This window comes from Lithobates pipiens, unplaced genomic scaffold (genome assembly GCF_037356315.1).
Source record: "Lithobates pipiens isolate NorthernLeopardFrog02 unplaced genomic scaffold, aLitPip1_a1.2 Scaffold_28, whole genome shotgun sequence".
Lineage (NCBI taxonomy): Eukaryota > Metazoa > Chordata > Amphibia > Anura > Ranidae > Lithobates > Lithobates pipiens.
In genome coordinates this window covers 96356253-97469345 of record NW_027507789.1, presented here as the reverse complement: position 1 = coordinate 97469345, position 1113093 = coordinate 96356253, and the positions used below count along the sequence as shown (strand labels likewise).

Genomic DNA, 1113093 nt, shown 5'->3' with positions numbered 1-1113093 from the left:
AGTAAAGAGCCTACAGGAAGGCTACGGCAGACTGGAAGAGCGAGTCCAAGCACTATCTGCTTCTCCGCCCGTTGTTCCAGGGGGCCACACCCCGCCTTCAGTGGTGATGATGCCACCTGAGCCCAGAGTACCAACCCCAGAGCGGTTCACTGGTGACCGGAACAAGTTTAGAGCCTTCCGTAACTCTTGTGAGCTCTACTTCGCCCTGCAACCGAGGACCTTCTCCCTCGAGGCGACCAAGGTGGGGTTCGTTATCTCCCTCCTAACGAGCGAACCCCAAGCCTGGGCACATCGCCTACTGGAACGCAAGGATCCATCCTTAGACACCTTAGACACCTTTTTTATGGCAATGTCCAGACTCTATGAGGATCCCTAACTTGCAGCAACTGCAGAAGCAGCCCTACACGTTCTGCAGCAGGGTCGCAGGCCTGTGGAGGACTACGTGTCGGAGTTCCGTCGATGGAGCGCTGACACGGACTGGAATAACGCCGCCCTGCGATATCAGTTCCGCATGGGCCTGTCTGAGCCTTTGAAGGATGAGTTGGCACGTGTTGGCATCCCCGAAACCCTGGAGGCCCTGATAGACATTTCCGTTCAAATTGACAGGCGCTTGAGGGAACGCCGCCAAGAACGTTCCTCGTCAGCCGCACGCCCTGTCTGGATGTTGCCACGGGTACCTAGTTCCGCTCACCCAGCTCCTTCAGTTCCTGCCACAGCCACGCTGGATCCCCCAGAACCGATGCAGTTAGGGCTACTCCGTCCATCACTGACCCCAGAGGAACGCCAACGACGCCGGGTCAACAACCTCTGTATGTACTGTGGAGAATCAGGACACTTTGTTCGCTCCTGCCCAGCCAAGATACGTAAGTGCCTACCTGTTCCACCTGTTCCTTCGTCAGTGCTGTCTGAAAACTCCTCTCACCTGGCTGTTCCTGTTCTTTTGCAGCTTCCAGGAAGGACTATTTCAACCCACGCAGTTATTGATTCGGGGGCATGCAGTGGGTTTATGGACGTATCCTTCGCCCTGAAGAACAAGATTCCCCTTAGACCGAGAGAGAAGGGACTCTCGGTATACCTGGCCGATGGGTCCGCTCTAGAATCAGGACCGGTGACTCAGGAGACTAGTCCCCTCTCTGCTGTCATCGCCGGGACTCACCAAGAATTCCTGTGCCTAGACGTCATCAAATCTCCCCTGTTCCCCATCATTCTAGGCATGCCTTGGTTGAAGGCACATAATCCACGTATCAACTGGGCCACCGGAAAAATTGAATTCCCTTCGGACTACTGCCTCCAGCATTGCTATCCAGCAATTAACGGGGACTCTCCGGCCCTCCTCTGTCTGGAAGCAGATGATGACACCCGGCAAGCTGTGCCTAGAGAATACCACGACTTCCTAGACGTGTTCAGTAAAAAAGGGGCTGAAGCCCTACCACCTCATAGGACCTATGACTGCCCTATCGAACTACTCCCGGGGGCCGAGATTCCCTTTGGAAGAATTTTCCCTCTGTCTGAATCTGAACTTAGCACTCTGAAAACCTACTTGGATGAAAATCTTGAAAAGGGATTTATCCGACCCTCTACTTCCCCAGCTGGTGCGGGGATTTTCTTTGTGGAAAAAAAAGACCACTCTCTACGCCCATGCGTGGACTATCGGGCGTTGAACAAAATCACGATCAAGAACCGCTACCCTTTGCCATTGGTTCCCGAACTTTTTCAGAGACTAGGTTCCGCTAAAATATTCTCTAAGCTGGATCTTCGGGGGGCTTACAACCTCGTCCGCATTAGAAAAGGGGACGAGTGGAAGACTGCCTTTCGTACCCGTTTCGGGCACTTTGAATACCGAGTGATGCCGTTCGGGCTGTGTAACGCTCCTGCCACGTTCCAGCACTTTGTCAATGACATTTTTAGAGATTACCTTGACCTGTTTGTAATTGTCTACCTTGATGACATTCTGATTTTCTCCCCCTCTCTAACAGATCACCGGGTACACGTTAAAAAGGTCCTGACCCGTCTCCGTCTTCACGGTCTATACGCTAAGCCCGAGAAATGCGTTTTTGAACAATCGAGCATCCAGTTCCTCGGCCTGATTATCTCGGTAAAGGGAATTGAGATGGATCCCCAGAAGATCTCCGCAATTCAGGACTGGCCTGCCCCTTCCGATAAGAAAGGAGTTCAGCGATTTGTGGGGTTTGCGAACTTCTACCGCAAGTTCATTAAGGGCTTCTCTGCAATTATCGCTCCCATCACCGGACTAACGAAGCAGTCTCGGAAGTTTCATTGGACTCCCGAAGCACAAGAGGCCTTCAAAACCTTAAAAGATTTGTTTATATCCGCTTCTGTCCTGAAACATCCCAATCCTGCTCTACCATACATCCTCGAGGTCGACGCTTCGGAGATTGCAGTAGGAGCGATACTCTCCCAGAGGCAGGGGGCCAAGTCCTTACTCCACCCAGTTGCCTTTTTTTCCCGTAAGTTGTCGGAGGCGGAGAGAAACTACGACGTCGGGGATCGTGAGTTACTGGCGATAAAATCCGCACTCGAAGAGTGGCGCTACCTGCTGGAGGGAGCCACCCACCCGATCCTGGTCTATACGGACCACAAAAATTTGGAGTACCTGAAAACCGCAAAGAGACTGAGGCCCCGTCAGGCCAGGTGGGCACTCTTCTTCTCCAGATTTTCATTTCACATTACCTACCGTCCCGGATCCAAGAATACCAAACCAGATGCTCTCTCCCGCATGTACAACCAATCGGAGAGCTCGCCATCCACAGATACTATCCTCTCTACGGGGAACTTCCTTCTGCTCCAGGGGGATGTGCTATCCCAAATTAAGCAGGCTTCCGTAGGCCTAACACCTCCACCCGGTATCCCGTTGTCCTCCAGCGATGACCTTTTGTGGCATGGGAATCAGATCTTTGTTCCCCAAGAAGTTCGGACCCCAGTCCTGGCCGCCTGTCACGATCACCCACTGGCCGGCCACTTTGGGGTATTCAAGACTCTGGAACTACTCCAACGCACATTCTGGTGGCCTCGCATGAAGGACGACTGTAAGAGGTACGTGGAACAATGTGTCATCTGCACCCGAAGCAAAGGCAGCAAGTCAAGAGCCTGGGGCCTGCTAAGACCGCTGCCTGTTCCTGATAGACCATGGAGGATGATCTCCATGGATTTCATCGTTGAACTTCCCCCGTCAGAGAACTATTCTACGATTTTTGTTATAGTCGATAGACTTACCAAAATGGCTCACTTCCTGCCCATGAAGGGCACTCCCTCAGCTACAGAGACAGCCAACACCTTTATCAAAGAAATCGTAAGACTCCACGGCATTCCCGTTAACATCACATCAGACAGGGGGGTGCAATTCACCTCGAGATTTTGGAGAGCGCTCTGCGGAGCCTTAAAGATTGATCTTTGTCTGTCCTCAGCCTACCATCCACAGACCAACGGCCAGACTGAGAGGACGAACCAGACCTTGGAGCAGTACCTCCGTTGTTTCTCCTCCTTCTCCCAGAACGACTGGGCCTCTCTCCTGCCTATGGCCGAATTCGCCTACAACAACACGGTCCACTCTGCCACCAAACAGTCCCCCTTCTACGCGAACTTCGGCTTCCACCCAGTGTTCTTGCCTGGCACCTTCCCTGAATGTTCGGTACCAGCAGTACAGGACCGTCTTAACTTCCTTGAATCAAACAACAAGCTTCTACAAGAGACCCTGACCAAGTCCCAAGAGCACAACAAGGAAGTTTTTGACAGGAAAAGGAGGGGGGAGCTGGATCTCAAGATTGGGGACCAGGTCTGGTTGTCTACCTTGAACCTCAGATTGTCCTGCCCCTCTAAGAAGTTGGGGCCGAAATTTGTGGGGCCCTTTCCGATCAAAAGGAAACTGAATAACGTGGCTTTCGAACTTAAACTTCCCGAGTCCTTCCGGATCCATCCAGTCTTTCACGTGTCACTACTCAAACCCGCAGTCCCGGACCCCTTCGTCGACAGGATGACCGGCCCTCCAGAACCCGTGATGATCAATGGAGAAATTGAATTTGAGATCGAATCCATATTGGATTGCAGGAGAAGGCGAAACCAGACTCAATTTCTGGTCAAGTGGAAGGGGTACGGCCCGGAGGAGAATTCTTGGGAGCCAGAATCTAATATTCACGCTAAAAGACTCATCCGTGCTTTTAAGAACTCCCATCCGAGTAAGATGGCTCGGTTGGGCATCCGGAGGCTGCCCTTTGGGGGGGGCAGTGTCACGATCGTCCTGGCGTCTCGTTTGCGCACGAGAGACTTACTCACAGAAGTTTGTTGTCAAGGACCCGCCGTGCTCCGTTAACGCGCGCTAGAGCGACCGGACGCACTCGCGTCGGCTTGAACGAACGCACGCGTGCACGTGAGGGCACGAACGGGAGCACGTCCACTCGCGCACGCTGACGCGTCGTGCGACCGTTTGGCGCCCTACAGTCTTCTTAAGGCACTTGCTCCCTTCCACTCGTGCTGACCAGTCTACAGCGCGTTCGGAGATCCTACTACCCTTTACCTGTATCTGCTACCTTAGTTCCTGTTACCCGGCTTGACCTTGACCCTGATCCGTTGCTGCCTGCCTACGACCTCCTGCTTGTCTGACTACGCCTCTGCCTCATCCCTCCTGTACCACGTTGACCGCTACCTGCTGACCCGGCCTGTACCCGACTCTGCTGTTCCTACCTACCTGGTTGGATATCCTGTGACTGCTGTACCCGCTGACGTCCGTCTGCCAGCCAGTCTACCACTTGTGCCTGCCTACACCAGTCTCTTGTCTTCAGCTTCATCTGCTCGCTGTTGGTGTCCTGCTGCCCATCCGGACCAGCATCTACCCGCCAGGCACTTGTGCCCCCTGAACTTTTGAGCTTCTGTTACCATCTCCAGGGGTTCTTTAGCCAGGGGCTACGAGGGGCCGCTTCCTGCATTCCGGGCTCGCCTACTAGGTACGTGACACCCCCATATAGCACGAACTCGTTCCCGAGTGCGTCCACACTCCATGGCTTTGAAACGGTCGGCTGGACAGACAAGCTCAACTGAACGCACTGAAGAACAGCCAGACCTATGAAGAACGACCTGAAACCCAGAAACGAGGGGACCAGAAGCGCCTAATAACAGGTACAACTGATCCACGCGTACCGAAAGACAGATACAAACCTCACAGGTAGACTGCGCCGCAGTAAACGGACAAATTAAGCTGAAGTCTGAAAAGTGCAAATCGTCTCTAACCAAACTTCTACTAACGCAAAGTCAGCAGAAGGAGCCCAAAGGGTGCTTTGCTGTGTCTTGGACCTCCTATTTCTAGTCCCGTCGTACGTGACATACGTCATCGCGCACGGTTTCAGCAAACTGTTCGTTCATCGTGTGTGGCCATGTCCGTCCATGCTAATTTTGAGCGGACTGTTTGCTGAAACTGTTTGACGAACAAGGTTGGGCGAACAGTCCGCGCGTGTGTACGCGGCCTCAGTGTTAGGAGATTGTGCGTGCTGTCTGCGTGCTCTGAACGCAGTATACACAACGCTATATCCACCTTTATAGCTAAATATCTTGCTCGTTTTAAATAGAGCTTTCAGTCAGTGTTAGGAGATTGTGCATGCTGTCTGCGTGCTCTGAAAAAGACAGACGGCAAAACAAATTATACAGGGGTGATAACCCTTCCCTATGTTTTCCAAAAAGCTTAAAAATAGTTTTTTTGACTGGAGCTACACTTTAAAAATGTACCAGTTGAAAATTACAAACGGATTCAACTTAAAGTCGAGGTCCACCCTAAAGTGGATCTTCCGATCATTGGAATCCTCCCCCCCTCCAGCGCCACAGTTGGCACCTTTCAGGGGGGAGGGGGGTGCAGGTACCTGTACAGTACAGGTATCTGCACCCATTTCCGGCATAGATTCTGCAGAAGGTACACCCCTTTCCGCAGAATCGATGCCTCTTTCCAAAAGTCCCCCGCTGCCTGCTGGGAAACACACGGATCCCAGCAACAGCGGGGACCATCCTTATTGCGCAGCGTGACTCGCGCATGCGCAGTAGGGAACCAGGAAATGAAACCGAAAGGCTCCACTTCCTGATCCCATACCCAAGATGGCGGCGGCAGCACCCGAGAGACGATCGAGAAATCGGCTTCGGGTGCCGACATCGCAGGCGCGCTGGGCGGGTAAGTGTCATTATTTTAAAAGTCTTGTAAAAAACAAAAAATGGCAGAACTCCCGGCGGACTCCCGCTTTAACACCACAAACCTACACAGTCCCTGTCTTGTTTGCACCGCCTGTATACTGCTGTTCTGAGTATATAGGGCCTGGGGGCCACACGTATTTCCTTTTTTTAATATGGGTACGGGGTTCCCCTTTATATGCGTACAAGACCCAAAGGGGCTGGTAATGGGCAGGGAGGGCTACCCATGCCATTTTTCTCAATGATTTTCAACCATATTGCAGGAACCAGATATAACATTAAAACCGCAAGCAGTTTTAAATGACGTTATTTCCGTTAAATGTCATTTTGTGCAGGGACTGTTCTAAACACGGGAAACACGTGGCACTTCACAGGCATACTACAGACACCCCCCAGGCACGATATTTAAAGGAATATTTCACTTTTTTTTTCAGTTTAATCGTCATTAAAATCAGTGCTCCCGCCAAAACGGCCGTTTTTAAACGTTTTTTTTGCATTGACCCATGTCCCCTGGGGCAGGAGCCAGGTCCCCAAACCCTTTTTAGGACAGTATCTTGCATATTAGCCGTTAAAATTAGCACTTTTAATTTCGAACGTTCGAGTCCCATAGACTTCAATGGGGTTCTAACGTTCGTACGAATTTGGGGTCCGTTCGAAAGTTCTGGTGCGAACCGAACCGGGGAGTGTTCGGCTCATCCCTAGTCATCAATCACACAATTTTGTGCTCATGACTGTTGCAAATTGAATGTTACCAAATAGAACAGACTATCATTCTGAGCCCAGCATTTTTCATTCTTGTCCCAATCATTTTTGGTCACTACTGTCTTGGTAAGATGTAAACCACTTTGTTAAATCACAACTTACTGATCAATAATAACATCTAGTTAACATCATTAAATGTACTACAAGAAATATGTTCAACAATGCTATACCTGTCTTAAAGCGGAGCTCCACCCTAAAGTGGAGATTCCGCTCATTGGAACCCTCCCCCCCCTCCGGCGCCACAATTGGCACCTTTCAGGGGGGAGGGGGGTGCAGGTACCTGTACAGTACAGGTATCTGCACCCACTTCCGGCATAGATATCCACAGAATCTACGGATATTTACGCCCCTTTCCACAGGTCCCCCGCTGTCTGCTGGGAAACACACGGATCCCAGAGACAGCGGGGACCATCCTTATTGCGCAGCACGACTCACGCATGCACAGTAGGGAACCGGGAAATGAAGCCGCAAGGCTCCACTTCCTGATTCCCATACCCAAGATGGTGGCGGCAGCACCTGAGAGACGATCGAGAGATCGGCTTCGGGTGCCGACATCGCGGGCGGGCTGGGCGGGTAAGTGTCCTTATTTTAAAAGTCAGCAGCTGCAGTATTTGTAGCTGCTGGCTTTTAAAAAAAAAAAAACAGCGGAACTCCCGCTTTAAGCTGGGCCCCTCCACATGTTTCTGCCTGGAAGGCCCAGGTTGGACATCGGAAGCCTCAGCTGGGGGTGAAGGAAGACTGGAGAGTGGTGGCCTGGGTTCCCCCTGGTCTGCCATAAAATGCAGCCTCTCGTAGTACAACATCCTGGGGAAATAAATGTCATCTGGATCTCCCGATCTCAGGGAATTCTGGTGCTTCTTGCGCTCCCTGAGATATATACTTCTCAGGGCACCAATTTTGCCCTTCACATAGGTCATGTCTGCCGTGGGGACCATGATCTTCACCAAAGCAAGCAGTTTCTCCAGCGCTGCCTTCCTCTTTCTTAGTTCATTATAAAAGGGGTTGTTCTTCTGCCACAGGCAGGGCACCTCCCTGAGCAGATCAATGAATAGCCCCATAAAATTTGATTGCTTGAAGGGATCCATCTTGTCTGCAAGACACAAGACAAGACAAACCCTAATAATAATGCCATGCTAAACTCTCCTAATCTTGTCCCAACATAGGCCTATATAGAAGTAGTATAGGCTAGTGATGTACCAAGTTAAAAATTGTACCTTCGTTTGCACGATCGGCGTGTCAGCTCCTCACTCTGCTCACAGATCGTACGTACGACACACGCATGTTGCTTTTATATACAGTGCGCATGCGTGAAACTCCGCCCGCCCCTGACGTTCTTTGTAGACTATTCCCCGCCCCTTCTCTTTCGGCGCAGTGGGGAGGCACATGGCGGAGACACAGCAGGTGCGCAATAATAGTTCCACTAACGAGGAGGAGGGCGAGGAAAGCCTGGAGCCTGAAACGTTCCGATCCTGGAGGAGAAGATTTAAGGCCTCAAATATGTCTTTTGGAGAGATGTTGGAGATGGTGGACATATTGAAGAGGAACAACTATGATGGGAAGTATGGACCTTACCCAAACCCAAATATCACAAAGGCCAAGATCATGACTAAAGTTATAAAGAGTCTTCAGAAGAATTTTGGGGTACGACGATCCAAGGATCAACTGAGAAAACGCTGGTCAGACCTGAAACTGAGGGAGCACGATCAGTACAGAAGGATCAAGTGAGTTCTTCAAAAAAGTAAGTAGTTGTCGTGTGCTCATATTATTATTATTGCTTGCATACTGCTCCATGTGCTTTTTTTTAATATAAATTCTTTATTTTCGCAATATTGTGATACAGTCTTCCATATCTAAACACATACACACCTACATCTTATGTTTAACACAGTGCCATTCATCATTTAATCGTGCTTAATTTATTCTATTACATTTCCATATTTCCTTCTATTCACTATTATTTTTTCCTTAACCTGGGATAACCCTGGTTATCTGTCTTAGAAAAAGTGAAACAAACAAACACAAAAAAAAGGAAAGAGAGAAAAAGGAAAGGGAGAAAAAGGAAAAGGAGGAGAAAAAAAAAATATGTTTTTTCTTCTTCCTCCGTCTCCCCCCTCCCCTACCCCTCCCAAAAATTACAGACCCTCCCACAAGAAGTTAAAATACAAGAAAACATTGAGATTGAGCTTTGTTTTAACCCTGTGTTATGACGTAGCTAATGTGTCTCTGCACCTTAACCCTGCCAAAGAGAAGCATGGAAAGATTTTCATGTCTACATTCCAGACAAGGAACAAAATGGTAAGACAGGGATATTATAGAGAGGGGATGACCCCAGGCCAGAATGTGGATGTAACAAAAAAGAAAAGAAAAACAAAGAAAAAAAACCCCCTATCTAATGATTTTGTTCCCTATATATAATATAGGGCTTCCACACTTCATGATACCTATCTTCTTGCTCTCTCAATATCATAGTCAAATTTTCCATTTATTGAATCTCCGATACCCTGCTCATCCATTGTGATTTGGTTGGAGCCACCGTAGTTTTCCATAAAGCTTTTTCCTCAAGAGACACATCTGTTATTTCCTTCACTATTTCCGATACCATCTTCCAAAAATCTTTTACTCCGGGACAATCCCTGACAGCGCCAGCACAAATTTGATACTTGTGGGTATATCCGGTGCAATACTTCTGGGGTCCTGTACCATCTGGACAAAATTTTATAGCCCCCTTCATGGTATCTAGTTGCTATTGACGCCTTATGCGTGAACATGAGGATCTTATTTTTCTGTATATCTGAGAAAGTGACTCCTAGGTCACTTTCCCAAGCTCGTAAGAAAGCCAAATCTTGTGAGGCTTCTTGTTCCATCCGCAACGCATACATCAATGAAAGGGAGTGTTTCAGTGGTTTACCTTTTAAGCATATCTGTTCAAACCCAGATAGTGTCCTAATCACCGGTATTCGCTGCCTACTTAATCGGAGAAAAGCATTTAGCTGTACTCGCCTGAATGGGTTCAAGTCCTCCCTAAGTTCTTGTTCGATCTCTTCCTTATACATTACATGATTATCAATTGAGAAATGTATAATCCTACTAATTCCCTTTCGTCTTAGGTCCCTAAAACCCTGATCTGTCAAGCCTGGCTGAAAACTCGCATATATGGAACAAGCAACAATTATTGCTTGTTCCATATATATCCAAGGTTTTTCTTTTTGGAGTCTACACCAATCTACTACCCGTGCTAAATGTGATGCCTCGTAATAGCCCACTGGATCTGGGAATCCCACCCCTCCTCTCTCTTTTGGTAATATCAAAATATCTCTGCGTATTCTCGCTTTTTTACCTGCCCATATAAATTTTGTAAATCTTGATCTCAGATCTCTCAAAAATCTTACAGGGAGCTTTATAGGTAGGGTCTGGAACAAATATAGCAGCCTCTGCATTACGTTCATTTTGATAATATTAATTCTCCCAAACCATGTAAAAACCATTTTATCCCATCGTTGAAAATCTAACTTGATCTGTCGTATTAATGGGATAAAATTTAGTTCAAACAATCTGTTCAACTTATTTGATATTTTAGTCCCTAAATAGCATATGTGGGAATCCGTCCATCTGAACGCAAAATGGGCCGCATGTTGGGATTTCATTACATTATTCATTTCTACCCCCATCGCTTCCGATTTAATGTAATTTACTTTAAAGTTAGATATCTCTCCATATATGTGCAGCTCTAGTAACAAAGAAGATAAGGAAATCCCTGGGGAGGTTATGAAAAACAGCAGATCATCCGCATATGCGGCCAATTTATGTTCATTTTTTTTTTCATTGAAATGCCCTGGATATCAGGATTAGCCCGAATTGTTCTCAAAAAAGGTTCTAATGTGAGAATGAATATGATAAGGGAGAGTGGACATCCCTGATGTGTTCCATTCCTTATACAGAATGGTTCAGACATTATCTCATTTATCTTTACCCTAGCTTTTGGGCAAGAATATAAACTATCAATCCAATTCTGCATCCCATTTTTTAGTCCTATATGCTGTAACGTAGCTCTCAGGAATGTCCAGTCGACCCTATCAAATGCCTTCTCTGCATCCGCTGATATAAGTACTAGCGGTTTTTGATAGTATTGTGCTATATATAGAGCATTGATAACTTTCTGCGTATTTTCTCTTGCCTACCTGCCAGGGGTAAATCCAACTTGATCTGGATGTATTAAAGCTGGAATAAATGGCAAAAGTCTATTCGCAGGTATTTTTATTAAAATCTTGAGGTCTACATTTAGTAAAGAAATTGGGCGGTAGCTGGCACATTGAGTTGGATCTTTCCCTTCTTTCGGGATCACAGTTATATGAGCCATTAGCGTTTCTGGTAGCATCCTTTGCCCATCCTGTATAGAGTTAAATGCCTCTATAAATTTTGGTGCCAGTTTTTAAAAAAAGGTCTTATAATAAAGTAATGTATACCCATCCGGGCCTGGGGCCTTTCCTGGTTTCATTTCTTTAAGGGCTTCTGACAATTCCTCTATTGTAATTGGTCCATCTATATTTTCTGCTTCTTCTTCAAGAAGCATAGGCATTCCCGATGCCATTATGTATCTTTTTACCCTTTCCCCTCTAGAAGGTATCCCCAACGTGGGCCGTCGATCCTCAATTTGATAAAGAGTAGTATAATAATCCCTAAATGCTTTCGCAGTAGCCTGTGGTGAGTTGACTAACACATCTCCTTGGGTTTTAATTCTCTCAATATAATTTCGTGCTCTCGTTTCTCTGAGCGCATTTGCCAGCACTCTGCTGGGTTTGTTTCCGTATTCATAGTATACTTGTCTACACCGAGTTAATTTTGCTTTCGCTTTATCCGTCAATAACAAATTCAATTCTTCCCGTAACCTCATTAATTTTTCTTCAGTCTGTTGCACCTGCGATTTCTTATGTACTAATTCAAGTGTCCGGATCTCTTCCAGCATAGTTTAGCGCCCAGAGCCCGTTTCCTTTGCGCTCCTAAAGAAATAAGAATTCCCCTAATATAGCATTTATTCTAATTCCTGGGCTATCTGATTCTCATACTCTGGTTCTCTCAGGAGTGTCTCATTCATCTTCCAGTTCCATTCTCGCTGAGTTTTCTCTCCCCATTCCATAACGCTATTAGTTGGCGCATGGTCCGACAACGTAAAAGATCCTATGGACGCCTCTTTTATGCAGGACAGTGCACTTTGGGAAATGAAAATATAGTCTATTCTAATATATGTCTTATGTTTAGCTGAGAAGAAAGTATAGTCTCTTTCCTGTGCATGGAGAATTCTCCATGTATCTATTAACTGCAAGTCCTGTAACATTTTCTTCGCTCTGCGCAATTTTACTGCAGACAGATGAGAAACTCCCTTTGAGACATCCAGAGCAGGGTCTAATGCTATATTCAGATCCCCTCCCATCATCAGAATCCCTTCTTTATTTTGGTATATCAAATTCAAATATGTCTCGAGCGTCGCGACCTGGCCCTCGTTCGGCAAATACAAATTAACTAATGTTACTTTTTGTTCTTGTAAAATGCCTTTTACAATAAGAAGTCGTCCTGCCTCATCAGTGATTATCTTACATTCTTTCCATGGTATTTGATTTGAAATCATAATTGATACTCCGTTTGCCTTTGTAGTCTGAGCAGCACTGTGATATACTGTGGTAAATCTCCTATTTCCTAATTTTGGGATTTTGTCCTTTCTAAAATGTGTCTCTTGTAGAAAAATAATTTGGGTCTTCAATCTCCCTAGTTCCGTTAACAATCTAGTCCATTTCTCTGGGCTATTAAACCCCTTTACATTATAGGAAGTCAATTTTATCCTAGTCATCTTTTATCGCTTGGCTACAACCAATTCCCAACGCCAAAAATCTAGATAGCAGGGAGGAGGGGAGGGGAAGAGGAAGAGGAGAAGAAAAAAAAAAACAATAGATGTATCCCAGGGCCAGACAGACTAAAGGCCCTAGGTAATATATAATCTAAGCGTTAGCAGGCTCTATACAACTATAAGACCCCTTTCACACCACACCGCTGATAGCGTCGGCAGTAAAATGCCGCTATTTTTACCGCCGCAAATCTCGCATTTCGGCCGTTAGCGGGGCGCTTTTACCCCCCGCTAGCGGCCGCGAAAGGGTTAAAACCGCCGGCAATACGCGGCAATAGCGGCGTTTTGCCGGTGGCATTACAGCGCTTCCCCATTGATTTCAATGGGGAGCAGCGGTGGAGGAGCGGTATACACACTGCTCCTTCACCGCTCCAAAGAAGCTGCTGGCAGGACTTTTTTCTGACGTCCTGCCAGCGCACTGCTGTAGTGTGAAAGCCCTCGGGGCTTTCACACCGCACACAATGGTGCAGCTTCTTTAGGGCGGATTGCAGGCGCTATTTCTAACGCTATAGCGCCTGCAAAACGCCCTGGTGTGAAAGGGGTCTAAGTCTGCCTGCCAATCGCCTAGTAGAAAGAATTAGAAATTTCAGCTTTCAGCTTTCCTCCCCTAGAAGGAGCCTCCAGCTTTCCTCCCCTAGAAGGAGAGACATCTAACTTATGGAAAGTGAATAAGCAAGTCCGCGATCTGAGCTGTGTAAGCAAACCATATGCACCCTTTATCCTGAATTTCCCCCTATTTAACCTATCGCACAATCAACCCTTTTCTAATGTATCATATTTCTTAGCTATCATATCTTTTCATTTTCATAACCCCTTTACATCCCTATCTATCCCAAACCCATCTCTTCTTTTCTCTTCTTCTTTCCTCTCCCCCTTCTACACCCATTGCTTTACATTTACATTTATTAAATTCCAAAAAAACAAAAAAAAACAAAAAAAAAACCACCTCCAAGCGGGCCCTTTTATTATTATATTGTTCAAATATTAATAATCTCTCTTCCTCTCTTTATTTATTTATATATCTCTCTATATCTCCCATGTCTGACTACTCAGACAGATAGGGCAATGAATCCCGCCATCAGGGTGCCGGAGGGGATCCCTATTTTCCCTAATCCCCACTACCCCCCCCCTCGATCCATACCAATTAGTGATTCCCTCATCTCTATGTAATTCTCTTATCCTGGTGATAACATCATATTTATTAACCTTTTATTCCCCCTACGTGACCTTCTGATTGAGAGGAATTAACTCAACCAAAAAAAAAAACACATGAGCACCCAATCGTGTACTCTTCTAGTGTAAAATCTCACATCGTCAGAAACAAACCTCCATCGAGAAAAAAAATAAAAAAAAATAAATAAGTAAATAAACAAAATTATATATATATATATATATATATATATATATATACCCCTACATATATTATTATTATCAATCTATCCACAGTGCAATATATTGTTTATTATTAATCCTCTAATATCTCCCCTACCCCTTGATCTTTATTAAACTATATTTAATTATGTCACCTCTTAGGCCGCGTACACACGGGCGGATTGTCTGTCCAACTTAGTCCGCTGAACCGTGTTTCAGCGGAAAAGCCGCTCGTGTGTGGGCTTCAGCTGACTTTTTGAGCGGACAGTCTGACGAACAAAGTCTTACGGAATTTCCGTAATTTTGTCCGTCCAAGCTTGGTTTTGTCCGTCCAAACTTGGTTTCAGCGGACAGTCCGCTCGTGTGTAGGCAAGTTGGACGGACTGAGTATGACGCATGCCCAGAAAGGATTTACAGGGCGGACAGGGCGGAAGCGCTCGGTCTTGTAAAACTAGTGTTCGTATTGAAGCTAGCATATTCGTCATGCTGCTAATTTTGTGGTTTTTTAATATAGCCTGTTCTTTTCTTCTTCGTAATGCAAGAAAAGTGAAGTAGCTTTGCTGCTTATATTCACACAGAGTTATACCAAATGTTTTTATTCATCCTCATCCTATGATTAATCTTCCAATTATAGAAAAATATATTAAAAAATAATTTAAAAAAAACACGAAATATATATATATATATATTTTTTAATTATCGAATTTATCTATTACTATATATTTTTGGAACTACTATTGTCAGTTAATTTTTTTTTTTTTTTGTGGGGGGGGGCGGGGGGTTTAAACAAGATGGACTTGCATTTTTTTTGGCCAAGCAGGACTATGTAAGGATAGATAGATAGATAGATAGATAGATAGATACCCAAACCAGCATTTTAGCTTACACATGATTGCATGTTCAAAATCAGCAGAGCTTCCCCTCATTTCAAATGTTAAGCCTCAAATTTACAGCGACTGCACTTCCAAGTGCACTTGCAGTGCTTTAAAAATTGCACTTGAAGTTAGCATATTTACATGAACGTGTGTTTTGTAAATAACCCCCTGGGTCTTTTGACATGTACCTGCCTACTCACAAATAAACTCTGTTTTTTAAGCCAAAAATAAAAAATAAAAATAAAAAAACATACAATATTTTTTGAAATAATAAATATTTATTTTTCTTCAGAACAAAACTAAAGAGGGAGGCAACAATGGAGACAATTTTGACGTTTGTGAAGCCTTTTGTCCCCCAGGCACACATCAAGTGAGTGGCCACCAAAATTCAGAACCTGTGTAACATGTAAATAGGGAGCACAACCAGGTCCTAGAATCCCAAAGACCAGGAACAGCAGCAGATGAGATCTATGTCCCCAGACTGTGGTACTACAACAGCCTGCGTCTTCTTTCAGAGCAGACTGAAGCCAGGCAGTCACTTCCGACTCTTCCGTCTAGCCTTCCCTCCACGCTTCGCTGGAGGCTGTGCCTCTGGTGGTGGACTTGTGGTAGGAGGAGGAGGAGGAGGAGGAGGAGGAGCAGTAGGGTCTGCGTTATACAGCTTGGTGGTCGGTGTTAGCTCACCCTTCAGACCCCGTTGAATGGCATAAAAAAAAATGGCTTCGCACAAGTTGCGCTGTGCTTTTTCCATTTCTAGTAACTTACTAGCCAAATAAGTACCATAGGCCTCCTCAGGATTGGGGGGTTTGCTCAGCACTTGGGTGGCTTGGCGTATAAGTGCCAAGGACTCCTCCTCTGTACGTGACATCCTCCTGGGCCTTTTGCTGGCTAGGCGGAGGGGAGGGACCTGGCTTTCGGTCCGACTCCTGCTGGACCTAGCTAGCTCCTGTGTGTGGCTGGTCCCGGCCTCCTCCTCCATACCACTGGTCCCGGCCTCCTTCTGGGTGAGCTCATCCTGTGTAAAAAACAAAGAAATCAATAAATAAAATATGTCTATATTTTGAAATCATCAATCACTAACAATTTTACAGTTCTCACTTGCAAATACATTTGTCTTGAAATACAAAAGGCTATCATTTTGACACCATCATTTTTCCATCAGTTCACCAAGATTTGAGCCACATTTGTGGAAACTACTGTATCCTTCTATCTAATTTAATTTGTGATGAAATCCTAGATTTGGAAGCAATTCAAACATTGAACTTTAAATCATTAATATTTGAGCAATCCTAACTTTAGAAACTAAAATATACCTGGCTCCAGCTGGGCGCATCAACTTCGTCCAGCAAGGAAGGGTCTGGATCTTCCAGGGATGGCTCACCTGAGGCGGAGGGAAGGGTGGAGGGAAGGGTAGACGGAAGAGTGGAAAGTGACTGCCTGGCTTCGGACGTGTCATCCAGAAAACGCAGCCTGTCATAATACCACAGCCTAGGTACATAGACCTGACCTGCTGCTGATCCTGATGTTTGGGACTCTAGGAGCTTTTTGCGCTCCCGCCTATACACGCTACGCAGGTTCTGAATTTTGGAGTTCACAAAGTCAGTGTCTGCCTGGGGGAGTCGGGTTTTCACAAACGCCAAAACTGTCTCCAGTGTCTTCCTCCGGCCATGACAGCTAGAATATTGTGGGTGTTTGGAATCCCAAAGGCTCCTGTGTGATTCGATTAGATCAATAAATGTTGGAGAGGAAGGCCTCCTCCTTAAAGGGGTCTGGGTTATACTTTTGCATTTTATGTTTATGTTGATTTCTGAAAAACAAAAAAAATAAATAAATAAATAAATAAATACTAAAAAAAAAAAAAAAAAATGTCAGACCAAATGCACACTATTCATATTGTGACAATGTAGGCGAGACACACACTACCACACACGCTACCCCCCCCACACACACACACACACTACCCCCCCACACACACACACTACCCCCACACGCTACCCCCCCACACACACACTACCCCCCCACACCCACACTACCCCCCCCATACACACACACTACCCCCACACACTACCCACCCCCCCCCACACACACACACACACACACACACACTACCCCCACACACTACCCCCCACACACACACACTACCCCCCCCACACACACACACACTACCCCCACACACTACCCCCCACACACACACACACTACCCCCCCACACACACACACACACACTACCCCCCCCACACACACACACACACTACCCCCCACACACACACACTACCCCCCCCCACACACACTGCCCCCCCATACACCCACCTCCCCCCCCCACACACACACACACAGACACACACACTACCCCCCCCCCCCCATACACCCACCCCCACACTACCACACATAACACCAACCCCACTCAACCACCAACCCACATAAAAATCAATTAACCATCAATAAGGTTAAATTTTCAATATACACATTCCTAACGCAGGCTTAAAATAAAAAGATAACTATCTTACCGTCGCGTGTAGCACTCGCTGCTTCCGTTCGGACAAGCGTACGGCCTCGCGATAACGCTTTATATACAGCGCATGCGTTCAAGCTCTGCCTGCGTCGCCCGCCCCTGACGTTCCGTGTGACCGTATTTCCCCGCCCCTTTTACCCTCGTTCCGCTGTGGGAGATTGATAGGTGAAAATGGCGGACGGATTTTCAGTGAGCAGCGCGGAGGAAAGCCCTGAACCCCATGCTTCCGGAGCAAGGAGGAGATATAAGGCCACAAACATGGCCTTTGAAGAGATGGTGGAGATGGTGGCTATATTGAGAAGGGAGGACTATGATGGGGATAATGGGCCGTACCCCAAACCCAATATCCGCAAAAGCGGCATCATGGACATGGTCGTCACAACTTTGCATAGCAAATTTGGGGTACGAAGAGGCAAGGACCAGCTCCGGAAACGATGGTCGGACATCAAGTCCAGGGAGCCGGACCAATATCATCGCATCAAAAAGGCCCTGAAAAAAAGTAAGTAAAAAAGTAAACTCCGCGTTTATCGTGACTGTCGGACATAATCGTTCGTATATGTATTATATGTAAATCTGGCGGATTTGATCGTAATCGTTCGTGTAGGCATTGTATGTAAATCTGGCGAATTTGATCGTTCGTGTAGTTAATAGTTCATGTAATGAGCGCATATGGTTGTTCGTATATGTGGGCGTAAATAGCATGAATTTGTATATGGTGTAAATTTATCTGGTGTTGGATTAGATTTTAATTAGTTATTAATTTTTTTGTATTGTTCATGATAAACTGAATTGTCACACTCAGTTTAGGATATAAATTTTTAATAAAGTTTCATAAATTTATTCAGTGCAATGTAGTCTCAATAAAAAAATGAGATAGATAGATAGATAGATAGATAGATAGATAGATAGATAGATAGATAGATAGATAGATAGATAGATAAAATGCTGGTTCAACATCTGGACTGGGAATCATTTAGTGTAGTTTGGGACATCATAGAACATTTTTTGACATAATCACACACAGGTACTCCAGGGGATGATTCAAGTGTGTCCGTCTGTGAAACTTGGACAAAAGATATAAAGTATCACAGTTTGGTTAAAGGCTAGGTTCACATTGCTGCAATGTACGAGATTGAATGTGATTTGCACCGCACTGCAGTGCAAATCACATGTGATATCTGTGTGATACGATTTCAGCCATACATATAGTATGGCTGAATTCGCATCGCATCCGGCCCAAACTTGTACATGGCCCTTTTTTTAGTCCACAGCCGAATCGGATCACATGGGTGTTCACACCATGTGGTCCGATTCCTGTCCGAGTTTAAAGATTGCACTGTGATATGAGAACTAATTTGGAGGTGTCAATAAAACTTTACACTGATACTCCCAGCAGGTCACATAGGGCAGTGCGAACTGCCTCCGGGAGGCATGCGATGCGTGAAACCACAGTAGATTTGCAGCGTTCGCACATCGCAGCAGTCTGAACACAGCCTAACTAAAAAAATTTAATTTTAATGATGTATTATACTAGGAGCTTGTAATAACCAGCTAATAATTGTACACCACTTCAAACCAATGTTTCAGATTCCAAGTTCTGAACTCAAATATCACTATGCTTAAAAGTATACCTTTTTTTGTTTGTTTTTTATTCATTCTCATAGGGGAACAAAGACTCAGACAAGAGGCGGAGCAGCCCAGGACCCCCCGACCTCGCCAGCCTGATTGGGCAATTAGCCCCAGCCCCGTGTCGGTGATGGAGCTTCCCAGCCCCGTGTCCATGAGGGAGCAGCACAGCCCAGTGTCAGAGATGGAGCAGCCCAGCCCCGTGTCCGAGCTGGATCAGCCCAGCCCAGGGCTAGACGTGGAGGAGGAAGAGGTGGTGGAGATACACACCCCACAAAGTGAGTGTCTGACAACCCAGCTTAAGGTAAATAATTAATGGCTGTATATTTTAACCAATTTTTTATCTACACATGTTTTTAGGTGATGATCTGGTTGTGGAAGGACAACAAGCCAAGGAAACATTTTCCACAGACAGTGCCCAGAGGCTGATTGGGCAGATCATGGCCTGGAATGGCAAGATCGATGAAATGCAGAGAAAACTGGACACTATGAGGCAGGAAATGAAGAACATGATCGATGTTTTAGGGAGAATCTAAGCCCCTTTTCCCTAAAACGGAAGATCATGTTCTTCATTTCCTTGCCAAAAAGTTTTTAATCTTTTTATAACATTGTTTTTAGAGGCCAAATTTTGAAGATGCACACGGTGTGTCAACATGTGCTATGTGCCATCAGAGGATCGCAATGGACGCATTTGGTGTTTGCAAACCCTTCCTCATTCTAGTATGTGAGAGGAAGGGATTGCACCCACCAAACACGTCCATTGATCACTCATGATGGTACATAGCACATGTTGACATTACCAATTTTGGGTGTGCATCTTCAAAATTTGGCTTTACCCCTTGTTTTATGTAAATAGTTAAAAATACGATATTATGTATTTGTTTTATAATTTTATTTTCTATATATATATATATATATATATATATATAGATATATCTATATATTTATATGTTTCCAAAAAAAAAAAAAAATTACCAAAAAACAAACAAAAAGAAAAATATCTAAAAAAGAGGCACTGGTTGGAATGTGCACTATTAAAAATTACAAAAAAAAAGATGTGTGTGTGTGTGTCTTCTTCTTTCAATACTCAATACCAGTTTGGGAAGTCATTTTGTGTTTTCTGTCACAAAGGGCCTTATTTACTATTGGCAAAAACCACTTTGCAATAAAAATGCACTAGGACAGGAATATGCAATTAGTGGAAATCCAGCTGTTGCAGAACTACAAGTCCCATGAAGCATAGCAAGACTGACAGCCACAAGCATGAGACCCAGAGGCATGATTGACTTGTAGTTTTGCACCAGCTGGAGGTTGGCCAATTGCATATCCCTGAATTAGGAGAATGTAGGAGACAAGCAAACAAGAACCAAACTTAAATATTTGAACAGACAATACATATTTCAAGAAAAAAAATTTTTTATTGCTCAGCTGGCATTGGAATAGCCCCCCTACCATTAAAATAGCTGACATAGCGGTCACGCACCTCACGTGCTGTTTGGGGGGCTAAGCCAGGAAGGGCATGATCCAGCCCTGTCAGTTCTGGAAATATTAGTCCGGCCTCAGGCCCAATAGGCTGCAGGTACTGGTTCCCTGAAAGTTTTCGGAGAAAATTGTGCAGAATGCAGCAGCACAGAATCACATAGTTCAGTTTATATTCTGCTAGGTTGATCGCTGTCAGTAACACACGGAAACGGCTGGCCATAATGCCAAAGGCACTCTCCACAACCCTTCTTGCTCTAGCCAGCCGGTAATTAAAAACCCTCCTCTCCGGGGTGAGGGTCCTTTGGGGGAAGGGTTTCATAAGATGGTCACTCAGACCGAACGCTTCATCAGCTAGAAACACAAACGGTAGACCCTCCACATTCTCGGCATCTGGTGGCAAGTCCAGGCCACCAGTGAGAAGACGGTGGCAGAACTCGGTCTGCCTAAAGACTCCTCCGTCAGACATCCAGCCGTTCTTCCCCACATCCACATAAAGAAAGTCACACTGTGCCGACACCACCGCCATTAGCACCACACTATGGAACCCCTTATAATTCCAATAGTAGGACCCCGAATGGGGTGGGGGCACAATCCTCACATGTTTCCCGTCGATCGCCCCTCCGCAGTTGGGAAAGTCCCAACGGGCAGCGAATTAGGAAGCCACAGTCTGCCATTCCTGTGGCGTGGAAGGAAGCTGGGGAGTCAAACACAGGGGAAAAAAATAATTAGTCATTAAATAAAAACAATTCATAACAAATAAAACTCAAAAACATTTTGGAACAACAGTTAAACAGAAATATTGCAAATTTTTTTCTGCAAAAAAACAAAAAAAATAGGCCCAATTCACAGATTAATCAGCCCTCTGATGGACCAGGGGACATAAGTTAGGTGGGTGAGTGGGGTGGGGGGACTAATTAATGAGTATCCAATACCTGCAACCAATTTGAGTGGGGTGGGGGGACTAATTAATGAGTATCCAATACCTGCAACCAATTTGAGTGGGGTGGGGGGACTAATTAATGAGTATCCAATACCTGCAACCAATTTGAGTGGGGTGACTAATTAATGAGTTGACAATCTATATATATATATATATATATATATATATATAGATTTATATATATATATATATATATATATATATATATATATATATATATATATATATATATATATATATATATCTATATCTACATATACACACACACACACACACACAAAGGGTGTATACAAAGAGTGGGGGGGCCAGTAAAATAGTACAATGGAGCTGACAATATGAATTATAGAGAAAAACAGTCTCGGCTGTGGGTGTATAGGGGCCCAGGATTGAATGCCGAGGACGTTAGTGAAAGCAAATATGCACGTGGGACACAAAAAGGTAAAAAGCTCAAAAAAAATGACACAAAAAAAAACAAAAAAACAAAAACAAAAAAAAAAAACATAAAAAAAAAAATGCATGCATTCATATAAAGGGGACATTCACATCATATTCCTGTCATGGATATTAAAAGTCATGATGAAATGAATACAAACATACAATGCATATAACGCATATAATGCAATATTAAAAGAACAAACTTACCTTCATATATTCCTTCTGCAGGACCCGAATAATGGCAGAACAGGTCTCTGGAATAATGATCCCCAGAGCCTGGGGGGAGATGCCTGTCGAGAACTTGAAGTCCTGAAGGCTTCTCCCTGTCGCCAAGTAGCGCAACGTGGCGACGAGCCTCTGCTCCGGAGTGATGGCTTGCCGCATGCAGGTATCCTGCCTGCTGATATAAGGGGTCAGCAAAGCCAGCAGACGGTGAAAAACGGGGTCCGTCATCCTGAGATAATTCCTGAAATCATCAGGATTATTCTCACGGATCTCACGGAGTAAAGGCATATGCGAGAATTGGTCACGCTGGCGCAACCAATTCTTTGTCCATGAACTCCTCCTCACCCTGTTCACAGACTGGGCTCGGGTCAAAGTATTAACCCCAACACCAAGCCCCAATATAGCACGAACTCGTTCCCGAGTACGTCCACTCTCCATGGCTTTGAAACGGTCGGCTGGACAAACAAGCTCAACTGAACGCACTGAAGAACAGCCAGACCTATGAAGAACGACCTGAAACCCAGAAACGAGCAGACCAGAAGCGCCTAATAACAGGTACAACTGATCCACGCGTACCGAAAGACAGATACAAACCTCACAGGTAGACTGCGCCGCAGTGAACGGACAAATTAAGCTGAAGTCTGAAAAGCGCGAATCGTCTCTAACCAAACTTCTACTAACGCAAAGTCAGCAGAAGGAGCCCAAAGGGTGCTTTGCTGTGTCTTGGACTTCCCGTCGTACGTGCCGTACGTCATCGCGTACGCTTTCAGCGGACTGTCTGTTCATCGTGTGTGGTCAAGTCCGTTCATTCAAAATTTGGCCGGACTGTCTGTCGGATTGTCTGACGAACTTAGTTGGCCAGACAATCCGCCCGTGTGTACGCGGCCTTAGTGCCTTCCTACATTTTACCCCTTCTTTTTACCCCTTCTCCCCTCCGCCTCTCCCCCATACTGGGATCCCCCCCCTCCGTTTTCGAGCTGCTATTCCAGTTCATGGGATATATTCCGTTTTCTTCTCCCTCCCCAGAGGTCCTCCCTCAAAAAAAAATAAAAAAATAGCTGGGTCAATTAAAAAAAATGTAAAATGCATAATCCAATACCCAGACTTAAACAAAAGTCATAGTAAGGTCAAAAGTAAGTCCTCACTAAATCTCCCTGATACTTATACATATAATTTTTAAGCTTTGACAAATCGTAGTATTTTAGATGTATTAATTCATTCTAAACAAAAAAAAGAAAGAAAAAAAAAAAAGTATCTCTATAAATTCATTTTAAATCATCTCATTCAGTCCGTACTAGTTTCTTGTTCCTATAATGGGTTACACATCTGTATATTTTAAACTTGTCCTGGGTCTGGTCTAGATCTCTCCCGTTGCCATAGACTTTGTTGAGAGGGTCGTTCCAACAGTTCTGTTCAATTTGGAACTTCAATAGCATCTGAGCCCAAAAAAAGAAGAGGTTTGGGAGTTGGGCCGGTTCCCTTAGATTGAAACTTTGCCCCCCCTTTTTCACTACCACTGCCAAAGGGTGACCCCATTTATATGTAGCTCCTTTGCTTATCTCTCCGGTAGGGGCTTTAACATCCTTCTCCTCATTTTGGTTTGTCCACATATATCCGGATATATTTGTATTTCACTTCCCTCAAACTTTACTGTTGCCTCTTGCCATGCCGCTCTTAAAATATCCTCTTTTACCCTGTAAAAGTGTACACGGCACAGAACATCTCGTGACTTAAACCGTGCAGGAACATGGGTCCTGGGAAACCTATGCACCTGGTCAAGCTCAATCTGAGTATTCGGGGGATTTTGCAACACTTGATTTAAGATACTCATCACTATATCTCTTAGGGTAGCCCCCTCGCTTCCCTCCGGGACCCCCCTAATCCGGATATTGTTCCTTCTACTCCAATTTTGTTTCCTCAGATTGCAAATGTAACATAGCCATTTGTTGATGTTGCTTACATAATTTCTCCTCCATAGCCACCAGCCGTGTGTCAGTCAAGTTGTTTATCTTTTCTAGGCTGCACACTCTGCTATCAACCACTGTAATATTATCCCGTACCTCCTCAATTTCTTCTCTCAGTAAGCCCACTATACCGGCCAAAAGTTTTTGTATATCTTCCTTCGTCGGGAGAGCCTGGATAAGCTGTCTAATATCAGGCTCGATCCCCTGCTCCTGTGTATTATGTGTGGCATGCGTACATGCCTGCTCCTCTCTTCTAGAGGCTATGGGGGTCACTACCGTGTGTACCGCATCAGCTGTCTCAGAAAGTATAGCCGACACTCCATGCTGTGACTGTGACTGTGACTGCGAGGTCACCGAAGCTCCACACTGTGATAGATCAATAGCCGGAGCCTGTGTTAATACCTCCGCAATAGTCTCCTGTGTCTGCAGCATACTGGTATCTGCATCTGCCGGCTGTTTGGATTCCCGCTTTACCGCCAGGTATCGAGTGATATACGAGTGGGTTGGAGTGTGTGCCCCTCCTGCGCTCTTCCCTCTCCTCGGCATGGGTTAGATAGGGGTGTGCCTACAAACACTGCCGGTCTCCTGAGAAGTGCACCTCGGTACCGCTGAGCTCCGCTCTACATCGTTCTCATGCTTAGGCCACTCCCCCTCAACAGCAAGTTCCTCTCTCACCACTTGTGCCCCTCCATGTGCTTTGATTTAATGTTGTACAGTTTAAAATGGCCACTTTCATGTTCATGGTGTCAGGGCTGGCTTAGCCCTTCCTCCTCTGGGCTGGCCGCTCAGCTGTTGACTAAATGCTAGCTCTCTTCTCTCTCCTCAGTTACCAGCTGTTCCCGATGATGCTCGTCTGGCCTGCCTATTTCAAGTCTTCCAGCTCATTTCTCTACTGCCTTCACGTTTGGTCACATCACTAGGAACCATCTCCTGCTGTTGTTTCAAGACTGGCTTGCTAACATCCCTCCTGGCTTCCATTCTGCTTGCAGTTGCTCTCCTTGGATACCTGACACCTGGACTTGCTGATTACCCGATCTGGTTTATGAACTTTGGACTGGCTGACTACCTGATCTGGCTACTGGACTCTGGCTTGTTTGACTATGCTTTTTCCTATTTACCTTTTTATTTTTATTAATAAACAAGTGTGATTTGATTGTACTTATGTCTCTGTCTGTTTTATGGTTCCTGACACATGGGTTCATTCGTTCGTACTAAACATCGTTCATTAGCCCACTCCAAAAACCATGTTTTACCAAATTTCACTTGACTACATTTATTCACACTACAGGTAAGTATTGCAGCTTTCGAAAGTGTCAAAAATAATGTTTTCAACTTTGAACTCAAACAACACAATTGTACGACACTTCCAAGCAATGTTTCATATTCCTATTTCTGCCCTCTGTATGCTAAGTATTCCTTTTTTACATTCTCATAGGGGAGAAAAGACTCGGGACGTCTGAGGACACCAGGGACCCCACACCTCCCAAAGAAGGGGAAATACCATCACCAGAAGCAGAGGAGGAGGAGGAAGGAGAGATTGTTGAAGTTGTCCAAATTGTCACCACAACAGGTGAGTGTCGAAGACCACAGCTTATGGTAAGCTAACCAATGTATGTCTGCATATTTATAATACATTGTGCGGTTTTTTTTTAGGTGATGTGGAAGAAGAATCACATTTTACCAGTGAAAGTGCCCAGATCCTCATTGGGGAGATAATGGTGTGCAATCGCAATTTAGAGAATATACTGAAAAACATTAATGATGTTCAACAAAAAATTAAGAACATCATTTATGTTTTGGGAAGAGTCTGAAACACCCCAAACTAGCTAGCATAGTTTTTAAATTTTCTAAAACACTTTTATATTTAAAAAAAAGCCCAAATTTGGAAGATGCACACAGTGTTTGATCAATGTATGTGTTTTGTGGGTGCAACCCCTTCCTTGCTACTAAAGTGGCTGAGATGAAGGGGTTGCACCCCCAAAACATGAACATTGATACCCCATGATGGGAGATAGGACATGTTGACATTAGGCATGGGATCAGGAGGAAACTGGCCACTTTTTGATTCTCAATTTGTGTGCATCTTCCAAATTTGGCTTTTCCAGGGGTGACACCCCATCTGATGAAGGCAATATCAGCACAGTTTGTACATACTCATGTCTGATATTGTCTTCACTTTTTAAAGTTGAACTTTGTAAGTTCCTGTGTTCTGTGTGTTATGCTTTGATACATGCCACAAAAACGCCAAGTTATAAAAATGTTACCCAAAATAATGTTTTCTATACACCAAATATGTTGGTTTGTTGTAAAACCCTTTTCTAAACGCACATGTGAATGTGCTTTGAGTAAAAAGTGAAATTATCAACAATGTGTGGCTTCCTTTTTCAATGCGCAAAAGCAGTATTTGTAGTAAAGTTGTTGTTTTCTTTGGCAATGGGTGTTATTTACTAAAGGCAAAACCACTTTGCACTCCAAGTGCAGTTTCAGGTGCACTTTTGCAGTGCACTTGTAGTGCATAGTGGATTTGCCTTTAGTAAATAACACCCACGGTTATGTTTAAATTTCCCCAATCATGCCATTTTCATGACCCCCCCATATTTCTGCCATGGTGCTGAAAATGAGCAATATTTTTGTCAGTAATGCACTACATACATTATCAACAAAAACAAGGTGTGTGTGTAGCAGACCCACAACATAATAAGATTATCTGAAGAAGAGACTGTCATCTCATCTTGCTCAGAACTTGGGTTTGCACTGTTGTTAAAAAAGGCCCCCCCAAAAAACAGCAAAAATACCTATGAGACACCTAAAACAAAGCCAAGCAGTAAATGAAAACAAAGATTATTGGAGTTTCCAAGAAAAATGTATTAAAATAATGCCTCTCAGACATTGTCTGGCATATCAGTGGCCCCCCTACCCACAAACTACTCCATGCATTAGTTTCTGACCTTGCGGGTGCTTTGGGAGGGCAAGCCAGGACGAGCAGCTTCAAGGGCTGTGAGGTTTAAATTTTCCGGCAAGTCTGCATCTGGGCCAACTAAGACCACATAGTTTGAGGAATGTTTTTTCAAAATATTGTGCAGTACACAGCAGCCAAGCACAATGTGATTTAGTTTATATTCCGTCATGTGAATTGGCATCAAAAATAGGCGTAACCGGCTGGCCAGTATTCCAAAAGTGTTCTCGACAACTCTTCTGTCTCTGGCCAGCCGGAAATTAAACATCCTCTGATCTGGGGTGAGGGTCCTCATCGGGAAAGGTCGCATCAGATGGTTTGCCAGAGCAAATGCCTCATCTGTGATGAAAATGAATGGGAGTCCTTTGAGATTCTCCTCTGGAGGTGGCAAGCCCAGACTGCCACTCTTGAGACACCAGTAGAATTCCGTCCGTGTGAACACTCCACCATCCGACATCTGGCCATTTTGCCCCACGTCCACATACAGGAAGTTATAGGTCGCTGACACCACCGCCAACATCACAATACTATTAAACCCCTTGTAATTATAATAGTACAACCCCGAGTTGGGGGGTGGGACGATACGGACGTGTTTCCAATCAATTGGACCTCCACAATTGTGAAAGTTGCAATGGCTGGCAAAGTGGGAGGCCACAGTCTGCCATTCCTGTGGCGTTGAAGGAAACTGTGGAGTGAAACAAGAAAAAAAATTAGTAATTTTGCACATCAACATTGCAAGCAGATTAGACACAAACATTTTTGGACAATATCAGTATAACATTTTGGGAAATGAGTATTTAAAGCCTAAAGTATAAGGTCCCCTTATCACCCCCCATCCCTCCACCACCCCCCATCTGATGGGCCATTGCAAAAAATGAGGGGGGTATTTTGGACAGGTAACCCTCTCCACTTCCTTGAGAGCCGAATGCATAAATAATTTGTGGTACTTTGGCCAGCCCCTCCTTACTTACACTATTGGCAGCCCACTGGACAGGTAAGAAGTGTCATAATACAAAAAAAAGGAGCAAATGGAAGCACATTTTGACCTTTTGCTATTACCTATCAAGATAATAATAGGAGAAAAAAACTTAAAACTGTAGCATTTGAAAGTATTGAGGCAGGCCCTTGCACTACATGCTTTGGTGAATTCGTCCATAAATCTGACCAGAAAAAGGGTAGGTATAGTGTGTATTGGGTTTGGAAAAGTCAGCAAATAGAGGATTGCTATTAGCTGACCTAGCAGGTGGGGGGGACGGGGGTTCCTAATGAGTTTGGCCCAACCAAAGTCTGCCTGAATTTAAGCATACACATAACATTTGTACACATTTTAGGGGGTGTTTAGGGGAAAGCAATACTATGGAGCAGACAAAACACATTGCTAAGTGACTAGACTATAGGTTTATGGGCCCAGAAGAGCATGCTGGGGAAGTTAGTGAAGGTAAATATGCATGAAGGACAAAAAAGGAACTTGAAAAGCTTCCAGCATGCATAAGGACAAAGGGGCACAGCATATGAATTAGAGCATATTCCAATCATGGTAATTAGGGAATGAGGAAGAAATCCAATACATTAGCAATCATTAAATACATAGAATGTGATGTTAAAGGAGAAAACTTACCTTCATATAGTCCTTCTGCAGGACCTGAATGATGGCAGAACAGGTTTCTGGAATAATGATCCCCAGAGCCTGGGGGGAGATGCCTGTTGAGAACTTCAGGTCCTGAAGGCTTCTCCCTGTCGCCAAGTAGCGCAACGTGGTTATTAGCCTCTGCTCCAGAGTGATGGCAGGTATCCTGCCTGCGGATATAAGGGGACAGCAAAACCAGCAGATGGTGAAAAACGGGGTCCGTCATCCGGAGATAATTCCTGAAATCATCAGGATTTTTCTCCCGGATCTCACGAAGCAAAAGCATATGCGAGAACTGGTCACGCTGGCGCAACCAATTCTTGATCCACATACTCCTCCTCGCCTCCTCGCCCTGTTCATGTATCGGGCTTGTGTCAAAGCTAAAAGCCCAACATCAAGCCCCTGCACAGCACAAACTCTACGACGAGTACGTACACGAAACATGGCTTGAAAACGGTCGGCTGGTCAGAACGGACAACAGAAAGCATCGATAAACAGCAATGCCTGAAAGATCGACCTGAAAACCAGAAACGAGCAGACAATAAGCAATGAAAATCAAAGCGTACTATACCAAGATATAGTCCGCAATGAGCAACAAATGCTAACTGACTACACGCACTGATAAGCAGATACACACCCACAAGCACAAACTGAAGAGCAGTAACGAACTGAAGCACAATCTGAAAAGCGCGAATCGTCTCTAACCAAACTTCTGCTAACACGTGATAAACACGAGATCAGCAGAAGGAGCCCAAAGGGTGCCCGACATGGTGCTGAACTTCCCTTTTCTAGTGCCATCGTATGTGGCTTACGTCACCGCGTTCTTGGCAACCGGAAATTCCGACAACTTAGTCCGACCATGTGTATGCAACACCACTTCTGGACTAAATCCGTCGGAATTTATCCGACGGATTTGGTTGTCGGAATTTCCTACCGTGTGTACAAGGGCTAAGAGGCAGCTTACACACATCAATTCACTAATAAAAGGGATATACTATAGGTAAGAGACAACAAAATTAGCTTAATCCATTTGTGTATAGACCACCCATACACCTTTAGTTTCTCAGCCATTTAGGAGTTGAATGAATCACTTTTGTTTCTGTCCATGGAATGGATACAGGCAGCCCCAGTTACACCTCCCCTGGATGGCAGAGAACTGAGCATTGATACATAATGCAGGATTGCAGGGGCATGCTTAATACACTAAAAATGGTTCATTAAGCTAAAGTTATTTTGGTGCCTACAGTATATCTTGAAAGAGTGTAGATAGAACTATCCCACTTTTAGGGTCAGACCCAGAGGTATACTGGAAGGAGAGAATACCCTAAACATGACATGGGCTTATATTAATTGCATTCAATATATCTCTTAATGTAGGCTCCCCCTCCAAGATACCAGGTGTAGGTATGTGGGTACTGGTTAGCGTTGGTACTGCTTCCATGTTTGTTATGGCCATTGAAGTTTTACCTCCCCCTGATCTCTTGCTGCTGCCAGGTTTAACAACCGAAGGAGTGGGAGGGTTGTTCGAGGGGTGGCCTTGACTCTTCCTATCTACAGAAGAATTTTTAGAGTCTTTAGGGTCTTTATTCTGTGTATTTACTTGCTGGGTACTTGATTTAACAGGTGAGGCCGGGCCAGGATGAGTATATCGCTCCAGTTTTGCCGCCGCAGCTAGAGCCATTTGGTTGGTTTTATCCTTGGCGGAGCAAGTAATTTGCAGACCCTCTGGGGGTGGTTGCTCTTCAGGAGATCTTTTTCTAGACATGGTTAACCTAGATAGCAACTTGGATCTCTCCCTTTAAATAATCAGTGGGCCTCCCTTTCACCCCCAGTACAAGTATCGAGATACCCCAGACCCTGGACACTCACCTGACCTTCTATATACCCGGCCTACTCTCAATAATCTCCCCTCTGCCTGCAACCAACACGGGCTGAGAGGAAAAAACAAAAACAAAAAAACAAACCCCCCCCCGGCCACAAATCCCGCAGTAATACAGGAGAGGAAATAGTCAGCATGGTTTGGGACACAGACTAGGCAATCGGGGGGAAAGATATATATTCAACCCGGTTAAGTTTAAGTTTAAAGAGCGACATGGGGGGGGGGGGCAACAATACCAGGGAATAACCCCTGATATAACTAGCGCCTAAGCATATAGTCAGAGAGGGCAGTTAATTGATGGATGACCCCCAACCTCTTCACCCCCCGGCAAAATGTCTCAGCAGTGGGAAGCAAATTACATCTATGGATGCATGTGAACCTATATACGCAGGAGGTCAGGCAGAGCAGTTCAAGTAGAGCAGTGTAATAGCAATAACATTAAAGTCTATTCCCGCAATATGGCTGCACTTGCAAAAATCCAAGGAAAGGAGCACTTATCTCAGTCACTGAGCCATAGCAATATACTGCTCCAGAAAGAAACAGTAATCAGTACTGCCAGAACCGCCAGGTCTTCCACTCACTGCAATGCGATGCGTACTACCTCACTGCGATGCATAGGAACAGCAGATGTAGCGTTAGCAACTCACCACCTCGGCTCAAACCACTTCCTGCCGTCTCACTGCTTTCAGGCAGGCGACACAGCCTTTCAGGTTTGTCTCATGGCCAGAGCTCAAAGGAACCAGCGTCTCACCTCGTCCGTCCACGCCGGCAGGTAGGGGGAGGGAGCTGGAGAAGGACGGGGGAGAGGGAGGGGAGCGTGCTCCAGGATACGCTGAGACGGCCTTCCAGCAAGAATAACCTCCCTCCTACACAACTAAGCGCCAGCCGATCAGAGCCCAAGATGCCGAGCAAGCCATCCCGCCGAGCATGACAGTGAACGGAGCAGAGAGAGGAGAGCAGCGACAGTCTCTCACTCACAAACTCTCATCCTCCCGGCTTCCACACTACCGCACTTCCGCACTGGTCATGCCCCCCATTTACCTGGCATGGGTTTATATTAGTCGATATTTAAGACACTTGTTATAACACTCATTTAACACATAACAGTGGTTTATTCAATAAACTCCAAACGATAGCAAAGATCAAAATTCAAAATGGAGTTACAAATAACCAATATGGAGAAATTTTCCAACTTGACTGTAGTACTAGTAGTCATTGCTTGGTCTTTGCCATTTGTATTTTGGTTCACTACAATTTGGAGTTTCTGGAAAAACGAAAAAAAAAGTGCAAGGTGCTTCATGAAAATACACCAGTTTAAAACTTAATAAAAGTGCAAACAATTTTTTGTAGTAAAACTACAATTACAACTCGTTAACCATATAGAAAACTGTACTGTAAAGTGCCATCATTTTTAAATTGTAGTATAGTATTACAATATTCCATTTTCAGTAACTAATTTTTAATGTCTGAGCAAGACAGAGTAGAGATTGTCTACAAAACTGACACGCCAGACAATCTTTTTTGAAGATTCTGGTATTGGATCTGCACTTAGAACATTTCCTGGCATTTTGTGAACGGAAAGATTTGACAGCACTTGTGTCAGGTTGAACATTGCTTGCACAGATACGAAGTTGCTGCCTTCTTTTTATCCCATCCTTGCTTTGTCTGCTACTATTGCATACATTCTCGATTAAATTCACTAACAATTGTACTTGTTCAGACATTGTTTTACTGTAGGAAATAATTTAGCAATAAAGGGGTACATATAGCATCTCACAAAAGTAAGTTCACCCCCTCACATTTTAGAAAATATTTTATTCTATCTTTTCATCTAACAACACTGAAGAAATGTCATTTTGCTACAATTTGGGAGTGTACAGCTTGTATAACAGTGTAAATTTGCTGTCCCCTCAAAATAACTCAAACACACAGCCATTAAAGTCTAAACCACTGTCAAGAGTACCCCCGAGTGAAAATGTCCAAATTGGGCCCAATTTGCCATCCCCCCTCCCCCATTTTCATGTGATTCGTTAGTCCTTAGTGTTATAACAAGGTCTCAGGTTTAGAACCTTGGTGTTATGTTATCGCACTCATATAGGAAGATCTAAATACATGCTTCGGTGGCACCTCTTGGGAAATCACTGAGGATCTCTATAAAGATGGCCTTGGCTCCAAGATTGCCAATAACCTGAAACTGAGCCGAAGCACGGTGGGCAAGACCATACAGCGGATTAGCGGGACAGGTTTTCCACTCAGATCAGGCTTCGCCAATGGTCGGCCAAAGAAGTTACAAAGAAGTAAGACTTTGGACCCAATGTTGACAATTGCACTAAGTTAGGGGTAAAGTCATTTTTGTTGCCAGTGGTTTAGACATTAATGGCTGCCTGTGTGTTGAGTTATTTTGAGGTGACAGCAAATGTACTGTACACTGTTATACAAGCTGTACACTCACTACTTTTACTTTACATTGTAGCCAAGTGAAATTTCTTCAGTGTTGTCACCTGAAAAGCGTGTATGAGGCAACCACCATTAACTGTTATTCTTGAACTACCCTTTATAGGTATAGTTTAGAATCTTACAGTTTCAGAAGCAAATTAAATTTATGGAGGCAGCTGAAGTGCTTGTAATGGTTAATTTCTTGAGAGAACCAAGGTATGCCTTCGTGATTGTTTGTTACCAAAATGATAAATTACACATTCATCAGACACAGATTCCAAAACACCTTTTTCAATTGAAAGAACTGCAAGATGATGAAGCCTTGATTGCCCCATTTTACCTCTGAACCATGTATGAAGACGTCTCAAAGCACTAAATGATCTTTCGCAAAAGCAGCTGCTCACAGGAATAGTTAGGACAACTTGCATGATTTTTTTAACCATTGGAAACATTAAAAGATCCAAAAGTTTGCAAATGTGCTCTACTGTTAGTACCGCACCTTCCTATTTTTTGCGTTCAAAGAAGTTTTTAGCAACAACTACTTCTTCATAATGCAGATCAATTTTGTAATGTTCTGCAAGTGCCTTTATGTCTTCTGACAGAAAAGATGAAGAAAGTGGGTTGCATGCCTCAATGCCCTTGACCAAATTTTCTTTAATGCTAGAGAAACGATGGTCAAGTTCAGAGAGCATTCGGTCCAAGCAAGGGTAAAAGATTTTTGTTCTAAGATCATCTTCACTTAACAAATGATCACGTGGTGTTGGTCTGGCTTCGTACACAAAGTCTTCCATTATTTTTGTTTTTTTAATTTGCCTGGATGCTTGTGGATTCTCAGTGTCAATGTCAAACAAAGAAACAGCTTTTTGAAGTATATCTCTAGATTTGGCATTGGTTCTTAGGCCGCGTACACACGGGCGGACTGTTCGCCCAACTTTGTCCGCTGAACAGTGTTTCAGCGGACAGTCCGCTCGTGTGTGGGCTTCAGCGGACAGTTTCAGCGGACTGTTTGACGAACAAAGTCTTACGGAATTTCCGTAAAACTGTTCGCTGAAACTTGGTTTCAGCGGACAGTCCGCCCGTGTGTGGGCCAGTCCGCTGTACTTTCGAAATGAGCGGACTGTTCCCGCCCGGAGAAAAGTCTGCTCATTTCGAGCGCGTCTCCAGGTAGGCGGGGCCCGCGAAGGAGACGTTGCGGGCTCCGCCGCCTGGTATGGACTTAAAGGGGAACTCCAACGCCGGAAAAAAACGGCGTGGGGGTCCCCCCAAAGTCCACAACAGACCCTTGTCCGAGCACGCTACCCGGCCGGCCAGGAAAGGGGGGCGAGCGAGCGCGCCCCCCCTCCTGAGCCGTACCAGGCCGCGTGCCCTCAACATGGGGGGTGCCTTGGGGAAGGGGGGGCCGCGCGGCCCCCCCACCCCAAAGCACCTTGTCCCCATGTTGATGAGGACAAGGGCCTCTTCCCGACAACCCTGGCCGTTGGTTGTCGGGGTCTGCGGGCGGGGGGCTTATCGGAATCCGGGAGCCCCCTTTAATAAGAACAAAATAATAAAAAAAACACGAGATAAAATATTTTATTGCACAGCTCCGGGGGTCTTCCGTCTTCGGGGGTCTTCTCGCCGGACTCCTCCGCTATCTTCTTGTAGCTCTTTTGCTAGCGGAGGAGTCCGGCTTTCTTCCTCCCCGCCGCCGGCCTCTTCTCCCGACTTCGGGGGTCTTGTCCCCCTCTTCGGTTCTTCTGCCGGGCCACCGCGCCTTCTTATAGCTCTTTTGCAGGCGGTGGTCTTCTGTCGCCGTCGCCTTCCGTTCTTCTTCTTCTTCTTCTCCAGGGGATGTTGACACGTCGCTCTCTCCGGCCGGAATGCCAGAGCCGCGCTGCGCGGCCACTTATATAGTGACAATGGGGCGGTGTCACATGGTATATGTCACATGGGTTGGTCACATGGGTTGATGTCACATGGGGACTATGACATCGTAAGGGGGCGGGGACACCATGTGACCAACCCATGTGACATATACCATGTGACACCGCCCCATTGTCACTATATAAGTGGCCACGCAGCGCGGCTCTGGCATTCCGGCCGGAGAGAGCGACGTGTCAACATCTCCTGGAGAAGAAGAAGAAGAAGAAGAAGAAGAAGAAGAAGAAGAACGGAAGGCGACGGCGACGGCGACAGCGGCGACAGAAGACCGGGCCACCGCCTGCAAAAGAGCTATAAGAAGGCGCGGTGGCCCGGCAGAAGAACCGAAGAGGGGGACAAGACCCCCGAAGTCGGGAGAAGAGGCCGGGGGCAGGGAGGAAGAAAGCCGGACTCCTCCGCTAGCAAAAGAGCTACAAGAAGATAGCGGAGGAGTCCGGCGAGAAGACCCCCGGAGCTGTGCAATAAAATATTTTATCTCGTGTGTTGTGTTTTTTTTTGGGTACTTTTATTTTACAGGTGAATGGGTAGGGGTACATTGTACCCCATACTCATTCACATAGGGTGGGGGGCCAGTATCTGGGGGCCCCCTTATTAAAGGGGGCTCCCGGATTTCGATAAGCCCCCCGCCCGCAGACCCCGACAACCAACGGCCAGGGTTGTCGGGAAGAGGCCCTTGTCCTCATCAACATGGGGACAAGGTGCTTTGGGGTGGGGGGGCCGTGCGGCTCCCCCTTCCCCAAGGCACCCCCCATGTTGAGGGCACGCGGCCTGGTACGGCTCAGGAGGGGGGGCGCGCACGCTCGCCCCCCTTTCCTGGCCGGTCGGGTAGCGTGCTCGGACAAGGGTCTGTTGTGGACTTTGGGGGGACCCCCACGCCGATTTTTTTCGGCGTTGGAGTTCCCTTTAAGTCCATTCCAGGCGGCGGAGCCCGCGACGTCTCCGTCGCGGGCCCCGCCTACCTTGACACGCGCTCGAAATGAGCGGACTGTCCTCCTCGTGTGTGGGCGAGTCCGTTCATTTCAAAAGTTGCGCGGACTTAGTACGACGAACTTAGTCCGCTCAAAAAGTGCCGTGTGTGGGCAAGTTCGTTCATTCAAAAGTTTGAGCGGACTGTTTGACGAACTTAGTTTCGGCAGACAGTCCGCCCGTGTGTACGCGGCCTTAGAGATCTTAATGAAGTACAAACATCTTTTTTATACTCTAATGCAGTAGACAAATATAGGTTTTCCTTCTGAAGCAACTTATGGAAACCTTCTGTAGTAGCAAGTAACAATTGAAAAACAAAAAGGCAGTAGCGCATTGATAACTTACGCAATTTAATCAACAAGCCAGTGGCTATGGCAGATTTCTCCTCTTTAAGACACTGCACAACAGCTGGAAAGTTGCGTATTAGGGCATTAATGGAATGTATCTGGCAAGACCAGCGTGTCTCTGAGAGCTGTACTAGTTCTGTTTCTTTTAGTCCAAGTTGCGCCTGAACATCAATGAACTTTTGGTGCTGTGTAAAAGATACACTAAAAAAAGTATACAGGTTTTCTAGTGTTTGAAAAAAATCAGAAGCCTCTGGGATTGCTTTACAGGTGTAGCAGAGTACAAGGTTTAGTTCATGGGCATAACAGTGAACATAAATAGCTTCAGGATGTTTTTTCTGAAACTTTGCTTCTACACCACCAATTACGCCACTCATAACTGCAGCATCATACGTTTGAGCAACACAGAGGACATCGGCTAAACCATTAACTGTGAGCCAATCTTCCAAAGATTTTGTTATTGAATTTGCACTTAAATATTTCAGTTCAGAAAATCCCAGGAAATGTTCTTTTACAGCACTTGTGTCAGGTTCAGCGTAGCGTACACAGATAGAAAGTTGCTTTTTTTCTTTTATCCCTTGCTTTGTCTGCCATTATGGCATACATTCCAGATTTCTTTAACTCGCTAACAATTGTACTTGTTACTTCTTCTGAACAGTACTGTATGAGATCATTTTGTGATGAAGGTGAAGTATAGGTAGCATTGCCTGGAGGCTTGTACTTTAGAAGGAAAGGATCAAATTTACATAAATAATTTAAGCACTCTTTGAAATTGCCTCTATTTAGGCTTCCTTCTCCTTCTAAATGACCTCGAAATGATATGCCCTGCTTTACAGGACAGGACTTAGGGTGGTGGGGGCCCCTGGGCTTGAGTCACATTTGGGCCCTACCTTCTATACATTACCCTATTTATTGGTATATAACACACGCTGGCGTATAATATGTACCCCAAATTTAGGAAGGAATTTTAAGGAAAAAAACTTTTAGGAGGGAAGTTTAAGGATAAAACTTACATTTAAATGCCCATCAATGCAGCCTTATCAGTGTCCATCTGCAGCCTTGCCCATCCATCTGCAACCTTGTCTAGTGTCATTGCAGCCTTGTCAGTGTCATTTGCAGCCTTGTCAGTGTAGCCTTGTCATTTGCAGCCTTGCCCCAGTGTCATTTGCCGCCTTGTTATTGCAGTCTTGAAGTTTAAAAATGGCTCTCGCGTCCTCTCGGCAGCTCTCGGGTCCTCTCGGCGGCTCTCGGGTCCTCTCGGCGGCTCTCAGGTCCTCTTGGCAGCTCTTGTGGCTCTCGGGTCCTCTCAGCGGCTTTTGGGTCCTGAGCTGAGCCGAGAGTAGCCGAGTGTACTTGGCTTGGCTCACAGTCACGTCCAGTCCCTGTGTTATGTCCATCATAGGGACTGGGCGTGACTGTGAGCGGAGCGGAGCTGAGTACACTCGGCTATGTATCTCGGTAGGGCCCCCTATTGGGCAGGGCCCATGGGCTTGAGTCCAGTCAAGCCCAATGGTAAGTCCAGCCCTGCTGCTTAGCAAGAAGCACTGTGGTTGCAACTATTCGTTTTAGATACTCTCGCCTTTCTCAAATTTGGAGCTCAGTAGCTTTTCTATTTGTTCTACAACATTTCCATGCAGTCTTTACAAGCTGCCCATGCCAACGTGCTAGACCTGTGAAGAACACTTCTTTCATGCTCCTTAAAGGAATCTAAAGCACGTTTCCAATTTTTAAAACCTTGTGTGGGTAATAATGGGTCCAGATTGTGCCTCTTGCTTTTTGGGGCAAAATTTCTACAAGCAAAACAAAATGCAGTATTTTTGTTACATGAATATTCTAGCCAAGTATATTTCTCAAACCACTGAAATTGGAATGATCGCTTTTGTGAGCCAAACATTTCATAGGGATATTGTTTTAGGTTCGGCTGCATACAACCACTATCCACATCTCCTAGATCAGTAACATCAAAAAAACTGCAGTCATATTAATTGATCCATCACCCACTTATGTATCTGTTGTGGTACTAGAAGTGCCTTCCTCTGCAAGTAAAATACTGTCATCACATTCTGATATTTGATCCGTGCTCATGGCTTCATCATGAGACTCAGGCTCAGCTACTTCTGCTGCGTTAGACCCTTTTTTGCTGAAAAAATGTCTGATATCCATATCCTATGAAGAAATTATTTTGAATTTAGAGTTTACTTTCCTGAACTTGGTATAATTTTTTTTATCCATGTTTAAATCGACTTTTTTTTACCTTCATATGTGTATTTATTGTTAGTGAGAATAGTTTCTTCTTGTATATAAAAAGTATACCCCCACTATTCACTACAGGCTGCAGCAGTGGCTGCAAGAGTGCGCTGCCAACATCCCAATAGAAATTTGAAAATTGCTTGGCCCACACTGTTTCTGGTCTTTGAGCTCTCTATAAATTTTGTGATATGTAGGAATTCATTCTTTAAGGCCCAATTCAAACCTTTCCAAATGTTTATTTTATTTAGGCACATTCATGATTTTTTTTAACTGTGTTACACCACTTTAAATGGATTGTAGTGTGCTTTAGGAAAGACAAGAAAAAAAATGCATAGGCGATGTAGGAAAATCTATTTTTTTGGTTAAATTTAATGTCTACTTACCTGTTGTCGTAGGGGGTTTTTGACTCTTTGGTGTCTCTTCCATTCAGGCTCAGCCTCATCAGTGCCCAGCAACATCTGACAAAGGGAAAGCAGAAAGCTGTCAATAGCTGCATTGTGTTTGGACAAAAACATTATGCAATATACAAACCACACACAGACAGGGTTGGAGTTTTTTTAATTGAGAAGGAGAGAGAGGAGAAGGAGAAGGAGAAGAAGAAGGAGAGAGAAGAGAAGGAGAGAGAAGAGAAGGAGAAAGAGGAGAAGGAGAAAGAGTAGAAGGAGAGAGAGGAGAAAGAACCTTTTTGTACCTGTTTGTACCTGTTTTGTTGTTGCATATTCGTATGCATTGTTGACTTGCGTTTCGCTGCCATTCCAAAAAAACACTTTGATGTTGATTGTATGTTGCACATAAAATACTATTAAAAAAAGACAAAAGCAATAAAAAAATATATTTTATGGTTGTCAACATTTCCAGGCGTTAAATTGTGATTAATACATACAAAACAATGTTGCATGCCAAGTTGTCCTCATTCCCTTTGTGGAATTATGTATTTAAGTATATATTAAATGGGTAAGGTAAGTAAGGGTACCATATGACTGTAATCAAGGTATGTAATCAGGGCTCAAGTCCTGCGGGAACGCATGGGAACGGAGTTCCTGTACTTTTTCCACAACAGGAACTCAGTTCCCATTAGCAGCCGTATCCTGCAAGACTTTGAAGTATGTGAGCTGTGTGGTAGGTGCTACACCAGCAGCTGCTGACACAGATCACAATAGTAAGTGCCACACACCTGACCATTCCGGCATTGCCAGTAGTGGGCCCCATGACAGCCTCCGCTTCGATCTAGCTGTCAATCACAGCTAGCTGACGGGTAGATCAGGTCTAGGTCTAGCTGATAAGTAGATCAGCTATTCTGCTCACACAGGTTCGGATCCAGAGTCTAGTCTCGGGAGGGGCACTTCTATGAAATATGTTTTTTTGGGGGCACTTTATATGGGAAATGGCTGGTATTGGCACTTCAATCGTTACGGCACCATGGTTGTTATGGTGTCAGGATGATTGAAGCACATTATTGCTATTAATACATTGTAATATAAAATTAAATGGTTCAACTCACCATAATGCAGAATCAATGGGAGCCCTGAGGGTGTCTTTCGCCATGTCGCCTGCCACCAAATGCGGATTGTCACTTGCCACATCACTTGTCACCAAATGCGGATTGTTACTTGCCACGTCACCTGCCACACATTGCGGATTGCCACTTGCCACGTCACTTGTCACCAAATACGGATTGCTACTTGCCACGTAGCCTGCCACACATTGCGGATTGTCACTTGCCACGTCACCTGCCACACATTGTGGATTGTCACTTGCCACGTCACCTGCCACACATTGCGGATTGTCACTTGCCACGTCGCCTGCCACACATTGCGGATTGGCACTTGCCACGTAGTCTGCCACACATTGCGGGTTGTCACTTGCCACGTCACCTGCCACACATTGCTGATTGTCACTTGCCACGTAGCCTGCCACACATTGCGGATTGTCACTTGCCACATCGCCTGCCACACAATGCGGATTGCCACTTGCCACGTCACCTACCACACATTGCGGATTGTCACTTGCCACGTCACCTGCCACACATTGCAGATTGACACGTAGCCTGCCACACATTGCGGATTGCCGCCTGCCACACATTGTGGATTGTCACTTGCCACATCACTTGCCACACATTGCGGATTGTCACTTGCCACGTAGCCTGCCACACATTGCGGAATGTCACTTGCCACGTAGCCTGCCACACATTGGGGATTGTCACTTGCCACGTCACCTGCCACACATTGCGGATTGTCACTTGCCACATCGCCTGCCACACAATGCGGATTGCCACTTGCCACGTCACCTACCACACATTGCGGATTGTCACTTGCCACGTCACCTGCCACACATTGCAGATTGACACGTAGCCTGCCACACATTGCGGATTGCCGCCTGCCACACATTGCGGATTGTCACTTGCCACATCACTTGCCACACATTGCGGATTGTCACTTGCCACGTAGCCTGCCACACATTGCGGAATGTCACTTGCCACATAGCCTGCCACACATTGGGGATTGTCACTTGCCACGTCACCTGCCACACATTGCGGATTGCCACTTGCCACGTCACCTACCACACATTGCGGATTGTCACTTGCCACGTCACCTACCACACATTGCGGATTGCCACATAGCCTGCCACACATTGCGGATTGTCACTTGCCACGTCACCTGCCACACATTGCTGATTGTCACTTGCCACGTCGCCTGCCACACATTGCGGATTGTCATGTAGCCTGCCACACATTGCGGATTGCCACTTGCCACGTCACCTACCACACATTGCGGATTGTCACTTGCCACGTCACCTGCCACACATTGCGGATTGCCACGTAGCCTGCCACACATTGCGGATTGTCACTTGCCACGTCACCTGCCACACATTGCTGATTGTCACTTGCCACGTCGCCTGCCACACATTGCGGATTGTCACGTAGCCTGCCACACATTGCGGATTGCCACTTGCCACGTCACCTGCCATAGATTGCGGATTGTCACTTGCCACGTCACCTGCCACACATTGCGGATTGCCACGTAGCCTGCCACACATTTCGGATTGCCACTTGCCACGTAGCCTGCCACACATTGCGGATTGTCACCTACTGTGTCACTTTTCTGCTAAGGTGTTCTTTTGTTGAGTCCAGAGTGAAGATAGGCAGCAGAGAGATGATGTAATCTCTCTGCTGCACACAGCTTCCTGCACTGTGAGGGCAGAACTGGAGGGATGCAGGGCAGTGAGAGATGATGTCATCTCTCTGCTCCCCTGCCCGCTGGCTTCCTGATTGGCCAGCAGCCCTCCTAAGCCGCCAAGCTGCCCCCCCTCACCCGTCCACTCTGCACAGTCACCCGCGGAACTAGCCGCGCTGGTACCCGCGGAACCGGCCGCGCTGGCACCCGCTGGGGATATTCTCGGAGGGGGCAATTGCCCCGTTGCCCCCCTGGATCCGCCGCTGTGCTCACAGGACATGCAGGGAGAGAGGTGAGCCGAGGGAGGAACATCAGTTTGGGGTGGTAAGCTGAGCACAATACCTGGCAAAGTTTAATGCCCGGAGGGAAGTTTATGTGGAAATATATGAAGGGTTGGAATAGCAGCGAGTGTGTGTTGGAGCCCTGCAGAGTTTGCAGCCCCCCAAGCTAAAATACATCTCCTAAGTAGGAACACATCACTATCTCCCCAAGTATTCTGTCCAGATAATGTGCAGTTCATTTATGACCTTTCCGTTTAACACTGTGTTATCTAAACTCTGTTCAATGAAAAGTGTAAACTCACCACATAAACACTCTATATACAAAATAAAATTCCCCAATAAAGATCAGAACATGATGTTCACATTTGCATGGAAGCACAATTGAATGAATGCTGATTATTCAGAGAATTACCATATTTATGTTTATTGAGGATTGTTTTTTTTTATGTACTAACAGTTAAGCTTCATACACACAATACAAAAATTGGATGAGCGTTTTTTTTGTTGTTTTTTTTTTTCGGTGGGGGAGTGGATCTAGAGTGGGAGTTCCCACACTTTTTTTCCCACGACTTGACCCCTGTATGTAATGTTCTAATTTATTTCAGACTATAAAGACTTAGATTAAAACCAACATTCTATTTTACAAAACTATTTTAATAAACACAGTCTGAGATTTAAATTTGACTATAGCATAGGATTGTGTTTTAACATAAATTTGATCAGACATCAGCATTTTCTCCATGCATGCAATGCAATTGCATATAGTTACCTGTAGTGCGCTAGTGCGCCCATCTCATGAAGCATGATGACCGTGTCCAGTGTCCACCACCTGGCAGCAGCAGGTATGATCGATGAGACGACTCTGAGAGACTAGTCCAGACAAGGCCCGCCTGGCCAGGCCTGGAGAAGAGGAACTTGTTAGAAAGAATGGTGACATGCTGTTTTGAAGATCGGGAAGGAACAAATATTGCGATTTTCTATTCTTAGCGATTAATCATGCAGCTCTAACATGTGGGTGCCAACTGTTAATGGAACCCCAAAGACATCTTGGAATCCAATAATACCCCATTCCTGTGCAGCCATCAAACAACACAATTGTTTCTGCATTAAGTACATTTGACAGCCCATTGAAATGAATTGGCTGTCAAAACTGGAATATGTGGGACCACACAGGAACGCGAGCAGTGTGAACAGACCCAGGGCCAGTTCACACCATAGAAACGCAGTTCGGAGAGGTTTCTGCATGTACATTTTTGATGTGTTCCAGTGCGTTTTTTTTCCCTTTTTTTCTTCACCCTAAATAAGGACATGTGCGCGCATTTTCCGGGGCAGTTCAGTGCAGAAAAAATGCAGCATGATCTACATTTCTTTCTGGATAGGAACACACTCGTGTGAACTATGCCATTGGAAACCATTTAACCTACGGTGTGCTTGACACAGAAAAAAACAAAATACTGAATTGCATGTGGCGTGGCCGTGAACCAACCCTGCAGACATTCAAAGAAGTGTTTTTATTTTCCTTTAGATCTTTAGACTGGGAATAGGTGGTTAATCATCCACAATCCACATGCAGGTACAGGAAGATCTTTTGAGCTCTAGGCTCCTCTATACTGATATGACTTAAAAATGTTGCAGACAAATCTCTTTTCAATCAAAAGTAGCTCAAAGAAAGCTGACCATACACTATGCAATCTGACTGTACAATCTAAGGTAATGTGGTGATCTGGTCCATACACTATACAATGTTATTGTACAAGAGGTACTAACTAAAGCTAGATCCATGATTCAAAAAGCATCCAATCTGAGGCAGCCCCTACCCAGATTAAACCATTTTAAGGGACAATGTCACATGTGATTGCCACAGCCAGCCACAGACAGTGTTATCTTGCCAGATCCAGCTCCTTACCTTAGTAAGCCACTGTCAGTGAGTGCTCTCCGAGAGTCTAGTCAGCACGATGTTGTCAGCAGCTGCAGCCTGTCACTTGCTGTTGCTCCAACCTCCAGCAATCCAGCTCCAGGCAGACTCAGCCCACCCGGTGCGCTCACGCCTCACGCACTGCTTAGTGTGAATGCGCTCGCTTTGTCTCCCGCCTAACGCTTTTTTAAAGGCAGGCCAGCCAGGGCATGCATGTCATGCCGTGTATGTGACGCCGTGCGTATCAACGCCACGTCATCACACGTCCTGCCGCCGCTCGCTCCTTCTCACTATTTTATAATTATTAGCCCCAAATCCCCACAGAGCCGCACTGCGCATGAGCGAGAAGGAGCGTCGACGGCACCGCACTGTGCATGAGTGAGAAGGAGCGAGCGTCAGCCGGCGGGACTTGTGAACTCGGGGCTATTAATTATAAAATACATTTAAGAGACTCGGGGCTTTTCGGGGTCACATTTGGGGCTTCAACCACCCCTAGCCACCCCCTACCGCTGCCCCTGCCAACGGGGCATAGAATTTATATAGATTGTTCCTTAACCATTTTCTATGGACTTTTATATTTGGGTCACATACTGCCATCTAGTGACCTTCTGTGGTAATACACTTGTTTCCCATGTTCTTTTTCCCTGATGTTATGACACTTCCTTTATATGTAATGCTCCACCCTTCTTCCTGTGATTGTGCTTCCTGTATCGTGGATGCAGCTAACATGCCAAATGTAGCAGGGCACATGTATTCTACATTGTAAGCTACAGACAATATTATCTTTTCACCTCATAAATATAACAACCTATTCACCTGTTTGTATCCTGTCATCTGCTGTAACCTAATGTTCAGAATAAAAGCATCTTGTGGATGGAATCGGTATTTGGTGAGTTCAAGATATCTGATGAGGATTGTCCTCTGTGATTATATCTTATACAGGCCAGGCATAGAGGTCTCACAAGGGATAATCGCTTCACAACAATTGGAGTCAGAATAGTCAAAAGATGTGAAGAATTCCCACAGCCTGCTGTGTATATGTGTGCGCCTGATTTGCAATCAAGCTCAGTGCCATCCGCCATCTTGTGAAGCACATGGTCGCATGAGTTTACTGCACCTCATGTGAATATTAAAAACTGTTTCTCTACATTGAACTGCGTTACCCCACCTGTCTAAGCTGCTGTTCGTCTTCTTAAAGAGACAGTACTATTTCTTGCAAAAATGCCTAGAAAAGACTCGGAGCACCCTTTTGTGGCTGAACCAACGCAGATTCATCATGCCTCCGAACCCGCAGATGTACAGGGAGCAGACTCTGCAGATATTGCCGAACAGAATGTAAGACCCAAACATACAATAAAAACTACACAGAGACTCAGAGAAAACTATAAAGCCTCTAGAGATGAGTTCTCCAGCAATCTGTCAGACTTATGGGACAGAACTTCACACTACATGTCAGTTTTGCCACACTTTAATGATCAACCAGCTGAACTAAGAGACTCTATAGATCGCTTATCTTACGCATACGAAACTGTTTGCGGCTGTTTGCAAAATGCACAGCCTTCTTGCAGGACTGTAATATAGTGGACTCTTCAGCAGAACTGACCAGGGCTGTTGCGCTAAACCAACAATGCCCAGTGTAAGGCAGAACTCCACATTGCTCAACTGCGGAAGAGCAGATCTCACAGATCCACATCAACCAAGCACACTACACGTTCTTCTAGATCATAGTTACATAGTTAGTAAGGTTGAATAAAGACACCAGTCCATCCAGTTCAACCTGAGTGAATGTCTACAATTGTCCCTATGCCTGTACATTGCACACTCACATTGGTCCCTACCCTCATGGAGCCCACAATCCAAGGTCCCCATTCATATACTAGGACCAATTTTGGACAGAAGCCAATTAACCTACCTGCATGTTTTTGGAGTGTGGGAGGAAACCGGAGTACCCGGAGGAAACCCACACAGGCACAGGGAGAACATGCAAACTCCAGGCAGGTAGTGTCGTGGTTGGGATTCGAACCAGCGAACCGTTTTACTGCTAGGTGAGAATGCTAACCACTACACCACTGTACCGCCCATCAGAGGGGGCGGGGTCACCCACACATCATTGGGGAAGCCAGGCTTTCCCCTCTGCGTCAGAGGGGGCGGGGTAAGGTGATGGGTGGCCCCACCCTCCTCATATAAGAAATGTCAGGCTGCCAGGATCCCTGCAGTGTCTCCACCAGTGGAGACAGAGGATGGATGGACTGCGCTGGACTGGAGGGAGAGATCACCAGTCGCTGGATCAGATCAGCCATCACTGGACCCCGGAGAGATGATCATCCGTCGCTGGATAGTAAGAGTGGATTACCACCGCTGGAAACTTTTTAAAAAATTTTGATTTTTAATAAAGGACTTTTTCAAAAGTGTATTTGTCCTTTTTAACATTCTTTTACACTTTCTTTGTGAAATGGTAGGGGTACTTTTGTACCCCCTTACCATTTCAAACAGGGGGGGCCGGGATCTGGGGGTCCCCTTGTTAAAGGGGGCTTCCAGATTCTGATAAGCGCCCGCCCGCAGACCCCACAACCCAGGGGTCAAGTCGTGGGAAAAAAAGTGTGGGAACTCCCACTCTAGATCCACTCCCCCACCGAAAAAAAAAACAACAAAAAAACGCTCATCCAATTTTTGCATTGTGTGTATGAAGCTTAACTGTTAGTACATAAAAAAAAACAATCCTCAATAAACATAAATATGGTAATTCTCTGAATAATCAGCATTCATTCAATTGTGCTTCCATGCAAATGTGAACATCATGTTCTGATCTTTATTGGGGAATTTTATTTTGTATATAGAGTGTTTATGTGGTGAGTTTACACTTTTCATTGAACAGAGTTTAGATAACACAGTGTTAAACGGAAAGGTCATAAATGAACTGCACATTATCTGGACAGAATACTTGGGGAGATAGTGATGTGTTCCTACTTAGGAGATGTATTTTAGCTTGGGGGGCTGCAAACTCTGCAGGGCTCCAACACACACTCGCTGCTATTCCAACCCTTCATATATTTCCACATAAACTTCCCTCCGGGCATTAAACTTTGCCAGGTATTGTGCTCAGCTTACCACCCCAAACTGATGTTCCTCCCTTGGCTCACCTCTCTCCCTGCATGTCCTGTGAGCACAGCGGCGGATCCAGGGGGGGCAAAGGGGCAATTGCCCCCTCCGAGAATATGCCCAGCGGTTGCCAGCGCGGCCGGTTCCGCGGGTACCAGCGCGGCTAGTTCCGCGGGTGACTGTGCAGAGTGGACGGGTGAGGGGGGGCAGCTTGGCGGCTTAGGAGGGCTGCTGGCCAATCAGGAAGCCAGCGGGCAGGGGAGCAGAGAGATGACATCATCTCTCACTGCCCTGCATCCCTCCAGTTCTGCCCTCACAGTGCAGGAAGCTGTGTGCAGCAGAGAGATTACATCATCTCTCTGCTGCCTATCTTCACTCTGGACTCAACAAAAGAACACCTTAGCAGAAAAGTGACACAGTAGGTGACAATCCGCAATGTGTGGCAGGCTACGTGGCAAGTGGCAGTCCGAAATGTGTGGCAGGCTACGTGGCAATCCGCAATGTGTGGCAGGTGACGTGGCAAGTGACAATCCGCAATCTATGGCAGGTGACGTGGCAAGTGGCAATCCGCAATATATGGCAGGCTACGTGACAATCCGCAATGTGTGGCAGGCGACGTGGCAAGTGACAATCAGCAATGTGTGGCAGGTGACGTGGCAAGTGACAATCCGCAATGTGTGGCAGGCTACGTGGCAATCCGCAATGTGTGGCAGGTGACGTGGCAAGTGACAATCCGCAATGTGTGGTAGGTGACGTGGCAAGTGGCAATCCGCAATGTGTGGCAGGCTACGTGACAATCCGCAATGTGTGACAGGCGACGTGGCAAGTGACAATCAGCAATGTGTGGCAGGTGATGTGGCAAGTGACAATCCGCAATGTGTGGCAGGCTATGTGGCAATCCGCAATGTGTGGTAGGTGACGTGGCAAGTGATAATCCGCAATGTGTGGTAGGTGACGTGGCAAGTGGCAATCCGCAATGTGTGGCAGGTGACGTGGCAAGTGACAATCCCCAATGTGTGGCAGGCTACGTGGCAAGTGACAATCCGCAATGTGTGGCAGGCTACGGGGCAAGTTACAATCCGCAATGTGTGGCAAGTGATGTGGCAAGTGACAATCCGCAATGTGTGGCAGGCGGCAATCCGCAATGTGTGGCAGGCTACGTGTCAATCTGCAATGTGTGGCAGGTGACGTGGCAAGTGACAATCCGCAATGTGTGGTAGGTGACGTGGCAAGTGGCAATCCGCATTGTGTGGCAGGCGATGTGGCAAGTGACAATCCGCAATGTGTGGCAGGCTACGTGGCAAGTGACAATCAGCAATGTGTAGCAGGTGACGTGGCAAGTGACAACCCGCAATGTGTGGCAGACTACGTGGCAAGTGCCAATCCGCAATGTGTGGCAGGCGACGTGGCAAGTGACAATCCGCAATGTGTGGCAGGTGACGTGGCAAGTGACAATCCACAATGTGTGGCAGGTGACGTGGCAAGTGACAATCCGCAATGTGTGGCAGGCTACGTGGCAAGTAGCAATCCGTATTTGGTGACAAGTGACGTGGCAAGTGGCAATCCGCAATGTGTGGCAGGTGACGTGGCAAGTAACAATCCGCATTTGGTGACAAGTGATGTGGCAAGTGACAATCCGCATTTGGTGGCAGGCGACATGGCGAAAGACACCCTCAGGGCTCCCATTGATTCTGCATTATGGTGAGTTGAACCATTTAATTTTATATTACAATGTATTAATAGCAATAATGTGCTTCAATCATCCTGACACCATAACAACCATGGTGCCGTAACGATTGAAGTGCCAATACCAGCCATTTCCCATATAAAGTGCCCCCAAAAAAACATATTTCTTGGAAGTGCCCCTCCCGAGACTAGACTCTGGATCCGAACCTGTGTGAGCAGAATAGCTGATCTACTTATCAGCTAGACCTAGACCTGATCTACCCGTCAGCTAGCTGTGATTGACAGCTAGATCGAAGCGGAGGCTGTCATGGGGCCCACTACTGGCAATGCCGGAATGGTCAGGTGTGTGGCACTTACTATTGTGATCTGTGTCAGCAGCTGCTGGTGTAGCACCTACCACACAGCTCACATACTTCAAAGTCTTGCAGGATACGGCTGCTAATGGGAACTGAGTTCCTGTTGTGGAAAAAGTACAGGAACTCCGTTCCCATGCGTTCCCGCAGGACTTGAGCCCTGATTACATACCTTGATTACAGTCATATGGTACCCTTACTTACCTTACCCATTTAATATATACTTAAATACATAATTCCACAAAGGGAATGAGGACAACTTGGCATGCAACATTGTTTTGTATGTATTAATCACAATTTAACGCCTGGAAATGTTGACAACCATAAAATATATTTTTTTATTGCTTTTGTCTTTTTTTAATAGTATTTTATGTGCAACATACAATCAACATCAAAGTGTTTTTTTGGAATGGCAGCGAAACGCAAGTCAACAATGCATACGAATATGCAACAACAAAACAGGTACAAACAGGTACAAAAAGGTTCTTTCTCCTCTCTCTCCTTCTACTCTTTCTCCTTCTCCTCTTTCTCCTTCTCTTCTCTCTCCTTCTTCTTCTCCTTCTCCTTCTCCTCTCTCTCCTTCTCAATTAAAAAAACTCCAACCCTGTCTGTGTGTGGTTTGTATATTGCATAATGTTTTTGTCCAAACACAATGCAGCTATTGACAGCTTTCTGCTTTCCCTTTGTCAGATGTTGCTGGGCACTGATGAGGCTGAGCCTGAATGGAAGAGACACCAAAGAGTCAAAAACCCCCTACGACAACAGGTAAGTAGACATTAAATTTAACCAAAAAAATAGATTTTCCTACATCGCCTATGCATTTTTTTTCTTGTCTTTCCTAAAGCACACTACAATCCATTTAAAGTGGTGTAACACAGTTAAAAAAAATCATGAATGTGCCTAAATAAAATAAACATTTGGAAAGGTTTGAATTGGGCCTTAAAGAATGAATGCCTACATATCACAAAATTTATAGAGAGCTCAAAGACCAGAAACAGTGTGGGCCAAGCAATTTTCAAATTTCTATTGGGATGTTGGCAGCGCACTCTTGCAGCCACTGCTGCAGCCTGTAGTGAATAGTGGGGGTATACTTTTTATATACAAGAAGAAACTATTCTCACTAACAATAAATACACATATGAAGGTAAAAAAAAGTCGATTTAAACATGGATAAAAAAATTTATACCAAGTTCAGGAAAGTAAACTCTAAATTCAAAATAATTTCTTCATAGGATATGGATATCAGACATTTTTTCAGCAAAAAAGGGTCTAACGCAGCAGAAGTAGCTGAGCCTGAGTCTCATGATGAAGCCATGAGCACGGATCAAATATCAGAATGTGATGACAGTATTTTACTTGCAGAGGAAGGCACTTCTAGTACCACAACAGATACATAAGTGGGTGATGGATCAATTAATATGACTGCAGTTTTTTTGATGTTACTGATCTAGGAGATGTGGATAGTGGTTGTATGCAGCCGAACCTAAAACAATATCCCTATGAAATGTTTGGCTCACAAAAGCGATCATTCCAATTTCAGTGGTTTGAGAAATATACTTGGCTAGAATATTCATGTAACAAAAATACTGCATTTTGTTTTGCTTGTAGAAATTTTGCCCCAAAAAGCAAGAGGCACAATCTGGACCCATTATTACCCACACAAGGTTTTAAAAATTGGAAACGTGCTTTAGATTCCTTTAAGGAGCATGAAAGAAGTGTTCTTCACAGGTCTAGCACGTTGGCATGGGCAGCTTGTAAAGACTGCATGGAAATGTTGTAGAACAAATAGAAAAGCTACTGAGCTCCAAATTTGAGAAAGGCGAATAGTTGCAACCACAGTGCTTCTTGCTAAGCAGCAGGGCTGGACTTACCATTGGGCTTGACTGGACTCAAGCCCATGGGCCCTGCCCAATAGGGGGCCCTACCGAGATACATAGCCGAGTGTACTCAGCTCCGCTCCGCTCACAGTCACGCCCAGTCCCTATGATGGACATAACACAGGGACTGGACGTGACTGTGAGCCAAGCCAAGTACACTCGGCTACTCTCGGCTCAGCTCAGGACCCAAAAGCCGCTGAGAGGACCCGAGAGCCACAAGAGCTGCCAAGAGGACCTGAGAGCCGCCAAGAGGACCCGAGAGCCACCGAGAGGACCCGAGAGCCGCCGAGAGGACGCGAGAGCCATTTTTAAACTTCAAGACTGCAATAACAAGGCGGCAAATGACACTGGGGCAAGGCTGCAAATGACAAGGCTACACTGACAAGGCTGCAAATGACACTGACAAGGCTGCAATGACACTAGACAAGGTTGCAGATGGATGGGCAAGGCTGCAGATGGACACTGATAAGGCTGCATTGATGGGCATTTAAATGTAAGTTTTATCCTTAAACTTCCCTCCTAAAAGTTTTTTTCCTTAAAATTCCTTCCTAAATTTGGGGTACATATTATACGCCAGTGTGTGTTATATACCAATAAATAGGGTAATGTATAGAAGGTAGGGCCCAAATGTGACTCAAGCCCAGGGGCCCCCACCACCCTAAGTCCTGTCCTGTAAAGCAGGGCATATCATTTCGAGGTCATTTAGAAGGAGAAGGAAGCCTAAATAGAGGCAATTTCAAAGAGTGCTTAAATTATTTATGTAAATTTGATCCTTTCCTTCTAAAGTACAAGCCTCCAGGCAATGCTACCTATACTTCACCTTCATCACAAAATGATCTCATACAGTACTGTTCAGAAGAAGTAACAAGTACAATTGTTAGCGAGTTAAAGAAATCTGGAATGTATGCCATAATGGCAGACAAAGCAAGGGATAAAAGAAAAAAAGCAACTTTCTATCTGTGTACGCTACGCTGAACCTGACACAAGTGCTGTAAAAGAACATTTCCTGGGATTTTCTGAACTGAAATATTTAAGTGCAAATTCAATAACAAAATCTTTGGAAGATTGGCTCACAGTTAATGGTTTAGCCGATGTCCTCTGTGTTGCTCAAACGTATGATGCTGCAGTTATGAGTGGCGTAATTGGTGGTGTAGAAGCAAAGTTTCAGAAAAAACATCCTGAAGCTATTTATGTTCACTGTTATGCCCATGAACTAAACCTTGTACTCTGCTACACCTGTAAAGCAATCCCAGAGGCTTCTGATTTTTTTCAAACACTAGAAAACCTGTATACTTTTTTTAGTGTATCTTTTACACAGCACCAAAAGTTCATTGATGTTCAGGCGCAACTTGGACTAAAAGAAACAGAACTAGTACAGCTCTCAGAGACACGCTGGTCTTGCCAGATACATTCCATTAATGCCCTAATACGCAACTTTCCAGCTGTTGTGCAGTGTCTTAAAGAGGAGAAATCTGCCATAGCCACTGGCTTGTTGATTAAATTGCGTAAGTTATCAATGCGCTACTGCCTTTTTGTTTTTCAATTGTTACTTGCTACTACAGAAGGTTTCCATAAGTTGCTTCAGAAGGAAAACCTATATTTGTCTACTGCATTAGAGTATAAAAAAGATGTTTGTACTTCATTAAGATCTCTAAGGCCGCGTACACACGGGCGGACTGTCTGCCGAAACTAAGTTCGTCAAACAGTCCGCTCAAACTTTTGAATGAACGAACTTGCCCACACACGGCACTTTTTGAGCGGACTAAGTTCGTCGTACTAAGTCCGCGCAACTTTTGAAATGAACGGACTCTCCCACACACGAGGAGGACAGTCCGCTCATTTCGAGCGCGTGTCAAGGTAGGCGGGGCCCGTGACGGAGACGTCGAGGGCTCCGCCGCCTGGAATGGACTTAAAGGGGAACTCCAACGCCGAAAAAAATCGGCGTGGGGGTCCCCCCAAAGTCCACAACAGACCCTTGTCCGAGCACGCTACCCGACCGGCCAGGAAAGGGGGGCGAGCGAGCGCGCCCCCCCTCCTGAGCCGTACCAGGCCGCGTGCCCTCAACATGGGGGGTGCCTTGGGGAAGGGGGAGCCGCGCGGCCCCCCCCACCCAAAGCACCTTGTCCCCATGTTGATGAGGACAAGGGCCTCTTCCCGACAACCCTGGCCGTTGGTTGTCGGGGTCTGCGGGCGGGGGGCTTATCGAAATCCGGGAGCCACCGCCTGCAAAAGAGCTATAAGAAGGCGCGGTGGCCCGGCAGAAGAACCGAAGAGGGGGACAAGACCCCCGAAGTCGGGAGAAGAGGCCGGCGGCGGGGAGGAAGAAAGCCGGACTCCTCCGCTAGCAAAAGAGCTACAAGAAGATAGCGGAGGAGTCCGGCGAGAAGACCTCCGAAGACGGAAGACCCCCGGAGCTGTGCAATAAAATATTTTATCTCGTGTTTTTTTTATTATTTTGTTCTTATTAAAGGGGGCTCCCGGATTCCGATAAGCCCCCGCCCGCAGACCCCGACAACCAACGGCCAGGGTTGTCGGGAAGAGGCCCTTGTCCTCATCAACATGGGGACAAGGTGCTTTGGGGTGGGGGGGCCGCGCGGCCCCCCCTTCCCCAAGGCACCCCCCATGTTGAGGGCACGCGGCCTGGTACGGCCGGGTAGCGTGCTCGGACAAGGGTCTGTTGTGGACTTTGGGGGGACCCCCATGCCGATTTTTTCCGGCGTTGGAGTTCCCCTTTAAGTCCATACCAGGCGGCGGAGCCCGCAACGTCTCCTTCGCGGGCCCCGCCTACCTGGAGACGCGCTCGAAATGAGTAGACTTTTCTCCGGGCGGGAACAGTCCGCTAATTTCGAAAGTACAGCGGACTGGCCCACACACGGGCGGACTGTCCGCTGAAACCAAGTTTCAGCGAACAGTTTTACGGAAATTCCGTAAGACTTTGTTCGTCAAACAGTCCGCTGAAACTGTCCGCTGAAGCCCACACACGAGCGGACTGTCCGCTGAAACACTGTTCAGCGGACAAAGTTGGGCGAACAGTCCGCCCGTGTGTACGCGGCCTAAGAACCAATGCCAAATCTAGAGATATACTTCAAAAAGCTGTTTCTTTGTTTGACATTGACACTGAGAATCCACAAGCATCCAGGCAAATTAAAAAAACAAAAATAATGGAAGACTTTGTGTACGAAGCCAGACCAACACCACGTGATCATTTGTTAAGTGAAGATGATCTTAGAACAAAAATCTTTTACCCTTGCTTGGACCGAATGCTCTCTGAACTTGACCATCGTTTCTCTAGCATTAAAGAAAATTTGGTCAAGGGCATTGAGGCATGCAACCCACTTTCTTCATCTTTTCTGTCAGAAGACATAAAGGCACTTGCAGAACATTACAAAATTGATCTGCATTATGAAGAAGTAGTTGTTGCTAAAAACTTCTTTGAACGCAAAAAATAGGAAGGTGCGGTACTAACAGTAGAGCACATTTGCAAACTTTTGGATCTTTTAATGTTTCCAATGGTTAAAAAAATCATGCAAGTTGTCCTAACTATTCCTGTGAGCAGCTGCTTTTGCGAAAGATCATTTAGTGCTTTGAGACGTCTTCATACATGGTTCAGAGGTAAAATGGGGCAATCAAGGCTTCATCATCTTGCAGTTCTTTCAATTGAAAAAGGTGTTTTGGAATCTGTGTCTGATGAATGTGTAATTTATCATTTTGGTAACAAACAATCACGAAGGCATACCTTGGTTCTTTCAAGAAATTAACCATTACAAGCACTTCAGCTGCCTCCATAAATTTAATTTGCTTCTGAAACTGTAAGATTCTAAACTATACCTATAAAGGGTAGTTCAAGAATAACAGTTAATGGTGGTTGCCTCATACACGCTTTTCAGGTGACAACACTGAAGAAATTTCACTTGGCTACAATGTAAAGTAAAAGTAGTGAGTGTACAGCTTGTATAACAGTGTACAGTACATTTGCTGTCACCTTAAAATAACTCAACACACAGGCAGCCATTAATGTCTAAACCACTGGCAACAAAAATGACTTTACCCCTAACTTAGTGCAATTGTCAACATTGGGTCCAAAGTCTTACTTCTTTGTAACTTCTTTGGCCGACCATTGGCGAAGCCTGATCTGAGTGGAAAACCTGTCCCGCTAATCCGCTGTATGGTCTTGCCCACCGTGCTTCGGCTCAGTTTCAGGTTATTGGCAATCTTGGAGCCAAGGCCATCTTTATAGAGATCCTCAGTGATTTCCCAAGAGGTGCCACCGAAGCATGTATTTAGATCTTCCTATATGAGTGCGATAACATAACACCAAGGTTCTAAACCTGAGACCTTGTTATAACACTAAGGACTAACGAATCACATGAAAATGGGGGAGGGGGGATGGCAAATTGGGCCCAATTTGGACATTTTCACTCGGGGGTACTCTTGACAGTGGTTTAGACTTTAATGGCTGTGTGTTTGAGTTATTTTGAGGGGACAGCAAATTTACACTGTTATACAAGCTGTACACTCCCAAATTGTAGCAAAATGACATTTCTTCAGTGTTGTTAGATGAAAAGATAGAATAAAATATTTTCTAAAATGTGAGGGGGTGAACTTACTTTTGTGAGATGCTATATGTACCCCTTTATTGCTAAATTATTTCCTACAGTAAAACAATGTCTGAACAAGTACAATTGTTAGTGAATTTAATCGAGAATGTATGCAATAGTAGCAGACAAAGCAAGGATGGGATAAAAAGAAGGCAGCAACTTCGTATCTGTGCAAGCAATGTTCAACCTGACACAAGTGCTGTCAAATCTTTCCGTTCACAAAATGCCAGGAAATGTTCTAAGTGCAGATCCAATACCAGAATCTTCAAAAAAGATTGTCTGGCGTGTCAGTTTTGTAGACAATCTCTACTCTGTCTTGCTCAGACATTAAAAATTAGTTACTGAAAATGGAATATTGTAATACTATACTACAATTTAAAAATGATGGCACTTTACAGTACAGTTTTCTATATGGTTAACGAGTTGTAATTGTAGTTTTACTACAAAAAATTGTTTGCACTTTTATTAAGTTTTAAACTGGTGTATTTTCATGAAGCACCTTGCACTTTTTTTTTCGTTTTTCCAGAAACTCCAAATTGTAGTGAACCAAAATACAAATGGCAAAGACCAAGCAATGACTACTAGTACTACAGTCAAGTTGGAAAATTTCTCCATATTGGTTATTTGTAACTCCATTTTGAATTTTGATCTTTGCTATCGTTTGGAGTTTATTGAATAAACCACTGTTATGTGTTAAATGAGTGTTATAACAAGTGTCTTAAATATCGACTAATATAAACCCATGCCAGGTAAATGGGGAGCATGACCAGTGCGGAAGTGCGGTAGTGTGGAAGCCGGGAGGATGAGAGTTTGTGAGTGAGAGACTGTCGCTGCTCTCCTCTCTCCGTTCACTGTCATGCTCGGCGTCTTGGGCTCTGATCGGCTGGCGCTTAGTTGTGTAGGAGGGAGGTTATTCTTGCTGGAAGGCCGTCTCAGCGTATCCTGGAGCACGCTCCCCTCCCTCTCCCCCGTCCTTCTCCAGCTCCCTCCCCCTACCTGCCGGCGTGGACGGACGAGGTGAGACGCTGGTTCCTTTGAGCTCTGGCCATGAGACAAACCTGAAAGGCTGTGTCGCCTGCCTGAAAGCAGTGAGACGGCAGGAAGTGGTTTGAGCCGAGGTGGTGAGTTGCTAACGCTACATCTGCTGTTCCTATGCATCGCAGTGAGGTAGTACGCATCGCATTGCAGTGAGTGGAAGACCTGGCGGTTCTGGCAGTACTGATTACTGTTTCTTTCTGGAGCAGTATATTGCTATGGCTCAGTGACTGAGATAAGTGCTCCTTTCCTTGGATTTTTGCAAGTGCAGCCATATTGCGGGAATAGACTTTAATGTTATTGCTATTACACTGCTCTACTTGAACTGCTCTGCCTGACCTCCTGCGTATATAGGTTCACATGCATCCATAGATGTAATTTGCTTCCCACTGCTGAGACATTTTGCCGGGGGGTGAAGAGGTTGGGGGTCATCCATCAATTAACTGCCCTCTCTGACTATATGCTTAGGCGCTAGTTATATCAGGGGTTATTCCCTGGTATTGTTGCCCCCCCCCCCATGTCGCTCTTTAAACTTAAACTTAACCGGGTTGAATATATATCTTTCCCCCCGATTGCCTAGTCTGTGTCCCAAACCATGCTGACTATTTCCTCTCCTGTATTACTGCGGGATTTGTGGCCGGGGGGGGGGGGGTTTGTTTTTTTGTTTTTGTTTTTTCCTCTCAGCCCGTGTTGGTTGCAGGCAGAGGGGAGATTATTGAGAGTAGGCCGGGTATATAGAAGGTCAGGTGAGTGTCCAGGGTCTGGGGTATCTCGATACTTGTACTGGGGGTGAAAGGGAGGCCCACTGATTATTTAAAGGGAGAGATCCAAGTTGCTATCTAGGTTAACCATGTCTAGAAAAAGATCTCCTGAAGAGCAACCACCCCCAGAGGGTCTGCAAATTACTTGCTCCGCCAAGGATAAAACCAACCAAATGGCTCTAGCTGCAGCGGCAAAACTGGAGCGATATACTCATCCTGGCCCGGCCTCACCTGTTAAATCAAGTACCCAGCAAGTAAATACACAGAATAAAGACCCTAAAGACTCAAAAAATTCTTCTGTAGATAGGAAGAGTCAAGGCCACCCCTCGAGCAACCCTCCCACTCCTTCGGTTGTTAAACCTGGCAGCAGCAAGAGATCAGGGGGAGGTAAAACTTCAATGGCCATAACAAACATGGAAGCAGTACCAACGCTAACCAGTACCCACATACCTACACCTGGTATCTTGGAGGGGGAGCCTACATTAAGAGATATATTGAATGCAATTAATATAAGCCCATATCATGTTTAGGGTATTCTCTCCTTCCAGTATACCTCTGGGTCTGACCCTAAAAGTGGGATAGTTCTATCTACACTCTTTCAAGATATACTGTAGGCACCAAAATAACTTTAGCTTAATGAACCATTTTTAGTGTATTAAACATGCCCCTGCAATCCTGCATTATGTATCAATGCTCAGTTCTCTGCCATCCAGGGGAGGTGTAACTGGGGCTGCCTGTATCCATTCCATGGACAGAAACAAAAGTGATTCATTCAACTCCTAAATGGCTGAGAAACTAAAGGTGTATGGGTGGTCTATACACAAATGGATTAAGCTAATTTTGTTGTCTCTTACCTATAGTATATCCCTTTTATTAGTGAATTGATGTGTGTAAGCTGCCTCTTAGTCCTTGTACACACGGTAGGAAATTCCGACAACCAAATCCGTCGGATAAATTCCGACGGATTTAGTCCAGAAGTGGTGTTGCATACACATGGTCGGACTAAGTTGTCAGAATTTCCGGTTGCCAAGAACGCGGTGACGTAAGCCACGTACGATGGCACTAGAAAAGGGAAGTTCAGCACCATGTCGGGCATCCTTTGGGCTCCTTCTGCTGATCTCGTGTTTATCACGTGTTAGCAGAAGTTTGGTTAGAGACGATTTGCGCTTTTCAGATTGTGCTTCAGTTCGTTACTGCTCTTCAGTTTGTGCTTGTGGGTGTGTATCTGCTTATCAGTGCGTGTAGTCAGTTAGCATTTGTTGCTCATTGCGGACTATATCTTGGTATAGTACGCTTTGATTTTCATTGCTTATTGTCTGCTCGTTTCTGGTTTTCAGGTCGATCTTTCAGGCATTGCTGTTTATCGATGCTTTCTGTTGTCCGTTCTGACCAGCCGACCGTTTTCAAGCCATGTTTCGTGTACGTACTCGTCGTAGAGTTTGTGCTGTGCAGGGGCTTGATGTTGGGCTTTTAGCTTTGACACAAGCCCGATACATGAACAGGGCGAGGAGGCGAGGAGGAGTATGTGGATCAAGAATTGGTTGCGCCAGCGTGACCAGTTCTCGCATATGCTTTTGCTTCGTGAGATCCGGGAGAAAAATCCTGATGATTTCAGGAATTATCTCCGGATGACGGACCCCGTTTTTCACCATCTGCTGGTTTTGCTGTCCCCTTATATCCGCAGGCAGGATACCTGCCATCACTCTGGAGCAGAGGCTCATAACCACGTTGCGCTACTTGGCGACAGGGAGAAGCCTTCAGGACCTGAAGTTCTCAACAGGCATCTCCCCCCAGGCTCTGGGGATCATTATTCCAGAAACCTGTTCTGCCATCATTCAGGTCCTGCAGAAGGACTATATGAAGGTAAGTTTTCTCCTTTAACATCACATTCTATGTATTTAATGATTGCTAATGTATTGGATTTCTTCCTCATTCCCTAATTACCATGATTGGAATATGCTCTAATTCATATGCTGTGCCCCTTTGTCCTTATGCATGCTGGAAGCTTTTCAAGTTCCTTTTTTGTCCTTCATGCATATTTACCTTCACTAACTTCCCCAGCATGCTCTTCTGGGCCCATAAACCTATAGTCTAGTCACTTAGCAATGTGTTTTGTCTGCTCCATAGTATTGCTTTCCCCTAAACACCCCCTAAAATGTGTACAAATGTTATGTGTATGCTTAAATTCAGGCAGACTTTGGTTGGGCCAAACTCATTAGGAACCCCCGTCCCCCCCACCTGCTAGGTCAGCTAATAGCAATCCTCTATTTGCTGACTTTTCCAAACCCAATACACACTATACCTACCCTTTTTCTGGTCAGATTTATGGACGAATTCACCAAAGCATGTAGTGCAAGGGCCTGCCTCAATACTTTCAAATGCTACAGTTTTAAGTTTTTTTCTCCTATTATTATCTTGATAGGTAATAGCAAAAGGTCAAAATGTGCTTCCATTTGCTCCTTTTTTTTGTATTATGACACTTCTTACCTGTCCAGTGGGCTGCCAATAGTGTAAGTAAGGAGGGGCTGGCCAAAGTACCACAAATTATTTATGCATTCGGCTCTCAAGGAAGTGGAGAGGGTTACCTGTCCAAAATACCCCCCTCATTTTTTGCAATGGCCCATCAGATGGGGGGGATGGGGGGTGGTGGAGGGATGGGGGGTGATAAGGGGACCTTATACTTTAGGCTTTAAATACTCATTTCCCAAAATGTTATACTGATATTGTCCAAAAATGTTTGTGTCTAATCTGCTTGCAATGTTGATGTGCAAAATTACTAATTTTTTTTCTTGTTTCACTCCACAGTTTCCTTCAACGCCACAGGAATGGCAGACTGTGGCCTCCCACTTTGCCAGCCATTGGGACTTTCACAATTGTGGAGGTCCAATTGATTGGAAACACGTCCGTATCGTCCCACCCCCCAACTCGGGGTTGTACTATTATAATTACAAGGGGTTTAATAGTATTGTGATGTTGGCGGTGGTGTCAGCGACCTATAACTTCCTGTATGTGGACGTGGGGCAAAATGGCCAGATGTCGGATGGTGGAGTGTTCACACGGACGGAATTCTACTGGTGTCTCAAGAGTGGCAGTCTGGGCTTGCCACCTCCAGAGGAGAATCTCAAAGGACTCCCATTCATTTTCATCACAGATGAGGCATTTGCTCTGGCAAACCATCTGATGCAACCTTTCCCGATGAGGACCCTCACCCCAGATCAGAGGATGTTTAATTTCCGGCTGGCCAGAGACAGAAGAGTTGTCGAGAACACTTTTGGAATACTGGCCAGCCGGTTACGCCTATTTTTGATGCCAATTCACATGACGGAATATAAACTAAATCACATTGTGCTTGGCTGCTGTGTACTGCACAATATTTTGAAAAAACATTCCTCAAACTATGTGGTCTTAGTTGGCCCAGATGCAGACTTGCCGGAAAATTTAAACCTCACAGCCCTTGAAGCTGCTCGTCCTGGCTTGCCCTCCCAAAGCACCCGCAAGGTCAGAAACTAATGCATGGAGTAGTTTGTGGGTAGGGGGGCCACTGATATGCCAGACAATGTCTGAGAGGCATTATTTTAATACATTTTTCTTGGAAACTCCAATAATCTTTGTTTTCATTTACTGCTTGGCTTTGTTTTAGGTGTCTCATAGGTATTTTTGCTGTTTTTTGGGGGGGGCCTGTTTTAACAACAGTGCAAACCCAAGTTCTGAGCAAGATGAGATGACAGTCTCTTCTTCAGATAATCTTATTATGTTGTGGGTCTGCTACACACACACCTTGTTTTTGTTGATAATGTATGTAGTGCATTACTGACAAAAATATTGCTCATTTTCAGCACCATGGCAGAAATATGGGGGGGTCATGAAAATGGCGTGATTGGGGAAATTTAAACATAACCGTGGGTGTTATTTACTAAAGGCAAATCCACTATGCACTACAAGTGCACTGCAAAAGTGCACCTGAAACTGCACTTGGAGTGCAAAGTGGTTTTGCCTTTAGTAAATAACACCCATTGCCAAAGAAAACAACAACTTTACTACAAATACTGCTTTTGCGCATTGAAAAAGGAAGCCACACATTGTTGATAATTTCACTTTTTACTCAAAGCACATTCACATGTGCGTTTAGAAAAGGGTTTTACAACAAACCAACATATTTGGTGTATAGAAAACATTATTTTGGGTAACATTTTTATAATTTGGCGTTTTTGTGGCATGTATCAAAGCATAACACACAGAACACAGGAACTTACAAAGTTCAACTTTAAAAAGTGAAGACAATATCAGACATGAGTATGTACAAACTGTGCTGATATTGCCTTCATCAGATGGGGTGTCACCCCTGGAAAAGCCAAATTTGGAAGATGCACACAAATTGAGAATCAAAAAGTGGCCAGTTTCCTCCTGATCCCATGCCTAATGTCAACATGTCCTATCTCCCATCATGGGGTATCAATGTTCATGTTTTGGGGGTGCAACCCCTTCATCTCAGCCACTTTAGTAGCAAGGAAGGGGTTGCACCCACAAAACACATACATTGATCAAACACTGTGTGCATCTTCCAAATTTGGGCTTTTTTTAAAATATAAAAGTGTTTTAGAAAATTTAAAAACTATGCTAGCTAGTTTGGGGTGTTTCAGACTCTTCCCAAAACATAAATGATGTTCTTAATTTTTTGTTGAACATCATTAATGTTTTTCAGTATATTCTCTAAATTGCGATTGCACACCATTATCTCCCCAATGAGGATCTGGGCACTTTCACTGGTAAAATGTGATTCTTCTTCCACATCACCTAAAAAAAAAACGCACAATGTATTATAAATATGCAGACATACATTGGTTAGCTTACCATAAGCTGTGGTCTCCGACACTCACCTGTTGTGGTGACAATTTGGACAACTTCAACAATCTCTCCTTCCTCCTCCTCCTCTGCTTCTGGTGATGGTATTTCCCCTTCTTTGGGAGGTGTGGGGTCCCTGGTGTCCTCAGACGTCCCGAGTCTTTTCTCCCCTATGAGAATGTAAAAAAGGAATACTTAGCATACAGAGGGCAGAAATAGGAATATGAAACATTGCTTGGAAGTGTCGTACAATTGTGGTGTTTGAGTTCAAAGTTGAAAACATTATTTTTGACACTTTCGAAAGCTGCAATACTTACCTGTAGTGTGAATAAATGTAGTCAAGTGAAATTTGGTAAAACATGGTTTTTGGAGTGGGCTAATGAACGATGTTTAGTACGAACGAATGAACCCATGTGTCAGGAACCATAAAACAGACAGAGACATAAGTACAATCAAATCACACTTGTTTATTAATAAAAATAAAAAGGTAAATAGGAAAAAGCATAGTCAAACAAGCCAGAGTCCAGTAGCCAGATCAGGTAGTCAGCCAGTCCAAAGTTCATAAACCAGATCGGGTAATCAGCAAGTCCAGGTGTCAGGTATCCAAGGAGAGCAACTGCAAGCAGAATGGAAGCCAGGAGGGATGTTAGCAAGCCAGTCTTGAAACAACAGCAGGAGATGGTTCCTAGTGATGTGACCAAACGTGAAGGCAGTAGAGAAATGAGCTGGAAGACTTGAAATAGGCAGGCCAGACGAGCATCATCGGGAACAGCTGGTAACTGAGGAGAGAGAAGAGAGCTAGCATTTAGTCAACAGCTGAGCGGCCAGCCCAGAGGAGGAAGGGCTAAGCCAGCCCTGACACCATGAACATGAAAGTGGCCATTTTAAACTGTACAACATTAAATCAAAGCACATGGAGGGGCACAAGTGGTGAGAGAGGAACTTGCTGTTGAGGGGGAGTGGCCTAAGCATGAGAACGATGTAGAGCGGAGCTCAGCGGTACCGAGGTGCACTTCTCAGGAGACCGGCAGTGTTTGTAGGCACACCCCTATCTAACCCATGCCGAGGAGAGGGAAGAGCGCAGGAGGGGCACACACTCCAACCCACTCGTATATCACTCGATACCTGGCGGTAAAGCGGGAATCCAAACAGCCGGCAGATGCAGATACCAGTATGCTGCAGACACAGGAGACTATTGCGGAGGTATTAACACAGGCTCCGGCTATTGATCTATCACAGTGTGGAGCTTCGGTGACCTCGCAGTCACAGTCACAGTCACAGCATGGAGTGTCGGCTATACTTTCTGAGACAGCTGATGCGGTACACACGGTAGTGACCCCCATAGCCTCTAGAAGAGAGGAGCAGGCATGTACGCATGCCACACATAATACACAGGAGCAGGGGATCGAGCCTGATATTAGACAGCTTATCCAGGCTCTCCCGACGAAGGAAGATATACAAAAACTTTTGGCCGGTATAGTGGGCTTACTGAGAGAAGAAATTGAGGAGGTACGGGATAATATTACAGTGGTTGATAGCAGAGTGTGCAGCCTAGAAAAGATAAACAACTTGACTGACACACGGCTGGTGGCTATGGAGGAGAAATTATGTAAGCAACATCAACAAATGGCTATGTTACATTTGCAATCTGAGGAAACAAAATTGGAGTAGAAGGAACAATATCCGGATTAGGGGGGTCCCGGAGGGAAGCGAGGGGGCTACCCTAAGAGATATAGTGATGAGTATCTTAAATCAAGTGTTGCAAAATCCCCCGAATACTCAGATTGAGCTTGACCAGGTGCATAGGTTTCCCAGGACCCATGTTCCTGCACGGTTTAAGTCACGAGATGTTCTGTGCCGTGTACACTTTTACAGGGTAAAAGAGGATATTTTAAGAGCGGCATGGCAAGAGGCAACAGTAAAGTTTGAGGGAAGTGAAATACAAATATATCCGGATATATGTGGACAAACCAAAATGAGGAGAAGGATGTTAAAGCCCCTACCGGAGAGATAAGCAAAGGAGCTACATATAAATGGGGTCACCCTTTGGCAGTGGTAGTGAAAAAGGGGGGGCAAAGTTTCAATCTAAGGGAACCGGCCCAACTCCCAAACCTCTTCTTTTTTTGGGCTCAGATGCTATTGAAGTTCCAAATTGAACAGAACTGTTGGAACGACCCTCTCAACAAAGTCTATGGCAACGGGAGAGATCTAGACCAGACCCAGGACAAGTTTAAAATATACAGATGTGTAACCCATTATAGGAACAAGAAACTAGTACGGACTGAATGAGATGATTTAAAATGAATTTATAGAGATACTTTTTTTTTTTTTCTTTCTTTTTTTTGTTTAGAATGAATTAATACATCTAAAATACTACGATTTGTCAAAGCTTAAAAATTATATGTATAAGTATCAGGGAGATTTAGTGAGGACTTACTTTTGACCTTACTATGACTTTTGTTTAAGTCTGGGTATTGGATTATGCATTTTACATTTTTTTTAATTGACCCAGCTATTTTTTTATTTTTTTTTGAGGGAGGACCTCTGGGGAGGGAGAAGAAAACGGAATATATCCCATGAACTGGAATAGCAGCTCGAAAACGGAGGGGGGGGATCCCGGTATGGGGGAGAGGCGGAGGGGAGAAGGGGTAAAAAGAAGGGGTAAAATGTAGGAAGGCACTAAGGCCGCGTACACACGGGCGGATTGTCTGGCCAACTAAGTTCGTCAGACAATCCGACAGACAGTCCGGCCAAATTTTGAATGAACGGACTTGACCACACACGATGAACAGACAGTCCGCTGAAAGCGTGCGCGATGACGTACGGCACGTACGACGGGAAGTCCAAGACACAGCAAAGCACCCTTTGGGCTCCTTCTGCTGACTTTGCGTTAGTAGAAGTTTGGTTAGAGACGATTCGCGCTTTTCAGACTTCAGCTTAATTTGTCCGTTCACTGCGGCGCAGTCTACCTGTGAGGTTTGTATCTGTCTTTCGGTACGCGTGGATCAGTTGTACCTGTTATTAGGCGCTTCTGGTCTGCTCGTTTCTGGGTTTCAGGTCGTTCTTCATAGGTCTGGCTGTTCTTCAGTGCGTTCAGTTGAGCTTGTTTGTCCAGCCGACCGTTTCAAAGCCATGGAGAGTGGACGTACTCGGGAACGAGTTCGTGCTATATTGGGGCTTGGTGTTGGGGTTAATACTTTGACCCGAGCCCAGTCTGTGAACAGGGTGAGGAGGAGTTCATGGACAAAGAATTGGTTGCGCCAGCGTGACCAATTCTCGCATATGCCTTTACTCCGTGAGATCCGTGAGAATAATCCTGATGATTTCAGGAATTATCTCAGGATGACGGACCCCGTTTTTTACCGTCTGCTGGCTTTGCTGACCCCTTATATCAGCAGGCAGAATACCTGCATGCGGCAAGCCATCACTCCGGAGCAGAGGCTCGTCGCCACGTTGCGCTACTTGGCGACAGGGAGAAGCCTTCAGGACTTCAAGTTCTCGACAGGCATCTCCCCCCAGGCTCTGGGGATCATTATTCCAGAGACCTGTTCTGCCATTATTCGGGTCCTGCAGAAGGAATATATGAAGGTAAGTTTGTTCTTTTAATATTGCATTATATGCGTTATATGCATTGTATGTTTGTATTCATTTCATCATGACTTTTAATATCCATGACAGGAATATGATGTGAATGTCCCCTTTATATGAATGCATGCATTTTTTTTTTTTTTTTTTTATGTTTTTTTTTTTTTTTTTTTTTGTTTTTTTTTGTGTCATTTTTTTTGAGCTTTTTACCTTTTTGTGTCCCACGTGCATATTTGCTTTCACTAACGTCCTCGGCATTCAATCCTGGGCCCCTATACACCCACAGCCGAGACTGTTTTTCTCTATAATTCATATTGTCAGCTCCATTGTACTATTTTACTGGCCCCCCCACTCTTTGTATACTCTTTGTATACACCCTTTGTGTGTGTGTGTGTGTGTGTGTATATGTAGATATATATATATATATAGATAGATAGATATAGATATATATATATATATATATATATATATATATATATAAATCTATATATATATATATATATATATATATATATATATATATATATATATATATATAAATCTATATATATATATATATATATATATAGATTGTCAACTCATTAATTAGTCACCCCACTCAAATTGGTTGCAGGTATTGGATACTCATTAATTAGTCCCCCCACCCCACTCAAATTGGTTGCAGGTATTGGATACTCATTAATTAGTCCCCCCACCCCACTCAAATTGGTTGCAGGTATTGGATACTCATTAATTAGTCCCCCCACCCCACTCACCCACCTAACTTATGTCCCCTGGTCCATCAGAGGGCTGATTAATCTGTGAATTGGGCCTATTTTTTTTGTTTTTTTGCAGAAAAAAATTTGCAATATTTCTGTTTAACTGTTGTTCCAAAATGTTTTTGAGTTTTATTTGTTATGAATTGTTTTTATTTAATGACTAATTATTTTTTTCCCCTGTGTTTGACTCCCCAGCTTCCTTCCACGCCACAGGAATGGCAGACTGTGGCTTCCTAATTCGCTGCCCGTTGGGACTTTCCCAACTGCGGAGGGGCGATCGACGGGAAACATGTGAGGATTGTGCCCCCACCCCATTCGGGGTCCTACTATTGGAATTATAAGGGGTTCCATAGTGTGGTGCTAATGGCGGTGGTGTCGGCACAGTGTGACTTTCTTTATGTGGATGTGGGGAAGAACGGCCGGATGTCTGACGGAGGAGTCTTTAGGCAGACCGAGTTCTGCCACCGTCTCCTCACTGGTGGCCTGGACTTGCCACCAGATGCCAAGAATGTGGAGGGTCTACCGTTTGTGTTTCTAGCTGATGAAGCGTTCGGTCTGAGTGACCATCTTATGAAACCCTTCCCCCAAAGGACCCTCACCCCGGAGAGGAGGGTTTTTAATTACCGGCTGGCTAGAGCAAGAAGGGTTGTGGAGAGTGCCTTTGGCATTATGGCCAGCCGTTTCCGTGTGTTACTGACAGCGATCAACCTAGCAGAATATAAACTGAACTATGTGATTCTGTGCTGCTGCATTCTGCACAATTTTCTCCGAAAACTTTCAGGGAACCAGTACCTGCAGCCTATTGGGCCTGAGGCCGGACTAATATTTCCAGAACTGACAGGGCTGGATCATGCCCTTCCTGGCTTAGCCCCCCAAACAGCACGTGAGGTGCGTGACCGCTATGTCAGCTATTTTAATGGTAGGGGGGCTATTCCAATGCCAGCTGAGCAATAAAAATTTATTTTTCTTGAAATATGTATTGTCTGTTCAAATATTTAAGTTTGGTTCTTGTTTGCTTGTCTCCTACATTCTCCTAATTCAGGGATATGCAATTGGCCAACCTCCAGCTGGTGCAAAACTACAAGTCAATCATGCCTCTGGGTCTCATGCTTGTGGCTGTCAGTCTTGCTATGCTTCATGGGACTTGTAGTTCTGCAACAGCTGGATTTCCACTAATTGCATATTCCTGTCCTAGTGCATTTTTATTGCAAAGTGGTTTTTGCCAATAGTAAATAAGGCCCTTTGTGACAGAAAACACAAAATGACTTCCCAAACTGGTATTGAGTATTGAAAGAAGAAGACACAAACACACACATCTTTTTTTTGTAATTTTTAATAGTGCACATTCCAACCAGTGCCTCTTTTTTAGATATTTTTCTTTTTGTTTTTTTTTGGTAATTTTTTTTTTTTTGGAAACATATAAATATATAGATATAGATATAGATATATATATATATATATATATATATATATATATATATATATATATATATATATATATATATATATATATATATATATATATATATATATATATATATATATATATATATATAAAATTATAAAACAAATACATAAAATCGTATTTTTAACTATTTACATAAAACAAGGGGTAAAGCCAAATTTTGAAGATGCACACCCAAAATTGGTAATGTCAACATGTGCTATGTACCATCATGAGTGATCAATGGACGTGTTTGGTGGGTGCAATCCCTTCCTCTCACATACTAGAATGAGGAAGGGTTTGCAAACACCAAATGCGTCCATTGCGATCCTCTGATGGCACATAGCACATGTTGACACACCGTGTGCATCTTCAAAATTTGGCCTCTAAAAACAATGTTATAAAAAGATTAAAAACTTTTTGGCAAGGAAATGAAGAACATGATCTTCCGTTTTAGGGAAAAGGGGCTTAGATTCTCCCTAAAACATCGATCATGTTCTTCATTTCCTGCCTCATAGTGTCCAGTTGTCTCTGCATTTCATCGATCTTGCCATTCCAGGCCATGATCTGCCCAATCAGCCTCTGGGCACTGTCTGTGGAAAATGTTTCCTTGGCTTGTTGTCCTTCCACAACCAGATCATCACCTAAAAACATGTGTAGATAAAAAATTGGTTAAAATATACAGCCATTAATTATTTACCTTAAGCTGGGTTGTCAGACACTCACTTTGTGGGGTGTGTATCTCCACCACCTCTTCCTCCTCCACATCTAGCCCTGGGCTGGGCTGATCCAGCTCGGACACGGGGCTGGGCTGCTCCATCTCTGACACTGGGCTGTGCTGCTCCCTCATGGACACGGGGCTGGGAAGCTCCATCACCGACACGGGGCTGGGGCTAATTGCCCAATCAGGCTGGCGAGGTCGGGGGGTCCTGGGCTGCTCCGCCTCTTGTCTGAGTCTTTGTTCCCCTATGAGAATGAATAAAAAACAAACAAAAAAAGGTATACTTTTAAGCATAGTGATATTTGAGTTCAGAACTTGGAATCTGAAACATTGGTTTGAAGTGGTGTACAATTATTAGCTGGTTATTACAAGCTCCTAGTATAATACATCATTAAAATTACATTTTTTTAGTTAGGCTGTGTTCAGACTGCTGCGATGTGCGAACGCTGCAAATCTACTGTGGTTTCACGCATCGCATGCCTCCCGGAGGCAGTTCGCACTGCCCTATGTGACCTGCTGGGAGTATCAGTGTAAAGTTTTATTGACACCTCCAAATTAGTTCTCATATCACAGTGCAATCTTTAAACTCGGACAGGAATCGGACCACATGGTGTGAACACCCATGTGATCCGATTCGGCTGTGGACTAAAAAAAGGGCCATGTACAAGTTTGGGCCGGATGCGATGTGAATTCAGCCATACTATATGTATGGCTGAAATCGTATCACACAGATATCACATGTGATTTGCACTGCAGTGCGGTGCAAATCACATTCAATCTCGTACATTGCAGCAATGTGAACCTAGCTTTTAACCAAACTGTGATACTTTATATCTTTTGTCCAAGTTTCACAGACGGACACACTTGAATCATCCCCTGGAGTACCTGTGTGTGATTATGTCAAAAAATGTTCTATGATGTCCCAAACTACACTAAATGATTCCCAGTCCAGATGTTGAACCAGCATTTTATCTATCTATCTATCTATCTATCTATCTATCTATCTATCTATCTATCTATCTCATTTTTTTATTGAGACTACATTGCACTGAATAAATTTATGAAACTTTATTAAAAATTTATATCCTAAACTGAGTGTGACAATTCAGTTTATCATGAACAATACAAAAAAATTAATAACTAATTAAAATCTAATCCAACACCAGATAAATTTACACCATATACAAATTCATGCTATTTACGCCCACATATACGAACAACCATATGCGCTCATTACATGAACTATTAACTACACGAACGATCAAATTCGCCAGATTTACATACAATGCCTACACGAACGATTACGATCAAATCCGCCAGATTTACATATAATACATATACGAACGATTATGTCCGACAGTCACGATAAACGCGGAGTTTACTTTTTTACTTACTTTTTTTCAGGGCCTTTTTGATGCAATGATATTGGTCCGGCTCCCTGGACTTGATGTCCGACCATCGTTTCCGGAGCTGGTCCTTGCCTCTTCGTACCCCAAATTTGCTATGCAAAGTTGTGACGACCATGTCCATGATGCCGCTTTTGCGGATATTGGGTTTGGGGTACGGCCCATTATCCCCATCATAGTCCTCCCTTCTCAATATAGCCACCATCTCCACCATCTCTTCAAAGGCCATGTTTGTGGCCTTATATCTCCTCCTTGCTCCGGAAGCATGGGGTTCAGGGCTTTCCTCCGCGCTGCTCACTGAAAATCCGTCCGCCATTTTCACCTATCAATCTCCCACAGCGGAACGAGGGTAAAAGGGGCGGGGAAATACGGTCACACGGAACGTCAGGGGCGGGCGACGCAGGCAGAGCTTGAACGCATGCGCTGTATATAAAGCGTTACCGCGAGGCCGTACGCTTGTCCGAACGGAAGCAGCGAGTGCTACACGCGACGGTAAGATAGTTATCTTTTTATTTTAAGCCTGCGTTAGGAATGTGTATATTGAAAATTTAACCTTATTGATGGTTAATTGATTTTTATGTGGGTTGGTGGTTGAGTGGGGTTGGTGTTATGTGTGGTAGTGTGGGGGTGGGTGTATGGGGGGGGTAGTGTGTGTCTCTGTGTGTGTGTGTGTGTGTGTGTGGGGGGGGGGGAGGTGGGTGTATGGGGGGGCAGTGTGTGTGGGGGGGGGTAGTGTGTGTGTGTGGGGGGTAGTGTGTGTGTGTGTGTGGGGGGGGTAGTGTGTGTGTGTGTGTGTGTGTGGGGGGTAGTGTGTGTGTGTGGGGGGTAGTGTGTGTGTGTGGGGGGTAGTGTGTGGGGGTAGTGTGTGTGTGTGTGTGTGTGTGTGTGTGTGTGTGGGGGGGGGGGGTGGGTAGTGTGTGGGGGTAGTGTGTGTGTATGGGGGGGTAGTGTGGGTGTGGGGGGGTAGTGTGTGTGTGTGGGGGGGTAGCGTGTGGGGGTAGTGTGTGTGTGTGTGTGTGTGTGGGGGGGGGGTAGCGTGTGTGGTAGTGTGTGTCTCGCCTACATTGTCACAATATGAATAGTGTGCATTTGGTCTGACATTTTTTTTTTTTTTTTTTAGTATTTATTTATTTATTTATTTATTTTTTTTTGTTTTTCAGAAATCAACATAAACATAAAATGCAAAAGTATAACCCAGACCCCTTTAAGGAGGAGGCCTTCCTCTCCAACATTTATTGATCTAATCGAATCACACAGGAGCCTTTGGGATTCCAAACACCCACAATATTATAGCCGTCATGGCCGGAGGAAGACACTGGAGACAGTTTTGGCGTTTGTGAAAACCCGACTCCCCCAGGCAGACACTGACTTTGTGAACTCCAAAATTCAGAACCTGCGTAGCGTGTATAGGCGGGAGCGCAAAAAGCTCCTAGAGTCCCAAACATCAGGATCAGCAGCAGGTCAGGTCTATGTACCTAGGCTGTGGTATTATGACAGGCTGCGTTTTCTGGATGACACGTCCGAAGCCAGGCAGTCACTTTCCACTCTTCCGTCTACCCTTCCCTCCACCCTTCCCTCCGCCTCAGGTGAGCCATCCCTGGAAGATCCAGACCCTTCCTTGCTGGACGAAGTTGATGCGCCCAGCTGGAGCCAGGTATATTTTAGTTTCTAAAGTTAGGATTGCTCAAATATTAATGATTTAAAGTTCAATGTTTGAATTGCTTCCAAATCTAGGATTTCATCATAAATTAAATTAGATAGAAGGATACAGTAGTTTCCACAAATGTGGCTCAAATCTTGGTGAACTGATGGAAAAATGATGGTGTCAAAATGATAGCCTTTTGTATTTCAAGACAAATGTATTTGCAAGTGAGAACTGTAAAATTGTTAGTGATTGATGATTTCAAAATATAGACATATTTTATTTATTGATTTCTTTGTTTTTTACACAGGGTGAGCTCACCCAGAAGGAGGCCGGGACCAGTGGTATGGAGGAGGAGGCCGGGACCAGCCACACACAGGAGCTAGCTAGGTCCAGCAGGAGTCGGACCGAAAGCCAGGTCCCTCCCCTCCGCCTAGCCAGCAAAAGGCCCAGGAGGATGTCACGTACAGAGGAGGAGTCCTTGGCACTTATACGCCAAGCCACCCAAGTGCTGAGCAAACCCCCCAATCCTGAGGAGGCCTATGGTACTTATTTGGCTAGTAAGTTACTAGAAATGGAAAAAGCACAGCGCAACTTGTGCGAAGCCATTTTTTTTGATGCCATTCAACGGGGTCTGAAGGGTGAGCTAACACCGACCACCAAGCTGTATAACGCAGACCCTACTGCTCCTCCTCCTCCTCCTCCTCCTACCACAAGTCCACCACCAGAGGCACAGCCTCCAGCGAAGCGTGGAGGGAAGGCTAGACGGAAGAGTCGGAAGTGACTGCCTGGCTTCAGTCTGCTCTGAAAGAAGACGCAGGCTGTTGTAGTACCACAGTCTGGGGACATAGATCTCATCTGCTGCTGTTCCTGGTCTTTGGGATTCTAGGACCTGGTTGTGCTCCCTATTTACATGTTACACAGGTTCTGAATTTTGGAGGCCACTCACTTGATGTGTGCCTGGGGGACAAAAGGCTTCACAAACGTCAAAATTGTCTCCATTGTTGCCTCCCTCTTTAGTTTTGTTCTGAAGAAAAATAAATATTTATTATTTCAAAAAATATTGTATGTTTTTTTATTTTTATTTTTTATTTTTGGCTTAAAAAACAGAGTTTATTTGTGAGTAGGCAGGTACATGTCAAAAGACCCAGGGGGTTATTTACAAAACACACGTTCATGTAAATATGCTAACTTCAAGTGCAATTTTTAAAGCACTGCAAGTGCACTTGGAAGTGCAGTCGCTGTAAATTTGAGGCTTAACATTTGAAATGAGGGGAAGCTCTGCTGATTTTGAACATGCAATCATGTGTAAGCTAAAATGCTGGTTTGGGTATCTATCTATCTATCTATCTATCTATCTATCTATCTATACTTACATAGTCCTGCTTGGCCAAAAAAAATGCAAGTCCATCTTGTTTAAACCCCCCCCCCCCCCCCCCCCCCACAAAAAAAAATAAAAAATTAACTGACAATAGTAGTTCCAAAAATATATAGTAATAGATAAATTCGATAATTTAAAAAAAAAAAAAAAAAAATATATATATATATATATATATATATATTTCGTGTTTTTTTTAAATTATTTTTTAATATATTTTTCTATAATTGGAAGATTAATCATAGGATGAGGATGAATAAAAACATTTGGTATAACTCTGTGTGAATATAAGCAGCAAAGCTACTTCACTTTTCTTGCATTACGAAGAAGAAAAGAACAGGCTATATTAAAAAACCACAAAATTAGCAGCATGACGAATATGCTAGCTTCAATACGAACACTAGTTTTACAAGACCGAGCGCTTCCGCCCTGTCCGCCCTGTAAATCCTTTCTGGGCATGCGTCATACTCAGTCCGTCCAACTTGCCTACACACGAGCGGACTGTCCGCTGAAACCAAGTTTGGACGGACAAAACCAAGCTTGGACGGACAAAATTACGGAAATTCCGTAAGACTTTGTTCGTCAGACTGTCCGCTCAAAAAGTCAGCTGAAGCCCACACACGAGCGGCTTTTCCGCTGAAACACGGTTCAGCGGACTAAGTTGGACAGACAATCCGCCCGTGTGTACGCGGCCTAAGAGGTGACATAATTAAATATAGTTTAATAAAGATCAAGGGGTAGGGGAGATATTAGAGGATTAATAATAAACAATATATTGCACTGTGGATAGATTGATAATAATAATATATGTAGGGGTATATATATATATATATATATATATATATATATATATATATATATATATATATATATATATATATATATATAATTTTGTTTATTTACTTATTTATTTATTTTTATTTTTTTTCTCGATGGAGGTTTGTTTCTGACGATGTGAGATTTTACACTGGAAGAGTACACGATTGGGTGCTCATGTGTTTTTTTTTTGGTTGAGTTAATTCCTCTCAATCAGAAGGTCACGTAGGGGGAATAAAAGGTTAATAAATATGATGTTATCACCAGGATAAGAGAATTACATAGAGATGAGGGAATCACTAATTGGTATGGATCGAGGGGGGGGGGGGTAGTGGGGATTAGGGAAAATAGGGATCCCCTCCGGCACCCTGATGGCGGGATTCATTGCCCTATCTGTCTGAGTAGTCAGACATGGGAGATATAGAGAGATATATAAATAAATAAAGAGAGGAAGAGAGAATATTAATATTTGAACAATATAATAATAAAAGGGCCCGCTTGGAGGTGTTTTTTTTTTTGTTTTTTTTTGTTTTTTTGGAATTTAATAAATGTAAATGTAAAGCAATGGGTGTAGAAGGGGGAGAGGAAAGAAGAAAAAGAGAAAAGAAGAGATGGGTTTGGGATAGATAGGGATGTAAAGGGGTTGTGAAAATGAAAAGATATGATAGCTAAGAAATATGATACATTAGAAAAGGGTTGATTGTGCGATAGGTTAAATAGGGGGAAATTCAGGATAAAGGGTGCATATGCTTTGCTAACACAGCTCAGATCGCGGACTTGCTTATTCACTTTCCATAAGTTAGATGTCTCTCCTTCTAGGGGAGGAAAGCTGGAGGCTCCTTCTAGGGGAGGAAAGCTGAAAGCTGAAATTTCTAATTCTTTCTACTAGGCGATTGGCAGGCAGACTTAGACCCCTTTCACACCAGGGCGTTTTGCAGGCGCTATAGCGTTAGAAATAGCGCCTGCAATCCGCCCTAAAGAAGCTGCACCATTGTGTGCGGTGTGAAAGCCCCGAGGGCTTTCACACTACAGCAGTGCGCTGGCAGGACGTCAGAAAAAAGTCCTGCCAGCAGCTTCTTTGGAGCGGTGAAGGAGCAGTGTGTATACCGCTCCTCCACCGCTGCTCCCCATTGAAATCAATGGGGAAGCGCTGTAATGCCACCGGCAAAACGCCGCTATTGCCGCGTATTGCCGGCGGTTTTAACCCTTTCGCGGCCGCTAGCGGGGGGTAAAAGCGCCCCGCTAGCGGCCGAAATGCGAGATTTGTGGCGGTAAAAATAGCGGCATTTTACTGCCGACGCTATCAGCGGTGTGGTGTGAAAGGGGTCTTATAGTTGTATAGAGCCTGCTAACGCTTAGATTATATATTACCTAGGGCCTTTAGTCTGTCTGGCCCTGGGATACATCTATTGTTTTTTTTTTTCTTCTCCTCTTCCTCTTCCCCTCCCCTCCTCCCTGCTATCTAGATTTTTGGCGTTGGGAATTGGTTGTAGCCAAGCGATAAAAGATGACTAGGATAAAATTGACTTCCTATAATGTAAAGGGGTTTAATAGCCCAGAGAAATGGACTAGATTGTTAACGGAACTAGGGAGATTGAAGACCCAAATTATTTTTCTACAAGAGACACATTTTAGAAAGGACAAAATCCCAAAATTAGGAAATAGGAGATTTACCACAGTATATCACAGTGCTGCTCAGACTACAAAGGCAAACGGAGTATCAATTATGCTTTCAAATCAAATACCATGGAAAGAATGTAAGATAATCACTGATGAGGCAGGACGACTTCTTATTGTAAAAGGCATTTTACAAGAACAAAAAGTAACATTAGTTAATTTGTATTTGCCGAACGAGGGCCAGGTCGCGACGCTCGAGACATATTTGAATTTGATATACCAAAATAAAGAAGGGATTCTGATGATGGGAGGGGATCTGAATATAGCATTAGACCCTGCTCTGGATGTCTCAAAGGGAGTTTCTCATCTGTCTGCAGTAAAATTGCGCAGAGCGAAGAAAATGTTACAGGACTTGCAGTTAATAGATACATGGAGAATTCTCCATGCACAGGAAAGAGACTATACTTTCTTCTCAGCTAAACATAAGACATATATTAGAATAGACTATATTTTCATTTCCCAAAGTGCACTGTCCTGCATAAAAGAGGCGTCCATAGGATCTTTTACGTTGTCGGACCATGCGCCAACTAATAGCGTTATGGAATGGGGAGAGAAAACTCAGCGAGAATGGAACTGGAAGATGAATGAGACACTCCTGAGAGAACCAGAGTATGAGAATCAGATAGCCCAGGAATTAGAATAAATGCTATATTAGGGGAATTCTTATTTCTTTAGGAGCGCAAAGGAAACGGGCTCTGGGCGCTAAACTAGACACTCTGCTGGAAGAGATCCGGACACTTGAATCAGTACATAAGAAATCGCAGGTGCAACAGACTGAAGAAAAATTAATGAGGTTACGGGAAGAATTGAATTTGTTATTGACGGATAAAGCGAAAGCAAAATTAACTCGGTGTAGACAAGTATACTATGAATACGGAAACAAACCCAGCAGAGTGCTGGCAAATGCGCTCAGAGAAACGAGAGCACGAAATTATATTGAGAGAATTAAAACCCAAGGAGATGTGTTAGTCAACTCACCACAGGCTACTGCGAAAGCATTTAGGGATTATTATACTACTCTTTATCAAATTGAGGATCGACGGCCCACGTTGGGGATACCTTCTAGAGGGGAAAGGGTAAAAGAATACATAATGGCATCGGGAATGCCTATGCTTCTTGAAGAAGAAGCAGAAAATATAGATGGACCAATTACAATAGAGGAATTGTCAGAAGCCCTTAAAGAAATGAAACCAGGAAAGGCCCCAGGCCCGGATGGGTATACATTACTTTATTATAAGACCTTTTTTTAAAAACTGGCACCAAAATTTATAGAGGCATTTAACTCTATACAGGATGGGCAAAGGATGCTACCAGAAACGCTAATGGCTCATATAACTGTGATCCCGAAAGAAGGGAAAGATCCAACTCAATGTGCCAGCTACCGCCCAATTTCTTTACTAAATGTAGACCTCAAGATTTTAATAAAAATACTTGCGAATAGACTTTTGCCATTTATTCCAGCTTTAATACATCCAGATCAAGTGGGATTTACCCCTGGCAGGGAGGCAGGAGAAAATACGCAGAAAGTTATCAATGCTCTATATATAGCACAATACTATCAAAAACCGCTAGTACTTATATCGGCGGATGCAGAGAAGGCATTTGATAGGGTCGACTGGACATTCCTGAGAGCTACGTTACAGCATATAGGACTAAAAAATGGGATGCAGAATTGGATTGATAGTTTATATTCTTGCCCAAAAGCTAGGGTAAAGATAAATGAGATAATGTCTGAACCATTCTGTATAAGGAATGGAACGCATCAGGGATGTCCACTCTCCCTTATCATATTCATTCTCACATTAGAACCTTTTTTGAGAACAATTCGGGCTAATCCTGATATCCAGGGCATTTCAATGAAAAAAAAAATGAACATAAATTGGCCGCATATGCGGATGATCTGCTGTTTTTCATAACCTCCCCAGGGATTTCCTTATCTTCTTTGTTACTAGAGCTGCACATATATGGAGAGATATCTAACTTTAAAGTAAATTACATTAAATCAGAAGTGATGGGGGTAGAAATGAATAATGTAATGAAATCCCAACATGTGGCCCATTTTGCGTTCAGATGGACGGATTCCCACATATGCTATTTAGGGACTAAAATATCAAATAAGTTGAACAGATTGTTTGAACTAAATTTTATCCCATTAATACGACAGATCAAGTTAGATTTTCAACGATGGGATAAAATGGTTTTTACATGGTTTGGGAGAATTAATATTATCAAAATGAACGTAATGCAGAGGCTGCTATATTTGTTCCAGACCCTACCTATAAAGCTCCCTGTAAGATTTTTGAGAGATCTGAGATCAAGATTTACAAAATTTATATGGGCAGGTAAAAAAGCGAGAATACGCAGAGATATTTTGATATTACCAAAAGAGAGAGGAGGGGTGGGATTCCCAGATCCAGTGGGCTATTACGAGGCATCACATTTAGCACGGGTAGTAGATTGGTGTAGACTCCAAAAAGAAAAACCTTGGATATATATGGAACAAGCAATAATCCCGATACCCCTGGAAGGAATAGTGTGGCTCTCAGATGTAGAAATTCCACAGGAGGTACGTAGACATCCGACAGTGGGTGCCACACTACAGACAGTCCAAAAGTTATTCAAGAAAACTAGGATATCAGAACATCCAAGCCCTATGATACCAATCTTGGGCACCCCGAGTTTTCAGCCAGGCTTGACAGATCAGGGTTTTAGGGACCTAAGACGAAAGGGAATTAGTAGGATTATACATTTCTCAATTGATAATCATGTAATGTATAAGGAAGAGATCGAACAAGAACTTAGGGAGGACTTGAACCCATTCAGGCGAGTACAGCTAAATGCTTTTCTCCGATTAAGTAGGCAGCGAATACCGGTGATTAGGACACTATCTGGGTTTGAACAGATATGCTTAAAAGGTAAACCACTGAAACACTCCCTTTCATTGATGTATGCGTTGCGGATGGAACAAGAAGCCTCACAAGATTTGGCTTTCTTACGAGCTTGGGAAAGTGACCTAGGAGTCACTTTCTCAGATATACAGAAAAATAAGATCCTCATGTTCACGCATAAGGCGTCAATAGCAACTAGATACCATGAAGGGGGCTATAAAATTTTGTCCAGATGGTACAGGACCCCAGAAGTATTGCACCGGATATACCCACAAGTATCAAATTTGTGCTGGCGCTGTCAGGGATTGTCCCGGAGTAAAAGATTTTTGGAAGATGGTATCGGAAATAGTGAAGGAAATAACAGATGTGTCTCTTGAGGAAAATCCGGCAGCTTTTTTACTGCATGATGTTCCGTTATCCATAGAGAAATATAAAAAGTCTCTTTTAAGGCATTTGCTTACAGCAGCAAAAGCATGCATTCCAGCTTTATGGAAAACTACGGTGGCTCCAACCAAATCACAATGGATGAGCAGGGTATCGGAGATTCAACAAATGGAAAATTTGACTATGATATTGAGAGAGCAAGAAGATAGGTATCATGAAGTGTGGAAGCCCTATATTATATATAGGGAACAAAATCATTAGATAGGGGTTTTTTTTTCTTTGTTTTTCTTTTCTTTTTTGTTACATCCACATTCTGGCCTGGGGTCATCCCCTCTCTATAATATCCCTGTCTTACCATTTTGTTCCTTGTCTGGAATGTAGACATGAAAATCTTTCCATGCTTCTCTTTGGCAGGGTTAAGGTGCAGAGACACATTAGCTGCGTCATAACACAGGGTTAAAACAAAGCTCAATCTCAATGTTTTCTTGTATTTTAACTTCTTGTGGGAGGGTCTGTAATTTTTGGGAGGGGTAGGGGAGGGGGGAGACGGAGGAAGAAGAAAAAAACATTTTTTTTTTTCTCCTCCTTTTCCTTTTTCTCCCTTTCCTTTTTCTCTCTTTCCTTTTTTTTTGTGTTTGTTTGTTTCTCTTTTTCTAAGACAGATAACCAGGGTTATCCCAGGTTAAGGAAAAAATAATAGTGAATAGAAGAAAATATGGAAATGTAATAGAATAAATTAAGCACGATTAAATGATGAATGGCACTGTGTTAAACATAAGATGTAGGTGTGTATGTGTTTAGATATGGAAGACTGTATCACAATATTGCGAAAATAAAGAATTTATATAAAAAAAAAGCACATGGAGCAGTATGCAAGCAATAATAATAATATGAGCACACGACAACTACTTACTTTTTTGAAGAACTCACTTGATCCTTCTGTACTGATCGTGCTCCCTCAGTTTCAGGTCTGACCAGCGTTTTCTCAGTTGATCCTTGGATCGTCATACCCCAAAATTCTTCTGAAGACTCTTTATAACTTTAGTCATGATCTTGGCCTTTGTGATATTTGGGTTTGGGTAAGGTCCATACTTCCCATCATAGTTGTTCCTCTTCAATATGTCCACCATCTCCAACATCTCTCCAAAAGACATATTTGAGGCCTTAAATCTTCTCATCCAGGATCGGAACGTTTCAGGCTCCAGGCTTTCCTCGCCCTCCTCCTCGTTAGTGGAACTATTATTGCGCACCTGCTGTGTCTCCGCCATGTGCCTCCCCACTGCGCCGAAAGAGAAGGGGCGGGGAATAGTCTACAAAGAACGTCAGGGGCGGGCGGAGTTTCACGCATGCGCACTGTATATAAAAGCAACATGCGTGTGTCGTACGTACGATCTGTGAGCAGAGTGAGGAGCTGACACGCCGATCGTGCAAACGAAGGTACAATTTTTAACTTGGTACATCACTAGCCTATACTACTTCTATATAGGCCTATGTTGGGACAAGATTAGGAGAGTTTAGCATGGCATTATTATTAGGGTTTGTCTTGTCTTGTGTCTTGCAGACAAGATGGATCCCTTCAAGCAATCAAATTTTATGGGGCTATTCATTGATCTGCTCAGGGAGGTGCCCTGCCTGTGGCAGAAGAACAACCCCTTTTATAATGAACTAAGAAAGAGGAAGGCAGCGCTGGAGAAACTGCTTGCTTTGGTGAAGATCATGGTCCCCACGGCAGACATGACCTATGTGAAGGGCAAAATTGGTGCCCTGAGAAGTATATATCTCAGGGAGCGCAAGAAGCACCAGAATTCCCTGAGATCGGGAGATCCAGATGACATTTATTTCCCCAGGATGTTGTACTACGAGAGGCTGCATTTTATGGCAGACCAGGGGGAACCCAGGCCACCACTCTCCAGTCTTCCTTCACCCCCAGCTGAGGCTTCCGATGTCCAACCTGGGCCTTCCAGGCAGAAACATGTGGAGGGGCCCAGCTTAAAGCGGGTGTTCCGCTGTTTTTTTTTTTTTAAAAGCCAGCAGCTACAAATACTGCAGCTGCTGACTTTTAAAATAAGGACACTTACCCGCCCAGCCCGCCCGCGATGTCGGCACCCGAAGCCGATCTCTCGATCGTCTCTCAGGTGCTGCCGCCACCATCTTGGGTATGGGAATCAGGAAGTGGAGCCTTGCGGCTTCATTTCCCGGTTCCCTACTGTGCATGCGTGAGTCGTGCTGCGCAATAAGGATGGTCCCCGCTGTCTCTGGGATCCGTGTGTTTCCCAGCAGACAGCGGGGGACCTGTGGAAAGGGGCGTAAATATCCGTAGATTCTGTGGATATCTATGCCGGAAGTGGGTGCAGATACCTGTACTGTACAGGTACCTGCACCCCCCTCCCCCCTGAAAGGTGCCAATTGTGGCGCCGGAGGGGGGGGAGGGTTCCAATGAGCGGAATCTCCACTTTAGGGTGGAGCTCCGCTTTAAGACAGGTATAGCATTGTTGAACATATTTCTTGTAGTACATTTAATGATGTTAACTAGATGTTATTATTGATCAGTAAGTTGTGATTTAACAAAGTGGTTTACATCTTACCAAGACAGTAGTGACCAAAAATGATTGGGACAAGAATGAAAAATGCTGGGCTCAGAATGATAGTCTGTTCTATTTGGTAACATTCAATTTGCAACAGTCATGAGCACAAAATTGTGTGATTGATGACTAGGGATGAGCCGAACACTCCCCGGTTCGGTTCGCACCAGAACTTTCGAACGGACCCCAAATTCGTACGAACGTTAGAACCCCATTGAAGTCTATGGGACTCGAACGTTCGAAATTAAAAGTGCTAATTTTAACGGCTAATATGCAAGATACTGTCCTAAAAAGGGTTTGGGGACCTGGCTCCTGCCCCAGGGGACATGGGTCAATGCAAAAGAAACGTTTAAAAACGGCCGTTTTGGCGGGAGCACTGATTTTAATGACGATTAAACTGAAAAAAAAAGTGAAATATTCCTTTAAATATCGTGCCTGGGGGGTGTCTGTAGTATGCCTGTGAAGTGCCACGTGTTTCCCGTGTTTAGAACAGTCCCTGCACAAAATGACATTTAACGGAAATAACGTCATTTAAAACTGCTTGCGGTTTTAATGTTATATCTGGTTCCTGCAATATGGTTGAAAATCATTGAGCAAAATGGCATGGGTAGCCCTCCCTGCCCATTACCAGCCCCTTTGGGTCTTGTACGCATATAAAGGGGAACCCCGTACCCATATTAAAAAAAGGAAATACGTGTGGCCCCCAGGCCCTATATACTCAGAACAGCAGTATACAGGCGGTGCAAACAAGACAGGGACTGTGTAGGTTTGTGGTGTTAAAGCGGGAGTCCGCCGGGAGTTCTGCCATTTTTTGTTTTTTACAAGACTTTTAAAATAATGACACTTACCCGCCCAGCGCGCCCGCGATGTCGGCACCCGAAGCCGATTTCTCGATCGTCTCTCGGGTGCTGCCGCCGCCATCTTGGGTATGGGATCAGGAAGTGGAGCCTTTCGGTTTCATTTCCTGGTTCCCTACTGCGCATGCGCGAGTCACGCTGCGCAATAAGGATGGTCCCCGCTGTTGCTGGGATCCGTGTGTTTCCCAGCAGGCAGCGGGGGACTTTTGGAAAGAGGCGTCGATTCTGCGGAAAGGGGCGTACCTTCTGCAGAATCTATGCCGGAAATGGGTGCAGATACCTGTACTGTACAGGTACCTGCACCCCCCTCCCCCCTGAAAGGTGCCAACTGTGGCGCTGGAGGGGGGGAGGATTCCAATGATCGGAAGGTCCACTTTAGGATGGACCTCGACTTTAAGTTGAATCCGTTTGTAATTTTCAACTGGTACATTTTTAAAGTGTAGCTCCAGTCAAAAAAACTATTTTTAAGCTTTTTGGAAAACATAGGGAAGGGTTATCAACCCTGTATAATTTGTTTTGCCGTCTGTCTTTTTCAGAGCACGCAGACAGCATGCACAATCTCCTAACACTGACTGAAAGCTCTATTTAAAACGAGCAAGATATTTAGCTATAAAGGTGGATATAGCGTTGTGTATACTGCGTTCAGAGCACGCAGACAGCACGCACAATCTCCTAACACTGACTGAAAGCTCTATTTAAAACGAGCAAGATATTTAGCTATATAGGTGGAGGTTTTTATTTTAAAAAAAAAACTGCTGCCAGTTGTATTTACAAAACAAAGACATAAATACTCATTCTTGAAAAGAAGAAAGGAAAACCAACTTAAACAGACTTAATAAAATAGAAAAGAAAACATGCTTTCTTCACCAGCTTAAAAGAAAAGTCACTCGGATTAGAACAGTTTATCTACAATAACAACCTATCTATATACACTACACACCCTTTATAGACAGGAACGTAACGAAACCATCAGTGCCTACCATGCTTTTAAAATTAGATTGCCCAAAAAACTAAACGTGAGGGACAGGACAGACAGACCCACCACCTAGGGAAAAAGAAGGGGGAGGATCATCAAGGTGGCCGGAAAGAAAAGCCTCTCCACAATCTGGCACACCTTTCCCTGCCCGTTCTTTCTCCCTCAAGATACCTCACCTTCACCAATTCCCGAAAGATATCACCCGCCACCTCATGCACGGGCAGGAACTTGCCCCTAGTGGACACTAAGCACCGCACGTGCCAGGTGTAATAAAGGCAAACTGTACTAACTAAAAACAGTGACGATAACTCCTGACCCCTCCGGACCATGAAGTCGCCGAACACCCTCTCAGAATAGGTAAGGGCCCGGAGACGGGGATAGCCAATGGCATCCCCAACCTTCCCCAGAACCTCCAAGTTGAAAGGGCACTCAACCAAAAAGTGGTCCATGGTCTCCAGTGCCTCTCCACACTCGGGACGAGGACAGCCCCTGTCCTCAAGACTCCGGTACTTTAAGTTCGACCTCACATAGAGCCGTCCATGGAACGCCCTCCATGCAAGATCCCAGAACTTGGCCGGAATTCTCTTAGAATTCAGAAGGGCTAATCCCTCCCTGAGAACCCTGTCCGGACAATCCCTTAAGGCTAGTGGTCTCAAAAAGTCCGAGGTCATGACCCGCTGGTACAGCTCGCGCCGACCAAACGAGCCCACCTCCAGGGCCGTTATCCTCCACTGCCTCAGTACCCTTAGGGCAGTTGGAACATAGGTGGGGAGGTACCCATGGGATCTCCGTAGATCACCGGGGTGACCACCCCCCTCCCACCCCCTCAGGAAAACCAGAAACCAGCTCTTACATGAGCGTTCCCACAGGGAGGGTTCGTCCTGAAAAATGGATTGTAGGTTGAACTTAAGAAACACCACGGTAAAGAAAACCGTGGGATTAATCATGTCCAACCCACCCTGCCTCCTCTGTCAGTACGTGACCTCCCTCTTTATCAGATTCAGCCTGTTTCCCCACAAAAGCAGAAAGAACAGACCGCAGATCCGCGCATAGAGTGATCTTGGCAGAAGACAAACGTAGCTGACAAAGAGGAATTCGGGAAGCAAATAGGTTTTGACAAGACTCACCCTTTCCCTCAGTGACAGCTTCCAGCCTTTCCAGGCATTAACCTTTTGGGTGGCACTCACCAGCCTGCGCTCCCAATTTAGTTTGGGATAGTCACCCTGGCCAAAAAGGATGCCCAGAATTCTCATTTCTGGCCGGGGCATGGGGAATACATCCGGGAGCGCAAACTGCTCACCCTCCCTCCCCAACCAGTGAACTTCACTCTTAGTCCAGTTGACCAGCGAACCGGATGCCTCGGAGTAATCTCCAATCTGTGTTTCCACAAACTTGGCCTCCTTTCGGCTAGCCACTACTACGGAGGCGTCGTCCGCATAGGCCACCACCCTTACCGCCTTATCCGTGCCACTGCAGGGCTCCGCCTGGACCCCCCTCAGGTGTCCGCAGTCTAGCCTCCTTACGAAGGGGTCAACCGCAAAGACATAGAGCAGGGGACTCAGCGGGCAGCCCTGCCTAACACCAGAGTCCACCGGAAAGGTAGGACCCACCCAACCATTGACAAGAGGGAAGCTTTCAGCCCCCCTGTACAAAACTCTGAGCCAATCGATGAATTGATCAGGCAGACCGTATCTCCCCAAGAGAAGCCAGAGATACTCATGGTTCACCCGGTCAAAAGCTTTCGCCTGGTCTAATGCCAACAGATACCGCCCGTCACCCGTTGCCCTGCACCTTTCCACAGCCTCCCGGACGTTGAGGACAGCACTAAAGGTGCTGCGGCCAGGAACCGTGCAGTGCTGGGAAACAGACAGTAGCTTGCCCGCGACTTCAGACATACGCACAAACAGTATCTTCGCCAGGATCTTTCTATCCGTGGAGAGAAGGGCGATAGGGCGCCAATTCTCCACCAGGGACGGATCTTTCCCCTTTGACAGAAGGATCAAGGCCGACCTTCTCATCGAGGGAGGAAGCAGGCCAGACGCCAAACACTCACTGAACACCTCCCTCAGACAAGGAGCCAAGAGGCCCTTAAAGGTCCTGTAGAACTCCGCCGTGAACCCATCGGGTCCCGGCGACTTCTTTAGAGACAAAGAGTCTATGGCCTGTTCAACTTCGGCCACAGAGATCTCCTCTGTCAAAGAGCCAAGGGGGTCAGACCCCACCTCAAGTGGAGTCTCATCAAGAAATTTCTTGGCTTTTCCCAGGTCCAAAGGCTTCTTTTTCAGGAGGTCCGAAAAATGGGCTCTGACGATCCCCAGGATTCCTGGCCTGGACCTCGCCAAAGAACCCGAGGGATCCCTCAGTCCGTGTATGACCTTCCCACTCACCGTGTCACCACAGCTCTTGTAGGGGTCCGGGTTGGTGAACTTCCCGTAATCCCTCTCAAGAACCAGGGAGGCGAGACGGTCATACTGACACTCCTTCATCTGAAGCTTCAGACCTGAAATCTGGTCCTGAGGGCCACCATCAGAAACCAAGCGGTCAAGCCGCCTGCGCAACTTCTGGTAGGCCTGGTATCGGGAAGCTGCCCGAGACTTCACGGAAGATGCCTTCCGACCTCTTCTTCACTACTTCCCACCATTCCAGGCGAGAGCAGCCGCTCTCAAGGAGCGAAGCTTGTTCCATAAAGAAGTCTTCATAGGCCGACCTGACTTCAGGGTCCTCAAGTAGCGACCCATTTAGTCGCCACAGGCCCCTACCCTTCTGAGGGGTGTCCGCCACATTCAGAGTGACCGACACCATACAGTGATCGGAAAACTCGACCGCATGCAGCACAGGAGCCGCAAAGGACGAGTCCCCCTTCAAAAAAAACCTATCTAGTCTACTCTTACTACTACCTCTGGAGTATGTGAAACCAGTGAGGTTGGGGAAGTGGTGAACGTGCACATCCACCAACCCGGCCTCCCTCACTATGCGATTCAAAAAGATACTATCATATCCCAGAGGGCCTGAGGTGCCTGCCTGGTCCTTTGACCTGGTGACTAGGTTAAAATCACCACCAAAGACCACCTGCTGGGATGTAAACAGGTATAGTTTCAGTAGCGCAAGAAGGTCCTTCCTCCCTCTCCTTGACTGGGGACTGTGACAGTGGGGTCACTTTGGACACAGGGTGAATAAAAGAAACCCCCGATATGGTCTGTGATAGCCATATTCAAGGCTGTATATACATTGTATATAGATTGGATGTATACTGTATATGGGGGTTAAGTATCATTGCTGTGAGGAATTACCGTATATACTCGAGTATAAGCCGAGATTTTCAGCCTCTTTTTTGAGGCTGAAAGTGCCCCCCTCGGCTTATACTCGAGTCATCGCTGTCTGCCCGCTCGATCAGCGTGTCGAGCAGACAGACAGCGGCCATTCTATTCAAAAGCCGCGCCTCCGGCTCCGCCTTCGCCTGTGATAGGCGGAACACTGAATTTCCCAGCAGCCTGTGTTCCGCCTATCACGGACGTCGTATCATCCTCGTACTACGGACGAGGATGATACGACGTCTGTGATAGGCGGAACACAGGCTGCTGGGAAATTCAGTGTTCCGCCTATCACAGGCGAAGGCGGCGGCGCAGCTTTTGAACTTTACAATGGCCGCCGACGAAGAGGGCACGGGACGGCACGGCACGGGACGGGACGGGGGCAAGGCAAGGCACGACACGGGACGGATGCAAGGAGGCAAGGCACGGCACGGGACGGAGGCAAGGAGGCAAGGCACGGGACGGAGGCTCGGGACAAAGGTAGGCTGGACACACACACACACACACACACACACACACACACACACACACACACACACACACGGATGGAGACACACACAGGGATGGATGGATGGATGGATGGAGACACACACACACAGGGATGGATGGATGGATGGATGGATGGAGACACACACACACAGGGATGGATGGATGGATGGATGGAGACACACACACACAGGGATGGATGGATGGATGGACACACACACACACAGGGATGGATGGACGGACACACAGGGATGGACGGACACACAGGGATGGACGGACACACAGGGATGGACGGACACACAGGGATGGACGGACACACACACAGGGATGGACAGGCATGTCTCACCCTCGGCTTATACACGAGTCAATAAGTTTGCCAGTTTTTTTGGGGGTAAATTGGGGGCCTCGGCTTATATTCGGGTCGGCCTATACTCGAGTATATACGGTAAGTTGTTTTGCATTTCTATTGTTCATTTAAGTCTGTCCTTGTGTGTATTGTAAAGTGCCAGACAGACTGGCTGCCAACCCTTTGTGAAAAGATGTGTATTGGGTGGGATCGTTTGAAGCCTAGCAGACTTCAGGATGAGGTGTTGAGTCTTGGGATGTGTGGGTGGAGCTGGGCCCTTGTTCATGTCAAAGCATGTGCCTTGAATTGTGTATAAAGTTACAATGTTTCTCATTAATAAAGTCATTTCCTACTACAGAAGAGACAGAGTGCGTCTCGTCTTTTTGCCAGAGGGGTCGGCTCCTATAGGAAAGGGTCATTTAGCTGTGGATATTGGTAGCGAGTGGATGTGTGTCTAGGAGAGGGAACATCGTAAACGGCGTTAACCCCCTTTATATTAGGGGTGCCGTTACATTGGTGGCAGCAGTGGGATCTTCCCTCCAGTTACTGGGACACTTCAAACCACCACAGTAAATGACCAGCTATGCAGCCTGCAGGAAAGCCACACTGAAAGACTTACTTGAGAGCCATGGAGGGACCAGTGGGACAAAGAACAAGGCCACCTTGATCAGGGAACTAACCGAGATGGATCAGAGGGATGGTGATGCAGGACCGCGGTCAGTTGAAGACTTGTTTCAGCAACGAGTTTGACAGCGGGTGGCATTATATGGTGCTAACCCATCAGAGACCGCCATACAGAATGCCATTAGAGACATCCAGCTGCAGGATGAGCGACAGGAGAGAGAACTAGAGCGGCAACATGAGCAGAGAATGGCAGAAATACGGCAATCGGAGACAACACCTAAAGATGCAGCGCCTGTCCGTAAGTTGCCCTTTCGGGCGTTCAAACTATTTAAGGAGGGAGAGGAGGAAATTGAAGCATTCCTGCAGGACTTTGAGAGACTATGCCAGATACATGAAGTACTGCCCCAAGATTGGGTCGCCTTACTGGCAAGTAATTTAACTGGCAGAGCAGCGGATGCGTATCGGGCCCTGGAGGATGAGGACGCTAAAGACTATGACTGGGTAAAAGAAGCTCTGCTAGCCCGATTTGCCATTACACCCGAAGCCAGCCGGATTAAGTTTCGAGAATCCCGGAAACAAACCCACATAACATACGTGGAGTGGGCACATCGTCTGCAGCGAGACCTTAAGGGCTGGATCCAGGGAAGCCACGCTCATACCATAGAGGACATCACCCAACTAGTACTCTTACAACAGTTCTTTAACCACACCCCTCCGGTACTACGTGATTGGGTACGAGATAAGCAACCACGGACTGTACAGCAAGCGGCTACTTTGGCCGATGAATATCTGGACTCTCCAAGGTCAGGCGGAAGCGAGCGCTATCCACCATCTCGGCCCAGTTTATCAGCCTCTAACACAGCTTCAGCACCAACCCCAGCGGCCACTTATCCTCAGCAGCCCAGGTTCAACTCCCAGGACTATGCACAACCCATCAGGTGTTTCGGATGTAAACAGCTAGGGCACAAAAAGCCAAACTGTCCATTAAATCCAGCCATCCAGTCCCAGTCATGGAGACAACCAGCAAGGGGGAGCCCCCGCACACCCATGCCTGCGGCCCACTGCGTTGAGGAGGAAGAACATTGGGGCGTCCTGCACGAGGCTGATCCAATACAAGCAGCTAACCTGGACAACAGGAAACAACACAGGCAGACGGTCTGGGTTAATGGAACGGTAGCCAATGGCTTACGTGATAGCGGCGCTACCATGACCCTACTACAGAAGAACCTCATCCCAGAGAGCCAACACACCGGAGACACTGTAGCCATAAGAGTAGCGGGAGGTACCATCTTCCGGCTACCCGTGGCCCGTGTTCACCTGGATTGGGGGGTTGGTTCGTGACACGTGAATGTGGGGGTGATGAAGGACTTGCCTGCGGATGTACTACTGGGGAATGATTTGGCCCCCCTCCTTTCTGCTTACACCCCGATGGACCCCGATGAAGTCAACCCTGTGACTACCCGTGCACAGACACGTACTGCTGGAACCGGCCCGCTCGCTGCAGAGACCCAGGTGAGACTATCCTCCCCGACACGTACCTTAGATCAGGCGCGCCTAGGCTGGGATACCCCAGAAGCATTCGGGAGGGAAACTCGGGAGGACCCGACCTTACACAAGTATAGGGCTAAGGCAGATACTCAGGAAAGGGGAATAGATGGGGAGCTGTTTGAATGGGATGGGGATAGACTGTATAGGATCCCTAAGCCATCTCAGAGAAGTAAGGCCCCTTCGCAGAAACGACAGCTGGTGGTACCTAAGAAATACCAGCTGGAGATTCTGCGAATCGGGCATGATGTGCCGCTAGCAGGACATCTAGGGTTCCGTCGCACGGCCCATAGGATCACACAGAATTTTTTCTGGCCCAATTTTAGCCAGGATGTGCGACAATACTGCAAAACGTGTGACACATGTCAACGGATAGGGAAGAGGGGGGACCACCCTAAGGCTAAACTCATGTCCATGCCTATTATTGGGAAGCCCTTTTACCGCATAGCCGTTGACATTGTGGGTCCCCTGGCCCGGCCTAGTCCATCCGGAAAGAAGTATATTCTCACTGTGGTGGACTACGCCACCCGTTACCCAGAGGCAGTAGCTATGTCCAACATTGAAGCAGGGACAGTAGCTGATGCCCTGGTTAAGATTTTTACCAGAGTGGGGTTCCCTAAGGAGATTCTCTCTGACCAGGGAACCCAGTTTACTGCGGTTCTCACCCGGCAGTTGTGGAAGGTGTGCAATATTAAGCCCTTACTGAGCTCCCCCTACCACCCCCAGACTAATGGTCTCTGCGAACGCTTTAACGGGACCCTCAAGAAAATGCTGAGGACCTTTTCGGACTCTTGCAGAGACTGGGAGAGATTCCTGCCTCACCTGTTATTTGCGTACAGAGAGGTACCCCAGGAATCTACTGGGTTCTCGCCCTTCGAGTTGCTCTATGGGAGAAGGGTCCGCGGACCCCTCGATCTCATCAGAGGACACTGGGAGGGAGAGACAGAGCAAGAAGGGACCCCCATAGTACCCTATGTTCTGGAACTCAGGGACCGCATGGAACAACTGTCTCTGATGGTAAGAGAGAATCTCCAGGCGGCCCAGGGAAGACAGAAGAGATGGTACGACCGGGGGGCCCGACAGCGGGTCTTCCAGGTTGGGCAGAAGGTCTTAGTGCTCAAGCCTGTGAAGACCGACAAGATGCAGGCATCTTGGCAGGGCCCGTATAAAGTAGTAGCCCAGGTATGTGATACTACCTATGTCATTGCCAGCTGTGCAGATGAAAGAATCCAGCGAACCTTTCATGTGAACATGCTGAAGGAGTATCAGGAACGGCAGGAGGATGTTGCTTCAGTATATGCCCCTGCTGCGGATGACTCAGAAGGTTTACCCCTCCCTGACTTACTAGAGAGAGAGCCCCAGACTGACCTCATTAGCCTTGTACAGCTAGGAGACCGGTTAAGCCCCACAAAGAAGGAACAGGCTAAGCGGCTTCTGTGGGAGAAACAGGCGACGTCCTCCCAAAGACCGGGCTATACGACCTTGGCTGTACATAAGGTAGAGACCCCTGGACAAGCACCCCTCCGCCAGCCCCCCTACCGTATCCCTGAAGCAGTCCGAGAGGAAATGCGGAAGGAGATACAGGAGATGATTCAGTTAGGAGTCATTGAGCCTTCTGACAGCCCTTGGGCCTCGCCTGTAGTCCTGGTGCCTAAGAAAGACGGGACTACCCGGTTCTGCGTGGACTACAGGCGACTGAACGAGAAGACCACCACCGATGCCTACCCGATGCCCAGGGTAGACGAACTACTAGATCGTATAGCCAGGGGACGTTATTTAACTACAATAGACCTGTGTAAAGGTTATTGGCAGATCCCCCTGGCCGAGGATGCTATCTCCAAGTCGGCATTTGTTACCCCATTTGGCCTGTACCAGTCTAAGGTCATGCCATTTGGAATGAAAAATGCCCCGGCGACCTTCCAACGTATGGTGGATAGGCTCCTCGATGGCTTCCAGGATTTTGCATGTGCATATCTGGATGACATTGCGATCTACAGTGGGTCTTGGGAGGAGCACCTGGTTCACGTAGGAGTGGTTCTGGACAAAATTCGGGCCGCAGGCCTGACCTTGAAACCAGACAAGTGCCATCTAGGGATGGCGGAGGTGCAGTACCTGGGACACCGAGTGGGGTGTGGGAACCAGAGACCCGAGCCAGCCAAGGTAGAGGCAGTAGCTAACTGGCCCACGCCCCGTACTAAGACCCAGGTATTGGCCTTCTTGGGAACTGCAGGGTACTACCGACGTTTTGTCCCTAATTCTAGTGCTATCGCCAAACCCCTGACTGACCTGACGAAAAAGAATTTACCTAGGCAAGTCCTCTGGTCTCCAGCTTGTGAATCCGCGTTTCTAGCCCTCAAGCAAGCACTTGTAAATGCCCCTGTCTTGGCTGCCCCAGTACCTAACAAACGTTTTCTTGTCCACACCGATGCTTCCATGTTTGGACTGGGGGCGGTGCTGAGCCAAGTTGGGGAGGATGGAGGAGAACACCCTGTCGCATACCTGAGTAGAAAACTATTACCCCGGGAAGTGAGCTATGCGGCAGTGGAGAAGGAGTGTTTGGCCCTGGTCTGGGCCCTTAAAAAGCTGAACCCCTACTTATACGGACAGGAATTTTCACTGGTCACCGACCACAACCCATTGGTCTGGCTTAACCGGGTCTCCGGAGATAATGGCAGGTTGCTGCGGTGGAGCTTAGCCCTACAACCTTACAACTTCACCATCAGCTACCGACCCGGTAAGCAAAACGGCAATGCTGATGGGTTGTCCCAGCAAACCGACGCCCTCCCGGGCTCCTAGTGCAATGTTGATGGGTTATCCAGTATTGGAAGAATGGACCCATGGACTAACTGCGGAGTCAACCCGTCTGGGGTCCCCTCCTCTGTTAGTCCCCTGCCGAAAGGGGAGATGTGTGGCAGTGGGGGTCACTTTGGACACAGGGTGAATAAAAGAAACCCCCGATATGGTCTGTGATAGCCATATTCAAGGCTGTATATACATTGTATATAGATTGGATGTATACTGTATATGGGGGTTAAGTATCATTGCTGTGAGGAATTAAGTTGTTTTGCATTTCTATTGTTCATTTAAGTCTGTCCTTGTGTGTATTGTAAAGTGCCAGACAGACTGGCTGCCAACCCTTTGTGAAAAGATGTGTATTGGGTGGGATCGTTTGAAGCCTAGCAGACGTCAGGATGAGGTGTTGAGTCTTGGGATGTGTGGGTGGAGCTCCTATAGGAAAGGGTCGTTTAGCTGTGGATATTGGTAGCGAGTGGATGTGTGTCTAGGAGAGGGAACATCGTAAACGGCGTTAACCCCCTTTATATTAGGGGTGCCGTTACAGGGACCATCCAAATTTATGAGGCGGAGAAATTCCCCTCTCACGACTGCATCCACAATCAAACACCTACCGATTTCTAATTCGATCACTCGTCGACAAGCCACCGAAACCGGTCTTAAAAAGGACCGCAACACCACAAGCCGCAAGCCGCAAGAGACCAGAGGGAGGGCCCATGTCTCCACTCCCTCTTTGCTAGGTGCATCTCTGCCACAGATGCCAGCCAGGTCTCTTGCAAAAACAAAATGTCGGCTTCAACGTGGCCGAGAAAATCAAAGGCTGAAAACCTAGCCGCCGCAGAACGCACACTTGCAACATTAATCGTCGCAAGGCGTATTGGAGCGGGTACCGTCATCCTTAGTGATTAAAGTTTACGTTCCTCTCTATATTACAAACCCAAGTTAATCCTCCTCGGAATGGGAGGATAGGACCCCAAAACGGTTCCAGAGGGCGAGCGAGGATCCCCCACCCACCCCCAGACTGGTGCTGGGCTGAGGGTCCTTGCCACCCTCCTTCCCCAGGCCCTTCCTCTTCCGTTTTTTTGGCTTTTTCTTAACCCAGCCCGACTTGGGGGGCTCTCTCCCACTCTCACCGTCCGACCTCCCACTAGACACCACCTTGGGGCGCTTATTCACCCCCTTACCCACCTCAGAGGTGTCCATTGGGATACCACCCTCCAGGCCAACCCGCCGACCACCCACCACCTCTGTGGAGGCGGGAGGAGGCATGAGAAGGGCCGCCGGAGCCGGAGGCAGATATGGTACATCTGGGGGGGAGAGGCGGATGGGGAAGGAGAAGAAGTGGGTGAAAGGGAAGCTGGCGGGGGACGGGAAGGGGAGGCAGGGAGAGGGGAAACAAGGGGGGGAGGGGAAGGGGGGGTTGGGGAACTGGTGGAGGGGGGGAGGATGCTTCTTGACAGGGCTTTTTTGGTTTAGCCTGAACCTCTGCTGGATTCCCTACCGTCGCCCCATCGGGCACAGTACCGGACGGGGCCGGGGAACCTGCTGACATACCCACCCCTGCAGTACCTGCCCCCTGCTCACGCCTGGGGGGTCTGACCCTTTGAGGGAGGGGGTGCCCTCATTCTGTGACCCAGAAGGATTGGGGCCCCCACTTTGTCTAGGGACCCGCCCACCCTCCGGGCCTGGAGCACTCTCCTCAGTCTGGCACCCCCTAAAAGCTTTGGGGCAACGGCTGAAGGGGTGCCCCATTTCCCCACAGAGGTTGCAGACTATAAGTCTGCAACCCTCAGGTGAGTGGCCGAAACCATTACACCTCACGCAGCGAGGCATAGTGCAGTCCGCGCTAAGGTGCGTGGGACTGCCACATTTGAAACAGTGACGGGGCTGGCCAGGGTAGAAGACCAGGATCCGGTCTCTCCCTATAAACGCACTACCGGGTACATGCGCCACGGTGTTGTTGTGGCGCTTGAGCTGGATCCTGACCAACCAAGCACCTGTCCAGACCCCGCGCTTGTCCAAATTCTTCCTCAACCCTGTCTGGAGCTGCCCATACCGCGCCAGCCAGGTTGCGATGTCCTCAGGAGGAAGGGACTAGTTTCTAACCAAGACGGTCACGTTCTTTATCTCCTCCTGCCTCGAGAGAGGTACTACACGGAAACCTTCCCACGGATCTGACTTCCTGACGATCTCGTACAGGGTCAGGAAAAGTTCCATAGAGACCACGGAGACGAAGCTCACATCGAACTCCTTGCTGTTCGCAGGATGTATGACTGCGAACAAGTCAGAAACCTTGAAGCGTAATCCCAGCAGGTAGTCAATTACTTGACCCCTACTGGGACACGCGGCTGTCCCCTCCCACCTGAGCTGCACCACATTCCGCCTGCGCCTCTCTGGACCCCCTGTACCCCTTGACCATGCCTGTGCCCCCTGGAGCTGTTCCTCAGGGGGGGCCCTGAAGTTCTGGGCACCAAACTGGCCATACAGGGGGCCCAGAGGAACAGAGGAACCTGCCACCTGGGCAAATGAGCGCCCAGCTTTAAGGGCACCTAAGAGGTTTGCCTCTTCCTGCGTGCCCAAGATGGGATTCGGGACTGTGGGGGAAGGGCCAGACCCCCGCTGAGACAAGCCTATGGGCTCTGACGGAGCAGCACACACCCCCCCCACTCCCACCCTCTATCCCCCCCAACAGGTGACTTGTTCTCAACTCCCACCATAGATGGGGATGAAGCCACACCCCCCACAGCAGCGGGGGCTTGAGAGGAACCCACTTCCATCCCCTGTGCCATATCCAGCTCCTGCTGTTGGGACCCCTCCAGCTCCCTGATGAAATCTAGGGCTGGGCACTCCCCCCTTAGTTCCCCCATAGGGGACTCCCCCCAACTTGTCTGTCCACCGGGTAAAGCTCCACTGGAGGATTCTGGGGTACCCATGGCAGTAGCCATCAGAGGAGCCTCCGAGACCCCCAAAGCCCCTACCTGACCCAGAGGAGCAGGAGACTTGGTCACCGAGGCCCGGGGTGTCCCCACCTCCTCAGTACATTTTTTCACAACTCCTGGGGTCACCGCAAGTGGTACTTCCAGTTCACGGAGGTCACTTCCGGCCGCACCCCCGGAAACAGGAAGTGACACATCCATCTCCCCGCCCCCTCCCTCCCTGGTGTCTGCAGAGGATGTTTGTCCAAGATGTTTTTCCCGAACATGGTCCGTGCTTGCCAGCACCTCCCCCTCACCACATGCGGCCGCGGCCGGGGCCGCCATTACGGCCGGCACCCCTCGCACTGTCGCAGATGCTGCGGGCTCGACCGGGGCCACTGGGGGGTCCGCACAGCATCACCATCCACCAACCTTCGGCCGCCGGTCTTCACAGGTCCCTCCGGGTGGCCACTAGCAAGGACCACCACCAGCTTCCTTCCATGCTGTTCCATCCGACTTGCCTCTCCCCCAGAGCTTCCCTGTGCATCATGAGGTACCCTACCCAGATCTATCTGCTCCACGGCCTCTGGCTGAGAAGGTGAGACAACAGGGATCTGGGGACCCTCCACACTTACGGCTCCGGGGGCCACGCTCACCCGGCTGGTCTCCACCTTGGGGCGCTGGTCTTCCTCACCCATTGAGGCTGCTTCCTCCACCGGGGTTTGTAGCTTCTCCTCCGATCCCGACAACACTTTCTGGGAAGAGCTCTTTCTCCTGGCCGCCTGGGATCCTTCCTGGCTTGCCCTCAGGAGTTCTTTACCTCAGAGAGGAAACCCCTCTCACCGACACCCCGTTCGCAGAGACCGCCCAGCAACCGCCATAGGTCTCTGCATTCATGCTTCAGGCCTTCAATGGCCTCCCGGTATTCCCCCTTCTGCTACTGGCTGAGCGGTCTCTGCGATTACGCAGGTCCGCTAGTCTCTCGGATTTCAGCACGTAGGCCATCGTGGCCTTCTGTATAAGGACTTTAATCCTAGTCCGGCGCTTCTGCATCCTCCCCGGGTCCTCTCCCGGCTGGGCCCGGGTCCAGTCCAGTAGTTCAAACTGTGTCTGCAGGAACAATCTCTCCTCCCTGGAGAGGTCTTTCACTCCAGGGGGATGAACCGTGGGCCCAGGCTGGGAAGAGGGCCCCGGACCTGGGCTGGCTGACGCCATCAGCTCTCCTCCTCCAACTCTCTGGAAGCTCTCACACTCTCAGGACAGTTCAGAGCACGCAGCCAGCACGCACAAGCTCCTACCGCTGACTGCAAGCTCTATTTAAAAAGAGAAATATAGCTAGCTATATAGGTGGAGATTTTTATTAAAATAAAACTGCTACCGATTTACATAATCAAGAACTTAAAAGACTCTTACTTGAGCAAAACAAAAAGAGCAAGAAAACAACTCGTACAAATGTTTTTAGACAGACAGAATCTATCCAAACTGCCCCCTCCTAGTGAAGGTAAAGTCCATCTCAAAAAAAGGGGAAAAAGAGGGCCCATCCCGGACGACCCCTAGCCCCATGATCATCTGGACTACTTATAAGAAAAACAGAAGCTTATCCAAACAATTTCAAACATTATTCTAACTATGTACACTTTATTACATACCCCCTATAGGCAGGAACGTAACGAAACTGACGGTGCATACCATGTTTTTGAAATTAGGTTGCCCAAAAGCTAAAAAAAGGGTGAAAGGACAGACAGACCTTCACCTAAGGAAAAGAAGGGGGAGATCATCAAGGTGGCCGGAAAGAGAACCCTCTCCACAACCTAGCACACCTTTCCCTACCCATTCTTTCCCCCTCAAGAAACCTCACCTTACCCAATTCCCGACCAATATCACCCGCCACCTCATGCATGGGCAGGAACTTGTACCTAGTGGACACTAAACACTGAGCGTGCCAAGTGTAGTAAAGGCATATGACACTAACTAAATACAGTGATGATAACACAAACCCCTCCAGGCTCTGAAGTCACCGTACACCCTCTCAGGATAGGCAAGGGCCTGGAGACGGGGATAGCCTATGGCATCTCCAACCTCCCCCAGAACCCCCAAGTTGAAGGGGCACTCGACCAAAAAGTGGTCCATGGTCTCTAGCACCCCACCACACTCAGGGCGAGGACAGCCTCTGTCCTCTAGGCTCCAGTACTTCAAGTTCGATCTCACATAGAGCCGTCCATGGAACGCCCTCCATGCGAGATCCCAGAACTTGGCAGGAATTCTCTTGGAATTCAGGAGGGCTAGTCCCTCCCTGAGAACCCTGTTCGGACAGTCCCTTAAGGCCAGTGGTCTCAAAACGTCCGAGGCCATGACCCTCTGGTACAGCTCACGCCGGCCCAGGGAGCCTACCTCTAAGGCCGTTATCCTCCACCACCTTAGTACCTTCAGGGCGGTTGGGACATAGGCAGGGAGGTACCCATGGGACCTCCGAAGGTCACCCGGGCGACCGCCCCCCTCCCACCTACTCAGGAACACCAGGAACCAATTCTTGCACGAACGTTCCCACAGAGAGGGTTTGTCCACAAAAATGGATTGCAGATTTAACTTCAGGAACACCACAGTAAAGAAAACCGTGGGGTTGATCATGTCCAACCCGCCCTCCCCTCTCCGTCGATACGTGACCTCCCTTTTTATCAGGTTCAATCTGTTTCCCCACAGAAGCAGGAAAAACAGACCGCAGACCCGCGCATAGAGTGATTCTGGCAACAGACATGCGTAGCTGACGTAGAGGAACTTGGGAAGCAAATAGGTTTTAACCAGGCTCACTCTTTCCCTCAATGACAGCTTCCAGCCTTTCCAGGCGTTAACTTTCTGGGTGGCACTTACCAGCCTGCGCTCCCAATTTAGCTTGGGATAATCACCCTGGCCAAAATAAATGCCTAAGATTTTAACCTCTGGTCGGGGCGGGGAAAAAACGTCCGGGAGGGCGAACTGCTCTCCCTCCCTTCCCAACCAGAGAGCTTCACCCATATCCCAGTTGACCAACGAACCAGACACCTCGGAGTAGCCTCCAATCTGTGTTTCCACAAACTGGGCCTCCTCTCGGCTAGCCACTACCACCGAAACGTCGTCCGCGTAGGCCACCACCTTCACCGCTTTATCTGGGCCACTGCCGGGCTCCGTCAGGACCCCCCTCAGCTGCCCACAGTCTAGTCTTCTTACGAAGGGGTCGACTGCGAAGACATAGAGCAGGGGACTCAGCGGACAGCCCTGCCTAACACCAGAGTCCACCGGAAAGGTAGGACCCACCCAACCATTGACTAGAGGGAAGCTCTCGGCCCCTCTGTACAAAGTCCTGAGCCAATCAATAAATTGATCAGGCAGGCCGTATCTACCCAGGAGAAGCCAGAGGTACTCGTGGTCTACCCGATCAAAAGCTTTCACCTGATCTAACGCCAGCAGATACCGCCCGTCACCCGTTGCCCTGCACCTCTCCACAGCCTCCCGGACGTTAAGGACTGCACTAAAGGTGCTACGGCCGGGAACTGTGCAGTGCTGGGAGGCAGACAGCAGCTTGCCTGCAACAGCAGACATACACGTAAACAAAATCTTTGCCAGAATCTTTCTATCCGTGGAGAGAAGGGCGATAGGATGCCAATTCTCTACCACGGACGGATCCTTCCCTTTGGACAGAAGGATCAAGGTCGACCTTCTCATCGAGGGAGGGAGCAGGCCAGATGCCAAACACTCACTGAACACCTCCCTCAGACGAGGAGCCAAAAGGCTCTTAAAGGTTTTATAAAATTCTGCCGTGAACCCATCAGGCCCCGGCGACTTCTTTAAAGACAACGAGTCAATGGCCTGCTCAATTTCGGCCACTGAGATCTCTTCCACCAAGGAGTCCAGGGGGTCAGACCCCACCTCAAGTTGAGTCCCGTAAAGAAATTCCTTGGCTCTCCTCAGATCCAACGGCTTCTACCGAAGGATGTCTGAAAAATGGGCTCTGATGATCCCCAGGATGCCTGGCTTGGACCTTACCAGGGAACCCAAGGGATCTCTCAGTCCATGTATGACCTTCCCACTCACCGCGTCCCCGCAGCTTTTGTAGGGATCCGGGTTGGTGAACTTACCGTAATCCCTCTCCAGCACCAGGGAGGCGAGACGGTCATACTGACACTCCTTCATCTGGAGCTGCAGATCCGAGATCTGGTCCTGAGGGCCACCATCAGAAACCAAGCGATCTAGCTGCCTGCGTAACTTCTGGTAGGCCTGATACCGGGATGCTGCCCGACGGCCCGAGACTTCCCGGAAGAAGCCCTCCGACCTCTTCTTCACCACTTCCCACCATTCCTGGTGGGAGCAGCCGCTCTCAAGGAGCGAGGCTTGTTCCAAAAAGAAGTCCTCATAGGCCGATCTGACTTCAGGGTCCTCAAGTAGCGACCAGTTTAGTCGCCACAGGCCCCTCCCTTTCTGAGGGGTGTTCGCCACATTCAGAGTGACCGACACCATACAGTGATCGGAGAACTCAACCGCATGCAGCACAGGAGCTGCAAAGGACGAGTCCCCCTTCAAAAAAAACCTATCTAACCTACTCCTACAACTACCTCTGGAATATGTGAAACCAGTGAGGTTGGGGAAGTGGCGAACGTGCACATCCACCAACCCAGCTTCCCTCACTATGCGATTCAAAAAGATACTATCATATCCCAGAGGGCCTGAGGTGCCTGCCCGGTCCTTTGACCTGGTGACCATGTTAAAGTCACCACCAAAGACCACCTGCTGGGATGTAAACAGGTATGGTTTCAGCAGCGTAAGAAGGTCCTTCCTCCCCCTCCTGGACTGAGGTCCATAAAAATTGATGAGGCGGAGGGATTCCTCACGACTGCGTCCACAATCAAACACCTACCGATTTCTAATTCAATCACTCGTCGACAAGCCACCGAACCAGTCTTAAAAAGGACTGCAACACCACTGCAGGGCTCAGCCGCAAGAGACCAGAGGGAGGGCCCGTATCTCCACTCCCTCTTTGCTAGGTGCATCTCTGCCACAGATGCCAGCCAGGTCTCTTGCAAAAACAAAATGTCGGCTTCAACCCGGCCGAGAAAATCAATGGCTGAAAATCTACCTGCCGCAGAACGCACACTTGCGACATTAATGGTCGCAAGGCGTATTGGAGCGGGTACCGTCATCCTTAGTGATTGAAGTCTACGTTCCTCTCTATATTACATTTCTAAAAGAATCAAACCTCCTCGGAGTCCGAGGAGGAAAGGATTCCGAACCTGCTCCATAGGGCCAGTGAGGAACCCCCCCTGCCCCTGAACTAGTACTGGGTTGGGGGTCCTCACCACCCTCCTTCCCCGAACCCTTCCTCTTCCTCTTCTTTTTGTTTTTTTTCTCCCATTCCACTTTGGGAGGTTCCCTCCCACTCTCCTCATCTTACCTCCCACTTGAGATCTCCTTAAGCCTTTTATTAACCCCTTTACCTGCCCCTGAGATGTCCATCGGGGCCACCTCCCCTGTACCAGCTCGCCGACCACTCACAACCACCGAAGAGGCTGGAGGGGGCATTAGTAGAGCTGCCTGATCCAGGGGTGGGTGCAGATTACCCGTAGATTTAATTACTGAAGGGAGGGGGGGAGGGGGAAGGGAGAGAGGGGGTAAAGGAGAAGAAGGGGAAACTGGGAGGGGGAGACCAGGGGGGGGAGAGGGGAAGGGGGGGCAGGGGAAAGGGAGGAGGACGGGGGGGAACAGGGGGAGGGGGGAGGGTGATTTTTGGACGAGGGCTTTTCGCCCTGGCCGGCTTCCCAGGTGGTTTTGTTGCCGTTGCCCCATCTGACACAGGATCAGACTTGCCGGCTCCTTCACTATGCCAGTTCCTGCCCTTGATCCGCGCCTGGGGGGTCTGACCCTTTGAGGGAGGGGGGAACCCTCCCTCTGTGACCCTGAGGGGCTGGGATCCCCACTCCGTCTAGGGACCCCCTCACCCTCCGGGCCTGGGGCACCCCCTCCAGCCTGGCACCCCCTGAACGCCTTGGGGCACCGACTAAAGGGGTGTCCCATTTCCCCACAGAGGTTGCAGACAATAAGCCTGCAACCCTCAGGTGAATGGCCGAAGCCATTGCACCTCACACAGCGGGGCATTGTGCAGTCCGCGCTGAGGTGCGCGGGACTGCCGCATTTGAAACAGCGACCGGGCTGTCCAGGGTAGAAGACCAGGATCCGGTCTCTACCTATAAAGGCACTGCCAGGTACATGCGCTACGGTATTATTGTGGCGCTTGAGCCGGATCCTGACCAACCACGCACCTGTCCAAACCCCGCGCTCGTCCAAACTTTTCCTCAGCCCCGTCTGGAGCTGCCCGTACCGCGCCAGCCAGGTCGCGATGTCCTCAGGTGGGAGTCACATTTTTACCTCCTCCTGCCTCAAAAGAGGTATCACCCGGAAACTTTTCCATAGATCTGACTTCCTGACGAGCTCGTACAGTGTCAGGAAAAGCTCCATGGAGACCAAGGAGACAAAACTTACATCAAACTCCTTCGAGTTTGTGGGATGTATGACTGCAAATAAGTCCGAAACTTTAAAGCGCAGCCCCAGCAGATGGTCGATGACCTGACCCCTGCTGGGACATGCAGACGCCCCTTGCCACCTGAGCTGCACCACATTCCGTCTGCGCCTCTCAGGTCCCCCCGTACCCCTCGTCCAGGCCTGCGCACCCTGGGGCTGATCCCCAGGGGGGGCCGGAAATTCTGGGCGCCAAACTGGCCGTACAGGGAACCCAGGGGGACAGAGGAACCTGCCACCTGTGCAAACGAGCGTCCAGCCTTCAGGGCACCTAAGAGGTTTGCCTTCTCCTGTGTGCCCAAGATGGGAACTGGGTCTGTGGGGGAAGGGCCAGACCCCTGACGAACCGGACTCTCTGGCTCAGCACCTCTACCCACCGTATCCCTACCAACAGGTATTTTACTCCTTACCGCGGGGGAAGGAGCAGCACCCCCCACAGTTACATGATCCTGAGGGGGAGTTACCTCCATTTCCTCAGGTCTCCGTTCCTGTGACCCCCTCCAACTCCCGTATAAATTCCAGGGCCGAGCATTCATTCTTCAATTCCCCCATCGGGGACTCACCCCAGCACACCTGTCCCGCCGGAAGAGATCCCCCGGAGGACGCTAGAGTTGCCGCCTCCCGAGAGGCATCCGACATTACCACCTCCCCTCCCCCAACAAGCGACACCAAAGGCCCTTCCAACTGAACCTCAGGTGTCCCCACTTCCGCTTCGACCCTCCCAGGACTTCCAGGGCCGCCGCGGATGTCACTTCCGGTTCCCGGAAGTCGATGAGGTCACCAAGGTCACTTCCGGCCGCGTCTCCCGGCACCGGAAGTGATGCACCCGCTCTCATCCCGCCACTCCTCCCAGTGTCAGCAAAGGACGCTTGTCCGCACTGTCCAACCAAAACTGAACTTGTGTCCATTCCTGCCAGCACCTCCCCCTCTCTCCATGCGGCCGCGGCGGGGGCCGCCATTATGGCCGGTTCTCCCCGCACCACTACGGACCTGGCGGGAGCGGCCGAGGTCACTGGGGGGGTCCCGGAGGGGGGTCGAGCTGTACTGTCCGCCGGGGACCTCTGACCACTGGCCTTCACTGGCCCTTCCGATCGTTCTCTGGTGAGGACCACCATCAACTTCCTGCTTCGTTGGCTGTGACTTGCATCTCCACCGGAGCCTTCACGTGCCTCATCGGGTACCCTACCCGGATCCACCTGGACTGCAGCCTCAGGCATGGCAGATGTTAACACAGGGATCCGGGGACCCTCCGCACTGATGGCTCCGGGGGGCATACTCTCCCGACAGGCCATGGACTGGTCTTCTCCAGAAGTTGTTACCTCCTCCGGAGTCTGTTGCACCGCTGCTTCAGGTGAGGGCTTCAGGGGGGACTTCGGGGGGGCACTTCCTCGCCTCACCGCCTGGGATCCTTCCTGGCTGGCTCTCAGAAGTTCCCTCTTTATCTCCGCCAAAAAACTTCTCTCACGTTTCCCTCGCTCGCAGAGACCGCCCAGCAGCTGCCAGAGGTCCCTGCATTCTCGCTTTAGGCCATCTATGGTCTCTCTGTATTCACCACGTTTGCTGCTGGCTGAGCGGTCCCTGCGATTTCGTAGGTCGGCCAGCCGCTCTGAACGCTGCACATAGGCCGCCGCGGCCTTCTGTATCAGTGCCTTTACCCTTTCTCTCCTCTTCTGGAGCTTGCTTGGGCCCTCTCCTGGCTGGGCCCGGGTCCAGTCCATCAGTTCGGACTGCGTGAGCAAGAATAGCTTCTCCTCCCTGGAGAGGTCTCTCGCCCCAGGGGGGGTTGTCTGAGACCCAGGCCGGGAAGAGGGCCCCGAGCCTGGGCTAGCTGACGCCATAAGGCCGGCTGTCCAAAAACAGCCGTGGTTCTCTACAGAGCTCCTCCACACACGTCTGTTCTCCAGGAGTATACCTCTCCTGGTGTGTACTGCGTTCAGGGCACGCAGACAGCATGCACAATCTCCTACAGCTGACTGCAAGGTCTATTTAAAAAGAGCAAGATAGCTAGCTATATAGGTGGATATAACAGTGTATTCTGCGGTCAGGGCACGCAGACAGTACGCACAATCTCCTACAGCTGACTGCAAGGTCTATTTAAAAAGAGCAAGATAGCTAGCTATATAGGTGGATATAACGGTGTATTCAGGGGTCAAGTCGTGGGAAAAAAAGTGTGGGAACTCCCACTCTAGATCCACTCCCCCACCGAAAAAAAAAACAACAAAAAAAACGCTCATCCAATTTTTGCATTGTGTGTATGAAGCTTAACTGTTAGTACATAAAAAAAAACAATCCTCAATAAACATAAATATGGTAATTCTCTGAATAATCAGCATTCATTCAATTGTGCTTCCATGCAAATGTGAACATCATGTTCTGATCTTTATTGGGGAATTTTATTTTGTATATAGAGTGTTTATGTGGTGAGTTTACACTTTTCATTGAACAGAGTTTAGATAACACAGTGTTAAACGGAAAGGTCATAAATGAACTGCACATTATCTGGACAGAATACTTGGGGAGATAGTGATGTGTTCCTACTTAGGAGATGTATTTTAGCTTGGGGGGCTGCAAACTCTGCAGGGCTCCAACACACACTCGCTGCTATTCCAACCCTTCATATATTTCCACATAAACTTCCCTCCGGGCATTAAACTTTGCCAGGTATTGTGCTCAGCTTACCACCCCAAACTGATGTTCCTCCCTTGGCTCACCTCTCTCCCTGCATGTCCTGTGAGCACAGCGGCGGATCCGGGGGGGCAAAGGGGCAATTGCCCCCTCCGAGAATATGCCCAGCGGGTGCCAGCGCGGCCGGTTCCGCGGGTACCAGCGCGGCTAGTTCCGCGGGTGACTGTGCAGAGTGGACGGGTGAGGGGGGGGCAGCTTGGCGGCTTAGGAGGGCTGCTGGCCAATCAGGAAGCCAGCGGGCAGGGGAGCAGAGAGATGACATCATCTCTCACTGCCCTGCATCCCTCCAGTTCTGCCCTCACAGTGCAGGAAGCTGTGTGCAGCAGAGAGATTACATCATCTCTCTGCTGCCTATCTTCACTCTGGACTCAACAAAAGAACACCTTAGCAGAAAAGTGACACAGTAGGTGACAATCCGCAATGTGTGGCAGGCTACGTGGCAAGTGGCAGTCCGAAATGTGTGGCAGGCTACGTGGCAATCCGCAATGTGTGGCAGGTGACGTGGCAAGTGACAATCCGCAATCTATGGCAGGTGACGTGGCAAGTGGCAATCCGCAAAATATATGGCAGGCTACGTGACAATCCGCAATGTGTGGCAGGCGACGTGGCAAGTGACAATCAGCAATGTGTGGCAGGTGACGTGGCAAGTGACAATCCGCAATGTGTGGCAGGCTACGTGGCAATCCGCAATGTGTGGCAGGTGACGTGGCAAGTGACAATCCGCAATGTGTGGTAGGTGACGTGGCAAGTGGCAATCCGCAATGTGTGGCAGGCTACGTGACAATCCGCAATGTGTGACAGGCGACGTGGCAAGTGACAATCAGCAATGTGTGGCAGGTGACGTGGCAAGTGACAATCCGCAATGTGTGGCAGGCTATGTGGCAATCCGCAATGTGTGGTAGGTGACGTGGCAAGTGATAATCCGCAATGTGTGGTAGGTGACGTGGCAAGTGGCAATCCGCAATGTGTGGCAGGTGACGTGGCAAGTGACAATCCCCAATGTGTGGCAGGCTACGTGGCAAGTGACAATCCGCAATGTGTGGCAGGCTACGGGGCAAGTGACAATCCGCAATGTGTGGCAAGTGATGTGGCAAGTGACAATCCGCAATGTGTGGCAGGCGGCAATCCGCAATGTGTGGCAGGCTACGTGTCAATCTGCAATGTGTGGTAGGTGACGTGGCAAGTGGCAATCCGCATTGTGTGGCAGGCGATGTGGCAAGTGACAATCCGCAATGTGTGGCAGGCTACGTGGCAAGTGACAATCAGCAATGTGTAGCAGGTGACGTGGCAAGTGACAACCCGCAATGTGTGGCAGACTACGTGGCAAGTGCCAATCCGCAATGTGTGGCAGGCGACGTGGCAAGTGACAATCCGCAATGTGTGGCAGGTGACGTGGCAAGTGACAATCCACAATGTGTGGCAGGTGACGTGGCAAGTGACAATCCGCAATGTGTGGCAGGCTACGTGGCAAGTAGCAATCCGTATTTGGTGACAAGTGACGTGGCAAGTGGCAATCCGCAATGTGTGGCAGGTGACGTGGCAAGTAACAATCCGCATTTGGTGACAAGTGATGTGGCAAGTGACAATCCGCATTTGGTGGCAGGCGACATGGCGAAAGACACCCTCAGGGCTCCCATTGATTCTGCATTATGGTGAGTTGAACCATTTAATTTTATATTACAATGTATTAATAGCAATAATGTGCTTCAATCATCCTGACACCATAACAACCTACTTATCAGCTAGACCTAGACCTGATCTACTTGTCAGCTAGCTGTGATTGACAGCTAGATCGAAGCGGAGGCTGTCATGGGGCCCACTACTGGCAATGCCGGAATGGTCAGGTGTGTGGCACTTACTATTGTGATCTGTGTCAGCAGCTGCTGGTGTAGCACCTACCACACAGCTCACATACTTCAAAGTCTTGCAGGATACGGCTGCTAATGGGAGTTCCCGTTGTGGAAAAAGTACAGGAACTCCGTTCCCATGCGTTCCCGCAGGACTTGAGCCCTGCCACAACCACTGGCCAGGGTTGTGGGGATGAGGCCTTTGTCCTTGTCACAGACCCCCAAAGCATCCTCCCAATGTTGAGGGCATGTGGCCTGGTACGGTTCAGGAGGGGGGCGCTCTCTCGTACCCACTCTTTTCCTGCGGCCTGCCAGGTTGCGTGCTTGGATAAAGGGTCTGGTATGGATTTTTAGGGGGAACTCCACGTCATTTTGTAAAAAATTTGACACGGGGTTCCCCTTAATATCCATACCAGACCTGAAGGGCCTAGTAATTGAATTTGGGGGAACCCCATGCTTTTTAAAAAAAAAATTTTATCAATGACTTTCAATGACTGTTCTCTGTATTACGGGGTGCCGACAATTCATTATAGCTGCGAGTGATTTTATTTTTTTCAATTTCTTTATTTATTTATTTTTTCCCTTTCCATAGGTAAGCAAAAACAGAGTTTTACATAAACAATCTAAGAGTCATACATCGAGTTTCCATGTTCATACATAATAAACAGAAATAGCATAACAGTTCATTCCATTCCGTTCGCTTCTTACTCCCCTTATAGTATAATATATAAAACCACAAAGAAAACACGCAAGGTTAATGGTAATATATATAACATATCGGGACAGTAACATAGAAACTTCTCTCTCAGTCCCACATACACCATGTCTGATCCTAGATTGGTACTGTTCCCAATCAGATTAGAGTTGTATTGTTATCTCCTTTTTACTCATCTACCCCTCTTACTATTTTCCCCCCTATTCTTCAGCCCTCCCCCACATTCCCCCCCCCCCCCCCCCCCCCGAGAAGAAAAAAAAAAAAAAAAAAAAAAACCAAGCCAGAGAGAGGGGGAGGGGGGGAGAGAGGGGGAGTTCTCATCTCCTCCCCCCGAGTCTCCCCCCCCACCCCCCTAAACTGCGTCGATCCGTCTCCTTCCATCCCCCGAGGAGATATAGAGGTTCCATGGTGTCCATATTTCCAAATAAGTTTTCCTTCTTTTCCTAGCTGTCCATATTAGGTCTTCCATCCTGTTCACCTCCTCGACTTTCTTCAACCACGTGCTCACACTCGGAGGTTGTATTTGTTTCCACCTAAGTGTTATACATGACTTGGCTGTATTTACCAAGTGACACATGATGGAGTTCCCACCTATATTCCCTGAGGTCTCTGACAAATTCAAGAGGAATACTGCTGGATCCTCCCGTATCTCTACTTCACTGAATTTTTGAACGATCTCTCGTACATCTTTCCAGTATTTCTTAATTTTTGGACATGACCAAAATATGTGTAAAAAATGTCCTACTTCTTTCTGGCACCTCCAACACTTATTTGATATATGAGGGAAATATTTTTGAAGTTTTTCTGGTGTTCTGTACCACTGTGCAATAATTTTATAATTAGTTTCCTGCAATTTTGTGCATGTTGCTGTTTTAAAAATTGATTGTATCATCTTTTTCTTCTGCTCCTCAGAGAAAATCCTTCCTAGGTCTATTTCCCACTTCCGAAAGAAGGGTAACTGAAAATTTTCTACGGGTTTAATCAGTAACGCATACATTTTCGAGATTACATGCGTAATTGGTTCCTTTTCCGTACAAAGTTTCTCAAATGGCATATAGTCTCGGTCTAGTAACTCTGGCTCTATCTCTGTTCTTAAAAAGTGTCCTAATTGTGCCGCCTGCCAGAAATCTAATTGAAAGGGACCTTTTCTATCTGTCATCTCCTGCCTTGTTGGCCATTTACCTTTTTTCACGAAATGCGAGGCTTGATATATTCCTTTTTTAATCAGCTTATCAAAAGGTCCTTTCTGTATGCCTGGTATAAATCGGGGATTGCCCAATATAGGAACTAGAGGGGAGTTCTGTGTCGATATCTTATTCTTAGCTAGGAGATGGTAGCATATCTGTAATGTAGGTCCTATTGTAGGGTGTAGCTTCGTATCTAAGGTCAAATTTCTGTAGCACCAAGGTGCTCTATGTAGTAGCTCCCTACATTGTGCTTGCTCTAATTTTACCCATATTTTCTGATCTCCATGTCGACACCAGTCTAGTAGTCTACCTAGATGTATTGCCTGGTAATATTTATATATGTCTGGTGTTGCTAATCCCCCGTATTGCTTTGGTAATGTTAATAATGTCCTCCGTATCCTTGGTTGTTTATCTGCCCAGATAAATTTCATAAATAATGTTTGTATAGTTCTGAAGAATTTTCTTGGTATTAACATTGGAATTGCCTGTAGGAGGTACAGGAGTTTTGGCAAAATATTCATCTTAATTATATTATTTCTTCCAAACCAGGAATATATTCCCCTGTGCCATCTCTCCAGGCATCCTCGTACCATCTTCAATGCTGGTGCAAAATTTAATTCATATATCTTATTGAGGTCTGTTGCGATCGTTATTCCCAAGTATTTCAAACCATAGTCCGTCCAATTAAATTTATAATCTAATTTTATTAGTCTCATCATTTTCTCTGGGACTGCTATCATTAAGGCTTCTGACTTGGAGCAGTTTATTTTAAAGTAGGATAGTGTACTGTATGTCTCGATTTCCTTACATAGATTTGGGAGCGAGATTATCGGGTTCGTCACTGTGAAAAGCATATCATCTGCATATGCTGCAACTTTATTATGGGTATCTCCTATAATTATTCCTTGGATATCCCTGTTGAGCCTTACTCTGCATAAAAGTGGTTCGAGGGTCAACGCAAATAACAAAGGGGACAATGGACATCCCTGTCTGGTCCCATTTGTTATTGGGAAAGGTGTAGATACCACTCCATTTACTCTTACTTGAGCTGTAAGTTTTCCGTACAAGCTTGTTATCCAGCCCAACATTTTCCCTCCTAGCTTTATATGTCGGAGTACCGAGAACATAAACCCCCACCCCACCCGATCAAAAGCTTTTTCTGCATCTGTTCCCAGAAATATACAGGGAGTCTCGGTAGAATTAACTGTATGTATTAGGTTTAGGGCCTTAATAGTATTGTCCCTTGATTCTCTTGTTGGGACAAATCCCACTTGGTCTTGATGAATCAAAGAGGGCAAATACTGTTGTATCCTCAAGGCTAGTAGTTTGCTAAATATTTTCAAATCTGCGTTCAGTAAGGATATTGGCCTATAGCTTCCACATTGTTTCGGGTCTTTACCTTCCTTCTGTATCACTGTGATTGTAGCTTTAAGTGTATCTGAGTGGAAAGTCGATATGTCTCCTATTTCATTAAACAATTTAACCATATGTGGACCTAATTCCGGCATAAACGTCTTATAATATTGGGCTGTTAGTCCATCTGGACCAGGTGCTTTCCCACTTTTTATCTGTTTTATCGTGTTTTGTACTTCTACTAGTGTGATTGGGGATTCCATCTCCTCCCGTGCAGTACCTGTCAGAGTCGGCATTTCACTTGAACTTATGTATTCATTTATCTTAGCTTGATCTGCTGCCCTCAAGTTCAGGTTATACAATGAGGAGTAGAAATCGCCAAACACACCAGCGATCTGTTCTGGCATCCGTTCTTCCTCCCCATCTTTTTTTCTAATTATAGGTATATGTGTCTTGGTTTGTATTTCCCGTAATGCTCTCGCTAATTGTTTTCCGCATTTATTGCCGGATTCATAGCTACACTTACGTCCTATCTGAATTGCCATTTTAGCTCTGTACTGTAATAAATCTGTAACTTGCCTACGTATACTTATTAATTCTTGTTCAACTTCTAAGTTCTGGGCGTGTTTATGTTGTGCTTCTAGATGTTGCATTTTTACTAATAATTCTGTTAACTTAGTTTCTCTTTCCTTCTTAATCCTTGCTCCATGCTTAATTAATACTCCTCTGATTACTGCCTTGTGCGTTTCCCAGATTGTACCCGAGGAACTTTTTGGGCCTTCGTTCTCCTGAAAGAAGAATTTTATCTCCTTTCTAATATCCTCCAGGACTAAAGGATCCTGAAGGAGGCTCTCGTTAAGTTTCCACATCCTAGAGGTTAGATGTTTTTTCCCCGTTAAGTTATATTTAAAAAAAATTGGAGCATGATCTGACCAAGTAATTAGGCCAATAGTGGCTTCCTTAACTGAGGGTAATTGTTTATGCGGAATAAAAAACATATCTATTCGTGAGTACACTCTATGCGGATTGGAGAAAAAAGAGTAATCTCTTTCCTTGGGGTGTAATAATCGCCATATATCTGCCAGTTTTGTTTCTGTTAATGCCTGAGCTATCCTCTTTCTTATTTTAGGTGTCACTGACGATGTCCCTGATGAGGTGTCTTCACTGGGGATTAATGGGATATTAAGGTCTCCCCCCATAATCAACTGTCCTTCTTCAAAATCCATAAGTTTATCAAGTATCTCTTTAACAAAGAGGTCTTGTTGTATATTGGGGGCATAATATGTTGCTAATGTAACTCCTACCCCTCCCATCGTCCCCTTTACAAAGAGATACCTTCCCTTTGCATCTATCATGGAATCCTTATGATTCCATGCTACTGTTTTTGATATCATGATGGTAACTCCCTTAGTTTTGGAAATCGGGTTAAGTGCATGGTAAACCGTTGGATATCCCGTAGACCTCAGCAGAGAAAGATTATTTTCTCTGAAATGTGTTTCTTGGATAAACGCTACATCTATTTTCAGTCTCTTTAAATCGTGGAATAACATTCGTCTTTTTTCCGGGACGTTCAGTCCCTTTACATTCAGGGACATTATTTTTAAAGTCTCCATATCTCCTCGGGGAAATAGGCAGAGACCAATAAAGGTGCAAAAAAAAAAAAAAAAAAAAAAAAGGAAAAGGGGGGGGGGGAGAGCCCCCTCTAGCCCCACCCCCTCCCACCCCCCTCCCTCCCGCCTCCCGTCTAGTCTACTACTCCCTCCCTCCCTCCCCCACTACCAATCCCTGGGTTGACCGTTTACCAACGGTCTCCCCACGAATTCCAAAGCTCTACTGCTTTTATCCACTCAATTTCCAGACCCTCCGGATTATGGGTGTTTACCTAATGGGGTTTTGTGGTTGTGCTTGGCTGCTCCTGGGCGAGCTTCCCCCGTGCCCTCCCCAACCAGTCTTTTATAATATCATGTTTTCTACTATCACCTGTTACTTCTCTACACAGATTGTGTCTACTCCAACATGGCTCTTTGAGAGAGGGGGGGGTAAAAAAAAAAAAAACGGAAAGGGAAGGAGACAAAAGCCATAACACAGGCAAAGTTAATTATGTCTGTCCATTCCCATCTACGTACATACTTTTACATGTATACTCCTATACCCTTGCATATACGTATATGGGCACACACATCCACAGCTGCGCCTGTGTTTGCAGATTCAAACATGTTCCCCCCTCTATATTTATCCAAAGTTTAAGCCTCCCCTGCATATATAATTTATATATAATTTATATCGGTCTCTTCCCTTCCCATTTTCCATATCTCCTCTCCGTTTCTCTCCCCTTTCCTCAAAGAGCCATATTGTGTATTGACATTGTTCCAAAAAGATACATTAATACAATAAAGCAACAATACAATATAATACCTTACATTCCTCATCCAAAAAAAAAAAAAAAGGGGGGGGGGGGGGGATGGAGCCGGAGGTCAAATCCTAAAAAGTTATTTTATTCATCCTTAGGTTCAGGTAGGGGGGTCTGGTCCCAATCCATAAGCCCTCTGTTTCCCCCGGGTCCCTAGCTCTGTGCTTTATTTTATTAGTGATAATATTAAAGGTTACTAATATTAGTGTTTAGTGATTCACCGTATTAATTAGTTAAAAAAAAAAAAAAACCCACAGTTTCTTGTGTACTAGTTCTATGTTCTCTCACCCCCTACTCATTGTCCCTCCTTATCCCACCCTCTCATCCCTCATAAGTCTAAACCATCCCCTGTGCACCATCATTCACATTTACATTTACTGACCCTCCACGTCCATTACCCCTCCCCCCCCCCCCGAGATAAACAAACATGTATTAAACAAACATTTATGTATTATATTAAATCCCCTCCTCCTCCCTGCACATCTAGTGAAAAAAAAGAAAAAAAAAAAAAAGGAAAGACCACTGCAACCTCTATCATCCCATTCCCTCTTTCTTTATCTCTCTTTATCCCTAGTGAATTATAATACTCTCTTAAGTGACCACCTCTTCTAGGAACCTAGGTCCTAGGAACCTAGGTCATGTAAATCCCCCCCAAGGACCCCAAGGACCCGAACCCTCCCCCCTTTATAATAATTATCTAATCTTATTTGTATATTTTATCTTAGACTCTCCCCCCCCTCCCGTCCCCCCCCCCACCCGCCACCCCCACCTCACCCCCCATTATCTCCATTCATCCCAAAAAAAGAAGACTCAAGAGTGTTTAGACAAGTTGAAAACCTATGGGGTGAGGCTACGAGAAAAAAAAAAAATTCAGATTCAGGGATATGAGTTAATTTAGCACAGATTCTAACACAAGTCTCATTATATTGTAATATGTCTTTCTCATCTTTCTCACTCCCTCTCTTTCCCTCCTGTACTTTCTGGGTTTTTTCTCTGCAGCTGAGAGAGTGGGAGTCTCCAGTTCGGCACCATAAACGGCTCCACACCTATAAAGGCAAATAATTTTGGAAGATCGCTGTATAGTCTCAGTGTGCATGTAGATGTTCCTTTTCTTATTACCACAGCAAGAGGGTATTTCCATCTGTATGTATGTCCCTCCCGCCGTACACAGTCCAAGACAGTGCGCAACTGTGCTCTGCGCTGTAATGTGGCCCGGGATAAGTCAGGTAGGAGCTTCACTACTGAACCCTCTAGCTCAATATTACCAGCCACCCATGCCTTCCTCAGCAGAGTCTCCTTGTGCGCATATCTATGGAGGCGGCAAATTATATCCCTGGGCCTTTGCGGGTCTGCTGGTTTAGGCCCTAGCGCCCTGTGTACTCTGTCCAAGTCCATGTTGGGCGGGACATTCCCCTCTAAAATCATGTGAAAAATGCTCATTACCTTCTCCTGTAAGTCCTCCTGCTCAGCGACTTCTGGGACGCCTCGGAGCCTCAAGTTGCAGTGGCGACTGCGATCCTCAAGTTCCTCGATCTGGAGCTGCATCTCCACCAACATCTCGCCTTGCTCTTTGCTCTCCCTTTCCACTCTCTCCATTTTTCCTTCAAATGAGGATACTCTTACCTCCCCCGCTATCAAGCGGTCGGAAATGACCTGGATCTCAGTGTGTACTTGCTGAATCTCAGCACGGTGTGTCTCCTCCACTCTCTTAATGAGAGCCTCTATATCGGCTTTCGTTGGTAGAGCCTGGATTAAGCTCTTCAGATCCTCCGCTTCCGATCGTATACTACGAGGGGTGACTCCTCCGCTTTCCTCTTTGCCGTTCCCGGCCCCGGTTAAGCTTTCCATCTCTCCCCTATTCATCCACGCCCTCGCCTCCACTTCCGATCGCTTAACACGAAGGGTAGCTCCTTCGTTTTCCTCTCGGCCATTCACTGCCTCGGTTGAGCTTTTCGTCTCCCCCTTATTCACTCGCCCGCTCACCTCCGCTTCCGGTCGTTTCGTGCGAGGGGTAGCTCCTTCGTTTTCCTCTCTGCCGCTCCCAGCCTCGGTTGAGCTTTTCGTCTCCCCCCTGTTTGTCCGAGCGCTCGCCACCTCGCGGGGTTTAGCTACGTCCGTAGTCTCCGCGATATGCCCGGCAGCTGACATCCGCCTCGGGGAGAAATACTGCTGTATAGCGGGTTGGGGGGCACTACACCCTGCAGCTCTGCGCGAGGTTTTCGTTTCTCTCTGTCTAGGAGCGCTCATTCCGGGATCCTCAGGTGCAAATCACCTATGACTGGCGGATCAGCTAGGAGCACAGACTCTGCACGCCCTCACTCAGCCATGCTCAGACCACTCCCCCAGGAACTGCGAGTGATTTTAAATTACTTTTTTTTCCTGCAGAAATTACACTTTGTGCAGGGACAGTTCTAAGCACGGGAAACATGCGCTCTTTACAGGCATACTATAGACACCCCCCAGGTACGAAATTTAAAGGAATATTACACTTTTATTGTTTCACTTGAAACATTATTAAAATCACTGCTCCCAAAAAAAATGCAGTTTTTAAAACTTTTTTTGCATTGATACATGTCACCTGGAGCAGGACCCAGGTCCCCAAACACTTTTTAGGACAATAACTTGAATATTAGCCTTTAAAATTAGCACTTTAGATTTTTCCCATAGACTTGTACAGGGTGTTCCGCGGCTTTCCGAATTTCCCGCGAACATCCCAAATTGTTCACTGTTCGCCGAACAGGCGAACAGGCAATGTTCGAGTCGAACATGAGTTTGACTCAAACTCGAAGCTCATCCCTAGCTCCAAATGCCTGAGCCTCTTCAAGTCTACAACACAAGTGCATCTATGCAGCAAACTGCATCACCTCTTGCTAAGGACAAGGTGACTTTCAGTGACAAGCCACAGCCAGCACAAACCTTGGGGACTACACCACAGTTAAACACTCTTGTAACATCCTTTCATCCTGGTAAACCTCACCCTACTTCACCAGAGAGCTTTCACACCCGAGGGGTTCCACAAGTTACGTTGGCACAGAAGAGTGAGAGATCAGACTTGAATGACTTTGCCAGATATATTGTACACCGTGAACTCATTAACAATACCCTCTCAAGGTTTGATAACTGTCTGGAGAGCTACTCGGCCTGGGGATCAACCTTCAAAGCTGCCATTGCTGATCTCAACCTTACAACCAAGGAGGAGCTTGATTTACTCATAAAGTGGCTAGAGCCGAATCTGCAGATCTTGTTAAAAGACTGAGAACAGTGCATGTTGACCACCCAGATGCAGGTCTTGTTGCTGCATGGGCAAGACTTAAGCAAGCCTATGGTAGCTCTGAAGCCATAGAAAGTGCTCTATTCAAGAGAATGCAAAACTTCCCAAAAATAGGGAGCAAAGACTATCACAAGCTCCGAGATCTGAGTGATCTTCCCATGGAGTTGGCAAAGACAGACCCATGTCTACCTGGACTAAGCTTCCTGGACACTGCTCGTGGTTTCAATCCAGTGGTGTATAAACTGCCAATACGGCCTGCAAGAGAAATGGGCACAACAGGGCTCAAGGTACAAAAGAGACTATAATGTATCTTTTCCTCCATTCGCATATTTTTGCAGGTTCATCAATGATCAAGCCTGGACAAGAAACAATCCCAGCTTCAGCTTCATTTAACCCAACTTTCCTACTTTATCATCATCATCTTCATCAAGGTATGATAACATAGCAGCTAAATGTAGAGACTTTAATAGAGCAATATCTGTTAAAAGGACAGACATCTCATCACCCTTATCCTCTCCTGCTCATCAGAGTGATTCGGGTGACAGAGATAAAGACCCTAATCGTCAGTGCCCGATTCACAAGAAGCTTCACCCCATAAAGAAATGTTGTGGGCTTAGGGCAAAGACATTACAAGAGCACAGGGAGATTCTTCAGAAACTTGGAATATGCTACAGGTAATGTGCTTGTTATGGACATTTTGCTAAAGACTGTAAAGTTGTCACAGAATGCAGTAGCGACAGACATGCTACAGCTATGCATCCAGGCCCACCCTCAGACAATTCACAGCAGCCTGCTACCCCCAGCCCAGTCATGGCGGGGAGCGACAAGTTCATGCTCCAGCCACAGCTAACGTTTCTTCTTCATGCACAGAAGTTTGTGGAGAAGGCTTAGATCACAAATACTGCGCTAAGATATGTCTAGTCAAGATATACCCAAAGGGTCAACCTGAGGAAGCTACTAGGTTGTATGCCATAATAGATGAAGAGAGCAACAGATCCCTGGTTAAGCCTAAATTCTTTGAGATCTTTGGTATAGAGGGACATGCATCACCGTATACTCTCAGAACCTGTTCGGGACATGAGGAGACCTTCAGTAGAAGGGCCGATTGGTTCATGGTCTCTCATATCAATAAGAGAGAGGGCATACCCCTACCAACATTAGTCTAGGTTGACCAGATAACAGACAAAAGGGAGGAAATTCCTACTCCAGAGGCTGCATATCACCATCCTCACTTGAGGCACGTTAATGAAATTCCTGCAGTGGACATGAATGCTGAAATCTTGATCTTGCTAGGAAGAGACATTCTCAGAGTACACAAAGTACGCAAGCAGTGCAATGGACCTCATGATGACCCTTACGCACAAAAACTCGATCTAGGCTGGGTAACGGTGGGTAAAATATGCTTGGATAGAATGCATGCGTTATCCGAGATCCACTCCTTCAAAACGTACATGTTAGGAAATGGACATGCATCCCACTTCAAACAGTACCCTCACCATTACAAAGTAAAAGAGAAGACTCTTGACATCATCCAAGTACATGATTTCACTCCTAACCTTTGCAATGACAGCCTAGGTACCACAGTGTTTTTGTACTACAAGCAATGACAACAAAATAGCCTTGTCAGTGGAAGACAGAGAGTTCATCAAAATAATGGACAAAGAATTCTTCCAGGATGAGTCGAACAGCTGAGTTGCAGCATTACCTCTTTGTGCTGCAAGGGTTAAACTCCCAACCAATCGTGAACAGGCTCTATCCAGATTCAACTTACTTCAACGAACACTAAAAAATAAGGCTGAGATAAAGGAACATTTCATCGCCTTTATGAAAAGAATCTTTTGACAACGATCATGCCGAACTAACTTCACAACCGATAGACCATCTTTCAAAGTGGGAGTCCTGGAAACAATCTCTACATGGAATCCGTGTACCATGCTGCTACAAGAGAGATATACACCACCGCTCAAAGGCAGGTCCTGGGAACTCAGAGATAATTGCTCCAGGTGAAGGGATCCGGGTGCGAGCCACAGCATGCAGATAATGTGGATAATGACAGAACTCTGGACGGCCGCACTCCGATGCTTTATTCAAATAATATTTAGGACACAGCAAATGACATCACAGCAAAAGATGCTAACAGCTGACGTATTTTGCACTAAGGCTAGTGCTTACTCATAGCCATGCTGCTACACTTCTGCCTCCCTTGCCACAAGTCAGAGGAAAGAGCTTCACATCTTTTCAGATGGATCTACTGAGGCTATAGCAGCTGTCGCTTACCTCAAGGTAAGATATTCTGCTAATCAAGCCCACATAGGGTTTCTGTTTGGGAAAGCTAAGTTAGCACCTAAGCCTGAACACACGATTCCCAGGCTTGAACTTTGTGGGACTGTGCTAGCTGTATAAATAGCAGATTTCATACTGTGTGAGCTAGACATTCAGATAGATGACGTCAGATTCTACGCAGACAGCAAAGTTGTTCTGGGCTACATATATAACCAGACTAAATGTTTCTACGTCTATGTCAGCAACTGTGTAGAGAGAATAAGGAAATCATCTAAACCTGAACAAAGGCATTATGTTATATCTGAAATTAACCCTGTATGCCACCAGGTCACTGTCTGCAAGTGATTTTGCAAATTCTACTTGGTTAGCAGGTCCTGAATTCCTGCTGGATCATCCAGAAGAAACCACAGCTGATGTCTTCAGTCTTCTAGAACCTGACAAAGTTGCAGAGATTCGTCCTGAAGGTAAAACCCTCATCACCAGAACTGAACAAAGACTTGTCTTGGGCTGTCAACGCTTTGAATATTTCTCCAAGTAGAGAAGGCTTGTACGCACCATCGCAAGGTTAGTTCATATTGCAGATTGCTTCTACGCAAAGCCCACAGATGCCCACTGTCAAGATTGGCACGTGTGCCAAAAGCTTCTTTCTGCAAAAGACATTGCTGAAGGTGAACTGATCATAATATGTAGTGTACAACAGAGTGTCTAAGGCTCAGAAATTAAATGTATCATTGACAAGAGGGACATTGCAAAAAACAGTCCAATTGCCAACATGAATCCATTCATTGATAGTGATGGTATTTTAAGGGTTGGTGCTCGCCATCACATCACCACTTTGCTCATACGGCACTACCATGAAGGGGTTAAGCACTGAGGAAAACACTTCACAGAGGGTGCCATAAGAGCTGCAGGCCTTTGGATTATAGGAGCAAAAAGACAGATCACAGCTACACTGCACAGCTGTGTTCAGTGCCGCAAACTGAGAGGGAAACACCAGCAACAGCAAATGCCAGATTTGCCAACTGACAGGTTAAAGCGGAGTTCCACCCTCAAGTGGAACTTCCGCTTATCGGAACCCTCCCCCCCTCTGGTGCCACAATTGTCACCTTTCAGGGGGGAGGCGGGTGCAGATACCTGTATAATCCAGGTATCTGCACCCACTTCCAGGAATAGCTAGCCGCAGATGCCCCGCCCCCCCCCCCCGTTGTGTTCTGGGAAACACACAGTTCCCAGGATGCGGCGGGGACCAGTCACATTGCGCTGCGCGACTCGTGCATGCGCAGTGGGGAACCGGGCAGTGAAGCCGCAGCGCTTCACTTCCCGATTCCCTGACAGAGGATGGCAGTGGGGGCAGCCAAGAGACGAGCGTTGCTCGTCATCTGCTGCCGACATCGCTGGACCCTGGAACAGGTAAGTGTCCATTTATTAAAAGTCAGCAGCTGCAGTATTTGTAGCTGCTGACTTTTAATATTATCTTTGCAGGTGGCACTCCTCCTTAAGTACTGACCCACCTTTCACTCATGTTGGTCTGGATGTCTTTGGGCCATGGATGGTAACAGCCCACAGAACTCGAGGTGGCCAAGCAAATAGCAAACAATGGGCAGTGCTGTTCACTTACATGAGTGTGAGTGCAATACACATTTAAGTAATAGAATCTATGGATGCCTCAAGTTTCATCAATGCTTTAAGCCCTTGTACACAGGGTCAGACATTCCGATGGACAATGTCCGATAGGACCGTGTTGTCGGATAATCCGACCATGTGTGGTCTTCATCGGACTGTTTCCGTCGGAGTATCCGACGGACCAAGTTTTCCAACTTGGGTATAAAATTTTCCTACATAGTCCGATCATGTGTAGCCTACTCCGACGGACAAGGTGCCACGCATGCTCACAATCAAATTCGGACACGGAAGCGCTCACTACCGCTCGTAATCGCTATAGCACATTCGTCACGCTGCAATGTTAAAAATTCTTTCATGCAGCGCATTCTCTTGTTCTTTACAATGCTGCAAGAATGAACTTTTGATGCTCATATTCACACACACTTCTCCCGAACGTATTTCTTTATTCTTTTTAATCATTTCAGCAATACAATATTTTAAATCGTCACATCTACATAATCTTTTTTTGTTGTTTTTATTTTTTTTATTTTGTGGTTGGTTTTTTTAATCAACATCTCCTTTTTTGATAGTTTGCTCATCTTTGCATTTTTTTGGGTGTGTTTTGTGTGTCAACTTACCACAACACCATTATTATCTTTTTTTAATTTTGTTTTTCTTTTTTAATCTACAGGAGGTTGTTTGGTGTTGGTGCCCCTTGTTATTCATTTCACTTTGTATTTTTGAAATGTACCTGCCTGTTCACAAATAAACTGTCCTTAGTGAAGTAAAACTCATATGCAAGTATTTCTTCAAACCAAAAAAAAACTTTATTTAGGTGTCAGTAACAGATAAAGAGGGAGGCAGCGCTGGAGAAACTGGGGAGATTAGCGAAGCCTTTGGTCCCCAGGGCACACATCAACTATTTAAACGCAAAAATTGGTGGCCTGAGGAGTACATGTCTGAGGGAGAGAAGTCTGGTCCTGAAGTCCAAGAAACCCGGAACAGCAGCAGATGACATCTATGTTCCCAGGCTGTGGTACTACAAGAGGCTGCATCTTCTGTCAGACCAGACTGAACCCAGGTTATCACACTCTGGTCTTCCTTCCACGCTTCCTTCCAGGCTGTGGCTGTGGTGCTGGAGGTGTGGCAGAAGGAGGAGGAGGAGGAGGGACATGGGCCAAATCACAAAAGTGTGTTGCTTGTGTGATTTGGCCCAACAGACCCTTGTTGAGGGTGTGGATAATGAGCTCCTCACGCAAGATCTGTTGCCCCTCCTCCATTTGCTGGAGTTTGCACGCAGCCAAGGTGGCAAAGGCCTCTTGATAGGTGGGGGTGGCTTTGAGGGCTGCTGAAGCCTCCCCGATCAGCTTCAGAGCCGACTCATCCACATTCCCCCCCTTCTGGCCCTTTTGCGTGGAAGGCGGAGGGGAGGGATCTGGGATTCTGTCAGGCTCCTCCGCCCGCCCACCGCTTGGCTGCCGCTTACCCCTGCCTCCTCCTGGCTGCCACTTTCCACAGCCACCTCCTGGCTGCTGCATTCCACACCCTCCTCCTGGCTGATGTCTTTCTGTGTATGAAAAAGGGACATAGTTTTAGTTTTTGGTTCATCAAACACACACAATTTTCAGCTCAAGACTGTTGCAAATTGTTAACCAATAGAAAAGACTATCATTCTGAGCCCATCATTTTTCTTTCTTGGCCCAAAGGTTTTGGCCACTACTGTCTATTGATATGTGAAACACTTTCTAAAATCAGCAATTACAGAGCAAAAATCAAGTTAACATCATTCATTTTTACTCCCAAAATATGTAGCACAATACTATAGCTGGCTCAGGCTGGGCTCCCCCAGTTCTTCCTGAGTGGAAGGCCCAGGTTGGGCATCGGAAGACTCAGCGGGTGTGGAATGTAGCTTAGAAGGACGCGTGAAAGGAAGGTTAGAGATTGATTCCCTGACATCAACCTGGTCTGACAGAAACTGCATCCTGTCATAATACCACAGCCTGGGGACATAAACTTCATCTGCTGCAGCTCCATTGCATGGACTCCAGCACCTTCTTCCTCTCCCTCAGATATGTACTCCACCAATTTTCACTTTTAAATAGTGGATGTCTGCCCTGGGGACCACCGGCTTCACAAACTCAACCAGTTTCTCCATCGCTGTCTGCCTCTTTAGTCTGTAACTGTAATGTGGGTGTGTAGCTTGCCACAGGCAGGGCAGCTCCCTGTATTTATCGATGAACAGAGGGAGGAAACTGTGGTCATTGAAACCGTCCATAATCTCTGCAAGACACAACACAGGACAAACCCTAATGTCAGGCTAAACTCCACTAATGCAGGCCTCAATCTAGAAGCAGTATAGGCTAGTAATGTACCAAGTTAAAAATTGTACCTTCGTTTGCATGATTGGCGCGTCAGCTTCTCCCTCTGTTCACAGATCGTACGCATGACACACGCGTGTGGCGTTTTATATACAGTGCGCATGCGTGAAACTCTGCCTGCCTCTGACGTTCTTTCAAGACTATTCCCCACCCCTTCTCTTTCGGCACAGTAGGGAGAGCACATGGCGGAGACAACACAGGTGCGCAATCAAAGTTCCACTAACGAGGAGGGCGAGGAAAGCCCGGAGCCTGAAACGTCCCGATCCTGGAGGAGAAGCTTTAAAGGCCTCAAATCTGTCTTTTGGAGAGATGTTGGAGATGGTGGACATATTGAAGAGGACCGACTATGATGGGAAGTATGGACCTTACCCAAACCCAGATATCAGAAAGGCCAAGATCATGACTAAAGTTGTGAAGAGTCTTCAGCAGAATTTTGGGGTAGACGATCCAAGGATCAACTGAGAAAATGATGGTCAGACCTGAAACTGAGGGAGCACGATCAGTACAGAAGGATCAAGCGTGTTCTTCAAAAAAGTAAGTAGTTGTGGTGTGTTCATATTATTATTATTGCTTGCATACTGCTCCATGTGCTTTGATTTAATGTTATACAGTTTAAAATGGCCACTTTCATGTTCATGGGTTCAATCGTTCGTAATAAACATCGTTCGTTAGCCCACTCCCAAAACGATGTTTTCCCAAATTAAACTTCACTACATTTCTTTACACTGCAGGTAAGTATTCCAGCTTTAGAAAGTGTCCAAAATAATGTTTTCACCTTTGAACTCGGCCAAAAAACACAATTGTATGACGCTTCCAAGCAATGTTTCATATTCCTATTTCTGCCCTCTGTGTGCTAAGTATTCCTTTTTTACATTCTCATAGGGGAGAGTAGACTCGGGAAGTCTGAGGACACTAGGGACCCCACATCTCCCAAAGAAGGCGAAATTCCAACACCGGAAACAGAGGAGGAGGAAGGAGAGATGGTATAAGTTGGACAAATTGTCACCACAACAGGTGAGTGTCGGAGACCACAGCTTCCGGTAAGCTAATCAATGTATGGCGTCATATTTATAATACATGGTGTGTTTTTTTGCTTTTTTTAGGTGATGTGGAAGAAGAATCACATTTTACCAGTGAAAGTGCCCAGATCCTGATTGTGGAGATAATGGGGTGCAATCGCGATTTAGAAAATATACAGAAAAACATCAATGATGTTCAACATAAACATGATGTTTTGGGGAGAGTCTGAAACACCCCAAACTAGCTAGGTTTATTTTTTTGTTTTTTAATAAACAAATTTTGTATTTTTCAAAAAGCCAAATGTCAGGTCACCTAGAGCCCAGGTGACAGGTGCACACCGTAGGGTTGGGGATGCACCGCAAGGCTGTGGACCCTACGGCTGACGGCTGCAGACGGGGGACAGATCCCACTGGGGTAAGAGCGTAAGATTCCCCGGGACGCGGAGTCTAAGAGCCAGCTGGTGTTCACCAGAGCTTCGAGTGGTGAAGATGGTCTTGGCTGCAACTGGCTCCAGGTCGCGACCCCCAGGGTCCCCCAGCTCACACCCACAGTAGGTAACAGGAGGATAGGGATGGTGAGGGACAAAGCCAAGGTCGGGGCCACAAGCAGAACAGAATAGTAGGGTACACGCCAATAGGTCAGGGTCACCGGCAAGCAGGGATGGTCAGAACACGCCAAGGTCGGTAACGGAAATCAGAAGCAGAGCACACGACAGGAAACAGGAAGCTAATACACAAAGGTTGATCAGCAGGATAGGCTAGCAGTGCAAAGGTTAATATAGTGTAGTCTGATAGGGGCTAGGGTGGAGCCATTCCAGAGGAAGGAAATAAAAGCAGTCAGGTGAAGCTCGGCTGGTCTCTAGAAATGAACACATGCAGACAGGTAAGGAGAACAACTCTAATGCATAACCATGACAGTACCCCCCTCTTACGAGGCCTCCCCCTCCCCCGCCTGGGACCAGGTTTAGAGGGGAACTTCAAATGAAACTTCCTCAACAGACGAGGTGCAAAGACCTCGGAAGCCGAAATCCACGACCTCTCCTCAGGACCAAAACCTTTCCAGTGCACGAGGTACTGGAGAATGCCTCTACAGAGTCGGGAATCCAAAATTTGGCTAACCTCGTACTCCTGATCATCCTCAGAGACCGGTGCTATGGTAGGGGAGGGACGAGAGAACTTATTGAGGACTAACGGCTTTAGAAGGGCAACATGGAAGGAGTTAGAGATTTTGAGGCTTTTGGGAATCTGGAGCTTGAAACAAACCGGATTCAGTTTAGAAATTATGGTGTATGGACCAATGAATCTTGGGGCAAATTTGAGGGAAGGAACCCGGAGTTTGATGTTCCTGGTGGAGAGCCAGACTTTGTCTCCTGGCTAAAAAGAGGGTGGCTTACGCCTGCGACGGTCAGCAAAACTCTTGAATTTGTTGGCAGCTTTCTGGAGGGAATCATGAACGTCAGCCCACATGGAATTGAATGATTCCTGAACAGTAGCCAAAGCTGGAATGTCAGAAGAACAAATCATAGGAAGGGGAAGCTGAGGATGTCTTCCATAAACAGTGAGGAAGGGTGTTTTCTGAGAACTGACGTTAACATGATTATTGTGGGAGAACTCAGCCCACGGTAATAGTGATGCCCAATCATCATGATGGGCAGAGACCAAGGTACGGAGAAAGACCTCTAACTCCTGATTAACTCTCTCAGTCTGGCCATTGGATTGGGGATGATAAGAAGAGGTAAAATCCAAGGTAATGTCGAGGGATTTGCAAAAGGCTCCCCAAAAACGAGAAGTAAATTGCACACCCCTGTCCGAGACGACATGCGAAGGAACACCATGAAGGCGGAAAATCTCTCGTACAAAAATGGGAACCAAGGCAGGGGCAGAAGGGAGACCAGGAAGAGGAACAAAATGAGCCATCTTGGAGAACCGATCGATTACTACCCAAATGGCCGTATTATTCTCCGATAGTGGAAGATCAGTGATAAAATCCATGGCGATATGAGACCAGGGCTCCTTAGGAATGGGCAAGGACATGAGAAGACCAGCAGGGGCTTGAGTGGAAGATTTAGACTGAGCACAGACGTGACAAGCCTTAACATAGTCTTTAACATCCGAGCGGAGATTAGGCCACCAGTAGTGACGACTGATAAGCAGGAAGGATCGGAGGAACCCAGCATGACCTGCCAACTTGGAATCATGTCCCCAACGAAGGATCTTGGTTCTTAGCTCCGTGGGAACAAAGGTCTTACCAGGAGGAATCTTTGATTCCAGGGTGGTAGAATGGGCAACAATGCAAGAGGTAGGAATGATCGGCTCAGGATCAGGGTTGGACTCCTCGTCCAAGGTGTCAAATGACCTAGAGAGCGCATCAGCTCGACCGTTGCAGGAACCAGGTTTGTACGTAATCGTGAATTTAAAACGAGAAAAGAAGAGACTCCACCTGGCCTGTCTGGGGTTCAGACGTTTAGCATTCTGTAGGTACTGTAGATTCTTATGATCAGTAAAGATCGTTATGGAGTGAGGGGAACCTTCCAAGAGATGACGCCACTCCTCCAACGCCAATTTAATTGCGAGAAGTTCCCGATCACCAATGGCATAATTTCTCTCTGCCTGAGAATTTTTTTTGGAGAAGAACGCACATGGTTGACGTTTCTTCTCAAAGTCCTGAAGAAGCACAGCTCCCACCCCCATCGAAGAAGCGTCTACTTCAATAAAAAATGGGTCTTCAGGATTTGGTCTCCTCAAGAGGGGTCCAGAGACAAAGGCCTGTTTCAGATCGTGAAACGCAGAGACAGCCTCGGAAGACCAGTCTTTGGCATTAGCACCCTTCTTGGTCAAAGCGATAATAGGCGCAGCAATGGAAGAGTAATTCCTTATGAACTGCCTATAATAATTTGTGAAGCCAAGGAAGCGCTGTGTGGCCTTGAGGCTAGCAGGAAGGGGCCAGTTGGTAATGGCAGAGACCTTTCCGGGATCCATGCGAAGACCCTCACTAGAAACAAAACATCCCAGAAACAGGACCTCGGAACATTCAAAGGAACATTTCTCCATCTTGGCATAGAGATTGTTCTCTCTAAGGCGCTGAAGTACGGTGCGTACATGGTTTCTGTGAGCAGGCAGATTTTGGGAAAAGATGAGAATGTCATCCAGATAGATGACAACAAACTGGTACAGTAGATCCCTGAATATTTCGTTGACAAAGTTCTGGAACACAGCTGGAGCATTACACAAACCAAAAGGCATAACCAAGTACTCGTAATGCCCGTCCCTAGTGTTAAATGCGGTCTTCCATTCGTCACCTTCTCGTATTCGAATGAGATTGTATGCACCTCTGAGATCCAATTTAGTGAAAATGGAAGCTCCCTTCAACCTGTCAAATAGCTCAGATATTAGAGGTAAGGGGTAACGGTTTTTAATAGTCACAGCGTTTAAACCTCTATAGTCAATGCAGGGCCTGAGGGTGCCATCCTTTTTGGCAACGAAAAAGAACCCTGCTCCTGCAGGCGATGAGGATTTCCGGATGAAACCTCTCTCCAAATTCTCAGTGACATACTCAGACATGGCTTGGGTCTCTGGAATGGATAAAGGGTAGGTACGACCCCTGGGCAGGGTTGCTCCAGGGACAAGGTCAATAGCACATTCAAAAGATCTGTGAGGAGGAAGTACCTCAGCAGACTTCTTACAGAACACATCCCGGAAATCGCTATAAGCCGCAGGAAGATCGGACGAGACAGATGTGGTAGCAATGGGAAGTTTCCTCTTGGGAGTCACCTTGGAAAGACAAGACGAGAAACACGAAGGACCCCAGGCCAGGATCTGCCCAGATACCCAGTCCACATGTGGCGAGTGGAGCTGCAGCCAAGGAAGACCCAATACAATGGGGGTAGAGGCCTTGGGTAGGATGAGGAAGGAGATCCACTCCTGGTGGAGTATCCCTACCGACATCCTAATAGGTAGCGTCTGGAAACGGATAGGACCCCCTGGGAGCACAGTGCCATCAATTGCCGAGACTACTAGTGGAGTAGCGAGGGGAGAAAGGGTAAGCTTCATAGAAGAGGCAGTTCTCCAGTCCATAAAATTGCCGGCAGCCCCGGAGTCCAGATATGCTAGGACTGATTGGGGAGAAGTGCCTACATGGAGGAACACCGGAAGAAGGAGACGAGAAGGTGATGTTTCTGGGTCCAATACTCCACCTTCCAAATGTATTAGACCCGAGCGTTTCCCGGACAGAGCGAGCAGGAGTCACGAAAATGACCCTTTCCCCCACAATAAAGACACAAGCCCAGAGTTCTGCGTCTAGCACGTTCTTCGGGGGTTAGTCTGGTCCGGCCCAGCTGCATGGGCTCCTCAGCAGACGGAGGATGCTCCACAGGGCGACGGGGAAAAAGCTCAGGCTGACTAGAACCTGGGGGGTGCTGGCGTCTTTTTTCTAAGAACCTCTCCTGGAAGCGAATGTCAATTTGATTACATAAGGAAATGACTTCGTCTAGACCGGCGGGGATAGCTCTTCCTGCTAATTCGTCCTTCACTCGGTCTGAGAGGCCATGTAAAAAGGTTGCGACCAGGGCCTCATTGTTCCAGCTCAATTCCGCTGTAAGGATACGGAACTGAAGTGGCCCACTAAACCAGATTCTTGGCGAAGGCGTAAAAGGGCACTAGCCGCAGAAGAAACCCGAGCTGGCTCCTCAAAGATGTTACGAAAGAGCTTCAAGAAGTCGGACAGGCTGGAAACCACTGGATAATTTTTCTCCCACAGGGGGGCAGCCCAGGCTAAAGCTTCACCGGAGAGGAGGGAAATGATATAGGCTACCTTTGCCCGATCGGATAGAAAGTTTTGAGGCTGGAGCTCAAAATGAATGGTGCATTGGCTGAGGAAGTCCCTGCAGGCCTTGGAGTCCCCAGAGAAACGGGACGGAGCAGGCAGTACTAATGAATGCGTGGATGCGACTGGTGCGATAGGTGCAGTCGCAGACTGTACTTGAGGCTGCGGGTTCGGGGTTCCCAAGGAAGCCTGTAGCTGCTCGAATCGAGAAGCCAGATCCTGGAGGAATCGCATCACCTGAGTCTGATTAGATTCCTGGGTCTCGAGTCTCCGCACTATGCCCTGCAATGGATCGACTGCAGGGAGCGGCACGTCAGCCGGGTCCATGGCTGATCAAACTGTCAGGTCACCTAGAGCCCAGGTGACAGGTGCACACCGTAGGGTTGGGGATGCACCGCAAGGCTGTGGACCCTACGGCTGACGGCTGCAGACGGGGGACAGATCCCACTGGGGTAAGAGGGTAAGATTCCCCGGGGCGCGGAGTCTAAGAGCCAGCTGGTGTTCACCAGAGCTTCGAGTGGTGAAGATGGTCTTGGCTGCAACTGGCTCCAGGTCGCGACCCCCAGGGTCCCCCAGCTCACACCCACAGTAGGTAACAGGAGGATAGGGATGGTGAGGGACAAAGCCAAGGTCGGGGCCACAAGCAGAACAGAATAGTAGGGTACACGCCAATAGGTCAGGGTCACCGGCAAGCAGGGATGGTCAGAACACGCCAAGGTCGGTAACGGAAATCAGAAGCAGAGCACCCGACAGGAAACAGGAAGCTAATACACAAAGGTTGATCAGCAGGATAGGCTAGCAGTGCAAAGGTTAATATAGTGTAGTCTGATAGGGGCTAGGGTGGAGCCATTCCAGAGGAAGGAAATAAAAGCAGTCAGGTGAAGCTCGGCTGGTCTCTAGAAATGAACACATGCAGACAGGTAAGGAGAACAACTCTAATGCATAACCATGACACCAAAATTGGAAGATGCACATAGTGTGTCAACATGCCCTATCTGCCATCATGGGGGATCAATGTACGTGTTTTGTGGAAAGTGGCTCAGATGAAGGGGTTGCACCCCCAAAACATGTACATTGATCCCCCATGATGGGAGATAGCACATGTTGACACACTGTGTGCCTCTTCCAAATTTTGCTTTTCCAGGGGTGACACCCCATGTGATGAAGGCAATATCAGCCCAGTTTGTACATACTCATGTCTGATATTGTCTTCACTTTTTAAAGTTGAACTTTGTAAGTTCCTGTGTTCTGTATGTTATGCTTTGATACATGCCTGTTTACACAAAAACGCCAAGTTACAAAAAAGTTACCGAAAATAATGTTTTTGATACACCCAATATGTTGGTTTGTTGTAAAACCCTTTTCTAAACGCACATGTGAATGTGCTTTGATTAAAAAGTTAAATTATCAACAATGTGTGGCTTCCTTTTTCACTGCGCAAAAGCAGTATTTGGAGTAAAATTGTTGTTTTCTTTGACAATGGGTGTTATTTACTAAAAGCAAATCCACTTTGCACTCCAAGTGCAGTTTCAGGTGCACTTTTGCAGTGCACTTTTAGTGCATAGTGGATGTGCCTTTAGTAAATAACACCCACAGTGCTTTTTAAATTTCCCCAATCATGCCATTTTCCGGACCCCACATATTTCTGCCATGGTGCTGAAAATGAGCAATATTTTTGTCAGTAATGCACTACATACATTATCAAGAAAAACAAGGTGTGTGTGTGTAGCAGACCCACAACATAATAAGATTATCTGAAGAAGAGACTGTCCCCTCATCTCGCTCAGAACTTGGGTTTGCACTGTTGTAGAAAAAGGCCCAACAAAAAAAAAAGCAAAAATACCTAGGAGACAGATAAAACCAAGCCAGGCAGTAAATGAAAACAAAGATTATTGTAGTTTCAAAGTAAAATGTATTACAAAAATGCCTCTCAGACATTGTCTGGCATATCAATGGCCCCCTACCCACAAAGTACTCCATGTATTGGGTTCTGACCTCACGAGCGCTTTGGGGGGGCAAGCCAGGACGAGCAGCTTTAAGGGCTGTGAGGTTGTTATTTTCAGGCAAGTCTGAATCTGGGCCAACTGAGACCACATAGTTTGCTGAATGTTTTTTCAAGAAATTGTGCAGAACACAGCAGGCAAGCACAATGTGATTGAGTTTATATTCCGCCATGTGGATTGGCATCAAAAATAGGCGGAACCGGCTGGCCAGTATTCCAAAAGTGTTCTCGACGACTCTTCTGGCTCCGGCCAGCCGGAAATTAAACATCCTCTGATCTGGGGTGAGGGTCCTCATCGGGAAAGGCCGCATCAGATGGTTTGCCAGGGCAAAGGCCTCATCCACGACAAATACAAACGGGAGTCCTTCTACATTTTCCTCTGGGGGTGGCAAGCCCAGACTGCCACTCTGGAGACACCAGTAGAATTCCATCCGTGAGAACACTCCACCATCCGACATCCGGCCATTTTGCCCCACGTCCACATACAGGAAGTTATAGCTCGCTGACACCACCGCCAACATCACAATACTATTGAACCCCTTGTAATTATAATAGTACGACCCCAAGTTGGGGGGTGGGATGATACAGACGTGTTTCCCATCAATTGCACCTCCACAATTGGGAAAGTCCCAACGGCTGGCAAAGTGGGAGGCCACAGTCTGCCATTCCTGTGGTGTTGAAGGAAACTGTGGAGTGAAACAAGAAAAAAAATAGTAATTTGGCACATCAACATTGCAAGCAGATTAGACACCAACATTTTTGGCCAAGATCAGTATAACATTTTGGGAAATGAGTATTTAAAGCCTAAAGTATAAGGTCCCCTTATCAGAGTCATCACCCCCCCATCCCCCCATCTGATGGGCCCTTGCAAAAAATGAGGTGGGGGGATGTTTTGGACAGGTAACCCTCTCCACTTGATTGAGAACTGAATGCATAAATAATGTGTGATACTTTGGGCAGCCCCTCCTTACTTACACTATTGGCAGCCCACCGGACAAGTAAGAAGTGTCATAATACCCCAAAAAAAAATGGAAGCACATTTTGACATTCTGCTATTACCTATCAAGATAATAAGAGGGAAAAAATGTAGCATTTGAAAGTATTGAGGCAGGCCCTTGCAGTACATGCTTTGGTAAATTCCTCCATAAATATGACCAGAAAAAAGGTAGGTAGAGTGTGTATTGGGTTTGGTAAAGTCAGCAGATAAAGGATTGCTATAAGTTGACCTAGCAGTTGGAGGGGGGTTCCTAATGAGTTCGGCCCAACCAAAAAAAAAATGTCACTCTGCATGAATTGAAACACACACATAACATTTGTAGACATTTTAGGTGTGTTTAGGGGAAACCAATACTATGGAGCTGACAAAAGACATTGCTAATTGACTAGACTATAGGTTTATGGGCCCAGAAGAGCATGGTGGGAAAGTTAATGAAGGCAAATATGCATGAAGGACATAAAAGGAACTTGAAAAGCTTCCAGCATGCATGAGGCATCACACGTAAAATATTGGACTCTATGCTTATGGATTTTAACTCCACATTTTAACTCCACAAGACTTACCCATGAGATTCTAACCACCTTCCTGGCAGAGGCATCTGCCATAAATAATTCAGTTTCCAGTGTCCAAAGATCTAGAGACACCAACTATCCTTACCCCTTATACTTGCTACTCTTCCTACCCTGAAGCTTGGGTCTGTTCCTGTTCCATCTGGAAAGTTTAAAGCAGGAAATTAATGCTATGACCAGTGGAAACGATTACAACAGCTCGCCAACTGCTTCTGGAATCATTGGAAGATGGAGTATCATTCTACTCTGCAAGGACGAAGGAAATGGCAAGGGCTGAACCCTAACATACAACATCTTGTTCTGTTGGAGATCTTGTTGGAGGTCCACCAAAAAAAAAAATATTAAAAGCCAGCAGCTACAAATACTGCAGCTGCTGACTTTTAATATATGGACACTTACCTGTCCAAGGAGCCAGTGATGTTGGCAGCTGAAGCCGATCTGTCCGTCAGCTTTCGGCTGCTGCCGCAGCCATCCTTGGAATCAGGAAGTGAAGTCTTTACTGGTCCCTGCTGTGTTCTGGGACCTGTGTGTCTCCCAGAATACAGCGGGGGGAGGACAGAGTAGGCGCTGAAAATGGCGTAGCTCACCGCAAACGCCTCAGTGATCTATGCCAGGAAGAGGGAGCAAATACCTGTATTAGACAGGTATCTGCTCCCTTCTCCCCCTGAATGGTGCCAAATGTGACACCGGAGGGGGGGGGAGGATTCTAAAAAGTGTAAATTCCATTTTTGGGTGGAACTCCACTTTAAGGACCAGCAAGCTGAAAGAATTGAATGGCCTATCTGACTTATTGTAAAGAGCGTTCCCAGTGATGATGGTAAGGTACGTAAGGTGGAGGTGAAGGTTTCAAGACAAGGGATTGTAAAGACTTTCATCAGACCTATCATGGAACTTATTCTGCTCTTGAATAATGAACTTGTTTGCCTACACTGCTGGATCCTACCTGTGACTTCAAGAAAAAATTGTCTTGAACTTTAGTGGACATAACGTGAAGTCTTAAATTAAGAGTTATTGTTATTGCATTATATGCATGTTATTTTTATGACTTTCAGGTCTTTAAGACATCTAGCAAATTACACTGTTTGTTATTTGCAGTTGCATAACTACCATTCTGATGTATATAGTGACATTTACCATGCCAGATAGAGAGTGTGCTGCCCCAATGGGGCATATAGTTTATATAGATTGTTTCTTAACCACTTGCCGCCCGCCAATTGTCAAATGACGGTGGCAAAGTGATTTCGAAATCCTGACTGGACGTCATAGACTGTCCTCAGGATTTTGAGCCTCTGCGCACCCCCGGGGGCACGCATCGCGGCAATCTGACACCCCGCAACTATGATCTCGGTAAAGAATCTCTGGCGGAGACCATTTGATCAGCCATGTCCAATCATGGCTGATCACAGTGTAAATAGGAAGAGTCGGCGATCAGCTTTTCCTCACTCGCGTCTGTCAAACGCGAGCAGAGGAGCGCCGATCGGCTGCTCCTCTGACGGGGGGGGGGGGGGTCTGTGCTGATCGATTATCATATTATAAATCATACAATTCAGTGTAAACCATCACAGAGAGAGAGGAATTTTCTAAATAGGTGACGAAGAAAAGTCCAAATCAAGTAAATATAATTCCAAGTGTCCAAATAAATATGTGACAACAAATTGATAGGTGACTATCAGACAAAATGGTGACTCTGTGAGTGTCCAATCAAGTAAGTGACAAACGTGATCCACCACCAACAGCGCTAATCGCTTACCAAAAGATGTGGACCCCTGGTGAGTCTAGCAGGCTTAATATTGTGATTCCAAGGGTCCAAGATTATTTTATGAAGATGAAACCTCCAGGTAATCGTTCTCATAAATATGAGGTATGCCAGGTTATAAAGGGATCAACCTCACCAGGAAAACAAAGGAGAAGAACTTTGTTGCTGTATGCTGATCCGCTCATTACCACTGAATTGTTTATCTTAAAGCGCTTGTTGTTACTTGGAGTATGTAAGTGCAATTCTTATACCACTATTTTTAATAAAACTTTCCATACGGATGTAGCGCTGCTCCTGACAAGCATGCACTATATGTTTTTGAAAGTTAATATTCCTGAAACCAGAGTTGAGTGTTAGGGCTAATTTTACTAAATTATGATTTCAGTACCAGTCCAGCTGGGTTGCACTGGGTTCTCCTTGGCCGCAGGTGTCGCTGTCACCACCAGCAAGTGGTAGAATGCAGTTTAGCTGGGTGTATTGAGTGCCATGTTTTCTCGGAACCAGCCCAGTGGGAGTGTTCTCCTGCTGTGCATTCTGGGAGGTGGTATTTAAGGTAATGACATCACGTGCTATGGGTTCCGAGCCAGAGGATTTTTCTGTCTGTTTGGTTCTGGTCCTCCTGACCAGCCCCCATGGCCCCCCTGGCCTGGTGTGCGGTTCCATGCATTTCCAAGTCTCGGGGCTGGATAGTCTGAGACAAAGCAACTGCAGGGACAGGCCTGAATGGATATCGAGGACTGGTGATTCAAGGGTGGTCCGGTGCTGTCTCATCTAAGGAGAGGCCCAGCAAATGGAGAAGCATCCAGGGGAGGACTCTTCAGGAGAAGGCTATGCACAAGGCTGGCTTCTCTGAAGGAGCCTGGTGGCTCAGTTGAAGGACACTTCATGAATCCACACTCATACCGTATCGCCGGACCGGCTGAGAGATACTGGTACCGTATGATAGCTCTATAAATTTGTCTATGTCCCTCAGTTACGCTCAAGTCTGTGGCAGAGACTTTTTCTCAAGTGTTCTACGCTCAAGTCTGTGGCAGAGATGTTACTTTGCTTAACACCTTACCGGCTGCTAGGCCTATTGAGAGGAGGTCTATCCGGGGGTTGTGAAAATCCAGCTGTGAAACGGTTATTCTCTGGATTTCTTCTATGAAGACTTTCCATTTTTGACAGTCCAAAGTACCTGAACTTCCTCCAAACCCTTTACCCTAAACTGAGAGATTCTGTTTCTATTTAAAATAAATAACCCAAAAGAAGATTTAGTGTCAGTTTCTACATTTCTGTGGGCCATCTACCACAGGAAAACCCTAGACAGAGACGAGGTCAATAAGGTAACGGTAAGCCCAATAAAACCAGCAGCTCCTTCGGGGGTCAGGGCTACACGTAATTATAATATGTCCCCCCTTTTTTTCTTCTCCTTTGTTTTCCTGGTGGGGTTGTGTCATGGTTATGCAGTGATCTTCCTGTGTTTGCTTACCTCCCCTCATGTGTTCAGATTAGAGGCCAGCCACTTCCACCTGGTGGTTTTTATAACCTCTTCTCTAAGCATGGCTCCACCCCAGGCCCTATCAGGGAGCCCTATATTAACCTGTGCACTGCAGGCCATCAGTGCTGATCAACCATTGTGCATTCCTTTGTGTGTTAGCTTCCTGTTACCTGCCGTGTGCGATTCTGTTGTTTCCCGTTACCGACGTTGGCTTGTCTTTGACTATCCCTGTTTGCCTGTGATGCTGACCCTTTGGCGTGTCTCCGACTATTCCCATCTGCTTGTGGCCCCGACCTTGGCTTTGTCCCTCACCATCCCTATCCTCCTTTTGCCTACTGTGGGTGTGAGCTGGGGGTCGCGACCTGGAGCCAGTTGCAGCCAAGTCCATCCTCACCACTAGAGGCGCTGGTGAACACCTGCTGGCTCTTAGACTCCGCGCCCCAGGGAATCTTACGCTCTAACCCCAGTGGGATCTGTCTCCCGTCTGCAGCAGTCAGCCGTAGGGTCCACAACCTTGCGGTGCACCCTTGATCCCTACGGTGTGCATCTGTCACCCCACCTCAAGGTGACCTGACAGGTTGATCCCTTTATAACCTGGCATACCTCATATTTATGAGAACCTGGAGTTGTATGATTTATGCCATTATATGTCACTATTTTTGTATAATTTACTTGGAGTTATTGGATCACTTCATAACTTGTTATTGACTCATTTAGCGCTGCACTTTCTGTCATCTGCTGTAACCTGATGTTCAGAATAAAAGCCTCTTGTGGCTGGAATTGGTAATTGGTGAGTTCAAGCTATTTGATGAGGATTGTCCTCGGTGATTATATCTTATACAGGCTAGGCATAGAGGTCTTACAAGGGATAATCGCTTCACAACAATCAGAGTCAGAATACATACAGAACGGAACTGCTGAGTAGATCTTTCTGACCTGTGTTCACTGAGTCAGTTAATCTGGATGGCTAAAGTAATTAGGGCCTCCAAAGTGTTTGGTACTCTGACCCAAGCTAGTTAGTCTGAGACCTTCAGAGAAGCCTAGGCGAGACTGATGTCACAGAGCTGCATCATTCCACTGTGTATCTGCGCTCCAGCGTCTAAAGTCTGTGACATAGTCCTCGGCTGATCTGTGGCCTTGCTGGAGCACATGGAATGGAGCTTCTGTTGTGAAAGTTCTTTGCGGATCGTCATATAACTGGGCCATGGCATCAAAGAAGGATGACATAGCATGAATCCGTGCATCATTCTCCTCAAGCAGCCGATGGGCCCAGGGGCTCACCTTGGAGCAGTAAAACAATGAACCCTACTTTAGTGGCTTCTAAAGAAAAAGTCAGTGGTTTCAAGGAGAAGTATAACTGGCATGCATTGCAGAATGCCCTAAATTTACTTTGGTCCCCTGAAAATCTCTCTGGTGTGGGAACCCTGGGTTCAGGCGGCACCATGACTAAACACTGTGTGTGCAGAAGCAGTCTTTGTAGGTTGAATAGAAGGTGAAGAAGCTGTGGTAGAAATTGCAGATGTAGCCAAGAACTGCACATGCTCTTCCAACAAAGCGTAGCCTTCCTGCAGGGACTTGACAGCTTGAGTCCATTGACATCCATTGGAGAGATCCCTCTTGCAGGCTCAGACATGGCAGATGTAGGAACAGCATTACCAGGTGCTACACAGAGCAGGACAGACGATAACTGGATGCAGGGTCAGACAAACCAGGTTAGCAACGGAGGACCGGGTATAAGCATAAACAGCAGGCAGAGAATGGTCAAGATGCAGGCAGAGGTTCTTATTCTGGCAACAGAACATTAGGCAGATGGAAGCTATAACAAAGTCTTTAAGGCAAGCTGAGGTCCGGATAGGTGGAAAGCAAGAATGGTCAGGATATGCTGGGTCAAACACAGGAATCAAGCACAGATCACAAGAACAGGTATATGGGTAAAGCAGCAGATCAGACAGCAATGTACCAGCGCAGCTGCTGCCTTTATATATGCTATTTGGTGCGCATATGCGTTCGCCTGTGCATGCTAATATTTGCATGCATAGGCATTAGCCTATGCCTGGCAAGATGGGCACCTACAGGAGAACATCTTTGCATATCTGCCTCTACCTAGGAACTTCGGCTGCACTATGGCCAGCACGTCCTTGACACCAGTGATGAGCACTTAGAAATGCTCCTGTAAGCCATACATTTAGAAAAACCAACATTTTTATGAATGTTTGGGACTGGAAAGGAGTGCAAGGCAGCTTCAGACAAAAGTGATCAACATGGTAATGACATAAATTTAAAAGGATGTTCAAATTTCAATGCCTCCTAGTACAAAAACCTGTATATTAAAAAACATATTTTGAGTAATGCAAACAAAAAAAAAAAAACATTGTTAAAGCATCAAATTTTAAATAAAAAAATCACATGAAACCAAAAAAAAAGAAAAAAAGAAAAGATCAAAACCTGAATCATTCTTTTGACTACTGTCTATCATGTACCAGGTGCTGGAGGCCAATGGAGAGAGGGCTTCTCTTGTGGCTATGTTCCGGACTCCCCTGGAAGTGAGACAGGAAGAGTCGGGCACAAAGTAGCACAGGTCACCTGTTGAGTTGCTAGCAGAAGGACTGTCAGGTCACCTGAGTCTAGGTGACAGATACACCCCGTTGCGGTCTGGAGTGCACCGTAAGGTAGTGGACCCTACAGCTGACTGCTGCGGATGGAGCTCTAGGATATACAGGAGAGCAGGTACTCTGAAGTACCTACATGGATGACACTGGGAGCTAGAGCATGAGAATTCCTAGGGAGCGGAGTGTTCACCAGAAACCCCTAGTGGTGGGGATAGATTTAGCTGCAGGCTGGCAACAGGTTGCAACCCCTAGGGCCCCCCAGCTCACGGTAGACTAAAGGGAGGTAAAGTGGAAGCAGCAGACAGCGACAACAACGCATTGTCAGGAGATAGCCAAAGGCCGGGGCAACAAGCAGGTAAGGATAGGCAGGAGATAGCCAAAGGTCGGGGTAACAAGCAGGTAAGGATAGTCAAGAACAAGCCAAGATTGATATTTGGAATCAGACATAGAAGGCACAGCAAGTCGCACACGAAAGCTAAACACACAATATTGATCAGCAGAGCTGGCTTGCAGTGCACATGTCAGGGTTATGCGATGTGCGTGTACGCGCGCTGCGTTCGCGTACGCGTCGTTCGCGCGCACGCGACGTTCGCGTGCACGCGCGCGGTTTGCGCGTGCGTGTGCGCGTTAGCACGGTTTGGCGCCAGTGGGCCTATTTAAAGGAGGCTGCGGCATCTACTCAGTGCTGTTTGTCTGCAGCTCTGTACCCGAACTACCTGCTATCTGCCTGCTGTTGTGATATCTGACCCGGCTACCGTCTGACCTCGCTGACCTCTTCTGCTCTGACCCCGGCCTGCCTGACCTTGCTTTGGACTATACCTCTGTTGCCGAACCTCTGCCTGCCTGCACTTCTCTTCTGCCTGCTGTACTTACCTGTCTGCTTATCCATTGTGACCCGGCCCGCCTGACTATTCTTCTGCTGTTCAAGTGTGCTGCACCCGGTCCTTGCTGTCTTGCCTGCTGATCGCTGCCTGCCTGTCTACCATCTTCTCTGCAGTTCCAGCATCCAGAAGTACCAGCCGCTGCTTCCAGTCAGACACTCCTACCCGCTGCGCTCACGGGGCCACTGTCTCCATTCCAGTGGTCCCTGAACCAGAGCTGTAAGAGAAGTCTTCTTTTTTTTTTTTTTTTTAAACTTTCTTTATTTATATCACATGAGTCCAGAGGGGTGGAACAACAGTTACGGGGAGCAAAGACATTCATTTCTCACATAGATATATCTTATATCCTATAGAGCATATTCCATTTTCCTCTTTTATATAAATAAAACCAAATTATTTCATTTACACATTGCATATTCCAATTTATATATATTATCTATCTATTCCATTCTTATCCATTATAATTCTTATTTCCCCCAGTTATAACTCCCCCAGACTTCCCTCATCTTTTATCTATTTTCCCATTGCCCCAACTAACGAAAAAAAAAAAAATTATTATTATTGTTTACCCCCATCCCCCACCCCACCCTCCTCCCTCCTCCTCTCCCTCTCCTCTATCCCCTCACCCCCCCCCCCCCACAAGAGACAAGTACTTCCCAGCCCCCATAGGGGGGTTCAAACGCATTCAAGTACGTGCGGACTCACTCCTCTGCTATGTTCCCCATCAGATTCTTCCCTTCCTCAGAATTCATAAATGAGTTCCAAGATCTCCAGGTTTCATCATATTGATCCTTTCTATCTTGGGCAGAGAGAACTAAGTCCTCTATGGCACCTACGTTTCTTACTCTATTTAGCCACATTGCAATTGAAGGTGGTCTGGGGTCTTTCCATCTGAGTGCAATTCCTACCTTAGCTGCATTAACTAGATGGCATATCACCGATTTCCTATATGTTTGTAAAGGTATTTCTGTGCAGTGAAGCAAAAAAAAGGCCGGGTCTTCTGGGATCTGGTATGATGTAAATTTTTGAGAGATCTTTTGTACTTCTAGCCAATATTGTCTTATCTATCAAAGTCCCCCGTTCCTTTTTACACCGCCAACAACGGTCAGAAGCCTCTGGAAAGAACTTACAGAGTTTTGACGGGGTATAATACCACTGCGTCAATATCTTATAATTAGATTCCTGAGTCCGCGAACAGATCGATGAGTTCAATGCCAGATATATAATCTTCTGCCGTTGTGTGGGTAAAAAAGTCTTTTCCAGGTCTTTCTCCCATTTCTCAATTCCAGGCATTTTAAAACCTTCTGGAGGGGCATTCAGCAATTCATATATCTTAGAGATTACCCGTGAAAGGGGCTCTTTCTCCTCAAAATATATCTCAAACTTTGTCAGTTGTCTTTGATAGTTCGTCGCCGATCCTAATGTTTGAAAAAAATGTCGCAACTGTAATGCCTCCCAAAAATGTATTTCATATCGACCTCCTTTTTGCGTCAATGTGGCGATCGAAGGCCATGTTTCCAATTGTAGAAAGTGCGATGCTTGGGTATAGCCCCTTTCTATAAGTCCCTGAAATGCTCCTGGTTCCATTCCCGGTAAAAAACTAGGGTTACCCAGAATGGGAAATAGTGGTGAATTTGTTGTAGAGAATTGAGGATTTCCACAGATCTTAGCCCCTATCCGCAACGTTGGACCTATAAGTGGGTGTTTTTTAAGCAATTCTGGTAATGTTGTATAACCAGATTTCTCTGCGTAGGGGTATTGAACTGCATTTTTGTTCTATTTCTGTCCATAATTTAGATTCTGTATGTCTACACCAGTCTATCACTCTGCCAATGTGTACTGCCTGGTAATATTTAAACATATCTGGTACTGCCAGGCCGCTGTAACGTTTAGGAGCTCTCATGATGTTTCTATTGATCCTTGGTCGTTTGTTTGCCCATATAAATTTAGTGAAAAGAGTATCTATCTGGCGGAAAAAAGGTGTTGGAATATCTATAGGTAAGGTCTGAAATAGATATAACAGTTTTGGCAGTATGTTCATTTTTATAATATTACATCTAGCAAACCACGAGTGTAATCCCTGTTTCCATTTGTCGAATAGTACCCGAATTTCCTGTAGTAACGGGAGGAAATTTACTGTAAAAGTCTTTTCCATCTTATCTGGTATATATGTACCTAAATACTTAAGTGCTACATTCACCCATTTAAAGCTATAATTAGGCCGTATAGTCTGTTGTACCCCTATAGGCAGAGCTACCCCCATTGCCTCCGATTTTGTATAATTTATTTTTAGATTTGATATCTCTCCATATCTTACAATTTCCTCCATAAGGTTTGGTAAGGAGATGTGTGGTCTGGATAGGGAAAACAAAAGGTCATCCGCATATGCTGATATTTTGTAGTTATGCCCCCCTATTTGGAGTCCCTGGATATCCGGGTTTTGTCGGATTTTATTCAATAGTGGTTCTAATGAAAGGACAAATAATAGGGGTGAGAGAGGGCAGCCCTGGCGGGTTCCATTTGAGATCTTAAATGGTTCTGAAAAAACTCCATTTACCTTCACTAAAGCCTGTGGGGAGGCATATATCCCAGCAATCCACCGTAGCATACCCTCTCCCACCCCCATGTGTCTTAATACCGCGAACATAGATCTCCAATTGACTCGGTCAAATGCCTTTTCTGCATCCGTACTTAAAAAGACACTCAGGGTTTTTGTTTGGTTGGAAAAGTGTACCAAGTTTAATACTTTGATTACGTTATCTCTCGCTTCACGCGAGGGGATAAACCCTACTTGGTCCAAATGTACCAGCTGATGTAAGTGCGATTGTAGACGGGAGGCCAATATTTTAGTGAAAAGTTTTAAATCTACGTTTAACAATGAGATCGGCCGGTAACTGCCGCACTCCGCCGGGTCCTTCCCTTCCTTTGGAATAACCGAAATATGTGCCCTAAGCATATCCGGAGGGGGTGCGGCAGTCCGGCCGAGCGCATTGAAAACCTTTACCATATGTGGGCCTAATATTGAAAAGAAGTTCCTATAATATTGTATTGTATATCCGTCCGGACCTGGTGTCTTCCCTTTTTTGACTGATTTTATTGCTACACTTAATTCTTCAACAGTTATTGGGATTTCTAAGCTGTTACGGACCGGAGAGGGCAATCTATGAAGACCTGCCGAGGCTAAATAGTCCTCCACTTTGGCCATGGGGAAGGAAGGGGATGTCAGATTATAGAGGGCCGCATAGTATTCTTTGAACCTCTGCGCTATATCTTTGGGCATTGTAATTAGCTGTCCATTTCTTCCCTTTATATTGGGTACATAGATTGTCCTCCCCTTCTCCTTAAGCTTCCCCGCCAACACTCTACCACACTTATCTCTTCCCTGCCTGTATCACCGCTTTCGCCTTATAGCGGAGAAGGTCTGTCATCTGCCTCCTCAAATGTGCCAAATCTTTCCCTAGGAGTGGTGTCTGTACTTTCTTATGTTGCGTTTCAAGTTTTTGAATTTCTTCCGATATTTTTATTATCTGCGCTTCTCGTGCTTTTTTCATTTGGGAGCCATGTTTAATCAAAATCCCCCGCATGACCACCTTATGTGCCTCCCATATCATGCCCGGGTCGCTCCCCGGGGTGTCGTTGGTCTGAAAGTATGCCATCATTTCCTTTATAATATCCTCCTGTATATCTGCTTTCTGTAGCAGACTTTCATTCAAACGCCAACTACGTCCCGAAGAGCGAGCCGGGCTAGACAGGGAGATCTGCAATGTAACCGGTGCATGGTCTGACCAGGTTATATTTCCTATCGTCACCTCTATTACCGACGTGAGTAGATAGTGTGGCACAAGAAATAGATCAATACGGGAGTATTGTTGATGCGGGTTGGAAAAAAAAGTATAATCCTTTTCTCCTGCGTGAAAAATCCGCCATACATCTACCAACTGCATCTCCCGTTTGACCCTCTTCCTAACACCGTCTGGGGTTGAGGATGATCCCATAGAGGTATCCATTCCGGGGTCCAAGGAGACATTAAAGTCTCCTCCCAGAATCAACTTTCCTTCTACAAATTCTGCTAGTTTTCTCAAAATTTTATTTAAGAAAGCATCTTGTTGTATGTTTGGTGCATATATGGTAGCCAAAGTTACTTTTACTCCATCAATATGGCCTTTAAGAAATAGGAAGCGTCCATTCCCATCCACTTGTTTGTCCAAAAGGGACCAAGATATCCGATTAGATATGAGAATGGACACCCCCTTAGATTTTGCTTCTTGATTGTGTGCATGATAAACACAGGGAAAAAATCTGTTCTGAAGTAAGGGGAGGCCACCCGTCCTAAAATGTGTTTCCTGTACAAATGCTACATCTGTACGATGACGTTTCAAATCATTTAATAACATCCTTCTTTTTTCAGGGACATTAAGTCCCTTAACATTCATAGAGGTCACCCTTATCCCCTCCATCCTGGAGGAGGGGGAGGGGAGGAGAGAGAGGGAGAGAGAAAAAAAAAAGGGGGAAACCCAAATACCCCTAAGAGAGACACCCCCCTCTGAGCCTCCGACCGTCTGGCTCAGGTGGGTGTAGACCTAATTTGGGGTTCGGCCTGGATTTGGCACAGAACCGAGAGCTCTATTCCCAGTCCCCTCCACCCGGTCCTATAGCCCCCATCTAGGGCTGCCTTTCCATGTTACCTCGCCTTTTTACCTATACCTACATGCCTTCCTTCCTTCCCCTCCTCCCATTGCATCTTCCACCCCACCATCCCCCAAGGGATAGTGATAATCTTCTCCCACATTCCTCATTCTTACCCTTTCCCCTTTCTAACCCTCTCTTGCTTCCTCCTAATTACAGTTAACGTGTGTTCCATCTTAGATTCCCTAGAGTTCCCATCTTGTTTAAGCTGTCGGTATGAACAGATCTGGTACGTTCTGCCCTCTTCCCCTCTTATTTATTATTTATATCTTCCCTCCAGATTTCCTGTTTTTCCCGTTTATTCCATATATTTCAAAACTTTATCAGAATATTCCCCCCTAGTATTCCATATACACATACCAAGTTGTATAGTGCCACCTAAATTATGCCAAAAAAAAAAAAATTACAGTGCTAGTTTCCTTATTTCATAACATAATTACAGTCTAATAATATAATTACAATGGAAACAATAATACCACTCCTCTTATATTTTCCATTGCACTCTGGAATTTTTTCTTTCCCCGTGTATATAAACCAACCTATCCATTCCTATAAACACACATCTGTGTGTGCGTACACACTGACATCAATAATCAAAAAAAAAAAAAAAAAACCCCACCACCCCTCTTTACCCATTGCCTTCCCCCCCCCTACCTCCTGAAAAAACCCCCCCAAAAAAAGCATGTGTTTTTAAATAGGGGTGCCATTTCTATTAGACACCATCGAATTGTACAGTGATACCACAGTAATATAATATTACTTTTCACAGCAAAAAACAAAAAACAAAAAAAAAAAACCCCCATTCCTCTAATGTGTCCCTGTTTATCTTCCCCAAATACCCTATATACTCCCCCTTCCAGTGTAACCACCTCCCACCCCTCCCTCTTATAACTCTCTGTGCGCCTACTACCTCCATTTTCCTGCCCCAAATGAACCAAACCCCCCATACCAAAAAAATAAATAAAAAAAAAACACACACACCAAAAAAACCAAACCCCCCCCCCCAAAAAAAAGGGGGGGGGAAATAGAGACTAACCTCCCTCCCCCCTCGGAAAGTGAAAAAAAAAAAAGGGGTTCCTTCCTTCATCTCGGGTATATAAAGGGGTGATATCTGAATTCTAAGGTCTAAAGCATTAACGGGTCAACTATCCATCTCCCCACTCAGGGAGAGCCCGGGTGAACACCCCGAGTGCCCCCCCGGGGGGGAGACAAAGGAGAGAAAAAATCCCCCCCTTAACCCCCCTTCCATCCCCCCCCCCCCCCGAGACACCTGCTCCACCCAGCCCTCCCCAAGGGAGGGAAAAAAAACGGGAAAAGGGGAAGTAAAAAAAAAAAAAAGGGGGGGATCCGGAGGGAGCAACCCCTTTTAGCTAAAAAAGGAGACCATAATAGAGAGGCATTTTGTCCGAATCCCATATCTTCGCTTCTATTTAAAGTGAGATTGTCCTTTCTCTTGTCAGTCTATCTTTTTCTGGAATACATGGTCTCCCTTCTCTACTAGCGACCTTATTTCTTAAGGTGTTTACTATTGGCTGCAACCAGTTCTGTATCCCAAACGTCTCCACTTCAAGGAAGGCAAATAACTCCGGGAGTTCCGACGGGTATCGCAAGGTAAATGTCTTTGAGTTTTTTTTTATAATTAACGTGATGGGGTAACCCCACCTATAGGACCCCCCCATCATCTTGATTTTATCCAAAAGTGGGCGCAACATTGCCCTACGCTGCAGGGTGGCCCGTGAGAGATCAGGCAGTATTTTCACCAAGGCCCCGTCCTGTTCTAAATCTCCACTTTCCCAAGCCTTACGGCTTATTAACTCCTTCTGTGCAAAACGGAAGAAACGACATATCACATCCCTTGGTCTATTTGCGTTTGTCACCGGGGGACCCGGGGCTCTATGCACTCTTTCAAATTCCAAAGGTTGGGAGAGGGGACCAGCTAATTTTTCACATATTGAAGAAATTGTAGCCTGCAGCATATCCCGTCCTATAGCCTCCGGGACCCCCCTAAACCGTAAGTTCTGACGTCTACTACGGTCTTCTAACTCTTCCAGCCGTAATTGCATAGCAGAGACCTGGGAGGATTGTACATTCTGTACCTGTTCTAGATGGTAAACTCGGTTTTCCAGGGAGGACCATGCGGTCTCCCCACTCACCAGTCTCTCTGTCAGCTGCTGAACTTCTGCCTGTACTGCCTTGAGCTCTCTGCAGTGCATCTCCTCCAGACGAGCCACCATTGCCTCCATGTCCGTTCGAGTTGGTAATGCCAGCAGGTCTGCACGGGTAGGGAGAGCTTGTAGTAATGTTCTCAGGTCCAGCTCTCCCACTCTCCCTCCTTTCTGTCCCTCGTGTTCAGCATGTTGTTCCTCCATGTCACACTCTGCTGATACAGTGGAGGAAGACCACACCGGCTCTCTCACTTCCTGGTGTGTCACGTGCACCGCTCGTCCCTCAGCGTTCTCTGTATCAGGCTCTGCTTGTCTCCGTGAGGCTCGTGTACGGGGGAAAAACAATTCAATCTCAGGCTGTGCTGTCTGTCTCCTCTGCCTCTCTCTTCTATTCATCCCCGTGCAGGTTACTGCATGTAGGCTACCGCCTCATGGCTTAGCACTCCAGGTAATCAATCACCGTCTAATGACCAGGTGGAGGGTCAGGGCTCCCAGAGCGTGTGTCTCACTCCTCCACCATCTCCAATCTCCACCCCAAGAGAAGTCTTCTTACATCAAGTCGGGCTCATCACCAGGTACCTAACAGCACAGGTTAATATAGAGTTCCTTGATAGGGGCTGGGGTGGAGCCATGCTTTGAGGAGAGATTATTTTAGCAGCCAGGTGAGAGTGGCATGCCTCATAAGCAGAACACATGGAGAGGTAAGCTAACAAACAAACATTACTGCATACCCATGACAAGAACTCAGGGATACTGCTGGTGTGCTGAGCAGAGACTGCAGGGAGGTGGCACCTGTGAGATGTGACAGGTCTGTAGAATCACTGAGACAGAAAGATAGTCAATACAAGCCAGGATCAGGTGGGTAACAGCAGACAAAGTCAAGTGGAAGTTGAGATCAAAACACAAAAAGCAGGCAGAGGGTATGTGTAAGATGAGCTGGGGTCAAGGACTAGAGGCAGGCAGGAACAAGCTGGCTCGGTAACTAAGGACCATAGGAACACAGGTAACAAGCTGAAGATGAATCAGCAACTCCAGCCAAGGACTGGATTCCTTATAAAGGCTCCTGGGCACCAATCTTTATTGGTGTTCTGATTGTGCGTATTGCACATGCGCCTGCTAGTGAGCATGCACGCGCCCAAGTGCTTCCACGTACACAACTGTGTGCTAGCACATGACAAGGCACATCTGTGCATGTGCCAGTGCATTCCTGCGGCCATATAATGTGCTGGCAGGGATGTCAGGTCTTCTAGCACCCTGAGCAGTACCCTGACACTGTCACTGGAATAATGCTGCTGACAGGAGGCACATAACATTATAGACTGCTTTAACCACTTGAGACCCGTGCTATAGCCGAATGACGGCTACAGCGCGGACCTCCTTTGCCGGGACTACGTCTATTGACGTCATCCCATGCACGAGCGGCCTGCGCGCCCCTGAGGGGCGCGCACGGCGCGCTCTGTAATCGGCAAGTCTATGAGACTCTCCTGATCACTGATCCGAGCAAGGGGTCGATCTCGACTCCTTACCACGTGATCAGCTGTCAGCCAATGACAGCTGATAATGTGATACAACGGAGCCGGTAATCGGCTATTATTCCTCCTCGCGCTGTCAGCGCAAGGAGAAAAAAAAAGAGCCGATCACCGGCGGCCGTGATCGGAACATCAGTCCCGATCAAGGCCAGCCCTGCCAGTGCCCACCTGTACCCTGCCAGTACCCACCTGCCCCCTGCCAGTGCCACCTCATTAAAAAATAAGTGCCCCCCGTCAGTGCCACCCAGCAGTGCCCATAGTGCCACCCATCAGTGCCCACAGTGCCACCCATCAGTGCCCACAATCTGCCTCAACAACGGTGCTGCACCCCAGTGCCACATATTCGTGCCCATCAGTGTCATCTACCAGTGCCCATCAGTGCCCATCAGTGCCGCCCATCAGTGCCCAGCAGTGCCACCTATCAGAGCCACCTATCAGTGCCCATCAGTCCCATCTATCAGTGGCACCTATCAGTGCCCCTTAGTGCCACCCATCCGTGCCACCCATCTGTGCCATCTTATCTGTGCCCATCTTTGCCCATCAGTGCCGCCTTATCTGTGCCCATCAGTACTGCCTTATCTGTGCCTATCGGTGCCACCTTATCTGTGCCTATTAGTGCCGCCTTAACTATGCCTATCAGTGCCCACCAGTGCAGCCTATCAGTGCCCACCAATGCAGCCTATCAGTGCCCACCAATGCAGCCTATCAGTGCCGCCTCATCAGCACACTTCAATGAAGGAGAAAAATGACCTGTTTGCAAACTATTAAACATGATTTTTTTTTTTTTTGCATCTTTTTTTGTTTGTTTAGCAACAAATAAAACTCCCAGCTGTAATTAAATACCACCAAAAGAAAGCTCTATTTGTGGGAAAAAAATGATAAAAATTTCATTTGGGTACAGTGTTGTATGCCCGCGCAATTGTCATTCAAAGTGCATCAGCGCTGAAAGCTGAAAATTGGTCTGGGCAGGAGGGGGGTTTAAGTGCCCAGTAAGCAAGTGGTTAATAACACCATTTTTGAACAACGATACTCTGAAGTTTGGTTGCAGAAATCTTTAAAAAAAACATTTGTCATGTCATGTCCTTGAGCTGATCTGTTATACAGCACAAATGTTTATCCAGCTTTCCCTATGATTCTCCTGAGCTAGGTGAAAACTTACACTTTGTTCCTGATCAAATACTAACTGTTCCCTGTCTAAATTCCTAGCTCTGCAGATGGTCAGGCTCCTCCTTCTTATTGCTGTCTGTTCCCTTTCTGGTCTTCTTTGTATTGTTGGTGCTATTACTGGACTTTATTTTTGTGTCATGGAAGCATCACCTCCCACTGTGTTATCATCCTCGATGAGTGTTGTCAGTGTAAATGACTAAATTATTTCGTTGTCAGACAACCTACCTGTCCCACGGTGTGTAATCAACGGTATACTTACCTAGCTGTCCCACGTTGTCCAATTACGTACAGTATACCTACCTAGCTGTCCTACGGTGTGTGATCAACAGTATACTTACCGAACTGTCCCACATTGCCTAATCAACAGTATACTTACCTAGCTGTCCTACGGTGTCTAATCAACAGTGTACTTACCTTACAAAAATTTGGATGCTATTGCTGCAACCAGGGCTGGCCCAAGACATTGTGCTGCCTGGGTCCAAGAAGTTAATGCTGCCCCCACCCTCCACCCCCCACCCAAGAAAAACAGGCAGCAGTATGAGATGGGAAAATGCAACCATAACACGCTGCAAACTGACACACAAAACTGCTGGGAAAAAAAATCATCAATTTGCCACCGCTCAGAGGCAACTCTAGGCTTTGTGAAGCCTTAGGCATAACTTATACATCAGTCCCCACTCACGCCTGTAATGGAAAAAATTATTCAAGAGATAAAAATTAACTGTATATAATCGCATAAATTAAGAGCCTTAAAGTGGATGTAAACCGGCATTTTTTTTTAATGAAGACTTCTACCTGGTACAGTAGAGGATGTCAAGTCATCTGTGCCCAGTTTTGCCATGAAGAGTTAATCCAGCTCTGAGCAATCCTCTTGCCTTTTAAAAAAAAAGACACAGATAAATTTGTGTCGCCACATCCCCCACTGCTGTGATTGACATCTTATTTCTGCATGAGCATGAGAGCTGAGGGAGTGTGTCTGATTAGCTGTCAAAGCTACTGGCCAGGAATCCTCCACCGGCATTGAGTAGATATGACATGCTCACAATGGTGGGGACCATGAGCGCACTCTGCTTGTGCTGCACGTGCAGTAAGGACTGATCTGCACGCACTTTTCATTCTCCAGGTGTGAAGTTTGGCCTTGCGACGCGGCCTGGCGACAGGGAGTGTAGAGGTAGGTGGGGAGTCATGTGACAACACGACTCCGCCCCCGAGCTCCGGCAAAGACACCCGCCCACAATTTCCTAACCTACTATGCATTGCGTTGACTTTAGCGCAATAAATTAAAAGCTTGATAAAAACGCTACATGTATGTAGCACTAACTCCCGAAGGAGCTTCTGGTTTTATTCGGGCTTACCATTACCTCACCTGCTCGCCTCTTCGCCTTAGGGGGGTCCCCTGGAAAGTAGACCAAATGATGATAAATCCGAAATTAGTCCTTTCTTGAAGATTTATTTAGGGATAACACGTAAAAAAAGACAAAAGACACAGTCCTTCAATAGAGGGTTAGAGGTTAAGGGGGAGTTCAGGCACCTAGTAATTGCGGGTTAGAGGTATTAGTCAGTTCCAGAGGTCAAACAGCTCCACAGACTGGATCCAACAGTCAGCAGATAGGCCCCTCTCATTTGACCTAGCAGCCAATGAAATGACAAACAAAGTCTCTGCCACAGACTTGTCAATTGAACTTAGTGGTTTTGAGAGTTTTAGGAAGAACTACCATACAGTACGAGATTCTTTCAGCCGACCCGGCGATACTGTAAGGATATTGATCCGGGTTGCATCCTTCAACTGAGTTTCCAGGCTCCTCCAGAGACACCAGCCTTGCGCCTGGTACTCCACCTGAGAAGTCCTCCCCTGGATTCTCCAGTTCTCTTGGCCTCTCCCCACAGGCGAGACAGCACGGGACCACCCCTGGATCAGTAGGCCCCAACACATTCCTGGGCCTACACTCTCAGTTGCGAGGCCTTGGGCCAGCCAGCCCAGAGGCGCTGATCCATGCGGTACAGACCCTAGGCCAGGAGGGTCATGGGGTCGGAATAGTGGACCCCAAGACAGGGACCCGGGAATGGGCAGACAGACAGACCCTGAAAAAATGATGTCGATACCTTAAATACCCTCTCCCAGTATGCACAGCAGGGAAACAACAACCACTGAATTATTTCCGAGCAAGAGGTGGCGTTCAATGCATCCAGCCTGTTGCTGTTCCACACCCACTGACGGTGACAGCGACACCTACGGTCAAGTGGGAATCAATGCAACCCTGCTGGACTAGTACAGAAACCAGAACTTTTAGAGAAATTAGTCTGAGCCAAACTACAGCTTCAGACAATTAAATTTGAAAAAGAACAATAGCGTCTGCCCATCAGGAGCAGGGCACTACATGTATTTTTAAGAAACATCATATTGCGTTTTCTGTGCATGGGTGTGAACAGAGTCTTAAAAGTATATATATAGACAAAACATTTTTTTCAGTTTGGGATGGAGGAGAATAGATAAGGATTTGAACACCTGTCTTTTTTTTTTTGTAGGTGTTTTTGTGTTTTTTGGATTGCTATTTATGCTTCTATTAGGTTGATTTATTCTTTCTATATTTCTTAGTAACCATTGTAACCAACACAGAAAGTGATGCAAAATACAAATTGTAATGTTCGAATTATCATAGAATAAGGTGAAGGTAAATCTAAAAACGGGGCACCTGTTCTGGTGACAACTGTCTTATTTTGGCCATAAACAGTTGTGTGAAAAAGTAATTGCCCCTTAAACCTTATAACTGGTTGTGCCACCCTTGGCGGCAACAACTGCAATCAAGCATTTGCTATAACTGGCACATTGCTGTGGAGCTATTTTGGCCCAGTCTTCTTTGCAGAATTGTTTTAATTCAGCCACGTTGGAGGGTTTTCCAGCATGAATGGCCTGTGTAAGGTCATGATACAGCATCTCAATTGGATTTAAGTCTGGGCTTTGACTAGGCCACTCCAAAACCTACATTTTGCTTTGTTTGAACCATTTGGGGGTGGACTTGCTGTTGTGTTTCAGATCATTGTCCTGCTGCGTAACCCAAGTACCCTTGATCTTGAGGTCACAAACTGATGGCCAGACATTCTCCTTTAGGACTTTCTGGTAGAGATCAGAATTCATGTTTTTTTATCAATCATGGTAAGTCATCCAGGTCCTGAAGCTGCAAAGCAGCCCCAGACCATCACGCTATCACCACTATGTCTGATTGTTGGTATGATGTTCTTGTTATGAAATGCTGTATTAGTTTTATGCCAGATGTAAAAGCACACACACCTTTCAAAAAGTAAAATATTTGTCTCATCAGTTCACAGAATATTTGCCTAAAAGTCTTGGGGATAATCAAGATGTTTTTTGGTAAATGTGAGATGAGCCTTTGTTTTCTTTTTGGCCAGCAGTGGTTTGGCCTTAAAAGTCTCCCATAGAAGCCATATTTGCCCAGTCTCTTTCTTATTGTTGAATCATGAACACTGATCTTATCTGAGGTAAGTGAGGCCTGCAGTTCATTAGATGTTGTTCTGGGTTCTTTTATTACCTCCTGGATGAGTCGTCTTCATGCTCTTGGAGTAATTTTTGTTGGCCAGCCACCTCTGGGAAGGTTAAACCCTGTGGCAAGTTATCTCTATTTGTGGTTAATGGCTCTCCCTGTGGTTAACTGGAGTTCCAAAGCCTTATAAATGGCTTTGAAACCCTTCCTAGACCGATACATGTACATTACTTTGTTTCTAATCTGTTCTTGAATTTTGTTCAGATTGTGGCATGATGTGTAGCTTTTTTTAATCTGTTAGCATGCTTCACTTTGTCAGACAGCTTCTATTTATGTGATTTCTTGATTCAACAGGTCTGGCAGTAATCAGGCCTGGGTGTGGCAAGTGAAATTTAACTCAGCTTTCCAGAAAATTGTGGTTAATCACAGTTCATTCATAATTCATCATGGGAGGAGGCAATTACTTTTTCACATAGGGTCAGGCAGGTTTGAACAGCTTTTTTCCCTTAATAACTGAAATAATAATTAAAAAACTGCATCTTGGATTTAATCCGATTATATTTGTGTAATATAAAAAAATTTTTGATGATATGAATCATTTAGGTGTGAGAAATATGCAAAAAAAAAAAAAATGGGGTAGGGGCAAATACTTTTTTACACAACTGTATACACTGCAGAGAGGCAAGCTCGTGTCACTGTGTTTATTAGCAGTTTAAGCCTAGCTTCACACATTGCGGGATTGAAATTCTGCGAGTTCATCTGAACTCACACAATTTCATACACGCATGTCAGTCTGACTTCGGGGGCAAACGTTTTGCCTGTAATGTCTCTGTTTGAGGACTGTGCTCTGGGATTCAGTACTTTTGAGCACATATATTGAAGATGCGCAAAGTTTTTCTGGCAGTCTTCTACAGGTCCAGGGAGGAGGCTACTGTAAGTAGGAACCCAAAACCCTGAAGGTTGGCACAACACTTCCCGCCATGATGGGTGAAGGTTGGGTCTGGCTGTGCTTAGCAGTATCCTGCGGTGGGGATAAGGTAAGTGAAGCAATCCTAGGTGAACACCTTAAGGATTAGCTTCTTTGAGTTGTTGCATGTCTTACCAGTTTTCCACCACTAGAGGGATTATGAGGCATACCTGGTGTTACTTATGCCGCGTACACACGATCAAACAAGCGGGTGGAAAAGTCCGGCAAACTTGTGTCCGCCGGACAATCCCCCCACGTGTAGCCTCCGGCATACTTTTTTGACCCGAAAATACGGCGGACTTAGAAAGTAGTTTTGCACTCCAATCTTCCCGCCGGACTTGCATTTCGGCGGGCAATCCGGCCGTGTGTATGCCAATCCACGTACTTTTGAAATGAGTGGACTTTTCCCGCCCGGAGAAAAGTCCGCTCATTTCGAGCGGGTCTCCAGGAAGGCGGGGCCCGCGAAGGAGACATCGCTGGCCCCACCACCTGGTATGGACTGAAAGGGGAACCCCAACGCCGGAAAAAATCGGCGTGGGGGTCCCCCCAGGTCCACATTAGACCCTTGTCCAAGCACGCTACCCGGCCGGCCAGGAAAGGGGGGGATGAGCGAGCGGCCCCCCTCCTGAGCCGTACCAGGCCGCGTGCCCTCAACATGGGGGGGTGCCTTGGGGAAGGGGGGCCGTGCGGCCCCCCCACCCCAAAGCACCTTATCCCCATGTTGATGAGGACAAGGGCCTCTTCCCGACAACCCTGGCCGTTGGTTATCGGGGTCTGCGGGCGGGGGGCTTATCGGAATCCGGAAGCCCCCTTTAATAAGGGGGCCCCCAGATACCGGCCTCCCACCCTATGTGAATGAGTATGGGGTACAATGTACCCCTACCCATTCACCTGTAAAATAAAGTACAAAAAAAAACACAACACACACGATAAAATAGTTTATTGCACAGCTCCGGGGGTCTTCCGTCTTCGGGGGTCTTCTCGCCGGACTCCTCCGCTATCTTCTTCTAGCTCTTTTGCTAGTGGAGGAGCCCGGCTTTCTTCCTCTCCGTGGCCTCTTCTTCCGACTTCGGGGGTCTTGTCCCCCTCTTCGGTTCTTCTGGCCAGGTCTTCTGTTGCCGCCGCCGCCGCCTTCCGTTCTTCTTCTCCTGGAGATGTTGACTCAACGCTCTCTCCGGCCGCAATGCCAGGGACCTGCTGCGCGGCGACTTATATAGGGACAAGGGGGGGTCATCGGTTGATGTCACATGGGTTGATGTCACATGGCGACAGTCCCAGCATCCTCCGGGACTGTGACATCGTAGGGGGGTGGGGGGTCACCATGTGACATCAACCCATGTGACATCAACCGATGACCTCACCCCTTGTCCCTATATAAGTCGCCGCGCAGCGCTTCCCTGGCATTGCGGCCAGAGACCGTCGAGTCAACATCTCCAGGAGAAGAAGAAGAACGGAAGGCGCCGGCGGTGACAGAAGACTGGGCCACCGCCTGTAAAAGAGCTATAAGAAGGCGCGGTGGCCCGGCAGAAGAACCGAAGAGAGGGACAAGACCCCCGAAGTCGGAATAAGAGGCTGCGGCGAGAAAGAAAGCCGGGCTCCTCCGCTAGCAAAAGAGCTAGAAGGAGATAGAGGAGGAGTCCGGCGAGAAGACCCCCGAAGACGGAAGACCCCCGGAGCTGTGCAATAAACTATTTTATCTTGTGTGTTGTGTTTTTTTTGGTACTTTATTTTACAGGTGAATGGGTAGGGGTACATTGTACCCCATACTCATTCACATAGGGTGGGGTTCCGGTATCCGGGGGCCCCCTTATTAAAGGGGGCTCCCGGATTCCGATAAGCCCCCCCGCCCGCAGACCCCGACAACCAATGGCCAGGGTTGTCGGGAAGAGGCCCTTGTCCTCATCAACATGGGGACAAGGTGCTTTGGGGGGGGGGTGCGCGGTCCCCCTTCCCCAAGGCACCCCCATGTTGAGGGCACGTGGCCTGGTACGGCTCAGGAGGGGGGGGGGGCGCTCGCTCGTCCCCCCTTTCCTGGCCGGCCGGGTAGCGTGCTCAGACAAGGGTCTGATGTGGACCTGGGGGGACCCCCACGCCGATTTTTTTCGGCATTGAGGTTTCCCTTTAAGTCCATACCAGGTGGCGGGGCCTGCGACGTCTCCTATGCGGGCCCCGCCTACCTGGAGATGCGCTCTAAATGAGCGGACTTTCCACCGCGTGTGTGGGCGAGTCCGTTCATTTCAAAAGTAGGGTGGATAGTACGCCGTATTAGTCCGCTGAAAAAGTGCCTTGTGTGGGCAAGTAGCTAGTTCGGAAAGTCCGACGGACAGTCTGGCGGGAAGTCCGCCAGACTAAGTCCGGCGGATAGTCCGCTATGTGTGTACGCGGCATTACATGCTTCCAGGAAATACAGCTCAGTGAAGGTGCTCTGTCAGTCGCTCACCTCGTCCACTGCAGCCTCTACCACTTAAATGATAAAGAGGATCCCACGCAGTAAGCATCTCATGTGGATCGGATACAGGCACACCTAAGATACCTACTCAGCATCAGGTTGAGCAGTCTAAGCAAACACTACTATTGTAAGCTAGACACAACAGTGTATGCAATTGATTTTAGTACGTCTGCTTTGTTAGCTTAACACCCTTTCACACCAGGGCGTTTTTCAGGCGCTATAGCATTAGAAATAGCGCCTGCAATCCGCCCTAAAGAAGCTGCACCATTGTGTGTAGTGTGAAAGCCCCGAGGGCTTTCACACTACAGCGGTGCGCTGGCAGGACGTCAGAAAAAAGTCCTGCCAGTAGCTTCTTTGGAGCGGTGTGTTTACTGCTCCTCCACCTCTGCTCCCCATTGAAATCAATGGGGCAGCGCTGTATTACCGCTGGCAAAACGCCGCTATTGTGGTGTATTGCCGACGGTTTTAACCCTTTTGCGGCCGCTAGCGGGGGGTAAAATCGCCCTGCTAGCAGCCAAAATGCGCCGCAAATCCGGCTGTAAAACGCCGCTAAAAATAGCGGCGTTTTACCGCCGACGCAATGGGCGGTGTGGTGTGAAAGGTGTCTAAGACTATGTCTCTCCACAAAAGGGTTTCAGGGGCAGGTAAAAAGAGCACCAATAAATCACCCTCACAGTCTGGGGACTCTAGACATGCCGGCAGGGTAACATCCCCCCCAGAGACTGGAGGCAGCCATGCAGGGTGAGCCATCGCCGCTGTCCGGTATTGCTGCCTCTCCCAATATTGCAGCCCCTGCATATGTCACTGAAGATGCTATGGAGGCAGCATTGGGTGGTTTAGAACAAAGGATTACTGCTTTTATCACAGCATCCTTACGACATAACAGAAAACAGGGAGGTCTCCTTCCTCTGCTCTGGGTTCCCTATCAGATGGTGATGATTATCTGGGGACAAGGGTCACGAGCAGTCAGACGAATCTGATGAATCCGGATGCGAAGAAGCTCTCTTCTATCTTACAGACTCTCAAGCTACAGGTGCAATATTATACAGGGATGGTGTGTACCATATACCATTTGCCCTGTACTGAACCAGCCGTGTCCCCTTTTTCATCCTTGGGGTCTCTGAAGTCTCCACAGGCTGCATTTTCCTTTCCCATCCATCCATTAATGGAAAAGCTAATGTATGATGGCTGGAGATAAATAATTTTCTCCTCCAAGGAAATTCTCCCTGCTATACCCAATAGAGAAAAAATTCACCAAGAAATGGAGTGTGCCAGAAATAGATGTGGATGTTTCTTGCATGAATAAAAGCCTAACTTGTCCTGTGGACAATGTTCAGGGGTTTAAAGACCCAACTGACAAGAAGCTGGAATCATTACTTAAATCCTCTTTTGCCTTGGCTGGCACTGTGGTCCAACCTGCGGTTGCAGCAGTTGGTATGTGCCAATATTTGAAGGAGCAGGTTAAGCAGGTAGTTAATTTTCTTCCACTTGAGCAAGTTCAAGACTATGCAGCTCTTCTGAGGGCCTTATGTTTTGCAGTAGATTCTATTATGGATTCTGTCCAGCAAGCATTCCACCTTACATTCCTGCTGGTACACATACGTAGGTCCTTTTGGCTTAAACATTGAGCAGCTGAAGCCTCATGCAAAAGATATTTATCTGAGTTCCTGTTTCATGGGGAATGCTTATGTAGCGCCGGCTCCTGAAGAGCACGCAATATGTGTTTTTTTCTATTTAAAATTCCTAAAACCACAGTTGGGTTTTAGGGTCAATTATACCAAATTATGGTCTCAGTACCAGTCTAGCTGGATTGCACTGAGTTCTGCTTGGTCACAAGTGTCGCTGTCATCTCTGGCAAGTGTGAGAATGCAGTTTAACTAGGCGTATTGAGTGCCATTGTTTCTTGGTACCAGCCCAGTGGGAGTGTCATCTTGCTGTGCATTCTGGGAGAGGGTACTTAAGGTACTGACATCACGTGCTTCTGGATTCCGGTCCAGAAAATCTTTCTGTCTGTTTGGTCCTGGTCCTCCTGACCAGCCCCCATGGCCCTCATGGCCTGGGGTGTGGATCCATCCAATTCCGAGTCTCGGGTCTGGCTAGCTCGAAGCAAAGTAACTGGGAGGAGGATTCAAAGGTGGTCTGGTGCCGTCTCATCTGTGCAGAGGCCCAGCAACTGGAGAAGCATCCAGAGGAGGACTCTTTGGCAGAAGGCCACGCATAAGGCTGGCTTCTCAGAAGGAGCCTGGAGGCTCACTTGAAAGACACCAAGTGAATCTACACTCATTTGGTATAGCTAGATACTGGTACCGTATGATAGCTCTCTAAATTTACCTATATCCTTCAGTTACATTCAAGTCTGTGGCAGAGACTTTAGTCACAAGTGTTCTACATTCAAGTCTGTGGCAGAGACTATATTCACAAGTGTTCTAAATTTAAGTCTGTGGCAGACACTTCATTCACAATTGTTCTACATCCAAGTCTGTGGCAGAGACTTTGCTTTACTTAAACACTCTATCAGCTGCTAGGCCTAGTGAGAGGAGGTCTATCCGGTAGCTGTGAGAATCCAGTTGTGAGCAGTAATTCTCTGGATTTCTATATTGAGAGACCTCCTATATTTTGCAGTTCCAAGAGTACCTGAACTTCCTATCCAACCCTCTATCCTTCATTTGAGAGACTGTTCTGTCTACTTGTTGTCAAATAAATATCCCAAAAGTGGATCCAGTGTCAGTTTCTGCAATTTTTTGGGCCATCTACCCTGGGAAAACCCTAGACGTACACAAGGTCAAGAAGGTAATGGTAAGCCCAATCAAACCAGACGCTCTTTCGGGGGTCAGTGCTACACTTATTTGGGGATGATCTGGATAAATATATCCAGAAGATTTCCGGTGTCAAGACCACCTTATTGACGGTTAAAAAGCAAGATAAACGTCCTTCTTTTAAACGCTCTCTTTCCCAAGCCCAGAGTATCTCGGCCTCTAGGCAGTGGCGATGGCCTTCGCAGTCCAGTACAAAAGGAAAGGCCCAAGGCCAAGCCCATGGGCAAAAGAAACCTTGGGGTCAAAGCCTCCTTGTGAAGGGGTGCCCCCGATCGGCCGAGTGGGGGGAAGGCTTCGGTGTTTTGCGGGCGTTTGGCAGAAAGAGGTTTAGGACAAATGGGTATCCTCCACTGTATCTCTTGGGTACAAGCTGGAATTTCGGGAATTTACACCATCCCATCTTCTTTGGTCAAGTGTTCCCAAAGACCCAGAGAAAAGGAGACCCTTGTTTCTGGCTTTGGATTGCCTGTTATCTCATGGGATGATCATAGAGGTGGGTCCAGAAGAGCAAGGTTCAGGGTTTTACTCAAACCTCTTTACAGTCCTGAAGCCAAATAGAGGTGTCAGACCCATTCTGGATCTAAAGGACCTAAATCAGTTTTTAAACATTTTCTCGTTCCGCATGGAGTCTATCCACTCAGTGGTTTCCATCCTTCAGGGGGGAGAATTCCTGGCATCAATAGACAACAAAGATGCATATCTACATGTGCCAATTCTTTCCACTCACCAGAAGTTCTTAAGGTTTGTGGTATAGCAGCACCACTTCCAGTTTGTGGCCCTCCCTTTCGGTCTAGCTACGGTGCCTTGAGGAATTTACAAAGGTTCCAGCTCCGCAGGGGCGTAACTAGAAATCACAGGGCCCCATAGCAAAATGTTGTATGCCCCCCCCACAAAAAAATTATTAACGAATGCCATTGAACAACAGACTACCACATCCATGTGGCACAGTACCCAGGCAACGGCTTATATTAATTTTTAACAACAAAGTATGCAGTATACTGTATGCAGCCCCTGAAGGGAACACATTGCAGACCTCCATGCCTTCTAACCAATTTCTGTTCTGTTATATAAAACAAAATACTTCAACTCACCATAATGCAAAATCAGTGGGATCCCTGAGCGTGTCACTTGCCATCATCGCCTGCCACCAGATGCAGATTTTAACTTGTCACACGTTGCAGAATGTCACCTGCCACATGTTGCGGATTGTCCTCTTGCCACATCCCAGATTGTCACTTGCCACATCACTTGCCACGCATTATGGATTGTCACTTGCCACGTCCTGGATTGTCACTTGCCACACATTAAGGATTGTCCCTTGTCACATCACCTGCCACACTTTGCGGATTGTCCACTTGCCACGTCCTAGATTGCAACTTGCCACACATTACAGATTGTCACTTGCCACGTCCTAGATTGCCACTCGCCACACATTATGGATTGTCACTTGCCACGTCCTAGATTGTCACTTGCCACACATTATGGATTGTCCCTTGCTACTTCCTAGATTGTCACTTGCCACACATTATGGATTGTCACTTGCCACATCCCGGGTTGTCACTTGCCACGTCACCTGCCACACATTACAGATTGTCACTTGCCACGTCACCTGCCACACATTACGGATTGTCACTTGCCACGTCACCTGCCACACATTACGGATTGTTACTTGCCATGTCACGGATTTTCACTTGCCACGTCACCTGCCACATATTATGGATTGTCACTTGCCATATCCAGGTTGTCACTTACCACATCACCTGCCACACATTACGGATTGTCACTTGCCATGTCCCAGGTTGTCACTTGCCAAATCACCTGCCACACATTATGGAATGTCACTTGCCACGTCACCTGCCACACATTACGGATTGTCACTTGCCACGTCACGGATTTTCACTTGCCAAGTCACCTGCCACACGTTACAGATTGTCACTTGCCACGTCACAGATTTTCACTTGCCACGTTACCTGCCACACATTGCAGATTGTTACTTGCTCTGTCACTTTCCTGCTGTGTCACAGAGTCAGGCAGCAGATAGTCAGGCAGCAGAGAGATAATGTCATCTCTCTGCTTCCTGGCTGCCTGCACAGTGAGGGGGAAATGGCACTGCAGGGATGCAGGGCGGGCGCCGGGCAGTGAGAGATGATATCATCTCTATGGTCCCCCGCCCGTCAGCTCCCTGATTGGCCAGCCGGCTCACGCCCACTCTCTCACCCGCGGAGCCGCCGACCACCCGTGGAGCCGCGGGCCGCCCGCTATCACCCACGGAGCCACCCACTCTCGCCCGTGGACCACCCGCGGAGCCGCGGGCCGCCCGCTATCACCCACAGAGCTGCGCCGCCTGTCCTCACCGAGCCCCACTTGACTGCGGGCCCCATAGCGCCCGCATGTGTTGCTATGGCGGTAGTTCCGCCACTGCAGCTCCGCCCCTGACAAAACTAAGGGATTGGGGCATAGCAGTAACAGGTTATCTATACAATCTACTACTGGTAGAACAGTCCATGGCAAGCTTGAAACACAATGTTTTCAGCACAGTAAGATAATTGGAGAACCTAGGCTGGGTCCTGAACCTGGAAAAATCACTATTACAGCCCCTAAGAAGGCTGGAATATTTGGGCATGGTCATAGACACAGTCCAAAGCAGGGTATCCTTGCCCAAGACAAAAGCCAAAGCCATTAAGGATTTGGTCCGACTATTCAATGCCGACTAGTCAAGGGCATTCATCTCTGTATGAGATTATTGGGAAAATGGTAGCCTCATTCGAGGCTGTTCCTTACACCCAGTTCCACTCAAGGCCTTTGTAGAACAGCATTCTCTCTGCATGGAACAAAAGAGTTCAAGCCTTGGATCTTCCAATACGCCTGTTACCATGAGAACGCCAGAGCCTCAATTGGTGGTTACTAGACAAGAATCTATGGAAGGGAAAACCCTTTGTTCCAATTTTTTGGAAAGTCATAACTACACATGCCAGCCTCTCAGGCTGGGGAGCAGTTCTGGAAGAAGCTTTGAACCTTGGCAAAGGGTCCAGAACTAAAGCTTCTTTACCCATCAACATTCTGGAAATTTGGGCAGTCAGTCTGGCCCTGAAGACCTGGACAGACAGGCTACAAGGCTGTCCTATCCGAGTTCAGTCCAACAATGCTACAGTAGTCGTCCTATATCAATCACCAAGGGGGCACCAGGAGTCTGAATGTCCAGAGGGAGGTGAATCACATTCTCACTTGGGTAGAGAAACATGTTTCTTGTCTATCTGCAATCTTTATTCCAGCGGTGGAAAATTGGAAAGCAGATTTTTTAAGCCGCCAGCAGCTGCACCCAGGTGAATGGTCGCTACACCCCGCCATATTTCAGGCAATATGCCAGAGATGGAGTACCCTGGATGTAGACCTACTAGCCTCCAGGTTCAACAGCAAACTGGACATCTTTGTATCAAGAAAAAAGGACCCCCCTAGCACAAGGTTCAGTTGCCTTGATAGTTCTGTGGGATCAGCATTCTCTGATCTATGCATTCTCTCCAGTTCTGCTTCTTGCTCGGTTACTTTGCGGGGTCAAGACAGAAGGGAAGCCAGCAATCCTAGTAGCCCCGGCTTGGCCCAGGAGGTCCTGGTATGCAGAGATCATGAGGATGGCAGTTGGAAGGCCATGGGTGCTCCCACTGCAACCAGACCTGCTCTCGCAAGGGCCAATATTCCATCCTTCCTTACAAAGTCCGAATTTGACGGTTTGACTATTGAGACCCACGTCTTGAAAAAATGTGGGCTCTCAGGTCCAATCTTAACCACTCTGGTTAATGCCAGGAAGCCGGCCTCCAGGCTCATCTATTATAGAATCTGGAAGGCATATGTCTCCTAGAGTCCAAAGGATGGCATCCTAGAAGGTATGCTATCAATAGAATTCTCGCTTTTCTTCAATTAGGAGTAGAAATTAAGCTGGCCTTGAGCACTATCAAAGGTCAGATCTTGGCCTTGTCTGTATTTTTTCAAAAACCGCTTGCCTCCCATTCCCTAGTCCGGGTCTTTATTCAGGGGAGTCACTGCATTTAAATCCACCAGTCAAGCCACCCATGTGCCCATGGGATTTGAATTTGGTCCTGTCTGTTTTGCAAAAAAAGCCCTTTAAACCATTAATGATGCCATGCTTCTTTGTGTCTTTTGACCAAGAAGTTTGTTTTTCTTGTTGCCATATCCTCTGCCAGGAGGGTATCGGAGTTAGCAGCTTTTTTATGTAAAGAGCCATACTTAAGTATTCACAAAGACAGGGTGGTGTTGCGTCCTCACCCGACTTTCTTACCTAAGGTGGTATCAAGGTTCCACCTAAACCAAGATGTGGTCCTACCATCCTTTTTTCCAGATCCACATGACCAGGGTAGTCTAAAGGTCCCTCTTCTTTTACCTGTTACCCATTCCACTCCAACCCCCACCCTTTTACCACAACCCTGAAAGATGAGACCACACCTTGCTTTGGAGTAAAATGGCCATAACAGCCTTTATTACCGTTACTTAAACACTCCAATCAAAATATATATATCAATAAATAAATAGCCAAAATATATATATATGTATAACCATAATAAACATCCGGTATAACGCATATAAATAACATGCCCGGTCTGGTGATCTCTGACGGTGACCCATAACTTTACCAAACAACCAACTCACTGCGGTACCCACTTCCACTTAACCAGGCCTCCAGCTGTGACCGCTCGGAGACAACTTCCGACAGTGATAACCATAACGGTATTCCATCCAACGTTCAGGAATACACCGGAGGGACCCATAATAGCAATGGGCCCCCCACCCCTTATCAGATGACCTCTGATTTACCGCCAACCGTCAAAGACCACCAGACAAACACCGCCAACATCCAGTTCCATCCGCACCGCTGTCATGACATCCGATCCTTGCCACCTGAAAAAGAACAAAACAACAACCGAAATACCCCAGCAACCTAACAATAGGGAGGGAGGGTGGGAAAACTGCCTCATCTCTCTGTCCCTTCCTTCGCACTGCCCGTTGCTCCGCCCCTTCCTCTTTTTATAGCGCTCCTCCAATTCCATTACATTTTCCACTTGCTCCTCCCCCACAGCCTCTCTCTATGCACCTTAACCCCTTAGACCTTATACAACCCTGTCATGCCCGGCCCTTCCTTACTTCCCTTTCAGTCCATCCACTGCGGGCCTCCCTTGACCAGGGTAGTCTAAAGGTCCCTCTTCTTTTACCTGTTACCCATTCCACTCCAACCCCCACCCTTTTACCACAACCCTGAAAGATGAGACCACACCTTGCTTTGGAGTAAAATGGCCATAACAGCCTTTATTACCGTTACTTAAACACTCCAATCAAAATATATATATCAATAAATAAATAGCCAAAATATATATATATGTATAACCATAATAAACATCCGGTATAACGCATATAAATAACATGCCCGGTCTGGTGATCTCTGACGGTGACCCATAACTTTACCAAACAACCAACTCACTGCGGTACCCACTTCCACTTAACCAGGCCTCCAGCTGTGACCGCTCGGAGACAACTTCCGACAGTGATAACCATAACGGTATTCCATCCAACGTTCAGGAATACATCGGAGGGACCCATAATAGCAATGGGCCCCCCACCCCTTATCAGATGACATCTGATTTACCGCCAACCGTCAAAGACCACCAGACAAACACCGCCACAGCCCGAAAGGGTGACTCCCTTACCCTTAAGGGCCACCCCACACCCGCAAGGCCTTAGAATACCGTCTTGCAAACCCAAGGACCACACATCAAACCCTACATCAGATAAGTGCACCCCATCCCAACCAACGTACATACCCCCATTGTATTGCAGCTCCCGGTGCCGAACCACGAACCCGCTATGCTGGGCCACAAACCACCCCACCACCTTATGTATCCTAATACGGGTCCAAGTGATGCCCTTGACCAAACGAGCCCAGCGCCATACCGTCCTGGCTACAATGTCTGATCCGCCCCACCACTGTACCCGCAACACAGGACGTGCAACCTCCCCGAACAAACGTTCCCACTGCACCCCTGGGATCCCCAACCATCTCCAGCAAGCTTCACTCTGAGAAATACCGAGTTGCCCGCCCTCAGGTCGGTGGGCTCCTCTCCTAGCCCCCAAACACACGTAGGAGTGCCCCACGATCCAGACGAGGCGAGCCGTACCTCCGTCTGAACAGAAACCCAACACCATAAACCAGCCGTCAACTACCACCATTGCACCCGCCTCAACAGGAAACCAGCCACACCTCCTTGCACATATGCAAACAACTCCCACTCGCGTTGTGCATGTGTGTCCATTTTCTTTTTTTTTTTTTTTTATTTTTTTTTTTTCGTTTTCTTTTTTTTTTTTTTTTTTTATATAAACCCACTCAAACCACCGCCAACAGTGGCCTAACATACGTACGAAAACCCACGAGATTCCCATCTCCCAATCCGGCGAACTGCCGTCTCGTCCAACCCACACCGGCCAGCCTCAGTGACCGCCCGATGTGGTAGGAGTGCGACACAAAGTCTCTGCTTTCCAAACCCACTTCCCGCAAACACTTCTGGAACACCGAAACAGATTGGTACCTGGACAAAAAAGGACCCTTCCTCATACCGCAGGAAAGGCCCCCCCCCCCCCCCCCCGTCGCACTTCTCGAAAGTCCCGAACCACTGCCACGGGCACCCCCCGGGACCAGGTAACTCAAACAGGGACACCAGCACACGCACACGTGGATGCCCTCACCAACTGCCCCCTGCTGGGCCGTTGTGGACCTGCGCCGCCAGAGCCCCACCCGGTCCCCGTTTAAACGTACATGCCGTCAAACTGACCCCCCGCCACCCTCTCGGTCGGGCTGACCAATTCCCCGATCCGAAACGCCCCATAAAAGCCAAAGAAAACGCCGCTGTGAACAGCCGCGCCTCGTAACCTGAAGAGCAAACAAACCCCAGCCGAGAACAGATCGCCAGCAGGTTCGCGAACGTGACCGGCCTCCGCGCATCCCTCGTCCTGTTCTGCTCGCGACAACCTTTTCACGCCCGTCGCACCCAGTAATCTTGTTTTTTTTTTTTTTTTTTCTTTTAGCCACCCATAACCATCTAAACCAGAACGGCAAAAAACGCCAGTTTCCCACCACTCGAGGACACCGACACCCCTCGCTCCCCGTGTCTGGCCATAAAGTAGAGCCCAAACAGCCGCCTATCGCAGCCCCGATCACGGACCCCCGCCCCCCGAACCAGACACGACCATTTGGTCAAACCTTGGAGAAGGCCGCCCACATGGATGCCCTCACCAACTGCCCGAGCCATCCCGCAGCCACCAAACCCACCCCGGGCAAAGGGCCCCCTCCGCCTCCGTGCCCGGAGCCAGCTCCCTGAACCATGTCCCAAATGAGACAGGGAGTCAGCCAACCCAATTGCCACGCCCGAGATGTGTACAACGTAAAGAAAAACATGCAACGGTAAACAACGAAAAACGAACTGCCGCATCAGCCGTATAACCGGAGGGGAAGTAGCTGACATGCGGTTAACCACCTGCAAAACACCCAAGTTGTCGTAATCAATGCGCAACTTCACACACCTACACTCCTCCCCCCACAGCTCCAATGCTAACCCCACCGGAAATAGTTTCACAGAGTCCCCAGGAGTCTCCCCTGTCTCCGGCCAAAGCCCCGTGCACCACTCGCCCTTGAAAAACGCCCCGTACCCGATAGAACCCGCCCCATCCACGGCCCAGTCCAATTCAAAGTTGGTAACCGGGCCCGCCATCCACATTGTCCTACCATTGTAGGAGGCCAAGAACCCGTGCCAAACCCGCAAGTGCTCCCTATGGTCCCTACCCAGGCGCACAAAGTGCGTCGGAACGCTGACCCCCACCGTAGCCATCGACAGCCGCCCGCAGAAAATCCCTCCCATGGGAATGATCCAACCAGCAAAGTGCAGCTTACCCAGGAGTGACTGCAACGGCCGCAACTGAACCTTATGTCCGCGCCAGTGGCACCCCAACAGCCAAAAGCGATCAGGAGGAACTGGGAGCGGCCGGAAAACCGATTCCACATCGGCCTTGGCCATCAGCACTCCTTGACTATCCCGCCGCACCCACCGGACAGCAGCGCTGAACCACGTGTAGGACACCGTGCACACCTCTGGGTCAAGAAAAACCGTACACTGAGCCCCCTTTTTGGAAACGACAGGTGATGAATGAGACAAAACTTCCCCACTTGCTTCTTGGGGACCACCCCAACAGGAAAACCACCTAGTCGGGCCAAGGCCGTCCCCCAAACGGCCCCCCTGTCCGCCACCACCTCTTGTAGCCTGTCAGTCACCACCCCCGGATGCTGCACTGCTGACTTCAACTGTTCCGCCACCAGCGGCACCGCTGGCACCGAACAGGTAATCCTAAAGCCACCCCTAAACCCCGCCGTCAGCACCCGTGCCGTCGCCCTCTCCGGATACCTACGTAGAAAAGGAAGCATCCGCGCCAGCAGCACCGGCGTTCTCCCTTTCCTGACCCGCATCCACCACCCGATTCCTTGTCCGGAAGCACCGAAACAGCATGTGTGCTCCGCCGCAGCCTGAACCCTCATGCCGGTACTTGTACGCTCCCCCCGAACTCGCATGCTCCCTCGTTGAACTGCCCGCAGACCCCCCCATGTCCTTTTGGCCAGCAGTCCTGAGGTAGGCGCATACCTGGTCCCCCCTGGAAGAAACTGAGGCGGGGGCCGCGCCGATGACCTAAACCACATCCAGAAGCTGATGTCCTTGCGGTCCCAGCGCAACTCCGGCCGCACTGCTTAGCGCTGCCGGAATTGCTCGTCAGCCAGGAGCCACACCACCCCCCCCATACACCCCATGGGCCGTCGCGATCGCAGCCAGCTAGCAGAAAAGCGCCAAGCAATGCTCGGGGCCCCTCCCCCCAATGACACCCGCCAGAATGGCAAATGCCCGTAACGAAGTAGTAAATTGCGCGGTAGCCAACCACCGCGTTTCCTAATCCTCCCGCTTGGAATCATCGGGCTTGATCCCGTCCAAGTTAACATCACCAATTGGAGAAGCGAGAAAGACTCCACTTACTCCCCCATTCCGATCCTTTCCCGCACCACCTGTTTCAAGTGGGCCCCCCACGTCCCCTCGAAACACCCGCACACCCCCCACCACGCCGCGTCGGCCAACCAAACAATAACCGACCGTGCAGCCGCTGCTGTTCGGTTGTCCTACTCCATATGCGCAATTTTTCGCGTCCACCACTGGCGCCCCCACCGCCCCTTCCCCCCACTGGAGTCGGCCCAGAAGGTGCCAATGGTGTCGTACCCCCAAGCCCCCAGGAACCCCCCCGAGCTCCCTGGCCAGGGGGGGCCACCCACGGGGCCACCGGTGGTGGCTGCGCCTGCCCCCGGTCAAACCGCCCCACCAAGGCCCGCAGCCCATCCAGCACAATCCTGCATCTGTGCAGCAGGTTCAGCACCCTCGCTGCCCGGTCCCGCCGCCTGAACACCACGCTGTGGCCGCCCAACATGCGCCCCTGGCCTCCCAGTGCCTGCCCATACCACCCCCCAACAGACCCCGCAATGCCGCAGACAATGATCAAGCATCTCGTGACTCACCTGGCTGTCCAGGAACTCTCCCACAGCCGGACGGATGACATCCCCTGCTGGATCCGGTACCTCCTCTTCGTCAGAAATCTCTCCTACGGACCGATCCTCCTGATCCCATGTAGGCAGGGGGCGTAAGCCCCCCGGGGGAAGAGACCCCAGAGACCGATGCCACAACCCGCAGTGGTGCCGCCACCCCCCCGGCCAAGACCCCCCCCCCGACAGACTGGCGATGCGGCCAGACCCGCCCGCCCCCGAGGAAGCAGACACCCGGGCGCCCCTTCTGGCCTACTGTGTGGAGCAGCCTGCAGGTGGTCCCCGCTCCTGACCAGGCTGAAGTGCTGTCCCCCTGCTCCTGGCCGCCTGATCCCCAGTAGAGCCAGCCCGAGCCGCCATCCCTCCTGCTGAACTGTGCCCTGCTGCAGAGTCTCCCCTCCCCCCACCCGCAGTCTCCACAGAAGCTCCCCTGCCTCGTGGCATGCCCGCCCCACCCCCCGACACAGGCCGGCGGCGTGATGACCGCCCCGAGCCCGCTAAGTCCAACTGAGTCCCCCTCGCTGGGGGGAGCGATCGGTCTTCCCCAGGGCTCCGCACCAAACGAGGTGGCCGAGTAGCAGGCCCTGGTGCAAAGTGCACCGAAGGCCGCGCCCTCCGCAAAAGCTGCAGTCTCTCACCACTCCTGTAGTCCTGTCCCATCGCACCTGCCAGCCACCCGAGATGCTCCTTCGGCCAGACCGGCCCTCGTTCCTCCGTCTGTCGTCTCAGCCCCGCAAGGAGTGTTTCAAGGTCTGCCATCACAGAGGAGCAGTGGCGTAAAACTGCCTCCTCTCTCTGTCCCTTCCTTCGCACTGCCCGTTGCTCCGCCCCTTCCTCTTTTTATAGCGCTCCTCCCATTCCATTACATTTTCCACTTGCTCCTCCCCCACAGCCTCTCTCTATGCACCTTAACCCCTTAGACCTTATACAACCCTGTCATGCCCGGCCCTTCCTTACTTCCCTTTCAGTCCATCCACTGCGGGCCTCCCTGTCCATGGAGGAAATTATGTTACACTCTCTAGTTGTTGTTAGAGCAGTCAAAATCTATCTGGATGCGACTGCTCAAATGCGGAAGACTGACTTTCTGTTTGTACTGCCAGACGGTCCCAACGGTGTCGAAGTCCACTATAGCTAGGTGGATTTGACAAGTTATTGTTCAGGCCTATGGTTTGGAAAAGAATATTCCTCCTTTTCATGTTAAGGCTCACTCGACTAGAGCAGTAAGTGCTTCATGGGCAATGCATGATCAGGCCTCCATGGCTCAGATCTGCAAGGCTGCAACTTGGTCTTCGGTCCATACATTGACTAGATTTTATCAGGTGGATGTAAGAAGGCATGAGGCTACCGCTTCAGACACAGTGTACTGCAGGCAGTAGTGTAGGTCCTCACGTCCAATGGCGGTCTTTTTTTCTGATCTGTGTCTCCTTCCCCTCAATTTGAGCATTGCTCTGGGACGTCCCATGATGTAATGAATAGAGCTCTGTGTCCAGTGATGTATGAACAAGAAAATAGGATTTTTTTAAAATAGCTTACCTGGAAAATCTTTTTCTTGAGATTACATCATGGGTCACAGAGCTCCCCGCCCCTCTTCGGGATTTATATATATATATATATATATATATAAGAGGGCCAGTATGGTGGCCCGTAATTATTGGGAGGAGCCCGGAGGGTATATAATCAGACCACCCACAACGGTCTGTGTCGGTTCCAGTGCAAGGTACTGCACATCAAGGGGCCGACTCTTCTCAGCTCCCTCACGGTCGACTATCTGTGCGTCCAATCGCAGGTGCACTTCGGCTTCTTCATTCGTGGTCTTCGTCGGCGGTTCCCGCTCATGGTCGTAGATAAGTAGTATCCGAATCTTTTCATATCATGTGCAAACTTGCGGCTTATCGTGCTTACTATCCTGCACCCCTTCCGCAAAACCTACCTCTGAGTTATTGACACTCATGTCCCGACATCTTTCGGCACAGGCATAGTACATTCGTAAATTCCTTCTACCAAACATACGATTCATTCATAGATCCAAGCCTCCGAGTCGCTGTCGGTCGTTCTCCAATATCACTCGCCATAGGCTTCACTAGTTATAAGATTCACTGTTCTCATCCTTTTTTGAGATAAACAGGTATTGTTTGTATGGGTTTCTGTGGCTGATTGAGGTGTAATTAAACCCACCTGATGTCTTTTCTGCACTTGACTAGCCTGGGGGGTGGGTGGTTGATAGGTGTTTGGTTTCACAGTAAGGAATGGCATACACTCTACAACCAATTCGTATCAGATACTCCTTACTGCCAATTTATATCAGATTCATCTCATACATTTTTTTAAGCTGATTCGTGTCAAATGCATTGCACAGACTGACTCTGCCAACTCACTGCGTGTCCACGTAGTTGTACCTTTGAGATCGGTCGTATATCTTCTTCGATTGTCCCACGCTCGGACCGCTACACACTCGCTGTTGCAAGTAGGACTTTGTTGTTACCGCTCCTCTAAACTCTAGTAGTTACGTTATCATGTTCATTTATCATGTTCGTTTTGCAAAAAGTCGCACTTACGCCACCGTAAGTCTTTCTATGTCATCTTTCATGTATTTCATGCTTTCTACCCAACGCGGGTTTACTCGAGCCGTTCACTTCACGGCGATGCGGTCAAATCCGACATTCAAGCCCCTTACTCACCTCGCGTCTACGGCCAATTCGAAACTAGTCGCAACTTCGCTTCTATGTTTCGGATCCCTGGCAATCTCAAAGCCCCTTCAACCGCTATCACCATTTAGTTGATTCGAACCCAGCCATATCATCGGCAATACGGTCAGATCTGTCATACGAGCCCCGTAGTCACCTCACATCTATGGCCGATTCGAAACTAGTCGCAACTTCGCTTCTATGTTTTGGATCCTCAGCAATCACAAATCCCCTTCAACCGCCATCACCATTTAGTCGATTCAAACCCAGCCATATCATCGGCAATACGGGCAGATCTGTCATACGAGCCCTGTAGTCACCTCACATCTACGGCCGATTCGAATCTAGTCGCAACTTCGCTTCTATGTTTCGGATCATTGGCAATCACCAGCCCCTTCAACCACCATCACAGTTCATTCAATCCGAACCCAGCCATATCCTTAGCGATACGGTCGAATCCCATATATGAGCCTCTCAGTCGCATCTACGGAAGATTCGAGTCTAGTTGCAGCATCGGCGCAACGATTCCAGTCCTTGCCAAACGCAACTCTAACAACCAAGCCGAATCCTGTTGCATCTCCGACTCAAATGAGTCAAATCTTTCGCAGACTATTCCATAGCTATAGCCCAGTTCAAACTAGTCACATCGACTGTACGAATTCAGCAGTACTTACGTTTGACTTTCTCAGTCTATCCATACATGATCATACACAATTCTCTCCACCAATTTGCTCAGTGTTGCGCACGGTCATTCCTACATAATCACATTTCCTCTATAAACCTTTTCTTTCGCCTTTCAACAAAGCTCCTTGCAATCGCTGCAAGCATCAATGCAATGGCTCAAATACGGCCACTCATCTCCAGTAGCAACACGGCTGCTCTCCTCATTCCTACACACTTATAATTTAATTTATAGATTCAAATAAAGCTGCTTTCTTGCAATCGCTGCAAGCATCTCTGCAATAGCTTAATACGGCCACTCATCTCCAGTAGCAACACAGCTGCTCACCACATTCATCCATCCATTCATTCTCACCTCATAATTCAAATAAAGCCGCTTCCTTGCAATCGCTGCAAGCATTTCAGCAAGTGGCTCAAACTGCCACTCATCGTCTCCAGTAGCAACACGGCTTCTCATCATTTTCTCTGTCAATTTACCCTTTTTAGGTCAGTTAGAACACCAGTTAGTCCACCCTGCACCAGGTTTGGACAGTATCTCCCAAAAAAAAAAAAAAAAAACCATTGTCGAGGGCTTGCATCTTCACCAGGGGGCCAGCTTTGCCCCAAAGAGCTCTTTGCAATCCCCCTTGTCAAAACGAAATTCTCATGTCACCTTACTACAGGCTCCCGGTCAACTCAGTTCTTGACCCCAACCAGTCGACTTCACAACTAGTGCATAAAGTCAGGTGTTTAGTTCAATGGGATTCCCCCTTTCTCTTAAACACTCTTTCACTACATATTTTTACTTCACATACAGAATTTGACCTGCTCCTGAGGCGTTAGCAACTGTCACATACTTCTGTGCACTTCACTCTGTTTTCGAAGCACAAGCCTTCAATACGCAGACAAGGTCGCCTAATCTCCATACTTGCTGGCAGTGCAAGCATCAGTAGACCGAACCCACGTCAATTAACTACAGATCGCAACATTCCTACTTAGTATACCAGACTTCAGCTACCCACCCCAGTCCGCCCTGGGGCGCTCTGGTTCATTACTCTGTGCCGAGCACAGACTGACACCCGAGCTATCGGTTACCTAGCCAGTCACCTCCTGGCTCACCTCGGTTGTCACGCATTCTTTTGAGTTTTCTAAAGTCACACTCAACAGCGCTCGAGCACAAACCAACTGTCACTATGGCTGTCGTTCCTTGTCCTATTCTTCTTGTTTCCTTACTCCTTTCATCTTATCTACCCAACGCAACTATCCCCTCCTACCTTTGCAACTTACCTAAAACATACGCACCCCCCCCCCCCCTGCTTTTAGTTGACGCCATGTCGCAGGCAGACAGTGAGGACTTTGCTTCAGCCCTGCCATCACCCTTTATGGGCTCAGCAAGCGGCGGTTTACAGTCTCACAAGAGCTTGGACCAATAAAAAAAAAAAAAAAACTCATAGCAGAACGGTGTCGCAGGAGTAAATCCTACCCTGCCGCAGCCAGGAAACCAAGCCTTTAGGCTACTGTTTCCACCGCCAGTGGCACCCCTTCCAGGCACCACTTCAGTCTATCTTCTTTGGGACTACTCAGCGGCACTCCTGGGTAACCACACTGTCAACAGCAGTCGCTGAAGTCCAAGCAGAGTGACAGCCCTGGAGGTACGCTCAACCGTGCCCCTACCAGCTCCAGTCACCACCGTCATTCCCGTACCTTCACTTACAGATACACCCAACTTCTGCACCATCGTCTTCCCTGCACACCTTGTCCTAGCAGGGCATCTAGGAGGACATCTTGGATGACAACGACGTTAACTTAGCATCCCTCCTCATAGCAGTACACAACTTGGCCTAGAACAAGTCATATTCGCGATGTTGTGAATTCATTAAGAAAAAAAAAAGAATAATAATACATTTAATATTTACTGTCAGAGAGGTGAGATTTGTTTAGGCCTAAAGAACAGATGAACCACGATTTTGATATTATTGAACTATGACCTCTTGGAGAACTTTAAAAAGCAAAGTACAAGATCGCACAGGTTTTCTAAATGTTAAAGGGATTAGCTATCGTTTAAAATTTTACAAGTCTGTACTGAGAAATGTGTGGCCTGAACAAAAGGGATGTTTGGTCACAAACACCAGAGAAAATCTTATCTACCTCCTTAAATGGCCAAGGAAGGCCATGCGAATATATATGGCAAGGTTTGGGCTATACTCAGGAGTACCTGTGACCAACAGCCATTAAACCTGAATGACCAGAACAAATATCCCATTGTCTCAGAAAGTGAGAGATCAATAAGCCAAGTAGTCAGTATTGTCCTAGCTTCTCATGAAACAATGGCAGGAGAGATTCACACGCTAGGATGATAACAGCTGTAAAAACTGAGAGTCGAATGACAGGTGCATATATCTGGGGTGTTGTGTCACAATGTTGGAGACAGATTCATATACCAGTAACATCAATATTTTTCTAAGCCATTCTAATTATATATATAGGTCACAAAAAGGAGATATTGTGGTTTGGTAGCTAATGATCTGGGGAACTTTGTCATGGAGAGATTATATATGAAAGTGTGATCATAAGTAGAAGTGTTTTAGCAACAAATTAGTATTATGAAAAACATATAATCATGATTATAACTGTATAAGAATTTAACCTATGTTTAGATAAACAAATATTGATTGGATACCCAAATTATACATGTATCCATATAGATAATAATTGTATGTGATTTGTTTGATATATATCTAACCTGGGTCCTTTCTAAATGGACTAAAGATTAACAGATATACGTTGATATACATATATATCACCATTTTATGCAAGTGATTATTGAAAATTATGTTAAAGCGTATTTTATATTATGCCATAATTCTCGAACACTCGAGATCTATTCGTTAGAACATATATAAACAATGAACGTATATTACAGAAATAAAAAAAATATTAACTTAAAGAAATAAAACACCAAACACATGTGAGACACCTGGTGGTTGAAGGTGCTACTACCTTAAAATCACGAGACTCCCGGGAAAGCTAACCATTACATGTTGCCGGCCAATGAGGAGGGAACACATACCCTCTGGGCAGAACTTAGTATAATTTTATGATCTTTTTGTTTAAGAGGATATTTAAGAAACTAGAAAGGAGGAGAAAGTGGAAGGAGAGCTGGGGGGAGAGAGTCAGGGGGAAGCTTAGGGACCCCCCCCTGAGAAGGGACACTGGAAGACATGCATGAATACACATTTTTACATTCATGAAGATCCCTGCTCCTTGGAACTCGGTGGTCACATCAAGTAATTCCTCTGTAAGAGAATCCATGTTGAAGCCACGGCAGCCATCTTAAAATTCCTGGTAACCAACACTCCACACTAATAGCCATATTGGAAATGGGTAAATATATGTTTATCATCTATTTTATGTTCTCTTAAATATAGATTTTTTGAATGTTCTATTATTGAAAATATTTCTCCCGAATCAATAACCGCCTTTTAGATTTTTCTCTAAATTTATTTTTCATTATAAATTTCTTTTTGCATAGATGCCAATTTTATTGACAAAAAAATGTCTAATTTATTTCACATTGTTAACCACTTACTTACCTGCAGTATAGTAACGGTTGGACGTGTGAAATACAGACATTCTGTTTAAATTGTCAAATATCAAAAGGTTATTGATTCTACCGAGAAGTGATAATGGTGATAATTGTGTCCAAGGTACTACTACGCCCAGTTTTAGGGTGTTCCCAGTAATTGTCAAAATGATCAAGTAATGTAATCTGTTTTTTAATATTTCATGTAAATATTTGTTTTCTGTCAACCAATAAATGTAGCTATTTTGTATGATCACTCGTCTCCGTGAATAATATTTCACATATATAGACTGATTCTGTATCTTAAAAATATCTTCGTTAAAAATTACTTAGTAAATATTGTGCGGGAAAATTGTCCTTAAAAAGCACAACAGCGGGGAGATGTCTCCGTCATCCTGAAGGCCAGAGACCCTTTACCTAATCGCAAGCTCACTGTCACAGAGTTTGTGCTGGCCTTGGGGACAGTCAGAGACATGTTAGGCAGAGCAACCCCAACAGGAGGGTAGAATTGGACCTGTATCTGCATGCAGCAGGTCACAAGTACGCAGGGTGCCCATCCTTTGACTATCACCGCTCATTTTCAGCCAAGGCAGCAGCCAGACTCAAGGGGATCCTTTACCTCCCATCTTTTAGTGTTTCTCTTCCAAGTAAAGACCCTGACTAAATCCTTAAATTAAGATGTGCCAGCTATAGCAGATCTGCCCATGGGAGTCCAATTTCTCACAAATTGGAATGGCATGCCAATGTGCATTCCCTCAGCATCTCTCTCTTCATCTCAGGTAGTCATGGTCACCACAGCCTCCACAGGTCCTCGCCTCACTTTTTGGCCAAATTGGGTTTATAGGGCCAGGGCCGTCAGAAATCCTCTAGATTCCTGGGTTCAGTCAGTCCTCCTCTTTGTTCGACCTCTACCCCATTGTCGCAGCAGCTCAAATCTGGTGCAACAACTGGGCAGGACGTTCGCCACAGACAACCAAGCCACCACCAGTATTATGAATAAAGGAGGTCCTAGTAGCCTGCCATCGTGGCCTTCCTGCGCAGGCTGGTGCCACTATCCCCACAGCACCAATCTAACGTCCTATGCATCCACATCCCAGACAAACGCAATAATCTGGCCGACGCACTACCCGTTAACTTTGCTTCGTTATTTTTTGCAGGAACCTGGAACCGACCCGACCATGTCTCTTATCCCACACTGGTCGTAGCTAACCTCGGATTCAAACAACACTTTCACGACGCTACCTGCCTTATTAATCTTTCACTATCTCACAACACCCTGAAGGCCTACCGTGCAGCCTAGAGGTTCTATGTCAGGTTACTAGCCTCAAACCCCAGAGCAATACCAAGAGTTCTCCATCACATCCTGGTCTTCATATTATGCCACCACACACAGTTGGCATTGTCACACAATACCTTAGACCCCACTCAGCTGACATCCAGTATTTCATCCCCTTATGAGATCCTAACAAACCGTCTTGTTTATCATCCATACGGTCAAGACCATGTTGTGTGGTATTCACAGGCAATGACCCCAAATCAGTATCAAACGGCTACCCGTCACCAGCGCCATATTACGAGATGTGTCTTTCATCCTGTCACATTCCCCTTTGGCTAAATTCAGCCTGGTCGTTCAAGCAGCCATCTACCTGGCTTTCTACAGCTTCTTACGCCCCAGTGAATACTGTCACCATCCCAGTTGTAAAGTGTTACGTAGACGCCACCTCACACGCCATCAGACTTCATCTTGCTCCTCAGGGTGTCCAAAACACAATAGTCCGGTCCAGGGGTTGACATCAAACCTTTCCAAACTCTCAAAGCCTGGTGCCCTGTGTCCATCCTAGATCAATTTTTGGCCCATATGTTTGATCCCTCGCAGGACAGCCCATTACTACCGTTCCCGATTAGTACCCCAGGCAGCAACCAGTTCATTAGTCACGTCAGGTTCATTTTGAGCAAATTAGGCCAGGACCTTGGTCATTTTCTTGGACATTCTTTCGCATTGGAGCAGCATCAGCAGCCTCACAAAACGGGGTCCCAGTCCACGCGATCAAAGATGGGCAGGTGGGAATCCACCTGCTTTACTCAATACATCTCCAATCCACAGTGGAAATGTCCTGAGCCTTCAGCAACTTTGCCCCGTAGTGTCTTGTTGTACATAAATTAATAATTACCTCCCTAAACCAAGTCTTTTGCGGCCTTCTCTTGGCATATCGCCCAGCAGACCAGGGCTCACCGCCCAGCTCACCAGGGCTTACCTTACAGCAGACCAAGGGCACAATTCAGGTCTATTTTATGTTGTTAGTCTTGTGATGTGTTTATGTGTTCTTTAATATCTCTTAGAGCGGAGGGCTCCGACCATAAATAAGAGGGCCAGTATGGTGGCCCGTAATTATGGGAGGAGCCCGGAGGGTATATAATCAGACCACCCACAACGGTCTGTGTCGGTTCCAGTACAAGGTACCCACCCACCCATTTCCCTTCTCAGAGTATTTCACTTAAAACACGTTTCTCTACAGAAACATCCATTTACTTTCTTAAGGTATGCGGCCTTCTCTTGGCATATCGCCCAGCAGACCAGGGCTCACCGCCCAGCTCACCAGGGCTTACCTTACAGCAGACCAAGGGCACAATTCAGGTCTATTTTATGTTGTTAGTCTTGTGATGTGTTTATGTGTTCTTTCATATCTCTTAGAGCGGAGGGATCCGACCATAAATATATATATATATATATATATATATATATATATATATATATATATATATATATATATTGTGGTAGTACGGAATCTCCAATCCTGGGACCGGGTTTTGGGAACAGCCAGCAGTCTGGCTGGATGATTGCACAGGTGGGTCTTGGGCTTAAAACAAAGCCAACACCATGGTTCTGGGCTCCACCCTCCCGAGGAGTCCAGGTGTGTAAGGGAGAAGAAGTGTGCATGTCTGCACAGGTCGGTCTGTCAGAGTAGACAGAGGGTCCAAGCTTGTGGGCTGAAAGAGAAGCTGTTAAAGAGTGCTGAGGTACTGGGTGTACAGGAACTCTGTTAAAGAGCCAAGAGGGCTGCAGCTGAAGTCTGAGCAGCAGTGCTGCTAAAGAGAGCCAGGTGGCTTGGTATTTTTGGTTCTACTTACATTATTGCTGTGGAAAGCTGAAACCCCTGTGTGGGCAACTATTTTGTTATCGGACTTTTCTTTCTTTAACCACTTTAAGACCGGACCATTTTGCTGGTAAATGACCAGAGGTCTTTTTACACTTTGGCACTGCGCTGCTTTAACTGGTAATTGCGCGGTCATGCAATGTTGTACCCAAACAAAATTTGCGTCCTTTTCTTCCCACAAATAGAGCTTTCTTTTGATGGTATTTGATTGCCTCTGCGATTTTTATTTTTTGCGATATAAACGTAAAAAGACCGCAAATTTTGAAAAAAAATGATATTTTCTACTTTTTGTTATTAGAAAAATCCAATAAACTCAATTTTAGTCATACATTTAGGCCAAAATGTATTCAGCCACATGTCTTTGGTAAAAAAAAAGTCAATAATTGTATATTTATTGGTTTGCGCAAAAGTTGTCACATCTACAAACTAAGGTACGTTTTCTGGAATTTACGCAGCTTTTAGTTTACGACTGCCTATCTCATTTCTTGAGGTGCTAAAATGGCAGGGCAGTACAAAACCCCCCCAAATGACCCCATTTTGGAAAGTAGACCCCCTAAGGAAATTGATAAGAGGCATGTTGAGCCCATTGAATATTTTATTTTTTTGCCTCAAGCGATTGAATAATGACAAAAAAAAATTTTTTATTTTTTTTTTACACAAAGTTGTCACTAAATGATATATTGCTCACACATGCTATGGGCGTATGTGAAATGACACCCCAAAATAAATTCTGCTGCTTCTCCTGAGTACGGGGATACCACATATGTGGGACTTTTTGGGAGCCTAGCCGCGTACGGGGCCCCGAAAACCAAGCACCGCCTTCAGGCTTTCTAAGGGCGTAAATTTTTGAGTTCACTTCTCACTACCTATTACAGTTTTGAAGGCCATAAAATGCCAAGATGGCACAAAACCCCCACAAATGACCCCATTTTAGAAAGTAGACACCCCAAGCTATTTGCTGAGAGGCATGTTGAGTTCATGGAATATTTTATATTTTGCCACAAGTTGCGGGAAAATTACAAACTTTTTTTTTTTTTTTTTTTTTTTCACAAAGTTGTCACTAAATGATATATTGCTCACACATGCCATGGGCATATGTGAAATGACACCCCAAAATAAATTCTGCTGCTTCTCCTGAGTACGGGGATACCACATATGTGGGACTTTTTGGGAGCCTAGCCGCGTACGGGGCCCCGAAAACCAAGCACCGCCTTCAGGCTTTCTAAGGGCGTAAATATTTGACTTCACTCCTCACTACCTATTACAGTTTTGAAGGCCATAAAATGCCAAGATGGCACAAAACCCCCACAAATGACCCCATTTTAGAAAGTAGACACCCCAAGCTATTTGCTGAGAGGCATGTTGAGTCCATGGAATATTTTATATTTTGCCACAAGTTGCGGGAAAATTACAAACTTTTTTTTTTTTTTTTTTTTTTTCACAAAGTTGTCACTAAATGATATATTGCTCACGCATGCCATGGGCATATGTGAAATGACACCCCAAAATAAATTCTGCTGCTTCTCCTGAGTACGGGGATACCACATATGTGGGACTTTTTGGGAGCCTAGCCGCGTACGGGGCCCCGAAAACCAAGCACCGCCTTCAGGCTTTCTAAGGGCGTTACAGTTTTGAAGGCCATAAAATGCCAAGATGGCACAAACCCCCCCCAAATGACCCCATTTTGGAAAGTAGACACCCCTAAATTTAGGGGTACACTAGTGAGACTAGGTAATAAATGGCGGGTGCCCTGAAACTATAAAAAAATAACTAACCAACCAGCGTCACCTGTAACAGTTATATGGTGATCACTGGTGAAAGGGTTAACTAGGGGGCAATCAGGGGGCTTTATGCGGTAGTATATGGGGGTCCCTGGCGCTATAAAAAGCTGCGGCGAACCTAAATACCTACTTGCCTAACTAGCGTCACCTGTGACACTAATACAGCGATCAGAAAAACGATCGCTTATTAGGCTGGGTTCACACTGGAGCGATGCGGGAACGCCACGAATGCGCGGCGGGTTCCCGCATCGCATGCCTCCCGGCGGCAGTTCACACTGCCCTATGCGAACTGCTGGGAGTGTCAGTGAAATGTTACTGACACCCCCAGATCAGTTCGCATATCGCAGTGCGATCTGAAAACTCGGATCGCATGGTGTGAACACCCATGCGATCCGATTCTGCTGCGGGCCAAAAAAAGGGTCCCGTGCGAATTTGCGGCGGGTGCGGCGGGTGTGGCGGGTGCGGCGAATGGCTGAACTCGAATCGCACAGAGATCGGATGTGATTTGCACTGCATTGCGGTGCGAATCACATCCGTTCTCAAACCGCTGCAATCTGAACCCAGCCTTAGTGACACTGGCGACGGGGGGTGATCACGGGGTTAAACCTTTATTGGGGGGGTTAGGGGGGTACCTTAGAACTAAAGGGGGCTAACCCTAACTGCCCTAACAGTTATTAGTCACAAATGACACCCGCCGGGTGATCAGGGGGTTAAACCTTTATTAGGTAATAAATGGCGGGTGCCCTGAAACTATAAAAAAATAACTAACCAACCAGCGTCACCTGTAACAGTTATATGGTGATCACTGGTGAAAGGGTTAACTAGGGGGCAATCAGGGGGCTTTATGCGGTAGTATATGGGGGTCCCTGGCGCTATAAAAAGCTGCGGCGAACCTAAATACCTACCTGCCTAACTAGCGTCACCTGTGACACTAATACGGCGATCAGAAAAATGATCGCTTATTAGGCTGGGTTCACACTGGAGCGATGCGGAAACGCCGCGAATCCGCGGCGGGTTCCCGCATCGCATGCCTCCCGGCGGCAGTTCACACTGCCCTATGCGAACTGCTGGGAGTGTCAGTGAAATGTTACTGACACCCCCAGATCAGTTCGCATATCGCAGTGCGATCTGCAAACTCGGATCGCATGGTGTGAACACCCATGCGATCCGATTCTGCTGCGGGCCAAAAAAAGGGTCCCGTGCGAATTTGCGGCGGGTGCGGCGGGTGCGGCGAATGGCTGAACTCGAATCGCACAGAGATCGGATGTGATTTGCACTGCAGTGCGGTGCGAATCACATTCGTTCTCATAAACCGCTGCAATGTGAACCCAGCCTTAGTGACACTGGCGACGGGGGGTGATCACGGGGTTAAACCTTTATTGGGGGGGTTAGGGGGGTACATTAGAACTAAAGGGGGCTAACTCTAACTGCCCTAACAGTTATTACAGTCACAAATGACACCAATGCAAAAAAAAAAAAAAAAAAAAAAAAAATGACATTGGTGTCACTGTGACTGGGGGGCAGGGGTAATTGGGGGGGTGATCGGGGGGTAAAGGGGGGGTGTGAGTGTGCCTGGCATGTTCTACTGTGTGTGTAGAGTGTTGGTGCAACTCACCGATCCGCTCTCCTCCGTGTCGGAACGGAAAATACCGACACGGAGGAGAGAATACATCACTTCCTCTCCTGTGTTTACATTACAGGAGAGGAAGTGATGTCACGGGGGATTTCCATTCGTCGAGAGCGATCGCGAGGGGGTGGCCATGAATGAATGGCCGTCCCCTCATCCCTGATCTCTCCCGAACGAATGCCGACCGCCGCAGGCACCGGGGGGGGGCCCGATCGGGCCCCCCACCCGCGGGCAGGCATGGACTTATATATACGCCAATATGCCTGCCCGTGCCATTCTGCCGACGTATATCGTCGTGCGGCGGTCGGCAAGTGGTTAATAAAAGTGGGCCTACAAGCCCTTAAAACGGCATATCTGGCGTGGACTCAGCTCACTGGTAAGCTCTACCTTTAAGCTAAAATAACCCCCAAATATTACAATATATATATATATATATATATATATATATATATATTGTACAGGACGCCAAGGTTGGGTCCTGGACGGGTACTATGTATCGCCTATATTTGGGATGTGGTCCCTTTAAGGGAATCATGGTAGGCTCAGGGGGTCACCCAAAATGGGTGACAGATTCCGGGTGTAGTTTGCGGGAGTGGACTGATTCGCGGTCCTCTCTGTATTTTTTTTTTTAAATCTTTATTTATTTGTTTTTTTCCATCCATATAAAATAAAAAGAGAAAAACATATACTACAAATCATTCTTCTCTTTTGCTAACAAATCATTCTAAAATCTTACTTCACCTTTATTTTTTTACAAGGCTTTTCTCTTGTCCTTAAATACCCTTCTATCTTCCCACCCCTCCCTCCCCCCCCCCCCCCCTTCCTGGTTGGTTTCCCTCTGGGTTCCACTTTTTTTTTCCTTTCTTTAATTAATAATTTCTTCCACATTTCCTTTCCCATTATTACTGTTATGTTATTTCCTCTACGTATCGCCATGATTTTTTGAATTTTCCCCAGGGGTCCCAATTCCTATCCCTCTCCTCCTTTATAGCTGATTCCTCTTCTCCTCCCTCCCCCCCTTCCAGATGTTGAATTTCGGTTACCCGAAAAATCCATTCCTGGATTTTAGGGCTCTCTTTCTCTCGCCATTTTCTCGGGATTAGGCTTTTTGCGGTATCAAGTAATATAGGGACTAGTGATGATTTATATTGTTTTATTGGCTCCTCTGTCCCATGGAATAATACCATCCATGGGTCCTCTCTAACTTCTTTTCCTGTCACCACCTTTATTATATCGATTATCCTCTTCCAGTATTCTTTAATTGTGGGACAATCCCACCATATGTGGCCCATACTCCCAGTTATCTTACATCCCCGCCAACACTCCGGGGATTGTTCATTTCTGAACCTACTTAGTTTATCAGGGGTGGCGTACCATCTTGTTATGCATTTGTAGTTTGTTTCTATCAGTTTATTCCCTCCCCCCGCATAATGAATCAATTAAAATATTTTCTTTCTATTTAGGGTGTTGCATTGTACCCCCAGTTCTTTTTCCCATTTTTTGATAAACGCCGGTTCGTCCAGCTCGTCCCCCTCTGAGAGTATTTTATAAATCAAACCAATGTTTTTTTTTTGTTTTTTTGGTTTATCCTTCTGGCATAGCAGTTCAAAAGGTCTAAGCTCTTCTTTACTCCGTAATGGATGGGGTAGCTTTATAACAAACTGACGTAGCTGGAGGTACCGCCATTCGTCAATACTCATCAACTCTGTGTCTTCCCTTAGTGCTTGATAAGTGCTTAATTTATCTATTACTAATATATCTTTTAATTGTGCATTATCTTTTATTATCCAATTTCCCCCTATTTCTTGTTGTCCTGGTGGAAAATATTTGTTATCTTTCAAAAAGATCCAAGGTGAGTTGTATCCCCATTTATTTTGTGTGTGTATTCGATCCCATAATTTAAATACCTGTCGTGTTATCTCATGTGTATTTGGGCCCAGTGTCCTGTATTGTGGCGGATTCCATATTAATCTCCCTAATTGTGTTTGAGAAAACGTGTTTTCTATGCCTACCCATCTCTTTTCATTTACCTCTTTCGTCCACTCTACCACCCGTGAAAGAACCACTGCATTATAGTATCTTTTTACATCCGGCGCTGCCACCCCCCCTTGTTTTTTCCCCCTCCTTAGTACCGCAAACGAAATTCTCGGTTTTTTGTTTTGCCAAATAAATTTCGATATTATTTTCCTTAAAACTGCAAAATAGGTCGCAGGAAGTGCAATGGGTATCATTTGAAATTTGTATATTATCTTTGGAACTAAAATCATTTTTACCACATTTATCCGACCCAACCACGAGAGGGGACTGGATGAAATTTTATTTATCTCACTCCTAATTTCCTCTAATAGAGGAATATAATTTTTCAAATATATTTTTCTTATGGTATTTGATAGGAAAATTCCCAAATATTTAATTTCTTTACGCCAGGGGAAATAAAATTGTGCTTGTAATCTCTCCTCTTCCTGATTGCTAATATTTATGTTTAGAACTTCTGATTTACCAAGGTTGATTTTCAGATTTGATATTTGTCCAAATTCTTCAAGTGTCTTTAGCAGGTTCGGGATCGTTATCCGGGGGTTAGTAATATAGAAGAGCACATCGTCCGCATATGCGGCTAGTTTGTGCTCCTCTTCTCCCATCCTAATTCCTTTGATATCTGAGTTGTTTCGAATTGCAGCCAGCAAAGGTTCAAGGGAAATCGCAAACAGCAGGGGCGATAATGGACACCCCTGTCTGGTGCCATTTCTCATTTGTAACAGTGTGGAAGATTCTCCATTAACCCTTACTGTCGCTTGTGGGTTCTTATATAATGCCTTGATCCAAAGTAACATCCTCGGACCCACCCCCATCTCTTCTAATGTTTCTAGCATGAGTCCCCAGTCTACCCTGTCAAAGGCTTTCTCAGCATCCATTGACAGGAATAGCCCTGGGGACCCATTATTTTTTAATGCTTGGATAAGGAGCAATGCCCTTAGTCCATTGTCCCTACCTTCTCTCTCGGGAATGAATCCGACTTGATCCGGGTGTATCAATTCTGTCATTTTTCTTTTTAATCTTGCTGCTAATACTTTGGCGTATAACTTTACGTCCGTGTTTAGCAGAGCTATCGGCCTATAATTGCCACATAGTGTATGATCTTTCTCCTCTTTCGGGATCAACGTAATCGCGGCTCGCAGTGTTTCTCTCCCCATGTCATATTCTGTGCCTATTCCATTTATATATTTGCATAGTTGGGGGACTAAGATTTCCTTAAATTTTTTATAATACGAGGTCACGAACCCATCTGGGCCCGGGCTTTTCCCTGAAGCTGTATCTTTTAAAGCCTTATAAATTTCATCTTCAGTGATGGGACGATCCATATCCTCCCTATCCCCATCTATTATTCGAGGTACTTTAGCTTTATGCAAGAATTCTTTAATTTTCTCCTTTTTCCCTTTACCCTGTTCCCCTTTCTGTCCCACATTATACAGTGCTTCATAGTAATGTTTAAATACTTCCGCTATTTCCCTAGAGGTATATGCCATTTTACCTTTCTTATCCTTTATTTTGTCTATGAAATTAAACCCTCTCTTACTTTTCACCTGTCTCGCTAGGCTTTTTCCTATTTTGTTTTCCCCATAGTACCTTTCTCTAGCTCTCCCTATTAATGCCCTTCTGGCTTCCTCGTCATAAATATCTTTAAGTTCCTCTCTCTTATTAATCAGTCGGTGGAATATCTCTTGTTGTCGACCCCCTTGCTTTTTGTGCTCCTGTTCCAGTCTGTGGACCTCTCTCATCAACTTCTCCTTTTCTTCTTTTCTTTCCTTTTTTTTTCCAGTCCCTATGGAGATGAGGACACCCCTAACATATGCTTTATGGCCCTCCCAGAGGGCGGCACCCGACACCTCACCTGTGCCATTTGTCATAAAGTAAAATTCTATTTCTTTCTGTATCGTTTCTGCCGTTTTCTTATCCCATAGGAGATCCTCATTTAGCCTCCAGGTAAACGGGTGTCTCTGTATCCCGGGTATCCTCATCTCCATTGCCACCGGACAGTGGTCTGAAAAGGTTGCTATTTCTATTTTTGTTTCCATAACAAACTCTAATAATCTGTGTTCAACCAATATATAGTCCAGCCTGGAGTACGTCCCATGCACTGGGGAATAAAACGTGTAGTCTTTTATTTTTTCATGCTGTGTCCTCCAAACATCTATCAGTTGGCTCCGTCTCAACCGGAGCCTAACATTTTTTAAACTCTTCACACTCTTCCCCTTTGCACTGGACGTACTATCATATGCCGGATCCATACAGAAATTCATGTCCCCTGCCATTATTACATCTCCTTTTTTAAACTCCGTGAGTCTTCCTAGTATTTGTATCATGTATCTCTCTGGGTTTTTATTTGGACAATATATATTGGCTAGCGTGATATTTCGATCCCCTATATTCCCATTCAAGAACAAATATCGCCCCTCTGGGTCAATCAGCCTATCGGACACCTTGAATTTTATACCTTTCTCAAACCCAATTGCCACTCCCTTAGCCCTCCTAATTGGCGAATCTCCGTAAATCCAATTTGGGTAGTTTTCGGAGTACAGTTTCACGTTTGTGTCTTGCGTTAAATGAGTCTCTTGTAGAAATACTACTTCTGCTTTATATTGTTGTAATTCTTTTAAAAGTTTGAATCTCTTATCTGGGGAATTCAAACCCTTTACATTATATGACACAAACTTTATCTCTGTCATCCGATCCTACCCTGGGAAAGTTTATTCTGCGCCCTTTGACATGCCTTTGAACCCCCTCTTATCTCTCTTTCCTTCCTTTTTTCCTTTACATTCCCTCTTCCCCTCACCTGCCAGGAACATTTCCCCCCCCTTTCCCCCCCCGCCTCCCCCCCAATCCCTTCCTCCCCCCCCCCCCGGCCCAGTCCAGGCCTCTGCTTTGCATAGTAAGTTTTACTCCTTCTGCAAGCCCTTTCTCCCGGGGTTTGACCTTAACTGCGGCCCCTCTCTTCTTACCCCCGCAGGGGCCCCGATCCCCCTCTATTCCCTCCAACCGTCCCTCCCCTCCCCCCAGCAACACGAAAAAGAGAAAACACAAAAAACAGTTACACATCAGCTAAGTTTCATACATTTCCCTCTTCCTACACCTGTACTATCATTACACCTCCCATGGGTCTAATGGGAACAGGGGGATTGGGATCCCTATTTTATTACAAAAGTCCCCTATTTCATCTAGGAATTTAAGCTTAACAGTCCTTCCCTCTTTCTGCACTAGAAGGGCAGCCGGGAACCCCCAACTGTATTTTATATTTGCACTTCTTAATTGTTCCAGCAGGGGTTTTAATCTTCTTCTCCGCGCCAGAGTTCCCGGTGCCAGGTCTGGGAAGACCTGCAACGTTGATCCTTCATATTGAACTGGTGATAGACCTCTGAGCTTACTCCAGATCTTAGCTTTATCTTCATATAACTGAAACTTTATTATTACGTCTCTCGGTACCTCTTCCCTCAACCCCTGGGGTTTCCTCACTCTGAGCGCACGCTCTAATTTTAACTCTGTCCCTTCTTCTTTTCCCAGTAAGGGATTAAATATCTTTCCCATTTTTACACCTAGATCTTCTCCCTGTTGTTCTGGTAAGGATCTAATTCTCAAGTTTTGTCTTCGATTTTGATTCTCCTGTTCCTCCATCTTATATCGAGTCTCTCTGTGCACTTCCTGCGTTTTCTTTACTTGTGTTTTTAGGTCCAGTATTTCCTTGGCCTGTCTTCCCGTCTGTTCCTCCATTTCCTCTACTCGCCTCAGCAAATGCCCCATGTCCTTCCTAACTGTTAGAATCTCAGCTTTGATTGTGTTTTCTAATTTCAGGAACATTTCCTGCATTTCTCCTTTTGTGGGTATCTGAGAGGCTTCCCCTTCCTGCCTTCTTCCACTCTCCTGATCCGAGTCCTCTCCAGAGGAGTCTCCCCCTACCCCCTCTGGTTTTCCAGCCTCCTTCTTCCGCTCTCTCGCCCCCCTTTGATTTCTCTCGAGACCAGGGCTTTTTTGGCTTGTTTCTTTTAAATATTTCTGAATCGAGCTGGTGTTAAGACTCTCCCTTGAAGTTTTGGGCTCGTTCGTTTTGGGATTTTTTCCCCTCATGTTCTCCTTTAACTTTCTTTTCCCCAGGGTTCTCCTTTTAATTTTCAGAGATCCCTGGGCTGGGGATTTCTCTTGTGCTGTCACCGCACGTCCTCCATTTTGCAGTCTTTTTATACCATAGCCAAAGCCGCTCGACTGTGATGTAATAGTGTCCCTTTATTTCCCTTCGGTAGTCCACTGTGGGGGAGTTACACAACCCTAACAGAGAAATGGATTGCGAGGGCCTAGACCAAGTGTACTTTTATCACAACCTCCTGGGTCCTGACTCTGATTTACCAAAAATATGTAGTTACAGCAGCTCAGTTGAGGAGTAGTACCGTCCCTTTAATTAAATTCAACAGTCCACAGGGGGGTAACACAGTCAGACAGAGACGGAAAGGAGTGAGAGGACCTAGACCCTCTGTACTTTAAACACAGCCTCCAGGGTCCGGGCTCTGGATAACCAGAATTACCAGAATTACCACTTTCTCCCTTCCGATCCTCTGCAGTATTATTTATTTTAAGCGGTCCCTGGGCTGGGGGTTTCTCTTGTGCTGTCACCACCACTCCTCAGTTTGCAGACTTTTCAAACCATAGTTACAGCAGCTCAGTTGAGATGTAATACTGTCCCTTTAATTAATTTCAGCAGCCCACAGGGGGGAGACACAGCCAGATAGAAACAAAAAGGAGTGAGAGGACCTAGACCCACTACACAGCTTCCTGGGTCCAGACTCTGAGTTACCACTTTCTCCCTTCCAGACCTCTGAAATATTCTTTATCCTCTCTCAGTACACTGTCCGACCCAATGTTGTGTTTATTTGCATATGCATTCAGTCACATCAAAGCAGCTGCCAATTGAAAAGATCTGACCTTATCTTCCCTCTGAATCATTCTCTTAGAGGGGGGTGCTCCTCCTCGGGGATCAGGAGTGGGTTCGATGGGGGGTCCGGGGGTGGCTCCGCTGTCTCCGAAAGAGTCTCCTTCTTTCAGTCCGCCTGAGTGTTGGTCTTGGTCGTTCTGTTCGTGCCGCTGTTTCCTCCAATCATTCCCAACCTGCTAGCTGAGTGGCATGCGGATAAACGAACGGGCCGGCCAGCCACCTGGAAGTCACTATTGGCGGTTACTCAAGCGGGAGGGACGGAGGTGGGGGTCGGCGAAGATGATCAGCCTTCACTCCGGAGCAGCGCACTCTCTCCCTGCGCTCATCTCCGGCATACGCCTCGGGGCCTCCTCCATCGCTCACGAGGACGCCGCAGTCAAGCCCCTCCCCTCTCCTCTCTCACATCCGCTCTAACGGGAGGACGTCCCTCTCTGTATTTTAAGAGAGGTAGTTGGGACCCGGAATTTGGGAGGCTCTAAAGTGTCATTTGGATGGGAAAGAGCCTCCCTCCCTGACCACAGGGGGTTAACGGCCTCCAGGAGGACACACAGCCTATAAAGACAGGAAGTAGTCAGAGAGGTGTGGTGAGGAGGAGAAGGAGTTGAACACCTGTCTGAGGAGCTGTCTGGCTGTGCTGTTATATTGGCTGTTTGCTGTTTGCTGTTTTTGGAGGCTGCATAAAGATCTCTACAAGGACTCTTTTTGGTGAAGACCTTTTCTACAGAACTGTAGGTGCTTTTCTTTTTTGTATTATTTTTGTGCTGAAGACAAGCGGACTTTGATTTATGGTTTTACATGCTGAAGAAAAGCTTTATTTTTGATTTATTGATAAATATATTTTGCTTTCACCTGACAACGGTTTATGCACTTAATCCCGCGGCGCTAGTATCCCCAAACTTCACAATATATATATATATATATATATATATATATATATATGCATCAGGATACTTATTGCTTTGCTACAAAACTGCAGTAATCTCCATATGGGCGGGGTTATATAGGGGAGGAACTCTCCTTACAATTAGGGTTACCAGTGTCCAACACCTGAAGGTGGCTATCTAACCCATGAGGTAATGAATAGAGCTCTGTGTCCCATGATGAAATTTCAAGAAAAAGATTTTACAGGTAAGCTGTTTTTAAAAAAAATCCTATTTTTGCATTGATACATGTACCCTGGGGCAGGACCCAGGTCCCCAAATTCTTTTTATGACAATAACTTGCATATAAGCCTTTAAAATGAGCATTTTTTATTTTTTAAGTTAGTGTCCCATAGACTTTAACGGTGTTCCGGGGGCTTTCGAATTTGCACCAAACACCGCATATTGTTCGGTGTTCACAGAGCTTCCGAACAACCAAACTTAGGCCTGAACTTATGCTCAGGCCGAACCGTTCGCCCATCCCTAACTGTCAAACCACTTTATTGATATTAATACAAGCTAATTATTTATTCCATCAGTGTGCATTTTTCCTGTGTGTGACAGGGTATTACCTGGCCAAGGTATTTTGGTGGTGTCAGCAGAGCTAGTGTCCTGCTCAGAGGTCAGTGTTGCACAGGGAACCCAAAATATTTAGCGGCTCCTGCGGGGTAGCGCCACACCATCATTGTGTACAACTGCAATTTGATCTGCTGTGATTGGTTTCAGTGATCACATGGTAACGGCAGTGGCCCATTACACTGATTTGTCATCTGCTGTGTCCAGATGATAGCCACCCAGAACAGGAGCACTCCTACCCAGCCATCATTCTGCTATAGGCCTGGCAGGAAGGGGTTAAATAAAAAGGTCCATCCAGGATTCCCACACAAGGGTTTCAACCTTTTTCAGCAACAAATAATGAAAAAAATACAAAGCCATCTGTCTACATTTTGGCAACACAACACAATGTGGCCTGGGGGCCACATGTGGCCCGTGGAGCCCTCTAATGTGGCCCTCGGCCTCCTGCTCTAAGGTGGCAGGTTTGCAAGCCCAGATCACGGGTTGCTGACCTGCCATTCCAGAGCAGCAGTTTTGTGAATGAAGCCGCTGGTAGTGGAAGCAAGTGGCTGTGGAGCAGAGCCACATAAGCCAATGCTTTCTGTATCCTGTCACAGGCGGAGTGATACCAAATGCACTCCGCCTAGGACAGCAACAGCCAGTGATACCAGAATGCAAGACAGTTATTAAATGTAAGTTTACTACTAAATTCACAGGATATATGGATATATCTGTTTTGCAGTGGCTACTGGCCTGCATTGAGCCATAGACATCCGTTATTACCTGCGGGTTTGTTGTACCTTCAGAAAGTGTGCCAAACTTATAAAAGATTCTACAATCACTTTATTATGACAAATTGTCAAAGATTATACATATGATAAAACAAGATACAAAGCTATAAATTGTTCCAAAAATGGAAAAGGTTATTTTTGTATACAGATGTGCCCCATCTATGACATAATCATCTATACACACATGACTAAAATAATACTCTGCACATGATATGTCCTACGTGTTACTGAGATTTTCTCCTTCTTCAGGGATCCATCATTTTTGCAGCTCTGTGTTATTCAGAGATCTACAATAGTAAACATAGACACGTATGTACATGTATATAGACCTGCTTGACATCTAAGAAGAGAAAGAGGAGAGAAAAAAACTAAAGTTTTTTAAAACTTATACTACCTCTATAACTGATCATACTCACAGGCAGAAAAGTATAGTTCAAATACAATTCTAGACCTTCAAACCATCTAGATTGTATACATGGTGAGGGCCAGAAGGTAAGACCCAGCGAAAGGGTAGAATTGAGGACAAAGCCAAAGCCTCTTCCCCTCTTCTCCAAGCCCAAAAGGCCAACTAACTAACTCTGAGGTGGACGTTCTCATGAAGGGACTGGGTTTTTGTCCCAATGAAAACTCTAACAAGTTTGATTTGGTAAGGGACTTAAATCTCTTTGTGAGAAGGCTACTTCTGAAGAATATGTATAGTAAAAGCTTAGATCCTAACACTCTTTTGAGCAAGGAGGAAGAGACAGCAATTGACCGTCTTGTTTCCCTCCTCGATGAAAATAACCAATCTGAACTTATTGACAGTATTGACATTGAGAAAATTCTGACCGAAGTAGGGGCTGAGCCGAATGAGAAACCAAAAGCTCAATCTCTACTCTAAAAAAAATCAGATCAGTATCCAGCACCCAGCTCTAACCCCAATGTGGTAACTTTTTTTAAATTGGTATCTAGGGATGTGAATAAACTTAACAATAAGGACATATCTATTGATAATATGACATCAGGGGAAAGACAGGCCCTCAAAAATTTATCACAGAACAATGCCCTGGTAATTAAGCCATCTGACAAGGGTGGAAACACTGTTGTCATGGACAACAACCAGTACATTGCAATGTGCAAAAAGATTCTCAGAAATAGGAACTGGTACTGTCCAATTCCTAATTATATGATCAAGAAATTTAATAGAGAATTCTATGAACTCATAGATTCAGCTAGCCAAAGAGGCATTATTAATGCAACCACATGGAAATACATACGAACCAAGTACCCTAAAATCCCTACGTTTTATTCACTTCCAAAGGTCCACAAAAATTAAAGGGATCCCCCAGGTCACCCCATTATTTCGGGAAAGGGCTCAATCTCGGAAAATCTTAGTCGATTGATCGACGAACATCTCAGACCCTTTGTAATCAGTCTGCCATCGTACGTAAAGGATACAATACATTTCCTTAAAATTTTGGATGACTTGGTCATCCCGGAACATTCCATGCTAGTACCTATAGATGTGGAAGCACTGTATAGTTCCATACCACACTCTCTGGGTTTGGCTGCGATACAACATATTTTATCACAGCAGATCGAAGAGAAATGGCCATACAGTGACTTTATTATACAATCTTTGGAATTTATTTTAAATCACATAACGTATTTTCCTTTGACGGCTCCCACTACCTCCAGGTGCAGGGTGTGGCGATGGGGACTTGTTGTGCCCCATCATACGCCAACCTGTACCTGGGGGAGTGGGAGCGCTCGTTGATGGCAGACGAACAGATGGCGATGTACACTGACCACATCTGGTGATGTATTTTTAATCTGGGATGGGCCGGTAGAGATGTTATCAGAGTTCTTGATAAGATAAAATAAGAATACATTTAACCTAACATTTACAATGTCCCACCACTCCGATAAAATAACATTCTTGGATGTCTCGGTCATCCGTGGTGTAGGGGGCAGGGTCCAGACATGTTTGTATAGGAAGTCGACGGCTGAAAATACAATTCTCCATGCCGCAAGCTTTCATCCCCGTCCCTTGATCCTGTCGATACCTTTTAGCCAATTCCTACGTACAAAAAGAAACTGCTCGGATGACCAAAGCTTCCAAGTGGAAGCTAAAAATCTGCAGATTAGATTATTGGTACGAGGGTATTCAAAGTCTTCATTGAAAAAGGCTTACAAAAAAGCACTGATGAAGACAAGATACCAATGACTGTATGGCCCAAGGCCAAAAACTTAGAATCAAAAAGAAAACACTACTAGGATCATAATATCGTATTCAAACCAACATAATAAAATTAACAATATCATACAAAAATATTGCCATCTTTTATCTATGGACTCCAGTTTGAGCAGATTTGTATCTAAAAGACCCCTGATCACTTTCAAGTGGGCCACGGCCATAAAGGATCGCATTGTACAAAGTGAATTCAAGGGGGAAAATCGCGGTGATCCTTGTAAAACTAAAGGTACAAACACATGTGGGGGGTTGCACTTTTTGCCAATACATATATGTGGGCCCCACGTGTGTACTGCCTGATGGTGAAAGGTTTAAGGCAACCCATTTTGCCAATTGTAAAACAAAAGGGGTAGTCTATCTATTGATGTGCGACTGTGGTTCATTCTATGTAGGAAAAACAAGGGTTGAACTACGGTCACATTTGTCCAAACATGTTTGGAGCATGAAAAAAGCCGTCCCTGACCTCCCATTGGGAAGACATGTTCTGTCATTACACAACAGCATTTTTCCAAAAATAAAATGTTTAGTTCTTGACTGAGTGCACCCAAGCAATAGAGGGGGGATTGGAATAAGATCCTGCATTTGCAAAAAGAACTAAAATGGAATTTCCAATTAAAAGCTACGGTCTTCCCAGGTCTCAATGAAGCAGTCAATTACAAACCCTTTTTGGAGGGTTTTGTATCTGGGGGAATTGAGAAATAACCTGATCAATTGTTACGGTATGTGCCTTTTCTCTCCCCACTCCCCCTTTTTTTTTTTTTACTTTCATTTTCATTTTTTTTTTTTTGTTTTATAAAATAATTTATATTTTTTGTAGGATTCTTGGATAAGGAGGTAACCCTAGGGGCCTGGGTGTGGAGTTTTTGTGTGTGGGGGGTGGGGTCCGCCCTGGATGCGATCCCGGCATGCAGGGGGGCCGATCCATGCGGATGCATTGCAGGGAGATAACAACTTTCGGCCCACATGTCTCTTTGCCCGACCGGCCCCTTTGTTGGCAGGAACTATGGCACTCCACTGGGATGTATTTATACATCATCGGGTGTAAACTTGGTAGTCGGATCTTGTATGGCCGTTACCAGGGAGGTGACCTGTGAGGTTCTCTGCTAGCTAACATCGGGAGTGAGTAATAGGTGGTATCCACCTATTGTTTTGCTCCTTGCACTGACGCGGGGCACTATGGGGAATGGAGTCTTATAGACACGGCTCACCCCATATACGCAGCCATTGTGTATTCCCTGCGCCGAGGCTGCGCATGCGTGCCGGTGGGAATGTGACGCATGACGTCACTCCTCCCGCACGGCCATTAACAGTGTGGGCGAGGGGGTGGCGCGGTGCGCCGCACACTCGGGGGACCGCCTCTGGATGTTCTAGGATCAACAGGTGAGAGCAGGAATCTATTAGGAGGGGTGGTGGAGAGGAGGAAATATATATAAATGGATGAATGGGCGTTACAAAATAGAGAACGAGTGAGGGAAGGCTAAGCACACTTCACGCTGACCACAGTGGTAATAGGAGGTTTCTCCTGCCCTGTCCCATTCTTTTCAGCATATTGCCTTGTTGGCAAGGTCTTGGAGGTAAGCTACTCTTTATACTTATATACCTGATTGCCCCCCTACTTGGGAAAGGGTGTTTCGATAGGGTCATATATGTGGTGTTTGCACACCATCAATAGTATTATTTTTGGTTTTTGATCTAGGGATAAATGAATGGGCGCTTCTTGGTGTGATCCTCCCCATTACTTCTTGGCTCAGATATTTTGTTATAATACAGACTCCCCGGATTTTTTTGGGCAGAATTACTACAGGGTGGACATTCTATTAAGTATAAGGTAAAGGAAGATATGTCCATATACACAAAATATACGCGTACACTTACGATTAAGTGAGATTGTACACTTAGGTATACAATCTAACCTTTTTATTTAAAAAAATAAAATAATTATTTTTTTTACTTTATTTGTATGTTTATTTCTTTTACCTTCTTTTCCTTTTCCTATGTAGAATCTAGTGTTTATCCACGCGATCCCGGTTCGTGTCTTTGTGGAGGTCCCCCAAACCATATACATTTTTCATCACTCCACACAGGGCCTTTTGGGCTTGGAGAAGAGGGGAAGAGGCTTTGGCTTTGTCCTCAATTCTACTCTTTCGCTGGGTCTTACCTTCTGGCCCTCACCATATATACAATCTAGATGGTTTGGAGGTCTAGAATTGTATTTGAACTATACTTTTCTGCCTGTGAGTATGATCAGTGCCCATCAGTCCCATCTATCAGTGGTACCTATCAGTGCCACCCATCCGTGCCACCCATCCGTGCCACCCATCCATGCCACCCATCCGTGCCACCCATCCGTGCCATCTTATCTGTGCCCATTTGCCCATCAGTGCCGCCTTATCTGTGCCTATTAGTGCCGCCTTAACTATGCCTATCAGTGCCCACCAGTGCAGCCTATTAGTGCCCACCAGTGCAGCCTATTAGTGCCCACCAATGCAGCCTATCAGTGCCCATCAGTGCAGCCTATCAGTGGCGCCTCATCAGCGCACTTCAATGAAGGAGAAAAATGACCTGTTTGCAAAATTTTATAACAAACTATTGAACATGATTTTTTATTTATTTTTTTGCATCTTTTTTTGTTTGTTTAGCAAAAAATAAAACTCCCAGCTGTAATTAAATACCACCAAAAGAAAGCTCTATTTTTGGGGAAAAAAATGATAAAAATTTCATTTGGGTACAGTGTTGTATGCCCGCGCAATTGTCATTCAAAGTGCATCAGCGCTGAAAGCTGAAAATTGGTCTGGGCATGAGGGGGGTTTAAGTGCCCAGTAAGCAAGTGGTTAAGCATGGTGATAACACCACCCCTGTCTTTATTAAATTTTTTAATTTATAATTTTTTTGTAATTAATTTTGCAATTCATTTTTTGCAATTCATTTTAAAAGTATAGCACTGGGGGGGTGTGGCCGAGCGGAGACCCGAGTGGACATGCCTGGGGTGAGCTCCAGCTATTAGAGCACACACCCAGAGCCTTAACGTCCACTGGAGCGGAACGGACCTCACCGGAGGCCCTAGATATGCCGGTGGACGCTGGGTCACACAGGCTGAGCAGGCGCGCCGTCCGCGGAGCTCCGGCCGCCCAGCAGGAAAGTCCAAGGCTTTGGCCTGCACGGAGGAGCGGCGGCCAACTTGCTCCACCCGGAGGCCGAGCTCTGGCGGAATTCAAAGTCTTTACACCCCCGGAGTACCGGGGACATCCAGCCCGCCACCTGGGGCCTGAAGATCTTGCTGAGTCGCCCGCAGTTCACCCAGGAGTGTGCTTGTGTAGCACTGAAGGACGTTAAGTGCTCTATAAACTACTCTTAACTTGTCTCTTCCCATAGTTATCTAGCTTATAAAACCCTACTGGGCACACTGATATAAAGTTAATTATGAAAACTCACACATTGCTGCTAGCAAAACACTATCTTATTTATTTCCCAAGAAACTAGGAAAGCTAACATAAAGTATTAAAAAGACATTGCAATATCACAAAGCATACAGTCAGAACATATAATACAAGAATATGAAAGATACTTATAATACTGTCCTCCGTGAGGCTTTGCTGCATCTGCTAGGCTCAGACCAGGAGAGGGCCTTCACCATGAGGTTTAGGCCGGAGCCATTACCCAGAGCAGGCCTCAAGATGGCCAAATCATCAGGTTAGCAGAACCACAGCCTCATAAGAGGCTGTGTGCAGCGAACAGAGAGAGAGAGAGTGTCAGAGAAGTTACCTGGTTGGTCGCGGTGCTGCCCGTGCTGGTGTGCGCCGATGTGCGGCGGTGTGTGCTGGTGTGCGTGTTCCTGTGCGCGCTGGGGTGCGCGCTCCTGCGAGCGTTGGTGCGCGCCGGTGTGCGCCCATGCGCGCTTCTGCTGACGCCGGTGCGCGTCGATGCGCGCCGGTGCGGGCTGTTGTGTGCGCTTCGGGTGACGTCGGTGTGCACGGTGCTTGGTGCCAATCGGCCTATTTAGGTCTGCCGCATATTCCACTCAGGTGCTGCCTGATCATCAGCTCCCCGGTTCCTGCTCCGTTGCCTGTACCTGCGTTTCTGCTTCCCGATCTCCTGACGACCCGGCTTTCTCCTGGACACCCCTGACCTCTGCCTGCACCTGACCTCGGCCTGTTCTGACCTCGCTCCTGCCTGCTCCTACTGTACCTACTGTACCGTTGCTGCCCGCCTGTTGCTGAACCCTGCCTGTATCCGGACCTGCCTGCTCAGTTCCTGCTCCGCACCTAGTTTGCCTGTGTCCTGCCTAACACCTGCTGTTCCTACTGTTTCCTGCTCCTGGATCCACACCACTCCGCACTCTCAGCCACCTGTCTACTCTACCAGGGGTTGTAAATCGGACAGGTACGGGAGACCACCCTCTGCCCAAGCGGACTCACTGGTCTGGTAAGTGGTAGTCTGACAGTATCAGGCAGCCATGACTGAGTCCGGGCAGGGGGCCTCCCCCATGGACGAACTATGCAGACATCTGGCTGGTCTGACCCAAGCCGTAAATAATCTCCAGGAAGGTTACTCAAGGTTGGAGGAGCAAGTTCAAGCCTTATCTTCCTCATCTAATCCTCAAGGAACTTCTTCCACCAGCCTTTCATCCGCACCCTCCGTAGTGATGCTTTCTCCTGAGCCACGAGTACCTACGCCTGAAAGATTTTCCGGTGATCGTACTAAGTACCGTGCATTCCGCAATTCTTGCAAGCTTTACTTCGCACTGCAGCCCCGGACATTTTCTCTGGAAGCAACTAAGGTGGGCTTTGTGATATGCCTGTTGTCCGGCGAGCCTCAGACCTGGGCCCACCGCCTACTGGAGCAGAAATCTGGATCCCTGGATAGCCTTGACAATTTCTTCTTGGCCATGTCCCAGCTATATGAGGACCCACAATTGACCGCGACTGCAGCAGCCGCACTGCACTCTCTCCAGCAAGTTTGCAGGGAGGCCAAGGACTATGCAGTGGAGTTCCGCCGCTGGAGTTCCGACACGGATTGGAATGATGCCGCCCTGCGCCACCTATTCCGGATGGGACTTTCTGACCCCCTTAAGGATGAGTTGGCACAAGTGGGAATACAACAAACCCTGGATGAACTAGTCAATCTCTCCATTCAGATTGATCATCGCTTAAGGGAGCGCCGGTCGGAGAGATCCTCCAGCCACTTCCGTCCCACCTGGATGCTCCCCAAGGTTCCAAGTTCTGCTGGTCAGTTTCCATCCACCTCTTCTGCTCCCGCTCTAGAAGCTCCTGAACTGATGCAGCTCAGTTTGCTTCGGCTCTCGCTGACCCCTGAAGAAAAACAGCGCAGACGTACTCACAACCTGTGTCTCTACTGTGGGGAACTTGGGCACTATGTCAGGGCCTGCCCCAACAAGACACGTAAGTGTGTTACCACTTCTTCCATGTGCGCATCTGTTCTGCAAAAACCCAGTTCTCACCTTGCTCTTCTCATCACATTACAGCTTCCAGGAGGGAATATTCCAGTGTCAGCCATCATTGACTCCGGAGCATGCAGCTGCTTCATCGATCAGACCTTCGCTGCCAACCATCACATCTCGCTTCTACACAAGGCCCAGGGGCTTGCTGTACACCTTGCGGATGGCTCCGATCTTAGTTCCGGTCCAGTCACACAAGAGACTGTCCCTTTGCTGGCTACTATGAGCACCTGTCACCAGGAGCACCTAAGTCTGGATGCCATCTCCCCCCCCTTTTTCCCATCATCCTGGGAATACCTTGGTTGCAGGCCCACAATCCCAGCAAAAACTGGGCCACAGGAGAAATCAAGTTCCTTTCGGAGTACTGTCAGCAACACTGCTTAGGCTGACCAACCAATGATTCCTCTCAACTTCTCTGTTTGGATGTTGATCCGGAATTACATCAGTCCATCCCGAACCTTATAAAGACTTCCTGGACGTATTCAGCATGAGAGGGGCAGAGACACTTCCCCCCCACAGGCCTTATGACTGCCCTATAGAACTGTTACCAGGCACCGAAGTTCCTTTTGGAAGAATTTTTCCACTAACGGAGCAGGAGTTAGGCACTCTGAAAGACTAAATCGAAGAGATCCTGAAAAAGGGGTTTATCCGTCCTTCCATTTCCCCTGCCGGTGCTGGCATTTTCTTAGTTGAAAAGAAGGACCATTCCCTGCGTCCCTGCATCGACTATCGGCAATTGAACAAAATAACTGTTAAAAACCGTTATCCTTTACCCCTAGTACCCGAGTTATTCCAAAGGCTGGGGTCTGCAGTCATCTTCTTGAAATTAGATCTTCGCGGAGCTTACAATTTAATCGTTATCCGAGAAGGAGACGAATGGAAGACGGCGTTCCGTACTCGTTTTGGGCACTTCGAGTACCTTGTCATGCCCTTCGGGTTGTGTAACGCACCTGCGACCTTTCAACATTTTGTCAACAACATTTTTCGTGACTACCTGGATCTATATGTAATTGCATACCTGGACGATATCTTAATCTTCTCCTCATCATTGGATGATCACCATAGACACGTCCGTAGCATTTTAACCCGACTCAGGCTACATGGGCTCTATGCAAAACTCGAAAAATGTGAGTTTGAACGCCAGTCTATCCAATTCCTGGGCCTGGTTATATCAGTAGAGGGCATCAAGATGGATCCCCAAAAGGTGTCTGCCATTCTGGACTGGCCTGTGCCTGTGGACAAGAAGGGTGTACAGCGCTTCATTGGCTTCTCCAATTTTTACCGGAAGTTCTTTACCGGAGGTTTTTCTGCTATTATTGCTCCCATTACCGAACTGACCAGGCAGGATGCCCGATTCTCTTGGACCCCCAAGGCTCAGGTGGCCTTTGAAAAACTCAAGACGCTATTTACTTCAGCTACTATTCTGAAACATCCGGATCCAGCTTTGCCCTTCGTCCTTGAGGTTGATGCTTCAGAAATCGCAGTGGGGGCAGTGCTCTCTCAGCAGCAGGGTGCCAAGGCCCTCCTCTATCCGGTAGCATTCTTTTCCCGTAAACTTTCGTTGTCCGAGAGGAACTATGACGTTGGAGATTGAGAACTTCTGGCCATTAAGGCGGCTCTGGAGGAATGGCGTTACCTATTGGAGGGTGCTGCACATCCCATCTTGGTCTACACCGACCATAAGAATCTGGAATATTTGAGAACTGCCAAAAGACTAAGACCACGGCAAGCCAGATGGGCTCTTTTTTTTTCCAGATTCCAATTCCATATTACCTATAGACCTGGTTCTAAGAATGTTAAGCCGGATACGCTGTCGCGCATGTTTTCTGACCCTGAAAAGACTCTGCCTCCCGATACAATCCTCCCTTCTGGGAACTTCCTGCTCCTCCAAGGGGACCTTATCTCCCGGATCAGACAGGCTTCTGTGGGAATGCCCCCGGTCCCTGAAGCAAGCTGTAGTGAAGGTTTGTTCTGGCATAAAGGCAAGATTGTGGTCCCCGAAGCCTTAAAGGTGAATGTGTTGGAGCTCTGCCACGACCATAAGGCCGGACACTTTGGTAGCCTGAAGACTGCCGAGCTGGTCCAGCGCACCTTCTGGTGGCCCCAACTACTTAATGATTGTAAGAATTATGTGGACTCTTGTAGCACTTGTGCCCGAAGTAAAAACAGCCGGACACGAGCTTGGGGTCTACTGAAACCCTTACCTCTTCCTGAGAGACCATGGAAAATGATATTGATGGATTTTATTGTGGAACTTCCCCCGTCCGAGGGGTTCTCTACCATCTTTGTTGTGGTGGATAGGTTTTCCAAAATGGCTAATTTCCTCCCAATGAGGGGCACCCCCTTGGCAATGGAGACGGCCAAGATCTTTGTCAAGGAAATTGTAAGGTTGCATGGGGTCCCGGCGAGTATCGTGTTTGATCGAGGTGTCCAATTCACTTCAAGGTTTTGGAAGGCGCTCTGCGGATCCCTTGAAATTGAATTGGCGTTTTCATCTGCTTATCACCCCCAGACAAATGGACAAACGGAAAGAACGAATCAGTCCCTGGAGCAATACATCCGCTGTTTTTCTTCCTTCTCTCAAGACGACTGGGTCTCTTTATTACCTGTGGAGGAGTTCTCATATAACAACTCTTTACATTCCGCCATCAAACACCGTTCTTTGCCAATTACGGCTTCCACCCAGCTTTTCTACCTAGTTCAATTCCAGAATGTACTGTTCCTGCAGTTTCCGAGACTTTGGATTTCTTCTCCAACAACAACAAACTCCTAAAGGAGACTATGGCCAAGTCCCAGGAATACTATAAGCGGTTGTTTGATAAGAAGAGACGTGGAGAACTTATTCTGGCGCCCGGCAACCAAGTGTGGTTGTCCACAGTTAACCTGAAGATGGCCTGTCCCTCCAGGAAATTAGGCCCTAAATTAATGGGTCCTTTCACAGTAAAGAGGAAAATAAATGAAGTTGCCTATGAACTTGATCTACCTGACTCTCTAAGCCCTTGTACACACGGTCGGAGAATCTGTCAGAATGAGTCTTATCGGACCGTGTCGTCAGATAATCCGACTGTGTGTGGTATGCATCGGATTGATTCCGTCCGAATCTCCGTCCGACCCAATTTTCCAACATGTTGGAAAGATTTCCCGACCAACTGGGCCGGACGGACCTAATCCGATCATGTGTAGAGCATTTTCATCGGACCAAGTGCCACGCATGCTCACATTCAAATTCCGACACGGAAACGCTCGTCCAGGTAAAACTACTGCTCGTAAGCGATATAGCACATTCGTCACGCTGCAATGTTAAAAAATCATTCATCAAGCGCATTCTCTTGTTCTTTACAATGCTGCAAGAACCAACTTCTTTTGATGCTTATAGTCACACACACTTCTCCCGAACGGATTTCATTACTTTTTTTTTAACCATTTCAGCAATACAATTTTAGTTTGCGTCACATCTACACAATGTTTGATTTGTTATTTTTATTTTTGGGATGTTTTGGGGGGGGGGGGGGATTCCCTAAAAATCTCCTTTAAAGACACTTTGCTCATTTCTCCTTATTTTTTTTTATTTTTTTTGTGTAAACTTACAACAACAACATTATTTGATTTTTGAGATTTTGTTTTTCTTTTTTAATCTACAGGAGGTTGTTTAGTGTTAACACCCCTTGTTATTTATTTCACTTTGTTTTTTGGAAATGTACCTGCCTGCTCACAAATAAACTGGCCTTTTTGAAGGAAAACACATACGCAAGTATTTCATCCAAACAAAAAATACCTTTTATTTCGGTGTCAGTAACAGATAAAGAGGGAGGCAGCAATGTTGAAACTGGGGAGATTTGTGAAGCCTTTGGCCCCCAGGGCACACATCAAATATTTCAACGCAAAAATTGGTGGCCTGAGGAGTACATATCTGAGGGAGAGAAGTCTGGTCCTGAAGTCCATGAAACCCGGAACAGCAGCAGATGACATCTATGTTCCCAGGCTGTGGTACTACAACAGGCGGCATCTTCTGGCAGACCAGACTGAACCCAGGTCATCACTCTCTGGTCTTCCTTCCACGCTTCCTTCCAGGCTGTGGCTGTGGTGCTGGAGGTGTGGCAGAAGGAGGAGGAAGAGGAGGAGCAGGGGCATGGGCCAAACGACACAAGTGTGTTTCTGGTGTCATTTGGCCCAACAGACCCGTGTTCAGGGTTTGGAGAATAACCTGCTCACACAAGATCTGTTGCCCCTGCTCCATTTTCTCAAGCTTGCATGCAACCAAGGCGGCAAAGGCCTCTTGGTAGGTGGGTATGGCTTGGAGTGCCGCAGAAGCCTCACCAATCAGCCTCAGGGCCGACTCCTCAACATTCCCCCCCTTTCTCGCCCTTCTGCGTGGAAGGCGGAGGGGAGGGACCTGCCATTCGGTGAGGCTCCTTTGGCTGCCCACCGCCTGGCTGCCACTTACCCCTGCCTCCTCCTGGCTGCCACTTTCCACAGCTACCTCCTGGCTGCTGCATTCCACACCCTCCTGGTCCTGGCTGAGTTCTTCCTGTGTATGAAAAAGGGACATCGTTTGAGTTTTTGGTTCATCAAACACACACAATTTTTACATCAACACTGTTGCAAATTGTTAACCAATAGAAAAGACTATCATTCTGAGCCCAGCATTTTTCTTTATTGTCCCAAAGGTTTTGGCCACTACTGTCTATTGATATGTGAAACACTTTCCAAACTCACCAATTAGGGAGCAGGAATCAAGTTAACATCATTCATTTTGACTCCACAAATATGTACAACAATACTATACCTGGCTCAAGCTGGGCTCCCCCAGTTCTTCCTGAGTGGAAGGCCCAGGTTGGGCGTCGGAAGACTCAGCGGGTGTGGAATGGAGCATAGGACGCGTGGAAGGAAGAGTAGAGAGTGATTGTCTGGCCTCAGCCTGGTCTGACAGAAAATTCATCCTGTCATAATACCACAGGGTGGGAACATAATCGTCAGCTGCTGAATTTCCTGATTTCATGGACTTCACCACCTTATTCCTCTCCTTCAGATATGTACTCCTGAGGTTCCCAATTTTCTTTTTGATATATTTCTCATCTGCCCTGGGGACCACCGGCTTCACAAACTCAACCAGTTCCATTATTGCTGCCTGACTCTTTGCTCTGCTACTGTAAAAAGGATGGGTGTTTTGCCACAGGACTGGCAGGTCTCGATATTTATCGATGAATAGAGGGAGGAAGCTGTAGTCATTAAACCATTAAATCCATGTCTGCAAGACACAACACAAGACAAACCCTAATGTCAGGCTAAACTCCACTAATGCAGGCTTCAATCTAGAAGCAGTGTAGCCTAGTGATGTGCCAAGTTCAAAATTTTACCTTCGTTTGCGCGTTCGTCGCCTCAGCTTCTCCCTCTGTTCACAGATCGTACGGACGACACACGCGTGTTACGTTTTATATACAGTGCGCATGCGTGCAACTCCGCCCGCCCCTGATGTTCTTTCCAGAGTCCAGACTATTCCCCGCCCCTTCGCTTCCGGCGCAGTGGGGAGAGCACATGGCGGAGAGAACACAGGTGCACACTAATAATTACACTAAACGAGGAGGAGGGTGAAGGGGCGTGGCCTGGACGGCGATGGTGTAGGTCGCAAGTGAGCTGAGCTCCGCTCCCGGCCTATCCTGCCCAGACATCCTGCTAGCCTACACTCGACCGGGAATCGCTAGTGTATACCCGGGAGGCTCGTGGACACACCGGCCAGAGATATCACAATGTCTCCGCCGAAGAAAGGCAACAATTATGCTGCATCCTCCCTCGAGAAATTCCGGAGAGCAGACAGGGAGGGGGACCAAGATGGCACCTCCACACAGCGTGCGGACCAGCAGCCGGCAAGCGACACCACTAAGGTGCTCGAGGCTATCTCCACATGCCAGACGTCCTTAACCTCCAAGATCGAGGAAATATGGGTGGACATCTCCCTGATTAGGCAAGACATGACCAAGCTCAGGGACCGTGTCAAGGAAGCGGAGGACAGGATTAGTACCGCGGAGGATGCGCTGCATCCACTCCAGCATTCCCACGCGGAGGTACAGCGCCAATTGCAGCTCCTCGCCATGAAGCATGACGATCTGGAGAACAGGGCCCGCCGATCGAACCTCCGCTTCGTGGGCCTTCCGGAGGGCGCTGAGGGACCGGATCCCCCCACCTTCCTAGAGAACCTCCTGATTTCAACATACGGAAGGGAGGCCTTCTCCACGTTGTTTGTGGTGGAGAGGGCGCATCGCATGCCAGCCAAGAGGCCTCCAGAGGGTGCGCCTCCCCGCACGTTCATCGCCAAGCTGCTGAATTTCCAAGATCGCGATGCTATTCTATGTTTAAGCAGAGAGAAGGGTAACATACCCTTTCAGGCCGGCCGCTTGATGGTTTTCCCGGACTTTTCGGCGGAGGTGCAGAGGCAGAGGGCTCGTTTTGTGGAGGTGAAGCGACGGCTGCGGACCCACCATCTGAAGTACGCGATGATGTACCCAGCAAGGCTCCGTATTATTGGGGAGGACCGTGAACATTTTTTTGACGATGCTGCGCAGGCGGCGGACTGGCTAGACAGACGGGAGGCCGCCAGGAACCGCCCGGCCTGAGCAGCGGAGGACTGTCTGGAGTGTATCGGGGAGGTGAGCCTACATTTTGACTGTTCTTCTCTTCCAGGATCCTCCTTGTTGCCCCTTACTGCTATTACCTGCATCTGTGCGGGTTTTATTGCGCCCACTGCTGCTCTTTATATGTTTCTCCTTAGTCTACAAGTTATTCCCTTTTTTTTTATTTTTTTTTTTTATATTTTCACCGTTTCTTTTTTCACCATTGGTGCCTATGGGCTTCACGCCCTCTGCTGACTGTCCTGTGATGCCATGCAGACTACAAACGGCTCTATCTCTTCATCGGGCACCAGGACTATCACAAGAAGTGAGGTGATTTTGCTTTTTCCGGAGGGGGGGGGGGGGGGTAAGATGTATGCCTTGATCCTCTGTTCTCTTTTCTTATTTTGCTATTGCTCTATTGTTGCTGGTACTAACTGCTATGGCACATTTTTGAGATGGCGGTTATATATGGTTCACGGACATCGTGCAATGATTCTGGACTTTGCTATGTTTTTTTTTTATTCTGCCTTTCTACCGGGTTCGGGGCGGGGCGGTTGGCTCTATTGCTCCTATGGGCTTATGGTATAGCCACAGTCGCCGTCTCAGCGAGTGGTCGTCCTCTGCTAGGGTGGGTACCACTTGGGCCGTGTGCGCAGGGGACTGTGCGGGCTGACCGGTGGCGGCTGCTCGGCTGTCCCTGTGCGCATGTCGAGGGGTCAGGGATCTACTAGGTTGGGGATAAATGCTCTGGCTATGTTGGCGAGGCTGAGGGCTGGGTGGGGGTGGGAGGGGGGGAATTTGTTTGCAGTTCTGTTCAAGGTTGTGTTTTTGGTGGTGCAAGTGATTATATCTGTAACGTGGGATTTCTCATATGTTTTTTGTTTTTCCTTATTTTTTCTACGGTGTCATACTAGGGGGAGGAGGGAGGGTTTGTTTTGGAGGTCAAACTGTACGCCCTGGTCCATGACTGTACTTCTGTGGGTACATGTCGGCTGTTAAATTTTTGACATGGAATGTCCGCGGGATCAGAGACAAACTTAAACGTACTGCTGTCTTTGGCTGCCTAAAGGCATACAGGGCTGACATTGTCGTGCTGACTGAGACGCATGTGACCGGCCAGCTCCGGCTCGCACTTCGGCGGCCCTGGGTTGGCTGGTCGTACCACGCGACTCATTCTCCTTATTCTCGTGGTGTCTCGGTTCTTGTGGCTAAGACGTTACACTTTGTTCTGATCTCCCTGCGGACAGATCCACTGGGTCGTTATGTTTTTATGCACTGTAATATTTATGGCAAACCGTGTCTGATTATAGCCCTATATATACCACCCCCGTACTCTGCATGCCTGGTCACGGAGGGACTGCTGTATATGGCCCAATACCCGGGAACCCCGGCCATTTGGCTCGGGGACTTTAACATGACGCTGAACCCCCGTAGGGATAGGTTACGTGGTGACATGGACCGGACCACTCCGACGGAAACTAGATTGTCCCGCACTCTCGGTGAGTTCTCCTTGACTGAGGTATGGCGTCATAGAAACCCTGATGCCACTGCTTTTTCCTGTTTCTCAGCCTCGCATACCACTATGTCCCGGATTGATTATATCCTTGTGTCTGATGTCCTCCTCTCAGGGGTGGAGGATGCGGGATACCATGCTAGATCCCTTTCGGACCATGCCCCCTGTTGGGCAACTATATGCCTGGCCCCTCAGGTAGGGCCCCGATCCTGGCGCCTCAACCCCTTTTGGCTGACGGCGCTGGGGGAGGAGGGCGGGGGCCTGGCGGGGGAATTGCAGTATTTTTTTGAGGTTAATAGGGGCACAGCCGCGGTGGGGACGGTGTGGGAGGCATTCAAACTGCATGCTCGCACGGTTTTAATTAGCCGGATTAATAGATTAAAGCGGGCATCCCAGGAGACCTTGCGACAGGCGACGGCACAACTAGAATCGACGACTAAAGCGTTCATGTCTATTCCCACGCATGCCAACGCCTCGGCACTTAAACTCCAAACACGCGTGGTGGAACAACTACACTTTGAGCGGGCTCGGCGTAAGCAATTTTTCTCGAAGCAGAGCATCTTCGAACAGGGCGAAAGGGCTGGGAAACTATTGGCCTATTTGGCCCATCAAGATGCCAGGCCACCGGTGGTGGTCTCGTTACTGGACCACAATGCTGCCCTGACATCTGACCCGCTAGCTGTAGCAGACCTGTTTCGACGGTATTATGCAGACTTATATACGTCCAGAGCGTCAGCCACGGCACAGGAGACTCAGGCGTTTTTGCAGACTGTCTCATTTGCACAACTGTCTGCGGCTCAGACCGCTGAGTTGGAACTCCCCTTTACTAAGGAGGAGGTGGAGGCTGCGGTTTTGTCTTTGGCGACTTCTAAGGCCCCTGGGCAGGACGGTCTGCCGTTGGACTTTTATGTGGCGTATCTGGAGGTGCTCGCCCCTGAACTCCTCTGACTATACAATTTCTTATTTGAAACCGGATCCCTTCCCGACTCCCTTCGACAGGCGACGATAGTGGTTATCCCGAAGCCGGGGAAGGACCCCGTCCTTCCTGACTCATACAGGCCAATATCTCTGCTCCAGGTTGACACCAAGATCATGGCTAAAATTTTGGCATCCCGACTGAACCCGCATATTCTCTCCCTGATTCATCCGGATCAAACCGGGTTTATGCCGGGCAAGAACACGGCCATGAATGTCCGCAGATTACACATGAATCTTCAGGCATGTCATGAGGGGACGGGTGCCCGGGTTGTGGTGGCATTGGATGCGGCCAAGGCATTCGATTCCGTGGAATGGGAGTATTTGTGGGAATGCCTTGGACGATTTGGGTTTGGCCCTAACTTTATTCAGTGGGTTAGGGTGCTATACTCCTCCCCGGAGGCCAGGGTGGCGGTGAACGGGCAGATGTCGGAGTCCTTGGTCCTGGGCCGGGGGACTAGGCAGGGCTGGCCACTGTCCCCTCTCCTTTACGCCTTGGCGGTGGAGCCGCTCGCGGCCTCCCTCCGCGCTAGTGTTCATGTCCAGGGGCTTCGGTCGGGTCCCATCACCGAGAAGGTAAGCTTGTATGCAGACGACATGCTCCTTTATCTGGCTGATGAGGGGCCGTCACTGCAGGCTGCTCTGCGGATTATTGAGGACTTTGGGGTTCACTCGGGCCTACGGGTTAATTGGTCGAAATCCCAGATCTTACCCATAGATATGTCTCCCCCCACCTGCGACGCGGCCTCCCTCCCTCTTCGTCGTGTATCGTCCATCCAATATTTGGGAGTCCAGATTACCAGGGAGCCTCTAGATTATGTGAATCATAACATCTTACCATTGCTCCCATATCTCAAAGCAAAGACCCAAACATGGGCCAGACTTCCCTTGGGGGTAATGGGAAGAATCAACCTCATAAAAATGATTATTTTGCCCAAGGTCCTGTATAAAATGTGGCATTTGCCCACTTTTATACCCCTTAAAATCTTCAAAACAATAGACACTATCCTTAACACTTTCGTTTGGGGATCAGGCCGCCGTAAGCTGGCATGGAACGCACTTAAAAATCCCATGGACTTAGGGGGGGCGTCGCTCCCTGACCTGCGTTCGTATTATATTGCGGCCCAGCTGTCCCATTTCCACCACCTGCATAAGTCGGATGGCCCCTGGTATCATGCACTGATGTGTGGAAAAGTCCTTGACCCTACACACGCTCCCCTACAGGTTCTGTTTCGAGGACGAGCGCGGGGTGGGAGGGGGAAGGGCGGTACGCCCCTGCTGCACCAACACAGGCGTGTCTGGGATGTCGTTCAGGAGATGGTTGGGGCTGAGAGGGTGCACTCGCATACGCCACTGTGGCACAACCCCCAATTGGGGGAGCTCAGATCGTTACCGGGAGTGCGGCAATGGGCTTCTAGGGGGGTGCTATATTTACACCAGGTGGTCTCCCCGATGGGAGTCCGCAGCTTTCCTGTACTACAAGCGGAATTTAAACTCCCCTCGCACATGGCTTTTTGTTATGCACAACTCTCACACGCCCTCCGAGCCCAGTTTGTGGACGGGTTCCCCAGTACTCAAGAAATGCCCCTGGTGGGGGTTATAGTGGGGGAGGATCCCGCCAAGCTTATCTCAAATATATACACCCTACTTAGATCGCGCACGGTTACCGGGATTGCGGAGGTAGCTAAACATAGGTGGGAGGAAGATGTGGGCCCATTGGACACTGAAGACTGGGAGGACATCCTCACCAATGTTGGACTGGTTTCCCCTAGATTGTCTGACCGGCTAACCCAACTCTACATTTTACATAAGGCTTATCTCACTCCACTAAGACTGAGCAAGTTCCGCACGGCACATGACCCGGGGTGTCCACGCTGTGGGGATCACCCGTGCACATTTTATCATTTACTATGGGCTTGCCCAGACGTTCAAGCCTTTTGGCTGCATGTCATCCAATTTTTACATGACCACATGGGTTCTCCGCTACAGGCTGACCCCAAAATTTGCCTATTAGGTCTTCTTCCTGACGCGCAGACCAATCGCTGTCCTGCTGCCTTTCTGCACGAGACTGTTTAGTGCTAGAAAACTGATTGCTAAGCAGTGGCTGCGCACAGTACCACTCACAGTTAGAGCGTGGATACTTGAGGTGAATCTGTCGCTGCCTATGAAGAAGGTCATATATGCGCATAGGGGTTGCCCCAACAAATATACTAGGATATGGGATAGGTGGCTTGCCAGTCCAGACACATGTGTGGAGTCTGCTTAATGTTGTACAGTGGGCACCCTGCTGACAGTTGAGATCCGGAAACTATTTATGATTTACGGTCCCTGTCTACTGGCAGAGCTGACCGGTGGGTGATGGGGATGGGGGGGTGGGACGGGACCGCCGATGGTATAACACTGTCCTGTACTGCCTCGGGGCGCGGCCTCTCGGGCGGTTCTGCTCCCTGGGCCATATTGACGATTGCTTGGTGGTTCTGAGGGATGGGTTGGTGGGGTGGTTTTGAAGACTGTTTGACCTACGTAGCTGTAATGTTTATCGATGCTCTGTATGACATCTGTATCTGTACTCTGATAGCCATGTTACTCTCAAATGCCTTGTATGCTGTATGACTTGCTGATCTAGTCCACCAATAAACTTGTTGTTTTCAAAAAAAAAAAAAACGAGGAGGAGGGTGAGGAAAGGCCGGAGCCTGAAACGTCCCGATCCAGGAAGACAAGATTTAAGGCCGCAAATATGTCTTTTGGAGAGATGTTGGAGATGGTCGACATATTGAACATGACCGACTATGATGGGAAATATGGACCTTACCCAAACCCAAATATCAGAAAGGCCAAGATCATGAATAAAGTTGTGAAGTGTCTTCTGCCTAATTTTGGGGTACACCGATCCATGGATCAACTGAGAAAATGTTGGGAGCACGAGCAGTACATAAGGATCAAGCGTGTTCTGGACAAAAGTAAGTAGTTGTGTGTTCATATGATTATTATTGCTTGCATACTGCTCCATGTGCTTTGAGTTCATGTTGTGCATTTTAAAATGGCCACTCCGGTAAGTATTCCAGCTGAACACAGTGTTCCCAATAATGTTATGACCTTGAAGCTCGGCCAAAATAAACAATTGAACAACACTTCCAAACAATGTTTCATATTGTTAATTCTGCCCTCTGTGTGATAATTATTTATTTTACAAATCTCATAGGGGAGAGAAGACTCGGCAAGTATGAGGACATCAGGGACCCCACCCCTCACAAAGAAGGACAACTTCCAAAAGAACAAACAGAGGAGCAGGAGGAGGAGGAAGGAGAGATCGTGCAGGTTGTGCAAATTGTCACCACAACAGGTGAGTGTCAGAGAACACAGCTTCCGGTAAGCTCATCATTGTATGTCACCATATTTAAATTACATGTTTTTTTTGTTTTGTTTTATAGGTGATGTGGAAGAAGATTTGTTTTACCAGTGAAAGTGCCCAGATCAGGGAGATAATGGGTGCAATGGGTATTGGGAACATATCCTGCAAAACATCAATGATGTTAATTTAAATTTGAAAAACATCATTGATGTTTTGGGGAGAGTGTGCAACACCCCAAACTAGATAGGGTCTTATTTTTTGAATTTTAAGATCAAAATGTTGTAGTTCTCCAAATTCGACATTTGGAAGATGCACAGAGTGTGGAAACATGTATTATCTCCCATCATGGGGGATCAATGTATGTGTTTTGTGTTTAGTGTCTGAGATGAAGGGGTTGCAGCCCCAAAGCATGTACATTGATCCCCCATGATGGGAGCCAGCACATGTTGACACACTGTGTGCATCTTCCAAATTTGGATTTTTCAGGGGTGACACCCCATGTGATGAAGGCAAGATCAGGCCAGTTTGTACATACTCATGTCTGATATTGTCTTCACTTTTCAAAGTGGAACTTTGTATTGTTCTGTGTTCTGTATTTTACAGTTAGATATATGCCTGTTTACACCAAAACAATAATTAACCACTTAACAACCGCCCATTGCCGATTAACGGCATCAGGGCGGTTGTTTAACTCTAAGAGGCCGTTAATTAACGGCCTCCTAGAATTCTGCTCTCGCGCGCCCCCTGGGGCGCGCACATGAGAGCATCCGTGACCGCTGGGTCCAGTGGACCCGGCGCATCACGAATCACGGTAAACGGCCGCTCATCGCGGCCGTTTACCACGTGATCGCTCCGTCAAATGACGGAGTGATCACTTGTAAACAAGCCGGCGTCATGTTATGACGCCGGTTCCTCCCTCCCCCTCTCTGTACCGATCGGTACAGCGGAGGGGGAAGAGATCGGTGTCAGCAGCGATGTGGGCTGCATCTGCAGTGCCCACATCGCTGCTCACCGAAAATTAACCCCTCAAATCCCTGCAAATACTCTGCATTACTCTGCAATTCCCTGCAAATACTCTGCATTACTCTGCAATTCCCTGCAAATACTCTGCATTACTCTGCAATTCCCTGCAAATACTCTGCATTACTCTGCAATTCCCTGCAAATACTCTGCATTACTCTGCAAGTCCCTGCAAATACTCTGCATTACTCTGCAATTCCCTGCAAATACTCTGCAATGCCCTGCAACACTCTGCATTGCCCTGCAACACTCCGCAATGCCCTGCAACACTCCGCAATGCCCTGCAACACTCCGCAATGCCCTGCAACACTCCGCAATGCCCTGCAACACTCCGCAATGCCCTGCAACACTCTGCAATGCCCTGCAACACTCCGCAATGCCCTGCAACACTCCGCAACGCTCTGCAATACCCTGCAACACTCTGCAACACCCGCCAATACCCTGCAACACTCTGCAATGCTCTGCAACCCCCGCCGATACCCTGCAACACTCTGCAATGCTCTGCAACCCCCGCCGATACCCTGCAACACTCTGCAATGCTCTGCAACCCCCGCCGATACCCTGCAACACTCTGCAATGCTCTGCAACACCCGCCAATACCCTGCAACACTCTGCAATGCTCTGCAACACCCGCCAATACCCTGCAATGCTCTGCAACGCAGTACTCTGCAACACCATGCTCTGAGATACCCAGCCATAGTCGGTGATACCCTGCAATACCCAGCCATAGACATCTCCCGCCGCCCTCCGCCCTCCGGTGCTTCTACCGAATCGCTAATACGATCAAAGCCAGAATCTTTTTTTTTTTCAGGCTTCCCAGCTTAGAGGTGAGATGTGGGTCTTATTGACCCCACATCTCACTGTAAAGAGGACCTGTCATGCCATATTCCTATTACAAGGGATGTTTACATTCCTTGTAATAGGAATAAAAGTGATCAAAAAAAATATTTTTGGGGAAAAAAATGTCAAACTAAAATAAATAAAGTAAAATGAACAATAAAAAAAAAATGTTTTTTTTAAAGCGCCCCTGTCCCCATGTGCTCGCATGCAGAAGCGAACGCATGCGTAAGTCCCGCCCACATATGAAAACGGTGTTCAAACCACACATGTGAGGTATCGCTGCGAACGTTAGAGCGAGAGAAATAATTCTAGCCCTAGACCTCCTCTGTAACTCAAAACATATAACCAGTAAAAAAAATGTAAATCGTCGCCTATGGGGATTTTTAAGTAGCGACGTTTGCCGCCATTCCACGAGCGTGTGCAATTTTGAAGAGTGACATATTAGGTATCTATTTACTCAGCGTAACTTCATCTTTCACATTATGCAAAAATTGGGCTAACTTTACTGTGTTTTTTTTTTTTTTAAGCACAAAACTGTTTCTTTTCCAAAAAAAAGCATTCGAAAAATTACTGCGCAAATACCGTGCGAGATAAAAAGTTGCAAAGACCACCATTGTATTCTCCAGGGTGTTTGCTAAAAAAACATATATAATGTTTTGGAGTTCTATGTAATTTTCTAGCAAATAAATGATGATTTTTACATGTAGGAGAGAAATGTCAGAATTGTCCTGGGTGCTCCAGAACGCCTGATGGCGCTCCCTGCATGTTGGGCCTCTGTATGTGGCCACGCTGTGTAAAAGTCTCACACATGTGGTATCACCATACTCGGGAGTAATAGCAGAATGTGTTTTGGGGTGTAATTTGTGGTATGCATATGCTGTGTGTGAGAAATAACCTGATAATATGACAATTTTGTGAAAAAAAAAAAAAAAGTAAAAAGAATCTTGATTTTGCAAAGAATTGTGGGAAAAAATGACAACTTCAAAAAACTCATCATGCCTCTTACTAAATACCTTGGAATGTCTTCTTTCCAAAAAGGGGTCATTTGGGGGGTATTTGTACTTTTCTGGCATGTTAGGGTCTCAAGAATTGAAATAGGCCGTCAGTCCTTCAGGTGTGATCAATTTTCAGATATTGGCACCATAGCTTGTGGACTCTATAACTTTCACAAAGACCAAATAATATCCACCAATTTGTACTTATTTTTACCAAAGATATGTAGTAGTATAAATTTTGGCCAAAATTTATGAAGAAAAAATTTCTAATCTGCTAAATTTTCTAACAGAAACAAAGAAAAATTCGTTTTTTTACAGAATTTTCGGTATTTTTTCTTTTATAGCACAAAAAAAAAAAAACCCAGCGGTGATTAAATACCACCAAAAGAAAGCTCTATTTGTGTGAAAAAAAGGACAAAAATTTCATATAGGTCCAGTGTTGCATGACTGAGTAATTGTCATTCAAAATGCGAGAGCACCGAAAGCTGAAAATTGGTCTGGTTATTAAGGGTGTTTAAGTGCCCAGTGGTCAAGTGGTTAAACCAAATTTTCAAGAAACTCATTTTTGAAAAAACACAATTTCTAGGTTGGTTGTACAAACCTTTTCAAAACGCACATGTGAATGTGGTTGGATTAAACAGTTCAATTAGCAAAAATGTGTGGCTTTTTTTTTCATGGCACCAAAAATGTATTTGGAGTACAATTTAAGTTTGTGCTGAGAAGGAGTGAGAGAGTCCACGGAGCAGCAGCCAAAGGCTGTAAGCGTAGGGACGGCATGACAGATGCTTTGTATGCACTGTCGCCGTTTTTAGATACTATAATAGGTGGGCCGCTTTAAGAAGCCGGGTAGGCGGAGTTAGGGGGCGGAGCCATTACGTTCGGCCGGGAAGTCAGGGCACTTGGAGAGCGGAGGAGGAAGAGATTAGGCAGACCCTCGCCGCTCCTCCGTGTTTGCAATGGCGTCCGTGGATTTTCTGGCTCAGCTCAGGGCCGCCATTGACCGGGAAGGCGGCGCATGGTTACAGGGGCAGGTGGCGGCCATGGCTGCAGAACGGGAGGCGGCGATGAGCGGGAGGACGGCGGAGACTGCACGGGCGCGGTGTTCCAGGCCGCCCGAGCGTTACAGTCCCGAAGCAGGCCGCGGGGGGCCCCCGCGGTTGGCGCACACTTCCACGAGGAGCGAGGTCAGCGCAGAGCGGCGTCCCCAGCGGATGGCAGCGACACCAGCCTCCACCCCATCGGGGGAAGGGAGCACCAGGTACTCTGCCAGGAGTGGGGCCAGGAGGAGGGGGCAGGGGAGCATGGCTGGGAGGCCGGGAGGATCATCTCTGGAATTGGCGCCCCCTGCTCGGCGCAGGTGCATGGGCCAGGCCGGGGAGGCTGAGGGAGCTGGGGAGGACGGTCTGCGGGGGTCAGCAGTCCAGCGGGGAGGCACGGCCCGGCGTGGCGGCCCCCAGTCCCAGGTGTAGTGGCGGTGTTCCCGTGGGCGGACTGGACACTGGAAGAAGCATGGCAGGGGGGCAAGTGGCGAGGAGTCTGCAGGCTGGGAAGCGCAGGAGCCCTTCACCCAGACGCGAGGGAGGAGCTGGCGGTCGGGTGGGCCGGGCCCCCAGAGATGTGCATCGTAGAATCCCTGATGGTGGAGCGGGCCCGTCTGGGCGTCCTTCTTCCGGACCGGTGTCAGCTGTGGCAAGGAGGGCCTCGGGGGGTTGTTGGCGGGCCTAAAGGAGCTGGTGCAGAAATTTGAGGCGGCATGGCGGGCGGGCCTCGGCTGCAGCCGTAGCGGGCTCGTTGGGCGTGGGGTCCGCTCCGGCGGTGGTCCCTGGGGTCCCAGCGGCTGGGGGAGAGACGCCGATGAGCTCGGCGGCTCCCGCGGCTGACGGGACTTCTGCGAAGTCGGGGGAGCAGAGCGCTGACTTGGTCAGGCTGGCGGACGCAGCCAGGAGCGATGGTGTACGTTTGCTTCGAGGGACCGTTGGGGGCTCACTTGAAGCAGGAGGTGAAGGAGAAGATTTGGAAGTACATCGAGATCTTCACCCTGCTTCCGCTGGAAAAGTTCAACCTGGATCGGTTGAAGCCTGCGGAGAGGAAGAAGGAGGATGAGGAGAAGCGGAGGTATAGGTTGATTCCTCGTACTTTTTCTAATTGGCTCCAGGCGTTTGCCATTTTGGCGAGCGTTGTGGGGGAGAAGGCGCCGGAGCATTGCTCCGCGTTGTTCGTGTATCTGGAGGCCATCAGTGAGGCGCATAGGACGTACGGCGGTGTGGCGTGGCTCAGGTACGACGAACAATTTCGGCAACGGATGGCGGTTCGACCTTCGCTTCGCTGGGATCATAAGGACATCAGCTTGTGGATGAAGTTGATGACGGCGGCGAGGGCTCCCAACCAGTTTTTTCAGCAAGGGGTCAGAGGTTCAGCTACCCCAGGACAGCTGACCGAGAAGCGCTGGGGCTATTGCTGGCAGTTCAACGAGGGCACCTGTAAATTTGGATCCACCTGCCGCTTCAAGCACTTGTGCTCGGGTTGCGGTGGGTCCCACCCCCTCGCCAAGTGTTTTAAAAAAGGAAAAGGGCACACTGGAGATTCTGTCCCGAAGAGGGACGACTCCAGTGCGGGTGGAAAGGATGCGACCTTTTCTCAGTAGATATGCGGACAGGGTGGGGGCACAAGTTCTGGAGGAGGGTTTTACTTTCGGTTTTCGGATCCCTTGTTCGATGTCCGCGCCTCCTCCCGTGGCCGAAAATTTGAAGTCCGCATTGCAACACCCGGAGGTGGTGACGGACAAGTTGAGCAAGGAGGTCACGTTGGGCCGCATGGCGGGCCCATTCCTGGACTCACCCCTCCCCCACCTGGTGGTTTCGCCGTTGGGGGTAGTCCCCAAAAAGGAGCCCAACAAGTTCCGGTTGATCCATCACCTGTCCTTTCCAAAAGGGGGCTCGGTGAAAGACTCCATTTCGCCAGAGGATTGTGCAGTGACGTACACCTCCTTTGATGCGGCGGTGTCCTGGGTGAGGAGGTATGGACGAGGGGCCTTAATGGCGAAGTCGAATATCGAATCGTCATTCCGGCTTTTGCCAGTACATCCGGATAGCTTTTGGCTCCTTGGGTGCTGTTGGGATGGGAGGTTTTACGTTGATCGTTGCCTGCCCATGGGTTGTTCCATTTCATGCGCATTATTCGAACAGTTCAGTTCCTTTTTGGAATGGGCCGTGCGGGACGTGTCGGGCATCAACTCGGTCATCCACTACCTGGATGATTTCTTGTGCGTTGCCCGGCCGGCTCGAATGTTTGCGCAGTCCTCCTGGGGACGTTGCAGCACTTGGCGGGCCGCTTTGGGGTCCCCCTAGCGCCGGAGAAGACGGAAGGGCCCACAGCCTGCATTACGTTTTTGGGGATTGTGATCGACTCGGACAGGATGGAATGCAGGTTGCCTCGGGACAAACTGGAGTCGTTGCAGGAGGAAGTCCGGGCGACCATCGGGGTTCGCAAACTGCAATTGCGGCAGTTGCAATCTTTATTGGGCAAGCTCAATTTCGCGTGTCGGATCATTCCGATGGGGCGAGTTTTCAGCCGCAGGTTGGCCTCGGCTACGGCGGGGGTCCGGTCACCTACTCATTTTGTGACTCTGAAACAGGAGCACAAGGAGGATCTCGAGGTGTGGCAGGCATTTTTGTCCTTGTTTAACGGATGGGCCCTAGGGATGTCGGGTCCCATTAGCAATTGGGATCTGGAGTTGTTTACCGACGCCCTGGGTCATCGGGTTTCGGCGCTTACTTCAAGGGTCAGTGGTGCGCGGCACCGTGGCCTACGGAGTGGGCCGCGGCCGGGCTCCCGAAGAACCTGGTGTTGTTGGAACTGTTTCCCATTGTTGTGGCCTTGGAAATTTGGGGGGAGTCTTTTAGGGATCTGAAGGTACGCTTTAATTGCGACAACTTGGGGGTGGTGCACGTGGTTAATCGGCTGACGACGGCCTCTGGGCCGGTGGTCAGGCTTGATCACCACCTAGTGTTGCGTTGTTTGCAGGTTAATGCTTTCGTCTATGCTATGCATCTGCCAGGGGTGGAGAACAAGTTGGCTGACGCTCTGTCTCGTTTTCAGTGGGACCGGTTTCGGGGTCTGGCACCGGAGGCAGAGCGTCACGGGATCGCCTGCCCGGCTTGGATGTGGAGCATAGCGGTGGAGTTGCAGCACGGTTGATTGAGCTGTCAGTATGTAAGTCGACATGGAGGGCATATTCAAAGGTTTGGCAGGAATGGTCGGAATGCCTAACGGCGATCGGCATGGCCCCGGGTGAGGCGGGCATGGCTCAGGCTGTTTTTTACTTTATTTGCAAGGATATGGACAGGGGGTTTTCGGCAGCCTCCATAGACAGGAAGCTGGCTGGGTTGGCCTACTTGTTTAAATGGGAAGGGCGTCGGGATTTTACCAAAGAGTTTGGGCTGCGGCAAGCATTAAAGGGTTACCGGAAGGCACATAGACAGAGGGATGGGCGGCGTACGGTTTCCTTTCAGATGCTCCGGGGCCTGTGCACGGCGGTGGAGGTGGTTTGCGGTTCCTCTTACGAACAAAGCCTCTTTAGGGTGGCTTTTTCTTTGTCATTTTTTGGGGCATTCAGGATTGGCGAGCTGTTCTGCCCGGCCAGGTCTCGGATCGGGGGGTTGGATGCGGGTGATGTGGAGCTGGGTCAGGATGGGGTGAGAATTTGGTTGCGCAGGTCTAAGACGGAACAAGAGGGGAGAGGGGTTCTGGTGGAAGTGGCCCCCATTGCAGAGAGCGATATATGCCCGTGGGGGCGGTGGCGGCTTTCTTGGGTATACGGCCACGGGTGGCGGGCCCCTTTTTAATGCATGGGGATGGTTCTTTTTTGTCCAAGTTCCAGTTCACTGCCATTTTTAAGAAGTGCGTGGCGGCAGCGGGGTTTGACCCGGGGAATGTTTCATCGCACTCTTTCCGCATAGGGGCGGCTACTGAGGCGTCTAGGGCCGGGCTGAGTGCTGAGGCGGTGAAGAGAATAGGAAGGTGGGAATCGGGGAGGTTTTGGCTGTACGTTCGTCCTCATTTACTGAGTTAGGGGGGGATATGTACAAGTACGGGACGACTGTTGCTTGGTCTTGTGTATTTACTGGTTTTTGTTTACAGGTTATTTAGTTGGTTTGGTCTGGATTCTGGGCCATTCATACCTGTTCTGGGGTTCGAAAAGAGCCGACGTTCGTCCAAACGGGAGACATCTTCGGATTCCCAGACAAGAAGCACAGGTTCGATGGATGGGGGGTCCCTGGTATGCGGTGGAACAGGGTGCTGGGTGAGGTCCATAGATTCTCTCGCTTGGACCGGCCGCCTGATGTGCTGATCTTGCATGTGGGGGGCAATGACATGGGAGTCAGGTCCATGAGGGACCTCATACGTGACATTAAGTGTGATGTTCTTCGGTTGAAGGCTGCCTACCCGGGCATGGTCTTGGTATGGTCGGATATGGTCAGTAGGATGTCGTGGAGGTGGGCGTAGTCTGACAAGAAGGTGGACAGGGCCCGGGTAAAAGTTAACAAGGAAGTGAGCAGGTTTTTTGTTGGGAATGGGGGATTGGCAATTAGGCATCGGGAATTGGAGTTTGAGACCTGGAGATACTTGAGAAGTGACGGGGTTCATTTAAATGAGGTTGGGACAGACTTGTGGGCGTTAGGCCTGCAGGAGGGGATTCAGAGGGGTCTGTGCGTGTGGCGGTGCTCGAAAGGGTAAGGCCTTACCACCTTTCGAGCTGTGGCAGGTTGTTTTGGGGGTCAGTTTAGAAGGGTAAGTGGTGCAGGTGGTAATTAGGTTTTACCCATCCATGGGGATGGGGATGGTTGGTGATGTACTTCCTGGTTACAAGGGGGTAACCGGAGGAGAAAAGGGGTATGTCACTGCATTAGTTTGGGTATAGCCTCCGAGACAGGGGATGCCGTCTGGAGGTCAGGAGGTCAAATATATGGTGCAGGGACCAGTAGGGTTTTGGATATGCTAATGACCCATGTTCCAGTGTTAAAGGAAAAGTTTGCAAGTTATTATTATTAAAAGTTATTTATTGAAAGTTTATATTTTATATTTTTACATATTTTGGTTAATAAATCAAGGCCTTTGGCCCTTTACTCCAATCACAGTCTGGTCTGGTTTAATGGGGTGTGAAGGGGTTTGGAGGAAAGGGGGGAGTTGGGGGGTATGTGGCAAAAGGTGGGGGGGAAGTGTCAGACAATACAAATGTCAAGAGAGTCCACGGAGCAGCAGCCAAAGGCTGTAAGCGTAGGGACGGCATGACAGATGCTTTGTATGCACTGTCGCCGTTTTTAGATACTATAATAGGTGGGCCGCTTTAAGAAGCCGGGTAGGCAGAGTTAGGGGGCGGAGCCATTACGTTCGGCCGGGAAGCCGAGCGGAAGTCAGGGCACTTGGAGAGCGGAGGAGGAAGAGATTCCCACCCACCCTCCCCTGTTTGTTGGTAGGATTTTGTTTTTGAGGGGTGTGTTTGCAGGGTGTGCAGGTTGTTTGGGGGGTCAGTTTAGAAGGGTAAGTGGTGCAGGTGGTAATTAGGTTGTACCCATCCATGGGGATGGGGATGGTTGGGGATGTACTTCCTGGTTACAAGGGGGTAACCGGAGGAGAAAAGGGGTAGGTCACTGCATTAGTTTGGGTATAGCCTCTGAGACAGGGGATGCCGTCTGGAGGTCAAGAGGTCGAATATATGGTGCAGTGACCAGTAGGGTCTTGGATATGCTAATGACCCATGTTCCAGTGTTAAAGGAAAAGTTTACAAGTTATTATTATTAAAAGTTATTTATTGAAAGTTTATATTTTATATTTTTACATATTTTGGTTAATAAATCAAGGCCTTTACTCCAAACACAGTCTGATCTGGTTTAATGGGGTGTGAAGGGGTTTGGAGGAAAGGGGGGAGTTGGGGGGTATGTGGCAAAAGGTGGGGGGGAAGTGTCAGACAATACAAATGTCATGATTTAATAAAGGCAACTCCACTTTGCACTCCCAGGGCAGTTTCAGGTGTACTTTTGCAGTGCACTTGTAGTGCATAGTGGATGTGCCTTTACTAAAAAAACACCCACAGTGATGTGTAAATTTGGTCAATCATGCCATTTTCCTGCCATGGTGCTGAAAATTAGCACGATTTGGGTCACTAATGCACTACATACATTATAAAAACAAAGAAAAAGAAGAGAACTGCGCAATCCCTAATACTTCTATTAGGATGTAAACCACTCTACCTTAAAGAAGTGTATCTTGTGATCTATTATTCTAACACACCAAACTAATGACTAAATAAACCATAAGGCATTACTTATAACTAAATACAGTAAACATATATATTGCCCCTCATAGGTTATGAACCAAAAGGAAAAAAATGTACAATTCTAAGTCAGCGATTCAAAAACAAGAAACATATAAAGTAGAATCAAACAGTACTGAAAATGTATGTGATAACATAAAGTCCATTAAAAGTCCAACTGGAGAAACACCCTGTGTAGAAGGGATCTATTCAATCGTAAAACTTTTCAATCAACGTGAAGTAAAACCAGGTGCACCTCCACCAGACAAGTAATAATAGCCCCTTACCAGACGTCCCGGTAGGGAGCGCTTAATCACAAAATGGGTCTGAAGATGGATCAAACTTGAGCCCTCCAAATGGAACACTTTTACGTAGGGCAGGTTAGGAGATACGCCAGTCATAAACCATCCAGCAGGGGAAAACGCTGTTTGAAGCGGGACTCAGATGTGTAGCATTGTAGGATCAAGGAAGGTTCACCATAGGGAGGAAAAGATGCTCCAAATAGTGTAAAATCATTTATTAAAACAAAAATATAAAACAAGAGATGCACTTACAAACATGAAAGAACATCGGGCATATCATCAAACTGGGCAAGCGTCGGCCGATCGCGAACACCAATCGATATCCCTTCTGGTACCAGTTCACATGAGGCAAGTCAGCGTGTCACGCCACCCAACGCGTTTCGTGAAAAATTCACGTCGTCTGGGGTATGGGTGACACGCCATATTGCCTCCATTATATAGTGAATGTTGGAACAAGCCACCTCCTCCGTTGTGTGAGAGCCTGTTTCACTTCCGGGATCAAAGGACCAGGCCTCACTCTCATATCCAATAGAGTGAGAGCCTGTTTCACTTCCGGGATCAAAGGACCAGGCCTCACTCTCATATCCAATAGAGTGAGAGCCTGTTTCACTTCCGGGATCAAAGGACCAGGCCTCACTCTCATATCCAATAGAGTGCGAGCCTATTTCACTTCCGGGATAAAAGAACCAGGCCTCACTCTCATATCCAATAGAGTGCAAGGTCAGAGAGCCAAGGCGGCGGAAATGATCCATGCAATCACCCGCCCCTCCCTGTTTACGACTCTAAAACGACGCTCCTTACAACGGCGTGACAACACGCCGTACGTAACGAGCGGATGACGCCACATCGTACGTCACGAGCGGATGACAACACGTCGTACGTAGCGAGCGGATGGACGGCGCACATCACCCACTACAAGGAAGTATGTGCGCTCCATCTGATGCCAAGTCTCGCTTTTAATACAATGTACATAACGAGCGGATGACAACACACCGTACGTAGCGGGCGGATGGGCGGCGCACATCACCCCCTGCAGGGAAGTGTGTGCGTTTCATCTGGTGCCATGTCTCGCTTTCAATACAGTGTAGTCGTGGCTCCAGACCTCCATAGCAAATAAATCTTCCTCCATATCACGAAGGAGGAAGAATAAAGAATTATATATATATATACCTCAAATAAAATTAAATTAAAAAGGGAGGAGGGGACTAGTCCAACCACAAAATTAAAAATTATTAACTAACACTTAATAATCAAAAATGGATAAAACATACAAGGCACTTTGTAATACATGGCTAACTCAATATGTGGTTAAACACTTCATAATATTAAGATAGCGGTATTAACTAAGCTACAAAGTTCACCCACAGCAAAAAGTGAAAGGGGCATACACAACTGTATTATGTAGAACTCAATACATTATGAGAAAAAAGATGAGAAAAAAGATATTTCTCTCTCAAAATGGAAAGAATGGGAGCTTACAAGAAAAACCATCAAACGCTACATTGAGGTAGAAAAATCCACAAATATCCAGATCCCACAATGTCTGATGGAAAAAGTCATAAATGCTTTACGTCTGTGCCTAGAACACTGGCAGGAACAACACGTTAAGCATTATTAATAAACGCATTAACGTCTGTATCTGTGTTCATACCGTAAGGGGTGTAAGTTTTTAGTCTATGGATCCACGACATCTCCAGCCGTGAGATCTCTCTGACCAGAGCTCCCCCCCTCCAGTGGGGTTTGTACTTATCAATCCCCATGTACAAGGTGTTAGACGGATCCCTTCCATGTTTCTCGTCATAATGTCTAGAAAGGGGATGTTTGTCAAAACCCCGTTTAATGTTGGCGATATGCTCATTCAATCTGACCTTGAGGGCTCTCTTAGTTCTCCCCACGTACTGAAGCCCACAAGGACATTGGATGAGATAAACCACTGCTTCTGACGAGCATGTGATGAACGGCTCCACTATATACCTTCTCTGGGTGCTGGTGGAGACGAATTCAAGGATTTTAGAGTTTTTGTTCTTATTGTAGGAGCACACCTGACAATTCCTACACCTATAGAACCCTTTGAGGTTCTGAAAGAAGCATCTGTCCTTCACAGGGGGGTTCTGTACACTAGGAGCAATCATATTGCCGACCTTAACCTTTTAGATTTTGCAGTCAAGCACAATTATTTCTGGTTCGACAACCAGTTTTATCGTCAAGACAAAGGGGTTGCCATGGGGGCCAAATATGCCCCCAGTTTGGCTAACTTATTTATGGCCAAATGGGAGGAGGATGTCATCGATTCTCCCAGACGACCGGAGATAGTGCTGTGGGCACGATATATTGATGACGTCCTCCTCCTGTGGGATGGTGACGAACATGAACTCCATGCCTTTATGGAAGGGCTAAATAACAACTCGAGAGGCATCAAATTTAGCTATGAAGCCAGCCAGGAAGGTGTGAACTTTCTAGATTTAAACATCAAGGTTAATAGTGAGAGTTTTGTTACCTCCACCTTCTTCAAATCCACAGATAGGAATTCCTATATTCCTATGGGCAGCTGTCACTTGGACTCCTGGTTAAGGTCGGTCCCTTTGGGACAGTACCTACGCATAAGGAGAAACTGTTCTGACACCAACAAGATTGATGAGCAAGCCAAGTTACTATCTCAGCGGTTTTCGGAGAAAGGCTACGCGGCAGACCTGTTGACCGAGGCTTATACAAAAGCACGGGAGAGAGACAGATCTACCTTGCTGGCAGATAGGGAGAGTGAGGCCGATGCCAATCAGTCTTTATTACCCTTCGTTACTACCTTCTCGATGCAACATCAGAAGGTTAAACAGCTGATCCGTAGACACTGGCATATTTTGACCAATGACCAAACTCTTGGAACTATCCTACCGGAAGTCCCTAGAGTAATTTTTAAAGGAGTCTCTTCACTAGGCAATATGATTGCTCCTAGTGTACAGAACCCCCCTGTGAAGGACAGATGCTTCTTTCAGAACCTCAAAGGGTTCTATAGGTGTAGGAATTGTCAGGTGTGCTCCTACAATAAGAACAAAAATTCTAAAATCCTTGAATTCGTCTCCACCAGCACCCAGAGAAGGTATATAGTGGAGCCGTTCATCACATGCTCGTCAGAAGCAGTGGTTTATCTCATCCAATGTCCTTGTGGGCTTCAGTACGTGGGGAGAACTAAGAGAGCCCTCAAGGTCAGATTGAATGAGCATATCGCCAACATTAAACAGGGTTTTGACAAACATCCCCTTTCTAGACATTATGACGAGAAACATGGAAGGGATCCGTCTAACACCTTGTACATGGGGATTGATAAGTACAAACCCCACTGGAGGGGGGGAGCTCTGGTCAGAGAGATCTCACGGCTGGAGATGTCGTGGATCCATAGACTAAAAACTTACACCCCTTACGGTATGAACACAGATACAGACGTTAATGCGTTTATTAATAATGCTTAACGTGTTGTTCCTGCCAGTGTTCTAGGCACAGACGTAAAGCATTTATGACTTTTTCCATCAGACATTGTGGGATCTGGATATTTGTGGATTTTTCTACCTCAATGTAGCGTTTGATGGTTTTTCTTGTAAGCTCCCATTCTTTCCATTTTGAGAGAGAAATATCTTTTTTCTCATCTTTTTTCTCATAATGTATTGAGTTCTACATAATACAGTTGTGTATGCCCCTTTCACTTTTTGCTGTGGGTGAACTTTGTAGCTTAGTTAATACCGCTATCTTAATATTATGAAGTGTTTAACCACATATTGAGTTAGCCATGTATTACAAAGTGCCTTGTATGTTTTATCCATTTTTGATTATTAAGTGTTAGTTAATAATTTTTAATTTTGTGGTTGGACTAGTCCCCTCCTCCCTTTTTAATTTAATTTTATTTGAGGTATATATATATATAATTCTTTATTCTTCCTCCTTCGTGATATGGAGGAAGATTTATTTGCTATGGAGGTCTGGAGCCACGACTACACTGTATTGAAAGCGAGACATGGCACCAGATGAAACGCACACACTTCCCTGCAGGGGGTGATGTGCGCCGCCCATCCGCCCGCTACGTACGGTGTGTTGTCATCCGCTCGTTACGTACATTGTATTGAAAGCGAGACTTGGCATCAGATGGAGCGCACATACTTCCTTGTAGTGGGTGATGTGCGCCGTCCATCCGCTCGCTACGTACGACGTGTTGTCATCCGCTCGTGACGTACGATGTGGCGTCATCCGCTCGTTACGTACGGCGTGTTGTCACGCCGTTGTAAGGAGCGTCGTTTTAGAGTCGTAAACAGGGAGGGGCGGGTGATTGCATGGATCATTTCCGCCGCCTTGGCTCTCTGACCTTGCACTCTATTGGATATGAGAGTGAGGCCTGGTTCTTTGATCCCGGAAGTGAAATAGGCTCGCACTCTATTGGATATGAGAGTGAGACCTGGTCCTTTGATCCCGGAAGTGAAACAGGCTCTCACTCTATTGGATATGAGAGTGAGGCCTGGTCCTCTGATCCCGGAAGTGAAACAGGCTCTCACTCTATTGGATATGAGAGTGAGGCCTGGTCCTTTGATCCCGGAAGTGAAACAGGCTCTCACACAACGGAGGAGGTGGCTTGTTCCAACATTCACTATATAATGGAGGCAATATGGCGTGTCACCCATACCCCAGACGACGTGAATTTTTCACGAAACGCGTTGGGTGGCGTGACACGCTGACTTGCCTCATGTGAACTGGTACCAGAAGGGATATCGATTGGTGTTCGCGATCGGCCGACGCTTGCCCAGTTTGATGATATGCCCGATGTTCTTTCATGTTTGTAAGTGCATCTCTTGTTTTATATTTTTGTTTTAATAAATGATTTTACACTATTTGGAGCATCTTTTCCTCCCTATGGTGAACCTTCCGTGATCCTACAATGCTACACATCTGAGTCCCGCTTCAAACAGCGTTTTCCCCTGCTGGATGGTTTATGACTGGCGTATCTCCTAACCTGCCCTACGTAAAAGTGTTCCATTTGGAGGGCTCAAGTTTGATCCATCTTCAGACCCATTTTGTGATTAAGCGCTCCCTACCGGGACGTCTGGTAAGGGGCTATTATTACTTGTCTGGTGGAGGTGCACCTGGTTTTACTTCACGTTGATTGAAAAGTTTTACGATTGAATAGATCCCTTCTACACAGGGTGTTTCTCCAGTTGGACTTTTAATGGACTTTATGTTATCACATACATTTTCAGTACTGTTTGATTCTACTTTAAATGTTTCTTGTTTTTGAATCGCTGACTTAGAATTGTACATTTTTTCCTTTTGGTTCATAACCTATGAGGGGCAATATATATGTTTACTGTATTTAGTTATAAGTAATGCCTTATGGTTTATTTAGTCATTAGTTTGGTGTGTTGGAATAATAGATCACAAGATACACTTCTTTAAGGTAGAGTGGTTTACATCCTAATAGAAGTATTAGGGATTGCGCAGTTCTCTTCTTTTTCTTTGTTTTTATATGTATATTTCACTTTGGGTATATATTAGAATTGCTGCATCACACATTTTCGTTAAGTATACACTGTAGCGCAGATTTCCTCTTCCTTTTTTCTCTGTTCTTTTCCAAATAATAATCTCGCGGCTTCAGTAGATAGGTTCAGTCCTACACTATGGACATCTTTGAGTTTAGAAATAAGAGGGTGATAGACACGGCTGGGGTATTTGATTCTACACCCATATCTGCGGGTTCAGATATGAAAGGTGTATTCACCAGACTAAAAAATCTCACCACCTCCGAATTACATGCCCAGTGGGACATTGCTTTCTTTGAGACATATCTCAGAGAGGGCATGGTCCCCAGGAGTCTCAGGTGGGAGCTGAGCCCACACAGGGATGAGTCCGACATGGAAGGGTGGCAAAAGTTTTTTTAATGATTCAGGGCTCTGTCTTTTACGGTTTCTAGCTCAAAAAAAGAGCGAGAAATTAGCCCGCCTTGATGAAGAAATCAAACTAATCAAGGAATCACTAGTTCCTCTGAGCACTACTGAAGAGTATAAGGAGTGTTCTAAGAACCTCCTTAAAACTCTTGAGAAAGAGGAGAGAGAGCAAAAGCTCAAGAAGAAAAAGAAGTTCATCAGGGACAAGGAGGATTACCAGTCTGGGATCATCTTTCTATGGCAGAAGAAATTAGCCATGGAAAGAGAACAGATGGATACTCTTCCTCCCAATGCTCCTAATAATACTCAGAGGGGTCCTCCTGAGGCAGTCCCAAGGGACAACATAGTGCATTATCCCACAGAATGGGTACAGGGAGTCAGAGTCACACCGAGCAATCAGGCCCATTCGGGCACAGGTCCATGGCAGCTACGAGGTAATACCTCTTTGTCTCTGGCATCTCCAAGACCCCCGTGGGCTTCCCCGGGGAGGGGACCCGGAAATGGGAGATACAATAACAAAAACAAGAAAAAGTACAATAAGGGCCCATATCAGGGAGGTCATCAGAGACCTACCCTAACTCAAGGACCTGGCAGTTATCCAGTATGGGACTCCATTCAAGGGTTTGACCAAGAGAGGTCGGTATACTCCAATAGGAGAAATCAACCTTGGGAAGTTCCAACTCAAAACCGTTTCTTCCCGTTGGCAGACTTTGAAGCCCCATACATGGGGAGCCAGAGAGAGGATAATCCCCAGCAAGCACCATACCCGATTGGATCACGGAGGGTAGATCAAAGTGCAGTGTTTAGGCCCTCCCAACCCAGTCATGACTCCATCAATAATCATGGGTGGGATTTTCCCAGGGACCACAGAGGCCTAAAAAGGCCTATAGAACCAAGAGGGGAGTCAGAGGGGGGAGGCGGATACAAGCAGCTAAAACGAAAAAGGCATTAGGGGAGGGTATTTTTAATCTCAGCACCCAGGCACTTTCTGACCCCGAAAAACGGCTTTTGGATAAGGGTCTGAAATTTGCTCCACCAAGATGTCTGAGCAAATTTCAGACCTACATGGACATACACAAGTTTGTACGCAGATTAAACATCAAGCCGTACATGTTGGGTAACCCCATTCAGGAGAATAATAGGTCGAGTCCGGTCTTTCAACATTCCGGCCTTGCCAATGCATCCCTTTTCAATCCCCCAGGGACACTGGCTCCTAGTATCAAAGTCTTTAGGGATCTAGTACTTAAGGATTTGGATGGGATGAAAGTAAAGAAATGCAAACTTCGGGGTGATCTGCAGAAGGGTTTGGATTCCCTCTGCAACAATAAGTCCCTTGTCATCAGACCTGCAGATAAAGGGGGCGGCATTGCCATCCTGGACAGGTGCGACTATCTCAAAGAGTTGCATCGCATTACTGATGACAGGGAGACTTATTCCCTGCTTAGCAGGGATCCAGTGATTAAATACAAAAAGGAATTAACAGGGATTGTAGATGAGGGCTTCCGTAGAGGGATCCTTACGGACAAGGAAAAATCTTTCCTTATACCTATGGCCCCTAGAACCCCAGTTATCTATTATCTCCCGAAGCTACATAAGAGTACTACCTGCCCCCCTGGTCGCCGTATTGTTAGCGGTATAGACTCGGTGACGTCCAGGGTGGGCAGGTATATAGACTTTTTTCTTCAGCCACTTGTGAAGAAAATCCCATCATACGTGAGGGATACCAAGCAAATCCTTAATATGTTAAACTCCTACAAACCAACCCCAGGCTTATGGCTCGTGACAGCTGACGTCACATCACTTTACACCATTATTCCCCATGAATTGGGTTTTGAAGCCGCCAGGGTTTATTTGGAGCGAGACTCTGGTTTAACACAGATCCAGATTGATTTTATTTTGGCCCTTTTAGATTTTGCAGCCAAGCACAATTATTTCTGGTTCGACAACCAGTTTTATCGTCAAGACAAAGGGGTTGCCATGGGGGCCAAATATGCCCCCAGTTTGGCTAACTTATTTATGGCCAAATGGGAGGAGGATGTCATCGATTCTCCCAGACGACCGGAGATAGTGCTGTGGGCACGATATATTGATGACGTCCTCCTCCTGTGGGATGGTGACGAACATGAACTCCATGCCTTTATGGAAGGGCTAAATAACAACTCGAGAGGCATCAAATTTAGCTATGAAGCCAGCCAGGAAGGTGTGAACTTTCTAGATTTAAACATCAAGGTTAATAGTGAGAGTTTTGTTACCTCCACCTTCTTCAAATCCACAGATAGGAATTCCTATATTCCTATGGGCAGCTGTCACTTGGACTCCTGGTTAAGGTCGGTCCCTTTGGGACAGTACCTACGCATAAGGAGAAACTGTTCTGACACCAACAAGTTTGATGAGCAAGCCAAGTTACTATCTCAGCGGTTTTCGGAGAAAGGCTACGCGGCAGACCTGTTGACCGAGGCTTATACAAAAGCACGGGAGAGAGACAGATCTACCTTGCTGGCAGATAGGGAGAGTGAGGCCGATGCCAATCAGTCTTTATTACCCTTCGTTACTACCTTCTCGATGCAACATCAGAAGGTTAAACAGCTGATCCGTAGACACTGGCATATTTTGACCAATGACCAAACTCTTGGAACTATCCTACCGGAAGTCCCTAGAGTAATTTTTAAAGGAGTCTCTTCACTAGGCAATATGATTGCTCCTAGTGTACAGAACCCCCCTGTGAAGGACAGATGCTTCTTTCAGAACCTCAAAGGGTTCTATAGGTGTAGGAATTGTCAGGTGTGCTCCTACAATAAGAACAAAAATTCTAAAATCCTTGAATTTGTCTCCACCAGCACCCAGAGAAGGTATTGTGGAGCCGTTCATCACATGCTCGTCAGAAGCAGTGGTTTATCTCATCCAATGTCCTTGTGGGCTTCAGTACGTGGGGAGAACTAAGAGAGCCCTCAAGGTCAGATTGAATGAGCATATCGCCAACATTAAACAGGGTTTTGACAAACATCCCCTTTCTAGACATTATGACGAGAAACATGGAAGGGATCCGTCTAACACCTTGTACATGGGGATTGATAAGTACAAACCCCACTGGAGGGGGGGAGCTCTGGTCAGAGAGATCTCACGGCTGGAGATGTCGTGGATCCATAGACTAAAAACGTACACCCCTTACGGTATGAACACAGATACAGACGTTAATGCGTTTATTAATAATGCTTAACGTGTTGTTCCTGCCAGTGTTCTAGGCACAGACGTAAAGCATTTATGACTTTTTCCATCAGACATTGTGGGATCTGGATATTTGTGGATTTTTCTACCTCAATGTAGCGTTTGATGGTTTTTCTTGTAAGCTCCCATTCTTTCCATTTTGAGAGAGAAATATCTTTTTTCTCATCTTTTTTCTCATAATGTATTGAGTTCTACATAATACAGTTGTGTATGCCCCTTTCACTTTTTGCTGTGGGTGAACTTTGTAGCTTAGTTAATACCGCTATCTTAATATTATGAAGTGTTTAACCACATATTGAGTTAGCCATGTATTACAAAGTGCCTTGTATGTTTTATCCATTTTTGATTATTAAGTGTTAGTTAATAATTTTTAATTTTGTGGTTGGACTAGTCCCCTCCTCCCTTTTTAATTTAATTTTATTTGAGGTATATATATATATATAATTCTTTAGTCTTCCTCCTTCGTGATATGGAGGAATATTTATTTGCTATGGAGGTCTGGAGCCACGACTACACTGTATTGAAAGCGAGACATGGCACCAGATGAAACGCACACACTTCCCTGCAGGGGGTGATGTGCGCCGCCCATCCGCCCGCTACGTACGGTGTGTTGTCATCCGCTCGTTACGTACATTGTATTGAAAGCGAGACTTGGCATCAGATGGAGCGCACATACTTCCTTGTAGTGGGTGATGTGCGCCGTCCATCCGCTCGCTACGTACGACGTGTTGTCATCCGCTCGTGACATACGATGTGGCGTCATCCGCTCGTTACGTACAACGTGTTGTCACGCCGTTGTAAGGAGCGTCGTTTTACAGTCGTAAACAGGGAGGGGCGGGTGATTGCATGGATCATTTCCGCTGCCTTGGCTCTCTGACCTTGCACTCTATTGGATATGAGAGTGAGGCCTGGTTCTTTGATCCCGGAAGTGAAATAGGCTCGCACTCTATTGGATATGAGAGTGAGGCCTGGTCCTTTGATCCCGGAAGTGAAACAGGCTCTCACTCTATTGGATATGAGAGTGAGGCCTGGTCCTTTGATCCCGGAAGTGAAACAGGCTCTCACTCTATTGGATATGAGAGTGAGGCCTGGTCCTTTGATCCCGGAAGTGAAACAGGCTCTCACACAACGGAGGAGGTGGCTTGTTCCAACATTCACTATATAATGGAGGCAATATGGCGTGTCAGGCCGCGTACACACGGGCGGACTGTTCGCCCAACCTTGTCCGCTGAACAGTGTTTGGGCGGACAGTCCGCCCGTGTGTGGGCTTTCAGCGGACAGTTTCAGCGGACAGTTGGACGGACAAAGTCTTTCGGAAATTCCGAAAAACTGTCCGCTGAAACTGTGTTTGAGCGAACAGTCCGCCCGTGTGTAGGCTACTTTCGAAATGAGCAAACTGTTCCCGCTCGGAAAGTCCGCCCATTTCGAGCGCGTGTACAGGTAGGCGGGGCCCGCGAAGGAGACGTCGCGGGCTCCGCCGCCTGGAATGGGCTTAAAGGGGAACCCCAACGCCGAAAAAAATCGGCGTGGGGGTTCCCCCAAAGTCCACACCAGACCCTTGTCCGAGCACGCTACCCGGCCGGCCAGGAAAGGGGGGCGAGCGAGCGCGCCCCCCCTCCTGAGCCGTACCAGGCCGCGTGCCCTCAACATGGGGGGGTGCCTTGGGGAAGGGGGGGCCGCGCGGCCCCCCCACCCCAAAGCACCTTGTCCCCATGTTGATGAGGACAAGGGCCTCTTCCCAACAACCCTGGCCGTTGGTTGTCGGGGTCTGCGGGCGGGGGGCTTATCGGAATCCGGGAGCCCCCTTTAAGAAGGGGGCCCCCGGATACCGGCCCCCCACCCTATGGGAATGAGTATGGGGTACAATGTACCCCTACCCATTCACCTGTGAAATAAAGTACAAAAAAAAACACAACACAGGGAAAAAATATTTTATTGCACAGCTCCGGGGGTCTTCCGTCTTCGGGGGTCTTCTCGCCGGACTCCTCCGCTATCTGTGTGTAGCTCTTTTACTAGCGGAGGAGTCCGGCTTTCTTCCTCCCCGCCGCCGGCCTCTTCTCCCGACTTCGGGGGTCTTGTCCCCCTCTTCGGTTCTTCTGCCGGGCCACCGCGCCTTCTTGTAGCTCTTTTGCAGGCGGTGGCCCGGTCTTCTGTCGCCGCTGCCTTCCGTTCTTCTGTCGCCGCCTTCGGTTCTTCTGCCGGGCCACCGCGCCTTCTTGTAGCTCTTTTACAGGCGGTGGCCCGGTCTTCTGTCGCCGCTGTCGTCGCCGCCGCCGCCGCCTTCCGTTCTTGTTCTTCTTCTTGTTCTTCTTCTTCTTCTCCTGGAGATGTTGACTCGACGAGCTCTCCGGCCGGAATGCCAGAGCCGCGCTGTGCGGTCACTTATATAGTGACAATGGGGCGGTGTCACATGGTATATGTCACATGGGTTGGTCGCAGTTAAACAAACGGTGGGTATTGTCGGGAGATCCGAAACAGTGTCTATGCAGGACCATTTGATTAATGGAGAAGGAGAACCCACATTAAAGGAGGTGTTGGGGGCGGTTAATGTGTGTAAACAATCTCTAGTAGAGCTATGTGAACAAACAAGAGGCATTAAGGAGGAGCTAGCTTTGATGCGGCAAGATCTTCAAAACACGGCTGATAGGATAACAGCAGCAGAGGGGAGAATATCTCAGATTGAAGATGAGGTATACCCATTGAATCAAGAGGTCAAAGACCTAAAAATACAGATGGGGAAATTCGCAGGGAAATTGGATGAAATGGAGAACAGGCTCCGGAGGGACAATGTGAGGCTGGTAGGACTCCCGGAAAAATGTGAAGGCCCTGATCCAATTATATTTCTGGAAAATTGGCTTGTTGAAACCTTTGGAAGAGAGACTTTTTCCCAACAGTTCGCAATCGAAAGGGCGCATAGAGTCCCGGCTAGAATCTTGAACCGAGGGGGCCAACCCAGATCCATCTTACTGAAATTCTTGAATTATAAAGATAAAGCGGCTGTGCTCCGAAAGGCCAGAGAAATGGGTAGTATCACTTATAAAGGGGCCAAAGTTTCATTTTATTCTGATTTCTCCCCGGACTTACAGAAGCGCAGAGCAGAGTTCGCTGAAACCAAGCGCAGACTTCAGAAATTAGATGTTACATATGCTCTGCTGTACCCAGCCCGGTTACGAGTTGCAGCCTTGGGAGAGACTTTATTTTTTGATTCTCCTGCTGGTGTGTCAGCTTGGGTGGAGGAAAAGGGGGATCGGTTGATAAGGAGGTGAAGGGTTAGGGGGGAGGAAGGAAAGCCTCTTCCCCCCTTCCTCCTTTTCTCTGTTTTTCCTTTTTTTTTTTTTCTTTTTTTTTTTTTTTTTGGTTTGTCCATCCCTTTACTCTCCTTGCTCCCTCCTGCTCTCTCTTCCCCTCACCCCTGACTGATATCATTGGGGGGGGGGGGGGGGTGGGTTCGGACGGGGAGATATAGTGGGTACAATGCACCTGAATTACGGGCACAATGTATATACACATGCAACGGTGGGAGGTGGGACACCCACAGTATAAAGGATTACATGAATGAAATTAGGAAGGGTAAAAAAAATAAAAAATGAGGCACAGGTTGGGTTTAAGGGAAGATGGGTTAGGGAGGGGGGGAGGGGGGATAAGGTAGTATGTGAATGGGTGGGGAAGAGAAGGGAGTTTGAAGGTATGGGTGAGGTTGTAACGGTCACAGGAAAAGCCCCTAGGGGTAACCCAGAAGGGTATGGGGAGGGGTGGGGAGTAGGAACAAGGAATAAAAAGGGAAATATTGGACAGGAAAAGGGCAAAGATTGCACAGTAATAGAGGATAAATTAAAAATAACGTTGGGAATATATGAAAAGTTTATCTTTTCTCTTTCACTAAAGGGTAGTTTGGGACAGAATGGTATCACAATATTCAAAAGGATACACAAGGTTATTAGGAATTTTAGTTTGAGTAGGCTTTTTCTCTCTCCTTTTGTTCCCTCACATCTTGCAACTTTTTTTCAGAGGGGGCATAGAGAACATCCCTATGAGATCAATTATAATATTGAGACAATCCCTTTTTTCTGTCATTTTTTACTGTTTTCTGGAAAGGTATGCAGGATAGAGTTATGAATATTGGCTCCTGGAACGTTAGAGGGATGGGCACATCAGTTAAAAAAGCAGCGGTGTTTGATGCCCTCGAAAAATGTGATATCGGGTTGGTCTGCTTACAGGAAACGCATCTAACTGAGGACTCCAAGTTGGAGAACTACAGCAGGAAATTTCCCACTCAGTTTCACTCAGTCCACACCTCTTATTCAAGAGGGGTGGCTGTGTTGATAAGAAAAGAAGTAGCGTTTAACTGTCGGCAGACCAGCATCGATAAAGAAGGGAGATATGTATTTTTGCATTGTGTAATTGAAAATCGGGAGTATGTCATTGCAAATATTTATATTCCACCCCCGTTTAAACTGGATGTTTTATATAATCTAATGGAATTTATAGTAGGTAAATCTGGGATCCCAGTAGTAGCAGTGGGAGATTTCAACGAGGTTATAAATAAAAATCAGGATAGGTTCCCATCAGGGACAAATTTGCAGAGAGAGGGTGAGAGTCGGTTATCCAGGTTTATGCAAGAAGGGGGACTATTTGATCTGTGGAGAGTTCGGAATCCGGACCTCCTACAATATTCGTGTTTTTCAAGTTCTTACTCTTCACTCTCAAGAATAGATTTAGTGTTGGGGAACGAAGAAGCTAACCAAGTGGTAAGGGAAATAGTATACCAACCCAGGGGGGTGTCGGATCACTCATTGGTGACGGTATCGGTTAACTTAGAGGGGAGAAGTCCCCCGAAAGTATGGAAACTGAACCCAGTATGGCTTGAGATTATTGGGGATGCAAGCAAAGTATTATCCCAGCTAGAAGAGTTCATAGAGCTCAATAAGGATACCGCTGCAAGTGGAGTAATATGGGACGCATTAAAGGCCTACCTCAGAGGTATCCTTATTCAACAGGTGGCAAAAATTAAGAAAATATCTAGAGAATGGGAGAATACCGTTAAAAGTGAGTTAGTAGGAGCAGAAAGAGAATATATAGTAAATCCCTCCCCAGAGAAACGAAAGGTATGGTTAGATACACAGCAGAAGTATAAAGCAATGATTATCAGGAAAGCTGAGAACAAAAGACTATTCCAGAAACAAGTGGCGTTTGGGGAGGGGGAAAGTGTCGGGAAGATGCTGGCACACCTAGTGAAGACCAACTCCTCGCCATCCATCGTCCCCGCGATCAGAACAGAGAAGGGAGAAATCTCAACTCAGAATTCAGTGATTATAGATACTTTTAGATCATACTATGCAAAACTGTACAGATCGCAGGGGATGAGGGGAGACGAGGAGATATGCCCCGTACACACGAGCGGACTTTTCGACATCCAAAGTCCGACGGGCTGAGTCCGTCAGACTATCCGATCGTGTGTGGGCTGCAACGGACTTTAGCGAAGCTAAAGTCTGACGGACTTTAGAAATGAAGCATGCTTTAAATTTTCCCGACGGAACTCCGCCGGACCCGGTCCCCTTCGAAAAATCCGCTCGTGTGTGTGCTACTCCGACGGACTAAAACCGACGCTAGGGCAGCTATTGGCTACTGTCTAGGAACTTCCTATGTCGAATCCAGTCGTACGTCATCACGTTCGACTCCGTCGGAGTTTGGTGTGATGGTGTGTGGTCAAGTCCGTTCGGTCGAAAAGTCCGCCAGAACTCCGGCGGAACTCCGCTAGAACTTCGTCGGAAGTCTGTCAGACTTAATCCCTCTCGTGTGTACGGGGCAATAGAAAAGTTTTTTGGAAATATTAAAGTCCCTTCCCTTACCGAGGAGGAGAGAGAGACAATGGAAGCCCCATTAACATTAGAAGAAATTCAATCTGCAGTGACAGCAATGGCTAACCAGAAGTCTCCAGGACCAGACGGTCTTCCATTGGAAACCTATAAATACTATGGGAAAGTACTGCTTCCAGAGTTTCTCAGAGTGTTAAATAGGGTAAAGGAGGAAGGGAGATTGCCTACCTCGATGACGGAGACAACGATAATCGTTCTGCACAAGGAGGGGAAGGATCCGTTGGAAACTAAATCTTACCGACCTATCTCACTTCTGTGCACGGACGCAAAAATACTAGCTAAGGTACTGGCGGCCAGACTGAATAAAATTATTTCCAGATTAATACATCCTGATCAGACAGGATTTATCCCCGGTAGATCAACTAGCATGAATATTAGAAGACTATACCTTAATTTACAGATACCAACGGAAAACATAGGGAAAAGGGCAATTATGGCTTTGGATGTAGTCAAAGCCTTTGATAGTCTTGAATGGAGATACATCTGGCGAGTTCTGAGAGAATTTGGCTATGGCTCCTCATTCATTGAATGGATAAAAATCTTATATAATGGTCCTAGTGCTAGAATTAGGGTTAACAACGAGTATTCAGATAAGATATTATTAGAAAGAGGTACAAGACAGGGGTGCCCTTTGTCACCCCTGATCTTTGCCCTTGCAATGGAACCATTAGCCATTGCAATAAGATCTAATGCTGATATGGAAGGCTTTAAAAGAAAAGCGAGGGAAGAAAAGATCACGCTATACGCCGATGATATTCTCCTCTATCTGGGGGATGTGGAGAAGTCAACCAGGCAGGGGATGAAAGTCCTTGGGGATTTTAGCAGCTTCTCGGGATTAACAATAAATTGGGAAAAATCATCTCTGATGCCTGTAGATACACTGGAGAGTCAAACTATATCGACAATCCCGCAGTTAGAAGTAGTGGAGAAAATAAAATATTTAGGAATATACATACAAAGTGATGCAAAAAGGTATATAAGTGATAATATCGCCCCCTTATTAGTTAAATTTAAAAATAAAATCGAAATCTGGAAGAAACTCCCTCTTTCGGTTGCAGGGAGATGCAATCTTATCAAAATGCTATGGATGCCACAGTTATTGTATCTGTTGCATAATGTGCCGTTATGGATAGATATAAAGTGGTTTAAAAAAATAGAAACACTATTTAGAGAACTCATATGGAGCGGAGGTACCTCAAGAATAGGCCTACAAATTCTGCAATTACCGACAAGGAAAGGAGGAATGGCAGTACCTCACCCAAGAAGCTACTTTTTAGCTGCACAATTGCAACATCTGGGGACGAGCAATGAGCTTAGTGGTGATATAAATAGGAAGTTAATGATTACTGGGACACCTCATAAAACCATAGTAGAGGCCTTGGAGGCAAACTCATTTCCCTATAGAACGCCCACAATAAAACTCGCTCTAAAAGTATGGAAGGCAGTAAAAGCGATAAAGGGTCTGGAAGGGATGACCAAAGAAACCCCATTATGGAATAATCTGAACCTACAGGAAATGGGAATGATAGAGAGGCACAAAGATTGGGAAAGTAGGGGGATTGACAGACTGGCCCAGTTGTATGAAGGAAGTATAATAAAAACATTTAATACACTGAGAATGGAATATGATCTACCAAAACACTCATTTTATAAATATTTACAAATCAGACATGCATTATCGAAACAATTTGGTGCACCGGGGCCAGTGTGGAGCAAATCCCCCATCTATAATAGATTGAAATCTGAAGATAGTGCAAAAGGGTTTATAGCAGAAATGTATCCATATATTTGTGAAGGGAGCATAGAAACTCCAGATAAACTTAAAAGTAAAATAAAATGGGAGGAGGAAGTAGGAACATTCTCAGATGAGCAGTGGATGAGGATACTGGAGGGAGGACACTTGATATCTGTCTCACCAGCGCAGAGGGTGTCACATCTAATGCTGCTACATAGAGCCTATTATACACCGAAGAGGCTATACAGGTTTAGGCGAAGGGAAGATGATGGCTGCCCGAGATGTCAGGCGACAGGGGATCTGATGCACATGTTCTGGAGGTGCCCTAAACTGTTCCGTTACTGGTCAGAAGTTATTGCTGACTTGAATGAAACATTTGGAGTGTCGGTTGATGGGAACCCCAGAATGTGCCTATTGGGCCTGAATGAAGGAATAGGAGGGCCGGCCTGTATAAATAAAGCAGTAATGAGATGTATGTTCCAGGCAAGGAAGCTAATAGCGCAAAGGTGGCAGGCGAAAAACTCCCCATCGGTAGCGGAGTGGAGACAACTAATAACAGAGACGATCTGGAAGGAAAAAGTAGTATATGTAAGGAGAGGGAATCTTAGGGAATTTAATAAAATGTGGAAACCATGGTTAGACAAGTTGGGTTACACAGTATAAAGAACTGGAGAGAATGACGTTTGGAGGGAAGAAGGAGAGAGAGAATATGTGGTATAGGTGATAAGAAGTTAGTGGTATAGAGAGTAACACGGTCACAGTTTGTGTATGAGGGGCCCACTGCTTCTTCCTGTTATGTACGTGAGGGGGGGGGGGAGAGGGGGAGGGAAATGTTAATGTGGAAAACGGAGTGTTTAACTGTATAAAGTTTATGAATGGAAAAATTATTATGGAAAATAAATAAAGATTATATAAATTAAAAAAAAAAAAAGTAGCAACCCCAGCATGAAGCCCCTGCACAGCAGAAACTCTACGACGAGTACGTAGAGGAAACATGGTTTGAAAACGGTCGGCTGGTCAGAGCGGACACCAGAAAGCACAGATAAACAGCAAAGCCTGAAAGAACGACCTGAATAGCAGACGCAAGCAGACAATAAGAATTGCCTTTCAAAGCGTACTATACCAAGATATAGTCCACAATGATCAACAAATACTTACTGACTGCACGCACTGATTATCAGATACGCACGGACAAGCACAAACTGAAGAGCTGTAGCGATCTGAATCACAAATCTGAAAAGCGCGGATCGTCTCTCACCAAACTTCTACTAACACGCGATACACACGAGATCAGCAGAAGGAGCCCAAAGGGTGCTGGACGTGGAGCTGAACTTCCTTTTTCTAGTCCCTCCGTACACGGCTTACGTCACCGCGTTCTTGGCCACCTGCGAAATCAGACAACTTGGCCCGACCGTGTGTATGCAACAGTTTCGGACACAATCCGTCGGACTAAATCCGACGGGCAAAATCCGACGGATTTGGTTGGCAAAATCTCTGACCGTGTGTACGTGGGCTTAGAGTGCACCCGGTCTTTCACGTGACCTTATTGAAACCAGTTACCCCAAACCCCTTTGCTGGCCGCACTACCGGCCCACCCGAACCTGTCATAATTGACAACGAAGAGGAGTTCGAAGTCGAAGCAATTCTCGATTGCAGAAAGAAGGGTAACGTAATTCAGTACCTCATTGTCATGGTTATGCAGTGATCTTCCTGTGTTTGCTTACCTCCCCTCATGTCTTCAGACTAAGAGGCCAGCCACTTCCACCTGGTGGTTTTTATAACCTATCCTCTAAGCATGGCTCCACCCCTATCAGGGAGCCCTATATTAACCTGTGCACTGCAGGCCATCAGGGCTGATCGACCATTGTGTATTCCTTTGTGTGTTAGTTTCCTGTTTCCTGCCGTGTGCTCTTCTACTGTTTTCCGTTACCGACTTTAGCGTGTTTTGACTATCCCTGTTTGCCTGTGATCCTGACCTTTTGGCGTGTCCCGACTATTCTTGTCTGCTTGTGGCCCCGACCTTGGCTTTGTCCCTCACCATCCCTATCCTCCTGTTGCCTACTGTGGGTGTGAGCTGGGGGACCCTGGGGGTCGCGACCTGGAGCCAGTTGCAGCCAAGTCCATCCTCACCACCAGAGGCGCTGATGAACACCTGCTGGCTCTTAGACTCCGGGCCCCAGGGAATCTTACGCTCTAACCCCAGTGGGATCTGCCCCCCGTCTGCAGCAGTCGGCCGTAGGGTCCACAACCTTGCGGTGCACTCCTGATCCTACTGTGTGCACCTGTCACCTCGCTTCAAGGTGACCTGACAGTTTGATCAGCCATGGACCCGGCTGACGTGCCACTTCCTGCAGATGATCCATTGCAGAGCTTAGTTCGCAGACTTGAGACCCAAGAATCGCATCAGATCCAGGTGATGCGATTCCTTCAGGATTTGGCATCCCGTTTTGAACAGGTTCAGGCCTCATTAGGACCCCCGGTTCAACAACCTCGACCGCTATCTGCCGCTGCACCTATCGCATCAGTCGCAGCCACACATTCATTACAACTACCAGCTCCGGTCCGTTTCTCTGGCGACTCCAAGGCTTGCAGGGGGTTCCTTAGCCAGTGCACAATTCATTTTGAACTTCTGCCCCAAAACTTCCTGTCCGATCGGGCAAAAGTCGCATATATCATATCCCTCCTGTCCGGCGAGGCGTTAGCCCCCTTAGGCCCTCTGTGGGAACTGAATGATCCAGTGGTTTCTAGCCTGTCTGATTTCTTGAAACTTTTTCGGAATATCTTCGAGGAACCGGGTCGTGTCTCCTCAGCGGCTAGCGCTCTTTTACGTCTCCGTCAAGAGTCCGTGTCTGTGGGGCAGTATGCTCTTCAGTTCCGTATCCTCTCAGCTGAATTGAGCTGGAATAATGAGGCCCTAGTTGCAACCTTTTTACATGGCCTCTCTGATAGAGTGAAGGATGAAGTAGCAGGAAGATCCCTTCCTGCTGATCTGGACAGTGTCATCACCTTGTGTAACCAGATCGATATTCGCTTTCAGGAGAGGGCCCTGGAAAAAAAAGACACCAGCACTCCCCGTTCTTTAGGCAGCCTGAGTCCCCAGTCCCTTCTCTTCGATCCGAGGAGCACCCCCTGCCTACCGAGGAACCTATGCAGTTGGGCTGGACTAAGTTATCTCCTGAAGAACGCGTTAGGCGCAGAACTCTGAGCCTATGCCTCTATTGTGGGGCCATAGGTCATTTCCGTGACACTTGTTCTCTTCGTCCAGAAAAACGCTCAGGGCTAATACATCTGGAAGGTGGCGTATTAGACCCTGAAATATCACCTTCACCTTCTCGTCTTCTCCTTTCTGTGTTGCTTCATGTCGGTGCTTCCTCTCGTTCAGTCTCAGCACATCTGGATTCCGGAGTCGCTGCCAATTTCATGGATTGGGAAACTGCATCCTCCATGAGACTTACCCTTTTGCCCCTTACAACGCCATTGGTGGTCTTGGCGATTGATGGCACTGTTCTCCCAGGGGGCCCTATCCGTTTCCAGACTCTTCCTGTTAAGATGTCAGTAGGGACACTCCACCAGGAGTGGATATCCTTCCTTTGTCTTACCTAAGGCTTCATCTCCTATCATATTAGGTCTTCCTTGGTTACGGCTCCATTCTCCACACGTTGACTGGTCTGCCGGTCAGATCCTGGCTTGGGGTTCCTCCTGTTCCTCTTCCTGCCTACTCAAGGGTACCCCAAAGGAGAAATTTCCTGTTACCACCATCTCAGTATCTTCTGCTCTTCCCGCTGTATATAGCGATCTCTGGGATGCGTCCTGCAATAGTCAGACTGATGAACTCTCTAGGTCATGTGGTACTCTGGATGAGGGGCCCACCAATGAACCTGAGTCGATCATTCACTCCAGTTCGCATAACCATTTACCTTTGCCTGTCCCTAATTTCCCTTGGACGCACAGCCAGAATAACTTGTCTGCAAGTTCCACAGTTGCTATGCCCTGTGATACAATTGAGATGGTCGCTACACCTGACAATACTATTCAGTCGACCTCTGCACCAGTTATGCCAGTCCAGCCCATGCCCAATGAGCTTCCTGCTTCTTGTTTCATAGTTAGTAAGGTTGAATAAAGACACCAGTCCATCCAGTTCAACCTGAGTGAGTGTCTACAATTGCCCCTATCCCTGTATATTGAACACTCAAATCGGTCCCTACCCTCAAGGAGCCCACAATCCAAGGTCCCCATTCATATACTAAGGCCAATTTTGGACAGAAGCCAATTAACCTAACTGCATGTCTTTGGATTGTGGGAGGAAACCGGAGTACCCGGAGGAAACCCACGCAGGCACAGGGAGAACATGCAAACTCCAGGCAGGTAGTGTCGTGGTTGGGATTTGAACCAGCGACCCTTTTTACTGCTAGGTGAGAGTGCTAACCACTACCCCACTGTGCCGCCCTATAAAGTTGTTTAACACCTTCGGTGACCTGGCCTCACCCTACTGCTACTATGTCCGTTCAAACCCGTTTAAGAGGCTCAATCCATCCTTTGGCTAGAATACCTCATTCGGCCAGGAGGGGTTTTCAATCTTTTTCTAAGGGTTCTCTGCATTCTGTTTGTGTTGCAGCTACCCAGCTTGACTCTTGTGACATGTCACTTTCTAACCAACATGACCTCAGGGATCCACTGACCTCTGCCCAGTCTGGTGGTCCTGTTATGGATGCCCAGCTCATCTTTAAGGGTGTGGGGGTCCCTGCTCAGACTCCTGATCTTCTCATGCCCTTACCCATTCCTAAAAAAGCCTTTAGTCCTCAAGTCCTCTCGTCCTCTCCCTACCTCTGTTTCGGTCTCTGAGGATAATCTAAAATACAAGGTTAGTCAAGTTTTGGATTCCCGGCTCCGTAAAGGCATTCTTCAATACCTCGTACTTTGGAAAGGGTTGGATCCTGAGGAGAGGTCCTGGATCACTGCATCGGAGGTCTTTGCTCCCTGTCTGTTAAGGAGGTTCCACCTGGAGTTTCCCTTTAAGCCTGGACCCAGGCAGGGGAGGGGGAGGCCTCGTAAGAGGGAGGGTACTGTCATGGTTATGCAGTGATCTTCCTGTGTTTGCTTACCTCCCCTCATGTCTTCAGACTAAGAGGCCAGCCACTTCCACCTGGTGGTTTTTATAACCTCTCCTCTAAGCATGGCTCCACCCCAGGCCCTATCAGGGAGCCCTATATTAACCTGTGCACTGCAGGCCATCAGGGCTGATCAACCATTGTGTATTCCTTTGTGTGTTAGTTTCCTGTTTCCTGCCGTGTGCTCTTCTACTGTTTTCCGTTACCGACTTTGGCGTGTTTTGACTATCCCTGTTTTCCTGTGATCCTGACCTTTTGGCGTGTCCCCGACTATTCTTGTCTGCTTGTGGCCCCGACCTTGGCTTTGTCCCTCACCATCCCTATCCTCCTGTTGCCTACTGTGGGTGTGAGCTGGGGGACCCTGGGGGTCGTGACCTGGAGCCAGTTGCAGCCAAGTCCATGCTCACCACCAGAGGCGCTGGTGAACACCTGCTGGCTCTTAGACTCCGCACTCCAGGGAATCTTACGCTCCAACCCCAGTGGGATCTGCCCCCCGTCTGCAGCAGTCAGCCGTAGGGTCCACAACCTTGTGGTGCACTCCTGATCCTACGGTGTGCACCTGTCACCTAGCCTCAAGGTGACCTGACACTCATCAAATGGAAGGGGTATGGCCCTGAGGACAACTCCTGGGAGCCCGAGGGCAACCTGCATGCTCAGGAACTTTGCGGGCCTTCAAGAACCGCCATGCTTCCAGATTGGCCCAATTGGGCAGCCGGAGTCTGCCCTTAAGGAGGGGGCACTGTCAGAGAAGTTACCTGGTTGGTTGCGGTGCTGCCCGTGCTGGTGTGCGCTGATGTGCGGCGGTGCGTGCTGGTGTGCGTGTTACTGTGCGCGCTGGGGTGCACGCTCCTGCGGGGGCTGGTGCGCGCCGGTGTGCGCCCATGCGCGCTCCTGCTGGCGCCGGTGCCCGTCGATACCTGTCTACTCTACCAGGGGTTGTAAGTCGGACACGTACGGGAGACCACCCTCTGCCCAAGCGGACTCACCGGTCTGGTAAGTGGTAGTCTGACAGAGAGAGAGACAGAGCTCCCTGTAACAACCCTTTTTACAATCACACACCATCCAAACCGCATCCTACTGCCAGTTCCATTTGCTTTGGACCAATCAGTGTTCACATGACAGCCCTCCTTATATTACTGACTGTCCTGCCATACTTGGCTTCTGGGGACAGTATTGCAGTCTATGTGACCTGGGCCATCTTCATCATCAATCTGTTTGAAGCTTCGTGCACACCAGGTGGGCTGAAGATAACTCCTTTTGCTATGCATATTCTGTTTGGTGCCACATTCCTCCATACCCTTTAAACGTGTGGGACTGCAAGTGTCAATATGGTTGAGCTTGGCTGTACAAACGGATGTGTATAAACTTTAGAAATATAATATTAATTCATGTTCAGTTCCAACAAGCACGGTATTTGCAGTCGGGTCCCTGGCTACTGAGACTCTGAGAGGCGGCCATCTTGCTACACCTCCATCTCTTCTGGGCCCCACCCTAGACTCCCTCACCCCCTGGAATTCCTGGCCTGGCGGTCTGTTACCATAGACGGGATACCCTTACGGTTCTGCCCCCCTCGTTAATGCACGGGCTGCTGTTACGGCCCCAGAACCCGAGAAAGGCAGCCCTCTTGCTCCACCCAGGCTGCGGTATGCACGCATACTCCTGAGCTTCCACATTTCTATGAGCCTGGATCTCTACATACGCAGCCACGAAAGCAGCCCGAACAGATAAGTGCCCATCTGGGGTCTCCACCCGTTCCTCTCCGCAGAAAAACTGATTGATTATGTCTAAAAAGAAATGTCCTGCTGAGCCCGTGACTACCCATAGCAGACAGGCTCTACCTCAGCCATTGCACGTCCATGAAAAGCATGTCCACGCACAGCTCTTGATCTACTGAGTCAGCAGACCTACAACAGGGCATAATACAGCGATACCTGCTCCGCACGTCTCAGTCTGATCCCCGCACTCCCAGAGACAAGATGGCACCCGCACGAAACCCAGGGAAGAGCAAACTTCCTCCTCCTACTCAGCCGGCAACGGACAGCGGCAAGGAATCTGATGACCCCCCAACCCAGCACTTTCCAGAGTAGCGTCCAGATCTGGCACATCTACTGTCCCACTTCCAGATGCAGGCCCTGGATCTGTGGCCCCTCCAACGACAGGAGACTTAGCTAGATCCGAAGCCTCGACTTTTCTAGCGACCTTCGGAGTGGAGTTTGAGTCCTGGGCGGTCAAAATGGAGTCCTCACTCCACAGGGACCTTCATGCCATCCAACAGTAGGTCTCCACTAATCAGACAGCAATCTCTGCCCTAACTGATACTCAATCTGATCATGCAGCTCACATTACGTCCCTTGAGCGGGCCTCCAAGGACCACCTGCACCGTATTCATCAACTATGCATAGAAGACGGGGAGAATAGGAGCCGCAGGAATAATATATGACTACAAGCTCTGCCAACTATTCTCCTCCTTTATCTGGGGAGGGGCTTGTCCCCGGATACGCTATGAGACTTTATCGCTCCCCAAGTTTCGTTGTGGAGCAGGAGCTCCAGATGCCTCCATATACTATAGAGCAGCTGTGCTCACGCGTATACTTGACTGGTTTCATCATTCCTCCTCCAAATTGTGGGTGCAGATAGAGAGCCATATTAACCCAATAGATCTCTGTGTGTTGCCATGGACGCCTACTGAATTCCTGAAAGGAGAGGAACCCATGAGCGACCTCACCCGACAAACCATACAAATCTGGACCCGAATGAATTCCTTCAAGACTCTATCTCCCCTGAAGGGACCCGTGACTCCTTTGTTTGGGACTCCGGCTTTTCCACCGGCCCTAAGGGGCGCGAATTTTGGACCTTGGTGTAAGGAGGACCATAGGCGACTTGCTCAAGTCCTATGCTCAGACCCCTCTCTGACTCAAGACATTCCCCCCGACTCATCTGCTCATACCTCAACACATTGGTTGCAGAGACAACAGGTGATATCCTTCATTCGCACCTTCCCATCATTACCCAACATACTCACTGACTTAACAGACTTGGAGGACATGCTGCTCCAGGCCACCCTTCCTACACATGTAGTCTCTCAATTATATTCTCTTTTGCATACGGCTTATAATCCTGACCTTCCCCCTTACACACAGGCATGGAAGGAAGACCTGGGCCACTCCATCTCACCTGTAGACTGGCAAAAGTGCTTCATACTGACTCATAAAATGTCTCTAGCCTCCAACTCTCAAGAAAAGGGGTTTAAGCTTTTGACCCGTTGCTATAGGTGCCCTTCGACTTTGCACCAGATAAACGAAAACGGGTAGGGAGGAGCAATTTTCCAAGACCTGGACCTCATGGTCTATGTTTCAATATTCCTCAGAATTTATCTCGTGGGCCACAGAGGATTCTACCGATACACCTGTGTGACCAGGGTGGAATGTCTATTTCTTGAACCCTAAAGCTCTTTACTGTCCTGACCCCTCTTCCCTTACTCTCTTCCTCCTTTCTTCCCTCCCTTATACATGGGGCAACAACACCTGATTATTTAATTCAAGACCTCCAGTCTCATTAGACCAGGTTGGTGGCACATACAGTGCTTCCCCCAAGAGGGGACGTGGACAGAATAGGAACAACAGCCCTAGCCTAACTGTAATGAGTGGTCATCACTCGTTGAGAGGATAGTGGTGCGCACATACTCACTTTACCTTGGAATAGACACTGTGGGCGTACAGGCTCTTACATCATACTACACAAACTGAACCTCAAGAACTCCTATTAACCTAGAGATGGTTTGACCCCATTGTAGCAGAGTTGGATTTTTCAGTTTATCTGTCCATATATCAATGTGAAACAAATATGTTGGATTATTCTGTACTCCTTTTTTTCTACCATGTCTTTTTCTTATCTCAATAAAAATAATATTGAATCAAAAGTATAGCGCCACATCTACTCTCTCCTTTCTTCATCGAAGAAGCTTGCTCCAAAGTTTTTGGGACCATTTCCTGTAAAAAGGATGATTAATAACGTTTCCTATGAACTGTCCCTGCCAGATTCTTTCGGGATACATCCAGTGTTCCATGTATCCTTATTAAAGCCCACAGTGCCAGAGAGACTAGACTGCCCGAACCGGTGATCATCAGCGGGGATGAGGAGTTCGAGGTGGAGACAATTGTAGACAGCAGGAGGAGAAGGGGTCAGCAGCAATACCTAGTTAAATGGAAGGGCTATGGACCAGAGGAGAATTCCTGGGAACCCGAGCAGAATTTACATGTTATGGACCTGGTACATGCTTTTTTCCGAAGTCATCCTCAGAAGAAGAACCAACTGGGCATCCGGAGGCTGTATGTAAGGGGGGGACAATGTCAGGGAATACATCTGCAGACTACAGCTGCCGCCCCCGGCGCATACCTAAATACCAAACAAGAGTGCCCAGAGTGGCTACTGGCACTTCTGTGAGCGCGCATGCGAGTGAGCTTCAAGAGTGACAAGCTGCTGCTTGGTCTACAGCGTTACCTGATTGCTGATTCTGTGTGTGTGACTTCTGATACCGAACCGGCTTGCTTCTGACTACCTCTGCTTGCCCCCTGCCCTGATCTCTGGCTTTCCACAGACTGATCCCTGCCTCCAGTTCCCGTTGCCTACATCTGTTGGCGAACTTGCTTGTGACCCGATTACACCTCTGCCTGCTGTTTATGCCCAATCTGACCGTCTGTTGCCAAAGCCTGCCTGTGACCCGACTACGCTCCTGCCTGCTGTCTCTGCCTGATCTGCCTGTCTGTTGTCTACCCAGCCTGTCCGACTCTGCTCCCTGCCATCAGCCTGCTTCAAGCTCCGGTTCCTGGAGGTGCACCTCGGCCTGTCTTCTGCCAGTCTGCCAGCCATCTGCCGACTCTTCAGCCTGCTACCTGCTGTGTTCCAGCTTCCTGTTCGTGAGTTCCCGGCCTCTACTGGTACAGACTTCTGGACTGATCAAACGCACCCTTACCCCTCCGTGCTCTTGAGCCTGCTGTCTCAACATCAGCGGCTGACAAACTGGAGCTGTACGAGGGTCTTCCTCTGCATGTCAGGCTCACCCACTAGGTATGTGACAGTGACCAAGGCAAAAGCAGAGATGATCTGGGCTGGACGGCTTAACTGACTGACGAGCAGGATATCATCAACAGGTCAGTCACTGTGGAGAGAAAGGAGCTGGCAATTAGCCGACAGCTGAGCGGCCAGCTTTGAGAATGAAGGGCTGAGCCTAGCCCTGACAGCCATAAACCAGATCTCCTCACTTGCGTCACTACACAATTACCATACCTGAAAGGGGACAACTCTTCAATGTTCAATCCTTACTATCTAATTTCGTTCAATAATTTTTATTGTTTTTTACAAGCACAATTACAAAGTGCATTTGAAAGGAAAACATTTGAAGCGTAAGATGAAAGAAAATACATAAACAGGCCAACATGGCCATACAAGCAACGTAATAACGTATTACATACGATATAGCCGAAGTTGTACAGGAAACGGTTACTGAAATGCATCCCTTAGCATAAAGTCTGAGCTCTGATGTGATTTAATTTTAATGTAGAGATTTTAACAGTGGGTTGATGTTGGGAAGGGAGGGCCATCCCAATGGTTTCTTGACAGTAAAAGAGAAGAGGCTGGGAGAGGGTTACCCCACCCACCCGTAAAGGGATAATGCTGTGGATGGGGGGGGGGGGTCTCCCCGCCGTTCAAATCTGTAATACTGTCATGAATCCCTACTTAAGACAATAGGGCGGAAGTATGCACTGTAAGGCAACTTCAGGCTTCATTGGGTGAACCCAGTGAAGCAGTGGATGGGACTGACAGGGATTGGGACCAGAGTAGGAAAGTAGATGGGTAGCTCAGACATACCAAGCTCAAACATTGCTATTCCTTACATAAACTAGTATGCATTGTAGGATTGAGGACCGGCTTTGTCTTGTATACATGGTCATGGACTGGGGGATGGGGAGCTGGGAGAGAAGAGGAGAAGAGGAATGGTTCCCGAGAGAAAGGGAGGAGGGGTTAGAAAGAGGGTGGGGGGAAGGAGAGTCAGTTGGGTCACCCAGAGTAAAATTCATTTTGAGGAGTTGTCTCCTGAGTACAAAGGAATATGACAGTTTTTGGCCCGGGGTTCCCAGGTGAGTTCAAATACACGGGTTTTGTCTTGCATAATACTGACTATCTTTTCCTGCGCCACAATCCAGGATATTTTGTGCTTCGCTGGTGATACTGGACCTGAGGATTTTTTACAGTGAGAATCTATTATAATTTTGGTGCCCAGTAGGATGAAGAAGATCAAAGCTTGTGTCTATTTATCTACTTTATCCACTTTGAGGTTAAGGAGTGCTATGTCAGGGGTTTGGGAGACCTGTATGGTCGTTACCCTGCGTATCAGAGAGAAGATTTTGTTCCAAAGGCCTCTTATGAGTGGACAGGTCCATCACACGTGGAACATTGTACCCACGTGGTTGCACTTCCGAAAGCATAGCAGGGATGCATCAGGATAGATTCTGGCAAGAAGAGAGGGAACCTTGTAACACCGTGTCGGTATTTTGCGGCTAGCTTCAATCAGAGAGACATTTAACATACCCTTAAAGGAACGTTGCGAACAGGTATTCCATTTGTCTTGATTCCAGGTTATATTAAGGTAATTTTCTCATGTTTGGGCATAGGAAGACTTGGAAATAGATGCGGCTAAGGAGGAGTAAATGGTAGATATACCTCCCCTCTGATCCGTGATGTTTGCGCACCATGATTTGTAAGTCGTGACCCTAGTTAGGTCCGACTTGTTGGGCCAGATCGATTGAAGGAATTGGAGTATTTGTGAATATCTGAACATTTCAGAGGTGGGCATCTCTAGTTTACTGGAGATGGGGCCTGTAGAGGTGAAAAAGTTCGCTATTCTAAGTAGGCCTTTATTGAGCCACCAGATAAAAGCTAGGGTGTTCATTCCTGGTGGAAAACTGGGGTTATGAAACATGTGTTTTAGGGGGCATAGGGCTGAGATTAAAGAGCAGTGTTTGTGCATCTGGTCGCATAAGGCTAGTTTGTGGGAAAGAGTGAGGGCTAGGATGGGAGGTCTGTGTTTAGTAGGGGACCACAATAAGAAGTCAATTGTGTGAAGGGGAACAGCTTGCCTCTCCATTGTGACCCAATCAGGTTTTGAGCCCTGTGAATATACGATAGAGATCTGGGCAAGTTGAGCTGCTTGGAAATACCACCAAATATTGGGGAGAGCAATCCCTCCCTGTGATTTAAGTCTAAACACGATATTTTTAAGCACCTGCTGCCTTTTGGTCCCTAGATAAATTGTAGAATTTTGAATTGGAGAGTATATATGAAAGGTGGTCCTATCTCAGCCCCTCTTTCCTGTGCTTGAGCTGGACTTTGATGGTCAATGGAAAAACTCCTCTGACTGGTCAGGTAGTCAAGACACCATACACAAGGTGTGGATGATCAAGAATACAAAGGTTTATTCCGGCTTCACAGAATAATATGCAATAAACAAAAAGGGGTAGTATAGGGGGAAGGCCCCATGAACAACCAATCACATTCAAGCATTATTCTATACAATCAATACTAATCTAAAAGTTATTCATAGTAATTCTGCCTAGAGACAGACTCAGCGTCATAATTCTAAAAATGTTTAACCTTGTCATCTTGGTTTTAGACCAATGTTCTTAACACACAATATATGTTCCTAACGTCCAGCAACTAAATGTCAACTCTAACCGCAGACGCATCCTGCTTCGCAACTTTGTCTTAGCACTTCTGGTAAACTTAGCACAAGCTAGCATGAGATGAAAACATTTTCTAAAACATTATCTTATAAAACAGACCTAAGGGGTCACTCTACCTTTCCTTACAATCCCTTCTTTGATCATGGGAGACTCATGTCTCCCCTTGATCACTCACTGTACCACTTCTGCTCTGAGTAGAACATGGTCATGGCTGTTTCTGGCTCATCAGCTGGGTTTTTTATTTTTGCTACCTTACTTATAAGACAGAATACCAATTTGTTTGTCACACAGATGGCAAGACCTAGCATAAGTACCATGAGGAGTATCATACCCGCTTTCTTAAAGAAATTCATGATACTTTCCCAAAATGAACCAAACCACCCTCCTATACCTGAAAAGGGATTCCATGAGTCCCCCATGCGTCTCATTTGGTCCTGTAATTTTGCCCTCTCATCATTGTGACCCTTAACCACTTCCCACCCGGCCAATGTACATATACGGCCAGGTGGGAGCTCTCTACTTCTGAGAGGACGTTCAGGAATGTCCTTCAGAAGGAGGGGGATCGCACGCGCGCGTGCCTGCGCAGCAGCGCGATCCCGATGTGCTCGTGTCACCCGGACACGGCGCATCTCGGATCAGCAGGAGGGCTCTGTGATTGGCCCTCCTGATCACATGACGGCCGTGTCCAATCACGGCCATCATGTGATGTAAACAAACTGCCGGTTGCTAGGCAATCAGCTCTCCTCTCCTCACACGGAAGTCGTCGCTGAGGAGAGGAGAGCAGATCGCTGCAGCCGGCTGGTGATCAGTGAGTATGAGCTGTTTTTACAGCTTTTTACTAACTGATCACCAGTCTAGTGTAAACCTACAGTCCCCAAAACACACATGTCCCCAAATAATAAAAAGACATGTCCCCAAATAAAAAAACACATGTTCCCCACATATGTCCCACTAAAATCACATGTTCCAATGATTATCTGCACACATATGTACGTGATCACCTGCACACATATGTACATGATCATTTGCGTACATATGTCCGTGATCACACAAACCAATTATTATACACTTAACAGAATTTTTTTTACCAAAAACATGTAGCAGAATACATTTTGGCTTAAATTTATGACAAAATGTGACCATCTAATTGTTATTGAAAGTGCGAGAGCGATGAAACCTGAAAATTGGTCTGGGAAGGAAGGGAGTGAAAGTGCCCTGTATTGTAGTAGTTAATAATGTCATAATAGTCTGGGATCTCCAAATCTTCTGATGGTTTTGTAAGATTATTCATGTATGTACAGCAAAAGCTCTTGTCTCTGGTCAAATCACACAGCCCCGTAAGTACCATCATCATTCTCTCTTGCCTTTGTTTAAATACCTCTTGTTCAAACAACACTTTTCTAAGTTCTTCATTAAGCAATCCTATGTCTATTGCTGTGGTATTCATCCATGAATCCATTAGCATCCCAAATTCATCTACCTTTGTGAGTGCATTGTACATGCCAACCCCACCTAAGGATGCAAAGACTTTGTCCCACCAAGTGGTTACTTCCCTTTTATGTCTGCCAAATTCAAGGTGACCGTGGGCAGGGACCATGGACACAGGAGTGTCTGTCCCTGTGGTTCCCATAAAAGGGATCATCTCCACAAGAGTACACCATCCTGAAGTTTTCCTGTTCATAGGATAAGCGATGGTTGTGTGGCACCATAGCCCACAACATACTATCCATCCTTGGGGAACATGAGGAGCATGAACCACTTTGGGGGGGGGGGGGGCTCAGCCTTGACCTTACTCCCACTAAACACATCCAATCCCCCAAAGAAGGAATGCTATCCTCACTTTGTTCCATCCAGGGGCTGTCCATGTGTGTGCCATTTATCCACTCAGTGACCTGCGGATTCTCGGGTCCTCTTACACATTCGGTCATGTCATATAGGGACATATTACCCATCCTTTCATCGGGGTCGGGGATATCAAAAGTAGCTAAACCCTCTCTGTCTATAGTACCGTTAAGGGCCAGGGTTAGGTTTAACATGGTAAAATTAACTTGCTATCTCTGCAGAACTTCCCATTGAATGAATGAATGAAATACTTGTATAGCGCACAATGCCAACTGAATCGCCTCTAGGCGCCATTGTACAACTTCTTTCCTGCCCCATTTAGAAAACAGAATTGGGGCTTCCTTGTGTATCCAGTAAGCAAGAGGGGAAAGCTTAAGGCAGTGGTATTTATAATAGGGACCTCCTGGGTGACATTTAGCATCTGCTCTAGGATGATAGGCCTTCCAACCATGGGTGATTGAATGTTGGCCCATGCCCATATGGGAGCACACCCAGCATTCAGAACGATATTGTTTTCTCCCAAAAGCATGCATCATAATAAAATGATGGGGAATTGTTTCAGGGATTGAGTAGGTCTCTGGGTCAAGCTTAGCTCCATTATTCTCACTATCAAGGTTAGGTTTGGGTGTTTTCCTTTTTGTGACTGCTTGGGGGTCTCGAGACCTCCTTTGTTGTATTACTGAGTTAATATCTTTCTCTGACTTCTTTGCTCTTTTTAGCCTACTTACTATCTTTTGTGTAGCCCTATGTTGTGGATGCATACACCATGTTTTGTTCTGCCCTTTGTGAGTGGCTAAAAGTATAGTGGTTACATGACCCATCTCTTTTCTGATGATGATAACCCGTGACTGACACAGCTTGTGTTTTAGACATTTGGCTCACTACGCTAGTGCAGCATGGGTAAATATGGCTCGTTCCCATAAATTCAGCCCTGGCCTTCACTTTTACACTAACATCCTCCCCCACCCAGCATGAAGAACTTAGCCAACATGCAAGGAGTGAGAGTAGGAATACAATGACGCAATTGAGAAAAAGAAGATTGTCCAGGTGGTACACCTTCTTGGCTTATGGGGAGAACTTATGAAGAAAATGGTTTGGGCAGCTAAGGGGTCTCGTGGGAGGGGGCAGGGGGTAATGGTGGTAGAGTCTTTTCTTGAACAGTTACTGGCTCCTTCATCTGTAGGCTTTTCTTCAACCTTGATGCATGGATCCATTGCGGGCCTTGATCCATCAGCACTGCTGTCCTGGAGACCTTAAGGACTTCAAATGGACCTTGGAAGACCGGGCCTGGTTGCTTGGGGACTGCTAGTTGTTTGATCAGCACTTTGTCCCCCGGGATAAAAGGATGTGTTGGTTCTGCAGAAAGAGGAGGAAGGGTGACAGCAACCTTGTCATAAGTTTCAGCAAGGCTACTTACCAGGTATTTCACTTGCTCTTCCTGCAAGGAATATAAATTAGATTCCTCACCTATCTTGGGGGCTCTTTGAGTGGGTTTTCCCATGAGGATTTCAAAGAGGGAGAGTCCCGTCTTGGCATGGGGGGTGGTTCTTATCTGGAAGAGTACCCCTGGCAAGAAATGGAGCCAGTTCTTCATAGTACCCTGTGCGGCTTTTCTTAATTTGTCTTTAATGTTTCTGTTCATTCTTTCAACTACTCCTGCACTCTGAGGGTGGTAGGGAACGTGGAGCTTCCTGTCAGAAACCAGGAAACAGACAGAGACAGAAGTACAATCAAATCACACTTGTTTTGTTAATAAAAATAAAAAGGTAAATAGAAAAAAAGCGTAGTCAAGCATAGCTAGAGTCCAGTAGCCAGATCGGGTAGTCAGCCAGTCCAAAGTTCATAAACCAGATCAGGTAATCAGCCAGTCCAGACATCAGGGATCCAAGGACAGCAACTGCAAGCAGGATAAGAAGCCAGGAGGGATGTCAGCAAGCCAGTCTTGAAACAAACAGCAGGAGATGGTTCCTTGTGATGTGACCAACGCGAAGGCAAAGGAAAGAGTGAGCTGGAAGGCTTTAAATAGGCAGGTCAGATGAGCATCATCGGGAACAGCTGGTAACTGTGGAAAGAGAAGAGAGCTGGCAATTAGCCGACAGCTGAGCGGCCAGCCCAGAGGAGGAAGGACTAAGCCAGCCCTGACACTTCCATTGTATCCCAAGAACTTTCACTAATTCTCGGGTGAGTTTTGCTGTTAAAGTGGGTCCCTGGTCAGAGTATATGGTAGCGGTTAAACCGAACCTACTAATCCAGTGATTGATTAAACACTTAGTGGTTATTCCCACGGTCTCTCCTGTGACAGGAATAGCTTCCAGCCAGGATGAAAATTTGTCTACTATCATGCAAAGATATTTGATATTACCTTTCTGTTTGGGCATGTGTGTGAAATCAATCTGTAGGTCCTGTAATGGGCCCAAAGGTGGCAGTAAGTGGCCATGAAGGCCATGCTTCGGCCCCTGAACATTATTCTGGGCACAAGTTAGGCAGGAGTCAATTAGTTGTTTGATCAATAGGTGAGTGGTGTTAGTGAAAAAATTCTGGTTATACATTTGCTGCAGATTTTTTTTTCATATGTGTCCGGGGCCATGGAAATAAGATAAAATCAAAGGAGCTACTGTTTCAGGAATGTCTATAATTCCCTCCTTGTTTGACCACAAGCCGTCCAGGTTGCGTGTCAAACCATGCAATTCCCAACAAGTAATGTCGGATAATTGGGCTTTCCTCTGAAGTAATGCAGCTAGGGCTGGAAAATCTGGAGAAGAAAAATCTGTAGAAAATAGTAGGTGGGTTGATTCTGGGGGAGATTCTTTAATTGCTTCTTCAGCTGCAGTTTTGGCTGCCCTGTCTGCTAAGTTATTTCCCCTAGTAGCCTCGGATTTGTCATAGGAATGACCCTTTACTTTAATGGCATTAATTTTATGTTCAATCATTTTTTATTCCTTATAAAAGGAAAACAAAACTAAAACATCATTACAGCATACAATATAACAGTGCCACCTTACAGTTATAGTATAGTCAAATGACAACATACATGACTTCTTCAGTTTAGGTAGATGTCTTATAGTTATAGGATTGTCATAGAACTACTTCGATCATTAAACAATGCATCTCTATTCAACAGTTGACTCTCTCCTGTTGACCATGTCCTAGGGACATATAAAGAAGGTTGACATTTTTTCCAAAAATAGATTGTATAAGGTATCAAAAATATTAAGCATAACAGAGAATGTAAAAGAGACCCTTATTAAATTGAGGTCTCAAACAAACAAAGAAAATTCAAGAATTAGCATCTCCAAGGTGCCCAATGGTATTCGTAGCTATGTACTCTACTATCCTTATAAGCCATTATTTTCTCATATTCAGCTATGACATTCACTCTAGCAACCACTTCTCCAATAGTAGGGGGCTCCATATATTTCCATCTATATAGTATTGCTGCCCTTGCTGCTAATAAGATGTGTGTAGTAATCGATCTTACTGGCTTAGGGTAATTACATAGATCTATGCTTAGAATTGCTAGTTCTGGGGTTAGTTCAGGGCTCAAGTCCTGCGGGAACGCATGGGAACGGAGTTCCTGTACTTTTTCCACAACAGGAACTCAGTTCCCATTAGCAGCCGTATCCTGCAAGACTTTGAAGTATGTGAGCTGTGTGGTAGGTGCTACACCAGCAGCTGCTGACACAGATCACAATAGTAAGTGCCACACACCTGACCATTCCGGCATTGCCAGTAGTGGGCCCCATGACAGCCTCCGCTTCGATCTAGCTGTCAATCACAGCTAGCTGACGGGTAGATCAGGTCTAGGTCTAGCTGATAAGTAGATCAGCTATTCTGCTCACACAGGTTCGGATCCAGAGTCTAGTCTCGGGAATGGGGGACTTCTATAAAATATGTTTTTTTGGGGGCACTTTATATGGGAAATGGCTGGTATTGGCACTTCAATCGTTACGGCACCATGGTTGTTATGGTGTCAGGATCATTGAAGCACATTATTGCTATTAATACATTGTAATATAAAATTAAATGGTTCAACTCACCATAATGCAGAATCAATGGGAGCCCTGAGGGTGTCTTTCGCCATGTCGCCTGCCACCAAATGCGGATTGTCACTTGCCACATCACTTGTCACCAAATGTGGATTGTTACTTGCCACGTCACCTGCCACACATTGTGGATTGCCACTTGCCACGTCACTTGTCACCAAATACGGATTGCTACTTGCCACGTAGCCTGCCACACATTGCGGATTGTCACTTGCCACGTCACCTGCCACACATTGTGGATTGTCACTTGCCACGTCACCTGCCACACATTGCGGATTGTCACTTGCCACGTCGCCTGCCACACATTGCGGATTGGCACTTGCCACGTAGTCTGCCACACATTGCGGGTTGTCACTTGCCACATCACCTGCCACACATTGCTGATTGTCACTTGCCACGTAGCCTGCCACACATTGCGGATTGTCACTTGCCACATCGCCTGCCACACAATGCGGATTGCCACTTGCCACGTCACCTACCACACATTGCGGATTGTCACTTGCCACGTCACCTGCCACACATTGCAGATTGACACGTAGCCTGCCACACATTGTGGATTGCCGCCTGCCACACATTGCAGATTGTCACTTGCCACATCACTTGCCACACATTGCGGATTGTCACTTGCCACATAGCCTGCCACACATTGGGGATTGTCACTTGCCACGTCACCTGCCACACATTGGGGATTGTCCCTTGCCACGTCACCTGCCACACATTGCGGATTGCCACTTGCCACGTCACCTACCACACATTGCGGATTGTCACTTGCCACGTCACCTACCACACATTGCGGATTGCCACATAGCCTGCCACACATTGCGGATTGTCACTTGCCACGTCACCTGCCACACATTGCTGATTGTCACTTGCCACGTCGCCTGCCACACATTGCGGATTGTCACGTAGCCTGCCACACATTGCGGATTGCCACTTGCCACGTCGCCTACCACACATTGCGGATTGTCACTTGCCACGTCACCTGACACACATTGCGGATTGCCACGTAGCCTGCCACACATTGCGGATTGTCACTTGCCACGTCACCTGCCACACATTGCTGATTGTCACTTGCCACGTCACCTGCCACACATTGCGGATTGTCACGTAGCCTGCCACACATTGCGGATTGCCACTTGCCACGTCACCTGCCATAGATTGCGGATTGTCACTTGCCACTTCACCTGCCACACATTGCGGATTGCCACGTAGCCTGCCACACATTTCGGATTGCCACTTGCCACGTAGCCTGCCACACATTGCGGATTGTCACCTACTGTGTCACTTTTCTGCTAAGGTGTTCTTTTGTTGAGTCCAGAGTGAAGATAGGCAGCAGAGAGATGATGTAATCTCTCTGCTGCACACAGCTTCCTGCACTGTGAGGGCAGAACTGGAGGGATGCAGGGCAGTGAGAGATGATGTCATCTCTCTGCTCCCCTGCCCACTGGCTTCCTGATTGGCCAGCAGCCCTCCTAAGCCGCCAAGCTGCCCCCCTCACCCGTCCACTCTGCACAGTCACCCGCGGAACTAGCCGCGCTGGTACCCGCGGAACCGGCCGCGCTGGCACCCGCTGGGCATATTCTCGGAGGGGGCAATTGCCCCGTTGCCCCCCCTGGATCCGCCGCTGTGCTCACAGGACATGCAGGGAGAGAGGTGAGCCGAGGGAGGAACATCAGTTTGGGGTGGTAAGCTGAGCACAATACCTGGCAAAGTTTAATGCCCGGAGGGAAGTTTATGTGGAAATATATGAAGGGTTGGTATAGCAGCGAGTGTGTGTTGGAGCCCTGCAGAGTTTGCAGCCCCCCAAGCTAAAATACATCTCCTAAGTAGGAACACATCACTATCTCCCCAAGTATTCTGTCCAGATAATGTGCAGTTCATTTATGACCTTTCCGTTTAACACTGTGTTATCTAAACTCTGTTCAATGAAAAGTGTAAACTCACCACATAAACACTCTATATACAAAATAAAATTCCCCAATAAAGATCAGAACATGATGTTCACATTTGCATGGAAGCACAATTGAATGAATGCTGATTATTCAGAGAATTACCATATTTATGTTTATTGAGGATTGTTTTTTTTTTTTTATGTACTAACAGTTAAGCTTCATACACACAATACAAAAATTGGATGAGCGTTTTTTTTGTTGGTTTTTTTTCCGGTGGGGGAGTGGATCTAGAGTGGGAGTTCCCACACTTTTTTTCCCACGACTTGACCCCTGGGTTAGTTCTATTCGTTTTCCAATGATTTTGGATACTAGTTGGGCTACCCCTAACCAGAATTTGCGAAGCACCTTACAGGACCACATCGTATGTAGAAGAGTACCTATTTGATTACATTGTCTCCAACACAAATTAGAATTGTCTTTAGCAAATTTGGAGACTATATAGGGGGTATAATACCACCTTATCAATAGCCTTTGGTTCATTTCCTCATAAGTTGCACTTCTTGAGTATTGACAATTAACTTTAATTGCTCTTATCCATTGTAGGGCTGGGAATTCTTTATCCAGCTCTTTTTCCCACTTCAGTATAGGGGTCGTTTTAGTAAATGTAGCGTTATCATTTAATTCTTTATAAATCAAGGCTATACCTTTTAGTTTGGGTTTTTGGGATTGCAAAAATTTCCAAATACGTTCAGAAATCTGTTTATGCGTGATCTTCGACTACTGAAAGTACGAGGCAATCTGGTTGTAGGTAAAAATTTCCCTTTCAGGGATTCCAAAATCCCGCTGTAGAACATTAAATGGCTTCAGCCTACCCCCAGACGTTAAATCTTCCAAGTTAAGTCGCTTATTGTCGGACCAGTTGCAAAGAGTCAAGGCTGGGATTTCCCAAAGTAAAGTGTCTAAGGGGACTGGAATAGCAACGGTAGGTGCATCTATAGTTCCTTTGGGATTTAGGTCTGTCCAAGTTCGGTGAGCTATTTGTATGGTGGGATGATCTATTAAGTCTCTATCTTTGGGTATGTTGCTAGCCATGAGGAAGGACAATGGAGATCTACCATGTAACTGTTTAATTTCTAATTGGCACCACGGTTTACTCCCTGCCTCTACAAACCAGTTCCTGAGCTTGTCCAAAACCACCGCCGCGTGGTAGTCTTGTAAGACAGATACTCCCATGCCTACTGCTAACTTTAGTTTGGTCCGCACAGATGGAGAACATCTAGCTCTAGCACCCGCCCATAAAAAAGTCAGTAGCTGTTTCTGCATTGAATTAAAAAAGGCCTTTGGTAATGCTATCGGTAAGGCCCTAAAAAGGTAGAGCAATTCCTGTAGCATTAGCATTTTGTATACTGCCAGACGTCCAGAGCATGTGAGATAAAATTTTTGGAGTCTATTGAGTTCTTGTTGAAATTTTCCAATAAGGGGGAGATAATTAATTTGGTATAGATTTGTTAAGGGGGAGGTTAGCTGGATCCCTAAATAGGTGATTGAGCCTTTCGTCCATGGATATGGCAACACTTGTTTTAAGGAGTTTTCAACCTCCGGCTGGACACCAATGCCTAGTACGTGCGATTTGGTGGCGTTGACTTGATAATAAGAGATAGCGCTAAATTGTTGCAGAATTTTGTGGACAGCAGGCAGTGATGTTAATGGGTTAGATAAAGCAAGGATCACGTCATCCGCAAACAGGGAGATGGTATGTGATGTGGAGTATGCCTGAATACCTGTAATCCTGGGTTCTGATCTAATTCTCTCCGCTAGAGGTTCCATTACTAAGGCAAATATTAAAGGAGACAGGGGGTATCCCTGTCTCGTACCGTTTGTTATGTGAAATCGTTTGGAAAACATTCCTTCTGAGCATACAAATGCTGATGGGCTTGAGTACAGTGCCAGTATAGCGTCTTGTATGGATCCCAGTAGACCAAATTTTTGTAAGACCAGTCTCAGGTACCCCCAATGCACTCTATCGAAAGCCTTCTCTGCATCCAAGGCAAGGAGCAGAGAAGGCTTCCCATTCCGTTCTACATGGTGCACCAAGTTTAACATCCTCCTGGTAGCATCCGTAGCCTGCCTCCCCTGTACAAAGCCGACTTGATCATATCCAATCAAGCGCGGTAGGTGGGTGGCTAGTCTATTAGCGAGAAGTTTAGCATAGATTTTCACATCTACATTTAATAATGAGATGGGCCTAAAATTTTGCGGTATATTTGGTGTCTTACCTGGCTTGGGGATGGTTGTAATCGTTGCGGTAAGCATGTCTGATGGGAACTCTACACTTGATTGAGCCTTAGTAAATACCTGATGCAAGTAAGGGGACAAGATGTTGCTATACATCTGATAGTACTCCGAAGAGTACCCATCAGGGCCCGGGGACTTATTGTGTGGAAGTGCTCTAATCGTGGTTTCAATCTCGGGAATTGTAAACGGCGAGTTTAGCTCGTCCACGGCGGTCTGTGATATCTGGGGTAGTTTTTTTTTTTTTTACATTTCTGTTTATTGAATTTTCAATTTATAAGAACAGTTACAACACAAGTTGAGTCCTGCCAACATAGCAGTATCCCAACCGTTGGCCTCGCAGGGCCTAACATAACAACCTTTCCGCTATCTACCCCCCCAAACCCCTTCCCCCTGTTTGTCACGACTCAGCCCCCCCAATTTCTCGGACTATTACCTCAGATCTAGGTTCCTGCAGTTCATCAAAAACTATTATCTATATATAGATGTACCGGCAGCCCTCTACTGCATACTAGTTAGAATCGTCAGTTCGTTACATTACTCACACCCCCTATTTCATTTCTTCAAAACAACCTCCATACTGCGATCAACAGGACCTAGTTGCCTTATCCATCCCCGTCACATCAAGTCCCCGGGGACTAACCCGCAGTGCCCTCCGCTTCGTACCAGGCTCTCCAAACCCTATCAAATTTGTTTGCAGTTCCCCGCACCCTGTAGGTCGTTTTATAATACGGCAACATAGAATTGATTAAATGTTTCCAAAAACCTATGTCCGGGGCCTGTTTATTCTTCCACTTAAGTAGAATGGCCTTTTTACCATAAAATAGCAGGATGGTGATCAACGTTCGTAGTGCCCTGGACGGCACCACCTCCTCTACCAGGCCCAGCAAGCAAACCCGCACCGTCAGGGGGATCTGTACCGCCACAACCTCCGATATACACGAGACAACCTCCTGCCAAAACCTCCTAATGTGAGCACAACTCCAGAATACATGGTCGGCATCGGCCGGAGAAAAAGCACATCTCCAACACTCTGCCGTCGTCAATCCATATATCCTGGCTATTCTGGCCGGTGTGTAGTAGCTTCTATGTAAGAACTTAAATTGTATTAGACGATCCCTGGCTGACACAAGATGCTGAAAAGGTTGTGCCCAGAGATCATCCCAGTCCTCCGTTTGAATATCAGGGACTTCCATTTCCCATTTAGTCCTGCACCTAGTGACTGCCTTAGGCGAACGTTTAAAAAGTTCCTTATAAGTTACGGAGAGCGTTTTAGACAGGTCCTCCCGGGATAGCAATAATTCGAGCGTCGAGGGCAGAGATGCCACCCTCAACTCCTCAAATTGAGCGTGATACGCGTGCCTGAGTTGAAAAAAACGGAAAAAATACGAGTTAGGCAAATCATGCCTAGTTTGTAGCTGCGAAAAAGACTGCAAGTCCCCTAGGTTTGTGATGTCCCCGAGCGTCTTTATGCCTTTAATCGCCCATAACATGGGATCAGGTAAACCATAGAAATGGGGGAGCTTCCTATTCATCCACAGAGGTGTGGACGGAGATATTCCCTTATAGCTAGGGGCAGCCAAATTGTGTGCCTTCTCCCACGCCCTAATCGTGGCCGTCATGGTTACGGTGATGGGCAAATCCGAATTGGTTCCCCGAAAAAGTGCCAGACATAAGCTTTCGTACGAACCTAGATGTGCGGCTAGCCGCGTCACCTTCGTTGGATAGTAGCCACCGGCATGCAAACACCATCTGGCCCGCTAGGTAATATTTGAACCAATCGGGTACTGCTAGTACACCCCCATCCGTTGGTTCCTGTAGGACCTTCAACCCGATCCGAGGTGATTTTGGTGACCAGAGAAATGTGTTTAAAATCCCCTCCAATTGTTTGAAAAAGGACATTGGTATCCAGACCGGAGCATGTCTTAGAAAATATAGGATTACCGGAAGCAGCTTCATTTTAAGTAAACTGATTCTGCCCATAAGGGACAGGGGCAGTCTGACCCAGGTCTGCGTTTTATGCTTAAGGAGACCTACCAAGGGAAGTAGGTTCAAGGAGAAATAGTCACGCACCCGGGGAGTGACCGTTACTCCTAAATATTTAATTGATTCCACCCATTGAAATGGCAAGTCTGGATCCATCCTGGTTTTGGCCTTTTCATCCACCGGCAGGATGGATGACTTCTTCCAGTTCACTCTAAGACCCGAATAGACGGCGAACCTGTCAAAGACAGCCAACGCCTCTTTCAGAGACTCCTCCGGGTCATTAAGGAACAAAAGCATATCATCAGCATAGAGGGCTAACGTCTCTCTAATAGACCCTACCCTGATGGCCTGTACCCTCTCTGCCGACCTGAGTGCGATAGCCAGGGGCTCCATGGCCAGGGCAAATAAAAAGGGAGACAACGGGCAACCTTGCCTGGTGCCCCTGCCCACCGCAAAAAACTCAGAGGTCCTCACTCCTATTCTAACTGCCACCTTAGGATTCGTGTACAACATGGATACCCATTTACAAAACTGCGGCCCAAAACCCATGACTTCTAGCACTTTAAGCATATATTCCCAATCAATAGAATCAAACGCTTTTTCTATGTCTATGGACACTACGATTCTACAGTCAGAGTCCGTTGGCGGGAGTTGCAAATGTGTAAAAAGTCTCCTTATGTTTGTGTCCGTTGATTTGCCAGGCATGAACCCTGTCTGGTCGCTGTTCACCACCGTCTGAATAACTTTGGCAAGTCTGGTCGCTAGGATTTTTGTGAGGACCTTAAGATCCGTGTTTAGGAGAGCTATGGGACGATAGGATGCACACTCTGTAGGATCTTTCCCCGGTTTTAACAATAGAAGCATATAAGCCTTCATCATGGAGGGCGGCAGTGAGGACACGTCAAGACAGTGTTGTAGCAGCCAATTAAAACGCGGGGCCAACAGCTCTACATTCAACTTGTAAAATTCTATTGGAAAACCACCCGGTCCCGGGGCCTTATTGGGTGGAAATGAGAAAATGGCCTTTTGAATTTCCATAAGCGTAATAGGGGAATCAAGGGTCAAGCAGTCGTCTTCCGCCAGTCGTGGGATGGGCAGACCCCCTAATAGGGAATCCAGAGCTCCAGAGTCATACCTAGGGATGGGCTGGTACAGTTTCGAGAAAAAGGCCACAAACTCCTGCATTATTAAGGTTGGGTCAGTAACTAAGGCACCTGAGTCAGTTCTAATTTTAGGAATGTGCACCAGGGGTGGCTTATCAGCCACCAATGCGGCCAGTACCTTTCCATTCTTGTCCCCTTCAGCAAACACTCTGTGGGCATTAGTAGTCCATTCAGCGCTAGTCAACTCCTTAATATGAAGTGACAAACTCCTCCTTGCCGTTAGGAGATGCTCAAGAGTGGCCCCCGTCGGGGACCCCGCGTGAGCCTCCGCACACTCCCTCTCCTGCTGCTCCAACCTGACGAATTCTTCGTTATCATTGACCCGAGCTGTTTTTATTGCTGAGATACATTCGCCCCTTGCAACTGCCTTAAAGGCATCCCAAACCACGGGTGGGTCTGAGGTGTTCACGTTCTCTGACCAGTATTGTTGAAAAGCAGGGTTAAGCTGGGAGAGCACTTCTTCCTTCTGTAACCAACTGGCAGACAACCTCCATCCCCTCTTCCCGGATCCGGTCGGAAAAGACAGGGTGAGGGAGAGAGGATTATGGTCCGACAAGCCCCCGGCAAATATTCCTCCCTTTCCACACTGTGCATCAACCTATCATTTCCAAAGGCCAGATCAATTCTCGCCGCCGACCCATGGGCTGAGGACACGTGAGAATAGCATCTGGCCACCGGATACTTCCACCTCCACAATTCCGTCAACCCCACCCCCAAAGCCCAATTTTTTAGTTCCGTTGAACCTCCCCTACTTGGGTTGGAGGAATCCAACACCGCATCCAGTGTAGCATTGAAATCCCCCAATACCACCATGGGTAAAAATTCCGCCAGGCTGGCAAACATATCATACAATAATTGAACCTGGAATGGGGGGGGTATATAAACATTGACCAATAGTATCTTCTGGTAGTACACTTCCATCACCACCGCCACATACCGTCCCCCCCGGTCTGTAATAACCCGATGTACCGTGCAGGCAACAGCCTTGCTAATAAGCATTGACACTCCCCTTGCATAAGTAGAATATGTGGAATGTAAAGCTTTCTGTATCCACGGCTTCCGCATAGTCAACACTTTGGCTCCATCTAGATGGGTTTCTTGAAAAAGTATTATATGCGGTTTGTATTGTTTCAGATATTGGAAAACCGAGGCCCTTTTAAATTTGTGGTTTAGGCCTCGGACGTTCCAAGAGACAATTTCCAACCTATCCACCATTATCCCACAACAGAATAATACATTTATAGATCAGGTCAGACCATGCTCCCACGTGCCGGACCACCGGTACCATGTTATAAAACCTTAACATAAGGAACCATACCTCTTTCCCAAGACTCTGAGTCGTGACAAACCGAAAACCCCCCCCTGCTCTTATACCAGCACCCGTTTTAGAGCCAAACCAAAGTGTCCTGATATGAAGCTTCCTCCCATAACGAAAACAGCAAAAACTTGCGGTGAGGTCCAACCGCTGCAATCGAAAGTCTGGCAATACCTCCTCTGTCATGTCGTCCTCAGTCCTAAGCTCCAGGAAGCGAGTAAACTGTTGAAAAACAGCACGCACCAGGGCACAGACACGTGCCAACATATTGCCATGCAAGTGGTTGAGATCAGGGAGAAATAAAATAAAAAGCAAAAGGAAAAAAACATAATGATGATTTGATGAGTAGCCAAGGGTAAACATGAGTAGAAAAACTGAAGGAAAAAAAAAGGAAAAAAGTAAAGGGACCGTGAGCTCCCTGATCCCTCCGGGGAAAAACCCACCTCCCCCTCAAGCAACCCCAGAGTACCGCAACCTGCACCATGAGCTTCCTCCTCCCTAGCTGCGGGTACGTCTTGCAATGTTCTGGATAAATTGGAGGGTCCTGCTCCAATCCATTGTCCGCAGGTAGGGCTGTTCCGCCGGGGGCCACCCGACTCATGGCTGTGTCTCTACTGACAGGATGTGGCAAAACTCACTAGGCTTCAGCAGGCCAGTCCTTGTCTCGGACAACTTGTCATAGAAGTGTGCAACAGGCACAATATTCCGCCACAGCCGTGGCAGGTGAGCAACCCCGCGCCCAATGTCCCAAGCCGTTAAGCCAGTTCCTTGTCCATCCAGTCGCAGGCCTCCGCAGGGTTGTCAAAGAATTTCACACTGCCTTTGTATTGGGTTCGGAGCCTGCTCGGGTATAGCATACTGTATGGTATCTCCTTCGCGCAGAGCCTCTTGCGGACATCTGTAAAGGATCTGCGTTGTTGTTGCGTGGCGGCAGAAAAGTCAGGGAATAGCATTAACTTAGAGTTTTCATAAAACAGCTCTTGCGTTCTTCTAGACTTGGCCAGGATCATGTCCCTATCCCTGTAGTTCAGAAATCTGACAAGAAATGGTCGCGGGAACGCCCCCGGTGGCCGCCTGCCCGTTGGGACCCTGTGTGCCCGTTCTACCACGTAAGTGGGGGGTAAATCTTCCAGGGATAATAATTTTTTGAACAAAGCCTCTGCAAACTCCACCGGCCTGTCCCCTTCTGATCCCTCCGCCAGGCCCACCACCCGTACGTTGTTTCGCCTTTGACGGTCTTCGGCGTCATCTGCTCTGCGCTGGAGGTTCCGCACCATGTCACGGAGTTCAGTTATATGGGCTGCCTGTGAATGTGTGGTATCCTCAACTCCAGACACCCTGTCCTCCACTGTAGTGAGCCTGCCCCGGATCTTGTCCAGGTCGTGTCGTAGCATTCTGAGGACAAATGATCAATGCGCCCCATCAACTCTGACTTACTGACATTAAGGGCTTCCAGTATAGGCCTCGTGATTGCCTCAGCGTCCACCGCCACAGGATGGTCCTAGGGTCCCTCCCCGTCTGCTCCCAACTCCGCTGCATGAGCAGGATGCTCCATCCCGTCCCACGGCCGCGCTGCACTCTGCTCAGCCCTCCGTGAAGACAAGATGGCAGGGGCAGGACTTCCGGCCGTGTCCTGTGTGGAGCGAGTGGGGCGTTGCTCTTTCTGGGCCCTGCGCTGCTGTTTAGAGGCCGATGAAGGCATGTCCGGAGCCTGCACACCTTCCCCCGGACTATGGTGCCTTGTATTCCCGGCTGGCTGCGCTCCAATATCACGGATACTAGCAGGATGAGCGGAGCTGTGGAGAAAAGCTTGCTGCCGCAATCACATCCGGTCACGCCCCTATATCTGGGGTAGTTTAAGTGAAGACAGAAAATCAGAGATTATTTCCTCATTAGGCTGAGGAACAGTGGGATCATCTTTAAGATTATACAATTGGGCATAGTAGTCACTTAAATCTGTCTGCAATGTTTTTAGGGTTTGTTATTTTTGAGCCATCTGTAGGATGAAGCAGATGAGGAATTTTTTGTCTGATTATCTTATCCTTAACCTGCCTAGCCAAAAAACGTCCTGCTTTATTCCCACACCTATATGACCTTGCTTTCAAAGACCGGATCTGGGAGTCATATGGAGCCACCAAATGAGCCCGTAGTTCCTGCCTAGCAGTAAAAAGCGACTCCCTGAGCCCATCGGTTGTGTTTTGTTTATTAAGCATTTCCAAATGAGTGATCTGCTCCAATAGCTCAGAGAGCCGCCCAAGATATTGTTTTTTGGCTACCAAACTTAGTTGAATGAGGAGTCTCCGAATGTATACCTTGTGTGCATTCCATAGAGTAAAGGGATCGTCGACAGAGGAGGCATTGATAGTAAAATACTCTTCCAATAACTTTTTAATCCTATTTTGGTTTTCAGGTTTCGATAGAGTATAAAGGTCTATGCGCCACCTGTTTGCCCTGGTCTCCGCCCCACGATCCCACACCCGTATGGATACAGGTGCATGGTCTGACCATGTGATTTCATGAATTTCTGATTTACTTACTTTTTGTAGCATGAACTTGTCCATTAAGAAAAGGTCTATGCGAGAGTAGGTATGGTGCGCCCCCGAGAGAAATGTATAATCCCTCTTGGAGGCGTGCTGACATCGCCACACGTTGCACAGACCAGATAATAATAAAAAGACATTTAAAGTTACTCTACGTTGCTTAAGTCTGGTATCACTAGTCAAATCGAATTCTCTATCTACAATCATATTAAAATCTCCACACCAGATGACATCACCCTTACGTACGGCATCTACTTTTTTAAAAATTTTCTTCAGACAGCTCAATTGTTTCGTGTTGGGGAGATATACGTTCACCACGGTAAATGTTTTACCCTCACATATAAGTATTAAGTATCTTCCCAAGACATCCACACATGAATGTATATATTTAAATTGAACCGTGTCCTTAATTGCAATTGCCACCCCTCGCTTTTTAGAGGGGCCGTTCGCCATGAAAACATGTGGGAAGTTACGATGGTGAAAATTCAGTGGATTATGTGAGGCAAAGTGCGTTTCCTGTAGGCAAATGACATCACTTCTAAACCTGAGGGTGTATTAAGTCCCTTAACATTAAAGGAGGTAATTTGAAAAGGCATGGTTGAGCGTTTAGTGACCTCCTGAGTGAGATAAGCTGGTGATATACAGTTAATAGATTACCTTCCTGACGCAGAGTAAGTCACGCCTGTCCGTCCCGGCTACCGGAGTTTGGTTTGCAACCCTGTATTCGCAGTGATAGCTTAAATGAGTTCCTTGGAGAGCGTAAGACAAATAAAAAGGAACAAAATAAAGAAACCTGATAATTAGCGATTCTTAACTGAATCTGTGCGGTATTACTACCGCTCGAAACAAGGGGGAGAGATAAAGTCTGTGGCATTCTCCTGAGATCTCCGGGGGAAAATGGGATATACTGCGTAGTTGTAAAAAAGCTTAGCCTGTTTCAGTATCAGATCCAAGTGCAGCGGGTACTGGGGAGCCGCTGATGCTGCCCTCACTATGGCTGGGGTCACGGACAAGCTGCCATTCCCTCAGTAACTGAAGATCATCGTTTAAGTTGGCAATGAGATGTGTGATTCCATCCTTAGTGATTAATAGTTTCGCCGGGTACAGCCACCTATAGGTGATTTTGTTGTTATTCAGCGATTTGGTGATAGTAGCTAGCTGTCGCCTTTGTTGCATCGTAAATCAGGGGGCAAAGAATCCCGGTGGTATCTCTCGGGAGATGAGAGGGGGCATGCTTAGGCCTGGGCAGCCAATGGATGCGGTCAATAATCAAGTCACTTTCAGTTACATCCGGGAGTGCCGATTTCATAACATCAATAAAGTATGCTTTCAATTCAACAGGTTTAACCGTTTCTGGTATACCCCGGATTTTAATTTTGTTTCTTCTTGATCTGTCCTCCAAATTTGCCAGTTTGGATTTTAATTGAAGCAGCTCATCCTCCCTGTCATTATGTGCATCCACTAAATCATTAAAGGTAGAGGCAAACTCCCCCATTTTAACTTCCACATTGGAGACTCTCTTGCTAACAGCAGAAATGTCTGCTTTAAACTGTTGTGTTAATGACCGAATATCTGTGTGCAGAGTAGAGCTAGCATGTCTTTCAAAGTGGTATCCATCACAGGCATATTTTTAGTAGGGAAGTCTGTGAGGGAGTCTTGTAGCTCTCTAGTGTCATCCTTTGAAGCATTCAGGCTTACCTCCAGAGCCTCTGTCAGGTCACCATCCAGCTTCTGTCTGCTTTTCGCTGGGCTTGAGGTTGCTGATGGCAAGCAAGAGGAAGATTTCCCCTCTGTCGCATGTCCAGGGTAGCCCTGCGATCCACCTCGCATTCCATGATGAAGAGGCTCCTCACATGTGCGCTGTCCCTGCTCACCTCCGCCGCCGCCATCTTGCTTCTCCAGCCGGGGGTGCTGCAAGAAGTACGCTGGCAGCTTACTCGGCATTGTTCACCTCACGCTATATTCCCCCACCGCAAGCCACTATAATTCAGGCACTGCAAGCGCTGTGTTATCCCCGGAGGATCTCAGCAGACGGGAGCAGATCCACTATGCGGCCGGCCAGCCACGCCCCATGGCATTAATTTTAGAGGGCAAGTGAAGTGCACATAATAGATCCTCCACCCATGTTTGATTTGAGATTTGCTTATTATGCGCAGTTTTGAAACCACAGGACTGCCAGATCACGCCGAAGTCGTGTACGATGCCAAAAGCGTATCTGCTGTCAGTGTAAATGTTTACTTTTTGTCCTTTGAACAACTGACAGGCACGGTTCATGGCAAATAGTTCCGCTTGTTAAGTAGAGGTGGCTGCTAGTGGTTTTGCTTCCACTACTATGTCTGGTAAAGTCACTACAGCGTAACCGGTTTTGTAAGTGGCATTGCTTCGTCTAGAACAGCTACCATCAACAAAAATATTTATGTAATCAGGCTCAGGGTTGGGTTGGTCAGTGAGGTCGGGTCTTGGTGAGGTAGAACATAGCAGTTGTGTGGAGCAGTCATGCTCTGGGGGGACTTCAACTGACAGGAGTCTGAGTAATGCATGTAGTAATCTGACTGCAAGTGTTTCAGAGCAAGATTTGACAGTGAGACCATGTGTGTTAAGGAGAATGATTTCATAGCCACTGGAGCGTTGTGCTGTCATGTACTGTGTGGAAATGTTTTGTAAAAGGTGCACTAGAGTATGCGTGGTATACAAAGTCGTTTCGGTTCCTAAAGTGATTTTAGAAGCTTCTTTTACTGCCATGGCACAGGCAGCGATAGCTTGTAGGCAAGCTGGCATTCCCTGCACTTGAACGGGGAGAAGGGAGTGCTGCCTTATCTTTAGGTGGGCTGAGACAGGTCAGAGTCTTGACTCTTTCAGGGGACACTTGCCTTGTCCCGCCTGAGATAATAAATCCTAGGTATTCCACCCTCTCCCTGCATCACTGGATCTTTTTCGGAGACGCCAGGTGGCCCTTAAGAGACAAGATAGTCATCAGGCTTTCAGAGTCTTCTGCACACTGTGCCCCTCTCTCACTACATACAGTAGGTCATCTACATATTGCAGGAGAACTGATCTCTGTGGTGGCGCCCAGTCATCCAGGGTTACCTTTAACACCATGGAAAATGTTGCAGGACTGTCCACAAATCCCTAAAGAAAATGGGCCCAAGTCAGTTGGCCCAAGCCCCAGGCAAAGGCAAAGATCTTTTGGAAATCCTCGTGAACATCAATGCTAAAGAAAGCATTGGACAAGTCTAGTACCGTATAAATTGTGGAGGAAGCAGGGATGTTGATAAAAATTCCAGTGATGTCTGAAACTAGTGGTGGAAGTGGTTGAATACATTTGTTTACCCCCCTTAAATCCTGTACTAGCCTCCACTCCCCATTGGCTTTCCTTACCCGGTTAATGGGGGTGTTCCAGGAGATGATAAGGGGTTTTAGAATGCCTCTTTGTATGTATGTGTTAATCTGTGGTTCTATACCCTGTACTTTGTCAGCATGAAGGTGATACTGTTTCTGAAAGAAGGGTGTAATGTTAGGTTTGAAAGTCGGGACATAGGGAGTACATTTGACATGTCCAACATCTGTTTTGGACTTTGTCCATATTGGGTGAGTCTCTAGAGGTGCCGGTATGATCATAAAGTAAAATGTCAAATCCCTTCTTTTTGGCATTGTCAGGCCACATGTGGTTGATTTAGCAGTCATTCCCCCTTGTGTGTCAAATGTAATGCTTATCCTTAATGAGGACATAAGGTCCCTTCCCATAAGACATAAAGGGCAATCAGTGAGGATGGCAAAACTTTGCTTGGTTAAGGGTCTATCCTGCAAGTCTGACACCTGAAGTGGTTCAGTTATTTTGTGCGTAACATCTGTCCCATTTATTCCCATTAAGCATCCCTCGGTACAGTTCTCAGTGATAAAACAGGGGTCATTAAGACAGCTGGTACTAGCCCCCATGTCTACTAGGAATCAAACCACCCATCCCTCAACTTTGAGGACTACCTGTGGAAGTGTCTTCCAGTGAGAAGAGAAGAAATGCATTACCAAGGAGGGAACCCCACTTCTGGTACCATTCTGAAAGGTGGTCCTATCTCAGCCCCTCTTTCCTGTGCTTGAGCTGGACTTTGATGGTCAATGGAAAAACTCTCTGACGGGTCGGGTACTCAAGTCCCCATACACAAGGTGTGGATGATCAAGAATACAAAGGTTTATTCCGGCTTCACAGAATAATATGCAATAAACAAAAAGGGGTAGTATAGGGGGAAGGCCTCATGAACAACCAATCACATTCAAGCATTATTCTATACAATCAATACTAATCTAAAAGTTATTCATAGTAATTCTGCCTAGAGACAGACTCAGTGTCATAATTCTAAAAATGTTTAACCTTGTCATCTTGGTTTTAGACCAATGTTCTTAACACACAATATATGTTCCTAACGTCCAGCAACTGAATGTCAACTCTAACCGCAGACACATCCTGCTTTGCACTTCGTCTTAGCACTTCTAGTAAACTTAGCACAAGCTAGCATGAGATGAAAACATTTTCTAAAACATTATCTTCTAAAACAGACCTAAGGGGTAACGCTACCTTTCCTTACAATATAGTTCTGATTTTCCTCATTGGTATGGACAAAGGCCTAAATAGATATAATAGGCTTGGGAGGAGGGTCATTTTGATAGCATTAATGCAGCCCAGCCAAGATAGGTTATGTTTAGCCCAACTTGAGAGATCTAACAACAGTTTATGGAAGATGGCCGGGTAGTTAGAAAAGTATAAGGAGTCTATCTTGGGGGATAGATTTATGTCTAGGTACGGGATAGAAGTTGAGCACAAAGAGACCTTCTATGATTAAGTTTTCTGGCTGTTTGTCACTCAAACAGTATCTTCCCAGCAAGCGTGCCAGATACGGGGTCAAGATGTATAAGCTCTGTGACAGGGCCACAGGCCCTACATGTAGTTTTATGGTTTACGAGGGAAGAGATAGTCACGTAGAGGGGTACCACTTGTACGTGGACAATTATTACATGAGTGTGCCCCTTTTTAGTCACTTGTTTGATCAGCAGATTGGAGCAGGTGGCACTGTGTGATCTAATTCCTGGGGCTTTCCGCAGCGGCTTGTAGATTCCCGTCTGAGGCTGGAGGAGAGAGCCTGCTTGAAGTGTAATAACTTGCTCCCTATGAAGTGGAGGGATAACAAGAATGTTTTCGTTCTTACCTCCCTTCATGAAGACATGACGGTCCAAATTACTACGGCGACTGGTGTTGTGGAGAAACCCCTCTGTGTCCACAAATATAACCAAAATATGGGAGGGGTTGACCTCAACGACTAGTTGTTGGCGTCGTACCTAGTTGCCCGTAAGGCCAGACGCTGGTACAAGAAATTGTCTGTTTATTTATTTCAATTGGCTTTGCTGAATGCTCTTGTGCTATACAGAGCTTCAGGAGGGACTGAATCCTTCCTTAAATTCCAAGAAGAGATCGTCAGAGCCCTTCTGTTTCCAGACGGTGCGCCACCTCACCTTCCCAATCCAAATGCAGTAAGCCGGCTGCTTGAGAGGCATTTTCCTTATGTGCTCCCGCGTACCCCTACCCAACAAGACCCCCAAAGAAAATGTCATGTCTGTAGAAAGCGCAGATATAGGCGTGACACCTGTTATTATTGTCCCTGCTGTCCTGACAATCCTGGTCTTTGCATTGGTGAATGTTTTGAGCGCTACCATACACTAGTTGAGTTTTAGCATAGGGTACAGCATTGCACAGACTAGGCACACTTTCACAGGGTCTCCCAAGATGCCATCACATTTTTGTGTAAATTATTTTTATTGGAAGACTTTATGATATAACATAACTTAGGTTAGCACAGATGTAGGGTATACAGAGCATATATACATTCAACAAGTGCCACAGAAAGCGTTATTCCCTGTTATACAATCAATTTTCCATATAATGAAGTAAGAATTCCATGCTGACGGTAGAATGGCACGGTTGCTGCCCTCCACCCCACCAGGGGTTCCTATTCTGACGAGTTGTCCATAAGCATTCAGGTAGGGGTTGTTGAACAGCAATAGTTACATATATTATAGTCTGTGTTACAAAGATGGGCCAATCACAGTTATGGTGCAACCATAGTAGAAAGGTAAATTAGAGAGCATAAACGTAAACATCAACTTAACATTAACCTCCTTAGCGGTAATCCCGAGTCTGGCTCGGGTTGGGAATTTCATTACAATAGCGGTAACCCCGAGCCAGACTCGGGCTTGCACCGCTCGATGCAGGGGAGGACACAGGTAACGTCACTTACCTTGTCCCCTGGATCCAGCGATGTCCGCCGCGCTGTGTGATCGAGCCGTCCTGCGCTCGATTCACAGTGCCGAATGCCGCCGAGCTCCGTTCCCTGCGACGTTACGGCGCACGGGAGCGGAGAACGGCGGCAAATTCAAAAATGTAAAAAGACACAAAAGACACACAGCACTGTAATCTTACAGATTACAGTGCTGTAGTAAAAAATACACACCCCCTTTGTCCCTAGTGGTCTGTGCAATGCCCTGCATGCACTTTTATATTATAAATACTGTTTTTTACTGCTTGTAATTTGGAGATTGTCCATAGCAACCAAAACATGTCCCTTTTTCATTTTTTTTTGGATTTGATTACATTATTGAATAATTTTTATTATTCTTTATTATATTATAAACTTTATCATACCCGGGATGTCCGCTAGACTCTGGTTTGAAGAGATTTCAGAGCGTTATTCCTAAGAATTACAGGACTACAAAATAAAAGCCAGATTTCCATGCAAAATAATTGTACCGCTTTCAGCACCTTATTCCAGACTGAATCATACCGCCAGGGAGGTTAACAATAACATTAACAATAAGGGCTTGGTCCATCTTATGTCCGAGAGCAGGTGAGCCCGACCCTAAAGCAAGCTCACAACTCCATCTGTAGGGGCCTTGAAGATGAAAGATGACTGAAGTTTTCCATTCCTGTTAAACCAGTTATCCCCTATTTGCCAATTCATATCAAACTTTTTCCTGGAACAGTTTCTCCTAGCTATAAGTAGCTCGTAGGCATAATGCAAGTGAGTGGTCAATATTACCTCCGAGGCACTAGGTGCTTCATCTTTTTCCAATATCTTGCAATTAAGGTTCTAGCCACTAGAAGAATGTGGGAGATTACAACTCGGAAGTTAGGAGGAAAATTTTCTATACCTAGGTTGAGAACAGCTAAACCTGGGTTGGGAGCAGTGAGAACACCTGTGATGGCAGAGATGGTACGAAATATGGTATTCCAAAAACTAGTCAGATGTCTGCAGGCCCAGAACATATGAAGGAGGTTGCCCACCTCCCCACAGTTCCTCCAGCAGAGCGGAGAGATGCCCTGGCCAAACTTGGAAATTTTATATGGCGTGAGATACAATCTAAGGGCGATTTTTCGTGCTATTTCCCAATGGCCCACACATTTAGAGGCTTTAAAGTTGGCTTTAAGTGCATGTTGCCATTGCGCATGCGAGACGGGAATCCCCAAGTCGGATTCCCATCTCTGATATGGGTGGGACTTAATACAAGTGAGTTTCTGTTGAAAGAAGGTGTAAAATAGGGTGATGCCCTTAGGGGGAGTGGAATGTGCACTAAAGAACATACTACTTCCGCTAGGAATATTCGCTCTTAGAAGATGGGAGATTTGGTGATATTTATATATATCAGTGTGCGTTAAGCCAAAACGGCTCTGTGATGCTGGGAATGGAATCAGGGATTGATCCTGGAATAGATCTGCCAACCACCCTATACCTCTGCTAATCTACCCTGTTGTAGTGAAATGGCTGCCTAGATTGCCAAATAAATAGAGACATCAGGGCATTAAGCGCTTTGAAATGATTAGGACACGGGGCGATGGGCAGTGTCCAGAAAATATATAATATCTGGGGCAGCATCAGCATTTTAAATGAGGCCAGACAGCCCGACCAGGACATCTAAACCCCTCGCCAGCCTGTCCATCTCTTTCCAATTAGCGGAAGATAATTAGCATCTGTCAGCTTTTGGATATCTGCAGGGCTCAAGTCCTGCGGGAACGCATGGGAACGGAGTTCCTGTACTTTTTCCACAACAGGAACTCAGTTCCCATTAGCAGCCGTATCCTGCAAGACTTTGAAGTATGTGAGCTGTGTGGTAGGTGCTACACCAGCAGCTGCTGACACAGATCACAATAGTAAGTGCCACACACCTGACCATTCCGGCATTGCCAGTAGTGGGCCCCATGACAGCCTCCGCTTCGATCTAGCTGTCAATCACAGCTAGCTGACGGGTAGATCAGGTCTAGGTCTAGCTGATAAGTAGATCAGCTATTCTGCTCACACAGGTTCGGATCCAGAGTCTAGTCTCGGGAGGGGCACTTCTATAAAATATGTTTTTTTGGGGGCACTTTATATGGGAAATGGCTGGTATTGGCACTTCAATCATTACGGCACCATGGTTGTTATGGTGTCAGGATGATTGAAGCACATTATTGCTATTAATACATTGTAATATAAAATTAAATGGTTCAACTCACCATAATGCAGAATCAATGGGAGCCCTGAGGGTGTCTATCGCCATGTTGCCTGCCACCAAATGCGGATTGTCACTTGCCACATCACTTGTCACCAAATGCGGATTGTTACTTGCCACGTCACCTGCCACACATTGCGGATTGCCACTTGCCACGTCACTTGTCACCAAATACGGATTGCTACTTGCCACGTAGCCTGCCACACATTGCGGATTGTCACTTGCCACGTCACCTGCCACACATTGTGGATTGTCACTTGCCACGTCACCTGCCACACATTGCGGATTGTCACTTGCCACGTCGCCTGCCACACATTGCGGATTGGCACTTGCCACGTAGTCTGCCACACATTGCGGGTTGTCACTTGCCACGTCACCTGCCACACATTGCTGATTGTCACTTGCCACGTAGCCTGCCACACATTGCGGATTGTCACTTGCCACATCGCCTGCCACACAATGCGGATTGCCACTTGCCACGTCACCTACCACACATTGCGGATTGTCACTTGCCACATCACCTGCCACACATTGCAGATTGACACGTAGCCTGCCACACATTGCGGATTGCCGCCTGCCACACATTGCGGATTGTCACTTGCCACATCACTTGCCACACATTGCGGATTGTCACTTGCCACGTAGCCTGCCACACATTGCGGATTGTCACTTGCCACGTAGCCTACCACACATTGGGGATTGTCACTTGCCACGTCACCTGCCACACATTGCGGATTGCCACTTGCCACGTCACCTACCACACATTGCGGATTGTCACTTGCCACGTCACCTACCACACATTGCGGATTGCCACATAGCCTGCCACACATTGCGGATTGTCACTTGCCACGTCACCTGCCACACATTGCTGATTGTCACTTGCCACGTCGCCTGCCACACATTGCGGATTGTCACGTAGCCTGCCACACATTGCGGATTGCCACTTGCCACGTCACCTGCCACACATTGCGGATTGCCACATAGCCTGCCACACATTGCGGATTGTCACTTGCCACGTCACCTGCCACACATTGCTGATTGTCACTTGCCACGTCGCCTGCCACACATTGCGGATTGTCACGTAGCCTGTCACACATTGCGGATTGCCACTTGCCACGTCACCTGCCATAGATTGCGGATTGTCACTTGCCACGTCACCTGCCACACATTGCGGATTGCCACGTAGCCTGCCACACATTTCGGATTGCCACTTGCCACGTAGCCTGCCACACATTGCGGATTGTCACCTACTGTGTCACTTTTCTGCTAAGGTGTTCTTTTGTTGAGTCCAGAGTGAAGATAGGCAGCAGAGAGATGATGTAATCTCTCTGCTGCACACAGCTTCCTGCACTGTGAGGGCAGAACTGGAGGGATGCAGGGCAGTGAGAGATGATGTCATCTCTCTGCTCCCCTGCCCGCTGGCTTCCTGATTGGCCAGCAGCCCTCCTAAGCCGCCAAGCTGCCCCCCCTCACCCGTCCACTCTGCACAGTCACCCACGGAACTAGCCGCGCTGGTACCCGCGGAACCGGCCGCGCTGGCACCCGCTGGGCATATTCTCGGAGGGGGCAATTGCCCCGTTGCCCCCCCTGGATCCGCCGCTGTGCTCACAGGACATGCAGGGAGAGAGGTGAGCCGAGGGAGGAACATCAGTTTGGGGTGGTAAGCTGAGCACAATACCTGGCAAAGTTTAATGCCCGGAGGGAAGTTTATGTGGAAATATATGAAGGGTTGGAATAGCAGCGAGTGTGTGTTGGAGCCCTGCAGAGTTTGCAGCCCCCCAAGCTAAAATAGATCTCCTAAGTAGGAACACATCACTATCTCCCCAAGTATTCTGTCCAGATAATGTGCAGTTCATTTATGACCTTTCCGTTTAACACTGTGTTATCTAAACTCTGTTCAATGAAAAGTGTAAACTCACCACATAAACACTCTATATACAAAATAAAATTCCCCAATAAAGATCAGAACATGATGTTCACATTTGCATGGAAGCACAATTGAATGAATGCTGATTATTCAGAGAATTACCATATTTATGTTTATTGAGGATTGTTTTTTTTTATGTACTAACAGTTAAGCTTCATACACACAATACAAAAATTGGATGAGCGTTTTTTTTGTTGTTTTTTTTTTCGGTGGGGAAGTGGATCTAGAGTGGGAGTTCCCACACTTTTTTTCCCACGACTTGACCCCTGGATATCTGTAGTGAGTTGGAGCCCTAGATAAGATGTAGTCAACTCATTCCATGTATAAGCAAAATGTGCCTGCAGATGAGTGCGAAGGGTGCTTGGGATACCTAGGTCCAAAATAAGTGATTTCGTAAAGTTAACTTTATAAAAGGAGATTTGGCTAAACTCCTCAAGCACGTTATGTGCGGAAGGCAGTGAGTTAGCTGGGGATGTGAGAAATAAGATAATATCATCTGTGAATAAATTGATGTGATGAGATCTACCCTGTATGGAGAAGCCTGATATTTGTGGGTGGGTTCTAATCCTCTCCGCCAGCGGTTCGATGAGAAGGTTAGAGATCGTTGGGGAGAGGGGGCAGCCCATTTGATATGATAAAAGGGGAGGATAAGATGTTTGACGCGTACACTTGTGCCGAAGGGACTGAGTAGAGAGCAAGGATGGCGGAGAGGATCGGCCCTGAAAAGCCAAATCTTTGCAGTGTGTGTGTCATGTAGCCCCAATGGATCCTGTCGAACGCCTTCTCCGCATCCAAAGAGAGGAGCAGAGAAGGCGTTTTCGACAGGTCTTAGGGTATTGAATGATATCAATGACACGCCTCGCGGCGTCCGAGGCCTGCCTGCCTGGCGTGAAGCCATTCTGGTCAGGTTGGATGAGGGTGGGCAGGATAGGGAGTAGTCTTTGCGCTAATATTTTAGCGTACAGCTTAAAATCCAAATTGCGCAAGGAGATTGGTCTGAAATTTGCAGGGGTATTGGGCTCTTTACCTGGTTGAGGGATAGTGACCACATACGCTCTAAGCATCCCAAAAGGAAAGAGGCAGAGGACATTGCTTCAGCATATACCGCAGTGAGCTTTGGAGAAAGTATGTTGGGGAAGGCATGGTAATAATCATTAGTTAGGCCGTCCGGGCCTGTTGACTTGCCTAGGGGAAGGGTTTTTATATCTTTCCTGATCTCTGGTTCGGTAATGGGGGTATTAAGCAAAGCTAGTTGGTCCTGCGAAAGAGAAGGAAGGCTAATGCTGGAGTAATTGGGTCAGATTGAAGATTATATAGGGAGGAATAATACTCTGCAAATGAGTCAGCTATTTTCTTTGGGTTGAACCTTTCCTCTTATCTAAGGTATCGTATATATAAGGGATTTTAGTTTTAGTTCTAGAGATTCTTAACCTTTGAGCTAGGAATTTACCTGTCCGGTTGCCAGACGAATAGTGGGTAAATTTGAGTGACTGGACTTGTTTATCGTATTGTTCAATAAGTAAACATCTAAGATCTAGACGAAGTTGAGAAAGTTTTCTGGCAATTTTTGGGTCTGCGCTATTTTTGTTTAAAGATTCTAAGGATTTAAATTCCCCAAGAATGCGGTCTAGCTTCTGCGTCCTCAGCCTCTCTTCCTGAGAACATAATTGTAGGATGATCCCTCTGATGAAAGCCTTGTGTGTATACCAGGGTAGTAGGACTAGCCACAGAGCGATCATTCAGTGCAAAAAACTCAGATTTTTGGAGATGATGCCAGCACGCGAGGGTGTTTGAAACACGCAGGGATTGGCCCGCCACAGGTATGCCGGACTTGAAGCATGCTCCTCCGCCACCACCATGGAAACAGGAGCATGGTGTGACTATGATATGTCATGGATGGTGGAGGAGGACACTGCTTGCAATAGCATGTTGTCAACTAGTATAAGGTCGATCTTGGAATATGAGTTGTGTCTAGCTGAATGGAAAGTGTAATCTTTCTCACTCGCATGCTGGCACCTCCAAACATCATAAATATTTTCGACATTTAAAAAAGGTTGAAGCCTAGGCAAAGGCCTCTTAGGCCTAGAGGTAGTGTCCATTAGATAGTCAACTGTAATACCGCGTACACACGATCAGACTCTCCGGCGGACTTAGTCTGGCAGACAAACCGTGGAAAGTCCGCCGAACTTTCCGAACGAGCAGACCTGCTCACACACGACTGGACTACGTCCACCGGACTTTTGGCGGGAGTCCGTTGTACTTTTGAAATGAACGGACTTGCCCACACACGGAGGAAAGTCCGTTCATTTTGAATGCGGTTCCAGGGAGCCGGGACTAGCGAAGGAAGTCTTCTTCCGACTTCGGGGTCTTGTCCCCCTCTTCGGGGGTCTTGTCCCCCTCTTTGGTTCTTCTTGCCGGACCTCCGCTTTCTTCCTTTAGCTCTTTTACTAGCGGTGGCCCGGTCTTCTGTCACCGCTGCCTCTTCTTCCGACCTCAGAGGTCTTGTCCCCCTCTTCGGTTCTTCTTGCCGCCGCCGCCTTCTCTTCTTCTTCTTCCTTGAGATGTTGACTTGACGCTGTCTCTGGCCGCAATGACAGGGACGTGTTACGCGGCGACTTATAATAAAACACAACCTTGTGTTGTGTTTTATTAAAATTTTTTTCACCAGGTGAATGGGTAGGGGTACATTGTACCCCATACTCATTTACATAGGGTGGGGGCCGGTATCTGGGGGCCCCCTTATTAAAGAGGGCTCCTGGATTCCGATAAGCCCCCCGCCCGCAGACCCCGACAACCAACGGCCAGGGTTGTCGAGAAGAGACCCTTGTCCTCATCAACATGGGGACAAGGTGCTTTGGAGTGGGGGAGCCGCAGGGCCCCCCTTCCCCAGAGCACCCCCTATGTTGAGGGCACGTGGCCGGGTACGGCTCAGGAGGGGGGAGCTCGCTCGTCCCCACCCCATTTCCTGACCGGCCGAGCTGCGTGTTCGGATAAGGGTCTGATATGGACCTTTGAAGGACCCCCACGCCATTTTTTCAGTGTAGGGCTTCCCCTTTAAGTCCATACCAGGTGATGGGGCCAGCGTGTGTCAATCGCGCCACCAAAGGCGGCAACATTGACGTCCTTCGCTAGTCCCATCTACCTGGAGCCGCGTTCAAAATGAACAGACTTTTCTCCGTGTGCGGGAAAGTCTGTTCATTTCGAAAGTCCGGCGGTCTAGCACACAGATGGCCGGATTTTTTGGAGAAAAAAAGTCTGCCGGAGCCCAAACAAGGTCAGGTTTTTCGGCGGACTCTGGTAGTCTGATCGTGTGTACGCGGCATTCGATTATATTCTCCGCAGACAACCAAGGAGCCTTCTCAAATCTTGTGGATTCTACAGAACAATTTATTTAAAAATTCACAATCGTGTAAGGTTTGCTATTGAGCTCGCCCGTTAAGATTGGAAAGCTACTTTCTGGGTCAATCTGTGATGCGTGCAAGGTGAAAACCACTGTATCCTTTATAGCAATGATCACACCTTTCTGTTTCTTTGAGGCAGAGGAAAGATATATGTGTGGGAATTTAACGTGGCGGAAACTGGGAGTGTCAGTGGTGGAAAAGTGTGATTCTTGTATGCACAACACATCAGCCTGAAGTTTGAGCGCCTCTTTCCAAACCGAGGCTCTCTTGGCAGGATGATTTAGGCCATTGACATTGAAAGAAACAAATTTGAGTGCCATGGTTACAGGGCTAATAGAAGAGTTGATGGTACCTTGTATATGTCCTGCAGAGGTTCCATAGGGTGATGTCCTAGCTGAGAGGCGTAATGCGGAGGGTCCGCAGTCACAGACCAGTAGGAATAGAGAGCTTCAGACCGAGGACAGACCAAGCCATGCAGAAAATGTTTTAACTGAAAAATAAACAACAGTAACAAAAAACAGTTCGCCGAACAGGGCGATAAAAAAGTAGATCCCCTCAGGGATCTGGAGGCAGGATAACTGTCCATTTCTTGGGAGAAAAACTTTGGATGTCTTAGCCCTTGTACACACGGTGGGACATTCCGGCAACCAAATCGGTCGGATAAATTCCGACGGATTTAGTCCGGAAGTGGTCCGGAAGTGGTGTATCATACACACGGTCGGACTAAGTTGTCGGAATTTCCGGTTGCCAAGAACGCAGTGACGTAAGCCGCGTACGACGGCACTAGAAAATGGAAGTTCAGCACCACGTCCGGCACCCTTTGGGCTCCTTCTACTGATCTTGTGTTTATCGCGTGTTAGTAGAAGTTTGGTGAGAGACGATTGGTGCTTTTTAGATTGGTGCTTCAGTTCGGTACTGCTCTTCAGTTTGTGCTTGTCTGTGCGTATCTGATTATCAGTGCGTGTAGTCAGTAAGCATTTGTTTCTCATTGTGGATTATATCTTGGTATAGTATGCTTTGATTTGCATTGCTTATTGTCTGCTTGCTTCTGCTTTTCAGGTCGTTATTTCAGGCATTGATGTTTATCGGTGCTTTCTGTTGTCCGTTCTGACCAGCCGACCGTTTTAAACCATGTTTCGTGTACGTACTCATCGTAGAGTTTGTGCTGTGCAGGAGCTTGGTGATGGGCTTTTAGCTTTGACACAAGCCCGGTCCATGAACAGGGTGAGGAGGCGTTTGTGGACCAAGAATTGGTTGCGCCAGCGTGACCAGTTTTCGTACATGCCTTTGCTCCGTGAGATCCGGGAAAATAACCCTGATGATTTCAGGAATTATCTCCGGATGACGCACCCCGTTTTTCACTGTCTGCTGGCTTTGCTGACCCCTTATATCACCAGGCAGGATAACTGCATGCGGCAAGCCATCACTCCGGAGCAGAGGCTCATCGCCACGTTGCGCTACTTGGCGACAGGGAGAAGCCTTCAGGACCTGAAGTTCTCAACAGGCATCTCCCCCCAGGCTCATGGGATCATTATTCCAGAGACCTGTTCTGCCATCATTCAGGTCCTGCAGAAGGACTATATGAAGTTAAGTTTTGACTCTGATAAGGGGACCTTATACTTTAGGCTTTAAATACTCATTTCCCAAAATGTTATACTGATCTTGGCCCAAAATGTTGGTGTCTAATCTGCTTGCAATGTTGATGTGCCAAATTACTATTTTTTTTTCTTGTTTCACTCCACAGTTTCCTTCAATGCCACAGGAATGGCAGACTGTAGCCTCCCACTTTGCCAGCCGTTGGGACTTTCCCAATTGTGGAGGTGCAATTGATGGGAAACACGTCCGCATCGTCCCACCCCCCAACTCAGGGTCGTACTATTATAATTACAAGGGGTTTAATAGTATCGTGATGTTGGCGGTGGTGTCAGCTACCTATGACTTCCTTTATGTGGACGTGGGGCAAAATGGCCAGATGTCGGATGATGGAGTGTTCTCACGGACGGAATTCTACTGGCGTCTCCAGAGTGGCAGTCTGGGCTTGCCACCCCCAGAGGAGAATGTCAAAGAACTCCCGTTTGTCTTCGTCGCGGATGAGGCGTTTGCCCTGGCAAACCATCTGATGCGGCCTTTCCCAATGAGGACCCTCACCCCGGATCAGAGGACCTTTCATTTCCGGCTGGCCAGAGCCAGAAGAGTCATGGAGAACACTTTTGGAATCCTGGCCAGCCGGTTCTGCCTTTTTTTGACGCCAATCTACATGGCGGAAAATAAACTCAATCACATAGTGCTTGCCTGCTCTGTTCTGCACAATTTCTTAAAAAGACATTCAGCTAACTCTGTTTTCTTAGTTGGCCCAGATGCAGACTTCCCTGAAAATGACAATCTCAGGGCCCTTAAAGCTGCTCGTCCTGGCTTGCCCCCCCAAAGCGCCCGCGAGGTCAGAACCCAATACATGGAGTTCTTTGTGGGTGGGGGGGAATTGATATGCCAGACAATGTCTGAGAGGCATTTTTTAAATAAAATTTTCTTTGAAACTACAATAATCTTTGTTTTCATTTACTGCTTGGCTTGGTTTTAGGTGTCTCCTAGGTTGTTTTTTTTTGGGGCCTTTTTCTACAACAGTGCAAACCCAACTTCAGAGCAAGATGAGGTGACAGTCTCTTCTTCAGATAATCTTCTTATGTTGTGGGTCTGCTACACACACACCTTGTTTTTGTTGCTAATGTATGTAGTGCATTACTGACAAAAATATTGCTTATTTTCAGCACCATGACAGAAATATGTGAGCTCATGAAAATGGCGTGATTGGGGAAATTTACACATCACTGTGGGTGTTATTTACTAAAGGCACATCCACTATGCACTACAAGGGCACTGCAAAAGTGCACCTGAAACTGCACTTGGAGAGCAAAGTGGATTTGCCTTTAGTAAATAACACCCATTGTCACAGAAACCAACAATTTTACTCCAAATACTGCTAATTTAACTTTTTAATCAAAGCATATTCACATGTGCGTTTAGAAAAGGGTTTTACAACAAACCAAAATATTGGGTGTATCGAAAACATTATTTTCGTTAATTTTTTTGTAATTTGGCGTTTTTGTGTAAACAGGCATGTATCAAAGCATAACATACAGAACACAGGAACATACAAAGTTCAACTTTGAAAAGTGAAGACAATATCAGACATGAGTATGTACAAACTGGGCTGATATTGCCTTCATCAGATGGGGTGTCACCCCTGGAAAAGACAAATTTGGAAGATGCACACAGTGTGTCAACATGTGGTATCTCCCATCATGGGGGATCAATGTACATGTTTTGAGTAGGGATGAGCTTCGTGTTCGAGTCGAACATACGTTCGACTCGAACATCGGCTGTTCGCCCGTTCGGCGAAGTCCGAACGTTTTGGTCCGTTCGCGCCAAATTCGTGTGGCGCTCATGGCCCACAATGCACTGCGATGGCGCAGTGCATTGCTGGCTCATGATTGGCCAAGCATGCACTGTGACCCCGCATGCTTGGCCAATCGCAGTGCCAGCAGCGAGGAGAGCCATGATTGGCCACAGGCAGGATGCCTGTGGCCAATCATAGCTCAGGCTGTGTAGTGCACGCCCCACACTATATAAGGCCGCCAGCGCGGCGGCCTTGTGTAGTGTGTTGGCGTCTGAAGCAGTGGGTGTTCTGTGTACCTTCAACACAGTACACACCGATCGTTTTCGGACGATTTTCGATCTTGCTGTTGTGTAGTGGTTGTTGTCTGCGTGCCCTGACCGCAGTATACACCGCTATATTCACCTCACCTATATAGCTAGTGATCTATCTTTTATAATAGAGCTTGCGGTCAGTAGTGTTAGGAGCTAGTGCGTGCTGTCTGCGTGCTCTGTACCCAGTACATACCGCTATATCCACCTACATAGCTCTTCTCTATTTGAGCCCACTTGCCATCTGCAGGAGTTATTGGAAGTTGTGTGTGCCTCCAGCACAGCACAGTATACATCTGTATATACCCTTTTATCTCTGGTGTTCTATAATAAAGGCATCTGCAGGAGTTAGTGGGTGCTGTGTGCCTCTAGCACAATATACACTACCCAACTGCTTTTTTACCCAACTCCCTTCAGGCCATTACCATGTCTGGAAGGCCAGCAAGGAGAGGCAGACAGGCGCGAGCCGATAAAAGAGGGCAAGCAGGCTCTGTGTCAAGAGACAACAGTGCTGGTCGTGGACGCGGTGCATTGTCATCAGCACGTGGCCATGGGACACGCTTGTCCTTCTTTTCGGCAGCTGGACATGTTGAGCCGCAACATGCCAACGACTTGGTAGAGTGGATGACCAAGCCCTCTTCATCCTCCTCATCCTCTCTCACCCAGTCTCAGGGTACTAGCAAAGCAGCTGCCAACGCATCGTCTTCCCTCCTCTCAATGTCATCATCAGTGACTCCTTCCCTAGACCCACCACGTCCTCCTGAGGAGTCTCCTGACCTCTTTGAGCACAGTGTTGGGTACATGCTCCAGATGGATGCCCAGTGTTTTGTAGCCTCTGATGATGACACTCAGCTAGAGGAAGGCAGTAGCGTGAATGCAGAGAGAGGGGATGCTCAAGAAGGACAGCAATCTGGCAGTCATGTTCCACAAGCTGCAGCATACTGCCAGGTTTGCTACAGCGATGAAGAGGGAGGGGATGATGAGGGCACTGACTCCACGTGGGTGCCTGGTGGGAGAGAGGAGGAGGAGGAGGAAGAGGCACATGTCCACCGAGGCAGGATGCCCTCCGGGGGCCAGCTTAGGGGCAGCACACTGACTAAATCACACCGCAGAGCTCCGCCTGTGCAGGGCGCTGCCTCTGCACGTTATACTAAAAGTTCTTTGGTGTGGGCCTTTTTTGAGACGAGTGCATCAGATCGCACCGCTGCTATTTGCAACATATGTCTCAAGCGTATCTCGCGTGGCCAAAACATCAGTCGCTTGGGCACCACATGCTTGACCAGACATATGTTGACCTGCCATGCAGCTCGTTGGGAAGCGTAAGAGCCAAAGAACAAAGCGGCCCTCTCCTTGCTCCTCATCAGCTGGCATCTCCAACCCCACTAGACCTGCAGTCCTCTCTGAAACCTGCTCTGAGAGGAATGAAGGTGTAGAATTAGGTGTGTCACAGCCAAGTGTTTCCGGGCACTCTGCTAGCAGTACACCCACGTCCGATTATAGCAGGCAAATGTCCCTGCCCCAGCTGCTGGACCGGCGAAAGAAGTTCACTCCCAGCCATCCACATGCCCAGCGGTTGAATGCTAGCTTGGCTAAATTGCTAGCACTTCAACTGCTGCCTTTTCAGTTGGTAGACTCGGCCCTCTTCCGTGAGTTTGTACAATGTGCGGTTCCTCAGTGGCAGGTCCCCAAACGCCACTTTTTCTCACGGAAGGCGATTCCGGCTCTCTACCGGCATGTGGAAGGCAATGTCCTTGCCTCGATGGACAGGGCGGTCAGTGGTAAGGTGCATATTACCGCTGACTCATGGTCCAGCAGGCATGGACAGGGACGTTACCTGTCTTTCACGGCCCATTGGGTCACTCTTCTGGCAGCTGGGAAGGATGCAGGACAAGGTGCAGTAGTGTTGGAGGTTGTTCCGTAGGCGTTCCAGGGGCTACGCAAGTACGCAGGCAAAACGATGCCAAGCCGTGCTTGCGCTGGTTTGTTTGGGGGACAGGAGCCACACTGGGGCGGATGTTTTGTCAGCTCTGCAGGGGCAGGCCGAGAGGTGGTTGAAGCCACGCCAGCTTAAGCCAGGAATGGTGGTTTGCGACAATGGCACCAACCTCCTCTCCGCCCTCCGACAGGAACAACTGACCCATGTGCCCTGTGTAGCTCACGTCCTTAACCTGGTGGTTCAGCGGTTCTTGGGCAGGTACCCCGGCTTACAGGATGTCCTGAAGCAGGCCAGGAAAGTCTGTGTGCATTTCCGCCGATCATTTAATGCCTGTGCTCGGCTGGCTGAGCTCCAAAAGGAGTTGAACCTGCCCAAGAACCGCCTTATATGTGACATGCCCACCAGGTGGAACTCAACGTTGGCCATGCTGCAGTGGCTGCACACGCAGCAGAGGGCCATCAATGAGTACCTGTGCGACTATGGCACCAGGACAGGGTCAGGGGAGCTCGGATTTTTCTCACCACGCCAGTGGGGCATGATCAGGGATGCATGCACTGTCCTGTCACCGTTTGAGGAGGCCACAAGGATGGTGAGCAGTGACAGTGCATGCATCAGTGACACTGTACCTCTTGTCCACCTCTTGGAGCATACGCTGCGTGGAATAATGGACAGGGCACTTGAGGCAGAACAGAGGCAGGAAGAGGAGGACTTCCTTGCCTCTCAAGGCCCCCTTTATCCAGACAGTGTTCCTGCTGTGCCACCCATCACACAGGAAGAGGATGAGGAGGAGGAAGAGGAGGAGGAGGATGATTGTGTCAGCATGGAGGTGGAGGCTGGCACTCAGCATCAGCAGCAGCAGCAGCAGTCTTGTAGGGATGATTTACAGTCCCAAGAAACACGTGGACTTGTACGTGGCTGGGAGGAGGTAGCTGCGGATCATGTTGTCCTTAGTGACTCAGAGGACTCCGGACTGAATGCCTCAGCTAACCTACACTGCATGGCCTCCCTGATCCTGCAAAGCCAGCGGAAAGATCCTCGTATTCTTTGGATCAAGGAGAGGGACCATTACTGGCTGGCCACTCTCCTTGATCCACGGTACAAGGGTAAGGTTGCCGACCTTATCTTGCCATCGCAGAGGGAGCAGAGGATGAGACATCTCCGGGAGGCCTTGCAGAAAGGTCTGTGCAACGCGTTCCCAGAGACTGGGAGGTTACAAACTCCTGGTCCTGGACAACGTGTTGCTGAGGCATCGGTCAGAAGGAGCGGTGGAGAAGGTGGCCATCTGACTGATGCTTTAAGACAATTTTTTAGTCCGCAGCCCCAAGGTATGATCAGTTCCAGCAACCATCGCCAGCGTCTGATTTACATGGTGCAGGAATACCTAGGGGCAAGGTCAGACTTGGACACCTTTCCCACCGAAAATCCTCTGGCTTACTGGGCCTTGAGGATGGATCACTGGCCAGAGCTTGCACAGTATGCAATTGAGCTACTGGCCTGTCCTGCATCCAGCGTTCTTTCGGAACGCACCTTCAGTGCTGCTGGTGGCTTTGTTACCGATCACAGGGTGCGGCTGTCTACCGAATCAGTTGATCGACTGACCTTCATCAAGATGAATCAGTCTTGGATCACCCACAGCTACCAAGCACCTGAAGCTGATGTAACCGAATAATTTTTTTTGAAATATCACATCCCTTTAAGACTGCCTATGCTGATGCTGAGTGACTGTCCTGTTATGTTGATTGTCTATCCTCTTCCTCCTCCGATGATATGTTGGAAGAACATTTCTGTTTCTGGGTGATGCCATCAGCCCAATTTTTCTGCCCCTGTTTAACAGGGGCGTTTAAGTACAATTTTTGATGCAATGCTTTGCAGCAGGGCTAATTCCTGCAATAAAACAAGAGTATATGGGAGAGGTTGCAGTGTTGTGGGACCAGCACCAGTGCCTAAGGCCCAATTTTTCTGCCCCTGTTTAACAGGGGCGTTTAAGTACAATTTTTGATGCAATGCTTTGCAGCAGGGCTAATTCTTGCAATAAAACAAGAGTATATGGGAGAGGTTGCAGTGTTGTGGGACCAGCACCAGTGCCTAAGGCCCAATTTTTCTGCCCCTGTTTAACAGGGGCGTTTAAGTACAATTTTTGATGCAATGCTTTGCAGGAGGGCTAATTCCTGCAATAAAACTAGAGTATATGGGAGAGGTTGCAGTGTCGTGGCACCAGCACCAGTGCCATCAGCCCAATTTTTCTGCCCCTGTTTAACAGGGGCGTTTAAGTACAATTTTTGATGCAATGCTTTGCAGCAGGGCTAATTCCTGCAATAAAACTAGAGTATATGGGAGAGGTTGCAGTGTCGTGGCACCAGCACCAGTGCCTAAGGCCCAATTTTTCTGCCCCTGTTTAACAGGGACATGTAATTACAATTCTTGATATAATATTTCACAGAAGGGCCCGTTCCTGTGCCCACCCAGAGTAACTGTGAGGACTTATAGAGTTGTGGCACCAGCACCACAACCACCAAAGGTCAATTTTTCTACCACTGTTCAACAATGGCATGTAATTACAATTCTTGATATAATCGTTCACAGCAGGGCGCTCCAGCGCCCACCAAGAGTCACTTTCAGGGCTTACAATGTTGTGGCAAAACCAACACCTTGTTCCGCCATTTCTGCAGAGCATATAGGGCAGGCCCCTACTTTCAAACATCCAACTTACAAACATCTCCTACTTGCAAACGGAAGGAGACAACAGCAAGTGAGATGAAAAAAGATGGACGACAAAACAAATTATACAGGGGTGATACCCCTTCCCTATGTTTTCCAAAAAGCTTAAAACATTTTTTTTTGACTGGAGCTACACTTTAAAAATGTACCAGTTGAAAATTACAAACAGATTCAACTTAACACAACAAACCTACACAGTCCCTGTCTTGTTTGCACCGCCTGTATACTGCTGTTCTGAGTATATAGGGCCTGGGGGCCACACGCATTTCCTTTTTTTAATATGGGTACGGGGTTCCCCTTAATATGCGTACAAGACCCAAAGGGGCTGGTAATGGGCAGGGAGGGCTACCCATGCCATTTTTCTCAATGATTTTCAACCATATTGCAGGAACCAGATATAGCATTAAAACCGCAAGCAGCTTTAAATGACATTATTTCCGTTAAATGTCATTTTGTGCAGGGACTGTTCTAAACACGGGAAACATGGGAAACACGTGGCACTTCACAGGCATACTACAGACACCCCCCAGGCACCATATTTAAAGGAATATTTCACTTTTTTTCCACTTTAATCGTCATTAAAATCAGTGCTCCCGCCAAAACGGCCATTTTAAAAACTTTTTTTTGCATTGACCCATGTCCCCTGGGGCAGGAGCCAGGTCCCCAAACCCTTTTTAGGACAGTATCTTGCATATTAGCCGTTAAAATTAGCACTTTTAATTTCGAACGTTCCAGTCCCATAGACTTCAATGGGGTTCTAACGTTCGTACGAATTTGGGGTCCGTTCGAAAGTTCTGGTGCGAACCGAACCGGGGGTGTTCGGCTCATCCCTAGTTTTGGGGGTGCCCTTCATCTGAGCCACTTTCCACAAAACACGTACATTGATCCCCCATGATGGGAGATACCACATGTTGACACACTGTGTGCATCTTCCAAATTTGGCTTTTAGTAAAATACAAAAGTTGTTTGTTTGAAACCAAAAAAAACACGAGCTAGTTTGGGGTGTTTCAAACTCACCCCAAAACATCAATGATGTTCTTCATTTTATGTTGAACATCATTGATGTTTTTCTGTATAATTTCTAAATCGCAAATGCACCCCATTATCTCCCCAATCAGGATCTGGGCACTTTCACTGGTAAAATGTGATTCTTCTTCCACGTCGCCTAAAACAAACAAAAAGAAACACACCATGTATTATAAATATGACGACATACATTGATTAGCTTACCGGAAGCTGTGGTCTCTGACACTCACCTGTTGTGGTGACAATTTGTCCAACTTCAACAATCTCTCCTTCCTCCTCCTCCTCCTCTGCTGCTGGTGTTGGAATTTCGCCTTCTTTGGGAGGTGTGGGGTCCCTGGTGTCCTCAGACTTCCCGAGTCTTCTCCCCCTATGAGAATGTAAAAAAGGAATACTTAGCACACAGAGGGCAGAAATATAAAACATTGCTTGGAAGTGTCGTACAATTGTGTTTTTTGGCCTAGTTCAAAGGTGAGAAAATTATTTTGGACACTTTCTAAAGCTGGAATACTTACCTGCAGTGTGAAGAAATCTAGTGAAGTGTAAATTTGTGAAAACATTGTGTTGGGAGTGGGCTAACGAACGATGTTTATTACGAACGCTTGAACCCATGAACTTGAAAGCAGCCATTTTAAACTGTACAACATTAAATCAAAGCACAAGGAGCAGTATGCAAGCAATAATAATCATATGAACACACGACAACTACTTACTTTTTTGAAGAACACGCTTGATCCTTCTCTACTGATCGTGCTCCCTCAGTTTCAGGTCTGACCAGCGTTTTCTCAGTTGATCCTTGGATCGTCGTACCCCAAAATTCTTCTGAAGGCTCTTCACAACTTTAGTCATGATCTTGGCCTTTCTGATATTTGGGTTTGGGTAAGGTCCATACTTCCCATCATAGTCGGCCCTCTTCAATATGTCCACCATCTCCAACATCTTTCCAAAAGACATATTTGAGGCCTTAAATCTTCTTCTACTCCAGGATTGGGACGTTTCAGGCTCTGGGCTTTCCTCGCCCTCCTCCTCGTTAGTGGAACTCTGATTGCGCACCTGCGTTCTCTCCGCCATGTGCTCTCCCCACTGCGCCGAAAGAGAAGGGGTGGGGAATAGTCTAGAAAGAACGTCAGGGGAGGGCGGAGATTCACGCATGCACACTGTATATAAAACGCAACACTTGTGTGTCGTACGTACGATCTGTGAACAGAGTGAGGAGCTGGCGCGCCGATTGTGCAAACGAAGGTACAGTTTTTAACTTGGTACATCACTAGCCTATACTGCTTCTATATAGGCCTATGTTAGGACAAGATTAGGAGGGTTTAGCATGGCATTATTATTATTAGGGTTTGTCTTGTGTTGTGTCTTGCAGACAAGATGGATCCCTTTAAAAACTAAATTTTTATGGGGCTATTCATTGAACTGTTCAGGGAGCTGCCCTGCCTGTGGCAGATTAACAACCCCTTTTATAATGACCGAAGAAAGAGGAAGGCAGCGCTGGAGAAACTTCTTGCTTTGGTGCGGATCATGGTCCCCACGGCAGACATGACCTATGCGATGGCCAAAATTGGTGCCATTAAGAGTACATATCTCAGGGAGCGAAAGAAGCACCAGGATTCCCTGAGATCAGGAGATCCAGATGCCATTTATTACCCCAGGATGTTGTACTACGAAAGGCTGCATTTTCTGGTAGACCAGGGGGAACCCAGGCCACCACTCTACCGTCTTCCTTCACCCCCAGCTGAGGCTTCCAACGTCCAACCTGGGCCTTCCAGGCAGCAACATGTGGAGGGGCCCAGCTTGAGACAGGTATAGCATTGTTGAACATATTTCTTGTCGTACATTTAATGATGTTAACTAGATGTTATTATTGATCAGTAAGTTGTGATTTAACAAAGTGGTTTACATCTCAATAGACAGTAGTGACCAAAAATGTTTGGGACAAGAATGAAAAATGCCGAGCCACAGCCTGGAAGGAAGCCTGGAGAGAAGTGCCCAAGGAAGACCAGAGAGTGATGGCCTGGGTTCAGTCTGGTTTGACAGAAGATGCAGCCTCTTGTAGAACCACATGTTTGAAGAAATACTTGCGTATGTGTTTTACTTCAATAAGGACAGTTTATTTGTGAGCAGGCAGGTACATTTCAAAAATACAAACTGAAATGAATAACAAGGGGCACCAACACCAAACAACCTCCTGTAGATTAAAAAAGAAAAACAAAATTAAAAAAAGATAATAATGGTGTTCTGGTAAGTTGAGACACAATACACACCCAAAAAAATGCAAAGATGAGCAAACTGTCAAAAAAGGAGATGTTGATTAAAAAAACAATCACAAAATAAAAAAATAAAAATAAAAAGATTGGGTAGATGTGACGATTTAAAATATTGTATTGCTGAAATGAATAAAAAGAATAAAGAAATACAGTGGTGTGAAAAAGTGTTTGCCCCCTTCCTCATTTCCTGTTCCTTTGCATGTTTGTCACACTTAAGTGTTTCGGAACATCAAACCAATTTAAACAATAGTCAAGGATAACACAAGTAAACACAAAATGCAATTTGTAAATGAAGGTGTTTATTTTTAAAGGTGAAAAAAAATCCAAACCATCATGGCCCTGTGTGAAAAAGTGATTGCCCCCCTTTGTTAAAACATACTATAACTGTGGTTGTCCACACCTGAGTTCAATTTCTCTAGCCACACCCAGGCCTGATTATTGCCACACCTGTTCACAATCAAGGCATCACTTAAATAGGAGCTGCTTAACACAGTAAGGTCCACCAGAAGATCCTTAAAAGCTACACATCATGCCGAGACCCAAAGAAATTCAGGAACAATTGAGAAAGAAAGTAATTGAGATCTATCAGTCTGGAAAGGGTTATAAAGCCATTTCCAAAGCTTTGGGAATCCAGCGAACCACAGTGAGAGCCATTATCCACAAATGGCGAAGACATGGAACAGTGGTGAACCTTCCCAGGAGTGGCCGGCCGCCCAAAATTACCCCAAGAGCGCAGCGACGACTCATCCAAGAGGTCACAAAAGACCCCACAACAACGTCCAAGGAACTGCAGGCCTCACTTGCCTCAGTTAAGGTCAGCGTTCATGCCTCCACCATCAGGAAAAGACTGGGCAAAAATGGCCTGCATGGCAGAGTTCCAAGGAGAAAACCACTGCTGAGCAAAAAGAACATCAAAGCTCGTCTCAATTTCTCCACAACACATCTTGATGATCCCCAAGACTTTTGGGACAACATTCTGTGGACCGATGAGACAAAAGTGGAACTCTTTGGAAGGTGTGTGTCCAAGTATATCTGGCGTAGAAGGAACACTGCATTTCATAAAAAGAACATTATACCAACAGTAAAATATGGTGGTGGTAGTGTAATGGTCTGGGGCTGTTTTGCTGCTTCAGGACCTGGAAGACTTGCCGTGATAAAAGGAACTATGAATTCTGCTGTCTACCAAGAGATCCTGAAGGAGAATGTCCGACCATCTGTTCGTGTACTCAAGCTGAAACGAACTTGGGTTCTGCAGCAGGACAATGATCCTAAACACACCAGCAAGTCCACCACCGAATGGCTGAAGAAAAACAAAATGAAGACTTTGGAGTGGCCTAGCCAAAGTCCTGACCTGAATCCTATTGAGATGTTGTGGTATGACCTTAAAAAGGCCGTTCATGCTCGAAAACCCTCTAATGTAACTGAATTAGGACAATTCTGCAAACATGAGTGGGCCAAAATTCCTCCAGGACGCTGTAAAAGCCTCATTGCACGTTATCGCAAATGCTTGGTTGCAGTTGTTGCTGCTAAGGGTGGCCCAACCAGTTACTAGGTTTAGGGGGCAATCACTTTTTCACACAGGGCCATGATGGTTTGGATTTTTTTTCACCTTTAATAATAAACACCTTCATTTACAAATTGCATTTTGTGTTTACTTGTGTTGTCCTTGACTATTGTTTAAATTGGTTTGATGTTCCGAAACACTTAAGTGTGACAAACATGCAAATGAACAGGAAATGAGGAAGGGGGCAAACACTTTTTCACACCACTGTACGTTTGGGAGAAGTGTGTGTGAATATGAGCATCAAAACAAGTTCATTCTTGCAGCATTGTAAAGAACAAGAGAATGAGCTGCATGAAAGAATTTTTAACAGTGCAGCATGACGAATGTGCTATATCGATTACGAGCAGCAGTTTTACCTGATTGAGCGCTTCCGTGTCCGAATTTGATTGTGAGCATGCGTGGCACCTTGTCCGTCGGAGTAGGCTACACGTGATCGGATTATGTCCGATTGGAGCATGTTGTCGGAAAATTTTATGGCCAAGTTGGAAAACTTCAGTCGGATACCACACGCTGTCGGATTATCCGACAACGCGGTCCTATCGGACATTGTCCATCGAATGTCCGACCGTGTGTACAAGGGCTAAGAGTTCCACAAGCATCAAGGATTCAATAGTAGGTTGTTGAGACTATAAAGGGGCATATCAAGGTTTACGCTTTTTGTTCTTTTTCTTCGGCAAACAACGTTTTCCAGTCCTCTTGGGTGTCCAGTCGTGCAGGTGGGGGTGAGCCCACGGCGGGTTGCTCTGGTAAGATATCCAGAGAACGGAACAATGTCAGGCCTTCCTCTAGAGTGGTGACCTCATTTGTATTCCCTTCATGGGCAATCGTCAGTTTCAGCGGATAGCCCCATCTGTAGGGAATGTTGTGGTCGCGTAGTGCCTTTGTTACCTGTAGGAGTGCTTTTTGTCTCTGCATCGTATACTGGGAGAAGTCTGCATACACCTGTATGTTAAAGAATTGGTGTGAAAAAATTGTACCTGCATCAGGACATCCCTAGGTACGTTGTCTGGGTGGTGGGATGGTTTGGGTAACCGATGGATGCAGTCAATAATCAAGTCTGACTCTGATAGTGAGGGTAATAGGATTTCCATGAGGTCCTGGGTGTACTGAGTAAGCTGCGCTGGTAGTATGGATTCTGGGATTCCCCATATCTTAACGTTATTACGCCTGGACCTGTCCTCCAGGTCCGCCTTCTTGGATTTGAGCCAGGCAATATCGTCCTCTTGCTCGTTGTGAGCGTTTACCAGCGATTTTTCCGGGCTGCGGGAGAGTGGAGTGGAGGCACCTGGCGAATGTTGGGAAGATCTGTCCCAGGAGTCAGGGCTTCCTGATGCAGCCAGTGATGAGCCAGGGGAGACTTGTGAGGTAGTTCTGACACTGGCGCCATCTTGGCTCGACTCGCTGGCGGCCGGCGGGAAGAAATCTGGCAGTTTCTTCAGCTGTGTAGCTCCTCTGCATTTCCACGAAATGAGGGCACACTCCGGTACGTAGTGAGCGTTGTCTCTGTGGTTAGAACAGCCGCAGATGCTGCGGGATCCTTTCGCTGGAGCGGAGCGGTGTTCTCAGACGTCCATCCGGCAACCGGCGGTAGCCATGCCCCTCCATGCCATCGCATTTTGAGAGACTCGAACCTGGAATCAGTTACAGTTACAACAGTTACAGTTACAAAAAAAGTGTAAAAAAATATACAAAAAAATAAAAAATATTTGTCGTTTGTTCACTCTCTATTGATTCTCTCTCTATCGTTCTGCTCTTTTTTACTGTATTCTATTCTGCAATGTTTTATCGTTATTATGTTTATCATGTTTGGTTTTCAGTGTTTGCTCCCAAGATACACAAAGCCGTGACTCCAGCGATGTCGGAGGTGATTTCACCACCACAGTTAAAAAAAAGAGCATATATGCTGAAGCATGGAGCAGCAGGGGCGGAGGAGCGATTTGCTCCTAACTTTTGCTGGTGGATGCCCCCATACTTCGGCATATATATATTTTAGGCACAGGTTACATTAAAAAATGTTTTATTTTTTACTATTTTTTTTTGTATTTGCTTTGCTTACTGTTATACTGTAATGTTACTTTGTTTTATTGTTAACCATGATTTGTTTAGTAGGTATGCCATTCAGCTGCAGCACGGATTTATTTATCTTGACAACAACAGCGTTTTCTCCCACGATATATAAAGCCGTGACTCCAGCGCTGTAGGAGGTGATTTCATCACCACAGTTAAAAACAAAATGGTGCATGTATGCCCATCATTAGAAATGGGTGGATGAAGGGAGGTATTCTCATGGTGGGCATACCCACCAATCAATCTCTTGTTTTCATTCAGCCCACAGGTTGCATGAACAAAAAGATTACAATATATGCCAAACAAGGACCAGCAACATACTGGTATGTTGCTGGACTTTGAGTGATTATACCAGAATGATGCCTGCGGGTTTAGGTATCATCTTGGTATAATCATTCTTTTCAGCCAGTGATTGGCTTTCATGTAAAAGCAATCCTAGCGGCTAATTAGCCGTCTTCCATGGTTTTCTCTGGCTCGCCTGTCCCAACAGGGAACCTGAGAATGCAGCCGGTGGTTCCACCAGCTGACCATAGAGTTGATCAGAGACCAGAATGGCTCCAATCATCTCTATGACCTAAGAAAGCGGAAGCTACGCGCATTTCATGACTTCGATTTCTCCGGATATAAACAGCGCCATTGGGAAATGGGGAAAGCATTTTATCACACCAATCTTGGTGTGGTCAGACGGTTTGAGGGCAGAGGAGAGATTTAGGATCTAATAGACCCCGATTTTTTCAAAGAAGGGTACCTGTCACTACCTATTGCTATCATAGGGGATATTTACATTCCCTGAAATAACAATAAAAATGATAAAAACAATTACTGAAAGGAACAGTTAAAAAAAATAAAAATAAAAAATAAAAAAAAATAGCGCCCCTGTCCCCCCCTGCTCTCACGTAAAGACAAACGTAAGCCTTGGTCTGGCATCATATGTAAATAGTAATTTCACCATGCATGTGAGGGATCACCGTGAAGGTCAGATCGAGGGCAGTAATTTTAGCAGTAGACCTCCTCCGTAAATCTAAAGTGGTAACCTGTAAAGCCGTTTAAAGGCTTTATATGTAGTTTGTTGCCGCTGCACGTTTGTGCGCAATTTTAAAGCATGTCGTGTTTGGTATCCATGTACTTGGCCTAAGATCATGTTTTTATTTCATCAAACATTTGGGCAATATAGTGTGTTTTAGTGCATTAAAATGAAAAAAAGTGTCTTTTTTTCCACAAAAAATGCGTTTTGTAAAATCTCTGTGCAATACTGTGTGAAAAAAAATGAAACCCACCATTTTATTCTGTAGGACCTTTGCTTTAAAAAATATATAATGTTTGGGGGTTCAAAGTAATTTTCTTGCAAAAAAATTTTTTTTTTCATGTAAACAAAAAGTGTCAGAAAAGGCTTTGTCTTCAAGTGGTTAAAAGAGTGGGTGATGTGTGACATAAGCTTCTAAATGTTGTGCATAAAATGCCAGGACAGTTCTAAACTCCCCAAATGACCAGATTTTGTAAAGTAGACACCCCAAGCTATTTGCTGAGAGGCATGTTGTGTCCATGGAATATTTTATATTTTGACAGCTGCGGGAAAAATATATATATATATTTTTTTTTTTTGCACAAAGTTGTCACTAAATGATATATTGCTCAAACATGCCATGGGCATATGTGAAATTACACCCCAAAATACATTATGTTGCTTCTCCTGAGTACGGGGATACCACATGTGTGAGACTTTTTGGGAGCCTAGCCGCATACGGGCCCCCAAAATCCAAGCACCGTTTCGGAGACCATGGAATACCCAGATGACAAAAAATTCCCCCCAAATGACCCCACTTTGGAAAGTAGACACCCCAAGCTATTTGCTGAGAGGTATGGTGAGTATTTTTCAGATCTTGCTTTTTGTCACAAAGTTTTAAAAATTTAAAACAGAAAAAAAAATACATTATTCTTTTCTTTCTTCATTTCCAAAAACAAATGAGAGCTGAAAAATACTCACCATGCCTCTCAGCAAATAGCTTGGGGTGTCTACTTTCCTAAATGGGGTTATTTGGGGAGGTTGTGCCATCTTGGCATTTTATGGCTGTCAAAACTGTGATAGGTAGTAAGGAGTGAAATCAAACATTTACGCCCTTAGAAATCCTGAAGGCGGTGCTTAGTTTCGGGGGCCCCGTATGCGGCTAGGCTCCCAAAAAATCCCACACATGGGGTATCCTCGTACTCAGGAGAAGCAGCAGAATTTATTTTGAGGTGTAAATCCACATATGCCCATGGCATGTGTGAGCAATATATCATTTAGTGACAACTTTGTGCAAAAAAAAAGTTTGTAATTTTCTGGCAACTTGTAGCAAAATATGTAATATTCCATGGACTCAACATGCCTCTCAGCAAATAGCTTGAGGTATCTACTTTCCAAAATGGGGTCATTTGGAGGGGTTTTGTGCCATCTTGGCATTTTATGGCCTCCAAAACTGTGATAGGTAAAAATCTAAAATTTACACCCTTAGAAATCCTGAAGGCGGTGATTGGTTTTCGGGGCCTCGTACACGTCTTGGCTCCCAGAAAGTCCCACATATGTGGTATCCCCATACTCAGGAGAAGCAGCAGAATGTATTTTGGAGTGTAATTCTACATATGCCCATGGCATGTTTGAGCAATATATCATTTAGTGACAACTTTGTGCAAAAAATAAAGTTTGTAATTTTCCCGCAACTTGTAGCAAAATATAAAATATTCCATGGACTCAACATCTTGGCATTTTATGGCCTTCAAAACTGTGATGCCACGTACACACGTCCGAACTTTCTGGCAGACTAATGCCACGTACACACGATCGGAATTCTCGTTGGAAAAAGCTGTGATGGTTTTCCCAACGAAATTCCGATGGAATTCCGCTCAAGCTGTCTTGCCTACACACGGACACACCAAATTCCGATTGTTTAGAACGCGGTGACATACAACACGTACGACGGGACTAGAAAAAGGAAGTTCAATAGCCAGTAGCCAATAGCTTCTGTCTCATAGTTGAATCTGAGCATGCGTGATTTTTGGCATGTCGGAATTGCATAAACACGATCAGAATTTCCAATAGAAAGTTTTTCCGTCTGGAAAATTGAGAACATGCTATCATTTTTTGCCTGGCACAAATTCGGACAGCTAAATTCCGATGGAGCATACACACGGTCGCATTTTCCGATGAAAAGCTCTCATCGGTCTTTTTCTGGCCGGAATTCCGATCGTGTGTACGCAGCATAAGTCCGACGATCTTTCCGACAGACTTTTCTGCGGAGTTCCTACGGGCCTCAGAATGAACAGACATGCCCACACACGATCACTCTAAAAGTTTGCCCATTTAGAATACGGTGACATACAGCACATATGACAGGACTAGTAAAAGGAAGTCCAAGACCCAGTACGCCACCCTTTGGGCTCCTTCTGCTGATCGCGTGTTTATCTTGTGTTACTAGAAGTTTGGTTAGAGACGATTCATGCTTTTAAGACTCCAGCTTATTCCGATCATTTTACTGCAGTTCAGTTTGTGCTTGTAGGGTTTGTATCTGGTTTTCAATGCGTGTTGGTCAGTTCGTACTTGTATATCAGGGCGGTCTGGTCCGCTCGTTCCTGTTCTTCAGCTTGCTCTTCACAGGCCTTTCTGTTCTTCAGTGCGTTTGTGTAAGTTTGCTCTGATCAGCCGACCGTTTTGAAGCCATGATGCGTGGATGTACTCGTTCTCGAGTTTGTGCTGTGTGGGTGCTTGGTGTTTGGATTAATACTTTGGCCTGAACCCGGTCCACAAACAGGGCGAGGAGGAGTTCATGGACCAAGAATTGGTTACTCCAGCGTGACCAATTCTTGCACATGGCTTTGCTTCATGAAATCCAGGAGAATAATCCTGAGGAGTTCAGGAATTATCTCAGGATGACGGACCCCGTTTTTCACCATCTATTGGCTTTGCTGACCCCTTATATCAGCAGGCAGGATACCTGCATGCAGCAAGCCATTACTCCGGAGCAGAGGCTAGTCGCCATATTGCGGTACTTGACGACTGGGGGAAGCCTGCAGGACCTCAAGTTCTCAACAGGCATCTCCCCCCAGGCTCTGGGGATCATTATCCCAGAGCCCTGTTCTGCCATAATTCAGGTCTGTCAGGGCTGGCTTAGCCCTTCCTTCTCTGGGCTGGCTGCTCAGCTGTCGGCTAATTGCCAGCTCTCATCTCTCTCCACAGTTACTAGCTGTTTCTGATCATGCTCGTCTGACCGGTCCGGTACAACCTGAGTCGCAGGTCATCCCTGCTGCTGCGCCAGTCTCTGTGCAGGCACCCGCCTCAAGTATCACCTCTATAAGAGGTATGTCTGGTTCCGCTCCGCTTCCCCAGCGATTTGGGGGTGATCCAGTTCAATGCAGGGGGTTTCTCAATCAGGTTGAGATATACTTTAAGATACTGCCCCAGGTGTTTCCCACGGACAGAAGCAAAGTAGGTTTTGTGATATCTTTGCTTTTTGAAAGAGCTTTGGCCTGGGCTAACCCTCTATGAGAGATGCAAAAACCTGTTATCTTGAGTTACCCTCAGTTTGTGGCCTCCTTTAAAGGGGTATTTGACGTTCCCGCACGCTCCACTTCTGCTGCCAAGTGCCTCATGCCCATCAAACAGAGTACGAGAACTGTTGCCGACTATGCCATTGAATTTCGTACTCTGGCAGCAGAGGTTGCTTGGAACAATGAGGCCCTCGTGGCTGCTTTTCCTCATGGTCTCTCAGATTCCATCAAGGATGAGATAGCAGCCCGAAATATACCCATTGAGCTGGAGAGCTTGATCTCGTTTTCCATCCTTATTGACTCCAGAAAGACTTTCTCTTAAAAAGCGCTTGCGCTTGCATAAGCCTCCTGTACGTTTGCCTCAGAGCTTTGTAGTCCCACCCATGCCTCCCTCACCTCCCATTTTTCCTGGTACCGAGTCGGTCAGTGAAGATGAACCCATGCACCTGGGCTTCATGCGTCTCTCTGCGGATGAGAGAGCCTATAGGAGGAGGGAGAGATTGTGCCTTTATTGTGGCCAGGCAGGTCACTTTTTGAAGTCTTGTCCTACCTGTCCAGGGAATGCCCGGACCTTGAGGTCCTGTCATGGACAGACCTTAGGTGGCGTTGTTTCGTCCCCAGTTATCCAGAAGGATAAGCCCCTGGTTTCGGTCACCCTTTCTTGGGCTGAGTCGTCCATCGAGATACAGGCTCTAATTGACTCTGGGGCTGCAGGCCTGTTCATTGATGCTGCATTTGTTTGGCAGTACTTGATTCCGCTGCAGCTGCGTGACACTCCACTTGCCATTGAGGCTCTTGACAGGAGACCTTTACAGCCTGCCCATGTGACTCATGAGATGGTTCCATTGTCCATGACCATAGGGGCTCTTTACCATGAGATAATCAAATTCCAAGCTATTTCCTCACCCAGGTTTCCGCTGGTTATTTGTTATCCTTGGTTACAGAGGCACAACCCCTCTTTTGATTGGCTCCGTGCTGAGGTTCTCTCCTGGTCACTACAATGCAGTGAGACATGCTTCCTGAAGGTATCCAAGGTCCTGTGCACCTCTTCACTCCCCTTCCTGCCGGAGGAGTACCGCGATTTTAGCGATGTCTTTGATAAAGGTCAAGCCGGTAGTTTGCCTCCACACCGGTCTTATGATTGCGCAATTGACCTTCAAACTGGTGCCATATCTCCTCATGGCTGGGTTTACACTTTGTCGGTCTTGGAGGATAAGGCCATGAAGGAGTATGCTGCTGACGCACTTTCTTGGGGTTTCATCTGCAAATCCTCGTCTCCTGCTGGTGCTGGTTTCTGCTTTGTGAAGAAGAAGAGCGGTGAACTGAGACCTTGTATAGATTATAGGGGTCTCAATCGTGTCACGATTAAGAATGCCTACCCGATTCCATTGATTACAGAGTTACATAGTTACATAGTTAGTAAGGTTGAATAAAGACACCAGTCCATCCAGTTAACCTGAGTTATTTGACCGCCTCAAGGGAGCAACGGTTTTCACAAAGCTTGACTTGAGAGGGGCATACAATCTCGTGCGCATTAAGGAGGGCGACGAGTGGAAAAGTGTGTTTAATACCAGAACAGGCCATTATGAATACCTGGTAATGCCTTTTGGCCTTTGTAATGCCCCGGCAGTTTTTCAGGAATTTATTAACAATGTCCTCTGAGATTTGTTGCAGTTATGTGTGGTGGTTTATCTCGATGATATCCTCATATTTTCCAAGTCCTTGGAGAGCCACCACACAGATATCTGTCGTGTGCTTCAGAAACTAAGAGAGAACAATCTCTAGACATGTGCAGAGTAAAATATTTCGTTTTGGAATTTCGTTTTCGTCCGAAAAAATAATTTATTTAGTTACTCCCGAAATTCGTTTTTATTTATTTCGTTTTTCGTTCAAAAATTGCATTCGTCCGAAAATCCACATGAATTACGGTCTAATCTGTCTTTGAAGGCTTATGGTATCTGTCGAATGTATAAAGAAGATTCGACGGAGCTAGTATATAGCATACTTCGTGTGAACTTTAGAACCCTATTAAAGTCTATGGGACAACGTTCACAATCTAAAGTGCTAATTTTAAAGGCTAATTTGCAAGTTACTGTCCTAAAAAGTGTTTGGGGACCAGGGTCCTGCCCCAGGGGACATGTATCAATGCAAAAAAAAGTTTTAAAAACGGCCGTTTTTTCGGGAGCAGTGATTTTAATAAGGAATAAAGTGAAACAATAAAAGTGTAATATTCCTTTAAATTTCGTAGGGGGGGGGGTGTCTATAGTATGCCTGTGAAGGGGCGCATGTTTCCCGTGCTTAGAACTGTCCCTGTACAAAGTGTCATTTATGTAGGAAAAAAAGTCCTTTAAAATCACTCGCAGCTATTATGAATTGTCGGCTCCGTAATACAGAGAACACTCATTGAAAGTCATTGATAAAAAAAAAAAAAACGTGGGGGTCCCCCAAATTCAATTACCAGGCCCTTCAGGTCTGGTATGGATATTAAGGGGAACCCCGCGTCAAATTTAAAAAAAATTGACGTGGGGGCCCCCCTAAAAATCCATACCAGACCCTTTATCCGAGCACGCAACCTGGCAGGCCGCAGGAAAAGAGGGGGACGAGAGAACGGCCCCCCCCTCTCCTGAACCGTACCAGGTCACATGCCCGCAACATTGGGAGGATGCTTTGGGGGTCTGTGACCCCTCAAAGCACCTTGTCCCCATGTTGATGAGGACATGGGCCTCATCCTCACAACCCTGGCCGGTGGTTGTGAGGGTCTGCGGGTGGGGGGCTTATCAGAATCTGGAAGCCCCCTTTAACAAGGGGACCCCCAGATCCTGCCCCCCCCTGTTTGAAATGGTAAGGGGGTACAAAAGTACCCCTACCATTTCACAAAGAAAGTGTAAAAAATAGTTAAATAAGACAAACACACTTTTGAAAAATTCCTTTATTAAAAATAAAAAAAATTTAAAAAAAGATTCCAGCGGTGGTGATCCACTCTTGCTATCCAGCAACGGACGATCATCTCTCCGGGTTCCAGCGACGCTGATCTCATCCAGCGCAGCAAATCCATCCACCTTCTGTCTCCACTTAGGAGACACTGCGGGGATTCCGGCGGCCTGATGTTTGTTATATGCAGAGGGCGGGGCCACCCGTCACCTGACCCCGCCCCCTCTGACGCAAGGGGAAACCCGGGCTTCCCCGTGACGTATGGGTGACCCCGCCCCCCTCTGATGTAACGGAAACCTGCCTGAAGGGTCTGGTATGGATATTTAGGGGGAACCCCACGTCAAATTTTTTTTTTACATTTGACGCAGGGTTTTATTGTTTCACTTAATCATTATTAAAATCACTGCTCCCGAAAAAATGACCGTTTTTAAAACTTTTTTTTGCATTGATACATGTCCCCTGGGGCAGGACCCGGGTCCCCAAACACTTTTTAGGACAGTAACTTGCAGAATCTTTTCTCTCTGTCAAATCTTTTTTCTCTGTCAAATATTTTCTCTATATAATCTTGGACTAATAGAGGTAAGGTTAGGCACATTCGACCACAGGTTCTATAGACACAGATTATTGTCAGAGTCACGTCAAATCTCCTATTCTATATCGAACTGTTGTAACAATGAAAATGAGAATAAAGCATTTATTTATGTCGGATCTTTCGTTTTTCGGATTCTGTGCTTTCGTTATCGTTTGTCAAAACGAAAACAAAAATAGCTGAAATTCGGACGAAAATGCATTTGGACGAAAACGAATACACATGTCTAACAATCTCTATTGTAAACTGGAGAAATGCGAGTTCCATCGTGAACAGGTTACATTCCTGGGCTATGTAATTTCCACTGCTGGTTTTTCGATGGACCCAGAGAAACTTTCGGCAGTCCTACAGTGGCCTTGACCCGTGGGTTTACATCCTCTGCAGCGTTTCCTGGGCTTTGCCAACTACTATTGGAAGTTTATTTGTAAATTCTCATCTCTGGTCAAGCCCCTTACTGATATGACCAGAAAGGACGGTAACCCACAGAGTTGGTCTCCGGAGTCCATTAAGGCCCTTGAGACTCTCAAGGTTGCCTTTGTTTCTGCTCCGGTGTTGGCACATCCTGATTCTATGTTGCCTTTTATCCTAGAAGTTGATGCTTTTGAGACTGGAGTTGGCGCCCTTCTGTCTCAACGTCCTAACTCTGAGAGCGCTATGCATCCGTATGGCTACTTTTCCAAGAAATTGTCACCTGGTGAGAGCAATTATGATATTGGTGACAGAGAGCTGTTGGCGATCATTTTAGCCCTGAAAGAATGGAGACATCTCCTTTAAGGTACCACTGTGCCTGTTCTTATTCTTACTGACCATAAGAATCTTACATTCTTATCTGAGGCTAAGCGACTCTCTCCCAGAAGGGCGCGATGGGCCCTTTTCTTGTCGCACTTTAATTACATTGTCTCATTCTTACCTGGTACTAAGAATGTAAGGGCTGATGCCTTGTCACGACAATTTTGGAGTCGGTTCCGGTTCCTATGATTCCTCCTGATCGTATCTTGTCTACGGTTCGCACCAGTCTTACTTCTCCTTTGGGTGACAAAATTCTTGCTGCTCAGGTCCATGCTCCTCCTGAGAAACCTTGTGACCGCTGCTTTGTCCCAGAGAGTCTCCGTACTGCTGTGCTCCAGACTTACCATTCTCCCAAGGCAGCTGGCCATCCTGGGAAGAATCAACTCATTTGGGCCATTTCCCAACAATTCTGGTGGCCTAGTCTACGGGCTGATGTTACTGCCTTCGTAGCTGCCTGTCCCGTGTGTGCTCAGAGTAAGACTCCACAACACCTTCCAGTGGGCCTACTACAACCCAAACCCAATGGAGAGAGGCCCTGGACTCACCTGTCAATGGATTTCATTGTGGAGTTGCCCAACTCCCAAGGCAACACTGTTATCCTTATGGTGGTTGACCGGTTCTCAAAGATGTGTCATTGTATTCCACTTAAGAAGTTGCCTACCTCTAAGGAACTGGCTTCCATTTTTGCTTGGGAGATCTTTCGCTTACATGGGCTACCCGAGGTGATTGTCTCAGACAGGAGCAGTCAGTTTGTCTCCCGGTTCTGGAGAGCCTTTTGCGCACAGCTGGGAATTCAGCTTGCGTTCTCTTCTGCGTATCACCTGCAGTCTAATGGGGCTGCAGAACGAGCCAATCAGTCCTTGGAGCAATTCCTACGTTGCTATATTTCTGACCACCATAACAATTGGTCAGACCTATTACCATGGGCAGAGTTTGCTCACAACATTGCCTTGAATTCTGCCTCCCCATTGTCTCCATTTATGGTGAATTATGGTTTCCAACCTTACATGTTGCCTGACTCGTTTGTTCCACAGAGTATTCCTGCATTAGAGGAGCATCCCCATGGTCTTTGTTACATTTGGGTACAAGTCCAGGAGGCTTTGCACCATGCTAATGATAGGTACAGACTCCATGCTGACCGCAGACTCCTGCCTGCGCCTTCATACCAGGTTGGGGACAGGGTCTGGCTGTCATCCTCCGACTTCATGTTTCCTCACTGAAGTTTACACCTTGGTTTATTGGGCCTTTCCGTATCCTTCGCAGGATTAACCCAGTGGCTTACACGTTGGACCTTCCTCCTAGTATGCGCATCTCAAATGTGTTTCATGTCCCCTTATTGAAACCATTTGTCTGTAACCGATTTACCTCCTCGGTGCCACACCCTCATTCTATTCAGGTTGAGAACCATGAGGAGTATGAGGTACAATCCATTGTTAACTCCCGTAGGTTCCGTGGGCGCATACAGTACCTGGTGCATTGGAAGGGGTACAGTCCGGAGGAACGCTCCTGGGATTCATCCGCGGACGTACATGCCCCTGTCCTCCGCGAGTCATTGAGGAGGGGGTACTGAGGGCTGGCTTTGCCCTTCCTTCTCTGAGCTGGCTGCTCAGCTGTCGGCTAATTGCCAGCTCTCATCTCTCTCCACAGTTACCAGCTGTTCCTGATCATGCTCGTCTGACCTGCCTACTTAAAGCTATCCAGCTCACTTCACCTCTGTCTTCTGCCTCGCCTTGTCACATCATAAGAAACCATCTCCTGCGGCTCTGTTTAAAGACTGGATTGCTGACATCCCTTCTGGCTCCTTATCCTACTTGCTGTTGCTCTACTTGGATCCATGACTTCTGGCCTGGCTGACTACCCGATCTGGTTATTGATCTCTGGCCTGGCTGACTACTCTATCTGATTACTGTACTCGCTTTGCTTTGACTACGCTTTTTCTATTTACCTTTTTATTTTTATTTAATAAATAAGTGTGATTTAATTGTACTTCTGTCTCGGTCTGATTCATGGTTTCTGACAAAGTCCTGCAGAAGGACTATATTAAGGTAAGTTTTATCATTTACCATTATATTATATGTATTTAATGTTTGCTAATGTATTGTATTTATTTCATCATTACCTAATTACCGTGATTGGAATATGCTGTGAATGTCCCCTTTATCCTTATGCATGCTGGAAGCTTTTTTAGAATCCTTTTTTGGCCTACATGCATATTTGCCTTCACTAACTTCCCCAGCATGCTATCCTGGGCCCATACACATCTATAGCCTAGTCACTTTAGCAATGTATATTGTCAGCTCCATTGTACTGCTTTCCCCGAAACACCCGCTAAAATGTGTCCAAATGTAATGTGTGTCCTTAAATGAATTTAGAACCCTCCCCCACTCCCTAAAATGTGTCCAAATGTAATGTGTGCCCTTAAATTAATTTTTCTTGATCATACATCACGGGACACAGGAGCTCATTACATGGTGGGTTATATAGTCACCTCTGGTGATTGGACACTGGTTGACCCCAATTAAGGAGAATTCCTCCCCTATATAACCCCTCCCATATGGGAGGCACCTCAGTTTTTTCGCCAGTGTCTATGGTGGTTGGTCACGTAAAACATGTGCTATGAAGAAAGCTCTGTGCAGGTCCCTGCGGGGGCCTAAGGGCTACAACAAACCGGATCCATATCTTGGGCCGATATTTGACTCCCAAGATGGTATGATACCCGGGCCTCGTCAGCCGAAGAAACAAGGTTTGGCCTGTAAGTTCTCTCCTATTGGAAGACTGGGCTCTGGGAAAACCAGACTTGGTGTACTGTTTACACAGAGCGCACGAAAGTTTCTGCGAGTCTTTTACATGGTCCAGGTAGGAGGCTCTTCTGAGAAAGAGCCCCAGATAAACCTGAAGGTTGGCACAACTCTGCCCTCCGTGATGGGTGAAGGCTGGAATTTGTCTGTTTCAGCAATTCCTGCGGCGAGGACAGGTAAGGGAAGTTAATCCTATATATATAATTATATGATGGATTTCTTCATTTGAGTAGTAGTATGTCTCACCTGGTTTCCACCACTAGAGGAAGTAAGAGCAGCCTGATGCATACTTACATGCCTTTCAGTACACACGCTCAGTGAAGCCTGGTTCTCCAGAGGTCTCACGTCTCCACTGCAGTCCCTACCACAACAAGGTAATACAGGGGTCCCTCGTAGTCTGGGGGTCCCACGCAGCTCTAATGAGACTCCTTTCCCCGCCTGGATTCCGGCGGTCCTCGTGCACGCGTGTGCTCCCAGGCTAATGGAGGAGGGGGGAGTGTGGTTGTGAGCCGTGCACGTTGATTTGCGCGACGCTGTACTGCGCAGGCGCCAGGCAGCAGTTTTAAAAGCCCAGAGCGTCAGGGGACTGTTAGTGAGAGACACAGGAGCTGTGGGCAGTAAGCATCCCGGGGGATTGGATCCAGGCAAACCTTAGACACCTACTCAGCATCAGGTTGTGCAGTATTAAGCATATATATGTTATTGTGAGACTTTTAGCACAACAGTGATTGCACTTTGTACTAGTACCTCTGCTTTGTAGCTTAGGACTATGTCTCCTCATAAGAGGGTCTCAGGGGCAGGTAACAAGGGCACTGGTAAATCACCGCCTAGGTCCAGGGGTTCTAAGAATGCCTGTAAGTTACCATCCACCCCTGCAGGACTGGAGCCAGCCTCACAGAACGAGTCAGTGCCCCTGTCAGGTTTTGCAGCCTCTCCTAATGTCCCTGCCCCGGTATATGTCACTGAGGACTCCCTGAGGGCTACATTGGAGGGTTTTGAAGGGAGAATCATGAATTTTATTTCTGTTTCCCTGAAAGATAGCAGGAAAAGGGGTAGATCCCCTCCCTCAGCTGAGATTCCTCTCTCAGATGATTCTTCTGACAGGAGAGAGGAGAGATCCCTGTCTTGGGACAGGGATCTTGAGCAGTCGGAGGAATCAGAGGAAGAGGAGAGAGTCCCCTCCTCCCAGGCGCTCAGAAAACAGGTGCAGTATTATACTGAATTGGTGAGTACCACATTCAGAATGCCTGCTGCTGAAGTCGCTATGTCCTCTTTTTTTTCCCTAGGAGTCAGGAAAATCCCACAGACTGCTTTTTCCTTCCCAATTCATCCCTTAATGAATAAATTGATGTATGAGGATTGGGGACATCCCGATAAACTGTTTACTCCTCCTAAAAGGTTTTCTATGCATTATCCTCTGGAGGAAAGTTTCACCAAGAAATGGGGGGTCCCATCTGTCGATGCGGCTGTTTCTTGTGTGAATAAAAACCTGACTTGTCTGTTGGATATTGCGCGGGTATTTAAAGATCCAACTGATAAGAGGTTGGAAACATTATTAAAAGCCTCCTTTTCCATGACTGGCGCTGTAGTGCAACCTACAGTCGCAGCCGTGGGGTTGTATCAGTTCCTCAAGGAACAGGTCAAGCGGATGCTTGGCCTCCTTCCCAGTGAGGAAGTGGAGAATTATGCAGAAATACCTTAAATTCTGTGTTTCATGATTGATGCGATTTTGGATTCTGTCCAACAAGCATCTCGTTTATCTCTCCTGTTGGTACACATGCGAAGGGCCCTATGGCTAAAGAATTGGGCAGCTGAGCTATCGTGCAAGAAGCATTTGATTGGGTTCCCGTTTAAAGGGGAACGTCTGTTTGGAGAAGAATTAGACAAATTTGTCCACAAAATTTCAGGGGGTAAATCTACTCTCCTTATAGTCAAAAAGAGCAAACGTCCGTCATTTAGGCGTTCTCTCTCCCCCGGAGCATCAAGCTCTAAGCAGTGGCGATGGCCTTCTCAACCCTCCTCTACAGGAAAGGCTCAGGGCCGGGCCCAAGGGCAGAAAAAGACTTGGGGGCGGAAGCCTGCCAAGCAGAGCCCGAAAGTTTCCTTGTGAAGGGGCCCCCCGATTGGCCGAGTGGGGGGAAGGCTTCGGCAGTTTGCGGAAGCCTGACGGGAAGAGATCCGGGACAGGTGGGTGATCTCTTCTGTGTCTCTGGGCTATAAGCTAGAGTTTCAGGAGATTCCACCTTCTCGCTTTCTAAGGTCAAGGATCCCCAGATCCAGTAAAGCAAAAACCGCTATTTCTGGCCTTGGATCACTTACTATCCCAAGGGGTGATAGTAGAAGTGGACCCAAAAGAACAGGGTTCAGGGTTTTACTAGAATCTCTTCACCGTTCCGAAGCCAAATGGAAGTGTCAGACCTATCCTGGATCTGAAGGATCTGAACCGGTTTGTACGCATCCGGTCCTTCCGAATGCAGTCAATTCGCACTGTGGCCTCCTCCCTGTAAGGGTGAGAGTTTATGGCACAGCCTCTCCTAATGTCCCAGCCCCGGTATACGTTACTGAGGACTCCCTTAGGGCTACATTGGAGGGTTTTGAAAGGGGAATCATGAATTTTATTTCTGCTTCCCTGAAAAATAGCAGGAAAAGGGGTAGATCCCCTCCCTCTGCTGAGATTCCTCTCTCAGATGATTCTTCTGACAAATGAGGAGAGATCCCTGTCTTGGGACAGGGATCTTGAGCAGTCGGAGGAATCTGAGAACATCAAGGATGCATATCTCCATGTTCCAATTTTTCCCGCACACCAAAGGTATCTAAGGTTCGCGGTAGAGCGGCACCATTTTCAATTTGTGGCCTTGCCGTTCGGGCTTGCTACGGCCCCTCAAGTATTCACAAAGATTCTGGACCCTCTCTTGGCAAACCTAAGAGCTTAGGGTATAGCCGTCATGGCTTATCTAGACGACTTGCTTCTCACGGAGAAAACAGTAACGTTCCTGAACCACAGTGTTTCGAGAACACCTGGAACGCCTAGGTTGGTTTATAAACCTAGAAAAGTCGCCCCTACAGCCTGCTACCAGGTTGGAATACCTGGGTATGTTTATCGACACCGCTCAGGGCAAGGTGTTTCTTCCAAGGCCAGAAGCCTTGGCCATCTGGGATCTGTTGCGCCTAATTCTGGGCAGGAGATCTTCCCCCATTCGGTTATGCATGAGATTGTTAGGGAAAATGGTCGCCTCCTTCGAGGCCGTTCCATTTGCCCAGTTCCACTCAAGGCCTCTGCAAAGATGCATCCTTGCGGCCTGGAACAGGAAGCCCCAATCCTTGGATCTTCCTATGCGTCTATCCCCAGGGACACACAGGAGTCTTGTCTGGTGGTTACAAACCGAGAATTTGCTGAAAGGCAAAACTTTTCTTCCTCTTCCATGGAAGGTTATTATGACAGATGCCAGCCTGACAGGCTGGGGAGCAGTGTTAGAGGAGACATGCTCGCAGGGGAAATGGTCTGTGATCGAGAGGCTATTGCCCATAAATGTCTTGGAGATCCGGGCAGTTTATATGGCTCTCATAAGGTGGTCTTCCAGACTACGGGATCTCCCTGTTCGGGTTCAGTCCGACAATGCCACAGCAATGGCCTATATCAATCACCAGGGCGGTACCAGGAGTCTGGTAGCGCAAAAAGAGGTGAATCGCATACTTGTGTGGGCAGGAAAGCATGTTCTATGTCTTTCTGCAGTCTTCATTCCAGGAGTGGAAAATTGGCAGGCGGATTTTCTGAGCCGCCAGCAGTTGTGCCCAGGACGTGTTTTTGGATATATGTCACAGGTGGGGTACTCCAGACGTAGATCTGTTTGCGTCCAGGTTCAACAGAAAACTGGACAAATTTGTGTCAAGAACAAGAGATACACTTGCTCAGGGGTCAGATGCTCTGACAGTTCCCTGGGATCAGTACAATCTGATTTATGCTTTCCCCCCGTGCCCGCTTCTGTCGCGGTTCCTGGGAGGAGTCAAGAGGGAAACAAAGTCGGTCCTTTTGGTAGCCCCGGCTTGGCCCAGGCGACCATGGTACGCAGAGATCATGAAGTTGGCCATAGGCAGGCCATGGATCCTGCTCTCACAGGGTCCAATCTACCATCCTGCTTTACACAGTCTGAATTTGACGGTTTGGCTGCTGAGACCCTCATTCTGAGAGAACGCGGCCTTTCGGGGCCAGTCCTTTCTACTCTGGTTAATGCCAGAAAGCCGGCCTCCAGGCTTATTTACTACAAAATCTGGAGGGCATATGTTTCCTGGTGTGAACTCAGGGAATGGCATCCTAGAAAGTATGTCATTAGCAGGATCTTGGCCTTTCTCCAGTCAAGCCTAGAAATGAATTTGGCCGTAAGCACTATCAAGGTGCAGATTTCGGCCTTGTCAGTATTTTTTCTGAAGCCACTTGCATCGCATTCCCTGGTGCGGGCTTTCATCCAGGGGGCTATGCGGATAAGGCCGCCAGTCAAGCCTCCGGTATGCCCATGGGATCTAAATTTGGTTCTCTCGGCTTTGCAGGGGCAACCTTTTGAACCTTTGCATCTGGCTTCATTAGTTCTTTTGACCAAAAAATTGGCTTTCTTGGTAGCCATTTCCATGGCTAGAAGAGTGTCAGAACTAGCAGCTCTCTCCAGCAAAGAGCCGTATCTAATTGTTCATAAGGACCGGGTGGTCATGCGCCCCAACAGGTCCTTTCTACCTAAGGTGGTTTCAGGATTCCATTTGAATCAAGATGTAATCCTACCATCCCTTTTTCCGGACCTACAGTCCGCAGAAGAAGAATCCTTGCACACTTTGTATGTGGTTAGGGCAATCAGTATCTATCTTCAAGCAACGGCTCAGATAAGGAAAACTGATTGCTTATTTATTTTGCCGGAAGGCCCTAGGAAGGGCCAGGCGGCATCAAAATCCACTCTCTCAAGGTGGATCAGACAGATTATTTCTCAGTCCTATAGTGTTAGAGGGAAAATCCCTCCTTTTCAAGTGAAAGCGCACTCTACTAAGTGCTTCTTGGGCAGTGCATTACCAGGCCTCCCTGGCTCAGATCTCAGGCTGCAACTTGGTCATCAGTCCACACATTCACCAGATTCTATCAGGTGGATGTCAGAGGGCAAGAGGATATCGCCTTTGGGTGCAGTGTACTGCAGGCTGCAGTTTAGGTCCTCCGGCCCATGGCGGTCCATAATTATGATCTGTGTCTCCCTCCCCTCAATCTGAGCTTTGCTTTGGGACATCCCACTATGTAATGAGCTCCTGTGTCCCGTGATGTATGATCAAGAAAATAGGATTTTTATATACAGCTTACCTGTAAAATCCTTTTCTTGAGAGTACATCACGGGACACAGGGCCCCCACCCCTCTTGGGTTTTACGTGGTTTCCTATAGTTTTGCTACAAAACTGAGGTGCCTCCCATATGGGAGGGGTTATATAGGGGAGGAATTCTCCTTAATTGGGGTTAACCAGTGTCCAATCACCAGAGGTGACTATATAACCCACTATGTAATGAGCTCCTGTGTCCCGTGATGTACTCTCAAGAAAATGATTTTACAGGTACGCTGTATATAAAAATCCTATTATAACCCTCCCCTACCCCCTAAAATGTATTCAAATGTAATGCGTGTCCTTAAATTAATTTGTAACCCTCTCCCATCCCCTAAAATGTGTCCAAATGGAATGTGTGTCCTTAAATTAATTTATAACCCTCCCCCACTCCCTAAAATGTATCCAAATGTAATGTATGTCCTTAAATTAATTTTTAACCCTCCCCCACCCCCTAAAATGTGTCCAAATGTAATGTGTGTCCTTAAATTAATTTAGAACCCTCCCCCACCCCCTAAAATGTGCCCAAATGTAATGTGTGTTCTTAAATGAATTTAGAACCCTCCCCCACCCCCTAATATGTATCCAAACATAACGTGTGTCCTTAAATTAATTTAGAACCATCCCCCACCCCCTAATATGTGTCCAAATGTAATGTGTGTCCTTAAATTAATTTATAATCCCCCCCTCCCCACTCACCCCCTCATACAATTTTATCAATGGGCCATCAGAGGGGGTAAGGAATCTGATAAGTGGGCCTTATATTTTTGTCTTTTTAAATACTCCTTCAAAAAATTTTTATACTTATGTTGTGCAAGAATGTTTTTGTGCAATCTGCTTGCAATGTTATGTGCAAAAGTACTTATATTTTTCCACTCCAGTTTCCTTCAACTCCACAGGAATGGCACACTATGGCCTCCCATTTTGCCGACCATTGGAACTTTCCCAACTGTGGAGGAGCGATAGATGGGAAACATGTACACATGTACACATTGTACCACCACCCCAGTCAGGGTCTTACTATTACAACTGTGGATGTGGGGAAGAATGGCCAGATGTCGAATGGAGGAGTCTTCGCCCAGACGGAGTTCTACCAGCGTCTCCAGACTGGTGGCCTGGGATTGCCACCTGATGCGGATAACGTGGAAGGACTCCCCTTTGTCTTCATTGCGGATGAAGCCTTCATTCTGGGCGACCACCTGATGAGGCCATTCCCCCAAAGGACCCTCACCCCAGAGAGGAGGGTTTTTAAGTACCAGCTGGCCAGAGCGAGAAGAGTTTTTAAGAATACATTCGGGATAATGGCCAGCTCCACCTGTTTCTGACAGCAATCAATGTGGTGGACTACAAAATAAACCACATCCTGTGCTGTTGCGTACTACATATTTTTTTTAAGGAAGCATTCTCTAAATGATCTTTAATTCGTTGGGCCTGAGGCCAGACTTTTTCTTGATCCTTCCCTGACAGGCCTGGATACTAGCCATACTTGCTTGGCTCCCCAAACCGTCCTTCAAGTTCTGGAGAGATACGTGAATTATTTTATGGGTAGGGGGGCCATTGCAATGCCAGAAAATGTTTAAAAAATTCTTAATGAAAAATTTTTTTTGCTGCTAAAATCTAGAGTTTGATTTCTTGCTTGCTTTTCTTTTTGGTTGTCTCCTAGGTTCTCCTAGTGCACTTGTAGTGCCAAGTGGATTTCCCTTTAGTAAATAAGCTCCATTGTCACTGTAAACACAAAATTACGTACAAAACTGGTATTGAGTATTGAAAGAAGAAGCCGCACATTGTTGTCTTTTAAAATGTTTTTTTTTTTTTTTTTTTAGATTTTTTTTAGAAACAGGCATGTTTTAAAACATAACATCATCAGATGGAGTGATGTCACCCTTGTAAAAGCTACATTTTGAAGATGCACACGAATTGGGAGTCCAAATGGGTAATGTCAACATATGCTATCTCCTATCATTGGGGATCAATAGACGTGTTTTGTGGGTGCAATCCCTTCCTCTCACCTACTAGCATTATGAGGAAGGGGTTGCACCCACAAAACGCATACATTAAGATCCCCCGATGGAAGATAGCAAATGTTGACACACTGTGTGCATCTTCAAAATTTGGCTGTTAAAATGGAAAAAAATTAAAAGCACAGAATGTGGTCATCTAAAAACGAAATGAAGAACATGATCGATTTAATTTTAGGGGAAAAGGGATTTGATTCTCCCCAAAACATAGATCATGTTCTTCATTTCCTGCTGCATGATGTCCATGCGATTGCGCATTGCATCGATCTCCCCATTCCAGGCCATGGTCTGCGTAATGAGTCTTTGGGCACTGTCGCTTGTAAATGGGTCCGCCACTTCCCCTTCCACAACCAGAACATCACCTAAAATTGAGGTAAAAATATGTATTTAGAAATATGCAGGCATACATAGATTACCTGAAGCTGGGGTGTCAGACCCTCACCTGGTGGGGTGCCCATGTCGCCCACTTCCTCCACCTCTCCTTCCTCTACATCCTTGGGGTGGCTGGGGCTTAATTGCCATTCAGGCTGGCGAGGTCGGAAGGTCATGAGAATGAAACAAAATGTATACTTGAGCACACAGATATTTGAGTCCAGAAATAGGAGTATGAAACATTGAAGTGGTGTACAATTGTCTGTTTGGGAAGAGATCCAAGTTGAAGACATGATTCAAACTCCCTTTTAAACAAACTGCAATACTTACCTTTTTGGCCAAGTTTCACAGATGGAGATACCCCAAGTATCTCCTGGAGCACCTGTGTGGGTTACCCTAAAAAATGTTCTCTGGTGTCCCACACTTGTGAGTCCAGATGTGTAAACAGCTGCTGAGTATCCTCTCATTACATTCCACTGAATCAAGTTTGCAATTCATTCTAGTTTCCAAGACATGTACACAACAATATCCTAAACTTATTTTAATAGGACAAATTATCATGACCAAAATGTAGGTATAACCCAGTACCAGAACAATGTTTCATACAAACGATGTTTCTACAATGTTTTCTAACGAACAACTGCCCACAAACATGAACGTAGCCATTTCAAACTGTACAATAGTAAAGAAAAGCACATGGAGCAGCAATGCAAGTTAATTATCATTATAGGAACACACGACAAGTACTTACTTTTTTGAAGCTCCTTCTTGATGTTGGAGCTTTATGTCAGACCATCGCTTCCTCAACTGCTCTTTTGTCCAGCATACCCCAAACTTCTGCTCCAGGGTGCTGACCACAGTTGACATGATGTTGTCCTTTCTTCTATTCGGATGGGTGTATGGACCATGTTTCCCATTATAATCCTCCCTCCTTAGAATCCCCACCAGCTCTACCATTTCCTCAAAGGCCATGTTGGTGGCCTTCAAACTCCTCCTGGATCCAGATGTTTGTGGCTCTGGGCTTTCCTTCCACAATGTGTCTCTGCCATTTTTCTCAATACACATCAAGTTTTTGGAAAATAAAATTGGGATCTTGAGGAACATGTACAGGTGGGAGTACAAGAAGATCCAGACTTCCCTCAGATCAGGAGCAGCAGCGGATAAACTTTATGTCCCCAAGCTGTGGTACCACCAGACTGAAGTGAGGGAATCTCTTTCGACCCTTCCCTGCAGCCTTCCCTCCACCCCAGCAGAGGTTTCCCAGAAACAACCGGGCCCTTCCATCCTTGAGGAAGTGGATGCGCCCAGCTGGAGCCAGGTATATTCGTTTTTAGAAATATTGATGGTCCTAATATTAATGATGTTAACTAAAATGTTATAATTGCTTACAAATCAATGATTTTATACCAAAAATGATGTATACATATCACTAGACAGTAGTGCCAAAAAATGTTGGTGACCAGCTTGAAAAATGCTGGGGTCAGAATGATAGCCTTTTCTATGTATTAACATTCAATTTGCAAGTCATGAGCTGAAAATTGTGTGTTATTGATGAAGCAAAAACTACAACTATGTCCCTTTTTATACACAGGATGAGCTCAGCCAGGGGGAGGGTCTGCAAAGCCTCAGCCAGGAGGAGGCTATGCCCACTGGCAGCAAGGGGGAGGCCGTGACCAGTGGCAGGCAGGAGGAGCCTGTGGCCAGTGGCAGCCAGGAGGTAGCTGGGCCCAGTAGGAGCCTCACACAATCACAGGTGCCTCCCCTCCGCATTACCACCAAAAGGCCCAGGAAGGCGACAATGACAGAGGAGGCATCATCACTTTCCCTCATTCGGGAAGCCAGCCAACTCCTGAGAAGCCCCCCCCCCCCCCCCCATGCTGAAGAGGCCTATGGCTGCTATCAGGAGAAGTAAAGCTAAAATGCAGCACAGCAACTGCATTTCCAAGTGCACTTTGCACTTATAGTTTGCACTTGTAGTGCAAAATGATTTTGCCATTCGTAAATAAATATGTCAAATTAACAAGGGACACCAACCTCCTTAAGATTAATAAAAAAATACAAGATAATAATATTGTGGTATCTTGAAACTCCAAAAAAACTAATTATATGAAGATCACTAGAAAATATTTTTTAAGTAATTGTAAAATAAATATTAATGAAATAAAAAATGATAAAAAGATGAGTATAAAAAATAATTGTAAACATTATTTAGATTGGGCTTTTAAAAACTAGAATATTAGTCATGAGATAAGGATAAATAATGAAGAAAACTGAAAATTGTATCATACTTACCGTAATTTTCCTTTCTTGGTGCCTATCCATGGCAGCATTCCTTTGATAAGCTCTGCCCCGGAGTCCTCCCCTCAGGAGTCCCCCATAGCATTCTCCTTTTTTTCCTCATACCTGAAGGATAGCATTCTCCTATTATATCGAATACCAAGGGAGGGTCTGTATGCTGCCATGGATAGGCACCAGGAAAAGAAAATTACGGTAAGTATGATACAATTTTCAGTTTTCTTGGTGCCTCCATGGCAGCATACCTGTGATACAATAAATAGCTAAACAAGGGTGGGTAATGCTTCCAAAAAAAACTTTTATTTAGGGAAATGTAAGAGCTGATTGAACTGCCTTCCGTCCAAATTCCACCTAAGTGAGAGCTCCTGGATCTATTCTATAATGCCGCATGAATGTATTTGGAGTCGTCCATGTGGCCGCTGTACAAATAGTTTCCAGGGCCACACATGCCCTTGCCGCCCAAGACGATGAAACTGCTTTCATGGAATGCACGCTCACCGCTGGTGGGTCCGGCCCTCTAGCCTTATACACCTTGCAGATACAAGAAGCAATAGTCCTGGATGTGTCTTCCTTCCCCTTATTTTTTCCCCACAGAATTATGAATAGTCTATTAGACGCTCTAAAGGGGCTAGTGACCTGTAAGTAGCGTTTTAAGACTCTGGAGATGTCCAGCTCTTGTAGTGCTCCAGTCTGAGGTTCTGCAAAGGTAGGTAGCGCCCAAGCTTCGGCCAGGGTGGCCTGAGCGGCTACTTTCGGGACAAAGCCTTGTACTGTACGCAACTCCACTCTATCCAGGAAGAAGGATATGTGTTCTTTCTCTGCTCCCAAGGCTTGTTGCTCTGATGTCCTTCTTCCTGAGGTTATGGCTACCAGGAACACTATTTTCAGGGTTAGGTTCCAGAGAGAAGCTGATTCCAATGGAACAAACCATTAGACATTCCAGAACCAGAGGCAGGTCCCAGGCTGGGAAGGGACGTTTCAGTGGTGGACGGATTCTTTTGACCGCCTTAAAAAATTTAACGATGAGTGCCTCCTCTGCCCACTTTTTCTGGGTGCTTGCCGAAATGGCTGCCACCTGGACCTTTAATGAGCTTAGTCTGAGTCCCAGGTCTAAACCAGTCTGCACAAACTCCAAGATTAATGTAGTGGAGGGTCTAGCTGGGTCTGACCGTCTGATGTCCGCAAACTGTATAAACTTATTCCATATTTTAGAGTAGATGTAATTTGTAGAAGGTTTCCTAGCTTTTAACAGAGTTGAAATCACCTCCGCTGAACAGCCTAGGGATCTGAACTTTTCCCGCTCAAGATCCAAACATGCAAGTTCAACTTGTGTGGAGCCGGATGTACAAACTTCCCCTGCGAGAGTAATTGTGGTAATATTGGGATCTTGAACGGTGCACATTAACTGAGGCTCATTGCCCACGGAAACCATGGCCAATAAGGAAGAATTGCCACCACCCTGACTGGCTCTTGCGCCAATTGGGACAGAAACCTCGGAATCAAGGGCTTGGGAGGAAACGCATACGCCGTTTTGAAACGCCAAGGGCTTGATAGAGCATCCACCGCTTCTGCCCTGGGATGAGGTAGGCGGGATAGGAACCTTGGTAACTTTGCATTCATCGGAGAGGCAAACAGGTCTACCTGTGGAGGACGCTGTAAGTTCATGATCCACCTGAACACCATTGGATGCAGAAACCACTCGTTGCCTTCTTGGAAACACCGAGATAGGTGATCGGCTTGCTGATTTAGGTGACCCTAAAGGTAGACCGCCTTCAAATCCACTAGATTCCTCTCCGCCCATAACATAATAGGCTCCACCTCTCTCAACAGTGACCTGCTGTGAGTTCCACCCTGTCGTTATATGTATGCCACTGCTGCCCTGTTGTCCACCCGGACTAGAACTCGTTTCTGCCAAAGGTGGTCTTTCAGATTCATCAGTGCCAGATAGATTGCTCGAGACTCCAAAACATTGGAGACTATTCCTTCCGTGGGAGCATCCCACCTTCCTTGTAGCTCTAGGTGGTCACATTGTGCTCCCCACCCCATTGAACTGGCATTTGTGGTAATAATGGTCCAGGAGGGGCACTGTAGGAGGCGCAGCTTTGAAATAGTGTCTTCCCTAGTCCACCAAAGCAGGCCCCTTTTCATGGCTCCCAAGATCACTTTTGCCGTAGTTCCTCTTCCACTGTATCAAAAAATCCCATTGAAAGGTCCTCAAATGCCAATGCGCCCAGGGTACCATTGGTATGCAGGCTGACATGGTTCCTATCAGGCTCAAGCAACCTGACACCGAGAGGTGAGAAAGTGTCCTTACATGGCACATCTTCCGGATGATCGCTGTCACCTTCTGAGGGGGAAGACGTACTATTCCCTCCTTGGTATCGAATAGCGCCCTGAGGTAAACCATCGCTTAAGTTGGGATTAGGACACTCTTTCCCCTGTTTATCAACCATCCGAATTCTTTCAGGGTGGACAGAAGGATCTGATTGTGAGCCACCAGCTGGTCCTGACTGTGTGCTAACAATAGGATATCGTCTAAGAAATGGAAAACACAAAGCCCCTTCTCCCTGAGGGGTGCCAACACTGCGATTAATACTTTTGAAAATGTCCTCGGGGAGGTGCACAGGCCGAAAGACAGGCACTGAAATTGATATGCGTAGCCCCCACTGCTACACTCAGAAACTTCTGGAAGGCCGGAAGTACGGGCACATGAAAGTATGCATCTTGCAAATCTACTGAAATCATCCAATCCCCTGGTTGCACTGCCTGGATGATTGTCTGTAAGGACTCCATTTTGAAAGATTCTAGATGAATAAACTGGTTTAGCCTTTTCAGATCCACTACCGGTCTCTACTCTCCACTCTTTTTGGGGGTAAGAAAGAGAGGAGAGTAGAAACCTGTGAATCTCTCTGAGGTAGGGACATAGGTCACCTCTTGCTGAACCAGTAGGAGATGTAAGTATTTCTGCAGGACTTCTGCTTTTTGGGGAGAAGAAGGCATTCTCGTTGAAACGAATGAATCCTGAGGTTGTTGGTTTTGAAATGTCCAAAAATGTCCGAATCTGACCGTTGACACCACCCATGGGTCTTTGCACTTGTGCGCCCAGACTTCTGTGAATCCCCTCAATCTGGCCCCTACCGGAGAGATGGGTTGATTGTCAAAAAGGCTTCGCCCCTTCTTGAGTGTTGGGCAGACCCCTCTGCTTGTTCCCTTTCAAAAATGTGGCTTGAGTGCTTCTCCAATTTCTTTGGAATCTCTATTTTGCCGAAAAGCCAGTGGAATTTTTATTTCTGGACCACTCATATCTGGAAGAGACCACCCGAGAGCGCCTCACTCTTCGGTCTTGGGGAAGTAACCCCGATTTCCCTCCAGACACTCTCGATATCGCTTTCTCCAACCTCTCACCAAAGAGAGCCTTCCCATCAAACGGAATTTTACACCAATTTTGCTTGGATGTTCCGTCGGCCGCCCACGGCTTCAGCCATAACGCTCTCTTGGCCATGACTGTATGCAACATTGCTCGGGCCGAATATCTCATGGAATCTATTGCGGCTTCTCCAATGAAATCAACTGATAACTTGAGTTCATCCAAAGCCTTTATGATATCATTCTTATCATTCTTAGGTACATCCTCTTGGATAGCAGCCTCAATATTCTCTGTCCATACTCTGACTGCGTTAGAGACTGAGGCTAAGGCAACCGCCGGCCAGCAAGCTCCCACGGCTAACTGATAGGCCTTCTTCAGGTCCCCATCAATGCGCCTGTCTAGCAGGTCTTTAAAGGATGCTGTATCCTCCATCGGTAGGGTAACGTTCTTTGCCAGTCGAACCACTGCCACATCCACTACCGGGGGGTGTCCAGAAGGGCTGCGTCTGACTCCGCCAGGGGATATAATTTTTGGAGCCTATTCAGGGAGAAATGCTTATCTGTTCTTCTCCATTCCCCTTCCACCAGATCCTTCAACTCATCCAAAAAGGGAAAAACTGTCTGTTTCTTCTTTAAAAGCGGGAAAAAATATTTCGCTTTTTTGGGAGGTTCTTCTACTTCCTCCCAACCAATTGCTTGCTTGACAGCCACGACAAATGGTTGTACCAGCGAAAAATTGAAACCCGAGGGTTCCGACTCTTCCATGGAATCCTCAGAGTCGTCCCTGTCCCCTCGTATGGGGGAAGGGCCTGGAACAGAGGCTGTTAGGCCTGCCATCGACGACCCCGGTCGTCCGAGGCAACTTGAAGAGAGTAGTTTGTATGTATCAGCCAAAGAGTCCTTAACAACCCTTTTGATTAGGTCTGTGACCTGCTCCACTTCTGCTCTCTCTTGGCTCGCATACCCTCATAAACAGTCTTTACAGATCCGCTTTTCCGGAAGAGGCGTAGCCCCGCATGCTCTGCACTCTTTAATTTTTTGTCTGGGTGGACTATTTCAATCGATGCCTTTTGGACGTCGATTTCCCTTTGGAGCCATGTTGGTAACTATTCGATCTACTATGTCTTGGGCTCGAATGGGAGCATCCACTGTAATGGCCCGAGATCTGGTTAGACATTCTCTGGTGTATATGGCTGTAATGAGAGTAACAGCACAGGCACTCTTTTAGTCCTATATAGATTTGTTTTGTTTTATTTTGTTTTTTTTCACATTTGCATATGCGTGCCCTTACCTAAAGAAACGAGGGTCTTGATCGAATGGCGGTTGGCTCATGGTTCCAAGAGGCACGCAGGAATTGTAGGCGACTGGACCGAGGCTAAAAAAGAAAAAACGCATAGAGGCAACCTATAAATTTCCCCTGAACTACAGTAAAGAAATCCTATCCACTATTTCTATTACTACAGACTTTTATTATTAGATGGTGCCGGCCGCATCGTATGTCCACGCATGCACCGTACCACCGCGCCATCCCCCCGCCCATTCCCCTCTACTAGCTCTTTAAAAAGAGGAGAGACAAGGCGCCCTGCGCTATAGCAGCCTGACGGAGACCTGGTAAAACCAGTATGACCAAAAAAATTGATAAGGGAAGCTAAAAATAAAATAACAGACCCGGCAAAAGGAAAACAAGGAGTCCTTACCTGACCCTTTCAAAAAGCCTCAGCACGCTCGTTTGCAGACTGCCGCCCCATTTAGGAAGCTGCTGTGCCCCAAAAGACCCTCAGAAGGGGCTCCCCTCAGATCAGCGCTACTTAGGAACTTAAACGGGGGACTGCGTCTGGGAGAGGCCAGAACCCAGACGGAAGCCGCACTAGGCGGAGGTAAAAGGACACGCACAGATACTATCCTTTAGGTATGAGGAAAAAAAGGAGAATGCTAGGGGGGACATAGGGTTCATTTTATAAGCTATTAACTATCCTGAGGGGAGGACTCCGGGGTGGAGCTTATCACAGGTATGCTGCCATGGAGGCACCAGGAAAGAAGTTTGTGAAAAGTCTGTGTGAATATGAGCAGCAAAACAACTTCATTCTTCTAGCATTCTAAAGAAGAAAATAATGTGTGGTATTAAAAGATCACAGAATTTGCAATGTGAGGAATGTGCTAGCTCCAATACGAACGTTAGTTTTACCACGCTGAGCGCTTCCGTCTTGTACTTGCTTCAGAGCATGCGTCGTTTTTGGTCCGTCGGACTAGCACATAGACGAACGGTTTTCCCGATAGAAATTCTAGTCCGTTGGACAGATTTGAGACATGTTCTATGTCTAGGTTCATCAGAGTTTTTGAAGAAAAAAGTCAGCTGGAGCCCAAACACGATTGTAATATCTGACGGATTGATTCCGTCTGACCTTTTCTGCCGCAAAGTCCGGTCTTGTGTAGGCGGCATGATAGCTGGTGAGGAGTGAATTTAAAAATGTACGCCCTTAGAAATCCTGAAGGTGGTGATTGGTTTCGGAGCCCCGTATGCGGCTAGGCTCCCAAAAAGTCCCTCACATGTGGTATCTTCGTACTCAGGAGAAACAGCAGAATTTATTTTGGCATATAATTCAACATATTCCCATGGCATGTGTGAGCAATATATCATTTAGTGACAACTTTTTGTAAAAATAAACAATACATTTTTTTTGTCATAATTCAATCACTTGGGACAAAAAAATAAAATATTTAATGGGCTCAAAATGCATCTTACCAATTTCCTTAGGGTGTCTACTTTCCAAAATGGGGTAATTTGGGGGGGGGGGGGGGGTTGTACTGCCCTGCCATTTTAGCCCCTTAAGAAATGAGATAGGCAGTTATAAACTAAAAGCTGCGTAAATTCCAGAAAATATACCCTAGTTTGTAGATGCTATAGCTTTTGCGCAAAACAATAAAAATACGCTTATTGACATTTTTTTTTTACCAAAGACATGGCTGAATACATTTTGGGCTAAATGTATGACAAAAATTTAGTTTATTGGATTTCTCTTATAACAAAAAGTAGAAAATATATTGTTTTTCTACATTTTCTGTATTTTTCCATTTATATCACAAAAACTCTAAATCGCAGAGGCAATCAAATGCATTGTAGCGGCGGCTCCTTTGGAGCATGCGCTATGCGTTTTTCAAAGTTAAAATTTGCCTAAATTGCAGTTTGGTTTGGGTATATTTGTCTAAATTGGACCTCTGCATCAGTCTGACTGGACTCTGAAATGTTCAGCATGGCCACAGGGGGCACTGTCTCTTGTGGCAGGCGTAGAACTATGGTCTGAATGGGTGCTTAAGTTACTCTCTTTCGGAGCCAGGTCAGTGGGAGTGGCCCTCTCGCTGTGCCCTCTGGGAGAGGGTATTTAGGATGTGGGCATCACGTGGTTCGGGGTTCCGGTCCAGTATGATGTGCTGACTTCACGGTCCTGGTCCTCCCGAACAGCCCCCAGGAAGGCTATGGCCTGGGGTGCGGATCCACCCGAATTTAATGCCTCAGGGCTGGCTAGCCCAAGGCAAGGAAACTAAAGGAGGATTCTGAGGTGGTTGGGTGCCGTCTCCGGTTCTTTAGAAGAACACCACGTACGGGTTGGTTTTCTTAACAAGAGCCTGGAAGGGCTGAAGTAACTGAGAGAATCCGGTCTTGTGGATATCGCCAAGCAGGCTGAAAGATCATGGTATCCTACAAGTGTTTCAAGTTTAGTTTCCCTATATGTTCTACAAAAACGTCTGTGGCAGAGACATTATTTTGTACGTTCTACAGCAACGTCTGTGGCAGAGACTTGTTCCTGAGTAAGCACCTTGTTGGCTGCTAGGCCTTGTGAGAGAGGGACTGTTCAACCTGGGTGACCATCCAGTTGTGAATGGCGATTCTCTAGATGCAGAGTAAGCAAGTTCTTCAAAGTTTTTTTGGCTTTAACACTAATGCCGTGTACACACGATCAAATTGTACACCGGACGATTTGATCATGTGTGGGCTCCAGCGGACTTTTTCATTGTAAAGTCCAGCGGACTAAGAAAGTAGTTTTGACTCAAAATTTGTCCGCCGGACTTGGCTTTTTTCGTCAGTGTGCTAGTCCGGCGGACTAAGAATGACGCATGCTCAGAAGCAAGTATAGGATGGAAGCGCTCGGTCTGGTAAAACTATCGTTCGTATTGAAGCTAGCACATTCCTCATGCTGCTAATTTTGTGATCTTTATAATGCTAGAAGAATAAAGTTGCTTTGCTGCTTATATTCACACAGAGTTATCACACGTCTTTATTCCTTATTCATCCTCATCTTATGATTAATATTACAATTAGATAGATAGATAGATAGATAGATAGATAGATAGATAGATAGATAGATAGATAGATAGATAGATAGATAGATAGATAGATAGATAGATAGATAGATAGAATTATTTTTATTTATATTATTATTATTATATATTTTTTTGACAATATTATTATTGTTATTATTCTTATGCTTATTATTGTTTTTTTTTATATTATTATTTTTATTTAATGATATTATTATTGTTATTATATATAAAAATTTGGGTGGGGGGTGTTGAACTAGATGTCTTTTTTTTTCAACCTGACTATGTAACTGTAGATAGATAGATAGATAGATAGATAGATAGATAGATAGATAGATAGATAGATTCCCAAAACAGCATTTTAGCTTACACATGATTGGATGATAAAATCAACAGAGCTTCCCCTCATTTCAAATTTTACCCTCAGATTTACAGCGACTGCACTTCCAAATGCCCTTGCAGTGCAATTTCAATTGCACTTGTAGTTAGCACTTGTATTGCAAAATGAATGTGCCTTTTGTAAATAACCCCCATAGTCTTTTGACATGTACCTGCCTACTCACACACAAACTATGGTTTTGGAATAAAAACACATATTACATTATTTAGGGAAAATTAAATGTCCATTTATTCTGGGTAAAACAAAATAAAGAGGAAGGCAACACTGGAGACACTTTTGGAGTTTGTGAAACCTTTTGTCCCCCAGGGCACACATCAAGTCAGTGGCCAACAAAATAGGGATCCTGTGTAAACAATAAAATAGGGAGCACAACATGGTCCAGGAATCCCACAGACCAGGAACAGCACCAGATGACATCTATGTCCCCAGGCTGTGGTACTACAACAGCCTGCATCTTCTGTCAGACCAGACTGAAGCTAGGCAGTCACTTCCGACTCTTCCGTGCAGCCTTCCCTCCACGCTTCGTTGGAGGCTGTGCCTCTGGTGGTGGACTTGTGGTAGGAGGAGGAGGAGTTGGAGTAGCAGTAGGGTCTACATTATATAGTCGGGTGTTTGGTGTCAGTTCACCCTTCAAACCCCTCTGAATACTGTCAAAAAAAATTGCCTTGCTTAAGTCGTGTTGGCCCTTTTTCATCTCCAGCAACTTGCTGGCCAAGTATGTTGCGTAGGCCTCTTTTGCATCGGGGGGTTTGCTGAGGAATTGGCTAGCTTGATGAATTAGTGCCAATGACTCCTCCTCTGTTCGTGTCATCCTCCTGGGCCTTCTGCTGGTTATGCAGAGGGGAGGGACTTGACTTTCAGTCAGGCTCCTGCTGGGCCCAGCCATCTCCTGCTGGTCCCGGCCTCCTTCTCCATACCACTGGTCCCAGCCTCCTCCTGGTTGAGCTCATCCTGTGTAAAAAAAAAAAAATGTTTGCTTCATCAATCACAGACAATTTTCCGTTTTTCACTTGCAAATAGATTTTTCCAGAAATCAAAAAGGCTATCATTTTGACCCCAGCATTTTTCCAGCTGTTCACCAATATTTTATCCACATTTGTGAAAACTACTGTATAGTTATATGTATATATAATATAATTTGTGATGAAATCATAGATTTGGAAGCAATTCAAAGATTTAACTTTACATAATTAATATTAGGACAATCAATATTTGCTAAAATAAAATATACCTTGCTCCAGCTGGGCGCATCAACTTCATCCAGGATGGAAGAGCCTGGATCTTCCTGGGACGCCTCAGCTGGGGGTGGAGGGAAGGGTGGAAAGCGACTGCCTGGCTTCCGCCTGGTCGTCCAGAAAACTGAGTTTGTTGAAGTACCACAGCTTGGGTACATAAATCTCATCTGCTGCTGCTCCTGATGTGCGGAATATCACGATCTTGTTGTGCTCCCGCCTATACATGTTACGCAGGATCTGAATTTTGGAGTCCACAAACGCAATGTCTGTCTGGGGGAGTTGAGTTTGCACAAACTTCAAAAGTGTTCCCAGTGTTGCCTTCCAGGGCAGCACGGTTCGAATATAAAGGGTGCTTGACCTCCCACAGGTTTCTGTGCATCTGATAAAGTTCAATGAACTTGGTCAGAAAAGCTTCCTCCTTAAAGGGGTTAGGATTATATCTTTCCATATTATTCTGAAAGACAACACACACAACAAAAACACTAAGGTCAGTCCAAACTCACAGTATTATTTTTCTCACAATATAGGTGAGACACATACTACACACACCCACCCACACACCAACTCGACCCACACTACACACACACACCACCCACCCACCCACACACACTACACACACCCTACACACACACACCCAACCCACACACACACCACCCACACTACACCCACCCACACTACACACACACACCACACCCACCCACACACACCACACACACTACACACACCAACCCACACACACCACCCACACTACACACACACCCAACCCACACACACACACCACACACACTACACACACACACACCACACTCACCAACACCAACCCAACCCACACACACCACCCACACTACACACACCAACTCAACCCACACACACTACACACACACACCAACCCAATCCACACACACTCCACCCACACTACACACACACACACCAACCCACCAACTCAACCCACACACACACACACACACACACACACACACCACCCACACTACACACACCCACCCACCAACTTAACACACACACACACACCTCACAAGAATGTAAAACATCTATGGACAATGCAAAGTCTCCTCATTTTGTCCTAGTGTAGGCCTAAAACTCAAAACAGTAAAAACCATTGTGATGTAGAATCTTACCGTCTTTCAGACTGCTTGCTACTTCCGTTCGGACCCACAGGCAGAAGCATGATGGGACGGCTAATTGCATATCCCTGCACTAGGAGAACCTAGGAGACAGCCATAAAGAAAAGCAAACATGAAGAAAAACTAAAGATTTGATCAGACAATTTATTTTTGAAAAAAAGTAAATATTTATTGGCTGGCATTGGAATGGCCCCCCTACCATTAAAATAGGTGACATATTGTTCACGCACCTCACATGCTGTTTGAGGGGTCAAGCCAGGACGGCCAGGATCCAGGCCTGTGAGTTCTGGTGATTGTCCGGCCTCAGGCCCAATTGTTTGCAGGTAATATGTTCCTGAATGTCTTCGTAAAAAGTTATGGAGAATGCAGCAGCAGAGAATGACATGGTTCAGTTTGTACTCTGCCAGGTTATTGATGTCAAAAACAGACGGAATCGGCTGGCCATAATCCCGAAGGCATTCTCCACAACCCTTCTTACTCTGGCCATCCGGTAATTAAAAACCCTCCTCTGCTGGGTTTCATAGTTTCATAGTTAGTAAGGTTGAATAAAGACACCAGTCCATCCAGTTCAACCTGAGGGAGTGTCTACCCCTATGCCTGTACATTGCACACTCACATTGGTCCCTACCCTGAAGGAGCCCACAATCTAAGGTCCCCATTTATATACTAGGGCCAATTTTGGACAGAAGCCAATTAACCTACCTGCAGGTCTTTGGAGTGTGGGAGGAAACCGGAGGAAACCCATGCAGGCACAGGGAGAACATGCAAACTCCAGGCAGGTAGTGTCGTGGTTGGGATTTGAACCAGTGACCCTTTTTACTGCTAGGTGTGCTACCCACTACACCACTGTGCTGCCGAGGTGAGAGTCTTTTGTGAGAACGGCCAATCAGATGGTCACCCAGACTGAACGCTTCATCTGCAATGAAAACAAAAGGGAGTCCCTCCACATTATCAGCAACTGGTGGCAATCCCAGGCCACCAGTCAGGAGGCGGTGGCAGAATTCCGTCTGGTTAAACACTCCTCCCTCTGACATCCGGCCGTTCTTCCCCACATCCATGTATATAAAGTCGTATTGTGCAGACACCGCCGCTATTAACACCACACTATGGAACCCCTTGTAATTCCAGTAGTAAGACCCCGAATGGGGTGGTGGCACAATCCGCACATGTTTCCTGTCGATCGCCCCTCCACAGTTGGGAAAGTCCCAACGGGCAGCGGACTGGGAAGCCACAGTCTGCCATTCCTGTGGCGTGGAAGGAAACTGTGGAGTCAAAACACAGAGAAAAAAGATAATTATTACTTAAATAAAAAAAAAGGCTAACAAATTAAACCATAACATTTTGGAACAGCAGTAAAACCTTTTTTCTAAGTAGTCTTTCAAAAAAATCTAAGCTAAGGCCCAATTCTCAGATTCCTCACCCCTCTGATGGCCCATGGAACATAATTTATGTAGGTGAGTGGAGGGGGGGTGTTCTAATTAAGATCACACATTACACCTGAAGACATTTGAAATAGGGTGGGGGGGGTTCTAATTAATTAGAAGATCACACATTACACCTGAAGACATTTAAAATAGGGTGGGCTGGGGGGGGTTCTAATTAATTAGAAGATCACACAATAAACCTGAAGACATTTAAAATAGGTTGGGGGTTCTAATTAATTAGAAGATCACACATTACACCTGAAGACATTTAAAAAGGAGTGGGGTTGGGGGGTTCTAATTAATTAGAAGATCACACATTAGACCTGAAGACATTTAAAATAGGGTGGGTGGGGGGGGGGGGGTCTAATTAATTAGACGATCACACATTACACCTGAAGACATTTAAAAAAGGGTGGGGTGGGGGTTCTAATTAATTAGAAGATCACACATTACACCTGAAGACATTTAAAAAAGGGTGGGGGGGTTCTAATTAATTAGAAGATCACACATTACACCTGAAGACATTTAAAAGAGGGTGGGGGTGGTAAAACAGTACAATCAAGCTGGCAATATGAATTGTTAAAAAGGGGCTAGGCTATGGGTGTATATGGGCCCAGGATTGCATGCTGGGGAAGTTAGTGAAGGCAAATATGCATGCAGGACACAAAAGGAGAAATGAAAAATAAACACATTTTTAAAATGTATGTATGGATATAAAGGGGACATTCACAGCATATTCCTGTCATGGATATTAAGTAATGATGAAATTAATACAAACATTCAATACATATAATGCAATATTAATGCATAAAACGTACCCTCATATATTCCTTCTGCAGGACCTGAATAATGGCCAAACAAGTCTCTGGAATAATGATCCCCAGAGCATGGGGGGGAGATGCCTGTTTTGAACTTGAGGTCCTGCAAGCTTCTCCCTTTTGCCAAGTACCACAACGTGGTGACTAGCCTCTGCTCCGGAGTGATGGTTTGCCGCATGCAGGAATCCTGCCTGCTGATATAAGGGGTCAGCAAAGCCAGCAGATGGTGAAAAACGGGGTCCGTCATCCTGAAATAATTCCTGAAATCCTCAGGATTATTCTCACGGATTTCACGTAGCAAAAGCATATGTGATAATTGGTCACACTGGCGCAGCCAATTCTTCGTCCATGAACTCCTCCTCGCCCTGTTCATGGACTGGGCTCGGGTCAAAGTATTAACTTCAACACCAAGCCCCCATACAGCACGAACTCGAGAACGAGTATGTCCACTCTCCATGGCTTCAAAACAGTCGGCTGGTCAAACAAACTTAACCGAATGCACTGAAGAACAGAAAGACCTATGAAGAACGACCTGAAAAACAGGAACGAGAAGCGCCTGAGAACAGGTACGAACTGATCCACACGCACTGAAAAGCAGATACAAACCTCACAGGCACAGACTGAACCGCAGAAAATGAACGGATTAAGCTGAAGTCTGAAAAGCACGAATCGTCTCTAACTAAACTTCTACTAACACGAGATACACACGAGATTAGCAGAAGGAGCCCAAAGGGTGCCGTACTGGGTCTTGGACTTCCTTTTTCTAGTCCCGTCATATGTGCTGTACGTCATAGAAATCACCAGACTTTTCGGAGCTCTATTTGTGTGAACAAAAGGACGCAAATTTTGTTTGGGTACAACATTGCATGACCGCGCAATTACCAGTTAAAGCAGAGCAGTGCCAAATTGTAAAACATCCTCTGGTCATTTGCCAGCCAAATGGTCCAGTCTGAAGTGGTTAAGAGCATCATGGGCCTGATGCTGAGCTTTTTGGTGGGCCTTTTTATGGAAACAAAATGCTAAAACAAATCAAATATACTTTTACCAGTAATACCAGCCATGCAGCCTCTGAGCAGCAGCAACACCACCAACACTATCTGCTATGTGGTCTCTCACCAGCAGCAACATAGGGAGACCACATTTCAGACTGCCATTCAGGGACAACCCCCTCTTTCTTAAAAAAAAAGATGAGTGCAGGATGTAGTCTTGGCGCTGATGGGGAAATCGGCGGTGGGGGTGATTTGGCAAATGGCTGGTGTTAGCATGTAAAATCATCCTGACATCATGCTTGATAATGTGTCAGGATGACAATTTTAACCCTTTCATGACTAAGCCTATTTTTGGCATTTGGTGTTTACAAGTTAAAATCCATATTTTTTGCTCGAAAATTACTTGGAACCCCCAAACATTATATATATATTTTTAACAAAGACTCTAGAGAATAAAACGGCGATTGTTGCAATATTTTATGTCACATGGTATTTGCGCAGCAGTGTTTTAAACGCAACTTTTTGGGAAAAGGGACACTTTCATGAATTAAAAAAAAAAAAACAGTACAATTAGCCCAATTTTTTTGCATAATGTGAAAGATAATGTTACGCTGAGTAAATAGATAACCAAACATGTCACACTTTATAATTGCACGCACTTGTGGATTGACGACAAAGTACGGTACCTAAAAATCTCAATAGGCAATGCTTTAAAAAAAATTTACGGTTACCAGGTTAGTGTTACAGAAGAGGTCTAGTGCTAGAATTATTGCTCTCGCTCTGACGATCGTGGCGATACCTCACATGTGTGATTTGAACACCGTTTACATACGCGGGCGCGACTTCCGTATGCATTTTCTTTGCTTCGCGAGCTCGCGGGGACGGCGGGCGCTTTAAAAAAAATGTTTTATTTTTTTATTTATTTTATTTATTTTAAAATGACTAAATTGTTTTAAAAAAATAAAATAAAATTTGATCACTTTTATTGCTGTCACAAGGAATGTAAACATCCCTTGTGACAGTAATAGGTGGTGACAGGTACTCTTTATGGAGGGATCGGGGGTCTAAAAGACCCCCCACCCCTCCTTTACACTTCAATGTATTCAGATCGCCGTTTTCGGCGATTCTGAATACCGTATATCTTTTTAAATCCGGCGCCATTGGCAGCCGAGTAAACGGGAAGTGACGTCATGACGTCGCTTCCGTGTTTACTATGAGGAGACTGGAACGAAGCCGATTACGGCTTCGTTACAGTTCCTCCCCAGCAGCCGGAGGCATCGGATTGTGAATCAGTGCTCCTGATCGAGCGGAAGCACTGGTAACAGCGGCGGGAGGCGGCAGGAGGGGGGGCGTCCCCTCCCGCTCCTCCGGCATAACAGCCGAGCGGCTGCATGTGCGGGCATCATCCTGGTATACCCCCCGGAAGCCGAGTACGCACATCTGCGTACGCTTGGCGGGAAGGGGTTAAATTCCATTATTTCTATTACTACATTGTAATATATAGTGAAATAGTTCAACTCACCATAATGCAGAATCAGTGGGAACCTGAGCTTGTCACTTGCCACTAGATGCCGCTTGCTATTGGCCACCATCGCTTTCCACCAGACGCAACATGTCACTTGCCACCTATAACCTGCCACCAGATGCAGCGTATCACTTTCCACAGTTGCCTGCCACAAGATGCAGTGTGTCACTTGCCATCATTGCCTGCTGCCAGATGCAGCATGTCACTTGCCACCACCAGCCTGCTACCAGATACAATGTGCCACTTGCCACCAGCAGCCTGCCATCAGATACAGTGTGCCGCTTGCCACCAGCAGCCTGCCACCAGATACAGTGTGCCACTTGCCACCATATAGTGTGCCACTTGCCACCCACAGCCTGCCACCAGATACAGTGTGCCACTTGCCACAAGCAGCCTGCCAACAGATAGTGTGCCACTTGCCAGCAGATACAGTGTGCCACTTGCCATCAGCAGCCTGCCACCAGATAGTGTGCCATTGGCCACCAGCAGCCCGCTACCAGATACAATATGCCACTTGCTACCCACAGCCTGCCACCAGATACAGTGTGCCACTTGCCACCAGCAGCCTGCCACCAGATAAGTGTGCCACTTGCCACCAGCTGCCTACCACCAAATAGTGTGCCACTTGCAACCCACAGCCTGCCACCAGATACAGTGTGTCCCTTGCCACCAGCAGCCTGCCGCCAGGTAGAGTGCCACTTACCACTAGCAGCCTGCCAACAGATACAGCGTGCCACTTGCCACCAGCAGCCTGCCACCAGATAAAGTGTGCCACTTGCCACCATATAAAGTGCCACTTGCCACCAGCAGTCTGCCACCAGATACAGTGTGCCACTTGCCACCCAAAGCCTGCCACCAGATACAATGTGCCACTTGCCACCCACAGCCTGCCACCAGATACAGTGTGTCACTTGCCATCAGCAGCCTGCTACCAAATACAGTGTGCAGCTTACCACCAGCAGCCTGCCACCAGATACAGTGTGCAACTTTCCACCAGCAGCCTGCCACCAGATACAGTGTGCAACTTGCCACCCACAGCCTGCTACCAGATACAGTGTGCAACTTGCCACCAGCAGCCTGCCACCAGATACAGTGTGCCACTTGCCACCAGCAGCCTGCCACCAGATACAGTGTGCCACTTGCCACCAGCAGCCTGCCACCAAATACAGTGTGCCACTTGCCACCAGCAGCCTGCCACCAGATACAGTGTGCCACTTGCCACCATATAGTGTGCCACCAGCAGCCTGCCACCAGATACAGTGTGCCACTTGCCACCAGCAGCCTGCCACCAGATAGTGTGACACTTGCCACCAGCAGCCTGCCACTCCCTCCAGGTCTCTGTCGATGGGTAGAATGGACAGGGCCTGCATAGTCAAACCAATCCCTGGAGCCCCCACCCCTTCTGAGCTGGGATGGTATAGCTGTGTGTAAAATGAATGCCAAGTGTATTGATCAGACCAAGTTCTACAGGGGGTGGGGGGGGGGGGGGGTGTACAAGCCTTTGGGCTCACACTGGTGTGCTGCAGTTCAGGCGCACTGCTTGTGTATCTGCAGTTTTAGCTGCAGTCTTATTTGTTTATATTAGGTTGCAGGCTTTTGATGCATTTTCTGACAGTGCGACAAAGATAAGATGCAACATGCAGGAATTTTGGTGCGCTTTCAGAAAAAACATGCAACCTAATAGAAATCAATAGAACTGTGGGTAAAACGCAGGAAAACTGCGGGTACACCAGTGCTGGGGAACCCATAGAGTTTCGGGGATTCCAATAACATGTTGACTGCTGAACCACATTATAAAAGATGTATTTAATATTCAAGCCTATGGTTTTAGCCATAGGCAGGGGAGCAAGCATATACAGTACATACAGTACATGGTGAAGTCATTGCTCTACCTGAGGCTGGGAGCCTTAAAACATTTATACAATTCTAAAAGGGGGGTGGAGATCTTGTGAGTCTTCTTTGAAGGTCTGATCAAGTTGTAATTATATTTATATTCACAAAGGGATGGTCACTTCGCACCTAGGTGTCACTTCCAGATTCTCTGGGAAAATACCCCTCACAGCTGGAGGTGTGAATGGCATTTGGACACTCTCAAGACAGCTATGAAAACACATCCTGTGTATTTGAAACAAATACACTTGCTTAATCAGAATACATGTTTTTGATAATCATGACAAAATTGTTTATAAATAAATGGCGATTCCATTTACCCGCTCAATCCCATCTTTTGGTCAAATTAAAAATTGACCACATAACTAACAAAACATAAGATAACAGCACTAAACTAAACAATTCACATAGTGGTTCTGGACAGTTGGGTTCTTGACTATTCAGTGTAGAGATTCTTTTGGTGACAGTTAAAGCTGTGTAGGGCCTAACTAGATGTGAATATTAATTGTCAAGATAATGGGGAAGATGGAAAAAACGAAGTCTCATAAAACATATAAAACCTAACACAAATGGCATTTTAAATAAAAGCAGATACAACTACAATTCCTATCAATCGCTCCAACATCTCTCTAACTGCCTAATCTTAGTTGAAATATATATTTTTTCTAGTTCATATTCCTCCTAATTTATGTACGCAATTTACTTCTGCAGAAAAACCTCATTTTGCTTTTTGAAGGCTAAACAAAAATGTAAAAATACAAAAAATCACTAAAATAAAAAAATTACACGTTGATCTAACAATGTATGAAGAACGCCAAGTCTTTTGTTGATTCCTCCGCTGTAACTTTGACAGCTAGTCTATAAGACTCCACTGCAACACCTTAAGAACGCATACAATGTTCATACATAATCTTCTTTTCTTCAGGACTATCGCAGTCCACATGACAAGAAACTTCCGGTAGGTGTGCAGATCTTTTTGCGTTTTTGATTTTCTTCTTAGACAGCTGACATGATAAGTATCAAAGTTCTTCAGACATTTACAAAGCTTTTGAAAGCACTCTTTTCCATCGATGCTGTTTGTGGCTGATGTCAAAAAGCCACGAAATCAGGGAGGAAATTTATGAAGATGGCGTCACTCAGATTGTTAGTCCAACATTTGATCATTAACAAAAATGCCCATAAAGCCGTTGAGTTTTTTACTGCTGAAGTAAATTTATGTTCTAGAGGCAAATACGATCTAGAAAAAAAGAAAAACGTAAGCCATTATCATTCAGTATAAAATATTATTCAACTGTCATTTAATCTAGACTATCCTGAATTCAATGAAACATTTATCATGAACAATAGGCTTCTCAGAGGGGGGGCTGGTATCATATACATCTTGGATCAGTGATCCTACAGGAACGTAGACAAGAGAGCACAGAATACAGGATTTACAAGAATGACAGGGGTATAGTGCAGTACTGGGGTTCAGGGTTCACAGGAAGTCAGTTTCACAAGATACAGTTGATATACAAGGGTTCTAAGGCCGGAAGGATACCTAATGGTACTATCTGGGGAGAACACAGCATGTCCGCACATGCAAAAATGGTGAGGGCCCTTGAAAGGGCCGAGGCGCAGAGTCTAAGGAACTGCCTTGTCTTCTCCAGAGCTCTTAATGGTAGAGATGGGTTGTGCTGCAAACAGTTCCCCGGTTGCGGCCCTCTTACTCACCCAGGTTTGTGCCTGGACACACACACAGACATTGGGGACAGATACACAAAGACACATAAGACGGCTAGAAATGAAACTGCAAACAGTCACACAGGAATCTATAAGTGAAGTTGCATGGTGTCACCGAACAGGAAACTAGCTTAAAATAGACTTGGAGACACAAAGGCAGACTTGCTTGGGACATTGTTATTGAAAGCCTAAGGCAATCTGCTTCAGCTTGAAAAGGCAGTACTGGCTGGGCAAGTAGCTAATTCAATTAACAGGAGGTCTAATCTCAACCGCAGACCTTATAAGTTAAAGCATTGGAACTAAATGCTAATAGTAATACATCACACACATAGGTTGGACTTAATTGACTTCTCAACCTCACCTACTATATAATGCCAGCATACCTACTGATAACACTCAATGTAGTAATACTGACATACATGTAGTAATAATACATTCATTACTTTTTTTTTTTTTTTGTCATCATAGTTTAAACTAGAGCAGCAATTATTCAATTCAATCTTAATAAAAACTTTTCATCATAAAATAATATACAAAAACTATATAAGGCTCAGTTCCCACTATTGCGACTTAAAGTTGCAGAAACTTTGAAAAGGTTCTTGCGCTACCTTGATGCGACTCTGATCTAGAGACTGTGGAGATGAATCAAAGTCACACTCCAGAGTCTCTGAATTATGTGACTTTGGGGGGTCACTATAGTGGAAACGTAGTCTAAGACAGGAGATGCTTAATTATCTAGGCCAGGGGTGCCAAACTCAATTTCATCGTGGGCCCCTTCAGCATTATGATTGTCCTCAAAAGGGCCGGTTGTATCTGTACGATTAGATGTCCAACACATCCCCTCCCCTTACATTAGATGTCAAGAGCCACCCCACCATAAGAAGTTGAGTCCCCTACTCTCCCTAACATCACAGTGCAACCCTTTTCCTTATGCTACTGCTGGGAAGAAGCTGCATGCATTGCTCGAAAGCAGAAAGTACAGGGTCTGAAGGAGGATCAGAGGAGGGCTGGAGCTCTCCTGCAGCTGCAGGAGAGGTGTGAGGGCCACATGAAATGGCCTGGAGGGCCGGATTCAGCCCGTGGGCCTTGTTTGACCCCTGTGATCTAGGGCATTGAAACTCTTAAAATTTCAAAGCTCATATACATCAGATCATAACACAACAAAAAAAGATTTAACACTTCATACTGTAAATAGGAACAAGAAACTGGGCAGTATAGACTCAGATGGCTGCACCAATATTTAGCTAGTGGGGGGAGTGAAACCCATAAATGTTTACATATGAAAAAAAAAAAAAAAAACACTTTAGAACAATACTTCCATTGTTGAATTGTCTTTGAAGGCTGTGGTCTCCTGTTCTGAAGACCTTAAATAAACCAACTCAGGACATAGAACTAATCTGAGGAATAAGCATCAACATTTTAGTAACAAAACACATTATATTTTCCTCCTAAAAATAAAACAAACATTAGAGATATTTAACATTTTCTTTCTTAGATATTTTACCAGTGCACTTTTTCTAATACCCCAAAAAAATTGTTTGACATCAAACTAAATGTTACCACGTGGATTTTATGTATGGTATACCATTACTAAAAAAAAAAAAAAAAAAAAACTATTATTCACCATGGTTAAAAATGAGCAGCTCAAAAAAAACTGATTTTTTTTTTTTTTTTTAGTTCCTCTTTGTCGACAGTTATACATCACCATCAAAAAAACAATCTCGGAGCTGCTACGGGGGGGCGTGACCGGATGGTGATGGCGGCGGCGTGTGAGGAGTGAGTGTGAGAGAGATGTGTGCTCTCACTGCACGCTGACGGGAGCTGGTATCAGCGGCGCCTGTGACATCCCCGTTTGATCTCCCTAACGAGAAGGCTCTGGCTCGGTGTGCTGGGGAGACCTGTGGTGCCCAGCAGTGGTTGGTGACGGTCGGGAGAGGCAGAGTGTGGCGGAGCGGTGGGATCTTTTGAGCACCGGCGGTGTGTGGAGGAGGGTGAACGGAGGGGAGATCTCTCAGCTCAGCCCCTGAAGGTGAAATCCCGTGAGATCCGCTCGAGAGAGGAGCCACATCACTGAGACTGGGGAGGAGGCACAGCCACTTCCAGGTAAAAGCCAGCTAAACCCAGCGAAGAAATTTAAAGGCATAGATATATTATATATTGTTATGCAGTGACTGTGGAGAGACGTTTTATTTCAAGCCAGATCCCCCCCATCATTGCCCCGTTTGAGTTGATTTAAAGGAGAAATAAGAGGGGAGTTGTTGTGAACGTTGTATTATCCTTGGGGAAAGTGTTGCAGTAAGAAAGAAATATATAAATACATATACTGGAAAAAATAGCTCCTGCTGCTGCTTTCCCTTTAAGAAATTAGTTCAAATCAAATCCACTCATGTTTAAAGTTCTGGACCGACTGCGGAGTAGCTGAAGCCGACCTCTCCTCCTTTTTTTGCCTTGGCCTAGGGAAATTTACCCCCCTTCAAAAAACGTTAATTTTTTTTTTTTTTTTTTTTTTCCCGGGGACACTTACGGATCTGAACGATGTCTGCAAGGAGGAGGGGGGAGGAGCATGTCAGGCAGGAAAATGTGGGGGCGCAATCTTTGAGATCTGCCAAAGAAAAAGATAAAGAAAAAGATCCCCAGTTCACTGCAACAACAGCTGGGATAGCTGCTGCGGCCAAGTTGGAAAAATATGCCCATGCTCATACTCCCGATAATACGCCAACCAAGGGGGGACAGGGGAGTCTAGTAAAACCTCCAACGGATAGAAAGAGTCAAGGGCAACTGTCACAAACAGGCGTAAAACAAATAAATAACAAAAATACGGGTGCAATTGGAAGATCAGAGTCAGATCCCATGCTGGTACACCCAATAAATGGTGAAGAAGAGCCGACGCTGAAGGAGGTCCTTGGGGCTGTTAACGTTTGCAAACAATCATTATTGGAGCTATGCGATCAAACAAGAAGTATTAAAGAAGAGCTGGCCTTTATACGGCAGGAACTTCAGTTAACGGTTGACAGATTAACAGCAGCAGAAGGTAGAATTTCTCAGATTGAAGATGAGGTGTATCCATTAAATCAAGAGGTCAAAGATTTAAAAATACAGATGGGCAAATATGAAGGGAAACTGGATGAATTGGAAAACAGACTCCGCAGGGACAATATAAGACTGGTAGGCCTCCCCGAGAAGTGTGAAGGCTCTGACACAGCTGAGTTTCTGGAAAAATGGCTTGTTGAAATGTTTGGCAGAGAGTCTTTCTCCCAACAATTTGCTATTGAAAGGGCACATAGAGTTCCGCCTAGAATTATGCATCGGGGGGGTCAGCCTAGATCTGTACTAATCAAATTTTTGAACTTCCGGGATAAGGTTGTTTTGCTTCGGAGGGCCAGGGAGATGGGGAGTGTCAGCTACAAGGGCGCTAAAATCTCGTTTTACTCTGACTTTTCCCCTGATTTGCAGAAGCGCAGAGCTGAGTTTATAGAAGTCAAGCGTAGACTCCAGAAATTGGACATTACATATGCTCTGCTCTATCCGTCAAGGTTACGGGTAGTAGCATTGGGAGAGACTTTATTTTTTGATACGCCGGCAAGGGTAGAAGCATGGATGCAGGAGAAGGGAGATCAGTTATTGAAGAAATGATGTGTTTTTCTTTTTTATATATGCATGTGTATGACCCCCTTTTCACTTCATTTATCCTTTCTTTTCTTTTTTTTCTTTTTTTTTTTTTTTTTTTTTTCCCTTTCCCCTCCCTCTTTTATCGGGAGAGGGGAAGATTAGCGAAGGGGGGATGTAATGGGTGCACTGTAAATGAAGTAAGGGAAGATGATACACTAAAGTCAGGGTGCAGAGAATGACACACAATATAGTAAGAATTTATGCTTGAGGAAGGGGAGGGTCAAAAGGGGGGGTTGTTGAGTATTGGGGGGGAGTGGGAGGTGGGTGGGGATGGAAGCATGAGAGAAGGAGTGGGGAGGGGGGAGCATGAGGGTATGTGTGGGAGTGTAGTGGTCACGGTAAAAACCCCTAGGGGTAACCTAGATAGGTATGGAGAGGGTAGGGGGGAGGGAACAGGGAAGATGGAAGCATACAAAATTCAGGAAAAGGAAATAGGTAATACTTGCACAGTCATAGATGTTAATTTAAAAGTAATGAGTAAATACGGGGTAATGGTGTGTGTAGATAGAAGGTTTGGATCTCACGTTCACAAGAGGAAACTGAGAAGGGATGACACTAGGGAGTATAAAAGATGGTATAGCTTTATTAAAGTACTCACTAAGTGGGATTGCACTATTCTTTTTACATCCCCCCATTGCATTCGCCTCTTCGGCATGAACTATAGAGGGAGAAGCAGGGATTATTTCTGCTCAACGTCAGGGAATTCAAATGTTAATTTTGAGCCTTCAGGTTTTACTCTTTTCTCGCTCTTCTTTTTTCTTTTTCCACACTTCCTAGAGTTATGCAGTCCAGAGTTTTGAATATTGGCTCTTGGAATGTCCGAGGGCTGGGAGCCTCTGTAAAAAGAGCAGTAGTGTTCGACACCTTGGAAAAGTGTGGAGTAGGATTGATCTGCCTACAGGAGACACACCTAAGTAAAGAAACTATATTAAAAACTCAGAGTAGGAAATTTCAAGTCCAGTACCATTCAGTCCACACCTCTTACTCGAGGGGAGTGGCCGTGTTGGTAAGGAGAGAGGTGGCGTTCTCCTGTCGGCAGATCAATATAGATAAAGAAGGGCGGTTTATCTTTTTACACTGTGTAATTGAAAATCAGGAGTATGTTTTTGCAAATGTTTACATTCCCCCCCCATTTAAAATGGAAGTTTTATATTATTTGATGGAATTTATAGCGGACAAATCGGGGATTCCTGTTATAGTAATGGGAGACTTTAATGAGGTTATAAATAAAAGCCAGGATAGGTTTCCACCAGGAATATATATGCAAACGGAGGCTGAAACCCGGCTGTCTCGATTTTTGCTGGAGGGGGGCCTGTCTGATATATGGAGAAAGCGTAACCCGGACCAGTTACAATATTCATGTTTCTCAAGCTCATACTCCTCACTCTCAAGGATAGATTTAGTCCTTGGGAATGAGGAGGCAAGCCGTGTAGTAAAGGAAATAGTTTATCAACCTAGAGGGGTGTCAGATCACTCGCTAGTGACAGTTTCGGTAAATCTAGGAGGGATAAAGCCCCCAAGAGTATGGAATATGAATCCAGTGTGGTTTGAGCTAATTGGGGACCCCGAGAGGGTGCTGTTCAGTGTGGCAGAGTTTGTGGAGTTTAACAGCGGGTCTGCAGAGATTGGAGTAATATGGGATGCATTGAAGGCCTATCTTAGGGGTATTCTTATCCAACAGGTAGCGAATGTTAAGAAAACATCTAATGAATGGGAGAATAGGGTTGAAAGGGATCTAGTAATAGCAGAGAGAGCCTATATAGAAAACCCCACCCCAGAGAAAAAAAAAACATGGTTAGAGAAACAACGGGAACACAAGGCAGTGGTTATTAGGAAAATAGAGAATAAAAAACTGTTCCAGAAACAAGTGGAATATGGGGAAGGGGAAAAAGTAGGAAAGATGTTGGCACAGATTGTAAGAAGTAACTCCTCGCCATCCACTGTCCCAGTAATAAGGACTGAGAAAGGAGAAATATCAGCACAGAGCTCAGTGATTACTGATACCTTTAGGGTATTCTATGCCAAACTGTATTCTTCACGGGGGACAGAGGTTGGCGAGGATATGGATAGGTTCTTTTCGAATATCAAAATGCCCTCCCTAACAAAGGAGGAGAACGAGATAATGGAAGCCCCATTAACAATTGAGGAAATCCAGTGCGCAGTAGCAGCAATGGCCAATAAGAAATCCCCAGGGCCAGATGGTCTTCCTTTGGAAACCTATAAATATTACAGTAAAATATTGCTTCCAGAGCTCCTGAAAGTATTTAACTGGGCAAAAAAAGAGGGGAGATTGCCAACTTCAATGACTGAGGCAACAATAATAGTCTTACACAAGGAGGGGAAGGACCCATTGGAAACACAGTCCTATCGACCCATTTCCCTTCTCTGTGCGGATGCTAAAATATTAGCCAAAGTATTAGCCATTAGATTGAATAAAATTATTTCCAGGCTGATACATCCCGACCAAACAGGTTTCATCCCGGGCAGAACTACAAGCACAAACATAAGAAGACTATATCTTAATATGCAGGTACCTATAGAGAATGATGGCAACAAGGCAATAATGGCTTTAGATGTAATCAAAGCCTTCGATAGTTTAGAATGGCCCTATATCTGGCGGGTACTGAGGGAATTTGGGTTTGGCCCTAATCTTATTGCATGGGTAAAAACTCTGTATAACGGCCCTAGTGCTAGAATTAGGGTCAATAATGAATATTCAGATAGGATTTTTCTAGAGAGGGGGACAAGACAGGGGTGCCCTTTGTCACCCCTGATCTTTGCCCTAGCAATAGAACCATTAGCTATTGCAATTAGATCCAGTAGGAATATGGTCGGTTTTCAAAGGAGGACGAGGGAAGAGAGGATAGCGCTATATGCGGACGATATTCTCCTCTTTCTGGGGGACACAGAGCAGTCCCTCAGACAAGGGATGAAACTTATTTCAGATTTCGGGAGGTTCTCTGGCCTGGAGATAAACTGGGAAAAATCAGTTCTTATGCCATTGGATAAAAGTAGGGCCCAAAGCCCAGGGACAGGCGCGCAGCTGGAAGTTGTGGAGCGCATGAAATACCTGGGGATACACATACAAAAAGATCCTAATAAATATATAAATGATAATTTGGTTCCATTAATAGCTAAATTCAAGAAGAAAATCGAAATCTGGAAAAGACTCCCATTATCGAATGCAGGGAGATGTAACTTGATTAAAATGGTATGGATGCCTCAGTTGTTGTATGTGTTACATAACTCTCCGATTTGGGTAGACATAATGTGGTTTAGGAAAATAGAGGTACTATTCCGAGAACTTATATGGAAAGGGGGAGTATCCAGGATAGCTCTACAAACCTTGCAATTACCTACAAGAAAAGGTGGAATGGCAGTTCCACATCCAAGGAGCTATTTTTTAGCTGCGCAATTACAACACCTGGACATGAGTGAGGAGATGGGTGGAGGAATTAATAAGGCCTTAATATTAACGGAGACACCCCATAAGAATATGGTAGAAGCTCTGGAGGCAAATTCATTTCCCAAAAAAAAAATACCCTCAATAAAACTAGTAGTAAAGGTGTGGAAGGCAGTTAAGGCGATTAAAGGCCTGGGAGGCTTAACTCAGTACACCCCATTGTGGGACAACCGGAACCTGCAGGAAATGGAAGAAATAGGGGTATATAAAGACTGGGAAGTTAAAGGGATAGATAGGTTGGCCCAGTTATATACAGGGAAAATATTAAAAACATTTAGTGCTTTAAGATCAGAGTTTGATATACCCAAACAATCATTTTATAAATACCTTCAAATCAGACACGCCCTAGGGAAACAATTTAATAGGCAAGGTCCTGTGTGGAATAGCTCCCCTATTTTTACCAGATTAAAGGCCCCAGTGAGGACAAAAGGATTTATAGCGGATGTATATCCAGTTATATGTGAAGGAAGTATAGGAAGCCCAGAAGGGTTTAAATGCAGAAGGAAATGGGAGGAGGAGTTGGGAACATTCACGGATGAACAGTGGAGGAAAATATTGGAGGATGTTTACTCAATCTCAGTTTCGCCCGCCCAGAAGATGTCACACTTAATGCTGCTGCATAGGGCCTATTATACGCCAAAAAGACTGTTCAGCTTTGGACGTAGAGCAGATGATAGGTGCCCTAGATGTCAAGAGTCTGGAGACCTAGCTCACATGTTCTGGCGATGCCCAAAATTGTTTCGTTACTGGTCAGAGATTGTTACCACCTTGAATGAAACATTTGGTGTAACGATCAGAGGTGATCCCAGGATATGTGTGCTGGGTCTGGGTGAAGCAATAGGGAGATCGCGACATACCAATAAAGCAATACTGAGATGTTTGTTTCAGGCAAGAAGATTGTTAGCTCAAAGGTGGCAAGCAAAAAATGCTCCTTCAGTAGTGGACTGGCAGACAGCAACTATGGAGACAATATGGAAAGAGAGGGTGATATATTTGAGAAGAGGAAATTTTAAAGAATTTAAAAAGATGTGGAAACCCTGGCTGGATAGAATGAGATACCCAGAATGAGGTATGGGAGAGGTGAAAGCTGGGTAGAGAGAGAGGAAGTAGGAGGGGAAGGAGGACTATATGAGCAACGAGCGAAAAGAGGGGTTAGATAGAAGAAATATTGACACATCATGGATAGGAATGTTTTCTAAAGGTTTTTTTTTATTACTCACTAAAGTATTACTGTATTTGTAAAGGTGAAATAAGTGCTACACATGCTATAGAGAATGCTTTTTTTGCTTTTATTATGTAAAAGTATGTTGAAAATGAATAAAGATTATGAAATTAAAGAAAAAAAAAAAAAAAAAAAAAAAAAAACTATTATTCACCATGGTTAAAAATGAGCAGCTCAAAAAAAACTGATTTTTTTTTTTTTTTTTAGTTCCTCTTTGTCGACAGTTATACATCACCATACTGAGCATATTGGAAAACTTCTTCAGAAACAGTCTATGGAAACAAAGATTACCATTAATACACACAAACATGTAAATAAACATTATTAGGAGGTATTTAACCTTTAGGCAATATTATATTTCACACTAATTGTGTTGGACACTTGGGCCTCTGACCATTGACAGTGTAGCGGTTTCCGTTACGCTGTTCCCGTGTGGTGATTCCACATCACATTCACTTTTGGTAACTATTAAAGGCATGTATGGCTTACCCATATGTGGATCCTGGAGGTGCTGATATGAGGAGGAAGGGACCAACCTTGGATTAGAAGCTGGTTTAGTAGCGCATCTAAGGAGTTTAGTAATACATATTTTAAGACAATAATAAGAAACATATATTGCCAGGAAGAAACCCATGACATAGAGGAGGACAGTTCCAATAGAATACAGAATATCAGAAAGCCATTTACCGAGATTACCAAAAAGATTGTTAAACCAGCCCTTGATACTATCAGAAATACCATCAAGCATGGATTTAGGCCTTTTCTTTAAGGCAGCCACAACTTCTTTTACCTTATTGATGTGATCAGTTATATTAATACTATAGTCAGGTATGTACGTACTGCAAGTGTCATTAATTAATGCACATACTCCTCCTTGTTCAGCTAACAAGTAATCGAGGGCCATTCTATTTTGTAGGGCCACTATTCAAAGCTGTTTTTGTTCTTCATTTAGCAGGATAACAGTTTCGGTCGTTTCATTCACTATTTTTTTTTTTTTTTTTTTTTTCATTATTCGTGCCAGTCTCCTTATCATTTGTATAGTTTTGGCTGGGCCATACATGGGAAGTATTATAGCTGCTAATCTATCACCTTCACTAATATCAAAATGGTCTGGTACATATCCGTCTTCCCAGACTCCATCAGTCCCTTTAAGGAGATGATTGCTCACAGGTACTTCTCTATGTTTTCTATAGTGCCTTTGGGAGCTTCCTGTTGGGAGGTGCTTAAAATAGCTTACTTGTGGAAGCACATATCCTAAATAACAGGTGCCTTAAAGTATTTAGGGATAAATCGGTAAGCATTATTTCCACATATAAAGAATAAGTTTAAGGGGATTATGGTGCACTCATAGTATTTTAGCATTAAATGGGCCTGGAATACAATATCTTTCTGAGTCTGATTATCACTTATATTCAGACATTGAAGACGATCATATACGTTTACTTTGACATTACCATTTTCCATCCATGCCTCCATGGGCTCATTCATACAAGTCCAATTAACAGTGTAATTTATTTCTTCTTGATTGATCTTCACACACTGGCAGTTAGATGGTGTGTTAGTACAATTCTTCAATTTATATTGACATTTGTTATGCCCTAGTTGATACACAGTAGTATTTTTATCAGGAATTACGATTGTTTTTTGTTTACCTCTAACTGTGATGGTAGTATTACTCCCCTGTACAAATGTACTCTTGTCTGTTCTCCTATAGCAGTATTTCCCTTTACCTGGATATTGGAGTGTTAATCTATACTGTTCAATAGAAAAATTGGCTTTACATACATCTCTAATACTAATGTTAAACTCACTAGTCTCATTATCCCAGTAAAATGGAGTTGTAGTCAGCAGATAGCCTTGCTTACCATGCTCTAGCTGTGCCCCACAAATCCAACAGTTGGTCTTGTTTAGCATAAAGGCAGTTACATTAAGTAAGGATAAATAATGATTTTGATCAACATGTAAAGCAGAGATTAGTGTTGTAAAAACAACATGAGAGTAATACCACCTTCATTCTGCAGGTTCTGTGACCTTTTTGCAATGGCTAGTGTGTATCCAGGAGTCTTTGGATTAGAGTTTCACTGCTGTGTGTGTCACTAGTTGCACCTGAAATGGGCCCTCGTATCTGGGTTCAAGCCCTTTTCGTACGTGTTTCTTTACCACCACCCAATCTCCTGGGTTTAGAGTATGAGCTCCTAGGTCTGAGTTTGGATCGTACTCAGAGGGTGCCTCTTCCAGGTATACTGCTACCCGGCCATAGTAAATGCAAAATAATGCTGACACTCTATGGTAATAGGAACAGAAAAATATGCATTAGCCAAATCAATAACAAATCATGTACCAACCGGTATACAGTTGGTTGTCCTGGTTAACCCCCCCTTTTTTTTTTTTTTTTTTTAACTGGAAATAGAGGAGTATTTGCAGGTGAAGTACATTTGGCAACTACATCCTTTTCCAGATATCGGTCAAGTTGTAATTGTATCCCTTCTATCTGTTATGGATTCAGGGGATACTGGGGCTTATGTGGAAGGTGAGCTCCTTCCTTTAGTTTGACATGTACAGGTGTCACATTCAACAATCCAACATCATACCTGTCAATTGCCCATAGAGTTTCAGGTACTTGACTCAAGCCAGGAATGTCAGCTGTATCTACACATTTAGCTAGTCGTATGGCAGCAGAAGCTTGATTTAACACCTCATCAGATAGGGGGGGTTGTTACTTTAATTCCATCAGGTGTATATTGAATGCAGGCCTGTATTTGTGACAACACCTCTGACCCTAGAGGATTCTCAGGAGTAGATGAGGACACTAAGAGACTAGTAATGATCTCTGTTTGGTTTCCTAATTTCAGTTTAACAGGTTTGGTTTCTTGAAGTGGGCATGGAACTCCTCCCAGTCCAATTCCATTAATTATTTTTCCTCTCAGTATACTAGAAGGTATATTTTCTGCTTTTAGAACCGTTTTGGCCGCCCCAGAATCCACCAAACAGTCAAAATTAACATGTGGAAAATTAGAAAAAGTAAGGGGTACAAAAGCATCTTGACTGTTATTACCTTTGAGAGAAACATCAGCATACATAATTTTCTCAAAAGCTTTATTAGACACTGGTTGGCCTTCTTGTCAATATCTACCCAGGTAAGAGGACTCCCTTTGTTCTAGTTCAGGTTCATTTTAAGGTTTAGCTTGATCATTCTTGATTTTTTTTTTTTATGACCACTATTTTCAGGTACAAATTTACCATACATACATTACTCTCTGTGGTCTGGCTTTCTCTTTTCTATGTTTCTAGCCAAATCCATTAAAGAAAAGGACCCCATTGTCCTCCATTCTGGTCTTATCTTTATTCTGTCACTCACTTTTTTGTTAAACCCACTCATCAAAGCACTTCTAAGGATACCATCAATCACTTCCTCATTTGCATTCTGACAATATGCAGCAACATGCTCACTCATCCTTTGAAAGAACATATCACATGTCTCATTCGCACCCTGGGTTGTTTGTAATGACCAGCCCAATCACCTCCCTTGTTTTTAAACTTTAATGATCAGTAAAAGGCTCTTTACGTCATTAATCTTTTTAACATTTTACTTTAATTATTTTTTATCAATTTTATTAAGTGTATTGGGTGTGGCTTCAATGATCACATTATTAGCCACCCAGCAAGCATTTAAATTAAAGATTTTTTAGCTCACAGTATATAGATTACCTTTTCTTTTAGAATAAGCAAATATAATATTTTTACATTTGTTTTTTTTTATATTAAATTTACCACAGTGCAAAATGACTACACAGTGCACATGGTTTTACAATTTTAAGTCAAAATTTACCCAAATTCTATAGATCAAATTTGTTCACGATTTTAAGTTAGAAATAAAAATTTTAGTCTCTATAATTTTAATACATTTTTACACTTTACTGACAAAATATTTTTCTTGCTTCTAAATGTTTCAGTGACTTGTTACCTGGAATTGCCCTTGTGGCAATGTCCCGTCACTTTAAAACATACATCACAAACATCAAAACAAATCATCATGCCATCCATATTCATACTGTGTTACTATTATTTCATATTCATCAGTCCCTAACCTCAAGGAGCTTACAATCCTAAGGTCCCTAACTCACATTCATACATACACTAGGGACAATTTAGACAGTATACAATTAACCTACCAGCATTTCCCCGGAGTATGGGAAGAGACTGGAGTACCCGGAGGAAACCCATGCAGGCACAGGGAGAACACGCAAACTCCATGTAGGTAAAGTTATGGTTTGAATCAACTGTTTTGCTGATACAGAACTTTGGGCATGTTAATACAACTAACATGACATAACAATCCATGGATCTCATACACATATATACAACAAACATAACTCTCACACTTACCCTGTAGACAAAAATATTATGCAGGACAATAAGTTTCTTTCATTTCCTCTTTTTATTTATTTTTTATAGCCTTTTAGTGGTACAACACCCCTGTGTGCTTTTGTTCCATTCCTTGAGGGACTCGGCCACTCCTGTCCCCAAGGTGAATCCTTGGCAATCCAGGAGAAGCTGTGGGATCACACAGACCCCAATCTGAGGTGTACTCGGTGGTACAATTCCCCATCTCACACGGTGGTGAGACTTCCTCAAGAATTCATCTATTATTTAATCCAATGGTCACACAGACACAATTTTACTTAATAATAGCAGGAACTGTATATCTGGCCTCCAATCCTGGCCAAGGATATGTACCAGATTATACACTGTACTAATCAGTCACACAGACCGACAGGCACACAACTGAGGGGGGGTGTTAGTCACAGAAGCTGCTAAAAAAAAAAAGAAGGAAGATGTAACACACTCCTTTCTAAAAAGGAAACAGTCCACTTATATGCAAGATACATGGCAGCACATATGATAGGCACACAACTGAATAGGGTCACACAGACAGATTAAAACAGTTCACAAATGTTACAAGCACTCCTTTAGACAAGCCACTCATGCAGGACACACAGCATCACATATTCCAACAAATGGGGCAGTACAGTAACAAAAACATGTCAATAGGAGAAAATTCTAGAGTATAGAATCTGATAGTTCTGCTTCCTAAAGTCTTCCACATCAGCTTATAGGCACTGTGCAGAATAGGAGAGATAGTACATCTGCTCATGGTGTAGTTTTATGGAGAATTACGCAGACGCGAAACGAAAAATAGAATTTCATTCAAAACTGGTACTATGGTTTCAAGCAGCACTGTTTTTTAACCTCCCTGGCGGTACCATTATTTCGGATTTTAGGTGCTAAAAGCGGTACCATTATTTTGCATGAAAATTTGGCGTTTTATATTGTAGTCCTGCAATTCTTAGGAATAACTCTCTTAAATCTGTCCAAACCAGAGTCTAGCAGACATCCCGGGTATGATAAAGTTTGAAAAATGAAATCATAAATTATAATATAAGAAATAATTATAAATAATTGTACCAAATAATAATATAACAATAATAAAAATTATTCAATAATGTAATCACATCAAAAACACTGAAATTTGCTCAGTTGCAGAATTGTCACTGTCATTACTTTTCAGTATTTGATGACGAATCTCCCCACAAATCGCTATCGCTCAATTCTGCGAGTGATTCTAATTTATTATCGCTGTTTTCTAGCTGCTCTAAAATCATTTTTGATGTACAGTGACAGTTTTGGTTGCTATGGACAATCTCCAGTTTCCAGGTATAAAGAACAGCTTTTATTATATAAAACTACATGCAGGACACTGGGCAGACCACTAGGGACAACGGGGATGTGAAATGTTTACATACAGCAATGTAATCTGTAAGATTACATTATACTGTATGTTTACTGTGTGTTTCACTTTTTGAATTTGGCGCCGATCTCCGTGCCCGTGCGTCGCAACGCTCGCAGGGCACGGAGATCGCCGATGTGATAGATCGAGCGAGACACGGCTCGCTCGTACAGCGGGGAGACAACGCTGGATCCGAGGGAGAAGGTGAGTATTCCTCCTCCTGGATCCAGCGATGCAGTCCCGAGTCTGACTCGGGGATACCGCTAATGGTATAAAAAATCCACCCCGAGTCAGACTCGGGAAAACCGTCAGGGGGGTTAAGCAGGCCGTCACCCTCAGCAATAAACCAGGGCCTCACCACACATAGCACCTTATCAGCCACAACCTATGAATGATCCCTTGAGTCCGAAGACCCGATTCTTGACCTGGCTGGTCACCCAGACGCAGGAAATGCAAAAATCCTAGCTAAGCACACATTGCACCTGAAATAGGGCAAGTCATTCACACAGAACACACACTTGCAAGGACAGAAATAAGTACAGATAGTATGGAAAGTAAAAAGAAACATAACAAAATTCAACAGTCAAGGTTCTTGGAAAGAGTACTTCTACATGACACCGACTTACAGAAATAGGCACAGCACAAGGTGAAGTCGCAGTAAGCAAAAAATTAGCTTACCTTTAAGTGAATTCCCAGCTTGTGCTGCTCCATTTCTTTGCAATGTCTGTAGAGTTTCTTTTCCGGCTCGAAGGACCAATTGCTGGGGAACCCATAGAGTTTCGGGGATTCCAATAACATGTTGACTGCTGAACCACATTATAAAAGATGTATTTAATATTCAAGCCTATGGTTTTAGCCATAGGCAGGGGAGCAAGCATATACAGTACATACAGTACATGGTGAAGTCATTGCTCTACCTGAGGCTGGGAGCCTTAAAACATTTATACAATTCTAAAAGGGGGGTGGAGATCTTGTGAGTCTTCTTTGAAGGTCTGATCAAGTTGTAATTATATTTATATTCACAAAGGGATGGTCACTTCGCACCTAGGTGTCACTTCCAGATTCTCTGGGAAAATACCCCTCACAGCTGGAGGTGTGAATGGCATTTGGACACTCTCAAGACAGCTATGAAAACACATCCTGTGTATTTGAAACAAATACACTTGCTTAATCAGAATACATGTTTTTGATAATCATGACAAAATTGTTTATAAATAAATGGCGATTCCATTTACCCGCTCACCAGCAATGGGCCAAAACATAGCAAACCAGTGTGAACCCACTTAAAAGCACAAGGAACCAAGTTTAAACATATTGACTGCAGTTATAACAGCTATTGTTGAAGGAAAAAGTTTAAAAAAAGAGGGGGAGGGAAGGGAGCTAAGAGTCCAGTCACTGAGATCATGCTTAGATGGTTGGAAGCTTATCACTCAGACATTGTGTTCACCTTATCTGCCGGCTGCTCTGTTCATAATTTCCCACCCACATAGCTCCTTCACTGCATAGACTTCACAGAGGGAGAGGGGAGGGGGAAGACGGAGCAGACCCAGCCTCTCTCCTCTCCCATTTGTGCCGAGGGAACTGTATACTGTGACATTGTAATAACCACAGTGAGTCAACACAGATGCAGCCAGACACCCCTACATTTACACACAGCTTTTTCAATCCCATAGACGTTTATTGACAGGAGAAATCGGGCTTGTACTGCTGGCTGGGCGGGCTTTTAAGGAATGGGCCTGGAGCTGCAGCTCCAATAGCCCCTATATTAATCTGGCCCTGTTTCTATGATGCATTGTGGGTTTTGTGTCAGTTCTCCCGTCTGGGTGCATATTTTGGGGAAAGCTTGGGACCAGGGTTAAGGGGATAGTTTGGCTGCTAGTTTGGACCCAATCTTGTCCTTGTGGTAATAGAACTGTGCTCCCGATCATCTGAGATATTTCTCAGCTTCTGTGGTTAGGGCAAGGTTTAAGGTTGTTCGGGCCGATTCGAGGAGTTCCAGGGATTTTCTATTGGGGTCGCGTTTTTGGGCTTTTCTTAATGAGTGGAATTCCTTGGTAAGTTAGCTAATGGTGGTCCTGCATTCCTTTTTAAGTTGAGAGGTGGTTTGGATAATCTTCCCCCTCATCACCGCTTTATGGGCAGCCCACGGGGTTTCTGGGGAAATGGAGTCTTTGTCATTCAGTAGGAAGTATTCTTGAATGTCTCTCATAAGAATTGTGCATTGGACTGGGCATTGGACTGGGCCACTTAAAAACCCCTCGTTGAGGCGCCATATGAATTTTGTACAGGGGTTGGGTGTTTTTTGTAGGTATAAAAGAACCATAGTGTCAGGTCACCTTGATCTGGAGTGCACCGCAAGGTTGTGGACCCTACGGCTGACTGCTGCAGACGGGGGGGACTGATCCCACTGGGGTTAGAGCGTAAGATTCCCTGGGGCGCGGAGTCTAAAGCCTTGTACACACGGTCGGAGAATCCGTCGGAATGCGTCTTATCGGACTGTGTCGTCAGATAATCCGACTGTGTGTGGTATGCATCGGACTGATTCCATCCGAATCTCCATCCGACCCAATTTTCCAACATGTTGGAAATATTTCCCGACCAACTGGGCCGGTCGGACGTAATCCGATCATGTGTATAGCATTTTGATCGGACCAAGTGCCACGCATGCTCACATTCAAATTCCGACACGGAAGCGCTCATTCAGGTAAAACTACTTCTCGTAAGCGATATAGCACATTCATCACGCCGCAATGTTAAAAATTCATTCATCAAGCGCATTCTCTTGTTCTTTACAATGCTGCAAGAACCAACTTCTTTTGATGCTTATAGTCACACACACTTCTCCCGAACGGATTTCATTACTCTTTTTTAACCATTTCAGCAATACAATTTTAGTTTGCGTCACATCTACACAATTTTAGATTAGGTTTTTTCTGTTTTGGATGTTTTTGTGGGGGATTCCCTAAAAATCTCCTTTAAAGACACTTTGGTCATTTCTCCTGATTTTTATTTTTTTATTTTTGTGTAAACTTACAACAACAACATTATTCTATTTTTTAGATTTTGTTTTTCTTTTTTAATCTACAGGAGGTTGTTTAGTGTTAAACACCCCTCGTTATTTATTTCGCTTTGTTTTTTGGAAATGTACCTGCCTGCTCACAAATAAACTGTACTTTTGGAAGGAAAACACATACGCAAGTATTTCATCCAAACAAAAAATACCTTTATTTCGGTGTCAGTAACAGATAAAGAGGGAGGCAGCAATGTTTAAACTGGGGAGATTTGTGAAGCTTTTGGCCCCCAGGGCACACATCAAATATTTCAACGCAACAATTGGTGGCCTGAGGAGTACATATCTGAGGGAGAGAAGTCTGGTCCTGAAGTCCATGAAACCCGGAACAGCAGCAGATGACATCTATGTTCCCAGGCTGTGGTACTACAATAGGCTGCATCTTCTGGCAGACCAGACTGAACCCAGGTTATCACACTCTGGTCTTCCTTCCACGCTTCCTTCCAGGCTGTGGCTGTGATGCTGGAGGTGTGGCAGAAGGAGGAGGAAGAGGAGGAACAGGGGCATGGGCCAAACGACACAAGTGTGTTTCTGGTGTCATTTGGCCCAACAGACCCGTGTTGAGGGTTTGGAGAATAACCTGCTCACACAAGATCTGTTGCCCCTGCTCCATTTTCTCAAGCTTGCATGCAACCAAGGTGGCAAAGGCCTCTTGGTAGGTGGGTTTGGCTTGGAGTGCCGCAGAAGCCTCACCAATCAGCCTCAGGGCCGACTCCTCAACATTCCCCCCCTTTCTCGCCCTTCTGCGTGGAAGGCGGAGGGGAGGGACCTGCCATTCAGTGAGGCTCCTTTGGCTGCCCACTGCCTGGCTGCCGCTTACCCCCGCCTCCTCCTGGCTGCCACTTTCCACAGCCACCTCCTGGCTGCTGCATTCCACACCCTCCTGGTCCTGGCTGAGTTCTTCCTATGTATGAAAAAGGGACATAGTTTGAGTTTTTGGTTCATCAAACACACACAATTTTCACATCAACACTGTTGCAAATTGTTAACCAATAGAAAAGACTATCATTCTGAGCCCAGCATTTTTCTTTCTTGTCCCAAAGGTTTTGGCCACTACTGTCTATTGATATGTGAAACACTTTCTAAACTCACCAATTAGGGATCAGAAATCAAGTTAACATCATTCATTTTGACTCCACAAATATGTACAACGATACTATACCTGGCTCAAGCTGGGCTCCTCCAGTTCTTCCTGAGTGGAAGGGCCAGGTTGGGCGTCGGAAGACTCATCAGGTGTGGAATGGAGCATAGGACGCGTGGAAGGAAGAGGGATTCTCTGGCCTCAGCCTGGTCTGCCAGAAAATTCATCCTGTCATAATACCACAGGGTGGGGACATAAACCTCAGCTGCTGAAGCTCCAGATTTCATGGACTTCAGCACCTTATTCCTCTCCTTCATATATGTACTCCTGAGGTTCCCAATTTTCTTTTTGATATATTTGTCATCTGCCCTGGGGACCACCGGCTTCAAAAATTCAACCAGTTCCAACAGTGCTGCCTTCCTCTTTGGTCTGTTACTATACAAAGGGTGCGTGTTTTGCCACAGGATTGGCATGTCTCGATATTTATCGATGAACAGAGGGAGGAAGCTGTAGTCATTAAACCCGTCCATAATGTCTGCAAGACACAACACAAGACAAACCCTAATGTCAGGCTAAACTCCACTAATGCAGGCCTCAATCTAGAAGCAGTGTAGCCTAGTGATGTGCCAAGTTCAAAATTTTACCTTCGTTTGCGCGTTCGTCGCCTCAGCTTCTCCCTCTGTTCACAGATCGTATGGACGACACACGCGTGTTACGTTTTATATACAGTGCGCATGTGTGCAACTCCGCCCGCCCCTGACGTTCTTTCCAGACTATTCCCCGCCCCTTCGCTTCTGGCGCAGTGGGGAGAGCACATGGCGGAGAGAACACAGGTGCACACTAATAATTACACTAACGAGGAGGAGGGTGAGGAAAGCCCAGAGCCTGGAACGTCCCGATCCAGGAAGACAAGATTTAAGGCCGCAAATATGTCTTTTGGAGAGATGTTGGAGATGGTCGACATATTGAACAGGACCGACTATGATGGGAAGTATGGACCTTACCCAAACCCAAATATCAGAAAGGCCAAGATCATGAATAAAGTTGTGAAGAGTCTTCTGCCTAATTTTGGGGTACACCGATCCATGGATCAACTGAGAAAACGCTGTTCAGACCTGAAACTGAGGGAGCACGAGCAGTACATAAGGATCAAGCATGTTCTTGACAAAAGTAAGTAGTTGTCGTGTGTTCATATGATTATTATTGCTTGCATACTGCTCCATGTGCTTTGAGTTCATGTTGTGCATTTTAAAATGGCCACTTTCAAGTTCATGGTTTCATTCGTTCGTAGGAAACATCGTTCTTCTGGTAAGTATTCTAGCTGAACACAGTGTCCCCAATAATGTTATGACCTTGAAGCTCGGCCAAAATAAACAATTGAACAACACTTCCAAACAATGTTTCATATTGTTAATTCTTCCCTCTGTGTGCTCATTCTTTATTTTTTCAAAATCTCATAGGGGAGAGAAGACTCGGAAAGTATGAGGACACCAGGGACCCCACCCCTCACAAAGAAGGACAACTTCCAAAAGCACAAACAGAGGAGCAGGAGGAGGAGGAGGAGGAAGGAGAGATCGTGCAGGTTGGGAAAATTGTCACCACAACAGGTGAGTGTCGGAGAACACAGCTTCCGGTAAGCTCATCAATGTATGTCACCATATTTATACGACATGTTTTTTTTTTTGTTTTGTTTTGTTTTGTAGGTGATGTGGAAGAAGATTTCCGTTTTACCAGTGAAAGTGCCCAGATCGGGGAGATAATGGGGTGCAATCGGGATTGGGAACATATCCTGCAAAACATCAATGATGTTAATTGAAATTTGAAAAACATCATTGATGTTTTGGGGAGAGTGTGAAACACCCCAAACTAGATAGGGTCTTATTTTTTGAATTTTAATAACAAAATGTTGTAGTTCTCAAACTTAAAAATTTGGAAGATGCACAGAGTGTGTAAACATGCATTATCTCCCATTATGGGGGATCAATGTATGTGTTTTGTGTTAAGTGTCTGAGATGAAGGGGTTTCAGCCCCAAAGCATGTACATTGATCCCCCATGATGGGAGATAGCACATGTTGACACACTGTGAGCATCTTCAAAATTTTGATTTTTCAGGGGTGACACCCCATGTGATGAAGGCAAGATCAGACCAGTTTGTACATACTCATGTCTGATATTGTCTTCACTTTTCAAAGTGGAACTTTGTAAGTTCCTGTGCTCTGTATTTTACAGTTAGATACATGCCTGTTTACACAAAAACAACAATTAAACAAAATTTTTAATAAACTCCGTTTTGGAAACACACAATTTCTTGGTTGGTTGTAAAAACCTTTTCAAAACGCACATGCGAATGTGGTTGGATTAAACAGTTCAATTAGCAACAATGTGTGGCTTCTTTTTTCATGGCAACATAAATGTACCGTATTTGGAGTACAATTCAAGTTTGTTCTGAGAAGGAGTGTGATTTACTAAAGTCAACTCCACTTTAAACTCCCAGGGCAGTTTAAAGTGTACTTTTGCAGTGCACTTGTAGTGCATAGTGGATGTGCCTTTACTAAAAAAACACCCACAGTGATGTGTACATTTTGACAATCATGCCATTTCCCTGCCATGGTGCTGAAAATGAGCATGATTTGAGTCAGTAATGCACTACATACATTAGTTACCAAAAAAGAAGGTGTGTGTGTAGCAGACCCACAACATAATAACATTATCTGAAGAAGAGACTGTCCCCTCATCTCGCTCTGAACTTGGGTTTGCACTGTTGGTGAAAAAGGCACAACTTGATCAAACCTAATTATACCTACGAGACACATAAAACCAAGCCAAGCAGTAAATGAAGGAGTTTCAGATAAAAATGAAGGCCCGTGAGGTTATCTGCATTGTCCATCAAGTCTGCTCCTTGTTGGCCAACTGAGACTGCATAGTTCGAAGAAACTTTTTTCAAAAAATTGTGCAGAACACAGCACGCCAGCACTATGTGATTCAGTTTGTATTCTGCCATGTGAATAGGCATAAGAAAAAGGCGTAACCGGTTGGCCAGTATACCAAAAGTGTTCTCCACCACTCTTCGGGCTCTGGACAGGCGGAAATTAAAAATCCTCTGCTCTGGGGTGAGGGTCCTCATGGGGAAAGGACGCATCAGATGGTTCCCCAGGGCAAACGCCTCATCCGCGACGAAGACGAACGGGAGTCCTTCCTGATTCTCCTCTGGGGGTGGCAAGCCCAGACTGCCACTCTGGAGATGCCAGTAGAACTCCGTCCGTGAGAACACTCCACCATCCGACATCCGTCCATTTTTCCCCACGTCCACATACAAAAACTCATATGTCGCAGACACCACCGCCAACATCACGATACTATGAAACCCCTTATAGTTAAAATAGTTGGGTGGTGGGACAATGCGGACGTGCTTCCCATCTATTGCTCCTCCACAATTGGGAAAGTCCCAACGACTGGCAAAGTGGGAGGCCACAGTCTGCCATTCCTGTGGCGTTGAAGGACACTGTGGAGTGAAACAAGAACAAAAATTTGTAATTTGAACAATCAACATTCCAAGCAGATTGCACACAAACATTTTGTGACAAAATTAGTAAAACATTTTGGGAACTGAGTATTTAAAGCCTAAAGTCTAATGTCCCCTTATGAGAGTCATCACCCCCCCCCCATCCCCCCCATCTGATGGGCCCTTGCTAAAAAATGAGGGGGGGATGTTTAGGACAGGTAACCCTCTCCACTTGATTGAGAGCTGAATGGCTAAATAATGTGTGATACTTTGGGAAGCCCCTCCTTAGTTACACTATTGGCAGCCCACGGGACAGGTAAGAAGTGTCAGAATAACAAAAATTAAACAAAATGTAAGCACTTTTTGACATTCTCATATTACATATCCAGATAATTAATAGGTTAAAAGCAAAAAACAAAACATTTTTTTAAGTATTGAGGCAGGCCCTTGCACTACATGCTTAGGTGAATTCATCCTGTGAGCATCAAAAAGGTAGGTATAGTGTGTATTGAGTTTGGTAAAGTCAGCAGATAGAGGATTGCTATCAGCTGAGCTAGCAGTTGGGGGGAGGGGGGTTCCTAATGAGTTTGGCACAACCCCCCCCCCCCCCCAAAAAAAAACACTCTGCATGAATTGAAGCACACACATCACATTTGTAGACATTTTAGGGGGTGTTTAGGGTAAAGCAATACTATGGAGCTGACAAAAGACATTGTTAAGTGACTAGACTATAGTTTTATGGGCCAAGAAGAGCATGGTGGGGAAGTTAGTGAGGCAAATATGCCTGAGGACAAAGGGGCAGAGCATATGAATTAGAGCATATTGCAATGATGGAAATTAGGGAATGAGGAAAGAAATGCAAGACATTAGCAATCATGAAATACATAGAATGTGATGTTAAAGGATAAAACTTACCTTCATATAGTCCTTCTGCAGGACCTGAATGATGGCAGAACAGGTCTCTGGAATAATGATCCCCAGAGCCTGGGGGGAGATACCTGTAGAGAACTTGAGGTCCTGAAGGCTTCTCCCAGTCACCAAGTAGCGCAACGTGGCGATGAGCCTCTGCTCCGGAGTGATGGCTTGCCGCATGCAGTTATCCTGCCTGGTGATATAAGGGGTCAGCAAAGCCAGCAGACGGTGAAAAACGGGGTCCATCATCCGGAGATAATTCCTGAAATCATCAGGATTATTCTCCTGGATCTCACAGAGCAAAGGCATGTGCGAGAACTGGTCACGCTGTCGCAACTAATTCTTGGTCCACAAACGCCTCCCCTCCCTGTTCATGGACCGGGCTTGTGTTAAAGTAACAACCCCAACACGAAGCCCTTGCACAGCAGAAACTCTACGACGAGTACGTAGAGGAAACACGGCTGGTCAGAAAGGACACCAGAAAGCACAGATAAACAGCAAAGCCTGAAAGAACGACCTGAATAGCAGAAGCAAGCAGACAATAAGAACTGCCTTTCAAAGCATACTATACCAAGATATAGTCCACAATGATCAACAAATACTTACTGACTGCACGCACTGATTATCAGATACGCAAAGACAAGCAGAAACTGAAGAGCTGTAGCGATCTGAATCACAAATCTGAAAAGTGCGAATCGTCGCTCACCAAACTTCTACTAACACGCGATAGACACGAGATCAGCAGAAGGAGCCCAAAGGGTGCCGGACGTGGAGCTGAACTTCCTTTTTTTAGTCCCGCCGTACACGGCTTACGTCACCGCGTTCTTGGCAACCGCTAAATCAGACAATTTGGCCTGACCGTGTGTATGCAACAGTTTCAGACACAATCCATCGGACTTAATCCGACGGACAAAATCCGACGGATTTGGTTGGCAAAATCTCCGACCATGTGTACGTGGGCTAAGAGCCAGCAGGTGTTCACCAGCGCCTCTGGTGGTGAGGATGGACTTGGCTGCAACTGGCTCCAGGTCGCGACCCCCAGGGTCCCCCAGCTCACACCCACAGTCTGCTGGATCACAGGCAAACAGGGATAGTCAAGACACGCCAAAGTCGGTAACGGAAAACAGTAGCAGAGCACACGGCAGGAAACAGGAAGCTAACACACAAAGGAATACACAATGGTTGATCAGCCCTGATGGCCTGCAGTGCACAGGTTAATATAGGGCTCCCTGATAGGGCCTGGGGTGGAGCCATGCTTAGAGGAGAGGTTATAAAAACCACCAGGTGGAAGTGGCTGGCCTCTTAGTCTGAAGACATGAGGGGAGGTAAGCAAACACAGGAAGATCACTGCATAACCATGACAGTACCCTCCCTCTTACGAGGCCTCCCCCTCCCCTGCCTGGGTCCAGGCTTAAAGGGAAACTCCAGGTGGAACCTCCTTAACAGACAGGGAGCAAAGACCTCCGATGCAGTGATCCAGGACCTCTCCTCAGGATCCAACCCTTTCCAAAGTACGAGGTATTGAAGAATGCCTTTACGGAGCCGAGAATCCAAAACTTGACTAACCTTGTATTTTAGATTATCCTCAGAGACCGAAACAGAGGTAGGGAGAGGACGAGAGGACTTGAGGACTAAAGGCTTTTTTAGGAATGGGTAAGGGCATGAGAAGATCAGGAGTCTGAGCAGGGACCCCCACACCCTTAAAGATGAGCTGGGCATCCATAACAGGACCACCAGACTGGGCAGAGGTCAGTGGATCCCTGAGGTCATGTTGGTTAGAAAGTGACATGTCACAAGAGTCAAGCTGGGTAGCTGCAACACAAACAGAATGCAGAGAACCCTGAGAAAAAGATTGAAAACCCCTCCTGGCCGAATGAGGTATTCTAGCCAAAGGATGGATTGAGCCTCTTAAACGGGTTTGAACGGACATAGTAGCAGTAGGGTGAGGCCAGGTCACCGAAGGTGTTAAACAACTTTATAGGGCGGCACAGTGGTGTAGTGGTTAGCACTCTCACCTAGCAGTAAAAAGGGTCGCTGGTTCAAATCCCAACCACGACACTACCTGCCTGGAGTTTGCATGTTCTCCCTGTGCCTGCGTGGGTTTCCTCCGGGTACTCCGGTTTCCTCCCACAATCCAAAGACATGCAGTTAGGTTAATTGGCTTCTGTCCAAAATTGGCCTTAGTATATGAATGGGGACCTTGGATTGTGGGCTCCTTGAGGGTAGGGACCGATTTGAGTGTTCAATATACAGGGATAGGGGCAATTGTAGACACTCACTCAGGTTGAACTGTATGGACTGGTGTCTTTATTCAACCTTACTAACTATGAAACAAGAAGCAGGAAGCTCATTGGGCATGGGCTGGACTGGCATAACTGGTGCAGAGGTCGACTGAATAGTATTGTCAGGTGTAGCGACCATCTCAATTGTATCACAGGGCATAGCAACTGTGGAACTTGCAGACAAGTTATTCTGGCTGTGCGTCCAAGGGAAATTAGGGACAGGCAAAGGTAAATGGTTATGCGAACTGGAGTGAATGATCGACTCAGGTTCATTGGTGGGCCCCTCATCCAGAGTACCACATGACCTAGAGAGTTCATCAGTCTGACTATTGCAGGACGCATCCCAGAGATCGCTATATACAGCGGGAAGAGCAGAAGATACTGAGATGGTGGTAACAGGAAATTTCTCCTTTGGGGTACCCTTGAGTAGGCAGGAAGAGGAACAGGAGGAACCCCAAGCCAGGATCTGACCGGCAGACCAGTCAACGTGTGGAGAATGGAGCCGTAACCAAGGAAGACCTAATATGATAGGAGATGAAGCCTTAGGTAAGACAAAGGAAGGATATCCACTCCTGGTGGAGTGTCCCTACTGACATCTTAACAGGAAGAGTCTGGAAACGGATAGGGCCCCCTGGGAGAACAGTGCCATCAATCGCCAAGACCACCAATGGCGTTGTAAGGGGCAAAAGGGTAAGTCTCATGGAGGATGCAGTTTCCCAATCCATGAAATTGGCAGCGGCTCCGGAATCCAGATGTGCTGAGACTGAACGAGAGGAAGCACCGACATGAAGCAACACAGAAAGGAGAAGACGAGAAGGTGAAGGTGATATTTCAGGGTCTAATACGCCACCTTCCAGATGTATTAGCCCTGAGCGTTTTTCTGGACGAAGAGAACAAGTGTCACGGAAATGACCTATGGCCCCACAATAGAGGCATAGGCTCAGAGTTCTGCGCCTAACGCGTTCTTCAGGAGATAACTTAGTCCAGCCCAACTGCATAGGTTCCTCGGTAGGCAGGGGGTGCTCCTCGGATCGAAGAGAAGGGACTGGGGACTCAGGCTGCCTAAAGAACGGGGAGTGCTGGTGTCTTTTTTTTCCAGGGCCCTCTCCTGAAAGCGAATATCGATCTGGTTACACAAGGTGATGACACTGTCCAGATCAGCAGGAAGGGATCTTCCTGCTACTTCATCCTTCACTCTATCAGAGAGGCCATGTAAAAAGGTTGCAACTAGGGCCTCATTATTCCAGCTCAATTCAGCTGAGAGGATACGGAACTGAAGAGCATACTGCCCCACAGACACGGACTCTTGACGGAGACGTAAAAGAGCACTAGCCGCTGAGGAGACACGACCCGGTTCCTCGAAGATATTCCGAAAAAGTTTCAAGAAATCAGACAGGCTAGAAACCACTGGATCATTCAGTTCCCACAGAGGGCCTAAGGGGGCTAACGCCTCGCCGGACAGGAGGGATATGATATATGCGACTTTTGCCCGATCGGACAGGAAGTTTTGGGGCAGAAGTTCAAAATGAATTGTGCACTGGCTAAGGAACCCCCTGCAAGCCTTGGAGTCGCCAGAGAAACGGACCGGAGCTGGTAGTTGTAATGAATGTGTGGCTGCGACTGATGCGATAGGTGCAGCGGCAGATAGCGGTCGAGGTTGTTGAACCGGGGGTCCTAATGAGGCCTGAACCTGTTCAAAACGGGATGCCAAATCCTGAAGGAATCGCATCACCTGGATCTGATGCGATTCTTGGGTCTCAAGTCTGCGAACTAAGCTCTGCAATGGATCATCTGCAGGAAGTGGCACGTCAGCCGGGTCCATGGCTGATCAAACTGTCAGGTCACCTTGAAGCGAGGTGACAGGTGCACACAGTAGGATCAGGAGTGCACCGCAAGGTTGTGGACCCTACGGCCGACTGCTGCAGACGGGGGGCAGATCCCACTGGGGTTAGAGCGTAAGATTCCCTGGGGCGCGGAGTCTAAGAGACAGCACGTGTTCACCAGCGCCTCTAGTGGTGAGGATGGACTTGGCTGCAACTGGCTCCAGGTCACGACCCCCAGGGTCCCCCAGCTCACACCCACAGTAGGCAACAGGAGGATAGGGATAGTGAGGGATAAAGCCAAGGTCGGAGCCACAAGCAGACAAGAATAGTCAGGGACACGCCAAAAGGCCAGGATCACAGGCAAACAGGGATAGTCAAGGACACGCCAAAGTCGGTAACGGAACAACAGAAGAGCACATGGCAGGTAACAGGAAGCTAACACACAAAGGTTGATCAGCAGGGCTGGCCTGCAGTGCACAGGTTAATATAGAGCTCTCTGATAGGAGCTAGGGTGGAGCCATGCCAGAGGATGGATTACAAAAGCAGACAGGTGAGGGTCGGCTGGTCTCTAGATGAACACATGGGAACAGGTAAGCAGACAAACTATTGCATAACCATGACAGTACCTTCCCTCTTACGAGGCCTCCCCCTCCCCCGCCTGGGTCCAGGCTTAAAGGGAAACTCCAGATGGAACCTCCTTAACAGACAGGGAGCAAAGACCTCAGATGCAGTGATCCAAGACCTCTCCTCAGGACCCAACCCTTTCCAAAGTACGAGGTATTGAAGAATGCCTTTACGGAGCCGGGAATCCAAAACTTGACTAACCTCGTATTTTAGATTATCCTCAGAGACCGGAACAGAGGTAGGGAGAGGACGAGAGGACTTGAGGACTAAAGGCTTTTTAGGAATGAGTAAGGGCATGAGAAGATCAGGAGTCTGAGCAGGAACCCCCACACCCTTAAAGATGAGCTGGGCATCCATAACAGGACCACCAGACTGGGCAGAGGTCAGTGGATCCCTGAGGTCATGTTGGTTAGAAAGTGACATGTCACAAGAGTCAAGCTGGGTAGCTGCAACACAAACACAATGCAGAGAACCCTGAGAAAAAGATTGAAAACCTCTCCTGGCCGAATGAGGTATTCTATCCAAAGGATGGATTGAGCCTCTAAAACGGGTTTGAACGGACATAGTAGCAGTAGGGTGAGGCCAGGTCACCGAAGGTGCTGAACAAGAAGCAGGAAGCTCATTGGGCATGGGCTGGACTGGCATAACTGGTGCAGAGGTCGACTGAATAGTATTGTCAGGTGTAGCGACCATCTCAATCGCATCACAAGGCATAGCAACTGTGGAACTTGCAGACAAGTTAGTCTGGCTGTGCCTCCAAGGGAAATTAGGGACAGGCAAAGGTAAATGGTTATGTGAACTGGAGTGAATGATCGACTCAGTTTCATAGGTGGGCCCCTCATCCAGAGTACCACATGACCTAGAGAGTGCAACAGTCCGACTATTGCAGGATGCATCCCAGAAATCGCTATATACAGTGGGAAGGGCAGAAGACACTGGGATGGTAGTAACAGGAAGTCTCTCCTTTGGGGTACCCTTGAGTAGGCAGGAAGAGGAACAGGAGGAACCCCAAGCCAGGATCTGACCAGCAGACCAGTCAACGTGCGGAGAATGGAGCCGTAACCAAGGAAGACCTAATATGATAGGAGATGAAGCCTTAGGTAAGACAAGGAAGGATATCCACTCCTGGTGGAGTGTTCCTACTGACATCTTAACAGGAAGAGTTTGAAAGCGGATAGGGCCCCCTGGGAGAACCGTGCCATCAATTGCCAAGACCACCAATGGTGTTGTAAGGGGCAAAAGGGTAGGGATGCAGTTTCCCAATCCATGAAATTGGCAGCGGCTCCGGAATCCAGATGTGCTGAGACCGAACAAGTGTCACGGAAATGACCTTTGGCCCCACAATAGAGGCATAGGCCCAGAGTTCTGCGCCTAGCACGTTCTTCGGGAGATAACTTAGTCCAGCCCAACTGCATAGGTTCCTCAGATCGCAGAGAAGGGACTGGGGGCTCAGGCTGCCTAAAGAACGGGGAGTGCTGGTGTCTTTTTTCCAGGGCCCTCTCCTGAAAGCGAATATCGATCTGGTTACACAAGGTGATAACACTGTCCAGATCAGCAGGAAGGGATCTTCCTGCTAATTCACCTTTCACTCTATCAGAGGCCATGTAAAAAGGTTGCAGCTAGGGCCTCATTATTCCAGCTCAATTCAGCTGTGAGGATACGGAACTGAAGAGCATACTGTCCCACAGAAGCGGACTCTTGACAGAGACGTAAAAGAGCGCTAGCCGCTGAGGAGACACGACCCGGTTCCTCGAAGATATTCCGAAAAAGTTTCAAGAAATCAGACAGGCTAGAAACCACTGGATCATTCAGTTCCCACAGAGGGGCGGCCCAAGCTAACGCCTCGCCGGACAGGAGGGATATGATATATGCGACTTTTGCCTGATCGGACAGGAAATTTTGGGGCTGAAGTTCAAAATGAATAGTACACTGGCTAAGGAACCCCCTGCAAGCCTTGGAGTCCCCAGAGAAACGGACCGGAGCTGGTAGTAGTAATGAATGTGTGGCTGCGACTGATGCGATAGGTGCAGCAACAGATAGCGGTTGCGGTTGTTGAACTGGGGGTCCTAATGAGGCCTGAACCTGTTCAAAACGGGATGCCAAATCCTGAAGGAATCGCATCACCTGGGTCTGATGCGATTCTTGGGTCTCAAGTCGCCGAACTAAGCTCTGCAATGGATCATCTGCAGGAAGCGACACGTCAGCCGGGTCCATGGCTGATCAAACTGTCAGGTCACCTTGAGACAAGGTGACAGTTGCACACCGTAGGGATCTGGAGTGCACCGCAAGGTTGTGGACCCTACGGCTGACTGCTGCAGACGGGGGACAGATCCCACTGAGGTTAGAGCGTAAGATTCCCTGGGGCGCGGAGTCTAAGAGCCAGCAGGTGTTCACCAGCGCCTCTGGTGGTGAGGATGGACTTGGCTGCAACTGGATCCAGGTCGCGACCCCCAGCTCACACCCACAGTAGGCAACAGGAGGATAGGGATGGTGAGGGACAAAGCCAAGGTCGGGGCCACAAGCAGACAAGAATAGTCGGGTACACGCCAAAAGATCAGGATCACAGGCAAACAGGGATAGTCAAGACACGCCAAAGTCGGTAACGGAAAACAGTAGCAGAGCACATGGCAGGAAACAGGAAGCTAACACACAAAGGAATACACAATGGTTGATCAGCCCTGATGGCCTGCAGTGCACAGGTTAATATAGGGCTCCCTGATAGGGTCTGGGGTGGAGCCATGCTTAGAGGAGAGGTTATAAAAAACACCAGGTGGAAGTGGCTGGCCTCTTAGTCTGAAGACATGAGGGGAGGTAAGCAAACACAGGAAGATCACTGCATAACCATGACACATAGAATGGGGTTATCCCTAATGACAGCTTTTGAGGCTGAGGAAATGTTGTATGATTGAATAAAAATGTGGTCTATCCTAGTGTACATTTTTTGTGGCACAGAGTAGTGGGTGTAATCTTTGGACTTAGGGGTAAGTTCCCTCCAGATGTCTATAAGGCCCAGTGTACACAGCGTGGAGGCTATGTAGGTGCTCTGTTTTGGGGGCTTTTTCGTCCGAAGTGGGCCTTTCCCTGATTTATCTAGGGATTGGTCAAATGCAAGGTTTGTGTTACCGCCCATAATTATTTTCCCTTCCAAATGTGGGCCAAGTATAGACATCATGGAGGAGAAGAAGATCGCCTGGCCTTTATTTGGAGTATAATAAGAAACAAGTGAATACTTTGTGCCTTCTATGGTGCCTTTTACTAATAGGTATCTGACTGCTTGATCTCTTATAATGTCTGATGGGGAAAATGTCAGGCTTTTAGAAAAGCATATGGCTACACCTTTTGTTTTGTTCCCTAAATTGGAGAGGTAGAACTGGGGGCAGTTGCTATGCAGGAAGGAGGGATTGTATGTGGATGGAAAATGGGTTTCTTGTAGTAAAAGGATTTCAATCTTTTGAGATTGGTAGTGGTTGAACAATTTCTGTCTTTTAACTGGGGAATTAATCCACTGAATGTTGTGAGTGGCTATACAGAGGTGTATTGTTGTCAGAGTACATGGATCAGAGGGTGGGATAAACGCGTCAACCATTGGGTTCTTACCCTGACCTTCAGAGATGGGTCAAAAACAGGAAGAAGATCTGGACAGCCACACTCAAAAATCGTTTTTTTGCCTTTTATTCAAAAATTCTTGTGAACAAAAATACAAGCAGGAACAGACAGGAGCTAACGCGTTTCACACTTTAATGTAGTGCTTAGTCATAGCTACCAAGGGCTAGGTTTCTCTGCTCCTCGTATTGTCCCTTTCTTTTATTTGTGATCACAATTTTTATTTGTAAACTGTTTTTTATGGAAATAAAAAACCCATTGTTTTTGACCCGCACCATCCGAAGTGCTTTTTCTTCTTTGCATATTCATGTTCCATCTTCCTGCTTGTTCCATCTGGTCATCCATGGTCCATGTGTTGTCTCTGCCAACGTGACTCTGCAAGAGATTTCCTGGCTTTGGAGCTTTGGAGGACCAACCAGACCGTCTCTGCTGACCTGTTGATCGTGCTATCTATGCCTGTTTGACCTGGTGCCGCTGGTACCCAGGTCCATTGGATCTGGTAAGAGTAACCATTTCTACTTTTCTTGGATATTATTGCTCCACAGATGTTATACCATTTCAGCCGTAACCCCATTTCCAGTTTGGGTGGAACTTCCATTTGGTTGGACTGACCTATTTGGAACTTATTCACTGTCCTCACATTTATCCAGTTGGGACTTTTATATATTTTCTCACAGTTTAATTTTCAATTTTATTTTTACTGTTTGATTATATTAGCACTACATTTTCACTCATTGTCTAGTATGAATTTTTGTCACATTTGTGTATAGCTGCTCCTTTCTTTTTCACAGGTTAGTGCAATATTTCTTTCAGATTTTACCTATTTCTCACACACAGCATACACATTGCACACATTACAAACCAAAACACATTCTACTACTCCTCCTGAGTACGGCAATACCACATGTGTGAGAATTTTACACAGCGTGGCCACATACAGAGGTGCAAAATTCAAGGAGCACCATCAGGCGTTCTTGGAGCTTAACCACTTAAGGACCGCCGTATTGCCATTATACGTCATCGCAATGGCACAGGCAGGCACAAGCACGTAGATGTACGTGCCTGCCTTCCAGCGGGTGGGGGGTCCGATCGGACCCCCTCCCGCTGGATACGGCGGTCCGTTTCCCTCCAGGAGCGATCCGTGATGAGGGGATGGCCGTTGGTTTCTGGCCACCCCCTCTGCATCGCTCCTGACCAATGACGAACTTCCTCCCACTGTGTATTGTTTACACAGGAAGGAGGAAGTGATGTCATTCTCCTCGGGGCGGTCTTTTTGACCGGACTACGAGGAGAAGACTAAAAGTAAGTGCACCAAAACACTACACTGACACATAGGTACACATAGGTACACAAACCGCCCCCCGATCCCCCCCCCCCCCGATCGCCCCCCGATCCCCCCCGCCCCCCCTCCCCCCCCAGTCACAGTGTCACTGATTGCATTGATCATTTCTTTACTGATCAATGCATTCAGTGTCAGTTGTAACAGTTAAAACTGTCAGGGCAGTTAGTGTTAGGTCCAGGGTAGCCCCCTATCACCCCCCAATAAAGATTTAACCCCCTGATTGCCCCTAGAGTTAACCCTTTCACCCCCTTTTGCCAGTGTCACTAAGCGATCATTTTTCTGATCGCTGCATCAGTGTCGCTACTGTCGCTAGGTAGCTAGTTATTTTTTTAGGTTCACCGCCAGGTTTTTATATCGCTAGGTACCCCGATATACTGCCCAATAATGGTTTTAACCCCCTGATTGCTCCTAGTTAACCCTTTCACCCCCTTTTGCCAGTGTCACTAAGCGATCATTTTTCTGATCGCTGCATTAGTGTCACTACTGTCGCTAGGTAGCTAGTTATTTTTTTTAGGTTCACCACCAGGTTTTTATATCGCTAGGTACCCCGATATACTACCCAATAATGATTTTAACCCCCTGATTGCCCCTAGTTAACCCTTTCACCCTCTTTTGCCAGTGTCACTAAGCGATCATTTTTCTGATCGCTGCATTAGTGTCGCTAGTGTCGCTAGTTAGCTAGTTTTTTTTTTAGGTTCACCGCCAGGTTTTTATAGCGCTAGGTACCCCGATATACTACCCAATAATGGTTTTAACCCCCTGATTGCCCCTAGTTAACCCTTTCACCCCCTTTTGCCACTGTCACTAAGTGATAATTTTTCTGATCGCTGCATTAGTGTCACTAGTGTCGCTAGGTAGCTAGTTTTTTTTTTAGGTTCACCGCCAGGTTTTTATAGCGCTAGGTACCCCGATATACTACCCAATAATAGTTTTAACCCCCTGATTGCCCCTAGTTAACCCTTTCACCAGCGATCACAGTATAAGTGTCACTGGTGACACTGGTTAGCCAGTTAGTTATTTAGGTTCCCCGTCAGGTTTTTATATAGTGCCAGGGACCCCCATATACTACCTAATAAAAATTTGAACCCCCTGATTGCCCCTAGTTAACCCTTTCACCACTGATCACCGTATAAGTGTTACGGGTGACTCTGGTTAGTTTGCTTTTTATAGCATCGGGGCACCCACCATTTATTACCCAATAAAGGTTTAACCCCCTGATCACCCGGCAGGTTATTCAATTAGGTTTTAGGGTCAGGGTCTGCGTTGCCCCAGGCAGCGCTAGGTTAGTGCCAGTACCGCTAACACCCACACGCAAAGCATAAACCTCCTGTAGTGGTATAGAATCTGAACAGATCAATATCTGATCTGATCAGATCTATACTAGCGTCCCCAGCAGTTCAGGGTTCCAAAAAAACGCATTGTTAGCGGGATCAGCCCAGATACCTGCTAGCACCTGCGTTTTGCCCCTCTGCCCAGCCCACCCAAGTGCAGTATCGATCGATCACTGTCACTTACAAAACACTAAACACATAACTGCAGCGATCGCAGACAGGCCTGATCCCTGCGATCGCTAACAGTTTTTTTGGTAGCATTTTATATTTAAATCCGGAAGGCGGTGCTTGGATTTCGGGGTCCCGTACGTGGCTAGGCTCCCAAAAAGTCCCACACATGTGGTATCCCTGTACTCAGGAGAAGCAGCAGAATGTATTTTGGGGTGTCATTTCACATATGCCCATAGCATGTGTGAGCAATATATCATTTAGTGACAACTTTGTGCAAAAAAAAAAAGTTTGTAATATTCCCGCAACTTGTGGCAAAATATAAAATATTCCATGGACTCAACATGCCTCTCAGTAAATAGCTTGGGGTGTCTACTTTCCAAAATTGGGTCATTTTGGGGGGTTTTGTGCTATTTTGGCATTTTATGGCCTTCGAAACTGTGATAGGTAGTGAGGAGTCAAATCAAAAATTTGCACCCTTAGAAATCCTGAAGGTGGTGATTGGTTTTCGGGGTGCCGTGCGCGACTAGACTCCCAAAAAGTCCCACACATGTGGTGTCCCCATACTCGGGAGAAGTAGCGGAATATATTTTGGGGTGCAATTCCACATATAACCATGGCATGTGTGAGCAATATATCATTTAGTGACAACTTTTTGTAAAAAAATTTTTATTTTTTTTTGTCATTATTCAATCCCTTAGGACAAAAAAAATAAATATTCAATGGGCTCAACATACCCATCAGCAATTTCCTTGGGGTGTCTACTTTCCAAAATGGGGTCATTTGGGGGGGGGGTTTGTACTGCCCTGCCATTTTAGCACCTCAAGAAATGAGATAGGCAGTCATAAATTAAAAGCTGTGTAAATTCCAGAAAATGTACTCTAGTTTGTAGACGATATAACTTTTGCGCAAACCAAAAAATATGCGCTTATTGACATTTTTTTTACTAAAGACATGTGGCTGAATAAATTTTGCCCTCAATGTATGACTAAAATTTAGTTTATTCGATTTTTCTTATAACAAAAAAAGAAAATATTTTTTTTTTCAAAATTTTCGCTCTTTTTCCATTTATATCGCAAAAAATAAAAATCGCAGAGGCAATCAAATACCATCAAAAGAAAGCTCTATTTGTGGGAAGAAAAGGACGCAAATTTCGTTTGGGTGCAATATTGCATGACCGCGCAATTACCAGTTAAAGCAGCGCAGTGCGAAATTGGAAAAAGACCTCTGGTCCTTAAGGTGTTTATTGGTCCGGGGCTGTAGTGGTTAAATTACACATATCATTTCTTGACTAGCTCTCACACTTTTGAGCGCCAGAACAATGGAAACGGCCCAAAAATTACCCTATTTTGGAAATAAAACAACCCAACATATAATCTATGAGGCATAATGAGTCTTTTGAACATGCAATTTTTTTCTACAAGTTTTTGGAAAATGTGTAAAGAAAATGAAAACGCTTTTTTTTTTTTTTTTTTACACAAAGTTGTCAATTTATATAATATTTCTAACACATAGCATTTACATAGCAAAAATTACACCCCAAAATAAATTCTCCTACTCCTCCCGAGTATGGATGTGGCATGGATGAGAATTGATGTGGCATGGATGAGCATGAATGGGGATGGATGAGCCATGGATGGGGATGACTGAGTATGGATGGGATGACTCAGGGGCAGATCCAGGGGGGGCAACGTGGCAATTCCCCCCAGAGAAATTAGATGCGGGTGAGAGAGCGAGCGGCCTGGTCTTGTGCTGAGATCAGCGTCCCTAACAAAATCTGTTTCCCCTCGCTCTCGGTCTCCGCTGAGATAGGAACAGGGCCAGATTAATAGCATCATGGGCCTGGTGCTAAGGATTTTGGTGGGCCTTTTTATGAAAATAAATAAAATTAAAATGCTAAATTTTTTTGTTAAATTAAATTAAAGAGAGAGGGGGGGGGGGTGATACGGAGATAGGGGGCTGAGGGAGGGGAAAAGAGAGAGAAAGTGGGTGAGAGAGATGGGACAAGAGAGAGGGGGTAAGAAAAAGGGGAATAGAGAGAGGGTGGTGGGAAAGAAGGGGTTGAAGGGGGCAAGAGAGAGAATGGGGGGTGAAGGTGGTGAGAGAGAACAGGGTGAAAGAGAGGGGATGAGAGTGAGGGGGTGAGGGGGTAAATGAGAGAAAGAGAGGAGTGAGAGTGAGGGGGAAGTACAACATAGTACATTACATGGGGGGAGGGGGGATAGCCCAGTACATTACATGGTTGGCACAACACATTACATGGTGGATAGATGGATACAGCACATTTAATGGTGGGCAAAGCACAGAAAATTACATAGTGGGCACAGCACATTACATGGTTGGCACAGCACATGACATGGCTGGTACTGCACAACACAGCACATTCCATGGTGGGCACAACACAGCACATGCACAAGGTGGGCACAGGACCTTATATGGTGGGCACAGCACATGACATGGTGGGCACAACTGAGCACATTACATGGTGGGCACTGCACATTACAAGTGGGCACTGCACAGCACATTATATGGTGGGCACAGCATATTATATTTTGGGTACTGCACATGGCATAGTGGGCACTGCACAGCACATGACAATGTGGGCACTGCATGACACCACATGACATGGTGGGCACTGCACGACACAGCACATTACATGGTGGACACTGCACATGACATGGTGAGCCCTGCACAACACAGCACATTGCATGGTGGGCACAACACAGCACATGCACAAGGTGAGCACAGGACCTTATATGGTGGGCACAGCACATTATATGGTGGGCACAGCATATTATATGGTGGGTACTGCACATGGCATAGTGGGCACTGCACAGCACAAAACAAGGTGGTCACTGAATGACACCACATGACATGGTGGGCACTGCACAGCACAGCACATTACATTGTGAGAACAGCACATTAAATGGTGGACACCGCACGTGACATGGTGAGCCCTGCACACCACATTCCATTGGGCACATTGGTGGGCACAGCACGACACAGCAAGTCAATTACATTGTGAGCACAGCACATTAAATAGTGGACACCGCACATGACATGGTGAGCCCTGCACAGCACATTCCATTGTGGGTACTGCACGACACATGCCATGGTGGACAATGTACAGCACATTACATGGTGGGTACAGCACATTACATGGTAGGCACTGCATGGCGCAGCACATGACATGGTGGGCACAACACAGCACATGACAGAGTGGGCACTGCACAGCAATTTACATGGTGGGCACTGTATGACACATCACATTACATGGTGGGCACTGCCTGGCACAGCACATTACATGGTGGGCACAACACATTACATGGTGGGCACTGCATGGCATAGCACATTTCATTGTGGGCAATGCAACTGCAGATTACATGTTAGGAAGTTAGGAACTGCATATTAAATGGTGGGCACTGCTGAACAGCACAGCACATTACACAGTGGGCACAACACACTGCATGCTGAGCACAACACATGGCATGGTGGGAACTTCACATGACGTGGTGGGCACTGCATGGAACAGCACATTACATGTTGGGAACTGCACATTACATGGTGGGATCACTGCATGGCACAGCACATGACATGGTGGGAATTGCACATGACATGGTGGGCACTGGGAGGCACATAACATGACATGGTGGGCACTGCATATTACATGGCAGGCACTGCATGGCACAGTACATGATATGGTGGGCACTGCATGGCACATGACATGACATGATGGGCACTGCACATTACATGGTGGGAACAGCACATGACATGGTGGGCACTGCACATTACATGGTGGGTACTGTAAGGCACAGCATGACATAGTGGGCACTGCACATCACATGAAGAGCAATGCAATGTACAGCACATGACATGGTGGGCACTGCACGTTACATAGTGAGCACTGCAATGCACAGCAAATGACATACTGGACACAGCACATTACATGGGGGCACTGCAATGCACATGACATGACATGGTGGGCACTGCACATGACATGGTGGGCACTGCACGACATAGTGGGCACTGCACATTACATAGTGGGCACTGCATTGCACTTGACATGGTGGGCACTGCAATGCACAGCACATAACATGGTGGGCACTGGGCACAAGAGAGCACATGACATGGCGGGCACTGGGCACAAGAGCACATTACATGGGTTCACTGGGCACAAGAGCACATTACATGGGTTCACTGGGCACAAGAGCACATTAAATGGAGGGCACTGGGCACATTACATGGGGTCACTGGGCACAAGAGCACATTATATGATGGGCACTGGGCACAAGAGAGCACATGACATGGTGGGCACTGGGCACAAGAGCACATTACATGGGGGGCACTGGGTACAAGAGAGCACATTACATGTGGGGCACTGGGTACAAGAGAGCACATTACATGTGGGGCACTGGGTACAAGAGAGCACGTTACATGGGGGTACTGGGTACAAGAGAGCACATGACATGTGGGGCACTGGGGACAAGAGAGCACATTATATGGGGGGCACTGGGTACAAGAGAGCACATTATATGGGGGACACTGGGCACATTACATGGGGGGCACTGGGCACAAGAGAGCACATTATATGGGGGGCACTGGGCACAAGAGAGCACATGACATGGTGGGCACAGGGTACAAGAGAGCACATTACATGTGGGGCACTGGGTACAAGAGAGCACATTATATGGGGGGCACTGGGTACAAGAGAGCACGTTACATGGGGGTACTGGGTACAAGAGAGCACATGACATGTGGGGCACTGGGTACAAGGGAGCACATTATATGGGGGGCACTGGGTACAAGAGAGCACATTATATGGGGGGCACTGGGCACATTACATGGGGGGCACTGGGCACATTACATGGGGGGCACTGGGCACAAGAGAGCACATTACATGGGGGGAAGCAGCAGTGTGTCCCCTAGCAAAATAATTACACAACACCTCCCTATCAAATTTACTAACCTCATGTCAACAGCATGGGAGATGTCCTTCCTCCCGGGCTCCTGCTGGTTAGGACAACATCAGCGCCCCTCCCCCAGACAGCTCCCAGACACAGATGATCTGTGTGAGTGTAACAGATCCTGTGATAGGAGTCAGACATCTGCAGAGACAGGACTCGGCTGTAGTGACTAACACTTGTCTCTTCTATGTGTGCAGTGCACAGAGGGCTCCTCTTCCTGCAAGAAGGCTACAGATAGTGATAAGCCACTGGCATGGGCCTATATTGAGGGAGGGGTCTGGAGCTGCAGCTCCACAAGCCCCTATGTTAATCCGGCCATGGATAGGAACTCCGCCTCTCCAGCCCTTTGCATGGTTGCTCCTCCTACTCTCCCCTGAATGCTAATCATCCTTCTACCGCCCCCGCCCCCATGCATTCGGGGGAGAGTAGGAGGAGCAGCGGTGCAGAGGGCTGGAGGGGCAGAGTTCCAATCTCAGTCAAGAGCCAGGGGAAAGAGATTTTGTTGGGGAAACCGATCTCGGCACCACACCGTGCTATCAGGGGAACCAAATTTTGTTGGAGAAACCGACATCATCTCTCACTCCCCACCCTCACTGTGCAGGCAGCTGCGGGCGGCAGAGAGATTACATCATCTCTCTGCTGCCTGACTCTGGGACACAGAAAAAGACAATCCCCACTTTAGCAGTAAGTGACAGTCCGCAACGTGTGACAGGGGAGGTGGCAAGTAACAATCTGCATCTGACAGCAGGCAAGTGACAACCAGCAATGTGTGGCAGGTGACGTGGCAAGTGACAATCCGCAACATGTGGCAAGCGATGGTGGCAAGTGACACACTCTAGCTCCCACTGATGCTGCATTATGGTGAGTTGAACTATTTGATTTTATATAACAATGTAATAATAAAATAATGTGCTTCAATCATCCTGACACCATAACAAGCATGGTGCTGGGATGATTGAAGCGCCAACAACAGCCATTTCCTCGATTGCCTGCAAAAAAACATATTTTCTGGTAGTTCCCCTCCGGAGACTAGACTCTGGATGTGCCCCAAGGATGACTGAGCATGACGGCAGTATGGTTGGGTCCGGCTGGGTATGGCTGAGTATGGATGGGGGTGGATGGGATGGCTGTGCATGGATGAATGCATGAGTATTGCTGAGTATGGATGGATGGATGAGCATGGATGAGTATTGCTGATTAGGGATGGATGGCTGAGCATGGATGAGTATTGCTGATTAGGCATGGCTGGCTGAGTATGGATGGCTGGCTGAGTATAGATTGCTGGTTGAGCATGGATGGATGGATGGCTGGCTGAGCATGGATGGATGGATGGCTGGCTGAGCATGGATGGCTGGCTGGAGTGGGCACAAATCAGCGCTGTGGGCACTACACATCCATCCCACAGAGCTGCAGCACCTGATCTCCCCCCCTATCCTCTCGCACTGTACCGATCAGAGAGGAACTGGACATGGCGCTGGTTTGTTTACAAGTGATCACTAGTGATCTGTGACCCGGCGGTCACGGGTATACTTGGGTGCGTGTCCCAGGTGTGCGCGTTAGCGTGATTCTAGGAGGACATCAATGTACGCCCTCCCAAGCCGAGCCGCGCTGTAGCTGTCATTCAGCTATGGCGCAGTGGTTAAGTGGTTAAATTATAGGTATTGGTATTTCCTTTAAAAACCTTTATATTATTTAAACCTTCATATTATTATTGTTCATTATTATTAATTCCTTACGTTCCATTTGTTTAGATGCAGCATTTGTTATTTTGGATAATTCATAACTTCAGATAAATTCTTATTTGTTATGTTCACGAAACAGACAAATTTGAAAAGAAATTCCAATACCTATAATTTAATAGTTAGTTATTAATCGGATGTTCGAATTTTCCGAGTTTCATTCTTATTTTCATTGTTTTGAATGTTTCGATTTTTTTTTCTTATTTTCAGATTTTCTAATTTCCGAATTTTCGAATTTCTGATTTTTTTTTGACTTTCCAAATTTTCTAATTTTCTGAATTTTCTAATTTACAAATTTAGATCATAATGAATGACCTGAACAACGAAAAAATAAATTTTGGCAGTACACATGTCTACCCCATATTGATCTTAGAGATCGCTTACAAAACAATTGAGGTTGAACTCAATGTTCAGACCTCTGGGGGAGAGGTCTTTTGTTTCAAAAATCCAAAATGATTTCCTTCTGCTTAATTGTCCTATTTATCCCCCCCCCCCCCCCCCCCGATGCTTTTCTACTTTCTTAATATCCCAAAATGTAAGGGAATTGGGATCTTTATTATGAGTGTATTTAAAATGTTTAGAGATGCTATGCGTGGCCACGCCTTTTTTGATATTTTTACTATGTTCTGTTATTTTAACCTGCAGGCTCCTGGACATAAGTCCAATATATAGTAGCCCACAGCCACACTCCAGCATATAGATCCCTCTTGTCAAGGAGCAAGTGATAAGATATTTAATTTTTTAATGCTTACAAATATTATTAGATATTAGATATGTTATTCTTGGCATGTTTACACACTGCACATATCCCACATGCATGGAATCCAGACAGGAAACTGTAAAGTTTATTATTAGACCCCTTTCACACTGGAGCATTTTGCAGGGGCTGTAGCATTAAAAATAGCGCCTGCAAACTGCCCCAAAACAGCTGCTCCATGTACTCCAGTGCAAAAGCCCAGAGGGCTTTCACACTGGAGCAGTGCGCTCGCAGGGTGCCAGAAAACATCCTGCCAGCAGCCTCTTTGGAGCGGTGAAGTAGTGGTGGACTCAAATCAATGGGGCAGCGCTGTGGCAGTGTTTTGCGGGCCACTAGCGGGGGGGTTTAATACCGCCTGCTAGCGGCTGAATATCGCTGCTAAAATGATGGTAAAGCGGTGCTAAAAATAGCACCACTGACACCCTAGGCGGCTCGAGCGGTGCACTGGCAGGGCATTAGAAAATGTCCTGCCTGCAGCTTCTTTGGAGCAGTGAAGGAGTGGTGGACTCACATTGAAGTCAATGGGGCAGCACTGTGGCGATGTTCTGCAGGTGGATTTAACCCTTTTTTGGGCCACTAGCGGGGGGAATGTCAGGGCAATATCGGCCGAATAGTGCTGGTAAAACAACGGTAAAGTTAAAGTGCCGATTTACCGCTGGTGCCCTAGGCGGCTTGGCGTGAAAGGGGTCTTTTTCATATAATAGGTAGTCTTGCGAGCAAATAGAATACAATCTGTGTAATATATGCAAGCAGCAAGCAACATGCTCCATATATACAGTTAGGTCCATATATATTTGGACACAGGAACAATTTTCATACTTTTGGCTCTGTATGCCACCAGAATAAAATCAAAACGAAACAATCCAAATGAATAAATAAAATGTTCATTTTTTATATTTTGTTGAGAATCCTTTACTAGCAATGACTGCCTGAAGTCTGGAACCCATGGACATTATCAAAGACTGGGTTTCCTCCTCTCTGATGCTTTGCCAGGCTCTAACTGCAGCTGTCTTCACTTGTTCTTTGTCTGTGGGTCTTTCTGTGTTTAGTTTTGCCTTCAGCAAATGAAATTCATGCTCAATTGGGTTGAGATCAGGTGATTGGCTCGCCCATTGCAGAATATTCCACTTCTTTTCCTTCAAAAGCTCCTGGGTTGCTTTTGCAGTGTGTTTTGGATCATTGTCCATCTGTACTGTGAAGCGCCATCCAATCAACTTTGTTGCATTTGACTGGATCTGGGCTGACAGTATATCTCTAAACACTGCAGAATTCATCCGGTTGCCTCTGTCTTCTGTTACATCATCAATAAACACCAATGACCCAGTGCCACTGGAAGTCATGCATGCCCATGCCATCACACTGCAAGCTCCACCATGTTTTAAAGATGATGTTGATTTATTAAAGGCAAATCCACTCTGCACTACAAGTGCACTTTAAAGTGCAGTCGCTGTAAATCTGAGGGTAAGGTCTGTAATGAGGCGAAGTGCTGCTGATTTTATCATCCAATCATGTACAAGCAAAAATGCATTTTTTTTTTCCTTGCATGTCCCCCTGAGATCTACAGCGACTGCACTTCCAAGTGCACTTGGAGTGCAAAGTGGATTTGTCATAAGTAAATAAACCCCTGCGTGCTTTGGATCATGAGCTGTTCCAAACCTTCTCCACACTTTTTCCTTCCCGTCATTCTGGTACAGATTAATCTTAGTTTCATCTGTCCAAAGAATGCTTTTCTAGAACTGGTCTGGCTTTTTTAGATGTTTTTTGGCAAAGTCTAATCTGTGGTGAATCCTCTGTATTTGCTCTCGTAAAGTATTTTCTTGATTGTAGACTTTGACAATGATATGCCCACCTCCTGGAGAGTGTCCTTCACTCGTCTGGATGTTGTGAATGGGTTTTTCTTTACCATAGAGAGGATCCTGCGATCATCCACCACTGTTGTCTTCGACGGACGTCCATGCCTTTTTATGGTGATGCGCTCACCAGTGCATTCTTCTTTCCTCAGAATGTACCAAACTGTTGATTTGGCCACTCCTAATGTTGCTGCTATCTCTCTGATGGATTTGTTTCATTTTGGAAGGCTTACAATGGCCTGTTTCACTTGCATGGACAGCTCCTTTGAACGCATGATGTAGGTTCACAGCGATAGATTCCAAATGCAAATACCACACTTAGAATCAACTCTAGACCATTTACCTGCTTAATTGATGAAGAAATAATGAAGGAGTAGACAACACATGTCCATGAAACCATCAAATCAATTGTCCAATTACTTTTGGTCCCTTGAAAAGTGGGGGGTTGGCTATTCTTAAGAGCTGTAAATCCTAAACCCTTGGATATATAGACCCTCAAATTAAACCTGAGAGTGTGCACTTTTAGCCCATATCCATTATATAGCTATAGCTTAAATATGTTTTGGTAAATGTGAAAATATGGCTGAAAAACAACAGCTAGTAAACTCTGTGCCACTTATAAAAATGTTAAAAAAAGAAATAAACTAATAATCAGTGAATCAAATATACCAAGTGAAAACACTAATAGCTGCTCCCTAAAAACAAGAGAAAAAACTTGTAGTGCTGAAAATAGAGTGATAGTAGGGGCGCTGAAAAATTGTAAATATAAACGTCAATTACAAATGTGAAAATTAATAATCATAAAACACCTCAAGTAATAGTCACTATCACCATGAATTGAAAAACAAATAATTGCAACGAAATTAATAATAATATAAAAAATAATAATTAATAAATAAAGTCTCAATTTGATACTAGAAAAACAAAAATATCCACAGTCCAAGACAGTGATTCATTCAGTGGAAAACTCCATCTAAATCCATATGCCAGAAGGCGGCTGAAATCTTCTACAAAGTTGTGACACGTTCCTTCAAACTTTTTTTGGACACAGAAAATCACCCCAACTGTGAAGATAAAGCTGTCTTCTTACCAGATGCTGTTGACTACTTTACTTAAAAAGATAGTCAAATAGGCTTATGCAGGTGAATTCCCTGCTCACATGGAATATGCTGAACCCCTTATGGAAAAAACCTTCTCCTCATAGATTCAGACAGGTCATAAAAAAAGGAGAGCAAACAGAATCCATATTGTGACACCGTTTAATAATAAAATAAATTTAAAAAACATAAGGCCAAATGGCTGCTTACATATGCGGGGCCCGACCTGGCACTGGGGCTGCTCGCTTAAAACAATTGTTTCGTAATGGATGCGTAGTTCCTCGTTGTGTAGGGCGTGCGTTCCACCACCGTTCTTGGTGGAACGCACGCCCTACACAACGAGGAACTACGCATCCATTACGAAACGATTGTTTTAAGCGAGCAGCCCCAGTGCCAGGTCGGGCACCGGCATATGTAAGCAGCCATTTGGCCTTATGTTTTTTAAATTTATTTTATTATTAAACGGTGTCACACTATGGATTCTGTTTGCTCTCCTTTTTTTATGACCTGTCTGAATCTATGAGGAAAAGGTTTTTTCCATAAGAGGTTCAGAATGAAAATGGTGGGAGGGGCAAGAATTGTCCCCACCCACCATGTATGGGATGCTGGCAGACCAATTGTCGTTAAACAGTTAAAATACTTACTTATGATTGGTGGTATCAAACAGCAACGGTCCTGGCACGAGTTGCTACCTATAAAAACAAAAAAATTTGCGTCACAAGCAGCAGTTACCGGGACAAGAAGAGAAGAAGACGTTGCTCTCCGGTAATAGCGTTATGGAGTCGTTGTTGCGGCAAGTTATTGAGCGGGCTGGCACTGAGGATGGCGAGCAGTGGTTGCGGTCTTGTTTGGCTATACCTGGAAATGATTCCCCAATTTCCTGCCTTCGTCCAGAACTGACCATCGTTTCGGACGGTCCTCCGGTGTTCGCTGCAGCTCCTTCCGTAGTGCCTCCGGATGTTCCGCCACCTGTGACTTCCTTTTCCTCCCGATGGGCTCCTCCTATTGACCCCGTGATGCCAGGTTCGTCGTTCGGAGATTTCCGCGCTGAATCGGCGTATTCTCCGATCTCGGAAGACGGCGCATGCGCAGTGGATCCGGCTATTACAAAAAAAAAGGACAAGAAGACTGCCGCGAAGATTTGAATCTTCTGTCGTACAGATTCGTTCGGATGCAGATACCAATGCGAATACTTTGAAAAAGAAGAGGAAAACAAAACATTTAAATAGCAATATGCTGGACAAAGGTAATTCAGGGCCTAGCAACTCTGTGAAGGCTCAAAATACTGTTAGGGCTACTGCAGTTGATGTTGTTAAGGAGGTTGCTATGGCTACTATTCCAAATCACTCTGCTACATCTGCTGAACTGGCTGTCCCTTTGGATATTGTCCGTGATGTTGACACTGCTGTAGATCATGCCCCTGCTACTGTATCGAGAGGTGAGTCTTTGGATGCCTCTGTTCTACGTGAATTTGTTTGTAATATGTCAGCTTTATTTAAAAGAGTTTTAAATGACCCAGCTCCTTCTGCATCTGACGATCAGTCTCAATTGGCGATGATGTGGAAGGATAATGTGCATACGGTTAAAGATGCTAATGTATTACATAATGTCAATTTGTCGTCTGTTGATTTGTCTGTGTCTCCTTCCAATGTTCCTGTATGTCCGGTTCCTGAACCATATTTAAAAGAGGTGCTTTCTTGTGAGCTGTCACCGCTGGGTTTTCATTTACCTATGGCTCTCAAGGAAAAAATATGGAGATGTGAATATGTTGATTTAATGACACTTTTGCCGTCTTTTAAAGAGCATCGTTCTGAAAAAAAGGACTTTGACAAATTGGATATTGAGAGACATCGGTCGAGCCCTCGCAATTTTCAAAATTGGTTGCAAGCCTTTTGTATATATGCGAGTGTAATGGGTGAAAGACGCTCAGATTTATGCTGCGGTATGTTCCAGCACGTTGACATTATTTTGGAGGCCTATAAGAATTTTCCAGGTTTGTCTTGGTTTTTTTATGACGAAGCATTTAGACAAAAACTTTCTATTCATACCTCTTTGAAATGGGGTATGAAGGATGTGGGTCTTTGGCTTAATCTTTTGTTACCCCAAAAACCTGCGGCTAAACCTTTGATACCTGTAATTGGACCATTTCGTAAAGGTTTATGTTTTCAGTTTAATGAGGGTCATTGTAAATGGCTCCAAAATTGTAAATACAAGCATGAATGTGCTCATTGTGCTGGTTTACACCCTGCGGTCCGTTGTTTCAAGAAACAAGTTCATAATGCGCCTTCCAATGTGAAGGATTCCTTTCTTAAAAGCGGTAACGCCGGTGATTTTGGAAAAAATGCTTCCGTGGCTGCTTCAGTATCCAGATCGCAAGAAGGCGGACATTTTGCTTGATGGTTTTAGTTTGGGCTTCCTTTTGCCTGTTTTTTCTGGGGAAGGTTGTACTGTTCATAGGAATTTAGCATCTGTTTCTACTCATGCAGAGATTGTTCGGAATAAGATTTATAAAGAAATTGCGGCCGGGAGGGTTTCTGGTCCGTTTTTTACGCCTCCGTTTATTAATTTTAGGATTTCTCCGTTGGGAATTATTCCTAAAAAAGAAAAAGGTACTTTCCGACTTATTCATCATTTGTCTTACCCGGAAGGTATGTCGTTAAATGATGATATTGACCCTGAATTGTGTACGGTATCTTATTCTTCTTTTGATGATGCTTTGATATTGATCAGAGGTGTTGGTCAATCAGCTTTGTTGGCAAAAGCTGATATAAAGTCAGCTTTTAGGCTTCTGCCTATTCGTCCTGCTGCCTTTAATTCTCTTGGATTTGTGTTTGATGATTTGTTCTTTTTTGATAAATGTTTGCCTATGGGCTGTTCAATTTCTTGTTTTTACTTTGAACTTTTTTCTTCTTTTTTAGAATGGGTCCTTCGTTTCACCTCTCATTCTAGTAATTGCTTGCATTACCTTGATGATTTTTTGTTTGTAGGGAGTGCGAATAGTTCTGATTGCCTGAATCTATTTAATCAATTCCGATTTATTTGTGACCTTTTTGGAGTACCATTGGCTGATGAAAAATCAGTGCTGCCATGTACGTGTTTGGAATTTTTGGGTGTTCAAATAGATACGGTACGTATGGAGTTCCGACTTCCTCTGGACAAGATTCTTAAAACTAGATTTTTGTTAGATTTTATTTTATCTAAGCGAAAAGTACAATTAAAGACTATTCAATCTTTATTAGGTTTGTTGGCCTTTGCGGCTAGGGTTATTCCTGTAGGGAGGGTTTTCTCTAGACGACTTTATCGGGCCATTTCTGGTGTTTCCTCGCCGAAACACTATATTCGAATTACTAGTGATATTCGGGGGGATTTATTAGTTTGGCAAGAGTTCCTGGTTTCATTTAATGGATGTTCCCTTTGGCAATCGTCATCTTGTGAGGCTTCTGCACTCGATCTTTATACGGATGCTTCGGGTGGTGTTGGATATGGTGCTTTTTGGTGTGGTAAGTGGTCGGCGGAAATGTGGCACCCTTCCTGGTCTGAGCAAGGTTTTCTTCAAAATATCGTTCTTCTTGAACTTTTTCCTGTTGTCGTTGCTTTGGAATTGTGGGGCTCTCATTTTCGGGACAAACGTATACTTTTGCATTCTGATAATAAAGGGGTTGTTTTTGCTATTAATTGTTTAGTATCTAAATCTTTACCTGTTATTTCTCTTTTACGTTATTTGGTTTTGCAATGTCTACGATTAAATATTTGGTTGAAAGCAAAATATGTGCGTGGTGTTCACAATGTGGTAGCTGATGCTTTATCTCGCCTACAGATCAGCAAATTTCGAGAGTTGGTTCCGGGTGCGGAGGCGACTGGAGAACCTTGTCCTCCTCGATTGTGGACGTTGGTCTGATGCAAATACAATCTGCTATTACACAATCTTTGGCCCCTTCCACGTGGGCATGTTACGAGGCCGCGTGGGGGTTTTGGTGTTCTTTTTTGTCCCTTTATGGTCTTGATTGTGCTTATATTTCAGAAGGTATAGTTTTAGCTTTTGTTAATTCTTTAATGTTAAAAAATTACTCATATTCTTATATTGTTAAGACTTTGGCTGGTGTCTCTTTTTTTCGTAAATTAAATGGCGGTTCTTCATGCACTTCATATTTTTCTGTTCAATTGGCTCTTAAAGGGTATCGTAAAAGATTTAAGGTGCCTGATAGAAGATTGCCTATATCTGTTGATATTTTGGGTAAGCTTTGCGCTGCCACTGACATAGTGTGTTCTTCCCCTTTCGAAGCTTTATTGTTTAAAGTGTCTTTTTGTTTGTTTTTTTATGGGGCTTTGAGAATATCTGAGCTTCTTCCTCCAAATAAGTCTTCTAGTTTGGGCATGGCAATGTCTTTGGTTCACCTTGATATTGGGGTTCTTCGTTTATTTTTGACCAAGAGTAAATCTGATCAATTGGGTCGTGGTCATTGGATCACTATTCGCTGTCATGAGAATGTCAAGATTTGTGCAGTTTCTCTAGCATTTTCTTATTTGACCTTGAGGCCCTCTTTTAACAAGCAGTTCTTGATCCATTCCGATGGTTCCCCATTGACTGTTTTTCAATTTAATGCTGTTTTCAAGCGGTGTTTGGTTTATCTGAAATTGGATCATCTGGCCTTTTCTTCCCATTCCTTTCGTATTGGCGCAGCTACTGCTGCGGCTAAATTGGGTATGTCTGCCAGTGATATTAAATGTATTGGTAGATGGCGATCTCAATGTTTTCGTACTTATGTTCGTCTTGATAATTCTGTTTAAATTTCAGATTCTCCATACATCGTGTGGATCATCGGTCATTCCTTTGTCTATTGGGCACATGAAAGAGCGGCTTCCAGATGCTATGGTCAGAATTTGGATTTCTCTTCGTCAAAAATTTTGTTACATTGGTATGGACAAAGGGGTATGAGATGGCATCATTTGAGAGGGGTATTTTCTTTCTTGCTTTCCAGATGGCCTATTCCGCATATTGTGGTTTTCCATTTGGCTGGGAATGACCTCGGTTGTATTAGAACTTTGGATTTATTAGCTAATATGAAGGCTGATTTACTTTTCTTTCATAATATGATGCCTGGCTGCGTTTTTGTTTTTTCTGAGGTCATTCCTCGCTTACAATGGTTTTCTCCTCCTTTTAGGTATTTTGAGAAAATGAGAAAGAAAATTAATCGATCTATTGCTAAGTTCATTCCAGTTATTAATGGTTTTGCTTACCGACACGTGGAGCTGGAGGGTGGTGTGCTAGGCTTTTACCGCTCTGACGGCATTCACCTGTCGGATATTGCTCTGGATATTCTTAATATGAATGTCCAATCTAGTGTGGAGTTGGCCGTGGGCCGGGTGGGGTGCCTTGCTTATGTTTCATAAGCTCGGCTTATGGGACTGTTTATTCTGTGTGCTTAAATGGCTTGAGCTTTAATAGCTAAGCTATGTTAATGTTGTTGAAATATTATTTGTGTTTTTTGACAAATTTATGCTGAATAAAATAAATATATATTGATTTATATTTAAACCTATAATAAAAAGGCCGCGGCCGTTTAACTCCACACATATTGGTTTATTGTTTATTTATTATTAATGTTGATATATTAAATTTGGCTAGATATAAGTGCTGCCTAGCATACCATGAAAATGGTGGGAGGGGCAAGAATTGTCCCCACCCACCATGTATGGGATGCTGGCAGACCAATTGTCGTTAAACAGTTAAAATACTTACTTATGATTGGTGGTATCAAACAGCAACGGTCCTGGCACGAGTTGCTACCTATAAAAACAAAAAAATTTGCGTCACAAGCAGCAGTTACCGGGACAAGAAGAGAAGAAGACGTTCCCGCCCTCCCTTCCCATGTCGCGGCCTGTATTATGAGGTTATTTGTCCTTTTCTTTGAAAAGGGACTGTTTATTCTGTGTGCTTAAATGGCTTGAGCTTTAATAGCTAAGCTATGTTAATGTTGTTGAAATATTATTTGTGTTTTTTGACAAATTTATGCTGAATAAAATAAATATATATTGATTTATATTTAAACCTATAATAAAAAGGCCGCGGCCGTTTAACTCCACACATATTGGTTTATTGTTTATTTATTATTAATGTTGATATATTAAATTTGGCTAGATATAAGTGCTGCCTAGCATACCATATTCCATGTGAGCAGGGAGTTCACCTGCATAAGCCTATTTGACTATCTTTTTAAGTAAAGTAGTCAACAGCATCTGATAAGAAGACAACTTTATCTTCACAGTTGGGGTGTTTTTCTGTGTCCAAAAAAAGTTTGGTGAAGGGACGTGTCACAACTTTGTAGAAGATTTCAGCCGCCTTCTGGCATATGGATTTAGATGGAGTTTTCCACTGAATGAATCACTGTCTTGGACTGTGGATATTTTTGTTTTTCTAGTATCAAATTGGGACTTTATTTATTAATTATTATTTTTTATATTATTATTCATTTCGTTGCAATTATTTGTTTTTCAATTCATGGTGATAGTGACTATTACTTGAGGTGTTTTATGATTATTAATTTTCACATTTGTAATTGACGTTTATATTTACAATTTTTCAGCGCCCCTACTATCACTCTATTTTCATGTTTTGGTAAATAACTGAAAAAAATTGTGCCTGTGTCCATATATATATATATGGACCTAACTGTAAATTTTCAAATAGAACTCAAAATAAATAATGCTGTGCTGGTGTTAATAAATATATACAACCACTAAGGCCCCTTCCACAAGAGGCGGATCCGCTCAGCGGAGTCTGCCATCTCAGCAGGAGATCGCTCCGTTGATCTCCACTGTGACAACGGATGACAGGTCCGTCTCTGCTCATTGAGCAGGGCCCTGTAGATTTCTATGGAGAGATCGGATGAAAACAGAGAGCATGTTAATTTTTATCAGATCTCATTTGGTCAGATCTGCCAAGACGGATGGCCACACATCTGTTTTTAGCGGATCGGATGGCAGACGGGTATCCCCATAGAAGTCAATAGATGGCCCGCTCAGATCCGCCTGAAAAACAGACAGGCAGATCTGAGCAGGCTTTCCGTGTGAAAGGGGACTTAGTGTACCAAATCTCCTGTGCAAATATGACTGCCATCATAATAACATGTGAATAAACCATAATATAATACAATAATATAACACATTCATGTATATTTCTTCTTATAAAAATATAAATCCCGTGCTTAGGTGCAATTAAATAGTTAATTCATGAATAATGTCAGAAAAAAGTTAATGGTTCCAAAGGGGTTGAATAAAGAATTGATTTAACTTTAAAATACATAGAGGGTTCTTTACTGTAATGGCGCGTACACACGATTGGAATTCTCGTCAGAAAAATCTCGGATGGTTTTCCCGATGAAATTCCGACGGAATTCGGCTCAAGCTGTCTTGCCTACACACGGTCACATCAAATTCTGATCGTTTATAACGCGGTGACGTACAACACATACGACGGGACTAGAAAAAGGAAGTTCAATAGCTTCTGTCTTGTAGTTGAATCTGAGCATGCGTGATTTTTGGCGTGTCGAAATTGTATACACACGATCGGAATTACCGATAGAAAGTTTTTCCTTCAGGAAAATTGAGAACATGCTATCAATTTTTGGCTGGCGGAAATTCGGACAGCTAAATTCGGTTGGAACATACACACGGTCGCATTTTTTGATGAAAAGCTCTAATCGGTCTTTTTCTGTCCGGAATTCCGATTGTGTATACACGGCACACGAGCGGCAAGGTTGTGGAATTCCCTGGTCTCAGCGGGGAGCATCAATAGTTTAAAAAAACGATTCGATAAGTACCTGAATGACCACAACATACAGAGATATACAATGTAATACTGACATATAATCACACACATAGGTTGGACTTGACGGGCTTGTGTCTTTTTTCAACCTCACTTACTGTGTAACTATGTGTAATTTAGGGCTCTTTCACACAGACGTTTCCTGTCGCATCATGGCAGCATACACTCTGGGTTGTGACTCCACCTCCACAACCTGATAGGACCACATAACTATAAGATGACGATACGGCCCCCGCCCCAGCATTCTCTTTTTTTTCCTCACCTGTTGGGACCGCACAGATCAGCACCCCCTTACCGCTTTGCCCCAGCCAGGTTCTAGCCTCTCCTGGATGGAAGTCCTTGCCTGTACAGCCTCTAAACAAAGCTAAATGAAAGGAACCCCACTCTGGTGATCTCAGGGGTATGTTACAAACTCTCTCTGTGTCCTTGGATAAAGGCCTTAAACAGGCTTAAACTGCTTCAGTTATCTTCAGCTATCTTCAGTTGAGTCTTAAATAGACTCTGGTGTCCCTTCCTAATTACCATGATAAGCCTTAAACAGGCTTTGCAGCATGCTATTAAGCACTCTGGCATATAAGCCTTAAACAGGCTGAGCCAAAATGCAGTGGTCTCCATTCTATTGTTCCCTGTGTACCTGTTTTTGTTGCTTTTTTCCCCCATCTGTGTTTGGGCGTTCTGCTGGGCACTGTAGTCCTCCTAGGGACACAGGGATGTGTTCTTATTGTCCCAGCGCTTCCGCACATGCGCAGTATGATAGCTCTGGGCAGTTGTTAGTTTTGCCAGCATCTAAGATGGCGCCGGCAGCCGCTCACCGCTACTGTGCATGCGCGAGCGGGACGTGACCTCGGCAGCCAATTTAAAAAGCTGATTGACTAAAGCTGCATTGCACTTGGTATCCAGAGCCTAGATTGCAGTTGTTTACTTTCCTGCTTTTCCTTATTCAATATCCTTATCCACCATACTGAGGTAAGTGACCTGATCATTACTGTATCAATGTATCTTTGCTTTTACTGCTGTGCTTTCTCTCTTTTCTGTTCTCTTCCATGCCAATTGTTTGTAGTGTGTATCTCCTTAGGCTTGCCCTTTTCTCCTTTCCATGGAGACCACTGCCCTAGCAGATCACCATCAACCTAATAGGTAAGGGGGGATGACTTTGGTAAGTAGTGAAGATTTAAAAAAGAGCGCAATCCTAACGCTGCCTATATGGTTAGCCCTACCAGGTCCGCAAATTCATCCGAACCCAGGTACAGAGATACAGCCGTTCCTACCATGGAAGATCTCCTGTTCATAGACAGTGATCCCCAGTGTGACTTTCTGGAAATGCATGCTGGATTTGTGGGGCTTCAGCTCTCCCAGATAAACTGGCCTGCCATAGATGCTTTGAGGAGGCTGCTAAAGAGAAAGAATTACAGTCTAAAGAGCCTGTAGCTTCACAGATCCCTACTCCGGAGATAGAGTTGTCAACATGAAGTGCCTCACCTGCTCCTCCCAGTATGTCAAGAGAGCAGGATTCCCCATCTGACAATGAGGGGTTGGATACGTCTGCGGGTTTCGACTTTTCTTTAATAGAACCATTTGTTAAATTGGTGAAGGAGGCAATTGACTGGGAAGAACCGCCGGAAGTGCAACCGAAACGTAAGAAATACTTCCCGAATCTCAAAAGGGACTTAGAGGCTTTTCCATTCATTGAGGAACTGGACGATTTAATCAAGGAAGAGTGGCAAGGTCCTGAGAAAAAATCGAGTCTAAATAATAGGCTTACCAAATGATATCCCTTGAAGGGGCCTTAAGTGAGCTCTCTCGTCTCTCCTCCCATTGTTGATGCATCTCTCATGCAACTTGCCAGGCATGTAACACTGCCAATTGAGGACGCTGTGACATTCAGAGATGTCCTGGATAGAAGGATCGACACGGATATGAAAAGGGCCTATCTAGAGGCAGGAGGTGCTTGCAGAACAGCAGTGCCACTGGCAGCTGTAGGCAGGGCCATCTCCAGCTGGTCGGGGAATACCAAGAAGTTGGTCTCAGGAGGCTTGGATCAGGAGAGCATTGTGAAGGCGCTACAGGAGCTAAGTCTCGCAGGGGACTTTGTGGAAGAGGCATCGGTGGATGTGATTAAATCGGCATCAAGGACCATGCTGGTTTCTGTAATGGCCAGATGGGCATTGTGGCTAAAACCCTGGTTGGCGGATCCTGTCTCTAAATCCATATGGTGCCGCATTCCATATGACGGCGAGAATCTCTTCGGTGCAAAGCTGGATTCCGCAATTTCGAAGGTGACTGATGGAAAATCGTGACTGATACCATCAGACAGGAAACCGAAGCAGCAGAGAACTCCTCCCTTTAGGCGTAATCTGCCAGACAGATACAGGGATGCGAAAGCTTATAGACCGGGGAAAGAATACAGGAGGAGCTGGAAGAACCCCCTAACTTCTTTTATGAAGTTCCAGAAACCCAAGATTTCCGCTCCCGGTGACCAAAAGTCTTTTTGAAGGTACGCCCGTCCAGCCAGCAGTAGTGGGGGCAAGGCTTTCAAGATTCAAGCTGGCATGGGCGGAAGCAATAAAGGAACCATGGACAGTGGCCACTGTCCATTTCGGGGCACAGGTGGTTTTTCAGAGGACGCCCCTCGGGGATCATTTTTGTCCAACCAGACTTCCTCCATCAGGGGAAAAACGGTTTCTACTGTTACGTTCAAGAGCTTCTTCAAACGAAAGCACTAAGAGAAGTACCCACTTCACAGAGGGGACGGGGATTCTACTCCCCATTGTTTCTGGTCAAGAAGAAATCAGGGGACCTTCGCCCAGTTTTAGATTTAAAAAACCTCAATCGCTCCATTCGAGTGGAGACATTCAAGATGGAGAGTTTACAATCGATCCTCCAAGCCATAAATTTGGGAGATTGGATGCTCTTCATAGACCTTCAGGACGCCTATCTTCATGTTCCAATCCATGTCGCCTTCCAGAAGTTCCTTCAGTTCTCGGTGAATCAGGGCCACTTCCAGTTTCAATGTCTACGTTCGGGATCTCTACTGCCCCTAGAACCTTCACAAAGGTACTGCTACCAGTGAGAGAGTCCTTAAGGGAGAGAGGATTGCGAGTCCATCACTACCTAGACAACATTCTTCTCCTTTCAAGCAGCCAGGAGTTCCTTATCCAACATCGGGAGGTCCTAGTTGCCACTTTACAAGGACTGGGCTGGTTGATAAACTGGAAAAAAAGCAATGCTCGTCCTACCCAGAGGATGATCTTTCTGGGTGCAGAGTTGGATACTCGGATAAGCACGGTGGAACTACCAGTGGAAAAGATTTCCCTACTGATTCAGAAAGTGAGAAGAGCAATCTGTCGGGAACCATGAAACAGACAGAGACAGAAGTACAATCAAATCACACTTGTTTATTAATAAAAATAAAAGGTAAATAAAAAAAAGCGTAGTCAAACATAGCCAGAGTCCAGTAGCCAGATCGGGTAGTCAGCCAGTCCAAAGTTCATAAACCAGATGGGGTAATCAGCCAGTCCAGACATCAGGGATCCAAGGAGAGTAACTGCAAGCAGGATAGAAGCCAGGAGGGATGTCAGCAAGCCAGTCTTGAAACAAACAGGAGATGGTTCCTAGTGATGTGACCAACGTGAAGGCAAATGAAAGAGTGAGAAGGAAGGCTTTAAATAGGCAGGTCAGACGAGCATCATCGGGAACAGCTGGTCACTGTGGAAAGAGAAGAGAGCTGGCAATTAGCCGACAGCTGAGCGGCCAGCCCCGATGAGGAAGCGCTAAGCCAGCCCTGACACAATCTCAGCAACAGCACTGCCGGCCAGAGCATATCTCAGTCTTCTAGGCACTCTGTCTGCAACCATTCCTATGGTCCAGTGGGCCCAATGGAACACGAGACCCCTTCAGACTTCTTTTTTGCGTCAATGGGACGGCTCATCCATGACCCAACCGATCCACATCTCAGAGGAGGTCAAACAATCCTTACAGTGGTGGACTCGTTCCTGCAATCTGACTGGAATCTGTAACCTCGGATGCAAGCATGGAAGGATGGGGGGCTCACTACCAACATCATGCAGCCCAGGGCCGCTGGCCATTCAGGATCTGGGATGCAGTTTCAAAACGTGCTGGAGATGAAAGCAGCCTTTCAGGCCCTCCTGGCCTTCAGTACTTACCTGAGGGGGATACGAGTCCTTCTGAAGATGGACAACATAGTGGCTGTCACCTATATCAACAGGCAGGGGGCACCAGAAGCTCCTCCCTGATGCGGGAAGTTCGCCCTGTGATGGAGTGGGCTCAATTGAACTTACTGGATTTGAGAGCGGCCTATATTCCGGGGACCGAGAATCTCCTAGCCAACTCACTCCAACAACGAGTGGTCTCTGAGTCCCCAAGCGTTTATGCTCATAACTCAGACCTGGGGCTCACCGGACATAGATCTAGCAGCTTCTCCAGTAAACGCAAAATGTCAGAGGTTTCTATCAAGAACCCCCTTCCCTTCAGCGGAGGGAATAGATTGTCTTCAACATCCCTGGTACTTCAACCTCGGCTACATCTTCCCTCCGACTCTCCTCATAGCGAGGTTTCTTCTGAGGCTCAAGAGGTCGGCAGCATTAGTAGTGGCAGTGATCCCCTTTTGGCAGAGGAGGCCGTGGTTCACTACTCTCCTTCAGTTGAACACAGTGGATCTACTTCCTCTCCCAATGTTAGCAGACCTGCTCTCCCAGGGCCAGCTTCTACATCCAAACCTGGAGAGGTTACATCTGATGGCCTGGAGGCTGAGAGGACTAGGTATCTAGAACAGGGCTGTTCTCGGAAGGTAGTGGAGACATTACTTCAGGCTAGGAAGCCGACTACCAACAATACATACCGAAGGATCTGGGAGAAGTTTACCACCTTTTCCCAACAACAAGGTTGGGACATATCTTCTCTGATAACCCCGAAAATCCTGAATTTCCTGCAGTCAGGTCTAGAGAAAGGGCTTCTATCCAGTACCCTGAAGGTCCAGGTATCAGCCTTATCTGCTTTGACCAGGGTAAAATGGCATCATGGCCCCCTGGTCATCCAGTTTCAGAAAGCCTGCCTTAAACTAAGGCCACCTAGAAAACCTTCATTCCCGGCATGGGACCTTTCTGTTGTCCTGGAAATCCTGTCCAAAGAACCATTTTTTCTGCTTGACAAAATCTCCCTTTGGGACCTGACGCTAAAAGTTTCTTTCCTGATTGATATTAGTTCAGCAAAAAGAGTCTCGGAGATGCAAACCTTGATGGCCAAGGAACCTTACCTGGTCGTCTACCCGGACAGGATAGTGCTACAACTGTCAGATCGTTTTGTACTGAAGGTATACTCATCATTCCATTTTAATCAGGAGATTAATCTTCCAGCCCTTATCACAGATCAGGCTGATCCTCATCCTCTGGATGTCAGGGGCAACATCCTGAAGTATCTCTCAGTAACCGAGTCTTTCAGGAGAATGGAGAACCTCTTGATTCTTCCATATGGCCCTAGGAAAGGTCAGGCGGCATCGGCTCGTACCATTGCTTCATGGCTGGTTAAAGCAATCAAGAAGGCTTACTTATTGAGTAAATTACAGATTCCAGAGGGCTTAAAGGCGCATTCCACCAGGGCAGTGGCAACTTCTTGGGCAGCCTATTGTAGGGTCTCGGCGGAGACTATCTGTAAAGTGGCCACCTGGTCTTCCAGAAACACCTTCATATCACGTTATAGGTTGGATTCTGCACGGCTTTCAACAGTAGATTTCGGAAGGGCCGTTATTCAGGCCAACTCTTCTGTTCCTTGTTAATAAATTTATTTTCTTGCACTCCCACCCAGTCTGCGAGTTATTCCCCAGAGTGTACGCTGCCATGATGCGACAGGAAAACTGAAAATTGTATGCTTACCTTTCCATAATTTTCCTTTCCTGTCGCATCTTCATGGCAGCATACAATGTCCCACCCGTTTGAGGTGATTTATATATACGGAGAATGCTGGGGCGGGCCCGTATCATCATCTTATAGTTATGTGGTCCTATCAGGTTGTGAAGGTGGAGTCACAACTCAGAGTGTATGCTGCCATGAAGATGTGACAGGAAAGGAAAATTACGGAAAGGTAATTATACAATTTTCCGTTGTCCGTCTATGGACTCCACTTTGCTCAGCAAGGATTGCTCTGTTGATTCCCGCTGAGAGGGCAGATGACAGGTCCGCTCTCCTCTATGGGGGATCGGATGAAAACAAACCGCCTGTCCGTTTTTATCCGATCCGCCAGACAGATGGAAAATAGGGTTTCCATCCTTCTGAATTTAGCGTATGGGATGTCAGTGGACATGTCAACGCTGACATCCTTTGATCCATAGACCTGCATGGAGAGTCCGTTCAGGTTTGTCTAAAAAACTGACAGGCGGACCTAATTGGTCCACCCATGTGAAAGGGGCCTAAGGCTGTTTTCTGAGTAATTATTAGAAAGGTGTAAAGAATTAGAATCTCACATATATGTTTTTGTACATTGTAATTGCTGCGTTTATATACGGGGAATTAGATAGCAGTATATTTTTAGACTACATTGCTTATTAAATATCCAGTTTTATCGGTTTGTATATCGTTTTTACAAATTTATATGCAGTAGATTATGATGCATAGGAATTATTTAGATTATTGCATTTTGTTCATCTAAAATGCACCCACGATATCAGAGCAAAGACTTGATTTACTAAGTCCACATACACGCACAGATTTTAATGGAACTGATTGGGCTCATCAATCATAGACTTAGTACAAACATGGTTTATGGGAGTAACAGGTGTTAGCTTTATATAGCACACCTGCAAAAGCATATCATTCATTGATATTGCTATATATATAGGGAACCAGTTAGTAGGATGTTTTATAATACATTGAGATTGATTTACTAAAGATAGCTCCACTCTGCACTACAATTGCACTGCAAGTGCACTTGAAAGTGCACTTGGAAGTGCATTCGCTGCAGATCTGAGGGGAAGATGTGAAATGAGGGGAAGCTCTGCTGATTTTATCATCCAATCATGTGCAAGCTAAAATGCAATTTTTTATTTTCCTTGCATGTCCCCCTTGGATCTACAGTGACTGCACTTCCAAGTGCACCCCCCCCCCCCCCTATTGTTTATTAAATACATATTGCTTTGCATATTGTTTTTACAAATTATATATTATATGATGCATAGAAATCATTTAGATTATCACATTGTGTTCAACCACGATGCGCCAGCGATGTTGGAGCAAAGATTCAATTCAAGCCCACATACAGGTTGAAATTAAAGTGGTTGTAAACCCTTACAAACAACTTTGACCTACAGTTAAGCCTAGATTAAGGCTTACCTGTAGGTCCAAGAAATATCTCCCAAACCTATACGCTTTAGGAGATATTTGCCCGAAGATGGGCACCGCTATCTACGGCGCATGCGCCGTAGACAGTGGCGCGCAGGCGCACTGAGCGGGGCATCGTCGATGACGACGATGCCGCGCAATGCCGCGTGTCTCGGCTCCCGTGCGCATGTGCGGGAGTGACGTCATCGCTGCTCCGGCGAATCACAGCGCCGGAGCAGCGAGACCCACGGAGACCCACCAAGAAGATGGACGCTCGGAACTACAGGGGACAGCGGTGACTTCGCTGGCTCCTGTGTCAGGTAAGTGACACATAATGGACAACTATGCGATGCATAGTAGTCCATCATGCTTTGCCTTTGCAGGGAATGAAAGAGGAAGTAAACTCATCAGGGTTTACTTCCTCTTTAAATTGATTGGTCTCATCAATCATAGACTTAGCACAAACATGGTCTATGGAAGAGGCAGGTAATAGCATTTACATAGCACACCTGCAAAAGCAAAAAATTAACTGGGTGGAGTGGATACAGTATAAAGAGGAGATAGAATCTTGTCTGTAGCAGATGACATTTGGCATCAAATGTCACATGCCTGTAAATTTCGTTTTTGGCCTCAGAACAGTAACGGTTCTGAGGGTTAATTGTGTAAGTAGGCCTTAACACCAGTCTGGCCAGGCTGTGCTTGGAAGTTCTGCCTGGTCATGTGGACGGTGAGGTGCACATGACAGGCTAGAACCACGTCTGGTTGGATGTTTGGATATCGGCCTTCTCAAAGCCAATCAGTGGGAGTGCCGAGGCCCACTGTGGAGTCTCGGAAGGGGTACTTAAACAGGTGTGGGTCACGTGTTCAGGGTTCTGGAGTTGTTCGAGAGACCCGTGCGGTCTGGTTCCAGGACCGGGTTAGCCCCATGAGGGGTCCCAGTCACGTGGCGTTCGACACCCCGCAACATGTTCCTGTCAGTGGCCCCTGATAGACCGGCCTGGTCTGGGGTAGGGATCCATCCATTCCCGAGTCTCGGAACCTGCTGGTCCGAGGTGCAGTAACTGAGGGAGGACTCAAAGTGTCCGGGTGTGCTCTCAGCTTGGAGGGACACCGCAGCTCGTGGAAGTGACCGGGGAGGACTCTTCAGAGGAGGGCTGGCAAGTGGCATCCTGAGAAGTGCCTGGTTACTGAGTTGAAAAGGACATTGACAAATTCACACTTTTCCAGTACCATAAAGGAGATGGGAAATGTTCCAGGTACAGAGGAAAAATATTCCTGTTTACTCTTAGTTGTTTGTTCAAGATTGAGTCAACGTGCTGACTGCCACGATCTCTGGCTAGAGATCTGTTCAGCCTTGAAGTACCCAGCTGCGAGTGGCTACTCTCTGGATGGAAATAGAGAATTTGTAAGACCTGCAGTTCAAGGTGCCTAAGTTCTTCACCCGTGCCCTCTGTTCCCTAAGAGACTGTGTTAATTGAAATTTCTACTGCAGAATAAAACCTTTTTGAAAGGACTTCATCTGAGTCAGTGTACAAGTCATTGGGTATCAACCCTGGGAACCCCTAGAGGTGGAGGAGCCAGCCGAGAGAAGGTAACCGGTAAGCCCATTAAGTCAAGGCCGCCCTGCAACGGGTTATGGCCGCTACAGATTCACAAGACACTGTGATGTAATGCGTAGGAGAGGGGCAGATTGGTTTGGCAAGACGCTTTTGCATCTTTCACGGAGAAGGCACGAAGTAGCTGCAGCATCGTGGTTTTATATTATATACGATGTATGCAGTTGGTGCTCTGGAGCACCTTTTAAATATGAGTTTTATGTAAATTTTTTCATAAATTGAATATTGTTTAACCAGTTGCCGACCGCCGCACGCCGATGTACGTCGGTAGAATGGCACGGGCAGGCATAAGGACATACATGTACGTCCCTTGCCTCCCGCGGGTCGGGCCCCCGCCCGGTGCCTGCGGCGGTCGGTTTTCGTCCGGGAGCGATCCGGGACGAGGGGGCGGCCATTCATTCATGGCCACCCCCTCGCGATCGCTCCCGACGAATAGAAATCCCCGGTGACATCACTTCCTCTCCTGTAATGTAAACACAGGAGAGGAAGTGATGTATTCTCTCCTCCGTGTCGGTATTTTTCGTTCCGACACGGAGGAGAGCGGATCGGTGAGTTGCACCAACACTCTACACACACAGTAGAACATGCCAGGCACACTCACACCCCCCCTTTACCCCCCGATCACCCCCCCAATTACCCCTGCCCCCCAGTCACAGTGACACCAATGTCATTTTTTTTTTTTTTTTTTTGCATTGGTGTCATTTGTGACTGTAATAACTGTTAGGGCAGTTAGAGTTAGCCCCCTTTAGTTCTAATGTACCCCCCTAACCCCCCCAATAAAGGTTTAACCCCGTGATCACCCCCCGTCGCCAGTGTCACTAAGGCTGGGTTCACATTGCAGCGGTTTATGAGAACGAATGTGATTCGCACCGCACTGCAGTGCAAATCACATCCGATCTCTGTGCGATTCGAGTTCAGCCATTCGCCGCACCCGCCGCACCCGCCACACCCGCCGCACCCGCCGCAAATTCGCACGGGACCCTTTTTTTGGCCCGCAGCAGAATCGGATCGCATGGGTGTTCACACTATGCGATCCGAGTTTGCAGATCGCACTGCGATATGCGAACTGATCTGGGGGTGTCAGTAACATTTCACTGACACTCCCAGCAGTTCGCATAGGGCAGTGTGAACTGCCGCCGGGAGGCATGCGATGCGGGAACCCGCCGCGGATTTGCGGCGTTTCCGCATCGCTCCAGTGTGAACCCAGCCTAATAAGCGATCATTTTTCTGATCGCCGTATTAGTGTCACAGGTGACGCTAGTTAGGCAGGTAGGTATTTAGGTTCGCCGCAGCTTTTTATAGCGCCAGGGACCCCCATATACTACCGCATAAAGCCCCCTGATTGCCCCCTAGTTAACCCTTTCACCAGTGATCACCATATAACTGTTACAGGTGACGCTGGTTGGTTAGTTATTTTTTTATAGTTTCAGGGCACCCGCCATTTATTACCTAATAAAGGTTTAACCCCCTGATCACCCGGCGGGTGTCATTTGTGACTAATAACTGTTAGGGCAGTTAAGGTTAGCCCCCTTTAGTTCTAAGGTACCCCCCTAACCCCCCCAATAAAGGTTTAACCCCGTGATCACCCCCCGTCGCCAGTGTCACTAAGGCTGGGTTCACATTGCAGCGGTTTATGAGAACGGATGTGATTCGCACCGCACTGCAGTGCAAATCACATCCGATCTCTGTGCGATTCGAGTTCAGCCATTCGCCGCACCCGCCGCACCCGCCGCAAATTCGCACAGGACCCTTTTTTTGGCCCGCAGCAGAATCGGATCGCATGGGTGTTCACACCATGCGATCCGAGTTTGCAGATCGCACTGCGATATGCGAACTGATCTGGGGGTGTCAGTAACATTTCACTGACACTCCCAGCAGTTCGCATAGGGCAGTGTGAACTGCCGCCGGGAGGCATGCGATGCGGGAACCCGCCGCGCATTCGTGGCGTTCCCGCATCGCTCCAGTGTGAACCCAGCCTAATAAGCGATAGTTTTTCTGATCGCTGTATTAGTGTCACAGGTGACGCTAGTTAGGCAGGTAGGTATTTAGGTTCGCTGCAGCTTTTTATAGCGCCAGGGACCCCCATATACTACCGCATAAAGCCCCCTAATTGCCCCCTAGTTAACCCTTTCACCAGTGATCACCATATAACTGTTACAGGTGACGCTGGTTGGTTAGTTATTTTTTTATAGTTTCAGGGCACCCGCCATTTATTACCTAGTCTCACTAGTGTACCCCTAAATTTAGGGGTGTCTACTTTCCAAAATGGGGTCATTTGGGGGGGGTTTGTGCCATCTTGGCATTTTATGGCCTTCAAAACTGTAACGCCCTTAGAAAGCCTGAAGGCGGTGCTTGGTTTTCGGGGCCCCGTACGCGGCTAGGCTCCCAAAAAGTCCCACATATGTGGTATCCCCGTACTCAGGAGAAGCAGCAGAATTTATTTTGGGGTGTCATTTCACATATGCCCCTGGCATGCGTGAGCAATATATCATTTAGTGACAACTTTGTGAAAAAAAAAAAAAAAAAAAAAAGTTTGTAATTTTCCCGCAACTTGTGGCAAAATATAAAATATTCCATGGACTCAACATGCCTCTCAGCAAATAGCTTGGGGTGTCTACTTTCTAAAATGGGGTCATTTGTGGGGGTTTTGTGCCATCTTGGCATTTTATGGCCTTCAAAACTGTAATAGGTAGTGAGAAGTGAACTCAAAAATTTACACCCTTAGAAAGCCTGAAGGCGGTGCTTGGTTTTCGGGGCCCCGTACGCGGCTAGGCTCCCAAAAAGTCCCACATATGTGGTATCCCCGTACTCAGGAGAAGCAGCAGAATTTATTTTGGGGTGTTATTTCACATATGCCCATGGCATGCATGAGCAATATATCATTTAGTGACAACTTTGTTAAAAAAAAAAAAAGGACGCAAATTTTGTTTGGGTACAACATTGCATGACCGCGCAATTACCAGTTAAAGCAGCGCAGTGCCAAAGTGTAAAAAGACCTCTGGTCATTTACCAGCAAAATGGTCCGGTCTGAAAGTGGTTAAAATTATATAAATACTATTTGGAGCTCTTTCTCTCTCATATATATTGAGTCATAATAGAGGTACATCAATAGAGCAACATCTCTTAGTCCGGGGTGACTAAAAAGCTTTATTTGATCAAACTTAAGTGTGAGGTCACACTCTGTGAGGTGAGTGTGTTTCTTATGGGGGGGGGGAAGCACTGAGGTGAATTGATACAAAACACAGATTTTTGAGGATTTGTGAAGACTCAACAAGTTACAACTTTTTTCTGACATTATTCATTAATTAACCATTTAATTGCACTGAAGCACAGGATTTATATTATTATAAGCAGAAATATACATGAATGTATTATATTATTGTTTATTCACATGTTATTATGATGGCATTCATATTTGCACTGGAGAATTAATACACTAAGGCAGGGGTGTCCAAACTTTTTTCAAAGAGGGCCATATTTGATGAAGTGAACATGCACGAGGGCCGACCATTGAACCTGCTCTTTAGGGGTACCATTAATTCTTAATGGTGGGCGTACCTGAGTACGTGCGAGAGAGGGGATGTGAGCAGACCGCTGTTAGGCTCTCTCCCTGTGTCTCCCTTCGCTATGACGCACGCTTGCTGGGGGAACTGAGAGCCACTGGAGGGACGTTGTAAAGCCCGAGGGACGACGGAAGCGGCCGGAAAATCCCAAAAAATACCGAGGGTGACCGATGTTTGCTGAAGGGAGCCGATCTCAACCGAAGCCCGCTGAACGTACACGGAAGCGAAAGTAAAGCGAGGCTGGATGATAACAGCTGACCGTGGCGCGGTTGTATGGCGAGCTGTGTATAGCTCTAAACGGCAGTCCCGGAGGTGAAGTGAAGCCGGGAGAAAGATATCCCTGTCAGAGTGGACCTGCAATAGAACATAACCACCCTCGAGGTATGAGACGGGACTAGGGGGGGTCTGGATTGAGATGAGATGGTGGAATGCTGTGTAGACTGTATAACTGAGGATCTTTTATCACTCCCATCTCAGTCAGACATGACTATACGACTGCACTAGACAAGAAGGTACAAAGTGAGTAACATTGGTCTGATACTGGTCTGTGCTACAGGGAAAAATCCTAAAAAGACTTTGTAAAACAGCCTTACTTTGATAATCCCAGTTGAATGGGACCAGGACTGAGGTCTGAAAGTTAACATACCGCATAAGGGATCCAGAGCACCAGCTGTTTAAAAAAAAAAAGAAAAAAAGAAAAAAAAATTTCTAACCCAGCATAGGAGCCTCGCCCCTGCTCCCCTTGACCCCTCCCCGTCCACCCCGTCCACCCCCTTCCTTTTTTTTTTTTTTTCTGGCCCATACTATCGCTTTATCTCCATTTGACTCTTAATACTGGTACTGATCCGGAGGTATAGACGTGTTCTCTGACTCTGAGCTGCGACTCTGTGGGAAGATGTCAAGGCGGCGAGGAGAGGAGCCGGTAGTGTATGAGAACGGAGGGGTGCAACAGCTCCGGTCCGCTAAAGAAAAGAATGCCCCAATAGCACAAGCAGCTGCAGCCGCAGCAAAGTTAGAACGTTATGCCCACACCCCAGGTCAGTCCTCGGTAAAAGGAGAGCAGTTGACTCAGTTGATACAACAACCTTGCTCTTCGCAAGTAAAATCACAACGGGGGGGGCAGCGGACAGAAAAAGTCAAAGTCATACAGCATCAAATGCTGTCGCTGCAGCAGGTCAAAGAAGTACAGGTAAGCGCCAGGGGGCAATTCAGAGCGAGAGCGGGGGTGCTGCTGGGGGCAGCCCCCCCGTGGAGGAAGATCCAACATTAAGAGAGGTCCTCCAAGCGGTAAACGCCTGTAAATCCTCACTGGGAGAATTGTGCGGACAATTTAAAAGTATGAATGAGGAGCTATTACTGATCAGACAGGATATGCAGAAGGCAGCAGAAAGAACAGCAGTATTGGAGACAAGGATAAGCCAAATTGAAGACGATTTACATCCAATATGTCAAGAGTCTAATATTATGAGAAAGCAATTGAGTAATCAAAATGCTAGAATGGACGAAATGGAAAATAGACTCCGAAGGGACAATATTAGGTTGCTGGGATTGCCTGAGAGATGCGAAGGTCCTGATCAGATAAAATTCTTAGAAAATTGGTTTATTGAGATGTTCGGAAGAGAAAGTTTTTCACCTTTTTTCTCAATAGAAAGGGCTCATCGAGTCCCCTTCAAAGCCCCGCCCCCTGGGGGCCGTCCCAGACCAATGATTTTGAAATTTTTCAACTATAATGATAAGGTAACTCTGATGCGCAAGGCAAGAGAGGTAGAAAATATTAGCTACAAGGGAACAAAGATCTCTCTGTACCCAGATTACTCACCGGAGCTGCAGAGGCGGAGAGCCGAATTTTTGGAAATCAAGCGTACTCTACGGACACATAAGATCTCATATGCACTTTTATATCCAGCATGGTTGAGAATAATAGCTTTGGGAGGAACCCAGCTGTTTGACTCCCCGGCTGAAGCAACTGCATGGCTGGATGCGAATAAGGGGTTGTTGTAGATATATTGGGGGATTGGGGGGTCCGGGTGGGGGGGAGGGGATGGGGGAGGGGGGATTTGAGGTTTGAAATATTGATACACAGGGGGAGAGGTGAGTGAGGTTTAAATGAAGTATGCAACTAGGTTTGATAGAGTGATGGGGGTGGAGGATATCTGTTTTTTTATCCTATCTTATTTTTTATTTTATTTTTTTATCTTTATTCACCCACTGTTGGATGCAAATGGATTTGTGAGAAGGAGGGAGGAGGCGGTGTGGGAAGGATGGGATGAGTGTGGAAAGGTCACTTATAATCCCCCAGGGGGATACCTAGGAAGGTGGGGTGGTGGGGAGGGGGGAGGGGCGGGAAAGGGGAGGGGGGGTAAAAGGGATCAAGTAATAGAGCGCACAAATAACCACAAGAAGGGTAAAGTTAAGATTTACTTAGTTTGTATACAAATATTAAGGTATCTAGAATGTATCTTTATAAAGGTCATACACTTGTTAAGAATTGGTAATTTAAGAGGAAGTGAATTGAGCACATGTAGAATGTCACTTCACCAGGTATTCACGTTTAAAAGGGGTCTTTTTCTCTCTTGCTCATTTTTTCTCTGGCTGAATAATGCAGGATAAAATATTTAAGATCGCCTCTTGGAATGTCAGAGGTCTGGGATGCCCAGTTAAAAGAGTGGCAGTGTTCTCTGTGCTTGTGCGATATGGGATTGGACTGGCCTGCCTGCAGGAGACACATTTAACTAAAGCAACCATTCCCCTCCTTAAAAACAGGAGGTATCAAAACCAGTATCACTCTACTCACACATCTTACTCGAGAGGAGTGAGTGTGATAATTGGAACAGGAGTGAGGTTCTCCTGCAGGCAGGCCAGTATTGATGAATTGGGTCGCTATGTCTTTTTGTATGGTACTTTGGAGGATAGATTATACGTTTTGGTGAGTGTATACATACCGCCTCCGTTTAAGATGGAGGTGGTGTGTAGACTTATGGAATTTATGGTTGATAAGGAGGATGTACCAGTTATGATACTGGGAGATTTTAACGAAGTGTTGGATAGTCGGATTGATAGATTCCCCAGTAAAAACCAATCCGGGGAAACGGGGACAACAAAATTAAACCACTTCTTGAAGGAGGTCGGTATTTTGGACATGTGGAGGGTGAGGAATGCGGGTGTGAGGCAATATTCCTGCTTCTCGGGCTCGCATTCAACACTCTCCAGAATAGACCTGGCTTTAGGTAACGAAGAAGCATTGCAAAGTGTGAGAAAAATAGAGTATATGCCTAGAGGGGTATCGGACCACTCGCCTTTGGTATTGTCAGTGAGTATAGGGAGGGGAAAGAAAACACCGGGGAGTTGGAGAATTAGCCCATTTTGGCTTCAGTTAATAAAGGATGTCGATAACATCTCTAAGAACTTAAAAGAGTTTATAGTGCTTAACAAAGATACTGCCCCTATTAATATAACCTGGGATACATTAAAAGCATTTTTCAGAGGCATTTTGATTCAACATGTGGCCAAAATTAAATATAAATCCAGGAGCTGGGAGGAAAAAATTAGGAAAGAAGTCATTGAGGCAGAGGTTAACTATATTAAAGAGCCGACATATGAGAAGCAAGCAATATGGTTAAACAAACAACAGGGGTATAAATTGGTAATTATCAAAAGAGAAGAAAACAAACGATTATTCCAGAAACAATGCTGCTTTGGGGAAGGAGAGGGAGTGGGTAGGATGCTGGCTCGTTTAGTGAAAGCTAACTCCCCCCCCTCTACTATCCCAATGATTAAATCCAGGAATGGGACAGCTATCACTAGCGGGAAAGAGATAGTCGAGACATTCTGGGCCTATTATAGGGAATTATATAAAACACGAGATCAGGGGAAGGAAGAAGGCATGGTGTCATTTTTGGAGAAAGTGAAAATTCCAACTATCACTAAAGAGGAGAGAGAGGATTTAGAGGCCCCGATAACCCTAAGTGAATTGCATCAGGCGGTGGCCGGAATGGCCTCCCTAAAATCTCCGGGCCCAGATGGACTCCCGATGGAGATATACAAGAAATATGGTGAGATTCTACTCCCGGAGCTGCTTAGAACCCTGGAAGGGGCAAGATTTGAAGGGCAATTACCAGCATCCATGATGGAAGCGACCATCATAGTGATACCCAAAGAAGGAAAGGACCCCCAAGATGTGGCCTCATATAGGCCTATATCGCTTTTATGTTCTGATATTAAAATATTGGCCAAGGTACTCGCAAATAGATTAAATAAAATTATCATTAAGCTCATACACCCAGATCAGACAGGATTCATAACGGGACGATCAACTAGCATGAACATAAGAAGGGCATTCCTGAATATACAAACGCCAGCGGTGGAGGGGGGCTCAAGAGCGATTTTATCTTTGGACATGACCAAGGCCTTTGACAGCCTAGAGTGGAAGTACCTATGGTATGTTCTAGAGCTATGCGGATTCGGTTCCACGTTTATTGGATGGATTAAATTGATGTATAGCGCTCCTAGCGCAAGACTAAGAATTAATGGGGAACAATCCGAAGAAATAGAAATGAGCAGAGGGACAAGGCAGGGGTGCCCACTCTCTCCACTGCTTTTTGCAATTGCAATGGAGCCGTTGGCAATCGCGGTTAGGTCACATGCTGATATAGCTGGATTCCAAAGGAAGGGAGGCTGGGAGGAGAGAATTGCTTTATATGCGGATGATGTCCTCCTCTTCCTAGGGGATACTGGCCAATCACTTGAGAAGGTAATCAAATTAGTGGAAGATTTTGGAGATTTCACGGGTTTGGTAATAAACTGGGGGAAGTCAGAGTTGCTCCAAGTTGACAACCTGAGCACTGTGACGGCACGGGGGATCCCGCATATGGAAGTGGTAAGAGCACTGAAATATCTTGGCATATACTTAACAACAGATGTCGACCAGTATGTGGACCAAAATATAGTTCCGTTATTGAGAAAGCTCAAGCGGAGCTGCGATGCATGGAGCCGGCTCCCTCTATCGGTAGCAGGCCGATGCAGCCTGATTAAGATGATATGGCTACCACAATTGTTGTATATACTACACAATGCCCCGGTTTGGTTACATATGAAGTGGTTTAAGAAATTTGAAACCCTTTTCCGTGAGTTGATCTGGAAAAAGGGACAAGCAAGGATCCGGCTCCGGGCATTACAGCTGCCTACAGATAGAGGGGGAGTGGCGGTACCATGCCCCAGGAATTATTATTTAGCAGCGCAGCTGCAGCATATGGTGAGTAGTGATCAGAGGGGAATAAACAACTTTAATGCTGGAGCTGCGCTGATAGATGCTCCACATGAAATGCTGGGGGATGTACTGGAGGCACGCTCCTTTCAGCGTAAGGATCCCACAATAGCAATGATGAGTAAAGTATGGAAGACTGCAAAAAAACAGTTGGGGTGTACAGAGTGGTCAAAACATACGCCCCTGTGGGATAATAAGAACCTGCAGGAAGTATTACTAATAGGGAAAATTAGGTCCTGGGAGGAGAAGGGTATAGTGAGGCTGGGTCAAATATATGAGGGCAGAATTTTGAAAACATTTGAGGATTTAAAAAGGGAATATAATATACCGCAGCAGACATTTTTCCGATACCTACAGCTCCGACACGCCTTAGAAGCGTAGTTTGGCTCTCAGATGCCAGATCTGGATAAGACATCTTTGTCACAGAAGTTATATAAGATAAACAAATCTGGGGGGTTCATATCCACTACATATGAACTGTTATGCAGAGGTACCGATACAGAACTGGACTTAGGTAAGCAGAAGAAGAAATGGGAAGAGGATATAGGAGAAATTACCGAGGGACAGTGGAGGAGAGTACTGGAGCTAGGTCCACTGACTTCAGTTTCTCCATCACAAAAAGTATCACACTTGATGTTGGTACACCGTGCTTACTATACAACTAAGAGGCTGTTCGCGTTCGGTAAAAGAACGGACGCTAACTGCCCTAGATGTAGGGGCTTTGGAGACCTTATACATATGTTGTGGAGGTGCCCAAAGCTGTTTCGATATTGGCAAGAAATAGTCGAAACTATAAACAGGACCTTTGGGACCAAGGTGGACTTGGACCCTAGATCCTGTATACTAGGCTATAGGAGAATTCAGGGGGAGCGGAGGAGTACAACTATAGCTGTTATAAGATGTCTGTTTCAGGCACAGAAACTAATAGCACAGAAATGGCAGGCAGTAGGGGCACCTCTTTCAAGTGAGTGGACTCAGGCCATAAATGATTTAGTGTGGAAGGAAAGGACTACATATATACGCAGGGGAAATCTCAGAGGATTTGAGAAAATATGGGAACCGTGGTTGAAGAAAATAGAGAACCCACTGGATTAATAATATCAGGCGAGGATAAAGTTAGGCCTGTGATCAGACATCTTAATAATCCTTATGACCGGATATGAAATAACTGTGGTTATAGTGAGCAAGAAGATAATAAACTGGTACTAGGAGGGGGGGGTTAGGGGGGGATGGGGGGGGGGGGACTGGGTGATGGGATACGAGGTGATAAAAGGGTACCATGTACGGGATGTAGAGACCATTGTTTTTAGTTCATATGTATTTTTTAAGCTGTACCTTGAATCTTTTGTATGACAATATGAAATATAAATAAAAAGAAATTAAGTTAAAAATAAAATAAAATAAACTATAATATACCGTAGGGACCTTGCCCTATGGTATTGTGATGCTTTAAACCTCCTGAGGACGCGCACATTTGCGAAATGCGTTGGGTGGAGCTTCATTTGTGACATCCTGCTGCCACATCAGATCTTGTGTGGCAGCTACTGATGTCAGTGTACTGTAGAGAGGATTTGTTTTGGTTTTAACCAGTTGGTTCCTATTTGTATTTGCATTTACAGCTGCAATTGTATTGTTTGGTGAGCATTTTATATACTAAACGACTATTTGTTTTTTAAATACTATACATCATACAGCTACTCAATACTATACCGCCGTTATAGGTGGAAAGGAGTACCTGGAGTGGCTGGATCTGAATCATGTATTATAAAAGGCATTTTTACTGATTATAATTAGGCAATTTTTTTTTAATAGTTTAGGTTGGTGGTTGTGTGTAATTTGTGAGCACTCACTTTTAATAAAAATACTACACTGTGGTCCCTCTCTTTTTTGCTCTGGTATGTGAGCTTTGTAGCTTTGCCTATACAGCATTATGATACAACACTGCCCCCAGTTGATGAATTGAAATACCTGTATGAGTTGAACAGAGGCTGAAGCAGATTTAAAGGGAAACTTTATAAATTACTATCAGGAGTTTTCACTTCTTATGACTTGACAGCTATTTTTTTTCTTGTGCAATCTGTTGGGTGACTGAGGATATATGAATTTCAAGTGTATATACGTCTAATGGTGAGAATTACATAGACATTGATTTGGAAAGAAATATAAGTGTGAGGGGGTGCTAAGATACAAACACTAATCATATACTGTGTAACAATTGACAATAAAGTGCAAAGTGCAATAAACCATTCAGTCCATGTAGTGGCAATGTAAATTTTTTTCCTATAAATAAAGTTAATAAAAAATCTTCTAAAAAAAAAAAAAAAAAAAAAAAAATTCTTAATGGTACCCCACACATTGGAAAACATGGGGTGCTTTTTGTGCAGTTCAATAAAAAAAAAAAAAAAAAGATTGGGGACTTCTTTCCCTGCATTTTTGTGGGTATATTGGAATGAATGGGCTTCCCTACACGCAGCACGCAGCCACACAGATGTGAACCAATGGCTTGTTCACATGTCAGGTTGGAGGGGCAGTAAAACTACATGGTTAAGCTGTTTTTACCACCCCCAACTTCTCCCCCTTTAGCTGCAGAGGGAGCAGCTGGGGGTGTACACATGATATGGCTGAAGCTGGAGGTATACCCAGGATGTATGGGCCTGCACTGCAACTACCCCGCAACTGTGTGGATTGCACAGTTGCGGTATAGTGATGCTGCATTTACGGGCTTAAAACAGGTGGTGAGGAGGCAACATAATGCCTCATTACCGCCTTTCAAATGCCTCTGAAAAGCGATCTGTGCATGGATTGCTTTGCAGAGGAGCAGCAGTCCTGGCTGCTATCACACACAAGCCCTAAAAAAGCAGTTCTGATGGTACAGGAATGGGGGGGGGGGAGGTCTGAATTAAAAGTAACATACACACAGACACATGCAGACAAATGCACGCACACACATATACACACATACACACACATGCATACACACACATGCACACACACACACACACACACACACATATACAGACACATACACAGACACACATACACACAGACATACAGACATGCACCCACACACATGAATGAAGCACTTTTAAAACGAATCTAGTTTCTAGCATAGTACAGTACCTTTCCAGCTTCCTCATTCGCATTGGCAGCGCTGCGTGAATCACCGTACCCGTACGCCAGCTCGTACAGGCACAGTTGCAGGCGGCACGCACTCACTTCCCCTGCATGCTGCAGAAGTGTACCCATGTGTCAGGCAGGCTCCATGTCCGCTGGTGACCTGTGATCGAGTAGTACAGAGGTGGAACGGGGATCTGCCAGTGTAAACAAGGTCAGAGATCTTCTGTTCCCAGTGAGTCCAACCACCCCCCAACCCCCCCCGCAACCCACCTAGGTAACACACCTAGGTAACACACCTAGGTAACACACCTAACTCCTTGATCGCCCCCTAGTGTTAACGCCTTCTTGGCCAGCGTAATTTTTACATTGATCAGTGTATTTTTATAGCACTGATCAATGTAATAATGTCAATGGTCCCCAAAAAGTGTTATTTGGGGTCAGATTTGTCCGCCGAAATGTCGCAGTCCTGCTAAAAATTGCAGATCTCCACCATTACTAGTAAAAAAAAAAAAATAAAGTCCCTAAATCTATCCTATAATTTGTAAACGAGATAACTTTTGCGCAAACCAATCAATATACGCTATTATGTTATAGATATAATATTGCAATTTTTTTTTTTTTTTAACAAAAATACGTAGAAGAATATATATCGGCCTAAACTGATGAATAAATGTGTTTTTTTTATATATATTTTTTTGGATATGTATTATAGCAAAAAGTTAAAAAAAATTGTCGTTCTTTGTTTATAGCACAAAAAATAAAAAACGCAGAGGTGTTCAAATACACCAAAAGAAATCTCTATTTGTGGTTAAAAAAGGATGTAAATTTTGTTTGGGTACAGCGTTGCACGACCGCGCAATTGTCAGTTAAAGCAATATAGCAAAATATTAATATTGAAGTATTGCCATATCGCAAATAATGGCCTGGTCATTAAGGGGGCAAATCCTTCCGGGACTGAAGTGGTTAATATAGGCACCTTTTTATATATGAACCCTTGGGAAGTGGGGAAGATGGGACCTAAAACTCAATCTTTTAATAAGATGTTCCAGTATTTTCTAACTACCCTTTCAACCTCTTTATATTGCATTTTGTAGTGTAATACCATTTTATAGTCATAAACTTGTGACATCACACCTCCTGTCTCATCCAGTAATTATACTTTATCCATATTCAAACCCTTATTTTTTTTCTCCTTCAATAATTTCACCCTTATATCCTTTCTGTACTAACTTATTTGCTAATATTTGGGCTTGTTGGAGTTAGTCAGTCTTACGGGTGCAGTTCATATGTATTTCAATAAACTCAACTTTAGGAATACTAAGTGAAGCGCAGGAGTTTTGCCACCCAAGTTACTATGTTAAACAATGTGATGTTCTTTAAATAAGAGTTTGTCTCCCTCTAGTGTCCTTTCTATGTAATGCTATTAAGACTTTTGTTTGGTTTCATTAAAGCCACGTTCCAAAGCATTGTGGGAGATATAGTGTTTGAGGAAGTGACTCATGTACTAAAACTCAGTCTGTGAACTACCGACCGACAATGCCCAGTTCACCTACCCACAATGCCAGGTCACAGAACAGCCTGCTGGGTAGTGACATAAAAGGGACAGCGCAGGCATTTTCAGGGCTCTTGGGATGCCATTCAATCCTGCCTGCAAGGAGGCTGTGTGAGACTGACAGACTACGGCCTGGAAGGCGCGGAGCAGAATCGTTTGGTCTCTGAGGAGTTCCAGAGCACAGTCAGATGGACCAGCCTGCGGATGGACTGGAAGATCCAAGATTTCTAAAGGTTTCCTGCATTACAGTTACATCAGCATCAGGAGCGGTGCGGTGTGATGGCGCCAGCTTGGATCGGGACTGAGATACCAGGAAAGGAACCTTGCAGGCATCTGGGCCTGTTGTGGTGAGCGGGCACTTGCCCAGATCAATATAGTGTACTGTTGCCGTGCTATTTAGTTAGACTGCTGGTGGGACTAGTAGTGCCACAGAAGTGTTCTCATTCATCCATAGTCTGCATACAGTGGAGTTTCAGGGTTGCTTTCCCTGTGTTATAAAGTTAATGCTGCATCACATCCACTGCTAAGGAGAAAATATACATGTGCCTGCTGTTTTGCAAGTACACTATTATCAATGCATCACTTATCCTATAGCCAGCTGTCTACTTGTTTCTCTGTTGGATTTACAAATACTGCAGTCTAATACCCTGAGCTAGCTGAAGATCAAGAGGACAAGAAAATCTATCATCTTCTACAAAATATCATAGTTAATTTTGCATCAGGAACATTGCATTACAACCTAGGGGGAGCCCTTGAGCACAGGGTATATGTATTGTGTTATATTACTGCATGTTCATAACTGTTATTGCAGATTCAGCGCCTATGCTTTGAGGTCAGTGGGAAGGCGCTTAATATAAATGTTTGAGGATATTGAGCGTCTGTCTTACTGTGCTCCTGTCTGCATATACATCTTGATGGTGATCATTGAGTTATCAGTTTGTCAGGTACTCACCAAAGCTGAAGTGCTGAGAGCGGCTTCCCTTGCAGCTGGGTGCACAGTACCCCTGAGGATGGAACAGTGGGTACAGGGCACAGAGAGGCACGGGTTGCCAGCAGGTGACTTGAATGCAGAAATGCAGAAGGTCTTCTGAAGGAAGAGATGCCCGTGCAGATGGTCTCGGAACTGGTTAGAAGGGAATGCCCGGCAGGGGTTCTAACACCTGGACTGAAGGCCGAGGGCCAAACGTAGGAATCAGTCCGTGAGCCAAAAAGGCTATGTGAAGAAGACAGAGGATATTCCAGAGGCAGGCCGAGGGTCAAACACAGGTATCAGTCCATGAGCCAGTAAGGTTAAGTGCAGAAAACAGAGGATATTCCAGAGGCAGGCCAAGGGTCAAACACAGGTATCACTCCGTGAGCCAGCAAGGCAAAGAGCAGAAAACAGAGGATATTCCAGAGGCAGGCCGAGGGTCAAACACAGGTATCAGTCCGGGAGCCAGCAAGGCTAAGAGCAGGAAGTCCATTTAAACAAGCCAGGGGTCAGATCAGGAGAGAATCAGAGTAGTCTTCAGGCAATCTGGGTCACAACAGGAAGCGGTAAACAGGAACAAGAAACAGAGGAACACAGGTGAGCTGAGGAGACAAACGAGCAAAGACAAAGAGCACATTGATGCCTTTTATAGGCCTGTCAGGCCAATCAGGTAAGGCCCATAGCCATGTGCACATGCGCATATGACGTTGTATTGTATCACGCATATGCATGCATCGTCAGGGCTGGACTGGGACAAAAATTTGGCCCTGGACTTTATCCAGACTGGCCCACTTTAATTTTGCAAACACGCACAAAAACAGTATATAAACTATACGCAATTGCGCAAAAAAATAAGTAAAACATTCCAATGTAAGTATAAACGGCTTTTTTTATTATTGAGAGAAAAAGATGCATTCCAACATTACAGACACCTTTAGAATGAAATGTTTAAATTACACTCCGTTCAATGGCAGGTGTCATAAATAAGGAAAACAGTTATAAATAACATCTTATGTTTGAATATAATATTAACAAGAAACAGTTCAAATAATAACTTATGGGAATCACAAACATAAACAGACAGGGAAATATCCACTGTAACATACAATGCGAATTACAAAGGCAGTATAAACGGCTAACCATACAAAAAGGTCCAAAATCACTGTTAGGGCTTATAGAAGAAGCTTAGAAAACAATTCACTTTTCTCTGCAACTTTGTCAATGATCACTTCAGAGTCAAGAGAGCAGAGGATGTCCTTTTCTGTTGACATCAACATAAAAGCTTCCAGATGCTCTTGTGACAGCTTGGTTCTGAGTCTGCTTTTGATGAACTTGAGTGTTGAAAATGTACGTTCACAAGCAACCTGAGTGATGGACAGGGTGAGTAGGAACTGGTATGCAAGACCTAGGAGGTGGTAGGCATTTGACATTAGATTGAACCTCCTGAGAATCTGGTAGCAACACAGCGGGCATTCTTTACACGAGGAACACTTCTTACATTGGATTTCAACTTGCTCGTCTTCACTCTCATTCTCCAATGTTTTTACCTTGTATTCATCTAGTGGAGACATTTTTAATCTTTCCCACTGAAGAGCAAAACTGCTTAATTCACTCTGAAGATTCTCAGCACTTGCTTCACTGTCAAACTTCAACAGACATTTGCTAAGTTCTTGGAACATAAATGGTGAAAGAGACGAGGACTTTAACTGAACAAAGTTTCTTGGGTCCAGAAATGCAAGGTCAGCATAGAGTGTGCCATGACTCAGGAATCTTCTGTGCAATGTCTCTGTAGCTGTGTCCATTATCGGATTGTGCACTGTGACTTCATAAGCCTTTTCTGGACTTGTGATCGTTTCAGCATGAGCAATCTCTCCAGGCATGGTTTTCTTCTTCCTTTTTCTTTGTGATGGCAATGTAGACTGAACTTCCAGTTCTATCTCTTTGTCCTGCTCCTGCAATTTTTCATTTGCCCACAGAACAAATTTCTCTGCAGCTGCGCTAACTGAGGCAAAATCTCTAGACATATTTTTAAGACTGTCATATGTTGCCATAACCATTCTATGAGCAGACAGTATATCCATCCCCTGCGTTTGAAGGTATTTGGACAATGGTGAAGTCTTCTCAAATATCCTGAGGAAGGTTTGTGCCGTCAGTATCATCTCATACTTCAGCAGAGCTTCTACAAATCCTCGTGCTTGAATGCGAGTAGTCGTTTTTAAGGTAATATTTTCTTGTATTGCTGTCAATGCAAGAATGACATCCACGTAGAGACAATTATCTGGATTTGCAAATGATCCAAACACTTTCCTGAGAGCGTTATCCTTGGCCCACCACCGTGTCTCTCCAATTAGTGAGAGTCGTCTCTGGTGCTTGTCTTGGCTCTCACTTTCCCACACATTCATCCTTTTATATGACTCACGAAAGAACACTGCGATGTCATTAAGCACTGAAAAAAGTGATCCACATTGAATTACCGTTTGGGTTGTGTCAGCCAAAACTAGGTTAAGAACATGGGCATAGCACCAAACATGCACTTGATTTGGTGAAAATTTGGACATCTGAGTTGAAAAGCCTTTGTAGCGGCCTTGCATGTTAGAGGCACCATCTGTAGCATGTCCAATGCAGTTGCTCAAGTCTAAATTGATCTTCTCTGCAAGCTCTGAAACAATATCCACAAAATATTGTCCAGTAGATTCCTTACACTTGACAATACTAATAAGCCTTTCATGAATGGTGTCTGTAACATATCGCAAAACAATAGAACACTGGTCTTGTGAGGTGATGTCTTGTGTGGTGTCAATCTGCACCGAGAACATTACGGCATTCTTTATGTCTCTCACAATGGTCTCCTGAATAAGGTGCTGAATGGTTTCAATTACAGAATTAATGGTTCTTGCAGACAGTAACGTAACCAGGGAACCTCTGCCTTTTGCCCCAGTCTGATGTAGCTTCTTAGATTTTTCAATGCATTCTTTTAAATGCTCTTTCAGACAGACATCATACTTGCTTAACAGGAGTATAATCTCTAAAAAGTTGCCATGATCGATATTGCTGTCATCAAGCATGTATGCAGCCTCATTCTCTGACCTATAGCTAAGTCCTCTTTTGCCGATCAATTTGACAACATCAACCACACGCTCCAGTATTTGTCGCCTTTTTCTGATTTGTTCTCTGTGTGAGGACAGCTGACTTCCACTAAGTAAATGTTTAATGCCAGATTTAGAGGCATTTAAGAAGTATGCTTCTGCACAGGTTTTGTGTGCCATGCTCTAGGCCTGTGATCAGACATCTTAATAATCCTTATGACCGGATATGAAATAACTGTGGTTATAGTGAGCAAGAAGATAATAAACTGGTACTAGGAGGGGGGGGTTAGGGGGGGATGGGGGGGGGGGACTGGGTGATGGGATACGAGGTGATAAAAGGGTACCATGTACGGGATGTAGAGACCATTGTTTTTAGTTCATATGTATTTTTTAAGCTGTACCTTGAATCTTTTGTATGACAATATGAAATATAAATAAAAAGAAATTAAGTTAAAAATAAAATAAAATAAACTATAATATACCGTAGGGACCTTGCCCTATGGTATTGTGATGCTTTAAACCTCCTGAGGACGCGCACATTTGCGAAATGCGTTGGGTGGAGCTTCATTTGTGACATCCTGCTGCCACATCAGATCTTGTGTGGCAGCTACTGATGTCAGTGTACTGTAGAGAGGATTTGTTTTGGTTTTAACCAGTTGGTTCCTATTTGTATTTGCATTTACAGCTGCAATTGTATTGTTTGGTGAGCATTTTATATACTAAACGACTATTTGTTTTTTAAATACTATACATCATACAGCTACTCAATACTATACCGCCGTTATAGGTGGAAAGGAGTACCTGGAGTGGCTGGATCTGAATCATGTATTATAAAAGGCATTTTTACTGATTATAATTAGGCAATTTTTTTTTAATAGTTTAGGTTGGTGGTTGTGTGTAATTTGTGAGCACTCACTTTTAATAAAAATACTACACTGTGGTCCCTCTCTTTTTTGCTCTGGTATGTGAGCTTTGTAGCTTTGCCTATACAGCATTATGATACAACACTGCCCCCAGTTGATGAATTGAAATACCTGTATGAGTTGAACAGAGGCTGAAGCAGATTTAAAGGGAAACTTTATAAATTACTATCAGGAGTTTTCACTTCTTATGACTTGACAGCTATTTTTTTTCTTGTGCAATCTGTTGGGTGACTGAGGATATATGAATTTCAAGTGTATATACGTCTAATGGTGAGAATTACATAGACATTGATTTGGAAAGAAATATAAGTGTGAGGGGGTGCTAAGATACAAACACTAATCATATACTGTGTAACAATTGACAATAAAGTGCAAAGTGCAATAAACCATTCAGTCCATGTAGTGGCAATGTAAATTTTTTTCCTATAAATAAAGTTAATAAAAAATCTTCTAAAAAAAAAAAAAAAAAAAAAAAATTCTTAATGGTACCCCACACATTGGAAAACATGGGGTGCTTTTTGTGCAGTTCAATAAAAAAAAAAAAAAAAAGATTGGGGACTTCTTTCCCTGCATTTTTGTGGGTATATTGGAATGAATGGGCTTCCCTACACGCAGCACGCAGCCACACAGATGTGAACCAATGGCTTGTTCACATGTCAGGTTGGAGGGGCAGTAAAACTACATGGTTAAGCTGTTTTTACCACCCCCAACTTCTCCCCCTTTAGCTGCAGAGGGAGCAGCTGGGGGTGTACACATGATATGGCTGAAGCTGGAGGTATACCCAGGATGTATGGGCCTGCACTGCAACTACCCCGCAACTGTGTGGATTGCACAGTTGCGGTATAGTGATGCTGCATTTACGGGCTTAAAACAGGTGGTGAGGAGGCAACATAATGCCTCATTACCGCCTTTCAAATGCCTCTGAAAAGCGATCTGTGCATGGATTGCTTTGCAGAGGAGCAGCAGTCCTGGCTGCTATCACACACAAGCCCTAAAAAAGCAGTTCTGATGGTACAGGAATGGGGGGGGGGGAGGTCTGAATTAAAAGTAACATACACACAGACACATGCAGACAAATGCACGCACACACATATACACACATACACACACATGCATACACACACATGCACACACACACACACACACACATATACAGACACATACACAGACACACATACACACAGACATACAGACATGCACCCACACACATGAATGAAGCACTTTTAAAACGAATCTAGTTTCTAGCATAGTACAGTACCTTTCCAGCTTCCTCATTCGCATTGGCAGCGCAGCGTGAATCACCGTACCCGTACGCCAGCTCGTACAGGCACAGTTGCAGGCGGCACGCACTCACTTCCCCTGCATGCTGCAGAAGTGTACCCATGTGTCAGGCAGGCTCCATGTCCGCTGGTGACCTGTGATCGAGTAGTACAGAGGTGGAACGGGGATCTGCCAGTGTAAACAAGGTCAGAGATCTTCTGTTCCCAGTGAGTCCAACCACCCCCCAACCCCCCCCGCAACCCACCTAGGTAACACACCTAGGTAACACACCTAGGTAACACACCTAACTCCTTGATCGCCCCCTAGTGTTAACGCCTTCTTGGCCAGCGTAATTTTTACATTGATCAGTGTATTTTTATAGCACTGATCAATGTAATAATGTCAATGGTCCCCAAAAAGTGTTATTTGGGGTCAGATTTGTCCGCCGAAATGTCGCAGTCCTGCTAAAAATTGCAGATCTCCACCATTACTAGTAAAAAAAAAAAAATAAAGTCCCTAAATCTATCCTATAATTTGTAAACGAGATAACTTTTGCGCAAACCAATCAATATACGCTATTATGTTATAGATATAATATTGCAATTTTTTTTTTTTTTTAACAAAAATACGTAGAAGAATATATATCGGCCTAAACTGATGAATAAATGTGTTTTTTTTATATATATTTTTTTGGATATGTATTATAGCAAAAAGTTAAAAAAAATTGTCGTTCTTTGTTTATAGCACAAAAAATAAAAAACGCAGAGGTGTTCAAATACACCAAAAGAAATCTCTATTTGTGGTTAAAAAAGGATGTAAATTTTGTTTGGGTACAGCGTTGCACGACCGCGCAATTGTCAGTTAAAGCAATATAGCAAAATATTAATATTGAAGTATTGCCATATCGCAAATAATGGCCTGGTCATTAAGGGGGCAAATCCTTCCGGGACTGAAGTGGTTAATATAGGCACCTTTTTATATATGAACCCTTGGGAAGTGGGGAAGATGGGACCTAAAACTCAATCTTTTAATAAGATGTTCCAGTATTTTCTAACTACCCTTTCAACCTCTTTATATTGCATTTTGTAGTGTAATACCATTTTATAGTCATAAACTTGTGACATCACACCTCCTGTCTCATCCAGTAATTATACTTTATCCATATTCAAACCCTTATTTTTTTTCTCCTTCAATAATTTCACCCTTATATCCTTTCTGTACTAACTTATTTGCTAATATTTGGGCTTGTTGGAGTTAGTCAGTCTTACGGGTGCAGTTCATATGTATTTCAATAAACTCAACTTTAGGAATACTAAGTGAAGCGCAGGAGTTTTGCCACCCAAGTTACTATGTTAAACAATGTGATGTTCTTTAAATAAGAGTTTGTCTCCCTCTAGTGTCCTTTCTATGTAATGCTATTAAGACTTTTGTTTGGTTTCATTAAAGCCACGTTCCAAAGCATTGTGGGAGATATAGTGTTTGAGGAAGTGACTCATGTACTAAAACTCAGTCTGTGAACTACCGACCGACAATGCCCAGTTCACCTACCCACAATGCCAGGTCACAGAACAGCCTGCTGGGTAGTGACATAAAAGGGACAGCGCAGGCATTTTCAGGGCTCTTGGGATGCCATTCAATCCTGCCTGCAAGGAGGCTGTGTGAGACTGACAGACTACGGCCTGGAAGGCGCGGAGCAGAATCGTTTGGTCTCTGAGGAGTTCCAGAGCACAGTCAGATGGACCAGCCTGCGGATGGACTGGAAGATCCAAGATTTCTAAAGGTTTCCTGCATTACAGTTACATCAGCATCAGGAGCGGTGCGGTGTGATGGCGCCAGCTTGGATCGGGACTGAGATACCAGGAAAGGAACCTTGCAGGCATCTGGGCCTGTTGTGGTGAGCGGGCACTTGCCCAGATCAATATAGTGTACTGTTGCCGTGCTATTTAGTTAGACTGCTGGTGGGACTAGTAGTGCCACAGAAGTGTTCTCATTCATCCATAGTCTGCATACAGTGGAGTTTCAGGGTTGCTTTCCCTGTGTTATAAAGTTAATGCTGCATCACATCCACTGCTAAGGAGAAAATATACATGTGCCTGCTGTTTTGCAAGTACACTATTATCAATGCATCACTTATCCTATAGCCAGCTGTCTACTTGTTTCTCTGTTGGATTTACAAATACTGCAGTCTAATACCCTGAGCTAGCTGAAGATCAAGAGGACAAGAAAATCTATCATCTTCTACAAAATATCATAGTTAATTTTGCATCAGGAACATTGCATTACAACCTAGGGGGAGCCCTTGAGCACAGGGTATATGTATTGTGTTATATTACTGCATGTTCATAACTGTTATTGCAGATTCAGCGCCTATGCTTTGAGGTCAGTGGGAAGGCGCTTAATATAAATGTTTGAGGATATTGAGCGTCTGTCTTACTGTGCTCCTGTCTGCATATACATCTTGATGGTGATCATTGAGTTATCAGTTTGTCAGGTACTCACCAAAGCTGAAGTGCTGAGAGCGGCTTCCCTTGCAGCTGGGTGCACAGTACCCCTGAGGATGGAACAGTGGGTACAGGGCACAGAGAGGCACGGGTTGCCAGCAGGTGACTTGAATGCAGAAATGCAGAAGGTCTTCTGAAGGAAGAGATGCCCGTGCAGATGGTCTCGGAACTGGTTAGAAGGGAATGCCCGGCAGGGGTTCTAACACCTGGACTGAAGGCCGAGGGCCAAACGTAGGAATCAGTCCGTGAGCCAAAAAGGCTATGTGAAGAAGACAGAGGATATTCCAGAGGCAGGCCGAGGGTCAAACACAGGTATCAGTCCATGAGCCAGTAAGGTTAAGTGCAGAAAACAGAGGATATTCCAGAGGCAGGCCAAGGGTCAAACACAGGTATCACTCCGTGAGCCAGCAAGGCAAAGAGCAGAAAACAGAGGATATTCCAGAGGCAGGCCGAGGGTCAAACACAGGTATCAGTCCGGGAGCCAGCAAGGCTAAGAGCAGGAAGTCCATTTAAACAAGCCAGGGGTCAGATCAGGAGAGAATCAGAGTAGTCTTCAGGCAATCTGGGTCACAACAGGAAGCGGTAAACAGGAACAAGAAACAGAGGAACACAGGTGAGCTGAGGAGACAAACGAGCAAAGACAAAGAGCACATTGATGCCTTTTATAGGCCTGTCAGGCCAATCAGGTAAGGCCCATAGCCATGTGCACATGCGCATATGACGTTGTATTGTATCACGCATATGCATGCATCGTCAGGGCTGGACTGGGACAAAAATTTGGCCCTGGACTTTATCCAGACTGGCCCACTTTAATTTTGCAAACACGCACAAAAACAGTATATAAACTATACGCAATTGCGCAAAAAAATAAGTAAAACATTCCAATGTAAGTATAAACGGCTTTTTTTATTATTGAGAGAAAAAGATGCATTCCAACATTACAGACACCTTTAGAATGAAATGTTTAAATTACACTCCGTTCAATGGCAGGTGTCATAAATAAGGAAAACAGTTATAAATAACATCTTATGTTTGAATATAATATTAACAAGAAACAGTTCAAATAATAACTTATGGGAATCACAAACATAAACAGACAGGGAAATATCCACTGTAACATACAATGCGAATTACAAAGGCAGTATAAACGGCTAACCATACAAAAAGGTCCAAAATCACTGTTAGGGCTTATAGAAGAAGCTTAGAAAACAATTCACTTTTCTCTGCAACTTTGTCAATGATCACTTCAGAGTCAAGAGAGCAGAGGATGTCCTTTTCTGTTGACATCAACATAAAAGCTTCCAGATGCTCTTGTGACAGCTTGGTTCTGAGTCTGCTTTTGATGAACTTGAGTGTTGAAAATGTACGTTCACAAGCAACCTGAGTGATGGACAGGGTGAGTAGGAACTGGTATGCAAGACCTAGGAGGTGGTAGGCATTTGACATTAGATTGAACCTCCTGAGAATCTGGTAGCAACACAGCGGGCATTCTTTACACGAGGAACACTTCTTACATTGGATTTCAACTTGCTCGTCTTCACTCTCATTCTCCAATGTTTTTACCTTGTATTCATCTAGTGGAGACATTTTTAATCTTTCCCACTGAAGAGCAAAACTGCTTAATTCACTCTGAAGATTCTCAGCACTTGCTTCACTGTCAAACTTCAACAGACATTTGCTAAGTTCTTGGAACATAAATGGTGAAAGAGACGAGGACTTTAACTGAACAAAGTTTCTTGGGTCCAGAAATGCAAGGTCAGCATAGAGTGTGCCATGACTCAGGAATCTTCTGTGCAATGTCTCTGTAGCTGTGTCCATTATCGGATTGTGCACTGTGACTTCATAAGCCTTTTCTGGACTTGTGATCGTTTCAGCATGAGCAATCTCTCCAGGCATGGTTTTCTTCTTCCTTTTTCTTTGTGATGGCAATGTAGACTGAACTTCCAGTTCTATCTCTTTGTCCTGCTCCTGCAATTTTTCATTTGCCCACAGAACAAATTTCTCTGCAGCTGCGCTAACTGAGGCAAAATCTCTAGACATATTTTTAAGACTGTCATATGTTGCCATAACCATTCTATGAGCAGACAGTATATCCATCCCCTGCGTTTGAAGGTATTTGGACAATGGTGAAGTCTTCTCAAATATCCTGAGGAAGGTTTGTGCCGTCAGTATCATCTCATACTTCAGCAGAGCTTCTACAAATCCTCGTGCTTGAATGCGAGTAGTCGTTTTTAAGGTAATATTTTCTTGTATTGCTGTCAATGCAAGAATGACATCCACGTAGAGACAATTATCTGGATTTGCAAATGATCCAAACACTTTCCTGAGAGCGTTATCCTTGGCCCACCACCGTGTCTCTCCAATTAGTGAGAGTCGTCTCTGGTGCTTGTCTTGGCTCTCACTTTCCCACACATTCATCCTTTTATATGACTCACGAAAGAACACTGCGATGTCATTAAGCACTGAAAAAAGTGATCCACATTGAATTACCGTTTGGGTTGTGTCAGCCAAAACTAGGTTAAGAACATGGGCATAGCACCAAACATGCACTTGATTTGGTGAAAATTTGGACATCTGAGTTGAAAAGCCTTTGTAGCGGCCTTGCATGTTAGAGGCACCATCTGTAGCATGTCCAATGCAGTTGCTCAAGTCTAAATTGATCTTCTCTGCAAGCTCTGAAACAATATCCACAAAATATTGTCCAGTAGATTCCTTACACTTGACAATACTAATAAGCCTTTCATGAATGGTGTCTGTAACATATCGCAAAACAATAGAACACTGGTCTTGTGAGGTGATGTCTTGTGTGGTGTCAATCTGCACCGAGAACATTACGGCATTCTTTATGTCTCTCACAATGGTCTCCTGAATAAGGTGCTGAATGGTTTCAATTACAGAATTAATGGTTCTTGCAGACAGTAACGTAACCAGGGAACCTCTGCCTTTTGCCCCAGTCTGATGTAGCTTCTTAGATTTTTCAATGCATTCTTTTAAATGCTCTTTCAGACAGACATCATACTTGCTTAACAGGAGTATAATCTCTAAAAAGTTGCCATGATCGATATTGCTGTCATCAAGCATGTATGCAGCCTCATTCTCTGACCTATAGCTAAGTCCTCTTTTGCCGATCAATTTGACAACATCAACCACACGCTCCAGTATTTGTCGCCTTTTTCTGATTTGTTCTCTGTGTGAGGACAGCTGACTTCCACTAAGTAAATGTTTAATGCCAGATTTAGAGGCATTTAAGAAGTATGCTTCTGCACAGGTTTTGTGTGCCATGCTCTTTTCATGTTCTTCTATGCGCTGATGCACATGTTTCCAGTCTGTCATACCACTTATAAATGGAGATTTGTCAGTTAACTTGGCAAATGCTATGCAGACAGAGCAATGTAATGCATGGCGTTCTTGGCAGTAAGTAAGCCACTGTCTATGAGTACCATCCTTGCACCAGAACACTTTCTGTACCAATGGATTACTTGATGTTTGTTGTGGATGATAATTAAAAAATATCTTCACGTTTTCCTGGTGGGGACGAATGTAATAATCAATGTTTTCCTCGGTGACTTCACTTTCCTCCGTGTATGCTGCCATTTCTACACTCTCTCCTTGGTTTACATCTCCTCTGTCATCTACTCCCTCATGTGTTATGTCTTCTGCTCTCTCTAATCCTCTATCTTTTTTCTCACCTTCTCTCTCTTGTCTACACTCATGTTCCTGCTCATCTCCTCTATCCTCTTCACATTCAACGCCTGCCTCGTGTTCTCTCTCCTCTCCACTCTCCTCTATTGTGGACCCAGCCTGAGAATGGACATATAGTAAGTCACAACTGTAGGCATAATATGTTCCAAAAAGTCCACAAATCTTTATGTTGTTTAAAAAGGAATAAAAAATTAATGTCTGACTTACCACAGCAGTCAGGCCTGCGCTGCTCTCAGCTTTTGCTGATGTTCCAGCAAATAATACATCAAATTTTACACATTTATTAGCATCTGCCTCAAGTGCTTGCTTTTTTTTTTCTCTTAACTTCTCAGCTCCACCTTTACGTTTATTCTTGTGTTTTAACATGTTTGTTGTTGCACGTCACACCTAATGGGTTTAGTTAAAGTGTAATACATTATTTAAACATTGCTCTAGAATTTCAAAACTGCTTATATACTTCTGGAGTAAACTTCTATTAATCTTATGTTATTATCTATGCTATTAAGGTTTGAACATGCAATACAGACACATATATACTTGTCATGAATTGGCAAAAGAATTGAAAAATCTGGGACAGGGCAACTAATCTGGAATGGATTGTTGCATTGCAGATTTTTGCATCTGCATTTCCCCAAATACAGAAATGTACCATCTGCAAAGTTTTCCTGAGACCCATTTTTTGGTCTCAGTGCAGAGGCGACGGGGGATAGATGCTGCATCCACCTAGGTAAGTATAAAACAGGAAAAAAATAAAAAATAAAACATACTTCTCTTTTAATTAAAAACGTAGATGATGGTTGTTGTCAGTTTATGTTACACAGAAAGTAGCCTTTTACTCCATGATGCAGGAAGCTCCAAAGAGTGGCAGCAACAGCAATGGTAGCAGTGGCAGCTCCTTTTCCAGCCATATCTCAGCCAATATTAAAGAAGAGGACTGCAACCCAGAAGAGGAGAGTCCTCCAGAAGTTCCCTGTTCACCTATTTCCAGGAAGATATTAGCTCAGTGGTGGATGAGCACTTCAGCAGAGCTCTCAGCCAACCCAGCAGTTATTCCCCAAGCAGTGCTGCTGCCAAGACTGCCAGTACTGCCACGGGTCACTGATGAATGAATGTACTGCCACTGAACACTGAAGAATGAATGTACTGCCACTGGTCACTGATGCATTAATGACTGGTCAGCCATTAATGCATCAGTGATCAGTGGCAGTACATTAATTCATCATCAGTGATCATGACCAGCAGTGTTAGTACATTAATTCATCAGTGACCATGACTACAAGTGGCAGTACATTCATTCATTAGTGACCATGACTACAAGCGGCAGTACATTCATTCATTAGTGACCATGACTACAAGTGGCAGTGCATTCATTCATCAGTGACCATGACTACAAGTGGCAGTACATTCATTCATCAATGACCATGACTACAAGTGGCAGTACATTCATTCATTAGTGACCATGACTACAAGTGGCAGTACATTCATTCATCAATGACCATGACTACAAGTGGCAGTACATTCATTCATTAGTGACCATGACTACAAGTGGCAGTACATTCATTCATCAGTGACCATGACTACAAGTGGTAGTACATTCATTCATCAATGACCATGACTACAAGTGGCAGTACATTCATTCATTAGTGACCATGACTACAAGTGGCAGTACATTCATTCATCAATGACCATGACTACAAGTGGCAATACATTCATTCATCAGTAACCATGACCAGTGGTAGTAAATTATTCATCAATTACCGAGACCAGTGGCTGCAAATTCATTAATCAGTGACCGTGACCAGTGGCAGTAAATTATTCATCAATTACCGTGACCAGTGGCAGTAAATGAATTCACCAGTGTCAGTAAATTCATTCATCATTTGCTATGACCAATGACATTAAATTATTAATCAATTACCATGACCAGTGACAATAAATTATTAATCAGTTATCGTGACCATTGACATTAAATTATCAATTACCGTGGATAGTGACAATTATTAATCAATTACCGTGACAATAAATTATTAATCAATTACCGTGACAATAAATTATCAATTACCGTGGACAGTGACAATAAATTATTAATCCATTACCATCACCAGTGACAATAAATTATCAGTTACCGTCACCAGTGACAATAAATTATTAATCAATTACCGTGGACAATGACAATAAATTATCAATTACCGTGGACAGTGACAATAAATTATTAATCAATTACTGTGGACAGTGACAATAAATAATTAATCAGTTACCGTGGGCAGTGACAATAAATAATTAACCACTTGCTTACTGGGCACTTAAACACCCTTCCTGCCCAGACCAATTTCCAGCTTTTGGTGCTCTCCCACTTTGAATGACAATTACTCAGTCATGCAACACTGCACTCAAATGAATTTTTTGTCCTTTTTTTCCCACAAATAGAGCTTTCTTTTGCTGGTATTTGATAACCTCTGGGGTTTTTATTTTTTGCGCTATAAATGCAAAAATACCGAACATTTTGAAAAAAAACACATATTTCTTTGTTTCTGTGACAAAATTATGCAAATTATTAATTTTTCTTCATAAATTTTGACCACAATTTATACTGCTACATATCTTTGGTAAAAATAACCCAAATTAGTGGATATTATTTGGTCTTTGTGAAAGTTAGAGAGTCTACAAGCTGTGGTGCGAATCGCACAAAATTGATCATATCTGATGTACTGGTGGCCTATCTCGCTTCTTGTGACCCGAAAAAGCCAGGAAAGTACAAATACCCCCCAAATGACCCCTTTTTGGAAAGTAGACATTCCAATGTATTTAGTAAGAGGCATGGTGAGCTTTTTGATGTTGTTATTTTTTTCCCACAATTCTTTGCAAAATTAAGATTTTACATTTTTTTACACAAAATTGGCATTGTAATAGGTTATTTCTCTCATGTGGCATGTGTATACCACAAATGACACCCCCAAAAAAATTCTGCTACTCCTCCTGAGTATTACAATACCCCATGTGTGGGACTTTTTCACAGCCTGGCCACATAGAGAGGCCCAACATGCAGGGAGCGCCATCAGGTGTTCTAGGAGCATAAATACACATCTAACTTGTTGACTACCTATTACACTTTTGAAGGCCCTGGAGCACCAGGACAATGACACGTAACACTGATGACAGATGGCACTGATACGTGGCAATGATGACACTTATACCTGGCACTGATGACACATGGCACTGATGACAGATGGCACTAATATGTGGCACTGATGACAGATGGCACTTATACGTGGCAGTGATGACACGTGGCACTTATATGTGGCACTGACAGATGGCACTAATACGTGGCACTGATGACAGATGGCACTAATACGTGGCACTAATACGTGGCACCGATGACAGATGGCACTAATACGTGGCACCGATGACGCGTGACACTGATGACAGATGGCACTGATAAGTGGCATTGATGACACGTGACACTGACAACAGATGGCACGTGACACTGACAGGTGGCACTGATGACAAATGGCACTGATACGTGGCACTAATGGCAGATGGCATTAATATGTGGCACTGATGACAGATGGCACTATGTAGCACTGATGACACGTGGCACTGATGACAGATGGCACTTATACGTGGCACTGATGACAGATGGCACTATGTGGCACTGATGACATGTGGCACTGATGACATATGGCACTTATATGTGGCACTGATGACAGATGGCACCGGGGACAAATGGCACTGACAACAGGTGGCACTGGGGACAAATGGCACTAACAGGTGTCACTGGGGACAGATGGCACTAACAGGTGGCACTGGGGGCAGGTAGCACTAACAGGTGGCACTGGGGGCAGGTAGCACTGGGGTGGATGGCACTGGGGCGGATGGCACTGGGGGAGAATGGCACTTTTTTTAATAAATTTTTTTATTTTCCCACTTACGGCCGCTGCAGCCGTTCATCTCTCCCTCCTCACACGCTGTCTGTGTGAGGAGGGAGAGCGGCGCTGAGAGATGATCTCATATGTTTACATATGAGATCATCTCACATTGGACACGCCGATCGCGCTGTAAACGGCCGCTGTGATTGGCCGTTTACAGCGATCTGTGTCTCTGGGGGACACGGCAAACACAGAACTTCACCGATGCGCGCCAGCGGCGGTGCACATTGCGGAAGTAAATACCAGGACGTCCAGGGACGGCCTCCCGGACAAAAGCGCCTGCTCTATAGCCGTCATTCGGCTATAGGGCGGGCGGGAAGAGGTTAATCAGTTACAGTGGACAGTGGCAGTACATTTACTCCTACCCCCCTCCCCCCCCCCCCCGCCATGCTGCATATTACAGATATCACATAATTATTTAGCTGGTTTTCTCTGTTAGTAGAGCAATGCTAAAATGTACAGTAATCTTTGAAATCCATCATATAGGCTACATTCAGACACACAGATGGTTCAGGTTTGGTCAAGTATTGTAAATGGAAGTGCGGAGAGACGAGCACATGCCTGTTAAAACACGCTGACCAAAATATTAACAGCCTGCAGTTGATTTTACTATTTAGTGCTTGCTTACTTGATGATAATGTGATTGCTTTGTCCCTGGACAGTGGACACTGACACAGTCTGTGCTGCTGTCTACTCTGGAGACAATCCTGCAGGCTGCAGCTGTGGAGTGTGGAGCAATGGTATGGTTCCTCGCTCCTCGTTCCTCCTCGGCGGCGCTTTCCCTTCACTCCCAGGCCAGGCAGCTAGGCTTGAACTCCTCCCATATCCCCGGGCCGCCTCCGCCCTCCGGCCGTGACGTCATGGCGCTGGAACAAGGGGAGTGAGTGGCAGCGTCAACCGGGGGTTGTACTTGTGCGCCGGGCCGGCCCAGGTGCTGTGGCGGAGCCGCGTTCGCGGCCGCCGCCACCGCTGCCGGCGGTGGAAAAAAAAAAATTATTAAGCTAAAACTGATAACAACCGGCCCAGCGGCCCACTGAGCCAATCGGCCCACCGGGAATCTCCCGGTAGTCCCGATGGCCAGTACAGGCCTGTGCATCGTTGTGCCGCTCTTCCGCCACGGGGAAGTGCCGACGTTGAAGTCTGGTGATTCTCTGACACAGTTTCATGTTCATATTGATTGCTATATATTGTCATTCTCTATATTTAAGTTACCACTTACCGTTTATTGTGCTAAGTATATTCTCGGTAAACTTCTTACGTGGTTAATTGACAATTGGTGTGAGACTATATCTAGAACCCCCCGGTTTGGTTCGCATCAGAACTTTCGAACGGATCGCAAATTCGTACGAACTTTAGAACCCCATTGAAGTCTATGGGACTCGAACGTTCAAAATAAAAAGTGCTAATTGTAATGGCTAATATGCAAGATACTGTCCTAAAAAGGGTTTGGGGACCTGGCTCCTGCCCCAGGCGCTATGGGGCCCGCAGTGAAGTGGGGCCCGGTGAGGATAGGCGCCGTGGCTCCGCGGGAGATAGCGGGCGGCTCCGCGGGTGAGAGCGGGCGGTCCGCGGGTAGTCCACGGCTCCGCGGGTGGTCCGCGGGCGGCTCCGCGGGTGAGAGCGGGCGGTCCGCGGGCAGCTCCGTGGGTGGTCCGCGGGTAGTCCGCGGCTCCGCGGGTGGTCCGCGGCTCCGCGGGTGAGAGCGGGCGGTCAGCGGCTCCGCGGGTGATAGTAAGAGGCGGATGAGAATGGCCGGTCCGCTGGTGAGAGAGTGGGCGTGAGCGGGTTGGCCAATCAGGGAGCTGACGGGCGGGGGAGCATAGAGATGACATCATCTCTCGCCGCTCTCTCATCCCTGCAGTGCAGTTCCCCCCTCACTGTGCAGGCAGCCAGGAAGCAGAGAGATGACATTATCTCTCTGCTGCCTGACTGATAATCTGCTGCCTGACTCTGTGACACAGCAGGAAAGTGGCAGAGCAAGTGACAATCCATAATGTGTGGCAGGCGACGTGGCAAGTGACAACCCGGGACGTGGCAAGTGACAATCCGTAACGTGTGGCAGGTGACGTGGCAAGTGAAAATCCATGACGTGGCAAATGACAATCCATAATGTGTGGCAGGCAACGTGGCAAGTGACAACCAGGGACGTGGCAAGTGACAATCCGTAACGTGTGGCAGGTGACATGGCAAGTGACAACCTGGATGTGGCAAGTGACAATCTGTAACATGTGGCAGGTGACGTGGCAAGTGAAAATCCGTGACGTGACAAGTGACAATCCGTAATGTGTGGCAGGTGACGTGGCAAGTGACAACCTGGGACATGCAAGTGGCAATCCATAATGTGTGGCAAGTGACAATCTAGGATGTGGCAAGTGACAATCTGTAATGTGTGGCAATCTAGGACGTGGCAAGTGACAATCCATAATGTGTGGCAGGTGACGTGGCAAGTGACAACCTGGATGTGGCAAGTGATAATCCGTAACATGTGGCAGGTGATGTGGCAAGTGAAAATCCATGACGTGGCAAATGACAATCCATAATGTGTGGCAGGCAACATGGCAAGTGACAACCAGGGATGTGGCAAGTGACAATCCATAACGTGTGGCAGGTGACATGGCAAGTGACAACCTGGATGTGGCAAGTGACAATCTGTAACATGTGGCAGGTGACGTGGCAAGTAAAAATCCGTGACGTGACAAGTGACAATCCGTAATGTGTGGCAGGTGACGTGGCAAGTGACAACCCGGGACGTGCAAGTGACAATCCATAATGTGTGGCAAGTGACAATCTAGGATGTGGCAAGTGACAATCTGTAATGTGTGGCAATCTAGGATGTGGCAAGTGACAATCCGTAACATGTGGCAGGTGACGTGGCAAGTGAAAATCTGTGACGTGACAAGTGACAATCCATAATGTGTGGCAGGTGACGTGGCAAGTGACAACCTGGGATGTGCAAGTGACAATCCATAATGTGTGGCGAGTGACAATCTAGGATGTGGCAAGTGACAATCTGTAATGTGTGGCAATCTAGGACGTGGCAAGTGACAATCCGTAATGTGTGGCAGGTGACGTGGCAAGTGACAACCTGGATGTGGCAAGTGACAATCCGTAACATGTGGCAGGGGACGTGGCAAGTGAAAATCTGTGACGTGGCAAGTGACATTCCATAATGTGTGGCAGGTGACGTGGCAAGTGACAATCCATAATGTGTGGCAGGTGACGTGGCAAATGACAACCCGAGACGTGGCAAGTGACAATCTAGGACGTGGCAAGTGACAATCCGTAATGTGTGGCAGGTAACGTGGCAAGTGACAATCCGGGACGTGGCAAGTGGACAATCCGCAACATGTGGCAGGTGACATTCTGCAACGTGTGACAAGTGACAATCTGCATCTGGTGGCAGGCGACGTGGCAAGTGGACAATCCGCAATGTGTAGCAGGTGATGTGACAAGTGACAATCCTTAATGTGTGGCAAGTGACAATCCAGGACGTGGCAAGTGACAATCCATAATGTGTGGCAAGTGACATGGCAAGTGACAATCCAAGACGTGGCAAGTGACAATCCATAATGTGTGGCAAGTGACAATCCAGGACGTGGCAAGTGACAATCCATAATGTGTGGCAGGTGACTTGGCAAGTGACAATCTGGGATGTGGCAAGTGGACAATCCGCAACATGTGGTAGGTGACATTCTGCAACGTTTGACAAGTTACAATCTGCATCTGGTGGCAGGCGATGATGGCAAGTGACACGCTCAGGGATCCCACTGATTTTGCATTATGGTGAGTTGAACTATTTCATTTTATATAACAGAACAGAAATTGGTTAAAAGGCCCGGAGGTCTGCAATGTGTTCCCTTCAGGGGCTGCATACAGTATACTGCATACTTTGTTGTTCAAAATTAATATAAGCTGTTGCCTGGGTACTGTGCCACATGGGTGTGGTAGTCTGTTGTTTAATGGCATTAGTTCATTTTTTTTGGTGGGGGGGGGGGGCCCATACAACATTTTGCTATGGGGCCCTGTGATTTCTAGTTACGCCCCTGCCCAGGGGACATGGGTCAATGCCTAAAATGATTTTAAAAATGGCAGTTTTGGTGGGAGCACTGATTTTAATGATGATTAAAGTGAAAAAAAAGTGAAATATTACTTTAAATATCGTGCCTGGGGGGTGTCTATAGTATGCATGTGAAATGCCACGTGTTTCCCGTGTTTAGAACAGTCCCTGCACAAAATGAAATTTAACGGAAAAAAAGTCAATTAAAACTGCTTACGTTTTTAATGTAATATCTGGTTCCGACAATATGGATGAAAATCATTGAGAAAAATGGTATGGGTAGCCCCCCTGCCCATTACCAGCCCCTTTGGGTCTTGTACTGATATTAAGGGGAACCCCGTACCCATGTTAAAAAAAGGAAAGACGTGGGGCCCCCAGGCCCTATATACTCAGAACAGCAGTATACAGGCAGTGCAAACAAGACAGGGACTGTGTAGGTTTGTTGTGTTAAGTAGAATCTGTTTGTAATTTTGAACTGGTGCATTTTTAAAGTGTAGCTCCAGTCAAAAAATCTATTAAGCTTTTTGGAAAACATAGGGAAGGGTTATCACCCCTGTATAATTTGTTTTGCTGTTCGTCTTTTTTCATCTCACTTCCTGTTGTCTCCTTCCGTTTGCAAGTAGGAGACATTTGTAAATTGAATGTTTGAAAGTAGGGGCCTGCCCTATATGCTATGCAGAAATGGCGGAACAAGGTGTTGTTGTTGCCACAACATTGTAAGCCCTCAAAGTGGCTCTTGGTGGGCGCTGGAGCGTCCTGCTGTGAATGATTATATCAAGAATTGTAATTACATGCCATTGTTGAACAGTGGTAGAAAAATTGGGCCTTTGGTGGTTGTGGTGCTGGTGCTGGTGCCACACTATAAGTCCTCACAGTTACTCTCGTGGGCACAGGAACGGGCCCTGCTGTGAAATATTATATCAAGAATTGTAATTACATGCCCCTGTTAAACAGGGGCTGAAAAATTGGGCCTTAGGCATTGGTGCTGGTGCCACGACACTGCAACCTCTCCCATATACTCTAGTTGTAGTGCAGGAATGAGCCCTGCTGCAAAGCATTGCATCAAAAATTTTAATTAAACGCCCCTGTTAAACAGGGGCTGAAAAATTGGGCCTTAGGCACTGGTGCTGGTGCTACGACACTGCAACCTCTCCCATATACTCTAGTTGTAGTGCAGGAATGAGCCCTGCTGCAAAGCATTGCATTAAAAATTGTAATTAAACGCCCCTGTTAAACGGGCTGAAAAATTGGGCTGGTGGCATCACCCAGAACCAAAAATGTTCTTCCAACATATCAGCGGAAGAGGAAGAGGATAGACAATCAGCATAACAGGACAGTCACTCAGCATCAGCATAGGCAGTCTTGAAGGGATGTGATATTTCAAAAAAAATTATTCGATTACATCAGCTTCAGGTGCTTGGTAGCTGTGGGTGATCCAAGACTGATTCATCTTTATGAAGGTCAGTCGATCAACCGAGTCGGTGGACAGGTGCACCCTGTGATCGGTAACAAAGCCACCAGCAGCACTGAAGGTGCGTTCCGAAAGAACGCTGGATGCAGGACAGGCCAGTAGCTCAATTGCATACTGTGCAAGCTCTCGCCAGTGATCCATCCTCAAGACCCAGTAAGCCAGAGGATTTTCAGTGGGAAAGGTGTCCAAGTCTGACCTTGCCCCTAGGTATTCCTGCACCATGTAAATCAGACGCTGGCGATGGTTGCTGAAACGGATCATACCTTGGGGCTGCGGACTAAAAAATTGTCTGAGCGCATCGGTCAGACGGCCACCTTCTCCACCGCTCCTTCTGACCGATGCCTCAGCAACACGTTGTCCAGGACCAGGAGTTTGTAACCTCCCAGTCTCTGGGAACGCGTTGCACAGACATTTCTGCAAGGCCTCCCGGAGATGTCTCATCCTCTGCTCCCTCTGTGATGGCAAGATAAGGTCGGCAACCTTACCCTTGTACCATGGATCAAGGAGAGTGGCCAGCCAGTAATGGTCCCTCTCCTTGATCCGAAGAATACAAGGATCCTTCCACAGGCTTTGCAGGATCAGGGAGGCCATGCAGTGTAGGTTAGCTGAGGCATTCGGTCCAGAGTCCTCTGGGTCACTAAGGACAACATGATCCGCAGCGACCTCCTCCCAGCCACTTACAAGTACACGGGTTTCTTGGGACTGTAAATCTTCCCTACAAGACCGCTGCTGCTTCTGATGCTGAGTGCCAACCTCCACCTCCATGCTGACACAATCATCCTCCTCCTCCTCCTCCTCTTCCTGTGTGATGGGTGGGACAGCAGGAACACTGTCTGGATAAAGGGGGCCTTGAGAGGCAAGGAAGTCCTCCTCTTCCTGCCTCAAGTACCCTGTCCATTATTCCACGCAGCGTATGCTCCAACAGGTGGACAAGAGGTACAGTGTCACTGATGCATGCACTGTCACTGCTCACCATCCTTGTGGCCTCCTCAAACGGTGACAGGACAGTGCATGCATCCCTGATCATGCCCCACTGAATTGGTGAGAAAAAACCGAGCTCCCCTGACCCTGTCCTGGTGCCGTAGTCGCACAGGTACTCATTGATGGCCCTCTGCTGCGTTGAGTTCCACCTGGTGGGCATGTCACATATAAGGTGGTTCTTGGGCAGGTTCCACTCCTTTTGGAGCTCAGCCAGCTGAGCACAGGCATTAAATGATCATTGGAAATGCACACAGACTTTCCTGGCCTGCTTCAGGACATCCTGTAACCCGGGTACCTGCCCAAGAACCGCTGCACCACCAGGTTAAGGACGTGAGCCACACAGGGCACATGGGTCAGTTGTCCCTGTCGGAGGGCGGAGAGGAGGTTGGTGCCATTGTCCCAAACCACCATTCCTGGCTTAAGCTGGCGTGGCGTCAACCACCTCTAGGCCTGCCCCTGCATAGCTGACAAAATATCTGCCCCAGTGTGGCTCTTGTCCCCCAAACAAACCAGCGCAAGCAGGGCATGGCATCGTTTTGCCTGCGTACTTGCGTAGCCCCTTGAACGCCTACGGAGCACCGCTGGTTCTGAGGACAGAGCACTGGAAGAGGCCATGGAGGAAGAAGAGGAGGAGGGGGTGGAGGAGAGAGGTGTGTCACAACCAGTAGTAGCATTTTGGAGGCGTGGTGGCGGAACAACCTCCAACACTACTGCACCTTGTCCTGCATCCTTCCCAGCTGCCAAAAGAGTGACCCAATGGGCCTTGAAAGACAGGTAACGTCCCTGTCCATGCCTGCTGGACCATGAGTCAGCGGTAATATGCACCTTACCGCTGACCGCCCTGTCCAGCGAGGCAAGGACATTGCCTTCCACATGCCGGTAGAGAGCCGGAATCGCCTTCCGTGAGAATAAGTGGCGTTTGGGGACCTGCCACTGAGGAACCGCACATTGTACAAACTCACGGAAGGGGGCCGAGTCTACCAACTGAAAAGGCAGCAGTTGAAGTGCTAGCAATTTAGCCAAGCTAGCATTCAACCGTTGGATGGCTGGGAGTGAACTTCTTACGACGGTCCAGCAGCTGGGGCAGGGAAATTTGCCTGCTATAATCAGACGTGGGTGTACTGCTAGCAGAGTTCCCGGAAGCACTTGGCTGTGACACACCTAATTCTACACCTTCATTTCTCTCAGAGCAAGCTCAGAGAAGACTGAAGGTCTAGTGGGGTTGGAGATCCCAGCTGATGAGGAGGTCCGCTTTGTTCTTTGGTGTGGGTCTTTGAGGTACGCTTGCCAATGAGCTGCATGGCAGGTCAACATATGTCTGGTCAAGCATGTGGTGCCCAAGCGGCTGATGTTTTGGCCACTCGAGATACACTTGAGACATATGTTGCAAATAGCAGCGGTGCTATCTGATGCACTCATCTCAAAAAAGGCCCACACCAAAGAACTTTTAGAATAACGCCCTGCACAGGCGGAGCTCTGCGGTGTGATTCAGTCGGTGTGCTGCCCCTAAGCTGTCCCCCGGAGGGCATCCTGCCTCTTTGGACATGTGCCTCCTCCTCCTCCTCTCTCCTACCAGGCACCCACGTGGAGTCAGTGCCCTCATCCCCTCCCTCTTCATCACTGGAGCAAACCTGGCAGTATGGTGCAGCTTGTGGAACATGACTGCCAGATTGCTGTCCTTCTTGAGCATCCCTTCTCTCTGCGCGAACGCTACTGCCTTCCTCTAGCTGAGTATCATCATCAGAGCCTACAAAACACTGGGCATCCTCCTGGAGCATGTACCCAACACTGTGCTCAAAGAGTTCAGGGGACTCCTCAGGAGGACGTGGTGGGTCTAGGGAAGGAGTCACTGATGATGACATTGGGAGGAGGGAAGACGATGTGTTGGCAGCTGCTTTGCTAGTACCCTGAGCCTGGGTGAGAGAGGATGAGGAGGATGAAGAGGGCTTGGTCATCCACTCTACCAAGTCTTCGGCATGATGCGGCTCAACACGTCCAGCTGTCGAAAAGGACAAGCGTGTCCCATGGCCACGTGCTGATGATGACGATGTACCGCATCCACGACCAGCACTGTTGTCTTTAGACACAGAGCCTGCTTGCCCTCTTTTATCGGCTCGCACCTGTCTGCCTCTCCTTGTTGGCCTTCCAGACATTGTAATGGCCTGAAGGGAGATGGGAAAACCAGCAATTGGGTAGTGTATATTGTGCTGGAGGCACACAACACCCACTAACTCCTGCAGATGCCTTTATTATAGAACAGGAATTAAAGGGTAGATACTGGTGTATACTGTGCTGTGCTGGAGGCACACAACACCAACTAACTCCTGCAGATGGCAGATGGCTCAATTAGAGAAGAGCTATATAGGTAGATATAATGGTGTATAGTGCGGTCAGGGCACGCAGACAACACGCACAATCTCCTACAACTGACTGCAAGCTCTATTACAGAAGAGCAATATACCTAGCTATATAGGTGGATATAATGGTGTATAGTGCGGTCAGGGCACGCAGACAACACGCACAATCTCCTACAACTGACTGCAAGCTCTATTACAGAAGCGCAATGTAGCTAGCTATATAGGTGGATATAATGGTGTATAGTGCGGTCAGGGCACGCAGACAACACGCACAATCTCCTACAACTGACTGCAAGCTCTATTACAGAAGAGCAATGTAGCTAGCTATATAGGTGGATATAATGGTGTATAGTGCGGTCAGGGCACGCAGACAACACGCACAATCTCCTACAACTGACTGCAAGCTCTATTACAGAAGAGCAATATAGCTAGCTATATAGGTGGATATAATGGTGTATAGTGCGGTCAGGGCACGCAGACAACACGCACAATCTCCTACAACTGACTGCAAGTTCTATTACAGAAGAGCAATGTAGCTAGCTATATAGGTGGATGTAATGGTGTATACTGTGCTCAGGGCACACAGACAACACCCACAAATTCCTGCAGATTGCTAAAAGCTCAATTACAGAAGAGCAAGAATGCTAAAGCCAATTTCGAACGGTGTATACTGTGTTGAAGGTACATAGAGAACACCCACTAACTCCTACAGACGCCAACACACTACACAAGGCCGCCGCGCTGGCGGCCTTATATAGTGTGGGGTGTGTACTACACAGCCTGAGCTATGATTGGCCACAGGTATCCTGCCTGTGGCCAATCATGGCTCTCCTCGCTGCCGGCACTGTGATTGGCCAAGCATGTGGGGTCACAGTGCATGCTTGGCCAATCATGAGCCAGCAATGCACTGTGATGGTGCAGTGCATTGTGGGCCATGAGCGCCACACGAATTTGGCACGAACGGCCCATAACGTTCGGTATTCGCCAAACGTGCGAACAGCCGATGTTCGAGTTGAACGTATGTTCGAGTCGAACATCAAGCTCATCCCTAGTGGCAACTGTCCATTGGAAGATAAGCATTACGGTCAGTTCCTTGCATATAACCTACTTTGCTCTCTGAATATCTCAAGGTCCAAAAACTTGATATTAGCATTATTGGTATTCCATGTAAGTTTAATATTTCTTTTATTTCTATTCATTTGCTCCACAAAAACCTCAAGAGTAGCCATATCCCCCTTCCTAATCAGCATAAGATCACCAATGCACCTTTTATAATATACAAGCTCCTTTGGGGAATTCATTGTCATTGATAATCAAATTTCCCTCCCAGTGTGCCATGAAGAGGTTTGCCACACTAGGGAAAAACTGAGCCCCCTTAACTGTATAAAATATTGCCCCTTGTGCCAAAAGTAATTATGATTTAAACCAAACTTTAAACATTTAAGAAGACACTTTATTTGTATCCGATAAGTTTGATAGCCCTAATGACCATTATGCTGACCGTAAGGCTGCATCATGTCCGATTATCATGTACAGCAAACTAACATCAGCTGTGGCAAGAATATACAGATCTGTTCCCTCAATAAAATCTAGGAAATGGAATACGTGCTTGCTGATACGCACCTGTTTTCGCCACCAATGATTGAAGGTAATAGTCAATATATTGTCCTACTGTCAGAAACAATGAATCAGACTGAGACAGAAGTACAATTAAATCACACTTGTTTATTAATAAAAATAAAAGGTAAATAGAAAAAGCATAGTCAAGCATAGCCAGAGTACAGGAACCAGATCGGGTAGTCAGCCAGGCCAGAAGTCAGGGATCCAAGTAGAGCAACAGCAAGCAGGATACGGTGCCAGAAGGGAGCAAGCCAGTCTTTAAACAAACCGCAGGAGATGGTTTCTAGTAATGTGACCAAGGCGAAGGCAGAGGTGAAGTGAGCTGGAAGGCTTTAAGTAGGCAGGCCAGACAAGCATCATCAGGAACAGCTGGTAACGGTGGAGAGAGAAGAGAGGTGGCAATTAGCCTACAGTGCTGCCCATCAGTGCCGCCCATAAGTGCCACCTATCATGTACTGCCTATCATACCACCCATTAGGGCCAGCTATCAGTGCTGTCTATCAGTGCGGCATATTAGTGCCTCCTCATCAGTGCCCATAAGTGCCGCCTCATCAGTGCCCATAGGTGTCTCCTCAGTGAAAAAAAAAATTACATGTATACAAAATTTACTGACGACAACAAAGAAAAACTTTTATTTATTTTTTCAAAAAATTAAAAAAACAAGTGGTGCTTAACCAATTCAATACCAGACACTTTTGGCCCTTCTTGCCCAGGCCAATTTTTAGCTTTCAGCACTGTCACATTTTGAATGACAATTGCACAGTCATGCTACACTGTATGCAAAAAAAAAATTTCATAATTTTGTTCCCACAAATAGAGCTTTCTTTTGGTGGTATTTGATCATTGCTGGGGTTTTTATTGTTTGCACAACAATAAAAAAAAACAGACAGTTTTGAAAACAAAAAAGTTGTTGTTTGTTTCTGTTATAAAATTGTGTAAATAAGTATGTTTTCTCCTTCACTGATTGGCACTGATGAGGTTGCACTTATGGGCACTAATGAGGCTGCACCAATGAGGTGGCACTGATGGGCACTGATATGCAGCACTGCTGGGCACTGGTATGCAGCACTAATGGGCATTGATAGGCAGCACCTATAGGCACGGAAAGGCTGCACTGATGGGTAATTATGGGTGACACTGATAGGTGGCACTGATGGGCACTGATAGGTGGCACTGTTGGATACTGATGGGTGGCATTGATGAACACTGATAGATGGCACTGATGGGCATCACTGATAAGGAGGCACTAGAAAGCATTAGTGATGGGCACTGACTGACACCATTAGTGGGCACTGATTGGCATTGATTTTGACACAGATTGGCATCCCTGATGGCCATGGGTAGCATACCTGGTGGTCATCAGTGGTGGAAATCCCTGGTGGTCCTGGTGGTATCCCTGGTAGTCTGAAGTGGGCATCTTTTGGGTCTGCACTGATAATCACTCAGTGCAGAGCCCCCCCCCCCCTCCCCCGACAGGAGAACAGCCGATCTGCTCTCCTCTACTTGCATCTGTCAATATACGGCTTTTCCTGTTTACACTGTGATCAGCCGTGATTGGACATGGCTGATCATGTGGTAAAGAGCCTGCATTCAGAGGCTCTTTACCGAGATCGGTGTTGCGGTGTGTCAGACTGACACACACCGTCTGTTATCCTGAAAGACGTCATATAACGTCCAGTCAGGATAACAGAACCATCGGCCAGCCTTCGTTCTGCTATAGGCTGGGCAGGAAATGGTTAAATACCATCAAATAAAATCTCTATTTGTAGGAAGAAAATGCTAAAAATGTAATTTGGGTAAAACGTTGCAGGACCGTGCAATTGCCACTCAAAATGTGACAGTGCTGAAAGCTGAAAATTGAACTGGGCAGGAAGGGGGTTAAAGTGCCCAGTATTGAAGCTGTTAAAGAGGAATGAATCCCATTATTTATGATCAGGGGTCTGTTATCGGGTTTAACTTGTTGATGACTGCCGGCTGTCAAATGACGGCCAGGCGGCGCACCTATTGTGGTGGGAGGCCGTCATAGGACGGCCTCCCGTTTAAACAGGGAATGCGCGCGATCGTGCGCACGCACCCCTGTTTCTTTGGTGGTGGCGTGTCACGGAGACACCGCTCGCCACCGAAGGGGGTGAACAGCCATTGGTTATGGCTGTTTACCACGTGATCGGCCGTGATGAAGATTACAGATGGTCACACTCCGACTGTGCATGGCGCATGCGTGTGATCGTGAGCGCGCTGCGCATGCACGCCGGTGGCGGCGTGTTCCCCGGGAACACTGCTCCTCACCGACGCTGGTAAACAGCCATTGGCCGGCTGTTTACCCACGTGATTGGCTGTGATGCTTTCACAGTCGATCACTAAAATGTAAACAAACCGCGGTAACGAGATGTTACCGGGTTCTCCTCCTCACACCGATCGTGTGTGAGAAGGAGATTGCGGTAACATCTCGTTACCGCCTACAGTACACATCAAGCACACTGATTGCCCCCCCCCCCAATAAAGAGGACCTGTCACCACCCCTCATAGTACCTGTCAATCACAGTCCATCAGAGTACCTGTCACAGTCCATCAGAGTATTTGAGTACCTGTCACAGCCCATCAGAGTACCCGAGTACCTGTCACAGCCTATCAGAGTACCCGAGTACCTGTCCCAGCCTATCAGAGTACCCGAGTACCTGTCCCAGCCCATCAGAGTACCCGAGTACCTGTCCCAGCCCATCAGAGTACCCGAGTACCTGTCCCAGCCCATCAGAGTACCCGAGTACCTGTCCCAGCCCATCAGAGTACCCGAGTACCTGTCCCAGCCCATCAGAGTACCCAAGTACCTGTCCCAGCCCATCAGAGTACCCGAGTACCTGTCACGGCACATCAGAGTACCCGAGTACCTGTCACAGCCCATCAGAGTACCCGAGTACCTGTCACGGCCCATCAGAGTACCCGAGTACCTGTCACGGCCCATCAGAGTACCCGAGTACCTGTCACGGCCCATCAGGGTACCCGAGTACCTGTCACAGTCCATCAGGGTACCCGAGTACCTGTCACAGTCCATCATGGTACTCGAGTATCTGCCACGGTCCATCAGAGTACCCGAGTATCTGTCACAGTCCATCAGAGTACCCGAGTACCTGTCACAGCCCATCAAATACCCGAATACCTGTCACGATTCATCCGAGTACCCAAGTAGCTGTACCAGCCCATCTGAGTACCCGAGTACCTGTCACAGCCCATCTGAGTACCCGAGTACCTGTCACAGTCCATCTGAGTACCCGAGTACCTGTCACAGTTCATCTGAGTACCTGAGTACCTGTCACAGTTCATCTTAGTACCCGAGTACCTGTCACCAAGCCATCAGAGTACCTGTCACCAGGCCATCAAAGTACCTGAGTACCTGTCACCAGGCCAACAAAGTACCCGAGTACCTGTCACCAGGCCATCAGAGTACCCGAGTACCTGTCACCAGGCCATCAGAGTACCCGAGTACCTGTCACCAGGCCATCAGAGTACCCGAGTACCTGTCACCAGGCCATCAGAGTACCCGAGTACCTATCTCCAGCCCATCAGAGTACCTGAGTACCTATTTGCAGCCCATGTCTCATAGAATATACGTTGGGGTGTTTGCTTTCCAAAATGGGGTCATTTTGTGGGTAATTTCACTGTCCTAGTGGTCCAGGACCTTCAAAAGTGTGATAGGTAGGATTGAAATGAGATGTGTCATTTATGCTACTAGAACGCCTGAACGTACTACTTCAATGTTCGGCCTCTCTATGTGGCCAGGCTGTGTAAAAGTCCTACACATGTGGTATCGCCATACTCGGGAAGAGTAGCAGAATGTATTTTGGGGTGTAATTTTTGCTATATACATGCTATGTGTTAGAAATATCTTATAAATTGACAATTTTGTGTAAAAAAAATGCGTTTTAATTTTTTTCCACATATTCCAAAAACTTCTGGAAAAAAATTAACTGTTCAAAAGACTCATTATGCCTCACAGATTATACGTTGGGGTGTTTGCTTTCCAAAATGGGGTAATTTTATGGGAAATTCCATTGTTCTGGTACTCCAGGGCCTTCAAAAGTGTAATAGGTGGTTGAGAAATGAGATACGTCATTTTTGCTCGTAGAACGTCTGAAGGTACTACATTAATGTTGGTGCTCTGTATGTGGCCAGGCTGTGTAAAAGTCTCACACATGTGGTATCGCCGTACTCGGGAAGAGTAGCAGAATGTATTTTGGGGTGTAATTTGTTGTATGCATATGCTGTGTGTGAGAAATAACCTGATAATATGATAATTTTGTAAAAAAAAAATAATAATAAAAAAAATCTTCATTTTGCAAAGAATTGTGGGAAAAAATGACATCTTAAAAAAATTCACCATGCTACTTACTTAATACCTTGGAATGTCTACTTTGTAAAAAGGGGTCATTTGGGGGGTATTTGTACTTTCCTGACTTGTTAGTGTCTCAAGAAATTAGGTACACCTGATGTACTGAAGGCCTGATCAGAAGTGATCAATTTTCAGTGATTGGCACCATAGTTTGTAGACTCTATAACTTTCACAAAGACCAAATAATATACACTAATGTGGGTTATTTTTACCAAAGATAGGTAGCAGTATAAATTTTGGCCAAAATTTATGAAGAAAAATGACTAATTAGCAAAAATGTATGACAGAAACAAAGAAAAAGGCCTTTTTTTTCACAAAATTTACGTTTTATTTTATTTATAGCACAAAAAATAAAAAAACCCACTAGTGATTAAATACCACTAAAAGAAAGCTCTATTTTTGTGGAAAAAAGGACGCAAGTTTCATATGGATACAGTGTTGGATGACTGAGTAATTGTCATTCAAACTGTGAGAGCGCTGAAAGCTGAAAATTGGTCTGGTCAGGAAGGGGGTGTAAGTGCACTGTATTGAGGTGGTTAAAGAGAGAGTATTTCTTGGTATTTAACGTCCCTACATATTTTTGTAACTGAACATAAGTAGCAAATATATTCACATTTTTAATTAGCACATATTTAAGGCCTTTGTCTAGGACCTGTGTATCATCATGGTTCAACACTTTATCACTAATATTAAAAATGCCGGTTCCTATTGGTGTTTTCTATTTTTGTGTTCGTCTATCTGCTCTCCTCCCTCTCTTTCTCTTCTTTTTCCCCCAAATGTGTTTCCAGCTGGTGTCTGGTTGGCCTGCGGGTAAATAGGTTTCTCTAAAAAAATCTGTGGATGAATAATTAGCAGATTGATGTTGCAATGGGGCAAGTCTATTCTCAGTGGGAATGTCAATCTCCTCTCCTTGACCACAAGGTTGTCCATAATAGCTATATGGTTGATTCCATCCCTATTTCATTGTTAGTTCCCCTGAAATTGGGGTCTTTGGGGGTATCCATAATAGTGCCCACCTCTTCCTCTCTGAGGACCCACTCCCATTGATCCTTGTCCTCTAACTTTTCTAAAATCCCCCCTATGGGGTGGTCTATAATCCTGTCTCTGTGTACCACCATTTTCTCTCACAGGAGTTCTTGGAGATTGTCGGGGACATTCCAGTAGTAGGCAGACACGCAAGCGCATAACACGCGGGCGACTGAATATTCGCCAGATGCAAACACCTACCGTAATCACATGCACGCGGATTAGCCATTTATGCACTTGTGCCAAAACAGCCTATATAAGGGCAGCAGCTGCACTAATGCAGTGCTTTCTGGTCTGCAGCTTTGCCCTGTGTTCTGTTCCTGTGCCTGTATTGATTCCTGTATTGACCCGGCTTTCCTGACCTCGTTTGCTCATATCCAGTCCTGACCTTGTCTTGCCTAGACTTTGTTATACCTGCTTATCTGCCCGATATATCCTGCTGCCAACCTCTGCCTGCTGCTTATGTCATATCTGATTATCTGTGACCGACCCTGCTTTAGTCTTCTTTCTACCCTGCTCTGTCCAGTGCCTGGTGATGCTGTCCTGCATCCACTGTGTGTCTGCACCTGCTGTTCCTGTTGCTCAGTTATCCAATCCAGTCTGGGGACTCATTGCCACACATCTCTGCTGCAAACAGAAGACCTTGCAGGCACACTTACCACACTGCACTCTCGCATCCACTGTTGCAACTCCAGTGGTTCCTGAGACAGGGCTGTACGAGAGGTCTTCCTCTACATGTCAGGCTCTGCCACAAGGTAAGTTACTATCATACACCCATGTCTGAGCCTGCAGGAGGGACCTCTCCAATGGATGAGATCTGTCAACATCTCGCAGCCCTCAGCCAAGCCGTCAAGTCTTTACAGGAAGGCTACGTCCAGCTGGAAGAACGTGCGCAGTATTTGGCCACCTCCGCAAGCTCTTATCCTGCTGCTGCACCAACACAGTCTGCTACCACACCCTCTGTGGTGATGCTACCACCTGAACCCAGGGTTCCTACACCTGAAAGGTTCTCAAGGGATCAAAGTAAATTCAGGGCATTCTGCAATGCATCCCACCTGTACTTCATCCTACACCCCGCACTTTCTCTCTGGAATCCACCAAAGTGGGATTCATCATTTCTTTACTCCTAGGGGAGCCTCAGACCTGGGCCCACCGGCTGCTAGAGAAAAATAACACGCAGATTCATGCTATGTCATCTTTCTTTGATGCAATGGCCCAGCTGTACAACGATCTGCAACAAATTGTTGCGGTGGAAGCTGCCCTACATGCGCTCAAGCAAGGCCACAGAGTGGCTGAGGACTATGTTACGAAGTTCAGGTGCTGGATCGCAAATACACAATAGAACGATGCAGCTCTGACATGAGTTTCGCCTGTCCGAAGGTCTTAAAGATGAGTTAGCCCTGGTTGGGGTACCCAATACCTGGGAGGGCCTCTGTGAGCGTCAGAAAGGTCTACCCAGCAGTCCCGTCCTGTATGGGTGATGCCTAGAGCTCCAGTTCCTGCTCACTGTACGTTTACCAGTTCAGCTCCTGCCAGTTAGAGTTCTGTCAATCCTGTATCAGATGTCCCCGAACCCATGCAACTCAGATTGTTGCATCATGCTCTGTCTCCTGAAGAATGTCTACGCCGCCGACAGGGCAACCTGTGTCTTTATTGCAGAGAAGCTATGTGCGGAGCCATCCTGTAAAAGTTGTGTAAGTGTCCATCTGTTTCCTCTGCTTACCTGTCCTCCCTGTCTACTAATGCAACTCATCTAGCTCTCCCACTCTCATTCCAGCTTCTGGAAGGAGCAATCAGTCAATGCTATTATTGACTCTGGAGCATGCAGTTTTTTCATTAACTAAAACCTTGCTACTCAGCAGCATATTCCTCTGCGACCAAAGACACAAGGACTCGCTGTATACCTGGTGGATGGCTCATGTATTAAGTCAGGAGGACTGGTCACTCAGAAAACACCTCTATTACCCATTGCTACTCATTCCAAACATAAGGAGTAATTGAGCCTTACGAAAAGAAAAATGTCCCAGGCGCTAATCACAGGAAAAACCACATAATGCAATATATGTTCAGCTGAACCTTGCTGCTGTCTAATAGCAAAGGATCAGATGCTGAAGACAAAAAGGTTTGACAGTGCTCATCAGGAACTGAGCTGTAATTCATGAGTAATGGCTGCAGTGAACCACATGTATGCTCAAAAATGTTGCTAGTGAATTTTTACAAAGATTAAACCAGTACAAATTTGAATGACAACATTACCACAAGGCTCTAAGGCTGGCTCAGGTACTGATGGATCAATAGAACCGGGGACAACCAACCTTGGGACACCGACCATGGAAAGCCACAAGGACACGCCAGCTGCAGTTTTTGACTGTGTCCAGGGTAAAAAGATCTGTAGTGAGCATCGAAGGAAGGGGGCATTACTGAAGACAAGCCGAAACAGAGGTGTCGGAGAAGGATCCAGCCGCGGAAAACGTGGAGGAAGGTGTCTCTTTTGAAGTGGTTCAGCAAAAGAATGGCTGGGTCATTCTCCGACATCTCAGTTCCGGCTTGTCTTCGGTGATGCCTCTTCCTTCGATGCTCACCACAAATCTTTTTCCCCTGGACGCAGTCAGCTGCTTGGCTCTATTTACATTGGCATTGTTAGTGAAACCATCTTCTCTTGCCAGCGGGTTCGGCTCTTCACACCACACACTGCAGCTGGTGTGTCCTTGCATTCCATGGCTAGTATCCCTTGGTTGGTTGTCCCCGTTGGTTCTAGTAATCCATCAGTGCCTGAGCTAGCCATTGGAATAAATGACCAGCAGCCTTTTTGAGAATACATGTGGTTCATTGCAGCCATTACACATCAATTCCAGCTCAGTCCCTGAGCGCTGTCAACCCTTTTTGTCTTCTCCATTATTTCCTGTCATCTTGGGCCTACAAGCCCATAATCCTCAGATCGATTGGATTGCCGGAAAAGTCAGATTCCAATCATGCTACTAACAGAAACAGTTTTTCAAACCACCCCCACACCTCGGTAACTCTGGTCAAGGGATAGACCAGTTGGTGCCTGAGTCCTATCATAAGTTTCTCGATGTCTTCAGCAAATGGGGGGCTGACACTCTCCCTCCACATCAGCCATATGACTGCCTGATTGAACTACTTCTTGGGGCCGAGATCCCCTTCGGGCAAATATTTCCACTCTCTGAACGATAGCAAGAGGCTTTAAAAGAGTATTCAATGACAATCTAAAAAAAGGAATTATCCACCCATCTACTTCTCCAGCAGGGGTGGGAATATTCTTTGTTACAAAAAAAGACCAATCTCTGTGACCATGTGTGGATTACCAGGAATTGAAGAAGATCAAGGTTAAGAACCCCTATTTCCTTCCTCTCGTGCCCGAATGATTCCAGAGATTAAGGTCGGCAACCATATTCACTAAATTGGACTTACGAGGGGCCTATAACTTGGTTTATATGCGCAAAGTGGAAGAGTGAAAAATGGCTTTTTGTACCAGATTCTGACACTTTGAATACCTGGTCATGCCCTTCAGCCTCTGCAATGCTCCTGCCACCTTCCAGCACCTCATTAACAATGTATTAAGGGACTTCCAGGATATCTTTGTAGTCGTGTACTTAGATGATATCTTGATTTTTTTCCCTGGACCTGCACTGAAGACATGTTAACCACATTCTGGGCCGGCTCCACCAACATGAACAATATGCTAAAACCAAGAAGTGTGAATTTGAGTGGCAGAGCATCCGATTCTTGGGACTGGTGATTTCCACGGCAGGAATTAAGATGGGCCCCCAAAAAGTCTCTGCTATATTGGACTGGCTTTCACCTAGTGAGGGTACAGGGTTTTGTGGGGTTTGCAAACTTTTACCGCAGATGCATTAAAGGTTTCTCTGCTGTCATCAACCCTATCACGCAATTGACTAAGCAGAACCTGCGGTTCTACTGGAACCCTGAGGTACAAGACACTTTTGAAACTTTAAAAAAACTTTTCACCTCAGACCCTATTCTCTGCCACCCTGACCCATCATTGCCCTACATACTTGACGTGGATGCCTCAGAAACTGCAGTAGCGGCAGTTGTTTGGCAATGGCAGGGTCTTTAGGATTGAATGCATCCTGTAGCCTTCTTTTTATGCAAACTTTCCCCAGCAAAAAGAAACTACAATGTGGGGGATTGAGAACTACTTGCCATCAAATCAGCTTTGGAGGAATGGAGGTACCCGTTGGAAGGTGTTCTGTCTGTAGGACAGAGAGCTAAACCTTCCTGCTCCAATAAATTCAAATACTATATTAATTTGATTTTAAATTTATCAACATTATCCAGGTGAAACTACAAATTGATAAAACAAACATCAATCAGTACAATATTGCATAGAATAAAGAAACAATGCTCTATAACACAGAATGGGCTAACAAAAACTCACTTTTTAAGCTTGCTAAGAGGTGACGGTGAGAGATTGAAGAAACAGCCTTACAGCCTTGTGAAAAACAGTGCAGCGCTTGCTATGAATAAATGTAACATGTGACTGAATACAATAAAGCAATTGATCAAAAAAAACTTCAGAACTGGTGATTCCAAAATTGAACATCAATAGTAAAAAATATATATATATATATTGTGCAATGAACAAAAAATTAAAAATTAAATTAAAAATTAATTGGTTGTTAAACCAAAAAAGATGTTACTCAAAATTGGTGTGAAAGCAAAAAATTGTTTGAACCACAACTTGTTGCTGAAAAACTCAAAAGTGAAAAAGTAAAAAATGTGAGACACAAAAAAATGATTATGTGAAGCGAATCAAAAAATCAAAGAAACAAATCAAAACAAGTCCCATGCCTTGAATAAGTGAAGTGATTTACAAGGCCCCAGACACGTGGAGATAAATGTTCATTAAGTGAAACATAAGTGAATAAAACGTTAAAGTTGATCACAGGTGTCTCTGGTGCAGGTGCTTGACCACGTAAATTCTTTCACTACAGCAACTTAAGTGAGTAATAAAGGCTTACCAGAGCAACCATTAGTGTGCGCGGATACGAACTCCCAAACGATTAGGATCGGACAAGATCGCTCCTCCGACACTCCTCATACAAACGGATGATTCGAATCGCCTTTGGGGGCGGGAAGGTAAAACCTAACCCACACCTTCGGATGTTCCTTGAACGTCGTCCGTTCCGGTCAGTTCGGAAATTTCAAATTGGCGTGTCACCGAATGGATGAAAAAGGGAAAAAAACGCCCAATCGTGTGATAAAGTCTAAAACACGTGGATTTTATTTTTCAACCAGATAAGCGTTGGAAGCTACAAATGACTCGATCGAGTCGCATAAAATTGATCGTAAAAAAGAAATGCTAGCAAAAGTATATAAATAAATAAAAACAAGCGGATAAAATAGCACGAGGTGTAGACGTATCTACCCGACGATCGTTTCGTCACAAATTGACGTCATCAGGGGTACGCCCACACCCTCGTGCTAAAGCTTTAAATAGCCTATGGGTAAGGTAGGGAGCCCTGCCATAGGTGCAGACAAAAACGTCCGTTCATGATCAGTTTAACCAACAAATGACCAGTCTCTTCGGACTGGTTACCATATAATAGAAAGGATAATAAAGTACAAAACGGTCTACGACCAGTTTGTTCGAGTAAAGTTGGAGTTCCCTCATAGTATAATGATGAAGCTCATATAAAAATGACTGATAAAAAATACAAACATTCAATCCTGTAAAAAATCCCCCCTTTTTAACATATGGCCACATGCATTAATGGTGGCTATCTGGCTACATATATGTCCCAGAAATGGGTGGCTTGGTTCAAAAAACAAAAGATAATGCATACGTGTGGATTGAAAATAACCATCCACAAAAGGAAAAGAAATGTGACCGTAATATTGAGGGCCTACACAGCATTGACTACCCACCATTACCCATAGTCCAATCACAAAACTTCATGGGTGAAACATATATACCGGGTTTAGAAAGAACATTACATTCATTCTATTCTCATGAAATATATATAAGTTACATAACAAAAAATTATATAAGTTGCATAACAAAAAATACTGCAAAAATACAGACAATGGTGATATAATTAATCATCACGGTATATACAGCCTAAACTGAATACAAAATCCGTGTACTGAAAGGGGAAAGAGGAATGGTAAATCAACCGTTGTTGATAAAACAATTGATGTCCCATTCAATATTAAGTCCCCCAGGGATGTGTGTCCCTAATTTATGGATCCGATTTGTTTCTGCCCTAGAGATAGTGCGCTTGGCATTACTGCCGCGCCAGTGCGGGATGTATTTCTCTATAGCCAAAAAGGTGGTGCCTCTTGGGTCACGGTTATGTTTTAGATCGTAGTGTTTACTAACATTGTGTTTATCGAAACCTTTGCAAATGTTAGTTATATGCTCCCCCAGGCGCACATGTAACATGCGTACCGTGCGTCCCACATATTCCAAACCACATGGACACCTAAGCAAGTACACAACGCACTTGGTGGTGCAAGTGATAAATGTTCGTATAGGGTAAGTGAGTCCAGTACCGACCGAGGTGAACTCAGTGAATCTCCTACCCCGTAATGCATTCAGTTTACAAGCTCTGCATTTCCCACAGGGGAAAAAGCCCTTCAGATCCCCAAAAAATGTGGGTCTTGTCGGGGGGTCAGGGACATTTGGAGCAATCATGTTTCGCAAGCTGGTTGCACCCCTGAAAATCACATTTGGTCTGTCGGGAAGCTCGGGGCCCAAGATTCGATAATTTTTAATAACCGACCAATGTTTCTGTAAGATTCTTTTCACAGCCCAATGTTGACTCGAAAAAGTTGTGATTAAAGAAACCCCATAATTGTCCATGTTGTCAGTCCTAGGTGGTCTCTCAGCTAACAATGCTTGACGATCCCTACTGTTAACCTCCATTATGGTGGAATCAAGAGATTCACTGTTGTAGCCCTTAGCTAAGAATCTCTCCTTTAAGATTAGTGCCTCCCTGAGAAAATCATCATTGAAAGTGCAATTGCGTTTCAAGCGAAGAAACTGGCCTTTAGGGACCGCTGAGAGCCATGACTTATGGTGGCAGGAATCAAGTGGAATATAGCTATTCCTGTCAGTTTTCTTAAAAAACGTTGTGGTGATTATGTTATTATCCCTAATGGAAATGTTCAAATCCAAGAATTGGATGTTGGTGGGGCTTAAAACATGGCTGAGAACTATCCCACGGTTGTTATTGTTTAAATGGGACAGAAAGAGTTCTGCTGATGAACCGTCACCATCCCAGATAAACAAAATGTCATCGATAAACCTTTTCCAGGTCACCAATTCAGGGGGTTTGTCACTAAAGACAATATCCTCCTCCCACTTTGCCATGAAGAGGTTGGCCATACTGGGAGCAAATTTAGCTCCCATGGCCACCCCCTTCACTTGCAAAAAATGGGTCCCGTCATGCCAGAAGTGGTTATGCGTCATGGCAAAAAAAAGTAATTCTAAAATATAGTTACGCTGAGTCACCGAAATACTACCATCCTGGGCTAGAAAGTGATGTACTGCCTCATAGCCCAATTGATGGGAAATGGCGGTGTACAGCGAAGCTACATCCTCAGTGATCAGGAGATAGGTGGGTTTCCATTCGATCAATTGCAAAATGTTAATGACATGCTTAGTGTCTCTCAAGAAGGATGGGGTGCCCACCACCAGTGGTTGTAGATATCTGTCAATGTATTTCCCTATACGCGAGGTTACAGAGTCAATTCCACTGATGATGGGCCGCCCTGGTGGGTTTTCTAAAGATTTATGTATCTTAGGTAAAGAATACATGACCGGTAAGCGTGGCGCCAAAGGTACCAAAAAGTCCCTTTCTTTTTTATTCACAATGCCCATGTTAAACCCTTTATCAACCAACTCTTTTAATTCACCTTTAAACTGGGTAGTGGGGTCTCAAGCCTTACAGCCTTGTTGTGGTTACTTAAAATGGTGGCTGACTCACTTCCTCTAGAGAAGTCTCTTAGAATGCTCCAGTTCCTGACAACTTTATTAACACATTCTAAGAAATTACAATATGTAACTAAAACAAACAGCCAAAGCTATACCAGAAAGGGACAGTAGGTGGCGCCTGCGCTCTGTATAACTAGCTTAGTGTCGGGGCTAGGCTCAGCTTTTCCTTCTCTAATCTGGCCGCTCAGCTGTCGGCTAATTGCCAGCTCCTATCTCTCACAGTGACTCACCTGTTGATGATATCCTGCTCATCAGTCCTGCCTACTTAAGCCATCCAGCCCAGATGATCTCTGCCTTCGCCTTGGTCACATCTCTAGAGACGCTCTCCTGTGTTCCTATTAAAGACTTGCTTGGCTGACATTCTTTCTGGCTCCAGATCCTGCTTGCTGTTCTACTATGCTCACGTCTAGCTCTGTGACATTTTGGCTTGTCTGACCATCCATTCCGGTTTCTGAACTCTGGCTATGTTCTGACTATGTTTACTCTGTTTACTTTTTTTATTATTATTAAACAAGTGTGATTTAACTGTACTTCTGTCTCAGTCTGATTCATGGTTTCTGACACTAAACATCAAGGAAAAACCAACATGTTATTTAAGCATATAGACACAATAACTGAATAAAGGCCCGGTGGGCAGAATACTCCCTGTCTGACATCATGTGACGTCACTAACAGAGTCAGAATACTCCCTGTCTGACATCATGTGACGTCACTAACAGAGTCTTCTGCAGAAAACAACAGAACAAGTTCGGCCACTGGTCTTAGGAATATTTTGGCCTAAATCTGCTGGAAGATTTTGACTTCAACTTTACGGACATGCTTGTGCTCACTTGGCAGTACTCTGGTGACCAGACCTAAAGGCCACTGTGTCAGGAATCAGTGGCTAAGGAGATCAGACACGTAGCTACACAAAGAAACTGAGACCAAACAATGTATTTATCATTAAAGAGATATTTAATTACAGTTTACACACACCAATAAACATAAACCACTCCAGCAAACAAGAACAAAAATAACTAATAACTTCTATCTATATACAATATCTACAATATAAGCGACAAAGGTAACAGGGATGAAAGGAAGGGAAACACAACTGGGTACAAGAGCAGGGAGCAAGGCAGAGGGGTGCAGGATGGATCAGGACACAGGAAGGTTCAGGATAGGTATCAGGCACAATCTGGTAGCAAGGAGGCGATCAGATGGGATAGTGGCGCTGTGGGGGAAGGGAGGAGCAGCCTTAAATATCCACCTGGCAGCCGGACCCAGGTTTGGCTGATCAGAACCTACTGGCTTTTGGGAGATACCTGCTGGGGGACACTGGAACTGCAGCCATCAGCCCAGTGAACCACATTGCCACTAGTAGGTGAACTCAACCCTGACACACTCAGTCCTTTGTGTCTGGCAATCTCTCATGAGCACAACATCACCAGGTTTAAGATTAGGTTTTTCAATGTGCCACTTTATCCTTGGTTGAAGAGTAGAGATATATTGTCTCCTCCATCGACGCCAGAAGGGATTGGCAAGCGTTTGTACTTGTCTCCACTGGCATTTGTTAAGGTCCTTTTCACAAAACTCTCCAGCTGGAGCACCAACAAGAGCAGTCTTTTGGGTCAGTGACATAGCAGTTGTGAGAATCACTGGATCCTCAGGGTAACTTGAAATTGACCTCTGCCATAAAAGTCACTAGGCATTCATGGGTAAGCCTTGCAGTTCCTGCTTGCAAAGTTGTCAGAATCCCTTCACATTTGTGCTCCTGCTCCTCATTCCAGCATTCGGGTGTTGGCTGTTGCATTCTCCATGTTTGTGTCCACCTGCAAGGTGATTTTTTTTTTTTATTTGTTTATTGAGTTTTAGTGCAAGTTGTACAGAGTAAACAATACATTCTGAAAACACAACAATTTGGCTCAGTCATACACTTCAATTCAATGTACAAGCAGTAAAAGATATGGAATTGTATGTTGAAAATGTTTAGACACCTATACAATGTACACAAGCGCTAATCTGCATGGACGTACCGTGCCATCCTTAGCAAGAGAGCTAGCAACCAGGGGGTCTCCAGTATCCTAGTGACACCCCCCAGAGAGTAGCATTATAGATCAGCTGTTTCATAGCTATTCGGTCCATGTAGGTCCGTACCAGCACCGCTGGCCCACAAGGCCGTGGCCCGGTGGGCCAAGAAAGAGGAGATAGATACAGAGAAGCGGAAAAGGGAAAGAGAGAGAGAGAAAAGAAAAAAAAAAGAGGGGGGAGAGGGATAGGAGTGGGCATCAGAAGGGACCCCACAGGGGGACTCCAGTTCCATCCATGGAAGATGGCCAAAGGCCCGCGTCCAACTTCCCAGATTAACGAGCCAACATAGGCATCAGGCGGTGCGCCAGGCCGGCCACAGGTGCAACCTCGCACAGGTATGGCTGAGTGCCAGTGAAGTACCTCCAGGGTCTCCACTTCTCACAGAACTTTTCCTCAGTATTGTACAGGGTGGCGGTCAGTTCCTCCATCCGGAGAACATAATTAACTTTAGAATACCATAAGGTCTTCGTAGGGGGTTGGGGTTGCCTCCACATCGCCGGTATGAATACGCACGCGCGTTCAGTAGTTGCATCGTCAGAGTCTTTTTATACTTCCGGACGGGCCGGTCTGTCAAATGAAGAAGGCATGCACCATGGTTACCCCGGATATCCCCCAAGGTAAGCTGCTTAATCGTCTCCACCACATCCCTCCAGAACGTATCCAGCATAGGACACGTCCAGAAGATGTGGATCATGGACCCCGTCGTGGACTGACAACGCCAACATTCGTCCGAAATTGAGTCGTTCATCTTATGTAGGAGATAAGAAACCCCATACCAACGAGATACTATTTTGTAGCCAGATTCTTGGAAATAGTTTGCGAGTGAGACCTTGTTTGTCAGTGCTAAGATCTTCCCTACCTGTTGGGGGTTAAAGCATAGTCCCAGGTCCCTTTCCCACTGACGAATGAACGCTGGGGGGGCCCAACGTCCATTGACGACAAGAGATCATACAGTAGAGAGAGAGTATGGCGTACAGGCTCAGTCTTATGGCAGATGGCCTCAAATGAGGTCAAGGCCCTCCGCGTGTAGGGGGCCCGCTGAACCGCTACAAAGAAATTACGAAGCTGGTAAGCGCTGAAAACGTCAAGTGGCGGTTCCGCCAACCCCCCCACCGCCTGTAAACTTGGAAATGTCCCAGAAGGCCACACCTCCCCCAGTCTGTGCTTGCCCATTCTCACCAGCCTACGAAGTCTGGCGTTGGTGAACCCTGGGGGACATTCCGGATTCCCGATGATTGGCGTCATGGGGGAGGGAAAAGGCGAGAGATCGGTGGTGCGGAATAGTCTCCTTGTCACGGACAATGTTGCCCCAATAAACGGGTGATCCCGCATGTCTTTTGGTAAGGATGTCAGGAGCCACGGGGGTGTCAACTAGGGGAGATATGTGTCCTCAATTTCCATCTCCACCCACTGTTTGTGCGATGCATTACAATGCCAGTCCACGACTCTGGTCAGTAGGGTCGCCCTATAGTACCTACGCATATCGGGCAGGCCCACACCACCCCGATCCTTGGGTTTGGTAAAGGTCTGAAGTTTTGTCCTAGGTGGTCTCCGCGCCCATATGAATTTCCTAAGGAGGAATTGAGCAATTGTATAAAAAATTTTGGGGGGACGTAGATCGGTAGGGCTTGGTAGGCATATAGAATTCTCGGCAGTGCCGTCATCTTAAAGGCATTGCATCGCCCAAACCAAGTCAATGACAGGGAGTGCCACCCCTCTAGGTCTGATTTTAGTTTCCGCAACAGAGGGACATAATTGTGTAGATACAACTGCGCCAGGTCCGCGGTGAGATTAATGCCCAGGTATCTGATGGAGTTGGTTTCCCAACAGAATGCGAAAGCCTAGCAAAGGCCCTGTGCCTCGGCTTCCGGGACAGAGACATTCAAAACCGCAGACTTGGCGCAATTGACCTTATAGTTGGAGAGAGTCCCATATACTCGCAGCGCCTCTAGAATATTTGGGAGGGAGACGACGGTGTTGGAGACAAAAAAAATAAGATCGTCCGCATAGGCCGCGAGCTTGTGGTTAGCTGAGGATTTCCGGAGGCCCGTTATGTTTAGGTCTTTGCGTACATGACAGATAAAAAGTTCCAGTGTCAGGATAAAAATTAAAGGGGACAGGGGGCACCCCTGCCGTGTCCCGTTAGAGATTGGAAAGTAGTCCGAGAGCTAGTCATTCACCCGCACCGCTGCCGTAGGCTTAGAATACAACGCCGAGATCCAACTCTGCATGTTGGGGCCTAGGCCCACATGTGCCAGGGTGGCCTGTAAAAAAGGCCAGGCCACCCTGTCAAAGGCCTTTTCTGCATCCGTGGAGAGAAGGAGGAAGGGCCTCCCCTCTCCACGGGCAGCATGTATCAGGTTAAGAACTCGGGTCGTATTAACCCGTGCCTCCCGCATAGGGACAAACCCTACTTGATCAAGGTGTAAGCTAGGGATGTGCGGCGCTAATCTGTTCGAGAGGATCTTAGCAAAACGTTTCAGGTCCACATTTAAAAGTGCAATGGGGCGGAAATTCCCGCACTGTGATAGGTCTTTCCCCTCCTTGGGTATTAGGGATATGAACACCCGCAGTGAGTCAGCTTGTAGGTCACCCCCTGCCTTCACCATATTAAATGCTTTAAGGAAGTGCCCTGTCAGTAGTTTTGTGTAGGTACGGTAGTATGTCAAGGTGAAGCTATCAGGCCCCGGTGCCTTCCGTGGTTCCATTTGGGCAAGGGCCACCTGGAAATCCTCAGCAGTAATGTCCGTTTCCAAAGCGTCGCGGACCTCCACGGACAAAGTAGGCATACCGGAAGCCCTGATGTATTCCCCCGCTGCCGCTTTCTTAGACGCTATGATCTCCGCGCTTGCCCCCGGTTGAAGGTTGTAGAGTTGATGGTAGTAACGAAGGAATTCCTGTGCCATTTCTCTTGATGTGTTGGCTTTGGTGCCCTGGCTAGTGGTGATAAATGGAATGAAGCTGCGCTGTCTCGGACCCCGCAAGGCCCTCACTAGCATCGCTCCAGGCTTATTTGAGAATTCAAAGAACGAATGCTTCGCCCAGGCAAGGCGATGAACCGTCTGTTGATATAGCAGGTCCCGCAGCCTCCCCCTGGCGCCAACTAGTGCCTCCAGGTGAGATGCCGCAAGGGACCTTTTATGAAGGAGTTCGAGCGAGCGCACCTCCCGCACCAACGATTCGATCTGTTTGTCCCTCTCTCGCTTCCGCCGCGACCCAATTCGGATCAACGCCCCTTTCACCACGCCCTTATGGGCCTCCCAGACACACAAGGGGCTGAGGGTTGGATCTACATTGTCCCTAAAGTAAAGTCTGAGCACCTCCTCCACCTCCTTTCGGACCTCGGGGTCCTGCAGGAGGGATTCATCAAGCCTCCACATGGGGGGAGAGCGGGCGTCCAAGTCCCACGTCAGCATCAGTTGGATTGGGGCATGGTCAGAAAAAGAGATGTGGTCAATTTGAGCAGAAGTCACCCTGGGGAGGTCCCTGTGTTGGAGTTGAAAGAAGTCGATCCTGGAGTAAGTGTGGTGAACCGGGGAAAAGTACGTAAAGTCCTTCTCCTCCGGATTCAGGACCCTCCAGGGATCGACCAAGTTCAGGCCATGCAGTTCCACCTTGAGATTTTTAAGGCAGGGGTATGTGAGGTGTGATGCTCCTCTCGATACGTCCAGGAGTGGTTCCTGCGCATAATTAAAGTCACCCCCCATCAAAAGAACCCCCTCGCCCACTTCCAGGAGTATTGGGGTCAAAGTTCTCATGAAATCTAAGTGGCCTGTGTTTGGGAAGTATACGTTCAACATAGTGATAATAGTGTTCCTGAGCCTACCCTTGACCAGTAAGTAACGACCCTGCGATTTCGCTATTAAAATGCTGACCCCTTTAGATTTAGCAATGGGGGAGGGAGCGTGATACACTGTGGGAAAGCCGCGGTTACCAAGCCTGGGGACCGCCTGCTGCCTAAAGTATGTCTCTTGTAGGAACACGATCTGGGTGTTGGATTTTTTAAGATTGGAGAGGAGCCTGGACCTCTTCTCGGGGGTGGAGAGACCCTGGACATTTAAGGAGGTGAATTTGACCCCCTGTGGGGGTCCGCCCGCTGTGGAATGTGTCGCTGCAGACATGATGTTGCGTCAAGGACGGGGGGTGTGGGTGGGGGGGAGTTAGGTAGAGGACAGGAGAGAAAAAAAAAGGGGGGGGGGAAGAGAGGGGAAAGAGAGGAGACGAAGTGCAGGTAAAGAAGAAGGAAAGAGAAAGAAAATAGTGAGAGAGGTTGGCACCAAAGAAGTGCAGAGGCAAGTGCCACTGCACAGGCGCCTTACTAAAACACTAACGTGCACGCGCAAGTTAGCGCAACCTAGTAGTGGAACGTGAAAGGCTGGCTCAGTCAAGAAGTTGGGAGACATGCGGGCCAGGCCGACCCACCAAGTTTAACAAATACACATTAAATAAAACCATAATCCAACATTAACCAAAACAATTCCGCCCAGGGAGAATAACCACCCTGACCTACCCGCGTGACCACCCCCTACCCCGCTATCTCTCCTCATTACCACTCCTGTCTGCCATACCCTGCTCCCGGGGGAACGGGGGTCAGTTCAAAAAGAAAAAAAAAAGAAAGCAACCCGCCATTTATCCAATCCTCAGCATGTCCCCGGGCAAGTGGGCGATCCCCGGTCCTGCTTCCCCCCTGGCGACCAAGCAACCTGTCGCACGCGTCTGTTCAAGTTGAACACACAAAATGTCACCAGTGGGGACAGAACGGGGAGCACCATTCCCACATAGTAAGCCGAGAGGCCTCCTCTCAACCCCTTCAGGCAAGGGCCCGACAGAGTACCCCAGGCCACCAGCCATCAGCCCAAACACCAGAAATAGCCCGAACACACATTACCCAAAAGAGTCCCCACCTCCCCCCCAAGAACTGGAACAAGTCTTATATGTGAAAACCGAACCCCTGCCCTAGATGGGAGGCACGTAAAGTTCACCTATTCCTAGTAGCTTCCTCCAACCGGGGTGGGTCAAGGTTCGGGGGAGGCAAAGTCGGCCCTGGGTTCCTGCCAAGATCCGGAACGACAGCTTTTTCTGCTGATCCTCTGGGGTCTGGACGGCAACATCAGGGGGTTATCTGACAGGGGTAGACAGTCCAACCAGTTCGGACTCAGGCACCCCCAGGAAAGCAAACAAGTCCGGGAGTTGCTCTGGCCATCGCAAGATATAAGAGGAATTGTCCTTAAGGGTAATCAGATGGAAGGGATGGCCCCACTTGTATGTGGCCCCTGCGCTCCTGATGGCGTCTAAGAGCGGACGCAATGCACCTCGCATCCTCAATGTGGTACGGGACAGGTCCGGAAACACTTGCACTGTGGCACCGTCAAAGTCTATCTGACCTTTCGTCCAGGCCTGGCGCAGGATGTCTTCTTTTATGAAGTAAAAATGTACTCTGGCTAGCACATCCCTCGGAGCTGCAGGGTCTCCGCCTCTGGGGCCCTGCACGCGATGGACCCGGTCCAACTCCAGCTCCTCCGTCGGGGGTTTGCCACGAAACGTATTTAAAATGGCTGTCATCGTAGCTTTTAAGTCCCTGTCCGTGGTAGCCTCCAGGAGGCCACAGATTCTCACATTGTTCCGTCGGCTTCGGTTCTCCCTGTCGTCCACGGATAGCTGCAGGGAGACCAGGCGCCGTATATATGGGACAGCTGAGTGTTCTCCAGTGCAAGCACCCTAGCTTCAAGGGAGCCTATGACATTCTCCACCGCAGTCACCCTTGTATCAACAGAGTCTATGTGTTGCTTCAGGTCATTAATCTCTCTAGACAGGGTACTCACTATTGTGGCTGTGGATTCAGTGATGTCCTGCTTTGTGGGGAGAAGTGCCAGGAGCTCTTTCCAGGCCTCCACTGGGGGTTGCCCCTGTGAAGAGGAGCCGGGCACCACACACAGTCCGTCGGAGCTTGGGATGTCCGGGGAGGGGATCGGCGAGTCCGCGCTCAGCTCCGGGGAGCATTGTCCCGGCTGCGCCTGCTGTGTCCCCTTCTTTTTACCTTGAGCTGCGGAAGCAATGTTGCCGGCTGCGGCCTGTAGTGAAGCAGCCGGAGTGCGGAGGAAATATGCCGCGATATCTATCTGTCTGCGGGCGGTCGGTCGGTGTCCCGGGAGTGGGGTCTGCTGCTGACATAAGCTGGTCCGTGGATTCGCCGGCTGTATGCAGTGGTCAGCCCGGTCCCAGCACGGAGCTCCCTGGAAGCACGTCTCTACCGCACCATAGCCAAGCCACGCCCCCCCACCTGCAAGGTGATTGATATTGTCACGTACCTTAAGGTAGAGCCGGACAAGCAGAGGAAGCCTCTCGTACAACTCCAGTTCACAGGCCACTGAGGTTGCAAACAGCGGCAACGAGAGCACGGTGGGGTAGGAGTGCCTGTGATGTTCCCATAGCAAAAGGAGATCCGTAGCAGCCAGCAGCAATAGTGAAGCTGCGGTTGGTGGCTGTGGGTGCAGGCACTTGTGGATGCAAGGATTCAGGGAGGTTGCTGGTGCTGGATACCGTGGAGGCTGAAGCAAGGTGCAGAGTGAGACAAGCTGGGTCAGACACAGAGGGAACAAGGTAATACTTTAAGCCCTTGTACACACGGTTGGAGATTTCGGCGTCGGATTTTGTCCGAAACTGTTGCATACACACGGTCGGACAAAGTTATCGGAAAATCCGACGTGATGACATTATTTAGTTAAGACAGGACTACGTTCACGCTAGTAGCCAGTAGCTTTGGTGTAGGAATTTGATCTGAGCATGCGTGGCACTTTGTCCGATCGGAACTCTCTACACATGATCGGAGTATGTCCGATCGGAGCATTCTGTCGGAAAATTTTACCAACAAGTTGGAAAACTTGGTCTGTCGGATACTCCGAAGGAAACAGTCCGATGTAGACCACACACAGTCGGAATATCCGACAAATCGGTCCGATCGGACACATTCCGTCGGAATCTCCGACTGTGTGTACAAGGACTAAGAGTGGTCAAGTTCAGGCAGAGGTTTGGCAACAGAGGAATCTGGGGGTAAGACAGAAGAATAGTCAAGCAAGCCAAGGTCAAGAATGGAGAAAGTCAGAGTAGTCAGGAAGCCAGGTAATGATCAGATCACAGAAGGGTAGCGGAACTGGATACAGGGGGGAACTAAAGATTAGACAGCAAAGGCCCTAGTACATCTGCCATCCTTATATACTACAAAAGGGTTGCCAAAACTAATAGGGGGCATGTCCTTGTGCACCCGGGTGCGCACGTGTGCACATGCGCATAGGCGTTCGCCTGAGCCCAAAAATCTACCTGTCAGGAGGGACAACATTGGTATTGTGCCAATGCATGCACACTGGCCTTTGTCTCTGCGCATCTGCTTTGCTATGGCCAGAGAGTTCCTGACAGATATGGTCAGTTACCTGTTATAAGCAAACCAAACTTTCAATCCCTTGCTTGTGATAGAGACAGTGATACCTGAATTGTTCCTGTTTGAGCCCCCCGTTTATCTGCCCTGGTTTGCTAGATTGGATTTCCCTGTGTATGACCTGGATCTGATATTTGACTATTCCCTGAACTCAGCCTGCCTTTTACCTGGACTGTCATTGGATCGGATATTGGACTATTCCTTGAACTCAGCCTGCCTTTTACCTGGACTCTCATAGAACCACGCTATCTGTCTGCTATCTGCAAGTAGTCTGTTTGCTATGTTTGCATCTTCCCTGGCGTTGTGGCCAGGTACTATAGCATTGTGTACAAGTCCTGGAGGCAACCAAGTACTGGTAGGCCTGCTTGCCTTAAGGGAAAGGGGGCTGCTATAGGTGAAGCACACAGTAGCTAGCTATAGTGTCTGACCACCTGTGTTGGGGTAGACGTGACAGGAATCCAGCATGATGTGCAGTGGGAAGGCTTTCTCATACAACTCCGGCTCAAGGGCCACTGGTGTTGCAACAGTGGTCGCAAGAGCCTGGCGGTGTATGGGTGCCTGGTTCATCTTTGGTCTTGTCAGTTCAGCTGGGGCAGCAGAAAACAGGAAGCAGGCTGGTAGGCGCAGAGCTGGGGAGATGCTGAATACGTAGTCAGGCAAGCCGGGTTTGGTAACAGACGATCAGATGTAGATATAGACGACAGGCAGGGAATGGTCAGGATACAGGCACAGTTCCGCAACAGGCTATCAAGCAGTGTAGAGCTGAGCATGGTTACAAGGCAGGCTGGGGTCAGGGTAACAGTGATCAATCGTAGTCAAACAAGCTGGGTCAAGCACAGAAAACAGATTGGATCACAGGAAGTCAGAGGAACAGGTATGAACTGCAGATCAGACAGCAAAGACACAGTGCTGCTGCTGTGTTTAAATAAGACAGCCTGTTGCCAATCGCTGAAATCAGTCTGCACTATTTTAACCCCTAGGTGGCAGATCCATGACATTGCCGCTCTCTTACGGGTAACCTCTGGGTGCTCAACAGGTCTGTCTTCTGTGCACATCCTGTTAAGCCTCACAAGAGTTATCCTCTGGGCCATAACCTTTCCACTTAACTAGGTACTGTACCAGATTCCTTCACCCCCTTCAGTCTATGATGGTCTCTACCTCATACTCCTCTTCGCCATTGATGGTCACAGGTTCTGGTGGCTGGGATACTGTATCTGGAAATGAGTCAGGGACTGGGGGTTTCAAGAGAGAAACATGGAAGCCAGGATGTATCTTAAGTGAATCAGGTAAAGATAATTCATAAGCAACCTCATTAAGTTTCTTCTTGACTGGGAATGGTCCCACAAATTTAGGTGCCAGTTCCTTTGAGGGACATGCCAACCTGAGATTCATAGTAGACAGCCATACCTGGTCTCTCGGGTGGAGAATGTGTTCACCCCTTCTTTTCCTGTCAAAAGCCGTCTTGCTTGCTGCTTGTGCCTTGGTAACCACTTCTGGAAGCAACTTATTGTTGCAGTTGAGGAAATCCACTGTGTCTTAGACAGCAGGAACTGGGGCTCTGGAATAAAGTCGGGCAATAAGGATGGGTGAAAACCATAATTTGCAAAGATGGGTGACTGTCCTGTGGCTGAGTGAGTGGCATTATTGTAGGCGAACTCCGCCAATGGTAGCAGCGATATCCAGTCATCCTGAACAAAAGTGGTGAAGCATCGGATATACTGCTCCAACGTCTGATTGGTCCTCTCTTTCTGTCCATTGGTCTGGGGAAGGGATGGTAGGGGGAGAACAAGGATCTTTCGATTTTAAGGGCTTCACACAGAGTTTTCCAGAATCGGGAAGTGAACTGAACCACCCGATCAGAGACAATTTTCATAGGGCTTCCATGAAGCCTAACAATCTCACTGATAAACACTTGAGCCGTCTCCATGGCCAAGGGAGTACTCTTTAGAGGCAAGAAATGGGCCAATTTGGACAATCGGTCCACTACCACGAAGATGGCTGTGCATCCTTCCGATGGGGGAAGTTCCACAACGAAATCCATGGCTATCATTTTCCATGGTCTGTCAGGGACTGGCAGTGGCCGAAGTAGACCCCAGACTCGGTTCTTTGTACCATTGCAGATTGTACAGGAATTCACGCATCTCTTATGCCTTGTACACATGGTCGGAATTTCTGACGGAAAATGTGCGATCGGATCATGTTGTCGGAAAATCTGATTGTGTGTGGGCTCCATCTGACTTTTTCCGTCGGAATTTCTGGCACACAAAGTTTGAGAGCTGGATCTCAAATTTTCCAACAACAAAATCCAATCTCGTCAATTCCGATTGTGTTTAGCCTAGTCCGACGCACAAAGTGCCATGCATGCTCAGAATAAATTACGAGATGGAAGCACTCGGTCTGGTAAAACTAGCGTTCGTAATGGATATAGCACATTCGTCAAGCTGCAATGTTAAAAATTGTTTAATGCAGCACATTCTCTTTTTCTTTATAATGCTAGAAGAATGACATTGTTTTGCTGCTCATATTCACATAGACTTCTCACAAACTTCTTTCTTTATTCTTTCTCCTGATTTCATGAGTAAAATATTTTTATTCGTCAGATTTCCCGAATCATTTTATATTTTTATCTCTTAATATTTTTTTTATAAATTTTGTGGTCGCTTTTTTAATTTTGGTCATCTTCATAATTTTATTTGTGTGTCAACTTACCACAGCACCATTATTATCTTTTTATTTTATTGTTTTATTTTTTAATCATGAGGAGATAGTTTGGTGTTGGTGCCTTGTTAATTTGACTTTGTATTTTTGAAATGTACCTGCCTACTCACAAATAAACTGTGCTTTTTTAAGTAAATCACATAGGCAAGTATTTCTTTTTTTTTTTTTTTTTTATTCTTTATTTAAGTCTATTTTTATCATTACAAAAAAAATGAGAAAAGAATAAGAAACAGAATCATGGAGTGCATATGCGCGCGGCTAACTGAGCAGTACATGGCTGCTTAGAGCTCCGTGGATACCGGGACCTGACAGCTAATAACAGCAAATTATAGCAGCACACCGCTTTACAAAACTGTTACATTGGTCACTGAGACATCAGGGCATATTTTGATACTATGTACAGTGGGAAAAAATCTAAATCTAAAATTTTAAAAGCCCAAACATCGCTGGCTGGAACTACTGCTAAAATGGCGGCAGCATCATCCCCCTGCAATACTTCCTCACAGAAAAAGACACAAATAAGGATTTCTCCCTCCACACAGAAAGGTGAGACAGATTTAGATTTTGGAATGACTCCCATTACTTTACAGAACTCTCCTCCTGGCTCTGACTTATTATGTCAATTTGAGAGAGTTTTACAAAAGGCTTTACAAAACACCTCAGATACAATTACTGAGAGACTTACACGAGAGATTCGTGAGGTGGGCCGTCGCACATCTATCCTAGAACAGAAAATGGATTAATTGGAAGTTATTAGAAATAATCAAAAAGAAGAAATAGAAGCCCTTAGGGAAGAAAATTCTTCCCTCAGCAGCGGACTCGAGGAATTTGAAAATAGAGCCAGGAGATCTAATCTTCGTATCCGTGGCATCCCTGAGGCTATAGAAGAGCTCCAATCCACTATTACTGCGCTTTTCCAGGAATTAGTCCCATCAATTCCTATAGAGCACCTGGAAATGGACAGGATTCATAGAACCCTGGCTCCCAGAAAAGAGGATGGCCTCCCCAGGGACATTGTAATAAAATTACACTACTTCCGTACTAAAGCACAAATAATGGAAGCAGCCCGTAGTAAAGATTCCTTAATCTTTCAGGGGCATAAATATCAGATTTTTCAAGACCTCTCACAGCAAACTATAGTGAAAAGAAAGGCGATGAAGCCACATTTGCAGATTCTCCAACTTCATCGCATCTCTTATCGCTGGAACTTCCCATTTGCTGTTCGCTTTTCTCACAGAAGTTCTATCTTCACCTGTAAAACGGAAGATGATCTCATTGAAGCAATTCAAGATCTTCGCCTGTCAACATCAGAGGGAACAGCTGAAGGATCCAAACGTAGAGCAACATCTAACTCTCCTAAACAACCACAGGACACTTCTAATCTTTCAGATCATCCCAGTATGCATAAAAGGTGCCGTTCTACTTCACCTCCATCAGCTTAAGAAGAACAGATGGACTGATGTTAATATTCTTATATGTGATATAGAACTCTTAGGGCATGTTCTGCCTTAAATCATATATTCAGTGACATCATCAGTAAATAACACTGCGATGGGTCTTACACCCTAACATAATATAACGTTCTTAATTTAAATGCTAATATAGTGCCAATACTCGGTATATTTGCAACACCTTCATTTCATAAGAAATTATATATTATTATCCTCTCGTGGACCTGTTGTCAGGGGTTTTACTTCTGATTAATGGGTACAGGACAGCTATAATTAATGAGACAAGCACTATAAATCATCTTAAACCAAATCGACCTCAGAGATGCTTCACTAATTCTATTTTTATTTCATACACTTTATTTTTTTATTTTTTTTATTTTATTTTTTTTGTACTTTTGTTACTGTACCAAGTATAATTATATAGTGTTTGTTTACAAATTTATAGACTATTTTGAATGGCTGTTATAATCCCGGTCATAACGTACTGTGCATTCAACTTAATCCTTGAGTACCCGATACTGTAATGGGATACTCTTTGGACCTACACTATCCATTGGTTGGTGATATTTACCACCCACTGAATACTTGCTCCACATAGGAGCCATCCTTTTTTCTATACCAAAGCTTCTCATACCCCTTTCAACTACCAGATTCAACTCATACTTGTCATTTCTTATCTACATTACTCCATATACCCTTCCTTACCCTAACCAAATACCCACAACTCTCCTGCTATTCCACTTCTTCATAAAAATGACTTTAAATATCCTAACCCTCAATGTACAGGGACTCAACTCCCCCTCAAAGAGAACTAAAGCGTTCCAATACTTTTCCAAGCTTAAAGCACAAGTGGTATGTTTACAGGAAACACACTTTTCAACACAATCCTTCCCAAAATTCTTCAGTCAACAATACCCCCAGACATATTTCCCGCCTGGGCCTCTACCAAACAGAGAGGTGTCTTAATAGCTTTTCACCGTACCACACCGTTTATACTTAAAAAAGAAATTAAAGATCCCGCGGGAAGATACCTACTACTCTCTGGCCACTTGCTAGACTGCGAAGTTACCATAGTCTCTTACTATGCCCCGAATAAGAATCCATTGTCCTTCCTCTCTCACTTGTTCTCACTAGTGGATACACATAAAACTGGTACCCTAATGCTCTGTGGAGACTCTAATCAAGTGATATATCCATTCCTAGACAAATCCCCGACTCCAATAAATGCTCAGCGCCTTTCATACCAAAACCTTCTTAATCAGCATTCCTTACTAGATACTTGGCGTGAACATAACCCTATATGGAAACAATATACGCACTATTCTCATCCTCACAAACAATTCTCTCGAATTGACCATCTCCTTATAAACACTAGTACCTCTACCCTTATCCTTAACTCTCAAATTGTACCATGCTCTTGGTCAGATCATGATGCTGTAATGACATCCTTTTCATCATTAATTCCAAGACCTAATCACCGTCTACTAACCAAACCTAAATACAGACAAGATATAGAAAATGCTATACAAGACTACCTTACTAACAACAATCCCTTAGATATAAACCCTTTGACACTTTGGGAAGCCCTTAAACCATCTGTTAGGTACCTGAGTGGTGAGCCTGACTTGGTGGAAGGAGACCTCTCTTACGGCTCTGGTTCAAGTCCCCCTGAAATGGGAAAAGAGGGACAAGAGCACAGTGGGGTAGGAGCGTCTGGCCAGATGCAGCAGCGGATGCTGATGAGATGGAGATCTTCCAGATGCAGGAACTTCAGCAGCAGATGGCAGCCAATGATGGTTGGCAAGCTGACTGTGGCGACTGAATGGACAGTCCACGGACCTCGAGAGGCAGTAGCAGGTTCAGGAAGGTCTCTGAGCAGGAGAATAAACAGGACCGACAACAAGCAGGAACCAGCAGGGGAGAGGCAGAAGAAACGTCAACAGACAGAAGTTCAGCAATGGTAATCAGTCCGAGATAGGTCAAACAAGCCGAGGTCGGGGCAGGAGAGAGCAGCAGAGTCAGACAGGAGCCGGGTCGGGTAATCAGGTAAACTTCAGACAGGAAAACAGGTTGCTTCAGGTACTAGCTGCAGACGAACAGCACAGAACATCTGCAGCTGTACCTTTAAAAAGGGCCACTGGCGGCAATCGTGCTAGCGTGCACGCGAGCGGCGCCTGAGGCACCCGGCGGCGCGTGCACGCGCCGACCCGCGGCGCGAGTGGCGATCAGTTTGCACGGAACGGACGGATCCCTGACATTGCCCCCCCACAAGGGGCAACCTCCGGGTGCCCCTAGCGACTCTCTTTTCCGGGTGTGCAGAAAAGAAGGCCCGAATTAATCTGTCAGCATGCAGGTTAATAGCAGGTTCCCAAGAATTATTTTCCGGGCCATAGCCCTTCCACTTAATCAAGAACTGTCCTTGTCCCTGCCGTCTTCTGAAGTCCAAAATGGCCTCCACCTCATACTCTTCATTTCCATTAACCAGCACAGGCTCAGGCGGTCTTGTTCCTCTATCAGGAAAGGGATCAGGTACAGCAGGTTTGAGCAGAGATACATGGAAAACTAGGTGTATGTTCATGGAGTCAGGTAAGGATAGTTCATACGACACTTCATTAATCCTCCTCTTAACTGGAAACGGCCCCAAAAATTTGGGAGCCAAATTCTTGGAAGGACAGGCTAATTTCAAGTTAGAAGTGGAAAGCCATACCTGATCCCCGATTTGAAGAATCAGTCAACCTGGATTTATATATGAAAAAAACCCTCACAAACCCCACTATACACTCCCAATTCAACACCAACCACAATATCGCAAACCTTACTCCTTATTCATTCTCTAAAGATGAACTATCAGTACTTCATCTGGGCCTGGGCTTTCGCCCTTTAGACCGCCTTCAAATCACTGAGACTATTAACAGACCTACACCTATTTGCACGTAATCTCACATTCAAATTCATGTTTAGTAAAGATCACACTAATTCTAATTTGGAACAACAACTCACTGAAAGCACCAAACATTTCACTATAGCTGAATTTAGGGCACTTCGCGACCGCATGCTCCTATATGATGAGGGCAGTGTGGAGGAATCTCCTTCCCCACTGTCGTCACCTTCCCTGTTTCCTGATGTACCACAACCCAATTTCCCTCATAACCCTAGCGCTATTTCAAAAATTTCGTTTTTACAATAAATCTAAGAATTTCCTTTTTTTTTTTTTTTTTTTGTTCTCCTCCTGGATCGCCCCTTCCCCTCCTCCCCCTCCGCCCCTTCCCCCCCTTGTTGATATCGTTGACAACCCCTAATTTGTAATAATGTAAAATAATTTTTTTTTTTTTTTTCATCCATTATATATATATATATATATATATATATATATATATATGTATATGAATTATACAATTTGGTTATTATGTTGTTTATTATATTCTTTGTTTTATTATAAGTGTATTATTGGAGTCTTTGTTACGTAGACTTTTTTGATATATTTTTCCTTTTTTTTTATTTATTTATTTATTTATTTTTTATTCTTTTTTTTCCCCCATTTTTTCTGTTTTAGCCGTTCGTTTCCTTCCTCTTTCTCCCCCTGGCGGACATGTACACCTCCTGGCCAGAAGGGGCAGTCACCTTTGTTTCTTTCCCCTTTTGGCTTGCAGGTTCTAAGGGCTAGACATCAGTACATCTGTTGTCTTCCCCCCTTCCCTAGCACACTTCCTGTGTGACGCCTTCCTGGAGTCCACCTGTTCAGTGTGGAGGTGTTGACAGTGTGTTGATTGTCTGACATCACATCCTGTTGGGGATCCCATATAACAGCAGTCTGGATTGACCGCTAGTTATGGGTCTGCACTCTATATGGTGGATTGGAATTTTGCTGCGCCTCAGTTTCACTCATGACATCTGCAAACCAGGTATGTGATTACTTATTGGATCTATTATGGTTCACCTCACTACCTATTCATATTATGGCTCCTTGATGTGTCCATTTATATTATACTTAATTTTTATACTTATTGCAGGAATATTTTGCCTGCTTTTGAACTGCTGAAACTGAGGAGCATTCATCCCCTCTGACCAACTTTGTACAGTTGGGGAATATATTAGTCTCTATATCCTGCAATTACAGATAACATGGATCCTCAAAATGGCGATCCACACACTGCCAATTTCTGGATTGAGACATTTTCCTTGTCAGGTACAGCTATATAGTCTTGATTAATTTTACTTTCTTAATTTATGGTTATATAATACAATTTTTTCATTATATGGGGTTTTTTATTTTTATTTATTTTTTTTTTATTAATTTTTTTTTTTCCGATTTTTACCATGTTCCATCACGTGCATTATATCCCCCATGCCCGCCGGGGTGAGAGAATTTGAGGGGACTCGGACGTCTGCTTCCCCCTTCTTTCCTTTTTTTTTTATTTTATTTTATTATTTTTTTTATTTATTTTTTTCCCCCTTTGTTCTTCGTAACAAATTCCCCTACAATCCCTTCTTTTTTGTAAATTTAATTGTATATTTCTTTTGATCTTGCTTATTTTGCGATATATATCTATATGACTGTATAAGTATATGAATTTTCTAATGTATATTTTAATTCTCAGACTACCTCCAGATGAAGCGGATAAATTCCGCGAAACTAGTCGAGGAATCTCCAAAATGTACTCCTAGAACGGAACTTGATTATGAGTAACTGTACACAAGAAATCTGGGATACACTAGCTTTTTAAATATAATATGTTTCGCTGTATCAATATATTGTTTTTTGCTTGTGAAAAAATTCTTTCCTTGTATTAAAATTTGTACTATTTTATTATATATTTTCTGAGTTTTATGTATTGAATCAAGTACCGGTATAGTCCAACATACTTTTGGTATGATTGAATTTGGAATTGGTATAGGGAGCTCTTTATCACATCTCCCCTACCTTCACAATTTTCAATCTACCTCCTTTCCCCTTGAAGAATCAGTTCTCCTCCTCTTCTTCTTTGATCGAAGACCTTCTTACTTTCTGCCTGAGCCTTAGCTATGGCTTCTTGTAGGATCCGGTTGTTGCGATGGAGAAAGGACACCGTGTCCTGGACTGCTGGAACATGGGATTCTGAAAGGAGATCAGGAAGAAAAGACAGGTGAAAACCATAATTTGCAAAAAACGGGGACTGCCCTGTGGTAGAATGACTGGCGTTGTTATAGGCGAATTCCGCCAAGGGCAAAAGGGAAACCCAATCATCCTGTACAAAAGACGTAAAACATCTAATATACTGTTCGAGAGTCTGGTTGGTACGCTCAGTCTGCCCATTGGTCTGGGGGTGATAGGCGGAGGACAAGGCCAGTTCTATCTTCAAGGTCTCACATGGGGCTCTCCAAAAACGAGAAGTGAACTGGACCCCCCTGTCTGATACGATATTAGCGGGTACCCCGTGAAGTCTGATTATCTCCCTAATGAAGATGTGAGCCGTCTCGGATGCAGAGGGGGTTCCCTTCAAGGGTAGGAAATGGGCCATCTTGGACAAGCAGTCACAAACCACAAAGATGGCTGTACAGTTCTCAGAGGGAGGAAGTTCAACAATAAAATCCATTGTGATCATCCGCCAGGGTCGGTCAGGTGCAGGAAGTGGTTTAAGCAGCCCCCAGGCCTGGTTTCTGGAAACCTTACTTCGACTACACACGGGGCAGGAGTCAACGTATTGTTTGCAGAATTCCCTCATGCCAGGCCACCAGAAGGTACGCTGTACAAGCTCCAGTGTTTTGCGGAAACCAAAGTGCCCTGCTAGGGGGTGATCATGAAGAAAACCCAGGATCCTAATTCGGACGTCTTCAGGGACAAAGATTAAATTGTCTTTCCATAGCAGCCCCTCTCTGGATACCAATGTAATCCCTGGGGGACAAGAGGATATGAGGGAAGCTCCTCTTAACTGGGACAACAGGTCTGGCTGGACGAGCAAAAAGGTGCTAGCAGGAAGAATGGTGTCTGGGGGTGCGGTGTCCTTGGAACTATCAAACATGAGAGAAAGCACATCCGGCTTCACATTTTTTGAACCAGGACGATAAGTAATATGAAAGCAGAACCGAGAGAAGAAGAGAGCCCAGCGGGCCTGCCGAGGCTTCAGACATTTAGCGGTACGGAGGTACTCAAGGTTCTTATGATCAGTGTAAATGAGTACGGGGTGGACCGCCCCCTCCAGTAAATATCTCCACTCCTCTAAAGCAGACTTGATGGCTAGCAACTCCCGGTCCCCCACGTCGTAGTTCCTCTCCGCAGGAGAAAGTTTTCGGGAAAAGAACCCTACGGGGTGCATCAGATCATTGTCGCCCTGACGCTGGGAAACCACTGCCCCCACTACTACCTTGGAAGTATCGACCTCCAAGATATAGGGTCGAGACGGGTCAGGATGGCTGAGAATGGGAGCAGAAGTGAACAAGTTCTTGAGTCTCTCAAAGGCTACCTGTGCTTCAGGGCCCCAATAGAAACGTACGTTTTGCTTAATGAGCTGGGTGATGGAAGAGATGATGGCCGAGAACCCCTTAATGAATTTTCTGTAAAAATTGGCAAAGCCCACAAAGCGCTGGATCCCCTTTTTATCAGTGGGTGCTGGCCAATCAAGAACAGCGGATACCTTCTGCGGGTCCATTTTAATGCCTGCTGGGGAAATTTCAAGGCCAAGGAATTGAATGTTCTGCTGCTCGAACTTGCATTTTTCGGCTTTGGCGTATAACCCGTGTTCGCCGGAGCCGAAGAAACACTCTGCCGACGTGCCCACGATGTTGTTCTAGAGACCCGGAGAAGATCAGAATGTCATCCAAGTACACAATGACAAAAATGTCCAGAAAGTCCCGGAAAACATAATTTATCAGATGCTGGAAAGTGGCAGGGGCGTTACAGAGCCCAAAGGGCATAACCAGGTACTCGTAGTGCCCAAAACGAGTTCGGAAGGCAGTTTTCCACTCGTCGCCAGCCCGTATACGGACCAGGTTATAAGCTCCCCTCAAGTCCAACTTGGTAAAGATAGTAGCCGACCTCAGCTTTTGAAAAAGTTCAGGTATCAAAGGTAGAGGATAATGGTTTTTAACCGTAATTCTGTTCAGCTCCCGGTAATCCTCACAGGGCCAAAGTGACTGATCCTTCTTGGTGACGAAGAATATTCCGGCACCAGCAGGAGATGTGGAGTGGCGGATGAACCCCTTCTTAAGGTTTTCGGAAATGTAGACCTTCAGGGCTTCTTGCTCTTTCTCAGACAGGGGGAAGACACGTCCGAACGGGATCTCTGCTCCTGGAAGAAGCTTGATGGTACAATCATAAGGACGGTGTGGAGGAAGGGAATCAGCCCCCCGCTTACTGAAAACGTCCAGGAATTCGTGATAGGGTTCAGGAACTGACTGACACAAGTCCAGGTCTGAGTCCAGACAGAGGAGCGTTCCGGGCTGGGCAGGAACCCCAGGAAGGCAGTGATCTAGGCAATAGGGGGATAGAAACTTCACCTCCCCGGATGACCAGTCAATGGTGGGGTTATGTGCCTGAAGCCACGGTATGCCTAGGATCACTGGAAATAGTGGTGAAGAAATAACATCAAAAGTTAGTAGTTCCGAGTGCTGGCAAGAGGTGGTAGCTAGTAGTGGGAAGGTCTCCTGGGTGACTTGACCGGATTTAATTTGAGAACCATCGGCCAGGAAGATGGAAAGTCCATGAGGTTTCTTCCGAAGAGGTATGGAATGCAAGTCGGTGAAGGCAGAGTCGATGAAGCAACTGCAGGCCCCGGAATCAAGGATAGCGTTGACGCGGACTGTCCTTTCCTGAAGCTGTAATGAAAGTAGAAGAGCAATGTGGGAGGTGTTGGCTGGCAAGATTACGGAACTGTTGGACACAGAAGAAAGGCACTTACGTGTCTTAACAGGGCAGTTGGTCACGTAATGTCCAGATCCGCCACAATACAGGCATAAGTTCAGCTGCCGGCGCCGGGCTCGCTCTTCAGGTGACAGGGTGGGCCGCAGTAGTCCGAGCTGCATGGGCTCATCAGAGGTTTGAGCAACACTGGCAGGTCCACCTTGAGGGGAAGAGGTGAAGAAAGGTGCCGGAGTAGGAGTTCTTGCGGTCATCCAGGCTGGTCTATGAGGTTGAGAGGAGCGTTCGGCCCTTCGCTCACGAAGCCTCCGGTCAATCTGGATGGCCAGAGCAATTAGGCCCTCCAGGGAGTCTGGGGTACCAACATGGGCCAGTTCGTCTTTAAGGCCTTCAGACAGAACCATACGGAATTGGTGTCTCAGGGCTGACTCGTTCCACTGGGTGTCTGCGCTCCAGCGTCTGAAGTCCGAAACATAGTCCTCAGCCATCCTACGGCCATGCTGAAGCGCAGATTCCGCAGTGGCAGTCCGTTGGGGGTCGTCATAGAGCTGGGCCATTCCTTCGAAGAAAGAAGAGAGGGTCTGGGTAAGGGAGTTGTCGTTTTCCAGAAGATGATGGGCCCAGGACTGGGGTTCTCCTTGCAGAAGGAAAATTACGAAACCCACTTTAGTTGCTTCCAGGGAGAAGGTTCTGGGCTGAAGTGCGAAATACAACTGGCAGGCGTTGCGGAATGCCCGAAATTTGGAACGGTCCCCTGCAAACCTCTCCGGGATGGGAACCCTTGGTTCAGGTGGAAGCATCATAACGGCAGAGTGAGTAGCTGGCTGAGCAGGAGGAGGCTGAGGTGCCGTGACTGCTGGACCGGAACTAGATAGGTGCTGAACACGTCCTTCCAGCCTGGTGTATCCGTCCTGAAGGGATTTCACGGCCTGGTGTGATGGCGATTTTGAAATATAATATTTATATCAACGAGCTTAAAAGAAACCATTCTGAAGCCCTTCTAATTAAATCTCCATGCCCCGCTATATATGTATGAATATGTATAGATATGTGGATATATATATATATGGGAATATAGGATGGTGTGTGTGTGTGTGTGTGTGTGTGTATGTGTGTGTATATATATATATATATATATATATATATATATATATTTATGTATATATTTGAGAAGTGTTCAGGGTTATATGTAAGATGGCCAGCTCATGGGAATCATTGTATGACCTCAGGTGGTCCTTTGTCCTGTCTTGTACCTGTGTAGACAGTAAGACTCCATCTCAGCAGGGGACATTAACATGCTAATGTCGGAACTGTTTGGGGTTCAATGATAAAAGCAAATTGTTAGACAATCTGGCTCCAGTCTTTCAGGCCTGACCTAGGCACGGTTCTGTAGACTTGAAAATTAACCAATCAGAGTGTGAACCATCCTGAACCAATCAGCATGAAGACTTGACAATCGGCCAATCAGAGGTTGATGTAAACTCAGAGCCAATGGGTGCGTTCCATCTTCTGATTGGCCCAGAATGCATATAAAATAGGGCTAAAATTAGCTCCCCAGTCTCTTGAATTCCAGACCACCGGAAGTCCATGTAACGTATACTTGTATCTCTCTCTCTCTCTCTCTCCCTCTCCCTCTCCCTCTCTCCCTCTCCCTCTCTCCCTCTCCCTCTCTCCCTCTCCCTCTCCCTCTCCCTCTCCCTCTCCCTCTCCCTCCCTCCAAGTCCTGTATAAATAAATGTAATTGTTTATCTTTTCGCACTGTTATCGTTCATTTTTATTCTTATGTAGACAAAGGTTTAATCACTTATTTCTTGTATCGTTAATCATTTAAGTGAGATATAAAAATCGCCATAACAGATGGTGCCCCTTTGTGAGGAAGCGTAACGTTTGTATGTGGAGGGTAAGACAAACTCGAGAAACGGTAAGAATTTGATGTCATTGTATGTCTGTCTTCCCTGTAGGACCATCAAACTAACAAGCTTCTTTTGAACATTGTTTATATTTATATAACCTTTTGTCTGTACTAATACTTTAATGAGACTGATTTGGAATAATGTGGATATATAAAATGAAATTGTACGTGCGTGCGAATAATGGTGAAATTTGGAATCTTTGAAAAAAGGATATGTGTCTCTGCAGGAAAGCAATTTCAGTTGACCCTTTGAATGAGATTAGGCCAACCATTGTAATGGAGACACACCGGTGGGCATAGAGGTGTTTCCACTTGTGCAACTCCAAAGTCTCATGATTTAGAGTGACAGTGCGGTGCGACTTTGGTGTGGCTTTGAATGCGACTTTGATCCAAATGTACACTCTGGGTCGGAGTCGCATCCGGAGTCGCATAGGAGTGTTGCAGGTACCTTTTCATAGTCATTGCAGCGTTGGGTCGCATAAATTGGGACTAGTGCTATTGAAATCAATGGGCTGGGACTTGTAATGCGACTTTGTGTCCAGAGTCGCATGGCAAGTTGCATTAGTGGAAACAGAGCCTAAATTGCACGGAATGATCTTGTGTGTATAAATTGGGGCTGCAACTGACAATTGTTCTCATAATCGATTGGTTGGGCGATTATTTTTTTCAATTAGCATGGTGTATGATTTGGTTAATATGTGGGGTCTGAAGAAAGAGGCGGTTTGTTCTTAAATATTTCTATGCAGTGGTGAATGTAAATAACCATCTATATGGTTAGGGAACAGAGTGGCAGACAGAGGATGTATACTGTATCATTTTTTATTCTTCCGTCAAGAAGGATGTAATTTTGGGAGCGTTCGGTTAAGTTGTTTTGACCGTTGATGGGGTCGGATCAATGTTTGTTTTCAACTACAGTGATGGGAAGATTTGGAGAGAATAGGGAACTTTTTGGTCAAAGGAATTTTTTGGCGGTGTGTGTGGTTTTCGTTCAGAAATTACGTTGATTTTAAAAACAGGATGTTAAAAACAAGTTAAATTTCAAACATTCAGCGAATGTAAATGGATTTTTCGTCAATGTTTTCTCGTCTGAGAGTTGATATGAGTGGCCAGCATGGAGCTTGGTGCAGGCCTATGCAGTTTGCTTTTGATCTGTTTCTGCAGTGCTTTTTGCTGTGCGTTTTTGATTTTCATGCATGCGATTTTGCTGCGATTTTCATTTTCTATTAGCCAGTTTGTTGTAGGTCAGATTGGAGGCGGCAGGGACGTATTGCATGTTTTTCTGCAGCCTCTCCATTAAAGTGGGTTGAACCAAAAAGGCACCTTTTTGCGTTGAGGGAGGATTCCCTGACCCTTTCCAGGTATACTGCGGCTGAAGAGAGCATAGATGTGAATGTGTCTCAGGAAGCACCAGAGGGCGCGGACATGGATGTGAGCCAGGCCTAGGACATTTGTTAACATAATGGTGTTGAGAAGGCTAGGGACGGCCCTTTGGGGTGCAGGAGGAGCAGATAGTCACTAATATAAGGGGTTAATTTGTACTGTAGATCGGTGAAAGTGTTGTTTTTTGTACAATAGAGGGCTCATTTTGTTTCTTTTACCCCATTATGTTACTGGCCGATTGATCGATTTGTGAAGGTAGTAGTCAATTGATTTCATGGCCGATTGATTGTCGATTAGTTGTTTCAGCCCTAGTATGAATCTGTCTTTTTGTAAACTGCTAACTGTGGATGGTAAGCTTTGTAATTAGACCTGTAAACATTATAAATGCTACAAATCATATAGCAATGAGGTGTGCCTCAGTGAACGGCCTCCTGTACTACAAGCATCAGGGTTCTGATTAATCATTGAGAATAGCCCTTCATTAAGAATTTCTTTTAGAATACTTCAGAAAAGTCCACGGGGGAGATTGAACTATTATAGTTTGGATAATCTCCAGGCTAATTTTTTGAAGGACTATAGTCAGAACAGGGAACAATCGGAGTAGTACGCTAGCAGCCCGCACAGGCCGTGTACAATAATCGGAAGGGGCGGGGCCGGTTATGGTGATCGCAAACAATAACCGCTCCAAAGTAAAGCACCGGGTTCTCTGTACGCAGAGCCCGAGAAAGGAAAAAAAAAAAACTGTTCTGACAGGTAGTGAAGAAAAATGCAGCAACGGTGACAGGGGCGGGGCCTGTCAACCCAATTCTTGGCCAGAGATTAGCTACCTCTGGGGTAAAGACAACCTGGAAAATGGTTGGGTTATGCAAGATTGGGATCGGTGGACTGTAAAGAGGTATTGTAAGAAACTTAATGTATGGGAAGATCTGTACTGTAGTCATCGCACTAAGATGACACGGCCATAGGACTTCAGCTGCCCAGGAGATAACAGAGCAAGGGATTTGGGTATGTCTGAATTCAGGGGGACATCCTCCACACTTAAGGTATGTACCAACAATGTTCCATTCCTGGTGTTTCTGCAAGAATAAATCCCAGGAAGGTAAGAGTTTTTATTGCCCCCATACAGGCGGAGAAGGGGCGAATGAAATGGGATGGATCTCGGAACGAATTTCAAACTTACCAAACAGATGTTATGGGTTTAACAAGAAGTACAGGTTCTGATAGAAAACATGTTAATAGGTGTGATATCCAGAGGTCATCTTTGACCTAATTGTGTGAGTGTGGGGGGTGTGGAGTATGCAATACTGATGTGTCCTGTGAAGTTTGTTCTCAGCTGCTGACAGCCCATTCTAATGACCCCCCTTCTTTCTGACCAGGTCAGTGAGAATGTAAAGCAAACTGTATTGACATGCAAATGACATGAGCCAAGACGTGTACTAATGAATTGAAAAGGTGCATTTACTAAATTGTGTTTGTTTTTCCAGAAAAGACAGGTCTGTGAGATGAATTGGTAACCGCTAGAAGGTTTATTACAAGTTGCTAATTTTTTTCTCTCTCACCATGGTGAATACATTTTTTGGGGGTATTATTGGTATACCATAAAACAAAAATCCACGTGGTATTAATATGTACTAAGTAATACATATTAATGAGTTGAGCTCAACAATTTTTTGGGTATTTTAAAAAAAGTGCACTATTTTTGTAATGTAATGTGATGTATATTGGTTTCACATGCTAATAATGTCTTATCACAGATATATAACCAGTTTTTTTACAGGCGAGAAAAATTGAATGTTTTATTTTATTGGTGTTTTTATCCCTCAGATTCAATAATTGGGTTTCCTGGCTTACAGAACAAAGAATATCACCATCACCATAGACAATTGTTTTTTTCCTGGTTTCAGCACCGATATCTAGTGGGTGCTTCTATTGGTTAGCCCAATCAGCTGTGTCTCGGATTACCTGAGTGTGTGTGGTATGTTCTGATCCAACATGTATGAAGCTCGGGTATGAACGAGTTTCTTTGCACCACTGATTAGCCATGTTGATACTTGTAGTTCCATGGATTTAACTGGTAAGGGTCAGCAATTAGATGTTATCTCACAAGACTTGTGTTAAAGACTGCTTCACCCCCCCTGCTGTCATTGTAATTAGGTACACACCCAGCCAGTGACTGTTCAGTGATCTCAGCGCCTTAGTCCTGCAAAGGATTTTTCTTTGCCTGTTGGCAAGTTGTGTCGGGTAGTAACAGTTTCTCGAGCTGGATATACAGTATGCAATTTTTATTCTCCAATTTCCTTGCATGTGATTTACCTGCAGATGTGTAGTTTGCATACTATATGCCAGATTGCATACAAGTTGAAAGTGTATAGGTCTGGCCCCGTATTGTATAGTTTGGGTTCAGTCTGGAGAAAAGTTTTGCAGGAAGTTTGTATGGGGTGCTCCCCGCTCTTGGCTGTTCCAATTACCCTCACTTTGGTTATATGTGTGGGCATGTTGTATTCCTGTATTCTCATCAGTTAATACCTATCAGTGTCCTCCCTGTCCTAGGGTACCTTAACTAGTGGTCTATGGCCTGCGTGCCAAGAAGACCTGTGCCCCAATGTTGCACTGTGCCACTGTCATTCATGGGAGTCCGGTCTAAAGAGTGTGGACAGTTTGTTTTGTATCGGTGAAGGATAACATGGTCTGATTACCAAATTGATACAGGAGGGAGAAGGTGTACCTGTTGGCAGGTGGTTTCAATTCGGGTACTCAGAACATTTCCCATACTTAGGATAAATGAGAGGGTTAAGGGAGACTGCCTTCGGAGTTGGAGGTGGGGCACTGGGTACCTTATAACACTACGGAGCTGGAGATACTCTGGACCACATTGGGAGGTCTTGTGCTACATATCAGGGAAGGGGTTAGTAAAACCAACTTGCTCTGTCCAGCATCACCTTGCAAGGATAGGCAGGCAGGGGGTAGTATCCAGGTTGCCTATGAGTCGTAATAGATTGGTTGATGACTCCGTTCCAGGATCATGAAAAAAAATCTAACTTGCACTGTTCGCATCCCTAATGGCAGGGATGGAACGTTGTGCAGATATTGTGGTCAATCTGGGTGCTATCCTATCAGACTCTACAGTGTTACACCCTGGAGTCCATCTTGTTCTGATGGTTTGAGTCTGGGCAGCCTCAGATGACTGGTACTGATGAGTGCTGGAGAAAGGAAGGTGTTGTGCTATGGGAAAAGACAACAATACTGGCACAGGAGGGGGATCAGGTCCAATGGAGGCCGGGGTAGTGTCCAAACTGGCCTAAACAAAGTTAAAAATAATCGAGACCTGAGACAAGGGTGCTGATATTGAATGTCCAGTGATGCCCTATATGCTGCTATACGGGTTGAACTGTTCTCAGCATGGTACACTACCTCAGGGAGTCTATTGCACATCTTCCCCTGTTCTGGTAATAGATATAGCAGGGACACAAGGGCGGACCCCTATTACCCCAGAGAAAAGGTTTTATAAAAAAGTCCTGACATCACTATTGAAACTTCCATTGGGATTCGGGAGGAGTTAAAAGTTGGGTAGTTGGGTGGTTTGGGGCAACAGAATTTAGATTTAAATTTAGTGCCAACAGTCTGTGCAGGGCGTAGATAGAAGGGCCCTGATCAAGGGGTTTATGATCTAAAGGAGAAGAGGGTGGTACAAAAATAATAGCGGCCGGGAATACGGAGCTGACTGAGGTAACATTTTAGGTGGAGGCGGGGTAGGCTTCCCGTAATAAAAGTTTTTTTTTTTGGGATCACCTAGTGGTCGTCAGGGTAGGTGCTGGCTGGACATACGGGGATGGTGGAGTTCCAGAGGTTCTGGAGCGATCTTGATGTTGAGCATGGGAGGAGGTAACAAGAGAGCTTGAAATCAGGAGGTCTTTGGGTGAGCTCACAATCGAAAGAGGTGAATCTAAATATATCCAACTAAGGTTTCTCAATGGGAAAAGTTTATTAGGGCCACAGCTTTTAGTAAACTCCACCCTGTTGCTGTCCTGATGTGGGTAGCTATTAAGGGACTGATGTAGAGTATTGTCGCATTTAAAAGAGGACCCTTGAACTATATTTTTTTCTCTTTTTGATATTGTGGGGAAAAGCCTCTAAGAAAATTTGAGCAACAAACTGCAGTCGGGTTTGACTAAATTCTAAAAGTTTTTTGGCAACCATTGTTTTATTCTCTCCTTTTTTTTTATTCTTTTTGTACCCGACTTGTAAATTTTTTTAGTGGCAGTGATCCGGTTCACCTGTTGATCACTAATATGGGAGAGGAGTCACCTATTTTTATTCTTTTGTTCCTCTTTTTACATTTTTTGCTAACTTGCTGCGGTAACAGTGGCAATGTATCATTTTTCAGGGCACCCTGTAATAATTTTTCAGGTCAGTTATATATTGTTCGTTTTTTTATGAATGCAGATTTAATGTTCTTTGACATTTGGGTTGAAGTAGCATTAAACCTGTATGTGTTTTTTATTCTTTTTGCTTATTTTATTTTCTTGTTCCTACTTTCTTTATTTCATCTTCTTATCTTTAATTACTTTAAGTGATGATACCAGTCAATTAGCTGATAATGTTCTTCTATAGCTCTAAAAGTAAAATGTATTAGTCTTCTGGAACTCTTGTTTGAATAGCAGAGATGAGCTGTAAATTGGAAGGCTTTACCATTTCTGCCTTAATGTAATTCTACTTCCTGCTTTAACCTGAAGCCCTGCGAGCAGGTGTGGTGAACCCAGGGACCTGGCAATAACAGGCAGTGTTGACTATCCCTACCATCAAGGGCCATGGATGATACTGGCTGTTGCTTGGACTCTATTCCCTGTGGGGAGCCCACTATACTCGTCCACATTGCACCTCTCATAAGTATTTGGTCTCAATGGCCAACCCGCTGCTCCTGTCTGGCATTCCTCCACTATCTGTACACTGACATTCTACTTTTTTTGTTGTTTTTTTGCATTCATGCACGACTGTCCGGAGGCTCACCCAACCCCCACCAGAAGACATCCTTGAGACAAGTCATCTCTTGAGACAAATGTGCAACAAATAGGACTCTCCTGAACTGCCCTTCACCATGCTGAAAAGTGCTGTCTCGTGGTCCGATCCAATTGGAGCTACCGTTACAGGACCAGATATGTCAGGATCCCACTCTCAATGTTGGAGTTCCGCTCGTCCAAGGCAGAGGGGCGATGAAACATTGTAATACAGACACTCATGGTTTGGATGTGAAGTCTCAAGGGCACCAGGATTTCTTTTGGCTGTCTCAAGCCTACATGGAGGAGTTCCGGCGTGTTCAAGAAAGGAGGCCGTGGTGGTGGGGAAGGATTGGGGCTTCTGGGCTGTTGTGGGTGGGTACAAAATCACCGAACCAGGGTGTCAGTTCAAGAATGAACTTCAGGGGGAACTGTGATGGCGATTTTGAAATATAATATTTATATCAACGAGCTTAAAAGAAACCATTCTGAAGCCCTTCTAATTAAATCTCCATGCCCCGCTATATATGTATGAATATGTATAGATATGTGGATATATATATATGGGAATATAGGATGGTGTGTGTATGTGTGTGTGTGTGTATGTGTATATATATATATATTTATGTATATATTTGAGAAGTGTTCAGGGTTATATGTAAGATGGCCAGCTCATGGGAATCATTGTATGACCTCAGGTGGTCCTTTGTCCTGTCTTGTACCTGTGTAGACAGTAAGACTCCATCTCAGCAGGGGACATTAACATGCTAATGTCGGAACTGTTTGGGGTTCAATGATAAAAGCAAATTGTTAGACAATCTGGCTCCAGTCTTTCAGGCCTGACCTAGGCACGGTTCTGTAGACTTGAAAATTAACCAATCAGAGTGTGAACCATCCTGAACCAATCAGCATGAAGACTTGACAATCGGCCAATCAGAGGTTGATGTAAACTCAGAGCCAATGGGTGCGTTCCATCTTCTGATTGGCCCAGAATGCATATAAAATAGGGCTAAAATTAGCTCCCCAGTCTCTTGAATTCCAGACCACCGGAAGTCCATGTAACGTATACTTGTATCTCTCTCTCTCTCTCTCTCTCTCTCCCTCTCCCTCTCTCCCTCTCCCTCTCTCCCTCTCCCTCTCTCCCTCTCCCCCTCTCCCTCTCCCTCTCTCCCTCTCCCTCTCCCTCTCCCTCTCCCTCCCTCCAAGTCCTGTATAAATAAATGTAATTGTTTATCTTTTCGCACTGTTATCGTTCATTTTTATTCTTATGTAGACAAAGGTTTAATCACTTATTTCTTGTATCGTTAATCATTTAAGTGAGATATAAAAATCGCCATAACACTGGGTGAGGGCCGCAAGATGCGAGCAGATCTCCTTCATGGCGGAGGCCCCTTCCGCAGGCTCAGTCATGGCTGTTTGTACTGTTAGGTATCTAGGTGGTGAGCCTAACTTGGTGGAGGGAGACCTCTCTTACAGCTTTGGTTCAAGTCCCCCTGAAATGGGAAAAGAGGGACAAGAGCACAGCGGGGTAGGAGCGTCTGGCCAGATGCAGCAGCGGATGCTGATGAGATGGAGATCCTCCAGATGCAGGAACCTCAGCAGCAGATGGCAGCCGATGATGGTTGGCAAGCTGACTGTGGTGGCTGGGTGGACAGTCCATAGACCTTGAGAGGCAGTAGCAGGTTCAGGAAGGTCTCTGAGCAGGAGAATAAACAGGACCGACAACAAGCAGGAACCAGCAGGGGAGAGGCAGAAGAAACGTCAACAGGCAGAGGTTCAGCAATGGTAATCAGTCTGAGATAGGTCAAACAAGCCGAGGTCGGGGCAGGAGAGAGCAGCAGAGTCAGACAGGAGCCGGGTCGGGTAATCAGGTAAACTTCAGGCAGGAAAACAGGTTGCTTCAGGTACTAGCTGCAGACGAACAGCACAGAACATCTGCAGCTGTACCTTTAAAAAGGGCCACTGGCGCCAATCGCGCTAGCGTACACGTGAACGGCATGCACCCGCGGCGCCTGAGGCACCCGGCGGTGCGCGTGCACGCGCCGACCCACAGCGCGAGTGCGGCGATCCGCTTGCACGGAACGGACGGGTCCCTGACACCATCTATCAAAGGGGTCTGCTTTAGCCAAGCAACACATCATCGGAAAAAACAAAAACGACTACATGCAGAACTTGATGATGCTTTTTATAAAGCCTCTGAGAATTTTCAAAACTCACCCTCACAGCAAAATAAACAATTATATGAAAAAGCCAAATTAGAACTCGACCTATTCTTAACAGACTCCGCTGAAAAGATTCTCCGAAAATCAGCACATACTTTTTATATGAAAGCCAATAAGCCGACTACTTTCTTAGCCTTAGCCCTACACAAGGCAAACTATACCCCTAAACCGATCCGCCTCCAATTATCCAAAGATTATTATTCTAGTAACCCTCTCAAAATTATCCATAAGTTTAGTAAAGGACTCACTAACCTATACCGAGGTACTCATAAATTTGACCAAGCAAAATTTGATACCCTTCTCTCCTCTATACAACTCCCCTCCCTTACAACTGCTCAAAAATAACTTCTTGATTAGGGATGAGCTTCGTGTTCGAGTCGAACATACGTTCGACTCGAACATCGGCTGTTCGTCCGTTCGGCGAAGTCCGAACATTTTGGTCCGTTCGCGCCAAATTCGTGTGGCGCTCACGGCCCACAATGCACTGCGATGGCGCAGTGCATTGCTGGCTCATGATTGGCCAAGCATGCACTGTGACCCCGCATGCTTGGCCAATCGCAGCGCCAGCAGCGAGGAGAGCCATGATTGGCCACAGGCAGGATGCCTGTGGCCAATCATAGCTCAGGCTGTGTAGTGCACGCCCCACACTATATAAGGCCGCCAGCGTGGCGGCCTTGTGTAGTGTGTTGGCGTCTGAAGCAGTGGGTGTTCTGTGTACCTTCAACACAGTACACACCGAATGTTTTCGGACGATTTTCGATCTTGCTGTTGTGTAGTGGTTGTTGCCTGCGTGCCCTGACCGCAGTATACACCGCTATATTCACCTCACCTATATAGCTAGTGATCTATCTTTTATAATAGAGCTTGCAGTCAGTAGTGTTAGGAGCTTGTGCGTGCTGTCTGCGTGCTCTGTACCCAGTACATACCGCTATATCCACCTACATAGCTGTTCTCTATTTGAGCCCACTTGCCATCTGCAGGAGTTATTGGAAGTTGTGTGTGCCTCCAGCACAGCCCAGTATACATCTGTATATACCCCTTTATCTCTGGTGTTCTATAATAAAGGCATCTGCAGGAGTTAGTGGGTGTTGTGTGCCTCTAGCACAATATACACTACCCAACTGCTTTTTTTTACCCAACTCCCTTCAGGCCATTACCATGTCTGGAAGGCCAGCAAGGAGAGGCAGACAGGCGCGAGCCGATAAAAGAGGGCAAGCAGGCTCTGTGTCTAGAGACAACAGTGCTGGTCGTGGACGCGGTGCATTGTCATCAGCACGTGGCCATGGGACACGCTTATCCTCCTTTTCGGCAGCTGGACATGTTGAACCGTCCGCAACATGCCAACGACTTGGTAGAGTGGATGACCAAGCCCTCTTCATCCTCCTCATCCTCTCTCACCCAGTCTCAGGGTACTAGCAAAGCAGCTGCCAACGCATCGTCTTCCCTCCTCTCAATGTCATCATCGGTGACTCCTTCCCTAGACCCACCACGTCCTCCTGAGGAGTCTCCTGAACTCTTTGAGCACAGTGTCGGGTACATGATCCAGGAGGATGCCCAGTGTTTTGTGGGCTCTGATGATGACACTCAGCTAGAGGAAGGCAGTAGCGTGAGCGCAGAGAGAGGGGATGCTCAAGAAGGACAGCAATCTGGCAGTCATGTTCCACAAGCTGCAGCATACTGCCAGGTTTGCTACAGCGATGAAGAGGGAGGGGATGATGAGGGCACTGACTCCACGTGGGTGCCTGGAAGGAGAGAGGAGGAGGAGGAGGAGGCACATGTCCAACGAGGCAGGATGCCCTCCGGGGGCCAGCTTAGGGGCAGCACACCGACTGAATCACACCGCAGAGCTCCGCCTGTGCAGGGCGCTGCCTCTGCGCGTTATTCTAAAAGTTCTTTGGTGTGGGCCTTTTTTGAGACGAGTGCATCAGATCGCACCGCTGCTATTTGCAACATATGTCTCAAGCGTATCTCGCGTGGCCAAAACATCAGCCGCTTGGGCACCACATGCTTGACCAGACATATGTTGACCTGCCATGCAGCTCGTTGGCAAGCGTACCTCAAAGACCCACACCAAAGAACAAAGCGGACCTCTCCTTGCCCCTCATCAGCTGGCATCTCCAACCCCACTAGACCTTCAGTCCTTTCTGAAACCTGCTCTGAGAGGAATGAAGGTGTAGAATTAGGTGTGTCACAGCCAAGTGCTTCCGGGAACTCTGCTAGCGGTACACCCACGTCCGATTATAGCAGGCAAATGTCCCTGCCCCAGCTGCTGGACCAGCGAAAGAAGTTCACTCCCAGCCATCCACATGCCCAGCGGTTGAATGCTAGCTTGGCTAAATTGCTAGCACTTCAACTGCTGCCTTTTCAGTTGGTAGACTCGGCCCCCTTCCGTGAGTTTGTACAATGTGCGGTTCCTCAGTGGCAGGTCCCCAAACGCCACTTTTTCTCACGGAAGGCGATTCCGGCTCTCTACCGGCATGTGGAAGGCAATGTCCTTGCCTCGCTGGACAGGGCGGTCAGCGGTAAGGTGCATATTACCGCTGACTCATGGTCCAGCAGGCATGGACAGGGACGTTACCTGTCTTTCACGGCCCATTGGGTCACTCTTCTGGCAGCTGGGAAGGATGCAGGACAAGGTGCAGTAGTGTTGGAGGTTGTTCCGCCACCACGCCTCCAAAATGCTACTATTGGTTGTGACACACCTCTCTCCTCCACCCCCTCCTCTTCTTCTTCCTCCATGGCCTCTTCCAGTGCTCTGTCCTCAGAACCAGCGGTGCTTCGTAGGCGTTCCAGGGGCTACGCAAGTACGCAGGCAAAACGATGCCATGCCGTGCTTGCGCTGGTTTGTTTGGGGGACAGGAGCCACACTGGGGCGGATGTTTTGTCAGCTCTGCAGGGGCAGGCCGAGAGGTGGTTGATGCCACGCCAGCTTAAGCCAGGAATGGTGGTTTTTGACAATGGCACCAACCTCCTCTCCGCCCTCCGACAGGGACAACTGACCCATGTGCCCTGTGTAGCTCACGTCCTTACCCAGGTGGTGCAGCTGTTCTTGGGCAGGTACCCCGGCTTACAGGATGTCCTGAAGCAGGCCAGGAAAGTCTGTGTGCATTTCCGCCGATCATTTAATGCCTGTGCTTGGCTGGCTGAGCTCCAAAAGGAGTTGAACCTGCCCAAGAACCGCCTTATATGTGACATGCCCACCAGGTGGAACTCAACGTTGGCCATGCTGCAGCGGCTGCACACGCAGCAGAGGGCCATCAATGAGTACCTGTGCGACTACGGCATCAGGACAGGGTCAGGGGAGCTCGGTGTTTTCTCACCACGCCAGTGGGGCATGATCAGGGATGCATGCACTGTCCTGTCACCGTTTGAGGAGGCCACAAGGATGGTGAGCAGTGACAGTGCATGCATCAGTGACACTGTACCTCTTGTCCACCTCTTGGAGCATACGTTGCGTGGAATAATGGACAGGGCACTTGAGGCATAACAGAGGCAGGAAGAGGAGGACTTCCTTGCCTCTCAAGGCCCCCTTTATCCAGACAGTGTTCCTACTGTGCGACCCATCACACAGGAAGAGGAGGAGGAAGAGGAGGAGGAGGATGATTGTGTCAGCATGGAGGTGGAGGCTGGCACTCAGCAGCAGCAGCAGTCTTGTAGGGATGATTTACAGTCCCAAGAAACACGTGGACTTGTACGTGGCTGGGAGGAGGTAACTGCGGATCATGTTGTCCTTAGTGACCCAGAGGACTCCGGACCGAATGCCTCAGCTAACCTACGCTGCATGGCCTCCCTGATCCTGCAAAGCCTGCGGAAGGATCCTCGTATTCTTCGGATCAAGGAGAGGGACCATTACTGGCTGGCCACTCTCCTTGATCCACGGTACAAGGGTAAGGTTGCCGACCTTATCTTGCCATCGCAGAGGGAGCAGAGGATGAGACATCTCCGGGAGGCCTTGCAGAAAGGTCTGTGCAACGCGTTCCCAGAGACTGGGAGGTTACAAACTCCTGGTCCTGGACAGCGTGTTGCTGAGGCATCGGTCAGAAGGAGCGGTGGAGAAGGTGGCCGTCTGACTGATGCTTTCAGACAATTTTTTAGTCCGCAGCCCCAAGGTATGATCGGTTCCTGCACCCATCGCCAGCGTCTTATTTACATGGTGCAGGAATACCTAGGGGCAAGGTCAGACTTGGACACCTTTCCCACCGAAAATCCTCTGGCTTACTGGGTCTTGAGGATGGATCACTGGCCAGAGCTTGCACAGTATGCAATTGAGCTACTGGCCTGTCCTGCATCCAGCGTTCTTTCGGAACGCACCTTCAGTGCTGCTGGTGGCTTTGTTACCGATCACAGGGTGCGCCTGTCCACCGAATCAGTTGATCGACTGACCTTCATCAAGATGAATCAGTCTTGGATCACCCACAGCTACCAAGCACCTGAAGCTGATGTAGCAGAATATTTTTTTTTTAAATATCACATCCCTTCAAGACTGTCTATGCTGATGCTGAGTGACTGTCCTGTTATGTTGATTGTCTATCCTCTTCCTCCTCCGCTGATATGTTGGAAGAACATTTCTGGTTCTGGGTGATGCCATCAGCCCAATTTTTCTGCCCCTGTTTAACAGGGGCGTTTAAGTACAATTTTTGATGCAATGCTTTGCAGCAGGGCTAATTCCTGCAATAAAACTAGAGTATATGGGAGAGGTTGCAGTATGGTGGCAGCAGCAGCAGTGCCTAAGGCCCAATTTTTCTGCCCCTGTTTAACAGGGACATGTAATTACAATTCTTGATATAATATTTCACAGGAGGGCCCCTTCCTGTGCCCACCCAGAGTAACGGTGAGGACTTATAGTGTTGTGGCACCAGCACCACAACCACCAAAGGTCAATTTTTCTACCACTGTTCAACAATGGCATGCAATTACAATTCTTGATATAATCGTTCACAGCAGGGCGCTCCAGCACCCACCAAGAGTCACTTTGAGGGCTTACAATGTTGTGGCAAAACCAACACCTTGTTCCGCCATTTCTGCAGAGCATATAGGGCAGGCCCCTACTTTCAAACATCCAATTTACAAACATTTCCTACTTGCAAATGGAAGGAGACAACAGCAAGTGAGATGAAAAAAGATGGACGACAAAATGGAAAATTGTATACTCACCTTTCCGTAATTTTCCTTTCCTGGCGCATCTTCATGGCAGCACACACTGGGGTTGTGACTCCGCCCCCACAACCTGACAGGATTGGATTAACTATAAATTTGAAGGGGAGACACCCTGCTGCATTCTCTGTAAATATCATCACAAAAGAAACAGGGAGGGCAACTGTGTGCTGCCATGAAGATGCGTCAGGAAAGGAAAATTACGGAAAGGTGAGTATACAATTTTCCATTTTCCTGACGCCTTCATGGCAGCACACACTGGGAAATAACTCGCCAGTCGGGTGGGTGCAAGTAAAATAATATTTATTCCTTATAATGCTGAAGAATTGGCTCTAATGACGGATCTGCCGAAGTCGGCCATGGATAAATTAGCAGAATCCACCTTGTAGTGGGAAATAAAGGTATTCCTGGAGGACCACGTTGCTGCCCTGCATATTGTCTCTGGTGAGACCCTGCAATACGCTGCCCAAGAGGTAGCCACTGCCCTAGTTGAATGAGCCCTGATGTTTTCAAGAATCACCATATGCTGGGTGGAGTAAGCTTTTTAAATGGTTCTGACTAACCAGGATGCAATAGTGCATGAGGAGGCGGCTTGCCCACGCCTGGTTCCATGGGGAATGATCAAAAGAGAGTTAGTTTTCCTAAAAGAGGTGGTAGCAGTTAAGTAGTTCATGATGGTTGTTTTGACATCTAGCGGATGAGGATTACCCTGATCGTCCGTGAAGGATGGAAGGAAGTTGCCACTTTGGGTATGAAGTGTTCGGAAGGTCTGAGGACTACTTTGTCAGGAAAGAGAACTAACTTAATGCTTGGATCTCCGACACTCTCCTAGCTGATGTAATCACAATGAGAAAAGACAGTTTTAAAGTCAAGTCCCATAAAGAGATAGTTTCAAATGGAACAAACGGAGGAGAAGCGAGAGCATGGAGAACTATTGAAAGATCCCATGATGGAAAGACTGGCCTCCTGGGGGGTTTAATGTTTAGATAGGCTCTGTAAATTGGATTACCAATGGGTGGAATGCCCACTTAGTATCTGTTTTAGCTGACAGAGCTGATACCTGAACCTTTAGGGTACTTAAGCTTAGACCCTTGTTGACCCCCGACTGGAGGAATTCCAGGACCTGAGAGGGTTCCGGAGAAAGGGAATTCAATCCTTTCTGTTGTGCCATGAAGCAGAATCTTCCCCAAACCTTTGAATAGATGGTATTGGTAGTGGCTTTCCTGGCTTGCATCAGGGTTGACTTCATGAGAACAGCCTTGCGCTCTTAGTCTAGCCCTCTCAATCTCCAGGCCATCAGGTGCAATTTCTCTGATGCAGGATGTAAAAATTGACCTTGAGACAGAAGATCCGGAGTTATTGGGAGAGGAACTGGAGGTTGAAGGCTGAGCTGTAAGAGTGTCGTGAACCACGGCCTCCTCAGCCACAGTGGAATAATCGGAAATACCGTCACCGAGGATCTCCGAAGCCTGGATAGGAACCTCACAATTAACGGAGTTGGAGGGAATATATACCCCAACTTGAAGTTCCATGGGTAAACTAGACAGTCCACTCCCTCCACCGATGGGAATGAACCTCTTGACAGGAATCTGTGGCACTTGGTATTCGTCGGAGTGGCTGCTAAATCTACTTCTGGCGTTCCCCAGATTTCCGTAAGGAGGGAGAAAGTCTGAGGGTTCAACCACCACTCGTTGTTGGATAGCGTTTCTCGACTCAGGCAGTCGGGTAGTATGTTCTGTGCCGCTGGGACATACACTGCTTTTAAACTTGTTAGATGTATCTGAGCCCATTCCAAGATGGGCCGAACTTCTTCCATCAAGGTGGCACTACTGGTACCCCCTTGCTTCTGAACATAAGACACTGCTACTTGGTTATCCATTCGAATGAGCACATTCTTGTCCGTCAGAAATGGTGCGAATGCCCTTAAGGCATAAACGGCTTCCCTGAGCTCTAAAATTTTCGAGACCAAACCTTGAGCCTGAATATGCCACTGGCCCTGGGCTGCCTGGTCTTGATAGTGGGCCCCCCAACCGCTCTGGCAGGCATCCGAAGTGACTACTTCCGGTTCTGGAGGGACTATCGGTTTGTATTTCCTGAGATTGCTCGGGCGCGTCCACCACCATATCGATTGCTTCACCGATCTGGAGATGAAGATGGTCTGACGCATTGAGACTCCATCCCACTGCCTGAGGAATGAGTTCTGTAAGGTTCTCATGTGTCACTGTGCCCATCGCACCATGGGTATGGTTGCGGACATGGACCCTAGTACACTCAGACAGGCTCTGGCTGGTAAGTGATTCCTTGATAGAAGCTTCTGCATTTTCTGTATCTTGTTTGTTTTGGTGTTCAGATCTGCCCCTAAAAATATCATATTTTTCGTGGGTCGCAGACAGCTCTTTTCCCAATTGATTATCCACCCACTTCTGGAGGGTTGTAAGGAGGATCTCTCGGTGATGAATCAACGTCTCTTGATCCTTTGCTAAAAGTAGGATGTCGTCCAGATAATGGTGGACGCGTAATCCCTTTTCTCTGAGGAAAGCCACCAACGGTAACAATACTTTTGTAAATGTCCTGGGTGCCGAAGAGATGCCGAATGGGAGGCACTGGAATTGGAAATGATGTTGGTTTATGGCTAACCAGAGAAACTTTTGAAAGGCCGGATGAATTGGTATATGCAGATAAGCGTCCGATAAATCTATTGAAAGCATCCAATCGCCCAGATTTATTGCTAGAAGTATGGATTGAAGGTTTTCCATTTTGAAAGCGTCCACTTTGATATCCTTGTTGAGCATCTTGATGTCTAATACAGGACGCAAATCCCCTGTCTTTTTGCAGAAAAAAGGAAGAGTAGAACCCTCTTCCCTTTTGGCATGATGGGACCTCCAGGATCGCTCCCTTTTGTTTCAATTCTGCTACGTACTTTACTAGCAGAATCCTTTGGGGTACTGAGGATGGTACTCTGGTTGCCTGGAAATTATTTGGTGGGAGTCTGTTTTTGAATTTCCACCTGTGTCCGAATCGGATTGTGGACAATGTCCATAAATCCTTTATGTGGTCTGACCAGATCTTGGTGAAGTTCCTTCTGTTCCCCTGCCGGGGTGGCCTTAGATTTCTGTATCCTTAGAAAAGAAGCGTTTGTGTTTTTCCAGTCCCTTCTAAATTCCCTACCAGGAGAGTAGGACCTGGACTCTCTAGATTTGTCCGGAAGATTATGTCTGTAAACAGGTCCCTTCTGCGTCTTGGGTCTCCTGTCATAGTTACATAGTTACATAGTCAGTCAGGTTAAAAAAATACACAAGTCCATCCAGTTCAACCAAAAAAAAAATATATATATATATACTATACATACATATATACACACATACACATATACATATACCAGCCCATATACCCAATTCTATAACCACAGTTGATCCAGAGGAAGGCAAAAAACCCCAGCAGAGCATGATCCAATTTGCTAAAGCAGGGGAAAAAATTCCTTTCTGATCCCCCGAGAGGCAATCGGATTTTCCCCGGATCAACTTTACCTATAAATTTTAGTACCCAGTTATATTACGTACACTTAGGAAATAATCCAGGCCTTTCTTAAAGCAATCCACTGAGCTGGCCATAACCACCTCTGCAGGGAGTCTATTCCACATTTTCACAGCTCTTACTGTGAAGAAACCTTTCCGTATTTGGTTGGTCAGTTATCTGTCGGAGGGGATCAGGTCTGACTTCCCTCCTGTTACCTTGGATATGGCAGAGTCTAACTTGGCACCGAACAGATTTGCGCCATCATATGGAATTCTGCACCAATTTATTTTTGATGCTGTATCGCCCATCCACGGTTTGAGCCATAGCGCTCTTCTCGCTGTTACGGAGGCCAGCATAGCCTTGGCTGAAGATCTTATAATATCTACTGATGCCTCTGCTAGCTTGACTTTTTGCAGAGAGGAAATAATCTTTCCCATTTCAATGCCATCCTGTAGGTCTTTTTCTATTTTAGATGCCCATCCTGAGATGGCTGTGGCCACTGCTGCTGTGGTAATTGCTGGTCTATAGGCTCCCCCAGCCATGGAATATGCCTTCTTCAATTCTAGGTCCATCTTTCGGTCGAGCACATCCCAAAAGGAAACAGCATCCTCGATTGGTAGTGTGACGTGGCGGGTGAGGAGCATTAATGAGGAATCGACGATGGGAGCATTAATTAAAGGCTTCACTTTTGACTCTTTTAAAGGGTACATCTTGGCTAATCTGTTTGTAAGACTAGATCTTTTGTCAGACCTCTCCCACTCGTCTTTAATGAGATCCTCCAGCTCCTCTATAAATGGGAAGGATAACGGATCTCTTTTTAGGTTTGGAAAATATTTCCGTATTTTCTGAGGTTCCGCCGCATCATCTTGCCAGCCGAATGCTTCTTTAACGCCCTTTGCAAAGGGTTCCACCAGGGAAAAATCAAAGCCCACTGACATCTCCTGACCCTCATCTTCAGAGGAAGATTGTGATGCCTGAGTGAGATGGGGGTCTGCTGAAGACGTACTGGGAGCAGCTCTATCTAATGCTGGTGTCCTCCTCTCATGTTGTTGTTTCCAGTATGGACTCCCGCACTGATTCTCTTATGAGGTCTGTAGCAATTCTTGCGTCTGCGACAGGCAAGTTATCTGGCAGTGCCGGAGCGCCGCATATCCAGCAAGCGTTTGCTGCAGGTTGGGTGTGGCGGCTTTGACATTGTGAGGAAGGAGATCTCCTGCGACTTGATCGACTGTGGCGTGAGTAGCTATGTTGTGAGTGGCTGTGTCTTCAGTGCCATGAAGGAGATCTTGAGCGGCTCCTGCGGGACATCCTGCTAGACGTATGTCTAGACCTTCTCCCATGGCTGGAACTTGCGCCTCTTGATCTAGACGGGCTGCCAAAAAAATGCAGCATTTAACGTCTAACGTCTGGCACTCTTTTTTTTCTCCCCTTCAATACTTACCTTGCCCGGTAAAGCCTCTTACCTAACTTGCTGATGGTGGTCTGCGTGGGCAGTGGACTCCATAGAAAAAAAGGGGTGAAGGACAGTCTGAGATATAGAGAGAAATAATGTGTACATATATATACATACAATTCACTTATAAATATAAATATAAATATATATATTATTTATTAACAAAGTTTATCTGCAAGAAACAATATAATAACAATAATAATATATATAGGAGTCCCACAGGGACTTACCTGGAGACTGCAGAGTGATCTACATGCAGAGGCAGCAACCTTCCTTAAGTTTTGCAGATTGCACAGCAGAATCATAGAGAAATACAGCTCTGTATTTGAAAATAGCGCCATTGCGGTGGCTAATTGACGCTCTGCGCATGCACAGAAGCGTCCCGAGTGTTCGGGCGCCATTTTGGATAAGGGAACACACATTAAAAAGAGAGGGGGAAAAAAAAACACTACCACTGCACGTGCCAAGAGTGGCCGAACGGCGCCATCTAGGCTGGAATTATAGCATAGAGAAAACACCACTGAAGGAGAAACAAACGGCGGCCATGACAGGGGACTACAAGAGACAGCAATCCCAAAAGGTAGAGAAAAAAAGGGAATATAAACCACCACGTACTATAGGAATAAAAGATGGATATTATTTAAATAAGAGGAATTAATAGGAAAAAGAAGAAGGGGAGTCCACTGCAAAGGTAAAAAAGCTTCTTTAAAGCTTTGGTAATGCCAGAAATCCAGTAGCCCCTTGAGACCACCAGAGCGGGGGTTCCCTCCATAGAAGCTCCTTTAGAGACTGTACAGGAGGGACTTCCAAACAGGAGAGGCTTGAACCTGCTGGGGCGAATCCGGTAGAGGCTTATTCATCTGTAACAGGAAAACTCCGTCCGTCCAACCTGTCAGGTGAGGATAAAAAAGAGAATGCAGCAGGGTGTCTCCCCTTCAAATTTATAGTTAATCCAATCCTGTCAGGTTGTGGGGGCGGAGTCACAACCCCAGTGTGTGCTGCCATGAAGGCGTCAGGAAAACAAATTATACAGGGGTGATAACCCTTCCCTATGTTTTCCAAAAAGCTTAAAAATTGTTTTTTTGACTGAAGCTACACTTTAAAAATGTACCAGTTGAAAATTCCAAACAGATTCAACTTAACACAACAAACCTACACAGTCCCTGTCTTGTTTGCACCGCCTGTATACTGCTGTTCTGAGTATATAGGGCCTGGGGGCCACACGCATTTCCTTTTTTTTAATATGGGTACAGGGTTCCCCTTAATATGCGTACAAGACCCAAATAGGTTGGTAATGGGCAGGGAGGGCTACCCATGCCATTTTTCTCAATGATTTTCAACCATATTGCAGGAACCAGATATAACATTAAAACCGCAAGCAGTGTTATTTCCGTTTAATGTCATTTTGTGCAGGGACTGTTCTAAACACGGGAAACACGTGGCACTTCACAGGCATACTACAGACACCCCCCAGGCACCATATTTAAAGGAATATTTCACTTTTTTTTTCACTTTAATTGTTATTAAAATCAGTGCTCCCGCCAAAACGGCCATTTTTAAAAACATTTTAGGCATTGACCCATGTCCCCTGGGGCAGGAGCCAGGTCCCCAAACCCTTTTTAGGACAGTATCTTGCATATTAGCCATTAAAATTATCACTTTTAATTTCGAACGTTCGAGTCCCATAGACTTCAATGGGGTTCTAAAGTTCGTTCGAATTTGGGGTCCGTTCGAAAGTTCTGGTGCGAACCGAACCGAGGGGTGTTCGGCTCATCCCTATGCTTGATAAACCAATCTCAGATTTTGAAGTACAAACAGCAATAAAAACTCTGAAAATCCACAAACGTCCAGGCCCTGATGGTTTCTCAGCTATATTTTATAAAAAATTTACTACTATACTATCTCCCCTTATGGTTGAGGCCTTTAACTCCCTTCTCACAAACCATTCCTTTCGTGATGAATCCTTATTAGCATCCATAGCCATGATTCCAAAACCGAACACTGATGACACTTCTTGGTCCAATTATAGACCAATTTCAATACTTAATTTACTTTTTTTTTTTTTCTTCTTTTTAATGCCACATCAGCGAATCTTTACCTGAGACTATAAATCAACTTAACGTTCATTGTTGTCTCTTGGAGTTAATCTTCACATCATTGTGGCTATTTTCTTATTCCTTACTTGTATAATTAAATGTAAAATATTTATACAACTTTTATTTCATGCTCTTAAAACTATTCTTATCTCTTACTCCCCTAATTTCACTAAAAATTTTTAAAGTTATACTACCCCCCCCCCCCCCCCCGCCCCTATCTCCTTGTCAGTAGTGTCCCTGCTACTAATTTCCTGGTCTTTATGGCCTTAATTGTGCGGAGAAACTCCAATCTTGCTTAAATTGTTTCCAACCTCTCCATTTTTTTAGAAATATTACCCTTTCCTCTTCTTCTCTTAGGCTCAGGCTTTCCATATTATATATTTCTTCTACCGCATCTACCCACTCCCATGTTGTTGGACACTCTACCTCTCGCCATTTTTTATGGATTAGTTTTTTCGCCGCGTTTAATAGGTGCGGGATGATTGAGTCCTGATATTGTTTAACCCCACCTTCCGTGCCATGAAAGAGTACTATCCAGGGGTCTGGTTTCAATGCTGTTTGAGTTATTTCCTTGATCTTTTGGAGGATCATTTCCCAATATAACTTAATTTTGGCGCACTCCCACCAAATATGTGTCATGGTACCTGTTTTTCCACAACCCTGCCAGCACTCGGCGGTCCCGCCTTGCTGGTATTTAGATACCTTATCCGGGGTGTTATATCAACGGGAGATAAGTTTGTAGTTCATCTCAGCTGTTTTATTATCCCTTGCCGAGCAGTGTGTCATTTTCAATATTTTATTTATTGTTTCTTTGCCTTTTTGTGACCCCAATTCCCTCTCCCATTTGTTTATATATGGCGGCGTATCTTTCCAGCTGGTCCGCATCAATAGCCCATATATCTTTGATATTATACCCTTTGCTCTATCAGCCATACACAGTTGTTCCACTCCTGTCAAATCCTCTTCAGATCTAATCGGCTGGGGTAGTTTTTCTATGAAACGGGTCAGCTGGAGATATCGCCACCTATCCCTTCTCATAAATCCCATGTGCACTAACTCTTCATGTGAAAGGAGTTTCCCTTTTTTAATTATATCTTTTATTTGTGACCCCTCTAATCTTATCCAGTTCCCTCCTATCACCCCTCTACCCGGTGGGAAGTATTCATTGTCTTTTAAAGTTATCAGTGGTGAATTATAGTGTCCATTTAATCTTTTATATTCCTTATCCCATATCTTCAGTGCAATCTGTGTTATCTTATTTGTGTCTATATCTAGTGCCCTGTATTTTGGGGGGTTCCATATTATCTTATTTAGTTGTGCTTTACTACCGTATATACTCGAGTATAAGCCGAGATTTTCAGCCTCTTTTTTGAGGCTGAAAGTGCCCCCCTCGGCTTATACTCGAGTCATCGCTGTCTGTCTGCCCGATCAGCGTGTCGAGCAGACAGACAGCGGCCATTCTAGGATTCAAAGGCCGCGCCTCCGTCTCCGCCTTCGCCTGTGATAGGCGGAACACTGAATTTCCCAGCAGTCTGTGTTCCGCCTATCACGGACGTCCTCTCATCCTCGTCCGTAGTATGAGGATGAGCGGACGTCCATGATAGGCGGACCACTGACTGCTGGGAAATTGAGTGTTCCGCCTATCACGGACATCCGATAGGCGGAACACTCAATTTCCCAGCAGTCAGTGGGAAATTGAGTGTTCCGCCTATCACCGACGGAGGCGCGGCTTTTGAATCCTAGAATGGCCACCGACGAAGAGCTGCGGGACGGGCCGGGACGCAGGCCGGGACGGGACGCAGGCCGGGACGCAGGCCGGGACGGGACGCAGGCCGGGACGGGACGCAGGCCGGGACGGGACGCAGGCCGGGACGGACACAGGCTGGACGGACACAGGCTGGACGGACACAGGCAGGCTGGACACAGGCAGGCTGGACACAGGTAGGCTGCACGGACACACACACACACACACACACACACACACACACACACACACACACACACACGGATGCATGCACACACAGGGATGGATGGACACACACGGATGCATGGACACACACACACACACACACACACACACACACACGGATGCATGCACACACACAGGGATGGATGGACACACACACACACGGATGCATGGACACACACACACACACACGGATGCATGGACACACACACACACACACGGATGCATGGACACACACACACACGGATGCATGGACACACACAGGGATGGACGACACACAGGGATGGACAGGCATGTCTCACCCTCGGCTTATACACGAGTCAATAATTTTTTCCAGTTTTTTGGGGGTAAATTGGGGACCTCGGCTTATATTCGGGTCGGCCTATACTCGAGTATATACGGTATATATATATATATTCTAAGTTGACCCATCTTTTTTCCTCTTTTTTTTTCCCTTTTACCCATTCGACAATTCTTGATAAGACTACCGCCTGATAATAATATTGTAGATCAGGGACCGCTAATCCTCCCCTCCCTTTTTCTTGTTTTAATACTCCATGGGAGATCCTAGATTTTTTATTGTCCCATATATATTTACTCATTATTGAGTTTAATTTTTTGAAGTAGCTGGGTGGAATTTCAACCGGCAACATCTGGAATTTATATACAATTTTTGGAAGAATAAACATTTTAAACACATTTATTCTGCCTATCCACGAGATCGGTCTATTACTTGCTCTTCTGAGTTCAGTTTTTATTTCATTTAATAAAGGGATAAAATTTAAACGGTATATCTTATCCAGAGTATTTGCCAATTTTACACCCAGGTATTTCAAATCTTTTGTCCATTTAAATTTACTTTGTTCTTGGATTAGTTGTACTTCCATCTCACCTACATTTATATTGAGAATTTCAGATTTTGTTTGGTTGATTTTGAAGTTTGATAGTTTCCCGTATTCATCCAGGGCCTTTGTTATCTTGGGCAGAGCATCTACCGGATTACTTATATAGAACAGCACGTCGTCTGCATATGCTGCCAGTTTATGTTCCTCTTGCCCTGCCTTAATTCCGCTTATTTCCGGGTTATTTCTGATTGTCGCGAGTAGGGGTTCTAACGAGAGCACAAAAAGAAGAGGAGACAGTGGGCATCCCTGTCTGGTCCCATTTTCCATCTCAAAGGAAGAGGAGGGCAACCCGTTGATGTTCACAGTCGCTGTCGGGTGGTCATACATCATTTTAATCCATTTGGCCATCCTAGGGCCAATGCCCATTTTATCCATTGTCTGGAACATGAATCCCCAATCGACTCTATCAAAGGCCTTTTGGGCATCTGTTGACAATAGTAGCGCCGGGGGTTCCGTCTTCTTCCTTTGAGATAGAATCAATAAGGTTCTCACCCCATTGTCCTTTCCCTCTCTCCCAGGGATAAACCCAGTCTGATCCGGATGTACTAGTATATTCATTACTTTTTTCATTCTATTTGCTAATACCTTAGCAAACAGTTTAGTATCCTCATTTAGGAGTGATATTGGTCTGTAACTGGCACACTTGGTCTCATCTTTTCCTTCTTTCCGTATGATCGTTATTGAGGCAGATAGCGCCTCTTTACTCATGGCGTACTCTGTCCCAATCCCGTTCATATACTTACAGAGTTTCGGTACTAGTATATTCTTGAACCTCTTATAGTAACTAATTGTCAGACCGTCTGGTCCCGGGCTTTTCCCAGGGGCTGATTCCGCTAATGCCTCATTTATTTCTGCTTCCGTTATGGGGTTTTCTAAATATTCTTTATCAATTTCACTGATCCTGGGGAGTCTCGCCTTATTTAAATATTTATCAATTTCTTTTAGTTTACCTTCTTTATTTATCAAGTTGTTTTTTACCGCATATAATTTCCCGTAGTATGTTTTGAATGATTCGGCTATTTCTTTTGAAGAGTACACCATGTCCCCGGTTTCTGTTTGAATTTTCTCTATATAGTTCATGGCTTTTTTCTTTTGAAGCATCCTAGCTAGATATTTAGTGGGTTTGTTTTCTTCTTGATACCTCACTTTATTAAGTTGATTATAATATTTTTTAGTTTCTTGTTCTATTAACCCGCGCAGTTCTTCTCTCCTGGACATTAATTTTTGATATATCTTTTTGTCTGCAAGCCCCATTTTATGTTGTTGTTCTATTCTGAGGATTTCCTCTCTGAGTTTATTGCCCCTTTCTATGTGCTCTTTTTTTTTCTGCGAGCCTCGTGCAATCAAGATCCCCCGAATATACGCCTTATGGGCATCCCACAAAGCCTGCCCAGAGATTCCTTCGGTCTCATTCATCAGGAAGTACTTCTCTAATTCCTTACTCACTACTTCCCCCCCCTCCTTATCGCGAATCAGCGTGTCGTTTAGTCGCCACCTAGCGAAACATTTACTTTGTCCGGGAATCTGCATTTTCATTTTTACAGGCGCGTGGTCTGACTGTGTTGTTATTTCTATACTTGTTTCTAATACCATCTCTAGGGCTCTGTGTTCCACAAGAATATAATCAATCCTTGAGTACGTCCCGTGTACTGGGGAGAAAAATGTATAGTCCATTATTTTGGGGTGTTGGGCCCTCCATACGTCTATTAGTTGGTTTTTCTTCAAATTTTGAGTTAACCTTTTTAATTGAGTGCTATTCCCTCCCAGTACCCGGGACGTGCTATCAAGTACGGGGTCCAGACAGAGATTCAGATCTCCCATTATAACTACATGGCCACTTTTAAATTCTTGTATTTTGGCCAGAATTCCCCTCAGAAAATTTATAGGGTTTTTATTTGGGGAGTAAATGTTAGCCAGTGTATACCTAATATTTCCTAGTTTTCCTTTCAGAAATAAATATCTTCCTTCTGGGTCTGCTTCTCTTCCTTCTACAGTGAATCGAATATCTTTACCAAATCCTATTGCTACTCCTCTTGCCCTCTTTGAGATCGTATCCCCATAATACCATTTCGGGTGGTCTTTAGAGTAAAGCCTACTCCTTGACGTATGTGTTATATGTGTCTCCTGGAGAAAAATCACATCTGCCTCTAGTTGTTTTAGTTCTACCAGGATTTTATGCCTCTTTTTTGCTGTGTTGAGCCCCCTAACATTATAAGACAGGAAGTTTAATTCCAATTTCCTTTTATCCATATTCTCTGTCCTGGACATGTTTTCTTTTTTCTTTTCCTTCCCTCCTTCTTTCCCTCAGGGTTTCACTACTGACATCTTCCTCCCTCCCCTTCCCTCCCGTATCCCTCTCCCCCATAACCCCCTCTCCCACCCACGTCCCCATCTTCCCCCCCCCTCCCCCCCCCTGGTTTTGGCCACCATACGGCCCTCGACTTATCAATTGGCCTCAAGTCTCTGGCCATTTCTAAGTCTTCATGCTCTAAGGTGGGGTTCACCTATTGCCTCCTTTCCCTCCCTTCTTTGATGTATCTCCTCAAATGGGGGGGAGTGGGACTGCCCCCCCACCGGTCAGACATCATACATCCCCTTCCCTTTCCACCCCTCCCCCCCCATCTCCTCCGAGATTTTTATCTCTTCCTCTTCTATTTTAACATTTAGGATTAGTGACATTTAAGATGTTCCCTCAAGCTCATCTGTCCAGCCGGGTAAACTTGGAGTTTGGATCTCCAGTTTTTCACAGAATTCTCTTAACTCTTCAGGGAAGCTTAATCTAGCTGTTATTCCATCCTTAAATGCCAACAGGCAAGCCGGGAAGCCCCATCTATATCTAATATTCCGTGCTTTCATCTGTTCCAATAGAGGTTTCAGAAGACGTCTTCTGGATAAAGTCTCAGATGCTAGGTCCGGGAAGATTTGTATTTCTGTTTCCATGTATTTTAATGGGGGGTTTCCCCTTAGTTTTCTCCAGATCTCCGCTTTATCTTCATAGCGTTCAAACCTTACAATAATATCACGGGGTCTTCCCCTTCCAGTTTCTTCAGATCCCATCCTCCCGACCCGGTGCACCCTTTCTAACATAGGGAGTGCCTCCTCTGCATTTCCCAGTATGGGGCGAAGTATATCTTTCAGAGCTTCCCTTAAATCTTCTTTCTTGTTCTCTGGGACATTTCTTATTCTCAGATTTGGTCTCCTATTTCTATTTTCCTGGTCTTCAAGTCGATAAAGAATTTTTCTCTGATTCCGAAAGATTGAATTGACTTGCATCTGTACTTTGTTTAACTTCTGTTCTTGGTTCTCAGTTCTTTCTTCCACGGCTTCCACTCTCATTAACAAATGCCCAAGATCACTTCTTAGCATACTAATATCTGATCTTATAGAATTCTCCATTTTTTGGAGCATCTCCCTCATGGCACCTTTTGTTATTCCCAGATCATCCGTCTTATGATCTTCATTTTTACTTAGTTACGATTCGCTCTCCGTTGTCAGTTCGTCTCTGGATTGATCCGGGGTCTCCTCTACTGTTTTTTCCGCCCCCCTATTTTTTCCCTGATTTGGAGGTACCTTTTCCTTTCCTCCTCCTCCTCTTGGGCTGGCTCCTTGGGTCATAAATTGTTTTATGGAGCTTTCCGTGATGGAACTTTTTGGGGTCTTGAGGCCCCCCTTAGCAGTTTGGTTTGAGGCTCTACTCATTTTGCTTTTTTTTGTTTCACGTGGTCATCTCCCCAGTTTGCTGGTCTCCTCACGTCCTCTTTCCACGACAGGTGGTTTTACAACGGAAAACTTCCCTCCGATCAGCCCCTTAAGTGTATCTGCCAGGGTAGAGCCCCTCAAGTGTAGCTGAGCGATTTTCCCCCCTGAGTCTGTCAGCCATTATACTTCTATAAATGTTTCTCCTCCTAATTCGTGATCAGTTAGGAGCAAGTATTTTCTGTCCAAAACATTTATTATTTATTATTTATTATTATTATTTTTTTTTTTTTGGGGACCGAGAGAGAGAGTCCAATATAAAAATATGTGGTGCCCCAGTAGGATTTATCTATTATGTAATAGTGTCCTCCGTCCCAATTACCTTAATACGCACCTATGGGTCACATGCCATAGTATCTCATTTATGGGTTAGTAGGGGATTTCCCCCGCTGTTGTGCCTCTCTGGTGTTTTACCTCTTTGCTAGCAGGTCATCCAATTCTGTAGGGACATACGCACTGATATAATTATGATATGATATAATTATACTTACTATGAGAACTTCCTACTGGGCTCCCTGAGAGGGAAATAGAGGAAAGAAAAAAAAAGAAAAAAGGAAAATAGGGTCGCTTCCCATGCAAATGGTGTCCTTCATATAGATTCCTGCGGTCTGTATCTATATTTGCTCAACCGAGTTACACCTCTGCACAAGTGTTGGGGAGTGTGCAGTTTTCATGCGATTCTTTTTTTTTTTTTTTTTTTTTTTTTTTTTCGGGGGATTACGTTATATTGTACTCTTATCGTTGCATTGAGAGATCCGAATTGATTTTCTGGAGAGATTAGCAGCTAAGGAGATGTCCTTTCATTCGATCAAATGTCAAATCAAATATCAAATATCGTACTTATTTCATTCCCATTAACCGCTTTCAATATGGTTAGTAATATTCATACATTTACCCTGGGCATTCCCCTCATTCCCACCTAATATCTTATATCTTATATCTGTTTACAGAAAGTCTCGGTAGCAAGCATAGTGTTAATCTGGATTATATGTCCCAGATAAAGCGTATATTATCATTCATGCTTTCTTTTTACTCTTGTTCCAGTTTTATTAACCGCGGTAGTTTAGGCAGGATTTTATTTGAGACACTTATATTTTGCAGAGATATATAGCACTTATCTATTACACTCGTTTATCTTCCTTGGCTCATCCCAGCCTGCAAATAATCCTCCGCACTCTATTGAACTGCTGTTATGCTGCTTTCGAGGGGGTGGGAGGACAGAGGGGAACGGTCTGATGTCATGCTGCCCACTTTCAATGCATTAGTGATATTCATACAATTCTTCTGACACATTTATAGCCTGGTGTCTCTGTATCAAGTATCTAATTACAAATAGTCCCACCAGCAAGCACAATATTTATGTGTCCCAGAGAAAATATGTGTCATCCTTCATACTGCTCCTTCACTGCTGTTACATACATTTCTTGACCCCTGACAGGTTGAACAAACTATTTATTTAAGAGCACTAATACTTGTAGAGGTGTACAGCACTTATCTTATCTGATTGTCTTCAGTTGTCTCCCTCCGGTTATCCCAGCCAGCCTGCTCGTATCCTTCCACGTCCTTTTGAACTGCACATTCCAGAGAGATAGGGGGGGCGGCAGAGAGGAGAGCGGTGTCAGCTGTTATCTCCGACCGGTGGATAGGCAGATTCCGGAGCGGCAATTTGCGGCGGTGTCATTCATAGCCGGAGCCTCTCACCCTCCGGCATATTCCCGCTCTGCATTCCTCTTCCGCACGCCGCACGCCTTCTCCTTCTCAGCCTCCTCGTAACCCCTCCCTCCTACTAGAGCGTTCCTACGTCATCTCCCTTTCCCCCTCAATACTTAATTTAGATATTAAAATTCTAGCCAAGATCCTCTCTAACCGACTAAATCCAATAATAGGCTCCCTCATTCACAAAGATCAGACAGGGTTTATTCCCTCTAGACAAGCAGGTGATAACATTCACCGTGCTACCCTCCTAGCCCACATAGCAAGATTCCATCGTATACCTACCTGCTTCCTCTCAATAGACATAAGAAAGGCATTCGATTCTATTTCTTGGTCCTATCTCAACTCCATCCTAATCCGATGGGGATTCGGAACACAATTTAGTTGTTGGATCTCTTCTCTGTATCAAAACCCAAAAGCATATGTTTCATATTCTGGATACCGTTCCGAATCCTTTGTCATTGAGAGAGGAACCAGACAAGGATGCCCCCTTTTCCCTCTTATATTTGCTTTGGCAATCAAACCTCTCACACAGCTTATACGCTCCAATATAAATATTAACCACTTTCAGACTGGACCAATTTGCTGGTCAAAGACCAGACCACTTTTTGCGATTCGGCACTGCGTCGCTTTAACTGACAATTGCGCGGTCGTGCGACGTGGCTCCCAAACAAAATTGACGTCCTTTTTTTCCCACAAATAGAGCTTTCTTTTGGTGGTATTTGATCACCCCTGCGGTTTTTATTTTTTGCGCTATAAACAAAAATAGAGCGACAATTTTGAAAATAACGCATTATTTTTTACTTTTTGTTATAATAAATATCCCCCAAAAATATATAAAAAAACATTTTTTTCCCTCAATTTAGGCCGATACGTATTCTTCTACATATTTTTGGTAAAAAAAAAATCGCAATAAGCGATTATTGATTGGTTTGCGCAAAAGTTATAGCGTTTACAAAATAGGGATAGTTTTATAGCATTTTTATTAATATTTTTTTATAATTTTTTTTTTTACTAGTAACGGCGGCGATCTGCGATTTTTATTGTGACTGCGACATTGTCGGGGACCCATCGGACATTTTTGACACATTTTTGGGACCATTGTCATTTATACAGTAATCACTGCTATATAAATGCAGTGATTCCTGTGTAAATGACACTGGCAGTGAAAGGGTTAACCAGTGGGTGGCAGTGTAGGGGTTAAGTGTTCCTAGGGGTGTGTTACTAACTGTGGGGGGGTTGGGCTTTCATTTAGTGTACACTGATCTCTGCTCCAATCACATGGAGCAGAGATCAGCGTCACTAGTTGCTAGGCAGAATGGAAAAATGTTGTTTACACAGCATTTCCTCCATTCGGCCGCTCCGTGAGACGATCGCGGGGATGCCCGCGGCGATCGAGTCCGCGGGTCCTGCGACCGGACTCACGGGGGTCCCGACCAGCGCGGGAGCACGCCGCTGGTGGCGCGCTCCCGATGGCAGGGCGGCATCGAATATTGGACGTACCTGTACGCCAATATGCCTGCCCGTGCCATTCTGTCGATGTATATCGTCGTGCGCTGGTCGGGAAGTGGTTAAAGGCCTCGAACTAGGAGGTTATCAACACAAACTATGTATGTTTGCTGACGACGTTCTTATTTTCCTAACTTCACCACTTACCTCAGCCCCAAATCTTATAGATATCCTAACCAAATTTGAATCAATATCAGGACTCAAAATAAATATTCATAAGTCCAAAGTCTTAAACATTTCTATTCCACCTGACTTGCAGGCGCAATTGCAAGACTCCCTCCCATTCACATGATCATCAACACAAATTACTTATCTTGGAATTATATTTACAGCTAACCCAACTAATCTATATTCGGCAAACTACCCCTCCATGCTAACTCGCCTCTCAACATTAATGAAAACCTGGTCCTCTCTCCCATTGGCATGGATGGGTAGTATTGCTTCCAATACAGGTTCCAGCATATTTCTTACGCATATTACAGAGGAAAGTTTCCCAATTCATTTGGGGAAAACTTAAGCCCCGCCTCCCACAATCTACCCTTCACACTCCTCGTATTGGTGGTGGATTGAGCGTTCCCAATTTCTCTAAATATTATTATGCTGCCCAATTAGCCATGTTACCTAAATACCACGCTACAAAAGAAATTCCCCTTTGGGTTATAATTTAATCAGTAGAATGTGATCCTTTATCAACTGCAAACCTTCTTTGGCTCCCACCAGCACAATGCCAAGCAATTACTAAGCATAGCCTTTCAATTTGGGACAGACTAAGAGCTCGTTTTGGTCTCCAATCCAAACATAACCCCCTTCTTTCCTTCCTTAATAACCCATCTTTCTATCCTGCCTGGACTTCTCCATCATCTTTCCTTACTTGGTCAAATGCAGAATTAACCCGTTCTCATCACTTTTATGAATCCTCTTCTATTACCCCTTTTGCTACATTACAAAAAACACATGCTATACCTCAAAAAGAAACATTTAGATACTTACAAATAAAACAATTTCTAATCCAAAACACTCCTTCAAATCCATCTACCCCAAGCTTCACTTTCGTTGGACAAGCTTGCAAATCTGATCCTCACAAACGAGGTCTCATTTTAAATCTGTACAACCAACTATTATCGCATACAACCTCTTCCCCTCCAACCTATACATCTAAATGGGGAAATTATTTAAATCTTCAACTAGGAAAAATAAACTGAACTCACATATGGCAGGCTACTAGATCGGCCTTCCCGAATATAGTAGCTTCAGAAACTAACTATAAGGTGCTTTCTAGATGGTACTTAGTACCTGCTAGGATTTCAAAATTCCTCCCGCAATACCCAGCTAACTGCTTTCGAGGATGTGCTTACTTAGGCACACACTTAGCCCCTGTACACACAGTCGGAGATTTCGACAACCAAATCCGTCGGATTTTGTCTGTCCGGATCTTGTCCGAAACTGTTGCATACACACACGGTCGGACTAAGTTGTCGAAAAATCCGATCATTCAGAACGTGATGACGTAATTTCGTTACGATGGGACTACGTTCAGGCTAGTAGCCAATAGCTTTGATGTAGGAATTTGATCTGAGCATGCGTGTCACTTGGTCCGATCAAAATTCTCTACACATGATCGGAGTATGTCTGATCGAACCAGATGGTCGGGAAATATTTCCAACAAGTTGGAAAATTGGGTCCGACGGATATTCCGACGGAATCAGTCCAATGCATACCACACACAGTCAGATTATCCGACAACATGGTCCGATAGGACACATTCCGACGGATTCTCCGACCGTGTGTACAAGGGCTTACACATTTGGTGGGAGTGTCCCATAGTCAGAGCTTTTTGGTCAGAAATATTCAAAATTCTTTCTATCATTTTCAAAACCACAGCAGAACCAGACCCTACGGTAGCACTCCAGAATAATAAACCTTAAACTTTAACTCACCGCCAATTTAAACTTCTATTATCAATAACCACGGCTGCCAAACAAAATATTGCAAAAGCCTGGAAAACACCCACTTTATGCATGGTATCATTCAAACATAGAGTAACGCAAGCCATGATTCACACTAAAATAGAGGCAACCGTACTAGATAAAGTTCCCATGTTCGAATCATTATGGCTTCCTTGGATTGAACACTACTTACCACATGGTCTAGACCAATCTCTTATATTCTCATGAAACAACTAATCAAACATATATCTTACCCCCTATGTTACATGTAGAATTTATTAACATACCATTTTCTTTCGGAGTGGTCTCCTCCCTCCACAACCCGTATATATGCTTCCCCCACCATTGCTTTCCCCACACCCTCTCCTTTTACTATATATAGATATACAAGCTAAATTAATCAGTTATATATTCCTAATGTTATTACTATAGAGGAGATTTTAGGGATGGTTTAATTAAGTATCTTTTATTCAGGGAATAACCAAGCCACATGGCTGGATCTTGGCCCTGAATTATCTACTTACCTCTCTATACCTTCCTGGTAACAACCTTACTTTTACCCTATATTATACCAAATCTCCTCCAACCCTAAACTTTGAAACTACAATTTTTACTATGTATCTAATCCAGTTATTAAACGTTATACATGTGTTATAACATGTATAACGTTATACAACGTTAAAATGTGTTAAACTAATATATCCCAAATTACATGACTGTTATTATAGTATTCACCTCCTGTTAATATACTGAGAAGCCTCATTTCACACTTTTATACATTCTACTTAACTTAAATTGTATGACTCTTTTTATTGCATTATATTCAATAAAATATTTGAAAAAGAAAAAAAAAGAAACAGAATCATGTCCCTAGGAATATACAACAAGAAAACATAACACGTACAGTATCAAACATTCTCTACCTATCCTCCATAGCCTCTGGCTCGCCCACCCGTGTTCTTGACATGTCTATTTCCTATTATCTATTCCTCTATCTCTTTATGACTTTAAACCCTCCTTTCTTCCCCTTTGTCCCCCCCCCCCCTTTTTTTTTTTAATATCCCTATAGCCCATAAACTTGACTTAAATGTTTTCCATCTTTCCCATTTTCTCTGGGGTTCTCTGTCTCCTTCTTGCTCCCTATCAAAATATTCCATCCTAAAAATATCATCTATTTTCTCAAACCATTCTTTTATCGTAGGCTCTTCCACTTCCCTCCATTTCTTTGGGATCATACTCTTAGCTATATTTAATAGTTGGGGTATCAGGGACTTTTTATATTCTTTTAAGGATAATTCTGTCTATCTGTCCACATCCCCTCCAACACTCACCAGATTGCCCACTTTGATATTTTGCTACAATGTCTGGTGTCCTATACCATTTCACTAAACACTTATAGTTTGTTTCCATCATTGCTATGTTGACTGAGGAGCTATGGGCCAGTTTCAGTATTTTCCCTATCTCTTGTTTCTAATTTCGTGGACCTATTTCCCCCTCCCATTTTTTTGCATGGCGGTACCTCCAGCTCCTCCTCCCACGTCAAGATCTTATATATCTGAGTGGTCCCAATTCGTACCATTCTTCCATCCCACATACGCTCCAAGGCTGTAAGTTCTTCTCGGCCTCTCAGAGGGCCCAGTAGGGCCGAAACCAAATGTCTGAGTTGGAGATATTGCCACTCATTTAATTCAAACATTTCTTTTTCACTCTTTAACTTTTCCTGTGCTATTATTTTCCCTCCGTGTCTAAGCTGAACATGTTCCGCTTTTATCCAATTCCCTCCCCATTCCCTTTTACCCGGTGGAAAAAATAGGATTTTTATAACAGCTTACCTGTAAAATCCTTTTCTTTTGAGGTACCTCACGGGACACAGAGACTCCGTAATTACTGGTGGGTTATAGGGTATCACTAGGTGATTGGACACTGGCACACCCTAGACAGGAAGTTCAGTCCCCCATATAACCCCTCCCCCTACTGGAGGTACCTCAGTTTTGTAGCAAAGCAATATAAATGTATTAGAAGAGAGGAGGGACCTCTATGTCCCGTGATGTACCTCAAAAGAAAAGGATTTTGCAGGTAAGCCGTTATAAAAATCCTATTTTCTTTCTCATACATCACGGGACACAGAGACTCAGTAATTACTGGTGGGATGTCCCAGAGCAATGCTATCTGAGGGGAGGGGAACCACACAACATAGGGTGTACTCAGACCTGAAGACCCTGTACCGCTGCCTGCAGCACACTACCCCCAAAGGCGAAGTCCTCATGCCTTCTCACATCCACCTGATAAAATATGGTGAATGTATGGATTGATGACCAGGTTGCGGCCTTGCAGATTTGAGCCATGGAGGCCTGGTGATACACCGCCAACGAAGCACTAATAGTCCTAGTGGAGTGTGCCTTGATCTGAAAAGGCGGAATCTTTTGCTTCAAACCATAAGCTTGAACAATTACTTGTCAAATCCATTTAGCAATGGTAGAATTTGATGCTGCCTGTCCTCTCTTAGGACCCTCTGGCAATACGAACAAAACATCCACTTTGCGAACCTGAGCCGTCGCTTCCAGATAGGCTTTGACTGCTCTCACTACATCCAAAAAATGTAGCGACTTCTCTTCTGTAGAACAGAGATTTGGAAAAAAGGAAGGCAGAACAATATCTTGGTTTAGATGAAAACCTGAGACCACCTTCGGTAGAAAACTAGGATGAGGGCGTAACACCACTCTATCCTTGTGCATTATCAGATATGGTTCTTTATAAGAGAGGGCCGCTAATTCTGATACTCTTCTGGCAGAAGAAATGGCCACCCAAAAATTAATTTCCTTGTCAACAGAACTAAGGGAATCTGATGTATCGGTTCAAAAGGCTGCTTCTGTAAAGCTGACAGAACCAAATTCAAATCACAGAGGTTCAGAGGCGCTCTAACTGGAGGATTAAGGTGCGTTACCCCTTGTATAAAGCTTCGGACCAAAGAATGTGAAGCAAGTGGACGTTGAAACAGAACCGATAAGGCCGAGACTTGGCCCTTGGCCAGGCCAGTTTCATCTCTAACCCATTTTTCAGAAATTCGAGGATTCTGCCTATGACATATTTTCTGGGGTGCCAACCCCTGGATTCAAACCAGGAGACATATGCTTTCCAGATTCTATGATAAATCATTCTGGAAGCTGGCTTTCTTGCATTAATCAAGGTAGACATCACAGGGCCGAAAGCCCACGATTCTTCAGAATGTGGGTTTCAATAGCCAAACCATTAAATTTAACGTTTGTAAGGTAGGATGGGATACCGGTCCCTGGGATAGCAGGTCTGGATGGGACGGTAGGGTCCAAGTAGAGCCTACCACCATCTTCACTATTTCTGCATACCAAGCTCTTCTGGTCCATGCTGGGGCCACCAGAAGCACTGACCTCTTTTCCTGCCTGATCCTGCAAAGCAGTCTTGGCAGTAGCAGAATAGGAGGGAACGCATAAATCAGAGAGAACTGATGCCACGGAGTAACCAATGCATCTGTCCCGCATGCAAGAGGATTCCTCATTCTTGACACAAAGTTGTTGACCTTGTTGTTTAACCTGGATGCAAAGAGATATACATCCGGAACCCCCCATCTCTGGCATATGGCCAAAAAGACGTCGGGGTGGAGAGACCATTCCCCTGGCACTAACTGCTGGCGGCTCAAGTAGTCCGCCTCCCAGTTCTCTACCCCCGGAATGAAGACTGCCGATATGCATGGCACATGTCTTTCTGCCCAGATTAAGATCTGGTTTACATCTTCCTGAGCTGCACAACTCTTGGTGCCCCCTTGGTGATTGATATAAGCCACTGCTGTGGCATTGTCCGACTGGATCCAGACAGGGTAACCTTGCAACCTTAGTGTCCAGGCTTTTAGGGCTAGATACGCCGCACGGATCTCCAGAATGTTGATGGGTAAGGCCCTCTCAGTCCTGGACCATCTCCCTAGGACAGTCGACTATTCTAGTACTGCCCCCCAACCCGAAAGACTGGCATCTGTTGTTACCACTGTCCAGGTAACTGGTAAAAAGGATTTTCCTTTCCGCAGTTTTTCGGGTATCAACCACCAGCTGAGGCTCTGCCGCGTTGTAGGGGACAGATGAATCGGAAAATCTAACGCCTGAACCTTCTTGTTCCAGGCCGATAGGACACTGTTTTGCAGTAGCCTTGAATGAGACTGAGCATAGGGAACTGCTTTGAATGAACCCACCATCTTCCCCAACAATCTCATACAAAGACGAATAGAAGGACCCTTCTTAGCACTGATCTTTGCTTGGGGTAGGAATATCCTCTGCTGGGCTGTATCTATGACCAGACCCAAATACTCTAGTCTTCTTACTGGTTTTAAAGAAGACTTCTCTAAGTTGAGGACCCAATCTAAGCGTTCCAGGTATTTGATTGTGGTGATCAAATTTTGGTCCAGGGGGGCTACCGACCGGTCTATCAAGAGCAAGTCGTCTAGGTATGCTATTATCGTTAAACCTTGGGCCCTTAATCTGGCCAGAGGAGGGGCCAAGATCTTTGTAAATACCTGAGGTGCAGTAGCTAGCCCGAAAGGCAGAGCTACGAACTGAAAGTGGCATTTTTCTACTTCGAAACGCAGGAACTTTTGAAGAGCAGGGAAAATAGGTACATGCACGTATGCATCCTTGATGTCTATTGATGCCAGAAGTTCTTCTCCTTGTAGGATGGAGACTACTGATCGGATCGATTCCATGTGAAAAGACCGTATCTCTAGAAATCGGTTTAGATCTTTGAGATCTAGAATGGGTCTGACATCTCCGTTTGGCTTCCGTACCGTGAAAAGGTTTGATTAAAACCACATTCCCTGCTCTTGCATGGGAACTACAATGATAACTTTTTGCGACAATAGTTGCTCCAACGCTAGAAGGAGAGACTTCTTTTTCTCTGGGTCTCTGAGTACATTTGATCTGAGGAATCGAGGAGAAGGGAATTCTCGGAATTCTAGTTTGTAACCTAGAGTTATTGTGGAGACCACCCATTTGTCCCGAAATTCCTCCTGCCAGAGCCCCGAGAACTTTAGTAGTCTTCCCCCCACTCGAGTGAGCGGGGGCGCCCCTCCATAAGGAGGTCTTAGCGTTTTGTCTTGAAGACCTTCTCGCCCAGGACTTCTTTTGTCCCTGGGGTTGACTGAGTTTTAACCTTAGAGCTTGATGGAGGAGGCCATCGTGACTGCCCGGAGGCTGATGCCCCTGGCACTGGGGAAAGCGCCCGTTTAAAGGAGGAGGACTCCTTTTCTTGATTGGTAAAATGGTGCTTTTCCCACTAGAGATCCTTTGGATATAATTGTCCAAGTCCTCTCCAAACAGTTTTGCACTGCGAAAAGGGAAATCCCGCCAGGAGTTTCTTACATGGTGATTCGGCTGACCAATTTTTCAGCCACAAGATTCTACGCATGTTTTCCAATCCAAGCATAAGGCGAGAGGTCTGAAGGATAGAATCTCTGATATCCTGTATTATTTATCAGGAAAAAAGTCTCTAGTTCCCGCTTTATTAATTCTTCCCCCCTTCCATCCAATAATTCCTCATTAAGCTTCCAAGTAAATGGCTGCTTCTTTACTCCAGGGATCTTAATTTATTACCACCGGTGCATGATCAGCTATAGATCTTATTTCTATGTTGGTAGATATCACTGAATCTAATAACCTATGCTCCACCAACCAGTAATTTATCCTAGTGTATGTCCCGTGCACAGGGGAATAAAACGAATAATCCTGTATTCTCGGGTGTTGAATTCTCCATATGTCCACTAATTGGAGCTGATGTAACTGGTATTTTATTGCTTTCAACTGTATGTTTCTTGTCCCCTGTACACGGGACATACTATCCTGTTCGGGGTCCATGCAGAAATTCAAGTTCCCAGCTATAATAACAATCCCACTCTTAAACTCCCAAAGTTTATTAAATATTTCCCTCAGAAAAAATGTGGGTCCTCTATTGGGGCTATATATATTGGCTAGAGTGTACTCTACTCCCCATATTTTGATCCTTAAAAAGAGGTATCTTCCCTCCAGATCACTCAATCTATCCTCCAGTGTAAAGCAAATCTCCTTCCCCAAACCTATAGCTACCCCTTTTGTTTTATTTGACATTGAATCGGCATAGTACCAGTTTGGGTACCATGGAGAGTACAGTCTAATCCTTGACTCATGGCGTTTCTTTTAGAAAAACAATCCCTGCACCATACTGCTGGATCTCATGTAATACCTTATATCTCTTTACAGGTGAATTCAGCCCTTTAACATTATATGTCAGAAATTAACGGTAGTCATACATAATGGATAATTCCTTCCATCTCTCTCCCCTTTTCGTTCTTTCCCTACTTGGGGTCTCTATCCTCGAGCTTCTAGGTTGCAGATATCCATTTTTCTCCCCCTCCCTTCCACTCTCTCCTCCCACCCCCTCCCCCGGCTGCCTCTTGGCCACAGTTCCGTGGATTAGGATAGCTCCCCATCCTTCCCGCGTACCTCATCCCCTGGGGTGTTGCTCCTACCATGGCCCCCGTGTCGGGCATCTCCCCCCCACCATTACTGTAGGGGGGGATGTCCATAGCGGGCAACCTGGAGAGGCATCTGCTCCCACCCATCTCCCCCCCATCCACCGCCTTTCTTCTTTTAATAATACAATCGCAGCTTATCCATTTCTTACCCCCTCCCATCCCCTCCCCCTCCCCTCCCCTCAGTCATTATATTCTCTGCCATTCTCTCTCCCTGCTGATCGCTCTTTCTCTATCTTGTTGTCCGAGGAGAGTTGGGACCGGGATCTCAAATTTTTTACAGAAGTCTTGTAGTTCATCCAAAAACTTTAGTCTTACTGTTCTTCCTTTTTAATGCACAACCAATTCTGCCGGAAACCCCAAACTATATTTTATATTCAACTCCCTAAATTGGGCTAATAATGGTCTTAATTTTCTTCTCCGGGCTAACGTTCCCCCAGACAAATCTGTAAACACTTCCAGCTTGTTGCTTGTTTGTACTGTACCAGTGCTCTTCCTCTGAGATTACTCCATATTTTAGCTTTATCTTCCTATTGATGGAATTTTATAATACTATCCCTAGGGATTTCTTCCCTTAGACCCGGGGGTTTCCTAATCCGATGTACTCTATCGATTTTTAACTCCTCCTCTTCATCTTGACCCAGTAGGGGGTTATATATTGTTCGCATTATTGCCTCTAGATTTTTTCCATCTTGTTCTGGTAGGGCTCGCACTCTTAAATTCTGTCGCCTATTCTGGTTTTCGTGGTCCTCCAATTTATATGCAAGATCCCTCTGATTTACTTGTGTTTTTAATTCAACTATCTCTTTCGCCTGTTTTTCTGTTTTTTCTTCTACTCTCCTCAAGAGATGGCTCATATCCATTCTAACGTTTGTTATTTCACTTTTTATCAAATTTTCCAACTTCTCAAACATTTCAAACATCTCCATTTTAGTAGGCATTTGAGATAGGCTTCTCTGTTCTTCTCTTGCACTTGTTTCCATTGCTCTCTCTCTTTCTACTTTCCCACTCTTTTTATCCCCCTGGGTCCCCTTTTGTTTAGCTAGATCTTTCTTAGCAATTTTCATCCCTTGAGATTTTTTTTCTACTCCTGGGCATTTGGGGTTTCCCTCCATAGTTGTTAGATACTTCTGGATTGTGCTTGCGTTTGCACTTGTACTTAGGCTCTCCCTTGGGGTTTTGGGTTCTGCTGTTCTTTGAGAGCAGCCTCTCATATTTTACTCCTTTTTTCTATCCTCTGACTTGGGAAGGAAAAAAATAAAAAATAAAAAAAATAAAAAAAATAAAGGCACCCCAGAGTCAGAGGACTGAATATTATAATATATATATTTTTTTTTTGACAAAGTAATTTATATCCACTTTACCGCACTTTAACCGCCCTTTGCACTTTACCGCATACTATTTTGTCTGTGGGGACAAAATTATTTTCTATTTCAGTTTGTATTTAAAGAAAGAATTTTATAGTGAACTTCCTGTAATCTGTCTTGGTCTATATACAGTTATCGTACACCAGGAGGAAAAAGATAGATTGGAAAACCTTTTTTGATCAAATATAGCCTGCGTCGGTTGAGCATTAAATATCCAAACATTTCCCCTATTTTATTCAAAAAAAGGGGACACTTTATAGCTAGGCTCCTTTAACCACTTGCTTACTGGGCACTTAAACCCCCCTCAGTCCCAGAAAAATTTTCAGCTTTCAGCGCTGATGCACTTTGAATGACAATTGCGCGGACATACAACACTGTACCCAAATGAAATTTCTATCATTTTTTTCCCACAAATAGAGCTTTCTTTTGGTGGTATTTAATCACAGCTGGGAGTTTTTTTTTTTTGCTAAACAAACAAAAAAAGATGCAAAAAAAAAAATCATGTTTAATAGTTTGTTATAAAGTTTTGCAAACAGGTCATTTTTCTCCTTCATTGAAGTGCGCTGATGAGGCGGCACTGATAGGCTGCATTGGTGGGCACTGATAGGCTGCATTGGTGGGCACTGATAGGCTGCATTGGTGGGCACTGATAGGCTGCACTGGTGGGCACTGATAGGCATAGTTAAGGCGGCACTAATAGGCACAGATAAGGCGGCACCAATGGGCACAAATAAGGTGGCACTGATGGGCAAAGACGGGCACAGATAAGATGGCACGGATGGGTGGCACAGATGGGTGGCACGGATGGGTGGCACTAAGGGGCACTAATAGGTACCACTGATAGATGTGACTGATGGGCACTGATAGGTGGCACTGATAGGTGGCACTGATGGGCGGCACTGCTGGGCACGGATATGTGGCACTGGGGTGCAGCACCTTTGTTGAGGCAGATTGTGGGCACTGCTGGGTGGCACTGTGGGCACTGCTGGGTGGCACTGCTGGGTGGCACTGTGGGCACTGCTGGGTGGCACTGTGGGCACTGCTGGGTGGCACTGACAGGGGGGACACATTTTTTATTAATGCGGCAAAGCAGGGGGCAGGTGGGCACTGGCAGGGGGCAGGTGGGCACTGGCAGGGCTGGCCGTGATCAGGACTGATGTCCCGATCACAGCGCCGTTATATCACATGATCAGCTGTCATTGGCTGACAGCTGATCACGTGATAAGGGGTCGGGATCGACCCCTTGCACAGATCGGTGATCAGGCGAGTCTCGTAGACTCGCCGATCACAGAGCGTGCCGCGCGCGCCCCTCAGAGGGGGCGCGCAGGCCGCTCGTGCACGGGACTACGTCAATAGACGTAGTCCCGGCAAAGGAGATCCGCTCTGTAGCCGTCATTCGGCTATAGCGCGGGTCTCAAGTGGTTAATATCTCCAGCTATTCACACTCCACCATCTCTCAGGTACAGTTTTTTTTTTTTTTATAATCAAAGCCCTTCTAGTAAGTAGATTTCTCATCCAACAACAGTTCATGGGTAGTTCATAGGCAGGCATTAAACTGTTAAGCAGTTCATACTCCATATGTTAGCCTAATCATATACCGTGCACTGTCAGCATTTTACCTGAGGGTTACTCAGGCTATTAATGAGGAAAAAGGTGGGTTCTAACATACCAGCTCACCGCCGTTTAGCCTCAGTTTTTAATTACTATTTTTACCAGGCTCATCAGGCACTTCAGATCCTCCAAATCTTTCCTCCTCAGACTCCTCAGTCTCAGTCCCATAGACAGACCCTTCTCCTCAGCCTTCTTATCTTGTCTCCCTTGATCCCTCAACACCTCTCAAGTTCACAGCCAGGGAGAGAGAGGGAGAGGGGGGGAGGAGGGGGTGGGAGGACTCCGAAGATGTTCAGGCTTCAGCTCCGGCTAATCACTGTTCGCCGGGCAAGTACATCAAGCTGCTCTCACATCCCTGCTCACTGCTGCGATCATCTGATCCTCTCAGGTGGCTGGAGTACAGATGGGGCTCAGATGGCCGTGGTAACCTCCGCTGACGCTGGCATCGGCGTCCGGGCAGCTCGGCGTCTCTCTCACATCCGACCGGCTCCCGAACTTCCGCTGCTGCTGCTGCCACCGAGTGCCTCTCCGTGCACCCTCACAGGCGCCATCTCAGGCTCCTCCCCATCACATCAGCATGCCCCCCCAAGGCAAGTATTTCTTTAAACAAAAACAAAAAAACTTTATTAGGTGTCATAAGCAAATAAACAGGAAGGCAACACTGGAGAAACTGGTAAATCTGGCAAAGCCTTTGGCCCCCAGGGCAGAAATCAATTATTTATATTCAAAAACTGGTGGCCTGAGTCCATATCTAAGGGAGTACAGTCTGGTCCATAAGTCCCAAGAGATCAGGAAGAGTAGATGCCATCTATGTTCCCAGGCTGTGGTCATATAACAGCCTGCATCTTCTGTCAGACCAGACTGAACCCAGGCCATCACTCTCTGGTGTTCCTTAGACACTTCCCTCCGGGGTTCCTTCCAGGCTGTGGCTCTGCTGTTGTAGTTGTGGAAGGAGGTGGAGGAGGGCCATGGTCGACCTCCCGACTATCACTTGCCACAGCCTCCTCCCGGCTGCCACTTGCCACAGCCTCCTCCCGGCTGAGGTCTTCCTGTGTATGAAAATGGGACATAGTTTTAGTTTTTTGTTCATCAATCACACAATTTTCAGCTCATGACGGTTGCAAATTGAATGTTAATAAATAGAACAGACTATCATTCTGATCCCAGCATGTTTCCTTCTTGTCCCAATCATTTTTTGGTCACTACTGTCTATTGATATGTAAAACACTTTGTTAAATCAGAACTTACTGATCAATAATAACATCTAGTTAACATCATCAAATGTACGACAATAAATATGTTGAACAATGCTATACCTGACTCAAGCTGAGCTCCTCCACAAGTTGCTGCCTGGAAGGCCCAGGTTGGACATCGGAAGCCTCAGCTGGGGGGAAGGAAGCCTTAAAGGAAGACTGTAGAGTGATGGCCTGGGTTCCCTTTGGTCTGCCAGAAAAATCAAGCCTGTCATATACAACAGCCTGGGTACATAAATGTCATCTGCATCTCCTGATCTCAGGGAATCCTGGACCATCAGATATGTACTCCTCAGGCCACCAATTTTCGCCTTCACATAGGTGATGTCTGTCGTGGGGACCATCGGCTTCACCAAAGCAAGCAGTTTCTCCAGCGTTGCCTTCCTCTTTTTTAGGTCCTTATAAAAGGGGTGGCTCACCTGCCACAGGCAGGGCAGCTTCCTGAGCATATCAATGAAGATGGCTAGAACATCTGAGTCCTTGGGGGGCGTGGCTTGGCGCGCATCGGGAATGGCCGCTTTAAACAGGAGCTCCAGGAGACCCGCAGCCCAACAGCTCTCCCTTCGGCTCATTTCACGCTGCATCATGCTTAACCACTTTCAGACCGGACCATTTTGCTGGTAAATGACCAGAGGTCTTTTTACACTTTGGCACTGCGCTGCTTTAACTGGTAATTGCGCGGTCATGCAATGTTGTACCCAAACAAAATTTGCGTCCTTTTCTTCCCACAAATAGAGCTTTCTTTTGATGGTAATTGATTGCCTCTGCGATTTTTATTTTTTGCGATATAAATGTAAAAAGACCGCAAATTTTGAAAAAAAATGATATTTTCTACTTTTTGTTATTAGAAAAATCCAATAAACTCAATTTTAGTCATACATTTAGGCCAAAATGTATTCAGCCACATGTCTTTGGTAAAAAAAAAGTCAATAATTGTATATTTATTGGTTTGCGCAAAAGTTGTCACATCTACAAACTAAGGTACGTTTTCTGGAATTTACGCAGCTTTTAGTTTACGACTGCCTATCTCATTTCTTGAGGTGCTAAAATGGCAGGGCAGTACAAAACCCCCCCAAATGACCCCATTTTGGAAAGTAGACCCCCTAAGGAAATTGATAAGAGGCATGTTGAGCCCATTGAATATTTTATTTTTTTGCCTCAAGCGATTGAATAATGACAAAAAAAAAAATTTTTTTTTTTTTTTTACACAAAGTTGTCACTAAATGATATATTGCTCACACATGCTATGGGCGTATGTGAAATGACACCCCAAAATAAATTCTGCTGCTTCTCCTGAGTATGGGGATACCACATATGTGGGACTTTTTGGGAGCCTAGCCGCGTACGGGGCCCCGAAATCCAAGCACCGCCTTCAGGCTTTCTAAGGGCGTAAATTTTTGAGTTCACTTCTCACTACCTATTACAGTTTTGAAGGCCATAAAATGCCAAGATGGCACAAAACCCCCACAAATGACCCCATTTTAGAAAGTAGACACCCCAAGCTATTTGCTGAGAGGCATGTTGAGTTCATGGAATATTTTATATTTTGCCACAAGTTGCGGGAAAATTACAAACTTTTTTTTTTTTTTTTTTTTTTTTTTAACAAAGTTGTCACTAAATGATATATTGCTCATGCATGCCATGGGCATATGTGAAATGACACCCCAAAATAAATTCTGCTGCTTCTCCTGAGTACGGGGATACCACATATGTGGGACTTTTTGGGAGCCTAGCCGCGTACGGGGCCCCGAAAACCAAGCACCGCCTTCAGGCTTTCTAAGGGCGTAAATTTTTGAGTTCACTTCTCACTACCTATTACAGTTTTGAAGGCCATAAAATGCCAAGATGGCACAAAACCCCCACAAATGACCCCATTTTAGAAAGTAGACACCCCAAGCTATTTGCTGAGAGGCATGTTGAGTCCATGGAATATTTTATATTTTGCCACAAGTTGCGGGAAAATTACAAACTTTTTTTTTTTTTTTTTTCACAAAGTTGTCACTAAATGATATATTGCTCACGCATGCCATGGGCATATGTGAAATGACACCCCAAAATAAATTCTGCTGCTTCTCCTGAGTACGGGGATACCACATATGTGGGACTTTTTGGGAGCCTAGCCGCGTACGGGGCCCCGAAAACCAAGCACCGCCTTCAGGCTTTCTAAGGGCGTTACAGTTTTGAAGGCCATAAAATGCCAAGATGGCACAAACCCCCCCCAAATGACCCCATTTTGGAAAGTAGACACCCCTAAATTTAGGGGTACACTAGTGAGACTAGGTAATAAATGGCGGGTGCCCTGAAACTATAAAAAAATAACTAACCAACCAGCGTCACCTGTAACAGTTATATGGTGATCACTGGTGAAAGGGTTAACTAGGGGGCAATTAGGGGGCTTTATGCGGTAGTATATGGGGGTCCCTGGCGCTATAAAAAGCTGCAGCGAACCTAAATACCTACCTGCCTAACTAGCGTCACCTGTGACACTAATACAGCGATCAGAAAAACGATCGCTTATTAGGCTGGGTTCACACTGGAGCGATGCGGGAACGCCACGAATGCGCGGCGGGTTCCCGCATCGCATGCCTCCCGGCGGCAGTTCACACTGCCCTATGTGAACTGCTGGGAGTGTCAGTGAAATGTTACTGACACCCCCAGATCAGTTCGCATATCGCAGTGCGATCTGCAAACTCGGATCGCATGGTGTGAACACCCATGCGATCCGATTCTGCTGCGGGCCAAAAAAAGGGTCCCGTGCGAATTTGCGGCGGGTGCGGCGGGTGCGGCGAATGGCTGAACTCGAATCGCACAGAGATCGGATGTGATTTTCACTGCAGTGCGGTGCGAATCACATCCGTTCTCATAAACCGCTGCAATGTGAACCCAGCCTTAGTGACACTGGCGACGGGGGGTGATCACGGGGTTAAACCTTTATTGGGGGGGTTAGGGGGGTACCTTAGAACTAAAGGGGGCTAACCCTAACTGCCCTAACAGTTATTAGTCACAAATGACACCCGCCGGGTGATCAAGGGGTTAAACCTTTATTAGGTAATAAATGGCGGGTGCCCTGAAACTATAAAAAAATAACTAACCAACCAGCGTCACCTGTAACAGTTATATGGTGATCACTGGTGAAAGGGTTAACTAGGGGGCAATCAGGGGGCTTTATGCGGTAGTATATGGGGGTCCCTGGCGCTATAAAAAGCTGCGGCGAACCTAAATACCTACCTGCCTAACTAGCGTCACCTGTGACACTAATACGGCGATCAGAAAAATGATCGCTTATTAGGCTGGGTTCACACTGGAGCGATGCGGAAACGCCGCGAATCCGCGGCGGGTTCCCGCATCGCATGCCTCCCGGCGGCAGTTCACACTGCCCTATGCGAACTGCTGGGAGTGTCAGTGAAATGTTACTGACACCCCCAGATCAGTTCGCATATCGCAGTGCGATCTGCAAACTCGGATCGCATGGTGTGAACACCCATGCGATCCGATTCTGCTGCGGGCCAAAAAAAGGGTCCCGTGCGAATTTGCGGCGGGTGCGGCGGGTGTGGCGGGTGCGGCGGGTGCGGCGAATGGCTGAACTCGAATCGCACAGAGATCGGATGTGATTTGCACTGCAGTGCGGTGCGAATCACATTCGTTCTCATAAACCGCTGCAATGTGAACCCAGCCTTAGTGACACTGGCGACGGGGGGTGATCACGGGGTTAAACCTTTATTGGGGGGGTTAGGGGGGTACATTAGAACTAAAGGGGGCTAACTCTAACTGCCCTAACAGTTATTACAGTCACAAATGACACCAATGCAAAAAAAAAAAATAAAAAAAAAAAAAAAAATGACATTGGTGTCACTGTGACTGGGGGGCAGGGGTAATTGGGGGGGTGATCGGGGGGTAAAGGGGGGGTGTGAGTGTGCCTGGCATGTTCTACTGTGTGTGTAGAGTGTTGGTGCAACTCACCGATCCGCTCTCCTCCGTGTCGGAACGAAAAATACCGACACGGAGGAGAGAATACATCACTTCCTCTCCTGTGTTTACATTACAGGAGAGGAAGTGATGTCACCGGGGATTTCTATTCGTCGGGAGCGATCGCGAGGGGGTGGCCATGAATGAATGGCCGCCCCCTCGTCCCGGATCGCTCCCGGACGAAAACCGACCGCCGCAGGCACCGGGCGGGGGCCCGATCGGGCCCCCGACCCGCGGGAGGCAAGGGACGTACATGTATGTCCTTATGCCTGCCCGTGCCATTCTACCGACGTACATCGGCGTGCGGCGGTCGGCAACTGGTTAAATCAGCACGCCACCACACCGGGACGGGGGCTCGCCGTCAGTCCGGGACCCCTCACACCCGTAGTATCCAGGACATCTTCTCCTCACAGGCCCGTGCAGGCGGCAGCACCCCTTCCAAGATGGCGCTGCCACGAGGCGAGGAAGATGAACTCAGTGATGGCTCCCTGTCTACAGCTGAAGACCCAGTAAGCGGGCTGGGGAACCCCAACCATCCACTTACGCTGGGAGATATGACATCGATTGCGTCTGACATAAAGAACACGCTTTTTTCTGCAATTGCTGACCTTAAGGCTGACTTACTATCTCTCACTGAGAAGATGTCCACCTTAGAGAAAGCAGAGAGCAAGAGGGACAGGACTGTACGCAGACTGGAGGCCACAGCTGCCTCACACGCGGTTCACTTAATCAATATCAATAGACACCTGGAGGACCTTGATAATAGAGGGAGGAGGTGTAATATCCGGGTGAGGGGGATCCCGGAGACTGTAGGCCCTGACCAGATCACCTCAGCTTTGCGATCAGTGTTTAATAACCTGCTGGAAAACCCTATTGATTCTCCCATTGACTTTGTACGAGCACACAGGGCTTTGAGAGCTAGGCCCCTGGACTCCGCCCCTCCCCGGGATGTTATCTGCTGCCTCCAGAGTTTTCAGCTGAAGGAAGAAATCCTAAGTCAGGCCAGGAAAAACGACCGGATTGCATTCAATGAGGCGGAGATCTCGCTGTTTCAAGACTTGTCGCCCATAACCTTGCAAAACAGACGGGCTTTACGACCGTTGCTGGAAGCCCTTCGTGAGAGAGGCATCGTTTATAAATGGCGCTTTCCCTTCGCCTTACAAGCCACACTGGACGGGAGACAATTTTTGCTTCGGATGCCAGAAGACCTCCCGGACTTTTGTGCTGGTCTCCATATCCCTTGTGTGGACTTACCGGAATGGTATGTTGAGTTTAAGCTCCCCCAACCCGAGCTCAGCCCGCCTGGCACCCCTTTGTCCTCACCGGTTAAGCCACCGCAGAAGAAGAGCAAAGTTGGGCAGCGTTCCTCCAGGGAGGGATCCCGCGCACCTCAGTCCTCCAGGCATTCCAGGAACCGTGATCGCATCTGAACGACATACTGACTGTATGGTGGAAGAATGGTCTTTTTTCCTTTTTTTTAGTTTCTGATAGTTTGCACTTTTTTGCAATGTTGCGGGGGTACCCATCTTGACTATTGTTGCTCTTTGTTTATCCCCCCCCCTCTCCCCTAGATGGCGCCTCCCCAAGGGGTTGGGTAGCTGTTCCCATGCCCTGAGGGGTAAACATTTGTTGTTCCCCTGCTACTCTTATGCCTGGCTTGCAGACACCGGCCCTAACAGTTCCCCTCTCCCACCCCCCCCCCCCCCTCCTGGTGGGCTTGTGTTTTGTGTATATATATTCCTTCCTTAGCTAATAACATCCTAGCCATTAGGACGACAGACGGCACTCTGACAAACAGAACTGACAAAATTGCGGAGAGCTTTCACAAGTTCTATTCCCGTCTCTATAGTGTCCCTCCCCAACATTCCCTGGGGGGGCAGCTGGGAGATAGGAGCCACATTATAAAAGACTATCTGGTTCAGAGCGGTATGCCGACACTTTCCCCAGAAGATGCTGAATCGTTGGAACTCCCCATCTCATCCTAGGAGCTCTCGGCAGTGGTCAAGGGCCTTAAAAGGGTAAAAGCCCTGGCCCGGATGGGCTCACGGCTCACTACTACAAGGTCTTTTTCAAGCTTCTTGAAGAACCTCTTTTGAAGGTTTTTAATTCTCTCAATGAACCACGTAACCTACCTGAAACTTTCCTGGGCGCACATATCACACTACTACCTAAACCTGGGAAGGATCCCACAGACTTAAAAATTATGTCGAAGATAGTGGCGAATCATCTGCGGATCTTTTTGCCACATTTGATAGGCGCTGAACAAGTGGGGTTCATGCCGGGGAGGGAATCCAGGGACAATGTGACTAAGGCCCTGAACTTAATACACCATTGTCGCACCACGAACGTCGAGGGCCTTCTCCTGTCTACGGATGCGGAGAAGGCCTTCGACAGGGTTGCTTGGGATTACTTGTTCCAAACCTGTAGCCACATTGGACTGCGACCTCACATGTTTTCCTGGATCTCCTCCCTTTATCGGAACCCCACCGCCCAACTTAAAATTAATGGCACCTTGTCGGAAAAGGTACTCATCCACAATGGCACGAGACAAGGGTGTCCCTTATCCCCCCTATTATTTATTTTATCCTTGGAGCCCTTTATTCGTACCATCAATAACTCTGCCTCCATTGAAGGCTTTTGGGTTGGCCTGAAGACCTACAAGGTAGCTGCGTATGCAGATGATTTATTGTTTTTCCTGGTATAGCCCCACTCCTCAATCCCCAATCTACTTAAGGCCTTTTCTGTCTTCGGTTTTATATCAAACCTCAAAATCAATTACACTAAATCTGAGGCGATTAATCTTTCGTTGCCCCCAGCTTCACTTCGTTTGGCCCAGCAGAATAGCTCCTTCAGGTGGGTTACGGATTCATTGACTTACCTAGGGATTCAGCTCACCCCACAGCTCCCAGCCATTTACACTAAAAATGTTGTGTCCTTGTTGCGCCGGTTAGAAATAGACTTGACCAAGTGGTCACTTAAACATATTTCCTGGTTTGGCAGGGCAGCCATCATTAAAATGGTGACATTACCCAGGGTTTTGTATTTACTCCACACTTTGCCTGTCGAACTCCCAGCTAATTTTTTCAAACATCTACACTCTATATTGCGGAAATTTCTATGGGCTGATAAGAAACCCCGTATTTGTTTACGCACCCTAAAACAGAGGGAGGACTGGGGTTTCCCGACTTTAAACGTTACTATCAGGCGACGCATCTCGCACGCATTATTGACTGGCACTGTCACGCCAACAGAAAGGACTGGGTCTCCCTAGAGGAAAGTTTCTCGCGAACGCCTCTTAAATTTTCGCCCTGGATACCTTGGAACAAATGTCCAGCGGGCTTAGCACAACACCCTCTAATCAGGGCCACTCTAAAAATTTTCCATAAACTTGTGGCCGCACACCGGATAGCGACAGTCCCAGGCCCTATGTCCCCCTTGACCCAAAATCCAGATTTCCCCCCGGGCCTGGAGACGGGGTCTTTCTTACTTGCTGATTCTTCTCCTATTCTTGCCTCTCACTTTATATCGGCGGGTCAGACGCGTTCGTACACCGATTTACAGGGCGACGTTTCCCTTCGAGCGCTACCCTTTTGGAGTTATAGACAAGCTTGCCACTACATACTGACACCCACTAGAAAACAGACCATGTTGGGGGATCTCACCACCTTCGAATCCTTATGTCACAAGAGCGAACCAGTGGCGAGAACCACATCCATCTTATACTCACTCTTACACAACCTCGGGGACCAGGACGCACCCAGATTCAGGGCTCAGTGGGAGTCGGCTCTCCAAACACAGTTTACGGACATGCAATGGCAAAATGCTTGTATACTAGCGCATAAGTGCTCTATTAGCACTAGATTGCAGGAGAATTCATATAAACTTCTCTCTCATTGGTATGCCACTCCGGACAAAGTGAAGAGATGGTACCCACTGTCCTCAGACTTGTGTTGGAGATGCGGCGAGGCTAAGGGCGATATGCTGCATATCTGGTGGAACTGCCCTAAGATAAGTAGCTTTTGGGATCAAGTGCTGGGACTAGTTAGACAGATTACAGAAACCAAGATGACTCTCTCCCCGGCCTGTTGCCTGCTTCACATTTCTGACTTCCCTCTGGGGAGATATAAAAGATCCCTGACCAAACACCTTTTAATGGCAGCAAAATCATTGATCCCCAAATATTGGAAATCTCAACGGATACCGTCGGTGAAAGAATGGTTGGGTTTGGTTAACTTCATTTACGCAATGGAGGAGACGTTCGCTATTGCGGATGAAACGGCTGACAGATTTCACACAACCTGGTCCCCATGGGTAGTTTTCAGGTATTCAGATGCTTTTTCTAGACTCACTGGGGGCTGATTGCGATACTCCTCCACTGGGTGGATTGTGGCTCTCCGGTTCCCCCTCCCCTTCGGGCCCGGAGGGGAGGTGATGACAGACACCCTCCGTTGAGAGAGGGTCGCTCTCCACCGTCGCCTGGCTCTTTCTTACGCTCCTCTGCCTTGGTTCGTACCTGCTTTTTTTTTCTTTTTTCTTTTTATTTTATTTCTTTCTTCATTTCCCTTTATCTGTTCCTCTCTTTAAATCTCATAGCCAAAACTACAGATACCTGATTACTGATCTTTACGTACAATTCGATTTATTGTCCTGATTTCAATGTGCCTAAAGCCGCGTACACACGGGCGGACTGTCTGACCAACTTAGTCCGTCGAAACACATTTCAGCGGACAGTCCGCTCGTGTGTGGGCTTCAGCTGACTTTTTCAGCGTGCAGTCTGGCGGACTAAGTATTTCGGAATTTCCATAATATTGTCCGTCGTACTTTGGTTTCAGCGGACAATCCGCTCGTGAGTAGGCTAGTTCGACGGACTAAGTATGGCGCATGCTCAGAAAGGATTTACATGGCGAAAGGTTGCATTGCTGTGTATTGGACTTCCTATTTCTAGTCCCGTCGTACGTGCTGTACACGTCATCGCGCAAACTTTCGACGGACTGTTTGTGCATCCGTGTGTGGTCAAGTCCGTTCATTCGAAAGTAGGACGGACTGTCCGTCGGATTGTCTGACGGACTAAGTTGGCCATACAGTCCGCCCGTGTGTACGTGGCTTATGTATACACTGGGAAAAATATTGGAAAGAACACACTGCTGACAAGAGCAAGAAGGGTGCTGCTCACCCCTATAAATCGAAAAAATAATAAAATAATCTTTTTTTATATTATGCTACGCTTATTGTTTATTGCTGCCTAAAAACCCCGTTGGTGGGGGAATTTGTTTTATTTATTTTATGTATACACTGGGATTACGTTTTGAATCCGTTTTATAACGGAGATGTTACTTGGGTGACAAATGTACATTCTCTTTTCTTTTGAAGACAAGCTCTGATTCACTGTTTACCTGTTGGATATTTGGCTGTATACAGTAGTATGATGTAACCTTTGTTTTCCATTGTATCTGTTTATTGGCTTAATAAACTCTTTTAAATTGAAAAAAAAAAAAGAACATCTGAGTCCTTGAATGGATCCATATTCTCTGCAAGACACAATACAAGACAAACCCTAATGTCAGGCTAAACTCTTCTAATCTTGTCCCAACATAAGTCTCAATCTAGAAGCAGTATAGGCCAGTGATGTACCAAGTTAAAATTGTACCTTCGTTCGAACGATCGGCGCTTCCACTACTCCTTCCTCCCCTCACAGATGGTACGTACGACACATGCGTGTTAAGTTTTATATACAGTGTGCATGCGTGAAACTCTGCCCGCCCCTGACATTCTTTCTAGTCTATTCCCCGCCCCTTCTCTTTCGGGGGAATGGGGAGAGCACATTGCGGAGGCACAGCAGGTGCACGCTAATTATTCCAGTAATGAGGAGGAAGACGACGAAAGCCTGGAGCCAGAAATGTCTAAATCCCGGAGGAGAAGATTTAAGATGTTGGAGATGGTGGACATATTGCAGAGGAACGACTATGATGGGAAGTATAGACCTTACCCAAACCCAAATGTCAGAAAAGCCAAGAGCATGAATAAAGTTGTGAAGAGTCTGCAGAAGAATTTTGGGGTACGACGATCCAAGGATCACCTGAGGAAACGCTGGTCAGACCTGAAACTGAGGGAGCATGATCAGTACAGAAGGATCAAAGGAGTTCTTCTAAAAAGTAAGTAAGTTCTGTCAAAAAAGACAATTGCACGGCACTTCCAAGCAATGTTTCAGATTACTATTTCTACCCTCAAATATCTGTGTGCTAAAAGTATTCCTTTTTTACATTCTCATAGGGGAGAGAAGACTTGGGACATCTGAGGACACCAGGGACCCCCCACCTCCCAAAGAAGGGGAAATCCAAAAACCAGAAGCAGAGGAGGAGGAGGAAGGAGAGGTTGTTTAAATTGGCGAAATTGGCACCACAACAGGTGAGTGTCTGAGACCACAGCTTCAGGTAATAGATGAATGCCTGCATTTTTATAATACATGGTGTGTTTTTTTTATTTATTTTTAGGTGATGTGGATGTTGTGGAAGAAGAATCGCATTTTACCAGTGAAAGTGCCCAGATCCTCATCGGGGAGATAATGTGGTGCAATCGCGATTTAGATAATCTCAAGAAAAACATCAATGAGGTTCAACAAAAATTAAGAACATCATTGATGTTTTAGGCTGGGTTCACACCGCTGCGGCAGCGAGAACCAGATGTGATTCGCACCGCACTGCAGTGCAAATCACATCCGATCTCTGTGCGATGTGAGTTCAGCCATACAGATAGTATGGCTGAATTCGCATCGCACCCGCCGCAAACTCGCACGGGACCCTTTTTTTGGTCCGCAGCAGAATCGGATCGCATGGGTGTTCACACCATGCGATCCGATTCCTGTCCGAGTTTGCAGATCGCACTGCGATATGCGAACTGATCTGGGGGTGTGATGAACATTTCACTGACACTCCCAGCAGTCCGCATAGGGCAGTGTGAACTGCCGGCGGGAGGCATGCGATACGGGAAAACGCTGCGGATTTGCGGCGTTCCCGCATCGCTCCAGTGTGAACCCAGCCTTAGAGAGAATCTGGAACACCCAAAACCAGCTACCATCGATTTTATATTTTAAAAAACAGCTTTGTATTTTGACAATAGCCAAATTTGGAAGATGCACACAGTGTGTCAACATGTGCTATCTCCCATCATGGGGGATCAATGTACACGTTTTGTGGGTGCAACACCTTCCTTGCTACTAAAGTGGCTGAGATGAAGGGGTTGCACCCCCAAAACACGTATGTTGATCCCCCATGATAGGAGATGGCACATGTTGACATTAGGCATGGGATCAGAAGGAAAATGCCCAGTTTGAATCACAATTTGTGTGCATCTTCCAAATTTGGCTTTTACAGGGGTGACACCCCATCTGATGAAGGCAATATCAACACAGTTTGGTCATACTCATGTCTGATATTGTCTTCACTTTTCAAAGTTGAACTTTGTAAGTTCCTGAGTTCTGTATGTTATGCATCATGCCTGTTTCCTCAAAAACGGCTAGTTATATTAACGTTACCAAAAATAATGTTATATACACCAAATATGTTGGCTTGTTGTAAAACCCTTTTATAAACGCACATGTGAACGTGCTTTCAGTAAAAAGTTTAATTATCAACAATGTCTGGCAAAAGCAGTATTTTTAGTAAAGTTGTTGTTTTCTGTGGCAATGGGTGTTATTTACTAACGGCAAATCCACTTTGCACTCCAAGTGCAGTTTCAAGTGCACTTTTGCAGTGCACTTGTAGTGAACAGATCTGAAGTCTGAAAAGCGCCGAAAAGCGTGAATCGTCTCTAACCAAACTTCTACTAACACTGAAAACCCAAGATCAGCAGAAGGAGCCCAAAGGGTGCTGCACATGGTGCTGAACTTCCCTTTTATAATCCCGTTGTACGCGCTGCATGTCACAGAGTTCTTGGCGATCAGAAATTCCGACAACTTTGTGCGACTGTGTGTATGCAAGACAAGTTTGAGCCACCATCCGTTGGAAAAAATCAGAGGGATTTTGTTGTTGGAATGTCAGACCGTGTGTACAGGGCATTACAGGTTTCTTCCAGTTCTGGCCACCAGAATGTGCATTTCAGGAGATCTGTCTTGTTGACCCCAAAATGACCTGCTAGGGGAGGATCATGACACAGACCCAAAATGGTTATACGTAAACATTCAGGCACAAATACCTTGCTTCTGTTAAACAGCAATCCTTCCCTGATGAGTATCAGCGTGACCCCTGGAGGGCTAGGAACATCTGTCGAGCCTGCTTCATTCGGTTGAGGAGGTTGCCCTGTAAAAGTAAGAAGTTATTTTTGGACAAGATGGTATCTGCCTCTGGTGGTTCCTTGGGGTCATCAAACATGGCAGCCTCGGGACTGTCTGGTACTGACTGGGCAGTGGGCACAGGCTGGATCCGTACCAGCAGTAAGTGTGGCTCTGTCTGGTGTGGTGTCTGTGGCTGGCTGCTCTCTCTCAGAGGTGCTGCTCAGCCTAGCAACCAGTTACTCAGGCATATTGTCAGGAACCATGAAACAGACAGAGACAGAAGTACAATCAAATCACACTTGTTTATTAATTAAATAGGCAGGTCTGATGAGCATCATCAGGAACAGCTGGTAACTGTGGAAAGAGAAGAGAGCTGACAATTAGCCGACAATTAGCCGACAGCTGAGCGGCCAGCCCAGAGGAGGAAGAGCTAAGCCAGCCCTGACACATATATAGGACGCAGCTGCTAATGGGAACTGAGTTCCTGTTGTGGAAAAAGTACAGGAATTCCGTTCCTATGCATTCCCGCAGGACTTGAGCTCTGGCTTTAGGTGTTTAGCAGTCCTCAGGTACTCAAGATTGTTGTGGTCAGTATAGACCAATATGGGATGCGCTGCTCCCTCCAGGAGGTACCTCCACTCTTCTAAAGCTGCTTTTATGGCCAGTAATTCTCGGTCCCCATCATAGTTTCTCTCTGCTGGAGAGAGCCTTGCGGGAGAAAAAGGCTACTGGATGCATCAGATCCTTAGGGCCTTGGCGTTGGGAGATGACTGCTCCAATAGTGACTTCAGATGCGTCTACTTCTAGTGTATACGACAGAGACGGGACTGGATGACCAAGAACAGGTGCTGAAGTGAACAGTCCAATCAAGGTATCTAATGCGGCTTGTGTCTCCGGTTTCCAATGGAAGTGGAGGTTCTGTTTAGTCAGCTGTGTGATAGGGGTTATGATAGCGGAGAAGCCCCTAATGAACCTCCTGTAAAAGTTGGCAAATCCTACAAAGCGATGCACCCCCTTCATGTCGGTAGGTGCAGGCCAGTCTAAGATAGCAGAGACCTTTTCAGAGTCCATCTTGATGCCTTCAGGTGAGATTATTAGTCCCCGTGTTAGGAACTTCAGGTAAAGAGTCTGACTTAGTGGAAGGGGACCTCTCTTACGGCTCTGGTTCTGGTCTCACTGGAATGGGAACAGGGAGACCGGAGCGCAGCGGGATAGGAGAGTCCAGCCAGGTGCAGCAGCAGGTGCAGGGTAGGTAAGAATCCTCCGGATCAGGAACTCTCTGTAGCAGGACAGCAGCTGGGAGAAGGCCGCAGACTGAGGGATCAGGATGGATGGATCCTCTGGATGCGAAGGTAGCAGGCACAGAAGTAAGCAGGAGACAGCAGAGGTATCAGGTACAAGCAGAGGTTCGGCAACAGGAAGACAGTCCAAGAAGGGTCAAACAAGCCGGGGTCGGAGCAGGAGAGGTCAACGAGGTCAGACGGAGCCGGGTCAGGTATCAGATAGGTAGCAGGCAGGTAAGCAGGTAACTTCAGGCACAAGCTGCAGACGAGACAGCACAGAACCCCTGCAACTGTGCCTTTAAAAAGGGCCACTGGCGCCAAACGAACTAACGCTCGCCCGTGCGTGCGTGTACCGCGCGCACACGCGAACGACGTGCACCCGCGCGCGTCGGAAGACGCTCGTGCCCTCGACGACCCGCGGCGCGAACGGAGAGCCGATCGCACGGAACGGACGGATTCCTGACATTGCCCCCCCACAAGGGGCAACCTCCGGGTGCCCCTAGAGACTCTTTTCTCCGGGTGTGCAGCAAAGAAGGCCTGGATCAGTCTATCAGCATGTACATTAGAAGCAGGTTCCCAAGAATTATTCTCCGGGCCATAGCCCTTCCATTTAATTAGAAACTGACCTTGTCCCCGTCGTCTTCTGAAATCCAGAATGGCCTCCACTTCAAATTCCTCACTGCCATCAATCAGCACAGGGTCTGGTGGCCCAGTTTCTCTACCAGGGAAGGGATCAGGAACAGCGGGCTTAAGTAGAGCTACATGAAAGACTGGATGTATCCTCATGGAATCAGGCAGGGACAGTTCATAAGACACCTCGTTAATTTTCCTCTTAACAGGAAACGGGCCCAGAAACTTGGGTGCCAATTTCCTGGAGGGACATGCTAATTTTAAATTAGAAGAAGACAGCCATACCTGGTCCCCGACTTGAAGGATCAATTCTCCCCTTCTTCCTCGATCAAAGCTCCTCTTGCTGTCAGCCTGAGCCTTGGTTATGACCTCCTGCAGGGTCCGGTTATTCTGCTGGAGAAAGGATACCGTATCCTGTACTGCTGGGACATGAGATTCTGTAAGGATATCGGGAAGAAAAGACAAGTTAAAACCATAATTGGCGAAAAACGGGGACTGCCCAGTGGTAGCATGGCTGGCATTGTTGTAGGCGAATTCCGCCAGTGGTAACAGGGAGACCCAATCGTCTTGGACAAAAGAAGAGAAACACCTAATATATTGCTCGAGGGTCTGGTTGGTGCGCTCCGTTTGCCCATTGGTCTGTGGGTGGTAGGCAGAGGACAGGCCCAACTCAATCTTTAACGATACACACAGGGCTCGCCAGAAACGGGAGGTGAACTGGACCCCTCTATCAGAAACAATATTGGTGGGTACCCCGTGGAGCCTGATTATTTCTCTGATAAAAATATGGGCAGTCTCGGTCGCGGAAGGGGTTCCCCTTAAGGGTAGGAAGTGGGACATCTTGGTCAGACGGTCACAAACTACAAAGATAGCAGTGCAGTTCTCAGAAGGGGGGAGTTCCACAATGAAGTCCATAGTAATCATCCGCCAAGGGCGGTCGGGTGCGGGAAGAGGTTTAAGCAGCCCCCAAGCCCGATTTCTGGGGACCTTATTCCGATTACATACGGGGCAGGAATTAACATACTGCTTACAGAACTCCCTCATGCCTGGCCACCAGAAGGAGCGCTGTACCAGTTCCAAAGTCTTGCGGACACCAAAGTGCCCGGCGAGCGGATGGTCATGGAGGAGACCCAAGACCTTAATTCTCACATCTTCAGGGACGAAGATCAGGTTGTCCTTCCAAAGCAGGCCCTCCCTGGATGCTAGTGAGATTCCCGAGGGACAGGAAGATATGGAGGAGACACTCTTAAGTAGAGACACCAGGTCTGGCTGGATGAGCAAAAAGGTATTAGCAGGTAGGATGGTATCCGGGGGTGCGGTGTCCTTGGGACTGTCAAACATACGGGAGAGTGCATCAGGTTTAACGTTTCTTGATCCAGGGCGATAGGTTATGTGAAAACAGAACCGGGAGAAAAAGAGGGCCCAGCGAGCCTGCAGAGGTTTTAGGCGTTTAGCGGTACGGAGGTACTCGAGGTTTTTGTGATCCGTGTAGATGAGCACGGGGTGTACCGCCCCCTCGAGTAAGTATCTCCACTCCTCCAAAGCTAATTTGGCAAGTAATGGCAAGTAATTCCCGGTCGCCCACATCATAATTCCTCTCCGCCGGAGAGAGTTTTCGGGAAAAGAACCCCACGGGGTGCATCAGGTCGTCTTTACCTATGCGCTGGGAGACCACCGCCCCTACTGCTATCTCAGAGGCATCTACCTCCAGAATATAAGGTCTAGATGGATCCGGGTGACTGAGGATAGGAGCAGAGGTGAACAAGTCCTTGAGTCTCTTGAAGGCGGCCTGGGCTTCAGGACCCCAAAGGAAGCACGTATTTTGCTTAATGAGCTTGGTGATGGGAGAGATGATGGCAGAGAATCCTTTAATGAACTTTCTATAAAAGTTGGCGAAGCCCACAAAGCGTTGAATGCCCTTCTTGTCAGTGGGGGCTGGCCATTCAAGGACAGCGGCGACCTTTTGCGGGTCCATCTTGATGCCTGCTGGAGAGATTTCAAGGCCGAGGAATTGGATCTCCTGTTGCTCGAATTTACACTTCTCGGCTTTAGCATAGAGTCCATGTTGCCGGAGTCGAAGCAGTACCCTGCCGACATGTCCCCGGTGCTGCTCCAGGGACCTGGAGAAGATCAGGATGTCATCAAGGTATACGATGACGAAGATATCCAAGAAGTCCCGGAAGACGTCATTAATTAAGTGCTGGAAGGTGGCTGGGGCGTTACACAACCCGAAAGGCATCACCAGGTACTCGTAATGCCCAAAACGAGTTCGGAACGCAGTTTTCCACTCGTCACCTGCTCGTATGCGGACCAAGTTATAGGCTCCCCTCAAGTCTAACTTAGTGAAAATAGTAGCCGACCTCAGTTTTTGGAAGAGTTCTGGAATCAGGGGTAAGGGGTAGCGGTTTTTAATCGTGACTCTGTTCAGTTCCCGGTAGTCCACACAGGGTCGGAGGGTCTGGTCCTTTTTCGTAACAAAAAATATTCCAGCCCTGGCGGGAGATGTGGAGTGACGGATAAACCCCTTCTTGAGGTTCTCTGAGATGTATGCCTTCAGAGCCTCTTGTTCCTTCTCTGATTAAAGGGTAGACATGACCAAACGGGATCTCTGCCCCGGGAAGGAGCTCAATGGGACAGTCATAGGGGCGATGCGGGGGTAAGGAATCAGCCCCCCGTTTACTGAAAACGTCCAGAAATTCATGGTAAGGCTCGGGGACAGATTGACATAAGTCCAGGTCTGGGTCTAGGCAGAGAAGAGTTCCGGATTGTACAGGGGCCCCAGGAAGACAGTGGTCCTGGCAGTAAGGGGAGAGGAACCTCACCTCCCCTGAAGTCCAGTCAATGGAGGGGTTGTGGGCCTGCAGCCACGGGATGCCCAGAATCACAGGAAAGAGTGGGGATGAAATGACATCAAGAATTAACAGTTCCGTATGTTCGCAGGAGGTGGAGGTGGGTAGTGGAAGGGTCTCCTGCGAGTCCATGAGGTTTCTTCTGGAGTGGAATGGAATGCAGGTCGGTGAAGGCCGCGTCAATGAAGCAGCCGCAGGCTCCGGAATCAAGGATGGCGTTGACGTGGATCGTTCTTCCCGAAAGCTGAAACGAGAGCAGAAGGGCAACATGGAGAGAGTTGGAAGGCGGGTTAAAGGAACTGCGAGACACTGAAGAGAGGCACTTATGTGACTTCACAGGACAGTTGGCCACATAATGTCCGGAGCCGCCACAGTATAGGCACAAGTTCATTTGACGGCGGCGGGCTCGTTCTTCAGGGGACAGGGAAGGTCGGAGTAGTCCAAGCTGCATTGGTTCCTCAGGAGCAGGAGACACACTGGCAGGTCCTCTTTGAGGGGGAGGAGAGAAGAAAGGTGTGGAAGATGGGGTCCTGGCTGTCATCCAGGCAGGTCTCAATGGTTGGGAAGAGCGTTCGGCCCTACGCTCGCGAAGTCTACGGTCTATCTGGATGGCCAGAGCAATTAAGTCCTCCAAGGCGTCAGGAGTGCCAACACGAGCTAACTCGTCCTTGAGGCCCTCAGACAGGCCCATGCGGAACTGGTGTCTAAGGGCCGACTCGTTCCACTGGGTATCTGCGCTCCAGCGTCTAAAGTCCGAGACATAGTCCTCAGCCGTCCTACGGCCTTGCTGGAGCGCAGTTAATGCAGATTCTGCGGTGGCAGCCCGTTGGGGATCGTCATAAAGTTGTGCCATCCCCTCAAAGAAGGTAGAGAGAGTCTGTGTAAGGGGACTGTCATTCTCCAAGAGGTGGTGGGCCCAGGACTGAGGTTCTTCTTGCAGGAGAGAGATGACAAACCCCACCTTGGTTGCCTCCAGGGAGAAAGTCCTGGGCTGGAGGGCAAAGTAAAGCTGGCAGGCGTTGCGAAAAGCCCGGAACTTGGAGCGGTCCCCTGAAAATCTTTCTGGAATGGGAACCCTAGGTTCAGGTGGGAGCATCATGATTGCTGAATGAGCAGCTGGCTGAGCAGGAGGAGGCTGAGGTGCGGTGACTGGTGACCCCGGGGTAGAGAGATGCTGGACACGCTCCTCCAACCTGGTGTAGCCATCCTGAAGAGACTTCACGGCCTGGGTGAGAGCCGCAAGGTGGGAGCAAATCTCCTTCATGGCGGAGGCCCCTTCCGCAGACTCAGACATGGCTGTCTCGTACTGTTAGGAACTTCAGGTAAAGAGTCTGACTTAGTGGAAGGGGACCTCTCTTACGGCTCTGGTTCTGGTCTCACTGGAATGGGAACAGGGAGACCGGAGCGCAGCGGGGTAGGAGAGTCCAGCCAGGTGCAGCAGCAGGTGCAGGGTAGGTAAGAATCCTCCGGATCAGGAACTCTCTGTAGCAGGACAGCAGCTGGGAGAAGGCCGCAGACTGAGGGATCAGGATGGATGGATCCTCTGGATGCGAAGGTAGCAGGCACAGAAGTAAGCAGGAGACAGCAGAGGTATCAGGTACAAGCAGAGGTTCGGCAACAGGAAGACAGTCCAAGAAGGGTCAAACAAGCCGGGGTCAGAGCAGGAGAGGTCAACGAGGTCAGACGGAGCCGGGTCAGGTATCAGATAGGTAGCAGGCAGGTAAGCAGGTAACTTCAGGCACAAGCTGCAGACGAGACAGCACAGAACCCCTGCAACTGTGCCTTTAAAAAGGGCCACTGGCGCCAAACGAACTAACGCTCGCCCGTGCGTGCGTGTACCGCGCGCACACGCGAACGACGTGCACCCGCGCGCGTCGGAAGACGCTCGTGCCCACGACGACCCGCGGCGCGAACGGAGAGCCGATCGCGCGGAACGGACGGATTCCTGACACCCCGTAATTGGATTCTGCTTTGTTCAAACTCACATTTTTCACCTTTAGCATATAGTCTGTGTTGGCGGAGCCAGCTAAGCACCCTTTTGACATGACCTCAATGAGAGTCTAGAGTATCAGAAAAAATCGGGATGTCATCTAGGTAAACAATCAAAAATATATCCAGGAAGTCTCGGAATATGTCATTGACAAAGTGTTGGAAGGTAGCCGGGGCATTGCATAGTCCAAAGGGCATCACCAGGTATTCATAGTGGCCAAATCGTGTGCGAAAGGCCGTCTTCCACTTTTCCCCTTGACAGATGTGGACTAAATTGTGGGCTAGTTTAGTGAAAATGTTTGCCGACCTTAATCTCTGAAATAGTTTGGGTACTAGACGGAGAGGATACCGGTTTTTAACTGTCATTTTGTTGACCTCCCGATAGTCCACACAAGGTCGTAGGGAGTGGTCCTTTTTCTCAATGAAAAATATTCCTGCTCCTGCTGGGTAGATAGCGGGTCGGATGAACCCCCTTTTCAAGTTTTCTTGGCTATACTCTATTAGCACCTCCTGTTCTCATTCAGCAAGGGGAAGATTCTACCGAAAGGGATTTCAGACCCTGGAAGCAGTTCAATTGGGCAGTCGTATGGCCAATGCGGGGGAAGAATTTCAGCCCCTCGCTTACTAAAGACATCCAGAAACTCATGGTAGGACTCAGGTATGACTTGCCGCACCTCAGACTCAGAGTCCATACAAAGTAGTGTTGTAGAAGAAGCTGGGGAACTTGGTAGGCAGTGTTCCTGGCAATAGGCTGAGTGGAAATTGATTCTCCCTGTGGCCCAGTAAACACTTGGATTATGCGCCTACAGCCAGGGTAAGCCCAGAATAACAGGTAATGGCGGGGAAGAGATGACATAAAGGCTTAGGATTTCCTTATGTTGGGCGGAGGCCAACACAGGTAAGGGAAATCTCTCTTGGGTCACAGGTCTGGATACATGACCAGTCAGCTAGAAAAACAGAAAGTCCTTTTGCTTTAGGTCTCAAGGGGATGCATTGTTGTTTTGCAAAGGTTAGATCGATGAAGCAACTGCAGGCCCCGGTATCAATGATCGTGTATTTGGGACTCTGACACGTGCCAACTCATTTCCTTCTTTTAAATGGCCACCTACTCTCAACAGACCATTTACGTCAAGATTGGATCAAGCTTCTTTAAAATACTGTCTTTAGGAACAGGTTTCTGATTGGCAATGCAGTTAATTTCTTTGGCAAAGACTTATTTTTGTACAGCAGAGATTATCCTCTTTTTAGATTGTTTCAAGTCAGCTATTGTGTAGACCTTTTCTTTATCGTACATCACAGGACACAGAGCAACCATAATGACTATTTGGGTTATACCCCACCTACTGGTGAATGGACACTGGCAGGTAGTCAAACAGGAAATCCACTCCTATATAAACCTTCCTACACAGGAAGGACCTCAGTTTTTTCGCAAGTGTCTGTAAGGTGGAATGGTCACCTTGCACACCTACATGTGCTCTTGGAGCATACTTAAAAGTCTGGACGGTTCTATTTAGAAACATGGACTTCATTCGGATCCAATCGAAAAAGCTATCAGCCAAAATGGATGGTACTCGAGCAGGGGCAGACTGACAATTCATGGGGCCCCCGGGCAATCGGACATTATGGGGCCCCCAGGCAATCGGACATTATGGGGCCACACAGTACACACACACACACACACACACACACACAGTATACAATCACACAGTATACACAGACATGTTTCTATTGGCTGAGAAGGTACAGGAGAGGTGGGGCAGCTATAATCTCTGGATTTTTAGACCAAAAGGATGCCGGTAAGGCACATTTCAGAGACAGATGTAAAAAAGACACAGATTTTTACACACTTTCCCTGGTTTTACTGGGGCTGTCAACCCTGATGGGGCCCCCTAGTGGCACGGGGCCCACGGGCACTGCCCGAGTGGCCCAATGGTCAGTCCGCCCCTGTACCCGAGCCTCACTGGAAGGGGGGAAGATTCCATGAGGTTTGCCTGTAATGCGGCCTTACGGCATTGGAACCCTGTGCAGTGTTTGTTCTGACCAAGGTGCTTTCCTGCAGGGCGCTATTCAGGTCCAGGGCACCACAATAAGGGGGACCCAGTCCTTGAAGGTCTTTTATGACAAAGCTTGCCGCGATGGGTAAAAATTGGACTCCTGTTATGTTCAGAGTCCTGCAGCAGGAATGTTAAAGAGGGATTCCACCAAAAAAAAATATTAAAAGCCAGCAGCTATAAATACTACAGCTGCTGACTTTTAATAAATGGACACTCACCTGTCCCGGGTTCCAGCGATGCCGGCAGCCGTGGCCGATCGATGCCTCGGCTCTCGGCTGCTGCCGTCACCATTCTAGGTGAGGAAATCAGGAAGTGAAGCGAATCGGCTTCACTTCCCGGTTCCCTACTGCGCATGCGCGAGTTGCGCAGCGCAATAGGAATTCTCCGCGCTGTCTCTGAGACACGTGTGTGTCCCAGCAGACAGCGCGGCAGGACAGGAAATGGCATAAAACTCCCACGGGAGTCTATGCCCGGAAGTGGGTGTAAATACCTGTCTTTGACAGGTATCTCCACCCCCCTCCCCCCTGAAAGGTGCCAATTGTGACACCGGAGGGGGGGGGAGGGTTCCGATCAGCGGAGGTTCCACTTTAGGGTGGAACCCTGCTTTAAGTCCGGCATTTTTGAAGTTTCTCTTTTTAAAAAATAAAAATAAAAGAGAGAGAGAGAGAGAGAGAGAGAGAGCGCAAGAGCAGACTGGCTGTTCTCCCAGTGGCCACTGGGGGCAGTGTGCTGTTTAATGTGGCCAGACAATGCATGATTATATATTGCATACTTACTGCTTAATCTGGGGGGCCTGTACAACTGTAAGTCGATAAAGTGTTGGGTCTCCAGAATACTGTGCATTTTTTCACAAACATCGTATGGGGCCTGGTGCAGTTGAACAGGTGCATATTTGCAAACTTCAGAATAATGTGCATTTGTTCTGAAGGAGCTTACTTTAGGCTGAACAGGAAAAGGCTGTGTGGCATGCATATGTGCTAAACTAGTAAAAACTAGTATGAGGCCAAGTGCAGCATAGTATACACGCTTGCAAGCTTGTTGCCTAAACGCAGGCTTGAATAAACATATGTTTTGCATAGATGTTGCATACATAAGATGTGGCATTAAAGTGGTAGTAAACCCTTACAAACCACTTTGACCTACAGGTAAGCCTAGATTAAGGCTTACCAGTAGGTCCAAGCAATATCTCCTAAACCTATATGGTTTAGGAGATATTTGCCCGAAAATGGGCACCGTTGTCTACGGCGCATGCGCCGTAGACAGCGGCGCGCAGGCGCACTGAGTGCGGCATTCTCAGCGATGGAGCTGCCGCGCGTGTCGGCTCCCGTGCGCATGCGCGGGAGTGACGTCATCACGGCTTCGCCGAATGACAGCGGCGGAGCTGCGAGACCCCACCAACAAGATGGATGCGGCGGACTACAGGGGACAGCGGCGACTTCGCTGGCTCCTGTGTCAGGTAAGTGACACATAATGGACTACTATGCGATGCATAGTAGTCCATTATGCTATGCCTTTGCAGGGAATGAAAGAGGAAGTAAACTCATCAGGGTTTACTTCCTCTTTAACACATGTTTGGAAGACCATGAGCATTGGTGCACTTGAAGGAGTTGTCCCCAGAATAGCATGCTTTGAGTCTGCAGTAGCTTAGTTTTGGGCTCCCTTTTCACACTTGATTTGAAAGTCTCGCATTTTTGCCACGACTTTAATGTGATTTTGCAGCGACGTGAAGCAGTACCTGTGTAATCTTGAGGTCTATGGACCTCAAGTAGCACCAAGGTCAGACCGGAGGGGTGCAGGGGCTGCTTTGAGGTCGCTGTGACTTAAAGATGAACGGATATGGAGGGTAATAATTGGAAATCATGGGGTGCGACTTGTCAGGCGACATTGCAGTCCCAAGTCGCAGGACAGGTCACACAGGTATGGATGAGCCTGATCAAAGATTGTTTTCAGCCTCATCAAAGATTTCTGTAATTGCAGTGAAAAATCATCTGTTTTCTTTTTTGTGACCATCCTTTGGGCTGACCACAGCTTCTGAGGTTCACAAAGCTCCTAGCTCGGTTGCTGGACTTACTAAAGACGCAGGGGGCTGCTGTCAATCTCAGTATACGTCAAAAAACCTTTGCTCAGGAAGCAGTTGGTCCAGATTTTCCTTCGATACATTTTGCAGTAGGAAGCTGTATCTATGTCGAAGAACATTCCTTATGTACAGTCCTACTCTAGTTCTTGGAAAGGATCATTCTCTCTGTCTGGAACTTTAAGATCCAGGCATTGGATTGCCTGAGGGCTCTGTTGCCGGGGCGTTGCAAAGCTAAAAAATGGTGGTTGATGATTCAGAATCTGGAATTCTTCTTTTCATGTATTGGAAGATAATAACCAATGATGCCAGTTTGTCCGTTTGGTATGGTAGCTATAGTTCTGTGGACTTGATCTCCACAGGAGCGTATACTGCTCATAAATATCTTGGAGATTTTGGCCAGTATGCCTTGCTCTGGATTATGGTACAAACCAGTTGTAGGTTCTATTCAGAAAAGCCTCTGGAAGGGCATATATATCAACCGCCAGGGCGCTCACCAGGAGTCATGGGGCTAAGGAAGGTGAACCACATTCTGTCTGGGACAGCACAAGTATGTATGTGAGTGGGAGATTTTTTTCTTTCTTTTTCCAATCGGTAGGGGAAAGGATATTGTCCTAAGTAGTAGCAGGGACAGTCAGGGTTTGTCCCTATACATTTTTTTCCAGGGGCTGTTTCTCACTCCTTGATTTATACTTCATACAGCATGTAACGTACACAGTCTCGTCTGTCAGGCCATTCTTGTGTCCTTGGGTCTTGAATTTGATCTTGACTGTCCTTGCAGATGCCACTTTTTGAACCAGTCGAGATTCTGTTAGCCCACGTACACACGGTCGGAGATTTTGCCAACCAAATCCGTCGGATTTTGCCCGTCGGATTTAGTCCGACGGATTGTGTCCGAAACTGTTGCATACACACGGTCGGGCCAAGTTGGCGAAAAATCCGATCTTTCAGAACGTGATGACGTAATTCCGTTACGATGGGACTACATTCAGGCTAGTAGCCAATAGCTTTGATGTAGGAATTTGATCTGAGCATGCGTGGCACTTGGTCCGATGAAAATGCTCTACACATGATCGGATTAGGTCCGTCCGGCCCAGTTGGTCGGGAAATATTTCCAACATGTTGGAAAATTGGGTCGGACGGAGATTCGGACGGAATCAGTCCGATGCATACCACACACAGTCGGATTATCTGACGACGCGGTCCGATAAGACTCATTCCGACAGATTCTCCGACCGTGTGTACAAGGGCTTAGTCCTTTATCTCGGAAGGTGGCTTCTTTGGCTGCTATAACTTCACTAAGTGGAGTGTTATGCCGCGTACACACGGTCGGATTTTCCGACGAGAAATGTTGGGTTTGAGCTTGTTGTCGGAAAGTCTGACCCTGTGTGCTCCATCGAACATTTGCTGTCGGACTTTCCGGCAACAATGTAAAGGGGACACCTGATGTACGGGGGGGGGGGGGGCGTCACAAGGCGATACCTTATGTAAGGGGGGCTCTGCTTGGGGATACTTGATATAAGGGGGGGCTCCAATGGGGGCACCTGATGTAAGGAGAGACTCTACTGGGAATGCCTGGTGTAAAGAGGGACTCTACTAGGAATGCCTGGTGTAAGGAGGGACTCTGCTGGGAATGCCTGGTGTAAGGAGGGACTTTGCTGGGGACACCTGATGTAAAGAGGGACTCTACTAGGAATTCCTGGCGTAAGGTGGGACTCTGCTGGGGACACCTAATGTAAAGAGGAACTCTACTGGGAATGCCTGGTGTAAAGAGGGACTCTACTAAGAATGCCCGATGTAAGGAGGGACTGCACTGGGGACACATGATGTAAGGAGGGACTCTGCTGGGGACACCTAATATAAGGAGAGACTCTGCTTAGAATGCCTGGTGTAAAGAGGGACTCTGCTGGGGACACCTGATGGCATCTGGTGGCAGGCGACGTGACGAAATGACACACTCAGGGCTTTCACGGATTCTACATTATGGTGAGTTTAACTATTTCATTTTATATTACAATGTAATAATAGTAATGATGCACTTCAATCATCTTGACACCATAACAACCATGGTGTCGGGATGATTGAAGTTCTAACACCAGGTGTTTTGAGTATCTTTATTTGCTGATTGTTTAACTTTCTGAAATACACAAATTTCTATTGTAGTGTAGGATCTGGGCCTGCTTTCCGCCATCCCTTTCTTTCTTTCTCCCTCATTCATCTCAGACTCTAACCACATCCCTTTTGAGTGACGCCCCTTTAACCAGTTGCCGACCGCCGCACGCCGATGTACGTCGGTAGAATGGCACGGGCAGGCATAAGGACATACATGCCGACCTGCGGCGGTCGGTTTTCGTCCGGGAGCGTTCCGGGACGAGGGGGCGGCCATTCATTCATGGCCACCCCCTCGCGATCGCTCCCGACGAATAGAAATCCCCGGTGACATCACTTCCTCTCCTGTAATGTAAACACAGGAGAGGAAGTGATGTATTCTCTCCTCCGTGTCGGTATTTTTCGTTCCGACACGGAGGAGAGCGGATCGGTGAGTTGCACCAACACTCTACACACACAGTAGAACATGCCAGGCACACTCACACCCCCCCTTTACCCCCCGATCACCCCCCCAATTACCCCTGCCCCCCAGTCACAGTGACACCAATGTCATTTTTTTTTTTGCATTGGTGTCATTTGTGACTGTAATAACTGTTAGGGCAGTTAGAGTTAGCCCCCTTTAGTTCTAATGTACCCCCCTAACCCCCCCAATAAAGGTTTAACCCCGTGATCACCCCCCGTCGCCAGTGTCACTAAGGCTGGGTTCACATTGCAGCGGTTTATGAGAACGAATGTGATTCGCACCGCACTGCAGTGCAAATCACATCCGATCTCTGTGCGATTCGAGTTCAGCCATTCGCCGCACCCGCCGCAAATTCGCACGGGACCCTTTTTTTGGCCCGCAGCAGAATCGGATCGCATGGGTGTTCACACCATGCGATCCGAGTTTGCAGATCGCACTGCGATATGCGAACTGATCTGGGGGTGTCAGTAACATTTCACTGACACTCCCAGCAGTTCGCATAGGGCAGTGTGAACTGCCGCCGGGAGGCATGCGATGCGGGAACCCGCCGCGGATTCGCGGCGTTTCCGCATCGCTCCAGTGTGAACCCAGCCTAATAAGCGATCATTTTTCTGATCGCCGTATTAGTGTCACAGGTGACGCTAGTTAGGCAGGTAGGTATTTAGGTTCACCGCAGCTTTTTATAGCGCCAGGGACCCCCATATACTACCGCATAAAGCCCCCTGATTGCCCCCTAGTTAACCCTTTCACCAGTGATCACCATATAACTGTTACAGGTGACGCTGGTTGGTTAGTTATTTTTTTATAGTTTCAGGGCACCCGCCATTTATTACCTAATAAAGGTTTAACCCCCTGATCACCCGGCGGGTGTCATTTGTGACTAATAACTGTTAGGGCAGTTAGGGTTAGCCCCCTTTAGTTCTAAGGTACCCCCCTAACCCCCCCAATAAAGGTTTAACCCCGTGATCACCCCCCGTCGCCAGTGTCACTAAGGCTGGGTTCACATTGCAGCGGTTTATGAGAACGGATGTGATTCGCACCGCACTGCAGTGCAAATCACATCCGATCTCTGTGCGATTCGAGTTCAGCCATTTGCCGCACCCGCCGCAAATTCGCACGGGACCCTTTTTTTGGCCCGCAGCAGAATCGGATCGCATGGGTGTTCACACCATGCGATCCGAGTTTGCAGATCGCACTGCGATATGCGAACTGATCTGGGGGTGTCAGTAACATTTCACTGACACTCCCAGCAGTTCGCATAGGGCAGTGTGAACTGCCGCCGGGAGGAATGCGATGCGGGAACCCGCCGCGCATTCGTGGAGTTCCCGCATCGCTCCAGTGTGAACCCAGCCTAATAAGCGATCGTTTTTCTGATCGCTGTATTAGTGTCACAGGTGACGCTAGTTAGGCAGGTAGGTATTTAGGTTCGCTGCATCTTTTTATAGCGCCAGGGACCCCCATATACTACCGCATAAAGCCCCCTAGTTAACCCTTTCACCAGTGATCACCATATAACTGTTACAGGTGACGCTGGTTGGTTAGTTATTTTTTTATAGTTTCAGGGCACCCGCCATTTATTACCTAGTCTCACTAGTGTACCCCTAAATTTAGGGGTGTCTACTTTCCAAAATGGGGTCATTTGGGGGGGGTTTGTGCCATCTTGGCATTTTATGGCCTTCAAAACTGTAACGCCCTTAGAAAGCCTGAAGGCGGTGCTTGGTTTTCGGGGCCCCGTACGCGGCTAGGCTCCCAAAAAGTCCTACATATGTGGTATCCCCGTACTCAGGAGAAGCAGCAGAATTTATTTTGGGGTGTCATTTCACATATGCCCATGGCATGCGTGAGCAATATATCATTTAGTGACAACTTTGTGAAAAAAAAAAAATAAAAAGTTTGTAATTTTCCCGCAACTTGTGGCAAAATATAAAATATTCCATGGACTCAACATGCCTCTCAGCAAATAGCTTGGGGTGTCTACTTTCTAAAATGGGGTCATTTGTGGGGGTTTTGTGCCATCTTGGCATTTTATGGCCTTCAAAACTGTAATAGGTAGTGAGAAGTGAACTCAAAAATTTACGCCCTTAGAAAGCCTGAAGGCGGTGCTTGGTTTTCGGGGCCCCGTACGCGGCTAGGCTCCCAAAAAGTCCCACATATGTGGTATCCCCGTACTCAGGAGAAGCAGCAGAATTTATTTTGGGGTGTCATTTCACATATGCCCATGGCATGCATGAGCAATATATCATTTAGTGACAACTTTGTTAAAAAAAAAAAAAAAAAAAAAAAAGTTTGTAATTTTCCCGCAACTTGTGGCAAAATATAAAATATTCCATGAACTCAACATGCCTCTCAGCAAATAGCTTGGGGTGTCTACTTTCTAAAATGGGGTCATTTGTGGGGGTTTTGTGCCATCTTGGCATTTTATGGCCTTCAAAACTGTAATAGGTAGTGAGAAGTGAACTCAAAAATTTACGCCCTTAGAAAGCCTGAAGGCGGTGCTTGGTTTTCGGGGCCCCGTACGCGGCTAGGCTCCCAAAAAGTCCCACATATGTGGTATCCCCATACTCAGGAGAAGCAGCAGAATTTATTTTGGGGTGTCATTTCACATACGCCCATAGCATGTGTGAGCAATATATCATTTAGTGACAACTTTGTGTAAAAAAAAAAAAAAAATTTTTTTTTTGTCATTATTCAATCGCTTGAGGCAAAAAAATAAAATATTCAATGGGCTCAACATGCCTCTTATCAATTTCCTTAGGGGGTCTACTTTCCAAAATGGGGTCATTTGGGGGGGTTTTGTACTGCCCTGCCATTTTAGCACCTCAAGAAATGAGATAGGCAGTCGTAAACTAAAAGCTGCGTAAATTCCAGAAAACGTACCTTAGTTTGTAGATGTGACAACTTTTGCGCAAACCAATAAATATACAATTATTGACTTTTTTTTTACCAAAGACATGTGGCTGAATACATTTTGGCCTAAATGTATGACTAAAATTGAGTTTATTGGATTTTTCTAATAACAAAAAGTAGAAAATATCATTTTTTTTCAAAATTTGCGGTCTTTTTACATTTATATCGCAAAAAATAAAAATCGCAGAGGCAATCAAATACCATCAAAAGAAAGCTCTATTTGTGGGAAGAAAAGGACGCAAATTTTGTTTGGGTACAACATTGCATGACCGCGCAATTACCAGTTAAAGCAGCGCAGTGCCAAAGTGTAAAAAGACCTCTGGTCATTTACCAGCAAAATGGTCCGGTCTGAAAGTGGTTAAGCCATACCCAATATTTAGCTTAAACCATGCCGCATTTTTTATTTCCCCACAATGTCACACCTACAAATGAATGCCCCGCCCCCTAATTATAACAATACTCTACCTACAGACAAAAAAGTGTGTCTATACATTTTTTTTACAATGTTGGCAACTATGATGTTGCTTGCTAAAGAAAAATATTTTATTTTTTTCACAGGTAAAGTAATGCTATAGGAGCCTCGATCACCTTCATGCCCCCTTTTCGTGCTCACTGGCACCATTTACTGCTAACAGTTCTGATTAAGGATGAGCTCAGGCGTGTTAGCATGCTCCACGTGCAGAGCCTGCCAGGAAGTCGCCCAATCTCTGCAGCCGTGCATATAGGCAATGTCTCACTGCCTGTGATTAGCACATTGCTGTGCCGACTTCCTGGCGGGCTCTGCATGTGGACCATGGGAACACGCCTGAGCTCATCCTTAGTTGTGAAGCATGCAGCTTTCCAACCTTCTAAATCAAGGGCAGTAGCCTCTTACTGATAACTGCATCCCACCTCATGTGATCTACTAAGCAGGAAAGGGTTCAGAGCAAAACGCTGTCTAAGACGATTCCCAATGTTATTGTTATTCGTTCGCCCTCCGATGGCCGTTCAGTGTATTGCACCATGATGTGCCAGGTCACGCTCACGAATTCCGCTCTGCTCTCTCGTGTGTTTCCTGTGAATGTGTTTGTCTTGGTGAAGTCTCGCGAGGTCTATGACGAAGGATTGCTTCCGGGTGCTGAGCTCGGAGTGTAGGCCCTGGCCGATAGAATTGGAGGAGCGCCGTGGGATCGGAGCTCAGGGTGAGAGTGGGGTGCCAAGGACAGGGGGCAGATATGTGTAGGTGGGAGGAAATGCTAGCTTGCTACAGCAGCCATTGTGCATGTCTTTCCATTGTGGATTTATATAGGTCGCTGTATGGCTACAATTACTGCCACTGATATCTGACAAAGCTTTAATGGGTTGGGGGCATTTTTTAATTTTAGTTATGGTTCGGTATAGACTGTTATTCTACTGTATTTCTTAACCCCCAAAATGAAAACCCTAATCAGGGATTTTATTAAGGCTGTATTCACACACAACGGACAGCTGCCCAGGCGGTAAACTGTAGCGGTTTTCTCTCCAGTGTTTTATAGAGAAATGCCCTTAGACGTAAAAATGCCGCTGATGGGTCTGCGCATGTGCAGTATGCCACGTCACTCCAGCTGATATGTTGATAAGCTGGAGTGAGGGCGACACGGCGCATGTGCAGATCGTCAGAGGCAGTATGTGACGTTCTGCTAAGCGCAGAGAGCGTATGAAATGGTCAAATTCTGCCTTACTGTTGCTGGGCGGGTGTTGGGTGTATTGAACAGCGTTTTTTCTGTCTGTTGCACAGCGGCTTGATTGTGTTAAACTGCGGATTTTGGCACAAAACCCGTTTATAGCGTAAAAAATAAAAAACCCCAGAGGTGATCAAATGCCATCAAAAGAATGCACTCTTTGTGGGAAAAAAAGGACGTCAGTTTTGTTTAGGTACAGCGATGCACGACCACACAATTGTCAGTTAAAACAACGCAGGGCTGTATCGCAAAAAATGGCCTGGTCATTAACCGGTTCCCGACCGGCGCATGCCGATGTACGTTGGCAGAATGACACGGCTGGGCAAATGGGCGTACCTGTACATGCCAGGACCTCTGTGAGTCGAGCCGCGGGTCCCGCGGACTCGATCGGCGTGGGGATACCCGCGATCGTCTCACGGGGAGATGCTAATGTAAACAAGCATCTCCCTGTTCTGCCTAGTGACAGTGTTACTGATCTCTGCTCCCTATGTGTCACACATAGCCACGCCCCCCACAGTTAGAAACACGCCTCAGGACACACTTAACCCTTACCCTGCTCCCTAGTGGTTAACGCCTTCAATGCCAGTGTCATTTACACAGGTTTCGGTGCATTTGTATAGCACTGATTGCTGTATAAATGACAGTGATCCCAAAAAAACAAAACGCTATAACTTTTGCGCAAACCAATCAAACGCTTATTGCGATTGTTATTTATTTATTTTACCAAAAATATGTAGAAGAATATGTATCGGCCTAATCTGAGGAAACTTTTTTTTTTATAAATATTTTGGGGGGTATGTTTTATAGCAAAATGTAAAAAATATATATATTTTTTTAAATTGACGCTCTTTTTTTTGTTTGGGAGCCACGTCGCATGACCGCACAATTGTCAGTTAAAGCAACGCTGTGCCGAATTGCAAAAAGTGCTCTGGTCAGGAAGGGGGTAAAATCCTCCAGCCCTGAAGCGGTTAAGGCGGAAAATTCATCCGGTCCTTAAAGTGGAGTTCCACCCCCCCCAAAAATTTTTTTGTGTGCTTGGAGAATTTTTTTTTACTCACCTATAAATGCCTGTTGCTAGGGGGCCCCTCGTGGTCTGCCTCCTTTGGCGCCTGGGCTCCTGATGCCACTTACCTCAGCTCCCCTCCCTCTTGTCAATCATCTGGGACACGTGACAGGTCCCAGATGATGGCGTGTGGCTTGCGCATGCACAGTGGGTGCCCGGCTGTGAAGCCACAAACGGGGGCACCCACAGTTAAAATGCCAGCGCTGCTGAGCGGAGGGGAAGACAAGCGGGGCTTTGAAACCCTGCATCGCTGAACCCTAGGACAGGTACGTGTCCAATTATTAAAAGTCAGCAGCTGCAGTATTTGTAGCTGCTGACTTAATTATTATTATTTTTTTTTAAGCGGAACACTTCTTTAAAGCGGAGCTCCACCCAAAAGTGGAACTTCCCCTTGTTGAACTCCTCCCCTGCCATATTTGGCACCTTTCAGGGGGGAGGGAGACAGAATACCTGTCTTTCAGAGTTATCCTGTTCCCACTTTTGGGAGCCTCAGCCACGGATATTGATGTCACCGCCCGGGCTCCCTCCTCCTTCCCCGGGCCGTTGAGCCAGTAGGAGAGAGGAGCGGAGCCTCGTGAATGCGCAGTAGGGTTCCCCTTACTCACAATGGAGGTGGCATGCACCTGATGGAAACATCAGCTGTGGTGCCGACATCGCTGGACTCCAGGACAGGTAAGTGTCTGATTATTAAAATTCAGTAGCTGCAGTATGTGCAGCTGCTGGCTTTTAATTTTTGCAGCGGTGGGTGGACATCCGCTTTAAGCGGTTAATCACCACTGGGTTTTTAATTGTTTGCTAAAAAAAATTGGAAAATTTTGAAAAACGTATGTAAAGTTTTTCTTAGTTTCTGTCAGAGCTCCACAATTAAGGATAAAATGAGAATCATGATTTGTTTGCTTAGAATAAAGATCACCATTCTCTCATGATTCTCGGCATGACATCTTTCATATTATACAAAAAATTGGGCTAACTTTACTGTTTTTTTTTAATTCATTGAAGTGCATTTTCCCCCCCAAAATATTGCTTTAAAAAAGACTGCTGTGCAAATACAGTGTGGCATAATATTGCCGTGACCGGCATTTTATTCTCTAGGGCAGTGATGGCAAACTTTTTGGGCCCGAGTGCCCAAACAGCGATACAAAACCAACTTATTCATTTCAAAGTGCCAACACGGAATTAAACCTCCTAACGGCTCTGTACAGAGAATGGGACTAATCATCCCTCTGAATGAGCCCTAAGGGACCAAAAATGGATGATTGTGCCCCCAAAAAAACCTTTTGTGCTTTTTGAACCTTTTCAAAGGAGTGTGTTATGCTTAGAATACAAGGATCAGAAATGCGTTGTGCTCAGAATACAGGGATCAGAAATGCGTTGTGCTCAGAATACAGGGATTAGAAATGCGTTGTGCTCAGAATACAGGGATCAGAAATGCGTTGTGCTCAGAATACAGGGATCAGAAATGCGTTGTGCTCAGAATACAGGGATCAGAAATGCGTTGTGCTCAGAATACAGGGATCAGAAATGCGTTGTGCTCAGAATACAGGGATCAGAAATGCGTTGTGCTCAGAATACAGGGATCAGAAATGCGTTGTGCTCAGAATACAGGGATCAGAAATGCGTTGTGCTCAGAATACAGGGATCAGAAATGCGTTGTGCTCAGAATACAGGGATCAGAAATGCGTTGTGCTCAGAATACAGGGATCAGAAATGCGTTGTGCTCAGAATACAGGGATCAGAAATGCGTTGTGCTCAGAATACAGGGATCAGAAATGCGTTGTGCTCAGAATACAGGGATCAGAAATACGTTGTGCTCAGAATACAGGGATCAGAAATGCGTTGTGCTCAGAATACAGGGATCAGAAATGCGTTGTGCTCAGAATACAGGGATCAGAAATGCGTTGTGCTCAGAATACAGGGATCAGAAATGCGTTGTGCTCAGAATACAGGGATCAGAAATGCGTTGTGCTCAGCATACAGGGATCAGAAATGCGTTGTGCTCAGAATACAGGGATCAGAAATGCGTTGTGCTCAGAATACAGGGATCAGTAATGCGTTGTGCTCAGAATACAGGGATCAGTAATGCGTTGTGCTCAGAATACAGGGATCAGTAATGCGTTGTGTTCAGAATACAGGGATCAGAAATGCGTTGTGCTCAGAATACAGGGATCAGAAATGCGTTGTGCTCAGAATACAGGGATCAGAAATGCGTTGTGCTCAGAATACAGGGATCAGAAATGCGTTGTGCTCAGAATACAGGGATCAGAAATGCGTTGTGCTCAGAATACAGGGATCAGAAATGCGTTGTGCTCAGAATACAGGGATCAGAAATGCGTTGTGCTCAGAATACAGGGATCAGTAATGCGTTGTGCTCAGAATACAGGGATCAGTAATGCGTTGTGCTCAGAATACAGGGATCAGTAATGCGTTGTGCTCAGAATACAGGGATCAGGAATGCGTTGTGCTCAGAATACAGGGATCAGGAATGCGTTGTGCTCAGAATACAGGGATCAGGAATGCGTTGTGCTCAGAATACAGGGATCAGGAATGCGTTGTGCTCAGAATACAGGGATCAGGAATGCGTTGTGCTCAGAATACAGGGATCAGGAATGCGTTGTGCTCAGAATACAGGGATCAGGAATGCGTTGTGCTCAGAATGCTGGGATCAGGAATGCGTTGTGCTCAGAACGCAGGGTTCAGGAGGGGTAATGTGAAGGCCAGTAGAGGACCCTGCTATGGGGGGTGGCCCTTCCCAAAGTAGTGTTTTCTGCCATCTTTACACACAGTAGTGTCCTCTGCCCCCCTCCTTCTTTCCCTTATAGCAGTGACCTCTGGCTTCCCTTCTGTAGCAGTGTCCTACCTGTGTATGTACACAGTCCTCCATATGGTCATGCTTCAGTGCCTGAGCCCCTGCACAGGCAGCCTCTCTCCTGTTGGCTCTCAAAGTCCAGGAAGGGGGAGGAGTCACTCTTCATTGGTTTTTCAGAGGCATCGGTGCATGCAGGGAGGGATTTACACACATCGGCTGCCCCTCTGCCCAATCACACTGATGCAAGGAAGGGAGCTGGCTCCTCCGTGCCTGCACCGCCAGTGCAAGTGACTGCCTGTCTGGGGAATTCCCCTCACCCCCTCCTATCCTGGAGGCACTGGCACCGTAAGCTGCGTGCCCACAGAGAGGGCTCTGTGTGCCATAGGTTCACCATCACTGCTCTAGGGTCTCTGCAAAATATATATATATATATATATATATATATATAATGTTTGGGTGTTCTAAGTAATTTTATAGCAAAAAATAAAGATTTTACCTTGTAAGCAACAAGTGTCTGAAAAAGGCTTAGTCTTTAATGTGGTTATTAAACACTTTTATAAAAGCCACCCATCCTCTCTGTACTAGGGATGCGCCGAATGGGTTTTTTTGATGCCAAAAACCGATACCGAAAATGAAAAATACACTAGACCGAAAACAGATACCGAAAGCGACTGTTTTAAAAAAAAATATTTCTCTTAAGCCGCGTACACACGGGCGGACTGTCTGGCCAACTTAGTCCGTCAGACAATCCGACGGACAGTCCATCATACTTTCGAATGAACGGACTTGACCACACACACCACTTTTTGAGCGGACTAATACGGCGTACTAAGTCCGCCATACTATCCGCCCTACTTTTGAAATGAACGGACTCGCCCACACACGCGGAGGAAAGTCCGCTCATTTCGAGCGCGTCTCCAGGTAGGCGGGGCCCGCGAAGGAGACGTCGCTGACCCCGCCGCCTGGTATGGACTTAAAGGGGAACCCCAACACCGAAAAAAATTGGCGTGGGGGTCCCCCCCAAGTCCACAACAGACCCTTGTCCGAGCACGCTACCCGGCCGGCCAGGAAAGGGGGGCGAGCGAGCGCCCCCCCCCTCCTGAGCCGTACCAGGCCGCGTGCCCTCAACATGGGGGGGTGCCTTGGGGAAGGGGGGGCCGCGCGGCCCCCCCCACCCCAAAGCACCTTGTCCCCATGTTGATGAGGACAAGGGCCTTTTCCCGACAACCCTGGCCATTGGTTGTCGGGGTCTGCGGGCGGGTGGCTTATCGGAATCCGGGAGCCCCCTTTAATAAGGGGGCTCCCGGATACCGGCCCCCCACCCTATGTGAATGAGTATGGGAATCCGGGAGCCCCCTTTAATAAAGGGGCTCCCGGATACCGGCCCCCCACCCTATGTGAATGAGTATGGGGTACCCCATACTCATTCACATAGGGTGGGGGGCCGGTATCCGGGAGCCCCCTTATTAAAGGGGGCTCCCGGATTCCGATAAGCCACCCGCCCGCAGACCCCGACAACCAACAGCCAGGGTTGTCGGGAAGAGGCCCTTGTCCTCATCAACATGGGGACAAGGTGCTTTGGGGTGGGGGGGCCGCGCGGCCCCCCCTTCCCCAAGGCACCCCCCCATGTTGAGGGCACGCGGCCTGGTACGGCTCAGGAGGGGGGGCGCTCGTTCGCCCCCCTTTCCTGGCCGGCCGGGTAGCGTGCTCGGACAAGGGTCTGTTGTGGACTTGGGGGGGACCCCCACGCCGATTTTTTTCGGCGTTGGGGTTCCCCTTTAATTCCATACCAGGCGGCGGGGCCAGTGACGTCTCCTTCGCGGGCCCCGCCTACCTGGATACCCGCTCGAAATGAGCGGACTTTTCTCCGGGCGGGAAAAGTCCGCTCATTTCAAAAGTACGGCGGACTGGCATACACACGGGCGGATTGTCCGCCGAAATGCGAGTCCGACGGACAGTATTACGGAAATTCCGAAATACTTAGTCCGCCAGACTGCACGCTGAAAAAGTCCGCTGAAGCCCACACACGAGCGGACTGTCCGCTGAAATGTGTTTCGGCGGACTAAGTTGGCCAGACAGTCCGCCCGTGTGTACGCGGCATTATATTCACTGACTGTGACAGCTTCTCTCTTTAGACCATTGGGTTGTTAAGCCACCTTCAGGAGAGGACTAGGCATTACATGTTAACATGTGATAATAAAACTAGAACTTTCTAGTTCCGCCCAAGGGTAACAACCCCTCAACATGCTACTGCAGTCTCACTTTTATTTTGCCTAGTGAAGGAGAAGGACCTAGGAGCCCGGACGGGCCCATCGGTCCGTGGTTTTTCTGCAGAAGGTTTCCTTCTTGTGCAAGAGGAAAGATCCTGTCTTTTGCTATCAACAGCCGGCTGGGTGACATACCTCAGCTCCAGAGGTGATCGGTGAGCTTTTATGCTTCAGGCACACATGACCATGCTACTGATGTCTGCGTCAAAATGTGCTGGGCCAGCAGCCACCCTGTACTGATTGGAGAGTGGGTCTGTAATGTAATGTCTCCCAGCTCTTCAGGACTGGTAAGTACAGCTCTCCCTGCCTCGGCGGGGCTGAGAAGCTGGACATTCCCTGGGAGGTCGATTCGGGGGTCCCTCACCTCCCTCTCTTCTCTGCCTGTCCCTATCTTCCCCCCTCACCTCCCTGTGTGTAGCTGCTTAGTGGTGCGGGTGTCATGTGCAGGGTCTCTCCGGGGGGGGGGGGGGCTCTCGCCTATGCAGGGTTGGGGGTGGTGTGCTGGCTGGCTGTGTCCTGAGTGGTGTTTTTCATGTTCCTGGGGGTGCCTGTGATAGCTGCAGTGCTGATCACTGCCATTTTATAGCTCTGTCCCTCATGGTTTTTCAGTATCAGTGGCCATCTTGGGTATGGGCAAGGGAAAGCATGCTCTACTGTGTCTCTGTGGCCAGTTTCCCTGTGATTTGTCCTGGATACTGGCGGCCATTTCTAGAAGCCTGAGCACGCTTTTTCAGCTTCTCTAGAGACAGCGTGTGTTCCTGTAATCCGGCGGCCATTTTCCCAGTGCTTTATGTCCTTATGCTGGACGGCCATTTTCTTTGAGCCTGAGCACATTGCAGAGCAGTTTCAGCGCCATTAGCAGCAGCTTTGAATGACACAGAGCGTATTCCTCTGCACCTGGGAGCTGACAGAGAACACGGGTGCAACTTGCTGGACAGCGCAGAACCTGTCAGGGTGGTGAGTCCTGCGGGAAAGAACCCCTCAGCCAGCAGCAGTAAGGAGGGTGGGACTGTCACTGTCCTAAGTCCCCTTCAGGTGGCAGACAGGGTAGGTCAGCATGGCTTCAGAAACTGGCATTTCCCCGAAATCCAGGCAATTGCAACCGGTTCGCCTGCAGAATGCGCAGTGCCCTTGGACGCTTTGTTGGCGCGCCTCAATTTGTTTGTTGCCAAGATGGAGGCGGTGCGTGGGTGCAAGGTGCTAAAAACCGCCCCCCCCTGGGGAGAGCTCTGACACAGATTCGGGCCCTGCTGAGGCTGGTGACCCCTGCTCTGTCCTTCAGGTGACGCTGACCAGGACTGTTTGGACAGTGAGGATGAGTCCGGGTCCGTGCGTGACAAATAGCTTGTTGGAGCACTTATCACAGCTGTGCATGATACCCTGAGGATTCAGGAGCCAGCAGTCCCTTTTGGGTCCCATAAGCCAGCCATTCACCTAAGCTGTTCCCATATCTGACTTATTTTGACAAGTTCATTTACAGGGAATGGGGTCGACCGCAACGGACCTTTTTGGTCCCCAAATACATGGCGGTGTGTTACCCCTTTGTGGAAAGCCTTCTCAAGAAGTGGTCGGCTCCTCCGGTCGTGGACCCCCCAGTATCCAAGTTAAACAAAGTAACCACGATCCCGATAGAGGGGACTCCTGTATTTAAAGATCCCACGGACAGGAAGGCTGAGGCAGTGGCTCGTTCCTTGTTTACGGTTGTGGGGTCAACCATGCGACCAGTACTGGCATCCACATTTGTGTTGCAGACACCAACTGAGTGGGCAAAGCTGTTGCACCACGACTTGGGAGAACAGCAGGCTTCTCGTGTCTGTGTGGAACTAGCAGACCAACTAGTGCAAGGCCCTAAGTACGTTTGTGACACGGCCCTTTATACTCTGCCTCTGTTATCCGGGCTTCAGTGTCAACAATGGTGCTGAGGCGCCTGATTTGCTTGAAATGCTGGTCTGCTGACCAGGCATCCAAAAAGCCCTGACGGATCCTCCTTTCCTTGTCGACTGGCTCTTTGAAGTCTCTTTGGATGACATTATTAAGAATGCCACAGGTGGTAAGAGTACACTACTTCCACAGGCCAGGAAGGCTAAGGAGCCACGCCATAGGCAAGGGCCCTCTTTTTCCACTTACAACTGGCTTTTTCGTCCGCCTGGAGCTTCGGCTAAATGTCCCCAGCCCGACAGGACGACCACGGAAGGACAGAAACGTCCCTGGAACCGCAAACCTGCAAACAAAAGTGCCACGCACCCAAGTCATGGGTGGGGGGGTCGCCTTTGGGAGTTTGCAGCCCGGTGGTCCTCTCGACTGTCCGATCAATTGGTCTACGATCTGATTTCCTACGGCTAGAAGATGGAGTTCCTCTCTTGACCGCAAAACAGAAACAGATTCCCCTCCAGCATACCCATTCTCCCAGTTCAACGGTAGGCCCTCTTGGGGGCAGTAAAGGATCTGCTGAAGCGGGGTGATTGTACCTGTTTCAGAATCTGAACATTTCCAGGGGTTCTACTTGAACCTGTTTGTAGTTCCCAAGAAGGAAAGGGTACGTTCAATCTTGGATCTAAAAGCCCTCAATCACTTTGTGAAAGTGCAGAGGTTCAGAATGGAATCAGTTCGCTCAGTAGTTGCTGCACTCCATCAAGGGGACTCCCTGGTGTCCTTAGACATCAAGGATGCGTACCTGCACATACCTCCGGGCATCAAAAGTTGCTGCGATTTGCAGCGGGAAGCACACTACCAGTTTGTGGCTCTCCCTTTTGGTTTGGTATCAGCCCCCGAGTCTTTACCAAGGTATTGGCTTCTGTGTTGGCGTTGCTATGGCAACGCGGGATCGCGATCGTGGGTTACCTAGACGATCTCCTCCTGAGAGCTTTTTCCGCCTCAGAGTTAGAAGAGGATGTGGCGATCACCATGCAGACCCTGCAAAAATTTGGGTGGCTCTTGAACCTAAAAAAGTCAGTGATAGTACCGACTCAGCTTTTGGTGTATCTAGGCTTGCTGCGGGACTCCAGGGAAGCGAGAGTGTTTCTCCCTTCAGACAAGCTGCAGACTCTCAGAGCTGCGGTAAAACTGCTGATGAACCGCAAGTGGTTGTCGCTGCGTTTCTGTATGCGAGTCCTGGGACTAATGGTGGCCTCCAAGGCAGTACCATATGCCCAGTTCCACACCAGAGTCCTGCAGAAGGATATCTTGACAAAGTGGGACAAATCTCCGTTGTCCCTCGATCGACAGATCCAGGTGAGCCAGTTAGTCAGGAGTTCCCTTATCTGGTGGCTGAGGTCCCCGGTGCTTCAGTCCAGGAAGTCGTTCCTACCTCTGAAATGGACTGTGATCACAACGGACGCCAGCCTATTCGGCTGGGGTGGGGTGATGGGAGTTCAGTCGACTCGGGGCCTCTGGTTGACGGAGAAATCCAAGTTGCCAATCAATCTGCTCGAACTGAGAGCGATCAGGCTATGCCTCTCCACATGGTCAATGAGACTGCAAGGGCGTCCGATCAGGATCCAGTCAAACAACGCCACGGCTTTGGCATAGGTCAATCACCAAGGAGGAACAAGAAGCTTGGCCGCCGCATGGGAGGTCGCTCACATATTTCGGTGGGCAGAGCGACATGTACCTGCCCTGTTGGCCATTTACATCCCTGGTGTGGAGAACTGGCAGGCAGACTATCTAAGTCGTCAGATGTGGACCCAGGAGTATGGGCGTTGCATCCGGAGGTGTTCAGGCTACTGTGCCTGCGGTGGGGCAAACCAGGCCTCCTGTCTCAATCGGAAGGTGCCGAGATTCGTGTCCAGGACAAGAGATCTGTGGGCAGACGTGCCAGACGCGCTGGTGACTCCGTGGTATCAGTACCAGCTGATCTACGCCTTTCCTCCACCGAAACTGTTACCACGTCTGCTTCGCAGAGTGGAAGCCGAGGGGATCCCAGTAATACTGGTTGCCCCAGATTAGCCTCAGCATCCTTGGCACACAGACCTAGTGCGCCTTTTGGCAGACGGTCCCTGGCGACTGCCGTTGTGATAGGAGCTTCTGTCTCGAGGTCCGATTCTCCATCCTGCTTTACCATCGCTGGCTCTAACGGCATGGCTATTGCGAGCCAGGTGTTGAGGAAACCGGGTCTCTCGGACTCGGTGATCCCAAATATGTTGAGAGCACGGAAATCTCCTTCCTGGAAGATATATCTTCGTACCTGTAGGCCTACATCTCCATATGTGTGGAGAAAGGATGGCGTCCGTGCTTTTCTATATCCAGGATCCTGCTGTTTCTTCAGCAAGGGGTGGACCAGAAATTGGCGTTAAGCACCATTAAAGGACAAATAGCAGCTTTGGCTGTCCCTTTTCAGTGACCTCTGGCATCCCACTCTCTAGTGGGTACTTTTGCTCAAGGGGTGCGACATGTAGTCCCCCGGTGCGTCCACCGTTACCCCCGTGGGATCTGAACCTGTTATTATCCGCGCTTCAAAAAGCACCATTTGAAAATATCAGAGTTTCCCCTGTTGACTCTTTCCCAGAAAGTGGTCTTTCTAGTGGCCATCACATCAGCCAGGAGGGTTTTGGAACTGGCGACCTTGTCCTGTAAGTCACCCTATCTGGTTATCCACAAGGTGGTGTTGCGTCCCCAACCATCTTTTCTGCCGAAGGTAGTCTCGGCGTTTCAAATCAATGAGGACATTGTGTCACCATCTCTGTGTCCTAAGCCGACACATCCTAAGGAGGTGGCCCTTCATGCTCTGGACGTGGTTCGTCCAGTCTCATCAGCCACCGTTTCCAGGTGGATCAGATAGATTTTAGTACAAGCCTATGCCTTGAAGGGGCAGGTGCCCCCCTTTCCGGTCACGGCCCATCAAGGGCAATCGGAACGTCTTGGGCCTTCCGACATAAAGTGTCTGTCACTCAAGTGTGTAAAGCGTTGAGCTGGTCGTCTGTCCACACGTTTACAAAGTTCTACAAGGTAGATGTCAGCGCATAGGGTGATGCCTGTTTTGGCCTGCAAAGTTTTGCAGGCGGCTGTATAATTGCAATTGTATATGCAATTTTTTCGGGTAAAAACGCAGTACCTTTTAAGTTCTTTAAGGTGCGATTTGAGGGTAGGTGGTTATTCCACACACTGTAGTTTTTTGTGGGTAAAGTTTGTACTAGCTTCCACATGCCATGGTGGATGAAGTTTTATGCTGTTTTCCCACCCCTCGTTTTGGCACTGCTTGGGGACGTCCCAATGGTCTAAAGAGAGAATGTGGTCAGAGACTGGGGACATGGTACAGGAGATGGTCAGAGACTGGGGACATGGTACAGGAGATGGTCAGAGACTGGGGACATGGCAACGGGAGATGGTCAGCGACTGGGGACATGGCAACGGGAGATGGTCAGCGACTGGGGACATGGCAACGGATATGGTCAGCGACTGGGAACATGGCAACGGGAGATGGTCAGAGACTGGGGACATGGCGACTGGGGACATGGCAACGGGAGACGGTCAGCGACTGGGGACATGGCAACGGGAGACGGTCAGCGACTGGGGACATGGCAACGGGAGACGGTCAGCGACTGGGGACATGGCAACGGGAGACGGTCAGAGACTGGGGACATGGCAACGGGAGACGGTCAGAGACTTCAGCTGCCCACAGTTAAAATGATTACAGGCAAACTCGGTGGAGGGAGATTTGTGCAGCATATTTAGCAAGTACAGAATCGCAGTATATATAAAATAATATGCAAAGTGGTTGGAGGGAAGCTTCAGAATGGCAAAGATGGTTTTATTACAAATTGTGTGAGCAGACTGCAATTCCTCTTTAAGTGGTTAAACTGACTTCATTTGCAGACAGAAGTTCATCCCTTAGATCGTGGAGTAGGTAACCTTTTGAGCACAGTGTGCCGAAAAATGTTTTCAAAGAAATTGAGCGTGCCGATTTTATAACAAAAAATGTCAACTTTACACTCTCATTCACGAAAAGGATTTTTTATAAAGTGAATGCTGTAAACTAAGTAATAGTAAGAAATGAACCCCCTGCACTCACGCCTCAGATCAGCCCCAATTCCTGCACATTCACACTTTAGATCAGCCCCAATTCGTGCACCTTCACACCTCAGATCACTGTCCCCCCCTGAAGATCTGTTTAACCACTGTACTCCCCTGCTCATGTGTCCCACCACTGTAACCTCCTGCACATCTGCCCCACCACTGTAACCCCCTTCATATCTGCCCCACCACTGTAACTCCTTGCGCATGTGCCGCACCACTGTAACCCCCTGCTCATCATCCACACCACTGTAACCCCCCCCCTGCGTATCTGCCACACCACTGTAACCCCCCCCCGCGCATCTGCCACACCACTGTAACCCCCCCTGCACATCTGCCACACCACTGTAACCCCCCCCCCCCCTGCGCATCTGCCACACCACTGTAACCCCCCCGCGTATCTGCCACACCACTGTACCCCCCCCCCGCGTATCTGCCACACCACTGTAACTACCCTGCGCATCTGCCCCACCAATGTACCCCCTTTCTCATCTGCCCCGCCAGTGTGCCCCCTCTCTCATCTGCCCCGCCAGTGTGCCCCCTCTCTCATCTGCCCCGCCAGTGTGCCCCCTCTCTCATCTGCCCCGCCAGTGTGCCCCCTTTCTCATCTGCCCCACCCCTGTACCCCCCTGCTCATCTGTCCCACCATTGTAACCCCCCTACGCAACCCCCCCTTCAGTGTACCCCTTTTCTCATCTGCCCCCCACCATTGTACCTCCCTGCACATCTGCTCCATCGCTGTATCACTATGCTCTTCTGTCTCACTACTGAATCATCTTCTCATCTGTCCTAACACTGAACTCATCTGCTCCACCACTGTAACCTGCTTTCTCATCTGCCCCACCAATGTACCTCCTGCACATCTGTTTCACCCTGTTTCCCCTGCACTCCTGCTCCACCACTATAACTCCCTTCTCATTTGGCCCAACACTGAAACCCCCCCCCCCCCGCTCATCTGCCCACCCCATCACTGTACCCCCCGTTCTCCTGTCCCACTGCTGAACCCCCTTCTCATCTCTTCCACCACTGTACCTCCTTGCACATCTGCCCCACAGCTGTACCCTCCTGCTCGTCTGTCCCACCTCTGAACCACTCCTCATTTTGCTCACTGCTGTTGTACCCTCCTGCTCATCTGCTCTACCGTTGTACCCGCTTCTCATCTATGATATGCGTGATATGCGAGTGGTGAAAGGAAGCAGAGATGAAACGCATCTACCTGTCTTGTCACACTCATCCTGCTGATCAAACTCTCGCATCCAGCCCACTTGCTTGTATGTGATGGAATGGATTTTTTGAAAGCAATGAGCCTGTGTGCAGGATCATAAGTTGGGCCACCCCGCAGCTGAGGAAGAGTGTGGCGCAGCAAAAGTTGGTTGTGATTGTCATTGAGCTGAATACTGCCTGTGGCTTAAAGGAACACAGAGGGTTCAGTAGTGATGCTAAGGTTCAGGAATAATTTCTACAAAGTTTCCAGGAGCTCAACAGTAATTCCACAAACTGTCACATGATTAGGATTTTCTCAATCACATTGAAATCCCTTCTTTCTGATACTGATAGTGGCAACCAAGCGAGACATCTTCTTCCAAATGGTGGACACGGCTAGCAGGACTGTGATAGGCTTTAGCAGCGGCCAATGAAAATGGAAAGAAAAAAAAAAGCCAAAAAGGAAGAAAAGAAGGAAAAAAAACAAGGATAAACTTCTTATAAATTCCACTTTCCGTGTTGCTACTCCGTGCCGGGAACCGTGGCCATTTTCCGGTGGCCATGGCCATTTTCTTGCAGCTGCGGCCATCTCCTTGTAGCTGCAGCCATGTGCTTATCTGCGGCCGTTTTCTTGGTGTCCGGTGGCCAGTTGCATTTGCATTTGCTGAGGGCAAATTTGGTTGCATTTGCTGCGGAGCCCGGTGGCCATTTATTTTAGTAGCCTCAGACCTTTTATACCCTAGCAGTGGACGCTGGTTAAACCTGGAACAGCACAAAACTGACACAGGACACCTTGTGGCAGGCAGGGGGGAGAATGAACGGTGACAGCACAGCGCAGTACCTGGGTCAGGGTGGTGAGTTCTGCAGGGGGCCCCTCAGTCTGTGGCTGCTAGGAGGGTGGGCATTTTTTATTGCTTGCCTTGGGTCCCTAAGGGTGACAGGTGAGAGTGGGCCAGAATGGCGTCAGAAGCTGGTGCTTCATCCCCAGACAGCCCTGTTATAGCAACCGGTTCCCCTGCACTTGCGGTGCCTATGGACACAATGTCGGCAGTCCTAGAGTCTTTTGTTGCCAGGGTGGAAGCAGCGTGCGGGCGCAAGGGGGATAAAAAACGCCCCTCCACCCCACCGTCTTCTGGGAAAGCTCTGTTTCAGACAAGGGTGCCGATGTGACAGGTGACCCCTGTTTTTACATTTCAGAGGATGCGGACCAGGACCGTTGGGACAGTGAGCATGACTCCGTTTCCGGGTCAGCGCAGGAAAAAGCGCTAGTAGGAGCACTTATGACAGCTGTGCGGGATACCTTAAAGATAGAGGATACGGTGGGGGCATCTGCAGAGGTGTTGGCCCCTTTTGAGTCCCACAAGCCGGCCCGCACTGCTAAGGTGTTTCCGTATTTAACTTATTTTTCTATATTTATTTACAAGGAGTGGGGAAGCCCGCAGCGGACCTTTTCAGTCCCGAGACGAATGGCGGTGCGTTACCCCTTTGAGGCGAGTTTCCTGAAAAAATGGACATCTCCTCCGGTTGTTGACTCCCCCCTCCCTCCCATCCAGGTCAAATAAAGTAACCACGATTCCAGTGGAAGGGTCCCCCTCTTTCAAAGTCCCTGCCGACAGAAGGGCTGAGGCAGTCACCCGGTCCATGTTTATGGTGGTGGGGTCAGCATTGCGGCCAGTGTTACCCCAGCCCTGGTGTCAAAAATGCTTACTGAATGGGCTAAGTTGTTGCACCGCGAGTTGGAGAAGGAAAAGGTTTCCCCGGTCTGCGTGAAACTGGCAGACCAGTTGGTGCATGGCCTAAAGTATGTCTGTGATGCGGCCCTGGATACGGCCCATTTGCTTTCTGGAGCCTCAGTATCGGTAGTGGTGCTGCATTGGTTGATTTGGCTTAAATGCTGGTCTGTGGACCAGGCATCTAAGAAAGCCCTGGCGGATTTGCCTTTCCAAGGTGAGAGGCTATTTGGATGACATTATTAAGAATGTTACTGGGGGGGAAGAGTACTTTCTTCCACAGTCCAGAAAGGGTAAGGAGCCATCCGCCCAGGTTGGCAGGTAAGTGTTCCCAGTCCGACAAGGTGCTCGCTGAGAGACAAAAGCACCCCTGGTTTCGCAAGCCGAACAAGCCTGTGAGCAAATCTGTTGCCACATGATGGTTTGCCCCGCCCGACTCTAGGGTGGGGGGGGGGGTCACCTTTGGGAGTTTGCAGTGGACCTCCCTCCTTTCTGAACAGTGGGTCTGCGAACTGGTTTCGTCGGGCTACAAGATAGATTTTCTTTCTTGTCCGCCAAATTGATTTTTTCCCTCCAACCTTCATCATCTTCGGGCTCGTCGGGAGGCCCTGTTTGGGGCAATACAGGACCTGATGCTGTGCGGGGTGATAGTACAGGTACCGACGCCGGAAAAGTTTCAGGGATTCTACTCCAATCTGTTTGAAGTCCCAAAGAAGGAAGGGGTCCGTCCAGTCCTGGTTCTCAAGGCCCTCAACTGCTATGTGAAGGTGCAAAGGTTCTGGATGGTATCGATTTGTACCGTGGTCACTGCACTCCATCAGGGGGATTTCTTGGCGTCTTTGGACATCAAGGACACATACTCCCATGTCCCCATATGCGTCAGGCATCAGAGGTTTCTACGATTTGGATTCGGGGACGAGCACTACCAATTTGAATTTCTCCCCTTTGGCCTAGCGACAGCGCCAAGGGTCTTCACCACGGTGCTATCCCCAATTCTGGCGTTGCTAAGACTACGAGAAATCATAATCGTGGGTTACCTGGACGATCTCCTCTTGGGAGCAGGTCCTGCCTCAGAATTAAGGGAGGATGTGGAGAACACCATACAGAATCTACGAGTTTGGTTGGGTGTTGAACCTCCAGAAATCGGTGTTGGTGGAGACTCAGCGCTTGGAGTACCTGGGCTTGATTCTGGACTCCTCAGAGGCGAGAGTTTTTCTCCCTCCGGACAAGCTGAAGACTCTTTAATCGGCGGTGCAGTTGTTGGTGTCCTGCTGGTAGTCGTCGCTGCGTTTCTGCATGCGAGTTCTGGGTCTCATGAAAGCCACTTTAAAGGTGGTACCATATGCTCAATTCCACACTCAAGTTTTGCAGAAAGAGATCCTATCCAAATGGGACAAATCTCTGACATCCCTGGATTGTCAAATTTGGGTGAGCCTGCTAGTCAGGGATTCTCTTCTCTGGTGGCTAAGGTCTCCGGCCCATTGGTCTGGTCCTCTTCATTGGATGGTGATCACAACAGACGCCAGCCTAACGAGCTGGGGGGGGGGGTGAGTTTGGGGCATACAGCCAGCCCAGGGTCACTGGACGCAGGAAGAATCCTGCCTGCTGATCAATGTGCTGGAGCTTCGGGCAATTAGGTGGTCCATCTCCACAGGGTTGCAGAGGCTACATGGGCATCCGGTCAGGATCCAGACGGACAACGCCACAGCGGTGGCCTATGTCAACCATCAAGGAGGGACAAGGAGCTCGGCTGAAGCACTGGTGGTCGCTTACATCCTACAGTGGGCATCATGGTACGTGCCGGCTCTGTCAGCCGTATACATTCCGGACGTAGATGACTGGCAGGTGGATTACTTCAGTCATCAGCTGCTGGACCAGGGGGAATGTTTGCTGCATCCAGAAGTATTTTGGCTCATTTGCCTGAAGTGGGGCACGCCAAATGTGGTTCTCTTGGCCTCTCGGCTCAATCTAAAGGTACAGAGGTTGTGTGGCCAGGTCAAGGGATCCCTGGGCGGACACGTCGGATGCGTTAGTGGCTCCATGGGGGCATTATCGGCTGATTTATGCCTTCCCCCTGCTCAGACTCCTACCTCGTCTGCTACGCAGAGTGGAGGCCAAGGGGATTCCAGTTATTCTGATTGGCCTTGATGATGTCCTTGGTATGCCAACATAGTAAGAATGGTGCCGGATGTTCCTTAGCGGCTGCTGATGCGGGAGGACCTTCTATCTCAAGGTCCAATACTTGATCCTGCTTTACCGTCGCTGGTTTTAACGGCATGGCTGTTGAAAGCCAGGTGCTAAGGGACCGAGGACTCTCAGCTTCAGTAATCTCCACTATGCTGAGTGAGCGGAAGTCCTCTCGGAAGCTTTATCGTTGTACGTTGAAGGCGTCCACGTGCATATTCAGTTTCCAGGATCCTGCTGTTTTTGCAGCGAGGAGTGGATCAGAAATTTGCATTAAGCACCATTATGGGGCAGAGATCAGCTTTGGCTGTCTTTTTTTTTTTTCAGCGACCTTTGGCGACTCATTCATTGTAGAGTACGTTTGTTCAGGGGGTTTGACATGTTGCCCCTCTGGTACGACCACCGCTGCCTCCGTGGGATTTGAATCTGGTGCTCTTGGTGCTTCAGAAACCGCTGTTTGAAAACATTAGGGAGATTCCCTTACTGACACTGTCTCAGAAAGTAGTCTTTCTAGTGGCTGTTAAATCTGCAAGGCTGGTTTCTCAGTTGGTGGCCTTGTCATGAAAGTTTCCCTACTTGACCCTCCACAAGGATAAGGCGGTGCTGCGCCTGCAGCCTTTGTTTTTTCCAAAGGCTGTTTCAGCCTTTCATCTAAATGAGGACATTGTTTTTCCATCCTTATGTCCTCGGCTGTCACATCCCAAAGAGGTTGCTTTGCATTCTTTGGACGTGGTCCGGGCTCTGCGGGTGTATCTGTCTGCTACGGCTTCTTTTCGGAGGTCGGACTCCCTGTTTGTATCAGTGGCTGGTCGAAAAAGGGCCTGGCGGTCTCGTTGGCCACCATTTCTAGGTGGATCAGACAGCTCATGGTTCAGGCTTATGCCATAAGGGGGCGGGCGCCCCCTTTCCTTTCACGCCACATTCTACCATGGCAATTGGTGCCTCCTGGGCTTTCCGACATCAAGTGTCCATTTCTCAGGTGTGTAAGGCGACGATCTGGTCGTCCGTTCACACATTCACTAAATTTTAGCTTGATGTGAGCGCATCTTTGGATGCATGCTTAGCCGCAAGGTTCTGCAGGCGGCCGATTAAGGCTGCAACTCCTTTGTTGAGGAGTTCTTTTGTGTTATGGGTGGAGTTTATTTTCTTTCTGTTCCCACCCTTTGTTTTTGACACTGCTTGGGGACATCCAAGCAACTTCTCTGAAGTTCATTGACGGACACAGCACCCACCCCTCCTATTTATGTTTGTACTGCTTTTTGATAAACGATAGTAGCAGAGGGAGGGGATAGCCACTAGGACCGCCCCGTTGGCGGTACTGTTTAGCTTTGATGTTTTTATGTGTTCTGCCAAGTCCTCTCCTAAAGGTGGTGATATAACCCTAAGGTCAAGATTAAAGATGCTGTCTCCGTCGATGAACTTCAGAGAAAAGGATTTTATGGGGAGTATAAAAATCCTATTTTTTTCTCTCTCCCTACACTGCTGTATGTTAGCGTAGATCAGGGATCTGCAATTAGCGGACCTCCAGCTGTGGCAAAACTACAAGTCCCATTATGCCTCTGCCTCTGGGTTTCATGCTTGTGCTTGTCAGAGTCTTGCTATGCCTCATGGGATTCGTAGTTCTGCAACAGCTGGAGGTCTGCTAATTGCATATCCCTGGCGTAGATGAATAAGGGCCAGTCCTCGTCACCAACTTCCTCATACAGATCTCTATTGCTGAGTAAGGGCCGGTTCACGCTGGTCATGTGCTCCGGCTTCGATAGCACAAGTCGTAATGACATGTCAAAATCAATAAAAATAAAAAATAAATCAGCATCTGGAGCAGGGTTCCCCCTTAGGATCCATACCAGACTTAAAGGGCCTGGTATGGATCTTAAGGGAGATCCCTGCTCCAGATTTTTTTTCTAAAGCAGAGCTCCACTCAAAAGTGAAACTTCCGATAATCTGCCCCCCCCCCCCCCCGTTTTGTACAGGTACCCTTCCTCACTTCCGCCAGACGTCGCTGTCCCTCGGAAATTTGTCCGCCCTCTTTCCCCCCGCCGCCGGGCCAATTAGAAATCCCAACGCGCATGCTCAGTAGGGAACTGACTGCCGGTTTCCCTTACAACGAATAACAGTGGCAACTGCATCTGACAGCCGATCTGAAAATCGGCTTGGATGCCGAAATTGTGTGCTCCCTGGACAGGTAAGTGTCTATATACAGTGGATATAAAAAGTCTACACACCCCTGTTAAAATGTCAGGTTTCTGTGATGTAAAAAAATGAGACAAAGATAAATCATGGGCGTGACCAAGCAGCTATTCGTCATCACAGAGCGGTCGTTTTGAATGCTCACCCGGGACCCGCCGTGGAAGCTGAGCCTGTATTCGATCTAAGACGCTCGGAACGGCGGTGAGGCAAATCCGGTCGTTCTGGTAGTGACATCTTTTGTGAATGATTTTATAAGATTATGTACGTATGATTTGTATGCGCATGAGCTTTTTAATCAATAAAGCAGTTTGCACTATGGAATCTATTTTTTGTTGTTCCCTTATGTGAACCTGCTGCTGTAAGTGAAGTATAAAAACCAGGAAATCTTTTACCGTTGGGAGATTAAGGAATCTGAGATTGTGAACCTGTTGATTACTGATGAGACAAGAGGATTCCACAGACCAGTGAAATTGTAATTATTCGTAACGAAGTGCCTGTTAACCCTCAATGTTTTGGTGAGTGTATTACCTTAAGGGGTGTCACCGGCTGTCAAGCTCTTTACGCACTGGTGGTGTTATCTTGGAGATGGATTTTCCTTTCTGATTTTCCAACGTGTGAATGTGACACCTGAAATCTCATCCTCATATGCGTGGGATTTTTTAAGGACATTTCTGTGGTTTGCTTTGTAATCACAGGATTATCACCCTCTTAAAGTTATTATTTTGTTGTTTTTAGCGCTGTCAATATAGTATATATGGGACAATTGGTTAGTGAATGCTATATACTATATATTTCTGTGAAAGATAAATCATTCCAGAACTTTTTCACCTTTATTGTGACCTACAACTCCATTGAATATCAAACTGAAATCTTTTTACGGGGGTGGGGAATTAAAAATAAAATAAAATAATGTGGTTACATGAGTGTGTTTACCCCATAATATCCATATTGGCGTTTTATCCATTCATCTCAAAGTTAGATCAAAATCAAATCCTGGAGGCGAGTAGGAGACTGACCGGGATGAACGTGATGTGAGCTCGCTCCTCTTTGATCCGGGGGATCAACTGCAGCTGCTTCTAATGATCTGAGGATCTGATTTTGCTGCTTCTCCTGTTGTTTCCCCTGCTGTTTGCCGTGTCCCCTGTGAATCTCTGTATACTGCTGATCGGTAGGCTCGGAGCTCAGGGCTGAGAACGCTGAAAGAGGCAGTGGTGGAGTGAGGTGTGTTGGGCCAGAGAGGCTTGACCGAGCAGGGACAGAGGCTCGGATGCCTTCGGGAGCTGAAGGGAGGAGAGGACTGCCAGATCGGCGGCTAATAGCGAGGCTCTCCGTGATGTTCCGACAGTGCACGGATTGAGCCGAGTCCCACTGAAGGTCTGCCGATGTAATGCCGCATCTAATCCACAGCTGAGCAGGGGAGAGAGCCGGAGTTACCCTGAGTGACCCCGGAATATGCCGAAATTGCCTGGACACTACCGTCAATAGCCGAAAGTAGCTGCTTGGTGGATGTGCCGCTCGGGGAGCACGGTTGGGGGCTATACATACTCGGAATGCCATCGCTTGTTGCGGGGAACAGCAGCAGCGGCAAAGAACTTATCCAAAGAAGTTGGACGTGTAAGAGAAGGGAAAAGCTTTGCTGAGAAATATAAAGGATTCTGTGTTAAATAAATTCTAATAGTAACATGCCACCTAAGAGTACTCGGAGCTAAAAGACTAAGAGAGGATCTACAGGGGGCACAGTAAAAAAAAAAAAACCTAAACCCCAATCTGCACAAAAAGTGGTTATCAAGGGATTTTTTTAAACACCCACAATCGCCATCCCAGCAAGACGCAGACATACAGGCGGAATTTGAATTTTATATCTCCAAGTAGAGATCTAGAACCTACAACCAGTATTGACTCCCTGAGAAATACACAACAACCTTCAGAAGGTATGGCAGGAGAGGTAAATAGCCCCAATTGGGATATGCAGGCATATATAAAAACACTACCGACCAGAGAAGACCTGGACAAATATGTGCATAGATTGGAAACCACATATAAAGGGGAAATACAGGTATTGAATACATCTCTAATGGATACTTAAAATAAAATAGAGGTCTTAGATGCTAAAAAATACTAACACTGGAAGAGAAAACTCAGGAGCATGATCGTCATTTAACCACTTCAATACAGGGCACTTAAACACCTTCCTGCCCAGACCAATTTTGAGCTTTCAGCGCTGTCGCACTTTGAATGACAATTGCGCGGTCATGCTACACTGTACCCAAATGAAATTTTTATCATTTTTTTTCCCACAAATAGAGCTTTCTTTTGGTGGTATTTGATCACCTCTACGGTTTTTATTTTTTGCGCTACAAATAAAAAAATACCGAAAATTTTGAAAAAAAAAATGTATTTATTTTGTTTCAGTTTCAAAACTTTGTAAATAAGTATGTTTTCTCCTTCACTGATGGGCACTGATGGGGCTACACTGATGGGCACTGATAAGGCGGCACTGATGGGCACCAATGTGGCACCAATGAAGTGGCACTGATAGGCGGCACTGATGGGCGACACGGATGGGCGACACGGATGGGCGACACGCACAGGCACTGATAGGTGGCACAAATTGGCACTGATAGCTGGCACGGATGGGTGGCACGGATGGGCACGGATGGGCATGGATAGGCGGCACAGGTGGGCATGGATAGGCGGCACAGGTGGGCATGGATAGGCGGCACAGGTGGGCATGGATAGGCGGCACAGGTGGGCACTCATAGGCGGCACAGGTGGGCACTCATAGGCGGCACAGGTGGGCACTCATAGGCGGCACAGGTGGGCACTCATAGGCGGCACAGGTGGGCACTCAAAGGCGGCATCGGTGTTATACTATAGTAATGGATGCCAATCAGTGCCAAACAATAATGCATGCCAATCAGTGATGCCCATTGTGGGCACTGATTGGCATCCATTATGGGCACTGATTGGCACCCATTGTGCTGACTGGCATCCCTGGTGGTCTAGGGAGGATTATGACCTTTATGACCTTTTCCCTGGTGGTCCAGTGTGGGCATCCTCGGGGGGGCTGTGCTGATAATCGATCAGCACAGACCCCCCCTGTCAGAGGAGCAGCCGATCGGCTCTCCTCTACTTGCGTCTGACAGACGCGAGTGAGGGAAAGCCGATCACCGGCTCTTCCCATTTACACTGTGATCAGCCGTGATTGGACACGGCTGATCACATGGTAAAGAGTCTCCGTCGGAGACTCTTTCCCGAGATCGTAGTTGCCGGGTGTCAGACTGACACCCCGCAACAACGATCGCTGCGATGCGCGCCCCCGGGGGCGCGCAACGGCTCATAATCCTGATCACGTCATATGACGTCCGGTCAGGATTATGCAACCACTTTGCCACCGTCAATTGCCTATAGGGCGGGCGGCAAGTGGTTAAAATATATAATTGATGTAACAGGTGAACTCAAAAATAGAAGTAGGCGCAACAATATCCGAATAAGAGGTCTGCCAGAGACAATAAGTACAGAAAATCTGAAACGGACCCTTCAGAGTATATTTAACATCTTGTTAAAGCGTCTTGATTAGACAGAAATAGAGATTGACCGTGCGCACAGAACACAAGGCCCCAGGGACCGAGAGCAGATGAAACCGAGAGACATAATATGTAGAATTTTTATTTTTATTTTTTTTACGTCAAAGAGAACATCATGGCAGCAGCACGGGTACAGAAGGGCTTTGAGTTCGATGGTACCCAGCTTATCTTTCTTCTGTCTAAATATACACTGAATAGGAGGAGGGCGGTGAAACCTTTATTGGAAGTATTAAAGAGGAAGTAAACCCTGATGAGTTTACTTCCTCTTTCATTCCCTGCAAAGGCAAAGCATAATGGACTACTATGCATCGTATAGTAGCCCATTATGTGTCACTTACCTGACACAGGAGCCAGCGAAGTCACCGCTGTCCCCTGTAGTCCGGCGCATCCATCTTCTCAGTGGGGTCTCGCAGCTCCGCCGCTGTCATTCGGCGAAGCCGCGATGACGTCACTCCCGCGCATGCGCATGGGAGCCAAGACACGCGGCATCTGTCATCGAGGATGCCGCGCTCAGTGCGCCTGCGCGCCGCTGTCTACGGTGCCCGTCTTCGGGCAAATATCTCCTAAACCATATAGGTTTAGGAGATATTTCTTGGACCTACAGGTAAGCTTTAATCTAGGCTTACCTGTAGGTCAAAGTGGTTTGTAAGGGTTTACAACCACTTTAAGAGAGAAGGGGATTTTCTATAAATGGGGGTTCCCTTTCCAGATAATAGTATATCCGAGTGGACGAAAAATTGTGTTTCGAGACATTATAGACTTTCCTGATTTTCTAGGTCAGGGATATGCAATTAGTGGACCTCCAGCTGTTGCAGAACTACAAATCCCATGAGGCATAGCAAGACTCTGATAGCCACAAGCACCCAGAGGCAGAGGAATGATGGGACTTGTAGTTTTGTAACAGCTGAAGGTCCGCTAATTGCATATCCCTGTTCTAGGTCATCTTAAACTACCCCCGATAGAGCTGCCAATGTGGGCGCAACTATATCAAGATCTTCCTGGAGACAATTTAGAGGGGGATGGATGGGATAAGGAGAGGAGAGGCGGGCTCGGTATAGGAGGAAAGAAGGTTTGAAGGTGTTTTTTTTGGTTTTGTTTTTTTGCACTTTTAACCACTTTCAGACCGGACCAATTTGCTGGTCAAAGACCAGACCACTTTTTGCGATTCGGCACTGCGTCGCTTTAACTGACAATTGCGCGGTGGTGCGACGTGGCTCCCAAACAAAATTGATGTCCTTTTTTTCCCACAGAGTTTTCTTTTGGTGGTATTTGATCACCCCTGCGGTTTTTATTTTTTGCGCTATAAACAAAAATAGAGCGACAATTTTGAAAAAAACGCATTATTTTTTACTTTTTGTTATAATAAATATCCCCCAAAAATATATAATATAACATTTTTTTCCCTCAGTTTAGGACGATACGTATTCTTCTACATATTTTTGGTAAAAAAAATCGCAATAAGCGATTATTGATTGGTTTGCGCAAAAGTTATAGCGTTTACAAAATAGGGATAGTTTTATAGCATTTTTATTAATAATTTTTTATTATTTTTTTTTTTTTTTACTAGTAATGACGGCGATCTGCGATTTTTATTGTGACTGCGACATTGTGGGGGACCCATCGGACATTTTTGACACATTTTTGGGACCATTGTCATTTATACAGTAATCACTGCTATATAAATGCAGTGATTCCTGTGTAAATGACACTGGCAGTGAAAGGGTTAACCAGTGGGTGGCAGTGTAGGGGTTAAGTGTTCCTAGGGGTGTATTACTAACTGTGGGGGGGGTTGGGCTTTCATTTAGTGTACACTGATCTCTGCTCCAATCACATGGAGCAGAGATCAGCGTCACTAGTTGCTAGGCAGAATGGAAAAATGTTGTTTATACAGCATTTCCTCCATTCGGCCGCTCCGTGAGACGATCGCGGGGATGCCCGCGGCGATCGAGTCCGCGGGTCCCGCGACCGGATTCATGGGGGTCCCGACCAGCGCGGGAGCGCGCCGGCGGCGGCGCGCTCCCGATGGCAGGGCGGCATCGAATATTGGACGTACCTGTACGCCAATATGCCTGCCCGTGCCATTCTGTCGACGTACATCGTCGTGCGCTGGTCGGGAAGTGGTTAACCTCCCTGGTGGTACGATTATTTCAGATTTTAGGTGCTGAAAGCGGTACCATTATTTTTGCATGGAAATTTGCCGTTTTATATTGTAGGCCTGTAATTCTTAGAAATAATTCACTTAAATCTGTCCAAACAAGAGTCTAATAGACATCCTGGGTATGATAAAATTTGAAATATGAAATAATAAATAAATAATACATTTATATAATAAAATAACTATAAATAATTATAACAAATAATAATATAATAATAATAAAAATTATTCAATAATGTAATCAAATCAAAAACACTGAAATATGCTGAGTTGCAGAATTGTCATTGTCATTACTTTTAGTTTTTTTTTTTTTTTTTTGATGAATTTCCCCACAAATTACTATTGCTCAATTCTGCGAGTGATTCTAATTTATTATCGCTGTTTGATGTAAACAGACATTTTTTGGATGCTATGGACAATCTCCAGTTTCCAGGCATAAAGAACAGTATTTATAATATAAAACTGTATGCAGGGCACTGGGCAGACCACTAGGGACTAAGGCAGGGCTCGACAAAACCCGGGCGCCAGGTCGCATTGGCGACTAGAAATAGCGACCTCGCGCCTTGTGCAGCACAGCTGGGGGTATCCTGTCTCTGTGGACCCCCCCAGCGTGATCGCGTCGGGCTGTTCCGCCGGCGGCCGTGGCTTTGAGGCCTTCTGCGGTCCTATGATTCCTTATGGAATCTGGCGCCCTCTTGTGGTCGCCGTTGGTATGACAAACCAGCAATGCTAATGACTGTTTTATATTACCTGCCTCTTCTTCCCTTTTAGAACCCCCTAAACATTATATATATTTTTTATTCTAACACCCTAGAGAATAAAATGGTGGTTGTTGCAATACTGTCTGTCGCACCGTATTTGTGCAGCGGACTTACAAGCGCACTTTTGTTGGGAAAAATAATTTAGTTAATAAAAAAATAAGACAACAGTAAAGTTAGCCCAATTATTTTTTATATTGTGAAAGATAATGTTACGCCGAGTAAATTGATACCCAACATGTCACGCTTCAAAATTGCACCCGCTCATGGAATGGCGACAAACTTTTACCCTTTAAAATCTCCATAGGCGACGTTTAAAAAAATTCTACAGGTTGCACGTTTTGAGTTACAGAGGAGGTCTGGGGCTAGAATTATTGCTCTCGCTCTACCGATCACGGCGCTACCTCCTATGTGTGGTTCGAACACCGATTTTATATGCGGGCAGGACAGGGCGCGTTTAAAAATTATTATTTTTTCTGCTTATTTTAACTTTTTTTTTTTTCCACTGTTCTTTTAAAAAAAATGTTGTGTCACTTTTATTCTTATTACAAGGAATGTAAAAATCCCTTGTAATAGAAAAAGCATGACAGGTCCTCTTAAATATGAGATCTGGGGTCAGAGAGACCTCGGATCTCATATTTACACTAAAATGCAATTGAAAAAAAAAATGTCATTTGAAAAAAAAAAAAATGTCCCTCTAAGAGCTATGGGCAATGACTTGGAGACGGGGGGGGGGGGGGCGGCGGCGACGGCGCTGCTATCTTCCCCTCACTCGTCTCCATGTCAGGCCAGGGACAGGTCCGGATCGCCGTCACGGACCTGGCTTCTAACTTTTTAAGCTGGCTCCTAGATTCCAAGCAAATTTGTCAACCCCTGGACTAAGGGGATGTGTAATTATTTGATACAGTATACTGTAATCTTACAGATTACAGTACTGTATCTATACTGTGTGTTTTACTTTTTTAATTTGGCGCCGAGCTCCGTTCCCGTGGGTCGCAACGCTCGCAGGGAACCGAGCTTGGCGATGTGACAGATTGAGTGGAGGACAGCTCGCAGGAAATATATAGGAAAGCGAAAATAATTATTTTTTTTTCCTTCTCTTTCATTTTCTCCCTGTTTCTTTCTCTTTATTCCCCCCCGCTCTGTTTCACCTCTTCGGTCTTGAAAGCTTTTAATATTCATTCTTTCATTTTATATAAGTGGAAGAACTTTTTTTTTTTTTTTTCTTTTTGGATTATCCGGATCAGAGACACACCCAGTCCTTGAAGGTCTCTACATCCCCTTGCATAGGGAACTTGCTTAGTAAGGTTAGACTCAAATGAGTCAATTAGAGAAGTGTTTGAGAAAGGGTGGGTGAGTGAATTGAGTGGCTGGAAGCATTAAGTGTGAGAGTACTGGGGTTTAATTTGATATTGATTTCCCTTTTTTCTTTTTTCTTTTTCTTCCTTTTCTCTCTCTCCATCTATGGGTACTGTCAAGATCTGTTCTTATAATGTTAGAGGACTAAAGAGCACAAATCCTACACTCCCTCCACAAACCGGGGGTGGGTATTATCCTCCTCTAGGAGACACATTTTCGTTGAGACCATATACCAAAAATACAAAATGGATGTTACCCAATCTGGTTTCATGACATCTATGCTTATTCAAAATCTAGAGGCGTCTCTATAGCAATTCATGAGTCAATACCCCACCAGGTTATAGAAAAATTGATAAACTGAGATGGTAGGGCAGTATTATTAAAGTTAAATACATATGGTAAAAAAATATACATTTATTAACATATACCTACCAAATGTGGAGCAGATTAAGGTTGGCACCTGAATAATAACAGAACTTATGGAAAAAGCGAAGGGGGTGATAATATTCGGAGGCGACTTTAATTTTGTTCTAGATCGAGATATGGACACTACAGCTCCATCAGGACCTCAACAGTGTACTGATAAAAAAAAAAGATTTAAGGAAGTTCTTAAAAGATACCAATTGGTGGACATATGGAGAATGATGTATCCAATGGAGAAAGATTATACATTCCCCTCAAAAATTCATGACACATATCATAGATTAGACTACTTTTTGCTAAATGCATTGGGAATTGCCACAATCTCCTCCTCAAAAATAGGTAGCTTTCTCTGGTTGGATCATGCCCGTATCTTTTTGGAAATAGACACATCCAAGGGTAATATACCAAGAGGTACATGGAAATTAAACGATAATTTACTAAATGATAAGGTGTGTATTGCGGAAATGCGCTCAGCAATATTACATTTTACACAAGATCATATAAGTGATAATACGTCGCTACCCAATCAATGGCAAACATTAAAATTTATAGTGAGAGGTCTATTTAAAAAACGTGGAGCTAGGCTTAAAAAAGCTAAATGAAATAGAATAACACGGCTTCAACAGGAAATTATATAATTAGAAAAACAACATAAACAAAAGTCAACACAGGAGATACTAAGGGTACTAACAGACAAACGATTCGAATTACGTACATTATTAAACGAACAATCATTGAGAATAAGGGACAAAAATCGTATATTATATTACCAATATGGAAACAGACCCAGTAAATCCATTAGCTAGAGCTTTAGGGCAGCAAATAAATACAACAGCCATTGTGAAAATTAAGACGGAAACAGGAGCTACAGTATATGACCCAGAAAATATTTTGAAAACATTCCATGTGTAATACTCAAGATTGTATAATCTACCCAATCAGCTAGCAGAACATGATACTCAAATTTTCAACATAAAATAAAGCAATATATAAAATATACTGCTATACCAGCCTTGACAATAGGGGAGATATTACAACTGGAAAATTAGTTTTCAGTGATTGAAATCTTGAAAGTCATTGATCTATTAAAAATAGGTAAAAATCCGGGTCCGGATGGCTTTACACCACGGTTCTATAAATTATTTAAAGACCTACTAGCTCCAATTATGAAACGGACTTTTAACTCAGTGTCTCTTACTCAACCATTTGTTCCACAGATTATGCAGGCATATATTTCACTTATACCTAAACCAGAGAAAGACCACACACTACGTGGAAACTATCCACCAATATCGCTGACAAATATTGACCTTCAAATATATTCAAAAATTATAGCTAATAGACTTACTCCAAAGTTACCGAGCACTATCCATCCTGACCAAGTAGGATTTATAGAAGGTAGGGAAGCAAGAGATAACACTCTAAAGACCTTGACATTAATTGAATATACTCAGAGACACGCCATCCCATCCTGTCTTCTGGCAATAGATACCGAGAAGGCTTTTGACAGGGTGGGATGGCGATTTTTTTTGAAGAAGCGCTGAGGCAGTGGGGAGTTAGACCTGTGCTGTTGGAAAAAAATAATGGTCTTATATCAGAACCCACCAGCCAAAATAAGAGCAAACGGACACGTTTCTGAAATGGTTACTATAGCAAATGGAACTCGGCAGGGATGCCCCCTGTCTCCATTGTTAGATGTTTTAGCCATGGAACATCTGATGACAGCGATTCGGAATAATAAAGATATCCAGGGAATTAAGGTAAAAACTGAGGAATATAAAATATCGGCAGATGACTTGCTAATATACATTACGAACCCAATAGTGACAATACCAAATGTAGTAAATGAGTTTAAACGCTTTGCTGAACTAAGTAATTTTAACCCTTTCATGACTAAGCCTATTTTTGGAATTTGGTGTTTACAAGTTAAAATCCATATTTTTTGCTAGAAAATTACTTGGAACCCCCAAACATTATATATATTTTTTTAGCAGAGGCTCTAGAGAATAAAACGGCGATTGTTGCAATATTTTATGTCACACGGTATTTGCGCAGTGGTGTTTTAAACGCAACTTTTTGGGAAAAGGGACACTTTCATGAATAAAAAAAAAAACAGTAAAATTAGCCCAATTTTTTTGCGTAATGTGAAAGATAATGTTACGCCGGGTAAATAGATACCAAACATGTCACACTTTATAATTGCGCGCACTTGTAGATTGACGACAAAGTACGGTACCTAAAAATCTCAATAGGCGACGCTTTAAAATTTTTTTACGGTTACCAGGTTAGCGTTACAGAGGAGGTCTACTGCTAGAATTATTGCTCTCGCTCTGACGATCGCGGCGATACCTCACATGTGTGATTTGAACACCGTTTACATACGCGGGCGCGACTTCCGTATGCGTTTTCTTTGCTTCGCGGGGACGGCGGGCGCTTTGAAAATTTATTTTTAAATTTATTTTATTTATTTTAAAATGACTAAATTGTTTTTTAAAAAAAAATAAAAATTTGATCACTTTTATTGCTGTCACAAGGAATGTAAACATCCCTTGTGACAGTAATAGGTGGTGACAGGTACTCTTTATGGAGGGATCGGGGGTCTAAAAGACCCCCCACCCCTCCTTTACACTTCAATGTATTCAGATCGCCGAAAACGGCGATTCTGAATACCGGATATTTTTTTAAAACCGGCGCCATTGGCAGCCGAGTAAACGGGAAGTGACGTCATGACGTCGCTTCCGTGTTTACGATGAGGAGACTGGAACGAAGCCGATTACGGCTTCGTTCCAGTTCCTCCCCAGCAGCCAGAGCCGACGGATCGCCAATCGGTGCTCCCGATCGAGCGGGAGCACCGGTAACAGCGGCGAGAGGCGGCGGGAGGGGGGGACGTCCCCTCCCGCTCCTCCGGCATAACAGCCGAGCGGCTTTTAGCCGCATCGGTTGTTATGGCTGGAAAGCCAATCGCCCGCTGTAAAAAACGGTACCGGGATGATGCCTGCAGGTGCGGGCATCATCCCGGTATACCCCCCGGAAGCCGAGTACGCAGATCTGCGTACGCTCGGCGGGAAGGGGTTAAAGTTAATTATAATAAATCCGAAGCTCTGAATATTACACTCCCTGTTAATACTGTTGAACAACTTAAAAATGATTTTTCTTTTAAATGACAGTGCAATGCATTTAAGTACTTGTGTATAATATATATATATATATATATATATATATATATATATATATATATATATATATATATATATATATATATATATACCTAGAGAACAAGAGAAGCTTAAGGAATATAACTATCTTCCAATAATGCAAAAAATTATAAAGATGCTTCAAAAATATAATAAAGGGTGCTTTTCATGGATAGGTCGCATAAATATCATAAAAATAGATATACTCCTGGAAATACTTTATATTTTTCAGACAGTTCCGATATTTCCCTTAAAAAATGTCTTAAGTTCTCTATGTAAAGCTATTGGGAGTTTTATATGGATGGGTAAAACTGCCAGGATTAGCAGGGAAATCTTAACAAGATTAAAAGGAGAGGGGGGTTAGGTCCTCCCAGACCTATCAGTTTAATCTAAAGCAGTGTTACTGGCCAGGATTGTGTACTGGGTTCACAATAAGTAAAGTAAACAATGGGTGAAATTAGAGGAGGAGATTGTGGACATGAAATTGAAAGTATTGCCATGGATAAAAAAAGAAAATAGGCCACCTAGGGAAGAGATGCCGTTTCTGGTTGTGTCAACACTGAAGGTATGGGATGGTTTGATGAAGAGGGGAATAGGATCCTCTTATGTGGTCCCAATGACACCTCTCTTCTACAATCCTGAATTTTTACCGACACTACGACCTTCCTGAAATGGGATAGAAGGGAAGATATAAGGATTGTACAGACAATGGAGGGTGGTAGACTTCCACGACTAGAAACCCTGGGAAAGGAATACGAAAAGAAGTGGATACATTACAGGCAACTTCAAAAATATATAACTACCCTTAAGAAAATAGGGTCACTGGATAGAGCACCAACTCTATTGGAATTATTATTTTTGCAAGAGCAGAAACCAACGCACAATTTATCTAAGGTATACAAATACTTAATTTCTAATAGTAAAGAAACAGAGCTGAGTTATATAAAAAGATGGGAAAAAGAACTAGGAATAGCTATCCCCAGAGTTAAGTGGGATAAAGCAATTGCGTTAACACATAAGATGTCGATTTCCAGTAGGCACCAAGAAAGAAATGATAAATTATTGGTGAGATGGTATAGGTGTCCAAAGGATATGCATAGAATTAACCCAGAGAGTGGAGACACATGTTGGAGGTGTCAAAGGGAGGTAGGTACAATGTCACACACATGGTTTTTTTACCCAGAGATTCATAAAGTTTGGAAGAAAATATGTAAAATATACAGAGACATGACGGGGATTAATCTACAACCAGATGTATTTATTTCTATACTGTCTATGATCCCGGGATCAATTTAAAAAAATTAAAAAAGGTACATTAAAATACTTAACAGCGGCGCGAACAGCCATAGAAAGAAAATGGAAAAAGGAGAGAACACCCTCAATAGAGGAATGGATAATAGAGATGGACTAGATGCGTTTCCTGGAGGAGAGCATTTTGATTGAAAAAGGATTGAGATAACAGATAATGGTAACATGGCAGAAGAGGGAAGAATACAAAGTAACCTCGTCGCTATTAGCAATTTAGGATTATAACCTAACATGGATGGAGGAGATATGGAGGACTCAGGGGGTGGGGGGCTGTTTCTTTCTCTTTTTTTTTTTTTTGGGTTGTGTTGTGTGGCTATTGTTATTGATGTTTGTAGTGGGATAGGGTGAATGAATGTGATAGGGAAAGATAATCAGAAGGGTTACAAATTAATAAAAGAATAATAAATGGAATTGAGACAATACAGGGTAATAAAATGTAATGAGAACAGGTTGTAACCCGATAATACTATGATATGAAAAATGGAATGGTAAATGTTTGAGGAGAAAAATTGTAAGAAAATGTTTGGTTAAATATAGATAAAAAAAAAAATATCTAATTCTGTTCATGGAAGTCGGACCTGAAACCCCCAGGTTACACTGACAGAGGGAATGAAATTGTGCGAGTTCAGCTCAACTCGCACAAATTCATTCCCGCGTGTCAGTTAGTCCCGTGGGTTGCTGCACAGATGTCTATGGAAATTGCATCCAGAAGTCACCAAAAGTAACTCGGAAGCGACTTTTGTGAATCTGTGCAGAGCAGCAAAAGCAGTATCGCACTGATTCAGATGGTACCATTGCCTGCATTTGCTGCTGATTTGGCGTGCAATTTGACATGTCAAATCGCATGCCAAATTTCTCCAATGTTAACCTAGGTGAAGTCGCAGGGCAAAGTCGGTTTGGAAGCCGTGCGAACATAGCCAAAAAATGTTTTATGTCTGAGCAGGTTGGCTAGATTACCAAGTGCTCTAGGTCAATTTCACTCACTGTGCACATAGGATTGCACAGTCATATGTAATCCCCATGTGCAACTGCTAAAGAAGTAAAGATAGATGATCAAAATGGAGGCTTCAGTACATGGGGGGGAATTTATTAAAACTGGAGCAGACAAAAATGTGAAACGGCTGTACATAGTAACCAATCAGCTTCTAGCCATAGTTTGTTTAGTATAGCTTGGAAAATTAAAGCTTGAAGCTGATTGCAATGCACAGTTGTTCCAAATTCTGGGTGCTCCAGCCTTAGGCCTCTTTCACACGGGACGGATCCGTGATGATACGCCCTGTGGACATCCACTTGCGATCCCCGCTGAGCAGGAAGATGACAGGTCTGTCTCTGCACAATGTGCAGGGACGGACCTGTCAGAGCGCCACTCTCCCCTATGGGAGATCGGATGACAACGGACTGCAGAGTCCGTCGTCATCTGATCCGCAGACGGATGGAAAAGGTTTTTCCTCTGTCACACTTTTTTCGGTTTGGAGCAGGTCGGATGTCAGCGGACATGTCACCGCTGACATCCGACGCTCCATAGAGGTCTATGGAGCATCCGTTCAGGTCTGCCTAAAAAACTGACAGGCGGACCTGATCGTATCATTCGTCTGAAAGAGACCTTAGTAAGTTAATTTATGTAGACTTAGTAGATTTCTCACAGATAAACTCTTCGTGATAGCGCAGCATTCATTTTATTTTTTTATACACATTCAAGTAATTTTTTCACTTCATGCTTGCAGCTTTATTTATTCACACACAGTGCGGAGATAATCACATACACAATGCGATTGTGCAGACAGAAACGCAAAGTGAATGCAGAGATTGTGGTGTATATGAGCGTTAATGTTTCAGCATCACCAGCCACTGTTGTAAAGATGAAGTTTTGATTTTGTCATCGTGGAATACTTATGGAATAGTCAAATCATGATTACATTTTTTTTTTAGGATCCAGATAAAGATGAGTTCCCTTTTGGAACGTCTCCATGCCAAGTATAACCAGAACCGACCATGGCCTGAGACAATAAAGCTAGTTCGACAAATTATGGTAAGTGGACCGTAGTAAACTTTCCCCAAAGTAGATGTAAACCCTAATTGTAACACATTAGTTTTTGGAAAGCACTGTGTATCATAAAGAGTTGGAGTCTTTTATTCCGAAAAATAGCTTGTTTTCACCTTTCTATATTCTTTGTTGCCTAGCAGTCCTCATTGCAGTCTCTTTCTGTGTACTTGCATGCTTTCAAACGATAGTTGTAGGCCATTTCTTAGAGCAGGTTTCCTGTTGATTTCTATGGTGTCTGTGTATGTGTTTTGAAACTTCCACTTATCTCCATCAAAAGCCCATGTGACAACACAGGAGCACATTTGGGAGGCTGGATCAAGAGCATTGTCTCCCTATAACAGGGAGCGCCCGAACAAGTACCTGCACTCCTTTTACATCAGTGTCCTCCGTCCCCTCCTTAACACCACACTTCGTTTGACATTACATTCCTCTTCTCCATTACATTAGTGCCCTTAGCCCCCCCCCACATTTATATCACAGTCCAACACCCACCATGGGCAGCTCCCTATAGCCAACTTTACTCCACCACCCCACCAAAGAAGTGGGTGTTTTCTCTTTCACAAAGAAATATCAGTAGCTCAAAGGGGAGGTACGTGAATGCAAAAATAAGTAGTACATGCTTTTTTTTTTAACATATAGTTTATTTATAGATCTAAAAAACAAACATACATTAACAGGTTACAAAAAAAAACGTGCAGACAGATATCCAAGTTTCAGTAGATACTTATTGTATTCATTTTGTAATATTTCGTATAGTCTCCAGTCATTACATTACAGATATCAGATGTTACCCGGTACCTCCTACATTAATACAGGAACCATATATAATACTAATAAGGGTTCCCACCACCCTCCACCCCACCAGGCCTAATCAATGGTCAGGTGCTTCGCCTCAACCCACGCCGCTCAAATCTTCCCAGATTTTTTGGGGCAGTTCCTACTGCGGCAGAGCCGCGTTTACCAAGGACTGCCACAGTTGTTTAGTGGGTGGGAGAGGTTGGTTCCATTGCAGTAAAATAGTTTTCCTCGCGTATAGTGTGGTCTAGAAAATAATCAGTTTCTTCCCCCAGGAGATTTCCAGAAAATTGCAAATACCCAGCAGGAGAGGTATTGGGCTGAGTGGGGTCATCAGTTCCCCCACAGTATTAATATCAGCCAGGATGTCTTTCCAGAATTCCACCACCCCTGGGCAGGACCACACTGTGTGAAAAACGTCAGCACCGTCTGTTTTGCATCTAGGGCAGGTAGTCAGTCGGTCAGGGTAAATCCTTGCCAGGCGTGCCGGTGAAAAGTATGCCCGGTGGAGGAACTTTAATTGTATATACCTGTCCCTTGCCGATGTTGCCAGGGGCCGGTATTGCTGTATACCGTCCTCCCAGTCCTCCTCTATAAGTTCTGAAATGTTGCTGTGCCAGAGCTCAAACAAATGGGAGACCCTAGTCCTGTCATGTGTAGCTAGCGTATTATATAGCGTGGACAATGTGCGCTCCCCCCCCGTAGAGCCAAGCATGTTCTCCACTGCTGACACCCCCAGATTCCCCCGGGATGGGAATTGAGACCGGAAGGCGTGCCGCAGCTGCAGGAATCTGAAAAACATGTGGTTCAGCAGATCTCGATCGTGTTTTAGAGCGTCGAAGGAGAGTAATTGCCCTTGAGACACTATGTCCCCTAGTGTTATGACTCCATGCCTGGCCCAGATAATTGGATCAGGGATGGAGTGAAAATGAGGCAGGCGGGGATTTCCCCAAAGGGGGGTCGTCGGGGCCCACACCCCTGGGCCCACCAACTGTCTGTTAACTAATTCCCATACCTTGAGGGTCGTGCGCATCGGAAGAGTTATCCCGGGGTTAGATCGGGGCCCCCTATGGATTAAGTTCCTTAATTCTGCATTAGAGACCAACAATGCCCCCTCCAACGAGGATGCAGGGTTGGCTGGGCACTCAGAGAAGCCACCACTTAATAGTCACCAGAACTGCTGCCCAGTAATACTTCAAGAAACAGGGTAATGCCAGACCTCCCCGTACAAGGGGCAGTTAAAGGGTTGTTCTAGCTATTCTAGGGGCTTTTCCATTCCAAACAAAGGACGTAATAATGCCGTCTAGTTGCTTGAAGAATCTAATTGGGATATGCACTGGGGTCTGGCGGAAAAGGTAGGTAAACTTGGGGAGAACCGACATCTTGATTAAATTGACCCGTGCCACAGGCGACAGGGGTAGGGATCTCCACACAGTACACTTCTGGGCTAGCTGGGTGACCACTGGACTCAGGTTAAGATTAATAAACTGTTTCAGGTCTCGATGTATTTCCACTTCCAGATACCTAAATTGAGAAACCCTCTGCAGCTGCTCATCCACCTGGGGGGTGCCAGCACCGTCGTGTAGTGGGAATAAAGTCGATTTTGCCCAATTTATCCGTATGCCTGAGAACTGTCCAAATTTGTCGATAATCGACAGTGCTGCTTTTAGAGAGGTTCCGTCATCTCTGAGATAGAACAAGGTATCATCAGCGTATAGCGAAACCTTTTCCTGCAGAGGGCCCCTGACAATGCCCCGAACCTCAGGAGAGGAACGGAGGAGACCCGCCATAGGTTCAATTGCCAGCGCAAAAAGCCCCAGGGAGAGGGGGCATCCCTGCCTGGTTCCCCTGTGGAGGGGAAAAAGCGGGGAGTGGACCGTACCCGTGCGCACTCTAGCTGTGGGAGCCTTATACACTGCCTTGACCCAGGAGACAAAGACCGGACCAAATCCAAATTTACGGAGGACCTCCCAGAGATAGTCCCATTCCACGGAGTCGAAGGCCTTCTCCGCTTCTAGGGAGGCCACTACCTCCTCCCCGCCTTCTGCATCCCCCGAGGCCAAGACAGTGTACAACCTACAGATATTCATGTCTGTCCCCTTTCCTGGCATAAAGCCTGACTGGTCCTCATGGATTAGGGTGAGTATGACTTCATTCAGTCGCCTGGCAAGGATTTTGGTCAGCACTTTTGCATCCGAGTTGAGCAGGGAAATAGGTCGGTAGGAAGAGCACAGCTGAGGGTCTTTCCCAGGTTTGGGTATCACCACTATAATGGCCTGTGCCATAGATGGAGGGAGATCCTCCTGGAGGGTTTTGGTAAACGTGCCCGCGGCGATCGAGTCCACGAGACCCGCGACCCGACTCACGGGGGTCCCGACTAGCACGCAAGCGTGCCGTCGGAGTGCTAGCGATGGCAGGGCGGCATTAAAGATTGGACGTACCTGTACGCCATTATGCCTGCCTGTGCCATTCTGCCAACGTACATCAGCGTGCGCTGGTCCGGAACTGGTTAACCACTTAAGGACCGCCGCATGCCAATGTACGTCATCAGAATGGCATGTACAGGCACAAGCACGTACATCTACGTGCTTGCCTTCCAGCGGGTGGGGGTCCGATCTGACCCCCTCCCGCTGAATGTGGCGGTCCGTTTCGCTTCAGGAGCGATCCGGGATGAGGGGATGGCCGTTGGTTTCTGGCCACCCGCTCTCGATCGCTCCTGACGAATGAGAAGCTTCCTCCCGCTGTGTATAGTAAACACAGGCAGGGAGGAAGTGATGTCATTCTCCTCGGGCGGTCTTTTTGACTGGACTACGAGAAGAACACTGAAAGTAAGTGCACCAAACACTACACTAACATGTAGGCACACATAGGCACACAAACCCCCCCGATCGCCCCCCATCCCCCCCGCCCCCCTCCCAGTCACAGTGTCACTGATTGTAGTGATCATTTATTTACTGATCACTGCATTCAGTGTCAGTTGTGACAGTAAAAAGTGTCAGGGCAGTTAGTGTTAGGTCCAGGGTAGCCCCCTACCACCCCCCAATAAAGGTTTAACCCCCTGATTGCCCCTAGTTAACCCTTTCACCCCCTTTTGCCAGTATCACTAAGCGATCGTTTTTCTGATCGCTGCATTAGTGTCACTGATGCCGCTAGGTAGCTAGTTATTTTTTTAGGTTCACCTCCAGGTTTTTATAGCGCTAGGTACCCCGATATACTACCCAATAATGGTTTTAACCCCCTGATTGCCCCTAGTTAACCCTTTCACCAGCGATCACAGTATAAGTGTCACTGGTGATGCTGGTTAGCCAGTTAGTTATTTAGGTTCCCCGTCAGGTTTTTATATAGCGCCAGGGACCCCCATATACTACCTAATAAAAATTTGAACCCCCTGATTGCCCCTAGCTAACCCTTTCACCAGTGATCACCGTATAAGTGTTACGGGTGACTCTGGTTAGTTTGCTTTTTATAGCATCAGGGCACCCACCATTTATTACCCAATAAAGGTTTAACCCCCTGATCACCCGGTGGGTGATATCAATTAGGTTTTAGGGTCAGGGTCTGCGTTGCCCCAGGCAGCGCTAGGTTAGTGCCAGTACCGCTAACACCCACGCGCAAAGCATAAACCTCCCGTAGTGGTATAGAATCTGAACAGATCAATATCTGATCTGATCAGATCTATACTAGCGTCCCCAGCAGTTTAAGGTTCCAAAAAAACGCATTGTTAGCAGGATCAGCCCAGATACCTGCTAGCACCTGCGTTTTACCCCTCCGCCCAGCCCACTCAAGTGCAGTATGTATCGATCGATCACTGTCACTTACAAAACACTAAACGCATAACTGCAGCGATCGCAGAGTCAATCCTGATCCCTGCGATCGCTAACATTTTTTTTGGTAGCGTTTTATATTTAAATCCGGAAGGCAGTGCTTGGTTTTCGGGGTCCCGTACGTGGCTAGGCTCCCAAAAAGTCCCCCACGTGTGGTATCCCCGTACTCGGGAGAAGCAGCAGAATTTATTTTGGGGTGTAATTTGTGTGAGCAATATATCATTTAGTGACAACTTTGTGCAAAAAAAAAAAAAAAAATATTTAATATTCCTGCAACTTGTGGCAAAATATAAAATATTTCATGGACTCAACATGCCTCTCAGTAAGCTTGGGATGTCTACTTTCCAAAATTTAGTCATTTGGGGGGTTTTTGTGCTATTTTGGCATTTTATGGCCTTCGAAACTGTGATAGGTAGTGAGGAGTGAAATCAAAAATTTGCACCCTTAGAAATCCTGAAGGCAGTGATTGGTTTTCGGGGTGCCGTACGCGGCTAGACTCCCAAAAAGTCCCACATATGTGGTATCCCCGTACTCAGGAGAAGCAGCAGAATATATTTTGGGGTGCAATTCCACATATAACTATGGCATGTGTGAGCAATATATCATTTAGTGACAACTTTTTCTAAACTTTTTTTTTTTTTTTGTGTCATTATTCAATCACTTGGGACAAAAAAAAAATATTCAATGGGTTCAACATGCCCCTCAGCAATTTCCTTGGGGTGTCTACTTTCCAAAATGGGGTCATTTGGGGGGGGGGGTTTGTACTGCCCTGCCATTTTAGCACCTCAAGAAATGAGATAGGCAGTCATAAATTAAAAGCTGTGTAAATTCCAGAAAATGTACTCTAGTTTGTAGACGCTATAACTTTTGCGCAAACCAATAAATATACGCTTATTGACATTTTTTTTTACTAAAGACATGTGGCTGAATAAATGTTGCCCTAAATGTATGACTAAAATTGAGTTTATTTGATTTTTCTTACAACAAAAAGTAGAAAATATATTTTTTTCTCAAAATTTTTGGTCTTTTTCCATTTATATTGCAAAAAATAAAAATCGCAGAGGTAATCAAATACCATCAAACGAAAGCTCTATTTGTGGGAAGATAAGGACGCAAATTTCGTTTGGGTACAACATTGCATGACCGCGCAATTACCAGTTAAAGTAGTGCAGTGCGAAATTGTAAAAAGACCTCTGGTCCTTAGGCTGAAAATTGGTCCGGGGCTGAGGTGGTTAAGAAACATTTTTAAATTGATGGCAGCAACATAGCTCAAAAAAGTTGTAACAGGGCCATGTTTAGCATGGTGTAGCATACCCTCTTCCTTTACCAACAGTAACAGTCTGTCAATGTCTGGGAACTAAGGAGGCCAGTTCCTGGAGTTTTGAGAAAGGAATTTTGTCCCATTTTTTTTCCTGATACAGGATTCTAACTGCTCAACAGTGCTGGGCCCTCTGTTGTATTTTTTTGTTTCAAAAATTGCCAAATATTTGCAATTAGTAAAAGGTTTTGACTGCAGACAAGCCAGTTAGGCACCCAGGCTCTTCTACTACAAAGTCATGCTGTTGTCATAGATATAGTATAAGATTTATTATTGTCCTGCTGAAATATGTAAGGCCTTCCCTGAAAAAAATCTGGATGGCAGCATATGCTGCTCTACAACCTGGATATATCTTTCAGCATTGATGGTGACTTTACTGATTTGTTTATTTTGTTTATTACAGGTATTTTTCATCAATTTATGCAGCGATTTACATAAGTTAATTGTGCATTCGAATCAGTCGCTGCCCAACAGTCGCTGCCCAAGGAGCTTACAATAGAAGTGCAAGCTGCCCATTCCATACACTGTAATTTACCCCCATACCATCAGTGATGCAAGCTTTTGAACTGAGCAGTCAGGCCCAAGCACTGCTAGCAATTTTGTGCGTGTGTGGATATAATATATATATATATATATATATAATATATATATATACAAAGAACCCATCCATATGGGTGAAAGGATGCTGTTTGGCCCAAATTATGTAACAAAAAGATCTCAAGGGCTTTTATGCAGCAAGAAATACAAAATTGCTCAATTGGCTATGTAAAAAAATCTATCTCATTGATCCAAAATTATATAAAGTTTCAAGAAGGTATACAGTTTAAAAACATGAGCTCTGGTATACATACCCTCTATACTACATAGGATGTCCTTGTGGCATTACTAAACAACATTGTGTACATGAAATTTCCTATCTCAGATTTAGTGCTCAGAAAGCCCCATTGAGTTAAGATTTATAGTAATTCAAATCTTCCACAGGGGGATAAGGGCATCTAAATAATGAAACCTAAAGTTTGATTGTTTACATACAAAACAAATGTGTCCATACCATATTGTATCAACATTTATGCAGTGACCATCAATAATCATACCTTTTAATGAAGAGGTTATAGGAAACCAGAGCATGCTAAAAAAGACACTCAAAATGGTGGGTTGCAGGACGGTTGCCTCACAATGAGACACACTGGGGCCCAAATTGAGCGTACGAGAAATTATATCTGCTGAGTGGGAGGAAATTGAAGGGGGCTCACACATGGGCCTGCAATGTGAATAGAGTAATCAGTAATAGTAGGAAAACTCAATATACAGACAGTAGGATGTATGCCAAAATATATATATATATATGTGTGTGTGTGTGTGTGTATATATATATATATATATATATATATATATATATATATATAATTACAGTATCTCACAAAAGTGAGTACACCCTTCACATGTTTGTAAATATTTTATTATATCTTTTCATATGACACTGAAGAAATTACACTTTGCTACAATGTTAAAGTAGTGAGTGTGTACAGCTTGTATAACAGTGTAAATTTGCTGTCTCCTCAAAATAACTCAACACACAGCCATTAATGTCTAAACTGCTGGCAACAAAAGTGAGTACAGCCCTAAGAGAAAATGTCCAAATTGGGCCCAATTAGTCATTTTGCCTCCCCGGTGTCATGTGACTCAGAGTTACAAGGTCTCAGGTGGGAATGGGGAGCAGGTGTGTTAAATTTGGTGTTATCGCTCTCACTCTCTCATACTGGTCACTGGAAGTTCAACATGGCAAAGAACTCTCTGAGGCTCTGAAAAAATAATTGTTGCATATTGTACATAAAGATAGCCTAGGCTATAAGAAGATTACCAAGCCCCTGAAACTGAACTGCAGCATGCTGGCCAAGACCATACAGTGGTTTAACCACTTAAGGACCGCCGTATTGCCAATGTACGTCATTAAAATGGCACAGGCAGGCACAAGCACGTACATGTACGTGCCTGCCTTCCAGCGGGTGGGGGGTCAGATCGGACCCCCTCCGGCTGGATACGGCGATCCGTTTCCCTCCAGGAGCGATCCGTGATGAGGGGATGGCCGTTGGTTTCTGGCCACCCCCTCTCGATCGCTCCTGGCCAATGACGAACTTCCTCCCACTTTGTATTGTTTACACAGGAAGGAGGAAGTGATGTCATTCTCCTCGGGGCGGTCTTTTTGACCGGACTACGAGGAGAAGACTAAAAGTAAGTGCACCAAAACACTACACTGACACATAGGTACACATAGGTACACAAACCCCCCTCCGATCCCCCCCCGATCGCCCCCCTCCCCCCCCAGTCACAGTGTCACTGATTGCATTGATCATTTCTTTACTGATCAATGCATTCAGTGTCAGTTGTAAAAGTAAAAACTGTCAGGGCAGTTAGTGTTAGGTCCAGGGTAGCCCCCTATCACCCACCAATAAAGATTTAACCCCCTGATTGCCCCTAGAGTTAACCCTTTCACCCCCTTTTGCCAGTGTCACTAAGCGATAATTTTTCTGATCGCTGCATCAGTGTCGCTACTGTCGCTAGGTAGCTAGTTATTTTTTTAGGTTCACCGCCAGGTTTTTATAGCGCTAGGTACCCCGATATACTACCCAATAATGGTTTTAACATCCTGATTGTCCCTAGTTAACCCTTTCACCCCCTTTTGCCAGTGTCACTAAGCGATCATTTTTCTGATCGCTGCATCAGTGTCGCTAGGTAGCTAGTTATTTTTTTAGGTTCACCGCCAGGTTTTTATAGCGCTAGGTACCCCGATATACTACCCAATAATGGTTTTAACCCCCTGATTGCCCCTAGTTAACCCTTTCACCAGCGATCACAGTATAAGTGTCACTGGTGACTCTGGTTAGCCAGTTAGTTATTTAGGTTCCCCGTCAGGTTTTTATATAGCGCCAGGGACCCCCATATACTACCTAATAAAAATTTGAACCCCCTGATTGCCCCTAGTTAACCCTTTCACCACTGATCACCGTATAAGTGTTACGGGTGACTCTGGTTAGTTTGCTTCTTATAGCATCAGGGTACCCACCATTTATTACCCAATAAAGGTTTAACCCCCTGATCACCCGGCGGGTGATATCAATTAGGTTTTAGGGTCAGGGTCTGCGTCGCCCCAGGCAGCGCTAGGTTAGTGCCAGTACCGCTAACACCCACGCGCAAAGCATACACCTCCCGTAGTGGTATAGAATCTGAACAGATCAATATCTGATCTGATCAGATCTATACTAGCGTCCCCAGCAGTTCAGGGTTCCAAAAAAACGCATTGTTAGCGGGATCAGCCCAGATACCTTCTAGCACCTGCGTTTTGCCCCTCTGCCCAGCCCACCCAAGTGCAGTATCGATCGATCACTGTCACTTACAAAACACTAAACACATAACTGCAGCGATTGCAGAGTCAGGCCTGATCCCTGCGATCGCTAACAGTTTTTTTGGTAGCATTTTATATTTAAATCCGGAAGGCAGTGCTTGGTTTTCGGGGTCCCATATGTGGCTAGGCTCCCAAAAAGTCCCCCACATGTGGTATCCCCGTACTCGGGAGAAGCAGCAGAATTTATTTTGGGGTGTAATTTGACTTCTGCCCATAGCATGTGTGAGCACTATATCATTTAGTGACAACTTTGTGCAAAAAAAAAAAAGTTTGTAATATTCCCGCAACTTGTGGCAAAATATAAAATATTCCATGGACTCAACATGCCTCTCAGTAAATAGCTTGGGGTGTCTACTTTCCAAAATGGGGTCATTTTGGGGGGTTTTGTGCTATTTTGGCATTTTATGGCCTTCGAAACTGTGATAGGTAGTGAGGAGTTAAATCAAAAATTTGCACCCTTAGAAATCCTGAAAGTGGTGATTGGTTTTCGGGGTGCCGTGCGCGACTAGACTCCCAAAAAGTCCCACACATGTGGTATCCCCATACTCGGGAGAAGTAGCGGAATATATTTTGGGGTGCAATTCCACATATAACCATGGCATGTGTGAGCAATATATCATTTAGTGAAAACTTTTTGTAAAAAAAATTTTTTTTTTTAATTTTTTGTCATTATTCAATCCCTTGGGACAAAAAAAAAATATTCAATGGTCTCAACATGGCCCACAGCAAATAGCTTGGGGTGTCTACTTTCCAAAATGGGGTCATTTGGGGGGGGTTTTGTGCCATCTTGGCATTTTATGGCCTTCAAAACTGTGATAGGTAGTGAGGAGTAAAATAAAAAATGTATGCCCTTAGAAATCCTGAAGGCGGTGCTTGGATTTCGGGGTCCTGTACGCGGCTAGGCTCCCAAAAAGTCCCACACATGTGGTATCCCCGTACTCAGGAGAAGCAGCAGAATGTATTTTGGGGTGTCATTTCACATATGCCCATAGCATGTGTGAGCAATATATCATTTAGTGACAACTTTGTGCAAAAAAAAAAAAGTTTGTAATATTCCCGCAACTTGTGGCAAAATATAAAATATTCCATGGACTCAACATGCCTCTCAGTAAATAGCTTGGGGTGTCTTCTTTCCAAAATGGGGTCATTTTGAGGGGTTTTGTGCTATTTTGGCATTTTATGGCCTTCGAAACTGTGATAGGTAGTGAGGAGTTAAATCAAAAATTTGCACCCTTAGAAATCCTGAAGGTGGTGATTGGTTTTCGGGGTGCCAGGCGCAACTAGACTCCCAAAAAGTCCCACACATGTGGTATCCCCATACTCGGGAGAAGTAACGGAATATATTTTGGGTTGCAATTCCACATATAACCATGGCATGTGTGAGCAATATATCATTTAGTGACAACTTTTTGTAAAAAATTTTTTTTTTTGTGTCATTATTCAATCCCTTAGGACAAAAAAAATAAATATTCAATGGGCTCAACATACCCATCAGCAATTTCCTTGGGGTGTCTACTTTCCAAAATGGGGTCATTTGAGGGGGGTTTGTACTGCCCTGCCATTTTAGCACCTCAAGAAATGAGATAGGCAGTCATAAATTAAAAGCTGTGTAAATTCCAGAAAATGTACTCTAGTTTGTAGACGCTATAACTTTTGCGCAAACCAAAAAATATACGCTTATTGACATTTTTTTTACTAAAGACATGTGGCTGAATACATTTTGCCCTCAATGTATGACTAAAATTTAATTTATTCGATTTTTCTTATAACAAAAAGAAGAAAATATCATTTTTTTTCAAAATTTTCGCTCTTTTTCCATTTATATCGCAAAAAAAAAAAATCGCAGAGGCAATCAAATACCATCAAAAGAAAGCTCTATTTGTGGGAAGAAAAGGACGCCAATTTAGTTTGGGCGCAATATTGCATGACCGCGCAATTACCAGTTAAAGCAGCGCAGTGCGAAATTGGAAAAAGACCTCTGGTCCTTAAGGTGTTTATTGGTCCGGGGCTGAAGTGGTTAACAGGACAGTTTCAACTCAGAACAGGCCTTGCAATGGTTGACCAAAGAAGTTGAGTGCACATGCTGAGTGTCATATCCAGAGGTTGTCTTTGGAAAAATAGACATATGATTGCGGTCAGCATTGCTGCAGACGGGGGTCAGCCTGTCAGTGCTCAGACCATGCGCCGCACGCTGCGTCAAATTGGTCTGCTTGGCTGTTGTCCCAGAAGAAAGATGATGCACAAGAAAGCCCACAAACAGTTTGCTGAAGGCAAGCCGGTTAAGGACATGGATTACTGGAACCATGTCCTGTGGTGTCATGAGACCAAGATGAACTTATTTGGTTCAGATATTGTCAAGCGTGTGTGGCGGCAACCAGGTGAGGAGAACAAAGACAAGTGTGTCTTGCCTACAGTAAAGCATGGTGTCATGGTCTGGTGCTGCCTACACTGGGGAGCTACAGTTCATTGAGGGCACCATGAATGCCAACATGTACCGTGATATACTGAAGCAGAGCATGATCCCCCTCCACTTTTTTGCCAGCGGTTTAGAGAATAATGGCTGTGTTGAGTTATTTTGAGGGGACAGCAAATTGACCCTGTTATACAAGCTCTAAACTCACTTTCTCTTATATTCACCGACCGACACAGCTCCTCTCTGTAACTAAATGGGTTTGTTAGCCTGCCACTAGGAGAAACTAGGCAAAATTGTAACACAATACACAGAATTGTCAGTACCGCCCAGGGGGCGGACCCTGTGTTAACAACCCTCCCTGCTGCCCCAGCAGCTTCAGTTTTATTTTGCCTAGTGAAGGAGAATGACCTAGGTGCCCTTCGGTCCATTTTTTTGATGCAGGACTTATACTTTTGCGCAAGATGAATGATCCTGAGATTTATCAACTGCCGGCTGTGTGACAGGCTGGTTAAGTTATCCTTGTAGTCCCCCCCAGTCCGGCCATTGATCGTGTGCACTTAGCAGCTACGGCTCGGCAGGCCACAACATACCTAAGCTCCAGAGGTGGTCGGTGAGCTTCAATGCTCCGGGGCATACATATGACCGGGCTACTGATGTCTGGATCACAGTATACCGAGGCCAGCAGCCACCCTGTAACTACGCAGGAGTGGGTCTGTGATGGAATGTCTCCCAGCTCTTCAGGACTGGTAAGTACGACTCTCCCTGCTTCGGTGGGGTGAGCAGCTGGGCATTCCCTGGGAGGTCAATTCGGAGGTCACCTCACCACCTCTTCTTCTCTCCCATGTCCCTATCTTCCCCCCCCCGGGGGGGCGGACGGCTGTGCGGTGTGTGTACAGGGGATCGCTGGGTCTCTCACCTGTATGGGGTCTGTGCAGTTAGCGATGGTCCTGGTCCTGGTTCCGGTGTGGGGGGTCCCAAAAAGGTGCCTGTGGGGATATTTTGCTGTGTTTGAGGCAGCACTGTTCCTTTCACCTCATGGCGCTGTCCGGTGGCCATTTTGGATGGGGCAGAGCAGGTTCCCCTTGTGAGCTTCAGCAGCCATTTTCTGTAGGTTTTTCCTATTCAGATCATTGGCAGCCATTTTCTTGAAGCCTGTGCGCTTTTTTCACCGCAGCTCTCTAGTGACAGCATGCCATGTGCTATTACATGCTGCTTCCTGTGTTTCCCATGTATACAGGATGCTGGGCAGCCATTCCCTGAACACTGAGGCAAGCTCTGCAGATCTTTTCACCGCTCTTCTCTGCTGCTGCTGACACAGCTTCTTTTTTTTTTGTGTTTAAATATTTTTAATTTCATTTTCCACATCTACAAAAAAAATCTCTCTTATACATACTTATTCAAACTGTTTCACATAACACGCATTGTTTTCAATATTCATATAAATACAAAAAGTAAAAAAAAGTATACATTGGGTACCCGACTGGATCGATCCTTAATATACTTAATATACCTCTACAAAAGGTAAAAGCAGAGAGGAGACTTCACCCTTAAGTATATCCACATTACGACCCATCCAAAAAAGGGGGGGGGGGGAAGGGAGGGGAAGACAAGTATTCTACACCCCCGTGACTTACATTCTCACCCGATAAATCCTATCTTAATCTTACTGTTTCCCTCTTACCCATGGCTATCTTTCTTAATTTCAGTATATATAAGGTGGGGATTCCTCTCCTTCAATCCCCACTACCCTCCTCCAAAAAAAAGCATATATATATATATATATATATATATATATATATATATATATATATATATATATAATCTCACATATATCCCTTCCCCAGCCCCCCCCCAGAAACATACGTAATAAAGAGAAAGTGCCCAGCAACAAACCCCTAGGCGCCCTCTCCGCCCCTCATAATTCCCAGATACGTCAAAGACTGTCTAAATTCCGGCCAGTTCTTCCAGGTATCCTGATATCTTGTTCCTGCTCCTCTTTGAAGATGTATTAGTTCTTCCATAGTCCTCATTATATCTCTTTCTCTAAACCACTCCCCTATCCCTGGTGTCTCCTTTATTTTCCTATATCTCTGGATAAGAGCTTTCACTGCATTCAACAAGAAAGGAGTAAGTGCTGCCCTATATCTTTCCCTAGGACCCCCAGTCGTGTGAAATAGACATTTCCAGGGGTCCAATTCAATTTCTGTCCCGTCAATCTTTTTAATTAAACCCAGCACTTCTTTCCGGTATAATTGAATTGAGCTACATTGCCACTATATATGGGCATGAGTACCCTCCTTCCCACATTCTCTCCAACATAAAGGTGATAAGTCATGATTCATTTTGTGCATTTTAGATGGTACATAATACCACTTGACCATTAATTTATAATTCATTTCTTTTATCCTTGTGTCCATTGAGGTGGACTGGACATAGTCCATAACCTTTCCTTTCAGTTTTTCCGGAATTGATTGATTCAATTCTACTTCCCACCTCCCCAGAGGAGACATAGCCCCATCCTCCATCAAAGTTATTAGGATCCTATATATTTTAGAGATCCCTTGTCTACCCATCCCCCTTGGTCAACCAATCTTTCCCAAGGGGTTAAGCTATCACCTGAACGAAGGGGTTTAGGGAGGGATTCTACGAAATGTTGGAGTTGTATCTATCTCCACCCATCCCACGGTGTTATGCCATATTTCTCTCGTAGCTCCGCTAGTGAGCACAAGCTATTTACTTTTATCACATCCCTTAGCCTCAGTCGATCCCTAAAGGTCCATTTTAAATACATTTTATTTTCTTTCCCTGGGGGAAAGTAGTAATTTCCTGTCAAGGACATCAGAGGGCTATAATTTTGCCCTACTGTGCTCTTGAGTACCGCATCCCATGCTCTTAATGTTTCAATTGTGATTGGGGACATTCCTCTAGGGAGACCTCTATACTTGGTTGGGATCCATATAATCTGACCCAGGGCAACTTTATTCATATTATCTTCCAATAGAACCCATTTTTCATATGGGTCATTATAGACCCAGTCCAGAATACTCCTCACTACTGCTGCTATGTGGTATTTCTGAAAGTCTGGGAGGGATATCCCCCCCTTATCCTTAGGTCTACTCATCATCTTGTAAGAAATACGGCTACCTCTTCTTTTCCATATAAATTTCTGGATCAAAGATTTCATAATTTTAAAATAGGCCCCTGGTACATTAATTGGAAGGCGCAGAGTATCCTTTCAGATCTTGTTTAATTCTATTAAGGAGAGGTAGATAGTTATCCTGATATAAGTCTACTAATGATGCCAATAGATACACTCCCAAATATTTTAGGCCTTTTTCTTTCCACACAAAAGGAAAAAGAGCTCTAAGTTCTCTTCTCTCCCTTGGGGAGGTATAGACATTCAGTATCTCAGTTTTCTCCCTATTGATCTTAAAATTCGAGACCATCCCAGATGCATCTAACTCCTGCAGAATCCTAGGGAGTGACTGCTTAGGGTTCATTATATAAAGCATAATATCATCTGCAAACGCAGATATCTAATGCTCATATCCTGAGACCTTTATTCCTTCAATTTCATAGTTCGCTCTTATGGATACCAAGAGAGGTTCCAAAGAAAATACAAAAAGCAAGGGAGAGAGTGGGCATCCCTGGCGTGTCCCATTATAAAGCCCAAAGGTGTCTGATGGGGTTCCATTCACCTGAATCTGAGCTGTGGGATTGGAATATAAAGCCTCTATCCACCTAAGCATTCGTGGGCCAAGACCAAATTTATATAATGTTTGCAGCATATATTCCCAATCTAACCTATCGAAAGCCTTTTTGGCATCTACTGATAAAAAAAGGGAAGATTTCTTCCCCTTTTTAACTTCATGCATTAAAAGGGTTGTCCTCAGTATATTGTCCCTCGCCTCCCTCCCGGGGACAAAACCTGCCTGATCCCCTTCTATGCAATCTGACATATGCTGTTTTAATCTTTCAGCCAAGATCCTTGTGTAAATTTTTACATCCTCATTAATCAAAGAACTGGGTCTAAAGCTGGAGCATAATGTTGGATCTTTCCCAACTTTTGCTAGTATAGTTATATAGGCCTCCAAAGCTTCCTTACGTATCTTCATTTCTCCCCCTATTAAGTTCATGTACTGATGAAAAAAAGGTATCAAAAGTCCTATCAATTTTTTTAAATATAATGACGTATACCCATCTGGCCCTGAACTCTTCCCACTCTTGCTGTCTTTGATTGCGTTCTCTATTTCCTCCCTAGAGATATCTCTATCGAGTCTACTGGAATCTTCTTCTGATATCCTTGGCAGCTCTATCTTCCGGAGATATTGTTCAATTTTTCCTCTTTTATTTTGTTTATCCTTGGGGTCTTGGCTATCATTCACCTTATATAATTGCTGGTAGTATTCTGAAAATGTTTTAGTAATATCTCTTGTTGAGCATTTCATCACACCCTTTTTATCTTTAATTACCCCTGCCAGGATTCTGCCCGGTTTATTAATAAATTCATATTGCCTTTTAGCAGACTTCAAGAAAACCCGCCTAGTTTCCTGATCTAATAAATCTCTCAGTGCTTCCCGTTTTCCTATTAATTCGACCATTATTTTATGGTAGTGTCATGGTTATGCAGTGAATAAAATTAAATAAATAGATGCGGCGCTACCTAAAATTATATAAATATAAATAAATAAAAAGTGAAATGTCCAAATGGGACTATAGTGCAAATGGGATACTATCCCACTACAGTGATAAATGGTGAAATGCGAATAAAGCATATAATGTGCAATAAATAAAGTAGAATTAGAACCCTACATACATATTCTAAGTGAGTACAGGAATACAAATAAAGTTAGAAAATATGTGAAAAAATATATATAATATCAATCCAGTGGTTGTGTGCAAAAATGCAATAATAGCAAGTGAATGTCCACAGAACATGCATATATGTTTATAAACTTTTTTAAAAAACACAAAGTCCATGCAAAGAATGTAGAAGTGATTTCCAAAGGTGCCAATCCACTGCAAACTTCAGTGCCTATTATGTGCACCACCTATTTCCCCCAGCCTCTCACCTCCAATAAATGGTAAAAAGGCGCTGTATGTAAAAATGCTGCTGAGTCCTTGTCCATCCAGCCTCAGTATTCTACCGCTGTTAGTGTATCGCTGTATGTTGCTGTGTGCTAGTAGTTATTATTCTCCCACTTGAACATGACAGCGGAGGTGAGACCCGGGCTGCGGGAGGAAACTAGGCCGCGCTCACCTTAGCAACAGTAAAGGCCCTAGCAACGCGTCCTCCCAGAAACGCCACACTACGGAGACCCACATGGGACAAATCTCAGGCGCTTCTACGGCGAGGACTACGGAGCTTCGGGTGAGCAGGTATAGGAAAGGGGAAAGTGTAAACACCGACAGGCTGTGGAGGAGGCGGGAGGATGGTTATGCAGTGATCTTCCTGTGTTTGCTTACCTCCCCTCATGTCTTCAGACCACTTCCACCTAGTGGTTTTTATAACCTCTCCTCTAAGCATGGCTCCACCCCAGGCCCTATCAGGGAGCCCAGGCCCTATCGGGGAGCCCTATATTAACCTGTGCACTGCAGGCCATCAGTGCTGATCAACCATTGTGTATTCCTTTGTGTGTTAGTTTCCTGTTTCCTGCCGTGTGCTCTTCTACTGTTTTCCGTTACCGACTTTGGCGTGTTTTGACTATCCCTGTTTGCCTGTGATCCTGATCTTTTGGCGTGTCCCCGACTATTCTTGTCTGCTTGTGGCCCGACCTTGGCTTTGTCCCTCACCATCCCTGTCCTCCTGTTGCCTACTGTGGGTGTGAGCTGGGGGACCCTGGGGGTCGTGACCTGGAGCCAGTTGCAGCAAAGTCCATCCTCACCACCAGAGGCGCTGGTGAACACCTGCTGGCTCTTAGACTCCGCGCCCCAGGGAATCTTACACTCTAACCCCAGTGGGATCTGTCCCCCATCTGCAGCAGTCAGCCGTAGGGTCCACAACCTTGCGGTGCACTCCTGATCCTACGGTATGCACCTTTCACCTCGCCTCAAGGTGACCTGACAGTTTGATCAGCCATGGACCCGGCTGACGTGCCGCTTCCTGCAGATGATCCATTGCAGAGCTTCAGACCCAGGTGATGCGATTCCTTCAGGATTTGGCATCCGGTTTTGAACAGGTTCAGGCCTCATTAGGACTCCCGGTTCAACAACCTCAACCGCTATCTGCCGCTGCACCTATCGCATCAGTCGCAGCCACACATTCATTACAACTACCATCTCCGGTCCGTTTCTCTGGCGACTCCAAGGCTTGCAGGGGGTTCCTTAGCCAGTGCACAATTCATTTTGAACTTCTGCCCCAAAACTTCCTGTCCGATCGGGCAAAAGTCGCATATATCATATCCCTCCTGTCCGGCGAGGCGCTAGCCTGGGCCACCCCTCTGTGGGAACTGAATGATCCAGTGGTTTCTAGCCTGTCTGATTTCTTGAAATTTTTTCGGAATTTCTTCGAGGAACCGGGTCGTGTCTCCTCAGCGGCTAGCGCTCTTTTACGTCTCTGTCAAGAGTCCGCTTCTGTGGGACAGTATGCTCTTCAGTTCCGTATCCTCACAGCTGAATTGAGCTGGAATAATGAGGCCCTAGTTGCAACCTTTTTACATGGCCTCTCTGATAGAGTGAAGGATGAATTAGCAGGAAGATCCCTTCCTGCTGATCTGGACAGTGTCATCACCTTGTGTAACCAGATCGATATTCGCTTTCAGGAAAGGGCCCTGGAAAAAAAGACGCCAGCACTCTCCGTTCTTTAGGCAGCCTGAGTCCCCAGTCCCTTCTCTTCGATCCGAGGAGCACCCCCTGCCCACCGAGGAACCTATGCAGTTGGGCTGGACTAAGTTATCTCCCGAAGAACGCACTAGGCGCAGAACTCTGAGCCTATGCCTCTATTGTGGGGCCATAGGTCATTTCCGTGACACTTGTTCTCTTTGTCCGGAAAAACGCTCAGGGCTAATACATCTGGAAGGTGGCGTATTAGACCCTGAAATATCACCTTCACCTTCTCGTCTTCTCCTTTCTGTGTTGCTTCATGTCGGTGCTTCCTCTCGTTCGGTCTCAGCACATCTGGATTCCGGAGCTGCTGCCAATTTCATGGATTGGGAAACTGCATCCTCCATGAGACTTACCCTTTTTCCCCTTACAAGGCCATTGGTGGTCTTGGCGATTGACGGCACTGTTCTCCCAGGGGGCCCTATCCGCTTCCAGACTCTTCCTGTTAAGATGTCAGTAGGGACACTCCACCAGGAGTGGATATCCTTCCTTGTCTTACCTAAGGCTTCATCTCCTATCATATTAGGTCTTCCTTGGTTACGGCTCCATTCTCCACACGTTGACTGGTCTGCCGGTCAGATCCTGGCTTGGGGTTCCTCCTGTTCCTCTTCCTGCCTACTCAAGGGTACCCCAAAGGAGAAATTTCCTGTTACCACCACCTCAGTATCTTCTGCTCTTTCCGCTGTATATAGCGATCTCTGGGATGCGTCCTGCAATAGTCGGACTGATGCACTCTCTAGGTCATGTGGTACTCTGGATAAGGGGCCCACCTATGAACCTGAGTCGATCATTCACTCCAGTTCGCATAACCATTTAGCTTTGCCTGTCCCTAATTTCCCTTGGAGGCACAGCCAGACTAACTTGTCTGCAAGTTCCACAGTTGCTATGCCTTGTGATGCGATTGAGATGGTCGCTACACCTGACAATACTATTCAGTCGACCTCTGCACCAGTTATGCCAGTCCAGCCCATGCCCAATGAGCTTCCTGCTTCTTGTTTAACACCTTCGTGACCTGGCCTCACCCTACTGCTACTATGTCCGTTCAAACCCGTTTAAGAGGCTCAATCCATCCTATGGATAGAATACCTCATTCGGCCAGGAGGGGTTTTCAATCTTTTTCTCAGGGTTCTCTGCATTGTGTTTGTGTTGCAGCTACCCAGCTTGACTCTTGTGACATGTCACTTTCTAACCAACATGACCTCAGGGATCCACTGACCTCTGCCCAGTCTGGTGGTCCTGTTATGGATGCCCAGCTCATCTTTAAGGGTGTGGGGGTTCCTGCTCAGACTCCTGATCTTCTCATGCCCTTACCCATTCCTAAAAAGCCTTTAGTCCTCAAGTCCTCTCGTCCTCTCCCTACCTCTGTTTCGGTCTCTGAGGATAATCTAAAATATGAGGTTAGTCAGGTTTTGGATTCCCGGCATTCTTCAATACCTCGTACTTTGGAAAGGGTTGGGTCCTGAGGAGAGGTCTTGGATCACTGCATCTGAGGTCTTTGCTCCCTGTCTGTTAAGGAGGTTCCATCTGGAGTTTCCCTTTAAGCCTGGGCCCAGGCGGGGGGAGGGGGAGGCCTCGTAAGAGGGAGGGTACTGTCATGGTTATGCAGTGATCTTCCTGTGTTTGCTTACCTCCCCTCATGTCTTCAGACTAAGAGGCCAGCCACTTCCACCTGGTGGTTTTTATAACCTCTCCTCTAAGCATGGCTCCACCCCAGGCCCTATCAGGGAGCCCTATATTAACCTGTGCACTGCAGGCCATCAGTGCTGATCAACCATTGTGTATTCCTTTGTGTGTTAGTTTCCTGTTTCCTGTTTCCTGCCGTGTGCTCTTCTACTGTTTTCCGTTACCGACTTTGGCGTGTTTTGACTATCCCTGTTTGCCTGTGATCCTGACCTTTTGGCGTGTCTATTCTTGTCTGCTTGTGGCCCTGACCTTGGATTTGTCCCTCACCATCCCTATCCTCCTGTTGCCTACTGTGGGTGTGAGCTGGGGGACCCTGGGGGTCGCGAACTGGAGCCAGTTGCAGCCAAGTCCATCCTCACCACTCTAGGCTCTGGTGAACACCTGCTGGCTCTTAGACTCCGCGCCCCAGGGAATCTTACGCTCTAACCCCAGTGGGATCTGTCCCCCGTCTGCAGCTGTCAGCCGTAGGGTCCACAACCTTGCGGTGCACTCCTGATCCTACGGTGTGCACCTGTCACCTTGCCTTAAGGTGACCTGACAGGTAGTTTGACCCTTTATGTAGCTGTTCTAGCTCCTGGATTTCCTGTAGAATCAGTTGTTTTCGCGCTGTCCATATTTTCCTTCTATTGGCTGCTTCTGCTATCAATCTCCCTCTCATATATACCTTATGAGTCTCCCACAATACAGTTGGTGCAATATTCTCTACATTATTTTCTATGAAAAATAAATTCAGGTCCATTTCTAGAGCCTCAACTATTTTATGATCATGTAGGAGAGATTCATCCAGCCTCCATGATCTTTGCCTAACCGGTATGTCATCTAAATCCAAAGTGGCCATAACGGGAGCATGATCTGAGAGGGTTATTGATTTCACTTCTACTTCCCTCAATCCCTCCAAGAGCTGATGATCTATAAAAATATAGTCAATTCTTGAATAGGAGCGGTGCACCTGAGAGTAATAAGTAAAGTCCTTCCCCCTGGGATGCACAATTCTCCATGCCTCCACTAACTGCTGCTGATGTAATTTTTGTTTAATTACCTTAAAATATTTCCCTTCTGAGCGTAGAGATGGAGGTTGGGTATCCAGGGCAGGATCAAATACAAAGTTAAGATCTCCTGCCATAATCGCCCCTCCCTTTTTAAAACGTTCTAATTTGTTCAATACTTTTTCAAAGAAGGGACAAGGGTGAGAATTAGGGCAATAGATATTAATCAGTGTATACATTCTGTTAAACATAGAGCCTTTAATAAATAGGTACAGTGCCTTGCGAAAGTATTCGGCCCCCTTGAACTTTTCAACCTTTTGCCACATTTCAGGCTTCAAACATAAAGATATAAAATTCTAATTGTTTGTGAAGAATCACCAACAAGTGGGACACAATTGTGAAGTGTAACGAAATCTATTGGATAATTTAAACTTTTTTAGCAAATAAAAAACTGAAAAATGGTGCGTGCTAAATTATTCGGCCCCTTTACTTTCAGTGCAGCAATCTCACTCCAGAAGTTCAGCGAGGATCTCTGAATGATCCAATGTTGTCCTAAATGACTGATGGTGATAAATAGAATCCACCTGTGTGTAATCATGTCTCTGTATAAATGCACCTGCTCTGTGATAGTCTCAGGGTTCTGTTGAAAGCGCAGAGAGCATCCTGAAGACTAAGGAACACACCAGGCAGGTCCGTAATACTGTTGTGGAGAAGTTTAAAGCCGGATTTGGATACAAAAAGATTTCCCAAGCTTTAAACATCCCAAGGAGCACTGTGCAAGCAATCATTTTAAAAAGGAAGGAGTATCGGACCACTGCAAATCTTTTTTTTTTTTTTTTTTTAAATCAAATAAGTTTTTATTGCAAAACACACATGGTACAAACCAAACATAGTTACCAAATCCCTTGAGCTTAAAAAGCTCACCATAATTAGCATTCCGCCAGATAGGGGTGAGCGCAAGGAAGCCACGTATTCACAATAGTCGTTTAACATGGGACCACAGGGTATTCAGCAGTATAATAGTCGGGGAACTCCTGTCCATATGAGGGAAGCCCGCCTCCAACCTGGATAATGCTATGTCCGGGGCGACAGTGTCATCAAGTATCCTCCGTATCGGGTCCAGGGGATCATCCAACCCCCAACCACCCAAGTGTTGGAGCTGCGAAGCCAAAAAATATAAACTAGCATGTGGTAGTGCCAACCCCCCTTCGTCCTTATTATATTGCAGGGTAAGTAAACTAATCCTGGCCGTCTTTCTGGACCACTGCAAATCTACCAAGACCTGGGTGTCCCTCTAAACTTTCATTTCAGACAAGGAGAAGACTGATCAGAGATGCAGCCAAGAGGCCCATGATCACTCTGGATGAACTGCAGAGAACTACAGCTGAGGTGGGAGAGTCTGTCCATAGGACAACAATCAGTCGTACACTGCACAAATCTGGCCTTTATGGAAGAGTAGCAAGAAGAAAGCCATTTCTCAAAGATATCCATAAAAAGTCTCATCTAAAGTTTGCCACAAGCCACCTGGGAGACACACCAAACATGTGGAAGAAGGTGCTCTGGTCAGATGAAACCAAAATCGAACTTTTTGCCCACAATGCAAAACGATATGTTTGGCGTAAAAGCAACACAGCTCATCACCCTCAACACACCATCCCCACTGTCAAACATGGTGGTGGCAGCATCATGGTTTGGGCCTGCTTTTCTTCAGCAGGGATAGGGAAGATGGTTAAAATTGAGGGGAAGATGAATGCAGCCAAATACAGGAGCATTCTGGATGAAAACCTGTTGGAGTCTGCAAAAGACCTGAAACTGGGACGGAGATTTATCTTCCAACAAGACAATGATCCCAAACATACAGCAAAATCTACAAAGGAATGGTTCACAAATAAACGTATCCAGGTGTTAGAATGGCCAAGTCAAAGTCCAGACCTGAATCCAATCGAGAATATGTGGAAAGAGCTGAAAACTGCTGTTCACAAACGCTCTCCATCCAACCTCACTGAGCTCGAGCTGTTTTGCAAGGAAGAATGGGCAAGAATTTCAGTCTCTCGATGTGCAAAACTGATAGAGACATACCCCGAACGACTTGCAGCTGTAATTGCAGCAAAAGGTGGCTCTAAAAAGTATTAACGCAAGGGGGCCGAAATATTTTGCACACCCCACTTTTAATTTTTTTATTCGTTAAAAAAGTTTCAAAAATCCAATAGATTTCGTTCCACTTCACAATTGTGTCCCACTTGTTGGTGATTCTTCACAAAAAATAAAATTTTTATATCTTTATGTTTGAAGCCTGAAATGTGGCAAAAGGTTGAAAAGTTCAAGGGGGCCGAATACTTTCGCAAGGCACTGTATGTACTAAGGTCAGGATCTTCCCTATCTGTTGTGGGGTAAATGTGATGCCTAGGTCTTTCTCCCACTGGTGGATCAATGGTGGGGTCGATTCCTCCTCCTGAACACTCAAGAGGTTGTACATGAGGGAGAGGGTGTGTTGCACAGGTTCCCGTTTGTGACAGATGGATTCATAAGGCGTCAGGTCTCTAGGAGTGTAAGGGCCCCTTTGTATGGCCATAAGAAAATGAACGTAGTTGATGAGCACTAAATAGGTCAAGCGGAGGGTCAGAATGCTCGGCGACAGCTTGCGCTCCCGAGGGCCATACCTCACCCAAACGCTGTTTCTCCATCGCCACCAATTGTCGCAGTTTCTTATTGGTAAGTCCTGGTGGGGAGTCTGTCGGAATGGTCACGTTCCCTTTCAAGTGATTGTAGGCCGTCACAAAATGCTGGGTCAAAGAGGCCATATAAGTCGTGTAATAGGTCAGGGTGAAGCCATCCGGCCCCGGTGCCTTATGAGGTTTTGTCTGCGCCACTGCCGCCCGAAACTCGTTGGCCAAGATATCCGACTCCAACGAGGCACGGACATCAGTGGTAAGAGTAGGCATGCCGGATGTACGTATGTATTCACCCGCTGCAGTCAGTTTGGCACTGGTCACCGCCCCCGATTCTCCCTCCCGAAGATTGTAAAGCTTCTGATAGTAGTCGCAGAATACTTGGGCAATGTCCCTAGAGGTATCTACTCTATTTCCCCGAGCGGTGGTCACGTGTGGAATAAATGTGCGCTTTCTCGGACCCCTCAAGGACCTCGCAAGCATGGCACTTGGCTTATTGGAGTACTCAAAGAATGTGCGTCGTGCCCATGTCAGACTGCGGATTGTCTTCTGAAATAGATGATCTCTCAGCTCTTTCCTGGCCTGTGTAAGGTCGTCCAAGAGGGCTGCCGCTAAGGACCGTTTGTGACGGAGTTCAAGAGAGCGCACCCTACAGATCAGAGACTCGATCCGCTTATTCTTTTCCCGTTTTTTATGTGCCCCGATCCGGATCAGTACGCCCCGCACCACACACTTGTGAGCCTCCCAAATACACAATGGGTTCATGTTCGGCGTAAGATTGTCCCTAAAGTATTTTACAATTGCTTCCCCCACCTCCTTGCGGATCTCGGGGGAATGCAAAAGGGACTCATTAAGTTTCCAAGTGGGTGGCGCACGGGCGTCCAGATCCCAGTTTAAACTGACATATATGGGAGCATGGTCGATCAGTGTGGAGGTTACCAAAGGAAGGTCCTTATGCTGAATTTGAAAGAAGTCGATCCTGGAGTACTTATGGTGTACCGTAGAAAAGTATGTGTAGTCTCTACTATCCGGGTGTGCAACCCACCAGGTATCGACCAAATTCAAACCCAACAGTTCCGCTTTCAAATTCCTGAGGAGGGAAAAAGAGTGGTGCGAAGCCCCCCTTGACACATCCAGCAGTGGCTCCTGAGCATAATTAAAGTCCCCACCCATGAGGAACACCCCCTCTCTGGCTTCAAGGATGATGGGAGCTAGTGTCCTAAGGAAATGGAGATGTCCTGAGTTAGGGAAGTACATTCAGTAAGGTCACAATGGTATTTCCAATTTTGCCCTTCAGTAGAAGGAACCGGCCCATAGGGTCAGCCCTTTCCTCTATTAAGGTCCATGGGAGCGATTTCGCGATCAGTACACTGACCCCTTTGGATTTCGAAATAGGAGCATGGTACACAGTGGTAAAATACCTGTTACTCAGCCTGGCCACCGCCAGCTGTTTAAAATGCGTTTCCTGTAGCAACGCTATTTGCGTGCAGGATTTTTTAAGGTTGGAGAGGAGCCTGGACCGCTTTTCTGGAGTGGAGAGGCCCCTGGTGTTATGGGACGTAAATTTAATTTCCCCCGAGGGAAGGCCGGATACATGGTCTCCCGTGGGTGGCATGGTCACCCGGGAGGGGACAAAAAACAACACAGCAAAAAAAAGGGAGGGGGGGAGGGTGGGAGTGAGGGATAGGGGAGGCCCTTCCGCGATATCCGTAGAGGAGTAGAGAGAGAATCGGGTCGGGGGTTACAGAGGAGCGGAGTGGAGAGAGAAAGAGAGGAGCAGAGTAGATGGAAACGGAGGTATAGAGGAGAGAAAAGGTGGCACCAAACCAAGTACAGTTGCAGGGGCAGCTGCTAGGGTGCCCTAAACTGCGAATTAAACAATGCACACACTAGCGTAGCCTATGGATGGTACGTGGAAGACTGATGTAGTCAGAGCAATAGGAGCCGTGTGGTCGAGCAGGGGAGCCCATTAAACCAGTAAAACACTTTAAACGATGACCGAAAAAAAAAAAAACTTATGTGAGGCCAATACCTGTCCCCATCCCCACCGATAGGTGTTCAGCAACCAAAAAAAAACAAGAACAACAAAAAAAAAGAAACCCACAACTGTGCATAACCCATGTCGTTGTCTGCAAACCAGCTAAATGTGCCATTGAGTTCGAGTGGGATACAAACGCGATCTGGTCAGTAACCCCCCTTATCCCCGAGACCAGTATCCTGTTTCTGAGTCCCCCGGCCCCGGCCGGGTGTTTTCCACCCCCCCTGTTCATCATAAAATCCACCAAGTCTTAACAAGTCACTTGTAGGGGGTGTGGGCTCATGACGGGGTATAGGGGAGGCAGAACGTGAGGCCGGAAGCCGGTCCTCCCCCTGCCCCAAAATCCAGGTCAGGCACCCCAAGTATCAGATATTCAGGGCAGTTAGCAAATAGTTGACAGGCCAAACCCCATAACGTGTCACTAGGTAGAATAGCTCACCAACTGTCTATTGTGTTGAAAGCAGTGTAATGCTTAGTCTGAATTGCAGGTCATACTTTGAAACAGCAGTGACAGAACCAAAAAGTTTACTTATCACCAAGGGCAGGGCCTTCGGCATGCAGGTCACGGTTCAGGTGAGACGAAGGCATCTCTGGGTTCCCTTCTGGATCTGGAGCGGTACCTGCTTCTGCCGGCTCTCCGGGGTCTGGGCGGTGGGAGTTTTGGGAAGTCCGACGTAAACGGGAAATCCAGCCAGTTCGGAATGGGGGTCTCTGACACCCCGAGAAAAGCAAACAGGTCCGGGAGCTGGTCTGGCCATCGTAAGGTGAAGGTGTCACCCCCCTTAAGGACGATAAGGTGGAATGGGTGCCCCCAGAGATAAGTAGCCCCGGCGTCTCTTACAACTTCCAACAGGGGACGCAACATACCCCTCATCCGTAGCGTGAGGCGAGAAACGTCTGGGAACACCTGCACTATGGCCCCGTCAAAGTCTATTGGGCCCACGGACCAAGCACGCCGCATGATTTCCTCTTTAATGGAGTAAAAATGGACCCTGGCCAAGACATCTCTAGGTTTGGAGGCGTCTCTACCCCTGGGGCCCGGCACCCTGTGAACCCGGTCCAGTTCAAGCTCCGCTGTTGGAGGTTTGTCCAGCAATTTGTTAAAGATGGCTGCGACGATAGCTGTAAGGTCTCCCCCAGATGTGGCTTCAGGGAGACCGTGTAACCGTACACATGGCATATCTAATTTGTTACAAAATTCTTTCAAGTCCTCTGGAAATCGTAAAGTAGCTGATATTCCCTGCTTTTTAGCTATCAGGCATGCAGGGAAACCCCATCTATAAGGAGTCTTCTTTTTTTTTTAGTAATTGTAATTGACTCAGTGTCTCTTGTGAGAGATCAGAAAAAATAAGCAGCGTAGCTCCATCATATTTAATAGCTTCAGGGCTTCTCGCACCTTGCTGAACTTGTTGTTTTATTTCATATTGGGCAAATCTCACTATTACATCTCTCTCCATCTTAGGTGTTGACTTCCCCTTTGTATTCTATGTATTCTGTCAAAAGCTATAGGAGATGTTACTTCTTTTTTCATTATTTTGTTAAACACTTCACAGATCACCTTCTCCAACTCGGTACTACTAACAGATTCTGACAGTCCGTGGATTCTTAGGTTATTTCGTCTATTCCTGTTTTCCTGATCCTCCAATTTATATCTAATATTTCTCATTTCTATCCAGTCCAAGTCAGCCCTTTTCTGTAGTTCCAAGATAGCTTTTTTTTTGTTCTAGCTGTATTTCCGATTCTTCTACCCTCTTTAGAACATTCTGAATATCTGCACGGGTTGCTTTCAATTCACTTTTAATCATGTCTTCCAAATGTGACATCATTTCCGCCATGTCCTGTTTAGTAGGGAGTGATTGGGGGTTGGTTCCTTCCTTTTCTATTCCCTTAATTTTTCCTATCTCCTTTTGTTGATATTTTTCTCTGAAACTTTTCTGTGGGGTGATCCCCTCTTCTATATTGGGATTTTTATTTACCTGCCCTTCCCGGGCAGGGGGTGTTTCTTCTCCTCTTTCTACTTCCTGTTCTCCCCGCTGATCTACTTTACCCTGGGCCATATAGGTTTTTATAGCATTCCCTTTCCCACTTTCCGTTTGACCAGCTTTAGCCCCCCTCCTCACCATTATACCTTCTTACCACTTCCCCTTCAAATTGGGTTTCAACTTTACATAGATGTTATTTTACCCGAGGGCACTTTATTCACCCGCCTAGTCTCCTCCCAAGATAATAATTACCCCTAGATGGCGAACAGCTTTTTCTTATCTATTCCCTTTCTTCTCTCCTCCTCCTCCCCCCTGTGCTAGAGTACTAAAGTGCTATGTGCTATTCGTTTATGTGGGGTATTTTCCTAATATACAAATTATAAAAAAAAATCCCATTAGTTGTAAAAAAAAAAAAAATGAAAAATTAAATAAAAAAAAAGGGGGGGAGGGGAACCAAAGGCACTGCTAATGCAGAGCCACAAAAGTGCAAAGATTGCAGGGAATGTGCTTAACAATACATCAGAGAAGAGAAAAAAAAAGGGGGGGGGGAATGGAAGGGGACAAAGGCCAACCAGTGCAAAAACTGCAAAACTTGCAAAAACTGCAAAGTAGTGCAGAAAAGTATGTAAAATGGGGGGGAAAAAAAAAGGGGGGTGGGAGGGAACAAACAAAACAAACCAAGAACAGGCAGGGGGGAGGGAAGATACTCATAGGGGGTGGGGGGATGATTATAATTATTACCACTTAATTGTCTAATTATTTGTTTATATATATATATATATATATATATATATATATATATATATATATATATATATATATATATTAAATTTTTTTTTTTTTCCCTTTCAGAGCATTAAGATAAATTACACCAGACCATACGCAATTTTGTCAAAAAAAAGGAGGGGAGAGGGGGGTAAGGACAACACGGGGGAAAGTAAATAGATAGATATATCAAATGTCCGAATTTCTAGTCCAATTAAAAATTGCAGCAGAAAAATTGCAAAAGAGGAAATGGTATGCAATGATTACAACAAACAAAATATCTATATCAATTGTCCATATGTCCAATCATCTAAAAAAAAAGAAAATAAAAATGCAGGGGGAAAGTAAAAATAATATCCGTTGGTTTCAACTGGAGCCTTCACCCCTGCTTATATTTGAGTTATAGATATTTTAAATAGTTGCCTTATATATTAGATATTTTGCAGCTCATACTTTCATGCAGATTATATAGTTCATGCTTCTTCAAATACCTGTCTTCTCGTATAGCTTTCCAGTTACAATATGATAAGATATATACTGCACCTTCTCAAGAAAAAAAAAGAGGGGGAAAAGTTTATATGCAGCAATATGCCCTTGCTTTCAGCTGTCTCTATTATTCAGTTTCAATCCACATTTCTCCTGGCCTCAGTACAGAGCATCGGGTAGGACAGCAGATCCCTCATCTAATTAATATCCAGGGGGGCTAATAACAGTAGTAGGAGCATAAGTTAATAATATAGATTAATTTAACAGTCTTTCATACAAATGATATTTCATGGCATTTCAAGGTGAGCAGCTGTTCTAACCAACCTCGCCCGACCTCACCGCAGTGATCCTTCAATCTTCCAAGACTCTAGTCTCTAGTCTCAGGCTCCACCACTGTACAGCCACGACTATGTAGCCTACTGCAGCAGCTCTTTATCCCCCCCTTACCGCTTTCCGTGCCGCTCCGCTGACTTCCCACTCTCCTTCGGGGGTGCAGGAATAAGATGCTCACCACTCTTGTGGGAGGGATTTGGCGGCAGTCTCCGTAGTGATCCGCGTTTCTGCCCCAGGTAGCCTGGCTCCTTCCGCCGGCCTCTTTCTCCTCCCTCTCCTCCTCCGCTAAGCTGCTGTATCCATCTGACGCCTTCAGGAACCCAGCATGGGGGAGAGATACCGGTCTCTAGCTTCTGGCGTCTGGTTATCTGCTCCACTCGGGGCTCTAACAGCAGGACAATTGGGCTCCGGGATCTCCTCACATTAGTAGCGCATTACAGGCATACTGTCAGCTCGCCTCTGGGGAGGTGCGCCTTTAGTCTCGGCGTTCAGCTGCTATGTGGCACCATCTTCCGTGGCTCCACCCCCTCCTTGTGAACACCATCCCGACACAGCTTCTTCACTCTGCACTTGGGTAACCACCTGGGGACTACAGGCGCCGCTAGTTACCGACACAGAACATGTCAGGGTGGTGAGTCTGGCACTAGGAGCCCCCCCCCCAGCCAGCAGCAGCAGGAGGGTGGGACTGTCACTGTCCTAAGTCCCCTTCGGGTGGCAGACAGGGTAGGGTCAGCGTGGCTTCAGAAACTGGTGTTTCTTCCCCTGAAATTCAGGCTATTGCAACTGGGTCACCTGCGGATGGCGCTGTGCCCATGGACACCCTGACGGCAATCCTTAACTCATTTGTTGCTAAAATAGAGGCAGTGCGTAGAAGGAAAGGTGCGCTAAAAAGGCCCCTGCCCCCCTGTCCTCTGGGGAGAGCTCTGATGCAGACTGGGGCCCTGCTGCAGCTGGTGACCCCTGCTCTGACCTATCAGACAAGGCTGAACAGGACTGGTCGGACAGTGAGGATGATTCCCTGTTCGGGCGCGACAAAGCGATGGTTGGAGCACTTATCACAGCTGTGCGTGATACTCTGAAGATAGAGGAGCCAGCGGATCCCTCTGCTGATGTATCGGTCCCCTTTGGGTCACGCAAGCCAGCAGGTTCACATAAGGTGTTCCCGTATTTTACTTATTTTGACAAGTTCATCTACAGGGAATGGGGTCAGCCGCAAAGGACCTTTTCGGTCCCCAAAAACATGGCGGTGCGTTACCCCTTTGAAGAAAGCCTTCTCAAAAAGTGGTCGGCCCCTCCGGTCGTGGACCCCCCAGTATCCAGGTTAAATAAAGTAACCACGATCCCAGTTGAGGGGACTCCTGCATTCAAGGATCCCATGGACAGTAATGCCGAGGCGGTGGCTCGTTCCTTGTTTACGGTTGTGGGGTCAGCCGTGCGATCTGTACTGTCATCCGCACTGGTGTCGCAGACACTGACTGAGTAGGAAAACTTTTGCACCGGGCGGGCCTCCCCCCCCTTCTGCGTGGAACTAGCAGACCAACTAGCGCAAGGCTTTAAGTATGTCTGTGACGCAGCCCTGGATACTCTTCCTCTGTTATCCAGGGCTTTAGTGTCAGCTGTGGTGCTGAGGCGCCTGATTTGGCTAAAATGCTGGTCTGCTGACCAGGCATCTAAGAAAGCCCTGAGATCTTCCAGGATGCGTTCTCTTCCTTGGCAATCTTCCAGGATGTGTTCCCTTCCTTGGCAACCAGCTCTTTGGAGCCTCGTTGGATGACATTATAAAAAATACCATCGGCGGTAAGAGTACCCTACTCCCGCAAGCCAGGAAACCTAAGGAGCCACGCCGTAGGCAAGGGCCCTCTTTTTCCGCTCACAAACTGATTTTTCGTCCGACCGGGGTTTTCGACGAAGTGTCCCCAGCCTGACAGTACATCCACGTACGGACAAAAGCGTCCCCGGCATCGCAAGCCTGCGACAAAAAGTGCTACTGCATGAAGGTTTGCCCCCACCCATGTGTCAGGTGGGGGTCGCCTTCGGGAGTTTGCAGCCCAGTAATCCTCCCGCTTATCCGACCAATGGGTCTGCGATCTGATTTCCACGGGCTACAAGATAGTTTCTCTCTTGGCCGTCAAACAGATTCTTCCCCTCCAGCATACCCGTGTCCCCGGTTCGCCAGGTGGCCCTGTAGGGGTCAGTAAGGGACTTGCTGAGTCGAGAGGTGGTTGTACCAGTTCCGGAATCGGAACGCTTCCAGGGATTCTACTCAAATCTGTTTGTGGTTCCCAAGAAGGAAGGGGTACGTCCAATCTTGGACTTAAAAGACCTCAATCACTTGGTAAAGGTGCAGAGGTTCAGGATGGAATCAGTTCGCTCATTAGTCGCTGTACTCCATCAAGGGGACTCCCTGGCGTCCTTGGACATCCAGGATGCGTACCTGCACATACCCATATGTCTGCGGCATCAAACCTTTCTGCTTTTTTGCTGTTGGGGAAGCCCTCTATCGTTTGTGGCTCTACCATTTGGCCTGGCATCAGCCCCCTGAGTCTTTACCAAGGTATTGGCTCCATTTTTGCCGTTGCTGATACAACGCGGGATCGCGATCGTGGGATATCTAGACGATCTCCTCCTGAGAGCATCTTCCGCCTCAGAGTTGGAGGAGGATGTTGCGATCTCCATGCAGACGTTGCAAGAATTTTAGTGGCTGTTGAACCTAAAGAAGTCAGTGGTATTACCGACCCAGCATCTGGAGTACCTAGGCTTGTTGCTGGACTCCAAGGAAGCAAGCCTTTCTCCCTTCAGACAAGGTGCAGACCCTTAGAGCCGCGATAAAACTACTGTGGAATCGCGAGCGGTCGTCACTTCACTTTTACATGCGAGTCCTGGGTCTCATGGTGGCCGCCTTCGAAGCCATGCCGTATCCCCAGTTCCACATCAGGGTCTTGCAGAAAGAGATATCGAAATGGGACAAATCTACGTTGTCCCTGGATCGCTCGATCCAGGTGAGCCAGTCCGTCAGAGACTCCCTGCTATGGTGGCTGAGATACCTGGGGATTTGGTCAGGAAAATTGTTCCTACCTCTCCAATGGACTGTGATCACAACTGACGCCAGCCTATCCGGCTGGGGTGGAATGATGGGGATTCAGTTGGCTCAGGGCCTCTGGTCGACGGAAGAATCCAAGTTGCCGATCAGTCTGCTCGAATTGAGAGCGATAAGGCTGTGCCTCCACATATGGTCGTCGAGTCTTCAAGGGCGTCCGATCAGGGTGCAGTTGGACAACGCCACGGCCGTGGCATACATAAATCACCAAGGGGGAGCAAGAAGCTCAGCCGCTGCTCGGGAGGTCGCTCACATACTTTGGTGGGCAGAGCGACACGTACCGGCCCTGTTGGCCATTTACATCCCGGGGGTGGAGAATTGGCAAGCGGACTATCTGAGTTGACAGATGCTGGACCCAGGAGAATGGGCATTGCATCCGGAGATATTCAGGCTGCTGTGCCTGAAGTGGGGAACACCAGATGTGGATCTATTGGCCTCCCGTCTCAATCGGAAGGTGCCAAGATTAGTGTCCAGGACAAGAGATCCGTGGGCAGACGCGTCAGACGCGCTGGTGGCTCCCTGGGATCAGTACCAGCTGATCTACGCCTTTCCTCCACTGAAACTGTTGCCATGTCTGCTTTGCAGAGTGTAAGCCGAGGGGATTCCAGTAATCCTGGTTGCCCCAGATTGGCCTCAGTCCTTGGTACGCAGACCTGGTGCGTCTGGTGGCAGACGCTCCCTGTCGACTGCTGCTGCGAGAGGACCTCCTATCTCAAGGTCCAATCTTTCACCCGGCTTTACCATCGCTGGCTTTAACGGCATGGCTATTGAGAGCCAGGTGCTGTGGATTTGCCGGGGTTTGTCGGACTCTGTGATTCCAACTATGTTGAGAGTGCGGAAATCTTCACGGAAGATATACCATCATACTTGGGAGGCCTACATCTCCATGTTACATAGTTACATAGTTACATAGTTAGTCAGGTTGAAAAAAGACACAAGTCCATCCAGTTCAACCAAAAAAAAATAAAAAAAATAAAATAAAATAAAATATACTATACATACATATACACATATACATACATACATATATACATATATATACATATATATATATATATATATATATATATATATATATATATATATATATATATATACACACATACATATACCAGCCCATATACCCAATTCTATACCCACAGTTGATCCAGAGGAAGGCAAAAAACCCCAGCAGAGCATGATCCAATTTGCTAAAGCAGGGGAAAAAATTCCTTCCTGATCCCCCGAGAGGCAATCTGATTTTCCCCGGATCAACTTTACCTATAAATTTTAGTACCCAGTTATATTACGTACACTTAGGAAATAATCCAGGCCTTTCTTAAAGCAATCCACTGAGCTGGCCATAACCACCTCTGCAGGGAGTCTATTCCACATTTTCACAGCTCTTACTGTGAAGAAACCTTTCCGTATTTGGAGATGAAATCTCTTCTCCTCTAGACGTAAAGAGTGCCCCCTTGTCCTCTTTGTTGACTTTAAAGTGAATAACTCGACACCAAGTTCCCTATATGGACCCCTTATATATTTGTACATGTTGATCAAATCCCCCCTTAATCTCCTCTTATCAAGAGTGAATAAATTCAGTTCCTCTAATCTTTCCTCATAGCTGAGTTGCTCCATGCCTCTTATCAGTTTGGTTGCCCTTCTCTGCACTTTCTCCAGTTCCCCGATATCCTTTTTGAGAACTGGTGCCCAAAACTGAACGGCATATTCCAGATGAGGTCTTACTAATGATTTGAACAGGGGCAAAATGATATCTCTCTCTCTGGAGTACATACCTCTCTTAATACAGGAAAGGACTTTGCTCGCTTTGGAAACCGCAGCTTGGCATTGCATGCTATTATTGAGCTTATGATCTACCAAAACCCCCAGATCCTTCTCCACTATGGATTCCCCCAGTTGTACTCCCCCTAGCGTGTATGATGCATGCATATTCTTAGCCCCCAAGTGCATAACCTTACATTTCTCAACATTAAACCTCATCTGCCACATAGTCGCCCAATTAGACAGAGCATTGAGGTCTGCTTGTAAATTGGTGACATCCTGTAAGGACGTTATTGCACTGCATAGCTTGGTGTCATCTGCAAAGACGGAAATGTTACTCTTGATCCCAGACCCAATATCATTTATAAAGATATTAAAAAGTAAGGGTCCCAGCACTGAACCTTGGGGTACACCACTCATAACCTTAGACCATTCAGAGTAAGAATCATTAACCACTACTCTCTGAATTCTGTCTTTTAGCCAGTTTTCTATCCATCTACAAACTGATGTTTCCAAACCTGTAGACTTTACCTTACATATGAGCCGTGTGTGCGGAACAGTATCGAATGCTTTTGCAAAATCCAAATATATCATGTGTGAGGAGAAAGGATGGCATCCGCGCTCCTTTTCTATATGCAGGATCCTGCTGTTTCTTCAGCACGGAGTAGACCAGAAATTGGCGTTAAGCACCATTAAGGGGCAAATTTCAGCCTTGGCTGTCTTTTTTTCAGTGACCCCTGGCGTCTCACTCATTGGTGAGTACCTTCGTTCAGGGGGTACGCATGTAGTCCCTCCGGTGCGTCCGCCGTTACCCCCATGGGATTTGAACCTGGTGTTTTTGGCGCTTCAAAAGCCGTCGTTTGAAAACATCAGGGAGATTCCCCTGTTGACTCTTTCCCAGAAAGTGGTCTTTCTAGTGGCCATCACATCGGCCAGGGGGATTTTGGAATTGGTGACCTTGTCATGCAAGTCACCTTATCTGGTCATCCACAGGGATAAGGTGGTGTTGCGTCCGCAACTGTCCTTTCTACTGAAGGTGGTTTCAGCTTTTCATATCAATGAGGACATTGTATTACCATCGTTGTGTCCTAAGCCGAAGCACCCCAAGGAGGTGGCCCGTCACGCTCTTGATGTGGTTAGGGCTCTGAAGGTGTACTTGTCTGCCACGGCTCCCTTTCGGAAATGTCAGACTCACTGTTTGTTTCGGTCGCTGGTCCAAAGACGGTTATGGCGTTCTCGTCGGCCACCATTTCCAGGTGGATCAGAAAGATTGTAATCCAAGCCTACGCCTTGAAGGGGCAGGTGGCCCCCTTTCCAGTCACGACTCACTCTACAAGAGCATGGGCTTTCCTACACCAAGCGTCTGTCGCTCAGGTGTGTAAGGCGGCGACCTGGTCGTCTGTCCATACGCTTACCAAGTTCTACAAGGTAGACGTCAGTGCATCGGCCGATGCCTGTTTTGGCCACAAAGTTTTGCAGGTGGCTGTGTAGTTGCAATTCTGTATATGCAATTGAGATTTTTTCCATTTTTTTTGATAAAAATGCAGTACTGTTTTGTTAATGCACGGTTGCATTACTTCCGCAATGTTGCAGTCTTAGGGATCACTCCGGTTGAGGATACGCGGTTATATGGTGGTGTTTTTTCCACACACTGCTTTTCTTTTGTGGGTTTGGTTTCACTAGTTTCCACTTGCCATGGTGGATCAAGTTTTTATGCTGTTTTTTCCACCCCTCGTTTGGCACTGTTTGGGGACATCTCATTTAGTTACAGAGAGGGACTGTGTTGGTCTGTGAATATAAGAGAAAATAGGATTTTTGTACTTGCCGTAAAATCCTTTTCTCTGTAATTCACCGACCGACACAGCACCCAACCCTCCTTTTCTCTACGTTGTACTGCTTGTTGACATAATGAAGCTGCTGGGGCAGCAGGGAGGGTTGTCAGCGCAGGGCCCGTGTATTGTGTTACAATTTTGCCTAGTTTCTCCTAGTGGCAGGCTAACAAACCCATTTAATTACAGAGAGGAGCTGTGTCGCTCGGTGAATTGCAGAGAAAAGGATTTTACGGTTAGTACAAAAATCCTATGATTTTTACCTTGTAGCAAAGTGCCATTTCTTCAATGTTGTTAAAAAGATATAAATCATTTACAAAAATGTGAGGGGTGTACTCACTTCTGTGAGATAATGTGCATGCGTGTGTGTGTGTGTGTGTGTGTGTGTGTGTGTGTGTATATATATATATATATATAAATATAATTTTACAGTGAAACCTTGGTTTGAAAGTAAACTTGATTTGAGAGTGTTTTGCAAGACACAAGAAAAAATGTAAATACATTTTGACTTGATATACAAGTAGCGTCTTGTCACAGCTAAATATAAAAGAGAAGAAAATCGCCTCTAAGTGTTGCAATACAGTTACATTTAATGAAGGTACAACATTTAGAAACTTGCATGGTTGATGATTTAAACAGGCATATCTAAGTATGCAGGAATCTGGGGTAAAGCTGGCCACATAGATTATCCGCTCCACGCAGGAAAGAAAACAGTATATTGGCATGCATTAAAAAGGGGATCAACTCCAGAGATAAACCGATAATTCTCCCGCTCTACAACACTCTGGTCCGGCCGCTCCTGGAATATGTTGTCCAGTTCTGGGCACCAGTCTTCAGGAAGGATGTACTGGAAATGAAGCGAGTACAAAGAAAGGCAACAAAGCTGATAAAGGGTCTGGAGGATATTATTTAAGAGGAAAGGTTGCGAGCACTGGACTTATTCTCTCTGGAGAAGAAACGCTTGAGAGGGGATATGATTTCAATATACAAATACCATACTGGTGACTCCACAATAGGGATAAAACTTTTTCGCAAAAGGGAGTTTAACCACTTTCAGACCGGACCATTTTGCTGGTAAATGACCAGAGGTCTTTTTACACTTTGGCACTGCGCTGCTTTAACTGGTAATTGCGCGGTCATGCAATGTTGTACCCAAACAAAATTTGCGTCCTTTTCTTCCCACAAATAGAGCTTTCTTTTGATGGTATTTGATTGCCTCTGCGATTTTTATTTTTTGCGATATAAACGTAAAAAGACCGCAAATTTTGAAAAAAAATGATATTTTCTACTTTTTGTTATTAGAAAAATCCAATAAACTCAATTTTAGTCATACATTTAGGCCAAAATGTATTCAGCCACATGTCTTTGGTAAAAAAAAAGTCAATAATTGTATATTTATTGGTTTGCGCAAAAGTTGTCACATCTACAAACTAAGGTACGTTTTCTGGAATTTACGCAGCTTTTAGTTTACGACTGCCTATCTCATTTCTTGAGGTGCTAAAATGGCAGGGCAGTACAAAACCCCCCCAAATGACCCCATTTTGGAAAGTAGACCCCCTAAGGAAATTGATAAGAGGCATGTTGAGCCCATTGAATATTTTATTTTTTTGCCTCAAGCGATTGAATAATGACAAAAAAAAAATTTCTTTTTTTTTTTACACAAAGTTGTCACTAAATGATATATTGCTCACACATGCTATGGGCGTATGTGAAATGACACCCCAAAATAAATTCTGCTGCTTCTCCTGAGTATGGGGATACCACATATGTGGGACTTTTTGGGAGCCTAGCCGCGTACGGGGCCCCGAAAACCAAGCACCGCCTTCAGGCTTTCTAAGGGCGTAAATTTTTGAGTTCACTTCTCACTACCTATTACAGTTTTGAAGGCCATAAAATGCCAAGATGGCACAAAACCCCCACAAATGACCCCATTTTAGAAAGTAGACACCCCAAGCTATTTGCTGAGAGGCATGTTGAGTTCATGGAATATTTTATATTTTGCCACAAGTTGCGGGAAAATTACAAACTTTTTTTTTTTTTTTTTTTTTTTCACAAAGTTGTCACTAAATGATATATTGCTCACACATGCCATGGGCATATGTGAAATGACACCCCAAAATAAATTCTGCTGCTTCTCCTGAGTACGGGGATACCACATATGTGGGACTTTTTGGGAGCCTAGCCGCGTACGGGGCCCCGAAAACCAAGCACCGCCTTCAGGCTTTCTAGGGGCGTTACAGTTTTGAAGGCCATAAAATGCCAAGATGGCACAAACCCCCCCCAAATGACCCCATTTTGGAAAGTAGACACCCCTAAATTTAGGGGTACACTAGTGAGACTAGGTAATAAATGGCGGGTGCCCTGAAACTATAAAAAAATAACTAACCAACCAGCGTCACCTGTAACAGTTATATGGTGATCACTGGTGAAAGGGTTAACTAGGGGGCAATCAGGGGGCTTTATGCGGTAGTATATGGGGGTCCCTGGCGCTATAAAAAGCTGCGGCGAACCTAAATACCTACCTGCCTAACTAGCGTCACCTGTGACACTAATACAGCGATCAGAAAAACGATCGCTTATTAGGCTGGGTTCACACTGGAGCGATGCGGGAACGCCACGAATGCGCGGCGGGTTCCCGCATCGCATGCCTCCCGGCGGAAGTTCACACTGCCCTATGCGAACTGCTGGGAGTGTCAGTGAAATGTTACTGACACCCCCAGATCAGTTCGCATATCGCAGTGCGATCTGCAAACTCGGATCGCATGGTGTGAACACCCATGCGATCCGATTCTGCTGCGGGCCAAAAAAAGGGTCCCGTGCGAATTTGCGGCGGGTGCGGCGGGTGTGGCGGGTGCGGCGAATGGCTGAACTCGAATCGCACAGAGATCGGATGTGATTTGCACTGCAGTGCGGTGCGAATCACATCCGTTCTCAAACCGCTGCAATGTGAACCCAGCCTTAGTGACACTGGCGACGGGGGGTGATCACGGGGTTAAACCTTTATTGGGGGGGTTAGGGGGGTACCTTAGAACTAAAGGGGGCTAACCCTAACTGCCCTAACAGTTATTAGTCACAAATGACACCCGCCGGGTGATCAGGGGGTTAAACCTTTATTAGGTAATAAATGGCGGGTGCCCTGAAACTATAAAAAAATAACTAACCAACCAGCGTCACCTGTAACAGTTATATGGTGATCACAGGTGAAAGGGTTAACTAGGGGGCAATCAGGGGGCTTTATGCGGTAGTATATGGGGGTCCCTGGCGCTATAAAAAGCTGCGGCGAACCTAAATACCTACCTGCCTAACTAGCGTCACCTGTGACACTAATACGGCGATCAAAAAAATGATCGCTTATTAGGCTGGGTTCACACTGGAGCGATGCGGAAACGCCGCGAATCCGCGGCGGGTTCCCGCATCGCATGCCTCCCGGCGGCAGTTCACACTGCCCTATGCGAACTGCTGGGAGTGTCAGTGAAATGTTACTGACACCCCCAGATCAGTTCGCATATCGCAGTGCGATCTGCAAACTCGGATCGCATGGTGTGAACACCCATGCGATCCGATTCTGCTGCGGGCCAAAAAAAGGGTCCCGTGCGAATTTGCGGCGGGTGCGGCGAATGGCTGAACTCGAATCGCACAGAGATCGGATGTGATTTGCACTGCAGTGCGGTGCGAATCACATTCGTTCTCATAAACCGCTGCAATGTGAACCCAGCCTGGCGACGGGGGGTGATCACGGGGTTAAACCTTTATTGGGGGGGTTAGGGGGGTACACTAACAGTTATTACAGTCACAAATGACACCAATGCAAAAAAAAAATAAAATAAAATGACATTGGTGTCACTGTGACTGGGGGGCAGGGGTAATTGGGGGGGTGATCGGGGGGTAAAGGGGGGGGTGTGAGTGTGCCTGGCATGTTCTACTGTGTGTGTAGAGTGTTGGTGCAACTCACCGATCCGCTCTCCTCCGTGTCGGAACGAAAAATACCGACACGGAGGAGAGAATACATCACTTCCTCTCCTGTGTTTACATTACAGGAGAGGAAGTGATGTCACGGGGGATTTCCATTCGTCGAGAGCGATCGCGAGGGGGTGGCCATGAATGAATGGCCGCCCCCTCATCCCGGATCGCTCTCGAAGGAATGCCGACCGCCGCAGGCACCGGGGGGGGGGCCCGATCGGGCCCCCCACCCGCGGGCAGGCAGGGACTTATATATACGCCCATATGCCTGCCCGTGCCATTCTGCCGACGTATATCGTCGTGTGGCGGTCGGCAAGTGGTTAACAAGACTTGTGGCCACTCATTAAAATTAGAAGAAAAGAGGTTTAATCTTAAACTACGTAGAGGGTTCTTTACTGTAAGCGGCAAGGATGTGGAATTCCCTTCCACAGGCGGCCTCAGTGAGGGGCATAGATGGTTTCAAGAAAGTATTAGATAAGCACCTGAACGACCACAACATACATGGATATACAATGTAATACTGACATATAATCACACACATAGGTTGGACTTGATAGACTTGTGTCTTTTATCAACCTTACCTACTATGTAAGTAGGAAGCCCAGCGTTTTTTAACTTCTTGCATACAATGCATGAAGATAAAAAACCTTCTCACTCCCTTATTACAAACCTCAAATGCAAGTTTGCTTAGAGCTTTCAGCCTCAAACCAGGAGCCATGGTATTTTTTTACATCCAGTAAGCTGAGATTCTTTTTCACTGCCTCACTTATACACAGTTGTCTCCAGACTAGAGACAGTCCTATTATCCAGGAAAGGGATTTCACTGTGAGTGCAGTCCAAATTCTGCTATTCTCTATGTACACCTCTTTTAATATTAACTACAGTTGAGTTGTTTAGACTATATATACTTTGGAAGCTTAGATTGTTTTGAATAGCCTGAGCAGTCCTTTTATGTTCATTGAATCTGTTTTTCAGGAGAAGAGGACCGGAATGATAACTGGAGGGCACCAACACCTTGTTAGCTGTCTAGAAACCTTACAAAAAGCTTTAAAAGGTGAGCAGTTTTAAAGCGGGATTCCACTGCCGTTTTTTTTTTTTTTTTTTACCTGTGTCACTGGTGGGCGATTCCTACGGTGTCTTTGCAGCCACGATCTGCGTCTTTTTAACCCCCAGCGTGACGATTTCATTGCTAAGGAAAACTTTTAAAAAAACAGTCCGGCAGTTTCCATTTTCACTGTGGGCGTTTGAAGCCCACAGGCATTTACTTCCTGGATGCGATGACGCTGAGCTCCCAGAATCCACTGCTCCATCTCGCACATGCTCATTGAGTGTCCTCTTTGTTTTCCTTCCTTTTGTCTCGTGTGCTATAGTGGTAATGGCTGATAGAGCTGCCTGCCCACTTTCAAAATGGCAATTTCGGCTTGACTGTGTCCCCCACGGATTCCTGGGAAATAGCTAAAAAAGTTCCCAGGGACCATTGCGAAGCCGATAAACACGCCTACTCCCACGGGAGGAGAGCCCGGAAGTCGGCATAAACGCTAAAAATAAAAGGTAAATACTGCATATTATTTTATTTCAATGGTAAGCCATTTGAATAAGATGAACTTGCAATTTTCTGTACAAAACCGCTTTAAAGCGGTAGTAAACCCGCTATTTTTTATTTTTTTTTTAACACCTGCAAAGCAAAAGGCATAATGAGCTAGTATGCACCGCATACTAGCTCATTATGAAATACTTACCTTAGAACGAGGCCCCGACATCTGCCACGATCCACGCCGAGGGAGCTGACATGCTCCATCAGCGTTTCTTCCGGGTATCGCGGCTCCGGCGCTGTGAGTGGCCGGAGCCGCGATATCGTCACTCCCGCGCATGCGCGCGGGAGATTTCTTTCTGGCCGCCGGCCACTGCCAGATTTTCAGGCCGAGAATCCCCTCGTGCGCATGCGCCGCTGCAGTCAGCGGCGCATACCGAGGGGAATATCTCCTAAACCATACAGGTTTAGGAGATATTTTTTTTTACCTACAGGTAAGCCTTATTATAGGCTTTCCTGTAGGTAAAAGTTACAAAAGAGGGTATACAACCACTTTAAGATTTTCAGTTACATGCATACGCCAAGAATGTTTCCTGTACTATAAATCTCATTGTTTCTTTTTTTTAGTGTCTTCCCTTTCTGCTATGACAGATCGCCTGGAGTCAATAGCAAGACAAAATGGGTGAGTCAGCTTTTTTTCTGTGGAAAAGTGTAAGGCTTACTGCTGGTTCGCACAGGGGCAACACGACTTGCAGCGCGGCTCACAGACGTGACCTGCACACGACTTCAGCAGCGACTTGCAAAATGACTTCTGTATAGAAGTCAATGCAAGTCGCCTGAAGTCACCCCAAAAATAGTACAGGAACCTTTTTCTAAGTCGGAGCGACTTGAGTCGCTCCTATTAGAATGGTTCCATAGTACAGAATGGAGCACGACTTGTCAAGCGGCTAAGTCGCCTGACAAGTCGCAGTAGTGTGAATGGGCACTTAATGTTCACGGGACGTTTTCCAACCTCTTCTGAATGATTTAATTTGAGAGATGGTAACCAACATTTCAAAATGCCTGTTTTACCACGTTTACATGCTGTGTTTGTGTTTAGAAGCGTTTATTTTTTTTTAAATAGTCAAAAATTAAAGATGATTTTAAGCAAAATGTGACTTGACGCGAGTTACCGCATTTATACATGTTTATAAGCTGTTAGAGGTGTTTCAAACGCTTCTGAACATCCATCCTGAATACATTTTTTTTGCTTTCCAAAAAAATGCTTCTAAACTCAACTGCCTAGAAAAGTGGCAGCTGAAAATGCCCAACTGCTCCTAAAGATCCTTTTTACCAGCAGCATTGTACATGAAGCCTAAGAGTATAATTTGTGTGTTAAATTATGTAATGCTGGTTTGTGTTTTAATGTGATTACGCTAATAAAACAAGTGTTTGGATTTTGATGTTGAATTTGAACACTAGGCAAAAATCATAGCATCCTACATAACCCAACACCAGCTCCCTAAATTGTGATGGTATTTCCCACAACTAATGGGTGACCCTTAAGAAAACATGGCTGACAAATTTCTGCTTCTTTGGTCATCTTCTCTGATTACATAATAAAGAAGCAGTAGTGCACACTGAAGCTGTATCCCTGTGCTCTTCTCTCCTATAAGCCCAAAGTTAGGTTGAAATCATTCTGTAGTGCAGCAGAGCCCTGAATATCTTGCATGGCTCCCTCTCCAAGTCTGAATCACCTTGTCCAGAAAATTATAAAAAAAAAAAAAAAAAAAAAAAAAACTTATACAAACTGATTTCATATCCTTATTCCAGTAGTAAATGAAAGGACTGCAGATAGATCTCTGGCACATGAGAGCTCAATATTTTCCTTCAAGAAGCTCACTTTCATAGACAGAAGCTACCCAAATTATCCAGTCACTGATTCACAGTGTTCTTTCATGATCCCCTCCCCAGACTTCAAATCTAGAGGAGTCATTACACCTATTTTGAGACAAGTTCCCTGGTAAAACTTGTAGACTTCTTGTAAGGCCCGGTTCACACTGGTGCGACATGACGTGTTGCATGACATGTATAAATCAATTGTTCCCTCTGTGGGCCGCGTTAACTGGCCTGACGCAAGTCGGTCCAACTTTAAAAAAAGATTCCAGCACTACTTTGGTCTGTCTTTGGACTGTGAGGATCTTGAAGAGGAACCACACAAAAAAAAACATTCTGCGGACACCCCCCACCCTAATTTTATACCTTAACCCTAAGCCAAAATAAAAAAATGGCGTGCCCCCCCCCCCAACCATACCAGAGCATTTGAACTGGTATGGATTTCTAAGGCGAACACCCACAACAAAATTAAAAAGGCGTAGGGTCCCCCCCCCCCCCACCAAAATCCATACCAGACCCTTATCTGAGCATGCAGCTCGTCAGGAAAGGAGGGGAAAGAGAGAGTGTCTCCCCTTCTGGACCATACCAGGCCACATGCCCTCAAAATGGGGGAAATGGATGCTCTGGGGCAGGGGGGGCTCTGCCCCCTCCACCCCAACTCAACTTGTCCCCATGTTGATGGGTAAGAGGGCCTCTTCCCGACAACCCTTACCTTAGAGATCTAGAAATCTTGCTAAAGTGGACCCCCGGATCCCAGTCCCCCACCCTATGTGAATGCGTAGGGGTACATTGTACCCCTACTCATTCACCCAAAAAAAGTGTTAAAAACAAATAAAATCAGTACACAGGTTTTTGACAAAGTCTTTTATTAAAGTAGCCCCTATGTGTCTTCTCCCTCTGGTTCTTCTCTGTCCAGTGATGTCTTCTTCCTCCAGTTCTTCTCGCTGGGCTGATGTCTTCTTCCTCTGGCTCTTCTCTCTTCGCTGTCTTCTGTCTCTGATTCTTCCTCCAGTTATTCTCTCAACGCTAGCACACGCTGTTGTGTTAGCTCCAGCATGTACCATTAATTATATAACCATGGGGTGTGGCCATCCGGTGAGTTCATTCGAAGGCCCCGCCCCTTGTGACATCACTGGCCCATCATGCTTTGGGCAGTGAGGACACAAGGGGTGGTACCTCATGATGACATCACTGGTTTGCCATGGCTATATAAGTAATGGCACACGCCGGATGACTGGAGAAGACACGTTTGAGATACTTTTAATAAAGGACCTCGTCAAAAACCTGTGTACTGGTTTTACTATTTTTTTATTTATTTTTGACACTTTTTTTTTTTTTTTGGTTCAATGAGTAGGGGTACAATGTATCCTATACAGTGGAACCTCGTATTGCGAGTACTGTGGTTACAGAGCATTTCGCAATACGGGCTATTCTTTTTTTTAAATGACTTACTCGGTTTGCGAGTGTTGTCTCGCAAAATGAGCAAACTTCAAGCCTCTGCGGTGTGCAGTACCACATTTGGCCAGAGAATTGTGGGGGCTCCGGTGACACTCGGAGCCATTCAGAGTTGCTCAGAAATACTCAGTTCCCAAGTGTTTTTTCGAGGGTTTCCGAGTGCATCTGAGCAGTCTCCGTGTATTTCCGAGTCTCTCTGGTGCCCCCCCCCCAACTTCTGGCCAGATGCGGTATTGCATGCAATAGAAGTTAATGTGGAACAAATTTATCTTCCTTTCCATTGACTTATATGGGGAAACTCGCTTTGATATGAGTGGAACTCCTGGAACGGATTATGCTCGTAATCCAAGGTTCCACTGTACTAATTTCCATAGGGTGGGGGGCCGGGATCTAGGGGCCCCCTTGTTAAATGGGGTTTCCAGATTTCGATAAGCCCCCCGCCCTCAGACTTCCACAACCACCGCCCAGGGTTGTCGGGAAGAGGCCCTTATTCCCATCAACATGGAGACAATCTGCTATGGGGAGGGAGTGTGGCCTGGCATGGTCCAGAAGATGGGGGGGGGGGGGGGGGGCGCTGCTCGCTTGTCCTCCTCCTTTCCTGACCTGCCGGGCTGCATGCTCAGATAAGGGTCTGGTATGGGTTTTGGGGGATACTCCATGCCGTTTTTTTTTTTTTTTTTTTGGCTTAGAGTCTCCCCCTCCAGATTCATACCAGACCCAAAGGACTGTGTGGACTTCTGTGTCGGAGCAGTGTGAACGTGGCCTAAGTGTAAAATGGGACACTGAGGTCGTGTTTGTAATCTTTAATCCTCCAGTCAACCACCAAATTTACACATAGTTAAAGAGGGATTCCACCAAAAAAAAAAATATTAAAAGCCAGCAGCTATAAATACTACAGCTGCTGACTTTTAATAAATGGACACTCACCTGTCCCGGGTTCCAGCGATGCCGGCAGCCGAGGCCCATCGATCGCTCGGCCCTCAGCTGTTGCCGCCACCATTCTAGGTGAGGGAATCAGGAAGTGAAGCGAATCGGCTTCACTTCCCGGTTCCCTGCTGCGCATGCGCGAGTTGCGCCGCGCAATAGGAAATCTCCGCGCTGTCACTGGGACCCGTGTGTGTCCCAGCAGACAGCGCGGCAGGGCAGGAAATGCCGTAGACTCCCACGGGAGTCTATGCCCGGAAGTGGGTGTAAATACCTGTCTTTGACAGGTATCTCCACCCCCCTCCCCCCTGAAAAGTGTCAATTGTGACACCAGAGAGGGGGAGGGATCCGATCAGTGGAGGTTCCACTTTAGGGTGGAATCCCCCTTTAATGAGAGTGGAAAAAAAACAAAAAGTCCATTCAGTTCAGCCAAATGAAAAAATAAAAACACGCATAAATAGAAACCCTCCATATACACAATCCTATACCCACAGTTGATTCAAAGGAAGGCAAAAAAAAATCAATAAAGCATGATCCAATTTGCTCCAGTGAGGGAAAAAAAATGTCTTCATGATCCACCCAAGACAAAATTGGATATTCCATGGATTAAAACTTTACCTATAAATTAGAGCTGCACGATTCTGGTCAAAATGAGAATCAACATTTTTTTGCTTAGAATAAAAAGATCACAATTCTTGCAACGTAAAATCTTTTACATTATAAAAAAAAAAAATGAGCTAACATTACTTGGAAGTGCAGTCGCTGTAGATCCGAGGGGGACATGCAAGAAAAATAAAAAAACAGCATTTTAGCTTGCACATGATTGGATGATAAAATCAGCAGAACTTCCCCTCATTTCAGATCTACCCCTCAGGTTTACAGCGACTGCACTTCCAAGTGCACTTTAAGGACAATTTCAAGTGCACTTTGCACTTGTAGTGCAAAGTGGATTTTCCTTTTGTAAATAACCCCCAAAGTCTATTCCACTGACAAATTGTTAAAATGTTGATACTTAAGTTCAACTGATAAAGAATGTTGTCATTCTTGGCAGACTGACCAGTTTTTCTCTTCCTTACTTTTGATGGCTGTGGCTTCAGAAGAGCATAGAGAATTATTTGCATAGAAAGAATTGTGAAACGATAACGATTCTTGATTTTTAATTATGCAGCTCCACTATAAATGATAACTAATTAAATGATAAATAACCTGAGAATAATTTAATTTCCGCTAATCTTTCCTCATAGCTGAGCCTATCCATGCCTCTTATCAGTTTGGTCGCTCTTTTCTGCACTTTGTCCAGTTCCTGTCACGTACCTAGTGATGGAGCCTGATATGCAGAGGACGGCCTCTCTTACAACTCTGACTTGGAGCCCCTGATAGAGCTGACAGGAAGCACTGAGATGCAGATTCGCACGAGTGCCTGGCGAGATCGCTGAACCTGGAGCTGGCTTGGAGCACTCGGCTGGGCTGTAGAGGTGTCTGTAGGAATCCCAGAGCAGTGGTAGGCAGGTAGCTGGAACAAGTAGACAACCGGTCCCCACAGGCAGGAGTGCAGATGCAGCAGAAGGGATGGTGGCACCATCAAGGCTGAAGAGAAGGCAAGTACAGGCTGGCCGGGTCATACACAACGGGCACGTCAGGAACAGGGGCTGAAGCAGAAGCGGAATCAGATTACAGGCCGGGTCGTCAACAGGCTGGCAGCAGAGGGGCAGAAGGAGCAGGCAGGTGCGGAGTGGGGGACAAGCCGGGGTCGGATGCAGGCAGGAAACGGGAACGTCAGGAAGAAAGCCGGGTCACAACAGGAACAGAAGGCAGGTAAGTAATTGCAGGTTACACAGGGAACGCTGTAGAGCAGACAGCACTGAGCCTGTAAACTGGCTGAGTTTAAATAGCCTGTTTGGGTGGCAAAAGCTGTCACATGGTGCGTGCGCACCAATGGCATCCTGACAGGGGCAGAGCTAACAGGTCATCTTCGGCAGCCATCTTGGGTGCTGGCATGCCCTTCCTGACAGTTCCCCAATATTTTTTTGTGAACTACTGAACTGCATTATCCAGATAAGGTATCAGTAATGATTTGTACAGGGGCCAAATGATCTCTCTCTCTCTCTCTCTCTCTCTCTCCCTCTCCCTCTCCCTCTCCCTCTCTCTCTCCCTCTCTCTCTCCCCCTCTCTCTCCCCCTCTCTCTCCCCCTCTCTCTCCCCCTCTCTCTCTCTCTCTCTCTCTCTCTCTCTCTCTCTCTCTCCCTCTCTCCCTCTCTCCCTCTCTCTCCCTCTCTCTCTCTCTCTCTCTCTCTCTCCCTCTCCCTCTCTCTCTCTCCCTCTCTCTCCCTCTCCCTCTCCCTCCTTCCCTCCCTCCCTCCTCCATACCCCGTTTAATGCAAGAAAGTATTTTGTTTACTTTCTAAACTGCAGCGTTGCATTGCATGCTGCTATTAGTGATACTAAAGTCTCAGTTTTTTTGTTTAGAAATAACAAACCTGTTAGCAGCTTGCTATGGGAGAACCCGAGCTGAGAATACATTAAGATAAAAAATCTTCTGACTTTACAACCACTTTAAGCTTATGATCTGTCAGAACACACAGATACTTCTCCACCATTGATTTCCCTAGTTGTACTTGCCCCTAGTGTATGTATGATGCAGTGGCGGAACTAACATGGTCACACTTGGGACCAGGCCCTGGTGTTCCTCCACTGTCTGGGAGCCCCAGGACTCTCTCTCTCTCTCTCTCTCTCTCTCTCTCTCTCTCTGTCTGTCTGTCTGTCTGTCTGTCTGTCTGTCTGTCTCATACAGCCCAGAACCTACACTGACAGTTCCCCTCCCCCGATATGCTCCTTCTCCTCCCGCCCTTCTCCCTCTACCCAGTCCAGGGTTAGAATTAAATTATTTTTCTCTTTCGTTCATGGACAGATACAGCTCCATTAATCTTGACCGTAGGGTTATTACGCCACCTTCAGGAGAGGACTAGGCAGAACATGTAATACATGTGAAAAACAACAGAACTGTACAGTTCCGCCCAGGGGGGCGGTCCCTCTGGCAATAACTCCCCAGCCTGCTTCCTGCAGCTCAGTTTGTTTTTTTCTGCCTAGTGAAGTTGAAGGACCAATGGTCCTGGGAATTTTTTCATTTTTTTTGCCTTTTGCGCAAGATTTTAAGATCCTGTGATCTTCTATCAACAGCCAGCTGGGTGACAGGCTGGATAATATAGATCCTTGTAGTCTCCCCAGCCTGGCCATTGAGCGTGTGTAGGCCCTAGCTACGCGCTGGGTCGGCCACGACATGCCCCTCAGGCTCCAGGGGAGTGTCTGGTGAGCTACATGCTCTGAGGCACACATATGACCGGACTATGGATGTCTTTGTCACAGTTTTCCGTGGCCCACAGCCACCCCGTACTGCTCGTGTGTGGGTCTGTGATGGGATGCTTCCAGCTCGTCTGGACGGGGGCTTGGGGTACTGCGCTGGCAGTCTGTGTCCCTGTGCTGTCATCTGTCTCTCTGCTGGTGTCTGTTGGCTCTGCATGTTCTGCCACCATATCGCTGACCGCCAACATTTCTCCATCGTTCACTGTGTGACACAGGTCCATTATTCTTGACCATAGGGTTGTTATGCCACCTTCAGGAGAGGACTAGGCAGATCATGTTATACATGTGAAAAAACAGAACTTTCTAGTTCCGCCCAGGGGTCGGTCTCTTCAGGAACAACCCACCAGCCTGCTTCCTGCAGCTTCATTTTTTTTTCTGCCTAGTGAAGGAGATGGACCTAGGAACCCTGCGGGCTGGGTTTTTTTTGCTGAAGTTTGCCTTTTTGTTTAGATCCTGTGATCTGTTATCAACAGCCAGCTGGGTGACAGGCTGGATACCCTTATCCTTGTAGTCTCCCCAGCCTGGCCATCGAACTTGTGCAGACCATTGCTATGCGCTGGGTCAGCCACGTCATGCCCCTCAGGCTTCAGGGGAGGCCGTTGATCGTAACGCTCAGGGGCACACATATGACTGGGCTACTGATGTCTGTGTCACAGTGTGCCATGGCCAGCAGCAGCCACCCCTTACTCTTTGGGAGTGGGTCTGTGATGGGATGTCCCCAGCTCGTCTGGATGGTAAGTACAGCTCTCCCTGCCTCGGTGGGTTTGAGCAGCTGGCCATTCCCTGGTAGGTGGATTCGGGGGGTCCCTCTCCTCCCTCCCTGTGGGGGGATGCTGCATGATGGGCTGCTGAGCAGTGTATGTGCCTATAGCCAGGGGTTCTCCGGGGGCTCTCACCTGGATGGGGGGCTGCGCTTGGTGGCTGTGTCCCTGGGTGTCTGGTAGTCTGCATGTGCTGATCGGCATATCGCTGTTCTGCCGTTATTTTCACTGTCTTTTCCCTGTGTACAGTTGATTGTCAGCCATGTTTTGGTGTGCCTCAGTGGAAAGCATGGTCAGGAGCCATTTTACTGTACTTCAGCTGCCATTTTCACTGTGATTATATCCTTTACACTGCATTTGGTTCTAGCTCAGCGTGGTTATTAAATTCAGCGCTGGTCCCTATTGCTCAGAACAGCGCGGTTTCTCATTCGGGACACCTGGGAGCTGACACAGGACACAGGTACTAGTAGCTGAATGGCACAGAACTCGGGACAGGGTGGTTAGTCCTGCAGTGGGGGCCTCTCAGTCTGCAGCAGCTAGCAGGGTGGGACTGTGCACCTGTCCCGAAGGGTGGCAGACAGGGTGGGTCAGCATGGTTTCAGAAACTGGTGTTTCTTCCCCCGAACTCCCGGCATTTGCAACCAGCTTGTCTGCAAATGGTGCAGTGCGTTTGGAAGCTTTTGTCGGCGGTCCTTGATACGTTAGTTTCCAGGATGGAGGAGGTGTGCGGGCTCAAAGATGCTAAAAAGCGGCCCCTGCCCCCTCCATTCTCCAGGGAGTGCTCTGACGCAGACTCGGGCCCCGCTGAGACTGGTGGCCCCTGCTCTGTCGTTTCAGATGACGCTGACCAGGACTGATCGGACAGTGAGGTTGAGTCCCCGTCTGGGTCCACACAATACAAAGCGCTAGTTGGAGCACTTATCACAGCTGTGCGTGATACCCTGAAAATTCAGGATACAGCAGTTCCTTCTGCTGAAGTAGCGGTCCCTTTTGGGTCCCATAAGCCAGCCCGTGCACCTAAGGTGTTTCCGTATCTGACTTTTTTCGATAAGTTCATCTACAAGGAATGGGTAAGACCACAACTGACCTTCTCGGTCCCAAAAAGAATGGCGATGCGTTACCCCTTTGAGGAGTGTCTTCTTAAAGAAAAGGTCGGCTCCTCCAGTCGTGGACCCCCCAGTATCAAGGTTAAACAAAGTAACCACGATCCCTGTAGAGGGGACTCCATTGTGTTACCATCTGTGTCCTAAACTGATACACCCTAAGGAGGTGGCCCTCCATTCCCTGAACGTGGTCCGGGCCCTAAGGGTATATCTGTCTGCCATGGCTCCCTTCCGGCAGTCAGATTCTCTATTCGTTTCTGTAGCTGGCCCAAAAAGAGGACTGGTGGTCTCGTCGACCACCATTTCCAGGTGGATCAGACTTATCTTGGTCCAGGCTTACTCGCTGAAGGGGCAGGTGCCCTCCTTTGCTGTCACGGCCCATTCCACCAGGGCAATTGGGCTTTCCGACATCAAGCGTCATTCTCCCAGGTGTGTAAGGTGGTGACTTGGTCGTCCGTTCACACTTTCACAATGTTCTACAAAGTTGATGTAAGCGTATTGTGATGTAATGCTTGCTTTGGCCGCAAAGTTTTGCAGGCGGCCGTGTAATCATTGCAATTTACACTCTCTCTTTTTGTTAGAGAAAGTTACATTTTGCCAATGCATTCTGATGCATATGTTGGCCGCAAGTTCTGATTCTGTTGGTTCAGGTGGTGGCTCCTCCGTTGGGGAGCACCTCTGGTTGTGGGTGAAGTTATGTTTGCTGTTCCCACCCCTCGTTATGACACTGCTTGGGGACATCTCTACGGTCAAGATTTATGGAGCTGTGTCCGTCAATGAACAAAAGAGAAAATAGGATTTTTGTACTCCCCATAAAATACTTTTCTCTGCAGTTCATTGACGGACACCGCACCCACACCTCCTATTACTTAACGTTATACTGCTTGTTGACGTACTGAGCTGCAGGAAGCAGCCTGAAGGATTACTGCCAGAAAGACTGCCCCCTGGGCATAACTGTACAGTTCTGTTGTTTTCCACATGTACTGCCTAGTCCTCTCCTGAAGGTGGCGTAATAACCTTACGGTCAAGATTAATGGAGCTTTGTCCGTCAATGAACTTCAGAGAAAAGGATTTTACTGTGCGTAAAAGGAGCAAAGGATCCATTCAACTTTTTTTTAACTTTTGCTTTTAAAGGTAAAGGAAAGATTTGGGGTCTTTTTTACCCCAGATCTCTCCATAAAGAGGACCTGTCATCCTTATTTCTGTTCTTTGGGTCTGAATGGATTTTAAGGGGAACCCCATGGCAAAAAAAAGGAATGGGGTCCACTCCAAAATCCATGCCAGACCCTTATCTGAGCATGCAGGAAAGGGGGGGGGGGCGGCAGCAAGCCAACGCCCCCCCCCCCCAAACCATACCAGGTCACATGCCCTCAACATATTGGGGGGGGGGGTTTGCTGGAGCACCTTGTCCTCATGTTGATGGGGACTATACTGGTGGACATTGTGTGTTTTTTTTTGTTTTGTTTTTACAGGACTTGTCAATAACTGTGTGTGTTTTTATTTGCCCTTTCACATAATGAGTAGGGGTACAATGTACCCTGATGAGCACACCACTAGTGAGGTCATGTGGCCCAGTATGGTTCGGGGGGGTGGTTGCTGGTCCCCCCTCCTTTGCTGGCCTGCTCAGCTGCGTGCTCGGATAAGGATCCAGTATAGATTTTTGGGGGGACTCCACGCTGTGTTTTCCTTTTCTTTTTGTGGGGACTTTAGCCTGCTCTCTGCCCTCCTGTGATCCTGTGATAATGTGAGTAGTACAGCCAATTGAGCTTCGACTGTACTTCTCCTTTTAAACAAAACAAAACAGGCAAAACAAAGAATGGCAAAGACTAAGAGCCTCTATGTTTATGTAGATGTATTTATTTTCTTACATCAGGGGACACAGAGCCATAGTAGTTAATGTGTGGGTTATAGGGGAACCGTCAGGTGATGGACACTGGCACGCCCCTAAGGCAAGGCGTGTACTCCCCTATATAACCCCTCCCATTACTGGGAGTCCTCATGGGCTAAATTTTCATGGGCTAAATGAATGATACCCGGGCTTTGTGTGCGAAGAAACAAGGTTTTGCTTGCGAACTCTTCTCTTTAGGGAGCTGGGCCCTGGGATTCAGTACTTTTTTGGGTAGTAAGGCCATAAAGTTTTTACTGGCAGGGTTTCTATCACAGGTCCATGATTGTGGGTAACCCGAGGTTCCCCAGTTCCTGAAGGTTTCCTTAAAGGCTTCGGAGCCCACCGTGAAGGGTGAAGATTGGGTCTTTATCTCTGATAAAACCCTGCTGCGAGGAAAAGTTAAAAGAGATTTTCTCAGGAATTTCTCCTTCTATGTATAATGTTGTCATGCCTATGTGTCACCACTGGGGGCTGTATTGAGCACTCGCCATCCTGACGCTGGAAACAGCATGAGCCTTCATCCTCCTCTCCTCCAGCCGCAACAGATCCTCCGGTAAGAAGCGGGGATCTGGTTTCCTCCTGTGCCCCCCAGATAGTTTTTTATTTTATTCCCTTTGGGGCACAGGATGCCAAAACAGTTGCCTTAAAAAAAAAGGGACAGACCGCAGCCGCTCAGCGGAGGATTTACCCCCCCGCCAGGTCTACAGACTATGCTCGCGTGGGAAAGTGCTTTCCTTTGAAAAGGGGGGGGGCTGGCTAACGCCATCAGACGCCGGGCACACGTGCAGGGAGTGATTTAAGCACTGTTTGTATAGCTGCTGCCTGGCGGTGGAGGGACAGAGCAAAGAGGTTGGCTGGATCAGGTTTGGTGACACAGGCATTTCCCTTTGACACATTGCACTGTAAAGAGGCTAGGATTAATAGCAGCTATTGTGATGTACTATAGCCTAGCAGTTTACATTCTTTTGCTGGTAGTGCCTCTGCTTTGTGCTTTTAAGCTATTAGTGGCAAAGGGACCAGGAACTCCTCTAAGGGGTCAATGGTTACACAACAAACTAAAACCATTTCTAAAAGAATGCCATCCTCCTCTGAGAGTGTTACGGCTGTTCAGATTGAGCCGTCAGGTGAAACTGTGCTTGTTAAAGGATCCATCAGATAAAAAGTTGGAGCTTCTTTCTAAAAGCCATATGGCCTTAGCAAGTTGAGTAGCGCATGCCGGTTCTTGCCGCAATTGGCGTATCCCAGTCCATTAAGGAACAGTTTGAGGAGATGCTTAAAGTTTTTCCTGATGAACAGGCCCAACATTGCGCTGATTTGTCAGACGCACTGTGTTTCACAGTAGATGCTATGAGAGATGCTGTCATTCAAATCTCACCGCTTATGCTTGGACTAGTGCCTTCTTGCAGAATTCTTTGGCTGAAACGTTGGTCAGCTGCAGCGCCGTGTAAAAAGCTCTTAGCCAGTTTCCCTTTTCATGGTGAACGGCTATTTGAATAAATATCTACAAAAGATCTCTGATGGCAAAAGCTCTCTTTTACCAGTAAAGAAGAAATTCAGACTTTTCTTAAGCGGGCTTCTTCCCCTGTGCCAGGGGCATCAGCCTCTAGGCCAGTGATGGCGAACCTTGGCACCCCAGATGTTTTGGAACTACATTTCCCATGATGCTCATGAACTCTGCAGTATAGTTGAGCATCATGGGAAATGTAGTTCCAAAACATCTGGGGTGCCAAGGTTCGCCATCACTGCTCTAGGCCCCAACGCCATTTATTTATTTTTTTTTTAACTTTGGTTTGCAGTTCCCCTTAATATTCATACCAGACCCAAAGGGCCTGGTAATGGACTGGGGGGGAATCCAAGGCTTTTTTTTTATTTTTTATTTTTTTTAAGTCTATGTTGCCGGAGTCTGACAATTCATTACAGCAGCGATCAGATTACTTCTTTACCTTTTAGAAATGTAATTTTGCTGTGGTATTTTTCTAAACACTGGAAAGATGCACTACTTTTCAGGCATACTATAGACACCCCCCAGGCACGATATTTAGGAATATTTCATTTTTATTGTTTCACTTTAAGCATCATTAAAATCGCTTCTCCTGAAAAAGCTTTAGTTTTTGTAAACTTTTTTTTTGTGCAATGATGCATGTCCCCTGGGGCAGGACCCGGGTCCCCAAACACTTTTTATGGCAATAACTTGCATATGAGCATTTAAAATGAGCACTTGACTTTTCGTGTTCTTGTCCCATAGACTTTGACAGTGTTCACATGTTCGTCTGAATTTTTTGCCTGTTTGCAAGTTCCGTGAAGTTATGTGATGTGAAGCTGCTGTTTTACTTAGACGACAAGCTTGTCGATTTGTTTTTTTTGTAGTATATTAACAAAGCAGAACGCCTCCCCTGTCTGCGTGGATCTAGCAGACCAACTAGTGCAAGGCCTCAAGTTTGTTTGTGATACGGCCCTGGATACTCTCCCTCTGTTATCCAAGGCTTCAGTGTCAGCTGTGGTGCTGATGCGCCTATTTTGGCTGAAATGCTGGTCTGCTGACCAGGCATCCAAAAAGGCCCTGACTGATCTTCCCTTCCTTGACGACCGTCTCTTTTTTCATTCAGACAGTGAGGATGATTCCCCGTCCGGGCGCGACAAGGTGCTTGTTGGAGCACTTAACACAGCTGTGCATCATACCCTGAAGTTTCAGGAGCCAGCAGATTCCTCTGCTGATGTACTGGACCCTTTTGGGTCCCACAAGCCAGCACGTTCACCTAAGGTGTTCCCGTATTTGAGTTATTTTGACAAATTCATCTACAGGGAATGGGGTCGCCCGCAACGGACCTTTTCGGTCCCCAAAAACTTGGCGGTGCGTTACCCCTTTGAGGAAAGCCTTCTCAAAACGTTGTCGGCGCCTCCGGTCGTGGACCCCCCCAGTATCTAGGTTAAATAAAGTAACCACGATCCCGGTTGAAGGGACTGCTACATTCAAGGATCCCACGGACAGGAAGGCCGAAGCAGTGGCTTGTTCCTTGTTTACGGTTGTGGGGGTCAGCCGTGCGACCTGTACTGGCATCCGCACTGGTGTCGCAGACACTGACTGAGTGGGCAAAACGTTTGCACCGTGAATTGGGAGAGCAGAATGCCTCCCCTGTCTGTGTGGAGCTAGCAGACCAACTAGTGCATGGCCTTAAGTACGTTTGTGACGCGGCCCTGGATACTCTCCCTCTGTTATCCAGGGCCTCAGTGTCAGCCGTGGTGCGGAGGCGCCTTATTTGGCTGATATGCTGGTCTGCTGACCAGGCATCCAAGAAAGCCCTGACGGATCTTCCCTTCCTTGGCGAGCGGCTCTTTGGAGCCTCATTGGATGACATTATTAAGAATGCCACTGATGGTAAGAGTACACTACTCCAACAGGCCAGGAAGGCCAAGGAGCCTCGCCGAAGGCAAGGGTCCCCTTTTTCTGCTCACAAGCGGCTTTTTTTTCCGCCCGGTGCTTCGGCAAAACGCCTCCAGCCAGACAGGACTCCCATGGATGGTCAGAAGCGTCCCTGCAACCGCAAGCCTAACAAGCCTGCGACCAAAAGTGCTACCGCATGAAGATTTGCCCCCACCCACTTATCGGGTGTGGGGTCGTTTTTGGGAGTTTGCAGCCCAGTGGACCTCTCGGTTTTCCGACCAATGGGTCTGCGATCTGATTTCCACAGGCTACAAGATAGAGTTTCTCTCTCTTGGCCGCCAAACAGATTCTTCCCCTCCAGCATACCCGTGTCCCTGGTTCGCCGGCAGGCCCTGTTGGGAGCAGTAAGGGACTTGCTGAATCAGGGGGTGATTGTACCAGTTCCCGGAATCGGAACGCTTCCAGTGGTTCTACTCAAATCTGTTTGTGGTTCCCAAGAAGGAATGGGTATGTCCAATCTTGGACTTAAAAGCCCTCAATCACTTTGTAAGGTGCAGAAGTTCAGAATGGAATCAGTTCGCTCAGTTGTTGCTGCACTCCATCAAGGGGACTTTCTGGCATCCTTGGACATCCAGAATGCTTACCTGCACATACCCATTTGCCTTCGGCCTCACAAAATTTCTGCGTTTGGCAGTAGGGGAAGCCCACTACCAGTTTGTGGCTCTTCCTTTTGGCCTGGCATCAGCCCTCCGAGTCTTGACCAAAGTACTGGCTCCAGTATTGGCGTTGCTGAGGCAGCACGGGATCGCGATCGTGGGTTACCTAGTCGATCTCCTTCTGAGAGCATCTTCCACCTCAGAATTAGAGGAGGATGTGGCGATCACCATGCAGACCCTGCAAGAATTTGGGTGGCTGTTGAACTTAAAGAAGTCGGTGGTTGTACCAACTCAGCGTCTGGAGTACCTGGGGTTGCTTTTGGATTCCAAGGTAGCAAAGGTTTTTCTCCCCTCAGACAAATTTCAGACTCTCAGGTCTGCGGTCAATCTGCTGATTTACCGCAAGTTGTCGTCGCTCCGCTTTTGAATGCGAGTGCTGGGGATCAGGGGGGCCTCCTTCGAGGCAGTATCTTATGCCCAGTTCCACACCAGAGTCCTGCAGAAGGAGATATTAACAAAATGGGACAAAATTTATCTCTTGGACTCCCGCCTCAATCGGAAGGTGCCGAGATTCATGTCCAGGACGAGGGATCGGTGGGCAGACGCTTTAGACGCGCTGGTGGCTCCATGGGATCAGTACCAACTGATGTACACCTTTCCTCCACTAAAACTGTTGCCACGTCTAGTTTGCAGAGTGGAAGATGAGGGGATTCCAGTAATCCTCGTTGCCCCAGATTGGCCTCAGTGGCCCTGGTACGCAGACCTGGTGCGTCTGGTGGCAGACGCTCCCTGGCGACTGCCGCTGTGGGAGGTCCTCCTATCTCAAGGTCCAATCTTTCACCCTGCTTTACCATCGCTGGCTTTAACAGCATGGCTATTGAGAGCCAGGTGCTGAGGAACCGGGGTCTGTCGGACTCTGTGATTCCAACTATGCCGAGGGCGCGGAAATCTTCACGGAAGATATACCATCGTACCTGGAAGGCCTACATCTCCATGTGTGAGGAGAAAGGGTGGCATCCGCGCTCCTTTTCTATATCGAGGATCCTGCCGTTTCTTTAGCATGGAGTGGACTAGAAATTGGCGTTGAGCACCATTAAGGGGCAAATTTCAGCCCTGGCTGTCTTTTTTTCAGCGACCCCTGGCGTCTCACTCATTAGTGAGTACTTTTGTTCAGGAGGGTACGACATGTAGTCCCTCCGGTGTGTCCTCCGTTTACCCCCATGGGATTTGAACCTGGTTTTGGCGCTTCAGAAGCCGCCGTTTGAGAATATCAGGGAGATTCCCCTGTTGACCATTACACAGATGGTGGTCTTTCTAGTGGCCAGGAGGGTTTCGTAATTGTCAACCTTGTCCTGCAAGTTGCCTTATCTGGTCATCCACAGGAATAAGGTAGCGTTGCGTCCGCAACTGTCCTTTCTACCAAAGGTGGTCTCGGCTTTTCATATCAATGAAGACATTGTATTACCAACGTTGTGTCCTAAGCCGAAGCACCCCAAGGAGGTGGCCCTTCACGCTCTCGATGTGGTTAGGGCTCTGAAGGTGTACTTGTCTTCCACAACTCCCTTTCGGAAGTCAGACTCACTGTTTGTTTCGGTGGCTGGTCCAAAGAAAGGCATGGCGGGCTCGTCGGCCACCATTTCCAGGTGGATCAGACAGATTGTAGTCCAAGCCTATGCCCTGAAGGGGCAGGTGCCCCCCTTTCCAGTCACGACCCACTCTACAAGAGCAATTGGATCGTCTTGGGCCTTCTGAAACCAAGCGTCTGTCGCTCAGGTGTGTAAGGCGGCCTGTCCATACGTTTACTAAGTTCTACAAGGTAGACGTCAGTGCATCGGCTGATGCTGGTTTTGGCCGCAAGGTTTTGCAGGCAGCCGTGTAGTTGCAATTGAGTCTTTTCCTGGTTTTTCGATAAAAACGCAGTACTGTTTTTTGTTAAATGCACTGTTGCATTATTTCCGCAATGTTGCGGTTTTGGGGATCACTCCTGCTGAGGATGCCTGGTTATATGGTGGAGGTTTTCCACACACTGCTGTTTTTTTTGTGGGTTTGGTTTTACTAGTTCCCACTTGCCATAGTGGATGAAGTTTTTTTATTCTGTTTTTTCCCACCCCTCGTTTGCCACTGCTTGGGGACGTCCCATTTAGTTACAGAGAGGAGCTGACGGTCGGTGAATATAAGGGAAAATAGGATTTTTGTACTCACTGTAAAATCCTTTTCTCTGTAATTCACCGACCGACACAGTACCCACCCGTCCTTTTTTCTACATTGTTTTTTTTTTTTTTTTCCACTCAGTAAGATTTGTTATTAATGGATTCTAATCAGATTAACTGTCAGAATCTTTTCCTTTATTCTTAACATCATTGTGGCAGAATTTCTTTTTCATTTCCCAATCTCTTTTTTTTTTTTTCCCTTTTAAAACTTATTTCAATTTAATATTTTTCCATTAAAAAGAGAAGACCATACAAATTTAGAGAAAAAGAAAAAACAAACAATAAAACTGACATCTACTTGGTTATCATTGCCATCTTATTCTTACTACCTTATCTTATTATTTAACTCCTTAATTAATTAGATTTTACCACACCCACCCTTCCCTCTTCTCTCCCGTCTGTTGACCTTCCCCGTACCCACTACTCTTTATTCCATTAATGCTTGAGTATAATGCTTCATCTTTTTAAATATTCTCCACTTTTCCCACATTCTGCGGTATTTTTTCATTTTATTTTCCTCCATTTTTCTTAGGTATTCCATATTATTGATATATTCTATTCTTTGGATCCAATCTCTGATCAAGGGTTTTTTCACCTGTAACCAATTTTTTTGGTATTATAGCTTTTGCGGCGTTAAGTAAAACGGGTATTAATGAGTTTTGTATTCTTCTTTTAAAATGCTTACTCGTTTTTACATCTACCCCTAAAAACAAACATTCCCCTGGGGTTAAAGGTATTTTTTGCCCTGTTATTTTCTCTATATATTCTGTTATTTTACTCCAATATTGGTTTATTACTGGGCATTCCCACCAGAAATGGAATATCGATCCTGGTATCCTACATTCTCTCCAACATAACTTGGAGTTGGATGGATCCATTCTATGTAATTTATCTGGTGTTAAGTGCCATCTCGTTAGGCATTTATAATTTACTTCCATTGATCTTATATCAAATACGGAATCATATACTGAGTTAATCATTTGGGTCTCATCGACTTTATAGCCCAAGTCCTTCTCCCATTTAGCTATAAATGGGATATTTCCTTGGCCTTCTATTTCCGATAAACAATCATATAGCTGTGAGACACAATGCTTAACTGCTGTTTTCTTTATACATAATTTTTCCATTGCTGTTAACCTTTTTTCATTTCTTATTGGTTTTGGGATGGAGTTAACGAAATGCTGAATCTGGAGGTATTCCCAGTCCTTTAATATTTGCCAATTATGCTTCGTCATTAAATCTTGTTTTGACATTAACTTCCCCTCCCTTAAGTTAATAAATTAAATTTTATCCTGGGTTTTTTATTTTGCCATATGAATTTTAAAAATAATGTTCTTAATATATTAAAAAAACCTATTGGGATATTTATCGGAAGCATTTGCATTTAATATATAATTTTTGGTAATACCACCATCTTCAACACATTGATTCTACCCATCCAAGATATTATTCTTTTATTCATCTTCATTAATAACGCTTTGACTTCGTTTATCAACGGGATATAATTAGCCTGATATAACCCCCGAATTGTCTTTGTTATTTTGATCCCTAGATATGTTATTTCTTTTTTTTCCCATGTGAAAGGGAATTTATGCCGTATCTTTTCTTCTTCGTGCGAATCTAGTCCGGTATTCAGGATAACTGTTTTAATTTGGTTTATTTTTAAATTAGAAAGGGCCCCATAGTCTCTGATCTCCTTCATCATACCTGGTAAAGATGTTTGGGGGTTGATCAAATATAGGAGTATGTCGTCCGCGTATGCCGCCACTTTATGTTCTTCCCCCCCCATTCTTATTCCTTCTATGACTGGATTGTTACGAATTTTTGCTAATAAGGGTTCCAAAGCTAGCACGTATAGCAATGGCGAGAGGGCACACCCCTGTCTTGTACCATTTTGCATGTCAAAGGCGGACGACATACTCCCATTTACCCCCACTCTAGCTGATTGATACGTATATAGATTATTTACCCATTTCAGCATTTTTGGGCCAAGTCCCAATGTCTGTAATGTTTCCATTATAAAGCTCCAATCCACTCGGTAAAAAGCTTTTTCTGCGTCGATCGAGACCAAAATCATTGGAGGATTGGTTTCCTTATCCTTCCCCATTAACAACAGCGTTCGCAGACTGTTATCTCGGCCCTCCCTCCCTGGTACAAATCCTGCTTGATCTCCGTTAATCAATTCTGGGAGTAGGTTTTTTATCCTCGTTGCCAACACTTTTGCATACAATTTAATGTCTGTATTCAACAATGCAATTGGACGGTAATTAGAGCAACTCGAGCAATCTTTACCAGGTTTTGGGATTAGTATAATATTTGCTAGGAGTGATTCTTTCCTCAGGAGCTCATCCTCTGCCAGTTTATTCCAAAGTTTACATAACTGTGGGACCAACTGCTGTTTGAATTTTTTATAATACCTGATGGTGAAACCATCTGGTCCTGGGCTTTTCCCATTGGGCATGTCCTTTATTGCATGCTCAGTTTCCTCTGGAGTGATCGGGTCCTCTAAGCTTTTAGACATTTCGGGGGTTATCTTTGGTAGGTCTGCCTCCCTCAGGTATTCTTGTATTTTAATTTTCCTAGTCTCCTTCTGACTTTCAGTCTCCTTGTTCCTAATTGAGTATAGGGCGCTATAATATTTTTTGAACGCGTTTGCTATTTCTGATGTTCTGTATTTTATTTCACCTTTCGCGTTTTTGATCTTTTCTATATAATTAATAGCTTTTTTATCCCTTACTACTCTGGCCAATTGTTTCCCCGGCTTATTACCCCACATGTATCTTTCTTTAGCTACATGTTTATAGGTTTTTCTTGCTTCTTGTTCCAATCTATTGTTTAGTTGAGTACGTTTATGTATTATTTCTTTATATATGTTTTTATCGCGTTGAAACTTGTGTTTTTGTTCTAATAAATAAAGTTCTTTTTTTAAATCGTTTAGCTTCTTTTCACTCTCCTTTTTTACCCAGGATCCTATGGATATTAATTTTCCCCCTAATTAGGGCTTTATGGGCCTCCCAGAGTGTAGCCCTTGGGATCTCCTCTGAGTCATTGACTAAAAAGTATTGTTCAATTTCGTTTTTAATGGTATTTTCTGTTTCCACATTTTCCAGGAGGGACTCATTTAGTCTCCATAACCCTTTACTATATTCTCTTCCTAGATCTTTTAATTTTAGTATTACAGGTGCATGATCCGAGAGGGTTATAGATCCTATTTTAACTTCTAATATATTTTCTAATAGTTCATGATCTACAAATATATAGTCCAATCTAACATACATGTCATGTACTATGGAATAGTATGTGTAATCCTTTTTCCTTAAATTGAATATTCGCCAAGTATCCATTAATTGATGCTGCAGCATCTTCTTTTTTAGGGTTCTATGTTGTTTGATTTCGTGTACCATACCCCGTGAAGTGCTATCTGTATACGGATCCATGGCAAAATTTAGATCCCCACCCAAGATTATATGGCCCTGTTTGCATGTTTCTAGTATGTTCAGAATTTTGTTTAGATATTTCTTTGGGCCTTTATTGGGACAATATATATTTACCAATGTATATCTAATTCTTTCTATTAGTCCTTTTACGAATAGAAACCTCCCCTGTGGATCCGTTTTTATTTCTTCCACTTTCCAATTGACTTTTTTAGAGATCCCAATTGCCACTCCCCTAGAGCCCCTGGTTGGGGTGTCTGCATAATACCACGTTGGAAAATTCTGTGTATTTAATCTAATACTTAAGTCTAGAGCCAAATGCGTTTCTTGTAAAAACACGATGTCTACTGAATAACCCTCCAACTCCCTTAGTATATTGTACCTTTTTTTTGGAGAATTCATTCCTCTGACATTGTATGTTGCTATTTTGATTTCTGACATTATACATATTTAACATTTTTTCTATCATTTTTTACTAGGAGTAGTGGTTTCTTGTCAACAGATTTAACCCTCCCCCCCTCCCTCTGCCCACCACCCTCTCCCCCTTTACCCTCCCATCCCGCCCCCCTCCCTGTCCCCCCATTAGATGTATATTTGACCAACTGGTCCGGGACCTTTTATCTGGAACGCCCTCGTTCCAGTTATCCCTTGGCCCTAGGGTGGAATTCTGCTCAATGGTGCCATCGCCCATCCCGTCTTTCTTTGGCGGGGTGGTTATTCCGCATACTAGGGGCTCCCCTACCCCCACCGCACCCTCCCTCCCCCTCTCCGACCAGAGAGGAAAACGTCCCACCCTGCTGGAAGTGGAACTCCCCCCCTCTCTCTAATTTACGTCTCTATCTTTCTCGCCTCCCCCTATCTCCTCACAACAAGGGGCGGGACTAATTTTCGTCTCTACTCCATCCCCTCCCCTCAACCCCTCCCCCCGGAACCGGGATCCCCAATTTTCCACAAAATTCTGCGGTTTCTTCTAAAAATCTTAGTCTTGCTGTCCGGCCATCTTTTCTCCCTATTAGACTTGCAGGAAAGCCCCAATTATATTGCACTTCGTTCTCGACCAGTACTGTCAATAACGGTTTTAGGGCTCTTCTCCTCTTCAAAGTTTCCTGTGAGATATCTTGAAATATCTGAATACCATTTCCTTCATATCTTAGTGGTGCTTTTGATCTTATGTTCTTCCTTATTTGGTATTTTTCTTCTTCATTTTGGAATCGCACTATAATGTCTCGTGGCGTTTCTTGTGGGAGACCTTTAGGTTTCCTTACTCTATGCGCCCTTTCTATTTTTATCTCATTAGTACTTTCTTTGTTCATTAAGGGATTGCAAATCTTCCTAATTATATCCGTCAGATCCTCTCGTTGTTGTGCGTCTGGGACACCACGTATTCTTAGATTTTTTCTTCTGTGTCTATTTTCTTGATTTTCGATCTTATATGCTTGATCTTGTTGTGTCATTTTTAAACTTTGTATTTCTGCTTCCAAGTTCTTTATTGTATTCGTGTCTTTTTCCACTTTTTTTTCCACCTCTACCACCCTTTCAAGTATATGTCCGAGGTTCTTATGTAGTCTTTCCATTTCAGCTTTCATGGTATTTTCCAGAGCTGCAAACATAGAGATTATCTCATTTTTAGTGGGCAATACTTGAAGGTTATCTTGTTGTATCTGTTGGGATGTTAAAAATTCAACACTATGATCAGGTTCAGTTATTAAGCCTGTTCCTTCCTCTGATGGAACGTCAAGTAGTACTTCCATATCTTGTGCGGAGATATTTTGCGTTTGAAGTTTTCTTTTCTCTTTTCTGCTCTTTTCTCTTTCCCTTTTTTCGGTGCTTTCTGTCTGTTGGGTTTTTATGTATTGGGATTGAGGTTTTTCTGCATGCTGCTTCTCTGTGACTGCCGTCTGTGTAACATATTTATTCATAGCACCTGTGCTGGCCACTAAGCTCCGGCGTGGGGATTTCGGGGTAGCCCCTGCTTTTGCTGTTTTTCCCTTCATCTAGCACAGCAATAGTTAAACGCCTTTATTGCTTTTGTTAAGTGTGCCTCTTCCCCCTTCTTACTCCTTTTTTTAGATTTTATTTATTATCCACGGATATCAGCGATCTTCCTTAGCCACTGCGATATGATTTTAAAGTTTCTTATTATCACTGTGTTTTTGCATTACCTTCGGTATGGCCCAAATGAACCCTTATTTCAGCCTCTACATACTCATTTTTCCACACAGTTTTTTTTTTTTTTTCTTACTGATGATCTAGCGAAATCGCATGGCATCAAAATTTCCCTTTTATTAAGGTAGATCACTTAATTTTACTTTGCCGCTTTAATTGCTTGCCAATACATTTACGCCACAGAAAATGTATGTTCCTGGTTATATGTTAACATTGGTCTAACAGATTTTCCAGACAGTCCCAATATTTGACAGAGAATATGATACGGAGTACTTTTAATACTTTATATTTGTATATCCACTTACCCCGTGATTACTTGGAGTATGGCTTATCTTCCTATTTTGGTTCTATCCAAGATTCAGCAGATTCAGGTTTTTTTTTTTTTTTCTTTTTCTAAGCACAATACACTCTTATATATTCAATGAGCAGTATCTTACTTTATCCAGTAGATGGCGTCCGGAGCTCTAAGCAAACCTTCCGAGGCTTACCGAAGTTTACCGAGCGCAGCCCTGCACTGCCCGCAATACCAATAGACCGGCCACGCCGGTGTACGTGCGCTCCAACACTGGGATCTCCGAAGACTCACAGGGGGGTCCAAGTCACCACCGAGGGAACCGCTCAGCCCGTTGTCATGCGTCCCGGTCCGAGGGAGAGAGACGAAGGGGGAAGGTAGGGGAGATGCTCCTAACAGAGGGGGACAGCCAGGGGGACGGGTCGGAGGGGGAAGATCAAAAGGTAACCGCAATCAGCGGCATTTTCCGTGCGGTGGGGGCCATGGAGCACACCAGGACGCTAGGTGCTAGGTGCAGACACGCACCATTACAGACTCCTCCCCCCTTTTTCTACATTGTAATGCTTGTTGACGTACTGAAGCTGCTTGGAGCAGTGAGGAGGGTTGATAGCACAGGGTCCGCGGGATTAAAAGTTCTGTGTATTGTGTAACAATTTTGCCTAGTTCTCCTAATAACAGGCTATACAACCCATTTAGTTACAGAGAGGAGCTGTGTCGGTTGGTGAAATACAAAAGTTTATAACAGTGCAGCCATGCAAGTTAGTTATGTTTGCACTGCAGTTCATCTTGTGCCAAAGAATAAAAAAATATATAACATTTAAACTTTTGAACGAGAAAAAAAATATATAACATTGATTGCATGCTATTTAACCACCTCAGTACAGTGCAGTTACACCCCTTCCTGACCAGACCAATTTTCAGCTTTCAGCACTCTCACAGTTTGAATGACAATTACTCAGTCATCCTACACTGTATCCATATGAAACTTGCGTCCTTTTTTCCACACAAATAGAGCTTTCTTTTAGTGGTATTTAATCACTAGTGGGTTTTTTATTTTTTGTGCTATAAATAAAATAAAACGTAAATTTTGTGAAAAAAATGCCTTTTCCTTCGTTTCTGTCATAAATTTTTGCTAATTAGTAATTTTTCTTCATACATTTTGGCCAAAATTTATACTGCTACATATCTTTGGTAAAAATAACCCACATTAGTATATATTATTTGGTTTTTGTGAAAGTTATAGAGTCTACAAACTATGGTGCCAATCACTGAAAATTGATCACTTCTGATCAGGCCTTCAGTACATCAGGTGTACCTCATTTCTTGAGACACTAACAAGTCAGGAAAGTACAAATACCCCCCAAATGACCCCTTTTTACAAAGTAGACATCCCAAGGTATTAAGTAAGTAGCATGGTGAGTTTTTTTAAGTTGTCATTTTTTCCCACAATTCTTTGCAAAATGAAGATTTTTTTTTTTTTTTTACTAAATTGTCATATTATCAGGTTATTTCTCACACACAGCATATGCATACAACAAATTACACCCCAAAATACATTCTGCTACTCTTCCCGAGTACGGCGATACCACATGTGTAGGACTTTTACACAGCCTGGCCACATACAGAGCACTAACATTGATGTAGTACCTTCAGACGTTCTACGAGCAAAAATTACGCATCTCGTTTCTCAACCACCTATTACACTTTTGAAGGCCCTGGAGTACCAGGACAATGGAATTTCCCATAAAATGACCCCATTTTGGAAAGCAAACACCCCAACGTATAATCTGTGAGGCATAATGAGTCTTTTGAACGGTTCATTTTTTTCCAGAAGTTTTTGGAATATGTAGAAAAAAATGTAAACGCATTTTTTTTTTTACACAAAATTGTCAATTTATAAGATATTTCTAACACATAGCATGTATATAGCAAAAATGACACCCCAAAATACATTTTGCTACTCCTCCCGAGTATGGCGATACCACATGTGTAGGACTTTTACACAGCCTGGCCACATAGAGAGGCCGAACATTGAAGTAGTATGTTCAGGCGTTCTAGGAGCATAAATGACACATCTCATTTCATTCCTACCCATCACACTTTTGAAGGTCCTGGACCACCAGGACAGTGAAATTACCCACAAAATTACCCCATTTTGGAAAGCAAACACCCCAACGTATATTCTATGAGACATGGGCTGGAGATAGGTACTCGGGTACTCTGATGGCCTGGTGACAGGTACTCGGGTACTCTGATGGCCTGGTGACAGGTACTCTGGTACTCTGATGGTCTGGTGACAGGTACTTGGGTACTCTGATGGTCTGGTGACAGGTACTCGGGTACTCTGATGGCTTGGTGGCAGGTACTCGGGTACTCTGATGGCCTGGTGGCAGGTACTCGGGTACTCTGATGGCCTGGTGGCAGGTACTCGGGTACTCTGATGGCCTGGTGACAGGTACTCGGGTACTCTGATGGCCTGGTGACAGGTACTCGGGTACTCTGATGGCCTGGTGACAGCTACTTGGGTACTCTGATGGCCTGGTGACAGGTACTCGGGTACTCTGATGGCCTGGTGACAGGTACTCGGGTACTCTGATGGCCTGGTGACAGGTACTCTGATGGTTTGGTGACTGGTATTTGGGTACTCTGAAGGGCGGTGACAGGTACTCATATGGACTGTGACAGGTACTCGGGTACACAGATGGACTGGAACAGGTACTCGGGTACTCAGATGGGCTGTGACAGGTACTCGGGTACCCTGATGGACTGTGACAGGTACTCGGTACTCTAATGGACTGTGACAGGTACTCGGTACTCTAATGGACTGTGACAGGTACTCGGTACTCTAATGGACTGTGACAGGTACTCAGGTGCCCTGATGGACTGTGACAGGTACTCGGTACTCTAATGGACTGTGACAGGTACTCGGGTACCCTGATGGGCCGTGACAGGTCCTCGGGTACCCTGATGGGCCGTGACAGGTACTCGGGTACCCTGATGGGCCGTGACAGGTACTCGGGTACCCTGATGGGCCGTGACAGGTACTCGGGTACCCTGATGGGCCGTGACAGGTACTCGGGTACCCTGATGGGCCGTGACAGGTACTCGGGTACCCTGATGGGCCGTGACAGGTACTCGGGTACCCTGATGGGCCGTGACAGGTACTCGGGTACCCTGATGGGCCGTGACAGGTACTCGGGTACCCTGATGGGCCGTGACAGGTACTCGGGTACCCTGATGGGCCGTGACAGGTACTCGGGTACCCTGATGTGCCGTGACAGGTACTCGGGTACCCTGATGTGCCGTGACAGGTACTCGGGTACCCTGATGGGCCGTGACAGGTACTCGGGTACCCTGATGGGCCGTGACAGGTACTCGGGTACCCTGATGGGCCGTGACAGGTACTCGGGTACCCTGATGGGCCGTGACAGGTACTCGGGTACTCTGATGGGCCGTGACAGGTACTCGGGTACTCTGATGGGCCGTGACAGGTACTCGGGTACTCTGATGGGCCGTGACAGGTACTCGGGTACTCTGATGGGCCGTGACAGGTACTCGGGTACTCTGATGGGCCGTGACAGGTACTCGGGTACTCTGATGGGCCGTGACAGGTACTCGGGTACTCTGATGGGCCGTGACAGGTACTCGGGTACTCTGATGGGCCGTGACAGGTACTCGGGTACTCTGATGGGCTGTGACAGGTACTCGGGTACTCAGCTGAACTGTGACAGGTACTCGGGTACTCAGATGGGCTGTGACAGGTACTCGGGTACTCTGATGGGCTGACAGGTACTCTGATGGGCTGTGACAGGTACTCGGGTACTCTGATGTGCTGTGACAGGTACTCGGGTACTCAGATGGGCTGTGACAGGTACTCGGGTACTCTGATGGGCTGACAGGTACTCTGATGGGCTGTGACAGGTACTCGGGTACTCTGATGTGCTGTGACAGGTACTCAAATACTCTGATGGACTGTGATTGACAGGTACTATGAGGGGTGGTGACAGGTCCTCTTTATTGGGGGGGGGGGGGGCAATCAGTATGATTGGTGTACACTGTATGCGGTAACGAGATGTTACCGCAATCTCCTCCTCACACACGATCGGTGTGTGAGGAGGAGAACTCGGTAACATCCCGTTACCGCAGTTTGTTTACATTTTTGTGATCGGCTGTGAAAGGATCACAGCCGATCACGTGGGTAAACAGCCGGCCAATGGCTGTTTACCAGCGTCGGTGACGAGCAGTGTTCCCGGGGAACACGCCGCCACCGACGTGCACGCGCAGCGTGCTCGCGATCGCGCGCATGCGCCGTGCACGTTCGGGGTGTGACCCTCTGTGATCGGCCGTGACTTCATCACGGCCGATCACGTGGTAAACAGCCATAACGAATGGCTGTTCACCCCCTTCGGTGGCGAGCGGTGTCTCCGTGACACGCCGCCACCGAAGAAACAGGGATGCGCGCGCACGATCGCGCGCATTCCCTGTTTAAACGGGAGGTCGTCATATGACGGCCTCCCGCCACAATAGCCACAATAGTTTAGCAGCTAGTTAAAAAGATATAGCAGTCAGTAATACGTTTCTTATACTACTAACAAAACGGGGTAGTGCATTTTAAATGCACACTACCCTGTTAGTATAGTAGTAGCATTCAGTAGTATGCAAATCAATGTGTTGTATTTTTTATTTCTAGTAGTTTCAGTTTGGATGTCAATATACAGTTAACTTGAGAGAGCAGTTGGAAAGATCTCCAGCAGCAATGCTCACCGAATGAATAGCCACATCTATCCAGGAAGGATTAAGCCTGCTCTCCAATAAAGCCCTGTATGCTCTGAGTCCCAACTGTGGGAAACCTGCACACTGGCTGCATAGCGAGAGACATTGCCCGGTGGTGCTGCCTTTATCTCCACCTTTTTTCTGTTTCGTCAAAATGCCGAACACAATTTTTGGCTGCTGAAATGTCAGTGCATCTCTAAATACATACCGTTTCCAGGTTCACCACATATATTATGTATGTCACTTTGTGCTTGATGATCTGGAAGATACTGACCCAACAACTTTGTAAAAAGCCCATATGTTTTACATCAGGGCAGCTCTAATTATGGTGGGCACTAAAAAGAAATAAGTAATCTCCACAGAAATTACACCATTTTGGGCAAAATGGCTGCATTGGAAAGTGCCCACAAAGTTACCTTTGCCCACTCCTGTTGTAATATATATATATATATATATATATGTATATATATATATATATATATATATATATATATATATATATATATATATATATATATATATATATGTTTGTGTGTGTATGTCCATGTATTTTATATATGGTGTTATGGACAAGATTGACCAGGCCAGATTTCAGTTGACTGAGTGACTTGTCTGAGCCAACTCAATTACACATATCAAAGGGGACTTGTTGACCAAAAGGTTGTTAAGGTGGTATCTGTCAATCTAATTGTGCATATTGAAGGAAACTTGTTGATGTTAATATGCAAGAATGCAAATTAGGGCAGTTTATGACTACAGCTGTTCACGGCTAGGGGTCATCTTTTGTCACACTGAAAAAAAGACACAAGGAGATCAAAGCATTTAATGGAAAGGGCCAATCAAATTGCTCAGTCATTCAATGTGTTGGATATATAACACAGCATTCAGTCTTGTCTGGGTGTGTGGTCATGAAGGCACCAAGGTTTGAGGAAACATGGGGCTTGTTGGATTGTGTCATGTGTTACAAGACTTTGTTCTGTATTGGAAGTCAATAAAGTGCATCTCTCTTGAAGAATTGGGTTGCTGCAGAAGAGTATCTATAATAACTACTAATCATCTAACCACTATATATATATATATATATATATATATATATATATATATATATATATATATATATATATATATATATAAAAAATATATATCACTACAACTCCGTCCCCAAATAAAAAGATAACTTGGTTACAAGCTCAGTATGATTATAATTGTTAAAGTGAAAGCCAACCACAAGCCAGTACTCTGTAAAATAACATTTTCCAAATGCAGCAATAAACTGGGAAGACTGCTTGCCTGAGCTTTGGGAGAATTTTCACCATAACCTACATGCCATAGGTTTGAGATGTAGATGGAGCTATCACCCAATTCTTGCCAAACATTACCAGTTTCTTTAAACATCACTATGAATCTGTACAACCAGCAGTCTCCCGCATAGACCTCTTAAAGAGGAAGTAAACCCTGATGAGTTTACTTCCTCTTTCATTCCCTGCAAAGGCAAAGCATAATGGACTACTATGCATCGCATAGTAGTCCATTATGTGTCACTTACCTGACACAGGAGCCAGCCTAGTCACCGCTGTCCCCTGTAGTTCAGAGCGTCCATCTTCTTGGTGGGTCTCCGTGGGTCTCGCTGCTCCGGCGCTGTGATTTACCGGAGCAGCGATGACGTCACTCCCGCGCATGCGTGCGGGAGCCGAGACGTGCGGCATTGCACGGCATCTTCGTCATGCGCGGTAGATAGCGGTGCCCGTCTTCGGGCAAATATCTCCTAAACCGTATAGGTTTGAGAGATATTTCTTGGACCTACAGGTAAGCCTTAATCTAGGCTTACCTGTAGGTCAAAGTGGTTTGTAAGGGTTTACAACCACTTTAACAGAAATAGACCAACACTTTATAAGTTTCTGGCCTCTAAACCTTGCCAAAAGAGATCGGTCAGATGCTGAACTCACCAATCACCACCAAAGAATTCCTAGCTACACAGTCTGGCATGCAAACTGGTAAAGCATTGGGCGCAGGCTGCTTCTTCTTAATTTACTACAAAACATTTTGGCTTTCAATAGCTTCCACACTTTTAAAGACCTCTTAGCGGACTCTAATTTCTCAACAGATACACTATACACAACTTTTAAACCCCAAGGAGGGTAAAAATACCCCAAATTGCACATTCCATTAACCAATCTTTCTGTTGAATGTTGATTTGAAGATCTTTACTACTGTCCATAGACTCAGAAGACATTTGACAGTGTAATGTGGACTTTTATCCGTGTGGCTTCATCCCATTTAGGATTAGACTCTTTTATTCGGCCATAGCTCTGGGCAGTTTATTCACACCTGACTCTTGACTAACTTAAAGTGTGTTCAAAGCCATTAACTATTTCAAATGGAACCTGACAGGGCTGTCTCTTGTCTTCGCTAATTTTCATATTGACAATGGGGCCTTTTCTCCATACTAATCATGCCCAGCCTAATATTAAAGTGATCGCCAATGCGGACAAACTAATCTACTTTACATTCTCACTCAACCTAACCTCTCTATCACTTTCTCAGAAATGTAAGGGTTATACCACCTTTGCTGAAAAAGGAATATATCATATACAATTGCTGCGCAAGCCATATTGTAATTTAGTGTTATTAAAATTACCTTTCCGTTTCAAACTGCACCTGTTGTATTTTTTTATAAATTCAATGCAATATGGCAAACTGGGGGTTTTCTTTACAAAGTTGGTGTACAGAATGCCCCCCAGAAATTTCATTTCTTTCTTGAGTGAAGAGCTTTGTAATAGTATACAAGTCAGGTTTTAGGGATTCTCTGCAACAAAAATTTAATTTTGGGTAAGATACTCCTTGAGGGTAATCATTTCTAAAGAGATGCAGACCTTGCAATTGTTCTCATCAGAACATTCAAAGTGCATCAGCTTCTTTTAATTTAATAAGTCGTTCCCATTTGGAATTTGTCCTGCACTACGCTTGAGCTAACAAAAATGATTCTTTTAGAATGGGAAACGGGTAGGAATCTGCAACAAAGTTTGTTGAAATCCTTGCAAGTGGTTTTCTTTTTCCTCAGCAAAACTGGAGTTACTCTTTAGGGAATTTGTCTCTCTGCAATATCTATCTTAAAATTATAGTAAATCAGAAGCCCTGGGGGTGTATATCTTGTCCAATTTAATAAACTTCTTGAACTTTTTGCCAAACATGCACTCTAAACTTCCTGACTTCATTTGTGGAGGGAAAAAAGCCAGACTCCGCAGCCCTCAAGCTATCCAAACACAAGAGGTAAATAGATTTGCAGACCCTATTAGATGTCATTCTGCTGTATGCCTGGTATGAATCCATTTTCAGTGCAAACATGCCAGCTTTTAACTCTGAGTAGTCCTCAAGCTAACTGCCACTTCTGTCAACTTTGGTGGCCTCCTGTAGTTACCATTCCTGCTTACAGCCCAAGTAAGGCTACTTTCAAACTGAGGTTTCAGGGGTTTTAGCGCTAAAAATAGCATCTGAAAAGCGCCTCTCATGCCTCCCCAGTGTGGGGCGGTGCGCTTGCAGGATGAGAAAAAAAAGCCTTGCAAGCAGCTTTTTTGCGGTGGTGCGGTAGCATTGCATAAACAGCTCTCAAAACGCCCTTCCCATTGACATGAATGGGCAGTGCTGCTGAAGCGCCCGCAAAGCGCTTTGGCAACACAGGCTCTTTTAACCCTTTTTTGCGGCCGCATGCGGGGGGGTTTAAAAGCACCCCAAAACAGCAGACAGCTTACAGTCTGCAGGGTCCCCTGCATTGCACTGCTTTCCAGACTCCTACATATAAATTTAACATTGTTTTTACCTGCATTATCCTTTAACAAAAAACAAACTTGCTAGCTGGAAATGTACTGTTCTACCACTAATCTTTTTAATAAAATCTTATTACCAACCTGCCAGAAATCTTCTTTAGATGTTAAGTTATACTTGAATTGTTCAGTGTACAATGTTGGCATGCCCTAGTGACAGGATGAATTTTAATTCTTGTGTGCACACACAAGTAATACCTCATCCTGGGCAGGCCAATCAAGAGGGCTGAAGACTCCGAACCCAGAAGAAGGCCTGGACAAGTTGTCAGTGCCAGTGGGGAAACTTGTAGACTTTGCATAGCTATGTTGAGGATGAGGTACATTTGGTTATGTTTGGACAGCCAATGTTGATTTATTGTTGTTTTATTTGAACCTTTGAAATATGAACCAGTTATTAGTAATCATTTTTAATAATTTTTTATTTAATAATTATTTGTGGACATGGTGGATGCTGGTTAAGTGAAAAGTAATAAATCATTAGATGATAATCTGGAATAATCTCTCTTGCTGTTGTCTCTCTAGTCTTACATCGCACTTAAGTCCAAATGGTACAGAATGTTACATCAGTTCAGACCTCTTCTACTTAGAAGTTCATCTTGATCCAGAAGGTCAGCTGTGTGATGTCAAGGTCGCACATCAGGGAGAAAGCCCATTGGTAAGTTGATTTTAGAACTATCATGGTTAGTTTGGTATAGTTTAAAAAGAGAGCAAGTTTAGTTCTTAGCGCACATTCTAAGAAATGTTATCACTTCTCAACGTTCAGTTAGATTCAGCAACCTCACCGATCCAGATACACCCTCCACTTTTATCCAATCAAGATAAAACTATACAGAAAGTTTTTTCTTGATCTCATACTTTCCAGGGTAGAGGAGATATCTCTCCTCTACCCCAGATGTCTCCATAAAGAGGACCTGTTAAAAGTGATTAAAAACAAAACAACAAAAAAAAACACTAAAGAGACAGTACAAACATAAAATTAAAATCTATATTTTTAAAGTGCACTTGTCCTCTCATGCTCACATGCAGAAGCGGGCGCATATGCAAGTTGCGCCCGCATATGTAAATGACGTTTGCACCACACATGCATGGTATCCCCGCAAACGTTATCGTGAGAGCAATAATTCTAGCATTGGACCCCCTGTGGATCTCTAAACTTGTAAGCTGTAAAAAAAAAATCAAGTGTTGCTTATAGAGATTTTTAAGTACCGAAGTTTGTCACTATTTCACAAGTGTGTGCAGTTTTAAAGCATGACCTATTGGGTATCTATTACTTGACGCAATATCATCTTTTATAATTTGTCAAAAAGTGGGTTATGTATTTGCGTTTCTTGCGAAATAAATTAATTTGTGTATGTTTTCGGAAACAATTGCATTTGAAAAATTGCTGTGCAAAAACCATGAGACAAATTTCCTCTGCTAAAAAAAAAATATATGTTTGTGGGTTCTGAGTAGTTTTCTAGCAAACAATTATGATTTTTACATGTAGTAGAGATATGCCAGAATTGGCCTGGACTTGAAGTGGTTGTACACCCTCTCATATACCTAGTGAACTGAATAGCCTTAGATGATACACAGAGATGAAACAAATCTCCCTACATAAGTTTTACTTGTTTATCTGCAGTCTTCTCTCGTATACAACCCTTCAAAAGAGCCCAATTGTGATAAAAACCTGCATCTGTGAGGAGTACAGAGGAGGGGATGGAGAGCTACAGTTATAGCTCTTGTATACTGCTGGTTTGGAGGAAAGGGACACACAGCAGGCTGGTTGTACCCAAGTTGATCGATCAACTTGATACATTCAGCCTGCCCATACATGGTTCGAATCTCAGCCGGTTCCTGTTAAACTGGCCAAGATTCTAACCGTTTATGGCCTTCCTTAGAGCTTTTGATAGAGACAAGTGAACATTACAGCCGTGGCCAAAATATTTGAGAATGACACAAATAATCATTTTTACAAAGTCTGCTGCCTCAGTTTTTATGATAACAATTTGCATATACTTCAAAATGTTATGACGAGAGATCAGATGAATTGCAGTTAATTGCAAAGTACCTTTCTGCCATGAAAATGAACTTGATCCCATAAAAAAACAAAAACATTTCCACTGCATTCATGAACAAGGCTTCAGGGCACCCAACAAAGTCCAGCAAGCACCAGGACTATCTGCCACAGTTGATTCATCTACTGGATCAGGGCACCACCAGTGCAGAGCTTACTCAGGAATGGCAGCAGGCAGGTGTAAGTGCATCTGCATGCACAGTGAGGCAAAGAATTTAGGAGGATGGCTTATTGTCAAGAAGGGCAGCAAAGAAGCCACTTTTCTCCAGGAAAAACATCAGGGACAGACTGATATTCTGCAAAAGCAAGAAGTGGTTTGGGACTTAAAATGAGGTGCATAATAACATGCACCTCCATCCCTAAATCAGATATTTTGCAAAAGGGAAAGGGATTGGACTGCTGATGACAGATAAAACTATGTACATAAAAAGGTGCAGCGCTAATATATCTGTAGAATAAACCACAATAGAATATCAAAATGGATACTCAATAAAGTGAACCCCTATGTGGGTAAGGTGCATAATTGTGTACAAAAATATCTATACACTGTATCCAAAAATCAAACAATACTAATATAATTTGTTTAAAAAATCATGAGATAACTAGCATTCAATACAATTGTGAAAATAGTCATGTGAAACAGAAAATTTAAAAGTGAATATTCAAGTCCATAAACCAATGTGCATAGTGGCATGGTGACTCGAAATATATATCTTGTGCAGACACAATTTGCCAGTAGATGATCCACCACCAATAAGTACAAGGCTTACTGGAAAAATTTAACCCAAATAGGCGTACACATATGAGCCAGTAGAGCTTGTGGTGTAATACACCCAGGGGAACTGTCGTCAGCACACACGGCATCCAGTTAAGGCTATAGACTCCTATGGTCCTTCACAGCACTGCTTCTATAGGTACCCTCCAAAGGGTTAATCACCGAGGGCTGGATCACAAGGTCATTACAGAAATGCAGAGTGATTACCTTGAGTTGTTGGAGTTTGGCACTAAACATAACTATTTTTGGTTTGACCGTAGATTTTTTTATTCAACAGAAGGATGTGGCTATGGGTGCTAAATTTGCCCCTAGCCTCGCCAACTTATTTATGGCCAAGTGGGAGGAGGAGGTCATCTACTCGGAAGACAGACCACCCTTGGTCTTGTGGGCTAGATATATAGACAACAACATCCTCCTATGGGATGGCAGTCCAGAATCTTTAGAATCATTTTGATCTGTTTTAAACACTAGTGATCGAGGGATTTCCCTGACTTATGAATTTAGTTATACTAAAATAAATTTTTTGGCCTTAGAGATTGAGATTAGTTCACGTCAATTTAAATTTAAGACTTATTTCAAGCCAACCGATCGTAATGGCTTCATCCCCACAGTTGCCACCATAAATACTGGCTCTGCTCAGTCCCACTTTTTACGCAGGATTTGTACTGATACTGAGACTTTAAAAAAAACAAGCCTCGATCCTTCTTTTTTTTTTTTTTTTAATTTGATTTTCCAGTTTTTAAAAAAAAACACAAGGATAACAATAACAAGGGGGAGGGTAATGATAAAAGGAAAAAAAAATATGTTACAAGTACAGAACAGTCCTCCAGTACAATATGTCAAAAAACAAGCAAACAAAACAGATTTCCTTAATATTACTATCTATAACCGTTTTGTCTTACCTACTTGCTTTCCATATCCTTCCTTTCTTCCCTCCCCGCCACTTTCCCGTAAATATATCCTAACCCCCCTCCCCCCCTCCCCCCTTATTTGTTGGCCCTTCCTCCACAATTTATGCCATTAATACCTGGATGTAGGTTTTAGTCCTTTTAAAAATTCTCAATTTTTTCCATATTGCCCAATATTTGTTCATTTGGTTGTTATCCATTTTAACCAAATATTCCATGTTATTAATATATTCAATTCTCTGCACCCACTCTTTAATGGTGAGTTTTTTAACTTGTGTCCAATTTACCGGAATCAAGGCTTTTGCTGCATTTAGCAAGAGAAGTACCAACGTATTTTTTATTTTTTCCTTAATTATTTTCCAGTTGTAAATTATCACTTATATCTTCTACTCCATAGAACAAACATTTCAACGGGTAGCATGGAATTTTTTCTCCGGTTATTATTTCTATATAGGCTAAAATCTCCTGCCAATAAAGCTTTATTTCTGGGCATTCCCACCAGATATGGAGTGCTGTTCCTGGTGATTTACACCCCCTCCAACAGTACTTAGATCTCGATGGATCTATTTTATGCAATCTAACGGGAGTTATCTGCCATCTCATCATGCACTTATAGTTAACCTCTCTGGACGTTATGTCGGACACCTGCCTATATACTGACGCCATCATCTGCCTCTCCTCCACTTTAATACCCAAGTCCGTTTCCCATTTTCCTATTGCTGGTATGCTGTCTTGTGTCTCCATTTCCGATAGGCATTCATACACTCTAGACATACAGTGTTTTACGTTTTCTTTAGAGTTACATAATTTTTCTATGGATGTTAGAGAGTTCTCGTCTCTTATGGGTTTTGGAATTGAACCGACAAAGTGTTTAATCTGTACATACTCCCATTCCTTTAAATTTTTCCATCTATACTTCTCAATTATATCTTGTTTTAACATCAAACTACCCCGTGAAATTATATCTTTTAATTGTATATTTTCCATTTGTTTGCCTAATTGAGTGCTATTTCCTGGAGTGAAAAAGTCTGTGCCCTCTAGTGGGATTAGTGGAGAATTGTAGACCCATTTATTTCTCCGATATAATGCGTCCCATATTTTTAGTGTTATTTTCGTGATTTCGTGTGCCTTATTCGTGCCCTTTCTAAATCAAAATTTTGGCGGGATCCAGATAATTTTATTTAATTGTGTGCCAGTAACTCTTCCATTTTTACCCACTTTTTTTCCGTGTGAATATTTGCCCATTCCACCATTCTTGCCAACGTGATTGCACTGTAGTATCTATAAATATCTGGCAAGGCCATCCCACCATTTTTTTTTCTGGTTAATATATTATAATTTATCCTCGATTTTTTATTTTGCCAAATAAATTTTAAGAAAAGTGTTTTTATTATTTTAAAAAAACTGTGTGGAATTTGAATTGGGAGCATTTGGAGTTTATAGGTAATTTTCGGTAAAACCACCATTTTTAAAAGATTAATTCTGCCTGTCCAAGAGATTTGTCGTGTTCTCATTTTCCCTAAGGGCCGGTTCACACTGCAGGCGGTGCGAGGCGACACCGACTTGCCTCGCCGCGACCTGCCACGACCTCAGCGGCAACTTGCAGATGACTTCTGTATAGAAGTCAATGCAAGTCGCCCAGAAGTAGTACAGGAACCTTTTTTCTGAGTCGGAGCGACTCGAGTCGCTCCTCTCAGAACGGTTCCATTGTACAGAACGGGGGCGACTTGTCACACTGCGGCGAGGCGAGTCGTGTCGCCTCGCATCTCCCGCAGTGTGAACCGGCCCTAACACTGTTTTAATGTCGTTTAGTAATGGAATAAAGTTTGGGTGGTATAAGTCCTGAACCGTCTTTGTGATTTTTATACCTAGGTACATTATTTCTTTTTTTTCCCATGTAAAAGGATATTCTTGCTGCCATCTCTTCCTTATTATCCAATCCTATATTTAATATAACCGTTTTAATAGGATTTATTTTAAAATTAGAAAGCGCCCCATACTCTTTTATTTCTTTTATTAAGCTAGGCATGGATAGTCTTGGTTTAGTTATGTATAGGAGTATGTCGTCCGCGTAAGCCGCCACTTTATGCTCTTCTTCTCCCCATTTAACCCCGCTTATATTTACATTATTTTGCATCTTTGACAAGAATGGTTCCAAGGCGATTACATATAGCAGGGGCGAAAGTGGACAACCCTGCCTTGTTCCATTTAACATTTCGAACGCGGACAACATACTCCCTTTTACTCCCACTCTGGCGGTTGGTTGTGTATATAGATTAATAATCCACTTCAGCATCTTTGGGCCTAAGCCCATGTTCCGGAGGGTCTCTATTATAAAACACCAATCAATTCTATCGAATGCCTTTTCGGCATCGATAGAAATCAATATCATTGGGGTTTTCTTTTCCCTATCTTTATCCACAAGAAGGAGGGTCCTCAGACTGTTATCTCGTCCCTCCCTGCCTGGGATAAATCCTACCTGGTCCCCATTTATTAATTTTGGCATCAAATTTTTTATTCTTGTTGCCAAGAGCTTCGCGTATAACTTAGTATCTACGTTCAACAAGGCTATTGGGCGGTAGCTGGAGCAGATGGAATCATCCTTACCCGGTTTCGGGATGACTGTTATATTTGCCAATAGGGCCTCTTTCCTCATACTCTCGTCTTCACCCAATCTATTCCAATACTTACATAATTCAGGGACTAATTGATGTTTAAATTTCTTATAATACCTAATTGTGAAACCGTCCGGGCCTGGACTTTTCCCATTTGGTGTTTCTTTTATTGCTTTATATATTTCTTCTGGTCTAATTGGCTCCTCTAAACTTATAACACTTTCTTCTGATATTTTCGGTAAATCTGCTTCCCTTAGGTATTGCTGAATTTTCTTTTTCCTTTGCTCCTTTTGTGCCCCTGATTTTTTACTTCTTATTGCATAAAGGATGTTATAATATGATTTAAAGGCCTCTGCGATCTCTGACGATCTAAATTTAACTTCCCCATGTTCATCTTTGATTTTCTCAATATAATTTAAAGCTTTTTTTTCCCCGAGCTATTCTTGCTAAATATTTCCCCGTCTTATTTGCCCACAGATATCTTTCTTTAGCTACATTTTTTTATACTCTTCTCTGTTTTTGCTCTATCAAATCATTTAGTTGTGCACGTTTCTGGATGATCTCCTTATATATCTTTTTATCTCAATGTCTCTTATGTTTTCGTTCTAACTTATAGAGTGCTTTTTTTAAATTTCCGTTTCTTTCTTCGCTTTCTTTTTTTCCCCCCCGATCCTATGCTAATTAACTTCCCTCGAATTAGGGCTTTATGAGCTTCCCATAAGGTGGCCCTGGAGACTTCCGTGGTGTCATTTATCTTAAAATATTGTTCTATTTCTGTTTTTATAATACTCTCAACATCTTCCATCTCAATCAACGCCTCATTTAGTCTCCAAGACCCCCTTACGGGCTCTTTAACCTTCATCCTGATTTTAGCTATCACTGGGGCATGATCCGATATCGTAATATTACCTATCTGTACATTTACCAACATTTCCAATGAGTCATGATCTAAAATGATATAGTCCAGTCTTGCGTAAGTGTCATGAACCGGAGAGTAATATGTGTAGTCAATTTCCATTGGGTTGCATGCTCTCCATGCATCTACCAGCTGTTGTGTATGAATTTTTTTTTTTATATTGTATGTTGTTTAATTTCTTGAGGGGAAGTGACTGATGTCCCATCTATTTCGGGCTTCATGGTGAAGTTCAAGTCCCCTGCTATGATCACATGGCCATGTTTAAAATTCTCTATTAATTTCAATATACCCTTCAAATATTTTTTTGGGGGCCTTATTGGGGCAGTAAATGTTAATTAATGTATATTTTTGTCTTAATACATTACCCTTTAAAAATAAAAACCTCCCTTCCGGGTACACGTTCATTTCCTCCAGCCTCCACCCAACCGCTCTTGCAAACCCAATAGCTACCCCCTTTGCACCCTTAATCGGGGAATCGGCATAGTACCAGGTAGGATATTTTCCCGTATCAATCCGAGTATTGAAATCTAGGGCTAGATGTGTCTCCTGTAAAAAAAATACAATGTCAGCCTGAAAGCCCTCCAATTCTTAAAAAATATTAAACCTTTTCCTTGGAGAATTCATTCCTCTTACATTATATGTTACTATCTTGAGACCTGCCATCCGGTACTTCTAAAATCTTTCTTATCTCTTTTATTGGATTCAGGCCAACCCCCTATTCCCACCCTCCTCCCCCCCACCCATTCCCATCCCATCATATAATGTGATTTTGACCCCTTGGTCAGGGATAATTTCTCCGGAACCTCTTTGTTCCTTATATCCCTATGTCCCAGGGTGGAGTTCTGTTCGGCCGCGTCACCACTCATCTCGCCTATCACTTGCGAGGTCAATACTAAATGTGCCCAGAGGACCCCGCTCTCCCCCCCACCACCCCCCTCCCCTCCTCCCATAATAGAAGGGGGGAGGGCGAGGAGGGGGGGGGCAAGGGGAAGACAGCCCGGGGGCGTAAGCTATGATTCCTGTAGTTCAGCCTATCGGCTGCTATCGCTATTCCTCTCCCTCCCACACCTGAGAGGGAAGAGGATTCGCTCACCCCCCGCCCCACCCCGCTACACCCCCACCCCTGGGACCGGGATATCCAATATTTTACAAAATTCTGGTACGTCCTCTATATGTCTTAGTCTCCCAGTCCGTCCGTTCTTCCTGCCAATAAGGCATGCAGGGAACCCCCAGTTGTACTGCACCCATTCTCCTTCAGAGCTGTCAAGAGCGGTTTTAGTACTCTTCTTCTTTTCATGGTGTCTGGAGATAAGTCTTGAAATATCTGTATTTCCTTTCCTTCATATATAATTGGCATTTTTAGTCTTATGTTTTTCCAGAGTAGGTTCTTAACCTCTTCTTGCTGGAAACGCACTATTATGTCTCGTGGGATATCTTGCGAAAGTTGTTTTGGTTTTCTTAAGCGATATAGCCTTTCAATGCTTATGGGATTAGTTATATCTTTATTCGTCAATGGATTACATATCCTTTTTATTATTTCTGTTAAATCTTCTTGCTGTTCAGTGTCCGGGACACCGCGTATTCTTATATTTTTCTTTCTTTCCCTATTCTCCTGATCCTCTATTTTATAGGCTTGCTCTTGTTTCTCTCTTAGTTTCTTTATTATATTTGCTTCTTTTTCCACTTTTTTTTCCATTTCTTCTACACGATCCAAAACGTGCGCAAGATTCTTATGCACTCTGTCCATTTCCTTTTTCATGGAATCTTCCAGTGCTGCGAACATTGAAATTATTTCTATCTTTGTTGGTAATGTTGAGGGATTTCTACCTGTAACGAGTGCGACTGTATGGACTGTATTTCCTCGGTTTCATGGTCTAGATTGACTGATCCATCTCCAGTTCCGGCGTACTCTCTTGGGCTTGTAGGGAATTGTTTTGAGGTTGTTGTCTCTTTCTTTCCCTCTTTTCTTTATCCTTTTTGTCCTTAATTTCTGCTTGAGTACTTCTTGTTTGCGGTTGCTTTTCTTGTTGTTGTGGTTTCTCTGAGCCCCCCGTTTGCGTAACAAATTTGTTCATGGGGCCAGGACTCACTACCAGGCTCCGCCGGGGTGATTTAGGAATTATTCCGGTCTTAGGCGTCTTCCCCTTCATTTTCTGGGTGTCAAAATATCCACTCGATCCCCAAAAATAATGTGTCACCCCTCAGACACTGTTTGTCAGCCTCTAGTCTCTAACGGTACGTTTAATTTATATTTGTGTATAGTTTCAGTCCCAGACTCGTTTATGAAATGATTTTAAACTTGTTACGGCTTAATTTATGTATTTTCCTGTTGCAAGGACTAGACCAGTTTGTACCAAACGCACAGCATCCACACTAGAGAGACTTCCCTCCTATTAACAAACCATTTATGAGCCGTTTACTCCTCCAATAGTATGTTACAATGCACTCATTTATACCGGTTCTTTTCTTGGGCGTGTTGACCAAATTGCTACCATCCTTTGCACAAAAAAAAAAGGAGTACAATACAAAGGAGAATTTAAAAAAAAATATACGCCAATCTAGTGTCTCTTTTATCCTGCTCCAAGTCTCTCTTGTTCACTGTAACTGTATAGGAGTGTAACAGTTAGCCATGTAATTAATTTTTCCTGGGTTGCTCCCTGGGTTGCACGCTACAAACCCCACAGCACGACACAGTTTATTTGGGGGATCAGATTCTGTTACAGAATATTTTTCCACACTTGAAGTTAATAATCATAAGCATAAGCCTTTAGCATTTAGCCTTTCATTCAGTAAGGAGGAGAGAGGAAAAAAAAAAAAAAGAGAAAGTTCTCCAGTGCATCACTGCAACTTTATATCCCGCATATTGCCATATTTCCTCGCTTTCCTCCTCAGTCTGAGATCTCTTTTTAACAGTCTTTCAGATATAAGTATTTATAATTTCGTACCTGCAGCTATGGTTTTCACTGCTATAGCCAGACAGTGTGTTCGTGGCAAAGAGAGGGCTCCTCTTACTGCTGTACCTTTCCTTTGCCGCCAGAGGGCACCAGACACCGCCGTTTCACTCCACTAGGGATCCGCTCGGGACACGGTACCTTCGCTGGCCGACCCTCGCAGCAGACTCGGCTCCACTCGTCCTAGTCCACCCGGTCGTCTCCACCGCAACGCCACCCGCTTTCCGCACGGGGCTCCGGGAGACAGCGGGGACGTAATTAAGGCATATTCATATCTTTATTAATGGCCACCTATCAATACAACATGACATTGTTAACCCATTTTGTATTTATGCATGTGCACTCGGTTTTAGTACCAGTTGGTAATGTTGCAGCCCAATACTAATTCTGTTTTAGACAGGGTATAACTTATCCTGTGCTCATTCTCAGATCAAGGGTAATAGTAGGACCATTTCCTAATGAGGCACGAGTATTGCCCTTGTTATCTGATTGTGATTCGTAGTTTGACGTGAGGTTTTGACTAGATATCCCAATATATGCGGTGATGTTATTTTTACTGCTTCCTTAATCTATTGTTCTGAGAGTGAGGCTTGAACTGCATTCTTTTGTATTTATTGATCGAGCTTGGTCCATACGTTTCTACGCCATTTTGGTGGCGACCGGAAGTAGACGTTTGGTCCTCGCTTCTCCGCGCCATTTTGGTGGCGACGGGAAGTAGGCACTAATCTATTTAGATGTCAGGGATTATTGAATGACATTACAATATACATGGTTTTGTCATTTCCACCACCTCTTTTTCTCAGAACGAGGCATGAATCTCGTACCTCTGGAGTATTCATAACTTTTTTTTTTAACGTTATTTCTTTATTAAGATATTTATTTTGTTTACTAAATCAAAATTAAACATCCCCTCAGTCCCCCTCCCTCCCATCACCTTATCAGATAAAAATATTTAAAAAAATAAAAATAAAAAAGGATGGTTCATATCTTGGGTGGCCTAAGAGGGGATTGGTATCATGAGGGCCATCCTAGCTGATGTTCCATGTAATCTAGATTCCCACTCTATCACACTTCCCTCTCATCCTCATTCTCGCACACTTCCACCCTCTTTATTTTCCCTCTTACTTTAATTCCTATTGGGTCACTTTTCATCGTTAAAATCTCTGGCTTCCCACATCTTTCATATTTCTTTAAAATCCCTTGTTTTATATATAACGCTTTCTCTTTAAGAATTACCACGTTCATGCTATTTATCCATTCTCTACCGGACGGAGGCTTCACCGACAACCATCTTAGGGCAATCAGCTTCCTTGCCTGAAATAGGCATCTCAAAACCGCCGTCTAGCTGCTTCCCGGGTTTCCAACTCCCTCAACTAATCCCAGGAGACAATACTTCGCCTCCATCCTGGTGGAGGTTCCAAACAACCGATCAATGGTTCCTGTCACCTCCGTCCAGTAGCGGATCAACTTCAGGCATCGCCAAAGCATATGAATCATGTCTCCCTCCATGTCCCTGCACCGGGGGCAGCTTGCATCCGGCCATCGGCCAAATTTAAAAAGTTTATGAGGAGTATAATAGGTTCTATATAATAAGAACAGATGTGGCATCCTCTGAGAGGGAGAGAGTGATACCAACGGAGCCAGTTCAAGAATTCGATTCAATTGTATTTCGGAGATATCTCCCACATATTTTTCCCGCTTCCTCTTGTACATAGGGATCTCTATCCCTCCCATTCTCTACTTGTTTATATGTGGGTATATTTTCGAAATTAAACCTTTTTCCTGTTTCTGCATTAATTATTTTTTGAAGAACTGGATTTGCGCTCCATTCTAAGGTCCTCCCTCTAAACTGCTCCTCCAGTGCGTGCCTGACCTGCAAATACTTATAGAAGGATTTATTTGGTAGAGCAAATCACCATCTTGGTATAGCTGAGCGATAAATTTTATTCCACATCTCTCCCATTCTCTTACTGTCCCCATCTTCTGCAGTTCTCCCAATTTGCTATTCTTCCATAAGGAGGTATACTCAATAAATCCTATGTATTTTAATATGGCCTTTGCTGTGTCCCACACTCTCATCATTAAACTCAAAGTAGGGAGTCCTAATGGAAAGGATCCTGCCTCAAGAGCTTCCACTATTGAGTCACGTGGTGTATTTTGTAGGAGCATTTTTCTCCCTGCCTCTCCCTCTTCTAAATTACACCCCCCCATATACTGGAGTTGTGACGCGAGGAAGTAGCTAAAGGGGTGTGGGAGCGCTACTCCTCCTTCCCGTTTTTGTAACTGCAAAGTACTCAATCAAATTCTTGCCGACCCACCCTTCCAAATCAGTTCCCTGAACACCATGTCTATCTTTTGAAACCACATTTTATATACCCAAATTGGGGAGTTATGCAATACGTAGAGAAGCTGCAGCATCCATATCATTTTGATTAAATTACAGCGACCTGCCACAGATAATGGCAGGCGTCTCCACACTTTTGTCTTCCTCCTAAATTTATTCAGTAACGGGATTATATTATCTGCAGTGTACTGTTGAGGGTCTCTGGATACGTTTATTCCTAGGTATTTAAATTTACTTACTACTTGGATCTGGGTCACCTCCTCAGGCAAGGGGCTTCCCAGAGGATCTACTGGCAGAAGGCTCGATTTTTCCCAATTTATCTTAAGTCCGGAAATTTGGCCAAATTTGTTAATAATGTCCATAGCTTTCTGAAGGGAATCCTGTATATCGCCAAGGAATAACAATAGGTCATCCGCGTATAATGCTACTTTTTCTTCCAAGTCTCCCCTTCTAAGACCCTTCACCTGAGCAGAAGACCGCAGGGCAATGGCCAGAGGTTCAATTACAATTGCAAAGAGGAGGGGTGACAAGGGACACCCTTGTCTTGTCCCCCTCCCCAGTCTAAATTTATCGGACTTTTCATTATTCACCTTTACGCTTGCTTCTGGTGCCCTATAAAGCATTTTTACCCATTTCATGAAACCCGGTCCAAATTGGGCCATCTCCATAACTCTCCAGAGATACTGCTACTCAAGACTATCAAAGGCCTTGGCGGCATCTAAAGACAAAATAGCCCTCTCTCCACTCTCATCTATAGGGACCTGGAGATTCAAGTATACCCTCCTTATATTTGTGCTAGTAGTTCTTCCGGGTATAAAACCTGATTGATCAGGGTGGATGAGTTTCAGTATAACCTTGTTCACCCTAGCCGCCAAGACCTTTGCCAGTATTTTTATGTTAGTGTTTAATAAAGCGATAGGCCTATATGAGGCAGGATCAAGTGCCTCTTTACCCTCCTTGTGTATGGTGATTATGGTGGATTCCATCATCGATGAGGGGAGCTCTCCCCCTCATTAATGACCAATTCAATACTCTCAACAGCTCGGGAAGCAATACCTTCCCATACTGCCGATATAGCTCGGTCGGGAGTCTGTCTTGGCCCCTGGATTTCTGTTGCGCCATCTCAATAGTGACCCTTTGTATTTCCTCTATCGTTATTGGTCTATCTAACACAGTTCTATCTGTCTCATCAAGACAGGTAAAATTCAGATCCCTGAGAAAGCTGTCCATTTCATCCCCCATTTCCTCCTGTTGTGATCTATACAAGTACTCATAATATTCTTTAAACTTGCCCACTATTTCTGGAGTATATGAAGATACCCTTCCATCTCAATGGGGAATGGTCCGACAGACCCCTTGGTCTATAGTTCACATTCTTTATGATAGACATCATTTTGTCATTTCCCAGCACTAGGTCAATCCTGGAGAGCGTTGAATGTGTTCTGGAGAAGCACGAGTATTGTCGGGCCTCCGGGTTCCGTATTCTCCAGATGTCCCACAATCCTGCCTCCCCTAATAAATCGGGGAGCCGGCTATCCGTGACACCACCCGTTGGTGTCCCTGGGGGGGAACCATCTAGTCTCCGGGCCATTACCATATTGAAGTCCCCCATTACTATCACTGGCACACTCGGCTTATCCAGAACAAACTCGGCAAGCTCACAAAGGATCGAAACGTTAAAGGGTGGATGGAGGTACACATTTGCTAATACACAGACTCTGTTCTCAATCTTACAGAATAAAAAAATGAATCTCCCATATTCATCCACCTTAGCCTGCTTTCAAGAAAAAGCCACCCCTGATCTAACAAATATACTCACTCCCCTAGAATAGGAGGTGTGTACTGAATGTAACTGTGTACTGTAGTCCCTCCATCTCAATTGGGGAATAGAGATTTTAGTAAGATGTGTCTCCTGCAAACAAAGGATAGCCATTTCGTATGTCTTTGCAATCAGGAGAACTGCTGCTTTTTTCTCTGTATCTCCCATTCCCCGGACATTCCATGAGAACAAAATAAATTTTTTAATCTGGGTGCGCATAACCATCAAAGTTTAATTTTTTTGTGACTCTAACCAGTGCCTTTTCAAATTTATATGGTTTTCTCGTATCATTTTTTTTGTGACTCCATAGTGTCTCTACCTGTGATTTAAATCAAATAAACTTTTGTGCCAGACCCACCACTCATTCCATCCCATACATCCGTACCTCCTCTCGTGCCTATAATTGTGTTCACACAGTCTTTTGTACCAAGCAACCCACTTGTTCCATCTCATACACCCATGCACACCATTCACCTGCCCACTGGGCCTATTTTGGGGCTTCCTAATGTGACCTTTGCATTCATCTATCAATTTAAGTGTTATCAACTTTAAACTTGTGTTCTCACACTCTTCCCTCCCTATCCCCCCCCTCAGAAACCCATACAACCCATACAACCCACATTTAATAAAATAAACAAACAAGACAAGACAAACGTAACAAAACAGACAACACAAATAGAGAGAACTCTTTGCTCCACCCCTTAGTAACATAGGGTGGTATGCTCGTTGTTCCCTCCCCCTTTCTACCAACACCCTCCTCTCTCCCTAAATTATTCAACAGTGTAGTGGTTTGTGTCTTACACAAAATCATATTGCTAATAAAAGTCCAGGGCAGTATAATCAGATAGGCTGACTCTCCCCTCGAGGGCGGTAGTCCTTTCGCATACTTTCTGCATGTTGTGCCTAACGAGGGACATGTCTTCCTGAATAGTTTGAAGCTGGGTAGACATTTCATTTATGGAAGTTTTACAAGCGTTAATTGCGTTCAGTACTTCCCTCAATGATGGTTCTGCTTCCCCCAGAGCTACCATTTTAGTTGGTAATAATGACCGCTTTTGAGCATCCTCCATCCTCTTACCCAAAGGGTTTCCTGCAGGGGAATTCACTGCCTTCACAGGAGTTACCTGTCCATGTCCCTGACTCTTTCTTGTGGTGGGAGCAGAGGCCCCAGTCTGTGGTTTGGACTACATGCTAAATTCTCGACTGTTGTTTTTAGGGGAGCTGTGCTCAGAAAGTTGACCTTGTGCGTGCGCAAATTTCCCCAGTTTAGCTGCTGCTGCCTGGCTTACTTTTTGGTGCGCTGCGATGGCATAATAACATATAGTTGGGTGGTTTAATTCCCGAAAAATATTTATCTCAATCCCTCTTTTTCCCCTCCTCCGCTGTCCCCTAAAGCCTGCCACCTAAATAGCGTAATACACTGGACCAGTAGGCAAAAAAATAAAATAAATTCCAAGGTGGAGAGGGGAGAAAAGCGATCCACCACAGTTCTAGAGGATTACTCTTCACAGTCCAGTTTCCAAAATCTATGCCGGGAGATAGTGGGGGAGGAGTAAAATGGAGTGCGCTATCTCTACACGGCTCTTTTCTCAGCATGCGAATTGTTAGATGTACTGAGAATAGGGTGGAAATGATATACAATAAGTCGGCTAAGTCCAGGGTAATAGAGGGAGACAATGCTCACATGTTGAATTTACTAGGTTTGGTATATATAACCTGTGCCGTATATATGGCAAGATTAGCGTGAGGGGTTACCTCAAAAAGTCTCTCAAGCTTAAGCGTTGGATATAAAACACCAGTAATGCAATGTGCTACCTGTACACTAAGATAACAGACTGGATCAGGTTTTGGTGCTGTATGTTGTTAGCTTATCGTCCTTAAAGCTACCAACTGTGTCCGCTTGTCTTCCACTTTGGCTCAGATCCAGTTTGCATGGCTGATATGCAGGAGATAGTGGTAATGAAAGAAAAAAAAACAGGCTTTTGCCTCTCATCCAGTGCTGCAGGGGTTAATCCCCCAAGCCTCTGCTCTCTGCATACATTTAAACTGCAGTTAGATCTGTCCCATTATCCAGCTCCTTATCACACACTATTTCTTGGGGATATCACACTCAATAATAAAGGTTTGTTCCCTTGGTGTGTCAGCAGATCAGCGCTGTTGGCATATCATTGATAAACACAGTCCAGGCTGACAGTGTGCAAGAGAAAAAAAAGTCAGAGGAAGCAGAGAGTGGGGGAGAAAAAATAGGTTTTTCACCTGTATCCAGCGCACACAGGATGATGCTCATAGACAGGGTTCACTGCTCTTGGCTCTTTATCTGACACACACACTGTGACTGCTGGAACTAGTCTCCTCTTAGTACTCCGATCTGCAAGGGAGGAAGGGATCTCTCATCATCAGCACAGCTTGTCCAGGCTAGTGGGATCGTGTTGGGGAGAGGAGCATTTAGGAGATATTTTTAGCACAGCCTGATGCCTCTCCCACATCCCCTGCTGGCTTCCATATCCCCATTAGTTTCTCAAGTGTGTGGGGCAGAGGGAGGGAGAGCCGTCCTCTCACATCCACCTCTGATCACACCCCTGGAGTCATCATAACTGAGAGTGAGTCCTGAACTGCACGCCCATTGTTCTCGCCTTGTTCCAGACTTTTTGCATGAGTGCATAAGTAGGCTAAAGCCTGTTAGACTTGCTAAAATGCAAGGCCTCCAGACCATCCGCCACCCTCGACCCCGTTGTGAAAGTGAGTAGTGTGGAAGAGGAGTCTAAGTTCAGGTGTGATGCCTGTTGGGGGCTCACTGCCCTCACTATATGTTGTAACTAGGAGGCTAAATAATATAGCCAGGTATTAGGCAGTGCCAATCCTCTAGCATCTTTTGAGTGCTGTAGCTCTAGTTTTATTCTTGCTGGTTTAGATTGCCAAAGGAGTGACCTAAAGGTTTAATTTATAATATGGAATTTTTTCAAGGGGATGACCATTGGGGTGTTATGCAGCCCATAGAGTAACTGTGGCATCATGATCATTTTTATAAGGTTTATCCATCCTGCAGGAGATATCTTAACCACTTAAGCCCCTGACCATTTTGCTGGCCAAAGCACTGCGTTGCTTTAACTGACAATTGTGCGGTCGTGCGACATGGCTCCCAAACAAAAACGTCCTTTTTTCCCCCACACAAATAGAGCTTTCTTTTGGTGGTATTTGATCACCCCTGCGTTTTTATTTTTACGCTCTAAACAAAAAAAGCGTGACAATTTTGAAAAAAAAAAACAACAATATTTTTTACTTTTTGCTATAATAAATATCCCCCAGAAATGTATAAAATAACCATTTTTTTTCCTCAGTTTAGGCCGAGACAATCGCAGGTATCCCCACGGCGGTCAGGTCCGCGGAACCCACAACCCAACTCAAGGAGGTCCCGACCGACGTGTGTCTGCTGCCGGCGGCGTGCATGTGATGGCACGGCGGAAAACTTAAAGGAGACGTTCCTGTACGCCCATTTGATGGTCCGTGCCATTCTGCCGTCATACATTGGCGCGCGCTGGTCAGGAAGTGGTTAATCTTACTCCACACTTTAACCTTATCTCTACAGCGATGCAACAAAGGAGATAAGTTAAGTCCCATATAGTCGAGTGGGCAGAGGGTCACCTGTATACCCAAGTATATAACTGAGCCTGAAAGTGGGATGTCTTGTATGGTCCGCACCACTGGATTAGGCATCACATCCAGCAGCATAAGGCAAGAATTAGTCCAATTTATAATTAGACCTGAGTATTCCCCAAACTCTCATCATCAGCATTGCCTCCCACAGGGAAGTTGACATATCACCAAGGAATAGCATTGTATTATCAGCATACATCATTATTTTTTCATGCAGTTCCCCATATCTAAAGCCCTACCAAGGCAGCCAGAGGCTCTATGGCCAGGGCAAACAACAGAGGGGACAGGGTGCACCCCTGCCTTGTGCCTCTGTATGATTTAAGACTCTGAGATACCTGGCCTCCCTCTCTGGTGTGTGCTATTGGCTTAGATTGAGGGAATCTGTGGTATAATTTTGTTTAGATTCGTATAGAGTTTAGTAATAATTCACTAAAGTGGACATTATCTGAGAGGGGGAATTAGTTACTTGTCTCGTATCAGTGCGCAGTGCTCCAATAGAAGGGGAGATTTGCTGTGAATGGGCTATTATGGCTAGGAGGTGAACCGTGTGTTCCCCCTCCTCATAAAAGGCTGACCTGTTAAAAAAAATCTGTTGTTTTCCGCTGCAGAAACAGTCATGCGGTTCAAAACCTCCTGAGCATCCAACTACGCCTTTTTAGTACTGTCTGTGTTTTTTTAACAAAGGCCTTCACTGAGTCTCATGCCAACCGTTCCATATCCTCCCTCCGAGCATTGGCGGTGCGTTTAGTCACTTAAATCTATCTAATAAAGATTTCTCTGAGCATCGCCTTAAAGGCTTCCCAAGTAATATTAGTATTTAACTCCTCAGCGTGGCTGCGCCAAAAGTCTAGTATTTGCGTCACAATTTACTCATGAGAGGGGAAGAGATGGAACCAGAAAGTGTTTAACTTCCAAGGAGCTCTAGCCAGTTCAGATGGCATGCGTGCGTCGGGGGGCATACTTAACCTCTGATACATAACGTTCTGCTACATATGAAGATATACACAAATCTATACGTGACAGTGAAGACTGAATCTTAGAAAAACATGAAAACTGTTTCAACCCAGGGTGTTTTGCTCTCCACGGATTCTTCCATCCTATCTCATCTATAAACTTTTTCAGGGTTATGTGATTATTCCCCCTTCCCCTCATAACAGGTGGATGTTTATCTAAAATAGGAAAAAAGAGTGGGTTGCGCTGAAAATTTTTTTTTGTTACTATAAACAAAATTACACCGATGTGAGAAAACTCTAAAAAAATAACTTAATAATTTATCAATCCTGTGCAAAAAAAAATTTTTTTTAAGTGCAAGGAAATTTATGCAATCACATAAAGATAATAAGTGATAAATCTATGAAGACAGCAAATATACCTCAGTATTGTTCATAAAAACACCATAAATGATAATAGATACTCTGATATAGTGTGAGCAATAACCTAAGAAGAATGTTCTTCTAAATGACCAATTGACTTGGTATATTAATAAACAAAATTATAAGTAATAAATTATAAAAGGTGTTAAAATGTCCATAGAATCCTTAAGAAGAATGTCTATTTCCAAAAACTCCACGGTGATATGGTGACAGCAAAAACGTCCGGAATTAGTGTGAACAGTGCTCAACCTCCACCACAGATATTACTGCCGCTTACCAAATATGTATGGTTCCTTGTTACAGAGAACCATGTAGCGCAAGTGACTTTTTACTTATTTGCTAAATTTATCTATTCAATATGATGGCTGTTTTCGGCAGCACTATTTAGTGCTATTTTCCCTAAACCAAGATGGCGTTTTCCGTCTCAGTTCCGGGGTCAAACCGAGGCTTGGTTTATTGTTTGTATTATTTAAGCGGTGCGTCAGGACGCCGCCCATACCCCGTGACCACCTCCTATAGTGACGAAACGCGTAGGGAGGAGGAGCGACGTCCTGACACCACCAGTTCTCGTGTTTGTTTGCGGAAGTATTGGGCGCTTTGTATGGAGACCTGCCGGCTCGAATTTGCTATGCGATTTGTTATAACAACATCTTTGTAAGTCCTCAATTTTGTCTTTTACTTTGATTAAAAAATCATTTGGGTTTTATACTATGGCGAGTTTTATTTTCTATGAAAATCGGTGAGAGGAAGTTTTTGGAGGCTGGGAGAAGCAACGGGTTCCTGCATCCTCTTATATCTACTTGTGAATACCCTGGACTGGGAGAATCAGTCACTTGCGCTACATGGTTCTCTGTAACAAGGAACCATACATCTTTGGTAAGCGGCAGTAATATCTGTGGTGGAGGTTGAGCACTGTTCACACTAATTCAGGACGTTTTTGCTGTCACCATATCACCGTGGAGTTTTTGGAAATAGACATTCTTCTTAAGGATTCTATGGACATTTTAACACCTTTTATAATTTATTACTTATAATTTTGTTTATTAATATACCAAGTCAATTGGTCATTTAGAAGAACATTCTTCTTAGGTTATTGCTCACACTGTATCAGAGTATCTATTATAATTTATGGTGTTTTTATGAACAATACTGAGGTATATTTGCTGTCTTCATAGATTTAGCACTTATTATCTTTATGTGATTGCATAAATTTCCTTGCACTTAAAAATTTTTTTTTTGCACAGGATTGATAAATTATTAAGTTATTTTTTTTAGAGTTTTCTCACATCGGTGTAATTTTGTTTATAGTAACAAAACATTTTTTTCACCGCAACCCACTCTTTTTTTCCTTAATGCCAAATGTAGTATAACATTTGGGTTGCTGCTTTACTTTTTCCTAGTTATTTTTACTTGATAAGCGCGGTTTTTCCTCTCTTTTTTTTATCTAAAATAGGGTCTGTATAGGAATTAAAGTCCCCTAGAACATACAATGGTACCTCCGGGAATTTAATTTGAAATTGTAATAATGCTCTGAGGGTCTGATTGTTGTAAGGTGGAGGTATATATTTAAGAATACATTTAAGGGTATACAGGCGACGCATCAAGAAATATACCTTCCCTCATGATCAATCACTGAATCAACCTCCTCGTAGTCCAGAGAACTATGAACCAGTACACTCACACCTCTGGAAAACGAAGTGTGAGTGGAGTGGTATGCCCTCCCCACTCATCTGAAACCTAGTCACTGATTCAGCAGTGAGGTGCGTTTCCTGTAAGGCACAAATGGCAGGTAAGTATTTACATAGCAAAGAAGACACCATAGTGTGTTTTAAGTGGTTATTTAGTCCCCAGAGATTAATACCGACCTCATCTTAAAAGTATGTTTCCGGCCATTTAAGGATAATGAGGGAAGCTTCTTGTCCCTGGAAATTTAAGCCCTGGCCATGTGCGAGGCATAGAAGTTCTGTCGATGTGTTCACAGCAATACCTCTCTGATGCTTTAAAAGAACCTAACCAAAAATGAATGCTCAACAAGCACAAGGGTGCTTTGAACTGCTGCAGTGCGGTCCGACAGGGAAGTAAATTAGCCCGTAGGGGCCAGGTAGAAAACTGATCCCATCTCACCTGTACACCATGGCACTGAGATGACCAAAATAACTAGATGAATAGGGGACAACAGGTCCCAGGCACTGTCTACTTGACCGCAACATGCGGCGGTGAGAACACAAGTAATAAAGAGGGGTATAGAAAGTTCTGAACTCACCTTTTATTAAGCTGTAAATCATTGTACATTTCTAGCAGTGATCCTGTTCTAGAGTAAGAGCTAGGTAGGTTAATGTTGCACATTGTCACTTGATATGATGATGGGGTGTTCAGTCTTACTTTGCTATTGGTCTCTGGGCTTGTCTTCTCATTGGCATCTAGCCACGCTGAAGCATCTGGAGCATTCTCAAAGAAGTGGGCTCGCCCCCTAGAGGTAATGCAAAGCTTTGCTGGGTATAGCATGGCGTATGAGGCCTGCAGCCTCTGCAGGCGATTTTTATCATCGGAAAAGCGGGATCTGTTTCTCTGTACCTCAGCCAAGAAATCCAGGTAGAAAGATTTTTGTGCCATTAAACTGGATTTCTCTTTTGTTCATTGACGGACACAGCTCATTTAAATCTTGACCTTAGGGTTATATCGACACTTTCAGGAGAGGACTAGGCAGAACATGTAAAACATGTTAGAACAGCAAAACTGCACAGCACTGCCCAGGGGGCGTTTCCCTGGCTATAACCCCTCACTCTGCTTCCTGCAGCTCAGTTTTTTTTCTGCCTAGTGTAGAAGAAGGATCCAGCTCCCTGAGGGGACCATTGGTCCTGGAAATTTTTTCATTTTTTCTGCAATTTTGATCCTGTGATCCACGAACAACAGCCGGGCTGGGTGACAGGCTGGATAATATAGATCTTTGTAGTCTCCCCAGCTTGGCCATCGAGCGTGAGCAGACCCTAGCTACGTGCTGGGGCGACCACGACATGCCCCTTTCTGGTCCAGGGGCGGCCGGTGAGCTATTTGCTCCAGTGCACACATATGACCAGGCTACTGTTGTCCATGTCAGTGTGCCATGGCCAACGGCCACCCCGTACTGCTCAGGTGATGGGTCTCTGGTGGAATGCATCCAGCAGTCCTGACAGGAGGGGTAAGTACGACTCTACTTGCCGTAGCAGGATGGAGCAGCTGGGCATTCCCTGGGAGGTCGACTAGGGGGTCTCACTCTCCCTTTCGTCTCTCCCTGTCCCTCATTGCTGGGGCTGCTGTGTGACTGGGCATGAGGTGAGGTGCATGTACCTAGCCGGCTGTCCTCCGGGGGGGGGGGGGGCTGCGCTGGCTGTCAGGGACAGCTCCTTCTTTCCCTGTTTTTTCTGGCCACAGTGAGGTCTTCAGGCTGATTACCATGAGGGGAGGCCACCGTGTGGCCATTTTTCTGAGGCCGCGGCCATTTTCTTGTAGCCTTAGTCAGTGTATTACTAGAAGGTTCGGCGGCCATTTTCTCAGTGTTTTATTTTTTGCTAGAACGCCCGGCGCCAATTTTCTTGTAGCCTCAGCGAGGTTTACCTCTAGCGCTGGTGAATGTATGCTTCCAGATCAGCGCGGTTTTCACTCAAAGCACCTCGTAACTAGCAGAGCGGTCGGCGGCAGCACATCGCAGTACTCAATCAGGGTGGTGAGTCCTGCGGGGGGCCCCTCAGTCTGCGTGCAGCTATGAGGGTGGGATTTTGTGTACCTTGCCTTATGTCCCCGAGTAGTGACAGGCTAGTGAGGGTCAGCATGGTGTCAGAAGCTGTCGGTTCTTACCCAGACATCCCTGCTATTGCAACCGGCTCACCTGCACAAAATGCGGTGCCTATGGACGCTTTGTCGATGGTCCTGGAGTCCTTTGTTACCAGGGTGGAGGTGGCAGAGTGAGGGGTTATAGCCAGCGGGACAGCCCCCTGGGCGTTGCTGTGCAGTTTTGCTGTTTTTACGGTTTACATGTTCTGCCTAGTCCTCTCCTGAAGGTGGCGATATAACCCTAAGGTCAAGATTTAAAGGAGTTGTGTCCATTAATGAACTTCATAGAAAAGGATTTTACGTTGAGTACAAAAATACTATTGTACGCTCCCTTGTGAACCATAGGATAATTTCTCTGTCTCTGTAGTTGGAGCAACCTTGCTAGCATCGGACGTGGGGGGTGGCCAGGAGGTAGTGGTCTGGCAGGAACTCTGTGAGACCTTTCCACCACATACAGATGTGTAAATGCCTCTTTGCCAAAGGTATCCGTGAGAAGGTATTTGCTCCACAAATTGAGTGGGATCGTGGGCCTCTGTCTTCTCAGGTAGCCCTACGATCCACACATTATTGCACCTGAAACGGTTTTCAAAATCTTCGACTCGTAGCTCTGTGGCTTTAGCTAAACGAGTAGTAGCTTGAGATTCTCTAATGATCCTGCTCTCAGCTGCCATTGTTTACTCTCTTATCTTTTGAATATCTTGCCTGACCATGCTGACCTACTCTTTTAAGCTTCCAAAGTAGGCTTTCAAGTTATTAACTAATCACAGCAGACAACAACTTAGATGAGTTCCAGCCCCACCTCCCCCCAAGAAAAAAAATACTAGAGGAGATGGTCAAAGACTGCAGACATGATACAAGAGATGCTCAGAGACTGCAGACACGATACAAGAGATGGTCAGAGACTGCAGACACGATACAAGAGATGGTCAGAGACTGCAGACACGATACAAGAGATGGTCAGAGACTGCAGACACGATACAAGAGATGGTCAGAGACTGCAGACACGATACAAGAGATGGTCAGAGATTGCAGACACGACACAAGAGATGGCCGCTCCATTCATATATATGGGATCCACAACAAAATGGCCGCCGTCAATGAAATCAATACAACTAGCTGAGCCTGTATAAATAGACTACACTTCCCACAATGCCTCATCCCAGTTGAAGTCACGTGGTGACGTAACGCGTAGGATCCGAGGCATTTCTGATAACGGAACGGACGCTCAGATAGTGACACGAGCTCGGCGCTCATTTTTTCAACACATCTGTACCCCTTGCAAAATGTGAGTTCTTTTTAAATATAAATAAAAGGTTTTGTTCCTGTTTAAAAATACTGCACTATGGTGGACTCCCTTTTATCTTTTTTAAATACATACTGAGATCCATACCATCTGAAGTACCCAGTGGAAGGATAGGAAGATAAGGATTACCCCTACCCCCCTCCCCCACCTCCCCTGTCTACACCTAAAAGTAGAAACGGACATCGTGGGAAGGATCAAGCTGAAGGGAACCCTCCTCCTTTATCTGCTATATGCTGTTACCTTACAGCAGTAAGGTAACTATTCAATTTTTCCACGGGTGTCAGCGACGCTGAAGATCTGCTTTGTTGTATTTGCACTTAAAGGCACAGTGTCACTTTGAAGTCAAAGACAGCAATACACAGTGTTCCAGCGCAACACTCTGCACGTTTGCACTTTTCTTGCACATTGGACTAAGGATTTAAAAGTCCAATATCACACTGGTTACTGTTTATCTAGCTAGATGATTTAAATGACTAGGTTTATGTCGCCTTTGAATTTTATTTGCTAAATTTGCTCCATGTTTTTTGTATACCAGTCACCATACGAATAGTTCACGTATATGTTATATTTTGCACAGTGATTTAATCACCTATAGCTGCACCTTGAATGTGAATATTTGGTAATATCACCTAATAATTGCTCTATGTATTCACCTTTTACACTATTGTTATGATTATGCTAGTTTGTTTTTTTCTTCTTTTAAATTATTTAAGTCGCTTTGCACTTTATGTACTTCTGTGATATATATATTAGGCTACTAATCACAGCAGTTTCTCTAATATTGCACTAAATATTCCAAATAAGAGCGCAACACCACCCTTCCCTCTCGATGGTCAGAGATTGCAACACGACACAGGAGATGGTCAGAGATTGCAACACGACGCAGGAGATGGTCAGAGATTGCAACACGACGCAAGAGATGGTCAGAGACTGCAGACACGATGCAAGAGATGGTCAGAGACTGCAGACACGATGCAAGAGATGGTCAGAGACTGCAGACACGATGCAAGAGATGGTCAGAGACTGCAGACACGATCCAAGAGATGGTCAGAGACTGCAGACACGATGCAAGAGATGGTCAGAGACTGCAGACACGATGCAAGAGATGGTCAGAGACTGCAGACACGATGCAAGAGATGGTCAGAGACTGCAGACACGATGCAAGAGATGGTCAGAGACTGCAGACACGATGCAAGAGATGGTCAGAGACTGCAGACACGATGCAAGAGATGGTCAGAGACTGCAGACACGATGCAAGAGATGGTCAGAGACTGCAGACACGATGCAAGAGATGGTCAGAGACTGCAGACACGATGCAAGAGATGGTCAGAGACTGCAGACACGATGCAAGAGATGGTCAGAGACTGCAGACACGATGCAAGACATGGTCAGAGACTGCAGACACGATGCAAGAGATGGTCAGAGACTGCAGACGCGATGCAAGAGATGGTCAGAGACTGCAGACGCGATGCAAGACATGGTCAGAGACTGCAGACGCGATGCAAGAGATGGTCAGAGACTGCAGACGCGATGCAAGAGATGGTCAGAGACTGCAGACGCGATGCAAGAGATGGTCAGAGACTGCAAACGCGATGCAAGAGATGGTCAGAGACTGCAAACGCGATGCAAGAGATTGTCAGAGACTGCAAACGCGATGCAAGAGATTGTCAGAGACTGCAAACGCGATGCAAGAGATGGTCGGAGACTGCAAACGCGATGCAAGAGATGGTCGGAGACTGCAAACGCGATGCAAGAGATGGTCAGAGACTGCAGACACGATGCAAGAGATGGTCAGAGACTGCAGACACGATGCAAGAGATGGTCAGAGACTGCAGACACGATGCAAGAGATGGTCAGAGACTGCAGACACGATGCAAGAGATGGTCAGAGACTGCAGACACGATGCAAGAGATGGTCAGAGACTGCAGACACGATGCAAGAGATGGTCAGAGACTGCAGACACGATGCAAGAGATGGTCAGAGACTGCAGACACGATGCAAGAGATGGTCAGAGACTGCAGACACGATGCAAGAGATGGTCAGAGACTGCAGACACGATGCAAGAGATGGTCAGAGACTGCAGACACGATGCAAGAGATGGTCAGAGACTGCAAACGCGATGCAAGAGATGGTCAGAGACTGCAAACGCGATGCAAGAGATGGTCAGAGACTGCAAACGCGATGCAAGAGATGGTCAGAGACTGCAAACGCGATGCAAGAGATGGTCAGAGACTGCAAACGCGATGCAAGAGATGGTCAGAGACTGCAAACGCGATGCAAGAGAGGGTCAGAGACTGCAAACGCGATGCAAGAGATGGTCAGAGACTGCAAACGCGATGCAAGAGATGGTCAGAGACTGCAAACGCGATGCAAGAGATGGTCAGAGACTGCAAACGCGATGCAAGAGATGGTCAGAGACTGCAAACGCGATGCAAGAGATGGTCAGAGACTGCAAACGCGATGCAAGAGATGGTCAGAGACTGCAAACGCGATGCAAGAGATGGTCAGAGACTGCAAACGCGATGCAAGAGATGGTCAGAGACTGCAAACGCGATGCAAGAGATGGTCAGAGACTGCAAACGCGATGCAAGAGATGATCAGAGACTGCAAACGCGATGCAAGAGATGGTCAGAGACTGCAAACGCGATGCAAGAGATGGTCAGAGACTGCAAACGCGATGCAAGAGATGGTCAGAGACTGCAAACGCGATGCAAGAGATGGTCAGAGACTGCAAACGCGATGCAAGAGATGGTCAGAGACTGCAAACGCGATGCAAGAGATGGTCAGAGACTGCAAACATGATGCAAGAGATGGTCAGAGACTGCAAACATGATGCAAGAGATGGTCAGAGACTGCAAACATGATGCAAGAGATGGTCAGAGACTGCAAACATGATGCAAGAGATGGTCAGAGACTGCAAACATGATGCAAGAGATGGTCAGAGACTGCAAACATGATGCAAGAGATGGTCAGAGACTGCAAACATGATGCAAGAGATGGTCAGAGACTGCAAACATGATGCAAGAGATGGTCAGAGACTGCAAACATGATGCAAGAGATGGTCAGAGACTGCAAACATGATGCAAGAGATGGTCAGAGACTGCAAACATGATGCAAGAGATGGTCAGAGACTGCAAACATGATGCAAGAGATGGTCAGAGACTGCAAACATGATGCAAGAGATGGTCAGAGACCGCAGACTTGATGCGCCAAGTAGCCAGTACTAGGTTCTAATGCGTTCCCGTTGCCATGGAGACAGAGACCAGCGGTGCTAGGAAAGCAACCGTGGTTGTTCGCCCACTGGTCCACTGCCGGAGAATTCCCCCATCCACCTGGAATGTGTAGATAAGGGAATTGGATCATATTTTATTTTTTCCAGTGTTAACTGGATCTTGGAAGAACAGAGTGGGGGAAGGAGACAGATAGGGATATGTGTAATGCAAAATTCAGAGCTCACTCATTCAGGGACGAGGCTGGAAGTTCACACAGCTTGAAATGTGTGTAGCTGCTGACTTCTCTTCATATCGCACCCCCCTCTCTCTTCTCTCTCCTTCACAGATCTATGACGGGATATGAGAGTGTGTGGGCTGGGCATACACAGGGGGAGGAGGAGGAGGAGGGGCAGCTGTATACAATACGTAGTTTTATCTCCCATCCATTGCTGGGCGGGGGAGTGAACTTCGCTTGGCTGTGTGTGAGGCGAGTGTTAGCCACCAGCCCCTAAATGTACACACTGATTCTTCTGTCTTATGAACGGGAGAAATCAGTCTGCTTTCTCAAACTGTCACAGGGATAATGGGAGGCTGTTAACACTGCATTGCTCCCCCACAGTGCAGGGACTTCGGCAACCCTGATTGTTCCGCCACTCCCACGGATGTGATGACCGCTACGGTGATCTGTCTCATAGCTCCGTCAGGCTGTGCGCCCACCCATCGGGGAGATGAGAGGGGTGTCCTGTGTCCACAGCTCCAAATCCCAAGGAGGGGGAGAGCCTGGGTGGGTGCAGCATGCTGAGGCTACATCACCCATTGATGGGGAAAGGCTCAGCCAGCCGATCAGTGGCTTGTCATAACCAGTAAAGAGACTGCTGTGTGGGGAGGGGGGAGGAGCCAGAATGACGTCGTACATAATCGATTCCACTGGCTAACCGCATCGATGCTAAATCGGTAAGGGCAGAATCGGGAGGCATTGAGGCGGCAATCATTTTCAACACCCCTATTGTATAGTAGCGCATAGGGGTGCAACGGATAGTTGCCTATCCGTGATCCAAGTGTATCAACTCTGTGACATTTGCAGTCACATCCATCCATGCTCAGCCATCCCTCCATACTCTGCAATACCCAGCCATACTCTGCCATGTCTCTCCCCTCTGTGTACTGATCTGTACAGTGCAGGGGAGAGATCGGATGGAAGCAGCGCTGTGGGCTGGATGTGTAGTGCCCACATCACTGCTCTGTGACAATTGCAGTCACATCCATCCATGCTCAGCCATCCCTCCATACTCTGCCAATACCCTGCCAATACTCTGCCATACCCAGCACTGCTCTGCAATACCCAGACATACTCTGCAATACTCGGTAATACCCAGCCATACTCGGCGATACCCAGCCATGCTCAAATGTACCCAGCCATACTCAGCCAATATTACAGTGGGGGGAGATGATGTGGATATTACATTGGGTGAGATGTCCATTACAGTGGGGGAGATGACGTGAATGTTACAGTGGGGGAGATTGTGGATATTACAGTGTGGACTATATGGTGGTGAAATTTTTACAGGTTTTTGCAAATTCAATTATTATTTGCTGATCCGAAAATGATCCGTGACTCTGATCCGAGGAACGATCCGATCTGTGAGTTTTTTGATCCGTTGCACCCCTAGTAGTGCATATATTTTGAGGGGGGTCTCCGGTCCCATCCTTTGGGTCTTTAACCAGTTGCCGACCGCCGCACGCCGATGTACGTCGGTACAATGGCACGGGCAGGCATAAGGACATACATGTACGTCCCTTGCCTCCCGCGGGTCGGGGGCCCGATCGGGCCCCCGCCCGGTGCCTGCGGCGGTCGGTATTCGTTCGGGAGCGATCCCGGACGAGGGGACGGCCATTCATTCATGGCCACCCCCTCGCGATCGCTCCCGACGAATAGAAATCCCCGGTGACATCACTTCCTCTCCTGTAATGTAAACACAGGAGAGGAAGTGATGTATTCTCTCCTCCGTGTCGGTATTTTTCGTTCCGACACGGAGGAGAGCGGATCAGTAAGTTGCACCAACACTCACACACACAGTAGAACATGCCAGGCACACTCACACCCCCCCTTTACCCCCCGATCACCCCCCCAATTACCCCTGCCCCCCAGTCACAGTGACACCAATGTCATTTTTTTTTTTTTTTTTTTTTTTTTTGCATTGGTGTCATTTGTGACTGTAATAACTGTTAGGGCAGTTAGAGTTAGCCCCCTTTAGTTCTAATGTACCCCCCTAACCCCCCCAATAAAGGTTTAACCCCGTGATCACCCCCCGTCGCCAGTGTCACTAAGGCTGGGTTCACATTGCAGCGGTTTATGAGAACGAATGTGATTCGCACCGCACTGCAGTGCAAATCACATCCGATCTCTGTGCGATTCGAGTTCAGCCATTCGCCGCACCCGCCGCACCCGCCGCACCCGCCGCAAATTCGCACGGGACCCTTTTTTTGGCCCGCAGCAGAATCGGATCGCATGGGTGTTCACACCATGCGATCCGAGTTTGCAGATCGCACTGCGATATGCGAACTGATCTGGGGGTGTCAGTAACATTTCACTGACACTCCCAGCAGTTCGCATAGGGCAGTGTGAACTGCCGCCGGGAGGCATGCGATGCGGGAACCCGCCGCGGATTCGCGGCGTTTCCGCATCGCTCCAGTGTGAACCCAGCCTAATAAGCGATCATTTTTCTGATCGCCGTATTAGTGTCACAGGTGACGCTAGTTAGGCAGGTAGGTATTTAGGTTCGCCGCAGCTTTTTATAGCGCCAGGGACCCCCATATACTACCGCATAAAGCCCCCTGATTGCCCCCTAGTTAACCCTTTCACCAGTGATCACCATATAACTGTTACAGGTGACGCTGGTTGGTTAGTTCTTTTTTTATAGTTTCAGGGCACCCGCCATTTATTACCTAATAAAGGTTTAACCCCCTGATCACCCGGCGGGTGTCATTTGTGACTAATAACTGTTAGGGCAGTTAGGGTTAGCCCCCTTTAGTTCTAAGGTACCCCCCTAACCCCCCCAATAAAGGTTTAACCCCGTGATCACCCCCCGTCGCCAGTGTCACTAAGGCTGGGTTCACATTGCAGCGGTTTATGAGAACGGATGTGATTCGCACCGCACTGCAGTGCAAATCACATCCGATCTCTGTGCGATTCGAGTTCAGCCATTCGCCGCACCCGCCGCACCCGCCGCAAATTCGCACGGGACCCTTTTTTTGGCCCGCAGCAGAATCGGATCGCATGGGTGTTCACACCATGCGATCCGAGTTTGCAGATCGCACTGCGATATGCGAACTGATCTGGGGGTGTCAGTAACATTTCACTGACACTCCCAGCAGTTCGCATAGGGCAGTGTGAACTGCCGCCGGGAGGCATGCGATGCGGGAACCCGCCGCGCATTCGTGGCGTTCCCGCATCGCTCCAGTGTGAACCCAGCCTAATAAGCGATCGTTTTTCTGATCGCTGTATTAGTGTCACAGGTGACGCTAGTTAGGCAGGTAGGTATTTAGGTTCGCTGCAGCTTTTTATAGCGCCAGGGACCCCCATATACTACCGCATAAAGCCCCCTAATTGCCCCCTAGTTAACCCTTTCACCAGTGATCACCATATAACTGTTACAGGTGACGCTGGTTGGTTAGTTATTTTTTTTATAGTTTCAGGGCACCCGCCATTTATTACCTAGTCTCACTAGTGTACCCCTAAATTTAGGGGTGTCTACTTTCCAAAATGGGGTCATTTGGGGGGGGTTTGTGCCATCTTGGCATTTTATGGCCTTCAAAACTGTAACGCCCTTAGAAAGCCTGAAGGCGGTGCTTGGTTTTCGGGGCCCCGTACGCGGCTAGGCTCCCAAAAAGTCCCACATATGTGGTATCCCCGTACTCAGGAGAAGCAGCAGAATTTATTTTGGGGTGTCATTTCACATATGCCCATGGCATGCGTGAGCAATATATCATTTAGTGACAACTTTGTGAAAAAAAAAAAAAAAAAAAAAAAGTTTGTAATTTTCCCGCAACTTGTGGCAAAATATAAAATATTCCATGGACTCAACATGCCTCTCAGCAAATAGCTTGGGGTGTCTACTTTCTAAAATGGGGTCATTTGTGGGGGTTTTGTGCCATCTTGGCATTTTATGGCCTTCAAAACTGTAATAGGTAGTGAGGAGTGAAATCAAAAAATTACGCCCTTAGAAAGCCTGAAGGCGGTGCTTGGTTTTCGGGGCCCCGTACGCGGCTAGGCTCCCAAAAAGTCCCACATATGTGGTATCCCCGTACTCAGGAGAAGCAGCAGAATTTATTTTGGGGTGTCATTTCACATATGCCCATGGCATGCGTGAGCAATATATCATTTAGTGACAACTTTGTGAAAAAAAAAAAAAAAAAAAAAAAGTTTGTAATTTTCCCGCAACTTGTGGCAAAATATAAAATATTCCATGAACTCAACATGCCTCTCAGCAAATAGCTTGGGGTGTCTACTTTCTAAAATGGGGTCATTTGTGGGGGTTTTGTGCCATCTTGGCATTTTATGGCCTTCAAAACTGTAATAGGTAGTGAGAAGTGAACTCAAAAATTTACGCCCTTAGAAAGCCTGAAGGCGGTGCTTGGTTTTCGGGGCCCCGTACGCGGCTAGGCTCCCAAAAAGTCCCACATATGTGGTATCCCCGTACTCAGGAGAAGCAGCAGAATTTATTTTGGGGTGTCATTTCACATACGCCCATAGCATGTGTGAGCAATATATCATTTAGTGACAACTTTGTGTAAAAAAAAAAAAAAATTTTTTTTTTGTCATTATTCAATCGCTTGAGGCAAAAAAATAAAATATTCAATGGGCTCAACATGCCTCTTATCAATTTCCTTAGGGGGTCTACTTTCCAAAATGGGGTCATTTGGGGGGGTTTTGTACTGCCCTGCCATTTTAGCACCTCAAGAAATGAGATAGGCAGTCGTAAACTAAAAGCTGCGTAAATTCCAGAAAACGTACCTTAGTTTGTAGATGTGACAACTTTTGCGCAAACCAATAAATATACAATTATTGACTTTTTTTTTACCAAAGACATGTGGCTGAATACATTTTGGCCTAAATGTATGACTAAAATTGAGTTTATTGGATTTTTCTAATAACAAAAAGTAGAAAATATCATTTTTTTTCAAAATTTGCGGTCTTTTTACGTTTATATCGCAAAAAATAAAAATCGCAGAGGCAATCAAATACCATCAAAAGAAAGCTCTATTTGTGGGAAGAAAAGGACGCAAATTTTGTTTGGGTACAACATTGCATGACCGCGCAATTACCAGTTAAAGCAGCGCAGTGCCAAAGTGTAAAAAGACCTCTGGTCATTTACCAGCAAAATGGTCCGGTCTGAAAGTGGTTAAGGTGTTTACTCACCACCTCCTTAGTTTTATCTTCCCTGCTGGCCTTCTGTACTGAGGACGGAGCGCCACCATGTTGGATTTCAGATTGCGGGCCGTCTCCTTTGTTTCCCTGCGTCATCATCGCCTATTTTTAGCAGTCAACACTATCGGTGTGTGCAGCAGGTGTTCTTGTGGGTCCTGGGGTAAAACCGAGCGCTTTATTCTGCTGGAAACCGGATCGTTTCAGGGTGATGTGCGGGAGCTCTGTGCTAAAGCGTCTGCTCACATGCCGCGCTGGCCACGCCCCCCCCCGGTTTATGGACTTTGAATATTCACTTTTCAATTTTTATTTCACATATTTTCATAATTATATTGAATGCTAGTTATATCATGATTGTTTAAACAAATTATATTAGTATTGTTTGATTTTTAGGTAGTGTATAGATATTTTTGTACATGTTTATGCACCTTCCCCGCATAGGGGTTCACTTTGAGCATCCACTTTGATATTCTATCCTGGTTTATTCTACAGATATCATATTAGTGCTGTACTTTATGTACATAGTTTTTTCACTTTGCAAACTGATCCTTTGCTGTGCCGGCTGCTACTATACAATTTAAAGAGACATTGCGGTTTATCTGTTTTAAACTTTACAATGATAACTGGGGTAAAGTAATTTTCCCTGATGAATCCCCTTTATGATTGTTTGGGGCATCCGGAAAAAGAAAGGTATGGAGAAGTCCGGAGAAGAAAAGATGAGCACTACTTCAATCCTGTGTCATGCCCACGGTAAAGCGTCCTGAGACCATTCATGTGTGGGGTTGCTTTTCAGCCAAGGGACTGGGCTCTCTCACAGTTTTGCCTAAGAACACTGATTATGCAAGAATGGGCTGCGATGTGGCTCAGAAGTTGATTGACAGCATGCCAGGGAGAACTGAAAAAGAAACGTCTTGAAAAAAGAAGGGTCAACACTGCAAATAATGACTTTTTGCATAAATGTAATGTAATTGTCAATAAAAGCTTTTGACATTTATGAAATGCTTGTAATTATACTTCAGTATACCATCTATAATGACTGAGTAGCACACTTTGTGAAAATTAACAGAGAAGTATAGCCAAAGCTCGTTTGGCTGTACTTCTCCTATGGATCACAGCAGTGCGATTCATTTTGCACTCCTGTGACCCGTTTTCAGCAGAGAGCGGGCTGAAGTCTGCTCTCTGCTGACGTAACAGAAGTAAGCCCAGGCACCGCGTCATCGTGACAATGGAGTCTGGATCCGCTAGGTGCCTGGACCGACACCCGGCTCAGCCTCCCAGTGAGCCACTGAGAGCCTGAGCCAGCCGCCCCACCCTCTCCACAGCCCAGGGCTCCAGTGAGCAAAAAGGGGGCAGAGCAGAGAGCTTTGACTAACAGTCAGTAGCTCTCTGCTCGGGGAGCTGTCAGAACTGAGTGATCGGTGGTGTTCGATTGCTCGGTTCTCAGTGCAGAGGCGCTGGGGAACAGATGCAGCATCAGACCCATGCTGCATCCACCTAAGTACATGTCAATCTAAAAAAAGGCGAAACCCATACTTCTCTTTTAATATTTGTGTCATTCTGAAATCTTTTGGCCATGGCTGTATGTGCTTTGTTCACACTTCATGACTGGGGTTTACAACCACTTTAATCTTTATTCTTTCACTTCTAGAAAAAGAAAACGCTTTCCATCCAGCGTGTCAACATCAGTATTGCTCACTGGAATTCATTGCAGCAATAACGAGGTTGCTATTCACATAAAAGATTAGCTACTGTATATGTAAGGAAACTGTTGACACAGCCAGAGCTGCCCTAGTGTTGTGTAAATAGCAATACTGCAAGTTCTTTCCAACAATCCATTAACGGAGATTAATGGTTAAAGTGATACTAAACACACACTGTTTCATTTACATAGTCCCTTCTATTTCTGTATGTGGATGATGGCACTGTAATTATTTTAATAATGATCCAGCTCTTTCCCAGCCTGTCTGCAGGAAAGAAAATGAGCAGAAATAGCTGCTAATCCACCTCTACTGGTCACAATAAAAAAAAAAAAAAACAGCCCTCGAAATGCTGAGTAAAAATAATGAAGCTTAATAAACGGTTTTAAATTGTCGTACAAATATATATTTGAAATCAAAACGTTATTACTTTTTGGCAATAATGTGATGTGGGTGAATTTCTGCCAGTCACAGGCTGTGTTATGCCCCTCCAGCCTGTGTCTTAGAATAAGAGGGAGGTGAAGCCACCATCAATCTACATGTAATATTCCTCCCTATTTTGTTTGACTAGTTAGTGGGCATGAAGGATCAGGGAGGGAATCGGCTGTCATTTACGAGTGTGTGTATAAACCCTCATGTTTGATTCTATATTCACATGACCTGCTCAGATGTGATGGGGAGTAAATTCTCAGCATAGAAGCTCATTGAAAACTAAGCATGTGCAGAGTTGCCACCACAGCTGCAAAATCCATAGCTGAATTGGGGACATGAACAGAAGGTAGAGATAGAGACCAGCAGTATCGGCCACGTTTTTTGCAGAGCATAGAAAATGAATCTTATAGTGACTGAGTACGAACAGCATGCACTACACCATTTATTAATAGTGTTTTTTTTTTTTTTATGATGTGGGTCTAGTGACACTTTAAAGTGGTTGTAAACCCTTACAAACCACTTTGACCTACAGGTAAGCCTAGATTAAGGCTTACCTGTAGGTCCAAGCAATATCTCCTAAACCTATATGGTTTAGGAGATATTTGCCCGAAAACGGGCACCGCTGTCTACGGCGCATGCGCACTGAGCGCAGCACTGAGCGCAGGCGCACTGAGCGCAGCATTTCCAAGAATGGAGCTGCCGCGCGTGTCGACTCCCGTACGCATGCGCGGGAATGACGTCATCGCGGCTTCGCCGAATGACAGCGGTGGAGCTGCGAGACCCCACCAACAAGATGGATGCGGCGGACTACAGGGGACAGCGGTGACTTCGCTGGCTCCTGTGTCAGGTAAGTGACACATAATGGGCTACTATGCGATGCATAGTAGTCCATTATGCTTTGCCTTTGCAGGGAATGAAAGAGGAAGTAAACTCATCAGGGTTTACTTCCTCTTTAACCACTTGCCGCCCAGCCGCCGTGATTGTACTGTGGCAGGTCGGCATGATTCTGCGAACCATAGTAGATGTACATCGAGATAGCAGGCGATCACGGGCACGAGAGGCAGAACAGGGACATGTGTGTGTGTAAACACACAAATCCCTGTTCTGCGAGGAGAGTCAAATCATGAGTTCCTAATAGCTAGGAACCACGATCTGTCATCTCGTATAGTCAGTCCCCTCCCCCCACAGTTAGAACACACAGTCAGGAAACAGTTAACCCCTTGATTGCCCCCTGGTGTTAACCCCTTCTCTGCCAGTGACATTTACACAGTAATCCGGGCATTTTTATAGCACTTATCGCTGTATAATTGTCAATGGTTTAAAAATGTGGCTGATGTGTCCGCCATAATGTCGCAATCCCGATAAAAATCACAGATTGCCGCCATTACTAGTAAAAAAAATAATAAAAATGCCATAAATCTATCCCCTATTTTGTAGATACTATAACTTTTGCGCAAACAAATCAATATACACTTATTGCGATTTTTATTAACAAAAATGTTTAGAAGAATACATGTCGGCCTAAACTGAGGAAAAATTTGTTTTCTTTTAAATTGGGGATATTTATTATAGCAAAAAGTACAAAATATTGTGTTTTTTTTATTTTATTTTTTCGAAATTATCGCTTTTTTTTTTGTTTATAGCGCAAAAAATTAAAACTGCAGAAATGATCAAATCCACCAAAAGAAAGCTCTATTTGTGGGAAAAAAGGGATGCCAGTTTTGTTTGGGTACAGCATTGCATGACTGAGCAATTGTCAGTTCAAGCGAAGCAGTGCTGAATAGCAAAAGTGGCCTGGTCATTGCGCAGCCTAATCTTCTGGGGCTGAAGTGGTTATGAATTCATGCTCATGGAGTAAAATAACAGCACTGTGAAACACAGGAGATGTCAGGACTGAAATGCCTTAGGCAAAGCATCATGTTAACCACTTTCGAACCGGACCATTTTGCTGGCTTAAGACCAGACCACTTTTTGCGATTCGGCACTGCGTCGCTTTAACTGACAATTGCGCGGTCATGCGACGTGGCTCCCAAACAAAATCAAAGTCCTCTTTTTTTCCCACAAATAGAGCTTTCTTTTGGTGGTATTTGATCACCCCTATAGTTTTTATTTTTTACGCTATAAACAAAAAAAAGAGTGACAATTTTGAAAAAAAAACATTATTTTTTACTTTTTGCTATAATAAATATCCCCCAGAAATGTATAAAATAACCATTTTTTTTCCTCAGTTTAGGCCGATACTTATTCTTCTACATATTTTTGGTGAAAAAAATCGCAATAAGCGATTGGTTTGCGCAAAAGTTATAGCTTTTAAAATTTTGAACCAAAACATTCATTTTTTACTTTTTGCTATAATAAATATCCCCAAAAAAAAAATAAAAAAAAAAATAAATATATATATATATATATATATATATATATATATATATATATATATATATATATATATATATATATATATATATATATATATATATATAAAATGTTCCCCTCAGTTTAGGCCGTTACGCATTCTACATATTTTTGGAAAATATTATAGCATTTTTATAAATTTTATTTAATAGTAATGGCGGCGATCAGCGATTTTTATTGTGACTGCGACATTATGGCGGACACATCAGACATTCTTGACACATTTTTGGGACCATTGTCATTTATACAGCAATCGGTGCTATACAAATGCACCGATTCCTGTGTAAATGACACTGGCAGTGAAGGGGTTGGCCAGGGGGTGGCAGTGTAGGTGTTACGTGTGTCCTAGGGGCGTGTTACTAACTGGGGTGCGTGGCTGTGTGTTAGTGAACACTGATCTCTGCTCCAATCACAGGGAGCAGAGATCAGTGTCACTTGTTGCTAGGCAGAACGGGGAGATGCTGTTTACTTCCGCATCTCCCTGTTTAGCCTCCCCGTGAGACGATCGCGGGTATCCACGCACGATGGCACGGCGGCAATTGCAAATGGACGTACCTCTACGCCAATTTGCCTGCCTGTGCCATTCTGCCGACATACATCGTCGTGCGCCGGTCGGGAAGCGGTTAAAGCCAACCTTCACTATCGGAAAGCAATCTTCAAAGCCAAAAAGAACCACATATAAAATCTCAACGGCTGCAAACCAACCACGGGAACTGTTTAAACTGGTCAATCAATCAATGAATCCTGTGTGCCTAGAACCCCCAGAAAGTGAATCCCAGGATTACTGTGACAAACTGTCGGATTTTTTCATCGATAAAGTCAAAACCATCAGGGAAACAATTTTTCAGAAGAAAACATCCGACCTCAGCCAGCAAATACATAAAGGGGATGTCTGCACCAACATACCGCAACTGGTGAAATTTTCACTATCCCCAATTACCGTACACCCCGTAAAAAACATCATTAATAAACTGCGTGACAGTACCTCATCTATTGACATCATCCCCCCAAAACTACTGAAAAAATGCTCCGACATCGTGGCTCCAACCATAACCCACCTCATAAACCAATCATTCCACGAAGGGATTGTTCCCAGCATCCTCAAACAAGGCATCGTCAAACCTCTACTCAAGAAACCAAACCTGTACCCTCAGGATCCAAACAACCGTAGGCCAATTGCATGCCTCAACACAATTTCTAAGATCATGGAGAAAGCTGTAGTACATCAGCTACAACTCCACCTGGATACTCGCAAACTCCTGGACCCGCTGCAATCAGTATTCCGCCCGGGTCATGGACCAAAAACGTCTCTCCTCAAGATTTGGGATGACGACCTCGAAACAGCAGATGATGGAGAGCCGTGTCTCCTCGTACTGCTAGACCTAAGTGCAGCGTTTGATACAGTAGATCACAATACTCTACTTGTCCGCCTCACAGAAGTTGCCGGAGTCCAAGACATAGATCTCCAATGGTTCGCATCCTTCCTAGGAAATCGGACACAGACAGTGAAACTAGGAAAATTCCTCTCCGAAACTCGGGCAGTCACCTGTGGAGTCCCTCAAGGATCTCCTTTGTCACCCGTTCTCTTCAACATTTACATTCGCCCACTCCTTCAAATCATCAGATGCTCAGACCTCTGCTTCCACTCTTACGCTGACGACACGCAACTTTATTTCCGGATCAATGGAAAAAAAAATCATCAAAAACAACTTGATAACTGCCTCAAATCAATAGAGGACTGGATGACCACTAACTCCCTCCAGCTAAACGAATCAAAGACAGAGCTTCTTATCTTAAATCCAAATCATAAGCCCGCAACCAAAACCTCCTGGTCTCCACCAACCGTCTTTGGGCAGACTATCTCCCCAAAGACCAAAGCCAAGAGTCTCGGGGTTATTTTAGACGCACAAATGTCAATGGATGCGCAAATAGGAGCAGTAGTCAGTGGATCTCACCATCTGCTGCGCATGCTTCACAGACTCATCCCTTTTATCCCAAAGAGTGACAAAGCAGTGGTAGTTGGAACAATCATAAACGACTGGACTACGCAAACTCGCTTTACATAGGATTACCACAATATCAACTTGCGTGATTACAACTGATCCAAAACACGGCGGCAAGGCTGATAACAGGAAAAAAACCATGGGAATCCATCTCTCCTTCGCTGAGGAGCTTACATTGGCTAACCGTAAAAAATCGGATCACGTTCAAGACCCTTTGCCTCACCCACAAATGCGTGCATGGAGAAGCTCCACAATACCTAATGGAGAAAATAAATCATTACACACCAAACCGCAGTCTTCTATCAGCCAACAAAAACCTCCTCCTCCTGCCCAAAGCCCGGTATAAATCCAAGGGGGATCGGAGATTCGCTGTCCAAGGGCCTCGGCTATGGAATGCTCTACCAATCAACATCTGCCTGGAAGAAAATCACCTGGCTTTTAGGAAAAAACTCAAGACCTTCCTCTTTTAGCAGATGATCAAAGCTTGCCACATGATGACCATTTTTGGGGGGAGAGGTACCTATTTGCAGCAGAGGGCAGCCAGTGCTTTTCTTGCCTAGGAAAGGATGATTCACCCCCGTGAATTGCAATATCTTTATTGCTGCAATGCATTCCAGTGGGAAACACTGATAGTATCCTGCATTGTAAATAATTGAGTTAAAGTAAAAGGGAAAAAAAAGCACCATCTGACACATTCTGTAAAGTTTAGTAGAGTTGTAATTTTAGACCAAAAGCCTGCAAACTTTAATATTTAGATTATCATCTTTTCTATTATGCTGGTCATCAAATATTTACTTTTTTTCACACATATCTTACAATTTAAAACATTTTTACTGTACAGGCCACAGGCTTGGATATTTTTGGACCCTGGGATTTAGGCTGTACCCTTTGTTTAAAAAAAAAAAAAGAAAAAAAAAAGTTTTTATTGAAATACAGTGTATACATATGAGGCACAGTAACTTACATGAGATATCATCATAAAAGAAGTAACAGTAGTTGGTTTATACAATGCACCATAAAGATCGTCTGTCACGTTAACAATTTTTGTGATTTATAATTAGAACTCACGTGTTGACTAATGAGGCAACGACAACTTAATAATACACTTTGATTTGTGTAGGGGAGGACCTTTCTGGAGTTGTGTGCAGGTGTCAGAGTCATTTAACCAGCGGTCCCATATTTTGTTGTGTTTAGTCGGACACGCTCTGTTAAGATATATGCACTTTTTATATGGCATAGTCATATTGACCTCTGTCTTCCACTCGTCAGTCCAGGAGGCAATGGTCTCATCCACTTCTTGGTAATAAGCCTAGAGGCGATTCAGTTCGCATTGTGCGCTATACAAGTATTTCATTCATTCATTCATTCATTCAATACGTTTACTGGCCGAGAACTGTGTCTCCTGTAGAAATTTTTCTAAATTTGTCTAGTACATCTGGGAAAATCCGAAGAAGACACTGCTTAGGGTCTAAGGCTAAGGATGAGCCCATGTTGTCATGCAGGAAGGTCACGATCTGTGTCCAGAAACCCTGAATCCTGGGGCAGGACCATATGAGGTGGAACTTGCCCGTTTCCACTCTGCACGTTGGGCACAGAGTGGATTGCTCTTTCCTGTACCTGGCCACTCTGAGAGGGGTTAGGTATGCCCTATGTAGAATATATATCTGAGTCAGCCTATCTGACAGTTTGGGGGATGCCTTCCTACAGGACTCCAGTGCCTCTTCCCATTCCCCGTCCTCAAGTCGGCCCACCTCCCTCTCCCATCGTGGTTTCAGAGCAGATGAGATTTTTTTTGGATACAGGAATGGCTAGTATGTTATAGAACGTCGAGATTTTGGGTCTGTGCTTCTGGCTATAGCCATAATAGGGTTAAGGGTAGGTTGCGAGCGTGGCTGCGGGAACTGTGCTTGAGTAGCATGTCGTATTTGTAGGAATCGAAAGAAGATGTGGTTCTGGAGCGCGTATTCTTCTCTGAGCTTGTTAAAGGACTTAAGGCTTCCGTCCAACAGCAAGTGGCATAGGTAAAAGATACCTCGTGAGCTCCAAATCACCGGACTCTGGATGCTTCGGAATTCTGACATGTGTTTGTTATGCCGCAAAGGCATGTAGTTATTATAGTTCGAGATCCCCAGTTTAGTGGATGCTATGCCCCATATACGCCTGTAGTGGTATAGGAGGGATTTAACGTCGCATTCTGGGTCAGTATTACCTGTCCCTACTACTATGGCATAAAGCGGGTCTTCGATGCGTTGTGCCCATCTTGGACATGACGAGATTCTGAAGCATTCGCTGTCCGTTTTATCCAGGTGAAAAAATTGGGAAAGTTGGGCCACAATTTAGTAGTGGTTGAAATCCGGCAGGGCTGTAACCCCCATATCCGTCAGATTTTTGAGTGTCTGCCAGGGTAATTTGTCTGTTGCACCAAACAAAGGGTTTGAGGAGGGCTTCTAGAGCTTTAAAGTATTTTAGAGGGAGGTAAATTGGGGAGTGCCAGAGAACGTATGGCACCGTGGGCAAAAGAACCATTTTTTGTAAGATTTATACCATTCTATGTTGCCAGCACACGACACAGACACTTCCCCATCCTGGGCTGTTCTCATCCAATGCTCCTCTCCATTAAGCAAATGGCTCACAGCTTCTCCCCAGCCAATGAGAATAGATGGAATGTGGAAGGCAAAGTGGAAGCCCAGTACTGGAGCGTGTCAGAGGGGCCCTAGGTCAGATCGGAGCTGGAGTATATGATAATATGACAGGGAGGCTGCAGGGACCCCCTGAAGCTAGGGGCCGGGTTGCGATTGTGACCCCTGCAACCCATTATGCTATACCCATGTTTACAGGTAAAAAAAACACTACAATTATTTTCTCTTATTTTCACCGACCGACACAGCTCGTCTCTGTAACTACATGGTTGTATAGCCTGCCATTAGGAGAAACTAAGCAAAATTGTTACACAATACACAGAACTTTAATCCCACCCCGGGGGCGCAGGCCCCGTGCTATCAACCCTCCTCCTGCTGCTAGCAGCTTCAGTTTTTATTTTGCCTAGCAAGGAGAATGGCCTAGGAACCCTGCGGGCCTCTTGATCCATATTTTTACTGCAGGTTTGCTGCTTTTTGCGCAAGATATGATCTTCTATCAACTGCCGGCTGGGTGACAGGCTAGTTAATGAAATCCTTGTAGTCCCCCCAGTCCGGCCATCGAGCGTGAGCAGGCCGCAGCTATGGCAGGCCACGACATACCTCATGCTCCAGAGGTGGTCGGTGAGCTTCAATGCTCCGGGGTATACATATGACCGGGCTACTGATGTCTGGATCACAGTATTCTGGGCCAGAAGCTACCCTGTAACTGCGCAGGCATAGGTCTGTGATGGAATGACTCCCAGCTTTTCAGGACTGGTAAGTACGGCTCTCCCTGCTTTGGTGGGGGGAGCAGCTGGGCATTCCCTGGGGGGTCGATTCGGGGGCCACCTCACCTCCTTATCTTCTCTCCCAAGTCCCTATCAGCCCTCCCTTCCCCCTCTGAGGGGGATGTCTGCATGCGCTGCGGGCAGTGTGTGTGTGTGTGTCGCTGTTTCTCAACTGTGGGGGCTCTGTGCGTTTGCTGTCAGTCCTGGTCAAGGTCTGGGGGGTCCCAAAAAAGCAGTTTTTGTGGAGGCTTTCTGTCTGTCAGCAGGCAGCTCATTTTATTTTTGCTCTGTTCACCGTATGGCGCCATTCCGGCGGCCATCTTGGATTTGGGAAAGCAATAGATTCCCCTGGGGAGCTTCAGCAGCCGTTTTCCCTAGGATTCCTATTGATTACATTGGCAGCCATTTTATGAAAGCCTGTATGCTTTCTTCACCGCCGGCCTCTTGTGACAGCATGCATTGTGCTTGCTCTTATTACTGCCTGTATCCCCTGTGTGTGAGGGACACTGGATGGCTCTTGGCTGGAACGCTGAAGCTGTTCTGCAGATCGTTGCACCACTGTTAGAGCTGCTGCTGCTGACAGTTTTATCTCCTTTCTGCATCTGGGAACCTCCTAGGGACTACAGGCACTGTTGTTGGCATTCACAGAACGCCCCAGGGTGGTGAGTCTAGCGCTAAGCACCCCCCACCCCCCCACGTGGCGGCAGCAGGAGGGTGGGACCTTCACTGTCCTAAGTCCCCTTGCAGGTGGCAGACAGGATAGGGTCAGCATGGCTTCAGAAACTGGTGTTTCTTCTCCCGAAATCCAGGCTATAGCAACCGGGTCACCTGCTGTTAGTGCGGTGCGCATGGACACCCTGGCGGCGTTCCTGGACTCCTCTGTTGCTAAGATTGAGGCGGCACGTGGCAGAAAAGGTGCACGTAAGAGGCCCCTGCCCCCCCCCCCGTCCTCTGGGGAGAGCTCTGATGCAGACTCAGGCCCTGCTGTGGCTGGAGACCCCTGCTCTGACCTATCAGACGTGGCTGACCAGGACCATTCAGACAGTGAGGATGATTCCCCATCCGGGCGCGACAAGGTGCTTGTTGGAGCACTTAACACAGCTGTGCGTCATACCCTGAAGATTCAGGAGCCAGCAGATTTCTCTGCTGATGTACCGGACCCTTTTGGGTCCCACAAGCCAGCACGTTCACCTAAGGTGTTCCCGTATTTGAGTTATTTTGACAAATTCATCTACAGGGAATGGGGTCGCCCGCTACGGACCTTTTCGGTCCCCAAAAACCTGGCGGTGCATTACCCCTTTGAGGAAAGCCTTCTCAAAACGTTGTCGGCGCCTCCGGTCGTGGACCCCCCCAGTATCTAGGTTAAATAAAGTAACCACGATCCCGGTTGAAGGGACTGCTACATTCAAGGATCCCACGGACAGGAAGGCCGAAGCAGTGGCTTGTTCCTTGTTTACGGTTGTGGGGGTCAGCCGTGCGACCTGTACTGGCATCCGCACTGGTGTTGCAGACACTGACTGAGTGGGCAAAACTTTTGCACCGCGAATTGGGAGAGCAGAATGCCTCCCCTGTCTGTGTGGAGCTAGTAGACCAACTAGTGCATGGACTTAAGTACGTTTGTGACGCGGCCCTGGATACTCTCCCTCTGCTATCCAGGGCCTCAGTGTTAGTTGTGGTGCTGAGGCGCCTTATTTGGCTGAAATGCTGGTCGGCTGACCAGGCATCCAAAAAAACCCTGACAGATCTTCCCTTCCTTGGTGAGCGGCTCTTTGGAGCCTCGTTGGATGACATTATTAAGAATGCCACTGGTGGTAAGTGTACACTACTCCAACAGGCCAGGAAGGCCAAGGAGCCTCGCCGCAGGCAAGGGCCCCCTTTTTCTGCTCACAAGTGGCTCTTTGGCGCCTCATGACATTATTAAAAATGCCATGGGTGGTAAGAGTACACTACTCCCACAGGCCAGGAAGGCCAAGGAGCCTCGCCGCAGGCAAGGGCCCCCTTTTTCTGCTCACAAGTGGCTCTTTGGCGCCTCATGACATTATTAAAAATGCCATGGGTGGTAAGAGTACACTACTCCCACAGGCCAGGAAGGCTAAGGAGCCACGCCGCAGGCAAGGGCCCTCCTTTTGCATTCACAATCAGCTTTTTTGTCCGCCAGGTGCTTCGGCAAAATGAGCCCAGCCCGACAGGACGCCCACGGACGGTCAGAAGCGTCCCGGGAACCCCAAGCCGTACAAGCCTGCGAACAAAAGTGCTACCGCATGAAGGTTTGCCCCCATCCATGTCTCGGGTGGGGGGTCGTCTTTGGGAGTTTGCAGCCCATTGGATCTCCCGGTTATCAGACCAATGGGTCTACGATCTGATTTCTCTCTTGGCCGCCAAGCAGATTCTTCCCCTCCAGCATACCCGCGTTCCCGGTTTGCCAGGAGGCCCTGCTAGGGGCAGTAAGGGACTTGCTGAATCAGGGGGTGATTGTACCATTTCCTAACTCAGAATCCTTCAGGGGTTCTACTCAAATTTGTTTGTGGTTCCCAAAAAGGAAGGGGTACGTCCGATCTTGGACTTAAAAGCCCTCAATCACTTTGTAAAAGTGCAGAGGTTCAGAATGGAATCAGTTCGCTTAGTAGTCACTGCACTCCATCAAGGGGACTTCCTGGCGTCCTTGGACATTCAGGATGCCTACCTGCACATACCCATATGCCTTCGGCATCAAAAATGTCTGCGCTTGGCAGTCGGGGAAGCCTATTACCAGTTTGTGGTTCTTCCCTTTGGCCTGGCATCAGCCCCCTGAGTCTTTACCAAAGTACTGGCTCCAGTATTGGCATTGCTGCGACAACGCGGTGTCGCGATCCTGGGTTTCCTAGACGATTTCCTCCTGAGAGCTTCTTCCGCCTCAGAATTAGCAGACCCTGCAAGAATTTGGGTGGCTGTTGAACCTAAGGAAGTCAGTGTTTGTGCCGACACAGCGTCTGGAGTATCTGGGGTTACTATTGGATTCCAGGGATGCGAGGGTCTTTCTCCCCTCAGACAAATTGCAGACTCTCAGATCTGCGGTAAAACTACTGATGAAATGCAAGTGGTCATCACTCCGCTTTTGCATGTGCGTGCTGGGTCTTATGGTAGCCTCTTTCAAAGGGAGTACCTTATGCCCAGTTCCACACCAGAGTCCTGCAGAAGGAGATCTTGACAAAATGGGACAAATCTCCATTGTCCCTGGATCGGCAGATCCATGTGAACCAGCCAGTCAGGGATTCCCTCACCTGATGGTTGAGGTCCCCGGTGATTCAGGCCGGCAAATCGTTCCTTCCTCTGGATTGGACGGTGGTCACTACGGACGCCAGTCTGGCCGGCTCGGGTGGAATGTTGGGGATTCAGTCAGCTCAGGGCCTCTGGTCGACGGAGGAATACAAGTTGCCGATCAATCTGCTCGAATTGAGAGCGATCAGGCTGTGCCTCCACACGTGTTTGATGAGTCTTCAAGGGCGTCCGATCAGAATACAGTCAGACAACGCCACAGCTGTGCCATACATAAATCACCAAGGGGGAACAAGAAGATCCACCGCTGCTCGGGAGGTCGCTCACATACTTCGGTGAGCAGAGCGACACGTGCGGCCCTGTCTGCAATTTACATCCCAGGGGTGGAAAATTGTCAGACTGACTACCTGAGTCGTCAGATGCTGGACCCAGGAGAATGGGCATTGCATCCGGAGATATTCAGGCTGCTGTGCCTGAAATGGGGCACACCAGAGGTGGATCTATTGGCCTCCAGGCTCAATCGGAAGGTCCCGAGACGTGTCCAGGACAAGAGATCCGTGGGAAGATGCGTCAGATGCGCTGGTGGCTCCGTGGGATCAGTACCAGCAGATCTACACCTTTCCTCCACTAAAACTGTTGCCACGTCTGCTTCGCAGAGTGGAAGCCAAGGGGATTCCAGTAATCCTGATTGCCCCAGATTGGCCTCAGTGGGCCAGGTACGCAGACCTGGTGCACCTGGTGGCAGACGCTCCCTGGCAACTGCCGTTGCGAGATGACCTCCTATCTCAAGGTCCAATCTTTCACCCTGCTTTACCATCGCTGGCTTTAAGGGCCTGGCTGTTTGAAAGTTAGGTATTGAGGAACCAGGGTCTGTCCGACTCGGTGATTCCGACTATGCTGAGAGCGCGGAAATCTTCTTCCAGGAAGATATACCATCGTACTTGGAAGGCCTTTATCTCCATGTGTGAGGAGAAAGGGTGGCATCCGCACTCCTTCTCTATATCCAGGATCCTGCTGTTTCTTTAGCAAGGTGTAGACCAGAGGTTGGCGTTGAGCACCATCAAGGGGCAAATTTCAGCTTTGGCTGTCTTTTTTTCAGCGACCTCTAGCCTCTCACTCATTGGTGAGTACCTTTGTTCAGGGGGTGCGCCATGTATTCTCTCCGGCGCGCCCTTCGTTGTCTTCATGGGATTTGAACCTGGTGTTGTCGGCGCTTCAGAAGCCACCGTTTGAGAATATCAGGGAGATTCCTCTGTTGACCCTTTCACAGAAGGTGGTCTTTCTAGTAGCCATCACATCAGCCAGGAGGGTTTCGGAACTGGCAGCCTTGTCCTGCAAGTCGCCTTATCTGGTCATCCACAGGGATAAGGTGGTGTTGCGTCCGCAACAGTCTTTTCTACCAAAGGTGGTCTCGGCCTTTCATATCAATGAGGACATTGTATTACCATTGTTGTGTCCCAAGCCGAAGCACCCCAAAGAGGTGTCCCTTTATGCTCTAGATGTGGTTAGGGCTCTGAAGGTGTACTTGTCTGCCACAGCTTCCTTTCGGAAGTCAGACTCACTGTTTGTTTCGGTGGCTGGTCCTAAGAAGGGCATGGCGGTCTCGTCGGCTACCAGGTGGATTAGACAGGTTGTAGTCTAAGCCTACGCCTTGAAGAGGCAGGTGCCCCCCTTTCCAGTCACGGCCCACTCTACAAGAACAATCAGAACGTCTTGGGCTTTCCGACACCAAGCATCTGTCGCGCAGGTGTGTAAGGCGGCGACCTGGTTGTCCGTCCATACGTTTACCAAGTTCTACAAGGTAGACGTCAGTGCATCGGCTGATGCAGGTTTTGGCCGCAAAGTTTTGCAGACGACCGTGTAGTTGCTATTGAGTTTTTCCTGGTTGTTCGATAAAAACATAGTACTGTTCGTTAATGCACTGTTGCATTACTTCCGCAATGCTGCGGTCTGGGGATCACTTCTGTTGAGGATGCCCGGTTTCGTGGTGGAGTTTCCACACATTGCTGTTTTTTTGTGGGTTTAGTTTCACTAGAGGCGATTCAGTTCACATTGTGCGCTATACAAGTATTTCATTCATTCATTCACTAGTTCCCTCTTGCCATGGTGGATGAAGTTTTTAATGCTGTTTTTCCCCACCCCTCGTTTGGCACTGCTTGGGGACGTCCCATGTAGTTACAGAGAGGAGCTGTGTCGGTTGGTGAATATAAGAGAAAATAGGATTTTTGTACTCGCCATCAAATCCTTTTCTCTGTAATTCACTGACCGACACAGCACCCATCCCTCCTTTTTTGTATGTTATACTGCTTGTTGACGTACTGAAGCTGCTAGGAGCAGGAGGAGGGTTGATAGCATGGGGCCCGCCCCCCCGGGGCGGGATTAAAGTTCTGTATTTTGTGTAACAATTTTGCCTAGTTTCTCCTAATGGCAGGCTATACAACCATGTAGTTTCAGAGAGGAGCTGTGTCGGTCGGTGAATTACAGAGAAAAGGATTTTACGGTGAGTACAAAAATCCTATTTTCATTGCACACCTTTTACAATTTATTTCAGATTTTTTTTTTTTTAATAAGTACCAAATATATCAGCCCTCAAAACTGTGGGCACCCTAAAATTACTGTTCTCTCTGACGTTTGCAGCGATATATAAGTAGTGTGGTGTCATTGCCGTTACACGCCAAACTGCTGGTTGCAAGCTGAACAGTGGAGCCTTGAGTGGAGTGTGAATAAGTATTGATTTTTGACTGCTGGGTTGCATTTTTAGGTTCTTTTGGGGCTTTTTCTTGTAGCTTTTTAATACCCTTTTCTGACACTTTTTAAATAGTTTTTTTTTTCTTTTTTTCTTTCCTTCCTTCAGCCTACTAATTAAGGGGAGGGTTTAATTGGGCACAGGTGCTTAAGGTCTATATAAGTTTGGGTAGAACTCATTTGAGCCTGCTCATCTTGAGTCTGTGAAAACTCTAAGTGGAACTGGTCCAAGTGGTGAGTTAAAATCCAGAGTTAGTGGAACTGGTCCAAGTGGTGAGTTTAAAACCAGAGTTAGTGGAACTGGTCCAAGTGGTGAGTTAAAAACCAGAGTTCGTGGAACTGGTCCAAGTGGTGAGTTAAAAACCAGAGTTAGTGGAACTGGTCCAAGTGGTGAGTTAAAAACCAGAGTTTAAAACAGGAGGTTATAACAGGGGTCATAGTAGCTGTGTAGTGTGAGTACCTTTGTGTCTGAGTAGTGTGTGTGTGTGTATAACGTTAGTACTTGTGCTTTGTGGGTGCACGCTGGTCTGTGAGTATCTGTGTACTGTCTTGTTGAGTATTAGTGTCAGGAAGCTAGTTGTTAGGTAATTTGACTGGGTATAATCTCTAATCCTCATTAAATTAATAGGTACGATGACTGGCGGGTGTGGAGAGGCGACTCAGTGTACATCTTGCGGCATGTATGCGTTCCTTGATCATCTGATCGAGGGTGAATACTGCTGTGCAAAATGTAAGTACATTGTTTCCCTGGAAGCCCAGGTTCTGAATCTGGGGAAGCAACTGTCAGCACTGAGAGGACCCTCCACCCTAAATGAGAGCCAGGAACGTACACGGCAGGTGCCGGCGGGGGCCAGCACAGAGGTGGGTGGAGACAAAGAGGTGCAGGCACTAGCAGAGAGTAGATGGGTGACAGTCAGGAAGGGTAGAGGGGCAAGTGCCAGGGAGGCCGATCCAGGGCTGGAGCATCCCAATAAGTACGCTCCATTGAGTGACATTGGTGATGCCAGTCAGGGACCAGCACTGCTGGAGCTGAGGGATTCTCCTAGCTGCCAGGAGAAGAACTCCTCCAGTGAGAGTGGGGGGAGCGAAGGAAAAGGAAAGACAGATTCTGGTTGTAGGGGACTCAATTCTTAGGAGGACAGAGAGGCCAATCTGTAACAACAACTTGAAGTGCCGAACTGTATGTTGTCTGCCGGGCGATTGGGTTCGGCACATCACGGATCTGCTGGACAGATTACTGGGAGGGGCTGGGGAAGACCCAGCTGTCATGGTGCACGTTGGCACCAATGACAAAGTCGGAGGCAGATGGAGTGTCCTAAAGAATGATTTTAGGGACTTGGGAGCTAAATTGAGGAAAAGGACCTCCAAGGTAGTATTCTCATGAATACTACCACTACATCGAGCCACACCAGAAAGGAAGAGGGAGATTAGGGAAGTAAACAAGTGTCTCAAAAGCTGGTGTAGTAAGGAGGGGTTTGGGTTCCTGGAGGACTGGGACGACTTCTCAGTCGATAACCGGTACTATAGAAGGGACGGACTGCACCTAAATGAGGAGGGTGCAGATCAGCTGGGATTAAGGATGGCCAAAAAGTTAGAGGGGTTTTTAAACTAGGCGATGGGGGGGAGGGTTCAGAGATCGAGATAGTCAGCGTGGAGCATATTCCAGAGGGTAATATTAGGGGCCTTAGTGGTAGGGTAACCAAAACACATAAACCCAAGGTAAATATAGTAGCAAGTCCTAGTTGTAATCTTGGAACACCCAAGAGGATAGTATGTGACCGGTCAAAATATATTAATACATTAAAATGTTTGTTCGCCAATGCCAGAAGTCTGCCAAGCAAAATAGGCGAATTGGAAGCTCTGGTGCATCAGGAGAGCTATGATGTAATCGGTATTGCTGAAACTTGGCTTCATTCCTCACATGACTGGGCTATTAATATTCCTGGCTATGCACTCTTTTGGAAAGACAGAGTAAAAAGGAAAGGTGGAGGGGTCTGTCTGTATGTGAGAAATGATCTCAAAGCGAGTGAGAAAGAGGACCTGGTGGACGTAGAGTGTGATGAGTCTGAGGCATTATGGGTGGAACTACATACAGATGTGCGTAGTTCAAAGTTAATCATTGGAGTTTGTTATAGACCACCCAATATTAATGAGGAGGTGGAGACTCAGCTCCTTGCACAGATAGAAGGGACTGCAAGGGCTGGGACAGTGATAATAATGGGGGATTTTAACTACCCGGATATTGACTGGGGTAATGGCACTGCTGGGACAGTTAAAGGGCAAAAATTTGTAAACCTATTACAGGACAATTTTATGGTCCAGTTTGAGGCCCCAACTAGGAATGATTCTCTGTTGGACCTGGTAATCTCAAACCATGCAGAACGTATTACTAATGTTCAGATAAAGGAACATCTGGGTAGCAGTGACCATAACATGATTTCATTTGATGTTAGCTGTAAGCAAAAATCACATATGGGAAAGATAAAAACACTTAATTTCAAGAGAGCAAATTTTCCAAGGATGAGGGCTGCTCTTCAAGACTTAGACTGGGAGAGAATATTGGCACCAATGGGCACAGAACAGAAATGGGAATTCTTCAAAAAGACTGTTTGTGATCTCACGGCAAAGTATATTCCCATGGGCAATAAGTTTAAAAGGTTAAAAATAAAACCGATGTGGCTCGCGGCCAAAGTTAAAAAAGCTATAAACTATAAAAAAGAGCTTTTAAAAAATATAAAAATGAAGGAACGCTAGTGTCATTTAAATGTTACAAGGAATATAACAGAATATGTAAAAAGGAGATCAAGGATGCAAAAATTGAAAATGAAAGACAGATTGCAAAAGATAGTAGGACAAACCCCCAAAAATTCTTCAAATATATTAATAGTAAAAAGGTTAAGTCTGAGCATGTAGGCCCTTTGCAAAATAATCTGGAGTGGGTGACTGGGGACAAAGAGAAGGCTAACTTATTAAATACTTTCTTCAGCTCAGTGTATACAAAGGAGCATGGGGGAGCTCATGTCCATAATGGGGGTGGTACTGACGCAGCCCCAAATCCACAATGGCTCAAAAGTGATATGGTCCAGAAATATTTGGACAGAATAAAGGTGGATAAAGCACCTGGACCTGATGGCATCCACCCACGGATCCTAAAAGAATTGAGCTCTGTAATTTCAAAGCCATTGTATCTAATTTTTAGGCACTCATTAATGACAGGAATAGTACCACTGGATTGGCGCAGGGCCAATGTGGTGCCTATATTTAAAAAGGGAACAAAGTCTTTACCAAGTAATTATAGACCCGTTAGTTTAACTTCTATAGTTGGGAAGATACCGGAGGGATTAATAAAAGACCACATAGACGAGTTCTTGCAGGATAAAAATATTTTGAGCAACAGACAGCATGGATTCATGAAAGACAGAAGTTGTCAGACAAACCTGATTTCTTTTTATGAGGTGGTAAGTAAAACCTTGGACAGAGGGGTGGCGGTGGACGTGATATATTTGGATTTTGCAAAAGCATTCGATACAGTTCCGCACACACGGCTCATGTCTAAGGTAAAGCCTACAGGTTTGGAAATATCAGTTTGTAAATGGATAGAAAACTGGCTAAAGGATAAAATTCAGAGAGTAGTGGTTAATGATTCTTACTCTGATTTGGTCTAAGGTTATCAGTGGTGTAACCCAAGGTTCAGTGTTGGGACCCTTACTTTTTAATATCTTTATAAATGATATTGGGTCTGGGATCAAAAGTAACATTTCCGTGTTTGCAGATGACGCCAAGCTATGCAGTGGAATAAAGTCTTTACAGGATGTCTCCAGTTTACAAGCTGACCTCAATGCTCTGTCTAATTGGGCGATTATGTGGCAGATGAGGTTTATTGTTGAGAAATGTAAAGTTATGCACTTGGGGGCTAAGAATATGCATGCATCATACATGCTAGGGGGAGTACAACTGGGGAATCCATAGTGGAGAAGGATCTGCGGGTTTTGGTAGATCATAAGCTCGATAATAGCATGCAATGCCAAGCTGCGGTTTCCAAAGCGAGCAACGTCCTTTCCTGTATTAAGAGCGGTATGGACTCCAGAGAGAGAGATATCATTTTGCCCCTGTTCAAATCATTAGTAAGACCTCATCTGGATAATGCAGTTCAGTTTTGGGCACCAGTTCTCAAAAAGGATATCGGTGAACTGGAGAAAGTGCAGAAAAGGGCAACCAAACTGATAAGAGGCATAGAGGAACTCAGCTATGAGGAAAGATTAGAGGAACTGAATTTTTTTCACTCTTGATAAGAGGAGATTAAGGGGGGATATGATCAACATGTACACATATATAAGGGGTCCATATAGCGAACTTGGTGTCGAGTTATTCACTTTACAGTCAACAAAGAGGACAAGGGGGCACTCTTTACGTCTAGAGGAAAAGTGATTTCATCTCCAAATAAGGAAAGGTTTCTTCACAGTAAGAGCTGTGAAAATGTGGAATAGACTCCCTGCAGAGGTGGTTCTGGTCAGCTCAGTGGATTGCTTTAAGAAAGGCCTGGATTATTCCTAAATGTACATAATATAACTGGGTACTAAAATTTATAGGTAAGGTTGATCCGGGGAAAATCCGATTGCCTCTCGGGGGATCAGGAAGGAATTTTTTCCCCTGCTTTAGTAATTTGGATCATGGTCTGCTGTTTTTTTTTTGCCTTCCTCTGGACCAACTGTGGGTATAGAATTGGGTATATGGGCTGGTATGATATTTATTATATATATATATATATATATATATTTTTTGTGGTTGAACTGGATCGACTTGTGTCTTTTTTTCAACCTGACTAACTATGTAACTATGTAACATTGGCATACATGTAACACGTTTGCATTTGGGGTTGTGTACAGGCAACAAGGTTGCTTTTGGCTATTTTATTTTTTTCCATTTACCCTTATTGGTATCACAAGGGAGTTAAAAAGCCCCTATGTTATCGCTTTGGGCAGGAGACAGGTACTATTTTTGGAGACATCAGGGGTCTGCCTTGCCGTCTGCTCCAGCTGACCAAGCACAGTACTGTGTTTTGATCTGCTGTGCACATGGATTGAGCCCAGATTCTGACCGCTCTCAAGGTTATGAACAAAAAAGGGGTGTAATCTGACCACCACTGCAATGACAAACCTCCATCCCTGGTATACATATAAAATCAGAGGAGAAAAATAGTGGGACGTTAGTTGAGGAATGTCACTGCAGACAGATATTGCATAAAGTATAAATATATATTTTGTTTATCAAACACAAGTACATTTGAACATTCCACTTTCAGGAGCTACATAATGTGTTTATAGCTGCTGACAAACCTTTATCCCTAATATACATATCTAACCACAGAGGAGAGGAATAGTGGGACTTAAATTGAGGAATGTCACTACAGAGAAACATTGCATAAATATATATATTTTTTTATTGATCAAATACAGGTAAATAGAACATTCCGTATTCAGGAAATAAATAATGCGGTTATAGCTGGTGAAAAACCATATGCAAAAGAGCTGCCATGTACACACATAAGAATACATATACATATCACCAGTTCACACCATTGAAATGCAGTCCAGATGCAATTCTGCATGCAGATTTTTAAAGTGTTCCAGTGCATTTTCCCCCCTCCTTTTTTTTTTTTTTTTTTGTAAAATCTTTATTTTGAAACATTTTAACAGAAGAATACACTTGAGTACACATAAGACAGGTATGTCAGGACCAATTACAAGTCAAATAAACTGTATGAAACAATTACACCTGTTTATCTTGTCCAGGGAGGCAAAGAGAAGATGGTCTTAGTCGGGCACGTAGACCCGTTGCCTGACTTTAAGCTAGTACCTGCAATGTCTTCTGCTCTAGTTTCTTTGACCCGTGGCCCTGCCGGAAAGTGCTTCTAGTTTCACGGAGGGGTCAGGCCGATGCCCGATCCGCCCGCCCTCGATATGTGTGGGGTCAGGGAGACATAGGGCAGCCCCCCGGTGGCAACCCAGGAGAGGGGGGCCAAGCTGCCTCCATCTACCTCTCCCGAGCCTCCCACGGGGTGAAACAGGCCCACAGCAGTCCCACCGCCCAGGAGGGGCGAACCTGTAAGGACCCCTCCGGACAGAGAGATTCCCCTTTGCCAGCTAGGCAAGGCAGCCACAGATTCAGCTAGCTTGCAGGCAACATCATGCACGGCCACATCTCAATGCCATATAGGTCATTAGTAAGTAAAGTCATACTGAAGTGTGGAATAGAGAAAAGAAGAACGGAAAAGAAGATTAGGGAGGGAGAGAGGGAAATAGGAAAACAGGAGGGCTGGGAAGGGTGGGTGGGGGAGGGAGATGGAACTTATCTGCCGTCTCAAGGAATTGTAGCAACCTTGCATCAGGCGAGTCTTAGTGGTGGATTTGCCTCTCCAACAAGGGGGGCAAGGAGGTGAATATCAGTTACTAGGCAATGGTGCCATTACCTGTGCGAGATCTCAGGGACGGTTCTGCTAGCTCCAGAAGAGCCAGGTCCAGGCTGGAGGATGTGTAAATAGTGTCGGACGTGTAGGCTGTCCAAGGCTGCCATGTGACGTCAAAGTTAGCCCTTGTACCTCTACATGTTGCCACCCAATGTTCGGCCTCTCTAATGTCATTGACTTTTTTGACTTAGTCCTCCCGTGTGGGGATTCTAGTCTGCTTCCAGTAGATTGGTAGAAGGCGTCTAGCCGTGCTCATTAGATGTGGCAATTGGCTCTTTTTGTATCTACCAATCGGGACCGGAGGGATGTGCAAAAGATAATTAGTTGGAGATAGTGTTATGTCCAAGTTCAAGATAGCTTTTATTTGGGATCGGATGTCTGCCCAGTATGGCTTGATTCGCGGGCAGTCCCACCAAATGTGGAGGAGGGTGCCCTGTTGGCCACATTCCCTCCAGCACTGGTCCGATACCGAAGGGTACATACGTGCTAGGTCTGCCAGCACTCTGTACCAGCAAGACAGGATTGTAATTCATTTCTTGGGTTTTGGATTCCATGGAGCTTGCGTGAGTGAATTTGTAAAGGTGGGACAATTGAGTCGTGGAAAAGTTAAACTGTAGGTCTCTCCCATACCCGTATGTACATTGGTCTAGCGTTCTGGGTATCAGTGAGGGACGCCACATCTCTTATTGAGTGGCCGTGAACTTCAAAAAAGTGATGTAGTTGCCTGTACCGCCAAAAATTCATGGTGGTGTTCGCGTGACCAGTCTGTAGGGATTTGTAGCTGACCAGTTTGTCTCCGATCATCAATTTTCCACAGCTGGCGTTCCCATCATCCACCCAGGGGCCGAAGAAGGCCTTCTGCTCCCCTGGTGGGAACCACAGGAACCCCCCCAGCGGGGCTAGCGGTTACACAGGAGGGGATAGACAAAGGGTCTGATTCATTTTATCCCATGTTGAAAGAGCCTGTACTTGTAGTGGGGAGGCATCCTCCGACAGTCCCTTATGTTCCCGGGCTAACCAGGGTACATAAGCCAAGTCTCTCCCAGCTAGCCATTTTTCTAAGGAGACCCACATTTTAGACTGAGTATGAAACTTCCAGTTAAGTATCCTCTGTAGGACAATAGCCCCCCAGAACCCCGTCAGTTTCGAGCACCTCAGTAATTTCATGGCTATTCTCGGTTTCTTTGTGTTCCACACAAATGCTGACAGTGTGCTATTTATTTGGGTAAAAAACGTTTTGGGGAGGGAAATGGGTATCGTTTGTAAAAAAAAAAAAAAAAAAAAAGAGTATACGGGGTAGGATGTTCATTTTTATAATATTAATACGACCTAACCACGTAAAAGCGGTCTTGGTCCACTGCGAGAGATATGCTTTTACCATGTTAATTAAGTGGGGGAAATTGGTAGTATATAAGGTATCTAAGCGGTCCGTCAACTGAATGCCCAAGTACTTAATGGAAGATTTGGCCCAGGTGAAGGGGAAAGCCGATTGTAAATTAGTCATCAGAGACGGGGTCAGGTGAATAGGTAGTATCTCCGACTTGGAAAAGTTGATCTTGAAATTGGATAACGCTCCGAAATTCTTCAGTTCCCTCAACAGAGCTGGCAGCGAGATCAGGGGTTCAGAAAGATAAAAAAAAAAGCACGTCCTCCACATATGCCGACAGTTTGTGCTCTGTCCTTCCTACCCTCAGGCCCTTTGTCTGCATTCGCTCTCACAGTACAGAGCAATGGCTCCAGTACCAGGGTGAAGAGGGGAGAGAGGGGACACCCCTGTCTCGTGCCATTTCGAATCGGGAACCGGGAGGAAAGCACCCCATTCACCTTTACTTGTGCGCAATGAGTAGAGTACAAGGCCATAATCGAGGACAACATACGTGTCCCTAGCCCCCGAGCTTCCAATACCACCTGTAAATATGTCCAGTCAACGCGGTCAAACGCCTTTTTGGCGTCGGTAGAAAGAACGATGCAAGGTTTAGGATTGGGACTGGTGCGAGCCCCAGTGTATGAGTTGAATAGCTCTGATGGAGTTATCTCTCGCTTCCCTCCCTCAAATAAACCCTGTTTGGTCTGGGTGGATAATTTGGGGCATGAGACTCCCAAGTCTGTTTGCCAGGACTTTTGCTAGGATTTTAATATCAACATTAAGGAGAGATATAGGGCGATAGCTTTGGGGGATGGTGTGGTCCTTGCCCTCTTTCGGTAGCATCGTAATGTGCGCCATGAGTGCTTTGGTTGGAATGGGACTCCCTTTTGCTACGGAATTAAAGTAGGTACACATATGTGTAAAGGGATATTCCTGCGCCTAATCAAGGTGCAAAACGAGGGCGTACTGCTGCACGCACTGGGGGGAAATGTCTGAACCCAATAAAATATAGTCAAAGAAAGTAGTGGTGCGCTGTACTGGGACAGGTTTAGTGTGTCCCACAGGACAGTATATTAGAAATGGAAAAGATTGAACTGTGTGTGTCATGACTTATGTGATTGTTAGAATGAATAAATACAAAATCGAGAAGATTTGGCAGAAACTGCGATCAGCTACTCAAAAGGGTATAAAGCCTATATGCGTGTAGGTCTAACACACAGTCTATTAAAAAATTGTGATTCCTATCTATAATTGAACAATGGTGATGTTCATAGTAGGTGCGTCAATCCACTTATAAAATAAATAAATAAAGCAATGCAACAAAAATAAAATAATATAAATAGGGATGCACCAAAATTTCAGCCGCCGAAACATATCGGCCGAAAATGGCCTTTTCGGCATTTTGCCGAAAGAGAATTCTTGCCGATAATGGCGCCGAAAGTCGTGCATTCGCAGTAGCGGTGGGAGAAACTTTGGATGACATCACTCGTTCTGTGGGCGGCTTGCACGTTCCTCGCGGATAAGACGCCGCACTCGTAAGCACGTTCCCTGCTGAGACGCTGGCACCTTCCCCCGCGGACGCTCCTCGTGCTTGTGAGACGCTGCTGGGACCCAAGAGACGCTGCTGGGACCCGAGACGGCTTCATAGAGGGCTGCACATACTGAAGTACAACAGTGGGCACTGTCCCTCCTGGATGGCTACCATTACTACTATTCGCCGGTGAGCAATGCATTGACTTTTTGCCTTAAACTGCCAAACAATCCAACTAATTTATTTTACTATACTACTGAAACTGTCATAGCAGTCAAACAACATGTATTACTTACGCCTTTGTGCCTTTTGTGCTATGCAGTATGGTATTAATTAAATATGTCTTACAGTACATCGTGACGTAGCAAAAAAATAAAAATAAAATGTTATATAAAACTGATTTGAAATGGAATGGCATTCTATTTATTCTGTAGTACTATAGTATACTATAAAATGTATGCCCTTGTTGTAATTTTGGTATAGTATAGCACACTGACATGACAGCAAGCACATGATTTTTTTAAAACATGACAGTACGCAATATAATATATTTAACAACTATATATATATTATATATTTTATTATACAACAACAAGCACATGAAGTTATAGTATATTATACTGCAGAATAGCGCAAAAAAATTAAATATAGCATGCAATTGCAATTTGCATGCAAGCAATCCATTTCATTTGCAATGAAATTTAATCAGTGCAATTATATTATCTTTTGGTACAAGTCAGGAGATGTACTGCAATGCAGACATATTATTAACTACCTTGCATGGCAAGAGCTGCAGCGTTTAAAAAAAAAAGTGATAGTTTTTATTATTATTTTTTAAAGCTGCCTCCTGGGGTTTAGCTTTAAAATGAATTTTGTCCTTTTTTTTTCTTTTCCCCCTCAGATTTCACTCCCACTATAGATCATTCCATGCTATTATTCTGCGCTACCAGCAAAGGTGGACCATGTCTGCAGTGTGGAAATATTTTAAAGTTTCTGATAAAGACCCCAAATTTGCAATCTGTAGTCTTTGCTCAGCAGAAATTTCAAGAGGGGGTACAGTGCCAAGGCATTTTTCAACAACAGGTTTGATACACCATCTGAAAACACGACATCCAGTTCAGCATTCAGATTACAAGAAAACAGTGGCACTTACAAAAAGTGACTCAGGCTCAACACCATCTGTGGCCACGGTCTTTGAAAAGGTTAAAAAATTTGCAAGTGACAGTCCCAAAGCTCGTGCCATAACAGATAAAATTATGGAATTTATTGCATTAGACGACCAGCCATTCTCTGTTGTGGAGGACATTGGATTCCGTAGGCTTATGGAACATATTGAGCCGCGTTACTCACTAGCAAGCAGACGCTACTTTGCAGATACCTGTCTACCTGAATTGTTTTGCAGTGTTATAAAACACGTTCAAGAGCTCATGACTACCGACATCATAGCAATCAGTTTTACTACCGACATTTGGAGTTCAGACGTCAGTCCAACGAGCATGCTTAGCCTGACAGCGCAGTGGATAGATGACAAATTTCAATTGCAAAACATCCTACTTAATGCACGTGAGTTTGTTGGATCACATACTGCAGCAGCAATAGCTGACACTTTAAAATCCATGCTTGACACTTGGCACATTGAGAAGTCTAAAGTGCATTTGATTGTACGAGATAATGCGCGGAACATGGCAAAGGCAATGGAGGACAGTGAACTTAAAAGCATACCGTGTATGGCACACACGCTGCAATTGGCTGTGAATGAAGGATTGCTGAGGCAGCACACCATATCTGATATTGTATCAAAAGGAAGAAAAATTGTGGGCCACTTTAAGCATTCTCCGCTTGCTTATTCCAGATTACTAGCTTTGCAGATACAGTTTGGAATGCCACCGAAACGACTGCAGCAAGATGTAGCCACTCGTTGGAACAGCACCTACTATATGCTGCAAAGTCTTTGAACAAAAGCGTGTTTTAGCGGCAACACTGAGTGCACATCAGTGGATGTTAGTTGAAAATAGTTTGTCTCTTCTATCTCCATTTGAACAGTTAACAAAAGAAATAAGCTCAACTAATGCTTCTATTTCTGAAGTTATTCCCTTGATTGCCGCACTGAAGCGTCTGCTAGGAAAAGAGATAGAAACAGACCATGGCGTAAAAACGGCTAAAACCAGTCTACTGGAGGCTGTTACCAACCGGTTTCAAGACACCGAGTCCAACCTTCTGTACTGCATTGCAACAGTTCTAGATCCTTGATTTAAAGAGCATTATTTTAATGTTGAGAAAAAGCAGCGTTTACGGGAAATGATACAGGCACAAATGGAGGTGGTGGAAGCATCCGGTGAAGGAGTTTTGAGGTGTAGCACAGAGGAAAGTGAGAAGAAACGGTTGCATACAAGTCAAGAGGAACATGCTCCCTCCATATCTGATATGTTTGAAGAAATTTTACATGAATGCACCCCGGTCCATAGCAGTGCAACAACAAGTGCAGCTACCCAACAGCTGGACATTTATTTAGCTGAACAGCCTATCGCCAGAAGTGACAATCCCCTTGTGTACTGGCGCATCAACAAACAACGTTTTCCTTTGCTTGCACAGATTGCACGCAGATATTTATCTGCCCCAAGCACCAGTACAGAGAGTGAGAGACTATTCAGTCTAGCATCTCATATTCTTGACGAGAAGAGAAACCATCTCTCCTGTGAGAAAGCGGAGCAACTTTTGTTCTTAAAGCGAAATCTGCCACTTATACTGAAATAGATTTATAAATCCGTAGCATAGACCAATTCCTTTACCATGTTGTTTAACATATTAAATGAATTGGCATTGGACTGTGCTATTGGACAATTGGAACATACAACATAGTATGACTGGCTACCAGTATGTTCCAGTTGTCTAGTTGTGCCATACTGCCATTAGTTGTTTGTTCATTGTAGTAGTTCTACAGTTTTTGCACTTCTTCAATTTAAGAGATCTCCAGTTTTAGTACTGTACACACACATCATACATAGTTTGTTGCTGTTGGGCCAAACTATATCTCTCTCTCCCTAAGCTTTCAGCCCGCTGCATGTGCAAAACTGTATGTCCTGTATTTGTGGCTGTCTATATATTCCAGTACTATACACTATACCACACTGTGTTCCAGATATGGGCAGAGACTTCCAGAAACAGACTAGTCTACATTGCTTGCTGTGATTGCCCGAGCACCGCTGCTGTAGACCAGACTGTAGACTGTGTTCCAGGATGTCTCTGCTCATACCCGGGGGCCGGAAAACAGTGTGGTCTACTTTGTCTGTGTATGTAACTCGCAGCTACATACATACACTTTTATCGCACATGCAGCCGCTGACACCTTAGGGAGAGAACTTAGGGGGAAAAAAATAAAATTACTACAGTTCTCTCAGGTTGAAAATATGTATTGCATTTAGCATACTTATATATTACTGTGAAACAGAATAACAGTCTTCTGCCATTGTTATTCTTTATAGTTTGTTGTTGGGACAAAACTGTCAGTCATTGATTGTCTCTCCCTAAGATTTCAGCCCGCTGCATGTGCAAAACTGTATGTCCTGTATCTGTGGCTGTCTACATATTCCAGTACTATACACTATACCACACTGTGTTCCAGATATGGGCAGAGACTTCAAGAAACAGACTAGTCTACATTGCTTGCTGTGATTGCCCGAGCACCGCTGCTGTAGACCAGACTGTAGACTGTGTTCCAGGATGTCTCTGCTCATACCCGGGGGCCGGAAAACAGTGTGGTCTACTGTATGACTGTGTATGTAACCTGCAGCTACATACATACACTTTTATCGCACATGCAGCTGCTGACACCTTAGGGAGAGATAACTGAATTACTACTAGTTCTTCTGGTTTAAGTTGAAAATGAATAAAGTCTAAGACATTAAGTCTTCTTAGACTTAGTCTTAGTCATTTTATTTTTATATTATTTTATTTCATTTCATTTTTTTAATTTATTTTGTTGTTATGGTTCAATGTGCACTGACTGCAGTCTACACTGCAGGATATGCGGTAGTAATTTATCATTTAATTTTGTATTTTATTTGATTTTATGATTTTATCTTCTGTGTCTACTGTCCAATTTATTTGGGTTGCTTTATTAAAGTACTGTTATTTTCCATTACTGGACTATTTTTTTATTCATAAAATTAATGATTCAGTTGAATATGAAGACTATAATGAATAATACTATAAGGCAATTTTATATAATTTTTTTTTTTTAAATATATAAAAAAAGCTATTTTCGGTTTCGGTGCTGTTTCGGTATCGGTTTCGGTTTTCGACCTAGTGTATTTTTCATTTTCGGTATCGGTTTCGGCACAAAAAAACCCATTCGGTGCATCCCTAAATATAAAGATAAATCAAGATATCATTCAATAGTACAGAATGTAGCGATTAGCTGCAAGAATCGCATAAAGTGCCCGTGCTTGAATGCAATATAAATACGTGAATTCCAAAAATATACAAGTTAATATCACACGTGTCCATTACATTGTGCCTAGTGTGGCCAATTGTTCCAAGAAATCGCATAGAGTGCAAATGCTTGAATGACATGGTGCAAATAATCGTGAAGAAAATTGCAATAAATGGTGATATTTGTGATGGTAGCGATATTTCCCCTGATCCTGTGTAATCTTATTATGGGTGTCCCCTTACCTTACTGCTGTAAGGTAACAGCATGTGACAAATGTGTCTTTGGGATCCTTGATGGTCTTTCCCTTTAAAGTCCCGCTGTGGTGTCCCCAAATCCTGGCGTTTTCTGTCCTGCCTAGTTGCGCTGTGTGGCCCCTTTAAATGGTGGCTCTGAGATGTTCAGCAATGGGGGTCCCTCAGCAGATGGCGTATATGTAGGATCAGAAGGGTATAGAGGAAGAATGCCCCATAGTGTAGTAAATTTGATTATAGAATTTTTATTCAGGTTTTTTTTTAGAAAGATACTCCCAAACATAAATTCAGAATGAATGATGTACAAACGAGCAGCGAGCTCAGTGTGCGTCATTTCCGGTAGCGTCCCGACGCGTGTTCGTCACGGGTCACGTGACTTCATCAGGGGATGTATGGCGCTATGGGAAGTGTCTTTAAATAGGAACGAATGATAAGTAGTATGGTGGCCATTAATGTGTAGACCCGGAAGTGTCCCGATGGCCATTTTCGTGTCGCCCCGGTCGCCGGAAGTATAGTGGCGGCCATGTTTTTGGTTAGCCACCTTACAACATCCGCTTTCCGCAGTGGCCGGAAATGTAGCGATTGCCATTTTCTATGTTATTAGTGCGAGTGGTAAACATCCGATTTTAATTACCGGAAATGTTGCAGCCGCCATTTTTTTGGTTTGTTGACATGCGAACTCCGTGACGTGCAATCTGCTGGTCACTTGGGGCTGCTTGTTGCTAAAAGGAGACCCAAAAAACGCAGTATAGGCGTTTCATAACAGTGGGTCTAAATTAAAAAAAGGAGAACAATTTAAGAGAAATAAAGGAATAAAATATAAATATAAAAAAAGTATATATTTATGTAACATCGTACAGAAAAAAAAGAGAAAAAAAAATATCCAAAAAAATAAATATATATAAATGGGGGAATCGACTGTTACTGCCGGAATTGACTTACCGTATATACTCGAGTATAAGCCGAGATTTTCAGCCTCTTTTTTGAGGCTGAAAGTGCCCCCCTCGGCTTATACTCGAGTCATCGCTGTCTGCCTGCTCGATCAGCGTGTCGAGCAGACAGACAGCGGCCATTCTATAATTCAAAAGCCGCGCCTCCGGCTCCGCCTTCGCCTGTGATAGGCGGAACACTGAATTTCCCAGCAGCCTGTGTTCCGCCTATCACGGACATCGTCTCATCCTCGTACTACGGACGAGGATGAGACGATGTCCGTGATAGGCGGAACACAGGCTGCTGGGAAATTCAGTGTTCCGCCTATCACAGGCGAAGGCGGAGGCGCGGCTTTTGAATTTTACAATGGCCGCCGAGGCGCCGACGAAGAGCGGCGATCCTGGCAAGGCACGGGACGGAGGCAAGGCACGGCACGGCACGGGATGGGACGGAGGCAAGGCACGACACGGGACGGAGGCAAGGCACGGCACGGGACGGAGGCAAGGAGGCAAGGAGGCAAGGCACGGGACGGAGGCTCGGGACACAGGCTCGGGACACAGGTAGGCTGGACACACACACACACACACACACACACACACACACACACACACGGACACACACACACACACGGACACACACACACAGGGATGGATGGATGGAGACACACACACACAGGGATGGATGGATACACACACACACAGGGATGGATGGATGGATGGAAACACACACACACAGGGATGGATGGATGGATGGAGACACACACACACAGGGATGGATGGATGGATGGAGACACACACACACAGGGATGGATGGATGGATGGACACACACACAGGGATGGATGGATGGATGGACACACACACACACAGGGATGGATGGATGGATGGACACACACACACACACAGGGATGGATGGACGGACACACAGGGATGGACGGACACACAGGGATGGACGGACACACAGGGATGGACGGACACACACACAGGGATGGACAGGCATGTCTCACCCTCGGCTTATACACGAGTCAATAAGTTTGCCAGTTTTTTTGGGGGTAAATTGGGGGCCTCGGCTTATATTCGGGTCGGCCTATACTCGAGTATATACGGTATTTAAGTCAGACAATATCGACATACATGGTAGATAATGCATACATCATGTATAAAAAGTATGAATTTTTTTTTATAAAAATTGTGCATGAAATATATAAATATAAAAAATGCAAAAATAAAATAAAAAAATAGGAGCGAATATATATTTAGGAGAGACAATGGAGTAAACTTACGATAGATCAATGGATGTAAAGTATAAAATGGCAAAAAGTGTTTATGATGTATACTAGCGAGGGGTGAAAATTATGTATATTTTTTACCCTTACTCTATGTTCAGGCCCTTTGGCGCGATTGTGTCCAAGGTACAGATCCATTTGGACTCAAGTTGGCTCAGAGTTCTTACTTTTTGCCCACCTCGCCAGTGTTTCACATAGGGCTCTATCCCCCAAAATTTCAACTGAGATGGATCTTTATTGTGATAGATGGCGAAGTTTTTTGATATGTTGTGTTTATCAAAGCCCTTTATTATATTCTGTACGTGTTCTTTCACACGTACTCTGAGTGGTCTCTTAGTGCTGCCTATATATTGAAGCCCGCAACTACATTCTAGGGCATATACAGCACCAATCGTGTTGCAGCAGATAGTCTTTGATTTCATAGGTGTTGCCTGTGCTTGTTGAGGTGAATTATTTTTTCTTTTCATTGGGACGCTTAGTTCTGGTGCAGGCATAGCACCTTTTGCAGGGAAAGAAACCCTTCTCTGTGAAAAAATGTCAGTCCTCTACCTGCGGGGTCCGGGATACGCTTCACGATTTTGTCCCCGATGGTGGGGGCTCGTCTGTAAGTAAATTTTGGGCGAGTGGGGAGAATATCGTTCAGGCGTGTGTCGGCTAGTAGTATATTCCAGTTGCGTTTAATAATCTTTTCTATTTGTTTATGTTGCACATTATAGTCCAGGATAATTGGAACTGTGTCCTGTAATGTCTTAGTATGAGGTTGGTTTTTAATGAGGTCTTTGCGGTTTATCTCTGCTACTTCCGCTATTTTCTTGGTGATGATCTCTTTGCTGAAGCCTTTTTCTACAAATCTTTGCTGATCATAGTAATACTCTTCCTGTGTGCAGTTGCGTCTTAATTGCATCAATTGGCATTTCTGTTTTTTATAGAGCCAGTTCTTGTGATGGCAGCTTTCCAGTGGCAGGTAGCTATTGCGATCTACATTTTTAAAGTGTGTTTTTGAGGAGAGTCTCTTGTTCTCTTGTGTTATCTCCAGGTCCAAAAAGGTAATCGACGTATCGCTTATTTCCCATGATAGTTTTATATTTCTATCATTCTTGTTCAGGCTCTCCAAAAATTCTATAAGTTTTGTTTGTTCACCTTTCCATAGAATGATAACATCATCAATGTATCTTCTATAGGTATGTAGTTCTCCTGGGGGGGTTGGCAAATACCTTTTCTTCCTCCCACTGTGCCATGAAGAGGCCTGCAACACTGGGAGCTAATTTTGCTCCCATGGCTACACCTGTTTTCTGGTAATAGTAGTTCCGATTATAGCAGAAATAGCTATTTTTGAGACAAAAGTCTAGACATTTTACAAGAAATTTCCTCTGGATGCATGGTAGATCCGTGTGCTTCCTAAGACCCCACTTTGTTGCCTCGCAAGCTTGATGATGTAATATTATTGTGTACAGTGAGGCGACATCGGCTGTGGCTAGCCACCAAGGCCCCTCATCTGTTGGTATATTTTCTAGAATTTGTAGTATATGCTTAGTATCCCTTAGGTAAGCTTGTGTCTTTTGAACAGCGGGCTGCAGGTAGTAGTCAATGTACTGTCCCATTCTCGCTGTCAACGAATCGATTCCATTTACTATTGGTTTGGGAGGTGGATTGTCTTTATCTTTGTGGATTTTGGGGAGTGAGTAAATGATTGGGTAGTAGATATTTTGCCTCTTTTTTATTCAAGATGTCCTTCTTTAGGCCTAGATGCACTACTTGTTCGAGAGCCTTTCTACATTTGAACATTGGATTGCTCAGAAGTCGGGTGCATGTTTCCTTATCCTCCAGGAGAGAATTTATGCTTGCGTTTGTATTGTTCTTTTGACAGTATTACTATACTAGGAGTCCGATTCCAACATAGAACCACTATGCGCCCTTAGATCAAAGATGGGACGAGGACAGAGCAGATAGGCATAGACAATCGGACATGGAATATGAGAGATCTTTTTTAGAGAGGGGCAGAGAGAACGATCCACCAAGGAGGATCGAGAACTCCAGAAATCAAAGAAGAACACCAGAAAGAAAAGAGGATGTAAAAGGCAAAGGGATTTTCAACCTCAGTGGTCAACCACTATCCCATGAGGAAATAGGAGTTCTTGACAAGGGATTGAAATATGCACTAATCAAAAATATTGATACATTTCAAACATATATAGGAATTCAGAAATTCGTTAGGAAACTAAATGTTAAGAAATACTTGATTAGCAACCCATGTAAACCAAGAACAACAATACCTACGGAGGACATTACACACAGTACCTTAAGAAATAAATCAATCTTTAATCCTGCAGGAAAGGATAATAAACACATTGAGGTGTTTAAAATTATAGTCACCGAGGAGCTAAAAGAACTGAAGATAAAGAAATGTGACGAACCCAAACACATCAAAAGTGGAATTTAGAGATTAACAAAGAGGAAAGACCTTGTTATACGCCCAGCAGATAAGGGAGGGGGCATAGTAATACTGTCAAAAGAACAATACAACGCAAGCATGAATTCCCTCCTGGAGGATAAGGAAACATACACCCGACTAATGAGCAATCCAATGTTCAAATGTAGAAAGGCTCTCGAACAAGTAGTGCATCTAGGCCTAAAGAAGGACATCTTGAATAAAAAAGAGGCAAAATATCTACTACCGGAGTCATGTAGAACCCCAATCATTTACTCACTCCCCAAAATCCACAAAGATAAAGACTATCCACCTCCCAAACCAATAGTAAATGGAATCGATTCATTGACAGCGAGAATGGGACAGTACATTGACTACTCCCTGCAGCCGGCTGTTCAAAAGACACAAGCTTACCTAAGGGATACTAAGCATATACTACAAATTCTAGAAAATATACCAACAGATGAGGGGCCTTGGTGGCTAGCCACAGCCGATGTCGCCTCACTGTACACAATAATATTACATCATCAAGCTTGCGAGGCAACAAAGTGGGGTCTTAGGAAGCACACGGATCTACCATGCATCCAGAGGAAATTTCTTGTAAAATGTCTAGACTTTTGTCTCAAAAATAGCTATTTCTGCTATAATCGGAACTACTATTACCAGAAAACAGGTGTAGCCATGGGAGCAAAATTAGCTCCCAGTGTTGCAGGCCTCTTCATGGCACAGTGGGAGGAAGAAAAAGGTATTTGCCAACCCCCAGGAGAACTACATACCTATAGAAGATACATTGATGATGTTATTCTATGGAAAGGTGAACAAACAAAACTTATCAAATTTTTGGAGAGCCTGAACAAGAATGATAGAAATAGAAAACTCATGGGAAATAAGCGATAAGTCGATTATCTTTTTGGACCTGGAGACACAGGACGAGCATTACTATGATCAGGCCACAAACATGCAGCAAATTTGTAGAAAAAGGCTACAGCAAAGAGTTCATCACCAAGAAAATAAGGGAAGTAGCAAAGATAAACCGCAAAGACCTCATTAAAACCAACCTCATACTAAGACCTTACAGGACATAGTTCCAATTATCCTGGACTATAATGTGCAACATAAACAAATAGAAAAGATTATTAAACGCAACTGGAATATACTACTAGCTGACACACGCCTGAACGATATTCTCCCCACTGGCCCAAAATTTATTTACAGACGAGCCCCCACCATCGGGGACAAAATTGTGAAGAGTATCCCGGATCCCCCAGGTAGAGGACTGACATTTTTTACAGGGAAGGGTTTCTTTCCCTGCAAAAGGTGCTATGCCTGCACCAGAACTAAGCGTCCCAATGAAAAGAAAAAAGAATTCACCTCAACAAGCACAGGCAACACCTATGAAATCAAAGACTTTATCTGCTGCAACACCACTGGTGCTGTATATGCCCTAGAATGTAGTTGCAGGCTTCAATATGTAGGCCGCACTAAGAGACCACTCAGAGTACGTGTGAAAGAACACGTACAGAATATAATAAAGGGCTTTGATAAACACAACGTATCAAAACACTTCGCCATCTAGCACAATAAAGATCCAACTCAGTTGAAATTTTGGGGGATAGAGCCCTACGTGAAACACTGGCGAGGTGGACACAAAGTAAGAACTCTGAGCCAACTTGAGTCCAAATGGATCTGTACCTTGGACACAATCGCGCCAAAGGGCCTGAACATAGAGTTTGACCTCAACTGCTTCATTAGCGACTTTTAACCCCCTCCTCAACATATCAAAACTACCTATGCGGAAATTTACCGAAACACCTATAGTATCATTTTCCTGCGAAGACTCATACCTTGTCACCCATATTAGACTATACCCTATTATATATTCTTTCATGTTTGTTTATATTCATAAACGGTCGCTGCACACTAGCTCCCCAGAAAATATCACATTTTTTTGCGGAACCCAGTCCTCCAAAATATTATCACTTTTCTTTCCCTATATCCATCTCCCTTCACATTATCGAGTATTGCACCATAAGGGTAAAATATACATCATTTTCACCCCTCGCTAGTATACATCAGAAACACTTTTTGCTGTTTCATACTTTACATCCATTGCTCTATCATAAGTTTACTCCATTGTCTCTCCTAAATATATATTCGCTCCTATTTTTTTATTTTATTTTTGCATTTTTTCTATTTATATATTTCATGCACAATTTAAAAAAAAAATTCATACATTTTATACATGATGTGTGCATTATCTACCATGTATGTCGATATTGTCTGACTTAAATACGTCATTTCCAGCAGTAACAGTCGATTCCCCCATATATATATATATATTTATTTTTTTGGATATTTTTTTCTGTACGATGTTACATAAATATATACTTATTTTATATTTATATTTTATTCTTTTATTTCTCTTAAATTTTTCTCCTTTTTTAAATTTAGACCCACTGTTATAAAACGCCTATACTGCGTTTTTTGGGTCTCCTCCTTTTAGCAACAAGCAGCCCCGAGTGACCAGCAGATTGCCTGTCACGGAGTTCGTATGTCAACAAAACAAAAAAAATGGCGGCTGCGACATTTCAGGTAATTAAAACTGGATGTTTACCACTCGCACTAATAACATAGAAAATGGCCATCGCTACATTTCTGGCCACTGCGGAAACCGGATGTTGTAAGGTGGCTAACCAAATACATGGCCGCCACTATACTTCCGGCGACCGGGGCGACACAAAAATGGCCGTCGGGACACTTCTGGGTCTACACATTAATGGCCACCATACTACTTACCATTCGTTCCTATTTAAAGACACTTCCCATAGCGCCATACATCCCCTGATGAAGTCGCGTGACCCGTGACGAACACGCGGCAGGACGCTACCGGAAGTGACGCACACCGAGCTCACTGCTCGTTTGTACGTCATTCATTCTGAATTTATGTTTGTGAGTATCTTTTTAAAAAAAACCTGAATAAAAATTCTATAATCAAATTTACTACACTATGGGGCATTCTTCCTCTATACCCTTCTGATCCTACATATACGCCATCTGCTGAGGGACCCCCATTGCTGAACATCTCAGAGCCTCCATTTAAAGGGGCCACACAGCGCAACTAGGCAGGACAGAAAACACCAGGATTTTGGGGACACCACAGCGGGACCTTAAAGGGAAAGACCATCAAGGATCCCAAAGACACATTTGTCACATGCTGTTACCTTACAGCAGTAAGGTAAGGGGACACCCATAATCAAATTACACAGGATCAGGGGAAATATCGCCACCATCACCAATATCACCATTTATTGCAAATTTCTTCATGATTATTTGCACCATGTCATTCAAGCATTAGCACTCTATGCGATTTCTTGGAACAATTGGCCACACTAGGCACAATGTAATGGACACTTGTGATTTTTAATTGTATGTTTTTGGAATTCACGTATTTATATTGCATTCAAACACGGGCTCTTTATGCGATTCTTGCAGCTAATCGCTACATTCTGTACTATTGAATGATTTCTTGATTTATCTTTATTATTTTATTTTCGTTGCATTTCTTTCTTTATCTATTTATTTTATAAGTGATTGACCCACCTACTATGAATGTCACCATTGTTCAATTATAGATAGGAATCACAATTTTTTAATAGACTGTGTGTTAGACCTATACGCATATAGGCTTTATACCCTTTTGAGTAGCTGATCGCAGTTTCTGCCAAATCTTCTCGATTTTGTATTTATTCATTCTAACAATCACATAAGTCACAACACACACAGTTCAATCTTTTCCATTTCTAATATACTGTCCTGTGGGACACACTGAATCTGTCCCAGTACAGCGCACCACTACTTTCTTTGACTATAGGTACACATATGTGGTGCTAGGAGAGGCAGGAAAGTTTTGTAGTAGGAGCCAGTGTAAGCATCTGGTCCGGGACTCTTGCCCTTGGGCAGGGACTTCACCGTTAGTGCTATCTCCTCTGGGGAAATTGGCTGCTCCAGATTGACGCATTGTTCCTCATTTAGTGGAGGGACCCCCGCTGTCGTGAGTTATTCCTGAATGGCAACAGACCTGCTAGGCTGGGCGTCGGCGGGTAAAGCTGGGGATAAGTTATAAAGTTGAGTATAAAACTCCTGGATCCCTGAGGCAATTTTATTGGACTGGACCGAAATGTCTCCAGACGGGGAGTGTAGCTTTTGTACGTAGGATTGAGCGTGCTTCTTGCGAAGGGCCCTAGCAAGCATGCGGCCACATTTGTTGCCGTGCTCATAATATTTGTGCGTAAGGTGCCTAGCCTGTTTACGCGTATGGCGGTCTAATAAGCGTGAAAACAGTTCCCGCAACTCGAGAAGCTTCTGCCTTGCCGCAGGCCCCCCCCCCTTGCTTATGAGAAAGTTCTGCCGCTTGTAGGGCGGTCAGAACCTTAGTAAAATCAGCTTCGCATTTTCTTGAGTTTGGAGCCCAAAGATATTAATTCTCCCCTGATTACCGCCTTGTGGCCTTCCCATATCACTCCCGCACTAAGGTCCTCTGAAGAATTTTCCCTGAAATAGTGAGTGTTGACCTCTGACACCTTAGTAATCACTGCAGAATCATCCAGTAAAATCTAATTTAGTCTCCACGTCCAGGCCCTATGGGGGCTAGACGGTAGCATAATGGTCACTCCAACCGGAGCATGGTCAGATAGTGATACTGCCAATGGATGCGTTCTGCAGGAGCTCAAGCATGGGGCGGTCAATGTAAATATGGTCTATGCGGGTATACACGCCATGGACGGTCGAGTAGTAGCTAAAGTCATGGCCGGAGGGGTGAGAAACCCTCCAGGTGTCCAGTAGGAGGTGTGCCTGAAGTGATTTGTGAAAATGTTTGAGAAAAGCATATGAGTACGAGGGTCGGGTGCTGGAGGTGTTAAGCGAAAAGGTCTGGGCTAACATTAAAGTCCTTTCCGAGAATCAGAAAACCTGCCTTGAATTCTGTCAATAGGTCAAGGGTATTATCTAAGAAAGCAAGTTGGTCAGAATTGGTTGCTTAAAGTGAGGCGAATGTGTACATGTTACCAGCAATGGTGCCCTTTAAGAAAATATAGCGGCCCTGAGGGTTTGTTTTGCTATCTACGGGTTGAAAAGGACATGTCTTGTGGAATGCTATTGTAGTGCCTTTGGACTTGGACTTAGGGGATGTGCTGTGAAACCACTGACTAAACATGTGGATGGGCAGTCTGGGCAAGGAATGGTTGATAAAATGTGTCTCCTGTAGGAAGACCACTTGTGCCCTCAACTTCTTAAGCTTCCACCATAATTTATTCCTCTTCCCTGGGGAGCAGAGACCCCGCACATTGTAAGATATTACCTTAAGTGTAGACATGGGAGAACTGGTGGACAGAGGAGTTGTCGAATGTCCCAACTCGCCTGGCGCATGGGCCGCAGCAAGGGAAAGCTCCTAGGAAGGGAGGGGGGTGTGAGGGGTGAGGGAGGGAGAAGAGAGAAAGAGGGGAAGAAAAGACACAGTGGGTTAGCACGGAAACAACAACACAAAAGCATAACATCAACAGTAGTATTGAACATGGCAGCTGTATGCTGCGAGTGAAGTCCCCCCCGGTACCGGGGAGAACCTCAAGCCACAGCCTAATGTCCCAATGGGGAACTAAACCCATAAATGGGTGGCCTACGTGGGGAACGTGTACCAACATAAGGGGGGAGAAAGAAGGTCCCATCTCTGCCCATCGCATCTGAAAATAGTAAAACTTTAGTTCGGGGAAAAATCGATGCAGTAAAGAACCAATGTTGGCTGGTTTACCGTGGGGTCTGGGCGGGCAAGCCGGAAAGTTCGAGCCCTACCCCGGGTGGGGGCCGCAATGCTCCGCAGGGCAGTAGCCAGGATCACAGCAAGCATCTGTGGGGGAAGGGTAGTGATCCTGGAGGTAGCTATCGTGGTGAACAAATAAAACCCCCCCTCGCCCCTGAGTGCTCAGTGAAAAGAGAAAAAGGGTGTTGTGGCATGTCCCCTTCACATAGTGAAAGGTATGGCAATCTCCGTCGGGTAGGCCCAAATGCGTTTCCGAACAGTCCCTAAAGCTGGAAAGGATTCTCCAGGGAATCTTGAGGCCAGAGCTGCCGGATCTGGTAGCCACGTGGGGTACAGCCTGCACCAAGGAACATCTGGGGGGGCTCGGGATCAAAGCATAGTTATAAGGGGGCCCAGACCTTTTCTAAGGCAACGCAAATGGCCAGTATTTAGCATTCAGCCGCACGGCTCAGGCCCAGCATCAGTTTCTGGTAGTGGAAGGTGCCGCTGAGGGGTCTCGGGTTGAATTTTGCCTGTCCCTCCTCCGATTTTTGTGTGCGACTGTGGACCACCGTGGAGGGAGGGGGATGACCAAGTCGCCAGGGGGTGCTCTCCAGTCCGGGAAGTCCATGGGTTCCAACCCCAAAGATGAGAGGAAGTGTGGGAGATCGTCCTTAGTTCGCAGGGTAACTTGTCTTCCATCTTTGTGCACGTGCAAAGAAAAGGGGAAGCCCCAGCGGTAGGTCAGTCCTGCGGCTTGAATCCCAGAAAGGAGGGGGCGGAGAGCCCTCCGCTGCATAAGGGTGCGCCTGGAGAGATCTTGATAGAAAGTCAGACGTGCACCATCAAAGTCATAAAAGGGCTTTTTGCATAATACGGTCTTTGATGGTATACTTGTGAAGTTTACAGATAATGTCTCTAGGATTGTCAGCGTCTGGAGACGGGCGTCTCAGTGCTCTGTGAGCTCGGTCAATTTCAATGGGTGAAGAAGCTGGTAGACCCAATATATCTCTGAAGATGTCCGTCAGTGTGGGGATAATATCTCTGGAGGCAGTGGCCTCTGGCAGGCCTCTAATCCTGATATAGGCCCTTCTGCTGCGGTTTTCCACATCATCTAATTGCCCCAGCAACATGACAGTCTGATGTAAACAGAGGATATATGTAGATGAAGTTATCAAAACGGAAACCTTCCTATAAAGGGGTACCTCATCCCAATATTCAGTACTAATAATTAAGAATAAAAGGGGGAAATGAAAGAGCTGGAGGGTAACCAACCCCCGGGACTTTTATACGGTACCCTAGTAGAGGCAGATTAATAACATGCCCATATTAAAATAAAAAATTTTATTCAAAGAACAAACGGATTTAAAAAAGAAACGGCAATATGACAATATTGATGCACAAACCAGTTGGTTGTGTACAGAACAGGTACAGGATCAAGGTTGACCATACATATTACCAATCTATACACGTAAGGATACTGCACATTTCAACATGTTTTGCTCCCTTGAGCTTCCTCAGGATAATGCTGCTTGCGTTAAAAACTGAAAGGTAAATTGCTAATATATTAGGCAAAGATGTATTCATATTGATATCAATACAGTAAGTCAAGATTCATACAGATGAAAGACATATTTAACAAATTCATTGGGGACAAATATAAAGATGATAACAATTGGGTCAGAATCAATGGCCATGGATAGGTACATATACATAAATAATAATATGTGGCCGAATCGCTAGCGCCTTCCCATACATCATTGATGCCACATGCATTTAACACATGAAGGCTCACTCCTAAAAGGGGCCACTGTGCATTGCTGCGCTCTTTAGACCTGGGAATTAATTTACCTCTTCTTTTAACTGGTTCATTACTCACTCCCTGCCTTGATATTATAATAATTGGCTCCTGTCTATGCCCTCCTAAGCTGTCTCGCTCCATTGATTGATTGGGGGGTAGCCTTGTACACACTTTTTCCAACTTATGAGGTGTCTTTCATTGGACGGTGGATTTGAAGGGAGGCTTGCGTGTCCCCTGAGGAAGCTGTTGCGAAACATGTCGTGATAGATGATTGCAAGCTCCTTTTCCACTCTCTGTATTATATGGACCAGTTATTCTTGATACAGTTGATACTTTTGTAATTATGACATATTTGCGAATATGTAAAAATAATTTTTAATATACAATAAAATTGACTGTTTAATATACTAATTTCCCTTGTACTTTGAATACATTAGCACTGCAAAAATCCCCTTCTCCCTTTTCCTTACAAATATTTTTAAGCGTTCTAAATACCAAATTTGAGCTGTCTTCAGGCCAGTCACTTTACTTGCGGCCGTATTACAGCTATGATACAAAGCTTCTGTGGAGGAGACGAGCAGCCACATGATCTCCCCGACTGATGTCAGACGGAGATCATGGCCCCTCCTGCAGAAGACAGCTCAAATTAGGTATTTAGAACACTAGTTTTTGAAAACTACTGACCTAGTTTGCTATGTCAGCCTCTAATAGAGGGGCTGACATAGTCTTACGTGGATGGGTTAACAAACCCTTTTAGATAAAAACAAAACAAAAAAAAAAATGCTTTTCAACTCCTTTAAATAAGGACATGTGTGTTGCAGTGTTTTTTTTTTTTTTTTTATGCCCTTATCCCAGTGTGAAAGGGGCCTTTGCGTTACATGTGAAAACTTGACTGATGTTCCAACTGGAGTATAACATTGGTTAATATAGAAGACAAGTCTTAACATCAGTATAAGTAAATTTAACATATAGATGTATAGGTGTATCTTCATCTGGGGGTAGCGAAGTGAGTAGTGAAGAGACTCCAGGGGGGGGGGGGGGGGGGGGGGGAAATCGGTCATTCTTTTAATATCATTGCCAAAATGTCATGATTTCTCCCAAGGTATGCAAACTTTTGAGCACAACTGCACATTCGGAGATGTAAAAAAAGGCAAAGTAGTCAGTAGAATCAAAGTCCTATACTGTACAATGAAAGAAATAGGAATTTTTGACTTAGCTGCCGCAGGTTGGTGAACCTCTGCCTATCTTTACTTTTGAGACATTGACTCTTTAAAGGAGCTTTTTATTCCCAGTCATGGTACTGAACTGTTTCCCAATTGACTTAATCTGCTGCAAAATGTTCTTCCTTGTTAGTACCACTTTGCTAGATTTTGTTGCCCTATATGCCAACTTTTTTGAGACGTGTTGCTGCCAGCAATTTCAAAATTACCTTTTTTTTTTTTTTCTTAGAATGGCACATTTTCTCAGTTAAAACATTTAATGTTTTCTATTTTGAATAAAATATACAGTAGGTTTATGAGATTTAAAGATTATTGCATTCTGTTTTTATTTAGATTTTACATAGCATCCCAATTTTTGGGGAATTGGGGTTGTAGTATAAACTGGATCAACTGTTTTTAAAAGCCTTGTACTGCTATTTATTTAGCTATGATTTAATCCAATTTATTTTCTTTTATTTTTTCAGAGTAGTCCAGAACTTGTACAGCAATTAAGGTTGGTTGCCTTTTATATTTATGTACCATTAACAGTTTGGTTAGGCTGGGTACACGCGGCCTGAATATCGGCCGGTATCCGTTGGTTAACCACTTGCCGCCCGCCATATAACAAATACACGGCGGAAAAGTGGTTTCAAAACCCTGACCGGACGTCATATGACGTGATCAGGATTTTGAGCCGCTGCACGCCCCCGGGGGCGCGCATCGCGGCGATCGTTCTTGCGGGGTGGCTGACACCCGGCAACTACGATCTCTGTAGAGTCTCCGACGGAGACTCTTTACCACATGATCAGCCGTGTCCAATCACGGCTGATCACAGTGTAAATAGGAAGAGCCGGTGATCGGCTTTTCCTCACTCGCGTCTGTCAGACGCGAATAGAGGAGAGCCGAGCTGCTGCTCCTCGGACGGGGGGGGGGTCTGTGCTGATTGAGTATCAGCGCAGCCCCCCCGAGGATGCCCACACTGGACCGCCAGGGATGCCACCAGACCACCAGGGATGCCCAGGACAAGGTATGCCACCCTAGACCACCAGGGATTCCAGTCAGTGCCACAATGGATGCCAATCAGTACCCATAATGGATGCCAATCAGTGCCCACAATGGGCATCACTGATTGGCATGCATTATTGTTTGGCACTGATTGGCATCCATTAGTACAGTATAATGTAATACAATGCCGCCTATCAGTGCCCATCCATGCCACTTATCAGTGCCCATCCATGCCACTTATCAGTGCCCATCCATGCCCATCTGTGCCGCCTACCCATGCCCATCTGTGCCGCCTACCCATGCCCATCTGTGCCGCCTATCCATGCCCACATGTACTGCCTATCCATACCCATCCATGCCGCCCATCCATGCCAATCCGTGCCAGCTATCAGTGCCAATTTGTGCCACCTATCAGTGCCGCCTATCAGTGTCTATCAATGCCACCTCATCAGTGCCACTTCATTGGTGCCACCTCATCGGTGCCCATCAGTGTAACCCCATCAGTGAAGGAGAAATCTTACTTATTTACAAAGTTTTGAAACTGAAACAAAAAAAACATATTTTTTTTTCAACATTTTTGGTATTTTCTTATTTGTTTAGCAAAAAATAAAAACCGTAGAGGTGATCAAATACCACCAAAAGAAAGCTCTATTTGTGGGAAAAAAATGATAAAAATTTCATTTGGGTACAGTGTAACATGACTGTGCAATTGTCATTCAAAGTGCGACATTGCTGAAAGCTCAAAATTGGTCTGGGCAGTAAGGTGTTTAAGTGCCCGGTATTGAAGTGGTTAAACAAGAACCGACTGACATTCCAGTCATTGTGTACAGCTGTCGTTCCGACAATGCGTATGTAACTTGCCCCCCACCACATTCTTTGGCTTAAACAAAGCCACTATATTAAAATTCTCTTTTAAACAAGTGCTCAAAACTTGCGTTTATAGCAGAACTCCAGACAAAAACTTTTTTCATATTTTTAATGTTGCTTTTCTACCTTTCTAGAATATGTAGTCCATCTTCTGATTATTTCTCAAAAACTACAGAGGCAATGTGGATTTTTTAAATAATAGGGTGGATTCCCTGTGGTTTCCTCTTTGTAAGACTGCAGGTTGCTATGCCTTGAATTCCACTGGTCTTGTCTCGTCCCCCCCTGTATTTAAGTTGAGCTAACGCTTCTTGCTCACTGCAGTGTGTGGAGCAGCAAATCTGAGATACACAGAGATGAACCTCCCACAGAGGCAAGGGTCCCCTCCTCCCATCACGAGCACAGTTGGAGCTGACCAGTTCCCTCAAACCATTTAACCCCATACATGCTGGGCAATCACACAGGCAGGCATGGGGTACAGATCTCGCTAGTGACATTAAGAAGGCACTGTGACAGCCCAGACTTCAAAGATCAGTATTAACTATGCCTATCACTGGAGACACACAGGGAATGGATAAAGAGTTTAATAGTCTTTCTGTATATGCAGAAGAGAAGGAATTGAGTGGCTGTACATACTTAACCCCATATGGCAAAGAAGTCACTGCGCTATTACATAAATTACTAAAGCGGCAACCCAAAGCGATATACAAAACCGTAAACTAAGAAACAAAAAAAGGGAGCTGCGCTGGGGATATACATAAAAGTGAAAATCAAGCCTCTGGGCCCCAGCTTCTAAGGTACAGCGGTCCTGGTGTGATGGCACGCATTTTGTCACTCAGTGGACGTCCACGGAGTGACGAAACGCATAGGGAGGGCGACGTACTGACGTCACCACCCTGCTTTGCACGTGCGTGTAATTTGTTTTAACTTTGCTGGCCAGGTTTTTTGCACGCGGTACATACAGCGCTTATTTGTTTTATTTGTATGACCTGGATCAGTCTTTACATTCATTAAACCATTGGATTTTACACATGGTGGTATCCTCTGGGTTTTTTACACGTGGGATGTAATTATTTATCCCCAAACATCTTTGATAGACTTGATCGAGTGCTGTGACATCAGTCAGCTGATACCATCACACCAGGACCGCTGCATCTTAGAAACTGGGGACCAGTGGCAATGCCGGTTTGGAGAACTGCACACAGTGATTGTATCCAGTAATGGGAGGTCTTACCCGGGAGTGGTTGACATGCCTATTCATTTGGCTATCTAGTAAGCCTTTATTTCTCATGGTGGTGGATTGACACTATTGGTTCCCTAAGGATATCGTCACAGGGACTTATAATGCTTCCTTTGCCACAGTATTATCAACGGGTTGTCATTAATTATCATCGATTTGGTGGCTTCATATGTTGACATCCACACAATTTTTGATTTCTCTTCAGTTGGATGTTGTTATATTCACTTGAAGTCTTTTTTTAATGTATATTTATTTATTTTTTTATGTGTATTTATTTTCACTTGATTTTCACTTTTTTGTATATCACCAGCACAGCTCCCTTTTTTTATACTTAACACCATAGCTGCTTGGGAGTGAGTGCCTTTTACTTGGCATGATGATCACATTCAACATGTGCAGGCCTAGTGTACCCTCCCACATTCACTGCAATTCCCAAAGCATGATGGGAAGTGTAGTTCATTTTAGTGTAGAGAGTGAAAGGACAGTATATGATGCTATCCCTGGTGTAACATCACCTCCTTGGCAGAACAGATGCTGGCATTTTTTGAATTACAGAGATGACTTCCTGAAAATCCAGTTAGACTTTTCTCTTTGATGGTAAGGAATTTCACAAATGTATTAACTGTTTAGTGTTTTGTGTAGGTATAATTATATGCTTATTTTTTTCCAGGGAGAAAAATTTTGAGGATTTCTCTCAGTACCTTAAGAGCCTGGTGAACCTGTACAAGATGCCTGGGGACAAGTGAGTGACTGCTGAGCAGTAGGTGGTGTATATATTGTGTGTGTTCCGGTCTTAGTTACTGACATTTTCTTTTCAGGAAAATGTTTTTGGCACTTCAGTCATTGGAGATGGACCTTACAAAAATGGCAGCAATGTATTGGTAAGCATTGTGTTCTCCAGCCTGGGCTTGAAATCTTATTTTAAACAACAGTTATTAATGGAAAACTGATGGTGATGTTGGGCATGTGGCTATTTTTCAGGCAGCTCACCAATGCCAGTGTATTGGATAAAATACTACAGGGCACCGTAGGCTACCTGACTCCTAGGAGTGGAGGTAATATTTGCTGTAACAGTAACACATTTCTTCTTTTTTTGTTAGGACTGTTAACATTCATATTTCCAATGGCACAAGGTGACTCTCTATAATAAACATGCTCCCGTGTTGTTGTTTTTCATGTTGAAGGCCACGTTATGAATTTGAAGTATTACATCACTCCATATGACCTTTTTGATGATGTCACTGGGTCCTCTATTACATTGAATGAAGGCCATGGTAAGTTATCTAAGGTCCATTAAAATGTTTTTACTATCACATCACGTAGCTATAGAGAGCATGATGACCAATGGGGTTGTGTAAGCGCTTGCTGTAAAAAAAAAAAAAATGTAATTATATGACATTCTTAAAAAAAAAACACACCTCAAACACTTTTAAACATGCATGCAGAGCCACATTGAGCACAAGGATTGCGGTGTAAACAAGCCATAAAGATAAACTGTACACTGCCCATTGCTCTTTGCATGGTTTCCATTGATTTCCTTTTAAGTGGTATTAAACCCAAAATGCAATAAATTGCAGCTTACTATTCTTTCGATTTGGCGGCTGCATCAGTTTTCTTTTCTTGCACTTTTTTTCCCCCTCTGTTTTCATCTTGTGACCTGGCCCATAACACACCACCTGTTTGAGTGCCCCACTCTGGTTGAATGAGCACTGGGCTGCCTTTGGACAGCAGCATTGTCAGTTTGGGGAAGAGGAGTTTTAAATGTACTAACAGATTTAAACACAATAACAAGTTGAGGCCAAACTCCAGCTAACACTAAAAGTTTTACTATTTGGATAAAGATTTTAAATAAATAAAAGCTGATCCCTCTAAGCACCCCTGCCAGTGTTTAATAGTTTGTCTCATCTCTGTAACTGATACATTCTGCTGGAGAGCTTGTTCTTTTGACATAAAAGACTTGCTGGCTGGAACACCAAATAAAAATAGAAAGCAAGCTGAAAAAAGAAAGTGAATGCAGCCATCACATCTTAGAAATGGTAAGCCCCAATAAAAAATAAGGACAAGGATGACATGGAGAAAACGTAGAAAATATAATTAAACTAAAATGTCGCTATAAAAATATAAATGTAACCTACCTTAATAGTCAGCTTCAGCCAGAAACTCAGCATGCACTTTCATTCACAATTTTTTAATGTCTGGGGAGTAATTGGTAACCCCCTCAAGTCTGATGCCGGAGTCCATCATGAAGGCAGAACATCTGGTACTGCATGCGGATTTCCTTGATTAGTTTCAGGCCTGGCTTTCTGTTCTGACCAGTGTAAGTAGTTGGTAGGTCAGTGTACAGAGTTCAGTAGTTGGTAGGTCAGTGTACAGAGTTCAGTAGTTGGTAGGTCAGTGTACAGAGTTCAGTAGTTGGTAGGTCAGTGTACAGAGTTCAGTAGTGGGTAGGTCAGGGTTAGGATGACAATGCAGGAGCACAATTGGGACAGTTTTCACCACATAAGCTGCCCAAAAATGTTGTAGTTTTCTTTTCTTCAACCACAGGCTGAAAGTAGGAAAATTGCTTGATTCCCCCATCAACACAGTCAACGTTGATGGGGGAATCCCTCCATCTGTGCTATTGTATTCTGACAGGGGAGGTTTCACTGCTGTCAGAATACAGTGATCACTGCTGGTGGCTATAGCTGCTGGCAGTGATCGTACAAAAAAACAAAAACACGACAGATGGGTTGTACTGAATTTGATCAATAGTTTGACTTCAGTACAACCAGCCTGCCCATAGATGTATCGAAATTCGACAAAGTCCTGCTGAACCAGCCAAATTTTGATCTATGTTTGGTAGGGGTGCAACGAATCGTCACCAATCTGTGATCCAAACGGGGTCACCCCACTCGGATCGGCACACGCCACGATCCACGGAGTGCTCCGCGGTCTCAACCTTAGGAAAGGTCGTGGCTTCGGCCTAGCTCCGAAGCAGCGGCCATCTTTCTACACCCCGGCTTTTTACAATGTGATCTCTCTGTCAAATCACGAAGTGTTCACTTGTAAACAAACCGGTATCATGTCATGAAGCCGGTTCCTCTCTCCCCTCTCTGTACTGATCTGAACAATGGAGGGGAGAGATCGGATGGAAGTAGCGCTATGGGCTGGATCTGTAGTGTCCACAGTGCTGCTCTGTGACAGCCATCCCTCCATACCCTGCTAATACTCTGCCCATACTCTGCCATACCCAGCCGTACTCTGCCATACCCAGCCGTACTCTGCCATACCCAGCCGTACTCTGCCATACCCAGCCGTACTCTGCCATACCCAGCCGTAATCTGCCATACCCAGCCGTACTCTGCCATACCCAGCCGTACTCTGCCATACCCAGCCGTACTCTGCCATACCCAGCCGTACTCTGCCATACCCAGCCGTACTCTGCCATACCCAGCCGTACTCTGCCATACCCAGCCGTACTCTGCCATACCCAGCCGTACTCTGCCATACCCAGCCGTACTCTGCCATACCCAGCCGTACTCTGCCATACCCAGCCGTACTCTGCCATACCCAGCCGTACTCTGCCATACCCAGCCGTACTCTGCCATACCCAGCCGTACTCTGCCATACCCAGCCGTACTCTGCCATACCCAGCCGTACTCTGCCATACCCAGCCGTACTCTGCCATACCCAGCCGTACTCTGCCATACCCAGCCGTACTCTGCCATACCCAGCCGTACTCTGCCATACCCAGCCGTACTCTGCCATACCCAGCCGTACTCTGCCATACCCAGCCGTACTCTGCCATACCCAGCCGTACTCTGCCATACCCAGCCGTACTCTGCGATAACCAGCCGTACTCTGCAATACTCTGCGATAACCAGCCGTACTCTGCAATACTCTGCGATAACCAGCCGTACTCTGCAATACTCTGCGATGCCCAGCCGTACTCTGCAATACTCTGCGATACCCAGCCGTACTCTGCGATACCCAGCCGTACTCTGCGATACCCAGCCGTACTCTGCGATACCCAGCCGTACTCTGCGATACCCAGCCATACTCTGCGATACCCAGCCGTACTCTGCGATACCCAGCCGTACTCTGCGATACCCAGCCGTACTCAGCTGTGCCTGGTCATGCTCAGCTTTACCCAGCCACACTCAGCCAATATTACAGTGTGGGGATACCCAGCCATGCTCTGCGATACCCAGCCATGCTCTGCGATACCCTGCCATGCTCTGCGATACCCTGCCATGCTCTGCGATACCCAGCCATGCTCTGCGATACCCAGCCATGCTCTGCGATACCCAGCCATGCTCTGCGATACCCAGCCATGCTCTGCGATACCCAGCCATGCTCTGCGATACCCAGCCATGCTCTGCGATACCCAGCCATGCTCTGCGATACCCAGCCATGCTCTGCGATACCCAGCCATGCTTGGCGATACCCAGCCATGCTCAACTGTACTCAGCCATACTCAGCCAATATTACAGTGGCGGACTATATAGTGGTGGAATTTTCACAGGTTTTTGCAAATTCAATTATTATTTCGAAAAATCCGAAAAAATGATCTGATCCGTGACTCCGAGGAACGATCCGAGAGCTTTTTGATCCGTTGCACCCCTAATGTTTGTCTTTAAAGGCTGAGCTTTTTATCCTCACGAAAACCATTTTCACAGTGGTGGTCACGTTCCACAGAGGATTTTGGCCTATGGAGGTGAGAGGATGGCTTAAAGGAATTGAGTGTAAAAAAAAAGTACAATTGTCCTCAAATTACGTACGTACGCTGTAGGTATTATGTTTGCACTGTAAATACCAGCGTATTGCACCTCCTCCTTTTCAGGATAGTTTTCAGGGCTGTGATAGTTTGATTACTTATGTTAGTTATGCAATGGTGTACCCAAATTTCATAGAATGTTTTTGAGACAGATCTTTCTTTTTGTGATATTTAAAAAACACTTTTTCTCTTATATTCACTGACCGACACAGCTCTTCTCTGTAACTAAATGGGTTTGTTAGTCTGCCATTAGGAGAACTAGGCAAAAATTGTAACACAGAACATTAGTCCCGCCCCGGGGGGTGGACCCTGTGCTAACAACCCTCCCTGCTCCCAGGCAGAACTTGGTTTTATTTTGCCTAGTGAATGAGAATGACCTAGGAACCCTGAGGGCCCTTTGGTCCATTTTTTTGATGCAGGTTTGCTATTTTTTGCGCAAGATGAAAGATCCTGGGATCTTCTATCAACTGCCGGCTAAGTGACAGGCTGGTTAAGTTATCCTTGTTATCTCCCCAGTCCGGCCATCGAGCGTGTGCAGGCCGCAGCTAAGGCTCAGCAGGCCACGACATACCTCAGCTCCAGAGGTGGTCGGTGAGCTTCAATGCTCCGGGGTATACATATGACCGGGCTACTGATGTCTGGATCACAGTATACCAGGCCAGAAGCTACCCTGTAACTGCGCAGGAGTAGGTCTGTGATGGAATGTGTCCCAGCTCTTCAGGACTGTTAAGTATGGCTCTCCCTGCTTCGGCGGGTTGAGCAGCTGGGCATTCCCTGGAAGGTCAATTTGGGGGCCACCTCACCTTCTCTTCTCTCACACATCCCTATCTCCTCTCCTTCCCCACTCTCGGGGGGGGTTGGCTGCATGTGCTGCAGGCGGTGTGTGTGTGGGGTTTGCTGGGTCTCTCACCTGTAGAGGGCTCTGTGCGGCTAGCGTTGGTCCTGGTCCCGGTCTGGGGGGTCCCAAAAGGTGTCTGTGGAGGTGTTCTTGCTGAATGCAGGCAGAACTGTTCTGTGATTTTTCCTGTCACCTCATGGCGCTGTCCTGCGGCCATTTTGACTGTGGACAAAGCAGGTTCCCCTTGTGAGCCTCAGCAGCCATTTTCTATAGGATTTTCCTATTAGTTGCATTGGCGGCCATTTTTTTGCAGCCCGAGCGCTCTTTTCACCGCAGTTCTCTTGTGACAGCTTTAAATATGCTCTCACATGCTGTTTCTTATGTCCACTGTGTAAACAAAACAGAACGCTGGATGGCTCTTCCCTAAACGCTGGTGCAAGCTCTGCAGATCGTTTCACCGCTATTCTATACAGCTGCTGCCGACACAGTTTCTTCACTTTGCAACTGGGTAACCTCCTAGGGACTACAGGCACGGCTAGTAACTTTCACAGAATGCCCTAGGGTGGTGAGTCTGGAGCTAGGTATCCCCCCCCCCCACGCAGCGGCAGCAGGAGGGTGGGACCTTTACTGTCCTAAATCTCCTTGCAGGTGGCAGACGGTAGGGTCAGCATGGCTTCAGAAACTGGTGTTTCTTCCCCCGAAATCCAGGCTATTGCAACCGGGTCTAAAAATTACAAAAAACACTGCTCTATCTCTAGCAAACCAGCCGCTGACACACTAAAAGTGTAAATCTTAGTAGGATCAAATGTAAGGTAAAGTGCCGCGCTAAATTGCAACCGGGTCAACTGTGGATAGCGCTGTGCCCATGGACACCCTGACGGGGGCCCTTAACACTTTTGTTGCTAAAATCGAGGCGGTATGTGGAAAGAAAGGTGCACGTAAAACCCTACCCCCCCCCCCCCACCCCACCCCTTGTCCTCTGGGGAGAGCTCTGATGCAGACTCAGACCCTGCTGCGGCTGGTCACCCCTGCTCTGACCTATCAGACAAGGCTGACCAGGACCATTCGGATAGTGAGGATGATTCCCCGTCCGGGTCTGGGCACGACAAAGCGCTTGTTGGAGCACTTATGACAGCTGTGCGTGATTCCCTGAAGATACATGAGCCAACGGATTCCTCTGCTGATTTATCGGTCCCTTTTGGGTCCCGCAAGCCAGCACGTTCACCTAAGGTGTTTCCGTATTTGGCTTATTTTGACAAGTTCAACTACAGGGAATGGGGTCGGCCGCAAAGGACCTTTTCGGTCCCCAAGAACATGGCGGTGCGCTACCCCTTTGAGGAAAGCCTTCTCAAAAAATGGTCGGCTCCTCAGGTCGTGGACCCCCAGTATCCAGGTTAAATAAAGTAACAACGATCCCGGTAGAGGGGACTCCTGCATTTAATGATCCCACAGACAGGAGGGCCGAGGCAGTGGCTCGTTCCTTGTTTACGGTTGTGGGGTCAGCAGTGCGACCAGTACTGGCATCCGTACTGGTGTCTCAGACACTGACTGAGTGGGCAAAACCTTTGCACCGCGAATTGGGAGAGTAAAACGCCTCCCCTGTCTGTGTGGAACTAGCAGAGTAACTAGTGCAAGGCCTTAAGTACGTTTGTGACACGGCCCTGGATCCCTCTGTTATCCAGGGCTTCAGTGTCAGCTGTGGTGCTGAGGCGCCTGATTTGGCTTAAATGCTGGTCTGCTGACCAGGCATCCAAAAAAGCCGGATCTTCCCTTTCTTGGCGACCGGCTCTTTGGAGCTTCGTTGGATGACATTATTAAAAATGCCACGGGTGGTAAGAGTACACTACTCCCACAGGCCAGGAAGGCTAAGGAGCCATGCCACAGGCAAGGGCCCTCTTTTTCCACTCACAAGCGGCTTTTTCGTCCGCCCGATGCTTCGACAAAGCGTTCCCAGCCCGACAGGATGTCCACGGACGGTCAAAAGCGTCCCTGGAACCGCAAGCCTAACCAGCCTGCGAACAAAAGTGCTACTGCATGAAGATTTTCCCCCACCCGCTTTGCAGCCTGGTAGACCTCCCGGTTATCCAATCAATGGGTCTGCGACCTGATTTCCACAGGCTACAAGATAGTTTCTCTTGGCCATCAAACAGATTCTTCCCCTCCAGCATACCTGCGTCCCCGGTTCGCCGGGAGGCCCTGCTAGGAGCAGTAAGGGACTTGCTGAATCAGGGGGAGGTAGTACCTTATGCCCAGTTCCACACCAGAGTCCTGCAAACTGAGATTTTGACAAAATGGGACAAATCTCCGTTGTCCCTGGATCGACAGGTCCACGTGAGCCAGCCAATCAGGGACTCCCTGATCTGGTGGTTGAGGTCCCCAGTGATTCAGTCCGGAAAATCGTTCCTTCCTCTGAAATGGACGGTGATCAATACGGACGCCAGTCTCTCAGGCTGGGGTGGAGTGATGGGGATACAGTCGGCTCAGGGCCTCTGGTCGACAGAAGAACCCAGGTTGCCGATCAATCTGCTCGCATTGAGAGCGATCAGGCTGTGCCTCCACACGTGGTCGACGTGTCTTCAAGGATGTTCAACCAGGATACAGTCAGACAACACTACGGCTGTGGCGTACATAAATCACCAAGGGGGAACAAGAAGCTCAGCCGCTGCTCGGGAGGTCACTCACATACTTCGGTGGGCAGAGCGACACGTTCAGGCTCTGTCAGCCATTTACATCCTGGGGGTGGAAAATTGGCAGGCGTACTATCTGAGTCGGCAGATGCTGGACCCAGGAGAGTGGACGTTGCATCCAGAGATATTCAGGCTGCTGTGCCTGAAATGGGGCACACCAGATGTGGATCTATTGGCCTCCCGTCTCAATCGGAAGGTGCCGAGATTCGTGTCCAGGACAAGAGATCTGCGGGCGGACGCGTCAGCCGCGCTGGTGGCTCCATGGGATCAGTACCAGATGATCTTCGCCTTTCCTCCACTAAAACTGTTGCCACGTCTGCTTCGCAGAATGGAAGCCGAGGGGATCTCAGTAATCCTGGTTGCCCCAGATTGGCCTCAGCGGCCCTGGTACACAGATCTGGTGCGTCTGGTGGCAGGCGCTCCCTGGCGACTTCTGCGGGAGGACCTCCTATCTCAAGGTCAAATCTTTCCCCCATCTTTACCATCGCTGGCTTTAACAGCATGGCTATTGAGAGCCAGGTGCTGAGGAACCGGGGTCTGTTAGACTGGGTTGTTCCAACTATGCTGAGGGCGCGGAAATCTTCTTCACGGAAGATATACCATCGTACCTGGAAGGCCTACATCTCTGTGTGAGGAGAAAGGGTGGCATCCACGCTCCTTTTCTATATCCAGGATCCTGCTGTTTCTTCAGCAAGGAGTACACCAGAAATTGGCGTTGAGCACCAGTAAGGGGCAAATTTCAGCCCTGACTGTCTTTTTTTCAGCGACCTCTGGCATCTCACTCATTAGTGAGTACCTTTTAGTTCAGGGGGTTCGACATGTAGTCCCTCCTGTGCGTCCACCGTTGCCCTCATGGGATTTGAACCTGGTGTTGTTGGCACTTCAGAAGCCGCCATTTGAGAATATCAGGGAGATTCCCCTGTCGACCCTTTCACAGAAGGTGGTCTTTCTAGTGGCCATCACATCGGCCAGGAGGGTTTTCGGAATTGGCGGCCTTGTCATGCAAGTCGCCTTATCTGGTCATCCACAGGGATAAGGTGGTGTTGCGTCCGCAAACATCCTTTCTACCGAAGGTGGTTTGGGCTTTTCATATCAATGAGGACATTGTATTACCATCGTTGTGTCCTAAGCCGAAGCACCCCAAAGAGGTGGCCCTTCACGCTCTCAATGTGGTTAGTGCTCTGAAGGTGTACTTGTCTGCCACGGCTCCCTTTCGGAAGTCGGACTCACTGTTTGTTTTGGTGGCTGGTCCAAAGAAGGGTATAGCGGTCTCGTCGGCCACCATTTCCAGGTGGATCATACAGATTGTAATCGAAGCCTTCGCCTTGAAGGGGCAGGTGCCCCCCTTTCCAGTCACGGCTGACTCTACAAGAGCAATCAGAACGTCTTGGGCCTTTCGACACCAAGCGTCTGACGCTCAGGTGTGTAAGGCGGCGACCTGGTCGTCTGTCCATACGATTACCAAGTTCTACAAGGTAGACATCAGTGCATCGGCTGATGCCTGTTTTGGCCGCAAAGTTTTGCAGGCGGCCGTGTAGTTGCAATTGAGATTTTTTTTCCCCTGTTTTTTCGATAAAAACGCAGTACTGTTTGTTAATGCACTGTTGCATTACTTCTGCAAAAAAGTTGCGGTGTTGGGGATCTCTCCTGTTAAGAATGCCCAGTTATGGCGGTGTGTTTTTCCATACACTGCTTGTTTTTTTTGTGGGTTTAGTTTCACTAGTTCCCACTTGCCATGGTGGATGATGTTTTAATGCTGTTTTTTCCCACCCCTCGTTTGGCACTGCTTGGGGATGTCCCATTTAGTTACAGAGAGGAGCTGTGTCGGTTGGTGAATATAATAGAAAATAGGATTTTTGTACTCACCGTAAAATCCTTTTCTCTGTAATTCACCGACCGACACAGCACCCACCCCTCCTTTTCTTTACGTTATACTGCTTGTTGACGTACTGAGTTCTGCCTGGGAGCAGGGAGGGTTCTTAGCACAGGGCCCGCCCTCTGGGGCGGCACTAAAGTTGTGTCTTGTGTCTTGTGTTACAATTTTTGCCTAGTTCTCCTAATGGCAGGCTAACAAACCCATTTAGTTACAGAGAGGAGCTGTGTTGGTCGGTGAATTACAGAGAAAAGGATTTTACGGTGAGTACAAAAATCCTATTTTATTTATTTTTTACTATATGAAAGGAAAAAGGAAACAAAAGAAAAAATTATTCTATTACTTTCTGTTATAAAACAGGAAATAATGTATTCATAAGTTTAGACCAGAATGTATTCTATTTTGGGGTACCATGCTGGCACACACAGGAGGGGAAATATATATTTCATAGGCGGTGTCTTTCACATACAGCGTGTAAAATAAGTATTGAACATGTCACCATTTCTCTTTCGTTCGTTGACAGACACAGCTTCTTTTAATTCTTGACCTTAGGGTTATCGCGCCACCTTCAGGAGAGGACTAGCCAGAACATGTAACACATGTAAAAACAGCAAGACGGCACAGCACCACCCAGGGGGTGGTCCCTCTGGCCTTAACCCTGCTTCCTGCAGCTCAGTTTTTTCTGCCTAGTGTAGGAGAAGGACCTGGCTCCCTGAGGGAACCATTGGTCCTGGGATTTTCTTTATTTTTTATACAATTTTTTTTGATCCTGTGATCTACAATCAACAGCCGCCTGGGTGACAGGCTGGATAATATAGATCTTTGTAGTCTCCCCAGCCTGGCCATCGAGCGCGAGCAGACCCTAGCTACGTGCTGGGTCAGCCACGACATGCCCCTTCTGCCCCAGGGGTGGCCGGTGAGCTATATGCTCCAGGGTGCACATATGACTGGGTTATAGCTGTCCGTGTCACAGTGTGCCGTGGCCAGCAGCCACCCTGTACTGCTCGGGTAATGGGTCTGTGGTGCAATGCGTCCAGCAATCCTGACGGGAGGGGTAAGTACAGCTCTCCCTGCCTCGGCAGGATTGAGCAGCTGGGAATTCCCTGGGAGGTCACCTAGGGGGTCTCTCACTCTCCATTTCCTTTCTCCCTATCCCTCATTCCCTCCTCCCCCTGCTGGGAGCACTTATCACTGCGTTGAGGGGATACCCTAAAAATACAGGATGCAGCAGGAACCTTTCCTGAGGTAGCGGTCCCTTTTGGGCCCCCGCAAACCTGCCCGCACGCCTAAGGTGTTTCATTATGTGACTTATTTTGATAAGTTAGTCTACAAGGAATGGGAAAGTCCACAAGAATAATGTCAGTGTGTTAACCCTTTGAGGAGAGCCTCCTGAAAAAATGGACGTCTCCTCTGGTTGTTTACCCCCCCCCGGCATCCAGGTTAAATAACGTAACCACGATTCCGGTAGAAGGGACTCCTGCCTTCAAGGACCCTGCCAACAGGATGGCCCGGTCCATGTTTACGGTAGTGGGGTCAGCAGATACTTACTGAATGGGCAAAGTTGTTGCACTGTGAATTGGAGAAGCAAAAGTCTCCCCCCGGTCTACATAGAGCTGGTAGACTAGTTGGTGCATGACTTTAAGTAGGTCTGATACGGTCCCCCTGCTCTCTAGAGCAACAGTATCAGCAGTGGTGCTACGATGCCTGATTTGGCTGAAATGCTGGTCTGCGAACCAGGCAACTATAAAAAAAAAAAAAAAGCACTGGCAGATTTGCTCTTTCAAGGTGAGAGGCTTTTTGGAGCTTTGCTAGATGACATTATTAAAAATGTTGCCGGTGGGAAGAGCACGTTGCTCCCACAGTCCAGGACGGTTAAGGAGCCATGCCGTAGGCAAGGGCCCTCTTTTTCCACTCAGAAATGGCATTTTCACCCGCCGAGGTCAGCAGGTAAGCATTCCCAGTCCGACAAGGTGCCTGCTGAAGGACAAAATCGTTCCTGGTTTTGCAAGCCAAACAAGTCTGCGAACAAAAATGTTACTGCATGAAGGTTTGCCCCTGCCCAACTCTCGAGTTGGGGGTTGCCTTCCAGGGGTTTACAGCTCGGTGGACCTCTCTACTGTCCGACCAGTGGGTCTGCGCACTGGCGTCATCAGGATACAAGATAGAGTTTCTTTCTTGTCCACCAAACAGATTTTTTTCCCTCCAACCTACCTCTGCTTCCAGCTCGTTGAGAAGCCCTGTTCAGGGCAGTACAGGACCTGCAACTGTGCGGGGTGATAGTACCTGTACTGACGCTGGAAAGGTTTCAGTTATTCTACTCCAATCTGTTTGTAGTCCCCAAAAAGGAAGGAGTATGTCCAATCCTGGACTTGAAGGCCCTTGTCAGCTTTGTGAAAGTGCAAAGGTTCAGGATGGAATCGGTTCGCTCCGTAGTCGCTGCACTCCATCAGGGTGACTTCCTGGCGTCCCTGGATATCCAGGACGCCAACTTACATGTACCCATATGCCTCAGACTTATCGGCGATTTGCAGTCGGGTAAGAGCACTACCATTTTGTGGCTCTCCCTTTTGGCCTGGCGTCAGCACCCCGAGTCTTTACCAAAGTGTTTGGCCCTATTCTGGCACTGTTAAGGCAACGTGGGATTGCAATCGTGGGTTACCTAGACCTCCTTCTGAGAGCAGCTTCTGCCTCATAATTGAGGGAGGCTGTAACGATCACCATGCAGACTCTACGGGAGTTTGGTTGGGTGTTGAACCTAAAGAAGTCGGTGTTAGTTCAGACTCATCACCTGGAGTGCCTGGGCTTGCTGTTGGACTCCTCAGAAGCGAGAGTTTTTTCCCTTCAGACAAGCTGCAGACTCTTCAAGCTGCGGTGAAGTTGATGAACCGCCGGTGGTTGTTGCCGCTCTTCTGCTGGAGCGTTCTGGGCCTCATGGTAGCCACTTTCGAGGCGGTACCGTACGCTAAATTTCACACTCGAGTCTTGCAGAAGGAGATTTTGTCAAAATGTAACAAATCTCCATTATCCCTGGATTGTCAAATTCAGGTGAGCCAGTTAGTCAGGGATTCTGTAATCTGGTGGCTGAGGTCTCCGGCCCTTCGGTCTGGGAGATCGTTCCTTCCTCTCCATTGGACAGTGATCACACCGAACGCCAGCCCGAACGGTTGGGGGGTGTGTGCTGGGAGTACAGTTGGCCCAGGGTCTTTGGTCGCGGGAAGAATCCCAACTACCGATCAATATTCTCGAGCTTCTACTAATTCTACAAAGTTGACGTAAGCGCATCTTCGGACGCTTGCTTTGGCCACAAGGTTTTGCAGGTGGCTGTGTAAGGTTGCTATTACACTTTCTTTAAGTTAAAAGTTTGTTGTAAACGCATCTTCTGATGTACAAATTCATTGACGGACACATCACTCACCCCTCCTATTTATGTTTGTACTGCTTGTTGACAAACTGAGCTGCAGGAAGCAGGGTGGGGGGTTATGACCAGAGGGACCGCCCCCTAGGTTGTGCTGTGCAGTCGTGCTGTTTTTACATGTGTTACATGTTCTGCCTAGTCCTCTCTTGAAGGTGGCGTGATAACCCTAAGGTTGAGAATTAAAGGAGCTGTGTCTGTCAATTAACTTCACAGAAAAGGATTTTATGGTGAGTACAAAAATCAAATTTTTTCCAGGTAAATGTATTTCTGAAGGTGCTATTGACATGAAATGTTCACCACATGTCGGTAATAACCCATTCATACAAAGAAACCAAAACAAATATGTTCAGAAATTAAGTTATGTGTAATAAAATAGAATGACACAGTTGAGCACGCTAACTGAAATGTATTTAATACTTCATACAAAATCCTTTATAAAATTCTAATAACAGCTTCAATACGCCTCCTTTATCGAGAAACTAGTCTTTAATTTATTTTGGCCCATTCTTCCACACAAACCGTTTTCCAATCTTGAAAGTTCCCTGGGCCTTTTCTATGAACTCTGATCTTTCCATAGATTTTCAATTGGATTCATGTCATGTCATTTGCTGGGCCATTCTAGCAGCTTTCCTTTAATTTTTTTGAAACCAATTGAGATAATTTTATTTTTCTTGAGCCTGCAGAGCATTGCACCTGCGATAAGCAGATCCCAGATGCGATGTCAAGCTTTTGCAGACTATCAGTAAAGCTGTCTGCACGTACATCCTGCACAGGCAGGAAAATCAATTAACTATGAGAGCACTCACCAGCTCCCTTGCAGTTCATTGAGAACCGTCTGCCATGGTGGCAGACAGTAGTTGTAATTCATTCACAGATTGCGGTGAATGAATGATGTGGGCGGATCCCCACACGGCTATGCTTTTTTTTTTTTTTATTGTGGCAGTGGATGCAGGCAGAAGATCCCCCATCCGCTGTTGCAGCGGAAAATCAGAGGGGTACAGGCAGGTGCTCTTTGGTAACATGTTACATGTTGCGCGCTAAATACGGGTGTAACATGTTACCAAAGGTGAACTTATCCCTTAAAACTGCTGGTCAGTGGTTAAACTAAAATAGACCGCTTTTACTGAGTTTTTTGTTGGGAACATAGGTCCATGTTTTATCAAGAAAATATATCAACCTTCACTAATGTTCAATTATATAATGGGTTGATTGTTCCAATCTAACAAAAAACAGCTGTATTGGGGAGAATAAAACTGGCATAAGGGACTACCATGCTTAAAAAGATTACACTATTTTAGATGTTTTAATTTAATCTTTAAATATCACACTGGTCAACGTGAACATACTGTAGCTGCAAGACATGATGATCATGCAGCTTCAGCAAGCTCTCTCCCAAACAGAAATTTTATGGAACATAGGCATTTCCCAAATTGTCTTTAAGGACAGCACATGTGTTATAGGCAATTTCTCCACCAGAAACCACAAATACATGATCAAAAAACACTCCGTTAACATATATGCAAATTGGGTGCATTTTTAACCGCATCTGATTTGCATGACGTGAACAAAATCGCTCTTTCTATGGAGCCCGCTCACATGTGGTGCAGCGGCAGTGCAAATTCAATGTGAATTGAAAAAGAGACCTGTGGATTTCCTGAGCACTGCGGTGCGATTCAGATGCAAATTCCAGGCTCATTGCCTTCTATGGGAACACAGCTGAATCACACATCACATTAGTGTTGAACACAAATTCAATCAGTTAAAAAAGACAGCGTGGGGATCCCCCCCAATTCATACCAGGCCCTTTTGGGTCTTGTACGGATTTTAAAGGGAACCCCACACCAAATAAAATAAAAATGGTGTGATGCATCCCCCAATCTTAAGGCCATTATTGGAGCATGCAGCATGGTTCAGGAACCATATTCTAAATCATTTTAGACCACATGCCCTCAACATGGGGGAGCACCCCAAAGCACCTTGTTCCCATGTTGAAGGGGACAAGGGCCTCTTCCCCACAACTGTGGGTGGTGGTTGTGGGTGTCTATGGGCAGGGGGCTTACCGGAATCTGGAACCCCCAGTATACTCATTCACCATTCACTCATTCATATATATATATATATAGATGTCATTGATGGAAAAACAGAGCTGACCCCCAAAAAAAAGCTCCGCATTTGTCACTGGCTCCCACCGTCTGCCACTCCGCTGTCTGAGTTCTTAAATTGCTTAGGGGTGGGTCATCTGGTGATGTCATTGGATGACAATGCCCCCTTGTAATGTCACTGACTGGTGCATGCTGGGGTAATGGTGCCAATCTGTACCAGACCCGAAAGAGCCATGTATGGATTGGGTGGGACCCCCACACCATTTATTTTTTTATTGTTGGCATTGGTTTTTCTCACATCCAGCTGTCATCTGTTGGTAAGGACATGTCCACTGGTTTCACTGTCTGCTCCTGAACAACCAGCTAATGTTAAAGACGCCGATGGTTGTCAGCTCTTAAAATTTGCATCTGAGCCGCATCTAAATCGCAGCTGAACAGATGCTTTGGAAATTCGCAGTGGACATGTGTGAACCTAGCCTAAACATTATCTCCACAACTGGTGTGACAACATCACTTCCCGGGCACTGCAGCTCATAGTTCCGAGGCTGAGAAGGTGACAGGGAAAGTGGACGGTGCTGGATTGTGCCCTTCGCTTCCCTTGAAGGTGCCATGGACATTGGAAGACTATTTTGGAGCTTACTTCCACTGTTCTCAAATGAATTATGATTAACTTGAACAGACAGCATCTCATCTAAGTTATATATCTTATTTTGCCCAATTGTGTAGTTCATGGTACTGCACCTCCGAGTTCTCTGTGACCTGTCAGTGATATCAGGATGCTTGGGGATTGGCTGTCAGTGTCCTGGCAGTGTTGGCTGTATTTACCCTGAGCAAGCATTGCTGTGTTTGAGGATTGCTGTGGGGGTCCTAGCAGATCCCATTGACAAGAGGATGGATTCCCTCCTCAAGAAGACTTGGGGATTCCTCTCTAGGCAATCTTAAGCCTGCCATGGCTGTCGCAGTGGTGGCGCGTAACATGGAGCACTGGCTAACACATATAAAAGCATATATTGAGCCTGTGACCGCAAAGGAGATGATTCTTACCTCTTTTCCAATGCTTTTAAAAGGGGTTGCATACATTGCGGATGCATCTGCGTCGGTCCACATGTCTGCTAGTTTTTCTGCTTGGGCCAATTCAGCCAGAAGATCTATTTTGCTAAAACCCTGGCAAGGGGAGTCCCTTTCACAGGGGATTTACTGTTCGGTCCGGACTTGGAGGCTGTCCTGGATCGAACAGCCAATAAAAAGAAGGCCTTTCCATTAAAAAAAAAAAAAAAGTTGAGGGAACAGTCTAAAAAGAAAACTCGTCCGCAAAAGAAATGTAACTTTCCAAGGGTAGAGTCTCAGAAAAAAGTTTGGACCAACAAGGGCAGAGGGCGTGGGGGTGCAATTTTTCACCCTCCTGAACAGCCCCGAATGTCCCAATGACAGATTAACCTCCAATCTGTTCATACTAGGGATCGTAAGGAGGGGATACAGACTAGAGTTCTCAAGCTCCCCCCCCACACAGAATGCTAGTTACAGACCTACCAATGTGTGCGGAAAAGTCAGCGGCATTACTGGCCTCACAGGATGTAGTGTCACGGGTCCCAACTGGGGAGATATGCAGAGGGTTCTATTCTTTGTTGTTCGGAAGCCCTTGGGGAAGTTGAGGCTCATCCTGAACCTGAAGCCTCTGAATCGATCAATCACTTACAAAAGATTTCGGATGGATTCCATCTTTTCTGTGAGAACACTGCTTCCTCCGAATTGCAACATGGTACCCATAGCGCGGGGAGGTCATTGTCTAAGGGACACCTATATGCACATTCCGATTTCAGAAGACAGTCAGAGGTTCCTCAGACTGGCAGTAAGTTCGGAAGAGGAAGCTATACATCTTAATTTTCGGTTCCTCCCCTTTGGGCTATCCTCTTCTCCCCGGATATTCACCAAGGTTATGGGGGAGACCCCTGCCTTTCTCCAACTTCAGGGAATCTCAGTGATTTGCTCCTTCGGCTGAAAAGTTGGTTCAGGATTTGCAGGTGTGAGTGTGTTGGAGCATCTGGGATGGGTCTTAAATTTGGAGAAATTCAATTTTGTATTTTTCCCCAGAGGGTTACCTTCCTAGGTTACATTCTGGACTCAACCCAGCAGGGAGTTTTTCTTCCAGAAGAAAAAATTCTGAAAGTAAACAAAGCCTTGTCTGTTTTACAAAGCAATCAACAAATCTCCATAAGAAAAGCTATGTCTGCTTTGGGATTACTGACTGCTGCCCTCCCAGCTGTAAGGTGGGCGGGACTGCACTTCCGCCATTTGCAGTTGATCATTCTGAAATCTGGGACCACACTCAAAGGTCATTGGATTCAATGGTTCTCATTCCAATAAGGGGGAAGAGGTCCTTCTGGTGGTGGAGAAAGGCAGCAAATCTATCCAAGGGTCTGGAATGGGTACTGCTCAAGATCTTCACAATGGACGCAATCAGCACAGGTTGGGGAGCACACCTGGGGGAAAGTCTGGTGCAGGATCCTGGAGTGTCGAGTACGCAGGGAGGTTCTCAATCTGGAGAGAGCTGGAACACATTTCCCTGGCTCTCAGAGCCTTCCAGCAGGAGCTCCGGGGACATCACGTCAGGTCCGCTCAGACAATTCCTCAGCAGTTGCTTACATCAACCAATGGGGGCACTAGAAGCAGTTCCCTTTGAGCTCTGATGGAAATAATATTCAAATGGGCTGAAGTCACAGTGCTCTCACTAACTGCAATACACCTAAAAGGGGAGTTAAACCAGATGGCAGACTTCCTCAGTCAGAGGAAGCTGAGGGAGAGCGACTGGGTCCTGAGTCAAGTCATCTACAGGATGATTGTCCAGAAGTGGGAGGTTCCTTGTGTGGACCTTTTCGCTTCAAGGGAAAACACAAAAATTCCCCTCTTCTTCTCTTTGAACTGGGGGGACGGGGCAATTGGGCTGGACGCTCTTTCTTAGAGCTAGCATTTTCACAAGTGCTATGCCTTCCCCCTGCCAGTACTTTTGCCCGCAGTCCTGAGGAAATTCAAGTCAGAGGACATGACCCTGATCTTGATAGCTCCACGCTGGGCCAGGAGGCCATGGTTTTTTGTCCTAAAGGAGCTGGTGGTGGAACCGCCTTGGATTCTACCAGTCAGGGAAGACCTCCTCTATCAAGGCCCAATCTGCTGCCCTTAGGTGGAGAGGTGGAATCTGGCAGCCTGGCTACTGAGGAAGAAATACTGAGAAGTAAAGGGTTCTCAGAGAGTTTGGTAGCGACTTCTAAATTGTAGGAAGGAAGAGAAGCACAAGATCTATTTGAAGGTCTGGAAAAAGTTCAATTCTTGGTGCGCAGAGAGCTCCTTTAATGTTTGCAGCCCAGTAGCAGTGCTGGAATTCCTACAAAGTGGGGCACATAAGGGACTGGCCCTTAGTACTCTTAAAAGTCAAGTTTTGGCTTTAAGCGTGTTCCTTGAACAACTCGCAGGGTATCCTTGGATATCCAGGTTCTTTAAAGCCTTAGCTAGGCAGAGACCAGTCAGCTCACATCCTTTTCCTGTATGGGAGCTCTCGTTAGTGTTGCAGGCACTACAGGAGATCCTTTTGAGCTTATTGAGTCTTGTTTGGTAACATTTTTAACCATCAAGACTTTTTTTGGTGTCAGTCACTACTGCAAGTAGGGTTAGTGAGCTAGAAGCACTCTCGAGTAGGGCACCTTTCCTTCAAGTTTTTCCAGATCGGATTATTTTTAAAACCGATCCAGTCTTTTTGCCAAAGGTAGCTTCAAAATTTCCTAGGAGCCAGGAAATCTGTCTGTCCACTTTTTGTTCAAATCCTGTGAGGGAACAGGAGCACATCTTCCACAGGTTAGATGTTAGGAGATGTGTACTAAAATACCTGGAGATTATGGAACAGTTGAAGAGATCCAATTCCTTTTTTGTTTATTTTTCAGGGGCTAGGAAGGGGTCCAAAGTCTCAAAACATACTATAGCCAGGTGGCTTAGGTTGGCTATCAGTCAGACCGTTATAGCAAAAGGGGTGGAGGTCCCGGAAAGGCATTAGGGCTCATTCCACTAGGGCTTTTGCAACATTGCAAGCAGAGTGGGCTGGTGCTACACCCAAACAGATCTGCAGAGCAGCAACGTGGTCAAGTTTTAAGACCTTTGTTAAGCACTACAGACTGGATTTATTGTCTGCCCAGGACCAGGCCTTTGGGCGTAAAGTCCTGCAAACAGTAGTCCCACCCTAGTATAAGTGCTCACTTATCCTCTCAAGTGTGCTGTCCTGAAAGACGAAATAGGGAAAATCTACGTTACTTTCGTTACGTTTTTTCCAAGGGTCTTTCAGGACAGCACCGGTACCTACCCAATGAGTATCTTGCCACTAGGACGTGAGAGTATCAGAAGTTTGAAGGTTGGTATGATGTGTTGTTGTGTCTCCCTAGACTGGCCAGAGGTTCTCGTGGAAAAACTGACGGACTGGAGGGAAGGAGTGGCTTAAATAGCTGATGGAGGCAGTGTTTCCCGAGATGGGAGGAGCCGAGGTCTATCAAGTGTGCTGTCCTGACAGACTCTTGGAAAAACGTTACCGGTAAGAAACTTCAATTTTTTTCCCCTTCATCTCATAAACTCTCCCACTCAACTCCCCCCTGCTTGCTCCTGTCACTCTACCACACACTTGATGTCCTTAGTACAGTTGGCACTGATTGACACTGGCAGGTGGCACTGATTGGCACTAGCAAGTGGCACAGATGGGTATTGGCACTGTCAGGTGGCACCGATTGGCACTGGAAGGTTGCACTGGTTGACACTGGCAGGTTTCACACTGAGCCAATATATAGTTTAACTGTGTGTGAAACTCACATAAGTAACTCAATGCAGAGACCAGCTGTCAAAATGCAGCGGTGATGTTGGGAGTGGGTGGGAACAAGCAGCTATCACACACAAGCCAATGATTGGGCTTCTTAAGAAAGGGGGCGGGGCCATATACACATTGCTGCCTGCCCAGATCCCATTGGCTGGTGTTTGATAGCTGCTGGCTCCCGCCCACCCCCGACATCACCGCTGAATTTTGACATTTGACTCTCTGCATTCAGTTACATATATCAGTTTCACACACAGCGTTCTGCCCTGCTCTGCTAATGGATTGTGGGCAAGGGAGGAGGAACAGGCATGGTGCGGTCAGTGTTAAATATCAGCCTAATTTGCATAATTATCAGCCGATTTTCTTAAAAAAGGGCAAATATTGGCCGATATATCAGTCGATCTCTAGTATCAGTGCATAGTAAATTGGTATGTTTTAAAGAGGAAGTAAACTCTCCCACTCTGATGCTTCTTTTCATTTAGTCCATTATAAGAAGTAATAGCCACTGCAATCCAGCCCAAATCGCATATTACTTACTATTTAAAGAAACTTTAAAAGTCTTGTTTCCAGGGGTTAGGCAGCGCCATCTTAAGTATTTTTTTCTGAGTCCACAGTGGAGTGTATTTCCGCCCTTACATTGAGCACTTCCTGTACAATAACCAAGCCTCCTTCTCAATCCAACGTTTCTATGGCAACCCTGCTTCTCTGTTCATAGCTGACTTGTTTATTTCATAGTATTAACTTGTGCTGATGTCTCTTTGCCTTTGTCAGACTTATCAGCTTCAGCTGATAAGACTGCAGTAATGGCTGCAGTTTAAAGAGGAAGTAAACCCTGATGAGTTTACTTCCTCTTTTTTTCCCTGCAAAGGTAAAGCATAATGGACTACTATGCATCGCATAGTAGGCCCATTATGTGTCACTTACCTGACACAGGAGCCAGCGAAGTCACGCTGTCCCCTGTAGTCCGCCGCATCCATCTTGCTTGTGGCGTCTCGCAGCTCCGCCGCTGTCATTCGGCGAAGCCGCGATGACGTCACTCCCGCGCATGCGCACGGGAGTCGACAAATGCGGCAGCTCCATTTTTGGAACTGCCGCGTTCAGTGCGCCTGCACGCCGCTGTCTGCGGCGCATGCGCCGTAGACAGCGGTGGCCGTTTTCGGGCAAATATCTCCTAAACCATATAGGTTTAGGAGATATTGCTTGGACCTACAGGTAAGCCTTAATCTAGGCTTACCTGTAGGTCAAAGTGGTTTGTAAGGGTTTACCACCACTTTAAACTGTATGTCATGTCACATGGTGTGTAGGAGGAAGCTCTGAGTGATTAGCAGAGTTCAGAGCTGTGTGTAGGAAGTCCTGATAACAGATAGATAAGACATAGAAAGTGTGCCTTAAGTCAGGGAAGATCTGGGCATACTCAGTGACTTCATTCTACAAAACAACAAGGATTACAACAATACAAAGCAAGTAAGGAGATATCTACAAGCAGTGTTCGTAAGGGTTTTTTATGCTGGTTTACATGGGACAAAGTTGTGGAGGAGGGTTTACAACCACTTTAACCTTGTCTTACTACTACCACGTGTAACTTCCAGGCTACTGGCTTTTTGCAGCTTCAGCTCTGCCTGCTGGTGGCAGGGAGACAGTCCATTGAGCTACTGTATGTGTGAAACAATGACGGATACAAGGGAGCCTGTGGCCTGCTACTGGGCTGTGGCCTGGGGATTGAGAACCACTTCTCTAGAGGGTACATGTATTGCATGTATTGAGTGACTTAGTAATACTTATGCTTTGACCCATGCCTTATACAGTGCATTCATAAAGTATTCAGATCTCCTTTACTTTTTCAATTTTGTTAGTTTGCAGCCTGATACTACAGTTGTTTGAATTAATTTTTTTTAATAAAAGACCACATAAATGGTTTCTTGCTGGGAAAAAAGTATTTTTCCCTGCAAATTGGATCATTCTTTGCTGGGGGTTTTCTTTTTGCCTTCCTCTGGATCAACTGTGGGTAGCAGATTGTGTATATGGGATTGTTTTTTTTAATTTTTATTTTTTTTCCCCTTGGTTGAACTAGATGGACTTGTCTTTTTGCAACCTGACTAACTCGATTCATTCAGTTTGTTTTGTGATTGGCCACAGATGATCAAATGGCACAGATCAGTTGTGGTTGGCACAGTTTATACCATGTTTTCACTGTGACCAATCACATCTAACACAATTGTACACAATGGATGGTTTGAAAGGAAGCCATCCATTATTTACAACTGTCATTTGATCTGCTGTGGTTGGTTACAGTGGTCATGTGGTACTAGCAGTGGGCCGGTACAGTGATCAGTCATTGGCTGTATCAGGTGGACACAGTCAGTGACAGATTGCACCGCTGTGCGCCTGATCCGTGACGTCCACCTGGATCGTCGAGAGGCCGACCCTGGCTTCTTTTGCCCAAAGGCCAGTAGGTTAAGTACCGTATTTATCGGCATATAACACGCACTTTTTCCCCTTAAAGTCAGGAAAATTGTGGATGCGTGTTATACGCTAATCCCCCGCTGATTGTGAGTACCGCAAATATAAACACATAGCCGAGTGGGCTCGGCTCCGATCACAGTCACGCCCAGTCCCGCCCTATGATGGACATAATACAAGCGGGACTGTGAGTGAAGCCGAGCCTAGCACACTCGGCTATGTGTATATCGGCTCCGCTCACAGTCAGGCCCAGTCCCACCATTGGACCTGCTTTATGTCCATCATAGGGCGGGACTGGGCATGCAGGACTGGCTCTGTGTGTCTTGGTGGCGCCATATTTAAACATGAAGTGACATTGACAAGCCATCAATGTCACTGGACATGGCTGCAATGACACCGATGAGGCTGTAAATGGAACTAGATAAGGCTGCAGATGGACACTGATAAAGCTGCATTCATGGGCATTTAAATGTAAGATTTGTTTTCCTTAAAATTCCCTCCTAAGCTTGGGGTGTGTTTTATGCTGGCACGTGTTATAGGCCGATAAATACGGTATATATTTTTACAATGACAATAATTTTATTTGATTTTCTAAGCGTTCTTAGTGCTGTCTTTTCAGTTTATTGAGGAGACTTGCTAAGTAACCACTTTGCAGTACATCGTATGACGTCATGGACATTTAAGTGGTGATATCTCCACAGGCATCCTCCAGATATAATTTTTTTCTGCCGGTGATTCTGTGCACCGTAAGAACAATCATATTGGCAGTTCATCTGCTTGACCATTCTTACAGACTGTGGGAGGGGACATCCTGCGACTTGGAACTACAAAGTCGCATGACAAGTCGTTCCCCATGATTTCCAATGATAACCATTCATATATATGCGCCTTCAAGTCTCTCAGACTTCTAAGTAGTCCCTGTATTACTTTAGTGCGACTTTCATACGAGTTGAGGTCCATAGACCAAAAGTTTACACAGGCATTCCCTAAAATTGCATCAAAATTGCGGGAGCAAAATCACGGTAAAATCGCATGACTTTTAAATCGCGGCAGTGTGAAAAGGCTCCTAAGTAGGAATGTTGTAAGTTATTTAGTGTTTGTGAGCTCTAATAATCATTTTAATATATTGTTATTGAAAATATTGTTTTGATTTAAACTATCACAGGACCTACAAAAACAGTAGCACCATCTATTTATTCTATAGGTCTGTTTTACAAGGTTGCAAGGGGGGGAGGAGTTTTGTGTCTTTTAACAGACCCTGAGTGTCAGTTCACACCAAATGCAGTTCCGGGTGCTTTTTTTCTGCACTAAGAATGCATGCACAGTGTTTTTCATGTATTCCACTGGCTCTAGTTCACACCATACAGTCAGTTTCCAGACAGTTTCTGGTGCAGAAACTGACCGGAAACTGACTTCATGGTGTGAACTGGAGCCATTGGAAAACACTATGCATGCATTTTGTGCAGAAAAAAATGCGCACAGAACTGCGTCTGGTGTGAACTAGCACAGAAAGCTAGAGGGGGAAAAAAGTGCAGTAATAGTCTGGCCTCCTGAGTTTAAAGGTGGAGTGCAGGGCCTGGCAGTGAAAGGGTTAAAATCCGATATTGATTTTATTTGATTTTTTTTTCTAGTTATTTTACTTCTAGGTATTTTTTTTAAAGAACTCTTGATTTACTGCAGTTTTTTTGCTGTCTTAAGTCTTTGCACAGTATTGTATACGTAAATGGGGGCAGCTATATGTCCTCCTCATGTTTATGCATAATTTAGTAATTTATTATTTTATCTTGTTTAGCACTACCCCGATCTCTTGGACTGAATGTTTCTGTTACGATTGAATCCACTTCTGCCATGTATAAGCTGCCAATTGCTCCTTTAATAATGGGCTCACATCCTATTGATAATAAAGGGTAAGAACTTTGATTCTTTTGACAGGAGGAAATAATGTAAAAAAATGCAGGTCAGATGTCTCATATGCCCCAGGTCCCTAATAGGCTGTGAGCTATTTACTATTTTTTGCTGCAGTAGAGCGGCCCGATTACTTTTTTGGGACACGTGAGGGTGGTAACTCTGCCAGATCACTTCTTCCCAGGATTCTCAGGTTTTCCTTCACCTTTTGGGAGCCTGGAGACGCACAAAATAACCTGTCGGTATGGCAAGCTGGAGGATATCGAAGCGCATCCATTTCTATCTAATGAAGTACTGTGCTCTGAGGACAAGAAAGACATTGGAGGTCTTGTAGAAACCTGATTTCTCTAAGGACTACCTGCTATTTGCCAATGATATCACTCAAGCTCCCTTAATATATCAATAAAGCTAAGTGGAAAAAACAAAACAAAAGCAAATGTGTCTAAAATTCTTAGGGCCGGTTCACACAGCGGGCGATGCGAGGCGACACGACTCGCCTCGCCTCGCTCCCGCAAGTCGCCCCCGTTCTGTACAATGGAACCGTTCTGAGAGGAGCGACTCGAGTCGCTCCGACTCAGAAAAAAGGTTCCTGTACTACTTCTGGGCGACTTCGGGGGCGACTTGCATTGACTTCTATACAGAAGTCATCTGCAAGTCGCCGCTGAGGTCGCCGCGCCTGCAGTGTGAACCGGCCCTTAATATAATAAAAATAACAAAAAATATATTTAAAAGTACCCTGCTGCCCTGCACACATCTATGAATGCAAACATGTGGGTGGGGTGTTCATCTATATGTAAGCACATATTGAAAATGTGTTTTTTTTTTTTAGATTCCTCATTTAGAGTTAACTCTAAACTGATGAACTTTAAAAGCATTGCCTGTTGATAATTTGGGTACCATAATTTCTCCTTGATGTATTTGGTATCTATTTACTCAACATGACCACATGTTTTGTACCAAATAAATATTGGTAATTATGATTTTGTGCACTAAAATTCATTTTATTGTAATTCTTTTTTTACTGAAAATATGGATTTGCTAAACCGTTGACAAATATTGTACACCAAAAAAGCAACTACTATCTTTTATTACAATGCATTTTTACATGGTATTGCAAAGTGCAGCTATTTATAGCAGCCAGTAAGATATTTTTCATGAAAGTTAAATTCGAATTCTAGGCTAAATCTAACTAGTTTTAAAAATGTTTCCTCCCCTCTCCTAACACACATGCTCACTAACCTGCATAGGAAATATGTATATAATTACCTATGTTTAGCCTGCTCCGATCATGTTATCTAGCTCCCTTGTGTCAATCAGCAGCGACTGCAAGGAGGAAGATGGAGTGCCAACAATGGATGGGTCATAGGAGCCTATGGGTTACAACGCCTCCCCAGGCCTTAAACCGGAGTCATTGTTGAGGACTCTCTTCTCTCCAGTTGCCACTGGTGGGCACACAGGATCATATGACTGGACCTTATTGGGCTGAAAATAAGTCTTTCCTACACAGTTTAGTCAGCATAAATGTTAGGAAGGTGAGGAGAATTATTTTTTTGAGACTAGTTAGGTTTAGTCTGGAAATATAAACCTGCTACAGGACACTGCATTCTGATTTAGGTCTCATATGCACGACTTTCAAATAGGGATGTATATGAGCATTCTTCATGCCCACTGACCATTATCCAGGCATCAGGCTTAATAGAGGCCCAGTGTGTACAAGCACTTATTGTAGCTTGAGCTCTGACTCCAGCGCCATGCAGCAAATATTTTAAATTTGATGCCACTAATGCATTTATTTTTCTTTGCTCTACACTCCCTTTACTCCTCTTGAGTAAGCTTCTGACATGCAGAATGATCATTGACATTAGACCAGACAGACTGGTTGTGCTACTGCATACCGATTGCATCTGTAATAGGGCTTATAGAATGTCTGTTATTGTGTAAAATGATTTATCTTCATTATACAGGACACAAGCTGGAGAGTCATAGACCCTGGTTTATAGGTTGCTGCCTTCAGGTGAGTGGACACTGGTAAAGCTTTGCTAGACACACCCCCTGGGTGTGTTCTTACAACCCTACACCACTCAGTTTTTTCTAGTATCCGTAGGTGATGGAGATCCTCTCCCTTACATACATCATTCTATGCTTAACCAACTTATTATTTTAATTCACCTAAATAGGGAAGGTGCAGATAGGCTGGGAGTGAAGATGGCCGACAAGTTAGAGTGGCTCTTCAACTAGGTCACGGGGGAGGGTCCATAGGTAGAGATAGTCAGCGTGAAACAAATTCCAGAGGGTAGTATTTGGGGCATTAGTGGTAGGTTGACTAACGCACCAAACCCTAGGTAAGTACAATAACAAGTCCTATTTGCAACCGCAGAACACCCAATAAGTAGATAGTTGATAACGAAAGCATACTATGTGGCGTGTTCACCAATGCCAGGAGTCTGGCGGAAAAGATGGGAGAACTACAACTACTGGTGTACAAGGAGGATTTAGATTTTGTAGGAATTTCTAAGACGTGGTTCAACAGGTCTCATGATTGGTTGGCAACCAGTCAAGGGTATTCCCTATATCACGGGGATAGAGAGGGTAAAAAAAGGGGGAGGGGTCTGCTTGTATATCAAAAATTATGTACAAGTGAATGTGAGAGATGACATCACTAATGGAGCAAGGGAGGAGGTGGAATCCTTATGGGTAGAGCTACAAAAGGGTAGAGCTACGACTAAGGGTAAAGTAATACTGGGTGTATACTATAGGCCCCCAAACCAGAGGGAGGAGGGGGAGGCAGACCTCCTATCACAATTGGATTAGCGGCAAGGATGGAAAGTGTCATTATAATGGGGCATTTTAATTATCCAGACATTTACTGGGCGTAAGGAACCGCACATTCATCTAAAGCTCACCATTTTCTAAATGTCTTGCAGGACAATTTCTTGGGTCAGATGGTAAATGCACCAACAATAAAAGTGTCACTAGACCCACTGATTACCAACAATACAGACTTGATTACGGATGTGGAAATACAAGGCAATTTAGGAAACAGCCATCACAGGTCAATTTGTTTCAGTATAGATCACATAACTAGGAAACATAAGGGGAATACAAAGACACTGAATTTCAAAAGAGCCAACTTCCCTAAACTATGATCCTTGCTAGAAGCTACTAAATGGGATAAAATCTTAGGAACAAAGAACACGGAGGAAAAATTGGTGTGCTTTAAGAGCATATTAAAAAAGAGTATTAGCCAGTGCATCCCAATGGGAAATAAATTTAAGAGAGCTAATAAAAGTCCTGGGTGGCTTAACTCCAAAGTAAAAATGCATATAAAAGCAAAGGAGAAGGCCTTCAAAAAATACAAGGCTGAGGGATCATCATCAGCATTCAAACTTTACAAACAATGCAAAAGAAATGTAAGGGCGCAATCATGGTGGCTAAGATAGAGCACAAAATGAACATAGCGGAGGAGAGTAAAAAAAATCTCAAATTCTTTAAAGCCGAGATCCACCCAAAAACAGAACTTCCACTTATCCGGTTCCTCCCCCCCATGGATGTCAGATAGCAAAACGACCTGGGAGTCCCAGTGGATGATAGGCACGACAGTGGTATTGCAATGGCAAGCTTCTGCAAGTAAAGCAAACATTATATTGGCATGCATTAAAAAGGGGATTAACTCAAGAGATAAAACGATAATTCTCCTACTCTACAAGACTCTCATTCGGCTGCACCTGGAGTATGCCATCCAGTTCTGGGCACCAGTCCTCGGAAGGATGTGTTGGAACTGGAGAGAGTCCAGAAAAGGGCAACAAAGCTAATAAAGGGACTGGAGGACCTTGGTTATGAGGAAAGGTTACAGGCACTGAACTCATTCTCTCTGGAGAAGAGACGCTTGAGAGGTGATATGATTTCAATGTACTAATACCGTACTGGTGACCCCACAATAGGGATAAAACTTTTCCACAAAAGGGAATTTAAAAAGACACTAAAATTAGTAGAGAATCGGTTTAACCTTAAACTGCGCAGAAGATCTACTGTGAGAGCGATAAGGATGTGGAATTTCCTTCCACAGGGCAGTGGTTTCAGCAGGGAGCATCGATAATTTCAAAAACTATTAGGCACCTGAACAAGCACAACATATAGGGATATACAATGAATTATGAACATAAAAGCGCACACACACAGGTTGCACTTGATGGACTTGTGTCTTTTATTTTCAACCTTACCTACTATGTAACTTCAGATTCTTCAATTGGTTCTTTTGTTAACTATTGTCTAATAAAGATAAGTAACTTTAATGCAGAAGTGATAAAACATGTCCCTTCTGCATTAAAGAGGTTGTAAACCCTCATGGTTTTTCACCGTAATGCATTCTGTGCATTAAGGTGAAAAACCTTCTATGGTGCAGCACCCCCCCTTTTACTCAACTGAGCCCGGTCTTTCCAGCGCCAAGAACGAGCACACTAGCCCCAGCCAGTGTCTCTGGTCCTGATTGGATAGATTGATAGCAGCACAGCTCCCGCTACTGTCAAATCCAATGACGTGGGACGGGGCCAAGTCCTGCTGTCTGTGTCAATAGATGCAGCAGCAGGACATGGGAGCGTGCCCACATGAGTGCCCCGAGGCAGAGCGCTTCTCCAATGGGACACTAGATAAGAGGAAGAGCCCGGAGTGCTGCTGAGGGACCCCAGAAGAGGAGGATCGGGGGCCACTCTGTGCAAAATCAACTGCACACAGGAGGTAAGTATGACATGTTTGTTATTTAAAAAAAAAAAAAAGTTTAGTTATCCTTTTAAATAACCTGCCTGTTCATCCATTTTTTAATGTTACCCTAAAGTTCCACTTTAAAGGATGCATTGTAGTATATTCAATCTGTAGTGCCATTTCAGAATTTGTACCACCTTTGATACTGAGTTCAGAGGGGGATTCAGCAAAAATGATGCACAAGAGTGAGCAGCAAGCATACACTTCCAGCCTTCTTCATATCAACAGCTCCTTTTATTTTTCCAGGTGAAAAGTTGATCTCTGTTGATCCAATCTCAGCTTTTTCCAACAGCCCACAACACAAATCCCAAACAGGCTCCAGTGCTGTGGCCTGTGTATTCACCAGAATTTAACAATTTGCCTTATTGTTGACCCCCCCCCCCCCCCCCCCTTCATATTCATTGTTTGGGGAAATTGTAGAATCTATTAAAGAAGTACAGCCAAAGCTCATTTGGCTGTACTTCTCCTATGAGTCGCTGTGCAGTTTGTTTTGCACTCCTGTGACCTCCGGCTGAAGTCCTCTTTCTGCTGACATCACAGAGTCAGTCCAGGCTCTGTGTCATCACAACCATGGAGTCTGTATCCACCTAGATCCCTGGACTGACACCCGGCTCAGCCTCTCAGCGAGCCTCCCATCCCCTGCACAGCCCAGTGCTCTAGTGAGTGAGGAGGAGGCAGAGCAGTAAGTTGTGACTGGCAGTCACCAGCGCTCTGCTTGGGGAGCTGTAAGAACCAAGCGAACCGCAGTGTTTGATCTCTCGGGTCTCAGTGTTTGAGGCATCAGGGGACAAAGGCAGCATTGGAATGATGCTGCATCCATCTAGGTAAGAATGAATCTGAAAAAAAAAAAAAAACATACTTCTCTTTAAAATTTCAGCCCATGTTCTGCATTGTACAATTAAGATGAAAGGAATTTTGACTTACCTGTAAATTCCATATCTTAGAGTCCAGTACACGACACAGGGCAGTCTCCCCTTTGTTGTTGTGCAATGCCACGTACACACGAGTGGATTATCCGGCGGAGAAGTCCTGCCCGTTTGTGGGTTCCAGCCGACTTTTTGTTCCCAAAAGTCAGACAATCCGCCCATCTGTGTCAAGGGGACAAGGTGCCTTGGGGTGGGGGGGGCCCACAGGGTACCCCTCTTCCCCAAAGAAACCCCCCATGTTGAGGGCACGCGGCCTGGTATGGCTCGGGGGGGGGGGGGCGCTCGCTCTTCCCCACCCCCTTTCCTGACCGGCTTAAGGGTCTGCTATGGACTTTGGGGGACCCCCCAATGCCGTTTTTTTGGCGTAGGGGTTCCCCTTTAAATCTATACCAGGTGATGAGGCTAGCGAGGTGTCAATCTCGCCAATGGAGGCGGTGACATTGACTTCCTTCACTAGTTCCGTCTACCTGGAGTCACGTTCAAAAAGAACGGACTTTACTCCGTTTGGGGGCAAGTCCGTTCATTCTAAAAGTGAAGGCTCATTTTCAAAAGTCCGGTCGTGTGTGGGCAGGTCCGTTCGTTCGGAAAGTCTGGCGTACCTACGCTGCCAAGTCCAGTGGGTAGTCTGCCGGATAGTCTGATCATGTGCACGTGGCATTACTCTGCATTGCTTGCTAAAAATTGAGGTCTTAGGAAATAGTGCAAGTTATGCCCGAGGGAGGGGGGCAGAGCGGGGTTAGTCCAGCAAAGCTTTGCCAGTGTTCAATCACCTGAAGGTAGCAGCCTATAACACAGGGTTTTCTGAATGGTCCTACACTTGTCCTGTACTGTACTCCAGAATATAGAACATACAATTTCTTGTTTTGTGCTGAAGTTAAAGCTGTCTTTTCTTTTTTTTTATATTGAACCTAATGCAAAAGCTAGAAAGCCTTGTCACCTTTAGTGTGGGTTTATTTTCTTTTATTTGTTCTTGCAGCACTCCCTCTTTCTCCTCCATCACCAATGCCAACAGTGTTGATCTCCCTGCGTGTTTTTTTTTTAAATTTCCACAACCCATACCTGTTTCCAGTGCATTTATCCAGAAGATTCAGAACTGCACAGGTGAGATTGGCTGGTATAATTTGCTAACTACATTCCCTGGTGCTGTTCACTTAAAACTGTGTTTGTTTAGAATATGTAAAGTTTTATTCCCAGTATAATGAAAAATACTTTATTCTGGTAACTGTATGTTGCCAATTCATGTATTTGTAGTATTACATTTTTTATTCATTTTTTTTATTTCAAATTTTTTATGCACACTTAGATGCACATTAAACTGTCTAGACAAGTAAGTTTTACAGGGTTTAGGACAAACTGTTATACTCCTGGGCTGTTTTTAGTGATCAGTTTTTGTTCAGGCCATGAAACAATCCACAAAATAAAAAACCTTCTGTAAATGGTATAAAATAGTTTTCTTTCTCATCCATTGGGAGGCAAGGAAAGTCTTAACCACTTCAATACTGGCACTTTTATCCCCTTCCTGTCCATGCCAATTTTCAGTTTTCAGTGCTGTCGCACTTTGAATAATAATTGCGTTGTTTTTATCATTTTGTTCGCACAAATGAAGCTTTCTTTTGATGGTATTTAATCGCCACTGAAAATGTTTCTGTTATAAAATTTTGCAAATAAATAATTGTTCTAAATAAATTTAGCCCAAAATGTATTCTGCTACATTTCTTTGGTGAAAATAACTCAAATCAATGTATATTATTTAATCTGTAGGAATGTTGTAGAGTCCACAAACTATGGTATATACAGTATCTGAAAAATTGATGCCCTAAAATGGTACGACAGTAGAAATATCCACCAAATAACCCCTTTTTATCAGGTATTTTTAAGTTGTATTATTTTGTCATAATTTTCTGGAAAATGAAATGGGAGAGAAACACATTTTTTTTTTTCTTCTAAACAAACTGTCCCCAGTGCAGTACAGCGTTGTCATATAACTGGTGTGGTGTTTTTTTTTTTTATCTTTATTACATTTTTTTTCTTTTCTTTTTACACTCTGACCAGAGCAATATAATTTACCATAGTAACATATTTGCTTATAACAGTGAATTGCATTGCTATAAGCAAGAATTTTACTGAATGAAACTGAATCATTCAGTATTTTTTGTTGTACTTAGCTGTGATTGGTCAAAGCTAATAACATGATACAGATAGGCTGTGATTGGCCCTGTCTGTACCATGTGATCAAATTACCCAATCACAGCTAGCAACACAAAGCATGAAAGGAAGTTATCCATTGGGTCATGTGGCCTGCTATGGTTCATTCTTGCGGTCACATGGTACCAGTAGTGAGCCTGTACTCTGATCGGTCATTAGCTGTGTCCTGTGGACACGGCTGGTGGTAGATTGTGCCACTGCGCAGCCCCATGCCTGTGCGATTAGCGCCTTCTGATGGGACGTAATCTGATGTCCAGTCAGGATGGGAAAGCCCCCGCCCGTCAATCTAATGGCTGGGCAGGAACTGGTTAAAGTGTATTTCTACTTCTACAGTCATATTTTAGAAAACCTCCTATTATGTTATTGTGTGTATGGGATATTCCCATTCACACAGCAAGAAAAGGAAAATGCTAAGAAATATATTTCTGCATTTTTAGATGTTTATTACTGGAGTTGTCTTGGCTGAATGCAAACATTTCTGAACAATTTTAATGCAAGGCTGTCCTGATAGACAGGCAGAGTTTCCACTCAATAACAAAAAGAAGTCAGAGTGTGAATGCAGAAAATGTATCTTTAGTGACCTGTTGCACTTAATGGTCTAGTATGCACTAAGATGTTTGTTATCCAGCTGAGTATATTCTGGTGCTCTTAAGTTGCCAAGAAAATTCTCCACAGTCACTATCCAGGCTATTTTCTCTGGCCTAACTAACAAATCTTTGAACCACTTTTCATTGATGACTGATCTGATCTGTGGACCAACAAAACGGCCTTCCTTAATCTTGACATCAGTTGTCCTTGGAAACATCTGTTTCAAGTTTGAAATACTTTACCTTACTTGTTTATAACTTTTACAAAAATTTTCGTCAATCTGAGTCTTATGGGAAGTGGAGACATAAATGTCTCTGGCTCAACAAGTGGTTCTTGTGCCATGTTTACTTCATACGCTTTACAAGTCCTGTCTTATCTGCATCTTTGAGGTTTTAAGCAGAAATAAATCCCTCTATACTTTTCAGTCAAGGATGCGGCCTGCAGTTGCCATGGTACTGCACATGTGATCAGTTATGACACCATAACAGTTAGGTTTAGACAACAAACAGCTTGGTTTAGTTCCTTTTATAAATGTGTACTCGCCACAAATGTAGCAGAACGTATTAAAACTGTTCTGACATTGGCAAGACCTTTCTGCTGTTGCCAACTGTCTGATGTGAAGCCTGTAACTGGCTTACTTGTTATGTAAATTACATGCGCATAGACAACGCTATACCTTGGAACAGTCGTATCAAAATACATGGAAACTAATGTTAATGCAAAAGCGTCTGTGCATAAAAGCTATTTATTTAAAACCTCTCCAATCAGCATAAACTGTACCAGTTCAAAAATGTTTATGCAATGTGCCCTAAGTGCATGCTTGAACACGCATGAGGTACACAAAGCATCTTATAATGCAAGTAACAATAACTTAAAATAAATTAATATATATATTCGAAAATAGAATATTTTTTCCTGGGAGAAAAGCATCTCTTCTTCCTATAGCTGGGTCCTGAATCAGAGTTTGGCTCTCAGCACCATCTGAGGTCAAGTCTACGCACTTTCCATTCCATTTCAGAGATCATTGGCTTCTCACTCTCTGGTGCCGACCTTTTGTACACTGGGCTTCCCATATGGTTTTTCAGTTCAATCCTCTTTCTTTGTCTTTCATATGGACAAGGTCTTACCTGTTGGTAAGCAGCTTGTTAGAAAGGGGGGGGGGGTGCACTTGGGTACTTGAGTGTTGTTCACCTAGACTGCATCACTGGGTTTTAGCAACATATGAATTTGTTTATGGACTTTTGCACTGAGCACTTTTCCTCTTAGAACAGTTTTCCTTTTGGACAGTTTGCTATAAGTGTGCACAAATTAATTATTGATTTATTTTTCTTGAACACTTCATGTATTTCTCTCATCTATTTTGTTATTTAATTTGATGAATTTTTGTAATCTTTATATATTTTTACGCATTTGCACTTTATTTGGATAGTGTAACACAGATTTGGCTATACTGGTCACTTATATATTTTTATGTGGATATTTAGTGAATGTGGCAGTCACTGAGAAATAATTTTCACTGTTTTACTTTAAAACGTATCCGCGGTTCACACTGGTGGGTGCAAAATACTGCATGCGAATCGCACAGGAAATGCACCACATTACTGTGCACACCACATGAGATGTCTGTGCGGTGTTCAAATTGCATCCGCACCAAAATGGTGCTAAGCAGTGCGATGTTGGGAAACACAGCGAATCTTGTGCCTTTCCTGCATTGCATTAGTATGAACAAGGGCTAATCGCAACTATTGTCTGATTTATTGTTCTTTTTTACACAGGTATTCCTTTATTTGACACACTTCCAACCTTTTCTCCTCATTATGAGCTGGTAACCCAATATGAGCTGGCTAAAGATAAGGAGCCTGCACCTCTGAATTATATTATGCGCTTCTATGCAGTAAGTATTAATATTTTAATACTTCCTTCCTACGTTGTTTTTGTTAACTTTTCTTTCTTTTTTTTTTTTTGGGTAGGAACCTACTTATAGATACACTGTTACTTTTCTTACTTAGAGTTCACTCTCCAACAAAGTATACTAATCCACTTGCCTTACCGTCTCTCTGCACTGTTGCTCTAATTGTATGGGGAGGCATGTGAGCTCCACCATGTGACATTGCTTGGGCCTGAGCAGCCAGCCCCAAGGAATAAAACACTGTCATGTTGGAGGTTGTCTCATCAGTTTCTACATGCCAAGTTGTTCAAGGTAGGAGCCTGCACATACCTTTCACGGGAAGTGTGTTATCAGGGGGCACTGTCACTTTACCCTAAAAGGGCAGATAACCACGTCTCCTAGATGAACAAGCCACGAGGGAAAACAGCTGCCATTTCTAGGCCTCCTGAGAATACTAGTTGTGTAGCTTTCATCTTTTCAGTGTTAACTGCAACTAATACAGAGAACTAGCATTGTTAATCTCTCAATTTTAAGCTCTCTTGCCTTGCAATGTAAGGTTGAACATGCATAAAGGAAGGAGAGTCAATGAATGACAATTGCAGTGGGCTGCTATTCCTTTATTGTCCAGTTATAGTTTGGTGCGGGCCCTGAACAAGGTGTCATTGTTCAAAATATACCTTACCTGGGGCATTAGCCTGACCCAATATGAGGTAAGATGATGATGTTGAATGGCTTCTTCTATCTATTTATACCTCTGAGGTGGCTGAGAAGCTTTATCTGTTCCACCTCGTAAAGAAAGATGGTAGCAACATGAAGGGAGGATGGAGACCTGAATGCAGCACCAGTGGATCGACCCCAGCTGATATTGCAAAGGTACTTCAAGCTATCTCGACATGTCAGATTACACTGACAAAACAGAGGAAGTAAAAACAGCCAACATGCTTATTAGACAAGCTGTGAATTATAGCGATAAAGATGAGAATTAGCACTATGGAGAACCAGCTAGCTCCTTTGCAGAACTTCTGGGAACAACATCAACTTCAAATTTAATCTGTGCAGTACAAGCAAGAGTGACATTTTTTTTTTTTTTAGTTCTGGAATAGGTGAAAGGCTTAGACCAGATTTCTTGAATACCTCCCCTGTGCCACATAGGGCAGGGAATTGTTCTCGTCCATTTTTGCGTTGAAAGGGCTCTTGGCCTGACATTGAGATCTTCACAACTGCCTTTTACTTCCAGCATTTTCCTTGCTAAAATGCTAAACTAAAGAGACTTTACCTCATCCTTCGCTCTGCATGAGACTCGGGCAATATTGGATACTAAAATGCCAGTATCCTGGCTTTCCCATGCTATGATTTACCCTTCCCTGTGATCATGAAGACATCAGACCGTTTTTCACGGTAAGAATTACCAGCTATGGGGGCGTGGCCAAGAGTGGCATGTGAGAGAACGCGTCTCACAGAGCTCCCTTCTAAAATCCTGCAAAGATCCTTCTAACGGCTTGTTTTGGCACTGGACACACACATCCACGGCTGGCAATCCAAGCCTCTCTGCAAGCTCCTAAAAGCCGTATGCTGATCAGCAAACAGCAGAAGGAGGATGGGATGCAGCCCTACTTTCAATATGGTGCCGCAGTGGCCCAGCTTTCATGTGGGGACAAGCTTAAAGACGTTGGTAAGCCTCTTCAAAAACGTTCAAAGCCCCGTGGAAAGATGCACCCCGAGATATATATAGTTATAGTTACATAGTTACTAAGGTTGAATAAAGACACCAGTCCATCCAGTTCAACCTGAGTGAGTTTTTACAATTATCCCTATCCCTGTACATTGCACACTCACATCGGTCCCTACCCTCAAGGAGCCCACAATCCAAGGTCCCCTTTCGTATACTAGGGTCAATTTTGGACAGAAGCCAATTAACCTACCTACATGTCTTTGGAGTGTGGGAGGAAACCGGAGTACCCAGAGGAAACCCACGCAGGCACAGGGAGAACATGCAAACTCCAGGCAGGTAGTGTCCTGGTTGGGATTTGAACCAGCGACCCTTCTTACTGCTAGGTGAGGGTGCTAACCACTACACCACTGTGCCACCCTATATGTTATACTACACTCAGAAATTGAATCAAGTAGCAGAGTGGCCCTCGAATAAGAACTTAGCAGTTACCCCGATATCGTTCACACTGAGCGGGCAGGAGGAACACCCACACAGGGCCCCCTGGCTGTAACCGACCAGCCCCTTACAGAGATAAGAGGAGAATGGGGAGAATGATCCTGAACAGCCAACTTTTAGCTGAAATACTCAGAGCAGTCCATAAGTGCACAGCAGCTGTGAATACACTTTGGAGGTTTAAAAGAGGAGATGGGACTGATCCGCCATGACTTGAAAAAGATCAGGCAGCAGTGAAAGGCTGCGTCAGTGATTTGGAAGATAAGATGGCCCTGCTCATCAGTCTACTGCAAGAATTGCAAGAGCCAATTAACTCAAAATCGAGGACTTTGAGAACCGTCTTAGGCAGAACAACGTCCGCATTGTGTGGGTCCCCACTAAGTTTGTGGAAAGATGGTTGATCAAGGGGTTGGCTTTGGTAAGGAGGCGTTCACCCCCTTTTACTCGATGGAACGAGCAAATAGGGTTCCACCTAGACCCCTTCCACCTGGACACCCTCCCACCTTCCTGGCCAAACTCCTAATTTTTAAAGAGCAGCAGATTATCCTTCATCTGGCCAGGGAGTGTCACAATATCCAGTTAAAGGAGTTAAGATCTCCTTTTACCGCTGCAGCGTTAAATTTGTGGAAGTCAAGAAAAGGCTCCAGCACCTCCAGGCCAATTATGCTGTTAGACTCTTCCCCTGGTAGTCGGGACCTTACATTTCATGACATCCCAGTAGCCTCTTAGTTTAAATATTTTTTTTTTAACATAAATGTTTATTAGACAAATCAGCATTACATTTCAATTATCTTAAACAGTTAATTACAATACATAGATCAAATCATCAATAGTGTGCATGCTATCCGCGGATCATAAGCCAATAGCTGCTTGCCTGTGCCAAGCAGATCTAGTAAAGACAGCCATGTCTAGTTAGGCCGTGTACACACGGGCGGACTGTTCGCTCAACTTTGTCCGCTGAACAGTGTTTCAGCGGACAGTCCGCTCGTGTGTGGGGCTTCAGCGGACAGTTTCAGCGGACAGTTTGACGAACAAAGTTTTTCGGAAATTCCGAAAAACTGTCCGCTGAAACTTGGTTTGAGCGGACAGTCCGCCCGTGTGTAGGCCACTTTCGAAATGAGCAAACTGTTCCCGCTCGGAGGAAAGTCTGCTCATTTCGAGCGCGTCTCCAGGTAGGCGGGGCCCGCGAAGGAGACGTCGCGGGCCCCGCCGCCTGGTATGGACTTAAAGGGGAACCCCAACGCCGAAAAAAATCGGCGTGGGGGTCCCCCCAAAGTCCACAACAGACCCTTGTCCGAGCACGCTACCCGGCCGGCCAGGAAAGGCCGCCCCCCCTCCCGAGCCGTACCAGGCCGCGTGCCCTCAACATGGGGGGTGCCTTGGGGAAGGGGGGGCCGCGCGGCCCCCCCACCCCAAAGCACCTTGTCCCCATGTTGATGAGGACAAGGGCCTCTTCCCGACAACCCTGGCCGTTGGTTGTCGGGGTCTGCGGGCGGGGGGCTTATCGGAATCCGGGAGCCCCCTTTAACAAGGGGGCCCCTGGATACCGGCCCCCCACCCTATGTGAATGAGTATGGGGTACAATGTACCCCTACCCATTCACCTGTAAAATAAAAGTACCCAAAAAAAAAACACAACACACGAGATAAAATATTTTATTGCACAGCTCCAGGGGTCTTCCGTCTTCGGAGGTCTTCTCGCCGGACTCCTCCGCCATCTTCTTGTAGCTCTTTTGCTAGCGGAGGAGTCCGGCTTTCTTCCTCCCCGCCGCCGGCCTCTTCTCCCGACTTCGGGGGTTTTGTCCCCCTCTTCGGTTCTTCTGCCGGGCCACCGCGCCTTCTTATAGCTCTTTTACAGGCGGTGGCCCGGTCTTCTGTCGCCACCGCCTTCCGTTCTTCTGCCGGGCCACCGCGCCTCCTTATAGCTCTTTTACAGGCGGTGGCCCGGTCTTCTGTCGCCGCTGTCGCCTTCCGGTCACCTTCCGTTCTTCTTCTTGTTCTTCTTCTTCTCCAGGAGATGTTGACACGTCGCTCTCTCCGGCCGGAATGCCAGAGCCGCGCTGTGCGGCCACTTATATAGTGACAATGGGGCGGTGTCACATGGTATATGTCACATGGGTTGGTCACATGGTGACCCCGCCCCCTTACGATGTCATAGTCCCCATGTGACATCAACCCATGTGACCAACCCATGTGACATATACCATGTGACACCGCCCCATTGTCACTATATAAGTGGCCGCGCAGCGCGGCTCTGGCATTCCGGCCGGAGAGAGCGACGTGTCAACATCTCCTGGAGAAGAAGAAGAACAACAAGAAGAAGAACGGAAGGCGACAGCGGCGACAGAAGACCGGGCCACCGCCTCTAAAAGAGCTATAAGAAGGCGCGGTGGCCCGGCAGAAGAACGGAAGGCGGCGGCGACAGAAGACCGGGCCACCGCCTGTAAAAGAGCTATAAGAAGGCGCGGTGGCCCGGCAGAAGAACCGAAGAGGGGGACAAGACCCCCGAAGTCGGGAGAAGAGGCCGGCGGCGGGGAGGAAGAAAGCCGGACTCCTCCGCTAGCAAAAGAGCTACAAGAAGATGGCGGAGGAGTCCGGCGAGAAGACCCCCGAAGACGGAAGACCCCTGGAGCTGTGCAATAAAATATTTTATCTCGTGTGTTGTGGTTTTTTTTTGGGTACTTTTATTTTACAGGTGAATGGGTAGGGGTACATTGTACCCCATACTCATTCACATAGGGTGGGGGGCCGGTATCCGGGGGCCCCCTTGTTAAAGGGGGCTCCCGGATTCCGATAAGCCCCCCGCCCGCAGACCCCGACAACCAACGGCCAGGGTTGTCGGGAAGAGGCCCTTGTCCTCATCAACATGGGGACAAGGTGCTTTGGGGTGGGGGGGCCGCGCGGCCCCCCCTTCCCCAAGGCACCCCCCATGTTGAGGGCACGCGGCCTGGTACGGCTCGGGAGGGGGGGGCGCGCTCGCTCGCCCCCCTTTCCTGGCCAGCCGGGTAGCGTGCTCGGACAAGGGTCTGTTATGGACTTTGGGGGGACCCCCACGCCGATTTTTTTTCGGCGTTGGGGTTCCCCTTTAAGTACATTCCAGGCGGCGGAGCCCGCGACGTCTCCGCCGCGGGCCCCGCCTACCTGCACACGCGCTCGAAATGAGCGGACTGTTGCCTCGTGTGTGGGCGAGTCCGTTCATTTCAAAAGTTGCGCGGACTTAGTACGACGAACAAAGTTTGCCGTATTTGTCCGCTCAAAAAGTGCCGTGTGTGGGCGTGTTCGTTCATTCAAAAGTTTGAGCGGACTGTTTGACGAACTTAGTTTCGGCAGACAGTCCCCGCGTGTGTACGCGGCCTAACAGTCACCAGCCACTCCTCCAGATTTCTCCCTCAACCCCCAACCATGATATAGTGAAGGATTCTAATAAAAGGGGAGGGAGGGTGGGGGAGCATCAACCAACAGGTGGAGGCACTATATTGGTCAACCCTGGAGGGGGGGGGGGGGGGAGAATCAGAATCCGTGTACCCATTCGACCAGGAGGACCTTATTTTATTGAACTTCCCCGGGCACTGTCTGCCCTTGTAGGTAATTCTGTATAGGGGCAGCACCGAGTCCACCGAGCGCTGCCAAGATGCGCAGGCAGGGGGGTCTAATGATTTCCACTTCCCTTCTGGCATAGTAAAATGAGAAGGTCAGACACAGTGTACTATACCTATCTCCATCCACACCTTCCATATGGCTCAGTAGCAGAATACTTGGGTCAACCCTTATATTTGCCCCAGTTACGTCTGCCACTTTGGAGGCCACGGCTTCCCAATAGTGTTGGCGCTTTGAACAGCACCAGACCATGTGCCAGAATGTACCTATTTCTTGTTTACACCTTTGGCAGTTGGGGTCTCTTTGCGGGTAGATACGTGCCAGCCTCTCCGGGGTATAGTAGGCCCTATGAAGACATTTAAATTGTATGAATCTATCTCGCTGCGATCATAGATGGACTGTAAGAGGAGAGGCACTCCTCCCACTCCTCTTCACCCAGGGATGGGATATCAGCCTTTCACTTGTCCCATGTTTTAGTAAGCTTGGTGTCGTACGCCGTAGTAAGATAAAGGTATGAGAAAGAATGTCCCACTTCCCTAGAAATTAGTAGGCTCTCTATAGAGTCTAATGTTAAGGATTCAGAGAATTGGGCATCAAAGGCATGTTTCAGCTGCCAGTACCGATACTGGAAGGAATGAGATAAAGCGTAGAATCGTCTCAGTTCTTGGAAAGGCATCAATCTGCCCTCAAGGACTATATGTCTCAAGGTGATGATCCCCTTCTTTGCCCAGAGGGATGGATCTGGGATACTATTTAGATGGGGCAAGATGCAAGATAGGGTTACCCCACAGGGGCATGTGTGGTGATATCTGGTCAGGCCTGTATATTGCCATACCTTCGCTGTGGTCCGCATGAGGGTCGTCATGCAGGTGGTGGCCCTAAGACCCCGAAATGGCAAGTTACTTAAGGCTGCCTAAGAACTTAGGATTGCCAACTCCAAGGTGACTGCTGGGTTTTGTCTAGGCTGGGAGAACCACCACCTGACTGTGACCAGGACAGCCGCCCGATAATAGAGTAGAAAGTTCGGGAGCACCAGTCCCCCTCCAGCCAGAGGGAGGTACAATACCTGTCTCGCCACCTGGGGAGGCCTCCCAGCCCACAAAAAGTATATCAGCAGACTCTCTAACCTTTTGAAGAATGACCTAGGTCAGGGGTGCCCAACCTTTTGAAGATCGAGGGCCACTTAAGCGGTCACGGGCCACAATGAGTGGAGCAGGTGGATGGCATATCCGTGTCCACACTGCATTTGCAGAGCAGACACAGACGCAGCCCACGATACTTTTTGGTGAATCGTATTGGAGGTAGAGCACAAGTCGGTTTATGTCTGCCAGTACTTAGAGGTGAATGGAGGGTCCAGTTGGTCGGACTGACCTTGTGAAAGGGGTCCAAGGCTGCCTTCACACTGATGCGCTGAGGTTTACCCGCACCATATGTGCAACGCAGTTTACCTTTGGCTTTCCTGTAGTTTGCCATAGACTTCTATTATATTCTGCAGGTTTGGTGCACTTTCAGAAAGCTCACCAAACTCGCAGGTAATAATGGAAGTCTATGGCTCAGTGCAGTTAACCTGCAGGTTAACTGCTCTGCACTTGCGGATCAATTTGAAAGCAGCCCAGTAACCACTGCAGAACAGATATGCCCATATACACACTGTGATTTTAGTAATAAACTGACCTTTAATAACAGTATTCTTTCTATTCTATCCCAGAGCAGGAGGTCGCGGGCCACATCAGAGGGCTCCGCGGACCACTGGTTGGGCACCTCTGACCTAGGGATATGTGAGGGAATGTTTTGGAAAAAATATAGGAATTTGGGGAGATAGATCATCTTTAGTAGGTTGACTCTTTCGACCATTGTCAGGGGCAGGGAGGGCCACACAGCACATTTAGCTACTAGTTGGGTCATCAGTGGTTGTATATTCCTTTCTACATATTCGTCCGTGTTGCCACTAATCTTGATGCCCAGATAGGTGAATTCTTCCACCCACTTAAGATGCGTTTGTAACCCGGTCCTCGGTGTCATGGAGCATAGTAGGAACAAGACTGACTTGTCCCAGTTGATTCGGATACCAGAGAATTTTCCGAACTGGTTAATCAGATCTAATGCCACTTGTAAAGAGGAAGAAGTGTCTGCCAGATAAAGCAGGGCATCATCTGCATACAAAGAGAGTTTTTCTTCAATCTGGCCTTTCTGCAAGCCCCTAAACCTCACTTCTGCCCTCAGCCGTATAGCCAGGGGTTCCATAGCGAGGGCAAACAGGCCCAGGGAAAGGGGACACCCTTGTTTCGTACCCCGACCCAGTGGGAACATCTAGAGACAGCCATTTGTTCTGATTCTTGCTAAGGGACCATTATATAACATACGTATCCATTTTGTGAAGCCCGGGCCAAAACTGAATCTGGCGAGAACCTTCCACAGGTAACCCCACTCCTTGTCCGCATCGAGTGAGGCTACCGCTCCCTTCGACTCCCCATCCGCCCTGTTGATATGGGTGAGGAGGCATCTGATATTGTTACCACTTCCTCTACCTGGCATGAATCCGGTCTGGTCTGAGTGTACCAGAGCCGTTATGACTGAATTTAGCCTGATTGCCAGGATTTTAGCTAGTATTTTAGCGTTTACGTTCAGCAAGGATATGGGGAGATACGAGGAGCATACGGTGGGGTCCTTCCGTGGCTTGGGGATCACCACAATGACTGCTTCCCGCATTGTATTGGGGAGAGTTTCGACTTTGACGATGCAGCAAACATGGCATGGATCCTAACGGTGAGCTACTGTACATGTTTGTAGAATTCTACAGAAATTCCATCAGGCCTGGGTGTTTTACCGGTCTGCATGGATTTAAGAGCTCTCTGGATCTCTAAGACCGCGATGGGTGCATCTAGCTGTGTAGAATAGGTTGATGTAAGGACTGGTATGTCAATATCTTCCAGATAGTCTTCATCCCTGTAGTCTACCCTGGAGCTTTAGAGGGCTCTATAGTAGTCCACGAAGCAATAATTCCCTCTGGGGAAGATACCAGCTCCCTCGTGGGGTCCTTGATGTGCGAGACACTCGCCAGGCCAGCAGTCTCCTTGACCTCTCCCCTTGCTTGAAGATCCTTTGGGATTGAGCAAGTAATTTCTTCTGGGTGAGAGAGGTACGGAGATTAAGAACCTCCCTAGTCAACAACTGCAGGTGGGTGTAGTGCTGGGGGTCCCTAGTCCTAATAAAAAGTTCCTCACTACTAGCTGAAGCTCTCTGCTTTCACCAAGTTTGCCCTACGTTCCCTCCGGACTCTGATAATGATGATCTGGTACTGTCCTCTCGTGGTGGCCTTAAAGGCTTCCCACACCGTGGGGGCGTCAGCTGTGCCGGGATTTGTTGCCCAGTAACCAGTCAGTTCAGTCTGAAATTGGTTATCTATGGCAGTATCCAAGATCCAGAATCTAGATAACCTCCATAGTCTGGCAGAGGAGCCCACAGAGGGATCAAGGGTCATGATCCGTGGTGCATGGTCAGAGATTCCCCTGGGTAATATTCGTATGTCAGTGACTCTCTGGAAGGCTGGTCCCCCTGCATATACCTGCTCTATGCGAGAGAACGTCCTGTGAGAGGCCGAGTGGCATGTGTAAGCTCGGGTGTGGGGGTGTCTCCACCGCCAAACATCTATCAGCCCATAGGTATCGACTTCAACCGATCCATGGCCAAATCAGAGACAAGGTTGAAGTCTCCCAGGATTATACTGTTATCAGAAGTAAATTCAGCCATTTTGGATGTTATTTGATTCAACAGAGATAAGGAGGCTGGCGGAGGTAAATACAGACCCACAATTGTCCAGGTCAGGGAGTAAATCGTGGCATGTATTATAAAAATCCTACCGTCCGTGTCAAGAGCCAGGTCCAGGAGCCGGAACGGGAGGGTATTGTTGTACCAGTACACAGTCTCCTCTGGCAAAGGTGGAGTGTGTGTAGTGATAGTGGTAGCCCACCCATGTTTTTTTAAGTGAGAGAATTTAGTATATTTAATAGGAACACCAAGGCGTGTTTGGTCGGTGAGTTTACCCCTCTGGTGTTCGAGGAAAGGATATTAAATTTAGACATGGGCTGTGAAGTCATTTGAAGGTTTAGGATGGCTACAAAACTCAGCTCCCAGACCTAATCCCGGGACACAGGGTGCACACAACCGGATATAATTGCAATGCTGAAGTGAAATTTATCTGAATACAGGATAAAAAACATTTAAAGTTAAAGTCCAACAATAACCCCAACAACAGAGCAGCCATTAACGGGCCAACATCCCCTCCCCCATCAAGTGGGGGGCCCACGCAAGTGTCCATATGGCCCCCCTGGAGAGTATCAAGCTATCAAGTCTTGCTCAGTGGCTTCCGCTGGGGTAGTTCAGAGACCCAGGAGGGGGAGGGGGGGGGCTGGGTCAGATGTAACCAGGGTAGATGTAGTGTCATTCGGAAAACCCCTCCTGGTTAAGGCATAATCAAAGTATGATCCAAGGCATAACGGACCATATTATATGTGCAAATTCTCACTGCAACATGCAGGTGAAGTGTGCAGATTCAGTCTCCTGACACCGTCAGGGGCACATACATTTGTTGCAAAAGTTAGCATAACCTCACACAACAGGTGCAACCTAACCCCTTTCATAGGCCCCAACCCAGGCTCTCCCCAAACAGTCACTGCTTGCATCGTGTGTCTACAGTACATCCCTGTGTCCAAGGACTTCATAAGGACAGTGTATAGCGTGGTTCGGGGGGCTCAGTGGAATATCCTAACTCTCGCAGTGTTATGGGCGCAGCGGGTAAATATGGTGGTGTCGCGCTGTTCTATAAAATAACAAGAAAATATATAAAGAGATAATACTCAACATGAGCGGTGTATTGCTGTAATTCTCTTGGGACACCAGTAATTTGTAAATATGAAGAAGCACAGAAAAAAAAGAAAAGGTATAAGTTCAGGTATACTGTGATCCTAAAAAGCCAACTTCAGTATTTTTTACCTTACTATTAAAGTGCTATGTGACAACGACATATGATAATGTGCAACCAGTGCAAAAATTCCAAACATGCAAATATTGCTAATGTAAACAATTGAAAAACTGTGCAAACATCCGTAATAAAGTGCAAAGTGAACAGGTGATAAATAATTAAATAAAATAGCATATATAATGTACTCAGGAAGTGTATAAATCGGTATCGTGCAAAAGGCACTGTGCACCTGACTTGTGCAAATTAGCATAAACAATAAAATAGCAGCCAAAATGAATACCTTACAAAATGAATAAATCAAAATGGATAAATAAGTGATAATTTATTTGTCAAGAAAGAATATTTTTTTTTTATATATGTAGATCAGCATATAGATATATAAGTGTTCAATCCATGCATATAGTGCAGAATCTTCTTAAGTGCAAGTGCTTCACTGTGCAAAATATGCAATCTTTCCAGAGAAAGGTGACAACATCCAAGTTTTTCTCCACTTTGTGCAAACACACACTGATAGGTAGTGGCCCCTTACGTTGCTTTAAGGAGGTAACCGCATATACACAAAAACACTAGATGTTTCAGTTTCTTCTCCCCATGTCCATGGGTACTGGTCACAATGGGTCCTTATTTCTCTTTTGCGTCTGTCTCAGTGGGAGCAAGAGTGAATCAAAAGAGGAGTACCACCATGGTGTAGTAGTTTTTAAAACAATCAGTATATTTATTAAAATATCTCACAGGGTACTCACAAAAAACAATATTAAAAATGCTTATCTCCAATGAGCAGCAAGCTTGTGCTGTTTACATCAATCTGAAGCGCCTTTCCCATCCCTACGCGTGACGTCACCAACGCCAACGTGACTTCATCAGGGGATCCTGTGTGAGCCTCTTTTAGCGCGGGTCTCCACGTGTGCGGGAGGGGGAGGCGGCAGGATCTCCTCTGCTGCCGGGAAATGGAGCCTCCTTCCTTTGCCGGTACAGGATGTGTGGTGTCTCATTCAGGGTTTGTGGGGAACAATTCCGACAAGATAGAGAGCATGGATCCGGATTATTGTAAGTTTCCCAGCGGAAATCTATCTAGAAGCAACCTCGCCATCTTGGACATGCCCCTTCGTTTAAATATTTACTCTTCTGTCACCCCGAAAACATGCTATTAATTACCCCTGAACCTTTCCTCACTACTAGGCCGCATTCAGGACAAAACTAAAATATGATACGAACTAAAGATGTCACTTGTAGGCAGAGTAAACCTCACCAAAATGATTTTCATGCCACAACTTCTGTACATCTTACACAATATGCCCATGGTGGGCCCGCTTAACATGGAATTAATAATGCGTAATATTTTAAATTCCTTAATCTGTCTTAATAGACCTCCATGTATCAGGTTAGAACAACTCCAGAAACTTAAAGTTAGGAGAGTTAGCCCTGCCCAATCCATGGCTCTACTAATTGACAGCTTAGCTGCAGCATATTGCCTGAGCTATCCCCAAGGAGTCTTGATGAGGTAGAAAATGAGGATCCAACTATGGCCCTTCTCCATTATGTCATGGAAACGAATAGTGTAGCCACGGGTCTGGAGGCTTTAGCTTTTTCTAAGTCTAACAAACTCTTTCTTACATGAAGTATCTCATAAAAAATTTGTATACCCCTCACATTTTTGTAAATATTTTATTAAATCTTTTAATGCGACAACACTGAAGAAATTACACTTTGCTACAATGTAAAGTAGTGAGCATACAGCTGGTATAACGGCGTAAATTTGCTGTCCCCTCAAAATAACTCAACGCACAGACATTAATGTGTAAACTGCTGGCAGCAAAAGTGAGTACACCCCTAAGGGAAAATGTCCAAATTGGGCCCATTTGCCATTTTCCCTCCCAGCGTCATGTGACTCATTAGTATTACAAGGTCCCAGGTGTGAATGGGGAGCTGGTGTGTTAAATTTGGTGTTAACGCTCTCACTCTCATCACTGGAAGTAAAACATGGCACCTCGAGGCAAAGAACTCTGAGGATCTGTAAAAAAGAATTGTTGCTTTACACAAAGATGGCCTAGGCTATAAGATGATTGCCAAGACCCTGAAACTGAGCTGCAGCACGGTGGCCAAGACCATACAGTGGTTTAACAGGACAGGTTGCACTCAGAAAAGGCCTTGCCATGGTCGACCAAAGAAGTTGAGTGTATTTGCTCAGCGTCGTATCCAGAGGTTGTCTTTGGAAAATAGATGTGTGAGTGCTGACTGCATTGCTGCAGAGGTTAAAGGGATGGGGGGCCAGCTTGTCAGTGCTCATACCATACGCCACACGCTGCATCAAATTGGTCTGCATGGCTGTCTTCCCAGTAGGAAGACTTTTTTTTTAAGATGATGCACAGGTGGGGAGTACAAAGAGAAAGTGTGTTTTGCCTACAGTCAAGCATGGTAGTAGTAGTGTCATGGTCTGGGCCTGCATGAGTGCTGCCGACACTGGGAGCTACAGTTCATTGAGGGGACCATGAATGCCAACATGTACTATGACATACTGAAGCAGAGCATGATCCCCTCTCTTTGGAGACTGGGCCGCAGGGCAGGATTACAACATAAGGACCCCAAACACACCTCCAAGACAACCATTGCCTTACTAAAGAAGTTGAGGGTAAAGGCGATGGACTGGACAAGCATGTCTCCAGACCTAAACCCTATTGAGGATTCCAATGGCAACTTGTGAACCTCTGGTGAACTCCATGCCCAAGAGGGTAAAGGGCAGTGCTGGAATATAATGGTGGCCACACAAAATATTGATACCTTGGGCCCAATTTGGACATTTTCACTTAAGGGTGTACTCACTTTTGTTGCCAGCAGTTTAGAATTAATGGCTGTGTGTGTGTTATTTTGAGGTGAAAGCAAATTTACACTGTTATACAAGCTATCCACTCACTACTTTACATTGTAGCAAAGTATAAGTTCTTCAGTGTTGTCACATGAAGAGATCTAATAAAATATTTACAAAAATGTGAGGGGTGTACTCATTTTTGTGAGATACTGTATATATGTTTGCATTTTTTTATTTTGATGCCTAAAAATTCCCACATGGGTCGCAATAACTCTTTGGGCTCTACTATTTTGGGATTTGGCTTTATGGGTATCCAAACCTGTCCACCTAGTTTTGTCTTTTTTTCTGAAGGACTTCTCTCCTTTCCAACTATCTGTAAACATCCATAGAACTATTCAGATACTTGTTTAGGTAATTACTTCGCTCTGAGATATCATGCTTGTGCCCCAAGTTTAAAGAGATATCATATTCTCTATGAGAATTCTGGGTCTCATGGCAGCCCCCTTTGAGGCTGCTCTATTCACCAAGTTTCATTTTAGGCCTCTTCAACAAGACATCTTTTTGGCATTGAACAAATATGCTCCCTCTCTTGACTAGGGCTGAAATGATTAATCGACATCATCGATAATAATCGATAATGAAAATCGTTGTCAACGATTTTCATTATCGATTAGTCGGTCTGCACCATGCGATCCGCGGAGCGGTCCGTGGCTGCGGCCTTAGGAAAGGCCGCGGCTTCGGCCTAGCTCCAGGGCTGGCGGCCATCTTGGCACACCCGGCGGCGGTGTTGTATTGTAACCCCGTCACTTCCGGTGCGGCTCTGTTGTAGTGTCATATTTTGCTGCCTATCACAGAATGCTACGGAAGTGACGTTGCCGCCAGAAATTGCATACTGCGCATGCGCATAGCGTTCCAAACACTCGCGCCGTGCGTTCCAACATAGTTTAGGCAATACTGTTCAGCAAAACCATCACATAATGTTACGGAAGTGACGTTACAGACAACACAAACACTGGGCCGTGCGTTACAACACTAATACTTCCCTTGTCCTGATTAATCAAGGCTTTCCATCTGTTTAAGGAGATCATTGTGGTTTGTGTCCATTGTAAGAGTACAGTCTTCCTAGCATAATATAGCAGAAAGCGCAAAAATTGCTTACGATAACTACTAAGATCTACCTACTCAAATACCGAGAGGAGACACCATTTAGGACTACATATATTGGGCAGGTCAAAAGTGACCGCAGCAAAGTGGGTCATCTGAGACCAAAATGGTCTTATCTTCTCACAGTCCCATAGCATATGTAACAAGTTTCCCTCCCCTCTACCACACTTATGACACACTGGGGTAGGTATTTTCCGCATACGAAAAAGACGTAGAGGAGTGTAGTATATCCTGTGAAAAATACGTATCTGTATCATTCTATCTCTGGCGGAGATGGCAGTGCTAAAATACGTATCCAGGAGTTCCTCCCAGTTACCCTCTGAAAGCTCAGGTATATCCCTCGTCCATTGTTTCAGGATTTGTAATCTAGTAGCTCTAGGTTCATTCAGTACCTTGTAATAAGTGGAAACAAGTTTAACATGCTCTGGTCGTGCTAGCGCACCCTCTAATGTAGAATTCTGAAAGAAAACATCCCTGAGTCCCAACTGAGAATCAGATGCGTGTTTCAGTTGTAAATATCTAAATCTCCAGGACTCGGGTATACCCAGCTCCTGTTGCAACGTTGGGAATGTTTTAAAGCCCCCCTCCTCGTACAGTTGGTGAACGTATTTTAAGCCTCTTTCAGCCCATCTGCCTGCAGCAGGTAAATCTCGAAAGTGTGGGAATGAAGGGTTATTCAATATGGGCTGATTGGGTGATATCGTAGGGTGGGCTTCAGGCACCAGTGTCTGACATACTTTAAAGATTTTGAGAGAGATCTTGATCATGTCTGTACCACTCCTCCCAGCAACTCCCCCCCTAAATACAACGTTCGATAGTGCCTCATAGGAGGAAAGCAATGCTGCCTCTGCCGCAGTCGCAGCATTATTCAATTGTGGGAACAGCCACCAATGTACATATACCAATTGTGAGGCATAGTAGTACAGTCTCAAGTTTGGTAGTGCCAGTCCCCCCTTATTTATGGGTAATTGCAGAGTAGTCATTGCTATCCGTGGGTTTTTAGGAGACCACAGAAATGTGGATACTAAAGAGTCAATCTCTAGAAAAATCGCCTTGGGCACATATACCGGGCAGTTTGCTAAGATGTATAATAGTTTGGGAAAAAACACCATTTTAAATAAATTGGCCCTCACGCCGACATCTTTAACGTGATATGTCAGGGATGGGGGACTCCGGATGTGGCCAATCTGGCCTCCAGGTTGAACACGTTACCGCTGTTTGTGGCCAGGACCAAGCATCCTCTAACACTGACAACAGATGTTCTTATAATTCCTTTACTCTGTTCAGGTTAATTTATTCCCTTCTTCAAGTGCAAACTCTCCTTTGAGAGTGCTGCTACTCAAGATAAAGTTAGAGAAGAAACCAGTGATTCTTACTGCACCAAACCAGCTCAGAACAACTTGCTACACTAACCTCTTTGGACTTCTAGGTGTCCAACCCTGACCACTTCCAAACAGGTCAAATCTGCTTTAAGTGACATCGTACCTTGAATAACAACAATTGCACGGTCATACAACACAGTACCCATATGAAATGTATATCTTTTTTTTAGACAACTAGTGCTTTCTTTTGGTGGTATTTATTAAACACTGGGTTCTTTTTCTAAGCAAGCAAAAAAGACAGATAATTAAAAATAAACATTTTTCTTTGTGTCTGTTATGAATAAGTAATTTTTCTTCATCACTGATGTGTGCTGATGAGGCGACTATGATAGGCTGCACTCATGGGCACTGATAGGCTGCACTGACAGATGGCACTGATGGGTGGCACTGACGGGCTGTACTGCTGGGCACTGATGGAGCTGCACTGATAATCAGGGCACTTATGATTAGTGCCCTGATTATCACTGTAAACAATGTGCTGACAGGCTTACCAGGTAGCTGCTCTTTTTTTCCTCCCACAGACACCGCATGGGAGAAAAGAACTGCCAATAACCGGCAAGTCTGTTTACATGTGATCAGCTGAGATTGGACACACCTGATCACAAGGTAAAGGGCTGCTGTGACTGGCCCTTTACCCTAATCTGTGATCAGCTGTGTCCATAAGAGGCGTGCAAGGGACGGGGTTCTGGGGGACGTCTATTGATACCCTCCCAGAATTGGACGACCGTGCTGTAGCCATATTTCTTCTCTAGCTCGGTCGGCAAGTGGTTATCAGGCCAAAGGTCTGGAGGGACAAAGGGGTCTCTAAATCTGTCATTTCCACATTGCTAAAAGCAAGGAAAACCACTTGCAGAAAAATCTATTATCAAACCTGGAAATCCATCTTTGCATGGTTTGAACACAAATAATTCCAGAGTTTACTTGGTGCCTCGCATTCTGGCTTTCCTACAATTGGAACTTGACCAAAGCTTGGCCTTAAAGCGTGTTTCCACTTTTGCAACTAAATTTGGATAACACCTACTTTAACTTGTGAAAGATACGGGAAGTATTCTGTCAGCCTTCCTGCATTTTATACTTTACAATTTTTATACATGCCCCATTTTACATCCTCTGAGGAAAATTTGTCTGTTTGTCCTGAAAAGATGTATGTCATTTGTACCGTATATGCCGGTGTATAAGACGACCGGGCATATAAGACGACCCCCTAATCTTACTGTTAATCTTACATTTTTTTCTTGTACTTACCGTATAAGACGACCCCCTTCCAAGGCTTCCGACGCTTGATATTCCGTCCTTCTTGCTGGAGCAGGAGCTGGCGCCATATCCTTCTTCCTGCTTTTGCTGGAACCAATCACAGCGAGCGATGTATTCTATTAATGAATACAAAGCCTGCTTGGATTGGCAGAGGCTGTATCATCATCAGCCCGCGCCTCTCTGACTCTCAAAGCCAATCCGAGCAGGCTACAGAGTAGCCTGCTCGGATTGGCAGAGGTTGTTGCTCCAATCCGAGCAGGCTCTGTATTCATTTGAATGCATCGCGCGCTGGGATTGGCTCAGCGGTATATACTGTATGTAGCCGAAGCTACATACAGTATTACCGAACCCTCAGCAGGCATCGGAGGGGCTGATCCGGCGTATAAGACGACCCCCGATTTTCGGCCAGTTTTTTTAAGTGTAAAAGGTCGTCTTATACGCCGGCAAATACGGTACATGCAATAAAATCTTTTAAGAAGGAAAAGATGTCCCGGCAATATTTCCTATTCAGCAGTCAATAGTGAGGAAATGGAAGAGGCTATTGCATCTTTCTTTCTTAACAAGTCACCAGGGCTTGATGGGTACTCAGTTGAGTGGTATCTGATATATAAAGAAGTCCTTGCCTCTCATCTATTACAAGTATACGACTATGATGGGGAGGAGGGTTCTTTACCACCATCCATGCAAGAAGCATCACATTGCTCCCTAAATTCGACAAGAATCTATTTGATTGTGAATCCTACCACCCAATCTCCCTAATTAACACATATGCTAATATATTGGTGAAGGTATTGTCTAGGAGACTGCAGTCTGTCATTAATGTACTATACTGCACCGCAGACCAAATATATTTTATTCTGGGTAGATGCATCCAAATTAATATTAGAAAATTATTTGTCAACAAATGCAACATGATTACTCTGGGACTAGGGTTATGGTCTCCCTGGACAAAAACAAAACAAAACATTTCAATGACCTTACCTCTTCCAAATACTTTACCAAATATGGCTTTGGGCCCAAATTTATATTGTGGGTGAGATTATTGTACAGGGATCCCTTTGGCAAGATTTCGATTAATGGGAACATCTCCAAACTGTTTGAGATTTTAAGGGGTACCAGACAAGGTTGCCCTTTGTCACCTCCTCCTGTTTGCAATGGCCATTGAGCCATTGGCTGTGAGAGTATGAGGGAGCTGAAGAAATGTGTGTGTGTGTGTGTGTGTATGTGTGTGTGTGTGTGTATGTGTGTGTATATATATATATATATATATATATATATATATATATATATAAAATACTGATGACATGTTAATATTTTGAATGATCCTTCCTCCTCCCTAACCACCACCCTCTCAATTATTAAATAATTTTTAGACCATTTAGGTGTTAGAATTAGCTGAACTCGGTCCACTATTTTTTAAACTGATAGCCACAGAAGGAAATCTGTTCCCTCTACAAGTACCTTGACAACATCTGCTAAATCTAAATATTTAGATATAAATATACAACAAACTGTTTACATGCATTACTGTGCAAAAGTTTTAGGCAGTTGTGAAGAAATGCTCTAAAATAAGAAAGCTTTCCAAAATAACTATTTTAATTGTTTTTATCCATTTACAAAATGCAGAGTGAGTGAATAGAAGAAACATTTAAATCAAATACCGTATATACTCGAGTATAAGCCGAGATTTTCAGCCTCTTTTTTGAGGCTGAAAGTGCCCCCCTCGGCTTATACTCGAGTCATCGCTGTCTGCCCGCTCGATCAGCGTGTCGAGCAGACAGACAGCGGCCATTCTATGATTCAAAAGCCGCGCCTCCGGCTCCGCCTTCGCCTGTGATAGGCGGAACACTGAATTTCCCAGCAGCCTGTGTTCCGCCTATCACGGGCGTCGTCTCATCCTCGTACTACGGACGAGGATGATACGACGTCCGTGATAGGCGGAACACAGGCTGCTGGGAAATTCAGTGTTCCGCCTATCACAGGCGAAGGAGGAGGCGCGGCTTTTGAATTTTACAATGGCCGCCGACGAAGAGGGCACGGGACGGAGGCAAGGCAAGGCACGGCACGGCACGGGACGGGACGAAGGCAAGGCACGACACGGGACGGAGGCTCGGGACAAAGGCTCGGGACACAGGTAGGCTGGACACACACACACACACACACACACACACACACACACACACACACACACACACACACACACACACACACACACACACACACACACACACACACGGATGGAGACACACACACACGGATGGATGGATGGATGGAGACACACACACACACACAGGGATGGATGGATACACACACACACAGGGATGGATGGATGGATGGATGGAGACACACACACACAGGGATGGATGGATGGATGGATGGAGACACACACACACAGGGATGGATGGATGGATGGATGGAGACACACACACACAGGGATGGATGGATGGATGGACACACACACACACAGGGATGGATGGACGGACACACAGGGATGGACGGACACACAGGGATGGACGGACACACACACAGGGATGGACAGGCATGTCTCACCCTCGGCTTATACACGAGTCAATAAGTTTGCCAGTTTTTTTGGGGGTAAATTGGGGGCCTCGGCTTATATTCGGGTCGGCCTATACTCGAGTATATACGGTACATTTTTGGTGTGACTATCCCTTGGCTTCAACCCAGTATCAATTCTTACACTTGCAAACTTGCAATAAGTCTGGTATTTTGTAGGACTGACGTCAGGTGTATGATTAACCAGTTATACCAAGCAGGTGCTAATGATCATTATATTCATATGTAGTTTGAAACTGTCATTGACTGAAAAACTGTAAGAGGATTAAAACTGGTTAAGGAACTGGTCATACATCATGTCAAGACTAAGCACAGCAACAACACACAAGTTAGTTGTACAGCATCAACAAGGTCTCTCCCATACAATGATTTCATGGCACACTGGGGTTTCAAGATGTGCTGTTCTTTTGAAGAAGAACAAGAAATGGACAAAGTTGAGGATTGTAGACACAGTGGTCAGCCAAGGAAATGTGCAGTAGATGAAAAACACATCATGCTTATATCCATTTGACACTCGGAGATCCCCAGCAGTGCCATCAGTACAGAACTGCCGGAAGCCAGTGGGACCCAGATACTCCCATCTACTGTCTGGAGAAGACTTGCCAGAAGTAGTCTTCCTGGAGGAATTGTGGCCAAAAAGCCATACCTCAAACGTGGAAACAAGGCTAAATGACCCAACTATGCACAAATACATCAGAGCTGGGGTGCAGAATAATGGCAGCAAGTGCGTCAAAATTTTAAAATATTTAACTGTAGCAGGAGTCAGTTTGTTTGGACTGGAGAGTGGTACAATGACAGGCAACAGTGAAGCATGGTGGAGTTTCCTTGCAAATTTGGGTCTGTATTTCTGCAACTCCCACACTCCAAAAACATGCTAGTAGGTTAATTGGATCCTGTCAAAATTGACCCTTATGTGTATGAATGTTAAAGACAGATCAGTGATGGTGAACCTTAGCACCCCAGATGTTTTGGAACTACATTTCCCATGATGCTCAACTACACTGCAGAGTGCATGAGCATCATGGGAAATGTAGTTCCAAAACATGTGGTGCCAAGGTTTGCCATCACTGCCTTAGATTATAAGCTCCTTGAGGGCAGGAAATGTACAATATATGTATTAAAGCACTGCGTAAATTGACAGCACTAAAGAAATACCTATAATAATGCAGTTGGAGATTTGGTCTGGATCAATCATGCCCTCAATGCTGAGAAATACAGACAAATAGCCATCATTCCATACCAGCAAGGAGATGTGTTTTTGGCTCCAAATTTATAACGCAGTGGGTGGACGACCTCAAACATAAGCCAATGTCATTAAAGTATGGCCAAAGCTTTTTTGGCACTATTTCTCCGATGGATCACAGGAGTGCAGTTCGTTTTAGCCATTTAACCAGGCCAGGTGCTAGATTGATCCTGACTTTACAATCGGATGCCTTTCAGTAATCTGCTGGGAGACTCGGCCAACCAATCTTTCACAGCCCAGCACTCCATTGAGTGCTGGAGGGGCAGAGCAGGGAGCCGGTGGCTGACAGTCATGGCTCTCTCCAAAGGGGAAAACTGAGTGATCAGCAGTGTTTGAGCGATCAGTTCTCAGTGCAGAGCCGACGAGACAGATACAGATCGGATCAAGTAAGGTGAGTGTGTGTGTATATATATATATATATATATATTTTTTTTTTAAACCCCATACTTTTCTTTTAAGAACTATTTTCATTGTAAAGAGCAAGGAGGAGAAATGATGGTTTGGCCCCCACAGAACTCATCTCAACATAGTCTGTCTGGGATTATATGAAGAGGCAGAAGAATTTGAGGCCACGTACATCTACAGAAGATCTGTGGTTAGTTCTCTAAGATGTTTGGAACATCCTGCCTGCTGAGTTCCTTCAAAAACTGTGTGTAATGCTGTGTACACACGATCAGACTGTTTGGCAGACAAACCGCCGGACTTTGAAGCGCAGGTCCGCTGGACTTTATGAACGAGCGCACCTGCCCACACACAACCGGACTTTTCCGGTCGGACTAGGTCTGCCGGACTATAGCGGGAGTCCACTGTACTTTTGAAATGAATGGACTTGCCCACACACGGAGGAAAGTAATTTTGAACGCGGCTCCAGGTAGACGGGACTAGCTCAGGAGGTCAATGTCGCCGCCTTTGGCGGCGAGATTGACACATCGCTGGCCCCATCACCTGGTATGGACTTTAAGTGTACCTAGAAGAATTGATGTTAACTGATAAAAAAGAAACTATAAAACTATAGAACACTTCTATTTCTGAAAGCATCCCTAATTTACAGCATTTTTTCACTCTTGCTGAAAACCTTTGCACCTTGGAGAGAAGAGGAAAGGTCTTTGGCCAGAATATTTTTCTCTTTCGTTTATTGACGGACACAGCATCTTCAGCTTGACCTTAGGGTTATATTTCCACCTTCAGGAGACGACTAGGCAGAACATGTAAAAACAGCAAAACTGCACAGTACCGTCCAGGGAGCGGTCCTACTGGCTGTAACACCTTACACTGCATCCAGCAGCTCAGGTTTTTTCATGCCTAGTGTAGGAGAAGGACCTGGCTCCCGGTGGGGACCATTGGTCCTGGGAATTTTTTTTTTTTCTGCATTTTTCATTCCTATGATCAACAATTAACTGCCAGGCTGGGTGACAGCCTGGATAATATAGATCCTGGTTAGTCTCCTTAACCATGGACATTGAGCGTGAACCGACCTTACCTGCGCGCTGGGTCGGCCACGACATGCCCTGTCTGATCCAGGGGCGGCCGGTGAGCTTTATGCTCCGGGGCACACATATGACCGGGCTACTTCTGTCAATGTCGTAGTGTATGGTGGCCGACAGCCACCCTGTACTGCTCGGGTGATGGGTCTGTCCGTGGAATGCGTCCAGCAGTCCCTGCAGGAGGGGTAAGTATTGTTCCACCTGTCTCGGCAGGATGGAGCAGCTAGGCATTCCCTGAGAAGTCGATTAGGGGGTCTCTCACTCTCCCTTTCTTCTCTCCCTGTCCCTTTCCCTCCTCCCAATGCTACGGGCTGCTGGGGGTGCAGTACACGTACCAGGCCGGGGGTCCTCCGGGGGGGTCTCTGAGTCCTTGCAGGGGGCTGCACTGGGTGTTAGTGGTCCGCTTGTCCTTTTCCCTGTTTCTTGGACCATGGTGAGGTGTTTGTGTGTGCGCTCCATATGGGGAGGCCATTGTGCGGACCGTGGCTATTTTTCCTAAGCCACAGCCAGTTTTTTCCCTTTCAGACATTTTCTGGAAGTCTGGCGCCCATTTTCCCAGCGCTCTCAGACGTTCTTTCCTGAGGTGGTCAGCGGCCATTTTCTAGTAGCCTCAGCTTGTTTTGCCTCTAGTGCTGGGTGATTGTTTTTTTCTGGAACAGCGCAAATTTTACACAGAACACCTAGTGGCTGACACAGGGGAGAGAGGACAGCAGCAGCACAGCGTAGTACCTGGGTCAGGGTGGTGAGTCTTGCGGGGGCCCCTCAGTCTGTGGCAGCTAGGAGGGTGGGCATTTTGTGTGACTTGCCTTAGCCCCCTAAGTGGTGACAGACGACTGTGGGTCAGCATGGCGTCACAAGCTGGCGCTTCTTCCCCAGACATCCCTGTTCTGGCAACCAGTCCCGCGGTGGCAGGCAGCCCCTGTTCTGAAGTTTCAGATGATGTGTGCCAGGACCTTTCAGACAGTGAGAATTACTCCGTGTCAGCGCAGGAAAAAGCGCTCGTAGGAGCACTTATGACAGCTGTACGGAATACCCTAAAGATGGAGGATATGACGGGGTCATCTGCAGAGGTGTCGGTTCCTTTTGGGTCCTACAAGCCAGCCTGCACGGCTAAGGTGTTTCCTTACCCAACTTAGTTTGATAAGTTTATTTACAAGGAGTGGGGAAGCAAGCAGCAGACCTATTCACTCCCGAGATGCATGGCGGTGCGTTACCTCTTTGAGGAGCGTTTCCTGAAGAAATGGACATCTCCTCCGAATGTTAACCACGATTCCGGTGGAAGGGACTCTTGCTTTCAAGAAACCTGGCGACAGAAGGGTCGAGGCGGTTGCCCGGTCCATGTTTACCGTGGTGGGGTCAGCATTGCGGCTAGTGTTTGCCACGGCCCTGGTATCACAGACGCTGACTGAATGGGCTAAATTGTTGCACTGTGAATTGGAGAAGCAACAGGCATCCCCGGTCTGCATGGAACTGGCAGACCAGTTGGTGCAAGGCCTTAAGTATGTCTGTGATGCGGCCTTCGATACGGCCCCCTTGTTCTCTAGAGCCTCAGTATTAGCTGTGGTGCTATGTCACCTGATTTGGTTGAAATGCTGGTCTGCGGACCAGGCATCTAAGAAAGCACTGGCGGACTTGCCCTTCCAGGGAGAGAGGCTATTTGGAGCCTCGCTGGATGACATTATTAAGAATGTTACTTGGGGTAAGAGTACATTGCTGCCACAGTCCAGGAAAGGTAAGGAGACACGCCGTAGGCAAGGGCCCTTTTTTTCCGCTCATAAGCGGATTTTTTGTCTGTCCGGGTCATCAGGTTAGCATTCCCAGTCCGACAAGGTGCCTGCTGAGGGACAAAAGCGTCCCTGGTTTTGCAAGCCAAACAAGCCTGTGAGCAAATTTGTTGCCGAATGAAGGTTTGCCACCGCCCGACTCTCAGGTGGGGGGTCGCCTTTAGGAGTTTGCAGCTCAGTGGACCTCCCTACTTTCCGACCATCGGGTCTGCAAACTGGTTTCATCAGGATATAAGATAGTTTCTTGTCCGCCAAACAGATTTCTTCCCTCCAACCTTCATCTTCTGGCTCGTTGGGAAGCCCTGTTATGGGTAGTACAGGACCTGCTGCTGGAAAGACTTAAGGGATTCTACTCCAATCTGTTTGTAGTCCCAAAGGAGGAAGGAAGGGGTCCCTTCAGCCCTGGATCTCAAGGCCCTCAACAGCTTTGTGAAGGTAGAAAGGTTCAGGATGGAATCAGTTCGCTCCGTGGTCTCTGCACTCCAGGGGGATTTTCTGGCATCCCTGGACATCGAGGACACATACTTGCATGTCCCCATATGCGTCAGGCATCAGAGGTTTCTGTGATTTGCGGTCGGGGATGAGCACTACCAATTTGTAGCTCTCCCTTTTGGCCTGACGTCGGCACCAAAGGTCCTCACCAAGGTGCTAGCCCCAATTCTGGCTTTGCTAAGGCAACGAAGGATCGCAAGTCGTGGGTTACCTGGACGACCTCCTTTTGAGAGCAGCTTCTGCCTCAGAATTAAGGGAGGATGTGGCAATCGCCATGGAAACTCTTCGGGAGTTTGGTTGGATACTGGACCTCCAGAAGTCGGTGTTGGTGCCGACGCAATGCCTGGAGTACCTGGGCTTGCTTCTTGACTCAAGAAAGAAAAGAAAAAACTTCTCCTGCGCTCTGGTGTCAAGGTCCTCAATATGTGGTTTAGTCAGCTTCACATAGTAATGTCTATCGTCTTGCAGCCCTCCTCAGAATAATGGGTATTCAGATACTAAAAGAAACAAACAAGAAAGAAAAGGAGGGCGCACCGACCTAGTGCCTTACTATGCACTATTCACTAGGACACATAGCAAAATATATACTCACAAACGAGTACTGATAAAAGGCATAATCAATACAGCAGGGTCAACTTTTCCAAACATCAACAAGCCAAGTAAGTACTGATGTCCAGTAAATCAAGCGATACCCCAAAAAATGGCTGATACGTTTCAGGGGAGAACCCCTTTCCTCAGAGCCTAAACTCTCATTGCGGACAAGCTGCAGACTCTTGAAGCTACGGTGAAGTTGTTGGTGTCCCGCAGGTGGTGGTTTTTGCATGCAAGTCCTGGGTCTTATGGTAGCTACTTTCGAGGCGGTACCGTATGCTCAATTCCACACTTGAGTCTTGCAAAAGGAGATCCTGTCCAAATGCGACAAAGTTCCGTTATCTCTGGATTGTTAAATTTGGGTAATCTAGCGATCGGGAATTCCCTGCTCTGGTGGCTGAGGTCTCAGGCTCTTCGGTCCAGGAAATCGGCCCATTGTATTTCGGCCTAAGGTGGGGCACGCCATATGTGGATCTCCTGGCTTCTCAACTCAATCGGAAGGTACAGAGGTTTGTGACCAGGTCAAAAGATCCCTGGGTGGACGTGGCAGACTCGTTGGTGGCACCATGGGGTCATTATCGTCTGATTTATGCCCCCCACTCAAACTTCTACCACGTTTGCTTCGCAGAGTGGAGGCCGAGGGGATTCTGGTGTTTCTGATTGGCCCAGATCGGCCTCGGCGTCCTTCGTACACTGACATAGTACGAATAGTGGCTGATGTTCCTTGTCGACTGCCGATGCGAGAGGAACTTCTGTCACAAGGTCCAATAATTCAGCTTGCTTTACAGTCGTTGGCTTTAATGGCATGGCTGTTGAAAGCCAGGTGCTAAGGGACCGAGGTCTGTCAGATTCAGTAATCTCCACTATGCTGAGGGAAGATTTATCATCGTACGTGGAAGGCCTACATCTCCATGTGTGAGGAGATGGGGTGGCGTCCGTGTACATACAGTTTCCAGGATCCTGCTTTTTTTGCAGCAAGGAGTGGATCAGAAACTTGCCTTAAGCACCATTAAGGGACAGGTATCAGCTTTGGCTGTCTTTTTTCAGTGACCATTGGCGACTCATTCCTTGGTGGGTACGTTTGCTCAGGGGGTTCGACATGTGGCCCCTCCGGTTCGACCACCGCTGCCTCCGTGGGATTTAAATATGGCACTCTTGGTGCTTCAGAAACTGCCCTTTGAAAACATTAGGGAGATCCCCTTATTGACACACTCTCAGAAAGTAGTCTTTCTAGTGGCGATTACATCTGCCAGGAGGGTTTCTGAATTGGCGGCCTTGTCGTGCAAGTCTACCTACTTGGTCCTCCACAAGGATAAGGCGGTGCTGCGCCCGCAGCCTTAATTTTTAACAAAAGTTGTTTCGGCCTTTCATCTAAATGAAGACATTGTGCTTCCGTCCTTATGTCCTTGGCCGTCACACCTCAAGGAGGTTGCTTTGCATTCCTTGTACGTGGTTCGGGCTCTGCGAGTGTATCTGTCTGCTACGGCTCCTTTTTGGAGGTCAGACTTGCTGTTTGTATAGGTGGCATGTCCGAAGAAGGGCCTGGCGGTATCGTTGGCCACCATTTCTCGGTGGATCAGACAGATCGAGGTTCAGGCTTATGCCTTAAGGGGTCAGGCGCCCCCCTTTCCTTTCATGGCACATTCGACCTGGGCAATTGGTGTCCCCTGGGCTTTCTGACATCAAGCGTCCGTTTCTCAGTTGTGTAAGCCGGCGACCTGGTCGTCCGTCCACACTTTCTTTAAATTTTACAAGGCTGATGTGAGTGCATCTTCGGATGCTTGCTTCAGCCGCAAGGTTTTGCAGGCGGCTGTTTAAAGTGGTGTTGCCACCAAAAAAAAATAGCTTAAATAGCTTAAAATTCATAAAAAAAATTAAAAAGTAATAATTGTAAAAAAAAAAAATTACTCGCCTCCTAAATGCCTGTTGCTAGGGGGTCCCTCATAGTCTGCCTCCTTCATTGCCCGGGCTGGTGACATCACTTCCCCTCGCACCACACAGTCATCTGGGAACTGTCACGTGTCCCAGATGACTGTGCGGCGTACCACGGCGCCGCATGCGCCGTGGGTGCCCGGCTGTGAAGCCACAGCTGGGTGTTCACAGTAAGAATGCCAGCGCCGCGAGCGGAGCGGTGAACGAGGGGTGCTTCATTCCCCCGCATCGCTGGACCCTGGGACAGGTAAGTGTCCGATTATTAAAAGTCAGCAGCTGCAGTATTTTTAGCTGCTGAAATTTAATTTTTTTTTAGGGGGCACCCCACTTTAAGGTTGCAACTCATCCATTGAGGAGCTCTGGTTGTTATGGGTGGAGTATTTTCTTGTTTCCACTCCTCTTTTTACGACACTGCTTGGGGATATCCCTAAGGTCAAGATGAAGTTGCTGTGTCTGTCAATGAGAAAATAGGATTTTTGTACTCACCGTAAAATCCTTTTCTCTGAAATTCATTGAAGTTCATTGATGGACACAGCACCCACCCCTCCTATTTATGTTTGTACTGCTTTTTGACGAACTAAGCTGCTGGATGCAGTGTGAGGGGTTATAGCCAGTATGACCACCCCCTGGAGTTTTGCTGTTTTTACTTGTTCTGCCACATGCTTTGGCCACAGCTGGAATTATACCCCCAGGTGAATGGAGCTATGCTGCAACTGCTGCGCAATTGCGTGTATGCTGCATTACAGGAGTTGTAAAGGCAGAAGGTTTTTTATCTTAATGCATTTTATGCATTAACATAAAAAACATTTTGTGTGCAGCAGCTACCCCAGCACCCCCTAGTTATCTGAGCCCCATCTCTCTCCAGCAGTGTCCATAAATGTCTAAGCCGCCCATGACATTCCTCCTGATAGGCTGAGACATGGCGGCGCTATTGGCTCCCCTGGCTGTCAGTCAGTCAGCCAATTGGGAGAGAGGGGGGCGGTTCGGGGGTCTGTGTCTGAATGGACACATGGAGCTGTGACTCTCCAGTGCCCCCATAGGAAGCTGCTGATTGTGGGGGCACTCAGTTGGAGGAAGGGGCTAGGAGCAGCAAAGAGGGACCCGAAGAGAGGAGGATCCAGGCTGCTCTGTGCAAAACCAACCAGGAGGTAAGTATAACATGTTTGTTATTTTAAAAAAACAAACAGAAGAAGAGACTTTACAATTTCTAAGGGAGTTAAGACATTGTAGAAGCGACAGATCACCTATTTACTGTTCATCAAATGCCTCTGAAAAGTAATCTGAACATGGATTACCAATTCAGAGGAGTGGCAGTCATTGGTGCTATTTTGAACAAGCCCTAAAAGCAGTTTTCATCATACAGGATTAGGGGTCAAGATTTATAGAAAACCTACATACCTAAACAAGCATTCATAAAGTACATTCACACACAAACGCACATTGGCATACTTGTACACATATAAAAACGCACGCATACATATGTACACAGATACATACACACATTAACACACAAAGGTACATACAGCGGGTTAAGATAAGTATTGAGCACAACATTTTTTTAGGTAAGTATATTTCTAAAGGTGCTATTGACATGAAAACCTTCACCACTTGTTAACAGCCCATGCAATCCACACTTAACAATTTCTGAACATATTAATTTTTTTTTTTATGTGTCATAAAATGGAATGACACAGGGGGAAAAGGTATTGAACACATGAAGAAAGGTGCAAAAAGGCATGGTTTACACTGGTGCAACATGACACTCGTCCTAATAAAAGGGGTATTCCTGCGCCAAACAAAAGACTCCTGACTAGCGTACTGCTGCACGCACTGGGGGAAATGTCTGAACCCACAGAAAACTAAGCAGTTAAAAAGATAGCGGTGCGCTGTACAAAAGATAAAAAGGGAAAATGGATAAATGGTACCTAGTGGTGGTGGTCAAGCTGACCATAAATAGAAGGTCAGATGACATAAACAGAATAGATATAGCAAAAATGATATAGTATGCAATAGTGAAACTTATACATGGGCAAAAAAATCAGTTTCCAACATTAAAGTGTATACCACAAAAAATGTATGATACGTACAAAATACAATAGATCTGTGAATGCAGGTAATAATAGACCCGCGTGCTGGAAGATAAATGCTATAGTGCTGATTTCCAACGTGCAGTCACAAGTGAAAATAGTGAATACCCACAGTCCACTAATCAAGCAAAGATGAGGCTGTGGATAATATAAAGTGCTTATACAGGGAGCAAAAAAAAAGAAAATAAACCATATAATCAATGTCCAAATCAAAAAATCCAAAACGTATAACTCTTAAAGTGCACAGTGCAACAATTTTCTGTATCCGATGCATAAAGTGCTGGTGCTTGTAAACATCATTCTGTATAGGTGCTGAAAAAAGTGGGTATCCCGTGCATTCCTGCATGGTAAGTAAATGGGTGTCCCCTTACCTTACTGCTGTAAGGTTACAGCGTGGTCTTTCCCTTTAAGAGTCCTACTGTGATAACCCGGGTCCTGGTTGGCGTTCCTATCCTGCCTATTTCAAGCAGCGTATGGTCCCTTTAAGAATAGCCTAAGGATGCTCAGGATGGAGGGCCTCACCAGAATATCACATAGGGGGATTTGAGCAAAGAGGAGAAATGCCTCATGGTGTAGTACTTATAAAGTATTTATTTTCTCTTAAAACCAGGCAAAAACAGGTACTCACAAACATGTACAGATCAATGAGCGGTGTATAAACGAGCGGCGAGGTCGATCAGCGTCACTTCCGGTAGCAGCAGTCCCCATGCGTGTTTGTCACGGGTCACGTGACTTCATCAGGGGATGACACTCATCCTACTTTGGATCCAACTTTGCCTTGCGACTTGAGGTCAGAGACGCGTCTGACTTCAGTGAACGGGGATCCGACTTGGATCCCCGCCAATACCAGGCACTGTTTTTGTTATGAATCTTGTGGGGACAAGCGAGCGCCCCCCTCCCTCCTGAACCATACCAGGCTGGATGCCCTTAACGGGGGGTGCTTTGGGGTAGGGGGCCGCAAAGCACCTTGTCCCCATGTTGATGAGGACAAGGGCCTCGCCCCGACAACCCTGACCATTGGTTGTCGTGGTCTGCGTGCAGGGGGCTTATAGGAATACGGGAGCCCCCTTTAATAAGGGTGCACCAGATCCTGCCCCCCCCCCCACCCTATGTGAATGAGTATGGGGTACATCGTACCCCTACCCATTCACCTGGGGGAAAAAAGTGCCAATAAAAAACCACTAGACAGTTTTTTAAAGTAATTTATTAGGCAGCTCCGGGGGTCTACTCTGACTTCTCCGCTCTCATCTCCCGGCCTCCTTTGTCTTCTGCCGGGCTCCTCCGCTAACTTCTGCTCTTTTGTCCACTCTTTTGCCAGCGTTGGCCCGGTCTTCTCTGACATCTTCTTCCCTCCGGTCTTCTCTGACGTCTTCTTCCCTCCGGTCGTCTTTTCCGATGTTGATACGACGATCTCTCCCGATGTAATAACGCGTGCGTGGTGCACGACTTATATAGGCATGGGGCATGGTCACCGGGTGATTTCATCTGGTGACCCGCCCCTTATGAAGTCACCACCCGGGGCATGATGGGGCGTTGACATCATAAGGGGCAGGGTCATTGGATGAGATCACCCGGTGACCACGACTCAAGCCTATATAAGTCGTTGTGCACCGCACACACGGCATTACAGCGAGAGAGAGCATCTTGTCAACATTGGAAGAAGACTGGAGGAAAGAAGACGATGGAGAAGACCGGGCCAAAGCTAGCAAAAGAGCAGGCAACAGCAGAGGATAGCGAAGGAGCCTGGCAGAAGACAATGGAGACCGGGAGAAGAGACTGGAGAGAGCGGAGAAGTCGGAGGAGACCCCCCATGTCTGGAGGTCTAATTACTTTAAAAACCGGTCCAGTGAGTTTTTTTATTGATGCTTTTTTCCCCAGGTGAATGGGTATAATGTACACCATAGTCATTCACATAGGGTGGGGGGCCGGGATCTAGGGGCACCCTTATTAAAAGGGGCTCCCGGATCCCGATAAGCCCCCACCCGCAGACTCCGTCAACCAACGGCCAGGGTTGTTGGAAAGAGGCCCTTGTCCTCATCAACTTCGGGATAAGGTGCTTTGGGGTGGGGGGCACAGTGCGCCTCCTGCCCCAAAGCACCCACCCCCCCATGTTGAGGGCATGCGGCCTGGTACGGTTCAGGAGGAAGGGGAGTGCTCATTCATCCCTACCCCCTTTCCTGACCGGCCGGGCTGCGTGCTCGGATAAGGGTCTGGTATGGATTTTTGGGGCCCCCCACAACGTTTTTTCAGCGTAGGGGTTTCCCCTTAAAATCCATATCAGTCCGAAGGGCCGGGTATGCTCTTGAAGGAGGAACCCATGCCGGTTTTTCATTAAAACATTTTTTCGTGGAATTCCCCCTCATTAGAGCACAAGTCGCATGCCAAAGTCGGATCAGGCAAGACGGTGATCCCACTTTGATCCATCTTCAATGATATTCAATGGGCTGAAGTAGGATCAAAGTTGGACCAAAGTAGTGCAGGGAGCATTTTAAAAGTCAGACTTGTTTCGGACCAGTTAAGACAGCTCCCGTAGGAAATCATTGATTTTCTCACATGTCATGCGACATGAGCTCCCAATGTCAGATCGTTTTTCGCTCCAGTGTAAACCCGGCCAAAAAGCCAGAACACCAGCTGAAATCTATCACTAATTAGAAAGCAATTCTGCCCCTTGTTAATGCAAATTAACCACTTCAATACAGGATACTTTCACCCCCTTCCTGCCCAGACGAATTTTCAGCTTTCAGTGCTCTTACACTTTAAATGACAATTACTCAGTCATGTAACAATGTACCCAAATTACATTTTTATCATTTTTTTTCACACAAATAGGGCTTTCTTTTGGTGTAATTTTATCAACATTGGGTTTTTTATTTTTTGCAATATAAGCGAAAAAAGAGCGAAAATTTTGGGAAAAAAATATTTTCTACTTTGTTTTAATAAATATCCAATAAAATGAAATTTTGTCATAAATTTAGGCCAGAATATATTCTGCTACACGTCTATGCTAAAAAAAAAAATCTTTGTGCATGATTATAGGTTTGTGTGAAAGTTCGTTTACAAGCGTATCATTAAAAAATGATCAATCCTGATGTATTGACGGCCCTAAAATGTCAGAACAGTACAAATATCCCCCAAATGACCCCTTTTTCGAAAGAAGACAGTTCCAAGTATTTACTAAGAATCGTAGTGAATTTTTTGAAGTTTCAATTTTTTCCTACAATGCTTTGGAATATTAAGAATTTTTTTTTCCCAGAAAATTGTCATTTTAGTAGTTATTTCTCACACACTGCATAGGCATACTTTCAATTACATCCCAAAATGCATTATGCTATTCCTGAGTATGGTGATACCACATGCATGAGACTTTTCCGATGCCTGGCCACACACAGAAATCCCCGTAGAACTTTCAGGCGTTCTAGGAGCATGTATTACACATCTAATGCCTTGACTACCTAGCACACTTTTGAAGTCCCTGGAGCACCAGGACAATGGAAACACAGACAAAATTACCCAATTTTGGAAAGTAAACACCCCAACGTATATTCTATGAGGCATAATGAGTCTTTTGAACACGTCATTTTTTTTCCACCGATTTTTGGAAAATGGGGAAAGAAAATGAAACTACTTTTTTTTTATTTTTATTTTTTTACATAAAGTTTTTAATTTATAAACTTTTTCTAATACATAGCATGTACATAGCAAAAATTACACCCTGAAATACAGTCTTCTACTCCTGAGTATGTCAATACCGCATGTGAGACTTTTACACAGCCTGTGGAAATTACACATGTAATTTCCTGACTAGTTATTACATTTTGAAGGCCCTAGAGTACCAGGACAATGGGATTACACACAATATGACCACATTCAACAGATGTTGATCACTGGGACAGATGTGTACAGATGACAGATGTGCACAGATGAGATGAACACTGGGACAGATGTTTGCATTTGACAGATGTTTATCACTGGGACAGATGTGCACAAATGTTGATCACTGGGATTCATGTGCGCAGATGTTGATCACTGGGACAGATGTGTTTTACTGTGTGGGGGCTCTTTGTGGGGACATTTGCTGTGTGATCACTAAGTGTAAAGTGCTGTACACTCACTGATCCCCGCCAGCAACAATGACAGGCTCCAAGTGAGGAGAAGCAGAGCCGATCATGTGACAACTGGCTCTGTTTACATCACATGATGCCTGTGTCCAGAACCCTAATGATCGGAGGTGCCCTATGTCCGGCGGACACGAGCGCATCGGGATCACGCCGCTGGGACATTCCTGAACGTCCACTCAGAAATGCAAAGCGCCTTAGTTAATATCAGCTGGTTCAGTCTCAACTTATGGCCTATAAAAAGGTGTCTCATTACCCAGGTATCACCAAAGAAACATCTCATGATGGGTTAAAGCAAAGCGCTCTCAAGACCTCCGCAACCTTATTGTTGCAAAACAAAATATGTTTGTTGGGTGTTTTTGAAGATAATGGGTGAGTCCACAGGTTGGGTTCACACATATATGATGCGAGAACCAGCGCAATTCCATTGCGGGTTCCTGCATCGCATGTCACCTGCAGGCAGTTCATACTACCTCCTGTAAACCGCTGCGGCTGTCAAAAGGAATAAAAAAAAAAAAAACAGATCAGTTTGCAGATTGCAGTGCAAACTGTCAAATGTTACAGCAATTGGATTGCATGGGTGTGGCCCTCCAGCTGTTGCAGACCTTCAAGTCCCATCATGCCTTTGGGAGTCATGCTTTTACCTGTTAGCCTTGCAATGCCTCATGGAACTTGACGTTCTGCAACAGCTGGAGAGCCAAAGGTTGAGCATCCATGAATTAAAGGCTAATCTTTCATGTTTTTTACATACATTGATCCTGGACTACTATTAAATAACACTAAACACAGTGCAGTAATTGCTGTGTGTTACTTCATTGGAGAGAAGCAAGTCTACGCTATTTAATAGTTGTCAGAGTATTCCAACCTCCTCCGCTTGTTGTGCCTTTGTTACTGCGGTTACATTCTAAAGGAAAAGTCAAGCTTGAGCTTTTTAGGCTGGGCTTCTCCTAAGGGTCACAGAAGTTTAATATGTTTTGCACTCCCGTGACCTGTTTTCAGCGGAGAGCGGTCTCTAAAGCTTTTATGCTGTTTTTCACGTTGGTGTAATGACAGCCACCTGAAGAGAAGTATACCTGGTCTATCTACCATTGCCTACTAATGAGGCTACTCCTGGAGGCACACCCCTTCTCTTTAGTGTTTAACTACTTCAGCCCAAAAGATTTGGCTGCTCAATGACCAGGCCATTTTTTGCGATACGGCACTGCGTCACTTTAACTGACAATTGCGTGTCATGAAACGTTGTTACCCAAACAAAATTGACATGCTTTTTTTCTCTATCGTTGATTGACGGACACAGTAGCTCTTCTTGACTTTAAGGTTATATCGCCCCTTTAGGAGAGATCTAGGCAGAAAGTGTTAAAAACAGTAACACTTGCACAGTACCCAGGGGTCGGTCCCCTCACACTGCATCCAGCAGCACAGTTTTTTTCTGCCTAGTGTAGGAGAAGGACCTGGCTCCTGTTGGGACCATTGGTCCTGTGAATTTTTATATTTGCATTTTTGATTTCTGTGATGTACAATCAACAGCCAGGCTGGGTTACAGGCTGGATAATATAGATCCTTGTAGTCTCCCCAGCCTGGCCATTGAGCGCGAGCAGGCCCTAGCTAGGTGCTGGGTCGGCCACGACATGCCCCGTCTAATCCAGGGGCGGCTGGTGAGCTATATGCTCCGGGGCACACATATGACCGGACTACTGCTGTCTCACAGTGTGCTGTGGCAGGCAGCCACCCTGTACTGCTCGGGTGATGGGTCTGTCTGTGGAATGCATCCAAGAGTCCCTGCAGGAGGGGTAAGTATAGTTTCATAGTTGGTAAGGTTGAATAAAGACACCAGTTCAACCTGAGTGAGTGTCTACAATTGTCCCTATCCCTGCACATTCTCATTGTTCCCTACTCTCAAGGAGCCTACAATCCAAGGTCCCCATTCATATACTAGGGCCAATTTTTGGACAGAATCCAATTAACCTACTTGCATGTCTTTGGATTGTGGGAGGAAACCGGAGGAAACCCACGCAGGCACAGGGAGAACATGCAAACTCCAGGCAGGTAGTGTCACAGTTGGGATTTGAACCAGCGACCCTTCTTACTGCTAGGTGAGATTTCTAACCACTACACCACTGTGCCGCCCAAGTATGGTTCCCCCTGTCTCGGCAGGGGGCTGCACTGGGCGTTGGGGGGTCCGTGCGTCCACTTCCCGGTTTCTGGGTCACAGTATGGTGTCTGTGCTGTGTGAGACGTGGGTAGACACGTGTTTTGCCTCTAGCGCTGGGTGCTGGTTTCCTTCTCGAACAGCGTTCTTTCCCCCCACACACACCTCATGGATGACACTGGGGAGAGCGGACAGCAGCAAAACAGCGCAGTACCTGGGTCAGGCTGGTGAGTCCTGCGGGGGGGCCCCTCAGTCTGTGCAGCTAGAAGGGTGGACTTTTTTGTGCGACTTGCTTTAGGTCCCTAAGTGGTGACAGGCGAGTGTGGGTCAGAATGGCGTCAGAAGTTGGTGCTTCTTCCCCAGACATCCCTGTGAATTGCGACTGTTCTCTGCACCGCCTATGGATGTTCTGACGGCGGTCTTGGAGGCCTTTGTTGCCAGGGCGCAAGTGGCGGGCGGGCGCATGGGGGGTAAAAAACGCCCCCTTCCCCCACGGTCTTCTGGGGAAAGCTCTGATTCAGACTCGGGCCCCACTGTGACGAAAGAATGGACTTTAAAGGCACATGTAAAAAGTTATACTAAAATTTTAATTCACAGTTCATATATACACAAATACACATCAAACAGTACAAATTGATTAGACAATACAAAGAAAAATAAAAAGGACCCATTGATCAACCCCAAAGGATTAGAACCACTTGTATACTTCCTGTGGGGTATTAATAACCGAGTCAGACTTCCGGTTTCGGCGCCACATGAGGAGGAGGTGATCGCCATTAGCTCCCGCGTCCCTCCTCGCCTAATCTGCCTAAAACGCCGGCTCAGGCACCGGGGAGGCTCACCGTAACCTCGGAGGATGGGTGAGCCATCATGGATCGCTATGTGGAGCGGTCGTACGCCAAGGCGGCTTCAGCGGGCATCCCTTCAGCGGCGGAGACACACGCTGCCAACATGGCGGCCGGGCCGCCCTCACACGAGCAGGCCTCACAGATTCAGGGATCCCTGACTCCACCAACGCCCACCCAAGCTGACCCTACATCCCCGGAGGGGATAGCACAAGCTGTGGTTCTCTTGTTGGGACCCACACTCACAGCTACCGTGGACGCTGCGGTACACAGAGGGCTGGAACAGCTTCATCTGGAAGTGCGGGCCCAGGGACAAAGGCTGCAACATACGGAAGAACGTATCTCAGCGCTCGAGGATGAAACGGCCGGATCTTCGGCAATGATTGCCAGGATTCTCCACACGCATAAAGAGATGTGGGAAAAGATCGACGATTTGGAAAACCGATCGAGAAGAAATAACGTTCGTATCATTGGTCTCCCAGAATCGGTAAACTCTGCTCAACTCCCCACTATCTGTGCCAAGGTAATCCCCGAACAGTTGGGCCTCCGCACGCCTTGCACGATCGAACGGGCCCATCGTATTGGCCAACCGTCGGATACACGTGCCAAACCTCGACATGTCATAGTTAAGTACTTGAACTATGCTGACAAAACAGCCATTATGCAGAAATATCGCAGCTCTCGTTCCCTGACAGTAGATGGGGCAAAGCTACTGTTATTTGCCGACTACTCGGTGGAGGTAATGAACCGACGCAAAGCCTTCTCTCCAGTCTGCACAGCACTCTACAATACTCACATTAAATTCTCCTTGTCCTATCCGGCCACACTGCGCCTCCAAACACCGACTGGGGAACAGCTCACTTTTACTACACCAGAGGAAGCAGAAAAATGTGTTGATTCCATGGGCACGGACATGGAACACTCTCACGCGGCTGACAGCGCATCTCCTCAGTCTGCAAATAGAGCTGCTGTACCTCCTAAACATCAGCGCAGCCCCACTAACCCACCATCTAAACGCATCAGAGTTACACCCAAGGACGATCGCTCAGGACACCGCTGATTCATCATGGTGCACTTACCTTGTTTTAGTTTGTCAGGGAATGAGGGACAGCAGTTGTCATTTTCTTTTGAATTTCCCTCCTTCTCCCTCCAGCTTCCTTGGGGTCAGATGACCTACCATGGTACTGCTGGTAGCTGATAGTTTGACTGTACATGTCCCGTTATGATCCGTTGGGCCTGCCCTTCTGGTACACTTTGTAGCTATTAACTGCTACGTAAGGTTTTCGTAGTAGTTCTTTATAATATGTTACTTGAGGTTAATATTGCCTTGGCTACGGCCTTCAACTCGGCTTTCATACCCTGTATTTTTTCTCACCGTGATGGACGTCTATCACTGATGCATGGGACCTCTCTGGAACCGGGGATGCTATTACTCGTCCCTCTATTGGTTTCATTACTATCTCCTCGATGGGATACTTGGTTCTACCCGTCCTCACATACTCTTTTTTTTTTTTTTGCCTCCCCCTTTGGCCCACCATCAGCCTTTAGGGGAGGGGCGGGACAGGGCTGATAGCCGAGACTGAAGTCTGTGCCTCATGTGGAAAAAAGGAAAGTCCCTAATTGTGGACATATTGTTTATGTTCTGTACTTTAGTTGTATTAAGATTTGTAGCCTATATGACCATATACCAGTTACTGTTCTTCTTAAGTATAGTAGTTGTAGAACCCTTGGGGATTGCAGTCTCCATTAGGGAGCACTGTTGCATGCGAACCTTGCATCACAACAGGGTCACCCCTATTACACCCACAATGATTTACATTTATCTAACTTTTAAATGGCTTCTGCAGGTAGTGGGCGTCACTTAAACGTTATTTCCTGGAATGTCAAGGGGCTTAGATCGCCATGTAAACGTATGCCTGTTCTGAGACACCTGAAACGCCTCCGAGCAGACGTAGCTCTGTTGCAGGAGACGCACCTCACGGCGGATGATCTGCAAAGATTGCGTAAGTTGTGGGTGGGTGCGGTATATGGCTCCCCAGCAGTGGGACGCAATGCTGGAGTTGCCATATTATTGCATAAAACCTTACACCATGAATTTACGGCGGTAAAAGCAGACAATGAGGGCCGCATGGTGACTATACAGATAATGGTAGACTCTAACCCCATGGCCATCACTAACGTTTATGCCCCCAATTCGCCGGGTACCCCCTTCTTTCAAGATGTGATCCGTTGGATACTCGCAGCCCCTGAATCTAGGCACCTGGTCGGGGGGGACTTTAACTCTGTAATGTCCACCGTAACTGATCGTTCTAAGACTAGTTCTCACTGCGCGCCACCCTGCACTACCTCAACCCCCAAACCCACCCCACTGGCTCAAGCCATGTCGTCCATTCATTTTACTGATGTGTGGAGGTTACAACACCCGACTAGCCAGGAATACACCTTTTTCTCCCCGCCGCATCAATCATTTTCACGTATAGATTACTTCTTTGCTTCCCCCTCCCTGATACCCTCTTTACCTGACTCGGAAATCCTAGATGCTAGGATCTCGGACCACAGCTCTATAGTGATACATCTATCACGGACAATGTCCCCATCTGCACCAAAGACATGGAGATTTCCTTCCTACCTAGCTGACAACCCTGACTTTCAAGACATGCTGCGGACTGCCTGGACTGACTATGCCACCACTAATAATGCCCATATCTCTAATCCTACCTTGTTTTGGGAAACGGGTAAAGCCTTTTTGCGAGGAAAGATTATTTCTTATACTACACAAATGAGAAAACACCATAGGAGCCAATATACTAATGCCAGCCATGCGCTTCGTATGGCCCACGAGCGTCTGCTTGTGAGTCGTACAACCGAAAACATCCGAAGCTGGACTCAAGCTAAGAGGGCGTTTGACCTCTGGGCAGAGCAACAAGAAACGGCACGACTGGCCTATTCTAAGTTATATTTCCATAGGTTCGGAAATAAAGCGGGCAAACTTTTGGCTAAACTATGCGCTGGGCCTAGACGACCCACTCGCATTCTTACTATGAGAGACTCGGATGGATCCGTGACCTCTGACAAAGGCAAGATCAATGCCATTCTCACCACTTATTATAAGACTCTATATGACGCTGACCCCACTGACATTACTAAAGCGGACGCTTTCTTGTCTAAGATGCAACTACCAACGCTACGGGAGGAACAACTTGCAATGCTTAATGCCCCCATTACCCTAGATGATGTTAAACGTACCATCACATTGCTGTCCACCGCTAAAGCACCGGGGCCGGATGGTTATACTGCGGAATTTTATAAATCCACATTAGATTATATACCGGACACTCTTCACCTTGTTTATGCAGACATGTGGAAGGGGGGACCCTATATGCCTATGGGTTCACAAGCCTTCATAAAACTTATTTCAAAGAAAGGTAAGGATCCCACTATGCCGGGTTCCTATCGCCCTATTTCCCTAATCAATGTGGACTCTAAAATTTTATCTAAAATAATTGCTTCTAGATTGGCCACTATACTCCCTGCCATACTTCACCCTGCACAATCAGGCTTTGTCACTGGGCGCTCAGCTACACTTAATATACGTAAAGTACTCCTAGCCCTTCACTATGCCAAAACCCACCCCACTCAAGATGTAGCAATAATTTCCTTAGACGCAGAAAAAGCCTTCGATAATGTGAGTTTATCTTGGCTGTTTAGAGTATTGGCACAGTTTGGCTTTCAAGGCCCCTTTTTACAATTTCTCAAACAGATGTACCTGTCTCCCACAGCTCGCTTGGTTACACCTGATTTTATTTCAGACTCTATACCCTTATCTAAAGGGACTAGGCAGGGCTGTCCGCTCTCGCCCTTATTATTCAACCTGGCGATCGAACCCCTCTCCAGGCTGCTGAATTCGCGAGATGGGATCAGTGGCTTACCAATAGGACCGCAGACTTTACGTTCAGCGTTATTTGCGGACGACATATTGTTGTTTACCACTGACCCCATGTCCGACTTTACCAAGTTGCAGGAAATTTTTAATGCCTTTCACGGGTGCTCAGGTTTTCGGATAAACTTTGACAAAAGTGAGATCCTATCTTTGAATCCTAGACTGGTTCCCAAATGGATACACCGGTCCCCATTCACATTGGCCAAAAGCCATATCACGTATCTAGGGATACACATAGGTCGTGAACCGGCTTCATTGTATGGGCTTAACTACCCCCCGCTTTTGTCTAGGATTGTTAGGGAACTGGAACTATGGGCGACCCTGCCTATCTCACTCTTCAGGAGATGCCATTTGTTTAAAATGATATCTTTTGCCAGACTGTTGTACCCCTTGCAGACCATACCCCTCCTGCTAAAACACGCAGATATCCAGAAACTATACAGGGCACTGTCTACCTTTATATGGTCGTTTAAGAGAGCGCGCATAGCTTTACCTAAATTATGCCTCCCGAAGGCTGAGGGGGGTGCGGGTTTGCCCAATGTTCGTTTTTATAACCTTGCATGTTTGTTAAGGCAGGGTCTAGACTGGCTTTCGGGCACCTCTAGGTATTGTAATGTATATTTGGAGGGGGCTATGGCTTCTCCTTACACATTGGCAGCAGTCCTTCACTCCAACCTACATACTCTGCCGCCTCATCTTAAATCTAATCTGCTTATCAGAGACACCAACATTGCATGGAGAGAAATACGCAAGTTATTAGGACTACCAACAGCCATCTCGAGTTTTCTGCCCATTCAAGGAAACCCTATGTTCATCCCTTCCACTTTGCACGGCACATAATCACAATGGAAACTCAAGGGACTCATCTCCCCGAAAGCAGATCATCGTGAGTTTAAGTCGTTTGAGACCCTGTCTCAGGAATTCTCGCTACCTCCGACCCATGTTTTCTACTATAACCAGCTAATTGACTACTTGAGCTCGCAATATGGGCCCCAGACGAATCCTTTCGAGCAGTCCTTCATTGACACTGTGTTGAACTCGGGGGAATATTCCATTTCCAACCTTTACTCTTGCCTCATTCAATACCATTCGGTTAAATACCATCTCACACCTTTCCAGAAATGGGCGACCCTACTAGGGGATGACGATCTCCCTACTAAAATTATGGATGGCTACCGGCAAATACGTAAACTCACACTCTCCGAAACGTGGCGTGAAACACAATTTAAGATAATTCACAGGGCCTACTACCCCATGTACAATGATAACAGCAATATGAACTTGAAAATATGTCCATGGTGCTCTTCACCTCGCCCCACTCTACTCCATCGTCTATGGGACTGCCCTGCCATAGCAAGCTACTAAGACACAGTAACTACCTACGTTGAATCAGCGGATTCCGAAAGATGTTATGCTTTGCGTATTTGGATGGGCACCTCAAACTCCCCCAGCGGGAGACGGGATTCTGACGTCTGTTTCTCACTGGGCACAACTGGCACTTCTTGTTGCTCGTAGGACCATTCTGCAATCTTGGATATCCAAACATCCCCCCATGTTGCTAGCGGTACAAAAGGCTATCGAATCACTTTTCTATATGGAACGTCTGGACGCCATCACCAGAACTCCTCGTCCTACACACCATTTCTTTGCGAGATGGCGTAACTATATGGAGGTCACTTTAACTCACGCTGACATTCAGACAGCAATGCATCCATTCCGATTTACGGCTTGGTATCTCCAAAAGGATCTGGCTGGCTCTTTGGGTAGACTTAAACTATCTCCCCGGGGAGATCCTGCGGCCTATAGGCCACCTTGACATTCTGACCCTAAGATGTGCATTTCTCATCATAACTGTGTGTTTCCTCGTCTTTTCTTTATTCTAGAGGTTGTGACCCTGAGGCTACCGATTTTATTCATATCTCTGGTGTATTCGGATTATATAGGCTATTGAGACCCACTCGGGTCTGTTTGCCCAGACCCTGGGGCTATACTGCCATTGGTTCTTTTCTACTCACTACATAAGTGGTTATATCTGTATACTTTTATTCTGTACAGTTATCTTTTGTAACCTTTTATTTGTAAAACCAAATAAAAATTTTTCAAAAAAAAAAAATAACCGAGTCAAAGAAACGTCCACTAGGACATGGCATATGTTTATGGGGTGTTCATAGTTCCTGATGATTTAAAAACAACTGGGTGTTCAACATGTTTAACGATTTTCATATTATCGCTTCCTCAGGAGCTTCTGTTTAATTGAAAGAGAGATTTTTTTAATCATAAAAACCAAAAATATATGTAAATATGATATATACAATATCAATGCAATATCAAACCACACTTGGTATTTAAAAGTCTCAGACCCGCCCAGCTGACAAAGTATCACTGCTACCACACCACAAAACGCCCTCCTGTTGGATGGGAGGGGACGGCCTCAGGGATCTGTGGGGCCCCCCCAGTAGTAACAGACAATTAGAAATGCAGATTGCGGGGCGTGGCCTGACGCAAATGGCGGCGGACGTGTAGTTGAAGAGCTCCCGCCGCTCACGGAGCCATCCGTCGCCATCCACCTGCCAACGAGCACAATTTGCCTGGGAAATTGTTGCGCCCGGTTCGCGCTGTGCCGCCACGGGGTCCTGGACGATTTTCCCCCGGAATTGAGGCCCCCAGCCACCCGGACCTGCCACTAGTTTCTCCGCCGGCCGCCGCCATCTTGGGCCTCCGGGATCACCTGAAGCCACCGGAGCCACGCCGGCGGGTGAGGTAAGGGGCTGTCATCGGTCCCCTCCTGTTGTCTCCCCCCCCGCCCGGATCCTATTTGGGGTGGTTTCGGGCTTCCGCGGCCCTCGGGGGGCCTGCGGCCGGCCCCGGCCTAGTGCGGCCTACTGAGGCCTGAGGATCCCCAGGGTTTCCTGCGGCTGCTGCCCGGGAACGTGCTCCGCGGATGTTTTGGCTCGCATCTGCGGTCTGCCTGCTTGAAACCCCCCCCCCCCCCCCCCCACGGAGGATTGCTTTAGTAGACTTATCTCCCTGCTTGTGGTTCTCCATCCACCTTTGATTGTGATCCCAGCCTGCTCTCCTGGTCCACTACTCCAGGCATCCCCTGCAGCCCTCTGCACACAGACTCTGCTCTGGCTCCCTTGTCTATTCATTTACTCTACTGCAGCAGGGGACTGACCACTTTACATTCCTTCTACCTGGATGATCCTTTAATCCTCTCAGATAATCAGCCACTATACCCCACAGAATTGCTACGGCGGGGATCACCTTGATATATCTCGAGACTGTACCTATAGAACCACGTTCTGCTTTATATGCAAGCCCCCTCCTGAATGATCTGGACTTTCACCTCTAAGGGCCTGCCCCCACGTATGGAGAGGTAGGTCAGGCCTATACTCGGCTCCTGGCTCCCCCGGCCCCGCGGCCCTTCTTTCGGCCAGTAAACCGGACTATACACAGCACCATGGGGAAAGACAAGCCCAAAGCACACAAGAGCGGTAATAACCGTCACCCGGGAGGGGATCTCGATGATTATTTTGGCCATGGACGGTCGTCCTCTCAGCACCGACCGGCATCCAAAGGGACGCCGGCCCCTCCATCCCCGGCACGCTCTGAATCAGCTCTGCAGTCTCAGGTGCGTCCCCACAGCCTGCTCTCACATTCTGAGGACACTGCCCTCTCCCCCAGGCTTACCAGAAGCCGCTCTAATGCCTCCCTAGGATCGGGGGATGGATGGGACATGGAATCGCAGATTAGATCTCTGCACAGCTACATGAGGTCTCTACCCACCAAAGCTGACTTTGAACACTGTGTACTCCGGATCGAGGAAACATACCGCAAGGAAATCTCTGACTTGAGAAAAGATGTGGGGGTGCGCTTTGATGATGTGGATAGCACAGTAGATAGCCTGCGGGACACTGTACAATCACATGATCGGATCCTCAATACCCACACTGTCCTGCTTCAGCAGCTCTCATACCAACAGGACGACCTCGAAAATCGCAGTCGCCGCAACAACATCCGTATACGGGGGATACCCGAGTCGGTTGACCCCAAAAACCTGCCTGCAGCTGTGACGACTATCTTCAACCAACTGCTCCAACGACCCAAGGATGACCCGATCGAATTGGACCGGGTGCACCGTACATCGGTTCCCCGTACCCCTGACCCCTCCTTCATTCGTGACACGTTGTGCCGTGTCCATTTCTACAAAATAAAGGAGAACATTATGAGGGCCGCCAGCACGCAGCAGTCGATCCTCTTCAACGACGCACCCGTCATGCTCCTTCCTGATCTCTCTCGCCAAACACTGGCTTTGCGGAAATCCCTACGACCCCTCATGCAACTCCTGCAAGCAAGGCAGATCAAATACCAATGGCGTTTCCCGTTCCATCTTCGAGTGCACCACGCGGGTAAAACCGCTGTATTTCGTACGTTGGGGGACCTGCCTACATTTCTTAGTACGCTTGAACTGCCTCAAGTTGCCCTGCCTGACTGGCCGTTTGCACCGACCACTCCAGGTCTACCCTACACCCCGCAATGGCAGAAGCAAGGACGCAAGCGCACCCCTCGGTCCCCGCAGCTTCAGGATCCCAACGACTGACCCGATCCAGTGGGCCCCCCGGGCCTGTTTTCTCCTCCCGCCGCTGGGGCCTTCCCCTGTGATGGCCTTGGACCCGTATGGGTCGAATATCTCACATGTTGATTAACCCTTTTGTTTACAGGTTTTTTACATATCTTTTACAACCCCCGTTGCTGTGTTCCCCTCCCCCCTTTCCCTATAGTTGGGGTTCTCCGTTGTGCTGATAGTTCCTGGTCTGATCTCAAGACTTGTCTTTGCAACCCACTGTATACAACGGTCCCCTCCGTGTTGCCCTTGACATACTTTACGATTATTGTTTTGTTTAATCTGACCCCTTTGTTGGGCCTATTGCATGTCCTTCCCCCTATGACTCATAGGTGTTCTCTATTTTATGCCGGTTTACAATTGCATTTATTGATGACCACTAAGATGATTATGCTTACTATGTTCTTTAGTTTACTCTTTAGGTCGCAACTGATACTGGTTTACCCGTGGGGCCGGGGTGCTGGGAGCTGCCCGATTCTGTGTTTTTGTCCCACACACCCCCCCCCCCCCCCCCCCCCTTACAGGGTTTTTTTCTTCTTTTTTTTTTTTTTTGTTGTGTGCCCCACTGTGATCCTATGATCACTGTGCGATGCACTGATTTGTGCCTTTATGACAGGCTTTTCTTTGTAATGTTTGCCTTTTGGAGCCACCTAGTGGCCTTTTTTATTTTTATTTTATTTTTCTTGCCTACTCCTCTTTTCTGCCTGACCTACTGGGCCCGTCTCCTATCACTGATGTTTCTAAATGCCCTGTTTCATGTCCCCCTGTTTATTGTGCTGGGAACGGGTTGCCCTACCTGCCACTGTTGCTACTACCTATGCAAGGTTGTTATACTGTTCTTTCTCTCTCTTCTTTCTTCTTTTCTCCCCTTCGCCTTCTCTCTGCCTTTACCCTCCCACCCCTTCCCCCCTCCCTTACCTCCCCTGTACATCCTCTATTCCTGTTCCTTACCCCAATGGGGTTTGCCCATAGTGTCACTCATCCTATTGATCCCGAGCTCCACCCCAATGATCCCCCATGGCTAGTGACGATTCGATAACTTTTGCTTCCTTTAATTGTAGGGGTTTCAACACTCCCGAGAAGCGGAGCCAGACACTTTACCATTTTCACAAAAAGCGCGCGAAAATTCTGTTGCTCCAGGAAACACATTTTCGAGCTGGAGCTATTTCGGCACTGCGCAATAGGTACTACCCTCAATGGTTCCACAGTGTTAATCCGCAGGCCAAATCCAAGGGGGTATCTGTTGCCTTTCATAAATCTTTTAACCCGGAGGTTCTGGACTCTCTCATAGACGATTCAGGCCGCTATGTATTTTTGAAACTGAAACTAAACGATTTTCTCTTTACAGTAGCTAACGTTTACGTGCCGAACGTGGGCCAGGCTCGGTTCCTCTCTTCAGTCCTCACCAGACTATCCTCCTTTGGAGGGTCGACTTTTATTGTTGGAGGTGATCTCAATATTGCCCTCTCCCCATCCGCAGACATGTCCTCGGGTAAGTCTTCTATACCTTGTTCCACCTTGACACGTATTAAATCACTCCTCCATTCCTCCCATCTGGTGGATGCCTGGCGAGTCCAGCATCCCACAGAAAGGGATTACAGTTATTTTTCAGTCTTACACAACTCCTACAGTAGATTGGACCACTTTCTCATATCGCAATCACTTCTAGACACGCCTCTCCAAACGGCGATCGGTAACCTCTTATGGTCCGATCATGCCCCCATCTATCTGACTCTAGTCCGCCCCCCTGTTGCCCGCCGGGGGGCGAGCTGGAGGCTTAATGACAATCTGCTGCGGGACACCGTGTGCGTGGCGGATGTCTCCAAAGTCATTAAAAATTTCATAGGTGACCACTCCGCGGACACAACCTCCCCTTTGAACCAGTGGGACACACTTAAATGTGTGATCCGGGGTACCCTCATACAACACGGCTCCCGCCTTAAGAAGGCCCGCGCTCATGACATATGCAAACTCCTTTCTACCATAGCGGACCTTGAACCCCTTCATAAAAAAGACCTGGACCCTACGGTTTTTGTCCAGCTTTCCAACGCCCGCAGAGACTTGCTCCAGCTTTTAGACGCGCACTCCCTAATTGCCAGGGATAAAGCGCGGAATCACTTCTACTCCCTGGTGAATAAATGTGGTAAACACCTGGCCAGAACTATTCACCCTAGACCCCCACGACATTCTATCCCCTTTATCGTCCAATCGGACCTTAGGAAAACATTTAACACCTCCGGGTTATCTGAATCCTTCCGGCAATACTATTCACAGCTTTATAACCTCTCGCGTGCAAACCCCCCCCATCGGTCCCCCCCTCTCCCGACCCCACACAGGATTATATTATGGAAACTGCTCTACCCACTATTGATGATGCAGACGCGACATCCCTAGATGAGCCCCTGACTACTTCTGAATTTCTGCAGGCCATCAAAGCCCTTAAAGTGGGCAAATGCCCGGGTCCTGACGGCTTTACACCCCGGTTCTACAAGACATTTGCCCCACAACTTGCACCCCTTCTGACAAAGGCCTTTAATTCGGTAGACAGTCTTAACCTCCCCTCCAAGGAATCTTTATCTGACAACATCTCTATTATCCCTAAACCAGGCAAGGACCCATCCCAATGCAGCAGCTATCGACCCATTTCCCTGCTCAACATAGATATTAAGCTATTTGCGAAAGTTCTGGCTATCCGTCTGTCCCCTCTATTGCCTAAAATTATTCATAACGATCAAGTGGGTTTTGTCCCTGGCAGAGAAGCGAGGGACAACACCTCCAAGACGATACATCTTATCTCCCTGATCCAACGTAAAGGCCTGAAAGCTTGCCTTTTATCTTTTGACGCTGAAAAGGCCTTCGATAGGGTCAGCTGGAGGTTCCTACAGCTGTCTCTACAACAACTTGGCCTCGGAACTCCCTTCATCTCTAAAGTTATGTCCCTTTATTCACGACCCTCGGCTACGGTCCTAGTCAACGGTACCACATCAGCCCCCTTTGACATTGCAAACGGTACCCGCCAGGGCTGCCCCCTGTCCCCCCTCCTCTTTGTCATTGTTATTGAACATTTGGCCTGTGCCATACGACAAAACCCCTCCATTCTAGGTATCCAAACTCCGTCTGCGCATCACAAACTTTCCCTGTATGCTGATGACCTCCTTGTGTACCTTCAGAATCCACACACCTCCCTACCATCCCTACTCAGAGAATTTCAACGTTTTGGTACCCATAGTAACTTTAAGATCAACATTACTAAGACTGAAGCCCTTAACATATCCCTCACCCCCTCCACACTGTCCCTTCTAAAATCCAATTTCTCATTTAAATGGCAGACCAATGGGATTTCTTATCTAGGGGTTATTATACCCTCCAACCTAGCTAACTTGTTTTCCCTGAATTATATTCCCCTGCTTAACCGTATACGGAAGGACCTTGAGGAATGGGGGGGGTCTCCCTTGCCCTGGTTCGGAAGGATTAATATCCTAAAGATGGACATCCTGCCCAAGCTCCTGTATTTATTTCAAACCATCCCCATCCAAGTCCCCAAATCATTTTTCATCTCCCTGCGTTCGATAGCCATCAGATTCATGTGGAACAGGGGCCTCCCCAGAGTTAAATTTGAACTGCTTACACTCCCGAAGACTATGGGGGGAACAGGCCTCCCTGACTTTGAGACTTACCATACGGCTGCTCATATGACTCGCATCATAGAATGGTTCCCCCGTCCTCCTTGCAAGGCCTCGGTGGCCGTTGAACAGGACCTTTCTCCTGTGGATCTCCGAGCTCTTCTATGGGGATACAATCAGGACTACTCTAGTATGACATCCTTATCCCCATTGGCCTTGGCCTCCTTGAAATTATGGTATAAGACAGGGCTAAACACCACCCTTTCCTCTGATTCGGGCCCCCTGACGTCCCTCTTTGACCATCCTGCTTTACCACAAAGTACAGGGGCAGCCTCCCTAGGACCCTTTAGGCGTACGGAGTGGCCGCAAGCTTTCACATTTGTACATCCCTCTCAGGGGACCCCGGTCCCCCTGGCAGACTCTGGAGATTGGCTCACGGCCCTACAGGTATCCGCATTTACCAAACGCCTACACTCCTCCTCTCAAATACACCGCAAGCTTACCAACTTTGAGGTATTGTGCTCGCTCCCAGAAACCCCCAAACACCTGCTATCCTCCTTATATAATTTACTACAGACTTTAGCGCATGATCAGCTCCCACCTTATACTAGGCTGTGGTCTGCTGATTTGGGTGAAGACATCTCTGTGCCGGAATGGCAAACCTCTTTCCACTTCACGCACAAGTCGACCATCTCCTGCTACTCTCAAGAGAAGAACTATAAGCTGCTGTCCAGATGGTACAGAGACCCTGCTACTTTACACAAAATCTTCCCGTCTACGCCAGCCACCTGCTGGCGCTGTGAAGCCTCAGTCGGAACCTATCTACATGTCTGGTGGGACTGTGAGAGGATCCGCCCCTTCTGGACACAGGTTTTTGAATGTTATCATCTTCTAGCTGATACTCCGGTTCCTATCTCTCCGAAAATTGCATTACTCTCAATACTGCCCGGGTCTATTAAATCGCAGAGACAAAGATTGCTTAGTTTTTTTATGTCCTCTGCTAGGCAGCTGATACCTGCTTATTGGAAGACGACGACTACCCCCCCATTGTCACGGTGGGTATCCATTATGAATGACACCATGAGAATGGAGGAGATGTTGGCACTGGACAATGACACTTACACCAAGTTTATATCTCAATGGTCGATCTGGCTCCGCTTCTCTTCCTCTGACACCTTGATGGAACACATTTTGAATGCATAGGGACGCTGTGGGCTCTCTCCTACCCTTCCCCCCCCCCCCCCCCCCTACTCGTATCCCTTCCCCTTCCCCCCTTTTCCCTCTCCTCTCATCTTGATATTCATTTTTTCCTGTAACACTCGGTTCCTCTTTCTTTTGCTCCTCTCTTCCCTTTCTTTTCTCTCTTTCTTTCTGTCTTCTTCGTAATACTAATTACACGTTGTCTCATGTATTAGCCCATGAGTATTTTTTCCCTACTGTGTCCTTGTGGATCGGGAACAGGCTGTTTTCCCTGTTTTCCAAACTTTCCGACGGGACCGACTGTGGTCGATAGTCGTTAGCCGTCCATTCATAAATGTAGTCCTGTTACTGTTCCTGCTTGTATTTGCCTCATGACGGTTACTGTCTTATTGTTTTCACTCAAAATGTTCAATAAAAATATTTTCAACACTAGAAATGCAGATTGCAAAACGGGTGGGGTGTGCATCAGGTAACTATAATATAAATGTTCACAAAACAGGGACAATGGTATATGTTGCTGGATAGAGCACTATCATATAGATTTCATACTTACACAATGTTACTGCAGGCCACTTTTCCAGATAATAGGTAAGGGAGAATAATTTATACTGACTAATTTTCTTTGCTCATTTAGAAACCAAATATAGATTAAAGTGGTTGTAAACCCTTACAAACCACTTTGACCTACAGGTAAGCCTAGATTAAGGCTTACCTGTAGGTCCAAGAAATGTCTCCTAAACCTATATGGTTTAGGAGATATTTGCCCGAAAACAGGCACCGCTGTCTCTGGCGCATGCGCCGTAGACAGTGGCGCGCAGGCGCACTGGGCGCGGCATTCTCAACGACGGAGCTGCCGCCCGTGTCGGCTCCCGTGCGCATGCGCGGGAGTGACATCATCGCGGATTCGCCGAATGACAGTGGCGGAGCTGCGAGACCCCACCAAGAAGATGGATGCGGCGGACTACAGGGGACAGCGGCGACTTCGCTGGCTCCTGTATCAGGTAAGTGACACATAATGGACTACTATGCGATGCATAGTAGTCCATTATGCTTTGCCTTTGCAGGGAATGAAAGAGGAAGTAAACTCATCAGAGTTTACTTTCTCTTTAAATTTTAATCCCATGATGAGGTATAATCATTATCAATGACTGATGATATCATATTGTCTCTTAAAACAACTATCATTAAGGCAGGAATAAATATACCTCCATCAAGGGTGAGGTCTGCCATAAACGTGACAATTTAAAGAGTTTGCCATATATGCTCCACTTACTCTCCAAATCTCTGCATATGGCCTTTTTAGCAAATATAAGCAACTAGGGAGTCCTGCCTCCAATCCAAAAGAGTAGTACTCACCGACTTAATAGCGGGGGTGTAATCAAATATATATATTACCCAAACAAAAAACATATGATACTAATACACACCAAGAGTTAAACTACATATTTTTATTGGCTATAAACAGTAAAAGATACAAAAAGCATAATCAGCAACAACTCTTAATCCCCAATATAAACCCAGTATACAATCCCTATACAAAAACCTCTACAAAAGTATATATAGAAACATTTCTCCTCTCAATAGAGAAGGATATGTTGATGCAGTGTATGACGCACCCACTATCTTACACCTATAAATACCCTCAGCCACCTACGGTGATGTCAGAAACCATGAATCAGACCGAGACAGAAGTACAATTAAATCACACTTGTTTATTAAATAAAAATAATAAGGTAAATTGAAAAAGCGTAGTCAAAGCATAGCCAGAGTCCAGTAACCGTATAGAGTAGTCAGCCAGGCCAGAGTTCAATAACCAGATCGGGTAATCTGCCAGGCCAGAAGTCAGGGATCCAAGTAGAGCAACAGCAAGCAGGATAAGGAGCCAGAAGGGATGTAGAAAGCCAGTCTTAAACTAGTTGCTGACTGCCGGCTGTCAAATGACGGCCAGGCGGCGCACCTATTGTGGCGGGAGGCCGTCATATGACGGCCTCCCGTTTAAACAGGGAATACGTGCGATCGTGCGCACGCATCCCTGTTTCTTCGGTGGCGGCGTGTCACGGAGACACCGCTCACCACCGAAGGGGGTGAACAGCCATTGGTTATGGCTGTTTACCACTTGATCGGCCGTGATGAAGTCACGGGCGATCACAGATGGTCACACCCCGACTGTGCACGGCACATGCGCGCGATCGTGAGTGCCCCCGGGAACACTGCTTGTCACCGACGCTGGTAAACAGCCATTGGCCGGCTGTTTACCCAAGTGATCGGCTGTGATCCTTTCACAGCCGATCACTAAAATGTAAAAAAACCACGGTAACGAGATGTTACCGGGTTCTCCTCCTCACACACCGATCGTGTGTGAGGAGGAGATTGCGGTAACATCTCGTTACCGCCTACAGTGTACACCAATCATACTGATTGCCCCCCCCGCCCAAAAAAGAGGACCTGTCACCACCCCTCATAGAACCTGTCAATCACAGTCCATCAGAGTACCTGTCACGGCCCATCAGAGTACTCGAGTACCTGTCACGGCCCATCAGAGTACCCAAGTACCTGTCAAGGTCCATCAGAGTACCCGAGTACCTGTCACGGCCCATCAGGGTACCCGAGTACCTGTCAGAGTCCGAGTACCTGTCACAGTTCATCTGAATACCCGAGTACCTGTCACAGTCCATATGAGTACCTGTCACCGCCCTTCAAGAGTACCCAAATACCAGTCACCAGGCCATCAGAGTACCCGAGTACCTTTCACCAGGCCATCAGAGTACCCGAGTACCTGTCACCAGGCCATCAGAGTACCTATCTACAGCCCATCAGAGTACCTGAGTACCTATCTCCAGCCCATCAGAGTACCCGAGTACCTATTTGCAGCCCATGTCTCATAGAATATACGTTGGGGTATTGGCTTTCCAAAATGGGGTCATTTTGTGGGTAATTTCATATTTCGGTATCGCCGTACTCGGGAAGAGTAGCAGAATGTATTTTGGGGTGTAATTTGTTGTATGCATATGCTGTGTGTGAGAAATAACCTGATAATATGACAATTTTGTAAAAAAAAAATAATAATAAAAAAATCTTAATTTTGCAAAGAATTGTGGGAAAAAATGACAACTTAAAAAAACTCACCATGCTACTTACTTAATACCTTGGAATGTCATTTGGGGGGTATTTGTACTTTCCTGACTTGTTAGTGTCTCAAGAAATGAGGTACACCTGATGTACTAAAGGCCTGATCAGAAGTGATCAATTTTCAGAGATTGGCACCATAGTTTGTAGACTCTATAACTTTCACAAAGACCAAATAATATATACTAATGTGGGTTATTTTTACCAAAGATATGTAGCAGTATAAATTTTGGCCAAAATTTATGAAGTTAAATTACTAATTATCAAAAATTTATGACAGAAACAAAGAAAAAGGCATTTTTCCCAAGTGTTCTTCCAGGACAGCCCTTGAGAGATGGAGCTCCTCCCATCGACACAGGAAACACATTGCCACAGTTCAAAAGGCGGTCCCTCAGGTCCCTGGTCAGTCATTTGTGTTTCCTCCGTCGGAGGAACATGTTGCCAGGAACCTGGAGGCCCCTCTCAGGGGCTGCCTGAGAACCTGTTAGCCATAAGGGACCGGGTCCTGTTTTTTGGCTGCAGTATTGGGTCCATACCTTTCTTTGTGGCTCGGGTACCGTCCAGCTGATTCGGAGCAGACCCGTTACCCTCCTCCTTCCAGTGCCGAGGTGGCCAGGGGCAGAATGGCGCGGTTTCCCCCAGGAGCGGTGAGTGGAACCTTCCATCTCTGCTCCTTGTTGCGGTGGGGTCGGAGACGCCGAGCGTCACTTCCGGCGGAACCGCGTCATCACTGCGTACCGAGACTTCCGGTTCCGGGTCTCTAAGGGTACAAGGAGGAGAGGGAGAGCCAGCGCTGTGCCTGTGAAGCCCGACCAGCGTCCAGCTATACCGGATTAGTGGCGGGATTCGGAGCGTCAGAGGGGGACCATGGAGGCTATTCCCCAGGATACTCCGGCGGAGACAGGCACCAGCCAAACCCAGGTAGGCTGCTGGGCATGCTATTACCCTGGTGGAGTGATGGTGTTTGTAGGCTGGGCCCTGTAGTGCCCCACGGTGGCGGTTTACTCACAGTGAGGTTGTTTGTTAGTGGTGATTCTAAGAGGGACATGGTGCTGACGCTAAGAAATCCTTTGTCTTCTTATTTTCAGGCTAAAGAGATGCCAAGGGAAGACAAGACAGGCCGCAAAAAGTGCCCTAGTTGTGGGAATAGGTTGTCCTCTGGCTCTAACAAAGCCCTATGCAAGCAATGCATTGCAAGCTTGCTTAAATCTGAGGCAGATTCCCCTTTAGCAAAGTTTTTGGGCTCCTTTAAAGAGGAAATGGCGTCAACCTTTAAGTCCCTCCGGGAGTTAATCACTGACGTGGGATCAGCTGCAGCTGCCTCCACGAGTAAAACAACTATAATCTCATCCTCACCATGCCTTACAACACCCAGCTCGGGAGCCCCGTATGGTCAGGGAGCCTAGCCCCACGTTGATTAGCCCCGAATCCTCTGACACTGACTCGGGTCAGGAAGAGGATCAAGCAGCATCTAAAGCCTCAAAATATAGATTATCTCTCGAGGAAGTAGATGAGCTAATGGGGGCTATCTATGATACGCTGGAAATTGAGGAGGAAGAAACTCAGTTATCCAGACATGATCAAATGTATGAGGCTCTGGGGAAAAAGAAAGCAAGGGTTTTTCCTATACATAAGGTGCTTTCTGACCTTGTCCTTAAGGAGTGGTCTGAACCAGATAAAAAGGTTTTCTTTCCTAAATCCCTTAAGAGAAGGTTCCCTTTTGATGAGAGCCCAGAGGCGGTCTGGAATAAAAATCCTAAACTAGACGCCCCTCTGTCCAAAATCTCAAAGCAGGCTGATCTGGCCTTTGAGGATATGGGCCACCTGAAAGATCCCATGGACAGGAGAACAGACATTGTCTTAAAGAGGGCCTGGGATGCCTCTATGGCAGGCTTAAAACCAGCTCTAGCCACTTCCTGTGTAGCTAGAAACCTGGAGTTCTGGTTATGGCAACTACAAGAACACTTAAAGGCAGGCACTCCTAGGGGGGAGCTTTTGAAATCCTTCCCTATGCTTTTTAAGGCCACCAGTTTCATCTCTGACGCCTCCACGGACTCCGTAAAATTCACGGCTAAATCTGCAGCAGTTTTAGTGGCAGCAAGGAGGTCAGTATGGATGAAAACCTGGGGGGGAGACACGGCGTCTAAAACCCGCCTGTGCAGCGTCCCTTTTACAGGAGACTTAGTCTTCGGGCCTGAATTAGACTCCGCCTTAGAAAGGACGGCGGATAAAAAGAAAACCTTTCCCGCAAAAAAGAAAAATTTTCAAAGAAAATTTTTTCGTCCCTTTAAGGAACCCTCTAAACCAGAGAAGAGTTCAACCCCCAAAAAACATTGGTCGGGACATAAAGGGAAAGGAAAAGGGGGCATACTGTTTAGCCGCCCCAATCAGAATCCCAAACCCCAGTGACGTCAGGGTTCCTGTGGGAGGAAGATTAAGCAAATTTCTTCCACAATGGGAAGAGACAACCTCGAACGAGTTTGTCTTAAATATAATAAAAAGGGGTCATACGCTGGAATTTCACAGCAACCCTCCTTCCAAGTTTCTGGTGACAAAGCTTCCAAGTCACTCAGAAAAGGCCAGGGCCTTACCTTTACTAATAGGGGAAATGGTAGATCAAGAGGTATTGACACCAGTCCCTATTCAGGAACAAGGAGACGGTTTTTACTCGCACATTTTTGTGGTAAGAAAACCGTCAGGGAGATTCAGACTAATTATGAACCTCCGTCCACTGAATCGCTCCATCCGTTACAAGAGATTTCGGATGGAGTCCATTTATTCCATAAAGAATCTCCTGCAGAAAGAGACATTTATGGCAACCCTGGATCTAAGGGATGCTTATCTGCACATTCCAATAAGGGAGGAATGCCAGAAATTCCTTCGGATGGCAGTGCAGATAGACACAAAGGTTTACCACTTTCAGTGCAGAGCACTTCCCTTCGGTCTATCATCCTCCCCGAGAATCTTTACCAAGGTTCTCGGAGAGGCTTTAGTTCCTCTGAGGCTTCAATCAGTCTCAATTATCCCCTACCTAGACGATCTGCTCCTAACAGCCCACTCAGAGAGTCGTCTTTCTCAGGACCTGGAATTGACTCAACTCAGCCTGAGTAGATTAGGGTGGATTGTCAGTCAGGAGAAATCCAAGACAACCCCAACACAGGAGATCCTGTATCTGGGGTACTGGATCAAGTCTGTAGATCAGAAAATTATACTGCCGGAAGAAAAGATTTTGAATCTGTGGCAGAGAATATCTTTTCTTCAATGCAGCCCCAAGTGTACGGTGAGGGAAGTAATGTCGGTCTTAGGTCTTATGACGGCAGCCATTCCAGCCGTACAATGGGCCAGGTTCCATCAAAGAGAACTTCAGGGTTTTCTGTTAGAACAATTAAAAGGCAGAGATCTGGAGGAGGAGGTATCGATCCCCTCAAGGATAAAACGCTCCCTCTGGTGGTGGAAGGACAGGGAGAACCTAAACAAAGGGGTTCATTGGGTCCTTCCTATCACTTCAACACTAACAACGGATGCGAGCAGTTGGGGCTGGGGAGCCCACCTCGGCTCAAGCTGGGTCCAGGACAAGTGGACCCCGGAGGAGAAATGTTTCTCTTCCAATTGGAAAGAACTAACAGCAATCCTGAGAGCTGTTCTAGCCTTTCACCCCGCAATACAGGGTCACCATCTACAAGTCCGTTCAGACAATACGACGGCTGTAGCATACATAAACAAACAAGGAGGTACCAGAAGTCCTCGTTTGATGTTGGTAGCCAGACGCATTCTCCAGTGGGCAGAAGCCAATCTGGAATCCATTTCTGCAGTTCACCTGAAAGGGGAGCTGAACAACAAGGCGGACTTCTTGAGTCGACAGAAGATTTCGAACCAAGAATGGTCCTTACACCCAGAGGCATTCAATCTCATAACAGCTCACTGGGGAGAACCAGAGGTAGACCTTTTTGCGAGCAAGAAGAATGCAAAGGTTCCCAATTTTTTCTCGCTAAACCCAGGAGATCAGCCCCTGGCGGTAGATGCCTTGCAAACTCCATGGACTTTCAGTCTGGCGTATGCATTTCCCCCTCTTCATCTCATTCCGAGGGTCCTAGCAAGATTCCTCAAGGAGAAAACCTGTTTGATTCTAGTAGCACCTTTTTGGCCCAGGAGACCGTGGTTCACAACGTTGCTACAATTGACAGATTGTCCGCCTCTAAGACTTCCCTACAGACAGGACCTCCTGTCGCAGGGACCTCTTTACCATCCGCAGGTCGCCACACTGAAGCTTTCAGCGTGGTTACTGAGGAGGAAATCTTAAGGAGTAAGGGCCTGTCAGATGAGGTAATTGCGACCTTACTACAGAGTCGCAAACCAGTCACGAGGGCTATTTACAAAAAAGTCTGGAAAAAATTTAATAGCTGGCTGAATAGCCGTGACATAAATACGGCTAATATTCTACAGTTTTTACAGGAAGGTGTAAACAAGGGTTTAACCCTAAGTACTATTAAGGTACAGATAGCTGCCTTAAGTGTATACCTAGATGAACGCTTACAGGAAAATCCTTTTGTCGCTAGATTCTGTAAGGCAGTCGCTAGACGTAAGCCAGTCAGAATCACAAAAGTCCCATCCTGGGATTTAGCAGTTGTGCTAAAAGCTTTCTTGGGGTCACCCTTTGAGCCTATCTCAGAGGCCTCCCTAAGGCTTATTACCTTTAAGACAGTACTCCTGGTGGCAATCACTTCAGCCCGTAGGGTCAGTGAAATCCAAGCCCTATCCATCAGGGAACCATTCCTACAGATCCTAGAAGACAGAGTCATACTAAAGACAGACCCTGGGTTCTTACCAAAGGTAGCATCTAGCTTCCATAGGTCCCAAGATATTGTCCTCCCTTCATTTTGTCAAAATGCAGCAAATGAGAAAGAGGAACGTTTTCATTTATTGGATGTGAGGAGGTGTATTCTAGAATATCTTAAAATAACAAATCCATTCAGAATCTCAGACTCCCTTTTTGTCCTTTTTTCCGGACAGCGTAGGGGACAGAAAGCTTCAAAAGTAACCATAGCTAGATGGATTAGGCTAGCTATAGCAGAGGGGTATAAGGCCTTGAATAGAGATCCTCCTGAGGGTGTTAAAGCTCACTCCACAAGAGCGTTGTCTGCATCCTGGGCAGAAAGAGCTGGTGCCACCCCGGAGCAGGTATGTAAAGCAGCCACATGGTCAAGCTTTTCCACCTTTACAAGGCATTACCGACTGGACTTAATGTCTAGTCAGGATCAGGCCTTTGGGAGGAAAGTCCTCCAGGCCGTGGTCCCCCCCTAATCTGGTAAGTACTTGGGGATCCTCTCAAGGGCTGTCCTGGAAGAACACTTGGGAAAACTGGAGTTAGTACTTACCGGTAACTCCTTTTCCGGTGGTCTTCCAGGACAGCACAATCCCACCCTTTATTTGATTGTAGTGATGTACTAATGTTATTACCTGTTATGGTTTATATGTTTTTCAGTTCCATCCTTCGGTTCTTGGTGAATGACTGACCAGGGACCTGAGGGACCGCCTTTTGAACTGTGGCAATGTGTTTCCTGTGTCGATGGGAGGAGCTCCATCTCTCAAGGGCTGTCCTGGAAGACCACCGGAAAAGGAGTTACCGGTAAGTACTAACTCCAGTTTTTTTCACCAAATTTACGTTTTATTTTATTTATAGCACAAAAAATAAAAAACCCACTAGTGATTAAATACCACTAAAAGAAAGCTCTATTTGTGTGGAAAAAAGGACGCAAGTTTCATATGGATACAGTGTTGGATGACTGAGTAATTGTCATTCAAACTGTGAGAGCGCTGAAAGCTGAAAATTGGTCTGGTCAGGAAGGGGGTGTAACTGCACTGTATTGAGGTGGTTAAACAGAACCGCATTAGATTGTTTCTTGTGATGTGACGAAGGCGAAGGCAGAGGTGAAGTGACCTGAACAGCTTTAAGTAGGCAGCTCAGATGAGCATGATCCGGAACAGCCGGTAACTGTGGAGAGAGATGAGAGCTGGCAATTAGCCGACAGCTGAGCAGCCAGCCGTGACAGGTGAGGGCTAACCTGGACAATTTCTAGAAGTAACAGCGTAATTCCATACCATGGAAATAACTTACTCTGTTCCCTTCTGAAATAGCCCAACAAAAGCGATCAGAATTATATACAAATACACAATCAGTCAGTCAGTCGTCAGGACCAAGGATAATGATTAGTCTTCTCTGCTGGAAAGCAAAAAGAGGAAAAAAAAAAACCTATAAAAAAAACAGAGGTTATTGTTGTTATGCTATATTTGATATTCTCCTTATATTCTTCCTTGTAGTAGTCCCTCAATAGTCCAGAAGGGAAAATATGGTAAAAACAGACAAAAGGGAAGTGTAATTCTCCGTAATTAATTTCTAGTAATTGCATGTGACTGAATGTGAGTGGGCACTGGATCAGCTGGATGGATCATCAGGATCTCTGCTGTTTGTATATACCATTGCTGTCATTCTAGTAACCGTATGCCAAGGTTCCCACAGCTGCAGGCATATCCTCTAAGCAATGCAAGAGACAAATGTTCTTGGTTACTTACTGGATGTTGATCTCGTAGGTTATTTTCCCAATATGAGATACATTTTTAGTTGTCCGTCTATGTATAACAACCTTGGGTCTCTCATCGCCAGTTTGCCGGTCCAAGATTGAAATTGCGGCTTTACACAGGTGGCTTCCCAATCCATTCAGTGCCTGTATGTAGTAATCGCATGAGACTTTTTCCACCATCATCTTATGTTACTCACTCCAGATAAATCATGAATTTGTCCAGTATAGTCTCTCAAACCAGTAAAGATCAGTCTTGACTGGGGGAGGTGAATCAAAGATCACGGGGGTGTCTGTCCCAACCTAAAAGCTTAAATGTTTTATTCCTTAAGTATCGGAGCTTCGTCGGGAGTCATACACTGCATCAGCATACCCCTCTGTATTGAGAGGAGGAATGTTTCTATATATACTTTTGTAGAGGTATGGGATTTGGGGAATTGGTAAAATATAGCCTTTTTACGCATAATGCGCTTATAAAAAGATACATGAATAAAATGCATTGTTTGTGCGCCAGTAGTCTGAGCCACTGGTTGATATACTTCAGCTGAATCAAACTGATAAAGTTTGCTGGCAATTAAAAAGCTAAGGATAACCTTGCAGCCTGAAATTGAACACTAAATAATTTTGCAGGTGACTGTGAAGATATTGTAATCCAATCAAAAGTTGCTGACTCTTGAACATGTAACTGTTAGGTACCTGATAGTAGAGCCCAACTTTTAGGAGAAGACCCCTATTACAACACTGGTTCAGGAGCCACTGGAATGGAAATGGTGGTCTCGTGAGCACAGTGGGTAGGAGTGCCTGATGGAAGTTGTAGTGGTCGGCACAGGAACAGTATGGAGATCCTCCAAGGATGGCTGGACTGCAGATGACAGCAGGCAGAAGCGATCAGCGAGCTGAGTGGCAGGAGATGCAGGAACAGTGGCTGCTGGAGCTGGATGAGAAGGCCAGATCACAACAACACAAGTCAGGCAATAGGCAGAGTCAGACAGTCCAGTTCGGCAGGCAATAGGCAGCAGACACACAGCATACAACAAGGTCAGATGGTCCAGGTTGGCAGGTGATCAGGCGGATGAGAGCAGCAGACTCAGTAAGACAGGCAGGAGTTGGCAATGGTTCACAGCAGAAGTCGGCAGAGTCAGGCAGGCCGGGTCGGATTGGAGAAGGTAGAGAGGTCAGACGGATTCATATAGCAGAGGTACAGAGCTGCAGACAAAACAGTGCAGCACAAGTGTCGCTGAGGTACTTTTAAAAGTTCCTCGGAGCCAAACAGTGCTAGCACTCGCATGCACATGGAGAGCTCACAGGAGCATACTGGTGGATGAACATTGCTGCACAACTGGGGAAGGGGCCCGCGTGCATATGGGAGCACGCGTGTGCCCCTGATCAGCACTGGCACGTTCCTGACAGTAACATACCTCAGAGACCTTTTATCTGTTGAAAAGCACTGATCCCGAAAATCCTTATACAGTCAGAAAACGTGTGCTGGACAAGTCCACATGTGTGGACTGTGGATTCTGGCGCACTGTATTTGTATCCCGTCAGTGACGGCAGCGCATGTCACTCAGACGGTGTGCATAAATGCAGCTACAAAATATTGCGATGACATGGCGGACAGATCGGGCGCTTTTGACATATTTGTGGTACTATTGTCATTTATACAGCGATCAGTGCTATAAAAATGCGCTGATTACTGTGTAAGTGTCACTGGCAGGGAAGGGGTTAACTGTGTTCCCTAGAGAGTGATTCTAACTGGGGGGGAGGGGACTGACTAGGTGCTGAGACCGATCGTTGTTCCTAGTGGTCAAAAGGTGAACCGAAATAGGTACGTCAGTTCACCCAGGGGAGCCAACCTGCTGCAGTACAACTGCGGGGGCTGGTCGGGAAGGGGTTAAACGTAAACCCTCCCCCACAGTTGTTGTTCTCAAATCCCCCACAGGTCACCCCCTTACAGATCTTCAGAAGATTCAGCACCTACACTTGAAGATTCAAGTGCTTTGTTACTAATTAAGACATTTCTCTTCATCCTCAGTTTCTGTCATGGCTAACTCCTGCCCAAGTTTACATGCTTGAAGACCCTAATAACCCTAGATGAGGTCCAGACAGTAATTTCCCAGTATCAAAGCCCCCGGCACTAATTGCCTTCCCGTAGAATTCTTTGCTACCTATATTGAATCCAAGGCCCATCAACTCTTTACCCCATATGATTAAATATATAAAATAAAATCTGTACCCCTAACATTTGTCACAAGTGCTGACTTTACTCATCCCAAAACCTGACAAAGATCCACTTATCCTGAATCTCATATACTTATTTTTTTTACTGTAGGCAGATATTCTGTTTCTGGCTAAAGTCTTATCTTTTAGACTTAACCATGTAATCCATAGTTACGCTGACTAGACATAAAGAAAAAAATGTCCTAAATGCTCACTGTCTTTATATGAATTCTCAAGTCAATCACAAGTGAATGGGTACTAAAGTGGTGCTTAATTTAGATGCTGGTAAAGCATTTTATTATGTGGAATAGGGCTATCCGTGCCAGACAACATGCAAATTTGGCTTCCACCTTCACTTTAGTAAATGGCTACAATTTTAATTTCTAAAATATTGGCCTGGGAATGTGAATGAATGTCTGGCCCTTTCCATTATTAGGCAGAATTCCCCACACTTGCACCTGTTACAGTTGATAGCAGTAGATCCATTGCTGGCCAAGCTTCTGGACATTCGGGGATTGGAGGTGGGTGATCATGTTTGGATTATATACATATAAATAACCAGATATTATACCTAAAGGACTTGGGTACACCACCTCATTTATGGTATTTTTGGTGTTTTAAAGAGGAGTTCCACTGGTTACGTTTATTAAGCGGCTACAAAAAGTATAGCTGCTGCCTTTTAGTAAACTGACACTCACCTGTTCCACAGTCCAGTCCAGACGTGTCTCAGAAGATTGCAGGGAGAGAGGGGTCGCCTAGGGGGAGAGGAGGAATCGTATAGGCGGCCAGAAGGAGGAAGTGGGACAGGAAATTCCTCTCAAAACCAGGTACCTAGAAATGGTGTTACTAGATCTACTGATTAATAACAATACAGACCTGATCACGGATGTGGAAATACGGGGAAATTTAGGAAACAAGCGATCACAGGTCAATTGGCTTCAGTATAAATCACACAAATAAGAAACAGGAAATACAAAGACACTCAATTTCAAAAGAGCCAACTTCCCTAAACTACTAAACTTGCTAGAAGGCATCAAATTGGGATAAAATCTTAGGAACAAAGAACACAGAGGAGGGATGGGTTCGCTTTAAGAGCATATTAAATAAGGGCATTTATCAGCGCATCCCATTGGGTAATACATTTAAAAGAGCGAACAGAAGTCCTAGATGGCTTAACTCCAGTGTAAAAATGCATATAAAAGCAAAAGAGAAGGCCTTCAAAAAATACAAAGTTGAGGGATCATCACCAGCATTAGGACTTTATAAAGAATGCAATGAAAAATTTAAGGGTGAAATTAGGGCGACTAAGATAGAACACGAAAGACACATAGCGGAGAAGAGCAAAAAAAAAATCCCAAGAAATTCTTTAAGTATGTAAACAGTAAAAAAGGGAGGATCGACCATATTGGCACCATAAGAAATTAGGAAAGACACCTGGTTACAAAGGGTGGGGAGATGGTGAAGGTATTGAATTTATTCTTCTCAGTCTTCACAAGGGAATCGGGGGGGGGGGGGCTTCAGTAAACAGCATCTGCAGTGTTTAGCCTCCGTGACACATCACAGGAAGCACCCTCATGGCTAACAGAGGACAGAATTAGACTCGGGAAACTGAAACATTAATAAATCACCGGGATCGGCTGACTTGCACCCGAGGGTACTTGGGGAACTCAGTCAAGTAATTGCCAGACTATTGTTCCTAAATTTTACTGACTGGAATGGTACTAGCGGATTGGAGAAAAGCCAATATAGCACCAATATTTACAAAGGACCCAAAATACATCCCTGGGAATGACAGACCAGTTAGCCTAACATCAATAGTATGCAAGCTCTTGGAGGGGATGATGGGGGACTATATACAAGATTTTAGTAATGAAAACCGTATCATTAGCAGTAATCGGCATGGATTCATGAAGAATCGTTTATACCAAACCAGTCCATTAACCTTCTATGAGACGGTGAGTTGCCATCTAGATAAAGTAAGGCCCGTAGATGTGGTGTATCTTGAAAAAGCATTTGACACAGTTCCTTATAAACGTTTTTACTGTACAAAATAAGGTCTGTTGGCATGGACCATAGGGTGGGTGCATGGATTGAAAACTGGCTACAATGGCGAGTTCACAGGGTGGTGATTAATGGGGAATACTCGGAATGGTCAGGGGTGGGTAGTGGGGTCCCCCAGGGTTCTGTGCTGTGACCAATCCTATTTAGTTTGTTCATAAGCGACCTGAAGGATGAGGTAAACAGTTTCAAAAAGATCTCAACAAATTAATGGGATGGGTAGCTACATGGTAAATGAGGTTTAATGTAGAAAAATGTAAATTAATGCAATTGGGTGGCAAAAATATGAATGCAGTCTATACACTAGCAGCAGAACCTCTGGGGGAATCTAGGATGATAAAGGACCCGGGGGACCTAGTAGATAGCAGCAGCTTGCCATGCATGCCATTGCTGAGCCTAATAAAGCAAACAGAATATTGGCATGCATTAAAGAGTGGATTAAGTCCAGGGATAAAGTGATAATTCTCCCACTCTACAAGACTTTGATCCGGCGGTACCTGGAGTATGCTGTTCAGTTCTGGGTACCAGTTCTCAGGAAGGATGCACTGGAAATCAAGCGAGTACAAAGAAGGGCAACAAAGCTAATAGTCTGGAGGATATTAGTAATGAAGAAAGGTTACGAGCACTGAACTTATTCTCTCTGGAGATGCCTAAGAGGGGATATGATTTCAATTTACAAATACCGTACTGGTGACCCCACAATAGAGATTAAACTTTTTTGTGGAAGGGAGTTTTAACAAGTCATGTGGCCACGCATTAAAATAAGAAGAAAAGAGGTTTTACTTTAACCACTTGACCACTGGGCACTTAAACACCCTTAATAACCAGACCAATTTTCAGCTTTCGGTGCTCTCACATTTTGAATGACAATTACTCAGTCATGCAACACTGGACCTATATGAAATTTTTGTCCTTTTTTTCACACAAATGGAGCTTTCTTTTGGTGGTATTTAATCACAGCTGGGTTTTTGATTTTTTGTGCTATAAAAGAAAAAATACAGAAAATTCTGTAAAAAAATTAATTTTTCTTCTTTTCTGTTATAAAATTTAGCAGATTAGTAATTTTTTCTTCATAAATTTTGTCCAAAATTTATACCACTACATATCTTTGGTAAAAATAAGTACAAATTGGTGGATATTATTTGGTCTTTGTGAAAGTTATAGAGTCCACAAGCTGTGGTGCCAATATCTGAAAATTGATCACACCTGAAGTATTGACGGCCTATTTCAATTCTTGAGACCCTAACATGCCAGAAAAGTACAAATACCCCCCAAATGACCCCTTTTTGGAAAGAAGACATTCCAAGGTATTTAGTAAGAGGCATGATGAGTTTTTTGAAGTTGTCATTTTTTCCCACAATTCTTTGCAAAATCAAGATTTTTTTTACTTTTTTTTTTTTTTTTTTTTTTTTCACAAAATTGTCATATTATCAGTTTATTTCTCACACAGCATATGCATACCACAAATTACACCCCAAAACACATTCTGCTATTACTCCCGTGTACGGCGATACCACATGTGTGAGACTTTTACACAGTGCGGCCACATACAGAGGCCCAACATGCAGGGAGCGCCATCAGGCGTTCTGGAGCACCCAGGACAATTCTGACATTTCTCTCCTACATGTAAAAATCATCATTTATTTGCTAGAAAATTACATCGAATCCCAAAACATTATATATGTTTTTTTAGCAAACACCCTGGAGAATACAATGGTGGTCGTTGCAACTTTTTATTTCACACGGTATTTGCGCAGCAATTTTTCGAATGCTTTTTTTTTGGAAAAAAAACTTTTGTGCTTAAAAAAAATAAATAAAAACACAGTAAAGTTAGCCCAATTTTTGCATAATGTGAAAGATGAAGTTACTCCGAGTAAATCGATACCTAACATGTCACTCTTCAAAATTGCACAGGCTCGTGGAATGGCGCCAAACGTCGCTACTTAAAAATCCCCATAGGCGACGATTTAATTTTTTTTTACTGGTTATATGTTTTGAGTTACAGAGGAGGTCTAGGGCTAGAATTATTGCTCTCGCTCCAACGTACGCAGCGATACCTCACATGTGTGGTTTGAACACCATTTTCATATGTGGGCGGGACTTACGTATGCGTTCGCTTCTGCATGCGAGCACATGGGGACAGGGGCGCTTTAAAAAAAAAATAAAAAAATTTATTGTTCATTTTACTTTATTTATTTTAGTTTGACATTTTTTTCCCCAAAAATAAATTTTTTGATCACTTTTATTCCTATTACAAGGAATGTAAACATCCCTTGTAATAGGAATATGGCATGACAGGTCCTCTTTACAGTGAGATGTGGGGTCAATAAGACCCCCGCATCTCACCTCTAAGCTGGGAAGCCTGAAAAAAATGGGTATTGCAGGGTATCACCGACTATGGCTGGGTATATCAGAGTATGGCTGGGTATCTCAGAGTATGGCGTTGCAGAGTATTGCGTTGCAGAGCATTGCAGGATATTGGAGGGTGTTGCAGAGCATTGCAGAGTGTTGCAGGGTATTGGTGGGTGTTGCAGAGCATTGCAGAGTGTTGCAGGGTATTGGCGGGTGTTGCAGAGCGTTGCAGGGTATTGCAGAGTATTGCAGAGTATTGCAGGGTATTGCAGGGTATTGCAGGGTATTGCAGGGTATTGCAGGGTATTGCAGGGTATTGCAGGGTAATGCAGGGTATTGCAGGGTAATGCAGGGTAATGGCAGGGTAATGGCAGAGTATTGCAGAGTATTGCAGGGTATTGCAGGGTATTGCAGGGTATTGGCAGAGTATTGCAGAGTATTGGCAGGGTATTGCAGAGTATTGGCAGGGTATTGCAGAGTATTGGCAGGGTATTGCAGAGTATTGGCAGGGTATTGCAGAGTAATGGCAGGGTATTGCAGAGTATTTGCAGGGAATTGAGGGGTTAATTTTCGGCGAGCAGCGATGTGGGCACTGCAGATGCAGCCCACATCGCTGCTGACACCGATCTCTTCCCCCTCCGCTGTTCCGATCGGTACAGAGAGGGGGAGGAAGGAACCGGCGTCATAACATGACGCCGGTTTGTTTACAAGTGATCACTCCGTCATTTGACGGAGCGATTACGTGGTAAACGGCCTGTGGACCCGGCGGTCACGGGTGCTCTCGAGTGCGCGCCCCAGGGGGCGCGCGAGAGCGGAATTCTGGGAGGACGTCATATGACGGCCTCCCACAGTTAAGAAACCGCCCTGAAGCCGTCATTCGGCTATAGGGCGGTTATTAAGTGGTTAAAATACGTAGAGGGTTCTTTACTGTAAGAGTTGCAAGGATGTGTAATCCACAGGCGGTGGTCTCAGCGGGGATCACCGATAATTTCAGAAAACTATTAGATAAGCACTTGAACGATCACAACATACAGGGATATGCAAGGAAATTCTGACATATAAACACCCACATAGGTTGGACCTTATGGACTTATGTCTTTTTTTCAAACTCACCTACTATGTAAATATATATGAAACCCCCCCCCCAAAAAAAAAAATGTCATGTGGAAGTTCCACTTTTTGTTGGAACTCCGCTTTAACCATTTTGGTGAATATGCAGGGCTCACTATTGGTCAAAATCACAATTTCAGTAGACTGCTTTTCCATAGTAGAGAACAATCCCAAGACTTAAGTGGGTATACACTCATTGAATTTCCTTGAACACTTTTTGTTGTTTGTCATTTGTCTAATCATTAATGGGGTTAAATTTATGTTTTTTACCTCAGTGACTAGAAAATTCAGAGGAGAATGTTGGAAAAATGTTCTCAAATGTATGAATTTCTAACAGCGTATATGACATTTGTTTGCTAAAGCCCGTTAATTCCATAATTGAACATTAAAAGCAAATTAAATCTCAAACTGCTTTTGAACATTTGAATGTTCTCTGAATTTTCATACACATTTTTGTAAAAATTTTACTAGACTAGTCTATACCCGACTTAACCCCTTCCCAGCCATGCTATAGCCTAATGACGGCTACAGCGTGGACCTACTTTCCCGGGAGGGCATCAATAGATGTCCTCCTGTGCTCGAGCAGCCTGTGCGCCCCCTGCAGGGTGCATGCGCCTCGCTCTGTGATCAGCGAGTCTATCACATCGTGTTCTGATCACAGATAGTTGGTCCTGACCCCTAAACACGTGATCAGCTGTCAGTCAATGACAGCTGATCATGTGATATAAAATGAGCTGGTAATCAGCTATTTTTTCTCCTCTTGCTGATAGTGCGAGGAGAAAGAAAAATTCGATCACCGGCGGCTGTCAGATGGACATCATCAAGGAGAGCAGCCATGCAGTCATCTCTGCCCACCAGTGTCACCTAACAGTGCCACTAATCAGTGCCCATCCATTAGTGCCATGTATCAGTACTACCTATCAGGGCCCATCAGTGCCGTCTTATCTGTTCCCTTTTAGTGCCCATCAATGCAGCCTCATCAGCGCATATCAATGAAGAAGAAAAATTACAAGTTTGAAAATTTTATAACAAACTGAAACACATTTTATTTTTGTTTGCTTTTTTCCATCTTTTTTTGTTTGTTTAGCAAAAAATACTCCAGTAGTGATTAAATGCCACCAAAAGAAAGCTCCATTTGTGTAAATAAAAAAATGATAAAAATTTTGTTTGGGTACAGAATTGCATGACCAAGCAATTGTCACTCAAAGTGTGACAGCGCTGAAAGTTGAAAATTGGTCTGGGCATGAGGGGGGTTTAAGTGCCCAGTAAGCAAGTGGTTAAATCAGAGTTCCACCCAAAAGGTAAAGCTCTGCTTGTTCGCACCCCCCTTCCACTGCCACATTTTGCACTGTTTGGAGGGGAGCGGTTACCTGGTTTTGACAGGTACCCACTTCTGGATAAGATTGTCGTGGCAATCTCAGATTATTTCTGGCCCCTGCTCTTTCCCCCTACTGCCTTCTGGGACACACACAGGTCCCCGTTGGCAGCACCATTTAGAAAGGGCAGCGCAACTCGTGAAAGTGAAGATGTCTGCACCCGAAGCTGATAGACTGATCGGCTCGTTGTACCAACATCACTGTATGCCTGGACAGGCAGTGTCCTTATTTTAAAAGTCACTGGGAGTACCTCCGTTTTTTCGCCAGTGTCAGTGTTTGGTCACGAGTAAAGATTTGCTGAGCTCCACTGGTGCAGTCTTTGCTGGTGCTAGCCATGCTGACCGGATCCGTTCAAAGTGTCCTTTTTTGGGCCAAATTGCATGATACCCAGGCCTCGTATCTGAAGAAACATGGTTTTGCCTGTAAATGCTTCTCTTTTTCGAGAGCTGGACCCTGGGATCCAGTACTTTTTGGTAGTGAGGCCATAAAGTTTAACTGGCAGGGTGCTGTTGCAGGTCCAGGATTGGGGGTTTTCCTCTAGGTTCCCCTGCTTCCTGAAGGTGTAACGGAACCCACCGTGAAGGATGAAGATTGGGTCTGTTGGTTCACCACAGAAAACCTTGTGGCAGGAAAGGTAAGTGGAGTTTTTCTAAGAAATCTTTTGAATTTTCTCATGAATGTCTCCTTTAAAAATAATGTTGTCATTTCTATGTGTCACCTATGTGTCACCACTGGGGGCTGGGAGCACTCCCCGCCTCATGCTGGAAACAACACTGTGTCAGGAGCCGAACACTTCCTCCTTCCCTCTTGCCGAAGCAGCAGAGCCTCTGGTAAGGAGGATTTTGTCTCCCCGCCTGTTGCCCCTCGAAAATGCAACTCTCCTCCCTGCCATGCTTGCTCTAGGCCCGAGGGTACCTGTAGTCCACCGCTCGCACGGGAAAACCCGTCTTTTTGAAAAGGGGGGTAGAGCCATAGGCAACGTGGCGGGGGGGGGTCGCTAACGGAGTTGGCATTCTCAGATGCCAGGTGCACGTGGAGGCAAGCTTTTAAAAGCACACTGTTTGCTGCTGCTGGCTGTGGAGGGACACAAGCAAAGAGGTGGTATTTTTCAGGTTTAGTGACAGGCATTTTTTTCCTTTTGACACATTGTTACTGCTTCAGGCTGGGCATTAATGGCAGCAATATTTTGCTGGACTATAGCGCTAGCAGTGTATACATTCCTTCTGGTAGTGCCTCTGCTTTGTGCATCAGGCTATGAGTGGAAGGGGGACAAGAAACACCTCAAAAGGGTTCTAAGGGATCGATTGTTTTACAACAACCTAAGTCCATGTCCAAGAAAATGTCGTCAACCTCTGAGAGTCACACAGAGGAGCAGGGTTCAGGGTTTTATTCAAACCTTTTCACAGTCCCAAAACCGAATGGGGAGGTAAGACCCATTCTAGACCTCAAAGATATGAATTGGCACTTAAATATCCGGTCCTTTCCCATGGAGTCAATCCGATCGGTTTTCTCCATTTTGCAAGGAGGGGAATTTTTGGCATTGATCGATATCAAGGATCCATATCTCCATAACTCTCCAATTCTTGGGGCGAGACTTCCGCTGACACGACCGGATGTGACGGTCGGACATGGCGACCGGATGTGAGTAGCGGGAGTTCCGAGAACGACCTGGGTCTCCAATGGAATCCTGAATAATATCTTCTACCGAGACCCATACCCTGGAAAACGAACGCCTGGCGGGATGAGTACCAAACAATCGGCGGCGGACCGCCACAAGGAGTTTGCACGAACGGATAAGCAAGATGGCGGGCAAAGTCTTCCACAGATGTGGAGTGGCGGAACAGAATCTCTGGAGATCCAGAAATCTAGTACGCCCTAGCCGCAGTCCGGGAAAGCTGAGAATCAGGAGAAACAGCCTAAATTGATACTGGAACAGATGAATTCCCAGTTAAAGGAGGCCATCCACTCAAGCAATGTGGTCCTGACATGTAAAATGGATGAGATTAAATGTGACATAGGACTGATCAGGCGTGATATGCAGAGCATGAGACAGAATGGCAGAAGTGGAAAACAGCATATCTTGGAGGATGCTGTTACTCCTATGTCTAAAAGGATACTTATAGCAGAAAAGCAGATTGTTATATGGCATCAAAAATCTGATGATTTTGAGAACCGGACGCGCCACAATAACTTAAGAATAGTCAGTTTGCCGGAGAAAGTGGAGGGGTTTAACCCAGGGGACTTTATAGAAAAATGGCTGAGAAAGGTATTCCCAGATATGGAGGTTTCAGCAGCATTTTCAGTTGAAAGGGGACATAGGGTGCCGGCGGTAGTACCAAAACCAGGACTTCCCCCTAGACGTTTGCTGGCGCGCTTAATAAATTGCAGGGATAGAGATATGATTTTGCGAAAGGTAAGACAAAAGGGAGAGATTCATTATGAGAACAGTAAAAAGTCAATATTCCCAGACTTTTCCTTGGAGCTACAAAAGAACGGGCAACTTTTTATGAAATAAAACGAAAAATGAGAGAGGCAGGAATTGAATACTCCATGGCGTATCCGGCGCGGTTGAGAGTGGAGGAAGGAGGAAAGACTATGTATTTTAGCACGCTGGAACAAGCTAAAGAATGGTTGCAGACTGTTAAACCTGTACCTCAATAAGAGGAAGTAGGGAGCTGATGGAAGCCCCTGAAACGTAGCTGTTCTGAGGGGTTCCATGACTTTACTGGATGCGGGGGAGGGGGGAGAGGGGTGGGGGAGGGAAAATACTTTTTTTTCCTGCTTTTTTTGTTGGTTGCTGGTTTTGGTGTTTTTGGTGTAATTTTTGGGTATAGGGAAGCACAGTATATTTGAATATAGTATAGATTGTGATTACACGTGAGGGAAGAGAATAGGGGGAAGGGTGAGCAGAAAGAATAGGGAATATAGACACTAAAGATTAAAATTAAAAATGATGTTATTAAACACAAGATTGAGGGGAAGAGACTAGGGGGGTGGGGGATGGGAGAGAGGGGGTGTAAAGGGGTGTAAATTAATAGGAAAATAGAGATACAGACATGAGAGGGAGAGAAAAAAGGAAAAAAAAAATGTTTTCTTTTCCTTGTTCCTCTCTTCCCCCACCCTTGCCCCTTCCTCCCTCCTGTTCTCCTACATTCTTTAAGAAAATGAGAGGTGGGGGTTGAGGAGCAGAAGGGTCAAGACCGAAACAAATTACCTATATAGCAAAATGCTATACATCGGTAATGCCCCAAAAAATTGTTTGTGGAAGAATGTAGTTGAATGGACGAATGAGTGGGGAAGGAGGGAGGAATATGTAGAAAGGAGAATGGTCATGAGGGAAAGAGTGAGACTCAGGATTCCTGGTGAAAAGAAGGTTAAAATTAAAAAATAACTAATATGAGTAATCAATATACTTTTTGGTCATGGAATGTGAGAGGTATGGGTATGCAATTAAAACAAACACAGGTTTTTACAGAAATGAGTAAAGTGCAAGCCAAGATAATTTGTATTAAAGAAACGCATTTGACTAAAGACAGACTGAACTAGTTAAAAAAAAACACCTTGGATACAATGGTCGAGTCACTCATGTCATACAACATATTCAAGAGGGGTCTCTATTATGGTGCATCGGGCGGGTGACGTGGGAATGTATTAAAGAAAAAAGAGACCCGGAAGAGAGCTACGTTTTTGTTTTTGCCTTGATGCATTCATTGCCATTTGTAATTATGGGGATATATAACCCTTCACCTGCTACAATGGGAGTATTGAAGGAAGCAATGTTGTTTATGTCAGAATACCCAGAGGCACGTGTATGTGTGTATGGGAGATTTTAATATGTTCTTAAAGTGGTTGTAAACCCTTACAAACCACTTTGACCTACAGGTAAGCCTAGATTAAGGCTTACCTGTAGGTCCAAGAAATATCTCCTAAACCTATACGGTTTAGGAGATATTTACAAAAAGACAGGCACCCGCTGTCTACGGCGCATGCGCCGAAGACATCGGTGCGCAGGCGCACCGAGCAGGCCGCAGATCATGGCGATATGCTGCTTGTGTCAGCTCCCGTGCGCATGCACAGGAGTGACGTCATCGCGGCTCCGGCGAATCACAGCCCCGGAGCAGCAAGACCCGGAAGTCACTCTGGGATACATGGCAGCGGCGAAGATGAAGACGGAGGACCGCTTTGGGGGCTTCGTTCTCAGGTAAGCTATTCATAATGAGCTAGTATGCTATGCATACTAGCTAATTATGCCTTTGCCTTGCAGGTTGCATTTTTTTTTTAAATAGCCTTTAGTTCCTCTTTAAATCCAAAGATGGATAGGTTTGGTAGAAATGTTAAAAAAGGAATAGTAGGATCGAAGGTGCTGAAAAAATATATAAACAAAGTTGGATGGGCTGATCTATGGAGGATAGACCCAGGGAGAGGGTACATGTCTAGAATAGACATGGCAATGGGCAATGAAAAGGTTCTGCCCATGGTGCAGTCTGTTGGTTACATGCCAAGAGGGGTGTCTGATCACTCTGGACTGACCTTTGATCTAAAAATAGGCCCTAAAGGGATAAGGCCGGGCTATTTTGGGATACGTTTAAGGTGTATTTGAGAGGGGTAACAAGATCAACAATATCATATATAAAACGTACTAATAGACAAGAAGAGGAACTGGAACAGTTGTGCGCACAGGCAGAGAGTTCATAGCTGATCCTTCAAATATAAACCAGATAAGATGGGCAGCTTTAGCGTGTCAATACAAAAATCAATTAATAGTTATTGCTAAACAGCAGAAATTCCAGCAAATACAAAAAAAACTTTGAGCAAGGACATCAACCAAATAAGATATTGAACTTTTTGATAAGACAACAGACCCCATCACTGGCAATTTGAGAAGTGAGAAATGAGAAAGGGGAGATTGTAATTAGAGGAGATACTTGTGAGCTATCAAAAATACTACATTGATATGTATACATCGACATTGACCTGTACAAGAGAAGAGATAGAGGAATACCTGAAGGATTTATATTTTCTTAAATTAACAGAGGAACAAAAGTAGGAGATGGAGAGAGATATAGAGGAAGATGAAGTACGAGAGACTATCTTCTCTATGGGAAAGGGCAAATCTCCAGGACCGGATGGGATACCGTTGGAAATGTATCAGCGTTATGTGGAGATTATGGCACCAGTTATGACAAAAATGTAGAGAGAGACATATTCACAGGGAGTAATGCCTCCCTCTATGTACGAGGCAACAATTATATTGATACCAAAACCAGATAAAGATAGATCTGATTGTGGGTCATATAGACCAATTTCAATACTAAATATAGATTACAAAGTACTGGCAAAAATATTAGCTAAAAAGCTTAATGAGGTAATCTTATCCATTTTAGTGGATGACCATACTGTATTTATGCCAGGGAAATCCACTTCAATTAATATTAGAACACAGTTTATGATACAGATAAGAGACTTAATTCTGGAAATAAGTGCCTTGGCATCTTTAGATATGGCCAAGGCATTTGATTCTATAGAATGGGAGTTCCTACAGACAGTGCTGGAAAATAATGGGTTTGGGGAAAAATTTTGAAAATGGATAAGAATAATTTATAAACCATGACCAATAAATCATGTTCTAATCTGTTAATGGAATATTATCCCCCACAATAAAATTACACAGGGGAACAAGACAGGGTTGCCCAATGTCACCTCAATTATTTGCCCTGGCAATTGAAGCATTGGCAAATAAATTGAGGCAATTAAAAAGATACAAAGGGATTAAAGTGGGGGAAAAAACTGATCATATAGGTTTATATGCGGATGATATTATATTATATATGGGAGATGCACAAGCATTCCTGATGGAAGCGATGAAAATAATAGAAACATATGGATAATTTTCAGGACTTAAAATAAACTGGCAGAAATCAGCACTTATGTTGCTAGGTACAGGTAATGAAAGGAGAGTCCAGACCCCATTAAAAATAGTTGACGTGTTAAAATATTTAGGAATAAATATCACTCTGAATCCTGCGGAAGAAATGAAAGTTAATCTAATCCCCTTGGTAGAATATGTTAAGAGAAAACTGGTAATATGGATAAGGTTACCAGTATCAGTGGCAGGAAGAATTCATCTGATTAAGTCCATTGTACTGCCCAAGTGTTTATATGTATTTGCACATTCCTCCATAAAAATACCAAAACAGATATTCAAAAAAATTAAACTCACAGATGACTAGGTTTATCTGGGCATATGGTAGATGTGAATTAAAACTTAGTTACAAAGACCAAAAATAGAAGCCAGGACGGCTCTCCCAGACTTATACCTATATTATCTGGCAGGGTAATTAAAGCATTTAAGGTCTTGGTTAGGACAGGAAAAAAAAAACAAGGATAGAGGAATATCTATTGAGTAAAATGCAAGTAGATGACCTCCTGGTAGGATTGGAAACAAAGGATTTGAGGAGGGTAGGAGTAAAAATCCCTCTTCGAAAGGTGTCCAGGGCAGTATGGAAGGAAGCAAAAAAACTGACGGGCTTTACTGATATCACAAGAGAAACTGCCTTGTGGAATAACCCAACATTTGAGCATCTGGAAATATTTGAGGATAGCAAATTCTGAAAGCAGAATAACATTACAACTATTGGTCAGCTGTATGATAAAAATATAATAGCTTATGAAAATCGGTGTAAACAATATAACTTATCGAGCAAACAGTTTTATAGATATCTTCAGCTTAGAAAGGTGCTTCAGATACAGTTTAGAACTAATTAAGAATATCTAAATATCCCCTTATAGGTATTTTGAGATCACAGGGACCAAAGGGATTCATATCTAAGCTCTACTCACACTTGCTACAGAAAAATAATAGGAGGTGAACCATTGAGAATAAGGAATAAATGGCAGGCAGCTATCCCAGACATGAGCAATCAGGAATGGGATGAAGTCTGCACCTCTTACCTGAAAGTATCCCTGGCAATGAATAATAGGATAATTCAGATAAATATAATACACCAGACATACTTGGCTCCAAATAGGCTGCATAAAATGGGGAGGATGCCTGAATCAAAATGCACTAGATATGGGCAGGGGGGAGCGGACTTCCTTCGTGTAATGTGGTATTGTGGTAAAATAGGGAGATATTGGCAACAGGTGATCAGAAAAATAGAAAAAGTTTTAAATAAATCTATCTCGGCCACGCTGGAACTCTGTTTGCTGGGGATATTAAGGGATGAGAGAGGTAGTATATATAATAGGATTTTCTTACAGGAAGTATTATTTCTGGCAAGAAAACAAATAGAGAAATGGATTCAACCAAATCCACCGACAGTAACTCAATGGGTGAAGCAATTAATCAGGTTTTACCTTATGAAATCTGAAATATAATATATATATCGCAGATGATGCGACTTTGAAAAAATTTCTGTTGGACATTATAAGATTGTTATTATTATTATTTTTTCTGGGTACTTTCACAAAACACTTTTTGATTGTCACTTTGAACATATTGGTTTGCATATGATCTTTCAGATATTGGTTTACGAATGTTTTTCTATTGAGCACAGTAATATTTTTAATTGTTTATTTTTATGTGATTGATTCACCATTTTTCCAATACATATGTGCATTTTTAAGGTGTAAATCAACAGACACACATCCTCTTTTCTTTTTTCACGCATTTTAACATCACGTATATAGTGGTTTTTAGGAGGTTTCCACCGTAATTTGTTTTAAATCCTCCAGAGCACCAGCAGAGATAATAGATCATCTCACACTCATATATGATTTTAGTATTCACAGTGCACAAAAAGGTTTTAGCGCCAAAGCTTAATTTATATTTCAGATTTCTAACCTATTCCTATTTTTAGGGACAGGTCTCAAGCACAGGCAGCTTTAACCCCTTGAGTTCATCATTTTTTTTCAATTTATCTTTATTTCACTTTATTTATTTATATATTTTTTTCCCTTGCCTGTGTGGCGAACGGGTGGAATTTGTCCATAGCGCAATCTTATCTATTTTTATTGCTTTACCTTATGAAAGAATAATGTATGAACAAAGGGGAAATGTGCAGAAAATATATGGGCAAAGTCGAATAGATCATGCTTGACAATGGACACAGGAATAACCGAAAATGTAGTGTAAAGTGACCATGGGTGGATGTGAGAGAATGAAGTGAATGAGAGGAGAAAATGGAAATGTAATTAGATGTATAAGAATAATTGTATATGGATATAAAATGTAAATTATGTAAGGAAAATATTTTGTAATAAAGAGTGTTGGAAAAAAAAAAAAAAGGATCCATATGTCCATGTGCCGATATTTTCCGCTCATCAGAATTTTCTCAGTTTTTAGGTAGAAAATCGTAATTTTCAGTTTGTGGCTCTGCTGTTCGGTCTAGCCACCGCAGCATGTATGTTCAGAAAGATCCTGGCGCCTCCTTTAGCCAGGTTAAGGGCTTAGGGTATAACTATCCTAGCCTATCTAGATGATCTGCTTTTAGTAGAGCAATCAGCCATCAGTCTAAACCAATGTTTAATCTCAGCTGTAAGCTACCTGGATTTCCTAGGCTGGATTCTCAACCTAGAAAAATCCTCCTTGAAACCATCAAGGAGATTACAGTACTTGATGCTGATTATAGATACCGTTCAAAATAAGGTATTCTTACCCCAGGCAAGAGTCGGCTCCATAAAGGAACTGATTCAGCTTGTTAAAACAAAGAGAAATCCTTCCATTCGACTGTGCATGAAATTGTTAGGAAAGATGGTGGCCTCTTTCGAGGCCCTCCCTTATACGCAGTTTCATTCAAGACTGCTACAAAACACCATTCTGTCGGCCTGTAACAAGAAAGTCCAGGCTTTGGAATTTCCAATGCACTTATCCCCCAAGGTGCGTCAGAGCCTCAAATGGTGGTTGATATCCAACAACCTCCAAAAGCGGAAATCCTTTCTACCAGTATCCTGGAAGGTGGTAACAACGGATGCCAGCCTTCTAGGCTGGGGAGCAGTCCTGGAAGAAGCATCTGTCCAGGGGAAGGGGTCCAAGTCAGAAAGGGGGACATTCCAGAAATTCCGGGCCTGGACACTCAGACTACACAATTGTCCTGTCAGGATTCAATCCGACAATGCCAACGCTGTGTGCTACATCAATCACCAAGGGGGCACAAGAAGTCGTGCAGCCCAAAAAGAGGTGTATCATGTTCTAGCTTGGGCAGAAAGCAACATTCCTTGCCTATCAGCGATTTTCATTCCAGGGATAGAAAATTGGCAAGCGGACTACTTGAATCGCCAACAATGGTTTCGGGGAGAATGGTCCCTTCGCCCCGACATTTTTCTGTCAATAGGTCAAAAATGCTGTGTTCCGGACATGGATCTGTTCGCTTCCAGATTCAACAACAAAGTTGTCAACTTTGTGTCAAGGATGAGGGATCTGCTTGCGGAACAGACGCCTTGGTCTTTCCATGGGATCAGTTTTCACTAATCTATGCGTATCCTCCGTTTCTTCTGCTTCCGTGCCTTCTCCACAGGGTCAATCAGGAACAGAAAGAGATGATTCTAGTGGCCCCAGCTTTGCCCAGAAGATCTTGGTTTGCCGAGAGCATAAAGATGGCAGTAGGGGACCCTTGGACCCTGCCGCTGGGGCCAGACCTTCTCGCGCAAGGTCCGGTATTCCATCCTACCTTACACGCAATAAATTTAACGATTTGGCTATTGAAACCCACATTCTAAAGGACCGTGGGTTATCTCCTTCAGTGGTGTCTACTTTGGTTAATGCTAGGAAGCCGTCCTCCAGAGTCATTTACCATAGAGTTTGGAAGGCATATGTCTCCTGGTGTGGAGCCATGGGTTGGCAACCCAGGAAGTATGTCATAGGTAGGATCCTTGAGTTCCTGCAAATGGGATTGGAAATGAAGCTGGCCTTTAGTATTATCAAGGGCCAGGTTTCTGCCTTATCCGTATTCTTTCAATGGCCTCTTGCTTCTCACTCTCTGGTATGTAGTTTTACTCAGGGGATAACATGGATTAATCCCGTCAGGGCACCTCTGAATCCTTGGGATTTGAATTTAGTCTTGTCGGCTTTACAGAAAAAAACCTTTTGAGCCTATAAGAGAAATTCCCTTTTCTTTTGACGAGAAAAATAATCTTTTTTGTTGCCATATCCTCTGCCAGAAGGGTATCGGAATTGGTGACTCTTATCTTGTGAACAGCCATATTTGATCATGCATAAGGATAAGGTGGTATTGCGGCCTCATCCTGAATTCCTACCAAAGGTAGCGACAGGTTTTCATTTATACCAGGATATTATTCTGCCTGCTTTTTTTTCCAGAGCCTCGATCTAGGGAAGAGAAGTCACTGCACTCCCTTGATGTAGTTAGAGCGGTCAAGGTCTATTTTTTACGGAGACCGCTCAGATTTGCAAAACAGATGTTTTGTTTGTACTGCCAGAAGGTCCTAAAAGAGGACAGGCAACCTCAAAATCTACTATTTACAAATGGATTTGTCAAGTGATTGTTCAAGCTTATGGTCTAAAGAAGAAAATTTCTCCTTTTTTATGTTAAAGCACACTCCACCAGGGCTGTTAGTGCCTCTTGGGTGGTGGATCACCAGGCCCCTATGGCTCAGATCTGCAAGGCCGCAACTTGGTCTTCAGTCCATACATTTAGCAGATTCTATCAAATCGATGTAAAAGGTCATGAGGCTATTGCCTTTGGGCGTAGTGTACTACCGGCTGCTGTATAAGTCCTCTAGCCTCTTAATGCCCTACCTTTTTTGTTGTCTCCCTCCCTTCAGTTGCCATTGCTATGGGACATCCCTCATAGTAACTACTATGGCTCTGTGTCCCCTGATATATGAAAATAAAACAGGATTTTTGAAAAGGCTTACCTGTAAAATTATTTTCTTTGAAGTACATCAGGGACACAGGGGTCCCTCCCTTCTTTGGTATACACGTATATTGCTTGGCTAGAAATCTGAGGTACTCCCAGTAGTGGGAGGGGATATATAGGGAGTGCACTTGTCTTGTGGTGAGCCAGTGTCCATCACCTGAAGGTGGCCTATAACCCACATAGTAACTACTATGGCTCTGTGTCCCCTGATGTAGTTCAAAGAAAAGGATTTTACAGTTAAGCAGTTTTTAAAAATCTTGTTTTTATAACAAAGAAAAAAATTTTTTTTTCAAAATTCTCGGGCTTTTTTAGTTTAGCAAAAAATAAAAACCGAGGTGATCAAATACCACCAAAGAAAAGCTCTATTCGTGGGAAGAATATTATTAAAAAGGTAGGTTGGCTACCGTTTTGTATGACCGCGCAATTGACATTCAAAGTGCGACAGCACTGAAAGCTCAAATTTGTCCTGGACTGGAAGGGGCAAAAGTGCCTGATATTGAAGTAGTTAACAAAGAAAGGGTATCCCCAAAATAGACTTTTAAGGCACTGAAACAGTTTATAGAAAAAGCATAGTTTATTAAACATAGTATACACAATAAAGATAAAATATATTGGAATGGCTACAGTTACTGTGTACAAGGTACAAAATCATCACAATGATTGACATTGCCGGGACCATCGGTCCTGGGGATTTTTTTCTGGGATTTTTGCCTTTTGTGCTAGATATTGATCCTGTGATCTGCTATCAACAAACGACTGGGGGACAGGCTGGATAAATATAGATCCTTGTAGTCTCCCCAGCCCGGCTATCGAGCACGAGCAGGCCCTAGCTACGCGCTGGGTTGGCCATGACATGCCCCTCAGGCTCCAGGGGTGACCGGTGAGCTCCTAGGCAGCTGAGCATTCCCTAGGAGATCGATTAGTGATTCCCTCTTCTCCCTTTTCTCTCCCTGTCCCTGTGTTCCCTCCCCCCCCGCGGGTGACGCTGCATGGCTGGGCTGTTGTGTGGTGTATGTACCTGGGCTGGGGGTCCTCCAGGGGGCTCTGACCCTTAGCTGGGGTCTGCGCTGACCGTCCGTGTCCATGTGCTGTCATCTCTCTCTCTGCTGGGGTCTGTCGGCTCTGCATGTACTACCATCGTTGGCGGTGGCTGCTGCCATTTTCTGTTAGTCTCTGTGAGCAGCATGACCGTCGGTCATTTTATCGAAGTCCGGCTACCATTTTCCTAGTGTTTTTTCTATACAAAACCGTCTGGCGGCCATTTTCCTGTAGCCTCAGCGCATTTTTTCTACCCAGCGCTGGTTCCTGTGCCTCAGAACAGCACAGTTTTTACTCCTGGACACTTGGGATTGACACAGGACACAGCGATCAGCATCAGCACGGCGCAGCACTCAGCCAGGGTGGTGAGTCTTGTGGTGTTAGCAGCTAGGAGGGTGGGATTGCGCACCTTGTCCTAATTCCCCAAGGGTGGCGGACAGGGTGGGTCAGCATGGCGTCAGAAGCTGTCGTTTCTTCCCCAGATCTCCCTGCAATTGCAAGCGGTTCGCCTGCAAATAGGGCAGTGCCTTTGAACGCTTTGTCGGCGGCCCTGGAAACATTCGTTCACAGGATGGAGGCGGCGTGCGGTCGCAAGGGGGGTAAAAAAGTCCCCTGCCCCCCCCTCCTCCGGGGAGAGCTTTGATTCAGATACGGCCCCGCGTTGACTGGTGGCCCCTGTTCTGATGTGTCATAGGATGCTGACCAGGACCGTTCAGACAGCGAAGATGATTCCGGGTCTGCGGGAAAATGCGCTAGTTAGAGCACTTCTCACCGCTGTCCGGATGCTCTGAAAAAAAAGGATGCAGCAGGGTCCTCTGCTGAGGTGTCGGTCCCTTTTGGGTCCCATAAACTGGCCTATACACCTGAGGTATTTCCGTATCTGACTTATTTTGATAAGTTCATATACAAGGAATGGGGAAGCCCGCAGCGGACCTTTTCAGTTCCAAAAAGAATGGCGGTGCGTTACCCCTTTGAAGAGAGCCTCCTTAAAAAATGGTCGGCTCCCCTGGTCATTGACCCCCCCAGAATCCAGGTTAAATAAAGTAACCACGATTCCAGTAGAAGGGGCTCCCGCATTTAGGGACCCTACTGACAGAGCCGAGGCAGTGGCCCGGTCCATATTTACGGTAATGGGGTCAGCGATACGACCGGTATTGGCCATGCAATGGTGTCGTAGACCCTTACTGAGTGGGCAAAACAATTGCACCGTTATCTGGAGAAGCAGCAGTCTCCTCCATTCTGCGAAGAACTAGCATACCAGCTGGTGCACAGGCTTAATTATGTCTGTGATGTGGGCCTGGATACACTTTGCCTGCTCTAAAGAGCATCGGTATCAGCAGTGGTGCTATGGCGTCTGATCTGGCTAAAAAATCTGACGGATTTGCCCTTCCTTGGTGAGCGGCTATTTGGAACTTCGCTGGATGACATTATTAAGAATGTCACAGGTGGTAAGAGCACGTTGCTTCCACAGTCCAAGAAGGGTAAGGAGCCACTCCTCAGGCAAGGGCCCTCCTTTTCTGCTCAGAGGCTTTTTCGTCCGCCCGGGATGTCAGGTAAGCGCTCCCAGTCCGACAGGGCGACTGCTGAGGGACAAAAGGACAAAAGCGTCTCTGGTCTCACTAGCCCAGCAAGCCTATGAGCAAAAGTACTACCGCTTGAAGGTTTTCCCCTGCCCGACACTTGGGTGGAGGGTCGCCTTCGGGAGTTTGCAGCTCGTGGGCCTCTCGGCTGTCTGACCAATGGGTCTGCAAACTGATTTCAAAAGGCTACAAGATAGAGTTCCTCTCCTGGCCACCAAACATATTTTTTCCCTCCAGCATACCTTTACTCCCTGCTCGCCGGGAAGCCCTGTTTGGGGCAATAAGGGACCTGCTCATTCGTGGGGTGTTAGTAACTGTTCCAAAGCTGGAAAGGTTTCAGGGATTCTACTCCAATCTGTAGTCCCCAAAAAGGAAGGGGTACGTTCAATTCTGGACCTAAAAGCCCTCAACTGCTTTGTAAAAGTACAAAGGTTCAGAATGGAATCAGTTCGTTCCTTAGTCGCTGCACTCCATCAGGGGGACTCCGTGGCATCTCTGGATATTCAGGACGCATACTTGCATATACCCAAATGCCTCAGGCATCATAGGTTTCTGCGGTTTGCAGTGGGGGAAGAGTACTTCCAGTTTGTGGCTCTGCCCTTTGGTCTGGCATCCTGAGTCTTTACCAAAGTATTATCTCAAATTTTGGTGTTGCTGCCACAATGTGGGATCGCAATCGTGGGTCACCTAGATTACCTCCTTCTGAGGGCAGCTTCCGCCTCAGAATTAAGTAAGGATGTGGCGATCACCAGGCAATCTCTGAGTTTGGGTGGATGTTGAACTTAAACAAGTCGGTAATGGTGCCGACTCAGCGCCTGGAGGCTTACTGCTGGACTCCGTGGAAGTGAGAGTGTTTCTCCCTTCAGTTAAACTGCAGACTCTCCGAACCACAGTGAAGCTGATGAACTGCAGGTTGTCGTTGCTGCGTTTCTGCATGCGAGTTCTGGGCCTCATGGTAGCCTCCTTCGAGGCGGTACCGTACGCCCAATTTCACACCAAAGTCTTGCAGAGGGAGATACTGTCCAAATGGGATAAATCTCCATCATCTCTGGATCGGCAGATTCAGGTGAGCTAATTAGTTAGGGATTCTCTTCTCTGGTGGCTGATGTCTCCGGCCCTTCGGTCCGGTAAATCGTTCCTGCCTCTTCATTGGACGGGGCTCACAACAGACGCCAGCCTGATCGGCTGGGGTGGAGGTCTGGGAATACAGTTGGCTCAGAGTCTCTGGTCACGGGAGGAATCTCAGTTGCCGATCAATATGCTTGAGCTTCCAACGATCAGGCTATGTCTCTCCACATGGTCATTGAGGCTACAAGGGCATCCGATCAGGATCCAGTCAGCCAACGCCACGGCAGTGGCATATGTCAACCATCAAGGATGAACAAGGAGCTCGGCTGCAGCACAAGACGTCACTCACATCCTCCGATGGGCAGAGCGATATGTACCGGCCCTGTCGTTCATATATATCCCGGGAGTAGACAACTGTCAGGCGGACTACTTAAGTCGCCAGATGCTGGATCCAGGAGAATGGTAATTGCATCCGGAGGTGTTCAGGCTTTTTTGCCAGCGGTGGGGCACACCAGGTGTGTATCTCCTGGTCTCTCGGCTCATTTGAAAGGTGCGGTGGTTCGTTTCCAGGACAAGAGATCCTTGGGCGGACACGTCAGACGCGTTGGTGGCTCCATGGGAGCAGTACCGGCTGATTTACGCCTTCCCTCCGCTCAAACTGTTGCCACGTCTGCTTCGCAGAGTGGAAGCCGAGGGGATTCCAGTGATACTGATCACCCCAGATTGACCCCCCGGCATCCCTTGTGCCGACCTAGTACGCCTGCTGGCGGATGCTCCTTGATGGTTACCGATGCAAGAAGAACTTCTGTCACAAGGTCCTATACTCCATCCTGCTTTACCGTCACTGGTTTTAACAGTATGGTTGTTGAAAGCCAGGTGCTAAGGAACCGAGGTCTGTCAGACTCGTTAATCTCCACTATGCTGAGGGCACGAAAATCTTCTTCTCGGAAGATATACCATCGTGTGTGGAAGGTTTATTTCTCCATATGTGAGGAGATGGGGTGGTGTCCACGTGCCTATTCCATTTCCAGGATCCTGCTTTTATTACAGCGAGGAGTGGACCAGAAACTGGCTTTAAGCACCACCAAGGGACAGATATCAGCCTTGGTTGTTTTTTTCTGACACCTGGGGTCTCACTGATTGGTAAGCACCCTTTGTGCAAGGGGTTCGGCATGTAGTCCCTCTGATGTGACCACCCCTACCTCCGTGGTATCTGAACCTGGTGCTATCGGCGCTTAAGAAAACCGCTGTCTGACAACATCAGGGAAATTCCCTTTTCTTGATCATACATCACGGGACACTGGAGCTTCATTACATAGTGGGTTATATAGGCACCTCTGGTGATAGGACACTGGTTAACCCCAATTAAGGAGAATTCCTCCCCTATATAACCCCTCCCATATGGGAGGCACCTCAGTTTTTTCGCCAGTGTCTATGGTGGTTGGTCACGTAAAACTTCAGCTCTGTGCAGGTCCCTGCGGGGGCCTAAGGGCTACAACAAACCGGATCCATACCTCGGGCCAATATTTGACTCCCAAGATGGTATGGTACCCGGGCCTCGTCAGCCGAAGAAACGAGGTTTGGCCTGTAAGTCCTCTCCTATTGGAAGACTGGGCTCTGGGAAAACCAGACTTGGTGTACTGTTTATACAGAGCGCACGAAAGTTTCTGGCATAGTCTTTTACATGGTCCAGGTAGGAGGCTCTTCCGAGAGAGCCCCAGATAAACCTGAAGGTTGGCTAACACTGCCGCCGTGATGGGTGAAGGTTGGAATTTGTCTGTTTCAGCAATTCCTGCGGCGAGGACAGGTAAGGGAAGTTAATCCTATATATGTAATTATATGATAGATTTCTTCATTTTGAGTAGTTGTATGTCTTACCTGGTTTCCACCACTAGAGGGAGTAAGAGCAGCCTGATGCATACTTACATGCCTTTCAGTACACACGCTCAGTGAAGCCTGGTTCTCCAGCTGTCTCACGTCTTCACTGCAGTCCCTGCCACAGCAAGGTAATACAGGGGTCCCACGTAGTCTGGGGGTCCCACGCAGCTCCAGTGGAGTTCTCCTTCCCCCCCTGGATCCTGCGGTCCTCGTGCACGCCCGCCGGGTGCGTTCCCGGCCTAATGGAGGAGGGTGGAGTGTGGTTGTGAGCCGTGCACGTCAGTGTGCACGGCGCTGTACTGCGCAGGCGCCAGGCGGCAGATTTAAAAAGCCCAGAGCATCAGGGGGCTGTAAGTGGAGACACAGGAGCTGTGGGCAGTAAGCATCCGAGGGGATTGGATCCAGGCAAACCTTAGACACCTACTCAGCACCAGGTTGTGCAGTTTAAGCATATATATTTATTGTGAGACTTTAAGCACAACAGTGATTGCACTTGTACTAGTACCTCTGCTTTGTAGCTTGGGACTATGTCTCCTCGTAAGAGGGTCTCAGGGGGAGGTAGCAAAGGCACTGGTAAATCACAGCCTAGGTCCAGGGGTTCTAAAAGTGCCTGTAAGTTACCATCCCCCCCTGTAAGACTGGAGCCAGCCTCTCAAGACGAGTCAGTGTCCCTGTCAAGTTTTGCAGCCTCTCCTAATGTCCCAGCCCCAGTTTATTTCACTGAGAACTCCCTTAGGGCTACATTGGAGGGTTTTGAAGGGAGAATATCGAATTGTATTTCTGCTTCCCTGAAAGATAGCGGGAAAAGGGGTAGATCCCCCTCCCTCTGCTGAAATTCCTCTCTCAGATGATTCTTCTGAAAATAAGGAGAGATCCCTGTCTTGGGACAGGGATCTTGAGCAGTCGGATGAATCAGAGGAAGAGGAGAAAGTCCCCTACTCCCAGGCGCTCAGAAAACAGGTGCAGTATTATACTGAATTGGTGCGTACCACATTCAGAATTCCTGCTGCTGAAGTCGCTACGTCCTCTGTTTCTTCCCTGGGAGTCAGGAAAGCCCCACAGACTGCCTATTCCTTTCCAATTCATCCCTTAATGGATGAATTGTTGTATAAGGATTGGGGACATCCCGATAAACTGTTTGCTCCTCCTAAAAGGTTTTCTATGTATTATCCTCTGGAGTAAAGTTTCACCAAGAAGTGGGGGGTCCCATCTGTTGATGCGGCTGTTTCTTGCGTGAATAAAAACCTGACTTGTCCCTTGAATAATGCACAGGTATTTAAAGATCTAACTGATAAGAAGCTGGAAACCTTATTAAAAGCCTCCTTTTCCATGACTAGCGCTGTAGTGCAACCTACAGTCGCAGCCGTGGGGTTGGGCCAGTTCCTCAAGGAACAGGTTAAGCAGATGCTTGGCCTCCTTCCCAGCGAGGAAGTAAAGAAGTATGCAGAAATGCCTCATATTCTGTGTTTCATGATTGATGCGATTTTGGATTCTGTCCAACAAGCATCACGTTTGTCCTTCATGTTGGTACACATGCGAAGGGCCCTATGGCTAAAGAATTGGGCAGCTGAGCTGTCATGCAAGAAGCATTTGAATGGGTTCCCGTTTAAAGGGGAACGTTTGTTTGGGGAAGAACTAGACAAATTCGTCCAAAAAATTTCAGGGGGTAAATCTACTCTCCTTCCAGTTAAAAGGAGCAAGCGTCCTTCATTCAGGTGTGCTCTCACTCCCGGAGCATCAAGCTCTAAGCAGTGGCGACGGCCTTCTCAACCCTCCTCTACAGGAAAGGCTCAGGGCCGGGCCCAGGGGCAGAAAAAGACTTGGGGGCGAAAGCCTGCCAAGCAGAGCCCTAAAGCTTCCTTGTGAAGGGGCGCCCCCGCTCGGCCGAGTGGGGGGAAGGCTCCTGCAGTTTGCAGGAGCCTGGCGGGAAGAGATCCGGGACAAGTGGGTGATCTCTCCAGTATCTCTGGGCTACAGGCTAGAGTTTCAGGAGATTCCACCTTCTCGCTTTCTAAGGTCAAGGATCACCAGGGATACAGTAAAGCAAAAACCGCTATTTCTGGCCTTGGATCACTTACTCTCCCAGGGGGTGATAGTAGAAGTGGGCCAAAAAGAACAGGGTTCAGGGTTTTACTCAAATCTCTTCACCGTTCCGAAGCCAAATGGAATGTTCAGACCTATCCTGGATCTGAAGGATCTGAACCGGTTTTTACGCATCCGGTCCTTCCGAATGCAGTCAATCCGCACTGTGATCTCCTCCCTGCAAGGGGGAGAGTGTATGGCATCAATAGATATCAAGGATGCATATCTCCATGTGCCAATTTTTCCCGCACACCAAAAATTTCTAAGGTTCGCGGTAGAGCGGCGCCATTTTCAATTTGTGGCCTTGCCGTTCGGGCTTGCTACGGCCCCTCGAGTCTTCACAAAGATTCTGGACCCTCTCTTGGCAAACCTAAGAGCTCAGGGTATAGCTACTCATTGCTTCTCATGGAGAAAACAGTAGCGTTCCTGAATCACAGCGTCACCGGAATGCTAGAACACCTGGATCGTCTAGGTTGGATCATAAACCTAGAAAAGTCGTCCCTACAGCCTGCCACCAGGTTGGAATACCTGGGTATGATCATCAACACCGCTCAGGGCAAGGTGTTTCTTCCAAGGCCAAAGGCCTTGGCCATTGGGAATCTGGTGCGTCTAATTCTGGGCAGGAGATCTTCCCCCATTCGATTGTGCATGAGACTGGTAGGGAAAATGGTCGCCTCCTTCGAGGCCGTCCCAATCGCCCAGTTCCACTGAAGGCCTCTGCAAAGATGTATCCTTGCGGCTTGGAACAGGAAGCCCCAATCCTTGGATCTTCCTATGCGTCTATCCCCAGGGACACGCAGGAGTCTCATCTGGTGGTTACAAACCAAGAATTTGCTGAAGGGCAAAACTTTTCTTCCTCTTCCATGAAAGATTATCACGACAGATGCCAGCCTGACAGGCTGGGGAGCAGTGTAGCAGGAGACTGCTTGCAGGGGAAATGGTCTGCGATCGAGAAGCTATTGCCCATAAATGTCCTGGAGATCCGGGCAATTTATATGGCTCTCATAAAGTGGTCTTACAGACTACAAGGTCTCCCTGTTCGGGTTCAGTCCGACAATGCCACAGCAGTGGCTTATATCAATCACCAGGGCGGTACCAGGAGTCTGGTGGCCCAAAAAGAGGGGAATCGCATACTTGTCTGGGCAGAAAAGCATGTTCCGTGTCTTTCTGCAGTCTTCATTCCAGGAGTGGAAAATTGGCAGGCGGATTTTCTGAGCCGCCAGCAGTTGTGCCCAGGAGAATGGGCTCTGCACCCCGACGTGTTTCGGAACATATGTCACAGGTGGGGTACTCCAGACGTAGATCTGTTTGCATCCAGGTTCAACAGGAAACTGGACAATTTTGTGTCAAGGACAAGAGATACACTTACTCAGGTGTCAGATGCACTGACAGTTCCCTGGGATCAGTACAGTCTGATCTATGCCTTTCCCCCGAGCCCGCTTCTGTCGCGGTTCCTGGGAAGAGTCAATAGGTAGACAAAATCGGTCCTTTTGGTGGCCCAGCCGGCCGTGGTATGCAGAGATCATGAAGTTGGCAGTAGGCAGGCCATGGATCCTCCCTCTCCGGCCAGATATGCTCTCACAGGGTCCAATTTACCATCCTGCTTTACGCAGTGTGAATTTGATGGTTTGGCTGCTGAGACCCACATTCTGAGAGACCGTGGCCTTTCGGGGCCAATCCTTTCTACTCTGGTCAATGCCAGAAAGCCGGCCTCCAGGCTTATTTATTACAAAATCTGGAGGGCATATGTTTCCTGGTGTGAACTCAGGAAATGGCATCCTAGAAAGTATGTCATTAGCAGGATCTTGGCCTTTCTCCAGTCAGGCCTAGAAATTAATTTGGCCATAAGCACTATCACGGTGCAGATTTCAGCCCTGTCAGTGTTTTTTCAGAAGCCACTTGCATCGCATTCCCTGGTGCGGGCTTTCATCCAGGGGGCCATGCGGATAAGACCGCCAGTCAAACCTCCGGTATGCCCATGGGATCTGAATTTGGTTCTCTCGGCTTTGCAGGGGCAACCATTTGAACCTTTGCATCTGGCTTCATTAGTTCTCCTGACTAAAAAATTGGTCTTCTTGGTAGCCATATCTAGGGCTAGAAGAGTATCAGAGCTAGCAGCTCTTTCCAGCAAGGATCCGTATCTAATTATTCATTAGGACCCGGTGGTCATGCGTCCCAACAGGTCCTTTCTACCTAAGATGGTTTCGGGATTCCATTTGAATCAAGACGTAATCCTACCATCCTTTTTTCCGGACCCACAGTCCGCAGAAGAAGAATCTTTGCACACTTTGGATGTGGTTAGAGCAATGAGTATATATCTTCAAGCAACTGCTCAGATAAGGAAAACTGATTGCTTGTTTATTTTGCCGGAAGGGCCAGGCGGCGTCAAAATCCACTCTCTCAAGGTGGATTAGACAGGTTATTTCTCAGGCCTATAGTGTAAAGGGGAAGATTCCTCCTTTTCAAGTAAAAGCGCACTCTACTAGGGCTGTAAGTGCATTTTGGGCAGTGCATCACCAGGCCTCCCTGGCTCAGATCTGTAAGGCTCCAACTTGGTCATCAGTCCACACATTCACCAGATTCTATCGGGTGGATGTCAGAGGGCAAGAGGATATCGCCTTCGGGTGCAGTGTACTGCAGGCTGCAGTTTAGGTCCTCCGGTCCCTGGCAGTCTATAATCATGATCTGTGTCTCCCTCCCCTCATCTGAGCATTGCTTTGGGACATCCCACTATGTAATGAAGCTCCTGTGTCCCATGATGTATGATCAAGAAAATTGGATTTTTATATACAGCTTACCTGTAAAATCCTTTTCTTGAGAGTACATCACGGGACAAAGGGCTCCCGTCCCTCTTGGGTTTTACGTGGTTTCTTATTGCTTTGCTACAAAACTGAGGTGCCTCCCATATGGGAGGGGTTATATAGGGGAGGAATTCTCCTTAATTGGGGTTAACCAGTGTCCAATCACCAGAGGTGCCTATATAACCCACTATGTAATGAAGCTCCTGTGTCCCGTGATGTACTCTCAAGAAAAGGATTTTACAGGTAAGCTGTATATAAAAATCCCATTATTGACGCTATTACATCTTCCAGAAGGGTTTCTGAGTTGGCGGCCTTGTCTTGCAAGTTCTATATCTGGTTTTCCACAAGAATAAGATGGTGTTGCATCCACAACCTTCTTTTATTCCAAAGGTGATTTTGGCTTTTCAGCAGGTTCCCCCCTTTCCTGTCACGGCTCATTCCACCAGGGCAATTGGGACCTCCTGGGCTTTCTGACAACAAGCCTCTGTCTCCCAGGTGTGTAAGGCGGCAACTTGGTTGTCTGTTCACACTTTCACAAAGTTGTACAAAGTTGATGTGTGCGCATCTTCAGATGCTTGTTTTGGCTGCAAAGTTTTGCAGGCGGCCGTGTAATTGTTGCAATTTACACTCATTTTGGTTGTAAACGCATTCTGATGTATACTTTAGCTGCAAGTTCTGATGCGGTCGTTTCAGATGGCAACTCCTCCGTTGAAGAGTGCCTCTGGCTGTGGGTGAAGTATTGTTTGCTCTTCCCCTCCTCGTTCTGACACTGCTTGGGGATGTCCATACGGTCAAGATTTAATGGAGCTGTGTCCGTCAATGAATGAAAGACAAAATACTTTTTTTACTCACCATAAAATCCTTTTCTCTGGATTTCATTGATTGACACAGCACCCACCCTTCCTAATATTTTACGTTACACTGCTTGTTGACATACTGAGCTGCAGGAAGCAGGCTGAGGGGTTATATCCAGAGGGACCACCCCCTGGGCGGAACTGTACAGTTCTGTTTTTTCACATGTGTTAAATGTTCTTCCTAGTCCTCTCCTGAAGGTGGCTTGATAACCTATGGTCAAGATTTAATGGAGCTGTGTCAGTCAATGAACTCCAGAGAAAGAGATTTTACGGTGAGTACAAAAATCCTAATTTTTTTTTTATGTGTTACTTCAAAGCGTATATTAACCACTTAACGACTAGCGCACGCCGATGTATGTTCTTTTTTGAAGAGGGATATCTCAGTAACGGCAGCAGCTGCTGCCACAACCGAGATATTCATCTCTTAACCACTTCAGCCCCGGACCAATAAACACCTTAAGGACCAGAGGTCTTTTTCCAATTTCGCACTGCGCTGCTTTAACTGGTAATTGCGCGGTCATGCAATATTGCACCCAAACGAAATTTGCGCCTTTTAATTCCCACAAATAGAACTTTCTTTTGATGGTATTTGATTGCCTCTGCGATTTTTATTTTTTGCGATATAAATGGAAAAAGAGCGAAAATTTAGAAAAAATAAGATATTTTCTTCTTTTTGTTATAAGAAAAATTTAATAAACTAAATTTTAGTCATACATTGAGGGCAAAATTTATTCAGCCACATGTCTTTAGTAAAAAAAAATTCAATAAGCGTATATTTTTTGGTTTGCGCAAAAGTTATAGCGTTTACAAACTAGAGTACATTTTCTGGAATTTACACAGCTTTTAATTTGACTGCCTATCTCATTTCTTGAGGTGCTAAAATGGCAGGGCAGTACAAACCCCCCCCCAAATGACCCCATTTTGGAAAGTAGACACCCCAAGGAAATTGCTGATGGGTATTTTGAGTCCATTGAATATTTTTTTTTTGTCCTAAGGGATTGAATAATGACAAAAAAAAAAAAAAATTACAAAAAGTTGTCACTAAATGATATATTGCTCACACATGCCATGGTTATATGTGGAATTGCACCCCAAAATATATTCCGCTACTTCTCCCGAGTATGGGGATACCACATGTGTGGGACTTTTTGGGAGTCTAGTCGCGCACGGCACCCCGAAAACCAATCACCACCTTCAGGATTTCTAAGGGTGCAAATTTTTGATTTCACTCCTCACTACCTATCACAATTTCGAAGGCCATAAAATGCCAAAATAGCACAAAACCCCCCAAAATTAACCCATTTTGGAAAGTAGACACCCCAAGCTATTTACTGAGAGGCATGATGAGTCCATGGAATATTTTATATTTTGCCACAAGTTGCGGGAATATTACAACCTTTTTTGTTTTTTGCACAAAGTTGTCACTAAATGATATATTGCTCACACATGATATGGGCGTAAGTCAAATTACACCCCAAAATAAATTCTGCTGCTTCTCCTGAGTACGGGGATACCACATGTGGGGGACTTTTTGGGAGCCTAGCCACGTACGGGACCCCGAAAACCAAGCACTGCCTTCCGGATTTAAATATAAAATGCTACCAAAAAAACTGTTAGCGATCGCAGGGATCAGGCCTGACTCTGCGATCGCTGCAGTTATGTGTTTAGTGTTTTGTAAGTGACAGTGATCGATCGATACTGCACTTGGGTGGGCTGGGCAGAGGGGCAAAACGCAGGTGCTAGCAGGTATCTGGGCTGATCCCGCTAACAATGCGTTTTTTTGGAACCCTAAACTGCTGGGGACGCTAGTATAGATCTGATCAGATCAGATATTGATCTGTTCAGATTCTATACCACTACGGGAGGTTTATGATTTGCGCGTGGGTGTTAGCGGTACTGGCACTAACCTAGCGCTGCCTAGGGCGACGCAGACCCTGACCCTAAAACCTAATTGATATCACCTGCCGGGTGATCAGGGGGTTAAAACTTTATTGGGTAATAAATGGTGGGTGCCCTGATGCTATAAAAAGCAAACTAACCAGAGTCACCCGTAACACTTATACGGTGATCAGTGGTGAAAGGGTTAACTAAAGGCAATCAGGGGGTTCAAATTTTTATTAGGTAGTATATGGGGGTCCCTGGCGCTATATAAAAACCTGACGGGGAACCTAAATAACTAACTGGTTAACCAGCGTCACCAGTGACACTTATACTGTGATCGCTGGTGAAAGGGTTAACTAGGGGCAATCAGGGGGTTAAAACCATTATTGGGTAGTATATCGGGGTACCTAGCGCTATAAAAACCTGACGGTGAACCTAAAAAAATAACTAGCTACCTAGCGACAGTAGCGACACTAATGCAGCGATCAGAAAAATGATCGCTTAGTGACACTGGCAAAAGGGGGTGAAAGGGTTAACTCTAGGGGCAATCAGGGGGTTAAACCTTTATTGGGGGGGTAGGGGGCTACCCTGGACCTAACGCTAACTGCCCTGACAGTTTTTACTGTTACAACTGACACTGAATGCAGTGATCAGTAAATAAATGATCAATGCAATCAGTGACACTGTGACTGGGGGGGGGAGGGGGCGGGGGTTGTGTACCTATGTGTCAGTGTAGTGTTTTGGTGCACACTTACTTTTAGTCTTCTCCTCGCAATCCGGTCAAAAAGACCCGAGGAGAATGACATCACTTCCTCCTTCCTGTGTATACAATACACAGTGGGAGGAAGCTTCTCATTGGCCAGGAGCGATCCAGAGGGGGTGGCCAGAAACCAACGGCCATCCCCTCATCACGGATCGCTCCTGAAGCGAACCGGACCGCCGTATCCAGCGGGAGGGGGTCCAATCGGACCCCCCACCCGCTGGAAGGCAGGCACGTACATGTACATGCTTGTGCCTGCCTGTGCCATTGCGATGACGTACAATCGCAATACGGCGGTCCTTAAGTGGTTAAGGCGTTGGTCGTCTGTACGATAACGGTGGTATCCGTGGCGGGTTTGCCATGAGATCACCGCTATCGGCGGTGGGAGAGGTGCCACCCCCCTCCCGGGCCCTTCTGCCGCTTACCGGAGCCGTCGGTAGCGGCGGAGGTGATCGGGTCCTCTTCCTAGCTGGGTATAGAGACGAGTGAGGCAAAGATGGCCGCCACTCGTCTCTATACCATAGGAGGGCGGAAGCGACGTCAAAACCTCACTTCCGCCCATACCTCTTAAAGGTATATTTTTTTAATGTCATTTTTTTCAAATGACTTTTTTTTTATTGCATTTAAGTCCAAATATGATATCTGAGGACTTTTTGACCCCAGATCTCATATTTAAGAGGACCTGTCATGCTTTTTTCTATTAAAAGGGATGTTTACATTCCTTGTTATAGGAATAAAAGTGATCAATTTTAATTTTTTAAAAATAAATAAAATCAATTAAAATAAATAAGAAAAAAAGGTTTGCGCAGCAGCGAGCGCATATGTGAGTAATGCCCGCATATGAAACCGGCGCTCAAACCACACGTGAGGTATCGCCGCGATCGGTAGAGCGAGAGCAATAATTTTAGCCGCCTCTGCAATGCAAAAAATGCAACCTGTAGAATTTTTTAAATGTCGCTTATGGAGATTTTTGAGGCTAAAAGTTTGACGCCATTCCACGAGCGGGCGCAATTTTGAAGCGTGACATGTTGGGTATCAATTTACTCGGCGTAACATTATCTTTCACAATATAAAAATAAATTGGGATAATTTTACTGTTGTCTTATTTTTTTATTCAAAAAAGTGAATTTTTAAAAAAAAAAGTGCGCTTGTAAGACCGCTGTGCAAATACGGTGTGAAAAAAGTATTGCAATGACCGCCATTTTATTCTCTAGGGTGTTGGAACACCAAAACATTTTATTTATTTTTTCTAAGTAATTTTCTAGCAAAAAAAAACAGTTTTAAACACCAAGTCTGAAAAAGAGGCCTGGTCCTTAAGTGGTTAAGCGTAAATTGTATAGGTGTATAAAGACAGTATCTAAATATATGTACTACCTGTTTGTGTGGAAACAATAAGTTTGTTGAAAAGTTGATATGACACACTATATAGTAGATGTCAACAGGAAGATAATAGATGCATAATGGACGGTCATTTATAGTGATATATGTAAATAGGTGTCCCTTTTTATGATATTCGATATACAGAGAGTACCCCTTTGTGTTCTCAATATTACCAAATCTTACAAAATACTGCATGCTCCAAGTAATGTGGCAGGATTTTATAGAGGGGTAGATGGGCCATATATATATTTATATAAAATAAATTGCACCATTAACATATATGACTTAACAATATTCTATAAGCCCTTCAATTAGGCTAAAAAAGATGCAGAAATAAAAAAAAAAATCCTTTAAAGCTGTCCACTAGAGCAAATATTAATGGCCAAAACAGAGGTTAACACTGGTCTTATTGAGTGTTGATTATCATATAGCTGGAGCAGCAGTAATGGTAAAAGTAGTGATACTGGGGTTATTGGAATCCTGTTTAGATTATCTAGTAAGGTATACCTTAATATATGGGAAACAGCCGCATGGAGACATGTCCTGGCATCCACACCGACTGGTGGCTGTCAGCCATGTCAGACAGAGGCTTGCTTAATATACTGTGAAATAATGGAAAAAGGGCCTTCGCGCTACTATATAAAAAAATATAAATATAAATAGGGTAAAAATACCTCTCCAACTAATTAGTGTAAGTAAATGTAGAAAATATGAATGAATAATCAAAAAGTGTACGTGCAAATATAAGATGCAAAAAATGCAGCAAAACCTGATAGTATACACAAACTACCCAATAAAGTGACAAAAGTAAGAAAGTCCTGCGCAAATATGCCAAAAAATAGTCCTTGGAACTGCTAAGTGCAAAATCAATAAATGAATAAATTTATATATATACATAAAACAATAAACTATATTAAAAGTCCATATAATCACGAGCACCAGTGGTAAAAACAAGTGGATGAAAACAGTGGTGTAAAATCCCAGGAATAAGGGCTCTCAGAACTCTCACCTCAAAAGGAAGAAAAACGAGCACATCAGAGAAAGGCTAGCCCACTCCACTCCTCATCTCCAACCACCAGGGGGGTCCTTTACTGTGGCAGACTACAAGGCGATGGTTTCCATACCGGGCCACTAGAGGGCCATATGCTGCATGTACACCTACTGTAGTGACCAGGAGGATAATCTCCGTGATATGCGGCTCAAATGAGAATAAAAGATAAGGAGAGAGAAGGGAGGCTCCAATAGTGTAGTAATTTGAATAAAATTATGGTTTTAATAAAAGAAAAGCAAATCGGACTCTCACATTAAAATAGTAAACAACAGCACAAGAAGTAAAAATGGTGGTATGGCGTTTTCCGCCAGTCCTACTTCACTTCCGGTACGTCATACGGCCACTCCCTACGCGTTGCGTCAATCACGTGACTTCAGGGGATTGTGATTGGCCGCTGTATCACTCCTTATATATAACTAAACCGGAAATGCCAAGTCGGCCATTTTAGTAATGGTATTAAGGAAGTAAACAAGTGTAGACCGGAAGTGTGGATTCCGCCATCTTGCTACTCCAGTTAGACAAAACCGGAAGTATGAGCCACGCCATCTTAGTGCTCATAATGCTCATAGCAAAAACGTTACGATAAGAGAAAAACGCATGGAAATCAAAAATTAAAAAATAATAAACAACAAAGCATTGGCGTTAAAAAGGAGATAGCAATCCCCATATACCATCTGTAAAAAATAAGCTAAAAAAAGAAACGAAAAAAGCGCCGATATAAATTACAATATGTAAATGGCATACAGCACCAAAAAATGAATTATAGCTCAATAGAAAAATTATAATGAGCAATAGATGGAAACGATACTAATGATATGGCCATATCAGCCTAGGGTGTTGTAAAATACCACGACCATACCTTTAAAATAAAACAAATTTGTCAGGAATATAAAAATATATTAAAATACCATAGAAATAGCGACGTAAAAACGTATATAAACCCATGTAAAATCACATACCGAAAATGAAGCAGGACTTTACATATGCAAAAAATATATCCATTAATTGCAAACAGGTATCACAAGACAAATAAAATAATATATAAAAAATACAGCATATAATATAAAATGAAAAAATATATATATGCCTATAATGTTAAAAATTACTTAAAAAACAGTTTAGATCAAAATCAACATTGAGACCATCGGGGTGGAAAGATTTCATAGTATATATCCAAATGGATTCTCTTTGGCTGATCGTTCTAATTTTATGACTGCCTCTCCACGATGGATTGTATCTTTCAATACCCCAAAATTGTAAATGGGAAGGATCCCTATTGTGTACCTGGTCAAAATGTCTAGAGACACTGTGCTTAGGAAAGCCTTTAAGAATGTTCTGTATATGCTCTTTAAGTCTGACTTTTAATGCTCTCTTAGTTCTTCCTATGTACTGTAAATTACAGCTACATTGCAAGCAATATACAACCCCTTCGGTATGGCATCTTATAAAATCACGGATAGAGTATGTTTGTCCAGTAGTAGTACTTATAAATTCAATTCTTTTATTCTGAAATTTTTTTGACTGTCGACATGCAAAACAGTTTTTACATGGGTAGAAACCCTTCCCCGTGAAAAAGGTATACCCCTTTCTGGGTGGTGGTTCTACCACAGATTTAGCAATAATGTTTCTCAAGGTAGGGGCCCTCTTATAAATAATATTAGGCTTATCTGGTAAGATATTTCCCAAATCCCTATCTTTTTTTCAGGACATGCCAATGACGACTAATCAATCTAGATATTTCTTTATGTTGTACGTTGTAGTCCAATATTAGGGAAGGGACCTCATAGTTAAACCGGTTATCTTTATTATTCTGCTGGAGCATCATATTTCTATCCAAACCTTTCACTTGTTCAATTTCCATTCTAATCTGGGAATCTTCATATCCCTTTTCTTTGAATCTTGTAGCAACAAGATTAGCCTGTTCCAGGTAGTCATCAACCTTGGTACAATTTCTCCTTATTCTGACCAATTGTCCTTTAGGTATATTGTATAACCAAGGCTTGATGTGTTCCCTGCCGCACACCGTCATATACAGCCCCGGCAGGCGGCTCTCCTTCCCTCCGATTGCTGAGAGAACGGCTCCCACACTCGCAAGCCCTCAAAATACACTTGCAAAATTTGAGCAGGCGAGTGGATTTTTTGAGGGCTACTATAGGGTTTATTTACATGCTACGCTGCGATTGCGGCTGCTTTTACATTGGCAAGAATATATTAGAATTTTGGAAACGTGCCAATAGGCATATAGGTATGCAAACTAGTAACCCAGATTTGCCCTTGGGTCGACATACTAAAATAGTCAACTTAGACAGGTTTGCCAAAATTAATTTCCTTATTCTTGATTGTATACATCCCAGCTCCGGAGGAGAGGATTGGAATAAAACCCTCCTCCAAATGGAGCTGCGCTGGATACATTAGATTCTTAAAGCCACTCTACCTCCTAGTCTTAACGAGGCCAATTGTTTTAAGCCCTTTTTGAAAAATATTGAGAAGAAAAGAGAAAACAAACCAATGAGAAATCTTGACAGCTCTTTCCACATCCCAAATGTATTAAAGAACTTGGAGAAAATGCCCCAAGGGATAGTGCGGGTAAGAAAATTGACAAGATATTGAGAACAATGGTGCTAGAAAAGTATAAAACCATGTATCGGCGTATTGCACGTGCTGGCTTATAACACACACACCAAGTTTAGGAGGGAATTTTAAGGAAAAAAACTTTTAGGAGCGAAGTTTAAAAAAAAACTACATTTAAATGCCCATCAATGGAGCCTTATCAGTGTCCATCTGCAGCCTTGTCAGTGTAGCTTTGCTCCAGTGACATTGCAGCTTGTCAGTGTAGCCTTGCTCCAGTGTCCATCTGCAGCCTTGTCAGTGTAGCCTTGCTCCAGTGTCATTTGCAGCCTTGTCAGTGTAGCCTTGCAGTTTAAAAATGGCGCTGCTCTCGCAGTCCTGCCCTATGATGGATATAACACAGGTCCAATGGCGGGACTGGGCATGACTGTGAGAGGAGCCGAGAGATGCCAAGACTAGCCGAGTGCACTCGGCTATGTATACATATCAGCGCCGCTTGCTCCTCCACTCACAATCAGCGGGGGATCGGTGGGAATCGGCGTATAACACGCACCCACGATTTTCCCCTGAATAAATACAGTATTTTATTCAGTAATTAAATACAAAATGATAGACAATGAACATCTAAAAACATTGGAATAGAACACATACAAATATTTTGTAACAGCTGTTAATTGTTGACACACAGATATTCTAGACATAAAGTCGAATGTAAGTGGTGGTCGCAACAAATCCTGGGATTTGTTGCGACCACCACTTACATTCGACTTTATGTCTAGAATATCTGTGTGTCTCAACATTTAGCAGCTGTTACATCACATTTGTATGTGTTCTATTCCAATGTTTTTAGATGTTCTTTGTCTATATCATTTTAAAACGAAGGGAACTGGGCATCCGCACTGGGCTCTGATCAGCTGTGCGAGACCAAGTGGGAGGAGGGGTGAGAAGGAACTAATTTGTTTCCCTATTTAAAGGTCTGCTGTGACCACCAATGCCCCAGGATACTTAGACATCTGAAGTGTTCAAGTGTGGTGTGGAGTGACTTATATTTTGGCTTGTTCATTTATTGTTCATGTGAGTGCATTCAGTTTTGGTTTATTTGTATTAAAGTGATTAAACTGTATTACGCTATTGGAGGCTTCCATTATTATTTTCTCGCAAGGAACATATACATATGATTTGGTGAGAAGAGATCAAGATATATGGGCTTCGCAAGTCTGGTGGTGTACAGTGGGCATCCATCTAGAGGATATACAGTGGTGTGAAAAAGTGTTTGCCCCCTTCCTCATTTCCTGTTCCTTTGAATGTTTGTCACACTTAAGTGTTTCGGAACATCAAACCAATTTAAACAATAGTCAAGGACAACACAAGTAAACACAAAATGCAATTTGTAAATGAAGGTGTTTATTATTAAAGGTGAAAAAAAATCCAAACCATCATGGCCCTGTGTGAAAAAGTGATTGCCCCCTAAACCTAATAACTGGTTGGGCCACCCTTAGCAGCAACAACTGCAACCAAGCGTTTGTGATAACGTGCAATGAGGCTTTTACAGCGTCCTGGAGGAATTTTGGCCCACTCATCTTTGCAGAATTGTCCTAATTCAGTTACATTAGAGGGTTTTCGAGCATGAACGGCCTTTTTAAGGTCATACCACAACATCTCAATAGGATTCAGGTCAGGACTTTGGCTAGGCCACTCCAAAGTCTTCATTTTGTTTTTCTTCAGCCATTCGGTGGTGGACTTGCTGGTGTGTTTAGGATCATTGTCCTGCTGCAGAACCCAAGTTCGTTTCAGCTTGAGTACACGAACAGATGGTCGGACATTCTCCTTCAGGATCTCTTGGTAGACAGCAGAATTCATAGTTCCTTTTATCACGGCAAGTCTTACAGGTCCTGAAGCAGCAAAACAGCCCCAGACCATCACACTACCACCACCATATTTTACTGTTGGTATAATGTTCTTTTTATGAAATGCAGTGTTCCTTCTACGCCAGATATACTTGGACACACACCTTCCAAAGAGTTCCACTTTTGTCTCATCGGTCCACAGAATGTTGTCCCAAAAGTCTTGGGGATCATCGAGATGTGTTGTGGAGAAATTGAGACAAGCTTTGATGTTCTTTTTGCTCAGCAGTGGTTTTCTCCTTGGAACTCTGTCATGCAGGCCATTTTTGCCCAGTCTTTTCCTGATGGTGGAGGCATGAACGCTGACCTTAACTGAGGCAAGTGAGGCCTGCAGTTCCTTGGACGTTGTTGTGGGGTCTTTTGTGACCTCTTGGATGAGTCATCGCTGCGCTCTTGGGGTAATTTTGGGCGGCCGGCCACTCCTGGGAAGGTTCACCACTGTTCCATGTCTTCGCCATTTGTGGATAATGGCTCTCACTGTGGTTCGCTGGATTCCCAAAGCTTTGGAAATGGCTTTATAACCCTTTCCAGACTGATAGATCTCAATTACTTTCTTTCTCAATTGTTCCTGAATTTCTTTGGGTCTCGGCATGATGTGTAGCTTTTAAGGATCTTCTGGTGGACCTTACTGTGTCAAGCAGCTCCTATTTAAGTGATACCTTGATTGTGAACAGGTGTGGCAATAATCAGGCCTGGGTGTGGCTAGAGAAATTGAACTCAGGTGTGGACAACCACAGTTATAGTATGTTTTAACAAGGGGGGCAATCACTTTTTCACACAGGGCCATGATGGTTTGGATTTTTTATCACCTTTAATAATAAACACCTTCATTTACAAATTGCATTTTGTGTTTACTTGTGTTGTCCTTGACTATTGTTTAAATTGGTTTGATGTTCCGAAACACTTAAGTGTGACAAACATGCAAAGGGAAAAGGAAAGGGAACAGGAAATGAGGAAGGGGGCAAACACTTTTTCACACCACTGTAAAGCTTTTTTAGCCTAACACGTGAGTGTGAGGCTTATCAGTTGGTGAGTGTACCCACAACGGGGGTTTTCACGATCACAGATGGTGTGGTGAAGAAGAAAATAATTTATCTGGACACTGATTATCACCTTTCACATGGACTTTATTATTTGGAACGCCACCACACGTCACCCTGTTCTCAAGCTAATCTAAAATTGAGTTTGCCAGATCCACGCCCCGACATGTTTCCTCATCAATAGATTTCTTCCCATGATATAATAAAATAATAGAGAGCTAGGGGAGAGCAGCTCCAGTCGCTTCCTATTTTTACAGCGCAGGTTTGTGATAATACCATTTTTGTTTAACCACTTAAGGACCAGGCCTCTTTTTCAGATTTGGTGTTTACATGTTTAAAACTGTTTTTTTTGCTAGAAAATTACTCAGAACCCCCAAACATTTTATATTGTTTTTTTTTCTAACACCCTAGAGAATAAAATGGCGGTCATTGAAATAATTTTTTTCACACCGTTTTTGCGCAGCGGTCTTACAAGCGCACTTTTTTGGGAAAAAAAATCACTTTTTTGAATAAAAAAATAAGACAACAGTAAAATTAGCCCAATTGTTTTTATATTGTGAAAGATAATAGTACGCCGAGTAAATTGGTACCCAACATGTCACGCTTCAAAATTGCGCCCGCTCGTGGAATGGCGTCAAACTTTTAGCCTCAAAAATCTCCATCAGCGACATTTAAAAAGTTCTACAGGTCACATTTTTTTGCGTTACAGAGGAGGTCTAGGGCTAGAGTTATTGCTCTCGCTCTACCGATCGCGGCGATACCTCACGTGTGGTTTGACCACCGTTTTCATATGCGGGCGCTACTCACGTATGCGCTCGCTTCTGTATGCAAGCTCGTCGTGACGGGGTGTTTTTAAAAACCTTTTTTTTCTTATTTATTTTAATTGATTTTATTTTTACACTGTTTAAAAAAAAAAAAAAAAAAGTATCACTTTTATTCCAATTACAAGGAATGTAAACATGCCTTGTAATAGAAAAAAGCATGACAGGTCCTCTTAAATATGAGATCTGGGTTCAAAAAGTCATCAGATCTCATATGTGGACTAAAATGCAACAACAACAAAAAAGAGAAAAAATGACATTTAAAAAAAAAATACCTTTAAGAGGTATGGGCAGAAGTGACATTTTGACGGCCCTCCTATGGCATAGAGACAAGTGGGGGCCATCTTAGCCTCACTCGTCTCCATACCCAGCTAGCGAAAGGACCCGATCGCCTCCGCCACTACCGACGGCTCCGGTAAGCGGCGGGAGGGGTGGTGGCACCTCTCCCGCCGTCGATAGCGGTGATCTCGCTGCGAATCCGCCGCGGAGACCACCGTTATCGTACAGACGACCAGCGCCTGAAGAGATGGATATCTTGGTTCTGGCAGCAGCTGCTGTCGTTACCAAGATATCCCTCTTCAAATGTAGGACGTACATTGTCGTGCGCTGGTCGGTCAGTGGTTAAGCAAAGTTGAGCTGGACTAAGCTAAGTGTCAAAAGATCAAAGTATACGAATCCATCTTGCAAAGAATTCACAAAAATGTCTGCTATCATACCACAACCTAACCACACCTCAAAGCAGATCATTTCCCCTTTAAGCAGTTCCCAATAGACAAACAACCCTTTCCTGGGCATTTATCAAGCATTCTTGAAGGTTTTTCAATGCTTCGTAAACACAACCAAAACACATCAGCACATCATAAATGCCATTGGTGTGTTAATGTCCATTGCTTAATTCTACATAACCAACACACATGTGAACAAGCCCTAAGGCATGCAGCTCTCAAATGACTTGGCTCCCCAATAACTGCTTTCTTTGACAACGCACTTGTTGCCTTTCTGATAAGACCCTCTCATAAACATTAGTAATATGTAATATCTGTTCTTTACAGGCCCCACTGGTTCTAAAATCGTTTTATAATAAAAAGTCGTATTTGGAGGTGTAATTTGGGCTCCATGCATAATTAGGATTGGGTAGAGGTTCCAACTAACCATAGGCAAGTTTGTCTTAACTACTTCCCACCCGGCCAATGTACATAAATTAGAAGGAGGGGGATCGCACTAACGGCCGGACACAGCGCATTTCCCATCGGCAGGTGGGCTCTGTGATTGGCCCTCCTGATTACATGACGGCCGTGTCCAATCACAGCCGTCATATGATGTAAACAATAAGCCAGTTGCTAGGCAATCGTCTCTCCTCTCCTCACACAGAAGTTGTCGGTGAGGAGAGGGGATCGCTGCAGCCGGCTGGTGATCAGTGAGTATGAGCTGTTTTTTTACAGCTTTTTACTCACTGATCACCAACCTAGTGTCAACACACAATGTCCCCAAATAATAAAACACCTGTCCCCCACATATGTCCCACTAAAATCACGTCCCAATGATTATCTGCACACATATGTCCATGATCACCTGCGCACATCTGTACATGATCATTTGCGTACATTTGTCCGTGATCACACAAACCAATTATTATACACTTAACGGAATTTATTTTACCAAAAACATGTAGCAGAATACATTTTGGCTTAAATTTTATGTCAAAATTAGATTTTATTGGATTTCTTTTAAAATAGAAGAACATTTTTATTTTTTTTTCCCAAATTTCCACTTTTCCGCTTATATCGCAAATAATAAAAAACTGAGTTGTTAATAAATATCACCAAAAGAAAGCTCTATTTGTGCGAACAAAATTATAACATTTTCATTTGGGTACAGCGTAGCATGACTGCGCAATTGTCATTGAAAGTGTGAGAGTGCTGAAAGCTGAAAATTGGTCTGGGAAGGAAGGGGGCGAAAGTGCCCAGTATTGATGTGGTTAGTGTCAGATAAGCTTACTCAACTGTTAACTAACAGTACATACCTTACATCTGTAAGACTTGCTCAATTCAAGCCACCATATAATTCCTTGCGTCCCAAGTGCTAGCAAGTGCCTGGAAATTTTTTATGTTTATATGCCTACAAAAAAATATAGCAAAAAAATATAGCAAATAAAAAAAAATATTGTACATACACTTACTACACAAGCTTAAAGAGGAAGTAAACCCTGATGAGTTTACTTCCTCTTTCATTCCCTGCAAAGGCAAAGCATAATGGACTACTATGCATAGCAGTCCATTATGTGTCACTTACCTGACACAGGAGCCAGCGAAGTCGCTGCTATCCCCTGTAGTCCGCCGCGTCCATCTTGTTGGTGGCGCCTTGCAGCTCCGCCGCTGTCATTCGGCGAACCCGCGATGACGTCACTCCCGCGCATGCGCACGGGAGTCGACACGCGCGGCAGCTCCATTCTTGGAAATGCCGCGCTCAGTTTTCGGGCAAATATCTCCTAAACCATATAGGTTTAGGAGATATTTCTTGGACCTACAGGTAAGCCTTAATCTAGGCTTACCTGTAGGTCAAAGTGGTTTGTAAGGGTTTAAGTGTAATTTAATGTTATTAAACATTACCCTTTATTTTCAATCTGCAGTTGCTGTAACTGCCTGTAAAATCCAAAGCAATATAGCAACTTGGGAGTGTTCTTTACACAGTTGGTGTACAGAATTTCCGCAGAAATGTAATTTTCTGCTTGTGTAATTGACACACTGATTTTCCCTGAAGTCTGTCTGCATTAAGATACAAGTATTACTTTTGGCATCACCTGCAATGGTAATCATATTTTTGGTGAGATACTCTAAGGGTTAATTACTTCTAAAGGGATGCATATGCTGCAACTTACCTCATTAGAATAGTGCAAGTGCATTGGCAGATTAGATTGAGCACAGACACTCCCATTTCAGAACCAGACTTTCAAGGATATAGTGGGACATACAGTTTTTTTCTTTATCGTACATCACATGACACAGAGCCTCAGTATTCACTGATGGGTTATATAGGTACCTCTAGGTGATGGACACTGGCACACCCTAGACAGGAAATTTAGCCCCCTATATAATCCCTCCCCTAACTGGGAGCTCAGCTTTTTCGCCAGTGTCTTAGGTGTTGGTCACGAGTAAAGATGTGCTGTGCTGAGCTCCGCTGGAATATTCCTTACTGGGGCAAGCCATGCAACCGGATCCATTCAAAGTGCTTTTCTAGGCTGAAATGAATGGTACAGAGGCCACGTGTCTGAAGAAACGAGGTTCTAGCTGTAACGCTCATCTTTTTAGAGAGCTGGACCCGGTATCCAGTATTTGTTTTTTTCAGCCATATTCCTGGCGGGGTACTTTACATTCCCAGAGCTAGGATCTCCCTTTTTTTATGGAGGCCCTAGTCCCTGAATGTTAAAACGGAGCCCACTGTGAGAGGCGAAGATTGGGTCTGTCACCACAGACTCTGCGGCTGGATAAGGTAAGGGAGATTCCTAGGGAATTTTTCCAGTTTCTTATGGTCTTTCTCATTTAAGTAATGTTGCTATGCCTAAAGTCGCCACCGGGGGCCGTCAAGAGCACGTACCTTCCATGCTTGTCTTTACCATCTCTGTGATCATGCTGCACGCTTCCTCCAGCCCAGGCTGCAGTTAGGATGGTGGTATGTTTTTTTTTTTCTGCTTAGAATATCTCCCCACAGCTTTTTTTATACTAAGGACAGTCCGTGGTACCCGCTCCGCCGCCGCCGTTACGGGGTTTTTTCTTCCACTACTTTCCCGTTCTCCTCCGCCCCAGCCCTCCTGCCCACGATCCGATCATGATCGGAATTCCCTCAGCTCACACGGGAAAGCAGGTCCTGTTTGAAAGTGGACAAGGGGAGGGGCAGTATGGGGGCCTGGAGTAAGGGGGCGGAGCGTTAGTGCGCCGTCCGACGTGGCTTGAGGCCCACAACAAGGGCTAGTAAGCATTTAAGATGCACTCTTTTGCAGGTGCTCTAGGAGGGACACAGAGCAGTTGGGGGCATGCAAGTGTGGCTGACACAGGCATCCCCAGGCAGCATTTACTTAGCACCGGACTGAGCCTTCTATAGCAGCGGTAGTTGCTGGACTATTGCTTAGCGGTACATGCATTTCTTGGCACTATGGGCTTTTCGAGGTACGGGTACCCAAAAATTAGGGGCTCAGGGGGATCTCCTATAGGTTCTGAGGACCCCCCCCCCCTCCCTTTGCAGCACCATCTCCTCCTGAAGAACCTAGGGAGGCTGGTCAGGATGAGCCGTCGGGGTCAGGGGCTACATCTGCTGCTAGCATTTCAGCCCCTGTATTCATCACTCAGAAGGTTTTCTCCTCAACCTTAAATGGATTAGAGGAAAGATTAATGGCCATGATTACATCTTTACTAGGGGGAAGAAAGCACATTAGATCCCCTTCTACCCAGGACCCTCAAGCAGAGGAACTCTGGGAAAGGGGAGATTATTCCCCCTCTGGAGATAGGGATGAGGATGACTCCTCTGCTGGGGAATCTAGTGAGGAAGACTCCTCTTCGGCTTCACAAGCTGAAAGATTGCTGGTCCATCCAGCCCACCTCTTCGATAAATTTTGATAGGGCCCTGCGACGAACCCCATCCCTCTGCCTAGTGGGCAAGTGTTTGTCTAAATTGGGTTCTAAGAAAAAGTTAAAGTCTCCTGTCGCAAACATGGGGATTCCAGGGTAGCCCAGCTGATAAGTCAGTATAGTCCTTAAGACATCAGAATTGTAAGGTGGGGGTATGTATTCAAATGCTAGAATACATTTCACCAAAAAAAATACAACACATCAATAGTACATAATGTCCCTCTGGGTCAGTTAGTTTGTTTTCAACCTAGAACTCTAGCTATCTCTGAGCCAGTACACTCACACCCCTTCAATAAGAAGTGTGAGGGGAGTGGAATGCCCATCCAACCCAAGAATACCCCAGACATGACAGCGTCTCAGGTGTGAGATGCATTTCCTGGAAGACACATATAGCAGGGAAATGCTTTCTGATCAGGGTAGAGATCATAGTACGCTTAAGTGGATTGTGGAGCTCCCTAACATTACATGAGACAATTGGTACTGCAGACATTCAGGAATAAAAAATAGATATTTAACATATTAATATTGGCATAGTAAGTATGGGAGAAATGCACTGCACTTGCTCTCTCTGGAGAGGAGATGCTTGAGAGGGGATATGATTTCAATGTACAAATACCATACTGGTGACCCCACAATAGGGATAAAGATTTTCTGTTTAAGGGAATTTAATAAGACACGCGGTCATTCACTAAAATTGGAGGAAAAGCGGTTTATCCTTCAACTGCGTAGAGGGTTCTTTACTGTGAGAGCGTTTAGGATGTGGAATTCTCTTTCACAGGCAGTGGTTTCAGCGGGGAGCATCGATAATTAAAAAAAAACAAGTAGATAGGCACCTGACCGTCCACAACATAAAGGGATATACAATTTAATACTGATAAATCAGACGCATAGTTTGGACTTGATGGACGTGTGTATTTTTTCAACCTCTCCTATTATGTAACTATGTAACATGCTCGTGTGTAACTTCAGCATACAGTGTGGAGCAGGGATTTCAACTCTGGAGCAGCAAGCAAAGTGAGGGCAAATCAAAACACAGGTTTGCTAATGTGAGGTAAGGTAGTCCTCAGCAACCCCAGTAAGCAGAGTCCACTGGGCAATGCTCTGTCCCGTATCCAGGGTAGATAGTTCACACCCTTTGAGCAGTATTAGGACCACCTCGATCAACTTCAACCTGAACAGTATAACAAACAACCTGCGAACTCCATTGTGCAGGATATGGCATTCTCTAGCCTTCCTGAGGACAATTTCTTTATCTTTATAATTTAGCAGGCGTGCCAGCATGGTACCAGGGGGACGACCAGCGGGTAAAGGTAGAGGGGAACTCTGCATCCTTTCCACAGAGTGTCAGGGCTGGCTTAGCCCTTCCTCCTCTGGGCTGGCCGCTCAGCTGTCGGCTAATTGCCAGCACTCTTCTCTTTCCACAGTTACCAGCTGTTCCCGATGATGCTCGTCTGGCCTGCCTATTTAAAGCCTTCCAGCTCATTTCTTCTTTGTCTTCACGCTAGTCACATTACTAGGAACCATCTCCTGCTGTTTGTTTCAAGACTGGCTTGCTGACATTCCTCCTGGCTTCTATCCTGCTTGCAGTTGCTTTCCTTGGATCCCTGACATCTGGACTGGCTGATTACCCAATCTGGTTTATGAACTTTGGACTGGCAGACTACCCTATCTGGCTACTGGACTCTGGCTTGCTTGACTACGCTTTTTTCCATTTACCTTTTTATTTTTATTAATAAACAAGTGTGATTTGTTTGTACTTCTGTCTGTCTGTTTCATGGTTCCTGACAGTACGTGAAGGCCATGAATTCAGAAGATACAGTCAATCCACTTTTTGTTAATATTTTTTCCAGATTGGATGAGCAAGATCACCACATGGATCAGTTTGCCTTGGCGTTACAAACGGTCCTGAATCGCACGGCTCACCTGGAATCCCCCACGGTGGCTGCTCTGGTACAACCTGAGTGGCAGGTCGTCCCTGCTGCTGCGCCAGTCTCAGTGCAGGCACCCGCCTCGAGTATTACTTCTATAAGAGGTATGTCTGGTTCTGCTCCGCTTTCCCAGCGATTTGGGGTCTATCCAGTTCAATGCAGAGGGTTTCTCAATCAGGTTGAGATATACTTCGAGATGCTGCCCCAGGTTTTCCCACGGACAGAAGCAAAGTAGGTTTCGTAATATCTTTGCTTTCTGAGAGAGCCTTGGCCTGGGCTAACCCTCTATGGGAGATGCAAAAACCTGTTGTCCTCAGTTTGTGGCCTCCTTTAAAAGGGTTTTTGACGTTCCCGCACGCTCCGCTTCTGCTGCCAAGTGCCTCATGTCCATCAAACAGAGTACGAGAACTGTTGCCGACTACGCCATTGAATTCCGTACTCTGGCAGCAGGGGTTGCTTGGAACAATGAGGCCCTCGTGGCTGCTTTTTCTCATGGTCTCTCGGATTCCATCAAGGATGAGATAGCAGCCCGAGATATACCCACTGAGTTGGAGAGCTTGATCTCGTTTGCCATCCTTATTGACTCCAGACTCAGAGAAAGACTTTCTCTTAAGGAGCACTTGCGGAAGCCTCCTGTACGTTTGCCTCCGAGCTTTGTAGTCCCACCCATGCCTCCCTCACCTCCCATGCCTCCTGGTACCGAGTTGGTCAGTGAAGATGAACCCATGCACCTGGGCTTCACGCGTCTCTCTGCAGATGAGAGAGCCTTTAGGAGGAGGGAGAGATTGTGGCCAAGCAGGTCATTTTTGAATTCTTGCCCTACCCTGTCCAGGGAACGCCCAAACCTTGAGGTCCTGTCATGGACAGACCTTAGGTGGCGTTGTTTCATCCCCAGTTGTCCAGAAGGATAAGCCCCTGGTTTTGGTCACCTTTTCTTGGGCTGAGTCATCCATCGAGATACGGGAGCTAATCGACTCTGGGGCTGCAGGCCTGTTCATTGATGCTGATTTTGTTTGGCAGCACTCGATTCCGCTGCAGCTGCGTGACACTCCACTTGCCATTGAGGCTATTGACGGGAGACCTTTACAGCCTGCCCATGTGATTCATGAGACGGTTCCGTTGTCCATGGCCGTAGGGGGCTCTTCACCATGAGATAATCCAATTCCAAGTTATTTCCTCACCCAGATTTCCGCTGGTTATTGGTTATCCTTGGTTACAGAGGCACAACCCCTCTTTTGATTGGCTCCATGCTGTGGTTCTCTCCTGGTCACCACAATGCAGTGAGACATGCTTCCTGAAGGTATCCAAGGTCCTGTGCACCTCTTCACTCCCCTCCTTGCCGGAGGAGTTCCCGTGATTTTGGCGTTGTCTTTGATAAAGGTCAAGCCGGTAGTTTGCTTCCACACCGGCCTTATGATTGCGCAATTGACCTTCAACCTGGTGCCATCCCTCCTCGTGGCCGGGTTTACCCTTTGTCGATCTTGGAGGATAAGGCCATGGAGGAGTATGTTGCTAACTTTCTTGAGGTTTCATCCACAGGTCCTCATCTCCTGCTGGTGCTGGTTTCTTCTTTGTGAAAAAGAAGAGCGGTGAACTGAGACCTTGTATAGATTATAGGGGTCTCAATCGTGTCACAGTTAAGAATGCCTACCCAATTCCATTGATTACAGAATTATTATTTGGGAGAGACTGTGCCGACTCATCAGTGCCCATCTGTGCCACCTCTGTGCTGCTTCATCAGTACACATCTGTGCCGCCTCATCCGTGCACATCTGTGCGATCAGTGCCCATCTGTGCTATCTCATCAGTGAACATCTGTGCCATCAGTGCCACCTCATCAGTGCAGGCTTGGCACACACCTGTGCAGTCTCATCAACACCAGCAACCATGTCTAAAAGAGTATTTTCCGCCGAGGAGGCATACCAAATTCTTTCCACGGCCGACGAGAGCAACGGATTCGGATTCTGAAGCCGACATAATTTATGAGCCAGTCCTCAGTAGTGAAACACTGACTGAATCCGAGGAGGAAGATATCCGGCCCATCTAACGAAGGCGTTCTGGTGAGGCAGCGCCGTCCACCAGCACCGCAGTGCCTCGGCAAGAAAGGCCAAGTACCAGTGGGGTGTCTTCTCAGCCCCAAAGGGTTAGGAGCCATGCCGGCCTTCCCTATGCCCTTCAGAACCCCTTGTGGCTTCCTCCTAATTCAGGAGAGGCCAATGTTCCCCGTTTCACGGCCCAGCCAGGAGTCCAGGTGGACACGGAGAATTTTACCCCAATACATTTTTTTAATTAAATTTTTTACCGAGGATATGTTGGCGTGAATTGTGGCCCAGTGCAACCTGTATGCACAACAATTTATTTTGCAAAATCCTACATCTTATTATGCCCGTCCCTACGAATGGAGAGACCTTTGTGGAGGAGTTCAAGGTTTTTTTAGGCCTCACATTTAACATGGCTCTCAACAAAAAAAATCAATTGCGTACCTATTGGTCAACCCACCCCCTCCACCACACACCGCTCTTCTCCGCGGTAATGCCCAGAACCAGGTATCTGATGATCATGAGGTTCCTACATTTCAGCGACAATACCCAGTGCCTTCCACGAAATGACCCAAATTACGTCAGGTTTTACAAAATTCGTCCAATACTTAATTATTTTTCAGAAACATTCCCCAAATTGTTTACCCCGGACCAACACATATGTGTGGATGAGTCCCTTATTAAATTTAGTGGCAGTCTTAAAATGAAGCAATTTATGCCCAGCAAAAGGGCCCGCTATGGGGTGAAGGTCTACAAATTATGCGACCGAGCCACAGGGTACACATATTCATTCATAGTGTACGAAGGGAAGGACACCCAGCTGCAGCCCCCTAATTGTCCGGACTACTTGGGATCCAGCGGGAAAGTTGTTTGGGACATCATATACCCCCTACTGGATAAAGGCTACCACCTGTATGTAGACAACTTCTACACATCTCTGCCCCTGTTCCACAACCTTCACCGGAAGAAGACTCCAGCATGTGGCACTGTAAAAAGGAATCGGAAGGGCTTTCCTCAAAGTCTTGTGAATAAGAAGCTGCGAAAAGGAGAAACCACAAGTCTGCGAAACAAGGAGATTCTGGCAGTGAAGTGGAGGGACAGAAGGGATGTATATATGTTGTCTTCTATCCACAATGATACATTCGTGGAAATCCCCAGAAGGAATGGCCCCATAAAAACCCCAAAATGCATTTATGAATATATTTTGTTCATGGGGGGAGTCTACTTCAACGACCAAATGATGGAACCATTCCTTGCCACAAGACGGACATACCATTGGTACAAAAAAGTAGCAATTTATTTTTTTGTCATTTACCGCAACTCCACCCAAAACCCCAAACGCTTCTTTGGCTACCAGGAGGAAGTTTTCACTGCCCTTATTTTCCCAAACGGCCCACCAGAAAATATCCGATCAGATGTTGTTAGTCGACTCTCCGAGCGCCACTTTCCCAATTAAAATCCCTCCCAAACCAACAGGCCAAAGACGTCAAAAAAGATGTAAGGTGTGTACCAGAGCAGGAGTCAGAAAAGACACATCTTATTATTGTGCACAATGTCCTTCCCAATCAGGCCTCTGCATAGGTGACTGTTTTCCCCGTTACCATACTTTAATAAATCTTTAGTGAAGTATGGTAAACATAATCCTCAGTTCTTGCCTTCATACACCTTCACACCCCTTATGCCACTGCCTGCCAATTCTGTACATACCTCTGCCTGATCTGGAACTGACCCTGGACTGTTATTCGACCATGCTTCTGCCTAACGATTCTGTACATACCTCTGCGTGATCTGGAACTGATCTTGGACTGTTTGACCACGATATTTGCCTGCCTCTTGGACTGATCTTGTATTCTGCAACTGGACTAGTGGGATTCAACACAGGGTCTCACATATGTGAGGGGCTCCAGTATAGTTTTTCTGGATGAAGAAAACAATTTTCTTTGTTTTCTTATTCCTAGATTAGGGTCTGGAGACTCGGAGGCTTCAAAGAGATTTTGGTGGGAGAAGCCTCTACCCCTATCCCCATTCTGTCCTGAACGAGGCTCTACTTTTGTCTGCTGCCTGTAGGACTTACTGCCGTCATGCCGCACTGACCACACCACATGGACCTGCCTACTACCAGGACCAATATTTTTGGCACTGCTGACAATATCTCTGCACTGACCCTGGACTGTATATGGGCAGTATCCCTGCCTGCTGCCTGAAAAATTGTGTTCGCTGTTGCTGACCAAGTCCCTGCCTGCTGCTTGGACCAGTGATATCCTCCTGTGGACAACTACGCTTCTAAAACCACAGGTAATATTTTCTTTACCCTTTGCTCAGCATAATGTATTTGGGGGTGTAATTCTTGGTATGTGCAGGCTATGTGTCCCTGGAACGCCCGACGATGTTCCTTGCATGTTGCGCCTCTGTATGTGGCCAGGCTGTGTAAACGTCTCACACATGTGGTATTGCCATACTCAGGAGTAGTAGAATGTATTTTGGGGTGCTATTTTTGCTACGTAAATGCTATGTGTTGGAAATATCTTATAAACTGACAACTTTGTGTAAAAAAAATGAACCATTCAAAAGACTCATTACGCCTCATAGATTATACGTTGGTGTGTTAGCTTTCCAAAATGGGGTCATTTTCTGGATGTTTCCATTGTCCTTGTGTTCCAGGGCCTTCAAAACTGTAATAGGTGGTTGAGAAATGAAATGTGTAATTTGTGCTACTTCAATGTTAGGCCTCTGTATGTGGCCAGGCTGTGTAAAAGTCTAACACATGTGGTATCGTTATACTCAGGAGGAGTAGGAGGGTGTATTTTGGGGTGTTATTTGTGGTATTCACATTCCGTGTGGGAAAAATAAGCTATTACAATGACAATTTTGTGGGAAAAAAAAATCTTAATTTTGCAAAGAATTGTGGGAAAAAATGACAACTTCAAATAACTCACCATGCCTCTTACTAAATACATTGGAATGTCTACTTTCCAAAGAGGGGTCATTTGGGGGGCATTTGTACTTTCCTGGCTTGGTAGGGTCTCAAGAATTGAGATAGGCCTTAGTACATCAGATGTGATCTTTTTTTGCAAATCTTTGATTTGCACCATAACTATTGTGAAGTTTGGGGATACTAGCTCCGCGGGATTAAGTGCATAAACCGTTGTCAGGTGAAACCAAAATATATTTATTTATGAATAAATCAAAAATAAAGCTTTTCTCCAGCATAAAAAATGTAAATTAAAGTCCGCTTGTCTTCAGCACAAAATAATACAAAAAAGAAAAGCACCTACAGTTCTGTAGAAAGGTCTTCACCAAAAAGAGTCCTTGCAGAGATCTTTTTGCAGCCTCCAAAACAGCAAACAGCAAATATAACAACACAGCCAGACAGCTCCTCAGACAGGTGTTCATCTCCTTCTCCTCACCACCACCTCTCTGTCCACTTCCTGTCTTTCTGTCTTCCTGGAGGCCGTTAACCCCCTGTGGGCCAAATCCCTGTGGTCAGGGAGGGAGGCTCTTTCCCACCCAAATGTCACTTTAGAGCCTCCCAAATTCCGGGTCCCAACTACCTCTCTTAAAAATATAGAGAGGACCGCGAATCAGTCTTCTCCCGAAAACTATACCCGGAATCCATCACTCGTTTTTGGGTGACCCCCTGAGGCCTACCATGATTCCCCTAAAGGGACCATATCCCGAATATAGGCGCCACATAGTACCCGTCCAGGACCCAACCTTGGCGTCCTGTACACTATGAAGACTCTATAAATTCCACACAGATCATATAATATGAAATAATTTGGGTTATTTTTACCAAAGATGTGTAGTAGTATAAAATGTGGCCACAATTTATGAAGAAAAAATGCTAATTTACAAAATTTTATCACAGAAACTAAGAAAAATTCTTTTTTTTTTCCAAATTTTTGGTCTTTTTTCATTTATAGCGCAGAAAATAAAAAACCGAGAGGTGACCAAATACCACCAAAAGAAAGCTCTATTGGTATGAAGAAAATGACAAAAAAATCATTTGGTTACAGTGTTGATAGACTGAGTAATTGTCATTCAAAGTGTAAGAGCACTGAAAGCTGAAAATTGGTCTGGGCAGGAGAGGGGTTTAAGTGCCCAGTAAGCAAGGGGTTAAGGATGATCAGTGGAAACAAGATGCAGCTGAGCTCAATTTTGAGTGTCATGGCAAAGGCTGAGAATACTTATGTACATGTGATTTTTTTTAGTTTTAATAAATTTGCAAATATTTCAAACAGACTTCTTTCACATTGTCATTATGGGGTATTGTTTGCAGGATTTTGAGGAAAATAATGAATTTAATCAATTTTGGAATAGGCTTTAACATACTGTTAAAGTAGTACAGCTGTGAATACTTTACAAATGCTCTGTATCATGCATGCATAGCAAGATGGTTTAGAATAATAGGAAATTAATTTAGTGTTTTCACTAAATAGCCATAACATTTCTTTTTTTGTGCACAAAAATTCATCTGTGTTAGAAATACTGATGATATCAGCACTGGTGGTCTGTTGCTAATGATTCTCAACAGGAGTTTTATGATGCCTAATATGATTCAGCAACTGTGTATATTCTTCACCAAATTATTACAGAATCAGCTCATCAAATTAGAACATTTCCTTTCAGTCTCTTCCAGGTCAACAGCATTGCTACTTCCTCAATAAAGACGCTCCCCTCCCTGATGGTAGGTGTCTGCAGGGTACGCTGCTGACTAAGATCCCATTCCAGCACCCTGGACGTGTTCCCACTATCCTGAACCTTATCAGGCATCAAATGGCTTGCAACACCCTAATTGGAAGTTGTGTGAAGCGCACCATTATAAAGGAAGGTAGGGGCTTTTTTCATTGACCAATCACTGTACTTAAGGATTATAGTATAAAGTATTATCCCTTCTCCCTAATTTCTAACCTGAATGATCTTTGAATTGTGTAGCTGGAGTACACTTATGTGCCAGTAGACCTCAACTGATGATATACTTATTTCTTTTTCTTTTTCAGACTGCCCTAACCTTTTGCAATTTGAGGTTTCCCCTCTGTCTGACTCATGCATCAGCATTTCTTTTCAGCATCCAGTCAATGACTCCTTAGTGTCTGGTAAGTTCATTAATCATAGAAGGAATCACTGCACTAAACCAGATATGGTACCAAAACAATGTGTCTGAAAAGTGAAGCAATGAAATATATTAATGCATGTATTGAGTTGCCGTTAATCACTGACGTGTTCCTACATCAAATCGTACATATAAACAAAATCACCTCATAAATCCATAAAGGCATAAAAATTATTTTATAAATGATTACCATATACACAATTCATATTCGTTTTCATAAAATAAAATACAAAGCAATCCTACGATACTAAATTCATATAGTTAATAAAAAATATATATCTATACACAACCACCTAAAATATATAATAACACTCGATGAATAAATGGATTAATTAAATTACACACTTTGACGCGTTTCGTCATGTGGTACAGTGACATCCTGAGGAGGTCGCTGACAAAATGCATCAGTGGGGTGTAACCATGTGACGTCATCACACCCGGATTTCGTCGAGCAGCCATTTTAAGATATCTGTCCTGAATGTCCTTACTTAAAGTGGAGGGCCACCCTGAAAAAAAAAAATACATTAAAAATTTGAAAAAAAATCTGAAAAAAATTGAATTTTTTTAACTTACCAGAAATGGCTGTTGCTAGGCACATCATCCTAATCTGCCTATTCCTCCTCCTCCTCCGCGGAGATCTTCTGTCTTCTCTCCTCCGTGTGGCGTCTTCTGGGTAATGGGTCGCGCTGTGTTCTGGGAACTGTGTGTCCCAGAACACAGCGCGCCCCATTCACAAATCACTGCGCAACTCAGTAGGAAACGGGCAGTGAAGCCGCAAGGCTCCACTGCCTATTTCCCTTAGCCAAAATGGCGGCGCCGGGACCCGAAACCGAGGGACGGGTCAGCCTCGGGCGGCCGACATCGTGGGCGCCCTGGACAGGTAAGTTTGCTTATTAAAAGTCAGCAGCTACAGTGTTTGCAGCTGCTGACTTTTATTTTTTTTAAACCGGCCCTCCTCTTTAACCACTTCCCGACCAGCGCACGACGATGTACGTCGACAGAATGGCACGGGCAGGCATATTGGCGTACAGGTACGTCCAATATTCGATGCCGCCCTGCCATCGCTCCCGCGCTGGTCGGGACCCCCGTGAGTCCGGTCGCGGGACCCGCGGACTCGATCGCCGCGGGCATCCCCGCGATCGTCTCACGGAGCGGCCGAATGGAGGAAATGCTGTGTAAACAACATTTTTCCATTCTGCCTAGCAGCTAGTGACGCTGATCCCTGCTCCATGTGATTGGAGCAGAGATCAGTGTACACTAAATGAAAGCCCAACCCCCCCACAGTTAGTAACACACCCCTAGGAACACTTAACCCCTACACTGCCACCCACTGGTTAACCCCTTCACTGCCAGTGTCATTTACACAGGAATCACTGCATTTATATAGCAGTGATTATTGTATAAATGACAATGGTCCCAAAAATGTGTCAAAAATGTCCGATGGGTCCCCGACAATGTCGCAGTCACAATAAAAATCGCAGATCGCCGCCATTACTAGTAAAAAAAAAAATAATAAAATAATAATAAAAATGCTATAAAACTATCCCTATATTGTAAACGCTATAACTTTTGCGCAAACCAATCAATAATCGCTTATTGCGATTTTTTTTTTACCAAAAATATGTAGAAGAATACGTATCGGCCTAAATTGAGGGAAAAAATGTTTTTTTATATATTTTTGGGGGATATTTATTATAACAAAAAGTAAAAAATAATGCGTTTTTTTCAAAATTGTTGCTATTTTTGTTTATAGCGCAAAAAATAAAAACCACAGGGGTGATCAAATACCACCAAAAGAAAGCTCTATTTGTGGGAAAAAAAAGGACGTCAATTTTGTTTGGGAGCCACGTCGCACGACCGCGCAATTGTTAGTTAAAGCGACGCAGTGCCGAATCGCAAAAAGTGGTCTGGTCTTTGACCAGCAAATTGGTCCGGTCTGAAAGTGGTTAAGGGGGGACTACATATGGATTTTAAATTGGGGATTTCTATCCAGTGCACTGGAATAAAGAGTGCACTTTCTTTGTGAGCAATAATCTTTCTTGGCTAATAAAAGCTCAGCATGTTTAGCTTATTACACTATGGGAGTGTTGTTTTTTTTTTATCCCTTTCTGGAGTAGAATGAGGCCTGTTTCCTTTACCCTTGGAATATTTCTGCAATGTTTTACCAAGGAATCTAGGAAGGCTATATTTGACTTTACCTTTATGTGGGTCTTTCTGTGAGGTAAGAGGCAGCCTAAACAGGTGGTGGAGCACGTCCTTCTGCGCATTCATTTATATTGAAGTACGCATGTTTTTGATGCACTTTATTATCATGGTTTACACCATAATAATATTCATTGACTTTTACATGATTTATATAATTTGTAGTAATTGTTTTATTCACCCATTTATTTATTATTGAGTGTTTTTAGATGTTTTAAGTTATGTGTACCGGTATATATAATTTGTATTCACTATATGAATTTAGTATTGTTGGATTGTTATACATTTTATTTTGTGATCACTTTAAATGAATTGTATTTATGGTTATTATTTATAAGATCATTTTATGTCTTTTATGGATTCATGAGGTGATTTTGTTTGTGCTGCACTTTGTTTATATATGGTCATGGAAGGATACCTGCAGACTTTTTTGTTTTCTTTATCTCTTGGAAAATGAAGGGATTTGTGTTTTTATAATTAAACATTTAGCTATGACCCATGAAACCAGAGCTTTTGTTCCATTTGGAACAGAAAGTTAAGGAACGTTATCCATAACAATGTTATCAAAGCAGTGCCTCTGATCTCCTGGACACGCTGTGGCTGGGAGAGAGAGGGAGGCTGTTATGCTAAGGCAGACTGAAACTTGGAGCTTTTGCGGGGGGATAAGGTGTGACAATGCCCCTAAAAGGAGCATGGTGACAGCGATCCCAGTGGCAGGAGCCGCGAAGAGCGTAGGTGGAGTACAAGGAGTGCAGTGACATCTGGCTTAGCATCGGGGGATGCCAGAGGAAGCAGGCGGAGTGCACTGGGACAAAGAACCCAGTCAGGGTGGAGCCCTGCTTGGTCCACTGGAGGTGAGAGCGTGCAAACGCTGGAAGCTGAGGTGAGAGGTAATTGAAAGCATTGAGCACTGAAGGTTGTGAGAAACTGAGTATTGTGAGCAACTCTGAGTATTGTCCTGAGGACTGAGTATTGGGAGTATTGTGTTCTTGGAGCTGAATAATGGGAGCATTGTGAGTTGAGAACTTAGTATTGGGAGTATTGTGTACTGGGTACATTGTGAGCTGAGCACTGAGTATTGTCTACTGAGTACTGGGAGCTTTGTGAGCTGAGTACTGGAAGCAATGTGACAGCACTGGGTACTGAGGACACTGGGGCGGTTTTGGGGAGCAGGAGGAGAGGACACTTGGGGCCATGTGTTCAGAAAGCAAGAGGAAAGGAAGCTGGGGGCTGTATAACCAGGAAGCAGAAGGAGCAGACACTGGAGGCCAAGAAGCAGGAGAAGAGGATGCCGGGGCTGTGAGATCAGGTAGCAGGGGGAGAGGACATCGGAGGCTGTGTAACCAGGAAGCAGGAGGAGAGGATGCCAGAGGTCATGTGACCAAGAAAAAAGGAGGAGAGGATTCTGGGTATGTGAGATCAGAGAGCAGGGGGAGTGAATTCCGGGGGCTGCATCTTCAGAAGGACGGAGGTTAGGACATCGGGGACTGCAAAATCAGGAAGCAAGAGGGTAGGACGCCTGGGTCCAAGAGATCAGGGAAGAGAAAGAGAAAACGCTGGGGTTCATTTGATCAGGGAGCAGCAGGAGCAGAGGCCGGGGGCTATGTGATCAGGAAGCAGGAGAGGATGCTAAGGTTAATTTGATCAGGGAACAGCAGGAGAAGACTCTGAGGACTGTGTGATCGTTGATTAGGAGAGGTCACCAGGGACTGTGTGATCAGGGAGTAGGGGGAGAGAAAGCCGGGGGCCATGCGACCAGAGAATTGGTAGAGAGCACGTCCTTGTCTGTGTGATGAGTGAGATTACCACTAAATTGTTCAGAGTAAAATTTCTAATCTTTTAGGAGTATCCCCATTAAATTAGTAGATACGATGTCCAGCGGGTATGGTGGTGTGACTTGGTGCACATCATGTGACATGGGACGTGGCTGTACGGCAACCGGCAGTGACGTTCCTCGCGTTATTAACATTGGGTCGGGTGAGAATTGACACATACCATATGGCTGCTGGGACTGGGTATTTCTGGCATTTTTACCAAATCAATAGGTTTTTAAATAGTTTCATAGTTAGTTAGGTTGAATAAAGACACCAGTCCATCCAGTTCAACCTAAGTGAGTGTCTACAATTGTCCCTATCCCTGTACATTGCAAACTCACATCGGTCCCTACAATCAAGGTGCCCCCAGTCCAAGGTCCCCACTCATATACTAGGGCCAATTTTGGACAGAAGCCAATCAACCTGCCTGCATGTCTTTGGATTGGAAATCTACCTGTTTGTAAGTGCAATACCTTTGGGCTGTGTGTTTTAATAAATGTGTTTGATGGTTTGACGATATCACACTATCAAGTTTTATTTCCTCCACATATTGCCTTACTTTGGAACGTGTATTGATGGAATTCATGTAAACCCTGAGGGGGTTTAATGCTCATATGCCAAAACACGACAGTGTGAGGCAACACCTAAAGGTGAGTTTACATCCGACTTGGGGAGTGGAGATACGTTTGCTCACGCGGTGTGGTGTCGGATCATTTTTTCAACCTGCGACTCATAGATTTTTTTCCCCTCAAGCTCATATATGGACTATTTGTTGTTTACCACAGTTTGGTGTGTGTTCTGGGTATATATTTGTTAACTTCAGCGCTACTGTTTACCTTTTATACATTTTTTTATCTGGTAGATTTTTTATATACTTTATTTTCTGTAAGTGGCTGCTTGAGTATATTTATATCTATCTGTAGCTCAGTGTATACATCCCAATTGAGGGGTCTTTAGGAGATCTTGGTTTTACATCATGTGACATGTATGCAATCCTTGAGCAGCTGTTCGAGGGCAAATACTACTGCACAAAATGTGAGCAGGTTGTTTCCTTGGAAACTCAGGTCCTGAATCTAAGGAAGCAGCTGGCAATACTGCGGAGCATCGCAAACTGAAAGCAAGTTTGGACCTTACCCAACTACCTGTTAGGTGCTTGTAAAGGGCCAGTACAGAGGTGCGTAGAGATTCGTAGGTGCAGGCATCGGGGCAGAGAAGTTGGATAACAGTCTGACGGGGTAAAGGGAAAAACATTAGGTTGGCTAGTCCTGAACTGACACATCCCAATAAATACTCTTTGGAGTGGCATTGCTAGAATAGAGCGACTTCCTTAGCTGCCAGAGGAACACATCCTCTAGTGATGATGGGAGCAAGGCTAAAAGTAAGGATAGGCAGATCTGGTGGTAGGTAATTCAATTATTAAATAGATAGGGCAACCTGCCACAAAGGCTGTGATTGCTGAACAGTATGTTGTTTACCGGGTGCTTGGGTTTGGTACATAGCAGATCGGATGGACAGATTGTTGGGAGAAACTGGGGAGGACCCAGCTGTCATGGTACACATTGGTACCAATGACAAAGTTTAAGGAAGTTGGAGAATTCAAAAAAATTATTTCGGGGACTTAGAGGAACTGCTGTCTGCTCACATAATTAGTAATAACAAACATCTTTGCCATTCTGAAGCTTCCTTCCAACAACTTTGCATATTATTTTATATTTACTGTGATTCTTTACTTGCCAAATATGCTACAGAAATCTCCCTCCACTGAGTCTGGCTGCATCCATTTTAACTGTGGGCAGCTGAAGCAGCTGCCTGTTCACTTCCTGGATTTACACAGACACACAGAGTCACACCTCTAGCTCTGCAGCTCTCATTGGCCCCCTTCCTGGCAAACTCACAAGAGTGAGAGAGAGGGCTGTGCATGATGTCATAGGCCTAGGCTTTTTACTAGACAAGAAACAGGAAGTGGGCTGTATAAGGTATATACTGTCAGAAAAAAAATGTTTTACTATTCAAAGTTAAAATAAGGGCAGAAGATATAATGGATGGAAAGATTAAAAAATTACTGAAGTTCCACTTTAAGAGCTGTATTGAAGAGGAGGACCCTCCAGAGTGATATTCTCAGAAATACTACCTGTACCTCGAGGCACACCAGAGAGGCAGAAAGAAGTTAGGGAAGTAAACAAGTGGCTGAGGAATTGGTGCAGTAAGGAGGGGTTTGGGTTCCTGGAGAACCAGCTCTATAGCAGACTGGCTACACCTACATGGGGAGAGTGCAGCTCTGTTGGGGGGAGAAAATAGCCAAAAAGCTAGAAGGATGTTTAAACTGGGAGGTGGGGGGGGGGGGGGTGATCAGAGGACGCGAAAGCTATAAGTGAGCAAAGGAGGTCGGAGGATGATGCTTGAGGCATTAGTGGTAGTATAACCAGTATGCTGAAACCAAGGGATGGTAGGCTGGTAGAGCATAAGTGCAGAATATCTAAGGACAAACTAATTTGCCCTCATACAAAACTGCAAGGCATGTGCACAATGCTAGAAGTTTAGTTAATAAAATGGAAGAACTAGAGATGCGTATGCTTAAAGAGGAGCTGCACCTTTAAAAAAAATATTAAAAGCCAGCAGCTACAAATCTTGCAGCTGCTGACTTTTAATAAATTGACACTTACCTGTCCCAGGGTCCAGCGATGTCGGCAGCAGATGACGAGCTATTGCTCGTCTCTCTGCTGCCCCCGCCGCCATCCTCTGTCAGGGAATCGGGAAGTGAAGCATTGCGGCTTCACTGCCCGGTTCCCTACTGCACATGCACGAGTTGCGCTGCACGTCTCTGCTGGTCTCCGCTGTGTCCTGGGAACTGTGTGTTTCCCAGAACACAACGGGGGGCGGGGCATCTGCAGCGGTCTGCGGCGAGCTTGTCCCGGAAGTGGGTGCAGATACCCGGATTATCCAGGTATCTGCACCCCCCTCCCCCCTGAAAGGTTCCGATTGTGGCACCGGAGGGTGGGAGGGATCAAATGAGCAGAACTTCCACTTCAGGGTGGAGGTCCGCTTTAAGGGGGATTTTGAATTTATAGGAGTAATTGAAATTTGGTTTGACAGCATACATGACTGGCTAGCAACTCTCCAAGGGTATTCCTTGTATCAGAGGGACAGGGAGGGTAACAAAGGGGGTGGGGTGTATCTATATTAACCACTTCCCACCCGGCCAATGCGTATATACGGCCGGGTGGGAGCCGCCTGCTCCTGATAGGACGTTTGGGAACGTCATTCAGGAGCAGCGGGATCGCGCGCGCGCGCGCCCGCGCAGCGGCGCGATCCCGATGTGCTCGTGTCACCCGGACACGGCACATCTCAGATCGGCAGGAGGGCTCTGTGATTGGCCCTCCTGATCACATGACGGCCGTGTCCAATCACGGCCGTCATGTGATGTAAACAAACAGCCGGTTGCTAGGCAATCGGCTCTCCTCTCCTCACACGGAAGTCACCGCTGAGGAGAAGAGAGCAGATCGCTGCAGCCGGCTGATGATCAGTGAGTATGGGCTGCTTTTTACAGCTTTTTACTCACTGATCATCAGTGTAGTGTACACACACAACACACCACACAGTACAAACACAGTCCCCACATATGTCCCCAAAACACACATGTCCCCAAAACATACATGTCCCCAAATAATAAAAACACATGTCCCTAATAATAAAAACATGTCCCCCACATATGTCCCACTAAAATCACATGTCCCAATGATTATCTGCACACATATGTACGTGATCACCTGCACACATATGTACATGATCATTTGCGTACATATGTCCGTGATCACACAAACCAATTATTATACACTTAACGGAATTTTTTTTACCAAAAACATGTAGCAGAATACATTTTGGCTTAAATTTATGACAAAATTTGATTTTATTGGATTTCTTTTCAAATAGAAAAAAGAAAATATAGTTTTTTTTCCAAATTTCCGCTATTTTTGCGCTTATATCGCAAAAAAAAAAAAACGGAGTCGTGAATAAATAACACCAAAATAAAGCTCTATTTGTGCGAAAAAAATGATAACAATTTCATTTGGGTACAGTGTAGCATGACCGCGCAATTGTCACTGAAAGAGCGAGAGCGCTGAAAGCTGAAAATTGGGCTGGGAAGGAAGGGGGTGAAAGTGCCCTGTATTGTAGTGGTTAAGGATGAGTTATTATTATATAAGATCTATAGAGCACCAACAGCTTGCGCAGCGCTTTAAACATGAGGGCAGACAGTACAGTTACAATACAATTCAATACAGCAGGAATCAATGTGAGGGATGACATAGCTAATGGAGCAAGAGAGGAGGGTGGAATCCCTGTGAGAGTAGATTCAAAGGGAAGTTATATATGGGAAATTATTAGTGGGCATATGCTACAGGCCCCTAACTTGAAAGATGAGTCCGACCTCCTGTCACAGTTAGAATTGGCGACGAGGCAGGGCAATGTTATCATAAGTGGGGCTCGCCATTTCTTAAATGTCTTGCAGGACAATTTTGTGTCTCAATTGGTAGATGCCCTGGATAGAAATAATGCTCTGCTAGATCCACATATTACAAATAAAACCGATCTGAGGTGAATATAAGGGACTATTTGGGTAACAGCAATACCTAGTTAATCACATTCAAAGTAAACCATAGTAAAAGGTGGCACAAAAACAGATTTTTAGATTTTTGCACTCAATACTACAAGACATGAAATGGGGTCAAATCCTAGAAACACTGACCACTAAGATAAAATGAGAGTGCCTTAAGAACATATTAAATAAAGGTATTATCCAGTGTATTTCAATAAGCAATAAACATAAAAGGTTAAATTTGGATGGCTAAACTCCAGCGTAAAAAGGTTTCTAAAAAAAATAAATAAAAAAAAGCCTTTAACCACTTGCCGATGTACTGCGTCAGGTCGGCTCTGTTGCACAAAATGACGTACCTTTAAGTCATTTTGTGCAATAGACACTGGGGGCATGCACACTGATTGGACAGAGGCGGAGCTAATATCGGCTTAAGCAGGTCCAGCAGACTCTGTATCCACCTGCCACCCGTGATTGTTTCCGAATGAGGCAAGGCAGATCGCCGTTCTGACAGTCAAGATAAAGATCTTGTGTTCCTGCTAAGCAGGAACACAAGATAAAGATCTTGTGTTCCTGCTAAGCAGGAACACAGATCTCTGTCTTCATCCAGTCAGACAACCCTCCACACAGTAAGCACCACCCTCGGGTTTTTCACCTTAATGCATCCTATGCATTAAGGTGAAAAAATACCTGGCAGTGACCAGCCCCCCAGTTTTACTTACCTGAGCCCTGGAATTTCCCACGGTAGAGGCACGCTTTTCCTCTGCTTGAGGGTTCTCTGCTCTTGGTTGGATAGATTGATAGCAGCGCAGCCATTGGCTCCCTCTGCTGTCCATCAAATCCATTGACGCGGCACCTGTGGGCGGGACCGAGTCCGGCATTCTGCATCTATGGATGCAAATGCTGGTACTGAGGAGAGCACTTGGCCTAGGGGGTTATACAATTCGGGAAAGAGCTACCAACGCCGCCGCAGGACCCCAGAAGAGGATGATCGGGGCCACTCTGCAAAACGAATTGCACGTCAGTTATTTAAAAAGAAAAACTTGAAGCTATACAATCACTTTAACCCTTTGATCGCCCCTAATGCTAACCACTTCCCTGCCAGTGTCATTAGTACAGTAACAGTGCATATTCCCAAAAAAGTGTCAAGTGTCTGATTTGTCCACCACAATGTCTCGCCAAAAATCACTAATTGCTATCACTAGCAAAATAAATAAAGAAAAATGCCATAAAAATATCCTATACTTTGTAGATGCGATAACTTTTGCTCAATCAGAATTCATTTATTGAGATTTTTTTTTACAAAAAATATGTAGCAGAATACATATTGGTCTAAATTAATTAAGAAATTACATTTTTTACTTTTTTATTGGATGCATTTTATAGCAGAAAGTAAAAAATATATATATATTTTTTTTTATAGCGCAAAAAATAACCGCAGAGATGATCAAATACTACCAAAAGGAAGCTGTATTTGTGGGAAAAAGAATATACTTTTTATTTGGGTAGAGCGTCGCACGACCGCGCAATCGTCAGTTAAACTGACACAGTGCTGTATCTCAAAATACGGTCTGCAATAAGAAATGTAAGAGCGCAATCAGGGCGTTTAAAATAGATCTCTATCTTCTCCCCTGTCAGAATGGCAATCTGCCTTGTTTATCACTGTTCTGTCTCGTTCAGGAACAATTGCGGGTGACCTGCTTATTGGTTACACCTCTATCCAATCAGTGCACTCGTCCCCAGTGTCTATTGCACAAAATGACGTACAGGTATTCGTTTATCCTTTAGGGATTTTATTTTACTCTCCTCTGCTATGTGAATCTCGTGATCTATTTTACCCGCCCTGATTGCGTTCTTACATTTCTTATTGTATTCCTTGGAGTTTTGAAATGCCTCGGCCTTATATTTCTTAACCACTTCAGCCCTGGAAGGTTTAAGCCCCATAATGACCAGGCCTTTTTTTGCGATATGGCACTGTGTTACTTTAACTGACAATTGTGTGGTCCTTCGGCGCTCTACCCAAATAAATATATTAACAGTAAGAAAGTGAAGTCAGAGCATATATTGGCCCCATAAAAGATGATCAGGGAAGCTGGTTAAACATCACAAGCAGAAGGCAACTGTACTAAATGCATTGTTATCCTCAGTTTTTACAAAGGAAAAACTATAACAACCATGACAGTTTTGTTAGTAACATGTCACAGAATGTACCCGTATGGCTAACAGAAGCCAGTGCCCATAATAGACTTGAAAAATTCAACACAAATAAACCACCAGGACTGAATGCCTTTATTTCACGAGTCCTTAACCACCTCAATACTGGGCAATTTTACCCCCTTCCTGCCCAGGCCATTTTTTTTTAGCTTTCAGCTCTGTCAGTTTGAATGACAATTGCGCAATCATGCAGCACTGTACCTAAATAATTTTTATCATTTTCTTCACACAAATAGTCTTTTTTTTGGTGGTATTTACTCACTGCTGGGATTTTTATTTTTTTACAAAAAAAGACTGAAAATTTAGAAAAAAAAAAAGTTTTTCTTGGTGTCCGTCAGTAAATTTTGGAAATAAGTAATTTTTCTCCTTCACTGATGTGGCTGCGGTGGTGCAAAAAACGGAAATGGAAAAAACCCATTAGTGAACAAAAAACGTGTGTGAAACACACTATGTAGTGCACTTAAAGAGGAAGTAAACCCTGATGAGTTTACTTCCTCTTTCATTCCCTGCAAAGGCAAAGCATAATGGACTACTATGCATCGCATAGTAGCCCATTATGTGTCCCTTACCTGACACAGGAGCCAGCGAAGTCGCCGCTGTCCCCTGTAGTCCGCCGCATCCATCTTGTTGGTGGGGTCTCGCAGCTCCGCCGCTGTCATTCGCCGATGACATCACTCCCGCGCATGCGCACGGGAGCCGGCATGCGCCGTAGACAGCGGTGCCCGTTTTCGGGCAAATATCTCCTAAACCATATAGGTTTAGGAGATGTTGCTTGGAACCACAGGTAAGCCTTAATCTAGGCTTACCTGTAGGTCAAAGTGGTTTGTAAGGGTTTACAACCACTTTAAGGGTGCGCTTTAGTCCACCCCCAGAAGGAGTAGGGCCTCTACCCTAATCCCCTGGGTGCAAGGCTCCTGACAGGGACTAAGGTTTACAATGGTCTGCCTTGCCAGAAGGTTGGGCAGACACCGTTCTTTTAGGTCAGCCTTAGCCAACCATCGAATGCTTGGTCGAAGGGCTCTCCCAAAGAGAGAACCTACCCAGGGGCAGGGGAGGAAGGAACCTTGTAGCCACACATCCTCCCCCTAGATTTCAGAGCAAGCCTGAGGACTCATACCCTTCATCCGTGAGAAAACCCACGCAAAAGTGAAAGCTACAAACGTGGGAGAAAAATAAATAGAAAATTATTAAGTGGCCATGCAATGTTGCACTGGTTGGGCCATGGGAACCAGATCTTACAAGACTAGCCAGCAATAGCTTGTATGAGAACTGGACAACTTTATTGAAAACTCACACAAACGTTTTATACCACACCAGGTCCAGGTGAGCCCGATCACATTATCATATGCAATGGAACTTGTATACTGGAATATAATTAACATAACTAAGGAACAACCAACATAAACTAAGCAAATTCACCTCTAGCAACTTATAGCTTACAGTGATATAATTAACTTGAGCTAGTTACCTGGTCACTTAAACCAGCCTAGGTTACTAGAATATTCAGCCCCTACAATACTGAATACAAAGTACTGTACACAACACATTATTACAAGTATAAACACATATATGAGAAAACAGACAGAACAATTAACACAATTAACAATGGGAAAGGCATACTTAACAGAATTACCAATAACACCTAAAAAACAGACTATAGTAGAAGACCACCAGCATCAGGTGGCTTGCTGATTATATTAACATCTGTTATGACTCTCAGCATCCATTATGTAGTTTTCCATCATTTTTGCGATCACCCTGTGCCCCTAATAGACACAGGGAGTCTTACACATAAGAGGGGCCTGGGGAGCTTAAACGCGAGTTTTCTGACCCATCTCTAAGGTAAGCTGGGTTCCACGTGTCCCCTGCTCAAAGTGACTCCCATCACAGATGTATACCTGTAAACTACAGCCCAGTCAGTCTAGCATCAGAAGTATACAAAACTTTTGAAGGGGATGATAAGGGACTGTATCCAAGAATTCGGAAATGATAATAGTAGCATTAGTAGTAATCGGCATGGATTTATGAAAAAACGTTCTTGCCAGACCAATCTGCTAACATTCTACAAGTAAGTGAGCTGCCATCAAGATAAAGGAAGGCCTGTGGATGTGGTTATCTGGATTTTGCAAAGGTATTTGATACAGTTCCTCATAAATGCTTAATTTACAAATTGAGGTCTGTTGACTTAGACCATTGTGTATTTACTTGGATAGAAAACAGGTAACAAGGGTGTGTACAAAGGGTGATTATAAATAGTGAGTACTCAGATCTCAGGTCCAGAGTGGTACATGAGGTACCCCAAGACTCTGTCCTGGGACCTAATCTGTGTAATTTATTCATAAATGATATAGAGGTTGACATAAATCATTCAATCTCAGTGTTTGCTGGCTGATGATCCAATGCTAAGCAGGGCAATAACTTAACATCAGGATATACTGTAGAAACCTTACAAGATCTTGATAAAATCAAGGTGTGGGCAAATGATCAATGTTGATAAATGTAAAGTAATGCACTTGTGGGCCAAAAATATGAATGCAAATTACTTGCTAGGAGGATAGCCATTAGGGAATTCCGGAATGGAAAAAGTTATGGGGGTCTTAGTAGATATGGTCCAAAAATATTTAGACAGAATAAAGCATCTGGACCAGAAGGCATACACCCACAGACCCTAAAATAATTGAGCTCTGTCATTTCAAAGCCATTGTTTATAATTTTTAGGGACTCTTTGAAGCAGTTGTATACCCTGCTTTTACATTTTTACCTACAGGTAAGCCTATAATATGCCTTACCTGTAGGTAAAATGAATATCTCCTAGACCTGTACGGTTTAGGAGATATTCACCTTGCACGCAGGCGCTGACGTCAGCAGTGCATGCACTCTGAAGGTCTGGCGGATGCTGCTGGAAAATCATAGCCACGCGCATGTGCAGGAGTGACGTCATCGTGGCTCCGGCCACTCCGTGCTGGAGCCGCGAACCTGGAAGAAATGCAGAGGGAACATGTCCGCTCCCTCGGCGGTGATCGCGAGGCGATGCCGGTGCTTTATTCTAAGGTAAGTATTCCAAACACTGGGGGAAAAATAGACTTTTTTGAATTAAAAAAAAAAAAAGAAAACAGTATAGTTAGCCCAATTTTTTGTATAATGTGAAAGATAATGGTACGCCAAATAAATTGATACCTAACATGTCATGCTTTAAAATTGCGCATGCTCGTGGAATGGCGACAAACTACGGTACTTACAAAGCGACGCTTAAACATTTATTACAGGTTAACTGTTTAGAGTTAGGCCTGATTCACACCTATGCATTTTTAGTGCATTTTGCAGATTTGCACCACAGAACATGTTCCATAGGAATCCATGTTAAATGGATGGTAGTGCAAATGTGCAAAATGCAAAAAGCACTAAAAATGCATAGGTGTAAATCAGGCCTTACAGAGGATAACTAGTGCTAGAATTTTTGCTCTCGCTTCATCGATTGCAGCAATACCTAACATATGTGGTTTGAACACCGTTTACATATTTTGGCGTGACTTGCATATGCGCTCGCTTCTGCATGTTAACTCCGGAGAGACGGGTGCTTAAAATTAATTAATTTTTTCTTATTTATTATCTTTTTATTTTTATATTGTCCCTTTAAGATTTTTTTTTAATCACTTTTATTCCTATTACAAGGAATGTAAACATCCCTTGTAATAGAAATAAACAGGGCAGGGCCTCTTTAATGTGAGATCTGGGGTCAAAAAGAGCTCACATTTACACTTAAAAGCAATAATAAAAAATAAAAGAAATGTAATTTTATGTTTACACATAAAAAAATAAAATGGACCATTTAAGGCCGGAGGTGACATTTGATGTTGGCCTCCAAGGGCATAGAGTCGAGTGGGGGTCATCTTGCCCTCACTCGACTTCCTGCCCATCACTCCCACGGATCGGATCGTTGCTGCTGCTGATCCCTCTGGTAAACGGCGAGGGGGGGCACCTCTCCCACTGCCCATAAAAGCGATCTTGTGGCGAATCCGCCGCTGGAACCACTTTTATGTGAAAGGAAATCGTCCATTGTGCTAAAATATACCATGGTTATGGCAGCTAGCTGCTGCCACAATCCCGGTATATAACGTCAAAATAGCAGCCTATATGCACGGTGGGTGGTCCGTAAGTGGTTAACAGTGAGAGACAGAATAACAAAAAAAATTCAGAAAAACACATTTCAAAAAAAGTTTTAAATTGATTTGCATTTTAATGAGTGAAATAAGTATTTGATCCCTTCACAAAGCATGACTTTGTGGCAAAACCCTTGTTGGCAATCACAGAGGTTAGACGTTTCTTGTAGTTGGCCACCAGGTTTGCACACATCTCAGGAGGGATTTTGTCCCACTCCTCTTTGCAGACCCTCTCTAAGACATTAAGGTTTTCGAGGCTGACGTTTGGTAACTTGACCTTAAGCTCTCTCCGCATTTTTGTATATGTCTGGAGACTGGCTAGGCCACTTCAGGAATTTTTGAGCCACCTCTTTGTCGCCTTGGCCGTGTGTGTTTTGGTCATTGCCATGCTGGAATACCCATCCACGGCCCATTTTCAATGCCCTAGCTGAGGGAAGGAGGTTCTCGCCCAAGGTTTGACGGTACATGGCCCCGTCCATCGTCCATTTAATGCGGTGAAGTTTCCCTGTCCCCTTAGCAGAAAACCACCCCCAAAGCATAATGTTTCCTCCTCTATGTTTGACAGTGGGAATGGTGTTCTTGGGGTCATAGGCATTCCTCCTCCAAACACAAGGGTGAGTTGATGCCAAAAGCTTGCTCTCATCTGACCACAACACTTTCACCCAGTTTTCCACTTAATCATTCAGATGTTCATTACCAAAATTCAGATGGGCCTGTACATGTGCTTTCTTGAGCAAGGGGACCTTGCGGGTGCTACAGGATTTCAGTCCTTCATGGCGTAGTGTGTTACCAATTGTTTTCTTGGTGACTACGGTCCGAGCTGCCTTGAGATCATTGACAAGATTCTCCCATATAGTTCTGGGCTGATTCTACACCATTCTCATCAGAGCTGGTGCTAGACTATTTTGCACCCTAAGCAAGACCAGCTACTTGTAAGGGCCCGGTTGCAAGTGTGACCTTTGTGGCCTGGTCGTTCAGCCTGGATTAGGAGCATCATAGGCCTGGTGCTGAGGATTTTGGTGGGCCACTTGCCTACTGGGCACTTAACCACTTGCCGACCGCCGCACGACGATATACGTCGGCAGAATGGCACGGGCAGGCATATGGGCGTATATATACGTCCCTGCCTTCCCGCGGTTGGGGGGCCCGATCGCCCCCCCCGCCCCCCCCCCCCCCCCCCGGTGCCAGCGGTGGTCGGTATCCGTACAGGAGCGATCCAGGATGAGGGGGCGGCCATTCGTTCATGGCCACCCCCTCGCGATCGCTCCTGACGAATGGAAGTGAGGCGTGACATCACTTCCTCTACTGTAATGTAAACACAGGCAGAGGAAGTGATGTAATCTCTCCTCCGTGTCGGTATTTTTCGTTCCGGCACCGAGGAGAGAGGATAGGTGAGTTGCACCAACACGACACTACACAGTAGAACATGCCAGGCACACTCACACCCCCCCTTCACCCCCCGATCACACCCCCAATTACCCCTGCCCCCCCAGTCACAGTGACACCAATTGCATTTTTTTTTTTTTTTTTTGCATTGGTGTCATTTGTGACTGTAATAACTGTTAGGGCAGTTAGGGTTAGCCCCCTTTAGTTCTAAGGTACCCCCCTAACCCCCCCAATAAAGGTTTAACCCCGTGATCACCCCCCGTCGCCAGTGTCACTAAGGCTGGGTTTACATTGCAGCGGTTTATGAGAACGGATGTGATTCGCACCGCACTGCAGTGCAAATCACATCCGATCTCTGTGCGATTCGAGTTCAGCAATACAGATAGTATGGCTGAATTTGCGTCGCACCCGCCGCAAATTCGCACGGGACCCTTTTTTTGGTCCTCAGCAGAATCGGATCGCATGGGTGTTCACACCATGCGATCCGAGTTTGCAGATCGCACTGCGATATGCGAACTGATCTGGGGGTGTCATTAACATTTCACTGACACTCCCAGCAGTTCGCATAGGGCAGTGTGAACTGCCGCCGGGAGGCATGCGATGCGGGAACCCGCCGCGGATTCGTGGCGTTCCTGCATCGCTCCAGTGTGAACCCAGCCTAATAAGCAATCATTTTTCTGATCGCTGTATTAGTGTCACAGGTGACGCTAGTTAGGCAGGTAGGTATTTAGGTTCGCCGCAGCTTTTTATAGCGCCAGGGACCCCCATATACTACAGCATAAAGCCCCCTGATTGCCCCCTAGTTAACCCTTTCACCAGTGATCACCATATAACTGTTACAGGTGACGCTGGTTAGTTATTTTTTTATAGTTTCAGGGCACCCGCCATTTATTACCTAATAAAGGTTTAACCCCCTGATCACCCGGCGGGTGATATAAGTTTGAGGGTCAGATAAGGTCTGCGTCGCCCCAGGCAGCGTCAGGTTAGTGCCAGTACCGCTAACACCCACGCACAAAGCATACACCTCCCTTAGTAATATAGTATCTGATCAGATCTATATTAGCGTCGCCAGCAGTTTAGGTTTCCCAAAACGCATTGTTAGCGGGATCAGCCCAGATACCTGCTAGCACCTGCGTTTAGCCCCTCCGCCAAGCCCAGACCAGCCCACCCAAGTGCAGTATCGATCGATCACTGTCACTTACAAAACACAACACGCATAACTGCAGCGTTCACAGAGTCAGGCCTGATCCCTGCGATCGCTAACAGTTTTTCTTGTAGCGTTTTTATACAGTCGCTGACAGCCTAGGTGCTTTTTTACCTGTGAGTCTCACTAGTGTACCCCTAAATTTAGGGGTGTCTACTTTCCAAAATGGGGTCATTTGGGGGGGGTTTGTGCCATCTTGGCATTTTATGGCCTTCAAAACTGTAATAAGTAGTGAGGAGTGAAGTCAAAATTTAACGCCCTTAGAAAGCCTGAAGGCGGTGCTTGGTTTTCGGGGCCCCGTACGCGGCTAGGCTCCCAAAAAGTCCCACATATGTGATATCCCCGTACTCAGGAGAAGCAGCAGAACTTATTTTGGGGTGTCATTTCACATATGCCCATAGCATGTGTGAGCAATATATCATTTAGTGACAACTTTGTGTAAAAAAAAAAAAAAATTTTTTGTCATTATTCAATCGCTTGAGGCAAAAAAATAAAATATTCAATGGGCTCAACATGCCTCTTATCAATTTCCTTAGGGGGTCTACTTTCCAAAATGGGGTCATTTGGGGGGGTTTTGTACTGCCCTGCCATTTTAGCACCTCAAGAAATGAGATATGCAGTCGTAAACTAAAAGCTGCGTAAATTCCAGAAAACGTACCTTAGTTTGTAGATGTGACAACATTTGCGCAAACCAATAAATATACAGTTATTGACTTTTTTTTTACCAAAGACATGTGGCTGAATACATTTTGGCCTAAATGTATGACTAAAATTGAGTTTATTGGATTTTTCCAATAACAAAAAGTAGAAAATATTATTTTTTTTCAAAATTTGTGGTCTTTTTACGTTTATATCGCAAAAAATAAAAATCGCAGAGGCAATCAAATACCATCAAAAGAAAGCTCTATTTGTGGGAAGAAAAGGACGCAAATTTTGTTTGGGTACAACATTGCATGACCGCGCAATTACCTGTTAAAGCAGCGCAGTGCCAAATTGTAAAAAGACCTCTGGTCATTGACCAGCAAAATGGTCCGGTCTGAAAGTGGTTAAACACCCCTCCTGCCCATACCAATTTTCAGTTTTCGGTGCTCTCACACTTTGAATGACAATTACTCAGTCACGCAACTCTGTAACCAAATGAATTTTTGTCCTTTTTTTCCCACAAATGGAGCTTTATTTTGGCGGTATTTGATAACCTCTGGGTTTTTTATTTTTTGTGCTATAAATGAAAAAATTACGAAAATTTTGAAAAAAATGCATTTTTCTTTGTTTCTGTGATAAAATTTTGCAAATTATTAATTTTTCTTCATAAATTTTGACCACAATTTATACTGCTATATCTTTGGTAAAAATAACCCAAATTAGTGGATATTATTTGGTCTTTGTGAAAGTTAGAGAGTCTACAAGCTATGGTGCGAATCAAACAAAATTGATCACATCTGATGTACTGGTGGCCTATCATTTTTTGTGACCCGAACACGCCAGGAAAGTACAAATACCCCCCAAATGACCCCTTTTTTGAAAGTAGACATTCCAAGGTATTTAATAAGAGGAACGGTGAGTTTTTGATGTAATTTTTTCCCACAATTCTTTGCAACATTTAGATTTTTTATTTTATTTAAATTTTTTCCACAAAATTGTCATTGTAATAGGTTATTTCTCTCACGTGGCATGTGTATACCACAAATAATGCCCCAAAATAAATTCTGCTACTCCTCCTGAGTATTACGATACCACATGTGTGGGACTTTTTCACAGCCTGGCCACATAGAGAGGCCCAACGTGCAGGGAGCGCCATCACGTGTTCTAGGAACATAAATTACCCATCTAACTTGTTGACTACCTATTACACTTTTGAAGGCCCTGGAGCACCAGGACAATGACACGTGGCACTGATGACAGCTGGCACTGATACGTGGCATTGATGACAGATGCCACTAATACGTGGCACTGGTGACACTGACAGATGGCACTAATATGTGGCATTGATGACAGGTGGCACTGATGACACGTGGAACTGATGACACATGGCACTAATACATGGCACTGATGACAGATGGAACTAATACGTGGCACTGATGACACGTGACACTGATGACAGATGGCACTGATACCTGGCATTGATGACACGTGACACTGATAACAGATGGCATGTGACAATGATATGTGGCACTGATGACAGATGGCATTGATACGGCGCACTGATATGGCACTGATGACAGATGACACGATGTGGCAGTGATGACACATGGCACTGATGACAGGTGGCATTGGGGACAGATGAGCACTGTATTTTTTTTTATTTTTATTTTTTACACTGACCGCTGCAGAGATGTAGCGGTTCATCTCTCCCTCCTCACACGCTGTCTCTGTGAGGAGGGAAAGCTGGCGATGAGAGATGATCTCATATGTTTACATATGAGATCATCTCTCATTGGGCACGCTGTAAACAGCTGTAAACGGCTGCTGTGATTGGCCAGCACATAACTTCCCCGATGCGCGCCCGCGGCAGCGCGCAGAGAGGCAGTTAAAGGGAGGATGTCCAGGGACGCCCCCTCGGCAGTTGGCGTCTGCGCTGCAGCCGTCTTTTCGCTATAGCGCAGGTGCGAAGTGGTTAAAAATGTCTCCTCTATAGGGAGTAACTTACACTAACTATGTACGATGTCTTAGTACAGCTCTGTCTCAAAATGTGTGGTCCCAGCAGCAGAAGGGGTTCTTACTTAAGGAAATCTTGTGGGATTTGGTAAAAATAAAGCATTTGGTAATACAGAGATGTGTATAAACTTCTATATGGGTGGTGGCTGAATGGTGGTTGCAGCTGCTTTAGCTGCATTGTTTAATTACAACCCAGCACTTCCACCTAGTAAGGGGAAACTCCCTGTGCCTCTGATTTTAAAGACTATAAATCTGCTGACAGAACCCCCCCTCCCCCCCTCTTGTAGAGGTGTATAGTATGTCCACAAGTTAAGCCACTACAAGCAGTTACCTGGAAGGTTTGGGTTGGATTCTCAACCTAAAGAAATCCTCCTTAAAACCACTAAGAAGGCTGGAGTATCTGGGCCTGATCATAGACACAGCCCAGAAAAGGGTGTTCTTGCCTCCCGCAAGGATCAGTTCCATACAAGAGCTGGTGAGGATGATCAGGTCGAAGAGAAATCCTTCAATTCGCCTTTGCATGAGGTTGTCAGGGAAGATGGTAGCTTCATTCAAAGCAGTTCCCTATGCCCAATTCAATTCGAGACTCTTTCAAAACAGTATCCTGTCTGCTTGGAGCAAAACGATTCAAGCTTTGGACTTTGCAATGTGGCAGTCTCCATGAGTGTTCCAAAGCCTCAGTTGGTGGTTACTATCTTGGAACCTGCTGAAGGGAAAGTCCTTCAGATCAATTATCAATTATCTGGAAGGTAGTAACGACAGATGCCAGCCTTTCAGGCTGGGGAGTAGGAGCCTTGCCCATCAACATCATAGAGATTCCGGCAGTGTATCTAGAAACTTGGACCTCCAGGTTAAAGAATTGTCCTGTCAGGATCCAGTCCGACAATGCCGCTGTGGCATATATCAGTCACCAAGGGGCCACCAAGAGTCTCTCAGCTCAGAGAGAGGTGAACCAGATTCTAACTTGGGCAGAAGAGAATGTCCAGTGCCTATCGGAAGTTTTTATTCCGGGAGTAGAGAATTGGCAGGCGGACTATCTAAGTCGCCAGCAGTTATTCCCGGGGGAATGGTCTCTTCACCCCGAAGTGTTTCGGGCTGTTTTGTCAAAGATAGGGGACTCCGGACGTAGACCTTATAGCGTCCAGATTCATCATGAAGCTAGTCAACTTTGTGTCCAGGACAAGGGGCCCACTCACATACGGAACAGATGTGTTGGTGACCCCGTGGGATTAGTTCTCACTGATCTATGCATTTTCCCCCGATTCAGTTGCTACCTCAAGTTCTTTGCAAGGTCAAGCTGGGAAGAAAGTAGCACCAGCATGGCCCAGAAGGTCATGGTACGCAGAGATCATAAAGATGGCAGTGGAGGGTCCATGGCCCCTCCCACTAAGGCCAGACTTGCTATCTCAGGGGCCGATATTCCATCCTACTTTACGAATGAACAATTTAATGGCTTGGCTATTGAGACCCACATTCTGAATAAACGTGGGCTTTCCAGGTCAGTTATCTATACTTTGATTAATGCTAGGAAGCCAGCTTCTAGAGCTATATATTATAGAGCCTGGAAAGTTTGTTTCCTGGTGTGAATCCAAGGGTTGGTACCTTTGGATATATATCATAGGCAGCATTCTTGCCTTTCTACAATTAAGCGTAGAGATGAAGTTGGCCCTGAGTACTATTAAGGGCCAAGTCTCAGTCTTATCAATTTTTATTTCAAAGACTGCTTGCTATGCATTCTTTAGTCCAGCGTTTCATGCAAGGAGTGCTGTGGATTAATCCACCAGTTAAATCACCCTTAAGCACTTAGGAATTAAATTTAGTTTTGTCGGTGTTACAAAAAACAGCCATTCGAAGCGTTACAGTAGTGATTCTTAACTAGGGTTCCTCCAGAGGTTGCTAGGGGTTCCTTCAGCATTGGGCAATTTCTGCCTCTCAGCTAAGTTCCCACTGTTCCCAATATCCCATTGATCTTTTTAGCTATCTGTAAGGAAGTAATTCTTCCCAGTGACCACAAGTGTAAGGACCATTCTTCCCAATGACCATCACATTAATGTATCATGAATTGTAGATTTCAAATTTTTAGCAAGGGTTCCCCGAGACCGGAGAACTATTTCAAGGGTTCCTCTGTGTTTAAAAGGTTGAGAGGCTGCGTTACAGCATGTTCCCTTAGTCCTTCTGAGTAGGAAGCTGATATTTTTGGTTGCTTTATCCTCGGTAAGGAGGGTTTCAGATTTGGCTGCTCTTTCTTGATTATTCATGAGGACAGAGTGGTGTTACGCCCTCGTCCAGGCTTTTTTGCCAAAGGTGGTTTGAGGCTTTCATCTGAATGAAGATATTGTCCTGCTATGGTTTTTCCCAAGACCATATTCCAGGGAAGAAAAGTCACTACATTGTCTTGATCTAGTGAGAACAGTGAAGATCTATTTAAAGAAAACTGCTCAGATTCGTTAGACTGATATCTTATTCTTCTGCCAGAGGGTCCTAAAAAAGGGCAGGCAGTGTCGAGATCCACTGTCGCTAAGTCGATTCGGCAAGTTTTATAATTCAAACTTATTATTTAAAGGGAAAGATTCCCCCTTTTCAAGTTAAGGCGCACTCTACCAGAGCGGTTGGTGCTTCTTGGGCAGTGCCTCACCAGGCCTCCATGTCTCAGATCTGCAAGGCCGCGACTTGGTCTTCAGTACATACATTTGCAAAATTTTATCAAGTGGATGTAAGATAGAATGAGGATATCGCCTTCGGGCGCAGTGTGCTGCAGGCAGCAGTTTAAGTCCTCAGGTCTGGGGGTTACCTTACGGGTTGTGTCTCCCTCCCCTCAAGTAGCATTGCTATGGGACATCCCACTAAGTAAATACTTGAGGCTCTGCGTCCTATGATGTACAATAAAGAAAATAGGATTTTTAAAACAGCTTACCTGTAAAATCCTTTTCTTGGAGTACATCATAGGACACAGAGCTCCCACCCCTCTGTTTTATGGGGTGAGAGTATATTGCTTGGCTACAAAAACTCAGTGCTCCTGGAAGGAGGAGGGGTTATATAGGGGAGTCAACTTCCTGTATTGGTTATACCAGTGTCAACACCTGAAAATTGGCCCATAATCCACTAAGTAAATACTTGAGGCTCTATGTCCTATGATGTACTCTAAGAAAATGATTTTACAGGTAAGCTGTTTTAAAATCCTATTTTCTCAAGCACAGGAGGACAGTAAATGGTTAACAGTTCTGTGAAGTTCCTAGCTTTACCAGCTAATTCCTTCAAAGATAACAAGGAAAGTTGATAAATCAGGGATAAATATCTATAAAAACAGCTGAAGTTTGAAGTGTCTTGCAGAAGTCTAATCATCAGTCACCTTGCTGTGTAAATACAAACACAGATAAGCAGTGTGAGAAGACAGAGGGATTGTCTAATACAGCCTTTCTCAACCTTTTCAACACAGAGGAACTCTTGAAATACTTCTACAGTCTCAGGGAACCCCTGCTAAAAATTCGAAATTTACAACTCACGATACATTAGTGTGATGGTCAGTGGGAAGAATTATCCTTACACTTGTGGTCATTGGGAAGAATTACCTCCTTACAGATAGCTAAAAAGATCAATGGTGTCAGTGGGAACTAATCCGAGAGGCAGAAATGGCCCAATGCTGAAGGAACCCCTAACAACCTCTGGAGGAACCCTAGGGTTCCACGAAACCCCGGTTGAGAATCACTGGTCTAATTTGTACGCAGGACAGGAGAACACCGATTATTAGACTCCTGCACTACCAGTGAGTGTTATGACATGATTATACCTTTTTCATTCTCAGGTATGTCGGATCCTCTGCATCCCGTCCTGCTCTGGTCACTGGTATCTTCTGATCAAATGTGGCGGGCCGGGCAATCTGATTGGCTAAGGGGGTGGTGGGAGGCAGAGCAAATTAGCTGTCATGCCCTCCCACTCAGAAGAGCAGCGCTATTGACTGCCTGACACACTGGTGTGTCCCTCTCCCTCCAGCATGTGAAAGCCGCGGAGGTAGAGGGGGAAGCTGCACGCTCTGTAATTATTAACATCCGCCTGCCGCACTGAGCACCTTGCTGTCTAGAGCCTCCCTCTGTCAATGGCCCTGCCTGGAGCCTGGGGAGCAACATGGAGGAGGAAGAGGTGAGGCAAGGGTCAGCAGCGCCCCTGGTTGGCAGTGTGCCTAATCCGCCTAGTGGTAGCACCGGCCCTGTTTTCATGATCATTGAAACTCCAGACCAAGGGAGAGTGAGAGTTATTTTGTATTTCTTCCATTTGTGAATAATCTCACCAAGCTGCTTGGCGATTGTCTTGTAGCTCATTCCATCCCTATGTAGGCTACAATCTTGTCTCTGACATCCTTGGACAGCTCTTTGGTCTTGACCATGGTGTAGAGATTGGAATCTGATTCTTTGCTTCTGTGGACAGGTGTCTTTTATACAAGTAACAAGCTGAGATTAGGAGCACTCCCTTTGCGAGAGTGCTCCTAATCTCAGCTCAATACCTGTATAGAAGACAACTGGGAGCCAGAGATATTGCTGATAGGGGATCAAATACTTATTTCACTTATTAAAATGCAAATCAATTTATAACTTTTTTGACATGCGTTTTTCTGGATATTTTTGTTGTTATTCTGTCTGTCGCTATTAAAATAAACCTACCATTACCTAATAGAGAATGCATTGAGGTAAAAAAAAGCTCATTATCTGCAAAGAAGACACTTGAGAGCCAGAAATTTCGCTAATTGATAGGATTTTTTTGTTGTTCTTCTGTCTCTCGCTCTTAAAATAAACCTACCATTAAAATTATACACTGATCATTTCTTTGTCAGTAGGCAAACGTACAAAATAATCAGGGGGCCAAATACTTTTTTTTCTCTAACTGTAGTTTAACTTCTATAGTTGGGAAGATAGTGGAGAGTTTAGTAAAAGGCCACATAGGTGAGTTCTTGCTGGAAGAAAATATTTTAAGCAACTGCCAATCATGGATTCCTGAAAGACAGAAGTTGCCAAACAAATCTGATTTCTTTTTATGAGGAGGTATATAAAACCTTAGACAGAAGGGTGGCTGTGGACATGCTATACTTTTTTGCAAAAGTGTTTGACACCGTTCCCCATCCATGACTAATATCTAAGGTAAAGTCTAAAGGCTTGGAAAGATCAGTTTTGTAAAGTGGTCTCTGCAGCGGATTCACAGCGAGATCAATTTTATTGGCGGTGGGAGAGGTACGCCACGTCCCGGTCATCTCCACTGCTTACCGGAGCCATCGGTAGCAACAGAGACGATACGATTCTTTCCCCTCAGAGGCACGAGTGAGGGAATGATGGCCCCCACTCGACTCCATACCATTGCATGACGGAAGCAACATCAAATGTCACTTCCGCCCAATGGTCTTAAAGGGGAAAAAGAAAATACATTTTTTCATTTTTTTTTATTGCATTTAACCACTTACAGACCGGACCATTTTGCTGGTCAAAGACCAGACCACTTTTGGGATTCAGCACTGCGTTGCTTTAACTGACAATTGCGCGGTCGTGCGACGTGGCTCCAAAACGAAATTGCCGTCCTTTTTTTCCCCACAAATAGAGATTTCTTTTGGTGGTATTTGATCACCTCTGCGGTTTTTATTTTTTGCGCTATAAACAAAAATAGAGTGACAATTTTGAAAAAAACGCATTATTTTTTACTTTATGTTATAATAAATATCCCCCAAAAATATATAAAAAAACATTTTTTTCCCTCAGTTTGGGCCGATATGTATTCTTAACATATTTTTGGTAAAAAAAATCGCAATAAGCGATTATTGATTGGTTTGCGCAAAAGTTATAGCGTTTACAAAATAAGGGATAGTTGTATGGCATTTTTATTCATTTTTTTTTTTTTTTTACTAGTAATGGCGGCGATCAGCGATTTTTATTGTGACTGCGACATTATGGCAGACACATCGGACATTTTTGACACATTTTTGGGACCATTGTCATTTCTACAGTAATCACTGCTTTATAAATGCAGTGATTCCTGTGTAAATGACACTGGCAGTGAAGGGGTTAACCAGTGGGTGGCAGTGTAGGGGTTAAGTGTTCCTAGGGGTGTGTTACTAACTGTGGGGGGGTTGTGCTTTCATTTAGTGAACACTGATCTCTGCTCCAATCACATGGAGCAGAGATCAGTGTCACTAGTTGCTAGGCAGAATGGAGAAATGCTGTTTACAACGGCATTTCTTAATTCGGCCGCTCCGTGAGACGACCGCGGGTATGCCCGCGGCGGTCGATTCCGCGGGTCCCGCGACCGGACTCACGGGGGTCCCGACCAGCGCGAGAGCGCGGCGGCGGCGCGCTCCCGATGGCAGGGCGGCAAATTTAAAGAGACGTACAGGTACGCCCATTTGCCTGCTCGTGCCATTTTGCCGACGTACATCGACATGGGCTGGTCGGCAACTGGTTAAGTGTAAATGTGAGATTTGAGGTCTTTTTGACCCCAGATCTTACATTAAAGAGGTCCTGTCATGCTTATTTCCTATTACAAGGGATGCGTACATTCCTTGTAATAGCAATAAAAGTGATCTAAATTTTTTTTTTTTTTTTAAATAATAAAAAATGTACAGCTCCCCGTCCCGCCGTGCTTGCACGCAGAAGCGTGTTCAAACCACGCATGCAAGGTATCGCTTCGACCGTTAGAGCAAGAGCAATAATTCTAGCAAAAGACCTCCTCTAACTCAAAACTGGTAACCTGTACACATTTTTAAACTTCGCCTATGGAGATTTTAAAGTGTCAGTTTGTCGCCATTCCACAAAAGGGCTCAATTTTGAAGCATGACATGTTGGTTATCAATTTACTTGGCGTAGCATTATCTTTCACATTATAAAAAAAATTGGGCTAACTTTATGGTTTTCTTTTTTTTTTTTTATTCAATACAATTCAGTATATTTTTCCCCCCAAAAATTGCATTTGTAGGATTTCTGCGCAAATACGGTGTGACATAAGGTATTGCAACAACCGCCATTTTATCCTCTAGGGTGTCTGGAAAAAAATGATATAATGTTTTGAGGTTCTAAGTCTTTTTCTAGCTCCTTTCTGCCTCCTGCAGCCTCGGTTTTTTTCCGCCCTTTGGGAGAAGGACCTAGGAACCCTGCGGGCCCTCGGTCTGTGGATTTTTTCTGCAGAAGTTTGCGTTTTGCACAAGATTAAGATCCTGTGATCTGCTATCAACAGCCGGCTGGTTGACAGGATGGATACCCTTATCCTTGTAGTCTCCCCAGCCTGGCCAGCATGCGTGTACAGACCAGAGATCCGTGCTGGGTTTGCCACAACATACCCCCAGGCTCCAGGGACAGCCTGTGGGTGTAATGCCCCAGGGCACACATATGACCGGGCTACTGATGTCTGTGTCACAGTGTGCTGGGCCAGCAGCCACTCCGTACTGATCGGAGAGTGGGTCTGTGATGAAATGTTCCCCAGCTCGTCGGGACTGGTAAGTACAGCTCTCCTTGCCTCGGTGGGGCTGAGCAGCTGGGCATTCCCTGGAAGGTCGATTCGGGGGTCCCTCATCTCCCTCTCTTCTCTCTCTGCCCCTATCTTCCCTCCCCCCTTCCCCGGGGGGATGTTGCATGGGCTGCTGAGCGGTGTGTGTGCCATAGACAGGGGCTCCCTGGGGGGGGGGGGGGGGGGGGGGCTCTCACCTGGGGTGGGGACTGCGCTGGGTAGCTGTGCCCTGGAGGTCTCTCCCCTGGGTGTCTGGAGGCTGTGTCTGCTGATCACTGTAGCGCTATTTGCCGCTATTTCCTCATTTTTCATTGTTCCTCATTGCATACAGTGTTCGGCAGCCATTTTTTATGTGACCATGGAGCAGCATGGTCTGATTCCATTTTATTGTAGTCCGGCAGCCATTTTCCCTGTGATTATGTACTTTATACTGGCCGCTCGGCGGCCATTTTGCTAAAGCCTAAACACGTTTTTCTTGTTCAGCGCTGTACAGTGGGGCTCATCACAGTACGGTTTTCTCTTACAAGCATCTGGGAGCTGACACGGGATACAGGCACCACCTATCTGGACAGCGCAGAACTTGGTCAGGGTGGTGAGTCCTGCGATGGGGGCCCCTTAGCCTGCAGCAGTTAGTACAGTAATGGTCCCACCCTCCTAAGTCACCAAAAGGTGGCAGACAGGGTAGAGTCAGCATGGCTTCAGAAACTGGTGTTTCTTCCCCGAAATCCAGGCAATTGCAACCGGTTCGCCTGCAGACAGTGCAGTGCCTCTGGACGCTTGTCGGCTGTCCTTAACACGCTCGTTGCCAAGATGGAGGCGATGCGTGGATGCAAGGGTGGTAAAATTGCGGCCCTGCCCCCGCCCTCCGGGGAGAGCTCTGACGCAGACTCGGGCCTGCTGAGGCTGTTGACCCCTGCTCTGTTGCAGATGACACTGACCAGGACCGATCGGACAGTGTGGGTGAATCCACGTCCGTGTCCGCACGCTAATACGCTTGTTTGGAGCACTTATCACAGCTGGCGTGATACCCTGAAAATTCAGGACACAGCTGATTCCTCTGCTGAGGTAGTGGTCCCTTTTGGGTCCGGTAAGCCAGCCCATACACTTAAGGTGTTTCCGTATCTGATTTATTTAGATAAGTTCATTTACAGGAACGGGGGCGACCGCAATGGACCTTTTTAGGTCCCAAAACGCATGTCGGTGCGTTCACCCCTGAGGAGAGCCTTCCTAAATAATGGTTGGCTCCTCCGGTCGTGGCCCCCCCAGTATCCAGGTTAAACAAGTAACAACGATCCCGGTAGAAGGGGTTCCTGTGTTTTAGGACCCCACGGGCAGGAACCGAGGCATTGGCCCGTTCCTTATTTATGGTTGGGGGGCCAGCAATGCGGCCAGTACTGACCACAGCACTTGTGTCGCAAACACTTACTAAATGGGCAATACTTTACACTACACAATGGAGAAGCAGCAAGCTACTCCCGTCTGCGTGGAACTAGCAGACCAGTTAGTGCACGGTCGTAAGTATGTTGGAAAGTGGCTCTGGATACGTTTCCTCTGCTATCCTAGGTTTCAGTGTCAGCAGTGGTGCTGAGGCACCTGATTTGGCTGAAAGTCTGGTCGGCGGACCAGGCATTTTAAAATAGCCTTGACGGATTTACCCTTCCTTGGTGAGCGGCTCTTGGGAGTTTCGTTGGATTACATTATTAAGAATGTCACAGTTGGGATGAGTACCTTGCTCCCACAGACCAGGAAGACTGAGGAACCACGCCGCAGGCAAGGGCCCTCATTTTCCCCTCAAAAGAGGCTTTTTGGTCAGTCCGGGACGTCGGCAAAACGATCCCAGTCCAACAGGACAAACCTTAGGGACAGAAGCGTCCTTGGATCCGCAAGCCTAACATGTCTGCAAGGAAGTGTTACCGTATTAAGGTTTGCCCCAGGCCGTCATACGAGTGGGGAGGTCGCCTTCGGGAGTTTGCAGCCCGGTGGGCCTCTAGGCTACCTGGCCAATGGGTCTGCGAACTGATTTCCTTGGCTACAAGATAGAGTTCTTCTCTTGGCCAACAAACAGATCTTCCCTTCCAGCACGCCCTTACTCCCGGCTCGCTGGGAGGCCCCATGTGGGCAGTATGGGACCTGCTAAACCTCAGGGTGATAGCATCTGTTGCGGTGTTGGAAAGTTGCCAGGAGTTCTACTCCAATCTGTTTGTAGTCCCCAAAGAAGGAAGGGGTGTGTCCAATCTTGGACCTAAAGAGCCTCAATTGCTTTGTGTAAGTACAAGGTTCAGTGTGGAATCAGTTCGCTCAGTTGTCGCTCCACTCCATCAGGGGGACTCCCTGGCATCTCTTGACATCCAGGATGCATATCCACACATGCCCATATGCTTCAGGCATCAGAGCGTTCTGTGAAATGCAGTCAGGGAAGCCCACTACCAGTTTGTGGCTCCCCTTTTTGGCTTGGCTTCAGCACCCCGAGTCCTTACCAAGGTATTGACTTCAGTTTTAGCGTTGTTAAGATAACGCAGGATCGCAATCATGAGTTACTAGAACGACCTTCTTCTGAGTGCAGCTTCCGCCTCAGAATTAAAGGAGGATGTGGCGATCACCATGCAAACCCTGCAGGTATTGGGTGACTGTTGAACCTAAAAAGTTGGTGTTCTCACCGATTCAATGCCGGAGTGCCTAGGCTTATCGCATGACTCCATGGAAGCGAGAGTTTCTCCCTTCAGACAAACTGCAGACTCTCAGAGCCATGGTAAAACTATTGCTGAACTGCAGGTGGGCATCGCTGCGTTTCTGCATGCGAGTTCTGGGCCTCGTGGTGACCACCTTCGAGGCGGTACTACATGGTCATTTTCCACCAGAGTCTCGCAGAAGGACATATTGACACAATGGGACATATCTCTGTTATCCCTGTATCAGCAGATCTGGGTGAGCCAGTCAGTCAGGGGGTTCCTGCTCTGGTGGCTGAGGTACCCGGTACTTCAGTCCAGGAAGTCGTTCCTACCTCTACATTGGACTTTGATCACAACAGACTCCAGGCTGACTGACTGGGGTGGAGTACTGGGAGTACAGTTGACCCAGGGTCTCTTGTCGCGTGAGGAACCCAAGTTGCCGATCAATGTGCTTGAACTCAGAGCAATCAGGCTTGCCTCTCCACATAGTCAATGAGACTACGAAGGCGTATGATCAGGATTCAGTCAGACAATGCCACGGCGGTGGCATATGTCAACCATCAAGGAGGAACAAGTAGCTTGGCTGCAGCAAGGGAAGTCACTCACATTCTTCAGTGAACAGAGCGATAGGTACTGGCCTTGTCTGCCATTACATCCCGGTAGGAAGAAACTGGCAGGGGAACTACCTAAGTCACCAGATGCTGGACCCAGGAGAATGGGCATTGCATCCAGACATGTTCAGGCTTTTGTGCCTGCGGTGGGGCACACCAGACATGGATCTCCTGGCTTCCTGACTCTATCGGAAAGGGCCGAGATTCGTATGCAGGATAAGAGATCCTTGGGCAGACGCATTAATTGTGCTGGTGGCTCCATGGGATCAGTACCGGCTGATCTAAGACTTTCCCCCACAAACGCTACTACCATGTCTGCTCCGCAGAGTGGAGGCCGAGGGGGTTCCAGTAATACTTATTCCCCCTGACGCGCCAACCTAGTATGCCTTTTTGCGAGGACTCCCTGGTGACTGCCGTTGCGAGAGGACCTTCTGTGTCAAGGTCCGACTCTCCATCTTTTTTTTACCATAGCTGGTTTTAACGGCATGGCTCTTGAGAGCCAGATGCTAAGGTACCGAGGCCTATCGGACTCCGTGATCTCAACTACGTTGAGAGCACAGAATTATTATTCTCTAAAGATATACCATCTTACCTGGAAGACATACATCTCTATGTGTAAGGAGACAGGATGACATCTGTGCACCTATTCAGTTTCCAGGATCCTGCTGTTTCTACAGCGCGGAGTAGACCAGAAGTTGGTTTAAGCACCATTAAGGGACAAATATCAGCCTAGGCTGTTTTTTGGCAGCGACCCCTGGCGTCTCACTCTCTAGTGAGCACTTTTGTTCAAGGGGTCCGACATGTAGTTCCTCCGGTGTGTCCACCGTTACTCTCGTGGGATCTGATCCTAGTGTTATCGGCATTTCAGAAACCACCATTTGAAAAATATCAGAGATACCTCTCTGTTGACTCTGTCCCAGAAGGTGGTTTTCCTAGTGGCCAGGAGGGTCTCGGAACTGGCGGCCTTGCAAGTGGCCCTATCTGGTTATCTATAAGGATAAGATGGTGTTGCATTCGCAACTTTCTTTTCTGCTGAAATTTTTGATTTCTCTCCTCACTACCTATCACAGTTTCGAAGGCCATAAAATTCCAAAATAACACAAACCCCCCCCAAATGACCCCATTTTGGAAAGTAGACACCCCAAGCTATTTACCGAGAGGCATGTTGAGTTCATGAAATATTTTATATTCTGCCACAAGTTGCAGGAATTTTACAATTTTAAATTTTTTTTTTGCACAAAGTTGTCACAAAATGATATATTGCTCACACATGCTATTGGCATAAGTGAAATTACACCCCAAAATAAATTCTGCTGCTTCTCCTTAGTACGGGCATACCACATGTGGGGGACTTTTTGGGAGCCTAGCCGCGTACAGGACCCCGAAAACCAAGCACCGCCTTCAGGATTTAAATATAAAACGCTACCAAAAAAAACTGCTAGCGATCGCAGGGATCAGGCCTGACTCTGCGAACGCTGCAGTTATGTGTTTAGTGTTTTGTAAGTGACAGTGATCGATCGATACTGCACTTGGGTGGGCTGGGCGGAGGGGCAAAACGCAGGTGCTAGCAGGTATCTGGGCTAATCCTGCTAACAATGTGTTTTTTTGGAACCCTAAACTGCTATTGATCTGTTCAGATTCTATACCACTATGGGAGGTGTATGCTTTGCGTGTGGGTGTTAGCGGTACTGGCACTAACCTAGCGCTGCCTGGGGCGTCGCAGACCCTGACCCTAAAACCTAATTGATATCACCCGCCGGGTGATCAGGGGGTTAAACCTTTATTGAGTAATAAATGGTGGGTGCCCTGATGCTATAAAAAGCAAACTAACTAACCAGAGTCACCCATAACACTTATACGGTGATCATTGGTGAAAGGGTTAACTAGGGGCAATCAGGTGGTTAAAATCTTTATTAGGTAGTATATGGGGGTACCTAACGCTATAAAAACCTGGCGGTGAACATAAAAAATAACTAGCTACCTAGCGGCACTAGTGACAGTAATGCAGCGATCAGAAAAACGATTGCTTAGTGACACTGGCAAAAGGGGGTGAAAGGGTTACCTGGGGGGCAATCAGGGGTTTAAAACCTTTATTAGGTAGTATATGGGGGTCCCTGACACTATATAAAAACCTGACGGGGAACCTAAATAACTAACTGGCTATCGAGCATCACCAGTGACACTTATACGGTGATCGCTGGTGAAAGGATTAACTCTAGGGGCAATCAGGGGGTTAAAACCTTTATTGGGTAGTATATGGGGGTACCTAATGCTATAAAAACCTGGCGGTGAACCTAAAAAAATAACTAGCTACCTAGCGGCACCAGTGACACTAATGCAGCGATCAGAAAAATGATCGCTTAGTGACACTGGCAAAAGGGGGTGACAGGGTTAACTCTAAGGGCAATTAGGGGGTTAAACCTTTATTGGGGGGGTAGGGGGCTACCCTGGACCTAACACTAACTGCTCCGACACTTTTTACTGTCACAACTGACACTAAATGCAGTGATCAGTAAATAAATGATCACTGCAATCAGTGACACTTTGACTGGGGGGGGTGATCGGGGGGGGGGGTGATTTGTGTGCCTATGTGTACCTACATGTCAGTGTAGTGATTGGTGCACTTACTATGTGTTCTCCTGGCAGTTCGGTCAGAAAGACTGCCCCGAGGAGAATGACATCACTTCCTCCCTGCCTTTGTTTACACTACACAGACGGGGGAAGCTTCTCATTCGCCAGGAGCGATCGAGAGGGGATGACCAGAAACCAACGGCCATCCCCTCATCCCGGATCGCTCTTGAAGCGAAACGGATCGCCGCAGCCAGCGGGAGGGGGTCTGATCAGACCCCCCACCCGCTGGAAGGCAAGCACATACCGGTACGTGCTTGTGCCTGTCGGTGCCATTGTACCGACGTATATTTACATGCGGTGGTCCTTAAGTGGTTAATAATAACATTCTGAGGCCATCCAGTGGAAATAGAGATTATACTTGGATGTTGCCAAACTGTATATACGGTACTTGTTAGAATTTGCTTACCAGCAAGTAATCGATTGCACCTGCACTTCTGGGATCAAGTGGATATAAAAAGTCTACACACTTCCGGTAAAAATCTCAGGTTTCTGTGATTTAAAATGAAACAAAGATAAATGATTTCAGAACTTTTTCCACCTTTAATGCGACCTATAAACTGTACAAAAAAGGGGGGACCTTCGCGCTACTACGTGGAAGAAAATAGGGTATATAAATACCTCTAAAAATAAATCAATAAAACCAAATATAAACAGTAATAATCACAAAGTGCACGTGCAAAAAATGCAGCAAGACAAGATATTGAACACAAACTACCAAATACAGTGATAAATGAAAAAAAAGTCCTGCGCAAATTATGCCAAAATAATAAAGTCCAGAAATTGCTAAGTGCAAAAAAAGTGTAAAAAAGTCAATGTAAGTGTAAATAAATAGTCCATATATTCATAAACACCAACGATGAAAAATGGTTGAACAAACGGTGGTAAACAATCGCAGAAAGGGCTCACAGAACTCTCACCTTAAAAAAGGAAAATAAGGCTCATCACAAAATCAGAAGATATCCCACTTCACTCCTCATATTCAGCCACCAGAGGGATCCTTTTACTGTGCCAGATAGAAGATGATTTCTATATCCGGCCACTAGAGGGCCATTAATAGCTCATGTATTATAATGATGACCCAAACGTCATGATCCGTGGTAAATGGCTCAAAAAAAAGAGGGGGGGGGGGGGGGAGAGAGAGAAAGAGGAGGCTCTAAACGTGTAGTATATTGAGAATAAAACAATCAGTTTATTAATAGACAAGTATAATTGGACACTCAAATTTTATAGGAAAAAACACAGCAAGAAAAGTTAAAATGGTGGTGTGGCGTCTTCCACCAGTCCTACTGTACTTCTGGTACGTCCTACGGCCACTCCCTACGCGTTACGTCATACCACGTGACTTCTTCATGGGGATAATGATTGTCCGCTGTATAATTCATTATATATACCGAAAACCGGAAGTGTCCAATCGGCCATTTTTGTAATGGTATTTAGGAAAGTAAACATCTGTGGACCGGAAGAGTGGATTCTGCCATATTACTACTCCAATATAACAAAAACGGAAGTATAAGCACAACCATCTTGGTGCTCATAATAATAATAGAAAAACGGGACTATGAAGTAGGAAAACGGCGCTTAAAAAATAACAAATATTTAATAAAAAGATAATGCAGAACAAAGATGGCATCACCCAGGCGTATCTAAAAAATATATTAAGCCCAAAAACGAAGGAAAGCGCCACTATATTTAACTTAACCAAAAATATGTATGGTATATATCACTAAAATATGGTTGCAGCTGGAAACTGTTATACGGACCATAACTGCAAACAAATGACATATTAATCCACCCATATCATCCTAGGGTGATATAAAACTACCACACAAATAGCCTTAAATAAAAATATATTATATATATATATATATATATATAAATCTTCATGATATAAAAACGCTATCATAAAAAAGCATAAGTAAAGTTGCATACCGGAAATATAGTAGGACCTTACATAGACACATAATAGTAAAAATTAATATCAATAAGATATAACCTATAATAATGAAAAAAAGGCATGCAAATCCATATATATACTGATAATATTAAAAATTACTTAAAAAGCAATTAAGATCAAAATCTACATTGAGACCCTCGGGGTGAAAGGATCTCATAGTAAAAATCCACCTGGATTCTTTTTGACTAATCGTCCTAATTTTATGACTACCCCTCCACGATGGATTGTATCTTTCGATACCCCAAAACTGTAAATGAGAAGGATCCCTATTATGTACCTGGTCAAAATGTCTAGAGACACTGTGTTTTGGGAAACTTTTAAGAATGTTTTGTATATGTTCTTTAAGTCTGACTTTTAAAGCTCTTTTTGTTCTCCCTATATACTGTAAATTGCAACTACATTGTAGGCAATATACAACTCCTTCAGTATGGCATCCTATAAAATCACGTATGGAATATGTTTGTCCAGTGATAGTGCTTGCAAATTCACTTCTCTTATTCTGAAATTTTTTGGATTGTCGACGTGCAACACAATTTTTACATGGGTAGAACCCCTTCCCCGTAAAAAAGGTATACTCCTTTCTAGTTGGTGGCTCAACCACAGATTTAGCAATGATGTCTCTCAGGGTGGGGGCCCTCTTAAAAACCACATTAGGCTTGTCTGGTAGAATTTTCCCCAAATCCCTGTCTTTTTTTACGACATGCCAATGTCGACTAATTAGTCTAAATAACTCTTTATGTTGCACGTTATAATCCAATATTAAAGAAGGGACATCGCAATTGAACCGGTTACCTTTATTATTCTGTTGGAGCATCAAATGTCTATCCATGCATTTTACTTGTTCAATTTCCATTTGAATCCGAGAATCTTCATATCCTTTTTCTCTGAATCTGGTAGCAACAAGGTTGGATTGTTCCAAATAGTCGTCTATCCTGGTACAATTTCTCCTTATTCTAACCAATTGCCCTTTGGGTATATATATAGCTTGTCTATAATAAGTTTGATTGTGCCAAAAAAAGTTGTGCTTCAAACAAAAATCAAGGCACTTGATCAGAAACTTTTTTTGTTTGCATTCCAGTGTAGTATAAGTTTTCAAAAGTCATTTTATAGCAGTGCATGCTTCATGATGTGCTACAATAGTATATAAAGATGACACATCCACAGTGGCGAGGAAAGTTCTTCCTTCCGATACTGTAACAGTTTCCAATAATTGTAATGTGTGCTTTGTATCCTTCAAATATGCATTGGTTTTCTGTACCGCTGGTTGAATGAAAAAATCAAAATATTCTCCCATTCTGGATGTAAGTGATTCGATGCTGTTCACAATCGGTCTACCTGGCGGGTTATCTCTATTTTTATGAATCTTAGAAATAGTATAGATAATGGGTGTTTTGCATGCTTCGTGAAGAAGATATTTGCTTTCTTTCTTACTAAGAATAGCCTTCTTACTTCCTAAATGGACCAATTGCTCCAATTCCTTTTTATATTTCAGGGTAGGGTTACCTAGTAACTTCATATATGTATTCCCATCTTGCAATTGTCGATCCAGTTCGCATAAATATGCTTCCTTGGATTGCACGACAACTGCTCCTCCCTTATCTGCCAGCCGAATGACGATATCATTTCTCCGTGTCAATAATTTGATGCCCTTTCTAATATGTCCTGGATCAAAAACTTTTTTAATCTGTAGGGCTTCCAAATCATCAAGCACCAATTTTTTAAAAACTTCAACATGTTGATTATTGGCCAACTGTGGATTAAAAACCGAATTATTATGTAGTGTACTATGTTGTACGGGATTTTGTTCACTAGATGTCCCATAACTAGATTTGATAGGGTTATTCATAATATATTTTTTGATGTTAATCTTCCTAATATATTTTTGAATGCCTATATATGTGTCAAACTTAGATTTTTTATAGGAGCATTTATCAAGAACGGCAAGCTCCTCAGAACAAATAGAGGTGCTGCTCAAATTAATGACTCCCTCCCCGATCACTCTTTTGCGTTTGGATTCTCTTTCCTGCTCTGCAGCCTCTCTTCTTTCTGGGCTGTCTCGTGCTCTGTCGTTTTCCATCCTTCTTACAGGAGAGTGATGCGATTCTTGCGGAGGTCTTCTTAGGGGAGATTCTCGCCTTCGGTGTGTCTCCTGAGGTCTTCTGGGAGAATAATCTCTCCTGTCTCGGTCTAAAAAGCGATCCTGTGTGTCTTGTGGGTATTGATAATGAGATTGCTCATAATAATTTTGCTCCGGATAATTTCTAATAGGTTCGAACCTATTATGTGTAGGTATGGGACTTCTGTCCCTCCTTCTTAAATTTTTTAAAAGGCTTCTTCCAACCTTTCTTTGGGGTTTGTTGTGTATAGTTACCCCCATTTGTTTGATTATAATAAGGTACGGGTGTGGCATACTGGTCACTATAAGGTGGATCATAACTTCTAGGTGTCTCAGGATAGCCCGATTTTGTTGTACAAAAGGAGGCTTCCTTGTTTCATACTTATCATTGTCTCTATCCCACATAGGACCATTGCTCAAATGAGAGGATGTGGGATCTTGTATCCTGACCTCTCTTTCAGGGGTGGATTGTGCAGACATGGGGATCGCTTGTTCTACTTTCCCTTGCCATTTAAATACTTTATTTACTTTGTAATCGGTAATATCCCAATGATACTTTTTAATCTTACGCTGTTGTACTTCAAGGTATTTTGCAATAAGGTCTTTTTTTTAATTGTAATGCCATTTTATTAAAATCTGGCGATTCCTTATGCGATTCAAGTTTAGTTCTGATTTCTTCAATCTGTTTCTCTATAATATGAGTCTTTCTCTGCTTTCTCTTTAATAAGAATTTGACACATTCAATACTTTTATACTGTACAACTTAGGTGAACAATAAACTGAAATATTTTGGATGAAGAGAAGTAAAAATAAAAAGCTTTTGGTGATGTGCGTTGTTTTTGCTCCAAACATATCTTTTGGAATTATGACCAAAAAGTTCAATCTTCATTTCATCAGACCATGACACATCTGTAATGTCGCTGTTGTGCAATATTTTCTCCACTTGATGATGACTGTCTTCACAGTGTTCCATGGTATATCTAATGCCTTGGAAATTATTTTTTTACCCTTCTCCTTACTGAAACCTTTTAACAATGAGATCCCTCTGATGCTTTGTAAGCTCTCTGCAGACCATGGCTTTTGCTATAAGATGCGACTAAGAACATTTCATAAGAAACCTACTAGAACAGCTGAACTTTATTTGGAATTCAGTTGAATTTTACAGATTATAGGTCACATAAAGGGTGGCAACAGTTCTTAAATGATTTATCTTTGTCTCATTTTTTTACATCACAGAAACCTGACAGTTTAATAGGTGTGTGTGTATACTTTTTATATCAAATGTATCATATATTGCAATGGTAAGAAATTAAGATGAATGAAAGTTAAAAATACAACATTAATTATAATGTATAACATGCATATACTGTACTAATCAAGATGTCCAAGCATGGCAACTGAAAATTATTAGACTGTTATCTAAAAAGACATCTAAATTTAATACATTTAACCACTTGCTTACTGGGCACTTAAACCCCCCTCAGTCCCAGACCAATTTTCAGCTTTCAGCGCTGATGCACTTTGAATGACAATTGCGCGGGCATACAACACTGTACCCAAATGACATTTTTATCATTTTTTTCCCACAAACAGAGCTTTCTTTTGGTGGTATTTAATCACAGCTGGGAGTTTTATTTTTTGCTAAACAAACAAAAAAAGATGCAAAAAAAAATAAAAATCATGTTTAATAGTTTGTTATAAAATTTTGCAAACAGGTCATTTTCTCCTTCATTGAAGTGCGCTGATGAGGCGGCACTGATAGGCTGCACTGGTGGGCACTGATAGGCTGCACTGGTGGGCACTGATAGGCTGCACTGGTGGGCACTGATAGGCTGCACTGGTGGGCACTGATAGGCTGCACTGGTGGGCACTGATAGGCTGCACTGGTGGGCACTGATAAGCATAGTTAAGGCGGCACTAATAGGCACAGATAAGGCGGCACTGATGGGCAAAGACGGGCACAGATAAGATGGCCCGGATGGGTGGCACTAAGGGGCACTGATAGGTACCACTGATAGATGGGACTGCTGGGCACTGATAGGTGGCACTGATAGGTGGCTCTGATAGGTGGCACTGATGGGCGGCACTGCTGGGCACGGATATGTGGCACTGGGGTGCAGCACCTTTGTTTAGGCAGACTGTTGGCACTGCTGGGTGGCACTGCTGGGTGGCACTGTGGGCACTGCTGGGTGGCACTATGGGCACTGCTGGGTGACACTGACAGGGGGGACACATTGTTTATTTAGGCAGGCAAAGCAGGTGGGCACTGGCAGGGCTGGCCGTGATCGGGACTGATGTCCCGATCACGGCCGCCGGTGATCAGCTTTTTTTTTTCCTCCTCGCGCTGTCAGCGCGGGGAGGAATAATAGCCGATTACCGGCTCCGTTATATCACATGATCAGCTGTCATTGGCTGACAGCTGATCACGTGATAAGGGGTCGGGATCGACCCCTTGCACGGATCGGTGAGCAGGCTCGCCGATCATAGAGCGCCCGGAAAAGGAGATCCGCGCTGTAGCCGTCATTTGGCTATAGCGCGGATCTCAAGTGGTTAAAGAGATAACATTATCGCCCCAGGAACAGTCGTAAACTATTCCCTAGGACTGATTAAAGTAGAATTCAGGCATTATCAATAAAATCATTGATCTCAACATCTACATTAAGACCATGAGGGCTGAGACTTTTAATATTGTAAGTCTAGTTAATTTCGAGCTTGGAGATTTCCCGACACTTCCATCCTCCTGTCCAGTGTAGTATAAGTTTATTTATTTAAAGAAATTGCCTGCTAGATTTTTGTTGTGAGTTTCTAGATAATGTCTAGAGACCAGATGTCCTTTGAATCCTCTCTTTATATTTACCAATATGTTCTTTGAGCCTCACTTGGGATCAGCATGGGCAAGTCAATAGACATACTACATTGGAAGTTGAGCATGTAATAAAGGTCTTAATTTGAAAATTCCGAGATTTATTTATTTATTTCTAATGGCATTAATGAAACAGACTCGCCATCTTTTACATTTATAAAACCCAACTATATTTAGAAAAAAACATTTGTTTGTGACTGGGAGGATCATATATGTTAGGAGCTACTTTATCCCTAAGTGATGAAACTCTGTTGAACACCACTTGAGGCTTTTTGACCATAAAATGTTGATTGGAGTAGCTTGTGATGAATGGCATAGAGAAGTTAATCACCCCCATTATTTATCCTAGGCTTTTCAAGTAATACTTGGTCTCTGTTTAATGCTTATACTGAAGACAATGTCTCAGTCAGAACTTCAGATGAATATCTTTTTTCAATAAATTGATCTGTTAAAACTTGAGCCTGTATTTTGGCATCTTCAGTTTGAGTACAGTTGCGCTTTAGGCACATATTCTGACTCTTATTGACAGAGTTCAGCCATGATTGATAATGAAAGCTGTTGAGGGGAATTAATGAACTCCTATCAATGGGTTTGAACAATTTAGATGTTAATAATTGATCACCTTCCGCCCAAATGTTTAAATCCAGGAAGTGTATGGTATGTTGACCTGCCTCATAGTTCACTTCAATCCCTCTGTCATTGTCATTCAAAAACTCCACAAAGGTTTGTAAGGAATCAAGACTGTCATTCCACAGGAGGAGGACATTATCTATGGACCAATTTGGGTCTCTTGTGGGCATAGATGATGTCCTCTTCCCACTTGGCCATAAACAAATTGACCAAACTTGGGGCATATTTGGCCCCCATTGTCACGTCCCTATTCTGAAAATGAAACTTATTATTGAACCAAACGTAACTGTGAGTGGTGGCATATTTCAAAAGTTCCATAATGAACGTGTTTTGTTTGTTGGGTAAAAGGGTTTCTTTATTGAGAAAATATTCTACTGAATTTATTCCCCATTGGTGTGGAATGATGGTGTAAAGAGATATTACATCCGCAGTAACCAACCAAAAGCTCTCAACTCTGCACTGCTGACATAGGGCACCCCTCAACCCTGCAGTCTACACGTAGCTCACCCCTCAACCGTACACTCTGTATGTAGTTCACACCTTGACCCTGCACTCTGTACGTAGCTCCCGCCTCAATCCTTCACTCTGTACCTAAAGCACTCTTTAACCCTGTACTCTTATGTAGTGCACTCCAGAACCCTGCAGTCTGTATATAGGGCACTCCTGAAATCCTGGTATATAACAATGCCTCACTATTAGTTCATCTTAGCCACACCCACTATTTGATGCAGAGGTAATGATGTGCAGTAACCTCTAGCAACCAATCAGTGAGCAGTAATGATCTGTAATCTCTAGCAACCATTTGGTGAGAAATAATGATGTGCAGTAACCTCTAGCAACCAATCAGCAGTAATGATGTGCAGTAACCAGTCTGTGAGCAGCCCTCAACCCTGCACTCTGTACGTAGCTCCCGCCTCAATCCTTCACTCTGTACCTAAAGCACTCTTTAACCCTGTACTCTTATGTAGTGCACTCCAGAACCCTGCAGTCTGTATATAGGGCACTCCTGAAATCCTGGTATATAACAGTGCCTCACTATTAGTTCATCTTAGCCACACCCACTATTTGATGCAGAGGTAATGATGTGCAGTAACCTCTAGCAACCAATCAGTGAGCAGTAATGATCTGCTGTAATCTCTAGAAACCATTTGGTGAGAAATAATTATGTGCAGTAACCTCTAGCAACCAATCAGCAGTAATGATGTGCAGTAACCAGTCTGTGAGCAGACTGTTATTCACTTTAAGGTCATCACGGAGGACAAGGGGGCGCTCTACGTCTAGAGGAAAAGAGATTTAATCTCCAAATATGGAAAGGTTTCTTTACAGTTAGAGCTGTGGAAATGTGGAATGGCCTCTGTGACGGAACCGATCCCACACTCTGAGTGCTATACTGACGTATACCGCTTCCTAAGTCTGAATATAGATATCAGATATTCCAACCGCTCAGAAGCACAAAACAAGATGAGACTTGCTTAGCTGCTCAACATGGACTGATTTATTAGAACCAAAATGACAAGTATTTATAATACAGTAGAAGACTAAAACCTAACCTAATTAGCATTTGCTAATTATCTAATCATTGACCCAGACTAGTTGTCTGAGAGATGGGACTTTTCAGAGTAAGACTTTGTCTCCTAGCTCACTGATTGACGATTCAATACACATTACCATAAACACATGGTTAATTAGCACAAACAACGTGTGGAATATCCTTACAAGCCAGACTAGACTCATTTACACAACAGACAGGTGACTGGAGTTGATGACATTAGCATCTAACAGTTTGTATCCCAACAGTGTGATTCAGTCTATTGCTAATATGGCAAATACATATCCAGAGTCTGTGTGTCTAGTGGGGACATGGATCCGAATCCAAGTAACACCTCAGGGGTCCCCCAGGCATACAGCTCACAAAGAGCACCGTTCCCCCAAATGCGAGGGCCCATAATCGCAAGGCAAGAGGCTTGCATTCTGTCCCCTCCAACAGCCTCTGTCACGGCTAGGTCTGTCACATTTCTCCCCTTTTGGCAGGAGACTAACACAGGAGGAGAGCCCAGATGGGTTGACTCCGAAGTTAGTCAGTGATTCCAGTCCCCCAATGCTGGTATCCACACAGTACCCCAAACATATTGGTCCAAACATAGTATTCCTCACCCAGCCAACCTCTGCCTCTCTCAGAGAACATATCCGCCACCGGGGATAGGCCTGGACTGACCCTTCTCCCTCAAGTCTTTTCAGCCACTGGAGAGAAGACAGGGTGACTGGGCTCACTCCATGAAGTTGTTGGGGATCTTGGCCGACCGCCCAGCATCCCTGGGGTATACAAGTGGAGACAGAAATTCCATCCATCGATATCAGCTCAAGCTGCAGTTGTGTGTAGGGGCCAGTAGCATTCTGTCCTGTTAGCACTTCAGCTGAGGACCCAACATCATCCACTCCAGCTGACTTTTGGGGAGTCGGGCCGACTGCCCCGGCTCCCTGGAACTCTGCAGCCGTTACCAGTGCTGGGCACAGGTTAGTAGCACTCTGCCCGGTTTCCAGCACTTCAGCTGAGTTGGTGTCATTCTGGGGCGCCGTCTGCTGTTGAAACTCCCTTTCACTGGTATTGTCTCCCAGGTGCATGAACCCTTGTTGGGGAGGGAAAATGACTGCTTCTCCTTCCTTCATCTCTGAAATCCACTGGGAGAGAGGGACCATCACCTTCTCACCTTGGGCCTCTGAAACTACCACGGGTGTGGAGCAGGGGTCTGCAGTACTCTGTCCTGCTGCAAGTACTTGAGCAGTACTTGAGCAGGTGATGCGTAATCTATGACATCCAATGACGCAGCGCGCCGGGGGCGGGGGCGTGGGATACAGCGAGCGGCTATAGCTGCCGGCTGTATCACGGGAGCGCGCCCACAGGTGCTTCTCACCATGCAAGGGAGCTCGCATGAACATGAGAAGTACCTGTGGCAGGAAGCCGAGACAACCGCCAAGGGACCCCAGAAGAGCAGGTTCGGGGGCCACTCTGTGCAAATTGAGCTGCACAGTGGAGGTAAGTATAACATGTTTGTTATTTAAAAGAAAATTAACTTTACAATCCCTTTAACTCTGCAGGGTGCCCAAACTTTTGCAGATGCCATTTTTTGTTTTCTGTAATTTTGAAAGTGTAAATCAGGGATATGCAATTAGCGGACCTCCAGCTGTTGCAGAACTTCAAGTACCATGAGGCATAGCAAGACTCTGACAACAATAAGCATGACACCCAGAGGCAGAGGCATGATGGGACTTGTAGTTTTGCAACAGCTGGAGGTCCGCTATTTGCAGATCCCCCGTGTAAATGATTGAAATAAAATCTAACTTTTTTTGACATATTATAAGAATGTCTAATCTGTAATTCGATGCCATTTGGAGATTTTTCCATCTTTCCTTGGCTTCGTTATGCACATTAATGCAGTTAAGCACATTAATACACATTTTTACCTGGGGTGCCCAAACTTTCGATCCCCACTGTGTGTGTGTGTGTGTGTGTGTGTGTGTGTGTATATATATATATATACCATAATGTTTCATGAAAGCATATCTCTCACTCACCCAGAAACTGTAATCAGAGGATACCGGCTTGGTGGGACAATGTAAGGCCTGTGGGAAAACTCCACCCCACCTCAACCGAGAGGAACGGGTGGGTCCCTGTGTATGCAGATGAAAAAGTATGATGACTTACCATGTGATCAGCCGTGTCCAATCACGGCTGATCACAGTGTAAATAGGAAGAGCCGGTGATCGGCTTTTCCTCACTCGCGATCGATTATCAGCGTAGCCCCCCTGAGGATACCCACACTGGACCACTAGGGATGCCACCAGACCATCAGGGATGCCCAGCACCAGGTAGACCACCAGGGATGCCAGTCAGTGCCCACAATGGGTATTACTGATTGGCATCCATCAGTACAATACTTTACACTTCAATGCCACCTATCCATGCCGCCTATCCATGCAGCCAATCCATACCAATTTGTGCCACCTATGGGTGCTCCTCCATGTCGCATATCAGTGCAGCCCCATCAGTGAAGGAGAAAACGTATTTACCAAATTTTGTAACTGAAACATCAATGTTTAGCAGAAAATAAAAATCCCAGAGGCGATCAAATACCACCAAAAGAAAGCTCTATTTGTGGGAACAAAATGATAAAAATCTAATTTGGGTACAGTATAGCATGATCGCGAAATTGTTATTCACTGTGCGACAGTGCTAAAAGCTGAAAAATGGTCTGGGCAGGAAGGTGTATAAGTGCCCTGTATTGAAGTGGTTAAAGTGTGAAAGATTTGGTTTCTCAAGTCGAGGGGAATCACTTTGTTGTCAATATACGATTGAAAAAAATGGCTATCCCAATAGTATGTAGATTTATGTTCTAACAATTTTTTCAGATGGGCGTAGAGCTGTACTTTCGTTGGTTTCAATGTTGCCACCTAATGCTGTGGTTTTAATTTTGTTCATTTGATCAACCCAGGCACTTCCGCAATAATTAGCCATGATTAGGATGATGAAAGAGGAAACCACAAAAAGGGTATATAGAGGGGACTGTGGAGAGGGGGGGAAGGAGGGGAAAGGTGGGAGGAGGGGGATTTGTGTTGGGGGTAAGGGAGATGAAAAAATGTTAAATTTGAACCTGCTTGTAAGGAATAAAGAGGGAAATTTGTGGTTTTGAGTTGACACCCAAATTAAAGTTTCATGCAACTAGAATTTTAATCTCAATGATTTAATACTCAAATGAAAAATAATAAGAGTTAAAACATTTAACAACTCTAGAAAGAGTAAACAATAAACGATATATCAATAAATTGTATTTCATGTTGACACCAAAAAGGAAAAGGGGAAAAATGATATATTAAAAAGGTAAGTTTATATGTAGGGTTGGGGTGAGCGTGGAATACTAATACTTCTACAGAGGCATCATCTCGGGAAGATATGCAAAGATATGTGTCTTAAAAATATATACAGTTCGGACGGAAAGTATTCAGACCCCCTTAAATTTTTCACTCTTTGTTATATTTCATCCATTTGCTAAAATTGTTGACATTTTTACAGATTTATTAAAAAAGAAAAACTGAAATCACATGGTCCTAAGTATTCAGACCCTTTGCTCAGTATTGAGTAGAAGTACCCTTTTGATCTAATACAGCCATGAGTCTTTTTGGGAAAGATGCAACAAGTTTTTCACACCTGGATTTGGGGATCCTCTGCCATTCCTCCTTGCAGATCCTCTCCAGTTCTGTCAGGTTGGATGGTAAACGTTGGTGGACAGCCATTTTTAGGTCTCCAGAGATGTTCAATTAGGTTTAAGTCAGGGCTCTGGCTGGGCCATTCAAAATCAGTCACAGAGTTGTTGTGAAGCCACTCCTTCCTTATTTTAGCTGTGTGCTTATGGTCATTGTCTTATTGGAAGCTAAACCTTTGGCCCAGTCTGAGGTCCTGAGCACTCTGGACAAGATTTTCATCCAGGATATCCCTTTACTTGGCCCCTTTCATCTTTCCCTTGATTGCAACCAGTCGTCCTGTCCCTGCAGCTTAAAAACACCCCCACAGCATGATGCTGCCACCACCATGCTTCACTGTTGGGACTGTATTGGACAGGTGATGAGCACACATACCGCTTAGAATTAAGGCCAAAAAGTTCTATCTTGGACTCATCAGACCAGAGAATCTTATTTCTTGCCATCTTGGAGTCGAAGTGTTTGCTTTAAAAAAAAAAAAAAAAAAAAAAAAAAAAACTCCATGCAAGCTTCCATCAGGCCACTCTGTCATAAAGCCCCAACTGGTGGAGGGCTGCAGTGATGGTTGACTTTCTACAACTTTCTCCCATCTCCCAACTGCATCTCTGGAGCTCAGCCACAGTGATCTTTGGGTTCTTCTTTACCTGTCTCAGCAAGGCTCTTCTCCCCGGATAGCTCAGTTTGGCCGGATGGCCAGCTCTAGGAATGCTTCTGGCCATCCCAAACATCTTCCATTTAAGGATTATGGAGGCCACTGTGCTCTTAGGAACCTTAAGTGCAGCAGAAATTTTTTGTAACCTTGGCCTGTGCCTTGCCACGATTCTGTCTCTGAGCTCTTCAGGCAGTTCCTTTGACCTCATGATTCTCATTTGTTCGGACATGAGCTATAAGGTCTTATACAGACAGGTGTGTGGCTTTCCTAATCAAGTCTAATCGGTATAATCAAACACAGCTGGGCTCAAATGAAGGTGTAGAACCATCTCAAGGATGATCAGAAGAAATGGACAGCACCTGAGTTAAATATATGCGTATCACTAGTGTTAAATAAGGGTGTGTATCTATCACAGGGTGGTGTCTGTGGATACACTAAAAGGTCAAGAGAACCAGTTGCCACTTCCTAATCATAGCTTCAAAAAAGAAATTATAGGGAAGAAGGGGAAGGGGGAAAGGGGAGGAACCTTCACACAAAAGACCTCAAGGAAAAGTGTAGGTTCTATTGGACTTTAGGCAAACATTTTTTTTTGTAAAAAACAATATATTCAAAAATATTATTTATTAAATAAAAAATAACTAAAATGTAAAATAAAAACAGAAAAGGAAGGGATATATAAATACACATCAAGTCTCGCTTGATATCCTGTCGAGATTAATACAATCTACACATAATTCACATTAATTTCCATATATATCCAAAGATTAGCAGCTTGTACATTAATACAGGATGTAGAGGATATCAAGTATAGAACTGAAACTTGTATATGTTCTGGTGCTCTATATGTTTCGCGTTTTTTTTGAGTAACGCTTCTTCAGGAGCTTTAACAATTTTCTAAAATATAAAAAGAAAGTGTGTACAATATATCAATCAGATCCATAACATAAACCATTGCGCATATATTTATTTATACATTACATATATATTTCTTTATACAGTCTATCAAAATGCTAAAATGTTCTAGAGAAGGGAGAAAAAAGAAAAAAAAGGGGGTTGTGAAGACTCTCATGACTTTGAAACAATATGGGAACGGATATGACATTTAAATTACGTGCATATACATTCTTCATGGGTATGCCCCAAGAAAGATGGACCGGGAGGGAAAGGGAGGATAAAAAGGGAATATTTTCCCAAATAGATAAAACAGCAAAAATTCACTTCATAAAACCACTTCAATCTACATAGGAGCTTGCTATTTGATAAAAGGCTTCAGGTATTTTGTGGTGTGAAGTGGCCAGAAAATCACAGAAAGGGAGTTCAGGTGCCCCGTGCACTGTATGGGAAAATTAAATAAAGATTTTTTTTAGAATGTTTATAAAGAGATAAGAAAGAGAGTTTTGTATATACATAAAAATATATAATTTCGTATAGTGTAGAAAGACTAATATATTGGAGTCTACTGTATTAAGAAATAGTTGAGGGAGGGTATGGAGGGATAGTCACTAATTTATTCTACAGATTATTCATTATTTAAAAAAAAAAGGCACAGAAGAATGCTTATTAATGAGTACCAAATAATATATGGTGGATACATCTAAGGGGAATGTAAAGCATATAAAGTGATAATTGTTAAAGGAAGAAAATATGAAAAGAAAATGGTGCATATAAAGTGCACGGGATAACTTGGTGACAGTGTAGTGAAAAACAAAACACATGGTTGCAGATAAACGAAGAAATAATTATATTATTATATCACCTTTTGAGTGTGAAGTGATAGCTTCAAAAAATCTCCTAATGGAATAAAGATAGAGGCAGGCTTTCCCAAAATGGTCCAAAGTGAACAGGGGGGGACCTTTTTACCCCCTATGATATTTCGTCTGGTGCCGAGAAGGGACCGCTATGCATGGATGCCAGCCCCGTGTGTCCACTTATGCATAGCCGTCCCGGTAGTGACGTCATTCCGTACTAGGCGGAAATGACGTTCATCAACCCGACCTGGCCCCGGTCAGTGAAAGCGCCGCGGACCGGAAGTGCGATGTCCTCGCATTCAGCGCATGTAGTTGAAGTGGGCGGATCAATCGTTCCGCCCCATATCCAAACACACACGCTGGATAGTAAAGGAACATCATACATACACTCCCGGTCGGCGGGGAAGGCCGATTCGGGTACCCCGAGGGGAACACCACGGGAGAGTGGGAATTGCCAAACTCCCCCATATTGCATATTGCAATCAAGTCAATGCAAAAATCAACACACAAAAAAAAAACCAAAAAACATCCTTCCCATAGAGAGGAATAGAACATTTGAACACAAAAATAGCATCACAACCACAATGTTCAAACATAGATCAAAATCATATACATATAAGACAATTTTAGTTTAAAAAGAAGAAGGGAAAAAACTTTTTAAATAAATATTAGATCCCGATGCTGTATATGACTCAATAGGATTTGAGGACATTATCCAAGTGTCCAAATATCTATATTGGCATCAGGGGATTTGGCAGGCGAGAGAGAAGGAAAAAAAAAAAAGGGGGGAGGGGTAGGGAAAAGGGAAAGGGGGGACAAGGGGATTTTAGAGAAATGGTTTGTATGATTGGGTCTCATTCAGGCCTGGAGCTTGAGTGGCATTGAGTCTCTCAATCCAAATAGTCTCTTGTTTGTAGGATACGTTTGTCCCAGTTCCCCCCACGTGGGTCCCTTGGTATAATCTCCAGGACACTGAACATGACACAGGTTGCATCAAACGCATGGCATAGATCAATATGTCTACTGATCGTTAACATTTTTCCATTTGAGGATACATATACATGATCTTTAATGCGTTACCATAGACATCTCATAGTCTTTCCGACATAAAAGGCTCCGCATATACAGGTCATTTGATATATTACACCCTGCGTTTTGCAGTCTGCTCTAGACTTTAGATGGAGGACCTCTCCATTCGGAAGTGCGATTTCTGCACCCTGTTTAATCCAGGGGCAGAAATCGCAGTTCCCACATTTGTATAAACCAATACATTTTTTTTTTGGTGTCTCTTGTCTGTTGGTCGAATAGAAACTTGATACCAAACGATCCCGTAGTGAGGTGGTACGTCTAAATGTTAACCGGGGTTTTGCTCCTATATGTTTTTTAATTATGGAGTCTTGATGTAGAATGTGCCAGTGATTTGTAAGGATGTTGTGGACCTCTTCATGTTGGAATGAGAAGCGCGTAACAAGTCATAAGTTAGTTTCTGTTTCAGAGTTGTGTTTTTTTTTTAGAGTATAGTAAGGTGTTTCTCGGTTTTTTACATGCTCTGTTATATGCCTTTCGCAGCTGAGATTTACTGTAGCCTCTAGCTAACAATCGTGTACGGAGAAGACCACCTTCCCTGTAGAAGTCATTATCATGAGTGCAGTTTCTAAGTAGTCTGACATACTGTGCATAGGGAATGTTTCTCACTAATGGGCCGGGGTGAGCGCTCGCTGCGTGGAGTGTTTCCTGCAGTTTCTTTACGGAACAGTTTAGTGGCCAGGCAATTGTTCTTATCCTTGAAGATTTCCAAATCTAAAAAAGTTATTTTTTCCAAATCTGTACTTCTGAACTTCAAATTATATGTGTTGATTGATGTTCATTAATTCAATAAATATAGTCAGCATTGTAGTTGTTCCTGTCCAGATTATGAAAATGTCGTCGATGTAACGCATCCACGATATCACATGATCGGTAAAATCAGAAAGGGATTCATTTGAGAATATATTGCGTTCCCACCCCCCCAGTTACAGGTTCGCATAGGCCGTTGCGCAGCACGTGCCCATAGCGACACCCTGCACCTGGAGGTAGTGGGACCCATTAAAACTGAACCAATTATGTGTCAAAACAAAATTGAGAAGGGTTAGGATAAATTCATTATATTTCCATCTAGTATGTGGTTCTTCATAAAGGAAGGTGCGTACCATCCCGACGCCATTCCGAGGGTGTCGGGAGGGACCACCATACCTTCAATCCTCTTCAGAAGATCAAGTGTATCTCTAGTATATGAAGAGAGGCTTATTACATGTGACATTAAAGCCGCATCTATAAGTCTACTGGCATTCTCGGTTAGGGAGCCAATCCCTGAAATGATAGGACGTCCGGGGGGGTATGACCCCTTTATGTACTTTCGGCAGTGTATAGAAAGTTGCTTCTCGTGGATGTGGGTTGTTTAGATATTTATATGTATCCTGGTCTATTAACCCTTGTTCATACCCCTTATTGATGATATTTAAAAATTGAGTTTTAAACCTGATCACATTGAGAGATGAAATATTTCTATACCAATTCTCATTGGCTAGAATGTCATAGCACATTGTTTCATATTGTAGTTTCGTCATAAGGACGATATTTCCTCCTTTGTCCGATGCATTAATTACTAGGTCTGGGTGGTTACTCAATTTTTTAATGGCTATGCGTATCACTGCAAAGGGTCTGAATACTTAAAACCATGTGATTTTTCCATTTTTCTTTTTTAACCACTTGCTTACTGGGCACTTAAACCCCCCTCAGTCCCAGACCAATTTTCAGCTTTCAGCGCTGATGCACTTTGAATGACAATTGCGCGGGCATACAACACTGTACCCAAATGAAATTTTTATCATTTTTTTCCCACAAATAGAGCTTTCTTTTGGTGGTATTTAGTTACAGCTCGGAGTTTTATTTTTTGCTAAACAAACAAAAAAAGATGCAAAAAAATAAAAAATAATAAATCATGTTTTAATAGTTTGTTATAAAATTTTGCAAACGGGTCATTTTTCTCCTTCATTGAAGTGCGCTGATTAGGCGGCACTGATGGCTACATTGGTGGGCACTGATGGGCTGCATTGGTGGGCACTGATGGGCTGCATTGGTGGGCACTGATGGGCTGCACTGGTGGGCACTGATAGGCATAGTTAAGGCGGCACTAATAGGCACAGATAAGGCGGCACCGATGGGCACAGATAAGGCGGCACTGATGGGCAAAGATGGGCACAGATAAGATGGCATGGATGGGTGGCACGGATAAGTGGCACGGATGGGTGGCACGGATGGGCACTGATAGGTACCACTGATAGATGGGACTGATGGGCACTGATAGGTGGCACTGATAGGTGGCTCTGATAGGTGGCACTGCTGGGCACTGATGGGCGGCACTGCTGGGCACTGATGGGCGGCACTGGGTCGCAGCACCTTTGAGGCAGATTGTGGGCACTGTGGGTGGCACTGTTGGTGGCACTGCTGGATGGCACTGTGGGTGGCATTGTGGGTGGCACTATGGGCACTGATGGGGGCACTTTTATTCAGGATGGCACGGCGGTGGCCAGGTGGGCACTGGCAGGGGGCAGGTGGTCAGCTGTATTGCTGGCCGTGATCGGGACTGATGTCCCGATCACGGCCGCCGGTGATCGGCTTTTTTTTTCTCTCCTCGCGCTGTCAGCGCGAGGAGGAATAATAGTCGATTACCGGCTCCGTTCTATCACATGATCAGCTGTCATTGGCTGACAGCTGATCACGTGATAAGGGGTCGGGATCGACCCCTTGCACGGATCGGTGATCAGGCGAGTCTCACGGACTCGCCGATCACAGAGCGCGCCGCGCGCGCCCCTCAGGGGGCGCGCAGGCCGCTCGTATCCGGGACAACGTCAATAGACGTATTCCCGGAAATGTAGGTCCGCGCTGTTGCCGTCATTTGGCAATAGCGTGGATCTGTAGTGGTTAATAAATCTGCAAAAATGTCAACAATTCTGTGTTTTTCTGTCAATATGGGGGTGCTGTGTGTACATTGAGGGGAAAAAAAATAACTTAAATGATATTAGCAAATGGCTGCAATATAACAGAGTGAAAAATTTAAGGGGGGTCTGAATACTTTCCGTCCCCACTGTAGAACTGGATGGGACTCTAATTGTGCCTCTAAACAGTATGAACAAATTAAATAAAATAATAAACTTATGAAAAAATAGACAATTTTATTTACTATAAAAACAGTTGAAAAAAGTACTGTATAGATTATATAGTACATAGATAAGAATAGAATACACAATGTATATATAGACATTAATGCATGCATTTTTACATAAGTATATATTAATAGCATGTTATCATAAATATTATCAATAAAATCTAAATATTTGTAAAGCATTGAACAAATATACATTTTCAACTCATTGGGGTTTATAGCGATGATTTTTACACAGGGAACTAGAACAGAGGGAGTCAATTGCATGCTGTTAATTTTCCAGATATGTGACACTAAAATATGGAATTATGTAAAAAGAAAAAATATAAAGACCCTAATGTTTCAGGAAGGCGTATCTCTCTCACCCAGAAACTGTAATGCGTACCCAAGCACCTAAAAGAAAAACATCTCCAATATCTGATGGGGAGGATTTCACGCCTACCCTCAGACATGCGAAGCATATCACGTCTTAGTGGAGTACCATCAGGTGCTACCCCCAAACAAGCCAGATCTTCAATTTTTTGGGCACAAGCCTCCAGGGACAGGGCCCCCATGACCCCAAAACCAAGACACAATGTAACATAGATCAGTTCATCACTCGCCCCATATAACACAATCTAGTACATTCAATGTAATCAACCTCACGTCACTTTTACAGAAATGGAATTGGAAATCCTGGGGCTAGGACTTACTTTCTCTTTCGTTCATTGACGGACACAGCATCTTCATCTTGACCTTAGGGTTATATCGTCCCTTTAGGAGAAGACTAGACAGAAAGTGTTAAAAACAGCAACACTTGCACAGTACTGCCCAGGGGGAGATCTTACTGGCTGTAACCCCTCACACTGCATCCAGCAGCTCAGTTTTTTTTCTGCCTAGTGTAGAAGGACCTGGCTCCTGGTGGGACGATTGATCCTGGGAATTTTTTTCTTTTTTCTGCATTTTTGATTCCTGTGATCTACAATCAACAGCCGGGCTGGGTGACAGGCTGGATAATATAGATCCTGGTAGTCTCTCCAGCCTGGCCATCGAGCGTAAGCAGGCCCTAGCTGAGCGCTGGGTCAGCCACGACATGCCCCGTCTGATCCATGGGCGGCCGGTGAGCTATATGCTCCAGGGTACAAATATGACTGGGATACTGCTGTCTGTGTCACAGTGTGCCATGCCTGACAGCCACCCCATACTGCTCGGGTGATGGGTCTGTCTGTGGAATGCGTTCAGCAGTCCCTGCAGGAGGGTTAAGTATGGTTCCACCTGTCTCGGCAGGATGGAGCAGCTTGGCATTCCTTGGGAGGTCAACTAGGGGTCGCTCACTCTCCCTTTCTTCTCTCCCTTCCCTCCTCCCCATGCTATGGGCTGCTGCGTGACTGGGCACACGGGGTGTGGTGCACGTACCTGGCCGGGGGGGCTCTGGGTCCTGACAGGGGGCTGCACTGGGTGTTGGGGGTCCGCTCCTCCTCTTTCCTGTTTCTGGGCCATGGTGGGGTGTTTGACATGGGGGGAGGCCCTCGCTCGCTCCGCGGCCATTTTCCTGGGGCCGCGACCAGTTTTTTTTGTAGCTACAGCCAGTTTTTGCCTTTCAGCCATTTTCTCTGCGCCCTCAGACTTTTTTGCTGAGGCGGCCATTTTCTAGTAGCCTCAGGAGGTTTTGCCTCTAGGACTAGGCGCTTGTTTCCTTCTAGAACAGTGCGCTTTTCACACAAACACCTCACAGATGACACAGGGAAGAGCGGACAGCAGCAGCACAGTGCATTATCTGGGTCAGGGTGGTAAATTCTGAGGGGGGCCCCTCAGTCTGTGGCAGATAGGAGGGTGGACTTTTTGTGTTTCTTGCCTTAGGTCCCTAAGTGGTGACAGGCAAGTGTGGGTCAGCATGGCGTTGAAAGCTGGAGTTTTTTCACCAGACATCCCTGTTATTGCAACCGCTTCCCCTGCGGTGCCTATGGACACTCTGTCGTCAGTACTGGAGGCCCTTGTTGCCAGGGTGGATGCGGCATGTGGGTGCAAGGGGGGTAAAAAACACCCTCACCATCTTTTGAGTCCAGCTCTGATTTAGAATCGGGCCCCACTGTGACAGGCGGCTCCTGTTCTGACATATCAGAGGATGCGGACCAGGACCGTTAGGACAGTGAGAATGACTGTGTGTCTGGGTCAGCGCAGGAAAAAGTGATTGTAGGAGCACTTATCACAGCAGTGCAGGATACCCTAAAGATGGAGGATACGGCGGGGGCATCTACAGAGGTCTCGGTCCCTTTCGGGTCCCACAAGCCGACCTGCATGGCTAAGGTGTTTCCTTACCCAACTTATTTTGATAAGTTTATTTACAAGGAGTGGGGAAAACCGCAGTGGGCCTTTTTAGTCCCGAAATGCATGGCGGTATGTTACCCCTTTTGAGGAGAGTTTCCTGAAGAAATGGACATCTCCAATTGTTAACCCCCTGGTATCCAGGTTAAATAAGGTAACAACGATTCTGGTGGAAGGGACTGCTGTTTTCAAGGATCCTGCTGACAGAAAGGCCGAGGCGGTCGGTCCATGTTTACGGTGGTGGGGTCAGCATTGTGGCCAGTGTTGCCCACTGCCCTGGTGTCACAGACACTAAGCAACAGGCTTTCCAGTCTGCGTGGAGTTGGCAGACCAGTTGGTGCAGGGCCTTAAGTATGTCTGTAATGCAGCCTTAGAGATACGGCCCCCTTGCTCTCTATTGTCTCTGTATCAGCAGTAGTGCTACATTGCCTGATTTGGCTAAAATGCTCCGTGGACCAGACATCTCAGAAAGCACTTGCGGACTTGCCCTTCCAAGAAGAGAGGCTATTTGGAGCCTCGCTGTATGACATTATTAAGAATGTTACTGGGGGTAAGAGTACGTTGATCCCACAGTCCAGAAAAGCAAAGGAGCCATGCCTTAGGCAAGGGCTCTCCTTTTCCGCTCCAGGTGGATTTTTTGTCCACCAGGTCGACAGGTCAACAGTCCCAGTCCGACGAGGTGCCTGGTTTCACAAGCCAAACAAGCCTGTGAGAAAATCTGTTATCGCATGAAGGTTTGACCCCGCCCTACTCTCGGGTGGGGGGTCGCCTTCGGTAGTTTGCAGCTCAGTGGACCTCCCTACTTTCTGACCAGTGGATCTGCAAAATGGTTTCCTCAGGGTACAAGATAGAGTTTCTTTCTTGTCCGCGAAACAGATTTTTTCCCTCCAACTTTCATTTTCTGGCTCGTCGGAAAGCCCTCTTCGGGGCAGTACAGGACCTGCTGTTGCGCGGGCTGATAGTACCTGTACCAACGCCGGAAAGGTTTCAGGGATTCTACTCCAATCTGTAGTCCCAAAGAAGGGATGGGTCTGTCCGGTCCTGGACCTCAAGGCCCTCAACAGCTTTGTGAAGGTACAAAGGTTCAGGATGGAATCAGTTCGCTCAGTGGTCATTGCACTCCATCAGGGGGATTTTTCTGGCATCTCTGGACATCAAGGACACATTCTTGCATGTCCCCATATGCATCAAGCATCAGAGGTTTCTGCGATTTGCGGTTGGGGATGAGCACTACCACTTTGTAACTCTCCCTTTTGGCCTGGCATCGGCACCGAGGGTCTTTGCCCTCGGTGCTAGCCCCAATTTTGACTTTTCTAAATCAATGAAGGATCGCAATCATGGGTTACCTGGACAACCTCCTTCTGAGAGCAGCTTCCACCTTAGAATTAAGGGAGGATGTGGCAATCACTATGCAAACTCTTCGGGAGTTTGGCTGGGTACTGAATCTACAGAAGTCTGTGTTGGTGCAGACTCGATGCCTGGAGTACCTGGGCCTGCTTTTGGACTCCTCAGAGGCGAGAGTCTTTCTCCCTTTGGACAAGCTTCACACTCTTCAAGCTGCGGTGAAGTTATTGGTGTCCCACAGGTGCTCATCGCTGTGTTTTTGCATGCGAGTTCTGGGTCTCATGGTAGCCACTTTCAAGGCAGTACCATATGCTCAATTCCACACTTGAGTCTTGCAAAGGTGAGATCCTTTCCGAATGGGACAAAACTCCTTTGTCCCTGGATTGTCAAATTTGGGTGAGCCCAGCTGGTCAAGGATTCCCTGCTCTGGTGGCTGAGGTCGCCGGCCCTAAAGTCCGGGAAGTCATTCCTTCCTCTTAATTGGACGGTGATCACAACGAACGCCAGCCTGACCTTTTGGGGGGGATATTGGGACGTAGTCAGCCCAGGGTCGGTGGACGCAGAAAGAATCCCGCCTGCTGATCAACATGCTGGAACTTAGGGCGATCAGGTGGTGTCTCTCCACATGGTCACAGAGGCTGCAGGGGCATCTGGACAGGATGCAGTCGGACGGCGGTGGCGTATGTCAGCCATCGAGGAGGAACTAGGAGCTTGGCTTCACCACTGGAGTTCGCTCACATCCTGAGGTAGGCAGAGCGTCGCGTGCCGGCTCTGTCAGTCGTGTACATTCTGGGCGTAGAACACTGGTAAGCGGACTACCTAAGTCAGATGCTGTACCAAGGGCAATGGTTGCTACATCCGGATGTATTTTGGCTACTTTTCCTAAGGTGGGGCACGCCAGATGTGGATCTTCTGTCTTGACTCAATTGTAAGGTACAGAGGTTTGCGGCCAGGTCAAAGGATCTCTGGGCGGACGCACCAGACACGTTGGTGGCTCCATGGGGTCATTATCAGCTGATTTATGCTTTTGCCCCACTCAAACTTCTACCACGTCTGCTTTGCAGAGTGGAAGCCGAGAGGATTCCGGTAAATCTGATTGCCTCAGATTGGCCAACCAATGGGAGTTCTTCAGAATCATAGATACGGCTTTTTCCAAAAATCTTATCTGCAAAAACACACGTGAATATCTAAAGGTTCAACACCCTAGCACTCCAACTTTTTACGCTCTACCGAAAACCCACAAATCACTTTCTCAACCCCCCAGGGAGGCCCATCATTTCAGGGATAGGGTGCCTCACCCAACAAGCCAGCTCCCTAATAGACGATTATTTACGCCCACATATCTCAAAGATACCACCCATGTTTTGACAGTTCTAGATGGCCTATTTGTACCTACTATCACCATTCTTGCATCAATAGATGTAGAGGGCCTTATATTCTAGTATTCTGCAGAACAAAGGAATTGCCACAACATCAATTTTCCTTAATGAAAAAGATCTTGACACCATCCCCTATAATGCATTCATCATTGAAATGCTACATTTCATTTTGACCCACAATGATTTTACCTTTGTTGGCTTCCACTACCTCCAGGTACAGGGCGTTGCAATGGGGACAAAGTGTTCTCTGTCGTACACAAACTTGTACCTGGGGGGATGGAAGCATGAGGTCTTTGCTTCGGATGTTTTCTTGATATACCTGCGCCACACTTTGTTGTGGCGCAGGTATATCAATGACATTCTTATTTTGTGGATGGGAACTCCCAAACTTTTAACACAATTTGTAGAGAAGATTAATCATAACAACTACAATTTATCTTTTACCTTTAACTGGCATAGAGAAACCCTTTCTTTCCTTGATTTGAATATGCATAAAGATCCAGAGGGGGCCATCACCACCAATTTACGAAAATACACAGCAGTTAATTCTTTACTGCATTCCACAAGTACCCATCCATCTCATTTAATCAATTCTATTCCCAAGGGCCAGTATTTACTGGCCCGACAGAGAATTGCACCATGAAGATGATTTTAAATTGAAGCCTCTGAGCTGCAGAAAAGTTTTTTAGATCGTGGATATAGTAGTAGATCCCTCAAAAAACCGTACAAAAATGCTAATGACAGTTTGCGAGACAAATGCAATCAGTCTCAACGAGACCTTTTTGTCTCAAGTCATTTTATGCCACAGGGATCCATGGGGCACCTTCCAGTGTGGCAACTGTGACTTTTGCAAGTATATTCTTACAGGCAACAATATATCTCTACCCACAGGCAAGAACTTAACTATGCAAAATTTTGTTAATTGTGACAGCATTGGCATTGTATACCTACATACATGCGGATGTGGAAATTATTATGTTGGCAAAACCTGACAAAATTTTTGGAGAATGATAAAAGAACAGACATATAGATAAGTGTTAATGAAAAACCCATACCTAGACATTTTGCGGAATTTCATGACTACAGTACAGCATCACAAAGATTCCAGGTACTGGCTTCGGTACACCCCCCTATTCGGGGTTGTAATTTTGATCAGAAAATCCTCCAGCTAGCGGCCAGATTGGTCTTTACATTAAAGGCAATCCATCCTCCAGGAATGAATGATGCTATTAGCTACGCCCTTTTTCTGTAACTATGCAATTTGGATTATCGCCACCATCTATTTTTAATTTGGTGATGCCACCCATCTCCATGCTGGTTAATATAACGTATAAGATGAAATGACATCTCTGTGGGGAAATACTAAGTATTGAATGTATTTATCTCTCTGGGTTCTCTCATTACAGTATGCCATTACCTTTGTCACCTGTTTTATTGTTTTGAAGTCCAGCAGTGCTTTAAATATATGGAGTGATAACAAGGAATTCACATTATAAATTTGTTTCTAGATATGTGCTAATAATTATAATTATACATATTTTTCTGATCAGATGTTTATCTATGTGCTTATAGCTGTCTCTCTGCACTCTACCCATGAACTGTTCTTCTGAGGATTTCCGACATGAGGGGGGGGGGGGGGGGCGGGGGCATTTGGCCTTGCTCGTGTCTCCTCACAGCCGCACCATCTTTGTAGATGGTTGCGTTTTTGATAGTTTCCTGGTGTTTTACTGGGTCCCCCTAGAGGCATTCCCATTAGATTTTCCACCGGGGGCATCAACACTTTACCGCCATCTGGCGGACAAGTGTGCGATTCTTCTCCCTTCTCCTGTGCCGACTTGATGCCATGCCATTTTGGTCCCGCCCCCTCCTTGCATGGTGTGGCATTCTCCTTCTCCTTGATCGATTCTGATCTGTGGCAGAGAGAGATCCGCCCCCTTCCTTCCCTTTCTACACTCTGTGCAAGAGAGGACACAGACCGGGGGGCTTTTTGCATGTGTTTGTGGCATGCGAACCCCATGGCAATCAGTGTAGAGATGGGCTTGTCCTTGTCCCTCCGGATCCATGGGATCTATTCCAGTTCCCTGTAATCCAGGCGACTCGAGTGATCCTAGGAATCTCCTCCCACAAAAAAAAGCTCTATTCACACTGGGGCGGTGCATTGGCGGGGTGTCAGAAAAAGTCCTGCCAGCAGCTTCTTTGGAGCAATGAAGGAGCAGTGAACTCACTGCTGCTCCGCATTGAAATCAATGGGGCAGCGATGCGATACCGCCGGCAAAGCACCAGTCCGGCGGAATTTTGCAGGCAGATTTAATTCCTTTTCTGCCGCTAGCGGGGTGGTTTTAGCACTAATAGTGACGCTAAAATGATGGTAAAGCAGCGCTAAAAAATCCGCCGCATTACAGCTGACGCTCTAGGCGGCTCGGTGTGAAAGGCGGCTGCATTTCCCTATATAAGTTACCGTACATCTTTGCAGTCTCTCCTCAGCGGCTCACTTGCGTGTGGGACGCTGGGGGAAGACTTTGTTTGCAATATTACAGGTATGTAAACCTCTCTCTTACCTTGGTCACTTTTCCAGACACATATTTGTTCATGTGCTTAGCGAATTTCTACCCTTAAGCTAATATCTGCCTGTTTGGATTAAATTTCCAGCAAGCTGAGGATTCAGCGTTTTGCTTAATTCTGGGATGCCTCTCTCTTTTGACTGTCTCTTTAAGGTTTAGTGATATATATCTTCCTCTTACTAAAGTGAAAACTACAATTCAAGCATAGTGTATCTCTTGATTCCTAGGATCACATTAACTCTCTGATATATATAGAGTACATATCTCCACATAATCACTTGGTAAGCAATCATAAACATTTCTGGACTTTATAAGTATATTGTCTCTCCCCCCCCACTTTGGAGGGTTCCTATATTTCTTTCATTATATGTGTAGCACTGACCCCCAAAGGAGCTGCTGAAATTTGATTCAGGCCTGCACTCTGCTGATGAACCCTCCTGAATTGGCTCAGCACCCTTGGCACAGCTGTGGTGCAGTACAATAAAGTACAAGATAATATAATAAAATATATTTGTATTGTAACCTCAGGATCCACTGTTTTCTGCTGGGAGAAAACAACACTCCACACAACTGGATATTTAACCAAATATATTTTACTGTGTATATGTTTCAAAAAGTAATTACAGCAATTGTGCTGTCATTCCAACATAGGACGACAGTACAATGGATTTCAACATAAACAATTGCAAACAATATATATATTTATACCCAGGAGCTCCCCTTACTTTTAAAGCTATGCGTGAGATCTCACTTAAAGTACTTAGCCCTTGATCTTCTTGTCTTCGCTAGCTAAAGCAACTCCTTGTGATTTGTAATCCACAGGTTAAAGTTGAGGTAAGGGTGCTCCTGGTGTAATTTCTGTAACTATATTACGAGGCTTAAGACGTCAGAGTAAATAGGCTTCAAGTCTGCTCAGTGTCAGTTGCTCTGCTACTTCTCTATGGAACTATAAATCCCAGTGAGGCCTGTGTATGAGTCTAACTGCGTGTGAAAGTTAACAAACTGTGGGCTGTAACCCGCTCACCAACTGGATCGGAGCTCCGTGTAGTAGCTTTGGTCCGGTGACTGCAGCTTGTTTCTGTCAGCTGGGTTCGTCGCTCCGTTCCACTCCGCTGGGTGAACCCGGCCCTCTGATGCTCAAACGAGTGTCTCTGGATCTCTCCAATCCGGTCACTGTGTCTCTGGCACCATCAGGCCACTCACACAAACTCTTGAAGTTGCGCTCTGCGATGGCTGTAGGCCCCTTCTCATGGGAGGCCTCCTCACAGGCAGGCTATGCTATCCCAAGAGAGCTAAAATGGCCGCTCGGGGTCCTTTTATGTCCTACCCAGCATGCAGTGCAAAAGAGGGTGTTCATGGGTAGGTCATCAAGCATCCTGGGTAAAAAAGGTCAACCTTCAATGTAAACAATCAGTCACTTCCTGTATTGTATTAAATGCTTGAAAAACAGTTATCCCAGTCCACTTCCTGTATTTGACCGCTAGATGGTGCCAAATACTAAGCTATAGAATTATCCATAGGCTTGCATTGTAAAACATTAACATCACATTAATAGGCAAAAATATGTCTGCGCTACATATGTTTTTACTAGCGTTGCACCGATACTAGTATAAGTATCAAGTATTTGCCCGAGTACCCCCTCCGTGTATACCGCTCCTGCCCTCCTCCGTGTATACCGCTCCTACCCCCCTCTGTGTATACTGCTCCTGTCCCCCTCTGTGTCAATTCAGGATGGAGAGTGGAGGAAGGAGCCAGTAAATCTGTCCAATCTTTCCTATTTCAAATGAACAAAGTAAGTGATTACTGACTCTGTCCATTCATAACTGAGCATTCTAAACTGTGTTTACAATACTTCAGTCTATGAATGGAGAGGAGCCTCTGTCTCCTCTCCATCCATCTCCAGTGCAGCTGAGGTTGTTGAGAAAAGGACTGGGGAATCCCTGTCCTCAGTCCCTTTCTGTTTCTCAAAAGGGAGATTTCAGGGGTCTGTTGAGACCCTGATATCTCACCAAAGCCCCCCCCCCCCCCCCCCACAGGACTGATAAAAAAAAAAGAATTGTAATAAATACATATTTAAAAGTTTAAATTGTAACAATAATTAAAAAAATAAAATAAACACACTGTGGGGATCTGCACACCCTGAATTCAAACCTAATCGTATAAACTGTGATGTACGTTTTTTCAACTTTTTTTATAATAAATAAAATTGTCTATTTTTTCATGCGTTTATTATTTTATTTCATTTGTTCATACTCCTCAGAGGCACAATTAGAGTCCCATATATTTTTTGGACACCGTTGCACATGTTCACGGGATGGTGCCTCTATAGATGTATTCGTATTCCATGCTCACCCCACCCCTACATATATTATTTAAATAATATGCTTATTTATGCCTATAATTCTAAAATTTTCTAAGATAAACAGAAACAATATGGATTATCGAATTTTGATGCCACTATTTTAGCACTGGTACTGCTTGGTGTTGGACTGTCTGGGCACTTATATAGTATTTCTTTTCTTACCCACTACTTATGTTTTCAGGGTTACGTTAGCCTTAGGGAGTTGGTAATGCTTAACAGGACACTGACAGTCGTGACAATGTACTTGTTTTCAAGGGCTCAGTGGATGAGAGGTTTGAGACCCTCCTTCCTTTTTTTTTTTTTTTACACCTCCTGTGCTCCAACTGGTCCTGCTTTGCAGCTTGGTTCGCCTCCATGGTAGTCTGACAGACTCTTGCTGTCTCTGCCAAGCACATGGCCAGGGTCCCTGATACCATTCTCACCAATGCATCCATCCTTCAGCAACATCTCCTGTCCCTGGCCTTATGTTACTGCATGGATAGTTTGGTCAAATTTTCAGGATGAGCCTTCTCTTCCTCCACATATGAAGGAGGATCCTTTGATTTTTTTTTTGAGTACTGGTGTACAGAGCCTGTCTGCTAGAAATGCCTTGACAAGATTCCCTCTGAGAAGGAACAGCTTCTTGGTGATTTCTTGGACACCTACCTCAAGGAAGCCACCAGTGGCAAGAGTACCTTTTTCCTAATGAGAAGATAAATCCCCCATGAGTCTTTGTCTTTTCTTTCTGTTAGGAGTACCTTTCCCTTTTTAGACTACCAAAACCCTGAAGCCCTGTTGTGGCTAAGTCTATCAAACTGTCACAGGGAGGGGGCGCCCAACATCTTCTAGTCAGATCCTTTGGATTCATCATCTCCAGGGGCTAGAAACAGAAGTTTTGGACTCCAGACTTTCTCCCCTGTCTACAAACAAACCGTATCTATATGCTGCCCTCCTTGGAGGCTTGGAGGTCATTGTCCCTATCCCAATAAGGGAAAGGTTTCAAAGATTCTATGCAAACTTAGTTATGTCTCTGGTGCAAAATGAGGCATTTGCCCCATTAGGAATCTGAAGGTTTTCAACAACTTCTTTTGGTTCTGGAAATTCTGCATATAATCTTCTGGGTCAGTCATTGCCTTGCCTCAGTAAAGGGATCTTCTTGTCTCTGTGAACATCAAGGAGGCCTATTTGCACATTCCTGCCATATATTCATTTTGCACCAACACTTCCTATGTTTTTCTGAGGGCTAGTAGCACTTCCATGTTTTGCTCTTCCCTTTAGCCTCTCAATACCCCCAGTTTTACTCCAGGAGCCCAAAGTCATTCGACTGTCACTTCAATTCTGGACCCCTTGAATGCACTGTCACCTGAAGAGTCCAGTTGGACAGTGCCACAGCAGGGGCCTACATCAATCATCAGGCAGGCATCAGAAGTCATGGAGCTCAAAGAGAAGTGGAACTAATTTTGGCTTGGGCAGAACTTAATGTTTCGGCCCTAACCACAATGCACTTCCCAGTGGTAGGAAATTGTCAGTTCCTCAGACATCAATTTCTGGATCGGGAGAATGGTCTCAGCACCCTGAGGCATTTTGTGACATCTGTTGTAGGTGGCAAATGCTGGATGTAAACCTCTTGATGTACAGATTCAGCAACAAACTAAACAAATATGTTACCAGGACCAAGAAACCTCAGGCATTCACAGTGGTCTGATGACTCTGTAGGATCAGTTTAAATTTTTATGTGCACTTTAACCTCTTTAAAGATGCTTCCTCAACTACTCTAAAGAATTAAGGCAGAAGGCATTCTGGTGGTTCTTATTGCACCACACTGGCCCAGGAGGCCATGATACTCGGACGTACTCAGACTACTGGCAGACCCTTGACCCTGGGCCCTTCCGGATTATTCAGAGTTTTTGTTCTCATGGTTGGTTCACCACCCTGCTCCTCAGTTGCTTGCTTTCATGGCTTGGATGTCGAAGCTTAGAAGGACGGACCTATCACTTGCAGTCCTATACTTCTCAGTTTAGTTCAGAGGCTGCCCTTTGAACCCATCAATGATATTTATTTAACCAATCTCACTTGCAAGGTTGCTTTTCCGTTGCTGTCACCTCTGCGTGCCAAGTTAGTGGCTTTAACTTGTCGGCAACCCTTCCTAGGGTTACATAAGGATAAGCTTGTTGTTTTGAGGCCCAAGACCTTTCTTTCTAAGGTGGGCTCTTCCTTCCACTTTAACCACGACAATGTCCTTCTTTTCTTCTACCCTGCTCTGACTTATTGAAATTTCTCTCCACTGTTTGGATGTGGTCTATAATGTACAACCCCAGTTCAAAAAACATTGGGATGCTGTATAAAAGTAACCTAAAAACAGAATGCAATGATTTGGAAATATATTTCCATGATTTATTGACAATAGCATACATATCAAATCTTTAAAGTGAGAAAATGTACAATTTTTATTTAAAAATAAAGGTCATTTTTAAATTGATGGCAGCAACACATCTCAAAAATGTTGGGCTATATATATATATATATATATATATATACAGAGGGAGACAACAGGAAGTGAGAGGAAATCTATCCCTAGGAAGGGAAATTCACTCCTGTAAGAGTTATGGGAAAAAGGTACCTCCACTGATGCTTTATCACCAAAGCTTGTTTCCACAACCCAAATTTTTGTAAATCCAATTATCATTGGGGCAGACAGTAAGGCAAAATCCTCTGAACAGGGGCACACATAGCAAAACAAATATTACAGGGGCGTTAACGCTTCCCTATGCTATTCAAAAAGCTTAAAAATTGTTTTTTTGGCTGGACCTACACTTAAAAAATGTTTGATACACTGCCGATTTTGCAGGTTTTCCTACTTACAAAGCATGTAGAGGTCTATAATTTTTTATCATAGGTATTCTTCAACTGTGAGAGACTGAATCAAAAAAAAAATCACATTGTATGATTTTTAAATAATTAACTAGTATTTTATTGCATGACATAAGTATTTGAGCATCTACCAACCAGTAAGAATTCCAGCTCTCACAGACCTGTTATTTTTTTTCTTTAAGAAGCCCTCCTGTTCTCCACTCATTACCTGTATTAACTGCACCTGTTTGAACTTATTACCTGTATAAAAGACACCCGTCCAAACACTCAATCAAAAGACTCCAACCTCTCCACAATGTCCAAGACCAGAGAGCTGTGTAAAGACATCAGGGATAAAATTGTAGACCTGCACAAGGCTGGGATGGGCTACAGGACAATAGGCAAGCAGCTTTATGAGAAGGCAACAACTGTTGGCGCAATTATTAGAAAATGGATTAAGTTCAAAATGATGGTCAATCTCCCTGGTTCTGGGGCTCCATGCATCTCACCTCGTGGGGCATCAATGATTATGAGGAAGGTGAGGGATAAGCCCAGAACTACACGGGAGGTCCTAGCCAATGACCTGAAGAGAGCCGTCATAGATTAAAATCCTGCAGCGCACGCAAGGTCCGCTTACTCAAGCCAGCGCATGTCCAGGCATGTCTGAAGTTTGCCAATGAACATCTGGATGATCCAGAGGAGGAATGGGAGGTGGTCATGTGGTCTGATGAGCCAAAAATAGAGTTTTCTGGTCTAAACTCCACTCGCCATGTTTGGAGGAAGAAGGATAAGTACAACCCCAAGAACTCCATTCCAACCGTGAAGCATGGAGGTGGAAACATCATTCTTTCCTGCAAAGGGGGCAGGATAACTGCACCGTATTGAGGGGAGGATGGATGGGGCCATGTATCATGAGATCTTGGCCAACAACCTCCTCCTCTCAGTAAGAGCATTGAAGAGTGGTGGCTGGGTCTTCCAGCATGACATCGACCCGAAACACACAGCCAGGGCAACTAAGGAGTGGCTCTGCAAGAAGCATCTCAAGGTCCTGGAGTGGCCTAGCCAGTCTCCAGACCTGAACCCAATAGAAAATCTTTGGAGGGAGCTGAAAGTCCGTATTGCCCAGCGACAGCTCCGAAACGTGATATACTCAAACCTAAAGACTTATAATATTGTGTAATCATGCAGTACCAGTGAATATGTACAAAAAAAATGAATGTGCCAAACATGCAGGCTCTTGTATATCAATGTCCTTATACAGTGAGGGGAAAAAAGTATTTGAATCCCTGCTGATTTTGTACCTTTGCCCATTGACAAAGAAATGATCAGTCTATAATTTTAACGGTAGGTTTTTTTTAACAGTGAGAGACAGAAAAACAAAAAGTCCAGAAAAATATGTTTATTTTCTTAGATCAGGGGACACAGAGCCGTAGTACTTACTATGTGGGTTATATCGGTGTGTCAGGTGTGAACTTCCCCCATATAACCCCTCCCACTACTGGGAGTCCTCAGTTTTTTCGCCAGTGTCTAAGGTGTTGGGCACGTGTAAGGATGTGTGTACTGAGCTCCTCGGGCAGTAATCCTTGATGAGAGCCAGCCATCCTGACCGGATCCGTTCCCAGGCCTCGTCATTCGAAGACACAAGGTTTTGCTTGCGATTGCTTTTAAAGCTGGCCCCTGGGATCCAGTACTTTTTGGTAGTAAGGCCAATAAAAGTTTACTGGCAGGGTCTTCTCGCAGGTCCAGGATTGCGGGATTACCTGAGTGTACCCTTGTTCCTGAAGGTTTCCTTTCAAGATCTCGGAGCCTACCGTGAAGGGCGAAGATTGGGTTTCTTATCTGTGATAAACCCTGCTGCTAGGAAAGGTAGGGGAGATTTTCTGAGGAATCTCTCCTTCCATGTATTGTGTTGTCATGTCATGTCTATGTGTCACCACTGGAGGCTGTATTGATCACTCACCATTCTGACGCTGTAAACAGCAGAAGCTCCTCTCTCCTCTCCGTTCAAGCCAGCTCAGACCCTCAGGGGGTTTCTGATCACTTCCTGGGCCCCCAGATTGGCGGTTTTTGATTCCTTGAATGCCAGCTAGCTACCTTTTTCTTGAAAAAAAAACAAACTTTTTTTGGGTGCAAATCGCGGCCACTTGTCAGGTGGAGGATTTACCCCCCCCCCCCCCCGCCATGATGCCAGCACTCACACACTTCCCCGTTTTTAGTTCGGAGTGTGGCTAAACGGCGTCAAACACCGGCCACACGTGGAGGAAGTAATTTAAGCTACTCAGGCAGAGCTGCAGTCTGGCGGTGGAGGGACAGAGCAGAGTGGTTGCTGGTCAGGTTTGGTGGCACAGGCATCCCCTTTTGTTAACCTTGTACTGTATAGCTAGGACTAATAGCAGATTTGTACTGTGCTATAGCCTAGCAAGTGTAACATTCTTTTGCTGGTAGTGCTTTGTATTGTAAGCTATGAGTGGCAAGGAGGCCAGGAACTCCTCTAAGCCCTTGTACACACGGTCAGAGATTCCGACAACCAAATCCGTTGGATATTGTCCGTCGGATTTTGTCCGAAACTGTTGCATACACACGGTTGGACAAAGTTGTCAGAAAATCCGACGTGATGACGTTATTTCCTTACGACGGGACTACGTTCACGCTAACAGCCAATAGCTTTGGTGTAGGAATTTGATCTGAGCATGCGTGGCACTTTGTCCGATAGGAATTCTCTGCACATGATCGGAGTATGTCCGATCGGAGCATTTTGTCGGAAAATTTTACCAACAAGTTGGAAAACTTGGTCCGTCGGATATTCCGATGGAAACAGTCCGATGTAGACCACACACAGTCGGAATATCCGACAAAACGGTCCGATCGCACACATTCCGTCAGAATCTCCGACTGTGTGTACAAGGGCTAAGGGTTCTAAGGGGTCACAACAAAGACTTTGTCCAAAAGAATGTCATCCTCCTCTGAAAGTGTTGCAGCTGGTCAGATTGAGCCGTCAGGGGAAGCTGTTATTGCAGTCGCTCAGGACGCTTCAGCCCCTGAGTATGTTGCACTTGAAGTGTTGTCCTTTACCATCGCTGGCTTAGAGAAAAAGCTTGATGCAATTTTAATGTTAAATGTTAAACGCAGTAGATCCCCATCAAGTGCTCAAGATCCTCCTCTGGAGGTTCAGGATGCCGGGGATCAGGCAGATCTTCCTAGAGATATGGAAGATACTGGCTTATCCTCTTCTGAGGATCCTAACATGGAAGGAGTATCACCGCAGGAGAGCTTGCTTGTGTACACTCTCACTAAGTTGGTTCGTTTAACTTTTTTGCTACCTGCAGCGTAGGCTTCTGAGGATCCCATCTCTAAGTTAGGATCATTAAAACCTCCTCCGGCTGGGGATGCCTTTCCTATCCATGCGTGGCTAAGAAAGCTTATGTACGCAGAGTGGGAGCATCCGGATAAACAGTTTTTATCCTCCTAAGAGATTTCCCAAACTGTGATCTATGAAAGAGGATTTCTATAAGAAATGGGGGATTCCAGTGGTTGATACTGCAATTAACTCTGTAAATAAGAACCTCAAATGTCCGGTTGATAATGCACTCATGTTGAAGGACTCAGCGGATAAGAAGCTGGAGCACCATTCTAAGAACCAGATGGCTTTAGCAGGTTCAGCAGTGCAGCCATTTCTGGCCACAATGGGTGTATCTCAGGCCATCAAGGAACAATTTTAGGAGATGCTTAAATTTTTACCTGTTGAACAGGTTCAGCAGTACGCTGATTTAGCAGACACACTTTGTTTCACAGTAGATGCTATGAGAGATGCGTCCATTCAGATTTCACATCTGATGTTGGGACTAGTGCATTCTCACAGAGTTCTTTGGCTTAAGAGTTGGTCAGCCGAAGAACCGTGTAAGAAGCTCCTAGCCAGTTTCCCTTTTCATGGTGAATGGAGAAGATTTGGATAAATACTTACAAAAGATTTCCAATGGCAGAAGCACTCTGTTGCCAGTAAAGAAGAAATTTAGACATTTCTCTTTTAAGCAGGCCTCTTCTCCTGTACCAGGGACATCAGCCTCTAGGCAGTCTCGACTGCCTCAGCAGTCAGGTTAAAGGGGGAAACCCCAGGGACAGCACCAAGGTCAGAAAAGATCTTGGGGAAAGAAGCCCACCAAGCAGAGTACTAAAGCCTCCTTATGAAGGGGCGCCCCCGCTCGCTCGGGTGGGGAGAAGGCTCTTGCAATTTTCAAAGATCTGTCAGGAGCAATGTCAGGACAAATGGATGGCTTCTGTGTTATCTCTAGGTTACAAACTAGAGTTCAGAGTTTTGCTGTCTCCCCGATTTCTAAGGTCAGGGGTTCCCAAGGACCCAGAAAAAAAGAAGGCTCTCCTTCTAGCACTGGACCATCTGCTAGCCAAAGCAGTCATATCAGAGGTTCCCTTAGAGGAACAGGGCACAGGTTTTTATTCAAATCTCTTCACGGTCCCAAAACCAAACGGGGAAATAAGACCTATTTTACATCTCAGAGATCTAAATCAGCACTTGTGCATCCGATCCTTCCATATGGAATCGATTCGGTCTGTAGTAGCCATCCTCCAAAGAGGAGAATTTTTGGCTTCAATCGATATCAAGGATGCCTATCTTCATGTGTCAATATTTAATACTTTCAGTTTGTGGCCCTGCTATTCGGTCTAGCCACAGCTCCTCGAGTATTCACAAAGATTCTGGCTTCTGCTTTAGCAAGGTTAAGGGCTCAGGGCATAATGGTCCTAGCCTTTTTGGACAACCAACTCTTAGTAGATCATAAGGTTTCCGGGTTAGACCATGGTCTGGTAAGAACGGTAAACTACCTGGAATTTCTAGGTTGGATTCTCAACCTAGAAAAGTCATCCTTGAGGCCACCAAGGAGAGTACAGTACCTGGGACTAATCATAGATACCAGGCAGGAAAAGGTATTTCTACCTCCAAAGAGAATCAGTTCCATTGTAGAACTAATTCACCTCATCAAGGCAAAGAAAAAGCCTTCAATTCGGTTGTGAATGAGATTGTTGGGGAAGATGGTGGCCTCCTTCGAGGCCATCCCTTACGCACAGTTTCAGTCAAGATTGCTACAAAGCGCAATCCTGTCAGCCTGGAACAAAAGGGTTCAGGCCTTAGATTTTCTGATTCAGCTTGCTCCTGAAGTATGTCAGAGCCTGAATTGGTGGCTGATATCCAACACCTTCAAAAGGGAAGGACATTTCTACCTTCCACCTGAAAGGTAGTAACCATGGATGCCAGTCTTTAAGGTTGGGGAGTGGTCCTGGAAGAGGTTACTGTCCAGGGAAAGTGGTCCAGGCATTTTTCATTCCCGGGATAGATAATTGACAGGCGGACTACTTGAGCTGCCAACAATTATTTCCAGGAGAGTGGTCTCTTCACCCCGACATCTTTCTTGGGATATGTCAGAGATGGGGTATTCCGGACTTTGACCTGTTCGCGTCCAGATTCAACAACAAAGTCGACAACTTTGTGTCAAGGACAAGGGATCCGCTAGCTTGCGAAACAGACGGATTAGTCTTCCCATGGGATCAGTTTTCTCTGATCTATGCATTTCCTCCAGTTCTGCTATTTCCGCGTCATCTTCGCAGGATCAGGCAGGAACAAAAGGAGGTGATTCTCGTGCCCCAGGAGGCCTTGGTTTGCCGAGATCATAAGGATGGCAGTAGGAGTTCCCGGGACTCTGCCATTATGGCTGGACCTTCTTTTGCAGGGTCCGGTATTCCATCCTTCCTTACAGATGCTAAATTTGATGGTCTGGCTATTGAGACCCACATCCTAAGGGGTCATGGGTTATCTACTGGAAGGCATATATTGCTTGGTGCACCCCAGGAAATATGCTATAGGTAGAATCCTTGAATTCCTACAGATGGGATTAGAGATGAATCTGGCCTTGAATACCATCAAGAGCCAGATCTCAGCCTTGTCAGCAGCCTTTAGTTTCTCACTCTTTAGTGCGTTGCTTTGTGCAGGGGGGTAACACGGATCAGTCCTCCAATCAAAACACCCCTAAATCCTTGGGATTTGAACTTTGTGCTGTCAGCTTTACAAAAGCAGCCTTTTGAACCTTTAGAGGAAATTCCCTTGGTTCTGTTGACCAGAAAGACAGTATTTCTGGTTGCCATTTCTTCTAAAAGAAAACTTCAATCGTGCAACCTGAATGGATTAATCAAACGAGTGCTCACATGAGTCTCCAGAATACAAATTTCCATGCCCAAACCACTCTCACCCAAAACTCAAAAATACAATAATCAGTTAATCGGTGATAAAAAATACTCAGTGATAATAACAAAAATATCCCCGTTACACCACTCATAAAATATGTGAAAAATAAAAAAATAAAATGCGTGGAATATAAAAAAAAAAAAGGGTTAGTCTACATCTCACGCAGACCAGCCACACCAAAAAAGGAAGAAATAAATTAATTAAATCAGTGAATAAACCACCAAAGATACAAACTTCAGTGTCCCCTGTGTTGTGCCAAACACACTCACTTAATAGAACTACAAGTGACAGTGAACCATAATTAGTTACATAGTTAGTCAGGTTGAAAAAAGACACAAGTCCATCCAGTTCAACCACAAAAATAAAAAATAATAATATCATACAATCCCATATACCCAATTCTATACCCACAGTTGATCCAGAGGAAGGCAAAAAACCCCAGCAGAGCATGATCCAATTTGCTAAATCAGGGGAAAAAATTCCTTCCTCATCCCCCAAGAGGCAATTTGATTTTCCCTGGATCAACATTACCTATAAATGTTAGTACCCAGTTATATTATGTACACTTAGGAAATAATCCAGGCCCTTCTTAAAGCAATCCACTAGCTGGCCAGAACCACCTCTGCAGGGAGTCTATTCCACATTTTCACAGCTCTTACCGTGAAGAAACCTTTCCGTATTTGGAGATGAAATCTCTTTTCCTCTAGACGTCAAGAGTGGCCCCTTGTCCTCTTTGTTGACTGTAAAGTGAATAACTCAACACCAAGTTCACTATATGGACCCCTTATATATTTGTACATGTTGATCATATCCCCCCTTAATCTCCTCTTATCAAGAGCGAATAAATTATAAATTCAGTTCCTCTAATCTTTCCTCATAGCTGAGATCCTCCATGCCTCTTATCAGTTTGGTTGCCCTTCTGTGCACTTTCTCCAGTTCCCCAATATCCTTTTTGAGAATTGGTGCCCAAAACTGAACTGCATATTCCAGATGAGGTCTTACTAATGATTTGAACAGGGGCAAAATGATATCTCTCTCTCTGGAGTGCATACCTCTCTTAATACAGGAAAGAACTTTGCTTGCTTTGGAAACCGCAGCTTGGCATTGCATGCTATTGAGCTTATGATCTACCAAAACCCCCAGATCCTTCTCCACTATGGATTCCCCCAGTTGTACTCCCCCCTAGCATGTATGATGCATGCATATTCTTAGCCCCCAAGTGCATAACTTTACATTTCTCAACATTAAACCTCATCTGCCGCATAGTCGCCCAATTAGACAGAGCATTGAGGTTGGCTTGTAAATTGGAGACATCCTGTAAGGACGTTATTCCACTGCATAGCTTGGTGTCATCTGCAAAGACGGAAATGTTACTTTTAATCCCAGACCCTATATTATTCATAAAGATATTAAAAAGTAAGGGTCCCAGCACTGAACCTTGGGGTACACCAACCTTGGGGTACACCACTGATAACCTTAGACCATTCCGAGTAAGAATCATTAACCACTACTCTCTGAATTCTGTCTTTTAGCCAGTTTTCTATCCATTTACAAACTGATAGTTCCAAACCTATAGACTTTACCTTACACAGGAACCATGTGTGCGGAACTGTATCGAACGCTTTTGCAAAATCCAAGTATACCACGTCCAATAATAGCTTTACAGGAAAGGAGAAATGTAATCGGTTGGCCGCTTACCAGATCCAAGATTCAGACGAGCATATCTCAGACCAAAGCCTCCACACGGAGCGATGTTCACCTCCAACTTCTCAGCCTGAATCCTCCGCTCTCTGAGTGCAGCAATCCTCTCCTCTCCGTGTTTCAACGGCAGACCACACACAGCGCTTCACTTCCACCACTGGCTGTGCGCACGCCACCTCTTCCTCCGTCCAGCATGCAGGGCAGAAAAACGAATAGTGCAGTATTGTTGGGTTTTCTTAAGAAAAAACATTTATTTAAAAAAATTCCACCCATATGACTCCAAACCAAACAGTGCATACGAAATCATGGCAAACCAATAGATACTGTACACACAAAAACATCTTTAAAAACAATCAAAACAGCAAAAACAGATCTTGGCAAAAAAGGGGTGTATCGATATAAATATTACAGCTGCCACTGCTAACTGGTCCTTCGCTCCATCCGACGCATTTCCCCATATAAGGCTTCCACTGGGAAAGAAGTGGCACACTCTACCAGGGCGATTAGTAACTCCTGGGTGATGCATCATCAGGCCTCTTGGGTTCAGACCTGTAAAGCCGTGACATGGTCTAAAGTTACATACATACATTTACCAGATTTTATCAAATCGATGTTAAGGGTCAGGGCGCAGCGTACTGCAGGCTGCAGTATAAGTCGACTTTTTTTGTTGTGTCTCTCTCCCCCCACCCTTGAGTTGCCATTGCTATGCTTACCTGTAAAATACTTTTCTTTGATGTACATAAGGGGACACATAGGTCCCTCCCTTCTTCTCCTTATACACTTTGCTTGGCTACAAAACTGAGGGCTCCCAGTAGTGGGAGGGGGTTATATGGGGGAAGTTCATAACTTAAAGGGTGTGCCAGTGTCCAGCACCTGATACGCCGATATAACCCACGTAGTAAGTACTACGGCTCTGTGTCCCCTGATGTACATCAAAGAAAAGGATTTTACAGGTAAGCTGTTTTAAAAATCCTATTTTCAAAGAAGTTATATTGATTTGAGTTACCTTGTATTGGAAGGAGAGGAGGAGGGGTATGTCTATATGTCAAAAATGAGACAAGGGTGGTAGAGAGGAGTGACATTGTGAATGGGACAAGGAGGAGATGGAGTCTGTGTGGGTAGAACTTCAAAGAGAAGAAAGTGGGAAATTAATAATGGGGGTATGTTATAGGACCCCCAACCCGAAGGAGGAGCAGGAGCTGGACCTACTATCACAGTTAGAATTGGCAGTGAGACAGGGAAATTTCATCATAATAGGGCAATTCAGTTAACCTGGTATTGACTGGGCAGCGGGGACAGCTCATTAATTAAAGGCCCGTCATTTCTTAAAGGACAACTTTATGTCCCAATTGGTGGATTCCCCAACTAGAAAGAATGCCCTGCTAGATCTATTAATTATGAACGATCCAAGTCTGATGTCAGATGTGGAAATATGGGACAACTCAGGATCTAGCGATCATAGGATGATCACATTTACCGCAAATCATAGAAAAAGGAGGCACGAGGGTAGCACAAGAACACTTTATTTCAAAGCCAAATTTTCTGAACCAAGGTCGTTACTACATTACATAAATTGGAAACAAATGCTAGAAACGTTGAACACAGAAGAAAAATGGGAATGCTTTAGGAGCATATTAAACAAAGATATCACATTCCAATGGGCAATAAATATAGAAGGCTCAACCTGGGTGGTTAAACTGTATTGTAAAAAACCTTATTAAAAAGAAAAATATGGCCTTTAAAAAATATTGAGGGGATGGGTCATCGTCAGCATTCCAACACTACTAGGAATGCAATAAGAAGTGTAAAACTGCAACCAGGGTGGCTAAAAAAGACCACGAGAGACTTGTAGCAGAGGAAAGTAGAAATAATCTAAAGATATTTTTTAGATATATTAACAGTAAAAAGGCAAGATCAGAGCACATTGCCCACGTAAAATATGAGGATGGGAGGATGGTTACAGATGAGACAGAGAAGGCAACTGTACTAAATGCCTTCTTCACCTCAGTTTTTATGCAGGAAAAGGAGGGATATACCGACCGCGACAGTACTGTTAGTGACACATCACATGATATACCTTTGTGGTTAACAGAGGCCGGAGTCAACGAAAGACTAGGTAAATGTAATACAAATAAATCACCAAAAAAATAAAACTACCATTAAAATTATAGACTGATCACTTCTTTGTCAGTGGGCAAATGTAGAAAATCAGCAGGGGATCAAATACTTTTTTTCCCTCACTGTATATTCAGATAAAAAAGATCTTCCATCATTAGCAGATCCCTGTAGTATAACAAAAAAACTGAGTGCCACCACCTTAATCAGATGGACACTCACCAAACCATTAGTTGTTACAGGTACAGCAGTCACAGCATTGTTTCTCATACACAAATCCTCCCCAGGTGTATGCCCTTTCCTCTGGAATCACTCCACTTAAGCAGCAGCAAAAGGTAACTCCCACTGGAACAAATAGAGCTCACCAAGGAACCAACAGAAAGCCGGTGACAGTATAGTAGCTTAAATAAAGGTTTATTGTATACTAGAGACAGTCATCCAATTAGAACAATGTGACAGCAAAAAAATACAGTAAAAGCTCACTGTAAGAGCTACTGACAATCATGCAGAGGCGTGATGTCAGCACTGAGATTCGGCCCGACTAGTTTTGTCTAGATAGACAGTCTAAATGGGTCCTCTACTGTCTGATGTCGACCATCTTTTTGTAGTCCAATTTACCCCACCAACAGGAGAAGACAGACCACTCTGCCATGTAGCCATTAGGCTGAATCGCCATAGAAACATGCCAAATAAATTCAAATCTGATAATAAAATGTGGATAGGTCTGAAACTTCTCTAGATGGAAAAAAAAGTAGCCATATAATTACTCCGTTCAGCATTGATAACCACTGTAAAGAAAAAACGCTCATACAACAGAGGTCAACACACAGTATATATGCAAAAAAATTATTTTCTAATGTCACTAGTATTCTGATATGAATGAGCAGCCTTCGGGTGAGTACATTACATCACATACATAAAGGTAAAAAATCATTGAATATTCAGTATAAAATCTATTTAATCATATATTATAAAAAAGCTTATACAAAAAAAACAACCACATCCCGCCCGCAATATAGCAAAATGACGGCGGCAAAGTGGTTTTAATATCCTGACAGAACGTTATATGATGTGATCAAGATATTAAGCCGGGGCGCGCATCGCGCCGATCGTTGTTGAGGTGTGTCAGTCTGACACACCGCAACTACGATCTCGGAAAAGAGTCTCTGACTGAGACTCTTTACCATGTGATCAGTCATGTCCAATCACGGCTGATCACAGTGTAAATAGGAAGAGCCGGTGATCGGCTTTTCCTCACTTGCGATCGATTATCAGTGCAGCCCCCCTGAGGATACCCGCACTGGACCACCAGGGATGCCACCAGACCACCAGGGATGCCCAGCACCATGTATGCCATCCTAGACCACCAGTCAGTGCCCACAGTGGATGCCAATCAGTGCCCACAATGGGCATCACTGATTGGCATGCATTATTGTTTGGCACTGATTGGCATCCATCAGTGCAATACTTTACACTACAATGCCACCTATCAGTCCCCATCCATGACGCCTATCCATGCACATCCGTGCCGCCAATCCATGCCAATTTGTGCCACCTATGAGTGCCCCTCCGTGTCACATATCAGTGCCCATCACTGCCGCATATCAGTGCCACCTGTGGTAAACGTGGTCCAGTCCTAATTTTTTTGACATGTGTCGCTGCCATTAACCACTTAAGCCCCGAACCATTTGGCTGTTCAAAGACCAGAGGACTTTTTACAATTTGGCACTGCGCTGCTTTAACTGGTAATTGCGCGGTCATGCTATGTTGTACCCAAACAAAATTTGCGTCCTTTTTTCCCACAAATAGAGCTTTCGTTAAAGGTATTTGATTACCTCTGCAATTTTTATTTTTAGGCCAAAATGAATTCAGCCACATGTCTGGTTAAAAAAAAAAAGTCAATACGCGTATGTGTGTGTATATATATATATATATATATATATATATATATATATATATATATATATATAAGATTATATATACCGTATATACTCGAGTATAGGCCGACCCGAATATAAGCCGAGGCCCCCAATTTACCCCCAAAAAAACTGGCAAACTTATTGACTCGTGTATAAGCCGAGGGTGAGACATGCCTGTCCATCCCTGTGTGTGTGTCCGTCCATCCCTGTGTGTCCGTCCATCCCTGTGTGTCCGTCCATCCCTGTGTGTCCGTCCATCCCTGTGTGTCCGTCCATCCATCCCTGTGTGTGTGTGTGTCCATCCATCCATCCATCCCTGTGTGTGTGTCTCCATCCATCCATCCATCCATCCCTGTGTGTGTGTGTCTCCATCCATCCATCCATCCATCCATCCATCCCTGTGTGTGTGTGTCTCCATCCATCCATCCATCCATCCCTGTGTGTGTCTCCATCCGTGTGTGTGTGTGTGTGTGTGTGTGTGTGTCCAGCCTACCTTTGTCCCGAGCCTCCGTCCCGTGCCTTGCCTCCTTGCCTCCGTCCCGTGCCGTGCCTTGCCTCCTTGCATCCGTCCCGTGTCGTGCCTTGCCTTGCCCCCGTCCCGTCCCGTGCCGTGCCGTCCCGTGCCCTCTTCGTCGGCGGCCATTGTAAAGTTCAAAAGCTGCGCCGCCGCCTTCGCCTGTGATAGGCGGAACACTGAATTTCCCAGCAGCCTGTGTTCCGCCTATCACAGACGTCGTATCATCCTCGTCCGTAGTACGAGGATGATACGACGTCCGTGATAGGCGGAACACAGGCTGCTGGGAAATTCAGTGTTCCGCCTATCACAGGCGAAGGCGGAGCCGGAGGCGCGGCTTTTGAATAGAATGGCCGCTGTCTGTCTGCTCGACACGCTGATCGAGCGGGCAGACAGCGATGACTCGAGTATAAGCCGAGGGGGGCACTTTCAGCCTCAAAAAAGAGGCTGAAAATCTCGGCTTATACTCGAGTATATACGGTATATATATATATAATATATTGGTTTGCGCAAAAGTTATCACATCTACAAACTATGGGACATTTGCTGGAATTTACGCTGCTTTTAGTTTGACTGTCTATCTCATTTCTTGAGATGCTAAAATGGCAGGGCAGTACAAACCCCCCCCCCCCCCCAAATGACCCCATTTGGAAAGTAGACACCCTAAGGAAATTGCTAAGAGGCATGTTGTTGAGCCCATTGAATATTTTATTTTTCTGTCCCAAGTGATTGAATAATGACAAAACATTTTTTTTTTCACAAAAAGTTATCACTAAATGATATATTGCTCAAACATGCCATTGGCATATGTGGAATTACACCCCAAAATACATTCTGCTGCTTCCTCTGAGTACGGAGATACCACATGTGTGGGACCTTTTGGGAGCCTAGCCGCGTACGGGGCCCAAAAGCCAAGCACCGCCTTCAGGATTTCTAAGGGCATGCATTTTTGATTTCACGCCTCACTACCTATCGCCATTTCATTTTTTTTTCACACAGTATTTGCGCATTGATTTTTCAAATGCATTTGTTTTGGAAAAAACACACTTTTTTTTTTTTTTGAATGCACTAAAACACACTATATTGCCCAAATGTTTGATGACATCAAAAAAGATGATCTTGGGTCGAGTACATGGATACCAAACATGACATGCTTTAAAATTGCGCAGAAATGTGCAGTGGCGACAAACTACATACATTTTTAAAAGTCTTTCAACGCCTTTACAGGTTACCCCTTTAGATTTTCAGAGGCGGTCTACTGCTAAAATTACTGCCCTCGATCTGACCTGTGTGGTGATACCTCACATGCATGGTGCAATTGCTGTTTACATATGATGCCAGACCAACTTTTGCCTTTGCGCAAGAGCAGGGGGGGACAGGGGTGCTTTTTTTTATTTTTTTTTATTTTGCTTTTTTATTTTTTTTTTAAACTGTTCCTTTCATTTATATATATTTTTTAAATCATTTTTATTGTTATCTCGGGAATGTAAATATCCCCTATGATTGCAATAGGTAGTGACAGGTACTCTTTTTTTTGAAAAAATGAGGGTCTATCAGACCCTAGATCTCTCCTCTGCCCTCAAAGCATCTGACCACACCAAGATCGGTGTGATAAAATGGTTTCCCAATGGCGCTGTTTACATCCAGCGAAATCAAAGTCATGAAATGCTTGTAGCTTCCGGTTTGTTAGGCCATAGAGATAATTGAAGCCATTCTGGTCTCTGATCAGCTCTATGGTCAGCTGGCGGAACCACCAGCTGCATTCTCAGGTTCCCTGTCTGCACAGGAGAGCAAGAGAAAACCATGGAAGACGGTGGGGGAGGGGGAACATTCCCTCCCACTGCTTGTAAACGCAGTCTACAGGCTAATTAGCCACTAGGATTGCTTTTACATGAAAGCCGACCGCTGGCTGAAAAGAATGATACCAAGATGATACCTAAACCCACAGGCATCATTCTGGTATAACCACTCAAAGTCTAACAACATACCTGTACGTTGCTGGTCCCCTGGCATATATTGTAATCTTTTTTTTTTTTTCATGCAGCCTGTGGGCTGAACGAAAAAAAAGATATTGATCGGTGGGTATGCCCACCATTAGAATACCTCCCTTCATCCACCCACTTCTAATGATGGGCATACATGCACCATTTATATATGCCGAAGCATGGGGGCATCCGCCCCAGAAGGTAGGAGCAAACGATGTTGCTGTCAAGATAAATAAATCTGCACTGCAGCCGAATGGCATACCTGCTAATCAAATGATTGTTAACAATAAAACAAAGTAACATTACAGTATAACAGTAAGACTTACCATACCTGCAAAGCAAATACAAAAAAAATTTGTAAAAATTAAAACCTTTTTAAACGCAACCTGTGCCTAAGCGTGGGGGCATCCTCCCGCAAAAGTTAGGAGCACATCGCTCCTCCAACCCTGCCGCCACCATGCTTCGGCATATATGCTCTTTTTTTTTTTTTTACTGTGGTGTTGAAATCACCTCCGACAGCGCTGGAGTCATGGCTTTATGTATCATGGGAGCTAACACTGTTGCTGTCAAGATAAATAAATCGTGCTGCAGCTGAATGGCGTACATGAAAACAAAAAATGGTAAACAATAAAGCACAATAAAACATTGCAGAATAGAATACGTTAAAAAAGAGAGAACAATAAAACGACCACTATTCTTTTATATATATATATATTTTTTTTGTAACGGTTCTAACGGTTGTAACTGTTGTAACAGTTCCAGCGGTTTGGGTCTCTCAAAATGCGAAGGCATCTTGGGAGACCCTGTGAAAGTGTGCCTAGTCTGTACAATGCTGTACCCTATGCTAATACTCAACTAGTGTATGTTGGGTTCAAAATATTCACCAATGAAAAGACCAGGATTGTCAGGACAGCGGGGACAATAATAACGGGTGTCATGCCTATATCCGCGTTTTCTGCAGACATTACATTTTCTTTGGGGGGCTCGTTGGGTAGAGGTACGCAAGAGGACATAGGAAAATGCCTCTCGTGCAGCTGGCTTACTGCATTTATTTGGGGCTGGTGAGTTGGAGCACCGTCTGGGTACAGAAGGGCTCTTACAATCTCTTCCTGGAATTTAAGGAATGATCCAGTCCGCCCTGAAGCTCTGTATAGCACATGAGCGTTCAGCAAAGCCAATTGAAATAAATAAACAGACACTTTTTTGTACCAGCGTCTGGCCTTATGTGCAACTAGGTACGGCGCCAACAACTGGTCGTTGAGGTCCACCCCTTCCATATTTTGGTTATATTCATGGATAGAGGGGTTTCTCCACGACACCAGTCGTCGTAGTAATTTGGACCGTCGTGTCTGCATGAAGGGAGGTAAGAACGAAAACATTCTTATTATCCCTCCACTTCATAGCGAGCAATTTATTACCCTGCAAGCAGGCTCTCTCCCCCAGCCTAAGACGGGAATCTACAAGCCGCTGGGGAAAGCCCCGGCGATTGGGTTGCACAATGCCACATGCTCCAATCTGTTGATCAAACAAGTGGCTAAACAGTGGCACGCTTGTGTAATAATTGTCCACGTACAAGTGGTACCCTTTTCCGAATACGGGTGACACCAAGTCGCACACAATCTTGCCAGTGCTTCCTATTTAGTCAGGGCAGTTTGTCGGCTCTACGTGACTATCTTTGCCCTCGTAAACCATAAAATTACATGTATAGCCTGTGGCCCTGTCACAGAGCTTATACATCTTGACCCCGTATCTGACACGCTTGCTGGGTAGGTATTGTTTGAATGACAAGCAGCCAGAAAACTTAATCAGGGACTCCTCAATCAATCATCAACTTGATGGGGAGTAAAGAAGTCTGCAAAACGGTTGAAGTGGTTTATGAGGGGCTGAATTTTGTAGAGCCGATTGTATTCAGGGTCTCCACGAGGACGACAGAGTTCATTGTCATTGAAGTGCATGAACCGCAAAATCTGCTCGTATCTTGCCCTGGCCATGGAAGAAGAGAACACGGGCATATGGTACATTGGGTCAGTGGACCAATATGACTGCAATGTACTCATTTTAACTATACCCATGTGGAGGGAAAGGCCCAGAAAGATCTTAAATTCAGAGACCGTAATTGGTCTCCAGTATCTGGCAAGGGAGGACTGGGGAATAGCGGCGATGTGTTGACCAGCGTACAAATTGCTTTGGTCCACAATAGAACTATAGAGATCTTCTGTGAAAAACAGTGAATAAAAATCTGCTTCCACCTGAATGCCGGGTTGGCCATTGAATGGGGGAAGTACGGGTGCTGCAGAAGTGGTGGGTTCCCAATTAGGATTGGCGAATGCAGCAGAAAGTGCACTATGGGCACGACAGGCCTGTCTTTGTCTTCTTGGTGGCAGCATGACATTTCTTGTGCTTGCCACCTTGCCAGCTTGAACTGCAGTTATGGGACTCGCCATGTCACCAAGTGTTACTGCAGTTTTGGATGTACGACCAGGGTGTACTAGGCCGCTGGTGCTTTTCCAGTTGACCTGAAGGAATAGTAGCGCTAGTACTTCTCTGCTCCATATGAGGGACCTGCGGTTCTTGCACCTCAACAACAGAAGAAGATCGGGGTCTGGTATGCCTGACCTTGGCAGGGACCACAACTCCGTCATCAGAGCTATCTGTCATGGAGCTGCTGTCGTCTACAGGATTGTACTCTGAGCCTGAATCTGAGAGATGAGTGACTTCCTCTTCACTATCTGTCATGCTCAGAAACGTGTAGGCCTCTTCACTAGTGTACCTTCGATTTGCCATTTTGGGCTCTAAATTTAGTGGTACACTAGTGAGACTAACAGGTAAAAAAGCTCCTAGGCTGTCAGCGACTGTATCAAAACGCTACCAAAAAACTGTTAGTGATCGCAGGGATCAGGCCTGACTGCGAACGCTGCAGTTATGTGTGTTTAGTGTTTTGTAAGTGACAGTGATCAATCAATACTGCACTTGGGTGTGCTGGGCTGGGCGGAGAGGGGCAAAACACAGGTGCTAGCAGGTTTCTGGGCTGATCCTGCTAACACTGCGTTTTTGGGAACCCTAAACTGCTGGGGATGCTAGTATAGATCTGATCAGATATTGATCCGTTCAGATACTATACCGCTAAGGGAGGTGTATGCTGCGTGCGTGGTTGTTAGCGGTACTGGCACTAATCTGACGCTGCCTGGGTCGACGCAGACCCTAAAACCTAACTTATATCACCCACCCAGTGATCAGGGGGTTAAACCTTAATAAGGTAATAAAGGGGCCCTGACACTATAAAAACAATAACTAACCAGGGTCACCTCTAACAGTTATACGGTGATCGCTGGTGAAAGGGTTAACTAGACGGCAATGAGGGGTTAAAACCTTTATTAGCTAGTATATGGGGTACCTGACAATATAGAAAGCTGACAGTGAACCTAAATACCTACCTGCCTAACTAGCGTCACCTTTGACACAAATACAGTTATCAGAAAAATGATCGCTTGGTGACGGGGGATGATCACAGGGTTAAACCTTTATTAGGGGGGTACCCTCGACCTAAAGGGAGCTTAGCCTAACTGCCCTAACAGTTATTGCAGTCACAAATGACACCAATGCAATAATCAATAATAAAAAAAAACTGCAATTAGAGTCACGATGACAGAGGGTGCAGGGGGGTGAATAGTGTGCCTGCGTGTTCTACTGTAATGTGTAGTGTTGGTGCAACTCACATAGGTCTCTCCTCTGCGCCGGAACGAAAAAGATAGACACGAGGAGCAATTACATCACTTCCGCTGCTCCTGTTTACATTACAGGAGCAGAGGAAGCTTTCCATTCGTCAAGAGCGATTGCGATGGGCTGGCCATAAATGAATGCCCCCCATCACTGACCGCTCCTGAATGGATTCCGATTGCTGCAGGTACCGGGGGGGCCCGATCGCCAATATGCCTGCTCGTGCCATTCTGCTACATTGTCGTGTGGCGGTCGGCAACTGGTTAAATTCAAACTTACCTTATTTTTTGCTTGAAATTATACATTTTCTCAGTTTATCCACTTTAGCTCCAGACCTATTCTAACACTTCTCACATATATGTAAAAATTTGTGTATATATAAGTGACATTACTGCGTTACCAAAAGAGAAAGAAAGAGCTGCTAACACTGCAATGTGACTGAATTGGATAGGTATTGAAAAATGAAAAGTGTAGCACTGTGTGAAACGACAAATGTGCCAATGACAATCCTACAAAGGATGACTAGAATAATAAAATAATGGGTGTCGATATGTGAAATGACACCATGTGAACAAAGATAATGAAAATATATGTGCACAAAAAAGAAATAATGAACAACAATAAAGTGCAGGCGTGCTGGTGTTACATGTGAATTGTCCAAACCATATATGAAGATCGCTTTGAAATAGCAATATATAGATCAAAATATGCGACAATAAAGAAATATAGAAATAAATATGTATATGTGACCATGAAAAAGTTCATCAGCATCCAAGAATGGTATTACACCCAGTTAGGGTGAAAAAATGGATGTCTAGGATAAACAGTCTATATGTGAAGACAATTGTGAATAATCTGTTAGAAGATCACCAAAGACATGCGTCCATCACCCAGAGAGGGGGGTAGGTACTCTTACCGGAATGCGTGCACTCTAATTCCAGCGGCAGAAAGTTAAACCTGCATGGAAGACAGAAATCTGTGAGTTATCAAAAGGTGTGTACTAATGCGCTAAGAAAGCAATCTGTGCTAACTATGAGGTATATACAAATAAAGTGCTAAATGGAAATAAAAAGCAGCTAAACTTCTAGTGTTACACCCATATCAACACCCATAAAAACTGTGTATAAAAAGTGAAGTAGCGCTAGTTAAACCAATCTAGTAAACAGGTGAATAAATATCTGACCAGTTATCAACAAGGGATATACATATCCATAAACAGTGATAAGTACGTTCAAAAAATATTAATGATAATCCCAAAACATGTGATCTAAATCAATATAAAGAAAAATGCAATAAATACTGATGTGAGAAAAAATAAATCAATTTGAATAAGGTGCAATGTAGATGAAATATAAAGTGCAATATTGGAAAAATAAAATCCACAGAATATAAACAATCCAAAGAAAATATATATGTGTGTGTGTGTGTGTGTATATATATATATATATTTATATATATATATATGTGTGTGTGTGTGTCAGAAGGCAAATTCAGCAGTCCACCTTGGAATGTAGAGAAACCACATTTAGCTTGATACAATCCTCCCCCAGTGGTGCCAGCCCCTTACCTCACAAAAAGACCCCAGATGAGTCTAGTAGTGCATCAAAAGCCATTCAGGCAGTGGCTCAGGATACTTCTCAAACTTCCAGAGGGTCACTGTGCTGGTTCCTGATCTCCAGGATCTCTTGTCCTAATGGGAATGTCTCCAAACACCACAATATCACAGACAAAAGACATTTATTTTAAAAAATGGTTTACGTGAAAAAAATGGTGGCACAGGCCAGACAAAAAACATCATGTAAGGCAAAAAAAAACAGGACTTCCTGTCAGGGACGTAGCCGGAAGTGACATCACAGAGCTCCTCCTGACACATTGCGTCACAACACACATGAATTTTTCACGGGTGAAGGAGCTGAGCAAACTCAGTGAGCTTAAATAACAAAGATAATCATAATTAGAGGCAGATAATTGAATATTTAAGACTTTATGCAAATGGCACTGGGAAGAAAAGGATAATGGGAAGTTTTGGACCACAGGTCACTAAGAACTCTCACTAATCTTATTAATGCTGGACCCAGAATAGTATAAATATACTAAATCCTACAAATTAAAATATATATAAAACCCAAGGTGAATGGTAAACAAAACAAAGTATAAAAGAGAGTTTAAAAACTTGCATCAATGTAAAAAAAAAAAAAAATAGATTGGAGGCATTATCAAGTACCAATTTAGACAATGCCTCCAATATCACAAAAATCTACAACAAAATAACAGACTTACAAAGAGAAAAAAAATAGATAAGAAAATAATAAATAAAAATAAAATGAATTAAATAAAAGATTTAAAACTAATAGTTAGAGATAAAACAGTTTAAATCAAACTCAATGTTGAGACCCAGAGGAGCAAAAGATTGCATATCAAATATCCATCTAGATTCACATTTACTAAGAGTGATGATTTTACTTCCTCTCCAGTGTGACTTGTATTTTTCAATGCCCCAAAAAATGAGGGAGCTGGGATCCTTTCCATGAACCTCTAGGAAATGTCTCTATACACTATGTTTGGGGTAACCTGACTTAATATTTTGAACATGTTCCCTCAATCTTTTCCAGAGGGGTCTTTTTGTTCTGCCTACATATTGGAGATTACATGAGCACTCCAAAACATAGACTACCCCCCTCAGTCTTGCAGGAAATAAAATCTTTAATGTTGTAATTTTTCCCTGGCACATTGGCACTAAAGTTCTCTTTTTTCTTTTTTCCTAAAAGTGGTATGATGACCAGCATAACAATTTATACACAGGTAGAATCCTTTACCCTCAAAGAATGTATACCCTTTCTCAGGTGGGGGGTCCAAAACATTTTTGGCTAGCAAATCTCGGAGTGTAGGGGCTCTTCTATATACAAATTTGGGGTAGACAGATAGTAATTGGTTCAGGTGGCGGTCAGCTGTTAGAATGTTCCAATGTTTTCTAACAATAGATTCCAATTTCTTGAATTGCACATTATAATCCAGAATTAATGGTGCTTCCATATGTTCTGATTCTTCTTTTTCTCTATCGAGATTTTTTTCTTTCAAAATTTCCAACTTCCTACATTTTTTCTTGCAGAAAGGATTTTTCATAACCTTTATCTAAAAAACATTCTCCGATTAAATTCCGCTCGTTTTTAATTGGCTTCTGATGTGCAATTTTTTCTTAGTCTGACTAGTCCTTTTGGTATGTTCATTAGCCAAGATGAATGATGGCAGCTGTCCTTTTGGAATGTTCATTAGCCAAGATGAATGGTGGCAGCTCTGTATCGACACATAGCTATTTCTATCAACTGCTTTGAAAAACATTTATTCTTAATTCTCTTGTCCTCATGCCAGATTTCAAGATCTAGGAAATTAATTCTTGATTTATCTATTTCCCAAGATAATTTAATGTTCTCATTTCTTTCTACAGTTTGGCCAAATCGTGTCAGTCTCTCCTTATCTCCCTTCCAGATTAAAAAGATATCAATGTAACGCTGGTATAGAATTAGTTGATCCGGTTTATTTTTATAGATACAATCATCCTCCCATTGTGCCATATGGAGATTGGCGACACTCGGGCATACTTAGCCCCCATTGCCACTCCTTGTATCTGTTTAAAAAACTTTTGGTCATACCAAAAATAATTATGATTAAGACTATATGCTAAACATTCTAGAAGGTATTTCCTTTGTTTACATTTCAAATCACTATAATTTCTTAGGGCCCAATGTGTGCAGATAACGCATCTTGATGGCTAATGTTCATATAAAGTGAAGTTACATCAGCTGTAGCTAAATAGATAGGCGTTTCATCTAGTGTCAATTCTTCAAGAATTTGGATAAGATGTTTTGTATCCTTTAAATAGGTCTTAGTTCTACTTACTAACGGTTGTAAGAAAGAATCAAGGTATTCACCCAATCTCGCTACCACTGAGTCAATCCCATTTATGATGGGTCTTCCTGGGGATTCTCTTTATGTTTATGAACTTTTGGGAATATCTATATAACTGGAATACGGCATGTATTTGGTACAAGATATTGTGCCTCGTTTTCATTCAGGATCATCTTCTCTTTTCCTTTTTCTATCAATTTACACAAATCTCTTTTGTATTGTAGAGTTGGATTACTCCAAAGTTTTTGGTATGTGTATCTTCAAGTTGTCTTTCCGTTTCTTTTTTTCTATGATTATTTGGATAATAATACGATAGCTTCTCCTTTGTCTGCACGTCTTATAACTATATTCTTTTCTCTTATATCCACCGACCGACACAGCTCCTCTCTTAGCCATTGGGTTGTTATTCCCACTACTAGGCGAATACTAGGCATTCCTTGTTATGTAACACTCAGAACTCTTTAGTTACGCCTTGGGGGCGGTCCCTTGGGCAACAACACTCCAGCCTGCCATGCAGTCATCACCAGTTTTATTTTGCCTAATGAAGGAGAAGGACCTAGGAACCCTGCTGGCCCATTGGTCCGTGCTTTTTTCTGCAGAAGCATGACTTTTGCGCAAGATAATTGATCATTTGATCCCCTATCAACAGCTGGCTGGGTGACAGGCTGGATACTCTTATCCTCGTAGTCTCCCCTGTACGGCCATCGAGCATGTGCAGGCTGCAGCTATGTGCTAGGTAGGCCACGACGAAACCCCAACTCCAAAGGTGGTCGGTGAGCTTTATGCTCCGGGGCATACATATGACTGGGCTACTGATGTTTGCGTCCCAGTATGCCGGGCCAGCCGCCACCCTGTACTTATCAGTGAGTGGGTCTGTCATGGAATGTCTCCCAGCTCCTCAGGACTGGTAAGTACAGCTCTCCCTGCTTCGGCGGGGCTGAGCAGCTGGGCATTCGCTGGGAGGTCGATTTGGTGGTCCCTAAACTTCCTCTTTTCTCTCCCTGTCCCTCTCTTCCTCCCCCCCTTCCATCTGGGGATGCTGCTGAGCGCAGTGTGTGTCTATGCATGGGCTCTCACCTGGGGGGGGTTGCGCTGGCTAGCTGTGTCCTGGGTCCTGTTCTTCATGCCCCTGGAAGGCATCTGTGAGGCCATGCTGGTGTCCTCGCAGCGCTGTGTTCACCACCATTGTTTTCTCTCTGTACCTCCATGGATCTGCTTTCGGTGGCCATTTTAGGTGTTGGCAAGGGCAGCATGCCCTCCTGGGTTCAGTGGCCATTTTCCTTGTGATTGTCCTTATACAGGACACCGGCAGCCATTTTCTTGAAGCCTGAACATTTTTTTTATGTTCTCTAGTGGCAGCATGTGCTCTCACAGCCATTTTCCCTCTTTTATGTCCTTGTGCTGGACGCTGGGTGGCCATTTTCTTGAAGCCTGAGCACACTTCAAAGCTGTTTTAGCGCCATTTGCAGCTGCTTCCACCGACACAGCACTGTTTCCTCTGCACCTGGGAGTGAACAGAGACTACAGGCTCTACCTGCTGGATAGCGCAGAACCCCTCAGGGTGGTGAGTCCTGCAGGAAAGAGCCCCTCAGCCAGCGGCAATAAGGAGGGTGGGTCTTTCACTGTCCCCTTAGGGTGGCGGACAGGGTAGCGTCAGCATGGCTTCAGAAACTGGTGTTTCTTCCCTCGAAATCCAGGCAATTGCAACCGGGTCGCCTGCGGACTGCGTAGTGCCCCTGGACACCCCGACGGCGGTCTTCAATTAGTTTGTTGCCAATATGGAGGCATCACATGGGCAAAAGTGTGCAAAAAGGCAGCCCCTGCCCCCCCCCCGTCCTCTGGGGGGAACTCTGACGTAGACTCGGGCCCTGCTGAGGCTGTTGACCCCTGTTCTGTCTTGTCAGATGGCGCTGACCAGGACCGTTCGGACAGTGAGGATGACTCCCCGTCCGGGTACGTGCGCAACAACGCGCTTGTTGGAGCACTTATCACAGCTGTGCGTGATACCCTGCAGGAGCCAGCAGATCCCTCTGCTGATGTAGTGACCCTTTTTGGGTCCCGCAAGCCAGCATGTTCACCTAAGGTGTTCCCGTATCCGACTTATTTTGACAAGTTCATTAACAAGGAATGGGGTCGCCCATGACGGACCTTTTCAGTCCCCAAATCCATGGCGGTGCATTACCCCTTTGAGGAGAGCCTTCTAGAGAAGTGGTTGGCTCCTCCGGTCGTGGACCCCCAGTATCTAGATTAAATAAAGTAACCACTATCCCAGTAGAGGGGATCCCACCGACAGGAAGGCCGAGGCAGTGGCTCGTTCCTTCTTTACGGTGATGGGGTCCGCTGTGCGACCTGTACTGGTATCCGCACTTGTGTCGCAGACACTGAGTGAGCAAAACTGTTGCACCGCGTATTGGGGGAGCAACAGGCGTTTCCTCTGTGTGGAACTAGCACACCAACTAGTGCAAGGCCTTAAGTACTTTGTGACGTGGCCCTGGATACTCTTCCTCTGTTATCCAGGGCTTCAGTGTCAGCAGTGGTGCTGAGGCGCCTGATTTGGTTAAAATGCTGGTCTGCTGACCAAGCATCCAAGAAAGCCCTGACGGATCTACTCTTCCTTGGCGACTGGCTTTTCGGAGCCTCGTTGGATGACATTATTAAAAATGCCACTGGTGGTAAGAGTACCCTACTCCCACAGGCTAAGAAGGCTAAGGAGCCACGCCATAGGCAAGGGCCCTCCTTTTCCGCTCACAAATGGCTTTTTTGTCCGCCCGGAGCTTTGGCTAAACGTCCCCAGCCCGACAGGACGACCACAGAAGAAAAAAAACATCCCTGGAACTGCAAGCCTAACAAGCCTGCAAACAAAACTGCTACCGCATGAAAGGTTGCCCCCACCCATGTCTCGGGTGGGGGATCGCCTTCGGGAGTTTGCAGCCCGGTGGTCCTCTCGACTATCCGACCAATGGGTCTGCGATCTGATTTCTTCAGGCTACAAGATAGTTTCTCTCTTGGTCGCCAAACAGGTTCTTCCCCTCCAGCATACTCGTATCCCCGGCTCGCTGGGAGGCCCTCTTGGGGGTAGTAAGGGACCTGCTGAGTCGCGGGGTGGTTGTACCAGTTCCAGAAGCGGAACGTTTCCAGGGATTCTACTCAAATCTGTTTGTGGTTCCCAAGAAGGAAGGGGTATGTCCAATCTTGGGCCTAAAAGCCCTCAATCACTTTGTAAAAGTGCAGAGGTTCAGAATGGAATCCGTTCGCTCAGTAGTCCCTGCACTCCATCAAGGGGACTCCCTGGCGTCTTTGGACATCCAGGAAACGTACCTGCACATTCCCATATGCCTTCGGCATCAAAAGTTTCTGCAATTTGCAGTTGGCGAAACCCACTATCAGTTTGTGTCTCTTCCTTTTGATCTGACATCAGCCCCCCGAGTCATTACCAAGGTATTGGCTCCAGTTTTGGCATTGCTGCAGCAACATGGGATCGCAATCGTGGGATACCTAGACAATCTCCTCCTGAGGGCATCTTCTGCCTCAGAATTAGAGGAGGATGTGGCGATCACCATCCAGACCCTGCAAGAATTTGGGTGGCGGTTGAACCTAAAGAAGTCAGTGATTGTACCGACCCAGCATCTGGAGTACCTGGGCTTGCTGCTTTACTCCAGGGAATCGAGAGTGAATCTCCCTTCAGACAAAATGCAGACTCTCAGATCCGCGGTAAAACTGCTGGTGAACCGCAAGTGGTCGTCGCTCCGCTTCTGCATGCGAGTCCTGGGACTCATGGTAGCCTCCTTCGAGGCAGTACCATATGCCCAGTTCCACACCAGAGTCCTGCAGAAGGAGATTTTGACAAAGTGGGACAAATCTCAGTTTTCTCTGTATCGGTAGATCCAGGTGAGCAAGTCAGTGGCTGAGGTCCCCGGTGATTCAGTCCGGGATGTCGTTCCTACCTCTGAAGTTAACAGTGATCACAACGGACGCCAGCCTATCCGGCTGGGGTTGAGTGATGGGGGTTCAGTCGGCTCAGGGCCTCTGGTCGACAAAAGAATCCAAGTTGCCGATCAATCCGCTCGAGCTAAGAGCGTTCAGGCTGTGCCTCTCCACATGGTCGATGAGACTTCAGGGGCGTCCGATCAGGATCCAGTCAGACAACGCCACGGCTGTGGCATACGTCAATCACCAAGGGGGAACAAGAAGCTCAGCCGCTGCACGGGAGGTCGCTCACATACTTCAGTGGGCAGAGCGACACATACCGGCCATGTCGGCCATTTAGATCCAGGGAGGGGAGAACTGGCAGGCGGACTATCTGAGTCACCAGATGCTGGACCCAGGAGAATCGGCGTTGCATCTGGAGGTATTCCACTGTGCCTGAGGTGGGGCACACCAGACGTGGATCGTCTGGCCTTCCGTCTCAATCGGAACGTGCCGAGATTCGTGTCAAGGACAAGAGATCCTCAGGCAGACGCTTCAGGCGCGCCGGTGGCTCCATGGAATCAGTACCAGCTGATCTACGTCTTTCCTCCACTGAAACTGCTACCACGTCTGCTCCGCAGAGTGGAAGTCAAGAGGATCCCGGTGATTCTGGTCGCCCCTAGATTGGCCTCAGCATGCTTGGTGGCAGACGCCCCATGGCAACTGCCGTTACACAGTGACCTTCTGTCTCAAGGTCCGATTCTCCATCCTGCTTTACCATCGCTGGCTTTAACGGCATGGCTATTGAGAGCCAGGTGTTGAGGAACCGTGGTCTGTTGGACTTGGTGATCCCAACTATGTTGAGGGCACGGAAATCTTCTCGGAAGATATATCATCGTACCTGGAAGGCTTACATCTACATGTGTGAGGAGAAAGGAAGGCATCCACGCTCCTTTTCTATATCCAGGATCCTGCTTTTTCTTCAGCAAGGAGTAGACCAGAAATTGGTGTTAAGCACCATTAAGGGGCAAATATCAGCCTTGGCTGTCTTTTTTTTTTTTTTTGCGACCCCTGGCGTCTCACTCATTAGTAAGTACCTTTGTTCAGGGGGTGCAACATGTAGTCCCTCCGGTGCGTCCACCGTTACCCCTGTGAACCTGGTGTTATTGGCGCTTCAAAAACCGCCATTTGAAAATATCAGGGAGATTTCCCTGTTGACTCTTTCCTACAAAGTGGTCTTTCTAGTGGCCATCACATCGGCCAGGAGGGTTTCGGAACTGGTGGCCATGTCCTGCAAGTCGCCTTATCTGGTTATCCACAAGGATAAGGTGGTGTTGCGTCCCCAACTGTCTTTTCTGCCAAAAGTGATCTCAGCTTTTCATATCAATGAGGACATTGTGTTACCATCACTGTGTCCTAAGCTGAAACACCCTAAGCAAGTGCTTGGGGATGTCCCATTGACTAAGAGAGGAGCCGTGTCGGTCAGTGAATATAAGAGAAAATAGGATTTTTTTTGTACTCACCGTAAAATCCTTTTCTCTGTAATTCACCAACCGTCACAGCACCCGCCCCTCCTTTTTCTCTTTATGTTATACTACTTGTTGACGTACTGATGACTGCATGGCAGGCTGGAGGGTTGTTGCCCAAGGGACCGCCCTCTGGGCGGAACTAATGAGTTCTGAGTGTTGCATAACAAGTAATGCCTAGTATTCTCCTAGTAGTGGGCATAACAACCCGAGGGCTAAGAGAGGAGCTGTGTCGGTCGGTGAATTACAGAGAAAAGGATTTTACGGTGAGTACAAAAAATCGTAATTTTCTTTTCGAGTTGCTTTAATCCTCTTTTGATTTCCATCGAGTCCCATGCTTTTTTTATCTGTATTTTATTCAGATCTTGTATTACCATTCTCTTAAAAACATCAATGTGTCCTTCATTTCCGGGTGGTGGATTAAAAAACGATTTATTCTTTAAAGTGCTTCGTGTATAGCGGTCCCTATTGGTCCCTTTTCTTAACATTTCTCCAGGCTCTGATAGCATGTATTTTTTTATATTTAGTTTCCTTCTAAACTTCTGTATGTCCAAATATGCGTTAAACTTATTAAAAGAAACCCAGATGGAGGAAACGGAGAAAGGAGAGCCCCAAGACCGGAAACAAGGAGATCTCCCAAACCAGAAACAAGGAGAAAAGGAAGTGTAGAAAGACGAGAGGATGCAGAGCCGGGTGTAAAAAAAAAAAAAAAGAAGAGAATAAGAGGAAATGGTATAATCAACATCAGCTGCATTGAGCTAACACAGGAGGAAGTTAATACTTTGGACAAGACTAAAATTTGCTCCAAAGAAGAATTTTAATAAGTTTAAGTTCTGGGGGCTAAGTATGCCCCAAGTGTCGCCAATCTCCATATGGCACAATGGAAGGATGATTTTATCTATAAAAATAAACCAGATCAACTAATTCTATACCAGCGTTACACCTATGATATCTTTTTAATCGTGAAGGGGAGACAAGGAGAGTCTTACACGATTTGGCCAAACTGTAAAAGGAAATGAGAAGAACATTAAATTATCTTGGGAAATAGATGAATCAAGAATTCATTTCCTAGATCTTGAAATCTGGCATGAGGACAAGAGAATTAAGACTAAAACTTTTTTCAAAGCAGTTGATAGAAATAGCTATTTGTCTATAAACAGCTACCGTCATTCATCTTGGCTAATGAACATTCCAAAAGGACAACAGGTCAGACTAAGAAGAAATTGCACATCAGAAGCAGATTACAAAAAACAAGCGGAATATATCAGAGAACGTTTTGTAGATAAAGGTTATGAAAAATCCTTTCTGCAACAAAAAATTGAGGAAGTTGGAAATTTTGAAAGAAAAAATCTCTTGATAAATTGAGAAAAAAGAAGAATCAGAACATATGGAAACACCATTAATTCTGGATTATAATGTGAAATTCAAGAAACTAGAATCTATTGTTAGAAAACATTGGAACTTTCTAATAACTGGCTGCCACCTGAACCAAATACTACCTGTCTTCCCCAAATTTGTATATAGAAGAGCCCCTACACTTCGGGATTTGCTAGCCAAAAATGTTTTGGACCCCCCTCCCAAGAAAGGTTATACATTCTTTGAGGGTAAAGGGTTCTACCTGTGTAAAAATTGTTATGCTTGTCGTCATACCACTTTTAGGAAAAAGAAAAAAAAGAGAACTTTAGTGCCAATGTGCCAGGGAAAAATTACAACATTAAAGATTTTATTTCTTGCAAGACTGAGAGGGTAGTCTATTTTTTGGAGTGCTCATGTAATCTCCAATATGTGGGCAGAACAAAAAGACCCCTCTGGAAAAGAATGAGGGAACATGTTCAGAATTGAAGTCAGGTTACCCCAAACCTAGTGTATCAAGACATTTCCTAGAAGTTCATGGTAAAGATCCCAGCTCCCTCATTTTTTGGGGCATTGAAAAATACAAGCCACACTGGAGAGGAAATAATAAAATCATCACTCTTAGTAAATGTGAATCTAGATGGATATTTGATATGCAATCTTTTGCTACTCTGCGTCTCAACATCGAGTTTGATTTAAACTGTTTTATCTCTAATTATTAGTTTTAAATATATATTTTTTCTCTTTGTAAGTCTTTTATTTTGTTGTAGATTTTTGTGATATTGGAGGTATTGTCTAAATTGTTATTTGGATAATACCTCCAATCTATTTTCAATTATTTATTTATTTTTCCCGTTGATGCAAGTTTTTAGACTCTCTTTTATACTTTGTTTTGTTTACCATTCACCTTGGGTTTTATATATATCTTAATTTGTAGGATTTAGTATATTTATACTATTCTGGGTCCACCATTAATTAGATTAGTGAGAGTTCTTAGTGACCTGTGCCTTACATGCTATTTTTTGTCTGGCCTCTGCCGCTATTTTTTTATGTTCACCATTTTTTTAATAAATGTGAAAATATATTTTTTAACAATACTACACCATGGAGGACCTTCCTTTTTTTGGTCTGTGAAATCGGAGTGTTTGGAGACTTTCCCATTAAGACAAGAGATTCTGGAGATCGGGAACCAGCACAGTGACCCTCTGGACGTTTGCGAAGGATCCTGAGCCACTGCCCAAATGGCTTTTGATGCACTACTAGACCCATTTGGGGTCTTTTTGTGAGGTAAGGGGCTGGCACCACTGGGGGAGGATTATATCAAGCTATATGTGGTTTCTCTACATTCCAAAGTGGACTGCTGAATTTGCCTTTTGATGGACTCCCATACTTGTTCTTTTCCCCTCCACTTTCATTTGTCTTTATAGGAAAAGAGTGATATTATTGCAGGACTATTTGGAGACAGAACTCTGTTTTATTTCTATTTTAACTATATGATTCCCTTTTGTTGGAATTCCACACCAGCTCCTTTTTCCCCTCACTCCCATTTGTCTTTCTAGAAAAAGAGTGATATTGTTGCAAGTTTATTTGGAGTCAGTACTCTAGTTTCTATTTATTTTTTCTATTTGATCTTTATGATCCTCGTTTCTGGATGATATGCCAATTTTAGCACAAGGCACTGCACTTTACTTAAAGTGCATTTTTAGAGCATTAGTTCACTATTTATTGCTGCTTTATTATGTGTATATATATATGTGTATATATATATATATATATATATAAAATAATTTTTTCGTTGGATTGTTTATATTCTGTGGATTTTATTTTTCCAATATTGAACTTTCTCTTATATTTACCGACCGACACAGTTCCTCTCTGTAACAAAATGGGTTGTTAGCCTTATCACTGGAGATTACTAGGCAAAGTTGTAATACAACACTTGAGAACTTTTAGTTCCGCCCAGAGGGCAGTCCCTATGCTACAATCCCCACAGTCTGCCCTAGCAGCCTCAGTTTTATTTTGCCTAGTGAAGGATATACACTTAGGAACCCTGCGGGCCCATAGGTCCCTGTTTTTTTGATGCAGAAGCTTGGCTTTTTGTGCAAGATGAATGATCCTGTGATCTTCTATCAACAGCCAGCTGGGTGACAGGCTGGTTCACTTATCCTTGTAGTCTCCCCAGTCCGGCCATCGAGCGTGTGCAGGTCGCAGCTACGGCTTGGCAGGCCACAACATACCTCAGCTCCAGAGGTGGTCGGTGAGCTTTTATGCTCCGGGGAATACATATGACCGGGCTACTGATGTCTGCGTCACAGTATTCCGGGCCAGTAGACTTCCCTGTACTGATCAGGAGTTGGCTACAATGGAATGTCTCCCAGCTCATCTGTACTGGTAAGTACAGCTCTCTCTGCCTTGGCAGGGTTGAGCAGCTGGGCATTCCCTGGGAGGTCGATTCGAGGGCCCCCCTCACCCCCCTCTCTTCTCTCCCCTGTCCCTAACTCCCCTCCCTCCCCCCCTCACAGGGGGCTGTACATGTACTGAGCGGTGTGTGTGTGCCCTTGGCTCTCACCTGGGTTCTGGCTGTACTGGGTTGCTTGGGTCCTGTGTGCCTTAATCCCGGAGGGTGCCTGTGAGGTTTGCCCTTGTGTTGGTGCAGCACTGTGTGTCTGCCACATGTTTTCTTTCTGCCTCTCATAGCGCTGGCTGGCAGCCATTTTCAGTGTGGGCAAGCTTCTGGGCTTCAGGCAGCCATTTTCCCGGTTATTCCCTATTCAGAACACTGGCTGCCATTTTCTTGAAGCCGGACCACGTTTTTTGTGCTCTGGCAGCAGCTCCTATGCCCTCAGCTTCCTGTTTTGTTATCACAGAGCGCTGGGAGGCCCTCTCTGTAATCTGGACACGTGTGTCAGATCACTCATTGATCGTTCACCGATCGTGCTGACGGACTGCCATGGACACAGCTTTGGTCCCTCTGCATCTGGGAGCACTAGGGATCTACAGGCACTGCTGTAAAACAGCGCAGAACTCCTCAAGGCGGTGAGTCCAGCGGATTAGAACTCCTCAGTCAGTTGCAGCAAGGAGAGTGGGTCTGTCACTGTTCTAAGTCCCCTTCGGGTGGCAGACAGTGTAGGGTGAGCATGGCTTCAGAAACTGGTGTTTCTTCCCCCGAAATCCAGGCAATTGCAGCTGAGTCACCTGCGGGCTGCACGGTCCCTGTGGACACCCTGACGGCGGTCCTCAATTAGTTCGTAAATGTAAAAAAGTTAGTGCATAAGGAATACTGATTTTGAGCTGGCTGCACACCCCGAATAGAATTATAAAAAAAATACAATAGATTCCCCTTAGGGTTTTTAAGCAGCAATGAGAGACAATGTTAGCTAAAAAAAATGTATTTTATTGACCCAAAAAGCATTGTAATCACAATGATTTTAAAATTCAAGCTCTGGTGTACATGTATTGAAGTGGCTAAGTAAATCGAAATACATACCACATTGAATACAAAGTTCATATGAAGAGATTACAAAAATCTTCAGAATTTTTCCATAAATTTTAGAACATACAGAATAATGCACCCTGCTACCCCAATGCATTTGGACCATCTAAAAAATTACGGTCTTCTTCAGGGAGACAGTATTGTAAAATGGCGACTTTTATCACATTTCTGCGGGATATAAAAAGAAAAAAAGAAATCAAAATATATAAAGAAATTAGTTTGGTTTGGTAGTTGTTTATATGAATCTGATACAGTATTTACCGTTTGCACCAATCGCATGCGCTTGAACCAGAGACTTTGATTATGACGAATTAAAAAGTCTATATTTTCTCCCTCAGGGTGATCCTTGGTTTGCCACAGTGATGTTTCCTCCCACTCATCCCTCCCACCAAACTGGGGGCAGAGGGGGAAGGAAAAAAGGAAACGGGAGGCTTCACAGAGGCGTATAAGAAACACAGGCTTACAATAGATGACAGCGTATTAGCGTTCTCTGGGGGAAGCAAAGGGGAGACCAGTATCGCTCACTTTATAGCTGCACCTGAAAGTAGTAATATGTCAAAATTACCTTTAAGTCATATATTCAACACTTTCTCTATAGGAAATAATGAATATAAATTTGTTTGTCTAAATATGTTACATAATCACATTTAATACCGTGTATCCTTAGGGTTGTATATATTTGTGATTTTCCATTAGTCAAAAAAACATTGTTATAAGCAAAGGAAGGTGATGAAGGGACAGCAAGGAGTGTGGGACTGTCACTGTCCTAAGTCCCCTTCGGGTGGCAGACAGTGTAAGGTCAGCATGGCTTCAGAAACTGGTGTTTCTTCCACCGAAATCCAGGCAATTGCAACTGGGTCACCTGCGGACTGCGCGGTCCCTGTGGACACCCTGACGGCGGTCCTCAATTCGTTCGTTAGCCAAGATAGAGGCAGTGCGTGGGAAGAAAGGTGCTAAAAAGCGGCCCTTGCCCCCCCCCCCCCCCCCCTCCATCCTCTGGGGAGAGTTCCGGTGCAGACTCGGGTCCTGCTGAGGCCGGTGACCCCTGCTCTGTCTTGTCAAATGACGCTGACCAGGACCGTTCGGACAATGAGGATGAGTGCCCGTCCGGGTCCGTGCACGACAAAGCACTTGTTGGAGCACTTATCACAGCTGTGCGTGATACCCTGAAGATTCAGGAGCCAGCGGATCCCTCTCCTGATGTACCGGTCCCTTTTGGGTCCCGCAAGCCAGCACGTTCACCTAAGGTATTCCCGTATCTGACTTATTTTGACAAGTTCATTTACAAGGAATGGGGTCGCCCACAATGGACCTTTTTGTTCCCCAAATACATGGCAGTGTGTTACCCCTTTGAGGAAAGCCTTCTCAAGAAATGGTCGGCTCTTCTGGTCGTGGACCCCCCAATATCCAGGTTAAATAAGGTAACCACGATCCCGGTTGAGGGGACTCCTGCATTCAAGGATCCCACGGACAGGAAGGCCGAGGCAGTGGCTCGTTCCTTGTTTACGGTTGTGAGGTCAGCTGTACGACCTGTACTGGCATCTGCACTAGTGTCGCAGACACTGACTGAGTGGGCAAAACTTTTGCACTGTGAATTGGAAGAGCAACAGGCCTCCCCTGTCTGCATGGATCTAGCAGACCAACTAGTGCAAGGCCTTAAGAACGTCTGTGACACGGCCCTGGATACTCTCCTTCTGTTATCCAGGGCTGTGGTGCTGAGGCGCCTGATTTGGTTAAAATGCTGGTCTGCTGACCAGGTATCCAAAAAAGCCCTGACGGACCTTCCTTTCCTTGGCACCCGCTCTTTGGAGCCTCATTGGATGACATTATTAAAAATGCCACTGGTGGTAAGAGTACACTACTCCCACAGGCCAGGAAAGCTAAAGAGCCACGCCATAGGCAAGGGCCCTCTTTCCATTTACAAGTGGCTTTTTCGTCCGCCCGGAGCTTTGACTAAATGTCCCCAGCCCGACAGGACGCCCACAGATGGTCAAAAACGTCCCTGGAAACGCAAGCCTAACAAGCCTGCGAATAAAAGTGCTACCACATGAAGGTTTGCCCCCACCCATGTCTCGAGTGGGGGAGTCGCCTTCGGGAGTTTGCAGTCCGGTGGTCCTCCCGGTTATCTGACCAATGGGTCTGCGATCTGATTTCCACAGGCTACAAGATAGTTTCTCTCTTGGCTGCCAGATTCTTCCCCTCCAGCATACCCGTGTCCCCGGTTAGCCGGGAGGCCCTGTTGGGGGCGGTAAGGGATTTTCTGGATCGCGGGGTGATTGTACCAGTTCCAGAATCGGAACATTTCCAGGGATTCTACTCAAATCTGTGGTTCCCAAGAAGAAAAGGGGACGTCCGATCACTTTGTAAAAGTGCAGAGGTTCAGAATGGAATCAGTACGCTCAGTAGTAGCTGCGCTCCATTGAGAGGACTCCCTGGCGTCCTTAGACATCCAGGATGCGTACCTGCACATACCCTTATGCCTTCGGCATCAAAAATTTCTGCGTTTTGCAGTCGGGGAAGCCCATTACCAATTTGTGGCTCTTCCTTTTGGTCTGGCATCAACCCCCTGAGTTTTTACCAAAGTTCTGGCTCCAGTATTGGCATTGCTGAGACAACGTGGGATCGCGATTGTTGGCTACCTAGACAATCTCCGCCCGAGAGAATCTTCCGCCTCAGAATTAGAGGAGGATGTAGCGATCACCATGCAGACCCTGCAAGAATTTAGGTGGCCGTTGAACCTAAAGAAGTCAGTGATTGTACCGGCCCAGCGTCTGGAGTACCTAGGTTTGCTATTAGACTCCAGGGAAGCAAGTTTTTCTCCCTTCAGACAAATTGCACACTCTCAGATCCGCGGTCAAACTACTGATGAACCGCAAGTGGTCGTCGCTCCGGTTTTGCATGCGAGTACTGGGACTCATGGTAGCCTCCTTCGAGGCAGTACCCTTAAGCCCAGTTCCACACCAGAGTGCTGCAGAAGGAGATCTTGTTAAAATGGGACAAATCTCAGTTGTCCCTAGATCGACAGATCCAGGTGAGCCAGCCAGTCAGGGACTCTCTGATCTGGTGGTTGAGGTCCCTGGTGATTCAGTCCGGAAAATCGTTCCTTCCTCTGAAATGGACGATGATCACTACGGACGCCAGTCTAACCGGAGATGGAGTGATCAGGGTTCAGTCGGCTCAGGGCCTATGGTCGACGAAAGAATCCGAGTTGCCGATCAATCTACTCGATTGACAACACCAGATGTGAATCTACTGGCCTCCCGTCTCAATCGGAGGGTGGCAAGATTCATGTCCAGGACATGAGATCCGTGGGCAAATGCGTCAAACGCGCTGGTGGCAGAGGCCGAGGGGGTCCCAGTAATACTGGTTGCCCCAGATTGGCCTCAGCGTCCTTGGTACGCAGACCTGGTGCGCCTGGTGGCAGACGCTCCCTGGCGACTGCCGTTGCGAGAGGACCTCATATCTCAAGGTCCAATTTTCCATCCTGCTTTACCAACGCTGGCTTTAATGGCATGGCTATTGAGAGCCAGGTGTTGAGGAACTGGGGTCTGTCGGACTCGGTGATTCCAACTATGTTGAGGGCACAGAAATCTTCTTCTCGGAAGATATACCATCGTACCTGGAAGGCCTACATCTCCATGTGTGAGGAGAAAGGATGGCATCAGCGATCCTTTTCTATATCCAGGATCCTGCTGTTTCTCCAGCAGGGAGTGGACCAGAGATTGGCATTAAGCACCATCAAAGGGCAAATCTCAGCCTTAGCTGTCTTTTTCCAACGACCCCTGGCATTGCACTCCTTAGTGAGTATCTTCATTCAGGGGGTACGACACGTAGACCCTCCGGTGCGTCCACCGTTACCCCCATGGGATTTGAACCTGGTGATGTCGGTGCTTCAAAAACCGCCGTTTGAGAATATCAGGGAGATTGCCCTTTTAACTCTTTCCTAGAAAGTGGTCTGTGGCCATCACCTTGGGCAGGAGGGTTTCGGAATTGGCGGCCTTGTCCTGCAAGTCACCCTATCTGGTTATCCACAAGGATAAGGTGGTGTTGTGTCCGCAACCGTCCTTTCTACCGAATGTGGTCTCGGCTTTTCATATCAATGAGGACATTTTATTACTATCGCTGTGTCCTAAGCCGAAGCACCCTAAAGAGGTGGCCCTTCACGCTTTGGACGTGGTTAGGGCTCTGAAGGTGCATTTGTCTGCCACGGCTCCCTTTCGGAAGTCAGACTCACTGTTTGTTTCAGTAGCTGATCCCAAGAAAGGCATGGCGGTGTCGCCGGCCACCATTTCCAGGTGTATCAGACAGATTGTAGTACAAGCTTACACCTTGAAGGGGCAGGTGCCCCCCTATCCGGCCCACTTCACAAGGGCAATCGGAACACAAGTTCTACAAGGTAGTTCTACAAGGTAGACGTCAGTGCATCTGCTGATGCCTGTTTTGGCCGCAGAATTTTTCAGGCGGCCGTGTAGTTGCAATTGAATATGCAACTGATGTTTTTTAAAAAAACGCAGTACTCTTATGTTCATGCACTGTTGCATTACTTCCGCAGTTGGCTGTGGTCTTGGGGATCACTCCTGTTGAGGATACCCTGTTTTGTGGTAGTTTTCCATGCACTGCTGTTTTTTCGTGGGTTTAGTTTCACTAGTTCCCACCCGCCATGGTGGATGAAGATTTTATGCTGTTTTTCCCACCCCTCGTTTGGCACTGCTTGGGGACGTCCCATTTTGTTACAGAGAGGAGCTGTGTCGGTCGGTCGGTGAATATAAGAGAAAATAGGATTTTTGTACTCACCGTAAAATCCTTTTCTCTGTAATTCACCAACCAACACAGCACCCGCCCCTCCTTTTTTCTCTTTACGTTATACTGCTTGGTGACGTACTGAGGCTGCTAGAGCAGACTGGGGATTGTAGCCTAGGGACCGCCCCCTGGGCAGAACTAAAAGTTCTGAAGTGTTGTATTACAACTTTGCCTAGTAATCTCCAGTGATAGGGCTAACAACCCATTTTGTTACAGAGAGGAGCTGTGTCGGTCGATGAATTACAGAGAAAAGGATTTCACGGTGAGTACAAAAATCCTATTATTTCATCTACATTGCACCTTATTTAAATAGATTTTCTTTTCTCACATCAGTATTTATTGCATGTTTATTCATATTGATTTAGATCACATGTTGTGGGATCATTAATATTGTTTGAATTTGCTTATCACTGTTTATGGATGCGTATATCCCTTGTTGATAATTGGTCAGATATTTATTCACCTGTTTACTAGATTGGTTTAACTAGCGCCACTTCAATTTTTATACACAGAAATCTGCGAGACAGTCAAGGAAACATCAAACTCAGATACCCCAAACAGAGAAACAACCAGCGCGTTAGTTTGCCACACTTTGCGCTTTTTTATTTGTCTATGTGATCACATAGTTTTTATCATATATACCTCTACACATCAGCATTGGTGTTTGTACTTATTTTAAACAAATATCTAGTCATTCCATGATTATCTATGGTGGTTGAGACTTTGGTATACCGTTGATTTAAAAAAAAAAATCTACACACTCCTGTTAAAATGTCAGGTTTCTGTGATGAAAAAAATTAGACAAAGATAAATAATTTCAGAACTTTTTCCACCTTTTATGTGATCCTTTAGGATTTTAAGTAAAACTAAAAAAAAAAAAACTAAAGTAATGTGGTTGCAGAAGTGTGTGCACCACCCTCTTATAACTGGGGATGTAGCTGTGTTCAGAATTAAGCAATCACATTCAAACGCATGTTAAATAGGAGTCAGTACACTGACATTTTCTTAGTCGCATACTACAGAAAAAGCCGTGGTCCGCAGAGAGCTTTCAAAGCATCAGAGGGATCTCATTGTTAAAAGGTATCAGTCAGGAAAAGGGTACAAAAAAATGTCCAAGGCATTAGCTATACCATGGAACACAGTGAAGACAGTCATCATCAAATGGAAAAAATATTGCACAACAATGACATTACCAAGAACTGCACGTCCTTCCAAAATTGTTGAAAAGAGGAGAAGAAAACTGGTCAGGGAGGCTGACAAGAGGCCCAAAAAAAACATTAAAGAAGCTTCAGGAATATCTGACAAGTACTAGCTGTGTGGTACATGTGACAAAAATCTCCCGTATTCTTCATATGTCTGGACTATGGGGTAGACTGAAGCCATTTCTTACGGAAAAAAAAAACATCATAGCACGGCTAAATTTTTGCAAAAACACATCTGAAGTTTCCCAAAAGCATGTGGGAAAATGTGTTATGGTCTGATGAAACCAAGGTTGGACTTTTTGGCCATAATTCCAAGATATGTTTAGTACAAAAACAACACAGCACATCACCAAAAGAATACCATACCCACAGTGAAGAATGGTGGTGGCAGCATCATGCTTTGGGGCTGTTTTTCTTCACCTGGAACAGTGGCCATAGTCAAGATAGAGGGAATTAAGAACAGTTCCAAATACCAGTCAATATCGGCACAAAACCTTCAGGCTTCTGCTAGAAAGCTGAACATGAAGAGGAACTTCATCTTTCAGCATGACCACGACCCAAAGCATACATCCAAATCAACAAAGAAGTGGTTTCACTAGAAGAAGATTAATGTTTTGGAATGGCCCAGACCTAAATTGGATTGAAAATCATGTGGGGTTCTCTGAAGAGGGCTGTGCACAGGAGATGCCTTCGCAGGTTGACAGATTTGGAGTGTTTTTGCAAAACAGAGTGGGCAAATATTGCCAGGTCAAGATGTGACTAGTTGAACGGTGTGCACACGTATGTAACCAAATTATTTAACTTTTATTTTTACTTCCCTCCACCTAAAAGATTTCAGTTTGTTAAACTGAGTTGTACAGTTTATAGTTCACATTAAAGGTGGAAAAAGTTCTGAAATTATTTATCTTTGTCTCATTTTTTTACATCACAGAAACCTGATATTTTAACAGGGGTGTGTAGACTTTTTATATCCTGTATCATCTTGAAGTTCCAGTGATGGTCGATCAGAGTTCTGGCTTCCACGTTCGTTCCTCTGAATGGAGCATCTGAGTTTGATGTTTCCTTGACTGTCTTGCGTATTTCTGGCTTCCATGCATGCTTGACTCTTTGGAGCTGGCGTTAGAGTCCACACATTCCTGTAAGAGTGCCTACCCTCCTCCCTGGGTGATGGACACATGTCTTTGGTGATCTTCTAACAGAAGTGATCCACAATTGTCTTCACATATAGACTGTTTATCCTAGACACCCATTTTTTCACCCTAGCGGAGTGTAATACAATGCTTGGATGCTGATTAACTTTTTCATTGTCACATATACATATTCATCTCTATTTTTTATTATCACACATTTTGACCTATATATTCCTCTTTCAAAGTGATATATATATATGGTTTGGACAATTCACTGCAACACCGGCACTTTATTGTTGTTCACTCATTATTTATTTTTTGTGCACATATTATTTTCATTATCTTTGTTCACATGGTGTCATTTCACATATTGACACCCATTATGTTATTAGTCATCCTTTGTAGGATTGTCATTGACACATTTGTCGTTTCGCACATTGCTTCACTTTTTATTTTTCAATATGTAAGAATCAGCATTTTTCGCTAAAAAATTACTTAGAACACCCAAACATTAAATATTTTTTAAGCAGATGCCCTGGAAAATAAAATGGTGGGTATTGCACTTTTTATGATGCGCAGCAGTTTTTTCTTTTAAACTGAATTAAAAAAAAAAAAAAAAATTTTTTTAATGAATGTTAGTGCACACAAGCACAATATAATACCCAAGGTTTGGTAAAATATTATAGGTGATGTTACACCAAGCAAATAGATACCAACCGTGTCATGCTTTAAAACTCTGCACACCCATGAAATGGCGACAAACTACAGTACATTAAATTATCCTTAGGCAACACTTTAAAATCTTTTACAGGTTTCCACGGTTAGACCCCAGATCTCTCTTCTGCCCAAGATCTGTTTAGTCCTACGCTTTCCGAAGCTAGTAATGGCTTGTTTACATTCTGATTATTTTGTAATTTATGGTTTCTTAGACCATATGGATGATCAGGGATGTTCCAGTCCTTGGTCATCTCTATGGTCAGCCAGCGGCATCACCAGCTTCCATCCCAGCCTCCCCTGTGAGACAGGAAAGCCCAGAAAGGCAGGTGTGGGGTAACCCCCTTCCCGTCACCTGCAAAAGTGATCCATTGGCTAATTAGCTGCTAGGATTGCTTTTACAAGAAGGCTGCTAACTGAACTCCTGCTCCAAGGCACCGCCAAGATACAGCGATGGAGGTACTTCCCTGCAGCTGACAATGGCTTCCCTGGACGACATTGCACTAGGCGCTGTCCGCAAACAGGGTTCACAGTGCCTAGCTCCACAGAAATTGACCGATTTCCCTACAACGAGTGGCCGGGTTTACCAAGATGGCACCAGAGCACACACCTGTTTGTCTGCCCTGCTCTGCTAGATTGGATTACTTATCTATTCTACTTATCTATTCTACTTTTAGAACAGTAGTTCTGCATATTTTAATAGCAGCTAGATTATCCATATTGTGTCAGTGGAGAAAAGATAAAGCGCCCACACTCACAGAAGTTATGAGTAAGAAGGGTAGTGGTGCGCTGTACACAAGGAGGATATATCTATTGATAAAAGCAGTATATAAAATTCGCAATGGGGGGATATCCAGTAAACAATACTAGTGACTAGTTTAAACAGCAACACTCATTTCTACTAATAGTCCACAACATAAATACATAAAATAGTGAAAATTCATATAAAATCCAAAGTGCAACGTGTTGCGATCCTGTAGTCGCATAAAAGTGCAAATATTCCAATGTGCCGCTGTGGCTGATAAAACAATAATGTTCGTTGCTATTAGTGTAAAATCTACAACATAAAACCGTGAAATAATAAAAACAAGAAAAAAGAAGAAAAAACACAATATAACATTCAAAAGTGCAGCGTGTTGCGATCCTAAAATCGCATAAAGTGCAGGTGTTCTGCTGTGGTGCACATAGGCAAACCTTCAAACATAAATAATAATTAAGTGACAAAAAATATAAGTGTATCAGACAAAAAGTCAGTTTTCAGTGCAAAGTGCTGCGATTATTCTCAAAATCGCATAGGATGTGACTTCTTCAACAAGATATACGATGTGGAGCTGTTGCAATGGGAAGGGCAGTGGTGCTGGTGGAAGGGGATGTGGCCTTGGTGGTCCCGTATATACCAGTAATGGATGTCCCCTTACCTTACCGCTGTAAGGTAACAGCGTATATATAGAGAGCTTTTTGGGATCTTTTAGCAGAATTTTCCCTTTAATGTGGGGTGCCCAGGTCCTGACCAATGATATGGTCCCTTTAAGGGGTTTCCTCTGTGGTATTGCAGTCATAGTTCCTCAGTGGTATGGCATATACATGGGTTTAAGCAGAGATGGAGGAAGAATAATCCATAGTGTAAGATGCTTCAACAGGTTTATTGTTATTAAAACAGTTTAAAAATACTCACAAACAGTCTGTACAAGCAGTGTATAAACGAGCTGCGGGCTCGGTCTCACAGAAGTTACCTCTAGGTTAAATTTACATTGCTTGTATGAACACTCCTATGCCATCATCCTTGGCAGTAGGGATAGCTTCAAACGGAAGTGTGGATTAAAACCTACAATTTAACTAAGCTAAAATGTACTGGCAGGTGAACAACAGCCTGAGTGCCCGTTCACACAGGGGCGACACGACTTGCAGCGCGACTGACAGACACGACCTGCACACGACTTCAGCAGCGACTTGCAAAACGACGACTGTATAGAAGTCAATGCAAGTCGCCTGCAGTCGCCCCAAAAATAGTACAGGAACCTTTTTCTAAGTCGGAGCGACTTGAGTCGCTCCTATTAGAACGGTTCCATAGTACAGAACGGAGCGCGACTTGTCAGGCGACTAAGTCGCCTGACAAGTCGCGGTAGTGTGAACGGGCACTAAAGGTTGTGAGTAAGTACTAGTAGTAGTTGGATACTACGGCTGTAGTACTATCTCTACTTGTTTTCTTCTTTCTGTTTTGTTCATTCGTTTCTTCTTTCGTTTTATGTCTGTTATGCTCTATAAGGTCAATATTTATATTTCTAAGTAAGGTGATTGGCTTCTAAATAATAGGTATATGTATAAGATATCTAGGTTATGATCTTTATGAATCTAAAGGCAAAAAATGAATACTATTACTATTGCACGCAGCTTTAGAATACTTACCCATGACAAGACACCATATTGTTATGTGGAACATAACCTGTAAGATACCAACTTGTTACTTAAGAATATCTGTACATACTGCAACTATGTAAATGTATGAGCTTGTAACTGTTGAAAACCAATAAAAATGCAAATGGTTAAAAAGAAAAAAAGAAGTTATAACACCTTCAGACTTTATTTCACCATCTATGTCCTATTGCGGAGTTTTCCCTTCACTTCCTGTCCCAAAGTCTAACAGGAAGTGAGAGGAAATCTCTGCAAATTAAGGGCATTCCTTGGGGACCCCCAGATCACCAGAACTAGTGTCCCCATTGAAAGATTTCCCTTTATTACTTTTTCTTTTACTTTCAATGATAATGGTAAACAGGATAAGTAGAAAGGGCGCATTTCCTTAACAGGGGCACAGACAACAATAAAAACCGACAGACATTCTAATCCCTCTCCAAAACGTAAAAAAAACGAAAAAAAAACAAAAAAACTGTTTTGCCTTTTAGTTAGTCTTTAACCACCTCCCGCCCGCCCTATAGCCGAATGACGGCCGTAGAGCAGGCGGGTTCCTAAGCCTGGCCGTCCCTGGATGGCCTTGTGTTTACTTCCGCAATGCGCGCCGCCGGGGGCGCGCATTGCGGAAGTTTTGTATTCGCCGTGTCTCCCGGAGACAGGCAAATACAGATCGCCGTGAACGGCCAATCAAAGCGGCCGTTCACAGCGCGATCGCAGCTGCCAATGGGAGATGATCTCAAATGTAAACATATGAGATCATCTCCCATTGCCATGTCTCTCCCTCCTCACACAGAGACAGCGTGTGAGGAGAGAGAGGATCTGTTAGTCAGCCCCAGTGCCATCTGTCAGCCCAGTGCCATCTGCCAGTAGTGCCAGCGCCAGTGCCTGCCGTCAGCCCCAGTGCCACCTGCCAGTGCCACGTGCCAGTGCCATCCGTCAGCCCCAGTGCCGCCATTGCCGTCAGCCCCAGTGCCGCCAGTGCCGTCAGCCCCAGTGCCATCCGTCAGCCCCAGTGCCGTCAGTGCCAGCACCAGTGCCATCCGTCAGCCCCAGTGCCGTCAGCCCCAGTGCCAGTGCCGCCAGTGCCACCTGCCAGCACCAGTGCCACCTGCCAGTGCCATCCGTCAGCCCCAGTGCCGCCAGCCCCACGTGCCAGTGCCACCTGCCAGCGCCAGTGACATCCGTCAGCCCCAGTGCCACCTGCCAGCGCCACCTGCCAGTGCCACCTGCCAGCGCCAGTGCCATCTGCCAGCCGCAGTGCCATCTGCCAGCCCCATTTGCCAGAGCAATTAGCCAGAGCAAATAGCCAGCACCATCTGCCAGTGCCAGCCCCAGTGCCATCTGCCAGCGACATCTGCCAGCGACATCTGTCAGCCCCCTCTGTCAGCCCCATCTGCCTCCAGTGCCATCTGTCAGTGCCACGTGTCGTCAGTGCCACGTGTCGTCAGTGCCACGTGGGGTCACTTTGTGGGCATTTCCATTGTCCTGGTGCTCCAGGGCCTTCAAAACTGTAATAGGTGGTTGAGAAATAAGATGTGTAATTTATGCTCCTAGAACGCCTGATGGTGCTATTTCAATATTGGGCCTCTGTATGTGGCCAGGCTGTGTAAAAGTCTCACACATTTGGTATTGTTATACTCAGGAGGAGTAGTAGAATGTATTTTGGGGTGTCATTTTTGCTATGTACATGCTATGTGTTGGAAATATCTTATAAATGGACAACTTTGCGTAAAAAAAATGCGTTTTCATTTTTTTTCCACATTTTCCCAAAACTTCTGGAAAAAAATGAACCATTCAAACGACTCATTATGCCTCATAGATTATACGTTGGGGTGTTAGCTTTCCAAAATGGGGTCACTTTGTGGGCATTTCCATTGTCCTGGTGCTCCAGGGCCTTCAAAAATGTAATAGGTGGTTGAGAAATGAAATGTGTTATTTATGCTCCTAGAACACCTGATGGTGCTATTTCAATATTGGGCCTCTGTATGTGGCCAGGCTGTGTAAAAGTCTCACACATTTGGTATCGGAATACTCTGAAGGAGTAGCAGAACGTATTTTGGGGTGTCATTTGTGGTATACACATGCCATGTGAGAGAAATAACCTATTACATTGAAAATTTTGTGAGAAAAAAAAATAAAAATCTTAATTTTGCAAAGAATTGTGGGAAAAAGATGACATCAAAAACCTCACCATGCATCTTAGTAAATACCTTGAAATGTCTACTTTCAAAAAAGGGGTCATTTGGGGGGTATTTGTACTTTCCTGACTTGTTCGGGTCGCAAGAAATGAGATAGGCCACCAGTACATCAGGTGTGATCAATTTTGTGCGATTCGCACCACAGCTTGTAGACTCTCTAACTTTCACAAAGACCAAATAATATCCACTAATTTGGGTTATTTTTACCAAAGACATGTAGCCGTATAAATTGTGGCCAAAATTTATGAAAAAAAAATTATAATTTGCAAAATTGTATCACAGAAACAAAGAAATATGCGTTTTTTTTTCAAAATTTTCGGTCTTTTTTCATTTATAGCGCAAAAAATAAAAACCCCAGAGGTGATCAAATACCACCAAAAGAAAGCTCTATTTGTGGGAAAAAAAGGATACAAAATTCAATTGGGTACAGTGTTGCATGACTGAGTAATTGTCATTCAAAGTGTGAGAGCACCAAAAACTGAAAATTGGTCTGGTCAGGAAGGGTGTTTAAGTGCCCAGTAAGCAAGTGGTTAAATAGAAGGAATCCACAGTAAATGCTTGAAATCTTCAAAATCACATCTCAGTCTTAGAGATCCAAGAGATCTTTAAAAACACATCCCAAGATGGGTAATTTACTATGGATTCCTAATTAAACTTTTTTTTTAGCCAGGACACAAGGTCGTGTTTTCTCAGCCACTCACTAAGCAGTGCTGATGTTGCACATAGTACACCCAATCTTGGGATGTGTTTTTGAAGATCTCTTGAAAATTGATTGTGAAGTCTAACTATTGAAAGTTATGATAAGTTCACCTTTCGAAACATGTTACGTTCCACCAATATTTAGGTTGAAATATGTAACCTGTTCTGACAGCTGGTGGGGTCTTCTCTGGGTGCCCACTCTCACTGTTTTAGAATAGCATGGCCCTGTGGGGCTTTTCCCGTCCAGCCACGTCATTCATTCGCAGTCCTCTGTGTGTCTTCTTTTGTGACTGTCCACTTGTAGTTTAAATTAACTACTATGGTGCTGTTAAGCGCTCTGGTAATTCATTCATTCTTCTGTCTTGTGTATCTGCCTGGCCATACGTGTAAACAGATACACTGAGAACAAACAGGAGTCCATGCTTTCATGCTTTTCAAGGTCCAAGTAAAAAAAAATATAATGCATTTTTTTTGCCTGCAAAAAAGATGTCCGTTTATTATCCTTTTTGCCTGCCACATTACATTTACTGCAAGTGGGCAGCGGTTGCAGGCACAGCAGATCATGGCAATTACATGTACATAAAACATGTTTCCATTAGTGACTACTTACTATTGTAATCCTAAACAAAATCCCAGCTCACCCCCCCCCCCCCCCCCCCTTATCAGTTTCACACTCTCCTTGTCTCCTACATCCCATGCTGCCAACCCACAAACCACTACCCGCAGAATCCTTTGCAACCTCAACCCCCCTTCTTCACTCTGCTACTTACAACACTCTCATCAAAACCTCTTCAACTCTTTTCTACCCTTAATTCCTTACTTCACCCCCCACTGCCCCCACCCACAAACTTACTTACCACTCAACAGATTGCCGACCATTTCAGTAGCAAAATCGACAAAATTTGCAAGGAGATATCCAGCATTCAAATTCCTCCCCTCCCCAACACATCAGGTCTAACACCACACTCAATACTCTCGTCCTTTTACCCAGTTACCACAGATGAAGTTGATAAACTCCTCTCCATGGCCCACCTCACTACCTGTCCCCTCTCAATAACTGCGACCACCTTCCCTCTCTATTCTATACTACCTAACCCACATGTTCAACCTCTCCCTCTCCTCCAGCACCTTTCCTTCCCTGCTCAAACATGCACTGGTTATCTCTATACTCAAAAAACCCTGACTAGACCCCACCTATTTAAATAACTTAAGACCCATCTCTCTGCTCCCGTTTGCCTCCAAGCTCATCGAACACCTTGTCCATGACCAAATGAGTCGCTACCTCATGGACAACAACCTTCTCGACCCCCTACAGTCTGGCTTCTGCCCACAACATTCTACTGAAACTGCCCTACTAAAACTCACCAATGCCCTACTAACTGCTAAAACCAATGGGTACTACTCCATACTCATACTTTTAGACCTCTGTACTGCCTTTGACACAGTTGACCACCTGCTCCTACTCAGTAAATTACACTCCCTTGGCCTCCGTGATTCTGCTTTATCCTGGTTGTCCTCCTACCTATCTCAGCGCACTTTCAGTGTCATTTACAACCCTATCTCCTCCACTCCCCTTCCTCTTTCTGTTGGGGTACCCCAAGGCTCCATCCTTGGGCCTCTCTTATTCTCACTGTATACCTCTTCCCTGGGCCAGTTGAAGCCATGGGGACTCCCATGGCTTCCAATACCACCTCTATGCTGACTACACCCATATCTATCTTTCCACTCCTCAACTCATCCCCTCGATCTCACGGATCTAAAACTTACTGAATGACATATCGATATGGATTTCACATCACTTCCTCAAACTCAGTCTTTCTAAAACTGAGCTTTTTATATTTCCTCTTCATGGTCCCCCCCCCCTCCCGTGACTTCACCATTAATATCAACAACACAACCATTGGTCCCTCCACACATGCCAGGGTCTTGGGTGTAATCCTTGACTCTGACCTCTCCTTTAGCCCCCATATCCAATCACTGGCTAAATCCTGCTTCCTTAACATCCGCAACATCTCCAGAATTCGACCCTTCCTGACTAATGACACCACAAAGCAACTTATTCACTCCTTGATTATTTCCTGCCTTGACTACTGCAACTCTCTTCTTAATGGCCTACCCTTAAGCAGGTTATCCTCCCTTCAGTCAATTATGAATTCTGCTGCTAGACTAATACACCTCACTAACTGATCCGTGACTGCTTCTCCTCTGCCAATCCCTTCACTGGCTTTCCCTACCCCACCATGTAAAATTCAAAATACTAACCATAACATAAAAGGCCATCCACAACATCACCCCCAGCCAGCTACATTACCAACCTCATCTGCAGATATCGCCCAAATCGTCCTCTCTGCTCCTCCCAGGACCTCCTGCTCTCTAGCTCCCTTGTTACCTCCTCCCACGCTTGATTTCAGGACTTCTCCAGAGCCTCTCCCATCCTCTGGAACTCCCTGCCACGGTATATCCGATCAGCCCCTAACCTGTCCACCTTTAGGAGATCCCTGAAAACTCACTTATTCAGGGAAGCCTATCCCAGTACTATCCCCATTAATATCCCTGTACTGTAATTGTGTTGTCCCCCCTATACATTGTAAAGCAATGCGTAAACTGTTGACGCTATATAAATCGCGTATAATAATAATTGGGCTTCTGCTCTTATAAAGTGACTGTGCCTATAACCACTTCAGCCCTGGAAGGATTTATCCCCTTGATGACCAGGCCATTTTTTGCAAAGGGGCAACTGACAATTGTGCGATCATGCGATGCTGTACCCAAACAAAATTTAAAAATATAAACAAATTTCTTCATCAGTTTAGGTCAATATGTATTTTAAATATTGTTTGGTAAAAAAAAAAAAGCAATAAGCGTATTTTTTTTTTTGTAAATTTCTTTATTTTCCACAATCGGATAATGCAAACTCTGTTAAGTACACATGCTGACTGGCCTAACATAACATAATCTAAATGGTCAAATAAAGCAATTTTAATATGAATGAATGAAATACTTGTATAGCGCACAATGCGAACTGAATCGCCTCTAGGCGCTGTGGCGAGCTTTGATCATCTGCTAAAAGAGGAAGGTCTTGAGTTTTTTCCTAAAAGCCAGGCAGGTGATTTTCTTCCAGGAGGATATTGATTGGTAGAGCATTCCATAGCCGAGGCCCTTGGACAGCGAATCTCCGATCTCCCTTGGATTTATACCGGGCTTTGGGCATGAGGAGGATGTTTTTGTTAGCTGATCGAAGACTGCGGTTTGGTGTGTAATGCTTTATTTTCTCCATTAAGTATTGCGGAGCTTCTCTATGCACGCATTTGTGGGTGAGGCAAAGGGTCTTGAACGTGATCCGATTTTTTTACGGTTAGCCAATGTAAGCTCCTCAGTGAAGGAGCGATGGATTCCCAGGGTTTTTTTCCTGTTATCAGCCTTGCCGCCGTGTTTTGGATCAGTTGTAATCACGCAAGTTGATATTGAGGTAATCCTATGTAAAGCGAGTTTGCGTAGTCCAGTCGTGAATTAATGATTGTTCCAACTACCACTGCTTTGTCATTCTTTGGGATAAAAGGGATGAGTCTGCGAAGCATGCGCAGCAGGTGGTGAGATCCACTGACTACTGCTCCTATTTGCGCATCCACTGACATTTGTGCGTCTAAAATAACCCCGAGACTCTTCGCTTTGGTCTTTGGGGAGATAGTCTGCCCAAAGACGGGTTGGTGGAGACCAGGAGGTTTTGGTTGCGGGCTTATGATTTGGGTGTAAGATAAGAAGCTCTGTCTTTGATTCGTTCAGCTGGAGGGAGTTAGTGGTCATCCAGTCCTCTATTGATTTGAGGCAGTTTTCAAGTTGTTGGTGATCTTTTTTTCCATTGATCCGGAAATAAAGTTGTGTGTCGTCAGCTTGAGAGTGGAAGCAGAGATCTGAGCATCTGATGATTTGAAGGAGTGGGTGTATGAAAATGGCCGCAATGTACACAGCCCATTTGGCAGATTAGAGTAGTAGTAAGAGAAACCAATGACATAGACTCGTGTGGAGCTATGCAACTATATTTCAACTATCTTTCAACAAAAGTGTACATTGTAGCGGGAAGTGTGCCTCCCAGTAGCCAATTGGACCCCAAATGAGCTGCTCTTAACACTGCAGCCCTTGTTTATATTACTGAAGAGTTTTTTTCCTCAACCATTTTTTGGCTTGGAGCAAAAAATTGATTCTTTTAATTGCATCCCAGAGTGGGACTAAGTGACCCTCAAACTGAGCAACAGTGGGCGAGAGATGACGATCTCTCAGGTTACCAGGAAGAGGCTCCTCTTCTGAAAAGTCTAATATGGATGGATCAGGTTCACAGGAACGGTTGTTGGTACAATCTCTCACTGAATTGGTCCGTTCCACATTTTTTCTGCCCGTAGCACAGTCAGTCGATGAGCCCACTTCTGGTTTGCGTTCTCTAAAACCTCCCCAAACTATTCATGCTTTTCCTATCTTATTCATTGCTAAAAAAAAAAGCTTATGTATTCTGAGTGGGAGCACCCAGATAAACCGTTTTTTCCTCCAAACATTTTTCAAAACTTAATCCTATGGAAAAACAGTTTAATAAAAAGTGGGGGATTCCAGCAATTGACGCTGCTATATCCTCTGTGAACGAAAACCTGACTTGTCCAGTAGACAATGCTCAAATGCTAAAGGATCCAACAGATAAGAAGTTGGAATTCCTTTTTAAAAACGATATTTTGCTCGCAGGTTCAAGGTTCAGTGGTTCAGCCTGTGCTGGCAGCATTCGGGTTATCTTGGTCCTTAAAGTAATTGTATAGTCTTTTTTATAACTTATAACTCTATAACCTATAATAAGGCTTACCCGTAGGTAAAAAAAAAAATCTCCTAATCCTGTATGGTTTAGGAGATATTCCCCTTGCAATGCACCACTGACTGCAGCAGCGCATGCGCACAGGGGATTCTCGGCTTAAGGTCCGGCAGACGCCGACCCTGCCTGAAAGAAATCTCCCACGTGCATCTCAGCTCCCTCGGCATGGATTCGGCGACATGTCGGGGCCTCGTTCTAAGGTATTTCATAATGAGCTAGTATGCGGTGCATACTAGGTCATTATTACTTTTCCCTTGCAGGTCAGAAAAAAAAATGTCAGCGGGTTTACTGCCTCTTTAACCACTTCAGCCCCGGACCAATAAACACCCTAATGACCAGAGGTCTTTTTACAATTTCGCACTGCGCTGCTTTAGCTGGTAATTGCGCAGTCATGCAATATTGCACCCAAACCGAAATTTGCGTCCTTTTCTTCCCACAAATAGAGCTTTCTTTTGATGGTATTTGATTGCCTCTGCGATTTTTATTTTTTGCGATATAAATGGAAAAAGACCGAAAATTTTGAGAAAAAATTATATTTTCTACTTTTTGTTATAAGAAAAATCGAATAAACTCAATTTTAGTCATACATTAAGGCTAGGTTCACATTGCTGCGATGCGGGAACGCCGCGAATCCGCGGCGTTTTCCCGCATCGCATACCTCCCGCCGGCAGTTCACACTGCCCTATGCGGACGGCTGGGGGTGTCAATGTTATGTTAATGACACCCCCAGATCCGTCGGCATATCGCAGTGCGATCTGCCGACTCGCACAGGAATCGGATCGCATGGTGTGAACCCCCATGCGATCCGATTCCGTTGCGGACCCAAAAAAGGGTCCCGTGCGAGTTTGCTGCGGGACCGCTGCGAGTTCAGCCATACTATCTGTATGGCTGAACTCGCAGCGCTACGGAGATCGGATGTGATTTGCTGTGCGAATCACATCCGGTTCTCCACCCGCAGCGGTGTGAACCCAGCCTTAGGGCAAAATTTAGTCAGCCACATGTCTTTAGTAAAAAAAAATGTCAATAAGCGTATATTTATTGGTTTGCGCAAAAGTTATAGCGTCTACAAACTAGAGTACATTTTCTGGAATTTACACAGCTTTTAATTTACGACTGCCTATCTCATTTATTGAGGTGCTAAAATGGCAGGGCAGTACAACCCCCCCCCCCCCCAAATGACCCCATTTTGGAAAGTAGACACCCCAAGGAAGTTGTGGAGAGGCATATTGAGCCCATTGAATATTTTTTTTTTTTTTTTGTCCCAAGTAATTGAATAATGACACAAAAAAAAAAGAAGTTTACAAAAAGTTGTCACTAAATGATATATTGCTCACACATGCCATAGTTATATGTGGAAATGCACCCCAAAATATATTCTGCTGCTTCTCCTGAGTACGGGGATACCACATATGTGGGACTTTCTGGGAGTCTAGCCGTGTACGGCACCCCGAAAACCAATCACTGCCTTCAGGATTTCTAAGGGTGCAAATTTTTGATTTCACTCCTCACTACCTATCACAGTTTCGAAGGCCATAAAATGCCAAAGTAACACAACCCCCCCCCCCCCCCCCCAAATGAATCCATTTTGGAAAGAAGACACCCAAGGAAGTTGTGGAGAGGCATGTTGAGCCCATTGAATATTTATTTATTTTTTGTCCCAAGTGATTGAATAATGACACAAAAAAAAAAAAAGTTTACAAAAAGTTGTCACTAAATGATATATTGCTCACACATGCCATAGTTATATGTGGAAATGCACCCCAAAATATATTCTGCTGCTTCTCCTGAGTACGGGGATACCACATATGTGGGACTTTCTGGGAGTCTAGCCGTGTACGGCACCCCGAAAACCAATCACTGCCTTCAGGATTTCTAAGGGTGCAAATTTTTGATTTCACTCCTCACTACCTATCACAGTTTCGAAGGCCATAAAATGCCAAAGTAACACAACCCCCCCCCCCCCCCCCCAAATGAATCCATTTTGGAAAGAAGACACCCAAGGAAGTTGTGGAGAGGCATGTTGAGCCCATTGAATATTTATTTATTTTTTGTCCCAAGTGATTGAATAATGACACAAAAAAAAAAAAGTTTACAAAAAGTTGTCACTAAATGATATATTGCTCACACATGCCATAGTTATATGTGGAATTGCACCCCAAAATATATTCTGCTGCTTCTCCTGAGTACGAGGATACCACATATGTGGGACTTTTTGGGAGTCTAGCTGCGTACGGCACCCCGAAAACCAATCACTGCCTTCAGGGTTTCTAAGGGTGCAAATTTTTGATTTCACTCCTCACTACCTATCACAGTTTCGAGGCCATAAAATGCCAAAATAGCACAAAACCCCCCCAAATTACCCCATTTTGGAAAGTAGACACTCCAAGCTATTTACTGAGAGGCATGTTGAGTCCATGAAATATTTTATATTTTGCCACAAGTTGCAGGAATTTAAAAAAAAAATTTTATTTTTTTTGCACAAAGTTGTCACTAAATGATATATTGCTCACACATGCTATGGGCATAAGTCAAATTACACCCCAAAATAAATTCTGCTGCTTCTCCCGAGTACGGGGATACCACATGTGGGGGACTTTTTGGGAGCCTAGCCACGTACGGGACCCCGAAAAACCCAAGCACTGCCTTCCGGATTTAAATATAAAATGCTACCAAAAAAAAACTTATCGATCGCAGGGATCAGGCCTGACTCTGCGATCGCTGCAGTTATGTGTTTAGTGTTTTGTAAGTGACAGTGATCAATCAATACTGCACTTGGGTGGGCTGGGCGGAGGGGCAAAACGCAGGTGCCAGCAGGTATCTGGGCTGATCCTGCTAACAATGTGTTTTTTTGGAACCCTAAACTGCTGGGGACGCTAATATAGATCTGATCAGATATTGATCTGTTAAGATTCTATACCACTACGGGAAGTTTATGCTTTGCGTGTGGGTGTTAGCGGTACTGGCACTAACCTAGCGCTGTCTGGGGCGACGCAGACCCTGACCCTAAAACCTAATTGATATTACCCGCCGGGTGATCAGGGGGTTAAACCTTTATTGGGTAATAAATGGTGGGTGCCCTGATGCTATAAAAAGCAAACTAACCAGAGTCACTTATACGGTGATCACTGGTGAAAGGGTTAACTAGGGGCAATCAGTGGGTTCAAATTTTTATTAGGTAGTTTATGGGGGTCCCTGGCGCTATATAAAAACATGACAGGGAACCTAAATAACTAACTGGCTAACCAGCGTCACCAGTGACACTTATACTGTGATCGCTGGTGAAAGGGTTAACTAGGGGGAATCGGGGTTAAAACCATTATTGGGTAGTATATCGGGGTACCTAGCACTATAAAAACCTGGCGGTGAACCTAAAAAAAATAACTAGCTACCTAGCGACACTAGCGACACTAATGCAGCGATCAGAAAAATGATCGCCTAGTGACACTGGCAAAAGGGGGTGAAAGGGTTAACTAGGGGCAATCAGGGGGTTAAAACCATTATTGGGTAGTATATCGGGGTACCTAGCGCTATAAAAACCTGGCGGTGAACCTAAAAAAATAACTAGCTACCTAGCGACACTAATGCAGCGATCAGAAAAATGATCGCATAGTGACACTGGCAAAAGGGGGTGAAAGGGTTAACTAGGGGCAATCAGGGGGTTAAAACCATTATTGGGTAGTATATCGGGGTACCTAGCGCTATAAAAACCTGGCGGTGAACCTAAAAAAATAACTAGCTACCTAGCGACAATAGCGACACTAATGCAGCGATCAGTAAAATGATCGCTTAGTGACACTGGCAAAAGGGGGTGAAAGGGTTAACTAGGGGCAATCAGGGGGTTAAAACCATTATTGGGTAGTATATCGGGGGACCTAGCGCTATAAAAACCTGGCGGTGAACCTTAAACAAATAACTAGCTACCTAGCGACAATAGCGACACTAATGCAGCGATCAGAAAAATGATCGCTTAGTGACACTGGCAAAAGGGGGTAAAAGGGTTAACTCTAGGGGCAATCAGGGGATTAAAACCATTATTGGGTAGTATATCGGGGTACCTAGCGCTATAAAAACCTGGCGGTGAACCTAAAAAAATAACTAGCTACCTAGCGACAATAGCGACACTAATGCAGCGATCAGAAAAAAGATCGCTTAGTGACACTGGCAAAAGGAGGTGAAAGGGTTAACTCTAGGGGCAATCAGGGGGTTAAATCTTTATTGGGGGGTGATAGGGGGCTACCCTGGACCTAACACTAACTGCCCTGACAGTTTTTACTTTTACAACTGACACTGAATGCAGTGATCAGTAAATAAATGATCAATGCAATCAGTGACACTGTGACTGGGGGGGGGGGGGGGGGGGGGTTGTGTGCCTGTGTGTACCTACATGTCAGTGTAGTGTTGGTGCACACTTACTTTTTGTCTTCTCCTCGTAGTCCGGTCAAAAAGACCGCCCAGAGGAAAATGACATCACTTCCTCCTTCCTGTGTATACAATACACAGTGAGAGGAAGCTTGTCATTGGCCAGGAGCGATCGAGAGGGGATGGCCAGAAACCAACGGCCATCCCCTCATCACGGATTGCTCCTGCAGCGAACCGCACCACCGTATCCAGCGGGAGGGGGTCTGATCAGACCCCCCACCCGCTGGAAGGCAGGCACGTACATGTACGTGCTTGTGCCTGCCTGTGCCATTGTAATGACGTACAATGGCAATACGGCGGTCCTTAAGTGGTTAAAGGACTAGTTTAAAGAGGTACTCAAGGTTATTGCTGATCAGCAGGCCCAAGATTTGGCCATGATATCAGAGGCATTATGTTTTACAGTAGACACTATGAAAGATTCTATTCTCCAGGCCTCATGGCTTATGCTAGGACTGGTACATGTGCGTAGAATTTTATGGTTGAAAAATTGGTCAGCCAAAGCAAAAGCTTTTGGCCAGTTTTCCATTTCATGGTGAACGATTTTTTTGGGACGATCTGGATAAGTACATCCAAAAAATTTTCAATGGAAATTACCAGTTAAAAAGAAATTTAAGCGCTTTTCCTTTCATCCTCTTTTTGAAGAGGGATATCTCGGTAACGGCAGCAGCTGTTGCCACAACCGAGATATCCCTGTTTACAGGAGGCGGTCCTGTGTACGGTAACGGTGGTCTCCGTGGCGGGTTCGCCGCAAGATCACCGTTATCGGCGGCGGGAGATGTGCCACCGCCCTCCCGTGCCTTCTGCCGCTTACCGGAGCCGTCGGTAGCGGCGGAGACGATCGGGTCCTGACGATGGCCGGGTATGGAGACGAGTGAGGCTACGATGGCCCCCATGCGTCTCTATACCATAGGAGGGCAGAAGCGATGTCAAAACGTCACTTCCGCCCATACCTCTTAAAGGTATGTTTTTTTTCAATGTCATTTTTTAAAATGACTTTTTTTTTTTATTGCATTTAAGTCCAAATATGAGATCTGAGGACTTTTGACCCCAGATCTCATATTTAAGAGGACCTGTCATGCTTTTTTTTCTATTACAAGGGATGTTGACATTTCTTGTAATAGGAATAAAAGTGATACATAAATTTTTTTTTTTTTTTTTAAAGTGTAAAAATAAATAAAATCAAGTAAAATAAATAATAAAAAAAATAAAAATTTAAAACCCCCCCGTCCCGACGAGCTCGCGCACAGAAGCAAACGCATACGTGAGTAGCGCCCGCATATGAAAATGGCGGGCAAACCACACATGTGAGATATCGCCGCGATTGGTAGAGCGAGAGCAATAATTCTAGCCCTAGACCTCCTCTGTAACGCAAAACATGCAACCTGTAGAATTTTTTAAATGTCGCTTGTGGAGATTTTTGAGGGTAAAAGTTTGACGCCATTCCACGAGCGGGTGCAATTTTGAAGCATGACATGTTGGGTATCAATTTACTCGGCGTAACATTATCTTTCACAATATAAAAAAAAATTGAATTTTTTCCCAAAAAAAGTGCGCTTGTAAGATCGCTGCGTAAATATGTGAAAAAAGGTATTGCAATGACCGCCATTTTATTCTCTAGGGTGTTAGAAAAAAAACAAAATATAATGTTTGGGGGTTCTAAGTAATTTTCTAGCAAACAAAACTGTTTTAAACATGTAAACTCCAAATCTGAAAAAGAGGCCTGGTCCTTAAGTGGTTAAACAAGCTTCTTCTCCAGTGCTAGGAGCATCAGCCCCCAGGCAGTCACGACGGCCTCCCCTGTCAGGTTCAAGAGGTAAACCCTCAGGGTCAGTTCCAGGGTCAAAAGAGGACCTGGGGGAGGAAGCCCACAAAACAAATTTTGGCAGGAACAATGTCGAGACAGATGGGTGGCTTCCTCAATATCTCTAGGTGACAAATTTGAGTTCCAGGATTTCCCGTCTCCTCGTTTTCTCAGATCAAACGTTCCCAGAGATCCAGTAAAAAATAAGTCTCTTTCTAGCTTTGGATCACCTCTGGTCTCAAACAGCGATATCAGTGGTCTCCTTCGAAGAGCAAGGGTTAAGGTTTTATTCAAACATTTTCACAGTACCAAAACCAAACGAGGATGTCAGACCCATTTTAGATCTCAAAGATATAAACCGGTTTTGAATATCTGCTCTTTTCGCATGGTGTCAATCCGATCAGTAGTCTCCATCCTACAAGGTGGGAGAACTTCTGGTGTCAATCGACATCAAGGATGCTTATCTCCATGTGCCCATTTTTCCCGCTCACCAGAAATATCTACGCTTCGAGATAGAAAATTGTCATTTTCAGTTCGTAGCTCTGCCTTTCGGTCTAGCTACTGCACCCCAAGTGTTTACAAAGTTCCTGGCTCCTTCTTTAGCCATATTAAGGGCTCAAGGCATAACGATTCTGACTTAGATGATCTACTCTTGACAGATCAGTCGGTGGCCTGCTTAAACCAAAGTTTGGTCACCGCTGTCAGCTACCTGGGATACCTAGGTTGGATTCTCAACCTAGAGAAGTCCTCCTTAAAGCCATCAAGGAGATTGCAGTACTTGGGTCTGATGATAGATACATCTCAGAAGAGGGTGTTCTTGCCCCAGGCAAGGATCAGTTCCATAAGGGAACTGATTCAGCTGGTCAAAGCAAAGAAGAATCCTTCTATTCGACTTTGCATGAAATTGTTGGGAAAGATGGTGGCTTCATTCAAGACCGTTTCTTATGCGCAGTTTATCCCCCAAAGTGCGTCAAATACTCAGTTGGTGGTTGATATACAAGAATCTTTAAAAAGGAAAATCCTTTCTACCAGTTACCTGGAAGGTGTTAACAGATGGGGAGCAGTCCTGGAAGAAACATCTGTCCAAGGGAAATGGTTCAAATCAGAAATTACCCTGCCCATCATTATTCTAGAGATTCGGGCAGCACGGCTGGCCCTGATGGCATGGACGCTCAGATTAGGGAATTGTCCTGTTAGGATCCAATCCAACAATGCCACAACAGCGGCCTCTATCAATCAACAAGGGGGCACGAGAAGTCGTGCAGCCCAGAGAGAGGTGAATCATATCCTATCTTCGGTAGAAGACAATATTCCTTGTCTATCGGCAATCTTCATTCCAGGAATAGAGAAATGGCAGGCTACTTGAGTCGCCAACAGTTGTTCCAGGGAGACTGGTCTCTTCAACGCAACATCTTTCTGTCAATATGTCAAAGATGGGGAATTCCGGACCTGGATCTGTTTGCGTCCAGGTTCAACAAAAAGATAGACAACTTTGTGTCAAGGACAAGGGATCCGACGGCATGCAGAACAGATGCCTTGGTTTTTCCGCGGGATCAGTTTTCACCGATCTATGCATTCCCTCCTGTTCTGCTACTTCCGCGTCTTCTTCACAGGATCAAACAGGAAGGGAAGGAGGTGATTCTTGTGGCCCAGGAGATCTTGGTTTGCAGAGATCATAAAAATGGTGGTAGGGGACCCATGGACCATACCGCCACAGCCAGACCTTCTCTCGCAAGGTCCGGTATTATATCCTACCTTACAAACGCTAAATTTAACGGTTTGGTTATTGAGACCCACATTCTGAAAGACTGCGGGCTGTCAGCTTCAGTAGTTTCTACTTTGGTTAATGCTAGGAAGCTGGCCTCCAGAGTCATATACTATAGAATCTGGAAGGCATATGTCTCCTGTTGTGGATCCAGGGGTTGGCACCCCAGGAAATATGTCATCGGTAGGATCCTTGAATTTCTACAGATGGGATTAGAAATTAAGCTGGCTTTGAGTACTATCAAAGGCCAGGTGTCAGTCTTATCAGTGTTTTTTCAATGACCACTTGCGTCACACGCTCTGGTTTGTAGCTTTATTCTGGGGTCAACATGGGTTTATAATCCAGTTAGGTCACCCCTGAACCCTTGGGACTTAACTTTAGTCCTGTCGGTGTTACATTAACAGCCTTTTGAGGCAATACGAGATATTCCTTTGGTCCTCTTGATAAGGAAATTAATTTTTTTGTTTGCCATATCTTCTGCAAGAAGAATATCAGAGTTGGCTGCTCTTTCTTGTAAAGAGCCATATTTGATTATTCATAAGGATAAGGTTACATAGTTACATAGTTAGGTTGAAAAAAAGCACAAGTCCATCCAGTTCAACCACAAAAAAAAAAAATATATATATATATATATATATAATAAATATCATACTAGCCCATATACCCAATTATATACCCACAGTTGATCCAGAGGAAGGCAAAAAACCCCAGCAGAGCATGATCCAATTTGCTAAAGCAGGGGGAAAAATTCCTTCCTGATCCCCCGAGAGGCAATCGGATTTTCCCCGGATCAGCCTTATTTATAAATTTTAGTACCCAGTTATATTATGTACACTTAGGAAATAATCCAGGCCTTTCTTAAAGCAATCCACTGAGCTGGCCATAACCACCTCTGCAGGGAGTCTATTCCACGTTTTCACAGCTCTTACTGTGAAGAAACCTTTCTGTATTTGGAGATGAAATCTCTTTTCCTCTAGACGTAAAGAGTGCCCCCTTGTCCTCTTTGTTGACTGTAAAGTGAATAACTCGACACCAAGTTCCCTATATGGACCCCTTATACAGGTCGTTCTCAAAAAATTAGCATATTGTGATAAAGTTCATTATTTTCTGTAATGTACTGATAAACATTAGACTTTCATATATTTTAGATTCATTACACACAACTGAAGTAGTTCAAGCCTTTTCTTGTTTTAATATTGATGATTTTGGCATACAGCTCATGACAACCCCAAATTCCTATCTCAAAAAATTAGCATATCACGAAAAGGTTCTCTAAACAAGCTATTAACCTAATCATCTGAATCAACTAATTAACTCTAAACACCTGCAAAAGATTCCTGAGGCTTTTAAAAACTCCCAGCCTGGTTCATTACTCAAAACCGCAATCATGGGTAAGACTGCCGACCTGACTGCTGTCCAGAAGGCCATCATTGACACCCTCAAGCAAGAGGGTAAGACACAGAAAGAAATTTCTGAATGAATAGGCTGTTCCCAGAGTGCTGTATCAAGGCACCTCAGTGGGAAGTCTGTGGGAAGGAAAAAGTGTGGCAGAAAACGCTGCACAATGAGAAGAGGTGACCGGACCCTGAAGAAGATTGTGGAGAAGGACCGATTCCAGACCTTGGAGGACCTGCGGAAGCAGTGGACTTAGTCTGAAGTAGAAACATCCAGAGCCACCGTGAACAGGCGTGTACAGGAAATGGGCTACAGGTGCCGCATTCCCCAGGTCAAGCCACTTTTGAACCAGAAACAGCGGCAGAAGCGCCTGACCTGGGCTACAGAGAAGCAGCACTGGACTGTTGCTCAGTGGTCCAAAGTACTTTTTTCGGATGAAAGCAAATTTTGCATGTCATTCGGAAATCAAGGTGCCAGAGTCTGGAGGAAGACTGGGGAGAGGGAAATGCCAAAATGCCTGAGGTCCAGTGTCAAGTACCCACAGTCAGTGATGGTCTGGGGTGCCATGTCAGCTGCTGGTGTTGGTCCTCTGTGTTTTATCAAGGGCAGGGTCAATGCAGCTAGCTATCAGGAGATTTTGGAGCACTTCATGCTTCCATCTGCTGAAAAGCTTTATGGAGATGAAGATTTCATTTTTGCACGACCTGGCACCTGCTCACAGTGCCAAAACCACTGGTAAATGGTTTACTGACCATGGTATTACTGTGCTCAATTGGCCTGCCAACTCTCCTGACCTGAACCCCATAGAGAATCTGTGGGATATTGGGAAGAGAAAGTTGAGAGACGCAAGACCCAACACTCTGGATGAGCTTAAGGCCACTATCGAAGCATCCTGGGCCTCCATAACACCTCAGCAGTGCCACTGGCTGGTTGCCTCCATGCCATGCCGCATTGAAGCAGTCATTTCTGCAAAAGGATTCCCGACCAAGTATTGAGTGCATAACTGAACATAATTATTTGAAGGTTGACTTTTTTTGTATTAAAAACACTTTTCTTTTATTGGTCGGATGAAATATGCTAATTTTTTGAGATAGGATTTTTGGGTTTTCAGGAGCTGTATGCCAAAATCATCAATATTAAAACAAGAAAAGGCTTGAACTACTTCAGTTGTGTGTAATGAATCTAAAATATATGAAAGTCTAATGTTTATCAGTACATTACAGAAAATAATGAACTTTATCACAATATGCAATTTTTTTGAGAAGGACCTGTATATTTGTACATGTTGATCATATCCTCCCTTAATCTCCTCTTATCAAGAGTGAACAAATTCAGTTCCTCTAATCTTTCCTCATAGCTGAGTTCCTCCATGCCTCTTAGCAGTTTCGTTGCCCTTCTCTGCACTTTATCCAGTTCACCGATATCCTTTTTAAGAACTGGTGCCCAAAACTGAACTGCATATTCCAGATGAGGTCTTACTAATGATTTGAACAGGGGCAAAATAATATCTCTCTCTGGAGTACATACCTCTCTTAATACAGGTTGTATTGTGCCCTCATCCTAATTTCCTACCAAAGGTAGTGTCAGGTTTTCATTTAAACCAGGATATTATTCTGCCTTCACTTTTTCCAGAACTTCGTTCTGCAGAAGAAAGGTCACTACATTTTCTTGATGTGGTGAGAGCAGTCAAGGTCTATTTGAAGACGACCGCTTAGATTCGTAAAACAGTTTTGTTTGTGTTGCCAGAAGGTCCTAAAAGAGGACAGGCAGCGTCAAAATCTATTTCTAAAGGGATTTGTCAAGTTATTGTTCAAGCTTATGGTTTAAAAGGGAAAATTCCACTTTTTCATATTAAAGCGCACTCCACCAGGGCCGTTAGTGCTTCCTGGGCAGTGCATCACCAAGCCTATATGGCTCAGATCTGCAAGGCCGCAACTTGGTCTTCAGTCCATACATTTACCAGATTCTATCAAGTAGATGTAAAAGGTCATGAGGATTTCACCTTTGGGTGAAGTTTACTGCAGGCTGCAGTATAAGTCCTCTAGTCTCTTAGTGCCCTATTTTTGTTTTGTCTCCCTCCCTTCAGTTGGCATTGCTATGGGACATCCAACATATTAACTACTATGGCTCTGTGTCCCGTAATGTACGAAAAGAAAATAGGATTTTTAAAACAGCTTACATGTAACATCCTTTTCTTTGAAGTACATCAGAGGTTCCTCCCTTCTTTGGTATACACATGTATTGCTTTGCTACAAAAACTGAGGTACTCCAAGTAGTGGGAGGGGTTATATAGGGAGTGGACTCTTTGTCTTGGGGTGTGCCCACATAGTAACTACTATGGCTTTGTGTCCCATGATGTACTTCAAAGAAAAGGATTTTACAGGTAAGCTGTTTTAAAAATCCTATTTTTTTGCTGCTGGCCGTGTTATTGAGCCAGAATATGCAGAAGCGTTGGTGGAGTAGATAACAAAGCCATACTCATCCTCTGTCACCCAGGCTTAGAGTAGTTTGCATTCCAATGCAACTGCCTATCCCACCGGCTCTTTGTCCACAGTCTCTCCTTACGTAGCCTTACCATCATTCACGGAGGAGTCCCCAGAACTGTTCGACCACAGTGTCGGGTACATGCTGCTGGAGGATGTGCAGCGATTTGAGGGCTCCGATGTTGGTTCCTAGGTTGAGGAAGGGTTGTAACGTGAGCCTAGAGAGAGGAGGTGCCCAAGAATGACAAGAAACTGTCAGTCATGTTCCTCTAGCTGCAGCATACTGCCAGGTTTTCTCCAGTGACAAGGAGGGAGTGGATGATGATTTCACTGACTACTTGGGTGCCTGATAGAAGAGATGAGGAGGCAAAACTCCAATGAAGCAGGATGTCCTCTAGGGGGCAGCCACCATATTGCATCACACTGCAGCGCTCTGCTGGTGCAGGGCACTGCTGACTCCCCGCTGACTTTGAAAAGTTCCCTGGTGTGGGCTTTTTTGACACGTGTGCAGCAGATCACACTGTTGCTGTTTGCAACCTATGTCTGAAGCAGATCAATCGTGGCCAGAACAGCAGCCGCTTTGGCACCACATGCTTGCCCAGACATTTGACGACCTCCCATGCAGTCCGTTGGCAACGGCACTTGAAAGACCCACATTAAAGAAAATTGCAGACTTTTCCTTGTTCCTCATCTGGGATCTCCATCCCCACTATACCTCCAGTCCTTATCAAAAACCTGCACTGAGAGGAATGAAGGTATGCCAATAGGGGTCCCAAGTACTTGCAGCCAATCTGCTAGCAGTACACCACCATCTGATTTTAGCAGGCAAATTTCCCTACCCCAGTTGCTGAACCGTAAAAAGAAATTCGGTCCCAGCCATCCACATGCTCAGCGTCTGAATTCTAGCTTGGCCAAATTGCTAGCACTGCAACTGCTGCCTTTTCAGCTAGTAGACACTGCCCCCTTTTGTAAATTTGTGGAATGTGCTGTAACTCAGTGGCAGGTTCCAAAACGCCATTTGTTTTCATGGCCATTCCAGCTCTCTAACAGCATGTGGAAGGCAATATTTTTGCTTCATTGGACAGGGCAGTTAGCAGTAAGGTGCATATTACCACTGACTCGTGGTCCAGCAGGCATTGGCAAGGATGTTACCTTTCCTTCATGGCGCACTGGTTAACTCTGCTGGTAGCTGGGAAGGATGCAGGACAGGGTTCAGTATTGTTGGAGCTTGTTCTGCCTCCACACCTCCAAAATTGGAGCTTGTTCTGCCACAGCTCTCTCCTCCGCCCCCTCCTCTTCTTCTTCTTCCCCTGTGGCCTCTTCTTCAGATTCTTCCTCAGAATCAGTGGTGCTCCGTAAGCATTCAAGGGCCTACACAAGCAATAAGGCAAAAAGATGCTATGCAGTGCTTAAGTTGGTCTGCTTAGGGGACAGGAGCCACACGGGGTCAGACATTTTGTTAGCTCTGCTGGGGCAGGCTCACAGTTGGTTGAAGCCATGCCAGCTTCAGCCAGGAATGGTTGTATGTGACAATGGCACCAACCTTCCCTTCCTCCTTCCACAGGGACACTTGACCCATGTTCCATGTTTGGCATACGTCCTGAAGTTGGTGGTGCAGTGGTTCTTGAGCAGGTATCCAGGCTTACAGGATCTCCTGAGGCAGACCAGAAATTTCTTTGGTCATTTCCGCTGGTCATACAATGCCAGTGCTTGGCTGGCTGACATTCAAAGGGAATGCAACCTGCCCACCAGCCGCCTTATTTGTGACATACCTACCAGGTGGAACTCAACATTGGCAATGCTGCAGCGGCTGCACACACAGCAGAGGGCCATCAATAAGTACCTGTGTGAGTATGGCACCAGAACAGGTTCAGGGGAGCTTGGCTTCTATTCACCACGCCAGTGGCTACTGATCAAGGATGCATGCACTGTCCATGTCACTATTTGAGGAGGCCATGAGGATGGTGAGCAGCGACAAAGCATGCATCAGTGATACTGCCTCTCTTGTTTTCCTATTGGAGCACACGCTTCATGGAATAATGGACAGGGAGGAAGAGGAGGACTTACCGCTCAAGGCCCCCTTTATCCAGATAGTATTCCTGCGGGCCCGCCAAATACACAGGAAGAGGAGGAGGATTATGTCAGCATGAACGTGGAGGATAACACTCAGCAGTAGCCTTTAAGGGATAGTTTTCAGTCCCCAGAAACCCAAGGAGTTGTACGTGGCTGGAAGTAGGTTGTTACGGATCATGTGATCCTTAGTGACCCAGAGGAATCGAATGCCTCTGCAAACTTACACTGCATGGCACCCCTGATTCTTCAAAGCCTGCAAAAGGACCCTAGGATTTGTGGTATCAAGGAGAGGGATCATTACTGGCTGGCAACCCTTCTTGATCCAGGTTACAAGGTTAAGTTTGCAGAACTGATCCTGCCTTTGCAGAGGGAGCAGAATAATGAAACATCTTCAGGAGGCCTTGAAGAAAGGTTTGTGCAAGGCATTTCCAGACCCTAGGAGGTTAAAATTTCCTGGTGCTGGACAATGTGTTGCTGAGGCTTCGTTCAGTCAGAGGAAGAGCGGTGGAGAAGGTGGCCGGCTGACTGATTCCTTTAGACAGTTTTTCAGTCCTCAGTGCCAAGGTCTGATAGGGTCGAGCAACCATAGCCAGCATCTGCATTATATGGTGCAGGAATATCTAGGGGCAAGAGCAGACTTGGAGACCTTTCCAACAGAGCATCCACTTGCTTACCGAGTCTTGAGCATGGATCACTAGCCAGAACTTGCTCAATATGCGATTTGAGCTACTGGCCTGTCCTACATCCAGCGTTATTTCTAAATGCACATTCAGTGCTGCTGGAGGGTTTGTAACGCAGGGCTCGACAAACCCCGGGCGTCAGGTCGCATTTGCGACTAGAATTAGCGAATAGGCACCTGGGGTGGCACAGCTGGGGTGTTTAGTCCCTGTGCAACACCCCCCAGCGTGATCGCGTTGGGCTGCGCTGGTAATTGAGCCCGTGGCTTTGCAGCCTTCTGCAGTCCTATGGTTCCTGCTCGAATAGTGCGCCCTCTTGTGGTGGCCGTGGTATAACAAGACAACCACCAATGCTAATGGAGCTTCCCCTGCCTGTTTTCGCTGCCCACCCATCTCCTTCCCTTTACTCAGAACCCCCAAATATTATATATATTTTTTATTTTAACACCCTAGAGAATAAAATGGCAGTTGTTACAGTACTTTCTGTTACACCGTATTTGTGCAGTGGACTTACAAGCGCACTTTTTTGGGAAAAAATACTTTTTTAAATTAAAAAAATAAGACAAGACTAAAGCTATCCCATTTTTTTTTTTTATATTGTGAAAGATGTTACGCCGAGTAAATTGATACCCAACATGTCACACTTCAAAATTGCGTCCGCTTGTGGAATGGCAACAAACTTTTACCCTTTAAAATCTCTATAGGCGACGGTTAAAAAAATTCTACAGGTTGCATGTTTTGAGGAGGTCTTGGGCTAGAATTAATGATCTTGCTCTACCGATCATGGCAATACCTCATGTGTGGTTTAAAAACTACTTTTATATGCGGGCGCTGCTCATGTATGTGAAGTGATCTGCACACGAGCTTGGCGGGACAGGGCACGTTTAAATTTTTTTTTTCTTATGTATTTTAACTTTTATTCTTTATTTTTTCACTGTTCTTTAAAAAAAAATTGTGTCACTTTTATTCCTATTACAAGGAATGTAAAAATTCCTTGTAATAGATAAAAGCATGACAGGTCCTCTTAAATATGAGATCTGGGGTCAAAAAGACCTCAGATCTCATATTTAAACTAAAATTCATAAAAAAATAAAATAAAAATTGCGATTTGAAAAGAATAAAAATAAAATGTCCCTTTTCCGCCCTGCAATGACTTGGAGACGGGCGGGGGGCCATCTTCCCCCTCACTCATCTCCATGTCAGGCCAGGGACAGGTCTGGATCACCTCCGCCAGTACCCACGGCCACAGTGGTAAAGGGCGCTGGAGCGCGGCGTGAAGGGGGGGGCCTTTTGTCGGTTGTTTAAAAAAAAAAACCTGGCTCCTAATTTTTTTAGCTGGCTCCTAGATTCCAAGCAAATTTGTCAAGCCCTGTTGTAACGGATCATAGAGTGCACCTGTCCATAAACTCAGTTGATAGGCTCACATTCATAAAAATAATTCAGTCTTGGATCAGCAACTATCAAGCACCTGATGCTGATGTAACTGATTGAATTTTCTATAGTTGTGGCATCCCTTGAAGACTGCCCATGCTGAGTGACTATCTTGTTCCTCCTCAATCTTGATGATGCTAGTTTCCAACATTATTTTTGTTTTAGGGCACCACGACCACCGCCTAGGGCCCAATTTTTCTGGCATATAATTACAATTTTTGATCTAATATTTCACAGCAGGGCCAGTTTCTGCACCCCCCAAGAGTAAATGTGAGGGCTTACAGTGTTGTGGCACCAGCACCACCAAAGGCCCAATTTTTCTGCCCCTGTTTAACAGGGGCATGTAATTACAATTCTTGATATATTTCACAGCAGGCCAGTTCTGCACCCAACAAGATTAACTGTGAGAGCTTACAGTGTTCTGGTACCACCGACACCTAAGGCCCAATTTTCTGCAGAGTATATAGGACAGGCAGTATAGTATATATTCTGATGTTCACAGTATATAGTGCCTTGGGGACCCCCACGCCATTTTTTTTAAAATCTGGGTGCGGCGTTCCCCTGAATATCCATACCAGACCCAAAGGACCTGGTAATGGACGGGGGGCGGGGGTCCATGCTATTTTTTCAATGATTTTCATCTATGTTGCCGGGACCTGACAATACATTACAGCCGCAAGCAGTTTTAAATAACTTTTTTTCCTTTAGAAATGTCTTTTTGCTGTGGTATTGTTCTAAACACGGGAAAACTGTGCCACTTTACAGGCATACTATAGACACCCCCCAGACACAATATTTCAAGGAATATTACATTTTTTATTGTTTCACTTTAAGCATTATTAAAAAAACTGCTCCAGAAAAAACGTCAGTTTTTAAAACTTTTTTTTTGCATTTATACATGTCCCCTGGGTCAGTGTCATGGTTATGCAATATAGTTTTTGTCTGTCAGCCTACCTGTCTCCATGTGTTCATCTCTAGAGACCAGCCGCCTCTCACCTGACTGCTTTTATAATACCTCCTCTGGCATATCTCCACCCTAGCTCCTATCAGAAAACTCTTAACCTGTGCACTGCAGGCCAACCCTGCTGATCAACCTTTTTGCGTTTGGCTTCCTGTTACCTGCCTGCCGTGTGCTCTACATTTGTTTCTGTTACCAACCTTGGCTTGTTCTCAACTATTCTTGTCTGCTCGTGACCCTGACCTTTTGGCGTTTGCCTGTGACCCTGAACCTTTGGCATGAAATCTACTGTCCTTGTCTGCTTGTGGCCCTGACCTTGGCTTATTACCTTACTATCCCTATCCTCCTGTTGCCTACTGTGGGCGTAAGCTGGGGGTCGCGACCTGGAGCCAGTGGTTTCCCTGTGTGCTTTTATGTGGACTATCACTTATGGACTTTAGGTCACATTTCTGCACTAGAATGAACTGGGTATATAAGGAGAAGGGCACAGCACTTGCTTTAATTCATTTATTTATTTAATATATTATACGTTCTTTATTTTATACGTGGCTTGTCAATAATTCACTATAATGTATTTATAAATTTGTCATATTTCTGGTATGGCTTCTTAGGGTGTATTGCACTAGATTAGATTTAATTATATGGAATATTACCAACATGTTTGACACAAAAAAGAGGACCAGTCGCCGTGCTGTTGCTGGCAACCCCCTTAACAGTCAGACATTGGATTCTTCTGTGGCCTTAAATTGGATAGTGTATGGGCAGACTTACTATTTGACACCTGTAGGTCTGTGACTATATCTAAACCCAGATGCACAAATGACAGACTGCCTTAACCACTTCACGACCGGCACATGCTGATGTACGTCGGCAGAATGGCACGGACAGGAAAATGGGCGTACCAGTACGTCCCTTTAAATTTTGCAGCCATGCCATCGCGTGCACGCCGCCAGTCGGGACCTGCGTGAGTCCGATCGCGGGTCCCCCAGACTCGAACGCCGCGGGGATACCTGCGATCGTCTCACGGGGAGGAAGAACGGGGAGATGCTAATGTAAACAAGTATCTCCCCGTTCTGCCTAGTGATAGTGACGTGTCACACACAGTCACGCCCCCCTCAGTTAGAAACACGCCCCAGGACACACTTAACCCCTACGCTGCCACCTAGTGGTTAACCCCTTCACTGCCATTGTCATTTTCACAGGAATCAGTGCATTTGTATAGCACTGATTGCTGTATAAATGACAATGGTCCCAAAGATGTCCGATGTGTCCGACATAATGTCACAGTCACGATAAAAATCGCTGATCGCCGCCATTACTAGTAAAAAAATTATTAAGAAAAATGCCATAAAACTATCCCCTTTTTGTAAACGCTATAACTTTTGCGCAATCCAATCAACTGCGATTTTATTTTTTATTTTTTTTTATTTTTTTTAGCAAAAATATGTAGAAGAATACGTATCAGCCTAAACTTAGGGAAAAAAAAACCATTTATTATATATATTTGGGGGGCGTGACCGGATGTGTAAGGTGGAGTGAGGGATGTGAGACGCCGTGTGTTACCTCCTCTATGGCCCCATGGGGAGAGCGTGGCGTGTATGACGTTGTGGCTGGATGTACTGTGAGGAGGGCTGGAGCTACTTGCTGAAGCCGAACGGGAGGAGAGGTGACGATACACGTTCGCATTACGGAGCCGAGCCTCCGGGGGAACTGCGTCTACTTCCGGGTTCCGAGTCCCTGACGAAAACGGCCGAGGACATACGAGGATACACGAGCACCCCCCAGAGCCGACTGCTACAGAGCCACTGAGTCTCGCTGAACCTCGGCATCCAACCTTACATACAGCTGGCAACGAGAGGCTCTCCCCGACCGCCCGTAAGCCGCAACAGGAGGAGGGAGGTAAGTGGTGGCGTGCAGGGGGGGGGGGGGGGGGGGGCGAAGATAGAGAAGCGAGGTGTGGAAAAAAAAAAGGAAAACCCTGTGGACATAGTGGACATTCCGGTGCTTGAAAACAGTCAAAAACACTTAAAAAAGTCAACAGGAGAGCGCTGGTTGGGGTGAGGAGGTCTTCGAGCGTCTCTTATTTGTCTTTCCCCTCCCCTCACTGGGGTGTATTGCATTGCTCTGTATCGCTCTGTATGGCTGTATGGCTCACCAGGATGTATTGCCTATCAAGATAAATGTATGGTATTAAGCGGTGTATGCAACTAAGCACCTGCTGTAAAGGCAGTAGTTTGCAGCTAGCGAAGCCAGAAAATCTGTGATGTTTGAGTTGAATATTGGAATACCTGTGGAATGGCTATAAGGCAAAGACTGCTGGTGCACTAAGTGATTTATCAAGGGCTTGTGGCAATCCTGAAAAAACTAACTTTTTTTTTGAATTTGTGCCTGTGAAATAAGTAGCGGCTGTGAAGTAAAAAAGTAGAGAGTTAAATGCTATTCACTGGAATGCTGGGCTAACATTGTATTAAACCTCTGAATGAGTGGTGGTGGAGGACGGATGTGTTATAATGTTAAGAAAGTGTTAAATACAATACTCAGGACTGATTTGAAGATCGGATGGGAATAAGCCAGATAAAGAGGGAAATACCTAAAGAGAAGGGGGAGGAAAGTGGCGAGAAAAGGGAAAAAGAAAGAAAGAAAGATGCAGCATCTGCGCTCGGCTAAGGAGAGGGGGGAAAAAAGCATGCAACAATCTGCCACAGCAGCCAAACTAGAACAATTTGCCCACAATCCAGTACAAACATCTCAGACCCCTCCAAAAAAGGGGCAAACAAAGGGTCAACATGGGATACTGCCTGAAAGGAAAAGTACGGGGCATTTAAATACTAATATCAATATACAAGTTGGCGCAGTGGCAAAAGGTTTAGCTAATAAGAATCAGGGTGCAGGGGAATTGAATTTGGAGAACTCAGAGACTATAACAGCAGACCCTCTCCCGTTGGAAAAAAAGCCTACTATTAAGGATGTGTTAATAGCCGTAAATGCATGTAACGCCTCATTGAAGGAATTGTGTACCCAAATGAAGGGAGTGAAGGAAAACCTGCTGGTGGTAAAGCAAGATTTACAGAAAGTGGTGGAGAGGACAGTAGAACTTGAGACAAGGACCAGCAGGCTAGAAGATGATACAACCTTCCTAACTAAAGAGTTAGAAGCTTTGAAGGAACAGTTTACAGGATACACAATAAAAATGGACGAAATGGAAAATAGACTCCAGAGGGATAATGTGCGTGTAGTGGGTCTCCCTGAAAAAAGCGAGGGAGTAAATACCGCTGAGTTCATGGAACATTTATTAATTGATATATTTGGAAGAGACTCATTTTCAACAATGTTTTCTGTAGAAAGGGCGCACAGAGTCCCCTTTAGAGTTCCACCTGAGGGAAGCCGCCCTAGGCCATTATTGATGAAATTACTAACTTATAAAGATAAAGTGGTGTTGTTACGAAAAGCAAGGGAAATGGGGAATATGTTGTATAAGGGGGTTAGAATCTCATTATATGCCGATTTTTCCCCAGAACTTCAGAGAAAAAGGGCAGAGTTCTTTCAGGTGAAGCGGAGGTTACAGAAACTTAGATTGACATACGCTCTTCTGTATCCTGCAAAGTTACGGATTAACGCATTAGGGTACACGCAGGTTTTTAGCTCCCCAATGGAGGTGGAAAAGTGGATTGAAGAAAATAGAGAAAATTTTTAGCATCCATGGTTCCTGGTTAGGAGTGTGAGTCTGGTTGGAAGGCAGAAGGGTGGGGGAGATGAGTCTGAATGGGTTTTTTTTTTTTTTTGGGGGGGGGGGGGGAAGAGTGGTAATACACGGCGGGAAGGAGTGGAGAAGGGATATGTGGCATATATGTTGCGAAAAGAGTGGAATAAGGTCACTAAGAAGCCCCCTGAATATCACCTGGGTAGGTGGGGGGAGGGTTGTTGGGAGGGGAGGGAGGGGAGAAAGGGGGGAAGGCTGGGGGGGGAAATATGTGTGTACTATTGAATGGGGTTCAGGAGATAACTCAAACAAAGAAAAAATATAAAACACTGAGTAGCAAAAAACACGTAAAACTGATTGATAACACGGGGAAAAACTGTGATAAACAAGTAGATAGCACAACTCACGTTAGGAGATATATAATAGATGAAATTATGGTGCTGGTTAAAAAATATGGCATATTAGTGGGGATCAAGGTCTTGGAATCCAGGTTTAACTTAATAAAGAAGATAGTGAAGAATTGGAAGATGTGGGGATATGGGAAGATCTTAATCTCCACATTCTCCAGAAATATATTCTGCCCTCTTATATCCTTCTTTTTCTTTGATTCTTTCTCTCTCCCCTTCTCTGCTTTTTTACTCTGCGGATGCAGGACGGGAAAATTAAGATAGGCTCCTGGAATGTGAGGGGCCTGGGGACACAGGTGAAACAAAAAGCAGTGTTCTCTATGATGGAGGTATACGGAGTTGGGCTGGTCTGTCTGCAGGAGACGCACTTGATGAAAGATACAGTGCATCGGCTGCAGAACAGAAAATATCGATATCAATACCACTCCGTATACTCGTCATATAGTAGAGGGGTGAGCGTTATGGTAAGAACAGGGGTGAACTTTGTTTGTAAACGAGCCATTCAAGACGAAAAGGGTAAATATATATTTTTACATTGTTTAATTGAAAACAGAGAATGTGTACTGGCAAATATTTATATTCCCCCACCATTTAGAATGGAAGTGTTGTTTGAACTATATGAATTTTTATTGGGGATAGATGGAATCCCTATTATAATAGTAGGGGACTTTAACACAGTTTTAGATACCAAACTGGATAGATTCCCAGAAAAGATACTGGTGGAATCTGCGGGGCATGGGAGGCTGGGTCAATATATGGAAGAAGTAGGACTACTGGATTTATGGAGAACGGGGAATCCGGGAGCCCGGCAGTATAGCTGTCGTCCGGCCTCGCACGCCACGTTGTCCAGAATAGACATGACATTGGGGAATGACTTGGCCCTACAGCTGGTGGAAAAGATAGAATATCAGCCCAGGGGTATATCAGATCACTCCCCAATGTTAGTAACCTTAAAAATGAGGGAACGGAGGGGACAGAAGGTATGGAAATTGAACCCTCTGTGGTTAGAACTAATAAAAAAAAGAGTCAGGAGAAGGTCTAGAGAAAATTCAGATGGAACTAAAAGAATTCTTAAAAAACAACCGAGGTACAGTATGTCCAGGAATGTTATGGGATGCTTTGAAAGCATTCTTGAGGGGACTCCTGATTTAATCCATTGCAAAATCTAATAGAAAGTCAAGAGAGCAGGAGGCGAGTATAGGGAGAGAAGTGCTGGAGGCTGAAAGGAATTATATCAGTGATCCCACCCCGGAAAAAGAAAAATTGTGGCTAGATAAACAAGAAGAATTCAGGTTGATAGCCTTGAGAAAAGCAGAGATTCAACGCATGTTCTATCGCCAAGTCTCCTTTGCAGAAGGGGAAAGCATGGGAAAAGTATTAGCACAACTGGTGAAGAGTAATTCTGGCCCATCTTCAATTCCGGGGATTAGAACAACGGAGGGGGTGGTTACAACGGAAACTGGGAGTATAGGTCAAGCATTCAGAGAATATTATAAAAAATTATACACTGCACAGAAAATAGGGAAGGATAAGCAGATGGAGTCATTTCTGGGCCATCTAGAGGTGCCTTGTTTGAAACCAGAAGAAAGAGAAGGGTTGGAAGCCCCAATCACTTTGAAAGAACTTCAGGAAGCAGTTGCAAGTATGTCAAATCAAAAATCGCCTGGGCCAGACGGCCTTCCGATTGAAGTTTATAAAAATTTTGGTAAGATACTGCTCCCTGAATTGTTGGAAATATTAAGAGGAGCAAGTGGGGAGGGGAAATTGCCTCTATCAATGATGGAGGCAATTATAATTTTACTGTATAAGGAAGGTAAAGATCCATTAAATGTAGCAGCGTATAGACCAATTTCTCTTCTTTGCACTGATGCAAAGATACTGGCCAAAGTATTGGCAATTAGACTTAACCGAGTTATAGTAAGATTAGTGCATGTGGATCAAACAGGATTTATAGCTAATAGGTCAACCAGCATGAATATTAGGAGAGCCTTCTTGAACTTACAGATTCCAACAGATAACGACTCCCCGGGTGCAGTAGTGGCACTAGACGTAACAAAAGCATTTGACAGTGTAGAATGGGGGTACATATGGAAAGTATTGGAGAAATTTGGATTAGGCCCATCCTTTATTGGTTGGATTAAGATGTTATATGATAAACCCTGTGCTAGATTAAAAATTAATAATGAGCTTTCCGATAAAATAGAGCTAGGGAGAGGAACGAGGCAGGGGTGCCCATTGTCACCCCTACTCTTCGCCTTTGCTATAGAGCCCTTGGCCTGTGCAATTAGGGCAAACCGGGAGATAGTCGGTTTTCTAAGAAAATCTGGGGAGGAAAAAATAGCACTCTACGCAGATGACATTTTGTTATTTTTGGGTGATATGGGACATTCCTTGACAAAAGCAATAGGTACAGTGCAGGAGTTTGGTGATTTTACTGGGTTGGAGATTAATTGGGAAAAGTCGGAATGTCTCCCAATGGACTCGGCTGACCAACAAACAACATTAGGAGTACCCCAAATGGTGATAGTGGATAAATTGAAATACCTCGGAATTATTTTGACTAAAGATCCCAAGCAATTTATAAGTTATAATTTAGTCCCTTTACTAGTTAAGTTCAAACAAAAAACTGCTATATGGAGGCGGCTTCCTCTATCGGTAGCTGGCAGATGTAATTTGATAAAAATGATTTGGATGCCCCAACTTCTTTATATTTTACATAATTCCCCATTATGGATTAACAGAAGCTGGTTTAGTAAGATCGAGACGTTGTTCAGGGAATTGATATGGAAGGGGGGACAGGCCAGACTGCGTCTGCGGGTACTCCAGCTACCGGTAGAGGAGGGGGGCTTTGCAGTCCCATACCCAGAGTGTTATTTTTTGTCAGCACAACTTCAACAGTTAGGGGGAATTGAGGTGGTGAATGGAGGAAGCCCAAACGGGAGATTGGTGTTAACAGGTTCGCCACATAGGACACTGATTGAGGCCTTAGAAGCAGATTCATTTCAGTATAGATGCCCTACAGTAATAATGATGTTAAAGATATGGCATACGGTTAAAAAAAAAATGGGATACAGGGAAATAACTAAATACACCCCTCTATGGAATAACAAGAAGCTACAAGAATTATGGCGAGTTGGCAAAATTTTAGAATGGGAAAAATGTGGTATTGTAAGGTTGAATCATTTATATAGAGGCATGGGTATTAAATCCTTTGAGGAATTACAAACAGAATTTAAGATATCACAAAATTCATTATATGCATATATACAAGTGAGGCACGCTATAAAGGCACAGGTTGGAAATCTGATATTAGTGTGGGAAGAGCTGCCGTTGATACAACTGGTAGCGCAAGCAGGACCTACTAAAGGGCTAATATCAAAACTCTATTCCCAATTAGATAAACAGATTAATGGTGAGAGGAAGAGTAGGGTTGAGAAGGAGAGATGGGAGCAAGATGTAGGTAATATAACTCAGGTACAATGGAAAACGATACTGGAGTTGTGTCCAAAGGTTTCGGTCTCTCCCCCTCATAAGATATCACACCTGATGGTGATCAACAGAGCGTACTATACTCCCCAGAGGCTATTTAGATTTGGTAAAAGAGCAGATGACAGTTGCCCTAGGTGTGGGGGGTTGGGAAATTTAATACATATGTTCTGGAAGTGTCCTAAACTATTTCGATATTGGAAAGGAGTAGTAGAGATACTAAGTAGAATTTTTGAGACTGTAATAGAACTAAATGCGGTGGCGTGTATTCTAGGGTACAGAAATGAGAGCAGAGAAAAGGGGAGTCACCATTGTAATTATAAGATGTTTGTTTCATGCTAGGAGGATGATCACTAGAAGATGGCAATCAAATTTAGCCCCCACAGTAGAAGATTGGGTGAGAGCTGTAAATGAGTATTTATGTAAGGAGAGGGCAGTATACGTAAAACGAAATAATCTAAAGGAGTTTAATAAGAACTGGCAAGACTGGTTAGAGGAGATGCATACCCCAATATAAAGTATAAGAACCATAAGAAGATGCGGGGGGAGGGGAGGTGGGAGGGTGTAGGGAAGGGAAGAACAGGGGAGTTTGTATTATTAAAAACAATTAGACTTAAAGAGAATGGTGAAGGGGGCGTGGCCAAGATGTCGGCGTGAGCAGACGTGCTTCCCGGAGCTCTGCTAGAGACTGATCCTACAGCATCCTTTCACCTGCGCTATCGACTGCTGGCGGCTTGCCTGGTCCACCATATGCCGTCCCGTTCATCTGCGGGACACAAGGGAGGTAGGAGGAACCGATTTCCCCCAGGGGCTTTGCCGCTAGACGCTCCGGACTCCAGTGGAGCGGGAGGACCACGTGCCCATTCCAATATGGCGACGCAGACCGCGCCGGCGGAGGTTGATGCATCCTCCCTCCCGGGCATTCCTGAAGTGATGGCCGCTATAGCGGCCTGCCAGACGGCGCTGACGGGGAAGATGGAGGTGGTCCAGACGGAAGTCGGCCTGATCAGGCAGGACCTGGATAAGATCCGCTCGAGGCTGGGAGTGGCGGAGCAGCGAGTGGGCCAGGCGGAGGATGTGCTGGCGGAACACTCGGGGGCGATCCGGACCTTGCAAGCTAAGGTGAGGACCCTGGAATTTCGTGCGGAGGACGCCGAGAACCGCAGTAGGCGGAACAATCTGAGAATCGTCGGCCTGGCGGAGGGGGTGGAGGGTCAGAACCCCACGGTGTTTGTGGAAGATCTTATCCGTTCCCTGTTCCCGGAGGCGCAGCTATCCCCCTACTTTACGGTGGAAAGAGCTCACCGGGTTCCTCCGCAGAGGGGCCCGGCGGGGAGCCCCCCACGCACCCTGATTCTGCGATTGATGAACTTCAGGGACCGGGATGAGGTGCTCAGAGCGGCGAGGCTGATGAAGGAGGTCAAGTACCAGAATTCTAGGTTGCTGTTTTTTCCTGATTACACCATGGAGACCCAGAAACAGCGCAGATCCTTCGATGCGGTCAAGGCTTCCATGAGGGCTAAAGGGATCAAATATATAGCATCCTCTTTCCGGCGAAACTGCGGGTAGTAGATGGTGAGACTGTCAGATTCTTCACTAATCCCAGGGATGCCGCATCTTGGCTGGAGACACTACCTGGCTGACTATCCTAATGATTTAATCCTGGCTGATGTGTCTGCTGAGGTGGCTCTGTACTTTCTTCCTCATTTGCGGATCTTTTTGTTTTTGTGTTTTTTTCTTTTTTCTCCATTTTCCCTGAGCTGAGAGGGGGATACGGTTGTGGTGTCCCCCACCTTCACCTCAGTCCGGCTGAGATCCGAGGGACTGTTGGAGTGGGCCTACCGTGCTTGGTACATACTACAGGATTGTGGGGACTCCTCTGCTCAGGACTATGCTGTAGGTGATGGCTGGGTGAACTTTATTGCTATGTCTTCTATGCTCTAGCAACTCTTAAGGGGGGTTATAGCGCTGGTGGCAGGTAGGAATAGTGGTCTCCCCCTCTGTGTGTATGAGGTGAGGGGGGGCTGCGTCCTCCTGACGGTCTGGTGCACGCTTACCTGAGTAAGTTGCTCACAAAGCCTTAAGGGTATTTTACAGTTAAGTTTGGGGATCTATGCGGGACTCCACTGTTGGGGTTTTGCTGGGTGGGGGGTGGGGGCGATCGGCCGTTGCTGATCAGTTTTGGTTTAGTCTGAGTTTGGGTTTTGTGGTTGTTTTTTTTCACGGTATGTTGACACATGTGCAATTCTACTATGGGGGGTGGCTTATGGTCTCAGGGTTCACCGTTCTTGCTCAGGAGGGCTTAGCTGCCTACATGTACTCCGGTACTGGGGCACCCTCGGGGGCGGGATGGTTTTTTCTTTGGGGAGGGGGCCATATGGCTAAATCCGGGCATTTATTTAAGATGGTTTTCAGTTATGGCTGAATTCTCTGTTCTATCCTGGAACGTGAGGGGTCTGAACTCTGCGGTCAAGCGCTCGTTGGTGTTTACCTTTTTACAAAGATACTCACCACATGTTTGTATCCTTCAGGAGACGCATTTGATGGGCTCCCGAGTGCTTGGTCTCAGGAGAGCGTGGATTGGCGAACATTACCATGCCACCTACTCGAGTTACTCCAGGGGGGTGAGTGTACTTGTTCACAGATCCCTTGCGTTCCAGCTCCATGAGTTGAAAACGGATCCGGGGGGCAGGTTTCTCGTTATGCATGTTACTATTGCGAATGTGGAGTATGTTCTGGTGGGTATTTACCTGCCTCCCCCCGCAGATACTGACCTTCTGTTTGCCATCATGAACATAGTTATAAAGTATGGAGTAGAAAACGTCATGTTGTTGGGGATTATAATATGGCCCCGTCCCCGGAGCTAGATAGACTCCAACGGTCCTCTCGTGAGACTCCAGGTCTGACACGGTGGGTTGATACTTTTGGGCTGGTGGATGTCTGGCGCCATTTCCACCCTTCGGGCAGGGAGTATACTTGTCATTCTGCCACGTTTCGTACCTTCTCTCGCATAGATCTGGGGTATGTCTCGCAGGCTATGTTGAGTCGGGTGGTGGGTGTGCGGATTCTGCCCAGGGGGGTGTCTGACCATGCTCCCCTCCTCCTTGGGGTCTCTCTTGGGCTCCCTTTGCAGAGGGGAATGTGGAGGCCGTCGGGGTATTGGATAGCAGATGTGGGGGTTCAGGAGGATATGCCAGAGGCCCTCTGTCATTACTGGTTGGAGAATGCGGACTCTACGGAGCCCCGGGTGGTCTGGGATGCGTTCAAATGCTGGTTGAGGGGGGAATATGCTTCTAGAATTGTCTGGTGTCGCAAGCGGTCTGTGCAGCTGCTGGAGGAGTTGGAGGGGGTATTGAGGGAAAAGGAGAGTTCCCATGTGGCGGACCCTACCCCCCTCAGGTATCGGGAATGGCAAATGGCACTTCGGGCGGTCGAGCTCCATAGGATAGAATTGACTAAGAAGTCTATGCTGGGCACTGCTCAAAGAATTTTTGAATATGGGGATAAAAATGGGAAGATGCTCTCGTGGTTGGCCCGGGGACACTCTACCAGCACGCATGTTGGTGGGGTCAGGGGCGAGGGTGGGACCCTCATCACGGACCCGGAGGGGATCCTGAACCGGTTTGTGCAATATTATAGTGCCCTGTACTCCACTAGGGTGGATTATGAGGACCCGGCTCTCCGGGCCTTTCTGGATGAGGTGGAACTTCCCACTCTGTCCCGTGAGGCGGTGGACCATTTAGAAAGGACCATAACGTTGGAGGAGGTTCAGATGGCTATGGCTCAAATGCAGGTGGGGAAGTCCCCTGGGGCGGATGGTATCCCTGTTGAATTTTACGCTACTTACCAGGAGTTGATGGCCCCTAAAATGGTTTCTTTATTCGCCCAGTCCCTGGAGAGGGGGTCGCTCCCCGAATCCATGTCAGAGGCGATCGTGGTGTTGGTGCCCAAGCCGGGTAAGGACCCAGAGGATTGTGCGTCTTACCGCCCGATCTCTTTGATAAATGTCGATGCCAAATTGTTGGCAAAGGTCTTGGCGAATCGGCTGGCACAGGTTCTGGAGAGCCTTGTTCATGAGGACCAGACGGGGTTTATGCCCGGTAAGGGTACTGACATCAATCTGAGACGCCTTTTCCTTAATTTAACTATCCCTCACGACAACGCTGGGACCAGGGTTGTTGCCTCCCTGGATGCCGAAAAGGCATTTGACTCAGTGGAATGGGGATATTTGTGGGAGGTACTCCGTAGATATGGGTTTGGTCCCCATTTCCTGGGTTGGCTGCAGTTGCTCTATAACGGCCCGAGGGCGCGGTTGCGTGTTAATGGTAGGCTGTCGGAGGCGTTTCGGTTGGAGAGGGGCACCCGGCAGGGCTGTCCCCTCTCCCCGTCGTTATTTGCGCTGGCGTTGGAACCTCTGGCGGTAGCCCTGAGGGCCTCCTCGCGGGTGGTAGGGCTTAAAGTCGGCCCTCTTGAGGAGAAGGTGTCACTCTACGCCGATGATGCTCTGCTCTATTTGAGAGATGCGGACTCCTCCTTACGAGCGGCATTGGAAATTTTCAATGTCTTCGGACGTTTCTCTGGGGTCAGGATAAACTGGACCAAATCCGTCCTGTTTCCTCTGGACCCGGGGTCGAGGGCGGCTGCGGCGGACACTCCCCTCCAGTGGGTCACCGAATTCAAGTACCTAGGGATAGTGGTGGGCAGGGATCCGACACAGTATTTTGACCTTAACTTGAAACCGGCTCTCCTTCAGCTGAAGACTAGATGTGCCTCCTGGGGGAAGCTTCCCCTGAATCTACTGGCTCGCATTAACCTGTTAAAGATGGTCTTCCTCCCTAGGTTCCTCTACTTTTTTAGGAACACCCCTGTTTTGCTCCCGGGTGCCTTTTTTGCGGATCTGGATGGCTGTGTGGGCTCCTTTATTTGGGGGGGATCTAACCCCAGGATCGCACGGTCCACTTTGTGTCTACCTGTGCGTTGTGGGGGGCTGGCCTTGCCCGACTTCAGGGTCTATTACTGGGCGGCGGTCCTTGTGTCGGTCCGTTGGTGGTTTGCCCGTTCTAGGACGAACGCTGCGAGCTGCGTTGAAGCGGCTGGGGTGGGTTCTTTGGAGGATCTCGCCGATTTAGTATACAAAGGCCCTGGGGCATGTCGGGGGCTTCCGCTTCCAACTAGAACGACGCTCAGGGTGTGGGGGTTGGCCAGGAAACGGTTCATTAAGCCGGGAGTCTGGTCCCCCCGACAGCCAATATGGGAGAACCCTGGCCTCCCGCACTTTCGGACGGTCCCTGACCCGAGGGTATGGGTGAGACATGGTGTGCGGACGCTGGGCGATATTATCACGAGGAGTACCCTGAAGACGTTTGGGGAACTTGCCACTAAATATGATTTGCCCGGGTGGATGTATTTCCGTTACCACCAACTGAGACATGCAGCCAGGGCGCAGCTGCCAGCGGCTACGACCCTTTCTATGGATCCTGTGGAGGAGCTACTGTCTCTGGATCAGCTCTCCAAGCCTCTCTCGTCCCTGTACACCTTGCTACTCAGTGTGGAATCTCCTAAGATGGAGAAATTGTGGAAGGCCTGGCAGAGGGACATTCCTTCCTTGGAGAGGGAGGATTGGGGTGACTGTTTCCAGGATAGTCTTGGCCTGGTGATTTCTTCCAGAGATAAGGTAATACAGACCAAGTTTTTACATAGGGTTTATTACACTCCACAGCGGTTGCACAGACTGTATCGACAACGGGACCCTGCCTGTCCCAGATGTGGAGCAGCAGAGGGAACGTTCTTCCACATGTTCTGGAGCTGCCCGGTAGTGGCCGCTTTTTGGACTGATGTGTTTGACACCATTGATGACCGCTTGGGCTTCCCTCTGCTCCGGTCTCCGGAGCTGGCTCTTCTTGGCATTCAGGACGAGGATCAGAGGCCACGCTATTCCAAACTCCTGATTGCCTTTTTGCTTTATTATGCCAAGAGGGCCATTCTCCTTCGCTGGACCTCTGCTTCCCCCCCGACGCTGACCCTGTGGGAGGACATCATTAATAAGGCCCTCCCGTTATACAAAATGACATATATTAGTAGGAAGTGCCCTAGGAAGTTCGATGGCATATGGCTGCCCTGGACGGGTGGAGACAGGGCGGAGATATAGATACAGGAACTCTCACCGTCGGGTCTGTGGGTCGGGCCTTCTCCCCCCTGCCCCCCCCCCCCCTCCTCCTTTTTCCCCCCTCTTTTTCCTTTTCTTTTTCTTTTTCCTTCTTTTGTCCTCCCCCCCCCGTGCTATGGCTCCTCTCTCCTTATCCTCCTCCCTTTTCTTCCCTATTTCTACATACACCCCCCCCCCCCTTCTGTGGGATTTGATGGGGGCATGGTGGCTATCGTTCTGCATTATATCTTGTATGATCTCTAGCTGGCCACTGCCCTCGCAGGGTCTGTCGGGGATGGTTGTTGTATAATATATATTGCATTCCATGTGGGTAGTACTGTATTCTGATTTCCTTTTTTCTTTGTTCTGTGTTTGTACACCACCTGTTTTAATTTGTATTTTTCTGTTTTCTGAACTGTAACTTGAGTCTCTAATATCAATAAAGCGAACTTTATTCACCGTGAAAGAGAATGGTGAAAAGGAACGAAGAGAGAAACACGAGAGGGTAGTAATATAAATATAGCACAAGTGGGGAGGGGAAGGAGGGATAAGGAGGGAGGGTTAAGTTAATGGGAAAAATGGAAAGTAGTGGAAATATAGTTAAGGGGGGGGTGTGGGGGTGTTATGGTATTGTTTTAAATGTTTGTATTTTGTCATTTAATTTCTCCTTTTGGAGTATGGAAACATAAACATGACCACCCCACCTCTCTAAAACCCCAGACTCTGGTATGGTAGGAACCTGTATGGGTTTATTGGTAACATTGTTTTTTTTCTTGTTGTTAAAATGTTGTAAAAGGATGTTTGTATAACATATGGAAAAAAAAAAAAAACTTTCTAATAAAGATTAATATTAAAAAAAAAAAAAAAAAATTATATATATTTGGGGAATATGTATTCTAGGAAAATGTAAAAAATGTTTTTTTTTTTTTTCAAAATTTACGCTCTTTTTTTGTTTATAGCGCAAAAAATAAAAACCACAGAGGTGATCAAATACCACCAAAAGAAAGCTGTATTTGTGGGGGAAAAAAGTATGTAAATTTTGTTTGGGAGCCATGTCGCACAACCACGCATTTGTCAGTTAAAGCGGCGCAGTGCCGAATCTCAAAAAGTGGTCTGGTCTTTGGCCAGCAAAATGGTTCGGGGCTTAAGTGGTTAATGAGTGAGACCTTTGGAGGATTTCATGCCTCAACCTATTCAGATTCTATCCAAGTCAGATTAGGGGATTAGTTGCAGCAAGCTGCCTTATTTATCCTGATTCCCTGTGTCGACTAGACTGACAATTTTACTTTATACAATGAGTGGAAACAATCTGACAGGTCCTTTTTCCATTCCAAAAAATGTTTCCTTTGTTTATGCCTTTGTGGAAGAGTTTTCTATAAATCGGGCTACAGATCTGCCAGTGGATTACCCCATTTCTCTCCTAAACAATGCAACTTTCATTCCTGTCAGGGATGCTTTTTTTCCATGGGTCCCACAGATGAGAAATTGCAACCCCCTGTCAGTTTCATGTATTCAATTAGTAGTTTCCTAATGCATTCAGTTTTTTTGGTGTCATTGAAGGTGTCCTACTGGTCCATACTATACATCAGAATCTAATAAAGGAGCATGCACTAACCCATCCTATGAATGTGACAGAGCAGATTGTGCAGATGCTGCGCTGACTTTCAGATGTCTAGTGTCTTGTAATGACACAACTTCTGTGATTATGCGTAAGGTTTTAAAGCTCAAATACTGGTTGTTCAATCAAGCCCTCATTCAGCTTCCCTTGTAAAGGAAAAGTATGGGAATTGTGTATTTTTTTTTCCAGATTAATACTTAACTAGGTGGATGCAGCATGGGGCCGATGCTGCATCTATCTCCCAGAGCCTCTTCATTAAGAACCAAGGCACCCAACACCGCAATGGCTTGGTTCTCACAAATCCCAGAGTGGAGAGCTGCTGACTCGACTGTCAATCAGCAGCTCCCCTGCTCTGCTCTTCCATAATCACTGGAGTGCTGAGTTGTGGAGGGGCGGGAGCTGTTGTCTCAGGCTGTCAGCGGCTTGCTGAGAGACCGAGACTGCCATCAGTCCAGGCACCTGGCAGTTCCAGACTTCCAGAGTCAGGATGATGCGGTGCCTGGACTGATTCCTGTGAAATCAGCAGAGAGCGGACTTCAGACCGATCTCTGCTGAAAATGTCTCACAGGAGTGCAAAGCGAATTGCACTCCTGTGACCCGTAGGACAAGCCCAGCCTAATGAGCTCAGGCTGGACTTCTCCTTTAAAGGGGTGGACTAGAGGTCGACCGATATGGGTTTTTGTCTTGCCGATGCCGATTATTAGAAATCACGGAGGCCAATATATGATGCTGATTTTTTTGGCCCGATATGTTAGGCTGACTTTCTTTTCTTCTTTTTTTTCTCCCCCCCCCCCCCCCCCCTTCATCTCATAAAATCGAACAGACACCTTTCACACTGGGGCGTTTCTCAGGCGCTTTTGTCTCTAAAGACATGCAAAATGGCTCCCCTGCAGTCTGTGTGGAAGCCCGAGTGCTCTCACACTGAGGTGAAGCGCTGGCAGGATGTTAAAAAAAAAAAAGTCCTGCAAGCAGCACCTTTAGAGTGGTGTATACCACTCCTCCACCACTCCTCCACCACTCCTGCCCATTGATATGAATGGGCACCGCTGCCGAAGCGCATGCAATGCAATTTGGCACAGGCGCTTCACAGGCACATTTAACCTCTTCCTCGCCCACTAACTGGGTTATATGCACCCCACTAGCAGACGAATAGCACCGCTAAAATGACAGTAAAGCGCTGCTAAAGCTAGCAGCGTTTTACCGTCAACTCCTGCCCGCTCCAGTGTGAAAGCAGCCTTAATAAGTGATACAGGAAATTTCTTAAATTTAAACATTTATTAAACAAAACAAACCTCCAATCAGTTTACTTGTATGTATAATTTAGAGTAAAAAAAAATTATATATTAAATAAAAACAGGTAATCAAAACTTTTGGAGGAAAAAAAAATGGGCTAACTACTGTTTTCGTTTTTTTATTTAATTCATTAGTGTATTTTTTTTCCAAAAAAATTGCGTTTGAAAGACCTCTTCGCAAATGCCGTGTGATATAAAATATTGCAACAACCGCCATTTCCAAAACGACTTTCAGGACAGCCACCCGAGAGAGATTATGGCTCCACCTCCCACAGGAACCACCTCCTCCATCAGATCTTTTTAAGGGAAGTCTCCACGCAGCCTCCTCAGTTTCTTGTGTTCCCTCCAACCTGGAGGAACACCTCCGGTGGGAGCATGATCTCTGGGGTGGTCCTGGAGGTCTTTTTTTTCTCTCACCTAGAATTTTTCTTTTCAGGAGCTGGTCCTCCCATTTGCCTCCCGGTGTGAATGGTCCCATGGGCTCTCTCTACCCCTTCCGTGCTGAGGGAGAGCCAGCATGTTGGAGGTTCTGTCCCCTGGCACCAGAGTGGCGGCTGCATCAGTTTGAATCTCCCACGTGCAGCATGCGCTGCATTGCGGGAGAGTGGTCGTTCATCTCGGGCGGGTGAAAGAGCTCGGCCGTGTCCTTCGGGAATGGGGGCGGGACTTCCGGTGCCGCACTGCATCATTTCCTGGCGCTGGAACGCAGGAGGAGAGAGGAGGACCAACTAGCGCCTTAATTCCGGTTCTGGTCGGTCGCAGCTGTGTTTTTGAATCCGGGACCGGCGGCAGTGGTTCTGTGCGATGGAGAGCGATACAAACAAGGGGGCAAGCCAAGGCACCAGCAAGGTGAAGGTAGGAGCTGTGGTCTGATGCTCTGGATCCTATGCTCCTGTGTAGGGGGGGGTTTCACCCTTTCTTTGCCCCCTCACTTCCCTGCACCCCCCCTCCTCCCGTTTCCTCCCTTGCTATGTGTTGCAATGGTGAAAGTCCTGGGGGTGTTGGCTTGCTAGGGCACTGGGGAATGGTCTGTTTCTCCCTAAGCTGCACCTGGGTGATTTTTGAACTTTTTTGTTTGCAAAAAAAAAACAGCTTGGGTTGTTTCCTTGTCTCTTTCTGTTTGTTAGGCGAAGAGTTCTGCCCAACCAGTTAAGAGATGTCCAGTCTGCAAGGAAAAATTCAGCGAAACCTGGGCCAAGGCGCTTTGTGCGGCTTGTATCGCAAGCCTAGTCAGGGAGGAATCCCCGTCATTGTGTGGTGACTTGGTGTAAACCATTAAGGATGAGCTTAAAGCTACCTTTCAGGCTTTCAGATCTAAGCTGTCAGAGGAGCCTGGAACATCAGGGGAGTCTAGAGCCTGGGAGGTTCTCAGTTGCTGACGGGGGGAGATTTGTCCCAGGACACCTCGCACGATTCCTTTTCACTGGCCCTAGAGGAGTCAGACTCTGAGGAAGAGGAGGAAGAGGACGCAGCTTCCAAGTACAAGTTGTCATTGGAAGAAGTGAGAGGCCTCAAAGTGATTTATGCCACTTTGGGTATTGAAGAGGAAAAGAAGGAGCTCTCCTTGCACGACCGGATGTATGCAGGGCTAGGAGATTCCATATCTCGCACCTTCCCTGTGCATTCCCTGGTATCCAACATGATTAAAAGGGAGTGGTTGGAGCCAGAGAAAAAACCCTTTTTTCCCAGAGCACACAGGAAGAGGTTTCCTTTTGAAGACAACCCGGACCTGGTTTGGAACAAGGTTCCAAAGCTAGACTCAGCCTTTTCTCAAGTTTCAAAATCAACGGATCTAGCTTTTGAAGATATGGGCACGTTGAAGGAACCTATGGATAAGAAGATGGATCTGCTTCTAAAAAGGACCTGGCAGTCAGTGATGATGAATTTGAAACCGGCCATGGCAACAACCTGTGTGGCAAGAAATCTGGATCATTGGGTTAACCAGTTGAAATCTCACATTTTGGCTGATTCCCCTAAGCAGGAGATTCTGGATTCCTTTGCTACTCTGTCTGCGGCAATTGCATACATTATATAGTATATAACACCCGTTCACTTGTTACCTCATATATACCATATTGACAGCGCTGAAACAGAAATATAAACAATAAACTAATAACATATAAAGAGGATAATTATTCTATGATTAGAGAAAGTCACTGAAAAGTGACTCAGAAGAGATTCAGAAGAAATTAGAAAAGGTAGATAGAGAAACACAAAAAAAGAAAATAAAGAAATTTAGAAGAGATTATAATGATTTTAGGAACCATACTATGTACAGCTGGCAAGAAGGTAGTAGGCCATCAACACAAGAAGTGACTAGTGAGGGCGGTGTAGTAACTCAACCATTATCAGAAGCATCAAAGATTGCTGGTAATATTCCGAAGATGACTGAGGAAGTTTTGCCAAAAAAATTGAATTTTGCAGGTAAGAAACCCCCAAAAAATCAGGGGCATTACCAATCTAATTTTTCAGGGAAACATAAGGGACATAGGGACACTCGCCCGGTATATAATCAACAAGGGGCATATCAGGTTGATACATACAACCGGTTTGCGCCTTTATTGAGATCATCCTCACCCCGCAATATTCAGATGCCCCCTTTTTTAGGGAGGGGGGGGAGAGGCCAGTGGAAGGGGAGATCAAGAGGGGGACGACCATGGAGGGGCCGACTTTCTTACCCTCCAACCACTCAGAGCACTCAGGACTGGAGACAACCCCAGGATTGGGGAATGCCGTACAGTCCGATCAGGCAATTAAAAACCACCGTAAAAGAGGTTGTAGAGCCGGTAAACGCCTCAAGCAAAAAAAGACGCAGGGAGACGGAATGACGGGGATTTATAATCTGACCCAAGCAACTCTATCCCAGAAGGAAAAGAACATCTTAAATGCTGGTTTAAAATGTTCTGCACGCCAATCTATGAACAAATTTAATGTCTATATTGACGTACACAAATATGTGCGGAAGATCAATATTAAGAAATACATGCTTTCAAATAGCAGCATGATAAAGAATAATAGGAATAATGAAACAATAGGCATTAATAGTGGGCTTCGGAACAAGTCATTGTTTAATCCACCATTACCTTCCAATCACCAGGTGGAGGTTTTTCAAGCAATCAGTCCTTAGAGACTTGAATGATCTTCCATTGAAGAAAAATCTCTGCCCTAAATATATTAAAGAGGGGATTAAAGCCCTAGAAGAGAGGAAGGATATAATAGTCCGACCAGCAGATAAAAGGGGGGGGGGGGGGGGTGTGGTACTTCTTGATAAACAGTTTTACCACACTCAGTTGTGCGGTATGTTGTCAGATCAAACAACATATATACCATTAGATAAAGATCCTACGAAATCTTATCGAAATGATCTGGCGAACTTGGTGAACTTTGGGTATTATATGCGTGTTTTAACAAAAAAGGAACAATTGTTTCTGGTACCGAGTTATAATAGAATTCCCAATATCTATACGCTACCTAAGATCCATAAAAATCAGACCGAACCCCCGGCTAGGCCAATTGTTAATGGAATAAATTCAGTGACGGCGAGGATCGGACAATATCTAGACCACTTTTTGCAGATGAGTGTGGTGACTACACGGTCCTACCTGAAGGACACAACTAGTTTTCTAAGGCTGTTGTGGGAGGTTGAGTTCCCTGCGGATGCTGAGATTTTCTTAGTGACGGCAGATGTCGCGTCTCTCTACACGATTATACAACACGAGGATGCCCTGTTGGCTCTCAACTGGGCGTTCTCTCAGAGAGACGATTTACCTTACATTCAAAATAAATTTTTAAAAATGGCTCTTGATTTTTGCCTTTCACACAACTACTTTTGGTATGATGGTAAATTTTATAATCAAAGAAAAGGGGTGGCGATGGGTTCAAAGTTCGCACCGAGTTTGGCTAATTTATTCATGAGCCAATGGGAGGACATTCGGATTTTTGCAAATCGGAGAAGCGAATTACTATTTTACCAGAGGTATATAGATGATTTGTTTTTTATTTGGCAGGGCACCGAGGAATCTTTGAAGTGTTTTTCTGATAGTTTGAACAATAATAATAATAATATCAAATTAGAGTTCAGTTGGAGTAAAAAAACAATAGATTTTTTGGATGTAACAGTAATGAGAGAATTGACTAGCCTATCCACAAAGGTGTTCTTTAAGCCTACGGATAGAAATAGTTTTATCCCTATTCATAGTGGACATCATCCCCTTTGGTTACGGGGTATACCGAAGGGACAGTTTCTCCGTGTGAGGAGAAACTGTACTTCTGATGATGATTATCTGACACAAGTGTCTCTAGTTAGAGATAAATTTGTGGAGAAAGGGTATTCTGTTGAGATTTTGGATCAAGAATTGCAACAGGTGCTTCGGGTACCTCAGGAACAATGTTTACAACCCAAAGAAGACAGAATTGGAAGCACACATGAATGGGGTTTTATCAGTACGTTACATGCTCAATATAAGGAGGTAGAGGGGATTATCCAAAAATATTGGAGTATCCTTAAATTGGATAGGACACTCAAGGATGTAATTCCGGATAAACCTAGATTTATATATAGGCGGAATTCCACCTTTGGGGATAAAATTGTTAAAAAGGTTCTGGATCCTCCTTCTAGGCCTCTTATGTTTTGGGATAGAGCTGGCTTTTACGCTTGTCGAAGGTGTCGAGCCTGCAAATCGGTACATAATCATATGCGAGGGATAGATCAGTTCACCTCTACTGGGAATGGACAAAATTTTAAAATTGATCAATTTATTACATGTGTTACTACGCATGTGGTATATGTTCTCCAGTGCCCATGCGGGCTGATGTATGTAGGACGAACTAAAAGAAAGCTATGTACTAGGGTGGCAGAACATATTTATAATATCTCTATTGGTTATAAAGAGCATAGCGTTTCCCTACATTTTAGATGTAAACATGGCAGGGATCCAACAGGCCTCAAGTTCTGGGGTGTTGACAAGGTCTTTCCTGATTGGAAGGGCAGTAATCTAGTTCGAGAAATATCAAAACGGGAAACGGAGTGGATTTTTCGTACAAACACTCTGAGTCCCTACGGTTTGAACATAGAGGTAGACATTAACTGTTTCATTAGCGATTATTGATTTTAATACACTGGAGAAGAGTTTAGACTTTTTTAGTGCATTACACATTATATAGTGTATTTATTCTGTCATTTGTGCATTTTTATTTTTATTTCTATTTTTCTTTACATTTATTTTCAATTTTATTTCAATTTGTTTCATATTTATATTTATTTTCATTTTTACTTTTATTCTTATTTTTGTTTTGGGTTTGACTCTTATTTTTGTTTTTATTTTATTATTATTTTAATTTTATTTTTATTTTTATCTCTATTTTTATTTTCATTCATTTTTATTTTCATTTGCATTTTTTCATCTCCATTATGAAGATAGGGCAATAGGGGTGTATTTACTTATTGGTTGCACACATTTTAAATGTAGGTGATTTTAACATATTATAATTTTCTTTGGCGAATATTTGTAATATTTAGAATAACCTTTTTTATATACTTGATGATCATTGGTGTTTCTTTTAATAAGGATATGCCCTGTCTAAATTAATACAGGGCACCTGAGGGCATATATATGTTTTAGGTCTGCCAGAAGGGAAAGCTCTTGTGGTTCTCTGTGTGGGCAGTCTCGTCGGTAGGTTGACAGCTTGCACGGCGGGACCTAATTACTTTTACACTGTGCTCAAATAAGAAGCGGAAGTCTTTCTGTTTTCAGTTTTTTATTCTGTATGGGTCTGTTTTTAATTTGTATAGGCCCGTTGTTATGGCTCGTACGGCGATGCCAAATCATTTCCGCATTGAACGGGGAGGTGAGGGGGCCGGACGTAGGTGTAACCATGATCCGACTTCCCGCCCCGCAATGTATTTAGGTGTATGAGCTGCGCTGCCTGGCCGCGCCCACAGACGAAGACATGATGACGAAACGCGTATGGGCGTGACCAGGCAGCTACACGTCACTACTGAGCAGACGATTGGTGTTGTTACCCGGGACCCGCCGTGGAAGCTGAGCCTACATTAGATCGAACACGCTCAGGACTGCGGTGAGACTACTCTGATCATGCTGCCAGTGACATTCTTAAGGGAGACTTTTGCTGTATAAATTGTGTACGTATGTTTCAATGCGCACGAGAGTTTTAAATAATAAAACAGTTTTGCACTATGGAATCTGTTTTATCGTTTCCTATATGTGAATCTGGTGCTGTCAATGAGAACTAAGTGAACCTTTATCGGTGGGATATCAGGGAACCTGAGGTTGAGAAACTTTTGGCGGTGTGATAAGAAGATTCTCCAGAGGGATACCAGTGGGATTTCTTTAACAGTCGTAACGAAGTGCCTGTTAACCCTTGGGGGTCTGGTGAGTGAATTACCATAAGGGGTGTCACCGGCTGTCAGACTCTTCATGCACTGGTGGTTCTTTCTTGGAGATGGACTTTCTGTCCTGACCTTCCAAAGTGTGAACGTTCAATTGAAAATTGAGACTTATATGTTTGGGAATGCTCTGAACACTTTTCAGTGACTTTCTCTAATCATAGAATAATTATCCTCTTTATATGTTATTAGTTTATTGTTTATATTTCTGTTTCAGCGCTGTCAATATGGTATATATGAGGTAACAAGTGAACGGGTGTTATATACTATATAGTTTTGTGATTTGTTTTTTTATATGATAGCAGCTTGTCAGTGTGTATTTTGACTTACTTCAGAGGGCACTGGGATCAGTGGTGGACACGCTTAATATTTTGTGTTTCGTGTGTTTGTTCCAGTGATATTAGTACTAATTGCATACATTGCTGATGCCTCGGTGGAGTCTGTCCGCATGACAGCCAGGTCAGCCACCCTGAACAACTCGGTTAGAAGGGCTTTGTGGCTGAAGACTTGGCCTCGAAAAATAGGTTATGTGGCATCCCTTTTGTGGGGGATTTGTTGTTTGGTTCAGAGTTAGATTCTATTCTGGTCCGAACGGCAGATAGGAAAAAGTCCTTTCCGGTAAAGAAGAAGCCGGCGCAGACGCCAAAACATTTTTTTCGGGGGCCCAGGGGACAGGCCGAGGATAGGACACAAAACAGGACGAACTCCTGGGCGAAGAATCCCAAGGGCAAAGGGGGAGGAGTTTTCAATCCTCCTGCGTCCTCCACCAAGCCGCAATTACTCTCTAGTCAGGGTAGGGGGGAGACTTCAGGGTTTTCTCCCTCAGTGGGAGGCCATTACTCAGAATCGGTTTATTTTGAGGATGGTCTCCCAGGGTTACAAAATCGAATTTACAGAGTGCCCCCCCTCAAAGATTCCTGGTCACCAATGTTCCCAGGGACCCAGTCAAGGCCCTTGCTTTGAAGTCCTTAATTCAGGACCTGATATTTCAGGGGGTCAGTTGGCCGGTCCCAGCAGAGGAACTAGGCCAGGGTTTTTACTCCCATGTGTTCGTGGTCAGGAAACCTTCGGGAAAGTTCCGTCTCATTTTGAACCTCAAGGGTCCAAACAGGTCGGCGCGGTACGAGAGGTTTCGGATGGATTCTATTTTTTCTGTAAGAAACCTCTTGAACCTGGGATGCTATATGGCATCCATAGATTTACAGGATGCGGATCTCAGAGATACTTGAGGTTGGCACTAAAGGAAGGGAGCAAGATCATTCACCTTCAGTTCAAAGCCCTCCCTTTCGGTCTGTCATTGTCCTTGAGGGTATTCACCAAAGTTATGGCAGAAGCATTAGCTCCCCTTCGCTTAGAGGGAATCTCACTGATTCCCTATCTGGTCGATTTGTTATTTTTTGCCCAGACCAGGGAGGGGTTGCAGAGGGACCTCAACAGAGCTTGCGTCCACCTAAGGGAGTTGGGTTGGATCATAAACCTTCAGAAATCTAATTTGGTCCCTGCTCAGGAAGTGACATTCCTGGGGTTTCCCATCAGCTCCATAGACCAAAAGATCTTCTTGCCAGAAGAAAAGAAGGAGAAGCTGGTACAGGGGGTAGCCCATCTACAATGCAATCAGCCCCGATCCTTAAGGAGGGTCATGTCGGTTCTGAGGACTCTGACTTCCTCTATTCCGGTGGTCCAATGGGCAAGGCATCACTTCAGGCCTTCCTACTAAGGGTCTGGGATGGTCAACAGAGTTCTCTAGACGATCTGGCAAGGATTCCCACCTCGGTAAGAAGAGGTCTGTGGTGGTGGGGAGCCCAAGGGGTGCTTTTGGAAAGGCCTGTTGTGGTCCTTCCCGGTCCAGGTGCGGCTGACAACCGACGCCAGCGCCTGGGGTTGGGGGGCCCATGTGGACACCCAGTGGGTCCAGGGCACATGGTCAGTGGAAGAGGCAGAGAGGTCCTCAAATTGGAGGGAGCTGAAGGCAGTAGAAAGGGCAATATTGGCTTTCTCAGACGTTGTTCAGAAGCAACACATCCAGATCCTGTTGGACAGGTGGCATACTTGAACAGACAGGGAGGAACTAGAAGCAGGGCACTTCAGGATCTAGCAAGAAGTATCCTGGGCTGGGCAGAGCAGTTTACTCAATCCTAATCAGTGATCCACCTAAAGGGGTCCTTAAACAAAAAAGCAGTCTTCCTCAGCAGGAACCGGGTCCTAGAGGCAGAGTGGCAGTTGAATCCGGAGGTCTTCAGACTGATCGGGGAGAGATGGGGTCAGCCAGAGGTAGATCTCTTTGCCACTCAGGAAAATGCCCAGGTCCCTCTTTTCTTCTCCCTGAACAGGCACGAGAGGTTGTTGTGAGTGGATACCTTAGCACACAGCTGGAATTTTCACCTGTGCTATGCCTTTCCTCCGTTTCAGTTGATTCCCCGGGTGGTAGGCAAGATCAAAAGGGAAGAAGCAGGGGTAATTCTGATCACCCCCTTTTGGCCCAAAAGACCGTGGTTCTCGGCGCTTCTGCAGATGCAGCAAAAACTGTTTTGGAATCTCCCCCTAAGAGAAGATCTCCTCTGGCAGGGCCCTCTCGTCTATCAAGATCTGGCAAAACTAAGACTTACGGCTTGGTTTCTGAAGAGCAACTCTTGAAGAAGGGGTTCTCAGATAAGTTGGTTGCTACCCTGTTGTCTAGTAGAAAGAAGGTCACCAGGGCAATATACTTCAAATACTGGAAAGTGTTTAACTCCTGGTGCAGGACTTCAGCTAGGTCACCAAGACAGATTGCTTCGGTTCTGGAGTTCCTACAGGAAGGAGCAGATAATAAATTACCAATCAGCACCCTAAAAGTGCAGGTAGCCACTCTAGGGGTCTTTTTGAAGAAACCTTTGCCATCAGACCCTCTAGTAGTCAGGTTCTTTAGAGCTCTTTCTCGTTCTAGGCCTGTCGTATCTAAAAACTGCCCAGGCTGGGACCTGTCTACTGTCCTGCAGGCCCTGACCAGGGGTCCATTCAAACCTATTGTTTCAGCCTCCCTGAGATGGATTACTTTGAAAAACGTTTTTTTAGTAGCCATTACTTTAGCTCTCAGAGTCAGTGAGTTGCAGGCATTATCAATCAGGGAGCCGTTCTTTTTTGTTTTTCCGGACAGGATAGTCCTTAAAACGGACCCAAATTTTTTGCCCAAAGTGGCATCTTTTCAAAATCGTTCCCAGGAGATAATTCTACTTACAGTCTGCTTTGATCTTTCGGGTAAGAAAGAAGAGGATTTCCATACCTTGGATGTTAAGAGGGTGGTTCTAAGTTATTTAGAAGCCACTAAAGACTTTAGACAGTCGGATGCTCTTTTTGTTTCATTTTCCGGTACTAAAAAGGGAAAGCCGGCGTCCAAAGGGACCATAGCCAGATGGCTGAGAATGGCAATTTCGGAAGCATATTCCTGTGCTGGTCAGAGGAGTCCAGTGAGCGTCCGGGCTCATTCCACAAGGGCTACAGCGGTGAGTTGGGCAGAGAAGGCTGGCGCCACCCCCGAACAGATATGTAAGGCTGCTAACCTGGTCAAGTCTAACGACATTTGCCCGCCATTACAGATTAGATCTTTTATCGGCTGGGGATCAGGCTTTTGGAAGGAAAGTCTTACAGGCTGTTGTCTCGCCCTGAATGGAGTAAGTCTCGGTAATCCTCATGTGGCTGTCCTGAAAGTCGTTTTGGAAAATTCAAGTTAGACTTACCGGTAACTTGTTTTCCAGTAGACTTTCAGGACAGTAATAACCCGCCCTGTGGTGTATGTGATTGGCTGTAATACTATGATATAACTGTCGCTTGCGTGTTGCAGCAGGGGTTGGAGAGTCTCTACAAACAACTGAGGAGGCTGCGTGGAGACTTCCCTTAAAAAGCTCTGATGGAGGAGGTGTTTCCTGTGGGAGGTGGAGCCATGATCTCTCTCGGGTGGCTGTCCTGTAAGTCTACTGGAAATCAAGTTACCGGTAAGTCTAACTTGAATTTTTATTCCCTATGATCTCTGCTAAAAAAAATATATATATATAATTTTTGGGGGTTCCAAGTGATTTTCTGCCAGAAAATACAGGAATTTTACTTGTAAGCAACAAGTGTCAGAAAAGATTTAGTCTTTAAATGGTTAAACTGAGAACTCCTCATCACAGAACTCAGTTCATTCAGAAGTGTAAACATTGTATCTCTTTGCTCTTTTCTTGGCAGACTGGAGGAAAGTCGCTTCACTGAAGACTCGGGCAACTTGCATTGACTTCTATTACAGAAGTCATTTGCAAGTCACGCTGGAGTTATAATCTGCCTTTTTATCAGCACAATTGGCCGATGCCGATTAATTAGAAAACGACAAATATTGGCCGATATATCAGTCGACCTATAGGGTGGACTATTGGGAACTGACGTGAATAAGAGTACTCATTTCCACACTAGTAAAGAAAAGAACCCTCTACAGAAAAGTGCTCCCTCTTTCTGCACACAAGCAGGCCTTTCATTCAAAAGTAACTCATCCGTGGCCACTTGTACCCCTAAAATGGACACCTCAGCTAACTAAGCTCCCTTAGCCACCTGCCTGCACTGTGATTCAGCACTATATAGCCGCCAAATCACTTTCTCTTTACAGCTTAGAGCCAGGTGAGAAAAGCTACTGAAGCCATCCGCTTGTGCTTAACCCCTCACTCTCTGGACATGTTCACATAGCTGAACTAGTTAAACTCCAGTGCTTTGTATATCAATGGACATCCCAGAGTATGTACAGTTTGTACAAAAATATCCTGTCTTTTCCTTAATGGATAAGATAAGGGGAGGAATCGAATAATAGAAGCCAGAAGATGAAAAAACTTGTTAAATCCCCAGCGTTGTCAGCTCCCCCAAATCTCCTGGTTTCCCCCCTCCAGCCATGGCCATCAGAGATCAGTGATTTCTGTGCATTCTTCTTTTTTTTTTTACTGCAAAGAAAGCTACAGATTACAAATCACAAAGCCCTTAGCCTGCTATTTTCTGTGGGTGGCCTGGATTGTGAATGATCGCACTGGTGAGCAGTGCTGTCATGTACAGAACACAAGTCCACAAAATCCCATGCCAGTTAATACACTAGACTAGACTGTAGAGTTTCTCCCAAGATAATATTTAACCACTTCAATACAGGGCACTTTGCCCCCTTCCTGCCCAGGACAATTTTCAGCTTTCAGCGCTGTCACATTTTAAATGACAATTGCGCGATCATACAACACTCTACCCAAACTAAATTTTTATCACTTTCTTCCCACAAGTAGAGCTTTCTTTTGGTGGTATTTGATCACCACTGGGGTTTTTATCTTTTCCTAAACAAACTAAAAAAGACCAACATTTTTAAAAATAAAAAATGTTTTCTTTGTTTTTTATAAAATTTTGTTTTCTCCTTCACTGACAGGCACTGATGAGTTGGCACTGATATTTAGAACTTGTGAGCACTGATATGCGGCTCTGATGGGCACTGATATGCGGCTCTGATGGGCACTGTCAGGCGGCTCTGATGGGCACTGTCAGGCGGCTCTGATGGGCACTGTCAGGCGGCACTGATGGGCACTGTCAGGCGGCACTGATGGGCACTGTCAGGCGGCACTGATGGGCACTGTCAGGCGGCACTGATGGGCACTGTCAGGCGGCACTGATGGGCACTGTCAGGCGGCACTGATGGGCACTGTCAGGCGGCACTGATTGGGCACTGTCAGGCGGCACTGATGTACACTAATAGATGGCACTGATGGGCAGCACTGATGATGAGGTACTGACGTATTACTGATGGGCACTGATTGCCACTGTTATGGGCACTGCCTGGCGTTAATGATGGGGCACTTACTGGCAGCTGATCTACACTTCTCATGGGGGCTGTGCAGATGATTACTGTGCTGATTATCAGCGCAGACCCCCCCTCTCTGACAGGGAGAGCCAATGATCAGCTCTCCCTGTCAGTGCAAAGCGAGAAATCCCATTTACCAGCACTTCCTGGTTCACTCTGTGATCAGCTGTGATTGGTCACAGCTGATCACGTGGCAAGGAGCTTCCGTCAGAGGCTCCTTAACACGATTGGAGATGCAGTGTGTCAGACTGACACACAGAACATCTGGAGCACTGCGAGTCTAGGGACCAAGGAGAGAGAGATGAGGAGTAATCAGATAAGTGGATCAGACCCAGTGCAGCCAGCACAGCATGGAAAAAGAAAAACCATTAAAACAAAGTGCATGCGCTTCGACAAAGCGCATGCACTTGAAACATGTAAGTCACAGCAACAGAACAGTGGACACTTACACAACTGACTTCAGGACACCTTTCCCTTTTATCTCCAGCACAGCAGTGACGTCGCAGAAGGCGCATAAGCAAGCTGAGAATATCGAACCTGCTCAGCTTGGTTGTTCCCTCTGGGGCCGTTTACATCACACAGGTTGCCTATCTATTCATCCTGCTGACCACCATCCAGCCGTGGCATCCACCTGGAGCTGGCAGGGTTTGCCAGCAGCCAGTATGTTTCCCCTCTGGGAACTTTATTTTCTCCCCTCCATTTCCTTGGATGGTGATTGATGTTCAAAATTATGAGTAAACATCAACTCACTATTGTATATGCCCTGCACCATCAAATTGATGTGCGTAACAAGTGCAGTGTCCCTTAAGATGCAGCTATGGTGTAGTCTCCGGGCTTTAAAACCTAACAAAAATAGAACAGGGTGAAAGGAGAAAGGAAGTCACAGGCAGACCAAGCTGCTTATACCAGGACGGCTTCAAAATGCTACATTGCTACAGTGGTATCAGCAGATGTATACTGTGGAACTCCCCGAACTTCCATGTGGCAACCGAGCGCCCTGCATTACAGGATCTGTGCAGTGCGAGATCCCCTTATAGACGGAATCTTATGGAGATACCTGGGACATCTGCCAGCTATTAGAGACTCTTGTCCACAACAGTTGGGTGATTGGACCATTGGACCTATGATTGTCGATTGTAACTTTGCACTGGGTTACCCTTGCTTATACAGCCTGGCCTGAAGCTGAAAATCTGAATGAATTATTGACTGCCTGTGAATATATGCCACACTCTATACAGTGTTTATCACTAGTGGAATAACGGTCAATTAAGTTAACCCAGTGGTATCGCTTTTTATAGGGTCTACTTCTCAAGTGTATGGATTCCCAATACAATACCCCTTCATCCCCCAGCTGGTTAATAGTGATGGTATGTGCACGTTTAGTGATGGTGCTAGTCACCAGGACTTACGTGCCACCTAACCACCCATTTACTGGGGGCTTTACATGGTGTGTGTGCTTGATTTATGTGTGACACAGCTGCTTTTATATAGACAACGTTGTCTTATTTTAATATTGGTCTAGGTGTTGGTGGTGGGTACCTAGTTTTTGTATTCTTGTTTTCATAAATTGTGCAATAATAAAATTCCCTTGATAAGCAGCTACGCTCGTGACTTCCTTTCTCAGGGGGATCTTCTTTCCCCCTGTTCTATTTTTGATTGATGTTCAAACCATCTTCAGTCAAGTGTCCCGGATAATTGTTTGTTTCCCCCTTATCTACTCTGAGGTCACTGGTAACGTTCACTACCATTTATTGTAAACTTTGTTCAACCGTTTTTTAACTTTATGGAATAAATAGCATTGTTTATGCATACATTACTACGTTGGATTTTATTTGATCATTTTATTTCAGAGAGCTGCATTTTGTGTTTTCTCAGACTGACGCACAGCACCACTGATCGCAGTGCTGCGCTCGATGGCATATTATCCTGCTGCACATCATATGACACCCAGGCAAGATAACTGAACCACCACCTGGCTGTCATTCTACTATAGGCCAGGCAGGAAGTGGTTAAACATTGTGTAGGGGTCTCAGTATGATCCAGAGAAAAAGCCACACGCCGATGATGTCTTTACAGGCAAATTTGTAAATAGCTGGCTGTCAAGAGCTTGTAGCGCTTGCTTTATCACAGCTGCTGGTCTCATTCCAGAATCTTGGCTTTGGCTGTGATACATTCTCCCTGTCTGTTCACCTGCAGGATGATTAATGTAGCCAATCTTTGGGTGAAGACCAAACCTGATTTGATCCAGGCAAGCCTATAGTCTCAAGCTTGTGATAGTGTGTTTAACACGTTCTCCAAGCTCCCTGTTTGCTAGTTTGGATTCCCTTGTTGACAACTTCAGATTGGATATTGAATATGCTCAGAACTCTGCCTGCAATTTGACTTCAGATTTGACCCTGACTATACTAGACTTTGCCTGCATTGTACCTGGACTCTCATTGAACCTGTCTGCCAACCGCAAGTGCCTGTTTGCTGTGCTCAGTTTGTGCCTGTCCCGGCATGGTAGCCAGTCACTACAGCATTCTGTATAAGTCCTGGGAGCAACCGAGCACCCGTAGGCCTGAATGCCTTATGGAAAATTGGGCTGATACAGGTGAAGAGCACAGAAGTTACCTATAGTGCTCCTGGGGGAGGAACTATGTGATGAAGCTTGTCAGTTGATTAATATTTTGTCTGTGAAGACATTTGTGTGTGGCTTTTCCTTTGAATTATACTGAGCTGTGTGTGGAGTGATGAACTCCAAACCAGCACTTGATTCCAACATTTTGAGGGGAATGTTGGAGCAGTGCACTTTTCTTTGACACTCTGAATTGTGTAAGAGGTTGTGGAGTTTCAGAAATTTTACCTAAGGGTCTGAAATGTTTTCCCAAATTGGGCTCTTGACTCTAGCACCTACTGCAACTATTACAATGTTTGCTATATGACTCGTGGGAGGTGGGTTATAAGGGGCAAAGATTTTTTTCCTGGCAACCCCTAGAAATAAGAGATGTAAGATATGATTTACTTTATTGCACCAGTACAAGTCTGAAATTGGTTTTGGTTGGACTTTGCCTATTTGCGCTAATGAATAATATTTACACATTTTTGGTTTTTGTAGTTTTAAAAATAAATGATTTATTTAATTTCATGACATTAATTATCTGTATTCTACTAGTAAATCTGACATTGTTTTCTCTGCAGTTGTGATGGACATTCAGGACTCCACTCATGTATCCTGTAAACTGTACAAGGGTCTCTCTGATGCTCTTATCTGTACAGATGATTTCATCACTAAAGTGGTTCAGAGGTATGCATACATTCAGATTCTAACCATATTTTATCACCAGTTCTATCTTTCTGTCAACTTAGCATATTTTAAATAGAAATACAGTGCATTCATAAAGTATTCAGACCCCCTTCATTTTTTTTTAATGTTATGTTGCAGCCTGATACTACAGTTGTTGAAATTCATATTTTCATTTCTCATTATTCTAAACTCAGTGCCCCATAATGACAACATGAAAACTGATTTTAAAATTGATGGAATTAAAAAAAAAAAAACTAATTTTAGAAATGTTTGCAAAAAACATTGCAAAACTGAAATATCACATTGGCATAAGTATCAGAGCAAAAGCCATGAGGTCAAAGGAACTGCTTGCAGAGACTGGATTATTGCAAGGCTATGAAAAAACATTCTGTTGCAGTGAAGGTTCCCAAGAGCATAGTGGTCTCCATAATACCCAAATGGAAGAAGTTTGGCACAACCAAGAGATGGTCACCCAGCCAAAATGAGCAATCGGGGGAGAAGGGCCTTAGTAAGGGAGGTGTTCAAGAACCCAATGGTCACTCTGAGTGCCAGAGATCCTGTGGGGATATGGGACAAAGTTCCAGAAGAACCACCATCAGTGCAGACCTCCACAATATGGGCTTTATGACAGAGTGTCTCTCCTTAGTTAAAAACACATGAAAGCCTGCTTAGAGTTTTGCAAAAATAATACCCGAAGTGCTTGGCCTCAGTTCTAAATGTCATCACCTGCCCAATACTATCCAAACAGTGAAGCATGGTGGTGGCAGCATCATGCAATGGACTGATCAGGGTTAAGGGAAAGCTAAATGGGGCAAAGTACAGAGATATCCTCAATGAAAACCTGTTCCACAGCGCTCAGGCTGGACTGAATTCACCTTCCAACATTAAAATGATCCTACGCAAATAGTCAGCACAGGAGTGGCTTAGGTACAACTCTGTGAATGACCTAGGCTGGCACAACCAGAGCCCTGACTTGAACCCTATTGAACATCTCTGCAGAGACCTGAAAATGGCTGTCCACCTACGGTCCCCATTCAAGCTGCCTGAGCTTGAGAGGATTTGCAATTTGAAAAAATCCCCAATTCCAGGTGTGTGCAAAGCTTTTTGCGTCATACTCAAAAAGACTTGAGGCTGCAATTGCTGCCAAAGGTGCTTCAACAAAGTACTGAGTAAAGGGTCTGAAAACTTAAAGCGTTTGTTATTCCAACACTTTATATTCATGATATGTGCCTGCTGTACCATGTACTTGTATGAGAAAGTATCCTGTTCTCTTTGTATTGCCTCCTTTGTGTAAAATCCCTGGTGTTTCTGCCAGTCCCTCTGTTTTCCTATTAAAAACTAACCACGCCATGCAGAAGAGCACAGTGTGGTCAGTTATGCTGGGAACTCTGTATGCTCTCTTCCAATGATCAGACTTGTTCTGACATGCCCCCGCTGCACAGCCATTCACTAGGAAGCTTATCGTGCTGCTGCTTCTCCTCCCCCAGCACTTACGCAGCTGAGTACAGCGGAAATGTGAGGGGAAAAGGTATTTATAATGTTTTTTTAAATCTTTACAAAAATGTTTTGAATTTAATTTCTTTTTTAACCACTTGACAACTGGGCACTTAAACACCCTTAATAGCCAGACCAATTTTCAGCTTTCAGTGCTCTCACAATTTGAATGACAGTTACTCAGTCATGCAACACTGTACCCATATGAAATTTTTGTCCTTTTTTTCACACAAATAGAGGTTTCTTTTGGTGGTATTTGATCGCCTCTGGGTTTTTTATTTTTTGTGCTATAAATGAAAAAATACCGAAAATTTTGTAAAAAAAAATGCTTTTTTCTTCATTTCTATTAATTTTTTTGTAAATAAGTAATTTTTCTTCATAAATTTGGCCAAAAATGTATACTGCTAAATATCTTTAGTAAAAATAACCCAAATTAGTGGAAATTTTTTATTCTCTGTGAAAGTTATAGGGTGTACAAGCTATGGTGCCAATCACTGAACATGTATCAATTTGATCACACCTGATGTACTGACAGCCTATCTAATTTCTTGAGACCCTAACAAGCCAGTAAAGTACAAAAACCCCCCAAATGACCCCATTTTGTAAAGTAGACATTCCAATGTATTTAGTACATGGCACAGTTAGTTTTTTGAACTTGTAATTTTTTCCCACAATTCTTTGCAAAATGAAGATTTTTTTAAATAAAAAATTTTTTACACACCGAATTGTCATTATAACAGGTTATTTCTCTCACACAGCATGTACATTCAACAAATGAAACCCCAAAATATATTCTGCTGCTCCTTCTGAGTACGGCAATACCACGTGTGTGAGACTTTTACACAGCCTGGCCACATATACACACACCCAACATTGAAGTAGCAACTTCAGGCGTTCTAGGAGCATAAATTACCCATCTAATCTCTCAACCACCTATTACACTTTTGAAGGCCCTGGAGCACCAGGACAATGGAAACACCCACAAAATGACCCCATTTTGGAAAGCAAACACCCCAACGTATAATCTATGAGGCATAATGAGTCCTTTGAATGGTTCATTTTTTTCCCAACGTTTTTGGAAAATGTGGAAAAAAATGAAAATGCATTTTTTTTACAAAAAGTTGTCCATTTATAAGATATTTCCAACACATAGCATGTACATAGCAAAAATTACACCCCGAAATATATTCTGCTACTCCTCCTGAGTATGGCGATACCACATCTGTGAGACTTTTACACAGCCTGGCCACATAGAGGCCCAACATCTAAGAAGCATCATCAGGTGTTCTAGGAACATAACTTGCGCATCCAATTTCCTTACAATCTATCACATTTTTGAAGGCCCTTCATATTTCTAACATAGCACGTACATACCAAGTAAGGGGTAAACAAAAAATTACCTGTGGTTTTAGTAGTCCAATTGTCCACAGGAGAGCCCTGATCCAGGCAGCAGGCAGGGACGTGGTTAGCGACAGTGAATGGAATTGTCCAGGCAGCAGGCAGGAATATTGTCCATCCTGGTAGTAAGCAGGGACATGGTCCAAGTAGCAGGCTATGAAATAATGGGGAAAGGGGTAGAGGCTTCTCCCGCCCAAATCTCTTTGAAGCCTCTGAGTCTCCAGTCCCTAATTCGGGAATAAGAAAACTAAAAAATTAGTTTTCTTTATCCAGAAAAACTATTCTGGAGCCCCTCACATATGTGAGACCCCTTTTGTTCCCACTAGCATAGCAGGGTAAAAGATCAATCCAAGAGGCAGGCAAAAAACGTGGTCAAACAGTCCATGGTCAGTTCCAGAGAAGGCAGAGGCAGGTACAGTTTAGCGTTAGGCAGAAGCGTGGTCGCATAACAGGCCAGGGTCAGTTCCGGAGAAGGCAGAGGTATGTTTAGCGTTAGGCAAAAGCTTGGTCGTATAACAGGCCAGGGTCGGTTCCGGAGAAGGCAGAGGTATGTACAGTTCAGTGCAGTGGCATAAGGGGTGTGGAGGAAAATGACAGGAAATGAGAATTACGTTTACAATACTTCCCTAATAATGTAGAGAAGTATGGTAACGGCAGAAGCATTCACCTATACTGAGGCCTGGTTGGGAAGGACAATCGGGACAATAAAATGTGGTGTCTCTTCTAATTCCTCCTCTGGAGCACACCCGGCATTTTTTCTGACGTCTGCAGCCTGTTTCACGGGGGGGGGGGGGGGATTTTGTCAGGAAAGTGGCGCTCGTGGAGTCTGCTCACACAATCAGAGCGAATAGTTTCTGGTGGGCCTTCAGGGTACAAAAGGGCGGAAATAACTTCTTCTTGGTAGTACAAATAGGATACGGGGTTCTCTGTAGATTTTTGGTAAAGAACATAAGTGTTATACATGGCCAAACTGAAAAGATAAATGAACACTTTTTTTATACCAGTGGCGGGATTTTCTTGTGGGAAGGTAGGGTTCAATCATCTGATCGTTAAAGTCCACTCCTCCCATAAACAAATTGTAATCATGGATGCAGGCTGGTTTCTGGATTGGGCCGTTTCTTCTGGAGACTTCTATGTAGGTGTCATTGTGGATTGTCGTCAGCATGTGGACGTTTCGTTTGTCCCTCCACTTGACAGCCAATAGCTCCTGGTTGCCGTCTCCCCTCGTTGTAGCCTTTCATTGACGAGTTTTTGTGGGAAGCCCTTTCTATTGGCTCTCACTGTACCACGTGCTGGGGTGTCTCTCCGGTGAAGATTGCGGAAGAGGGGCAAGCTCGTATAAAAATTATCCACATAAAGATGGTATCCCTTTCCAAGGAGTGGATAGACAAGCTGCCAGACCACTCTTCCGCTGCCTCCAATGTACTCTGGGCATTCGGGGGGTGCAGTTGGGAGTCCTTCCCTTCGTACACCAGGAAGGAGTAGATGTATCCCGTGGCTCGGTCACAAAGTTTGTACATTTTAACCCCATATCGGGCCCTTTTGCTGGGGATAAACTGTTTGATGCCAAGCCTGCCTGAGAATTTTACAAGGGACTCATCCACGGAAATATTCTGTTCGGGGGTATATAATTGGGGACATTTTTCAGAGAAATAATTTAGGAGTGGCCGAATTTTAAATAGTTTGTCAAAAGCTGGGTCATTTCGGGGAAGGCACTGGGTGTTGTCATTGTAGTGGAGGAACCGCATAATCATTAGGTATCGTGATCTTGGCATAAGGGATGAGAAGAGTGGCATGTGGTGGACAGGTTTGGTAGACCAATAGGAGTACAATTGTTTTTTTTTTTTAAAGTCCCATAGAAAAAGTTAGGCCTAAGAAAATTTTGGATTCCTCTACAGTTCTCTCCACTGAAAGGGACGGGCATAACTAGAGCCAGGGTTGCTTACTATGTGCTGCTGTGCATAGAGGTTGCACTGTGCCACAATGGACGATAGTAAGTCTTCGGTGAAAGCCAAATGAAAAAAATCTAGCATTGAAAAATCATCGGTGTTCACCTGGACACCTGGCTGGGCCGTGAAGGGGGGGATATTTGCTTCTCTGGAATTAGAGGGCAGCCACAGGGGGTGTTGAAGGGCATAGGGAAGGCTGGCATGGCCCCTATTCGAGGTGGACGGCACTGCTCTCGGGGTGGACGGCACTGCTCTCGGGGTGGACGGCACTGCTCTCGGGGTGGACGGCACTGCTCTCGGGGTGGACGGCACTGCTCTCGGGGTGGACGGCACTGCTCTGGTGGTGGACGGCACTGCTCTGGTGGTGGACGGCACTGCTCTGGTGGTGGACGGCACTGCTCTCGAGGTGGACGGCACTGCTCTCGAGGTGGACGGCACTGCTCTCGAGGTGGACGGCACTGCTCTCGGGGTGGACGGCACTGCTCTCGGGGTGGACGGCACTGCTCTCGAGGTGGACGGCACTGCTCTGGTGGTGGACGGCACTGCTCTGGTGGTGGACGGCACTGCTCTGGTGGTGGACGGCACTGCTCTGGTGGTGGACGGCACTGCTCTGGTGGTGGACGGCACTGCTCTGGTGGTGGACGGCACTGCTCTGGTGGTGGACGGCACTGCTCTGGTGGTGGACGGCACTGCTCTGGTGGTGGACGGCACTGCTCTCGAGGTGGACGGCACTGCTCTCGAGGTGGACGGCACTGCTCTCGAGGTGGACGGCACTGCTCTCGAGGTGGACGGCACTGCTCTCGAGGTGGACGGCACTGCTCTCGAGGTGAACGGCACTGCTCTCGAGGTGGACGGCTCTGCGCTGCTGGTAGTAGGCTGCTGCTCCACGCCAGAACGCATTCTTTTCACGGGCACATATTCCTCTTCTGATTCAGTATCAGACCCGCTGCTTGTAACGGGTTCATAGGCAGAATCTGAATCGGACTGAGAATCAGAGAGCTCCCCACTGCTCTCATCGGTTATCCTTAGAAGCTGGTAGGCCTCCTCGCTAGTAAAATATTTTTTTGCCATACTGGTGGCTGGTGAGGCTGCACTGGTGGTCACAGGTGGTACTGGTGGGCACAGGTGGTACTGGTGGGCACAGGCGGCACTGGTGGACACAGGTGGCACTGGTGTGGCTCTGGTGGCACTGATTAGCACACAGATGGCACTGGTGGGCACAGGCGGCACTGATGTCACTATAATGGCTTTGGTTGCACTGGTGTGGCTCTGGTGGCACTGATTAGCATACAAATGGCACTGGTGGGCACAGGCGGCACTGGTAGGCACTGGTGGGCACAGGCGGCACTGGTGGGGCACAGGCGGCACTGATGGGCACAGGTGTGGCACTGGTGTGCACTGTAGTGGCACTGGTGTGGATCTGGTGGCTCTGGTGTGGCACAGGGGTGGCACAGAGGTGACGGATGGCACTGTTGTGGCACTGCTGGGCACTGTTGTGGCACTGCTGGGCACTGTTGTGGCACTGCTGAGCACTGTTGTGGCACTGTTGTGGCACTGCTGGGCACTGTTGTGGCACTGCTGGGCAATGTTGTAGCACTCACTGTATCACTCGATAGCTCTCCTCTCCTCTCACGCTGCATCGGTGTGAGGAGAGGAGAGAGATGAACTTTTGATGACCCCTATGACGTTTTTGTTTACATTTGTGATCGCTCCGTCATTGGACGGAGCGATCACGTGGTAAAGGACCGCTGCTATTGGCCCTTTACCGCGATCCGTGTTGCGCCGGGTCCCGTGAACCCGGCGAGTATGGATGTTCCGGTGTGTGCGCCCGAGGGGGCGCGCAGGAACGATTCTCCGGGAGGACGTCATATGACGGCCTCCCAGAGATAACAAACCGACCTGTAGCCGTCATTTGGCTATAGGCCGGTTATTAAGTGGTTAAAGGTGATCATTTACAATCACTTCAAGTACATGTGATATTTAATTTTCTTTTTAATAAATTCACAAACATTTCTAAAGTTCTGTTTTCACTTTGTCTTTATGGGGTACTGACCGTAGATTAGATTAATGAGGGAAAAAAATTTATTTAACCACTTGCCGCCCGCCCTATAGCAAATAGACGGCGGCAAAGTGGTTGCATAATCCTGACCGGACGTCATATGACGTGATCAGGATTATGAGCCGCTGCGCGGTGATCGTTGTTGCGGGGTGTCAGTCTGACACCCGGCAACTACGATCTCGGTAAAGAGTCTCCGACGGAGATCAGCCATGTCCAATCACGGCTGATCACAGTGTAAATAGGAAAAGCCGGTGATCGGCTTTTCCTCACTCGCGTCTGTCAGACGCGAGTAGAGGAGAGCCGATCGGCTGCTCCTCTGACAGGGGTGTCTGTGCTGATCGATTATCAGCACAGCCCCCCCAAGGATGCCCACACTGGACCACCAGGGACGCCACCAGACCACCAGGGATGCCAAGGACAAGGTATGCCACCCTAGACCACCAGGGATTCCAGTCAGTGCCACAATGGATGCCAATCAGTGCCCATAATGGATGCCAATCAGTGCCCACAATGGGCATCACTGATTGGCATGCATTATTGATTGGCACTGATTGGCATCCATTAGTACAATATATTATAATACAATGCCGCCTATCAGTTCCCATCTGTGCCGCCTATCAGTGCCTACCCATGCCCACCTGTGCCGCCTACCCATGCCCACCTGTGCCACCTATCCATGCCAATTTGTGCCACCTATCAGTGCCCATCCGTGTCGCCCATCAGTGCCACCCATCAGTGCCGCCTATCAGTGCCACATATCGGTGTCCATCAATGCCACCTCATCAGTGCCACTTCATTGGTGCCACCTCATCGGTGCCCATCAGTGCCGCCTTATCATTGCCCATCAGTGTAACCCCATCAGTGTAACCCCATCAGTGAAGGAGAAAACTTACTTATTTGCAAAGTTTTGAAACTGAAACAAAAAAAACATTTTTTTTTTTCAAAATTTTTGGTATTTTTTTATTTGTTTAGCAAAAAATAAAAACCGCAGAGGTAATCAAATACCACCAAAAGAAAGCTCTATTTGTGGGAAAAAAATGATAAAAATTTCATTTGGGTACAGTGTAGCATGACCGCGCAATTGTCATTCAAAGTGCGACCGCGCTGAAAGCTCAAAATTGGTCTGGGCAGGAAGGTGTTTAAGTGCCCGGTATTGAAGTGGTTAAACAATTGTATTGTAATGCTGCAACATAAATTGAAAAGGGAAGGGGGTCTCAATACTTCAGGAATGCACTGTATGGGAAACCTTTAGAAATATACAGGTAGGTCTGTATAGAGTAATCATCTTTCTGGGTTTCCAGTGTTACTAAATCAATTCAAATTTATGACTTAATTTTAAGCAAACATAAGCATGTAATAGGGACAGGGAAGAGTGCATTTATATGCATATATATGTTGCAAATGTTTTCCTGTTGGTGCAAAGGAAATTGGGTTAGATTTGTAGTCCTTTGTCTGAGGAATGAGGAGGTAATCCAGTGAAAAATAAAAAATAATAAGAGTGAAAACTCACCACACTGCTTTGCAGCCTGAGATGAAGATAGACACTGTTTTTGTTTTATCCAGCTGTATTTATGCAACTTATAACATCCAAATAAATGATATAACACCAGCATGTCAGAGAAAAAAACTAAAAAACAGAATCACTGTTGGAAGTTGGAAAAATAATCACCCCCCTTGTGTCAGTATTTTGTTGAACCACCTTTTGCTTTAATTATAGCCTTTAGTCTGTTGGGATATGTCTCTGCTAACTTTGCAATATTTACCCGCTCTTAGCCTACATTCTCAAGTTCAGTTACATTTGATGGTGACTGACTGTGGACTGCAGTCTTCAAGTCATTCCACTGATTTTGGGGTTTAAGTCTGGACTCTGACTAAGCCATGCAAGGACATTCACCTTTTTCTCCTTCTCCTTCTCCTTCTCCTTCAACCACTGCATGGTAATTTTTGCTGTTTGCTTTGGGTCTATCAGGGCTGGCTTAGCCCTTCCTTCTCTGGGCTGGCTGCTCAATTGTCTGCTAATTGCCAGCTCTCATCTCTCTCCACAGTTACCAGCTGTTCCTAATCCTGCTCGTCTGACCTGCCTACATAAAGCTGTCCAGCTCACTTCATCTCTGCCTTCGCCTTGGTCTTGGGCTGGCTGCTCAGCTGTCGGCTAATTGCCAGCTCTCATCTCTCTCCACAGTTACCCAGCTGTTCCTAATCCTTCTCCTCTGATCCACCTACATAAAGCTGTCCAGCTCACTTCATCTCTGCCTTCACCTTGGTCACATCACAAGAAACCATCTCCTGCGGTTCTGTTTTTAAGACTGGTTTGCTGACATCCCTTCTGGCTCCTTATCCTGCTTACTGTTGATCTACTTGGATCCCTGACTTCTGGCCTGGCTGATTACCCAATCTGGTTATTGAAGTCTGGACTGGCTGACTGCTCGATCCAGTTACTGCACTCTGGCTATGCTTTGACTACGCTTACTCTATTTTCTGTACCTTTTTATTTTTATTTTATAAACAAGTATGATTTAATTGTACTTCTGTCTCAGTCTGATTCATGGTTTCTGACAGTAGGCGAAGGCCATGAATTCAGAAGATGCAGTCAATCCACTTGTTGGTAATATTTTTTCCAGATTGGATGAGCAAGATCACCACATGGATCAGTTTGCCATGGCGTTACAAACGCTCCTGATTCACACGGATCACCTGAAAACCCCCACTGTGGCTGCTCCGGTACAACCTGAGTCGCAGGCCGCCCCTGCTGCTGCGCCAGTCTCTGTGCAGGCACCCACCTCGAGTATTTCACCCACCAAGAGGTATGTCTGGTTCCGCTCTTCTTCCCCAGTGATACTTCGAGATGCTGCCCTAGGCGTTTCCCACGGAGACAAGCAAAGTAGCTTTCGTGATATCTTTGCTTTCTGAGAGAGCCTTGGCCTGGGCTAACCCTCTATGGGAGACGCAAAAACCTGTTGTCTTGAGTTACCCTAAGTTTGTGGCCTCCTTTAAAAGGGTATTTGACATTCTTGCACGCTCTGCTTCTGCTGCGAAGTGCCTCATGTCCATCAGAGTACGAGAACTATTGCCGACTACGCCATTGAATTCTGTACTCTGGCAGCAGAGGTTGCTTTGGACAATGAGGCCCTCGTGGCTGCTTTTTTTCTCTCGGATTCCATCAAGGATGAGATAGCAGCCTGAGATATACCCACTGAGCTGGAGAGCATGATCTCGTTTGCCATCCTCTTTGACTCCAGACTCAGTGAAAGACTTTCTTTTAAAGAGCGCTTGTGGAAGCCTTCTGTTTGCCTCCGAGCTTTGTAGTCCCACCCATGCCTCCCTCACCTCCCATGCCTCCTGGTACCGAGTCGGTCAGTGAAGATGAACCCATGCACCTGGGCTTTACGCGTCTGTCTGCGGGTGAGAGAGTCTTTAGGAGGAGGGAGAGATCGTGCCTTTATTGTGGCCAGGCAGGTCACTTTTTGAAGTCTTGTCCTACCCGTCCAGAGAACGCCCGAACCTTGAGGTCCTGTCATGGACAGACCTTAGGTGGTGGTGTTGTTTCGTCACCAGTTATCCAGAAGGATAATCCCCTGGTTTTGGTCACGCTTTCTTGGACTGAGTCATCCATCAAGATACATGCTCTTATCGACTCTGGGGCTGCAGGCCTGTTCATTGATGCTGCACTCGATTCCGCTGCAGCTGCGTGACATTCCACTTGCCATTGAGGCTCTTGACGGGAGACCTTTACAGCCTGCCCATGTGACTCGTGAACGGTTCCGTTGTCCATGGCCGTAGGGGGCTCTTCACTATGAGATAATCCAATTCCAAGTTATTTCCTCACCCAGGTTTCTGCTGGTTATTGGTTATCCTTGGTTACAGAGGCATAAACCCCTCTTTTGATTGGCTCTGTGCTGAGGTTCTCTCCTAGTCACCACAATGCAGTGAGACATGCTTCCTGAAGGTATCCAAGGTTCTGTGCACTTCTTCACTCTCCTCCCCGCAGGATGAGTACCGCGATTTTAGCGATGTCTTTGATAAAGGTCAAGCCGGTATTTTGCCTCCACACCGGTCTTATGATTGCGCAATTGACCTTCAGCCTGTTGCCATACCTCCTCGTGGCCAGGTTTACCTTTTGTCGGTCTTGGGGAAATCAACTCATTTGGGCCATTTCACAACAGTTCTGGTGGCCTAGTCTACGGGCTGATGTTACTGCCTTTGTAGCTGCCTGTTCCGTGTGTGGCCAGAGTAAGACTCCACGATGCCTTCCAGTGGGCCTCCTACAACCCATACCCAATGGAGAGAGGCCCTGGACTCACCTGTCAATGGATTTCATTGTGGAGTTACCCAACTCCCAGGGCAACACTGTTATCCTTATGGTGGTTGACCGGTTCTCAAAGATGTGTCGTATTCCACTTAAGAGGTTGCCTACCTCTAAGAAACTGGCTTCCATTTTTGCTCGGGAGATCTTTCACTTACATGGGCTACCCAAGGTGATTGTCTCGGACATGGGCAGTCAGTTTGTCTCCCAGTTCTAGCGAGCCTTTTGTGCACAGTTGGGTATCCAGCTTGCGTTCTCTTCTGCGTATCACCCGCAGTCTGATGGGGCCACAGAGCGAGCCAATCAGTCCTTGGAGCAATTCCTACATTGCTATATTTCTGACCACCATAACAACTGGTCAGACCTATTACCATGGGCAGAGTTTGCTCACAACAGTGCCTTGAATTCTGCCTCCCGATTGGCTCCATTTATGGCAAATTATGGTTTCCAACCTTCCATGTTGCCTGACTCGTTTGTTCCACAGAGTTTTCCTGTGTTAGAGGAGCATCTCCGTGGTCTTCGTTCCACTTGGGTACAAGTCCAGGAGGCTTTGCGTCATGCTAATGATAGGTACAGACTCCATGCTGACCACAACGCCTGCCTGCGCCTTCCTACCAGGTTGGGGACAGGGTCTGGCTGTCATCTCGCAACCTCCGGCTTTGTGTTCCCTCACTGAAGTTTGCACCTCCGGTTTATTGGGCCTTTCCATATCCTTCGCAGGATTAATCCAGTGGCTTATGTGTTGGACCTTCCTCCTTGTATGCGCATCTCAAATGTGTTTCATGTTTCCTTATTGAAACCGTTGGTCTGTAACCGATTTACCACCTCGGTGCCATGTCCTCACCCTATTCAGGTTGAGAACCATGAGGAGTATGAGGTAGAATCCATTGTTGACTCCCGTAGGTTCTGTGGGCGCATACAGTACCTGGTGCATTGGAAGGGGTACGGTCCAGAGGAACGCTCCTGGGTTTCATCCTCGGACGTTCATACCCCTGTCCTCCTCCGCGAGTTCCATAGACGTTTTCCCCTCAAGCCTGGTGGCCCTCTGAGGGAGAGGGGTCATTGAGGAGGGGGTACTGTCCGGGCTGGCTTAGCCCTTCCTTTTCTGGGCTGGCTGCTCAGCTGTCGGCTAATTGCCAGCTCTCATCTCTCTCCACAGTTACCCAGCTGTTCCTAATCCTGCTCCTCTGATCCACCTACATAAAGCTGTCAAGCTCACTTCATCTCTGCCTTCGCCTTGGTCACATCACAAGAAACCATCTCCTGCGGTTCTGTTTTAAGACTGGTTTGCTGACATCTCTTCTGGCTCCTTATCCTGCTTGCTATTGCTCCACTTGGATCCCTGATTTCTGGCCTGGTTGATTACCCAAACTGGTTATTGAACTCTGGCCTGGCTGACTACTCGATCCGGTTACTGGACTCTGGCTATGCTTTGACTATGCTTACTCTATTTACCGTTTTATTTTTATTTAATAAACAAGTGTGATTTAATTGTACTTCCCATTGCCAACTTTCTGGCAGAAGGCAGCAGATTTTCCTCAAGAATCTGACGGTATTTTGCCCCATACCTTTTTCCTTCTATCCTGACTAGTGCTCCAGTCCTTGCTTCAGACAGACACCCCCATAACACCATATTACCACCTCCATGCTTTTCTAGAGGAATGGTGCTATTTGGATGGTGAGCTATATTAGATTTCCGCCAGCCATATTGTTTTTTGTTGAGGCCAGATAATTCAGTTTTAGTCTCATCTGACTAGAACACCTTTTTTCATGTGACCTCAGAATCTTCAAGATGCGTTATGGAAAAGCTCAGTCATCACTGCATGTGGCCTTTCTTGAGAAGTCGCTTTTTTGTTAAAACCCTCTGATACAAGCCGTATTTGTTGAACATTTGTGATACTGTTGTCACATGCACACAATGACCACTCTTTGTCATAAATTCCTGCTACTTCTTTAAAGTTACTGTACGTCTCTTGGTAGCCTTTCTAACCAGTTTCCTATTGGCTCTTTTATCCAGTTTGGAGCGACATCCTGATTCTGGGAGGTCTGTGTTTTACCAAATACCTTCCACATACTAATAATAGACTTCACTGTGCCTCTAGGCATTTATTTAGATTTTTTTTGTGTCCATCTCCTCATTGTGCCTGTCCACAACTTTATCCTGGAGATCTTTTGACCGTGCCTTGCCATTCATAGTTGATTGTCTGTTTCATTTGCACTAGCAGGGACTGAAATGCTCCAGGAAAGCTCTTTTCATGCTGAGCTTATATAAATGACCACAGCTGATTATGGGTTGAAAGTCAAATGGCTTTGTGTGCCATTGAGAAGATGATTAGCTACACCTGATTGAGTTCACAAGTCATTTTTAGGAGGGGGTGATCCTTTTTCCAACTCAGTGATTTTGTTTTTAAACTAATTTAAATTTATTTTCATACATCATGGGACACGGAGCCATAGTAGTTACTATGTGGTTATAGGCCACCTTCAGGTGATGGACACTGGCACGCCCTAAGACAAAATGTGGACTCCCTATATAACCCCTCCCACTACTGGGCGTACCTCAGTTTGTTTTGCCAGTGTCTAGGTGTTGGTCACAGAGTAAAGATGTGCTGAGCTGAGCTCCTCTGGACCAATCCTTGCTGGGACTAGCTATGCAGATGGATCCATTCAAGGTGTCTTTCTGGCCGAATTTTATGGTGCCTGGGCCTCGTGTCCGAAGAAACAAGATTTTTGCCTGTGAATGCTTCTCTTTTGAGAGCTGGACCCCGGAATACAGTACTTTTTGGTATTAAGGCCATGAAGTTCTCTGCCGGTGTGCTATTGCAGGTCCAGGATTGTGGGTTTCCACGAGGTTCCCCAGCTCCTGAAAGTTTAACGGAACCCACCGTGAAGGGTGAAGATTGGGTCTGTTGGTTTACCACAGAAAACCCTACGACGGCGAGAAAGGTATGTGGAGTTTTTCTAAGAAATTTTTTTAATTTTCTTATGAATTATCTCCTTTAAAGTAAATGTTGTTATGGCTATGTGTTACCACTGGGGGCTGTATGGAGCACGTACTTTCTCATGCTTTACTCAGAGATCACGCTGTGTCACGGAAGCAGCAGCCTCTCTTCTTCTCCAGCCAGCAGGCAGACCTCCGGTAATTTTTTCTGACATGTTGATGTTTTATCTTTCAGTTGTATGTTGTACAGCTAGATGCAGGCTACAATGCAACAAAATGTATTTATTTTAAAAAGGGGGAGTGGTTGTGATTCTTTCGTATACCCACTGTATCTTTACTATTTGTCAGATCAACTAAATAATTTAAGTACAATGGAGTACACCCAAAGCCCCTCATACTGTGGAGGAACATTTAGTGAGTGTAATAAAAATCAACCAATTACTCATTTATTTAGATGCCCCAGTACAACAGTTACTCAGGGCACACATGCCTATTATGAAATTGGCCAGGTCAGTCTGGAGGTAGGTCACAAAATTGTCCCTTTACACCAATATCCCATTACAACTAGTTCTGTGGGATAATCCAATGCTTTCACAACTTAAATCCTTCCCAGACTCAACAATATGGCAGCAAAAGGCCTTGGTAACCCCCTCTGACATACTTTTTTATAACAATGATACGTTAGATTCCTTTGAACAGTTACAAAGTATGACCTCCCCAGAGGGTACTTCTATGGGTACCTGTGACTCAGACTTTCTTGAATATTCAATTGGGGAATCAATACACTCACATCTACTTATCCTATCAATGAAATGCTTAGATCTCAATGTCCTAGGGATTTGGTTTCCATCTTGCGTTCCCTTTTGCTAAACAAGACATTGGGTAAAACACCTCTATTGATACGGTCCAAATTACAGTCCAGAGTACCGCCTATATCCTACAAAGACTTGGTGCGTTCCACTTATTGGTCTTCCCAACTCTGAATAATACACCTATTTATTTATATATTTTTCACTAGATATATTTAATTCCATCCTGTCAGCATGCAGGTCTTGTTTCCACCTCAAATGGCATGAGATGGGCACAGGCTCTAATCTGGGGTTGCCCAGATTTGTCTGTCTTTTGAAATAAAATAGCTGATTTACTTACCTCCTTAGTTTTTATCCCTGAATGCTGCACTTTTGAAATTTGCCGTCTTGGCACCATGGATGAAGAAATTTGGCCAAGGTACACTACAATCTTTCTAAAAGAAGCATTTTTTTATGGCACGCAAAATGTTAGCCCTTAAATAGATGCAACGCACTGCTTCTACACCCAGTGGATAGCAGCAGGTAATCAAATAATCCCATATGAAAGATTGTGTAATATGACAAAAACTGACTAGGATGTGAGCTGGACCATATGGGCAGACCGAGAGCTCCGTGATTATCCGCTCCTTTCTCCTGTTTCAAGGATGCTATCCTGTGGTTTAGAGATGGCCTCAGCAACCTTGTCTATTCTGGATACCTAGGTGCTATTGTTGATAAAAGGCAAAGGGAAGCCGCCACGGGATCCAAAGCCATAGAGATCCAGGAAGGGGCGAGTCACGTGTTCCCTAGGTGCAATTTTTCCTTCTTCCAACAGCACCTCCTTCACTGCAGATGGAGCCCAACATCTATGATCCCTCTCCAGGGACAGGCTCCCCACTACTGGTTGCTGCTCCTGGTACTTCCCCAGCAGCAGATCATGATCCATCTGCGATCACTAAGCCCATTTTGGATGCCATAGAGGGCTGTAAGACGGTGCTTATGCTGCGCATTGAGCAACTGGCTTCAGAGTGCACACTGATCCACCATGATCTGGATAAGATCGGAGGGCGCCTTACAGAGCCTGAAGATCACATCAGCTCAGTGGAAGATTGGCAGTGCTCTCAAATGGCGCAATTATCTGGCCGGCAGATGCTGGTTTGTTCCCTGGTGAGCAAGGTGGAGGATGCAGAGAACCGGCAGAGCAGGAACATCAGGGTAATAGGTTTGCCGGAGGCGGGTGAAAGGCTGGCATCTGGTCATCTTTGCAAAGACCTTTCAGCAGCTGCTAGGCATGCCAGATATGCCTCCCGCACATGTTGTGGAGAGGGCTCACAGGGCCCCGACTGCCAATCGCCCCTCTGGTGATTCTCCCTAGACCCTTTCTGGTACTCTTCTTAAATTTATATGTAAGTCGTCGATCATTCACTGAGGTCTGATGGAAGCTGTGTGAGGAAGGCATATAGTATGCTCTATCCAAGTCGGCTCCATAGTGCCCTATCAGGATACCGTGAGGTTCTTTGAATTGCCCACAGAGTTTTGGACTGCATATGGCCACAGATATACACATTAGAGGCTCCTGAAGATCCACATTCGTGCGAATTGTGAAGGGTGGGACTTATAGCTAGAGGTGGTCACGCCACCACAATGGAGGTCCAGGGGCATTTTAGGTGAGTTTTTGCAGCTGGGTTTCTAGCCTAGGTTCACATTGATGCAATTTGGCATGCGATCTGGCATTTTAAATCACATGTCAAATTGCCGGCTACTGCCGGAAATGGCACCATGCAAATCTGTGTGACGCCGACTTTGTGGCATCGCACCGATTCCCAAAAGTAGTTTCTGTACTACTTTTGGCGACTTTGGGTGGGATTTCAATAGACATCTATGCAGGAAACAGCACAAATGTCTCTGAAATCGCCCCCGAAGTCGCACTGACGTGTGGGAATGACATTGTGTGAGTTCAGCTAAGCCTGCACGATTTGAATCCCACAGTACTGTGAACCTAGGCAAAGGGAGTGCTCCTAAACTCAGCTAGTTACCTGTATAAATGACACATGTCCACAGAAGCAATCCATCAGATTACAATCTATCCACCATGGCCAAGACCAAAGAGCTGTCCAAGGATATCAGGGACAAGATTGTACATCTACACAAGGCTACAATGGGCTACAAGACCATCGCCAAGTAGCTTGTGAGAGGGGGACAACAGTTGGTGCAATTATTCGCACATGGAAGAAACGCAAAATAACACTCAATCTCCCTCGTTCTTGGGCTCCATGCAAGATCTCAACTCGTAGAGTTTCAATGATCATGAGAATGGTGAGGAATCAGCCTAAAACTACAGTGGTGTGAAAAAGTGTTTGCCCCCTTCCTCATTTCCTGTTCCTTTGCATGTTTGTCACACTTAAGTGTTTCGGAACATCAAACCAATTTAAACAATAGTCAAGGACAACACAAGTAAACACAAAATGCAATTTGTAAATGAAGGTGTTTATTATTAAAGGTGAAAAAAAATCCCCCCTTGTTAAAACATACTATAACTGTGGTTGTCCACACCTGAGTTCAATTTCTCTAGCCACACCCAGGCCTGATTATTGCCACACCTGTTCACAATCAAGGCATCACTTAAATAGGAGCTGCTTGACACAGTAAGGTCCACCAGAAGATCCTTAAAAGCTACACATCATGCCGAGACCCAAAGAAATTCAGGAACAATTGAGAAAGAAAGTAATTGAGATCTATCAGTCTGGAAAGGGTTATAAAGCCATTTCCAAAGCTTTGGGAATCCAGCGAACCACAGTGAGAGCCATTATCCACAAATGGCGAAGACATGGAACAGTGGTGAACCTTCCCAGGAGTGGCCGGCCGCCCAAAATTACCCCAAGAGCGCAGCGACGACTCATCCAAGAGGTCACAAAAGACCCCACAACAACGTCCAAGGAACTGCAGGCCTCACTTGCCTCAGTTAAGGTCAGCGTTCATGCCTCCACCATCAGGAAAAGACTGGGCAAAAATGGCCTGCATGGCAGAGTTCCAAGGAGAAAACCACTGCTGTGCAAAAAGAACATCAAAGCTCGTCTCAATTTCTCCACAACACATCTTGATGATCCCCAAGACTTTTGAGACAACATTCTGTGGACCGATGAGACAAAAGTGGAACTCTTTGGAAGGTGTGTGTCCAAGTATATCTGGCGTAGAAGGAACACTGCATTTCATAAAAAGAACATTATACCAACAGTAAAATATGGTGGTGGTAGTGTGATGGTCTGGGGCTGTTTTGCTGCTTCAGGACCTGGAAGACTTGCCCGTGATAAAAGGAACTATGAATTCTGCTGTCTACCAAGAGATCCTGAAGGAGAATGTCCGACCATCTGTTCGTGTACTCAAGCTGAAACGAACTTGGGTTCTGCAGCAGGACAATGATCCTAAACACACCAGCAAGTCCACCACCGAATGGCTGAAGAAAAACAAAATGAAGACTTTGGAGTGGCCTAGCCAAAGTCCTGACCTGAATCCTATTGAGATGTTGTGGTATGACCTTAAAAAGGCCGTTCATGCTCAAAAACCCTCTAATGTAACTGAATTAGGACAATTCTGCAAAGATGAGTGGGCCAAAATTCCTCCAGGACGCTGTAAAAGCCTCATTGCACGTTATCGCAAACGCTTGGTTGCAGTTGTTGCTGCTGCTAAGGGTGGCCCAACCAGTTATTACGTTTAGGGGCCAATCACTTTTTCACACAGGGCCATGATGGTTTGGATTTTTTTTCACCTTTAATAATAAACACCTTCATTTACAAATTGCATTTTGTGTTTACTTGTGTTGTCCTTGACTATTGTTTAAATTGGTTTGATGTTCCGAAACACTTAAGTGTGACAAACATGCAAAGGAACAGGAAATGGGGAAGGGGGCAAACACTTTTTCACACTACTGTACATGGGAGAATCTTTTCAATGCTCTCAAGGCAGCTGGGACCATAGTCGCCAAGAAAAGAACTGGTAACGCATACAACGCCTTGAAGGACTGAAATCCTGTAGCGCCCGCAAGGTCCCCCTGCTCAAGAAAGCACGTGTAAAGGCCATGTGTAGTTTTCTCATGAACATCTGAATGTTTGTAGGAGAAGGAGTGCTGCCTATGACCCCCAAGAACACCATCCCCACTGTTAAACATGGAGGTAGAAACATACTTTGGGGTGTTTTTCTGCTAAGGGGACAGGACAACTTCACTGCGTCAAAGGGAAGATGGACTTGGCCATGTACTATCAAATCTTGGGTGAGAACCTCCTTCCCACAGCCAGGGCATCGAAAATGAGTTGTTGATGGATATTCCAGCATGACAGTGACCCAAGGCAACAAAGCAGTGGCTCAAGAGGAGGCACATTAAGGTCCTGGAGTGGCCTAGCCATTAGAAGGGGTCCAATACTTATTTCACTGATTAAAATGCAAATCTACTGACTGGTATTATACCAGCTGATTGGAGAAAAGCCAAAGTAGCACCAATATTTAAAAAAGGACCAAGATATATCCCTAGGAACTACAGACCAGTTAGCCTATCATCAATAGTATGTAAGCTCTTGGAGGAGATGATAAGGGACTATATACAAGATTTTAGCAATGAAAACGCTATCCGCAGTAATCGGCATGGATTCATGAAAAGTTGTTCTGGCCAAACAAATCTTATTAACCTATGAGGAGATGAGCTGCAATCTAGATAAAGTAAGGCGCATAGATGTGGTTTATCTGGATTTTGCAAAGGCATTCGATACAGTTCCCTATAAACAGTTACTGTACAAACTAAGGTCTGTCAGCATGGACCAAAGGGTGAGCACTTGGATTGAAAACTGGCTACAGGGGCGAGTTCAAAGGATAGTGATAAATGGCGAGTACTCGGAATGTTGGTGTGTAAAGTGGGGCCCCCCCCAGGATTCTGTCGTGGGACCAATCCTATTTAATTTATTCATAAATGATCTGGAGAATGGGATAAACAGCTCAATCTCAGTATTTGCAGACGACACTAAGTTAAGAAGGGCAATAGCTTCTCCGCAGGATGTGGAAACCTTACAAGAGGATCTAAACAAATCAATGGGGTGAGAAACCACATGGCAAATGAAGATCCATGTAGAAAAAATGTAAAATAGTGCATTTAGGTGGCAAAAGCATGAATGCAATCTACTCACTAGTGGGAGAACCTCTGGGGGAGTCTAGGATGGAAAAGTACCTGAGGGTCCTAGTAGATGACAGGCTCAGCAATGGAATGCAATGCCAAGCTGCTGCAAGCAAAGCCAATAGAATATTGGCATGCATTAAAAAGGTGATTAACTCCAGTGATGAGACGATAATTCTCCCACTCTACAAGACTCTGGTCCGGCCTGGTTCTAGAGAAGAGACGCTTGAGAGGGGATATGATTTTAACCACTTCAGGACCGCCGTATTGCCAATGTACATCAACACAATGGCACAGGCAGGCACAATCACGTAGATGTACGTGATTGCCTTCCAGCGGGTGGGGGGTCCGATCGGACCCCCTCCCGCTGGTTACGGCGGTCCGGTTCGCTCCAGGAGCGCTCCGTGATGAGGGGATGGCCGTTCGTTTTCGGCCACCCCCTCTGGATCGCTCCTGGCCAATGAGAAGCTTCCTCCCACTGTGTATTGTTTACACAGGAAGGAGGAAGTGATGTCATTCTCCTCGGGGCGGTCTTTTTGACTGGACTACGAGGAGAAGACTAATAGTAAGTGTGCACCAACACTACACTGACATGTAGGTACACACAGGCACACAAACCCCCCCCCGATCCCCCCCCCCCGATCGCCCCCCGATCCCCCGCCCCCCGATCCCCCCCCGTCACAGTGTCACTGATTGCATTGATCATTTCTTTACTGATCAATGTATTCAGTGTCAGTTGTGACAGTAAAAACTGTCAGGACAGTTAGTGTTAGGTCCAGGGTAGCCCCCTATCACCCCCCAATAAAGATTTAACCCCCTGATTGCCCCTAGAGTTAACCCTTTCACCCCCTTTTGCCAGTGTCACTAAGCGATCATTTTTCTGATCGCTGCATGTGTCGCTAGGTAGCTAGTTATTTTTTTAGGTTCACCGCCAGGTTTTTATATCGCTAGGTACCCCGATATACTACCCAATAATGTTTTTAACCCCCTGATTGCCGCTAGTTAACCCTTTCACCCCCTTTTGCCAGTGTCACTAAGCGATAGTTTTTCTGATCGCTGCATTAGTGTCGCTACAGTCGCTAGGTAGCTAGTTATTTTTTTAGGTTCACCGCCAGGTTTTTATAGCGCTAGGTACCCCGATATACTACCCAATAATGGTTTTAACCCCCTGATTGCTGCTAGTTAAACCTTTCACCCCCTTTTGCCAGTGTCACTAAGCGATCATTTTTCTGATCGCTGCATGTGTCGCTAGGTAGCTAGTTATTTTTTTAGGTTCACCGCCAGGTTTTTATATCGCTAGGTACCCCGATATACTACCCAATAATGGTTTTAACCCCCTGATTGCCGCTAGTTAACCCTTTCACCCCCTTTTGCCAGTGTCACTAAGCGATCGTTTTTCTGATCGCTGCATTAGTGTCGCTAGGTAGCTAGTTATTTTTTTAGGTTCACCGCCAGGTTTTTATAGCGCTAGGTACCCCGATATACTACCCAATAATGGTTTTAACCCCCTGATTTCCGCTAGTTAACCCTTTCACCCCCTTTTGCCAGTGTCACTAAGCGATAATTTTTCTGAACGCTGCATCAGTGTCGCTAGGTAGCTAGTTATTTTTTTAGGTTCACCGCCAGGTTTTTATAGCTCTAAGTACCCCGATATACTACCCAATAATGGTTTTAACCCCCTGATTGCTGCTAGTTAACCCTTTCACCCCCTTTCACCAGCGATCACAGTATAAGTGTCACTGGTGACGCTGGTTAGCCAGTTAGTTATTTAGGTTCCCCGTCAGGTTTTTATATAGCGCCAGGGACCCCCATATACTACCTAATAAAAATTTGAACCCCCTGATTGCCCCTAGTTAACCCTTTCACCACTGATCACCGTATAAGTGTTACGGGTGACTCTGGTTAGTTTGTTTTTTATAGCATCAGGGCGCCCACCATTTATTACCCAATAAAGGTTTAACCCCCTGATCACCCGGCGGGTGATATCAATTAGGTTTTAGGGTCAGGGTCTGCGTCGCCCCAGGCAGCGCTAGGTTAGTGCCAGTACCGCTAACACCCACACGCAAAGCATACACCTCCCGTAGTGGTATAGAATCTGAACAGATCAATATCTGATCTGATCAGATCTATATTAGCGTCCCAAGCAGTTTAGGGTTCCAAAAAAACGCATTGTTAGCGGGATCAGCCCAAATACCTGCTAGCACCTGCGTTTTGCCCCTCTGCCCAGCCCACCCAAGTGCAGTATCGATCGATCACTGTCACTTACAAAACACTAAACACATAACTGCAGCGATCGCAGAGTCAGGCCTGATCCCTGCCATCGCTAACAGGTTTTTTGGTAGCATTTTATATTCAAATCCGGAAGGCAGTGCTTGGTTTTCGGGGTCCCGTACGTGGATAGGCTCCCAAAAAGTCCCCCACATGTGGTATCCCCGTACTCGGGAGAAGCAGCAGAATTTATTTTGGGGTGTAATTTGACTTCTGCCCATAGCATGTGTGAGCAATATATCATTTAGTGACAACTTTGTGCAAAAAAAAAAAAAGTTTGTAATATTCCCGCAACTTTTGGCAAAATATAAAATATTCCATGGACTCAACATGCCTCTCAGTAAATAGCTTGGGGTGTCTACTTTCCAAAATGGGGTCATTTTGGGGGGTTTTGTGCTATTTTGGCATTTTATGGCCTTCGAAACTTTGATAGGTAGTGAGGAGTTAAATCAAAAATTTGCACCCTTAGAAATCCTGAAGGTGGTGATTGGTTTTCGGGGTGCCGTGCGCGACTAGACTCCCAAAAAGTCCCACACGTGGTATCCCCGTACTCAGGAGAAGCAGCAGAATGTATTTTGGGGTGTCATTTCACATATGCCCATAGCATGTGTGAGCAATATATCATTTAGTGACAACTTGGTGCAAAAAAAAAAAAGTTTGTAATATTCCCGCAACTTGTGGCAAAATATAAAATATTCCATGGACTCAACATGCCTCTCAGTAAATAGCTTGGGGTGTCTACTTTCCAAAATGGGGTCATTTTGGGGGGTTTTGTGCTATTTTGGCATTTTATGGCCTTCAAAACTGTGATAGGTAGTGAGGAGTTAAATCAAAAATTTGCACCCTTAGAAATCCTGAAGGTGGTGATTGGTTTTCGGGGTGCCGTGCGCGACTAGACTCCCAAAAAGTCCCACACATGTGGTATCCCCATACTCGGGAGAAGTAGCGGAATATATTTTGGGGTGCAATTCCACATATAACCATGGCATGTGTGAGCAATATATCATTTAGTGACAACTCTTTGTAAAAAATTTTTTTTTTTTTTTTTTTTGTCATTATTCAATCCCTTAGGACAAAAAAAATAAATATTCAATGGGCTCAACATACCCATCAGCAATTTCCTTGGGGTGTCTACCTTCCAAAATGGGGTCATTTGGGGGGGATTTGTACTGCCCTGCCATTTTAGCACCTCAAGAAATGAGATGGGCAGTCATAAATTAAAAGCTGTGTAAATTCCAGAAAATGTACTCTAGTTTGTAGACGCTATAACTTTTGCGCAAACCAAAAAATATACGCTTATTGACATTTTTTTTACTAAAGACATGTGGCTGAATAAATTTTGCCCTCAATGTATGACTAAAATTTAGTTTATTCGATTTTTCTTATAACAAAAAGAAGAAAATATATTTTTTTTTCAAAATTTTCGCTCTTTTTCCATTTATATCGCAAAAAAAAAAAATCGCAGAGGCAATCAAATACCATCAAAAGAAAGCTCTATTTGTGGGAAGAAAAGGACGCAAATTTCGTTTGGGTGCAATATTGCATGACCGCGCAATTACCAGTTAAAGCAGCGCAGTGCGAAATTGCAAAAAGACCTCTGGTCCTTAAGGTGTTTATTGGTCCGGAGCTGAAGTGGTTAATGTACAAATACTGTACTTGTGACCCCACAATAGTGATGAAACTTTCTCTTTCTTTCATTGATGGACACAGCTCCGGTAATCTTGACCGTGGGGTTATTATGCCACCTTCTGGAGAGGATTAGGCAGAACATGTAATACATGTGAAAATAACAGAACTTTACAGTTCCTCCCAGGGGGCGGTCCCTCTAGTAATAACCCCTCAGCCTGCTTCCTGCAGCTCAGTTTTTTTCTGCCTAGTGAAGGATAAGGACCTAGGCTCCCTGCCGGGACTATCGGTCCTGGGGATTTTTTTTCTGGATTTTTGCATTTTGCACAAGATATTGATCCTGTGATCTTCTATCAACAGACGGCTGGGTGACAGGCTGGATAATATAGGTCCTGGTAGTCTCCCCAGCCTGGCCATCGAGTGTGTGCAGGCCGTAGCTACAGGCTCCAGGGGCGGCTGGTGAGCTATATGCTCCGGGGCACACATATGACGGGGCTACGGATGCCTTTGTCACAGTGTGCCATGGCCAGCAGCCACCCCATACTGCTCGGGGTTGGGTCTGAGATGGAATGCCTCCAGCTCATCCGGACGATAAGTAAAGCTTTCCTTGTCTCTGCAGGACAGCGCCAGCTGGGCATTCCCTGAGAGATCGATTAGGGGGTCCCACTTCTCCCTTTCCTCTCTACCTGTCCCTGTGTTCCCTCCCCCCCGTGGAGGATGCTGCATGGCTGGGCTGTTGTGCAGTGTATGTACCTGGGCCAGGGGTCCTCCAGGGGGGCTTTGACCCTTAGCTGGGCGCTGCACTGGCTGTCTGTGTCCATGTGCTGTCATCTTACTCTCTGCTTGTGTCTGTGGGCTCTGCATGTGCTTCCATAAGTGCTGGCCTCCCCCATTTTCTGTTAGTCTCTGTGAGCAGCATAGCCATCGGCCATTTTCTCGAAGTCCGGCTATTTTCTTGTAGCCTCAGTGCGGTTTTTCTCCACAGTGCTGGTTCCTGTGCCTCAGAACAGCACGGTTTTTACTCTTGGACACTTGGGGCTGACACAGCGATCAGCGACAGCACTCCGCAGCACTCAGTCAGGGTGGTGAGTCCTGCGGTGGGGCCCCCTTAGTCTGTTAGCAGCTAGGAGGCTGGGATTGAGCACCTTGTCCTAAGTCCCCAAGGGTGGCAGACAGGGTGGTCAGCATGGTGTCAGAAGCTGGCGTTTCTTCCCCAGAGCTCCCTGCAATTGCAACCGGTTCGCCTGCAAATAGTGCAGTGTCCTTGGACGCTTTGTCGGCACTCCTGGAAACGTTCGTTGCCAGGGTGGAGGCGGTGTGCGGGCGCAAGGGGGGTAAAAACGTCCCCAGCCCCCCCCCCCCCCCCCCATCCTCCGGGGAGATCTCTGATTCAGACTCGGGCTCCGTGGTGACTTGCGGCCCTATGTTCTGATGTGTCAGAAGATGCTGACCAGGACCGTTCGGACAGTGAGGATGATTCCGTGTCCACGCAGGAAAAAAACGCTAGTTGGAGCACTTATAACCGATGTGCGGGATACCCTGAAAATACAGGATGCAGCAGGATCCTCTGCTGAGGTGTCAGCCCCTTTTGGTTTCCTTAAACCGGCCCATACACCTAAGGTTATTCCGTTCTGACTTATTTTGGTAAGTTCATATACAAGAAATGGGGAAGACCTTTCAGTTCCAAAAAGGATGGCGGTGTGTTACCCCTTTGAAGAGAGCCTCCTTAAAAAATGGTCGGCTCCCCCGGCCGTTGACCCCCCAGTATCCAGGTTAAATAAAGTAACCACGATTCTGGTAGAAGGGGCTCATGCATTTAAGGAACAAAAACCTATCCATGCCCAATCACCTCTAGCCTAAATGTGCTAAGTGACACACAAGGGGTAAACCCTGTCCACCTGTCTTTCCCCACCCCCCCACACAACCCGATGCCTCTTATCCCTCGTGTTGCCGAATGCCGCTCCAGCTTTGAAAAAGTGCATGCGAGCGAAACATGTAAGCATGCCAGTCGGCATGGCAACCCTCCTCACTACGGAGCCTTCCACTTGACAAACAACCGCTCGGACAAGCGGCATCACACGCTAGGCTAGTGCGTTGCGCTCCAAGTCTCTCGTCACGCCAGGCGGACGACACCTTGCGTCCATCTTCGATCAACACCACTCAGCGTGCACCGCACCTCCGTCCCAGAGTCTGATTCATCACACGGAGTAGGACTGAACACCTCCCCTCCACTCCACAGGCACAGCGCGGCGGTGCCCCAGTCCCGCAGTCCATCCATTAACAGTGAGTGACTTCAGGAACATAGTTCCATTTATCTGCACTTGATTAACTTCTGCTTTTCCCCCTTTTTTGGGGGAGGATTGCTTACAATCACTAAGTCCCCATGTTTTAGCTGATTGGTGGCAGTGCAGCTTTTTTATCTTAAAGTCCCAAACAAAAGACTTCAGGGGTAATTTATCACTAAGCATCTGTCAGTTTACATTCTTTACGATCGATGGATTGTGTGCTTTTAAGATCCCAGGAGGATCAGATGTCTTTGTCATTGTTTTTTTATATTTAATAAATGATTTTTATGTGTTTTCTCATATCATATCACAAGTTTCTTTGTTGCCCTGTTTCTCGATTGTTTGTTTTTGTATCTTATCCCACTAAGTCCAAAGTGGTTCAGCAGCCGCACATTGACACCAACTATGGGACATCATTTTAAACAACGAGTATCTTATCATATGGATAACCGTTCTCAACAAAGGGATCATTCATTTGTGCGCCAATGACTCTTTTTGTTCATGCATTTAAGGACCCTACTGACAGGAGAGCCGAGGCAGTGGCCCGGTCCACGTTTACGATAGTGGGGTCAGCGATACGATCAGTACTGGCCACGGCATTGGTGTCGCAGACCCTTACTGAGTGGGCAAAATTATTACACCATGAACTAGAGAAGCAACAGTCACCTCCAGTCTGCTTAGAACTAGCAGACCAACTGGTGCACGGTCTTAAAGTTGTTGTATAGTCAATTTTGGGACTTTTACGTACAGGAAAGCCTATAATAAGGCTTACCTGTAGGTCAAAAAACTGGTTTAGGAGATTTTCCCCTCGCAATGTGCCGCTGACTGCAGCGGCGCATGCGCACAGGGGATTCTCGGCTGAAAGTCCGTCAGACGCCAGACCCTGCCAGAAAGAAAAGTGACGCTATCGCTGCTCCAGCCACTCACAGTGCTGGAGCCGCAATACCTGGAAGAACCGCAGAGGGAACATGTCAGCTCCCTCAGCGTGAATCGGGCCAGATGTCGGGGCCTCGTTCTAAGGCAAGTATTTCATAATGAGCTAGTATGCGGTGCATACTAGCTCATTATGCCTTTTCCTTTGCAGGTGAGTAAAAAAAAAAAAAAACTTCAGCGGGTATACAACCGCTTAAAATATGTCTGTGATGCAGCCCTGGATACACTTCCCCTGCTCTCCAGAGCATCAGTATCAGCAGTGGTGCTACGGAGCCTGATCTGGCTGAAATGCTGGTCTGCGGACTAGGCATCTAAAAAAGCTCTGACGGATTTGCCCTTCCTTGGTCATCGGCTATTTGGAGCTTCGCTGGATGACATTATTAAGAATGTCACAGGTGGGAAGAACACGTTGCTTCCACAGTTCAAGAAGGGTAAGGAGCCACGCCGCAGGCAAGGGTCCTCCTTTTCCACTAAAAAGAGGCTTTTTCGTCCGCCTGGGACGTCAGGTAAGGCCTCCCAGTCCGACAAGGTGACTGATGAGGGACAAAAGCATCCCTGGTCTCGCAAACCCAGCAAGCCTGCAAGCAAAAGTGCTACCGCGTGATGGTTTGCCCCCGCCCAACACACGGGTGGGGAGGTCGCCTTCGGGAGTTTGCAGCATGGTGGGCCTCTCGGCTGTCTGACCAATGGGTCTGCGAACTGATTTAATCAGGCTACAAGATAGAGATCCTCTCTTGGCCGCCAAACAGATTTTTTTTTCTCCAGCATACCTTTACTCCCGGCTCGCCGGGAGGCCCTGTTTGGGGCAGTAAGGCACCTGCTCAGACACGGAGTGATAGTGCCTGTTCCAAAGCTGGAAAGGTTTCAGGGATTCTACTCCAATCTATCTGTAGTCCCCAAAAAGTTAGGGTACGTTCAATTCTGGACCTAAAAGCCCTCAATTGCTTTGTAAAAGTACAAAGGTTCAGAATGGAATCAGTTCAATCCGTAGTTGCTGCACTCCATCAGGGGACTCCCTGGCATCTCTGGACATCCAGGACGCATACTTGCATATAGCCATATGCCTCAGGCATCGGAGGTTTCTGAGATTTGCAGTGGGGGAAGAGCACTACCAGTTTGTGGCTCTCCTCTTTGGCCTGGCATAAGCACCCCAAGTCTTTACCAAAGTATTGGCTCCAATTTTGGCGTTGTTGCGACAACATGGGATTGCAATAGTGGGTTACCTAGACGACCTCGAAGATGTGGTGATCACCATGCAATCTCTAGAGGAGTTTGGGTGGGTGTTGAACCTCTAGAAGTCGGTGCTAGTGCTGACTCAGCGCCTGGAGTACCTAGTCTTACTGCTGGACTCTGTGGAAGCGAGAGTGTTTCTCCCTTCAGACAAACTGCAGACTGTCAGCCACTGTGAAGTTGATGAACCGCAGGTGGTCGTCGCTGTGTTTCTGCATGCGAGTTCTGGGTCTCATGGTAGCCTCCCTCGAGGTGGTACTGTACGCCCAATTTCACACCAGAGTCTTGCAGAGGGAGTTACTGTCCAAATGGGACAAAGCTCCATTATCCCTGGATCGGCAGATTTGGGTAAGCCACTTAGTCAGGGACTCTCTTCTGTGGTGGCTGAGATCTCTTCGGTCCAGAAAATCGTTCCTACCTCTTCATTGGATGGTGATCACAGCGGACGACAGCCTGACCATCTGGGGTGGAGTGCTGGGGGTACAATTGACCCAGGACCTCTGATCGTGGGAGGAATCCCAGTTACCGATCGATGTGCTCGAGCTACGAGCAATCAGGCTATGTCTCTCCACATGGTCAGTGAGGCTACGAGGGCGTCCGATCAGAATCCAGTCAGACAATGCCACGGCGGTGGCATATGTCAACCATCAAGAAGGAACAAGGAGCTCGGCTACAGCATGAGAGATCGCTCACATCCTCCGGTGGGCAGAGCAATATGTACTGACCCTGTCGGCCATATACACCCCGGGAGTAAAAAACTGGCAGGCGGACTACTTAAGTCGCCAGATCCTGGACCCAGGAGAATGGTCGTTGGATCCGGAGGTGTTCAGGCTTCTTTGCCTGCGGTGGGGCACACCAGGCCTCTCGGCTCAATTGAAAGGTGCGGAGGTTTGTGTCCAGGTCAAGAGATCCTTGGGCGGACGCATCGGCTCCATGGGAGCAGTACCGGCTGATTTATGGTTTCCCCCCGCTCAACCTGTTGCCTCGTCTGCTTCGCAGAGTGGAGGCCGAGGGGATTCCATTGATACTAATCGACCCAGATTGGCCCCGGCGTCCTTGGTACGCCGACCTAGTACGCCTGGTGGCGGTTGCCGTTGCGAGAAGACCTCCTATTGCAAGGTCCGATACTCCATCCTGCTTTATTCCTGCTGGATTTAACGGCATGGCTGTTGAAAGCCAGGTGCTAAGGAACCGAGGTCTGTCCGACTTGGTAATCTCCACTGGGCTGAGAACATGAAAATCTTCTTCTCGGAAGAAATACCATTGTACGTGGAAGGCTTGTATTCCCATGTGTGAGGGGATGGGGTGGTGTCCACGCACCTATTCCGTTTCCAGGATTCTGCTGTTCTAGCAGCGAGGAGCGGACCAGAAACTGGCCTTAAGCACCATCAAGGGACAGATATCAGCCTTGGCTGTCCTTTTCTAACGTCCCTTGGTGTCTCACCCATTGGCAAGCACCTTTGTGCAAGGGGTTCGACATATCGTCCCTCCGGTTCGACCGCCCCTACCTCCATGGGATCTGAACTTGGTGCTATCAGCGCTTCAGAAACCACGGTTTGAGAACATCAGGGAAATTCCCTTGTTGACTCTTTATCAGAAAGTAGTCTTTCTAGTGGCTATTACGTCTGCCAGGAGGATTTCTGAGTTGGCGGTGTTGTCTTGCAAGTCACCCTACCTGTTTTTCCACAAGGATAAGGTGGTGTTGCGTCCGCAACTTTCCTTTCTTTCAAAGGTGGTTTTGGCTTTCTATCTCAATGAGGACATTGTGTTACCATCCTTGTGTCCTAAGCCGACACATCCTAAGGAGGTGGCCCTCCATTCCCTGGACATGCTCCGGCCCTAAGGGTATATCTGTCTGCCACGACTCCCTTACAGAAGTCAGACTCTGTTTCGGTGGCTGGTCCAAAAAAATACAGATCGTGGTCCAGGCTTTCACCTTGAAGGGGCAGGTGCCCCCCCCTTTCCTGTCACGGCCCATTCCACCAGGGCATTTGGGACCTCCTGGGCTTTCCAACATCAAGCGTCTGCCACCCAAGTGTGTAAGGCGGCAACCTGGTCGTCTGTTCACACTTTCACAAAGTTCTACAAAGTTTATGTGAATGTGAAGATTCAGATGCTTGCTTTGGCCACAAAGTTTTGCAGGCTGCCGGGTAATCGTTGCAATTTACACTCTTTTTTTTTTTTTCTTGTAAGAGAAAGTAAAATTTTGGTTGTAAATGCATTCTGATGCATACATTAGCCGCAAATTCTGATGCGGTCATTTCAGATGGCAACTCCTCCATTGAGGAGCGCCTCTGACTGTGGGTGAAGTTATGTTTGCTGTTAAAACTTAAACTGTGTAGAGGGTTCTTTACTATAAGAGTGATAAGGATGTGGAATTCTCTGCAAGCAGTGGTTTCAGCAGGAAGCAAAGATCATTTCAAAAACTATTAGATAGGCACCTAAACCACCACAACATACAGGGGTAATGTAATGTAATATTGACATAAAAGCGCACACACAGGTTGGACTTGATGGTTTTTTTTCAACCTAACCAACTATGTAATTTATAACCTTTTTTAAATGTTTTTTTCTGGATTTTTTTTGTTTTTATTCTGTCTCTCACTAGTAAAATAAATCTACCATTAAAATTATAGACTGATCAGCTTTGTCAGTGGGAAAACATACAAAATCAGCAGGGGATCACATATTTTTTACCTTATTATAACATGCTTGTTTTTTTTTAAACCACTTCAATACAGGACATTTATACACCTTCCTTACCAGACCAATTTTTAGCTTTCAGCGCTCTCACATCACACTTTGAATGCCATTTACTCAGTCATGCAACACTGTACCCAAACAATTTTTTATCATTTTTTTTCATACAAATAGAAGTTTCTTTTGGTGGTATTTAATCACCACTGGGTTTTTTATTTTTTGCAATTAAGTGAAAAAAGAGCGAAAATTTAAAAAAAAAAACACTTTTTTTTAGTTTCTATCATTTTTGTTCATAAATTTGGGCCAAAATTTATACGGCTACATCTGTTTGGTAAAAATAAACCAAATTAGTGGATATTGTTTAGTCTCTTTGAAAGTTATAAAGTCTACAAGCTACATAGTTAGATAGTAGGGTTGAATAAAGACACCAGTCCATCTAATTCAACCTGAGTGAATGTCTACAATTGTCCCTATCCCTGTACATTGCACACTCACATTGGTCCCTACCCTCAAGGAGCCCACAATCCAAGGTCCCCATTCATATACTAGGGGCCAATTTTTGGACAGAAGCCAATTAACCTACCTGCATGTCTTTGGAGTGTGGGAGGAAACCGGAGTACCCGGAGGAAACCCACGCAGGCACAGGGAGAACATGCAAACTCCGGGCAGGTAGTGTCATGGTTGGGATTTGAACCAGCGACCCTTCTTACTGCTAGGTGAGAGTGCTAACCACTACACCACTGTGCCACCCCTATGGTGCAAATCATTGAAAATTGATCACATCTGTTCACACCTGATGCACTGACATCTCATTTCTTGAGGCTCTGAAATGTCAGGAAAGTACAAATACCCCCCAAATGACCCCTTTTTGAAAAGTAGACAGTCCGAGGTATTTAGTAAGAGGCATGGTGAGTTTTTTTGAAGTTGTCATTTTTTCCCACAATTCTTGGGAAAAGGTTTTTTTTTTTTATTTTTTTTTTTTTATTTTTTTTACAAAATTGTCATAACAACAAGTTATTTCTCATACACAGCATATGCATACTTCCAATTACACCCATACCACATGTGTGGGCCTTTTACATGCAGCCCAACATGCAGGGAGCACCGTAAGGGGTTCTAGGAGAATAAATGACACCTCTAATTTCCTAATGACCTATTACATTTGTGAAGGCACTGGAGCACCAGGACAGTAGAATTACCCACAAAATGACCCAATTTTAGAAAGCAGACACCCCAACATATATTCTATGAAGCATTTTGAGTCTTTTGAACGGTTAATTTTTTTTACACAAGTCTTCAGAAAACGTAGAAAGAAAATTGAAATCTTTTTTTTTTTTACACAAAGTTGTCTATTTATAAGAAATTTCAAACACATAGCATGTATATAGCAAAAATTTCATCCCAAAACACATTCTGCTACTCCTGAGTATTGCGATACCACATGTGTGAGACTTTTACACAGCCTGGCCATATACAGAGGTCCAACACGAAAGTGGTACCTTCAGGCGTTCTAGGAGCATAAATTACACATCTCATTTTGTTCCTACTCTCATTTTGTTCCTACCCATCACACTTTTGAAGGTCCTGGAGCATTAGGACAATGGAATTACCCCCAAAATGACCCCATTTTGGAAAGCAAACACCCCACTTTGTATTCTTTGAGGCATGGGCTGCAAATAGGTACTCGGGTACTTCGACGGGCTGGTGACAGGTACTCCGTTACTCCGATGGGCTGGTGACAGGTACTCGGTTACTTCGGGCTGGTGACAGGTACACTGGTACTCCGATGAACTGTGACAGGTACTCGGGTACTCAGATGAACTGTTACAGGTACTCGGGTACTCAGATGAACTATGACAGGTACTCGGGTACTCAGATGAACTGTGACACGTACTCAGATGGGCTGAGACAGGTACTCGGGTACTCAGATGGGCTGGGACAGGTACTCGGGTACTCAGATGGGCTGGGACAGGTACTCGGGTACTCAGATGGGCCGGGACAGGTACTCGAGTACTCAGATGGGCTGGGACAGGTACTCGGGTACTCAGATGGGCTGGGACAGGTACTCGGGTACTCAGATGGGCTGGGACAGGTACTCGGGTACTCAGATGGGCTGGGACAGGTACTCGGGTACTCGGATAGGCTGACAAGTACTCGGGTACTCGGATAGGCTGACAGGTACTCGGGTACTCGGATAGGCTGACAGGTACTCGGGTACTCAGATGGGCTGTGATGGGTGGTGACAGGTCCTCTTTATTGGGGGGGTAATCAGTGTGATTGGCGTGTACACTAGGCGGTAACGAGATCATGTGTGAGGAGGAGAACCCGGTAACATCTCGTTACCACGGTTTGTTTACATTCTGTGACCGGCTGTGATTGGACACAGACGGTCACGTGGTAAAGAGACAATTTCATTGGCTGTTTACTGCAATCGGGGTTGGGCTGTGTCAGGGTGATAAGCCGCATCCCCGATCGGCGCACAGTACATGTGACCGGATGTGATTGGACACGGCCGGTCACATGTATCGGGGGGGGGGGGGTGGATGGGGATGAAAATCCCACAGATCGGTGATGGGCTGTGTCCGAGGGACACACCTCATCCACGATCACCGCGCTGCGGGCCCCCAGGGGCGGCGAAATACAGAGGCCTTCATATGACGTCCACCCAGGATGGGAGATCCCATCTGTGGGCGTCATTTGACTATGGCCCGGTATTTAAGTGGTTAACCTTTGCTGATTTAACCTTAACCTAACTTAACTGACCTTAACCTAACTTTTATCCGCATATTTTTTTTTGGACATTTACTGTAAATACTACACTGAGGCATTCTTTTGTTGTCTATTACCTTTGATAAACGGAGCATTACCCTTGGGAGGAAGTGTGGACTTCACATCTGGCGGAAGGGGCGGGCACCTCCGCTTGACCCGCGGCTTCTGATTCCGGCCATTGGATGCTGAAAAGGAGCCAGGCATGGGCTGGGGATGGGATGCAATTGCTGTTGAGAAAGCACAAGCTTTGGTGGCGGCACCAAGATGTTGGAGGCAGAATGAAGGCACCAGACTGCTCCAGCTGGGGCCAGCTCCAGCCACGCTAAGGTAAGGGCAACCTAGGGTGGAGCTTCCCTTGCCAGCCCCCCCACCCAAGGGACTGGGGGGGGGGGGGAGTCCTTCCGGTGCCAGAAGGAAGTTCATGGGGCCCCTGGATAGCCAAGCCCACATGAAAAAGCTGCTGCAGAAGCTCTGATACTAGCATGAGTAAAAAAATCCCTGTTGCATACACACGGTCGGACTAAGTTGTCGAAAAATCAGATCTTTCAGAACCAGAACGCGATGACGTAATTTCGTTACGATGGGACTAGATTCAGGCTAGTAGCCAATAGCTTTGATGTAGGAATTTGATCTGAGCATGCGTGGCACTTGGTCCGATCAAAATTCTCTACACATGATAGGATTAGGTCCGACCGGCCCAGTTGGTCGGGAAATATTTCCAACATGTTGGAAAATTGGGTCCGACGGAGACTCGGACAGAATCAGTCCAATGCATACCACACACAGTCGGATTATCTGACGACACGGTCCGATAAGACGCATTCCGACGGATTCTCCGACTATGTGTACGCAGCATTAGAGTTCCTGCAGAGTGGAGCAGATAAGGGTCTGATCCTCAGCACATTGAAAAGTCAGGTTTCAGCACTGTCCGTATATCAGGAAAGAAAATTAGCATCAAATCCACGTATAATTAGACTTTTTAAATCCTTGAGCAGGCAGAGACCAATACAAGTTCTGGCCTTCCCAAAATGGGACCTGTCAGTACTACAAACTGACAGTAGACCCTTTCAAACCACAGGAAAATTGCACTTTGAAAATGCTGACACTTAAAGCAGTCTTTTTGGTGGCAGTTACTACAGCCAGAAGAGTCTGTGAGATAGAGGCCCTATCCATCGGACCTCCTTTTTTTCAGGTTTTCCCAGATGGCATAGTTAAGATGGATCCAGCCTTTTTGCCTAAAGTGGCCCCAAAATTTCACAGAGGCCAAGATATTATTGTACCTTCTTTTGTACAAATCCTTTCAGGGAACAAGAAAGAAATGAAGTTCCATATGTTAGATATCAGGAGATGCGTCCTAGATTGTTTAGATGAAACAAAAGCCTTTAGGAAGATGGATTCCTTATTTTAATTTCAGGGGCCAAGAAAGGGCCCAAGGCCTCAAAGCACACCATAGCCAGGTGGCTTAGAGAGGCTATTGGCCAGGCCTATATATTGGAAGGTATGCAGATCCCAGAGGGTATCAGGGCACACTCTACAACAGGGATATGCAATTAGCGAACCTCCAGCTGTTGCAAAACTACAAGTCCCATCATGCCTCTGCCTCTGGGTGTTATGCTTGTGGCTGTCAGAGTCTTGCTAGGCCTCATGGGACTTGTAGTTCTGCAACAGCTGGAGGTCCGCTAATTGCATATCCCTGCTGTACAAGATCAGCGACAGTGTCGCAGGCAGAGAGAACTGAAGCAATGCCAGAACAGATTTGTAAAGCGTCAACATGGTCCAGCTTCTCCACTTTTGTAAAACACTACAGGATGGACCTTTGGTCTGCAAAGGATCAGACATTTGGATGCAAGGTCTTACAAGCCATGATTGGGTGCTGGTCTTTTACCCCTCCCATTGAATCCAGGGAGAGAGAGAACATTTGTAAGCTTTGCAGGGCAGTCATTTACTACTAATCTCTGCACTCTGTATCATTACTGACCCCTGACCTCTGCTTCAATTACTACCAGCCCCAGAACTTTGAATCACTTACTATCTAAACTTTACTTACTACTGATCCCTGAACTCTGCGTCCCCTGCTACTGACCCCTGTAATCCATATCACATACTACTGACCCTTTAACAGTTGCCTCAGTATCTGATGTTGGGCCCTAGCCCATCCAATGTATTTGAACAGATATTTTGCTTGAAATACTCTATTCAGATTGGGTTTTCAAGATGTGCTGTTCAAGCTCTTTTGAAGAAGCAAAAAGAAATGGGCAATGTTGAGGACCGTAGATGCAGTGGTCGGCAAAGAAAACGTAATCCAGCAGATAAGACACATCATGCATACTTCCCTCAACATTAGCACTGCTGGACATCTTCTGATGTTGAAGGGAAGTGCACTGTACATACAATATTAATGTGTTTTCTTGGCATAAATTGTTGAGTTAATACTAGAATTTAATAAATCTTAAAATAAATAAATACATAAAAATAAATGGTGCCAAAGCCCGGCTAGGAAGTTTTTTAAAATAATAGCTTTTTCTCCCCCTGGTTGGATACGCCGGGGCTATCCCCAGTTGATTTAATCTTGGATAGACTACTGTGAACTAACCTCTGCTCCGCACATTTCCTTGCTGCCATTTTCTCTTGGATTACCATTGTCTGCTCATGTTGCAGTGCCAGAATTTGGGATTTGTCAATGTGTGATGGTGTGACATTGTTGGAAGATGGAATTTTGTTATGGTTATATATGGTTATATACAGCCATGGCCAAAAATATTGGCACCTCTGCATTTCTGTCAGATCATGCACCACTCTGCACTGAAAATTGTTGCAATTACAAATGTTTATGCTTTCTTTCTTTTGTTTTGTATTGGACACAAAAAACTGTAGAAAGGAAAAGCCAAATCTGACACATTCCATGCCAAACTTAAAAAAATGGACTGGCCAAAATTATTGGCACCTTCTCAAAATTGTAAGAAATATTTGCATTTCAAGTTTGGGATGCTCCTGTAATTTTGTAATGAAACTCATCTGTATCAACATGTGCTGACAATATATAAATCACACTAGCAACCAGTTAAAATGGTGAAAAATAGTCTCAGCATTTTTGTTGTGTGTCTGTTTGCCACACGGAGCATGTAGAAGCCAACGAGTAGCAAAGAATTGTCTCAGGATTTGAGAGCAAAAATTGTGAAAAAAGCATGTACAATCTCAAGGTTGCACGTCCATCCCCAGAGATCTTAATGTTCCTGTGTCCACTGTGCGCAACAATGTCAAGAAGTTTACAGCCCATGGCACTGTAGCAAATACGCAGCATATGCTGTGGACAGATGAAACAAAATTACAGCTTTTTGGTAAAGCCCATCACTCTGCTTGTAGAAAAAGACATTTAGGCCTTTAAAGAAAAGAATACATTCCCACAGTCAAACATGTTGGAGGTTCACTGATGTTTTGTTGTTGCTTTGCTGCTTCAGGCACTGGATGTCTTGACCATGTGCACAGCGTTAGGAAATCTGAAGACTACCAAAGAATTCTGGGGTGAAATGTAGGGCCTAGTGTCAGAAAGTTGGGTCTTACAGCAGGGCAATGCCCCAAAGCACCCAGAAATTGTTTAAGACAAAGTGCTGGAGAATACTGAACTGGCCAACAATGCGTCCAGATCTAAATCCCATAAAGCACCTGTGGAGAGATCTCAAAACAGTAGTTGGGAAAAGGAACTCTTCCAATCTGAGAGACCTGGGGCAGTCGGCGTAAGAAGCGTGGTCCAAAATTGCAATAGAGAGTTGTAAGAAACTCATTGATGATAAACATGAGAATGGCTGAACATTTGTTATTGCAAGAATTTTCTGCTCGAAGTGGTGCATTATCTGACAGAAATGCAGGGTTGCCAATGTTTTTGGCTGTGTTTGTGTATGGTGTTATATGCTGTAATTTCTTTTGAACATGTAAATGTTTTCCATGTTTTATCTCAAATATACTTCAAGATAAAAAAAATTGCTTTTAAAATAATTAACTCCATAGTGACTGAGGGTCAAATAATTAATGCCCAAACACAATTTAACAACGTTGACATGCTAATAAATCTGTACATATTATCACAACTACTTTGTGTATCCTGGTAAATTATACTTTTTTCCAGGACATATTGGGCCTTCTTTTGATGGTAAATGGTGTCTCCTGATTTTTTTTTTTTATTATTATCAAAAGAAAACTGGCCCAAAATCATTAAAGCATTTAAAAAAATATAAATGTATATATTTCTTGCTGTTACCATAATTTACCACCAAAAAATCCAAAACAAATGCTCCTTCTCCTGTCGATCGCAGCGATTCCACACCTGTGTATGTTAGGTTTTGTTTGTACCCATAGTACTGGCCAAAAAACAATAGTGTGCATTTTGCTTTTTTTTTTTTTTTATCTTGCCTAAAACACCAACACATGTAAATGCACTGAGTTGTCTATCACTGTAAGTCTGCACTGACAGGAGGTCTGAATAGGACACAGCCTAACTAAAAGGGAAAATAAACCTCATCTGGGGGACTGACAGGCTGATCTATCACTGCAACCAATGAGGGAGGTCTGACTGGACCGGGATCATTCCATCAAGTTTGACTGCATGAGAAGACCCAGTCCATCACACTGGCCATTTCTGAGGATTGCTGTTCTGATTAATTTCTTGGACGGATGGACCATCTTCCACTGATCTGGAATACAGGCGTACAGGTCCCATGCATTGGTGTTTTCACCACAAGCCTTGTTGACTCATTGAGCATATGCCCATTTGTATCCCTTTACTCCATTAAGCCTTCACAAAACCAGTGATGGTTCCATTGTTGTTTTTCCATTCAACACTGATGTCATGTGGAATATCTTTTCTCGTCTTAGTAGTTTATTTTTTCTTCACTATTCCCTCATGGACTTTTAAATTGACTTTTTAACAACTTATATATGACAGTATATGGACCTTTAGAGTATTTGAGATTTGTCATATTCACCTTACTTTTCTGTTTTGTTAATTTTTTTTTTGTGGTCGTTCACATCATACATATTGTTTTTTTACACATGAATTTGTAACAGTACAAATTTGTAAGCACTGCACATAATTTTATCTTTATCTCTGGTTTGTACTTGTTGAGTGTTATGCTGGCTGCTACCTGATAGATTTTTGGGTGCTGGCGCAATATATATCATTCTTCCATTTGGTCACTGTGATAGCCAATCAGAGGCTATAACAGCGATCAGGTGACCCGGGAGCCACACAGTGCACTCCCAGCCTAGTCCCTGTGTGGGGCACACTCCCGGTACAAAAAGAAGTACGCATACATGTGGCCCCATGGAAAAAAGCCCAGTCCATAGCTATAGCATAGCATAATAGCTTTCAAGAAAAACAATGGATATGCTCAATATTTTAAATTTAGCTATATATATATATATATATATATATATATATATATATATATATATATATATATATATATATACACACACGCACACATACACACACACCACGCACACACTATAGTATAAATTTATTCTGAATCATTTAAGTATATATCAGTGTTATCAATTACTTAAAACTAAATAAGTTCAAGGGTTAATGGATTGCCTATGTTATTTCCAATCTACTTTGTGAGATTGTCAGGTACAGCTGCTGGATATTAGGAGTCTTCACCGTTTGATTTCCCTAGCCTAGGCTATCTGCAGTTAAGATTCTAAATGAATAAATGGTTCATACCCTACTTCCAGCTCCCTTGCTTATGCTTTATATATTCTTTGATCTACTTGCTTAGGCACAACCACTTTGTCAGCACAGGCAATTTTGCCAATGTTATATGCTGAGTGAGCTTTGTGAACAGCAGCTATCTACATCATATTCTGTTATCATATTGTGTTGACACATACGTTTAATACATAGTGTGGGCATTTTGATTATTTTTTTTGTTTACAGACTATTATTATTAGGTACTAAAGGTGTTGCAAAAATACACCATATATAAAGGAATAATTACAATATTAGCAAAGTGTACATATGGGACATTAGAAAAATAGTATACAATATAGTAAATATATTTTGCTATGTTTGTGATCTGTGTTAAGACATTTTTTTAGCTTGTGAACTATAAAACAACATAAATTAAGTGGGTATTTTGATTTTATTGAATTTGCCAATGTTCTGCTAGATGTTTAATTGGACCAACAACCATGAAATGCCATTGTGGATTAGGAAGAAGAATACCTGACAAAAGTGTGTCATATTGTGTAAGATTGCTGTGTTTAGTGTAGATACTTCAAAAGCAAAATGCTTTTAGAGCAATTTTGAAGTGTTTAGAAATGCATAGTTTTTCAGTAAATAGGGCAATGTACTAGCTTGTCTCTGATAATTTCCATTGTTCCATTTCCACATATTGCAAACTCATGGCTTTTGTTTTCTTTTTCTTGTGACATAGGTGCATGTCTATTCCCGTTACTATGAGGGCTATTCGCAGGAAAGCAGAGACCATTCAGGCTGACACACCAGCTTTGTCTCTTATTGCAGAGACTGTGGAAGACATGGTGAAAAAGAATCTGCCTCCAGCTAGTAGTCCAGGCTATGGCATGACCACAGGTTCAACTGCCTTAAGTGGTGTAACAACTCCAACAAGCTCATATTCCTCAGGACCAATCACTGCTCTCTTTAACATGGGAATTAAAGAGCGACATGACTCAACTGGCCATGGAGAAGACTTTACCAAAGTATCTCAAAATCCCATCCTAACTAGTCTGCTTCAGATAACAGGAAATGTGGGAGGAAGTCTTGGTTCAAGTCCAACACCTCCCCATCATACTCCACCACCTGTCTCTTCCCCCGCAAGTAATACAAAAAACCATCCTATGCTTATGAACTTATTAAAGGATAACCCAACACAAGATTTCTCCACTTTGTATGGTAGTAGCCCTCTTGAAAGGCAGAATTCTTCTGGGTCTCCTCGCACAGAATTAGGTCCATCATGTACTGGAAAGCCCAAGAAAAAGAGGCTGAGAACAGGTGCAGAAAAGATGAAAAATCAGACTGAAGATGATTTCCAAAGAGAACTTCTCGATATGGATGTGGACTCACAAAACCCAATTTTTGATGTAAGCATGACGGGTGATGCACTGGACACACCTCACATCACACCAGCGCCTAGCCAATGTGGTACTCCATCGACAGTCTATCAGCAGCCTATGACTCATACCCAGCCTGGTATGCAAAGAATGGTTCGACTCCCAAGCACAGACACCATGATTCCAGATGTCACAGATATCTTGTCAGATATAGCAGAGGAAGCTTCAAAGCACCCAGGGACCGGGGAAGATTGTCCCAACCTTGGCACCCCTGTCAGAGACTCCTCTAGCTCTGGGCACTCTCAAAGCACCTTGTTTGACACAGATGTATTCCCAGTAGATGGTTCTGGTGGTGGAGATAACCCATACGCAGATGCTGCTGATCTAATTGCGGAGGCCAACGGAAGCCCCAACAGCGACTCGTCTAATAATTTTTTTAATAGTATGGACTTTAACCCAGAGTTATTGAACAGCCAGAGCGGTTTTACAGATGACTTCAATGAAGACAGCAGCCAAAGTGATGATCATGATTTTAAGGACTTTCCTGGCCAAGGGCTAGCATCACTGAGTGTAGTTTCAGGAATCCCTGTTGATGGGAGTGAAGGCAAGTATAAGGTAGAGTTAGGCGCTGAAACAGTAGATTTCAGCATCATTGGAGGGGGCAAAGGACTAGGTGGGGTAGATATTCTTGAAGCCCCTAGTAGGAGCCAGAGCCCTTTACTTGGAGGAGAATTTCCAAAAGATAGGCCACAAAAGCAGAGGACTAAAGAGGGAAGCAATGGGGGAGCAGGAAGTATGAGTGGAATTCAGGGATCTGGGTTAGATACAAAATCTGGAAAACGCAGCAGAACACCTTCTAGTGATAGTAAAAGCAAAGATAAGCCACCTAAACGCAAAAAAGCTGAGTCAGAAGGCAAATCACCTTCTCACATTGCCAGTCGTCCGTTTACCCCTCCAACCAGTTCTGGGGGTTCAAAATCTCCAGGGACATCCGGAAGATCCCAGACTCCTCCTGGCATGGCCACTCCTCCCATACCCAAGATCACCATTCAGATTCCCAAAGGCACTGTGAGTGTTGGTAAACCATCTTCCCATAGTCAGTATTCAAGCAGTGGTTCAGGAAATTCTTCCGGTAGCAAAAGTCATCATAGCCACTCATTGTCATCATCCTCTTCATCCTCAGGAAAGATTAAAAACAGTAAGTGCGATGGGTCCTCTAGTTTGAAAATAGGAGGTGGAGCTGGTGGAATATACTCTGGACAGACTGGATCAGGAAGTAGCCAGTCAAAAACTGGTTCTCAGTCCATTGGAAAGCAGGGCTCCTCCCCTATCACAAAGCATGGGCTAGGGAGTGGAACTAATAGTTCTGGAAGTAGCAAGAATAAACCACAAGGAAAGCCATCTGTGTTAATGAACCCCTCACTCTCCAAGCCAAACATCTCTCCCTCACACTCTAGGCCTTCTGGAGGTTCTGACAAGTTATCACCAATGAAACCAATGCCAAACACTCCACCCTCTTCAAAAGCCAAATCACCAGTTGGCTCAGTCAGTTCTCATATGTCTAGTGGAAGTTCCAGTTCCTCTATGAAATCCTCAGGAGGTCTTGTACCTTCAGGATCTCTTTCACAAAAACCAAACTCCTCATCTTCATCCTCTTCCTCCTCTTCTTCCTCATCTTCATCCTCATCATCATCATCTTTTTCAGGTGGCTCCAGTGTCTCCCAGAATCTTCATGGCAGTTCGAAAGGGAAGTCTCCTAGTAGAAATAAGAAACCTTCACTTACTGCGGTCATAGACAAACTTAAACATGGGGTGGGGACTGGAGGCCCTGGTTCAGAAGATTCTATAGAGGGGGCTGGAGGGGGAGGCAACCCTGGGGCACCTGGCCATGGGATCTCATCAAAACATGGACTTGTAGGAGGTGAATTCACAGGAAAAAGGGAGAAGAGTGAAAAAGACAAATCTAAAGTTTCAGTTTCTGGAGGATCTTCTGATCCTTCTAAGAAGGGAGATTCCAAGGGATCGGGGAGCACTGGTGTAGCTAAAATTATCATCAGCAAACATGATGGAGGATCACCTAGCATCAAGGCAAAGGTAACACTTCAGAAGCCAGGTGAAGGAAGTGGAGATAGTTTGAGGCCACAGATCCCTAAGAGTTACGGCTCACCATTGATAAGTGGGTCAACCCCAAAGCATGAGCGCTGCTCTCCAAGCCATAACAAATCACCAGCATATACCCCGCAAACCCATGACAGTGAAAGTGAATCAGGGTCCTCCTCAATTGCTGAAAAATCTTATCAAAATAGCCCTAGCTCAGATGATGGAGGAGGCGGGAGCCGTGCTCAACCAGAGTACAGTGCTGAAAAACATAAAAAACACAAGAAAGAAAAGAAGAGGCTGAAAGACAAGGATAGGGATCGAGAAAAGAAGAAGACTTACAGCTTGAAGCCAGAGAACTGGTCAAAATCACCAGTTTCTTCTGACCCAACGCTGTCCATGGGTGGAGGCCCTCTGCTGTCTTCAGATAGAGCAGCACGACCCAGTCCAACTTACCTAATGGGTGAAGATGATGATTTAATGGATGTGGCTCTGCTAGGGAACTGAACTTTGTATTATATCTTGAATGGGTGTGCTGGCTATGCGTGTTATTGTAAAATTACATGTATGTTCTTTTCCTGCCTGCAGATACCTTGCAGTGGAATTCATTACTTGCCTCATTTGGTTGGGGCTAGGATTAGTCAAACATTTTATTTTTATTTTCCCCATTTTAAATATATGATAACTTATAAAATATCATAGAGTCCAGACATGAAATACCCCCTTTTCCTTTTTTTTTTATAGCATGAGGAAACATTCACCTATACAGCACAGGGAAAATAACCAATTGACTAGAAAAAACTGACATCAACAGGGTGGAAACCCTTCAGTGATGTCACTAATTATAAATATGATATTTAAGTATTGCTCCAGTGGATAAAATGGGTTCGCCATTGTGTGCAGTTAGCAGATCCACTTTAAAGCCTTCAGTATTTTTACAACAAATGCGCCAATTTATGGTGCAGATGTTAACTGTAAAATTGTGAGAATGTGTCATACGAGTGTAAATATCTGTAATGATTTTAGACTGCTGACACAGTACTTGTCTAAATATAAAATACCCTTTTTCTAAATGGCTGCGTGTTTCGCACCAACTAAAATTCAGCTGTGATTAAAATGCCTTATTTTTTTTAAACATCCCACTCACATATTTGTATTCCTGTTTATTTGTAATAATTATATTTTAAGGAGTTTACATTTTCTGTTCTGTACATACCCTTCCTTTCCTGTGTGTAAATAATTCTGATTTTATTCTTTTTTTTTTTTTTTTGTCATTTTACTCAAGGACATTTTGAAAAGAGTTCAGGAAATGTTTGGTATGAAAATAAAACCTTTGGTATTAAACTTGTTACAGTGAGATCTTATTTTTAAGTTGTACAGGTCCCCCTAGTAGCTATTTTGCTGGTGATTTGATGGAAGGAATTTTAATAATGTTCTCAATTTGATTATGGTTCAGTTACAAATTGTTCTAGAAAGAGTTTTTTTTTTTAATTCAGGCAACTTGTACTGGTTTGTGATTTGTCTTTTGCAGCATTATGACTTTAAATAAGTGCAGCACATAAATATGGTATAGCCCACAGCAAAAACCATATACATCTACATTCATATTCTCTCATCTGCTTTAGACAACTGGGTTACAAGTAATTGATTGCTCTGGGCAATACCTCCATATCACTAGTGTTTTTTTTCCAGCTTTCTCTGTGGTTTTAAGCCATATCTTCAGAGCCAATAGAGCTTTTTGGTGGTTCTTAGATTTAGCACAAAGTTACGCTCTCCGTGCTAAATGTCGGGTGATTTGAGGGCTCTGTAAGGTATTGTAGAACTCTATTATATCCCAGGGTGATAAGTAAGCGATTAGCCCCCTGATATATACATGGTTTACAAGTACTACCACATTTTTAATTAACCCTATCAGTATTGGACCATGTTGAAGTATAGACACCTAACCAGTTCATTATTTTGTCATGCTCTGTTGTTGGGGAGTTGGGTGAAGATATCGACCTCTGAACACGTTTGACAAGGGCTACAACTGTTGAGTTAAACTTTCACTTTTCCCCACTTTATTTAAAACAAATGTTTTGATCTGGAAAGATAAATCCATCAACCAGATCATGTTAATGTTACCTGGTGCTTGACCGTGCCTAGTAACGTTTTGTTTTTTCTCTGTAGTATAATTTTATGCGATTCGAAAGGAGGCCATAGGGGACCTGAACTCATATATATATATATATATATATATATATATATATATATATATATATATATATATATATATATATATATATATATATATATATCCTAGCTGCAAAATTCATTTGAGAATACTATAGTTACCATTAGGGATGATTTAAATATATACATTTTCATCCACTGAGACCTGCCATTATATTTTTTGTTTTCAGATATAAACAGTATGTGTGTGCATGTTTATGTGATATGAGAGTACAGAGTGAATTGGAGGTTTTCATTTTGGGGGGAGAATTAAAGGTTGGCTGAACCCATAAAACAATGAGTAGTGTTGTGCAATATACAACATGGCCCATTGCCAAATCTGGATGGAAGTGCGTTAATGCCTTTGGCAAAGAATAGCAGGAGTAGTAGCATTCAGTTTGCAGCAATTATAGTTCTCTGGATGTTTGAATCAAGCAGTGTTGTATGCCCCCAATATGAGCACTAGTTCATAGGCAGCTAATGTCTATTGTAGCCAACTGGTTTTGAGTCCAGCAGATAGATATGAGGGGTTCATTTAATCTTAGCTTTAGCCTTGGGTTGGAGGAACATTTGTTAATGACTAGATCATTTTATTTAGTATTATGGTAACATCCACTTTAAATTTGGTTGCCTTTTTTTTTTTTTTTTTTTTTTTTGGAAGTAAGCTTTGTAATAATATATCCCCCATGTCTGTGTACTCCAGTAAAGAGAAACAGAAGACATTCACGAATGGAGAATCTGATGGTGTAGTCAAAACGGAAGATGGCCTTTCTGGAAAAAGAGAACATTCGGGAGTTTGCCAGGAAAACCAGTAGTGCCTTTTGGAGTCTGTGCAATGGATTGTGTCCACTCGCACCAATCCAGTGTAGCATGCACACACCGGTGTTTCTTAACTCCTGCTCGACTGAAGAATACAGTTTGGGATCAGAATTGACATTAAGCATATAGAACTTAAGCATATTGCTCTTCTGGTGGAGTAAACATGAAAGCAGCTCAACTATAACATTAATGCAACACTAAGTCATACCTTGCAACAACTTAGGAATTTAACACATTCAGACAAGCAAGGACATATGTCTTCAAAACCTTGCCAAGCTCTCTTCTCTTTTGGACAAATGTATATTAGTCTTCAGTGCATTACCTGGTTTCGTCAAACAGAGCTAATATTTGAGTCAAGATATCTTCAGAATAGCAGAATGAACGTGCATAAGTTAAACAATGATTGATATTAACACGTAAATGCGTTTCCGATCCTGCTAGGGTATACATGCAGTGTACATACTGAGCATATGGACTTTCAAACTCTTATGTAATCACCTCAACAGCTTAGAAATAGGATATATGTTGTGAATATGGAATTTGTTGGCCCAAGACTATTATTTATACAACCAAACACCTGGAGTGACAATCTTTATTCACTAAAAGACCAAGAAGCAACAGAACTGTTGAAACTATGAAAACGGCCACTGTGTAGACATGGTTTTAGCATTAATGGAGGAAAAAGCCCCACAGAAGTGTTCTTATCTCTCTATAGAACATGTTTGTTCCCTAACAGATTGCTTTGAAAATAATTTTACAGTTTCTTTAATGGAACAAGAAGTAGAGTTTTTTTGCGCTCAAAGGATGTGTCCTTGCCATACGTGTAACAGCCCACACATTTGTGCTCTAGCTGATGACCTATATTTGTACATCTGTTAACACTACTGACCCAGTACTTTGCTGGAGTCCAAAAAATAGTATATATGGCTGATAAAAGGCTAGTCTGTTGAGATCTTTGAGGTCATTGTTTGAAACTCTAGTCAGTCCAGTAATAATGTTTGACACCCCACCTCTTCCAAGAAAACCTTTTGTTCCCAGTTGTGCAGTCCAAGCTTGGCTATACACTGGTTGTGCACAGTAAAATATATGCAGGTTGCAATGAAAATATGGCTGGCTGTTTGATCTTTCTATAATTAACATACCTAACATTGTATTAAGGCATGTGTAAGTTATTTCATTGGTCATATGGAACAAGGAGTAACCCTTTACTATCTTGTTCCCCAACACAAATTTTACAAATAGATTTCGGAGGGGCTCTAAGAATACTGAAACAAACTAGTTTGTCATTTGTAAATAGAGGATGACTGTTCACTGTCTTAGTTGTATAAATTTATCAATTGTCAGAATTTTTTGTATTTTTGCTGTAGTTTTATTTATTAAAATACATTGCTTGTAGGTTTTGTGGACAAGGAAATAAAAATCAGAGAAATCTAGGTAATCTTTTTGTTTTGAGTATCTTAATATGGCCTATTGAAATGAGGGCAACTAAAATTTGAGTGGGCAGAGATGTACCCATGTTTTTTTTTTTTTTTTAGTTTCTATTTTTATTTTTGTAATTTATTTTTATCATTTTTGTTTTTGAAAGTATAACTTTTTCAACATTTCATCAAAATTTCACAGAATTCTTGTTAAACTACTACAAAAGAATGCTGACATCATATTTGGAAGAGTCACCTTATACAAGGAAAATTATCTGAATTTGGGCTATGCTAATCTAAAATGCATTTTTTTATTCCATGTGGTATGCATTACCATATAGTCATAATGATAAATGCAGCCAAATTCTCTGGACCAGAGATGGGGCTTGGTGAACCCTAATTCTGCACCGCTCAAATCCGTGTCTTATTAACATGCTTATTTGTGGATATATAGAAGGAGAAAACAAGCTAAGTGATTCAAGCATGGAAATATCAGAAGTCCTGGTGGTGAACCGACAACAGAGGTGAGCATGCCGTATTTATTTTAGAAATTAGGGATGTTGAGAAAGTATTTTGTTTTGTTGTATGATTGATCTTTTAATGGAGCATAACTGGAATCATTTTGCAGTTTATAAATCCCTGTAGAACCTTATCCCTTGGTTACTTTTGAATAGAACCAACTAACCTCTCACTGGGCTCACATGCCCATTTGACAAAGAGTGTTAGCCAACTGTTAATTGGACACTGGCTATTGAGAAGTAAAGAGAATACCAAAGTTATTACAGGATTCTGCTCACTTTTGTTTTAACTTTTTTGATGCCATTGGGTCATACATATTTCTCAGAACTAGACTGCAGCCAATAACTATTGTTTCATAAAATTGTAACATCTGCGGAAATGTAGCCATAGACATTAGACAGCCAACTATGTGGATTTAAGCATGAGAACATAACTATCCACTCAGGTCATTCAGCCGTGCATGTTTATATCAGTGCAGCAAGGCACACAGCTGGGCACCTTTTGTAAACTGACAAATATATCTTATGGCTGAGGGTGCCCCCTAATTAGAAACAGGGCTCTGCAGCAAGTATGTGAGCAAAAGAAGGTAAACCATTGCATATCTGCAACATAGTGATCTTAACAAGAATTTTTCATTGAATATATAATTACCTACAGTGGGAATTAAAGCACACAAGTATTGTTGGAATATATACTTTTAGTAATCTTGTGTTCAAAAGGACAATTGAGACTTAAAGCAGAACTCCGGGATTTTCCAAAAATCCCCCATTAGTACACCCCCCACAGATAACACTAAACAGTTATATTTGTGAAATTTCTTTCCCCTTAAGAGATATGACTGAATTTTCAGGAAGTCGGTTTTCTGATTTAAAAAATGCAGCCTGTATTCTGCCCAAGAGGAGGTGTTAGAACAGGGATTGCATCATAGCCTCTTCTCTCTAACTGTAATCAGACTTCATTTCCCATGAATACTTGGGATGGGAGTGAATGTGGTAAGTACACTAGGCTTGTACATGTAAATGTGAACTCGCCCACTTTAACATAAATCGTTGCCTTAATTCTGCAGCCAGCAAGCCATACATATCACACGGTATGATAGGTTACATCAAAGCATGTTAATATAAATGCATATTAATATAATAATTTAATGCATTTGATCAATACATTTAAATTAATAAATTTAATATAAATGCAAACCAATGAAGCCTATCAGAGTTCATTGCAGAATAGCAGGGACCACCATGTCATAGACCACCAGTGCCTCTTGTCAGGGATCACCATGTTAGGGACCACCAGTGTCACTATGTCAGCGACCACCAGTGCAACGTGTCAGGGACCACCAGTGCAGCGTGTTAGGGATCATCAGTGCTACTTGTCAGGGACCACCAGTGACACTTGTCAGGGACTAACAGTGCCACTTGTCAGGGACCACCAATGCCACTTGTCAGGGACCACCAGTGCCACTTGTCAGGGACTGCCATGACAGGTACCACCAGTGCCACTTGTCAGGGACCACCAGTGCAGATGATAATCCCTTATCCGTATTTACTTGTATATACACGGGGGGGGTTCTCCAGCGGGGCCTGTATTGTTATATGAGAATGCTGAGCTCTGATGCCCCCCTGTCGTTATTACTATTGACGATTGTTCCTATAACGGCGGGGCATCAGTGTCCTCGTATACAATACCAAACACAGTGGAAGATCCCTGATGTGTCATACAAGTAAATACTGATGATAATCCCCGATTTACACAGAGATAGGCGGGGACCAGTGCGGTGTGTCGGGGACGGAGTGGAGGTGGAGAGGGGGGGGGCGATGACTTTAAGGGAGAAGAGGAGGAGAGAGGAGAAGGACGACACCTCCTCCATGGGCAGCACAGACCGGGGGTTGTGAGACCCCTACTGCCCACAAAATGTCTGCTTCCTCCTGCTTGACTTTCAAAGGACTACAGCGGGGCATGCCAGACCGCTGGCTGAGCTGAGGAGAGGGATAGCAGCCAGCGGTCTTACAAACAGGATGTCAGCAGGCCATAACAGTTTTTCAGCAAGTTCAGCAGGCTATTACAGAGGAACTACAGAGCTCAGAAGAACATGGATGGCCAAGTGGATGAAGATAGGAGATCAGCAACAAGGACATGGAAAACAAATTATGGTCGGAGTTTTGCTTTAAGGATAAGTTCACCTTTGGGAAGATGTTACATGTTCCACCCGTTTTTGGGTGGAAAATGTTTCCGCTCCTGCGGCCATTCCTTGATCCTCCCCCTCCCTGGGACAGTGGGCCGGGGATCTTCTCCCACACCCGCTGTCACAATTTGAAAGGAGCGTGGCCGTGCAGAGCTCCACTCACACGGCCACATCATTTAATCACAGAGTTATGTGAATGAATGAACTACATGGACCGATAGACTGCTGACAGCTTATAGTTCTCAATGAACTACCAGGGCACTGTTGTGTGCTCTAGGTAGTTTATTGATTCTTCCTGTCAGTGTGTAGCTGCATGCCCATATGAGATATGAGCAGACATCTTACACTGACAGTCTGCATAAGCCCTGCAGTACTTGCGATCTGCTGAGGTGCAATGCTTTTCAGACTTCTACAGGCTGCTTCTTCTTTAATTGCAAAAAAAAATGTGCATTTGTAATTTTTTTTAGGTGAACTTATCCTTTAATTATATTTAGTATTTTGCTTGAAAGTGGAATTGGTGGGGAAGATAAAGCATATACAAAAGTTCCCTACATACAAACCTTTGAGTTGCGAATTTTCAAAGATGTGAACATGCGTTTGCACAGTTTTTTATTTTGTTCAACCCAGCGGTCTAAATGAAAATAAACTGACAGATTGCTGCACCAACATTGGGTGTGTTGGTATGGCAGTCTCTCAAGCTGTGCTCTTGTGTGGACACCCCCCACCAGAACATACTGATCAGTGCTCGCAGCCTTTGCCTGAAAGCAATGTTCTTTGTTGGACTTCCCGGGTCGAAAACTGGTTGGAAAGTAGGGGACTTACTGTATGTTGATTACATTATATACAATGGATATAAAAAGTCTACACACCAAAGACAAGCTAAAATCTTTTGAGGGGGGGAGTGAAAAAAATAATAACGTGGTTGCATAAGTGTGCACACCACCTTATAGCTGGGGCTGTAGCTGTGCTCATAATTAAGCAATCACAATAAAACTCATGTTAAATAGGAGTTATTACACACCTGCCATCATTTAAAATGCCTCTGATTAACCCCAAATAAAGTTCAGCTGTTCTATGAGGTCTTTCCTGAAATTTTCTTCGTAGCAGAGATCTTCCAAAGCATCAGAGGGATCTGTTTTTTAAAAGGTATCAGTCAGAAGAGGGGTACAAAAGAATTTCCAAGGCATTAGATACACCTTGGAACACAGTGAAGACAGTCATCATCAAGTGGAGAAAATATGGCACAACAGTGACATTACTAAGAATTGGATGTCCCTCCAAAATTGATTAGACAAGACGAAAAGAAAACTGGCCTGGGAGCCTGCCAAGAATCCTACATCAACATTAAGGTGCTGCAGGATTATCTGGAAAGTACTGGCTGTGTGGTACATGTGACGACAATCTCCCATATTCTTCATATGTCTGGATTATGGGGTAGCCTTTTCTTAGGAAGAAAGAGATCCAAGCCCAGCTAAATTTTTGCAAAACCACATCTGAAGTTTGCCAAAAGCATGTGGGAAAATGTGTTATGTTCTAATAAAACCAAGGTTGAACTTTTTGGCTATAATTCCAAAAGATATGTTTGGTGCAAAAACAAAACACCGCAGATCGCCAAAAGAACTCCATACCCACGGTGAAGCATGGTGGTGGCAGCATCATGCTTTGGGGCTGTTTTTCTTCAGCTGGAATAGAGGCCTTAATCAAGGAAGAGGGAATTATGAACAGTTCCAAATGCCAGTCAATATTGGTACAAAACCTTCAGACTTCTGCTAGAAAGCTGAACAAGAAGAGGAACTTCATCTTTCAGCATGACAACAACCCAAAACATACATCCAAATCATGCAAGGAAAGGCTTCACCAAAAGAAGATTACAATTTTGGAATGGCCCAGCCGAAACCCAGACCTAAATCCAATTGAAAATGTGTGGGGTGAAATGAAGAGGGCTGTCCACAGGAGATGCCCTTGCAATCTGACAGAATATTGCCAAGTCAAGATGTACCATGCTGATAGACTCCTACCCAAAGGCGCACACTTATTCAACCATATTATAAAAAAAAAAATATTTTTAGTTCCCTCCACCTAAAAGATTTCAGTTTTTTGTTCAACTGGGTTGTACAGTTTATAGGTCACATTAAAGGTGGAAAAGGTTCTGAAATGATTTCTTTGTCTCATTTTCTTACATCACAGAAACCTGACATTTTACCAGGGGCGTGTAGACTTTTTACCTCCACTGTACATATTAGAGAAGTCAGTTGGTGGGTGGTGTATGCAGAAGCAGAGTGAGGAAGGTATGACACCAGGTGGTATGTGCAGGAGTGGAGTGCATAGAGTATGAATGGACAGTATGTATGTCGTACTTTGACTCACAAATAGTGGTTATCTTTCTATATTTAGCTACATAATCACAAAAACATAGGGTCAAAGCCATACAGGTTAATGATGTGAGAAAATTTGCTGCAAAATGCATTTGGCTCCCATTTACAAAACTTGACTAATTGTAAAGCAGCAGCACGTGAGCCATGCTTTTTACACAGAGGATTTTTACAGAGGTTAGCATCTGAGCCCAAGAACTGAATCTTCTAAAACTGAAGCAGATTATTTCAGAACAGTAGAGGTAAGGAGTGTGTTAGCAGCATTGTAGACTTTGAAGTAGCATTTTGAAGGGATGGAGGCAATAGAGGTGAAGGGTAATAGCATATGCTTTGGACTCAGGTAAGAGATTAAAACACATGCATACATATAGACTGATGTTTGGGTGCTTACAGGGGTAATGCATATTTGTTAAAGATTGGATTCTGAGAGGTTATCACATATGCACTGAGGCATGGGTGCTGTGAAACTAACATGCATGCCCTAGGGCAGTGATGGCGAACCTTGGCACCCCAGATGTTTTGGAACTACATTTCCCATGATGCTCATGCACTCTGCAGTGTAGTGGAGCATCATGGGAAATGTAGTTTCAAAACATCAGGAGTGCCAAGGTTTGCCATCACTGCCCTAGGGACTGAGATCTAATGTGTTAATGCTTATACGCTGGGGGTAGATCATTGAGGTATTAAAAGGGTTAAAGGGATTGTAAAGGTTCATGTTTTTTACACCTTAATGCATCCTATGCATTAAGGTGAAAAAATATCTTACAATCACTGACCCCCCCCCCCCCCGTTTTACTTACCTGAGCCCCGGAAAGTCCCACGTTGCAAACCCGCTCTTCTTTTGCTTCGTCTTCTTTCCTCTTCATTGGATAGATTGATAGCAGCACAGCCATTGGCTCGCGCTGCAGTCAATCAACTCAAAGTAAGGGCTGGGGCAGGGCCGAGTCCTGTAGTTGGCGGCTATGGACTCGGGAATGCGCCCGCAAGGTAACCCCCTTTGGGAGAGCGCTTCCTAGAGGGGGTTATCAAAAGGGGGAGGATCCGAGACAGCCGCCGAGGGACCCCAGAAGATGAGGTTCGGGGCCACTCTGTGCAAAACGAGCTACACAGTGGAGGTAAGTATATGTTTGTTTAAAATAAAAATATATTCTAACCTTTAGTGTCACTTTAGGTATCATTCCAATATAGTTGATCCCTGAAGCCACGTACACACGGGCGGACTGTCTGGCCAACTAAGTCCATCAGACAATCCGACAGACAGTCCGTCCTACTTTTGAATGAACGGACTTGACCACACACGATGAACAGACAGTCCGTTGAAAGCTTGCGTGATGACGTGTACAGCACGTACGACGGGACTAGAAATACGACGTCCAATACACTGCAATGCAACCTTCGGCCGTGTAAATCCTTTCTGAGCATGCGCCATACTTAGTCCGTCCAACTTGCCTACTCACGAGCGGACTGTCCGCTGAAACCAAAGTTGGACGGACAATATTACGGAAATTCCGAAAGACTTAGTCCGCCAGACTGTCCGCTGAAAAAGTCCGCTGAAGCCCACACACGAGCAGACTAAGTTGGACAGACAGTCCACCCGTGTGTACGCGGCCTGAGGGTTAATGCTTATATGTTGGTGACCGAACACTAAAAGCATTGATGCATATACTCTGTTGATGTAAAAACTGGCTAGTGTTCTGCGTACAGCAGGGTCCTTCTCACTGGTGGCATGGAAATGTCAAAGTGAGGTGTGTGTGCTAGAGTTAGGATAAGGAAGGACAATTGTCATCCTAAAGAGCGCACACATGCAAAACCCTACACTACACACACACACACACACCACAAATTAATGAAGAAAGAGAAGTGACTGGACATCCATTAATATTTCAATTTAGCTAGAACTTGCGTATTAGCAGGGTCTATGCCATGGTCTCTTGATAAACTATATGCATAATGTACTTTGCCCTGTTTGCACATGTGAGAAATTTGCTCAATAGAAAATTATACATGATGCTTATGGGAATTTGCTGTTTTTTTTTTTATTGTGGGTAAAGTCTGACCGTTTATTTGGGTGTGGGCAGTGTGGGGTCATTTTGATTTCAAGATTCTTTGATTTCTTGAATTTTGATGCATGGTTCCAGTACTGGAAACACGGAATTATCTCACTACTTACACAGAACCTGCCATACAGGTTGCCATGAACCTCACACTGGGTAACCTAAATGAAGGGAAAATAACATGCATGGTAAAAGCACTTCATCACAAACAGACCATACCAAAAAATACATTTAAGACTATCAAACAGCTTCCTCCTGCCTAGTAAAGGTTATTTACATCCAAAATGGTGACAGTTTGCCTGGCATGCCATAAGTGGCTAGCAGATTCTTAATTTTTCCTGTCTATAAAGGGACACAAGAAATCTTTCACCTTCAGATTATACTACCACCTATAGGAGAGCAAACATAAAAACTAAACTGGACCAGAAAAATTTCTCCTATTACCAGCATGCCTCAGTTTTTTGCTAATGTCCAAGGAAGAGGGGCATCTCTTCTTCAACTCTGCTGTGTAAAATACTAAGCAGTTTTTTCTTCAGTCAAAACTCTTCTACTTGCTACAACTGGGGTCTTTAACCATTACAGCCCGGAAGATCTGGCTGCTCAATGACCAGAGCATTTTGTGCGATACAGCACTGCGTCGCTTTAACTTAATTGCATGGTCCTGCGAAGCTGTGCCCGAATAAAATTTACGTCCTTTTTTCCCCACAAATGGAGATTTCTTTTGGTGGTATTTGATGATCATCTGCGGTTTTTATTATTTGCGCTATAAACAAAAAAAAGAGCGTCAATTTTGAAAAAATAAATAAAATTTTGTACTTTTTGCTATAATAAATATCCCCAATTTTTTTCTCAGTTTAGGCCGATATGTTTTCTTCTACATATTTTTGATAATAAAAATCGCAATAAGCGTATATTGATTGGTTTCTGCAAAAGTTATAGCGTCTACAAAATAGTGGATAGATTGGCATTTTTATTATTTTTTTTTTTCCTTGTAATGGCGGCGACCTGCGATTTTTATCTTGATTGCGACATTATATCGGACACTTTTGACACATTTTTGGGACGATTGACAATTATACAGAGATCAGTGCTATAAAAATGCACCGATTACTGTATAAATATCACTAGCAGGAAAGGGGTTAACACTAGGGGGCGATCAAGGGCTTAACTCTGTTCCCTGACTGTGTGTTCTAACTGTAGGGGGAGGGTACTGACTAGAGGGGATGACAGATCTTGGTTCCTAGCTATTAGGAACCTACGATCTGTCTCTCCTAACAGAACAGGGATTTGTGTTTTTACACACACACACACACACACACACACACATCCCTGTTTTGACTCAAGTGGCTGGCGGCCACGAGCAACGGCACCCCCACAGTGCAGCGGGCGCCTTCTATCCAGCTTAAAGCCGACATATAGCTACGGCGGCTCGCGGGAACGTGCCGACCTGCCGCAGTATGATTGTGACTGGTTGGCAAGCAGTTAATCACAGCTCATCTGCCATGGCCATTCACAGCCTGGCTTATGGAGTGTTCAGTCCAAACTCAAGAGGATATTGCAGGAAAAGCCTTTTTCAGGGTACCTTCAGACACTGGGTTCCATGGGAAGTGCTATTCAGACCGCATTCCAGTAACAAGTTAGCCATGGAGCACTTTCTAGGACCAGGGCCATTGATTCATTGCTTGCCCTGTTCCTGAAGACGATGGCCTCTCAGGCTAAGCACTGGAAGCTACCTCGTTTTATTAGGTTGCTTGGAACCTTTGCTTTACTCCGGTTTCTATTGTGCAAGGGATTAACTCTCTGAGATTGAGCACTGGCATCATTTGCTGGGTGGATGTTTTGCCTGCATCTATCTAGCAAGAGACCCTCTCTTGTTTACTGTAGCTATAGAGACAATAGACTTTTCTCAACCTGCCAAAGGAATAGAACAATGATATCTAGCTAGAGAGGGATGTGACGTTAGAAAGTTGGGGGAGGAGCCTGACGCAGCGTCTGTGATGGCCGAGGAGAGACCGACATCCACGGTGGGGGAGGAGCTGGATGGACGGCCGGGGACACAGCGCGGAGGACCCCCCGCTAGGGCGACCTACCCCCCCCCCCCCCCCCGTATAGAGCAGATTTCCGCCGGTATGGTGAGCGGTGGAGGCTGGTGAGAGCATCCCCCCGGACAAGAGAAGCTGCACAGAAGATTTGGCTATTACAGTGACCCCCCCCGAGGATATATGAAGGAAGGAAGCCGACGGGACAACAGGTGACCTGCTGAAGGCAAGACTCTCCGTCCTCTATCCCCAGCTGTGAGACCTGCCGCCTCCCTCTCCCTACCTCCTCCTTTCCCCGGATTGGCTCCATCCTGTCTGCCTGTTTGACAGTCTGTCAGGATCATCCAGGATCCGCAACCCATGAGACAGAACCAGCTTCTGTGATACAGACAGTGGAAGTAAAGGAATGCTTTTTAACGTTACATAATGAATGCAGGGACAATGTCTATACAGTAAATACACAGATATGAATGGATAAAGTTATAGAACCTGTGGGGCAAAAAGGAACTGTTATTAAACCATATCCAGGAGAAAAGAAGGTTTATACCCTTGCTGTCTTTCCTAAGGTACTTTGTGGAAGTGAAAGGAGTGGACAATTGATTGGAAAAGATTCCCCTGATGTACCATCTGTTAAATATATATTTGTAGATCTAAAAAAGACGGTTTAAAGATGTATATTGCAGGAGATATATGCCGCGTTCTAAGACATCTGTGTGCAACCCGTGTGCAATAATACATATTTTACTACCCCTGCATAAATACAAGGGGATAGATCCCCCCGACTGTTAAAGAGACGGCTGGAACTCAAGGAAGGGAGGGTTTTTGTAAACAACAAAAATAAGGAAAGGGGGAGGGGAAGGAGGAAAAACATTATACATTCCTGAGGGACAATTATTTGGGGAGGCAAGAGAAGTAAGCTAGAAGGGGTGCAAGCCCAAAAGAAAAAATGAAAAGCCCATCCCAAAAAGTAACAGAACCCAAAACCCCCAGGTAGAGTTTAAATTCGAGTACAAACGCAAGCTAAATCCAGAAATATGTAACAACTAAAGAAGGGAACATTAGAAGCCCAAGTATGAAAAAAAAAACAGTCCAGATAACTAAAAGCGCAAAAAAGGAGGCAGCTAAATTAAAGGGGGCTCAAGGGGAGAAGATGCAAGAAAATATGGGAACAGATATAGCGCTTACGGAGGGGGAAGATCTGAGAAGCGAATCCCAAATTCCCACTAAATTGGATATGCTAGCAATGCTTGAGGGAATGAAAAACTTGATTAAAAGTGAGGTCTCCAACGTACGTATGGATCTGGGACACTTGTTAAAGAGAGTAGAAGAGGTGGAAGAGAAAGCGGAGAGACAAACATTGGAGATAGCCGAGCTAAAAACACAAATGAAAGAGCTGCAAAGACAACAGCGAGAATGTTAATATAAAATGGAAACGCAAGAAAATCAAAATAGGCGCCAAAATCTAAGGATAAGGGATATACCAGAGCAAAATGGAGAAAATCTGGAGGAAAAGATGAAGAAGATATTTAACCCCTTACTAGAGAGAGGAGAAGCAGAAAAGATAAAAATCGATAGAGTACACAGAGTGAGGAGACCACCTGGACTAAAAGAGGATACGCCACGGGATGTGCTCATTAAGTTCCATGAGTACTCAGATAAAGAAAGAATATGGAACAACCTTAGGAAGGGGCCCCCTCTACAGTATGAACAAAGGACTTTACAAGTGTTCGCGGATTTATCGGCAGAAACTTTAATAATAATAAGAAAGCTCAAACCATTGTTGGATCAATTAAGAGAAGCTAACATCAGATATAGCTGGGGTTTTCCCACAGCATTGATAGTACATAAGGAGGGGAAGACAGTAAGGTTGAGATTTTTAGAAGACATACAGGACTTTACAGATCCCAATTCCAAAAGTGTATGAAGGGTTAATAAGGGAGGAGCTGCTGGGGGGAGGGGGTATAGGGGGGATGGGAGGGAGGAAGTATTGAGATGGTCGTTTTAATGCCATAGAAGTATATTGAATTTGTTGAGAGTTTTTTCTCTTTGGGGGGGTTAGGGAAAGGTCTCCCTAGGAACGCCCGCTCCATCCTCTCCTAAGATCCGGGGGGGTGGACACGGGGCGCCGGGTTTGGGTTTCCACCTCAAGGGAGGAGGTGCAGACACCAGGACGGGGATATATCCAGGTTGGAGGCACGAGGCCCGGAGGGGGGAGGGAGGAGAAGAACCTACAGCTCAAGACCTTTTGCGTATAAAGGGAATTGATCGGGTACCAGTATGACAACAGTAAACTGTGTGTCGTATAACGTGAGAGATCTGAATGTAGCAAATAAACGGTTTGATACTCAGAGAATTGGAGCAACTTAATGCAGGGGTTGTGTTCCTGCAAGAAACACACTTAACCCATGAAAGCAAAATAATATTGTATTCCCCAAGGCACCCGATCTGGTTCTATGGAGACTCAGTTTCAAGTAGAACAAGGGGGTAGCGGGGGGGTTAGGCCGGGACATACAATTTATGGTAGAGGATAGGTTGGAGGACCCGGAAGGGAGGTTCCTGTTTTTAAAAGGAAAATTATGGGGAATAAAATATACCCTGGCAAACATATATTGCCCGAATAAGAATCCAATAACATACCTGAGAAAGACACTGGGAAAACTCTGGGATTTTAAGGAGGGGAGGGTAATCGTAGCAGGAGACCTGAATTTTCTGATGAATCTGAGACTGGATAGTTCGTCCCATGCACAGAGGACGGGGAACATACAGCGGAATGCAATGAAACAATGGATGGCCCAGTTACAGCTGATAGATGTGTGGAGAATGCAACACCCGAAGAGACGAGATAATTCGTTCTACTCCCCTGTGCATAGGACGTACACTAGGATTGATTACTGGTTGGTGGAACACCAGCTATTGGAGGAAGTGGTAGCTACGGAACCAGGACTCTTTCAGACCATGCACCCATAAATATGAGAATTAATATCCCAGAGGTGAAGAAGCCTTCGTTTATTTGGAAACTCAATAAAGAATTATTTGATGTAGAAGGAGAGGAGATAATAAGAAAAAAATTTTTTTTTTTTTTTTGCCTCAAATGGGAAGGGAGAGACGGCCGAGAATATACTATGGGAGGCCCATAAGGCTTACATAAGAGAAATATATATTTCCCTTGGGGCAAAAAGAAAAAGAGAAAGGAACCACAAGGCAAAGGAATTAGGGGAAGAAATCAGAAGATTAGAATTAAAAAATAAAACAGAGAAACAGAACGGACAAGGACAGATACAGGAGACACAACGGAACATAGTTACTAAAAAACTAGAGCTAGAGGAAATAATGGAACAGGAAATGAAGAGAGAATATTATAAGATAGCGAAAGAGCGATATATGTGGGGAAATAAGAACGGTAAGAGTTTAGCTAGGATATTGAGGAAAAAGAAAACAAAAAACTTTATTGAGAAAATACTAGATAAAAATAGTGAGACCAAGTATAAGACTAAAGACATAACGGAAGTATTCAGGGAATACTATGAGCAATTATATTGGGTAAAAAAAAAAAGCAGACAGAACAACAAGATACCATTAGAAGGGGGAAAATTAAAGAATATATAATAAATGCCAAGGTCCCTAGACTATCAAAGGAAATAGCACAGGATGTGGAGACCCCTATAACAGT

The 1113093-nt window shown here is 45.6% G+C and overlaps 1 protein-coding gene across 1 annotated transcript; it reads left to right on the top strand.

Annotated features, from left to right (window-relative positions):
• The first annotated feature begins 547561 nt into the window (after nt 1-547561).
• Nucleotides 547562-1100274, top strand: MED1 (mediator complex subunit 1). Its single transcript, XM_077459477.1, has 18 exons — nt 547562-547705; nt 582390-582489; nt 623644-623722; nt 624827-624881; nt 656822-656954; nt 733374-733402; nt 736668-736739; nt 736816-736878; nt 736979-737052; nt 737182-737271; nt 760764-760878; nt 767537-767661; nt 771129-771247; nt 886887-887088; nt 887258-887353; nt 1052635-1052740; nt 1093073-1097122; nt 1098721-1100274. The coding sequence occupies exons 2-17, from the start codon at nt 582403-582405 to the stop codon at nt 1096311-1096313; spliced, it is 4686 nt and encodes a 1561-aa protein (XP_077315603.1). The 5' UTR covers nt 547562-547705; nt 582390-582402; the 3' UTR covers nt 1096314-1097122; nt 1098721-1100274.
• Nucleotides 1100275-1113093: the final 12819 nt, after the last annotated feature.

Excerpts from the sequence above, each read along its gene's own strand:
- MED1 (XM_077459477.1), top strand. The coding sequence starts at position 582,403 with ATGAGTTCCCTTTTGGAACGTCTCCATGCCAAGTATAACCAGAACCGA. Across the intron at positions 736,740-736,815 it reads TACAAGATGCCTGGGGACAA|GAAAATGTTTTTGGCACTTC; the intron begins GTGAGTGACTGC and ends TTTTCTTTTCAG. Across the intron at positions 771,248-886,886 it reads ATATTATGCGCTTCTATGCA|TCTCTTCCAGGTCAACAGCA; the intron begins GTAAGTATTAAT and ends ATTTCCTTTCAG.